At 38.5% G+C, this 1,153,433-nt stretch overlaps 3 protein-coding genes, 3 long non-coding RNA genes, 1 other non-coding gene and 5 pseudogenes across 18 annotated transcripts in view; 6 read left to right on the top strand and 6 right to left on the bottom strand.

The window, feature by feature from the left end:
• Nucleotides 1–20,422, top strand: part of ZFPM2 (zinc finger protein, FOG family member 2) — a 503,409-nt gene extending 482,987 nt beyond the window's left edge. The window contains exons 6-8 of the mRNA XM_070477249.1: nucleotides 9,847–10,053; nucleotides 13,658–13,882; nucleotides 16,907–20,422. Coding sequence (XP_070333350.1) covers nucleotides 9,847–10,053; nucleotides 13,658–13,882; nucleotides 16,907–19,398 — 2,924 coding nt within the window. The 3' untranslated portion in view covers nucleotides 19,399–20,422. The remainder of the gene's footprint in view (nucleotides 1–9,846; nucleotides 10,054–13,657; nucleotides 13,883–16,906) is intronic.
• A 30,053-nt stretch (nucleotides 20,423–50,475) lies between these two features.
• Nucleotides 50,476–51,732, bottom strand: LOC110128697 (UPF0488 protein C8orf33 homolog pseudogene; annotated as a pseudogene).
• A 301,773-nt stretch (nucleotides 51,733–353,505) lies between these two features.
• On the bottom strand, nucleotides 353,506–358,121 carry LOC110128706 (uncharacterized). The gene is made up of 4 exons (XR_002311258.2): nucleotides 358,044–358,121; nucleotides 356,815–356,996; nucleotides 354,639–354,708; nucleotides 353,506–353,720 (listed from the first exon to the last, which is right to left on the bottom strand). It is a non-coding gene; the product is annotated as an uncharacterized lncRNA (long non-coding RNA).
• Nucleotides 358,122–398,108: 39,987 nt separating this feature from the next.
• OXR1 (oxidation resistance 1) lies at nucleotides 398,109–883,350 on the top strand. Of its 12 annotated transcripts, XM_070477248.1 has the most exons (18): nucleotides 398,109–398,260; nucleotides 464,796–464,888; nucleotides 485,901–486,074; nucleotides 647,245–647,441; nucleotides 813,836–813,918; nucleotides 819,019–819,126; nucleotides 820,608–820,721; nucleotides 828,826–828,978; nucleotides 840,236–840,420; nucleotides 843,276–844,030; nucleotides 847,784–847,952; nucleotides 851,274–851,436; nucleotides 873,202–873,282; nucleotides 875,082–875,207; nucleotides 875,988–876,140; nucleotides 877,507–877,602; nucleotides 880,092–880,165; nucleotides 882,119–883,350. In XM_070477248.1, exons 3-18 carry the CDS (start codon nucleotides 486,052–486,054, stop codon nucleotides 882,252–882,254), a joined length of 2,616 nt encoding a protein of 871 aa, XP_070333349.1. In that variant the 5' UTR covers nucleotides 398,109–398,260; nucleotides 464,796–464,888; nucleotides 485,901–486,051; the 3' UTR covers nucleotides 882,255–883,350. The 12 variants fall into 12 exon arrangements, with proteins under 12 accessions (XP_070333349.1, XP_020735079.2, XP_020735085.2 ...); XM_020879420.2 differs by lacking the exon at nucleotides 464,796–464,888; XM_020879426.2 differs by lacking the exons at nucleotides 464,796–464,888; nucleotides 873,202–873,282.
• On the bottom strand, nucleotides 507,247–507,318 carry TRNAE-UUC (transfer RNA glutamic acid (anticodon UUC)). The gene has a single exon. It is a non-coding gene; the product is annotated as a tRNA-Glu (tRNA).
• On the top strand, nucleotides 704,915–705,970 carry LOC110128630 (nucleophosmin pseudogene; annotated as a pseudogene).
• On the bottom strand, nucleotides 788,760–796,190 carry LOC110128643 (uncharacterized). The gene is made up of 2 exons (XR_002311249.2): nucleotides 796,106–796,190; nucleotides 788,760–789,103 (listed from the first exon to the last, which is right to left on the bottom strand). It is a non-coding gene; the product is annotated as an uncharacterized lncRNA (long non-coding RNA).
• Nucleotides 835,717–838,149, bottom strand: LOC110128712 (small integral membrane protein 10-like; annotated as a pseudogene).
• A 13,964-nt stretch (nucleotides 883,351–897,314) lies between the features above and the next one.
• Nucleotides 897,315–908,744, bottom strand: ABRA (actin binding Rho activating protein). The gene is made up of 2 exons (XM_020879528.2): nucleotides 908,051–908,744; nucleotides 897,315–899,264 (listed from the first exon to the last, which is right to left on the bottom strand). The coding sequence occupies exons 1-2, from the start codon at nucleotides 908,716–908,718 to the stop codon at nucleotides 898,787–898,789; spliced, it is 1,146 nt and encodes a 381-aa protein (XP_020735187.2). The 5' UTR covers nucleotides 908,719–908,744; the 3' UTR covers nucleotides 897,315–898,786.
• Nucleotides 908,745–913,449: 4,705 nt separating this feature from the next.
• LOC110128661 (transmembrane protein 126A pseudogene) lies at nucleotides 913,450–914,032 on the top strand (annotated as a pseudogene).
• Nucleotides 914,033–948,693: 34,661 nt separating this feature from the next.
• On the top strand, nucleotides 948,694–1,129,955 carry LOC139038476 (uncharacterized). Its single transcript, XR_011491493.1, has 4 exons — nucleotides 948,694–948,938; nucleotides 1,087,017–1,087,072; nucleotides 1,091,958–1,092,127; nucleotides 1,129,335–1,129,955. It is a non-coding gene; the product is annotated as an uncharacterized lncRNA (long non-coding RNA).
• A 3,264-nt stretch (nucleotides 1,129,956–1,133,219) lies between these two features.
• On the top strand, nucleotides 1,133,220–1,153,189 carry LOC110128686 (TBC1 domain family member 1 pseudogene; annotated as a pseudogene).
• The last annotated feature ends 244 nt before the right edge of the window (nucleotides 1,153,190–1,153,433 follow it).

Genomic DNA, 1,153,433 nt, shown 5'->3' with positions numbered 1-1,153,433 from the left:
GAGTTTGAACTGTGACTTTATTCTTTATTATCAAAACTTGTAGTACACTTCACTTCAGTTTTGACAGCAATTATGAGAAGAATTTATAAGCTTCCTGTTAGGAACCATATCTGTTTGTACAAGAACTTTGATCACAAACATTACTTGGAACAGCAAGTACATAGTTTTTCAAGAACGTCAAGGTCTGGGTAGTTATTGCTTTCTATGGAACCTTGAATGTATTTGCCCTTTATTTGTGAAAGGAGTGGTGTGTGGGTGTGGAGACAGGGGAGGGTCACTGTATTTACTGCACTAGAGGCAAGGAGAGAATCCTAAAATAATCTTTCCATTTGGCAGAATCAAGGAAGGTATCAGCTGCTTTAGTGCCTGATATCATTTGATAAGGACTTCATGCCCAGGCAGTAAGAATCTGATTTTTTTTTTTTTGCTTTGGTTTGTATGATATGATCTTTCAGTGGTTTTTTTTTTTTGCAATGTTATTGATAATTTCTAATAATAAGTTGCACATCTTCCATATAATAAAGAGTTAAACATTGTAAAGCTGAATATGATTCACAAATTAACTAAATTCCTAACTGGTTTATGCAGTTGAAGGGTGATGCAAAGTCATTACCTTCTTTATCCACTTTTCTACACCTTTTCACTCATCATGCCCATATTCTTCAAATATTATTCAAAGCTATTTTCAGTTGTCATTTTCTGAGTTTCAAAGTAGACATCTCTCTATTGAACTGTTTGAACAAGTCTATGAAATATTTGATTATCAAAAGAGACTTTTTTGTTCCTAGAGGTCCACTCTTTCTACTCTGTACAAACTGCGAATAGTTTACCCTTATGCCAGTGATCCTTAACTCTAGAGGCATAGGAAGCCTTTCAGGGAGCTTCTGAAAAATAATGAAGCCCAGACCTCACTCCTAGTGATTCTGATTTGATTGATCTGGGGCAGGACCCAGGAACCAGTGTTGATGAAGAGTTCCCAGGTGAATGTACTGTGCAGTCATGGTTATAAAGAATTTTGATGCCTTTTAGTATCCAACTCAACTTGGGCAAATCCTACATCCATATTTAATAGATGTGAAATATTTAGACTACCACTCAGCACATAGTTAAGTACTAAGTGTAAGCTCTTTGTCATGTTAGAAGATAACCTGGCATTACTTCCACATCACAAAGATGAACATTATTCTCTGTATTGTGGTTATCCGTTTTAGAGCTATATCTTATCACTGTGTAAATCTTCTTGACATGCATGCTAAGTCGCTTCAGTCGTGTCCAACTCTTTGCGACCCCATGGACTATAACCCACCAGGCTCCTCTGTCCATGGGGTTCTCCAGGCAAGAATACTGGTGTGGATTTCTGTGCCCTCCTCCAGGGGATCTTCCCAATCCAGGGATTGAACCTGTGTCTCATGTCTGCAGCATCACCAGGCGAGTTCTTTACCACTAGTGCCACCTGGTAAGGGCGTGAACTATCTTATTTATGATTCAGAGACATATCAGTGATTCTGAACAGTCAAGGTAAGGTACAAGGTAGTTACTTAGTGAACATCAGATAGCGCTATGACTTGTGACACCTCGCATTTCATTCAGAATCTAGAGCCCAACTGCCATGTTCAAAATCCTATCTCCCATATCTCCTTTTCTTCCTCATCCCCTCTAGCTGTGTGCTCTTTTGAACAGCTTATGTAAAATTCCAGCTTCATGATCTCACAGTAAAATGGGAATAAACAAAAGTCACCTCATTGCTTTCTTGGGAGAAATTAAGATAATGGATGCAAAGCACAGTGTCAGTGCAGAACACATAGTAACCACTTAATATATGTGTGAGTATTCCTGTTATTAGCACTATGGTCACAGAAGCATAAAAAGTTGCTCACAACTTGATGATAATAATCTAGAGGTACCTAGCTAAAGACTGTCATGTATAGGATATAGTTAAAGGGTTTCTACAAGACCACACAATAACTAATAAAGTCAGGATTAGAACTAAATTTTCTCACCCACAAGTCAAGCACTCTTGCTTTGTGCTGAGGACAAATAAATTTTCAGTGATTTTAGGTGCAAGCAATACCTCATTATTAGCATATAACCCCTTAGACCAGGATCATTTATTCTTGAATTAGTGTGAAAAGAAAGTTGTAAAAATTTTATCAAGTAAACATATATGACATTTTCATACATGCACCCAACTTACATGCATGCTCAGTCGCTCAATCGTATCCAACTCTTTGCAACCCTGTGGATAGTAGCCTGCCAGGCTCCTCTGTCCATGGGATTATCCCAGCAAGAATACTGGAATGGGTTGCCATTTCCTCCTCCAGGAGATCTTCCTGACCCAGGGATCCAACCTGCATCTCCTGTGGCTCCTGAATTGGCAGGCAGAATCTTTACCACTGAGCCACCTGGGAAGCCCAACACCTTTACATAATTTTATTGGTGTTTATATCAATATACCATTCATGTAGATTAGCATGTAGAAAATCCTCTTGATTTAAATCTGGAGACATTATGCATACCGCCGCATTTGCTACAGAAAACATCTGTTAAGATTCCTTAAATTTCACATCCATAGAAAGTTAACAGGAACACTAAACACAGACAGAATCCCAAATCAACAAAGTCACCAGGAGCTGAAACACTCAAAATTTTCAGATCTAATGAGAATCTAAAGTTCATTCAAATGAAAACAGTTAATGTGGTCACAGAAGGTAAACTGCATCTCAGCAGAAACTTCCTTATGCTGGTCTTAGCTTTCAGTTGCTGCTGCTCACTCATGTCCAGCTCTTCGTGACCCTATGGATCATAACCCTCCAGGCTCCTCCGTCCATTCAGTTCTCCAGACAAGAATACTGGAGTGGGTAGCCATGCCCTCTTCCAGGGGCTCTTCCTGACCCAGAGATCGAACCCAGGTCTCTCGTGTCTCCTGCATTGTCAAGCGGATCCTTTATCACTGTGCCACCAGTAGTTAAAGTAGCTTCATTAGGAAAAGTGAAGGAAGACCTCACTCTTGTTTGGTTTTTGCTGGTGTTGTTCAGTTGTTAAATCATGCCTGACTCTCTGCAACCCCATGGACTGGCCATGCCAGGCTCTTCTGTCCTTCGCTATCTCCCAGAGTTTGCTCAAATTCATGTCCATTGAATTGGTGATGCTATTTAACCTTCTCATCCTCTGCTGCCCCTTTCTCTTTTTGCATTCAATCTTTGCCAGCATCAGGATCTTTTCCAGTGAGTCGGCTCTTCACATCAGGTGGCCAAAGTATTGGAGCTTCAGCTGCAAATGTTGGTTTGATCTCCTTGCTGTCCAAGGGACTCTATACCCATTAAACAATAATTTCTCACTCCTGCCGCCTTAGCCCCTGGCAACCACCAGCCTGCTTTCTATCTCTGTCTTTGAATACCCTCAGTACTTCATATCACTGGAATCATACAGTATTTGTCCTTTTGGGACTGTCTTATTTTGCTTATAACAAGGTCCTCAAGGTTCATCTATGTTGTAGCATTGTCAGCTTTTTAAAGTCTGAATAATATTCCATTGTATGTATATACTACATTTTGCTTATCCATTCTTCTGTCAGTGGACAGTGGGTTGTTCCTTGTTTTAGGTATTTTTAATAATGCTGCCTTGAACATGGGTGTGCAAATATCTCTTTGAGACCCCGTGTTCAATTCTTTTGAGTATATATCCAGAAGTAGAAATGTTGGATCATAGGTAATTTTATTTTTAATTTTTTGACGAAGTGTCATACTCTTTTCCAGGTTCTACCATTTTACACTCTCATCACTAGCACACAAGGGTTCAAATTTCTCTACATCCTTGCCAATGCTTATTTTCTGGTGGTTTTGTTTGTTTGTTTGCGGGTTTTGGTTTGTTGTCTTTGTGTGTTCTTGTTTTTGTTTTGAAAGCAGTGGTCTCATTTTAAAAGCAAATGTAATACCCTGTGATTTGTTTCCACTGAACATGAGGGCAATCAGTGAAGACATCAAAAAACCTAAATATCAACACGATTTATCATTTTCATGCACTTAGATTGTTTCCCAATCAAGATGAATACTACTGACTTCCATTGAATTGTAAATGAGAGTTGGCTGTATTTACCCTAGCTCTAAAAACAGTAGGGTAGGAAACTGGTTCTCCTGTCTCCTCAGCCCCATATAGATTGCTAGAAACTATGTTAGTTTCTAACTGGTCAAGATACGGTATATGATCCATAAATGATGCAGCCTTAATCTGTCTTTCTGAAATGAGCTCGTCTTCCCCTGTGAAGCACAGACACATGTACTCACTGAATTCATAGGTGTATGTTTGCTTTCCTATGAGATTTCTTCTCTTGGACTTAGCAGGGCAGTGAGAAATGAGAAAAACAGACCAAACCAAAAACAGAGTAATGGTTCACAATTATACAGCACTTACTGAAAAGCCATGACCAATCTAGACAGCATATTAAAAAGCAGAGACATTACTTTGCCAACAAAAGTCCATTTAGTCAGAGCTATGGTTTTTCCAGTAGTCATGTACGGATGTGAGAGTTGGATTACAAGGAAAACTGAGCGCCGAAGAATAGATGCTTTCAAACTGTGGTGCTGGAGAAGGCTCTTGAGACTCCCTTGGACTGCAAGGATATCCAACCAGTCCATCCTAAAGGAAATCAGTCCTGAATATTCATCGGAAGGACCGATGCTGAAACTGAATCTCCAATACTTTGGCCACCTGATGTGAAGAACTGAATCTTTGGAAAAGACCCTGATACTGGGAAAGATTGAAGGTGGGAGGAAAAGTAGATGACAGAGGATGAGATGGTTGGATGGCATAACCGACTCGATGGACATGAGTTTGAGTAAGCTCCGGGAGTTGGTGATGGACAGGGAAGCCTGGTATGCTGCAGTCCATGGGGTCACAAAGAGTCGGACACAACTGAGCAACTGAAATGAACTGAACTGAACTGAACTGAACTGATGGCCGATGCTTTTCTTAAGCTTCCACCTGTACTACCTTATTTAATCCTCACGATAATACCTTGAGTTCAGTATTATTATCATCATTTCCATTTTTAACTTTGAGGTGAAACTGATAGAATGCTTAGGTGATAAGTTCAAAGTCACAGGGTTAGCAAGTGGCAGAGCCAAGATTTGCACCCCAGGAGTCTGGTTCCAGTGTTCATACTTCCTCCAGATGGGATTATATCTTCACTAGCAGTCATACTTAGAATATTTTATTTGAATCAATAAAACTGTGTTACAATACTTGGGATATCTCTCCATATAAGTGGCCTCCTCAAGTTGTATGCTGTAAACTCATCATCCAAAAAATTTGTCCAAGCTCTTTCCAAGAACCAATCCTTGACTTTTGTGACACCATTTTTTTGGTTCCCCCTCATCTTTCCAAATATATGTTTGCCATGTCTTTAAATGATTGCATCTCCTCTACCCACATCTTAAATGTTTAGATTCCCCAAGTTTCAATCTTTGTTCTTTTTCTTCTCATGCTATACTCCTGTATTACCACACCAATGCAAAGAACACCCACAGTTATTTAGAATTTGTTGATGACTTCCAAATTATTTTTTTTTTCTCTAGCCTTATTCTTCCCCTAAGTCCAGTTACCTCCTGGATACATCCACCAAAAAACCACTCAGGTACCTCAAGCTCTACCATTTCAAAGCCGAATTTCATTTCCATCCATATGCATACACACATGCACACAACATGCATTCAATACATACACACTTGGGCTATGGAGGTGGACAGACAGAAATCTGAATCATGATTCTGCAAAGAGAAACAGCTTTGAGAAAGTTAGTTAACCTCTCCAAGCTTCAATTTTTTCAACTCTTAAACGAGGATACTATCATTCACCTCAGAATAATCGTTAGGATTAAAATAGATGAGAAATACATAAACTACCTTGTCTATCAGGCCCAAAGAAACTAAACCTAATTAATACCAATTACATGTTATTGTCTATATAATACTACTTGTTAATATACCAGCTTTACTATGTTGCTAATGGAATTACCATCATCTGATTTCCCAAACCAGAAACGTCTGTGTCATTTTCAACAGCTTCCCTTTTCTTGTCCGTCTCATGAAATCTCCAGTCCTCTCCCAGCCATGTCTCTTGAAATTGGCCCTCTTCTACCTCACAATTTACACTTCTTACAACTGAACTAAGTACAACAGCCTCCTAATGGGCTTTGAGGTAACATTTCCTACCCCTTCAGTTTATTCTCCTCATGACCCTTAGATCTATATTCTGAGGGGGCAAAGCTCAGGTCAAAAATTTGTTCATTCATTCACTGAAAACAAATGCACACCATCTCCCCGCCATGAGCCAGACACAACTGTTTTTATGTTACATCAAAACTGTCTCACCTGCTTCTAAACTTTTTGTGGGAGGAAGCCCTGATTTGTAATGTTTCCACTTCTGCCAGCAAATACTATAGCTCTCACGGTGGCTAGTTACCAGCGTGACATCGACAGCACACAAAATTCCTGACAGGTGAACATCCCACCCTGTGATCCAAAACAGGTTGGTTCTGGCACGCCGCTTCCCATAATCCACCTGTTTCCTCCCTCAGGCTCCAAGCTCCAGGTTTGCCAGCCGCTGAGGCTCTTTGATAATCCTGCTCTCACACCCATGTGCCTCTCTCTGCCAGTCACAGTGTACCTGCCAGGTCCCCACACACACACTTCAGCTGGTTTTCCTCTGTTCTTCTTGAATTAATTAAGAAAAAACCAAAAGTCATCTTGGATGCCTTGCCTGACTCCCCCAAGAAGTCTCAGCTATTCACCTGTCTCACATTTTCTTTAGCACTAGGGCATGACACCAGCACGTAGTATTATAATTCGTTTGTATGTGTACATTCAGTTTGTGTGTAAGTTGTGTGTGAAGCCATAGCACCCGGCCTGGCACACAGTGGGGAGTTCAGTGAATACCGAACTGAGTGATTGATTTGAAAAACTAAATCCTAAAACAGCTGGCTTTCTCATCAAACCTGCAAAGTACATTTTCAGTCCAATTTAGCCTTTTAAAATGACATGCTCTGATGAAATATAAAATGGTAAAGACAATAAAATATGAAACATTACTGAATATGTCCAAAAAACAGGTATGTATTACTGCTGCCGAGCTGCCTAGTAATGTAGAAAAATTATTTTTTGTTTATTTTTTGGAGAAATTTTTCTGCATATTTCTTTATTCTTTTTTTTAATTGGAAGATAATTGCTTTACAATATTGTGTTGGCTTCTGCTGTCCAACAATGTGAATCAGCTATAAGTATACATATATCTCCTCCCTTTTGCACTTAACAGTTTGTGAATTTTATTTTATTTTATTTTATTGACTGGATCTTTTGGGTTCAAAGTTTGAGTACAAGTGTTCAGAGTCATCTTGCTATGGAGCTCACTGCTGTGATAAAGATAAGCTGAGTGCTGCCTTCTCTAAACTATTGATTTCTCCTGGGTACCTGAATTCACAACTTTTCCTTTGTAAAACATAGCCATAGCTAGATTTACCAACAATATAAATTTGTCAAAAATGGGAAACTGTTACCAGTCATATAAGTTATGCTGTTCAACGCTGAAATCCTGTGACTCCAAAAGACCAGGCTAGGAGGCTGAACTGCAGTGCCTGCCTCTGCCCTCCCCACCCCTCTATTACACAGACTCACTTAATAAGCGGTTTCCCAGAGGAAAGATAAGGTGCAGATGATTACTTTGTCTAGAGCCGTGAGTAGTTTGGATCTGTATGCACATCAGAGAGGGCAGAGCAGCCAAATGCAGGAGCCTCCCAGGGGAAAGAGGTGTCACCAACAGAAACAGCACCAACTTAGCACTTTTCAGTACTCATCGAATTCCACGATGATGCCATTTAGCTTCTACATTTGTAAATCAATCAATCAATGCCAAAGTGAATCTGTTTTTCAACTTTGGCAAATTTGTATTTTTTCAGATATGTTAGAGCCAAAGTGGGGAAAAAAAAAAAAAAAATGGTTGTTTTCTAGTCCTTTAGTAAATGTGTGTTTTCCTTGGAAATTTTCACATAAATTTGAGGTCAGTAATTTTAGGTTTGTTTTTTCACAAACATACTGTCACAAATGGTGTCTTATTTGCTTGCCTTTAACATTTAATCAGCTGCTTTAATTAACTGTCCCAGGTCTCTCTAAAACGAGGTCCTGAATCTTCTAGTCAACTGTGCCGTATCATATGCTGTTGTTATCTTTTCCACCCGATTTTTACCACAAGTTGTTTAAAAACTATGATCTCTTTGAGGGTGGAAAAAATGAAGTGCAGTTGAAAAGGCAGCTACTCTGAAAGATAAACAGAGCAATATTACTTATCAGAATGGATACAATTTTTACTTGCTTAATGGGTACAATATATAGCCTTGCAATATATACACAATGAGAAAAAAAGCTTTATAACATATCAACTATGCCATATTATTTCAGGCATAACTGTATAGGATACGTATCTAGGCCTGAGAGTGTAGATAACAAAATATAAGTGCTTTGCCTGTCTAAACATGTTAAATAAATGAGCATTTGCTATCGCATTCCAATACATTAAAAGATGTACTTGCATAGTTAATTTTCTTTTTAATGCACCACACGTGATCATTTGAAGCGCTGAGCCAGAGTCTATCTTAGTGTTTGAAGAAAGGGTTCTTTTCATTTAAACAAATCTTTATTTAAATAAGCCTTTTTGAAAAGGATCTTTGGTGTATCTTCTTTTCAGGAAGTTCAGTCAGGGTAAAGGGAGATAAAGAAGCTGTATTATAAGAAATATTATAAAAGTAAAGATCACTCAGCATCCGCCCCTCCAAAAAAAAAAAAATGGAAGCAGACTTATGCAGAGAACAAAATGAACTGGAATTGCCCTTAAACTTTCTAAATTTTAGGAACTTTGTTTACTTGCTTTGTAGTTTTAGGTATCATTTATATATATATCAATATCAGTATCTGATATATCAGTGTCTGGGAAAGAGAAAAAGAGGAGTAAGGTGCAGGAAGAGTAACTTCAAAGGCTCACTTGGAATACATTTTGAGGTTGGATCCCTACAGTGCATGTTCTTAGGCAGTTTATACCATGCAATAGCATGGTTAATGATTAAGTCAGGCACCAGAAGGCAAAAAGTTGTCAATTTTTGACAAAACTCTGTACAGATTATGTCTATATTTGGTCCTTAGTCTTCTCCTACTGTTGGTCACTGAACAGTACATTTAATGCAAGAAATATAATTTTCCACATAGGAGGTATGAAAATTCATAAAAGGAAACCTCACTAAAATGGAGTAGGGAAGTCAGATGCGGGAGCTGGCAAGTACCACTTGACTTCAATACAGAGCCCAACAGGAAGAGATGGTCTTTGTATCTCCATCAGGACGTGACATTGTTGAATGCCACTCAGCTGGAGGAAGAAAGCATTTCTCATCACCTGACAACAGCTCAGCCAATGAAAGTCTGTAACAACTCAGTCAATGAAAAGCCACTATATTTCAAACTTCCAGTTTCCAATGGACTTCCAGTGGACTTTTGGTTTATCATAGCTCTCCCAACTTCCCCTTCTCTTTTGTTTTACCAGACTTTCATGTGGTTCGCCATAGTTGCCTGTCCCTAATTGCAGTCCTTTGTTATTATGAACCCGTGTCGCTGGTACAATAACTGGCTGTTTTATTGTTTTAAGTGAACAAAGGGAAGAGGAGGGCAGCTGTTGTCTTGATCCAACACCCCACCCAGTAGAAAGTGATGTGAAAAACATGAGAGGGTGCTATTGACATCAATCCAGTGTACAGCAGGCTGGAGTATTCTATGTCAATTCTATCTTTCTCTTCCTTTTTTCTCTTAATAGGGGGTCAGCTTTGGTGCACGACTACGAAGGCCATCTCTGAGGGTGAAGAGCTAATTGCCTTTGTGGTGGATTTTGACTCAAGGCTACAAGCTGCCAGTCAGATGACTCTCACAGAAGGGATGTACCCGGCGCGCCTGCTGGACTCAATTCAGCTGCTTCCTCAGCAAGCTGCCATGGCTTCTATTTTGCCCACAGCTATTGTCAATAGTAAGTGTTGAGTGCAGGAGCCCAGGCAATAGCTTTGTAGTGGTGATGGGTATTTAGGGGAGAGAAAAAAATAATGCCTACTGACAGGCAACCAGAGACAGAGTTTTTTCCTCCATTGCTGTGATTTTATTTGCTCTTCTCTCCAACTTTAACTCTCTGTGCACGTGTGTGTGTGTGCATGAGATCACTTCTTATGGGAATATAAAAAGAACTTAAATTCATTCATTTCACGGTGGATTCCTGAATGTCACAAACAAAAATCTGATATTCTAAACTAAGCAATGTTCAAGGCTATTTAGCTATAAGAAGCCCAATATCTTTCACTGATGCTCCTATGGTAAAATAATTTTGGTATTAAGAGTTAAAACATAAGAAAAAGAAAACAAAATCAAATTTGATTAGATATACTAAAGAAGGGAAAATGTAGGCTAAATAAGACACCATCTAATATAAAAAATTAAAAAAAGAAAAATACTTCTTAGAGTACTTTATATGCAAAATTTTAAAATATGCCCTAGTAAATCTGTCTTTGTGATTATATTGTTAAAAGGACTATTGAACTTAGTTTGTATTTCTTGAACACACAGTGACCTGATATGACAGAAAATCAGTGCTTCAGGAGTCCCAAGATCTGAGCTCTAGAGTCCACTCTGCTTTTATCTGTCTCTGAGAGAGAATATGAGTACCAGTTACATCTTAATAGGAGAAAAGAATCTGAAGCCAGTAGGCAAGTGAAATATTGCCTTGAGTCAAAAATGTCCTTGAAAACGCCCGAGACTTTGAATGATGCAGAAAATTCTAGAGGCTACAGCTATGTCTCAATACTGTATATATTTTTGTGTGTATATATATTATACAATAATTATGTTCTTGCTGTAACTGCATCCTCCAGAATAAAGAATTTCTCATGTGTATCTGGAATTATTCTGCATACAACCACTGGATTCAGTGCACCCAACCCAAGTGTATTTTTAGATTCCCTTAGTGTAAATGTAGTTATCTTCTTTGCTGGACCTTTACTTTGGATAGTGAGGAACTCGACGTAACTTGAATTTGAGACCAAATCATTTTGTTACCAGCTATCCTGTACATACATGCTAAGTCACTTCAGTCGTGTCTGACCCTTTGCGACCCTATGAACTATAGCCCTCCAGGCTCCTCTGTCCATGGGGATTCTCCAGGCAAGAATACTGGAGTGGGTTGCCATGCCTTCCTCCAGGGGATCTTCGTGACTCGGGGATCGAACCGTGTCTCCTGTGGCTTGGGCAGTGCAAGTGGATTCTTTACCACTGAGTCACCCAGGAAGCCCACCAAGTATCCTAGGGGTACCTTATATTACTGTGATGCTTCAGTGTATGAATGTTCATTCTAATTATATATATTTGAGGTTATACTTTGTTTGCTTTCTGTAGCAAGATAACGGTTAATCTCAAATAAATCAACATGGATTCTACAGGCTTTTGTTCTCATTCTTTAATTAGCTAATCAGTTAAAGTCATCCTGCATAAATAGCCACTTTATTCAACAGTGTGGCTCTCTAAAGTGTAAATGTAACTAACTTGGGTGGGAAGGGTTAAATAATAAACAGTAGCCAGGTGTGATTTTGTAGTTAGATTGTATTTGGAAATTCTGTATTGTACCTACCTGTTCCTTACTTCTCATTCACTAGAATTTGGTCCTTAATTTTCTCCTTCTCTCCTTCAACAGGATCTCTTGAGCCGTCTCCTTCACTATCATGGGCTTCCACCCCCACTATACACTGACAGTTTATAAACCACAGCTCCAGCTGTGTCTGGCGAGTTTCAGACCTCTGTTGCCATCTTTGCAATGTTCATCTCTCTTTCTCAACAGAAATATCCACTTGCATGCATCTAATGTGACCATGTACCCCAGTGTGCCTGGATTTGTCCCAGTTTACAGGGTCATCTGCCATCCCCTCTGATCCATGCCCCCTTTCACTACAAAAGTGCCAAGTTTGCACAATACAGTGTCAGATTTGGTCACTATACACGCACTAGCCTGAATTCATCACCCATCTGTCTTCTATTCCCTGTAGAGATGAATGAACCACCACTTAACACAGAAATGCTAACAAGAAGCCTAGGCACCAAGGATAAACCTTACCCTCCACTCTAGCGGTCATCACTTCCAGTCAGTTCTACTTCCTCAATATAATTTTTCTTCTCTCTGTCCCTCTTGCCATTGAAGTATTATGGAAGAGTGTTTACACCAGGCTTTTCCAATCTCAGTTCACCCACTTACATGATCACAGCAAGTTACTCAACCTCACATTCTTTACCTATTAATGAATGAGGGTGAAGACACACACACACACACAGAAATTTTCCATGAGTGGATCTATGAGAAATACATATCATACATATTATAGCATGACCTAACAAATACTATATGGCTATTAGCTACAGTTCAAACTGTAACATAGTTCACTTGGATTACTTCAATTATAAGTCATAAGTCTTCCTTCCAAAGTTGCTACCTTCAAATTCTGCTCCACAGTTAACATTCTATCATAGCAGTTTCTGTCAGTCTATTATTTAAAATGATTCAGTAACATTCCATACTCATTGAGATAGAAACTTGAACTTTAAAAATCCTACAGTGGGATATCCTTGGAAGTCCAGTGGTCAGGACTCCTGCTGAGGGCACAGGTTCAACCCCTGGCCAGGGAACTAAGATCCTTCATGACATGCAGTGAGGCCCCCCAAAAATAAAAGCCTCCATGGTCTTTGGTAGTCTGTCCCTGACTTCTGCAGCCTCATCTCTTCCTGAGATTACAGAATAGCCTCTCAGCTTCCACCCAGTCCCTCGTAGGCTCCCATGGATGATCCCTTGACTACAAGAATACAATCCCCTTCTCCACCTGACTAGATTAATTTCATCCTTCACAGTGCAGCTAAGGCATGTCATCATCTTCCCTCTAAGTTCTTCTCTCACCTCATCCTCCCTCCAGTTCTCTCCCCAGACTCGTATTTTTTTTCCATGCCCCAAAACACCCCTCAGATACCTCCATCAGAGCAGTCATCACATTCTTATATAATGATCTAACCACCTGTTAACCAGCCCCAAGCGATCTAAGCTCCTTAAGAACAGCTGTTTTGTCTCTCATTTTGTTTTACAGTCAACTCAGCATAAATCAGGCACTTAGGACACACTCTGCAATTAATTTATTAAATGAATAAATGATGTCAGGAGTTGACATCAAGGCTAACTTCAGTGCAGCAGCCATTAGATCCTTTACCTTTTAATCAAGCAGACAAAACATTTCATACTGCTATTTTCTAAATGCCTACTTTTCTAAACCATAAATACAATATAAACAATTTAGGATCAACCTCTTGTGCTTTATGTTGGGAGTCTCCTACAGTACCACTTTCTAAAGAGTAAGGTAAATTGCATTGAATGTAACATTCCTTTATAAGCTCGGTCCTGTACTGTGGAATACCACCACCACTTCACTAGCCACTGTCTGATTACCTAATTCAGAACCAGAGAGCAGACTCAAAAAAACGGAACCAAATGCCGTTTACCCATGAATGGCTCTAAGTGGGCAGCAGCTAACGTGTCCCTGTATTTCTGCTTGCAGAGGATATATTCCCGTGCAAGTCCTGTGGCATCTGGTATCGCAGTGAGCGGAATCTGCAAGCCCATCTGATGTACTATTGCAGTGGAAGGCAAAGAGAAGCTGCACCAGTGTCAGAGGAAAATGAGGACACTGCTCCTCAGATTTCCAGCCTGTGTCCCTTCCCACAGTGCACCAAGAGCTTCTCGAATGCCCGAGCTCTAGAAATGCACCTGACCTCACACAGCGGTAAGTGCCTCTCGTTTCTTCTGCTCTCGGAGACCCTGTTCTTTCTCTACATACATAATATGTACACTAACACATATTGTGTATACATACATTCATATGTCTCTTTCTGCCTATAAAATCAAATTAAACTTGCAGAACCAGATAGTTATTACCTTTTGTCACATACAATCAGTATATTCTGTTTAAAGGACACGGGTCTGAATTCTTCTCTAACGACTTACAGTGCTGTTTACAGGCCAAAGCACTCTATGTTTTTTTTTTTTTTTCCCCCAACTAAAGTCAAATAGCATCAGTTTTAGAAATCACAATACCCTTTGTATACTGTCATCAGTATTCATTCATTTATGTGTCAGGTGATCTTTGCAAACTTTCCCACACAGCAGGGACTCAATAGCAGGTACATAAAAATATTTGTATTTTTACATATTTTACATAAAAAGTATTTGCTGAATGGAAATAAAGCTTTTATTTTGAAAGATCCAATTAAAATCCCACTTGAGAGAAATTAACTTTTAAATATGAATCTGTAAAAGGTTCTTGACTTCTAGAGTGTGCATGATAACAACATAGTTGAATTTTTGACAGAAAAACACTTTTAGTGCTATGTTTTAAAACTTCTTAGGAAAAATTAGCCTGCAAAACAAGTTTTCTTTTTTTAAAGCCTTTCCTTAAGAGCAAGGTGGCAACTATTCCTATTTTTTTAATTAATTTTTATTGGAATATATATGCTTTACAATGTTGTATGTCTGCTCAGCTGTATCTATACATATATCCCCTCTTTTTTACTATTCCCATTTATTTTGGAATTGTATGCCCAATTATTGTCAGTATCATCTCATAGTATTCTAATTCTTATATTTTAAAAATAACTGAAGTGAACCAAATGTACAAAATTACATTAATTTTAGGTATTTTTTCAAACATTCTTGGATAGGGCAAACCAAGTTTTGGGAATCATAGTTCTTCAGCACATAGAATACAAAACTTGTTAGACACCCTGGGGTGACTTCCTTCACTGTTTTTGCTTCGGTTGAATAATTAAAAACTAAAATAGGTGCTCAGTTAAAAAAAAAAAAAAACTAACTCCAACCTACAATACTGTAGTACTGTGCAAGCTTTGTCTTTGTACCCATAAAAATAGGCAATTTTCTTTTTACTCATTCTCTACCTTATCCCTGCAAATGAGCTGTCTTTATGTAGGTGATAAACCAGGGGACACAGAAACAGGTTGGTTGTCTCACACAGTGAGTGCAAAGTCATGCACAAAACAAAAATAGGAGATAGAGAGATTTTTCCAGCTCCATAGAAAAATGAGTCCTGGATTAGCTAAGGAGAAAAGGAGAAAAATAAAAGAAGTCCTCTTTTATCACTATAGGACTGGGTGTTGTCTGCCATATTTTCATTTTCTGAATATAGAAGGTATTTCTCATTTTAGTGTAGAGTGCAGAGAACAGAAGCAAGCCTGCCTTAACTATATGACAACAAATGGAACACGAGTTGACCTTATTGCGTAAAAGTATCTAGCTCCCAATTCCAATTCATAGGGGAGTGTTTTCCCCTGCCTCCCCGCACCGCCCCTCAAGTAATTCTTTAGACACCAACTGGGTGTCCTGAAATTCAACTCCACTCAATTCTGATACTACTGAGATAGCATTAAATTCCACAGATTAAGGGATCAGTTCTACAACAGTGACCCCCTTCACTCTCATCCCAATTCAGACCAGTCTACTGTGCTCCTGACCAGCTAGCTGTAAATCAGAGATTGCCATGGCACCCCCTTGGTTTGACTGATTTGCTAGAGTGATTCACAGAACTCAGATAACACATTCTCACTAGATTACCAGTTTATTTTAAAAGGATATAACTCAGGAACAGCCAGATGGATGAGATGAATAGGGCTAGGTTTGAGAATGGGCAGGGAGGCTTCATTATGTAGGCATGATTGATTAAGTTATTGGCCATTGGCAATTGAACTTCATCTCCAGCCCTTCTTCCCAGAAGTGGAAAGCAGTGGAAGTTCTGACCCTTCACTCACAGGGTTGGTTCTTCTGGCAACCAGTCTCCATCCTTAGGTTACCTGAAGGCTTTACAAAAGTCACCTCATTAACATAACAAAGACATATTTATCACAAGAAATTCCAACAGTTTTAGAAGCCTTGAGCCAGGAACCAAGGGTAAAGACCAGATGCATAGGCAAAATAGATTTTCCTCATCTGAGTGACCAAATATAAATTTCCTGTAAGTCACAATATTGCATTGAGATTTACCCACCAGTCAGTGGTGATATTCAAAATATTTAATAACTGACCAGAAACAAGCCATGATCAATCACCACAAATGTCAGTCTGAAATGACTATATTAGTATACTAATATAGTTGAACATACTAGTAAATATCAGCTGAATATCAGCCCTGGATAAAGATAACCCATATTAAGCAAAACCATGAAATTCTAAATTTGTACCAAAGATAAATGAGGATGTTATTAATTACTTAACAAAATGATTTCTGTTTGGATTCTGTTGTATAAAGACCTAATTCTAGCACATTAAGTGCACTAAGTTATTTAGTTTGCATACAGGTTGTCAAATAAATACCTGCCTGTTCCTACTGTAGAGCACAGTGGTTTGGTAAGAAGCCTATTGGATTAGAAATCATAAAATGAGGTCTGGGCATGGCTTCATCACTGAATTTATTAGATAATTATTTAGATTTATTACCGTAATCAATTCCTTTAGCCTCCTTGAATTTGTCTTCTGACCTGTAAAATTAAAACAGCACCGCCCATCCCACTACAATGTGATAATACTCATGAAAGTGCTTTAGAAAGTATTGACTACAGTTTATTATTATCACATATGGTGAAAGGTATCATAGGAAAAAAGTTAATATGACAAATGAGATTCTGCAAGATTTCAGTTCATTTCTGCTGTGTTGAAGACATGAGGTCATTAGTAACGGTTCGTATCACCATCAAACCAAAATGTGTGGTTCTCAGTATTCTGCTTTTGTATGTTTCTCCAGGAGTGAAAATGGAAGAATTCCTCCCCCCTGGTGCTAGTCTCAAATGCACCGTCTGTAGCTACACTGCTGATTCTGTGATCAACTTTCACCAACACCTGTTCTCCCATCTCACTCAAGCTGCCTTCCGATGCAATCACTGCCACTTTGGCTTCCAGACTCAGAGGGAGTTATTGCAGCACCAGGAGCTCCATGTCCCTGGCAGCAAACTGCCCCGAGAAAGTGACATGGAACACTCTCCAAGTGGAACCGAAGACAGCTTACAGCCAGCCACAGACTTGCTGACCAGAAGCGAACTCCCCCAGAGCCAAAAGGCCATGCAGACTAAAGATGCGAGCTCTGACACGGAGCTGGACAAGTGTGAGAAAAAGACTCAGCTCTTCCTCACTAACCAGAGACCCGAAATTCAGCCTACAACCAATAAACAAAGCTTTTCTTACACGAAAATAAAGTCTGAGCCCTCTAGTCCAAGACTCGCCTCATCTCCAGTTCAGCCTAATATTGGGCCTTCTTTCCCCGTGGGACCCTTTCTATCGCAGTTTGCTTTTCCCCAAGATATCACAATGGTCCCTCAAGCGTCAGAGATCTTGGCCAAGATGTCTGAACTGGTACACCGGCGCCTGAGGCACGGAAGTAGTAGCTACCCTCCTGTCATTTACAGCCCCTTGATGCCCAAGGGGGCTACCTGTTTTGAGTGCAACATAACCTTCAATAACTTGGATAATTATCTAGTGCACAAAAAACATTACTGCAGCAGCCGATGGCAGCAGATGGCCAAGTCCCCCGAGTTCCCTGGTGTTTCAGAAAAGATGCAGGAGGCTGTGAGTCCCAACTCGGGTCAGCCCTCCATCAACCTTCTCAATCCAGCCACTCACTCCGCGGATCCCGAAACTCCACTTCTTCAAACACCCTGCATCAGTTCTTCCGCCGTTTTAGATTTAATTGGGCCAAACGGGAAGGGCCACGACAAGGACTTTTCCACGCAAGCTAAGAAGCTCTCCACCCCCAATAGCAATGATGATAAAATTAATGGGAAACCTGTTGATGTCAAAAACCCCAGCGTCCCCTTAGTGGATGGGGAAAGTGACCCAAATAAGACTACCTGTGAAGCTTGCAACATTACTTTCAGCCGGCACGAAACCTACATGGTCCACAAACAGTATTATTGTGCGACGCGCCACGACCCCCCGCTGAAGAGGTCGGCTTCCAACAAAGTGCCTGCCATGCAGAGAACCATGCGCACGCGCAAGCGCAGGAAGATGTACGAGATGTGCCTGCCTGAGCAGGATCAGAGGCCCCAGCTGGTCCAGCAGCGCTTTCTCGACGTAGCCAACCTCAGCAACCCTTGCACCTCCGCCCAAGAAGCCACGGAAGGGCTGGGCGAGTGCTACCACCCAAGATGCGATCTCTTTCCAGGAATTGTCTCAAAGCACTTGGAAACCTCCCTGGCCATGAACAAGTGTGTCCCGGTTTCTAAATGTGACACTGCTCATTCCAGCGTCTCCTGCCTGGAGATGGACGTCCCCATCGATCTCAGCAAAAAGTGTTTATCCCAGTCTGAGCGGACGACCGCGTCTCCCAAAAGGCTGCTGGACTACCATGAGTGCACCGTGTGCAAGATCAGTTTCAACAAGGTGGAAAACTACCTGGCCCACAAGCAGAATTTCTGCCCGGTCACCGCCCATCAGCGGAATGACCTGGCTCCGCTCGACAGCAAAGTGTTTCCCAATCCAGAAAGCGAACGAAACAGCCCCGACGTCAGCTATGAAAGAAGCATCATAAAATGCGAGAAAAATGGCAACCTGAAGCAGCCTTCCCCCAATGGAAACTTATTCTCATCCCACTTAGCGACGCTGCAGGGCCTGAAAGTCTTCAGCGAAGCCGCTCAGCTCATCGCGACAAAAGAAGAAAACAAACATTTGTTTCTTCCCCAATGCCTGTACCCTGGAGCAATAAAGAAGGCCAAAGGAGCCGATCAGCTTTCTCCGTACTATGGAATCAAGCCAAGTGATTACATTTCCGGTTCTCTGGTCATCCATAACGCTGATGTGGAGCAAAGCACAAACGCGGAAGATGAATCTCCCAAAGGCCAGGCTTCTTCCAACGGGTGCGCTGTGCCGAAGAAAGATTCCCTGCCCTTGTTGCCCAAAAACCGAGGCATGGTCATCGTGAATGGTGGACTGAAGCAAGAAGAGCGCCCTGCCGCCAACCCCCAGCAAGAGAACATTGCCCAGAACCCTCAGCGTGAAGACGGCCACAAGTCTCCCTCCTGGGTCTCCGAGAACCCCTTAGCCACGAACGAGAACGTCTCCCCGGGCATTCCCTCCGCAGAGGACCAGTTGTCTAGTATAGCAAAAAGTGTGAATGGCTCCACCCAGGCGCCCACCAGTGGGAAATACTGCCGGCTCTGTGACATCCAATTCAACAACCTCTCAAACTTTATAACTCACAAAAAGTTTTATTGCTCATCACATGCTGCGGAACACGTCAAATGAAATCACTAAATAAATGGACATCAGTCACCTTTGGTACCAGTGTTTAGTATGTTGTTCTACCCAGTACAGAAAAAAAAAAAAAAAAAAAAGCCTGTTTGAATTACATCCGGGCGATCAGGAGATAATTCATTATGGCTGAGTTGAAGACTTAAGGTGTAATTTCATTACAGTCCATTAGTAAAGTGTATTATTGGTGCCATTTTCCAAAAAAAAAAAAAATTTAATTTATTTTACCAGCAGTATTCATAGCTGTGGTTATGTTATTTTTTATTTAAAAACTTTATATTAAAGTCATTTGTAATGTTATTGTATAGTTATTGTGTAGCACATATGGTTTGCACTGTAAGTAGCTTTTGAATAGTCACAAACAATACAGAAAAGCATTTTAGAAATAGCTTCCAAAGCACTTGTGTATCTTGATTTCTTCTTATATGCTGTTGCAGATATATGTATATGCTAAAATATAACTTGCAAAGATGTTCTAAATACACGTGCTATAAGTTCGCCTTAAGATTTCAATTCTTGGATAATCAGGCTCCGTTTGCACTTTATATTTTAGCAGATACAGTCTCTTAGTCACTAGGCTTTGCATTTGTATGTAGCCGTACGTTTCTGTCCATTTTCTTAATCTTAAACATGTATGTTAAATGAAGATGGCGATTTTTTTCTTGTATAGTACTTGTATTTTCTTTCGCTGATGCAGCTCTGTCTCAATTTTTAAACCTTTGCTGTTAAATGCAATACTTTGTAAGGATGAACAAAATTACTGGAAGCAGTATTGTAAGTAATGAAGTAGTATTCATCGGTTTTATCTTTTGAAAGGCACAGTCTAAATCGAAACCCTAAACTCAATGCTGCAAGTATGAATTTAATTCATATATAAGATCTATTTAAATATAAGAGTAGCAATACTGCACCTGGTGATCACAAAGATAATGTTCTACTTCTGATAGAAATAATTTCTCAACAAATGTTGTTACTATGCATGTATATGAATGGAATAAAATTCCAGATTGTTGGAGAAGTCTGGCATACTTTTTTTCTTTAAAATACAAGGGGGAAAAAAAAATAAAATACAAGGGAAACCCTATATACCTGTTCTTTGTAACATGAGTAGGTTCAAAACAGTACTGGATAAATGTAGTGACATGATGACAAACCAGTAAAGGGAGACGTTGTCCTTTTTATGCACCTAATTAATATAACTTATTATATTAAAATGAACTGGAGACTCCAGGCTCTGGAACTAGAAAAGTTCTTCATTATAAATATATATAAGAAGCACTTTGTGTTCTCTACACCTCCATTCCCAACCCCCTACCAGCTGTAGCACAGAAAAAGACTGATTTCATAAATGTCTGAAAGGCTTAATAAAATCTACCAGAAGAATTGGCACCAAAGTTGGTCACATGCACCCAGCTTTTAGATGGAGTTTGCCAGATAGAGAGGTTTGTATTTTGAGCAGCAGCAAAGTGGTATGGTAACGTGACTCTGATGAGTAAAGATGCACAGGTTTCATGCTGGCAATTTGTAAAAGACCCTAGTTTTCACACCTCTCATTTATTCATTCCAAAGGTTTGCATGTTGAGGGGGAATGAAGAGCAGATAGTGTTGGTTAGATCATAGCAGATCTAATGGGCTATCCAGAGATGCTGAGATGTGATTCAGGAGGCAAGATGGTACCGGTTGCACATCAAGACAGATACAGTCTACCACAGTTTGGGAAACATCCCCAGCTGGAAAGGCAGTTGCCTCACCTGTGGCTAGGATGCACTCTTGGCAGGTAGGTTGTGATGCACTATTGTTCCTCCTTACTGAATTTGGTAGCATACTGAATATAGGTACTAGTTCCAAACGTAGCTTATAAATACTGTGACAAAACATTAAAAAAAAATTGTGTGATCAAGAACTTCTCTTCAGTTGCTTGTTGAGAATAATTATTTTCAAATGTAAAATCTTGATCTTAGCTGGTGTTTTCCATTTTAGTCAGTGACTAGACAGTGAGGTGAACCAAACTGAATTCTTAGTAGAGTTTTGCAGGAATCTACTCTTAGTAAAGTGTCATGTTCCTCGGGAACCACAGGACTGGCCGTGAAGACCTGCTGAGCTCTCAGGTGGAAACCAGCAGGGCTGGGTATTCTTAACAGGACTTCCTTCCCCAATCTCTTCCTTTTCCTTTCTTTCTTCAAAAAGAAAATCTGCCAGGCAACATAATTTTATTGATCATGACTAGGACTGTATGCACTATTTTGAGGATGAAGCCAAAGGGGTCTTCCTTCCCCAATCTCTTCCTTTTCCTTCTTTAAAAAGAAAAGAAATTCAGCCAATCAACATCTCTTTATTGATCACCTAGAACTGCATCCCCTATTTTGAGCATGAAGCCAAAGAGGCAAGAAACACAGTAGCTTCTCTAAAGGAGTTTGTCATCTGGCTCAGGTTAGTGTTTTCCAACACTATTCCTTCATTTGAATCACTTAGGGAACATCTTTAAAATGCCGACATATATATATATATATATATTTTTTTTTTTTTGGTACATTGGGCTACATACTAGATCAATTTTAAAAGTATCCTGTCTGTAGGTCCTGGGAATCTTTTAAAATTCTTTTCAAATGCTTTTAATATGTGAGAATGTTGGGAGATACTGAATGGTAAATTAGGGCAGCGTGTAAAGATGGAGGGAGATTAAGGGGCATAGGAAGACAGAAAAAGGGAAACTGATACGGGAAAGTTGGGGAAGACTATGGACAGGGTAGGAGCTAAAAAGGTGGGTGAAATGATAAGGAAAGCTACGTCATTTTGGGAGCCCTGAAATACCTGTGCATTATATCCAAAAGAATATTTCAAATACTATTTGTGTAGTTGAAAATAACTTCTAATAGCCATTCACAGAAGGAAATAGCATTGGTTGAAATAGTGTCATTTGGACCAGAACCAGACCCTGCAGAGTAGAGAGGAAAATAAAGGTATTTGTATATATGAAAGTAAAAGTCACTCAGTGATGTCCAACTCTTTGCAACCCTGCCAGAATCCTCAGTTCATGGAATTCTCCAGGCAAGGATACTGGAGTGGGTAGCCATTCCCTTCTGCAGGGAATCTTCCCAACCCAGGGATCGAACCTAGGTCTCCCACATTACAGGTGGATTCTTTACTATCTGAGCCACCATGGAAGCCAGTGCCTCAGAGGTGAAGAATCTGCCTGCAATGCAGGAGACACAAGAGATGCTGGTTTGATCCCTGGGTCTGGAAGATCCCCTGGAGATGGAAATAGCAACTCTCTCCAGGAAATCCTGCGGGCAGAGGAGGAGCCTGGCAGGCTATAGTCTATAGGGTTGCAAAGAGTTGGACACGACTGAGCAACCAAACCCAGGACCCTGTGAGGCCCTCCTGCACACAAAAGCCTTTTCATGTCCCTCATTTGTACACATAGAGGTCTTTATAAATGATAGCATGAACGTAGCATGTGAGGGCGAAGAGTGAATGAATTTGTTTTGAAGAAGACCACTCAAATTGGAAAATTAAAGAAAATAAAGGTATAAATAGGAATCTGGTGTCACAAGACCTTAAATGCCAGGCTGAGGTTTATGGGCTAACCATGTACCTTGCTTCTTAGAGTCATGAAATGAAAATCAAGTTTAGAAATGTGGCTGAGTAAGTGTGAGGCCTAGATGCTAGAGAGGAAGATTAGTTAGAAGGCCATAGTGATGGTCTAAATGGGCGTAGTGAGAATCTACACCAGGAGAGTTGAGAAGGACGGGTCTGGGTCTGGATTACTTGAAGACCAAATCACATAAAAAACCAAAGATCTTCAATCCTCACTGATAGAATGCCCCAGGTTCAACAAGACAAAATGTAGGTCAAAATATTAGCACCAGTTGAATGGTGTGGGGAAAGGGTGATAAAAGGGTGATGGTTTATATTTGTTCTCCATATTGTTCTGTAGTTAAATCTTTTATGGAATACTAAAACCTACTACCTCAGCATATCTTAGAGTGAGACTGGATTTCTAAGACTTTTGGCAGAACAACCATAGGATATTCTATGTTATTCTCCCTTGAGCACAAGATGAGAATCATTGAATTAAATGTAGTTGTATTCTGTAGTGGTATCAGAAGTGATATTCTGTGGTCAATATCAAAATAAACTAAACTGGCAGCAGAATTTATTACACAGTTGGTCTTCAAAGTGTTGCTGTCTGATATGTAACCCATTTGAGTGTGTAAAACTATTATAATTTTCAAATAATTCAACATATGGCTTTTAATATTGAAATTAAAACTAAAAATCTAGTCATAATGGAATCTGTAAGCAATATCTGAAAATCTTTTAATCAGGTGGAACCTTTCCATTTTCAGGCAAAAATAAGGGTCGGAGATTTTAAACACCCAAAGTCACAAAGCTAATGGGTAAGAGTCAGATACCTGAGTCCTGTCCTCAGGTTCCCCCCCCCATCACTTTCCTTTCACCACTAAAGCAAAAGGAAACACAAGGCAAGCGGGCAAGCAACTAAAATTCCAGCTACTTTTCCTTTCTCTTACACACTTAAGTCTAACTCACATGTTCTCTGGAGATAAGGAAAAGTGAGAACGTTTGTTTCTCATGACTGTTGTAACAATTACCACAGACTAGGTGACTTAAAACAAGAGAAATGTATTCTTTTTGGCACTACAATATACTCCATGCCTCAGAATGCCTAATTTCACAACCCATTCCTACTGACCTCATATCATATTACTATTTTCCTCAACCTCACCCCAGAGTCAGTTATTTCCCCAAAGGATCCAGATTCCTTTTATTGGAGGATGGTATTTAGAAGCCTAGATCTTAACCCTAGGTTTGTTTATTGCTACTGAACATCCCTGCTTTTAGACTATCTCAGCAAATAGAGTTAGGATGTATGGGTGTATAGCAACCAATATATGTACATTTTTCTATATCTATCACTGTCATTGTGGTACAGTTGCCAAGTCATGCTGACTCTTCACGAAATATGTATTTCTATAATACATAATTACAGAAATACCTATTTCTATAATATATGTATTTTAAAATAAATTTAGGTTCACTTTAATAATATATCAAACTCAACCTAGCACTTATATTAACATTCAGGTCAACATAAAGAGTTTTTTCTTTAGTATCCATTGATATGTTTTATTTCTATTTTTTTACAAAATATTTTTAAAGATGGCCTATAGCTACAACTATTTTATAGATCTACTTCTATATAAAAATAACATTTCTTAATAGCTAAGAATTTTTAAAATATACAGTTACACTTATTTTAACACCCCTTATTCACTCTCACAAATGTCCCCATCTGGATAATAAATTCTAAAGTGACCCTAAAGTGAATCAATCTGAGCTCAGTAGACCCTTTGAATGCTGTGATTTAGAGCAGAGCCCCTCAAGCTGTTAGGTCCGTAGAGTCACCTGAGGATCCTGTTACAAGGCAGACTCTGATTCAGTAGGGACTGGCGGGGGAGTGGCCTGACAGTCTGCATTTCTGACAAGCTCCCAGGTGACAGGAGTGCTGCAGGGGTGCAGACTGCTTTGACTGACAAGGCTAGAGATGACGATGATGGTCATTACATGAGCTTTTGTGCAGCTGCCAGGGTCGCCAGTGCTATTCAGTGCTGCTTTCTTCCTCACTCCAGGCTCCACTCCTACTGAGCTCAGTAACCGCAGTGATTGCACTCGGGTCTATAGCTCTTTCCTGCATTTCGACACCTATTTGTGTTTCGAGGTATATGATCAGTCCTCTCAAAATGGCTGTTCTCTCGCTCTCTGTCTATCCTCTGCTTGACCCGTGCCTGCTTCACCTACACCCTCCTGACAAGACTCACCTGCTCTCTTAATCAGAGCCTAATCTGTAGATGCCTACGTACCTGCCCCAGGCCCCACTTGGTGACTGTTCTAATCTTTAAATCAGAAGGTCTCCACGCTGATAGCTTCTCGAAGGGATGGTGAAGGGTGGGCTCCTCCTCTGGTTTCCCTGGTAACCAGTGAGCCCACCTGCAGTCAATTCCCTCTGTAGCTGGTAACCTGCCTCTCTGCAGCAGTGAAGACTGTTGCTGTGTCTTGCTTGCCCTTCCTCGCACGTGGTGGGGGTGTCGCTCCAGGACTTTGCTTCTGATGGGTAAGCTCCCCCACCGATTAAACTGCTGATGTCTCCATCGCTGACTCTGGGCTGTTTCTTCAGTCTTGAGGTTGGACAAATACAGAGCTTGTAGGCCTGCAGGGAGCAGCCCAACAGGAGGCTTGTCCATCATACAAACACGGCAAGTTTCTATCTCTTGGTAAATTAAATTGTCCTCATCTGATAGATGGGAATAGGCAGGTGTCCCTTTCACCCACTTTTCATTCTTTATACATAGTTTAGAGAAAAGAACTTATTATTTGCCAGACTGCATGTTTCACTTACACAGGACAGCTAGCTCACTGTGAACTTCCCCTTTTCAATTTAGTATTAATTTTGATGAGTTTTTTAACCCAAGGAAAACACTTGTGGAGTCTATTACAAGATTGCTGGGCTCACACTGTGATCAGAGGCAGATGCTTCAGGGAACCGTGGAGTTATTTGTGATTCATGACCATTCCTGGTTGGGGGTAGGGTGGGAGTGGGGAGAAAGTGAGAACAAGTGGGAGCGGAGTAAATATGTAAAGAGAATTGCAATCTCGAGGCCATCTGTGCTAGCTGCATGCTGCAAATCTCAAGCAGAAACAGTATGAAAGCAAATGCTATTAGCTGGTTTCAATATTGTGCCCTTCAAAATTACTCGTTTCACTCATTCATTCACTTATTCACTCACTCATTCATAGTTTCATTCCAGTTTTGAGTTCCTACTCTGACACAAGCTCTATGATGGCCCTGGGGACCAGTTGTTAAGAGACCCTGGGTTGAGTTGGCTTTGGGTAGAGAAGTGCAGAAGAGCACTGTTCCCTGTGGTAACTACAACTTCCCGAAAACTGCTTTACCTTTCCCCAAACTCATCTTAGTGATGTCACCACCACCCGTGGCGGTGGTTGTTCAGTCTCTAAGTCACGTCTGACTCTTTGTGACCTCGTGGACTACAGCATGCCAGGCTCCTCGGTCCTCCACTATCTCCCAGAGTTTGCTCAAATTCATGTCCATTGAGTTGGTGGTGCTGTCTAACCATCTCATCCTCTGTCGTTCCCCTTCTCCTTTTTCCTTCTATCTACCTTCTCCCTGATGCCTCCCAGCATCAGGGTCTTTTCCAGTGATTCAGCTCTTTGCATCAGGGGGCCAAATTATTGGAGCTTCAGCTGTAGCAACACTCTTTCCAATGAATATTCAGGATTGATTTCCTTTAGAATCAACTAATTTGGTTTCCCTATAGGCCAAGGGACTCTCAACAATCTTCTCCATAACAATTCAAAGCATCAGTTCTTTGGCGCTCAGCCTTCTTTATGGTCCAAATGACTGGACTCCCTGATTACCCTGGCCACAGACTAGCAGTGATCCTGCTCTTCTTCCACTGTCTCATTCTGCTGCTCCCACCCCTGATCTGGAGACTCAGCCTGTGTGCACTGGTGCGGAATCAAATCTCAGACAGGGTTTTAGGTGAAGTAGAAAAGAATAGCTCTATTGCTTTGCCAAGTGAAGGGGACACAGCAGGGTGCCACCCTCAAAACTGTGTGTCTCAACCTGAAAGGTTTGCTGAGGAGTTTTATAGCAGTGGTTCAAGGGCAATCTTGCTGATAAGGATCAGGGTGTGTGAAGGACCAGCATTCCTTTACTCTGGCCTTGGGTGGTTTTCCTGATGAGCTTTTGTGGTTCACAAGGTTATCAAACTGTGAGCTTTTCTTTGGAAGGAAGAATGCTTCATCAAGCAGTTAACACCTTCCTTTTGTAGGGGGTTTTAGTTTGGGGTGCAGGCGTGCTAAGTCACTAAAGTCACGTTTGATTCTTTGGACTGTTGCCCACCAGACTCCTCTGATCATGGCTTTCTCCAGGCAAGAATCCTGGATTGGATTGTTGTGCCTCCTCCCCAGTATCTTCCTGATACCCTGACACCCTCAGGAATGGAACCCGAGTTTCTTCTGCCTCTTGCATTAGCAGGCGGGTTCTTTACCACTAGTGCCACCTGGGAAGCAGAGCTCAAAGACATTGTTATGTGTATTCCTTGAGGCAGAACTAGGACCCTGTCCCAAGCCTGCCCTGTCCTCCCTTGTCTCTGCATCCCCTCTCTTCCCTGATTAGCAACTGTTTGAACCTGCCCTTTGGAACTCCAGGAAGGTCATGGAGGCTGACGCCTATACTCCACGCACAAGAAACTGAGGACACATGAGTCCATGCCCAGGAGCCCCACATGGTCCTGTTCAGTTTCAGCCTCTCAATTTTAGAGGATCATCTAGTTCTGTCAGGTCTTCCTTCTAGATATGTCTCAAATGGATTTTCTTGTCTCCATTCACAGGGCCACTAATTTATAGGACAATCATCTCTTACCAAAATTATAAGAGCCTCCAAACTGATCTTCCTTATTTCAATTTTCACCTTTTTCAGGTGGAATAACTTTTTGAGTATGATGTCAAAAAGGTAAAATGTCCAAAGGTAAAATCTGATTACTCACTTTCCTTTCTTAAATCTTTCAATGGCTCCCCATTGCTCTCAGGATCAAGTCCAAATTCTCTTATATCATTAATAACACCTTTATTGGTTGGGCTTCTGCTTACATCTCCACCTTGTTGATCCAATACTTGATTCATTTTATATATACTTGGTAATTGTTAGAAAACGCAGCGGGAAGAAAGAGCCACCTCTAAGGACCGTTGATGAAGGCCTTTATTGGGCGATCGCTCTCGGGCAGAACTCCCGGGGGCGGGTGAGTGAAGAGACAAAGGGAGTCTGCTACCTGCGGGAAGGGGGGCGGCACCTATATACCCTGGAGGATACGGAAGCAGCGGGACCTTTTCGAATATGCTTGGAGTCAGGCTCTAGGGTGCTGATTGGCCTTTTGTCCCGTGTCGGTTTTTCTTGATTGGCCGGAGTCTTGGCACCTTCACGTCCATCAGTCTGCCTGGCAACGGGCTGCTGATTGGTGGATGTCTGTCCCTGGTACTTATCTGGGACCTTTTGGCGGGGGCAGTCAGCGTGACCTTTCAGTAATCACTTATATGTGATAACCATTATGCCAGATACTTTAAATAAGATACACAGCCCTGCCTGCACACATAAAATTTATGTTCTGCCAAAAGAGACACTAAAACATGATTCAGTTATTAGCAACACATCTGAGAACACTTCTCCACAATCATTTTTATAATGTGAATACCCTAGACATTCTAACTATTGTATTTAGCATTATCTTGGGACTGATCTATTCTAAAGTAGACATTTTTCTAGACCTTAATTTTAAAGAGGATCATTACTTAAAAAATAAATAAATAAATAAAAAGCATAGTCATTCTATTAGTTATAGTAATGCTAGGTACTATGATAGACAAATTATGGAATTTTTAAGACAATGACAATTTATTTCTAGCACCAGTAGGCAGAAGGGGCTTCCCTACTAGCTCTGCCTACAATGTCAGGAAGATCCCTGTGGAAGGAAATGGCAACCCACTCCAGTATTCTTGCCAGGAGAATTCCATGGACAGAGGAGACTGGTGGGCTATGTAGTCCATGGGGTCCTGATAGCTTATGGTAAACGATGTTGGATTTGTGATCTCTGAAGAAGAAGATTTAACTTCAGGACCAGGGACCAGGCTTAATCACTCAAGAGCTTTGATATAGCAGAGTTTTATTAAAGTGAGAAGAGACAGAGAAAACTTCCAACATAGACATCAGAAGCAGGCCAGAGAATGCCCCCCTCTCTAGTCTTAGCAAGGGAATTATATACTTTTTAATTGGCTATTACAATAAATCAAAAGAATGTCTCAAGGTTGTAAAGATCTTACTAGACCCACTCCCATAATATACATTTTAAGATAACAGGATTAGTCAGAAGGTTTTCAGGGAGTAGAAACATGTCCTCTATAATCCTTAGTACAGAATTTAAACTGAGTTGTTTGTTGTGTAATCATCAGTTCCAGGCTTAAAGAAAAAAAAAAAAAAACTTTATGTGATTAAGACTAAGGAATGTAGAGAAAATAAAAGCTGTTTGTCCTTTCCTCCTCCTTGAGAATTCCAGACCCCTACCTCCACTTTGAGAGCTGCAGACCTCTTTCTCCTCCGCGGGAGCCCCGGGGTTTTATCAACCTGCCTAGGAATTGACTCTCTCAGTCCCAGAGTCCGACAAGACTGAGTGACTAACACTTTCACTTTTTTCACTTTTCATAGGCAGGAGGGACCAAGCAATCATCTAGGTATTCAGGCTGTTGCAGACTTTTTCATTATTAACCCAGGGTTTCTAAGTTTGGGGAAGTAATATGTATCCCTTCTAACCACATCCTATTGGCTAGGATTCTTCACATAGTGAACTGAAAGGAGGCTAGGAAATTCAGAATAGTTCTGTGCCCAGAATTATGCTCACCAAAATATGCAAATCCCTGGAAACAATGACCTGTCTGTAGTGAGTTTACTGTCATTATCTATTGTCATCTGTACTATCTGTCCGTGTTGGACTGACACGACCATTTCTTAATTTATTAAAGAATTAATGAACAGAAACCTCAATTAAACAGAGTTGGAAAACCAGAGTGCAGGACACTCAGTCCCTGCTATGGCTGGAGTCCAACAAGAGGAAAGACTCTTCTTCCCTGGCAAGGATTCAGCCAATGAAAAGCCATGGATTCTGTTTGCTGTGGCCCTCCCAACTTTTCTTCCCTCTATTAAAGCCTGCACCTTCACTCTCTCTGCAGGGACTTGCACCTGTCTCTCTGTGATTGCAGACCCTGAATTTCCATTATCTGAAGATCTCAAATAAATCCATCTTTGATGGAGAAATATCTGGTGGTCTATTTGTTTTAGGTCAACCACCCACACCCTGCAGATCACACCATCACCATGTGCCGCACTATCTAGGAAGGCTTTCTTCAGTTATCACAAATTTTAAAACAGATGATCATGTTAAAAATCTTTTTAAAATAATTCTGCTTCTAGATGCTTCTGGGGTTAAGATTCAACGCATCTAGTCCATTTGCTTTGTCTCAGCTGTGAGCGTTCTGTGGAAAACAATCCCTGCCACCCACCCCCATGCCTACCTTCTCCCCTCTCTGCCTGTGTCCTTATCAATCTGCCATTTGCTAAATCTCAGTCATCTTTTAGATCTTAATTTAAAATTTCTTTTTATGTTGTACTCTTGTGATCTCCTCAAATCTGGGTTAAAGTGTTCCTTCCATGAATTCTAGGAGCACGTTGTCATCTCTAGCTATGCATACTATGAAAATGTGTGAATGAGAAGGCAATGGCACCCCACTCCAGTACTCTTGCCTGGAAAATCCCATGGACAAAGGAGCCTGGTAGGCTGTAGCCCATGGGGTCGCTGAGAGTCAGACATGACTGAGGAACTTCACTTTCACTTTTCACTTTCATGCATTGGAGAAGGAAATGGCAACCCACTCCAGTGTTCTTGCCTGGAGAATCCCAGGAATGGGGGAGCCTGGTGGGCTGCAGTCTTTGGGATCGCACAGAGTTGGACATGACTGAAGTGACTTAGCAGCAGCAGCAGTACCTAGGTAATTCTTTTATCTCTGGAATTTAGCATAATTCCTGACACATAGTACACCTTAGTGACTGAATTGTTTTTCAACAAAGCTGGCATGCAGAGCACAAAGTGAGGAAAAACATAGAAAGAGTTACTATCTTGGATATGACCTAAGGCAATGATTCTTAGTGTGGCCCCTGGACAAACAGTATCATCATCACCTGGAAATTTATCAGAAATGCTCACTCTAGGTCCTTTCCCCAAACATCCTGAATGAGAGACAAGAAGGTGGAGCCCAGCAATATATATTTTAACAATCCCTCCAGGTGGCTGTGATCTTCTGATCCCATGCTAAAGTTGGAGAACCACTAACCTAAGTTAAATAAATAAGCAGGGTGACAATATACAGCCTTAACATACCCCTTTTCCTATTTGGAACCAGTCTGTTGTTCCATGTCCAGTTCTAACTGTTGCTTCCTGACTTGCATACAGGTTTCTCAAGAGGCAGGTCAGGTGGTCTGGTATTCCCATCTCTTTCAGAATTTTCCACAGTTTATTGGGATCCACATAGTCAAAGGCTTTGGCATAGTCAATAAAGCAGAAAAAGATGTTTTTCTGGAACTCCCTTGCTTTTTCAATGATCCAGCAGATGTTGGCAATTTGATATCTGGTTACTCTGCCTTTTCTAAAACCAGCTTGAACATCTGGAAGTTCACGGTTCACGTATTGCTGAAGCCTGGCTTGGAGAATTTTGAGCGTTACTTTACTAACATGAGATGAGTGCCACTGTGCGGTAGTTTGAGTATTCTTTGGCATTGCCTTTCTTTTGGATTGGATTGAAAACTAACCTTTTCCAGTCCTGTAGCCACTGCTGAGTTTTCCAAATTTGCTGGCATATTTAGTGCAGCACTTTAATAGCATCATCTTTCAGGATTTGAAATAGCTCAACTGGAATTCCATCACCTCTGCTAGCTTTGTTCATAGTGATGCTTTCTAAGGCCCACTTGACTTCACATTCCAGGATGTCTGGCTCTAGGTGAGTGATCACACCATCATGATTATCTGGGTCATGAAGATCTTTTTTGTACAGTTCTTCTGTGTATTCTTGCCACTTCTTCTTAATATCTTCTGCTTCTGTTAGGTCCATACCATTTCTGTCCTTTATCGAGCCCATCTTTGAATGAAATGTTCCTTGGTATCTCTAATTTTCTTGAAGAGATCTCTAGTCTTTCCCATCCTGTTGCTTACCTCTATTTCTTTGCATTGATCACTGAGGAAGGCTTTTTTATCTCTTCTTGCTATTCTTTGGAACTCTGCATTCAAGTGGGAATATCTTTCCATTTCTCCTTTGCTTTTCGCTTCTCTTCTTTTCACAGCTATTTGTAAGGCCTCCTCAGACAGCCATTTTGCTTTTTTGCATTTCTTTTCCATGGGGATAGTCTTGTTCCCTGTCTCCTGTACAGTGTCACGAACCTCTATCCATAGTTCGTCAGGCACTCTATCAGATCTAGTCCCTTAAATCTATTCATTACTTCCACTTTATAGTCATAAGGGATTTGATTTAGGTCATACCTGAATGGTCCAGTGGTTTTCCCTACTTTCTTCAATTTAAGTCTGAATTTGGCAATGAGTTCATGATCTGAGCCACAGTCTGCTCCCAGTCTTGTTTTTGCTGACTGTATAGAGCTTCTCCATGTTTGGCTGCAAAGAATATAATCAGTCTGATTTCAGTGTTGACCATCTGGTGATGTCCATGTGTAGAGTCTTCTCAGCTTATATGCAGAGTTCATCATGAGAAACGCTGGGATGGAAGAAGCACAAGCTGGAATCAAAATTGCTGGGAGAAATATCAATAACCTCAGATATGTAGATGACACCACCCTTATGGCAGAAAGTGAAGAGGAACTAATATGCCTCTTGATGAAAGTGAAAGAGGAGAGTGAAAAAGTTGGCTTAAAGCTCAACATTCAGAAAACTAAGATCATGGCATCTGGTCCCATCACTTCATGGGAAATAGATGGGGAAACAGTGGAAAGTGTCAGACTTTATTTTTTGGGGCTCCAAAATCACTGCAGATGGTGATTGCAGCCATGAAATTAAAAGACGCTTACTCCTTGGAAGGAAAGTTATGACCAACCTAGATAGCATATTAAAAAGCAGAGACATTACTTTGTCAACAAAGGCCATCTAGTCAAGGCTATGGTTTTTCCAGTGGTCATGTATGGATGTGAGAGCTGGACTGTGAAGAAAGCTGAGTGCCAAAAAATTGATGCTTTTGAACTGTGGTGTTGGAGAAGACTCTTGAGAGTCCCTTGGACTGCAAGGAGATCCAACCAGTCCATCCTAAAAGAGATCAGACCTGGATGTTCTTTGGAAGGACTGATACTGAAGCTGAAACTCCAATACTTTGGCCACCTCATGCAAAGAGTTGACTCATTGGAAAAGACCCTGATGCTGTGAGGGATTGGGGGCAGGAGGAGAAGGGGATGACAGAGGATGAGATGGCTGGATGGCATCACGGACTCGATGGACATGAGTTTGAGTAACCTCTGGGAGTTGGTGATGGACAGGGAGGCCTGGCATGCTGCGATTATGGGGTGACAAAGAGTCGGGCATGACTGAGCAACTGAACTGAACCTAAGTTACCAGGCTTCCCTCGTAGCTTAGCTGGTAAAGAAGCCTACTGCAATGCAGGAGACCCTGGTTCAATCCCTGGGTCGTGAAGATCCCCTGGAGAAGGGTTAGGCTACCCACTCCAGTATTCTTACCTGGAGAATCCCCATGAACAGAGGAGCTACAGTTCATGGGGTCACAGAGTCAGACACAACAGAGAGACTAAGAATAGCATAGCACAGACCACAGTTACCAAAAGAAGCATAGATAAGTCTAGTTTCAAGAAAAAATAAAATCGCAATATTGATAATCTAATAATACCAGCTCTCATTCCTTGAGTATTTCTTATGCCTTTTATAAAATTGTGACCCCAGAATAGTCCTGTGACTCACATAATCCAATTAGATGTGGCTTAAATGAAAAGTCTAGCACAGATAGATGAAAAGAATGTGATAAGAATTCAGAAGAGAATCAGCAGTAAATAGATTGATGTAGTCCACTCAAGTATATAACCACCTGAGTAGGGATTACTGACTCAAGTAATTTGAAAATTAGGTAATACATAACTTGAATCCAATGGGCAAAGGTTGTGTAGTACCTCTTTTCAAGGCTTTGACACAGTGTCTATGCAACCAGTCTGAGCTTGTCAGAGTTGCATTCTGATCCATAGTTCAAATTATTAAGAGATTTTTAATAAGCTGAAGAGTTGGTTCTCAGCAATACTTGAAAAGTGATCTCTAGTAGTGTTTAGGATGACATAAATGGTTTAGAATTAATGTCAAATATGTGCTTGTAGTTTAAAATATATGTTTAACTCATTGCTTTGAATTTCTGATTTTAGGTTGAATTGTTACTATACTTGTAAACATTGTCAAAACAATTTTGACACAAACAGTGTCAAAATTAGTGTTTACTAAATTTTTAGGTTTATTTTGTTAGACCTAACAGAATTGCATAAATATTTAGAAGTTAACATGGAATGAAAAACTTTATAAACATTATTAAGTATGCTGTGTTTGTTAATGAAATTTAAAAGTTTCTGAATATTTAAATTGTGAGACCAAGATTTAAAAGAGCTGATTAAATTTGTTTGGTTTATGATTACGAGCCTCCTAAGTTAAATTGATCGTTTAAGGAAAACTAAAATTTTAAATTTATAACTTTAAACCCAATACAACTTCATAACAATCTTTTCTGTGTATAAAAACTAACCTTGAGGATCTTCGAAAAGTAAAAAACTCACATTGAACACCAAGGGCTTTAACTGAACTGACTCATTTAACCCTCCCAGAAACCTGTGAGGTAGACAATGTTTTTATCCTTCTTTTATTATGAACAACAGATTAAATAACATGCCCAAACACACAGCTAGTGGGTGGCAGAACCAGGATTCACACCCTGGAGGTCAGGTTCCACAGCCCACCTTCCGACAACTCCATTCCATTCCCTGCCACTTGCAGCCCTGTTTGGAGGCAGAGGGACAGACAATAAGGCTGAGAGGAGAAATCTCGGGGTTTATTTGGAGGAGGTCCTGCTGGGAGTGCTCAGAATGACACGACGTAGATATTGGCTGAAAGTGTTAGTCGCTCAGTCTTGTCTGATTCTCTCGGCCACCCCATGAGCTGTAGCTGCCAGGCTCCTCTGTCCACGGGATTCTCCAGGCAAGAATATTGGAGTCGGTAGCCATTCCCTTCTCCAAGGGATCTTTCCTGGGTATAGGGCTGAATTTTGCTTCTTTTCTCACTTCCTACTGGCACCTGCTCACACTCATGTCGCCTCTCCGTACAATTTTCCGAGGAGGGAACTTACAGACCTCTGGTGGTGAAAGATGCCCAACTGGGAATTTATGCCAGGGAGATGGAGGGTCGGAATCCTTGCCGCACTACTTTCTGGCCCTAACCCTCTTGCTCCAACTGAGCCCCTGCCTTCTGGCCATAACCCGTCAATCTGTCCTCTTGCCACTGGCCTGTTATTTGGGGCCTCTTTTTTTTTTTTTTTTGGTGATACATTTTCTCAACAAATATTTAAGCACACAATTTTTATATAATTATATTTATTTATTTTTAATTGATTAATTGCTTTACAATATTGGTTTGATTTCTGTCATACATCAACATGAATTAACCATAGATTAACAGTTAATTAACCTCCGACCGTTTCCTACCCCTAGAGGTTATTACAGAGCCTCTCCTTCCAACCCTCTCCTTCCTCTCCTTGTCCATTAATCTGTTCTCTCTGTCTGCATCTCCATTTCTACCTTGTGATTAGGTTTATCAGTCCCATCTTTCTAGATTCCATATATATGTGTAAATATATGATATTTGTTTTTCTGATTTACTTCACTCTAAATAATGGGCTCTAGTTACATCCACCTCATTAGAAGTGACTCAAATGTGTTCCTATTTATGGCTAAGTAGTATTCCATTATATACATGCACCACAACTTATTTTTCCATTCATCTGTCCATGGACATCTAGGTTGCTTCCATGTCCTAGCTATTGTAAATAGTTAAGTACATAATTTTATTTCAGGACATGAACTAGGGACATAGATTCCAAAAATTAAGATATAAAATAAATTGTTAATAATTTGCAACTATGATGTAAGAGGTCTTTCTCCTAAAAGAAAGTGTGAATAGCTCTTGATAACAAAGAAGCTGGGTAAGAGTATTTCCAGAGAGAAAATATATATTAATAGGCCTGGAACTGGGGGGAGTTTGGCTCATTAAAGGGAATTAAAGTAAGAAACACTGTTCAAGAAAGGGAACCACTCCCAAATGAGGCTGTGAAATTTAACGTCATTGTGCAAAGATTCCAGGTTATCACACAATTGGTTTGATACCCAAGCACTGTTCATGGGATCAGGCGAGTTAAGCAAGTTGACAAAAGAACATCAGAATTACCCATCAGGAGCTCTAATCCATCACACAGGAGAAAGTGCTATAAGACACTTGGACATGTAAGTAAAACCCTGCTAGTGGAGATGAGAGTTGACTATAGGCAGAAAGCAAAGAAGAACTAAAGAGCCTCTTGATGAAGTGAAAAAGGAGAGTGAAAAAGTTGGCTTAAAGCTCAACATTCAGAAAACTAAGATCATGGCATCTGGTCCCATCACTTCATGGCAAATAGATGGGGAAACAGTGAAAACAGAGGCAGACTTTATTTTTTTGGACTCCAAAATCACTGCAGATGGTGACTGCAGCCATGAAATTAAAAGACGCTTGCTCCTTGGAAGAAAAGCCTAGACAGCATATTAAAAAGCAGAGACATTACTTTACCAGCAAAGGTCCGTCTAGTCAAGGCTATGGTTTTTCCAGTAGTCATGTATGGATGTGAGAGTTGGACTATAAAGAAAGCTGAGTGCCGAAGAATTGATGCTTTTGAACTGTAGTGTTGGAGAAGACTCTTAAGGACTGCTGGCTTAGTCTTGTGTGTACATGTATTTAGTAATACGTGACTTAGAATATGTATAGGTATTGTTGTTGCTGAGTTGCTAAGTCGTGTCCAACTCTTTGCGACCCCGTGGATTGTAGCCCACCAGGCTCCTCTGTTCATGGGGATTTCCAGCAAGAGTACTGCAGTGGGTTATCATTTCCTTCTCCAGGGGATCTTCCTGGACCAGGGATTGAACCTGTGTCTCCTGCATTGCAGGTGGATTCTTTGCCACTGTGCCACCTGGGAAGCCCGATTTTTATGTATAGTTTATATGTTATGCACTGTAATAGCTTACGTGATGGGCCACTAATTAATGGGAGAACAAGAATGAAAAGCCAGCAATTTACTTCCTAGGAAAAAGAAACTGTCCCCCTGTGGTCCAAAAAAGAAAGAAATATTCTCTGTACAATCAGTGAGACATCTTCCGGGTCCTCAGGAGGGCTGACCCAGGAACATATTTTGGTTATAGGATAAAGCTTTTGTCCTTAAGTAAATGAGAAAGGTCTGGAGGGTGAACCTGAGAACACCATTTCTAAAAAGCGAAGCATCAAACCTGCTTACCCAGCATCTTTAACAGGACGCCCATTAGGTATAGCCAGGTGAGACTAGTGCTAGAATTAAGAAAGCTGATGACACCTTCATCACAAGAAAGGTCTTTCTCTCACCCACAGTTTACATGATGATCTTAAAAGAAATGAAAGGCATGTTTGGAAACATTACTTTTCAGAAACATTTCAGTTCTTCACTGAAAACTATTGCCTGGGAGTAATGGAAGCGTTGCCACCACTTGAAAAGCTGATTTGGAAATGGAAGGGCTCACTTTATCTCAGACCCCATGACTCATGAGGGAATCACTGACATCTCCTTCTCTTCATGTTTTCCAAAGAGACTTACTGATCAAAGTTGTTTCCTTCCCAGAGGTGTGTTCCTTCCAGCAGGGGGATGAGGCATATCTCTGGGACACCCAAAGGACATTTATAGTCACTTCCCAAGTGGCTCTTGTTCTCTGGATTAAAAACGGAAATTATCTCTCAGCTGTCAATGTAACATCATCCGGCAGCATGAAATTCTGTCAAACAGCAATTGAAGATGAATAAAATAAAGATACACACTCAGGATTATTCCTATTGTGAAGCAGCAGTGCTCTGCCCTGACGATTCTGCACCCTAATACTAGATTTAGGGAAATAGAGACATACAGGTTTTCTAAATGTCCCTGTACACTTTGCCACAGGAAGTAGCTGTGATTGAATAGACTGACAAATGCTGTGAGCAGATGCAATGAGCCAGCTCCACGGCACTCCAGGGCAGGATTACAGATGATTTGTGTGCATGGAGGGGGGTAATCAGTTATCATAATTCCATTTGTCATTTATGTTTGCATGAAAATGCAATTTTTAAACCATTGCTAGGATTTCAGGAACTGGTGAAACCTGCTTTCATTTTGTCAAACACCTAGGAATTTCAGCGTGTCTGTTCAGTAATCATGTATATCTACATTATTGGATGGCTGGTTTCGAAAAATAAATAACTACCCTTTATAGGAACAGTATTTATAGAATGTGTCTGGTGCGTGCAAAGTTTCCTTCCCTGTTGGTCTTCATTGTACATAGACACAAGCCCAGATTTAAGATGAAGAAAAGAAAGGCAAATGAAGAAGAAGGTCAGAAAATGCCCTTCTCTCTAGATAAGTCAGCAACACCTGAAAGACAGGTTTTTAAAGATAATCAGGGAGGGATATTGTACCGGGGTTCAGTCAGATGACTTGAGTTTGAAAATTTCTTATGCTTGGAGAAGCAAGCAGGTGGTTCAGAATATGAGAGGGAGAGAAGATGTGGAGACAGCCATAGAAAATGACATGTGAAGGAACGTATGGACCCAAATGAGAGGTTTGGGGTAAAACCAAAGGTTCAAGAATTGGGAACGTTCCATGTAATTATAAGGGCAGCAACCCTTGAGCTTCTATGAGTAACATTAATTTGTTATTTTTTTTAATTGAAGTATAGCTGACTCACAATGTTGTTAGTTTCAGGTATACAACAAAGTGATTTTTGTATGTACATATATATCTATTCTATTTCAGATTCTTTTCCTTGATAGGTTATCACGTGGTATTAAACATAGTCCCCGGTGCTTTATGCTAGGTCCTTGTTTGTGCTATGCTTAGTCACTCAATTGTGTCTGACTCTTCGTGACCCCAGGCTCCTCTGTCCCTGGGATTCTCCAGGCAAGAATACCAGGGTGGGTTGCCATGTCCTCCTCCAGGGGCTCTTCCCAACGCAGGGACCGAACCCAGGTCTTCTGCATTACAGGTGGATTCTTTTCCATCTGAGCCACGAGGGAAGCCTTGTTGTTTACCCATGTTATATATAATAGTGTGTGTCTGTTAATTCCAAACTCCTATTTTATTTCTCCCCACCCACTTAGCAACAATAAATTTTTTTTGAGCTTGTGCTCCTGTTTTTCTGGAAAGGGGGCATTGTTTCACCAGATTTGAAAAGAGATCAGCTTCCCTGGTGGCTCAGTTGGTTAAGAATCTGCCTGTAATGCCAGAGACCCAGGTTCGATCACTGGGTTGGCAAGATCCCCTGAAGAAGGGAATGGCAACCCACTCCAGTATTCTTGCCTGGAGAATTCCACGGGTAGAGAAGCCTGGTGGGCTTCAGTCCATGGGGTCACAAGAGTCAGACAGAACTTAGCAACTAAGCCACCTATGCAAAAAAGCTCACAAATCACTGATAGATTTAAGAAGTTTAAATCCCTCTCTATGGAATGTAGGGGACATGGTATCCTAGTCCCAGAATTTAAACTCAGTGTTTTTCAAATGCTTTTGACCATGACCAATGGTAAGAAAGCTATTTTGCCTGGGGACCCTGTGCATAGTCTTTTTCTTTCTGCCAACTGAAAACTTTTCACAGCATAGTTGTTATGCTTACTGTTGTACTGTGCCGTACTATTACATGCCCTCTATTTTCTACTCTACTCTAGGCAATTCCCTTTCATTTATAAAATGCTAGTCATGACCTTCTAAATTGATTTCATGACCCGTTTATGGATTGCATCCTATAGTTTGAAAAACAGTGTTTTAACTGGCTGAAAGGTGACAAGCGCGAAAGAGAAAAAGAGGCAATGCACAGTTTCAATGGACGATGTGAACTCCACTTCCCTGCGTTGACAAAGGTACCCGTGAAAGAGGGGAAGCGTTGACATTCAGAAAACTGATGTAAGGGGACTTGGACAGAGGGGGCTCAGAAGGTTCTGGTGAGCTGGAGGCAGGGTTTACAGTTCTGTTCAGACTAAATGAAATGATCTGTTAATTCAGGAAGAAAAAAGCTTTTAGTTCATTAAGCAGAAGGCAACTAATAGCTGTGTGGTACTTTGGTTTGTTCTGCCATTAGCCAAAGTTACTGAGAGAAACACTACCCTCTGTAGAAAAAGAAGATGGAAGAAGAGAAGGATTTGAAGAAAATGTTGATAACCTTACTTCAGGCCTCTAACAATAAACAATATTTCTATTACTAACCAAATGTGACTATTAAGATACCATTTTAGAGAAAAGATTTAGGTTAGGGAGGTGACTGTCAAATTCGGTGGACAAATTACTCACGTGTTTCTTTCCTCCAAAACTAATAGAAGCTACTATAGGTCAAGACTAGCTTGAAGGGGGGCACAGTCATTCAAGCTGAAAATCCCGCTGAAGGTGGCAACAAGCGCCTTGGAACAATTCAATTAGCTAATCACAGATGGCTGCCAGAAATGCAGTCTAAACTCCCATTTCACTAACAAATGTCACAGCTAAGAAAATCTGAACTTTGGCAAATTGGGGGTGATTCCATGTGAAGGATAACTTCTGTTCTTATCACGATTTCGTAGGAAACAAATAAGGCGGTGGTTGTCACATGAGGGATGCTTCATTAGAGTTACCCAAAGTTGAGTGGTCAGCACATCGGGAAAATGAGATTCCTGTTGCTGATCTCTTTGGGGACTCCTTTGTAGGAGAGGCTCTGAACTTGAGGATCTCCATACTTGGCAAGACCTGGGGCACCAAGATCCAGAGAAGTGAATATTTAGCAATTTATAATTCAACAAATCCACTAAACCAAAGTTTATCATCAAGTGAATACATTCCATGAATATACACTATAGGTCCCGTTCCCTAGCTCTTTTCTCTAAGAGTCATTTACTAGAAAGACAGTCTCTTCTTCCTGTGGGGAATTGGCATTGTGATTTGATTCATCTGCTATTGTGTCTGTGATTATAACTGTTTTTAAATAACAGAATCATTTGGTGAAATGATAAAAAAATTTTTCATAAAAGTGGATATATAGGCAATCACACAATCTTTCTCAGACAATCTTAAGTTTCAGAAATCTTGCAATCCACCCACAGACAGCTAGGCTATGAACTTAGGTTGTAAGATACCTGGATGTATTTAGTATGAAAACCTAGTTTTCTATGGTTTTGACTATGTTAAGAACTGAAAATATATTTAACACTCTCATTTGAATCAGGGTGAGAGAAAAGAGGAATCATATTTATAAATGTTTCCTGTAGTTGTCACTGGGGCTTCAAAGGTAGTGGTAGTGGTAAATAACCTACCTACCAATGCAGAAGACATAAGAGATGTGGGTTTGATCCCTGGGAAGATCCCCTGGAGGAGGAAATGGCAACCCACTCCATTATTCTTTCCTGGAGGATCCTCATGGACAGAGGAGCTTGGCAGGTTACAGTCCATAGCGTCGAGAACAGTCGGACATAACTGAAACAACTTAGCATGCACTCAGGAATGTAGTTGTCATTACATCCCCATGGCCCATATCCTTTACTTTACACACTTAACAACCGTACTTGTCAGATTTAGTCTAACTTCTAAAAGTAAAAAAACATTTCTATGTATATATCTGAGTTTTTTAAAAGATACAAGTTAATTTTTTTTACAACAGAAAATGTTTCTTTAACACAAATCTTTTGTTCATCCCAAAGTAATATTTTGTAGGAGAATTAATGAATAGATGGGCTAATAAATGATTTAGAAGTCTCTGTAATGAGAGGTAAATGAAATGACTTAATTATCTAGTGAAGCATTCCCCCCAAAAAAACCCCATTAGGATTGGTTGATGTTTCCAAATCATTTTCCCCTACAGGAAGCAGAAGACATTCAAACTACCTAGAAAACTTTAGACTTGGTGTTTCCAAGTAAAAAATAGTCATCACCTATGAACACACATAACTATGCTCCTTTTTAAACTTCTAACAAGAGCAGAAAACCCATTCAGTTCCATCAGCAGATCCCATATTATAAAGAAGGTGTTTGGTTTGACTAATATAAGATAAAAGGTGACAGCTCCATTTATCTTCAAAGCCAGGGTCACTGAATTTTATTCCCCACCCCAGCACTGGAATGGTTCTGATACTGCGGATACACAATAGTATTATGAAGTGTAATACCCATTACTCCATTACAAACATCCACAATCCAAACTGTGCATGGACCTTAGAAGCTAAACTAGCAGATTCAGTTAGACCCAATAAATACTAAAACTCCATTTAGGCTTTTAGATACAGCCTTGCAGGTACTCCTACAGAGAAGTGGTAGAAGAGAGAAACAAATGTGTTAATTCCCTTGTTCACTGGCTGGACCTGTTAACATTAAGAAAGAATGAGGTCCTCATATGCATATCTATCTAGTATATATTTCAACATATGAAGGCACATATACTTACAATATCAGTTCAGTTCAGTTGATCAGTTGTGTCAGACTCTGCAACCCCATGGGCTGTAGCACGCCAGGCTTCCCTGGCCACCACCAACTCCTGGAGCTTGCTCAAACCCATGTCCATTGAGTCAGTGAGGCTATCCAACCATCTCATCCTCTGTAGTCCCCTTCTCCTCTTGCCTTCAATGTTTCCCAGCAGCAGGATCTTCTCTGAGTCAGCTCTTTGCATCAGGTGGCCAAAGTATTGGAACTTCAGCTTCATCATCAGTCCTTCCAATGAATATTCAGGATTTATTTCCTGTAGGATTGACTGGTTTGATCTCTCTGCAGTCCAAGGGTTCAAAAGTGTCAATTCTTTGGTGCTCAGCTTTCTTTATAGTCCAACTCTCACATCCACATATGACTACTGGAAAAACCATAGCTTTGACTAGATGGACCTTTGTTGGCAAAGTAATGTCTCTGCTTTTTAAGATGCTGTCTAGGTTTGTCATAGGTTTTCTTCCCAGGAGCACATGTCTTTTAATTTCATGGCTGCAGTCACCATCTTCAGTGATCTTGGAGCCCCAAAATATAAAGACTCTCACTGTTTACCAATCTATTTGCCATGAAGTGATGGGACTGGATGCCATGATCTTTGTTTCTTGAATGTTGGGATTTAAGCCAGCTTTTTCACTCTCCTCTTTCACTTTCATCAAGAGGCTCTTTAGTTTCTCTTCATTTTCTGCCATAAGGGTGGTGTCATTTGCATATCTGAGGTTATTGATATTTCTCCCAGCAATCCTGATTCCAGCTTGTGCTTCATCCAGGCCAGCATTTTGCATGGTGTGCTCTGCATATAAGTTAAATAAACAGGGTGACATATACAGCCCTGAGGTACTCCCTTCCCAGTTTTGAGCCAGTCCGTTGTTTCATGTCCAGTTCTCACGCTTGCTTCTTGACCTGCAGAGAAATTTCTCAGGAGGCAGGTAAGGTAGTCTAGTATTCCCATCTCTCTAAGAATTTTCCAGTTTGTTGTGATCCACTCAGTCAAAGGCTTTAGCATAGTCAATGAAGCAGAAGTAGACGTTTTTCGGGAATTCTTTTGCAATATGTGTATTTATAATATGTGTATACTTAATTTTTGGGCTTCCCTGCTAGCTCAACTGGTAAAGAATTTGCCAGCAACACAGGAGACCCCAATTCAATTCCTTGGTTGGGTAGATGCCCTGGAGAAGGGATAGGCTACCCACTCCAGTATTCTTGAGTTTCCCTGGTGGCTCAGATGGTCAAGAATCCACCTGCAATATGGGAGACCTGGGTTTGATCCCTGGGTTGGGAAGATCCCCTGGAGGAGGGCATGGCAACCTACTCCAATATTCTTGCCTAGAGAATCCCCATGGACAGAGGAGCCTTGCAAGCTACAGTCCGTGTGGTTGCAAAGAGTCAGACATGACTGAGTGACTAAGCACAGCATATATAATTATAAATGTTAAATAACTTGTTATTTTTTTCACAGTACACACCCTATAACATCCGGAGAGGTTGACCACCCCTCAAACTCATTTACATTGTATAAACATTTGACCTTTAAAATGTGTGTTGTATCTATCACACTAGAAATTGAGAAAGGATAAAATGTTTTTTTTTTTTTTAATTGTCCCCTACAATTGAAAGTGACTTCAGAGGAAGAGTGAGAGACAAGTAACTTCATAAATAACTGCTTGTTATTCAATTATGACTATTTCTGCTGACACACAAGTCAGTATCATGAAACAAGAATGCCTTGCAACAATAAAACTTGGTTCTTCTCAAAGTGAGACACAGCACTGATTTAGAAGCACATTCATTACACCAACTCAAATTCAGTTGACAGAAAGCAAGCATCTCAGTGTTTTTTAACCTGGCAAAAAGACACAAAAATGTTTTCTTCTTTTCATCATTTTAAGAAGGTAGGAAAGCAAAAATATTGTCTGAGTCACCTCTTTAAGCACAATTTAGTCTCCTTGAGAAGACAAAAGGCTGAGCTTGGAGGTGATCAGGCAACACAGAATTGAAGTCCATTTTGAAGATGCTCCCAGTTGTCAGCCTCAGGAGAGATGCAACATAGCCTTTGATAGGAATAACGGATTTGGCTCATTACTGGCTGAAAACATCTCTTGTGAGTGGAGTATCCTCAAATCAACAGGGAAATTTCAGCTTCCTTCAAACTGGTAAGGGTTGAGGCATTGATGAAGCTAACACTTGGTACACACAGGTACTAAGAAACAATCTAATGCAAAATTCTTCTATGGGATTACCTAATTTTAAAATTAATTATAAAAAGTCATGTCAGGCTTCTAAGAGATATAACTGATATCAGCAGACACCTTTTTTTTTTATTAAAATTTTTTTCAAATTGAAGTGTAGTTAGTTTACAATGTTATATTTATGGTGTACAACCAAGTGATTCAGTCGTACATATATACACATTCTTTCTCATATTCTTTTCCATTATAGTTTGTTACAAAATATTGAATATAGTTCCCTGTGCTATATAGTAGGAACTTGTTGTTTGTCTGTTTTATATATAGTAGTTTGAACTTCCCAGGTGGTGCTAGTAAAGAACCTGCCTGCCAATGCAGGAGACATAAGAGATCTGAATTCAATCACTGGGTCAGGAAGATGCCCTGGAGGAGGCCATAGTAACCCATTCCAATATTCTTGCTTGGAGAATCCCCATGAACAGAGGAGCCTGGTGGGCTACAGTCCATAGGGTTGCAAAGAACTGACCATGACTGAAATGACTTAGCATGCATGCACAGTTTTTATCTGCTAATTCCAAACTCCTAATTCATCCCTCCCCCTCTTCTCCCTTTGGTAACCATAAATTTGTTTTCTATGTCTGTTTCTGTTTTATAAATAAGTTCTCTTGGACCATTTATTTAATTCCACATATACGTGATATCATACAATATTTGTCTTTCTCTCTCTGACTTACTTCACTTAGTATGATAATCCCTAGGTCCCTCCATGTTGTTGCACATGGCCTTACTTCATTATTTTATGACTGAGTAGTATTCCATTGTATATTTGTACTACATCTTCTTTAACCCTCCATCTGTGGATGGACATTTAGGTTACTTTCATGTCTTATTTGTTGTAAATAGCACTTCTGTGAATATTAGGGTGCATGTGCATTGTCAAATTACAGTTTTCTCCAGATATATACCCAGTAGTGGGATTTCTGGGTCATATGGTAAATTTATTTTATTCTTATAAGGAACTTCCATACTGTTCTCCATAGTGGCCGCACCAATTTACAGTCCCACCAACATTATAGGAGGGTTCCATTTTCTCCACATCCCCTCCAGTATTTATTATTTGTAGATTCTTTGATGATGCCCATTTTGACCAGTGTGAGGTGATACCTTGTAGTTTTGATTTGCATTTCTCTAATAATTAGTGATGTTGAGCATCTTTTCACATAAAAATATGTCCATCTTTTGTCTTGAAAGATGAAGAGATGGCCACATGAAAAGATGTTCAGCCTGTTGTCCATCTGTATGTCTTCTTTGGAGATATATCTACTTAGGTCTTCTGCCCATGTTTTGATTGGTTTGTTTTTTTCATTTTGAGTTGTATAAGTTGTTTGTATATTTTGGAGATTAAGTTCTTGTCAGTCATATTGTTTCCAAATATTTTATCCCTTTCCTTAGGCTGTCTTTTTGTTTTATTTACGGTTTCCTTTGGGCATAGCTATCCTTAGAAATGTTGTAGCGAATCAGCTTGTAGCCTTAAAAAATATTTTTATTTTAATATCACATCACTTATTTTTTGTTTCTAAGTATTAAGTGTTGATTTTATAGTTTAGTTGTTTGAATATAAACTTATTTATGGTCGAGTGTATAATGTGAATATAAGTACATGTAGAGTGAGGACTCCAATATTCTGTTTACACAGGGTTGATTCACTTATTATTTAAGTATATCTTAGATAATTACATGTGCGTGGTGACTTTTCCAAATAAGGGCATTTAGCAATAGGCGAATATTTTACCCCTTTCTAAAATTCTATCCTAAACTATTTGATTGTTGCAAATCAACGCTAATAATAAAAACTTCAATAAAACAAAAGCTACATTTTATGGTGCATTCCATGGTACTCTTCTTTTGGACAGGAACAGAAAAACCGAGACTTTTCAATAGATATGTAATAAATGATTTGTTCCTATATAAGACACATAGCTCTGATAAGTAAAAAATAGAAAGGAAAAGGATCAAATTATATCTTGCTGAGTAAAAATTGATCTTAAAAGATTTTCCATATGCTCATTAAGATGATTAACAATAATAACTTCTGTAGCCCAGGGAATCAAAGTGGATTTAGACTTTGAGTCTGGCAGGTAATGTACAGAAAAAGGCTTGAATATGTTTGATGGGAATTACAGTGATGTAGAGAAATAGAACTTCCAAGTCCCCATTCTTTGTGATATTATAAGTCATCAGGTCTAAAGCAAGCAAAATGAAGATTCCCTATTGACAAAGATAGGGAAAATTTGGCTTTGAAAATTTCTTTCTGATAATAAAATATATGGGACTTAGACCTTTTCTAGATTTTGGTATAAGTCTTGATTCTTTCCTAGATATTGGTAAGGTTATCAGTAATACTTATTCCCCATCTTCATACATTGTTTCTGAACCTGTTAACATTTTCTACTCCCAACTCTAAAATTTCTTCTCTGTTTCAATTCCAGACACACATCTCTATGCCCCACTTATCTATAATTCTGTAATATTGAGGACACTTGCAATATCTTTGTAAATCAGTTTTATACTCTGTATAAAGCACATTGTCAAGTATATGATTAAAAATTTATTAATCTTTGAAAAAATTTTATTGAAATATAGCTGATGTACAATGTTGTGTTAATTCCTGCTATGCAGCAAAGTGATTCTATTATACATATATATACAAATATTATATATATTCTTTTAAAAATATTCTTTTCTATCATGATTTGTCATAGAATATTGAATATAGTTTTCTGTGCTATACAATAGGACCTTGTTGCTTATCCATCCCATATATAAAAACTTATATCTGCTAACCCCAACCTCCCACTCCATTCCTTCCCCAAACTCCTCCCCCTATTAAATTTTAATTATTACTACTATGGCTTCTCTGATGGCTCAGATGGTAAAGAATCTGCGTGCAATGTGGGAGACCTGGGTTTGATCCCTAGGTTGGGAAGACCCCCTGGAGAAGGAAATGGCAACCCACTCCAGTATTCTTCTCTGGAGAACCCCATGGACGGAGAAGCCTGGTGGCCTATGTCCACGGGGTTGCAGAGTCAGACACGACTGAGTGACTTCACTTTCACTTTCTCTCTTTTAGCAGAGTGCTTTAAGTTTGACTCCTAGAACACATGTAATTAGGCACTGTGGCCAGAGATATTTAGTATTCAGCAATTCTCCATGCGTTCTTTAACATTTCATTGTAATGTTCTCCACTGAAATAAACTTTTTAACTATGGTGCTATATAAGTGAAGTTGCTCAGTCATGTCAGACTCTTTGCGACTCCATGGATTGTAGCCCACCAGGCTCCTCCATCCATGGGATTTTATAGGCAAGAGAACTGGAGTGGGTTGCCATTTCCTTCTCCAATGGTGCTATATAGCCAATGGCTATTTCCAATCTAGACAGTGGGAAACGGTGTTGAGAGCAACATCCAAGTTCCAGCTAAGAACAATATTGTTCTTTATTTTCTAAGTCATGTCTGACTCTTTTGTGACCCCATGGACTATAGTCTGCCAGGCTTCTCTGTCCGTGGGATTTCCATGGATAGTATTCAGGCAAGAATACTGAATGAAGTGTGTTGCCATTTCCTTCTCCAGAGGATCTTCCCAACCCAGGGATCAAACCTGCCTCTCCTACATTTGCAGGTGGGTTCTTTCCCACTGAGCCACCAAGAGCAGCATAGGGAATTCTAAAGAGGTTGGAGGAGCCAGGATGTATTACACAGCTTAAATGCAGGCCATGATGTGCTAGATGCAGTAGAAAGTAGAAAGTAAAGTCACTCAGTTGTGCCTGACTCTTTGCAACTCCATGGACTGTAGCCTACCAGGCTTCTCCATCCATGGGATTTTCCAGGCAAGGGTACTGGAGTGGGTTGCTATTTCCTTCTCCAGGGGATCTTTTTAACCCAGGAATTGAATCTGGGTTTCCTGCATTGCAGGCAGATGCTCTACCCTCTGAGCCAAAATCTCTAACTCTTACCTTCAGAACAGCTAATATTCACCTTTTCATAAATGTTAGCAGTTCACATTTTCTCATTAAGTCATCATGATGGCCATAAGGAATAGGTATTTCATTTTCCTCATTTTTAGAGATGTAGGCTGAGTTCTTAAAAGATTAAATGACTTATGTCAAGTTTGGTTGAGCTCTGGAATCCAACTGAGAAGTGAGACAATGGGATTTGGGACAAAATTTATTTTTTTTTTCCTGTTGTGGGCTCAGTTTCTACATCTTAAGGGATTGTTTCATGGTTTGTATAAGATGGTTTATCTTTAAAAATGAAAGTGAAAGTAAAGTCACTCAGTTGTGTCTGAGTCTTTGCAGTCCTATGAACTACAGGCTCCCCCGTCCATAGGATTTTCCAGGCTAAAGTACTGGAGTGGGTTGCCATTTCCTTCTCCAATCTTGAACAATAAATATTAGCTATTGTCACAAAACAGGTAAATGATAGACTAGAGCAGGATTCAAACCTAGGTTTCTCAGACTCCAAAGTCTCTTTTGAACCACTGAATACAGCACCCTTCCCATTTTAGTCTATAATACGGTGGTCCATCACCCAATTTATCATTTAATCAGAAGTCTGCAACTGTATTTCCAATAAATCTTGGAAAGCATAACACCGTCAGTCCTTCTTGTCAAGTTCTTCATATCAATCTTCCCTATTCAGTGAGTATGATAATTATTTACTTATTTGATAAACATGTGTTGAGGATCTGTTACGTAGTAGGCAATGGACTAAGTGCTGGAGCTACCAAGAGGGGCTCACAATCTAAAAGACAAGATAGACACCACACCCAGCAAATGTCTGTGAGGCTGTGCCGTGACAGGCAGCCTAGATTAGGAGTAGGCCTGGTTTTCCGGGGTAACATGATTATCAGGCCACCTGGAGCCAGCCAATCAACATGCACCTAGCAAACAAAAGGGAACCTATCAGGGGAAAGCTGAAAAAGCCCGCAAAGGTTTGGGCCAATAAGATTACTTTGCAAACAGGTAACCAATCCGCTTAAGCCAGCTACCAACTGCTTATGCACACCCTATAAATTTGGATAACAGCGTGGGCTCAGGGCTCTCTGACCCTGCACCACTGCGTTGGTTGCGGCAGGAGCCCTGACTCAAGTCAGCAATAATCTTCCCTTATTTTGAGTGTTGCATTGTCTTGGAAGCCTTCTCTCTTCCTGCTCGGGGATTTGGACACCGGGCATAACAATGTCAGTCAGCATTGTTAGAATTACTTCTAAAAATTACTGTAGACAGTTTAAGGAAACTCTGTGGGGCCTATGCAACAGCTCAACCAAACCTCAAAAGATTAGAGATTTAAAAAATTTGTCAAAATAAAGAAATGTAAATAATATTGGATGATGGGATAGACTGTGCTTTTATTTACTAATATCTCATTCTTTTGTGGGAAGTATTATGTTTTCTTAGTCTCTTATGTCAGTTTGGGGCACATGGCTTTGCTTTTTTTTTTTTTTTTTTTCACGTTTATAAGAAATAGTTTTATTACAGCAATGGGACTAAATGGTATGGAGCGCCATACCCCTTGAGGACATTCTTCCATAAGTGAGCACCAGTGTACAACTGTACAGCTTCCCCACTAACCCTTATTAACAACACCTACTTAGCCTGCTCCTGAGACTGTTGAGAGTCTTCTATAACAGGGGTCCCCAACCCCTGGGCCAGTACTGGTCTACGGCCTGTTAGGAACCAGGCCACACAGCAGGAGATGAAAAAGACAGTGAACAAGGGAAGATTCATCTGTATTTATATCCACTCCCCATTGCTTGCATTATGACCTGAGTTTCACCTCCCACCCTCTCTGTGGAAAAACTGTTTTTCATGAAATCTGTCCCTGGTGTCAAAAAGGTTGAGGACAGCTGTTTTACAACACACTGTGAACACTCACTTCAATCTACTGTAGAACCATCTAAAGGAACCTCCCTCTTCTGGCAGGAGGGACATCTCAGCTGAAAACCTGCAAATGGGGTCCTGGGCTTGTCAGCACCAAACATGCAGGTCTCCCATCTGCCCCCAGCATTCCTGGAAAAGTGCTGCACTCCAGAGAAACCCTGCTCCACTGCAGAGGCGGCCACTCTAGAATAGGGAAGAGGCTAAAAGAAATTAAACTTAAACTCTTCATCACGAGTATCCAAGGTGCCCGTAGACCTTCCTTCTGGACGAAGTCTGCAGACCCTTCGGCTCTTCTTTCTGGCCGCCTCACCTACAGGCTGCACCTGGGCTGAGTGGGCAGCAGTCCTGAGAGCCTGCAGGGCCTCGCGCCACTCGGCTTCTATCTGAGCCCTGTAGTCCCCAAACAAAGAGCGCATCAGCTGCCTCTTCCGGGGTAGGGGTGTTCTCTGGCTGCGCAGGGTTCGGATTGCCCCAAGAGCTTGTTCTTTCTGCTTAGGGGTGGGTCTCTGCATCTTCAGTCCCAGCTCCAGCTTTTCCACGCACCAGGCCAGTTCCCGAGCCAGCTGCTCAGCCTGGGCCTCTGCGCTTAGGGGGGCTTCCTCGGGGGCCTGCTTTTCTGGGGTCTTCCCGCCTCCATTGGCAACAGACGCTCCATCCCGGGTTTTCTTCTTTGGCTTCTTGGTCCTCGAGGCAGCGTCACGGCACGTAGGGCGCCCTGGGCCTGGGGCTGCTGCTGTCTCCCAAGCAGGATGTCCTGGAGCCGCCATGCGCTGCCGCCGGGACCGAGGAGGGCTGCGGTCCCACGGCGAATGCGCTCCCAGGGAAACGAGTCTGCCTTGCTTTATTTTTTATTTTTTTAAATATTTCTTTATTTGGCACTTGCGCTTAGTTGCCTCACGGCATGTGGGATCTTAGTTCTCCCACCAGGGATTGAACATGCATCCCCAGGAAGGCAGATTCTTAACTGAACCACCAGGAAAGCCTCCACGTGGCTTACTTTAGTCAATGAAATGTTCGTGTGTGTGTATGTGTGTGCTCATTCTTGTCCAACTCTTTGCAACCCCTTGGGTTATAGCCTGCCAGGCTTCTCTGTCCATGGAATATTCCAACCAAGAATATTGAAGTGGGTTGACATTTCCTACCATAAGGGATCTTTCCAACCCAGCGATGGAGCCCAAGTCTCTTGGATCTCCCGCATTGGCAGGCAGATTTTTTTTTTTTTTTTTTTTTTTTTACCACTGGGACACCTGGGAATCCAATGAAATGTTTACTTTTAGGTAAAAGCCTTAAAAGTCTCTCCAAGATTTGCCGTATTCTCTCTTTCCCTTTGTCTATAAATGAACAATTAGTAAATATTTCAGAGTTTGTAGGCAACACAGTTTCTGTGCATATTCTTTTTTTTTTTAACCTTAGCCATTTAAAAAAATTTTTAAGCATTTTTAGATCATTGGTCATAAAAAAAAAAAAAAAAAGCCCACAGATGGTAGGTCAGATTTGCCCACTATTTTGCCAACCTCTGTTCCAGATAATGGATGTAGAGTGAGAAGAGTGATGACAGGGAGCAGAGAACCCAGGTGACCCGTGGTGGACATGTGTTGTGATGATAAATAAAACTTTCTTACCAGCAGCCACTGAGACTTCAGCATTATTTGTTACTGTAGTATAACATACTCTACCCCGAGAGATAGCAAATGTTGAAACATTCCACCAGGGGAAATTTAGAGAGTAGGGTTTTTTTTTGTAAAATGTTATATTTGTAAAATGTTATCTTTGAGATAAATCTTCAAGGATGCATAAAATCTTGCCAAGGAAAGAAAAGAGCTAGGATTTTAAACAGAGAATACAGACTGGGCAAAGTTTTGCAATCTTGAATGTATGTGGATGAGAGTTGGGGGGACTGGAGAATGGCAGAAAAGCTCGAGAGGGCAGTTTGTGCTCAGTCACATCCAACTCTTGGTGACCCCATGAACGATAGCCCAGCAGGCTCCCCTAGTCCATGGGATTTCCCAGGCAAGAATACAGGAGTGGGTTGCCATTTTCTCCTCCAGGGGATCTTCCTGACCCAGGGATCAATCCTGTGTCTCTGGGGTTTCCTGCGGTGGCAGGTAGATTCTGTTACCACTGAACCACCTGGGAAGCCTGAGAGGGCAGCAGTGTTGCATTATTGTCCCGGATGGTAAGGAGATGTAGTTTACAGAACCCTACCTGCTTAGAAGAGTACTTACATTTATTACAAATGAATGTGATAGTTTTGTCCAATGATTGAGGAAAGCTGCAACAGAGAATAAGAAATGTTGCAGACTAGAAGGAAAAAGACACCCAAGTCCACTGTGTAGAAGCTAAATCTTCTGCAGAGTTCTTCAAGGCTTTTTATAATTTGAGCAGCACTTCCAAAAAAGTAAAAAAAAATAAAATAAAATAAAGATTTTAAAGAAGTTTTGAGGAGAGCTGAATCTCTTCAATATCTCAGTCCTCAAACAACCAAGGCTGGGGTGAGGATCACTTTAGTAGTGATTCACCTGAGCTTTAAGTGCAATAGTTCTGAAGATACACCTGTGTAGTTGCTAAGTCGTGTTTGACTCTTTTGCGACCCCGTGAACTGTAGCCCTCTAGTCTCCTTTTCCATGGGTTTATCCAGGCAAGAATACTGGAGTGGGTTGCCATGCCCTCCTCGAAGGGATCTTTCCAACCCAGGGATCAAACCTGTGTTTCCTGCATTGGCAGGCAAATTCTTTGCCACTGAGCCACCAGGGAAACCATTGTAAATCTACCATACTTAATTTTTAAAAATCTGTAGGGTGGCTGAATAGGTTTTATAAGTTCAATTGTGTACTTTTTACATGAGATTCATGTTAACTTTAAGGCCCCATATAGGATAAAATTGAGTGATTGGAAAAAAGAAATTCTATGCAAATGATACTTGCTTGACTAGTCTATTGTCAGGCAAAGAACACTTTAAGTGAAACCTCTCAAAGAAACAAAGGTTATTATATGATGATGAAGGGGAGATAGGTATTATCACTCCCAATTTACACATGAGGACACTAAGGCTTGGAGGATTAAGTAATGTTCCCAGTCCAAGGAATGACACAGCTAGGGAACTAAGCGTCTTGGGTTTTGCAAAAACTCTGGTGAAGTAGAAATCCATGTATATGACCTTAAAAAAATGACTTGGCACAGGAATTTTAGTCCTTTGGCCTAATTAGTAGAAAAAATCATTTTCCTAATATATATTTGTTACAAGTGTGATTTTCCAGGCTACATTTTAGAGTATGGAGGTGATGGTGATGGGAACAGAGCTAACAATGAACTTGATAGCCTTACTATCAATCAAAGAGCTCATAGTTTATAGAGCTTTATAGTTACACTAATGTAATTTTCATTTTAATTCCCCCACTCCATCCAACTTGTATTTTTAAAAATTAGGTAGATATTTATATATATGGATTTTCGATGACTCAAATTATTAACCTTTTTAACCTTGTAACTGGTTTATAAACCTATTAACATAAATGTCAGGATTCATTTGTCATCTTGCAGTAAGCTGTCACTAGTTGTTTTTCAACTAAAGTATAATATCTCTGCAGTGATTGATGTTAAGATTGGCGATATAAGTCTATATACACACCAGTTATTTTTACTACTAATAATGCATTTTCATTTACACATTTGTATGAGTTTGGGGGTAAATCTTAAGGAATTTTTACGAATTGAGAAGTTGACCCAGTAAACAGAAACGTGTGACCACGCCATTCGATAACATGTCATTTCAAATTGTTCAATCTGGAACTTCCCTGGTGGTCCAGTGGTTAAGACTCCATACTTCCAATGCAAAGGACTCAGGCGTGATTCTGGTCAGGGGACTAAAATCCCACAGGCTGCACAGCCAATAAAAGTAAATGAATTTTAAAATGAAAGAAATAAGCATGGAGTCATTATGGAATCTATGTTAATAAACAAACAAAAATTGTTCAACCTATGAAAAAGACAGGAGACGGAATAACAGGGAGACACTGAAAGAAGAGAGAGCTAGGAATTACGATGTGAAGACCCTTCCAAAGACCAGTTTTTTTTTTTTTTTTCCTCCCCTAATTTCAACTGGGAACTAATATGATAATTTCCAATAAATTTTTTAGCTGACAGGCTGTAAAATTTACTAGATATCTAAAATAGCTCAGCACAGAGCTGAATAAGGCAAATCCCAAAGCTCAAAATGTCTGGGAGGATGGAGTGTGGAGACAGTCATGTAAAAGGAAACATGAATTTCAACAGGGCGAGCACGAGGATATAGTACATCAAAAGACATGTGCATGCAGGGCAACATGGACAGGCTCCTGTAAAGACAGGGATTCAAGAAAGGGTCTTGACATAGGAGTAAGACACCTAAGTTGAGTCTTAAGGGATGTAGAAGAGACAGGCAGGTGAAGAGAAGTAGGCAGCTTGAGCATTGCAAACAAAGGAGTATCCTGCTTCCAAGTCCTTTTCTGGGGCCACCATTTTCTTATAAGCAAAACTGTTCAGAAGCCCCACATTTATACTGCAGTAGATGCATATGGTAAATATGTACTGCAGGGTGGTATATGGCATATACCACCGTGTAGTATAGTGTCCAGGCACTCTTTGGGCAAGAAGTAGAAGAACAAGAGGACCAACTTGTTGATGGAGAGGAGCTTTGACTTCTGCCCGCATTTACCTGAAAAATGGCTTCCAGGGAAAGTTTCAGTTGAAGATTTAGTCCTTGTGTTATGTTTATCAAACTGTCATAATTATCTTATATAACACATTGCTAGGTTGTTTGTGCTGTTTTGTTTTTGTTTTTCCCTCATGCATCCTTCTATAACCAAGAGAAAATCATGTTAAAAGATTTAGAAGTCACTCAAGTCTTCCCAAAGCTCCAATCTTATAGTATAACCTTTCCTCTGGGAGCAGGCAGTAAAGAATACCTTTCTCAGAATTACTTTGGGTTCATAAAGATGTGAATAAAGTCACTGGATATGGAGGACTTGGAAACGTACCCCTAGATCTTCTTCAAGGAAGAGTTTTTGCTCCAGCTATTGAGAGGGCCATGCAGTTGTGATGTCTTTTAGAGTTTGTTTCGGCCCCAAGGATATGCCATTCCCCTGACAACCCACGTCCAATTACCAACTGGAGAAGCATCCAAAAGTGAGCCATCATGGGCCACCATGGGGCAATTCTGACAGGCTGCATACAGGCCAATGCCCCTGTGGGCTCAGTGCCAGAGCTGAAGTGGTTTGCCATTCCCTTCTCCAGTGGACCACGTTTTGTCAGAACTCTCCACCATGACCCATTAGTCTTGGGTGGCCCTACACGACTCATTGTTTTATTGAGTTAGACAAGGTTGGGATCCCTGTGATCAGTTTGGTTAGTTTTCCTTCCTGATAGGAGGGACTGGCTGTGGGGAAAACTAGGTCTTGTTCTGGTGGGCAGACCATATTCAGAAAGTCTTTAATCCAATTTTCTGCTGATGGGTGGGGCTGTATTCCCTCCCTGTAGTTTCACCTGAGGCTAAACAATGGTAGGGGTAATGGCAGTAATGTTGACCTCCTTAAGAAGGACTTATACCAGCACCCTACACCTCCCAAGACTGCTGTAGTCAGTGACCCTGACCCCGAGGCAGGCCACTGTCAACCCATACCTCTGCCAGAGACTCCCGAACACTCATACAGGCAAGTCTGCCTCAGCCTCTTGTGGGGTCACTGCTCCTTTCTTCAGGTACTGGTGCATACAAGGTTTTGTTTGTGCCTCCAAGAGTCTCTGCTTCCTCAATTCTGTGTAAGTTCTGTAATCAAATCCTGAAACACAGTACTTGGGTGCAATCTCAAAAGCAACAGAATGATCTCGGTTTGTTTCCAAGGCATATCATTCAGTCTCACAGTAATCCAAGTCTATAACTCAACCACTAATGCCAAAGAAGCTGAAGTTGAACAGTTCTATGAAGGTCTACAAGATCTTCTAGAACAGAGAAAGATGTCCTTTTCATTGGAGACTGGAATGCAAAAGTTGGAAGTCAAGAGATACCTGGAGTAACAGGCAAATTTTACCTTGGAGTACAAAATGAAGCAGGGCAAAGGCTAACAGAGTTTTGCCAAGAGAACGCACTGGTCATAGCAAACATCCTCTTCCAAAAAGTCAAAAGACGACTCTACACATAGACATCACCAGATGTTCAATGCCAAAATCATATTGATTATGTTTGCAGCCAAAGATGGAGAAGCTCTATACAGTCAGCAAAAACAAGACCAGGAGCTGACTGTGGCTCAGATCATGAACTCCTTATTGCAAAGTTCAGACTTAAATTGAAAAAAGTAGGGAAAACCACTAGGCCATTCAGGTATGACCTAAATCAAATCCTTCATAACTATACAGTGAAAGTGACAAATAGATTCAAGGGACTAGATCTGATAAAGTGCCTGAAAGACTATGGCTGGAGGTTCATAACATTGTACAGGAGGCAGTGATCAAAACCATCTCCAAGAAAAAGAAATGCAAAAAGGCAAAATGATTGAGGTGCCTTACAAATAACTGAGAAATAAAGAGAAGCTAAAGGCAAAGGAGAAAAGGAAAGATATACCCACCTGAATACAGAGTTCCAAAGATGAGCAAAGGGAGATAAGAAAGCCTTCCTCACTGATCAATGCAAAGAAATAGAGGTAAGCAACAGAATGGGAAAGACTCTCTTCAAGAAAATTAGAGATACCAAGGGAACGTTTCATGCAAAGATGGGCACAATAAAGGACAGGAATGGTATGAACCTAACAGAAGCAGAAGATATTAAGAAGAGTGCCAAGAATACACAGAAGAACTATACAAAAAAGATCCTAATGACCCAGATAGTTACAGTGGTGTGATCACTCACCTAGAGCCAGACATTCTGGAGTCAGAAGTCAAGTGGGCTTTAGGAAGCATCACCACTAACAAAATTAGTGGAGGTGATGAAATTCCAGCTAAGCTATTTCAAATCCTAAAAGATGATTCTGTTAAAGTGCTCTACTAAATATGCCAGCACTGGAAGAATCTGGAAAACTCAGCAGTGACCACAGGACTGGAAAAGTTCAGTTTTTATTCCAATCCCAAAGAAGGACAATGTCAAAGAATGGTCAAACTAGCACACAATTGCACTCATTTCACATACTAATGTTCCAAATCCTTCAAGCTAGGCTTCAACAGTATGTGCACTGAGATATTCCAGATGTACAGATGGATTTATAAAAGGCAGAGGAATCAGAGATCAAATTGCCAACATCTGTGGATCATTGAAAAAGCAAGAGAATTCCAGAAATACATCTACTTCTGCTTCATTGACTATGCTAAACCATTGACTGCATGGATCACAGCAAACTGGACAATTCTGAAAGAGATAAGAATACCAGACAATCTTACTTGCCTCTTGCAAAACCTGTATGCTTGTCAAGAAGCACCAGTTAGAACAGAGCATGAAACAACAAATTGGTTCCAAATTTGAGAGGAGTATGTCAAGGCTGTATATTGTCTCCCTGCTTATTTAACTTATATGCAGAGGGCATCAAGCCAAATGCCAGGCTGGATGAAGCAGAACCTGGAATCAAGGTTGCTAGGAGGAATATCAGTAGTCTCAAATATGAAGATGACAACACCCTTACGGCAGAAAATGAAGAGGAACTAAAGAGCCTCTTGAGGAAGGTGAAAGAGGAGAGTGAAAACCTGGCTTAAAACTCAACATTCAAAAAATGAAGATCATGTCATCCAAATCATTTCATGACAAATAGATGAGAAAACAATGGAAACAGTGACAGACTTTTATTTTCCTGGGCTCCAAAATCACTGCAGATGGTGACTGCAGCTGTAAAATTGGAAGACACTTGCTCCTTGAAGGAAAAGCTATGATAAACCTAGACAGCATATTAGAAAGCAGAGACAAATGTCCGTATAGTCAAAGCTATGTTGTTTCCAGTAGTCATGTACAGATGTGAGGGCTGGACAATACAAAAGGCTGAGTGCCGAAAAATTGATGCTTTCAAACTATGGTGCTGAAGAAGACTCTTGAGAATCCCTTAGATGGCAAGGAGATCAGTCAATCTTAAAGGAAATCAACCCTGAATATTCATTGGAAGGACTGATGCTAAAGTTGAAGCTCCAATACTTTGGCCACCTGATGCGAAGAGTTGACTCATTGGAAAAGACCCTGATGCTTGGAGAGGTTGAAGGCAGCAGGAAAAGGGGACAAGATGGTTGGATGGCATCACCAGCTCAATGGACATGAGTTTGAACAAACTCCAAGAAATGGTTAAGGACAGGTAAGCCTGACATGTTGTGGTCCATGGGTTTGCAAATAGTCATATATGACTGAGTGACTGAAAAACAAGAAAATACTCTGGGCTTCCCAGGTGGCGCTAGGGGTAAAGAACCCACCTGCCAATGCAGGAGATATAAGTGACATGTTTCAATCCCTGGGTTGAGGAGATCCCCTGGAGAAGGGCATGGTGGCAACCCACTCCAGTATTCTTCCCTGGAGAACCCCATGGACAGAGGAGCCTGGCAGGCTGCAGTTCATAAGATTGCAAAGAGTCAGATATGACTGACGTGACTTAGCACACATGCAGAAAATACACTTGACAATTTTTTTTTGTTTTAAATGTGATTAGATGCTTTCCCCAGAGATCAGAAGCCAAACTGAGAGACTCATTCACAGGATATCTCCTCTGCCTTCTTGGAAATAAAACATGTTCACAAGATGAAATGGTTTCTCTTGCTCCTAAACTGCTTAATCTGCAAGTTGGAAGGCTCAAAATTTCCTAAAGGACTCTAAAGACAGAAAAATTCCAGTTTTGTCCTCAGGGTCATTGGTCTTATGCAGTAGCCATTCTATTATTGTGACACTAATGCCCTTGTCCAGGAGAAATATTTTTCAAGTCAGATATGCCATATATTGAGTAATAAAGTTCTCTTATTTTAAATTTTTATTTAGTGTAACATGACATTGGATTTCTATGTATGTATAATACAGAGATCTGAGATTAAAGGAGACTAAAGGAAGTAAATCTCAAGACTGGTACATCCTTTTGAAAATAATTAAGCATCTCTGCATCATGTGGACCCTAATAGATGGCAATCTGTCTTATTTGAGAAATATATATACATTCCCTATCCACTTCACTGAGAATTCAAGGTCACTTTTTATAAAGACTTCCAATAAATAGAAATCATTTGAATCATGAAATATCATAAACATTTGAAATACAAAAATAAAGGGCAGTAAAGTTCATGAACTTCAGTACATCTATTACAGCTGAATAAAAAATTAGACATTCAGCCTCTTCATTCAGCAAAAACAGAGGAGGTTAGAAAGAGTCAATTATGGATTTAACCTTCTTCACATAGAAAAAAAGTCTTTAAAAAATTTTTTAGGGAAGGCAGTGTTTTCAGATATGAGGTCCTGAAAACAATTTCTCATGAGGGGTTTCATATTCTCTGTCATTCCTGGCTGTGTGACTTGAACAATGTGTGTAACATGCCATGCTTTTGTTTCTTCATCTGAAAATGGAGGTAATTGTAATAAACTCATAGGTTTATGAAGGTTAATGAGTTAATATGGGTGAAATGGATAGAACATTGCCTGACTCTCCATAATTGCTATATCAATATAGGAAATACCTAAATAACTAATGGACATATTCAATAATATTCCCACAAAAAATGCAACAGTAGGTATCCTAGGAATATCATGTGTAGAGTCCCTCCATAGATGCTTAGACCACAAGTAGTATCCCAGAAAGTCTTAACTGCACAGGACTAAAAATAGCACTCCACGTACATAGCTTTTTGAAATAAAACATAGCCTTTCTATCACATTAGCCTTTAAAACATGCTCCATGGCATCCCATCATGATATAAAGTCTGCCCTTGAATCAAATCAGTTTCCTGAATGTGGATTTGTCTTAGAAACAAATCTTTCAGGACAAATAAATTATGTTGTATAAATCCACTACCATCTTGAAGGAAGGAAGGGATAAAGGAGTGAGGAAATGAAGGGGGGGAATAAGTTAAAAATCAGAATATTAGAATATGTTGTTGATTGCTTATATACATATTAAATGTTTAATCAGATATTTTGTTTTACAATCTTGTGTTGATTTCTGCCATACAATAATGTGAATCAGCTATAAGTATACATTTATCCCTCTGTTTTAAACCTCCCTCCCCAACAAATCTCACCCCTCTAGTTTGTTACAGAGCATGGGGTTGAGCTCCCTATGTTATACAGCAACTTCCTACTAGCCATATATTTTACATATGGTAATTCATGTATTTCATTGCTACTCTCTCAATTCGTCCCTGTCTGCATCTCTGTTCCTGCCCTGCAAATAAATTCTTCAGTATGATTTTTCCAGATGCCGTATATATGTGTTATTATATGATATTTATTTTTCTCTGACTTTACTCTGTATAACAGGCTCTAGGTTCATCCACCTCACTAAGACTGACTCAAATTCATTACTTTCATGGCTGAGTAATATTCCATTTATGTAAGTACCCCAACTTCATCCATTCATCTGTCGCCGGGATCTAGGTTGCTTCCATGTCCTAGCTATTTTAAATAGTGCTACAATGAACATTGGGATACATGTAACTTTTTCAGTTATGGTTTTCTCAGCATATATGCTCAGTAGTGGGATGGCTGGGTCAAATGTTAGTTTTATTCCTAGTTTTTGTTTTTGTTTTAAGAAATCTCCATATTGTTCTCCATAGTGGTTGTATCAATTTACATTCCCACCAACTGTGCAAGAGGATTCCTTTTTCTTCACATCCTCTCCAGAATTTATTGTTTGTAGGTTTTTTGATGGTGGTCATTATATATTTAAAAAATTTTTATCAGAGTACAGATGATTTACAATGTTGTGTTAGTTTCAAGAGTACCCAGCAAAGTGAATCAGTTTTACATATATACACTTTTTTTTTTAAAAGATTCTTTTCCTATATAGGCCATTACAGAGTACTGACCAGAGTTCCAGATTTTTTATATAATATTAATTTCTCCCTTCTTACTAGCCAAACTTGGGAAGATTAATAGATCCAAATTCACTTAAAACCTTTATTAGTCGACTTTAGTAATACCATTCACCTCACCATTCATTGATTAAAGATTGAGTATAAACATGGCTCTGGCTTAAGAAATGTGAGGCAAAGTCTATGGTGGGATTTTTAGAAAAAGGGTCCTCACTCTTAAGGAGATACCAGAAAAATTCTCTCTCTTCACCCTCTTGCATCTTCTTGTCTGCATTTGACATATAGGACTGCTACACTCACCCTTCAGTAATGAGGGAAGCCAGTTTGTGGACAGAACCTGGAGACCAGGTATATTCCATTAATAATAAAAAGATGGAAAGAACCTGGGCTTCTGGGGACATTGTTAAGTCATTAAATGAACCATCCTGAAGTCACCCTAACTCTGAATTTGTTATATGAAATAACCATTTCACTGTATAATCCTAATGAGATGAATTTTCCATTACTTTCAGATCAGATCTTCCCACATTTAACCAATGGTCCAGACCTTTTAAAAAAATGAGAACTTGGTGATCCCTTGACAATGTATTCATCTGTTAATCCTCTTCCAGGATCAATTTTTTGAGAAAAGTGTTGAAAGATATCCAAAATAGCACAATTAGCATGAACTTGAGATATTAGAATTATTTGAAAAAATACTAAAATAAGATTGTTTCCACTGATTATAGAGATAAAAAGAAAGAGGATTCATTTTTTAAAAAAAATGTTTTAAAAAATTTCAAGGCATTCTAAGAAAGAACCAAAGCCCCTCATGTCAGAGAGAAATTAAAATATAGACATTTTTAGGTGCTGAGAGTTCAGACCTCTCACAGATTCTCATGGAAAGAATAAAGATGTAGATGGAAAAAGAAAACAATAAATGATGTAAGTGATCTCAGTAAGATGAGATTTATACCAGAAAGGAAGAACTGGCATATGAAAAAGCAAAAGTAATTGAAGAAATGGGTAAATGTGTGATGAATCTAATAACATTTACACAGAGTCCGTGGAAGAAACTGACATTTAGGCTTTGTTTGCCTCAGACCTGTCAGGGATGACTTGTTAGAGATTAGCCAAAATCTCAAATAAAGTGACTTAATTTTGTACAGTGGTAAGAGAGATGGTCATATGCTCTCTATCTTAAGTGGATATTCATAGTATATATACAAAGAGATACCTGTACCTGTCTTTACACAGAGTTGAAGAAATTATTTGTAGGTTGAATATGGTATATTCCTCCAATACATATGTTTCATGACTTATAGGACAATAATTAACATCTGCAAGGCCTGTCATAAACATTTTTTTAAATTTTGTGAGCTTCACAAACATCATGGTTAAAATTACATTCCTGAAATGACGAAAGGATATTTCATATTTAAACTTTAAAATACCATGGAAAGTCTTTCATTCCTTCTTCTCAGACATACCCAATAACTATGATAAAGCTAATCAGATCACGTAGTTTTAAACTTAACACAACCCATGCTCCAACTGGCTAATCTCTAATGGTATTCTTTGTGTATAGAACTCATATGGTCACTGGAGTGAAAATTTTAACCTTCTCTTTCTTATCTCCCTAATTCCGACATGCACTTGAGTACTGTCAACAAGATAATTCATGTGTCAAGGTTTCTCATAAAATTCTAAATTACATTTCTAAATTTACATAACTTGCATTTAAAGTTATAACTTCTGATTTTCATAAGGCTCAGGCACTTTCTGGGAGAAAACTCAAACTGTGTCCATTTTTTAAGTTTCATCTGCCTTTAAGCTCATAAAGTGAAGGGAGACTTCAGCAGAAGCTTATGACTGTGTTTTTAACTTTTCTCCTATAAATTTTATGCATTTGTTGCTGAAATAAAGCCCCCTTTCTTCTTGCCATATATTTCCTGTTAATTTCTATAATAAACCTTTTGATTTTTGTATATTTAGTTCATAGCTAGTCTTACTAAATGTTTTTATTCCTAATACCATTTCAAGGAATTCTTTTGGATTTTCAAAATAGTCAGTTTTCAGAAAACAACAATTTTTTATTCTTGCTTATTCTTTTATAGTATGCACAGCACTGATTCCAAAATCTTAACTTTGGAGAAGTAGTGTACAGGTCACTGTTTATCACCAATAGCCATGGGTTCAAAAGGTCTTTAGTTCCCCAGCTGTATCATTAGCTAGATTGGGAACAAGACTTAATCCTCCAAGCTTAGTTTCCTCATGTGTAAATTAAGGGTGATAATATCTACCTCCCCTTTTCATTATACAATAACCTTTGTTTTTTGAGAGATTTGACTTAAAGTCTTCTTTGCCTGACAATAGACTAGTCAGGCAAGTATCATTTGCATAGAATACCTTTTCTCCAAACACTTAATTTTACGCTATTTGTGTGTGCTAAGTCGCTTTCAGCCGTGTCTGATTCTGTGGGACTATGGACTGGAGCCTGTCAGGCTCCTCTGTCCATAGGATTCTCCGGACAAGAACACTGGAGTGGGTTGCCATGCCCTCCTCTAGGGATCTTCCGGACCCAGGGATCAAACATGCATCTCTTATGTCCCCTGAATTGTCAGAAGGGTTCTTTACCTCTAGTGCCATCCAGGAAGCTTAATTTTATCCTATATATGGCCTTAAATTTAACACAAATCTTATGTAAGGAGTATATAATTGAACTTAAAATCCATTCAATCCCCTATAGAATTTTTAAATTAAAGTATAGTAGATTTATAATCATTTTCCTGGTGACTCAACGGTAAAGAATCCACCTGCCAATGCAGGAGACACAGGTTTGATCCCTAGATAGGGAAGATCCCCTGGAGAAGGAAGTGGCAACCCACCCCAGGATTCTTGCCTGGATAATCCCATGGACAGAGGAGCTGGTGGGTGACAGTCTATGGTGTTGCAAAAAGTCAAGCACGATTTAGTGACTAAGCAACAACAACAATAATTACCTCAGAGTTATCAGGAACAAATTACGTTACATTTAAATAAAAATTTAAGACGGTGTCTGACACACAGTAGGTACTCAAAACTACTAGCTAGCATTATTTTTACATAGGTATAGCATTCTTAATAATGTTATATATTAATTTTGATAGAATTCTTGTCTTATTTACTACTGATTCTAATGATGTGCATTTTCCTATTATTTATGATATTGACTAATTTGTGGGGGTGGGGGAGCGGATAATCTCAAGAAGCTGTTGGAAGAACTGAAGAATAAGGGCATTTGTGGAGGGCCAATGATTGGAGTTACCAATGTGGTTCTGTAATTTTTCTCCATTATTATGTATCAGGTGAGGAGGTAGAGGTTATTTATACCTTTAAATTTATTGTTTGCAAGATGGAAAAGAATCTTATCTGGATGGAATTTAATATAAATGTATCCAAGTTTCAGTGAAGAAAATAGAAACATGATAGATATTTTAAAGCAAACTATATTGAGATAGAATTTACATATAATAACATTGCTGCCTTTAAGATTATGGTGTGATGAAGCCTGGGAAATATGTATACTATATAGTCATAATTACAACAAAAATATGGAATGGTGCTATCCATTATGGTAGCCACTAACCACAATGGCTATTGAGCATTTGAAATATGACTAGTCTTAATTGAGATGCATTTTAAATTTAAAATACATACCAGATTTCAACATGGTATGCAGAATGTGAAATACTTTATTAACAATTCTATATTAATTACATGTTGACGTTCTATTTTAGATTGTTGTTGTCACTAAGTCACATCTGACTCTTTGTGACTTCATGGACTGCAGCATGCCAGGTTTTCCTGGCCTTCAACATCTCCCGGAGTTTGCTCAAACTCATGTCCATTGAGTCTATGATGTCGGCCAACCATCTCATCCTCTGTTGCCCCCTTCTCCTTTTGCCCTCAACCTTTTCTAGCATCAGGTCTTTTCCAATAAGTCCATTCTTTGTATCAGGTAGCCCAAGTATTAGAGCTTCAGAATCACTACTTCCAATGAATATTCAGGGTTGATTTCCTTTAGGATTGACTAGTTTGATCTCCTTGCTGTCCAAGGGACTTTCAAGAGTCTTCTTCAGTACCACAGTTTGAAAGCATCATTTCTTTGGTGCATAGCCTTCTTTATGGCCCAACTCAGACATCTGTACATGACTGTTGGAAAAATGATAACTTTAACTATATAGGCCTTTGTGGGCAAAGTGATGTCTCTGCTTTTTAATATGCTATTTAGGTTTGTCATAGCTTTTCTTCCAAGGAGCAAGCGTCTTTTAATTTCATGGCTGCTTTACCATCTGCAGTGATTTTGGAGCCCCTATATAGTCTAGATACAAATCCTTAGTTAGGTATCTATCTATCTATCTATCTACATATATATGGTCAAATTTTTCTCTTAGTTTGGTTTTTAATTTTTTAAGCAATGTTTTAGAAAAGTGGAAATTTTAAATTTTGATAAAGTATAATTTATCATATTCTTTTATGAAATATGCTTTTTTTTCTTACTGAAAGTTCTATGCCTACTCTAAGTCATGAAGATTGTCTCCTATACCATTTTCAAGAATTTTTATAGTTTGAACTTTTATGTTTAAAATTCATTTTGAGTTAATTCATTTGTGTATGATATGAGTGCTTGCTATGTCCCCAAAATTCCTGAGTGTTTTTCTGAGATAATCTCAAAGAGGCATACACTATCTTAGTCACTTGTACTGGGAGCCTTGCCTTGAGCTTTTATTCAGTAACAAAGATGGCTTAAATAGATGAGAAGTGACCTTCAAAAGGGTAAGGGTTGAATGTACAGATTCAGCATAGGGTAGACATCAGAGAGATGACTGGATTTGGGAGAACTATAGCAAGACAGCTTCTTACCAGCCCACAGAGGGGATTTGTGACTTTTGCATGTTCACTGAACTGAAAAGTTGCATGTGGTGCCTAAAACAAAATTCACCCAATGAAGAACTTACCAGCTCCATTCCAGGCCCCAACTCCTCTAGATCTTACTGAAAAATATGTATTACAAGGCTATGTAAGGGTAACTGATGAGAAATTGATAGGCACTGCCAACCCCTGAGGTTACCCTAAGACACTCTTCATGCTTCTTCTACAGGCGATTGAACTCATTAGCAACAAAAGTTATTTAACTTCTTTTTTACAGACATATTAGTATCTGAGCAGAGAATGCCATGGTTTGTTGTTGTTGTTTTTAAATCAATGAAAAAACTCCATTTGGGAGATTATGGCCAAGAGGATGACTTTGGAGGTTGTGACTAAATAACTAAGAGTTTGATTGGATACTATTTAAAGATGTTTAGGTTTGCAGAAGCCTAAAGAGATGAAAGAAAAAAAGATTCCATCAAACTAAAAGGTCTTCAGAACTAGATGGAAAAGTCATTTCCATATCTTAACAACCAGAGAAATGCTCCATCCTACAAAGTGATGTGGGAATAGCAACCTGATGGCTCCTGTTAGATCACTCGGTCTTTTTTTCTTTCTTTCTGTTTTATTACATATTATATTTAAGTCTAGTTAAATTTACTTTTTCCCAGTTTTATTGAGATAATAATTATACAGTGATATATAACACAGTATGTAGTGACGTATAACGCCATACAAGTTTAGAGGATCAAGCATAATGGTTTGACCTATATATAGGCAGAAACCAACATAGTCCTTTGGAGACCACTCTATCTTGAACTTATGTTTTCACTGATGTAGTGTTTAGTGAATCCCCTAGGAGTCTGTCAGTTTTTTAGCCAAAATATCTTATCCTTAAAAGTACAGCTTCAAATGTTTTGCTAAGGCAACACAAAATTACATGGGATAATATACTCCTAACTTGTGTTAGGAGTATAAAATAGTTTCTTTGGTAGGTGAGTACCTTTTAAACCTAGGAAAATTTAGAATTAAATGTACAAATGTTTGAAAGAAGAGAATCTGATGATCTTTATTAAGTGGCTTAGGTATATTTATGATTTTATATGGAAGTAATATTTCAGTTATTTTGGCATATTAGAAAAATAAGTTAGCTATATATTCAAATTAATTCATACTTGTGATTTATGTAGGGTTCAGAATCACTTAAGACAAGCCTGGATTCATCATATATGTTCAAATTATTAGATACATAAGTTATTTTAGTACTTGGGAATAGTGTGTTTATTATTTCAGACAACCCAAGTACTTAGAAGGAAAGTAAAAATTTAATGAAATTTTAAATGAAACCAAATATTTTCCAAAGGCAATTAGGTGGTTGGTAAAATTTACTAGAATTTTAAATAGAATTATATGAAATGTAACTCAAACAAAAGCCTCTTAAAACTGAAGATAGGTTCTTGCATTTGTAACTTTAATGGAATAAGAACTTTTAAAACAAAGAAAAACCACAAATTGACTTTTATGCACACAGAAATATCCTAGAAGTCACCCCAAAACTCTTTATGTAATGTATAAGCTGCACAAGTAACCAGTTTTTTTTTTAAATAAAAATAAAAAAGATTTTTGTTTTACCTTGTACTATACCTATTTAATACCTATTTAATATCTATCTATATTAAACTTTAAGGCATGTGGTCAGTTTTCTAAATCCCTCTGTGTATGGGCAGTGCTTGGTCTTTACTTGGAAGGTTTCAGATGGTGGTTATAAGCCTCCAGTACAAAAAGCAGAGGAAAAACCACCAGTGGATTGGCATGACTGATGGGAGAATGCCTCCAGCTACCTACAACATATAATACAGGTTGAACATAAAGCCTCGTGTACATTTCTCCCCTAAAACAGATGCACATTCAGCCTCAAATGTAGATTACAGTATGTGGTTCTGAAGTGCTGCCAAACTGTTGGACCAAAAGTGAGAGAACTCAATAAATAACTATTCAGAGAGATTTTTTCCTCCAAAGGGTATTTAAGGAACCAATACTGTATAAGAACATGTTACAGGCTTCACAGTTGCATTTAACAAACACTCGCTGGGTGCACTTACATGACAAGTACTAGAAATGCAGAGACGAGGAGGACACGAACGGTTCCCCTCCCACCAACCTTTTAGTCTAGACATAAGGTAAACTACTAGAGAAGCATTTATAGGACAGTGTTCTGGGAGCATCCATAGAAGTGAAGGAGCTCATTGTATGGATCCCTAATCTAGTCTGAAAGGATGCAGAAAAAATATCAACGACCTTAAACTTGAACAGCAACTAAGAGTTGTATTTGTTTCTTTGATAAAGGAAAGATTATAAGTATGACTTGGTGAATTTCAGGGTTGCTTTGGATACTGAAGAGCAAAAGGAAAATAAGCCTGAAATAAAGTTCTCCATTTGGTAGAAATGGAAATAAATATGTCTGTATTATTTGACTCCAAATTTAGATTTCCAGGGGAAGGAAAGTGAGTTGTAACATCCCTTGCATTATAAGTGAAGAGTACAAATGTTTGGGAGGATAGGACATGGATGGAGAGAGCCAGAGCATCTAACCCATGTCCCAGTACTCCAGAAACTTGGAGGCTTGTTGTTAGGGGATGATCCAAATTAGAAAATTGGCACAATGTGGAACTTCTTTCTGATGATACAATATGCTCTGGTGGAAATGCTACAAAGCATCACAGCCATGTCAGAGCCTGATAAAACTGATCAGTTTTTTTTGGCACAGAACTATGACATATCAAGACATACAAATCAAAGGGCTAAATTTACCATTTCCTAGGCTCCTTGAATCTAAAAACCTGAAGAACTAATACACAACATCCCAAAGACAGGAACATTGCTAAGAGCTAAATCATGCATGCTTCAAAGTTTCCATATGGGCTTCATTCAATTTGTTGTTTAACTTTATTTTTTTAATTTAAAATTAAAATTTAAAAATTTTCTTATATATGGTGAATAATCAATATTCTAAGGCCTTTTTTAAAAAGAGATATTTCTATGTCAATGTTGTGACCAGCATTTCTGCTTAGAGAAATGAGAGATGATTTATAATAGTCATAAAATTTGACATAGTTTATGATGCCTTAGTCAATGCTTCATTAAAGAAGCATATTTTCCAAATTGTTTTGTAAAATTCTTATCAGTTATTGAATGTCTACATGCTTATCCCAGCACTTGGTATATATGAGATGCTCAATTAAAGTTTGTTTGATTGCATTAATTATATTGTGTGACTGCATTGCATTGCTTTGCATTTAATTGTGTTGGATTACATTGAGTTGAATTTGGAAAGAGTTTGGTTGACCTGAATTGCAGGGAATTGAGTTAAACTGATTTGAGTTGTATTGAAATGAACTGAATGAAATTGGCTAGTCTGAGAATGACAATCCTTGTTCCATATGCTAAAGGACCTTATAATTTTGTTTCATCCCTTTATCCCCAGAAGTTAGTTCATTTCTCAGTACAAAGCACATACTTAGTAAAATTTTCAGTAATTATTAAAAGATAGCCTTTATTCTAATAGCACCTATACATTCAATATTATTTTTAATCATAATACTCTGTAGGCACTGTGCTACATAATAGGGATAGAGTGATGAATAAGAAAGAGGCTGTCCACAAAGAGATTACAGTTTACTTCTGGGCAACAAACAAGTAAATAAGCACTAAAATATAGTATGAAACAGTATCAAGTGTTTAGTAACTATTGGTGAGCCATGAGCCATTCATATGAGGTTTCCCTCATAGCTCAGTGGGTAAAGAATCCACCTGCAATGCAGGAGACCCTGGTTCGATTCCTGGGTCAGGAAGATCCTCTGCAGAAGGAATAGGCTACCCAATCCAGTATTCTGGCCTGGAGAATTCCATGGACTGTATAGTCCATGGGGTCGCAAAGAGTCAGACATGACTGAGCAACTTTCACTTCAGTTCACTTCACTTCTTCATTAGATCAGTACATCTTGAAATCCATACTGCAGTGGCCATCCCAAGTAATAGGAATAAATACCAGTCTTATGCCAGGACCACCAAATATGGTTGTGTCCTATGCAAAAGTCACCGACCTGAAAGGAAGTAATTAGTAATCCTGTATTCTGGTAACCCAGATGTCTGCCTCTGTGATCTATCTTCTGAAAATTCCCAGAAAAAATTTCCAATTCAGTTACATTATCACAACTGTCAGGGGATCAAACCATGAAGAGTATTGATTGAAATATTATTGTTAAGTGATGGAACAACCTGATCATATTTTCTTTTTGAAATTCATGTGAAAAATACTTGGGAGGCTGGGAGACCATCCATGAGGACACTTCAGCAATCTTATCTAAAGGCATGATACTGGGTGTTTGATTCAGGGCATTTTTCCCTCCCATCTCTTTGGTTGCTAATTTCCATGGTTTTGCTGGATCTTCTTCCCACAGCTCACCTTCCAAATGCTGGAATTCCTTAAGGATCCATCTGAGATCTTCTTGTATCTCTACACTTACTCCTAAACAGTCTCCTTCATTCCCCTGGTTTTAAACACCATCTGATGATATTCACATCTCTGATTCTAACCTCATCCCTATGCTCCATTCCCATTTTCCCAGCTGCCAGCATGTCTTCATGTCTCCCAAGGAACTCAAAATAAAATGTCTCAAATTGAAGTCTCGATTTATTTTCTCCTTGCAGTCCCTCCCTTCCTGTGTGCATGGTTGTGAGCAGAACTTACACCATCATGGACACATTCAGTTCCTCCTGTCCTTCCACTGACCATATCTAGGGCTGTACTGTGTAGTAAATCTCTTCTCTGTCATCAAGGGCTCTGTAGCTAACAGATATTATATGGTGACCATAGGACCATGTGGCCTCTATGCTCTAGTAGTCTTCAAACAGTGATGAAGACCTTTGCTGACATATTCCCAACAGTTTTTGTTGTTCAGTCACTACGTTATGTCTGACTCTTTGTGAGCCCATGGACTGCAGCACACCAGGCTCTTCTGTCCTCCTCTATCTCCTGGAGTTCACTCAAATTCATGTCCAATGCATCGGTGATGCCATCTAACTATCTCATGCTCTGATGCCCCCTTCTTCTTTTGCCTTCAATCTTTCCCAGCATCAAGGTCTTTTTCAATGAGTTGGCTCTTCGCATCAGGTGTTCAAAGTATTGGAGATTCAGCTTCAGCAATAGTACTTCAAATGAATATTCAGGGTTGATTTCCTTTAGGATTGACTGGTTTGATCTCCTTGAAGTCCAAGGGACTGTCAAGAGTCTCCTCCAGCACCACAATTTGAAAGCATCAATTCTTTGGCACTCAGCCTTCTTTATGGTTCAACTGTCACATCCATACATGACCCCCTTTGTGGATCACAGCCTTGTTGTGGTGAAGAAGATTTTGTAACTCAATGAAGCTATGAGGGCCGTGCAGGGCCACCCAAGATGGACAGGTCGGAGTGAAGAGTTCTGACAAAATGTGATCCACTGGAGGAGGAAATGGCAACTCCTGTGTTCTTGTCTAAAGAACCCCATGAACAGTATGGGACTAGTTATTCATTCACAAATCTTGACTAAGGAAAGCACTTTCTGTCTCCAAGCACGTACCCCCAGGCCCTAGGTTAACTATAAAATCATCCCCTCGGTGGTGCAGAGTATAGTGGTGAAGGCTTCCAGATCTCATGCGCCCGATCCTACCCTATGAGTAAGTTACCCTTAAACTGATTCACTGATTGTCTGGATCTGCCTGTCTCATTTTCAATCTCAAGATACTTTCTCATTTGGGGCCGGGTGGGGGGGGGGTCACTTTTTGCTGTGACCTCCTCCAAAACCGTATCTTCCCAGTTTCATTAAATGCCAAGGTCATGTATCTCAAGTCCTCAAGCCTCAAACTGTGATGTCACTCTTGATTCTGCCCTTCTCTCAACACTTGCTCCCACTTCCAATCCCCATCTACACAACTGACTTTTAAAAGGAGGTTAGAGAACTCATGTGCTGGGGAGCTGGTTAGAAATGCTAATAGCAGGATCCTACACTGTGCTCATGGAATTCTCCAGGCAAGAATACTGGAGTGGGTTGCCATGCCCTTTTCCAAAGGATCTTCCTGACCCAGGGATCAAACCTGGGTCTCCTGAATTACATGAACATTCTTTACTGTTTGAGCGACCAGGGAAACCCCTCCCTGACACTGCCTTTCCCCAAATTTGATTAAATCTCTATTTGTGGTGGCCAAACATCTACATTTCTAGCACATTCCCTGTGAGTTCTTAGACTAAACTGTAAGAACTGCTGATAAGGACTATACCTTCAAAACAAACTTTATTCCTCTCTTCATTTCCACAGTCCTCCCAAATCAGCTCATTACTAGAAGAAAAAAAAAAGCCATTTAATTGGTCTCTTCAACTTCATTCTCTAATCCAAGAGTTAGCAAACTTTAAAGAGCCAGACAGCCAGTATTTTAGGCTTTCAGGGTCATAAGCCTTTGTAGCAGGTACTCACCTTGGTCATTACAGCATGAAAACAGCCATAGAAAACATGTAAATAAATGGATGTGGCTATATTTCTGTAAAAGTTTATTCACACACACAAACACCCATACACACACAAGTGCCAGCCCATTTCCCATAAAACTGCAAGAGTGATATTTTAGAATTGATTATTTGCTGCCTGCTGTTGTTCTGAGAACACCCAAATTCCTTAACCAGGATCTTTAATGCCTTGAGTTCCCTCCGGCCTCCTTTCCAGTCTCACCTGAGTACCCACGTCCTGCTTGATTGCGTCACTCTAAACACAGGGTCCTCCCCCATCGGTCCTAGAACATGCCAGCTTTTCTCCCAGATTAGGATTTTTGTACTTGTTATTCCCTTTTTGGAATACCTTCTCCCTCCTTTTTGCATGTAGTTAAGAGCATGAACAAAGGACTCAGTCTTATTCCAATAGTAGCTCTACTACTTACACATTCTGTGCCTCTGTTTCTTCATCATAAGAATGAGAATAATAATAGTTCCTATTTCATCAGGTTCCTATAAGGTGCACTTGTAAAACTTGTAAAGCATAGTAAAGTTTAACAATATTAGATTTTATTATGAACATGTCTGTGGTTATATCTGTAGGAAGAAGGTATTTGAAAACTAGGTCATTATTGCAAAATCAAAAATTCTTTCATGGTCTATGCAGAAATCCATGTTATCCTTCCATATTCTAACAATTGAAACTCCTTAAAAAAAAGCATATGTTAAGAATGTGAACATCTACCTATTTTACAAAAATGACTTGATCTGTATAATTAGTCATTGTACAGTTTATTAGAAAGCCTCTTCCTCCTCATATGCATTTTTTTCACCATTTGACCCTGTGATATTGTGATATATAATATAAAATATATGTAGATTTGGTCTTTGCCTTATTTCTGGCACAGAGCTCCTAAACACTTGGAATTTCCTATGTGTTGAGAGTGATAAGGGCTTCCCAGGTGGTGCTACTGGTAAAGAAACTGCCTGCCAAAGCGGGAGCCACAAGAGATGGGGGTTTGATCTTTTGGTCTGGAAGATCTCTTGGAGAAGGAAATGGCAACCAGCTCTAACATTCTAACCTGGAGAATTCCATGGACAGAGGGGCCTGGAGGGCTACAGTCCACGGGGTTGCAAAGAGTGGGACTTTACTGAAGCAACTTAGGACTCAGCAGGAGAGTGATAAGGGTGTCTCTTGTTACGTTAACAACAAGGCTTTGGATCTTACCTGAGGATCTGGGTTGGTTGCCAGGGGAATCAACAGATAGTTAATATTGTTAAGTCATTCAATTGTGTTCCATTCTTTGTGACCCCATGAACTGCAGCACACCAGGCTTCCCTGTCCTTTACCATCTCCTGGAATTTGCTCAAACTCCTGTCCATTGAGTCCATGATTCCATCCAACCATCTCATCCTCTGTCATCCCCTTCTCCTCCTGCCTTGAATCTTTCCCAGTATCAGGGTCTTTTACAATGAGTCAGCTCTTCGAATCAGCTGTCCAAAGTATTGGAGTTTCAGCTTCAGAATCAGTTCTTCCAGTGAATATTCAGGATTGACTTCCTTTAGGACTGATTGGTTTGACCCCTTTGCAGTCCAAGGGACACTCAAGAGTCTTCTCCAACACCACAGTTCAAAAGCATCAATTCTCAGCCTTCTTTATGGTCCAACTCTCGTATCCAAACATGACTTACTGGAAAAACCATAGCTTTGACTAGGCAGACATTAGTCAGCAGAGTAATGTCTCCACTTTTTAATATGCTGACTAGGTATGTCATAGCTTTTCTTCCAAGGAGCAAGTGTCTTTTCTTTTCATGGCTGCAGTCACCATCTGTGGTGATTTTGGACTCCAGGAAAGTAAAGTCTGTCAATGTTTCCATTGTTTTCCCAGCTACTTGTCATGAAGTGATGGGGCCAATTGCCAAAATCTTCATTTTTTGAGTGTTGAGTTTTAAGCCAGATTTTTCATTCTCCTCTTTCACTTTCACCAAGAGTCTTAGTTCCTCTTTACTTTCTGCCATAAGGTGTCATCTGCATATCTGAGATTATTGATATTTCTCCTGGCAATATTGATTCAACTTGTGCTTCATCTAGCCCAGCATTTCCCATGATATATTCTGCATATAAGTTAAATAAGCAGGGTGATAATATACAGCCTTGACGTACTCCTTTCCCTATTAGGAACCAGTCCATTGTTCCATGTCCGATTCTAACTATTGCTTCTGGACCTGCATATAGGTTTCTCAAGAGGCAGGTCAGGTGGTCTGTTATTCCCATCTCTTTAAGCATTTTCCATAGTTTGTCGTGATTCACACAATCAAAGGCTTTAGCATAGTCAATGATGGAGAAGTAGATGTTTTTCTAGAATTCTCTTGTTTTTTCAATGATCCAGCTGATGTTGGCAATTTGATCTCTGGTTTCTCTGCCTTTTTGAAATCCAACCTGTACATCTGGAAGTCCCTAGTTCACAAAATGTTGAAGCCTAGCTTGAAGGATTTTGAGCATTACCTTGCTAGCATGTGAAATGAGTGCAATTGTGCAGTAGTTTAATCATTCTTTGACATTGCCCTTCTTTGGGTTGGAATGAAAACTGACCTTTTCCAGTCCTGTGGACACTGCTGAGTTTTGCAAATTTGCTGACCAAATTTGCTGCACTGAGTGCATCACTTTAACAGCATCATCTTTTAGCAGTTGAAACAGCTCAGCTAGAATTCCATCACTTCCACTAGCTTTGTTTATAGTGAAGCTTCCTAAGGCCCACTTGACTTTACAATCCAGAATGTCTGGCTCCAGGTAAGTGATCACACCATCGTGGTTATCTGTATCATGAAGATCTTTTTTGTATAGTTCTTCTGTGTATTCTTGCCACCTCTTCTTAATAACTTCCTCTTCTGTTAGGTCCATACTGTTTCTGTCCTTTATTGTGCCTATCTTTGAATGAAATGTTCTCTTGGTATCTTTAATTTTCTTGAAGATATCTCTAGTCTTTCCCATTCTATTGTTTTCCTCTATTTCCTTGAATTGTGCACAAGATTTGTTTGCACCTTCCAAGGATCCCTGGTGGGTATGAGGTCTAATTTTAAGCGTAATTGCACCCCTCCTACCATCTTGTGAATTCTCCTTTGCTCTTGGATATATGGTATCTTTTTTTTGGTGGGTCTCAATATTCTCCTGTCAATGGTTGTTCAGAAGCTAGTTGAGATTCTGGTGTTTTCGCAGGAGAAGATGAGCGCATGTCCTTCTTGCTCTATGGCTGGACTAGTGCTTAGTGGAACTTTCAGTCCCACCCCTCAACATCCAGGGAGGGGAAAGGGGCTGGAGTTTCTGCTACCTAATGAAAACTGTGGGTTTCCCTGGTGGCTCAGACGGTAAAGAATTTGCCTACAATACAGGAGAGGTGGGTTCAGTCCCTGGGTGGGGAAAATCCCCTGGAGAAGGACATGACAACTCACTCCAGTTTTCTTGCCTGGAGAATCCCACGGACAGAGGGGCCTGGTGGGCAACAGTCCATGGGTCTCAAAGAGTCAGACATGACTTATCACCTAAACCAAACCACCAATGAAGCCTCTACAAAAATGTGAAAGAATGAGGTTTGGAGAGCTTCTGAACTTGAGATTTGGTAGAGTGGCACCCTCTCAAAGGCCTTGGAGTCTCTGTGCTTTTTTCCCCATACACATTTCTTCCATCTAGCTATTTCTGAATTATATCCTTTGTAACAAACCAGTAATCCAGGAAGTAAAGTGTTTCTCTAAATTCTGTGAGCTGCTCTGGACTAAATCAATCAAACCAGAGAAGGGGGTCCTGGGAACTTATTATTTATGCCTAGTTCATCAGAAGCATAGGTAATGAGCATCTGAAGTTGAAGTGGGGGAAGTCTTATAGGACTGAACCCTTAACCTATGGGATCTGAGGCTATCTCTGGGTAAACGGTCACAGTTGAGTTGAACTCTTGATTCCCTGCTGGTGTCAGAGTTGCTAGAACCTAAAAGAGACCCAAAGAGGATAATGACAAATTTCTGACAGAGCATTGTTACAACCCAGTAACTACCACTTAGAGGCAGGAGTCTGAGTCCATGGAGACTGTGACTGAATAGCAGCGCCCTAGTGCTTGCACCTGCCAGGAGGTCTTGGCCTCCAAATTTTCTCCTGAGTTTCAGTAAAGGCTTATGCGAAAGAGTCATGGGAGAAGCCTCTCTTTGTGTCAAGGTATCCTAGGGTCTCTAAACCACCATGCCAGCTCACAGGCAGGCTGTAAGATGTCAAAATTTCCATAGATTGCCTTTTACCTGTGTATAGAGCAAATTTTTTTGTCCTCCTGCTGCACACCAAGAGTGACAGCAGCTGTGGGTCTTTCCCCTCCTAGGAAGGGCTGATCATTTTCAGGACTTTTGTTTGTTATTTCTTTGAATCCTCAACTATCATTTGCAGCATGATTTCTCAGATTATTCTCATATTTAGGATGCAAGTACAACATCCTTGCAATTTTCTCCATTGCAAGCTGAAGGGGAAGTTCTTTAATAGGAATTCATAACTGAGATGGGCCCATAGTCATCTTATCTGGATCTAGAATCACAACTATGGTAGGCATAATTTACTCTTTTAAAATTATCTGTAACAACTTGTGATACAGTAGGAATTCCATGTTCCTTGAAAGTTTGTTAGAGCTCAAATTTACAACTATCTAGATTCTGATATCTAAGGGATGAGATATCTATCACTCCAATCTCTTTCTTGTTTATTGAGCTACTAAACCTCTCAATTTTGTGTGTTAGTTTTGCACTTTTTTTTTTTAACACAACTTTACATTTCACCTTGTGTTTTCACTTACTGGCACACTTTTGTTGGGCTTCCCATGTAGCTCCATGGTAAAGAATTCATCTGCCAATGCAGGCGACCCAGGAGATTTGGGTTTGATCTCTGGGTTGGGAAGATCCCCTGGAGAAGGCAATGGCAACCCACTCCAGTATTCTTGTCTGGAGAATCCCATGGACAGAGGAGCCTGGCTACTGTCCACAGGGTCGCAAAAGAATCTGACATGACTTAGCAACTAAACAACAACAATACTTCTGTTAAGCCTTTGTTCTGGAAGATGGGAACACATTGATAAGATGCAGTCCCTTCCCTCCAAGAGAGGTAGAGAAAGACATATAACTACACAGAAACTACATATAACTACAAAGAAAGGCTAGTAAGTACACTTCTCATAAGTAAGTAGTACCAATAATCACATTCTTGGTGAATTTATCCCAATCTAAGTTCTCTACTTAATAAATAATAATTTTAATCTTATTGAGCTCAAGGAGGCTGATCCTCCATTAAACAAAATCATGAGAGACTGATATGTAAGCATGGATAATATTTTTTTTAATTGAAGTATAGTTCATTTACAAGGCTTTGTTTCTGGTGTACAACAAAGTGATTCAGTTATATACATATATTCTTGTTCATATTATTTTCCATCTTGGTTTGGTAATAATTTCTTTTTTTTTTTTTAATTTCTTTGTTGTTGTTGTTTTGTCACTAAGTCAGCTCTGACGCTTTTGGACCCCATGGACTGTAGCCCACCAGGTTCCTTCTGCTCATGGGATTTCCCAGGCAAGAAGTCTGGAGTGGGCTGCCATTTCCTTCTCCAGAGGACCTTCCTGACCTACGGATCGAACCTGGGGCTCCTACCGCATCTCCTGCATTGTAGGCAGATTCTTTACTGCTGAGCCACTGGGGAAGCTGCAATTGCTTAATTAAGGGGAAGAGATCTCGTGTCCAGTGACTGGACAGCTGCTGCCTGCTGTGTGGTTCACAATATTTCCTAGTGATGAAACATTGCTGCTGCTGCTAAGTCGCTTCAGTCATGTCTGACTCTGTTCGACCCCAGAGACGGCAGCCCACCAGGCTCTCCTGTCTATGGAATTCTCCAGGCAAGAATACTGGAGTGGGTTGCCATTTCCTTCTCCCAATATGTTCAGTCATCACCTCTATTTCTTGATTTTTGTATTTGAATCTAAAATTCTAATCAGATTTCAAGCTGATTTTCTGGTAGGACTATTTCACTGTATACGTCCATTGGGAGGTACTTGGTGTCTAGTTTAGCTCTTTTTGTGATGTTACTGATTACTAATGATCATTGCCTAGATTCTCCTATTCTTTAGGATTTTTAAAGAGAAGATATTCCAACTTTATCATTTCTTTTGTCTTCAGCTTGAATACTCTTTCACAGGGAAACTTCCGCTATCAGCTCGTTGGTTAGGTTGAGTGCAATTTGATTTGCGAGGAGAGGATGAATGCTTGATTTTTTTTTTCTTTTTACTTATAATACAGTTTTCAGAAATCATTAATTGATCCCCCACCATCTCTCAAAGATGACTAATTAATTTTTCTGTCACTACGAAGTCATCAATTTAAACAAATGATACATTTAAATCTATATTGTAATTATGATCCTTCTTGATGTTCAGATTGTCCCATCTGTGGCTAGTGAGAATATATATGAATTAGCTTCTGAGTACCTTGTTATGACCCTGGTACTCTTGGGTTGAATTTCAAACAATGGCTTCTTGGGCTTCATCTGTTTTATGTATTCTTCAGCTCAATAGGACTTAATGTTGCCCAGATGTCACCCATGAACACAGACATCAGTGACTAGGGCCACCACTGCCACCGGTCTCTGAAGTGAAAGGGCAGGGGGGATTCTCTTAAGGCAATGTTGGGAGGAGATTTCCTCTAACTAAGCATCTCCCTGCTGCATAAACACCACACACACACACACACACACACACACATGCCACATGCCACAGCAGTTAAAAGTAGGTTTCAATCTGTCTTGAAGTTATTCATGGTTTCTTGGTTTTCTCTATCTTCTGTAGATTCTCCAGGTTTGATTTTGATCCAGTAGCTTATCCTAGTTCACCATCATGGCAGGAAGCAGGAGCCCCTTCATCCCACTTTTAAGCTAAGTTTTTCAATTAACAACATTTGAAAATCAAATCATAGGCAGTCTCTTAAACATTATATGAAAAGATCTCAGAAACTACATCAGTCTTAAGTTTCTTGGTTTGGGGAGTAATGTACTCAGACTTCTGTAAAGTCATCAAAATCTTGAAAACAATAATAATTCTAGAAGTTTTTAAAAAGGCAAAAAGGAAGATACCAAATTAAGAGCTAAAGGAGCCTTTGAAAAACCATTTTATTTAAGAGAATCAGTTGTTGTTGTTCAGTCACTAAGTCATGTCTGACTGTTTGCAACTGCATGGATTGCAGCATACCAGGCTTTCCCATCCTCCACTGTCTTCTGGAGTTTGTTCAAACCCATGTTCATTGAGTCGGTGATGCCATTCAACCATCTCATCCTCTGTCGCCCCTTTCTCTTCCTGCCCTCAATCTTTCCTAGCATCAGGGTCTTTTCCACTGAGTCAACTATTCGCATCAGGTGGCCAAAGTATTGGAGCTTCAGCTTCAACATCAATCCTTCCAATGAATATTCAAGACTGAGTTCCTTTAGGATTGACTGGTTTGATTTCCTGCAGTCCAAGGGACTGTCAAGCATCTTCTCCAGCACCACAGTTTGAATGCATCAATTCTTCAGCACTCAGAATTCTTTATGGTCCAACTCTCACATCCATACATTAAGTGGAGGGGGGGTGGGGATGGAGACAAATTTGAAAATTGTTCTACCATAAGCTTAGGGATACAAGAGTGATCCTTCCCTCTAAGCAGCTAATTATACTGTGCCAAACATTATCATGAGTTAATAGATAACTTTTCTCTGACCTTTAAGGATCAGCAATTTTGAGAAAATATAGAGATATATGTATAGAGAAGGAAATATCTTTAATTTCCCTTTTAAAAGGAGCAGATTCATTTCTAAGAGTATTTATTTTTCTGATTATAAAAATGGCAAATATTTTTTGAAGGAGATATAGAATATTATATAAAGAAAAAAATGTAATTTCAACCACCATAGAAAATCATTATTATTCATCATGATAGCATTTTTCTCTTGTACCTTCCAATCTTTAAAAATGTGTATGTATGAATATACAATTGACACTTGAACAAAATGGGCTTAAAATGCAGGATCCACTAATAGGTAGATTTTTTTTTCAATAAATACATAGTTGGCCCTCCATAGTTCAGGGTTTTGCATCCTTGGGTTAAACCATCTGAGACTGGAAATTTCTGTCTGCCATGGGTTGAATCCTAGAATGAGAAACCTGCAGATGCAGAGGGCTGATTGCATTCATTGTATTATGCCCTTTTATGTAAGCAATATTCCTGCATTTTGGTGTACATACAGCTCCTGGAACCAATCTCCCTCAGATACTGAAGGGCAACTCTCCTTCTGTATGTATGTGCATATGGTGTTCATGTCTTCCCAGGTGGTTCAGTGGTAAAGAATCCGCCTGCCAAGGCAGGAGACAAAGTTTCAATCCCTGGGCTGGGAAGATCCCCTGGAGAAGGAAATGGCAACTTGTTTCAGTATTCTTGCCCGGGAAATCCAATGAACAGAGGAGTCTGGTGGGTTAGTCCATAGGGGCTCACAAAAGAGTCAGATGTTATTTAGCAACTAAACAATGGTGTGCATGTGTATGTATATTTAGGTTCCTTAAAAGAACTGGTGACAGTTCTTTTGGTTTGACTAAAAATATTGGTTTGACTAAAAAATATCATGGTAAACAAACACAATGAGGACTGAAGAATAAATAAAAATAATAGGAGTGATCATTTCATCAGCCATGCCATGTGTAACTCTTCATCTGATTACTTTATCTCGTCCTTATTTCTCTCAGTTTAACTGAGGGAACTGAGCCTCAGGGAGGTTAATTCATTTGCCCAAAAGAATTTGCAGCTACTATGTTGTAGAAATGGAACCCACACCAATGTCTGACTTTGCCCTAGCATCTTAGCATGGTAAGGTTGGAAAAAAACAGTGAGGTTATCAACTGTAAGCAAAGTTGGCAAGACATAGCTGACTCATCAACTTATTTTGAAACACCTAGCAACCCACTCCAGTACTCTTGTCTGGAGAATCCCATGGATGGAGGAGCCTGGTAGGCTACAGTCCACAGGGTCGCAAAGAGTCGGACACAACTGAGCGACTTCACTTTCACTTCACTAAGGTCACAGGTAGTGACAAAGAAGAAGCTAAATAATGAATCTTCTTTTACTGCTTACAGGCAAACCAAAGGCCCAACCCAGAGGAGTTCTTGCTCAATAAATGGGAAGTAACAAATGAAGGAATTTGGAAGCAGAGTGAACAGCTAGCTGATGGTGCCTTTATCCACAAGTAGGACGTGATCTTTTCTTGTATTCTCAAGAGGAACTTACCTTTCATTGCCTTAGGACACTTTTTTTCCCATGATATAAACTCTAGAGACACTAGAGCTGACCAGCATAAACTGTATTTTAGTTTCCTAAACGAATACCAGTTAGACAAGAGTCAAGGTGGCAGGAAAGATACTACTCAAGCTGATTGCAAGTGTACATATTTTCTGTGAACCTATAAATAATTGCTCCACAGCTCTTCCCCATTAGATTACAGTGTCCTGGAGAGCAGCAGTAATAATTAATTAACAGTCATCAAGTTGTATTTTCACAAGATAGGCTATCATTTTGAATCCTCAAAACAACTCTGGTTCATCAAATGTATCATCGTGGAAGTTTTGGAACTGTTATAGATGCAGTACAAAGAATTCTAAGCAAGTCACGCAGGTGGTGAAGGACAGAGGTTGGCTTTGTAGTAAATGAGCTGTGGGATATGCTGGGGTCTCAGCGACTCAGTAGAAAAGTAAGAAAGAGAAAGAAACAAGGACAGGGCCATTACTAGCCTGGCTACTCTTTGGGAGAAGGTTGGCTCTTAGCAAAGTGAGACAATCCTTAGGAGTCTTACTAATGTCAAAATAATTTAGATTTTTTTTCTTCAATAAAACATTAATTAAACCTTCTGATGCTCTTCTGTCCAGTGACTAGCTAGTATCTTCAACGTAATGGACACAAGATAAATGCTTGATGAACTTATCAATTCGAATCCTTGCAATGTGAATGTTACATCCTGGTAAAGTCTATGTAGCAATGTTGCTACATCTGGTCTTCAGGTGAACCATGTCTGGCTTCAGCACTGCTGAGCCAGTAGTAGAACATATGAAGGATTTTCCTTTTAGGAAGATGTGGCATATGCAAGATTAAGTGTTAGGAAAGGAATTGGTGCAAATGCCGAGCTGAGAATATACTACTATACATTGGCAATTAGGAAACTGGAGAAAGAAAGAGTTAAAAAAAAAATCAACTTAATGGCTTTCCAAAGTTGAAGAGCAAAAGAGAAGTAGCTGAAGAACTTAAACATGATGAACATAAAAGGGAAAGAAAAAGCAAGATTTAACAGTATATTAGCTTGTTGTGGCTGCTGTAACAAGTACCAAACTGGGTGGTTTAACAATAGAAACTCATTCTCACAGTTTTAGAGACTAGGATTCAAAATAAAGGTGTCCACAGGGCTGGGTTCCCCATGAAGCCCTTACAGAAGAACTTTTCCAAGCTGCTTCTAGCTTCTGGTGGTTGTTCTCGTTCTTGACCCTTGGCTTATAGATGTATCACTCCAATCTCTGCCTCTTTTGTCACCTAGGTTTTGATATTTTGCTGTAACAGCTCTAAGACATTCTCACAGACTTTGGTACTGAGAATTGGGCACTTCTGTTGGAAATCATTTAAAATGTGAAGTGGCTTTGGGATTGGGTAACGGGTAGGGTCTGGAAATTCTTGAAGCACATGCTAGAAAAGTTTAGATTACTCTGAAGAAACATAAAAGTTTTCCAGTAGAATGGGAATATTCTGTCCTATTCTGTCCCACCACTGTATTTTGGAAGCAAGTCTCTATTTTCTAGTTTTACCGGTCAACAGGTGAGGAAGAAATTCTCCCTCAAAACTTCAGCAACACCAACTCCTTTCTGAGTTTCCAGCTACCCTGCCCTACAGATTTCAGACCTGCAGCCTCTTCAGTCGTGTGATAAAATTCCTTTAAAAAATGTATGTGTTGGAAGAGGAAATGGCAACCCACTCCAGTATACTTGCCAGGAAAATCCCCGGGACAGAGCAGCCTGGCAGGCTCCTACAGGGCTGCAGTCCATGGGGCCACAAAGATTTGGCACACGACTTAGCCACTAGACAACCACAAATGTAAAACTCAACCCACCCTATTCCCCCAACATCCTAGTTTCCCCTCCCCATCCCTTCTTATCTTTAGTTAATGCCCCAGGGTTCAGCTTGGCTAGAGTTGGAGGCCAGGCATAACTTTTGGAAGCAGGGTGGTCTCTGGAGCCTCTGCAGAAAAGGGCTGGAGGTGACTGCGTGGCTCCACCCGGACCCTGCCCCTTCCCCCAGTCAGAAAAGAAGTCCCTGGAGTCTACTGGGAGAGCAGCGCAGTGCTTTGGAGTAGGGCAAGCCGGGGCATGCTTGGCCTGGCCATTCCAGCGACCTTGCCCCTGCATCGCCTGGGGCTGGGAGGTCCCAGGAGGGCTGCCGCCCGCCCCCATTCCTATATTCAGAGGCAGGGGTTTGCATAGTTTGTGAGTGCCTCCCTTCCCCTGCGGGAGGGCAGGGGCCGCAGTACACTCAGAAGGTGGCCTCTCACTCCATGCCCGTCCCCCAAAGCAGGCTGGGAGAAGGGGTAGCTGGCTGGACCGGACTAGTTTCCCAGATGACTGGGAGGTAGCGCCAATTAAAAAAAAAAAAAAGTATGTGTGTTTGTGTAATTGTGTGTGTATATGTAGATATATGCAACCTCTCAATATGCTTCATACCTACATTAGCTTCATACTTAAATTGTTAGCTCACTAAACAGTGTTATAATTGATCATTTAGTAGGTTTGATTTCTTTAAAGCTTTAGGAATACACATACACATGTTAATTGCTAGCATGAAAAATGTTCCTGTAAGAGTCATGAAAAAAATAAATATAAAGGTTAATTGTACCTAATTAAAGCTTTAGCAATATAGCCTGTTTACTTGGTCTGATTATAAGGCAGTTGGTTAGCTATATTGGCTATATATATCTAGAAAATAAGATGTAGGTTCCCAGTTCAGGGTTTCAATAAATATTTAAATATAAATAAGAATCAATGAGGTTGATAATTGTTTTCTATTGATGATGAATAATGCAGTGAGTTGTTTCCATACTTCCCTTTGTGTTTCTTCTGTCCTTAAAATCTTACAAATCTTTTCTACATGAAGTGAAGTCGCTCAGTCATGTCCGACTCTGCGACCCCATGCACTGTAGCCTACCAGGCTCCTCTGTCCATGGAATTTTCCAGGCAAGAATACTGGAGTGGTTGCCATTTCCCTCTCCAGGGGATCTTCCCAACCCAGGGATTGAACCTGGGTCTCCTGTATTGTTGGCAGACGCTTTAACCTCTGAGCCACCAGGGAAGCCCAGTAAATACAAGCTGTGATCGAAGAGTCAATGTTATATCTAGGAACATACACATGTAAATACATTACGCTTGTTAATATTATGCATGAAAAAGTGAAAGTGAAGTCACTTAGTGGTTTCCGACTCTCTGTGACCGAATGGACTGCAGCCTACCAGGCTCCTCTGTCCATGGGATTCTCCAGGCAAGAGTACTGGAGTGGGTTGCCATTTCCTTCTCCAGGGGATCTTCCTGACCCAGGGATCGAACCTGGGTCTCCCACATTGCAGGCAGATGCTTTACCCTCTGAGCCACCAGGGAAGCCTCAATACACCTATTATACTGACACATTATTCTCTTCAAGCTGATTTCAGGGTTCCACTGAAAAGTTTAAAAATTAAAGCTTAACCCAGCACTGATATATTACTAAAGGAAAAAGAAAGTTGATTTTTGAAACTATAGACTGAATATATTATGTACATTGAAAATACATGTGGCATATATATATATATATTTATATATATAAAATTTCCCAGGTATATCTTTATATGTTCTACTCACCTGCATTCTTTTATTCCTATTTTCACCTCACATTTGACAAGGGAATGGGGTGTGCTGCATCAAAAGTCACATTGAGAGAAAGGAACAGTAGCTATTGTCATCCATGCAGTGCAAAGTTCATGACTTGGGAGTTCACTGCGCTTGAAGTTGTGTGAAATGAGATCCCCAGTATTCTCATACCCAGTGGTCATAGCTTACTGAGTACTATCAGAAAATCTGATGTTAAAGTTACTAAGGAGAGGGGACTTCTACCAGTATCTTTGGTTGTCAGACAAGTTTAATGAAAATAATTGTGATTTTATACCTGTGAAGTTAAAAGGAAGTCAAATATGCATGCATTTTTCATCTACGGTGCCTGATTTGAGAAGGCATACCCATGTCCTCTTGGTTGTCTTCTCTGGTTCGTTCTCATTTCAGTTCTAGGTTTGAACAGCTCTGTGGGTTGAATGGGAATTTATCTGTTTTGCTCAGTTCCTAGGGAGTGCCCTGAGGTCACTCTACAAGGGCTGCTGTCTCAGCATCCACAATGAGCTTCAAGAGTTGGTAGCTTGCAGCTTCCTAGTAGCTGTTTTATTCCCCACCCCCCACCTCAAGTATTCTTTATCTGACTTCACAGAAACTTACCCTAAGAATACAAAGCTTACATTTTAGATGAAAACTTAAGGGGACACTTTCACAGCTTTTGGGCTTCCCTTGTGCTCCGTTGGTAAATAATCCACCTGCAATGTGAAAGACCTGAGTTCGATCCCTGGGTTAGAAAAATCCCCTGGAGAAGGGAAAGGTTACCCACTCCAGTATTCTGGCCTGGAGAACTACATAGACTGTATAGTCCATGGGGTCGCAAAGAGTTGGACACGACTGAGTGACTTTCACTTCACAGTTTTCAGCAGCAGCTACATCTCTGGAAGCGCTCTCTCTCTCTCTTCTTTTGGTGGGGGGGCTATGCTATGGCATCATGTGGGATCTTAGTCCCCCCACCAGGGATCAAATTTGCACCTTCTGCCTTGGAAGCATGCGGTCTTAACTATTGAACCACCAGGGAAGTCCTATGTGAGCTCTCTTTACTTCTGATTATCCTGCTTCACTAATGCCGGCTCTCCTCATGATCTTTTACTTTAACATTTATCTTCTTTTCTCTAATTTTTAAATTTGAAGTATAGCTGATTTACAATCCTGTGTTAGTTTCAGGTGTAAAGCAAAGTAATTCAATTATATGTATATGTGTATATGTTATATGTATTCAGGTATATGTATCTGTGTCAGTTTTTTGTGAAAACAAAAAGTGAAAGTGAAAGTCGCTCAGTTGTGTCCTACTCTTTGCGACCCCAAGGACTACACAGTCCATGGAATTCTCCAGGCCAGAATACTGGAGTGGGTAGCCTTTCTCTTCTCCATACATATAACATTCAGTTATATGTGTGTGGTACACACACATACATACATGTGCTTAGTCACTCTGTCATGTCTTTGCAACCCCATGGACTGTAGCCCACCAGGTGCCTCTGTCCATGGAATTCTGCAGGCAGGAATATTGGAGTGGGTTGCCATGCCCTTCTCCAGGGATCTTGCCAACATAGGGATCGAACCTGAGTCTCCTGCACTGCAGACAGATTCTTTTATATGTACATATATATGTATATATTCTCTTTTAAATTTTTTCCTTTATAGGTTAGAATAAGATACGGAGTAGAGTTTCCTGGGTTATACACTACATCCTTGTTGGTTATCTACATATAGCAGCATATATTTTAATCTCAAAACTCCTAATTTATCCTCCGCCCTTCCACAATCACCCTTGATAACCATGTTTGTTTTCTTTGTCTCTGAGTCTTTCTGTTTTATAAATAAGTTTACTGACATCATTTGTTTAGATTCCTCATATGAGTGATATCATATAGTATTTGTCTGTCTCTGCGCATTTGTCTTCTGACATCAGCACGCTTTGTGAATGGTCCTCCATCTATGCAGCCACCTGAAAGTGTCCCTCCGAGAGAAAGACTTCATGATCCAAGGGTCCCCTTTCCTTGAGTTCATTCTCTTAAGAATCATAAACCTGCACTGCCAGTCTTCCAACATCTAAATAGCGCCTAGCTATTTTGAATATTTTCTTCACTTATATAATTGTTTTGGCAAAAGATTGAGCCATATTTATTATGTTCTGTCATAGCCGGAAGTAGGATTCTCTAAGAACATATTTTATGTTTGTTTCTTGCCTTAGGAATAACTGGAACATCTGGATTATATAAATTCAAACTCCAAATAATTTAATTTACCTCCTACAGGATGTCTGTCTTGTCTTCTCCCTATGTTAACTGGCATATTACTTCTAGACCACCCTCTCACTGAATGTATAAACCTTTTATCAAGGGAGGTCTGTTTTTTCATTAGTTGATGAGGGATAAAACCTAAATCCCTCGATTACAGAGTCTGGATTTCCCTTCCGTAATAGTCACAGTTTCATCACATTGCTCTGATTACAGTGCCTACACTACAGTAAACAAGCAGTTAGTTCTATTTTACCGTATACTGATTAGCCCACTCGTGGAGTAATGTTTGTTTTGATTGTTCCTTATTAAGAGGAAGATACACTGTTTTAAGTTACCAAGAAGCAGATTCTAAAATGAGGACTAATGTGAAAGTGGTTTATTAAGGAAGGGATCTGAGAAGATGGATGAGGAAGATTTCCTGGAAGCAGGACGGGGAGGGAGAGGAAGCTGAGCAGGGGTAATTTAAACCTCAATTTAACCTGGCTCTACAGGGAAGCTCTCAAGTGAGACACCTCAGTGTTGTCCAGAATTGAGACAACTTTGTCGCTGAACTGGGTTTTCAAACTTCCCATCTGTGATTTCTTGGCCAAAAGCCTTGAGGATAAGCAGTAAATTCCCAGATGCACCGGTTTTCACCTGTCCACAAGAGACTCCAGCAGCCCGAGGACATTTCTCTAAGAAATAGACCACACAAAGCATACCCAAACACAGGGAGGGAACCCACCACCCCGGTGAAAAGGGGTCCACAAACCATGGTATTATATGTGACTGACTGAGTGGTGGGGTGTTTATCCAAGATGCTACAATATTCCAAGGGAGGGAAAAATAGAGTCTTTAAATAGTGTCTTGTGAAAAGGGATTCGATCTGGTCTGTATGGTCTCAAGAAGGTAAACTAAAATTTCTGGATGAAAGGAACCTCAGAAAGGTTAGAACTTCTCAAAACATTTTAACAGAATTCCATGTAGATGTCACAGTGGGTGGAAATATCTTTATATGTTTACTCTTATAGGTGTCAAGATCCTTCCCCCAGCACATCATACCGATAGCAGAGAGGTAAGGTGTGATTCCCAAAACTTCCAAATTGTAAGCAAGTTAGACAATCAAACTGTCAGACTTGATCTCTGAAGATATTTTAAGAAAAAGGGCATATATCCTACTAACTGTAAACCATCAAACTTCTACAAAATTACACTTTTATTAAAATAATGCATTCTGTTATCAGTTTTGTATTTTCCCTGCATCACCATTAAACATCTATTCAAACTTCTGAAATGGTTTAGGTCCAAGATAATTTGGAGCTAGAAAAATGAAAAGGAAAGGAAAAGAACTCACTTCTATATTTTCCTGCTTTCTTGTTTGCAGCAATATGAAATAAGTAAAGGGAATGGCATAAAATCTCAGGAGAAGGCCTTACCCAATCTGGGGATCCTCTGAGAACTTCCATTTTTTTCACTTCTCTTTTCCCACTGTTTTCTTTCTTTTCTTTTTTTTAAATAGCTTTGTATACTTGTGAGCCTGTAAGCATAAACATTTTAAGTGTGGAAGACGGGCCTCTAAAGGAAGACTCGAGGGACTTCTGGCAAAATGTAAGTAAAGAAAAATCCCCTCACTCTGATCAAAACCACCAAGTACCACCACTCCGAGGAGAATTTGCCTTTAAGAATTAGGCAAATAGGGCGGTCAAAAATTGAGAGAGAGGGACAACCATTTTCTGTTTCTAATGGTCCATGTCCAATCCTTCAAACTGAGGCTTTATCAAAATAAAATTTTTTTCTTTTTTTTTTTTAGAGAGCAGAAAATCCTCACACGCAGGAGCTATTTAAAGTCTCTGGCCTTGCATTGAAACTGCGGATTTGGCAGGAGCAGGTTTCAGCTGGATTTTCTGGGCAGTAAGTAATGCAGCAGCAAATTTACTCTTTTTAATATAATGGCAACTGTCATTGGAAGGAAAGCGAATGACTGCAGGCGGTGCCAAATTTTAAATGAAAAATCTAACTATAGCCGTTCCATGTACTCGCTGGGAGACCACTGAATGATTGTGCAGGAAGCCAGGGTGAAGGGTGACCTCAGCCTGCCCGCTTTGGAGACTAACTCATGGGGTAGCTGAGGTCAGCTCGCCCCACTCTTGGCCCCTGGGGAGGATTTGCAGTCGTGTGACAATGGGAGCAGCCTGGAATTGAAAAGCAACTTAGCTGGGTTGAACCCGTGTAGAGCTGGTATCCAGCGAGGAAGGTTTCCTCTTTGATCTCTGAGCCCTTTAGCTGAGACATGAGAAAGAATCAGAGTTATAAAATAAGAACCCAACTTACTGTGTAAGCCAGCCAGCGAGTCTCTGGGGCCTTTCTGGATTCTGTACAGGGCCTGATGGGGCCAAGGAGACATCATGGTGTACATTCGTCCTTATGTAAGTGAGGGGAAGCACCTACTTAAGCTGTTTACTTATAATGATTTTGCTTTTCAGTCTATTTTTCTATCCCCTGACCTTCCATTCCACCTTAGAAAATGAATCACTTTATAAAAGCAGACTTTGTGAATAATGATGTTAAGTCTCAGGGAATGAATCTCTACCAATCTAAAAGTAGATATTTGGAGTAGAGGGTACAATCTTGAGCTAAACCAGAATTAAGTTATATCAGAGTGTGTTTGATAGAGTGATTTTCACTATAGGGCAACTTTACCCTCGTTCATCACCCCAGACCGAGTTGGAAGACAGCTAACTTATGCAGGATGAGTTCCCAGATGTCATTAACAGAATCACTGGAGAGAAAGGATGTCTTCCTAGACAGGTTTTTAATGCAGACAAAAATGTCCTGTTCTGGAAAAATGAAGTGCCACAAAGGATATCTGTTAGTACAGAAGATAAACGAGCACCAGGATTTAAGGCAGGAAGGGAGAGTCTAATGCTACTGTTTTGTACAAATACAGTCCAGTTTATGATCAGTTCTGCAACTGCTCTGATCTACAAAGCTGCTTATGTGTGACCCTTGAAGGAAAAGACAAACATGGTCAGCTACCAGTCTTTTGGTTGAACAACAAGAGGTGCTGGACAGCAAGAACCCTTTTTTCTGGATTGTTTCTATCCATGGTCCTTTCCATCCGTTGTCCTTGGACAATGCCCCTGGTCATGCAGAACATTATGAACTCAACACTGAAGATGTCAAAGTGGTCTTCTCATCCTCAAACACAATGTCTCTAAAGCAGCCTCTAGATTAGGGAGTCACAGGATCTTTGAGGCTCATTCCATGTGGTATTGTAGGGAAAGGATCATCAACAACACTACTGAAGAGAACCCCAATAGAACATCATGAAGGTCTGGAAGGATCACACTATTGAAGGTGTCATCATTGTTACGGAAAAAGCTGTGAATGGCAACAAGCCCCAAACAGTAAATTCTTGCTGTGTCCAGATGTTGTGTATGCCTTCAAAGAATTTATAACAGAGGCAAACAAGAAAATCAAGAAAGAGACCGAATATGACCGAAAAATGTGGGGGTGTTGGTGAGGGTTTTAGATATGAATCTTAGAGAAATTCAGGAGTGAATAGACACCACACCAGAAATTAATAGAAGATGACCTGATAGAGATGAGTGCTTCCAAACCAGTGCAGGCGATGAGGAAAAGGCCACAGACGAAGCAGTGCCAGAGAACAAATAGATATCATACAGTCTGGCAGAAGAGTTCCAACCGTTCAAGACTGCTTTAGGCTTCTTTTGCAACATGGAGCCTTCTATGATATGGACACTGAAGCTAAAGCAAACGGTGGAAGAAAGATCAATAATGTGTAGAAGCATCTGAAAAGAAATACAAAAGCAGTAGAATCAGACAGAGATTATGATGGATTTCCGTGAAGTTACAGGAAGTGTGCCTGCCTCTCCTGTCTCCCCTTCCACCTCCTCCAACTCCCCCACCTCTGTGACCCCTGACTCAGCAAGACCAACCTCTCCTCTTTCTCCTCCTCAAACTACTCAACGTGAGGATGATAAGGATGAAGATCTTCAAGATGATCCTCTTGTGCTTAATCATAAACAATCATCATACCATACAGATAATATTAATAAACATATCTGCTGTGTCTGTGTGTGTGAGGCATTGTTTGAAAATCAAGTGACTGTATAGCAAGCACTGTATGAAAGTTTTCTGTGTCATTATCATCATGACCTAAATATTCATTGTGTGGGACATCATGTGCAAGACGTGTATAGGATAGTCTGTCCTCATATATGCTTAAGATGGGAGATAGTTAACACAAAATTAATAATGTGTTAGTTTTGCTACTATTTCATAACTTTTGCTTTCAGTGACTCACCTTACCAAACAGCAGTGGTCACTAACTTTTTTGTCACCAGGGACTGGTTTTGTAGAAGACAATTTTTCCATGGACTGGAGTGGGGGGGATGGTTTCAGAATGATTCAAGAACATTACATTTATTGTGCACTTTATTTCTATTATTATTACATCAGTTGCACCTCAGATCATCAAGAATTAGATCCTGGAGGTTGGGGACCCCTGTCATACAGTATGCCAGTCTCTCTCATAATTTAAGAAATTTCATAGCAACCTAGCATCACAAGTAAGTGGCTTTAAAAAAAAATAGTACCAATGTTTCCAATACTGTATTATGACTATGATACTGTATGTCCAAAAAATTTTATAATGATTCATTCAGGGTATAGGCTAGTTTACCATGAAGCAATGCACTAGACTAACATAAAGCAATCATATTACTGTTGCTTCATTATCAGTGCATGAATCCTTATACCTTTGAATAAATATAAATTTCTTTTTCACATATCTTTGTTTTTGATGTCTAATGTTAGTAATATGTATAATATCTAGTGTATCATGTGAGAGAATATTGATGTAAGTACTGACAGTCAATTCATCTTGTAAACAAATGATATAAATTTATCATATTGATAAATACAGTGCAGAACTGTAAGTGTATTTTCCCTTATGATTTTCTTGATACATTTTCTGTTCTCTAGGTCTCTTTATTGTAAAAATATTATGGTATATAATACATATGCCATAAAAAATATGTGTTAATTGACTTTTTGTCATCAGTAAGGCTTCGAGTTAATAGCTGGCTATTAGTAGTTAAGTTATTGGGGTGTCAGAAGTTTTTGACTGTACCTCTAACCACCACATTGTTCAATGGTCAACTGTATTATTTATACATTGCAGTAGTAGTTTTCTAAAAATCTGAGTGCCAGCTAAGCAAAACTGAAAGCAACACTAACTCTTAAAAAAACCCTGTAAGGATACTATAGTTTGATCTCATCTATGCATATTTCTACCAAAAAAAAAAAAGTTGTTCTTTAGGAAGAACCTCACATGGTTATGTCATTTAAACTTCACAGCAACTATATGGAGCAGATATGATTAGCTGCACTTAACAGTTAGGAAGCTTAGACTTTGCAAAGTTAAGATGTATGTCCAAGACCACAGAATCAATATGTAGAAAGACCAAAATTCAGCTCTTATTTGACTCTGTAGCTCACAGACTTGATCCAGGTGCCATTCAATGCACCATTAGGATTGCCGTGTTGATCATAAGACCATGAGGATGAAAACAAAAAGCCAGCTTTGGAAGGCAACAGAATAGAAGGAAAGAAAGGACCTGGATCTTTCATAATATCACTGATGCATAGAACCCTGGAACTATCTACTTCCAGACATCTTCCTAAGGGAACAGTAAGTATTGATCCTTTTTCCTTTCCAAGTAATATTCCAAGTGCACCATGCTTTGAGTATTGTCAAGAACACACACCTGTGCAGCTCAAACCCTGATCCAGATGCAGAAATTTCCTTTATGCCTCCTCCCAGTCAACCTCTATACATCCTACCTAACCAGGCAATCACTGCTGTGATTTTTTTTTTAATCCACCATAAGTTGATATTGCTTGTTCCAGAACCCATATAAACGGAATCCTACAATACATAATCTTGGATAAGGCTTGTTTCACTCAATGTGTAACAGGAGTAGTTTGTTGCTTTTATTGTTGAGTGTTCCTTGGAAGAAAAGCTATGACAAACACAGATAGTATATTAAAAAGCAGAGACATTACTGACAAAGATCCATATAGTAAAAGCTATGAATTTTCCAGTAGTCATATACAGATGTGAGAGTTGGACCATAAAGAAGGATGAGCACTGAAGAATTGATGCTTTTGAACTGTGGTGTTGGAGAAGACTCTTGAGAGTCCCTTGGACTGCAAGGAGATCAAACCAGGCAATCCTAAAGGAGATCAGTCCTGGGTGTTCATTGGAAGGACTGATGCTGAAGCTGAAGCTCTAATACTTTAGCCACCTGATGGGAAGAGCTGGCTCATTAGAAAAAACTTGATTCTGGGAAGGATTGAAGGCAGGAGAAGGGGATGACAGAGGACAAGATGGTTGGATGTCATCACCGACTCAATGGACCTGAGTTTGAACAAACTCCAGGAGGTGGTGAAGGACAGGAAAACTTGGCATGTGGAAGTCCATGGGGGTCAGAAAGAGTCAGGCACAACTGAGCGACTGAACAACAAATGTCATTATACAAGGGCTTCCCAGGTGGCACAGTTGTAAAGAATCTGCCTGCCGATGCAGAAGATACAGGAAATATGGGTTTGGTCCCTTGGTAGCGAAGATTTCCTGGAGGAGGAAATGGCAACCCACTCTGGAATTCTTCCTTGGAAAACTCCATGGACAGAGGAACCTGGCAGGCTATAGTCCACAGGGTTGCAAAGAGTCAGATATGATTGAGCATAAGCACAATCACAATCCATTTTACATGGCTTGTTTAACTTGCCTATTGAAAAACCTTGGACTGTTTCTGAGTGATAATCACTGAGTCATGTCCGACTCTTTGCGACCCCATGGATTATAGCCTGCCAGGCTCCTCTGTCCGTGGAATTCTCCAGGCAAGCATACTGGAGTGGGAGCTGTTTTCTTCTCCAGGAAATCTTCCCAACCCATGGATTGAACGTGGGTCTTCCTCATTACAGGTAGATTCTTTACTTTCTGAGTCACCAGGGAAGCCTACCATCAAGAGACATTTCTAAGTATAAAGACAGGTCAACTTAAAAAGTATCAGCAGATACATGTTTGACTTTATCATATAATCTATAGACAATACATTAGAATATGGAATGAATCCACATACCTTTTCCAAAGGAATACCTGAGACAGAAATAGCAATAAATTTATAAACAACAATCATCAATGAGATGAAATAATTTAGACGAAGCTTGTCTCTCTTGAAGTAAGTAGTCAGGAAAGTAATCAGGAAGGAAATACAATGTGCTTTTAACTTTATATGAAAAATGATGTTCAGTTCTGTGTTGCTGAACATAGTTCTGTTTTTGCCCCATAAATCCTTTACATCAAATTACCGTCCGAATGCTTTATTAAAACTCCACTTCTGGCCTTTGTTTTGGAATCTGTTATTTTCATTGCCACCTCCTGATCACTGTCCTCTGAAACTCCTTTTTTCCCACTGTAGTCTGACACCTTGGCTACCCTCACCCTGTTCCCTGAAGCTTCAATTGCCTTTCTGAAAGCTTGGGTTATTATGTGGGGAGGGGGCACAATAATATTCTTGTATAAGTCTTTTTGCAGACATACATTTTTATTTCTATAGAATAAATATGATGCAAGATATTGGGGTGGAAAAGCTAGAATGAACCCAGAGGTATTTGATTAGATTCACAAGTATCAAAATGAATGCATGTTTTTGCTTTGTTCTTGTTTTGTGCATTTGTGTGTATGTATGTGGAGTGAAGTGAAAAGTCACTCAGTCATGTCCTACTCTTTGCGACGCCATGGACTGTACAGTCCATGAAATTCTCCAGGCCAAAATACTGGAGTGGGTAGCCCTTCCCTCCTCCAGGGGATCTTCCCAACCCAGGGATCGAACCCAGGTCTCTCACATTTCAGGCAGATTATTTACCAGCTGAGCCATGTGTGTGTGTTCATATGGATAGATAAATAAGGAGATAAATGTAGACATGTATGTAGGCATGAGAGATAGACAGACAGACGGACAGATCCAAGCTGCTTTGTCCACTGAGAATACCCAGAAACAATGAAACCTTACTAATAATTAATCCATCTAGCATCTGTCTGATGAATTCTAAATACCACACTCAAATAAATAAATGAAAGGAATCAAACTAGCTTTAGACATGAAAGTTCAGTGAAACGTATGATCCTGGCACAGAAAAAGCTTCTGTGAAGAAGTGGTTGATTCCTGGTTGATTCCAGGTAACTACCAATGTCTCAGCAGCAGCATCTGACGGTTGATCTCTGGTCTCTTCAGCTGATGTGGACTCGCTCCGGGCAGAAAACAAGATGGCTCACTATCTGCTCTCTCGGGGTCCTGAGGAGATATTCACATTGCTGCCTCACTCCCAGTGTAAGACCAGAAAGGCAGCAGGGATTTGCTTAATGGACCAGGTGTAAGTAATAAAAAAGGTCTCTTTTCTCTTCTTATGCCTCTTATCTCTGACAAAAGACAACATGTTGAAAAGCTAGTAAGATGTGGTAAATGGAAATTAATTGTAACATTGTTGTTCAGTTGCTCAATTGTGTCTGACTCTTTGCGACCCCATGGACTGCAGCATACCAGGCTTCCCTATACAATATTTATGAAAATTGATATTGATAAGCTTCCATTGCATTGTGCTATTCTCAGGGTTGTTTGTTTTTTTTTTCTCCTCAGGGTCTTATTTCACTACACATGAAGGATGTTTAAGTTTGTTCTTGGCCCTGGCCCCTCCACACCAAGCTTCAGTTTTTACACGTGGGAATTCTCAGGAGCATCGCCTACAGACAAGTGGACAAGGAGCCTGCTGCCCCCGAAGGTCCTGGTCACCTACGTCTTTGCTCCTTTCCTCACGGACACATGCCTGACAACTGATGTTTCTCAAACATCCGTGCTTAAGGCTCATTGCTGGATGAATTACTTGAGGGAAACCTTCATGAACTTTTGATCACCTTTTAAAAAAACAAAACTAGTACAAAGCAATGTTAAAACATTATTTTTTAAAAAATGAAGCAAGCACACATTTCCAATTTACAATGAAAAGATTTTCATTTTTATATATTCAATGTTGATTTGTGCCCAGAGGCAATCATAATGTTATATGGTTCTAATCATTGGTGTAGAAGGAATTTTATAGTCTTTTTTTTTTTTTTTTCATTTAAGCACATCATGAACATTTTCCCTATACTGCCTAGTCTTCATAATTACAATTTTTAAGAGCGGCATAATATTCCATCTAGTGGGTAGATCATAGTGTATTAAACCATATTCCCAGTATAGGTCTTTTAAGTTGCTCTAATTATTTTTTTATTATGAAGAGTGTTGCAGTAAAATTAGCCATTTGTGGACCACTTTTGTTCTTTCAGCGGGTTTCCTCAAGGTACATTTCCTTCTTCCCACAAATTTCCTCCATATCCCAGATGTCTGGGCCACAGACTCTTGGATAGAATGCTGCTTCCTTATTAATTCATTCATTCAATGATTCTATTTGTCTTGATTCTTGGAAATACAGAGGTATATATGACCTGCAAGGAATTTATAAGGCAGTGGGAGAGACAAACTTATAAAAGATCATTGTAGGGAATACAGGTAAATCCATGGCTAATTCATGGATTAGCAATGTTGTAAAGTAATTAGCCTCCAACTAATAAAAATGAATGGAAAAAAAAAAGATCATTGTATTTCAGTTAAGTTTTATGATGGATAGAGGCACAAAGTGTTTTGGAAAAGAAACATAAAGTGACTAACCAAGAATGAGGAGTTCAGGGGAGGTTCCTAGTGAACCAGAATATCAAAACATAAAGAGGGATGGAAAAGGGAAATGATAGAAGATGTGGAAGAATAAAAGACCACCCTCTAGGCAGAAGGGAGAGGATGAAGGAAATGATGGATTAACAGCATGTAAATTGTTGCTGTTTTTCCGTCTCTAAGCCACTCTCTGCGACCCCATGAACTGCAGTGTGCCAGGCTTCTCTGGCCATCACTATCTACCTGAGTTTGCTGAAACTCATGTCTATTGAGTCAGTGATGTCATCCAACCATCTCATCCTCTGTCGTCCCCTTCTCCCCTTGCCCTCAATTTTTCCAACATCAGGGTCTTTTCCAATGAGTCAGCTCTTCGCATCAGGTGACCAAAGTATTAGGGCTTCAGATTCAGCATCAGTCCTTCCATGTAGAGTACCTTAAGTAAATCATGGTGACAGAAGCACAAAGGGTGAAACATAGAGTTGTAGTAGTGGAGGTTATCCAAGAGGATGTCGTCAAGATCTTAGGGGGCAAAGGTACCTGCACTCCTGAAGAATGCTGCATGATACAGTATCTAGCCACATGTGGTTAATCAAATTTAAATTAATTAAAATTAAATTAAAATTTCAGTTCTTCCATCACATTTCAAGAGCCTTTAACCACACTGACTAGTATTTAGAGTATAGAGCATTTCCACCATCACAGAAAGCTTTCTTGGATATCACTGCCAGTGGCAACGGAAGTGTACATAGAGTTGTTAAAAATTGTTTTAACTATTTTGCCTGAGGAGAGGCAGAAAAGAGAAATTTACAAAAATGAAAATATTTATTTATAGTTACCTATATCACTAGCTGGGGGGAAAAAAAAAGTGCTGTATTTTAGTTTTACTAAACTCTGTATTTCCAGAAAGCTGGATACCTGATCCAATGAGGAATAAAGCCCTGTTTCCTTGGGAAAAAACTTGGTGGTGTCAATGCAAGGAAGAGAATAAGTTTCTTCCACTTTAGGGGCAATTAATTCTTTCCATGGACTTGGAGATACAGAAGGCAACTTAGTCAATTGCCATAAAGTAACTGTTCCCATTTAATTGGCATCCAGATCAAGAAACAGAATATTACTAGCATCTCCTAAGTGCATCCACTCTGTGTTTCCTTCCAGGTACTACTCCCTCAACTGTAACTACTGCCCTGGTTTTGCCAGTTGTAAAATTTTATATAAAGATTTAGGTATGTACCTTTTCACATCTGATTTCTTTCATGAAACATGTTAACATGGTACTAATGTTTTTTAATTTTTTTAAGATTTTTCCTTTTTTTTTTGACTTGGACCATTTTTAAAGTCTTTCTTGAATTTGCTACAATAGTTCTTCTTTTTTGTATGGTTTTCTGGCTGCAAGACATGGGATCTTAATTTCCCAACCAGGAATTGAACCCACACCTCTTGCATTGAAAGGTGAAGTCTTAACCACTGGACCATCTGAGAAGTCCCAACCAACGTTTCTTACTACGTGAATTTTAAAATTCTGTAGTTCTGTCACAGGCATACCAGAAAAAGTGCAAAATGCACATGTGTGTTTGAAGTGAAATGAGAAAACAAAAACTGATGTGCCCTCATCCAAGTTTACAAAACAGATTTTTACCAGGATCTGAGAAATCCCCTGAGTGCTTTTGTTTCACTACTGCTGTCTTTCTCCAAACAGAAGTAACAACACACTTGCCTGTGTAAGGAAAAGACAACAGTGGCAACAGGAAGACAGGCAGAACAGAGTGTCTGGGTCCTGCTTCACCTAGCTGGAGGTCTGTGAGAACCCCTTCTGGGGACATCTGTGCAAGGTACTCCTGCCAGTTCTGGGAAACCTAGGGCTCACCAGTCAGGGCAGGGGGCAGGGACCTGCATGGACCAAGAATGTATTGTTGACCTGAAGCAAATAGACTGCCAGATATTTCTCTGGCAAAGATGAGATTTTTCAAGGTTAGCAGAGAATTGTAATTCCAGGTCTATAACCATGGTGAGCCATGTACAAGTCCCCACACAGCAAGTGAAGGAGAACACTTTTCTTTATATAATTTGCTTTTTTATTGAAGGAAAATTGCTTTACAGAATTTTGTTGGTTTCTGTCAAACCTCAACATGAATCAGCCATAAGTATACATATATCCCCTCCCTTTTGAACCTCCCTCCCATCTCCCTCCCCATCCCACCCCTCTAGGTTGTTACAGAGCCCCTGTTTGAGTTTCCTGAGCCATAGAGCAAATTCCCGTTGGCTATCTATTTTACATATGGTTTCCATCTTACTCTTTCCATATATTTCACCCTCTCCTCTCCCCATGTCCATAAGTCTATTTTCTATGTCTGTTTCTCCACTGTTGCCCTGTAAATAAATTCTTCAGTACCATTTTTCTAGATTCCATATATGTGCGTTAGAATATGATATTTATCTTTCCCTTTCTGATTCACGTCACTCTGTATAATAGGTTCTAGGTTCATCTACCTCATCAGAACTGACTCAAATGCACCCCTTTTTATGGCCAAGTAATATTCCATTATGTATATGTACCACAACTTCTTTATCCAATCATCTGTTGATGGACATCTAGCTTGCTTCCATGTTCTAGCTATTGTAAACAATGCTGCAATGAAAAATGGGATACATGTGTCTTTTTCAATTTTGGTTTCCTCAGAGTATATGCCTAGGAGTGGGATTGATCGGTCATATGGTGGTTTTATTCCTAGTTTTTTTTAAGTAATCTCCATAACATCTTCCATAGTGACTGTATCAATTTACATTCCCATCAACTGTGCAAGAGTCTTCCCTTTTCTCCACATCCTCTCCAGCATTTATTGCTTGTAGACTTTTTGAGGACGGCCATTCTGACTGGAATGAGGCAATATCTCATTGTGGTTTTGATTAGTATTTCTCTAATAATGAGTGATGCTAAGCATCTTTTCATGTGTTTGTTAGCCATCTGTATGTCTTCTTTGGAGAAACGTCTATTTAGGTCTTTTTCCCACTTTTCGATTGGGTTGTTTGTTTTTCTGGCATTGAGTTGTATAAGTTGCTTGTATATTTTGGAAATTAACCCTTTGTCAGTTGTTTCATTTGCTATTATTTTCTCCCATTCTGAGGGTTGTCTTTTTACCTTGCTTATAGTTTCCTTTGCTGTGCAAAAGCTTTTAAGTTTAATCAGGCCCCACTTGTTTACTTTTGTTTTTATTTCTGTTCCTCTAGGAGGTGGGTCATCTGAGTTAAATTCACCCATTCCAGTCCATTTTAGTTTGCTGATTCCTAGAATGTAGACATTCACTCTTGCCATCTCCTGTTTGACCACTTCCAATTTGCCTTGATTCATGGGCCTAACATTCCAGGTTCCTATGCAATATTACTCTTTACAGCATCAGGCCTTGCTTCTGTCACCAGTCACAACCACAAGTGGGTATTGTTTTTGTTTTGGCTCCATCCCGTCATTCTTTCTGGAGTTATTTCTCCACTGATCTCCAGTAGCATATTGGGCACCTACTGACCTGGGGAGTTCCTCTTTCAGTATATCATTTTGCCTTTTCATACTGTTCATTGGGTTCTCAAGGCAAGAATACTGAAGTGGTTTGTCATTCCCTTCTCCAGTGGACCACATTCTGTCAGTCATCTCCACCATGACCGGACTGTCTTGGGTGGCCCCACGCGGCATGGCTTAGTTTCACTGAGTTAGGCAAGGCTATGGTCCTGTGACCAGATTGGCTAGTTTTCTGTGATTATTGTTTTAGTGTGTCTGCCCTCTGATGCCCTCTCACAACACCTTCTGTCTTACTTTGGTTTCTCTTACCTTGGACGAGGGGTATCTCCTCATGGCCGCCCCTCCTGACCTTGAATGTGGAGTAGCTCCTCTCGGCCCTCCCGAGACCACGTGGCCGCCGCCCCGGCCTCCGCGTGGGGTAGCTCCTCTCTGCTGCTCTTGCGCTGTCGCAGCCTGGTGCTCTTGGTCTCCGCCCCTGACTTTTGGGCTCCGAAATCACTGCAGATGGCGATTGCAGCCATGAAATTAACAGACGCTTACTTCTTGGAAGGAAAGTTATGACCAACCTAGACAGCACAATAAAAAGCAGAGACATTACTTTGCCAACAAAGGTCCGTCTGGTCAAGGCTATGGTTTTTCCAGCGGTCATGTATGGATGTGAGAGTTGGACTATAAAGAAAGCTGAGAGCCAAAAAATTGATGCTTTTGAACTGTGGTGTTGGAGAAGACTCTTGAGAGTCCCTTGGACTGCAAGGAGAGCCAACCAGTCCATCCTAAAGGAGATCAGTCCTGGGTGTTCTTTGGAAGGACTGATGCTGAAGCTGAAACTCCAGTACTTTGGCCATCTCATGCGAAGAGTTGACTCATTGGAAGAGACCCTGATGCTGGGAGGGATTGAGGGCAGGAGGAGAAGGGGACAACAGAGGATGAGATGGCTGGATGGCATCACTGACTCGATGGATATGAGTTTGAGTAAACTCTGGGAGTTGGTGATGGACAGGGAGGCCTGGTGTGCTGCGATTCATGGGGTCGCAAAGAGTTGGACACGACTGAGCAACTGAACCCAACTGAACTGAGGAGGTGGGTCATAGAGGATCTTGCTTTGATTTAAGTCATCGAGTGTTTTGCCTATGTTTTCCTCTAAGAGTTTTATAGTTTCTGGTCTTACATTTAGGTCTTTAATCTACTTTGAGTTTATCTTTGTGTATGGCATTTAGGAAGTATTCGATTCTCATTCTTTTACACGTAGCTGTCCAGTTTTCTCAGCACCATTTATTGAAGAGGCTGTCTTTGCCCCATTGTATATTCTTGCCTCCTTTGTCAAAAATAAGGTATCTTTAGGTGCATGGGTTTATTTCTGGGCTTTCCATCTTGTTCCATTGGTCTATATTTCTGTTTTTGTGCCAGTACCCTACTGTCTTGATGACTGTAGCTTTGTAGTATAATCTGAAGTCAGGAAGGTTGATTACTCCAACTCCATTCTTCTTCCTCAAGACTGCTTTGGCTATTCAGGGTGTTTTGTGTTTCCATATGAATTGTGAAATTTTTTGTTCTAGTTCTGTGAAAAATGCCATTGGTAATTAGATACGGATTGCACTGAATCTGTAGGTTGCATTTGGGTAGTATAGTCATTTTCACAGTATTAATTCTTTATACCCAGGAACATGGAATATTTCTCCATCTGTTTATGTCATCTTTGATTTATTTAATCTGTGTCTTATAATTTTCTGTGTACAGTTCTTTTGTCTCCTTAGGTAAGTTTATTCCTAGATATTTAATTCTTTTTGTTGCAATGGTGAATGGGATTGATTCCTTAATTTTTCTTTCTGATTTTTCATGGTTAGTATATAGAAATACAAGTGATTTCTGTGTATTGATTTTGTATCCTGCAACTTTGCTAAAATCACTGATTAGCTATAGCAATTTTCTGATATTATCTTTAAGGGAATAACACTTTTATAAAGGGAAAAAGGAAGGAGGTAGGGATGTAATAAAAGAGCCCAAGGCTTTTCTCTGGCTGAGTCCTTGTCAGGGAAGAACAGGAGTCTTTTTTCTTCTTGGGCTCTACCATAGTTGTAGGAGGTGAGAGCGCCCCCTTCTGGTCTACCAACTCTAACTGAGATTTCTATCTTTTTTTTTTTTTTAAACAGTATTGACATTGTGAGCTGCTTCTTCACCACGTTCTACCTCCAATGCTGAAGAGTAGGACAGAGGAGAATACATCTGTGAACCAAAGTGAGTGTCTTCACCTGAGCAGGTGCCAAGACTCACGTGGGAACTTCTCCAGTGCCTGATTCAGTCAGTTAGTTCAGTCACTAAGCCATGTCCAACTCTTTGCGACCCCATGGACTGCAGCATGCCAAGCTTCCCTGTCCATCACTTTGCGACCCCATGGACTGCAGCATGCCAAGCTTCCCTGCCCATCACTAGCTCCCAGAGCTTACTCAAACTCATGTCCATTGAGTCAATGATGCCATCCAACCATCTCATCCGCTGTCCTCCCCTTCTCCTCCTGCCTTCAATCATTCTCAGCATCAGGGTCTTTCCAGTGAACCACCCTTTTGCGTCAGGTGGCCAGAGGATTGGAGTTTCAGCATCAGCATCAGTCCTTCCAATAAATATTCAGGACTCATTTCCTTTCGGATTGACTGGTTAGATCTCCTTGCAATCCAAGAGACTCTCAAGAATCTTCTCCAACACCACAGTTCAAAATCATCAATTCTTTGGCACTCAAGTTTCTTTACAGTCGAACTCTCACATCCATACATGACTACTGGAAAAACCATAGCTTTGAATAGATGGATCTTTGTTGGCAAATTATTGTCTCTACTTTTTAATATGCTGTCTAGATTGGTCATAGCTTTTCTTCCAAGGAGCAAGTGTCTTTTAATTTCATGGGCTGCAATTACCATCTGCAGTGATTTTGGAGCCCAAGAAAAGAAAAGTCTCTCATTGTTTCCTTTGTTTCCCCATCTATATGCCATGAAGTGATGGGACCAGATGCCATGATCTTAGTTTTCTGAATGTTGAGTTTTAACCCAAATATTTTTACTTTCCTTTTTCACTTTCATCAAGAGGCTCTTTATTTCTTCACTTTCTGCCATAAGGCTGGTGTCATCTGCATCTCTGAAGTTATTGATGTTTCTCCCAGCAATCTTGATTCCAGCTTGTGCTTCATCCAGCCCAGCATTTTGCATGATGTATTCTGCATATAAGTTAAATAAGCAGGGTAACATTATACAGCCTTGATGTACTTCCTTCCTGATTTGGAACCAGTCTGTTGTTCTATGTCCAGTTCTAACTCTTGCTTCTTGACCCGCATACAGATTTCTCAGGAGGCAGGTAAGGTGATCTGGTATTCCCATCTCTTGAAAAATTTTCCACAATTTGTTGTGATACACACAGTCAAAGGCTTGGATTAGTCAATGAAGCAGATGCTTTTCTGAGAATCTCTTGCTTTTCTGATGATGCAACAGATGTTAGCAGTTTGATCTCTGGTACCTCTGCCTTTCTAAATCCAGCTTGAACATCTGGAAGTTCACTGTTCATGTACTGTTGAACCCTGGTTTGGAGAATTTTGAGCATTACTTTGCTAGCGTGTGAGTTGAGTACAATTGTGCAGGTGTTTGAACATTCTTTGGTGCTGCCTTTCTTTGGGATTTGAATGAAAATGGACCTTTTCCAGTCCTGTGGCCACTGCTGAGTTTTCCACATTTGCTGGCATATTGAGTACAGCACTTTCATAGCATCATCTTTCAGGATTTGAAATAGCTCAACTGGAATTCCATCACCTCCACTAGCTTTGCTCATAGTGATGTGTCCTAAGGCCCACTTGACTTCACATTCCAGGATGTGTGGCTCTAGGTGAGTGATCACACCATTGTGGTTATCAGGGTCATGAAGATATTTTTTGTATAGTACTTATGTTTATTCTTGCCACCTCTTCTTAATATCTTCTGCTTCTGTTAGGTCCATACCATTTTTGTCCTTTATTGTGTCCATCTTTGCATGAAATGTTCCCTTGGTAGCTCTAACTTTCTTGACGAGATCTCTAGTCTTTCCCGTTCTGTTATTTTCCTCTATTTCTTTGCATTGTTCACTGAGGAAGGCTTTCTTATGTCTCCTTGCTATTCTTTGGAACTCTGCATTTAAACAGGTATACCTTTCCTTTTCTCCTTTGCCTTTAGCTTCTCTTCTTTTATCAGCTATTTGTAAGGCCTCCTCAGACAATCATTTTGCCTTTTTTCATTTCTTTTCTTGGGGATGGTCTTGATCACTGCCTCTTGTACAACATCACAAACCTCCATCCATAGTTCTTTAGGCACTCTGTCTATCAGATCTAATCCCTTGAATCTATTTGTCACTTCTTCTGTATAATTGTAAGGGATTTGATTTAGGTCATACCTGAATAGTCTAGTGGCTTTCCCTACCTTCTTCAATTTAAGTCTGAATTTGGCAATAAGGAGTTCATGATCTGAGCCACAGTCAGTTCCCAGTCTTATTTTTGCTGACTCTATAGAGTTTCTCCATCTTTGGCTGCAAAGAATATAATCAATCTGATTTCAGTATCGACCATCTGGTGATGTCCATGTGCAGAGTCATCACTTGTGTTGTTGGAAGAGGGTGTTTGCTACCAGTGTGTTCTCTTGGCAAAACTCTGTTAGCCTTTTCCCTGCTTCATTTTGTAACTCCAAGCCCAAATTTGCCTGTTACTCCAGGTATCTCTTGAGTTCCTTCTTTTGCATTCTGGTCCCCTATAATGAAAATGACATCTTTTTTTTGTGGTGTGAGTTCTAGAAGGTCTTGTAGGTCTTCATAGAACCATTCAACTTCAGCCTTTTCAGCATAACTGGTTGGGGCATAGACTTGGATTACTGTGGTATTGAATGGTTTGCCTTGGAAATAAACAGAGATCATTCTGTCATTTTTGAGATTGCATCCAAGTACTGCATTTTGGACTCCTTTGTTGACTATAATGGCTACTCCATTTCTTCTAAGGAATTCTTGCCCACAGTAATAGATATAATGGTCATCTAAGTTAAATTCACCCATTCCAGTCCTCGCTGATTCCTAAAATGTTGATGTTCACTCTTGCCATCTCCTGTTTAACCACTTCCAAATTGCCTTGATTCATGGACCTACCTAACATTCCAGGTTCCTAAGCAATGTTGCTATTCACAGTATCAGACTTTACTTCCATCACCAGTCACATCGACAACTGGGCACTGTTTTTGCTTTCACTCCATCTCTTCATTCTTTCTGGAGTTATTTCTCCACTGATCTCCAGTAGCATACTGGGCACCTACTGACCTGGGGAATTCATCTTTCAGTGTCCTATCTTTTTGCCTTCTCATACTGTTCATGGGGTTCTCAAGCAAGAATACTGAAGTGGTTTGCCCTTCCCTTCTCCAGTGGACCACGTTTTGTCAGAACTCTGCACCATGACCTGTCCGTCTTGGGTGGCCCTACAAGGCATGGCTCATAGACAAGGCTGTGGTCCATGTGATCAGTTTGATTAGTTTTCTGTGATTTTGGTTTTCATTTGTCTGCCCTCTGATGGAGAAGGATAAGAGGCCTATGTAAGCTTCCTGATGGGAGAGACTGACTGAGGGGGAAATTGGGTCTTTTTCTGATGGGTGGGGCCATGCCCAGTAAATCTTTAATCCAATGTTATGTTGATAGGCGGGGCTGTGTTCCCTCCCAGTTGTTTGACCTGAGGCTAAACTATGGTGGAGGTGGAAGATAATGTCCACCTCCTTCAAAAGGTCCCACGCACGCACTTCTGTATTCAGTGCCCCGACCCTGCAGCAGGCCACTGCCAGCCCACGCCTCTGCCGGAGACCCCTGGACACTCACGGGCAAGTCTGACTCTGTGTCTTTCGGGGTCACTGCTCCTTGCTCCTGGGTCCTGGTTTGCACAAGGTTCTGTTTGTCCCCCGACAAGAGTCTGTTTCCCCAGTCCTGTGTAAGTTCTGGCGGCTCTGTGGTGGGCTTAACAGTGACCTTCTCCGAGAGGGTTTATGCCATACCCAGGTCTGCTGCACCTGCCTTAATCAGTGCCTGCTTAAGATGGGCCAAGTTCAGATAAGAGTCCAACTCCGCCCCTGCCCCACGCCTGCCAGGTCTGTCTTCCAGGTAAACTTAGAGCAATTGACAGTGCAGATATTTTAAGAACAGCCCTGATTCGCTTTCACCACACTGCCTCTCTTTCCTAGTACTCACTCTTGCTTCTGTTAATGGCACTGGAGACAAACCATAGCCCTTTTATCAGAATAAGAGAGAGGAAATGTCCACTCCATAAAGAAAACCTCTTTTTGAAAAGCCTTCTGTTAAAAGAACCTGGTCGGCAAGGGGGCAGCTTCCCAGGTGGCACAGTGGTTAAGAATCTGCCGGCGATGAGGGAGACGCTGGTTTGATCCCTGGGTCAGAAGATCCCCTGGAGAAGGGAATGGCTACCCACTCCAGTATTCTTGCCTGGAGAATTCCATGGACAGAGGAGCCTGGCGGGCTCCAGTCCATGGGGTCGTGCGTCCAGCAGGACTGAGTGACAGCTCCGCAGACAGGCAGCAGCGTATCCAGGCGACAGGAGGCGCAGGGTTATCAGGGGGGTGGGGAGGGGTGCCCAGAACCAACGGCCTGGTTTTGCTGTTGACTATGCTTTCTTCTTACGGAGGTGAATACATCAAGGCGGAGTATGAACTACCGGCTTTATTTCCCCTCCTTCTCAGTAATAAGGACATCCTATTGTCTAAATGGGAGTACATTGAGGTGATGGTAGAGAGGGCGCAGTCAGAGACCATTTCAGCCAGAGCTGGAAAATAAGCTCTGGTCCTCCACTGCCCGGGGTTAAGGCCAAGGCAGAAGCGTCCCTTTGCGTCCTTCTTGTTTGCCTTTATCCACCACAACACTCCCAGTTCCAGGTGAGAGCTGTAAACACAGAGTGGCTCTGAGAGACTTAGTTCTGATCACAGGGAGAATTCTGAAAAGCGCCATTCATTGCTAGCAGCAGAGCCAGTGTGGGGAGGAAAGGCTTGGCTTCTCCGTTTGGAACGTGTGTCTAACGCTTGTTTTCCATTCAGCCCGTCATTGCCAGGGGCCAAAGGGTTTCTGGGAGGTGAATGCACATCCTGGGCCCGGGAAAGGGCTCCTGAATCATCCCAAGTTAAAACCACAGCGAAAAGAAGGAGGGTTGCTTTTTAAAATGTAATAGGAAAGCAGTTCATTGCCCACTAGGATCATTAGGGACATACACTAGTTTTACTAATTCCTAGTTTCAATTGGCACGTGTAGGTTTGCTATAGCATTTGCAAAAAATATTTCATAGAACTGGTGAAGGATGCTAATGGTTACATGGAAAGGGATTTTTGGTGGTTCAATTTACTTACCAAAAGAGATTTAAATAAGTTAATCATTAACTTGCTAGTTATAAGTGAATTAACTAGAACATTCTAATTGTAGTTAATGGACTATTTATTGTATTTCTTTGGTCGAATTCAGTTTTCTTATTAAACATAAAAAGCATTACTTAGGAGGTGCTATAATTTTATTTCCAGAGGGAAATAGTCCCTTTAAGCCACAAGAGGGCAGCAGCACCACATTTTTAATCCAATGCTTCTTTTGAAGCCTAAAACCATTACTCTGTGACAATTAAGTTTTTCTGCAAATGGTTCTTATTAATTCTGATGGTATTTTTATAAGGAAAGTTATTTTTAAAACTTTTGTGACTGTAGTTTGATACATATGAGACTACTTTCAAAGAAAAGTGCAATAAGATCATTTTAATGAGTGAATTAAACTGCTTCACTAGGGTGAATTTTAAAAAAACCTTTAAAATTCATTTTTAAAGATCACATCATTAAAATTCTACGAGTAGAGCTTTTCAGCAATATTAAAGGGTGTTAAACAAAACTATATTTAACAATGGATAAAACTTGTCATGGTCTAGATGTATGTATTTTTATAGCTATTATCTGGTAGTAAGTTTTAATAGGTTATATGTATCTTTAAAACTAGGCATAGTTAAAATGAGAAAATCAGTAAGCATGAAAATTTACAATGAATAACCCAAATTTAATGTAAAAAATAATGGAATATTTTTCTGTGCTGAATCTACATTTTCTTCATTGCTCAATATTCTGTAACAACCTAATTGGGAAAGAATTTGAAAAAGAATAGATACATGTATATGTGTAACTGAATCACCTTTTTGTACACCTGAAATTGTTAATCAACTATGTGTGTGTCACACATCACTTGTGTCTGACTCTGCAACCCCATGGATTATAGCCTACCAGGCTCTTCTGTCCATGGAATTCTCCAGACAAGAATACTGGAGTGGGTAGCCATTCCCTTCTCCAGGGGATCTTTCTGACCCAGGGATTGAACTCGAATCTGCATTGCATGCAGATTCTTTACCTTCTGAATCAAATGTTCAAATATAAAATAAAAAAAATTTTTTTAGTACAATATAATGTCAATAATTTCATTTCACCACCAGATGGTGCTATTTAAACAATGAAGTAAATGAGAAAGATCAAATAGAAGAGCCAAGATTTATACATATCCAACACATATTTATATTTTCACTAGATTTTTTTTGACAAGTACAGACTAAGTTTAATTTCTGTGATGGAATCCTTTGAGAAAATATGTTTAAAAAATTCAGGGGAAGAAAATGCACTGTCTGGAGCAGATACTTCACAGAATTAATATGAAATTCATAAAATTCATGTAGGGGTGAAACTTAAATGTGGATGCTGAACTTTTCACACACAAAAGACAAAAGAGTCTATTCTAACAAAAGTCTTGCCCCATGGAAGCTACTTATTTTTGTCCATGAAAGTATTCCTTTTGTTTCTCAGGCACCAAAAAACAATCACATTTCATTACCTTTCACTTTAGTAAAAGGAGAAAGAAAATTGTTCCCTGATTCAGCAAAAGGTGGACTCAAACAAATCTCATGTAATCTGTATCATCTTTAGCTGCTGAAGTAATTATATGTGTAGAGAAGCCGAACTTCATCCTTATTCATTCATTCGAAAATAGTTGTGTTTAAATTTTGGAGGTGTGTGTGTGATAAATGTCATGATTGTAGAGATTCTGCTATAGCATAAATGAATTTGGAATGCATTATCCATTTCTTTAAAAATGTGCTTTATACTGATTACTTGTAGTATAACCAATCAAATGATAGCAGAATTAGGAAATTTGACAGGTATGAACATGGTGTTAGGTCTACCATGCACTGTTGTCAAACCATATATAGGAAAAGGAGCTACTAACATTTACTGAGTTCTACAGAGATTATAAGGTTGTTTTTTTTTTTTTTCATTGATTATCTCTGTTCTTAGTTTTGCAAAGAACTAGAACTTGAGTTCTAGTTTTGACCCTGCAAGCCATGCTCTTTTCTTCAAGGTTGGTAAAGTCAACGAAGGGACAGGAATGTCACCTTATGCCTTCAGCAACAATCACTAAGTGATTCTGAACTTTTTTCCCTCTGAACCCAGATGGGGCTTTGGATTCTCAATTTAGCATTCCAGGTAATTCCACCATCAACCTGTGGCAGAGAGTCAGGTTTAAAACTGTTTGCTATCTTGCCTTTTTAAGTCATATTGCTCATAAGCAGAAGTTCCCTTTTCTCAAAGTTTCTTTAAAGTTCTAGAAGCAATTATCAGCCATGGAACACTAAATAGAAGGTTGAGACATTTGATTTTAGTTCATGAAATTAAGTCCATATTTTCTTGTATATGTTTTATTGGTAGTGAACGAATGCCTGACTTTTCTTAAATTTCATCAATTCCCTGTAGAGGAAGGTATATGCCCTAAAATTGTTGGTATTTGAATTTTTAGTTATTTAAACAAGATAGTAATCAAATAAGAGCTAGTATTTAATGAGTCCTGAGCTCTTAATCTGTCATCTTCTGTTCTAAGTGCATTTTATGTGTCCTCTCGACACATGACACTATGAGCTACTTTTTATTATCATATCCATTTAATAGATAAGGAATTTAAGGCAAGAACTTGTACATCAGTAACCACAAATCCAGGAATTTTGTGATACCTTTGGGTTAATGTTAGCAGAATCATGACTTCAAACACTTTGCTCCGTTGGTCACTAGCTCCTTTGCTGATCTTGGCCCGATCATATTAAACATTAGGCTAGGTATTGGTTTATTTTTTTTCTCAGCTACAAACTTTGTCTTTACTCTGCTTTGTGGTGCTGGGGCTAGAGCTTTACAGATTACAATTCCGCTTTGCCAGCATCCCCTAAGAAACTCTGCCAATAGGGGGCGCTAGGGGCTGAAAGTGTGCAGTTTCCCTGAGCGTCGCCCCGGTGATGCTTCACCCAGGGAAGAGCAGTGCCTTTTTTGCAGCAGCGGCTGAATCCAGCATGCCAAAGTCTGTGGTTTTCCCAGCACTTTCCGTTTTCCCAGCGTTTGCAGAAGCAGCCTTATTGCACCCTTCTCAGGGATTCCACCAGTTGAGCACAAGTATAAGTCCTCTTCCTCTTGGAGAAGGAAATGGCAACCCGCTCCTGCATTCTTGCCTGGAGAATCCCCACGGTCGGAGGAAGCTGGCAGGCTACAGTCCACGGGGTCTTAGAGCGTCGGACACGACCGAGTGACAAATAGACACCCCCCCATCCCCTGGCTCCTGGGGGCGGCTTCTCCAGGCTTCTAGATTTTAAGTCAGCCCCTCCCCTGTGCCCCTGCAGTCCCAGTGGTGGCAGCTCTTCCTTCAGTTTCTATCTCTGTAAAACGTTTTGGTTTTTAGATGACCTAGTATCATGGATTCTATTGTGTTCTCTTAAAAGATACTGAATTCCAAACGCCAGTACCTGGGAGTGGAAGCTTGCTTGGAAATAGGATTTGTCAAAGACCAAACACTGCACAGTGAGAAAAACAAAGGAGAAAGAGGTGTTTATTGCAAGGGTTTCCACCTGGAAACTCAAGGCTCTGAAAGCAATGAATTCCTAGTTGCTCACAGGTTAGGGGTTTTAATGAGGCAAACGTGAAAGTGATTTGGCTTTTTCATATGACTGGTTCCCGAGGGGTTTTCTTCCCTATTGGATCAAGGGGAACAAGCAAGTCCGGACCTGATGTGGGCAGACTTGGTGGCTGGGAGATTCGCGGAAGTCCTCTTCTGATTTCTGAGAGGAGCTGAAAATTCTGCAACTTAGGTAACATTAAGTGTCATTTTCTTCGATGCACTTGCAGTGGCCAATTCTATTTTGTCCCTAACATATGTGGCTGCTTTAAGTTCTGGCTCTTCAGGCCTTCGCAGATAGTTAAGTTGGGCTCACTGGGGTGGGCCCTAGTGCAGTAGTTTGTTGTTTTATTATTTAGTTGCTCTTCTGCGAGCCGTGGACTGCAGCCTGCCAAGCTCCTTGGTCCATGGGATTTCCCAGGCAAGAATACTGGAGCGGGTTGCCATTTCCTACCCCAGGGGATCTTCCTGACCCAGGGACCTATCCTGTCTCTCCTGCAAGTCTCCTGCGTTTTTTGCAGGTAGATTCTTTACCACTAACTAAGCCACGGAGGAAGCCCTGTGCAAATGACTCTGTCCTAAAAAGGAGAAATTTGGACACAGAGACAGTTGCTCACCAAGGGAGAACATGTGAACAGGAAGGCAGGGATCAAGGTGAGATATCCATAAGCCAAGGATTGCCAGAAAACAACCAGAAATGACGAGAAAGGCAAGGAAGAGCTTCTCCCTCAGCGCCTTCAGAAGGCAGCACCCCTCCTGACACCTTGATCTCGGACTTCCAGTCTCCAGAGCTGTGAGATGATAAACTTCTGCTGTTTAAGCCCTCCAGTTTGTGGTACTCTGTAATGGCTGTCCCAGGAAATTCAGATGGCTAGTTAGCAATTTTTTAGGTTAAATTCCGCCAGAAAGATAAAGACCATTACAGTATACTAACACATATATATGGAATTTAGAAAGATGGTAACGATAACCCTATATGTAAAACAGAAAAAGAGACTCAGATGTACAGAACAGACTTTTGGACTCTGTGGGAGAAGGCAAGGGTGGGATGTTTCAAGAGAACAGCATCGAAACATGTACATTATCTAGGGTGAAACAGATCACCAGCCCAGGTCGGATGCATGAGACAAATGCTCGGGCCTGGTGCACTGGGAAGACCCAGAGGGATCGGGTGGAGAGGGAGGTGGAAGGGGGGACCAGGGATGGGGAATACATGTAAATCCATGGCTAATTCATTTCAATGTATGACAAAAACCACTGCAATGTTGTAAAGTAATTAGCCTCCAACTAATAAAAATAAAAAAAAAAAAAAGAAAAGAACTAGCATGACTTATCTCTCCCAACTGAGTACCAGACAATATAAGTACAGAGACTCATAGATCCTGTTTTTATGGTGGTACCTTTAAGGGTCCTCCATTTTACATCGCTGCCACATGATTCTTATTGAACTTTAGCTGCTGCGTTTCATTTGCTTGTGCCGCCATAACAAAGCACTGCAGACTGGGTGGCTTAAATAACAGAACTTGATCTTCTCAAGGCTCTAAAGGCTCAAAGTCTGAGATCAAGGTGTTGGCAGAGCTGGTTTTCCTCTGAGGTCTCTCTCCTGGACTGGTTTTCTCCCCGTGTTTTCACACTGTCTTCCCTTTGTGCATTTCTGTGTCCTAATCTCATCTTAAAAGGTGACCAGGCATATTGGAGCAGGACCCACTCGTACGACCTCATTTGAACTTAATCACTTCTTTAAAGACCCTATCTCCAAATACAGCCACTTTCTGAGATACTGGCGGCTAGGATTTCAACCTATAAATTTTGAGGTTGACACAGTTCAGCCCATAACAGCAGGGATCTTTTGATAAAGAAAACGTTAATTCCTTGGGGTCACACATCCTCCTTTCAGCAGCTCTTAGAAAGGCCGTGTGGCAGACCTTCCAATACTTCTCTTGCAGAAGCTCACAAATCGTTCCTTTAATAATAATCTAGTCCAGGGTGTTGCCCAAGGTCAGACTCAAGAGCTCACTGATCTGTCTTGTCTCCTCTTGAAAAATCAAAACTGGTCTTCAAACTTTTCGTATTCTTCCTGGTCTCCAGCAGTGTTCAGAGTTTAAGAGACCAGCAGGTGGGTCCATGGGCTTTCTCAGAATCCTAGAAGGTGGTCCGTCCATAAGAACATTTTCACTCTTTTAAAAGAGAAATGTGTTTTCTTAAAAATGTTTCGCTCCTCTGGGCAAGTTGAGTAGTTCCACATGACTTTGCCATGCCTTACCAAGACTCTATTTACCCCACACTATTTTAATTATTTTGTTTCAAATGTAACTTCAAGTCCTTTTAATTGGCTTTAATATTTTAATGACATTTATCTTACATTGAGTTCTAGAATTATCAATGAAATATCAAGTCCATTTTCTTTGTTGTCGGTTACCTAATTATCCCTCCATTATTGAATTAAAAACTGAGATCTTTAGAAAGCACTCTGAGAAGGTTTTATATTTACCAATCCCTTCTCACTCTCTTCCTAAAGTAGAGCATTTCTAATCAAGATCTGGTTTTAAGATCAGATACATCTTTTCAACAAATTCTGTGCAGTGTGGGGTGTAACTTTAACCATTCCTAACCTTTCTCCACAGAATACCAAGATGATAATTCTGATATTGAAATGACACTTGGACACCTAGTAAAACACTAGGTATAATTCATGCTAATCCTCATAATTAGCCAATTTGAATGAATCTAAAAATAGTGTGAGTTGATTGGGAACCCTGGGAAAGCTCCCTGATTGCAGGGAAGTGATATTCATCTCATTAGGGAGGGATATTAAAATACTCCAGGTGACACAAGCTGCCTCTACCCTCCACTAATTAGAACTCCCAACATTTCAAGGCCAGCAAGGTGATTTCTCCTGCCAGACCTCTTCCTATATTGACAAGCTGTAGGTAGTGATAATAACTCATGGAATATGAAAATCTTTACTTAGAGCAGAACTTGACATGAAAACCTAGAGGAAAGCCATAATGTAGCTCTTCAGAAAACTGCAGTTATTAATTTCAGGAATAGTTCTTCTGCAAGTTACCATGATACATCTTCATTTAAAGTGACAAGTTCAGTTGGTTTTGAGCCTTCACTCTGTAAAGAGAAGTGTACCTGTGCCATGAAATATAGATGAAAAGCTAAAGTGTTAGCCACTCAGTCATGTCCAAGTCTTTGCAACCCCATGGACTGTAGTCCACCAGGCTCCTCTGGCCGTGGGATTCTCCAGGAAAGAATACTGGAGTGAGTAGCCATTTCCTTCTCCAGAGGATCTTCCCAACTCAGGGATTGACCCCAGGTCTCCTGCTCTGCAGGAAGATTCTTTACTGTCTGAGCCACAAGAGAAATGTGAATATACTATAGTTTTATTTAAAGTCACAAGCTGAAGCTAGAATATGTATGGTCACATCAAAGTTATAAATGTTTTGGAATGTTGTGTTTCCTTCCCTGTCCACCATTATTCTCTTTGCAATACAATGAGATTTTTCCCTAATGAATAAATCCTGCAGATAAACTCAAAATTATCAGTTCATCTTGGTCATGACTTACCTGCTTCCAAATATTAGATTGAAATAATGATAATTCAAGAGAACAAAAAAGTTTTCAGAGTTCATTTCTAACATATAAGTGGTGGGGACTCAAGCCGATATAGTCACAATTTTGTTTAAAAAAACTAAAATGGTAGTTGATGTTGATAAATAAGAAAGTATCTATATGCCCCAAATATTTTTGGTCTACAAATTTTCAAATATTTATTTCATTTCAAAGTTCTTGTTCCTTATAATAATACATGTTAAACACAGGTGAATATGCAAACACAGCTATTTGGATTTTTTACTTTTATTTTATACTGGTGTACAGCCAATTAACAATGTTTTGGTAGTTCCAGGTAGACAGCAAAGGGACTCAGTCATTCACATATATGTATCCATTCTTCCCCAAACTCCCCTCCCACATAACATCAAGCAGAGCTCCTGTGGTCCTTGTTGTTTATCCATGTTTATTCCAAGGTCCCATATTTTCAAGAAACTTTGTGTCAGTTTACTAACACATTTGCACAGGACTCAGGAACATGACCACTCTTTAAAATACCTACATAGCTACTCAATCATTCTCTGGTTTAAGGAGAAATATCTGTTCTAGAAAATTCTGTTTCTAGAATTCCTCCAAGCCAATTCTTCTTGTATTACTCTTGCCTGTTTCACTTGCTTTTTTCTCTCTTCTTGCCTTTTGGTTTCAAGCATAGCAACCAATGAATAAAAGGTGCCTCCTTCCTGCATTTCCAGCCAGTCCCCAGTGGGGAGGGAAGGTGGATGACAAAAACTGAAAGAAAAATGAGAAGCATAGAGGCTCTCTACGTGAGACACCAGGGGGCTAACTACTTGTTTCGCTCTTATACTTACTGTTGCACTGTCGATTTGGAATCACACAAGTCGACAAGAGAAAAATGGACCATTCTTTAAAACTTAAAAGCATGAGCAAGTCTGTAAAAGAGAAACAGTGAATGATCACTATGAAAGATGCATCTCTTCTCTAATCATCCACATCATCTTGGGGGGATATTTAAGACGGATCACAACTTCCCTGCTTCTGGTTTCCATGAGGAGGCCCTTTCTCTCAGCACTCCTGGTCCTTTTCTTCTCTTTCTGTCTCCCCAGAGGAGGGAGAGTAACTTTTTTGCGTAGTAAATTTGAAAGGGATACTCAGCTTGGGGCTTCCCAGGTGGATCAGTGGGAAAAAATCCACCTGCCAATGCAGGAGATACAGGAGACTAGGGTTCAATCCCTGAGTCAGGAAAATCCCCTGAAGAAGGAAATGGCAACCCCCTCCAGTATTCTTGCCTGGAGAATCGCATGGACAGAGAAGCCTAGCGAGCTACAGTCCATGGGGTCACAAAGAGGCATACTCCACTGAGTGACTATGCACACACACGCGTGCACCCTTATCTTAGCTGGGCCTAGCTGAGGCTCTAACTGTCCTTTCTTTCTCCACCACCTCCCCACCCCCCTCAGCTGGGCTCCAGCCTTCTCCTGAGCACCTGCTGCTTGCAGGAAGCACTGTTTCCCTCTTCTTCCAGCTCTGCCCCCGAGGAGAGAGGTGAAGGTTGGTTGGTGCAAAGGCCAGAGCTTCTGTGACTGGTGAGTCAATGTTCTTATTCCAAGGTTTGCGTAAAGGGTGTGTTTGGCTCACCCGGGCATCCATCTTATTCTTGACTAAACTCTCAGCACAGGTACTAGTTTGGTCTCCTCTTTATTCTGTTTTATTTATCTATTTGTTTAGTGGAGAAGAGGGATGCTGTTTGTTGGAAACCATCTTGTAGACCAGCAGTCCCCGGCCATTTTGACACTAGCGACAGGTTTCGTGGAAGTCAGTTTTTCCAGGGAAGTGGGGAGGGCATGGTTTCAGGATGATTCAAGTGCATTACATTTATCGTGTACTAATTTCTAATTTAATGCCCCGCTGATCTGACAGGAAGTACCTGTCTGTGGCATGGAGTTTGGGGACCCCTGTTACAGAACCATATTGGTCATAATTTACTTAAATGCTCCGTGAGCAATCAATACATATAGAATTAAAGTTATTGCTGAGAACTTGGGTTTACAAAGCTGAGCCTACCAACACAGGCTATTAAAAACAGTTCAGTAGAACTAAGAACATCTTTAAGTGGAAATATGGGTTTTTGTTAGCCTTCAAGTCTTGAAGTCTTTATATTCACTTCTGTTTCATCATCAAAGCTTTTGCACACAGTTTAAGTCTGGATCAAATCTCTTCTTCTCCTTCCTCTGTTGTATATAAACCTCTTGTGTAGCACTTGCCAAAATCTGCCTTGTCTTACAAGTGTTTGCATATTGTTTTCATTGGAGATCAGGGCCCATGGGTTATTGTAATTAAATGCTTCCAACTCCCAGATACGTGCTCTGCATAGAGTTAGACTCAATAAATGTTGATTGAAATCAATTAAATCACAGCTTCCTTGAAAACTAACAAAGAACAAATATGAATTGCTTTATTAATAACTAAGAACTAAAGAGTTAGATAATAAAGGCGTGTTTATTCCACTTTACAAAATTGCTGTAGCTAGACTAGATAATTTTCCACTGTTTGTTTTTTCAACTCTGTGACAAGCTTTATTTCTACTAAGTTTTGTGGAAATTAAATTTTAATAAATTGAAGTTTATTTAATAAGTAATGGAGCCTGCAGTGATAATAGTAATTCATTCTGTACACGAAGAAGTGCTTGGTAATGGGAATAATTACCTTCTGTATCACTTTTTCTGATATTTCTCTTCACATATGCTTGAAATTATCTATGCTTTCTATTTATTCTTTTAAGAACTTAATTGCAGTACAGATATTTTTTTGGAGTGGCAGGGCTTGACACATGTTTCTCAATTTGATGAAATTCTCTCCTTTAAAAACTGACAGTCATAGCTGTCATAACATGTAGGACTGTATATTTAGTCAAGTAGTTTAAAAATATCAGGAATTCTATACAATCATTTATTATTTGTAAAAGAACAAAAGGCCTGTAACTAGAGAACCTGACATATGGTCCTTGGTTGACCACTACTTGTTATGAATTTGGGCAAATAAGTTATTGTGGATGGTTTTCACTTATTAAAAGTGAAATAACTACTTCCAGGGTTAAATGCAAAGATCAAGTAAGATTATGTATATAAATATGCATTATCAACTTAAAGTTTATATAAACAATTGTTATCATTACTTAACAAGGAACACATGTGCCTTCTGATCTCAGGATTATTAGAAAGGTATGAATAAATTATCTTCAGTTTTTTGTTACTATTACTCTGGTTCTTTGATGCATAGATGAAATGCCACCTAACAGTGCTGTAAGCCTTAATGGAGTAGTGGTTGAACAATCTCAAGAGACCAAACTCAAAGTCATAGCTTAAAGACTTCAGAAACAACCCACAGTCATAATCAAAGGTCTATATGAATCAATATGATTTATTGACATGGTAAGTGATTATACATGGTTATATACATAACTCTTGAGTTCTACAACTTCTAACACAAAGGTGTCAGCAGCATTTTTGCTAAACTCTCCAATACTTCCTATCAAAAATCTTTTCCAATGTCCAATAAGACTTTCTCTCTGTCTGCCTAAGCTTTATAACCCTCTCCTTGAGACATTTTCAGTTTTCAATAATGGTCTCCTCAAGGCCTTTCAGTTTCCTCCTAACCCCAGACTCAAAAGCAATGCCAATTCTTTGTGTCATGGATACTCCCATGTTGGTAGTATCACTATTACATAATATTCAGGCCAAAACTTACTGGTCTAGTTTTATTGACTTAAAACAACTGCTTTATTATAAATTCACATATTCAACGGGAAAGAAATTCAAACAGGACATAAGAAGAATAGAAATTTGAGTCTTCTCTGTTCTGTGACGTCTGGGGCCTCATTTGGGAAGACTAAAATATTAGATCTTAAGATTGGGTACTAGAATCATTTGGAGAAATTCATTCACTGTCCATAATGATTGCTGACTGCTGCCTAGATCGTCAGTTGGAGACAAAGGAAGGGGAAGAACAGCTGGTCCCACGGCGCACATGGGACACGTGATTCTCTCATGATCTGGTGACTTGGACAAGCTGAAGCCCCCTCAGTGCAGGGGAACCCCTGTAATTAGCTCCACCCAGGAAAGTAGCAGCATGAGGAGCTCCGCCAGTCGAGAACAGGTTGATACTCACAGTTTATTATTAGATTTTCTTCTAGGCTAGTCCTTTCTAAAATTAGTCTAAAGCCAGTGATATTTCGATATTACAATGGAAAAAGCCTTTGACTTACACTTTTAAAAGTGATTAATCTACAAAAATATAAGATTTTATTTCACATAAACTTAAATGTGATTGGGTGTAGGTTTGACACATTTCATATTTGCTCATATTGTTTTATAGATATTCCTTAACATTTTCAATTCCATAAAATGAATTTGCCCCTCCTAAAATGTCCTATCTTGAAATGAAGAAATAGAATCCCAGAGAGATGACAAAACTTGCTCCAGTCTCTTAATAATTGGCCACAATCCCTGACTAGGTCTCTCTACATCAGATTTCATGTTCTTTCTGTTGCATGGTATGGGAGAGTTAGTTATATAATATTTTTTTCCATTTAAATATAATAGTTATGCTTTGGTTTGTCACTTACATTAACAACTAAATAGCAAACTAATTACATGGGTGGCCAGTACATGCTATTTTTTTTTATTCATCAATGTGGAGATATCATAAAAGCCAGTGAGGGACAGATGCAGACTGACTCTCCCTGTCTCTTTGGATTGAGTTGTACTTGAATTGCATTTGAAAAAGTGCACTGTTAGAGATTTTAGACCCGCAGTCTTTGAAAGGAAACATTAGTTAAAAAAGTTTGGGTATTTTGCTTATTGATGTTATATTAAAAATCATTACCCATTGATACTTGACATTTTCAGAGTATTTTTGAAAAAAATTAAACATGCTCTAGAAAACTTGGAAATAAGTGAAAAATAAATTTATTGGTATAAGATTTTTGTAAATTTCATGAACTATGTGGTTTTATGGGTGGCACACGGGCATTTAATACACCATTTTAATAGTTAATTGCCTAAAACATAGAGGAGAATTCCCTTGTGTATATATGTATAATTCTGAAGGGACACTATGAAGGATTTTGTATTTTTTCCTAAAGGACAATGTGAAGCTAGTAAAAATTTTAAGCAGTACAGAGACATCATAATTTTTTAAAAAAGAATTCTGGGTGAGGACAGAAAAATGAAGTGGATGAGGTATGGACAGAGTGGGCAAAAACCAGAAATAAATCATAGGTCAATTACTGTGGTTTAACTGAGCAATAATAGTAGCTTGGGTATAGATATGGTAAAGGAGCAGATCAAAGTAGACAGACATACTTTACAGAGTCAGTATTACCGGCCATTTATTAGGGATGCAAAGTATCAGAGAAGGTGGTGTCAAGAATGACTCTGAGGTTTCAGACACGTGCAAATGGGAAAGAAGTGGAATCATTTACTACAAAAGAGATCACAGCAAGACGATCAGGTTTGGGTGCCAGGAGTCAATATCACGAGTTTAATTCTAGGTCTGTGGAACATAAGAGGCCTGTGAGGGATGTGTTTTTGCAGGGATTTGATGGAAAAGTCTAGAACAATCTGAACTATTTTCTTTCCATTCTCTGCTGGGCATTTGTCTTCTATGATCATGCTCGTTCCCAACCTACAACTGGTCCATGCTAAATTATTCTTTGCTTTAGAAGGTCAAATGTATGTTGCAGTAAAAAGCAAAGTGGTTAGCCTGGTAATGTGAAGATAGTTATATATGCTGAAATGCTGAGTCAGGTCATGATCCAAGTTAACTTTCCTAAGATCTAGAGATGATTCATAACAGATCAGAAGGCCGTTAGCTTTCTAGTCCATCCTAACAAAGAGGAAGATACCCTGGAAAGATGGCTAGGATGGGCTCCCAGCTTCAGGATCACAATAGCTGGGAGGATGGTGGTATCAGTCATTCCTTGAATTACTGATATTAATTCTTGAATATATCCCCACGTGTCAAAGAATATCACAGTGTCTAATATCTTCCCTTCTCTTTGCCCTATACTTTCTTCACATCTCTTCTCAGTGTCCCTCTTGAGAGAGGGCTTTCTCGATCATCTCTGTAAGTTTGTAGCCATCTTGTGACTCTCTGCCCTCATCCACTTATTGATTATCCTACTAATCACCATCTGAAGTGCATTTATTTGGTTTGTCTCCCCTGTTCTCCCATTCACCCCACTGTAGAATGTAAACTGTTTTAGGGAAAGGACTTGTGCCATTCACCATGTATTTCCACTTCATAGTAAAAATCCTAGCACATAGTAGGTGCTCAATAAATATTTGCTGACTGAGTATTGGTTGAATAATTACTGGATGAGAGGATTACTGGAAACTGGGGTAGAGAGCGAGGAAGAGGTGCAGGCAACCGGAAAACCACGCCATACTCATTATTAGAATGTCCTTTGTGTATTGTGTTAATCATTGTCATATGGAAGTTTCTTTTTTTTACATGGTCACCATGTTTTAAATTTTCCTTTAGATCACTGGGCCCTAGGAGTCATTGATTCATTATTTCAGGTCAAGTGCAAAACTTTGTGAGTCTCTAAACCAACAGTCAAATATGTTTATTTCTTCAGTTAGCCCACTGATTGCCCCCACTCTGTGTCCTAATATTCATGCCTCATTTCTGTGCATGCCACCAGTTCAGTTCAGTTGCTCAGTTGTGTCTGACTCTTTGCGACCCCATGAACTGCAGCATGCCAGGTTTCCCTTTCCATCACCAACTCCGGGAACTTGCTCAATCTCGTGTCCATTGAATCAGTGATGCCATCCAATCATCTCATCCTCTGTCATCTCCTTCACATCCCACCTTCAATCATTCCCAGCATCAGGGTTTTTTTCAAATGAATCATTTCTTCACATCATATGGCCAACATATTGGAGTTTCAGCTTCATTCAGCATCAGTCCTTCCAGTGAATATTCAGGACTGATTTCCTTTAGGATGGACTGGTTGGATCTCCTTGCTATCCAAGAGACTCTCAAGAGTCTTCTCCAACACCACAGTTCAAAAGCATCAATTCTTTGGTGCTCAGCTTTCGTTATAGTCCAACTCTCACATCCATACATGACTACTGGAAAAACCATAGCTTTGACTAGACAGACCTTTGTTGGCAAAGTAATGTCTCTGCTTTTTATTATGCTGTCTAGGTTGGTCTAACTTTCCTTCCAAGGAGCAAGTGTCTTTTAATTTTATGGCTGCAGTCACTATCTGCAGTGATTCTGGAGCCCAAGAAAATAAAGTCTCTCACTGTTTCCATTGTTTCCCCATCTATTTGCCATGAAGTGGTGGGTCCAGATGCCATGATGTTAGTTTTCTGAATGTTGAGTTTTAAGCCAACTTTTTTACTCTCCTCTTTAACTTTCATCAAGAGACTCTTTAGTTCTTCCACCCTTTCTGCCATAAGGGTGGTGTCATCTGCATATCTGAGTTTATTGATATTTCTCCTGGCAATCTTGATTCCAGCTGGTGCTTCATCCAGCCCAATGTTTCTCATGATATACTCTGTATATAAGTTAAATAAGCACAGTGACAATACACAGCCTTGACGTACTCCTTTCCCTATTTGGAACCAGTCTATTGTTCCATGTCTGGTTCTAACTCTTGCTTCTTGACCTGCATACAGATTTCTCAGGAGGCAGGTCATGTGGTCTGGTATTCCCATCTCTCTCAGAATTTTCCCCAGTTTGTGGTGATCCATATAGTCAAAGGCTTTTGCATAGTCAATAAAGCAGAAATAGATATTTTTCTGGGACTCGCTTTTTTGATGATCAAGCAGATGTTGGCAATTTGATCTCTGGTTCCTCTGCCTTTTCTAAATCTAACTTGAACGTCTGAAAGTTCACAGTTCACGTACTGTTAAAGCCTGGCTTGGAGAATTTTGAATATTACTTGGGAGCTTGTGAGATGAATTCAGTTGTACGGTAGTTTGAGCATTCTTTGGCATTGCCTTTCTTTGGGATTTGAATGAAAACAGACCTTTTCCAGTCCTGTGGCCATTGCTGTTTTCCAAACTTGCTGGCATATTGAGTGCAACTCTTTCACAGCATCATCTTTTAGGATTTGAAATAGTTCAACTGGAATTCCATTACCTCCACTAGCTGTGTTTGTAGTGATGTTTCCTTAGGCCCACTTGGCTTTGCATTCCAGGATGTCTGGCTCTAGGTGAGTGATCACACCATTGTGATTATCTGGTCATGAAGATTTTTTTGTATAGTTCTTCTGTGTATTCTTGCCACTACCATAGCCTGTAAATAAAAGTATACCATTTAAAGAAAATGGTCACTCTGAGGTCCAACTAATCTGTGTAATTCTACCCAAATACCAGCAGATAGCGCTATTCAAAAACATCCTGATTACTCTGCCCTGAGAAATGCGCTGTCAGAGAAATTGCAGTTTTTCCAAACTGAAAATTTGAGGTTTTAGCTGCTTCAGTCCCCACAGTAAGGGACATCTTTTGTGTTGTTTCTTGTTCATAGTGATAACTGCTTTCGGTGTAGGTCTTACAGAAAGCCTGTGCCCCAGAGCAAGTACAGGTATCTGGCTCTTTTTTATTTTTCCCTTTCTTTCTTTTTAAGCTATTTGGCTTTTGGGAAAGACCTCTACTGTACATTAGTTCTTGTTTTCACTAACCAAAAGAAATTAAAAGAAGATTTCTCTTTTATGAATAAAGCTCTTCTCTACTAATATAAGTCTTCTGTAAAAGCAAAGAGGTGTAAGGTGAGCTTTTGGAAAGCAGGGGGAATATGCTTTGTTTTATGCTGTTTCAGCTCAAAGGTTTCATAGGAATGTTCTGTGGCTGGATAGTGGGGGAAACCTGGGTCTCATTTTCCTGAATGCTGTGGAATTGACTACTCAAGGCACATCTTTCATGAGCTTAAGAAAATGTCTATTCTAGTTCCAACTTTGTCTTGATTCACTGTCTAGATAGGGTGTTCATTTTAAAATAATGTCTAATTAGGTGATCACTCTTGTTGCTTCCACTTTAAAACTTTTAATTTATGTCACTCTTTTCAGACTCCTCTAGGCAAAGCCAAGTGCTAAAAATAGCTAAGAGTAGAAAGCTTGTGTCAGTTTTGCACTCAGAGACTATGTGAAGGATGGGTAAATGCATGTTCTCTGAAAATAAAGTGAAAGTTTTATTCTAAATACATTGTTTTTGAACTGTCTGGGCAAAATTTTTAGCTTCTCTGACCCTCAGTTTCCTCAATTGTAAAATGGTAATAAGGAAACCCATTTTTCAGAACGGCTGCACATATGACTACTGGGGAAGCGAATACCACAATGGTTGTTATCTTGTTTTACAAATATGTGGTCTGTAGAACACTGTATATTAACCCAGGAGCCCCAGACTCACAGAAGAACAACATATTTGAGAAGTCAGTGTGTTGGGAACTTTCTGTGAGGAGTCAGACCTGATTTAGATGAGCTAAGAAGAGAAGATTTCTTGTTTTTAAATAGAGTGATCTGGTCCAGGAAAAAAAAGAGATACCAGGGAGTAAGACCTGTTTGCTGGGTAGCAGTGGCAGCCACATGCTGAGGCCATGGTGGAACTACTGAAATTTTCACAGCCAGCAGGCAAACCAATTGTCTAGGTTGGTCAAGAACTCAGAACATGAGCCAAAGAACCTGAAGATCACCAAAAGAAATGTAGATTCATGCACTTAATTTATAGGAATGCCTTTGGCACCTGGGAAGCCCACATGAATCTCTACAGACACATTTTTATTAAAAAAAAAAAAAGAAAGAAAGAAAACAGTGCTTCTGACCTGAGTCGAGGAGAAAACAAAAATAAAATTTAAAAATTAGTGGTAAGAAACCTCAGATCCTGACATTCCATGGCTGTTTAAGTACTACCCGTTTATGAGTCCTGGGACCACCTCATTGTAAAACAGCACCATACAGTCACTGACATTCAGAGTGGTGAGTGATGAGCCCAGTTAATGTATGTGGAATGTATTTTGAAAATACTACCATATGAAAGAATCACGGGTGGTAAGCTTCATTTATTTGGTATTTCAGTTTAATTTTCTGATTCTGAATTTTCCATGGTTTCTTGAAGAAATCGTGCTTTCAGAAAGTTTTAAATCATAAAAGATTTAAAACCTGATTCCTTCATTCATGTTCACAGTGATCTGATGTTTCCTGAGTTTATTCTGTATGTGAGACAGTGATCAGAACACGTTGAGAGGTCTGACCTCTTGCTGTTTCTAATTGTCCTTTACCTTGAGAAAGTGAAGTGAAGTGACCGTTGCTTAGTCGTATCCAACTCTTTGTGACCCCACGGACTATACAGTCCATGGAATTCTCCAGGTTTGAATACTGGAGTGGGTAGGTCGCTCAGCCGGTAAAGAATCTTTCAGCAGTGCAGGAGACCCTGTTTTGATACCTGCATGGGGAACATCTGCTGGAGAGGGGATAAGCTACCTACACCAGTATTCTTGGGCTTCCCTGGTGGTTCAGCTGGTAAAGAATCCACCTGCAATGCAGGAGACCTGGGTTCGAGCCCTGGTTTGTGAAGATTTCCTGGAGAAGGGAACAGCTTTGGACTGTATAGTCCCTGGGATTGCAAAGAGTCAGACGTGACTGAGTAACTTTGACTTTTGCTTTTACTGTGAGAAAAAGATATCAATACAGCTACAGTTTATGTAAGACTCAAGTATTTTTCTACTCTTTGGGACAACTACTTAGAGCAAGCTGAAAGAACACAAATTAGCTAACAAATCCTATTACCCCTTACCTTCTCTTTCATGATTGACACAACAAATGAGAAAATGTAAATGTAACACATTGTAAATCTATGACTTTAAAGAATACAAAAAGAGATAAGGGGAATATTTACCCAATGAAAAAATGTAAATATGCATATTTTAAGTGGGTATTATTGATATATGACAAATAATTTTTAGTAGAACTACATGAGAATGCTAATCCTTTTTTATTAATCTAAACTTATCATTTCAAATATTTGTATGCCTTTCTGGGGCAGGTTTAATTACAGTATGTAAGACCAAATTTATTCCACTGAAAACAAGAGAAGCTCTATTCAGCTGACATGTGAAAATATAAATCCAAATTCAGTCCAAGAGGTCTTTTCCTTACTTGTTTCGGTACTTAATGATGGACTCCTACATTTGTGGAGAGTTTGAAACAGACTCAAGTATGCTAGCCATCTGCCTGATGTATTCCTCAGCACCGGGCCTTTTCCTCTGAAGACTTCCATTTTCCTCAAAATGCTGTTGTGGTTAGAGTTCATGTCTGACTCTTTGCGACCTCATGAACCGCAGCACGCCAGGCCTCCCTGTCCGTCACCAACTCCAGGAGTTTGCTCAAACTCATGTCCGTTGAGTCGGTGATGCCATTTCAACCATCTCATCCTCTGTCGTCCTCTTCTCCTCCTGCCCTCAATCTTTCCCAGCATCAGGGTCTTTTCAAATGAGTCAGCTCTTTGCATCAGGTGGCCAAGGTATTGGAGTTTCAGCTTCAACGTCAGTCCTTCCAATGAATATTCAGGACTGATTTCCTTTAGGATGGACTGGTTGGATCACCTTGCAGTCCAAGGGACTCTCAAGTGTCTTTTCCAACACCACAGTTCAAAGCATCAATTCTTCAGTGCTCAACTTTCTTTATAGTCCAACTCTCACATCCATACATGACTACTGGAAAAACCATAGCCTTTACTAGATCAACATTTGTTGGCAGAGTAATGCCTCTGCTTTTTAATGTGCTGTTTAGGTTGGTCATAGCTTTTCTTCCAAGGAGCAAGTGTCTTTTAATTTCATGGCTGCAGTCACCATCTGCAGTCATTTTGGAGCCCCAAAAAATAGTCTGCCACTGTTTCCAGTTTCTCCATCTATTTGCCATGAAGTGATGGAACCAGATGCCATGATGTTAGTTTTCTGAATGTTGAGTTTTAAGCCAACATTTTCACTCTCCTCTTTCACTTCCATCAAGAGGCTCTTTAGTTCTTCACTTTCTGCCATAAGGGTGGTGTCATCTGCATATCTGAGATTATTGATATTTCTCCCAGCAATCTTGATTCCAGCTTGTGCTTCATCCAGCCCAGCGTTTCTCATGATGTACTCTGCATATAAGTTAAATAAGCAGGGTGATAATATACAGCCTTGATGTACTCCTTTCCCTATTTGGAACCAGTCTATTGTTCCATGTCCAGTTCTAACTGTTGCTTCCTGACTTGCATATAGGTTTCTCAAGAGATGGGTCAGGTGGTCTGGTATTCCCATCTCTTGAAGAATTTTCCACAGTTTATCGTGATCCACACAGTCAAAGGCTTTGGCATTGTCAATAAAGCAGGAATAGATGTTTTTCTGGAACTCTCTTGTTTTTCCTATGATCCAGCGGATGTTGGTAATTTGATCTCTGGTTCCTCTGCCTTTTCTAAATCCAGCTTGAACATCTGGCAGTTCACGGTTCATGTATTGTGGAAGTCTGGCTTGGAGAATTTTGAGCATTACTTTACTAGCGTGTGAGATGAGTGCAATTGTGAGGTAGTTTGAGCATTCTTTGACATTGTCTTTCTTTGGGATTGGATTGAAAACTGACCTTTTCCAGTCCTGTGGCCACTGCTGAGTTTTCCAAATTTGCTGGCCTATTGAGTGCAGCACTTTCACAGCATCATCTTTCAGGATTTGAAATAGCTCAACTGGAATTCTATCACCTCCACTAGCTTTTCTCGTAGTGATGCTTCCTAAGGCCCACTTGACTTCACATTCCAGGATGTCTGGCTCTAGGTGAGGGATCACACCTTCATGGTTATTTGGGTTGTGAAGATCTTTTTTGTACAGTTTTTCTGTGTATTCTTGCCACCTCTTCTTAATATCTTCTGCTTCTGTTAGGTCCATACCATTTCTGTCTTTTATTGAGCCCATCTTTGCATGAAATATTCCCTTGGTATCTCTAATTTTCTTGAAGAGATCTCTAGTCTTTCCCATTCTATTGTTTTCCTCTATTTCTTTGCACTGATCACTCAGGAAGGTTTTCTTATCCCTCCTTGCTATTGTTTGGAACTCTGCATTCAAACGGGTATATCTTTCCTTTTCTCCTTTGCTTTTCACTTCTCTTCTTTTCACAGCTATTTGTAAGGCCTCCTCAGACAGTCGTTTTGCTTTTTTTGCATTTCTTTTTCTTGGGAATGATCTTGCTCCCTTACTCCTGTACATTGTCATGAGCCTCCGTCCATAGTTCATCAGGCACTCTGTCTATCAGATCTAGTCCCTTAAATCTATTTCTGACTTCCACTGTATAATGACTATTTTAATCACTTACCCTGTTATTTTTGTTTGTTTGTTTTTTTCTGGTAGGATATAAACTCATTGAGGTAAGGGATTCTTATTTCTTTCGTTCATCACCAGAGGCTCTGATCCTAGAAACAGCAGCTGATACATACCTTCTCAATGATTATTGTGAGGCAACGACTGTTTAGCAAAGATTGCATTGCTGAATGAATGAATTCCCCTTGCTTCCTTCAGTACGACACAGAAACTGATCTTTTCCAGTATCTTGTCAAAATGACTTTAATCCTCTGTCAGTACTTTAGTTTGTCAATTATCTTTTTCAGATGAGGTTACCTTGGTACCACAGTCATCCCCCTTTACGTGGGGTTTCACTTTCCATGGTCTCAGTTATCTGCAGTTAGCTACAGTCCAAAAATATGAACTAGAAAATTCCAGAAATAAATAATCCGTAAGTCTTAAAGTCAGAATTGCCATCCTGAGTAGTATGATGAAATCTCCAGCTCAGCCCCTCCATCCAGTCTGAGAGGACCTCTTGTTCCGCATATCCCCCATTAGTCACTTAGCACCTGCTCAATACCCGCCTCAGTTATCAGATTGTGTATCGCAGTACCACAGTGCTTGTGTTTAGATCACCCTTATTTTACTTAAATAATGGCCCCAGAGCACAAAAGTAGTGATGGAAGCAATTTGGAAATGTCAAAGAGAAGTCATAAACTGCTTAATGGAAGTGAAAAGGTGAAAATTCTCAATAAGGAAAAAAAAAATGATATATTGAAGCTGCTAAGATTTGCTGTAAGAAAGAATATTCTGTGAGGTTGTAAGGAAGGGAGAAGAAATGTGTGCTAGTTTTGCTATCACAACTCAAACTGAGGAAGTTACAGCCTTTGTGCATAAGTGCTTAAAGATGAAAAAGGCATTAAATTTGCAGAGACAACATTCACATAACTTTTATTACACTATATTGTTGCAAGTATTCTATTTTATTAGTAACAGCTAATCTCTTACTGTACCTGGTTTATAAATCTTTATCATAAGTATGTACACATAGGAAAAGTCATGTGTGTATCAGGTCCAGTTCTGTCTGTGGTTTCAGGCATCCACTGTGGGTCTTGGGACATATCCCCCATGGATAAGGAGGCATTACTGCATAGAACTAGCACAAACGTGGTGTTTACTTATGAGGTAATTTACATAATTTCCTTATGAAGCCTCCACGTTAAGTATATATGCTCTATTTATATTGGGTTGGCTGAAAAGTTCATTTGTTTTTTTTCTATACAATCTTACAAAAATATTTAACATCCTAAAATATTTAAAAACCCTTTCAGCTATTAGCTGGAATTTGACCACAAAATGGACTGGGGGCACACAGTGAATAGAATTACCCAAATAGATTTTGCCATCACTGTTGCAATAGCTTCAGTGATTGTTTTTGGCTTAAAAGTTTGGGGCATTATAACTATTTTCATTAACTATTTAACTTGCAGAGTATTTAAGGTCTTCACCTATCAATAGAGAAAGAATAATAACCAAAGCTACAAATCATCTGATCCAAGAATACACCACTTGCTATTTGCCCTTCAGCTTGCTTTATTTACTCCTTGATATTAGAGAATAGCTTGCATAATTTATTATTTCTCATATGTGTTTAATAACTGGGTATGCCCCCTAAGGGCATTTGAATCATGAGTCTGGAGACAGCAGTAGGATATATAATTCTCTACTTGAAAATGTTGCTCCATTTCATTTTGAGTCTTCAAATGCTGTCTGCTGAAAAACATATCTGTAGAATAAAATTTGTTCTTCTAGAGGTTAAAGGAGAAAAAACAATGTGACAAGCTTTCATGCAAAAGATAAAATTCATGAATTGAACTGAACTAAAAGAGCCTGTAACTTCTGTGCACTGGTATTACAGAAATTACTTTGTAACTTGTCAATCAAATAGTCATTGGACTTTTGCTTAAAATATTTGCATTTTGGTAACTAAACTGTAGTCATCCAATTAAGTGAGTATTGTTTTGAATCCATATCTACTTAGCTGTTTTTAGTTACTAGCTATTTGCTGAAAACTTGAAAATCCATATTTTTAGGCCAGCTCTTTCACTTTCAAAAATCTTTGTTTTGAAGTGAGGAAATTTTCTGAATAATAAATATTACTTTAATTCATTATTTATGTCAATCAAAATAAAAAATTAATAAATTTTGTACCACTACTTCAAATATAATTAGGTTTTGGGGCAAAACAAGCTTAAAAATGAAATAATTTGCTTTACCCTGTCCCTTCTACCCTTCCCTCTGAAAGAAGTTTGGAACTTGAGAAAATTGAAAAAACCTGATGGCTTAACTTTTTAAAAAATCCCTACACTTGGATATGTCAAATATTTCTTTTTTCAACCCAGTCTTACAATACCTAAATGCTAAGCTTCTCTTGAAGGCCTATGAAATATTTTTTTAATTAAAGCAATTTTTCTTTAATAGGAAGGAGAGTAAAGTATTCACACTTATCTAGAATCCAAGTTCAGAGATCTATTTAAGCTTATGAACTTCCAGGTGATACAATTATGCTTTCCTTCTCTCCCTCTAAACTCCAGTTGCATTTTAGATAAATCTGCTTATATTTTAAGAGCAGTTTTAGGTTTACACAAAATTGAGAGGAAAATAAGTTTTATTATAAGCCCCATCCCCATACATGTATAGCCTCCTCTGTTTCCAACATCACTCAGTAGAATAGAATGTTTCAAACCAAGGATGAGCCTATATTGACACATAAGTCTTCCTAAGTCATAGTTTATCTTGAGGTACACATTTGGTGTTGTATATTCCATAGGTTTGGACAAATATACAGTGACATATATCCATCGTTACATATCACACAAATAGTTTCACATCCTAAAAATTCTCTGTCTGCTGCCTGTTCATCTCTCTCTCCTCCAGTTCTGGCAACCACTGATGCTTTATTGTCTTCAGTCAGTCAGTTTAGTTGCTCAGTCGTGTCCGACTCTGTGACCTTATGAATTGCAGCACGCCAGGCCTCCCTGTCCATCACCAACTCCCGGAGTTTACTCAAACCCATGTCCATAGAGTCAGGGATGCCACCCAACCATCTCGTCCTCTGTCGTCCCCTTCTCCTCCTGCCCCCAATCCCTCCCAGCATCAGGGTCTTTTCCAAGGAGTCAGCTCTTCGCATCAGGTGGCCAAAGTATTGGAGTTTCAGCTTCAGCATCAGTCCTTCCAAAGAACACCTAGGACTGATCTCCTTTAGGATGGACTGGTTGGATCTCCTTGCAGTCCAAGGGACTCTCAAGAGTCTTCTCCAACACCATAGTTTTCTCTTTTTCGAAATGTCATAAATTTGGAATCTCACAGTATTTAAATTTTTCAAATTGGCCTTTTTCACTTAGCAATGTGCATTTAAGTTTCCTCTGTGTCTTTTCATGTCTTGATAGCTGCTTAATTTTTTAGTCTCAAAACTTTTTCTGTATTTTTAAATGTTGCTAAAATACGCCTCCAGAGGGCAGTATGGTCATGTCAGTGAATATAACATTGTGATACTTTGCAGAAAATAGGACAGATGAAATCAAAAGTAATTAAATAACAAGAGGGTGCTGGCTGCATCTTTTTCTAATTTCTTTTTCCTTTTCTATCATTTTCAAGAAGTTGCACACAGAGGATCTCACAAGAGGGTCATACAGAAATGAGAAGAGGCATTTTGTTAGGACAGAAGTGAAGGAAAGCTAAAAAATGAAAAAGTTTAAAAGGAAATGTATTGTCCAAATGTCTAAATTTTTCACTCTCATGGCTTTACTCTCTGGGAAAGCACCTGCTCTTTCTTAAAGATTCCTATGTTAGATGTCAGTTTCTCCCAGAAGCTTCCTAACTGACTGTCAACCTCTGGGACAATGCTCTTCTTATTCTCTCTCAGAACAGCCTGTGTTGTTCAAGCCCTATTATGTCTCACACCAAGTTATTATTTTCTACTGGTTCTACTATTCTCAACTCACATGCTACACTGTAAACTCCATGAGTGTCTTTATCAGCTTTTTATGTTCATGGCCTAATAAAGCATAGTGACTTTTTAATAAGTCTTTTTGAAGGAAGAGTTAACTAATGCATGGGTTTAATTATACACACACCGTTAAATTAATGAATAAGACTCAGGTGGTCCTCATGACATAACAATCTCATAAGCAAACCAAAATCTAAGGCCATAAATTCATCAGGGTTACAAAATCAAAACTTTAAGGGCAGCAAATCGCAAACAGCCAGCTGGACTTTAAACTGCCAATCAAATAATTTCCTTTCTTTTCTTCTTCATTTTCTCTATAGAAGTTTCTCTTCCTGCCTCCAACAGGAGTGCTTCTAACCACCTCTGGTTTAGTGCTACTGATTGGGATGGTTAAGTGCTCAAATAAACTTTTTTTTTTTTTTCCATTTATTTTTATTAGTTGGAGGCTAATTACTTTACATCATTGCAGTGGTTTTTGTCATACATTGAAATGAATTAGCCATGGATTTACATGTATTCCCCATCCCGGTCCCCCCTCCCTCAAATAAACTCTTAAAATTCTTAATATACCTTACTTATCTCTTAACAATACACACCTGTGTTCTCTTGGCAATTATAAGGTATGTAGGAAGAGTTTCAGATATCAAAAGCTAAAATTTCTGGATAAAGTGCCTTAAGAAGGTGTTTCAATGCATCACTAAGCTACCAGAAAAGAAGGATTCCAGAAGTTTAGAAAGGAAGAGAACACACAAATCCCAAGAGGAAAGGGATGGCTAAAGTCACTGCTCTGCAAGTGGCACCTGGAGATTTCTGCCCAGAGCTTGGACTTAATGAAACCTTGCCCAAATTGGAGAAAAGATAAGATTTTGCACTTGTATTAATAACTTGGGAATTGAGCTCTGACTCTCTTGCATAAAACCAAAACACCCTCAGTGGAAATCAGGTGGAAAACACGACAGCAAAGACAATGGAACTACTTGTTTATTTTATTTTGGCTCTGGGTGGAAAAGAAATAAAATTTATACATATATATAAATTTATAATGTGAAATTTTTCATGGATTAGTTTACAAGGGTTACTGGCAAAACTAAATGTCAATCCTTTCTGTAAAAAGGCATCTTAAACCCAAGTAGCAAAAGTAAAATGTAAAATAAACCAATAAAATGTGTTCCAAGGAGCATGATTTCATGATTTACAAAAAGGAATCATTTCACAAAAAATGATAGTTATGTAAGTTTAAATTAACAATATAGAACATGAAAGAGTAATTTTTATTTAAAGGAACCAAATTGTGTATTGAAAATATGATACATAAATAAAAGGCTGTCAAAAATAAACAGCTTTGATAAAAAGATTATCTGAAGAGGAAAATAATTAGTGATTTCTATCAGAGACTCAATGAATGAGTTGCCAGCAAATTAATCTGAGATAAAGAATTCATGCGCTAAAGATAATGCTAAACTCAAGATTTAAGACAATGACATAAGAAATGAAAATTATGAAAAGGTAAAATTAGAAGAAATAAAAAGTTCTAACATACCCTTAATGAGAGATTCAGGAAGGGGAAAAAATATGTCCAGGAAGCACTATGTGAAGATCAAAGCAAAAATCTCATTCCTCAGCACTAAGAGAAGCTAAGAAACGGAGTATAGAAATAAAAGGAAATCCACCCTAGACATGTCATGTTCCCACTGTAACACAGCAAAGGCAAAGAGAAGATCTTAAAAGTAACCAAGATAGGGTGAAGGGATGGAAATGGTGAGAGCGTATGTTACCTACAAAAGAAGGATAACTTCCATGCGGCTGATTTCTCAACAGCAACAGTAGAAGTTGGGGAATTGTATATCAGTATTTTCAAAATGCTTAGAAAAAACAACTATCAACCTACATTTTCATAAACTGTGTAACAATCATTCAAGAAAAGGAATGAGATAAAGCTATTTCCAAGCCAAAGACAGAAAGTAATATTGTGGGGGTGATATTCAGTTCTGCCTAAAATGGTCAGCTAATTCCTCTGTTTGTCCTCCCCACCCATCAATTCTAAAGGAACTAGAGAGGAAAAGTGAAGAAGAATAGAAGAAACCCTTCCAGTGACAGCTGGACCTCCTGGACAGGAGGTTCTTTGGATCTAATGGGTGTGCAGAGGAGTAGATTTGACCTAGAATTGGAGGCAACCTGTCAATGTTGTAAAAATGTATACTATTTTTTTTTTAATAGGAAAGGAAAGAAATTGTTGGAAAGTTGTTCTTGCCTTGGGAAACAGTGCATGACCCACACCTGCCTAACTCAGATCTCTGATCCAGGTCCCCTCAAAGACAGAATTCAGTTCAGTTCAGTTTAGTTGCTCAGTCGTGGCTAACTCTTTTTGATCCCATGGACTGAAGCATGCCAGGCCTCCCTGTCCATCACCAACTCCCGGAATTTACTCAGACTCATGTCCACCATTGAGTCGGTGATGCTTTCCAACCATCTCATCCTCCATCCTCCCCTTCTCCTCCTGCCTTCAATCTTTCCCAGCATCAGGGTCTTTTTCAATGAGTCAGTTCTATGCATCATGTGGCCAAAGTATTGGACCTTCAGCTTCAGCATCAGTCCTTCCAGTGAATATTCAGGACTGATTTCCTTTAGGGTTGATTGATCTCCTTGCAGTTCAAGGGACTCTCAAGCATCTTCTCCAACACCACAGTTCAAAAGCATCAATTCTTTGGCACTCAGCTTTCTTTATAGTCCAACTCTCACATCCATACATGCCTACTGGAAAAACCATAACTTTGACTAGATGGACCTTGGTTGGCAAAGTAATGTCTCTGCTTTTTAATGTGCTATCTAGATTGGTCATAACTTTCCTTCCAAGGAGTAAGCGTCTTTTAATTTCATGGCTGCAGTCACCATCTGTAGCCCAAAAAATAAAGTTTGTCACTGTTTCCATTGTTTCCCCATCTATTTGCGAAGAAGTGATGGGCCCAGATACCATGATCTTAGTTTTCTGAATGCTGAGTTTTAAGCCAACTTTTTCACTCTCCTCTTTCACTTTCATCAAGAGGCTCTTTAGTTCTTCTTCGCTTTCTGCCATATGGGTGGTGTCATCTGTGTATCTGAGGTTATTGATATTTCTCCCAGCAATCTTGATTCCAGCTTGTGCTTCATCCAGCCCAGCATACTTAGGATTATTTTCATTGGTAGGCACAAGTGGTATTGGGCCATAGTCCCTTAGTGTCTAACATTATCACATTTTGGAATTAATTAATGCTGCATTCATTTTGCAAAAAGATTCTGAAAGTTTCTCTTTTTTTAAAGTATTCTTTGAAGCAAACTAAATAACCCTGAAATTTATTAGCTCTTCAAAGATTTGGTAAAATTTCTTTGTGAAACCATCTGAGCCTTATGATTTTAGTAATATACTCTTTGACGAATTGATCACCTGTGAGAATCAGTCTATTTAAATCCTCTAATGCTTTAAGAGTCACTTTTTGTACATTTAAAATTTCCTGGAAAATTATATGTCTATTTTTATTTTCACATTTGTTTTGAATTGAATTATGTAAAGTAGTTTCTCATGGTTTATTAAAATTTGAAGTATTGTTATTCATTTCCTTTTTGAGGTCAAAAAACTGAAGCTGAAACAACATTTAATTCCCAGCTGTACACTTAGGAGAAAACAAAGCCTGTCTTTAAAAATCAGGCTTTCTGACTCATTTTTGCATCTGCTCTCCTAAATCTCATTGCACGTCCACCCAGTTTCCAAGCAGCTGATCTTGACAGGACACTGAAATGTTAAGTTGTTGTCAGAGGGTGATAGAGTCTCCTTAAAATAATGCTACTTTTGCTATGACAGTATTATGAGTTCTGTCAAATTTCCTCACTGAAGATAAATCCTGGCCATCGTTTCCTGAAATTAAGCAGCCTGAATGTAGCTAAGGGGACACTAATCAAAATGACATCCTGTCATATGTTGGGCTAAAGAAATGGACTTCTTCTTTAAATTGCAAAAAAAAATCAAATTAGGCTCTCTTGTTGTGTTGCAACCTTTGCAAAAGAGTGTCTGGAGGTAGAGAATGCAACTCAATACAAATTTACTTAATGAAAAGTATCTCACAGAAATATTTCCAACTTATGTTATTCCTCATATAGAGTGGAAGTGTTCATTGCATTTAAAGTCTAATTAAAAATAATACAAGTAAGTAATATATATTGTAAAGGAGGTGCACTTGGAAACAAAAAGGTTTATAGAATGGATTTTGGCATATCAATTCTTTTAAGTTTTTAGGTTGACATAAAAATTGATTCTGGGTGAAAATATAATTGGACATCTCTTACAAATGTAATGAAATGACCGATTCTGCCACACTATCAGTGCCAGACAATTTCCATCCTGCATCCAGGAGCTCTGAGCACAGCATGGAGGACAGTGCTCCATCAGTCTTGTGAGTTTGAACTTGCCAAGAGCCTGAGCATCATTTGCCCTGGACTTAATCCATGGGGTCGAGGACAGCAATTCCACATTATTTTCCAAGCTTCGCTGTAGGCTATGCTCCTGCTTGCTCCCTAAGCTTCAGTCACTCTGCCTGGCTTTTCAATTCTGGGAACACAGATGTTTTACTTGTTACAGGTTGGACCTGGCTTTTACTTTCCCCCACCCCACCCCCAGCATAATCTTTTCAAAGATCTCCATAAGGCTAACTCTGTCACTATGATGCATTCAGTTCAAATGTCACTTTCTTATTGTCCTGAATACAGGTTAGTAATGGCTTACACAGGACATTGTATCAATACTTCTAGGGTGTGTTTAAATTCAAGGTACATTGAGTTTTGAATATGAAATAATATGAAAATCCTTCATTTTGTAATGTGCCTGGAACGAGAAAGATTTCCAACTGAGAAGAATCTGTTTTAGCCTTTATAAGAAGGACTAAGTTCTTTTACAAAAAAAGTCATAAAAATTTGCCATATTCAAGCATGAATTTAAAAGGCTTATATAAAACAGATAAAAATATATTTAGAAAAAACTTAATATTTTCATGTTTATTACAAATATTTATACATTGATGCTACATTATATTCATGCATTTTAGACTTGCATTGAAAATGCACTTAACTCATTTAAAGGGATTTCAGTGGGAACTTCAAAGGGATCTTATTCATGCAAATATGATCCAAGATGGTACAAGATTGTATCACATCTACATGTAGTATTAGCTATTTTACTAAAATATAAACTACATTATAGATACCATTTCTTTTTTATCAGTTAATAATTCTACCACCACAAAAATTGTTATGAGTTTACAAAAAATATAATAGGATCCTCATTCATACTATTAGTATAGTCTTCGAATAGAAAGATGAAGTACATACAGGAGAGAATTGGTGACTAAGATAGCCTTATGTACTGAAACAAATCATAAATATACTAAATAATAAATAATAAATGATGTTAGAGAAGAGGCTGTAATGTGAAAAGTTTCTGTGTAAAAGATTAATTCTTGGGGCCCAGAGGACAGTAACGTGGACTAGACTTTTCAGAGAATATTCATTGGATTATTGGAACTTCTCTAGGGCTGTTGAAGGAAGATGAGACATGGATAAGATGAAAAAGGAAGAAAGTTGTTTCCTAGACCTTTTAGGGTTTGTACTTTTTTATGTGAATATATTCACAAAGCTGAATATTAATATATTCCAAAATAGATTTAAATACATTTCATTTATGTTTTATATTGTTTCAATTATATGTTGACTATACATTATGTCTACACAAGGACATCAGAACTCATCTATATATCTGACTCTTTTTATAGTTGTAAGAGCAATTGATTGCTCAATTTGGGAGGCAGTGGGCTTCCCAGGTGGCACTAGTGGTAAAGAACCCACCTGCCAATATAGGAGACATAAGAGACCATCCAGGGGGTTCAATCCCTGGATTGGGAAGATCCCCTGGAGGAGGGCATGACAACCCACTCTAGTCTTCTTGCCTGGAGAATCCCATGGACAGAGGAGCCTGGTGGGTTATAGTTCATAGAGTTGCAGAGTCAGACACGACTGAAGCTACTTAGCACACATGATGGAGGCGGCACAAAATTCAACTCATTCAAATTGTCATCAAATCTCTTGTACAAGTCACTAGGCTGTCATCTGAGTTCTGCTTGCCCATGAAGCTAAGTGCTGGTAGCAGCTAATTTCCTGTTTCCAGATGCTATTTTTTCAACATCTCTGTTTGGACCCATGCTTATATTCTTGTGGTTGGCAGAAGTGTGATAGCTGAGCAAATAGAATTTACGTGTATATATATATAGTGAAAGCAAAGTCTTAATTAACTAGTGTTCTAACTAAAATCCCTAGATGTTGTCATCCTATAAATATTCCAACAGTGAAGTTCAAGGATCACAATTTATTTGTGACTTTGTAAGATCAAGCTTAAAGAAATTACTAAAATACCAAACAATTAAGTGCAGGTAAAGGGTCACCAAATGGGTATGACCAAATCTTTTGATATTGTTAGCATTTTTTTAACCTTTAAAAAAATTTTATTTGGACAATTTTAACCATAAACAAAGCAGAAAGAAGAGCCCCACGAACCCCCAGATAACCAGGTCTACAGCAGGTGACATCAACCTGCTCGCCTCCATTCCGGTTTCAACCACACACTCACTCTTCCAGCTCTCCACCTCCTCATGGGATTATTTGAAAGCAAGTTCCATATTTCATTTATCCACAAATAGCATAAGAAGTGGCTCTTTAAAATATCCTGAAGAAACTCTCCCACAACTGCGAAAGTTAATGAACCCTTAAATGTCTAACAGGTAGTCACATTTAAACTCAGCCCGTGTTCTCAGCCATGTTGCATTGTATGTCAGAACTTCATTCCTTTTTGTGGTTGAATACACCATCATATGTGTTGCTATATGGCACAGCACATTTGGTTCATTCATTCATCTGTTGATAGACACTTGGGTTGTTCCCAGCCTTTGATATTGTGAATAATGTTATTAAAATAGTGGTACAAGTATCTCTTTGAATTCTTGTTTTCACAATTGGGGGTATATACCTGAGAAAAAATTTGCTGGATCATATGGTAAATTCTATGTTTAACTTCTTCAGAAACTGCCAAATTTTCTCTACAGCAGCTGCACTATCTCATTCCCAAGAGCAGTGTTTGAGGGTTCTAATTTCTTCACATCATCACCATTTCTTATTTTCCATTTTTTGATATTAACCATCCTAATGGGTGTGAAGTGGTACCTCACTGTGATTTTGATTTGCATTTCCCTATACTCTTATGGCAGATAGTGAAGAAGAACTAAAGAGCCTCTTGATGAAAGTGAAAGAGAAGAGTGAAAAAGTTGGCTTAAAACTCAACATTCAGAAAACATAATGGCATCTGGTCCCATCACTTCATGGCAAATAGATGGGGAAACAATGGAAACAGTGACAAACTTTTATTTTTCTGGGATCCAAAATCACTGCAGATGGTGACTGCAGCCATGAAATTAAAAGATGCTTACTCCTTGGAAGAAAAGCTATGACCAACCTAAACAGCATATTAAAAAGCAGAGACATTACTTTGCCAATCAAAGATATGGTTTTTCCAGTAGTCATGTATGGATGTGAGAGTTGGACTATAAAGAAAGCTGAGGGCTGAAGAAGTGCTGGTTTTGAACTGTGGTGTTGGACAAGACTCTCAGTTTCTTGGACTGCAAGGAGATGCAACCAGTCCATCCTAAAGGAAATCAGCCCTGAATATTCATTGGAAGGACTGATGCTGAAGCTGAAACTCTGGCCATCTGATGCGAAGAACTGACTCATTTGAAAAGACCCTCATGCTAGAAAAGATTGAAGGCAGGAGGAGCAGGGGACAACAGAGGATGAGATGGTTGGATGGCATCACCGACTCAACGGACATGAGTTTGAGTAAATTCTGGGAGTCGGTGATGGACAGGAAGGCCTGGCGTGCTGTAGTCCATGGGGTCGCAAAGAGTCGGACACGACTGAGGGACTGAACTGAACTGACCTAAGGATATTGAGCGTCATTTCATGTGCTGATTAACCATTTGTATGTCATCTTGGGAAAATGTCTATTCAAATCTTTTGCGCCCCCCTCCTTTTTTTTGGTTCTGAAATTTTCAAAAATTATTCAGATACTTTAAATTATCTGCCTGTATTGAAGTGGATTTTTTTTGTTCCAATATTCTGTAAAATAGAGACTGTGTGCCCATTTCCTTTATCTCACTTGCAAATGATATGTTAATGTACATTATATAATTTTTAGATGAAGACTAAACTGTATTAAAAACACTAAAGTGCTTTTAAGAACTAGTGTGCAGTTAGAAATAAAGATTTTTTTTTGTATAAAAATGAGATTTAGGTCTAAACTTGTAATAATATGTATGTTCATTTACTTTTGCACTGTGATTTCAAATTTATTTAATACCACAAATGAAATTCCCAAACGAACAGTTATCTAGAGGATGCTTCTCTCTGGAAATAGAACTATACTGGTAGTTTCTTTGGTAACTTGCAAATATAACACATTCTTACTTAATCACATTTTTAGAGAAGGTTTTTCCACTGTCCTTGGTGATAACTACATTGGAACTACATTGTCCCATTAAAATGTATCAGCTGCCAAATTCAGTAGTATTTATTAGTATTATTTAAAGGAGTTTGCAATGAATCATTCAACACATGAAGAAATGCTTAGTAATGGGAAGAATTGCCTCTTCTATCACTTTTTTGATATTTCTATTCACATATATTTGAAGTAATCTTTACAGGATGCAAACACTGGGACAGTTGGTTCTGGCTTATGGTATGGGTTGAGGAAGGAGACGGTAGTCAAGAATGAGGGAGCTGCTTGTTCAAACCATGGAGGTGAGACCAACGTTGCCTGTGCTGAGAGAATGGCAATCATCCCATGTTTCTGGAGCATCAGCATCCTTTCTATCATCCTTGAATTTTTATTCTAAGTTTGGAAGGCTTTATGATGATTATACTTCAGGATCCAACAAATCTGGGTTCAGGTCACACTAGGTGTCTGACACAATGTTTCTCTGACTCAATGAAAGTTATACATCTTTGCTAAGCCTTCCTACCCTCATCCGTAAGTAGGGTTAACAATGCCTGATTCCTGAGGTGCTTGTAAAGAATAAAGGGAATAATGTGTATCAGTATTGTCTCTCAGTAAAGTGCTTAGAGCTCAATCAGTTAAAAAAATAATAGGGCTCTTGACCTTACTTGTGTTAGTATTCTGTAAGGTTGATGCCTGTGTCTGGGTATTTGATGGGTTTGTAAAAGGATCCTGGTAACGTGTCGTGATCATTGATTCTTGTACTGTGTAAACCAGGGATTTTTCTCTGATTTACAGCTATAGCAGCTATCCTTAATGCCCACCAGGGAAGCATACACAAGGCTGTGCAAACACACACCTCTTACTGGAAAACAGCAATGCACGGTGCGTGTATGCTTGGCTGTGTCCAACTCTCTGTGACCCCATGGACTGTAGCCCGCCAGGCTCCTCTCTCCATGGGATTTCCCAGGCAAGAATACTGGAGTGGGTTGCCATTTCCCTTCCAGGGGATCTTCCTGGCCCAGGGATTAAATCCTCACCTCCTGTGTCTCCTGCATTGGCAGGTAGATTTTTTTATTTTTTACCACTGAGCCATCTGGGAAGCCCAGAAAACAGCAAGACTGCTACTTTATCTTTGAATTTTACTGTTTCAAAGCACTTTTACATAAAGCTGTGAAGATTATATAGAAAAAAGACACTACCATAATTAGTCCCCTTGTTTAGATCAGTAAATTAATCAAGAAATATAAATAAATCAGTCAAAGTCAATATATTTTGGCTCTTACTCAAAATACATTAGTCATATCTCCTTATGAGAAAACTTAATCATGATTATGAGATACAATATTATTTTGATTTATACTTCTTGTTTGCTGGTAAGTCTGCTGCCAACATACGTTAGTCCACAGTTACACAAAACCATCCTATTAAAGTGTAATAGATCACTGGTCTGTAGTCATCTCAAAGTGATTTCAGATGTAATGATATCAAAGGTATGTCTTCTACAAATGTGCACACCAATGCTGACAAACACACGCAAAATTCCTAAAATAAAGTTGAAGAAACAAGACAAGACAGTTTGTATTTGCTTTAAACCAGCAGGATATCTCATATTTCCATTTCAAACAAAAATTTTATGAAACTTCTGTTTTGTGTTGGCACTAAGCTAAGTAGCAATAGGACATACAAATATAATTGTCAGTCTTAAGCAAGAGAGAGCTCATAGGGACTGAGTCACAAAACAACCATAGTATGCCATATGAAATGTTTATAGTTACATAGCTTCATAGCTTTATAAAAATGCTTTAATGCAGGTGCCATAGCATGAAGGGAGAGATCTGGAAATTCAGATGAAGAGATCTGATTTGGGTCTGGGCAACCAAGAGAAGTTTTGTGATAATAGTGATGTTTAGGATGGTTCTTGAAAGACAGATATTATTTCTACATGCGGAACTGACAGAAGAGAATACCCTCTGGGACATAGAAGCAAAAAAGAGATGCATCAGGCGAGAAGATAACTTGATAGGCTAGACTAGAGCATGAAGTAGGAGAACCATGGAAAAAGAAGCAGGACATGACTATTAACAGAATATTATGGAGGGTCTAAAAGTGAAAAAACTTCACTCATTTTTCTTTTTAATGTAATGGGATGTCAGTACAGATTTCTGAGAAGGGGTAGGATGGTGTGGGGAATAACTGAATCTGATCTACTTGACAATCACTCAACAAATCCTTGAGGCTAGATGCAAAGGAAAAAAGGTAGGGATAGTCATACTGAGTGAAGTAAGTCAGACAGAGAAGGGGAAATATCATATGACATTCCTTACATGGGGAATCTAAAAAGAAATGATACAAATGATCTTAGTTACAAAACAGAAACAGACTCACAGACTTAGAGAATGAACTTACAGTTGCAGGGTAGTGAGGGAGAATGAAGGGGAGGGATAATTATGGAGTTTGGGCTCAATATGTATGCACTGCTATATTAATGGATAGCCAACAAGGACCTACTGTATAGCACAGGGAACTCTGCTCGATGTTATGTGACAGTCTGCATAGGTGGGGAGTTTGGGGGAGAATTGCTATATGTGTATGTATGGCTGAGTCCCTCTGTTTTCCACTAAATCTATCACAACATTGTTAATTGGCTGTACTCGAATATAAAATAAAAAGTTGAAAAGGAAGAGCTGTTGCAAGGCTGTTTTTAATAAGAGCATAATGCAGGCTGTACATGGAGAAGGCAATGGCAACCCACTCAAGGATTCTTGCCTGGAGAATCCCTTTGACAGAGGAGCCTGGTGGGCTGCAGTCCATGGGGTCGCTAGGAGTCAGACACGACTCAGCGACTTCACTTTCACTTTTCACTTTCATGCATTGGAGAAGGAAATGGCAACCCACTCCAGTGTTCTTGCCTGGAGAATCCCAGGGATGGGGGAGCCTGGTGGGCTGCCGTCTATGGGGTCGCAGCGTCGGACTTAGCAGCAGCAGCAGCAGCAGATGCTCCAAAGGGGGATGGAGTGATACCTGACCAGAGGCAAGAGGCCACCAACACTACACCCACACTTCACTCCCTCCAGAGTTTCTAGGTCTTCTTCATGGACAGACTGACAACTGATTATTTTACTATTAATAATTATTGCCAGTTACAAAATAAATATTTGGTTCTCAGACTGATTTTACCCATGATTGGCAGTAGATTGTTATTGCTTAGTTGCTAAGTCATGTCCAACTCTTTTGTAACCCCATAGACTATAGCCTGCCAGGCTCCTCTGTCCATGGGATTTCCCCAGCAAGAATACTGGAATTGGTTGCTATTTCCTTCTGCAGGAGATCTTCCCGACCCAGGGATCAAACGCAAGTCTGCTGCATCGGCAGGCGGATTCTTTACCACTGAGACACCAGGGAAGTCCTGATAGAAAATACTAGGGATTAATTTCACAATCAACATGTTACCAAAAAGAACTGTTGAGAAGGAAAAAATCTGAATTAGATCTTTCTTACCGAATGACATCAACAAATAAACTTAATCCTCTGAGTTAACTGAAATGGAATGTGTAAATGCAGCTCCTACTGTGTGCCAGCTATCTCGTTTGGTCTTGGCAACGACACAAATCAGGTTTTGTTTTTTTAAACAGGAGAGAAAACTTAGCTTCAGTAAGAGTAAGACATCTATTAATTTCCAAAGTTTAGATTCCAATCCAGTCATATCCGAAGTCCATGCCCTTTCCATTCCCATATATTGCCCCCAACCTTGCAACTCGGAGAATCTAGCTAACGCAATGCAAAGAATATAAAAAGTTTAAAGCAGGATGCAAATGTGGTAGGGATATTATAAATATCTTCTAAATGGTTCCAAGATACTTTCTACACACCTGATGATTTCTCTCTAAATTTACTGATTTGTTTAATATTGGGATCTCAAATCCTATGGAAACCTTTAACCTGCTAAAGAGTTAAAAGTTGTTTAGATTAAAAAAGTCACTGAACATTTATTGTGAGCACATAATAGACAGTGGCGTAGATTATGAAAAATCCATAAACCTATAACAAGTACAGTTACTTTGTAGAAGAGAGGACAGAGATGAAACCTGTCCACTACAACCAGAAACATTTCCATCATTGAACATACATCCACTAATATGCATCCATTGACACATATGCAATATTGGAACAATTTCCCCAGGACAACAGTAATTATTTGTGAACTGTACCCAGATTTTACATTCCATTAACAGTCCCCCTGAGACTTAGCAGTCTAGCAGTAACTCAACAGGGAACTTAGAAGTTAAAAATGTTCTAAGGTCAAAGAATCAGAGTCCCCAGGTGCTAAGATTGTCTTAGGAATTAATTCCAGGCCCTATTAACTTTAAGGCATGAGGTACTCATGTGTATTAGTTCTAATTTATAAGTAAAATTGCTTATAATTATGTTTGACTTTTATTCATTGTGTAAACTGTCTCAAGCCAGATGGGAGATTATGGTATAATCCCCACTTGGGCTTGGGCTATTTAATATTACAAAAAATCAGAGAAGAAACAAATCCCATATCCTGGCCAGTCCTCATGGCTGCTTAATGCACTCTGGGCCACGCCCATGGCCCCAGCAATATGTTTTCCCATGCCTGAATAATAACTTTTTCTAAAAAAAATAAATGCCCTGGAATCACCATCAAAATCATTGGTGGTAGCCTGTGCTTTTCAAGATCTGCATGAAATTCTAAGGGAATTATGGACTCTTTACGTATCCTTTCAAGATTTGCAATCCAGGTGAGTGAGAAATACTTCTTTTCTATGGATAATTTTGTGAAAGAGACATAACACAGATACACATCAATGTATATATAAGCATATACACATTTCCCAGGGGCAGATGTTGATTTTGAAAGACAATAATTTTTGAAAAGGCTCTAACCTCAAAAACAAAACAAAACAAAACAAAAAAGGTAAAGAAACAGCTCCCTAACTGTCCTTTAATTTGCAAGGTGGTATTTTTCAAATGGAGTTTATGCTGGGGGGTATGAAGCAACGTTGTGTTCAGCTATTTTTTCAAATTCATTCCAGCTTTTCCCCCTGATGCCTGCTGGGCATGAGAAATATCTTCCTACTGCTGAACTACGTACCTTTATGATGTTTGCTTTCTCAGAGCCACATAAACCCAGGTGAAATACTGAGTTTTATGCTCATAGGTTTTGAGTTTTAAGATTTTTTTTTGATGTGGACCAGTTTTAAAGTCTTTATTGAATTTGTTACAGTTTTGTTTCTGTTGTTTATGTTCTGGTTTTCTGGCCAAGAGGCATGTGGGATCTTGGCTCCCCCACCAGGGATCCAACCTGCACCCCCTGCATTGGAAGGTGAAGTCTAACCCCTGGACCGCCGGGAAGGTCCCACACAGGCATTTTATCAGATTCTTAAGCAGGCCCTCCCTCCTGTCTTTGTCTGAGTAGTAGAGCAGGTTTGTTCACTCAGTTTCTCCTTTGTTTGCTTTCATTCCATAGGAGCATTCATTTCTTTTTTTTAAACTTATGAAATTGTGGCATATTTCCCAAAGCGCTTAGAGTCAGTTCCACTATGCCTTAGCAGGAAACTTGCCCACTCATCTACACCAATGACCTATTGCTTTGTGTATGTTAGTCTGATTCTCCTAACCATACCAAAGAATCCTTAAGGCAGAAAATGAGATTTATACTTTTAGGATCTCCTAGAGCAGTGCTGTCCAAAAGATCTTTCTGTGATGATGGAAATGTCCTAGTGCTAGTGGTTCATCACCAGAGCCTAGAGCCACATGTATCTACAAGCACTTGCAGTGTGGCTAGGGCAGCTGAGGACCTGAGTTTGGATTTTATTTAAGTGTACATAGCTCCATGTAGTTAGTAGCTAAGATACTGGAAAAACAGCCTTGAAGCATCCAGTTCAAGTAGATTATACAGCAAATGCTCAGTAAATATTGGCTAATGAACACATAGACCTTCATTGGGCATAGTACTTCATGTACAGAATTTTTATTCCCTCTGGAATTGTATCATTAAGTAGGGAGGGAAAAAAACTTTTCTGAAAGATAGTAAGGGAGGGAGGGAAAAAGGAAGAGGGAGGGGATACTGGAATGAGATACTTTAAAAGGAGAATTTAACTGATGCCCTTGAAAATCACTTTAAATTAGAAGTTATTCTCTCCACTTAGAGTTGGACTTAGCTGTATTATAATCTAGTTTCAAAGATTTCTTATGGAAGCTCAAAATGTGAAGTGGTTCTTACATTGATTGTAGTGAGCCAAGTTATCAGTAATATGAGGACATCTAATTTCATTCCAAATTGTTCAATCAGATTTAATCAGCCGGAACCAAAGAACATCCATAAACATTTTCACAAAATGTGAACTTGAATTGACTTAAAATTGTATTGTGTTCTTATTAAATATATTGATTGACATTTTCTTGATCAGTATTTTAGACTGTCAACTCTTGCTTTTGCTTCATAAAATATTGATGAACTTCTAAATGAATTGAATAAATGTTATTGTAAGTTTTATCACAACCCTTAAGATGCATGTAATGTTGCGATGTTGTAGGAAGTACATGAGCTGGTTAGAGTAAGATAGCTATTCTAATTCTGTACCTGTGATTCAACTCTAAATGGAGGAGGATGTTTAAATTTTAAACTATATTCTGAAGAATGTTTAATTTTCACAAAGACTGACATGCCTAAAACATTTAGCCATAATCCCCATCATATATGTTTTTAAACAGACTCAGTATCTTCACTGATTATGTACCTTAAGAAACATAAATATTAACAATTTAAACTTATAACTGAGTGTATATGAAAGAAATATCACCTATATGTATTTTAGACAGGGGTTCTTATAAGGTTCTATTTGGACATGCTCCACGCTAAAATCTTTCAGTACTGCCGGCCTGTAAGTTACCTTGGACTTGTCAGAGGAATCTTGATTGCTCCCAGCAATCTTGATTCCAGCTTGTGCTTCATCAGCCCAGCATTTCTCAGGATGTACTCTGCATATAAGTTAAATAAGCAGAGCGACAATATACAGCCTTGACGTGAGTGTATTAATCAGTTGCTTTTCACGCCTATGTCCATTGTCATAATCGATCTTCCTCATGTTAGAAAGATAAGATTGGTGTGGGGGCGTGCATGCTAAGTCACTTCAGTTGTGTCCGACTCTGCAACCCCATGGACTGTAGCCCACCAGGCTCCTTTGTATATGAAGAATCCTGGAGTGGGTGGCCACGCCCTCCTCCAGGGGATCTTCCTGAGCCAGGGATTGAACTCCTATCACTTTCGTCTTTCTATTAGCAGGCAGGTTCTTTACCACTAATGCCACCAGATTGATATGTTTGCTTAACCTTATATATTATAATTATGATTGCAAGCCTCTTAAGCAACCTAGATCTTCTGACTAGTCAAGCTTCCTTCCCACAGAACTTTCCTGCACTTGGTATAATTTAGGTTCAAGATGTTCCTCTCCACAGTCTCCTAGTCTGATGTTCCAGGGAGCTGTGCTCTATCTAGAAGTGTAAGACAGTTTTTCCTACTCTCAGATCTTGACCATCAGATGACTGAAATTGTCCTAGTAGTTATTGATCACTGGAAGGAGAATTTTCATGCGACAGGAAGAAAGTTTCCATTTGATAATGCAGGTTCATATTTTCCATTTCTCCCAAACTTCTACATAAAGAATCATGAAGCACTTAGCTCAGTAACTGATATAGATAGTCTGCCTGGTGTGTGAGTTTAATTGCATTCCTCCAGGTGTACCATTTGGCAAATCCAATTTGATTTGTACAAAGAGTCTTCCCTTAAACAGTGTTCCCTGAAAGTCCAGAGAGAAGGAGACTTGAATATAAAGTAGGAAAAGTTCTGATTCAGTTGATACACTGCCAGTCACATCTTTAGATTTCATGGCTAGTGATAAGATGATGGAAACCAGCCCTATAATCTGAGGTGAGGACCTGAAGAGCAGTGAATTGGAAGGACAAGACCCATCTCAGACCTCAGAAACACCTGGAAAATCAGGATCTCTGACCCTTGCCATGTGTGGGAAACAGATTATCTTTGAAAAAATGTCACTCACCATCAAGCTTTCTGTCTCAAGTAAGTAAACATTTTGACTCATCCTAACTCCTGTTTTCTTTCAAGTTATGGAATTTTGAATGTAAGGTTCAGTCTCCCCAAAGACGTTAACCTCACTATCTTTGGTTATCCAATGCTAATTTTTGCAGAAGGATTTGACAGGTCCAACTTAGGTCAGCAAATCATATTAAACCAATCAGCTATGTCAGTGGTGAGGTGTGGTCATTGGCTTAATTTGGATCAGATGCTCATATTTCATGGTGTTGGTGGGGCAAGGGTTGAGGTTAATAGTGACATGCTGTGTACTTGCCGCTTCCTCAGATTTTGAACTCTTTGAGGGTATAGGCTTCTGTAGTCCAATTCTGTAGCATAATGCTAGGCATATAGTAGATGCCAAATGAAATGTTATGACCTCACTGTTGAGTTGTATACTTTGCATTTGGGTTAATATTGCAGCTAACGTAAGAGCCTATTAAGCAGTTTCATATGTATTTCAGAGACCACAGACCTTATAATGGTTTCAATTTGTATACAAGTTAAGCCTTAGCCCCCACCACTCTATCCAAGGACTGTATAACAAGGCTTTCCTTATGTAGTTATACTTCCTGATCCTATAATTTTAATTGCATTCTCCCAGGAGCTCAGCTTGACATCCAATTTGATTTGTACATAGAAGTTTCCCTAAGGCACTTCTCTAGAGTTGCTTACTCTAATGAATTTTAAATATCTTTCCTGCTCAGTTGATGGAACTATGTTTTTGTTTAAACAAAGAGAACTTCTCCATTTTTTCAGAAAATCTCTTACTCTGCTTATATTTTCTTCTTGTAATATTTCATATATTTTATGTATTAATCCAGGGAACTATTTGTTGCTTATTTTCAATATTGGTTTCTGAATATGTAATTTGTCATTTCAATACTTTTCATTTTGTTTTTTCCACATACTGTTGCCCTTCCCTTTAAAGACAAGGTATTTATGGGCAAGAAACTAGTCACTATGTGAAAAGAGAATTCAACAAAAATCACAACTGGCCAAAGAAATTCAATTCTTCCCTGAAGCTTAGAAACATCTCAAAGTCAAGTGTGAGGAGAAGCCAAAGAGTTCTTTCTTATAATTATATCCTTTACTTACTATTTAGGATGATTCAACAGGTAGAGGTTTTTTTTTTTTTTTTCCATAACCAATGTGCATGTCATTTTGCATGAAAACCCTACCATTTTTGTTTGGTGTTATTTTCCAGGGTCACAGATAAAAATCTAGCACTCCTTTATGTAATTCACCTGCTTTTACTTTTTTCAGCGTGTAGAGGGATTGTTGATGAATTTAAACTTGTGAATAACCTTTAAAAAAAAAAACAAAACAACAGGCCTCCCATCAAGATGGAGGCAATTCTGGAGCAACATAAAATACCGAGATTAGCTTGCTGCAGTCACAATTACCTCTGTATTTAGTACTAGCCATGTGCCAAGCATAATTCATGTACTTTCCTCACTTCCACTTATGCTGGGTATATCAGTTAATATTTTTGTGTCTCCATTTCCTTATCTCTAACAGAATAATAGTTACCTACCTTATAGGATTGTTCTGAAGGTTAATTTGAAAACATGGTATTGTTAAACTAATCCCTAACACTTAGTAAACAGTCAGGAGATACTAGTTATTCTTACTGGATTCTAGAGGGGAAAATTGATATTACACTTCCCTATGGTCTAGAAGAAAAAGTAAATCTAATAATTTCTATTGAGTGTACAAAAATTCACATAAGTTGATGAGTGTCAATGAAGATCTTGTAAACCTATGGTAATTTTTCTTAAGAACATTAACTTCCTTCAATTCTATGCCCACCATGCAATACTTCTAAGTTGCTGCATAAGATTGGGCTGCACAACTCTAAGGACATCATTTGCACAGTAGTCCATATAAATGGGGTCCCTGCCAGTTGTTCTGTGTACACCTACACACCCCTACATGGCAGCCCTGCTTCTCATGTACTCATTTAGAACCTACCCAAGGGCAGAATGCGACTTTCTGAAACTTTCAGATTCGTGAGTTCTCTCATGTGATTCACTACTTCAAACTCTTACTGTCTCTAAATGAATTGATGTGATCAAGTCACTAAATTTGAAAGTCTAAGCAAAGAACTATTGACCTGCAGTGACACCACTTGAAAGCAACAACACTCTAAAGTCCACCTTAACATCAGGCCAACTTCTCTCTCTTCATCACTTTTTTGGATAGAGTTACAGCAAATTTCTACTGAGCACTACTTATGGATGTGCACTGGGATTGATTGTTGTTCAGTTGCTCGGTCACGTCCGACTCTTTGAGACCCCATGGACTGCAGCACATCAGGCTTCTCTGTCTTTCACCATCTCCTGGATGATAGAGTGAAGAAATTAGATGTGAAAGTTACTATCTAAACAGTGTTATCATCCTCGGTTAAAAACATCTGGCAGACTTGTATCCAAGTGAGGCAGCTTACCTCTCCTGTATCTCTTAATGGGGGTGCAATGGAATTTGGGGCAAGTGATTCTCCATCATATAGGAATGTCCCCTATAAAGTAATAGGATCCCTGGCCTTCAGGCCATGAGGTCAGGTAGCAAGTTTCAGTCACTGTGACAATCAATATTACTAGTCATTTTCCAGATATCTCAGTTGGAAAAGAAATGGTACTGTTTTTTACATTTTTGGTTTTTGAGTTTGTTTAGCTCCCACCCTCCACACTAACCACTACTGGGCTAGAAATTCATCCATATTCTGAAAGAGCTTAATTCTAGGATGTGCAGAGAAAAGAGAGAAACCATGTTACTTTCTTTATATCTACCCCTTGAATGCTTTGATCATATGGCTGGATTATACTGGGATAGAATTTTTTTTCTAATGAATAAAGAATTTTGTCACTGTTTCAAACTTCTTTGGTTAATATAGTGTTAAGATGTCCATCTTATCTGCATTCAGAATTTTCCATCTATATTTCTTTATTTTTTATGTAAAATCAATAAATGCAATGTCAAATATGCTGTGATAGAGAATATAAGGGATAGTGTTGGTGGGTTGGTTTTTAAGCTCATTTTATTCTGTTATCAACCCAATGCTTACTGAGGGTATACTATTATTTATTGATTATTTACTTGCTCCCTAAGCAAAGATTTTTTTAAACTTTAACATAGGACTTTATACCAATGTTCTTCATTACCTTTTGATATTTCACTCTTTTCCTACAGCTTTTTCCTTTCTTTACCACAATTTCTTCCTTTCTTTTCTACTTTTTTCAATTTTCAATCAAACTTTAAAATAGTTTAACTTTTAGTTAAATATACTTGTCAAACATATGAACAGAAATAAACAAAGAGGAATAACCAATATGAAATATTGAATATGTCCTCTCTTATTTAGAATATTGAGTAAGTAATCCTGAGATAAAGCGTACTGTCTTACTTTGTTTCAAGAGTCCAATCTGCCAAATAGGGATAATAATATCTGTACCATGATTTTTCCAATGGGACAAATACCTAACCCCAGTATTTTGCTTTGACCTTTGAATACACAAATTCTTTATATGGTAAGCTTACTTTTATAAAAATGAGTTTAGTTGAATTACATTAAGCTTCTTAGATTGTATGACCCAGATGCATGATTGTTCTGTCAGACAGAGTTTAATGTACAAACTATGTTGAAATGCATACATAAACTCTAACCGCCTCATGCCTGGCTTTGACTTGTATCTAATTACTTGGCTAATGCTGAATGAGCCAAATGCTTAAAGACCATTAATTTTCTTCTCCTATTACTTCCTAATACTTTTCAGAAAAGCTTGTAATTTTCTTATCTAAATGTTTCAAGTATTAGAAACTGCTGCTGAAGTTGGAATGGTAACATAAATAGCTATGAAAATTATCTCAGTAACCAGATATTATTTTCACTCCCTAGCATCCATCACAGGCAATTTTGTTCCAACCACTAGGGAATGTCAGTGACCAAAATCTAGAGCACATTGTGTCCCTTTAATTCTTTGCATTCAAGTCCAAGTATGCTAAGCAAACAGCTCTAGTATTTAATTTTAGCTTTCTGTTGGCCTTAAGAGATGCAGTAACTTTGTAGCTAATTGCATATATTTTAAAACAACTCACCTAAGCTCTTCAAACTATAGTTAGCATAGAGACTATCACATATTAGAGGATAGCGGTTTGTTATTTTTCAGCTTGACATGGGCTGTAGCAATTTTCAAGGGTCCTTGCTCCTCTGTGAAGGCTAGTTTAATAAGTCTGTGTCAAATTTCCCACCATTCATCTAAGGCTTTATTCCAAGATTGATTTGTGTTCTTTTTGAATATGTCTGGTGGTTCAGGATTTAGGGAAATAGGTCTTACTGAGTATAAAGTAGGGATGTATTTAAAATTTTACTTTAAAACAAATTCTAGATTTCAGACAAATCATAGAGAAACCAAAAAGATGAGTAAAACTGATGTTTTTCCTAAATATCTACATAATAAGCTTCCAGAAAGAGTGGCTTTGGGCGAAAAGTCAGATTTTGCAAAATATAGTCAAGCATATTGGTGTGCACATTTCCATTCTCTAAAACTTACCTGCCACTTGGAAGTTGTTTAATAAGCATTTGCTGAAGCAAAGCATAAATCAGTGGTTAAGAAACAGGTTCTGGATTTGCACAGTGTTTCTATCAGTGATGGGCTTCCCCGGTGGCTCAGCTGGTAAAGAATGCACCTGCAGTGTGGGAGATCTGGGTTCGATCCCTGGGTTGGGAAGATACCCTGGAGAAGGAAAATTCTACCCACTCCGGCATTCTGGCCTGGAGAATTCCATGGACTGTATAGTGTCGCAAAGTGTCGGACATGGCTGAGTGACTTTTACTTACTCACTCGCTCTATTACTGACTAGCTATGGGATGTAAGACCATTTATTTAACGTCACAAAATCTGTTTCCTCATGTTGAAAGGATTATATGACCTAATGCTCAGTGATCACCTAGCATAGCCCCTGACCCACTAGTGTTCAAGAAATGTTAGAAAATAGATAATAATGATAATGGTCATAGTAGTTTACTCAAAGTGTAGGTAGCAGGGTGGGAGTTCATGCTTTCTCTCCAGGCTCTGACACTGACATGACTCAATTCTAGATGTTTTCAGTATGTGAGTCCCTTCACCCTAAGTTTCCAGTTGTTTGGAAAGGGAATATTACCAACCCAATTAGGGTCAAGTGTCTACCCTAGAGACAATCAGCATGGTCAAAAGGACCAAGCCATGTAATGCTATAACAAGGGTAGGAGTTCTGCTTGCCTGTTGCAGGCCTATTTCCATTAAAAGCAAAGGTAACTGAGAACACAGTAGTCACCCCAAGTATTGTCTAGTTCTACTGTTGTGTTATACTGTTGTTGATATCAGGTAGCAGTCTAGTATTTCAGTTAGTATTGGATTCATTCCTACTTAATGTTCTGCTTCCATTAATGACCAGGAGGAGGTGATCTATTAACTTCAGCAGTTGGTGCCAGGTTGTGGGTTGGTATAGAGAGAGTTGCAGAACAATAAAAACTGAAAAATGAGGTTAGAATAAATTTTACATTAAGGAGTTAAAGAATCAGGCAAAACAATGGGTTACCACGAAGGGGTAGTAATATCATTAGAGAGAAAACTATAAGCTGGGTTAGACTCTATTATAGAAGAGGAAAAAAGGTTTACTTTCTCTTAGGTTTTGGTTATTTTTATGTTTATATGAAATATGGTTGTTTATGGTATTCTAGGAAATTACTTCAGATAAAGTATAATGAAGCTGAATTATGAAAACAGATCAGTGAGAACTGGGAAGCAACCCCATGTTCCAACCTATTTCCTTAAGTAATAATCAAAGAAATCACCTTTTCTGTCTTTCAGACATTTCGTTGATCAAGAAATGTCTCAAGACATGTATTTGAAACTGAAAACACTCTTGTAGAAAAGTAAATAAAGAGTTACCATAAACTATGATTTTATTCCACTAATGTGGAATCATTTTATGTCAGCAAATTCTTTAAAGTGGTAAAAAGTTCAACAAAGATTGAAAATCATATTCTCAAATATAAACTTGAATTTGAGTAATTCCTAGTAGGGCCTTGCATTTGGGCTTTACCTGGTGACTCAGATGGTAAAAGTATCTGTCTGCAGTGCAGGAGACCTGGGTTTGAGCCCTGAATCAGGAAGATCCCCTGGAGAAAAGGGAATGGCAGCCAATTCCAGTACTCTCGCCTGGAGAATCCCATGGACAGAGGAGCCTGGAGACTACTGTCCATGGGGCTGCAAAGAGCTGGACACAACTGAGCGAGTAACACTTGAGTAGTTCAGATCAAAATTTGTGTATCACTTTATTATAGCTAGGCAATTGGCCTTGATAGTTGCAAAGTCTCATCAGTTGTGTCCAACTCTGTGCACCCCATAGACGGCAGCCCACCAGGCTCTGCCGTCCCTGGGATTCTCCAGGCAAGAACACTAGAGTGGGTTGCCATTTCCTTATCCAATGCATGAAAGTAAAAAGTGAAAGTTAAGTCGCTCAGTTGTGTCCTACTCTCAGCGACCCCATGGACTGCAGCCTACTAGGCTCTTCTGTCGATGGGATTTTCCAGGCAAGAGTACTGGAGTGGGTTGCCATTGCCTTCTCTGGCCTTGATAGTAGACAATGATAATAAAAGTGGCTATTTAATGACAAACAGAATATTAAAAATGTGTGGACATATTTTAAAAATATAAAATAAGTATAAAATTATTTTGCTTAATCAAATATTTTAAAAGGAGATTAATCTTTTGGCAATGAATCTGTGGAGTTTGTAAAAGTACAGATTGTAAATAATAATAAATACTGAATTAGCACTTTTCTCTATGTTAATCATGCATATTTCTCATAAATAACCCAGTGTTCCCATTTTATGTTAGAGGAAAATGAGGCATGGGGAAGTTAAATAACTTGCTCTAGGCCACATTAATACAGTCAAAACTGCTATTAGAACTCAGGTAGTCTTTCTCCATAACCTGGGCTCTTAGCCTCATATGACAGGATTATTCAGAGAATACTCAACTAAATTAAAATAACACATGTCCAAATAATCTTTCCAGAAACTCTCAGCAAAAATATCTTTTGGCATTGGGAGATTAACATTTGTTCCAAAACCATATTTGAATGCTTCTATCTTTTCTTTTATACCAAATTTAATTTAAAGACTGTTTTGAAACCTTTGTGTTCAAGTGTGCTGAATTTACCCAGAAAATTATCCAAGAATTGATTGTTATTGCAATGTCTGTCTCCAGTTTTGTCTCAACCAAGGTCTTTTGCTGTAAATATGACAAAGCTCAAATTGATGACTCACACTTCCAACACAAATACAACTCAATCTCATTCAGCTGCTACAGAAACTATGGAAACTATGCCCAGATGCTCAGTTACTATTCAGTCTTGACTTGAATGGCCAAATGTTTCAATGAGGATAATCAGGATAGAAAAGAAGTTGGGAAAAAAAGCAGCAATTCATAATTTCAATGCAGTTTTAAATACACTATAACAGTTGGGGCACATCTGTATGATTCTCAAGGTTCAAAACAGTTTTCTCCATTTCTCTATGCTTCAGATGGGTCAAACTATGCAAAGAGTTTGATCAGTTTTTGTTAATAAACCAAACTTGGGTCCACTTGCCCACATGCAATAAAGCTAGTCGACTGACACAAGGTTGGGATGAACATGAAAAGTGCTGTGTTTATTGTAAAGGCCACATGAGGGGTATGGGGTGACTTCTGCTCTAAAACCCAAACTTCTGGGAGGGTTTCAGCAAAGTGTTTTTAAAAAAACATTTATTTTTATTTTTTGCCATGCTAGGTCTTGGTCGCTATGCACAGGCTTGCTCTAGTTGTGGCAAGTGGTGGCTATTCCAGTTGTGGTGTGTGGGCTTCTCATGGAGGTGGCCTCTCTCGTTTCATGGCACAGGTTCTAGGTTGCATGGACTTCAGTAGCTTTAGCACGCGGGCTTAGTTGCCCCATGTCGTGTGGGATTGTTCTGAACCAGGGACTGAACCAGTGTCCCCTTCAAGAAAGCATTTGTAAAGGGCGGGTGAGGGGGGCGGGGGTCACAGGGTAGGAGCTCAGCTTGCACACAATTCTCACAATTCTCTGACTTGTTGATGGTGAGGTAACAGGGCAGTGTCACAGGGGTTAACATTATCAACCCTTAAGCACAGTAGATAGGGGGGCCATGTGCTCATGGTTGTCAAGGAGCTAATTTCTTCCATGTGGTGGTGGTTTTAGCATCTGTTAAACAACTCAGAAAATTGGCACTGGATACTATTATCTAGGTACTTCAGAGAGGGGCTAAAGCAGAGGATATCGGGGAGGGATCTGCCCTGGGAAGGCCCCAGAGGGCCCTGCTCAATTACATTTCCATTCCTGCAAATCTCAAAACTCCAGTGAATCATGGAGTCCAAACCATAAATCATTTTTTTAAGTAAAACTGAACAGAGTAAAATTCAAGCACAGTAGAAGATAGATGTAGATTGCCTAACATGTTTCAACTAGAAGAGGTATTTCAACCTCAGATTTTCTAATTCTTATTATTTGATTGCAGAAATATTTTATTAAAATCAGAGCCCATATAGCAATAAGTTCTTCAAAGCTTCATTATTCTCCTTTCATTCTCTTACCTGCCTCCACTAAGGAAGAATAGTTCTTTTTAAAAAAATTTCTATTGGAGTATAGTTGATGTACAATGTTGAGTTAGTTTTAGGTATACAGCAAACTGAATCAGTTATACATATACATACATCCACTCTTTTCTAGATTCTTTTCCCATATAGGCCATTAAGAGTATTGAGTAGAATTCCCTGCACTATACAATAGGTCCTTATTAATTACCTATTTTATGTATAGTAATGTGTATATATCAATCCCAATCTTGCAGTTTATCCTTCCTGCCCTTCTCCCTGCTAACCATAAGTGTATTTTCTGCATCTGTAACTCTATTTCTGTTCTATAGATAAGTTCATTTGTATCCTTTTTTTTTTTTAGATTCCACATATAAGCAATATTTGCCTTTGTCTGACTGACTTCACTCAGTGCTATAATCTCTAAGTCCATCCATGTTACTGTGAATGGCTGAGTAATATTCCATTGTGTATATATACCACCTCTTCTTTATCCATTCCTATGTTGATGGACATTTATTTACTAGTAGGTTTCTTCCATATTCTGGCTATTGTAAATAATGCTGTAATGAACATTGGGGCACTTGTATCTTTAACAATTATGGTTCTCTCTGGAAACAATAAATGCTGGAGCGAATGTGAAGAAAAGGGAACCCTCCTACACTGTGGGTGGGAATGTAAACTGGTTCAGCCACTATGGAAAACAGTATAGAGGTTCCTTAAAGAAGAGCTACCATATGATCTGGCAATCCCACTCCTGGGCATATATCTGAAGAATAGTCCTTAATGCAATTGGCTCAGAGCATCTTTGCTCATGAGCAGAACCATGAATGAATTACAGACATGTGGTTGCTCTTAGCTCTTCATCCTCTCTATCCTGTGTATCTGCACTAGGATACTGTCATTTGGCCAGCTCTTGGGCCTTTGTTCTCATCAGTACCTCCCTTTCTTGCTGAAGTGGAGAAAGCTTTAGGCTGGCGCTAGTGGTAAAGAATCTGCCTGAAAATGCAGGAGATACAAGAGACGTGGGTTCAATCCCTGAGCCAGGGAAGACCCCTGGAGGGGAAATGGCAACCTGCTCCAGTATTCTTGTCTAAGAAATCCCATGCAGAGGAGCCTGGTGAGCTGCAGTCTATAGGGTCACGGGAAGTTGGACACTGAGCAGCTAAACATAGAAAGGAAGGTGGGTTACCCATCGTCAGAGCCCACTTTATCAGAGTTCTGCATCATGATTTAGAGGAATATCCCAGTAAAACATTAAGTTGTTTTGCTTTATTTTGTGGATTGTTTCTAATGGGAATGTGTAAGGAGAGGCTTTTCTAATTTGGATTTTTTATTTCCTGAAGGCCTTGGCTAATTTGCCGTTGAATAAGAGAGCTTAAACCTTTGCTATAGCTTTGGTAAACTTTAGACAGGTTTAATTTTCTGACTCGAGGCCCTAACCTGTGTTTCCTAAGAGCATTCACTTTAGAAAACTTAACACTGTAAATTCTTTCTGTCTCGTTAAGATGTAGATCTTTTTAAAATCCTCTTGCCAGATTTATAACCCAGGAATGTCTTTCTTAGGACCTGGGAACCATCTCTTTGAATTGTAAACATTAAAGAAGATAACATCCTAACTCTCAGTCTTTATAGCAAACGCAAATGGCCTAAACACAAAGGAAAAATGTGCAAACTCAGAAATAACTCAATGTACTTACATATCCCAGTGATCAGCTTCCCACAGTGGTTGTCCTCCAGTACTTTTCCACCAGCTCATTCTAGTACTTAAAATCCCTCCTGCCTTTTGGTTTAGTGGATTTGAGTCCAATCTGTCTCTCCAATTGCAATACCCTGAATGAAGTCATCCTTAGCTGTTTAACTTTGTCCAGTGCAATTTTTGTTTTAACACCATCTTCCCAACCCAGGGGTCGAACCCAGATTTCCTGCATTGCAGGTGGATATTTTACCACTTGAGTCACCAGGGAATCTCTACTGGCTGAGACAGTAAAACCATCTCACAGTCTTCAAGTCTTAGATTGCCTTATGTTGATCTGGGTCCTATGTGGATGGAATGCTCTGGATCAATCTCTAGATTGTCCCTGGAAACTACCTAGAGGAAATTCCCTCAGCCTCAGGAGTGCACTGAACATAATTTGAAAACTGCTGAATTCCAGCTTCCTCAAATGAGAGAAGTTTATCAGTTCTCTTAATTAGCCATCCCCACCCCCACAGAGTGGAGAAGGAAATGGCATCCCATTCCAGTATTCTTGCCTGGAAAATTCCATGGACAGAGGAATCTGGCAGGCTACAGTCCAAGGGGTCACAAGAGTCAGACAGGGCTGAACACGCATGCACACACATCCCACATAGACTATCACAGCCATCCAGGATCTACTCTCTGGATCTCGGGACTTTTTTTTTTTTTTATGGGTGTTATTGACCAAAAAAAGAAAGGCACAGCCTAAAAGTTGAGAATTACATTTTGAATAAAGTATATTTATTTTAGTGGGCTTGCTGAGCACTTAAGCCTGAGAGACAGCCTCTCGGATGGCCCTGGGGTATTGCTTCAAAGAGGTAAAGGAGTAGCCAGGATGTATAAGAGGTGTTTTGTTGTTGTTGTTGTTGTTAAAAAAGAAAAAAAAGCTAGGTAGTCAGACTATCAAAAGATTACAGTTAATTATAGAAAACCAGATATCTCAGATTAATAAATTTAGCACTTCTTTATGTTTGGGAAGTTGCAAAATTGCAAGAGTCTGGGCTCATTGAAATCATTCTTCAAATATGTGCCTCAGTTATCCAAGGCCAGTTTCTGGTTTTTCTCCATCCTGAATCCCCTCCGGGTACACAGCCTGGGCAGTTATAGTGGTTAGTAGCCCTGATGGCCACAACGTTCTTTGTTTACTGATATGGGGGGCAACATTCTTCCATTCTTCCATCCTTTCTCTTAACTGGCCTCTTACATATTATGGAGGTCTCTACAGAAGAGATGGTCACACCCAAAATGTCAAACATGTCAAAGGTGGTAGAATATTATAGTAGGGGTGTTAGGTAAGCCTGAGAAGTGGAATCTGTCCTGCCATATCAGTAAATGATGTCACAGTCATCAGTGATTGCATGGTGAGCCCTGAAGGAACTCAGGAAGGAAAGAATACCTGCCATCTGGCAGCCATCAGACTGCAGCCACTCCCTATGGTGAGCCTGAGGAAACTCAGAATGTGAAAACACAGGATACTGGTCCCATATAGGTGAGGTATGTATCAAAGGAATGATTTCAGTGAGTCCAGACTCTTGCCTCTTCCCATACATAGAAAAGTGCTTAATTACTTAAGTTGACATATCTGATTTATTTAATTAGCAGTAATCATTTGATGTTTCTGTCTACCTACCCTTTTTTGCAAAACTCCTGCATATCCTAGCTGTACACTCCCACCTACCCACCCCCCATCTCCTCCAGAGCAGTGTCTTAGAGCTATCAGAAATGCTGCCTCCTAAGCTGCAGTCCTCATTTTGCCCCAAATCAAACTTAACTTGCAACTTTCACGTTGTGCAGTTATTTTTTCAAGGAAACAAAAGTAGTATTTAAACTCTCTGGGTGGGTCTGTCAAGTAAACTGAATGTGGTATCTATTAACTGGATTGACTTATTGGGAAGGAGGGAGAAATTTTTCTGGAAAAGTAGAGAACAGCAGGGTACCTGTTCCCTAGAATGGTCCCAGATGTCTGTCTGAGTTCCAGAGGGAACTCTGGGCAGAATTTCGAGGAAAAGTGAGGCCTCTTGGGATACAAGCCTCAATAATTCACAATGAGATATTCTTCATCAAAAAGTATTACAATGTGGAGACACAAGTTCATGAAACTGGAGTTCCTTATTCTTCATATAATAATAACATAAGAAGCTGGAATAAACTCAGTTATAGTGGTAAGGAGCAATGATTCCACTGAGCAGCTGAGCAAATAATTTTTATAACGATGCTTCTTATGACTTGACTTTTATAATAAAGTTACATAAAAAAGGTTTCTGTGTGTATAGAGAAATAGCAAGTGGGGAAAAGAGTCATGTGAAAATGAACAGGAATTCAAATATATTTGTTGTCCATGGGGCTTACTTCCTTCTCAAGTGGCATTTCCCAGAATATGTTTTTTTGGAACACCAGTATTTTCCAGTCAAAAATTCTGGGTCACAATGCACGCTGTAAGCATTGACTTCCCAGACATGTGGATATGCCACCAAATACACATTCATGTGCCTGATGCACAGGCCAAACAAACCAAAACATCAGAGTTGGAGCAGAGAAAGGTTTATTGCAGGGCCATGCAAGGAGACAGGTGGCTCATGCCCCACCCCTAGACCCCAAACTCTCTGAAATCTTTCAGCAAAACATTTGTAAAGGCTGGGTAAGGCAGCAGGGTCACAGGGTATATGATCAGCTCATACACAGTTGTCTGATTGGTTGGTGGTGATGTAATAAGACTGTGTCACAGGGGTTAACATTATCCATTCTTAGGCTCCCGGTGGCCTGGGCGCTACATGCTCACAGTCATCAAGTAGTTACTGTCTTCCATTTGGTGGAGGTTTTCATGTCTGTAAAATGGCTCAAGAATTGTGCATCAGATACTGTTATCCAGGTACTTCAGAGAGGAGCTAAGGCAGAGGATGGGGGTGGGGCGGAGGAGTCTGTCCCAAGAAGGCCCCATAGGGTTCTGCTGGGTAATAGCTATGCACAATGCCATTTTAAGGAACTGTGGTGGACAGACTCTAAGTTTTCATCAAGCTCTCTGTCTCCAGGGACTTCCCTGGTGATCTAGTGCTTAAGAATCCACCTCCCAATGCAAGGGAGTTGGGTTTGGTCCCTGGTTAGGGAACTTAAGACCCCACATGCCACAGAGTGACCAAACCCCAGATGCCACAACAAGAGGAACCCTCACATGTGCAACAAGGAGTCAGCACAGCCAAAACAAAATCGGTCTTCAGATGTTCGTGCTCATGGCCTTGCTCCTTCTCCCATTGAGTGTGGGACCTTTGGCTTGCTTCTGCAGGGGAGCAAATTTAACCACCCCAAAATGCTCCTTTGGCACTTGGATCATTTCAAACTGAAGACAATCAAGACTCAAAAGAAGCAGGAAGCAACTTTGATCTTCTCCCTAAGTGTCTAAAAGAAGGATCTGTTCCAGGAAGGGAGCTATCACCATAGATAACTACACTGTGAAGCAGGTGTGTGGACAGGGAGGAATCTAGCAAAGTCTGTTTGTTAAAATTCGTCTCTGCATGGCCCTGCATACATTTGTTTACTAAACTTTTGCTTTCCCATCTCCATGCGAATTGCCATTCTCTCCTTTGAAATCCCAAACTACTACTGCCAATATTTTCTTTTGTCTATAGCTGAAGATGGTATTTAAGATAAGAGTTTTGAGTAGTTTGGCAAGTTATGCAGTTATCCTGGGTCTTTCCTGTATATACATGTTATTGCACTTCTGATTTTCTCTCGTTAATCTGTAATACAATTCTTGGACCAGCCAGAAGAACCTAGAAGGGTAGAGGAAAATTTCTTCCTCTTCAACACTTGGAACCAATAGAATATAGCAAAGATGATAGCATGTTACTTCCATGATCATGTTACATCATAGAAGACTGTACCTTGATCTAGAGTGAGTCTCTAGAGACACTCCCTGCTGGTTTAAAGAAGTAAATGACCATGTTGGAAAAGTCAGTTGCCAAGGAACTAAAAGCAACCTCTAGGAGCTTATGGTAGCCTCTACAAGTTGAGAGCCTCTGCAAGCCGCCAGCAAGAAGCCAGACCACAGTTCTACAACTTTAAAGAAATGAATCCTGCCATCAACCTGAGTGGGCTTGAAAGTGATTCTTCCCCCAGTCAACCTCACGATAAGAATGTAGCCTGATGACATGTCAATAATACCCTTGTGAGACTTTGAGTTCAGGATCCAGCTAAGTTGTGAGACAGTAAGGATGCCATATTTCTTTAAAATGTTAAATTTGTATTAATTAGTTACACAGCAATAAAAAATGAATACAGCAACTGAACTATTTTGCAGTAGAGTGTATGTTAGTTGCTCAGTCATGTCTGACTCTTTGCAACTTCTTGGGGTGTAGCTCACCAGTCTCCTCTGTCCATGGAACTCTCCAGGCATGAATACCAGAGTGGGTTGCCATTCCCTTCTCCAGGTGATCCCCCAAGCTGGCGATCAAACCCAGGTCTCCCGCATTGGGGGAAGATTCTTTACCATCTGAGTCACCAGGGGAGCTTACCTATAGTGGTGGTGGTTTAGTCGCTAAGTCATGTCCGTCTCCTGTGACCCCATGAACTGTAGCCCACCAGGCTCCTCTGCCCAGGGGATTCTCCTGGCAAGAATATTAGAGTGGGTTGCCATTTCCTTCTCCAATTTTGCAGTAGAGAAATCTGTGCCAATAAAACATGTCCAAAATTTATTTGGGAAGTGTAAATTATATTCGGCTAAGAGTTTACAATTGTGTATTTAGTTCCTGATGCAGTCTTAGGAACTTCCCCTGGTGGCTGAGCAGTAAAGAATCCACCTGCGATGAAGGAGATGCAGGTTCAATCCCTGGGTCAGAAGGATCCCCTAGAGGAGGGCATGGCAACCCATTCCAGTATTCTTGCCTGGAGAATCCCGTGGATGGAGGAACCTGGTGGCTTCCAGTCCATGGGGTCGCAAAGAGTCGGACACGACTGAAATGACTGAGCATGCATGCAGTACTTAGAACACATGGGCACTAGTGCTGTCTGAATACCACTGTCCACTCGGTCATGTAGACAAACCCTGGGAATCATCTTAGTCTCTCTTCACCTACCTGTCACACACATATGTTCGCCAAGTCATATTGACTGTAATCTCTTGTAACCTAGTTGTCTGCCTATTCCATCCTGATCCCGAGCAACTTAATGGAGAAAAAAACGTTCTTCCTAACTGGTCTCACTTTAAATTTTTACTTTGTCTCATGTCTGTAGACTTTAGGGGTCATCCTAAGGCAAGCGAAGTCTTCATAGCCAGAATTAGGAGATATTTTCCTCCAGCTTTTTTCTCTCTGGGATTCCCATCTCCCAGTCTGGAGGTGGGCAGTGATTTCCCAGGTCCTTTCCTTAGTCTCTCTGGTCAAACAGGTGGTAATCTTTCTGTCAAAGTTTTTAGCCTCCTGGACTGTGGTCCATCTTTAGGGCAAAGTTGCAAAAAATCACCCCTGTGCCTCCTCCCACTTCTCTAAATTTAGATTCCTCTCACCTGTTTGCATTCTTTGGATTCCAATTTGGAATCATTAAGATAGTGGGTTTTTTTTTTTTTTTGTTTTGTTGGTTTTTTTTTGGTGTCTTGTCCAGAGTTTATAGTTGTCATCAGTGTCAGGGTTGATCTTTGATAGCTTATTTTGCCATTCTGGAAGTGGCATTCTGACAGATTTTTTAAAAATTATGTTTGAATTTTTATTCCTTGTTTTTATTTATAGTATTATTGTGTTTAATTTAAAGTATGTGGTCTACCTAAGTTTCTAGTAATCTGAATTGAATGAGGTATGCTTATTGTCTTATAAGACATCTCATAAAATGATGACTGAAAAAATGTATTTTATATAATATATAGAGAGAAATAGTTTCAATACTTTCAGTTATATTTTGTCTACTTTGTTAAAGACTGAGAAAATGAAATATAAATCCATTACTACTGTGTTTATTGGGCTTCGCTGATAGCTCAGCTGGTAAAGATCTGCCTGCCATGCAGGAGACCCCGGTTTGATTCCTGGGTTGGAAAGATCTCCTGGAGAAGAGAAAGGCTACCCACTCCAGTATGCTGACCTGGAGAATTCCACGGACTATATAGTCCATGGGGTTGCAAAGATTCGGACACGACTGAGCGACTTTCACTTTCACTGTGTTTGTTATTTCCCCTTATTTTTCTTAAGTTTTTGCTTTATATATTTTGTACAATATTTTTAGAAGCATAAATATTCGTGACATCTAGAGTTCCATTGTGAAGTTAATCCTTCATCAGTATAAAGCTATTATATGTGACTGCCTTTAATATTGATTTTCTGAAACTTTTTTTTTATTTGTATTTACTTGGTGTGTGTACATATATATATAAAACCTCCTGTTTTGGATTTTTTTGTTTTTACTTCTTTTTAAAGCAGATGACTGGTTCAGATACCTAAAGCTTTGTTTCCCCTTCTCAGGGGAGACATTCTTTTATTTTAATCAGTATTGTTTTTCTTTCTTTTCTCCTGGAGTATTAGTTATTAGAGAATTTGTATTATGGTTTATTTAATTATGTTTTCTACATTGCGACAGAATCTAATAAATCTCTTCCTTAATGAGATATGAAATTAGGACAGTCAATCTTGTCATTTTTTTATCTCCGTTCTGGGGGTTTTGTCATGCTATATCATAGGATTTTGGGTCCCTGTAATCTTGTTATCATACTCAGCTTTCCTTCTTAACAATTAATATATATTACTATGTACATAATTTATAACTATAACCAGTTAACAATAATTCTGTGTTCAGATATATACAGAGGTGAACTTTCATAAAGTTTACATTTTGATTTATTTTTCATTGCACTAAATTACATATTCAAGTAGATTCATCAGGATGTACATGTAGATGATATATTTGTGAATGTTCACATAGTTGACAGCCTCCTTTGACTTTGCATTGACAGGACTGTAAGGAAACCTAGTATATGATGCACATTTTGGATGAAGTACTGCACTTTTGTCTAACAGTTATTTTTGCTGACAGATTAAAGCAAGACTAAATTTTTCACTTGTAGGTGACCTTCTGGTCTAGATATATGAAGGATTCTTTCCTTATTCTTAGAGATCAGTAAGCTCATTAAAATTTTTCTGAGTGTTAGCTGATAAGCCCTATCCTATGAATCTGTAGTTTTAGGTTCTCATTCAATTCAGGAATAGTTTATCTTTGACTTTTAGTCTGTTGAATTTCTTCTTGTTTCATATTCAAACATGACTATTACCTCAATGATGGATTTCCATTATTTTCTACAGTTTTGATTATCTTGTATTTAATCACATGCTTTGAACTATATAATATTCTAAAATCTGTCCTCCATTCAGAGGCTTTTATATTATTACTTCTCTTTTCTGCCTCCAAAGTGGTTTTAAGGTTATCAATGTCATTTTCCCCTTTAATGCATTTTATGCTAACTTTTTTTCATTCCAGCCTGTTTGTTTGTTTGTTTTTTTTAATCATCTCATTGCCATCTCCATTTCATAGAGTCAGGATTTTCTTTAATTTCCTTTAAGAAGGTAAAGTTACCCAATCTTTCTTCTGTTACTAGGGGGGAAAATCTTTGAACATAGGCTTTTTTGTTCAAAAAAAAGGCTATCAAACATAGCATACCATGCTTCCTTTATGTCCCATATTTACTGCATATAGACTTTCTTATTTTTCCTTTATTCATCTTAAATTGTGAGTACAGTTGACCCTTGAACAGCATGGGGATTAGGGGGACAATCTGCACATAATTAAGAGTTGGCCATCCATGTGGCAGTTTCTCTGTACTCAGAGTTCCACATCCACCGATTTAACCAACCACAGATCATGTTGTACGGCAGTATTTGCTACTGAAAAAATCTGTGTATAAGTGGACCTGCACAAGTCAAACCTGTGTTATCCAAGGGCCCAGCTGAGAATGGACCCACGTCAGCTACCTTATCCCCCTGGGGTCCATTTGAAGTCCCCTGTTAGAATCTGCCTGGAGCTTTGATATTGGTATTTGCGTCATTTCCATCATTCAGGCATCTAAAGGTGAGAGGAAATTGACATGACATGAGCGTTCACAATCAGGATGTTTTGCCTCTGCCTTCCAACTTCCTCCGTTCTCAAGGAGAGGGTTGAGGCTCTTTGCTTGATGCGGTTGTCATCCTCCTGTCTGTACCGTGTTTGTTCTCAACTCTTACAGTGACTCAGCGGAAGCAACGGCCAGTCACTCCAGTCTGCCGCTAGACCTTCAAGGGTAACCCTGCAAGTAAAACATTCTCCACATTCCCCTGGCTTGGCAATGGGCCTGACTATGCAGAGAAGTGGTGTGGCTAGTCTTTAATACTTTTAAAGTGTGTGGGAGGAACACATGTGTATCCACTTCCTGGATTGGCTGAATGATCAAAACACAATGGCTTTATAAATTCGGTCAGGAGAAGAATGGAAGAATAGACTAAGATCTTGTTTCAGGAGAAAGAACTAATGAAATTCAAAGTGTATTTGCATGAAATAGAGCTCTGTGTCTTTTTCCTATCATTTACCTGTGGTAAAATAGGATTATGTGTTATGAAACTCTTATGAAAGTGACAAATATTTCAAACCAGAATAGGTTTTTATTGTTAAAAAAAATTACCAACTTAGGATTTTTATTTCTGTATGCTGCCTCATTTCAATTTTGCTTTTAAAAAAGTGGCATGATCAATAAACATATCACAGCTTTCAACTGTTAAAGGATACATTAAAATTCTAATATATCATTATTTTTTAGAGATGATGATCCAATTTTTTATGCAATAAATTCAGTTAAAATTCTAAGAATAGAAGGAAGGATGCTTGGAAGATTTTGAAGTGAATAATGAAATAATTTGACAGTCCTTACATGAAACAAGGCAAAAATCTTTGACAATAAAAATAAATCACTCAAGAACAGTCTTATGAACCTATCTAATGAATATATAATTTCTCAAGAATTTCTGGTTGAAAATGCCTTCTAAGACTTTAGTGACCAACTTATTGCCACTGGAAGCATTATCTCAATATCCCTCTTATTCTTTTATTTATAGATAATATCCACCAGCTTAGTACCTTGCTTGTTATTCAGTAAGAAGATGATGCCCAACTAATCACAGGTTTTTCTTTTCTTTTTTTAAGTTTCTGGGAACAATTTACATTCCAAATATCTTTAGAAGAGAAAAACTGCCAACATTCTTGGAAAAACACAATACTGATGCTTGTATTTCTATCTAAATTTCAAGTTCTCTTTTATTTCCTAGAATTAAACTTAAAGTCATACCCTTAACAATAATCATTAGCATGCCTTCACATCCCTAGACAGGTGTTAATAATTTAAATATATAAATTTGTTTAATATGAAAGAAAACCATTTGTTCAAGGAAATGATGAGTAGGTAGAAACAGCACATTTTTGAACTTTTGATATGAAGAGTATTGTCTTTGAAAATAATACCCAATGATGATGACATTTGGGTTGATTTTCTACATTAGAATCTTCTTAGCTCTCTACCATTGCAATTGTAGATAAAAGACATTACAAAGAATAATATTCAACTGAACAAATATATTTTTAAAATTTATTTATTATTTTAATTTACAACATTGTATTGGTTTTGCCATACATTGACTTGAATCCGCCATGGGTTCCCCATCCTGAACCCCCTCCCCACTCCCTCACCATCCCATCCCTCTGGGTCATCCCAGTGCACCAGCCCTGAACACCCTGTCTCATGCATCAAACCTGGACTGGCGATTTGTTTCACATATGATAATTTACATGTTTCAATGCCATTCTCCTATATCACCCTGCCCTCGCCCTCTCCCAGAGTCCAAAAGACTGTTCTGTACATCTGTGTCTCTCTTGCTGTCTCGCATACAGGGTTATCGCTACCATCTTCTAAATTCCATATATATGTGTTAGTATACTGTATTGGTGTTTTTCTTTCTGGCTTACTTCACTATGTATAATAGGCTCCAGTTTCATCCACCTCATTAGAACTGATTCAAATGTATTCTTTTTAATGGCTGAGTAATATTCCATGGTGTATATGTACCACAAATTTCTTATCCATTCATCTGCTGATGGATATCTAGGTTGCTTCCATGTCCTGGCTATTATAGACAGTGCCGCGATGAACATTGGGGTACACTATGTCTCTTTCAATTCTGGTTTCCTCAGTGTGTATGCCCAGCAGTGGGATTACTGGGTCATATGGCAGTTCTATTTCCAGTTTTTTAAGGAATCTCCACACTGTTCTCCATAGTGGTTGTACTAGTTTGCATTCCCACCAACAGTGAACAAAATATTTTTAAAGGACAAGCTATTACAAAGTAATATCATATAATAAATTACAAAACGAATGTTTGAGTTTCTACTACTTCAGTGTTTCTCTGTATTCCTTTGTCTATAGGGCAGCCAATCAATAATTTATTGAAATTATTTAAGTTTCTTTCCCAGACAGGGGAACTTTGGTAACTCTACTGGACATCTCTACATTTCAAAGTCTGCCTGTTGTCACACAGGCAGCCAATCACCACTTTGATGTGGATTTTAAGCCATAATTCTGAAATGGTTAAATGAAGCAATCCATATAAAGCACTTAGGGTAGTGCTAGCAAAGAATAAGAACTCCGTAAATCTTAGTTGTCATTTTAAATTATTATCATCATTATATTGTTCTCTTGCTAGATAAACATTCCTAAATATATGAAATACTAGGAAAGCTTCTATTTCTTAGATTCCTTCAAGTTTTTTGAATGTTGCCAGCCAACTAACATCTCTCTCTACTTAAAAAAGTTGACTTCTCTCTTACCTGTTCTATTTTAAATTTCTGTTTAACCCTAACCCTGTCTCTGTCCTTGCTCATTTCACTTTTACTCCCATTTCCCCTCTCTTTATAAATTTAAATGCATTTATCCTTAACTTGATTTTAAGGTGGACATTATATCCCTATTATTTTTCTCTATAAATGCTCTGAATTTTATATTTGGAGCAGTTTTCACAGAAAAGTTGCCTATACTAAGTAACTTTTTTCCTCTGAATAGCACCTAAAATTGAGAATTTCCCAAGTTTTTCTGAAAGCATGTTCTTCATCTTATGATTAGTCTGGGGTCACAAATTCAGTGACTACAGGTTTAATAGGGGAAATTAATGGGTGAAGCTGGTCAGGTGTTTTTCTCCAGCAAACTGGAGAGAATGCAGGCAGCTACCTCTCACCTCTAACCAACTATTGCCCAGAGGAAATGTGGGCCAGTGTTGCCAGATCATCTGATATTTTTTTTTTCCCAGAAAAGGCAGGATTATGAAAACTCTTTTTGATGAAATCTTTGAATGTTTAAATGTTATTAATCAGTTTACAAATTTACAAAACACCACATGTGTTAAGGAAGCAACAGTTAGAACTGGACATGGAACAACAGACTGGTTCCAAATAGGAAAAGGAGTACCTCAAAGCTGTATATTGTCACCCTGCTTTTTTAACTTATATATAGAGTACATCATGAGAAATGCTGGGCTGGAGGAAGCACAAGCTGGAATCAAGATTGCTGGGAGAAATATCAATAACCTCAGATATGCAGATGATACCACCCTTATGGCAGAAAGTGAAGAGGAACTAAAAAGTCTCTTGATGAAAGTAAAAGAGGAGAGTGAAAAAGTTGGCTTAAACCCCAACATTCAGAAAACTAAGGTCATGGCATCCCATCCCATCACTTCATGGTGAATAGATGGGGAAACAGTGGCTGACTTTATTTTCTTGGGCTCCAAAATCACTGCAGATGGTGACTGCAGCAGTGAAATTAAAAGACGCTTACTCCTTGGAAGGAAAGTTATGACCAACCTAGACAGCATATGAAAAAGCAGAGACATTACTTTGCCAACAAAGGTCCGTCTAGATAAGGCTGTGGTTTTTCTAGTGGTCATGTATGGATGTGAGAGTTGGACTATAAAGAAAGCTGAGTGCAGAAGAATTGATGCTTTTGAACTGTGGTGTTGGAGAAGACTCTTGAGAGTCCCTTGGACTGCAAGGAGATCCAACCAGTCTATCCTAAAGGAAATCAGTCCTGGGTGTTCATTGGAAGGACTGATGTTGAAGCTGAAACTCCAATACGTTAGCCACCTGATGCGAAGAGCTGACTCATTTGAAAAGACCCTGATGTTGGGGAAGATTGGGGGCAGGAGGAGAAGGGGATGACAGAGGATGAGATGATTGGATGGCATCACCGACTCGATGGGCATGAGTTTGAGTAAACTCCAGGAGTTGGTGAAGGACAGGGAGGCCTGGCGTGCTGCAGTTTATGGGGTCACAGAGTCAGAAAGGACTGAGCAACTGAACTGAACTGAGCACATATTTATATATAAGATATATGAAATCTTGACACATAGATGTGACGGAGATGTTGAGCTGTCCACTGAATATCTGTTTTCCATTCAGTTGGGTTAAATTCTTCCTGGAAAGCGACTGCATATTGGGGGTTAAGTTTCCTGGTATCCTTTGCAGTTAGGGCAAGCCACACGATGATGTTTAGATACTTTTACATTCATAGGTCCTGTTGTCACACAGCTAACCTCTTCTTTAAGTAGATTTGGGGGGTGTTAAAAGGTAAGCTGAAAAACCAGCATTTTCATATTTCTACCAATAAGAAGTACAAATGTCAATATACAATGACAACTTTTTTTATGGCAGTGTTTTTATATGAAATGTATTACAGAAAATTTTAGACATCGTGATTATGTGTGTTAGTTGCTCAGTCGTGTCCAACTCTTTGCGGCCCCATAGACTGTAGTCCGCCAGGCTCTTCTGTCCATGGAATTCTCCAGGCAAGAATACTGGAGTGGATTGCTATTCCCTTCTCCAAGGGATCTTCCTGACTCAGGGATCAAACCTGGGTCTCCCACATTGCACACAGATGCTTTACCATTTGAGCTACCTAGGAAGCCAGGTAAATACTTGGCATTAAATACTTCCTTCATTTGTATTAGAATACTTTGTTCATGTTGTTTTGTAGTTTAAAAATCATCAAAAGGAAAAAGACCATCTAGTATTCACTGGATTTAATCCAGTTGCTGATGGTAGAATGGCTTTTGTTTTCCACTCACTCACCTTATGTCCTCCAACTGGGATAGACTCATCTTCTGGTGTGGAGGTGGGCAGAGAAGAGCAGGATGGGGCAGGAAAACAGCAGCAGCAGATGAGCAGGTGTAAGTTGAGTCTCTCATTCCTACTATTATCTGTTTCCAGTATCCTCAATAGAAGTGGAGCAAACAACAACCATCAGATTTTTGGAACCCCTGCTGCTGTCTTGGAGTTACCAGTCAGCCACTGAACCCAGAATTGCTCTCAGCTGTATTTAAATCAGTACTCTTGCCTGGAAAATCCTGTGGATGGTGGAGCCTGGTGGGCTGCAGTCCATGGGGTGGCTAAGAGTCGGACACAACTAAGCAACTTCACTTTCACTTTTCACTTTCATTCATTGGAGAAGGAAATGGCAACCCACTCCAGTGTTCTTGCCTGGAGAATCCCAGGGACGGGGGAGCCTGGTGGGCTGACGTCTATGGGGTCACACAGAGTCGGACACGACTGAAGTGACTTAGCAGCAGCATATTTAAACCAAAAATCAAATCTACCAGCAGGTGGCACTAAACCATGCACAGGACATGGAACCGTTGGTATAAAATTTCTCCGGGGCTAGCTGAGCTCTCACCCTTGTCAGTTCATTAACCTTCAAAAGAAAAAAACACAGCTCCATATTTTGTGCCATGTGATCATGTTGTATTCCACATGTTGTCTTATGGCAGGAGTGTAAGGTCTTTTCCAATACGTTTTCTCACTTGTTAATAACAAATCTAAGAAGTGGGTGAGGCTGGTATATTGTTGTCCTTTTGGATAAGGAAATTGAGGCACAAAGATTTAATGTGACACTAAATAAAACAGTAAACAATAAAATTGATTGCACATTTTTAAATTAAAAAATTAATATTAAATGGAAGTCTTTTAATTACTCTATTGTAAAGCCCTAAGTAAAGCAGCTCCTCTTAACTAAATGGTTTTCACGCAGCCAAAGCAATACAGTTCACATATGCTGTTCTCTTGCTTTGTAACATCTGACAGATAAGGTCCCAAGGGCTCAGAACAGTTACTAATTGTTTGATCTTTACATTCTGTAACATAGATAGCCACTGTCTCAATCAAGCTACAGGCATCATGGTAAACAGAGGGAATTTGTCTTACTGCTAGCTGACAGACATTGATCTAATTTGTTGGATAGCTATTTCATATTTTAAAATATAATTTTTAAAGAAACAAGATGCCTAAGAACTCATTCCAATTTTACACTGACTATAATTAGACTTTCTCTTTTTTTTAACCTACTCTAATTCTCATAGAATTAAATATAGTTTAAAAGATGAATAAATAAACAGATAGCCATACTATGGTTTAGGACTTCCCTGGTGATCCAATGGTTAAGAATCCACCTGCCTATGCAGGGAACATGGGTTCAATCCCTGGTCCAGGAAAATTCCACATACCATGAGGGAGATAAACCCATGTGCCACACTGGAGCTAAGACTTTATGCCACAACTACTAAGCCCATGCTCCACAACACGGGAAGACACTCCAGTGAAAAGCCTAGGCACTGTGACTAGAGAGTAATCCCAGCTCATCAATGAAGACCCAGCACTGCCAAATATAATAAATAAAAAAATTTTAAAACATACTATAATTTACCAACTAGGCTCCTAACTCAAAGTCATTAATAAATTCAAAGCTGTCATGCTATTAATGAAACCTGCATTATTTAACATTGACTAGAAAAGGAAGAGTTGGGCTTAAAATGTGTCTGTAGTATGGTGAGATACCAGATTGCATTATTTAATTATGTAATAACAAATGAAAAAAACTATGAATTTTGAAGGAAGATTCAGATGCCCAAGAGTTCCATGAATTTGAGCAAAGTATATGCATTTGTTTTAAAGACTGAATAACAACTTTGTTGAAGTGTTCTAAATTGGAGTGGGAAATTATTCTAGTAATAGTGCATTTACACTTCAAACACTAGAGGAAACAAAAAATAGACAAATATGTTCCCAATTCTACATTAATTATTAACTCAGAGGGCTGATCCCATGAAGTTCCATACACGAATAATGAACAATCATTTGTATCAAACCTATAACTTGTTTATCGGCAAGGGAGACCTTTTCTTTATGAACAAGGAACTAACCACATTTTAGATTTCAGAAATAACTCATGAAAAAAGGAAACTTTTGCACCTCATCAACATTCTTATTTAATAATTTCAGTTGCTTGGAGGTAAAACTTACTTTTAATGTTAATCTAAAATATTAATTTTGAAAATGCATATTTTAAAGAGGCATAACTCAAAATAGAAAAAAGACAAAAAATACTACATATGTTGATACATTTCATTGATTCTAAGATGGACTTTTTCACATTTGATATGCTAACTTCAGGATACATCTTCAAATGAATGATGTGTCATACTGTAATTGACAGCAACTTTTTTCTTTTTTGGTAGTAAAAAAAATAAGTTAATCTTAAAATTAATGACTTTCAGATTCAATGAAATGTGTGATTTGTCTTCTGCCTCTCTCTGTTTGAAGCGAATAGATTATCTCTCCCAAATTTGTATCACCTCCCTCTCTTTTTCTTTGCCTTTAAAAATGTATCTTAAGAACACTTCTACTATCCCTAGTATTCCATGAGTATTGAGCCATGAGTATTGAGTATATGTGTACATATTTTATACATACATATTGCATAAATATATAATTTTATAGTTAGCTATATTATTATGGAAGATACTTAAAAACTTAAAATCTTTTGCATAGGAAGGGAAACTATAAGCAAGGTGAAAAGACAACCCTCAGAATAGGAGAAAATAATAGCAATTGAAACAACTGACAAAGGATTAATTTCCAAAATATACAAGGCAGCTCATATAGCTCAATACCGGAAAAACAAATAGCCCAATCAAAAAGTGGTGAAAAGACCTAAACAGACATTTCACCAAAGAAGACATATAGATGGCTAACAGACACATGAAAAGATGCTCAACATCGCTCATTATTAGAGAAACGAAAATCAAAACTACAATGAGATATCACCTCACACCAGTCAGAATGGCCCTCATCAAAAAGTCTACAAACAATAAATTCTGGAGAGGGTGTGGAGAAAAGGGAACACTCTTGCACTGTTGGTGGGGATGTAAACTGATACAGCCACTATGGAAGATGATATGGAGAGTCCTTAAAAAACTAGGAATAAAACCACCATATGACCCAGCAATCCCACTCCTAGGCATATACCCTGAGGAAACCAAAATTGAAAGAGATTCATGTATCCTATTGGTCATTGCAGCACTATTTACAATAGCTAGAATATGGAAGCAACCTAGATGTCCATCAACAGATGAGCGGATAAAGAAGTTGTGGTACATATACACAATGGAATATTACTCAGCCATAAAACAGAACACATTTGAGTCAGTTCTAATGAGGTGGATGAACCTAGAACCTATTATACAGAGTAAAGTGAGTCAGATACTGTATTCTAACACATATATACAGAATCTAGAAAAATGGTACTGCAGAATTTATTTACAGGGCAACAACGGAGAAGCAGAGAATAGACTTATGGACATGGGGAGAGGGGAGAAGAGGGTGAGATGTATGGAAAGAGTGACATGGAAACTTACATTACCATTTGTAAAATAGAGGAGGAAAAATAATGTATCTTAAGAACACTCCTACTATCCCTAGTATTCCATGAGTATTGAGTATATGTGTACATATTTTATATATACATATTGCATAAATATATAATTTTATAGTTAGATATATTATTATGGGTTATACTGAAATTAGGGTATGTGAAGTCATTTCACCAAGGGGAGGAGATAACAGGAAATCCTCAGTATAAATTTGGCAAATTTGCACAGTATTTATGTGATCATATTTTGGTTCTTATCAAGTTTGTGGCATGATGACCTGGAGACAGCCACTTTGACACTGCTTGAAAATAAAACAAAGTTTAAAAACTTTCCTAGATAACATGTTCTAAAAACTTTTCATTCATCTTATATTTTTTCTCAATTATGTCCAAATGATAGCAGTAGTAATAATGCCAATTTCTCTATGCCCTTTTGCCTGTTTTATTTTTATAATGTAAAATGATTACATAAACTTTTCTGTATCATTGTGGTAAATGATTATTTCTCATATATTTATCATTAGAATTGGGTGATTTCATTTTTTGGTGTCACTTGCATTTCAAAATTAAATTGCAAAACTGCTGGAATAGAGTCAGTCATCGAGAATTATGTTATATTTTTCCTCTGTAACTTCTTGCTGCTTCTGATACAGTTGAAATAGTGTTAAAGGCTAATTGACTTGAAAGATTCAGCTCTTCAGGCTATTTATAAACAATGTAAACCTAATCAACCCATTTTAAATAGTAATCAAACTAGTTACATGACATTTTTATTATTTCAATATTCACAGTCTAGCTATTTTATCAATATTCATGCTAATTCAAATTATTTCAATTTTCACATTTCAACTATTTGACTATATCTTCACACATTTTCATATGAAAGTGAAGTGAAAGTTGTTTAGTTGTGTCCAATTCTTTGTGACCCTGTGGACTATACACTCCATGGAATTCTCTAGGCCAGAATACTGGAGTGGGTAGCTTTTCCCTTTTCCACATATTTATATGATTCTCCCCTTATTTCCCTCACAAAATTAAAGTGGCTTAATTTTTTAAAACAAACAATTGATAACAATTTTTAAGATAAAGAAGGTAGACTTTATTATACGTGTACACTTTGGTCACAAGGAAGGGAGATAAATGTACTTGGAAAAGGGATCAGATGGTTACCATAACTAAGCATTTGAATTTAGTTCTGTGGTTTCTGGCATTCAAGCTCCAAAAATTAAAGATACAATTAGCAGTAGCATTCATATTTTCTGGTAAATATGTCAGTCCTTCAAAAGTTAGAATGATTTGACTCTGAAGTTCAAAATAGATTCATCAGTTTCTCATACAAAGGTAAATGAGTAACATCATAAAGTTGGACATGTAAGTAAAACAGAAGTGGTATGGACAATATGAGTTTCACATTTTTATCTGGACTAGGTGATGTGTGTAAAATTCACAGTGTTTACAACTGTAATAGTTTGAAGTTCTTTCTCTTTTATAAATTCTTTTATTTTGTGGAAAAAACATAAAGCTGTTGAATGTCATAACAGAGATATCCCATACACTTCTTCAAAATGATCTTTAAGTACAGTGTTCTTATTCTCACTAATATAACAGTATAGACGTTTAAAATGTAAATGTCATTTACTCAATGACTGTCACAGAAATTAAATATATGTGTGTGTATATATATGTTTGTGCATGCACACATACATCCCATTCATATAGCTTTCATTAACCTATACAAAGCATTGATTACCTTTTGTCAAAATTTTAACCACTGAAATGTGGCTAGTTAAAAGTCAAATATCTTAGCCCTGTGTTTCCCTTTTGATAATGATGAGTAGAGAGCCTACTGAACTTTATAGAGTGATACAGATCTTCTGAGTTTTTCAGGAATTTTTTTGGCATAAGATAAAATGCTTTTATACATGAATGATTCACACAGAAGTAAATCTCTGCCCCTTATCAATTCTTAAAAGTCTCAAGATTTTTAAAGCCCAAAGCAATGGAAAAGCTGTCACTTTCTGCTATTTTCAGGTCAAGCCTTACTTAAATGACTGGTAAATCTGGTGGACTTTCCAGCTTCAAACCACAAGTACAAATTTTTAATTTTAAAAGAAATTCTGAATTCAAATTACATGATAAATTCTTGGGTAATCTCTCTGGATCAGTCATAATGGAAGAGATTTCAGGCATGAAGCTCCGTGGGATCTTAGAGCAAATGAATGACTACACAATTTAACCCAAAATAAGACATTTGCATAGCCTGAAACCCTTGCATTTAACCAGCAACCTTCTTCCGGAAGGATACTGACAAGGATTAGGAAGAATATCAGTTTCTTATACAAGTAAAACTGAGACTTAATCCTCCTGCCAGTCCTAGAGAAAACTACAACATTAGGGAAAGAAAACAAATTCCTAAGACTAAGCCATTATTTCAGGGTATAAGAATGCTCAAGTGCCAAGTCCTGGTCTCTTGGCAGCAAGATTTATTACAAGGCCTTCTAGACCGTGGTGCTAAAATACTTAATATACTTACTGCTCTATTTGCTTTTGGCTCAGAAATCAGACAAGACTGAGTCTCAAGGTAGAGACATCAGTGAAGTGATTGAAAAGGTAGGGACTGATAGATTTTAATGAAGAATTAGAGATCCTACCTAGTTAATAAAAACACAGTATCACAATGGTGTCCAGGGCAAAATAATAAAGGCACCAAAAGAGTAGCTTAACCGTATCTTATTTAGGTTACCTGCTTCATAACACGAAATTAGGAAATACATAATTCAGGTTTGGCACATCAGTTCAAGTATGCCATCAAACATTCATTTGCCTTCTGATTTCCAGATCTGCTGTTCTTAACACAGTATTTTTCTCATGCTCACAAGATATCTGCTCATTATATCCATATTGCTGGTGGTAACACTTATTTATTTATTAAAAAAAAATCTCCAACAACTCATCTGGAAATATAACACATGACCATCCTTAACTGCAGTTGAGACTGAGAGATTAAATTATTTTCTTTTGATATATTGTGGTCCTGAGCACAACTGCAGTTATGTTAGAAAGGAAAAAAAAGTTAAATGGATATTGGGTAGATACCTTCATTTTCTGCTCTGAATATCTCATATTCATATATTAACCATGTGTTTTGATATTGGATTACAAGATGTCCATGATGCAATGAATGGAGAAATTGTTGCAGAAACACTAACTTTGAGGACATGAAGTAAAAATGGAATACTATACTCGAGAACTGTTTACCTTTATTATGTAAACATAACAAACAACAAACTGTTTGCACTTTTTAAAGCTATTAAAGAAAACACAAAGTATATGGATATAAATGAAGTTACAGACTTCATTCTTCATTCTCAAAATAGAAGGATATAATTATGTATCATGCATTGTTTTGATAAAAAGTATAACTTGCAAATTTTTAATGTATTATCTTATTTTGGAGATAGATATGCAGTCTCATTTGAGAGATCTTCTAACACTGAATTTTTAATGCTATTTGGAAGAGAGTGTAGGAATAAAATGTCTTATCAATCCATTATGTTTCTCAGAGAGATGAAATTGGCATTTAGACATAGTTTTGCAATAGTCCTTTTAAAATAATTATATTCAGGTTTATAGCTCTACATATTATTAGTAAAACACTATCTTAGAATATACTGTTTGTAACAGCCGAATGCAAAATTCAAGCTTGCCAATTTTTGTTCAGATTCCTTTAATAAATTTCATTTGTACTGAACACTTCAGTTCTACTTAACCAAGGGAGAGATTTTCCATTTTATTGCCCATGTAAAATTAGAACTTACTTTAACTCCATTCTTGTTTTTCAAATATGGTTATGTTATTATGAACATATTTTGTTAAGCACCCATCAAAATGTAATATAATTTTATCCTTTATTTTCTATAGTAGAGACTGCACTATAAATTTTTTTAAATAACATTTTCTTTGATTGACTTCAGATTTCTTTCTTATCAATAAGAATTATATAATTTCTAACCTTCTCATTATGAAGCCACATGGATGTGAAATATAAGTCAACGCAGTAAAAAATGAGGATGAAAGGGCTTGAGAGTCTGTAAGTGTGCTGAAAGGCAGGTTTTGTTGTGGTTGTTTAAGTAGTCAAGCTATTACTTCATTGCTGGAGAAATATGATGGCTCCAATTTTGTTTACAATGTGACTGAGGAAACACTTAAACTGGAAGAAAAAAAGACAACAGTATTTCCTATGGGATATTCATGATGAAAAGTCACCTTTTAAATACAGCATTCACTGTAGTGGAACCAAGAAAATGCACAATGGCTTTTGATAACTTCTCAGAGCTACTTGTGTGATCTAGAATTCAAATGTTTAAGGTGTCTTAATGTAAAGAACAGACAAAGTCTTTTTAAAACTTTGTAGGACTTGAAGGACATACACTACCTCTCTGCTTTCGGGAAGAATGGATGGGAGACTGGAGACAGAGGGAACAAAGCTGATGCAACACTATTTTTAGTCACTTTGCTATAGAATAAGAGACAACAAAGTGACATTTAATCTTCTGCTGGTAGTTTCTCTCCTCAGAGATGGTATCTGTTGATTTATCTTTATTGTCTGGTTTTGGAACAAAGCTTGGCAGTACAGTTTTGCAGGAGTGCTGACCCACCTAACTGTGGGTGCCAAGGTGTTATGATACCAAGAAAGTAGGAAATACGGTTGGGCTGTTTCTGCTGACAGTAGCTGAGTTCATGAAATAAAGGTTGCAGGATATAAACTAGTTAACGTAAGGATTACCTACCTGGCAGTATATGTGAAGGATAGCCCACAAAGGAAACAAAAAACACTTATTTGTTATGAATGGTGTGTTTGGCAAAGGGAAATTCTCTGTGTGTGCCTTATGATTCTTTTGATAATTTTTGTTGGCATGTAGTTGATTTATATTATGTTGTATTGGTTTCTGGTGTACAGTAACATGAATCAGTTGTACATATACATATATCCATTCCTTCTTTAGATTTTTTCCATATCGGTCCTTACGGAGTATTGAGCAGAGTCCTGGGCTACACCGTAAGTTCTAGTTAGTAATCTATGTGTCCTCCCACATAGTAGTGTGTATATGTCCGTCCCAACCGATTTATCCCTCCCTCACCCATTAATCCCCTGGTAACCATAAACTTTGTTTTCTACATCTGTGACTCTATTTCTGTTTTGTAAATAAATTCATTTATACCAAGTTCTATATTCCACATATAAACAATATCATATGATATTTGTCTTTCTCTGTCTGACTGACTTCGCTCAGTGTGACAATCGCTAGGTCCATCCATGGGGCCGCAAGTGGCATGATTTCCTTCATTTTTATGACTGAATAATATTCCATTGGGGGTTTCAGCTGGCTCAGTGTTTAAAGAATCTGCCTGCCAAGCAAGAGATGAAGAGTTTGACCCCTGCATTAGGAAGATTCCCTGGGGAAGGAAATGGCCACCCACTCCAGGATTCTTGCCTGGAAAATGCCATGGACAGAGGAGCCTGGTGGGTTACAGCCCGTGGTGTTACAAAGAGTAGGATATAACTGAGCAACTAAAACAGCAACAACAGTATTCCATTGAATACATGTATCACATCTCCTTTATCTACTCCTCTGTTGAGGGACAATTAAGTTGCTTCCGTGTCTTGGCTATTGTAAACAGAGTTGCATGTTTACATGTATCAGGGTACATGTAGCTTTTGAATTATGGTTTTCTCAGAATACATGTCCAGGAGTGGGATTGCCAGATCATATGGCAGTTCTATATTTAGCTTTTTAAGGAACTTCCATACTATTCTCCATAATGAAAAGATGTTCAACATCACTAATTATTAGAGAAATGCAAATCAAAATCATAATGAGGTATCATCCCATACCGGTCAGCATGGCAATCATCAAAAAACCTACAGACAATAAATGCTGGAGGTGGTATAGAGAAAAGGGAATCCTCCTACACTGTCAGTGGGAATGTAAATTCGTACAATCATGAGATTTTTCATCTGACTGACTAAAAATTATTACATTCAGGCATTTCAAGCTGATATAAACTTATAGTTTTATTGTGATATTTTGAACTATATTGTATATTTAAAATGCTTATCCCAGTTCTTGACTAATAGTAAACATTCAGTAAATGATAGTTATAATTAATATTTCATTAAGATTATAAATTGTAAATATCTCTGAAAGATTTTTTTATATATACACTGATTTCATAAGTGGTTCCTCTTTTCTTTTACATCAACTTCATTGAATACACATACAGTACAAGGCATATATTTTAAGTGATCAGTTCAATGAGCTTTGACAAACATTTATACCATGTAACCACTACCTCAGTCAAGATACAAACCATTTTCACTACCAGAGAAAATTTTTTCATGCCCCCTTTCAGTCAATCCTAAACCCCTAAAACCACTATCACCAATTTGGAGTTGTAGATTTCTAAAGTAATCAGAAGAGTATTGTACCTACATTTCTATGTCTGACTTATTACCCTCAGTATAATATTTAGATTTATTTATGTTGCTATATGTACCAGTAGTCTATTTATTTTTATTGCTGAGGAACATTGTATTATATGAATATTCCATGTTTTGTTTAGACATTCACGTGTTGATGAACATTAGATAATTTCCTGTTTGGAAAATGAAAATAGCTATACAAACATTGATGTCTTCTTATGTGTGTGTTAGTCATTCAATCATGTCCAACTCTTTGCGACCCCATGGACTATAGCCCGCCAGGTTCCTCTGTCCATGAGATTTTTGAGCCAAGAATACTGGAGTGGGTTGCCACTTCCTTCTCCAGGGAATCTTCCTGACCCAGGAATCGAACCCAGGTCCTCCTGCATTGCAGGCAGATTCTTTACCATCTCAGCCACCAGGAAAGTCTTCTTATAGCCACATTTTTTTCACTTTTCTTTAGTAAATATCTAGTAATAGAAATGATGTGTCATAGAGTAGGTGTGTGTACATATATACACATACATGTGTGTATGTGTGCTTAATTTGATGAAAGTTAAAGTTTCCCAAGTGGCTGAACCATTTAACTTCTATCATCAGTGTGTGAGAATTTCATTTACTCTAAATCCTTGTCAGCTTTTCATTTTGTCAGTTTTTAATGGCTGTAGAGTGGTATCACATTATTGTTTTGATTTTATTTTACTGATGACCTACGTTGAATATCTTATGATGTACTTACTGGCCATTCATATATCTACTTTTGTCTTTTGCTCATTTAGTCTTTTGCCCATTTTATTGGGCTGTTTTTCTTAATATAAGTATCTGAGTACATTTGAACAGGAGTGCTTTGTCAGAAAAATGTTTACAAATGTTTTCTGTCATTTTGTAACTTCTCAGTTCCTTCACAGCATATTTTTGAGAAGCATAAGTTTTAAAAAAATTTTTAATGATTAATGTGTTTTGTGAGTGTAAGAAATATTTTTGAATCTTAAGCTCACTATTTCACATTCTGTTTTTGTTTCATACAAGAATTTTGAATTCTGTTGACTTGTATTTAGTTTCATTGATATTCCTGCCACTGTGTTAATTATGCTTGAATTTAAGTAACAGGTGTCCAAGACTTTGTTTTTCAGTCCAGTCCTCAATTTTTTATGCTGCCAAGGGGATTTATTACTAAAATTTAATTGTATCAGGATTTAGTCACAACAGTAACCATTTGAGAGTGACATTAACATTTTGAGAGTGAATTCAGGGGACTCTGAAACTAAGCATTATGATATTGCTAGACCTCAAAACTTAATAACCTTAAGTCTGCTAGATCATGGACCTGCAAGACTTGGGAGTCTATGAGACCCTGAGATTCTGAGAAAGTGTGGTTGACTTAAAGTATTAGTTTCAGATATGCAACATAATGATAATCTTCAAAATTTTTTAAGATTATTATCTATTTAAGGTTATTATAAAATATTGGCTATCTTCCTTGTGCTGTACAATATAACCTTGTAGCTTGCTTTATGCTTATTAGTTTGTACATCTTAAATTCCTACCCATATCTTGTCACTCTCCATTTTCCTCTCCCAATGGATAACTACTAGTTTGTTTCTGTTTTTTATATTCAATTATTTACTTTTTTAGATTCCACATATCAGTTCAGTTTGGTCACTTAGTCATGTCCGACTCTTTGCAACCCAATGGACTGCAGCACACCAGGCTTCCCTGTCCATCACCAACTCCCGGAACTTACTCAAACTCATGTCCATCGAGTCAGTGATGCCATCTAACCATCTCATCCTCTGACGTCCCCTCCTCCTCCCACCTTCATTCTTTGCTAGCACCAGGGTCTTTTCAAAAGGGTCAGTTCTTTGCCATCAGCTGGCCAAAGTAATGGAGTTTCAGCTTCAACATCAGTCCTTAAAATGAATATTCGGGACTGATTTCCTTTAGGATGGATTGGTTGGATCTCCTTGCAGTCCAAGGGACTCTCAAGAGGTTCTCCAACACCACAGTTCAAAAGCATCAATTCTTCAGCACTCAGCTCTCTTTATAGTCCAACTCTCACATCCATACATGACTACTGGAAAAACCATAGCTTTGACTAGATGAACCTTTGTTGGCAAAGTAATGTCTCTGCTTTTTAATATGCTGTCTAGGTTGGTCATGCTTTTATTCCAAGGTGCATCTTTTAATTTCATGGCTGCAGTCACCATCTGCAGTGATTTTGGAGCCCAAGAAAATAAAGTCTCTCACTGTTTCCCCATCTATTTGCCATGAAGTGATGGGACTGGATGCCTTGTATCTTAGTCTTCAGAATGTTGAGTTTTAAACCAACTTTTTCACTCTCCTCTTTCACTTTCATCAAGAGGCTCTTTAGTTCTTTGCTTTTTTGCCATAAGGGTAGTGTCATCTGCATTTCTGAGGTTATTGATATTTCTTCTAGCAATCTTGATCCCAGCTTGTGCTTCATCCAGCCTGGCATTTCACATGATATACTCTGCATGTAAGTTAAACAAGCAGGGTGACAATATACAGCCTTGATGTACTCCTTTCCCTATTTGTGATCAGTCTGTTGTTCCACATCCAGTTCTAACTGTTGCTTCTTGACCTGCATACAGATTTCTCAGGAGGCAGGTCAGGTGGTCTCGTATTCCCATCTCTTTCAGAATTTTCCACAGTTTGTTGTGATCTGCACAGTCAATGGCTTTGGCATAGTCAATAAAGCAGAAGTAAATGTTTTTCTGGAGCTCTCTTGCTTTTTCAGTGATCCAAGAGATGTTGGCAACTTGATCCCTGGTGCCTCTGCCTTTTCTAAATCCAGCTTGTACATCTGCAAGTTCATGGTTCATGTACTGTTAAAGCCTGGCTTGGTGAATTTTAAAAATTACTTTGCTAGCATGTGAGATGAGTGCAATTGTGCGATAGTTTGAGCATTCTTTGGCATTGCCCTTCTTTGGGACAGGAATGAAAACTGACTTTTTCTAGTCCTGTGGCCACTGCTGAGTTTTCCAAATTTGCTTCCATATTGAGTACAGCACTTTCACAGCATCATGTTTTAGGATTTGAAAGAGCTCAACTGGAATTCCATAACCTCCACTAGCTTTGTTCATAGTGATGCTTCCTAAGGCCCACTTGACTTTGCATTCCAGGATGTCTGGCTCTAGGTGAGTGATCATACCATATAGTTATCTGGGTCATGAAGATCTTTTTTATATAGTTCTTCTGTGTATTCTTGCCTCCTCTTCTTAATATCTTCTGCTTCTGTTAGGTCCATACCATTTCTGTCCTTTATTGTGTTCATCTTTGCATGAAATATTCCCTTGGTATCTCTGATTTTCTCAAAGGCTAACAGAGTTTTGCCAAGGGAGTGCACTGGTCATAGCAAACACCCTCTTCCAACAAGACGAGAGAAGCCTCTACACGTGGGCATCACCAGATGGTCAATACTGAAATCAGATTGGTTATATTCTTTGCAGCTGAAGATGGAGAAGCTCATCAGTCAGCAAAAACAAGACCAGGATCTGACTGTGGCTCACATCAGGGGCTCCTGTTGCAAAATTCAGACTGAAATTGAAGAAAGTAGGGAAAACCACTAGACCATTCAGGTATGACCTTAATCAGGTCCCTTATGATTATACAGTGGAAGTGACAAATAGGATTAGATCTGATAGAGTTCCTGGAGGACTATGGACAGAGGTTTGTGACATTGTACAGGAGGCAGTGATCAAGACCATCCACAAGAAAAAGTAATGCAAACAGGAAAAGTGGTTGTCCGAGGAGGCCTTACAAATAGCTGAGAAAAGAAGAGCAGCAAAAGGCAAAGGAGGAAAGGAAAGATATACCCATTTGAATGCAGATTCCACATTTAAGTGATAGCATAAAGTACTTATCTTTCTCTATCTTACTTATTTCACTAAGCACAATATATTCCAGGCCCATCCATGTGTTGCAAATGGCAAAATTTCATTCCTTCTATGTCTGAGTAGTATTCCATTGCATATATACCACATTGTCTTCACCTATTCATCTAGTGATGGGTACGTAGGTTGCTTCCATATAGTGACTACTCTAAATAATGCTGATATAAATATTGGGGTGCATGTATCTTTTCTAATTACTTTTTTTGTCAGAAAAATACCCAGGAGTGTAAACGCTGGCATGATTATCAACACTGAGCATCTTTTCATATGCTTATTAGCTATCTGTACATCTTCGTTGGAAAAGATATCTATTCAGGTCTTCAGCTCATTTTGTAATCAGATTGTTTTTTGATATTAAGTTGTATGTGTGGTACATATATTTTGGATATTAACCTCTTATCAGTCATATCATTTGCAAATATTTTCTTCCACTAAGTAGATTGTCTTTTTGTTTTATCAGTGATTTTCTTTCCTGTGCAAATACTTTTAAGAAATAGAAAATATAAGTAGTCTTAAGTCTATTAAGATTGCTATGCAGTCTTGAGAGATTTTACAGTTTTAGGAGTGATTTTCATGGTGTAGTGGTATTTTATGGACATATTTCCATGTCACAAACTGTGCGATTTCAAGACCAAGAGGCTGTGAAACTTTGAGGTCTTGGTGTTATAAGACTGCATACAATGGGGTCTGAAATTGAGGGACCGAGGACTGTGAGACTCAGTGACAGTGGGAAGATGTGACAAGAGTCTCTGAGATTACAGGACATCAAAATCGTGATACTTTGAAACCAGATAGATCTTTTGGCTTTCCAGCCATTCCCAGCCTCTGATTACACAGCAAAATTTCTAGCTGCAATACTTTGGCCACCTTATGCAAAGAACCAGCTCATTGAAAAAGACCCTGATGCTGGGAAAGATTGAAGGCAGGAGGAGAAGGCAGCAGCAGAGGATGAGATGGTTGGATGATATCATTGACTCAAGGGACGTGAGTTTGAGCAAACTCCAGGAGATGGTGAAGGACAGGGAAGCCTGGCATGCAGCAATCCATGGGGTCATAAAGAGTCGGACTTTAGCAACTGAACAACAGTGACATCAATGAGCAGAGAAACTTGTCTTTGGGTTTGAGCTTTTTCCAGATTTAAGCCTGACACACTAACCCACAGGTTTGTCAGAAGTTTGCCTGGCTTCTCCTCATCTAAGCCAAGATTTTCATTTTACCAAAAATATGTCTCTCCTGTCCTCTCCTCCTGACACAGCTTCGGCCATGGGTCTTGAGGATGGAGGTTTCCTCCATCTGTTCCCTTGTAAGTGCACAATGTCTCATTCCTCTGAGTTTAGTGATTTTAGGTCCTACATTTATTTGTGTTCTCATCTCTTTAAAGAAAATATGTGTATCTGGAGTAAAATGTTTACCTTCACATTGAAGTATATAATAAAACAAAATGATTTCTACTAATTAATGTAACTTTGCCAAAGCAGAATCACTGACTTCTGCTGGAGAGTCCAGTCAACTAGAAGCAGTGATTCCCCATGCAGAAACACCCAGGAGAAACTTGAGAGACCCCATTCCATAAGCTTCCTTTCAAGAGACCCCACCACATTTTTTGTACCTGCACCCACACAGACTTAGGAGTGTGGATATGTTCCCTGTTTTCATATGCTTTTAGTTTCTTCTTTACTGTGATAATCACAAAATTGCCAGTTGACATATGATAATACAGATAATATTTCAAGCTTTACATTATGTCTGTATCTGTCTATCTTTCTGAATATATATATATCTGTGCAGTAATTTCTTATTTTTTCAGTAGGAGTAAAGGTATTTCATATCCTTCTACATTCTAACTGGTAGTGGGAACTTGGGTTTCCCAACTTTCCAGGTGTCTTGAGAGTGTCCATTGTCCATTTCACAGGGAGTCCTCTGATATTAGTAGTTGAGACAGATTTCATCAGAAAACTTGACAAACCCTTATTGGTTTTTTCAGTTTGGTTTTCCTTGTCTATCTGGTGAACAGTGACTCATTAGTGTAGTCAATGTGTATTTTCAACATAAAAATTTTAACATTATAATTTTGCTCTTGCAACTGATATCTAATTTTAAATTGAGGCTTGCACTTTCCTGCTTTTTCCATTTTAACTGAACACTGGAAAAATAGGAATTTAGAACTTATGTGTAGAGTGTTATCTGGGAAAAGAACTCTTCAGTTTGAGCCTTATTTCCACTTTTAGTCCATTTAGAATTGCCTTTTTATTTTTCTTTTTCAAAAGGATGTTGAAAATGGAGCTATCTAACGTAGCTGCTATTGTACTGTTTTTTAACACTGTATAGTGCATGAGTCATGAATGCTTTACACCTTGAAATTTGTGAGTAGGACAACTTTAGTTAGTAATGTGTCATGGAGAAAAGATGGATTTAATTACTACACAAGGTCAGAGCTGTTAAAGTGATCACTAACAGTAGGAGACTTCAGAAAAGAAATGGAAGAAAGAATAAAGGTCACTCCTGAGCTTTCTTTATAGCATTTTTTCAATTCCCAACATAGGACATTTTTAGTATATCTGTTTCTGAAGAGACAAAATATGAGAGGCAGATGTCCTCAAGACACGGTGATAAACAATTCCACTGTCCTTCTCTTACCACTTTCAGTGTTCATAATAATGACACCAGAGGGGAAAATTACAGGTTTATCTTGGGCTTCTCCCAGGTATTAGTCCTGGAAGTAATATGGCATATGTTATATCCCAGACAGACTTTGTTTTGTGTGTTGATTAATGTATGGTCTGCTCTGTTTTTGACTAAAACTTCTGAAGAAAAATCCAGTGTTAAGATAGCTGCCAAGAATAGACTCTCATTGAATTTGTATCCAATGTAAAGGTGTTAAAGTCTAATATATTATTAATAATTAAAGTTCTTAACTTTTAGAATTTATGTTCCTAAAGTTAGCATATATGATAGATACTTTGAAATTGACTAGACAGTAGGAAACCTCCCCCCACCTCACTCATGTTTAAGGGAGTTCACACACATACACAAATGAATCAGTCTTCTTGGGATAAATGCATTTTTTTCCTAGGGTACAGAATTTTCAACACTCTACAGTTTGAAATTTTCATGAATAATAGTCTTAAAGAAAAGCTGTTTGAATTCCGAAGTAGATAATTATTGTAGTATACATGACTACAAATACTTATTCAAAGACATTGTTATCCTTTTCTTCTTTGTATGTGTTCCATTTACACTGATATTCTTTTTAATTGTGTCTTACCTTTTAAGAATAACAATAATGGCACAAATAACTCATAGTTTCTCAGCAGAAGTAAATGAATTTGCAAAAATAGAAGATACTTCCTCCTTGAATAGGTGATAGAATTTCATTGACAAATATCTGGTGAGCCAGGTTTTACTCTGAAATATTTTGACAGAATGTCAGAAGGTTCACTGATGTTACAAATGCATGTAGTGAAATCTTACTTCATAAGATGAATGGAATAGGAAAGAAATCCAAGATCAAAAATATGTATTAGGACTAAAGGGAATAATAAGATGGAGCAAGAAGTATCAGATATAGTCTCCCACTGAGTCCTCAACAACAGCAACCACAACAAAAAGAAGATACAAGAAGCAATATTGTTTTTAAAGACCCTGGACATCAGACAATGAAAGGCAGTAGTCTTGAGAAACAGGAAACAAATTAGGTGAGCACTTCTATTGCCCTTGGCTTATAGAAGTTTCGAGTTTCTACTCCATGACACAAAAAAGGGAAGCTGGTAAAGCCTGGCAGACTCCTTTATTGAGGAGAATTGTCTAAGGATCCCAGAAGATCAAGTTCTTAGAGCTCATAAGACAGAGTGGCAGAGAGGGTCAAGTTGCACAGAAAGAGAACTCTGGAGATCAACAGGAGATCTTTCTTTAATAACCAGAAAATACAAAAAATTTATCAAACTAGACTTATGTAACTGGTGGAAGTATCTTCCAAAAACAAAAGAAAAATAAAGACTTTTATAGACATACACTAGCTCAAGAATTTATTACCAGCAAACCCACCAGATTACAAGAATTGTTAAGGCTAAAATATACAGACTATCAAGAAACATTTAAAAGTCACCTACTAGAACTGTAGATTTTGAGTATCCATCTCTCAGTAAATGATATAGATGTGAATAACACTATCAATTGCATTGACCTAATTGATATTTATAGAAAACTTCATCAAACAGCAAAAAACAGTACATTATTTTAAAAGTACATAGAATGTTTCCCAATAAAAACTATATACTAGGTTAAAAAAAATGTGTTAATTAAATGTAAAAGGATTCAACTCTCACACAAAACAAATTTTCTTAGCATAATAAAATTAGTAATTAAAAAACAATAATCACTGGCAAACATGCAAACATATATGACTAAGTAATATTGCTAACAAAATATAATGGGTCAAAGAAGGAATCCAAAGGAAAAAATAAAATATTTTTAACTGAATAAAAATAAAAATACAACATGCCAAAATGTGAGATGCTGCTAAAGCACTACTTAGCAGGAAATTTGGGGCACTGGATGCCCATATTTTTTGTGTGTGCAAGTTCCTAAATCACTGTCAGCTTCTATTTTAATAAACTAGAGAAAAAAGATCAAAGAAGATCCAAAGTAGCATGAAAAAGGAAATAATAAAGATCAGAGTGGAAATCAATACAATTGAAACAGAATATCAATAGAGAAAACAAATGAAACTCAGAGATGATTCTTTGAGAAGATCAATGAAACTGATTAACTTTTAACCAGAAAAATGAAAGTGTTAGTTGCTTGGTCATGTCTGACTCTTTGCAATGCCATGAACTATAGCCCCCCAGGCTCCTCTGCCCATGGGATTCTCCAGGCAAGGATACTGGAGTGGGTTGCCATTCCCTTCTCCAGGGGATCTTCCCTCTTCCCAACCCAGGAATTGAACAAAGGTCTCTAGCATTGCAGGCAGATTCTTTACTGTTTGAGCAGTGAGGGAGCCCTTTTAACTAGAGAGAAAAAGTGAATTAGCATGATCAAAGATGTGAGGAAGTCACCAGCCGCATCAGCGAACAAGAGAGTCAGTCTGTCCTTTGACGCTTAGAAGCCAGGTGTTGACTTCTCTGTAGCTGTGACAGTCCTAGATGGCATCTTCTTCCAACATAAGGCTGTTTCATCTACACTGAAAATCTGTTGTTTAGTGTAGCTACATTTGTTAATTATTTTATCTAGATCTTTTGAATAACTTGCTGCAGTTTCTATATCAGCACTTGCTGCTTCAACATAAAACTATGTCGTGAAGACAGCTTTTTTCCTTAAGCCTCATGAACAAACCTCTGCTAGCTTCATACTTTTCTATAGTTCCTCATCTCTCTAAGACTTCATAGAATTGAGGAGAGTTAAGGCCTTACTCTGAATTAGACTTTGGTGGGAGGGAATGTTATGACTGGTTTGATCTTTTATCCAGACCACTTAAACTTTCTCCATATCACCTGTAAGGCTGTTTCAATTTCTTATTATTTGTGTGTTCACTGGAGTAGCACGTTTAATTTCCCTGTTTTGATTCACACCTTGGCTAACTGTTTGGTGCAAGAGGCCTAGCTTTTGACTTATCTTGGTTTTGGGCATGCCTTCCTTAATAAGCTTAATCATTTCTAGCTTTTGACTTAAAGTGAGGGACATGTAATTCTTCCTTTTACTTGAACACTTACAGGTCATCGTAGGGTAACTACTTGGCCTAGTTTCAGTATTGCTGTGTCTTAGAGCAGGGAGGCCCAAGCAGAGGAGAGAGCTAGAGGAATGACTGGTCGCTGCAGCAGTCAGAACACACACATTTATGGGTTAAGTTCACCATTCTTAGTTGGGTGCAGTTTGTGAGGTCCCCAAACAATTACAGTAATATCAAAGATTACTGTTTACAGATCACCATACAATATAGCAATTGCAAGAATTATTGATGTTACAAAGACACAAAGTGAGAAACGTGGTTGGAAAAATGACGCCTATAGACTTGCTTGACACAAACCTTCAACTTGTAAAAAATGCAATGAAGTGTAACAAAACAAGATATGCCTGTATTTGATGATGAAAGACTGAATACTTCCCCTCTAAGATCAGGAATGAAACAAAAAACTAGAAAACATTGTTGAGAGAATTAAAGACCTGGACTAGATAGTTCAAGAGATTCATGGTGTTCACAGAAAAAAAAAAACACCTTAATATTCTTAAAACACCAAATCTCTTAAAATTGACCTGTAGATTAAATGTGATCTGAATCAAAACCCCAGAAAACATTTTGCATTGATAGATTTATAAGCTAATTCTGAAATGTATGTGACAATGCAAGAATCTAGGAAATAATAAACAACTATGACAATGAAAAACAAAGTTGGAAAATCGGCAGTACCTGATTTCTTAATGTGAAGCTTAATGTGAGTCTTAATGTGAAGCTACAGTATTCAGGAAAGTTTAGTATAAAGATAATCAATTTGATAAATGGGATAGAATAAAGACTCCAGAAGACCAAAATTATGGATTTTCAACAACAATGATGAAGGCAATTCATTGAAGAAAGAATCATCTTTTCCACAAATGTTGCTCTGCTGGGATAACTGGCTATCCATATGCAAAAAAAAAAAAAAAATTCTATCTATATTTTATAACATATACAAAAGTTAACCTAATAGACTAAAACTTCTGGAATAAAGGATAGAATAAAGGATAAAATCTTTGTGACTTTGAGTTAGGTGAAGATTTCTTGGATATGCCACTGACAGCAAAATTCACAAAATTAAAGATTGATAAATTAGGCCTCATCAAATTTTCAAACTTTTTCTTGAAAGACACCATTAAGATAATCTAAAGAAAAACCAAAGGCTGAAAAAGATCATTGCAAAGCATATATCTGATAAAGGCCTAGTGTTATGGGCTGAATCATGCCCCCTAAAAATTCATATATTGAAGCCCAAACACCTGCTCCCCCAATGTGACTCTTTTTGGATTTAGGGCCTTTAAAAATGAATTTAAGGTGAAATGAGGTCATGAGTGTGGGGCCCTAATGCAATATGACTGGTGTCCTTAAGAAAAATAGGAGACACAGATGTGCATGCCCAGAGAAAAGGCCATGAGGATGCAGAAAGAAGACAGCCATCTGCAAGCCAAGACAGGAGGCTTCAGGAGAAAATAACCCTGTCGTCTCCTTTATCTTGGACTTTAAGCCTCCAGAACTATAAGAAAATACATTTTTGATGTTCAGTCCATTAGTCTGTGGTATTTTGTTATGGTAGCCTGTCATATCAACTCATCTGCTCTATGGAAAATATGTATTCCATGCATGCATACTAAGTTGCTTCAGTCACGTCCGACTCTTTGCGACCCCATGGACTGTAGCCCACCAAGCTCCTCTGTCCATGGGGATTCTCCAGGCAAGAATACTGGAGTGGGTTGCCATGCCCTTCTCCAGGGGATCTTCCTGACCCAGGGATTGGACCTGTGTCTCCTGTAGCTCATGCATTGCAGGCAGATTCTTTACTGCTTGAGCCACCAGAAACTATATATATGTATATATACAAATACTCCCACCCACACACACACACACACACACACACACACAAAACTCTTAAAACTCAATGATAAGAAAAAGAATCATTTAAAAATGGGTCAAATATTTTAATAGAAAATTCACCAAAGAAGATGTAAGATGGCAAAGAAGCATATGAAAAGACCGACAATGTCAATACTCATTACAAAAATGCAAATTATAACCATAGGAAGATACCATAACAAATCTATTAGAATGACTAAAATTTTAAAATATTCACCACAAGTTTTGGAGTGAATGTGGAGAAAACGTGACGCTTATACAGTGCTGGAAATGTAAAATGGTATAGTCACTTTGGAAAACAGTTTGGCTGTCTCTAGAAAAATTCAGCATACCCCTATCACATGATTCCTCTCTTAGATATTTAATCAGGAGAAATAACAGCCTACATTCATAAGAAGACTTGACACAATTTTTTATATCAACTTTATAATATCCCCAAACTGGAAACAACCTTAATGCTTGTTCTTCAACACATAAATAAATAGATTGTGGTAAAACCATACAATGGAATACTTTTCAGACACAAAATGGAATGAACTGTTGATAACTGTAACATGCGTGAATGTCAAAAATGATTCTGAGTGAAAGCAATGAGAAAAAAGATGAAAGAGCATATTGTGTATGATTATATATATATACAATTCTTGGAAATTCAAACTAGTCTATAGTGACAGAAAGTACATAAATTGTTGGCAGCAGGAAGAATGCACAGAGAATGGCAGGAGGTGAGGATGAAAAAAGGGCATGAGGAAACTTGGGGGGATGGTGGACATTTGGAATGAATGTGTCCCCCCAGAATTCATATGCTGAAATCCTAATCTCCCAGTGTGATAGTTTAGGAGGCGGGCCCTTAGAAAATAATTAGGTCATGAGAGGGGAGCCCTCATGACTAAAACTAGTGCCCTTCTAAAAGAGACCCCAGAGAACTCTCTTGCTCTCTTTCCACCATGTAAAAGATACAAGATGTTGTTAGTCTGCAACCCAGGGGTGGGCTCTCACCAACTCAACCATGCTGGCACCCTCATCTTGAACTTCCAGCCTCCAGAACTGTGAGAAATAAAATTCGGTTATTTACAAACCACTTAGTCTTGATTTCAGCTTGTGCTTCATCTAGCCCAGCAGTTCTCATGATGTTTAAATAAGCAGGGTGACAATATACAGCCTTGATGTACTCCTTTCCCAATTTGAAATCAGTCTGTTGTTCCATGTCCAGTTCTAACTGTTGCTTCTTAACCTGCATACAGATTTCTCAAGAGGCAGGTCAGGTGGTCTGGTATTCCCATCTCTTGAAGAATTTTCCACAGTTTATTGTGATCCACACAGTCAAAGGCTTTGGCATAGTCAATAAAGCAGAAGTAGTTGTTTTTCTGGAACTCTTTTGCTTTTTTGATGATCCAACGGATGTTGGCAATTTGATCTCTGGTTCCTCTGCCTTTTCTAAATCCGGCTTGTACATCTGGAAGTTCACAGTTCACATACTGTTGAAGCCTGGTTTGGAGAATTTTGAGCATTACTTTGCTAGCATGTGAGATGAGTTCAATTGTGAGGTAGTTTGAGCATTCTTTGGCATTGTCTTTCTTTGGGATTGGAATGAAAACTGACCTTTTCCAGTCCTGTGGCCACTGTTGAGTTTTCCAAATTTGCTGGCCTATTGAGTGCAGCACTTTCACAGCATCATCTTTTAGAATTTGAAATAGCTCAACTGGAATTCTATCACCTCCACTAGCTTTTTTCATAGTGATGCTTCCTAAAGCCTACTTGACTTTACATTCCAGGATATCTGGCTCTAGGTGAGTAATCACACCATCATGGTTATCTAGGTCATGAAAATCTTTTTTGTGTAGTTCTTCTGTGTATTCTTGCCACCTCTTCTTAATATCTTCTACTTCTGTTAGGTGCATACCATTTCTGTCCTTTATTGAGCCCATTTTTGCATGAAATGTTCCCTTGGTGTCTCTAATTTTCTTGAAGAGATCTCTAGTCTTTCCCATTCTATTGTTTTTCTCTATTTCTTTGCTTTGGTTGCTGAGGAAGGCTTTCTTATCTCTCCTTAGTATTCTTTGGAACTCTGCATTCATATGGGTATATCTTTCCTTTTCTCCTTTGCCTTTTGCTTCTCTTCTTTTCACAGCTATTTGTAAGGTCTCCTCAGACAACCATTTTGCCTTTTTGCATTTCTTTTTTCTTGTGGTTGGTCTTGATCACTGCCTTCTGTACAGTGTCATGAACCTCTGTCCATAGTTCTTCAGGTACTCTGTCCATATGTCTAATCCCTTGAATCTATTTGTTACTTCCACTGTATAATCATAATGGATTTGATTTAGGTCATACCTGAATGGTCTAGTGATTTTCCCTACTTTCTTCAATTTAAGTCTGAATTTTGCAATAAGGAGGTCCTGATCTGAGCCATAGTCAGCTCCCAGTCTTGTTTTTGCTGACTGTATAGATTTTCTCCATCTTTCACTGCAAAGAATATAATCAATCTGAATTTGGTATTGACATCTGGTGATGTCCATGTGTAGAGTCTTCTCTTGTGTTTGTGGAAGACAGCTTATACACAGAATTTCATCTTATGTCATTAAGATCAGATTATGAGCATGCCTAGTTCCTTCTCTTGACCAAAATGTGAGACATTAAATTACTTTACTCATTCATCCAGCCATCCATCTATTTATTAAACAAGCCAAATGAACTAACAATAACTATTCTCTCTCTCTCTCCATCCCCCTCCCAACCTTCCTCCCTCCTTCCCTCTCTCTGTCATATACACAGTCATGTTATATGTGTGGTATCTCTATAAATGGGAGGATCAGAGATAAGTGACAGATATCTTGATCTCAGAATTAATGTAATCTACTGCATATTTCCAAATAATTTTATCAAATACTTTATCTAAAAGCCTCCCAAAAGAGGATCAGAGCTATTTGGAAAATTTTAAAAGCCCACTCAATATGAAACAAGCAAAACTTTTATTGAATTTATTGACTTTTGAGAGGTTCATCTAAAATCTTATTGAATAAATATTTCTATATTAGACTTTTCTTGACTCTATAAAAGAAATAAAATTGTAATTTCTGATTTTCCTTCAGAGGTGGGGTGTATGGAAAATTTTTTTCAAGATAATTTTTGAAGATTCAGTGGAATTTAGTTTTATCCTACATTTTAATTCTCAATTGAAAGTAAAGATTAAAGATATCTCCAAAAATATCAGAAAAGAGTACTATAAATGTAAGGTCCTTATATATACTATGTCTGCCATTTGTTTCTTTATAACAACAGGTCCAAGTTCTGATCAGTCCAATTTTTTTCCACAGAGACAATTATAGATTTATATGAGAAAGGCATGCCCCTAATAAACCTTTATAAAGGATATTTACCCTGGAGGAGGGCACGGCAGCCCACTCCAGTATTCTTGCTTGGAGAATCCCCATGGACAGAGGAGCCTAGTGGGCGACAGTCCATAAAGTTGCAAAGAGTCAGACACCACAAGGTGACTAAGCACAAGCCCAAGGATATTTAACAAAAAATGAAATGGTTACAAGTTATAGAAACTACTACTTAATCAGAGTTTCATTATGACTAAACTTTTAAGGCCTTGGCACACCACCGTAACGTTAAATAGTTAACTTTACTTCTCTCCCTCTCAAGATAAAAGCAATTCTAATTTGTAAATGGCCACCTCAGTTGTTTTTGAACAGCCACCTTGTAATTATATTCAGCACAAGGTTAATTAAAAACCTGTTTTCCTGGTTCAACTTGAATTTTTGTGTAATTATCCAGTTCTTATACATGAAATCAATATTAAGGAAGCAATTTGTTTGAAAAGAGTTCTGACTTTATGACTGAAAAACACTTTGCAAAGAAATCTTTGTAAATAATGTACTTGGGGGAAAAAATCAGCCTTTGACTCAACTCACAAAGTATGTAATTTGTCCAAGGGTAAAGATTCTCCTCTAGACTTTTCTGATGTACACATATGTTTTTCAATGAAGACATTACTAAGTTGTTAATCCAAACAGGTATCTATTAGAAATACAAATGCTTTACGCCTTATTTCATGGTGTATGCGGTACAGAGACTTCTATGCATGAAATCGTAGTCGTAGTTAACACTTAAAGCAAGGACATACTGCCCCTCTTGTAGTTTGTACCAGCTGAACACAGAGTGGCCTTTGCCCATTTCACTGCCAGAGGTATGACACTCTTTGCACCCTGGGACCCATCTGTAGCTGGAACCGTAAGGAAAGTTATAACTGAGACCGGTGTGAGCAGTCAGTGTCTCATCACATCCCTGTGAGTGATTATTTTTAGCTAAATTTCTCCTATGTTGTTTTGTTGTATTTTATAATGCTTTTCCAAAGCTGGAAGTGGCTCAAATAAACCTATAATCTAAGTATTATGAAAATGATTTAGTTATACTACTAACATAAATCTATAGCTAACCTGTCCACTCAATTCAATAATTTATATGCAAATAGGAAGATCAGTCAGAAATTATTTGTGAGGTACTTATGACTTGTAATGTGCTAGGCCAATTACAATAAACAAATGAATATTACAATGAATAAAATTTACATCTAGTTTTGCATATATGGGTGATTCAGGGTCATTTGAACCTATGGATTTGAAAGACATTGTTCTTATAATTTCAAGACATCATTTATAATCAGATATCACCTTAAAACTCTGCTGGGCTTTTAAAATGGACCACTTTACCATGGTTCAGCATTAATACTGCATTTCAAAGGCTCACAAACCAAATAATGACTTCTAAAATATATTGACATTCAAGTAAAATACCTCCAAGTCATAAAGTAACTCAGATAAAATAATTAGCTAAGAAAAATTACTTATGAAAAGATCATACAATGTTTTGAAGACCTGATCACTGTTGTTGATGGGAAGTGAAAACGCATAGCAAGAGGCTCTTTCTCCAATGAAAATGTTAGCAACATTTTTAGCAAGCCAAAGGAATCAAACAGAAGAATCCAGGAAAGGAATAAGATGTCCAAAATTAAAGATCAGATGCTGCATTGGTTTTCATCACTTGGTTTCATCTGATGAGCTGGGCATTATTTTAATTCTCAGGACTTGCCTACATTGTAGGCATAGTTTTCTCTACCTTATGGGTAAGAGAATAGAGATCACATTGAACTGTATCAAGATCACAGAGAGAAAATAGTAGGGCTTGGAACCAAGTTGTATTTTATACCTAATCACATATCATTTCTAAAGTGCTAAGTTGCTATCTTTGAAGGTTACCTGAAGCAAAGCTTAGTGTATAGAAAAATCTTAGTATCCCTTGAATGTCACATTCTGAGCTTTTAATGAGAGAACATGAACTCTAAAGGAGAAATACATAATAATTTCTCACCTTTATTTGCAAGCTAAGTATCCTTTGATCTAAGTAGGGCCTAGTAAGTTTATTTCTGTTAGAAATACTCTAAATAGTAAATATATTGTGTTATCATAGCAAAATCTAACATGAAATCCACATGGAATGGAATTTATTGAAGTGAATAAATATCTAAGGCAAAATTCTGATGATTGGAAAAAGACTCAGTTAAGTTCAGCTCAGTTCACTCAGTCATGTCTGACTCTCTGGGACCCCATGGACTGCAGCACACCAGGTTTCCCTGTCTATCATCAACTCCCAGAGTTTACTCAAACTCATGTCCATTGAATCAGTGACGCCATCCAACCATCTCATCCTCTGTTGTTCCCTTTTCCTCCTGCCTTCAATCTTTCCCAGCATCAGGGTCTTTTCCAATGAGTCAGTTTATCGCATCAGCTGGCCAAAGTATTGGAGTTTCAGCTTCAGCATCAGTCCTTCCAATGTATATTCAGGACTGATTTCCTTTAGGATGGACTGGTTGGGTCTCCTTGCAGTCCAAGGGAATCTCAAGTCTCCTCCAATACTACAGTTCAAAATCATCAATTCTTCAGCACTTAGCTTTCTTTATGGTCCAAATTTCACATCTATATATGACAACTGGAAAAACCACAGTTTTGACTAGATGGACCTTTGTTGGCAAAGTAATGTCTCTACTTTTTAATATGCTGTCTAGGTTGGTCACAACTTTTCTTCCAAGGAGCAAGTGTCTTTTAATTTCATGGCAGCAGTTACCAACTGCAGTGACTTTGGAGCCCAAGAAAATAAAGTCTCTCACTGTTTCCATTGTTTCCCATCTATTTGCCATGAAGTGATGGGATCAGATGCCTTGAACTTTTTTTTTTTGAATGTTGAGTTTTAAGCCAGCTTTTTCACTCTCTTCTTTCACTTTCGTCAAAAGGTTCATTAGTTCCTCTTCAGTTTCTGCCATAAGGGTAGTGTCATCTGCGTATCTGAGGTTATTGATATTTCTCCTGGCAATCTTGATTCCAGCTTGTACTTCATTCAGCCCAGCATTTTGCATGATATACTCTGCATATAAGTGAAGTAAGCCTTGATGTACTCCTTTCCTGATTAGGAACCAGTCTGTTGTTCCATGTCTGGTTCCAACTGTTTCTTCTTGACTTTCATGCAGATTTCTCAGAAGGCAGGTAAGGTGGTCTGGTATTCCCATCTCATGAAGAATTTTCCACAGTTTGTTGTTATCCACACAGGCAAAGGCTTTGGAATAGTGAATGAAGTGGAAGTAGATGTTTTTCTGGAATTCTCTCGCTTTTTCTATGATCCAATGGATGTTGGCAATTTGATTTCTGGTTCCTCTGCCTTTTCTAAATCCAGCTTGAACATCTGGAAGTTCTCAATTCACGTACTGTTGAAGCCTAGTTTGGAGAATTTTTAGCATTACTTTGCTAGTGTATGAGATGAATGCACTTGTGTGGTAGTTTACGCATTCTTTGGCATTGCCTTTCTTTGGGATTGAAATAAAAGCTGACCTTTTCCAGTCCTGTGGCCACTGCTGAGTTTTCCAAATTTACTGGCATACTGAGTACAGCACGTTCACAGCATCATCTTTTAGGATTTGAAATAGCTCATGGATTTCCATCACCTCCACTAGCTTTGTTCATAGTGATGCTTCCTCAGGCCCACTTGCCTTCACCCTCCAGGATGTCTGGCTTTATATGAGTGATCACACCAATGTGGTTATCTGGGTCATTAAGGTCTTTTTTGTATGGTTCTTCTGTATATTGTTGCCACCTCCTCTTAAAATCTGCTTCTGTTAGGTCCACGCCATTTTAGGAAAAAGATTACTGAACAGTAATATAGAAACTATCATGTTAGATCCAAAGTTAAATCTAATAGCCAATTTCATTTTACTATAATTTTTCATATGTTATCACAGTGGTATATCTTAGCTCCATCAGTAAAATTTTAAGTGAGTAGATTGCACAGAACAGCAATTGTCTAAGGAAACCTTAATATGTGATAGGTATCAGCAAGGATGGGAAATAGAGAAGAACATTATCATCTTATGGGAAGCTTCCTCTTGTGACATTTGAGATTTTCTATAATGGTGACCTATAAATTTATACTTTGGAACAAATTAGTGAAGGAAATGTTCCAGAACATTAATAACTGAACTTACAGAGCAAACATAACAATCTGATGAGGTACTTCCAGAGCAGAATATTCCTTACTTACAGAGAAACTGAAGAGATGATGGAAAGATGTAATATGATAAAATAATACCATAACCCCTGAAGCAAGTTGTAATCAGTGCAGCTCAGAGTAATCAAGAAGATGGCCACTAGGTAGAACATAGTCATCAGCAATAATGTGTGTTCTAACCTAAAAACTGAAAAAGGATATAAGGACAATGCAATGCATTGCTTCAAAAAAAATACCAACAGTATCAAAAAACAAAAATCAGTCATCTTTGCTGTGACTCCTACTGGTCTTCCCAGTCTTCCCTTCCCATCTTACCCTGATACACATAGAATCTGACCTAATTTTTGAGAGAAAAGCATCATTCATAATCTCACTGGAGCACATTCAGGATCCCCTCAGAATAAAAGTTAACTAGATTGTCATCGGTGCAAAAAGATCCATTGCCTATGTAGGATCTAGGGACAAGGAAAAAATAGAAGAACAAATAAAACATTTGTATTAGGCCTCTTATTTTCCACTGGACCCCTTTTCAAGCCCTTGACCATCTGACCATCCTTCAGCATATGGAGGAGCTAATGGATAATAGGAATCTGTAACTCAGCAGAGTATGGGTCTCATGGTTGGAATTAGTTCTGATGAAGTTGAAGAAAAAATCAGAATACATTCAGGTCAGAATTATCTTAGGTTTATTTCCCCAAGATAAAATATCAAATCAGATCTCAAACTTGCCAATGCATAAACATCTACATACATATACATATAGGCACTTACACACACACATACACAAGGTTTACTTGCTTGAAATAGGTTGGATAGAGAGAGTTATCATATACATATTCTTATTCAAGGACAGCATAGCAAGGCACATGTGACACTGTACTTAATAAGCCTAAATTGAAGTCTCCACTCTTACATCCCTTTGTGTCTACAACTCATTACCGAATACAAAATTGCACTTAGTGGTAAAATATGGAATGGTGGTAGTTGCAGCAAATGGCAAATTCTCCTTTCCATATGTTTTAAATTTATTCAGCCCCTTTCATACCTTAGGGTTTTCTTATGTTTTTGTTCAGTCACTAAACCATGTCTGACTCTTTGCGACCCCGTGAACTACAGCACGCCAGACTTTCCTGTCCTTCACTGTCTCCCAGAGTTTGCTCAGATTCATATCTGTTGAGTCAGTGATGCCATCCAACCATCTCATCCTCTGTTGCCCCCTTTATTATGTTAGTATTTCCCAAACATGCAACACTTTAGAGTTCTGTGTAGAGATTTTTGAAAATATTGATACCCTGGCCTCATTCCACACTGTTAGAATGGTACAGATGTAGTCTCTAGCAGAAAACCATCATATTACATGATTCTGTGGCCACGTGTAAATCAAGTCTGTAGAATCTTATTATCACTTAGAATTGACAAGTGTTGTCTTGAGTTTTGGTGTCTTCGTGATAGTTATGAAAGCACATGCCACCCTTCCCCTCTGCTTCCTTGGCTAAGATGTCTCCTCTAGCTGATTTTGTCCCTTGCAGCCTTCGAAAGAGTATCTTCTGATCTGTTGCCCCCAGTACTTTTCTCATTTCTGCTCATCTTGCCTCCCAGTGGGATCATATTCAAGCTTCAAATCACATCATTTTATTTTTACAGAAAAAAACAAAAAACTCCTGAGGCTATGAACTTATTGCAGTGAATCCAGAGAATAATTTCAGCCTTTCCTTACAATCAAATTATGTGTTTTATTGAACATATTTATCAAGAGATCTAAAATGAGTGCTCTAAGGTTTTAGTTCTCTTAAACAGAAATGGATTGGTCCCATATGTTTGTTTTAAAAGTAAGTATATCACATGCTTCTTCTGGTTCTATACCTCTATGCAGCTACCATATTTATTGGTATACTATGAGGTCTTGAACCATGCCAAGCTAAAGTGAAAATTTAGTACTTTTTTTTTTAGTGCAAATCTTAGTTTTCAATTCCTATTGCCCTACCACATTTAAATGAAATTAATTTTGCTACTGTTTTTCCCCCACTGTCAAAGAATTAGAGAAAAACACAGGATGGACAAAATAACCACCCAAAATCTGACATACAAGAATCACTTCTGTATAATTAGGCTTGAAGTGCATTTTAGGAAAGCAGTATCAATCTCAGTCCTTCAACAATGGAACTTTCCCAAAGCTATCAATTCAGTGAGTTACAGAAAAACTTCCTCATGACATTTGCTGATGTGCTAAAAAATATGTATTACAAGGTAGGATGTGAGAAAGGGTGAAGAAAAGTAAGATTGATAAGACTAGGTTGTTATATCAGAAATAGCTACAAAGAATCTGATGCAAGATCTAGGGTCATAAGTGACAAGTAAGGTACTGATGGATGCTAAGAAGAGAGGGTAAGGTATCAGAGGAAAGGAGATCAGAAAGGCAAGTCCTAAAATGGCATGAGAATAGAAAGAAATCAGGACAGGAAAGATATTGACATTCCTTGAGAGACAATTAAATGCTGGTATTTTTACTTGACACTCAATTTAATTTTGTTGTTGGCATGCTGCAGTCCATGGGGTAGCAATGAGTCGGACATGACTGAGTGAACGAACTGAACTGAAAATACTATCAAGAGGGTCATTGATAGATACCCAGCAAAATTTTTGCAGAAAGGCACATGGGAAACATGACAGCAAGTATCCACTTATTCAATTTAGGACCTGAAATTCAGTCCCAGGGAAAACTTCTGTAACAAATCATTACTTTATTTCTTAAGAACTGCACTCAAAACAGGGACCCAGGCTGTAAGATAAGATAGAAGCTTGGTCATAAAACTTTCTATTCTTAAGAAATAGCATGCATGCATAGAAAATGACCAATACCTAGAGAGATTTGGAGCTAAAATCTTAGCCCAAAACTCCAAGTTCATTTTGATGAAAAACAAGTCAGCAGGTAAATCAATCTAGCTAAAAGGCCAGGAAAACTGTTGACACAAGGGAGGTGGGTGTGGAAGTGAATTTAAGATTAACTTTTTAGGGGTGTAAGCTTTAATCTCTGCCATATTTGGGTTCTCTTTTTTTATCCCAATCATATGTGGCACTCCAACTGGAAGGGAGCCTAAAATGTGATTTCAAGGTGTCTAACCACTTTGGTGTTGAAAGACATGCTAGTAAAGGATTGACCTTGATGGGAAATGAGCAACTGGGCCATAGATACCATGTCTTTGCTCCATTCTATTGGCACAATCTTCAGTTCAGTTCAGTTGCTGAGTCATGTCTAAATCTTTATGAACCCATGGACTGCAGCACATCAGGCTTCCATGTCCCTCACCATCTCCCAAAGCTTGTTCAAACTCATGTCCATCAAGTCAGTGATGCCATCCAACCATCTCATCCTCTGCCATCCCCTTCTCCTCCTGCCTTCAATCTTTCCCAGCATCAGAGTCTTTTCCAGTGAGTCAGTTCTTCACATCAGCTGGCCAACATATTGGAGTTTCAGCTTAAGCATCAGTCCTTCCAATGAATATTCAGGACTGATTTCCTTTAGGATGGACTGGTTGGATCTCCTTGCAGTCCAAGGGACTCTCAAGCATCTTCTCCAACACCACAGTTCAAAAGCATCAATTCTTCAGTGCTGAGCTTTCTTTATAGTCCAACTCTCACATCCATACATGACTACTGGAAAAAACCATAGCTTTGACTAGATGAACCTTTGTTGGCAAAGTAATGTCTCTGCTTTTTAATATGCTGTCTAGGTTGGTCATAAATTTTCTTCCAAGGAGCAAGCGTCTTTTAATTTCACAGTGGTAGTCACCATCTGCTGTGATTTTGGAGCCCAAGAAAATAAAGTCTCTCACTGTTTCCATTGTTTTCCCATCTATACCATGAAGTGGTGGGACCGGATGCTATGATCTTAGTTTTCTGAATGTTGAGTATTAAGCCAACTTGTTCACCCACTGCTTTCACTTTCATCAAGAGTCTCTTTAGTTCCTTTAGTTCCTCTTCACTTTCAACCATAAGGGTGGTATCATCTACATATCTGAGGTTATTAATATTTCTCCCAGCGATTTTGATTCCAGCTTGTGCTTCATCCAGCCCAGCTTTTTGCATGATGTACTCTGCATGTAAGTTAAATAAGCAGGATGACAATATACAGTCTTGATGTACTTCTTTCCCAATTTGGAACCAGTCTGTTGCTCCATGTCCAGTTCTAACTGTTGATTCTTGACCTGCATACAGATTTCTCAGGAGTCAGGTCAGGTGGTCTGGTGTTCCCATCTCTTGAAGAATTTACCACAGTTTGTTGTGATCTACACAAAGTCTTTGGCATAATCAATAAAGAAGAAATAGATATTTTTCTGTAATTTTCTTGCTTTTTCTGTAATCCAACACATGTTGGCAATTTGATCTCTAGTTCCTCTTCCTTTTCTAAATCCAGCTTGAACATCCAGAAGTTCACAGTTCACATACTGTTGAAGCTTGGCATGGAGAATTTTGAGCATTACTTTACCCAGCATGTGAGATGAGAGCAATTGTGCAGTATTTTGAGCATTCTTTGGCATTGCCCTTCTTTGGGATTGGAATTAAAACTGACCTTTTCCAGTCCAGTGGCCGCTGCTGAGTTTTCCAGATTTGCTGGCATATTGAGTGCAGCACTTTAATAGCACCATCTTTTAGAATTTGAAATAGTTCAACTGGAATTCCATCACCTCCAATAGCTTTATTTGCAGTGATGCTTCTTAAAGCTCATTGGCTTCACATTCCAGAATGGGCTCTAGGTGAGTGATCACACCATTGTGATGTGATCTTAGCCCAAGATCATGGCACAGTCTTAGCCCAAGGCTTTCAGCCCATCAACACCAGGTGACGTGTGATATGTCTCTTGTCTCCCATGTTTTCTCTTCAGTCCTTCAACCAACTCATCTTTAAAACCTCACTTCATCTTATCTCTCTGCTCAGAACATTCTTTCCTTTTTTTATAATTGAGTTTTTAGTTTTATTGGATAACTTAAAATTTATTTTTTTTTTTTAAATTAGTTTTTATTGGAGTATAGTTGCTTTACAATGTTGTGTTACTTTCTACTGCACAGTGAAGTGAATCAGCTATATGTATGCATATATCCCTTCTTTTTTGAATTTCCTTTCCAATTAGGTCTCCACAGAGAAGTGAGTAGGGTTCCCTGAGCTATACAGTAAATTCTTATTAGTTATCTCTTTAAATATAGTATCAATAGTGTGTATTTGTCAATCATTTTCATCCATATCTTTGTTTCATTTTTTTTTTTTGTATCTGAATACTTCACTTAGATTTGCTTTTTTAGGAGGCACTCAAAATTTATGTAGCTGTTTAAATTACATTCCATCTTTTATCTTGGCCTATATATACTTCCTCATCCTGATATAAGACCCCTAAGTTCACAGATTGTATTTTATTGTTTATTTTTCTCCTGGTGTCTAGCTCAATACCTGATACATGGTCTGTACATGACATAGAGATCCAACTCATAGAATGCATTAGTCTTTTGGTTTCTTTGGTGTTCCCTCAATGATTAGCATAAGACAGGTTTCATTGATTTAATGTAGTCGATGCTACAGATGCCCCACCCATGTCCTGTGGTCTACTTCTGCAGATGGTTCCCTCAGGTCAGTGACTCCCTGTGTCTTTATGCCTGAGGGTATTCTCTGGCCTCAAGTATGCTCTTCTATAGTTTCTGAAGGATTAAGGCCATAGTAGAAATCTTTAACCAGTGAGGGACAGAAGTTGTTGTTGTTGTTGTTTAATCACTAAGTTGTGTCCAACTCTTTGTGACCTCGTGGACTGGAGCGTGCCAGGCTTCTCTGTCTTTTACTACCTCCCGGAGTTTGCTCAAACTCATGTCCGTTGAGTCGGTGATGCCATCAACCATCTCATCCTCTATTGTCCCCTTCTCCTCCTGCCCTCAATTTTTCCCAGCACCAGAGTCTTTTCCAATGAGTTGGCTCTTCACATCAAGTGGCCAAAGTACTGGAGCTTCGGCATCAGTCCTTCCAATGAATATTTATTGGATTTCCTTTAGGAATGGAAGTTGATGAATGAATATTCCAGCTTTCTCTTAGCTCTTACAGGAAAAACTCCAAGGCATGTTTCCTACAGTCTCATTACAACAGGGTTATAAATTGGCTTTTTCCTATGCTGCCCACAGAGGAAAACTGCTCAATAAAGTACTCTTTAATGCCTGTCCTCGCTACCTTATCTCACTTCCATACTTGTTTAGAATACTTCCTGGAGTCATTTCCAAAATAAACTGCTAGCACTCAAATTCTTGTTTAAAAGTATACTTTGTGAGTCCTCCACATAAACCCAGTTAATAATGTGTTCATTCATAATAATTTTTATTAACTCAGTAAAGCATCTCCACAGAGTTTAACCCAACACAGGATAACCTAAAACTGTGCCTGACACTTGGTAGATATTTAATAAGATGTTAATTACCTTTAACTTTGTGTGACACTTTATTCACTTAGATTAAATAAGATTTGTAGTAGATGAAGGTAAGACATTGCATTTTACATGGTCATTTGTTGTGATTTGTTTTGATACAATGTATACTTATATTTCTAAATTATGACCTAAGTTAATATAATTTTTAAAATCCCTCTTGTTATATTCCATATAAAAATTTCCAGCTATTGCTAAGTTTTTTATCTGTTTGAATATTCTTTAAATGAAATTCGAATGTCAAAATCTAGTGTAATTTAGTAAAATTGTGAGTAAGAAATTGATGAAAACAGTTACATCAAACTGCATATCAACTGACACACTCTTCATGGGAACCTAGGCACTGAAGTAACTTTTGTTCTTGGGGGAAAGGCAACAGTGTATTTGTTCTTGGAAGAAAAGGGCAGAAAGTGTTCATCTTGAGGCAGTTTATGTTCTAATTTATTATTAGTCTCTATCACTGGTAATTGCAAAATTTGTACAGTGAAGAATAAATTATGTGGAAGAGGCAAAAGCTAGCACTATAGCTTCTCTGGTGGCTCAGATGATAAAGAATCCACCTGCAATGTGGGAGACCTGGGTTGGGACAATCGCCTGGAGGAGGGCATGGGAACCCACTCCAGTACTCTTGCCTGGAGAATCCCCATAGACAGAGGAGCCTGACAGGTTACAGTCCATGGGGTCACAAAGAGTCAGACATGACTAAGTACAGCACATAGCTTTTGGTACTATTAGTATCTGAACAATATTTTATCAGTTAGTAATTATTTCAGTATTTTCAACCTCCCGTCCTTCTTACAATAACCTGGAGAGTAAGTAGCGTTGTTATCATTTGTATTTCCATTTTACAAAACAAGAAATGTAGCTGAGAGTAGCTGAACACTTTGACCAGAGTGACACAACTGAGAAGTAATGAGCCAAAACTTCAACTGAGGTCTTCTAAATCACTCTGAAGCTGTAGCATCCTGTCACAGCGAAGACAAAGACAATGAATTTTCAACTTTCAGTGAACATGGAAATCTCTTTTAAAAGTCATTTCTATCCCTTATAGAAGAAATTTTAAAAGTTGGATCTAGTAGCCTCTAAAACTCTTTTGGAAAAAGTTTCCATTTTACATATTTGTTGACCTATCTGAATTTTACTCACCATAAACCAGGTTTGATTTTTCTCTTTGTTTAAATATCTACTGGCTTGTTTTTTTAAAAGGGGTTTAAGGTGGCTCATTCATGTTGTAGTTGCTTTTCCATTAACCAATTGCCCTTGAATGTAAGTCTTAAAAGATTTTTGATTGAAGAGTACCATGAAAATGTTATTTCCAATCTAACAGTATTGTGTCCATTAGTAAACATATGTCCAAAGAAGTGAGACTAAATGGTATCATAACCCAACTGCTGAGTGATTTACTGACTGATGGTTGGGCTAATAACGGTGGGCTAAGGTGAAGATGAAAAACAATGGTGAGATGTAAGAGAGCATACAAAAGGAAAATCAATAGTGCAGATCCTGATGACTGAGTGTATAAGAAATAATAATAAAGAAGTCAATGAATAGTAGAAGACTTCTGCTTCATCACTAGTTACAAAGCAAGTTATCTGGCTATCTTTGGGTTTATCTTCCATATGCACACAATAGAATGAGTTGTGTATGATCAAATCAAACACGTACATACTTTTCTGTTTAGTGGTTTTGTTGAACTGAAATCTAAATTTACTCTTGTTCCTATCAGGAAATAAAAAGAAACAAAAAGCAAGATTTCGTATTTTATGGAATGCTAACCACTGTGTAGCACAGCTTTCTACCATATCTAAATCTAGAGTATTTTGTGCACTTCATTTTTTTTAAGCTATTTTATGGCTCTGTAAGTTTAGAAAATTGATATTGATGCAAAGTATTCCTGACCATAGATATGCAAATGCATTTTTTTCCAGTGAAGGTAGACAGATCCCCCAACTCCTGAGAAAGGAGACAGTTTTACATCTATTAACATACCAATTCATCATTGCTTTACTGCCTATGTATGTTTCTTCTCTTTGGCTTCTCCTTTGAACCAATTTTTAATGCCTTTGCTCAATCTCTCATTGATTAATGTTAATTAATTTGCTCCATGTTCATTTTTTACTTGTACGAGAGTTATGGTTTTGCTGTATTTTAAAATTATCTTGTAGCATACCTCTTTTAAAAATCCAATGAGTTATTATTTCCTCTTGATAATACCTAAGTCGAGAATGATGGTGATGGTGGGGAAAGGAGGGGTTATGCATGTTGGATAGTAATTCAGTGTCAAGTTGCAATGGACAAAAGGATAAATAATGTTTAAGAAAGAACAAATTAAGCAGATGACTTGCACTGTTAAGTGGGGAAAAATAATGCACAGTGTGAGAAATGTGAGTTTCAGTTTTCTTTGGAAACTCACTGAGGTCTGTAGCCCAGAGGATAGAATCTCTCTCAGTGAGCTGAGGAACCACTCTGAAGAAGTAAGGGGCCAGGGCGGGGGTGGTGGTTGGTGGTCAAGCAAAATAGTGAAAGTCACTCAGTCATGTCCTACTCTTTGCGACCCCATGGACTATACAGTCCATGGAATTCTCCAGGCCACAATACTGGAGTGGGTAGCTTTTTCCTTCTCCAGGGGATCTTCCCAACCCAGGGATCAAACCCAGGTCTCCTGCATTGCAGTTGGATTCTTTACCAGCTGAGCCACCAGGAAAGCCCAGGGGTGGTCAGCATATATGCAATTTTGGTTTGGGGGGTGAATGCAATGAGGCATGAACCTCAGTAGAACATTGCTGTTGGTCACAAACAGTAGATGTCTTCATTAAAGATTTTAGTGCTTCTCTAAGTATGCAAAGACACAGAAAATTAGGTTCAAAAATTTTCTTCTGAAAATACCTCTCTGAAGGCCTGTTCTGCCAGTTTTTCCCAGAGCACGGTGCCTCATTTTTGATCCCCACCCTGAACTGCTTTCAGGGGGTGCTGGAGGTCAGCAGCTGCAGCGGCTGCTGACCTGATCCTTGTAGATCCAGAGGGAGAGTGACATTCTTTAGTTGGCAGCACAAAGGAATGGCGTACTGGGCTCTTACTCCTCATTAGTAATTATAGACTAGATAAAGAGAGTTCAATTATTTCACCCTTTGCTTGCTTTTATACCTAAAATAGTCACTTGGTGAATTTATTTATCATGTGTATAATAAGGTGGCTGTATGACGCAGAACCAATTCAATGGAAAAAAGTACAATTAACTGGTTGATTGGCTCTTGATAAAGTCTTGTAATTTCAGCTTCAATCTTAGCAACAGCCACAAATCTAAACCTCTTTGAAATATTGCTTTTATCATAGGATGTTGGGTGCTTCACTTTCAATTTTTTCTCAAGTAGAAGCGGGAGCTTATTCCAGTTTTTTTTTTTTTTCCCCAAAAAAATAAGGAGAGGGAGCCAAGATGATTCATTTTACTTTTTACCTTCTGTGAGTCATGCTGTGACACGTAAGCATCCATCAGCATGTGACACAGCCTCGGCTGCAGGCTGCTGGAGTCTAAACCTAATTACTGTCTGTTGAGATGCTATTGAAGAAGATACCTTAAAGGTTCTGCATATGTGATTCTAGCTGCTGCCACTCACCAGTTCTAAAATGATCAGCTTGGAAAAGTCATACCCTTAAGATACGCACATTTTTAACTAGTTTGTGGCTGATTTCACTCTTTTAGGTAAGCCCAGGTATTTAGCTATTTACTTATAATTCCCAAGTTTCCTTTCTTTTGGGAAATCTTCCACATGTTTTTAAGTTAAAAGAAAGAGAGAGAGAGAAGATTTTGACTGTATCTGCATTATAGAATTATAGATTAAATGATGCTTAGTAGAATGCTAGTTGCATTTATATTATAGTTCATTTTTCTTTTATGAGTTTTGAGGGAATGGAGGAGCCCTTTTATTCTTAGCTCTGCCTTCATTTACCATAAGCAAAGAGATCTTCATTTCTTTTCACAATAAGGAGAACAGAGAAGAGAATCTTTGTTTCTCTTTCCATCCTGTATGTACTACATGATTGAAAGAATAACTCATGTAACTGGTAATGGATTAATATCCATTTGGTCCTTTTAGCAGTAGGTAGCATTACTGTGTCTCAAAAGTAAGAACTGTTTCACCCTTTCCTGCATTGTTAACATAAGCCAAGGCTTCCCCCCCATTTCTCATTCTGGAGGCAAACCTATAGTTTGATAGTGACTGGATTTCTGAAGAAGCTTGCAACAATCCATGTATCTGGCTGGGTGAATATACTTGGAATCTGCTTCGAAAACTCAGTTCTTCCCACAGATGGAAGTTAAAGAGTAGATTTGCAATAAATAGTAGAATGTCCCTACCTTGGCCTGAATTCCCAGACATGCTCCCCAATCTAGAATTTTCAGAAAGTTCTGTACATTAGAAAATGAATGAATCATTATTTACAAAACCTGTACTGTACATGTATATTTGATATTTTTGTATCTGTACCTTTATAAAAGAACCTAAAGAAAAAGAGGTGATGATTGAGATCCAAATAGAAATGTTTGATTTTAAAGTTTTTTCTATGTACATAATAATCCTAAAGGAAGTCAACTCTGAATATTCATTCATTCACTGCTGCTGAAGCTGAAACTCCAATACTTCGGTCACCTGATGGAAAGAGCTGACTCATTGGAGAAGACCCTGATGCTGGGAAAGATTGAGGACAGAACAAGGGAGCAGCAGAGAATGAGATGGTTGGATAGCATCACCCACTCAATAAATTTGAGCAAATTCTAGGAAATAGTGGAGGACAGATGAGCTTGGCTTGCTGCAGTCCAAGAGGTCACAAAGAGTCAGAAACCACTAAGCGATTGAACAACAACAAAAAAACTAATATTTCAGAATCAGATCTCTTTTGTAGTATTGCTTCACTTAAACATTTACCAGTACCGAGCAAATGTATGTTGTTGTTAATATATCTATTCTCTTAAACCTATTTTTTAAACCTATTTTCAGTTTTTCTGGGACATGAAGCTCTTTTAGATGAAAAACTATCCCAGCATTATTCAATATGAAAATTTGGAACCTTAAGAAACGCTGATAGTGATAAGATAATCATTCTAGGCATACCTTAATGAGCAATGCAAGTATTTTATATTGACTCACTTTTATTAAAAAGTTTTATATTGTCTCCAGTTCAAGATAACAAGTTGAGCCCAAGAAAATTATCTCATATCTCATAAAAGACCTCACTAAAAAGATGATAAAAGAAATTTAAAAGTTGTAACAGTAAGGTGAAAGTAAGATGGACTATTAGTATATTTTTCAGTGAACTTCTGAAACATCAAAATCAAATGAGAATGTTGAAGGATGAATCAGCAAAGGAAGTCAAGCTAAGAAAAGATATTGTGGGGACAAAGGTTTAAAAAAAAAAAAAGGAGCTGATCACTTTGGGAGAAACAGAGAGAAACTTTAGCTCAGGATGAGCAACTATGGCCGTGGACCAAATGTGCAATTACGGCCCAGTCCACTGTCTGATTTTATAAACAAATTTTTATTAGAACACAGCTATTCATATATGAACTTTCTTTGGATGCTGTCTTGTTATAATGGTAGAAGTAAGTAGTTGTGACTAAAACCATCTGGCCTTCAAAATCTGTGATACTTTTTTTCTGGTCTTTTACAGAAAAAGTTTGCTGACCCCTCTCTAGACTCAGAAGTAGAATGTTCCAGAGATGACCAGAGAGAAAAAAATAGGACTTAAAAGAGAGAAGAAATGAAAGTGGTAAGGTGTTAAATATCTACCTCACCTTCCATCTCCCACCTTCTCATGCCAGGAAAGAGTAAAAACCTACCCAAGACTGAAAGAGGGCAGGTCACCTCAAACTGAAAAGGAAAGAGCACTTTGCCCTTCTTCAGACTGTGAAAACAAACAGAGAAAGCCAGCTTTAAAGTTAACAGAAAACACCACTTCTCTCAAGATCTCAGGGCTGTTACAAAATGCTACTACCTGTCCCTCTTCAACTGACTGCTGCTTTCTCATCAGTGATGCTCCAGACCCATTTGGCAGTTTTCATTTATCACTGGGAATATTGAAATGCCAAGTCTTCCTCACCTTAAGGCAGACCCAGTGCCTAGTCAATCCCATTTCTCCTAAACCTGCTTCAGAAAAAGCAAGCGGTTCTGAACTGAAGGTGTGTGCGTGCTCAGTCGTGCCCGACTCTCTGCAATCACATGGACTATAGCCCACCAGACTCCTCTGCCCATGAGATTTTCCAGGCAAGATTAATAAAGTGGGCTGTCATTTCCTCCCCCAGGGGATCTTCTTGACCCAGGGATTGAACCCACATCTGCTGAGTCTCCTGCATTGGCAGGCAGATTCTTTCCCACTGAGCCGCCTCCTTAAAGACCTTCAGTGAAAAGCCAGACCTTATAAAAGACACTCCCCTCCTCCCTCTGGCCCAGCAGAATTCCTCTGGAGTGTACTCCCTGCTGCAAATCAATAAATCTTATTTTATCAGGCCACGGACTTGTTCCTGGTCATCTGATGATTAGGTTTTAACAGCTAGCTATCCAATATAATATTCGGAAAGATAAGAGCATGACTCTCATATAATTACAAAATGAACACATGTCAAAGATATTAAATTCAACTAATGAGGGAGTTAATAAAGTTATAGGGAGGCAATTTAATAGAAATTATGGTAGGGTAGGCATGCTAGGTTAGATACACAGCTGGTTAATGTCCATCTGGAACACAAACTGTCATCTCTAGGATCACCTTTTCTACTGCAAAGAAATTATTTGTATCTCTGCTAAACAAAAATCTAAAGATTAACCTCCACCCCCAAAAATTGTAAGACAGCACAGACAACATTAGTAAAATATAGATCCCAGGAGTGCACTAAAAGAAAACTGAACAGTCTCTTCTACTTTTTACTCATCTCAGATAATTCTCTTATCATGCAGATCACAGTGCATGTAGATTATCTCCCCTCTCCAAGGCAAAATATCAGTCGTTTTTTTTTGTTGTTGTTAGTAAATTAGAAAAACTGGGGAGAATGAAGGAATCTGTTTGGCTCCCAACATCTCAGAGTCAGCTCCACTCAAACTTTCTGGTGTTTGTGAGGCTTCACCCCATAATGGTTGGATTTTGCCTACTAACCCTAAAGCAAAGTTGAATGAGAGGTGATAAACTGCTCATATATGCAAAGATCTCAGTCAGTATCCTCATCTACTTTCAAGAATTAAATAAATTACCAGGCCTCATCAAATAGTCCAAGAAAGCTTTCAGAATAAAAAAGAAATAGAAGTGAATATATATATATGTATACATAAATAAATATATTTAAATTTAATATAAATTTAATTTATTGTATTTTAATGTACTATCTTAATAAATATATTATTTTATATTTATATGTTTATATATAAATTTATAATATATAAAATATTTTAATATTTATAAATATATTTATATAAATATATATATATATTTCTCAACCAGGAAGAAATATCTAGCCTTAAGAAACTAAATTTTTATTCTCAGGGACATTCAAAAAGATTCTCCACCCTAAAGAACTAGATACAAAGAAAAAAGGGCAATGAAAATAGAAAAAGCTCTTGGACATTTAAAATACATTGCCAAGACAAGATTTCAAAAAGAAAATTTGAAAGAAAAAGGTAAATATCCAAGAATGTAAACAAAAATTTAAAGAATGAATTTAGTTTTCCTGCCTTCATTGGAAGATGCTTGTTTATGAAAAACATTAACAAATGATTCGACATTAATTGGTGATTTGGGGGTCATATCCTTGAAGTGTTTGCAAATGGGTATTTTGTCAATTTAGATACCTAAATTTCTTATCATTGTATCATACATTTGGAAATTGTTAAGAGTAGGTCTTTAAAGTTCTCACCACAAGGAAATAAACTTTAACTATAAAATACCTACACAAATGTACATACATGCATCAGTTCAGTCACTCTGTGGTGTTCAATTCTTTGCAACTCCATGGACTGCAGCACGCCAGCCCTCCCTGTCCATCATCAACTCCCAAAGTTTACTCAAACTCATGTCCATTAAGTTGGCAATGCCATCCAACCATCTCATCCTCTGTCATCCCCTTCTCCTCCCGCCTTCAATCTTTCCCAGCATCAGGGACTTTTCAAATGAGTCAGTTCTTTACATCAGGTGGCCAAAGTATTGGAGTTTCAGCTTCAGTATCAGTCCTTTCAATGAATATTCAGGACTGATTTCCTTTAGAATGGACTGGTGGGATCTCCTTGCAGTCCGAGGGACTCTGAAGTCTTCTCCAACACCACAGTTCAAAATCATCAATTCTTCAGTGCTCAGTTTTCTTTATAGTCCAACTCTCACATCCATACATGACTACTGGAAAAACCATAGCTTTGACTAGACAGACCTTTGTCGCAAAGTAGTGTCTCCGTTTTCTAACATGCTGTCTAGGCTAGTCATAACTTTTCTTCCAAGGAGCAAGCATCTTTTAATTTCATGGCTGCAGTCACTATCTGCAGTGATTCTGGAGCCCAAGAAAATAAAGTCTCTCACTGTTTCCATTGTTTCCCCATCTATTTGCCATGAAGTGATGGGACCAGATGCCATGATCTTAGTTTTCTGAATGTTGAGTTTTAAGTCAACTTTTTCACTCTCCTCTTTCACTTTTATCAAGAGACTCTTTAGTTCTTCTTTGCTTTCTGCCATACATACCAAGTCAATAATAAATGTTGATTACTTACTCCTTGTTTAAGTTCTGCACAAGTTGCTCTGTGTGGGAGAAGGGCATAAAAAATAAAATTATAAAGCATCAGAAGCCTCTAAACATGTGCATAATTTGTGATCTTTGTAGCTCAGCTCTATACGGAAATCTCTTCTTTAAATGAAAAAAATCCATTTCAGAAGTTAAAATTATTTCCTACTCATGCCTTGAGTTTCATTGTGACTAGTCTTCTAAACGCTTTAAAGAGCTCACAATGATCATGAGACATAGACAATGATGTTCTTCAGTCCTCAGGGTCTCTGACAATGATGAATGATAAATCTTTAAATAAATGAGCTGTGACATGGTATTGCAGGCAATCTTACTTGTCATGCAGATAGCCTCTTTCCCTCAAAAAAGCAAGAAGGCAGTGGTTAAGATATTTTAGTCCAACTCCATTGATGTTTCTGAAAAGCCTTACATGGACAAGGACAGGGTGTAAAATTGATACTAGGCAATAAAACCCAGTGAAATATCATCGTTGCTGGATGAAGCCATGGGCTCACAAACATGGCTAATGGATAGACACCCAAATCTCCCACTCTTAGAACTCATACAAAGGGTGCTTAATTAGCATGCTTGGATTATAGATCTCTTAATCACCATTATTCACAGGTTAAATTAAAATTAACACTATGTAATTGCTCATCTATTGAGAACACAGCTGTAACCAACAAAAAAGAATAAAAACAGCAAGTCAAAAGAGGGGAAATGGATGGCTTGGAATTCATTGCACTTTTTTTTTTTTTGAATTTCCATCTTCCAGTCTCTAACAAACTTCTTTTTAAAAAGAATATTTTAAAAAAATTTATATAATTTTTGAAGGTCACTTTCCAATTACAGTTATTTTAAAATATTAGCTATCTTTCCTGTGTTATACAATAAATTCTTGGGTCTCTCTTACACGCAACAGTTTGCACCTCCCACTCCCCAACCACTATTTTGCCCCTTCCCCCCTCTCCTACTGGTAACCACTAGTTTGTTCTCTCTCTCTATGGGTCTGCTAACTTTTTAGCTACATCCACTATTTTGTAGTGTTTTTAGATTCCACACATAAGTGATATCATATGTTGTTTATCTTTCTCTGTTGAAATTATTTCATTTCACATAATGCCATCTAATACCTTTCTTATTGCTTTTCTTTAGCAGATTCATAGCTATTTTCCTTCCTTTTCTTAGTATGTGGTACCTGCAGCTGTATCTTCCTTTTGGAAAACATCACAAAAGGAGTTACAGGGAACTTGCTGGTCACTCTGCCACCAAAGTGAGTCTTTACTTTCCCTCAGCATTTCTGTATAAAGGCAGCCCAAGGAAATGACCAAAGTCAACTTTTATTCTTCCTATTTTGTTCCCTGATAGTGCAATATATGCACTATATTAATTTTAATATTGCTCAATTTGGAGATGAGATAAAAGACAAATGTAAATTTAGCCCTTGAGGGCTTAGATTTAAATAATTTATATAATAAATTTTGGACCATTAAAATTTGATGCCTAATACTTTGGGGTTAGGTAATTCTATGAGAAACTAATGAAAAACAATGAATTCTTACCCTAAAGTCAGTACAGAAATGAACATAAAATTCTATTGTATTCATAAATTCAGGAGGTCCTTGTACCTCCTAAAACCAATTGGTAAAACAGTTAGGAATACTTGGTTAAAACAAAATGTCTTCTGTAAATGAAATAACTGACACAGATTATTCAGCATGATCATGTTAGTTACGTGATACACACTGTTAGAGAAAGGAGCAGTATATCTCATTCCAGTTCAGCTGCTCAGTCGTGTACAACTCTTTGCAACCACATGAACTGCAGCACACCAGGCCTCCCTGTCCATCACCAACTCCCAGAGTTTACTCAAACTCATGTCCATATAGCTGGTGATGTCATCCAGCCATCTCATCCTCTGTTGTCCCCTTCTCATCCTGCAGAGTAAAGAAAAGTTAGCATTTCAAGATTCAGTTTTTTAAATTTGTTTTCCACAATTTAGTCTTCCCAGGTAATTACTTAGCTTTTGTTTTTTGTCTTTGTGTTTTTAATGATTTTATCCTGTTTGGCTGTTCACAGTCAAAGAAAAAAAAAAGATTAATTCTTTTAATCAGACCTGTCATCCTCTCTGCTCCTTACCATACACACATTCTCTCAAAGCAGAACTCAGAAGTGCTCACAGAGGGAGCTCATGTTAATTTCCTTCACCCAAACCAATGCCTATTTTCCCTTCCTTACAGTAAAACTCAGGCTGTATAGATAAAATAATTAATTAACAAAGAAACATAATTTTTAAATGTTTTCACTTGTCACATACCAAAAACAAAATCTCATCAAACTGAAGTGATCACGATGTCTTTTGTATCTACCACTCTGGTGGATTGGCTGCCACTTTGGCAGATACATCAGAGCTGTTTTTGCTCCTTTCTTGTGAATTTCTTGATGAGAAAAATAGTATTAAGCTGTAAAAGCTGAATCATATTCAGATGCACATATTTTGCCCATTTAGATACACAGTTAATAACTTGCTTTCCTATAAAATAATAGTAGATATTGGGACTGTTTCACCGAATCTCATATTTGTTCTCTATGATTAGGAATCCCATAAAGCACTATCTCTCAGCCAGGCTGCAGTCTCAGAAATTCTGTTGTAGTTAGTTTGAGGTATAGTCTGTGCATCAGGATTTTTTTTAGAGCTCTCCAGCTAAATCTAATATGAAGCAAAACTTAAGAACTATTGATATGAATAATGATATTTTAAATAAGAATATACTAAGTTTATCTTATAGCAGGTCTGTCTAAAGCTAACATTTTCCCTCATTACTCTGTAATTTAAACCAATGCTTCCCATTCTACTGACATCTTGGCCAACTTAGAAAATTGTGATAAATGCGATCAGTGTGATATGTGTGATATGTATGATTAGTGAACTGAGGGTAAAGAGAGGTTATTTGTATTAATAGAGAAGCCTGGAAATTTCAGCTGCCCCAGTGGGAACTAGACTTCTCCAGGATCACAGAGGGTCAGAGGTCAACATTGAGATATTTCAGTAACCATTCTGTGCAATTCAATGACTGAGACACTCGGTCATGGTTACACTAAAATATAGAGTCAATGAATATCAAGAAAAACATAATGATAAAGCTATTTGCTTTGATTTTTTCCGATTTTCTTAGAGGTAGCTTAGTTTGGGACTCATTTAGAAAGCTTCTAGACTGGAATGAACCTACGAGTACTTAGGCAATCTTGGGGGATTTCTGATGGAATGCCTGACCCAAACTCATCCCCCCTCCTGAATTCATGGGAGAAATAACACTTTTTTGCTCAAATCCAGTCATTCCAGGGAAAGACTCACCAATAAGACTCACTGAGTCTTATTTTTTCAAAGCTAGACCGGGTTAGAAATTGTCATTTCCTTTATCTTACCTTAATCTTTACTGGGAGAAAAGTATGGAGAATCAATAATCCCCAGCACCTGAACCTAATAATAATGGATTTAAAAGCTATAAAATAATAGCATATGAGAAAAGAACAAAAGTTGATTTTTATTAAAGTTACATCTTAACAAGAAGACATATAGCATATGGGATGGGAATATAAAATAAGACACAAGAGGCTGAGTTTAATTATGCTTAATTAAAAATTGTCCATGTGGGACTATGACAAAGCAAAGCATATTTGGCTTTAGTTACTTTTGCTTAAACAGGTATGATGAGATGTAACTTTTAGAGTCTGAAATTAGATCACTATCGAGATGTTTTATTGAGGTAAATTTCATATTTTAAAACTTGCAGGTGGAAAAATTTTAAAATATGCAATAACAATGTTCCAAGGTTTTACTTGGGAAGTGATTTTAAAATCAAATTTCAGAGTTTAGGAGGAGTAACTTGTAAGGACTTTTTTTTCCTCAAAACATTTATGAACTGAACATTTATGGTGGTGCACATTTTCTAACCTAGACTGAAAGCTTAGTTCAAGACAAAGATGTATTAACAGAAGAGGGGAGGGGGAGAAAGTGCACAACCTAAAAGTTGAGAATTATGTTTTATTGGTGGACTTTCTGAGGACCTCAGGCCTGGGACACAGATTCTCAGGTAGTCTTTGAAGAACTGCTCCAGTGAGTCCAGGTGAGGAGCCAGGATACACAGGAGTTTTTGTAACAAAGCCCAGGTAGTTGGGACATCAAATGATTACTATTAATTAAAGAAAATCAGTTATGTCAAGTTAAGGAATTTAGTGCTTTTCTATGTATGGAAAGATGCAAGCATCTGGGATCACTAAAATCATTTCTTTGCTATGGACCTCAGCTTTCTGGGGTCAGTATCCTGTGCTTTCTCATCCCTGGTCTTCTCAGGGGTGGTCACAGCTGCTGACTGCTAGATGGTGGGTATAGGATACCCACCTGAGTTGGGAAAGCTGTAATGTGGTGGCTTCATGGTTACAACTTCCTGTTAACTACCATGGCAGGCAACATTTTCCTTTCACAGTAAGAAGGATGAGAAAGAGGAACAGCTAAAGAAAGTATGTTGCAATTTATTTACCTGGCGGCTCACACAGTAAAGAATCTGCCTGTAATGCAGGAGACCTGGGTTCTATCCCTGGGTCAGGAAGATCCCTTGGAGAAGGAAATGGCTACCCACTCCAGTATTCCTGCCTGGAGAATCCCATGGACAGAGGAACTTGGAGGGCAGTCCAGGGGGGACACAAGAGTCAGCCATGACATTAGAGACTAACACTTTCACTTCAAAGAACATCAGAGACATCAATGCCTTCACACTCTGGACGAGGTTCTAACTCTAATGAAGCTTCATTTACACAGTGTAGAGAAGAGTTTCAACTAAGTGAACCATTATGAAAACTGGTGAGATGTGTGTTAGACGAACATCTGGGACATGGTAGGTCTGTGGTTAAATACCTTCAACACTTCTATCTCAGTGTGTTTAAAGCTGAATTCAGTTTTTCTCCCTATTCTAAAGCAACCTCCTCTCTCAAATCTCCTATTTTTATGCCACCTGCCCAATATTTCTCAGAGATGTAAATTTCTTTCAGTTCTCACCACCACCAGCTTATTAGTGAGGACTTTGGTTCTCCATGCTGTAGTTGTGATGTCTCCTTAGCTGATATAGTTTCTTTCTTGTAACCTTATTTGGAAATAGAATGGTTGAAGATGTAATTAATTAAGAAGAGGTTGTGCTGGGGCAGTGTGGTTCCCTGATCCAATAGAAACAGTGCCCTTTCTAGAGGAGGGAAATATGGACACAGAGGGCAGGAAATACTGTATGAAGACATGGAAACGCACAAGTTGGGATGTAAAGATGAGACAGAGATTGGAGTTATGCTGTCTCAGAGCAAGGAGCCCGCAGGGTAACCAGAGCTAGAAGAGTTGGAAGGATCGCCACCACAGGCTTGAGAGGGAGCGTGGCCCTGTCAGCCCCTTAATTCTGGACTTCTGGGTTCCAGAATTATGAGAATGCATTTCTGTTCTTTTTAAGCCACTCAGCTTGTGGTGTTTTATTACAGCCACCCTAGGAAACTGTTACACCCTCTGAGTTTTTGTAGAGTGCAGCCAACTGCATATGTTAAGGGTCTGTGATGAGGGTAACTAAACAGCACAAGCGTGGACGGTAAAGTCTCTCACACAGCCCTTTGGCCTAACTCCCTCCACCCCCAAAGCTATTCCTGTTTAAACCAGCTGCAGGCAGACGCCCCCTTAAAACACCTTGTGCTGCACATCCTTCACTTTCAGTCCAATTGTTTTATTTGTTTCTTCTGCTGATGTCCTCTGGGTTTCTAAATAAGATGCTTAGACTCCTATTGTTGTATTGTTGAGTTTCTCAGTTGTATCCCACTCTTTTTCAACCCCATGGACTGTAGCCCGCCAGGCTCCTCTGTCCGTGGAATTCTTCAGACAAGAATACTGGAGCTAGTTGCCATTTCCTTCTCTAGGCGATCTTTCCAACCCAGGGATCCAAACTTGAGGCTCCTGCTGCATCTCCTGCATTGCAGGTGGATTCTTTATCACTGAGCCATATAGGAAGCCCAAGTCAGATATTTATTGATTCTTTCCCCCTGTATGTAGGAATGGTGTAGTTTCAGGAAAAAAAAAAAAAAACCGATAGAGGTTATAGTATCCTGTGAAGGATTTATGCCATACAGTCTGCTCATCATAATTTAGTTTTCTAACAGACATTCCATTTTATATTTAGAAATTGATCATTTAGCAGCTAATTTTATTGGGTACCACAGACCACGCAAAAAGTCCTGGGCTATCTGGTTGCTCAACATGGGGAACTGAAGGTGCCCAATTAACCACACTCTATACCTCTTTGGAGGTGCGAGGCAGTCAGCACTCCTCTGGGCAACCTGTGATCAGTGGGAGATAGGAGCCGATGGCTCACATTCCCCACTTTCAAATCCAGTGCAGACAATTCTAATGGGCTTCAGCTCACTCATCGAAGGGCCCACAGTGGTAATTAGCTCAGTACTACATCCTCAAATTGCCTTTCTTTCCTTCCTGTTTCTCTCCTCTTGTTATCCCATTCCAGTTCCCTAGGATCTTTTTGCAAAGTAAATTAACGACAAGGGAGCAGTCTCTGTTGTCAGAAGAAACCCAAGGAAAGAGAGTTGTGAAGTTTTTCCCAGAAAGTTGTACCTGACTCTCTTCTTTGTAATTGCAATACAAGGACCCAGCATAATACCTTGTACACAGTCGGCATTCAGTAAGTATTTATTTAATGAATGAACAAATGCACAATGGCTGATCCATTCATCATTACACATTAAGTATATATATGATCCTGGGCTTTCCAGATGGCACTAGTGGTAAAGAACCCTCCTGCCAATGCAGGAGATGTTGAGTCGCGGGTTCAATCCCTGGGTTGGGAAGATGCCCTGGAGGAGGGCATGGAAATCCACTCCAGTATTGTTGCCTGGAGAAGCCCATGGACAGAGGAGCTTGGTGGCCTACAGTCCATGGGATGGCAAAAAGTCAGACACGACTGAAGCAACTTAGCACAGCACAGCACATACACATTAGAGTTGACTCTATATGCAGCTAAGATGATGTCTTTATAGCAATTGAGACTGCACTTCTTTGCCTTGCCTATGTGGATATTTTGAGAAACATTGTTTTAAACAGTAAGATAAGCTATACATCTGGCAAATTGATAATTTTTAATTCTAATAATATTATTAAAAATTAAATCAGGTTTGTCTTTCAATCAATCAGTCATATCTGACTCTCTGCGACCCCGTGGACTGTAGCATGCCAGTCTTCCCTGTCCTTCTCTATCTCTTGGAGTTTGCTCAAACTCATGTCCATTGAGTTGATTATGCCATCCAACAATCTCATCCTCTGCCACACTCTTCTCTTTCTGCCTTCAATCTTTCCCAGCATCAGGGTCTTTTCCAGTAAGTTGGCTCTTCTCATCAGATGGCCAAAGTTTTGGAGCTTCAGCTTCAGGATCACTCCTTCAATGAATATTCAGGGTTGATTTCCTTTAGGATTTACTTGTTTGATCCCCTTGCAGTCCAAGGGACTCTCAAGAGTTTTCAGCACCACAGTTTGAAAGCTTCAATTCTTCAGGGCTCAGCCTTCTTTATGATCTGACTCACACCTGTACATGACTACAGGAAAATTGACTAAAATCAGGTTAGTGTTTGTTCAATGTCTGACGTCAAATCTAGTGACCCACATGCAGCTGGACCAATCCTTCTGCCATGCAGAAGTGTCTTCCCTCCCTATATGAGGAAAATCATTCTTGCCATCATAAGAATGTACTTATCTCCTACCATGCTAAACTCTTCTTCTTCCACTCTCCCATCATTTCACTCCGCTTTCTGGAATGCTGTGGCTTTATTCTCCTTTATGTCTGCAAATGTGTCAATCTCTTTCTGAAACTGTGCAGTTCAGCTTGGGACTTGAACCCACATGGGGGCTTCCCAGGTGGCACAGTGGTAAAGAATCCACTTGCTGGTGCAGGAGACATTGATTTGATCCTTGGTCGGGAAGATCCCCTGGAGAAGGAAATGGAAACCCACTCCAGTATTCTTGCCTGGAAAATTCCATGGACAGAGGAGCCTGGCCAACTACAGTCCATGGGGTCACAATGTGTCAGACACAACTGAGTGGCCGAGCATGCATGCACACATGCTGGGACTCAAACTCAGTCAAAACCCACAGTCTTCCAACTGAGATCATGCATCTGATTTCAGGACTTAATGAAGTTCAGGTTCCTGATGTCTCATTGCAGAAAGAATTTAGTGAGACACAAAGTGATAGGTAAGAAGTGGATATATTTAGAAAGAAACACTCTACAGAGGGAGTATAGGCCATTTCAGAAGAAGAGAGTGGCCTTGACATATGGCCTGTTAGTTTTCATGGGCTGGTTAATTTTGTAGGCTAATGAGTGGGCCGATTGTTCCACTATTTCGGAGAAGGGGTGGGGATTTCCAGGAACTGGACCACCACTCACTTTTTGGTCTTTGATGGTTCAGCTCAGAACTGTCATGGCACTGATGAGTGTGTCATTTAGCTTGCTGATATGTTATGATGAACATTTATTGAGGCTCAGGGTCTAGTGGAAGTCATCTTGCCAATTTGGACTTATTTGGTCCTAATCAATTTATGTTCTGTACTAGAGCTATGTCATTTTTTTAAAGTTTGTGCCCTGCCCCCTTCCCTCCTGCTCATGTCCGCCTTTCAGCCTTTATAACTATTCTTCCTTTGCCAAAAATATTCTTCCCCATGCTCCTTTTTCATTCAGAGCTCAGCTTACATGTCAACAATGGAAAGAAGCCTTCTCTGGCCACCATTTCAAAGTAACCACCTTCATCCAATTACTTCATTCAAAATAATCCAATTTATCTCTGATTTTGATTCCTAAATCAACTTTTTCTATTTCCCTTTTTCTTGACTACCCTTACCCTAACCAAAGTGGGACAAGTTGCTGTTACTTCTTTCCTTAAAAACTATGAAAACTCTCTTAAGAATTATCCCATTGGGAAGGAGTTGTCTAAAAAAAATATCTACAATTTCTACTAGACAGGCATCAACTTATAAGAATAGATGCTGGCTGTTGTGCTGGAACAGCATTCTGGAAGCCCACTGTGATACTTGTAAGTAACATATATGCCCAGTCCTACACATGTAAATATAAGGGACCTTAAATAAACATACACATGTATGTGCACGCATGTACACCCACACACTCAACATTCTCCAGTGACTGCCCAATTCTTATAACCCATCATCCCTTGATAATCTTGTCCTTGACTACCTTCACAATATCATATTGTATCATGATCCCACTGATTCTCCTCAATAGAAGCAAGCAGGAAGCTGAACCTAGCTGCTTTCATATCCCAGAATATGTATATGACCCCAACAGAAGATAATTTGTACTGATGACCAGCTCAAAGGACAAAATGGCAAAGCAAATGAAAGCTTAAATGCCATGTGTTATTGTTGCTGTTGTTCAGTTGCTAAGTTGTGCCCGAGTCTTTGCAGCCCCATGGACTGCAGCACACCAGGCCTCCCTGCTCCTCACTATCTCCTAGTGTTTGCCCATGTTCACATCCATTGAACTGGTGATGCTATCCAACCATCTCATCCTCTGTCACCCTCTTCTTCTGCCTTCAATCTTTCCCAGCATCATAGCCTTTTCCAATGAGTTGGCTATTCACATCAGGTGGCCAAAGTATTGGAACTTCAGCATCAGTTCTTCCAATGAGTATTCAGGGTTTATTTCCTTGAGGATTTACTGGTTTGATCTCTTTGCTGTCCAAGGGACTCTCAAGAGTCTTCTCCAGCACCACAATTCAAGGCTTCAGTAGTCACAAATGAGTGGCTATAGATGATACCTGAAATTATGTTTTTATGAATAATAGGCAACTGGGCAAAATGTACTAAAAGTGCATAAAATATAAATACCTTTGACCCTGCAATTTCAATCCTAAAAATTCACCTTAAAGAAAGAGAAATATACAATGTTTTTACACAAAAATATTAATTATAATATTATTTATAATTAAAAAGTCAAAAAGCTGCTATAATAGCTGGTTAGTAAAATAAAATATGCTTCCACTAGTGGTAGACAGCCATTAAAAATGTTTGAGAGGTGTATTTAAAAGCATGACAAGGGTTTATTATGTATTATCAAGTGAAAAAATCAAGTTATACAGTAGAATGTGCAGTGCGATTCTAATTTAGATAGAGTCAGACAAAGTGGTAAAGTTAGGTGATGAGATCACAAATAATTTTCTTCTTGTTTATGTTTTTCTGTATTTTTCAAATGTGCTTCAGAAGACTGGAATTACCTTTACAATAGGCAGGAAAGCCAATACATTTTATTAAAATTGGTAGTACATTATTTTTGAAAGGAATAAGCAATAATGTGCTTCACTGACATTGTGATGTATTGTGAAAAGCAGACCTCTAAATGTCTATAATGCACAGATGATAAAAGAGATTTTGCTGAATGGAGTCAATATCAATTTTGGGGCTTCTGTTTTTTTTCTGTGACTTTTTTTTTTCTTTAGAATTCCATTTTTATTAGTCAGTCAATCTTCTAATCATATTTAAATCCAAATGTATAAGGTATATTAATGGTAGTATAGATTTGTTAGATACCTTTTACCCATTTTCTGTGACTTTTAAGATGCTTTAAGATGATGTAGCAGACTTTTTTCTAAGACCCAAGAGCAATTTTCCTTGAAGATGACTTTATGCAAATAACTTTTACACACTAAAAGATTGAAATAGAATCAAAACTTATAAAACCAGGCAAGATGAAGGGGAAAAAAGGTTCAAAGAGTCCTGCTCTAATTTCTCAAAAGAGCACTGTGTTCCCTCCTAGCTTGCCTTCATTAAAAAGACCTATATGCTTAGCTTCTCAAAGACTTTTCGAATTTGGTATAAATTAAAGAGCTATGAAGTGACATCTGAGAATAATGCCAAGTGAAGAAAGCTTCTATTATTCACAGGGCCAAAGTTTTTAAGCCAATTTTGTCCAAAAGAAAAGCTGAAGCATTCTGGGTTAAGGAAAATTGAATCCAAACTCCTGGTTCATTTATTTTTTTTTGAATGTCTGTTGATTAGAAGTTCATTCTAGCTGATAAAAACTTCAGTAGTGAATGTGTGAGGAATGCTTGTCAGAGGTTAAGTTAGTGAGCCATTTGGTTATTCAAATTAAATCAACTTTCCCTTAAAATAATGTCTTATTATTTAAGTGTTCTTATGATAAGAAGAATTACAACTTCAATTTGTAAGTGTCTTAAAACTTCAGTCTTTTATTCCAACAGGATAAAATCTCCTGTTTTCAGATGAAAGGAATTACTGATCACCTTCAATGTTTCGTTTCCTACTTTTGTCCATCTTCATTATCATCTCTTATGCATTGCTTCAGTTATCTCTTTTGTCTTGTTACAGAGAACATTTTATCCCCCATTAGGTCCTGCTAGATGATTCCCCTAAAACTTCGGTTGCATCTTATCATCTCTCTTACATCAACAGTGATAACTTGTTGGCTAAGAACTCACACTGACCCACTCCATCTAGCATTAATATCCCTCCATGAGGTTACATTCTCAACCTAAACCCACATAAATTACTTCCCACAGATAATCTCCAATCCTGGCTGATTGTCCTTCTTTCTTTTTTTCTTTACTACATGGCATGTTAGTCTTTCCTTTTACGTCATTCTTTTTGCTTGCATTCCCATCTAAAATATTCTTCCTTGGGGCTTTTCTTTCTTCTATGCTTAAACAAATTAGTATCCTATCTCAAGTCTTTTAAATCCTTTGACAATCAATTTTAGTTCCTTACTAGTTCAACACTTTAATTAATTAAATATCTGTTTATCTAGTACCTATAAAGTATAGGGGTTGCTCTGATAAAATTTCAAGCTTTTTATTGATAGAGATTGTATTTTAAAACTTGTACATCTCACTTAACTATTAGAATAAAAGTAGAGCATCTATGAATTGCACTTAATAAACTTTGGAGAAATAAACTATATTATCTTTCATCATATTGTTGTATTTATATTACCTAATACATTATATTGCCTTTCATTACATTATTCAGAATGTGATTACTAGTTTTAAAACTGCATCTAAAAGCATGAATTTAGCCAACTGCCCATTAATGTACGTGAATGGAGTGGTTTGGAGATGGAAAGAGGTATTTGAGTTTGTCAGTTTCTTCAACAAATTGTTATTTCACACCTCAGGCAATATCAAAAGTTTGTGGGACTTACAATCAAATTTGAGATAAGAGATACTAGGTAAGTTATTAGACACATAGACATATTTATAAACTGTTATAAGTGCTTTGACATTAATAAGGTGTAGTGATGGAGAAAAGTGGATGGAGGGTAGGAAAAGTACAACTTTTAGATGCGCTAAAGGAGTGACCTTGCTAGAAACTGACATTCACATTGTAACCCAGAAGAGGGAAGCCAGTCATGTGATGAGGGCTGGGACTTTTCAGGTTGTGGCAACAGTATATGAAAAGGCTTAAAAGTTGGGACAAAAGGAAAAATAATAGGCTTTGAAGCATTAAAGAGAAGCTGATAAGTTGAGGACACAGTAGCATGAGACAAGGATGAGATGTCAAATATTCCAGGTCATCCAGAGCATCACTAGCCATGTGAAAAAAAAAACCACTGAATTGTTTAAACTAAAATGGGAGTTGGTTTGTTCCTTGAGGTCAACTTTACTGCTATGTGGAAATAGAGAATACCCAATAGGACAAAATGTTTATGCTTTTTTTTTTTTTTTTGCAATGTCATTCATTGAACCATATCACCTCAGATAATGGCAAATCATAGTATCACCTTAAATTAGATATTTTTAACTTTTGCAATTGGTTATTAGGCAACTGCCAGGTTTTCTTTTTAACGGTAGTTATTTCATTACTCCTTGAGAGCATTTTGGGCTTCCCTGGTGGCTCAGATGGTAAAGAATCTGCCTGTAATGCCAGAGACCCAGGTTCAATCCCTGGGTTGGAAAGATTCCCTGGAGAAGGGCATGGTAACCCACCCCAGTGTTCTTGCCTGGAGAATCCCATGGACAGAGGAGTCTTGCCAGCTACAGTCCATGGGGTCGCAAAGAGTCAGGCACGAGTGAGCAACTGATACCTCCACATTCAGAGAGCATTTTATTAACGTTGTAGTGGCAATTTTAAAAAATGCTTCCCTGGAGAAGGAAATGGCAGCCCATTCCAATACTCTTGCCTGGGAAATCCCATGAACAGATGAGCCTGGTGGGCTGCAGTCAAGGGGGTCGCAAAGAAGGGGACAGAGCTTAGTGACAAGCTTCGGCAAACTTCATTTTCATTAACATGATGAGGAAATGGTTTTGTGTCTTGGCCATCTGTGTCCAGGCAGGCTATTCTGAGACATCTATGTGGGATGCCTCACTCTCTCTCTGGTTATAACCAAACCCAGGACCGGAGTTTTCTGATGAAAGTATTCCTCAGTAATCTTTGATACTGTCAAGTTCAAAAGCACTTTTTGCCTCTGTTTAAGGTTAAAACTAATTTGAGTCACTTCATCCTTATTTAATTCAGTTAGTGTCTTTCCTCATCTCTTACCTTAGCCTCTATTTATCAGCTAATATTTTTCTAAGCATCTCAAGGAATGGCTTAGAACAAGTTAATTATATTTCTGTAGGGCTGGACCTTTGGGAGGAAAGAAAAATCTAATATCTACATCCCCTAATCTGTAATATCCTTTCCAGTTCACCATAGAAAATGACCTAAATCAACCAAATTAGCAGAAAACATGTACGGATTTAGGTTACATGACCCTTATATGATTGCCATCATGAAATCATGAAACTCACACAATTTTAAACTGATCTTGAAGTGAGATGAGTAGATTTTAAATAATCCTCTATTTTCTTGCATCGTGTTTCAGTGACAAATTCCATCTTAAACAGTTTCATGATTAGAAGCTCTGAAATTAAATTTCATGATGAATAATTAAGCACCACTCTTCAGAGTCCCTGGGAGAAATCACATTCTCAGCAGTACAAACACTTGGAATAATCGATTGGGAGTCAATTGGCAAAGTACTTCGGATTTAATTTGCAGTTCTGAAGGACCCTCCTTCACTTCAGCCATTGCAACCCCTTCTGTCCCATTTTTGTGGGGAAAGAAGGAGGATTCGATGTTGCTCTGGTCCTGTTTCACACTGCCGTATAGGATTGCTCACTTGGTAGTAAAAGATACGCATACAAGAGGGTATTTAAAGTTTTTACATACCCCTATTTATTTTAACATTTTTTAGAGTTACAGGTGGAAACAATGAAAAACATAATTTGAGAATTCTTGTTCACTGTATTTTATTATGGAATACGGGGTATAGGCAATGTGAGAGTGTTATCTAGAGAACAGACCCACAGCCTTTCTTTTGAGAAAAAAATTCTAGATTTCAGCCACTTGGGATCTGTAGCAAATGGGTTAAATTCTCTGTGTCTCAGTTGCTTTATCTGTAAAATGGGTATAGTAATATTTCTCAGAGTTAAGAGTAAATGATATTATAAATAAAATACCCTTCATCCAGTGCTTGGACAGAGTAGATAGTTCTAAGGATAAAGTCTAGATTACTCCTTGTTCACAGACCAGAGAAAGATTACAAGAAAGGTGTTCAATACTGTTTCCATTTTCAAAAATTTTGCCTGCAGGGGTATGAGTGAAACATCAGTCTCTCCACACAATAATGCTACTTCCTCAGGTCAGTGAACTCTGTCTGGGCTCTGCCAGCAATGAAGAGCTGAATATTAGCAGTGTTGGTGAAAAGTAGGGGTCAGCAAACTTTTTTTTTTTGTAAAAGACCAGATTATGGGCATTACAATATATGTCCCGTAGACTTAACCCTGCTACTCTAGTAAGAAAGCAGGCATAGATAACACATAAATAAACAAGCAAACCATTTTCCAATAAGACCTTATTCATGGGCACTGAAAGTTGAATTTCTGATCATTTTCACTGTTCACAAAATGTTACACTTTGAATTTTTTCCCAACCAATTAAAAATGTAAAAGAATTTTAAAAGGAGAGAATTGTGTTGTTTCATTTTTGTCAAAAAAAAGTATGAGGCAAGGAATGAAGATCTGATGGGAAAGATGTTTTGGGTTAAAACAAGAGTTTTAGAGTCAGGAGTGGGTTTGAATCCTGTTCTCTTCCTTCGTTGGCTCCATGACTTTAAATACAAGGCTGTTGAACATCTCTCCCTTGGTATTTTGATTTATAAAATGGTGATAAAAGTACCTACTTGATTGGGCTATTGTAAGGATTAAATAAATTATTCTATACAATGGTTCTTATAGACAGTAAGTACTTAATTAATATCATTGTGACTAATCTTTCTGTAACTATGTGGTAGGCTGAACAATGGGCTTCCCTGGTGGTTCACATGGTAAAGAATCCACCTGCAGTGCTGGAGACTTGGGTTCAATCCCTGGGTTAGGCAGATCCCCTGGAGGAGGGCATGGCAACCCCCTCCAGTATTCTTGCCTGGAGAATCCCCATGGACAGAGCAGCCTGGCAGGCTACAGTCCCCAGGGTCTCAAAGAGTCAGACACAGCTGAGAGGTTAAGCACAACGCAGGCTGAATAATGGCCCCTAAAAATGTCCATGTCTGGACCTTAGGAACCTGTGAACAAGTAGGTTGTTATGCAGAGGGGAATTAAGGCTGCAGACATGTAAAAGCTGGTAATTCCCTGACCTTCAGATGGAGGAGCTTATCCTGGGTTATCCAAGTGGGCCAAGGTAATCACAAGGGTCCTTATAAGTAGAAGAGGAGGCAGAAGGGAGAAAACCAAAGAGATGGACATGAAGAGGAGGACTTGCCCAATGTTACTGGCTTTGAAAATGGGAGGGAGCCACACTTGGAATATACACAAGGAATGTCAGAAGCCTCTAGATGCTGGAAACCATGAGAAAATAGATTATCTCCTAAAGCCACCAAAAAGAAACACAGCCCCTACCAACACCTTGATTTTAGCCTTGTGAGACTCTTTTTGGACTTCTGTCTTCCGGAAGTGTAGGGTAGTAAAGTTGTGTTGTTTTAACGCGCTAAGCTTATAGGAACTGGTTACAGCAGCAATAAGAAACTAATACATACTATTGGGCCTCCCCTGTGGCTCAGATGGTAAAAAATCTGCCTGCAAGGCAGAAGTCCTGGGTTCGATCCCTGGGTTGGGAAGATCCCATGGAGAAGGGATTGCTACTCCACTCCAGTATTCTTGCCTGGATAGTATTAATAGCATTATCCATGCAAAGAAAGCTAGTTGTCCACAAAAGTACGTGCTTCCCCCTTCCTTAGTGCAAAGAACTTTATGGAACTGGGGGTGTCAAAAATCAAGAAATAGCACAATTAAAACCACCAAATTAATAAATAATAAATTCAACACAAGGTATTATAGATTTAAGGACAGTTTGAAAACTGGGAGTTTTCAGATTCAAAGATTCCCATGAAACTCGGGGGTAAGGTGTTTCTCATGAACCTCGGGGGCAAGGTGTTGTTATAAGATGGCTTATAAAGTGAAAGTGAGGTAACTGTTAACCTTTGAAATGATTGGTTAATACAATGGGAGGTTTCCAAATGGCAGGATATTGATTAAAAGTGATTGTCTTGTACAATTTTTAGGAAGATGGCTTACATTTATTTTACAATTTTCAGAGGTGTTTACAAAAAGTAACCTAAATATTGTTTTTGTTCATGAAATAAGACTTAATTTTATTAACATGGCTTTTTGTTTGCTCAGGGAATTCTCATTTCTAGCTCCATTTTGTATTTAATTTGAACAATTTTCCCCCTTTGTTCATTCTCTCAGCAAGTTTAGAGTGTAACCAACTAGTAGAGTGTTAATTTGCATTTCCACTGTTAATGAAGTCATGCTAAAAAATCACATATTTGCTATTTCTGTCAATTCAGTAGTCAGGATGGAGAGTCATGTATTCTCCATTACCAACGATTTCGTGTCATCATGAATGTGGGTAGCCAGATCATTGAGTTCTTCCTATTGCCTAGTCCTCATGGATATTGTTTGATACGTGAGTGGCTGCTGAAAGGCATTTTAAAATGCCCTTGAGACCTAATGAAACTTAAAAGCTTTTGCACAACAAAGGAAACTATAAGCAAGGTGAAAAGACAGCCCTCAGATTGGGAGAAAATAATAGCAAACGAAGCAACAAAGGATTAATCTCAAAAATATACAAGCAACTCCTCCAGCTCAACTCCAGAAAAACAAATGACCCAATCAAAAAATGGGCCAAAGAACTCAACAGACATTTCTCCAAGGAAGACATACAGATGGCAAAAAAACACATGAAAAGATGCTCAACATCACTCATTATCAGAGAAATGCAAATCCCCAAAACCACAATGAGGTACCATTACACGCCAGTCAGGATGGTGGCTATCCAAAAGTCTACAAGCAATAAATGCTGGAGAGGGTGTGGAGAAAAGGGAACCCTCTTACACTGTTGGTGGGAATGCAAATGAGTACAGCCACTATGGAAAACAGTGTGGAGATTTCTTAAAAAGCTGGAAATAGAACTGCCATATGACCCAGCAATCCCACTTCTGGGCATACACACTGAGGAAACCAGATCCGAAAGAGACACGTGCACCCCAATGTTCATTGCAGCACTGTTTATAATAGCCAGGACATGGAAGCAACCTAGATGCCCATCAGCAGACGAATGGATAAGGAAGCTGTGGTACATATACACCATGGAATATTACTCGCCATTAAAAAGAATTCATTTGAATCAGTTCTAATGAGATGGATGAAACTGGAGCCCATTATACAGAGTGAAGTAAGCCAGAAAGATAAAGACCATTACAGTATAACAACACATATATATGGAATTTAGAAATATGGTAATGATAACCCTATATGCAAAACAGAAAAAGAGACACAGATGTACAGAACAGACTTTTGGACTCTGTGGGAGAAGGCGAGGGTGGGATGTTTCAAGAGAACAGCATCGAAACATGTATATTACCTAGGGTGAAACAGATCACCAGCCCAGGTTGGGTGCATGAGACAAGTGCTCGGGCCTGGTGCACTGGGAAGACCCAGAGGGATCGGGTGGAGAGGGAGGTGGGAGGGGGGACCGGGATGGGGAATACATGTAAATCCATGGCTAATTCATTTCAATGTATGACAAAAACCACTGCAATGTTGTAAATTAATTAGCCTCCAACTAATAAAAATAAATGAAAAAAAAATAAATGGAAAAATAAATAAATAAAATGCCCTTGAAAGGATACAATACACTGGAAAGGTTAACATGGATAACTATATGGAGAATAATAGCCAAGAATCAAAACAATTTCCCAAAACAGAGATTTGCAGAAACCAAGATTTAACCAATTAAATAAATCAAATGGGTTTTATTAAGATACAGGTTTCACTACTTTTTCTTTTTGGATAATGTGTGTGTATTTGGGTTTCGATTTATCTGCATTATTTACATAGGCAAAACATGCTGTATTAGCAATCACATATCCTAGTGACCACTTAGGAGATGAACATATGGATGTTTTTGTTTCAGGAAGTGGCATTGTAAGTGAACTTCTACCTAAGTTAGACCTCTATATGTGTGGGAAATCAGCTAAATTAATGAGAAGCATTTCTTTGGCAGCAAGAGAAAAACAAAGGCTAATTTTAAAGAAAGGTTAAGAGGTTAGCAAAGGTTAAAGTTCAAGTAAATTATTAATTCAGTTTCTGAATCTGGGGAGCAGCCAGTTGAGAATATTTTCTAGATTTGAGTTTGAATCATCCTTACATGGTGGAATGAGGATGGCAGTTTCATCTGATGGATTTTCCTGGTTTGCAGTTTAACTGTATCAGATGTTATAGAGCATTCTGGTGAACTCTCTTAAGTGACCCATATAGCAACAGGCATGAGGTTGTCTACATATGGTCTGTTGTGGTCCTTTCTCTTAAATTTACAAGTAGATTACAAAGCCTCAAAGACAATTAATAGGATTAGAATCTGATAATGGGTACACTAGAGTTATCTACAGAAATGCATTTTTTTACAGTCGGCACATTTTTATCAAAGATATTTATTGTGAAAGCAATCTGTTTGTAAAGTGAGGCTAATCCTATTAAACTTGGCTTAATTGTTTACATAAATATTTAAAAAATAGTCTATGCAATTTCTTGAAAATGACTTTTCCATCAAAGCTTAGGTCATATCTAAAGTACTTTACTGCTGTTATAAGGTCAACCTCAGTTCTTTAAATTGTTTAGTAATAAGGAATCTCAGATAAGACCTTGAAAGTCTGTTTAGGCAAAGAATGTAGGCTAAGAAATTGTCTAGTTGTGTTCTATTATACAAGGAGTACAGATTTTTACTGAACTTATGTAAGTACATATATTGTCAAGAAAAATAAGAATATTTAATAAGAGTTCCTGAATTCTGGAGAGATCAGGGAGAGAGAATAACAAATGTTTCAACTGTTGTTGACAAAAGTATATTTTACCATATTGCTGTAAGTTATAGATAGCTTAAATGAGAGGAGAAACAAAAAAGAGTCCTTTTAAATCTGGAAAACAAAACAATAAAGAGCCAGGAATGTTTTGAATAAAGTCATGAAAACTATAATTATCTTCATCAGTACTTTCAGTCTCTTATAATTCTTGTTTTGTTTCATCTTGGGTTAGCAGATTTATGAATCAGTTTTCCATTAGTTTTAGAAATCCTTACCTAGTTCGTTGTTGCAATCTTAAAGTGATCAGAAACATGAGTTCTACAGTACTGTCAGGGTTTTTCCATGAATATCTTTGAAGATGAAGCATATTTGCCTATGGTTGATTATAAGCACTTTCAGAGAATTGAGGATCTTCCCAACCCAGGGATTGAACCCAGGTCTCCCGCATTGTAGGCAGATTCTTTACTGTCTGAGCCGCTAGGGAAACCCAAAACTATAACTATGAATGACAGAAGACTTTAAAATATCCATGGTTAAAGATCTGCTGGTAATTCATACCCACACGAAAAATGATGCAGTTGATGAGTAAACTTGGTTGTATTTGAGATATACAGATATTTTAAAAGTTGGAATTATTACTGATAACATGATACCAGACCATATCAGAATTCTAGGAATTTCCTAAATTACTTATATTAATAACATGACCTATGTGAATATAAGAAGCCTCCATAGTGGCTCAGACAGTAAAGAATCTGTTTGCCAACGTGGGAGACTGGTTGATTCCTGAGTTGGGAAGATCCCCAGGAATGACAACCAGCTCTAGTATTCTCGCCTAGAGAATCCCACAGACAGAACCTGGCAGGCTACAGTCCATGGAGTCTCAAAGAGTTGGAAAAAACTAAGTGACTAACATTTTCACGCATGTCATATAAATATAATCTAAGGAGGTTAAACATCATTATTTGACAATCTTTCCTATGCAATTTAGCATCAAATACGTCTTCTTGTTGTTCAGTTGCCAAGTTGTGTCCACGTTTTCATGACCCCATGGACTGCAGCACTCAAGACTTCACTGTCCCTCACCATCTCCTGGAGTATGCCCAAGTTTATGTCCATTACATGGGTGATGCCATCCAGTCATCTCATCCTCTGTCACCCTCTTTCCTTCTGCCTTCAATCTTTCCCAGCATCAGGGTCTTTTCCAATGAGTCTGCTGCTCACATCAGATGCCTAAATATTAATAAACATTTCTCTTTTATAAGGAGAAAGTACAACTTTTGAGATTTTCTAGGAGCCCTCTGGAAAATCCCCAAATTAGTGCAAGTTTGAAAAAATTTCATTCAAAATTTGATTTGGGGACATTTGCCTGAAATGCCAATAGGTTTAAAACATTTGATCAAATAGGAGCATAAGTCACTGTGAAACAATAGTTATACCTTTAGCCAGAATGAAAATGAGAAGATATGCATTGTAAATACAGAAAGTTACATGCTTGTAAAAACAAAAACAAAAATAAAAAAAATCTTGGTTTATTTAATAGTGAAATGACTTAGCTTTTCTAAGTAATCAAAGACCTAATAAAGACTATGTAGAACACAGGAAATATTTTCTAAAGTGCAGAGTCTTTGTTTTCCTAGGCAGATTACATCTACAGAAAAACCCTTTATAAACTTTTACTAAGAGTGGATCAATAATCTGCAAAATTTTATGGCTTTAACAAAGAGAAAATTAAAGTCTAGTTTTGTATCAGTACATTATTGAGCTCCTTAAATGTGATATGAAAATGAAAAACTTAGCAAGCTTTGGCCTCACAACATAATTTCTTCTCCACAAATCTTCTGAAAAAATTCTATATCCATTTAGAATTTTCCTTATTCTTTTTCCTTTTAATCTGGAATAGCCAATCATTTTATTTTGGAAGGCATTACTCATTTTTCATTATAAAAACACATGCTATATTCCTTGCATACTCTTTATATAAACTTATGTCCCATTTTCTTCCCATACTTTGCATACAAAGTTGCTTTACTTCATTCTTACTATTTCTAGTAGTTCTACTTTTATAAATTAATTATAAATTTTTACTATTAGCAACCTTTACTTTCCAGCCAAAACTAAGAAATAGGCAATTTTGAGCTATTATATATTTACATCTTATAGTAGACTCACAAATTTTTAAATATGGAATTAAAGATTATAATTTTTTTAGAAACATGTTTTAACAAATAATTTTTAAATGTTGCAGAAGATATATTTATTAATATACTCAAATATCTTTTGTCTCTATAAAAATTACATCAAAAGTAGATAGATTTAAACTTATATTTAGCAATCTGTGTCTCAGGATATTGTCTTCTTGGAAATGACCTTAATATTCAATAACTACCCACTGGTTAGTTTAACTCTAGTGTAAACTTTCATCTCATTCATATTTATTTAAGCTATTTGTTTTTAACAACTATGCTTAAACTTTGTTCTTGCCACCTTAATGTTCAGATGTCAGAATTCCCAAAATTTATATATTTCGTCTAACCTGGCCTCTTGGTCTCCTGATACCCAGGGTCATGTCCTCTTATCTCGCTGCTTGGGCTTAGTTATTCTGGATGTTTTAGAGTGTGTGTGAATGCGAGCACTAATTAAGTGGCTATGTTATGGTTAGAAGACAACTGTACAGGAGATTGTGATTAAAATATTTGTTTTAAAACAAAATGACAGGCTCTGCAAGCAAGCAGAGACAGCTCATAGGTCTTAATGGTTAGAATAAGTTGAAAAACTATAGGGCACCATCCTCAACTTGCTCTCCTTTAGGGCCAAAGCGTTCTGCAGGATAATGTTGAGTGTTAAAGGAAGAAAGACAAGTTCTGTGCTCAAATAAGTTTGGGACATCCTGAATTAAACAGTGAAATACATTTTTTTCTTTGATATTATGGAAATGTTTATTATATAATTCAAAGTGAAATTGCAAGCTTCCCAGATACATTTGATCATGGGCTTGCATGTATGTTATATATATATATATATATATATATATATATATACACACACACACACATCCATATAAGAAATTACCATGCCCTAAAAATGTTTGTAAATTCCCTTGCTCATGATGCTGATTTTCTAAATTTCAGGACTAAATTTCTGCGGGTTTATTATTCATCTTGCTTTTTTCCCCTTCTTTATTGAATGGTTTCTACCTAATTGTTTATGTATTCTCCAGAGATTAACAGTAAAAGAGAAGATAGGAAAATTCTGAGCTCTTCCTGGCTTACCATTTCAGCTTGTCCAACAGGCAAAGAGTGGTTTGAATTCAGAGTCAATCATACCCATGTTTACATGAGACTAATGTCGCCATGCAACATTCAGGAACTGAAAATGAGAAAAAGAAAGATATCTAAAGGGGAATTAAAATTCTGTTGTGTGGTGTTAAAGAGAATAACACTTTATTCTTTCCTTACTCAATCATATATAAGAAGTCTATTGATCTGGATATATTTTAGTTCAGACTGCTATTAAAAAATAGACTGAATGGCTTAATGGAAATTTATCCCTCACAGTTCTAAAGGCTGAGAAGTTCAATATCAAGGTGCTGGTTAATTGGGTTCCTAGTTTGCAGATGGATACCTTTCTGCTGTGTCCTCACATATCAGAAGGAAGTGAGAAAGTTCTCTCGTATCCCATCATCAGAGTTCTATTTCATGACTCAATTACCTTCCAAAGTCTCCGTCTCCAAATATCATCACATTGGGGATTAAGGATTCAACTTATGAATGTTGGAGAAACATATTCAGTTCACAACTAGGTGGGCTGTGAAGGTGCATCTCTTTCAGCTTCATGATGGTGTGATTGTTGATGACTCAGGATAAGTAGACGCTGTCTGAAAAGACTCACATAGGGTCCCACAATGTAGGTGAACAGTGCTCTAAAATAGGAGTTAGGAACTGGCAATTCTACTTTTATGTTTTATCAACTGAACATACTCGGTGACTCTGGGTCAGGGTTTTTCCTTCCATATCATGAGATCTACTCCCTGTAATCATGCAGGTACCTTTTGATCCAAAGGTAAATGTTTTGGGAAAGGTTTTGAAAAAAAAAAAAAAACTGATATTAATGTAAGTATCAAATCCAGAACATACAATATGTCTGGTTCATTGGCAATCACAGCCTCTTCACAAAGATGCCCTTAGTTCTACTGAAACATCTGAAAAAACCCTGAGCCACACGGGTACCTTTGCCAAAAGAACTCTTCAGAAAGAGTAGCCGTGGAAACAGCACCCCAGACCTCTCTAGGGGCGTATAGAAGCTAACAGCCTGAGGGAGAGCTTGGCAAGCATTGGGAAAGGTAAGAGTCTGTGCTTACCTTGTGGTGAAACAAGGGTCTTTTGATTGATATTGCTGCTCCAAAAGGTCTAAGCATAAAGTCGAAAAGCAAGAATCCTGACCTCTGAGCAGAAACTGGCAACTACATTACAGCTGGCATCTGTGACTTGCTCTATGGGGATCCTGTAATGACCAAGAATCTTTAGTCTGAATTTATCTACGGTGATGTCTCAGACTGCCACGGCAGCATGAAAAGCTCTGCCACCATCAATTCTGTTATTTGACAGTTCATCTCTTTATCTAGCAAAACTTCAGAGACTGTACACAGAATGAAGGAAACAATTGTCTCCAAATGCTCTGCTACACACGTGAAAGCACACCGCTCTCCTTACCACCCAGTTATTTTAATGAAAACAACAGGAGTTTACTTACAGGCACATTCATTTTATTTTATTCCATCTGTGATGCATGGATTTGTTCTTGCAAAAAATCTAACTAGACAGAGTACTAAATGAGACTTTTCTTTCCACTTCTTAATTCCCTGCTTTTTGAGAGGCAAACTTATTTATCAGTTCTGTATAAAACCATTAAATCCCTTTCAGTTTCAGTCCTCCTATTGATTGGTTTTGATTTGGAGGTTATTATCTATTGATATATTTTAACCTGCAGTATGTTTTTTTTTGTTCCACTTAACTCTATCTTTTGAACATCCTCCTATTTCTGTACATCTAAATCTGCCATCAAACTTATTGTTCTAAAATTTGCATCAAAACATGTGCCATCTTCCTGAGATAAAATATTTTTCTCACTAAATAAAGATTTAGGGATCATCAAGATTAGGAGAAAACAGGCTTTAAAAGCAATGAAACATTCACATTTTATCTCTGCTGCTTAATAGCTGGTTGTGTGCATGAGTCCTAAGTCACTCCGTGTTCCGACTCTGCGATCCTATAGTCTGTAGCCCACCAGGCTCCTCTGTCCATGGGATTCTCCGGGCAAGTATACTGGAGTGGGTTGCCATTCCCTTCTTCAGAGGATCTTCCTGACCCAGGGCCACTACTGCAACCTGGAAACCCCTAATAGGTAGTTGAGTTTGGGCAAATTGCATGTACTCTATGAGCTTTTGTTTCCTCACAAAAAGGAAGAGTGGTGGTTATTATAAAGTTGCTATGAATGGAAATAAAAAGAAACCCCACCCAACATATTATCTGACACAAAGTAGGTATATAGCATATATTAGTTTCCTTCACATTTAAAAAAATTCCTGTAAAACGGCAACATTCTAGAGCAGACATGTTGGTGATACTTGGCACAAATTACGTGATCAGTGCATTTTGTTGTGGATCAATGAGTGAAGCTGCATATCCTGTGTAACAGATAGAAAGGATCTTCAGAATCCTGCAGATCCTTGTTTGACTCTATTATAATTGTCTTACTTCCATCAGATGTGAGTGCTTTGAGGAAAGGATGTAGATTTGACTCAACTTTACACACCTCAGAATGTACAGAGCCTTGTCCGTGGTTTCATGTGATCATCATACAAAATAGTCTTCATATGAATGAATGAGATTGGTTTCCAACTGAAACAGTTGCCTGACTCTGCACCAAAGAGATTCCCTGTTTTCCATATCCTTCATCTGTTATTTCCATTATTGTATTATCAATCCAATTACATTAAGTCTTTATCAATTGGGAAATTCTGGACATGTATTAAATGATCAATAAAAGTTTGTTGAACAAAACTGCTCATCGATTACAAACTGAGATTTCCAATCTTAGGAAAAGACTACGCAAATTAAATATCAATTTCAAGAGCTGTATTTATCTCTTCTTTAATCCCCTAGTCTCTCACTTCTATTTCATCCTCCCTCTTCTCTTCCCTAACTTCCTTCCATTTCATTGCCTCCTGAATTGGTCTATGATTTAGGAAGAACAATATCTGCTATGAAGTAAGTCAGTATATAATGTCTCTATTAACTTCTCCCTTCCAGACTTTAAGGGTCCCTACTGCGTACTGATTAAAATATAACCACTATTTATATGCATCAGCTGATTTGTAGCTACCTGTCCAAAGTCATTTCAATCCATCTTTCCCTTTAATTATTAACCACTCTGACCTTCCTGTTTTTCAGATGTGTGAGTACTTTGGGAACTTGGCATGTACATAGTTGCCTTTGCGGGAAAGTTCCTCCTTATTTCTCTCCTTGTGACAGGTTCCTGGAATCATTTAGGCCTCACCATAAATGTCATGTCCTCTGAAAGTAGTACTACCCTATCTAAGTTCTACTCCCCCATTATTCTGTAACACTTTCTTTCTCTTTGTTTATTTCAAGGTTTTAAAGTTTCAAATTGAAAGTAAACCACAAAAAAAAAAAGAAAGTAAACCACATAATTTTTTGTTTTGTCTACTTCATTAATTTTTCAGCTTCTTGAACAGATCCCATGTATATTTCTTTTAACATTTGGGTGTGCAACAACTAGTGTGAGTTTTGGCATATAGTTGATATTCATAGTTTTGAATAAATAAGTCAATAAAGGATGGCTAGTTATTAATTTTATAGATTTGAGTTAATAGTTTCTTGGACACAACATTTAGTAGAGATTTTAGTTTATAATGACAATAATTTCTATTTTGGTGCTTTGAATCCCTGTATATTATGATTTACTTTAACATACCACTTATTCTCATTTTTTTCATTAAGCAAAGTGTTACTTTTTATTGGTTGGAGTTGTATTTACCTTTAACCAAAGGTGCCCACGCAATTCAGTTAGTCATCAGAAACCTAATTGATAACACAAATGTGTAAGAAACTTTAAAGGAATTTCTGAGCCAATAAACTATCTCATTATTAGGTACACTCTCTTTTTATTCCAAATACTTAGGAATTCCAGAACTTGTTGTCATTCTTAATGACATATGAAATAGTTCATTTTTATTGCACTAAAGTAGAACATTGTAAAATAGGACACTGGCTCAATCAATAATTTAAATGAATGTACCCAGAATATAAAGCCTTCAATTATATGTCTTTATCCAAAATTTTGGTATATCATAAATAAGTATTAGTAGGAGTTTATTAAAGGTATAGCAATAAACTATTATGGGTAAAGACTTGGATTCTATTTTTTCAAAGTTTCTTCTTGCCAAGAATTCTTAATTACTTTGAGCTCTAGAATCATTCCATCTGCACTAACATTTCCCTGATGGCATTCCTATTTTGAACATATCTTTTGAAATTACTTATTATAAGACCATTTACAGAAGAAGTAAAATGCAGTCTCTCTCACAGCATAAGTCAATCTCTCTTTCAGATGTTTAATTATTTAAAATTTTTTAGAACCAGAGGTTCCTAAGAATGTAATATGTTTGCTATAATACCAACATAAGAATGGATTCTGCAATCATAGAAAGAAGTGTCCTTACTAGGAGATAACCATAACCAGCATGCTTAATATTTTGCTCCTTATTTTCAGAACTTGGAACTGGAATGTTACTGAACCCATTCTGTAAAGTATTCTGCAGGGGAAAGGAAATAGGGTGTTACCAAACTCCCCTGGAGATAATAGTGATTATGATGGCAATATTCAGTACTTCTTGAGTACTTGCAGTGTGCTAGACAGTGTGCTAATTTACATGCTCTGGTTAATCCAATTCTCACCACAGTCAAGTAGGAACACTGATTATCCCAATTCCTGAATGAGAAAACAAAGGCTTTGAGAGGCCTCAAGATATCCTATAGTCGAGTCAGTCAGTTCCTGCATCTGTCTGTGGCTAATGAGGGGGGCTGAAATATGTGGGAGGTGGAGAGGTACCTCAGACCTTCCTCACTCAGAGTTACTAATGACACACAACAGAAAGGGGGGAGAAGCTCCAAAGACATTGTAGTCTTCTAGGTGAAAATATTAGTGAGAGTATTAATATATTGCTTTAGTAAAGACAGGTGACAAAAGGGCAGAAAGGTGGTGGACACTTAGATATGAGAAACATATCCCACCTGAATTTTTTAGTATATAGAAAATAGAAGAGGAATAATGAAAAGCATAGGGGTGTTTATACCTAGTTCTATCCTGATATTGAAGGGTATTCTGGGAAGCATCCTGAATGGAAGTAGTAAGAAAGCAAAGATAAAATGAGGGAAGATGTCCAGAGATATGGACAGGAGATGTTCTTGATTTGGTGACTGATTAGAAAATAATGAGTTCATATCTGAGCCATAGTCAACTCCCGGTCTTGTTTTTGCTGCCTGTATAGAACTTCTCCATCTTTGACTACAAAGAATGTAATCAATCTGATTTCAGTATTGACCATCTGGTGATGTCCATGTGTAGAGTCTTCTCTTCTATTGTTGGAAGAGTGTGTTTGCTATGACCAGTGCATTCTTTTGGCAAAATTCTGTTAGTCTTTGCCCTGCTTCATTCTGTACTCCAAGGCCAAACTTACCTGTTACTCCAGGTATCTCTTGACTTCCTTCTTTTGCATTCCAGTCCCCTATATTGAAAAGGAAATCTTTTTGGGGTATAAGTTCTAGAAGGGCTTGTAGGTCATCATAGAACTGTTTGACGTGAGCATTACTGGTTGGGTCATAGACTTGGATTACTGTGATATTGAATGGTTTGCCTTGGAAATGAACAGAGATCATTCTGTCATTTTTGAGACTGCATTTCGGACTCTTTTGTTGACTATGATGACTACTCCATTTCTTCTAAGGGATTCTTGCCCACAGTAGTTGATACAATGTTTGTCTGAGTTAAATTCCCCCATTCCAGTCCATTTTAGTTCGCTGATTCCTAAAATGGTGATGTTCACTCTTGCCATCTCCTGTTTGACCACTTCCAATTTGCCTTGATTCATGGACCTAACATTCCAGGTTCCTATGCAATATTGCTCTTTACAGCATCTGACTTTATTTCCATCACCAGTCACATCCACAATTGAGTACTGTTTTTGCTTTGGCTCCATCTCTTCATTCTTTCTGGGGTTATTTCTCCACTGGTCTTCAGTAGCATATTGGGCACCTACTGACCTGGGGAGTTCCTCTTTCAGTATATCATTTTGCCTTTTCATACTGTTCATGGGGTTCTCAAGGCAAATATACTGAAGTGGTTTGCCATTCCCTTCTCCAGTGGACCACATTTGGTTAGAGCTCTCCACCATGACCCATCCATCTTGGGTGCCCCACACGGCATGGCTTAGTTTCCTTGAGTTAGACAGGGCTGTGGTCCATGTAATCAGTTTGGTTAGTTTTCTGTGATTGTGGTTTTCATTCTGTCTGCCCTCTGATGAATAATGATAAGAGGCTTATGGAAGTTTTCTGATGGGAGAGATTGACTGAGGGGGAAACTGGGTCTTGTTCTGATGGGCAGGGCCATGCTCAGTAGATCTTTAATCCAATTATCTGTTGATGGGGGGGGGGGGCTGTGTTCCCTCCCTGTTGTTTGACCTGAGGCCAAGCTATGGTGGAGGTAATGAAGATAATGGTGACCTCCTTCAAAAGGTCCAATGCATGCACTGCCACACTCAGTGCCCCCAAGTCTACAGCAGGCCACTGCTGACCCATGCCTTCCCTGGAGACCCCTGGACACTCACAGGCAAGTCTGTGTCAGTCTCTTGTGAGGTCACTGCTCCTTTCTCCTGGGTCCTGGTGCACAAGGTTCTGTTTGTGCCCATCAAGAGTCTGTTTCCCCAGTCCTCTGCAAGTTCTGGCAGCTCTATGGTGGGGTTAATGGTGACAGCCTTCAAGAGGGTTTTGCCCTACCCAGATCTGCTTCATGCAGAGCCCCTGCCCCTGCGGCAGGACACTGCTGACCCGTACCTTCACAGGAGACACTCAAAGGCATTTCTGGCTCAGTCTCTGTGGGGTCTCTGGGACCTGGTGTGCCCAAGTTTATTTTGGCCCTCTGAGTGTCTCTGGAGGGTAAGGGGTATGATCCTAAACATGGTTTTGCCTCTCCAGCAGTTTTGTTGGGCCCTTTTCCTTGCCCTTGGACATGGGGTAATCTTTTTTTGGTAGGATCCAACATTCTCCAGTTGATGGTTGTTCATCAATGAGTTGTAGTTTTGGAGTTCTCACAGGAGAAGATGAGCAAACGTCCTTCTACTCTGCCATATTATGCCACTAGACCATTCAGGTATGACCTAAATCAAATCCCTTATGATTATACAATGGAAGTGACAAATGGATTCAAGGGATTAGATCTGATAGAGTGCCTGAAGAACTATGGACAGAGGTTCATGACATCGGAGAAGAGGCAGTGATCAAGGCTATCCGCAAGAAAAAGAAAAATGGTTGTCTGAGGAAGACTTACAAATATCTGAGAAAAGAAGAGAAGCTAAAGGCAAAGGAGAAAATGAAAGACATACTCCATTTGAATGCAGAGTTCCAAAGAATAGCAAGGAGAGATAAGAAAGCCTTCTTTAGTGATCAATGCAAAGAAATAGAGGAAAACAATAGAATAGGAAAGACTAGAGATCTCTTCAAGAAAATTAGAGATACCAAGGGAACATTTCATGCAAAGATGGGCACAATAATGGACAGAAATGGTATGGACCTAACAGAAGCAGGAGATTTTAAGAAGAGGTAGGAACAATACACAGAAAAACTATATGAAAAAGATCTTCATGACCCAGATAACCATGATGGTGTGATCACTCATTTAGAGCCAGATATCCTGGAATGTGAAGTCAAGTGGGCCTTAGGAAGCATCACTATTAACAAAGCTAGTGGAGGTGGTGGAATTCTAGTTGAGTTCTTTCAAATCCTAAAAGATGATGCTGTGAAAGTGCTGTACTCAATATGGAAGCAAATTTGGAAAACTCAGAAGTGGCCACAGGACTGGAAAAGGGCAGTTTTCATTTCAACCCCAAAGAAAGGCACAATGCCAAAGCTGCTCAAACTATCGCACAGTTGCACTCATCTCACACGCTAGTGAAGTAATGCTCAAAATTCTCCAAGCCAGGTTTCAGCAATATGTGAACCGTGAACTTCCAGATGTTCAAGCTGGTTTTAGAAAAGGCAGAGGAACAAGAGATCAAACTGCCAACGTCCACTGGATCATTGAAAAAGCAAGAGAGTTCCAGAAAATATTTCTGCTTTATTGACTATGCCAAAGCCTTTGACTGTGTGCATCACAATAAACTGTGGAAAATTCTGAAAGAGATAGGAATATGAGACCACCTGACCTGCCTCTTGAGACACCTGTATGTAGGTCAGGAAGCAACAGTTAGAACTGGACATGGAACAGCAGATTAATTCCAAATCAGGAAAGGAGTAGGTCAAGGTTGTATATTGTCTGCCTGCTTATTTAACTTATATGCAGAGTGTATCATGCAAAATGCCAGCTGGATGAAACACAAGCTGGAATCAAGATTTCTGAGAGAAATATCAATAACCTCAGATATGTAGATGACACCACCCTATGGAAGAAAGCAAAGAAGAACTGAAGAGACTCTTGATGAAAGTGAAAGAAGAGAGTGAAAATGTTGGCTTAAAGCTCAACATTCAGAAAACTAAGACCATGGCATCTGGTCCCATCCCTTCATGGCAAATAGATGGGGAAACAGTGGGAACAGTGGCAGACTTTATTTTGGGGGGCTCCAAAATCACTGCAGATGGTGACTGCAGCCATGAAATTAAAAGGCACTTCCTCCTTGGGAGAAAAGCTATGACCAAATTACTTTGCCAACAAAGGTTCATCTAGTCAAGGCTATGGTTTTTCCAGTAGTCATGTATGGATGTGAGAGTTGGACTATAAAGAAAGTGAAGTGCTAAAGAATTGATGCTTTTGAACTGTGGTGTTGGAGAAGACTCTTGAGAGTCCCTTGGACTGCAAGAAGATCCAACCAGTCCATCCTCAAGGAAATCAGGTCCAAATATTCTTTGGAAGTACTGATGTTGAAGCTGAAACTCCAATACTTTGGCCACCTGATGCTAATGGCTGATTCTTTGGGAAAGACCCTGATGCTGGGAAAGATTGAAGGGAGGGTTTAGGGGACAACAGAGGGTGAGATGTTTGGATGGCATCACCGACTCAATGGACATGAGTTTGAGTGGACTCCGGGATTTGATGATGGACAGGGAGGCCTGGCGAGCTGCAGTCCATGGGGTCACAAAGAGTCAGACATGGCTGAGCGACTGAACTGAACTGAACCACACAATTGCACTCATCTCACATGCTAACAAAGTAATGCTCAAAATTCTCTAAGCCAGACTTCAACAGTACATGTACCATGAACTTCCAGATGTTCAAGCTGGATTTAGAAAAGGCAGAGGAACCAGAGCAAATTGCCAACATCCACTGGATCATAGAAAAAGCAAGAGAGTTCCAGAAAAAACAACTACTTTTGGTTTATTGACTATGCCAAAGTCTTTGACTGTGTGGATCACAACCAACTGTGGAAAATTCTTAAATAGATGGATATACCAGACCACCTGACCTGCCTCCCGAGAAATCTGTATGCAGATTTCAGCAACCGAGCTGAACTAGAAAAATTAATGGTTAATTCGTCAAGTCATTTGATGATCACCATAACAATGCTGTCAGTAATATCACCATTTTATAAGTGAGAAAATGGAAGCATAGAGAAACCAAGTAATTGGCCCCAGCACCCATGGCTATTATAGAGTAAGACTAGGAATCAAATCCTGGGAGGCTGGCAGAAAAAGTAAATTGCAGTCTCTATTACAGTGTAAGTAAATCTCTTTTGAATATGCTTAGTTATTTAAGTAAAAAAAAAGTTTTGTAAGAATAGAGTTTTTTGACAGCAGTACTGCTGGACCCCATGTAACATTCTGTTGGATTGTAGGGGTGAGAGTCTGAGAAGCCAGAGGATAAGTTTTTCATCTTTCAGTTTGGGTAAATGGGCAGTGCTTTTATTAAACAGGGGAGAAATGTGCATTTGTTTTATTTTGCCTCTCATTTTTCAAGAGAGGACTAAAGAGGCAAAGAGGTGAAGTAACTTACCTGAGGTTACATAAGGAGATAATAGCAGAGATTCCAGCTTCATGAGACTAGATTCAAGGCTTAGCTCTATCAAAGTACTAACTGGAAGCCTTCTTATCTTTGGATCTCAGCTATGTCATATGAGAATTGAAATTCTGATCTCTACCATGAGTCATATTGCACATGAAACTATTAGATGGTAAGTTTCAGGGGCCCTTAATTCCATATACTGATACAGTTAATTCATATGTGGGGACCTGAAAAATGGAGACGGCCCCAGTGGACTGGCCCACTTCACAAATCTAAACCTAAGTCAGCCTTCATTTACCAGAAATGCCTCACTGTCAAGGAAACCTAACACCAATCGTAATACTCCAACTCAGTTCTAGCTAGTTGAACTTACTGTAGAAAATAGGACCTGCTAGACTTACAAGGAAAGGCCCCACTTCTGAGCCAATCATGCCCTGTTTCTGCATTGCCTCTTTCTTTTTTTTTTTAATTTATTTTTTAATTGGAGGATGATTGCTTTACAACGGTTGTGTTGATTTCTGCCATATGTCCACATGAATCAGTCACAGGTATACAAATGTCCCCTCCGTCTTGAATCTCCCTCCTGTGTTCCACCCCATCCCACCCCTCTAGGTTGTCACGGAGCACTGGATTTGATCTCCCTGCATCATACAGCAAATTTCTACTGGTTATTAAATTTTACATATGGTAGTGGGCTTTCTTTAAAACATGCTCTTGTCCAAAATCCCCAGCAAAGAGTGTATCACTGCTTGTTAGGCACTGTACCCCACCAATCCACTGATGGTCTTCTTTTGAATAAAGGACATCAGACTCATCACTAACATTTTAGTTTTGTCCTCTGGCATGTGGATCTCCCAAGGCTCTGCCAACTAAAGGTGGTTGCTAGCTGTCTAGCTCTACAAGGACTGAGCCATTTTCCACTGCAGTCACTACCTTTAATACACCCCAGAAGGAGTTCATGGTGGAGACCAGAAATGAGGTACACTGTGCTCCAAAAAAACTGACAGAATAGGCCTCTACATCCTTATTTCCAGGAGAAAAGTTTTTATGAACCTAGATTCTTTCATCTTCTCATACTTAAAAAAGACCTGAAACTGTAAGATATCTAATCCCCGCGTCTTGCAGCAAACTGAGATGTGTACTTGTTTGAATGTACTCCCTTCCCCCAAATCATATATACACTGGCCTTTCCCCTTACCTCTTCAGAGCAGTTTCTCAGAGCTCTGTATTCCAGGCTGTACTCCTCAATAAGATCCTGAATAAACTCCATGCATAGCTTTTATGTTGTGCTTCTCAAAAAAAAATTCAACAGCTCTACACTTAATTTTGTATTCTTTCATTTTTTCCTCCTAGAATTTTCCCAGAGACAGATAAGCATCACACAAAGGTTGAATCTGCCCTGGATCTATTTTTACCTGAGGAGTTATGATGACTTTGTTTATAAACCTAGGATAAAAAAAATCAAGATGTTCTATTATCCAAGCCCAGATTTCCATCCCCTAGACAACAGTGGATGCCTCTCCTTTCCTTTCTATTGTCTGGGCTTTCTCTCAGGATGATCCTTTCTTCTCAGCCTTCTCACTGCATCACTAATATTCAGGCACCCCATAATACACATCTAGGTAGTGTTGTAGGCTGTAAAAACAACTTTTCTTCTCTGCAAATATCTGCAGGTAGAATCAAAATATCCTTCTTTTAGTTGCATTTTCTTTAAAGATTTTTTTTTGTTTGTTTTGATATGGACTGTTTTTAAAGTCTTTATTGAATTTGGTACAATATTGCTTCTGTTCTATGTTTTGGTTTTTTGGCCAAGAGGCTCTTGGCATCTTAGTTCCCCAACCAAGGATTGAACCTGCTCCACCTGCATAGGAAGACCATGTCTTAACCACTGGACTACCAGGGAAGTCCCTAGTTACATTTCCTTAATGTTTTGATGTTTGTCAAATCCAACAGGTGAACCACAAACAAATTCTGCAAAGTTTTAACTCCCATCTTTCCCGAGAGCATTTGCTTTTTAAGAGAGACTGTTTATTAAGACAAAAGAATGGGTGATTTTATAAAGGTAAAATTTGCAGCTGCTGGGCTGGCTCCTGACTCTTACAAAGCCAGGTTCCTACTCTGGTCCTGTTTGGCATCTGAGGATGGTTGTTGTGCCCCCATGAAACCTGGCAGATATAATTTGAGAAAGTGAGATCATAAGTCACTAAGACTGGTTTACTTCAAAAATTTCAATCCTGAGAAAATGTTTAGCCAAGGTTGTTAAAATGAAAAATGGAATTATGGGCTGTGTTAAGTTTCACTTTTTTCAGGCTGCTTCAGATGAATTCAACTGCAGTTAAAATTTTATACCTTGAAAATATTTGCATATTTCACAAGTATAAATTCAGCTCTGAATGGCATAAAGCAGACTTTCCAGTTAATGAAGCATTTCAAATACATTTATCTTCTTCTCATAAAAGAAAGCAAAAAAAAAAAAAAAAGGTTGTTACTGAGTTTTAATCATCATCAAGGATACTTGTCCAATAGTTTTTCACAGATAGTTAAAATCTCTTTTCCCATAATACACAATAGTCTTAAAGTGTGTTAATTATTTATGTTAATTATTCCAATATGCTCATCTCCTAAATAATAATTTGCTAAGTATTAGCACACTCACTTTGGATTTTCTGCTACATGTAAATTAGACCGTGAATGATTTAATTCCAACTCATTTAACTTCAAGGTGATACTTATAAAGAATGCTGAGAAGTTCTAAGAACAAAATTATCTTTTTAGATCCTGATTTGGAGAAGATGGATGTATAACTAATAAAAGCACAATGCAGACTTAAAATGGAGTGCAATGGTGCTCGTGCTGGGATGCTTGCTGAGTTTTTGATGCCCCAGAAAAATAGCCTGGTCATCATCTGAGCTTCTCTCATTCTTAACTCTCACATCTTGGGGGGCAGAGGCAAACTTCCCCATGGCCCCTGATCTTTCCCAGTGCTATCTCCAGACCCTCCTAAACAAAACAACAACAAAAAATTGCCTGTGCATAACTGGGTAGATTTCTGCTTCAGTTTCAGCCCCAAGCCATCTGGCTGGAAGTCTGACCAGAATACAAACAAGAAACCTTTTCAAGCCAATCAAGCTGTGATATGCAAATGAACTCTGGTGTCCAGAGATTTCACTACCAGTTCCCTAATTGGGGAAGTCATCACTTCCAAGTCCCCACCCTCAAGCAGCATGTAACCTCAGTGGTGAAAGATAAGACTCTCTCTCTCTCTCCTGCAATCCAAGCACCACTAATGACCAGACTGGTCTTTGTATTTATCTTCTGAAAACCTTGCTTTCTTCCTAGAACAAAATTTAAACACCTAGGCTGCCTCCTGAGTCTCTCCTTTAATGAGGCCTCTCCGGTTCCCACCTCATCTCTCTCTCCTTTCTTCCTTGCTCACCATATCCCAGCTTCCACAGCCTCCTCCTTCATGGGGCCCAGCTCTTTCTTCCCAGAAGTCTTTGCATTTGTACTTCCTGCATCAGGAATCCTCTTCCCCAGCACTGTGCAGGCGTATATGCCCTGGTCAGTCTGTCTAGCCTAGCTCTCTCTCTCCAGTTAATTTCCCTGTCATCATTTTCTTTCCTCACCTCCCTTCCCACCTCAGTTTGTGCTGTTGCAAACCAGCATTCTCTTATGTGATTGTTCATCTTTTATTGTCCATTCCCATTGAGAATAACATAAGCAATTTGTTGGTACCTACAACAGTTGCAGGCACAATGTAAGTGTTCAAAATTTCTGTTGAATCAATTAATGAAACAATATTTACAAATGGAGAAAGAGAAAGGAAAGAAGAAAGGTGTCGATGAGTGACATGGTGAAAATTAGCATCATCCCAAGAAAACTGTAATAGGGACGTGGCGAGAAGTTCATTAGGAAATACACATGACTATCATCAACTTAAAAAATACATAATGTAAGAGTTGTGAGTTTCGGTTTTATTCAGGGACCTTACTGAAAACTATAGCCAGGGAAACAGTGTTTCAGGTAGCTCTGAGGAACTGCTCCCAAGAGGTAGGAGAGGACCCAGAATAGACAGGAAATTTTTGGCATGCGGGGTGGGGGGGGGGGGTAGGAAATGCATAGTCAAAGGTGTATCTTGATAAAAGATTACTGATAATCATAAAGAACAGAGATCTCAACTTGATTATTTCAGTGCTTTTCTAATATGAGAAGATGCAAGAATCTGGAGTCGAAATTCTTCTTGAGGAGTGCATCTTAACTAACTAGGGGCCTGGTCATCCAAAACACAGAATACATTATCCTTTTATTTTCCCATCCTGAATCCCTTCAGGGTACCCTGTCTATGGGTGACTGAAGTGGGTTGGGATTTAACCCTTTGTATAATTGGATGATGGTCTGCCTTCTTTGTTCCTTTTTTAAAAAAATACCATAATAACAGAAGTATTCCTTTTTTATGTTTATCATGTTATTATATTCATTTTTTTCTGAGAAACCTAAATATTTGAGAAAATAAAGTGGACTTTAGGATAGGTTCTCTGCAATGTTTTTTCTGATAAATAAATCATTGTATAACTTGGCCAATTTGAATCTTAAAATATTATAAATGTATTCTTCTCTTTGTCCTTTCCTGTTTCTGAACAATACAATTTTGATCCAAGACTTAAATACCACATTCATTTATTTCAATTGTGTGTGATGGGATATTGCATGCACTGTTGTATTTTCCTTAATTTTGACTTTTAACAAAGTTCAGTGCCATAATTCATGTTCATAGGAAGAAAACAAAACAAAATTACGTTTCAGTTTTTTTTTTTTTTTCAAACTTGTCTCCTTTTTAAAGGAACTCAGTGAAACAGGCCTTATATTACTTATGACACATGCCAAACTGAGACACAGAGAGACATCTAAATCCAGCTGCTCAAATAAGATAGATTTTTGTTCTTCTTTTATGTCATGGTCCAGAAGTAGGTGGTTCAGGCTTGAAAAGGAAGTTCTAAAATTCCCAACACAGCCAAAGCAGGTTCTCCAGCTCTTCTCATCATGAAGTCTGCATCAAAGACAGGTTGTTCCAGACTGAGTTAAACAGGCAAGGACCCAAGTGAACAATAGTATATTATATATCTAAAAGTTGCTGAGAGTACATCTGGAAAGTTTTCAACACAGATAAAGCAAATTTGTAAATGTGTAGTGATAGATATTAACTAATTGTGACAGCCATTTTCCAATATAAACATATATCCAATCATTTGTTGTGTATCTTAAACTTATTCAATGTGAAATATAAATTATATCACAATAAAATTGAGGGGAAGGAAGACTGGCAATAGGGGAGAGAGAATGAAGATGAGATATTTTAAACACTGGGGTGAGTTAGTGGAATAGTACCGGAGGGCTTGGTGGAGTGGGAAGGTTGATCAATGTGAACAGATCATCTGTATTTGTGAATTAATGCTTAATGGAGTTAGGCTCCTGCCCTTCCACAGAGGCTGGGAGAGAGGGACACGGTCTTTCTTCAAGGTTACAGTTCTAAGGGATGCGTCTTGGGACATTTCTTGGGCTTTGAAATTGCCAAGAGACTGGAAGACTTGAATAGCTTCCTTCCTTCCTTCCTCTGTTTCTAGTTGGTTGTGCTGGATCTTCATTGCTGCGAGCAGGTTTTCTCTAGCTGCAGAAAGGGGGGATTTCTCTTCCCTGTGGTGTGCCAGCTTCTCATTGTGGAGGCTTCTCTTGTTGCAGAGCATGGGCTCTAGAATATGTGGGCTTCAGTACTTGTGGCACAGGGACTTAGTTGCTCCATAGCATGTGGAATCTTCCTGGACAATGGATCGAACCTGTGTCCCTCACGTTGGCAGGTGGATACTTAACCACTGGGCACTGGGGACATTACAAAGATTCACATTTCAAAGGGACAAAGAAGGAATCTACAAGTTTTCAAAAGGAAATGCTTCATATAATTTATCTTCCACCATGGGAAGAGTGTGTCACTTCCCAAGCTACCTCTCGTTCCTCATGTCTAACCTGTGTGATGTCACTGATATGGTGGATTGATGTAATGTTTTGAGGAAGTCTGTCTGAATCTCTCCAAATTGTATGATGACAGAGGGCAAGAGAATTAATACAACCCTGAAGTAAAAACATAAATGAATGCCTTTGTGCCAGTCATATAAATGCAAACTATTTCTGATCTCCTTATCTGGCCAGAATAGAAAAGAGTGCACTCACTAAATCAACAACTGTATACCATGAGGACATGAGGCTTTATAAATCTGCTGTAGCCGTGACAGTCCATCTTGCATGGCAGAGGTGAACAGGGCTACTACTTGTTGGAGCTTGCGGTGCTCTATAGTCATTCTCCAGGGTCCATTGATGATGTTTAGTCATTAAGTCATCTGAATCTTTGTGACACCATGGACTACAGCATGCCAGGCTTCTCTGTCTTTCACCATCTCCTGGAGTTGACTCAAACTCATGTCAGTGAGTTAGTTCTGCCGTCCAACCATCTCACCCTCTGTCGCCCCCTTCTCTTGCACTCAATCCTCCTCAACATCAGGGTCTTTTCCAATGAGTCGGTCCTTTGCGTCAGGTGGCCAAAGTATTCCAATACTGATGCTTCAGCATCAGTCCCTCCAATGAATATTCAGGAGTGATTTCCTTCAGGATTGACTGGTTGGATCAATGCATTTCTGCAAGAGCCAGGTTGGCAAACTTGGCACAGATGGGAGAGGGACCACCCCAGCATCTTTTAAGTTTTTATTTTATTTCTTTTAAGTTTTTAATAGTGACGTTAACCTCTGACAGACTGAGTATAATATGAAGAAGAAAATGACTTACAGAAATTATAGGAAAAAGAAAGAATAAACTGCTGACTGACTTATCAGGGAGATAGCATAATCTAGGCAAAAATACAGGCCAAACCTGAGGAATAGTTATTGTTTATCTTGAAAACATTTATGTAATAGTTTTTATCTGCTTGGTTTTATAGAAGGGGGAGAGTTCTTTCTGTCCTTGAAACCTCTTAGTAGGTTGCCTGTAACATGTATCACATTCCAGTTTAATGCCCATTCAGTAATAAAACTGAATTCTTTTTCTAAAAAAAAAAAAAAAGGTACAGGTCAAAAAGACCAAAGTTGGAGTGTCTTAGCCACATGGCCTGATTACTCTCTGCATGACCTATCACAAATTGTTCAACTCTCTAAGTCTCAAATTCTTTACCTGTATATAGGCTTAGTATTATTTTCCTTCAATCTGTTTAGTAGGAAAGACTATTAAGTAAATAGATGAATATAGACTGTTTCCTTAATAGTGATAGTTATTTGGTGCTGTGGAAGAATGCTGGGCAGGCTAGCACATACCTGAAAAAGAAATGTAAGGCAGACAGAGCAGGAACTGAGACACCTGAGTTATTCATTCTCTAAAATCTGGATTTCAGTTCTTAACCTTCGAGGCCTGACAGATGACATTAGATATTTCATCTACCAACAGAAGGATAAAGTGGTATATTTCTAATATAGAAAATAAAGGAGAATTTTAATTCTGAAAGAGATTAAAATAAGACCATGGAACACAGAATATGAAATCTGTTTTGAACTCGGTTCCTGTAAATATTGGTTCCAAGATGAAACAAAGAGTTCAACATGTTCTTAGTGGAGCTTGACAGAGAAGAATTGCTTTACTACTTTGAGATGAGAATATAAATGGACTATTACTAAACAAAATCACATTTCAATAGTGATACAAGAGAAGGACAGAATAAGAAGAGGATGGAGGGCTGGGGGGCTCAGGATCTCATTTAGACCAGAAACTTAAGACGCTACAAAAGTAAGAATCTCTAGCCGATGCTACAAAAGTAAGAATCTGTAGCCAAGACACACTGTTGTTGTTGTTCAGTCGCTAAGTCATGTCCAACTCTGCAACCCCATGGACTGCAGCTCTCCAGGCCTCCCTTCCCCTCACCATCTTCCACAGTTTGCCCAAGTTCACATCCATTGCTTCGGTGATGCCATCCAGCCATCTCATCCTCTGATACCCTCTTCTCCTTCTGCCCTCAATCTTTCCCAGTATCAGGGATTTTTCCAATGAGTTGGTTATTCATATCAGGTGACCAAAATACTGGAGCTTGAGTCAGCATCAGTCCTTCCAATGAGTTTTCAGGGTTGATTTCCCTTAATATTGAGTGGCTTGATCCCTTTACAGTCCAAAGAACTCTCAGGAGTTTTCTCCAGCACCACAGTTTGAAAGCATCAATTCTTTGGTGCTCAGCCTTCTTTATGGTCCAGCTCCCACATCTGTATGTGACTACTGGAAAAACCAGAAATTTGACTATATGGACCTTTGTTGGAGAAGTGTTGTCTCTGCTTTCTGATAAGATGTCTAGGTTGGTTGTAGATTTTCTTCCAAGAAGCAAGTGTCTTAATTTCATGGTTGCAGTCACCATCCCAAGTGATTTTGGAGCCCAAGAAAATAAAATCTGTCACTGTTTCCACTTTTTCTCCATCTGTTTGTCATGAAGTGACGGGACCGATGCCACAATCTTCATTTTTTGAATACTGAGTTTTAAGTCAGCTTTTTCACTCTCCTTTTTCACCTTCATTCAGAGGCTCTTTAGTTCCTCTTCACTTTCTGCCATAAGGGTGGTGTCATCTGCCTATCTGAGGTTATTGATATTTCTCCCAGCAATCTTAATTCAGGTTGTGTGTCATCCAGTCCAGCATTTTGAATTATGTTCTCTGTATATAAATGAAATAAGCTGGGTGACAATATACAGCTTTATACACACTTCTTTACCAGTTTTGAACTAGTCCATTTTTCCATGTTTGGTTTATTATCCTCCCCTTTATCCAACAACTAAGGGGTTAATGCAGGGGAGTTCTGATCCTAATTATCATTACTATAATTTTCTCCTTTACTACCCATCCTCCCATCCTGTGTACGTGTGTGCTCAGTCATGTCCAACTCTTTGGACCCCATGGTCTGTAGGCTGCCAGGCTGCTCTGGCCATGGAATTTTCCAGGCAAGAAATACTGGAGCAGATTGCCGTTTCCTTCTCAGAGGATCTTCCTGACCCTGGGGTTGAACCCATGCCTCCTGCATCTCCTGCATTGGCAGGCAGATTCTGAGCCACCGGGGAAGCTCTGTGATTAAGTAGACTAACACTAAAGCAAAACAAAGGAACTCTCCCCTTGAATGTCCTCTAACTCTCCCCCCAACTTAACTACAATATTTCTGCAAGGGTCTACTGAATGTGTTGGTTTAAAGGCAGAGGAGCATACATCGCCCATAGAGAAACCAGAGTACTGCAAGCTCAGGGGCAATAGTAGTGCATAAGCGGGGGATCTACCTAAAACCGAAAGAAATGGAATGTGTCTGGACCATAGATTATAGGTAAGGTACTAGAGGGTGATGGCTAGGGCAACAAAGAAGAACTGAGGCTGTTGCGTAGGGAATTTGGTGCCATTTTCCTTGCTTTACAACCCCAACTTCTCTGTGTGAGCTTGAACATGTCATTCAACCTTCTGTGCCTCAGTTTACTCAGCTGAAAAATGGGAGTAATATTGTCTCACTAAGGTTATTAAGAGGATTAATGGGTGGAATGTGCTCAGAAAAGTGCCCGATTACAGGGAATGTTCAGTAAAATGTAGCTGGTATTATTGGTGAATAGTGGTGATGTACTGTGTTTAAAAGGAGTCCTGTGGCTGGTTCCATGGGCAAATGTTTGCATTTTAGTGACTAAATTTAACTACCTTTGATGTCATCAAAGTATAAAGGGTGTGTACTGCAAACTATTCCAAAATGATCCATGACTCTTTTGAACAGAGGGTGGGAGGCTTCGCTGAGTCACAGGAAATACAGCAGATGAAGGCCCTAGAAAAGAAGTTCATTAGCAACCAGCTGGCCTAGCCTCAGTACAGGCCAGCTTATTTATCCCTTATGCTTCATGCCATAGTATGACACTGTTTGCAAAGCTCAGCAGTAGGATTTCTTCATTTTCTAATGCAGATCCCCCAGAACAACGTCTGTTTGGGTTAGAATACAATCAATACATACATTTTGCTGCTTAGAAGATAAATGTAAAGTTCTTAGCATTGGTGGTTTAATAAGAATTAAATTTAGCTAGTTGGTACAGACTGATGAATATTAGTCTAGAAAGGTAGATAAGTGCTCTTTTCTCAATAACACTTGATTCTTTTAAACCCCAAAATAAGCCAGTGGCAAGAATTTCATACTAAAATGTTTTTAGTGTTAGAACTTGAATCTGTGAATGGTAGTCGGCACTTTTGGGGAAATGAATATATAAGATAGTAGGGGGAGGTAAGATCAAAATGCAAGATCATGAGCTTGCCTTCTCCCACTGACACCAAAACTGCAACTACATGTAGAATAACTCTGAGAATGGTCTGAAGATTAGCAGAAGAGCTCTTTTATAATTAAGAATATAAAGAAAACACACACATTGAGACAGGTTGAAGGGGAAGACCAGTGTTCTAGTCTGGACTCAGGCCCCTCTGACAGGTGACCCCAAAGTGGAGGGTGATATTACAAACTCAAAGGTTCCCCATGAGGAGCAAGCATGTGAGCCCCACATTGGGCATCTTGCCCCTGGGGATGGACAATGGGAAGGCGACCCCCTTATTTAGTCTTGAAAACCAGAGGAGCTTACTATCAGAAGAGCTGGAGGGTGGAGAGAAACAATGGGCATGTGTACAAACTAATTAGTCCTGAGTCCCAGCACAGAGGTCACCCACGCACAACACCCAGTCCTCACCTGGCTCCAGACCCCCGTGATCTCCAGGGCTATGGACTCTGATGAGCCCCAGGAGAAGACCTGGTTCACACTCTAGATACTCTCAATCCAGCAACCGCCAAAGCGGTGGCCCCCGTGCATCCAGGAGAAGCCCCAGCATACATCAGACCTCAGCTCCAGTCCCTTCCACCCCACCAAGGCAGCAGCTTTCAACATGCCATAGGAGGAACCTCAGCCTCAAATGACTCCAGCCCTAGCCCTCCTGCCAAGACCAGGCTCCCAGTGCACCCTTGGAGAAGCCCCAATTGGCACAGGGATCTGGCTCCAGCTCCCCACTTAGGCAGTGGCTACATATCCCAGGAGAAACCCTGGCCCACACCAGGCTTCAATTCCAGCACCCCACCTCCACCCTAAGATAGAAGCCCCACTGTGCATTGGGTGAAGCTTCAGCCCACCCCACGAAAAAAGCCCTGGGCCATTCTCACCTTGGCTCCAGCGCTGCTTCTAAAACCACCAGGCACAAGCAGTCTGCATGGAAATGCTCTGCAGAAGTACATGACTTCAAGAATGGAAGAGGTAACCGTTTCACCTGCCTATGTTTCACTTTCACACAGGAAGCAAAGCAAAATGAAAATACAAAGCAGTATGTTCCAAAGGAAAGGACAAGATAAAAACTTAAAAAAAAAAAAAGCCCTAATGAAATAGAGATAGGTAATGATAAAAAGTTCAAAGGAAGAGTCATAAAAATGCTCACCAACCTTGGTAGAAGAATAGAGGAATATAGTGAAAATGTCAACAATAAATTAGAAAATATAAAAAAGAACCAAAAGAAAGATAGAATAACTGAAATGAAAGATATACTAGAGGGAATCAAAAACTAAGAGATATGGAACAATGCATAAGCAAATTAGAAGACAGAATAGTAGAAATCACAGGACTAGAATAACAAAGAGAAAAAACAAAGAATTTTTACAAAATTAACATAGTTTAAGGGACCTCTGGGACAATATCATGTACCTATCCTTTTCAAGCTATACCCAAAAATTTCTGAGGAAGGAACGGTTCTATATCTATACTCATTCTACAAGGCAAGCATTACCTGGATAGTAAATCCATACATTGAAACCACAGAAAAAGAACAACAGCCCAAATATCACTGATGAACATAGATATAAAAATCCTCAGCAAAAAATTAGCAAACCAAACTGAGTAATGGATTAAAAGGATCATTCATCATGATCAAGTAGATTTATTCCAGATATGCAATTATGATTTGATATCCACAAATCAATCAATGTGCTAAACTATGTTAACAAAACAGAGGATAAAAATTACATATTTTCAATGGATGCAAAAACACCTGATAAAATTCAGCATCCTTTCATGATAAAAACTCTAAACAAAGTTGGTATAGAGGGAATATATTTTAATATAATAAAGGCCATTCATGACAAACACACAGCTAGCATCATAATCAATGCTGAAAGGCTGAAAGTATTTCCTCTAAGATGAAAACCAAGTCAAGGTGGTCAACTGCCACCACTTTTAATCAACAGTATTGGAAGTCATTCATTCAGACAGGAAAAAAAGAAATAAAGTAATTAATGTTGAAAGGCTGAAAGCATTTCCTCTAAGATTAATACCAAGTCAAGGTTGCCCACTATTGCTTGTTTTTTTCCCCCCAGTTTTCTTCCTGTAATAGATTTCTAATTTAATGCTATTGTGTTTGGAAAAGATAAACAGGCATTCAATTTGGAAGGGGAGACATAAAACCGTCACTATTTGCACAAGACATGATACTATATATAGAAAATCCTAAAGACTCCAATAAAAGTTACTGGAACTAATAAGTGAAACAAAATATGAAATTAATACACAAAAATCTGTGCATTTCTATAAACTAATAATGATATACCAGAAAGAGAAATCAACAGAACAATCTTATTTCCAATTGCATCAAAAATAAGAAAATACCTAAGAAGAAATTTAACTAAGCAGGTGAAAGATCTGTACTCTGAAAATTCTAAGATACTGGTCCCCGACCTTTCTGGCACCAGGGACTGGTTTTGTGGAAGAAAATTTTTCCATGGGCCAGGGATCGGCTGGTAAGGTTTCAGGAAGATTCAAGTGCATTGCATTTATTGTGCACTTTATTATTATTATACCAGTTCCACCTGAGATCATCAGGCATTAGATTCCAGAGGTTGGGACCCCTGCTCTAAGATATTGATGAAATAAATAGAAGATAATACAGATAAGTAGAGAGCTATTTCTTCTTAGTGGATTAGAAGAATTAACATTGTTAAAATGTTCATACTATACCCAATGCAATCTCTATCAAAATAGGAAGTGCATTTTTTACAGAAGAAGAAAAATAATCCTAAAATTTTTATGGAATTACAAAAGATCCCAATTGTTCAAAGCAATCTTGAGAAAGAAGAGTGAAGTCAGAAGTATCATGCTACTTAACTTCAAATTATACCCCAAAGCTGTGGTAACCAAAACAGTATGATACTGGCACAAAAGCAGACACGCAGATCAGAGTAGAGAACCCAGAAATAAACTCACATACATATGGTCAATTAATCTGTGACAGTGGAGACAATAATATTCGATGAAGAAAAGACAGTCTTTTTAAAAAAATGCTGTTGGAAAGAAATGAAACTAGACCATTTCTCATACCATATACAAAAATAAACTAAAAATAGATGAAGCGCCTATATGTCAGACCTGAAACCATAAAAATCACAGAAGAAAACATAGGCAGTACACTCATTGACATAGCTATTAGCAATATTTATCTGGATCTTTATATTCAGGCAAAGAAAACAAAGGCAAAAATAAAGCAATTACTACATTGCTTTATTTTGTTGATGTGAGTGAAAAAGAGTAAAAGAAGGAAAATTCTCATCTAAAAACATCAATTTGGAGGAACTTAGCTAAAGAACACAGCTAAAAGAGGAGACTTGCTAAAGTACAACTTCCACAAATTGCCAGATATTTTTTAATTGCCAAACAAATATTTTAGCAGTAAATAAAGTTTCTAAAATAAAAATAATATTTATCACTCATTCCTTTCCATATTTTACTTAATTGTTGTCAAGACCTGTGCAGGCCTTGCACCATCCCAGCTGTTCAATGGCCCTGACTCATGCCTTCCAGTTGGCCATTTCTTGAATTCCACAGTCATGAAGACTAAAAAGCTATCAAGGGTTTCCAAAGTCCTAGAGAGAAGGATTTGGAGGATCTTCTGCGCTCTATACTTGAGCATTCTGTGTTTGTGTTCTACAATTCCAATAGCCCACAATTTCTAGAAATTAACTCCATTCAAAAAGAGACCCAGATTTCCTTCTGGTCTGACCCCTACTCCCATCAACAACTACCTACTTCTGCTGTAGTCTTTTGGATATCTATGATTTCACAACACTTGCCAGGTATTGACCCCAGAAGGAGCTCGGTTCACCATCTGAGTCAGCAGGCTAGAGTTTGTTCTTCTAAACTCCATCCAACTAAGGGCCAGGCTCAGCTTTCAAACTCCTTTTACTTTTCTCTGTTTAATAAAATAGGAAAATTTTTCCTTCTGTCTCTGACCCTCCATCTTCACACTTTTCAATTTGTTTTTTAGTTGGAGGAAAATTGCTTTACAGTGTTGTAATGGTTTCTGCCATACAACACAAATCAACCATAATTTTGCATCTATCACCTCCCTCTTGAGCCTACCTCTCCTCCCTGCATCCCACCCTCTAAATCATCAAGAAGTGCCAGGCTGAGCTCCCCGTGTTATATAGCAACTTCTCACCAGCTGTCCATTTTGCACATGAAGTAAAGTGAAGTGAAAGTTGCTCAGTCGTGTCTGACTCTTTGCAACCCCATGGGCTAGCCAGTCCAAGGACCTGGCAGGGTATATGTCTGTGCTGCTTTCTCCATTTGTGCCACTCTCTCCTTCCCCTACTGTGTCCACAAGTCCATTCTCTATATCTGCATTTCCATTCCTTCCCTGCAAATAGGTTCATCAATACTGTGTTTCTAGAGTCCATATATATGCGTTGATATACAATGTTTATGTTTCTCTTTCTGACTTACTTCACTCTATAAGAGGCTCTAGGTTCATCCACCTCACTATTTACTTGAAATTTTTAAAGACAAAGTGCTCTTCTCCATCATTCAGATAAAATGTCCTTCTGTGGGGAAGCCTGTGCATCATCAGATGGGTATACCGCCATAGCCGGTGGGTATACTGCCGTAGCCCCTGGGTCTGATCTTGTGGACAGCTCTTCTCTTGCAGAGGATTCGGTGGGTGGCTAGATCTTCTTATGCCCTCTTTTTTTTTTTTTAATCTCAATCCTCTGGCAATCTCTGTGTGCATGTACCTAGTTCTGCATACTTGTTTACATTGTCCCTCATATGAGAGTCATATTTTACAATTACCAATGGGTCGGTCATACTATATCATTTTATGATTTAGCATACTTTTTAGAAGTTTACATTGCGCATATTCTTCATAATGGTTCACTTTGGTGGTTGCATAATATTCTGTCCAGTGAAAATAATAATTTACATGACAATTTCCCTATTGCTAAGTCATAAGTTGTTCCATCTTTTTGTGAGGCTAAAAATATAATGGTTTAGAGAATAAAATCCACAGTCTGATATCTTCTGCACTATAATGAATTATTTAAGCACTTTGCACCTCAGTTTCCTTATCTGGGAGATGAAAAGAGAGCATATAAAGATTAAACAAGCTTGTAAAGAATCTAAAACATGCCTGGCAAAGCCTAAGTAAAACATAAGTGCGAGCTGCTCTGAGTATTATTTAGCTTTTATTACACAGAAAATATTTAATGAACTTTTATATAAATTTTTGCTCTTTAGTTTTTTGAGAATACATACCACAAATTTCATTTACTCGATTAAGGTAAGACAAATTTTGTGACTTTTGTTGCTTCCCAAAAAGTCTATTCTAATTTCCAATGTCATAAAAATATATTAATATACTAGTTTAATATATGTGTCAGATTTTTCTGTTACTATTTTTGCTATAATACTGATTCATTAAAAATGAAATTAATTTTTATTTCTTATATGATTAGCAAGAAATCTAACATGTTTGCTACATGATTAATTTTGCTTTTCTCTACTTAATCCCATGTAATCTCTTTTGTAGTATTCTAAATAATTGCATAATCAATGCATCCCACATTTGAAAAGACAGTAGTAAATTTACAATTTAGGAAACATGATGAGATCAGCAAACTCATTAAAAACAGTAGATTTTTCTTGGTCTCTAGAATAAAATCATAGGATACAAATTTTAAGAAGCCTATTGTGAGTTAGCACATATGTAAGTCTATGCTTTCCTTTGACTCAGTTAAACTTAAGCCAGTCACTTGATAGATCAGTTAATTGCCTCTACTAAAGAGGAACAGGATGGTCTGGAAAGAAATGTTATGTTCCATTTATTATTAACATATGAATTATTTGTAATATTTTATGCCCTGATTCTAAAATCTGTTTAAAACTTCAAGTTAATTTTCATAATAATGACTCATGAGGATCATTTTGATGGTGATGACAATGAAAAGTGAAAGTGAAAGTCACTCAGTCCTATTTGATTCTTTGTGACCCCACGGACTATACAGTCCATGGAATTCTCCAGGCCAGAATACTGGAGTGGATAGCCTATCCCTTCTCCAGTGGATCTTCCTGACCCAGGAATTGAACCAGGGTCTCCTGCATTGCAGGTGGATTCTTTACCAACTGAGCTATGAGGGAAACCTGATGATGATGAAAAAACCTATTAATTGTGGAGCATCAAATATGTACCAGACATTTGTCATTTATTATCCCTAATCTTCATAAATTCTTCACAAACTATTTTGTAGATGAGACAATTGAGAATCTGAGGGAGTTAGTGGTTTGTCCAACACTGGATGAATAGCAAATGAGGATAGAATTATTAATTCTGCAGGAGGAACTGCCATTTTTAAAAATAATCTCCAAAGGTTCATTTCATACAAAATAATAAAAAAAAAAAAAAAGTGAAACACTATCTTGCTACTGTGGAAGACTGAAGTCCATTTTCTTTTTTATGGGCTTCCCAGATGGTACTAGTGGTAAAGAATCTGCCTGCCAATGCAGAAGACAAGAGATGTGAGTTTGATTGCTGAGTCAGGAGGATTCCCTGGAGTAGGAAATGGAAACCCACTCCAGAATTCTTGCCTGGAAAAGCCCATGGACAGAGGAACCTGGCAGGCTAGAGTCCATGGGATTGCAGAGAGTCAGACATGACTGAGCGCAAACACACACACACACAAACACACACACGCACACACAAAGGTATTTATAGACAAATTAGAAACATATCTATTTTTTACCCTGTAGACACAAATTTTCCTTCTTTGGAATTTTGTGTTTTATTTATATTGGATGAGAGAACTAAAAGTAAATTTCCATTTCAAACTTCTCCTCTATGTGCCTTCAAAATTTGCCAGCTTTGTAAAGTTTTGAGAATTTATTTTCTTTCAGAGCTTCACCATGGATTTGGTGCATGAACAAAGATGTAGTGTCCATGGCTATTTGCTCTAAACAGATTAATCCCTAGGAATTACTGGTTACTTCCCCTAGATAAACATTAAGATTCTGAAAATAAACATATCTTGTGTGTAGGAACACATGAAATTAGAACCTTGCAGGACCTTAGAGCTCATCAAAAATTATTTTCTTCATTCACTGATTCATTTATTCACAAGCATGCATTAAATGGACTTCCCAGATAGCGCTCATGGTAAAGAATCTGCCTTCCAGTGCAGAAGACATAAGAGACACGGATGTGATTCCTGGGTTGGGAAGATCCCCTGGAGGAAGGCATGGCAACCCACTCCAGGATTATTGCCTGGAGAATCCCCATGGACAGAGAAGCCTGATGGGCTACTGTCCATATAGTGTTGCTAAGAGTCAGACATGACTGAAGGGACTGAGCATGCATGCATGTACTAAATTCTCCCTGATGCAAGCACTAAAATAGGCTTTTAAATTGAAACAATGATTAAATAGCCTTAGTTCTAATAATACAGAAATAAACCTACAATTTAAGACATTCGATAAGATTGTGTTGTTACGGCAGCCTTGAGGAAAGAACGTGAGTCCAGCCCTGGTTACAGCCCTGGTGCTCTTTCACGGCTTAAGGCAGAATCACACATGGAGAGAAGGTCTCTGAGGTGTACCGGAGACTCGCTAGTTTATCCTCAAACCTTTAGCAGTGTGTTATGGTACAGGAACACAAAGCTAACAGGCATAGACACCCACTGCCGGGCAGCACATATTCTTGTGGGGAATGCAAACGTGCATCGAATCTCTGCTGGGTAAAGTAGTGAATAAAGGTATATCTCAGGCCTCTGTGATGCTACTTTTCCTTCTTGTTGAATAACTCACTTGCAAGAAATTTCTCTTTTGCCAGATAACAGTTCTTCATGAAGATGAAAAGAACATCTTTATATTTTCTCTTATCCAAACTTATGACAGAAAAGTGCATCTTTCACTAATTTGAACACAACTCTGTAGATGTATATAGGGAAACAAAGACCTAGAATATAATATTCTGGGAATGGCAACTAACATCTACACATTGTGATTCTAATGGCAGCAATCATTTCAGATTTAGAATGTGACTATAGCTTGGATCTCAGTGAAGTACCATAATGCTTTTATACTCAAATTCTCTGTGCATTCCTAGAAAAAAATAAGCAACCTAGTAGAGGACTTTCTGACTGAAATAACATCCTTGACATCTCTATGTTGAACCATTCCCATTGAATCAGTGTGTTAACATTAACCAATTAATAATTTTGTCAACACCTATAATGCTTACCATATTATTCTAAGTATTCTGAGAAAAAATCAAATTCCAGGTTGCAATCTAACTTGGGAGGCTATCAATATGTAATTTATATGTTTGGAGTTAGATATGAAGGTCCAGGTTATCCATCCTCTAAAACTGTATATGCTTGTGAGTATGCACATGTATGCACATATATGTATGCAATCTATAAAAAGAGAGATATATCTATTTTAATATTTTAAATCTATAGAATTTTATTTAAATGCATTTTTAAGAAATATAATCTTATCTATAAAACAGTAAACATATACTAAGAATAATTCTGTATATTTCTGTTTATGCCTTTCCTCTTAAATATCAATACCTAATGCAGCTCCTGGTGTTTAATAGCTATTTATTCAATATTTTAGAATGAATCAATGAATATTTTTCTCACCAAATATCAGCTAAAAGTGACAGCAATAAGTCAAGCCATGCTTTACATTTCTTTTCATGTTATTGGAAGTTGAAAACATTTAGAGCAAAATCCAGATGAACATTTTCATAGACTCCTAATAAGCAATTTTTGAAACCAAGCATCACCCTGACATCATAATGTTGGCAAATATTTCATCACTGAAGGAAATGTTAGCTTGTCCTTAATGGAGACGTGAGGGTGTCATTGCTTTACAAATGGTGCAAAATTTACAAAACTGAAAGACTATTTCTTATATCACTGCTAAAGCTCCCTCCATCCCAAATCTCATTTCCTAACTGACTAATCATTTTCTACTTTTCTGAGGCTATCCAAGGATTTTCATCTTACATTCTTTCCACTGGAATCAGTTTTTCAAATTTGCTCTTGAAATACTGGAAGAGTTCAAAGTAGCCAGGATAAAAACAGGTTCCCTGTAGCATTCCAGTAGTTTATTCCTGATTAGATACAGAAAACAAGCAAGCAAAAAGAAAATCCATTGGCATCTATACTGTGTATCCTCAAGACAGGTTGAGTCATTTTATTTTTAATGAGCATCACCTTGATATCCTGAAATATGCTTAGACCTGGTGAGAGTGCTCACCTGGTTTTAGGACTTTCCATTTGTTTTCTTGTTTCCAGACTTTAAAGGAGGAAATAAACCTCTGATGAGTTAGCATGTTTTCTTAGGCAACTGTGATGCTTCCCTGAACACTGCCTCTGAGCAAACATACTTAATTTCTGGGTCGAGTCTCATGCTGTTGTTGAGCAACAACCTGTAGGTCTCATTAAAAAGTGGTCTGGCAGGTCCTGTAGAGATTTCTATCTGATTTCCTTCAGCCTCCATGTTGGTGAATTTATGTGAAAAGGCATTGATGGCAAAGAAGGAGGCTGTTTGGGGGAACATGGGCAAACATCATGGAATGATGAGAGATCTTAGAGGAATATCGTGAGGCATTCTTTTTTCAGCACAGAAAATAAATGTGAACCTTGATTTACTGTAACGGGGCGGTAAGAGTTTTCCAAGGAGAGGTGACTATATTTAGAAAGGGAATCTCAGACTCCTTAGGATTATGAGTACCAAGAATTAAAATGAACTTTGTCACTATTGCCAGTTTTGTGAGAGAAAGATGTTCCCGGTGGAGCACAGATGGCACGTTCGAACGAGAAGCTGATTATGCCAAGAGGTTAGTATGCCTGAAAGGATTGCTTATTGATCTGTGCGTAGGACCTCAAGAGAACTAGCAATGAATATTGATTGATCTATGAGTAGGATGCCTGGAGAGCTAGCTATGAAAAAGAATGCATAACTCTCTAAAGCACCTGAGAGAATCAAAGCGACTTGAGATACACATCCAATATAGAAATTATTTTAATCCCCCTGGTTTCTTCTGTTCTCTATCTTAAAATAACTGTAAGAAATTGCATCTGTTTAAAATGTAACACACAAAATTAAAAACATAGAACGTTTGAAAACAGTGTTCAGTTAAGAAATATTTGCAGTAGGTTCTCATTAGTTGGATATTCTATACAGAGTAGTATATATGTATACATATATTTATGTCAATGGCAATGTCCCAGTTCATCCCACCATCCCTGTTTCCCACCTTGGTATTCATACGTTTGTCTCTATGTCTGTGTCTCTATTGCAACTTTGCAAACAGGTTCATCTGTACAGCAGAAACTAACACAACATTGTAAAACAACGATACTGCAATAATTTTTTAAAAAAAGAAATATCTCCAGGCAAAATTAGGAAAAAATATACAGGAAGGGCAGGAATAGCAAGAAAAGGAAATCCATAAAAAGTGATAGCCAGATTTGCTTCAGAAGCAAAACCAAACTGTGATACTCTAAAGTATGTGCTTTCCCAGGGCTCACTTCCCCTAGATGACAGCCTCTATATTTAGGGTATGTGGCCAGTTTTGACTGTCTTCTTCAGCACCCAATGGAGAATCAGAATACAAAGGGTAAAAAGAAGCTTCACAGTAAACTCTGTCACCTCTACCTAAATCTCTCATGGTCTCCAAGAAGCAATATATGTCTGTTCCTGTCAGCAAACCTTACTTGTGCAGCATAAACTTTAAGAATATAAAATATTTGGGTCTCTTGAAACTGAGCTTCCCTAAAGACTATAAGCATTTTTAGATTTCTCGTCACTAGTAATTAAAATTCATTTAGCGATTCTGAATATATTAAGTAACAGAAAATAAACTTAAAATGCAAGTTTTTGATCACACATACAGTAAAATCTCAGAGGAGAAATCAAACTCTCACCCAGAAAACTCAACTTGAGAAATTTCTTTCAAATCCTCTTAAAAAGTCTTGTATGACAAAAACCACTGCAATGTTGTAAAGTAATTAGCCTCCAACTAATAAAAATAAATGGAAAAAAAAAACAACAAAACCCAAATCCTCTTAAAAAGTCTTGCTTACTTTAAAATGTAGTTTGGAATATATAGGGTTATCGTTACCATCTTTCTAAAGTCCATATATATGTGTTAGTATACTGTAATGGTCTTTATCTTTCTGGCTTACTTCGCTCTGTATAATGGGCTCCAGTTTGACTCAGATGTATAGAACAGACTTGTGGACTCTGGGAGAAGGTGAGGGTGGGATGTTTCAAGAGAACAGCATTGAAACATGTATATTATCTAGGGTGAAACAGATAACCAGCCCAGGTTGGGTACATGAGACAAGTGCTCGAGCCTGGTGCACTGAGAAGGCCCAGAGGGATCGGGTGGAGAGGGAGGTGGGAGGAGGGACTGGGATGGGGAATACATGTAAATCCATGGCTAATTCATTTCAATGTATAACAAAAACTACTGTAATGATGTAAAGTAATTAGCCTCCAACTAATAAAAATAAATGGAAAAAAAAAATGAACATAGGAAAAAAAAAAAATAAATAAAATGTAGTTTGGAATATAAAGATAGATATAGCTTATATATCTCCTAAAATATTTTCAAATACTATTTTTCATTCAAATTTCCCCATTTTTATAAGCGGTTACTGTTTTGTTTACTCAAATGAAACAGGAACGTCAAAACCTTGATGTAGTGATTACATAAACACCGTGGCCATAGGGAGAAAAGTGGTTAATCCTTCACTATGATCATGGTTTATTAATTTCTTCATTTAGTTCTGCCTGAATTTGTTTTATAAACTAAGGTTATGTTATTAATTATAAAAAACTTTGGAATTGCATGTCTACTTAGGAAATTGACCATTTTATTACAAAGTATCTCTATCGTTAGTAATGCTTCTTGCCTTAAAAACCCATTTTAAAGTGTATAATATAGCAGAGCTACCTAAGCTGCCTTTTGGTTAGTAATCACATAGTTTATCTTTTCCCATGCTGCTTTTAACCTTTGTGTCATTATATTTAAGGTGTGTCTCTTACAGGCAACATATCCATGAATTATATAGTTGTTATATAGTTGCTGTTGTTAATTCACACTTGGGATTTGTATTTTATTTTTATTTTATTGGTTGTTTTAATTCTATATTTCATTTTTAATTGGTCACTATAAATCAATGACTGGAATATTTGGATTTAAATTTACCATCTTACTATTGGCTTTCCATTTGTTCAACTGATTTTTCTTCCTTTTTCTTTTTTTTTTTTTTTTGCCTTCTTTTTGATTAATCAGGTGTATTTACTATTTCATTTTGCTTGGTGAACTTGTTGGTTATACATTTTTTTATTACCTTTCAGTGGTTGTCCTAGAAATTATCACCTATCTATGACATTTTAGAATCTATTATAAATGAATACTTTTACCATTTACCAGCAAGGAGCTTAGAATATATTTACTCTATTTACCCTTCCCAGCTTCTGGTGACATTATTAATTCCACATTTATTTAAACTCACAAGTCACTATTTACTGTTGTTTTATGGAGTTAATATTCATTTGTATTTGCATGTTAATCCTTTCTGTGCTCTCCACATACTTAAATGTTGTGTCTGTAACTAGATTGTCAGCCCCTTATGCAAGACTTATTTGTCTTCTTTATAATAATACTGTTTTCTGTCTCCTCTGTCTCATCTCTTACCACTTCCCTGAACAACATAAATTCTAGCTTTAAAACACTGTTTCCCAACTCTTGGCTCATCTTATCATTTAGCAGGTTAGCTTTTATTTTGGTGTCTTTGCTGATGTTATTCCTTTTCCCCCCAACATCTCCTCTGTCCTTCAGTTTTTTAAGTCTTACTGTGTCTTCCAGATTAGCTCATATGTCTTTACCTCACAGACAAGATGCCCCATACTTTGACCAGATCTGGAGGGCGTATCTCTCCTCTGTGACATTGGTTGAAAGTTAATAAGAGCATCGCTCTAGTAGATTTTGAATTTCATGGTACTAAGATGGTGCTTTTTGCCTTTGGACTCAGGTTCTGTGTTTGGCACGTTTTAGCTTTCTATGGCTGGTGCTATAACCAGGGCTTCCCTTGTGGCTCAGATGGTAAAGAATCCGCCTGCAATGTGGGAGACCTGGGCTCAGTCCCTGAGATGGGAAGATCCCCTGGAGAACGGAATGGCTACCCACTCCAGGATTCTGGCCTGGAGAATTCCATGGACTGTATAGCCCATGGGGTTGCAAAGAGTCGGACACAACTGAGCGATTTTCACTTTTCACTGTAACAAAGTACCACTAACTAGGTGGCTTAAATAACAGAAATGTATTGTCTCATAGTTATGGAGTCCAGAAGTCCAAAATCAAAGTGTTAGCAAGGTTGGTTCATTCTGAGGCTGTGAGAGAAGGGTCTGTTTCAGACCTTTCTCCTTGGCTTGTGGATGGCCATCTTCATGTTCACATATTTTTCTTATATGAATTATTTTTTAAATTTCCCTGTTTATAAGGAAACCTGTAATACTGGATAAGGCCCACTCTAATTACCTCATTTTCACTTAATAAAGAGTTTACCCCCCAAGTAAAGTCACATTCTTAAAAACAGAGGGTTAAGACTTCAATGCATGGTTTCAAAAAGGATGTGGTTCAACCCATAATGGCTTGTAACAGATATTCAGTTATTGCAAGTGGCATCATTGATTAGGGGAATAAGGAATTTGTGTCACTTATGGGGACAGAGTAGAGTTCATAAATAACCAGCAATCTGTATTTGTGCCAAATGGACTCATATTTCAGTTTATACATAAAAGTTGTAGACAATGTATGATTGACAAAAAGGTTAGAAAAATGATATAGCTATTTGAACCCTCCATAATGATTAATATAATTTTTAAACTTAATTTTAATGAAAAAAGTTTTATTTGTAACACTTCAATTAAATTCACCATGTGGAGATACATATAAAAAATAATCTGTAATTACCAAAATATTTATTTTTTGCTAAATGCATTTCTCTAAACAATCAGAAGCAAACGATTTTTAAAATATGAAAGTCTGAGTTTAGTCACTGGAGGGAGCTGTATGTCACCCTAGCAGTAGTGTGACATTGGTTGCTCAGTCCACCTGGATTCTGCAACCCCATAGTCTATTGCCCTCCACACTTCTCTGTCCGTGGAATTCTCTAGGCCAGAATTCTGGAGCGGGTAGCCATTCCCTTCTCCAGAGGATCTTCCCAACCCAGGGATCTGTACATAGTATTAATAACTTAAAGAGCAGATGACAATATTTTCTAAATATAAACATTGAGAGGAACTAAATTCATAAAGTGAGAAAATCAGGAATAGAGGCACAGTAAGAATAACTCAGATTTTAACAAATTCACCCAGTTTACATTTTTAGAACCTCTCCCAACCACAGCAGAGAACACACTCTAGGTATATTGTAGGCCATTAAATAAGTCTCCAAAAAATTTGAAACAGTTCAAGACATACCAAGCATGTTCTCTGAGTGCAATGAAATTATATCTATAACAGAAAACTTCTTAAATACTTGGTAATTAAATATCCTTCAAAATAACTCATGTATCAAAAAAGAAATAAAAAAATTGAAAAATATTTTGAAGTGGATGAAAATGAAAACACTTCCTATTAAATCTTACAGGGAGCTAATGAAGAAGTACTTAGAAATATATAGAACTAAAAACCTTTATTAAAGAAAAGAATAAGGTTCTCAAATGGATGACTTCAGCTTCCATTTTAAGAAGCCAGAAAAATAGAAAATCGAATTAAACCCGAAGTAAGTAGAAAAAAGTTAAATTATACTATAAAGGTCAGATTGAGATAAAAGAAAAAGAAAATCAATGAAATCTAATACTGGTTTTTTGAGAGATCAATAAACTTAATATGAACAAACCTCTAACTAGATAGATCAGATGAACAGAAAAGAGAAGAGGAAAGACAGAAAAAGTCGACAAGGATGGGAGAGATGACATCACTACAGACTCTACAGAGCTATTGTCAAGCTGCAGTTGGGAATCCTTTTTTTCTAACCTACAGATTAAAAGAAGAATATCTGACAACTGGTCTTTCCCATACTGACCTCTGTAGACAAGGTTTGAGGCTCTCTCTTTGGGGCCTTTATAGCATTTTTCCACCTACTCCACTGTATTCTAAATTATCTCTTTATGTATCTGACTGTCATCCTAGACAAAGAGCTTCTGCAGGCAGATGTAAATACTTGAAAATATGAAGGTGTAAAATACTCTAGATTGTATGAGGCATACCACAGAATAAGAATGAATACTAGCAGAGGGGGCTTCGCTGGCGGCTCAGACAGTAAAGAATGAATACTAACCGAGGCAGCAAGCCCACTTCGGGTGAGTTCTTGGGGGCACAGCCTGATAGCTCCTCTGAAAGAAAAGACCCTTCAGAAATAGCAGAAGGGAGCAGCTGGATCTCTTTTATGCCTTTCACCTCTAATTTGCTTTTTCTGCTGATTCCTGAGATTGCGCATCTTATTTTGACCACCTGTGTTTCCTCTTGGAGCTGACTGTGGCTCAGATCAGGAGCTCCTTATTGCAAAATTCAGACTTAAATTGAAGAAAAAGTAGGGAAAACTATAGGCCATTCAGATATGAACTAAATCAAATCCCTTATTATTATATGGTAGAAGTGATAGATTCAAGGGATTAGGTCTGATAGACAGAGTGCCTGAAGAATTATGGGTAGAGGTTCATAACATTGTACGGGGGTGGTAAGCAAAACCATCCCCAAGGAAAAGAAATGCAGAAAGGCCAAGTGGTTGTCTGAGGAGGCCTTACAAATAGACGAGAAGAGAAGAGAAGCAAAAGGCAAAGGAGGAAGGGAAAGATATACCCAACTATTCTTTGCCACACATTCTTTTAACCTTATAAAAAGCTGCATAGAATACTTTCTCACAAGTCTAAAATTACTTCTATATCTGTGATTACATGTTCTCTCAATCTTAGTCTTGAACATTTTTGCTTTCTCTATTTCCTTATCTGATTGCATTTTAAAATATATCTTATTTCGCCTTTCAAAGTACCAGCTTTTGTATTTATTTACCTTTTCTATATTATTTTTGCTTGGTTTGACTTTTTCCACCCAGGCTTTAAAATAAATGTTAAAATTATTACATTTGTGTTGACACAACACTTTTAATTGAAGATTAGCTTTTAGATCTAAAATACTGATGTGTCCCTATAGAGCAAAAGGCTAAACTTCCTCAGAGGAATCAGCTATTCATTAAATATCTTCTGTGTATGCAATACCTGCCACTATTAAACATCCTCAGCTTCCCTAGGAAAGCTGAAATATCTCAAGAGGGAGGTAAACAAATGAAAGGCCTGCTGGCTATGTGAACTCACAATACCATTTTTGTAACTTCTCACGGTGTCCTAGATTTTTTCACTCAACTCAAGTTAAAATTGAGCAGCATAGAAAAAGCAATTCCTAGCTATTAATTAAAGAAACACATACATGAAGACTTTAGGCATGACCAAAGTGAAGTAAGAATCTCCTGTCTCTAAGAATCTTATCTCTTTGTTGTGTTTTTTTCCCACATATTTTATATTTTACTCAGTAGTATTTTGAAAACAAATTCATTCTAAACAACATTTCTGCTTGCATTAAATGAATGGCAAACCCCTGTGATAGTCAGGAAAAAAATACCTCTCCTCCCCAGAACATATATTGACTTTCTAATCCCTGGAACCTGAGACTATTACCTGGTTTGTCAAGAGAGTAAATGCTACCTTCTTTGGAGAAAGGGTCTTTGTGGATGTGATTAAAGTAAGGATTTTAAGATAAAGAGATCAGTCTAGATTTCATCACAAGAGTTTTTATGAGAGAGAGGCAAAGGGAGATTACTTACATACATACACACACACACACACACACACACACACACACAAAAGCAGAGAAAGAGGCCAAGACTAACTTGATATGGCCACAAGCCCACAAGTATCACAAAAAGCCTGAAGCCACAAAAGCTGTAAGAGGCAAGGAACAGAATTTTCCCATAGAATGTGGACACTTTGATTTCAGACTCTGCCCATCAGAAACTGAAAGAATAAATTTCTGTTGTTTTACATGACCAAGTTTGTGTTAATTTATTACAGCAGCCCTAGAAAACTACTTAAATCAAACTCTTTTTAATAGGTCCAGGAGAAACCTTTGGAGTCTATTATAGTCATATTTTATTACTTAGGGTAAGAACTGAAATTCTTGTTCAATTCACAGAGATTTGTTTTCAACAGTCATTTTCAGCATGACAAAGGAAAACTGAAGGCAAATCATTAAAAATTATATGACTAAAATCCTAAACCCTAAGGCTTCTCATACTGATTATCAACCAACAAAGTGCATATTGATTATTAACCAACAAAGTCAGTTTTCTCTGAAACCCATTAATAGATGAGGAGGCATTTATGAGTCTCACTGTTTGAGTTACATGGAATTCTTTTTAACTTCTTTTATATGTTCACAAGTCAAGTAATGGTTGATTAGAGAGAAGTCACAATAGAACAAAATCTCACTAAAGTAAAATTTTATTTATCTACACTTTCAAGATTTTTTATTCACACTGAAATTTTAAAATGCATGCATGCATACTCAGTTGCTAAGTTGTGTCTGACTCTTTGAGACCCCAAGAACTGTAGCCAGTGAGGCTCCTCTGTCCATGGGATTTTTCCCAGAAAGAATACTGGAGTGGGTTGCCATTTCCTTCTCCAGGGGATCTTCCTGACCTAGGGATCAAACCCACATCTCCTGCATTGGCACATAGATTCTTTACCACTGAGCAACCAGGGAAGCTGGAAGTCAAAAGTATGCACATATTATGTATATTAGGTAAATAAGATTCTATCAGAATAAATACCAAAGAATTATTTTGCTTTAATAATAATAGTTAGTTTGAACAATTATCATTATATTCTTTAGAGACAGTATCTCCAACCTATACAATGGTTTTGAAAAGTAGATTTTAGTATAGTTGACCATTGAACAACACAGGAGTTAGGAGTGCTGATTCTTCATGGAGAAAAAGTCTGCTTATAACATACAGTTGGCTCTTTGTATCTGTGGTTGCTTTGTATCTGCACTTCCCTGTCTGAGGATTCAATCAGTTGTGGATTGTGCAGTGCTATAGTTTTTACTATTGAAAAAAATCCACATGTAGGTGGACCAGTGTAGTTCCAACCTATGTTGTTCAAGAAATGAGGAGAATGAGAATTAGAGAGGTTAGAATGTTGTTCATCATCCAGTTATACAAAAGGTTTGATATGAGCTCACTGCAGTCTCCCACCTTCAGCATGCCTTGCAGGGAATTCAGGATGGCAAAGCAGGATAAGGCCTTGGATACTTTGGCTAAAATGGGGCCTCTAGAGAGTTAAGATGCATCTCAAGATAATTTCAGTGACCCCAAATTCTTGCATTTTTCCATGGTAAAGCCCTAAAATTATTAAGTTGAGATATCTGTAATCTTTTACCAAGATGGACGCTTGGCCACATGTACTTCTGGCCCCCCAAATTCATATGCATAGTGGCTCCTCTCCTATCTCTTGGAAGCAGTTCCTCAGAGCTATCTGAGAGACTGTATCCTGGGATATAGTCCTCAGTAAGGTCCATAAATAAAACTGAACATCACAACTCTTAGGCAGTGGGTTTTTCTTTCAGTAGACAAGGCTCTACAATTGATAACTAAAGGTCCTCTGATTTCTTAGCCTGTGTTCTACAGAGGCTATTTCTCTGCGCTTCCTCTTAATTCTGATAGCTGCTGCCTCATATTGCTTGAAATAGAACAGGGCTTCAGCTTCTTCTTTGCTCTTTTATTCCTTTGTCTTCTCCTTCTCCTCCTATATTCCCTCTTCTTCCCTCTCTTTGTCATCAACAAATCAAAATGATCATTTTGTCTCTATAACAAAACATATTCTGAGTTCCTATATCTGAATTCACATACTTAGTGATAAAATTAGTATTTAGCACTTAATTTTCTCATGCTCCATTTGTTGTACTCTGCTGCATTGCAAGTAATTTTGTTCTAAAACTCTCTTAAACATCATGTTTACGCCCAGAAATAGATGCACATAAATATAGTCAACTGATCTTTGACAAAAAAGCAAAGACAATACAATGGAACAAAGAAAGTCCTTCCAACAAGTGGTGCTGGGACAGCTGGACATCCACATCCAAATAAATAAATAAAAACTGAATTTAAAAACATATCTTAAATGAAATGGATCACATACATAATAAGTGTAAAATACAAAACTAAACTATAAAACCCCTGAAAGATACCATAGGAAAAAAAACCTAGATTAACTTGGGTATGGTGATGGCTTTATACACCAAAAACACAATCCATAAAAGGAAGAATTGATAAGCTGGACAAAATTAAAATTTAAAACTTCCACTCTGTAATAAATAATGCCCAAAGAATGAGAAGACAAGTCACAGATTGGGAGAAAATACTGTAAAAGACACATCTGATAAAAGATGATTATCCAAAATATACAAAGAACTCTTAAAACTGAAAAATAAGAAACAACCTCATTTTAAAATGGGCCAAAGACTTTATTTTTTTTTCCATTTATTTTTATTAGTTAGAGGCTAATTACTTTACATCATTACAGTAGTTTTTATCATACATTGAAATGAATTAGCCATGGCTTTACATGTATTCCCCATCCCAGTCCCCCCTCCCACCTCCCTCTCCACCCGATCCCTCTGGGTCTTCCCAGTGCACCAGGCCCGAGCACTTGTCTCATGCACCCAACCTGGGCTGGTTATCTGTTTCACCCTAGATAATATACATGTTTCAATGCTGTTCTCTTGAAACATCCCACCCTCACCTTCTCCCAGAGTCCACAAGTCTGTTCTATACATCTGAGTCTCTTTTTCTGTTTTGCATATAGGGTTATGGTTACCATCTTTCTAAAGTCCATATATATGTGTTATTATACTGTAATGGTCTTTATCTTTCTGGCTTACTTCACTCTGTATAATGGGCTCCAGTTTCATCCATCTCATTAGAACTGATTCAAATGAATTCTTTTTAATGGCTGAGTAATATTCCATGGTGTATATGTACCACAGCTTCCTCATCCATTCGTCTGCTGATGGGCATCTGGGTTGCTTCCATGTCCTGGCTATTATAAACAGTGCTGCGATGAACATTGGGGTGCACGTGTCTCTTTCAGATCTGGTTTCCTTGGTGTGTATGCCCAGAAGTGGGATTGCTGGGTCATATGGCAGTTCTATTTCCAGCTTTTTAAGAAATCTCCACACTGTTTTCCATAGTGGCTGTACTAATTTGCATTCCCACCAACAGTGTAAGAGGGTTCCCTTTTCTCCACACCCTCACCAGCATTTATTGCTTGTAGACTTTTGGATAGCAGCCATCCTGACTGGTGTATAATGGTACCTCATTGTGGTTTTGATTTGCATTTCTCTGATAATGAATGATGTTGAGCATCTTTTCATGTGTTTGTTAGCCATCTGTATGTCTTCCTTGGAGAAATGTCTGTTGAGTTCTTTGGCCCTAAAATGGGCCAAAGACTTTAATAGACAATTCATCAAATATATACAAATGGTAAATAAGCAAGTGGAAAGATATTCCATATCATATGTGATGACAACAAGTGAAAATAACAATGAGATGCCACTACACCGCTATTAGAATGACTAAAATCTTAAAAACTGATAATACCAAATACTGGCAAGATCGTAGAACAAGAACACTCATCCATTGCTGGTGGGAGTGCAGAATGGTATAGCCACTTTGGAAGACAGTGCAGTGGTGATTTCTTCCAAAATTAAGCATAATGTTACCATAAGATACAGCAACTTGGTATTTACCCAAAGAAATTGAAAACTTATGTCCACATACAAAGCTGCTCACAGATGTTTACAGCAGTTTTATCTATATTTGCCAAAACTTGGAAGCAATCAAGATGTTCTTCAGTCAGTGAATGAGTAAATAAACTGTGGTACATTGAGACATCAGAATACTTTCAGTGCTAAAAAAAAAAAATGCTATCAAGACATGAGACATAGAGGAACCAAAATGCATATTACTAAGTTAAGGAAGTTGATCTGAAAAGGCTAAATACTGTATGATTCCAACTATATGACATTATGACATTCATGGAAAGGTCAAGCTATGCAGACAGTAAAAATATCAGTGGTTGTCAGAGGGAGGAATAAGTAGACTGAGCACAGAGGATTTTTAGTATTTTCACTGAGCACAGAGGATTTTTAGTATTTTCGTGAAAATACTCTTTATGCTACTATAATGATGGATACTTGTTATTGTATATTTTTTAAATCCATAGAATGTACAACATCTAGAGTGAACCCCTCTGTAAACCGTGGACTTCAAGTGATTGTGATATATCAGTGTAATCTCACCAGTCATAACAAAGGTCCCGCTCTAGCGGGGCATGTTGGTAGTGAGGGAAGCTGTGCATGTGTTAGGGCAGGGCTATGTGGGAAATACCCCTGTATTCTGTACCTTCCTCTTATTTTGCTGTAAAACTAAAATTGATCTAAAAATCGTTTTCAAAAAATCACTTTTATTAGTTAATCTTCTGAGTTATCCTTACTAATCTGAATTTGCTCCTGTTTTTCTTTCCCTGTCCCAGAAAATGGTAAAAAAAAGAAAAAAGTTCTAACTGCCCAAGTTATAGTTCTCCAAAATATATACAACTTTAGTCTTTTTCTTTCATCAGCTGATCTTATTTTACTCATACCTGATCTTATTTTTACACACACTTGCTAAATTCTGTCTATCCTATCTAAACATGACAGTTCTTAAATTTTAAAGGTCATTGACCTTTCAATTTTGAGGGTCATTGACCAGTTGATGATCTAATAAAACTCATGTCCAAATGGCACTAAAGAGTGCATAAAATTTCAGGGCATTCACAGAATTCACACTTAGACCTCATTCTCAGAGACTCTGCCCTGCTATATTCTCCTTAATCTGTCTCAGCTCTCCATCCCCACTTCACATTTCAGTTTCCTTCATCTTTCACCTGACTTATAGTTTAGTCTTGCAACCCATTCTCTGACCCCCATTCCCACTCCGTTCACTAATGAGATGCCAAGATAGCCTGTCTAAAATAGCTATTTGAGCATGGTGCCAGGAACCAGCTCACACTGTCTGGAAAGTGCTGATGTGTGTCTCTTCCCAGCTTTGAGTTTAGTGATATCAGGTTGCTAGGTTGAAACCAGTCATAGCCGGAGAATTTACACTACAAAACTTGGCAAATGCTACAAATAAGGGTTTTCTTTTGAGAACTGATTTACAAACACAATACTGCCTGTATTTTCAATGCTGTTATTTTCCATTGCCTAAAATTAAAGTTCTTTTAGTATTTTTGACCTAAATAAAGAGGTAACCAAGATAACTCCAAAAGATAAGTGAATAGCAGAGGTATTGCAATATTAGACAAGCAAACAGTAGCAAGTCATGGGCCTGTCCTTTGAGGGTTTAGGATAGTTTCTATTTATGGGTAGAAACTGTAAAAGGGCAATTATTCAGTTAGTCAATTAAAAAAACAATTGGAGACCAACCGTGAAAACTTTCCAATCAGACGAAGACAGTGCAGAAATATAAGCAAAGCCCTATTCAGCCCCCTTTGTGAGACTTTAACCTGACCCAGGTCATCTTCCATTCATGCCTCTGGCAAAACTTGCCAAGATTGATATGAGACAACTTCTGATCAGCCTTCCATCATCCAAGAAAATTCCAACACTAGGAGTTTTCTGTAAATCAGGCATTTATGGAAAATCAGTCTCTTAGGGCTTAAGTTTTGTCTTCCTGAGTGCACATGTAAGATTCTCATTTTACATCCTCCAGTTCTATTTTTGACTGAAATTCTTTCACAGCAAGTTAGGCCTCTAAAATCTGGCCTTGTACTTCCTTTCTGGCTCCATATCCCACGCTGCCCATGGCCTACATTCTACAGTCTCCAACCACATCAGGCTGTTCACAGTTCCCTGATTATACTAAACTGTTTCCTGTATCTGTAACCCAGCGTCTGCCAATCCCAATCCCAAGAAGCCCTCTTCTCAATACATAAATCTACCTTGTTAGAAAATCAGTCATAAATATCCTTTCTAAGTCCAGCCTTCCCTAATACTCCCACTCAACATCAATCCCTGTGCTCCGTAGCAGTCTTTCACCCCTCTCAGGACATTTACCATTTGTTTAATAAACATTTATTAAGTATCCTCTAGGCAAGGGCAATATATTTCTGTCTGCCCTAAATTTACTGTAAGTTCCTCCTACACAAAGCTGTATTATTTATCTTTTTGATTCTCCAGACTGATCTTCCATGTTAAGTATCAAAATTTATTCATTAAATAAATGATGTGCAATAAAAGTTGGTCAGATTTAATCAAAACCCATTATAATTCCAGTAACACTTCAACATCTCATTTAATTTTTAACCGAATTCCAGCTCGTGAGGCTGGAATGAATTTTCTTTATATATTTCTCTTAACATTCTACAAAGTTGAAAATGGATGTCAACTATTAACAAAATGGAAGATTATATCTACAGGATGACACATTTGTCTTTAGGGCATACAGGAGTATTTCTAAGTAATTAACTTCTTATTCTAAAGGTTAATTTATAACCTACCTTTTTAACATCATTTGACTATGTGCTGTGAACCCCTTTTGAGGACAGTTATTGGTAGAACTGCTTTTAGCAGCAAGTTTGAGAGTCTGTGCTTCTGCCTAGCTTTGGTGGGTATTAACTGAGCTAGTTGTCACATCTTTCCTCTGACTCATTCCTCACAGCAGTCAGGAAGAATGAATATTTCTATTCCTAAATTCCCAAAGAGGAAAGTAAGGCAGAAGAAGAAGGCTGTGTGGTTTGTTCACATTTAGCATAAAATGTGAATAGCATATGCACTGACACTCAGCACCCAGACAGCATTTTAATTGCTCATCTAACCTCCAGAAAGAGTCACCATCTGTTGAAATTCCAAAGATTAAATGATATAAAACCTGACAGAAAACGGAAAGCACATAATAAACCATAGAACCTAGCCACAAATCTTGGAAAACATCTACAATAAAATGTAATTTATCTGCAAATAAGAAAAGAATAACACCACCAATTAAAAGAGAATGCCAAGAAGGAGTCATAGGAGGATAGAACACAAAATGAAATATGTGTTAACCTTTCAAAGACATTCCCCAATGGGAGTCTTGTTATCTGTGGCCAAGGCCAGGCCCCTCCCATTCTCCCAAATCAAACGTTGTCCCTGAAAAAGAGCCTGTATTTTTATCACCAAGGTTAGTTTCAATTAAATTATCAAAGAGTAGATGATATTTGACCATGGCCCCAGGGCCAAGCTATTCACCTCTGAAAATGTTAAGGTTTTGCCACAAATCGGTTATTAATTTAATATATATTTTTAGAATCTTGTTTTGCAAGTAAAAATGTAAGTGCTAAAACTGAACATCAATATCCCATGTACTTGTAGGTGCATGACAGAGCTCTCAGAGGGTTTCAAGTCTGCTAAGAAAACAAAATATTATGGACTTCAAAGTTTTTTTCCTCTCTGTGACATCTTGATTAATTTTACAGAAGTCAGATTTAGGTGAAATCTCAATTGAATTCCTGCCCTAATTATAATCACCACTCATTAAATATTTGTTAATGATAATATTAACAGCTTATACTCATTGCTGCAGCCTATAAATTTTATATTATTAATCTCCTCAATCCTCACCACAGCCCTATGAGATCAGTGCCATTACCAGCCCCATTTTACATCTGAGGAAACTAAGGCATCAAAAAATATATTGTTGTTCTTTTTTTCCCCTTGAAGTATATGAACACAGTTAGTGAGTATGAAAGTTGGGATTCCAAACTAAGCAGTCTAATGCCTATACCCACACCCTTAACCACTGTTTTAAACCTAAGGGAAAATAGTGCTGATGAATTTTTTTCTAGTATATGGTATTTATTAAAAACCCACACACGATGAAACTTTCTAGCCAAAGTTTATTTTTTGATGGCAACTGGGCAACAGCATTCACAATGTTCTCAAATAAACTGGACATTATTTTTAACAAATAACTATGAAATGTCTACTATATGCAAATGCTATGTGCAGCTGGGAATCTGAACATTCACCAGGCATGACCCCCCAGAATATTAGAGTCACAGAGGCAGAGTCATGAACAGAAATTGCTATGTCATGTAGGGCTATGACAGGACTTCACAAAGCTCTAAGGGAGAACACAGGCTACCCAGTCAGCCAGATGGGGGAGGAGAGGGAAAGACACTGAGAGCAGGTGATAAGTGTTGGAGGCCATGACAGGCACAACCCAGAGGTACCCATGTCCAGTCCCTGGAACCTGTGACTGTGTTATCTTTCATGGCAGAATGGACTTCATAGGAGTTCACTGCATTAAAGATCTTGCTGTGGGGAGATTATCCTGAATCATCCAGGTGGGCCCAAGGTAATCCCAGTGGTATTTATGGGAAAGAAGAAGCAGGAGGAAGAGAAGAAAATGTGCAGATGGAAGAAGAGGTCAGAGTGGCATGCTTGTCAGCCCTGAAGATGAGAGAGGGCTGCAAGGCAAAGGAGGAAGGCAGTCTGCTCATTCCGGAAAAGACAACAGATTCTTTCCTTTCCTTTCCTTCAGAAGGAACACAGTCCTGCCAAATTCTGCCTTTAGCCCCACAAATCCTCAGACTTCTGACTTCCAGAACTGGAGCATAAATTTGTGTTGTTTTAAGCCTCTAAGTTTGTGATAATTTGCTATAGCAACCATAGGAAACTAATACAGATAGCCTTCAGGTTTCAAGTTTCACATTCAGTGTCAGCTTCAGGTGGTCTCTGCTCACTTGTGCAAATGCTTTCCCCCTTACTCTTTTATATCAGCTGAGGTGTTTTTCTTCACAGGCTTTAATGTCATTTTAACTATGTAGTTACTCCTTTACTTATTTAATGTCTCTTCTCCATTAAACTGTAAAGGCAGGAAATATGCATTGCCTTGCACATTACACATGGAGCACTCATGAGTGTTTCATCATGAAAGAAATAATTCAAGAATGAGCTGAGTCTTGATACACATCAGCCTTCAGGTCGACATATAGAGATGGACCCTTTCAGGAAACAGAAAGTTCTTTGATGTGTCTAGAGCCTGAGGAGAAGAAAGACTAGAAGGAGAATAAGAAGGCAAAGAGTGAGAAATTGGGAGAGTGGCTTTGCTGGGTGGCTTGGATAGATGACTTTATTCTGCCAGTGAAGGAATTGTTTTTTTAAATTGGAGATTAAAGTTATCAAATTTTTTTTTTGGTCATTCTCACAAGTAATATGGAGAATAATTGGACCAAGCCTGGAAGAAGGAAAACAGATTGGAAAGGAAAACTAATGTTTGCGTTAGTCTAATAAGGAAATGATGAGTGTCTAAGCCAAAAGTGATAAAGAGATGGAAAGAATACAACTAATTTGCATAATCAAAATGAAATCACTTTTTAATTTGAAAGGCATACTCTTGGAAAAATAAAGAAAACATAGCAATTCAACTAATTAATACTGTTAGTTTTTCACTTAACTATTATGTGTTTGGCTCAATAGTTTAGACTTCTAGAGAACTTGAGTCTTCAGAGCTTTAAGAACATTTTAAACATAAAATAGTATTTCACAAACTTTATTCCAAACCAGACTCATAAGTTTTTTGCCATGGATTTATCATCTGCCCTATATTTATAGTATTTTTATTTAAAGCAACATTATATCAATAATTTTATAAAATGAGCCTCATCCTAGGCAATATCAATGAAACCATAGTTAAGAGTGCCAGTTGTATTTTTTTAAAACATATTAAAATATTTAACTACTAAAATAAATTTAATCTGTCTAAAACCCCAAATCATTTTACATTGTCACCACTATTGTGCAACACTATAGTTAACAAGAATAGCTAATCTGTGTATGTCTCTAAAAATGAAGCAATGTGAGTTTGAAAAAGAGAGTGAAACCAACCATAAAAAAAAAAATTTTAGGTAATTTTTATTGGAGTATAGTTACTTTATAGTGTTAGTTTCTAATGTACGGTAAAGTGAATCAGCTATATATGTACATTCGTTGTTCAGTCAGTCGTGTCCAACATTTCACAATCCCATGGACTGCAGCACGCAGGCTTCCCTGTCCTTCAGCAGCTCTCAGAGCTTGCTCAGACTCGTGTCCATTGAGTGGGTGATGCCACGCAGCCATCTCATCCTCTGTCGTCCCCTTCTCCTCCTGCCTTCAATCTTTCCCAGCATCAGGTTTTTTTCTAATGAGACAGTTCTTTGCATCAGGCGGCCAAAGTATTAGGGCTTCAGTATCAGTCCTTCCAATGAATATTCAGGACTGATTTCCTTTAGGATGGACTGGTTGGATCTCCTTGCAGTACAAAGGACTCTCAAGAGTCTTCTCTAGCATCACAGTTCAAAAGCATCAGTTCTTCAGTGCTCAGTCTTTTTTATGGTCCAACTCTCACATCCATACATGACCACTGGAAAACCCATAGCTTTGAATATATAGCCCTTTGTTGGCAAAGTAATGTCTCTGCTGTTTGCTGTATGTGCTTAGTCGCTCAGTCGTGTCCAACTCTTGCAACCCCATAGACTGTAGCCTGCCAAGTTCCTCTGTCCATGGGATTCTCCAAGCAAGAATACTGGTATGGGTTGCCATTTCCTTCTCCAGGGGATCTTCCCAATCCAGGAATTGAACCTGAGTCTCCTGCATTGCAGGCAGACTCTTTACCAACTGAGCTACAAGGGAATATGGTATCTAGGTTTCTCATGGCCTCTGTTCTAAAAAGAAAGCATCTTTTAATGTCATGGTTTCAGTCACCATCTGCAGTGATTTTGGAGCCCAAGGAAATAAAGTCTGTCACTGTTTCCATTCTTTCCCCATTTGCCATGAAGTGATGGGACCAGATGCCATGATCTTCATTTTTTGAATGTTGAGTTTTAAGCCAGCTTTTTCACTCTCCTCTTTCACTTTCATCACGAGACTCTGTAGTTCCTCTTCGTTTTCTGCCACAAGGGTGGTGTCATCTGCACATCTGAGATTATTGATATTTCTCCCGGCAATCTTGATTCCAGCTGGTGCTTCATTCAGCCCTGCATTTCGCATGGTACACTCTGCATAGAAGTTAAATAAGCAGGGTGACAATATACAACCTTGATGTTCTCCTTTCTCAATTTGGAACCAGTCCATTGTTCCATGTCTGGCTCCAACTCTTGCTTCTTGACCTGAATACAGGCTTCTCAGGAGGCAGATAAGGTGGTCTGGTATTCCCATCTCGAAGAATTTTCCAGTTTGTCGTGGTCTGCACAGTCACAGGCTTTGGCTTAGTCAATAAAGCAGAAGTAGATGTTTTTCTGGCATTCTCATGCTTTTTCTATTATCCAACAGATGTTGGCAATTTGACCTCTGGTTTCTCTGCCTTTTCAAAATCCAGCTTGAGCATCTGGAAGTTCTCAGTTCACGTACATATATCTCGCGACCCCCCCCCCACCCCCCACTTATTTTTAAATTTCCTTCCCATTTAGGTCACACAAAGCACTGAGTAAAGTTCCCTGAGCTGTATGGCAGGTTCTTATCAGTTATCTCTTTTATGGATTGTATCAATAATGCATAGATGTCAATCCCAATCTCTCAATGCATCCCACCCCCAGAAGTAACAAAATTGTGTTGAATCTCTCACCTCAGTCATTGATTTGGTGCTCAAACTGAAGTCAGACAGCTCTCTGATTCTAATATGTTCATTTGGGAAATGATGGCGGTAGCCAATGTACCTATTGGGTCTCTTCCTTAACCTGAAATTTTCCCTAGTGGCTCAGCAATGAAGAATCCGCCTTCAATGCAGGAGACGTGGGTTCAATCCCTGTGTTGGGAAGATCCCCTAGAGAAGTTAAATGGCAACCCACGCCAGTGCTCTTGCCTAGGAAATCCCATGCACAGAGGAGCCTGACGGGCTACAGTCCATGGGGTTGCAAAAGAGTTGGACATGAACTTAGCAATTAAACAACAATCCTACGCTAGGCCAGCTTCCAAACTTGGCTAAATTGCTTCGATGGAAATAAGTTGTTTTCTATCAACAGCAAAAATGATAAAAATCAGAAATTGTGGAAATTTGGATTTTTTTTTTTCAGTTATTAGACTGACTGTTGACCATACCCAAGGGGATGCTCTGTATTTTTTTTCAAAAGATAAAATCCAAGTGTTCTGTTATCTTCTGGGTTAGTTATATTTTCCAACAGCTTTCTAAGGTTTTTGCTACTGTTTTATTTTGCTTTGTTTCAATGTTCTATATGTTTGGCTTCAGCAGGAAGAGCTACAATATGTCATTCAGTTGACTGACATATCTTAGACTGTAAAGGGTACCATATAATATTGCAAAATGAATGTGAACCATCTTAAATCTGGATAAACTGAAATTTGAAACATTTCATAGACTGTTTTTCAAAATATTCCATCAAGTCAACACAATACAAATTTGATTTCAAATATTTTAACCACTAGTTTTTGATGTGAAACTGTAAATGTGAAGTAAAATAAGAAAATTTTGCTTTTGCAATTTCTCTTCTCAGTCTAGCTTTATCCCATTGGCATTTACTGAATATCCACACAATGAATTAATTGAATCATATCCCTTTACCAAACTGTTATAGTGTAACCAAGTAATACATAATTAAGCAAAATCTCCTTATTTTCTCACTGTATTATTTTGCAATATGCCACAGTTTGAACCGTTTTTGCTTTAATATACCTTCATAGATAATAGGTAACATTTTTTAAACTGCTAGGATTCAATAGTGTAGATAAGGGAACCATTTAATCTACTTAAAAGTTAAGAACAGTCACCTGCTTCAGGAATTTGGGGAAAAATATCCCTTTTCATTTAAAAAATTACATATAAACAGGGAGTTAGCTATGGAGTAGGAAACGGCAATTCACTCTAGTATTCTTGCCTGTATTCTAGTATTCCAGACTTCCCCAGTGGCTCAGAAGGTAAAGCATCTACCTACAATGCAGGAGGCCCTGGTTCAATCCCTGGTTCAGGAAGATCTCCTGGAGAAGGAAATGGCAACCCACTCCAGTATTCTTGTCTGGAAAATCCCATGGACAGAGGAACTTGGTAGGCTACAGTCCATGGGGTCCCAAAGAGTCAGACACGCCTGAGCGACCTCAGGACAGGACTTGAGCGTGCGTGCGCGCACACACACACACTTTCAACTAAGTTGGGAATGAGAGGTCTAGCATCCATCTGATTTTCTATTCTTCTGTAGACTACTTATTTTTTTTCTGCACAGATGCTTGTAAGCTTGAGATTTTCGCCAGAATTTGCATAGGTCAGTACATTTTCTCATTCATCCTGTCCGGAACTTATTAAGTCCTTTCAACTGACAATACAGATCTTTTCTCAGCTTGGAAAAAAATATATTTTTATTAATTATTGCTTCTCTTACATCTATTCCCTTCTCCTTCTGCAATTCCTATTTTTCATTTTTTAATTTTCTTGGACCCATCCACTAACTCTCTTATATTTTCCATTTTATACCTTTAATTTATTTAGTACTCCCCTCTGTACTTTGGGATAGTGCTTAAACTTGATCTTCAGGTTAGTAATTCAGGTTTCAACAAAAGTCATCCTCTCCCTCATACACATACTGAATTATATAGTTGTGAAAATCATGTTTCAGTTCCCAAAAAAAGTGCTCTTATTTTTTCTTCATTTTTGCCTCCACCTGGAGCTCTATTTCACTTGGGATGGATTCCATTTATTGTGATTGATCTTCCTATTTCTGGCTTTTAGTCCCCTTATATGGGTGGGGTTTTTTTTTCCCTTGGTCTGTTTATGAGGATACTACCAACATGCAGTTTTCCTAAGTGATAGCATTCTCATATGTAGTGGAAGGTGAAGTGTCCTACCCCCATGTGCTGATGATATATATGCAGGCATTTGTTGATGGCAGCACCTGCAGGAAGATTCTAGGGAAAATGAGAACCTTCCGCACAAGCATCTATTCTTCTCTAAGGACCAAGCTCTTAGCAGGATCCACTCCTCTCAGATTTTGCATTGAGGTGCATGCTGTTCTCCAACTTCTCTCCAAACCAGTAGGGAAGAAATATCACTACCACTCTTCTCCACCAGGATGCCAGCCAAGACAAGAGCATCATTCATGTACATCTATCTACAGAATCCTGTAGCTATTTGTATCAGTAGCAGCAAATAGCTTGGGTTTAGGTTAGAGGGACAAGAGATAGAGAGAGAATTGTATTTGAGTCACCATGTTCCCAGAATACTTCTCACAGATATTTTTCAAAATTTGTCTCTTCCTTCTAAATGTTCTCGGTGCTCCAAGAAGGCCCAAATCATGTCTACTTTACTCACCATTTTATATCCAGGCCTAGCATAATGCCTACATCAAACAAAAGAAGTCACTACTTAAATGTTTACAAATGATGGGTATTTGTGATATCAATCCTCAAAGAATATTTTCAATTAAATATTTAGGACTATAGCCATTTCCTGTATTGCTTTTTACACTGTGTTTATACTTTCAAAATCTTTCCAAATCATGTGTCTGAGAACCATGTATGCTAAATTTTATACATAGATTCATCAGAATTTTCCCCTGTTATCAGGTGGTCCAGAGCTTTGCTCATCATGACTCACTGACTTCCCTTGGGCCTATCAAAGATGAGCCAAAGCTTCCTTGCTCACCCAGCAGGTGTGCCCCTTTCCAAAAGAACGTGTTTGCGTGTATCTCAGGAGCATCTCGGTTCAGTTTTCCCATGAAATTAAATAGCCCTCAGGAAGCTGGGTAGTTAGTCTTAGATAAGCAACATGTGACAGTGTTTTTTTAAAAGATAATGAAAAAGTACACTAGAGAATTTGTTTTCTGTTTTTTTTTTTTTTTTTAAAAACTCAGGGAGCTGCAGAACATTAACTGCTTTGCCAGCCGAGAACAGGTGCAAATCCAGTGATCAGGTGACACTGTCGCTGTCACAGAGGAAAACTATTCTTACTCATAACAGATACATCCAAAGGTGAAATGACAATATGTTCTAGGCTATTTTTACCAGTCAATTTCCACATACATTAAAGAAGAGAATTTGTTCCATAAAAATTCTCTTTCGACTCTACTGTGCTCCTCTCAAACATGTCTTTATCTTTTGAATCAGTGGTCTTCATATTGTGAGGATCTTTAACAACCCCCAATGACCAGACCACACCCTGTACTAATTAAGCTGAATCTCTGGAAGTGGGACACAAGCATATGTATTTCTTTTTTTTCTTATTTATTCTTATTGAAGTATAGTTGATTTACAATGTCATTAATTCCTGTTCTACAGCAAAGTGATTCAGTTATACATATATCTATACATACACACACACATATATACACATTCTTTTTAATATTCTTTTCCATTATGGTTTATCATAGGGTATTTTTTTTATCATAGTATAATTGTTCTACAATGTTGCATTAGTTTCTGCTATACAACAAAGTGAATCAGCTATATGCATACTTTCCCCCCTCCCTCTTGAGCCTCCCTCCCACCCCGCCCACCATCCCACCCCTAGGTCATCACAGAGCACCAAGCTGAGTTCCCTGTGTTACGCAGCAGCTTCCCACTAGCTAGCTATTTTACCCTTGGTAGTGTGTATATGTCAATGCTACTGCCTCAGTTCATCCTGCCTTTTCCTTCCCCTGCTGTGTCCACAAGTCCGTTCCCTATCTCTGGGTCTCTGTTCCTGCCCTGCAAATAGGTTCATCAGTTACCATTTTTTCTGGATTCCATATACACATATGTATTCCTTAGATATCTGTAAGTTAAAGTGACTCCAAAATGTGGCCATGTTTAAAGACCTGAGCAATAGGTAGGCCCTTGCTACTTAAAATGTTCTCCAAGGGCCAGTATTATGGTCAGTGTCAGGGAACTTGTGAGAAATATTCAATCTCACCATTTCAAAAATACTGACTCAGAATCTGCAATTTAAAAAGTATTTAATATGACCATTCAAATTTAAGAAGTATTGAACTGTACCACCTGGTTGCTCTCACTGATCCTAACTTCTACAGACAGGTTGGTTCCAACAAATTCACTCGAAAGTTGCTAATTGAGTGTTTATTCTGTGCCAAGCATATAGTTAATAATCCAAGATATACTGTTTAGAAAGCTATAGATTTTTTTGGAGTATTGGAGCAATACAAAGTAAAATATATTCTAAGACATACCAAGTTATCTTTAGTCCTTATTTGTCCAATAAAATTAGTGAGTAGGGTTGGCTGTTCTACTCAGAAAAGCCAACCTCGAGTTAGCCACAAAACCATTATAGAATTTTAAGCCTTCTCCTGGGTTAGAATTTCAAGTTTAGCATATCCTATTCCAGCAGCAGTCATGCCTAATGTGCCACCAAATATTTGCATAACCAAACTAATAACCTGTCCTCAATGTCCTGAGTGGTACAGGGTAGTGTGGCCTAGGAAAGCACCAGTCTGGACATGCAAAGTAAACTTGTTGGAAAGACTTTTGCATATAATCTGGAAGTTTGTTTTATATCTGGTGTATCGATCTTTTGACTGATTTGGGGGGCAACTTTTTACTTGCTCTTTCTTTGGCATGTTTATATTTTAATGTTTAATATATTTGTTCTAAAAATTGGTAGCTTTTTCTAAATTTCATAATGTCCTCTCTTTTATGTGTAAATGATCAACTGCATAAGGAAATTATCCCTAAGTGCATAGCTAAATAAACATAAGACTTCTGACCTCCAGAACTCTGTATATTATACATTTTCTTCTCCCTTGTACTGGCAAGTATTAGGGGTTGCCATCATGGACTGAGATTAATGTCATAGGAAAAACAAAAACAGCAGTGCTACCATGTACCTGGCTTCCCTGGTGGCTCAGATGGTAAAGAATCTGCCTGCAATGCAGGAGACCTGGGTTCAGTTCCTGGGTCAGGAAGATCCCCTGGAGAAGGGAATGGCAACCCACTCCAGTATTCTTGCCTGGAGAATCCCGTGGACAGAGCAGCCTGGCAGGCTACAGTTCTGGGGTCACAAAGAGTCAGATGCGACTGAGCAACGAACACTCTCATCATATACCTAACAGTCAGTTAGTTATTTCTTTGGTAGAGATAATGGTAGAGTAATCACAAAAAAAGCGCAAAATCTTAGTAAAGTCTGCTTCTTCAGTTAATAAACAAGTCTGCGCTCAGTCAGTCATGTCCAACTCTTTGCCACCCCATGGACTATAGCCCGCCAGGCTCCTCTGTCAGTGGGATTCTCCACGCAAGAATACTGGAGTGGGTTGCCATACCCTCCTCCAGAGGATCTTCCCAACCCAGGGATCAATCCCAGGTCTCCCGCATTGCAGGTGGATTTTTTAACCTTCTGAGCCACCAGAGAAGCCCAAGAATACTGGAGTGGGTAGCCTATCCCTTCACCAGGGGAACTTCCCAACCCGGGAATCAAACTGGGTTCCCCTGCATTGCAGGCTGATTCTTTACTAGCTGAGCTGCCATGGAAATCCAATAAACAGATTTATCAATTATTAATTGCAAGATACCAAAAAGGTGTAAGAACATTACACCTAAATGCCCTAAAATCAAGGAATTTACAGTGTAAATGAGATAACTTCTACATCTTATATTAATTTGCAATTGCTATATATGGTATCTGTGAATCTACTGTACTCTCTGGTATATATATTCCAAATAATATGTGTTGTTTATCAAGTATTTATAGCACACAGTACATAAGTGAATCTATGCTATTTTATTTATTACAAGACTGTGTATCCCTAAATCACACAATGTAAGGGAAACAATTCCTATATTTTATATTGAAAAGTTTGAGTTTGAAAAATAATATAATTCCTTCCTGAATCTTCTCATAAATATTTACTGAGTACTTACAATGTACAAAAGCACTACCCTAGAGCTAGGATACAGTAATGAACCAACTTTTCAAGGTCTTTGACACCATGAGTATCATATTCTAATTTCAAGAGACTGATGGATGGAGGGAGAGATGGATGGATGGTGGGAGAGGGAGTGATCAGCAATAAAAATCAAAGAAAAATTTTAAAGGTAGCAAGAAAGATGGTGATGGATACATACAGAAACTTGTCTTAGGAAAGAATTCTAGAGCAGAGACCTGAATAAAGAGAAGGAGTTTGACCATGGAAAGAGAACAATTAACAGGGCTATGAAGTAGAGGTTTATTTTCATATCCCTGAAGCAGGTCAGTCTGATGGAGGAGGAAGAATTCTGCCATCTTAAGTGATTTCACAGGTTACCTGAGCAGGGAAAAGTACCCAGAAACTCACACATGGAAAGTTTCTATGTTCCAGGCTTGGACGAAACATCTCATATTTCGTCAACTAGAATTCCATATCATAGTCATCCCTACTTGCAAGGGAAACAAACAAACAAACATACTCTGTGAATTCAGTAAGATGAGAAAACACATTTAGTGATTAGCCAGGTATTATTAGGGCTTCCCCTGTGGCTCAGCTATAAAGAATCCACCTGCAGTGCAGGAGACCTAGGTTCGATCCCTGGAGAAGGGACCAGCTACCCACTTCAGCCTAGAGAATTCCATGGAGTGTATAGTCTGTGGGGTCACAAAGAGTCAGACATGACTGAGCAACTTTCACTTTCACTTCTAGGTGTTATTAACTGCAAACATAAAACCCCAATTCCTGACTTCTGCTAATAGAAGTCCTATGTGCAAGACTGGGCTCCTTCAGTACTGGCTGGTCAAAACTCCAATCCCCTTGGGAATTTTCATTTAATTCCTGCAGGTGGAAGGTCTCAGTGCTTCAACATGTGTACAATAACTACCGAAGTAGTTCTACTGATGTTACCAGTTAGAAAGAGTGCCAGAAACTACTTGTCTCCTCATATCTGTTCTCCACTTTTTCTACAGTAATGTAGAACACGATATGCATCTCGGGGCATGCTTATACGGACTAAAGACATTCCCTTATGAACAATTTAGCCAGATGACTAATTTGGGACAAATAGAACATAAAAGAAGGTATAGACAACTTCTGGAAGTGGCTTTACCCTCCTTGCTGGTTGGAATGAAGACATGACTGGTGCTAGAGCACAGATCTTAGAGAGCACAAAGTGGAAGATATGCTAGGCTTAGCAGAGCAGTGAGTGTAAGGAGCTTGGATCCTTGATGATTTTGGAGCTGCCACACCAAACCAGAGTATGCCTACATTTATATAAGAAAAAAATTAATTTCTACGGTAATTGCTCACAACTGGTAAGTGGTATAAATGGCATTCCAAAACAGGTCTGCCACATTGAAGCAAGTATTCTTGACTACCATGCCGCATAGTGACTCAGAGCATATAAGCTATTCCAAGCTTCAGGATAACCCAAAGCCTCTACTTAATGGTGTAACGGCAACCCTCGTCTACCACAGCTCACCACTGGGGTTTCTCTGATCTTATATCCTCTTCCACAGCTTGAACTTTTGACTGATTCCTAGTAGTTAATTCTTGCACTAAGCTCCAGTTTCAGTAAACGGGATTCTGGTTCCTTTGGCAAAACCTATCTCCTCACCTTGAATTCTTACCCACCTCTCCAATTTTTTTCCGTGGATGAGGAATCTAAAGTCCTAATTCTTGTGGTTGAAACTGTAAGTCATTCAGTCATGTCTGACTCTTTGCAACTGCATGGACCATAGCCCACCAGGCTCTTCTGTCCATGGGATTCTCCAGGCGAGTGTACTAGAGTAGATAGCCATTCCCTTCTCCAGGAGATCTTCCCAACTCAGGGATCCAACCTAGGTCTCCTGCATTGCAGACAGATTCTTTATGATCTGAGCCACCAGGGAAGTCCTTTGTTCTCATGGTTGGGTCTTCACTAACTGAAAATTACTCAGATGTGGAGCATTTGTCTGCCATGCTATCTTCCTGCTCTCAGCAAATTACAGCCCTGACTAGCCTCCATAATCAAAGATATGGAACATAATGATATGGGTCACAAAGTGTAATGATTAAGCTCTCAGAGTCCTTCATTGCATTGTCTGCACTTAAATACCAACTTTGGCCCTATCTGCCTATGACCTGGACATATCACCTAACATGTCCATGCTTCAGTTTTCTTTTCCAAAGTGGAATAATAATAATAATAAACCCATAGATTTTTTTCATGGGAATTAAATGAGGTAATTTGAGTAATGCACATAGAATTGGCACATATAATTATTCAAGAAATATTAGTTGTTGTAATCATCATCACTTATTCTAAAATAAATCTGACCTAATTGCCTATGGCTTTTTCCTGTTGCTAGGCAGGACTTTAACTTTTCCTTGTTGGCTCTCCAGGCAACAGATTTTTCATGAGGACTGCTTTAAGTCTGCTTATTGGTCTACTTGTCTTTTTCCTCTAATAGATTGAAAGCCCCTCAAGGGAAAGTACTATGTTTTATTCATTGTTATTTCCTCTAAAATGCAGTGGGTACACAGATACATTTTTTGAATTGATTTAAGATCAGAAAGTCAAATAACTTACTTTAAAAATTAAAAACTGGAGGTCTAGACAGGTAAATATTCTGACCAAGTCAATACAGCTACTTACTGGTGAAACTGGAACCAACACCATGTCATATCACATCTCTGTGTTTTCGCGCATATTGTTTTTACAGCCTGGAATTTTTTAAAAGTATGATCAGATGTACCTTCCTTATGTTATCTTTCCATGAAGTTAATTATTTTTATCTGTTTATTTTGAATACTCGGGATAATATCATATTCTCCTGTGTTTTATTTTTATGTCCAGTTCCATTATTGCTTTTGAAGTCATAAATGTCACCATGACTTATATTTTACTCCTGTATTATCCAATGCAATTTCTAAAATATAGAAAGTAACAATAAATATGTGGTAGAGGAAGTAAGTCCCATCAATATTTTGCTAAATACTATATGTACTGGCTAGTCCTATCGTGCAGAATGTGTGGAGATTGTAATAAAATTTCACTTGGCAGTTTCTCTTAATTGTGCTCTGGAGTTCAACTCTTCCAGAGATTTATAGAACCTTAACCCGCCAACCTCCATCCCAGGAGACAAATGCCAATGCTTTATACAAATGCCTGTTGCTTTATAATAATTGAAGAACTGCATTCCAGTTAACCACTGCCATCCTAAATTACTCAGTTGAGCTCTGGAAATCTGTGGCCAAATTATCAGGCACTCTTAACTGTATAGACCCAGAAGATTAAAAACTCCCAGGCAGTTGAATGAGAATCATTGCTTAAGAGTTGGCATTTGGGAAGTTCAAGTTTCTTCCTGTGTTCATGTCAAATGCACCACCTTCACATGTCTCGAGTGGAGTGGGCAAAAAGAGAAAGGAGGAATCCAACTGATGAGTGGGAAAACAGTAGAAAAGCATACAACCATATTTATTTTGTATCTAACCCTTTGAGGAATCTATTTTTTAATATTTGAATGCCAAAATGCATCACTGATAAACTGAAAAAATAAATATACTAGAGAGCTAAAATTTTTTTACTGATAAAACACACAGTCAAAATGTGTGTGAGACATCGCAGTATAGAGCTTTCTCTTCGGAATAAAAGCAAAACTACTTTTATTGTCACCTCTGTATGTTTTGGTGTCTCTCTTTTCTCTCTGTCTCTTTTTAAATATCTGACTCTGTTTTCACTGATTTCTTAATCCAGCTGATCTCTGAACAGATCCAGAATTTAAAGACTCAGAGCTAAAGTTTAATTCACATTTGTCTTCATGCTGCAAGGTCTGACTGGCTACCATGTGAATGCATTTCCTTTCTTTAAGTTTGAGTGTTACCAGAAAGGAAGGAAAGAAATGGGAGGAGAAGAGGAGGGGAGGCAGGGGGAGAGAGAGAGAAAGAAAATAAGCAGGAAGGCAGAGAGGGACAGGAAGGGAGGAAGGAAGGGAAGAATGGAGGAAGGGAAGGAGAGAGGAGGAAGGGATGCTTTTGTTTTTCTTGCTGTTCGGCAGTAGAGAAGATGAGAAGTGCCTGTCAGCATGGTGTCACAAGCAGCTAAATAGGATTAGAAAAGTAATCAATGGCAAGGCAAGTACTATAGATTTCCTCTCTCTCCTACCCTTGCAAAGATGAAATCCAGCAATTCATCTGTCTCTTACTTGTCAGTAGCAAAGTCAGTTGTAAGGACTTAGAACTATAATGATGAAAGGACAAAGTGCTAAATGATAGGGTTGTAAAACCTGTTTATTTCTTTTAAAATTTGTGCTCAATTTTTAAGTTACTTTCTATTTACAGTTATTACAGAATATTGGCTATGTTCTTTATGTTGTACAATACATCCTTGAGTCTATCTTATACCCCATAACCTGTGCCTTCCACTCCGCTAGCTGTATGTTGCCCCTCCTCCCCAACGGTAAGCCCCAGTTTGCTCTCTCTACCTGTGTGTCTGCTTCTCTTTTTTGTTATAGAGTGTGTGTGTTGCACCTTCTTTATCCATTCATCTGTTGATGGATACTTAGGTTGCTTCCATATCTTGGCAATTGTAAATAATCATGCTACGAACATTGGGGTGCGTGTATCTTTTTGATAGATTTTTTCCAGGTATATACCCAGGAGTGGAATTTCTGGGTCATATGGTAATCCTGTTTTCTGATTTTTGAGAAATTGCCAAACTGTTTTCCACAGTGGCTGCACCAATGCACAACAGTTTACAAGTTACAGTTACAACAATTTGCAACAGTGTACAAGGATTCCCTTTTCTCTGCGTTCTCACCAATAGTTATTATTTGTGTTTTTGATGCTACCCTTTCTGACAAATGTAAGGTGATATCTCATTGTGGTTTTGATTTTCATTTCTGTGATGATTAGCAATGTTTAGCTTCTTTTGATTTGCTTGTTGGCCATCTGCATTTCCTCTTTGAAAAAATGCCTATTCAGTTTTTCTGGCCACTTTTTAACTGGCTTGTTTGTTTTCTTGATGTCAAGTTGTATGAGCTATTTATATATTTTGAATATTAACTCCTTACAGGTAATATTATTTGCAAATGTTTTTTCCCATTCAGTAGGCTGTTTTTTTGTTTTGTTTTTATGGTTTCCTTTACATTGCAAGCACTTTTAAGTTTAATTAGGTTCCATTTGTTTATTTTTGCTTTTGTTTCCTTTAGGAAATGGATCCAAAAAAAATATTGCTTCACTTTGTGTCAAAAAGTGTTCTGCCTGTGTTTTTCTCTAGGAATTTTATAGTATCTGGTCTTACATTTAAGTCTTTCATCCATTTTGAGTTTATTTTTGTGTGTAACATTGGAGAATGTTCTAATTTCATTCTTTTACATGTAGCCATTCAACTTCCCCAACATACTTACTGAAGAGACTGCTCTCTCCAGCGTATGTTTCTGCCTCCTTTGTTGTGGATGAATTGACCATCACTGTGTAGGTTTGTTTCTGGGCTCTCTATCTTGTTTGATTGATCTGTGTCAATTCTTGTGCCACTAACATTGTTTTGATGACTGTAGCTTTGTAGTATAGTCTGACGTCAGGGAGTATGATTTCTCCAGCTCCAGTCTTCTTTCTCAAGATTGTTTTGCCTATTTGGAGTATTTTTGTGTCTCCTTTCATTGTAGTTTATAAAACTTGGTGAATATTTATGGACTCATTTTTACCTTTAGGATCATTGGGAACTAAATACTAAGGGGTACTTAAATAACATGTTCATGAAATACAGTAAACACCATACATTCTTTACCAAAAGTTCTTTTCATGTGTAACAGGTATGACCCAACTGCTAAATATTGGTTTAATACTTGTCATTTAACTGTCAGTCAAAACTTTAAAAAATATTTTTAGAAGTAGAAGATACTAGAACACCTCACCAAAATATTAATCTCTGGGAGCTAATAATTTTTGTTCCTAATCCCAAATTAACTCCAAAGCTAGCTGTGTTAACTTCTCCAGGCTCTTATTATACTAAATGAATATGCATAGAACATTTGTTTTCCACTAAACAATTGCATTCACAAAGTTGTCCCTCCACAGCCAATATTCAATACCTTCCTCAGCCGCTGACTCACTGCCCAACAGGGTGTAGGCAGCTCTGGTGGTCCTTTCAAAGCATTGATGGTCACACTTAGAATTGAGACCACACACATAAGAGTAAAATTGATGAGGGCACCAAAGAAGACCTTAACCAGTTTGTATTCAGAGAGAGCCGGTAAAGAACTCCTACCTGTGCTTTGAACATAAAGCTAGTTTTCATTTACTTCCTGGTCAAAGAAACTTCTTCACTCTTTTTCTATCACCTCGTAGGTTGCCTCCTTGCTACTCACGTTTATGAATACTCACGTTTAGGAATATTCCCCTCCAGGACACAGAATAGTAGATACCACTGTGGCCAAGACTCCTAGTTGAGCTCAGTAACATATCCTCCAAATTTAGGTTAGCACTTAAGCATCTAGAAAATGTCTGTATAGGTGAGTGTGCCATGTGACTAAATGCTGGCCACTTGACTGAACTTTCACAAAAGTTCTTTGCGGCAAACTTGGGGAGTCCTCCATAATACCTCTTTCTCACGTCCTTTTTATGCCTTCTTCCATTGTACTATTTGGAATGTAATCTCCTCTGTGTTGGGTTATGAGCACAGGGCCCAGATGAGCAGCACAGGGTCTAGGGACCCTGAGTCTTTCACAGAGCAGAGCTGCCATACTAATCAAGGTTTGCAGAACTCTCGACTTTTGATTAGGAGATAAATATTCTTCTATCTACTTTAAACCACTGTTTTCATTGTTGTTGTTTATTTGTGGGTCAATTATACCTGAAGCAAAATCTATCTAATTTACCATATATGATATAACATGTATATTAGATCAGAACTCGTTCATATTTTGTCCAGTTTATTGATAATGCATTCAGCTCTAATTCAAATGTCAGGATCACCCAAGAATACATTTCCTACATGGAGTAAAAAGCATGGACATGTTTAGGGTGATGGCACAGTTCAATTCAGTTCAGTTGCTCAGTTGTGTCTGACTCTTTGCGACCCCATGAATCGCAGCACACCAGGCTTCCCTGTCCATCACCAACTCCCAGAGTTTACTCAAACTCATGTCCATCAAGTCGGTGATGCCATCCAGCCATCTCATCCTCTATCGTCCCCTTCTCCTCCTGCCCCCAATCCCTCCCAGCATCAGGGTCTTTTCCAATGAGTCAACCCTTAGCATGAGGTGGCCAAAGTATTGGAGTTTCAGCTTCAGCATCAGTCCTTCCAATGAACACCCAGGACTGATCTCCATTAGGATGGACTGGTTGGCTCTCCGTGCAGTTCAAGGGGCTCTCAAGATTTCCTTAGCTAAAGTTATTAATTGTAATAAATAAATAAATACAGTACACTTAGGTATACAACAGCAATTGTTATCTAGGCTATTTGTCTGGAATAACATCATCTGACTTTGACCTACAGAGAATTTCCCTTTTAGTATGGTGTATGATGAGACCTAATTACTAGATGCATTGACATTTTAGGAAGAAATAGTTTGATAGCAGCCCAGCCTGAGAACTGGCCCTGTTCCTGCCTGCACACTCACTCACCCAGAGCTGCTACAGAAAACTCACTGCAAAAATGTCATAGGCAGGAAACAAACTGATGAAGGGCTAATTATCACTAGGAAAGAACAATCTGATTGCAATGGCTATTGCATGATACACAGAATCAAAGTGAACAGCTTCCCAGTTTCCGGGGTGAACAAAGGGCTATAAATCCATTTGAGGGGTAGAGTAAGTGTAGTATTTTACCTTTATAAAATATATACTCTCCAAAGAGCTTGAAAGCATTTCCTCCAGACTACTCTATAAAGGTACCAAAGGAGATAATCTGAAATTATGTTTATTCACCATGAAACCCTAAACCACTACCAGAATCCTTCAGCTGGCAGATAACCAGAATTCGCTCACTTTCCAGGAATGATTGAGGCCATCTTATATAAAGTCCCTTCATTTTCTTCTTTACCTTCAAATGTTATTTCTTGAGAAGGATTTATACACTCAGTAGCTCTATTCCTATGGGACTTGTCAGTCCTCCTTGGCTTCCCCAGGACTTCTCTGCATCAGTACACACATGACATATTCCAGCTCCCACTGTCCACTTCCTCCCTTCCCCCAAACTATAGAGCTCCAAATCTGTTGCTTCAATTCCCCTTCCTTCCCAAACTGGCTAGCTTCTTCCTGTTATTGCATAGCTTAAAAGAGCATCACTGTCTATTGCCTCCACTTTCTCTCCCTTTCTCTATGTTGGTTCATGTAATCTGGGCATAGTTCCCACCTCTACTCATACTTCTTTATTAGGCTTCACTAATATTGTGCTATATTAAATGAACTTTTCCTAGGCCTCATTCTGCTTGACACGAAAGTCTCTGCTGCGATTAATGTTTTGCCTTTTCTCAACTCTTCTTCTGCTTGCCCTGACCTCTACAGATCCGTCTTTACTGACTGTATCCTCCCTAGCATTCGCTCCCCCTCTGGCATCCCATCCGCCTATGGTGGCCTAGTTCTCAACCTTCTCTTCTAATTTCCTCTGACTCTGCCTTTCTAGCATGTTTTGTCAGCCCAACATCTAAATGCATGTTCTGCCGAGTTTATACTTTAGCATATCATGTTTCTCACTATGATTCATGTGCTGTCTCATTCGATACTATTTCCATAGTTTTCATGATTAATCCCACGCAAATAATTCTCAAATAAAATTGCTCAAGTCTGAAATATCCTAAGGTCCAAACCAGACACACTCTCTGTACATCCCACATAGGTGTAGCAGAAAGAATAAAAATCAAAGTATTTCTGTATAAGACATTACCTTACATCTTAATCTCAATTCTCCTTCACCTTTCTCTGTTCTTGGTCCCAATAAATGACTACTTCATCATTTGAATTTCTAAGATTCATGATACAAATCTTATCATCTGTCCCTCTAACTCATGACCGATCCCCAGACTTATAACTTGTGACTTGACTCTAAATAAGTCCAAGGAATTCCCACATGCTACAGCAGATGCAAAGATCAAATATAAGCCTCTGAAGATGCCTGCAAGTTGTTGCTAGTCCTAACAACTCTGCCCACACAGTGACTTGTTCATCCACTTTTATTCTAACAGACTCCAGTACAAGCCCACATAAACTCTATTATTGTCCATTGTTATAGCCTCAAAAGAGGTCTCACTCCTTCCACGCTCTTCTCATAGCCAAGGGATTCTCTACATTGTTTCCATAGTTACCAATACTAAAAGAAATCTAGTCCAGTTATTTGTCTCTGTTAAAACAAACAAACAAAAAAAGACCCCTCAGTGCCTCTCTACAGCACCTGAAATAAAATCCATTCCTGTCTAGAACTTAAACCTAAGCACCATTTATTTGCATTGCCTGACAAGATTATTGAGTATATATGAGCCTAGGTGCAGTCTCGATTCTGGGGGCACACAGCCCATGGCTGTATGAAATCTGAATTAAACATCACGAAGCCACAGATGATTGTAAACACAACATAACCCCCCAAAGCAGAACTCTTATGGAATAATTTTTTAAGTCAAGTGGTTGACAGTAATTAAAAAATAATTTCAGTCCTTATGTGCTCTTAGAAAATATTATCAGAAATTCAGTTTATATCCTATAGCAGCATTCCATTAAAAAGTATTTTTCTCTTCTGTTCACTAAAATTCTTTCTTATTAGAGATTAAAATGTAGTAAATACTTTGAAACTTCCTCCCCAGTCTACCCAGGCAGCAAGGTCAAAGAACATGACTTTTGAAACAGATGACAGGTTGGACAGGGGAATCAAACAAAACTGAGAATATAGCACAAAGTTCTAGCTTCAGAGCTGCAGACTAGCCTGAAAAAGTGAAGCAACAGAACTCCTGGCCTGGGCATGGGTCTAGTCTTGAAAGGGAGTTGAGAAATTAAGAATAGTGGACAGCAATAGTGAAGGAGACAAATGAAGTACCCCTCCTCCATATCTGCGTGTGTGTGTGTGTGTGTGTGTGTGTGTCACATGTGGGGGTTTGTAGGCAGGAGGAGTGATATAGGGAGTGATGATGGTTGGCAGCAGATGAAACAGAAATGTAGAAAGGTACATGGGGCTACATCTATGTCGAAGGACATCTCAAAGAGCTGGAGAGTTCCAATGTGTCAGCTAGTTAAGAAGGCCAGTCGTTCTAACTGATCTCCTGTATCTCAGATGTTGGTAGCTCATAAGTGGAAGCCTTTATAAATAGGGCATTGGGATGACAAGCTCATTGAGTTACTTCCTCTTTAGAAAGGATGGGCCCCAAAATTCAAACAAAGATTGAGTCTGCTTCTTATTGCTTACAAATGAAACTAACAAGGATAGAAAAGACAGAGAAAACTATGAGTTGATATCTCCTACCTTTCCAGCATTATTTCCCATTTTCTACTTCTTAATTTTCTTTTAAATTTTTTATATGTCCCTCAAGGGCACAGAATTGCCCTACATATAATCATAATTCTTTGTTCACAATATACTATTATCATTGGTATAATGAACTTCCTTTATTTGGCTTTATTTATTTGTTATTTTGTGGATTTAATCTTTTAACTTTATTATTTTTAAATATCCATAAACCAGTATTAAACTCATAATGTAGCATTATCTATTTTCTCCTCCTACAATTTTCCCTAAGTGGCAAATATTATCCTAAATATTTCTCATTCTGTTGCTTTTTACTGCCTATATGTACACTTAAACAATATATTCGTTGATGTTACCTGTTTTTCAATTTTTAAAAAAGGCTATGATATTATGTAAAGTTCTCAATGGCTTACTTTTTTCTTTCCATATTATGCGACAAAAATTTATCCATGTTGTATTTAGCTATAGATTGTTTATTTTCATGGTTATATACAAACCCATTGTGTGCATGGACTACCCAAATCTCCCATCAAACCACTGTCTGAACACAAAGGCACACAGCCTCTTTGCTTTCACTGAAGCTCTTTCTCTACGTTTTATTCTAGACCATGAGATGACAAAAATGTTGGAGCTAGCAGACAAGGACATTTAAAAAGGAATTCTAAATGTGCTTAAAGATTTAAAGTAAAAGATCAACATAATGAGTGAACATATGGGATATCAGAGCAGATAAATGGAAATATAAAAACCAGATGGAAATTTTAGAACTGAAAAAAATAACATCTGAGATGAAAAATGTACTGGATGTACTTAAGAGTAGATTGAACACTAGAAAACAGGGGAATCAATGGACTTGAAAACAGTTAAATAGAAACTATTCCAACTCAAGTACATAGAGGAAAAAAATGTTTTTAAAAAAAGGAGACCAAACCCTAGTGGCCCATGGACTAATAACCAACTTAATAATATGTGGATAATTGGAATCCCAGAGCAAGAAGAAAGAGAAATGCAGGCAAGATAAAAATGAGGGAATAGTGGCCCAAATTTGACAAAAAATATAAATTCAGATCTTATAGCTTAACAAACCCCAAGTAGGGTAATCTCCAAATTGGTAGGGGTAAACAGTACATATCTGTAATAGGAATAAACAGTTCACAAATGGGCAGTATAATTTATTGACTCAGAATATAATCCATAGAGATAGGTTTCTCAATTTCAGTTATTTCATTTACTAGTTGCATAAACTTCAGCAAGGTACTTACATCATCTGTGCCTGGCTTTCCTCATATGTCAGGGCAATAATAGTAACTATATGTTCAAATTGTGAGGATTACGAGTTAATATGTAGAAAGCATTTGCAGCATATTTTTGGACATACTAAGTACTCAAAATTCTAATTTTAAATGTATGGGAAAACTATGATTAAAAAAAGAGAACCATTACAAAAAGAAATGGGGCGTTAGGAAGATGGTATGAAACAATTTCGAATTATAAATAAATGAAGTAATTTTGTTCCTAAATGTCTCTATTCATTATTCATGCCTATGTTTCTGTATCTTAAGTGAGTACATGTTATATTCATATATAAAGATAACTCTAAATTTTCAGCTTTCAAATGTTATTAGTATTAAATATGTAAGTCATAACAATACATTTTTGGATAGCATATTTTTTCAAAATGTGTAAAGCATTCATGTCATGAAAATTGGATCTTAGCACTTTGAGCACTCTTCTTAAATCCAGATGTCATAACAATCTCTAGAGGAAGATTTCTTTATTTTACATGTAAAAGCATTCAAGTAACAGATTATTCATAGTTTAACAGACACAATATATACATATGCATTTATATTTATAACACACTATATATATTTAGAACAGATACAATATATATATATTTATATTTATAGCATGTGACTTCTTTAAAACAATTATTTACCAGTGAATTATTTCTTGCTATGATAGTTTAATTTTAGAATAGTCCCTAACTCAAATTATTGATACAACTGCAGATAATCTACATTAACTTTTGAAGTTAGTGTGCAAGTTGTTATTTTTAAAAAGTTATTGATCTGACTAGAAACTAGTTTAATTCTTTAATGAAGAATCCAGTTCAGTCAGTTCAGTTCAGTCGCTCAGTTGTGTCTGACTCTTTGCAACCCCATGGACTGCAGCACGCCAGGCCTCCCTGTCCAACACCAACTCCTGGAGCTTGCTCAAACTCATGTCCATTGAGTCGGTGATGCCATCCAACCTTCTCATCCTCTGTCGTCCCCTTCTCTTCCTGCCTTCAGTCTTTCCCAGCATCAAGTCTTTTCCAATGAGTTGGTTCTTTGCATCAGATGGCCAAAGTATTGGAGTTTCAGTTTTAACATCAGTCCTCCCAATAAATATTCAGGACTGATCTCCTTAGGATTGACTGGTTTGATCACTGTGCAGTCCAAGGGACTCTCAAGAGTCTTCTCCAACGCCACAGTTCAAAAGCATCAGTTCTTTGGTGCTCAGCTTTCTTTGTGATCTAACTCTCACATCCATACATGCTGTGCTTGGTCGCTCAGTCATGTCTGACACTTTAAGACCCCATGGGCTGTAGCCTGCTGGGTTCCTCTGTCCATGGGATTCTCCAGGCAAGAGTACTGGAGCGGGTTGCCATTTCTTTCTCCAATCACATCCATACATGACTACTGGAAAAACCATAGCTTTGACTAGACAGACCTTTGTTGGCAAAGTAATGTCTCTGCTTTTTAATATGTGGTCTAGATTGGTCATACCTTTTCTTCCAAGGAGCAAACATCTTTTAATTTCATGGTTGCAGTCACCATTGGCAGTGATTTTGGAGCCCAACTCAATACATAACTTAATTATAAATGTCCCCCCAAACCCTGGGATTGGCATTCATTTCCATGTCTCTTGATTTATTTTCCTTTTTCTACTCCAATTCACTTATTTCATAGATTGAGTAATCACTATTATACTGATAATAATTAGATGGGTCAGTTCAGTTCAGTCACTCAGTCGTGTCTGACTCTTTGCGACTCCATGAATCGCAGCATGCCAGGCCTCCCTGTCCATCACCAACCCCCAGAGTTTACTCAAACTCATGTCCATTGAGTCAGTGATGCCATCCAGCCCTCTCATCCTCTGTCTTCCCCTTCTCCTCCTGCCCCCACTCCCTCCCAGCACCTGGGGAGTTCCTCTTGCAGTATCCTATCATTTTGCCTTCTCATACTGTTCATGGGGTTCTCAAGGCAAGAATACTGAAGTGGTTTGCCATTCCCTTCTGCAGTGGACCACATTCTGTCAGACCTCTCCACCATGACCCGACCGTCTTGGGTGGCCCCACACGGCATGGCTTAGTTTCACTGAGTTAGACAAGGCTGTGGTCCTGTGATCAGATTGGCTAGTTTTCTGTGATTATGGTTTCAGTGTGTCTGCCCTCTGATGCCCTCTCACAACACCTACCGTCTTACTTGGGTTTCTCTTACCTTGGAAGTGGGGTATCTCTTCACGGCTGCTCCAGCAAAGCGCAGCCGCTGCTCCTTACCTTGAATGAGGGGTGTCTACTCGTGGCCGCCCCTCCTGACCTTGAACGTGGAGTAGCTCCTCTCGGCCCTCCTGCGCCTGTGCAGCCACCGCCCCTTGGACTGGGGGTAGCTTGTCTCGGCCGCCACCCCTGACCTCGGACGTGGGGTAGCTTGTCTCAGCCACCGCCCCAGAATATTAGACTAATTGGTCAGAAAATTTGGGATCCAGTTTCAGTTCTTATCCTAAATTGCTTTGTGACTTTTGGCATGTTATTTAAGCTATGGGGGTTCCATTTCATAATCTATAAAATGAGAACTTTGTGCCAGATGCTAAGATCCCTTCAAGCAATGAAATGCCATTAATTTCTGATGCTCAAATATAAATCTTCATTACTGATCTGTCTTTCATGGTCTATTTCTACAAACCTGATAGTCGTTAGGGAATTTTCATTTGGATGTCCCATTCCTTAAAATTTATTATGTAAAAAAAAAAAAAATCAAGTGAGTCTATAATAATTTGTGCCTTATTCCTTTCTTTACTTTCAAATTAATAATGTCTTCTAATTGTACAACTGGAATCCATATAAGCAAATAATGGGCAATAATTGGTTATTAGAAGAACCTCAGTTTAATGTCATAAAAGAAGCTCTGCCCTAAAAGAAAGTATGAGTCTCCCCTTCAGAAGAAAGGAAGAAAATAAAATTTGAGGAAATTTAAAGGGCAGGGAATTTTACAGGAAGTTCTCAGCTCAAGTTTTTTATTTTCCTTCTTAAAGTCTATATAGGTTGATATAACATTTCCCACTGCATGCCATTTTTCAAATGTTATTTTTCAAATAACATTTTCAGGTATGTGAGAGTACTTAAAGAGAGTTTAATAAGAAAATTGCACCTTGGGCTCCACAAAACCCCAACAAGCAATTAATTTTTTAATCAGGCAAGTTTGAGCATTCCTATATGTATGGTGTATTATTTTCTCCTTGTCACTGGTTATGTTATTACCCCATTCTGGAGTGGCATCCCCATTTTTTTCTGCTTCACAAGAGGCAGTATAAATCTGCAGTTGGTTGACCAAATGTTTGGGCACTGTAGTCAGAAAGACCTGGGTTTAATCCATCTTTTAGTCTTTGGATGATCATGTTACTTTGTTGCTGTTACTAAGTTACTTCAACTTTCTCAGTCTTCAGTCAGTTCAGTTCAGTCGCTCAGTCGTGTCCGACTCTCTGCACCCCATGAATCACAGCACACCAGGCCTCCCTGTCCATCACAAACTCCCGGAGTTTTAGTTTCCTCTAAACACAGCACAGAGGGTAGGCATGAAAGGAAAGTGAAAGTGAAGTCACTCAGTCGTGTTCCAGTCTTTGTGACCCCATGGACTGTAGCCTCCTAGGCTCCTCCATCCATGGGATTTTCCAGGCAAGAGTACTGGAGTGGGGTGCCACTGCCTTCTCCAGAGGATCTTCCCGACCCAGGGATCCAGCCCTGGTCTCCTGCATAGTAGGCAGATGCTTTAACTGTCTGAGCTAGCAGGGAAGTCGGGTAACTGATCAATGAATTTTAAATGCTGTCATCATCATCATCACCATCATCATCATCCAATTCTTATTGATTCATCCTGTTCTTTCAAACCCATGAGAAATTGCCTCTGCTTCCTTCCCACTCTGACTTCAGTTAATCAACTGGCTAAAAAAGACTACTCACCCATCTTTCATTGTTGCTGTTCAATCACTAAATTGTGTCCAACTCTTTGCAACGCCATGAACTGAAACTCACCAGGCTTTCCTGTCCTTGACTATCTCCTAGAGTTTACTCAAATCCACGTCCATTGATTTGATGATGCCATCCAACCATCTCATCTTCGGTTCCCCCCTTCTCCTCCTGTCTTTTCCAGTGAGTCAGCTATTCACATCAGGTGGCCAAAGTATTGAGGCTTCTTTAAATCACCCATCTTTAAATCAGCCCCAAGTTTTGGTGGTATTTATAAAAATTTATGAAGTCATTTCAATCAATGTCAGACTTAAGAAGGAAGTATAACTGTAAGGTCTATCCCAGGACTGAAATATTGATGGAGTTTCTGGATTTGCTTTCAGGGGTGGACAATGAGGAAACTCCATTTATGGAAAGACCCTGTATCCCTTCTCCACTCTACAACTTTCTCTCTTTTTCATTCTTGATGTCACTGAAACTGATACCAGTATGATAGGAATTTACACAAATCATTTTTGTTACCAGAAGCCTTTTCCTCATAACCTAGTGTCTAGAAAGCAGAGGCTAAAGCAGGAAAGAGCTGAGGGAAAGTAAACAGCAAAGCAGAGAAGAGAGAGCTACTTCCCCAGACTGGTCTCCATTCTTAGTTTGGTGCATTTATTTCTGGAGAAAATGGAATTTAACAGAGATCTTAGAAACCTGAGGGCCTTCACTTGAAATGTCTCTCATGAAACAAAACAAAAGAGAAACTCAGGTTTGCAGCAGTCAAGTGTCAAATAACATAAACCTATTTGTAGGTGGTGCCCCAAATCTTGGCTTCCAGCTTTGGCTAGATTAATAACAAAATGTTTGTGAGGGTATAAATAGACGCCTTAAGCCACCTTAATACCAGAAATAAGTCTTTTCTGTTATCTGAGATGCAGGAGGAAGAAAGGAAATAGAGGAACAAAACAATAATGTATTGTTATTATTATACATTTCATAACACAATTTTCATCTGGAAATATTCTTTGATTGTTCGCAGGTGCCTCCTACACAAACTTATGAAAAGAAATACTTTTTCCCAAAATTTGATATTTTTTTGTAGCTCAAATTCTAGACCTGGTAAATACAGGAAGCTCCGAAACAACTGAATAGTTGGATCTGACATCTGTCCCGTCTTGTAACATGTGGCAGCCTCTCACCATTGTTCTGTGAGGCACTATCACTTCTAAAGTCAGATTTCAGGCAGGGATTATAATTGTCAGTTTGCACCAGACTTGAGGTAGCCAGGTAAATACAATTTTTGCTGAGATGCTGTAACAAAACGAATGCTGTGACATTTCCTTCTGAAATAAACATTCTTATCCAACCCAGCAGGGATGCAGGCAAAATTAATGTAATACTTCACAAGTATTTGCCTCTTGGTAAATAAAAACCAGCAGAACACTAATTATCATCATAGAGCTGCTTTTCCTGCAAGGGGCAGTGGGCTTCCATCACAGTGTAAGTTTATATTTTTGCCTTCCATGTCCAAGGTGGTTAAGATGTTGGCTAGGATGAGAGGTATGCTTTTTGTGGCATGGTCTGTCCTTTTGAAGCTCGCATTTAATCAGGAAGAACATGTCCAACAGAACAGGTGAATTGGTACCCTTATACTAATTCATACAGCGTGATCCAGTAAGTAGTATAAAAAAGAATAAGAATAGCTAACATGTACTATATGATTACTGTATGGCCAACATTGCATATAAGTTAATCACTTACCCCAAAATAGTACATCTTTGAATAGATGTGATGAGAGTGAGCATTCTTACTTGTTCTAAATATTAGGGAAATATTAGAAATACTTTATTATTAAGTATTATGTTGGTTATATGCTTTTGGTAGATGATATAGGTTGAAGAAATTCCCTTCTATTCTTAGTTACTAAGAGTTTTTATCATAAATGGATATTGGAGTTTGTCAAACGCTTTATCTACATTTATTGCACATAGTTTTTCTTCTTTATTCTGTTAATAATGTGAATTAAATTGGTTGATTTTCTAAAGTTAAAAGAAGTCTTCATTCACTTATTCTTGATCAATCTAGCTAGGAATTAATCAGTTCCACTGACCTTTTCAAAATCTATTCTTGGCTTTCTATTTCATTGATTATGTGTTCCATGTTTATTTCTAGCTGTTTACATTTATTCTGCTCTTCTTTGCTAGCCTCTTAATATAGAACCTTCAGTCATTGCCTTTAGATCTTTCTTCTTTTCTCATATAAGCATTTAAATCTATAACTTTCTCTCTTAGAACTGTTTCATTTGCATCTATCAAATGTTGATATGCTGTATTTTCATTATCCTTCAGTTCAAACTATATTCTAGTGACTTATTTCCTTTTCCACAATGAATTATTTAGTAGTATGTTATTTAATTTCCAAGTATGTTGCTAATTCTTAGAAATTATTATTGATGTACACTTTCTCCCCCCCCACCCAAAATACCCAGAATTATTCAATCTTCTAACCTGTATTATGATTTGTTTTATGGGCCAGTGTCTGATCCATCTTGAGAGAACAAGAAATGATCTATGTGTGCTAAAAATTTTTGTTGTTGTTTAGGAATTGTTGAATGTGGTATTGTCTAAATATCAAGGTGTTTGATAGGGTTTGGATCACTGTTGCCGCTGCTGAGCTTTTGTTCAGTTGTTCTATCAGTTACAGAAAAAGTAGTTTTAAAATCTCAAAATTCAATTCTGGAGTTATTTTCTTCCTTCAATTACATCAATTTAAGACTTTAAATATAATTTACCTGCTCCTGTCTTCTGTATTTTTACACATATTTTCTTTATTGTACATAAACTGTATAAAACATTTTGGTTAATGTTTTATATAGTCAATATTCATTTATGTGTATGCATAAACATGCCCTTTCTGAAACTTCATTTTTCTGTTTGTGATTATTTTCCTTCCAGTTGAAATTTTTTCATTAGAATATTGGTTTTTCTTTTACATTTTGTTTCTGGTGACAAATTATGTCATTGGTTTATCTGAAAACATACTTATTTTACTGTCATTGTTTTCTTTAAATTCATTTGCTTTGCCATTTTCCTCATTCGGAGTTTTGCTGGTTGCACTCCCCAATACATGCATTATTTTTCTCCAGGGCATGTCACCTTTTATCTATGCTTTATTTTATTTATTTACTTCTTTGGTTGTACTGGGTCTTAGTTGTGATATGTGCAACCTTTAGTTGTGACAATGGAATCTACTTTCCCGACCAGGTATCAAACCTGGCCCCCTGCATTGGGAACACAGAGTCTCAGGCACTGAACTTCCAGGGACGTCCCTTACCTTCATTGTAGGCAAATATTTTCAGTGGATATAGAATATAGGTAAGCAGCTACTTTCATTTATATTACAGAGGCTTCTGGTATAGACACCATTCAGATTGGAAACATTCCCCAAGGAAATGAAATTTAAGTCACTCCCTGAATACAATCAATCCTGGAATATTTGGGGAAAGGACATTCCAGATAGAGGGAAAAGTAAATTCAGAAACTCTAAGGTAGAAACACATTTTTCATGTTAAAGAAACTGTCAGGGGAAAAAATAAAATCCCAGTATGGTGGCAGGGTAAGACATGTGAGCAAATATTGTAGAAGAAAAATTGGAAAACTGCACTTGATCTAAATCACACAAGACTTTACAAGCCAAGATAAAGTATCTGAATTTTAATCTAATTATATTGGAAACCTTTGGAATGCTTTGCGAAGTGATATAACTTGATCGAAATTCTTTTTTAATTAGTTATCTCATTTGTCTTCATAACCCATGTCATTTACTCCTCACAAGCCCTAGAAAAATTAATGAAGCAAGTGCTACAATTATCTCTATCAAATGGATGAGGGAACTGAGGCTGAGAGTAATTAAATGACTTATCCATAGTTACACAGTCAATAAATGACAGAACTTGAGTATTTACCTATATCTCTCTTCCTCTGAAATTGTCTGTAATCATATTTGGATTTGAGTTTTACTTGAAACTTTCTCACAAACCTGTAGTACCAAGCATTGAGTATAGTGTGTGAGATTCTTTTGTTTTCAAATAGTGATTTGGGGGGAACATTTCTAAAAATGATGAGCTTGACTGAGTAAGGCGTCTTTTCTACTGGAGTTTTTGCACCTTGCTGTTATGAATATCAAAATATTTTTTCAATTGAAATGGAATCCAGGCCTACTGCCTGTAAAAGAAAACCATGATTCCTTTGCTTCTTTATTATATCCCAATAACTCTGCCACATGTTCTCTCATTTAAGCAGCCCTTCTACAGACTGATCCAAACAGTCAAAGAGCAACTTGGAAGTACTGAGTTAAATTTAAAATTTTCCCCAAGAGTCTGATTTTCAAACCACCTGATTCTTATGTAGCAATTAAATTTGAAAAAAGAAAAAAATACAAAATTTGAAAGTTTTTCACATAACATCAAAATTATAGTACTGATAGCTTACAGTGAACAGTGTTGAATTTGTGATCTCCAACGATTTAACTTCGGGACCAGAGACCAGGCTTGATCACTCAAGAGGTTTTATATAGCACAGTTTTATTAGAGTAAAAGGGATTGGGAAAGTTTCTGACATAGACATCAGAAGGGGGGATAGTGAATTCCCTCCTTGCTAGTGTTAGCAAGGAAGTTATATACATTTTAATTAATGATTAACACAAATCAAAGGAATGTCTCAAGTTTGTGAAAATTTTACAGACCCACTCCCATAATTTATATCTTAAAATAACAGGATTAGCCAGAAGGCTTTCAGGAGGAGAAACTATCCTCAAAGCAAGATACATTGTTGTTATATAATCCTTAGTACAGAGTTTAAACTGAGTTGTATGTTGTATAATCATCAGCTCCGGGCTTAAAGAAAAAAACATTTTATGTGACTAAGACTAAGGAATGTAGAGAAAAAAATGTATGTCCTTTCCTCCTCCTTGAGAATTCCAGACCCCTATCTCTTCCTTGAAAGCCCCAGACCCCTTTATCCTCCTTGGGGAACCCAAACTTTTTATCAACTTGCCTAGGAATTGACTCTTTCAGTACTATTCCATATACCTGGAGTATAATATAAATAAAGAACAGAAAAAGGAAATACTGTCATATCCATAATTATCAAATTGGATATCCAGCAGCTGCTTTTCAGTGGAAAAAGAAGAAAAGCCAGAACCACATATATTTCCTTCCTACTCCATCCCAAGTGAGGGAAGTCCTCCTTCTTTGACCCAGGAATGGAGGCTAAACTTTGTATATTTTAAATAATCCAATTTCAGTTTGTAGAAAAATAAGAAATGGTGACAACCCAGATAAAAATATCTCTTATTTTAAAAATATGGAGTAAGAACACAAAAATGTGCAAAGATTTAAATGCCAAAGAAAAAGTAAAAACAAAAACCTCTTTATTCTCTAGGTCCAGCATGAGAATTCCTTTTTGTAAAAGATTCCTTTTGATCTTTCATAGCATATCCAGTCTAGTTAACTTTTATCCACTCCCCCACAAACAAATCTAATTAACTGTAATCAATATCTTTCAGAAATACATGGCTTTCCATCAATGCCTCTGATTATTCTCTTGATCTCAGAAAATGTGTATACTGATACCATAGCGTCTCAAGCCACTATCAGTAGGAATCACAGGAGGTGAGGAAGTAGAGACAGTGCCATTGACTGTATAATAAGAATGCACCCTCCAGTCTGAGTTATTTGTAGTGTCCCAGAGAATGTAAGCAAGATTTCCATTTAGCAACTAATCTGAGTTAATATGCGCAAATATGCACAGCAGCATTACGAAAAGCACCTCTAGAAGAAATCCCTAGAGCAGGAGGGAACCATCTGCATGTTAGATTTCACACTGAAAGTTCATGAGTTATCTAATGAGTAGAAAGTCTAGGGTGAGAGCTTTTGGCTCTTTCATACAGCGAAAGAATATTGAAAGGTGGGACAGGATGCTTCCTGAGATCATGAGTCCTCCATCATTGGAAGTGACCAAGTACATACTGATCAAACATTTCTTGGTGGTGTTAATCAAACACCACATGAGTGGAAGGAATAGGTTTCTACCAAACCCTCTTCCTGGGCTTCCCAGGTGCCACTAGTGATAAAGAATCTGCAAGCCAATGCAGGAGGTTTAAGAAATGCGGGTTCAATCCCTGGGTCGGGAAGATCCCCTGGAGAAGGGCACGGCAATCCACTCCAGTATTCTTGCCTGGAGAATCCCATAGACGGAGGGAGCGTGGTTGGCCACAGTCCATAGAGTCGCACAGAGTCGGAAATGACTGGAGCGACTTAGCACACATGCAAGGCCTTGTCCCATTAGGAACTGCAGACAAAACTATGAGAGAAAACAGGAAATTAAGGACGGATTTCTCACTGCTTACTGTGGATACTTCAGAATTGTTTTGGGCCTTCCCTGCTGGTTCAGTGGTTAAGATATCACTTTCCAGTGCAGGGGCACGTGGGTTCAATCCCTGATCTGGGAGCTGAGGTCTCACATGTCTCTTGGCCAAAAAACAAAAACATAAAAAAAAAAAAAACCAAAATTGTAACAAATTCATAAAGACTTTAACAGTCGTCCACATAAAAAAAAATCTCAAAAAATAAGAATTGTTTAAATTATTTTAAATTAAACAATAATTTAAATAATTGTTTATTTTAATAACTTTTAAAAATTATTTTTTTTAAATGTAAATTTTTACATTTACAACTTTTGTAACTTTTTGGGAACTCCATGACAATTTTAAAACCTTATTGTTTTATAGCCTGTGTTTCCAGACTAATAATCCCCAAGGATCCTGCAAATTGTCAGAATAAGGAACTTGATGCATTCATGAAAAATATTGACTATCCTGGGCCAAAGCACAGTAATGTGAAGACAAAAAAAAGAAAAAACTTATTACAAGAAGAAACCTTAAATAGGATGATTCATTATCTTCTATTTCTTTCTTTGTATCTTTGTCACATCATTGCATTACACTCAATAAAATGCACTTCTGAACATCACCAGGAGGAAACAGAAAAATGGGATTCAAGTCTCATCTTCATTCATAGTAATTTATGTGATCAACATGGTGTTGAGAAAGTCTGGCAAAGGAGACCCAGGAGAGAACCATCCCCACCCCCCACCAAATAGTAAACATTATTGTGGGCTTCCTGACACATGTTTATTACTTTCCTCTCCTCTTTAGTTACACATCAGAAGCAGAGGTCAATCATGCCAGCTTCCTTTAGCGACTCACAACTATATAAATTTTCAGTCATAATAAAGAACTGCGTAAATGCCTACTTAAAACATATTTCAAGGAATAGGGTTTTTTTTCTTTTTTGTTTTTCCAACTTCTTCATAATTTGAATTCAGCATTGAAATATATCATGAAAGGAAAAGGAAGCCATGCATGATTTTATTAAAGATTTAATAGCAGATCAGTCTTTCCTAATTATCTGTAGTTACATCTTAGTAACATCAGTTACTGACATCTTTGAACATCAAGTATACTGCAGTTTAAATGAGGTTTATTTTGCACAGCAGCATAATGGCACATTGCAATGATGTCAATTGATGTTCAGTCCCGTTATTCTCTATTCTATCGGAAGGACTCTTCCACAGTCGACATTTCCCTGCTTAACAGTTTTTGGCCGAGTAGAAGTTTCTCATTACCAGTGTCAACAATTCAAGCCTGAGATGAGTCGTGTTAGTTCAACAAGATAAATAAAATTAGATGCTTTCATTACCAAATCTCAGAAAAAGGAAGTTTTGTTGAATGGTGAGAATATGAATTATTTGATTTTATTATTTCTGACTCTCCACTCCAGCTCTGGAATCTGACCATGCTTCTGGACCAGTGTTCTGCAGACACTTTACACTCTTTCATCACAATATAGTTAGTAAAAACTCAACATCAAAACTCCCGACTCCAGGCCATTTCCTTGTAATGAGGACTCTAACAGCAGGGCGTGAACAGACCCGACGCTCCCCACGGGTTCCTAGTGGAGACAGGTCTGTTCTTCTGACACCACAGCCTGTTCCAATATTATTGTCTAAGGACATTGCCTTTTGAATCCTCTCTTTGGGATTACTCTGCCCTATTCTCAATTCCATTTCCAATTCTACCCATTTCTTTCCCTTGGACAAAAGAAGCAGCACTCCTTTTCCTAGGACCCTCAGTGAGTTTTCTTCCATTTTCTTTTCCTTCTTTCTCCGCCCCCCCCCCTTTTTTTCCCCTTCTTTCTTGTTTGAGATTATGATTAAATTGCTCAGTGCTTTGGCCTCATTTCCTGGGACTCATTGTTCAGATGATCTTTTCCACATTAAGACAAGTTCTTAGCATGGATATTTTCCTCATGTTCACACTGTGAGACTCTGGGCTTGGATGCACGTCAGTCTTGTCTTAAAATCGAATTGCCTCTTCTATTAATAACAACTTATCCCAAAGCCAGCGACAGAAATGAGGCCCATAGGGTTATTTCCCTTTATTGAAGCTGCTTATAAATGTCCACATTTATAAATATCATTTCACACTTAGTGGGCATCTACCAATGTCAGGTCCATTCACATAGATGATCTCACTTAATCCTCCTATGAGCTGTCTAAGTTAATTACATTCTCTGCAGCATCCAGATAATGAAATCTGAGCCCAGAGAGGTCATATAATTTAGCTAGTTCACACAGCTAGCAACAAGCAGATTTGGGATTCGAGCTCATGACTCCTAAATCAAAATTCAGTACTCATGTTTCTTACCATGCGTGATGCCTGCTAAGTCACTTCAGTTGTGTAAGACTCTTTGCGACTCTATGGATCATAGCCCACCAGGCCGCTAGGCAAGAGTACTGGAGTGGGTTGCCATACCTTCCTCCAGGGGATCTCCCCAATTCTGCTGAATATTAAAGCATCAAAACCAGACAAGGATATAGAAGTTCAGTTCCTACCTGTCTCTTCAAGCTATGTGGTTTTATGCTAATCTTAACTCCTCATGGCCCAACTTTCCATCCATAAAATTATTTGCCACTTAATGGAGGTGCTTTGTAATTAATAAAATTATGTTTAGAGACTAGCATGGAAATAAATTGTTAACATGGCATGTACCTTTGTCCTAAAAAAAAAAAGTGAGAATTAATCAATAAATCTTGGGAAGAATCTAATATTTGACATTTCCCCTGAAAGCCTGTGTAGAGTATTGAGAATAAATTTATAGCAGACAGGAAATAATATACAAGCTGTAAAAAAAAAGATAGTGTGATTAGTAGATGTGAGTAGGTCTGGTTGATATGGGTCCATTTGAAACATTTCAAAACAAATTTTACATTTATGATCTAAGGACTACTATAGGTATGCTGTCATTGGCAGAAGGAGAAACAAATGTAACAAATGGTTTACTTGTTCAGAAGAATGACATCTTTACATACCCAGGAATTTTCTGGCATTTGCTCTAGAGGCATGTGTCAGGTTACCTCTGTGTTTTCTGGAACGTTGGATGACCCAGCATGTGACACTGACATGCTGCAAAGCTATTCAGCAGACTCTGTGAACAGCCTAGATGAATGGCTTCTCTACCATCTTCTATGGAAGGTACCCTTTATCTTTTTCCAGTGCATTGAAGTGGGGAAAAGAGTAGGAGAAGCAAAGGGAATAGAGAGGAAGGAATTCTAAATAATCATAATCTAAAAGATTTGCCATCGGCTTAATTGAAATATGATTGCCAGTCATAATTGGATGCTTTACCCACAAACTTTTAGATGAAAACTCAAAGTACTAAGTATATAATCATTGTATACTTTAAATATATATACATAGGATGCTAACACTATTCACACAATGCAGATGGTGGCATGTGGACTTTTGGATTTGGTGTTGTGAGAGGCAGATTTGTATATTGGCTCTAAGACATCAGGAATATATCTTAGATGTCTCTAAGATAACATCAATAAGACAGTTGGAAAAAAAAAAAAAAAGATAGTTGGCTTCAACTGGATTGTTTGCATCTTCTCTTTAATCCCTGAAAGGGGATTAATTATTCATGCCTCACAGAGTTTTGGGTTTTGACTATTTTACCTTTTACTATGTAAAGTTTTATGAGAGCTTAATTATATTTGTCATGGACAAAAAATAAAATAAGGAGATTTTCAAAACAATCAACTCAAGATTAGAGGGTAGAATAATAATAATGTGAAGAGTTTGATTATGAATTTTGTAAAAACTTCCCATAATTTTCACACACTTCCACATTAAGCTAGTTTATAAAGGCATGCCCTTCCTGGCCATAAGGACTAGTTAACATTAATTTACAGCTCATATTGTACTTGAATCTCCCTGCTGTTATTTATCACACTTATTACTTTACACACTTTTAGTATCTAGAGTAAATATGTCAAACATTCAATAATATTACCTTGCCTAGGGTTGTTTTTTTATGAAAGCATCTCTAGCAGATTTTAGCTTATAGCTGTCAGGTCTACAATACAAACTGTCTAAAAATGATCCTTTCAGAGCCATGATTTTGCTTCACTGGTTACAGCAACCTATTCTATTTTAGGAAAGGAAAATTCATGCCTTCAAGGAAAGGAATCAGGGCCAGACACAGGGACAGGGATGCAAAGTTAGAACTCCAAGAAGGTCTGCTTTTTGTTCATCCCAAGGAATCTGAATTACAAGAACAATGCCTCCTGATTTTTCAAAGTATCCAAGGAGGAACCAACTTGACAGAACTCAACAAGATAAAAAGTCCTATATAAGCTTTTCCCCTTGGGCTCCATAGGAGCTTTTCCAAAATATGTTCTCATACAAAATAGTTTCCAGAGTTCCTCATGAATGGAAAAAAAAAATAAGAAGGGTTCTGTTTCCAAACAAAGATCCAGCACTTTAATTCTTCTCAGAGATTAGGAACCATTGGCAGTTTTAAGGTTTGGCAAAACCCCACAATGAAAAACCATTTAACTTTATTCTGTCCAGTGTTTCCTAAGTGCATTTGACCCAAGGATGGTCTTACTGCTTAATATTTACTATCAACACATTTTGGGAATCTCTAAATTACCAAAAAGCCATACATGAAATATGAAAAAGAAAAAAGATGACCTCAGAAGTCAGCCTGGCCAGAAATGCAGTGTGCAGAATGTGATAGGCAGAGACACAGCGATGGAGGACCAAGACTGAGATTTAAGATCTCCCCATTTTCAGGGGTTTTCTAAATATCAATAAAATCTCTCTTCAGATATAAAAAATTCCATCAAGGGGAAACACACACGCTGATGTACACATATACAGAGGCAATCCAGACCAGCATCTGGGCCAAAAGCACCTCATAAACTGTATCCTCGGTTACTGGCAGTGAAGGTTATGCCAGTTTTGTAATGCGGCCTTTTAAACAAATGGCATGTGGAGTCCACTTCCTGTTCAATCATTTACTGATGCTTTGCTGACTTGTATAGCCAGGATGCAGAATAGCAATATTTCCTTCGATCTTTTTGCCACTTTCCAGCTCAACAAGTCATCGAAAATACACAGTGTATGAAATATACTAGTGCACGCTTGACTACCTACCCAGATACTTTCCTCATTACTGAGACAGCTTGATCCTCTCTTATCACCCAGGTCTGTATTTCCCACACAGAAGGAACTAAAGTGGACCCTTTCGAACACTCCATTTACTCAGTATTAAGATATGCTGGGGATTCTACCCAGACAGAACTGATGTCCAGCTCTACTGCCTGGAGTATCATTTTATTCCCTAAAATCTTAGATCTTGTTACTGGATCCTTACTCCACTCCTTCAGCCTGATTCACATTCCTCGGAGCAGGTATATGCCAGTGTCTGAAGAACTCCAGCAGAAGTAGAGGCTTTTTCACAAAGGCTGTGTGAAGGCTGAGTAGGTTCTAGATCTGGGGGTAGTGTCAGAGCAGGTCCCCTACAAAGCTGATTTGATTCTTCTGCACTAAAATGCTGGGTGAGAGTTCCTTAAGTCACAAAACCTAGAGAAATGATCTCAGAATCTTGTTGGGGGCTAAGCCAACCATGGGGACAATGGGGTGTCTGAAGACAGAGGGACAAATGCAAAGGGTGGGTAAATCTCTACCTTTCTACCTCTCTATATGTTTCTCCTCTGAAAACTTCTTCCCCTGCCTACAATTCTGAATCCAGGCTTCTAGCAGCAAAGTGGAGTGGGAAAAAAAGTGGGTAAATCGGATCATTCAAGTCACTTAACTATCAAATAATAATGGCCAGGAAACCAGGGAACAAGGATGTTGGGATTTTGTCTTGGATTATCTTGGATTCCTGTTACTGTTTTCTCCCTTTCCTGGGCATCTTATCAGATTAGTAAGCCACCCCTGCCCCTCATCTGTCACCTACTTCATCAATAATCAGTATTAATTAGTAAACTGCTGTGTTTGTAGCTTGCAGGAATTAGCTCTGCAGGAATCCATTTCAAAGATACAGTCCATGTCTAAGAGATTTACAGGAAGATCCCCAATTTCCAACAAAATAAAATGGGAAGTCTGTTTGGCTATTTGATCTGCTATCCATCAATTGAGGTCTTGGTTTGTGTGCTTGGGCTTATTCTTAGCGAGCATCTTTACAACTCAATTCCTATTACTGTCTATGCTGCACTCCAACCCTTCACTAGTTTTAAGTGAGTTCATCATTTTATGATTATTAAATCTTCCATTTTGTCTCCTTTGAGACATTCTGTGTCTTTCAAAGAATTTTACGGCAAAAATTGCATCTTAAAAACTTGTAAATTTGTGTGTATCAGAAAAAAGAAATGTTTGAATTGTTAAGGTCTCTGGCTAGGACCGTGGACTATAAATTAAAGGACCAAGAAGCTGGAAGCAGTAGTACTGGTCATCAATCTGCCACAGTTTTATCTGCTCCCACTTACTGAATATTATATTCTGCTGAGGGTAACACCTCAGCACTTTTCTGTGAACATGTTCTGCTCTAAGTGCTACCAAAAAAGGATAATGTTCCAACAGAACCCAAAGTTTATGTGAAAACTTTAACCTACTTATAATTTTCATCGTTCACATTTAGTTTGTTTAGAAGCCATAACATTTTTTTCAGTGTTTCAGTCTTCATTTGGGTCATAGCATGCATAGCCCTGGCTTGGTAAGCTAGAATTTCAACTTCCTTTCTTCTCTAATAATCACAGACACTTCCATGGTTCTCTGGGGATATGAACCTTGACTGTGAACCCCAGACCAATGACCAGGGTGCCAAATAGCCAGCAAAGAACTGTGTTTGTGGCCTTTAGCTACTGTCTGCCTCCAAAGATCCTTAGTACCGTGTTCTACATGCCACCAAACAAAATACTTTCAAACTTGCTTTCTATAGAACTGCCTTTTTATGCATCAATCACGTGTTCTTGACTGCTGGATTCTTAGATGCCGACAGAATGATTTCCTCCTCCTGCACATGTATGGCTCAATCGCTCAATCGTGTCTGACTCTTTGCGACACCATGGACTGTGGCCTCCCAGGCTCCTCTGTCCATGGGATTCTCCTGGCAAGAATACTGGAGTGGGTTGCCATGCCCTCCTCCAGAGAATCTTCCTGATCCAAGGATTGCATCTCCAGCACTGGCAGGAGGATTCTTTACCACTGCATGACCTGGGAAGTGCCCCTTCTCCTGAGGGCAGCATTTGTTTCTTCACCTGTTTTAGCTCTTATGGTCTCAATAGTCTCTAGATCTGTCCATGCTTCCCTCAACCCACTGTTTTGCTAAGAAAAAACAAACAACAACCTTACTTATAATAAGAAATAAGTAGCAAGGAGAAATGCATATTTGAGGTTGAAGAAACTTCATGGACTTAGTAACTTCAAAAAAATATATAAAAGATTGAAATCACACACTCTTTATTATTTCACTCATATAACAAATATGTATTAAATACCCATACTGTGCCAGTCAATATCACAGGCACTAAAGATACAGTGGCAATTAGGACAGGGAGATGAATACTACCTGCTTTATGGCACTTACAGACTAGTTTTAATCTACCACATGTCTCCTATCCAATAAGGCTGAGTCATCTTGGGTAAGTCACTTAATTGTTTAAGCTCTCATTTTCCTTTTAAAAATTTTGGTAAAATAATAAGGTTAAATTATATTTTATTTAAGACTTTTTTCAGCATAATGTTTTAAGAAAATTAGCTCTTTCACAATCAGAGTAAATGATCTAAACCATACTATACATCCTTCCACATATATCTTGTGAGTTAGCCAAAGCAATTCTGGTTCTTTTTAAATAATCTGCCCTTCCTCAAACATGGGTGTAAAAGATTGTTCAATAGTATCAAGTAAATCTTAGCACTGATAAACCAAAGGGAAGAATATTCTTTTAATTTCACTTGAAAATGCATCTCAGTAAAACCCTTAACAAGTTAAATAAGAATGTTCACAAGTTACCTTTATGCAAGTCATGAAGTTAAGAGCTGAACTGTGATTGATTCCAACTGTATTCAATTTTTCTACATTTTACCACCTAAGATTTACATTTTGAAAACAGGGCCATTCTTTCATTTATTTCTCACATTGTATGATTGCATTTTCATCTCTACAGCCAGGCCTGCACAACACAGAACCATCCTAATGTGTGTTTTTAAAAACTATTTTCACATAGATACCTGTGGATACCTGTCTCTACTTGATACATAATAGGTAAAGATTTTTTTCTGTGATCTGGCCTACAAGAAGCTACTGCCAAATAACCACACAGTGTTAGAAACAAAAACTTCACAATTTGTAATTACTAACCCTACAGAAACAGATGAACTAGAGAATGTCTCTGGATTATGGAAAGATAAATTGAGGACAACTGCAAATGGCAGAGTTTGGAGAAACTGAAAGAGGGTGAAAAGATAATAACTACAAGCAGCCTTGAGAGGAATAACCCTCTGGAAAAAAATCCAATCTCTCTTTTCCAAAAAGAATCATAGATATTACTGCTCTCCTAATTTTCAGTAGGACCTGGAAAATCAGTAGTATTTATGCCAGCATGCAAAGAGGGAGGTTGATAAGTAATGAGCTGGTTACAATAGGATCTAAATAAAACCTAGCATTCCCCATAGACTATGGTAGATACTCAAAGAATATTTGATAAATATGGATATGAATCTCAGCAGCAAGTTGCGTAGAGAAGTTAGCTTCATTTTTAAAATGGTGAGTTTGAGGTCCCCAAATGGAAATGTGAAAGAAGTGGCTAGATTTTAGTAGAGTACAGGAGAGATCTGAGTTGGAGATAATATTCAGAGCAATTGAAGACTCTCCTAACATGTATCTCTTACTAACTGCACTGAAAGACTTGGGGTTCGACCATGAGATAGATGAATGATTAAAAAGAAACAAATAGTGCTTTGTATGTTCTCAAGAGACTGAACGGATTCTTTAGCATAGAGAGCGATGTAAATGCACTTAGGTAAATTGAGGGGGGTGATGAGCACTCTAGATAATGGAAAGGACAGGCAGAAGAGATGTTAGAATTCCAAACACAGCAAAGATGACACACAGTTTTAAAAAGTTATGTCTAGGCACCCTATAGAGAACACAACCTTCACAAATACAACATTCTAAGATTGCAAATTGGGAGACAGGATGAAAAAGGAAGCAATCATAATTTTATTATTATTATTAATTTTGTTCTTGCATAATTTCTTTTAAATTTAGATGTGACCTATTTAATTAAAATTTCAATTATAATTATTTGTGTTGTTATCCATATAATGGCCTAAACTCTCCATGAAGTTAGTGTACATCTAGGGCTGGTCTAGTCCATGGACTATGCTGCTGCTGCTGCTAAGTCGCTTCAGTCGTGTCTGACTCCCTGCGACCCCATAGATGGCAGCCCACCAAGGCTCCCCCGTCCCTGGGATTCTCCAGGCAAGAACACTGGAGTGGGTTGCCATTAGCAGCACCCAAAAAAGACATGCTTTGATGGATGATGGATGGTATCTTTGCTTGCTGATAAATGTATGCAGTAACATGATATACCTATGTGTTATGTGGCCTCATACTCAAGCCTGGAGATTTGAAGCCTTTAAGACTCCATTGTTTTAAGTTTGAATTTGGATCTATCCTACTGAAAATGTTTTCAAAGATTAAAAATGTTAGAGTCAGTTTTTTAGAGCTTTCCACTTAAAAAAAAAATTCCTATTTTATCTGACTTCTGATTTCAGGAATACTTTTTTTTTTAAATTTCAGGAATACTTTTAATGATGAAATGCAAAAGGTAAAAGGAAACATAACTAATGTTTGATTATTTTTACTCCTACACTCGAAACATTCTTTTCATGGTTTAATTTCTTTTGAATAGTGTTCTTCAGTGCTTTTGTCATAGCAGTGCCTTACTTTCATGCAGAAAATATTAACTCACAGTTAGAAATAAAATATATACATAAGAGTCACATCAAGTGCTCTGTTTAACTTCTCAATGAAAGTCACTTTGACAGCAAATTTTGAAATAGTTCAAAGCAAGTCCGTCTGTTGTGCTGTGTTGTGTTCTACAGGCAAACGATTATGAAGTCTCTTCTGTGAATCTTTGTTTTGGGGATTTCCTCCCTCTAGTGGTGGGAAAAAAAAAAAAGATTTTTTTTTTTCCCCCCGCCACTGATATGTTTTGCTTTTGATACAAAGGTCCTTTTAGCTAGGAGCCATTTCCTTTCTTGACCAAATCTGGTTTAGGTACAACTTGCTATTTAGCTAAGGGGGTTTTCCATGTATTTTTGGTTATCTCACACTATTCCTTTGCCCATTGTGTATAACCAGTAAAAAATTTCACAGCATGTTGCCTGTCTACCTGCCTAACTGATTTCTTGTACTTGCTATATTCAGATTAGCCGCAAATTCTTTCTCCTTGTCCTCGTTGAGCAGTGAACTTGCTTTCTCCTGTTTGAATCTGGCTCAACTATAGAGAGTGGTGGAAGTGACACGCTGAGCTAGGTCTAAGCTCTTCTTTAGGAGGGTAACTGATTCTGCTTCCCCCCTCTCGGAATGCTGTTTCCTAGGAGAGTTCACCTCAGTATCCAGTCACCATACTCTGAGATGCTCAAGGCTCGTGGAAGGGCACATGTAAAGGTGTCAGATGAGAGCCCCAAGTGAGCACTCATCTAGAAGCCAGCATTAACTTCCAGTCCCATGAGTAAGAAATCTTGAACACTGCATTCAATGGACTCCTCAGATGACTGTATCTCCAGTCAATCTCACACAGAGCAGAAGAACCAGCCAGAGAAGCCAGGCAAGCTGCAGAATCATGAGAAACAATAAAATGGCAATTATTATAAACCCTAAGTTTTGAAGGGTGTTATGTAGCATTAGACAGCTAGGACACTATCCCTAATGAAAGACTTCATCTTGAAATTTACCCCCCATGGTTCTTTTCCAGCCCCATGTATTGATTCTGAACAACTCTAACCAAGCTAGGAGCTCCAGGGAAATAAGCACTTGTCATAAGATATCAAGTTCCTAAGTAAACATTTTCAAAACAAATGAGTTTAATCACAAAAACAACTCCCTCTGTATCTTTGAAATTGTCAAGAATAAAGCATGTGCTAATATCACAATGACTCCAGTCATAATTGTAGTTAGAGTTGTGTTATTAATTATTATGCTATGTGCATCCCAATGGTAGCAATTCCACTTTGATATTTACCTTTTTTGTTTGGTGAAGCTGGTATTTCAAGTCATTTTTCCCAACTTGTCTGTCTCTTGGTGCTCCTGTAACATTTGGCCACTGCTTCTGGCTCCTCTTTCTCCTTGCAACATCTAAATGCAGCAATTCCTTCAAGTTCCTGTCTGAATATCTCTGTCTAAACCTGCCCTGAACGTCAGTCAAAATGGACCCGCTTTAGTCAGGTCAATTAGTTTTTTTTTCCACATTAGTCAAGTCTTTCTCCAAATTTACATTCTGTTTTATGCCCTTTTTTCTGAAACAGACCTCTGACCTATCCTCTGTGAACTTCTTTAAATAAACACAGCTCAGTTATATAAACTCATACAGGGATCCAACGAAAATTCTATTTAGATCTTTAATCACCTCTCATACTTCATGCTCACTTCTCCAATTTTGTTTTTCCCTTGCACCATGACCCTCTTTTATCACCTAGCCCTTAGGTTCAAAACCAGTTGGTATTTGCTACCTCACAACTTGCATTGCATACTGTCCAGACCGCATAGTTCAATTTGCTCCTGCATCCCACCTTGCACCGCAAGGACCAGCATCAAGATCTAACAGAAATGCCCATGTCTGGCCTGCACTAGTTACTCAGCTCACTTTGATGACCCTGATCACCTGGTTCTTTTCCATGAAGACTTCCTTGTTAACTGTTAAATATGAACTACCTTTACTTGAATTCTCATAGCTCTGTTTATATTTTGAGAACTTATCGATATTTACTTTGTACAGAAGTAGTTTGTATAGTAAAAATAAATGGAAAAAAAAATAAAAATACTAAAAAAATTCTAAAAAATGGTATAAATAAAAAAAAAAAGAAGTAGTTTGTAATTATGACTCATTTCCCTACTCATTGCTAACCTACTTAGAGGGCAGACTCTGCTCTTTAAACTGTCAGCATAAGCACTCACTTTTTTCTTAGTCTTTATTATTTAGTCACATTACACATTTTACTTTCATCTGCATTGTGATTATCACTAACCCATGTCTGTAAAGCTATTTCCCCGAAATTATAATTTAAGCATTATTTGCAAGTCACCTTCATTAAGAAATTATAGTATAGGAACTTTTTATACTCAGGAATAACAGAGAATACTGTCTGTCATATCATATCATCATGAAAAATTTTGTTAGATGAGAAAGTAGGCTGATTCCCTAAAAGCAAATTATGTGATCAAAGTCTTCTTTCTGAATTCATGTTTTGCCTACTTGAATTCTCCTCTTGTTAAGACATTTTTCTGCTTAACATGGATGAGCCATCATTTTCTCCATCTTGTCTCTCTAATTTATTCCAATTTAAAACCTTTATGAATGTTTTCAAGGTCACCACTAATCATACCAATCATCTTGATAAAAATAACATTGCTTCATCGTGTCATTTTATCTTTTAAGTAATTTACTTCATTTATTTGGCATAACCTCAATTCCTTACTTAAACCATTTCTGTTGAAATAAAAGCAGAGGTGTTTTTTTTTTTAAACCTACACTAATTAAAACATATGCCCTTTTAAATATGTTGGCAAGAACACAGAATATTAGAAAACAAGGAAGAGAGTTATTATCACTAATTTCTCTTTTCTTTTTTCATTAGAAGGTGAAAATTCAAGAGTAAGATCTTAAGGGAAGTATGTCATATGCATCATTTGATTACTCAGAGCACCTAGTATGAAGTTTGGTAGGCTAAATGAGTTAATGAATGTTTTATATTGTCCACGTGAGAAGAACCAAGTAGGGGGCAAAGACAGATCCATTTTGCCTGGAGATGGAGACTATGAGAAACCTATGAGATTTTCAGGTATACATGTTCACTTAGCAAATGGTTTTAGGGCTTAATAAATGGAAAATAAATTTGGATTAAACATACCAATGTGAAAGTTATCAGTGAAGAAGTGGAGTTTAAAGACTGGGATTGGGTGAATATATCCTGGGGAAGCCTGTAGCATGAAAAAAAAGAGAGAGAGTGGAGGAAATGATCTGAATACTTCAGTGAAGAAAGAAAATAGAACTGTGTCTCAGAATATGATTCACCCAGGACCAAAGAGATAATGAGTGCTATACATAGAGAATAATTAGATATAAGTATCTTCCCTGCTCCAGCAGAAATAGTCCTGGGTTCATTTATGCAAACAAGACTGAACATAGGTAGAGGGGAAGGAGTAATGTGATGAGTCTGGGACATTTGTTGAATGAATGAGTGAATGAGTAATGTTAAATTTTGTTTTGGACTCCAGAGGCCTACATGATCAAGCCTATTTGTCAAAACTTGCTTCCTTTTCCCTTGCCACCTCCCCTGAGAAATCCTCTGGACAGCTGCTTTGAAGAGTCAGTTTCTCCTTTTCTCTACTTGCTCTCTATCCTATTCAACTGCTAATCATTATGCCAAGGTTCCAAGACAGAGGTCCCCAACCTCCAGGATCTCAATGCCTGATGATCTGAAGTGGAGCTGGTGAAACAATAATAGAAATAAAGTGCACAATAAATATGTGCTTGAATCATCCCCAAACCACCTCTCCTCCCTGGTCCATTGAAAATCGTCTTCCACAAAATCGATCCCTGGTGCTAAAAAGGTTGAGGACCGCTTTCTAAATAGATATCTATGTCTTTAGATATTTCACTCAAATGTGCCTCCTCTGTTTCTCATCACACTATTTTGAATCCCTGCCATGCTGAGCATGATAATGTCATGAGAAGGATCTCTTTAATCTTAATTTTGCCTTCTCTCCTCTGAGGCCCGTTCTGGCCCTTCTACTTCTAAAAAAGCAAAAACTTCCTACCTCTCAGGCTAAAATATGCCTCCCCTAGGCATATCACCCAATGTACGGCTCTGATAAAAGTGAAAGGCATGTCATTATCTCTTCAATCACTTCATTCCCATAAATAAAATGTTTCAGACTTTATAGTTTTAAGATAGGTAAAGCTGGGCTTCCCTGGTAGATCAATCAGCAAAGAGTCTTCCTGCAATGCAGGAAACCTGGGTTCGATCCCTGGGTCAAGAAGATCCCCAAGAGAAGGAAACGGCAACCCGCTCCAGTATTCTTGCCTGGGAAATCCCACGGACAGAGGAGCCTGGTGGTCTACAGTCCTTGGGGTCACAAGAGTCAGAAATGACGGAGCAACTAAACCTACCAAAGCTGGGGGGATGTTGGGGACAGGAATTTGGGGAAAGAGGATACTAATAAGTCTCTAATAAGAAGGTTTATTCTCTCTATGAACGCTTTTATTTCTCTAATGGATTTTTATTCCGATATCTTTGGTGCCTGTAGGCCCATGGCCGACACTCTTGGATGCCTTAACAAATGAATACCCCCACCTCAGTCTTCCATAAAGACAGACCTCTTTTCTGCTCTCCACGTGACTTTGTGCTCACAGAAGATGTCAGAATCCCCAGCCTCAAAAGTGTGGGTCTTGATTAGTCCAAGCCAGTGAAACCATGGCAATCCTATGTCCTTTTGACACTGATTGTCTTAGAATGAGTCATGACACCCAGTTCTGGAGCATGAGTCAAAAGGGGAAGATGCATAAAGGAGCTATGCTTTTTTAAAAAGAATTTTTGTTCATGAAGACGAAAGAAAAGAAAGAAAATTATTATTTCTTGCCTCTGGATAGTTTGGTGAAGATTTGATTATTTGAACTGTTGCAATCATCTTATGACCACAAAAGGAGGGCATGCCTGAGCTGTTTGGGATAAAATTGATTGAAGATATTTAAATAACTTGCCCTACCTTAGACCTCCTTGCTATATGGCACTATAACTTTGCTTTATTTTTATAACTTTGAGTTAAGGATCTTTTTGCCTGCAGCCAAAAGCATATCAACTGACGTGGGCCCTACTGAATACGGTGATCACACCATCGTGGTTATCTGGGTCATTAAGATCTTTTTGGTATACTTCTGTGTATTCTTGCCACCTCTTCTTAATATCTTCTGCTTCTGTTAGATCCATCACTCATCTAGAGCCAGACATCCTGGGATGTGAAGTCAAGTGGGCCTTAAAAAGCATCACTGCAAACAAAGCTGGTGGTGGTGATGGAATTCCAGTTGAGCTACTTCAAATCCTAAAAGTTGACGCTGTGAAAGTGCTGCACTCAATATACCAGCAAATCTGGAAAACTCAGCAGTGGCCACAGGACTGGAAAAGGTCAGTTTTCATTCCAATCCCAAAGAAAGGTAATGCCAAAGAAAGCTAAAACTACCATACAATTGCATTCATCTCACACGCTAGCAAAGTAATGCTCAAAATCCTCCAAGCCAGGCTTCAACAGTACATGAATCATGAAATTCCAGATGTTCAAGCTGGATTTAGTAAAGACAGAAGAACCAGAGATCAAATTGCCAACATCTGCTGGATCATCAAAAAAGCAAGAGAGTTCCAGAAAAACATCTACTTCTATTTTATTGACTACGCCAAAGTCTTTGTCTGTGTGGATCACAACAAACTGTGGAAAATTCCTCAAGAGATGGGAATACCAGACCACCTGACCTGCCTCCTGAGAAATCTGTATACAGGTCAGGAAGCAACAGTTAGAACTGGACATGGAACAGACTGTTTCCAAATAGGAAAAGGAGTATGCCAAGGCTGTATATTGTCATCCTGCTTATTTAACTTATATGCAGAGTACAGTATGAGAAATGCTGGACTGGATGAAGCACAAGCTGGAATTAAGATTGCTGGGAGAAATATCAATAACCTCAGATATGCAGATGACACCACCCTTATGGCAGAAAGTGAAGAGGAACTAAAAAGCCTCTTGATGAAAGTGAAAGAGGAGAGTGAAAAAGTTGACTTAAAGCTCAACATCCAGAAAACTAAGATCATGGCATCTGGTCTCATCACTTCATGGCAAGTAGATGGGGAAACAATGGAAACAGTGAGAGACTTTATTTTCTTGGGCTCCAAAATCACTGCAGATGGTGACTGCAGCCATGAAATTAAAAGACACTTGCTCCTTGGAAGAAAGTTATGACCAACCTAGACAGCATATTAAAAAGCAGGGACATTACTTTGCCAACAAAGGTCCATCTAGTCAAAGCTATGGTTTTTCCAGTAGTCATGTATGGATGTGAGAGTTGGACTATAAAGAAAGCTGAGCACTGAAGAATTGATGTTTTTAAACTGTGATGTTGGAGAAGACTCTTGAGAGCCTCGGACTGCAAGGAGGTCCAACAAGTCAATCCTAAAGGAAATCAGTCCTGAATATTCATTGGTAAGACTGATGCTAAAGCTGAAACTTCAATACTTTGGCCACCTGACATGAAGAATCAACTCACTGGAAAAGACTCTGACGCTGGGAAAGATTGAAGGCAGGAGGAGAAGGGGATGACAGAGGATGAGATGGTTGGATGACATCACTGACTTAGTGGAAATGAGTTGGAGATGGTACTGGACAGGGAAGGCTGATGTGCTGCAGTCCATGGGGTCGCAGAGTAGGTCACAACTGAGCGACTGAACTGAATAGGGTGGGCTGAACTGAATAGGAGGGAAAAAGTTTAAGGATCGCTGATTTCCAGCTACTGTGGGTGGGTTGAATGGGTGAAAAGGACACATCATTCTGGCCTTCCTTCTGGGTTTAGGAACCTAAAGAAATGAATCAAAGGAAAGTGATTGAGACCCCACATAATCCAGTTTCTTCCATTTTAAATAATGATGAAAAACATCACAAATAGAAGTCTAATGTTTCCTTGGCTTCTTTAAAAAAAAAAAAAACCCAAAGGGTTCAGGATGAGATCTTAGCATGTATCTAATTCACATTAAAAAAACCTTACAGTCTCTGTTTCTGTGACCTTAACTTTTCCCATAGAAATATCAGCTATCCCTCCAAATTGCTTTGTCTCCCAATTTTAACCGTCAATCTACAGCCTCAGATTAAGCTCCTCCTAGTGCTTCTTTTCTTTCCTCTTCTGTCTTTCATCTTCATTCTTTCTTCCCTTCACTAGGGCAAGGATATTTGCCAGTTTTGGAGGCCAGTTCTCCTTCCTGGGTTCTCCCAAGTCCATTGCTCTCTGTTAGAATTCTGTTCTGTTGCACAAAACCCCAAAACTTATACAGGAAAGTCAGACTTCTCTTAGGGACCAGAAGCACAAGACTGTGAACATTCACATCTCACTTACTACTATTTTTTGTTCTCAAAAATTCACGGCTCCAGACTAGGAAACTCTACAGGACAAATGACCTCATTTCTTCAACAAATAAATTGCAAAGTAGTGGAAGGAGGGAGAGATAAAAGGGGAATTTACAGATGAGGAAAGACTAAGGAAACATATCAACCAATCATAGTGTAATAAACCTTATCTAGATTTTTTATTCCATCCCTCCTCAAAAAACTTACTCAATATTAATGCCATTTATGAAATAATTGGATTAGCACTCTGGATATTTGATAATACTAAGGAAACATTGTTAATTTTACTTGTAGTAGTGGTATTGTGGTTGTTTTTTAAAAGTTATGAGCTTTTAGAGATCTTTACTAGAATGTTTGTAAGATCCATTTACATGGTCTGGGGTGTGTGGGTGTGTATTAGTCACTCACTCATGTCCAACTCTTTATGACCCCATGAACTGTCCCTCAGGGCTATCCATGGAATTTTCCAGGCAAGAATACTGGAGCGGGTTGCCATTTCCTTCTCCAGGGGATCTTCCTGACCCAGCGATCAAAACCACGTCTCCCATGCCTCCTGCATTGGCAGATGCAATTCTTTACCACTGAGCCACGTGGGACTTTATATGGTCAGGTATTTGCTTCAAAATAATGTGCCCTGGTGGCTCAGACAGTAAAGAGTCTCCCCGCAGTGCAGGAGACCTGGGTTCGATCCCTGGGTCAGGAAGATTCCCTGGAGAAGGAAATGGCGACTCACTCCAGTATTCTTGCCTAGAGAATCTCATGGTCAGAGCAACCTTGTGAGCTACAGTCCATAGGTCATGGGAAGGGTGGAAGTGGCCACAAATTCATCCTTATTGAAGCTTGAAAATGGGTATTTGAAGGTTTATTGTATTCTTTTCCTGTTTGTGGCTGAATTTCTCTGTAATAAATGATGGATAAGTGATGACGATGATGATAGGTAGATATAGATAGATGGATGGATGGATAGGCAATCAGATAAAGAGAAAGACAGAGACAGGGACTTTTCTAGGAATAGATGAACTTTAAAACACCTGGTAGGTGACTCAATGGGGGCAGCTAGCCTAGCCTTAAGAAGAACAATCCTAGAAGCTCTCTGGTTTCTGTTAGTACCTGTCATGCCCATCAGTTATCCCCCTACATAGTTCCTGTGTTAGAACCTGTGCTTCAGGCATATCACACAGTGTTTGTGATGATCCTGAAGGTCACCATGACCTTTCCAGGTTTGCTCAACACCTGACTACCCACTTACTTCATATATAAATACTGAAAAAATTTCTTAACCACAGCCTTTGTCGACACATATGCTTGAAGCAGGGGGAAGCAAGTCAGCTCTTAAAATAGACCTGTGTCCATTTTTTTTTTACCATTAATGTCATCAGTCTTGTGTAACAGGAATTTTAAAGACCCATCATTTCTGTCTTCTACAGTGTCTGTGTTCAATATTCATTTCTTCTCCATATTTAGCATGGTTCGTACGTGAGAAGGAGGTCAGAGGCCAAATTATATTTAAACATCTCATTTGAAGTTGTCTCAGAAGATGTAAAATTATTTTTCATTCATTATGACTCACTCTTTTATGAAAGACTTTAAGTTCAGAGTCTAATATCTTCAAAATATTCACTCAGTTTTGTTCATCTGAATTTTTAAACTTCATTCCTAGTGGTTCTTATGCAGTTCTTTTTCATAACTCATTTTTATTCATATGAGTACCAATTTCTAACTCTGTGAAACTGATTGTATTCTTTAGTTATTGAAACAAACAACTCCTGAACTCCAACATTTGTGTGTTCCTGTGACATGGAGTTCCTTTGTACAAATTTCTCCACCTGAAAAAAATAATGTAATTCCTTACCTGGTTATTCAGCTTTGTAATTCTTCAGAGCACATTCAAAGTTCAGCCTACAGAGTGGCAAGTTCAAGATTACAAAGTTTATTATCCTGCATCCTAAAACATCGATGGATTCCTGAAGACTGACATAGAGTATAGTGGGGGAAGTGGACCGGGGACAAATAGAGCAGCGGGATCTTAGCTAGAGGACATTTGTGTTTTTCTTCTTTGTCTAATATCTTTCCTCCCTCCTGTGTTTCAGAAATTCTCTGAACATGGGTGTTAATAATAATCTATCTTCCACTGTAAAAGCCAAAAAGCCCAGTGCATCTCTTTCTAGCCTCTGAGGCAGTCAGTGTTCTGATTTTTGATCCAAGCTTAGCCAGTCAAATGTACCTGACTTGGATCTGGAGTCTGGAACTAGAAGCAGGGGGATTATTTTTGTGGCAGAAGCACCAGCACCAACATCCGGTGTCCGGAGGTAAGATTGGCAGTGTCGCCATGGTGACAGCCACTGTTCAGTGCTAGCAGCAGTGTGGGTACACACTCTAATATCCATGCCTGGTGGCCTGAGAGCTAGACCTCTCACTAGATTACTTCTCAAAACTGGTCTTCTTTTGTGGTTCTGGCTGCACCATCACCTTTTACAGTTGTCCGTTTTCTGATTCCTTATTTTTGCCAAAAACTCTTCAGGTAACACAATATCTATTTAATGGATTATATTTTAGTTTAATTCAGCCAAAGTCAGCCTCTACCAGTGGTAGGTAAGAATCTTGACTTTAAAGGAAATGGTACCAGGAGTGGCTGCAGCATAGAACCTCCAAGAAATCTAGGAGTTAGAAAACATCCAGTCAACTCGTAAGGGATAGAAAACTGTCAGCCTAGGACCTGCCAGACAAAGCATCTAATAAAATTATATTCTGAGTTTCTTCAGGATGAAGTTCCCACCAAAAGCAATATTCTGAAGGTCAGTGTCACTGTTGGCATTTGAAGGGCATGAGGTTTTGGCGGGGGTGTTGGGGGTGAAGAATAAGCACTTATCAGCTCAAAAATCAAATGAGACTCTCAAACCCTAAGTTATTTCCTCAAGGCATGGACCTGTGTGTCTAGTTCTGATACACCACCTCCCCATCCTCCACCACACAGCTACTGTGGTTTAGAACTGATTCTGCTCAGTGTCCTGGCATCAGCTGGCAGACAGCTAGACTTACATCCCCACTAAGCATCACTTAAAAGGCAGTGGGTAAGCCTGGTCTAATCAATAGGCAAGGCCTTGAGCAGTAGACATCTTTGTCCTTTTTGCCTAGGAGAGTTGTCCTAAAACAAAATCTATACCAGTTTGTGAAGAACACGTGGTTTGACTTGATGGTCTTGGACTTGGGGGTAAGAAAAGAGGAATCAGTGACAAATGAGATTGGGGAAAGTTATGAACAGATCCAGTGTATGAAGACAGGCATTTGTCATGTGAATTCTCACCAAAGGTTCCCACCCTGGGAAAGGCATTTAATAATTAGGAAGAAAGATGATTCCCATTAGAGTTCATTCAGCGGGTGCATGCATAAAGTGACCAGTGTAGCCATATTAGTTATCTACTGCTGTGTAACAAATCATCACCAAACTTAACAGCTTGAAACTGAGAACTGGAGAAAACCTGAGAGAATCATAATATGGACACTTACTGTGGTATTTCCGGGTCCTTTCCTCTGGTAAGCAGGCCTCTCCTTCAGTAAGTAGTTTTCAGGCCCAACATTTGCCTCAGATCTAGCAAGATACTATAACTCTTCGGAGGGCAATCACCCTCACGGTCCCAGTGATTCATTCTTAATTTCTTTTAATTACACCCTTTGAGTAGTACTTTACCGCCTGCTTCTAGTATTAGCTGCCCATGTATGTCACATGCCCAGGGACACCATGCTGTATAAAAAGCTTCTATAACTCTCTGAAAGGCAGGCCCTACCTGGAAGTCCTTACAAATCTGCCACTTATCAAAATGTGTCTACCTGCCTTCCAACAGTTAAATAGTACCACTGAACTCTGTTGCTTCCCTACTGCAAACCTTGCTCTTAACTCTAGCTTACAGGAGATGGCCACCTCTGACCTTTTAACTGATACTGGTACTGCTTTTATCAGGACATTCTGTATTGTTTTGGTGAATGGTATGTCCTCCAGGCTCTTCTATGGAACACGGTCCCCTGGTGAGAATTCTGGCCGTACATAATGTATTTATAGTATATCTAATCCCTGGGTCAGGAAGATTCCCTGGAGAAGAAAATGGCAACCCACTCCATTATTCTTGCCTGGAAGATGGAGGAGCCTGGCAGGCTACAGTCCATGGGATTGCAAAGAGTCGGACATGACTGAGCAACTTTACCTTCTTTTTTCCTTTCTTTCCCTCTGCCACAACCACATCTCTGAGCCTTTTAATCCTTTCTTACACTATATGTTCCTGAAATTCTGACATATGCATCCATATGTGGTCCATGACTAGTCATTTGTCTTCATTATTTTTCCCAAGGCCTTGTCAGGATGTTCAATTGTCTATCCCAGGAGAGCCATCCCAAATAATTAAACGCTCCCTTGTCTAGCCCTTATGTTTTCCCGATCTGATCAAACACTCCCAAAATCCAGGGTCCTGTGTACTCCTGCAGGTCCTCAGGGTACACGTTAGCTGGTCCTGTGGCAAAAGGGGTCACGGTCCCTTTCCTTCTTTAGCAGGCCCAGCACGTCCCTAGCTGCAGTGATGTCAAAACTCAATCGCCCTTCTTTCCTAGTAGACAGAAGGGAGTTGAGGGCAGATCATGGGGGAATGGAGAGACACATATTATCTTTGGGGGGAGAGGCTTTTGCATTATTTTCGCATGGAGGACAGTTCCTAGTCTTTAACAGGGAGAAATAAGCCTTTTAGCTGGGGCTTCTCTGGTGGCTTAGACAGTAAAGAATCTGCCTGCAATGCAGGAGACCCAGGTTTAGTCCCTGGGTGGGGACAACCCCCTGTAGAAGGGAATGGCTACTCACTCCAATATTCTTGCCTTGAGAATTCCATGGACAGAAGAGCCTGGCAGGTCACGGTCCACAGAGTCACAAAGAGTCAGACAACGACTGAAACGACTAACACCTTCACTTTTTTCCTAGCCTTTTTGTAGGCCCAAAGGACTGAGTGAGGTCTGGGAATTCAAGATTTTCAGGACTTCAATGCCATCCTCAGAATCATGGTTCCATTTTTATTTTCTTCAACCAGAGTCCTGATCGTGGTGCAGCAGACCTGCCCTGGAAGGATCTGGACCTTTTTGATGCCCAACTACTCTTTAGGCCTCAATTTCTCTGCCCTTCTGCTGCAGAAGATGATAGTCTCTTTGATGCTACCAAAGGGGCCCTCTGGCTTTCAAGCTTAGCTTTTAAGTGAAGATTCATTATTCTCAGCTTTCTGCTGTATTTCTCCAAAGCATCCATCACGCTTAGCCAAAGCCTCCCAATTCCATCCTCCTCGTAGTTATTATGTTCCCCTTATGTCTCAAACACTTCACATCTCACACCAGCTGCTGCAATCTTTTCTAACTGTTTATCTCTGTTTTCCAAGGTAAAAGCCTTTGCAGTGACACTATCATGTGCAGGGAATCTCTGTGCTCTGCCTGCCACCACTAATGGGGTCTACCTGCCATGGAGCTGTGTGAACCTGTCCCGAATCCCATCCCCGTGTGGGCTCCCTCCTGCCACCTCTCACTACTGGAGCTCCTTGATTCTGAGACAGAGGTGTGCATCCAGGAGGTTTATTAGGAAGGCCTAGTGGTCTTAACACCTGTTGAAGGGAAAGGGGGGGGGGGGAAGAAGCAGAATGGGGCAGAGGAAGAATGCAGCCATGGAGCCCCAGCCAAAGCTTCAGTCAACCCTCTGGGAACTCCTGAAGGTGGAGTGAGACAGCTAATCCTTGAAGTGAAGTGAAGTGAAGTGAAAGTCACTCAGACATGTCCAACTCTTTGTGACCCCATGAGCTATGGGAATTCTCCAGGCCAGAATACTGGAGAGGGTATCCTTTGCCTTCTCCAGGGGATCACTGAACCCAGGTCTCCCACATTGCAGGCGGATTCTTTACCAGCTAAGCTACAAGGGAGTCTGGGGCCCTTGAGGAGGATAAAGGAGTCTGAGGCTCTCAAGGAAGAGAAAAGGACTTTTATTTCTACATTGCTTTGTCTTCAGTTTAGCTCAGTCACTCAGTTGGTCCTGACTCTTTGTGACCCCATGAACCACAGCACGCCAGGCCTCCCTGTCCATCACCAACTCCCAGAGTTTACTCAAGCTCATGTCCATCGAGTCGGTGATGCCATCCAGCTGTCTCATCCTCTGCTGTCCCCTTCTCCTCCTGCACGCAATCCCTCCCTGCATCAGTATCTTTTAGAATGAGTCAACTCTTCACATGAGGTGGCCAAAGTATTCGAGTTTCAGCTTCAGTATCAGTCCTTCCAATGAACACCCAGGACTGATCTCCTTTAGGATGGACTGGCTGGATCTCCTTGCAGTCCAAGAGACTCTCAAGAGTCTTCTCCAACACCACAGTTCAAAAGCATCAATTTTTCAGTGCTCAGCTTTCTTCACAGTCCAACTCTCACATCCATACATGACCACTGGAAAAATCATAGCCTTGACCAGATGGACCTTTGTTGGCAAAGTAATGTTTCTGCTTTTTAATATGCTATCTAGGTTGGTCATAACTTTCCTTCCAAGGAGTAAGCGTCTTTTAATTTCATGGCTGCAGTCACCATCTGCAGTGATTTTGGAGCCCCCAAAAATAAAGTCTGACACTGTTTCCACTGTTTTCCCATTTCCCATGAAGTGATGGGACCAGATGCCATCATCTTAGTTTTCTGGATGTTAAGCTTTAAACCAACTTTTTCACTCTCCTCTTTCACTTTCATCAAGAGACTTTTTAGTTCCTCTTCACTTTCTGCCATAAGGCTGGTATCATCTGCATATCTGAGATTATTGGTATTTCTCCCGGCAATCTTGATTCCAGCTTGTGCTTCCTCCAGCCCAGCATTTCTCATGATGTACTCTGCATATAAGTTAAATAAGCAGAGTGACAATATACAGCCTTGATGTACTCCTTTTCCTATCTGGAACCAGTCTGTTGTTCCATGCCCAGTTCTAACTGTTGCTTCCTGACCTGCATACAGGTTTCTCAAGAGACAGGTCAGGTGGTCTGGTATTCCCATCTCTTGAAGAATTTTCCACAGTTTATTGTGATCCACATAGTCAAAGGCTTTGGCATAGTCAATAAAGCAGAATTAGATGTTTTTCTGGAACTCTCTTGCTTTTTCGATGATCCAGCAGATGTTGGCAATTTGATCTCTGGTTCCTCTGCCTTTTCTAAAACCAGCTTGAACATCTGGAAGTTCACAGTTCACATATTGCTGAAGCCTGGCTTGGAGAATTTTGAGCATTACTTTACTAGTGTGTGAGATGAGTGCAATTGTGTGGTAGTTTGAGCATTCTTTGGGATTGCCTTTCTTAGGGATTGGAATGAAAACTGACCTTTTCCAGACCTGTGGCCACTGCTGAGTTTTCCAAACTTGCTGGCATATTGAGTGCAGCACCTTCACAGCATTATCTTTCAGGATTTGAAATAGCTCAACTGGAATCCCATCACCTCCTCTAGCTTTGTTCATAGTGATGCTTCCTAAGGCCCACTTGACTTCACATTCCAGGATGTCTGGCTCTAGGGTGAGTTATCACACCATCGTGATTATCTGGGTTGTGAAGATCTTCTTTGTACAGTTCTTCTGTGTATTCTTGCCACCTCTTCTTAATATCTCTGCTTCTTTTAGGTCCATACCATTTCTGTCCATTATTGTGCCCATCTTTGCATGTAATATTCCCTTGGTATCTCTAATTTTCTTGAAGAGATCTCTAGTCTTTCCCATTCTGTTGTTTTCCTCTATTCTTTGCATTGATCACTGACGAAGGCTTTCTTACCTCTCCTTGCTATTCTTTGGAACTCTGCATTCAAGTGGGAATATCTTTCCTTTTCTCCTTTGCTTTTTGCTTCTCTTCTTTTCACAGCTATTTGTAAGGCCTCCTCAGACAACCATTTTGACTTTTTGCCTTTCTTTTCCATGGGGATGGTCCTGATCCCTGTTTCCTGTACAATGTCACAAACCTTCGTCCATAGTTTATCAGGCTCCTGTCTATCAGATCTAGTCCCTTAAATCTCTTTCTCACTTCTACTGTATAGTCATAAGGGATTTTATTTAGGTCATACCTGAATGGTCTAGTGGTTTTCCCTACTTTCTTCAATTTAAGTCTGAATTTGGCAATAAGGAGTTCATGATCTGAGCCACAGTCAGCTCCTGGTCTTATTTTTGCTGACTGTATATAGCTTCTCCATCTTTGGCTGCAAAGAATATAATCAGTCTGATTTCGGTGTTGACCATCTGGTGATGTCCACGTGTAGAGTCTTCTCTTGTGTTGTTGGAAGAGGGTGTTTGCTGTGACCAGTGCATTCTCTTGGCAAAACTCTATTAGCCTTTGCCCTGCTTCATTCCATACTCCAAGGCCAAATTTGCCTGTTACTACAGGTGTTTCTTGAGTTCCTACTTTTGCATTCCAGTCCCCTATAATGAAAAGGCCATCTTTTTTGGGTGTTAGTTCTAAAAGGTCTTGTAGGTCTTCATAGAACCATTTAACTTCAGCTTTTTCAGCATAACTGGTTGGGGCATAAGCTTGGATTAGCGTGATATTGAGTGGTTTGCCTTGGAAATGAACAGAGATCATTCTGTCATTTTTGAGATTTCATCCAAGTACTGCATTTCAGACTCTTCTTGACCATGATGGCTACTCCATTTCTTCTAAGGGATTCCTGCCCACTTAGTTACATTATTTTCTTTAAGTCCAAAACTAATAATTACACAGCAAAACAACTCATCTTAAGCTCTGTACTAAAGATTATATAACAACAATGTATCTTGCTCTCCTTTTTAACAATCTGAGAGAACATGTCTCTGCTTTTTAACAATCTGACTAATCTTGTTATCTTAAGACATATGTTGTGGGAGTGGGTCTGGTATGACCTTTCCATTGTTAGTTTTAATCTTGTTAATTGAAAATGTATATTGATGGAGTGGGTCTGGTAAAAGTACATAAGGCCTTGGTAAGACTAGCACATGGGGTGATGTCTGTGTCGAAGCTTTCTCAGTCCCTTTTTCACTTTAATAAAACTCTACTACACAAAAGTTCTTGAGTGATCAAACCTGGTCCCTGGTCCTGAAGCTAAATCGTCTTCAGAGATCATAAATCAGACATTGTTCACCGTAAGCTATTAGGAACAACCCTTCAGAACTGTCCCAAGTTGGAGAAACGACACTGGGTCAGCACAGAAAGCCAGCTTCATCAGGGTGCACTCTTCAGCGGAGGCATCTCCAAAGAGGGTTGACAGGTGAGGGTTGCCCCCCAGCAGTACTTCCAGAAGTTGAATGAATAAATTATCTATATTTTGCATCCTGTAAACCACATCAAAGCATCTACAAGAAGATATCTGTTTCATAGTGGAAACAAGGAAAAATATAAACCCAGATACCCTTTGGAGGGTACTACTGTGACTATTGGGAAAAAAGGAAATGAAAGACTAGAGGAACCCCATATGACTAAACTATTTCAAAATAATTTTAACTACCTATATTCGATTTTGCCTGATGATACTGTTTAGTATGGTTACTGCCAAAATCCACTGTGCAAAGATACTTTCATCACAGAAGCACATGGGATTGTTAATTACCTGGTGTTAGTGTAACTTTGGAAGCCTTCACATGCAGGGCTGAGATAGATAAAAAGGAGAGGAGAGCATTTTAGGCAGGGGTACAGTCATGGCAGAAGCCTGAGGTAATGGGGTCTGCCATGTTCAGGGCACTGCAGGACCTTTAATACTAAAGATTTCTAGTGTCAGAGATAAGGTCTGGAGAGTAAAAACTACCAGTAATGTTCCCTTTGCACTGTGACCTGTCAATCAGGAAATATTAAGTACCTACACTGTGTAAAGTATTGCATATCTTTTGAATGATGACAGCAGTCAATATAAAACAATGTGATCTGAATGAAGGAATTCTCAGTAGACCTCAGATTTATTTTCTGATGTTTTCAACCATGACTTCAAATTGTTCAGAAGCAGTTTTTGGTTTATTCATTACTTTAACGTGCTTAGCATCTAACTCCAAAAGGTCTCAGTTAGAAAGAGAAAAATCTTACATCATTTTTTGTGCACTTGACCGTGATCATGGTTCAACTTGAGACGTAGCTCTTATTGACCTATGCTGGTGTCCTCAGGCCATTATTTCTCCTACTTTTCTGTGCTGTCTTTTTTAGGTTGGCAGGATGCTGAACTCTCCCCTACTAATATCCCGTCACTAATGTGTCTGCTCAGATTCACAGGAGCACGGAGTCTGGTCACAGTGGTGACGCAATGGCTTTCTGTGAATAACTTCAGGCTCCCTGGGAAGGCATTGCATGACCTTACATGCCATCTGCCAAGCCATCTGTGTCTTACTCCAGAACCTAAATAAAAACAATAGACCCTGCTAACTCCTACGTACCACTCACTCAACAAGTATTTATTGAGTGCCTACTATGGTAAGGGTAACTCTGTAAGGTACTATGGGTAAAAAGGTCTCACAGAGAAGAGCAATAAACAAGCAACTGACTACAAGACAGTTTCACAAGTGATACATAGATGTATGTGCAGATTCTAAGGGAAGAATATGCACCTTGGAAAGAGAGTAACAGATTTTCTTTCTTTAAGGTGTGTACATGTTAATAAGCATTTAATTTGACCATACAGAAAAACAGAATCAATGGTAGTGATACAGTGTGGTGAATTGCCTTTAGTCAGGTAATTATACTGGTCATAAAATGAATGAAGGCTCTTGGCTTTCAGCTTGTGAAGTGTTACCTATTACTCATCCTTGAATGAACAGACCTCCCAGGGAGAGAAAGATCGATGAGTTTGGTAGGGGAGAGTGAGGATCTAGAGAAAATCTCTGCTCCTTGTGACATTCACAGCCATTGATGTAATTGCATATTCTTTCCACTCCTATGTGTTAGGCTATATTTATGTCAGGAAAAGGATCCTGCCAGTATGTAGAAACGGGACTGCTCTTGGTTTCCTCCCCCCCATGCAAACTATGCTAATCATATCTTTACCTGTAATATTTATAGTCTTACATTTATGGCACATTTACTATGTGCCAGACACTGAACTCTAGTACCGAGGTGATGACATTTAATCCCTCCCAGGAGCTCTTGGAGGTATGTATCCCCATGCCAGTGAGTAAATGGAGACTCAGACAGATTTAATAATGTAGCAGCTGACACAAGAAACAGATGACCAATTCAGAAGGGACCATTTTCAAAGATGGAGATGGATAAGGAAACTTATGAAGGACGAGACAAGGACACACAATAATGGCAACAGGAAAGTGCTGCAGAAGGTTGCCTCTAACACACCTGGACCCAAAGGAAAAAGGGAAGAGATGGATGTCCCTAGAGCCACATGAAGGCTTGAAGGAAGAAAGGCCATCGTCTAGGGGTTGAACCATAGTGGAGTGCGGCCACTGGCAGAACCATAGGGAAAGGAGGGAGTTCGCTGAGGGATCAGAGACCCTGACCCCTGCTGTCTCACCTCCCACCCTCTAGTCTCCTGCACGTGCCTCCCACTGACCAAACCCACCCAGTAACAGAAGAAAGGGAGGCTAGGTGATATGCTCTGAGAAGTTCATCATGGAGAGAGTACGTGGGAAGAGGGGAGATAGGAGTAAACAGAATCACTAGCACAAATAACTTGCCCAGAGCCCCACAGCTAGTAAGAGGCAGTGCCCACAGATTCTACCAACCATTATCTAATTCAAAGATCATGTGCTTTCCACTGTGACAAGTCATTTTCCAATAAATTTTATTAATAGCTATTTCAGAGATCATAAACTCTATGCATCTAAGACTTTTTTAAAAAAGGATATCCTTTATAAAATCAAAATATTTTGGTTCATAAAGAAAAGAATTTCTATGAGCCCGAGCCATTCAAAGGTTACTTTGATAATTACTGAGATTCCTTCATGATGGCATTTAAATCTAGTAGGCACTCAATTAATATTGCATCAATGCTTGACTGTTTACCAGGGATCTTAGAAAGGAAAATTCCTGTACATGTGCACTTTTCTGTTTCCTTCTAAGATTCTATGGTTCCCTAAACATCCGCTATGGTCCTCAGGCCTCTCAGTTACAGATGAGGGTTGCTGTAAAGAATAAGTTGTATAAGATGCTTAAGCAATCATATGACTGGAAATACTGCATTCCCAAGGGGGGAAATCAGGGAGGATCATGTCTCAGTCAGGAATGCTTTCAGCTGTTGGCATCAAAAATTCTGAGCAAAAATGTGAAGAAAGGGTTTGTAAGGCACTTGTCGGAGCTGCTGTCTTTACGATCGTCCAGGGTGTTTTCCTCATGACTGTACACCGGCTCCTGTGAGTCCATCCTCGGGGTTCACAATCAAACCCTGAAGGAGGAGGAAGTGGCAATGCCTGGATCAGGAAAACAAGTTTTCCCAAGAATCGCACTATAGGATCCTGCTTCTATTTCATGACAGTCCAGAAGGAGGTCAGGAAAAGAGGGTTGAAAATAAAAGGTGGGCTGGCCAAGCAAAAGTGTTGTGGCAGCGCCCTAGCGGTGGCAGTTGTGAAAATGGCCATCTGCCAGTAGATGTTCGCATCTGCTGTTAAAGAAGGGACAGCCCACAGCCCCGCACAAGTTCAAGTTCAGGCCCAGTGGGTACGCTGTGTTCCTTAACATTTCCTCTAAAGATTAGAGCCCAGGGAATGTTTGCCCACAGCTATCTGGGTAAATAGAATTGCTGTGACTGTTAAGTGTGGGATATTCCTCCAAATGGGTTTTAAAGGTAAATGCAGCATTTAAAATCAGCCTTTCTTCTCTAGTTGTAGAAAGTGAAATTAACCGAACTGGAAGCATCTTTGGTTTGGAGCTGAAAATGATTAGCTTATTTTAACCTCCAATCTGATGGGATTTCTGACAGAGTTTTATTCAGCATCTGTTTGAACAGCTCTGGCAACAAGGAACTGATTCCCTCACAGGGCAACATCACTACTTTGTTGGAACAACCTTTAAAACTGTTTATATTGAACTGAAGCTGGAAACTTCTTAAGTCCCAATCATGGATCCTAGGTATTTTTTTTTTTCTAGTTAAATTGGGCTAAATCCCTATTGCCCATGTCATCCCCCAGTGTTTGAAGTCATCTTTCATGTTCGAATTTGGCCACCTCGTCTTCTTTTCATCATTGTTTTGAGTTCGATGTCATTTAGTAATGTTTGTTCTATTATACTACAGTTTGACAGTATCCTTTTTAATTAATAAAAAATAAAACCCCTGATACTCAGGGAGAAGAGCACACTATAGATGTGATAAGAAAAAAGGCTGATTCCTTTATAAATACTATTTATGTAGCAAGATTATATCAGTTCTTCATGTGAACCATTGTTCAATCAGCATAAGGTCAATTCAGAACCCTGTGGCCTGACTCCAGAGACCTTTCTTAAGGTTGCCTCAATCTCTTAATTATTTCATGCCTGTTATGTTTAAAGGCATTTAAGGACATTTTTTCCCCCATCCTCAGACTCTTCAACTTATAAGACTTAAATAATCATCAATCCCAGTACTTTTTTGCCCATTTATACCATCAAACATTTGTCTTATGTCTTGTTGAAATTCATTACACTTAAATATTTATTTCCCCTCTAAGTAGGTATTTTTGATGCATTAGGGAACAAAATATAGAAATTTTCAATGAAACTACATAAATATTCATTAATCTATAAGAATTCCAGAAGTTCGTCAAGATTGCTGGTTAAAATCTTGAGATTAAATATGCTATCAAAATTGCTTTATACTTAAACACAAACACACACACACACACAAACTTGCCATCTGTAGCTGGAAAATTTGAAGGAATTATCCTAGAATATTCCCTTAAAAAAAATAAATCAGGCAAGGGCTTCCTTGGTGGCTCAGTGGTCATGAATCTGCTCGCCAGTACAGGAGACGTGGGTTCAATCCTTGCTCCAATAAGATCCTACTTGCTTCATGGCACCTAGAGCCATGCGTCACAGCTGCTGAGCCCGTGCTCGAGAACCTGGGAGCTAAAACTCCTGAGCCCGTGTGCTACAACTGCTGAAGGCCCATGCTCTAGAGCCTGTGTTCTGAAACAAGAGACGTCATCACAGTGAGAAGCTTGTGCTCACTGCAACCGAAAAGCCCGTGCAGCAACAAAAACCCAGGGCAACCAAAAATACAATAAATAAGTTAACAAAATGAATCTAGGAAGTAAAAGAACTTTAGCATCTTAGAATGCACCAGGCATGTTATAAATGAGAAATGAAGGAAAAAAAGTACCATGGAGAGGCTCTGAGATGAAAGCTGTCTTTAGAAACAGCAGATGATCACATGATGAGCACAGTATGCAGGCCATATTAAATGGACAGAACAGATAGCAGAAGGATAAACAAATTATTGGTCAGCATCTTTAGGGAAGAAGTTTTAAGAGTATTTTCACTCCCAAATTGCTTTTTGAAGTGTGCGGGTAGGAGGTGCTTGAATAAACATTGGCAAATGCCCAGGCTATTCTGGAAATTAGGAACAAACCAAATGCAGTTAAATCCATGAGACCAGATGGTAGCTACCTGAAATTTTTGAATTAACCCGAGGAGGAAATCGTAGGCAAGATGAAAAAAAAAAATCCTTTGTAGATAAATACAGTGATGTTAGAGGAGGAGAGTTTGCCACGAGACCCTCAACATGAGAAGAGCCCCTTCAGGAGGCTGTGGAAACTAGAGCCAGGGAACTGTTGCCTAATGCTGGGCCCCTGCACGCATTAAGCCTTCTTACCCGAGACAATTCAGTTTCTAAAGAGGAAGTCATGGTGAGCCGATGACTACATGGGGAGAGAATAGAAACAAATCCAGTCATTTGGCAAACATTTACTGAGTCCCCACTAGGTACCAGAAGTTCAGAGACGTCAACTTAATACCTGGGGGGAGAAAAGCAAGCTGACATAATCCTACTTAAACATCCATGTGTTTCAGGATTTATGTTTGTATTTCTCTGTCCTTCAGCCAGGCCTGAGAGAATGGTGGACTCAGGAGGCATCACCCTGTGTACCTGTCTTTCACTTAATTATGGCCATGATCAAGCCTGCTGAAATTGAACAGGAAGGCAAGCATACTCAAGGACCAAAAGTATAAACATTAAGCAGAGATTTGTTTTTAAAAAAGACTCATAGGAGAGTGGAGGGTTATCACAAAGTGGCAGCAATTAGATTCCAGGTGTCATGTGACAGGATGGGCAAGGGGGTGAGTTGCCTTGATACAGGAGAGGGCCAGCCAAGCTCTTCTCCTCTGGGTTTCTATCCTCACTCTGGTATAATTTCATGAGGATTTTTAAGTGGCAAGATGTTTTAATCTTCTGTCTTTGTTGAAATAAGAGAAAATTTTGGAGATCTGAGAGTTGCTTAAAATTGTGATTTTAGGATCTGCTATGGAATATGTGGACATGGACAGTAACTTGGGCAAACTTTGGAAGATGTTGAGGGAAAGGGAACCTGGCATGCAGCAGTCCATGGGGTCACAAAGAGTCGGACACGACTGGGCGACTGAATGATAACAACAATGGAATATATGCATTCATATGTGTGTATGTGAGACAGAGAAAGAGAGACAGACAGATAAGCAGACAGAGACAGAGAAAGGGAAAGAGAGAGAGGAAGATACAGAAGGGCATTTGCGCAGTGATCTGGATAGCATGGAAATTGGTGCTGTTGTTTTGATGTTGCAATTCTGAAAGATAAAAATCCAAATATTTTAATATAATCAACAAAAATAGTATAAGGATTTACAACAATATAATTTTCTTTACAACATGAAACTGTCTCTACTTATTGTACAAAGTTTCATATTTACCTTAGTTGTCACTGATCATTAGTATGACCATTCCCATCTTTAGTTTAATAACAAAGAGAAGAATAAATAAACTATCTCTAGAATAAAATTAGGCCTCTGTATTATTCACTCTCATGGCATGCTCTACTTTTACCTTTTAGTATTTTCTATAATTGAACTTAATAGTTATTCATGAAAAGTCTATATCTCTTGTACTAACCTTGAAGTTCCAGGATGGTCTAGACTTGTTCACTGCTGTTTCCCAGCACTAAGCAGCGTCTGGCACATGATGGGTCTTCAAATATTTGAGAACAAATGAATGACAGGGTAGTGCTGGGAGTGGACATGTTGGTGACAAAATGAGGGGAGGTCAGGAGTAACATGCCGCTGAGGAATGAGTTGAGGATCAAGGATCAGGAGTAGAATTCAGGGACAGGAAGGGGGTAGCTGTTATAAACAACAGCAAAATAGAATAGAACACTTACACAAATGTGTAAGTCATTTATTCTTAGAATCAAAGTAAATATTAAGCCATGTTTCTTTTCATATTTTCAGCCCCCACTTCTGAAGTATTTCTTGCATATTCTTTGTTTTGAAATGTTGATAGCATTTTCTGGTTGCGATTACTCGAGATTGTTCTCTTTGTGATAATCCATTGAGCTGTTCACTTTTGATATGCTGCATATGTGTTCTACCTCCACGCAAAGTCTGCTTTAAAAGATGCTGCTATTTAATTAGCAGGTACCCATCTACAGCTAGGTCTTTGCAAAGCTTTCTTTATTCAGATGTTACGATCTCTAAAGAAAAACCATCCATCCTTGAATTGCACAAATTAGAAATGTTCCCATAGTTTGCTTTTCATTCCAAGGTCATGTTATTTGGCCCAGTACAAGAAAACACTGGACTTCTACTTTAAAGATCCCACCATGACATCCCCAGTGGCCCAATGCTTAAGAATCCACCCGCCAGTGTAGGGACATGGATTTGATTCTTCCTGTGGGAAGCTTGCACATGCCACAAGCCCCTAAGCCTGTTCACTGCCACAGCTGAGCCTGCGTACTCTGGACCCTGTGCAGCAAGCGAAGCCACCATGAGGAGAAGCCCACACACCACAGCAAAGAGTAGCCTGTGCCCACCGCAACTAGAGAAAGTCAGTGCAGCGAGGAAGACCCAGGAGAGCCAAAAATAAAACAAAAATTAAGGCTACAAAAAAAGATCCTTGCAGCTCCAGCACTGAGTCATTCTGTGCCAGCCATCCACAGAGCAGGGAAAGCATTGTGCCGAGGGCCACACTGCCTTTTAGGCTCACAAATCAAAGTGTTTTATCTTTGCTTGAATCCGAAGAAAAAAAAAAAGAATGCATAGGTTAGAGAAAACTCTTTGATGTTATTAACATATTCGCCATTATATCAGTTGAAAATATAATTTTTAAGATTTTTCTAGAGAAAGGGACCCACAGAGAAGGCATAATGTTGGCATAATGTTGACCCTGGGGTTGAAATAAAGTAGATAGACAAAGCCTATTATCTTCAAGCAGATCATGATCTTGGAGTGATGAAATCCACTGGGTCTTCTCCAAATTAGGTCATACACCAACTTAGCCGGTACTAGCTATTTTTCCTTTTATATAACTGTACACCAGGCTGTCTTTTTAAATGGAAAATTTCAGTAGAGACCGTCACTTCCACTTTGTTCAAATTTTTAGAGGCTTTTCAGAGCTAAAGACAGAACTTGCCCTGATGCTGAAAAAATGAAGAATACTTAGAAAATGTAATTCTTTCTTGATTTATTTCTTTCTTTATCTATTTATTCTATAACTTTTTTTTTCTTTTTCCCTGTCTCAACTGCATTTTTTGCTATTAGCAAAATATAGTACATTTGAGTTTACACAGATGCGGGCTCCACAAATGTGGCAATCTCTGTAACTCCATTTGAAGTTGCAGCTGTGATAACTGCCTCTCTCTGTCTCTCTCTCTTCCTGTCTCCACTGGATGAAAAGTATAATAACTCTATGTTGTACAGCCTACAGAAGAAAAACAAATAAAAACAAAGGCTCTGTTCAAGGTCCAGAAGAATGTCAAATGGAAGCCATAAATCACAAGCATACTTGAAAAATACTCCTCATCATATATTCATTCACTCAACTTCCATTAAAAAATATGAATATTTTAACGCTTTCTGTATGCCAGGAGTGGTAATTAAGTCCACAGGAGTGGGAAGTTTTCAACATCTGGTTCATCTTCTTCCCTAACAACCTGCTAAAAGTAAGGCCCAATCAAAAGTCCTAGGAGACTCCAGTCAATTGAAGGTAGATTCAGCTATTTTGAGAAGATGCAGTGTTCATCAGCAACTGGCAAATTAACAAGACATATCTTAGCTGAGAATGATTTACTCACTATGGACAATTTTGAATAGCCTAAAATAATCATAAACTGCTTTAGGCAAATATGCAGTGCCTGAGAGCATTACAGAATTGAGTATCTGACTGGTGAACATTACCATGAAGATTTAGAAAGAAATAGATGGAAAATTTAGGACACAGTCCCATTTCAAAAGGGACTCCAATAGTAGACTGATGCTGTTTAATATATAATTATTACAGAGATTTTTTAAATTAAATTACAGTTATAGAATAAGGGATTCCTTTCCCATATAATGCAGGCATCCCATTTCTACTCTTGAATGCAGGAAACCAATTTTTACCTTAATGTTATTTTGGACGACCAAATTTACAATTGTGCACATGCATATAAAATATTTATACATAAAGGATTTTCCCAAACTTACTCAACTTAGAAGCCCAGAGGAATCTACAATCCCATAAGACCAAATATTGAAATATACATTAATATCTATATCTATTTCCTAATTGCTATTTACTTTCCCTAAGTTCATTTTAATGATCTTAAATTGGTATTAGTCCTTGGAAATGCTGACTGACCTTCTCCAGGCTCCCAAAGCATCTTCTGAATTTCGGTGCATATTTTTGTCTAGTGGGACCAGTTTGAATGCTGTGAATCAAATTTTAATTAAAATAAATTAGCTTGACTGTGGGCTTTCTGATGTTCTTAGTTGCACAGTTTTAATTATTCATATTAAGTAAAGAGCTGAGTCGGAGGAAAAGCTGGTAAAGAAGATAGATACTTTTCTTGAACAAAGCAGAACTATAAGGAGCAAGGAGAATTGAGAGGCAGCCAAAGCCTAAGCTGTCTGATTAATTTGACTCTAGATTAAACAGGCATGCTTTCAGGCTAGGGCTAAATGTGGGATGCCTCTTTCTCTTAAAAAAAAAAAATGTATAGAGCAGAATGAGATTTTTTTTTCCCCTTCCCCCAGTCTTTAGCACCTACCACAAACAGAGGAGGGGAGGGAAGGGCATCATTTAGGAATGGAATCCAAGAGAGAGGAAGAAAATGTATGTTTCATTATCATCTGAGATCATCTTGGGGCCCAGTGTTGGAGGTCTAGTTATTCCCATAGTCCGTTGGCAGGATTCCAGGATCCCTGCCGCCATTCTATCTACTTCACCCAGAGTATAACTGGAATGGGATAAGATGATGGAAAACTATACCAGAGGATGAGAAAACAGGGGAAATCAGGGGAAGAGAAGCAAAACATTAATTAAACATTAAGAAAAAGGAAAGAGGAGAAAGAGTCCGAAGAAGTGGATTTGAGAAAAAAAAAAAAAAAGAAGTGGATTTGTTCCCCAGGAATTGTGAGAGACACAGCTTTGTGAGGTGTCCAGTGCCTTTTCCAAAAGACCCTGATCTCCTGGTGAACTGGGAATAATTTGAAAAGAACAAAGGAACCACTTCCACACTTTGCCTCATCAATACTCCAAGTTCTTGTGCATGCAATAGGGGTTAGAAATTGGATTTTTGAGCCTGAATTATAGGCTTGCTTATTCTTCTAGACTTCATGTGTGTGTGTAACCAGCAAACAGGAAAATGGTAGGATAATAGACCCTACCAGCACTCCCTTCCAATTGCAAGGGGTATCAGCACTCCCTTCCAATTGTAAGGGGTAATGTTAAGTAAGGGAAACTAATTTCAATTTATACTGTTTAATCTAATCAGTCTAAGGGGAAACATAAATAGTCTGATTTTCTTTTCTACACATATAATATCAAGTATTTCCAGAAACATAAATAGTCATATACTACACATACTGTTTGTCATCTTGCTTTAATAATATAGGTATCTTGAAAATCATTTCAACACATAAAAACTTCTCCATTATTTTTAAATGGCTGCATTTGTTCTATTGTATGAATGTACCATTCTATAGTTCATTGCTTTCAGACTGACTGACATTTAAGCTGCTTCCAGTCTTTTGCCATTGATGTTATAATGCTTTAATGCATATTCTTCAATATACATCATTTTGCACAGTGCAAGTACATCTGTAAAATAAATTCCTAGAAAAGGGAATGCTAGGTTATTGTATAAGTGCATTTGTAATTTTGATAGCTATTGTCAAATTACAATTCATAGAAATTTTTGACAATTTATACTCACTTCCTCATTAACATAATGTTATTAAATGTTCTGATATTGCTGGTCTTGTATATGAATCATCGCTTATCAGTTTGCTTGTAATTTGCATTTCTCCTGTTTTGAATGACGGTTGGTATCTTTTCATATGTATGGCAATACTTATTTGTCTATTACTGGGACATATTATGCCTCCCAGATAAAAAATAAATTTGTATATTCTTCTCATTCCAGTTATAGGATCACTTTTCTGGTTAATGCAGCCATCATGAGTAGTCTTATGCAGAATATTGTTCAAATATACAGGGTCCCTGGGCATCCCTGGTGGCTCAGTGGTAAAGAATCCACCTACTGATGCAGGAGACGTGGATTTGATCCCTAGGTTGGGAAGATACCTTGGAAAAGGAAATGACAACCCATTCCAGTATTCTTGCCTGGAAAGTCCCATGATAGAGGAGCCTGGCAAGCTATAGTCCATGGCATCCCAAAAGAGCTGGACACGACTTAGTAACTAAACAACAAATACAGGGTCCCTAGTCCCAAAATATATGCTTCAGGAATACATTTTACAACAAGAGTTGTCTATAGGTGGGTATAGACAACAATATAAAATGAAACTTTTACCTTCTTTTCACCTTCAAGCAATGGATAGAATGTAACTATGAAATACATTAGTTGACTCCCAGATCAAAGTCCTCAGGCCTCTGAAAGGTTAGCAGTTTTGGGTCTCTCATTGGTAAATTACCTCCTGAAACTGGTTTCAACAGACCAGGCTTTATAGGGTAATCGCCATGGTTATCTGCATCCTAGAAGATAAGACCAAGAGACAGGGGGAAAGAAAATGAAGAAATAAATTTGATGAATAAATTAGACCATCTTCCCATTTTAGATATATTTTGTCATAATCACTATGGGTGCATGAAGTCGCTTCAGTCATGTCCAACTCTTTGCAACTCTATGGACTGTATCCTGCCAGGCTCCTCTGTCTATGGGATTTACCAGGCAAGAATACTGGAGTGGGTTGCCATGACTTCCTCCAGGGGATCTTCCTGACCCAGGGATCAAACCCACGTCTTTTATGTCTCCTGCATTGGCAGGTGGGTTCTTTACCACTAGCACCACCTGGGAAGCCCATCATCACCATGAAGGTCCTGCAAATAAAAGATTGAACATTTCTTTGTTGAAGCCCAAGTGAAGAAATAAAGTAAATCTTGCTTGTTAACAGAATTTTAACAAAAAAATGTGATTCATGAAAACAGAAGCAAAAAATTAGAAAATATACTGTTAACAGATGAGATTTCATACTCATTAAACTAGATCAAGGACTTATGACTTTATGATCCACCAAAAATATTAATTAAAAATGGCAACTTCCTTTGGCCAAATAGGAGGCAAGTTATGGGTTAATTATGAAAGAAGTTATCCTTGAGAGCCCAAGAAAAACTGTATGTGGAACTGAGCAGGTATAAGAAAATATATAATTTTAAACCCTCCCCTGTTTATTTAATATTAAAAAGTTTTACTTGATAAAATTTTACTTTTCCAGTCTGGGTCCCCAATCCTATTCATTCTGATGAGAAACTACTCTTGATCATAACTGTTATTATGATTTAATTTATCCAAATTTACCCAAATTTCCCTGATAATTCCACGTGCAGTGATGTAAAAGCACAAACACACACAGGCTTCCCTGGTAGCTCAGCTGGTGAAGAATCCACCTGCAATGCAGAAGACCCTGGTTTGATTTCGGGGTCTGGAGGTTCCCCTGGAGGAGGGGTAGGCTCCCCACTTCTGTATTCTTGGGCTTCCTTGGTGGCTTAGACAGTAAAGAATCTGCCTGCAATGGGAGAGACCTGTGTTTAATCCCTGGGTTGGGAAGATCCCCTGGAAGAGGGCAAGGCAATCCACTCCAGTGTTCTAGCCAGGAGAATCCCCACGGACAGAGGAGCCTGGCGGGCTACAGTCTATGAGGTCACAGAGAGTCAGATACAACTGAGCAACTAAGCAAGCAAATGTTCCCTGATCACAAGTACACACAGGGTCTGGAAGGCAAAGCTATCCTTATTTAGAGCATATGTGGAAAGCACTCATGAGGCTCTCCAAAAAAAAAGAAACAAAACCAAAAACCCTGTTTCCACACCAGAGTCCAGCTATAGAAGGTCTTAAATATTAATTACATTTAATCACACACCTGAATGGCATCTATAAGCAGCTTTATAGGAGGGGAAAGCCTGTTCCACCATGGTTACTGGGAAAATAAATCTTTGAAGAAAAACAAATGTTAATGATAACTGGTGTGCATAAAGCATAAGTCAGTTGTGAAGTGGCTGGTATCAGGATTGAGTTAAAAAGTACACTAGACTTTATCTTACAAAGCCTAACAATAAATGTTTCTATTAACAGACAGAATGTTCAAGAAGCATGTGCTGGTAGCCTGAGTGGTAGAGATCTCAAAATAAATTTCATTTTTAAAAACCTCAATCAAAGAATCATCTTTTATAATTAAAATATCAAATGGAGAAGTACATGGAATATTAAGGATCAGACCCTGCATGGTATGTACAGAAAATTAGGTTGTTTTAAGACTCCAAGTACACGCGTGCTAAGTTGCTTCAGTTGTGTCCAACTCTTTGTGATCTTATGACTGTAGCCCGCCAGGCTTCTCTGTCCATGGGGGTTCTTCAAGCAAGAACACTGGAATGGGTTGCCATGCCCTCTTCTTTAAGACTCTGCTGCTGCTTCTGCTGCTGCTAAGTCGCTTCAGTCGTGTCCGACTCTGTGCAACCCCATAGATGGCAGCCCACCAGGCTCCGCCATCCCTGGGATTCTCCAGGCAAGAACACTGGAGTGGGTTGACATTTCCTTCTCCAATGCGTGAAAGTGAAAAGTGAAAGTTTAGTCGCTCAGTCATGTCCGACTCTTTGAGACCCCATGGGCTGCAGCCCACCAGGCTCCTCCATCCATGGGATTTTCCAGGCAAGAGTACTGGAGTGGGTTGCCATTGCCTTCTCCCTTTAAGACTCTGCATGGAGCTAAATCATATTTGAATATGAAACTTGCTGAGATTCACTGGCATCACCCAAACTTTAAAAATTCCATGGAATAAAGATCTAGGTCAAATTGAAATAGATGATGCCATTGTCTTCCCAAATAAAAATCAGTCAGTTTGGTTTCAGGGAGACTGTGTAAATAGATGAGCAATGCTATAACATAGTTTGAAATGCAGGACTCAGTCAACATTTAATTGTGGGTCAAAGTTTGCCCACATTCAAGAGGCAGAGTTTGAGTGGTTAGAAATAAAATAGGAATAAAACTTGCTTTAAAGGACAAGCAGAAATAGAAAGTTTCACAAAATAAATTAAGACCCCACCACCCAAGACTGTGCCTTCAGTTCTGGAGTATGATTTTTTCCTTTTTTAAATTAAAGTATAACTTATTTACAGAATACTTAGGAGAAGGAAATGGCAGCTCACTCCAGTATTCTTGCCTGGAGAAGCCTGTGGACAAAGGAGCCTGGTAGGCTGCTGTCTGTGGGGTCGCACAGAATCTGACATGACTGAAGAAACTTAGCATGCATGCACGCATTGGAGAAGGAAATGGCAATAACTCCAGTTTTCTTGCCTGGAGAATCCCAGGGACAGGGGAGTCTGGTGGGCTGCCATCTATGGGGTCGCACAGAGTCAGACACGACTGAGTGACTTAGCAGCAGCAGCACAAATAAGAAGTATACGCTTATATGAGTTGTCACGAATAGAACACATCTGTGTAAAAACCACTTGGGTCAAGAAATAAAACATGACTACCATCCTTGGAGACCATCTCATGTCCCCTCCAACTTTAGTCTCTGCCTCCTGTGCAAAGACAAACTTCTAACACTATAGATTAATGTCACCTAGCTTTGTTATACACATGTATTCTTTTGTATCTGGCTCATTTTGTTCAATATTTGTTTGTTGACTTTCCTCCATCTTGTTTCATGTTCTTGGAGTTTAGTTCATTTTAGGGTGTAATTTTAAGGATAGCATTTCAAATGTGTAAAGAAGTGAGGTTTGTTGAGAATGGTAGAGTAGCCACTTGTGAGCCTCAGGGGTGCCAGTTCATTTTTGATCTTCAGTCAATAAACTGTCCCATTTGCTAGCATTATGCTTATATACACACTAGTGCACAGTGTATTGTTTTGGGCTTCCCTGGTGGCTTAGTAGTAAGGAATCTGCCTGCCAGGCAGGAGACATGGGTTTAATCCTTGGGTTGGAAGATCCCCTGGAGAAGGATATGGCAACCCTCGCCAGTATTCTTGCCTGGACAGAGGAGCCTGGCAGGTTACAGTCCATAGGAGCAGAAAGAGGTAGACACAATTTAGTGACTAAGCAACAATAACAACAGTGGATTGTTTTATTCCTCTGGTTGGGAGTCTAAAATCAGAGTCACTGCAGTAGAAATAGGAATATCTGGCTCTGTTCTAAGAGATTGTTATCACATATTCAAGACTTCTCTATCTATGAGAAAAAGCTTAGCAATTCTAACAATTGCTCTAGAAATGAGGGCCAGCTTAATCAGAGCATCCAGTGTTAACATCAGCAACCCTCACAAGACCACACCTTCAAGGTTGCAAAGCCCATAATTAATAGTGTAACTTTTATAACAACAGGAAATGTTAATTTTCAGAATAAAGTTAGCGCATTTGAATAGAAACCTCCGAGAGCCAGGAGTATCATTCTTGAACGTAAATGGACCGAGTGAGCAAAAAGGAACCTGCTTCAGTGTGTAAATCATCTTAATCTGTATCGTAGGTTAATATAAAATAAAGAGGCCATAAAGATGGATGTTAAATGAGCACGACAATGAGATAAATAAAGTTGATAAATTACTAGGCAATTTAAAACTTGTGAATGGAGTACACCAAGATGCTGAGAAAAAATGCTTTCTTGCCTAGCAACTCACAGCCTAGCTGTGATCGGGCTGGGCGCCTATTTTTAGTTGTCTTCTGTTACAGAGCCCTGTGAATGCCACCCCCTTCTTTCATTTACCTTTGGATAATGGCCAAATACCAGGATTTACTCTTCCTCAAATAGTACAGCTCCCATCTGCTCACAATCAATAAGAAAAAAAATTGAGATATGGAATACACCATGGTCTCTTGGACATTCTTGCCACATCAGACTGAGAAAGATTTGAGCTATTTTTATGTGACTTTCTTTCTTCTTTTTTGAACTTACGGCATTGGTAAATCACCATGAAGGGGGTATGGTATGGCAGTGCTTAATCCAGGTTTTCTCCAGGAACTCATTTATATAAGTCTTAACAGGGGAAATAAAAGCAGAGGATATTTTTAAGGATTTACCTTGCACAATCTCCTGAGAATGTTTGCATGTAGCTCTTTCGGGCTCACTGCCTCTCAGTGCCCCAAATGAGAAAGGAAAAACAGTCATTGGTCACAGTGCGGCTAGCTGTCACTAGATTATGCTCGAGGAATAAATAATCCCCAAATATGGGTGGCTAACAGTAACAAAGTTTATTTCTTTTCCATAATACATGTGGCCTGGAGATCAGACGTGGTTTTGCTATGTGTCTTTCCTGTTCAAAGTTCGAGAATAAAGGAGCAGCCCCTACCTGGAATGTGCCATTCTCATAGCAAAAGGAAACAAACAATGACAAAACTTCAAAATGGTTCTTAAAGTTTCTGCTCACGCTGGCTTATATCCCCTTATATCCCCTGTGCTCGCATTCTGCCGGCTAGAAGAAGTCATGGCAAGCCACGACAGTCACTGGGTCGGAAGAAGACTGCCCTCTTCCAGAGAGGGATGTCAGCGAGAAGACCGCTGAACAATAGACTAATAGACTCACCAATATTTGGGGGGAAAATACAATTTTCCAACATCACTGTCAATGAATTATCTTGGGTGTAAAAGACAAAGACTGTTTATCTCAAGAAGGAGAGGCCTAACATTGAGCAGAGTTCCAATAGGTCTTTGTTGGTTATCCATTTTAAATACAGCCGTGTGTACACGACCTTCCCAAAGTCCCTAACTATCCCTTCTCCTCGGCAACCATAAGTTCCATTTCTTAAAGGTTTGAGTCTCTGTTTTGTAAGTTAATTTGTATCATTTCTTTTTAGATTCCACATATAAGGGATGTATATATTTCTTCTTCTCTGTCTGTCTTACTCCACTCAATGTGGCACTCTCTAGGTCCATCCAGGTTGCTGCAAACGGCTTTATATCACTTTTCTGTAATGTTCTGTGCCAGCCTGAACGGGAGGGGGGTTTGGGGAGAGAATGGATACATGTATGGTTGAGGCCCTTTGCTGTTCGCCCAAAACTACCACAACTTTGTTAATTGGCTATTTGCTAAGACAAAATGTTTTTGGTGTTAAAAAATTAAAATTAAAGAAGGAGATGTCATCATGGAAACTATTCATAGAATTTAACTACAAAAGATCCTTTTTGGTCCAACTTCTCCTTCTGAAACAGATAGTTGGTAATGTGACATTTTAACTGAATTTTAATTAAATCTTTAAAACAAAGTAGAATCCTGAGAAACCAGTAAAAGAGCAATCAAATCATTACATATTTCTACATATTTTACATATTTTTCCATACAAATATTACATATTCTTACTTGAAAAGAAAATAAAGGGGCTTGGTTGGAAAACCCATGAGACTAGTAGCTATCTTTTATCATGCTCAACCTTCCCCTAGTTTCCTTATTGGAATAACTTAGAAATTAGTATGAAGCCTCAGGAGAAATGAATACCAGCTCCTGCATTTTAAACAACCCCTTTATATGATACTCCCCCTGACAAATATTTGCACAATCACAACTTCTGAACTTTAGTACTACAACTTCCAGGGAAGAAATTGATCTAATATTTTCCTTCAAGTCCCTTGGAAAGGATTCATTCATCCAGCTTGACTCCTGTGACCACACATAAACCCATCACCAGTGCCCAGGGATGGGGAAGGGATGAGAGTCATGATCGATTGAGAGATAGTTGCACAGATAGATAGATAGGTAGATAGATAGATACTTCCATGAAACTGTGTGACTAGCAAGGGGTGATAGCCCCAGCTAAAGCTGAGGAGGTATCTCACAGATAATAAACACAACCGCTCCTGCCTTTGGGCTCATGCTTATACCTGGCCTTCCAACTTCCCTCCTGGCCCTTTTTAAAGGACTTTATCCAAGATACTCTTTTCTGTTTCTTCCTGTTTCTGCCTCAGTGGTATAAACAGCCTCAGACGTGATTGCCGGAGATTCAGATTTACTCGTCTGATCAGTGTCTTGGTATGATGATACATTCATTCCTCATGATGAACAATTTTTAAAACTACCTCAGGGGAAAAAAAAAAAACTACCTTAGTACACTTTACTATACTGAACAAATGATCAGAACAAATGATCCCATATACTCATTTATTTATTTGTTTATTCACATATTTATTATTCATTCGTATATTCATTTGCACTGCAAGTATTCATTCATTAAACACTTTAATACACCAGACACTGAGCTAGGTGATTTTGATTCCTATGAATATCCAGAAAATGTGACTTCATTTTCATGATTTTTTACCATGAGATCAACGTATCTCATTGATTTTGAAATTTTAAGTTCTAATTTGGGGGAAGAGACTTGGAGTGCAGTCTAACAGCCCACTTACTTTTGTGAAATAGTCATTTGAAGCAATTTTTTAAAATAATTTGGAAAAAATATCAATAATCATAAAATGTTTGTATAATTTGACCTAGTGGTTTGTATTTAAGGATTTATTCTAAGGGAAAAAATGCTCAGGAGATGTTTATTGTACCGTTATATTTATTATCAAAACTAGAAACCACCTGACAATATAAAAATAGGGAATGATTAAGAAAATTGTGGTATTTCAATTAAATGAAGTATTATACACTTATTAAAATAATATATATGAATATGAGTAATGTTTCTGTTAGGTGGCAAAGCCAGAATACAGAAAGGTCAACTCACTGTGATGCATATTATTTAAAATTTAGTATGTAGCCCAAACCAAAAGACCAAAAAAAAAAAAAGTGCAAATATAGTCATTTATCATTAACATGTTCAATGATTATATGTTTAATCATACTGTCTCCTTACATAAAATTTTGTAAACCTCAAGTTAAATAATATGTAAGTTTCAGGTATATTTATTTATTTATTTTTAGTTTTGCACCATTTTTACAAAACTGCAACCATTTTTTTTCCAGTGGTGATAATGCAATCATATTATTAGAGTGATACAATATTAGAGTGATACAAACTGCTGTAACAAATTTGTTCCCCAAATTTAGACTAGCTCAAGTATAACAGAATTCTATTTGTTGTTCACAGAACAGCCCAATTTAACTGTTCTGCTTGGTGTGATGATATCTGCACAGAGAGTCTAGGGCTCAGGCTATTGGCTACTCTGCTGTCTTCAAGAGTTTTGAGATTGTTTTGGTGGTTGCCATCTCTGGAGTGGGGACATATGGAAGTGATTTTTATGGGGCAAACCTTACTCACTCACCAATTCTGCTCACATTCTGCTGGCTAAAATGCAGGCACTTGTCCATACTTAATTACAAAGAAGGCTGGGAAACAGATTCGTTGTGTGCCTAGGAAAAGAGAAAATTAATTTTGCTGAAGATCTAGGCAATCTCTGCCTGAACCCAAAGTTCATTTGGCTCCAGATACTGGTTTCCTTATATATTTTCTTGATACATGAGTATTCAATTATGAGCTGAATTACCATGAGTTAGCACTTACAGAGAACCTACTATATGCTAGACCTTGTTATATATATATATATATATATATATATATATATATATGGCTCAGATGGTAAAGAATCTGCCTACAATGCAGGAGACCCAGGTTTAATCCCTGGGTCAAGAAGAACCCCTGGAAAAGGGAATGGCTACCCACTCCAGTATTCTTGCCTGGAGAATATACATATCTATGTGTGTGTATATATATATATAATTAATGTCTACACATAAACCTGAACACACATTTTTATAGCAGTTTTATTGCTAATTGCTAAAACTTGGAAGCAATTAACATGTTCTTTCAGTAGGTAAATGGATGAATCAACTGTGGTACATTCATAAAATGAAATATTAGTGATACAAAGAACTGAGCTATCTAATCATGAAAAGACATGAAGGAAATTTAAATGCCTCTTGCTTAGTGAAAGAAACCAATCTGAAAAGGCTACATATTGTACAATACCAACTGCATGACATTCTGAAAAAGTCAAGTAGACAAAAGGTTAGTGGCTGCCAGAGTTTGAAGGAAGGAAGGATGAATACGTGGAACACAGGGGATGATGTATACAGCCGAGAAACTATTCTGTATAATACCGTAATAGTGTATACATGTCATTATACATTTGCCAAATTCCATAGACTACACAGTACAAACTATGGACATTACTTAATAGTAATGTAACAATATTGGCTCATTAATTGTAACAAATGTACCACTAATGTAAACACTTAATAGGGGAAACTGTGTGTGGGGAGAAAGAAAGGATATAAAGATAAATGGGAATTTTCTGTATTTTCTGCTTGATTTTATGTAAACCTAAAAAGCTTTTAAAAATTAAGTTTCTCAGTTTTAAAATATGGAATGAAAATTGTTGTTTAGTCTCTAAATCGCATCTGAGACTTTTTGCGACCCAGTAGGCTGTAGCCCACCTTGCTCCTCTGTCCATGGGATTTTCCAGGCAAGACTACTAGAATGGGTTGCCATTTCCCTCTCCAGGGGATCTTCCCCACCCAGGGAAAAACCTGCATCTCCTGCATTGGCAGGTGGATTCCTTACCACTGAGTCACCTGGGTTGACTCTTATAATCTCTAAGTCTGTTTCTTAAAAGTTCAGTTCAATATTTCCCATAGTCAGTTTTATAATTTCTTTAAGTTCAGTTCAGTCACTCAGTCTTGTTTGACTCTTTGTGACCCAATGGACTGCAGCACACCAGGCCTCCCTGTCCATCATCAACTCCCAGAGTTTACTCAAACTCACGTCCATTGAGTCGGTGATGCCATCCAATCATCTCATTCTCTGTCATCCCCTTCTGCTCCCGTCTTCAATCTTTCCCAGCATCAGGGTCTTTTCCAATGAGTTGATTCTTCACATCAGGTGGCCAAAGTATTAGAGTTTCAGCTTCAGCATCAGTCTTTCCAAAGAATATTCAGGGCTGATGTCCTTTAGGATTAACTGGTTTCATCTCCTTGCAGTCCAAGGGACTCTCAAGAGTCTTCGCCAACACTAAAGTACAACTGAATCAATTCAATGCTCAGATTTTTTTATAGTCCAACTCTCACATCCATACATGACAATTGGAAAAACCATAGCTTTGACTAGACAGACCATTGTCGGCAAAGCAGTGTCTCTGCTTTTTAATATACTGTCTAGGTTGGTCTTAGCTTTTCTCCCAAGGAAGAAATGCCTTTTAATTTCATGGCTGCAGTCACCATCTGCAGTGATTTTGGAGCCCAAAAAAATAAAGTCTGTCACTGTTTTCATTGTTTCCCCATCAATTTGCCATGACGTAATGGGACCGGATGCCATGATCTTCATTTTTTGAATGCTGAGTTTTAAGCCAACTTTTTTACTCTCCTCTTTCACTTTCATCAAGAGGTTCTTTAGTTCCTCTTCACTTTCTGCTGTAAGTGTGGTGTCATCTGCATATCTGAAGTTATTTATATTTCTCCCAGCAGTCTTGATTCTAGTTTGTGCTTCATCTAGCTCCGCATTTCACAGTTGTAGTCTGCATGCAAGTCAAATAAACAGCGTGACAATATACAGCCTTGACATACTCCTTTCCCAATTTTGAACCAGTCTCTTGTTCCATGTCCAGTTTTAACTGTCGCTTCTTGACCTGCATACAGATTTCTCAGAAGGCAGGTCAGGTGGTCTGGTACTCCCATCTCTTGAAGAATTTTCCAGTTTGTTGTGATCTACACAATCAAAGGCTTGATTGTAGTCAATGAAGCAAAAGTAGATGTTTTTCTGGGATTCTATTGTGTTTTCTATGATCCAATGGATGTTAGTAATTTAATCTCTGGTTCCTCTGCCTTTCTAAATCCAGCTTGAACATCTGTAAGTTCTCAGTTCGTCTACTGTTGAGGCTTAGTTTGGAGAATTAACAAAGCTTGTGGAGGTGATGGAATTCCAGCTGAGCTATCAATACCTAAAATATGACGCTGTTAAAGTGCTGAACTCAATATGCCAGCAGATTTGGAAAACCCAGCAGTGGCCACAGGACTGGAAAAGGTCAGTTTTCATTCCAATCCCAAGGAAAGGCAATGCCAGAGAATGTTCAAACTAATGCACAATGGCACTCATCTCACATGCTAGCAAACTAATGCTCAAATTTCTCCAAGCTAGGCTTCAACAGTACATGAACCAAATATATTTGTGTGTGTGTGTGTGTATATATAGTTTTTTATATGATGAAGTTTAATTTATAAATTAGGTGCAATAATAGGTTAACAATAATAATTGATAATAAAATGGAACAATTATAACAATATACTGTAATAAAAGTAATGTGAGTGTGGTCTCTCTTTTGCTCTCAGATTATCTTACTATGCAAACTTAATGCCTTTTCTATCTTAACTGAGCACTTACCATGCACCGTGGCTTTAACTTTCGCAGCTTGAGGTGCAACAGCAAAACTAGCATAAATTTCTTTTCCCTTCTTTGCAGTTTCACAGACTGAAGATTCACTCTTGGCCACCTCAGCATTCCTCTCTTTCCTCATGAAGTGGAGAACTTTCACCTTTTCACTTAAGGAAGCACTTCACGGCTACTCTTTGACATACACAAATAACCGCCATCACTGCTGTTGCTCTGTAGAGCCATACTTAGTAAAGTAAGCTTGACTTGAACACGAGCACAGTGATATCACGACTGTAGGTGGATAACCGAGGAGGCTTTTGTTTGCTGTTTAGTCTCAGTCACGTCCGACTCTCTGCCACCCAGTGGATTGTAGCCTGCCAGGCTCCTCTGTCCATGGAATTTTGCAGTCAAGAATACTGGAACGGGTTGCCATTTCTTGCTCCAGGGTATCTTTCAGACCCAGGGATCAAACCTACCTCTTTTGTGTTTCCTGCACTGGCAGGCAGACTCTTTACCACTAGCGCCCCCTGGGAAGCCCAAATGAGAAGACGACTAAGTGACTAAGGGTGGGATACCCTGAATAAAGGGGTGATTGACCTCCCAGGCAGGATGGAGCAGGATGGCAGATTACATCAGGCTACTCAGAAAGGTGTAAGTTTAAAACTTTTGAGTTGCTTATTTCTAGCATTTTCCACTTAATATTTTCAGGCCACAGTTTACCATGGGTAACTAAAACCATGGTACATGAACCTGCAGATTGGGGAGGATTACCATACTTTTCCCCTAGACTTGTTTGGAGCAAATTCTGTGGGGAATGAATAAAGGAGATGCCACTTTGGACACCAGAGCCTAGATAAGGAGACTTCCCTTGGAAAAAATCTTGAAAAAAATTTAAAAGGAAAGTATTCTTTTTAATACGAAGTAATGTCAAAGTAGAAGTTAAAATTATTAAAATTACTATCTAGGAAATTAAAATAAAATCTCTTTTGAATTTAACATTAGTTGTACAGAGCTAAGCAAAATTAAACCTGTTAAATGATTCTGTGGCTATAAACGAAACACTAGGATTTAATGAAGCAATCTCATCTCTGTTCCCTTTTAAAAAGAAAAAAGTCTTATTTTGAAAGAGTCTGTCTTTATTAATGGTAAAATTGGGTCCAAAATAGATATTCTCATGTTTGCTGCTGCTTCTAATTAAAGTGTGGAATTTCTGTTAATTAATCAGATTTGAGTGAATTTCCCTAGTTGTAGATTTTCTCACTAACAAGAAATGTAGGAAGAAGAGTTTTATTTCTCTGAGTAATGCATTTGGCACCAATATTTTAGTATCTTACAGTGAAATAATATCATGTGTATCTAAAGGGACATTCTAAATGTATTGTTTGAAAAGGTTGCCTTCAGTTCTAATCTGAATTTCAACTGCTGCGGTAGAAAGGAAAGTTCAAACTGCTTCCATTCTTGGAGATAACTCCCTGAGTTCCTGTAACATGTCTGACTGCAGGAAAAAATATCCTGATATTTTTATGGCATTGAGTCTTCAGGACACTAGAATCTCATAAGAAATATGCTGTTGTGCTGTGCTAATTCAGTTCACTTGTGTCCAACTCTTTGCAACCCTATGGACTGCAGCCAACCAGGCTACTCTGTCCAGCATTCTCCAGGCAAGGATACTGGTTGCTGAGCCTTCTTCCAGGGGATCGTCTCAACCTAGAGTTAAGCCTCCTGCATTGGCAAGGCAGGTTCTTTACCACCTAGCGCCACCTGGGAAGCCCTAAGAACTAGTTCCTAAAACTTAAATACTAACTAGGTCATGATCTATTATATTAACATGTAGAATCAAGAGGCTCAGGAACAGCAATAAAATTTTTAAGAAATTCATCTTAGAATTGAATTTATTTTCATGTTGCTAATGGTAATATCACCATTTATTTGCACTTGCTAAGAATCAGACAATGTGCTATAATCTTGTTAATGCTGTTGTACAACAACCACTGTAAAAAGCTACCTTTAGACTTTAATGGATTCTTCTTTTACTTAGAATAAAACCCATGATCTCCTAGACCCTCCTCAATCTCAGCTCATGCCGCCCTTCTCTTGATCTGTATTTGTTAACTGCGTGCATGTGTGCCCGATCACTTCAGTCGTGTCTGATTCTTTGCAACCTATGGACAGTAGCCCACCAAGCTCTTCAGTCTGTGGGATTCTCCAGGCAAGATACTGGACTGGGTTGCCGTGCCCTTCTCCAGAGGATCTTCCCTACAGAGGGATTGAACCTACATCCCCAGTATCTCCTGCATTGCAGGTGGATTCTTTACCTCTGAGCCACTGGGGAAGCCCCATTTGTTAACTTAGTGGTCTTTTAAAGGCGCTTTCTAACTCCAGGGCCTTTGTCTACACTGTTCCCTGTGCCTGGAATTCTCCTGCCATGTTCTTCACTAGCAAACTCCTGCTCATTCTTTATCTTTCAGTTTACCACTCGGTTCTCTTGAGAGACATTCCCTGATACCTTCCCAAATCTAAATTTGTTCCCTCTTTATATTCTTTTTCATACTGCATCTGTTCTTGTCCTCTATTATCATTCATTAAAAGTTGTAATTATTTAGTTACATATTCATATTTTTTTTCAAATAATTTCATTCATTTATTTTTGGCTGTGCCGGGTCTCCATTGCTTCACAAGTTTTTCTCTATTTGTGGAGAGCAGGGGCGACTCTTTAGTTGTGGTGTGCAGACTTCTCACTGTGGTGGCTTCTCCTGCTGTGAAGCACAGGCTCAATAGTTGTGGCTCATGGGCGTAGTTGTTCCATGGCATGTAGGATGCTCCCAGACCAGGGATCGAACCTGCTGCTTCTGCACTGGCAGCTGGATTTCCCACAACTGAGCCACCAGGGAAACCCCGCATATTGGTATTTAGTACCTATCTCCTTCTTTAACTCAGACTCCCGGAGGGCAGGAACCACCTCTAATTTGTGAAAGATACTTACTATATTTCTTGAGTGAATGAATTAATACACCAAAAAAGGAGTTACGTTTATAGTGTTGAAGCATCACTGATGTTGTTCAGTTGCTAAATTGTGTGTTGAAGAATAGTAACTTCTAAACTATCAATATAATATTAAATAACTCTTTCATCTGATTTGGTGGCTTTCTTCCAGATTGGTACTGTTGGATTGTTTTTTAATTATTGAGCTATGACTGACTTAAAAGATTAAGTTACAAAACATATAGATTTGATACATTTATATTGCAATATGATTGCCATTGTAGCAACAATTAGCACCTCTATCATACCACATAATTATTATTTCTTCTAATGCTGGGAGCAATTTAAGATCTAGTTGTGTAGAAAGTTTAATGTTTACAACACAGTTTTACTGTCTATAATCACTCTATTTTGCATTAGATCTCTAGGACCTATTTATATACTAGCTACGAGTATGTGTACCCTTAAACATCTCTTCCATTCCTCTATCAACCAGCTTCCAGTAATTATCATCTACTCTGTCTTTTCAAGTTTTGTTTTTTGTTTTTTTAAACTCCACATATAAGGGACATACAGTATTAGTTTTTCTCTGTCTCACTTATCTCACTTAACATAATGTCCTTTAGGTCCATCTATTTTCCCACAAATGGCAGGATATCTTCGTCATACATTCATCAACTGATGGACACTTAGGATGTTTTCATTACTTGGCCATTGTGAATAACGTTACAATAAAGACAGGAGCTATATATCTCTTTGACAAATTTTCTTTCCTCTGGATATATACCTAGAAGTGGGATGGTCAGAGTTTATGATAGAAATAACCTCATTTTAAAAGTTATCCCAAAAATGTTACTGAAAAACTTATTTTGTGTCTAAATACAATAGCTGCTTGCTTTTTTTTTTGTAATTTGGATATATATTTGTAAAAATTATCTCTTTATCGTTAAAGTGGTGATCATTTTCCCACAGAACTAAAAGCCATCTTAACTCTGACACAATCCTTTGACTTTTTTCACAAGGGAAATTGAATAAAATATTCAGAATATCAAACATGCAATACTTCAAAACATCAAGCTTAAAAGAGAAATAGCCTCATGGGATCATTTTACCAAAAGCATTCTTTTGTAGAAGGTTAGATTTTAGTTAGTTTCAAAAAGGCTTCTCCAAATATCCCTACACTAAGATCTCCAGTTTTTAAAAATATTCTCCAACACTTATTGTAGCATTCATTTTTTTAATTAATAATGTACATAGGTAATTTGAATTGATATTTTGCTGTTTCATTTCTCACCTACCCAAATAGATATATGCTTCCTCTAGAAAGTAGAGGCTGTTTCTTCAATCTCTTTATACTATCCTTAACTCTGTGCAATGTGCACAGATTGCATGATAAATTTGCTAAATAAATGAATTCCAATTATTTTCTTGCACTGAAGAGTCAAATGCAATGACCAGCAAATAGTTTTGACTCTTCTGCTTTTGCTGGGAATAGGAGACATTGCAGAAAAGTCTGTGGAGATGGCACAGGAAAAGAGTATTTTCCATCTGGGCTTGATATTTATGGAATGTCTCTTATGTCCCAAGGTTCTCATAGATACTTATCTCACTTGATTCTTTCATCAACTTATAAGATTGTCATTATTCTGCCACTGCAGACACCAAGTCTAAGTTAATTTTTAAGACCAGTTAGCTAAAAAGAATTCAAATCCAGGTCCATTTGATTCCAAGACAGCTCTTTCCACTAACCCATCATACCTTTGAAGAATAGACGTGACTGCACGCTGGTCATTGCAGATTGTCAGAGAGGACAGCAATACAATGGGAAGGAATGAAGACACTGAAATTTAGAAGCTGACATGGTGATTTGGAGAGAAAGAAGCTATGACTTTTCTTCTCATTTCTGCTGAAACTAAAATTACAAGTTCAGCAGATTTTAGAGTAATCCAGGGGACCCAGTGATTGCTAAGACCATGTCTCAACTGATAGGACTACTTGTGGGTATCTGCTAGAGACCAGGAGGAAATTCCCACAGTGAGATGCCAGAGATGGCAAGGCAGAGTAATGTATCAGAGATGCATAAAGATGCTGGCTGGCAGATTGGACAGGACACAGGATGGGCAATGCTCTCTCCCTCTTGGGCTGTTGTGAACCAAGGGAGGGACTCCCTGAACTGGGATGTTACGGATAGGAACAATTTGGAGTTTTCTTTTGTCTTTTGTTGTTTAACCACTCAGTCGTGTCCGACTCTTTGCAACACCATAGGCTGTAGCCTGTCAGACTCCTCTGTCCATGGAATTTTCCAGGCAAGAATATGGGAGTAGGTTGCCATTTCCTTCTCCAGGTCTTTTTTCTTTAGGATATCATCAATTGACCTAAAACTTTGTCTTTAAAAAATTTTAAACATAGGAATCAGGCCACAAGAAGATTGTAAGTGCCTATACTAGAGTTCAGATATTTTCAGCTCAAGGGAGGAAGAGGAAATTATGCTAGAACTGATATATAGAAGTGATTATTTTTGAATCCTCAGAAAGGTATGCTAATAAAAATTTATCTCATACATATGTCATTCCATATGAATAATGAACATATAAATAAATGAAGTGTGAAGTAAAATTCCCAGAAAGTACAACTATCTGGCACCAGGTCTGAATTTGCAAGGATGCTAAAATAATCCTAACTTAGAAAAAAAACCTAACTCTTAAAAATTATCTGGTAAATATTCTTTCAGAATATTTATCTATTTCAAAAATCATTAGAAGTTTAAAGTGTCAGTTCACTCTCTTCACACATTGTTAGTAGAAATAGAATTATAAGTGCCATCACTTCTGCTCTTTGCAGAAATTTTTGTCCGATTATTCAGAACATATTTTAGAGACCATGATGTTACCATAGACATCATCTTCATGATTTCAAATGTTTGCAAGTAATTAAAGTACTTTGTTTCTAGAATTCATAGTCTTTTTTGAAATTTTTATTTCTTTCTCTTTAAAACATTCCTGGTGACTTCAAACTTCTAAAAATATGTATTGTTTTACACAACTTCCTCTAACTTGCTCTGCATTATTAGAATATGACATTTTGATAATGACTTTTTAATATGGAACTTCGAGCAGGAGAGAAACAAAAAAAAAAGGAGTAGATGATTTTGGAGCAGAAGAATTTACCTACGTACTACAGACTCTAAAGGTCTGAGTCGAAAGGAAACCAACACGTGGCCATCCGTAATTCTTCTCGCTCCCTGAAGGCCTTACAGTAGTCTGTTGCCACAACGAGGTCTAAGGAACAATACTCCCGGAAGAGTTTCATCTAAAACTTTAATGAAGAATAACTTGGGGAAATGCTTCTTATTAAAGCCACCCTCATATAGACCCTTGGGAGTTTTCATTCATGCTTGCTTAGTGAAGGCTCCAAAGAGCGCTGAAGTAAAAGAAGCTTCTTTGTCTCGTAATGCCTGGTGTTTCCTAAACATATTAGACATTGGAAACCTTTCCTCTTCCAGAAAGAGTTTAGTAGTTTCCTTCAGACTTCAGAGTCCAAGGAACAGACTTTGAAAAATTGTTGTTAGTGGGGGTCTCCAGAGAATGTGAAAGTCACTCAGTCGTGTCCAACTCTTTGTGATCCCATGGACTGTAGTTCATGGAATTCTCCAGGCCAGAATACTGGAGTGGGTAGCCGTTCCCTTCTCCAGGGGATCTTCCCAACTCAGGGATCGAACCCATGTCTCCCACATTGCAGGCAGATTCTTTAATAGCTTAGCCACCAGGGAAGTCCAAAAATACTGGAGTGGGTAGCCTATCCCTTCTCCAGCAGATCTTCCCAACCCAGGAATCGAACCAGGCAGGCAGGCAGGCAGGCAGATTCTCTACCTGCTGAGCTACCAGGGAAGCCCTCTCCATATAATGTGTACATATTATGTACTTATACATATATATGGGGCTTCCCATGTGATGCTAGTGGTGAAGAACCTGCCTGACAATGCAGGAGACATGAAATGTGGATTCGACCCCTGGGTCAGGAAAATGCCCTGGAGGAGGTCATGGCAAACCACTTGCATGGAGAATGCCATGTACAGAGGAACCTGGTGGGCTATAGTCAGGTTGGCACAGAGTTGGACACTATTGACGTGATTTAGCACGCATGCATACATATTTATACATACACAGAGAGAAACATAAATTGAGGTTTATGATGAAGAAGTGGCCTATGTAGTTATGAAGGCTGAGAAGTCCTGTGATCTGCCATATGCAAGCATGAGATCCAAGAAAGTCAGTGGTGTAATTCTGTCAAAGTCCAAAGGCCTAAGAAACAAAGGAGCCCATGATGTAAATGGGCTCCAGTCTAAGGTTAGGAGAATCTGAGATGTTCTGGTTCAGTCAGTGAGACAGGAAATGCAAAGGAAAGAGACAGGTAAGACAGGAAAAAGGGCTGAACTCCTCCCTCCACCTTTTGTTCTGTTCAGGCCTTACTGAACTGGATGATGCTCAACCACTTTGGGAAGGGCAGCCTACTTTACTGAATCCTAGGATTCAAATTCTAACCTCATCCAGAAACACCTCACAGATACACCTAGAACAATGTTTATCTGAACATTCTTGTGGCTCACTCCAGTTGACACAAGGTTATCCATTATTGGGTTTAATTTGAAGACCTCAACATGGGTAACCACAACAAACAAAAATCTTATTAAGGGTAATAAAGGGTCAAAACCACAATAAAGCAAACTTCATTGAAGAGCCACAAGTGGTTCAAATATTTGCATGACATCATGTACAAAAGTATTTATATTTTTTGGCAAGAAAAGTCCAAAATAAAATAAAAAAAATACAACAGCTATTCTAAATGAGCTTATTTTGGTTCATTATTAAAAATGACACTGTCAGCATAAAGCTATGCTATGGGCTTAATGTGTGCCTCACATACATTTTCATATAAGCATAAATGGGCTTCATACTATGTGATTTTCATAGGTACAAAGAATGGCTCTAGTGTAGAGGAATATTTTCTTTCTAGGTATCAAATTTGCTCGATCCTGTTTATTCTCATCAAGCGTTTGACAAATTTTCATACTAGTGGAAAAATACACATTACAGCCCGTACTATCTGAAAGGAGTGAGCAATCAGTCTCTCCAGCAGTCTTGACCCTTCATCATTACAAAGCAAGATGAACTTTCACCTGACCTTTCATACTCTGTTCCGTTCTTCACTACCTTGATGTCAGTCAGACTCTGAACATACAAACAGATACAGAAATTGACCTGTGGCTGTCTGAGGTGACTTAACAAAAGAGAAAGCCAAAAGAAGTAAGGTATTCTTCAGACTAAGGTCCTAAAGAATATCAATTATTAAAGTATATATGTAAAAGGTAGATAATTGTTTTAATTTGGGTAATTGGGTAATTAATCTAAATGAAGGGAGAAATACATGCAGAAATGGATGTGTCCATGATAAATTTTTTTTAATTAATTTTTATTGGAGTAAAGTTGCTTTACCATATTGTGTTAACTTCTCCTATACAGCAAAGTGAATTAGTTATGCATATGCAGGTATCCCCTCTTTTCTGGATAAAGATGTGGTCCATATGTACAATGGAATATTTCTCAGCCAGAGAAGTAAAGAAATTGTATCAATTGTAGAGACATGGATGGACCTAAAGACTGTCATCCTACGTGAAGTTAAGTCATGATAAATATTTTAACCAAAGGAATTTCTAGATCCTTGTGAATGAATAGCCCAAATCTAATCAGTCATGAAACAGTCAGCTCTCATTGATTGAGACCTAGATATAAAATCAGGTGACCTGGTAGCATGGGGAATAAGCACCTAGGTTTTTGTTTTGCTGCATGCTTTGATGCTGCTCCTTTTTCAGGTAGCGCTCAAAACTAGATGGACCTATCTCTGCACCAAAAGTTGGTTTTTAGACAGTAAGTCTCCATTGACTTTGTTGTTGTTGTTGTTCATTGATGAGGAAAAGAAGGAATAGGAAATGAGAAGAAGCAAAAAGAAAAGGAAGCAAGGAGGGAAGGAGGAGGAGGAGAACAGAGGAGAAGGAAGAGAGGTAGAAAGAGCAGGAGAGAGAGGTGTGGGGAAAGGGAGGAGAAGGACAAGGAAGAAGAGGAAGAGGAGGAGGAGGGATGGAGAGAGAGGAGGTTTCCCTTCTGGTAGAAAACTAACAGTAACAAAACCAAGTTTCACTGTCTGCACGTGTGTGTGTGCGTGCGCATGCATGCACTCAATCATATCTGATTCTTTGTAACCCCATGGATCGTAGGCCATCAGGCTCCTCTGTCCATGAGGTTTTCCAGGCAAGAATATTGGAGCGGTCTGCCATTTCCTCCTCCAGGAGATCTTCCCAACTCAGGGATCGAATCCATGTCTCCTGTGTCTTCTGCATTGGCAGGTGGATTCTTTACTACTCAGCCACCTGGGAAGCCCCTAATGTCTACCTACCATGTTCTAAAAAGAAAGTGTTTCTTCTGGAGGATTATTCTTAAAATGGGGAAAACCCAGGAAACCAGTCCTCGAAAGGTCTCATGCCTTCGGGAGAATACTTTTATGTCAGTTCCTTTGTTGCCAAGGAAGTAGTCAGCTTCCTTGGAGGTTCCAGGACACTCCTGAGATGAGCCTATGAGAACAAAATTCTGGGCATTATCAGGAAAGAAGGAAGCCGGAAAGTGATTTTCCCTTTCCCCTACTCTATGATTTTCTCAAAAGCTGCTGCTGCTGCTGCTGCTGTCGCTTCAGTCGTGTCCGACTCTGGGCGACCCCATAGACGGCAGCCCACCAGGCTCCCCCATCCCTGGGATTCTCCAGGCAAGAACACTGGAGTGGGAGAAATTGTTATTTGGTAATACAGTGCTTATAGTCCTTTGTGTTGTTAGGTCAGTTTAAAAAGGAGACCTGTTAGACTGAGGTGGCTCTCATGCTGTGAAGGTTCACAAAAACAAACCAAAATCTGAGCTTGTAAATGCTTCAAGGTTAGAGACTGAAATCCAAGGACAACCAATTTGAGCTTTGCTCAAATAAACAAACATTTTAATATGCCTCAGTTTATCTTTTCACAGCAGTTCTTATTTTTTTAAACAGCCAGTTGGCTTTAGCTGTGCTAACGAGACCTGATCGAGATTTGCTTGCTTTTTAAAAACTATACTTCCAGCAGAGTGTTAAAGAAGGAAGCATGCCCAGCCGGAAGGATGGCAGCAGTGATCAGGAGATGGCTTAGTCAGAGCCCCTCCTCCCCCCAGAGCTGGAGTTGTCCTTCCTTATCGCACACCGTGTGCCTGACAGCCACTCCATCCGGTCATCCTCGGCTAATCACTTCCTCCTGGCTTTTCCTGGTGAACTACCTCTCTTGACTCTCAGACTGTGGGGTTATCTCGACGCTGATTCCATTCTCAGACTCCAGGGGCTCACATACAATGCAGACGTGGTCAACCAAAGAACCCCCTCTCCTGGCCATAGCAGCTGCCTGAGGGACAGGCGTGAAAGTGAAGTCGCTCAGTCGTGTCCGACTCCTAGCGACCCAATGGACTGCAGCCTACCAGGCTCCTCTGTCCATGGGATTTTCCAGGCGAGAGTACTGGAGTGGGGTGCCATAAGCCCCCATTTTCCAAATAGAACCTAAACTATCAGCCCCAAGACCTTTTCCACTGAAGTTGACCTGGCAGCATAAAGCCTAGACAAAGGAGCAGCCGTTACATGCAAAGAACTTCTAAGAATTTACAAAAGAAAGCACAGCCAATGGGCTGAGTGAGATGACCTCAGGTGAGCCTGATGACATTGTTTGAGCACCTGGATCTAGTTATGCATGAAATTAACATTCCTCTGGGTTTTACAGTCATCTGGCCTAATGCATTACCTTTATTAAGCTACACCTGAGCTTCTGATGCTCACCACAAACTTAGCCAATCCACCTATCCATTGCTAGACTTTGGAAGTAAAAATTTTATTTCATTACATATGTTTCCTTGCCCTTATCCTTTGGCATGCCTTCATTTTTTAGCCTTCCTTCCCTGCATTTTTTTCCAAGACAAAATACCAATTTACAATGAAAAAAGAAATAAACAACTACCTCCTACATGAAGGTTTCCTGGATTTTTGTAGCTAGGAATAATCTCCCCTTCCTTTAAATTCCCATGAGACTTTATTCCTCTAACATTTCACTTCTATTCTAAACTTTTTGCTCTTTGTTCAACACATAAACTTCTTAAGACATAAGCTACATCTGGTTTGATTTTGTACCCACCCAGCATCCGATGCCTTCCCTTTATTAAGTTCTTACCTAAAATTGGAAGAATAAACAATCAAATGTAGTCAGTTACAAACACTATCTTAGATATCACTCTAAGACTATTTTGTCTATTAAAATTCAAATAAGGTTTCTTTTTCATTTTAGGAGTGAACAAGTTTCAGAAACTTTCTTTCTTTTATGGAAAAGAGCTAAATGAACCCGATAAGCAAACAAATATAAAAAGCTAGTTATAAAGTACTAGCCCTTAATATTATTGTCTTACTAATGCTTTTTCCCTGAGCTCTGACTCCAAAATAGCTTTTAAATTACTTCCCAAGCTCCTTTGGAGAGCACAATCCTGAACTCTGCCAGATGTCACTGTCAGGGGAATTTCTAAAGGCAAGAAGAGCAAATCCTTTTGTCCTGGACAAGCACGGACAAAGTCAGGAGGAGAAAATAGAGGGTAGCAAAGGACAGCTGACCCTTTGGAACTGCATGGAAAACACCAACAGATATTACAGTTAGGTTATGAGCAGAAGTCAAAGTCAAGAAACAGTAGATGCAGCTCATATGTTTGGCAGAGAGCACTTCCTAGAACTTTGCTGGTTTTAAAAGGCTCTCCCCAAAATCCTGTGGGTCCCGCCTAGTGGCATCTGGTATATACCCAAAGAGAGGGAAATATATTGACCAATCCCGAACCTCTAACTCATAAACTAGTTTCTCATTTACTTTATATTCAATAAAGCATTTTAAAATTCCAAATATAGGGCTTCACTGGTGGTCCAGTGGTTAAGAATCATCTGCCAGTGCAAAGGACACAGGTTCAGTCTCTAGTCTGGGAAGATCCCACGTGCCACAGGGCAACTAAGGCCATGTGCCAAAACTACTCTAGCCCATGCCCTGTACCGCCCGTGCCCTACAACAAGAGAAGCCTCTGCAACGAGACACCCACACACAACTAGAGAGTAGCCCCAGCTCACCACAACCAGAGAAAGCCTGCATGTAGCAATTAAGACCCAGCACATCCAAAAATGAATATAAATAAATATTTTTTAAAATTCCAAATATGTGCTTTCTATGTTAAAGGCTCTGCAACCATTGGAGTACCTGTTGTATCCCTCCCAACAATCCTAGGAACTTGATTCTTTTTCTCATCTTACTAATGAGGCAATTGAAAGACAGAGTAGCTGTCTCTTCTATAACATCATTTGTCTAGGAAGAGAAGCAAGGATTAGAACACAAGTCTTTTGATACTAAAACTATGATGCCCAAGGAGAAAACATCTTTTGACTCAGAACAGCAAAGCATATTTAAATATGCATTTAGTATACACTATTCATGTGTTCTTGAGATCTTGAAAATAGAAATGTTAAGAATCAATCTCTTTTTCAAAAATTATAGCAAAGAGTCATAAGAGAGATGCGCTTAAGGGAATATTTGAGGGAAAGTAAAGGATTAAATGTTTTTGCTATGTTTTATTTCAATCTTCTAATATTATACATATATATAATATTATACATATTTCCTTATTATTTTTCTTCCTCCATATTTCTTTTCTCTGATACATTAAATAGACAGACAATGAGGTGATCAGGAAAGCTAGGTGAGATTATACTGTACTGGACAAACTAGCTCATTTAGGAAAACCTTTGGTTCCTTTTATTGAAGAAGGCACATAGAGACGAAAGAAGTGCTCATGAAATTGACAACTCAGAGGATGAAATGAGAGAGGCAGCCAATGGCGTTGTGGTATCACTTTACTTTTTTTAACAAGGAGGTGTTCTTGAGAAATCTTGGGAAGGGCAGGGTTTTGTTGAAATAATTCAGAACCTGCAATTTACGAGATTTATATGCACTAGAACATAATAGAACTAAATTCTGTTGTGTTTCCTGTATGCAAAGATGTTGAATCATCTCTCTTCCTCTACCTGAAAGAACTTTTAACACATCTGTCTACCTGACATTTCAAAATTCTGATTTACTTTGGGAGAAAAACAAAATCACTCTGACATAGCTACTGAGTAAACTGTGTGGGAAGGAAGAAATCTGTCTGCTTCCATTTGGGGGGGAAGATTGAGGATCTTGATTAAGGACAAGATGGGGGGGTGGGGGAAGCCCAGATAAAAATAAAAGAAGTAAAAAGATGAAGGAAAGATTTAAAGACATTGGAAAGAGATGACAATAAAACCATGACCACTAATTTGTACTTACTCTTTATGCACTGGTCATCTCTGGCTGATTATTTATCCATATGGGTGGCCCATCTTCCCAACTGGGTTGTGAGTTCCTTTCAACTCCAGCACCTAGCTAAAAGCTTTTCTTTGCACTAACTGCCAAAAATCTTTGACTGTCTACTCATCACAAAGAACAAAATGGAGGTTTTTTTTTTTTTAATACCCAAAGAAAAGATCTCTTCCCATCTTTTGTGAAAGCCTTAACTGAAAAGAGAATTATTACACAAAGGAAACGGAAGAGAGGTGAGTGCTGTGAGGGAGTTGAGAAAAATAGCAGAGAAGGATGAGTTGCTCTAACCCAGGAAGTACAAGAGGACGATAAATGTTATAAAGACCAAGATCTCAAGAAAATGGAAAAGTTTCTTTCATTTCAGGTGGCAAGATAGAGAAAGATCCTGGCCTTCAAGGACCCAGGTCTTCCTGGACACTGATTCGGTGAACAGTAATCAGTATAGATCAGTGAAAAGTAACAACCTTCAAATGCTACACTGTATTGTGTTAGCCAAAAAGTTCATTTGGGCTTTTCATTTGAAGTTTTTGGTCAACCCAAAACATACAACATTCAGAACTGTTGCAGAATTCTCCTGTAGGCAGAGTTCAAGGAGTATCTATGGCTCCATTTCTTGTTAGCCTACAGAGTGGGCGCTTTGGTTGGATTAAGTTGACTCAAAGGAAAAATTTCCTGTGGAGATACATTTTTGGAATAAATATCAGCTTTTACATATTTCAAGTGTTTTGAGTCTTTTACGACATCAAAAAGGAAATGTTTTATAATAAAGTTTTTCTTATTATTTCAAAAAATACATAAAAGTACAATGAAATATATAAGACATAATTTCACAATCCAGAGATCATCATGTCAGAATTCTGGTTTATTTTTCTTTCATCCTTTCCATTATCTATCTAAAAGACTAAAATTTTCTAAATGCTCTTTCATGGAAAATGGAACATTTATATAATTGTAATCACTGTCATCTATTTCTACTACATGTTGTATCTTCCTGGTTAAAAAACACATTTAAAATTAACTTCGTAACCATATGCAGAACAACTACCTAGAGTTAGCTTTATATATCTAAATAGTTTTAATGCCAGCACATTTTTACTCAAATTTCATCATTCTTGAGGGATTTTTTTTCACCTAGTGATCATTCTTTTGTTCTATAGCACATCTTCAAGCAGATTATGTAAGCAATGTTGGCAACCAGTTAATTTTATAGGAAGCAGCACAGCATGGTGGTTTTTAAAAATATGCATAGTTTTTGAGATCATATAGCTTAGGCTTTGAATTTCTACAATAAATGATCTTGTGACTGACTTTAGGAAATTTATTTCACATGTCTGAGACATAAAAATAACTATCTCCTAAGGTAATTATAGTTGCTCCATCATGCCCATGAGGCTTCTCTGACTATGAAATTCTCTAAGCAAGAATACTGGAGTAGGTAGCCATTCCCTTCTCCATGGGATCTTCCCCACTCAGGGATCGAATCTAGGTCTGTTGCATTGCAGGCAGATTCTTTACTGCCTGAACCATCAGGGAAACCAAGGTAACTATGCTGTGCTGTGCTTAGTCGCTCAGCTGTGTCTGACTCTTTGGGACCCCATGGACTGTAGCCCGCCAGGCTCATCTGTCAATAGGGTTTCTCCAGGCAAGAATACTGGAGTGGGTTGCCATTCCCTCCTCCAGGGGATCTTCCTAACCCAGGGATCGAACCCAGGTCTCCCGCATTGCCGGTGGATTCTTTACTGTCTAAGCCACCAGGGAAGTCAAAGTAATGATAAGGATTAGATCAAACAATCTCTTATCTGTTAACCAATAAACTACTGGAAACTCATAACCTTTCAGTGAATAGTTACTGTTCACTCGCTAAGTCCTGTTCGTCTCTTTGCGACCCCATAAACTGTAGCACGCCAGGCTTTTCTGTCCTTCACTACCTCCCAAAGTTTGCTCAGACTCATTTCCATTCAGTGATGCCACCCAACCATCTCATTTTCTGCCACCCCCTTCTCCTTTGGCCCTCAATCTTCCCCAGCATCAGAGTCTTTTCCAGTGTCGGCTCTTCTCATCAGGTGGCCCAGGTACTGGAACAGCAGCTTCAGCATCAGTCCTTCCAATGAATATTCAGGGTTGATTTCCCTTAGAATTTACTGGTTTTATCTCCTTGCTGTCGAAGGAAATCTTAAGAGTATTCTCTAGCACTACAGTTCAAAAGCATAAATTCTTCAGCACTCAGCCTTCTTTATGGTCCAGCTCTCACATCCATACACGACTACTGGAAAAAACATACCTTTGACTACACAGACATTTGTCAACAAAGTGATGTCTCTCCTTTTTAATATGCTGTGTAGGTTGGTCATTACTTTTCTTCCAAGGAGCAAGTGTCTTTTAATTTCATGGCTGCAGTCACTGTTTGCAGTGATTTTGGAGCCCAGAAAAATAAAATTTGCCACTGTTTCAAAATTTCTCCCCATCTATTTGCCATGAAGTGAGGGGACCAGACGCCATGATCTTAGTTTTTTGAATGTTGAATTTTAGGCCAGCTTTCTCATTCTCCTCTTTCAACTTCATCAAGAGGCTCTTTAGTTCCGATTCGCTTTCTGCCATTAAAGTGATCTCATCTGCATATCTGAGGTTGTTGATATTTCTCCCAGCAATCTTGATTCCAACTTGTGGGTCATCCAGCCCAGCCTTTCACATGATGTACCCTGCATATAAGTTAAATAAGCAGGGTGACAATATGCAGCCTTGATATACTCCTTCCCAAATTTTGAACCAATCCATTGTTCCATGCCTGGTTCTAACTGTTGCTTCTTAACCTGCATACAGGTTTCTCAGGAGACAGGTAAGATGCTCTGGTATTCCCATCTCTTTAAGAATTTCCCATAGTTTACTGAATAGTAGTTGGTACTATTCCAGGAGAAAGTATTCCATTATAGGCTGTGTTGAAGAGTTAGTTCTAGTCAACAAAATTTGGTCATATGTTACCCTCAAACTTCATCTACAGCTCATTAAGTCAAGTGTGGATTCTGTACATAATGGCAGCTAATCCATATGCTGATATGAAATAATAAAAACAAAGGCTCCAACAACAGCTAGTTGGACCAAGCATATTGTCTTTCTTGGGTATTTGACATAGATGATCTTGTAGACAGAAATGTGCTTTTAGGCTATGGATGGAATGGATGCCTTTTAGGTTAAACACAGATGATGTCAGATGGAAAACTGGGCTCACATGAAATGAATGGGAAATTGGTAACCATTTTGCTACCTTTTTTCCTTTAAAATAAAACAATAATAGCATATATATTATTAATATTTTCAGTCTCACAAGCAATGTATGAGATTTCCCATTGCTATATCCCTGCCAGCTTTTGCTGTTGATAGTGTTCCAAATTTTGGCCATTCCTGCAGATGTGTAGTGATATCTTGCCACTGTTTTAATTTTCATTTGTCTGATGAAATATGATATGGGGCTTATTTTCATATGCTTATTTGCCATCTGTATGTCTTTGAGGAGGTGTTTGTTAAGATCTTTGGCCCATTTTTTAATTTGTTTGTTTTTTGTGTTGTTACATTTTAAAAGATCTTTGTGTAATTTGGATAATAATTCTTTATTCGATGTGTATTTTGCAAATATATTCTTCCACCCTGTGATATGTCTTTTCATTCTCTTGGCATTGTGTTTCATGGAGCAGAAGCACTTAATTTTAATGAAATCCAGCTTATCAATTATTTCTTTTATAGATCACACATTTGATGTTGTATCTAAAAAGACAACGTCAAAAAAATAAATAAATAAATAGATGAAAAGACAACCTCATACCCAAGGTCATCTAGGTTTTTTCCTATGTTATCTTTCAGTAGTTTTACAGTTTTACATTTTACAATTAGTTATATGATCCATTTAAGTTACTTATTTTGTGAAGGGCAGATGTTGTTTAAAAAGATTAATAAAATAGGCCAAAAAAACACCTAGCAATGTTGATCAAGTAAAAGAATATATAGAGTAAGAACATTGGAATGAAAGAGCGAATTATAAAAAATTTTTACAGGTATTAAACCTATAATAAGGGATTATGGACACCTTTAAGCTAGCATTCAATATTTGGAACAAGGAACAAATTCCTCGATAAATGTTACTTACCAAAACTCAGGAATAGATAGAATATCTGTATAGCTTTATATCTATTAACTGACTTTGATAATAAGAAAGGTTTCCATAAGAAAAATACTAGACCCAGGTAATTTCAAATGATATGAATCTCACACACATTCTTTTGGAAAATAGATGAGAGAAAAATTCCCAACTCATTTTTTTGAGGTTATCCTACTTATGATACCCTGACAAAGACATTGCAATATAAGTAAATTACAGACAAATATCCCTGGATCCACAAAAACTCCAACAAAATACAAGAAAATTGATTCTAGTAACAAAAAAAGGAATAACATTTTTAGCAAGTGAAGGTCATCCAAGGAATAAAGACTTGATCCAGCTTTCAAAAGATTAATCAATGTACTTCACAATTCAGAATAAAATTTTTAAAATCAATAAAATTCAGTAACTGTTTATTATAAAGATTATCAAAATTGAAGAAGAGAAGGAACTATTTCAATGTGATAAAGGGCATCATGAAGAACCTACAGCTCATATCATACCTCATGGTATGTTTAGTGATATACCATTGGAAAAGACACTGATGCTGGGAAAGATTGAGGACAGGAGGAGAAGCGGGTGACAGAGGATGAGATGGTTGGAAGGCATCACTTATTCAATAGATGTGAGTCTGAGCAAACTCTAGGAGATAGTGAAGAACAGGGAAGCCTGGTGTGTTACAGTCCATGGAGTTGCAAAATGTTGGACACGACTGAGCAACTGAACAACAACAAATGATATACCTAAGGGTCTACTTTATCTAAGATTGAGAAAAAACAAAAATGTCTTCTATTTATCACTGTAATTCAATTTCTAGCCACAACAATACAGAAAGAAAAAATAAGGCCAGTTTATTGGAAAGAAAGAATTAAATCTGCCTTTATTTTCAGATGGTAGGATGTTCTACATATAAAATCCCAAATAATCTATTAAAAAGCTACTAAGAACTAATATGTGTTTGGGTTTCCCCAGTAGCTCAGATGGTAAAGCATCTGCCTGTAATGCAGGAGAACTGAATTCGATCCCTGGCTCGGGAAGATTCCTGGGAGAATAAAATGGCAACTCACTCCAGTATTCTCATCTGGAGAATTCCATGGACAGTGGAGCCTGGTGGGCTACAGTCCATGGGGTCGCAAAGAGTCGTACATGACTGGGTGACTAACACATACATACATAAGAACTTATAAGTTAATTTATAAGATAGAAGATCAATATACAAAAGAAACTATATTTCTATATACTGATACTATCAACAAGCAATTGAAAATGAATTTAAAATAACAAAATTCCCTGGTGGCTCTGACAGTAAAGAATCATCTTGCAATGCAGGAGACTTGGGTTTGATCCCTGGGTTGGGAAGATCCCCTGGAGAAGGGAATGGCTACCCACTCCAGTATTCTTGCCTGGAAAATTCTATGAATGGACGAGCCTGGCAGGCTACAGTCCATGGGGTCACAAAGAGTTGGACATGACTCAGAGACGAACACTTGCACTATTTACATTACAAAATCATACAGCCTTAGAGTTTGGGGGCAGTCAGGATATAAAATGTACTAACCCTAAAAGAAAAGCAATTTATTTTTAATAGTCTCTGGAAGTGGAAGAAAGAACTTGATTACTTCTATTGCTGCAACAGGGAATGCTTAGAAAAATCCTCTCATCACACTGGTTTCTCTACTGCAGAAGAATTTGCACTACAGTCAGAATACAAGGCTTTCTCTCAGTGCTGAATGGGTCAAAATGATGCTGATCTTCAGAAGAAAGTGCAAGTCCAGGATATGGGCCTTTTAACTTCATGGTCAGTCCTCATCTCCACATTTGTTTCTCTGAATTAAAAAATGTCAAGATCAGTTCCTTTTCCCTCAAGTCTGGGATGATTCTCTGTAGAGAGGGTCATGTCATCTTTCATGTCCTTGTTCATTAACCCATATTTACTGGAAGGTACTTTGTGCTTAGGCATTGTGCAAGTGTTGGAGATATTATCCAAAACAAGACATACCCCTTTCCTCAACTGAGGTATCAGATGAGAAAGTAGTCAATGGCAACCAGTAAGTATTAGAGAAGAATGAGGACAACATGATAACACTCGCTTTAGGAAGAGCATCCAGCCCAACTCTGGGAGGTGGGGATGGGGTATCAATGATTCTAGAAAGATGATGTGAGGTGGGTAAATGAGGCAAATTCATCTGCCCTGCAGTAGCAAAATATGACGTGTCAATGACCCATTCCTGGTTTCTTATGTAGAGCTTTCCTTGTTGGCATAGTGGCCTGGTTATTTAGGAAGCAGTCTCTTCTCACTGGAGAGGCACAGAGTAGCCTCTAATAAATATGGGTTAATGAACAAGTTTCTTATCCTAGAAGCTTTAAAACAGCACAATTTTAATAGTAAAAAACCAAAAATTTCACCAGATGTTTCCCTTCTTACTGATTTCTTTGTTAAAAATTTGATACAAAATAATGTCCTACTGATGTTCCATTTTCGCTTACTTGCTTACTCCTCTTTGTTCCCTTGACCTCCTGTCCTATTAAATATGCATCATTTTGGTGCTTCATGAACTGTTTGCTCAACAGTAAGTGGTAAAAGAAAACAAGTACACAAAACAATATCATAATTGCCCTTTGTGACCGATATCTTCCTAGCCTCTCTTAAAGTAAGTACTTATGCTGTCCTTTTTCATAAATGGAAGTTCTTTCAAGCACAAGTCATTGAGATCTGAGAAATTTTATAATGTTTATTACTTATTCCAAACCATGCTTCTTCCTCCAAATGATTACACATCAAATCTTGTTTTAGCAGAATTCAAAACCTTTTCTGAATTATAATGCTGAGCAGTAAAAACTTCATCTCCGCCTGAAGAAGAAAGCTGTTATAAAAATTTCCCCATTCTTTAGGAGAGGATGAACATTAAATAAGACACCTATCCATTGAATGTTCATTTATTCTAGGTGCTGAGATTGTGCTAGTAACATGGTGGGCAACAGAGTAGACACAACCCTTGCTGTCTTGGAACATACATTCTAGCCAAGAGGGGCAACATTAAATAACTGGGTAATAATTATATATATCCATAAATATATTCTTACATATATGAAATTTTTATCTGAATCTATCTCCCCATCTCCTGGATGTCTTACCAAAGCAACTTAGTGCATCCATGATTTTCCGATCACCATATCCTCCTAGGACAGTGTCATCAGTTGCTCATCATAAAACCTGGAGGAGGATGACATAATCAAGGGACTTCTGGATTGTATGTTATGGAGCAGAACTGGAAAGTTGATCTCACCAGAAAAAAAAGACAGTAAATGGTTCTGCTTTCTATTAAATGAAGGTGAAACTGAATGCCTTCTGCAGTTTTGTGCTTATAGAGACAAAACATATCTGGCCAATAAATAGATGCATACCAGATGTCAGGGGCTGTCTTGAGTTGCTCCAGTAATGAGTTCACCTTTGAAAAATCAACTGCAGTTGGTGCAATCACCTAATTAAGCTTCTGAGAATCCTCTGTCTTTTTCTAGTATCCATATAGTTTGTGCATAAATGAAAGAGGTAAGTTAAATGGTGGGGGGGAGGTGTGTGTGTGTGATTGCATCACTATCCCTGCAACTTACACTTGTAAGTTGCAAGTTAGGTGGTAACGCTTTTGTCTATGATTCCCCAAGCACTGTGATATTGCTTCAGCTCACTACTTATTACTGTGCTAGGGAGGTTGAGGTTTAGGTCTTTGGGGAGTATTTTGCTTTGCTTGTGTGTTATGGGGAGGGGGGTGTGATTTTCTGCCTTGAAAACCCTCATGATAATGTCAGAGTTCATAACAGCTGCTGAGTATATGTACTCCAACTTTTCACTCAGGAAGGAAAATTAAGTACAGGATGTGTTTGTAGAATCACAGAGCCCCTGGTGACACCGACTAAGATCAGAGTTTCTACTTATCCTCTGCCAGTGGACCACAGCGGTGCTCTCGGTTAGAATTAGAATGCAGTAAGCCCCAGAAAGATCTGGGTATCTCCCTTTTCTCAAGATAGTCACGCTGGGAAATAATTGCAGGTCCTTTGGGGGGAAATGAGGGAAAATAGTTAAATATCTACTATGGAAGGGAACAAGATGGCGGAGGACTAGGTGGACATGGAGTACATCTCTCTCCACGGATACATCAGGAACACACCTTCAGACCCAGGAGTGCATGCAGAACGCCAGCTGAGAGCGGACAGGAGGACCAGACCAGCAGAAAAGAATTTATAGAGCCACACAAAACTTGGTAGGAGGAAGGAACTAGGTGGGGAAACAGAATTGTTAGTAGGACTGAACCTGCCTTCAGAGGGTGGGAGAACTAAAGCAGGGGTCCGATCCCCACAACAGAGCAATTGTCTGAGTTAGAGGAGAAACATTTAAGGCCGAGAGTAAAACAGCTGATCTGTGGCAGCCTAAAGGGAATGAGAAAAAGACAGCTCTTGCTACAGCCATACACACCCCGGACAGGGACGCAGGTGCCCTGGAAGGTGCAGCAGCTGGGAGCTGGAGTTTAGGGACTGTGGATCAAGCCCAGGGTGAGGGCTGCTGTTGACTGCAGAGAGACAGATAAAGGGGCTGTGAGGGAGGAGACCATGGTGGGTTAGGGTAAATGCCTGTGGAGGAAAGCTGAACAGCCACGGAAGCAAGGCGATACTGCTGAGTCACGCACAGAGGGTAGAGCCATCACCATAGCCTCTTTCCCCCCACATGCCAGCATAGACCCCTGAACCGTAGAGAGGCTGCCCATCAAACGCCTGACACAGTGAACTACAGGGTAGAACCCCAGCCAGGGGGGCCCCCTCTATGTGCCTGACATGCTGAACAACAGAGAAAGACCCCAGGCAAGGGAGCCCTCTAAGTGCCTGAACGGGTGGAGCTATAGAGAAAGGCTGACAAGAGAGGCCTTCCGATCGCCAGCTACAAGAGGCTGGGAAAAAGACTCTGATAGGGCCGTAACTCCTGGGGCGGAGGCAGTCCGTGCCCCTGCCCGCTTGGCACCACCAGGGACCCCGCAAGCCAAGCAGCTGTGCCACCTTCACGCTCAACTGTCACTGGGGGCAGAGTTGCCACAGGCAAAAAAAGTCTTGCATCTATGCACGTGGGGTTGATTTGGTCAAGTCCAGCTCTTTGCAACCATGTAGACTGGTCTGCCAGGCATCTCTGTCAGGGAGGGGGTTCTCCAGGCAAGAATACTGGAGCATATTGGCCAATACTGGTTGCCATCCCCTTCTAGAGCACCATATTCCCTGCTGCCCTAGCCACCAACCCCCCTGAGTACCTGGTGCTGCCAGAACCCCTGAGATCCAAGCAGCTGCACCACATCTACACTTGGCCCTCACAGGGGCAAACCCAAGCCCTCCAGGGCAGCCTCAAGAACAAACCCCAGTGGATCACTCACCTACAGAGGTGGGAATAAAACCACAATTGAAACCCAGGGGCAGTGTAGCTAAGGAAGAAGACCCAAAACCTTCCCACCAGCTGTATAAGCTGCAGATTAAATCCACACAGTCAACTAGGCAGACTCTGTGTCTATGGAATATATGGAAGCAACGTAGATGTCCATGGACAGATTAATGGATAAATAAATTGTGGTACATATACAGAATGGAATATTACTCAGCCATAAAAGGAATGCATTTGAATCAGTCCTAATGAGGTGGATGAACCTAGAACCTATTATACAGAGTGAAGTAAGTCAGAAACAGAATGATAAATATCATCTTCTAATGGGTATATGTAGAATCTAGAAAAACGGTACTGAAGAATTTATTTTCAGGGCAGCAGTGGAGAAACAGACATAGAGAATAGACTTATGGACGTGGGGAGAGGGGAGGAGAGGGTGAGATGTATGGAAAGAGTAACATGGAAACTTACATTAAACCATATGTAAAATATATAGCCAATGGGAATTTGCTATATGGCTCAGGGAACTCAAACAGGGGCTCTGTATCAACCTGTAGGGGTGCGATGGGGAGGGAGATGGAAGCGGGGTTCATATGGGGATATGTATAAGGGAGGGGATATATGTATACCCATGGCTGATTCATGTTGAGGTTTGAAAGAAAACAATGAAATCCTGTAAAGCAATTATCCTTCAAATAAAAAATAAATTAATTTTAAAAATATGTGTATATACATATATACAAAATACTTACTTGTGGTAGAGGATTCCTCTCTGAGTGTAACCAGACTCCAGTATTCTAACTCAGGTCTGTAAATTAGGTGGAAAGCTATGATTTTGTATTGTGATTTAAGTCCATTTTCACCAAAACACAAGCTATCTATAGATTAAGTAGGACTTTCGTATGATACTCAGGTATGCAGTCCAAAAGAGACCATGACTTTTTAGCTACTTATAAAGATTTCTGGGGGACTTCCCTGGTGGCTCAATGGTAAAGAATCCACCTGCCAGTGCAAGAGATCTGGCTTTGATCCCTGGGTGGGAAGAGCCCCTGGAGAAGGAAATGGCACCCCCCTCCACTCTTCTTGCCTGGAGAATCTCATGGACAGAGGAGCCTAGCAAGCTGCTCTTTCATGGGGTCTCAAAGAGTTGGACATGAGTAAACAACTAAACAACAACAAAATATCTCTTTTGGGTCACACTTTCTATGACCATTTCAGTCCTGTTACCCACTGTGATAACCACATTGCCTCTGGTGGTTAAGTTGGTTCTTGACCTCTTCCACATTGATTTTCCTTTATTTCCATTAAATCCTAGAAACCATTTCAATGTCAACATCTCTCAACTCACCTTCATTTGTGGCCAAAGAGGAGAGTCAATGAAGCAATTAGTGTCTTGATGAGAAGTCTTCTAGTCCTTCTTGGGGACCAGTAGGGAATAGTTGAGCCAATCCTCCTTGATAATGCCACTCAAACACTCCTATCTCCACAACCTCACATCCCCTTTATATTACACACAGGAATTTCTAGAATCTCAACTCCATTTAGGATAGTCTCCACAAGACCTGGATTTAGATAACCAAGTGAACAAATCATTAGAACCTTTTCCAGCCATTCAAACTTGTACATTCAAACTTGTACCTCAGAACCCCCACATTGATAAATTATGTCCCTCTTTTTTTCCCTGGGCTAGCGGCCTCAGAATAGACAGATACAGACACAGACACAGACACACATACACACACATTCCTTCCCCTGGATCTTGCTGGTATAATTTTATAACAGCAAAATTTGGTATTACTTAAGCACATGGCTCATTGCTTTTAACTAAACTCTAGATTCTATTAATTTTTTCATTAACTTCCTCTGTCTTTTCCAGGACCCAATCCATGGCACAATACTGGATTTAGTTTTCATTTCTCTTTGGTCTCCTTTGGTTTGTGACAGTTTCTTAGTCTTTTCTTGTTTTTTTTATGATTGTCAGTTTTGAGGAATATTGTTTGGGTATTTTATAGACTGCTGCTCCATTTAAGGTTGCCTGATATTTTGCAGAATTCTAATTTGGGGGAATAATTCTATAGAGATGACTGCCCTTCTTATCATATTGTATCAGGAGGTAAACAAGTTCCACATGATAACATTGGTGATGTTAACCTTCATTGTTTGGTTAAGGTGGTGTCTGCCACTGGAAAGATGCTACTTCCCTTTTCCATATTCTATTTTATGGAAGCAAATAACTAATTCTCTGAGAGTTTTAAAGCTAAAACAAGTGTAACACATTCGATCTATATTTAAAGGAGAGATTCTTAGACTATGCCAGTCGTAGACAAAGCCCCTGTCTGCAAGGTGGGGTGATAAAGCTGACACAAGGGAGAGATGAGGATGAGAAATGAACAGAATCATGACAGCATTTCCACAACCTGAGGTTCAGAGAAGCCCCCTGCCTTCTGAAGGTTATATTTTGCACTATCGTGCTAGAAAATCTTCCTTTTCACCTAAATTAGCTTAGATTGGATTTCTATATGTACAATTTAAAATATCTAAGTAATATACTATTTCACTGGACTGATATTAGAATTAAATGATAAAAATATGCAAAGTAAGTGCCTACTGCAGAATGAGACAGAGAGGTAATGATAAGTGTTGGATATTATTAACTGATGCAGATTAGGATTTTTGAACTACTGCATTCAAATATATTATGGAAATAACTTAATGATCATAAATTTCTTGATAAAACTTGAGAATTTGAGATCACATGTTAAGAATATTTGTTACTGTAGCACTGGATTCAATGAGAAGTGGAAAGAGTTGCAGTTTGTAACCCGACCTTGCTGCCTGCTCAATAACTAAGCCATGTTTGTGTTAGATTTAGAGGCAAGAAAAGAGCAGCTTGATATTTGAAGTGCATAATTACCCACATTCTTCTTCCCTGAGGAAAGGACCATCAGAGCTAAGTCTTTTAGTCAAGAAGCATCTTTGATTCACAAATACTATGAGCATCCTTAATGTCCCATGACTATTACCTAGAGCAGTTTTAGCCTTGAAGTGCAGGGGGCGGAATGAACATTTATACCTTTAGTGCATATCATTAGTTGATCTGTTATGACATTTATCTATGGTCATGAAATGAAAGAATAATTTGGGCATTAATGTCTTTGAATTGCTCCCATTTAGTTCTCCCTTTTATACATTTTTTTTTTCCCACAATGGGAAAATAACAGGTATCAAAAAGACAAGCTCTTAATAGCTCTTCAATGAAGCCATCATGATACTGCCTTTTCTCTTGAGGAACTCGATTATGAATAATTTCACATTCCTAATTTAGTCCTGCTTTTCTAAAAGGAAATTTAGTATGAAAAGATTGGAATGGAGAGGCAACCTAGTGTTCAGGCATCTAAAATAAACTGTCTCTATGTAATAGAAGCAGATTATGCTCAGTGGTCAGTGCCAGTATCAGGGAAAATGACAGGTGCTTGGCAGTGTGGCACAGATCACATTGAAGCATTCCAACTTCGAGAAGGTTGGTAAGAAAATGTCAGGGAGGGAAGAAGGGGCTATACTGAGCTATCCCCGGACAAAATGGAGAGACAGGAAGAAACCTACATGCCATGTCATCCTACCCGCAGCATCAGCCCTCTCCAGCCCTTCTCCAGTTAATGAAACTGGAAACTTCAGGCTTAGACCCATTGTTTCAGATCTAAACATTCACCTTCCCTTTATAACCCACGAACGCTTCAGCAAACATCTGTCAAACACTGAAGAAGATAAAACATACCCACATACATAAATTCACTATAGTCCCACTCCTTTACAAACTTGTGTTTCGGTGGGAGAGGAAAAACAAGTATACAAATAACAAAAACAAATGGGACAGTGGTGTAAGAGAAGGACAAAGAACTAGGAAAATGAAAGAGGAACAATCAGAAGTGTGGATTAATAAGGTGTGGTGCAAGGGACACTGACTGAGGACTTCCTAGAAGTCAATGAGAATAAAAAAGGAAGTCAATGAGGAGGAAGATTAAGGAAAAGTTCTGAATTTGATGATTTTAGCATAATTATAAAATACAGTTTAAATGAAGTGACTCATAGATTGCATTTATTTATTTATAAACAAATATTTAAAAAGGGAACATGTGAATTGCATGGATTTGGGGTAAGAGAAAGGGAATGATGATCACTTATTTCAATAATTCTAGCAGTGATCCATAAGAAAGACATAATACATTTACTATAGGAAAAGCAGCATCTCCCCATCAGGACTGGAGAGAAATAGAGAAAGAGAAATAGCAAAAGAGAAATAGCCCAGTTTTTAATTTTCATGTGGCTTACAGAATTATCAGGTATGTTAAATCAAAAAAGAAATAATGGGCTTTAAGAATGTGGAAAATGTCATTTTCTCATACAGACAGATTGTAGACTTGAGGGCTCAGCTGAATGAAGGCTCATTAGAAAGCTTTAATGAGTGGCACCACCTTGTAAGTATCTATGGCCCTGAAATATAGATGGAAAGGCAACAAAGAGGAGCTAACTGCTACCCTTAGGCAAGCAAATCAAAGTATCTCTTCCTAAAAAGAGGACAGACACTTGCAAGCATCATTATTCTTTTGCTCATTTCTGAATAACTCAAATCAACTGATATCTTGCCATGGGCTTGCTGTCCCTTTTGTTCTATGGGGAAACATGCCTGTGGAGGATGCCTATTATTTCTATCTTTCAAGCATCCCTTATCCCTTCTTCTACTGACTGGATACTTTATCTCCTTTGGAGACGTTTCTTCCCCTAGAGGATGCACAAGGACAGCTAACCAGACTGCTTTTACAAAGATTGATGTGCTCGTCAGAGCACAATGTTTGCTTTCTTTGTAAGATCGCAAACTTTGTCATCTGTGTAAGGCTGGAGCTGCACTCTGGGCACAGTCTGATGGAGAATGAAGCCCAAACAGAAAGCAGTGCTGAGAGCAAGTGAGAGAGAGAGAAACACATTCCAGCTGATGCTATTAAGCCTTGAATCAGCCCAGCTGAGTTACCAATACATAGCCCAGTGCATTTCCTTTGTTTGCTTGAGTAAGGTAGAGTTGAATTTCTGTCACTTGCTAATAAGAATCCTGAAGGCAGCAGGTTTTTGAACTACATGTATGAGTAGGAAATCATACCGGCTTAACTTTGACATCAAAATCTGCCTATTTCATGATTAAGCTTAGTATGCATGCTGTAGCATGAAGATGTTCAGATAATCATACCCACTGTAGGATTAATTACTGAGAAAGGAAGAAGAAACACAACTGGGATGAAGATAAAGTATATTTTTCACCTTCTTTCAGTACCTAAAGAAAGTAATGGGGTAGTTGTACGGATACTCTAAGAGAAATTCCATTTGATTTTCCTAGTGAATTGCTCATAGAAAATTAGGAAAATGGTGTCATTAACAAGTGGCTCTAGTTCTGGAGATGACATCTATGGGATGCACACACTAAAGGAAGAAGGAATGGAGAACCTGGAGACTAGCAAGCAAAAGATCAAGCATTAAGCAACCATCTATTTTGGGCTAGACATGGTACTAAATTTTAAGTTAGTAAGGGAAGGTAAGAGGGAGGACAACTTAGGCCAGAGAGACACATACCACTCAGTTCTGCGAAAATGTACACCTACATTACTTAGTAGGGTTACGGAAACCTCACTAACTTGTAACAATGGTAAAAGAAAGTAGGCGTAGCAAAGACTCTGAACAGTGGGATATAAAATACATTGCCAGTAGGTGCATTGTTCTTAGAAGATTCGCAGTACATTTTCTCTGAATGAATAAAAACGGAACTCCTCACTTTCAATAGAATACACACAATCTAAGCTGTGAATGTTGAGAAAGAAATTAGGGGGAAAATAATGAAGAGCAAAACTCATATTTGGCATTTTCTCATTCTGAGCACCCCACAGAGAATAATAGATGCCCCCCGCCCCCCCCCCAGCCTTTATCAGGTAAAGCTATTGATTCAAAGAAATAGGTTATACGGAAGCCATCAGAGTTTCTAGTCAGGTAGACTCTGGGTTCAACACTATTATTCCTGACAAGAGAGGAACGTCCCTGAACTTCAACGTCCTCATCTTTCGAATAGGAATAATAATGATTCTCATATTGGATGGTTGTGAAGGATGGATGAAGACGGGAATTTGACCCAGGAAACTTTTGTACCTCTCACTTCAAGGAAGGAAAAATTTCAAAAGTATATTTCTAGGAATTAAGGTAGACCAGACTGAAAATGAAGAGCGGGGAAGCTGTATTTGCAGGTGCCACGGCTCTGAGACCTTGAGGTTTGAAAGAGCTGGATGCTCAGGAGACCTCAGGATGCTTTTTGGCCGACTTGGCCAACAGTACGGAGCCCGCCCTGCGTAGGGTCACCAATTGGCCGGTCTCCGGTTCAGGGGTCAGAATCTACCCTTCTTCGGTGTGCATCCTTTCCTTTTTTGCAGTAAAGTCGGATTGGAGGAGGAAGGGTGGAGGTAAAACGTGCGGGAAAGAAATTCCAGTTCAGATTACAAGAACAAAATCACTAAAGTCAGGGAGGGTGTCAGCGAACGATGCAAAATCCTGTGGAATGAGGAGTCAGAGACGCCCTGAAAAGAATTCTGTATTTTACAAGCTCTTTCCAGAGCCCCCTCTCCCGGCCGTGGATCATCACCCTCCTTTCCTCCTTTTTCCTTCCAGCAAAACTAAGCATCCCCCAAAACTTGCAGTTCTCTTTCAGAAGTCTTAATTTCGCTGTCACGGAGCTTTTCCACCGCTTTAACCCAACTTTCTTTCATTTCTTTGGCGAGAGCCTGAAATTCGGGCTGCCCGACAGGCTGGAGTCCGAAATCGGGGAAGCTTGGGGCTTAGTTCCGGAGAAAACTCTCGGGTGCTGGGGCGCAGAGCTCGGTTTTTCCCCGGGGTGGGGTTCCCAGTGCTGGCAGGGACCGAGTAGGACGCGCGCGCTCAGATCCCCAGTACCCGGTTGCGGGGACGCGCGAACGCCAAGGCAGCCGTGGCGGGGCTGGCGGGGTGGGGGGGGGGGGGGCGCTTTAAACCGGAGCAGCGGCTTCCGCAAGAGCTATTTTTAGCGGCGCGGCGCCCCCCCTTTCCCTAGGCCTCCGGCGTGGTAGCCTCCGGCGGGCGGCCGCCTCCTTTCTGTCTCCCCCGCCGCCGCTCGCTCATGGTAGCTTCCACGCGGGCAGGTCTGGAAACTGAGCATGTCTGGAAGCGCTCGGCGGCCTCGGCGGCGGCGGGGGCAGAACCGGGCTGCGTCAGGCTGAGCCGGTCCACCGCGCGGCCGCAGGAGCGCAGCGCAGGCGTCGCGCAGCCCAGCCCCGCCGAGAGGGGCGCACTCGCCGCCGCCGCCGCCGCCGCCGCCGGGCCCGCCGCCGCTCAACGCAGCCCCCTCCCGGCGACCCGCAAGTAAGTTTGTGAGGTGGCTGGGCGGTGGGGCGAGGGACCGGCGCCCCCCGGGAAGCCCTGGCGGGAGGCGCGGCTGGTGCTCCGGAGAGCCGGCTGGCCCCTCTGCCCCCCGGTGCCCGGCGCCTCGGCCAGCCTTTTGGCCAGTTTGAAAGTGATGACCACTGGGATGTGGGAGCCGGGGGACCGGCAAAGCCCGAGGGCCGGACTGACTCCGGTGGAGGCTAAGGGGGCCAACTTGGGGAGAGGGGAGGACCGCACTGCCAGGAAGCGGGCTGGTGCCGGCTGGGGAGGCTGGGTTTGGGATGCGGGCGCCTAGCTGAGGACAGCCGCAGAGGGAAAGAGGGGTGTCCCCGGGGGATGAGGTGGGAGCGACGTGAGAACCCAGTGTGGAAGGCACAGGAGAGGGTGAGCGCGTCCTGGCTGGAGCGGCGGGAGGGAAGGTGGATGGAAAGTGGGGCGCGTGGAAAGCGGATTTGAACCAGAGCAAAGGACGCCGGTGGAAGAGGCCGTCTGCTTCGGGAAGCGAGTGGACTCGAATAATTTGGGGAATCTGTACCAAATCAGGGTGGTATAATGATGGAGAGAGGCAGCCTTGGATCAAGGTCTTTGCAGCGAATATGCGGGGCCAAATGTTGGGAACTGGCTGGGCAGAGAGGATGGATGCAGAAAGTGGCCTGGAAGGGCCAGCTGGAAAATCGCCGGGGGATTTGAGTGAAGGGAGGAGGGGAACAGTGCAGCGATCGAGCAGAGGAATGGGGCTAGGGTTGGGGCCAACAGGCTCAGGAGAGGCTTGGAGGCTGCTACGTGCGGTCTTCTGAATAGTGACTTAGTAGCCGTTTCCTGAGGTTCGTTTGCAAGGCAGCTCCTCCTTCATCTCCTACCTGGCTGGATCACTGGGCAGCTTGCTTAAGGCGAGTTTGTAGGTTGGCCGGATCAGGCAACTGGGAAGGTAGTCGTTTGCAGGGGAGCTGTCCGTGCTTCCCTTAAGTGATCCCCAGCACCCTTGGGGTCCAAAGCAGGACCTGAATGTGTGTGTTTCGGGGGATGTGTGTGGAAGGGGGTTTCTGCTCTAGGCCACAGGAGTCTGCGGTCTCGCCCCGAAGGTGCGGTGTTTGGGGCCGGGAAGTCAGGCAGAAGTCTGCAGTGTGCAACTCGCGGCGGGGCGTGTGAGTACGCGTGTGCGCGCGCGCCACTGTGCGTGTTGCCCGCCCGGGTCGCCTGTGTTGCTGCAGTCTGTCTCCATGACGAGGAGATCCAGGGCTCCACAGGCGGCACGGGGAGGGGATGAAAGGAAACGTGCTTTCCTGCGTGTCTTCTGCCTCCTTCCCCTAGGGTCACATTCTTTGCTCCTCCAGACATGCTCTTCTTTAACCTCCTCCGGCTCCTGCACACCCCCACACCTGATGCCGGTCTTGTCTTCCGATTCGGTACCCGGAGGACGCGGCTGTCCCTCTTCTGCCAGAGGGAATCCCAGGAATCCTGGTGGTTAGAGGGGCTCCCGAATGCCCCCAGGCTCTTTCCCTGGGGCGGCACTCACGGGGGGTGGGGGCGGGGCGGGGGTTCCGCAGTTCGCTTTGCTGCCCCTGCAGGTGACTTGGTGATGTTGACCCGCGGACCCCAAGTGATGGCTCCAAATAGCTAGAGAGACCAGAAAACTGGACAGAGTGAGTGGCCTTACTGGTTCTCCGGAGGTGGGTCTCCCCTGAGTTCCCCACAGGTAATTAAATTGTAACTTAAAAAAGAAAATGACTAGATTAGTAGACTAAACCAACTCGGAGGGCAAAAAAGCTGTGTGTAAAAGCGCCTCCTTGACGAGCAGATATTTTACCCACCAACCTCAAAGGGGGAAGAAGCTTCTGCAATGTACAGATTGGCAGTTGGAGGGGAAGGGGGCGACAGAGCGGGAGCGGTCACCATGTCCACTGCTTTTCAGACTCCATCCAACTTGCTGTATTCTGTCATCGGAGCCATATTTTAAGTGAGACTTCACCAAATATGAAAAATGAGGATGAAGTCAGCTCTGGAAACTGGTGCCATCTGTGGAGGGACTCACAGAAGGGGGAGTGAGAGCTGTACCTACTGCCTGCCGATATCTGGGGACTGGGTTCTGGGATGGTATGTGCAGTCATCAGAAATAATTCTGAACATCCAGATTGCAGGGGGGCAGACTCAGAGGAAGGGAAGGGAGGAACTCTAAAAAAGTGATGGGAACCATAGGATGGGTGGTCTTGCAGGATGATCACTGACCCTTGGAGGGACACAGCAGAAAGAGCAACAAGCTTCTAATGGCAGGGATGTATCATCTTATTCCATGTTGCAGTGACTAGCCCAGTTTCTAGTAACTACTGGAATATACCTTTTGAAATATGACCATGATTCTGGATATCTATAAGGTGAAAAGTTTGAATAAATAGATATATACTGTCATTTTCTGCTTCTACCACTGTTTTTTCTTCATTGATTATTGTTAATACATGTGGTGAAGGTAAAATAAACTATTATTTTGCCTGTTAGTTCTCGCCAGAGTGCTATTCAAATAGATGTAACCAAATATGGTTGTCTGTTTTTTGCTGGAGAGTCATGGAGGAAGGAGAGTTAGGCAAATTGATTAGGATATCAAGTAGAGTTTAGGCATCTGAAGATATTACATGAGTGTGGAGGTAAAACTTCATTTATATAATGCTAAATTCAGTATGAAATTAGAAAACCCTTCTTTCCTTAACTCCAAACTTCCTGCATTTGAAATACAAAGGGTTGTACCGTTGGACTGATTCCTAGTCTTCAGAAGTCTAGCTTGACAATAATTTTCCTGGAGAACTGTTCCCTAAATTCAGGTTTGCTTTAGGAAATAACCAATAGATTCTTTGCAGCCCTAAGGTAAAGGCATTAAAAAAAAAAAAAGTGGTAAAATGGCTTGATGAAGCAGAATAATGAGTGAGAGAAATATTAACCAAAGTGGAAAAAGAGAAACCACTTTCTCTTACTCCAGGGAATAGATCTTATTGATAGGTTTAGAACTTTGGTTCTCAACAGGGGCAATTTTGCCCCCTAGAGAACACTGGCAGTACCTGGAGATGTTTTGATTGTCACTCTTTGGTGGTGAGGGGTGCTACTGGCATCATTTGTGCAGAGGCCAGGGAAGTTGCTAATATTCTACAGTACATTGAGTTGCACCACCACCACCCCCAGCAAAGAATTATCCAGCTGGAGCTTCCCAGGTGGCATGGTGGTGAAGAATTTGCCTGCCAATGCAGGAGATGCTGGTTTAATTCCTGGGTCAGGAAAATCTTCTGGAGAAGGAGATGGCAACCCACTCCAGTATTCTTGCCTGGGAAATTCCATAGACAGAGGAGCCTGGTGGGCAACCCACTCCAGTATTCCTGCTTGGGAAATTCCATGGACACAGGACTCTGGCAGGCTACCGTCCTTGTGGTCACAAAAGTCAGACACGACTGAGCACACACAGACACACACAGATGTCAGCAGTACTGAAGATGAGGAACCCTGGCTTAGAACAGGTGTGATTAGAATGAAAAGCTTCTCCTATCAGGATGCTTTCACATATTTTCACTGGAAGTTTACCTTGAAAAATCAAGAGTAGTTAATATATTAAGAGACTCCCTTTGCCAACTGTCCCCCCATGTACAAAAACACTTGCTTTAATAAAGTTTAAAGAGATTTCCTTTTAGCAGAACTTCTTTTCAGCCTTCAAAAAAGAGGTCCTAAAATAGATTGAAACTGTCAGAAAAGACACATATAGTATGCATAGGAGCTGAGTAAGCTTTTTTTTTTAAATGAAAACAAGTTAAAACTGTTCTACTGCAGTATTTTTCACTGAATTCGTTCAGTGAAACTTGTTCAATTGCTTTTAAAAATACATAGCTTTTTTAAAAATTAATTTATTTTAAGTTTAATAAATTCTTCATGTAGTGAGGAATTGAACTGAATCCGAGGCAAATGTTAGCTGAACATTTATTAGAAGCCTCATGAAATGTTCCCAGGTGAAACCTTAGTGTTTGTAGGTGTCCACACAGAAAGGTAAGAATCCCATATAATTTTCATGGATTTAGTTTCAGTTTTAAATCGACAGCAAGGCATGTATTGAGAAGCAAACCTTTCTGGCCGGTAGTACAATACACTGCCTGGAGAAGAGGAACAATAGCTTACATTCATAGATGTAATAAGATCAGGGCGCTGTTCTAAGATGGCCCACGTGCAGGAATTCAGAACGCCGAAACACCTGTTAGATAAAACCTTGGTCATGATGACACTGAAGAGATTTGGTCAGCATTTCCAGCCTCTCCCCTCTACCTACTTCCACCCACATAGTGCTTCTGTTGGTTGGCTGATTGGTTTCAGAATTCATTCTAAAGGGATTCTCATTAGGGCTGCTTACTTCCTTTCTTGTTATAATAACCATTCCCTCCGTCGTTGGCCGTCACCAGCCCGCCGTCCCTCAGGAATTCACAGAGCAGAAGAGGCTCCTGCTTAGTCTCTGGGGCCGTCAGGATCCCCTTCTTCACTCCTGTGTGTACAAACACAAACAACTGTCTCCTGCCTCTCAGAGGAACAGAGCTTTGGCTCTTGGAAAAATATTGGGGGAGAGAGCCCTTGTTTTCCACAAAGGCAACCTCAGTTTCTCTGCTTGTAGCCCTGAATTGCCTTCTTCAGTTGTTTGTATAGTCGCATATTCTTGATCTTAGGAAGGATTCCTCTTCCTGAAGACAAGAGGGAAAGAACTGAGGAAAACAGAACTTCACTGTGAGCCACACTGGTGTTGATCGAGGGCACTTCTCATGAGCTGTGTGAAGCCTCAAGAAGATAATTTGAACCAATGATAATACTCTTTGTAAATTCAGCTAGCCTGTGTAATTTCAGCGCTAGCAGGTTCTCTTCTGGGCACTTGAACTTGTTGTTGAGCTGCATTGTGCATTGCAATAGTTTGCTAAACCACGTTTATTTAGAGTAACATGCATGTGCTTCATGTATGTCTCTAAAAGTCTGTCTCTACAAAGAAACACAAGAAGGTATTCATTTTCATTAAATTTGAAGAGGCTATAGAGATATAGCCTTGTTCTTGAAAATATTGATACTTCAGATCACCTTGGTGAAATGCAGGAGAAAAATAAATAGGGGGGAAACAGGTTACATGGGTTTATAGATCAGACAAGGAGGGAGTGAGCAATTTGAGGTGAAAGGGGTCAGTTCTTCTCTACCTCTTCCTTTCTTTTGGAAATAGTTATTGATTTTGTTTGACATCTGAGCAAGGAGAGATGGTTTCTTTTCCCGCAGATACTTGTTGAGCTGAAGTGTGCCCTTTTATACATTTAATAGCCATAGTAGGAGGCAGTAGGCTGGCTGGTATAGATGGTTAGAGTGAAGCAGAATTTCAAATCATTGTCATCAATAAAACTGCACCAAGGGTTCACTTTCAAAAACTGAGTGTATCTGTCACTATTTTGATGAAACTACTAACAAAGATTTCAGAGCTGAGCATCTCTGCTGTACTAGGTACTACCTATGCCTTAAACTCTGAGTATTAAGTATTGGGAATGGGGAATGAACTGACATGGCAGCTTCCCTTACCTGTAAACGAACTTGGTGGTCACTGCGGCAGGTCAGTTACTGTCCAGTTAGAAGAAGGGCAGTGTAAAGATAGGAAATTTCATTGAACAGTGTATGTTGCCCTTGCTGAATTTAAGAGTGAGAACAACAAAAAAAGCAAGAATTTGAAATTTATGCTATAGCAAAGGCAAAGAGAGTTTCTGTTTTTAATTTCATTTTACATTATTAGCAAGGTAGCCTTGCCTGTGGAAGGTTTTACTTGCGTTCATAAATGCTTATTCATCTGAAGAAGCAAATAGCCTAGAAGATTTCCCAAGACTTTCAGCCTTCATTATAAAGAGTGTGTCTATTCTCCGGAATATTCATTATGTGATATCATTTGGAATCTGAATACTGGGCTAAGTTGGTTGATACAATCCCTTCTAATTTTGTGGTTTAGAGCTGTCTCTGTCCTTTTAAAGAGGTGAAAGAGATATATTGTTTGTCACTAGGAGCACAGTTACGGGTGCTGGAAGCAGCTTCTTTTATACACAAACATGCCTGGTACTTGACATTGGTCTGGGGCTCCACTGAGCAAGCATAGATCTTAGTCCTCTGGATTATGAAACATGATTTCAGCAGTTTTGATTTGATCTAGCGTTGCACCCTGGCTTGTGAATCAATTTGATGTATTTGGAAAAGACCAACAGATGAGCCAGAACACTCACTACCCATTAGCAGAAAAGAGGTATAGCAGTCCAAGGAGTTGATCTGGCACTCTTCTTTAGTAGTTTTGTGACTTTAGATGAGGGTTTTTTTTTTTTTTAACTACCTCATGGTGCTCCAATTTCCTCATCTCCGAAAGAGAATTTTTTTCCTTTTATAGAGTTCACTGTAGGGTTAGAGGAAATATTTTCAAAGCAAAGTGCCTGTCAATAGTGATGGTGATGGGCTTACGTGTCCTTCTAGTGCCAAAATTTAAATGGTTACTGTCCAGGATGGGGAAGCAGTGGGGCTATTGGTGAGCAAACTGAGGTGGCAAAGGACATTGGAAGTGGATCATAGTTAGGATGGGGTTTTGAAGGTGACGTGGTCTGTTGTCCTCTTTTGACTGATGGGGCCTTGGGGACTCAGGATTATGGTGTAACTTGCCCAAGGTTTTGCTACATAATTTTAGCTGAGTCTATTTTCAGAGTCTCCATCCCAACATTCTCCACTTAAGAGCACACTTATTTTCTTGGTAAAGTCATGTTTATTCTGTTTATTTAAAAATGGTTATTCAACTCAAGAACTTCTCTTTTCAGTTGTTATAAAGGTCTTTTATAGACAAATTAAAAAAGGCATCAGTGGATCTCTAATTGAATTTGTACAGGAGCTCAACTCAACTTTTCACTTAAATGATCAAAATAATCTAGGATATCTTTATTTTTTCTTAATTAGAGTGAACAAAATTGAATATTGGCCCTTGTTGATGGTTCTGTTGCTAAGTTAATAGTTTTGTTTTTGTTTTAAATCAGTGCTGTTGCCATTGTGGTTCCTTGAAGAGTTTCAGATTCAGTGAAAATATAAAAATCTGCGTGTGTTGGAAATACTTTGTGAGATGTAAAGTATTTTATGTATGTTGTCTTACTTGTAACTTAAGGTAAATATATATTATCAGTTGCGATAATGAAAGACTTAAAATTGAAAACCAGGACAGATGGCAAATTTGAACAAACATTCCCTTTCGAATTATTCAAACTTGAATTCAAATCTCCGTGTTTCAATAACTAGCTGTGAAAACTTGGACATATCACTTGACTTTCCAGCTTCTCCTATCTTTTGCAAATCACATTGACCAGATTATGGGTATGATTCTTGTGATGATTCAGTAAGATAAGCAAGTAAGATCTTAGCATGATGCCCACACCCTTCTTTGTCCTTGTACGCTGCTAATTCACCATACTTCAGCAATGCCCTTGAAAGTAACTATTTAAACTTGAATTTGTTCATATATTTTCACCATAAAGAATCAGAAAACTTGATTTTAAGTGACTTGAGAAAGGAATAAAAAGAGAGGCTTCATAAATGTGTAACTGAGTAAAACATGGGAGTATATGTATCTGGCTTCAGGTTAGACCTGATTTAGGGCCCGAACCATGTGACTAGTTCACTGTTAATCAGAGAGAGAGTGAAAAGGTTGTTAGTAGTCCAGGTGGAAACTGTGCATTCATTTCTTGTAAGTTTTTCATCAGCTTCCTCTTCTTGGGCAGAGGTGCAGAGGCTTGCAGAACACAGTAGTAAATCCATTACAGACAATTATACATGGAAAAGTTTTGAGCGAATTAGTGGAAGGGAATGAAATGAAGCTGAAATTTCAGTGGAACCTACTAGTAGTGGTAAGTCAAAATCAGATAAGCAATAAAACACAACAGAACAAAACTCAAAGCTTCAGTTTTGTAATTTATCAGCATTCCTTAACTGAATTAAATAGAAACTGATTCTGGATAATTTAAACAGAAAGGGATTCGGTGTACGGTCCTGGAGGAGTTTATGGAATCGAAGGAAATGCTGAAGAAGGAGACCTTGGAAATGATAACCTGGTGCTGGAATAAGTCAACTCTATCTGTTTTTCATGATTGGGTCTCTGTGCCCAAGACTCAGAAATCTGAGAGAGCCAGAAAGAGAGAAAGAGGGTCAGTTTGTAACAGAGGACTGCCCTCCCAGGGCGCCATTACGCCTCACCCTGTTACCTGGCAATGAGGCTGGCTCAGCCATTGGTCAGCACGAAGTGGGCCCCGCCCACATCAACCAGCTGTCACCGAGCAACCTTTAGTGGGGGGGAGTTGGTCAACTGTTGGTAGAGTGTTGGTCGTGAGAGAGTGAGATAAGAGGTGGATCCCAGCCTCTCCCCAGGACCCTCCAGCTCACCAGGCCTTGGGCCAGTGTGTGGGCTGGAGGGTCTGGGGAATAGGCTGAGGGCGGTGTTCTGTAGGGCTCCAGAGCCCTCACCAAGGCCGCCCGCTGGCCTTGGCTCAGGCCTTCATGGCAGCCGTGAATGTCTCCCCCATCCTCTCCTCTGTGACCTAATAGCAGCGAGTCTGCAGGTCACAGCCTGTGGGACCTGCCCCCGCCCCATTCGTGCGGCCTGAGGAGCCCGAGAGCCAGCTGGGTTGGGCACCTGGCTCCCTCAGTGGTGACCGCTGGGTGGGGTCTGGGATCCTGGCCCTGAGAGAGCTCCTGCCAACTGAGATGTGTCTCCTCTTAGCCGGGACCGGACTTTGGAGGGTGAAAGTTGTACCCTGGGACCTGGACCCTTCCTTACCACACCCCTCCCTCACCTGTGCTAGAAAAGGGCTTTGCTGAAAGCTTTTGGGGAATTCAGGGTTTGGTTTTGTTTTGTTTTGTTTTTGAGTTCAGGGTTTTTAAAGCAGGAGCCACTCATCTCCTTGCAGGGCCCTGTAATAAATCTTTCTCTACTCCGAACTCTGGTGTTTTGTATTGTTTGGCCTCGCTGTGCATCAGGCACATGGACTTGCATTTTGGGAACAAATACAGAGGAATAACAGGGCATCGTGACTGGCAGTCCACCACCCCTGTGCTTGTGGACCCAAGGGGCTACCAAGGCATAATCTGTAATCCACCCCTCCTGGAAAGAAGGGACTAGATAATACTGGGCAGACATACTCATGTTCACTACATGGATTCCTGATGGAAAAACTTGCTTCAGTGATGATCAATTACTGGAAGGAAAACAAAACAAAAACAAAAAAGAAGTGTGTTATTTATGTGCGAGACAGAACTACTGTGTAAGTTTTCTGAGGCTGCTCTAACAAATTAACACCCACTGGGTGACTTCAAACAACAGAAGTTTATTTTCTCACAGTTCGAGAAGATAGAAGCCTGCAGTCAAGGTGTTGGCAGGGCCATTCTCTCTTTAAAGACTTTTGGGGGAGAATCTGTTTCCTGTCTTTCCTTTAGCTCCTGGTGCTGCCTGTAATCGTTGGTGTTCCTCCGTTTACAGAGGTATCACCTTAATCTCTGCCCCCACTGTCACATGGCGTTCTTGTGACACAAATGCCACTTCCTCCGCCATGTTGAATCTGTGTCTCTTCTCTTCTCATTAAGGATACTAGTGGTATTGGATTAAGGACCTGAACTGTTCCCCTATGACCTCATCTTAATATAAACAGTTAGATCTGTAATGGCCCAAATTCAAATGATGTCACATTCTGAGATTCCAGGAAGAACTTGAGATTTGAGGGAGTACTATCCAATTTAGTTGCCAGTGTAATGTGGATAGGATAAACAGCCATGCCCATAGCGAGGTCTAAATAGTGGGAAGGGGTACTGTCCTATTATTCTCTGTTATAAACTCTGTCTGAAGTATCATGCCTGGTTTCAGGCACCCATTTTCAGATGATCATGTGTCTGCTGGAGAACTAATGGAAAAACAATTTGCTTTGTAAGAGCAGCTTTTTGAACTACGGACCATGAACTTGGCAAAGAGGAGTCCAAGATAAATATAAAATGAGCTTCCAAATGTGAAAAGGAAGAAAGATTTCATCTTTATTGCTTGCTTGAGAACTGGAATCTATCGCTGGGAATTCCAGATAAGCCAATTTTCTCTATGAGAGAATAGTCTTGGGTGAGTGTGGTTCAGGAGTCCCTATCTCTGGCAACATTCAGCAGAAGCTCATCATATTTGTTATGGATGAGATAGAAGAGATTTCTGAGTATACAGGGAGCTTAGATTGATAACTGCTCTCACATTTCATGTTTAAGATTGTCTTCTTCTAGGAGTACATAGGACATTCATGATCCCCAAAGTATTATTATATGTTGTGGAAATAGGAGTGAATGTGGCACACACAGACTGTAGTTATTACATAGATAAATATTTCATTAATCTACTTCAGTGGTGATAACAAACCAGGAAACTGTATAGTATCGGGCATCAAGCACAAGGTCAACAATTACTTGTTGAGTGAATCTGTGGTTTCATCAGAGTCTACTTTACAAATACATGTTGAAGTTGTTTACCTGGAGTACTTCCCTGATCATTATCAGCCCTGTCATATTCTGTCATACTATTTCTCTATAGCCTTCTGACTATCCAGGATTACCTACCTTGTTCATATGTGATTCCTCTCTTTGTTTCATTTTTACCATCTTAAAAATAGGGTTGGAGGTGGGGAGTGATTTTTCTCCTTAATCTCTTTCCTCCTCTGGGCTGTCTGCCAACTGAGGTAGCCCTGATTCTCTGAAATTCACATGTTAATGTGAAGCCTGGAGGGGACTTTGGCTAAAGAAGTGTCTCTCAGAGTGTGGAACAGTGTGACTGATTCTATACAAGATGACTTTGGGAGGTGTATGGATATGTATTGAATTGAATGAATTGAAAAGATTCTGAGTTTGTTGTCTTTCAGTGTTCCTTATTAAGGCAAGGAGGAAGTTTCAATTCAGTGCCAGTGTTAAAACTAGTATCTCAAATACATGTTTATCTCCCTTTTTCAAATAGAGTAGGCTTCAGTTGCCAAGCTTTCAAAAATTGAATAAAAGTATCTTGTTTTCATTGTTTTCAATTTTGTTTTATCTTCTTTCATGCTAACTGCTAGTTTCCAAATAAAATAATGCGCAAAGCCTCCTTTAAAAATTCGTACAGTGAAATTTCTAATGGTTTGATATTTTAAAAAAGCAAGAAGGTAATATAGATGGATGATTGAGACTTGGAGATTTCTATGTCAAAGTTCTCCTATGATTCAACTGTCTGGATTTTCTTCCTTGCTTTTCTGGTACTTTTTGCACTCTGGACATCTGGGATGAGCTGTACTGTGTAAGAGTCCTCCCTTCCTGAATTGTTTCAAAAGATACCTGTTGGCTCAAAGAAAGGGGAAATTGTGCATATAGACATGGCTTTGCATTGCTTACAGTGCCTAGTTACTGTGTATTCCTAAGCTGTTTTTTCAAAGCAGTTCCGGATGGGGGACACAAGTGCACCCATGGCTGATTCATGTCAATGTATGGCAAAAACCACTACAATATTGTAAAGTAATTAGCCTCCAATTAAAATAAATGAATTAATTTTTAAAAAAGCAATTCAAAATTACTTTTCTGGCTTTCAAGGTAGGTTCTTACATTGATAGAATGAATGTCATATTAATTTATATAATTCTTTTTCCATTGTTTTCTCCATGTCATGGGGCCCAGACTTCAAAAAGAAAAAGGAGTTTTTTTTTTTTTTTGCATTTGCCACCTCGGGGTATCAGTTATAATACTGAAAAAATTTTTTAAGCTTTTCAACAAATTTTATACATGTGCATGTTTAGAAAGTCAAAATTTTCTACAAGGCAGATGATATAACTAACAGTCTCCTCCTCCGATGCTCATCATCTTCAGTTCCTTTTCATAGGAAACAACCAGTTTTTTTCCCCCGGTGTTTACTTCCATATTCCTAAATACCTACTTAGATTTCTAGGTCTTGATATTTGCTTTTGCCTGGTGACTGCCTAAATTAGAAAATATAAAGATGTGCATTAATATCTCTTTTAGTAATGTCCCTCCATCTGATTCTTCTTCTGTCTTCCCACTGTTCCCTCATTATTTTTTAAAATGAAACAAAGTGCAGAAGTTTGGTTTCCACTTAAGATGGAGAAAGCCCCAAGAAATCACTCCCACCATCACAATAAGTAAAAGCTGAATAATATACAAAATCTTAACTTGTCTGGGGCCCGTCAAGAACTGAGCTCACAAGATAAGCAAGTGAACTGGAATCAGAGAAGGACAAGTCCCTCTAAGGAGATATGGGGCATGAACCCTTTTACCTGTGCCAAAACACAGGAAGAGCAAATACATAAAAGTAGATAAGAAGAGTATGCCTGGGTTCATAGCATTAGTCACAGTAGACATGGGGTGGAAGCAACTCAAGTGTCTACTGATAGATGAATGAATAAACAAAATGTGGCATATATGTATAATAGAACATTATTCAGCCTTAAAAAGAAAGGGAAACCTACATGCTGGTAACATGGATGAACCTTGAAGACATTATGTGAGTAAAAGAAACCAGTCACAAAAAGACAAATTCTTATATGATTCCACTTTTCTTCCTTGACTGTTTAAGGTACCTCAAACAATTTTCTTCCTTGACTGTTTAAGGTACCTCAGACTGTCATGAAGATAAAAAGTAGAATGGTAGTTGTCAGGGACTGGAGAGGAAATGGGAAGCTCTTGGTTAACGGATACATTTCAGCTTTGAAGGATGATGGAAAGCCTTCTGGAGATGGACAGCGGTGATGGTTGCTCAACATGGTGAGTGGATTTAATGCCACTCAACTGTACACTTAGAATGGTGAAGATCATAAATTTTATATTATGTGTGTTTTACTGCAACTAACGATAATAATAAAAAAGTGGTTTTAGAAAGCAAATAAGAAAAATGTAAAATATTTTGAAAAGTTTTTGAAAGTTAAGTGAGGACTGACAAGATAGCTGAGAATACGAGAGAGCATAGAGGCAAGGGGAGTTTGCATTCTCTCACAAAGTCTTTTTTTGTTGTTGTTGAAGTATCGTTGATTTACCATGTGTATTAGTTTCTGGTGTACAGCAAAGAGATCCAGTTATATATACATATATTCTTTTTCATTATACATGCATATATTTCTTCTTTTATACACATACATGTGTTTCTTTCCATTATGATGTTTTTACAGGAAGATTGAATATAATTCTGTGTGCTATATAGTAGGACCTTGTTTGTCTATTTTATTCATAGTAGTTTGTATCTGCTAATCCCAAACTCCTAATTTATCTTCCTCTGCTTTCCCCTGTGGTAATCATACATTTGTTTTCCATGTCTGTGAGTATGCTATTTGTAAATAAGTTCACTTGCATCATATTTTTTTTTTAATTAAAACTTAAAAAAAAAAAAAACAACTTTTGGGAGGCTCTCCTGCGTGGCATGTGGTATCTTAGTTCCCCGACCAGGAGTTGAACCCTGCTTTGGAAACATAAAGTCTTAACCACTGAACCCAAGGCAGTCTCACGTGTATCATGTTTTAGAGTCCACGTGGAAGTGCACAAGTGCTTTCCCATGGGCTTCGGCTCAGTGCATTCCAGAGTTTGAGGGCAGGGGAGTTAACAAAAGAGATTGTGTTGGTTTCACAGGTGTGTGTATAGTGCGAGGCTGCCCCTGAAAACAGATGTAGAATCCCACTTGCGGCTCCACATTCTTCTCTTACCAACAAAAACTTTAAACCGCTGGGGAAGGCGCGGAAACCCCACTGAGCCCAGGACCGTGCGCTGGTACAAAGCCGAGATCTGTCCCCAGATCCGGAGCGTGGTCTGGCTGCCATCGGAGGAGCGTGGGGCAGAAAGGGTGAGGAAAAGCCAGCCCAAGGTCCAGGTTTATAAGGCGTAAGAGTGGGCGTAGGCCCGGAGAACTCAGATACAGCAGCCATGCTCATAACTGCTAAATATTGGTAGCTATGCAGAGGTCCGTCATTTGGGGAATGGATAAGCCAACTGTGGTGGTATTCCACAGACTAGGATTCTACAATGAACAGGAGCAGAAGGAATGTGCTGACCTCACTGCTGTGCCAGTGATCAGGGAAAGTAACCATCAGGGAGGGGGCTGTGAATATTTCATGGAAAACACGGCACTTTAGAAAATGCAGAGGCTCGAAAGTAGATCAAGACAGTTATGTAGAAAGCAGGGTAATTAAAGGGGCTGATTGTGAGGCTAGGAGGGACTTAGAGGTCATAATTTGCTCAGCAAGAAGACAGTCCTGTGCATGATCTAAGTTTTTTTCATTTTACCACATAAAATACTATTGATGTATAAACTACTCTCTTTTTGAAACTCAAAGCCCTCTATAAATGTATCTAGTTTTGTTTTTTTTTTCCCTACCCTAAACTTGTGTCAAGTTGGTCATAGACTCATCAAGGTTAAAGGATCTTTAGAATTCATCTAATAATCTTCTGAACTGACGGCTCCTAAGCTGTAGTTCATAGGCATGGATAGTATTCAGTTGCACAAACTTGGGTGCAGAAAATGACATCTTTACTGTTGTTAACCTCTAACTGAAATTTAGCATTGTCCTTCGTTATGGGTGTAGGTCACAAACCATAGTAGCATCGCAGTACCTGTGGCCTTGTCAGCAGATAATTACAGATAATATCGTATTTCATTACAATTGTTGGTAGAGATACTTTTAAAAATCATCTGTGCTCATTCCTGCTTTGAAAGTATGTTTATTATTAGATCTGCTGTTGGATCTTTTTATTTAGAGTATTAGAAAAAGAAACATGTCACAAATTCATTCTTTTATAATTTGATAACTGTTTCATTCTATTTCATTTCCTTTGTAATCCTATGTGTCTCATTCTTTGGAGAGGTCATAGACTCAGACAGACTCCTAGAGGGATTTGTAACATCACACAGGAACCTGGAACTTTTCTTGGACTCAGCAGAGGGCTGGTTCTGGAAAGCTGGAGCTGTTGAGTGTCTTTTTGCACTCTGCACATGGGCCTGATCTGCCAGATGCAGCTGTGCCATTCCATAGGAAGCAGTGGTTCTGGCAGTTTTCATGTTTGTTGGGGAGGGCAGTGGACATGTTTTTTAGGATCCATAAATCTTCTGTGCTTTCTTTGAGAGGCCTCTCCTCGAGTGGGGGCCAGTGCAGCCTTAGAAGGAGATGCTGTGATGCCTTTTGATCTGGCCTGTTAGAGGGCCTTGGTCTTAGAACTCCATCCTACGTCTGTGGCTCTGGGCCTCTGGGACCCTTGCTGGGTAACAGGGGTCAGCCTGGTGACTTCCACTCTCGTGTTTGTGAATTCTAGGAGAACTGGTATCTAACTTCAGAGCTGCAGGTCAGAGCTCTTTTTCTACCTGTGATTCAGTTCCCTGGCAGGTCAGGTAAGATTTCAGTGAACATGTCTCCCTTGCCAAGATTTTTATATTTTTACTTTTATTATCTTTCATACTTTCTTATAAATACTGTCACTCCAGATTGAACCACTTGGGTGACTTAAATGTCAGCAGTGCTAGTGGGCAAGTGGGGATTCCCTTGGACACCTGAGGGATGGGAGGATTGCTTCCGTGTGGGTTATAGTTTACATAAATATTTACATATCCATTATGAAAGTAGATTGTCTAAATTATCTCAGGATAGCTTATTTCATTTTTGACAACCCTGACAGGAGGTTTTGCCTCTTTTCGAATAAAATCTGCCTTCGTTTAACGTCTTTCACTGATCTAGGTCTGGTCTGCAAAACCTCACAGTTATCTGGGAATTTTTCCTGAAGTTACTATAGTGTTATTTCTATGACCTTCCTGAATGTGGAAAGACTACAGATCACTGTGAAATCTGCCCAAAGTATGTTTTGACTGAAATATACTTTCTGGGAGACATTATTGTAGGCTGCGATGGAACATTTTTCTAACAAATGTTTAGGATCTGAATATGTGCTGACCATATACATAAAATGAGGGGCAGAGCTGACTTGTCCCTGCCCCTGTGGGTATTGGGGGAGGTTGCTAGCTGTAGTGTAGGAAGGAGCTTAAAACAGCAGCTAAGTGGGGTAGGAGGCTGTACAGAAGTGGGATCTGACCTGGAGAAAAGAGAAGCTCTCTAATTGAAGGCTGGAGGGGTGGAGCTGGGGGTAGAAATAGAGAGGTGTCCCAAGCAGAAGAAAGAGCTTGGCACTTATGAGGAAGTGAAAGATGATCAGTGTGGCTGGGTCAAGGGTCAGGGTGGTACCAAATGGAGGTGGAAAGAGAAGCCAGTGTCAGACAATACTGGATTTTCTTGGCCAGGCTGTGGATTTTGATCTTTGAAACAGAGTTTGACATAATCAACTATTCTTATTGACACAGAAGTAACACTATTTCTTTTCCAAGAGAACAGATGACATTAAGCAAAAGTAGAATGCCTTTCACCTTGAAAAGTTTGCTGTTTAAATACAGGGAACATGACACGTATATCATAATGCATACATATACATTATTACAAGTATTCCTTCACTTCTGGGTAGCAGGCTTTTGGTCTCAGTGCCAAGATTAAATTACTTATTTCTTTGAGGTTCTGAACTGAGGGAATTCTAAACCACTTGCCTTTGTCATTTGCCTTTGAAGACTTCTTCATAAAGTTTCCATTTTTATAAAAACTCTTATAACATCTTCAATCTTTAAAAGAAAGGGTTATTAAAATCACTTAAGTGTCTGCCTGTTATTTTATCTGCCATTGTTTACCTATTTATTTGAACCTCATTATAAAAGACTGGAGGTATCATTGCCATAATTGAATGGAACTGACTTGTAATTTTGAACACTGTTGTCTCTGGGGCCTTCTTTTAATTCTCTGAATTAAAAACTCTTGCAATATTTTGATCATGTCAGTAAGAATGTAAAATACAGTTTTTATTTCATGTAAACGTGTTTTGAAATGGCAACATTTTGTCCAGAGGTTAAGTGGAACAGCTCTTGCCTCATTTTAATATTAGCTATCGGTGGGGATGGGTCAATTACCAGATGATTGTATTATTCTCATGGAGGCATTGGACATGAACAGCAAGAACGTTCTTCCCTCTCAAGCTGCCAAACCAGGATCTGTGTGTCCCCTTCTGTGCAGTTTCTGCAAGGTTTCATGTGAAGGTGAGGCAGCCTGTGCTGAAATGGCCAGCATCCACCTGTACTTAAGTGGCTCATTATTAATGCCCCAGTTCTTTTTACCTAGTACACAGAAGATCTAGAAGGATTCTTACGGATTCTACATTGTGAAGGAGGACTTTAAAAGGACCTGGAGACAAAGATATTCAGAGGAGGTGACTAAAGCAGTTACAGAGAGTCATTTTTCTGTGTGTTTGGCATCTGTATGCATGATGTCAACAAGAGCCTCAGCCTAACCATAACATCAGAGGGCTTTGTTCTCTATTTTAGGTCCTTTATTTGAGAATGTACTCCTGTGAAAAGGTCCTTTTTTTCCTTTTTTTTTGTCTGTGCAGAATTCCTTTGTGGACTGCCCCACCCCTTAGAATCAGCCTTTCAGTCCTGCAGTTGATGCGGAGTGAACCTGCCTCCTTTGCTCCTGTTGCCCAAGGGTGAACGTGTGACCCAGTCAGCCACAGGCCCCCACCTGCAGTGACCGTGGTTTGTTCAAGGGATGGGTGTGTGATCCCAGCTGGCAGGATGATGAGAGCACTCCCTGGGATTTTGACAGAGTACAGAAACAATGCCGTCTTTCTCGTGGGGGAACAGAGTTGTTAGGATCGTATCTAGAGCTGTTGGCGGCCTTTGTTATTGAATGGAGAAAGCCTGCCTAAAAATGAAGCTTGTCCAGAGGAAATAGAAATGAGATGAAAAGTCACATGTCAACCTATTAATCTGACCACACCTGAAGTCAGTAAGACTCCTGAATATTTCAGTGGCATGAGCCCATTTTCTCACTTCTATTTAAGCTAATGTAAGCTAGGTTTTGTTACTTTTATTTATTTTTAAAATATTTATTTATTATTTGGGTGTGCTGGGTCTGAGTTGTGGCATGCAGTATCTTTAGTTGCAGCACATGAGATCTAGTTCCCTGACCAAGGATCAAACCCAGGTCTGCTGCATTGAGAGCACAGAGTCTAATCCACTGGACCACCAGGGAAGTCCCCATTACTTTTAAATAAAATAATTAAAGCATAAATGCTTCCCATAAACTCTCCTTCTACTAAAATGGCAGCAGGATGGGAGAGGTCTGAGTATGTCATTTGGTGTAGGTGAGGGCTTTGAAAATTTCTATTGCCTGAGCCAGAAAGTTTATGAGGAAGACCAAAGGATGTGCTCACCTTTCCTCCTGTTGTCATTTCCTTTAAATAGCCTTGGGTCTTTGAAATCAGGTTCTGAGATAGTAGCATCCTAGTCTTTCCCATACACAGAAATGGGAGACAGCACTGCTCTGTATTAAGAAACACACCTAAATGGTAGCAGGCTGGTTCCTAGTTACAGCCTTGCCATCTGAAATCCATGGGTACATTTATCTGTGATGCATTTGCTTTTACCATGAGGCATTCTAAGGTCCAATGTTCAACAAATAAGATATTGCAGCCCCATTAATGGTCTCTATCATGGATAACAAGATTAGAGGAACAAGCAGTAACAATAATAAAAGACAGATTAGCCTCTATTTCTAGTAACTCAGCAATGAAAGACATTTAATTTCTTGTTTGGATGTTAAATAGCTAGAAAATATGAGTCAGTCATTCTGGATGCACAGTTCTGCAACTGCTTCATTCCATTTGGTATCCTACGTATTGGTTTCTTAAAGGCATTTCCTTTTAAAGACAGGGAAGAGCAAATGAACAGTATGGTAATGAGAAAGAGCACTTCAAGTGTCCTGAGAACCAAAGGTGGAAAGCAGAGGGTCTGTAATAACATTTCTGACACAAGTTTCTGCTAGTGGCTTATTTTTTTTTTTCATGGTTTCTTTCTGAAAAGATTCATGAAACATCTATAAATTAGGATTGTTCATGGCTTAAAAGGAGGCTAGGGGAATTAGAGACATTATTAAGACTCGTTACATTGATGCTTGTCTCATGGATAATAATTTCTGCTAAGAAGGGTTAGAGGATAAGCCCTTTAGCTAATAATAGAACCTGGTTCCTAAGCTGGAAGGAGAGGTACTCTGTAGATCATTATTCAGTGACCAGAAAGCATTATCTTCCAGGATATGGCCAGAATGATCTCCTAATATGTAAAGAAACATCTTGGTTAGCTTACTGTCTTCCATTTAGAAGAGAAAATACAACAAACACCAGGTTTCTATTAGATATCATAGAATGTGCAGAGGTTTTTATTATCCCTTGTGCTCCTATAATAGAAAAAAATATATTTCTCCTTCCCAGGTAATTTAATGGGGAAAAACATCACATTTTCAAAAGAAAAATGCTGCACAAGAGAAAGTAGCAAGAAGGTAATGAAACTCTGTTGTGCTGTGTTTAGTGAACTGATGGCTTAATAAACTATTGCCTTGGTGACCAAAAAAAAAAAAAAGAACTGAAACAGTTCTCACCTTTGTATCCAGAGGAGATTGATTAATAAACACAAATTAGCAGATAAATCTAAATTTGAGGTTTGCCTCCAAGTATTTGGGTTTTTATCAGTTATCATGTCTGTAAGAAAACAGAGCTGCGAGATCAGAGCCCCCCGGGGCTGGTTCCAGCTAGATGGAGACTTCGGGGTCTTATGCTGGGAAGTGACTGGAATGCACACTTCAGTGCCGTGAGTTTCCTGTGCATTTACAGCTGTCTGCCTGTTCTCCTACGGAAAGGAGTGAGCGCCACCTGTTGCGGTGACTGTGCCCGTGCCGGTTGCGGAGGTTGCCGCCCGGGACCTACGGCTGCCGCCCAGGGGTAGTTGGGCCATGCAGACCCAGGGTTCCTGGGCAGTGAGGACTCATCTGTGCACGGAATAGTCTATTGGGAGACAAGGCGCCTCCTTCAGTTTTGTGAAATTAAGACGAGAAAGAACTAGGTCTGCAGAAGTTCAAGTGGCGACTCTGAATGTTTGAACCTTGTACTTGGTACACTTGCCGACAGAAAACCTGAGTGTTCTCTGCTGTGTGCAGTACAAACACTGACCCGTGGAAGGGATCGCTCCAGTACAGAAAAGCATGCGTCACGGAGGAGCCACGTCTGGGGCACGAAAGTCCAGGCAAAGTTCAGATGTTCCCCACAGCCTGGCATGAATGAGCACCTGATGGGAATTGATATATAGGAACCCCATCTCTTGAAATACATATTTTTGTGTAATACACTTCTGCTAACTGTATAATAAACTGATTGTAGTGTGCATTTCATATTAATTTTGAGGATTCTCAACTCATTTATTCATTCTTTCATTTAGTATGTAAATTGATTGCTTACTCTTTGCCAAAGGTAGGAAAAAAAAATGTGAATAAATCCAGAGAAATCTCTGCTTTCGCAGACATCACATTCTAGTTTGAGGAAATGATCAGCCATTAGGCACATACCAAGGTAAAGGCTTTGAAGAAAAGATACTCCAATAAAAAATGTGGGTAATGTGAAAGAGCGTGACAAGCCTGGAGGCTGAGGAACAACAATAGTACAGAGATGAAAAGGAGGAATCTGAGGACTGGCTCAGCGGAGAGGAACATTTAGAGAATGGGAAGCAAAGGAGGAAAAAGCAAGGCTCCCAAGGAGCGGCAGCCAGTGAGGCCACAGGAGAACCAGGAAAGCGGTCCTTCGAGCATGTTAAAGTCATTTGTGAAGCCCAAGAGTGACCTGACCCAACTGAAGATTTTGGAAGTTCCACCCTGGCTGCCGAGAAGGCAGGATAATCACAGGACAGAGGCAGAAGAAGAGGAACCGCTGAGTGGGCTGTGGCTGTGATGGGTGTGAGGAATAAGTCCTGTTTGGACTATGACCGTAGTGGCAGAAGTGATCACAGAAGCTGCTTTGGGGATAGGCACAGAACATGGAAGGTAGGACACAAAACGCGGTACACAGAGGACTCACTGAGGGATTCGCTATTGGTGTGAGGGAACGAGAACTGTCCTGTTTGGTTTTCATTTATATCAGTGTCACTCAAAGTACTGGGGTGCAGGCTTTGTTGTCACTGGTCTGTGACAATATAAGAAGCTTGTGCCAAATGTGAATTAGCCAACTTTCTTTTGCATAGCGAGGTTTTCTCAAGGAAGGAAGCAGTGTATTGATTCAAATTCTAGCACAAGCTCCTTCTTTTGCCTTAGACCAGAAAAAGTTTCTAGACCAGACTCATCTCTGGCCTTTACTGGAGACCAGTTGGACCAAGTTCTCAGAGTTATCCATTCTTGAAGAATTGCTGATTTTTTAGTTTCATGTGTGTGCTGTGGTTGCCAAAGTTAACGGGACTACACACAAATAAGTAAATAAAGTACTTTGTGGAGCAGTACCTTCTTAGTGTTATGGTTTCTAGATTTTCATTAGATTTTTTTGATTTTGTTTTTTGACTAGTAGGCAAGTGTAAGAGAATAGGCTTAGGAGAGAACATTCTTCTTTTAAATGTTTTTTGTTTACATTTTTTATTATTTTTATTTATTTTGGCTTTGCCACAAGGCATGTGAGATCTTAGTTCACCAACCAGGGATTGAACCCATACCCCCTGCATTGGAAGCACAAAGTCTTAACCACTGAACCATCAGGAAAGTCCTGCATTCCTTTAAAATAACAAATTAACCCATGTTTATGAAGTAGGGTCACAGGGCAAGTCAAACTATACCATATTTGTTCTTCAAAACTTAGCACCACCTTTTAGGAGACTTCCAGAGTATCTAACCATTCTGATGGGTCTCTCATGTTGTTTCACAACACTGTGTGTTTACCTTTTTCATAGCATTATTATAAATCAAGAATGGTTGACTGAAATTTCCTTGCCTCCCCCAAAACTGTAAGCAAGTGGAAGGAAGCCTGGGTCCTATAACACCAGTAGCAAGTAGAATGTTTGGAATGTTGTAGATATCCAATTAAACTTTGCACACTTTATTGCTGATCCTGTTCGTGATGCCAGTGGTCTTGCTGTTCACACTGTTTGCTGAAGCCAGGGTAGGCAAGGCGCAGCGGGAAGCTGGGAGAAACTCAAGGAGCCATAGGAACTACAGACATGTTTATTCTCTCTTGGCTGTTGCAGCAGCTGTAACAGTAGACATGCTGTATAGTCTCATCTCTTGTGGCTGACCCAACAGACATAGCCATGATGCAGTAGCAAATGCCGCTGCTTTCCAGGTGGAGCTTATATATGCATACAGCACAAAGTAGCCTGTGACCAAGGGAGCACCTCCTGATGCACATGAGCAGTGCTACAAATGATCTCAGCTGTTACATGGTCATTATTTATAAAATGTGGGGCGAGAGAGCCTAAACACACCATCTTGGCCAATTTGCTCTTTCCACCCACATACTATGTAGCATGATCATAATTTCAAAGAACCAAAGGATACTGTGTACATTGCTGGGCATAATGTTTCGCATTCAAGTTTGGAGTAACCAACAAGCAAAGACTTCTCTCAGTTCAGTTCAGTTCAGTTCAGTCGCTCAGTCGCGTCTGACTCTGCGACCCTATAAATCGCAGCATGCCAGGCCTCCCTGTCCATCACCAACTCCCGGAGTTTACTCAAACTCATGCCCATCAAGTCGGTGATGCCATCCAGCCATCTCATCCTCTGTCGTCCCCTTGTCCTCCTGCCCCCAATCCCTCCCAGCATCAGGGTCTTTTCCAGTGAGTGAACTCTTTGCATGAGGTGGCCAAAGTATTGGAGTTTCAGCATCAGCATCAGTCCTTCCAATGAATACCCATTGAAAAGACTTCTCTAGGCTAAGCAAAATCTGAAGTGAATGATACTATTTACAGCCTCAAATATGTAAAAGTGGTTTTTAATAGATGAGTTTTGCACACTGGACTTGTCAACCATGTCTATTAAAAGAGAGCAATTGGCATGAGTGATATCATTTGAGATATAAAGGAGACTTCTGTACATATATAATAATAATCTCATTGTACCACAAACGAGGGCTTCAGGCTTCCCTGATAGCTCAGTTAGTAAAGAATCTGCCTGCAATGCAGGAGACCTGGATTAGATTCCTGGGTCGGGAAGATCCCCTGGAGAAGGAAATGACAATCCATTCCAGTATTCTTGCCTGGAAAATCCCATGGACAGAGGAGCCTGGCGGGCTACAGTCCCTGGGGTCACAAGAGTCAGACAACGACTTAGCGACTAAACCACCACCACCACCACAACCATGTCACATTCAGATTTGAGCCCGTGGCATCTAGCAATTTCTCTTTCTTTCTTTGTTAGCAGGTACTGGAGTTCACATATGATGTTTGGCAAAATTCCTTGAAAATCTTAAGGTCTGATTACAGTTACAGGTGAACCAGTTACCATCTGGAGACTCTAGGTTTTATAAACAATCAGAAAACTTGGAGATCAGGTTAAAAATTTTCTTTTTTTTCATTCAACAGATTTTTGGAGTATCTACTGTGTATAGAAAGTACCAAGTACCATTAAAGTGCTGGGTGATGTGGGGAAATAGAAAGATGAATGAGACATGGATTTTGTCTTTAAGAAGGAGTAAAATGGAATCTTTTTTGCTGCACATACTTCCAGGTGTTTTAAAATAACACAGGCTGAACCTCTATCCCTGGAGAGAGTGAGTCATGCTTTCTTGGTGGAGATCGCCAAGCCTGAAGGTCTTCTAACCTAACCCTGCCTGCTCTTCGCAGTGACTGTTCCCTGAGGCAGTTCTTCCACTGGCTCTCGCAGGCATTGTTCCCTTGGGTGTACCACTCATCAGGAAGACCTCAGCCATGGCGGCAATTTTCAAAGTCAGCTTTGTTCTCAGTCTCCTGCTGGGTGCTCCTGTCTGCAGTTCTTCTAGGGTCTAATGGGTTTAGCATCAATTTGCATTGTGCCCCATCCCTTTCTTTCTGTTTTTGTAGCAAAGTCAAGGTTTATTGAAGGGCCTAGCAAGGGATGGAGAGACAAGCTTCAGATCCACTCCAACTTGGTTTTTTATTTAGGGATTTTTAAAGAAGAACAAAGAAATTGGAATTAATCATCATCTTGTGATACTTCTTAACAGTAGTTTCAGGAGTCAGAATGCCTATGGATTACAAGTCTCTGGTCTGGTGGTCCACAGCCTAGGGAGTCTGTTAGCTCATCTTCTTTGCCTGGGAGGAACAACCTGAGTCTGTCCTTTAAGGATGTCATGATGTTATCAATGACAGCAATTTTAGTTATCTCACTCTCCACTTCTTTCTTTTCTTTGTTTTGCTTTGAGGCAGTCAAAGATTCTATCAACTCTCCCTTGGCTATTGGTGAACTTCCTAAGGGCATCAAGTCAGTCCCTAACTTAGGTGGTTTGCAAATATTTTCTCCTGTTTTTTAAAATAAAAACTCTGGAAGGACAGTGTCATTATCATGTCCACTTTGCAGATGAATAACCAAGGCAAAGAGAAGTTAATAACTTGGCCATCACCCTCCTCAGTTCCTACCAGCAAATAGGAGGTACCTGTAAAAAGATTCCCAGATAAAGCTCTGGTTCTCCATTAGCTTTGGTGATTGGCTATACTCTAGTGATGGCCTGGGTTGGGTTGGTGAGGAGTGATGAGATCTGTGTACATATTGGAGACTAAATATAACTTCTGACTCTCATTCTGTCATTGGAAAAACAGTGAATATTTGTCTTTATGGTACTTAAGATTGGGTTGAAGGCCAAGACAGATTCAAGAGAGAAATGATAAAGCTGGGACTAGAGTACTCTTAGATCTTGACACCTAATTCCTAGCCCATGGTGGTACAATTTTCCTAAATTTTGGCTTATGATGTCCATAATTTATTTTGAGCTGAACTAGTAACAGATACTGTGTTGCCACTGGTTTGCCCTAAAAAATTATTCTTCACCTGCCAGGGGAGTTCAAGCACACCCTAAAAGTGTGATGATGGCTTTATTCAGTGTCATGATCACTAATGTTTAGGGGATTTACTCTTGAAGCTCCCACCTACCTCATGTACTTCATTCATTCAATCCTCCTACAAACTTTAAGAGGTGATCCCACTGTGTTATCAACACAGCATTCCCAAAGCTGATAACTGCATCTCTCATTCACTTACTGTCAAGGTAAAGTGATTTGAGCCCCATGATTGGTCATATATTAGACAGATGGACTCAGATTTTATTTTTTTGTCATGCATTGTATAATTTATTGTCTTAGATAGATTCCCTTGCCTGTTCTTTTGTCTTGAATTAGATAATTTTCTTAAGGGAGAGGATACTACACTTACTAAGTATCTGCTAAGCATTAAACTCCCTGGAGGAGGGCATGGCAACCCACTCCAGTATTCTTGCCTGGAGAATCCCCATGGACAGAGGAGCCTGGAGGGCTGCAGTCCATGGGGTCACAAAGAGTCAGACGTGACTGAAGTGACTTAGCACAGCACTAAGCTAACTGTTGGCATGTAAGGTTCTTCTTTTTACTAGTCTTACAATTCTGTGTAAATGTTCACTGAGAGTGTTTTCTCACAGATGCACACATCTTGGCTCAAGAACACCTTGGGAAAGGAGTAGGGAGAAATCTACAAGATAAAGGAAATAAACACAAACTGGTGAGAGTCCTTCATGAATACAGTGCAAATGCTTGACATGGGGAACAGATTTTTGATGGCAAACTATTGCCTTGTTGGATATATAAAATTTATCACCATGGGAGGCAGTGATCCAGCAGAGGACCAGATGTAAACCTTGCAAAGAAACATTGCAAAAAAAAATTTGGTAGATAAGCAACAATTTCTTTTCTGGTGTGCTCCTCTGCCTTCTCTGTCAGATTTGCTGCTGCTTTTTGATACATATCTAGTAAGGATTAGGGGAGAATAAATCCTAACAGTTGGGATCAATCATGATGAGTGCTGTTTCTATCTGTAGAATATCAGTTTTCTTATGCAGCATTTTATAAAGTTGAGTGGAATAGAATAGAAATAGAGTGGAATTAAGTAGAAAACGATGCAAAGGTGGATAATCAGAATCAGAATCTACACATAGATTCTACACATGATGGAATATACACATTGTTGATTTGATAGGGAATATCAAATGATAGTTATGTTTATTGTTTTATTGAGATGAGGCACTTCTGGGGGAGAAAAAGATAACAAAAGCAATTTTACTTATTGACAGAAGAATAAGAACCTTACTAATCTGTCAACACTGGCATACCTTTCTTTCCACTCTACTGATGCTGAAACTCCTGAAAGACAAAACATAAGAAAAGCACATTTACACATGTATGTGTACATTTTGTATATGTATGTGTTTAGATGTAATACAGGGCTTATGTAATCCAGCATATATACACACTCACATAATAGGTTGGGGTAACCTAGGCTATGGAGTGTTAACAATCACCCAACAAATATTAAGAGTTCCAATGGTTGCCACCATTTTGGGGGCCAGGGACCAATTTCATGGGAGACAGTTTTTCTGCGGACCAAGGTGGAGGGATAGTTTTGGGATGATTCAAGAGCATTACATTTATTGTTCACTTTATTTCTGTTGTTATCACATCAGCTCCACCTCAGTTCATCAGGCATTAGATCCCAGAGGTTGGGGACCCCTGTTTTAGACCACAGAAATGTGTCACTCATACTACACAGTGTCACTCATGATACACTGCAAGTCAGCTGCAGCTCTCCTGTACTCGATTTTACTCTGAAGTCAGGCTGACAAGTCAGCCTACATCTAGATCATTGCTTATCTCATAAAAGAGAGAGAAAATGACACGGCAGTTGTTGCTGTTGTTCAGTAGCTCAGTTGTGTCTGACTCTGCGACCGCATCAACTTCAGCACGTCAGGTTTCCTATCCTTCGCTATCTCCTGGAGTTTGCTCAAACTCATGTCCATTGAGATGGTGATGCTATCCACCAACTCATCCTCTGTCACCCTTTTCTCCTGCCCTCAATCTTTCCCAGCATCAGGGTCTTTTCCAATGAGCCGGCTCTTCGCATCAGGTGGCCAAAGTATTGGAGTTTCAGCATCAGTCCTTCCAATGAATATTCAGGACTGATTTCCTTTAGGATGGACTGGTTGGATCTCCTTGAAGTCCAAGGGACTCTCAAGAGGGAATGCACTGTAGTTCTCAGAATGTAATTGTACTCACAGGAACTGGTACATCTACTCTTAGGTATTTTTTTCCTAGGTGGTTGGGGAGATAGTGACAGATAAGAACAGAACATTGCTTTATGGCTCTAACCTCACTAATCCACATTCTCTCTCACTCTCCCTGCGAAAAAACTCTTTCGTATTTCCATTCATTCTGTAGCTAAGGACATTGAGTCACTACTTTTGTATTATAAAGTTCATGGCCAATATTTTTCAGTCAAGTATCTATTGAGAACCTCCTCTCTGCCAGGCATATTATCATATGCTTGATGACACCTTGATGTTATTCAGAAATCATGTTTCTTTGTTATTTCAAGCCTGGAGGAAATAGTTTGTTTCATTAAAGGACGAATATGCTAAGTGTATGCAATTCTTAAGTATATATTATAAAAATGTGTATATTAAGTAAGCATTCTAGTCACTGCATGAAATTAGATCACGGTTTTATGGAAGAGACAGACATGTTGACGGAGATTTTACAAAGTGCTTTGGAACATGGGGAAGAGAAAGGTAGATTCTTGGGGAATGGAAACATTCAGTTCAGTTCAGTTGCTCAGTTGTGTCCGATTCTTTGCGACCCCATAATCACAGCATGCCAGGCCTCCCTGTCCATCACCAACTCCCAGAGTTTACTCAAGCTCATGTCCATCGAGTTGGTAATGCCATCCAACCATCTCATCCTCTGTCGTCCCCTTCTCCTCCTGCCCTCAGTCCCTCCCAGCATCAGGGTCTTTTCCAATGAGTCAACTCTTAGCATGAGGTGGCCAAAGTATTGGAGTTTCAGCTTCAGCATCAGTCCTTCCAATGAACACCCAGGACTGATCTCCTTTAGGATGGACTGGTTGGATCTCCTTGCAGTCCAAGGGACTCTCAGGAGTCTTCTCCAACACCACAGTTCAAAAGCATCCATTCTTCAGCATTCAGCTTTCTTCACAGTCCAACTCTCACATCCATACATGACCACTGGAAAAACCATAGCCTTGACTAGACGGACCTTTGTTGCGAAGTAATGTCTCTGCTTTTTAATATGCTATCTAGGTCGGTCATAACTTTCCTTCCAAGGAGTAAGCGTCTTTTAATTTCGTGGCTGCAATTACCATCTGAAGTGATTTTGGAGCCTCCCAAAATAAAGTCAGCCACTGTTTCCACTGTTTCACCATCTACTTCCCATGGAAGCATTACATGGTGCTATTGATGAGATCTGTCCTGCCCTGAGAAAGATGGGTAGGATTTTGTTAAAAGTCAAAGAAGAAATGGCATGCAAAGCAGTTGGCACAAGCAAAATCTAAGGCACAGGGAAAAAAATGCAAAACAGTTTTGAAAAATACACATAGGTCTTTATACTTGGGATATAGCATTTAGGAAGAGCATAGTTAGAGATAAGAGTGGGTCTACAGATTAAGAAAAATGGTGGCATTATTGAATAGAATTTATCATATCTCTCTAGAAAGATCAACCTTCCCGAACCTATGAGTATTCTCTTTGGCCCCTGATCATGGAGCCTTTTCTGTTACTTTTATTCCCCTTCTCAGTTGAGCAAAATCCCAGTCTGAGCCCCAGGGTTTCCTTGCATCCATTACCTTTGATTACCTTGGGCCCTACCCTTCCCCTTTTCCCTGTCTAAGATTTATTTTGAAGCCTCTGTTTTGTGGCTTTTTCTATTTGAATAAAACAAACTCACCACAGTGAGTGACCTAAAGCATTTCTCTTGTCTAAATTAATCCCTTATGCAGATTTCTGTATTTCTGTTCAACATATACAATTTTCACTTTTGTACATGGATCCCTCAGTTAATGTGTTCAGAAAAATGAATTACTGCATCATTTGCATCATGATATGTACCATGAGTCACTGTTTTTATGATGTTCTACAAATATTCAACCCAAGGCATATAGTGACTCATCCGTGTCATAAAGACTGTGCTGTACAGACATTTCAGAGACAGAGCGAAATGTAACCTGCCAGGAAAACCATCACTGCTTCAGTCCCTCTTTCATAAAAGTCAGAGGGACAGATATTGAAAAAGAACTTCTTCTGCATTACCTTTTTGAAGAGGTTTAATTGAAACTAGGTGGGAACCCTGTGCATTAGTGCTGTGCTTTCCACCAAGGAGAAAGAGTGCCTTCACACCCTTCCTTCCAGGCTATCTCTGCTAAAAACCCTATTGGATAATTTCTGTTGGATGATTCCATTCTGTCTTCTCACCTTTTTCTTTCTTTATGTCTGGATTAGAGAATGGATAATTTGGGTTTAGAACTGGAGTATTTCAAAATGACTCAAACCCTTACATTGTAAAATGTGACAATTTTAGGTCCAGAAATATGAAGTGATAAAACTTAAGTCACATAAAAGCTGAGATCTGAAGTCAAGAAGTTAGGGTTATCTTTCAATGTAGTGTTTGTTTGGGCATATCTGTAACATTGCTCCAAATTAGGGATGATGGATGTTACTTACTTATATCCAAATTATTTAAGAAAGGGGTGCTTGTTACTGATAAAAGGTTGTTTATAAATTTTATAACCACTGTTATTTTAGCTATACTTATGTATTGATCTAATGCTTTTAGAAGTTGAGTCATATAATTTGAGAGTTGAGATGTCTTCGTGTTATACATATAGGGTATTTTAAATTTTCTTGTATTTATTTTTTATACTTGGGGAATTAATCTCAGTATTCAATCAATAAGAATAAACAAATGTAGTCACACTTTGAAATTTACAGGGTCTGGGAGTGCAATAAAATGGATACCTCTAGGTGTAGATCCATCTAGCCACTGTAATGCCATTGTAGAGAGAAGCAAGAGGGTTTGGATTGAATGAATCAGTTGGGGTCCAGATCTCTGCCACAGTGATCTTGTTACTGACTTTCATCAAATGAAGACATCATTGTAAGTAGTTTCCTGATTTCAGGGATGCATTTGAATGAAACAAACCCATCTTAGAACCTAATGATTACAGTTGCTGTGTGATTGGGGGCTGTGTTAAGTAACAACCGCTTTGAACATTAATTTTGTTATCTGTTAAAATGGTGAATGAATACTAATAACTTCCTTAGAAAGGTTTAAAGATTTGTAGAGATATTCTAAGAATTATATGAGAGAATGTGTACAAATTTTGAGGTTTATTTTAGGGATTCAGTTAATGCCTCAGTTATTAAAGATAACTTATTTTCACTTCAAATAAAAATACTTCCTTTTAGAAGTCAGAAATTAAAATATAGTTTTGGCCATATTTTTATTTAAGAGGGAACAAAAATCTCTACCACATGAGAGAATTAAAAGTAGAGTAGATAAACATAAAAATCACCTTTGTTAACTTACTGATAATAGGGATAAGAAAGAAAGAACAGAGGAAGGACCTACCTACGTATGACTAGATTGAAGTTATATCAGAGTGTAGGCATCATAACTTTATAAAGAGTCCATGGCCACCTGCTCGTTTCCCCTAGTTTATTGTCTTTTGTCTTTGGCCCAAGTTCTAGAATCATTCTTTGGGCAGAAGAACTTCTGACTATGTTTAAATTCAGCAATTTGTTTTTCTATAATACTGTTTATTATGTATCATAATCAAGGGTGAGCCTGTGCCTTAAAAAAAAACAAAACTTTGAGAATCATTTAGAAACTATGACAGTAAAGTATAATGAGGAGGAAAACCTATAAATTGAATATTTTGAGAGAAGAAGAAAAAGGAATACATACCTGTCTTTCCCAAATTAAACACATCAAAAGAAAAGTCCTAAATTAGCCTAATGTTTTAATTTTCTATATTGATTTATCTGAATTAGTCTTTGTAATTTTTAAGTGTTATACACATTTCACATGTATAAGCAAAGGAGTAAATTATTGGATGCTTACTTTGCCATAAACTTGGAAATTTGTGTGTAATGCTCCCTTAAATCATTCAAGTAAACCTACTAAATAGATTGAAAACCAGAATTCAAAGTCATTGTGGCATTTTTAGTGTTTATGGTTCATATGCTCAAAAACACAAATATCTGTTTAATGTAATATCTGAACATATATTGAAATAAAATATGTGTAATGCATAAACTTGTTTTATTGAAATTTTAACTAAATATTTTAAAACTGGTATATTTTCCCTTTCAGTATCTGTGAGGTAAATATATTTGAGTATGTATCTCATTTTTCACAATTGTAATACCTACTAGTAGTTTAGCAAGTAGGTATTTCACTTATTTTGGTAAAAACAACTCAAATAGTATGATTTACCTCTTTTTTTCACTGTGCAAATTACTGAAAGATTTTTCTAGGATAGTAAAAATCACTGCTATAAAATGCCTTATCTGTTTCATTAAATAAAATTGTCTTACTCCATTTGTATATATTATTTTTAATTACTTTTACAGGAAAATTGATTGAATCAAGACTTTCTGCTAGTGCCTGAAATCCTGATTAAATTTGAGTTGTTTTAAATCAAATACTGTCTAATTTAGTTTGTTGCTGTGCTATGATTTAATCTCTCTCTAATCTCTAAATGGTAACTGAACTTCTTTGCTAACCCAAAATCTTTAGTCATCACCTACATTCCTAAATATTTCATGTACTTCTTTTAAAAGGCAGACAACTGGATTTTTTTTCATCCTATTTCATATTCTGTCTTTTGCTTGAAGACACATTTTCTTGGATAAGTATTTTGAGTTTGATCATTCCTGCTGTCTAAATTCTAAGCCTAGAACTATGCCTATTCATTGAACTTTAAGAACCAATCTGTTAGTCCCCCAAAATGTTGGACTTAATCATTGTGCATTTTAATTTGAAGAAAGTAAAATGAATCCATAGCTTTTAAAACCTGTCAGAACCAGATGCTCTACTTTGGTTTGTTTTCTTTTAAAGAATCTAGAGCAGAGCTATTAATAGAAATATAATGTGAGGGCTTCCCTCATAGCTCAGTTGGTAAAGAATCCGCCTGCAATGCTAGAGGCCCACTGGAGAAGGGATAGGCTACCCACTCCAGTATTCTTGGGCTTCCCTTGTGGCTTAGCTGGTAAAAAATCTGCCTGCAATGCAGGAGACCTGGGTTTGATCCCTCGGTTGGGAAGATCCCCTGGAGAAGGGAAAGGCTACCCACTCCAGTTTCTGGCCTGGAGAATTCCATGGACTGTATAGTCCATAGGGTTGCAAAGAGTTGGACATGACTGAGAGACTTGCACTTTCATGTTAATGTGAGTTATGTTTGTAATTTGAAATTTCCTACTAGTAACATTAAGAAAGTAAAAGAAACCAGTGAGATTATTTCGAATTATATACTTTATTTATCCCAATGTATCAAAAATATTAATATTTCAGTTTATTAGGAATATAAGAAATATCAGTGAGATATTTAACATTTTATATTAAATCTTCAAAATCCAGTGTGCAGTTTATACTTACAGCACATCTCAATTAATGAAAAACATTCAGCCCCTGCATTGCACTAGCCTCTTTCCAAGTGTTTCATAGCCACTTGTGGCTAGTAGCTACCATATTGGACTACTCAGATCTAAATGGTTATTTGGGGGATTGTCTCTTAACAGGTCTTACTTTAACTCAAGGCAACTTTGCTTCACTGTTAATTGGGATCAGTTGTCTGGAGTGATCACAATGTAATTCACAGTAACTAGTAGTTCAGCTAATATATAGATAGAAACCCACGTGCCTACTCTAAGTTGGTTTTCCATATTTGGGGCTGAGATAAAAATGTAACAATGTCTACCAAAATTACCTCTCTTTAGCTACATAGCACTTTAAGTAATATAGCATTTTATACAGAAAAGAATAAAAAACTAGGTTTAGAGATTTTGTACTTTTGCCTTCTAAATGAGAAGAAGAAATTATAGGTTAAGCTAAGGTAAAAGTATTATATAGAAAAAATAATATTCATTGCAGTAGAAAATACAGTGCTTTCCTATCCCATGCAGTCTACCAATTTATGTATTTTAATCATTTCTCATAGTTCTGTGTTTTATTTGTTCCTCTTTTTGTTACTATAATTTGTGTTATCTGAAAATTTTTTCATAGTCTCCAAAATATAATTTATAAAAAGATAGCCAGAAGAGTTTATATATTTATTCCCAGCTTGAGATTCAACATGTGTGAAAGAACATGCTTTCAAATATCACTTCAGAGAGTCCAATTTAGCAAATATACTTTTAAGTGTTAATAGCTCTGAGTAAAGAAATGACTCCAATTAAATTAATTTAAATTTGTTTAGGAGATTTAAGTAATTTTTTTCATGGTTCTGCTAATAGTTCTTTTTCTACTATAATAAAGATGATCTTAAAGATTTATATTTACTTGAGAAATCATTCATATTTAATGATCTTTTTAGCTATATGGATAATAATTTCCAAAGTTTGTTTTTATCTTCAGACATTCTCCAAACACCCATCCATTATTTTCTGCTGTTGGTTGCTACTCATGTTTTTCTTTTTATCTGCCAGTGTGCCCCTCCTTTCTGTAAATCCAGCAGCTATTCTTAGCAGATAATTTGGGTCAGTTGTCTGGAGTGATCACAATGTAATTCGTAGTAGGTAACAGTGTCTCAGGTTTGTTCTCTGTTCTGTATTTTTACCCCGTTGCCATTTGTCTTACTATGTTAGTTGGATTTTTCTTCCGTTCGGTTTCTGCCTATCACTGGGCTTCCCCGGTGGCTCACGTGGTAAAGAATCCGCCTGCCAATGCAGGGTTGAATTGGCAGCCCACCTGGAGATGTGAGTTCCATCCCTCACATCACATCAAGATCCCCTGGAGAAGGGAATAGCCACCTCGGGCGTCCCTGGTGGCTCAGAGGGTAAAGCGTCTGCCCCCAGTGCGGGAGGCCCAGGTTCAATCCCTGGGTCGGGAAGATCCCCTGGAGAAGGAAATGGCAGCCCATTCCAGTACTCTTGCCTGGAGAATCCCATAGAGGGAGGAGCCTGGTAAACTACAATCCATGGGGTCGCAAGAGTTGGACACGCCTGAGCTACTTCACTTCCGGTAATTGACTGGAAAATTCCATGGACAGAGAAGCCTGGCGGGCTACAGTCTGTGGGGTCACAAAAAGTTGGACGCTACTGGGCAACTAACACATAACTGGGATAGGGAGATTTTTAATTACCTTTTCCTCACTCACAGCTGTGGTTTGTAATATAAAGCAAAAACTAAAGGACTTCTTGGTAATCTTCTTAAGTACCTCAGGAGAGGGTTAAAGTATTGTTCAAAGGGCTTAGATTTTAGGAAGTGAAATGGCTTTTTACCCCCCACACACACTTTTTCGGCTACCTTCATTGTGCATTTTATGCCATAACTTTAAAGCTCTTTTTTTCTCATTAAAATGCGATATGAATCTGATCCTCTAGATTTTGAAGAATTGCTGATACTGTTATTCAATTGAGTTTTTAAAATTTCCTTGTACTAAATGTTTCTTCTTTGGGGACATCAAAGGAGTGGTTTTCATAATGACTGCTAAATTGTAATGTTAGACATAAGTGTTCAGATTTTATCTTCAAGTAAGACAATAATTTTAGATTCACAAAGAGCTGATGTACAAATCCTTACTTATAATACATTGTGATTTAAAGCTGTGGGAATCCATTATCACTATCTCATTAAACATATATGTATGGCTAGGTCAAGATATTTTTTCACAGCAGATGAAAAGCTTTGTTTACAGAAATAGTTGTACGTGTTCATATAGTAACTTTAATTGCACTGGCTATAAAGTGGAAAAATTCCAAATGTTCACCAACAAGAAAATGGATAAACAAATTCATACAATAGAATAATAGTTAGCAAACAGTATAGAGAAAAATGAAGTACTGATGCACACTCAAACATGGATGTCTCTACAACTTTTCTGTTATGCGAAAGAATGATGCATATTGTATGATTCCTTTTGTATGACTTTCTGGGATAGGCAAAGCTAATCAGGATGAAAGCAAATCAGAAGGGTAGTTGCCTATGGAGGTTGAAAGCTGCTTACAAGGGAAAGCAAGAGAACTTTTGGGGATAATAGAGATGTTTTATATCTTGATTGGGATGTTGAGTACAAGGGAGTGGACAAGTGCTAACATTTATCCAGTTGTACGGGCTATACTTAGTATCTGTGCAATTTCACTCTATGTACATTTTATGGATATTTTCCAAATAGAATGTAGGTATTAAGAAGTTTGCACTAATAAAAGGAAAATGTTAGTAGCTAAAGGGAAGAGATGTAAAAAGAATCCAAAGATGGAAGGCAACTATGTTAACCACTGGACTGTCAACACCTCGCAAAGGTTGACAGAGAAAAAACACTTGTAGTTTACACAGCGGGACTAGGGGATACTGACCCTATATTTAAATTTACGTAAAATGAGTATTTTGCCTTCGAGGTAACATTCAAAAATCTTTTTATCTTTCATGGGCTGGCAACCACCTCCCTCTCCAGCCTCATTTTTTGTCAGCCTTCTTACTTCCTTACATTCCTGATTCACTCATAATCTTCTGGTTTCCAAATGTATCTTATTCTGTTTAATTTTGGGCTTTTATCCATACTGTTTCTTCAGTTTCAAGTACTTTTCCCACAACAAACTTCTTGGGTCTCATACTCAACTTGCTCTGGGATGTTTTGATCCCATTTGTTCCCCTAGCTTTTTAATCTATCTATCTATCTATCTATCTATCTATCTATCTATCTATCTATCTATCTATATATCTCCTGCTAGAATGTAAGCTTCCTAAGAGTCTCCTAAGAGACCACATGTGTGTCCTTTGGAAGGGTGTGTCCTCAACAAGTGGCACAGTGGCCTGGGGGGTGATTGATTCCAGGGGTTTAAATTAATGAAGCTGGAATTGTTAGTTCCATGAATTTAACAAATGATGTAGGTATTGACTTCTAAATCTCTTCCCACAGTCTGTAGAAAGCTCTGAAGATGCTAGGTCAGTGGGTACACATTGTTGAAATGAGATTTCTGAGGATATAAAGGCCATGGTTGTCAGTCTGATTTCCGACAATGTGCGGGATCTGCTACAGGGCCATAATCCAATGCTGACCTGCTCAGACCTACAAGAGTTCAAGAAGTCCTTCCCTGCCCTTTGTATCAGTAGCTTCCTTTCTATTAACTGGTTTCCATTTATATCAAAATACAAAGAAAGAAGCTGCAAGTGAATATCCACACAACCAGAAGCTTTCATGTAATCCTCTATTGATTAATGCCTAAAAAGCTCTCTTTTAATGCTAGAATGTATTTAGAAACCCTCTCCTATGTGAAAAACTGTGTGGTACTAAAATATCTACACAAAATAAAGTTGAAAGCCAGCTAAATGTGTATATTGCCAGGAAAATACTCAATATTTATCTACTTATTCAGTTCAGTTTAGTTGCTCAGTCATGTCCGACTCTTTGCGACCCCATGGACCAGAGTACACCAGGCCTCCCTGTCCATCACCTACTCCTAGAGTTTACCCAAACTCATGTCCATTGAGTCAGTGATGCCATCCAACCATCTCATCCTCTGTCATCCCCTTCTCCTCCTGCCTTCAATCTTTCCCAGCATCAGGGTCTTTTCAAATGAGTCAGCTCTTCGCATCAGGTGGCCAAAGTATTAGAGTTTCAGCTTCAACATCAGTCCTTCCAATGAACACTAAGGACTGATCTCCTTTAGGTTGGACTGGTTGGATCTCCTTGTGGTCCAAGGGACTCTCAAGAGTCTTCTTCAACACCACAGTTCAGAAGTATCAATTCTTTGGCACTTAGCTTTATTTATAGTGTAATTCTCACCTCCATACATAACTGCTGGAAAAACCATAGCCTTGACTAGACAGACCTTTGTTATTACCTTTATTATATGTAAATTGTTGACAGAGAAGAACATATTTGCTTCTCAGTTTGATACAGTCTATATGTGATTTCAATTTATGACCTGAAAAGCTTTACAATTCTGGCTACAGAAAGTATTTACCAGGTCGTCTTGTCCAAGGAAGGATTACTTGAATCTATTATTAACAGATGCAATTTCTGCTTCTGTTATAAAATCTATTCTCAATCTGTTTGAAAATGAAACTATTTTGTTGGCTAGATAAATGTGAATGTACTTAAGGAATCCTTAATTGTTCTGTAATATATTCTTTCTTAAAGCATCTTGGGTCTGTCATCAAGAAGGTTAATATATTTAGTTGGAAAACAAATGATGAACGACCTTTGGAACTAACTTCAAAATTCAGAATGAGTGTACTTTTCCAATATTCATTTAAATATTTAGACATGTTCTTTATTGAAAATACTCATAAAAGTCTATCTGTAACTTACAGGTATATGTTAAGGTGAAAATCTCATAATAAAACATTTTCAGAAAAAAAATAGCAAAATTAACTTTCTAGAACCTACATTTGAGTTTTAAAGAATTTTCTCTCTACATATATACGTGTGTGTGTGTGTGTGTATATATATATATATATATATATATATATATACACATATATATATAAAATAACTTATGTAGTCTGCACTTAATAAGCGTTATATGGGAGATACCCCTCAACTCTGTATATATTCATTCATTTAGTATTTATTAAGCACCTTATGTGATCCAGACACTATTCTGGGCACTGGGGATATAGTAGAAAATAAAAGAGACAAAATATCTGTGTTCATGTCACTTAGACTTGTGTGCTCCTTTTTACTCACCACCCAATGAAGCCTTGACATTTGAGAGAGATGCGTAACTTCTTTCAAAGTCTATACTCACTTAATGCCTACCATTAGAGCATATACCTTACTCATAAAACAGATATGTTGTAACAAGTCAATTGCTACAAAGCACTATGGATTGGCGATGTTGGGTATACTTATCCAGTGAAAGTGAAAGTGTGAGTCACTTAGTTGTGTCTGACTTTGCGACCCCATGGATTCCATGCTCCTCTGTCCATGGAATTCTCCAGGCTAGAATACTGGAGTGGGTAGCCATTCCCTTCTCCAGGGGATCTTCCCAACCCAGGGATCAAACCGGGGTCTACCACATTGCAGGCAGATTTGTTACCATCTGAGCCACCGGGGATGTGCCTTAAACTATCCCCCAAGTTAGTAGTTGTCTATTATCATTCAGTTTATCACTGCACAACTGAACAGGTTAGAGATGCAGTAACTACTTAGCATCTCAGTTTCTATGGGTCAAGGCTTTAGAAGCAGCTGAGCTCGTTGCTCTGATTAGGTTTGTCACCAGCTTGAGGCAGTTTGCCAGATAGGGTTACAGTCATCTGAAAACTTGACTTGGAGTGGCTTCCAAGATGTTTCATTCACACAGTGCTGGTGGTTGGCAGGAGGCCTTAGTTCTTTCCCATCTGGACCGCTCCCTGCTCGGGTGTCCTCACAATGTGATGCCTGGCTTCTGTTAAAGCGAGCAAGCTAAGAAAACAAGGCAGAAGTCACAGTATCATCTCTGATGTCACCTTAGATGCTGCACTGCTTCATTGCCTCAGCAAACTATGAGTTAGAGAAGTCACTTTGCTCTGTTCTTTGTTGGGGAGAATGCTCAGTGGAAATCACGGCCGGGCATATTGGAAGTTGGCTGCCGTGCTGGATATTTATCCAATCTCTTTCCCTGGTTGAAGTGCTCTCTATCATCATCCATGCGTGTGTGTGCTGTCTCTTCAGTCGTGTCTGACTCTGCAATTCTATGGACTGTAGCCCACCAGGCTCTTCTGTCCATGGGATTCTCCAGGCAAGAATACTGGAGAGGGTTGCCATGCCCTTCTACAGGGCATCTTCCTGACCCAGGGATCAAATCTGCATCTCTTATGTCTCCTGCATTGGCAGGCAGATTCTTTACCACTAGTGTCACCTGGGAAGCCTGGTGTCTTAAAAACAATGGAAGACATTTCTCACAGTTCTGGAAGCTGGGAAGTCCAGGATGAAGGCAGCAGCAGACTCAGTGTCTGGTGAGGTACCACTTCCTGGTTCGTAGACAGCTCTCTTCTTGCCATGTCCTCAGTGACAGAAGGGACAAAGGAGCTCTCTGTAGTCTCTTTTAAAGAATACTGGTTCTGTTTCTGAAGGTTCTGTTCTCGTGACCTAATCTCATGACCTCATGACCTTCCAAAGGCCCCTGCACCATATATCATCACTTTAGCAACTAGGTTTCAACATCGAGATTTTGAGGGGGACACATTCAGTGTGTAACACTCTTAAGCTTGAGTGACTCAGATTTGTACACTAAGATGCACTAAATTTTATGGTATTACCTGTGAAGAATCAAAATTGTTTCTTGAAAATCATTTAATAAAGCTTAGGTTAACCCAGCAACCTATACTGCTTCTTATATAATATGAATATGGTTGTCAACTAACACCGGACTCAATCAATGGGCTGGACTTAAAATTACTCCTTCAGATGTTAATAAAGGATGCCTACATTGTGTGTAGATCTGTATGTCTCATGGTGATTATCTAGGCCAGATAATCAGATGTAAGATCACACCAAAGCAGAGCCTTCTGTTTGAAAGAGCAAATCCTTTGAACTGCATAGACTACTTTGGAGGTATTATTTTTAAAAGTGGTCATTAGACATATACACTACCATAACTAGCTAGAAGGAAGCAGCTGTGTATAGCACAAGGAGCTCAGCTCTGTGCTCTGTGATGACCTAGAGTGGTGGGATGAGGGAGTGGGGTGGGGTGGGAGGGAGACTCAAAAGGGAGGAGATATATGTATACATATAACTGAAACATCCATAACCTCAGATATGCAGATGACACCACCCTTGTGGCAGAAAGCAAAGAGGAAAGAAAGAGCTTCTTGATGAAATTGAAAGTGGAGAATGAAAAAGCTGGCTTAAAACTGATCATTCAAAAAACTAGGATCATGGCATCGATTCCATCACTTCATGGCAAATAGACGGGGAAACAATGGAAACAGTGACAGACTTTATTTTCTTGGGCTCCAAAAATCACTGCAGATAGTGACTGCAGCCATGAAATTAAAAGATGCTTGCTCCTTGGAAGAAAAGATATGACAAACCTAGACAGCATATTAAAAAGCAGAGATATTACCTTGCCAACAAAGGTCTGTCTAGTCAAAGCTATGATTTTTCTAGTAGTCATGTATGGATGTGTGAGTTGGACTATAAAGAAAGCTGAGTGCTGATGAACTGATGTTTTTGAATTGTGGTGCTGGAGAAGACTCGAGAGTTCCTTGGACTGCAAGGTGATCAGGCCAGTCAATCCTAGAGGAAATCAGTCCTGAATATCCATTGAAGGGACTGTTGCTTAAGCTCCAATACTTTGGCCACCTGATGTGAAGAACTGACTCATTTGAAAAGACCCTGATGCTGGGAAAGATTGAAGGGAGGAGGAGAAGGGGAAATGACAGAGGATGAGATGGTTGGATGGCATGACCAACTCGATGGGCATGAGTTTGAGCAAGCTCCAGGAGCTGGTGATGGACAGGGAAGCCTGGTGTGCTGCAGTCCATGGAGTCACAGAGAGTCAGATACAACTGACCCACTGAACTGGTAATTGATTCACTTTGTTTTTCAGCAGAAACGGACACAACACTGTAAAGCAATTATACTCCAAAAATAAAATAAAAACATGGTCATTAGAAACATGTGATAATAAAGAACATCAGAGACCAGTTAAAGTGAAATTTAAGAAGGGTATATAGGATCTTTATTTTTTTTTCCTTCAGTATATATTTGTATTTCTGTACTAATACTCTGAGTAGTCATAATGTTGTATGAAATATTTGAACATCATGGAATAGTGGCCTCTCCCTTGTTAAAAATAATTGTTATTTATCATGACTGCCTTCAAGATTGGTGAAAATTTACTCTCACCTAGCTTTGTGTTGTCAGAGCTGTAATTTCATTCTTGAAACTTTAAAAATTCCCTAAGTACATATATTTCTTTTTATCTTTTATATTTTGTCCTACCTCCTTTCGAAGACAATGGGCTGCTTTTCTGGGCGCCTGATGTCCTCAGCTAGCGATCAGAAGTTGTTTTGTGAAGTTTGCTCTGTGTTCAATTCTTCTTTCGATGAATTTGTAGGGGAGAAAGTGGTCTCCCCGTCCTATTCCCCCGCCATCTTGGCTCCTCCCTCCTGCTCTCCATATATTTCTTTTGAAGGAAATTGTCATTTTAAGTCCACTGGCAACCAGTATAATTAGGGTACAGCATATTCTTTCTTGCAGTAGATTTCAGAAACATGCAAATAAAGCATATTGTTTTCCACGGTTGTTTGATTTTCATTTGGGTGTTTTTAAATTTAATGAGATTTTCCTAAATGGGTGACTGTAAAGTTCAGACCATGTTTTAATATGGACTTTTTTTTCCTTAGCAAGCACCATTACAAATTGCTAGATTGCTATTTTATGATGAGGAAGAATCTCTTGTGCAATGTAGTTTGATTTTTCCTCTTGTTGGGACAAAATGAATTATTTCAGTCATATCAAGCTTAAAAATATATTTTTTCCAGTGGTAGGAATCTATTGCCAAATTAAATCATAAAGCTTTTTATGGAACTAAAACAGTTAATATGACATATAAGACTTAATGTCCTATGCTGTTCTCATCCTGGAGTGGTCAATACTAAATTTGTTGAACATTTAACATTAACTCCAAGCCTCTGTAGTAGAATTTTCCTGAAAATTGAAGAGGAAATGAACAATGCCATTGCTTTAACAAAAAAAAATTAAAGAGGAGTGGTTTTTTTTTATGTACTTTCCATTGGGATCTTTTGAATCCCAGACTGTCTTTCCATAGAACTTGGTTTAATAGATGTTATGTGGAGAGAAAAAAAAAAAATTTTGTGATCATACTAATTCAGAAAGGTACAAAATTGTAGCATTAAACATTCCTTATTAGAGGTGGTTACAGAGCACTTGATCATCACACATGACCAAAAGAGAATATTTTCTACAGTAGGAATTCAAAAGTGCAGAGAGACTTTTTCCTCTAGGAGTATGTCATGAGGTCAGAATCTATGGAATAAGTTTTTTCATTCATTGCAAACAAGTTCACCTTGGTTCTTGATGTTTTGATTAAGGTGTGACCTCTGAAAAGGTGGGTATTATGGACCGCCATGGGATTAGCACCAGGACTTTTCTAATTCTAAAGGGAAGGAAGTGTTTGATTGTTAATTAGTGATGGAACTGAATATGACATGCCTGAGTCTAAAATTAGGATTAATTACTTCTATATATAAGATGCTGTGCACACTATGTCCACTGCCTAAGCTAAAGTTAAATGCACTGAGATTTTGAATTCCCTGACATAGGCTGTAAACTTCAGTAACATTTTAAATATTAATGGAATGAATCGGCTGAGCTTACTCTGTGCTAAGTGGGCTCAGAGCTTTATGAACATGGACTCATTTTTAAATGATGATGGCATTTGTGGCTTAAAGAAGCTCAGTAAGTGGTCCAAAGTCCCACAGCTCAAAACTCGCCCAGCCAGTCTTCACACAAACTCCTAACTACCTCTGGCAAATACAGGCATGGATAGAACATGAGTAATCAGTTGTTTAGTCTCATTAAATAAAGAGTATCCTGATATATGTGAAAATAATGGGATCTTAACTGAATTTTAGAAAAGATGATTTCATTAGGATGTTACAATATAGTCACTCAAGAATTGTCTTCAGGGGATAGCATTGGTTTTAAGGTTAGAAGAGTAAATATCCCTGAAGAATTAGGTTCAGATGATACAAAGGATATATTTCTAAGCAAATTGTCTTAAGCCTATGAAAGTATACTTTAGTAGAGATTTTGGTTGTTGTAAAATTGTCAAGCTGGCATTTTTTGGTGAGGCATTGTAATAGACTTTTGACTTTGCATTCTGCATGGACTAGGTCTTCTGTCTTAGTCAAGCTTTTGTATTTGTTGTTGTTTAACCTCTTTGGTGTCTGAGTTCCCTTCAATGTAAAATGGGGAAAATAGCATATATTTCATAGGATTATTTCTGTTAAATGAAAGGACTTACATCAAGTACATAAACAATACAAATAGCCACTAAAAAATAAATGGTGTTTTCTTCCTCTTTTCCCTATCCCGGTAATATTTGTTAATGACATTAACTTATTTGATGTATTTATTTAAAGACAAGATAAAATATATGAAACCTTCTACAACTGGATGGCATCCTCTTGATGTATTAATTTATAGTTGAAAATCTCTGTAGCATGGTTGAAAATTACTTTTGAAAAATCCCTTTGTCTTGATTCTAAGACTCATGCTTTTACTCATTTAACATTTCATAAAAGATGTTCAGAAAAGCTATTATTAATTCACTAGTGAGCCTTCGAATCAATGGCACCTTAGAATCAACTCAGTGTCGCAGAGTCAGACACGACTGACACGATTTAGCAGCAGCAGCACCAGTACCGTTATTTTCTCCAGTTCATTCAAAAGAAACCAAAACTCAGAAAGCCCACGTAGCAATGGGTAGAGAGAGAACTTCTGAGTCCATTGGTCAGAGAAAGTCATCTCCACTTATATTTAACATTAGCTCTCAATTCCACAAAGAATAACTTCAAATGAGCCAAACTGGAAACAAGAGGCATGTAGCATAGATTAGAAAAAACCTTTTATTTTTGGTATGTGTGTTATTTTTAAACTTGGGTGTGAACTAGGGAAGAAGCATGAAATGTATTTCTTAAAGGCCTTTGGAAATGGATAATCAGTAGGATGGACCATTTGGAGAGGCAGATGGTCTTGAAAGGTTTGTACGACTTGATAGTAATTTTTGTCAAATCAAAAAGTGTAATAAATCTAAAATACCTTTGTATCATTGAAGTGACTCAGCATTGGTAACAGGGTGTGTAAAGGAAACTCTGACCATTGGAGAAACATAGGCGTCTTTTTTGGATAATTATGTTCTAATGTAAACTTATCGGTTGTTTGGTAAGGGTAAATTTATAAAATACGTGACTGAAAGCTTCTTTTTCTCTGTGTCACATATACACAAACAAAGGCAAATCTCTAGGGAGGAGTTTAGCCTCCTGAAATGGAATATCTAAAGAGTAATAATGTACATTCTGCCTTGAAGGCTACAATCAATCTTTATTGAAAAGAATCTAGACTGAAGACAGGCAGGGCTTTTTGGACAATCCTGCCTCATTACATTTTGCATTTATCTGCCATCTCCCTACCTCTCTTGGTCATTGAGGGTTATAACCATTTACTTACAATGATTTTTTTTTTTTACAAAGAAAGATAAATGAACCTACAATATTAAATCACATCCTTGTTTCTTTATTTTATTTGGATCTCTGTCAAGATTCAACATTGAACTTCTCCCTTCAAAACTTAAGTAAAACATTAGGCTAGGAAAAGCTGGTGGTTTAATGTATTTGTTTTATCCTTGAAAAGATAGTTACAAATGTTCCCTGCAATTATACAACCAAGTTTGCAACATATCTTAGTATTTTTTATATGAAAGATTTTGTAAATATATATATACACACACACACGTGTGTGTGTGTGTGTGTGTGTGTATGTGTATGTATGTTCAGTCACTCAGTTGTGTGCAAGTCTTTATGAACCCATGAACTGTAGCCTGCCAGGCTCCTCGATCTATGGATTTTCCAGGTAAGAATACTTAGATGGGTTGTCATTTCCTACCAGGGGGTCTTCTCAATCCAGACATGGAACCTGCAACCTGGGTCTCTTGCATCTCCTGCATTGGCAGACAGATTCTTTACCACTGAGCCACCAGGGAAGCTCATGTATGTATGTATGTATGTATCTACCTATCTATCTATCTACCTACCTACCTATCTCTCTCTCTCTCTACACACACACATATAATATTGTTGTTCAGTTGCTAAGTCATGTCCGACTCTGTGCAACCTAATGGACTGCAGCATACTATGCTTCCTTTGAGTCGGTGTTCCTAACCATCTCATCCTCTCTCAAGCCCCTTCTCCTTTTGCCTTCAACCTTTCTCAGCATCAGGGTCATTTCCATTAAGCTGCAGCTTCAGTCCTTCCAATGAATATTCAGGGTTGATGTCCTTTAGGATTGACTGGTTTGACCGCCTTGCAGTCCAAGGGACTCTCAAGAGTCTTCTCCAGCACCACCATTCGAAAGCATCAATTCTTCGGCACTCAGCCTTCTTTATGGTCCAACTCTCACATCTGTACGTGACTACCAGAAAAACCATAGCTTTTACTAAATGGACCTTTGTTGGCGAAGTGATATCTTTGCTTTTTAATAAACTGTCTAGATTTGTCATATCTTTTCTTCCAAGGAGCAAGCAGTGAAATCACCACCTGCAGTGATTTTGGAGCCCAAGAAAATAAAATCTGTCACTGTTTCCACTTTTTACCCATCTATTTGCCATGAAGTGATGGGATTGGATGCCATGATCTTAGTTTTTTGAATGTTGAGTTTTAAGCCAGCTTTTTCCACTCTCCTCTTTCACCTTCATCAAGAGGCTCTTTAGTTCCTCTCTGCTTTTTTGCCATAAGGATGGTGTTATCTGCATATCTGAGCTTGTTGATACTTCTCCTGGCAATCTTGATTCCAGCTTGTGCTTCATCCAGCCCAGCATTTTGCATGATGCACTCTGCATATAAATTAAATAATCATGGTGACAGTACGCAGCCTTGTTGTACTCTTTTTCCACTTTTGAACCAGTCAGTTGTTCCATGTGAGATTCTAACTGTTGCTTCTTGACCTGCATATAGGTTTCTCAGGAGACAGGTAAGGTGCTTTGATATTCCCATCTATTTAATAATTTTCCACAGTTTGTTATGATCCACACAGTCAAAGGCTTTGTGGATATCAACATTCTAAGCTTAAGGTCTGATTTTAAATATTCATCATATTAAAGCATTTTGCATAAAGTATAACCATAATGTATATTTCCTGTGGCTTATGCCCCCAGATGACTTTCTATCTAGGACACCATCAGAGCAAGGCAGCTAGCAAACTGAGAGCTCCTCTTCTACCACGCAGCACAGTGCTTCCGGATATTCTATTTGGAGCAGCTGTCGGATCTGACTAACACAGCAGGATGCCTCAGAATATCTTTTCTGTAGAACTCTCATTCTTTCTCTCTCTCTCTCCCTTCACCCCCTCTTTTGTTCATTTTTTCCAAATAACAAAAAAAAAAGAGTTGGGGAGTTTGTATAGTTTTTCTAAAAATTAACACTTAGAAAAAACTTTTCTTTTTCTGTCCATTGAGATTCTAAACTTTAATCCTCCATGAAAGAGGACACCAAGGGAAGACTAACAAAGAAAAGAAACCTGCTGTGTAAAGAATATTAAATGTGAAAAGATAAAATTAATCTAATCCAAACAACCTTGGCAGGTAAAGAGTGATACATTATTAAATTCCAATCTCTCTTACATAAATTTTATCAATACTAAATATATGTTATACTTAATACAGATAGATATTGTAACTAAAAATCTAACCTTGAGAATTATGATAACAAAATTGATAAATTTTTAAAATATCTATTGCTTTGTTATCAGTGTAAACACACTCACAAAAGGGAAAGTCTGAAGTAATTGGTTAGGATTTCTCTGTTCCCACACTAGAACTGAGAACTGATTAAAATCCAAGTTAAGAAAATGTATTTTTCAAACATTCTGTTCTATAATGTTTCTTGTACTTCTTGGTCTCAGTGGTAATCTTTCTGGCCAGTTGTTTTGTTTGTGAGTTTTGTTTTCCTTGGAAATCATGGACAGCTCCTCAGAGACTCAAAGAAAGATTGATTTTTTTGTATGGTTTTCAAGACCTTAAACAATCTAGCTTGTGAACCACTTCTCCTACCCTTTCACCCTGTTTCCTGTGCTCACTGAGCTCTCTGCCTTTCCTCAAATATGCTACAGATTCAGTGTCTAAAATGGTACCTCATTACTTTCCTGCCTAGCAAATTCTGATGATTCTCAAAGCTCAGCTCCAATTTCCCCTCAAGTGAAAGCTTCCTGCATCCTTTCTTTTCTTCTGTCTCCTGGCCAGATTACTTCCTCCCCCTCTGCATTCCTTTACTTTCTTTACTCATATCACAAGGATGGCATATATCGCACTATAATTATAGGATGCTTGCTTTTCTGCTAGTTTCTTGATCTTATGGAGAGCAGGTACTTGTTTATCTTTTCATCACTAGAGCCTGACATGGTGAAAGAGATGAATACATGAATTGAACCATAGTTTTATTTACAGTGTCAACAGCCATTTAATAAATGAGGAAATATCCATAAATGTCTTTCCTTTCTATATGTCTTTAATGTTTAAGGGGATAGATTCTTTGAATAGTTGATATTTCCAGTAGCCTGTATATTTCCAAGGTGATTTACATTGCTCCCACGTTTCTCCATAGCTTAAAGCCCCAAGCTGTGGGCTCCCTAAAGATTCTTTCCGAAATTAATGTAACTAGCTAAAATAGAAATAGAAAAAAAGGAGATGAGGGCAGCAAAGGATGAGATGGTTAGATAGCATCACTGACTCAATGGACATGAATCTGGGTAAACTCTGGGGGGTAGTGAAGGACAGAGAAGCCTGGTGTGCTGCATGCAGTCCATGGGCTTGCAAAGAGTCAGATATGACTTCGCGACTAAACAACTGCAGCGGCTAAAATGTCATAAAATATTCTTGAAACTTACCACTTCACAGGCTCTTTTTCCATAAGATCTTCCAGCAGAAGTAATTTAGGGTTATTATTTTCAAGAAGCCTTCTGTATAGCTGATGGCATTGAAGTGGAGCCAGGGAAAAAGATAAAGAGAAGGAGGCTAAGTTCTCCTTTGCCAGGGAGTCAGAAGGACAAGCTGAAAAGTGACTTTCTTTCCACTAAAGAAAACCACATTCCACTAAAGGCAGCACATTTTCAGACTGGTGATTGGTCAACTTTATATCCAGGAGGAAAGTGATTTAATAGGAAAGAAGTAGCTTTTCAGAGAATTAAACTTTTTGTCTAGCTCTGGACTGTAGGAACAAGGCCTATCTCACCCATCCTACAGTTGGGCAATTAAAGTTCTTTTGGCCTGAAAATCAAACTCCCAGGGAATTTTAAAAGGCCTTTTGCTTGTGAAATATGACAGTTTCTAGAAGCCTTTTCTTCTTCCATTTACCCTTTCAATGAGCAAACTTATCTTCCTGACCAAAAGAAAAAAAAAAGGAAAATGCATTAAGAAGCAGCTGCAGCCGTTCCCCCTTAGGCAATATGCTCGGGGAATATTTGAGAGGATAACTCCCTAAAGATAAATGGGCTCCTTGGTAGCCTCGGGCAGGAAGAATCAAGGCAAACCCTTTGTCTTATACTCTGTGCACTTCTGTGGATGGGCTTGTTAGCCCAATTTAAAAATCAGTGGAGCTCTTGATGAGGAATACTTGCTTATCTGCAGCATTTCACATCCCAGTTGTTGAAGTTTTGCAGGGAGTTCCTCTGTAAGGTCGTTATGGTTCTTTTTTTTTAATTTCCAAGTTTGAGGCAATTTGAGAGGTACCCTCTTGGGATCTGGAGTAAGACTGAGAAGCTGAGTGAAGCTTCACTCTAAATCTGTTCCTGTTTGTCAGGAGATCGTCTCTCAGGCTGCAGGGCTCGGAGCAGTAGTAACTACTATTGACACGTGATGACCCAGTCATATCATACTTCACTTAAAATCCTCCCTGAGACTGTGCTCAAGTCCCTCTTGATCATGTTCTAGGACTCTCCTCTCCACTGAACCTCACTACTTTGCCCCTCTCTCCACACAGACGTGTCTTCTTTTTCATCATGCATGTCTGCCTTCAGCATCTCCTTGTCCTGGATTGAGGTTTCTGCAAATATTTATTTCTCCCCTTTACCTCTGATGAGCCCACAAAGAAAAGATAGCAGAAATCCTCAGAAGGGGAGAAGCGGGAATGGTTATGAAAACTAATGTTTTAACCTGTCCTGTGATTCTGCTGCCTTGCCTATAGTGATGCTAATTGGATATGCCCTTTCATTTGGAATTCAGGGCAAAATAGGTAATATTTTATCAGTTAAAAATCTACAGAACATCTACTTCTTTCCACAAGTACTTTCTTGGTGATGAGTATGAAATCACTCTGTAACTCTCATTCTTTCTTTCTCTCTCTTTTCTTTTTTTCTTCTCCCCTGTCATTCTTGACAACAGTTATTATTTTGCTTACAGCTTTGACAGATGGAAATGTTGATTAATAATGTATAAGACTTAGAAACACAAGTCTATAGTATAATACTTCATGTGACAAGAATGAAATTCCTTCAAATCTAGGATTCGTTTTACTTCTTCAAATTATATGTTGAAAACAAGTAATTTTTAGGTAGACTGGCCTTTGAAATCCAGTTTACAAAAACAACTTGTGAAAATGTTGTTTGTTGGGAGAAAGACCAGTGGGTTTACATACATTTTCCCCATATTAATGTTTTCAGTTGATTATTCATGGTTCAAAGAAAAAAATACAATAGATCTGATAGTTTTTTTTTTTTTAGCATATTTTTTTCTCCCTCGGTTAATGAAAGAAGTATTTACAGTGAGGAGGGTTCTCTGATAGTTGTCTGTGACTGGCAGTAGTGTAGGTAGCAGGGGGAGCAGGTGAGAAATGAAGTTGGGGGTGGATGTTGAGGTTGGGGATATGGGTGTTGGGAAGGACACTGATGGACTGAGCAAACCTTTCGTTGTTAAGTTGTGTCTGACTCTGTGACCCCATGAACTACAGCACACCAGGCTTCCCTGTCCTAGAGTTTGCTCAGATTCATGTCCGTTGAGTCAGTGATTCCGTCCAACCATTTCATCCTCTGTTGCCCCCTTCTCCTCTTGCCCTCAATCTTTCCCAGCATCAGGGTCTTTTTCAACGAGTCGGCTCTTTGCATCAGGTAGTCAAAGTATTGGAGCTTCAGCTTCAGCCCTTCCAGTGAATGTTCAGGGTTAATTTCCTTTACGATTGACTGGTTTGATCTTGCTGTCCAAGGGACTCTCCAGAGTCTTTTCCGGTACCACAATTCAAAAACATGAGTTCTTCAGTGCTCAGCCTTCTTTAAGGTCCAAAGTTGTGAATGTGTCTGGTGGTGAAAGTAAAGTCCGATGCTGTACAAGATGGCATAGGAACCTGGAATGTTAGGTCCATGAATCGAGGTAAACTGGATGTCGTCACGCAGGAGATGGCAAGAGGGAGCAAGGACATTTTAGGAAGCAGTGAGCTCAAGTGGGTGGGAATGGGCGAATTTAATTCAGATGACCCAGCAAACCCTGGATATTATTCCATACAATGCAGAAATTTTTCCAATTTATAAATGACTTTAAGATTATTTTGATGAGATGTTTGGTGAGCAGTGGGAAGTAAGAGTGATGAGGTAGAAGAGGAAATCAGAGTGCAGCCTCACGCAGGCTTTCCCCACAAACCAAAGGTACAGACCTCAGATTCTACCCCAGAGTTCATTTGCAATGACATTCAAAGTTGCCTTCAGCATCCCTGACAAGGGGTTATTTTCTAACATGATTTATGCTACAATTGTGAAATAATCAACTCTAATTTGAAGCTACCAAATATCTCTTGGGTTTGATGTTGAAAAAAAATTGAGATTAACCTTTTGTTGAGGAAGCCCTAGATTATTACTTGGAAAGCAAATTTGTTAAAGCACCTCTTTATGTAACATTATTTATCTTCATTATGCAAATGAAAATCAAACAATAACAAAGCCTTATTATATGAAAGAACAGCATGTGATAGGAGGAAAGGACCAAAGGCTGGAAGCCAGGATGCCTGAATTCTAGCTCGGCCGTCCCCATTCCCAGCGAGAATGGCACTGCTTTTATTCATTTTGTGTATTGAATTTCAGTGTCATGTTTTATTTGAAAAGAAGGTTTTATACCAACAAAGAGGAACAAAGCTTTAGAAACCCTTCCATGCCGTGTCCTGGGCTTGTCCTTGGTCCAGAGACATTTCCTTTCTGTTTTCAGAGCACCTGGTGCTCTCTGCTGATATCAGCCACCCTCTGTCCCCATGCTGAGCTCACCTGTCCTGAGTGATGATCAGCATGGGAGGAACTCTCTTTAAGTGTTTTACCTGTGGATTATCTCATTAATGGGTAAAATTTTTTTTGTAGAAGGCCAGATGGTTAATATTTTGGACTTTGGGAGCCATAAGGACTCTTTCGGCTTATCGGTGCTGAAACAGTACAAAAGAAGCCATGAGATGGTGTGTGTTGTGTTTGAATAAAACTCACATGGTGTAAGATAAAAGAAATATAATCCACATCCTTTAACTTTCAAATCTTGTAGTTTTTCTATAATTTCTTCTACAGCCACCTGAACTATAAAGGAAATTTTGTAGGGAAAACAAAAATGCATTTGTCACTCAGAAGTGGGTAACAGACCTTTTGGGAAAAGAATAGAAGTAATAAAAGATAAAAGAGGAAGGAGACTTTGGAGAGAATGGTTAAATTTTTTTAGTTCATAGAAATTTTTCCCTCAGGAGAACAATGCATTTTCTTAATGTTTAGCTGTTAATGAATTTCCATGTAATGTATTCTGCTAACAATGTAAACAAACATTAATATCTTTGCTTCATTAATATTCTCTCAGAATCTGCACATTTTCCCTTTAGAATTAATCTATTTGTGTTCTTCTTTATTTGCACATTTTTCCGACAGAGGACCTGCTACCTATAGGAGACAATATAGCATAATGTTGCAATGGTTAAGAGTCGTAAGGCTGAAAACAGATTCCCTGGTTTTGACTTCTAACTTTGGCATTTATCTTTATCAAATTTCTAAACTTCTCTGTTCTTCAGTTTTCTCAGCTATACAGTGGATATGATAATAGCATCTATGACAGGGTTGCTGTGAAGATTGTATGAGCTAATATAGGACAGCCCCGGCCGTGTATATGCTGGTTACTCTCATTCATGTTCAGGGAATGTTATCCAATATCACTGTTGCTGTTAATGCACATCAAACTCTTGAATCACTCTGAACTTTACCAATCACATTTCTTTTACCTGATTTATATGTTTCATTTGGATCTGAATGTTTTAGGAAGATGCCCATACAGAGAAAACCTCAAAATAAGTTTTATATTTACATTTATGTGCAAGTATACACAGATTATTTTGATTTTTATTGTACCATAGAAGTAATGATGCCATGTTTAGTGTTCATCATAGCATAAAATTTTCTTTAAAGGTGAAAGCATTTCTATTGAAGAATGAATTTAGATGATGTCATCTATCACAATTCCTATTTGCTGCTTATGAAATAAAAGAAGGGAAGAGATGTGTGCACAGCCAGCAGTCATCATCAATATGATAGATTTTGTATAAGTACAGTATGCTTCTACAGTTAGATCATAGATGGAAATTAAGAGATCTGAGTTAGCTTGTATGTCTTTGATCAAATCACATAACTTCTGTGAGCTCCCTTCCTCAGTAGGCAAAATTTAAGATCTTTTTCAGCAGTAAAAATGGGTCCCTAGTATTTTTATGAACATAAAATCACCCTCAGTATATTTAAGTGGATACTAAATGCTAAGATGAAATCATAGAAACTTGAATGCTGTTTGCAAAGAACTAGCAGAATAATGCTTGCCTTATCTAGTGATATATTTTGGACTCTGAGTCAATCTCTTTTTTTTTTTAATATCAACTTGCCATTAAACTTGATTGGTATATACAAATAATTCATATGGCCAATTAAATGTTGAGGAGGGAAAATAACCATCTCCTGCTAGTGTGTGTTCACTTGGCTAGTGGGGGAAACACTTGCCTTCCTTTTGATACTTGTTTTTCAGTTCAGCATAGAAATGAATTAAAGGTCTCTAATGTAGCCATCTTGTTTGAATTGCACAGTATGAAAGTGTTTGATTAGTATTACACTGAAATTGCCAGTAAGTATCTGAATTAAGTTCAGTATAACAGGTTTTATTGAAATGTCCAGTTAGGTGTAGCTTCAGATATACATTATTTGTTAAAATTTTGTAATTATCTGTTTGGGGTAGTAAAATTTTCATAGGTCAAAAGCTCAATGAACCATAGAAAAAGATAAGACAATATACAAATTAGTGGCAAAGAAGAGGAAAACCAAAGAGTGCTGGATGAGGAAAGTTTTCCTGGGTTTAATAGGACTTGACCATGGCTTTAAAAGGTGTGTTAGCAATCTCCAAGACTACCTTCAGGCTTGATGATTCACTAGATGGAATCACAAGTTTCAGAAGTTGTTATATTCATGGTTATGAACAATAAGAAATCAATAAAAAATAATAACATAATAAAAAATTGAAATACATGATGCATACTTCCCTGGTGGATCAGGCGGTAGAGAATCTCCCTGCAGTGCATGAGACCTGGGTTCGATCCCTGGGTCGGGAAGATATCCTGGAGAAGGGAATGGCTACCCACTCCAGTATTCTTGCCTGGGAAAGCCCATGGACAGAGGATCCTGGCAGGCTCCGGTCCATGGGATCGCAAAGAGTCAGACACGACTGAGCAAATAACTAACAAATACATAAGCAAAACAGATGGAATTAAGTGTAGTGATTCTGTTCCTTTTTAAATGTTTTAATGTATTCATGAAGCAAATTCTACTTTCAGATTACTCCTTTTTACTCTGCTTTAATTACTTGTGATATGATTAAGGTTCCATCTTGGTCTCTCAAGATTTGTGTGGTTGATCATGGGCATACAACTTTCTAGTCTGTCTTTTTTACCTGATCAAAGGGAGTCTTTGAAGTTTTAAGTCAGTGATTATAAAGTAAGAATTTTATCAATAGAATAATTCTATTAATTATTATTAATTCTAATAATTCTGTTAAGCAATCAAATTATGTTTCCAAGCCCATAAGCAGTTTTGAAAATGTACTACTTATTTGTTAAAATGATTTGTAGTACCTGAAAAATCAGAATGATATTGTATCAGGTTGGCCTAAAGTGTTGCATAAGATGAGTGTTAGGATCCTCTGGTTAGGTAAATTTTATCGTGTTTACTTGGATATTAAAATGTTAGCATTGCCTGCAGTATAATCCCAATAAGATAAGAAAAAGAGTAAGAAAAATATATTTAAATTTAACGTTGCTCATATTTTCTGACCTAAATTCTACCCCTGGAAAGACAAGCAGGTTCTTCCTGTTGTCAGTGAAGATAGAACAATAGTCAAGTTACCAGGTGATTTTTGCTTCTGATTAGAAAATTTTAATTTAATCCCAGGGCTCGTTTTTAATATTTTCCTCCCTGTTCTCCACTTTAATCTTTTCCAAGAGGATCATTATTATTTTGAGGGTTTCTTCTTAAAACACATTTATATACATCTGTGTTCTTCTCTTTTGAGATCAGATCTTTATTTCTGAGCAAACTTGGCTGTTTGTTTTATTTGGAAAAAATCAGAAACCTGGATATTTAAAAAGCCATTTTCTATCATCTTCTAACGTCACTTCTCTTTTCCTCAACTTCAGGCCTCCTGAACCCTGCAGTCAGTATAATTTGGTTTCTACACCCTCAAGTGGACAAATGGGTTTCTGTTTATCATCAGAGAGATCATTTCTGTTGATATCAACCCTCCTTCTCTCCTCTAATTCAGTGTACAGTCTTGGACGAAACAATGCTCTTGTTGCTTCCATGAGCTGATGGAGAGAGCTCTTTTAGTGTTCCTTCTACTGAGGTGTAAGCCTGTCAAGAATGCTAACTTTAAAGGGCCTCTATTGAGAGTAGCACTGACGTATAGTATATACACTGCCATGTGTAAAATAGGTAGCTAGTGAGAGCCTGCGGTGTAACATAGCGAGCTCGGCTGCTGCAGAAACTAACACGTCATTGTGAAGCAATTACACTCCAGTTAAAAAAATTGAATTGCAAAAAAATGTAAATAAAAGGGCTGGCCTCCATTCCAACTTCTTGCCACATCCTTGATCCCATTATGGATATACATTCACTAAGTTTCCACCGTCTGTGCTGTAAGCTAGCTCCCCAGTTAGGGCTCATGGGTTACTGGTTTCACTGTTTTATCTTCATTTTTAGCATCTGGGGATTTTCCTTTTTTCTTACAAGCTCAGAATATTTACTGTTAAATTTTATCTCTGACTTCTGTCTGTCTGTAGCTGGAATAGGGGGAAGTCACATTAGCGACTCCATCACATTACTGAATATATGAGTCTTGGAGTCACTTGTCTATACCATTATGTCACGGAAATTACCTCTTTTCCTCCCGGTCTTCTCCCTCCCCGCCTCTCTTTTCTATCTCCCTTCTTTCTCCTCATTTGACTTGTTGGGTCTCATTTGTAAGGAAAAAAGAGACTGCATGCCAATGAATAGGGAACATATTTGTTTTCAAACCAGTATCCTCTGGGCCTAGGTGTTTTCTTTGGGTTTAAATTATGTATAGTTTTCCTCTTGTGTTCAGTTATCAGTTTTACTCATTAAAGTACATTTTGGTAAATATAAATTATGTTACAAACTAGAGGGCTGTATATGGTGTTTATTTTCATTCAACATTGTCATAGTTAACTTTCCAGTTATTCATTAAACAAGTGTCTGTTAAATACCTTTAATACTTCCCTAAGTGCTTGGACAAAAATATATCCCTGTGCATTTTTGTGAGAGTTGGGATAGAAAATAAACAAACATAATAAAATTTTCTGTTTATGATGAAAATATTTATTTGCCTATGGTAATAATTTCAAAAATAAAGTGTCCTCTATAAAAGTTTTCTCTTATATCTAATCACCAGATTTTTTTTTAATGTGCCATATATTTAGTTTTAGTGCAGGGCCTATGTTGATTGATTCACTATTCTTTATGTTTTTATTATATATTTAGTTCATTCACATTTGAACTACATTGTGGAGAATAAAAATATAGAAAGCAATTTTATGTCCTCTTAAAAATTATAGCTTGAATTAGGAAGAGGTTACTTCTTGGTCCTACTCTTTGATTTCATTTTAATTTCAAAACTAATTTCATGCTTTTAAATGTTAAATTACTATAAGGGTTTTCAACTTCCTGTCTTTAATTCTACCATTATCTATTATCTACCAAGCTAATTTCTTTCCTGATAAATTGGGACTACAACAGACACCAGAACAGAAATAGCAGAGGTCAGAATGCTTACCAAATGAGGATAATGCATAATTCATGAAATGTTATATTCACTCATATTTTCCATTGTGCTCAACTGAAACTGTGCCTTGCTAAATGCAACTCTCTACATTGTTTTAAATGTTGAGATCTACTAGCTTTTTCCTATTAGCTTTCATCATAAATGATTCTCCAAAAAAAAAGGATCCTTTTGGTTTTGTCTCTTTAGGTTCTCCAAAGTTGGTTACTCAGTGCCGAAGGAATTATAAGTATCAGTTCATAATTCAAGTTAATCTACTGATAATGAGTTTATTTCATTATATAATGTAGTTATTTTTAACCAATATTCTATTATTTTGTGTTTTCAAAGAGGAAGTTAATTTACTGCTGTTCTTGCACTGGTAATCAGGACTTTCAGCTGCAAGTGGCAGAAATTCAAATCAAATTAGCTTCACTGAGAAAGGAATGGGAAGGGTAAAGGGTGTGGTATTGATTCAAGCTTGGTACAGCCAGGGCTTCACCCAATAGCACGAATATCCTGGATGCATGCATGTCTCTTGCATCTTTACTCACTTCTTACTTTGACATCCATTTCTGAGTAACAGGTGGCAACAGAGATGGTCAGCTCTTAGTTCCAGGCCTCATAGTTCACATTTACAGAGAAAAGACTATGATTCTCTTCCCCTTGATGTTTGTCATTTCTTCAGAAGGGTTATATTTGGCCATTCTCTCCATGTGTATACCCTTGGATAAATTTTCATCCTAAAAGAGAAGCTCTGATTAGTGTGAGCTGAGTGCCTTATTAAGCGGGGGAAGAGGCAATGGCCTGGCCAGGGGACAGGTGGTTCATACACAGGAGGACAGGTGACCAGCAATAACAGGCTCCTGTGTCCAGTTCAGGTCTTTGTGATGCCAGGCATCAATCTGGGGGTGCACATAACGCATCTCTCAACTAACAGTTCTTCAGGTCAGTTACTTAAATTTTAGAATATCTTCAAAGTGATCTTCTAAATCTCTAGGAATCATGGACAACTCAGATATGAGTCCCCAAATGTCAGAGCATGTTTTTCCCTCCATTCAAATCACTGCTGGGACTTAGCTGGTGGTCCAGTGGTTAAGAATCTGCCTTGCAGTGCAGGGGATGGGAGTTGGATCCTTGGTTGGGAAACTTAAGACCCCACATGCCGCAGAGCAACTGAGCCCACAGACCACTGCTGTTGAGCCCACATGCTTTGGAACCCGAGCGCCGCAACTAGAGGGTCCACGCACTGCAACAAATGCTCCTGTGTGCTGCAGCTAAGACCCACAGCAACTAAGTAAAGAAAGAAATAAAATATTTTAAAAAATCACTCCACAGTTAATCATGCTGCCTATTCAGAACTCCTAAAGAAATATAAACAGACTACACAGACTACACACTAATGTGTGTATCGTGTTTGCGTTATATCAGGTAGCATTCTTCAAAGTTTTACAGTGCTAAGACGTCAAGGTGGAAGAGGTGAGTGGTAGGACAGTGCCCTGATATGAGTAGGTCGGGGCCCTTTTGATTTAGAGAGGTGCAAGGCACACTGATGTTTGTAGATTAGCCTCATTTATTTCATAACAATCAAGGGGAAGATTGTAATCATGACAAGTTTGTTATTTGCATTTTACTCCTATCTAGTAAAATCCTCTTTTGGATTAAAAAATCCCCTTTAAAAATTAAACATAAACTTAATTAGCAAAGGAGGCACAATTGTATTCTTGAAGGTGTCTGAAAAGTCACAGTGAAACATAAGCACAGCCATGCCAGCAGCTGATTGTAGTGGACATGTTACACTTCAGCATTGGTCAGCCTTGCTTGCTGAGACTCACATGTGTATTGAAAGGGTGACAATTTTGTTTCAGAATTCAGAATTGCCAAGAATAAAAGACAGAAGAGGAAGAAAGTAATAGGAGAAAAGAGAAATTCTCAGCAGGAATAGTGCCATAATAGGAGTCCTTATCACCTATCATTCTTTTAGACCAGGACGTTATATGACTCTTAGGGGTTATCAAGAGCATATTTCTTATTTCAGAGTCATTATTTCGAAATTAAATATCTCTAAATGAATCAGTGTTCGAGTAGAGCCATGGCTTCTTTTCATTTCTGCTGCCGAAACTCACAGCTCTGTCATTTCCAGCCTCCATTACCACTTTGGCCCTCCAGATGCCTACCTACGTCATGGTCTGTCCCCTGAAGTTCATGCAGAACTTTGGGTCAGTGTCACCTTTGTCTGGAGTCAAACTCATTGTGCGGCTTGTCTTTGTGAGACTCATCCCTGACACCTTTTCATCTGCAAGGGTTTCCGTGGTGGCTCAGTTGGTAAAGAATCCGCCTGCAGTGCAGGAGACCTGGGTTCAGTCCCTGGGTCGGGAACATCCCCTGGAGAAGGAAATGGCAACCCACTCCAGCACTCTTGCCTGGAGAATTCCATGGACAGAGGAGCGGGACAGGCTGCAGTCCATGGAATTGCAGAGTCAGACACAACAAGAAAGAAACAAAACTTGTTTTTCTACACAAGGCCCTTTATTTTAGGCATAGACTCTGGAATCTTGGAGCCACAGTCAAATCATGGTTCTCCTGCTTATTAACTGGGTAGCATAGGTATCAATGTACACACCTTCTTTATTTCTCAGACTCCTCATCTATAATCGGGTGATCAAAATAAGGTCTGCTTTTATAGACTTGTTTTGCAAGGATTAAATGAGAAAAAAATATATGTGGCATTTACCACAGCAGCTGGCATATAGTTAGATTTTTATTGAGGTATAGTTGACATACAATATTACATTAGTTTTAGGTGTATAACATAGTGATTTGACATTTGTATATGTTGTGAAATAATCACTACAATAAGTCTAGATACCGTCTGTCACTGTACAAAGTTAATAAAATATTATTGACTCTGTTCTCTATGCTGTACTTTAAATCCCCATGACATTTATTTTATAGCTAAGACTGTGTACTTCTTAATCCTCTTCATCCATTTCAGTCCCCCTATTATCCCCCCTTCTGGCAACCACCAGTCTGTTCTCTGTATCTATGAGTTTTGTTTTATTTTGTCTGGGTTTTCTTTTTGTTTTTACTTATTTAGTGTTCGTTTCTTTTGTTTTTAGATTCCACTTATAAGTGAAATCATGTAGTATTTGTCTTTCTCTGACTTAACATTATACCCACAAAGGCCACCCACGTAGTCCAATGTGGCAAGATTGCATTCTTTTTTTGTGACCGAGCAGTGTCCCATTGCATGTATTCCACATCTTTATCTGTTCATCCATTGATAGATACCTAGATTGTTTCCATATCTCGGCTATTGTAAATAATGCTACAATGAATATAGGGTGCATATATCTATTTGAGTTAGTTTTTTCATTTTCTTCAGATAGATACCTAATAGTGGAATTGCTTGACCATTTGGTAGATCTATTTTTAATTCTTTGAGAAACCTCCATACTGCATTTCATAGTAGCTACACCAAGCTGTTATCAAAAAGGACAAGAAATAACAAATGTTAACAAGGATATGGAGAAAAGGGTACCCTTTTGCACTGTTAGCATCTAGTTCATCCTTAATAAGTATTGGCCACACTCTGAATTCTGTCTCTCTTCCTAGCCTCATCTTTTGGCTGTTCCCCCATATCTGCCCTGTGCTTTAGCCACAAAGTTTTTATTTCCTGAGTTGCCATTCTGTTTTATAAATCTTGGCCTTTATACATTCTTCTTCCTTTGTTTCCCCAACTAGGTTGAGTGGTTTAAGATTAGTATTATATCTTACTTGGATTTACAGTTCTTAACACAATGCCAGGCACCTTTTTGAAGACTTCTAAGAAATAATGCTGAATGAGGACAGCTTTTCTTTCCTCAAAATAAAATTAGCTCCTTCAAGTATTAGTATTTCCTTTTAGTTTGGCATCGTAGTCGGGTAAGGTAGAAGCCTCACTGGAAAAAAAACTACTTCACCCTAGATAGCCAAGTGTTGTGGAATAGGTTCTTTGGGCTAAGTTAGTGATTTTTTTTTTCCCACAACCCTTTTCAACTATCTCTGACCAGACTATCTGTTATAACAGACACTTAACATTTGATACCTTAAAGAGGGAAAATATGCTCATTTATGAAATTAAAAGGGAAAAGAAGATAATCGTCTCATGGGTAAAAGTTTCTCTGAATGTGCTTTGTTTACCTGATAAGTAGCATTAAGACTGCTTGCTTAGTGGTCCTGGGAAAACTGGTCAACCACTTGTAAAAAGAATGAAACTAGAACACTTTCTAACACCATACACAAAAATAAACTCAAAATGGATTAAAGATCTAAATGTAAGGCCAGAAACTATAAAACTCCTAGAAGAGAACATAGGCAAAATATTCTCCAACATAAATTACAGCAAGAGCCTCTATGACTCACCTCCAAGAATATTGGAAATAAAAGCAAAAATAAACAAATGGGACCTAATTAAACTTAAAAGCTTTTGCACAACAAAGGAAACTATAAGCAAGGTGAAAAGACAGCCTTCAGAATGGGAGAAAATAATAGCAAATGAAGAAACAGACAAAGGATTAATCTCAAAAATATACAAGCAACTCCTGCAGCTCAATTCCAGAAAAATAAATGACCCAATCAAAAAATGGGCCAAAGATCTAAACAGACATTTCTCCAAAGAAGACATACAGCTGGCTAACAAACACATGAAAAGATGCTCAACATCACTCATTATCAGAGAAATGCAAATCAAAACCTCAGTGAGGTACCATTACATGCCAGTCAGACTGGCTGCTATCCAAAAGTCTATAAGCAATAAATGCTGGAGAGAGTGTGGAGAAAAGGGAACCCTCTTACACTGTTGGTGGGAATGTAAACTAGTACAGCCACTATAGAGAACAGTGTGGAGATTCCTTGAAAAACTAGAAATAGAACTGCCAACTCCTGGGCATACACACCAAGGAAACCATATCTGAAAGAGACATGTGTACCCCAGTGTTCATCACAGCACTGTTTATAATAGCCAGGACATGGAAGCAACCTAGATGCCCATCAGCAGACGAATGGATAAGAAAGTTGTGGTACATATACACAATGGAATATTACTCAGCCATTAAAAGGAATACATTTGAATCAGTTCTAATGAGGCAGATGAAACTGGAGCCCATTATATAGAGTGAAGTAAGCCAGAAAGATAAAGACCAATACAATATACCAATGTATATATATGGAATTTAGAAAGATGGTAATGATAACCCTATATGCAAGACAGAAAAAGAGACACAGATGTATAGAACAGAATTTTGGACTCAATGGGAGAAGGCGAGGGTGGAATAATCTGAGAGAACAGTATCGAAACATGTATATTATCAAGTGTGAAACAGATCGCCAGTCCAGGTTGGATGCATGAGACAAGTGCTCGGGGCTGGTGCACTGGGATGACCCTGAGGAATGGGATGGGGAGGGAGGTGGGAGGGGGGTTCAGGATGCGGAACACATGTAAATCCATGGCCGATTCATGTCAATGTATGGCAAAAACCACTACAATATTGTAAAGTAATTAGCCTCCAACTAATAAAAATAAATGGAAAAAAAAAAGACACTTAAAACCCACTAGAGGGAGTTCCCTGGCTGTCCAGGGGTTAAGAATCCACCTTGCAATTCAGGGGATCCAGATTCGATCCCTGGTGAGAAGGATCCCATGTCTAAGATCCCCCAAGCCGCGGAGCAGCTAAGTCCGTGCAAGCCACAGCTACTGAGCCCATACACCACACAACTAGAGTCTGTGCACTGCAGTGAAAGATCCTAAATGACGCAATGCAGATCCCATGTGCTGGAATTAAGACCTGATACAGCCAAATAAATAAATATCTTTAAAAAAAAAAAAGACTGTTTGCTTATGGCTCAGTCTCTCAAGACCTCACCTTTGCTGCACGGGAGCAGATCACACTGAACCAGCATGATTCAGTATAAGTGCAGGTGAGTGCTCTTGAGTTCATTGGGCTGTGTCATCAAGGTATGAAGAGCTAGTGGCACTTTTGTTTGACCAGTTTTGAAGCATTCAACCAAAGTGATTGGACCACACAGTAAAATACATTAGAAACATTTCTACTACAAAAACATGTGGTTGTTTCTGGCAACTTTTTCTGAGGACTCAGAGAAAATAATTATTCTCTGATCTCCAGAAGCTAGTTTTGTTAAGTGGTAACTGGCTGGTTTTTAAAATGTTAGTTGAGAAGGGGAAAGTATGAAGTGCAAGAGGAACTAAGTTTCTTTGTAAATATCTCTTAGACTTTGGAGTTGCTTTATTTGCATATTGCTGTGATTTAGTGTTGGTGAGTTGCCCAGAATCACAGAAGTACAATAAATAACTGTCTTGTTCAAGACCTATTTGTTATTTGTCTGTTTATGAACTGCTACTCCAATATTATTTACTCCACTTTATAAATATTTAAGTTCACTTTAACTTTAATCTTCAAGTAAACAAACATTTCATCCAGTGGGAAAAAAAAAACAGTAGTATATTCTAATTGTCTAATATCAACAAAACATTTTCAAGTTAACTTTTTGTAGATATGGTTGAGTATTTTCCAATAGTTGATTGAAATGAAATATTTGAAAAATTGCTTCAAATGTTTTCCAGAATTAAAATTTTTGCTACCATAGATTAACTTGTCATGGAAACAAATATACAAATACATTTTTCTTTACTAATTCATTGCAATTATAGTATCTTAGATGCATTTTAGAATTAAATTATAAAATTAAACATATCTTGTATTAGCTTTTTAGTAAAGCTATAATGTAATAAGTGATGGCTTTGAAGTTATTTGTGAGAATTACAGAAGGAATGTCTCTGAATTCCATTTTGACAGAATTTTATTCTTTGTAATTTGTGATAGGAAACACGATATAAATATCTTTAATGGAATGCTTTGGGCACCATTTGTTATATTTATTTCTTAGAAAGGATGGGGTGCGTGTACCTCTACTCCCCTTCTGTCCAACTCCACATACACTAATTTCTTCTCCTTTTTGTTTTCTCATAAAATAAATGATAACATTTTTTGGATTAGGGAATTTATAAAACCAAGTCATGTGTTCAGGAATTGGGAAGCCAATATGGGAGGGTATCAAGGGAAAGTTTAGGCTAGCATGATAATTTAACAGCTTCAAAATTCGAGCTGTGCATATACTGTTTTAAGAATCTGTTTTTGTATTTCTTCTTCTAGTTGGATCTTTTTCCAGTTGGATCTCCACTTTTAAAAATATTATAGAAGAAAAACTGATACTTAAGATCTTGCCATGTTTATTTAAGAAACTTGCCATGCTTATCATAACAAATTAATACTTTTCATTCCGGTACAAGCTTCTATGTCAGTGCAGACTGGTAACTAACATTTCTTTGATTAGCAGAGATCTGTGAATTGTAATAGGGATAGCACTACTCTTGTTGCTCAGTGGTAAAGAATCTGCCTGTCAATGCAGGAGACTTGGGTTCAATCCCTGGGTTGGGAAGATCCCCTGAAGAAGAAAATGGCAACCTACTCCAGTATTCTTGCCTCAGAAATCCCATGAACAGGGGAGCCTGATGGGTTACAGTCCATGGGATCACAAGGAGTCAACATGATTTAGCAACTAAACAACAGCAACAATCACTACCCTAAGTCACCTCCCGGGTCTTTATTTCACGTCTACTTGATATTTCTTTAATACATTCTACATGCAATATCAGAGTTTCTGTGCTCTTTGCAATTCTACATGCAGTGTATTGGAATTAATTTGCATCTTGTTTTCTAGATGTCACTAAGTCTCCATATAAAAAAGAAGAAAGTTGCTATACTTATCATAACAAATTAGATTTTTACTGATTCCTAGATAATTTGTTGGTCAGAAATTGAATGCATTTATAGTACAAGGGATGATCATGGGAAAAGCCAAGAAAGATAAAATTGAGTTTTGGAGACTTGTGATTGAGACTCAAACGTACTATGTCGTGTCTGTGGAGTTTACATTTCCTTTGGCAACATATTAAATGTTGTTTTAATCAAAATAAAGTATGTTTGCTATAAAATTCACCCATTTAAAGTATAGAATCAGTAGATTTTTAATATATTAAAAAAAATAACAATTGTACAACCATCCACTGCTAATTCCAGAACGTTTGCATCATTCACAAAAGAAATTCCATACCTATTGGCAGTCACTTTCTATTCTTTCCTAGTTCCTGGTAACTATAATCTGCTTCCTGTCACTGTGGATTTGCCTATTCTGGACATTTTGTATAAATTGAATTGTACAACGTGAGGCTTTCTCTGTATTCTTTTACTTAGCATAAAGTTTTCAAGGTTCGTCTGTGTATGTCTCAGTATTTCCTTTCTTTTTGTGGCTGAATAGTGTTCCATTGTATGGTTATACGGGTGTGCTACATTTTGTTTACCCTCTTATCAGCTGTTGGACGTTTAACTTCCTTCCACTTTTGGCTATCATGAAAACAGTGCTATGAACATTTATTGTAAGTTTTTGTGTCAATGGACATGGGTTTGGGTGAACTCCAGGAGTTGGTGATAGACAGGGAGGCCTGGCGTGCTGCGGTTCGTGGGGTCACAAAGAGTTGGACACGACTGAGCGGCTGAACTGAACTGACCTGATGCTTCCAACACTTTTGTATAAATACCTAAGAGTGGAATTGCTGGGTCATGTAGTAAAGCTATGTTTAAATTTTGGAGTAACTGTCAAACTGTTTTCCACATTTTTGCTTTCTTATCAACAAGATATGAGAGCTCCAATTTCTAAACATTCTCGCCAACATTTACATATGTTAATTGCTCAATTTTAATTGTATGAGTTTTCTTTTTATTGGTTGTAAGAGTTCTTATATATTGTGAATGCTAAAGCCTTAACAGCTCTACTTTGTAAATATTTTCTCCTATTCTGTAGAGTATCTTTACACTCTTTGTAGTGCCCTTTGACATGCAAATATTTTTTGTAATATTGAAAAATTCTAGCTTATTTTTGTTTTGCTTGCTTGCGTTTTAAGTGTTTACCTAACATCTAAAAAAATTTAGCTAACATCTTTTTTTGGAACATCATACCTACCTTTCCCGTTTCATCTGACGTCTTACCCTAAACACATAGACACATAGGCACACACATACCTTTTATGCCATACCCATTCCTAACCATGTCAACATGCCATGCTGTCTTAGTGCCCTTGGCATATGTTTCTTCTCCCACTCAAAGCGCCTCAGCTGCCAATTTTCATAAACTCTGACTTGACCTTTAGGAAGGTCACCCAGACCTGCCTTTCCTTGCCCTGATGCATGGCTGTATATCCTCCACTTTCCTCTTCTAATCCCCAGGAATACATCATCATACTTTAGCTGCACATTTTCATCTCTGCCCCCCACACTGCACCTTGAACTCCTTGAAATCAGGTGTTTCTTTGACTTCTGGTTATCCCAGACTGAACAATGGTCTGCAGTCTATACTGAGAAATATTTGAATGAATGCCTACTATTAGATTCAGACTGCCTTATTCACCATCCAGAGTTAAAGGCTGCATCTTTCATAAATTCTTTTCCATGGGAAGACATGGCAGTTTGGACCTTTAGTGTTTCTCCTTCTTTCACCCCATCATATCCACTTGGTTACAGTCACTATGGTAGCCTGTTCACTGAAGTAATATTAACGCATGTAATTTGAGCTAAATGGTTTCCTGGATTATTTAGTTCCTCATCTGATTAAGCACTAATTCTTGGGGTCAAGAATTAGAACTAGGTTCGGAATCTTTGATTTTTCTCTAAAAGAGTGAGTGTTTACATAGATAATTCAGATTCACAAGATATGAATAGAAAAATTGACTTTAACACCAATCCCATTTTCCTTAGGCCCATTGGGAAGAAGGGAGGGGGTGAGGAAGGCTAGTCCAAAAGCAGGTGACAGGATCACAGTTTATGCAGGTCAGGCAGGTGCAGACTGACAGTGAGGACTCGGTATTGTCTGGCATCTCATGCATCTCCAAGGACCGTGAGGCGTCCATTGTGTGCTGTTGGGAAGAATAGCAGTTGATATGTGATGCTGGCATTCAGCAGTTCCAGTGGCAAAGTCAGAGACTGGAGGTGTTTCATCAGGCTGCCCTGAATGATGGCTGTGAGTTACTCCCTTGGGGGCAAGTGACCTACCTCTGGTCGTTAAGGGATTGGGTTTCCCACTCTAACTAACCCAGTGATCTCTGTAATATGTTGCTACCTCACTCACATTTTATTTGTAGACTTGTGCCTACATTCAAACCAACACATTGAATCACATTGTTTCTATCAGCTTTAACTAATTTAGAGCACGTTTTTATTTTTGCCAGGTTCCTCCTCCCTGCAGAGTATTATTACTAACTGAATATGGGAAGGGACACTGGCAAGGCCCACTACGTTGACTTCAACTTCCTCTTCTGAAGGTATTTTATTCTTGGTGAACTCCTCTACAGCTCTTTGTAGGAAATGAAAACCAAATTGGAGAATTTATGGCAGTGTCGCAGGCTGACAAAACTTCCTATTACTTCTCGTTATAAACATTAGACCGGAATGACTCTTTAATGACCTGGGAATGTTGACATAAACCAATGGCTTATGCTGGCAAATGTCATTTAGGCAAAGAGCTTAATTCAAATGTTGTTAAGCAAATGTCTATAGCTTAATGATAGGATATTATAAACCCTTCATAAAGAAAGCTGTATTTGTATTTTATAAATATGTTAAAATTTAACATCCAGCAGCTATGCTTAGTTGATTTTCTAATTGAGAACCATCTCTACATTATAAAGCATGACTTAGTTTTGTAATTAACCTAGAAGTGCAGAGATAATTCATGAATATTCTTGCTGTTTCTTGATGAGATTTTAGTTATGATTTTTAAGTCCAAAATATCTCTATCAGATGTCATACTTAATGAACAAAACAGTTTGGAACAAACTATTATTCTAAGAAAATAGTTTTCTGGTCTAGAAGTGTTCTGTACATGATGTTGGCTTATTGACTAAAATAAGAAAACTGAAAGTAAGAGTTTATGTCACATGTGACAGTAGCATAAGCTGAGAAATAGAGAGGGAAGAAAAGTCAGTAAATGAAGAAAACTTAAAATTTCTTTCTCTAAATTATTTATATTTCAGCTACATATGCCAACATTTGTCAAAATTAGTTTGTCAAGAATCCAAAAATTTCCTAAATACAGATTGTCACTGAAGCATAGGACTTACTTAGTAGAATAGTAAATACTTGATTTATTTACTAATTTTTCTAAAAATAGGGAAGCAATATACTTGTGTGTGTGTCTCTGTGCAAAGAGAGACAGAAACAGAGAAAGGCAAAAAGAGAGATACAAAGGAAACTGTACTACTTACTATTAAAACGTGATTTGTGACTACAGCCTTCTAAGTAGTTAAATATCTGATGAACATATCGTTATATACCTAATAACTAGAATACAACAAAATACATTTAATATCAATATTATATGAAATACAATTTCATATTTAGGGATTCAAATTTTATTAGTTTTTCCAAAGAGCTTTATTAGCACAATCCTAGAATCTTAAAATTTGTTACCTGAGGTAACAATGGTAATAAATGATAAGATTATTGGAATAGTGCTTGACATATTATGAAATATTTCAGGCAGGTGACATAATTCATCTTCCGTTGTTTACAGATAGAGACAGAGATTGCTGCTCCTTAAAGGAGTAGGGTCGCACAGGTTTCTGATACCACCTTGGGGTAGAACCTAAGTTTGAGCTTTGTAACGTTGTGCACATAGAAAACTTTCATTATGGAACAACTCTTAGGTGCCTATTGATCTGACTTTAAACATTATTTAAACACTGTCAGAATTTGTTATACAAGGTCCTAAATGTCTCAGAGTTCCAAACATAAGTGTTCTTGACATCATACTTTTCCTGTCAAGTTATAAGGGACAGAAGAAAATATTTCTCCAAAGAAAGGAAGTAGAAGTATAAAGTCTCCATTTTAAATCTAATTAATCACCTTTACCTTATATTGAAGTATAAACAGAACTTCATATCGTGTTTGGCTTCAAGTACTATCAGAAGCATTTGTGTTTCAGTATTTAAAGTTGTACATAAGGAAAACATAACGTTGTAATAACTGTCTCAGAAACTAAAAACTAATTTGGCTTCTTATAGCTTTAGGGGAAAAAAAAAACCCTTACTCTCCAGTGGAAAATCTCAGAGTTTTCATTGTAAGTTGTTATGTCTGAAATGACTTATAGGTGTATTGACATTAGCTGTCAGTATTTCCTGAACCATCCATGCTTTATAACTTGAAAGTCTCTAAAACATATTTTGAGCTTCTCTGGTGGGTCAGCTGGTAAAGAGTCCACCTGCATTGCAGGAGACCTGGATTCGATCCCTGGGTTGGGAAGATCCCCTGGAGAAGGGAAAGGCTACCCACCAGTATTCTGGCCTGGAGAACTACATGGACTGTAAAGTCCATGGGGTCGCAAAGAGTCAGACAGGACTGAGCGGCTTTCACTTTCCCGACATATTTTATTCTTGAAATCTATTCAAAGAGTGACTGTTTGGAAAGGAAATGTGTGCTTCCCTGATGTCATACTGCTCTCTCTCCCTGTCTCTTTAATCTACCTTTTAGCAAATAGAGTTGTGAACACTCCCTGTCCTCTCAAGTTATCCTCATCCTCAAAAGAAGGAATTTACACATAGCACCTAAATAAAGTGATTTCTTTTTCAATTTTCTGTTAAAGCTGTTTCTCTTCTTAAAGGGAGATTCATATTTTGCATTTCATGGTTTCTTTAAGAACAGACTTAGGTTTTCTGTTTCCACGTTGGGAAACTGATTTGAAATCTTGCTCTTTGGTAGTTACTCCCTCATTGCATGTGTTCAGCAAATATAGGCATTGACAAATTTAACAAAAGATAAAACAGAAAAAATAAAGATAACCAGTAACATTCTGACATATAGCACATACTGCTCTTTGGGTATATGGAATGCATATCGAATGAGGAGTGCTTCCCAGGTGATGCTAATGGTAAAGAATCCACCTAACCAAAGCAGGAGACACAAGAGATGCAGGTTTGATCCCCGGGTTGGGAAGATTCCCTGGAGGAGAAAACCACAACTCACTCCAATATTCTTAACTGAAAAATTCCATGGGCAGAGGAGCCTGGCAGGCTACAGTCCACGGGGCCTTAAAGAGTCAGACGTGACTGAGCACACACACACGCGTTGAATGAGTCATACTGGACTTTTGCAGTACCTAAAACACAAGCTCATTTCTGTCTGAGAGTCTTTATATATTATTCTGTCTTCCTTCTGATAAAAACATAATTTTTTTTTGCTGTATAATAGATGGTAAATAATAAATTTGTCAGTAAAACTCTGAAGAGGGTACTACTTTTCTTTTCTCCCCAGTTTCCAGAAAATAAAACTGAGAGAGCATGCTTAGTTTTTGAAAGAGGAATCAAGATAAGGTGCTTAGAACAAAGTCTGAAATAGGGTAAGCACTTAATAAATATTAGCTTTTGTGATCTCATATGTAAATCATATTTTTTATCTAAATATTTCTTTTCTAAGTCAGTTGACAAACACAAATTTTCAGAGTTAAGGAAAGAATTTTTGTTAAGCCTACCACCAAGACTTCTCTATGGTGGTTTTGTCGCTAAGTTGTGTCCAACTCTTGAGACCCTATGGACTGTAGCCCGCCAGGCTCCTTTGTCCATGGGATTTTCCAGGCAATAATACTGGAGTGGGTTGCCATTTCCTTCTTCAAAGGATCTTCCCAACCCAGGAGTCAAACCCAGGTCTCCTGCATTGCAGGCAAATTCTTTACCAACTGAGCTATGAGGGAAGCCCATAGGCAAGCATTCTCTATACATTCTCTATAGGCAAGGATTAAAGCCATCAGTTAGAATGTTTTAACTGTTTTCACTGAATCCTTTTAACTATATCTCTAGTTTTCCATACCATAGCAATTAGCAGCAGTCACCTGACAGGTGGTAATTGGAGCAGTTGTCAGTTAGGGAAAGGAAAGAACAGCTTCTGATTTAAATGGATCATAATAATGATCTGCCACTCAAGTCACCAATAAATTTTCTTTGACTTATTCCATTTAAGAAAGCAAAACTAAGTGTAATAATCTGCTTTATAAGTTTTACTTGAGCTGCTGTATTCCCTACTTTTATTTTTGATGTAACTTTGAAAAATTCTTCAAAATCCATAAGTACTTTAGAAAGATTCAATTATTCCCTTTTATTTATTTATTTTGTCCAGATGTCACCTCCTTAGATTGACGTTCCTTGACCACCGTATCTAAAATAACAGCCTTATCACCTGCAGACCCCTTGTCTTACTCTGCTTTTCCTCACAGCACTTATCATTTCTTCTTTATTATTTTGTTGCTGTAGTCTTTTTACTATACTGTGATATTAAACCACATAAGGACAACAGTTTTTTCTTTGTTTTTTTTTGTATTTTTTTGCTGCAATCCTGGCTCATAGATCAATGCCTCTCAGGTAACAGTCATTTAAATATGGTCCGAAGAATCAATGAATGGATGAATTAATAAAGAACATAAAAGCACCAGGGAACACAGCAGAAAGCAATGACGTAAACTGCAATAAATTTATACTGCTTATTACAATCTTGGATATCTCTCAAACGTTTTCTCTTCAAGCCACTGTTTTATTCAACCTTTATTGATATTTGCAAAACGTTTATACCAAATCTTACTGTAACCTCAAAGGTATATTACATAAAATTGCATTATTCATACTGCAGAAATAAGCAAATATGAACTGAGAATAAAGACATTAAGTGATAGAGCTAAGCTTGACTAGTTTATTTAACACAAGAGCATTGAAAATATTTCAGCTTTTATAATAAAAGTACTGTTCTACATATCCTATAAAAGGGAGAGTGAGATTCCTGTGTTTTATGTCATCTATGTGTATGTAATCTCTTTTATAAGCAATACATTACTTAAATTTTTTATCTTTGGAATAAGGTCATTCTTCCCCAAGTAAATGCTCCCTTGTCTACAACAACAGCAAATACCATAAACATGATATTTAAATTCAAGTTAATTGGATTTGAATGAGATTGAGAAATAAAGGATATTTAAAATAGTACATCCTTTTAGAGATACTTATTTTGTCTGTGTTTATTTGATCATTCAGTCTATGTCTACTTATGAAGACATGTGCACACTGCTATATTTAAAATGGATAACCCAACAAGGACTTCCTGTATCACACATAGAACTCTACTTAATGTTATGTGGCAACCTAGATGGGAGGGGAGTTTGGAGGTGAGTGGATACATCTTTATGTATGGCTGAGTCTCTTTGCTGTTCATCTGAAGCTATCACAGCACTGTTAATTCTTTACCATCTGAGTCACTAGGGAAACCCTAATTGGCTATACCCCAATATAAAATAAAAAGTTAAAAAAGAGATAATGTTAAAAGAAAACAAAAAAAAGCTAGGCAATATATGTCAAGGAAACAAAGGTAAAGAAGTTACTTTTATTTCTCTGGAGAAGTTCAGTCTAGTTGGGTAGATAGGTAAGAACAATAACTATATGTGTGCACACACACATATATTTAGTACTTGCTCCTGATCACCATCTGCTCCTATACCGCACATGAGCTCATCTACCTTGACACCTCAGGGCTGTCCAATTGCTTAGCTTCCTACTGTTAAAAGGTATTGGAAACTCTGAATTCTCTTAGTCTTAAGTACCACAATTTCCCATCCTGTACCTAAAAATATTCCTCTGTCTATAACCAGCCTCACCTCTTTTTGTCAAGCCTCAGATAAAGTTTTATGTCTCTCTTCTGTATTGGCTTCATCCTTCCATCTATTATTGGCCTGACTTCTTCTCTCCAAGAATTTTCTTCAGTGTTTCTCTTTGCATTTTTTAAATAATTTGTTTCAGCTTCCCCCCTTTCCTCACTTTCTCCACACCTTGTACTCCATATCAAGGTTGTTTACCAGTCCACCCCAGCATGGTCCCTGAGGACCAATAATAAGCATTCCTTCCCAACTTTCCTTTCAATGATGCCACATTGGTAGATTGAAATTGCCCCCCTTATTGTTGAATTCTCTACATGACAGAAATTGGCAGATGCTACAGACCAGATTCCCCCTCTGACTTTTAAACATTTATAGGCAGTAGTAGGGTTTCTTAACTGGCAGTAATCTATTCTGCCTACAGCATGGAGGAATGAATTGGGCAATGTTTCTTAACTCTAAGATTTTAAATATAGACCACTAAATGTGTATATTCCTGCAAAACAGATAGCCCTCACTATCTGGACTCTTGCTATCCAAATATTTGATAAAATAATGCATAAAATTTTTCACTAAAAGTTTGCCATCCAAATGGAAATTCAAGTAACAAACTTATATAAGTGCAAAAATGGAAATATTTAAGTTGCAGGTGAGTCCATGTACAAGAATGTGTTCTTCCATCATAGTATAGCTGTTCTCCTTGTAAGATCATTTCAGTGTCTTCTAATGAAATGGAAAAGCCTTTGAAGAAAGTTGGTGAGTGAAAAAGATGTAGGGAATTCCATTCATTGGAAGGATCATTGAAAGTATATTGAAAGGGATGAACACACAAAAGATGTAAGCCTGGTCATGTGTATGTCTTCATCTATAATGCATAGGCATTTTTTCCCCTACTCATAAAAATGTCTATCACAATTCTGTGTTATGATTATTGGTTTTTCAAAGCTTCACAGTGTCACTCAAGCATAGTTTGGTATGTTTGAAAAGCTAGAAATATACCTCATGCAATAGATAGATAATCATGATCTTTGAAAGCAGATAGATGTTACTAAAGGTACTACATAGCTTTGAAGATCTGAAGAAGAGGATGAAAGAGATTGATCATTTGGTAAAGAAGTCAGGTTTCAACATCAAGCTAAGAATGGTACAAACGATTTAAAAACTATGCAAGGCAGCATCATTTAAAGCAGTTTTTTGATAATGAGATTGTAGCAGTTTTTCCCAGTGAATTACAGAATGCAGTCGACAAAGGGAGCTAAAATTTTTTCATAAATACTTATTTTCTTGGTAAAATGTGGCATTTTAAAAATGAATGTTATCAGAGGATAAGAAAAAAGATCCAGGGTATTAAATATCCAAAAATAAGCTGATACAGCTTTTAAGTGAGAATTTGAAGTAATGTTAAAAAACAATTCAACCAACAAATAGAAACCTTATGTATTTGCATAACTCTGAACACCTCAGGGTCCTTAAGGAAATGTTGAAGAATAAATTGCCTATTATGTGGTCCTCAAATCATAAAACATTTTTGGCTGAGGAAGGAGGCATTCAGTCATCATTCAAGGAGTTATAATTTCTGACAATTCTTAAGGGTGTGGGTTCTTAGAAGAACACTAAGACTTGGGGTTAAGACAAGTAAATTTTTATTTAATAAATTAAGAGTTGATGAAGAAATTGTTGAGTAAGTGCTGCTGTGAAGAAAGAAAATTTGGATGATAAGCTAAGAAAATCCTTTTTTTTTTTTTTACATCTCAGCATGAATATCTGAACTATTTTTCCATCCCTAATTCGCTTTGCTGGTGGCAACACCATCCTTCTGCCAATGATTGTGTGTTTCATTGAAACTTCAGTGATACTCTGTCATGTTTAGAGAAACTTTCTGTTTAGCTCTGAAAGGTGGAAGTTCCTCACTTTTCAGTTTTAATTAAGCATGTCTGTCTCTGCAAAATGAAAGTCAAAGACTAGCAGAGAAAAGTCGGTTTTCTAGGCTCACCAGCAGGACTTGTTTGAAGAAGTAAACTGACTTTTGATGCTGTTGGGTATTTTCAGATAATGTCCAAAAGAATAAAACATGTGTCTTAGTGAAGAATGACATGCACATATTTTGCTTGTACTGTAATTTATATCTAATAAAAATGCCTCACTCCAAGATGCTACATTCCCTATGAAATAGGTATTTCCATGAAGGGGTCACCTACTTGGTTATTAACAGAGAAGCTCTTAACATTTAAGAATTAGTCTCTTGGAAGTAGACTGTTTTCCCTTATATTTAATGAGTCTCTGATATGCAAATGAGTTCACTGTTAAACAAAAGGAAAAACAGGAGAAATATTAGAAAAAAATCAACTACTTATGTGACCATAATAATAAAGCAATTCAACTAAAATCAATTTAGCAGATATTTATTGAATGTTCCTTCTGGATAATAAACCATGCTAAGTAGTATGGGAATAAAGAAAAAAACATAAGATGTAATTATTATTTCTCTTAAGGAACTTTGTTGTTCAGTCGCTAAATCTTAGCTGACTCTTTTGCAACCCTGTGGACTGTAGCCTGTCAGGCTCCTCTATCCATTGGATTTCCAGGCAAGAATACTGGAGTGGGTTGCCCTTTCCTTCTCCAAGGGATCTTCCCTACTCAGGGATCAAACCCACGTCTTCTGAGTTGCAGGTAGATTCTTTCCCACTGAGCCACTGGGGAAAACTGTTAAGGAAATGCTAGGACTCAGATAAGTGAATAACTATTGAATTTATTGGCTTTGTTAGTTTTTATAAAATATCTATAAATAATTATATTTTAAAGAAATATTACTATATTTCCTCTCTGGTTGTCTGTCCATCTGTTGCAACACAAGATGCTCCTCATATCCATGGCTAGAAACTTCAGTCCATGTTTCTTTTTTAACTATTTCTTATATAAAGAATATCATATTATTAAAACACAGTGCTCACCTTTAACAGACAAATCATAGCACTAGTGAAACATGAAAAATATTGCAATGCTACTGCTGCTGCTAAGTCGCTTCAGTTGTGTCCGACTCTGTGCGACCCCATAGACGGCAGCCCACCAGGCTCCTCTGTCCCTGAGATTCTCCAGGCAAGAATACTGGAAATATTGCAATAGAAATATGTATATAATGAGAAGCATATAAATATGAAGGGGACATCATTCTACTAAGTTTTAAATAACAAGGGGGCATTGATACTTGAGCTGCACTTTGCAGGACAAATAGATCTTCAGGACCACAGGGGAGAGATATTCCCAGAAGTAGGAACATAATGACCAGTCTGTTAGTTCTGAAACATATAGTCATGAACATGTTCAGTTTATTGAGGAGATAACCAAGCACCGTGTTTTCAGTCCTTAGGAGGCCTAGCGGGTGGGGGTAGCTTGAGATGAGTATCAACAAGGTGACCTGAGCTGAACCATGTGGAGCCTGGAAGCCATGCTTGCAAGTCTTCAGGGAAAAATCAACAACTATATATTACATTCCTAAACTGTACTGTGTTCATGGCTGGTTTTCCCCACTTTTCCCAAGTTAATCCTGAATACTAAAGTGCTTATGTTCTGAGACTACAGGAAGATTTATTAAGTGTGCCTAAGATATTTTTTGACTTGAAAGATTTATTTAGAAAAAATTCTTTCTGTTCTTAAATAAACTGTGTTTTGTCAATCTTTTTTACTGGGCAATCCACATGAGATTGAACCTTTAGTGACTCATCAAAAAATATTGTAAATTCTAAGAACCTTAGGCAGTTTAGACATAGCATACATTTTAAAAGGCTTATATAGTTAGTGCTACCCTTGGGTACAGTAAGGTACACCTGAAAAATTTGAGTTTTGAACTGAGATTTCAATTTAACATTTTTGCTTATTTGCAGCATATTAAAAAGCAGAGACATTACTTTGCCAACAAAGGTCCATCTAGTCAAGGCTATGGTTTTTCTAGTGGTCAGGTATGGATGTGAGAGTTGGACTATAAAGAAGGCTGAACACAGAATTGATGCTTTTGAACTGTGGTATTGGAGAAGACTCTTGAGAGTCCCTTGGACTGCAAGGAGATCCAACCAGTCCATGCTAAAGGAGATCAGTCCTCGGTGTTCATTGGAGGGACTGATGTTGAAGCTGGAACTCCAATACTTTGGCCACATGATGCGGAGAGCTGACTCATTTGAAAAGACCCTGATGCTGGGAAAGATTGAGGGCAGGAGGAGAAGGGGACAACAGAGGATGAAATGGTTGGATGGCATCACCGACACAATGGACATGGGTTTGGGTGGACTCCGGGAGTTGGTGATGGACAGGGAGGCCTGGCGTGCTGTGGTTCATGGGGTCGCAAGGAGTCGGACTGAGCGACTGAACTGAACTGAACTGACAATGTACAGAGTGCTGTGTGAGGCCTGCAGCAGAGGGTGAAAACAAATTCACTAAATGGTGGTGATCCAACTGAGTGAGGACAAGCCAGAAAATAGGGTCCAAACAATACGGATGAAGACCCCAAATGTAGTATTTAGGTGGTGGGAGTTATTTGAGGTTTTCCAAATAAGGAGTTTGTATGTATATGTGCTTTGCCTTGGTAAAATTAATTTCTAATATGGATTGGGGATCAGAGACAAGTTCAAAGCCAATAGAACCATTTCTAGATAGTGATTTGAAAACAGTGTGCCAGAGAAGACTAGCACTCAAGGGATAGGCTTCAGGTATTTTCCAGACAATGATATATTCCTTACCAAACTTACACTGCCGAGGAACCTTTAAAAAATCCATTTTCCATTAGAATTCTTGTCCATCTTAAGATTTTAAAGTATTCTTTATTATCTATTTATTTATATGTTTTCAGTTACCTAAAAATATCTGAAAAAAGATAGTTAAGACAAAGCATAATAAGAGCTTGAACTTGGTGGTGGTAGTAGATATAAAAAGTAAACAGTGACTTGAGATATTATTAAGTGGTAAAGTAACAAAAAATAAGGTTTGTCAACTGTTTAATAAATAAATAGAAAAAATGATTCTGAAAGTCAGAAAAAAAAAATCAGATCCATAGATAGAACTTTGTGAATCATGTACTGGGAAAATCACATTAGACACAACTTTGAAGAATTTCAACTTAAAGGAAATGGAGGAATGATGATAGATTAATGAAGGACAGATAGGTTTAGGAGAGTCTGGATGTTTCAGCATCCTAGAAGTCAAAGAAGGAGAGTTCAGGACAAGTGAACAGTGAGAGTGGCGTCTGACAGAAGACTACTGGAATCAGTTGACTGGTGATGAGATTATTGGAGTAGAAACTAGAAAGCAGAGGTGGGTAATGAAAAAGAGAAGGCAGTGGATGCAGGTAGTATTTCATGGAGTTTGCCATTAAAGGTAGAAAGTAAGAGAAAGGTATAGTTTAAAGTCATAGGAAAGATTGTACAGAATCAGGAACACAGAGGAGAAGAACTAGGAAGAGATGGAGTTGGAAGATATAGGCAGCAGAGAAGCTTATGACTATATTATGGTTTGAAAGGAAATAAGATCAAATCACAAAAACAGAGGTGAAAAATGTATCATTGTAGTTCATATAAGAACAAAATGAATTTTCCTCAGAAAGTCCTAACTGTATCTAGTGCAGTCAATTATTCTGAAGAAAATAATCTCAACCTCTTTTAAGGTGATCTTTGCTTAGTGTGTTAATTTATTTAAAAATTACTCTAAGGCCCATAACCTTTTATTTCTCTTATGATAAGTACTTCCTATAATGTGAACATAGAGGATATTTTGGAAGTGGGTACTTAGGATAATCATAAATATAGCCAAGTCTCTTGTGATAAATGCTTTTAGATCAATTACTGACATGCTCCATTGAATACTAATATCTCCCATGAAATGGCTTTAATACAAGTAAAATGACAGCTGCACTGCAGTGAGAGGACACATAAAGCTTTGCATTAGCTTGTCTCCAAGGTTACCATCTGTGCTGATATGAAGTGGTAATGTGTGGGATTTCCCAACCTTCTGCAAAGACTGTATTTTGGGGGCCAAGTATCAGTTGGGTATAAAAACAACTTGGAAGGTAATTGTGCTATTTGGTCTATAGCCATGCTGACCTTAATCAGGGAATTGTTCTAGAGAGAGACATCTGTCTCCTGTTAGGGATTTTGTGTGATGATTCCAGAAGTAGATAAAGTATTAGAACTGTTTGACCTCATTTTGCATATCCAAACAGAAAGATCTCAGTTTACATAGTTTCCTTCTAAGCCATGGTTTAGATAAAATTGAGTAGCAAAAGAGACTTGAAAAATGAAATGATTTCCCCTCAATGTTTCCATAATTAATATTCCCTGATGTATACAAGTTTCAAAGAAACATAAAAAATCAGTTTAAAAAGTCATTACATTTTAGAAGTCTGGAACCTGTAAATAAAAAATCAAAATAAAAAATGATATTTTTATAGTTTAAAAGGGAAAGAGTCACTGCTTTAGTTCAGCATTCTGTAGAATTTTACATTTCTTTATTTCAGACATTTATTTCTTTATTTTTTAGCATGCATTTATTATGTTTCTTCTCCGTCTCCAGCACTGTGATAGGCTTTAGGTTTACTAGGTTGTGTTGAGACTTGCTGTTTGTTCTCAAGGAACTTACAATCTAGAGGGAAATATAGACCTATGTCAAGGAAGTAAACCATTGTTTCTAAAAATTATTGTGGGTTAAGAACACAATATTATGAGGGAGCTACACCTAACAAGGGCTAGGAAAGTTTGGAAGAAACACTGTCTATGTTAATCAGATCATTTCAAGTCTTATAAACCATATCGAGGACTTTGGGCTTTACTGTGAGGGCAAAGTAGAGTAATAAAAGGTACTGGGGCAGACATCTGTTATCATCAGTGCCTCCTTATTGTTATCATTATTATCATCATCATCATTTCCATTGTCATGTTTTTAAACTCTTACTATGTGCCAGGCAATATTAAGTCCTTTTATGCATTATTATTTTAATTCTCACCATAATCTTTTGCTAAGAGGACAATTAACTTTCCTATTTTAAAAATAAGCAACCAGAGTGTACATGTTCCAAAGATCTCAAAAGTAGAATCGACCAGGCTTAGGGATTAATTGGGTGTGTAAAACAGTAGTACTTCTGATTTGAACAATGTATACACTTCAAGAAGTGTATCTATAAAATCTACCACATCTGTTGGTACTCTCAGAAGCAGTAAAGTCAGAGAGATTAAGCTTATATTCTGCCTGTAGGAGGTTGAATTGGTACAGCTTCTAAAAAAGGCAATTTACCCGTATCTTTCAAAAGTAAAAATATGCATAGATTTGACCCAGAAACCTTACTTCCAAACCTTACTGGCCACAAACATAACATCTGCATTGTAATCTACATCTATAGATACATAGGTATACACTGCAGAGTTTGTAATTGCAGAATATCAGATGCAAACTGAATCTTCTTCACTGTGAGACAGGCTAATAGAGTAAATCCATTCAGTGAAATGCTTTATAACCATTAAAGGCAATGAGGCATCTCTGTATGTGAATTGATAAGGAAATATTGTATGTACACATATAATTACATGTGAGAAAAACCAAGGTGCAGAAAAAGTATGTACATATAATTATGTACATATGTGAAAAAGCAAGGTACAGGAAAAAAGTGTGTATAGGCTACTTGTATATAGTAGATAGGAAGAGAGTTTGGTATAGATAGAAATCCATAGAATATCCCTTTAAGGGTAAAGATTGACTTATATTCTCCTGAAATCTTGGGGGGCCTGAAATTTTAATAATACAAGTATGAGAATAAAAACAAGAAGTTAATATTTGGACCATTATTTTTCACTTGTTCAAATCATATTGCTGCCAAAGTATTACATTTTTTCCATTAGTTTATTGGCATTTTGGAGAATACTTGATACTTTTGGATGTAAAAGACAATTCCTGGCCTATGCAAACTTATAGTTTTATTTAGGCAAATAAAAATAATATGTACACGAAAAGATTATGTATACCTTTTAATGCTCATTGTATTTTGATTGCTAAATTAGATGTAGGTGAGTTCAGAAAGAGGGGAGATCAGAGATACCCAAAACTATGAGACAGGAGTTCACAGCATCTGGACCTTGTCTTGATCCTTGAAGAATTTGGATACATGCAATTAGAGAGGGAAGAAAATGTCAGGCCATGGAGAAGAATCAGAACTTTGTAGTATAGTCAGGGCTCTGGAATGAGCATTGTAAGCAAACAAGATCAACCACAGTAGGGAATCTGTCTAGGTTTAGATATCAGTATTAGTTTGTAGGGGAACCAGAAAGCAAGAAAAGGCCTTTGATTTGATGTAATAATTTAAAAAAATGGGCTTCCCTTATAACTCAATCGGTAAAGAATTTGCCTGCAGTGCAGCAGACCCGGGTTCCGTCCCTGTGTTGGGAAGACCCCCTGGAGAAGGATATGGCAACCCATTCCATTATCCTTGTCTGGAAAATCTCATGGACAGAGGAGCCTGGTGGGCTACAGTCCATGGGGTCACAAAGAGTCGGGCATGACTGAGCAACTAACACTTATTTACTTACTTAGTAATAAAAAGGAAGCCCCTCTGTAACACTCAAAATATTTGAATATCTTCTTGACAATTTGCTTCGCTAACATTAATTTTGAATCTTTGATATAAAAATGTTCTTTCCGTACTTAATGCCTTTTATTCTTCACTTTATGCCTATTATTTCTCAAAATGTTTTTAGTGAAATTAGAATATATGTGTACCTCATCACCTGTACATCATTTAAACAAAATCCAATGGCCTCACCCAGTTTGAAATTATCCTATAATGTTTAGTATCACTCAATAGGGTTTGCAGTCAAAAACCCTTAATCATTTTCCTTTCCTATTCCAAGTATTTTTATATGTTTATTGTCTTAAGTAAGGGTATATAAAAACATACTTTTATTATATGATAGGTTCCTTAAACCAATATTCATGGAATTTTAGCATCTTAAAGATATAAAAGCATCTGTTTAGGTATGGACTAGGTTATAAAAATGCCTCTTTTGCTTAAGTCAGATCACTTTACAGAAGTTCTTTTACTAAATGGCAAAGTAATTTCAACTAAATGAGCATATGAAAATACCATATTCCTTTCAGCTGGATTTTGAAGTCTAGAATGTTACTCATGAATAACACTATTAAAATAATTAGTTTGATAAAGTATAATCCCAATAATCCTTTTTTTTTAGGTGTTATTCACATTTTTAATGACTATACCAAGTGAGGGGTCTAGTATTAAATTCACATACCATTTTCCTTAACATTGTGCTAAAACATTAACCTAAAGAGAACAATTGTGCCTATACTTATAAGTCCTTGCTTGGCATTCAGGGAAAGTCAAATTATTCCATATATTTTAAAACATTTATATAACCATGAAGATATATTCTTTTTTCCTTTTGACAAAGGGGCAGAATGTGGCTCTTAGTAATGGTAGAATTTTGGCCAAAAGCTATAAATTCATACTTCAGTGTGGAGACTGATATTGGGATTAGAATAAAGATTGTGAATCATCACAATAAATGGAAAATTTAAACTTGCCTGAAGATCATAAAGATATTTTTTCTGGAAAGGTAGTATATGATAAACAATGAATCATTTAAATGCCATTTAAAAGAATAACAAGCCCACTCTCAAGGCCTCTGAAAACCTCTGCTTCATAGAAATGTAAACATAATGGGCTTTTTGTGCATCTGTTTTTTAACTCAGTAAACTTTATTGAGTGCATCAAGGTGTATATCCTTGAAGAAATAAATCATTTAGTTATAAGATGCAAATAAAAATAAAAGATGACATAATACCAAAACTAGTGTCATAGTAATTATGAATGCACACTAAGTCAATTCAGTCATATCCAGCTCTTTGCGACCCTATGGACTGTAGCCCTCCAGACTCCTCTGTTCATGGGATTCTCCAGGCAAGAATACTGGAGTGGGTAGCCATTCCCCTCTCTAGGGGATCTTTCTGATCCAGGGATTGAACTTGGGCCTCCTGCTTTGCAGGCAGATTCTTTACCAGTATTGCCACCTGGGAAGCCTCAATTATCAATGGTCACTATGATTTTTTTTTCTGTTCAAATATTTTATTTGTATGCAGTCTACATTAAAACGCAATTCTCTAGTTTTTTTTTTTACAAATCCACATTTATTATAAACTTATTGAACTCCAAGTTGGTAGTGCTTGCAGGTAAAGTAGATTAAGAAAACATTGCAGTTTTTAACAATATTGCCAGCACCTTAGGAAAATTTTCTGAACTTTAAGGACTAAAAACAAGACTCTCTTAAAGAAAAATTGAACCAGACAGAGTTCGACTGGCAAGGACAACTTAATTCAAGACTGTTTCAGTAGAGGAGGGGCTTCCCTGGTGGCTCAGAGGGTAAAGCTTCTGCCTGCAACGCGGGAGACCTGGATTAGATCCTTGGGCTGGGAAGATCCCCTGGAGAAGGAAATGGCAACCCACTCCAGTACTCGTGCCTGGAGAATCCCATGGATGGAGGAGCCTGGTGGGCTACAGTCCACAAACAGTCAGACATGACTGAGTGACTTCACCTTCTTTCTTTTCTTTCTTTAAGTAGAGGAGAGAGATGGAACTCACCTCTGCTGAAACAAAAGGCAGGAAGGTTTTTATGTGCTGTGGGTGAGCTAGTAGAAAAGCAGTGGAGGTGTTGTGGAGGTAGGTCATTGTGATCAGGCATCTTTGTTGATTGTTTATGGAAGTTAGACTTCTGTCCTCCCACTGAGAATGGGGAGTGGAGGAATATCTCCTTTTAGAGTTACATTTCATTGGTTCTTAGGTACTTATGAAGGGCCTTCCTTGGTTGTAAAACTGGCCAGAGACTGGAAGACGATTTACATTTCAAAGAGGCAGAGAATGAATTTACATTGGTAGTTTTTCTAAGAAAGGGGAGGTCAGGGACCCATAGTCAAAAAGAAGCATGTCTAAGGTTTAGTCAGGCTGAAGGCTGTAGTGGTTGACTCTTTACTTATGTCAAGTTGGATCACACACACTGATGATATCTGACTTGCAAAAGAACAGTTTAGTTTGAGTTGATCTAAGATACTGGATCTAATTTCTTTACATGTTATTTTTCATTTTGTAGAAGCAAACAACTCTGGAACTGTGGTCTTTTCTCCCTCTAAAACAGACTTAAGAATGGTTTTATATGTATTTACATAAGTATAGTGTGTATATGTATGTGTATATCAAGACAGGTTAAAAATTAAAGTTGGCAAAAATGGAAAAATGGATTGGTGTAAAAAAAGCAGACCTCAAGGCCCAAGGCCTTATATAGTTCTTAAAGACATGTCATAAAGTTGCTTCAGAGCTTCCCATAAGTTAAAGCAAAGAAATAAGCATAAATTGCAATAATGCCATGTGTTGTTGAATTGTTGATTTTGTTTAGTCACTAAGCCATGTCCAACTCTTTGAGACCCCATGAACCATACCATGCTAGGCTTCTCTATCTTCCACTATCTCCCAGAGTTTGCTCAAATTCAGGTCCATTGAGTCGGTGATACTATCTAACCATCTCATCCTCTGCCGTTGCCTTCTCCTTTTGCTTTCAAACTTTCCCAGCACCAGGGTCTTTTCCAATGAGTCAGCTCTTTGCATCAGGTAGCCAAAATGTTGGAACTTCAGCATCAGTTCTTCCAGTAAATATTCAGGGTTGATTTCCTTTAGGATTTACTGGTTTAATTTCCTTGCAGTCCAAGGGACTCTCATGAGTCTTCTCCAGCACTACAGTTTGAAAGCGTCAATTCTTTGGCACTCAACTTTCTGGTCTAACTCTCACATCCATACCTGACTATTGAAAAACACATGGTGATTTAGTCGCTAAGTCATGTCTGACTCTTGTGATCTCATGGACTCTAGCCTGCCAGGTTCCTCTGTCCATGGGATTCTCCAGACAAGAATACTGGAGTGGGTTGCCGTTTCCTTCTCCAGGGGGTCTTCCCGACCCAGGCATCAAACCTGGGTCTCCTGCATTGCAAGCAGATAATTTACCAACTGAGCTATGAGAAAGCTATGAGAAAGAAAAAAAAAAAAAAAAAAGCTTTGACGATACAGACCTTTGTGGGCAAAGTGATGTCTCTGCTTTTTAATATGCTGTCTAGGTTTATCACAGCTTTCCTTCCAAGAAGCAAGTGTCTTTTAATTGCCTGCAGTCACTGTCTGCAGTGATTTTGGAGACCAAGAAAATAAAATCTGTCACTGCTTCCACTTTTTCCCCTTCTATTTGCCATGATGGGACTGCATGCCATGATCTTAAATTTTGAAAGTTCAGTTTTAAGCCAGCTTTCTCACTGTCCTTTTCATTCTCCGAAGAGGATCTTTAATTTTGCTTCACTTTCTATGATTAGAGTGCTATCATCTGCATACCTGAGGTTGTTGATATTTTTCCCTGCAATCTTGATCCCATCTTGTGATTCATCCAGTCTGGCATTTTGTATGATGTACTCTGCAAATAAGCTAAGTAAGCAGGAAAACAATATATAGCCTTGATGTACTCCTTTCCTGATTTGGAACCAGTCTATTGTTCCATGTCCGGTTCCAACTGTTGCTTCTTGACTTGCACATAGATTTCTCAGGAGACAGGTAAAGTGGTCTGGTACTCTCATCTCTTGAAGAATTTTTCACAGTTTGTTTTGATCCACACAAAGATTTTAGCATAGTCAGTGAAGCAGAAGTAGATGTTTTTCTGGAACTCTCTTGCTTTTTCTGTGATCCAAAGGATATTGGCAATTCAATCTCCAGTTCCTCTGCCTCTTTGAAACCCACCTGTACATCTGGGAGTTCTTGATTCAGGTACTGCTAAAGCCTAGCTTGAAGGATTTTGAGCATCATTTTGCTAGCATGTGAAACAAGAGCAATCGTACAGTAGTTTGAACATTCTTTGGCATTGACCTTCTTTGGGATTGGAATGGAAACTAACTTTGCCAGTCCTGTGGCCACTGAGTTTCCCATTTTCCGACATTTTTACTGCAGCACTTTAGCAGCATTATCCTTTAGGATTTGAAATAGCTCAGCTGGAATTCTATCACCTCTACTAGCTTTGTTTGTAGTGATGCTTCCTAAGGCCCACTTCACTTCACACTGCAGAATATCTGGTTCTAAGTGAGTGGCCATGCTATCGTGGTTATCTGCGTCATTAAGACCTTCTTGTATAGTTCCAATATGTATTCCTTATCTCTTCTGCTTCTGTTAGATCCTTACCATTTCTGTCCTTTTTCTTGCCCATCCTTGCATAAAATGTTCCCTTTATATCTCCAAGTTTCTTGATGAGATTTCTAGTCTTACCATTCTATTGGTTTCCTCTGTTTCTCTGCACTATTGAATAGAGATCAAGCAAACCATATCGACAGAAACCAGAAATTTAGAACAGTAGTTTTTCTGATGTTGAGAACTGACACATTTTTCCACTGAATGCTTGCAAGGGCAGTATTTTTGTGCTGACTAATATTTCGCTGAACCTAATAGCTGATTTCACAGGCCTGGTTTTTACTTGTTTACTCATTATTTTCTTTAATGATGTCCCTCAGTGCAAACTCTTGGCAAAACCCCAAAGTGTAATTCAGTAAGCATAATTTAGTTAGGTATTAAAATAATAACATCCAGATATATTACATTTCTCTAAAGATAGAATTAAGAATTTCTAGAAGGATGAATTGTGTCAGACAGTATTACATACATTTTTGGGGGAGTGGAGAGGGGCCATAACCAAACCCTTGGTAAGACTCGGTGAACATAAATTATGAGCGTTTGCAGTTACCAGTTTGAGGAGGAGAATGTAAAGTTCTTATATCCTTAGTAAACATAAGCCCCCATATATTTTAAAAGTTAACCATGGGCAGGATGGACTTGAAAGCTTCTTGGCTTGCAAGATGATTTAGGATATAGACTTTCTAGCTGCTTACTTCACTGGCAGTCAGAATCTCTTACAATTAGAATATTAGAATTATGGTACTTTCTCTATCCCCCTATAGCTCCTTGTATGCCTTTGAACATACAGAGCAATTTTTAGAGAGTATTTTATTTTTTATATGATGCTTTCTGTGTTAGACAGTGAACTCTTTCTGAGCAAAGACTGTATTTTATTAATCTTTGTGTCCTTAGTTCAGGCTTGGTAAATAGTAGGGCACAGAAAACATTTTTTTGATTCTATGAATGATTTAAGAAAACTGAGGAAGCTTGATATTTAAAATTATGTGTAAAATTACCCATGAACATGGATCAGTTCCAGTTCCCCTCTGTCTCATGTTTGCCACTTTGCAGTAGGTGCAACATCATAAAATATGGGGGGTAAAGATCACAGAATCTCAAACATGATGGCAGACAGCGCTAGTTTTCTCTCAAGGCCCACTCCGCCCACCCCACTTGCTTTCTGATAGACACCTTGGTTTGTGGCTAAGCAGAAGATTGTCTAGAATAATGGCTGCATTTTCTAGTCTTCCTTAGACTGGGAATGGTCATTTGACTACATTCCAGCCAATGAAATGCAAGTGGAAATTTCATGGGTAAATCTTAGGATGCATCCTGCTTTCCCTCTTCCTGTTTTCTGCCACCTGGACTCAGACACACTCCCTGGAGTCAGCAGCCACTTCGAGCATGATGGGGAACCATCTGTTGAGAATAGTGAAGCAAAAAAGGAGCCTGCATGCCTGGTGTCCATGAAGTTGCCATATCCACCTTGGCCTTCTTGAGACTCAAGATTAGTTTCTATGAGAAAGGGATACATTCTGCCTATTCTGTCACTTTAATTTTTTTTTTTTGAAACTTGCAACAAGATTTGGTGGTATTAGTATGAGACATGTTTTCCTTAGAAATCTTTCCAAAAATCTCTTAATAGTGGCTTAGAAGCCCCGCTTCTGTATTCCCATACACTCTGTATAAATTTTTCTTGCCCTATTTTATTATAATTATCTTTTTTATATTAAACATTTTTGGTGGCAGAAACAATGTTTTATTCATGTGCCATTTGTCTGTATTCCTGAGCTCTACCTAGGATAGCCTAAACATAGTATTTATGTTCAATGAATGTTTGTCAACAGATTTATGGCCTGAACTAATGAAACAGTCTAACGTAGCACCATGGACTTAATTGTACCTAAGAAAATTTTGGTTCAAAATCATAGAACACTGTACACTGTAAATGCTCCAAAAAATGTGTGGAAATGTTTGTTATGTAAAAACACACTGGTTATCTCCCATGTGTTATTCAGTATAAATTCTTATCTGTTCAGATGTAGTAATGAATGATTTTTTTTTTAATTAAAAGTTCGGATATAACAACAATTTGTGCCCAGGAACTCTCTTTTTCAGTATCTGCTATGAGCTAATCAATATCTTGATCTTTTTTATCTCAAGTGTATAAAACTGATTTAGAGCACATAACTGATTGAAGGACTTTTTCCCTAAAGGGAAAAAAATTCAGTGTCTCTAAAATACAGTCTGTTCCCTCTGTATTTTCTGCTTCAGAGAATTAACATTTTATTAATCTTTCAATTTATTTTCCAGAAAAAGCATAGTTTATCATAAACTTGGTTTAATTTTCTTTGGTTTATGAGTGTCTTACATTTGAACTAGGTACTAAAGATACTGTCTTCTTCCTTTTCTTTCCAGATTTTCTCAAACTGTGAGTAACTGAGTGGTTTGTGCATCATTGTGGTAGCAAAGCTAAAATTCTTGACGGTCTTGTCTACTTGACCTACTCATTCCCTACTTTGAAACCAAGAGAAGACTGTGCCAGAAGACTCCTCCAGAAATTGCTGCAATGTCTGTAACTAATTTGTCATGGTAAGTGAATGACTACCTAACTTTAAATTCAAATATACATATATCATGAAAAATATTTTATAAGTTCTGCAGTCAGAACTCAGAGAGAGAACTTAAAAATCTGTTTTCAAGAGATTGTTGTCCTATGTTAGGACGAAGGAAGCACCCTGGAATTAAAGGTTTGACACTTTCACCACCAGGGGATCTGGGGCCTCTGGGAAGGGTTCAAGCTTGCCACTGAGTTCCAGTAACATCCAGTGCCTTTCTTTCTCTCACACTTAGGGAAAGAGGAGGATGGGAATAAAATAGGCTTTCAAGGTTCCTCTCTGCTGTCCTATTCCCAGATTCAGGTCTCATAAGCTGTTAAGGGTGGCTCTAAGGGTGGGATAGACATTTTCTCATCAGTACTTTCCTTCAGGCCTCCTATTTCAATAGATCTACCCAAATTAAATAGAACTTAAATATGGAAAAGAAACTTCTTTTATAGATTCATATCTCTAAATAGCTGACATTCGGAATAATCTTTGACTTATACTTCATTTAAAAGCTGTTTGTGGTTTTTAAAAAGCATGAAGATATTTTTCTGATAAATAATCAACAACTTTTCTATGGCAATGAAGAGCTGTACTAGCATGGATGAATTTGATGGCATTTTATTGAACTTTGGGTTTTTCTTCTGTAGATAAAGATCTGGATAAGTGATACTATACAAATTCACAGTATTCAGTATATGAATGTCAGAAAAATCTGGTAATCTTTTCTGTTTCCTTAAGAGCCCATCTCATCCTTGTCTTCAATTTGTGCTGGCAATATAGATAGCCTCAGATTAAAGATGAGTTTCTGCAGTTTAACTGTGTGCATTTGTTTTCAGTTAAGTAAGCAATTTCTTCAGCCAGAGCATAGTATCATTTGTTTAGAGTTGTTTCTGAAGGAATTATTTTTATGGATGCCTTAGAATATATTCTTTGATCCCTACTAGGTGCTAAGTATTTCAATTTAAAAAAAAAAATTGAAGCTGAAATATATTCTGTAAAAATAAATGAAAAAGTATTTCAGGGGTGAATTATTACTATAAAATATTTACTTTTATATTCTGATGAAAATAAAATGATCATTAAAATTTAAAAATTAAACAGTTTCTAGACAGCTTGCGAGCCCCTTCAACCGCCTGGGAGATATTAAGGACAATGTATTTAAAAGAATTATACCCCAGGGGCTTCTCTGGTGGCCCAAGGGTTAAGAATCCATGTTGTAATCAGGTGATATCAGTTTGATCCCTGGTCTGGGAGGATCCCATATGCTGTGGGGCATCCCATAAGCCATGTGCCACAACTACTGATCCTGCACGCTAGAACCAGTGAGCTGCAACTGCTGGCCCCGTGTGCCTAGAGCCTGTGCTCAGCAACAAAAGAAGCCACCGCAGTGACCAGCTCATGCAGAGCTTGAGCTTTCTCACAGCTACACAAAGCCCACGCACAGCAGCAGAGACCCAGCAGAGCCGATAAATAAATCCATATTTTTTTAAAAAAAGAATTAAACCACCTGGCAGACATGTGTGTTGGAGTTGAATCCTCAAAACAAAAATTGCATGCCAAAGAAAAAGAGGAGGAAAGGAAGGGGACAGAGAAGGGGGAGAAAGAAGAGGTGGCGGGGGAGAGAAAAAGGAGGTGAGGCTGGGGAAATAGAAGATGAGTAAGAGGCAGGAAAGGGAGAGGGAGATGGAAACACAGATATAATTATTGTATCTCAAGACAGGCTGTGGTGTGGCCTGCTTCACAGAGTCAGGACGAGACTGACGCCAGGGCCTGTCCTTGGTTTGTCCCTCAGTTAACAGATGCTTTGATGTGAGGTAATGTTTTGATCGGGCGCAACCCAAAACACAATGAACTCCTCACAAACAGAGAGATGTTGTCTTGTGGCTTCTCCAGAGTGGCTCTTAGAATTTAGTGGATGTTCTAGAAATGTGTGCTGTGTGAATGAATGGAAAAAATGCAAAGCAGGTAATTCAATGGCAAATGAATGTTTTTATTTGAAAAGAGAATTTAAAATTAGGAGAGTATCTGATAGAATTCATATGTCTGAAATTTGTTAGAATTCTTTCCATGTTAAAAGTTCAAACTTTACAGAAATAATTCTTGGATATTTTCATGTGACGACACCCTTAATTCTGGCTACAACAGATGTTCCACGTTAGATTTTTTAGTAAACTCTTAATTTGTTTCACCAGTGTCATCCCTTCATACAATTATGTGCAATTTGGCACTCCCATTCTCCTCTTAAAATTTGGGCTCCTCACATACTGGCGAGTAAGGAAAGGAAATCTGAAGTATGCAAAGCAAGTCACTGATTTATTTCACTTAAACCTGGTTTATTTATTTATTTTTCTGTTCTTTTTGGCCATACCCCATGGCATGTGGGATCTTAGTTCCTCAACCAGGAATCAAATCTGCACCCCTGGCAGTGGAGGCACAGACCACCAGGGAAGTCCCTACACCCAGTTTAGAAATCATTAATCTTCTTTTTCACATTAACCTTTGTGAATCATCCATATGTCCTAACACTTCTAATCTACAATTTGAGAAATATTATCTTATAAATATTTGAATATAGACAGATGCAGAGTAACTCATCAATTCTCTATGGGAATTTCTCTCAGAGCTATATTAATTTAGTTCAATAGGGTCTGGCTCTCTGTTTTGAAATCCAGAAACTAAGACGTGAAAATATTGACTGCCATCGGAAAATACACTGGGTTGCCAGACTACTAATTGAAAATAAGATATGTGTATAACTTTTAAGTGTGCAGACTGCTTGCTTTGGCCTGAGGAGTGCATCCTCTAACTGTTGTAGAAAACTATCTGGGAACCTAAATCAGAAGTTTGGCTGAGGTTGCATCATCACGGAAAGGAGAGTTACATGCTTCCACTGTTTGAAGGAAACAGAGTTGGCATGCCTGGTAGGATATGCCCGACACTAAAGGATGTGACTGCCAGACACCACCATCTGTTTCCCAGGGCAGCTTCTTCATGGCTAGGAGTTACAGTAACACTGTCAGTGTTCGTCACTCTGATTCTTCTCTTCCAGGTCTGCTGAACTCTGCTTGGCTTGACTTTCTCATTAATATTAGCACTGGGCTTATAGCCAAAACTTCCTTCAATCTGTGAAGAGTTTGATCTGCCTACTATGATGTGATGCATACCTGACCATAACCATGTCTTGATTTTAAAATTTAACTCTGAGGATTAATGGGAGAAGGGATGCCTAATTGTGTTCCCTACATGTAATCTAGGGATTTAGAAAATATAGGTTAAGATACTTACATTCATATTTACAACTATCCAAGCAATACTCCTAGCTTTGAAATACAAGTATAAGAAAAATATCTTTTTACATGTTAAAATCAAAATGATTTCTTTCTCTAGAAGTTATATGTGTGAACCTTGAAAAAAAATATAAAATAATTTGACCCTTTCATGCAGAATCTCAAAGAGAAATACAACGTAGGAAGGTTCCAAGTTTATGAGAGACTGCAGTGTTAGGGTTTCCCTGGTGACTCAGGCAGTAAAGAACCTGCCTGCAATACAGGACACCCAGATTCGATCCCTGGATTGGGAAGATCCCTCGGAGAAGGAAATGGCAACCCACTCCAGTTTTCTTGCTTGGAGAATTCCATGGACAGAGGAGCCTGGTGGGCTATAGGCAGGGGTCTCAAAGAGTCGGACACAACTGAGCAACTAATACTTTCACTGTTACACAGTGTCAGAAAGAGTGGTGGGAATTGATTATAAGTCAACAGGGACATACAACAGATGTTTTATGAATCCTTGTCTTGTCCTTAGTAAATAATTACTAGAGGGAGACAATGATCAAGATGACACTGGTTGAGACGGAGACAGAGAGATGTACAGAATCAATTGCAGTCATCCATGGACAGGTGAGAGGGGTCAAGCTATGATCTGAGGGAAGAATGGTTGCTGGTAGCCATCTATGGGATTGCACAGAGTTGGACACGACTGAAGCAACTTAGCAGCAAAGCAGCAGCTGAGATAATTAGCAAGAGACGTGAGGAGGCAGGAAGAATTGAAAAAGGGTCCTAAGTCTGTAGCACAAAGGGGGAGATGGTACAATGCTGAGGGGTGCTTGGAAGGACTTTCAGTGCTTCCTTTTCTGACAATCATCCTGAATTCTTCCTTTCAAAACTATTTTTAAAAGATGTGTATCTATATATGTGTGCATATATATATATACATATATGCTGCTGCTGCTAAATCGCTTCAGTCGTGTCTGACTCTGTGCGACCCCATAGACGGCAGCCCACCAGGCTCCCCCATCTGGAGTGGGTTGCCATTGCCTTCTCTGATATACATATATAACATATATAAATATTTTATATGTACATATATGTAATGTTTTTAAACATATAATTTTTATAATATGCGATCGAAGTAAATGTCAAGAATGAACATTTACATGGCAGTTACCATGTACTAAACACTTTTTAAAAGATACTTTGTCCACATACTCCTCCCAGCAAGCATCTTAGGAATGTAATATTGTTATTTACATTTTTACAGATGGAAAAGTGAGGTGCAGAAAGTTAAGTAACTTGCCCAGTATGATACAGTAGCTAAGTAGCAAAGTTAGGAAGTGAAGGTGGACAGCCATTTGATTCTCCTAACCACTAAACTACCCATGCAAAACCCAAAACCATCAGTGTCAAAACAATATCCTAGCTCTGTGCTTGTGGCTTCAAGCCAAGTGCCCTCGTTGCCATCTCCAACCAGAATGTTCCCCTTAATTTCCGCTGTAGAGATATCCTGAAGCCTCTCCAGGAAGGAAGGGAGTGTGTGGGCTGGGAGCTCTAGCAGCATTAGCAGTAGTTTGAAAGGTAGGATGTGGGGTCAGGGAATGAGCCCCCTAACTTCCAAGGAGTGGTAAGGAGGTTGTTGCTGGCCGAAACTTAGTTGAACTTTCAAAATTCTGTAGAATGAGCTACCTAAACTACTAAATATAAACCTTAGTTCTATTTGTTATGTTATAGGCTAGAAATTGTTCAGTTTTCAGCATGATACAAAAGAAGCGTTGTAATTTAACTGATGTGGCTGTCCAATTGTCCATCTCGTAATGACCCTCCACTACTGAGTCTGATACTTTCTACTCCCCCAGCCCTCTGGTACTCTCAGCCTCCATTATTTTCATGTTGCTGCGCATACATGGGCCAGTATTTAGAGAGCAATTTCAGTAGTGGCTTAGCTAACTTCGCCAAATGACACCTTTTTTATCCCAAAGTATGTTTCAATGTGTAAATGCCTACACACTGGAGTTTTTGTCCTGTGTTATCTTAAAGACTTTATGACGCCCAGCAGAGGTAAAGGTAATTCAGCTAGAGCCAGGTAGTGGAGGATAGAGGACAGTGGATGAAAGTGACAAGCCATGTAGGCAAGTCAGAATCTGTTGAGCATCTGTTATGTGCCATGTGCCATGCTCGGTATTAAACACAGGGAAGTGTTGGTGAAAAGCAATGACTGGTCTTAGAGGAGCTTGTGTTTGGCCAGGAAAGCTAACTGAGGGTGACCCTAGAACAGCACAGGTTCAGGTTTGAGCTGCTCAGTTCAGTCGCCCAGTTGTGTCTGACTCTTTGCGACCCCATGGACTGTAGCACCCCAGGCTTCCCTGTCCATCACCAATTCCCAGAGCTTGCTCCAACTCATGTCCATCAAGTCGGTGATATCACCCAACCATCTCATCCTCTGTCGTCCCCTTCTCTTCCTGCCTTCAATCTTTCCCAGCTTGAGAGTCTTTTCCAATGAGTCAGTTCTTTGCATCAGGGGGCCAAAGTATTGGAGTTTCAGCTTCAGCATCAGTCCTTCCAATGAATATTCAGGACTGATCTCCTTTAGGATGGACTGGTTGGATCTCCTTGCAGTCCAAGAGACTCTCAAAAGTCTTCTCCAGTACCACAGTTCAAAAGCATCAATTCTTTCACGCTTAGCTTTCTTTACAGTCCAGTTCTCAAATCCATACATGACTACTAGAAAAACCATAGCTTTGACTAAACAGACCTTAGTTGGCAAAGTAATGTCTCTGCTTTTTAACATCCTGTCTGGGTTGGTCATAGCTTTTCTTCCAAGGAGCAAGTATCTTTTAATCTCATGGCTGCAGTCACCATCTGCAGTGATTTTGGAGCCCAAGAAAATAAAGTCTCTCACTGTTTCCACTGTTTTCCCATCTATTTGCCATGAAGGAATGGGACCAGATACCATGATCTTAGTTTTCTGAATGTTGAGCTTTAAGCCAACTTTCTCACTCTCCTCTTTTACTTTCAACAAGAGGCTCTTTAGTTCTTCTTCACTTTCTGCCATAAGGGTGGTGTCATCTGCATATCTGAGGTTATTGATATTTCTCCTGACAATCTTGATTCCAGCTTGTGCTTCCTCCAGTCCAGCGTTTCTCATGATGTACTCTGCATATAAGTTAAATAAGCAGGGTGACAATATACAGCCTTGACGTACTCCTGTCCTGATTTGGAACCAGTCTGTTGTTTCATGTCCAGTTCTAACTGTTGCTTCCTGACCTGTATACAGATTTCTCAGGAGGCAGGTCAGGTGGTCTGGTATTCCCATCTCTTGAAGAATTTTACACAGTTTGTTGTGATCCATACAAAGGCTTTGGTGTAGTCAATAAAGCAGAGGCAGATGTTTTTCTGGGACTCTTGCTTTTTATGTGATCCAATGGATGGTGGCAATTTGATCTCTGGTTCCTCTGCCTTTTCTAAATCCAGCTTGAACATCTGGAAATTCATGGTTCATGTACTGTAGAACTGCTCAGGTTCATTTTATGCAGATTCTTTTCACTAAATATTTTGGCCTTCCATATATGCAGATGCACAAACTGCAGGTGTAAGGGTCACTGTGAGACTTGCGTGCACTGGATTTTGGTATCCTTGGCAGGTCCTGGAACCAGTCCCCCACAGATACCAAGGGATGACTGTAATCAAATAACTGACTTAATGTGATACATGCTCTAAGAGGCTGCCCAAGGTGTTTTGAAAGTCAAAATGGAGATTTATTTTTTCTGCTTGGAAATAAGTGACTTAGTTTTCAGAAATATAAATGCACCTCTTGCATTTATTTGTAAATATAAAGAACTAGACTAATTACAGAGTCAAACACTATAGAAAATTACAAAGCAGAAATGAAAAGTGAACTGAATCCTACCATTCATAGAAAGCCACTGTTATAAATGATGAGATATAGTCTTTCCTACATACATTCACATCTTTTTCTAAAAATGGATTCAAACCATGCGTGATCTTTTGCCATCTTCTGTTTTCACTGAACAGTTTCTGAAGTCGTCTCTCTCTTTGATGGATATAAGGTGACACCATCACACGTAAAGGCTGGTGAGGTTGTATGGCATTGTTGTATGCTCAGTTGTGTCTGACCCTTTGAGACCCCATGGATGCAGCCTGGTCAGCTACAGTCCATGAGGATTCTCCAGGCAAGAATACTGGAGTGGGTTGCTATGCCCTCCTCCAGGGGATCTTCCCAACCCAGGGATCAAACCCAGGTCTCCCGCATTGGAGGCCAATTCTTGGCAGTAGTGTTATTTATTTCACCCATGCAGGTTGAAATTTCATACGTTTAATAATTTTTTTAAAAATTTTACTCTTGTAAGTACTTCTCTTGAGATGAAATTTAATCAGATATTGCTAGGTCACAAGGTACTGGATTACAAGGTACTACACCAATCAAGCAAGTCTCTATCTTATTGCTGCTCCTGGAGTTGCAGACCAGAGAAGGCAATGTCAACCCACTCCAGTACTCTTGTCTGGAAAATCCCATGGACGGAGGAGCCTGGTAGGCTGCAGTCCATGGGGTCGCAAACAGTTGGACATGACTGAGCGACTTCACTTTCACTTTTCACTTTCATGCATTGGAGAAGGAACTGGCAACCCACTCCAGTGTTCTTGCCTTGAGAATCCCAGGGACGGGGGAGCCTGGTGGCCTGCTGTCCATGGGGTCACACAGAGTCGGACACGACTGAAGCGACTTAGCAGCAGCAGCAGGAGTTGCAGACAGACATCAAGGTTATGGAGAAAATGTGAGATTTCTGAGAAAGTTCTTGTCAGCTCAACTCCTTTTTTATTTTAGAAAAGCACTCATATGGTAATTCTTTCACCAGATGTAGTCCCTCATAGACATTGAAAATGTGCTGATAATTGTCAGAGAAGTATTTTCTTACAATTGATCAGTAGAATTTTATCAAAAGTCAACAAACTGTTCTATCACACATACTCATAGATTGGAAATATGACAAAAGTCTGAATTGTGTGAGTTACTGATACATTGACTAAATTTAGAAGTGGTAAATGGTCTTTATTGGATATGCCAGTAATATAAAATGCTACTATGAATGTTGTTAAGTTCAATAATGCTATAATAGGAGATTAAAACTAGTTTGGCTTATCTTCTTTACCCAGATACAGTGTGTTAGAATCCTAGATTTGAGAAAGATATAAGATCTGGTTTGTCAGGTTATTGAAATTGTTTATAATATTTTTACCTCGGTTCTTATTTAATAAGTAATGAAGAACTGTGTCATTTTATATCATGCTTTGGCACTTGCATTTAGGAGAAAAAATATTCTGGAGAGATGGAGCAGCCTGTTTATTCTAAGGCGGGGGAGAAGGGGAATAATTAGGATCTTTCCTCAAAAATTGCCTTAGCCACTCTTCTGCAAACTTCTTATCCTGTTTACATTGCTAAATGGTAGGCTCTCAGGGACAGGATCTGCAGTGGCAGAGAAAGTAGAGACTTGAATTGTCTCTATATTTGAAGGGTTCAGAGCCCACAAAGGAAAAATGTGGATAGGTAGAGAGTGCAAGGAAAGTTGTTACCCTGAGTTTTACAGTAAAGGTTGAAAGTCAGTTGTCATCAGCCTACTATTGGAGAAGAGGAAAAAATAAAAAGCTAATACATAAATATTTATGTGTAATGCTTCAAACTGGAAAAAGAGATGAAAACTTCTGAGTGATAGGAAAAGTTTAGTTGGTTATCTATTATGTGTATTTCTCAGCACGGTAAGTGCACGTTGAAAGAATGGCTAGTATGCTCAGGCACTGGGGAGAAAGAGTGGGTTTGAAAACCTAAACTTAATCTTCTTGTAAGTGGGGATGTTCAGCTTGTGCAGTAGATCCAGAACATAGAAGAAGAGTAAGTTGAGTTTGAAAGTGTGAAACTGTTAGTCACTCAGTTGTGTCTGACTCTTTGTGACCCTGAGGACTGTGGCCCTCCAAGCTCCTCTGTCCATGGCATTCTCCAGGCAAGAATTCTGGAGTGGGTTGCCATTCCTTTCTCTAGAGGATCTTCCCGACCCAGAGATTGAACCTCATCTCTTGCATTGCAGGCAGATTCAAGAAAATAACCTGGGAGAGAAAGATAAGAGAGGATAAAAATAGTCTAAGTGGAAACTCATTGTGTCCCCCAAATTACACAGTACTTTACGTTGTAGTGCAGTGATTTGGATTAAAGTCAATTTACTGAATTCTGAAAATTTTCAGTATGTCTTTCTGTTCATAATATGCCCTTTGAAGTAGAAATCCCTTCATCATTAACATGATTAATGCTATCTTGATTCAGGCTGACACTTTAAATAAACACACTGTATTTTTAGAATCCTTGACCATTTTTGGCTTTGCGCTATGTGTCTTTCGAAATAGCTTTTTAAAAATTTAGAGGAAACCTTCTGGATATTTTTCTCCATATATCTACCTCAGATTCTTTCTCTTTGGAATAAGAAAATAATTAGTAAAACAGAATGTTTTATTTTTATTCTTAAAAACCAGTGCCAACTAGACATGAATCACATTTTGAAGATAATTGTGTGGTGAGTTTTGGTCTGCTTGCAGGCATTGCTTTTCTGTGGAGTTAATGAGTCTGGGGTTGCAGGTCCCATTCCCACAGGAGCCAATTAGTTTCACTCTTTGATGACCAAAGCCCACACCTATAACTTTGACCAGCTCTCAAACTCACCACTGGTCACAAGACATAGAAATAGTTGATTGATCACCGAGTCACTATCGTTATCAGGGAAAAAATGTAAACAGTAAAATCAAGTATGCTTCAAGGAGTGATAATGGGTCACATGTATCATCTTCCTTTTGAATATCATCCAGGTTTATAAATACACTTCAAATTATGTCTTTTATCATTATCAGAGGAATCGTAATTTCCTCTGTTGTGAAATAACTACAGTGAATAATGACAGAAATGTTTCCTTAGACTGTAGAGGCTTTAATGTAAAACTCAGTAGTCCATTCCAACCATTAAGGCTGGAGTTACTAAACACTAACTATTTTTAGACTTGAACAATTAAAGTAAAGATAAGTGGATAATCTATGAAAAAACTTTTGTTAGTAAAATAATTGTATAGGCTAAGTTAATGTTATTTTCAGCATGATCACAATTAAATTGTGAAATCTTACACATCATTTGCTATTCGTGTACAAAATTTTCAATAACTTTTTTATCCTGGTATATATCCATCATGACCTTTTAAATGCTTGTTTGCTTGTTGAGTTTTGTTTGTTTGTTTGTTTTTCTTGATTTAAAAATTGTGAAGAGTTCAGTTTGACTTTTTTAAAATATTATTTTACTGAAGTATAGTTGATTTATAATGTATTCATTTCTGCTGTGCAGTCAAGTGATTCAGTTTTGTATATATATTTTCTGTATTTTTTCATTATGCTTTTATCACAGGATATTGAATATAGTCCCCTGTGCTATACAATAGGACTTTGTTGTTTATCCATTCTATATATAGTGGCTTGAATCTTCTAATCCCAAACTCCCGATCCACTCCTTTTCTACCTCTCCTCAATCCCTGGCAACCACTAGAATGTTCTATATGTCTGTGAGTCTATTTCTGTTTCTTAGAGAAGTTCATTTGTCACGTTTTAGATTCCACATACGAGTGATATCATAAGGTATTTGGCTTTCTCCTTCTGACTTACTTTGCTTACTGTGATAATCTGTAGGTCCATTTATGTTGCTGCAAATGGCATTATTTCATTCCTTTTTATGACTTAGTAGTATTCCATTATATATGTTAATAGATACCCCATCTTCTTTAACCATTCTATGTCAGTGGAAATTTAGATAGTTTTAGATTGTTTCCATGTCTTGGCTATTGTGAATAGTGGAGTTCAGCTTGATTTTGAAACTATTCCATTTCAGTTGAGAAAAATCACTTTTCAAATCAGTTGAGTAAGAGTTAGATTTATTCATTTATACTTGGTTTTGTGTTATTTTCTAAAGAATAGATTTGTTGTTATGAGTTTTATAGGAATATAAAAACAGTTCCTGTACAGTTAGAGACAAAATTAGTATAGTTTAATTGTGTTATTTTTATGTAAATTAGATTTTTTTTTTTACAGTTATATTCATCCATACTTCATTCAACAAGTATTTTGAGTGCCTACAATGTGCAGTTTTCAATGCTGTGGATAGAATAATGAATGAAACAAGTCCCTACTCTGATTAATATAATATTCTAGTGCTGAAGACTAGTAAATAGATTAACAAATATGATTTATAATATCAGATAGTGGTAAAGATGTTGAAGAATAATCAAGCGGTGTGAAAACAGAGTGATAGCAGAAGTGGGAAATTGGTCAGGAAAACCTCTTGGACAGGTGGCATTCAAGTCAAGAGGGAATAAGATATACAACTCATAGAGGAAAGTCATTTCAGGCAGTGAAACAGGAGGACAAAGGCTCTGAGACCAAAACAGACCTTGTGTGTTTGAGAAATCATCAAGGAAGCTAGTTTGGCGGAGACAGTGGGCTTCCCTGGCGGCTCAGATGGTAAAGAATCTGCCTGCAATGCTGGAGACTTGTATTTGATCCCTGGGTTGGGAAGATCCCCTGGAGCAGGAAATGACAACCCACTCCAGTATTCTTGCTGGGAAAAATCCCATGGATAGAGGAGCCTGGTGGACTGTACTCCTTGGGATCCAAAGGAGTCGGAAACGACTGAGCGTCTAACACTTTCACTTTTTTTTTCATCCAATAGAAAGGAGAGTCCCAGAAACTACACTTGGTGAGGGTAGCAGGTGAGGGTAGCAGGGGTTGTGTAGGTCATGAGAAAGACTGGATTATGTTCTAAATGTGATGGGAAACCTTGCCCTCACTTATCAGATTACAGGAAAAAGTTCATATAAAGTCTAAACTTCATTGTTAGAAAGAACTGACTGTTGAGACCAGAGTCTAAATTGGATTTCTATTTAAAAGGACATCTCTGTGATCTTCAAATTTTTTGAAACACTTTATATTTTTAATATAAATGTACAGCAGATATGATTAGCAAGATGTAATAATGAAAGAAAAATAGATTAATGGAAAACCTTTTTCAGTAATATAGCCTGTCTCTCCTTATCATCCATTTAAAAAAATCCAACAAATCTGATACATCTGAATAATTATGGGCATAATATAGAAGAAATTTCATCTACAGAAATATTCTACCTTGAATTAAGGAGTCTTACAGAAGGTGAATGAATGTTTTTTTGTAAATCTGAAAATTGAGGCTAGATTATCAATTATCTAACTTACATTTTACATTTATTCTTAAATCTCCTCCTACAAAATAAACTTCAAGATTGATTTCCACATATAAACACAAAAGTGCATTAAATAGTGGTCTATTCTGTTCTAGTTGTTTATATGTGTGGTTTTAGTGAGGAATTAGATGTAACACATCTATTCAAATGTTAATGTGTGTTTTGAACAGAATGTTGACATAGAAATATTAGATGTTCTTTCTTTGGGAAAAATTCATCTTTATTTTAAGATTATGGCCTTTCTACACTTTTGGTGGTACAGTATGATTTCTTTCATGGTATTGCTTATAGATAGAAATCAGGTTATTACTTTTTATGTCTTTACTTAGCAAAATTAAAGTTGAAAACACAATGTTGAACCCTCTTCCCCTATCTTGTATGTGTATGTGTATGTTTTAATTTAATTGGACCATAAATTTAAAAAGTCTATTACTTCTGGTATACTGGGAGTTATTTTAAACTGGCTCCAACCCAAAGTATTAATTGTCAATGGTATATTGATCCAGGTCATAAAAGAAATCATCCATGGATACTTGCCACCTTCATTAGGCACTATGGAGTTATAGATCCAGTATATTGAGAAAACTTGAAAATGACTTTATTGCCAAAAATGGAATAAAATGGCCTTACAAGCATATAATAGCAACCTATTGGATTCTTCTTTTGCTAGATTTATGCAAGGCTCTGCCTATATAAGGAAGTGTGGCTAATCGTTCCTTCTGGATGCACCATTTGATGTCTAGGAGGTATCTCTGCAGGGTTATAACTACTACTTACCTGCTATTTATTTTGGTCATATTTGACATTTATGGATTTCCTTTTCCCTTTAACAATTAATTAATTTAATAATTTTCTTCATCCGATAGCATTAAAGTTTTTCTATTGGCGGTTAACAACATTAAAGTTTTTCTATTATGTACAGAGTCCATTAGTTCATCTCTCAATACTACTTAATAATGCTACTCTCAAGGAACAGGAAATATGTATATTTCATAATGACTAGACTTGAACTTTTGAATGTGTTTTGAGTCCCCAGAATTTGTAAAGTTACCTTCTTTCACATTCACACCAACAGAGGTCACATAAATAATATTTGGTGAATTGAAACTATTAACTATAGATACCGTGTTGAACTCCAACGAACATTTTCCTTTGACATAGGTCTCCTTAGGTAAAATGGTGCATGATTTTACAACTCCTGTGCTAAGGATGTGGAGCAGGACAGTCACAGTAACAGAGGGAGAATCACCTCCCCTGACAGATGATTCCTAAAGAGCCAGACGCACCAGGCCCCCTCACTTGCTTGAGATCTCACCATACAAAGTGGAAGTCCTGAGACTTCACCATGTTTTCTGACTGATATATTTCACACAGGAGGGCTGCTGTTGCTCCAGATGGCTTTTTAGCTTTATGCACAAAACCTTCCTGGACTCCTGCTGTAACCGAAAATTGGGTTTTACTCCAACACTTGACAAAGAAATTAGATTAGGTTAACTACTCTTTGGTTTTAGATTATTGATACAAAGTGCTTTCATGAATATGACAGAAAAAATTGAAATTCGAGCTAAGTGATGTCCCTGGGTACATTCTTATTTAGATGTTTTCCCTGAGGTTTTTATAGTGTCATAAAATTATATGCAGATACAAAATTTGCATAGAATCGGGCTCATTGAAATTTTGATGATCTTTTTCGATTTGTAATATTCTCTTTAGTATTTTTATGGAAAGCTAGCTAGATATTTGAAGTGACTGTAAAGATGGTGATGTGAAAAGATTTGAAAGGCATCTATTAATTCTGCTGCATGATGAAAGCATTCATTATGTTTATTACTTCTGGGTTCTCATGAACTGAGTAAGAGAAAGTAATTTTCTTGAAGTGAGGATTTGCTTAATATCCCTCCATAGCTTTCCAAGTTCAGATTTTAAGTATTTGGAGAATAAAACAGATATATCAAATACTTATTCCATTTGGCAAGGTATAAATGTGATTGATTGAGATGAAGCATGGAGCTCTAGCTGTGACCAGAACACATATGATGGGATGTCTGACTCTTCAGCTTTTCCGTTCGAGTGTGTCTGGACAGCCGACTGCTGGGACAGAGATGAGGTCAGCTTACACTTAGTTGGCACCTGGTGGTCACCAGATGCTTTGCACTCATAACTGGCTGAATATTCACCAGAGTAGTCAGTCTTATTCCCCTGTGAGGCACTGTGATAGACAGGACAGGTATAGTTTTGGTAGGAAGATCTTGTTTATAAAAAGGTCCAGCGTTGGAACAGAAGGTGGAATGATTTCACTGTCGTAAGGCCCTTCTGTGTCTAATGTTTGCAGGCACTTGTCGTTGGGCACTGAGAAGTTCTGTGGATATATTTCCAGCTCTAAATTAGAGCTCTGGTTCCTTGGAGCTAATTCAGGAACTATCCTAATATTTGAGGAAATAAGGCAGCTCTGTTCCAATCCTGTGATCCTGATTTTTAACCTCTACCCTTTGGAGAAGTTTTCTCAGACCTGTGTTCTGTCATCTTCTGCCCTTTCTGTCTTTGAGCCCCTTCACGTCATCAAAAATTATTGCCTGACCCTGGTGGGACATTTGTTTAAAATCACAGAACGTTTTTGAGAAGGAAGTTTTGAGGTCACATAGGGCATTGGTTACAGAGTTGGGATTCATGGACAGGGGGCAGTCAGTAACAAACCAGTTTGTTACAATATGAGAAAAATAAAGATAATTGCCTAATTTTGCTAAATTTCTTTCTTTCATTCAAAATGATTATTTCTTATTAAAATGGTCTTGCTTTTGTGAAAAGGTGACAGTAAACAATAATCATTGTCCCTAATTGATAAAAGTAGAAGTATTTAGTCCAAAAGTGGATGTCCAATTTCAGTTTTCAGATTCATGTTTATATAAATCTAAGAGTCTGGGAACTACTGACCTAGTCTGGATAATTATCCAAATGGATCCCATCAACAGAAATCCTAAATTGATTTCTGAACTAATCCTAATTCACTCTTTCCTCAACACTGTTCCTGTGAGTCCCCAGCCTCATGGCTGCCCTTATGAATTTGGGCTTTTCTTATTGTTACAAGTTTCCCTCTATTTTGGCTCCAAGGCTACTACTCTAATTACTAGTTTATCGTTGTGCTATGTTTAGCACAACATTTTCCCAAATATCTTCTAAAGGCCACTAATTCCAAGGTATATATTAAGAGGTATCAGGAGGAGGAAGAAGAACCGCAGCCAGATTATTTGGGGAAGCAAGAGTTCCAAACAGTAGACTGATTACTTTCAGTACTTCACACATTCTTTGTTGGTCTAATTCATTTAACAGTTATTTATTGAGCAGCCACTACATGGCAGGCAGTGTTCTATACTCTGATCTATACTGGAGATCTTTAAGAGGAAGAATAATCTGAGTTTCCCCAATTTAGACTGTGGGACTTTTTTCTTTCTTTCTTGTAGTTTGCAGTTATTAGGGGAAGCACTAAGATCACTAGATAAAAGTTATCTTTTTCTGCTTCGCTGCCTTTCTTTGAAGTTTCACAAACGAACTATTAACTCTTACTCAGTTACATAATTTCCAGTTCCTTCTGCTCCACCCTGGTGATGCCTTAGCTTGTCTGTTGCTTCTGTTGAAATTATTGCTAATAAATGGACACCGAAACCAGGTTTGGCTTGGCTTCATGCAATGTGGGACTGCTATCTTCTTTTTGGGGGAGTATGTTCCTATAAGCGCAATTATAAGAGCTCATTTTTATTTTGCCCTGTTTCATCTTTGTTGGTTTTTATCAGGTGGTTGTCAAATATGAGCTCTGAGTCCATAATGAGCACGTCTCTATATTAGGCACCATCTTGTTAGAGCTGGCCCTTAGATCAACCTGTATCTTTGGGTCTTTTTGGAAATATGTTCTCTGGACTTCAGAGGAAAGCTGCCCACTGAAGTCTGCCCTTCATAGGGGCAGGGTATTGTAGGAATGACTCTAGATTAATGAGGACAGGTATCTCAGCCACACAGCTTGCTATACTGCAGAAATAGTGACACGAGAAAGTGTCAGGGGAACACTGATACAGCAGGGCCATTAGGCCTCACAAAACTGAGAATGTGGTTCAGGAACCAGAAGGCCAGTTAAGATGCACTGATGTCCTAGTGACTGTCATCTCATTGCCCCAAGGAGCAGAATCTTTCTTCTAGTTCTTTTGCATTCATCTAGTTTACTGAGGCCTGACTTTCTCTGTGACTTTCTGATTCTGTACCTGCTCCCACTGTTTAAATCTCATCATGTATTTCAAGCTCACGTGGTGGCCCATTGAGAATACTACTATCTTATGTCAATAGCTTTTCTCCTGTTATGGGAGTTCTCATCTACCATATGGCTTGCGTAACAGGTTTGATTTTCGATAACTGTCTTTGAGATAAATTAGCCCTAAGTAAGACCACAAGTAAACGAAATAGATTAGTATAGAATAGGGAGTGGTTCTTAAAGTGTGGTCCCTGGGCTAGCAAAATTAGCAACTCCTGGGGACTTGTTAGGGGCTCCCCCCTGCAACCCTAGTGATAATCACAAATTCTGGGGCTGGGATCCAGCAGTCTGTAGTTTATTGAGCCCTCCAGGTGATTCTGGTACATGCTCAAGTTTAAGAACAGATGGTATAAATTGTCTCTCAGGAGTCTAGATTTATAATGTGACTGCCAAAAATAATGACTTTGGGCATAATTGATATGCAGAAGATCTTTCTGTTAATATTTAACTAACAGTTTCAGCTGTTTTTTGCAAAGCTGTTTTTTGACAGGAGAAGAATTCTGTCAGCAACTAAGATGTGCTTCTTTTCCTATCAGCTGTGGCATCCAGTTGATATAAATTTAAGACCAAGTTTTTGGTATACAAATTAAAACAGTAATTCTGATTCCTTTATGTTTAAACTATTCAAAGGGGAATATGTGTTGCTGGAGGCCATTCCTGACCATTATGGTTTTCATGGTATTTAAAAAATATATAACAGATTTATTGAAATAGAATTCATATGTCATATAATTTACTCATTTAAAATATACAGTTCAATAACTTTTAGTATATTCAGAGTTGTGCAGCCATCACCATAATTACTGCAATGTTTTCATCATATAAATGGCATCATGTATGTTCTTTTATCACTTGCTGCTCTTACTTGGCATACTGATTTTAAAGTTTATCTGTGTTATAGTATCTATCAGTAATGCAGTCCTTTTCATCATTCTAAGTCATTGCAAATAGTGGTTCATTAATATACATACATACTGTATCTAAGAATAGATAATATTTTACATATATTAAGTTGCATTTTATTTATCCATCCACCTGTTGATGAACACTTGAGTTATTTCCACATTTTAGAATAAATAATGCTGCTATGAACACTCAGGTTTTTGTATAGATATACAAATTTTTGTATGAATATTATTTTTATTTATCATGAATACATCATTAGGACTAGAATTGCTAGGTCATATGGTAACTCTGTATTTGATTTCTTGAGGACCTGATAGACTATTTTTCAAATAGTTGCATCATTTTACATCCCCATCAGGGATGTATCGGAGAAGTCTATGGCACCCCACTCCAGTACTCTTGCCTGGTAAATCCCATGGACGGAGGGAGCCTGGTGGGCTGCAGTCCATGGGGTTACTAAGAGTTGGACATGACTGAGAGACTTCACTTTCACTTTTCACTTTCATGCATTGGAGAAGGAAATGGCAACCTACTCCAGTGTTCTTGCCTGGAGAATCCCAGGGACGGGGGAGCCTGGTGGGCTGCCTGCCGTCTATGGGGTTGCACAGAGTTGGACACGACTGAAGCGACTTAGCAGCAGCAGCAGCGTGGATGTATGGATGTTCCAATTTCTGTATATCCTTGTCAACACTTGTTACTATCTATCTTTTGAATCTAGGCCTCTTAGTGGATTTGGAGATCATCTCATGGTTTTGATTTATACTTCCTCAGTGATTAATGATGTTGATGTTAAGACTCTTATATAACTCTTGTTATATAATTTTTGGCCACTTCTTTGGAGAAATGCTATTCAGATCATTTGTCCATATTTTAATTGGGTTATTTGACTTTTTGTTATTGAATTACAAAAATTCTTTATATGTCCTAGATGCAGGTCCTTGTCAGATATTATAATTCGTGGTAGTTTTTTTTTAATAAAGACTTGAAAGACTAAATATGATTTCTACGTGTGGGGAAGGAGATTAATGAGAGATTTGAAAGAGTGACTTTTCCATGAAACAAAGTAGCAGTCGTCACTGCTACAATAATTCAACTTCAGATTCACCTGTAATTTTTCTAGGATATTTAATTGAGGGGTTCAATTAAAATTTGTTGAGGAAAAAAGCAATACAGAGTTTTACAGGTAAGAGAGTTTTCATAAGGGGTGGATAGCCAAATAATGAAGAGTTACAGAATGAGAATTAAATATAAGCTGTGGAAATTCGGATCCTGGTTACTTGTGACTTAGGAGAACACTTTGTTTGGAATGATGGGCCAGAAGCATAGTGTACTCAGCTTGGAAGTAAGGGAGAAGGATGACGTGGTGGCAGGATACATATGCCTCGATTAAATTGCCATGTGATTGAGTAGGAGAGAGGAGGCTCGTCATGAGGTGGAAGCAGGAATAAGGAAGAGGAAGTTCTTTAGACTGGAAAGATTTGAGCATGCTTGAAGTAATGGGTAGATAGTGTGTGGAGAGGGAACAATTGTTTAAACATAAAGGGGAGAGAGTGGGCGGAAGAGAAAATATAAGGAGAGCAGTTCCATATTGGCCAGCAGGCCATCTCTCAAAGGTCTTCAGCCATTCTCAGACGTGGGACCCAAACAAACAGGCTGTGTCTTTTCTGTTCATATCATTCATTTACTGTTTCCTGAATGAGACATCTAACTCTCATCACATTCCTTTCTCATAATATATTCATCTGAAACATCTATCAAGTCATCAGGGTTTATTTGTTCATAAAGAAATATTCCTTATTATAGAATATTCCGTTACTGAGTTGTTGTTTTTTTTACAGTGACATTCTGTTTAAGGCAAGCTTTTAATTGAAAGATTCACCTAATATCCCTTATAACTCAATATTTTAATGGCATGAATATACCTCTAGTTACAAACCCAGGTCCATATGGGTGTGTGGGTAAAAGTGAAAGTGTTAGTTGCTCAATTGTGTCTGACTCTTTGCAACCCCGTGGACTGTAGCCCGATAAGCTCTCCTGTCCTTGGGATTCTCCAGGCCAGAATACTAGAGTGGGTTACCATTCCCTTCTCCAGGGGTTCTTCCGGACCCAGGGATTGAACCAGGTCTCCTGCATTGCAGGCAGATTCTTAACCACCTGAGCCACCAGGGAAATCCCATGGATGTGTGAAATGGTTACTAATTTTAATCTCTTAGCCAAAGCAAAATTAATAATCTACACATTTCTAAATGTTAGATGCTTAACAAAAAAATAATCAAAACATTTCTTTCCAAATGACAGAGTAACTTCAGGTGATTTTTTTCTTTGTGTTTATGGTTTATATATGAAGTTTTCCTGTCAATGTAGTATTAATATCTGGCAAATAAGTGTATACAAATCAGACTTTTAACTGACCAGAGACCAGAATATCCAACCTTAAGTCCCTGTGTAGTAATTGTCACCTTGACTAAATCACAGTCTCTCTGGATACTTTGTTTTCTTCATGATAAAATTACAAGGTCACAATGAAATTGCATGTGCCTTCCAGATCTATTTTGTGAGTCTTTATAGAAATTTGGAGTTCCATTTTCTCTCTTTGTTTGCTAATCAAGATCCCCAAGTTAAAACACACACACACACACACACACACACACACACACACACTGTTCTGTTTCAAAGGCATGATGCAACAAGCATGTGTGCATGCTCAGTCACTCGGTCGTATCTGACTCTTTGGGAGTCTGTGGACTGTAGCCTTCCAGTCTCCTCTGTCCATGGAATTCTCCAGACAAGAATACTGGAGTGGGTTGCCATTTCCACCTCCAAGGGATCCTCACACCCAGGGATTGACCAGAAGTCTCCTGCATCTCCTATATTGGCAGGTGCATTCTTTATCACTGAGCCACCAGGAAGCCCCATAATGCAACATACTATCTTATTTGTCATTGCTGATTTTTTTCCAGTTGATTGCAAATCCTCCAAACAGAAATCTTGATGTTTTCCTTCCTGTCCTGGATCCTTTCATGTGATTTTGATTCAGAGCCTCTTGCCAGGCTGACCCAGTCTCAGGTCTCCTGAGCAGCATTTATACACTTGCGGACCTTCTCCACATGTGCCACACTTGTGATTACTGCCCTCTCGCTCTTCAGCCCAGCCCTACCAGAGTGTCTCAGCAATCTGGTATTTTTTCTTTTCCTATCCAGTCTGTGGATAGCAGTGAGGTTTTTATTGTTTATTTGTTTTACTTGGGGGGTTGTGGATGGGGGACTGAGGATGTATTTTCCATACTAAGTACTATACTAGGTACGCTGTCATATAATCTCAGTAAATTTTTTTTTTTTTGGTCCTGTCATGTGGCTTTTTGGATCTTAGTTCCCCAACCAGGATTCGAACCCGGGTCCCAGCAATGAAAGTGCTGAGTCCTAGCCACTGGACCACCAGGGAGTTCCCTTTAATCTCAGTAAATTTTTATATGTCTCCTGCAAATTGGGTCATCACCAATTTATGCATGAAGAAACTAAGGGTAATTCAGGTTAAAGCACTTACCCAAGTAAGTAGAGGCAGGTTGTCTGAACCTCTGACGGTTTACAGACAGAGTTTTTCTCTTTGCTACTCTGTTTTTGTACATCTAGAGTAATCATGGGGTAGAAGACTATTGGGCCTAGCTAGAAGGAAGAACTTTAATGCTCTTTTCACTTTTTTGGTCCTGGATGCCTTGAAGGATGGGGAGGAGAGAGACCTGAAGTATATGGGGAAGGAAAGAATGATAAACATACCTCAGGAGAGCACACTCGTTTCATTTCAAAGTGTCTATTTTAATGGAAATCATGCTTTTCCATTGTTAATAATCAGTTCAGTTCAGTCACTCAGTCGTGTCCAACTCTCTGCGACCCCATGAATCGCAGCATGCCAGGCCTCCCTGTCCATCACTAACTCCTGGAGTTTATTCAAACTCATGCCCATCGAGTCAGTGATGCCATCCAGCCATCTCATCCTCTGTGGTCCCCTTCCCCTCCTGCCCCCAGTCCCTCCCAGCATCTGGGTCTTTTCCAATGAGTCAACTCTTTGCATCAGGTGGCCAAAGTATTGGAATAAATTATCATAAAACCAGTTGTCATTCCTTGAGTTACTTGCGTAATGTGGCAAGAATACTACTGATGAGTGTTTTAATTAGATGATAGCATAAAATGTATTTTTAAATTTCTCTATGTAAAACTCCAATGCATTTTACGTAGTTAACATCATTGGTGTCTGTACATCTAAATTTATCTTCAGCACCTGTAATAAGCCATGCTGTATTAGTTTGGAAATGTATTATCGGTGACATGTATTACATCCTCTAGGCAGCTACAAGATTGCATTAAAATGAAGTATTGGTTGTACACCAGATGTGTGCCTTGTCATTGCATCATTTGAAATACTGTGTTAGGAAGAAACTGATACAGTGTTCACAAATCTATCAGGATTATCTTGCAGATGGTTGATAAGGACAAAGGGAGCAATCATTACTGTACAGAGGTTGGCAGTTCATCATATATTGAGTGCACTCTTTTGACTAAAAAACAAACAGATGATCAGGACTGAATCTTAGGCTTCATCTAGCTAATAGTCTGGTGGAGGAGCTAGGAGATAATTGGATTTTCAGTACCATGGGAATCATCTTCATTTTGTTTATTCCTATTTACCAAAATAGTCTGTACCCATAAATCACACAAACCAAGTCAAAGCTGTCCCTAAGCAGAATTCTTTTATCATACAGCACTTTGGTTAAAAAAATCACTCACAAAACATAGTATGAAAAATAGTTGGCACAATAGCAGCTGCTCAGGAAAAGACCTGGGGATTTCATTGGACTATAAAGTCGATGTAAACCAGAGTGTGATGCACTCCCATACCTATTTTAATACGTGACATCAATAAAAGCATAGAGCAAAAACAGATGGGCAAGGAAGAAGATTTCATCTGTCAGCTCTATTAGTTAAATTACATGCAGAGAGTAGTGCACACTTCCAACCATCACATTATGGAGGAGACTGATGAATCCATGTATTAAAGGTAGACAGAACTGCATCTCATAAGGATGCTTTCATTAACAAACTGTTAGCCAACTGCAAGACCAATATGGAGTTTGTGAGGATGGTGATGGAGGTATCAGTAATAACACATGCTTGTTACATTATCTTACTTAATGTTCTCACAGTCCAGTGGGGTAGACATATGTATTACCACCCATTTTGCAGAGAATCAAAGGGGTACAGGGAGGTTCATGCGTCTCCCTCTGATCACACAGTCAGGAAGACAGACGCTTGAGCCCGTGTCCTGCCCGTGTCCTCAATGATATTGCCAGGCTGCACAACCTGTGAACAGCTGCCCATCCCGGACAGTGCTGTCCTGGGACTGCGATACTTTGCAAGAGGAGAGAGGTTTTATACAGTGCTATGGTATGGACCTGGCCAGTGGATTAAATTTGGCAGACAGGTTCTCAAATCTCTGAGTAAAAGAGTTTTCTAGTAAACAGAGGAGCTCAAGAACTGGCAGGGAAGCTGTTATAGATAGATGCAAGACCGGCTCTTTCCTATGGTCTGGCCCTGATGAAGATGGAGATTTTCAGTTATCTAAGATACTAAGAGTGGTCAAAAGCTTTTGTTGTTGCTGTTTTACTGTCTTTAAATTATTGACTCAAAACAAGATTAAAGAACGTTGTGTTATTTCCCACATTAGTTCTAGTCTGGAGTCATGGATGAAAATAGAGAGTTCTGTTCAGAATTCAAACATTCTGGGACGGGGTTTTTTTCCTTCAAAGAAGAAAGGTATCTGGAAGCTTTCATTACCTTCCCTGGAACAGCAATCATAGGCTCTGACAATTTCCTAATTTGAGGCAAGTTAATAACAGATTTCTTTTCATCCTTTAACAGCAGTATTACAAAAAGGTGACAAAATTTTCATTGATACTCCACAGGGATCATGTTCCATTAATTGCAATTTATATAAACTGTCTTCTGGTAAAGATGCACAGAGATCTTAGGTCAGCTTAAATAAATTTTAAAAAGTCACAATTTCATAGAAATAGATTTAGCAAACATTTATTGAGCACTTAGTATGTAAGAGGCAATGTTTCAAGCATTTTACATTTCAATGCTCTTAATCCTTACACTAATCAGGAGAGTGAAGAATTACAGGTATCCCCTTTGTAGACAAAATAAATGACTGCTGAAGATCACATAGGTGCTGTCTGACATGTGATTTGAGCCTCTGCAGTCTCGGTCCAGGGCCTACTCTCTTAATCAAGTCTTTACAGGGCCTCATTATCTAGTTTGCTATCCATGAGAGAAGCAAGCTATTCATTGTGTGGTGAGTGCGTGGAGCAGATGCTGCAGGCTGGCTCATTTGATACCCACTCTACTTCCGCTTTGGGCTTCCCACATGGCACTGATGGTAAAGAACCACCTGCCAATGCCGGAGGCCTGAGAGATGCGGGTTAGATCACTGCTGGGTGGGGAAGATGCCCTGAAGGAAGGCATGGCAACCCACTACAGGATTCTTGCCTGGAGAACCCCATGGACAAAGGAGCCTGGCACTACAGTCCGTGGGGTCACAGAGTCAGATTTTATTCAAGGGACTTATCATGCACACATGCATTACTCCCCTCCTAGCATATCTTCCTGGCCTGTAGAGCCTGGACACTCACTTCAACAGTACCGTTGCAAGACTCCCTGGCAACTAGAACTTTCCTTGTGCTCTGGGCTCTGCCAGGCAGATTCTGTTAACTGAGACTTGGGGTGTGTGGAAGCGAGGTGCAGAAAAGGCGACAAAGGCATTTGTTCTATGGTTACTTTTCTGGTCTTTGACATCACAGCTGTTGAGCAAGGAGTTGGCAACACCAGCAAGAATTCCTCTATGAAATTCTTGTCATGTGCTTGGAGCTTCATAACTACTTATTACCCTGCAGTAAAATACTTTCTACTTAAGCATGCTAGATTACCTTCCCCATGAACCAGAACCCTGATTAATGCAGAGGTCTTCAAGTTTATACATGGGTATGATCCAGGCATCCCTCTGACTCTTGGTGGCCCTCCAGTACTGGAAAGTTGACTAGAGGCAGTACATTCCACCAGTGTTAGAAAGTTTAAACCTCAAGTTTAAAATTTGGTGATTTTTGAGTTTAAGGACCAGAATGGGGCTAAGGGGGAATACTTCCTACATTTGCTTAAGCCAGTTTTTCAGTCGAGTTTATCTGTTTCTTCACTGAGTTAGCCATCTCACAAAAAGCACTGCATTTCTGGGATATAATGTGTCCAGCAAAAAAGCAACGGACACTATCTTGAGGACTAATTGTTATTGTGTGCTCAGTCCTATCCAACTCTTTGCAACCCCATGAAATATACCACACCAGGCTCCTCTGTCCATGGGATTTCCCAGGCAATAATACTGGAGCAGGTTGCCATTTCCTTCTCCAGGGTATCTTCTCGACCCAGGGATCAAACCTGCATCTCCTGCATTGGCAGGCAGATTCTTTGCCACTGAGCCACCTGGGAAACCTACTTAATTAAAAAGACCTTCCCCCTCCCCCAGAGCATTGCTTGTTATATGAATACTCTCAGTTGTCGAGGAGCCAATCATGGAGATTTTTCTCATCTCTCTTTTGCCTTTTTCTTCTCCAAACCTCCCCGCCAAGTCAACACGAAGTGGGGAATTGTACTTTGTCTTAAAGGAGGTTGAATAGGACAGTACTGAAGGCATCCCTGGAGCTGAATATCCACTAGGAGGAGTGGGGTGACAGTGAGACATGAGTCTGCAAGTTTGAGTGCGGTGAAGGGAAGGGCAGAGAAATGGGAGAAGATACGATTGGAGATAAGAACTTAGAACTAAGGAGACAGACTATTATGTGGATTTCCTGGTATTTTTAGCAGATTAAAATCTATATTATAGTTGATTAACAATATTGTGTTAGTTTCAGGTACACAGAAAAGTGATTAAGTTTATATATGTGTATATATATACATACACACACACATACGTACATACATACACATGTATCTTTTCTTTTTCAAATCCTTTTCCCATTTAGATTGTTATAGAATTTTGATCAAGAATTCCCTGTGCTCTAGTAGGTCCTTGTTTGTTTCTATTTTATTTCTTTTTAACTGAAGGATAATTGTTTTACAACTTTGTGTTGGTTTCTGCTGTAAATCCACATGAATCTGCCATAGGAATACATATGTCCCCTCTCTCTTGAACCTCCCTCCCTCCCCATCCCACCCCTCTTGGTTGTCACAGAGCCCCCATTTAAATGTAGTATTGTGTATATGTCAATCCCAAACTCTCAATTTATCCTTCCTCCCAACTCTTCCCCTTTGGTAACCATAAGTAAGTTTGTTTCTGTTTTGTGAATATGTTTAAGTTCATTTGTATCTTTATTTGGTATTACATACCATATAAGTGGTATGCAGAAAAATATATGATGTTCGTCTTTCTCTGTCTGACTTATTTCACTTTGTATGATTTTCTCCAGGTCTATCAATGTTGGTGCAAATGGCATTATTTCATTTTTTTAGTGGCTGAGTAATAGTCATTGTATACATGTACCACATCTCCTTTACCCGTTCATGTGTTGATGGACATTTAGGTTGTTTCCATGTCTTGGCTGTGGTGACTAGTGGTGCTGTGAACATTGGGGTGATGTATTGAACCATGGCTTTCTCCAGATATAGGCCTGGGAGTGGGACTGCTGGATCATATGACAGCTCTATTTGTAAAAGGCTTTTTTAAGAAAATTAATATGAGCTTGGCAAAATGGATGATTGAAGGTAGGAAGGAGACAGACGGAAGAGTATCTGTGAATCTACTTCAGGAGCAAACATCTGAAATACAAAGCTATAAATAGAAAGTTCAGGATTAGTAGAAGGGTACTGGTCCATGTTATGAAATTGTTGTGAAGCTGAGTAAAAAAAAAAGAGAGAGCTTTAAAAAAATGAGAATGGCCATCAATGCCATGCCTCAATTATCTAAATAAGAATAAAAATACACAAAACTACTGAACTTAGCCATTAACCACCCTTGAGGCATAATTTCAAATACAGTTTTAAAAAACAGATGACAAATGGCAGGACCTGTAGCTGCACCAGACCACTGATTCTTCCCAGTTGTTTGTTAGTGGAGGTTGGCAACAGAGGTGTGACTGGCACTGAACACCCGAGGTTACTGGAAATCCCGTAGCAACTCTCTTTCTCCATCTAGACATGATTATGTTTTCCAATGTGAGCTAAGAGGGGCACCATGCTATGGTTCTCATGAGCCTAGGAAAGGAAGTTATCCTTTTGAGATTTTTCCGTTTGGTAGTTTCTCTGATGTTATTGATCTAGCTTTCCTTCTGTTTTAATTTAACTTGCAACTGTCTTTAAAAACAACAGTATAAAGGCATTGGAATATTTAGCAGATAATGGAAAACCCAGGGGTCATAAGTGGAAATCAAAATAGCTTTTTCTTTCCCACATGGAAAATTTTAAGGCTATAAAAAGCATTTTAAGCCTAGAGTTGCATCTCTTCTAGAACTTTATTTCAGTTAGATTATTGTAGGGCACATGCTGTCATACAGGTGCACTTATTTCCCAGGTAATGAGATTGCTCGGAAAGTGTTCATTGTGACCAGACACTTAAGTGGTATGCATCAGGTTAGTACCAAGTTGGTGACTTCAGGAGCTCTCAATTCATTTATAATAATGCCTTATTTATCTCAAGGTAATTTATTTGGGAATCTTAGCCATCCTAGAACACATTAAGAACCAGGAATGAGGTTTAAAATTCACTTATGTCCTAAAATAGACGCAACAATGTCTATTGTCCAAGTGCTTGCCATGGATAAAGCCCTCAGGCAAATATTACTTTTATTATAGATTTAATTTTAGGAAGTTTAGATTATGGCTTCCCAGACCATAACAAATTAGAAACAACAAATTACAAGGGGGAGGAAGAGGTGATAGTGGCAAATCCAGTGAATTCTTCAAGAAGTAACAACTAGGAGTTTCATTTTATGAGGGGTTGAAGATAAATATCATCCTTATTTCCCCATTCTCAGGCAAAGCTCCTCAAAGGCCCAGGTATAAATAAAATATGCAGCTAACCCTGAGCAAGTGATGGAATAATGATGCCCCCATCTCAAGCCTGTGTCATTGGATCAGTCCTTAAAAACATGCAGCCCTTGCTCTTGGCCTAATATTGCCATTATGCCATCTATTACCATAAATGTTTAAACTCTCTTACATTGAACATAAAAGGAATACAGCATCTGAGAAATTCCACTATTTTACTTTCCTGCACCTTAAGGTTCATCAGTGCCTATTGTTAGAAGGTAAACTGAGGCACATTAAACTTTTTTTCAAGAGCTTGAGCATACAGCGCATCACAATGCAACAGTGCCATGCAGAAAAGTGGTTAGGAGCGCTCCACCTACAAGAGCTCTGGGCAAGGATTTGAGTGAAGATGCAAAAGCAAAGCAGTGATTGGCTGTAGCTGTTTAAACCCTTGCTTACTGGGGGAAGGGCTTCCCTGGCAGCTCAGTTGGTAAAGGACCCGCCTGTAACAGAGGAGACCCCGGTGTGATTCCTGGGTCGGGAAGATCCCCTGGAGAAGGGATAGGCTACCCACTCCAGTATTCTTGGCCTTCCCTGCTGGGTCAGCTGATTGAATTCCTTAGGATGCAGTAGAAGGTATTTTGCCCAACAAAGCCCTTCTGTTCTCTCTCACTTCAGAATGTCTTCCTGGGGCCCCCTTGACGCTCCTGAGGGATGAGAGTGATTATTTAATGGCCTTGATCGAATATCAGAATTCAGTGGCAAAGTGAATGTTCACTGTAGACCCCTGTCTTTACTGTCACCCTTTTAAGAAGAAATGAAAAATCATAGCAGTCCAGAGCCTTTCACAAGACAAACAACTTTCCAAACCTCAAAAACTCTATGTATAACACAGAGCAATAATTAATTTTGGTAATGATAACCCTGAGTCATTACAAAAATGTTAAATTATCCATCATAAAAATTAATCAAGCAATGCCTGTCTGGGCAAAAAAGCAAGAAAGAATTAGAATCATTTTGGGAAAATCCTCATTAAAACATTTGAACACTATATTAGAGGAGCTGTTGTTGTTTAGTCATTAAGTAGTGTCTGACTGTTTTGCAACCCGGTTGACTGCAGCCAGACAGCCTCCTCTGTCCATGGGCTTTCCCAGGCAAGAATAGTGGAGGGCATTGCTGTTTCCTTCTCCAGGGGATCTTCCCCACCAAGGGATCGAACCATGTCTCCTGCATTGCAGGTGGATTCTTTACCCCAGGGAAACCCTGTATAAGAGTGATAAGTTTAGGTTTTTGAAAAGTTCGATTCCATGAAGCATTCCATATAATGCCAGTGTAAAGCATCTCCATATTTGGCTGTATTTTCTAATAATAAAGCAAATTAGTTAACTAAATATTATCTCCTTAACAGTTCTGGAACACCTATGTCTATAAAGCCTAGATACATTTTTAAACTGATATTTTTAAACATTGTTGAGTAATTCATTGAATGATCTATATGCTTATTAGTAAGCTTGTGAGAGGCTAGTTAATTCCCATTTCCCAGTTATCTTTCTAATGTAGACCAGATATCAAAGTTGATTGTATCTAATGAAAAGAAATAAAATTCCAGCCTCAAAAAGACTAATAATATTGGTGATATATGCCTTCAGATATTAAGTAGAAGAACAAATCTCTGAGACATCACTGCCTTTTGGATATGGATTAGCCTCATTTACTCTTGGTGTTCAAATTTATCTATCATGAATATAAGTAGTAGTCACAGAATCTGTAATTTTTTCCTTCATGATTATTAGTTAATTAGAATTTTTACTTTAGTAGGATTGTTTATTCTCTAATGTCATAGTAAGTAATACACATTCATGTTTAAAATTTCCCCTATAATAAGATAACTAAAGTTTTATGTACTTATATATTCAACACATGTTAATTAGTACCTGTTTTGTGTTAGTACTAGGCACTAGGCACTATGGGTATACTGATGAACAAAAAATACTAGCCTTCCTGGAATGTACATCCTAGAGGTGAGGAGTGGGGTGGGGAGCAGTCTTACTTACACAGTGTTTACTCAGTGCCCTGGTGGTTCAGATGGTAAAGAATCCGCCTGCAATGCTGGAGACCTGGGTTCAGTCCCTGGGTTCAGTCCCTGGAGACGGGAACAGCTAGCAACTCCAGTATTCTTGCCTGGAGAATTCCATGGACAGAAGAGCCTGGCAGATGACAGTCCATGGAGTTGCAAAGAGTCAGACACAACTGAGCAACATTCACTTAAGCACTATAAAAACATTTCCCATTTATTAATTCAGTTAATCCCTCATAACAGCCCCAAGAGACAGCAAATGTTATTATTCCCCTTCTTATACGTGTAGGTACTGAGATATAGAAAAGTTAAGCAGTTTTTCCAAGATTATACTGCAAGTTAGTGTCAGAGCAGGTCTTTATACTCAGGCAGTTTGGACTGATGCTGAAGCTGAAGCTCCAATATTTTGGCCACCTGATGCGAAGAGCTGATTCATTGGGAAAGACCCTGATGCTGGGAAAGATTGAAGGCAAGAGGAAAAGGGGGAGACAGGGGGTGAGATGGTTGGATGGCATCATGGACTCAATGGACATGAGTTTGAGCAAACTCTGGAGATAGTGAAGGAGAGGGAAGCCTGGCATGCTGCAGTCCATGGAGTCACAAAAAGTTGGATACAACTGAGCGAATGAACAAGTTTGGCTCCAGTTGTGTAGCTCATAATCATTGCATGTGTTGTATATTGATATTTCTCTCCTACAGAAATTTTATCATTAGAATTATATGCAGAATAAATAATTCAGCAGAAGAGTTTACCTTTGACAAATAAATGGTTAATTTGCTACTGATAATAGGAATAAAATTGCTTTTACTTTCCTTTGCAGAATTCCCAAATCTTCTGTAAGTCAATATGTATTGATTGTCCCAATAGAATCATACACTAAACTCTCCAATACAGTTTGGTCTTAAGTGAATCATTCAAGAAATTTCTATGACTGTCCTCTTCAGAGTCCAAATTTAGTAGCTCCACATAAGAGTGACTCATTCAGATTCTTCAGGATTGTTCTCTTCTTTGTTGACTGAAAATCAAGAGGAACATGGACAAATTTGTAAAGTTGGCATATATTTGACTTTCCTACTGGTAACCTCTGCCTCTTTTGTTTCCTCCTTCTTAGAGAACCTACAGTATTCCCTTTTATCTTTGTCTCATGATGGTTATTTCCCATTTTTGCTTTATCTCATTGAGGGTACTTATCATCTGTCTAGCTCAAAAACTGATCAGTTAATGGACTGCTTCATATACTTCCCCTTCAGGGAAACTGATGTGTATTTTTATCAAGAGCTAGAGAGAATGCATTAATGCTATGGGATGCCTCTTAAGTCACTACCAAGCAGTAATTAGGATTAAATGATCCATTTTGTGGTCACTTGACCTCTTGGAGCCCCTAAAAGTGTGCTTTGTAGGAGACTGCCAAGTTTGTACCTATGATTTTTTTTTTTTTTTTGGTAAATAAGTGTCATTAAACTGAAGGAAACATTTTGCTATGTTTGCCATTAATCTCTTATTGGGTTTGTCTTTCAAAACAATCTAGAAATTTAAATGTTATAAACTCTGAGATTTGTTTCAAAATAATTGGAGTTGAGCAAAATGAATGGAGGTATGGAAAAAGCAAGATTGGCCATGAGTTGATAACTAGAAGATATGTAAGGAACTGAAAATTGTTGAATTTTAAGTAAGTTACATTATACCCTACTCTTGTATATATTTGAAATTTCCCTAAGAAAAGTTTTTACATATACAAATATTATATTTGATGAAAAAATGTCATATCATTTTACTCTATATCTTATTCTGCTGAGGTTAATATCCAAAGTGAAATTTAGAGTATGCATTAGTGAGAGTTTACGTAGATGGTGCTACCATATGGTAGTACAAATAAATTATAAACTATTTTCACTAAAATGATACCAGTGCTCCATGACCAAGACTTGAGTCATAAGGGAAAATGTGTTCCTTCTTTAAAATATTTTTTGAGTAATGAATACTGAGATGTAACAAATAAAAACATGTGCTCTATTTGAAATGAAATTTCAAGTCTGTATAATTTGAGATTTTCATATATCACAACAAATATTCTTTATCATAGTCTAATTTCTTATGAAGCAGAAATATATTTGTGTATTCTTTTGAGATCTAGAAACTCAAAATTTTTAAATCCCTGGTTATTTTGTTTCTTTTTTAGTGTTTTTCCAAATGCTGATTTATTTCTGATGGCTGAATCAATACATTTACAAAAGAGAAAAATTTTAAAGATAGAAAATGTTAGAGAAGGAAAATATCACTGAAAATCTATAATCCAGAAACAGTGCTCAAAGACTGAAAGTAAGGGCCCCTTTGTCCCATCCCCCCTAGCGACTCCCCAGAGGCAGGGTGGCATCAGCAGGAATGGCTGCATGTTGCCAGCCTCACCAGGATTTCCTTACCCACGCTTGACACGCTGGCAGCAGAGATGAAGGACCTTGAAAAGAACTAAGGGCAATGGCTGCTCACCTGTGTGCATCACTCATAGGTGGCAGTGGACCCTCATCATCCTCTTTTGCCTAGTGAGATCGCAGGACTTGAATAACAGTAGATGCCCCGTCCCAGTCATGAATGAGAGTGAATTTTTAATGGAATCTCTATGTAGAAAAACGGACTGTATTATTCTAAAGATTTACAATCCATTAGATGATTAAATAACCACTGACTGGGCATTTGAGACACAATATTTTATTCTGAGAGTTGAGAGTGGAAGAGACGTATTTCTAAGCAATTGACACACAGCCACCCATATATCATGACATGTTGCTCACTTTGAAAATGAAATGTTTAAAATTAGAGGACATTCTTAAGGAATATGTTTGCTGCTACATACTTTTCGGAATGCAAAAAATAAGATATAAAATAAAAGTTTCTTATAGAAATTAATCATATATTTGATATATGACCCAACAACCCAACTCCTAGATAATTACTCAAATGTAATTAAAGCTAATATTCACAGAGACACCTGTATGAAGATTTTTATAACTTGATTCATAATCACCTAAAATTGGAAACAACTTGAGTATCCATCACAGATAAGCCAATGTCATCTAGTCATACAATGGAATACTCCTATTCAGCAGTAAAAAAGAAGGAACTATTGATATTAGCAACACCATGGATACATTGTAATTATAGTTTGTTAAGTTAAAGAAGCTCAGACTGAAGAAGCTACATATAGTTGATTCCATTTGTTTGGCCTTATAGGAAAGGTATAGGTTGGGAACAGATCAGTGGTTGTCAGGATTTTGGGGACAGGACAATGGTGAATAAACGAGGGTACACAGGAAATTCTGATGAAACTGTTCTGTGTACTAGTCCGGTGATAGATATAGGACACTATGTGTTAATCATAATCTGTATAAATGTATCACAAATGTGAAATTCAGTGTATGTAAATACATTTTTTAAAAGATCAATCATGATGTTGAGTGATTCTAGAGCATAGAATGCAGACTGGAAAAACAAATATAACTTACAAATGTTGCAGATGTATAACATAACCTTAATTAGTGATCATATTGGGGAAAAAGTAGTTTATCTAAAATAATTAGAAAATATATTTTGACTGGAAACTGAAGCTGAAGACAAAAAAAAGAACTGTGCATGAACATTATATTCTAATCTGCAAGTTTGTTTCTCTCAGGAGTACTCAGTAGCAATTCTGAAATTACTTTTTATGTGTACATATATATGTAAATTGCAGATAACTAGAGTCAGCTTTATCACTATCAGAAAAATAAATTATAAATAAGCAAGAGGGTGCATATGTCTCCTCAGAAACCTGTTTTCACTTCCTTTGGATAATGGATTGCTGGATTATAAGGTAATCCTGTTTTTAATTTTTTGAGGAACCATCCTACTGTTTGATCCCCATAGTGGCTGAACCATTTTACAGTACCATCAGCTGGGCAGAAGTGTTCCATATGTGTTTTCTTCACATCCTCGCCAACACTTCCTTATCTCTTGTCTTCTTGATGATTGCCATTCTTACAGGTCAGAAATGATATCTCATTTTGGTTTGGATCTGCATTTCCCTGATAATTAGTGATGCTGAGTACCTTTTCATGTACCCGTTGGCTGTTTGGATGTCTTTTTTTTTTGGGGGGGGGAGTGTCTATTCCATTCCTCTGCCTATTTTTAAATTGGTTTTTGTTGTTGTTATTGAGTTGTGATATAGATATGGTGTTAGCGTAGCTTCATTTTTTTGCTGATACATCCCTACCTTACCTGTTCTTACTGTTCTCTAAAAATATTCCTCGTACATGCATATCCAGAGTTTTTTTTCTCATTTTCTCTAAAATTTCAATTTAACCTTCCCCCACCACCACTAACTAGTTTGATCCAAATTGGAATACTGAATATTTAATTTTTGTCTCTATTGTCATTGTATATTTTCACCCACCATAATGATTTTGGTGCCCCAAAGACCACTTGAAAGTTAAATGTTTTGAAAATGTTTGAAAAACACTTAAAATGTTTTGCAATTTAAGTAGAAGTGACTGCCAATTAGATTTTAAGCCTCCTAAATAATCCTGAGTCAGTTTCCCCATCTCTGACATGGATAAACTAATTTCATAATTATGTAAGTGCATCATTCTGTTTGTGTGTAAATTAAATGAATAAAGATAGTAAAAAGGGCTTGGTATATAAAATACCCTAGCTCTATAGTTTTATTGTATTCAGGGATACAGCTGCAAAATTAGAAATTCTAGCATTTTATCATCATTATTTCATCTAAGCTCTCAGCTGCTTACCTTCCTGGGAACAATTGGAATGAAAATGAGCTGTTATAACCCTTCGTGGGCTTTATAATCTGATGCTATCTACCCCATCTAGTATATTATTCTTTAAACTCATAATTCAAAAAAGAGTGCTATAGCCAGAGATACGATTAATTAGAAAGCAATATTTAAATTAACATTTCACTGTCCCAAAAGAAGCCTTTCTGAGGGCTTGTACTCAGACACCCAGATTAGAAGCCCTGTTTTTCTTCTCATGCTAGTATTTCACTGGATTCAGGAAGAAGGAAAATAACCTAATTAAAATGGAACAAATAGGAAATAGCACAATTTCTTCCTAGGAGTAAAAATATATGCAGTGTTTTGCATAGTTTAGGTATGAAACACTAAATAGTGAAACAGTATATATAGTGATATGACTGGATAATTGCTCAGTTTAGTCATTCAGTCATGTCTGACTCTTTGTTACCCCATGGACCACAAGACGCCAGGCTTCCTTGTCCATCACCAACTCCTGGAGTTTACTCAAACTCATGTCCATTGAGTTGGTGATGCCATCCAACCATCTCATCCTCTTTCGTCCCCTTCTCCTCCTGCTTTCAATCTTTCCCAGCACCAGGCTCTTTTCAAATGAGTCAATTATTCGCCAAAGTATTGGAGTTTCAGCTTCAGCATCAATCCATCCAATGAATATTCAGGATTGATTTCCTCTAGGATGGAATGGTTGGTTCTCCTTGCTGTCCAAGGGACTCTCAAGAGTCTTCTCCAACACCACAGTTCAAAAGCATCAATTCTTCAACACTCAGCTTTCTTTATAGTCCAACTCTCACATCCATACATGACTACTGGAAAAACCATAGCTTTGACTAGACAGACCTTTGCTGCAAAGTAGTGTCTTTGCTTTTTAATATGCTCTCTAGGTTGGTCATAACTTTTCTTCCAAGGGGCAAGCGTCTCTATTTCATGATTGCAGTCACCATCTGCAGTGATTTTGGAGCCAACGAAAATAAAGTCTGTCACTGTTTCCATTGTTTCCCCATCTATTTGCCATGAAGTGATGGGACCAGATGCCATGATCTTAGTTTTCTGAATGTTGAGCTTTTTCACTCTCCTCTTTCACTTTCATCAAGAGGCTTTTAGTTCCTCTTCACTTTCTGCCATAAGGGTGGTATCATCTGCATATCTGAGGTTATTGATATTTCTCCCGGCAGTCTTGATTCCAGCTTGTGCTTCATCCCATCCAGCATTTCTCATGATGTACTTTGCATATAAGTTAAATAAGCAGAGTGACAAAATACAGCTTTGACGTACTGCTTTCCCAATTTGGAACCAGTCTGTTGTTCCACGTCCAGTTCTAACTGTTGCTTTGTGACCTGCATACAGATTTCTCAGGAGTCAGGTCGGGTGGTCTGGTATTCCCATCTCTTGAGGAATTTTCCAGAGTTTGTTGTGATCACACAGTCAAAGACTTTGGCATAGTCAACAAAGCAGAAATAGATGTTTTTCTGGAACTCTTTTGATTTTTTGATGATCCAACAGATATTGGCAATTTGATCTCTGGTTTGTCTGCCTTTTCTAAATCCAGCTTGAACATCTGGAAGTTCACGGTTCACATACTGTTGAAATCTGGCTTGGGGAATTTTGAGCATTGCTTTGCTAGTGTGTGGGGTAATTGCCAACCCCCTGTGTAATATAGCAGAGAGGAATAATAAAATTAATGAATCATGATCTTCTTTGTAATTCTTGCAGTTACTTATAATTTTCTCTATCGCAGGTAGGACATACCTGTTTTGATTTTATGTTAGTTCAGGAAAGGTTGAGTGTTACCCTGCTGTGAAATAAGAGATAGATTTTAATACATTTATATTATATGTACCCAGGGGGCGCTAGTGGTAAAGAGTCCACCTGCCAGTGCAGGATGGATCTCTGGGTCAGGAAGATCCCCTGCAGGAGGAAATGGCAACCTGCTCTGGTATTCTTGCCTGGAAAATTCCATGGACAGAGAAGTCTGGTGAGCTACAGTCCATGGGCTCGCAAAGAGTTGGACATGAACGAGTGACTAACACTCACTTTCCTAGGCATTTATGACTAAAAGAGAGTAGTTTTTATATTAAGTGTATACCTAAGTTTGAAGTGGAAATACAACCAGAACCTTCATTACTTAACTTTTTAAAATTTTTTTCTAATATGTTCATTGTCAGAATTTTCAGGTATGCTAAAATTTCTGTGGTCAAACATGTCTGCTAATCTAATGACCCGCATACCATCTGTGTGTTTCCTCTCAGCATGCTGGAAAGTGTACATTATCCCTAATTTGATCCTCTGTTAGTGAAGTGCCTACTTTTCATATTATCTTGAAAAATAGGCACTTCATTTCAAATAAGATATACACCAATCCTACAATACATTAACTTATTTCATGAGTAATTAGGAAATCAGCAAGTCTTATGTATGGGAATCATAGAACACTGGTATTATTTTTCACAAGGACAAATCCAGAGAGTTTAAATTTTTCTTTTTGTGTATTTTTTATTTCTTAGGCCTTGAGATCTAGAAAATAAATATCTAGAAAATAAATCCAGAGAGTTTAAATTTTTCTTTTTGTGTATTTTTTATTTCTTAGGCCTTGAGATCTAGAAAATTAATAATAATATTGGTCAAACATATACTAAATGTTTAATAATATGCCAGCCATTGTTCAAATATTATTGTGTTATATCATAAGCCTCTATGAAAGTTCTTTGAAGGTGGAATTATTTCCATTTTATTTTTGAGGCAAATTAGGATCAGGCATTTTAAGACCTTTGCTCAAGTCACACAGGAGGGCAGAAAGTCAAGGGTCACAGATTTTTCTAGTTACCAAAACCCCAGAATTTTTTCACTGTGTCAAAATGTTACTTTTTTCATGTCAGTTGTAGCTTCTGTTGCCCACAAAATGTGAACAGGGAGCATTAACAATGGTGTTCTGCAGAATAGACCCTCTCAGAATCTCTAGTAAGATATGAGATCATCAGGCCACAGTACAATTTGTAATAGAGTTTATTAAGACAGAAACTAGTGGGGAGAGAACAATATTAGACCCACTTTCCAATTATGACAACTGCAAGCATGAGAGTTAATTTCCTCTACAGATGGTTTACTATTTGCCTGCCGATCAATCTAAGAATCCAGGTACATCCAGACACTGAAATGACAACATGAAGGGGAGCTCAGAGAGAGAAGCTTGGTGTTTTTGGTAACTTCTGCTTCTGTGGGTCCTCAGTTAAGTGTCTGCTGGCAGCCCTAAACTCTATGCTTGGTCAGCAGCATGACAAGTAAGGAAGAACTGCTAACGGGGCAGTGGGAGAAAGTTAGGACAGACTGAAAACCATTGGGTATCTCTGCATCTGTCCATCATCATATCTGACCACAAGCCATTCAGAGATTAAATGATCACTACTTCATTTCCACTCTACATATCTCCTGCAACTTTTCTTTTGATAAGAATAACCCAGAAATGTACAAAGGGGGGGGGGTGGTTCTGGGAAATGTGATTCCTACCCTAACCCAGGGGCTGTGGTACAATCCAACATACAAGCAGGAGCTGTTATTCTCCTTGCTTTACAGATGAGGAGACTGGGGCACATAGCCAAGGAACTTGCCCAAGGCCACCTGGCCCATGAGTGACAGAATCAGGTTTGGATCCAGACAGTCTGAGTCCAGATTGCAAGCTCTTAATTCCTGTGCTTTGCTACCTCAGCAATAAAATAGGGTTCTATAGATAATCTTAGCGCATTTTTCCTTATTTCAAGTCTTCTTGTGTCTGGTAAGAAAATTCATCACCAGACAGCTATATAAAGCAATGATAGGAGTTGTCTTCATTCAGTTCTATTTTTGTCAACTTCCCTAACTTACTTTCGTTTTTCTCCTATTCTGTGTTTTGCCCTTTTAAGACTCACTATTTTTTCCCAAATAAATTCTTGATTACTAGCTGTCTGACTACTTTGACTTAAAAAACTTTTAGCAGTTGCATATCTTTCACTATTTTAATGATCATTCAAATGTGTGCTCTCTGTGTATATTCTTACATCATTAATATCCATATGCCTTGTATTCTAAAGCATACTCCAACATTCTTAAGTCAGAAATATTACCTACTTTTCCTTTGTGTCACCACCAAAGTGTGCCTAGAAGATGCTCTTAACTACTTAAATGCCAAATCTTCTTGTTGTAAAGGAAGCTTCATTTGAATAACTGGAAATCATGTTCCTATTGAATAGCAGTGCTTTCTGTATATGTATACCAGAGCTATCTGTTTCAATTCTGGGTTTTATGCTTGTGGTTTTATGGCTGCCTTCTTAAAGATACCCTCAGAAGAGGGTATGCTTCAGTTTTCCTTAGTCTTGAATTCTTGATTATATTATATTCTAACTCAGCATCATTTTGATATTCTATATACTGTTATATTTTAAAAACACTTGTGTAGATAAGTTATGCTTTGAATAACACCATAAATTTTTAAACAAAAGAAAGAATGACATAGCATGAACATTTTGGACTGAAAGAATCCCAGAATTTCTCCAACATTAACAAAAATATTCCTTTCAAATCGATTTCTTCTTTTTCCAAGAATAGTAAAATATTAAGCAGAATTTTTAAAACCTTTTAAAAATTAACATAAATTGATCTTATATTATAATTTTATAGCCAGAGTTGGCAGATTACTTGAGTGACTGAAATACTGAGTTATAACATCCAATTTGGATTAGGAAAATAAACAGGTTTGTTTGTTTTGTTTTTTTTTTTTTTTTTTTTTAATTTTTATTAGTTGGAGGCTAATTACTTTACATCATTACAGTAGTTTTTGTTATACATTGATATGAATTAGCCCTGGATTTACATGGATTCCCCATCCCAGTCCCCCCTCCCACCTCCCTCTCCACCCGATCCCTCTGGGTCTTCCCAGTGCACCAGGCCCGAGCACTTGTCTCATGTACCCAACCTGAGCTGGTTATCCGTTTCACCCTAGATAATATACATGTTTCAATGCTGTTCTCCTGAAACATCCCACCCTCTCCTTCTCCCAGAGTCCACAAGTCTGTTCCATACATCTGAGTCTCTTTTTCTGTTTTGCATATAGGGTTATCGTTACCATCAAAGATAACCTCTTTAACAAGTGGTGCTGGGAAAACTGGTCAACCACCTGTAAAAGAATGAAACTAGAACACTTTCTAACACCATACACAAAAATAAACTCAAAATGGATTAAAGATCTAAATGTAAGACCAGAAACTATAAGACTCCTAGAGGAGAACATAGGCAAAACACTCTCCGACATAAATCACAGCAGGATCCTCTATGACCCACATCCCAGAATTTCAGAAATAAAAGCAAAAATAAACAAGTGGCACCTAATGAAACTTAAAAGCTTTTGCACAACAAAGGAAACTATAAGCAAGGTGAAAAGACAGCCCTCAGATTGGGAGAAAATAATAGCAAATGAAGCAACAGACAAAGGATTAATCTCAAAAATATACAAGCAACTCCTCCAGCTCAACTCCAGAAAAATAAATGACCCAATCAAAAAATGGGCCAAAGAACTAAACAGACATTTCTCCAAGGAAGACATACAGATGGCTAACAAACACATGAAAAGATGCTCAACATCACTCATTATCAGAGAAATGCAAATCAAAACCACAATGAGGTACCATTCCACGCCAGTCAGGATGGCTGCTATCCAAAAGTCTACAAGCAATAAATGCTGGAGAGGGTGTGGAGAAAAGGGAACCCTCTTACACTGTTGGTGGGAATGCAAATTAGTACAGCCACTATGGAAAACAGTGTGGAGATTTCTTAAAAAGCTGGAAATAGAACTGCCATATGACCCAGCAATCCCACTTCTGGGCATACACACCAAGGAAACCAGATCTGAAAGAGACACGTGCACCCCAATGTTCATCGCAGCACTGTTTATAATAGCCAGGACATGGAAGCAACCCAGATGCCCATCAGCAGACGAATGGATGAGGAAGCTGTGGTACATATACACCATGGAATACTACTCAGCCATTAAAAAGAATTCATTTGAATCAGTTCTAATGAGATGGATGAAACTGGAGCCCATTATACAGAGCGAAGTAAGCCAGAAAGATAAAGACCATTACAATATACTAACACATATATATGGACTTTAGAAAGATGGTAACGATAACCCTATATGCAAATAAACAGGTTTTAAATTTGTTGCATCACAAAAGCAAATGTCTGTAATGAAAATATCTTCATAACAAGGTTCCACTATGAAGCACAGTTAGAGATAGAATATCTAATTTTGATATGTAAATAAAACATGCTCAAAGGTATGATCCTGCTGAACAGACAAATGACAGATATATACAAGTAGGTATGTATTTTGGAGGATTAAATGATCCCTTTTTACTTTATAATTCAATCTACACGGCTTAGTAGCTACCACTCAAAAATTTCAACGTGTTACCATGTACTCAGGTGAATAGTACATTTAAGAAAGTGAAAAATTAAAGACAGATGGAAAGTTAAGTTTTAAAAGTTGTTTTAGTTGAAGCTATCCAGCAAATGAAAATTTTGATGATTACTTCTGTTCTTGTTGAGAAAGATAGGAAAAAAGCCATTAATTAGCACAAAAGTAAAAACTAACCAAAAATAGCTCTATGATCTTTCTGTATCCTCAGAAACATGATTTAAAGAAGTGACTTAACAATGAATGATTTGAGGAAGAAGGGGAGTTTATCTCATTTTCTCAAACTGGGCAATATATGTATTTTTTAATAGTAAGGTAAAGTCAGGAGAAGGAAATGGCAACCCACTCCAATATTCTTGCCTGGAGAATCCCACAGACAGAGGAGTTAGCAGGGAACAGTCCATGGGGTCTCGAAGAGTCGGACACGACTGCCTGACTCAGCACCAGCACAGAGTCCCCTTAACCGTAAGAGAAGAGTAGCAACGGAAGGCCATCACTGAATGCCTGTGTGCCGGGAAGTGTGCTTACATTCATCGCAACACTAGAAGGTAGTTACCATTGTTATCCCGATTTTACAAGTAAGATGATTTCAGGCTAAATTGGTCATTACTGCTCAGCTAGTGAATGACAAAGAAAGTTCTGAGTTTCAGTGGCTGACTTCCAGACTTCAGAATTTAAACCGTGATGTTGTCCTGCTAGTCTAATAACCCAGATGTAGCAGATTGCAAAACAATGGCATAATTCTTCACATTTTCCTATATTCATGCCCTGTAGAAAGTGACTTTTCAGCTTTTTCCATTGAGAAGTGAGGTTCATTTCCCCTTCCCTTGAATCTGAGTAAACCTTGTGACTTGCTTCAGCCAACAGAATCCTGAAGAACTGACATGCTGCACATCCAGAGCCTAGCCTGCCAGAGCCCCTTGCATGCTTCCTCTCTCTAGGAAGCCTACCCAGGCATCATGTGTACAATTAGATGCTAACCTGCTGGCGGCTGAGAGAACGTAGTTTGGAGCGAACTCAGCCCCCTTGACCCAGCCATAGTCACAGAGTTGTGAGAGAGTTCAAAACAGATCAGCAATGCCAAGTTGCCCTGACGGCAGACAGTGAAGGAGGGCAGTTGAGAAAAAAGAACCAGTCAGATGACTCCAGTCAAGATTGCTTATCCAGAGAATCATGAGTTAAATGGGTGGTTGTTTTTAGCTTCTACCTTTCAGGGTGATTTGTTATGCAGTAGTATTAGTAGCGGTTTATGTATGTAGTCACATACATAAATCCACATTTTAAAAATTGTTTGACTGTGTTCATACAAAACCGGCATGTGGATGTTTGTAGCAGCTTTATTCATAATTGCCAAAGCTTGTCAAAGACGTAACTTGCCAAAATGTATTCAATAGGTGAACAGGTAAACAGGTATGCATCTAGCCAGTGGAATATTATGCAGCACTAAAAAGAAATAAGTGATCACATCATGGAAAATCATGGAGGAAAGTTAAATGCAAATCACTCAATGAAAGAAGCCAATCTGAAATGGCTACATACTGTATGGTTCCAACTGTGACATTCTGGAGAAAGCAAAACTATTGGTGTCAATAAAAAAAAAATGTTAGTGGTTGGAAGGGGTTAGGGAGAAGGGAAGGATGAATATATAGAACACATAGGATTTTTAGGACAGGCTATGGACTTTGGATAATAACGATTATCATTGTAGGCTGTAACCATTGTACCACTTTGGTGGGGCATGTTGATAGTGAAAGAGGCTGTGCATCTGTGGGGTCAAGGAGTATATGGGAATTCTCTGTACTTCCCAGTTAGTTTTGCTATGAACCTGAAACTGCTCTAGAAACAAGTCTGTTTAAAAAAAAAGAATATGGTTTATGTATTGAACTCAATTCTTCCCTCTCTCTCTTTGTGGAAACATTCAGTATTCAAAAAAAAATGTGTGTACATATAAATATGAATATGCATACATCTGTGACATGACAAGATTATGTCTTTAAAAACGATGCAGTCCCGAGCCGTTAAACTCACTGTCAGTGAAATAATGCTGCTATTTGTCTTTTTTTTTTTTTGCTATTTGTCTTAAGGGTGAATGATTTCTCCTTTAAATCGGAATATGTCCCCCAGAGGGGCGTGAAAAGTGGGGATACACTTCTAATCAGTTTTCAGTACCCAACTTATTAGAACTGCTATTTGATTAGTGCCCACTGCAAATCAATATAACATGAAGGGTATCCATTTTAATGAGCAGAGAGACTGCTGTAAAAAACAAGAAATATTTATCAAAGAATTTAATTTGAAGAGGCTCTGGAGGTCAAACACTAATTGAACACCTTCACTTTATAGACATGGGCACTGAAACTCCCAAAAGTTTAAAGATTTCCCAAGATCACATAGCTAGTGATTGAACCTGTACCATTATTTAGTAAATTATATGTCTTTCAGCAGTGCAGAGTGTCCAAAACATGTTATGGTAGAGAAGGGAAAGCATGAGGGAGCAGTGTTCATGTGCAGTTTGGAGAATTGATTGGCCCAGGGATGGTTAGTACTGACCTTGAATGTTCCCAGTTTTGAGATCTCCAGTTAAATTTACTCATGGGAAAAGGGTTTATCTTGGCTTTCTGAACATATTCTTGCCCACCCTTGAAACCTCAACTCGAGCATCACAACATATTATTTGGGAAGCTTTCACTAACGTCCCCAGGTACCATTGACCATGATCCCACCATCTGTGATTATGCAATGTATCAGAGTCGTGGTTCTCAAGCAAGGGATGGTTTTACCTCTCTGGCGACATAGAGCAGTTGTCTAGAGACATTTTTGACTGACATTACTTGAGTTTGCTACTAGTATTTAGTGGGTGGAGACCAGTGATGCTGGTTTGGAATAATGGTAGATGTTGGCTGTTTGTGACATCCTTAAAAGAAAGATATGACTTTCTTTATTCAGTAAATCAATTCATTAGTACAAAATCAACCCAGAACCTTCTTTGAAAATGAGCCCTGAGCCTTCAGAAGGAGCCTTGGCCTCTTAGAACATTTAATTAATTCCAAGGTAATTCCTACAAATTGGTGCTGAGCCAAGACGAGAGGCAAATGTTTACAGACATAGCAAAGAGGTTATCAGAATTCTGACTTGAAGCCTAAGATGTGGATAATGTGATATGGGACATGACTCAAAAAATATAAAAGCATTGCATGGATGGCTGATTGGTAATACAAGCGAAAGAAGGTAATGGAACGTGTACAACAACCAGCTTTACGTGAGTGTCTCAGAGAAAAGAGCAATCATTTCTAATAACTTCATTGTCGTTGTTGTCCAGTCGCTCAGTCGTGTCCGACTCCTTGCAACCCCATGGACTGCAGCACGCCAGGCTTCCCTGTCCTTCATCATCTCCCAGAGCTTGCTCACCTAATGTCCAATGAGGCTATGATGCCATCCAACCATCTCATCTTTGTTGTCCCCTTCTCCTCCTGCCCTCAATTTTCCCCAGCATCAGGTTCTTTTTCAATGAGTCGGCTATTTGCATCAGGTGACCAAAGTATTGTAGTTTCATCTTTAGCATCAGTTCTTCCAATGAATAAAACTTTATTTTGTACTAAATTCTAAGCTTCTCAGTATTTCTCAATTTTAATGCATCTGTGGTCTGCCCAAAATGGTTAAATGATTATGTGTATGATCCAGGAAGGAGTCATTTGTTCAGAAATGCTTATTCATCCACTTACTAATTCATTTATTCATTGAATAAATCAATACTGAGGGCCTACCAGTTATCATGTTAGGTGCTGAGATTATAGCAGCAAATAAGACTTAGAGTGTTTTTTTCCTTATAATGAATTACATAAATAAGTGTTTATTTATATTCCAGGTAAGCATTGAGAAGGAAAATTGTCTTATGGGAAGAGAGAATTTTGACCTGACCTAGTGTGCAGATTTCTCTATGAAAGTTAAACTTAAGCTGAAAGCTGCTGTGGACCGGCTTCCTGGGTTGGGAAACTATTGATGTCTTCAAGAACGATAAGAAGTGAGGGAAGAGAGTGAGATGACATGAGACAAGGCCAGAGCATGCACGGCACTTTGGACCAGGTTAAACACACTGGCTTTCATCCATTGGGTACCATTATGTCCTACACCATGAAGACACAGTGTATATACAATTGTCACATAATAGGCACGTTATGGTACATGATTGGCACAAGGAAGGATATGAAAGCATGGAAGTCATAGCTGGTTCATTCAAGAACCCTTCAGTGTCATGAGGGAGACATATGGATGATGATGCTTCTCTCAGTGAAGTTTCTGGGAGACAGTTTCTTATTTTTTATTTTATCCTGTGTCCCTAATGCAATAGATTTGTTCTCAGGAGTACATATATATTGATGGCATAATTTTTTAATAAATATCTGTAGTGCAATGATAAGAGTGCTTATCCAAGGTCCCTGATTTCTGAACAACCCTTTGAGTCTTAGAACAGTGGCTTCTGGCATCTCGAGGGTTTAAGGCTTCAGGCTATGCCTGCCTTTGATCCTTTAGATTAAACTATATCATCTTAGATACTGTGAAGTATCATCCAAAGGCCTGTATTATGTTCAGAACAGGAGAAGTGCTGGGCTGCAAAAGGCCCTGTGTTCTACCTATTACTCTAAGAGTATATAGGATTGAACACTTTTGATCTGGTGGTGACTGCTGCTCATTAACACTGTGATATTTTAATTTTCTTATCTTCAGTTTCTCAGTAGTAAAATGGAGAAAGAGGCAGACCCTACTTCATAGGATTATTGTGAAGATTGACTCTAAAAATTGTATAAATTTCTTAGTATACTCTCAATACATATTAATATTAAGCCCTCAAAAATGTTCCTTTTTTAAAATTATTGTTTTTAGGTCATTCTCACAGTTCCTCTGAGATACTAGTAACTCTAGCATTTGAACCTAGTTTTTTTTTTTCTTACAACTTTCACTCATGACTGTATCAGGCTGTCCCAGGCATTGGGTGTCTCTTGGGAAATTTCCTCTGCCATCTCCAATGGCATACAAATCACTCCCCGGCATCCTAAAAGGCAACCTATCCTTCAAATGCTTGGATGGAGGAAAGGTGTTTCTGAGACCAAAAGGGAGCTACAAGCTCACCTCTCAAACCAGGCTGTAAATATGAAAGCTATTTAAGGCCCACTGTTAGAAACAGTTTCCAGACTTCTTTAAAATTGTCACCATACATAACAGTGTGCATCTTATAGCATTAAAACCAAACAGACCTTTGGGCTGTGAAGCATTCCTACGTAAGTATTGTTATCAATTTCCATAACCTAATTTATTCTGGCACACAAAAAGTTCCTGAATCTGTATTATCATTTTCAAGGTGAAGTACAGAAGGAGTCAGGAGGTTTTTAGACCTACAACTCTGTCCTGAAATAGACTTATGTTAATGATCAAGTCAGGCAATGTGAGCCTCTATTTTTATTGGTTAACTAGCATATTGAACTTTAACCATTATATGCAATGGGGTGATTTTCTTTTATCTTAGTATTTTCCTAAATTTTCTAAAAGTGTTATAATGTGTATTATTTATATTATCAGGTAGGTCATTTTCGTTAAAAAAAGGTGTGTATATATATATATATATATATATATATATATATATTTCATTACAGAATGATGATGTATATATCTTTCATAATCTCATTTGTTTTTATTGTCCTATAAAGGGAGCACTCATGCTCAATGTATTCTAGAAATTCAGTGATAGATGGTAATTTGCATTATTCTGAAAGCAGATCTTGATAAATAACATGAGTTTTCACTGCTTGCCAGGGGATCCATTTGGTTGTCTACAACTGACTTAGGACATTTTTTGACAAATAGCTAAAGAAAAAATTTGTTTTAGACAAGGCTTAGCTTTGCCTTCATTTTTTAAAAATATATACCTTATTTTTCAAGGGCTGTTACTGATCCATCATATTCATCATGCTTGAAACCTGTTTTTAATATTTTCATCCTATGATAATTTTTGACTTTGGCTTTGACTTTGATCTAAATTGCTTTTGAATACATAGCCATTTAATATTATGCCAAAACATATATTCACTGTGCATGCAGGTACCTGATCCGAGAAATACTATTGTACTCATCTCAGAATTAAACATCCTTCCAGTACTCATTGGGATTTATTAATGTATGGACTAATAATTGCAGAAAGACATCACTGTCTACTGACCTTCTGGTTAAGGCTCTTATCTCTTAAAATTTTTAAGGTCTCCTAGACACAGTTAGGGATTATCAGACATTGTTAAACTGAATAAGAGATAAGACAAATTTTTAGTAACCCTGAAAAGATTTTTAACAGGTTGGGTAAGGGTCAACAATTAGATTTTATTTTTATTTTATTAGATAGCTTCATGCTATCTAAAAAAATATCCTTAATTAGATGTTTTCTAGTTTTCAAAGTCAATCCAGTTCTCACTGCACACACAGTGGTTTGATTGTAAATAACAAAGTAGGAATAAAATATAGCTAATGCTGGATCTACTTTTGGTTGAATATCTTGTAATTATTTTGTCATTAGAATTGCAGAGTGCTTTTTTATTAGCCAATAATATTTTATTTTCTAAATGAGGAGTTAAGGAGCTATGTTAAATTTCTGAATTTGATGAACTGATTTATGATATTTGGAATTTTGTTTTCTGGGATTAATGAGTTTTCATTTGTAAATATGCCATCAGTGATTAGTCACTGATGACAAGGCTCATATTTCCTATGTGACAAGTGCTAAGAGATCATAAACAGCTAACAGGTGACACAGTTGGAGTGTCTTCTGTCATGTAATTCAAGGTAGGGAGAGATGTTGAATTAGAGAAACCAGGGAAAGAAACGCCAGTGTATATAGATTTTCTACAATGTGCCAGACACTGTAACAGAATCATTACATTTGAGATCTCATTTAACCTGCTTAAGCTCATCAGCAAGTAGAAAAAAATTAGAATCGGAATCAAATCTATCTCATTTAAACTTGATACTTTTCCCACTTTTATCACTTACATTTCTTTAATAGATGAACTTCTTGAGATACATCAGGAAAGCTTGAAAAACTGTGGTCATATAGAAGGATGGGTCAGCATGGAATCTTAATGATGGGAAGCAGGAAGAGCAATCAGTCAGAACCTCATGAATGAAGAAGAGACATCAGAAAGGGTGTTTGAAAAAGAAGAAGTTTAGTTGGACCAGACCAGAACAACCTTTGGAGTGGTGAAAATGCAGACTGGAAAGCAAGGTTAGCAACATATGGTAAAGGACTTTGAAATGTCAAGACAAGGAATATAGACTTAATTAAGAAGGCAGCAGGGAGCCACTGAAGGTTTTGTGCGGAGGAGCAATATGATTACAGCTGACAGCAGTCTTAATAAGGCTTAATAAATAGTCCAGTTTATAACCTTAGGCCAACTGCTGAGCAGAAGCCAAAAGCTGTGCTGCAGAATTAGCAGACTAATTACTATAGGCATGATGGCCTGAATTTAATCTGAGTCATCCTTCATAATGGAGTATAAACTCCTAGAATTGCAAACAAATATCTGAAGTGACAGGTGACGGGTCTTCTCAGGGTCTGCTGCCTTCATTGGACACCACAGTGGTACACTGTTAAAGTGTCCTAACGGAGTCATGATTTACATTTCACCATTTTTGAAACCTCTCTTCCTTGTCAATATTCACTGTATTTTTATGGCTTTTCTGCAGGCCTAAAATCTATTGCCATCTGTCTTATTACTTATAATAATGCTTTGCCATCTTTTATCAGTATTAATCTGCTTTGCCAAAAGGGAAAGCATCATTATGTTATCCGTAGTTTGAATTAACAGCTGATGTTGACTAGAAGACAATATTTGAATTTCAGTTCTAGAAACCAAGATAATTTCTTTTTTAATTTAGAGAGTAGGCTACATAAGAATCCTTATGTAAGATAAAGTTCCCTTTATCTTTTGGTTATTTTAAAAGGTTTTAATGCTTTTTACTGTGTGTCTTTGTGTATACGTGTGCTGTGTGTATATGTGTTTGTGTGCATACATGTGTGTTTGTGTGGCATGCACACATGCATGTGAGAGCAAGAGGGTGAGAGTCAGAGAGAATATGCATATGTACAGAAAGGACTAGATGTTTATCATACTGCTTCCTTCTGGGGAATAATTCCTGGCAAATAAAAAAGTTGCATAATTAAGTTTTTTATAAAACACTTTCTTTGATACATTATGGTGATTACTCTCACCCTTAATAGTAAGAAATTTTTGCTCTTTTGTCAGCAAGCCAATATTACTTTGAACTTATGTAATTTTATATATTATATTATGGGGTATTTTTTGCCTTTTTTCACCTAACTAGATTGTGTGTCTCTGGAAGATACATATTTATACAGAGCTTGGCACCTGGCTCACAGTATATCTTCAGATAATTTTCCATACTGTTGATGCTGTCCTCTTGGGACAGTCTTGCCTGGGATTTCACTCACTCAACAGATTCTAAGAAACTCTCAAGTACTTTGCCAGGTAAACAGAATACAGGCCCCTCTCTTAAAAAGCTTGTAGACAAACAATCAGTTAATTAGAATATAATCTATAAGTGTTGTGATTGATTTAAGTACAGTGTAGAAACACCCCTGGGGTAAGAGAGTGACTTACTGGAGGCCATGACCTTTTATCTTAGTTTTAATATAATTGGGAAATGAAAGGCATGAAGATGAGAAAGCAGAAGAGAATTAGAACATACATGGGCCTGAGTATAAGACTGAGTGGTGGGATGACATTCCTGCAAACGTATTTTGACTTCGGGAGGAGAGATCATCAGAAGAGCAGAAGCCAGATCCTGAAGGTATTGACAGCACACAGAATCAGGTCACTCAGGCACTATGATTTCCATGTTGTAATTTGCAGCTACAATTTAAACGTAATTGGGTGCTAATTCTAAGTCAATTACTATAGCTACCCATTGTCATTTCTTTGAAAGAAGAAAAAAGTTGTTTAACTAAAAATGGCACAGTATAGTCATTTTAAAAATGGTCTTAATGACCCAGATAACCACAATGGTGTGATCACTCACCTAGAGCCAGACATCCTGGAGTGTGATGTCAAGTGGGCCTTAGTAAGCATCACTATGAACAAAACTAGTGGAGTGGTAAAACTCCAGTTGAGCTATTTCAAATCCTAAAAGATAATGCTGTTAAAGTGCTGTACTCAATGTGCCAGCAAATTTGGAAAACTCAGCAGTGGCCACAGGATTGGAAAATGAACACTGGTTCATTCCAATCTCAAAGAAGGGCAATGCAAAAGAATGTTCAAACTACCACACAATTGTGCTCATTTCACATGCTAGCAAGGTAATGCTCAAAATCCTTCCAGCTAGGCTTCAACAATACGTGAACAGAGAACTCCAGATATAGAACTGGATTTAGAAAAGGCAGAGAAACCAGAGATCAAATTGCCAATATCCACTGGCATAGAGAAAGCAAGGGAATTCCAGGAAAAACATCTACTTCTGCTTCGTTGAATATGTTAAAGCCTTTGACTGTGTGGATCGCAACAAACTGGAAAATTCTGAAAGAGATGGGAATATTAGAACACCTTACCTGCCTCCTGAGAAATCTGTATGCAGGTCAGGAAGCAACAGTTAGAACTGGACATGGAACAACAGACTGATTTCAAATCGGGAAAGGAGTACGTCAAGGTTGTATATTGCCACTCTGCTTATTTAACTTATATGCAGAGTACATCATACAAAATGCTGGGCTGGATGAAGGAGAAGCTGGAATCAAGATTGCCAGGAGAAATATCAAGAACCTCAGATACGCAGATGATACCACTCTAATGGCAGAAAGTGAAGAGCTAAAGAGCCTCTTGATGAAGGTGAAAAAGGAGAGTGAAAAAACTGGCTTAAAACTCAACATTCAGAAAACTAAGATCATGGCATCTGGTCCCATCACTTCATGGCAAATAGATGGGGAAAAAGTGGAAGCAGTGACAGATTTTATTTTCTTGGGCTCCAAAATCACTGTGGACAGTGACTGCAGGCATGAAATTAAAAGACATTTGCTTCTTGGAAGGAAAACTATGACAAACCTAGACAGCATATTAAAACGCAGAGACATTACTTTGCCAACAAAGGTCCATATAGTCAAAGCTACAGTTTTTCCAGTAGTCATGTATAAATTTGAGAGTTTGACCATAGAGAAGGCTGAGTGCTGAAGAACTGATGCTTTTGAACTGTGGTGTTGGAGAAGACTCTTGAGGGTCCCTTGGACTGCAAGGAGATCCAACCAGTCCATCCTAAAGGAAATCAACCCTGAATATTCACTGGAAGGACTGATGCTGAAGCTGAAGCTCCAACACTTTGGCCACCTGATGCGAAGAGCTGACTCATTGGAAAAGACCTTGATGCTGGGAATGATTGAGGGCAGGAGGAGAAGGGGGCAAGAGAAGATGAGATGGTTGGATGGCATCATTGACTCAATGGACATGAGTTAGAGCAAACTCCAGGAAATAGTTAAGGACAGGGAGGCCTGGCTTGCTGTAGTCCATGGACTCACAAAGAGTAGACCAGACTGAGTGACTGGACAATAAGGCACATTTAGGATACATAAGGAATTAGGATTCTAATTACTACTTGAGTGGGATAATATTTGTACCTACTTTTAAGGTCACTGTGAACTTTCAATGAGATAATGCAAAAAAAGTGAGTACAGGGCAAATATAAGAATTCAGTATGTATTACTGGTATGTATTATGAACTGTTTCTGTCTTGTATTCCTGATAAAGACTTGAAGTGTTATGAATGGCTACTTAATTAGCCATTTCTTGTCTCCAGATTTAAACTGAAAGTTAGAGCTTTTGAAGATTTTATTTTATTGGGTGGCTTAGTTGTCTGTAGGTGTGAGACTTGGAAGGGGCCTTAGGGTTTATCGAATTTTCTCTAAACTTAGAATGTTGATTAGCATTACAAAGAAACAAGATTGATGCATAGGAAGGGTGTTATAAAGAGACTTAAAGGCATATTGTGCATCAAATATATTTATGTGTGCCCAATGAATCATATTTGATGTCTAACGCTTAACACAGGACGTCTCATGTGGTGCTAGTGGTAAAGAACCCACCTGCCAATGCAGGAGGTGTAAAAGACATGGGCTGGATCCTCGGGTCAAGAAGATCCCCTGGAGGAGGGCATGGCAACTCACTCCAGTATTCTTGCCTGGAGAATCCCATGGACAGAGGAGCCTGGTGGTTTCATAGGGCGGCAAAGGATCGGACACGACGGAAGCTACTGAGCAGGCATGCACACTTAATGTAGTGTTTAAAGCTGTCAAGTCTCACTTCTGCCTTATGCGAGCTGTGTGTCTTTATCTGAACAAAAAAAGAAGAAGAAGAATACAGATGTCATAAGATTATTGGAGAATTGTGCAATAATTTATATGATGTACCTAACACAATGGCTGTCAGATAATAAATATTGTAACAGTGTTCACTATTGAAATTCTGCTATTATACAAACATGAGATAATTGTGCAATTAAGACAGTTTGTGAAAATAAGAGAGAATGTGGATTTTATCACTCAGATCTCAGTAAGGTTACTACAGCATGTATTAAATAGTCTTCACTCTCAGGAACTAATTCTTTCTCACTTCACTCTGTGAGATGGAGGAAATTCATTGTTTAAAACATAATCAGAAAATACCTAATAGTCTTATTAAATTTCAAATGTGCCTTTGAGGCCAGGGAACTCATTTATCAACTTTTTTGTTCCTAATATAATCCATAGAACCACTATCTACAAAATCTATCACCGTTTATAGGAAAAAAAAGTTTCTGTGTCAACCAAATTTTGTGATGTAAACAAGAAGCACTAGGATTTCCAACTATTACCATATAGCATCAGTATTACTTTTTGAAATTTGGATAATTGCTTTACAATGTTGGGTTGGTTTTTGCCATACAAAAACATGAATCAGCCACAGGTGTACCTATGTCCCCTCCCTCTGAACCTGTCTCCCACCCCACCGTATCTCACTCTTCTAGATCATCACAGCCCCAGCCATATCTCACTCTTCTAGACCATCACAGAGCACTGAGCTGAGCCCCCTGCGTTGCACAGCAACTTCCCGCTAGCTCTCAGTTTTACACATGCTAATGTGCATGTTTCAGCACTGCTCTCAATTTCTCCCACCCTCTCCTTCCCCTGTTGTATACTGACTAAGCCCTACATATGTCATAGTACTATTAGAGTGTCTTTATACCTATGGAATATGTAGTTTAGTCGGACTCAATCAGAAATAGTGGCACACTCAGAGTGTGTAATTTGAGGAGACTTCAGTTTAAAAAGGGATGACTTACAAAGGGTAACCAGAACGTAGGGGGCCCCAGGGAAAGCACAGTAACCTCCAGGGATGAGGGACAGTGGTGCTGAGAGGGGGCTTTACCACTCCTAGACATGATGTGACCAGGGATGGATGGAGACAGAGGGCTTTGTGGATCGGGCTGAGTCACTCTAGCTGAGGCCATCTCTGGGGCATCCAGCTATCCACTCAGTATCAAGTGGTCAGCTTGGTAAAGGACAGCTTAAATTTTAACTTTTGATAATAGCAGCTTACAGAATGTGATTACAACAAAATTAAAAAGAAAAGACAGTAAACCAGTGAGTGGGGGGAGGTTCATTTGGGGCTGTGATTACAAAATTGGGATTTTGTAATCTTTAATGTTTTATTTCATTTTGTAAATGGAGTACTCAGTATATATATAGATGTATATATATATATATATATATATATGTATATATATATATATCTCACAAGATTCATTTGAATATATACTAATGTGTTCATCTCTTCGTGCCATTTTTCTGTATATTTCATGTCCTCTCTTTTGTAATGTCTCTGTCATCTCCTGATCCTTTGTTCATAAAAGAATGTCTGATCTTTTGAAATGGTGCTAAACGTCCCTTCTGTTGTTTGTTGACGGTTTGTTTTTCAGAAAAAAACAGTGTATTCTTGCCGTGGAGCACAATGCAGCAGCCATTGAAAATTGTGCTATTAATCTGTTCATTTATGGGAGAAGAATAGAAGTCCACAACAAGAGGGGAAAAAAGCATTTTGTAAAATAGCACACACTTAGATAGGTTGCAGGCTGTTTCTTATCCTCCATTTACAGAAAGGGAACATGGAAGAGCTGAGTGGCATATTGATTGGCTTGACGGAGGTCACATGGTGAGTATCAGCAGCTCTTCCAAGAACATCCCAGTCCCTAGAGCCTGGATTCAGTCAATAGCCTGTTGGCTTGAAAGCTAAGAGATGATGGATGAGCTTGCTGTCTGGCTGGAGGCACGGGGAGCGGAAATCCATGGAGTCTGCGAGACTTTCGGCTGCAGTGCCTCCCTCCTTGGTGGGGCTGCAGAGGCTCCCCCTTCAGGACAGGCGGGCGCACTGCACCCCTCAGCTCTGCATGTCTGGATTGGGGCATCCTTGCGGACAACCTCTTAGCTGCCCCTCAGGCTCTTTGTTCCTTAATATGGGCAAAAATTCGATGGATTTTTAAAATAACTTGGACCTTTTCTTTGCCAGTTAGACTGCAGTAGTACAAAGTGACAAGTTTATTTCATTTTATGGGATTAGATATAACTCAAAACACTATGGAAATCAATATGCAAATCAGATTTTAAACTCTTCTTTTTTTTGGAAAGAATACAGTTCAACCTGGATAAACATATACATATTATTCCAACCTTCTTTCAAAGGGTTAAAACTGAGCTCTCTGGAAAATCAGTAGCCCAGAATATGTAGCTCTTTGGGACTGAAAAGAAGGAAAGCATTTTTATGTGAAGAGGAGGAAAATTAGATGTGTTTTAAAAATACCTTTAAATATAATGTGTATGAATTTGGTAGAATGATCTAAGAGGAAGAGAAAAAAAAAGCATGTGGCAGCATTATGAGAATTTGATATAGAAGAAGACCACGCTGAAGCAAAGTTGACATTTTGAAATTACTCTCCTTTTAAAGACGTAGCACATTGTAAAATTGGTCATGAATTGAAGGTTGTACATCTCTATGTGTTAATTTGTAGAATTTATGTTCTAACATTTATTTTTACTCACTGAAGTCATGAAGAATATGTCTTTCTTATACATGTCCTTAATCTGAAAAATACATCATTCCTTATTAATTTACTAATATATATATTTGTAATTTTAGTTCCAGTAAAGGAGTTATTTGGGGGTTTATATGATTAACTAAATTAGCTGTATTTTAAAATCACTGTAAACCATTAATCTGTGCAATCTCTTACAAAATCAGAACTGCTAAATCAAAAAAGATATAATGAGTATAAACTCATTAAAATAAAAGTGCCTTTTGGTAAATATTTTGTAGTAAAACTAATATATGTCTATATTTCCCATCTAAAATATTTTATATCCCAAATTTTAATAAGATATCACTCTAAATTGATGTGGCAAACTAACTAAGATGTTACTGTTTGAGGAATGGTCTCATGTTAAATAGACTGCAGTATTTTCCCCTGCAAATGTTCTATACATAGACAATATATTCAAAAAAGAAAACACTGTACATCACTACCTTCATTTTTCATTTTACTTTAATAGAATACTAATCATTTTTAAAAATACTTAAAATTGCATCATATTCAGAAGAGAGTAGTGACACCTAGTCATTGAATTTGTCTTCATTTAGTTCCTGAAGAGATGACCCACCATGAAAGCCCATACTAGATAAGAAAATTACCAAATGTAAACAGTCAAGATCAGCGCCCTCTGAACTTTTTTGACAGTGTGTAGCTATCAATAAAGTATGTGCTTCCAATACATGTGCATATATTTAGTAATAAATTATATGTCAGCTATGATAATATACTCTGTATATGATAAAACATATTCCCAAAATGGAGTTCTTTACATAAATAGAAATTTTCACACATTTTGCACCCTTCCCAAATAGATGGTTTTTTATAACACCTGGATACAGGCCACTCTCTGCTACTCATACATACACACTTTGAAAATTCGTATTCAAGAATACTAAGAATATTAGTATAGAATTCTGCTCTTTCTTAAACCCCTTGAAATAATTCCAAGTTGTGTAATAGGAAGCTAAAATTGGAAGACTCTGATATACAAGTATATCAGTTCTCTATCACCAAAATAATACCATGTAGCAACCTGCCCCCAATCATAGTAGTTTAAAACAAGCATTTATCATTATTCCCATGTCTGTAGGTCAGCTGGATGGTTCTTCTGGGCTTAGTGGGGCTCACTATGTCTGTGGTTAGTTGTAGGGTGGGGAGGTGGTTTGCTGATCTTGGCTGGGTTCTCTCACGTGGCTATGGGCTGGGACAACTGGGGCTTCCTTCTACATGCTTGTCTATTATATTCCTTCAGAGGGCGAGACTGTGTTCTCACCATGACCTCAGAGAAGCAAGATTGGAAGCAAATAACCAAATGCCCTTTCAAGCCTCTGCTTCCATCAGTTTCGTTTCTATCTCACTGGCTAAAGTGAAGCAAGTCACTTGATGTGGCTCAGTATCAGACTGGGAAAACAGTACAGAATTATAAAATAAAATGCTTGAGTATGAGAGGTGGGGCCATTAATGCAAGCAATTCACAGCATCAATGAAGTATCTTTTCTGTTAAATCTATGCAAATGGACTGATGATTTCTAGATAGCTTTAAGAGTAACCAGTGCCAGATATACCTCAGTGTTCTGATTATTTCTGTATTTAGGGTAGTTTCCTAACCATAGATAGGTGTTTCATCTTTGTAGTTCAGCTCATTGAATATTTAAGTTAAATTTTAAGATTGTATTTCCAAAGGGTTTTGTCATTACTGGTTTAGTCTCAGTTCTAAGGAAGCAGGAAAAGTGAAATGGTGACTGTCTTAATTATGTATAATTATGTATTCACATGTCTCACATGTGAAAAGTAAGCCTGTTTTCATGAAGCATTGTGTGCTTGTGTGCTCAGCTGCTTCAGTCATGTTGGATTCTTTGTGACCCTCTGGACTGTAACATACCAGGTTCCACTGCCCATGAGATTTCACAGGCAAGAATCCTGGAGTGGGTTGCCATGCTGTCCTCCAGGGGATCTTCCTGACCCAGGGATCAAACCCGTGTCTCCTGCATTGCAGGCAGATTCTTTACCACTGACCCACCGGGGAAGCATTGGTCTAAAACTAAAGAGGAAATATGGTAAAATTCTATTGCTTAAGTTAGAAATGGATAATTCTGCAAAAAATTGATTTTCTGTATCCTGTAGCATATATTACACACAAACATTAATTAAAGAACAAGTGCCCCAAAGTGTGAATAAATGATACCTCTCTTTATTTTTTTTCATTTATTTTTATTAGTTGGAAGCTAATTACTTTACATCATTGCAGTGGTTTTTGTCATACATTGACATGAATTAGCCATGGATTTACATGTATTCCCCATCCCAGTCCCCCCTCCCACCTCCCTCTCCACCAGATTCCTCTGTGTCTTTCCAGTGCACCAGGCCCGATCACTTGTCTCATGCACCCAACCTGGGCTGGTGATCTGTTTCACCCTAGATAATATACACGTTTTGATGCTGTTCTCTTGAAACATTCCCACCCTAGCCTTCTCCCAGAGTCCACAAGTCTGTTCTATACATCTGAGTCTCTTTTTCTGTTTTGCATATAGGGTTATCGTTGCCATCTTTCTAAATTCCATATATATGTGTTAGTATACTGTAATGGTCTTTATCTTTCTGGCTTACTTCACTCTGTATAATGGGCTCCAGTTTCATCCATCTCATTAGAACTGATTCAAATGAATTCTTTTTAATGGCTGAGTAATATTCCATGGTGTATATGTACCACAGCTTCCTCATCCATTCGTCTGCTGATGGGCATCTAGGTTGCTTCCATGTCCTGGCTATTATAAACAGTGCTGCAATGAACATTGGGGTGCACGTGTCTCTTTCAGATCTGGTTTCCTTGGTGTGTATGCCCAGAAGTGGGATTGCTGGGTCATATGGCAGTTCTATTTCCAGCTTTTTAAGAAATCTCCACACTGTTTTCCATAGTGGCTGTACTAATTTGCATTCCCACCAACAGTGATACCTCTCTTTAAAAATGAAAAAGGAAGTTAATTCTGAATGATAAGATTGTATCTCTTTTTGAGGTAACTGATAAATGTCCTGGATTTTGTAACTGTCATTTAAAGTATTATAAAATAGTAAAAAAATTAATAGCAATAATATCATGATTTTAAGTCACATTTTGTTATTTTCTGTGTGTTTTCCACATGTGTGATTTCAAATAAAGAGCTAAATGTCTTCTCAGAGTGTGTATTCACCCTTATGGTGGTAACTACCATTGTTGGAACACTATCTTGTGCCATATTAGGGCATTCATTTAGTGCTCACAACTCAATGAGGTAAGTGTTTATTACCCCAGTTTTATAGATTGAAAAAGATGTAGAAAGGTTAAGTAACTTGCTCAAGGTCACAATCAATCAGTCATAAGAATCAGAACTTGAAATCACTTTTTTCCAACACCAAATGCTATGGTCTATATTTTTAATTTTATTCTCAATCATTACTCTGTAAAGCACTTAATATTACATGGGTTTTTAACATTATAGAGACCATTTAAGATGTGAATGATTTGAATGGTGCCTACAGAGCAGTCAGAATGGCCGTTAGTGTTGCCCCGGAGAGAGATTCTGTCTGGCTGGTTAGCATAAACATCCAGCATTTCCCTAGGGCTCTAAAACCTCTGACTTTCAGAGCTCAAAGCCAATAGTCATATTGTTGACCTTGTCCTCATTGTGTCTTCATGGTTTCATTGTTATTTCCCCATTTGAGGAATTAATAAGTAGTCTGGTCCTGTGGGAGTGTGACTTCTTTTATAATTGATTACATTAGCATCTAGTTAAATAAAAATTTACAAGGCAAAACATTTCAAGACAGACCATGTCTTTTTATTGCTGTAGACTCAGTCTTTCAAAATGATACATGTTACTCTCAGAATGCACCTGAAGAGAACCCTCAGATTTAAGGTCCACCCTAGAACGTTGTCATTCATCACTCAGTCATGTTCGACTCACTGCAATCCCATAGACGGCAGCACGCCAGACTTCCCTGTCCTTCACCATCTCTCAGAGTCTGCTCAAACTCGTGTCCATTGAGTTGGCGATTTCATCCAATCATCTCACCTTCTGTCGCCCCCTTCTCCTCCTACCTTCAATCTTTCCCAACATCAGGGTCTTTTCCAGTGAGTCGGCTCTTCACATCAGGTGGCCAAAGTATTGGAGCTTCAGCATCAGTCCTTCCAATGAATATTCAGGGTTTATTTCCTTTAGGATTGATGGGTTTGATCTCCTTGGAATCCAAGGAACTCTCAAGAGTCTTCTGCAGCACCACAGTTAGAAGGTATCAATTCTTTGGCATTCAGCCTTTTTTATTGTCCAACTCTCACACCTGTACATGACTACTAGAAAAACCATATCTTTAACTGTATGGACCTTTATCAGCAAAGTAATGCTTCTGGTTTTTAGTATGCTGTCTAGGTTTGTCATAGCTTTTCTTTCAAGGAGTAAGCATCTTTTAAATTCATGGCTGCAGTCAATATCCACAGTGATTTTGGAGCCCAAGAAAATGAAGTCTGTCACTGTTTCCAGTGTTTTCCCATCTATTTGTCATGAAATGATGGGACCAGATGCCATGATCTTCATTTTTTGAAAGTTGAGTTTTAAGCCAGTTTTTTCACTCTCCTAGTTCACCTTCATCAAGAGGCTCTTTAATTTCTCTTCACTTTCTGCCATTAGGGTTGTGTCATCTGCATATCTGGAGTTATTGGTTTTTCTCCTGGCAGTCTCGATTCCAGCTGGTGCTTCATCCAGCCTGGCATTTCATATGATGTACTGTGCATATAAGTTAAATAAGCAGGGTGACAATATACAGCCTTGACAAACTCTTTTCACAATTTTGAACCAGTTGTTCCATATCTGGTTCTAACTGTTACTTCCTGACCTGCATACAGGTTCACAGGAGGCAGGTAAGGTGGTCTAGTATTCCCATCTCTTGAAGAATTTTCCACAGTTTGTTGTGATCCACACAGTCAAAGGCTTTAACATAGTCAATGAAGCAGAAGTAGATGTTTTTCTGGAATTCCCTTGCTTTTTCTGTGATCCAATGGATGTTGGCAATTTGATCTCTGGTTCCTCTGCCTTTTCTAAAGCCATCTTGTACATCTGAAAGTTACTGGTTCACATACAGTTGAAGCCTAGCTAGAAGGATTTTGAGCATTACCTTGCTAGCATGTGAAATGAGTGCAATTGTGAGTAGTTTGAACATTCTTTGGCATTGCTCTTCTTTGGGATTGGAATGAAACTTGACCTTTTCCAATCCTGTGGCCACTGCTGAGTTTTACAAATTTGGTGGCATATTGAGTGCAGCACTTTAACAGCATCATCTTTAGGATTTGAAATAGCTCAGCTGAAATTCCATCACCTCTAGTAGCTTTGTTTTTAGTAATGCTTCTTAAGGCCCACTTGACTTCACATTCCAGGATGTCTGGCTCTAGGTGAATGATCACACTATTGTGGTTATCTGGGTTTTTAAGATCTTTTTTGTATAGTTGTTCTGTGTGTTCTTGCTACCTCTTCTTAATATCTTCTATTTCTGTTAGGTCCATACCGTTTCTGTGCTTTACTGTGCCTACCTTTGCATGAAATGTTCCCTTGGTATCTCTAATTTTCTTGAAGAGATCTCTAGTGTTCCCCATTCTATTGTTTTCCTCTATTTCTTTGCATTGTTCAGTTAGGAAGGCTTTCTTATCTCTCCTTGCTATCCTTTGGGACTCTGCGTTCAGATCCTTTTTCCCTTTGCCATTCACTTCTCTTCTTTCCTCAGCTATTTGTAAGGCCTCCTCAGACAACCATTTTGCCTTTTTGCATTTCTTGTTCTTGGGGATGGTTTTAATCACCACCTCCTCTCCAATGTTATGAACCTCTATCCAGAGTTCTTCAGGCACTCAGTCTATCAGATCTAATCCCTTGAATCTATTTGTCACTCTGACCATGCTTGCTTTATTAGTAAAGCAATTTCAGGTGTGCAGTTTTGGAACTGTCATTCAAATTAAGTGATTGGCCTTTATTTAAGGAGTTATTTCTATATTTCTGAATCTATGGCTAGAATATACTCTGAAAGCCAGTTTGAAAGAATAAATTGCCTAAATTCTGGTAGATAAATTAGTTATTCTCAAGATGCGTCTAAATTAACTTTACTTGCTAAGCCTCTGTTATGCAACTTATTGAACCTGAACAATTGTTTAGCTAGTGGATTTCTACCATTATTTAAACTTTTGGTAGGGCAAAACTAGATTTTAAAAGGAGAGGAAAATTGGGTAGTGTTGGTCTGTGTACATAGGCAGCATTTTTAACCACAGAAGAGGAGGATATAATGAAAAGCTGTGCATGTCCTAAGAGGTTGTTCTTCATTCTCTGAGAGATAAATCATAGCCTCTTTACTATCAGGAGCCTCTACCCAGACAAAAATAATTTCATCATTATCACCTTACATAAAAATAGTGGGGAAAGGTAAAATCCCTTCTCCTCCTTTATCAAGCAGTTTTTAAAAAATTATAATAATCATTTCTTTCTAAGTGGAAAAAAACATGTCTTTTGTCCTTTTTAGAAAAATTAGAAAATACATGAAATGAAAGGGAGGATATCACTATTATCTAAAATTCAGTCATCCAAGTCCTTTAATGTTTTGTGTGTACTTTTCTGGAATTGTTCTGTCTATTTAAATGGGTTCACTCTGTCATAATTGGTTATCTCCTTTTCCTACTAAAATACACATAAATATTTCCATGTCATTAAATATTCTTGAATAACATTAATGACTAGTAAATGGGGTACAAATTTCTATTAAATATTCAATTATGTATTTAACCAGTTTACTTGGTCACACTGTGATTGTTTCTTAGTCTTTCACTCTTCTGATACCACTATGACAGGCATTCATCTGACAAATCTTCCAACATTCAAAATGACTTTCTTGGGAAAAATTCATAATGATGTAAATGATGGACCAATATGTGTTTAAAATTAGAAGTCTCTAATGAAGTTTTTGAATTGCCCTCTTTCAAAGTCTTACCCTGGCCAACAGTTTTATGAGATTTTAATTTCCTTGGACTCATTGGACTCATTGGTTTCTATAATTTAATTTTTCTCCATTTCATAAATTTTTAATGATGCCCTATTTCATTCAGTTTTCTTTTACCAGTGAGGATTAATTTTTCTTACGCATTTTAGTATTTACATTTTTTCCTTTTGAAATATATGTGTTTCTTTTAACTATCACCAAGAATTTAGTTATTTAATGTAAATAGGCTAAAAAAATAATTTGGATAATTTGGAATTAACCTATGAAAACTGGAAACTGCAATTCACTCAAATTTTATTGCTCTTTGGCATATTTTTGACTTTAGATGATTTCATTTATAATATTATGTTTTACTCTGATACAATCTTATACATTGCATAATATATTTTGTGAAAGTGTAAGCTTTACCGCTAAATAACAACAGTGATAACAATTAAGGGATCAGTAAGTCCCCATCCTATTGATCTTATTTCTTTTATCCTCTAGGATGGTAAAAGGGATATACCATCTATAATCATAGGGTTGTATGAACCAGTTTCTCTCTGAAATATGTTTTATTTCCTGAAGTTAATCTTTTATTTTAGAATCTTTGACTCCTACCCCACCCCCCAAAAAATGGCTGGACAAAGACTAGTGAGGAAAGGAGAGCAAATCCAGAACACCTATGCAGAAGTGTCTTCTTGGTAGCAAACATCACCGTACCTCCTGAGGGAGTAGACATGATACAGGTCTGTTTCTGTATTCATTCAATAAATATCTGCCAGGTACTGGATTTGGGGCCATGGATTGTCATTTTAGGAAGTCAGGGAAGGGCTCTCTGACAAAAGAGGAAATTACTGTAAGCTTCTTGAAGAGGGAGCATGAAAGGAACACAAGGAGGCTGAAACGGAGTGAACAAAGGGGAAAGGAGTGGGAGCTGAGGTAGCAAAGAGCTCAGGGGGCAGACCACAAAGAGTCTGAAAGGTCAGTTGTGGGGCCAGATACGTGGGAGCACCATCTCCTATGTGCCTGATCATCTCTGTGACTCAGCTGCTTTCTTCTCTTACATGGGATAACAATACTTCCCTCATTAGGATGTTGTGAGGGTAAAATGTGATGCTCAGAATAAGGCCTGGCACTTTAAGTGTTCAGTAACTGTTTGACATTATTATTTTTATAAATTGCTACCCAGATTCTACAGACCTCTTAATTTCTGGCATATCCGCTATACTTTTTTCTTTTCTATGTCTTTTATTCACTCTTTTAAAATAATTGAGGATCATGCCTTAATCTAAAATAACTTTATATCTCAGAAAATACTCATTTTCATAATTGTTTTCTGTTCTTTAAGAAGTAGGAGTATAAGTGATGGAGAAAAGTGTTGGTGTGGTCTAAGACTTCTAGGGGTATCTTGGTGAAACTGTTAGTCTCTCAGGCGTGTCTGAATCTTTGCAATCCCATGGACTGTAGACTACCAGGTTCCTCTGTCCATGGAATTCTACAGGCAAGAATACTGGAGTGGGTTGCCATTCCCTTTGGCAGGGAATCTTCCCGACCCAAGGATCAAACCCAGGTCTCCTGCATCGCAGGCAGGTTACTCTCTGAGCCACCAAGGAAGCCCTGGTGGTATAAGTGATGGAGAACGAAGTGTCAGTGTGGCCTGAGACTTCTGGGGGTATCTTGGTACCTGGATGAAAGTGACATTATCTGCATGAAGTCAATGAATAATTCTCGACATTTCTGTAGAAACATGATCCATTTGAAAGAATATAGTGACTAAGAGACAGATCTTTGAGCATCTGAATTTGAGTTTCACCATTTATTCATTTACTCAGTATGACCTTGGGCAAATTTCTGAAACTCTTTGTGCCTTAATCTCTTTATGTATAATATTAGGATAGCAACGGTAATTATCTCAGAGTACATTTGCAGGGATTAAAAAAAGTTTATTAACATTGCTTGCAATGCTTCTTGGATCATAATAAATGCTCAATAAATACTAGATACTATTATAATCACTATTTTGTGACTTAAAAATAAATAAGTAAGCTGAAATTAGAATTGCTACCTTAGGAAATTTGTCACAAATGTTCTTGAATTTTCATCATCTGTTCTTCTTTTGCTATAACTAAGTTTAAATTGTAAGAAATTGCTTCATCAGATATTCTTTCAATTGATTTGAATTCTGTGATATGCCTCTATGTTTGGTAGGCTGATTCGTGACTATATTTATTGAAGCCTAATCAAAGTCTGCAGGACAGAGCTTCAAACAGCCAGGCTTGCAGCTGTGGATAATGTGGGTCTCAGATTCAGCTCTCGTCCTGGAATAATTTTTAAGAGAATAAAAGAGACTGGTATATTCTGAAAGGACTGAGAGCTACCATTGGAGAGATTGTCATATACTGAGGTCAGTTGCTTCAACTTGGCAATGTTGTGATTGTGACATGATTGTGGCTGCCTTTCCTTTCTTCTTGAAATATTAGCACAGGAATATTAATTTTCTTAATTCTGCCATTATCTCTAGGGAGAGTACTTGATTATTTGGAACTATGTGAAGAATACCTTCTGACAGACTAATCTAATCCTCTAAGAAAGTGTGAGAAATCTCTTGGATGAAAGGCTAGCGATAAATCAGAGTATGCTATTTCAACATGAAACAAACAATCAAATACCTGGAGGCATATGGCTTAGCTGAGAGATGGGGACTGAAATGTTTCTGCCCTTGGCTTAGTGATAAAAATATTAACATCAGTAGCATTCACAGTATATTTGGCTGCAAACAACATTTTATTCTGTGCAGTTTAAATAGAAATTTCTGTGATTATGGAAATGTTCTACAATGGCACTGTTCAACATTGTGGAACCAAGTTTGTGATTTAATTAAAATTTTAAAGCATATGTGACCAGTGGCTACCATATTGAAGAGAACATCTATAGATAACTTAAATAAATACTAGGTTTATTGTTCATATAAGAAATCTGTAACTAAGACGTGTAGGAATAACGTGGGTACTTAAAGGTGTTACTAAGAAAAGGAGCTCCTTCAGTATTGTTTCTCAGCAGGCCTAAGATTTGCAGCCCATTCATCCTCATGGTCTTGAGACGTCTGTCTATACCCCAAGGCATGTCATCTGTATTCAACACAGAAAGAAAGAGGTTGGGTGGGAAGTTAAGACTTCTCTCTAGAAGGCCCTTCTGTGTTACTCTTGGGACTTTCACTCACCACTCATTGGCTAGAACTTGTCACATGACCATGCCTGCCTGCAAGACAGAATGGGAATTCGTGTATTTTCTTAGCACTTTGTATTGTAGAGAAAGAAAAAAGAAAAGAAGATTGGAAAACGTATGGAGTATCCTGGTTTACAGCATTGCCATAGCAGACATTTAGCTAATAGCCCTAAGGGATTCCATATCCTATGGAATACCACAATTATGGGCATGGAGTAGTCAATATCTTTCTCAAAAATCTAGGTGAAAGACTGTAGATGACACTAGACTTTGGCTTCAAAACTGTTTACAGTATAGAATTATAGTGTATAGGACTTTGATGTATTAGAGTGATGATAGGTACAGTGTATTGCATTTAAGGAAAACTGACTAATATTAAGTGGTTTTGAAGTATTAAAAACAACTTAGCATATTACTAAAGGAATAAAAATATTTGAGTTACAAATTCAAATGTCAACATATGTAGGCATCCCCTGGTTACAGGATGTGTGGGAGGCATGGTCTGGTGCCATATGTACCAAGGTCACCCTGGAAGGACCCCCACACACACACCACAAGATGAATACTTATCCTTTCAGCCATGAACAGATATTTAAACCCTTCTTTTACAAAATCAGAACCCAAGGCTTGGAGCAATTAAGGTATTGTCTACAGCTTCATACCCATTGTGTTGTAGTCAGTATTCAGATCAATCTCTGTTGGTAACAATCCAAAGTTGTCCACAAAAGGATAAAGTGAGAGCTGTCAGTACTCACCGCCCTGGGCTCACAATCTGGTTTCTTCACTTACTGTGTGATCTATTTAAGATCCGTTTCTGTTCACATTTGTTTCCTGCTGAAAATTCATTAGCAGTGGCTGCCCTTTTAGATAAAATTGGCTCCTGGTACTTCACTCTCTTTCCCAAGTGGCACTAGTGGTAAAGAGCCCTACTGCCAATGCAGGTTAGATATAAGAGACGTGAGTTCGATCCCTGGGATGGGAAGATCCCCTGGAGGTGGGCATGGCAACCCACTTCAGTATTCTTGCCTAGAGAATCCCATTGACAGAGGAGCCTGGCAGGCTGCAGTCTATAGGATCACAGAGTTGGACACGACTGAAGTGACCAAGCACACATGTACTTCACTCTCCACCCTCAATTCCTCAAGGGTGGAGAGAAGGCTACCAACTCAAGACTATGAGCTCCTCAAGAGTTAAGAATTTCTTCTAAATATCTTTTGATCTTAGTACAGCATTTGACACATAGTGAAAGTTGTGACCAACCTAGACAGCATATTAAAAAGCAGAGACATTACTTTGCCAACAAAGGTCCGTCTAGTCAAGGCTATGGTTTTTCCAGTGGTCATGTATGGATGTGAGAGTTGGACTGTGAAGAAAGCTGAGCGCCGAAAATTTGATGCTTTTGAACTGTGTTGGAGAAGACTCTTGAGAGTCCCTTGGACTGCAAGGAGATCCAACCAGTCCATCCTAAAGGAGATCAGTCCTGGGTGTTCATTGGAAGGACTGATGCTGAAGCTAAAACTCCAGTACTTTGTCCACCTCATGCGAAGAGTTGACTCATTGGAAAAGACCCTGATGCTTGGAGGGATTGGGGGCAGGAGGAGGAGGGGACGACAGAGGATGAGATGGCTGGATGGCATCACCGACTCGATGGGCATGAGTTTAAGTCAGCTCCGGGAGTTGGTGATGGACAGGGAGGCCTGGCATGCTGCAGTTCATGGGGTCGCAAAGAGTTGGACACGTCTAAGCGACTGAACTGAACTGACTGAAATGAAAGGCTTAAGAAACAATTGATTTATCAAACGAGCTATTATAGAGATCAATACCTCTCCTATTGTTAGAGGACTATAAGATTCTATATAAATGTTTTCCTGTGTAGTTGAGTTTTTTCTAGACTGCTTTGGATTTCTCAGTTTTGCTAAGAAAATAAGATTGTGAAATATAGGTAAATTTGTGAATGTCTTCCAGTATTTTATTCAGTATATTTAAAGCTTATGTATGTTCAGTGTAAATGTTTTTCCAGTGATTTCTGTACTAATATCTCTCTTTGAATTGATGGTTACAGAGATTTATATTTCCTTAAGATGGAAACTAAGGCTAGAAGGATTTCTGTAGCCTATTACTTGTGTGCAGATAGGATTTTAGTGATTTCATTTACATAATAGGTTGGTATCTTTTGTTTTCTTTAAGCATTTTTCCTTAAGTCATAATCCCTTATAAAATGAATGCATTTTCCAAACATGCAAAGGCTCATTCAATGAATTGAAAGGAACTTTATGTGTTATAAAAACCAATGGACCGATTTAGTTTGCTTAATCTTAAAAGAGAACTGATGGAATGAAGTTAGTTAGCATTTAAAAGATACAATTGTATACAGCACAATGGGAATGAAAATTATGTTTATCCCATACTTTCTTCAAATGTAGATTGTGCTCTTTACCTATCTGACTTCCTTTCAGAGCTAAGTAAAGGAACATTTATTACTGTATTCAAAATACCTTGGTCTTAAGCTGCCTCAGGAAGAAAACTTTATTGATTTTATAATCCTAAGAATCAAGAATTCACTTGCCTATCTCCTTCCACGTCTAAAACCTGCTGAGTATAAAATTATACCCTCTAGCTTTACCAAAGTGGCTACCTACTTTACAGAAGTCATAAAACTTTGGGAACTAAGACAGATGCAGAGTTTGGAGTATCTTAGATGTGGTATTTTAGCTTATCTTCCTATCATGGTCTTCCAAGTATTGGAGAAAATAATAGAGCTTTATTATTACTATCCCACTCTTCTAGTCCTAGTGGATTTCAAGGATTTCCTTGACCCTCCTCAACTCAGAGGAAAATGGTTTTGGAGTCTTGTTCTTTTTCTAAGTCTATAGGAACAGATCCATTTTAGAGGTACTCCTCTCAGGTACTCCAGTTAACCCCTTGAACGACACAGGTTAAAACTGCATGAGTTCAGTTATATAAAGATTCTTTTCAACAGTCAGTACTGTAGTGCTACGCTATAAAGGTAGTTGGTTGAATTCATGCATATAGAGCTGTAGATATGGAGAACCTATGGATACAGAGGTGGACTATAAGTTATAAACAAATTTTTGACTGCACAGAGAGTTGGTGTCTGGCCCCTAAACCCTGCTTTGTCGTAGATAGTTTCTATACATTATTTGCTATCCTTACAGTGCTCTGAGGCAGACATTATTGCTCCATTTTATAGACTTAGTTAATGAATTTTAGTTAATGCATCTCTAAATAAAGTAATTCTCTCTGGTAGATTAAATTTCTGCTACTCCTCAGAAAAAGCAAAAGAATTCCAGAAAAACATCTACTTCCGCTTCATTGACTACAGTAAAGCTTTTGACTGTGTGGATCACAACAAACTACAAAATTCTTAAAGGTAAGGAAAGAAAGACCTTACCTGTCTCCTGAATAATCTATATGTAGGACAAGAAGCAACAGTTAGAACCGAACATGGAACAACAGACTGGTTCCAAATTGGGAAAGAAGTATGTCAAGGCTGTATATTGTCACCCTGCTTATTTAAGTTATTTGCAGAGTACATCATGTGAAATGCCAGACTAGATGAACCACAAGCTGGGATCAAGATTTCTGGGAGAAATATTAATAACCTCATATATGCATATGATACCACCCTAATGGCAGAAAGTGAAGAGGAACTAAAGAGCCTCTTGATGAAGGTGAAAAGAGAAGAGTGAAAAGCTGGCTTAAAGCTCAGTATTCAAAATCCAAGATCCTGGCATCTGGTTCCATTACTTCTTGGCAAATAGATGGTGAAAAAATGCAAACAGTGGCAGATTTTATTTTCTTGGGCTCCAAATCCACTGTGGATGGTGACTGCAGCCATGAAATTAAAGAAGATTGCTCCTTGGAAGAAAACCTATGACCAACCTAGACAGCATATTAAAAAGCAGAGACATCATTTTGCTGACAAAGGTCTGTATAGTCAAAACTGGCTTTTCCAGTAGACATGTACAGATATGAGAGTTGGACCATAAAGAAGACCAAGCCCTGAAGAATTAGTGCTTTTCAAACTATGATGTTTGGAAAGATTCTCGAGAGTCCCTTGGATAGCAAGGAGATCAAATCAGTCAATCCTAAAGGAAATCTACCCTGAATATTCACTGGGAGGACTGGTGCTGAAGCTGAAGCTCTAATAGTTTGTCCACCTGATTCAAAAATGCTGACTAATTGGAAAAGACGCTAATGGTGGGAAAGATTGAGGGCAGGAGGAGAAGACAGCAACAGAGGATGAGATGGTTGGGTGGCGTCATCGACGCAATGGACATGAGTTTGAGCGAACTCTGGGAAATAGTGAAGGACAGGGAAGCCTGGTGTGCTGTAGTCCATAGAGTTGCAAAGACTGGGATACAAGTTAGCAACTAAACAACAACAGCTCCTCCCACGGAGAGGCAGATCCTACTTCCTGTTTAGTGTAAGCAGGCTTCGGTGGCTTGGCTCACCAACAGTATGTGACACAAGTGATGTTCTAGGACTTCTGAGGCTAGGTCACAGAAACTTGGCAGCTTTTGCCTGCAACTCCAATGACAGTTGTTCTTGGAGTCCTGAGCAGACATAGAAGTCCAACTGGGGCCACCAAGTTATAAGGAAGCCCAAGATATGCTAATATAGCCTATAGTTGTTCCAGTTTCCATAATTCTGAAACATCCCTTCTGAAATCCCAATATCATGAAACACAGATAAACCTTCCACACTCCACCCAGACCAAATCCCTGACCCACAAAATTCATGAGATATATTAATAATAAGGTGATGTTGATGATAAATTATTTTTTACCAACTTCCCACAGGAATAAAACTGAATAAATTAGATTTTTCTTATAAGAAAACAAAGCTAGAACCAATTTGAAATAACTCTGCTATCTTGTTTTATTTTTCTTCATCTTCAGTTATCAAAAATGGCCATATATATATATATATATATGTATATATACTACTACATATATATATGTATATATAACATATATATATATATAACATATATATATGATATATATATCATATCATATATATATGATATATATATAACATATATATATATCTGTTACTTAAATTGTCTGCCTTTGCCTGCAGAATATAAACTCCATGAGGACTTTGTGTTGCTGTCTATAGCATCCAAAGTACCTGCAACCAGAGTCTGGCAGCGTGAGTGGATGCTCGAGGAATAAATGGATGAATCATGATCCACAGTGGAGAAAAAAGCATAGATATTACTTACTCTTCTTTTCTGTATAGGATGTAATTCCTATGGGAAAATATGAAAACCAGAATATTAGGAAGATAATATAGCAAATATCTGGAATATCCAAAGCCAGGAATTAATAGATGTTCAGATTATACCATATTTGCATCAGTTTTTTTTTCCCCTAAAGGAAATAAAATATTGGAGAGAGGTGAATCTGCCTTGATTCTCCTATTCCCCTTTCTCCTCTCCTAGAGGCAATACTATCAGTATTCAACATGTAAATTCTATGCTTTTACTATGTATCATTTTATGCACTAACAGTATATCTGCTTGGCTCTGCCTTCAGGTGAAAGTGTATTATAGTCCCGAGCCCTGTTTGCCTGCTCTTGCTTCTTCCCTGGTCTCCCTCATGGCATCTTTGATCAGGTTTACTGCCACATCTTCCTAGCTGCTCTTTGATTTCTCTCTCATAGAATCATTCCAACATATTCCATCTCTTCTCCACCCAGCAGCTAGATTGATCCTTAAAAGCATACAATGTATGGCAAAAACTACTACGATATTGTAAAGTAATTAGCCTCCAACTAATAAAAATAATTGGGGGAAAAAAAAAAGCATACATCAGACCATGTATTAATAACTTCATCGTTCTAGCCCATGGGGGCGCCATTGCAACTGGAATAAAATCCAAAATCCTTGCCAAGTTCACCAAGGCCCTGTAAAATCCGCCCTCCAACCTCCAAGCCTTCGACTCTCCGCCTTGCTCCCTGAGCTAGAGGAGCCCTGGCCTCCTTGCTGTCTAGGAAGCACACCAAGCACATTTCCATCTCTGAGCTTTATCTCTTGCTTGTCCTTCCCCTGATGACTGTTCCACAGACCTATCTTCTGTGTTTCCATCAGATCACTGCCTGCATTTGGGTTTTGTTCAAAAGTCACTTCCCAGTGGGGTGGGGAGCCCATTCAGTCTATAGTTGAAAAGTCCTCCTGATCCCTTTTCAGGCTTTATTTTTCTCCATAAAATGTACCACTGCCTGACTGAATGTGCTCATATATGCATGTATATATATATATATATATATGTATATATATATATATATATATACATGCATTTATCTGTTTTTGTTGTCTGTTCCTTCACTAGATTATTTGTTAGGTCAAGGACCTTCTTTGCTTACATCTTTTTTTGTGTCTCAAATAATAACTGGCATAAAGTAGGTGCCCCCCAAATATGTGTTGAATAAAGAATATAGGAATATAGTATTCTGTGTATATAAATTACATCATATGTGTTTGTATCTTGTGGCAACTTGCTTTACTCAATCAACATTGTTTTGGAAATATGTTCTTTTTTTTATAGTTTTATTTTTAATTGGAGGATAATCACTTTACAGTGTTGTGTGTGTTTTTACTGTACCACAACATGAATCAGATATAAATATACATATACCCCCCCTCCCTCCCTTCCCATCCCATCCCTCTAGGTCATCACACGGCACCAAACTAAGCTCCCTGTGTGATGCGGCAGCTTCCCACCAGCTCTCTGTTTTATACACAGCAGTATATATATGTCAATGCTCATCTCAGTTCATCCCACCTTCTCCTTCTCCCAGTGCCGTGTTTTATATATATGTTTATATATCTAGTGCTATATTATTCTACACATTTTATTTATCCCTCCCCCTAGTTTTAGATTGTAGTTACTTTTTAAAAGATGTATTCGTTTCTTTGTTTTTGGCTGTCCTGGGTCTTTGGTGCTGTGCACAGACTTTCTCTAGTTGTGGAGAGTGGGTGCTATTCTTCGTTGCTACGCGTGGGCTTCTCATGGTGGTGGCTCAGCACAGGCTCCAGGCCTGTGGGCTCTAGGGCCTGGCCTCGGTAGTTGTGATGCAGGGGCCCAGTTGCCCCGAGGCATGTGGAATCTTCCCGGACCAGGGATTGAACCCGTTACCCTTGCATTTGCAAGGCAGATGCTTAACCACTGGACCACCCGGGAGCCCTGTAGTTACTTTTCATTTCACTTCTCTAAACGTGGCTGACAGAAATTTTTAGAAAAAAATTTATTGAAGTATAGTTGATTTATAATGTTGTGTTAGTTTCTGCTTTATAGCAAAGTGAATCAGGTATACATATATCCATTCTTTTTTAGATTCTTTTCCCATACAGGTCATTACAGAGTATTGACTAGAGTTCCCTGTGCTATATAGTAGGTCCTTATTAGTCATCTATTTTATATATAGTAGCATGTATATGTCAACCCAATCTCCCAATTTATCCCTCCCCCCCAAAAAAATCACATTTTTAAAAATATACTTTTCTTGTTTCTTTTTCCTGGTAGGTATATAACAGAATTAAGTTTCTGAGTTTTATCACTTAGCAGTTAAATTTATCTAGAAAAGTAATTGTACTGAAATGAGTTTTTGGCTTACAGGATTAATCTATCATCCATGAAATGTCCCTCTGCAAACCTAAAAGTTGTTTTAGGAGTGGAGAGAAAAACAACATTATAAAACATTTTTAAGGGACAAGTTTAATATTCTATTTATCTCTTAAATCTCATACTTTTCTGAATCATGCCTTAGTGGTATATACATTCTGCCATTAAAACTAGAATATAATGTTACTTCTGATTAAATTATTTCATTTTGATGTTGTGTGCATGCATGTTTGTATGGGTGTGCATAGCAATATGATCATTTGAATTACTGTGTTCCCGGTGGTTTAAGCAACACTAATATTCCATTAAATCATGGAGGATCTATTCAGAGAATTTTGCATTTTGCTTGCTACAGTTTAAAAAGGGCCAACTTTATTACAAAGTTGTGAACTTTGTTAACTGAAGAGGTGATGAGAAAAAAAACATTGAAAAACTCATTCAAGCTGTAATTCTAAGATATAGACAGTTTTCCAAAAACTTGGAGCTTTCAATGTGCTTTGAAATCACATATTTTATTGGTGATATCATATCTCTTGACTAGGAAGCTATGAAAGCCACTAAAACAGATAAGAAAAAAATTGCTTTTTGGGGTGATCATTTTGACTTGCTCACTGTTGAATGATTCAGAAAGAAAAAAAAAGCTGAGTTCAATTTACTTCATTTGTAATTTGTAACAATTTGGATAGAAGTTAATCTAAATGTCAACATTTTAAAAAGTTTATCTGTGCTAAGAAAAATTAGAAAGTAACTGCTATTAAAGTCAAATGGCAATTATACCTCAGTAAGCCTGGAAGAAGCTGGATTCAGGAAATATAATTTGTTCATTTAGCAGTTATTTATTGAGGGCCTACCAAGAGTCAGGTGCTATTCCAGAGACTCAGGACACAATTATATATAAAAATACTTGAGGTCTTTACACCATTTGAGCTTACTATAACAGTAGTATGTGAGATAATAAACAAGGAAATTCATACTTAAATGAGGTGATGCTACAACATGAACTGACCTGTGTCATGAAGTCCATAATACAGGGCAGTGTGATTGAAAGTGAGTGTGTCTGGGGGACAGAGCTGGTCAGATTTGCCTTCGCTGTGGGATCCTGGGGGCACCTCAGTGAAGGTAACAGTTGAGCTACGAGCTGCATGAGGCATCAGCCGTGCTGACATCTAGTGAAAGATTCTGCAGTCAGAGGAGCAGCAGGTGAGAACAAGGGTGAGAAGAAGTTTGCTGTGTGTGAAGAGCGCCAAGGTCTGTGTGGCTGAGAACGTGAGGGAGAGAGGGGCAGAAGATACAGGTGGCAGAACAGCTAGGAGCCTCGAGGGGCAGAAGATACAGGTGGCAGAACAGCTAGGAGCCTCGGGGTAAGGAGCTGGATTTTAACGTAGGAATTCCAAAGTATTCTCGGACACCACTGAAAAGGTTTAGCAGGGGAGCGGCATGGCAGATTTATGTGTATGTGTTTTATGCTAGATGTATATAATACATATATCTTGATTCATAATTATTAACATACTTAAATTGTATTATTATCTTATTGTAAGAAAGGTGCCATTTTACCTGTCTTCTCTTAGGGTTTTTTAGCTAGGTCTAATGGAGAAGGAAATGGCAACCCACTCCAGTATTCTTGCCTGGAAAATCCCATGGACTGAGGATGCTGGTAGGCTACAGTCCATGGGTTCGCAGAGTCGGACATGACTGAGCGACTTCACTTCACTTCCACTTCAGTAAATAAACTAGCAACAGATAGATTAGAGAAAAGCCTGTAAGTTTTACCTGACATGAGAGCCCTCATGAGGAAATGGAGACCCAAAAAGTGGCAAACCTAAATGCTTTATGCCAGGTTGAACAAACAGAGGCAATTGTGAGAAAGCGCTTAAAATATACAGGGAGGCCAAGAGAAGATAAGGATGACTTTTACAAGGTGTGTTTGTACAGAATTTGCTCTGCTCTGACTCCTGGTTGAAGAATGTTTCTTTTCTTCCTTGGTACAGGGAGGGAATCTTTCCCACTGGAGTTTTATGTTTTTGTTATATATATATTTATATATATTGTTTTGGGGAAGAAAAAGGGAAATTGGAATATGCTTCCTCCTTCAGTTCAGTTCAGTTGCTCAGTCGTGTCCGACTCTTTGCGACCCCATGAATCACAGCAATCCAGGCCTCGCTGTCCATCACCAACTCCCAGGGTCTACCAAAACTCATGTCCATTTAGTCGGTGATGCCATCCAACCATCTCACCCTCTGTTGTCCCCTTCTCCTCCTGCCCTCAATCTTTCCCAGCATCAGGGTCTTTTCAAATGAGTCAGGTCTTTGCATCAGGTGGCCAAAGTATTGGAGTTTCAGCTTCAACATTAGTCCTTCCAATGAACACCCAGGACTGATCTCCTTTAGAATGGACTGGTTGGATCTCCTTGCAGTCCAAGGGACTCTCAAGAGTCTTCTCCAACTCCAAAGTTCAAAAACATCAATTCTTCAGCACTCAGCTTGCTTTATAGTCCAACTCTCACATCCATACATGACTACTGGAAAAACCATAGCCTTGACTATATGGACATTTGTTGACAAAGTAATGTCTCTGCTTTTTAATATGCTGTCTAGGTTGGTCATAACTTTTCTTCCAACGAGCAAGTGTCTTTTAATTTCATGGCTGCAATCACCATCTGCAGTGATTTTGGAGCCCACAAAAAGAAAGTCAGCCACTGTGTCCACTGTTTCCCCATCTATTTGCCATGAAGTGAGGGAACCGAATGCCATGATCTTAGTTTTCTGAATGTTGAGCTTTAAGCCAACATTTTCACTCTCTTCTTTCACTTTCATCAAGAGGCTCTTTAGTTCTTTTTCACTTTCTGTCATAAGGGCAGTGTCATCTGCATATCTGAGGTTATTGATATTTCTCCCGGCAATCTTGATTCCAGCTTGTGCTTCTTCCAGCCGAGCATTTCTCATGATGTACTCTGCATATAAGTTAAATAAGGAGGGCAACAATATACAGCCTTGATGTACTCCTTTTCCTATTTGGAACCAGTCTGTTGTTCCATGCCCAGTTCTAACTGTTGCTTCCTGACCTGCATACAGGTTTCTCAAGAGACAGGTCAGGTGGTCTGGTATTCCCATCTCTTAAAGAATTTTCCACAGTTTATTGTGATCCACACAAAGACTTTGGCATAGTCAATAAAGCAGAAATATATGTTTTTGTGGAACTCCCTTGCTTTTTCGATATCTAGTGGATGTTGGCAATTTGATCTCTGGTTCCTCTGCCTTTTCTAAAACCAGCTTGAATATCTGGAAGTTCATGGTTCACGTATTGCTGAATCCTGGCTTGGAGAATTTTAAGCATTACTTTACGAGCGTGTGAGATGAGTGTAATTGTGCGGTAGTTTGAGCATTCTTTGGCATTGGGATTGGAAAGAAAACTGACTTTTTCCAATCCTGTGGCCACTGCTGAGTTTTCCAGATTTGCTGGCATATTGAGTGCAGGACTTACACAGCATCATCTTTTAGGATTTGAAATAGCTCAACTGGAATCCCATCACCGCCACTAGCTTTGTTCATAGTAATGCTTCCTAAGGCCCACTTGACTTCCCATTCCAGGATGTCTGTCTCTAGGTGAGTGATCATGCCATCATGATTATCTGGGTCGTGAAGATCTTTTATGTATAGTTCTTCTGTGTATTCTTGCCACCTCTTCTTAATATCTTCTGCTTCTGTTAGGTCCATACCATTTCTCTCCTTTATTGAGCCCATCTTTGCATGAAATGTTCCCTTGGCATCTCTAATTTTCTTGAAGAGATCTCTAGTCTTTCCCATTCTATTGTTTTCCTCTATTTCTTTGCAATGATCACTGAGGAAGGCTTTCTTATCTCTCCTTGCCATTCTTTGGAACTCTGCTTTCAAATGGGTATATCTTTCATTTTCTCCTGTGCTTTTCGCTTCTCTTCTTTTCACAGATATTTGTAAGCCCTCCTCAGACAGCCATTTTGCTTTTTTGCATTTCTTTTTTTCTTGGGGATGATCTTGCTCCCTGTCTCCTGTACAATGTCATGAACCTTCATCCATAGTTCATCATGCATTCTGTCTATCAGATCTAGTCCCTTAAATCTATTTCTCACTTCCACTGTATAATCATAAGGGATTAGATTTAGGTCATACCTGAATGGTCTAGTGGTTTTCCCTACTTTCTTCAATTTAAGTCTGAATTTGGCAATAAGGAGCTCATGATCTGAGCCACAGTCAGCTCCCGGTCTTGCTTTTGGTGACTGTACGGAGCTTCTCCATGTTCTGCATCTCCTTCCTGCCTAGGCTGTCTCCAAAGTGCCTTCCGTCCAAAACCATTCCCACATTCGTGTGGCATACCTATGGGTGGTTCAGTCTGCCACCCCCAATATGATTAATAATAATGCAATATTATATATAGCACTTATGGTATACATATATATTTGTATGCTGGGTTTCCCTTGTGGCTCAGATGTTAAAGAATCTGCTTGCAATGGAGAAGACCTGGGTTCAACCTCTAGGTCAGGAAGATCTGGAAAAGGGAATGTCTACCCAATCCAGTATTGTTGCCTGGAGAAGTTCCATGGACAAAGGAGCCTAGTGCGCTGCAGTGCATGAGTCGTAAAGAGTCGGACACAACTGAGTGACTAAACTCGATGTGTTCATGCTGTATCTTTATATATGTTTATGCTATAAATTTCTATATTTTAGTAGGCTTTCTGGCTACTGCATGGAGAATGACCCCAGTTGAGAACTACTGAGAAGGGGATAGTATTGGAGATGGGGAACACCGTCTATATTTAATATATATTTGGCAGTAGCGCATAAATGACTGATTAGACCTAGAAAGTTCAAGAAAAAAGACAATGGTTCTAGTGTATGACTTCCCATTTGCCTGTAAATAATATTCTCATTGCAAATAATATTTATCTACAGTTTACTGTGCAGAACCTGAAGGGCTTCTTTTGACAAGGACATCTTACTTGCTGACTTTATTGCTATTTACAGAGTCTACTTAAATATAGAAAACTACAAAACGACTTACTAATCTGGGTTTGTCAGTTACTCAGTCAGGTCCTCTCCCTCATTACCCTCAATCATGAGGATTTGTGATACTGTGAAAGGAAAGTACCTGCTGCTGATAAATATTCGTACATCTGCTTAATCATTTATAAAGTCCTGAATTATTCATGTATGTTTGTGTGACTGCAAGCACTTTGGGGACTTGTGGATATGACTTGATGTCCCAGATGGAAAGACAGTACTATGTCTATAGGTAGGATGTGGAGGACTCAGGGGTGATCATAAAACTATGGAAAGTGGAAACATTTTGACTCCAAATAATGGAAGCTATCTCCCGGTGCTTTCACTTTGCTGTCCGGCCCTCGGGAACCATCTTCTCTTAGCCATTGAGATATGTGCCCCCATCCAACCCCCTCAGACTTCCCTACACTCAGCAGCCCCAGATACGACAGCCACTTTCCATGTGGTACATTTTCTCATCTGCAGTGCTCTGATTCCTGATTGCCCTGGAGGATGCCGTTACATATATCTACGTGACCAACCACATCCTGTGGACGCCTAAATCTGAGCTCCAGAATCAGTCAGATGGATGCTTTGCTTTGTTTATTCTGGATGTTACATTCATTTTCACCGTTTAAGATCACATTCACTGTTCTGAAATGCACACGACATAGTTTCTTTTTCTCTCCAAGGAGAGATTAAAAATAATCATGACTTTTCTGGCTAAAAACTAAAACAGATACTATTTAGACTGCTTTTGACATAAAATATATTAGAGTTAGTAATCACTGAAATTGGTAATAACAAAACAAGTACCCACTATTTCATGTCTGCTGGTCATGTGCCAGGCAGTTAGCTGGGCCTTCACATGTCTTATTTCTAAATGGTATGGTGTTTCTCTCAAATGCATATTATTATTCCCACTTGATAAATTTGGAAACTGAAATTGAGAAGTTCTGTGGTCTTGCTCAAATTTGCCCTGCAGGTGAGCAGCACATCCCGCTTTCAAGCATAATCCCTTTGGCTCAAGAGCTCGCGTTCTCAACCACCTGACTCTCCACCCCTTTTAAAATAAAAATTGCACCATTGACTCTTTGCATCTCACTCTGTTTCAGGAACTGCATGAATATAATCTCAACTAACTCCTCCCCAAAGACTAATAAAATGGCTATTTTGTACCTATTTTATCACTGAAAAATAAGAGGTTGGGAGAAGTTCCATAACTTACTGTTTCATCATGCACTTAACAATTTCGAGAGAGAGAAAACGTAGTTGTTGATAATTCGTGTAAAGTCAAGGGGCAGGACTGGCTCCCCTTATGCTAGAGCTCAGTCTGTAACCTCCCTCTCTGCACGTCTTGGCTGTGCCTACTCTCTGAAAACGACTTGCGCACACAGCCTTTCCGGTTGAGGGGGCTGAATGGCTGCCAGCCGCTGAAGCCTCACATCCTCTCTGCTCACCAGTGCTTAGCAGGCCGTCCGTGCCTCTTTCCCTGAACTGCCTGCACATTTCTGGAACTGAGTATCATTTTCCTTGTTTGGCTGAATCTGAATCCCCAGCTCCCGCCGGGGAAGGAAAGCGGGCTCAATACAACACAAAGCCCATGAAGAGAAGAGAAGTAGTCCATTGTACCTTCACCCCTAAAACGGGGAGATGACCATGGAGTAAAACAAACAACAAAATAACATCTGTCCATCCAGAAGCAGTAAGGGGCATAGACAGGTCTCAAATTCAGATCTTAAGGCTTCAAAGCACTTTCTCTCTCTCTCTCTTTTTTTTTAAAAGCACTTTCTCTTAACCCTTTACACTGCTCTTCATCTCTGGGTAATTGTCTTTAAAACTCTATTGTGAGATAATTTCAAAATCTCCTGTACTTTTGTGAAGAAAAAAATGCCATTTTGTTAAGGAAATGACCTTTAGAAGCATCAGCCTGCTTGTGATATATCTCTTAAAATAAGTCTATCAACATACAGAGAAATACTATTTCTAAAAGCTAGAGATTCTCTTAAGTCAAGGTTTAAAAATGCAGTGATTTAGTATCTAATTTCATGGCAGAATTTTGCATTGAATAAAATGTCCCTGTTTACATCTTGAAAATAAAGGATATTTGGCATAGAATGGACTTTCTCTTCACCTTTCATTTTAAGAATGCACTACTATTTTCTATCTTTCCCCCAAACACAGTCTTTATCAGCATTTCAACAATCTTTATTTCAGTGTTTTTGACCTCCCACCTTGAGGACAATACTCTCCCCTTGGGAGAAATTAAGTAGAAAAATGTGCACAAAAGTAAATAATGTAACCCAGTGGAAAGAGTACAGGATGAGGAATCAGGAAGCCAGGGTGATGATCCCAATTTGATAATACCTCTCTGTGAGTGAAGGATAACAAAATTAGTTCCTAACTTCCTAAGATGATCCTCCTACAAGCCTCTTAGATAATCTCATTATTGGCTGTATTTTCACACTGGGGACAGTAGAGCTTTTCAAATTAGCCAGTTAATCAAAATTCATTCACTCAGACAGAAATGAATTGAGAGTCTGTGGCAAAGTGCTGTGGTAGATGTGGTGAAACCCAGAAGATAGTTCTTCAAAGGAATCTGTCGTCATTCCCTAAAATGCATTGTCTAATAGGTACATGACACAGTGTGAGAAGAGGGGACTCTATCTAGAAAAGCTCTGAGGGGCTTATAGTCTACCTGGAGAGATACCGTCAGAGAGAAAGATATACAAAGCAGCATATACAATGTGTCATGTGAACGGGACAAGTACTTCAGGGATTCAACTTCTGATGAGCAGTTCAGATGTTAGGGACTGTCCACACATACCTTGTCTTATGGGTAAATCTAATTAATTCCGTGAATATCAGCATAAAGGTAAATGTAGGATGTCAAGGGAGGTATACAAGGACCATATTGTTACGCAATCATATCTAAATCCAGAGTGGACTAAATAAGGAAAGAAGAGATTGGAAAAGATCTCTCACAAACAGAGAAATGACCATAACATTCACATTAAAATGTTGTCCATTATAGGAGCCAATAGTGCATATCAACATGTGTCGTAAATGAAAAATACACATGGATTCAATGTGCAAAAACAGAATGCAAAATACATAAATAATTTTTATACTGACCGCCTGTCGAAATTATATGATGATATTTTGGGTACACTGGGTAAAATAAAACATTATTAAAATTAGTTATTTGATGTGGCTTCTATGGCTTATGTTATATGGCTATTGAACAGCACTATTTAACTTGACCAGATAGGAACTGGGATTATGAATCCCGTTTTTCACCAGTTCTCAATTCCAAATGGTAAGAAAGCTCTAGATATCTTTATTCTAAAGCCTGGTCACTAATTTCAAAATATTGGAGAATTGGGTGAGAAAACACTTACTTATTGAGCACCTACTCTTTTGGGGGGCTGCCATATGAAGTTGGATTTTTTTTTTAATCCTCAGTTCAAAGGAAGCTCATTCAGATTAAGAAACTTGTGATGAGTCCATAGCGCACAAACAGCAGAATCAAACTCAGGACTTTCTCATTCCAAAATAGATGCCTGTCTATATACTACATTGTCCGAACCAGTGCTGCCTGAGTAGTACAGTGTCAGGAAGTCAACACAGTATTTACATATTTACACCAAGGTCCTAACAGGGACAAAGTGTAAGGGCTTTGGAGTCACCAACCTTGGGTTCTAAGCCTGGGCCTGCTGTTTTGTAGCTGGGCAAATTATTTAACTACTCTAAGATTCTGTTTTGTCATCCATAAAAAGTGGGCATGAGAGTAATGCTATTCTAAATGTTAAATCAAATAATATTAATTAAGTACTTAGTTCCCAGCCCACAGTTAGGATTTAGTGAATGATAGTAGCATATTTAAGATAAAGGGCCAGGGATAAGCATGTTGGTTCAGGCCCTATTGCTTATCTGATGGGTATAAAATTAGAGCACTGCTCTGGTGCCCTTAACTTACCAGCCATGTGACCTTGGGCCAGGTACATCTCTGTGCCTCAGTCCCCACCGACATATGAATTGGGTTTAATAGGAATCCCATCCCCACTGTCACTGGGATGATTAAATGAGATAATGTATGAAAGTTGCTTAGAATTCTACCTGGAGCAAAATAGTGGGAAAATGATAGTTGCATTGTTGCTGTTACTGTTGTTAATACTCAGAAGACATTTGTTTTTCCAAAATGTATTTATATGTATATATTTATTTATCCTTTTAGCTTTTTATTTTTGTTCTATTTCCTGATATTTGCTTTTAAATTTAGGGGTCCTAAACCACTGACTTTCTGAATTTATCCCTTTTAGACTCTTCCCAAGGAGCTAGGACTATGTGGCTTTTAGTAGCCACTGCCCACCCTACTTCAACCAGCTTCTTACTTGCCAGCCAAACATTGTGGGTTTTATCATGCAAATTCCACTGGCAGTGGGAAGAAATCACTTTTTTCCCAATACTGAATCCTTAGAACCTAGCAAAATTCTACCCACAAACTAGGTATTCAATAAATTTGTCTAATGAATGAGAAATCAGGTAGCTATGCCTATTATATTAATAATAAAAATAAAGATTTAGATAGAGTTCTAATTAGGTTCTGCATGTAGAATTCTTCTATGAAGAAAGTCTTTGAAAATTTGTAAATCATAGACTATATTCTGGATAGCTGAAGTCACTGGTTAAGTGAGATTTACTGGGGCTGAGACTGTTTGGAGGCATGAATCAAACTGCACTTACTTGACCTTTTTATTTCATCTTCAGTAAGATGGAGGAAAGATCTGCTGTCTCAGTTACAGAGGGGATTCATAGTGGTGCCCCTTGTCAGTGAAACTGCACTGGTAGTTTTCAGATTGGACAACAGTTTTAGAAACTTCAGTGTGTTGTCTGGATTATTCTAGATTTGTAACTCTTTGATTTATTCTTACACCCTCACTCTCCAAAAGCTGGTTGAATAGACTCTGCTGTAAAGACAGGAGTGCATCATTACCTGGACAGCTGTTGCTCGGGGATGCTCTATGAACCCCTGCACATTTTTCCCTTAATACTAATAAACGTCACAATCTACACAACCCCAAATGTGATGTTTTTTTCTTTACATGCTGAAAGCACTGCTGATTTCAATAATGAAGAATTATACGGTATGTAGTTAAGAGTAGAAGAGACTTTCATTCTTTTCTAGTTTGGGGTGATAGAATAACTTCCAACCCATTAAAATTCGATTGTTAAGTTTTGAGGCATGTATCTAAAAAATATCAGGCCACTGATGAGTAGATTGCAGACTATCCACAGTTTCTACTCTCATTTGTTTCTTTCCAAAGAGGCACAGGATTTGGTTTATTGGTTATTACCTCTTTGGATAGAGGTAGATTAAAAAATTACATAGAAAAGAATATCTGGCAGTTGGAATTTTTAAATAATAATGATATAAATAAATGAATAATGTAATAAAATCAGAGTGTATGTTTCTTCTTGGAAAAATACAGTAAAATAGAAAGCAGTGCCAAATTGAAATGAAAATATCAAGTACAGCATGTTAACCTAGATGATCAGGGTTTTTTCACCAACTGATATTCTCAGGTTAAATGTATAGAAATTTTTAGTACTCTCCCATTCATAACATTTCCTAGTATGACTGTCAATTATTGTTTATTTTTATAGCTGAACTTAGACTTATAAACATTTACCAAATATAAACACAATTTGCCAAATACAAACAAAATTTTCAAACAAAAGTTCCTTGTTTGAATTCTTTAAAAAGAAGAAAGTGTCATCTGAAATTGTAGTTCCAAAATTATCCTAGAAAATTTATATATGTATGGTCGTGAAGAGTCGGACACGACTGAGCGACTTCACTTTCACTTTTCACTTTCCACTTTCATGCATTGGAGAAGGAAATGGCAACCCACTCCAGTGTTCTTGCCTGGAGAATCCCAGGGACGGCGGAGCCTGGTGGGCTGCCGTCTATGGGGTCGCACAGAGTCGGACGCGACTGAAGTGACTTAGCAGCAGCAGCAGCATATACACACACCACCTACACATATCAAACAGATGTTAGAATTAAGATAATGCAATATATTGAATTGGCCCAAAATTTCATCCAGGTTTTTCCTTAAGAGCTTACAGAAAAACTCAAATGAACTTTTGGACCAACCCAATAAATCATAGTATTTTAAAACAAATATAAAATACTTTAGACTTGACCTTGGGCAATAGGCATTAAGAATTCAAGGAGAGTTCTTTCTCTGGTGTTTCTAAATCCTTTGTCTTAATGAGTCTACCAACAGAGCCCTTTATTTATAGGGAATTAAATGGAAACCACTAAAGCAGTCCTGATAATATCCACCCGCTTTCCTGTTATTAAAGAGACTTGCAGTGCAATGGAGTAGACAAACACCTTAATCTCACCTATTTTATTTCTAGTATAATGTCATGGGCTGGTGACAAGTGCGTAGTTACTTAAGAGGCCTATTTAGATACTAAATACCCAAGTAGGGGAACCCTGAATAAGACATGCATGCTAAGTTGCTTCAGTCGTGTCTGACTCTTTGCGACCCTATGGACTGTAGCCCGCCAGGCTCCTCTGTCCATGGGATTCTTCAGTCAAGAATACTGGAGTGGGTTGCCATGCCCTCCTCCAGGAGATCTCCCCAACCCAGGGATGGAACTCAGTTCTCTTACATCTCCTGCATTGACAGGTGGGTTCTTTACCACTAGTGCCACCTGGGAAGCCCATTATAAGACATAACAACAATAAAGAAGTAAAAAATACAGCAAGACCTAACTGCTGAATTATGAGTTGGCCTAAACATGAGCATTTTCATAGGGCCAGGCAAATCCATTGGCACAATACTGCACCTAGCGGCCTGCTACCCATAGCTTGGGAACTGCTCATTATTAATGGGTCATGTTTCAGGGCAGACCCCCAGATGGCACCATGTCCAGCTTGTGCTAAAAGACCAGCCTTATTGCCATGCCTGGGCCCTTCATGCCCTTCCCGCTTTGTGCCAAAGTGTGGGACATCCACTTTCATTTGTGTCCATGTCCATCATGTGTTGCCTTTCTTAGACTTTGCCTTTTAAGTTTACTCTGCATGTCCACTTAATCAGATCTTACCTGAGTAAAATATTAGGGACAGAAAGAAAGGATACACACACTCACTAGTTCAGAGCTTAGCACTATTCAGACTGCAAAGGCTGGGGAAGAACTTCTACCTGTGGCAAGTCATATCTTACTATTTCTCTAAAAGTGCAACAAAAATCTAGCTCCTCTTGAAGAAGAGTAGCAGAAACAGGTTTTGTTGTCGTTCAGCCTGGTTTAGTTCTACCTTAAAAAGCAAGTTGGCCTTAATTTCTCCTGGGGCATGAGTGCTACTGAGCAGAAGGATTGACAAGACCACAGTCTTAGCACATTTTTAAACCCTACTGTGTGCAGAGGAAAGCAGGGAGAGCCTTTTCTTTCTCGGCTATGATATGGAGGTTGACTTTGTGACAGTCTTCTCCAGCCCAAGCAGGTGGATACAAGTGAAAAAAAGTATGAGTGTGATGAGAGTTGGCTCACCTCCCCTTCACTGTTTCCCTCTAGAAATTGGCAAGGTGAACCCCTTCGTGTATCCAAAGGCGGCTCCTTAACAGATTGCTTTGTCATCTGGGGAAGCTGGTATAACTCATTTCTGCTTCTCTTCACAAGTCAAGGTGTGGCAATGCCCTGGGGCTTTCTTATTTCCTGGCTTCTCTGAATCCACAGGGAGCTTCTCCATTTAGAAATTGAATTTTTACAGTGATCTCTGGTAGAAGTAGTCTAAGCTTTTATCCCATCCCCAACATACCCTTTAAATGACATGTGTTTGACTCTTTCTGCTTCTTCTGTTTACTAGTATGCTAGGTAATTTACACCTAAGGCCTGTGTTCACAGGTTTTTAATATCTTATCATCATCATCCCAGATTTTGAAAATAAATTAAAAGTTAAATGTTTCTTTGAAGGCATTTAAAACTTTTTGAGGGTATTAATTTGTCAGTAACTGAGGCTTATCTCCGGTAATACTGCACATTAAGTTACAAAATCTACCTTACCTAAGTATTTCTTTTTTAATATTTAGGAAGACTATTCTGGTTTGGAGGACTTTACCTAAAGCTATGTAATAAAGTGAGGGAAAGCGGATAAAGTAGTCAACAGGTCAGGGTTTGGAGTCTTAAAGGACAGAGTTCAAATCCCATGTCTGCCATTAACTAGCGATTTGACCTTGAGCAAATTCCACGACTTTTCCATTTTCCCATTCTTTCCTCTCTTCAGTGGAAATATGAATAGTAGCTACTTCCTGGGCACCACTGTGAGGGTGAATAATATTTCAGGGGTACCTGTGTGGTAAGACAGTACTTATCACAATGCCTAGCACGTGTAAGAACACAAGGAATGCTAGTGAGAGCTGTGTCGTCTCAGTATTTCTGCGTTGTGTGAAGATTCAAAGTCTGACATGGACACTGTCTCTAAAATGCTTGTCTGTTTTATGTGCTACAAGGAAATTTCACCTGAGTACTACCTACCATTTACTAACACATCTTACTGTGTAGTTTAAATGATATGCGTAAAGAAAAATACACTTACGGAAACATATTTCTCACATACATAATCGCAGAGCAATTGCGTTTATAACACCCGCCTTCTTTGTACTCACTGAATGGCGTGTTCTTTAGGGGATAACAGCTTGCCGTTCGGAGTTCAGGGTCTCCTTTTTTCTCAGATGCTTTTCTGCACGCCGGCCGCTCCCCCCTCCAGCCGGGCCCCTGGCAGAGGTGTGGGCGGAGCTTGCGAGAGCCGAGTAGCAGGCTCACAGGTAAGGCAAGCTCATCAGATCCGCCCGGGCGCCCACTCAGCTCTAAGGTCGCCTGCTCGCCCGCACGGAAGTGAGGAAGGACAAAAACAGCCCGGGGTAGGTGGGATCTACCGCTCCATCTGTTGTTACTTCCTCTGTTTTTATGAAGAAAACGTTTCCTTCTTCCATTAGCAAATAGATCTCTGATTTCTGTGCAAGTGGAAAATCAAATCTTTGTGTTTATGAGACCCAACAGATGGATTTCTGTTGCCATTTGTTTCCTGGCAAAATGGGACCATGAACAAGGCAGGCAGCCAAAGGCATAGGTATTAAAGAAAGGGAAAACCCTCCGACATGCTTGGTTTGCTGTATCCATTACTTCTGATCCCTTTCAAAGCCATGGTGCTTTGTAATTTTAACTGTATTTTTCTGATTTTACCCCAGGACTACGTATCATTGACTAGCACCTCTTATGGATGGGTTAAACGATTTTAAACGATATGGGAATATCAGACATTTTGTTCTCCATAAAAATATCTTAAGTATTTATTATATACTTCGGTATGTTGTATTTAGCTTGATACATTATTTAAATCGTCCTAAAATAATTACTTGAGAAAATAAGTCATGAAAAAATGGTGTTTTTCTTAGAATGATAGTTTTTCAAGCACTTTGTATTTTAAACTAGCAGTGGAATTGGCCTAGCAACATAATGTATCTGTTGGATAGTTTCAGTGTTCACTTGTTTATGGGCAATGGTAGATGTCTGTGTGATTTTTTTTTTTAGAACATCTGACATAGCAAAGGTATAGAAACTCATCTTTCCCCCCAAGAAATAAACTCCCTTTACTTACTAATCCCTTTTATATTTATAAGGTTATGTTTTTGTTTTCTTTGTTTATGTACAATGTGGACTACAGAATTAGTATTTTTTAACATCATTTGAATATGAAAATTATATTACTTTACGTAATTAAAGTTGTTTTGTCATTCTGATATGAAGTTTACAGTTGGGGTAGGTGGGAAAAACATAATTTTTAAAATTTGAGTTATTTAACCAGATCACTTAATTAGCACTTTGCCACCTGGTTTGATAAAGTTGACCACAAATTTACATCTGGGACTCAAAAAAACCAAGTTATCTGGAAGCATAATTAAAAATATATAGGTGTTTGCCTGCATTATAGAAATACTTTAGGGATTGAAATTTCCTAAATAAGAATTAACCTGTTTCAACAGATGTTTCCCTTTTGACCAATTTGACACTTCATTTGGTAAAGAGAAAGCATTACTTTTTTGCAAATTCTTCTTGCCTTCCTTCCATCAATATTTAAATGAGGAAAACCAGAGTTCTGAGGCAAAAACAGACAGCTACATAGAATATGCTTTGGTCGCAAAACCGGTACAGTTATTCAGAAACTTTAGCGAATTATTTCTTTAAAAATGGCCCCAGATGTACCACCACTTTTATTAGAAGATGTTAATCATTTAATACGGACCACTGTTCTGTGTGCCTTACATATATTAACACAATTATCACACCCACTCCTGTGAAATTGGTATTGTTATTATCCCTTTTGTACTTATTAGGATACTAAATGTAAAAAAGTAAATAAATTTCTCAGCATTGCGCATTTACTAATGATGGCAATAGAGTCCATAGTAGCTTGGTAATAGATTTTTTAAAAATTGAAACAAATCCAATTCAAGATTAAGTTTTTAAAGTTCCACTGATACTTTCTTCATAATATTCCAATTATAAAATATGTGCTTATAGTTACAAATCAAACAGCACAAAGAAAAAATTCTGCCTCATCCCCTTTCTGAACCTACTCTCCTGATAGTAGAGAGTATCTGTCTGCAATTTTCTTCATGCTTAAGCAACAAACACATGTGTACTTTCCCACATACACACATGTTTTTAAGTGAGTGAAGTGAAGGTTGCTCAGTCGTGTCCAACTCTTTGCAACCCCATGGACGATACAGTCCATGGAATTCTCCAGGCCAGAATACTGGAGTGGGTAGCCTTTCCCTTCTCCAGGGCATCTTCCCAACCCAGGGATTGAACCCAGGTCTCCCGCATTGCAGGCAGATTCTTTACCAGCTGAGTCACAAGGGAAGCCCAAGAATACTGGAGTGGGTAGCCTATCCCTTTTCCAGGGGATCTTCCCAACACAGGAATCGAACCAGGGTCTCCTGCATTGCAGGCAGATTCTTCACCAACTGAGCTATGAGGGAAGCCCTGCATGTTTCTAAACAGACATAAAAGCATCCTGTTTGGTATTTCACCAAATTACGTGCCATGGTAGAATAATGCTTCACACCAGGAGTTATGGCTCAGGTTTACAGTGGTGTATAATATTTCATGTGATGAGTGAACCATGATTTACTCATATTATAATGGATGTTCAGATAAGTGAATGATCAATTGCCTAAGTACTTAAAATAGACACTTGACAGAAAGAGATGAATCAGTTACTTTAACCAAAGCTAACATTTGATTATGAGGATTTTTTCATAATACTGCAATTTCTTAGTGATTACATAATCAAACTTCTGCCTGACTGTATCCCAAGTACACACTTTAAAAAATGCTCGCCATCACTTTAAAGACTATAATTGATCTCATCATCTTTGTCTCTAAGTAGTATCTTAGTTTAGATTCTTTGAAACAAACCAGAAAGACTTAGGACATGGGAAAATTGAAATGTCTATATCTATTAAATTTGTGCTCATGGGGGAAGTAAACATGCTAAGTTATTACAGTCCTAAATGTGGGATTGAAAAGCAGAACAAAAGCAATAAAAACAATAAAGAGGTACAGGCAGCTCTGAGATAGATTCGTTGTCTGGGATATCCTCCATAAGAAGATGCTTTCCACGCTGACTGAACACCAGCTCACCATGTACAGGCCGTTGAGTCCCATATCTCCAGTGGCACCACTCTTATTTCCTTAGAATGAAACAGGCATCTTTTAGCCACCTAGGTACACAGGAGAATTATCCCTTAAGTGCTTTTAAGTATCTATTTTATAGAGCCCTGAAAGAGATTTTTTTTTTCTCTTTGAGTTTGAAAACAAAGTAAATCTTCTACAAGGCTTGGTGCTTCCTTTTTGTGCCTCAGAAAAATAATTCCTCATTTTTCTGATTTCTTAACAACAAGCAGCTCATCAAGTCATTTGCTTGACCTTTCTTGCGTCTGAAACTGAAGCAGGTTTGCTTATCTGGCAGGATTTTGTAAAGCAGCAAACAGTGATTTTCAGTTCTGTTCCCATCACAGATTGGGAAATGAGAGCCCATAGCAGAGTCTTTGTGCTCCTGTGGAACCCATGAGCATTAGAGATGTGGAGCCTGACTCTATTCTCATCTTAAATGTCTGAGGGAGATTTTACATTATGTTTATTTCTCAAGGTTTAGTGCAGAAAATACATATATGCTTTGGAGGTGATGACAAGAACACAGTCATCTGAGAATGGGAGTTTTAACGTTGATAACTCTGAACGTTCTGTTCTAGACCATCTGGAATCTAGGTTTCCATCTGAGTGCATGCTATTGGAAATCTTACAAGTATATATCCTGGCTCTAATATATATATTATTCATACATATGAATTCTACCCACTTGGAGACAAAAACTTATCCAGAAAATGCATCATGGTACTTGTTCTTTAAATATATACTATTCAGAATAAAGGATTCTTAGAATTTTGACATTTTGTGTATAGTCAGTTCCTTCAAAGCCAGTTCCATTTCAAAGCAATTTATATGGTTGTTTTTAATTCAGAATGATAGATTTTTTTTTCTTTTTGTTTGTTACTTACTGATTTTGATGATGCTGAAGTATGCTGGTTGGAATATTAATGATTTAAAAATAGCACAAAGGGACAAACTTTAGTATAAATTTTTAATTGTTTTCCAGAAATGCTCATCTCTATTGAGACTAGCAATAAAAATTTTAAATAGTGTACATGAATCTGCAATATAATTCAACATAGATTTTTTAGCTTTTGTTTTTTGCAAGGCACTCGACTTTTTGTTAGAAGATTCAAAAATGAATAAAACACAGTTGTTGCTCTCCTGATTTTACTGGTTAGCAAGTGAAACTCAGAGTTAAATGTGTAAATATTAATATGGTATCACATCAGGAAGGCTGCTATGTGCTCACACAGTGCAGTGTGAAAAACATGAGGCCATGAGATAATTCAGGGAAGAGGGCATACTTGACTAAAGGCCCGCTGTGTACTCAGTTTGGGGTCCCAGAGTCTGGCAAGTATTTCAAACATTTAATGTGTAACACAGACCAGTGGTCTAGCTCCTGACTCTATCTGCATTTGGTTTCTTTCTAGTAGGGTCATGTGTATAATGAAAGACAGGAAAAAGACGTGGCTTCTTCTTCAATGGTAATTTTAAAATGGTAGAAGATGGATGCTGCACCCCACTAATATCCAAAGGAGAAGCATGACATTAGCTGAATTTTTTATTCTTTTGTGGCTTCTTAAGTCTGTGAAATACATGTAAGTCTGAACTCAAAGACAGCAGCATTTTAAAGTTACTCTGTAAACATGACAGCAAAGCAAAATGTTGATGTTAATCATTCATTTATATATACATATTTATATACTACTTATATTTACATATATATATGTAAATATGCTCTGCTTCCCATGTGTCGCTAGTGGTAAAGAACCCACCTGCCAATGCAGGAGACATAAGAGATGCGGGTTTGATCCCTGGGTCAGGAGTATCCCCTGGAGGAGGGCAGGGCAACCCACTCCAGTATTCTTGCCTGGAGAGTCCCATGCATAGAGGAGCCTGGCAGTCCTTGGGGTCGCCAAGGGTTGAACACAACTGAAGCAACTTAACACACACGTGCACACAGAAACATAAAAAAGAAACTTTTAATTAACAGGGAAAGGTTTCCATATTTTGTTATCTTTACAAACAGTAATCTTTAGGCCACTCAGTATCTGTAGACACCTTTTCTTTCTATTTCATGATCCAAGTACATCATGGAATAATAATCTCTCTGCTTGATATTGGGCTTGTCCTTTTAAATTGGTAAAAAATTTACTGCTCCTAGCTTTTCCATTTTTAGAAGCATTTCAAATTAATTGCATACTTTAATGGGGACATATTAGCAGTCTCTTCCCTTGCTTTTTATTGTTTATTTTGAAGCATAATGAAAACCCTTTTTGGAATTGTTTTTATGTGTAATCCGATTTATAATCATAAAATTTTTGAAAGCCTATAGAAATAACCTAAACTGAAATATAGGTAATCCTTTTGTGGGTTTACAGTGCTCCAAGGTTAAATTGAATCCCTTTAATATGATATAAAGCTCCTTGGGTTTTTTACGCTCTAATCTCTCCCTCCTGTCCATACATATCCATATTTTGAAAATTGCTCAAACATGTTTTTCTCAGCTTGGTGTTTTTGCACAGGCTTATCTCTGCTCAGAGGGCCCTTTCTTATTCCACTCCGTGACTTTGTTGTACTTCTTCAAGCATCTAGTCCTACGTGGCACCCCCTTGGAGGTCCTTGTCATTTCCAGGCAGTGCTGCAGTTCTGTTCAGTTTGAACTCTCCCAGACTGAACTTGCCCCTCTCTTACTGCACATAATCACATCACCTTTCCATCTCTCTCTCTCCTTCACCTCGGAAGACTCAATTCTTCTTTGTATTCCCAGGGCTTAGCTGGTGCCTTGCCCTCCATGTTGGGCAATTTAAGGCTACAGGATATGTAGCGTTTTGAAAGTGACAATATGCTTGATGATCAAATAGCTCTCAAATGCTAGATTGTTTTCCATCCATAGGAAGGCAGTTTGAATTGTGTGCTGGTTTTCTTTAATCATGAATTATGAGAGTGCGAATCATGTTGATTAAATCCTCTTCTTAGTCCAGACTTTCATTCAGGCCCTCATTATATCTTGCACAAACTATCTCAAGATCTTCCTAACTAGTCTTCCCTCTCATCAGTCCCCTTCTCTGCCTGTACTTCAGCCTGTACTTCACTGTGAGAGCTAACTTCCTGAAAATATAATAATATCTGATCATCCCTATTCTTAACCTTCCCTGGGCATCCTGTATCATAATACATAATCCAGGCCCAGCATCTAAGACTGTAGCCTGGTAGCAGTGTGAGATCTGGGACGCATCATGTTTTGTTCCCCATTATAACCCCAACACCTGGCACAGTGATTGGCATGCCCTGAAATTCATGTGCTGTTGTAGGATGTCAGTGATCCCAAAACACAGCTTTATTTTATGTACCGCTAAGGGAAAATAAATCTGCAAATTCTAGTATGGCACAATTGTTTCTTTCTTACATGCCTTTGAATTTTTATTTTACTCTTCCTGAAAGATTTTTGAGACTTCAGATAAAATGAGATTTTTATTACCTATCACTCTGGTGCATAAAGTGAAAGTGAAAGTTGCCCAGTCGTGTCTAACTCTTTGCGACCCCATGGACCATATAGTCCATGGAATTCTCCAGGCTAGAATACTGGAGTGGGTAGCCTTACCCTTCTCCAGGGCATCTTCCCAAGCCAGGGATCAAACCCAGGTCTCCCACATTGCAGGTGGTTTCTTTACCAGCTGAGCCACCAGGGAAGCCCAGGAATACTGGGATGGGTAGCCTGTTCCTTCTCCAGAGGATCTTCCCAACCAAGAAATCAAACTGGGGTCTCCTGCAGTGCAGACAGATTCTTTTCCAACTGAGCTGTGAGGGAAGCTAGTAGCAAAAAATAAATCACCTAAATACATGGGCTAAGGTGATTCTTAGGTACTTAGGAGCTTCCCAGGTGGCTCAGTGGTAAAGAACCCACCTGCCAATGCAGGAGATGCAGGTTCGACTCCTGGGTTGGAAAGATCCCCTGGAGGAGGAAACGGCAACCCATTCCAGTATTCTTGCCTGGACAATCTCATGGACAGAGAAGCCTGGCGGGGTGTAGTCCAAAGAGTCCCAAAGAGTTGAGCACAATTGAGTGAGCAAATGTGCAAGGTGATTCTTACAATTGTACAGTGAAAGCCTGGCGTTCTGGCATCTCTCTCCCCGTTCAGAGTCATTGACATTTGTGTTCTGTTCCAGATAATGTTGTTTTCTGTTTCCTTAGGAGTATTAGTGACAAAGACTTAGAAGAGGTATTTTATTCCACCCTCTTTGCAAGTTTTTATGTGCATTCATAGGTAGTGACAAGATAATAAGTGCCACCTGTCCAGCTGCATCCTGATGTCAGAGGTTAAAAGGTTAAAACTGGAAAAAAAAAAAAAGGTTAAAACTGTAAAGTACATCTCCCCGATTGATGAACTCAGTGACGCAAGCATGAGCTGAATGCATACTATTATTAAAATGCTCCCAACCTACCCTTTCCGTCTCCTCTCTCCATGGCTCATTCCCACACACTGTTCCTCTGAACTGTGAGCTTTGTCAATGGAAGGAGATCCTGTTGCAACTCTTTGCAGTTTTAACCTTTTAACCTCTGAAATCAGGATGCATAAAAGCTTGCAATTTCAGCATGAAATTGACTTCTGTGTTCTCAAACTGACACTGGTTCTTCATGATCGATTTAAATGCCGTCTCCAAATCTGCCATCCTTACTACCCCAGATGGACTCTGTTTCTGCCTCTCCAGTGCTCTCTGAACTTTTGTATACACTCATTTGAAAACTTTGCACACTTTTTGTGACTACGTGGTGAAGGATAAAGACCAACCATATGGTATTTTTCCTTGTCCTCTTGCTGCTGGCACACAGTTATTTTTCAGTGAAACTTGAATAAATATAGTTCGGCATATTTCGTTCCTCTAGTTGACTGTAGAGTGGTATGAAGTGAGAGAGCATTGTTCCCTGGGAGGACTTGTGATACTGTTGCTCTTACATGAATGGTACCCTCGGTCCAGTATCATCCAACAATGGACTTGTTATTTTTGCTTTAGACAGAATATCTAAGTTCTGCATTGGTCAAGACCTGCATTTTACAAAACAAACAAAAACTCACTAATCCAGTGTTTGTGTACATTTCATTAAAATTGTACAAGCTAATTGCTAGACATCATTTACACATTTACAACTTTTACACTACAATTAACCAGAGATAAGAGTCTCACAACCAGAAGCAATTTTAGAACTTTTAAGAGCAAATTTAAATTCTCAGTTGGAACATTGTAGATTGATTAAAGAAAAACATTAGCCAGGATTCAATGACTGGTTCTTTAAAGGTGTCTCCTCATTTCATTAACAAGGGTCAAAACCAAGAATCTATGTCCAAATCCGTAATGTCAGCCATGAATCATTCTTTAAATATATGGTAACATGACTCAAAGAGATACTGAATAAGGAACAAGTGATAGCCTTCTAGAACAGTGTTACTGAAAATATTGTCTGGTCCAGCCTGTATCTGTCACTTGGGATACTGGATAGAAATGCAGTATGGGGCCTCAGCTTCTCATTCCCTGGATTCTAGGTGACTTATAGGCACAGAAACTTGATAAGATGTGGTTCAGATTCTGATCCACTGAATCTGATACCACAAAAGATACATTTAGTGTTTTCTTGATAATCCTCGACTAATTCCCAAATTCCAGTAGGGATTTTTTTTCTTCTGGGCTGCAAAAGTCAGAGCTCTTAGGTCCCATAATTTGAAAACTTTGAAAAGTATTTTCTAGAATATTTTTATCATTAACCTTTCACTGTGAAATTCTATAAACATAATGCCATTTCATGTCAGTCTATATAGAGGAGGAGTTAATAGCTCTCTCTGTGAATACAGATGGAAGAAAGAACTAAAAAAGATCATTTTGTATTATATGCTTTCCAGAGGAAATGATCTATGATATAGAATTAAACAGAAAACTTAAAAAAAAACAATTCTGAGTCACGGTCCACACGTAGAAAGAGATCTGAGTCATCCTAGGTCACCCAGAGGATGGAGCCATAACTGGGAATAGAATATGGATATTGTCTCCCATACCTTTCCCACTTCTTCCTTCCTCTGATGATTCTGAGTCTAGTCATTGTGTCATATGATCCTGCTCTTATGAAACAGCATGGCTGTTTTCTGCGCAGCTTTTCAGTACGGATTTTCTAGGCTTCTAATATATTCAGCAGAAGCAGAATAAACATTACTTACTTAAAAAAAAAAAGGCATTGGGTTATTTACACAATAAAAGGGGCACTTGAAAATATACTCAAACAATTCAATTTGAACACATCTAGCACCATTTTCTGGCTTTATTCCTATTGATGGTATAATTATGTTGGAAATTATTTAATAGCCACATTGTAGCTTGAAAGAAAGAGACAATTTGAATCCATATCTATGAGCTATTGTGAGTTTTTTCCTCCCCATCACAATTTCACCTGCATTTTTTTTTGTATTTACATCTATCCATCATAAACTCCATAACAATAAATTAGTCAGATGTTTGATTACCTCTGAAACCCACCTAATCCCTCTGCCCAGCCCCTCTTTCACTTGGATTCCTAGCAGAGTCCCATGTCAGCCAGGGATGGCAGATAAATGGAGACTCAGGAATTCGAGACCACATACATAAACGGATGCTTGTGTATGTATTCTTCCTGTAAATTGCAGCTATATTTATTATAAGCATTTTATATAAAAATGCATCATTAGACTGACCTCTAATTAAGTGGTACGAGGTCTGACTGGCATCATTATCATATCTTAGACAGTTTCCATCAACATTTTCAGTCTCCACCTCCAAAACTAGGATTTACTTAATTAGCATCTACTTATTGATTGCATAGTCCTAAATTCCTCAAGTGCGCCAGGCAGTTGTTGCTTGGCACTGGGACTCCGGGAACAATGCTTTCACTATGGAGAAGGTGGGACAATCTCTTGGAAAATCCCTAGCGTATCTGCTCTTCATTTAGTTTGTGTGTATGTGTTTAGTCACTCAATCGTGCCCAACCCTTTGTGACCCTATGGACTGTAGCTCACCAGGCTCCACTGTCCATGGGATTCTCCAGGTACGAATAGTGGAGTAGGTAACCATGCCCTTCTTCAGGGGATCTTCCTAACCCAGGGATCGAGCCTGGATTTCCTGCGTTGCAGGCAGATTCTTTACTGTCTGGGCCACCAAGGAACTCTCCTTCCTCTTATGATGAAGGAGTGCTTATTTGTGGCAGATATGGTACTGTACAGTGGTTGACAAGGCAGAGATCGTCCTGGTCTTGTTGATTGCAGTCTGGCACGTGTTCAGTTCAGTCGCTCAGTTGTGGTATGACTCTTTGCGACCCCGTGAATTGCAGCCCGCCAAGCCTCTCTGTCCAACACCAACTCCTGGAGCCCAGCCAAACTCATGTCCATTGAGTTGGTGATGCCATCCAACCATCTCATCCTCTGTCGACCCTTCTCCTCGTGCCCTCAATATTACCCAGCATCAGGGCCTTTTCAAATGACTCAACTCTTCGCATCAAGTGGCCAAAGTATTGGAGTTTCAGCTTCAACATCAGACCTTCCAATGAACACCCAGGACTGATCTCCTTTAGGATGGACTAGTTGAATCTCCTTGCAGTCCAAGGGACTCTCAAGAGTCTTCTCCAACACCACAGTTCAAAAGCATCAATTCTTCTGTGCTCAGCTTTCTTTATAGTCCAACTCTCACATCCATACATGATCCATGATGGATCCGTCCATCCATCCACTGGAAAAACCGTAGGCTTGACTAGATGGACCTTTGTTGGCAAAGTAATGTCTCTGCTTCTTAATATCCTGTCTAGGTTGATCATAACTTTCCTTCCAAGGAGTAAGTGTCTTTTAATTTCATGGCTGCAATCACTATCTGCAGTGAGTTTGGAGCCCCAAATCACTTGTAGATTGCCGTCTGTCACTTGTAGTTTACTTTAAATTTACTTTTGAAACCAGTGCTCTGAATCAGTGTCTTCCCAAGTTGAGAGTGACCCAAAGAATCACTGAGAATCTCTTTATACCTGTAGATATTTGCAGAGACTTCCAATACACTCTCTGAGGCTACCCTCTCCTTTAAGAACTGTCACCATCAGTTTCCAAGTTCAGGATTAAATGCCATTACCATCTTTTTATGTATTCTGCTTCCAATTATCTGGGAATTGCATGGAATACATCATGGTGGATTCTGTACACCTAGATTGTTAGCTACATGCCAGTTCCTGGCATTTTGTAAACAGTTGTACCAAGTCAAGTGGTAGGGCCACCAACAGCCTTGGTTTTAGAAGGATTTCTAATGGGAGCTAAGGGGCTTTAAAGCAGTCTTTTACAAGTGGCTAATGTCTATGCCTCATGCTGGGGTAAAATCAGGTCCATTGCTGGTGAAACAGTTTATGTAAATTATCATCTTTTTAGGTAGTAAGCATGCACTCTGCTGGGAGTTTCAGAGTTTGGGATATGTTCTGGATAATGTGAATTGTTAGGATGAAGACTTTCCATAAGGCAAAATATCTCTGTGCTCAGAATGAGCTAGCCACACACACTGGCCTATGACAGGTGACTAGCAGATGAGCCAAAATTATTCCCAAAGAAATTCAGATGTTTCCCAGGTGCAGGTACTACGATATTTGTGTTGTGGACTTATGCTCAGACGGGCTGACCCCTTGTCTTTCAGGCGGAGATTTCAGATTGCCTCTGAGCTGCCACTTTTTCCCTCTTGGAGTTTAACCCCTCGTCCCATACATACTCTGACCAGGATTGTTGTAGAGACATAAACTAAGTTGGAACCATGGAATCACCAGTGGTTTTGCAAAAAATATGCCACTAACTCTGATTAAACATCTTTTATTGTTCTACATTCTCTGAAGCTCAGTTGGTCTATACTCTGTGCCTCCCAAGGAAATACCAAAAAGTAGCTGAGATATCTTATATTAACTGTGCAGATAAAATATCTGAGAGTGGCATCAAATTATTGAGTATATTAAGTGTGTGTGTGTGTGTGTGTTGTATACTTGTGGCCTTGGGAAAAATAATTAACTGTTCTCTTTCAGTTCAGTTCAGTTGCTCAGTCATGTCCGACTCTTTGTGACCCCATGGACTGCAGCATGCCAGGCTTCGCTGTCCATCACCAACTCCCAGAACTTGGTCAAACTCATGTCCATTGAGTCGGTGATGCCATCCAACCATCTCATCCCATCATCCCCTTCCCCTCCTGCCTTCAATCTTTCCCAGCATCAGGGTCTTTTCCAGTGAGTCAGTTCTTCACATCAGGTGGCCAAAGTATTGGAGTTTCAGCTTCAGCATCAGTCCTTCCAATGAATATTCAGGACTGATTCCCTTTAGAATGGACTGGTTGTATCTCCTTGCAGTCCAAGTGACCCTCAAGAGTCTTCTCCAACACCACAGTTCAAAAGCATCAATTCTTCAGTGCTCAGCTTTCTTTATAGTCCAACTCTCACATCCATACATGACTACTGCAAAACCATAGCTTTGACTAGATGGAGCTTTGTCGGCAAAGTAATATCTCTGCTTTTTAATATGCTGTCTAGGTTGGTCATAACTTTCCTTCCAAGGAGTGTGTTTTAATTTCATGGCTGCAGTTATCATCTGCAGTGATTTTGGAGCGCCCCTCCCCCTCCCCCAATAAAGTCTCTTACTGTTTCCATTGTTTCCCCATCTATTTGCCATGAAGTGATGGAACCAGATGCCATGATCTTAGTTTTCTGAATGTTGAATTTTAAGCCAACATTTTCACTCTCCTCTTTCACTTTCATCAAGATGCTCTTTAGTTCTTCTTTGCTTTCTGCCATAAGTGTGGTGTCATCTGTGTATCTGAAGTTATTGATATTTCTCTCAGCAATCTTGATTCCAACTTGTGCTTCATCCAGTCCAGCATTTCTCATGCTGTACTCTGCATAGGTGTTAAATAAGCAGGGTGACAGTATACAGCCTTGACATACTCCTTTCCTGATTTGGAACCAGTCTGTTATTCCATGTCCAGTTCTAACTGTTGCTTCTTAACCTGCATACAGATTTCTCAGGAGGCAGGTCAGGTGGTCTGGTATTCCCATCTCTTGAAGAATTTTCTGCAGTTTGTTGTGATTTACACAGTCAAAGGCTTTGGTATAGACAATAAAGCAGTAGATGTTTTTCTGGAACTCTCTCACTTTTTCAATGATCCGACAGATGTTGGCAATTTGACCTCTGGTTCCTCTGCCTTTTCTAAAAGCATCTTGAACATCTGGAAGTTCATGTTTCACGTACTATTGAAGCCTGGCTTGGAGAATTTTGAGCATTACTTTGGTCGTGTGTGAGATGAGTGCAGTTGTGCTGTAGTTTGAGCCACCATCCCCAAACTTACCTTTAATTACTCTTCTAAGGTACTTCTCCCAGAGAAGGATTCTGAAGTCATGGACCCAAACTCAGCACTCAATACAGTGATCTCTTAGCAATGCCTGCTATGGACAAGGCAGCAGAAATTGTAGCGTGTGTGTGACCTGTAACATATATATAGCATGTGTGATAATCCTATCAATCCTTACTATGCTTATAATTAGTACTAGATGATGAAGTGTTTAATTTTACTTGGATTAGTTCATATGGTTTTAAAATTAGATAAATCCAACAGACTTATAAATTGGTTGAGATAAGTTACCACATCTTATACCAGCTTAGTTTTTTCCATAGGTGCTGGTCAAATTTGGGATATATAGTAATTATTCAAACATGTATTAACTTGATAAAACTGTGATTGAATGACATTCAGTTTCATCTCCTTAGGCTTGTATAACATCTCACAGAAAAATGTAATATTTGGAACCTGTAGAGGTTTATATTAAAAAGTTTATGTATATTTACATAAATATATGTATCATTTTATAAATTAGTGTATATTTATATATTATATATTTGTGTGTAAAGTCATATGGTAATTTAATATAATATATATTTTATATATGCTTATATAATATGCTTTCATTTTATATTTATGTAATAAATGTAAATGTATATTAATTATATATATATATATATTTATGCTTAAGACACTAAGAAGAGTTAAACAAGCAGAATGTTTAGTTTGCAGGAAAGAAAATAGAGGGACATAATAGCCAAGCACATATATTTAAAAATTTATTTGTCCAAAAATAGATCTGTCCTAAGTGACCTTAATGGTAAAATAAGGCCAGTAATTTGAGATTATGTGAACAGACTTTGATAAGGAAAATTTTCCCAAATTCAGATCTGGTCAGGGTAGGAGTAATCCTCCTTGGGAAATGATGAGTCCCTTCATTAGATGTTTTTACATATATAATAGGAATTTTAGGGGGTCAAGCACTGATGTACAATTTAGATATGGCTTTTATAGTTATCTTAAACATTAAAACATAGACTTCTTACTGATTCTAAGTTTCTTCATTTGTGAATGATAGTACCTGCCTTTTCTAACAGATTATTGTGCAGATAAGAGTAGATGATACAGCTGACTCTTGAATAATGTGGTTTTGAACTGCGTGGTCCCCATGTGTGTGAATTTTTTTCAATGCACATAGCACCTATATTTTCATTTTACAGATCTTTAGGCATGCGGGAAAAAGTTTGTGTTTGATTAGAGATCACAATACACAGAATCAAAACTAGGGTTTTGAGACTTGATTCTATCCAGACTGTCTCAGCTTCCTGCCCTTGAATGAATCATTTATCAGTTTCTTTGTTTTTGAGGCAGATAGCACAACACAGACTTTCAACCGTGGGAGGTGGTGGAGGGGAGGTCAGCACTCTGCACCCCTCAAACCCTCACATTGTTCAAAGGTCAACTGTATATGCAAACTGTTGCAAAAATATAAAGAATAAGTAATATAAGTAATTCTATTGAACCCCAGCAAGTTACTCATTGGTGAATGTGAATCAGGTCTGATACCACAGTTATTCATTAGCATCTGTAAGAAACATCCAAATTAAAGCACCTAAAGATAATATATGAACTTGTATTTTTGAGACTTATATTTAGAGAAAAGAGTACTGACTCACTTTAAAGGGATTTGGGTGCAGGTGAATTTATTTCCCTTGCATATTTATTTTTTGTTATATTTATGTATTATTTTTCTCTTACATGGAAGATCTTGGGTGATATTACAGGTTTTTGTTTGTTGGTTACTCTGTTGGACTGTTTTGTATGTCTCAAAGGAGTTTTGGAAAAAGATAATATTCTCTTCCAGAAAATTATGCCTCTGCAAATAATTTAGAATTAAAATCATTTCATAGAAATGAATTCAGATTTCTTAGCTCTATATATTCACATTCCTACAGTAGTCTTTATTAACCTTTAAAGGGCACAAGGTTTTTCTGATTGTTATGCTTTAGGCAACATGTAAAGGTGTAAATAGGATATCGTGTTGAACTTCTTAATCGCTATTTCTGCATTGAATGTGTTATTTTTCCACCTCTGTTTCACTCATTATCCGTTCACAGACTCTTCAGTTCCTGTGGGGAACTTTGGGAGAACACATTGCTTCTCTGAGTGGATAACAAATGCAATCCAAAACCTTAGATAAGCTATTTAACAGTATAATAAGAGCCTATGAACTAGTTTTATATGAAGACTGAGAAATGCATAATGGAAGGCAAGGCAGTCTAGCTCTGCTTAGAGAAGTGGTATAGAGGTTGAGAACATAGCAAGGCTATCAACCTGCCTTGGTTCAAATCCTAGTTCAGCCGTTTCTGACCTGTGTGACCTTGCTAAATTACCTAGTTTATGTTTGTCTCAACCAGTCTATCAGGGAAGCAAAGATTATGGGAGCACCAGCATCATTGTATTATTCATGTAAAATACTTAAGGCAATACTAGCACATAGTGAGAACTCAATAAATGCTATATTTTAGAGTCCTAGATTAGATGAGGAAAACCTGAGCTCTAAGCCTGACTTGTTTGAGTCACACGTAGTCAGTTATTGCTCATAGAAATAGCATTTTCTTCATCAGCACATCATCTTCAAAACCACAGGTGCTTCTGTATTGCAGAATGCAATTTCAGGGCCTCATCTATTTATCTTCACACTTAAGTGAATTTCTCTCTTTTTCTGTTATTTTTGTATTTATTTCGTTTTAACATAACAATTTCTGAAGCTCTCTGATTATACTCTCATTATTTGTTTGATTGTAGCCTTTTGAGTTGAACTTAGAATCTTCATGGAAAAGTACTGTCTTCCACAAATACTTCCTCTGGAATTATAATATCACTTGATACTTTATAAAACATTTTCAAGCCCAGTGTCAAAACATCTTGTGACATAGGAATTTTTATTCTTATTTTGTGATGAGAAAACTGATAATATAGTTAATGGAGTAAAATTAAGCTAGGTTATTTATTCAAGTTGTTTATTTCTGCTGCTGCTGCTAAGTCACTTCAGTTGTCTCTGACTCTGTGTGACCCCATGGATAGCAGCCCACCATGCTCCTCTGTCCATGGGATTCTCTAGGCAAGCATACTGGAGTGTTTATTTCTAGACCACACAAATTAATGAATTATATGTGTGCATTTGTGAGAAGAGAGGAGGCTTGTCCCTTGGGCAGTGTTTTGTACAAAAAAAATGCAGAAATTTTTAAAAATTGGAAAAAAACAGAAGTAAAGGAGGAACCATACATTACTTGACTTTTTATGTATTTTTTCTCTTCTTCATAGAGTGGAGGAACTTTTCTCTTTTTTTACCATACTGTGCAGCTTGTAGGATCTTGGTTCCCAGACCAGGGACCTTGGCAGTGAGAGCATGGAGTCCTAACCACTGCACTGCCAGAGAGTTCACAAATGGAGAATATTTTAATATGACAAATGTCGGCCTGCTGCAGCCACCCTTAGATGTCCCTGGGTTCCTAGAATTAGCACAGTCTGTGAGAGAGACTCTTAGCAGTGCATCTATTGGCTTTTTTTGTTGTTAGAGTCATAGTTGTTAAATAGCAGGTCTTATTTATCCTGAGACTAGAAGAAATCTCATTTTATTTTTTAATTACTTTGTTCAGCAATAATTTATTGGGTACCTAGGATACGTCAGGTAGGGAGGTACCCCTTTATTCAGTAACCATGGATTGTCAGCTCTTGTCTGGTTCTCTGTTCTGCATCACTGAACATGGACTTGTTCTTTGCTGTCATGACATCTAAACACATTTATGCATTCAGTGAGTATTTATTGAGTATCTACTATGAGTCACTAGGGATAAGATAGTAGAGAAAAAGGATAAAAAATCATTGCTGTCATGAGAACCACTTGAGAGGAGGGAGCAGACAGAAAAGCAAGATAGTTGAGTGAAATATATAGTATGTTAAATTTTTTTCAGTGTTAATATGAAAGGGGAGATAGGAAATGTTGGGAAATCTTGGATAATTTGACCATGAAAAGCCTCACTGTGAGCTTGATTATTGGATCATTACTAAAAAGAAGTGAGAGAGCCAGCTGTGGATGTCAGTGGAAGGAAAAATAAGTACAAGGCCTAAGGTGGGAACATGCCTGATGTGTTTGAAGAATACTGAAGAGGAAAGTGTGGTTGAAATAAGTCATCAAGACAGAGTAGTGGGACGTGAGGTCAGAAAGACAATAGGATGCCAAACCATGCAGAACTTGTACGTCATTGTGAGGACTTTGACTTTAACTCTGAGTGAGGTGGGAGGCTGCTGGAGGGTATAGAGCATGTGAGTGACATGATCTAATTGACATTTTAACAGAATCACATAGGCTGTTTTGTTAAGGATAGACTGCAATATAGTGGAGAGACCAGGTAAGAGAATCTTGGCTTGGACCAGAGTAGTGGTGATGGGAGGATAAGAAGTGGTCAGATGATGGTTGTATTTTGAAAGTGCACCCTATGTGACTTGCTGATGGACCAATTATGGAATGTAAGAGAAAAAGAGAAAGATCAGGATGATATCAAAGTTTTTGACTTAAACACCTAGAAGACTGGAGCTGCCATTAACAACCTGAGGAACATCATTACCTGTTATCATCTTCTCAGTCATAGATTAAGAAGAAATAACTTCAACAATTTGAACATAGTGATAGGATACCACATAGTTTTGGTAATTGATAGTACTTTATCCAAGGGACAGTTTGAAGACTTGAGTATTATTTTTGAATATTCCATAAACTAGCCATTTGGTGTAGGTTAAGCTGGTGGCTCAGCTGGTAAAGCGTCTGCCCGCAATGCGGGAGACCCAGGTTTGATCCCTGGGTCGGGAAGATCCCCTGAAGAAGGAAATGGCAACACACTCCAGTACTCTTGCCTAGAAAATTCCATGGATGGAGGAGCCTGGTGGGCTACAGTCCATGGGGTCGCAAAGAGTCGGACACGACTGAGCAACTTTTCACTTTCACTTTCAAGCCACTTTAAATCTCAGACTTACTTATTCTTAAATAAGACTGACTCACGCATCTCTTAAGAAACCTTATCCAATGTCATTGTCCAAAAAATATTAATTTTTCCACTGCCCTACTCTATGGTAGTGGTGGTGGTTTAGTCATTAAATCATGTCCAACTCTTTCGACCCCATGGACTGTAGCCTTAACTCTTTTGTCCATGAGATTTCCTAGGCAAGAATACTGGAATGGGTTGCCATTTCCTTCTCCAGCCCTACTGTATACCTTTAATTAATGTAAACTTCTGTTATTCCACATGTTTATATTTTGAATGTTGCCATATCTGTTGTCCTTACTAGACCATGTGCTCCTTCAAAGAAAAACTTGTATCTTATGAATTTTGTATCCTGCACTATAATACAGATTAGACACATAACTGCTTGTTTTATATGATTTCCTAGTTTAACAAAAAGATGAACGTTCATCATTTTCTCATGAAATTGAATCTTCATAATATAGAATAGGAATAGGTAGGAAGTATTAATATTATTGGGCTTCCCTGGTGGCGCAGTGGTAGAGTCCACCTGCCAATTCAGAAGACATGGGTTCAATCCCTGGGTAGAGAAGATCCCTTGGAGAAGAAAGTGGCAATCCACTCCAGTATTCTTGTCTGGGAAATCTCATGGACAGAGGAGCCTGGGAGGGCTGCAGTCCATGAGGTCACAAAAGAGTCAGACATGACTTAGCAACTGAACAACAACAACATTAATATTGATTTGCAAAACTGAGCCACATTTTTGGAAGATGGATAGTTGCAGGGAAAAGGAACTTTTATTTCAAGGACTATTCTTTTAACAACATCATTTATTCAGCCATTGTATGATTTGATCATGCTCTTGATTATTCTTTGGAAACTAACATTTTGACTTAGAAATTACATAATTACTTTTTTATTTTGTTGCTTTCTATTCAATTACTTACATCCTTATAAATTTCATTTACTAGGTATAATTTACTTCCAATTCAATTTATATTTATTGATTTTTCTCCCCAAAAGCAGTACAGTTCTGTACTAAATATAAAGGGATAAATGTAGATATAGTAGAATAATGGAGAGGGGATGAAGCCCTGCAACTGAGGAAGTCTACAATTTGCTTCAAATAATTTAGTTAGACTTGGTAATTAAACAACAACCTAGATTTACTGGATCACATTCTAGATTGTTCCCAATGCTGAAGATTCTTCAAGGGTCTCACATAAGTAAAGTGGACTGCCAAGCTAGTGATTCTAATTTTAAAGTAATTCGAGCTTTTTTGTTTTAAAAGTTTGCTCTAAAGGTCATTCTGGGATATAAATCCAATAATAGCATGTAGTATATATTTAAGATACTTTGGAAAAGAAAATGCTTTTTTAAAAATTTTATTTATTTTTGGCTGCTCTGGGTCTCTGTTGCTGTGTGCGGGCTTTCTCTAGCTGCAGCAAGCAGGGGCTCCTCTCCAGTTGCGGTGCATGGGTGTCTCACTGTCGTGGCTGCTCTTGTGGCTCCTGGACCCTAGAGCTCAGGCTCTGTAGGTGTGGCACACCAGCTCACTTGTCCCATGGTATGTGGAATCTTCCTGGACCAGGACTCAAACCTGTGCCCCCTGCATTGTCAGGCAGGTTCTTAACCACTGACCACTCAGTTCAGTTCAGTCGCTCAGTCGTGTCTGACTGCAACCCCATGAACTGCAGCACGCCAGGCCTCCCTGTCCATCACCAACATCATGAGTCCACCCAAACCCATGTCCATTGAGTGAGTGATGCCATCCAACCATCTCATCCTCTGTTGTCCCCTTCTCCTCCTGCCTTCAATCTTTGCCAGCATCAGAGTCTTTTCAAATGAGTCAACTGTTCACATCAGGTGGCCAAAGTATTGGAGTTTCAGCTTCAACATCAGTCCCTTCAATGAACACCTAGGACTGATCCCCTTTAGGATGGGCTGGTTGGATCTCCTTGCAGTCCAAGGGACTCTCAAGAGTCTTTAACACCACAGTTCAAAAGCATTAATTCTTTGGCACTCAGCTTTTTTTGTAGTCCAACTCTCACATCCATACATAACTACTGGAAAAACCATAGCCTTGACTAGACAGACCTTTGTTGACAAAGTAATGTCTCTACTTTTTAATATGCTGTCTAGGTTGGTCATAACTTTCCTTCCAAGGAGTAAGTGTCTTTTTATTTCATGGCTGCAGTCACCATCTGCAGTGATTTTGGGGCCCCAAAAAATAAAGTCAGCCACTGTTTCCCCATCTATTTGCCATGACCACTGACCACTAGGGAAGTCCAAAAATTCTTTTTTTAAAAAGATTATTTTATTTTGCAATAATTTTTGACTTAGAGGAAAGCTGCAAAAATAGAGTGGGTTTCCATATGCCCCTTACCCAGCTTCCCTTAATGTTAATTTCCATCACTTCCATATTTTGATTATTGAGACCTGGAAATGGGTATATAGAAATTCTGTTAACTAGTCTACAGACCCTTTTACAGTTTCATCAGTTTTCTACTTCTCTTTTTTCCAGCTCAGGATCCAGTGCAGGATCCCTCATTGTATTCCATTGATACATCTCATCATATCCCTGGTCTGTCATTCTTTCCTTATCTTTCATGATCTTGCCACTTTTGAATAGTAACACTCAGTTATTTTGCAGAATGTTTGAATGAAGTTTCCTCATGTTTGGATTTAGGACATGCAGAAAAATATGCCACTAAATAAATAAGCTTAGGATACGTTTGTTCAGAAAAGTAGTGATATGTCATATATAAACATAAATCTTTTCATTTATTTTTCATTGGAGGATAATTGCTTTACAGTGATGTGTTGGTTTCTGCCATACAAAATGTGAATCAGTCGTAAGTATACGTGTGCCCTTCCCTCTTGAACTTCCCTCCCACTCCTCCACCGTCACACCCGTCTAGGGCATCACGGAGCACTGGTCTGAGCTCCCTGTGTTATACAGCAACTTCACACTAGCTATCTATTTTACTCATGATAATGTATATATTTCAAAGCTACTTTCTCAGTTTGTCTCGTTTTCTCCTTCCCCTGCTGTCTCCGCAAGTTTGTTCTCAACCTCTGCCTCTCCATTCCTACCCTGCAATTAGGTTCATCAGTACCATTTTTCTAGATTTCATATATATGTGTTAGTGTACAATATTTGTTTTTCTATTTCTGGCCGACTTCCCTCTGTATAACAGGCTCTAGGTTCATCCACCTCAGTTCAGTTGACACTAATGTGTTCCTTTTTATGGCTGAGTAATGCTCCATTGTATCTATGTTCCACAGTAAGGAGATTCCTTAAAATCTAGGAGTAAAACTACCATATGACCCAGAAACCTTACTACTGGGCATATACCTTGAGAAAACTGTAATTCAAAATGACATATATACCCCAATGTTCATTTCAGCACTATTTACAATAGCTAGGACAAGGAAGCAACCTAGGTGTCTATTGATAGATGAATAAAAAAAGAAGTTGTGGTACATAAATAATCTTGTGTTTTGAATAGTCTTCGCCTGATACTTTTTCCTCAGCTCAAATGTACTGAGGATTTCTCATTCACAAATAAAAAGATGTCATTAAATCAAACAGAAAAAATTTGAAAATATGCAGTAAAAATATACTGTTAGGTGCCTGGGAAAACACAAATAAATACAAACCATAATCCTTTACCTCAAAGACTATACAATCAGGCTAAGGTGGCAAGATAGAGTTTATTCACTGTTTGACTTTGTTCACTGTTAAAATGAATAAGCACAAAAGATTAAATGAAGAGCATAGTAAAACAACATATTATAGAAGGATTACTCTATCATTTAAGTCATTGAATCAATTAAGAATCTTTTTAATGACTTAAACAAAAAATAACTTTATTGACTTGTATAGGCTGAAAAGCCCAGATCTCAGGATCTCCTGGAAACAAGTCTTTTAAAATATCATCAACACTTCATTCTTTTCCATCTCCTTTCCCTACCTCCTATTTTGTCAACTTTAGTTCTAGTCCTCTTGTGTTAGCAGAGTGGCAGTGTAACTCTGATCTCAGTCTTCTTGGTTTTTAGGGACAGTGGAAAAGAAGAATCGCTTTCCCAGAAGCAATAGCATATATCTTCCTGTGTCTTGTTTAGTCTGAGTCCATGCATGTTCCTGAACCGATAGCTGTGGCCAAAGGAAAACAGTGTTAGGATTGCCTTAGGCTGGGATCACTCTTCCCCTACACATGGATGTCACCAGATGGTCAGTACCGAAATCAGATTGATTATATTCTTTTCAACGGAAGATGGAGAAGCTCTAAATAGTCAGGAAAAACAAGACTAGGAGCTGACTCTGGCTTAGATCATGAATTATTGCAAAATTCAGACTTTAATTGGAGAGAGTAGGGAAAACCACTAGAACATTCAGGTATGATCCAAACCAAATCCTTTATGATTATACAGGGGAACTGACAAATAGATTCAAGGGATTAGATCTGATAGGCAGAGGAACCATGGACAGAGGTTCATGACACTGTACAGGAGATAGTAATCAAGATCATCCCCAAGAAAAAGAAATGCAAAAAGGCAAAATGGTTGTCTGAGGAGGCCATACAAATAGCCAAGAAAAGAAGAGAAGGGAAATCAAAGGAGAAAAGGAAAGATATACCCATTTGAATGCAGAGTTCCAAAGAATAGCAAGGAGAGATAAGAAAGCCTTCTTCAGTTATCAGTGCAAAGGAATAGAGGAAAACAACAGAATGGGAAAGACTAGAGATCTCATCAAGAAAATCAGAGATACCAAGGGAATATCTCATGCAAAGATGGGCACAATAAAGGACAGAAATGGTATGGACCTAACAGAAGGAGAAGACACTAAGAAGAGGTGGCAACAATGCACAGAAAAACTGTACAAAAAAGATCTTCATGACCCAGATAATCACAATGGTGTGATCCCTCACCTAGAGACAGACATCCTGGAATGTGAAGTCAAGTGGGCCTTAGGAAGCTTCACTATAAACAAAGCTAGTGGAGGTGATGGGATTCCAGTTGAGCTATTTCAAATCCTAAAAGATGATGTTGTGAAAGTGCTGCCCTCAATATGCCAGCAAATCTGGAAAAATCAGCAGTGGCCACAGGACTGGAAAAAGTCCATTTTCATTCCAATCCTAAAGAAAGGCAATGCCAAAGAATGTTCAAACTACCGTACAATCTCACACTCATTGCACTCATCTCACACATTAGTAAATTAATGCTCAGAATTCTCCAAGCCAGGCTTTAACGGTATGTTAAATGTGAACTTTCAGATATTCAAGATTGATTTAGAAAAGGCAGAAGAACCAGAGATCAAATTGCCAACATCCGTTGGATCATCAAAAAAGCAAGAAAGTTCCAGAAAAACATCCACTTCTGCTTCATTGACTACACCAAAACTTTGACTATGTAGATCACAACAAACTGTGGAAAATTCTTGAAGAGATGGTATTAGACCATCTGACCTGCCTCCTGAGAAATCTGTATGCAGGTTAAGAAGCAACAGTTAGAACTGGACATGGAATGACAGACTGGCTCCAAATCGGGAAAGGAGTACATCAAGGCTGTATATTGTCACCCTGCTTGTTTAACTTATATGCAGAGTACATCATGAGAAATGCTGGACTGGATGAAGCACAAGCTGGAATCAAGATTTCCAGGAGAAACATCAGTAACCTCAGATATGCAGATGACACCACCCTTATGAGAGAGCAAAGAAGAACTAAAGAGCCTCTTGATGAAAAGTGAAAGAGAAGAGTGAAAAAGTTGGCTTAAAATGCAACATCCAGAAAACTAAGATCATGGCATTCTGATTTCATCACTTCATGGCAAATAAATGGGGAAACAATGGAAACAATGAGAGACTATTTTGGGGGGCTCCAAAATCACTGCAGATGGTGACTGCAGCCATGAAATTATAAGATGCTTTCTTCTTAGAAGAAAAGCTATGACCAACCTAGACAGCATATTAAAAAGCAGAGACCAAACAAAAAAAACAAAGGTCGATCTAGTCAATGCTATGGTTTTTCCAGTAGTCATGAATGGATGTGAGAGTTGGATTGTAAAGAAAGCTGAGTGCTGACAAATTGATGCTTTTGAACTGTGGTGTTGGAGAAGGCTCTTGAGAGCCCCTTGGACAGCAAGGAGATCCAACCAGTCCATCCTAAAGATCAGTCCTGGGTATTCATTGGAAGGCTGATGCTGAAGCTGAAACTACAATCCTTTGGCCACCTGATGTGAAGAACTGACTCATTGGGAAAGACCCTGATGCTGGGAAAGATTGTAGGTGGGAGGAGAAGAGGACAACAGAGGATGAGATGGTTGAATGGCATCACTGACTTGATGGACATGAGTTTGAGTAAGCTCCAGGAGTTGGTGATGGACAGAGAGGCCTGGTATGCTACATTCCATGGGGTCACAAAGAGTCAGACATGACTGAGTGACTGAACTGAACTGAAGGCTTGCATCACAGAGCCTCTTTCACAGGAGACAAGTGACAAAGGAGAAGAGGAGTTGTTTTTTCAGAGGGAAATAGAGGAATGCGATTATGGGAAGCAGGGTAAATGAAGGCTAAATAATAAAACAACAGGTATTCACTATAACCCTCAAATGCGAATTGGCTTAAATTTAGAGGGTAAGTGCTTCTCAACATTTGAGGCAAACTGCTTACTTTAATAAAGAGTATGTTTATAGTCAAACAATGTGGTCATCCATGCTTAGATCATGGAAGAGACTTATGCAATTAAATTATATTGAACTGTTACTCCATGGTGATGTATCTTCTTTTCTTCTAAAACTAATATCCGCATTTCCCTGTCATCTAATTATCAGTCTCCAGTGATTGTATTTCTTAGCAGTTTCTCCCTATTAAGCCAGAATATCAGTACTGTGACTACATGTGTTCTTCCAGTCTAAGTTGTAGTGTCCACATTTTTGAAGCTGTTCTTAACTTTTACTCTAAAGTTTTTGTTTCATTTTTCCTAGCAGTAAGCCATTTTGCAAATTGCCTAACCAGGTTAGGCAATGTGTTTTTTCTGCCTTTTTAAAATAGTGCTCCTCAAGTTATATCACTGGTATGTCCTATAAAATCTGCTTTTGCACTCATTTTCAGTTGACTTTGTTATGAAATGATTGGCAGGAAAGGTAATAAAGATTTTGTCGATACTATTTGGAAAAAGAATATTGTCACAGTTTAGTGTATTCTGGTTGGAAGATCATGTTGGATAAAATGACGACTCAGTCCTTCTTCCAGCCATAAAGCAGGATGGAACTTAATGCCGCAGCACAAATAAGCTGCTGCCACAACTGGACACCTGGTACATGCCTTTTGATGATGGTGATTAAATAAAGGTCAAAGAATATCACTGCCTCCTAATGGTAGTCATCACACATCAGCTTTTCTCCCAGTGCCTTTGAAAATACCATTTGAAAAGACTATAAAAAATATGGGTTTTATTTAGGCAGCAAATGCTCTCATTAGGCATCTCAAGGTTTCTTCAGAAACATAAAACAAATGTTAGGGTTCTGAGTACTAGATTGTAGGTTTAAAAGAAAACTAAATGTAACCTTTTGTTATGTAAAATAATAAACTCTTGAGATAACCATAAAAGCTTTTCTTTTAACACAAAGTGTATGTCTTTCTATTTTCTAGAAGGCTCTAAAAACAGTTATGTACTATGACCAGACATCTATTGGGTGGGGGGAGTAGGGAAGGATACTTTAATAAAGTAGAAGTTAACAGTGCTTAAATTCTAGTGGAAAGTGAAGAGATTTCTAAAGAGGATTGTTTCTATTCTTTAGGGGCAAGTTTGAGTACTATAAAAATTATTACAATACTTTTAAAATAACTGCCTACCATGTTGTTTCTATACTTTTAATGTCTAGGGCCTCATCATTGGGAGAAGTTTCAGTCTTGCCTTTTCAATATTCTAATAAAAGTCAGATGAGAAGCACCTGTTTTCTTTCGTATTGCTTGTGCCTTTCCTTGCCCGTGACATGAGTCTTACAACTACCAGTGGAAGGCAGAAAGGCTGTCCGATTTGTAAGCAAAACTTTGATTACATATTTGTAGTCTGCTGTCGTGAATTCAGATATGCAGATGATACCACTCTAATGGCAGAAAGCGAAGAGGAACTGAAGAGCCTCTTGATGAGGGTGAAGGAGGAGATTGAAAAAGCCGACTTAAAACTTGATATTAAAAAAACTAAGATCATGGCATCTGGTCCCATCACTTCATGGCACATAGAAGGGGAAAAGGTGGAAGCAATGACAGTTTTCCTCTTCTTCTTTCTAAAATCACTGTGGACTGTGACTGCAGCCATTAAATCAGAAGACAGTTGCTTCTTTGCAGCAAAGTTATGACAAACCTAAACAGTGTGTTAAAAAGCAAAGATATCACTTTACCGACAAAGGTCTGTAATAGTAAAGGCTATGGTCTTTCCAGTATTCATGTATTAATGTGAGAACTGGACCATAAAGAAGACTGAGTGATGAAGAACTGATGCTTTCAAACTGTGATGTTGGGGAAGACTCTTGAGAGTCCCTTGGACAGCAAGGTGATAAAACCAGTCAATCCTAAAGAAATTGACCCTGAATACTCATTGGAAGTACTGATGCTAAAGCTGAAGCTCCAATACTTTGGTCACCTGTTTCAAACAGCCCACTCACTGGAAAAGACCCTGATTCTGGGAAAGATTGAAGGCAGAAAGAGAAGGGGTGACAGAGGATGAGATGGTTGGATGGCATCACCGATTCAATGGATATGAACTTGGGCAAACTCCAGGAGATGGTGAGGGATGGAGAAGCCTGGAGTTTTGCAGTCCATGGGGTCACCAAGAGTCGAACAAAACTTGGTGACTGAACAACAACAAAATCATGAATTCAGTAACAAATACATACATATTTTATTTCATGTGAATTGCAGACCAACATCTCCTTAGTAATGACAATGTTATGGACTATGTAATCTAGAGAATTCTTCTGTTTACCAGATAAATTGGCACCCCCATGTGCCAGGGGATCATTGTTACTCAAAGCATTCTTGGAAGGCTAAGCTTTTCATCACCTGATTATGGACAGCAGCATGCAATTGAATGTATAGATTTCAGAGGCAAAGAAACATTTATGTTAATCTAAAGAAATGCACTTTTATGAGATCCTTATGAGCCTTTAAGTTTCAGAAACACTTCTTTAGATTATAGTTGTTTGGAATGTGAACTCTGAAGATGGATTGTAAAGTGAAGTGAAAGTGAAAGTTGCTCAGTCGTATCCAACTCTTTGTGACCCCATGAAACATATAGTCCATGGGATTCTCCAGGCCAGAATACTGGAGTGGGTAGCCTTTCCCTTCTCCAGGGGATCTTCCCAACCCTACCTGGGATTAACGTATCAGCTCCAACAATCCCAAACTATATTAGGAGTAGACAGATTATAGCTGGTCTTCCCAATCTGGCCTACTGCCTGTTTTTTAATGACTTACAATTTAAGAATATTTGTAGATTTGTAGAAACTTTTTTTAAAATGGTGACACATGAAAATTATGTATGAAGTTCGTTTCTGTGTCCATAAGTAAAGTTTTATTGGAACACAACTATGCTCATTTATTTATGTACCATCTGTGGTTGCTTGCGTGCTACATTACCAGAGTTGAGTAGTTGCCACAAAGACCCTATGTTCTGCAAAACCAAAACTTTTACTCTCTGGCCCGTTACAGAAAAAGTTTCCCTTCCTCTGAGCTAAGCAATCTTAGTTAAATCACTTAAATTCTTTGTGTTTCAGTTTTCCCATCTGTAAAACGAGCATAGTAAATAATATCTGTGGCATAGAATTGTCATGAGAGAATAAAGAGGCAGCACAGTGTAATGGTTTACAAGCACAGATTCTGGAGCCAAAATGAATTTAATCTTGGTCTGCCATTTAATAGCTTTTGGCCTAGACAAGTTAGATGACTTCTCTGTGCCTCAGTGTCCTTACCTCTGAAATAAGGAAAGTATGCACTAGTCCCTACTTTGTTGGGCTTCCCTTGTGGCTCAGATGGTAAAGAATCTGCCTGCGGTGCAGGAGACCTGGGTTCAATCCCTAGGTTGGGAAGATCGCTGGGAGAAGGAAATGGCAACCCAGTCTAGTATTCTTGCCTGGAGAATCCCCATGGACAGAGGAGCCTTGTGAGCTACAGTCCATGGGGTTGCAAAGAGTCGGACACAACTGAGCAACTACACACACACACATGCATGCACACATACCCCTACTTTATTGGTTGCTGTAAAAATTAGCACAGTTCAGTTCGGTTCCGTCACTCAGTGGTGTTCGACTATTTGTGAGCCTGTGGACTGCAGCATGCCAGGCCTCCCTGTCCATTGCCGACTCCTAGGGGTTACTCAAACTCATGTCCATTGAGTCGGTGATGCCATCCAACCGTCTCATCCCATCATCCCCTTCCCCTCCTGCCTTCAATCTTTCCCAGCATCAGGGTCTTTTCTAGTGAGTCAGTTCTTCGAATCAGGTGGCCAAAGTATTGGAGTTTCGACTTCGGCATCAGTCCTTCCAATGAATATTCAGGACTGATTTCCTTTAAGATGGACTGGTTGGATCTCCTTGCAGTCCAAGGGACTCTCAAGAGTCTTCTCCAACACCACAGTTCAAAAGCATCAATTCTTTGGCACTCAGCTTTCTCTACAGTCCAACTCTCACATCCATACATGACCACTGGAAAAACCACAGCCTTGACTAGACGGACCTCTGTTGGCAAAGTAATGTCTCTTGCTTTTTAATATGCTGTCTAGGTTGCTCATAAATTTTCTTCCAAGGAGCAAGTGTCTTTTAATTTCATGGCTGCAGTTACCATCTGCAGTGATTTGGGAGCCCCCAAAAATTTAGTCTCTCACTGTTCCCATTGTTTCCCCATCTATTTGCCATGAAGTGGTGGAACCAGATGCCATGATCTTAGTTTTGTCTATGTTGAGTTTTAAGCCAACTTTATCACTCTCCTCTTTCACTTTTCATCAAGAGGCTCTTTAGGTCTTCTTTGCTCTCTCATAAGGGTTGTGTCATCTGCCTATCTGAGGTTACTGATGTTTCCCCTGGAAATCTTGATTCCAGCTTGTGCTTCATCCAGTCCAGCATTTCTCATGATTGTACTCTGCATAAATGCTAAATAAGCAGCATGGCAATATACAGCCTTGACATACTCCTTTCCCAATTTGGAACCAGTCTGTTGTTCCATGTCCAGTTCTAACTGTTGCTTCTTAACCTGCATACAGATTTCTCAGGAGGAAGATCAGGTGGTCTGGTATTCCCATCTCTTGAAGAATTTTCCAGAATTTTGTTGTGATCTGCACAGTCAAAGTCTTTGGCATAGTCAGTAAAGCAGAAGTAGGTGTTTTTTGGAACTTTCTTGGTTTTTCGATGATCCAACAGATGTTAGCAATTTGATCTCTGGTTCCTCTGCCTTTTCTAAATCCAGCTTGAACATCTGGAAGTTCATAGTTCATGTACTGTTGAAGCCTGCCTTGGAGAATTTTAAGCATTACTTTACTAGCATGTGAGATGAGTGCAATTGTGTGGTAGTTTGAGCATTCTTTGGCATTGGGATTGGAAAGAAAACTGACTTTTTCCAATCCTGTGGCCACTGCTGAGTTTTCCAGATTTGCTGGCATATTGAGTGCAGCACTTTCACAGCATCATCTTTCAGGATTTGAAATAGCTCAACTGGAATCCCATCACCGCCACTAGCTTTGTTCATAGTAATGCTTCCTAAGGCCCACTTGACTTCTCATTCCAGGATGTCTGTCTCTAAGTGAGTGATCACGCCATCATGAGTATCTGGGTTGTGAAGGTCTTTTTTGTACAATTCTTCTGTGTATTCTTGCCACCTCTTCTTAATATCTTCTGCTTCTGTTAGGTCCATACCATTTCTATCCTTTATTGTGCCCACCTTTGCATGAGATGTGCCCTTGGTATCTCTAATTTTCTTGAAGAGATCTCTAGTCTTTCCCATTCTATTGCTTTCCTCTATTTCTTTGCATTATCTCTGAGGAAGGCTTTCTTACCTCTCCTTGCTAGTCTTTGGAACTCTGCATTCGAATGGGTATATCTCTCCTTTTCTCCCTTGCCTTTCGCTTCTCTTCTTTTCTCAGCTGTTCATATGGCCTCCTCAGACAGCTGTTTTGCCTTTTTTGCATTTCTTTTTCTTGGGGATGAAAAACTTGCACAGGTGAATAATATCAATGAGTATCTGGTGATGCTGCTGTAATCGTTTTTACTCTTGGTGGTAGTGTTGTGATTGTTTTACCTCCCTCCCTTTACAGTAATAAAATTATAGGATTTACCTAAGAATTAAATCAGGTAGTCCAGGTGAAGTTTATGGCATCTCATTCAATAAGTGTTAGCTGCTATTGTTATTGATTATGCACATTTTCAGCCATGATGTGCTATAATTCTCATGTTGGCTGGGATTGGAATATTGTCAGGATAAAAGGGAGTAGAAGCAAAGTCACATAGAAAGGCCTTCCATAGGATTAACACATAGTATTTATTTCTACATTTAAGTTCATTGATGACACTGTTAGTAGCAGTATACATAAATGACCTTGTTATATGAATAGGGAAGAACAGTTTATTGTCAGTGTATGAATTTTATGTGGCAAGCAATTCTGCAAGGATATAACCAAATATATATATATATATATATATAATATAACCAAATATATATAATACATAATTATATTATATATATAATGAAATATATATAATATAACCAAATATTATATATAACCAAATGTATAATATAACCAAAGGAGCTCCTCATTTGGGGGCTTATAATGTTATTTTACATAGCACAATGGCAAACCCCTAACCAAATTATCATTAATTTAAGTTTGAGCCCAAGTAGATTACTTTTCACTGTATTCTGTACTTTAGGTCACCTCAGATCACCAAAAGTTGATATTTGGGGAAAAAAGAAACATTAATTCACACTTGCAATGCAGAGTAAAAGGATAATAAAAATATCTCATAGTTGAATTCTTCCATGCCTGAACAGTAAGAAAATATTTGACAGAAAACACCTATTTAAAAAAACAAACAAACAAATGGTGAAACACCGTAATTGGTTGAAAGAGTTTTGTTTGGAGATAAGCACTTTACTAAATTCAGAGAAAGAATAGTTTAGGGTAGGGATGGGTGTGAAAGCATGAGAAGTTGGTCAGTGGTCCCTGATGCCTTTGAGCTAGTCAATAGTTAAATTTAATATAATCTATATGATTAATTTTAAAAAATAATTTGATTATAGGAGAGAACAGTTATGTAATTTTCCTACTGCTTATTTTTTGTTATAAACCCATTATAACTTGAAGCAGTAAGAAAACATTTTCTTTCAAGTGAGAGTTAAAAATTAGAATTAGTTTCTAAGAAAAGTTAAAGAATACATGTGTATGGGAGTGTGTGTATAATTCAGAAGTATGAAATTAAATATTCCACTGCATTTAAATAATATATGACAGTTTAAGTTCCTTATCTAATTTCAGTCCTATACTTTAGACAAATTCTAGATGTTCTTTATTGAGTATAATAGCAATTAAATCTCCACTTCCTCAGAAGAGGAGAAAAAAGTGACTTTTCTCTAGATTAATTACTTTTATAATTCCATCCTAACTTAATATTGGGCTTCCCTTGTGACTCAGCTGGTAAAGAATCTGCCTGCAATGCGGGAAACCCAGGTTAAAACATGTGTTATCAATAATTAGCTTTTTTGATCTAAACATTTAATATGTACTCTGAATAGTACTGTTAGGATATTTTATACTGTTCATTTCTCTAGGACTGTGCTTGTTTAAATTATTGTTGGATGTTGATACCAATCATACACTGCTGAGGGCTTAATGAGTAGCATGCCACCACGCTACTCTGCCTTTCGGAATCAAAAATCAAAGTCTTTCATTCACTTCCCATTGACATACTATATGCAGTGTCTCATCTACCTAATAAGTCTTTATTATTCTCTCCAGTATAACTTTTGATTTTCTCATTACATATTCTCAGCTGCTAATTGGAAGCAATTGCTTACATTGAATTCACAATCTGGGCTGCCATGTTACATAATTCCTGGGTACACCATTGTCCCCCTGGGATTGTGCGGTGCACACCTGCCTGGCCATCCATGGCAGCCATGTATTACCTTCTTTGCACAAACACAGGCAAATTCAGTTTTGGATATTTATGTTTACTATTTAGAGCTTGCTAATTACTTTATATAAGTTAGATTTTGCCTAAAGATCCAGGATTTACTTACATGACCTCAGATGCTGTAAATTTAGTCAGTATTCGCGTTTGTTTTTTCCTGAGAACTTTATAGTTATTTCTGAACCACAGGACGCACTTGAGTCTATAAAGATCTGTATTCTAGAATTTAATCACAAAAGGTTAAAGTTTCTAACTGGATTTAGAGAACAAACTTAAGAGACTTTACTGGAAATGTAAATAGTTTTGGCTTATTTACAGTACAGTGTTTTCAGTTGTGAAGTTGGCTAGCATGTAGGCGGAAGCCGTGGGAGTTGTGACAGTCAGTATATTACAACATTTTGCCACTTCTTGACTTTTCTACATTTTTAACAATCATTGTAGCAATGCCTTAAGTTTCTGGAATGTTCTTCTCCCACAGTAGTTTCCAAAGTGCTAATTTTTGTTCATTAATTACCAAACTCTGTATGATAAGCATATGAGGAACAATGGGAAGAAGATGAAGAAAAAAAGAAACCCTAAAAGGTCACTTTGACTTTGTTAGCATTACCCTCAATATACAGAGGCAGTCCAGGTATTTTGCTTCTCTGCATTATGATATTTCTGAAATCATCTTGCTTGTAAAATTCAAATCTATTATAGCTATTTCACTCTTTCCATTTTTTTCTCAATTCATTTTAGTAAAGGCCTGATAGAAATAGGCCTTTATATTTATTAGGTTTAAATAATATAATAATAAATAATAAGTAAATATAAGTAAATAATAAATAAATAATAAGTAAAAATAATAACTGCTCTGAGTATACTAATGCCTTTTTTCTTAAACTTCTATTTCTTTTGCCCTACTGATGTCTTACTTTGATGGGTAGATTGAATATTAGCTGATAATAAGCCATAGAAATGTTTCTGTCCCAGACCTTTTGAATGATAGTATTGCTTAATTCCTCCCTGTGTTTCTTTTCCTGACCGAGATAGTGAATGTTGGGAATGCATGCAGGGTACGCATGATAATCCCTCAGTAAATACTTGTGATGGAGCACAGTGACATGTGTTCCAACCCTGGAGGATGAACCTGGCCTTATGTGTCTCCTCTGTCAATCACTAGCTGTGTAAACTTTCATAGTCCCTTAAACTTTCTGAACTTTAGACTGCTCATAGGAATATAAAGTTCTTGCCTTGCCCATCTTTCAAAGGGTTATGTGGATTAAATTATTTAATGTTCTTGAACAAATTTAGACTAGTAAAGTGCCATACGAATTGAAGGAAGAGAGTGATTGAATACTTATAACTAAATTAAGGGGACAGTTATTATTTAAAAGCTTCCTTGTTTCAGGTCACTGAGTGAAATAAATTGGTGTCTCTGAATCTTACATAATCATCTCCATCAGTGTTAAGACAGTTTACCAAGTAAATAAAGATAAAAAGGAGACCATGGCTAGAACTAGGTAAGAATGATGATGTAGATGACAAAGGCCTCTCATTTCTGTGAAAGTTTTTTGTTGTGCTAATCCTAAGATAGGCAAATGGTTTAGCAAAATATGGTTGGATCTTGGTGTCTTAAACAACTTGCCTTGTGCAATGCATAGAATGTATAATTTGTTAAAGACTGAATACTGAGTTGTCTTGGAAGACCCTGTACTGAAGTTATGTTTAATGGTTTTCTGCTGCCTCCTCAATTCCACATGAAAGATTAAATTTGGAGACTTTTAGAAACTTGCATTAAAGACATCTAACAATAGGGAGAGGCTGGGTACAGGAAACATAACCAGATAAAGAAGGTTTAGAATGTTGTGCTTTGTTGCTCAGTCATGTCCAACTCTTTGTGGCTGCATGGACTGCAGCCTACCAGGCTCCTCTGTCCATAAAATTTTCCAGGCAAGAATATTGGATCAGGTTGCCATTTCCTGCTCCAGGGGATCTTCCCCACCCACGGATCAAAACCACATCTCTTGAGTCAACAGGTTCTTTACCGCTAGCACCACCTGGGAAGCCCAAGACTTAGAATATTGATCCTTTTTTAAACATAAAAGGCAATATTGCAGTGTTCTCCAGTGAACTGTTTTGGTAGCTCTAGTAAAAATATGACTGGCTTCTTTTGAAGTGATAGCAGAACTAGGAATTGAGGGAACATATGAAGTGTCTTTAGACTAGACAATAAATTTTTAAGAAGACCCATGGGGTGGGGAAAAGAACATCCAAACAGCTTTTGTGAAAGGAAAGTATAAATCATTCTTTACATGGAGCTAATCAATTTGCTACATTTTAACCTGTTTTGTCTTATTTTGAAAAATATATCTAAAACGTTCTCTTTATGGATTCAGTTTAGTAATCTGATTTCTATTAAGTTAAAATATCTCTCTTAGAATTATAATTAATTTATCCATTAATGCTTATATTATTCTTTGTCATCTTCCTCCTAATTGCCATGCATATGAATTATGGGTAGATTAAGTAATTCTAATTTTCCTATATGCTCATGATGCTTTTAGACTTCCATGAGTGGGATATATAGAAAAAGAAATTTGAGATGTTGTTGCCAGAAATTAGGGAAAGGATAATGGGCAAGTTAAAAAGAAGATGTACTTAACATTCATGGATGCCTTCATTTATTCATTAAATAAGTTTTTATTGTATGTCACATATGAAATGGACACCATACTGACAGGATTAAGTGAATCATGGCTATTTAATGAGGAAAAGACACACAACTGCAAAACAAGCAAATTTAGAGTAAGATCAGGGTGCCTCCATGACTTCTGTTCTTACTGCATTTTGGAGGATAGATTGTTAGTACAGGGGCTCTGAAGCACTGTTCCATGGGCATGCCAACATGCCAACATTTGTTGGCTCTGAGCCAACAAATTATCTGGAAGACAAGAGCACAGAGTGGGATTTAAAATACCTTCTGGAGGGTTCCAACCAGAGAAAATTGTTTAACAGTGAGTGGATAAGATAGTGAGGCAGTGTGAAATACTGGCGTTGACTACTTTTTGGGGCTTCCTGGTGGCTCAGATGGTAAAGAAAACACCTGCAATGCAGTAAACCTCGGTTCGATCCCTGGGTCAGGAAGATCCCCTGGAGAAGGGAATGGCTACCCACTCCAGTTTTCTTGCCTGGAGAATCCCATGGACAGAGGAGCCTGGTGGGTTACAGTCTATGGGATTGCAAAGAGTCAGACATGACTGAGCAGTTGACACTTTCACTTTCTCAAGGGTTCCAACCAAGTCTTATAACAATGAGTGGATAGGATGTTGTGAAATAATGGGAAGAATAAGAATCAGGAATCAGAGGAAACTGGGCTCAGATTCCATGTGTAGCCCCTGCAAGCTCAGTGACATTGAGAAGGCTACAAAGATTCTTGAACAGCTTTGTATTTTAAAGTAGAGATAAAAATACCTACTTCTCAAGCTCATTATGTAAAATCCTGCATAATTCCTGGCACAAGGCAGGCAATTAATAAATATTAATTTCCTTATTACTAGATACTTTGAAGGGTATTCAATTCTCAATATATCCATAGACTCAAATAGCCAAGAAAGTACTAAAGTCTTCATCCTCATCTCTGCTATTAACTGTGGAATTTGTTTTGTTCACTTATTTGGATTTCACTTCACTATGGGTCTTCTTTTCCAAGCTTCAAAGATTCTTTCAAATGAGCTGTGGCTTTATACATATTACAATGTGAAGGCATTTAGACCATTCTTTTAATAATGTACAGAATGTATCTTGCTGGTTTCCTTAATGCTTAGCTGTTGGGACCTTAAATTACTGTGAAGATAAACTCTTCACAGCTAATGAAACACAGTAGGTGAGAGTATATAGAAAACTATCCAGAAATAAAACCATCACTTGGTCATCCGACACCTGTAGGATGATGTGGTAGTAACAGGTTTTTCTAGTCACTGGGTACTAGGAAATAAAGAAATAAGATTACTTTCTGATGGGTGAATGTAAAGCAAGTATTATATATGAGCTCTGACAACTAAAAAAGGTTCATAGAACAAGATTTTACTTGAAAGTATTGGCATTTTTACTTAAAAAGGAAGGAGAGAAGGATGGAGGAAGGGAGGGATGGAGGAAGGAAAAAAGAAAAGAAATAGACATTATAGCAATTGAAAATAAAAATTGGTGGCTTAGTAAGAGAATGCCTCCCAAGCACCTCTCACTCCATCTTTAGGGGGTGGTGATATGACACCTGAATCATGATTTTAAAAAAAAATTATGTCCCAATAATGCCATGAAAGTAGTCATTAAAATCATCTACTTATTTCCATCCTCATCAGAAAGCTTCCAATTATAATTTGGTTATGAATTACTAGCTTGCATATTGTTGTTAATCAGTCACTCAGTTGAGTACAACCCTTTGTGACTCCATGGACTGCAGCATGCCAGGTTTCCCTGTCCTTCACCATCTCCTGGAGTTTGCTCAAACTCATGTCCACTGAATTGATGATGCCATCCAACCATCTCATCCTATTTTGTCTCCTTCTCCTCCTGCCTTCAATCTTTCCCAGCATCAAGATCTTTTCCAATCAGTCAGCTCTTTGCATCAGGTGGCCAAAGTACTGGAGCTTCAGTTTCAGCATCAGTCCTTCAATGAAAATTTAGGGTTGATTTCCCTTAGGATTGACTGTTTTGATCTCCTTGCAGTCCAAGGGACTCTCAAGAGTCTTCTCCAGCACCACAGTTCAAAAGTGTCAATTCTTCAGTGCTCAGCCTTCTTTATGGTCCAACTCTCACATCGTACAAGTCTACAGAGAAAACCATAGCTTCGACTATATGAACCTTTGTAGGTAAAGCTTGCATATAGGCCAATGGAATATCTGGTCCACTTGAAAACATTTCTCATTATAAATTCATGGTTTGGCATTGTGATTTTAAAGTGTCAGTCTCTTGGAATTCTGATTACCTGTCGACCTTCTCCCATGGATGAATAATTAAATTTCCAAGCCCACAAGCTGCAGACCAGATACTGGGAAAGGGCAATGTAATCACAAGCTAAGGGGGCCAGTTTATCTGAAGAGCCAACCATGTTCCCCAGACATCTTTGCCAACACCTTTCCATTCAAAATGAAGCCATTCTATCTTGGACTCAACTAGAATAACTGAATTTACACTTGATTTTCAAGGAATCAGATAGAGAAATTTGGCCTCTTACTCTGTTTATTAAAAATGCATAGTTAGAAAACCTATGGGATCTTGAGTTTGGGAATGACTTTTTATTTAGAACACCAAAGGCACAATATTTGAAAGAAAGACTTGATTGGCTGGACTTCATTACAATTAAAACTTTCTCTTCTATGAAAGTTGCTGTCAAGAGAATGGATAGGCTTCCAGAGACTGGAAGAAAATATTTGCAAATGAAATAACCAATAAGTTATATAAAATATATGAAGAAGTTTTAAAACTCAACAATAGGAAAGCAAACAGCTCAGTTAAAAAGATTAGCCAAATCTTTTAACAGATACCTCACCATAGAGGATACACAGGCATCTGAAGATGCTCCACTTTAGACATCATCAGGGAAATGCAAATTAAAATTACAATACAATGCCACTATACATCTATTAGAATAGTTAGAATTCAGAAAACTGACAATATGAAATGCTGATAAGGTCATAGAGCAACAGGAACTCTCGTTCACTGCTGGCAGAAATGCAAAAGGGTACAGCCACTTTGGAAGACAGTTTAAAGGTTGCTTATAGAACTAAATATATTCTTACCATGTGATCTAATGATCATGTTCCTTGGTATTTATCCAGAGCAGTTGAAGACTTATATCTACACAAAAATGTGCATATGGATGTTTATAACTGCTTTATTAGTAATTGTCACAATGTGAAGGTAACCAAGATGTCCTTTAGTAGGTGAATGGATAAATAAACTGTGGTACTTCCAAAAAATGGAATGTTACTGTGCACTTAGAAGAAATATATATCACTCAAAAAATACAGGGATGCATCTTAAATTCATATTATGAAGTCAAAGAAGCCAGTCTGAAAAAACTCTACTGTGTGATTCCAACTATGTGACATTCTGGAGAAAGCAAAACTATGAAAGCAGTAAAAAGATTAGTGGTTCCCAGTGACTGGGGAGAAGCAAAGATAGAGAGGCAAAGAGGGTTTTTAGAGCAGTGAAACTACTCTATGTGATACTTTAAGTTTGTCTAAACTCATAGAATGTACAACACCGAGAATGAACCCTAGTACAGACTGTGGACTTTGGGTGATAATGACACGTTAATTTAAGTTCACCAGTTATAACAGATGCACCCCTCTGGCGGGGCTGGGCAGGGCGGGGTGTTGATAATGCAGGAGGCTCCAGGGAGGCAGTACAGGCAGTATAAGGGAAATTCCTATTTCCTCTTCTCAGTTTTTCTGTGAACATAAAATTAAAGTCAATTAAAAAAAAAAACAGAGAGTGGGATGAATCGAGAGTAGCATTGAATCATATGCATTACCATATGTAAAATAGATAGCTAGTGGGAAGTTGTTATAGCACCAGGAGCCCCACACAGTGCATTGTGATTACTTAAAAGGGTGGGACGGGGTGGGGAGGTGGGAGGGAGGTTCAAGAGGGCAGGGACATAGGCATACCTATGGCTGATTCACACTGTTCTACAGCAGAAACCAACACAGCACTGTAAAGTGGTTATCCTCCAACCAAAAATGAATTTAAAAAAGAATAAAATAAAAACTATGACTAATTTTAAAAGCATGAAATTTCCGTTTTTCCATTATCAATTAATTTATCATTAAGTTATACTAATTTATCGATTTAAATATCATTTTAGTTTGCTTGTTCATTTTTGGCAAAAATTTGCCCAAATAAGTGGATTTCCATTGTACCAAAAGTTATCAGCATTGTTTTATCAAGGAAGGTGCTTGATCTTGATGGAAGAATGCAAAATACCTTCTGGCTCATAAACTGAATGATTTGGTTCAAAAACATTGCCAGACTGAATTTAAAGTCAGGAATTTTTTCTTCAGTGACTCTAAATTTTAATTCCATTTTTTAATGCTCTTGATAGACTCTAAATTCCTTCTTCTAACTAATCTAAATATATCAGATAAAATCATTAATTTAATGGTAGACTCTGTCCAAAAGTCAACATGGGTAAATAATCCTTATAAAATTATAAATGTATTTTATATATAGATAATAGGCAATGCTATTTTTTAAGATTATTTCAAGTCATTCTTCTTTGTATACCTGTCCTTCCTAACATAGCATATTTTTGGATATATTCTCAGGTTTCTCGTGATACTTATGAAATTTAAATCTAAATATACTTATTAACCATGTAGTATTTGTGTGTGTGTGTGTGTGTGTGTGTGTAATGTTATTCGCACTTTAAAAACAAGGAAATCCTACCGTTTGTGACAGTGTGGATGGAGGTGAAGGACATTATGCTAAGTGAAATAAGCCATACATATAAAACAAATACTGTGTGATCTCACTTGCTTCTACTCCTTGAAGAATCTAAACTAGTACAACCTCAGGGAAGCAGAGAGTAGGATGATGGTTGCTAGGGTTGGAGGGAGGGAGAAATGGGGAGAGGTTGGTCAAACGTGCACAAAGTTCTTCATGATAAATAAGTTCTAGAGATTTAATATACAGCATGGAGACTAGAGTTAACGGTACTGAACTGTATACTTGAAATTTGCTGATAGGGTAAATCTTAGGAAAGGAAAGAAGAAATGGAGGGAGGAAGAGAGGGAGAGGAAGGGGAAGGAAAGGAAAAAAGAAAAGAAGAGTAAGGAAAGTGATGGGTTAATTAGCTTGCTTTTGGTGATCTTTTCACAATGTATATGAATATGAAAACTCAAATGGTACATCTTCAATATATACCATTTTTTGGTCAGTTATACCTCAGTAAAATCTAGCAGTCAAAAGGTCATCTTGACTTGCCCAGTGGCTTTGTTCATGAGTAGTTTCCTGTAGCATTTTCTTCCTCCTGGAGTTATTACAGTAGTGTGTGTCCTTCCCTAAGCACTGACTTCAGCTGCCACCGTAACTGAAATCTAGTTTCCAAAGTGGTGAGTAATGCCCTGTAGTCCAATGAAGCAATAGATCTTTAACAGTTGAAGGACTGTGAACAATTCTGTTTACACAGCATCTCTTGCTGAACATGCAGATAAGAGCAAGATGGGCACTGCGTTCCTGCGCTGGGAAGGGGCGTGAGTGGGCTTACTGAGCGGATGCCCTGTGAGCCTCCTTCCACAGGGGCTGAGGGAGAAGCCGCAAGAGCGTGGCACCCTTGGCTCCTCTGACTGGCATGGAGTCCTCAGCCAGAGGACCAGAGCCCCTGCAAGGCGTAAGGGAAGGAGTGTCAGTCATTTTCCAGAGAAAATGGAGGGACGAGGAGGGGAACAGCCACTGTTGGTTTGGAGGATAATGAGAGGGACCTTGAGGGAGAGAAAAGATCTTTGTTATACTTAGTCATCATTAAGAATGCGTGGCTGTATTCTCAAGAGAGTGAATCCAGAAGTACAGTCTTAGGGACACCACATACACAGTGCCAACCGCCTGCTTCAGCTTTCCATTTTGACACAATATACATACAGCTAGCCCGGCCATCTCCCCTTCTCTCTCTCCTCTCCGTAAGCCCCGCTCAGGGTGCTCCTGCTATAGCAGCAGCCCCACCACAATCTTAGCTACTGAAACCACTTATTTTCCCAAGACAGAGACCTGAGTCATTATTCTTTCCTCTTCTTATTTCTTCCCATCAGATCCAGTTGGTCTCTATTTTATGTCCCTTTCCTCCATTCCTGCTGTCATGCTGTAATTTGAGCTCTTAACATTTTGATTCTGATTTACAGTATTATCCCCCTTGTCCATCTGGTTCTAATCTTGCCCCTTGTATTAGATTTCTGTTGCTGCTGTGACAGATGATCACATTCAGCATGAATTTGTCATCTTATGGTTCCCGACACTCATCTGGCTAAAATCAAGATGTGAGCAGGGCTGCTTTCCTTTTTGGGGTCTCTAGTGTTACTCAACCAAACTTGGTCCACTTGCCCTTGTGCAGTAAAGCCAGGCTGCTGATAATTGGGTTGTGTTGAAGGAAAATGTAACACTTATTGCAGGGCACCAAGCAAGGCGTTTAGGACCTTTAGTGCTCAAAATACCTAAACTCTCTGATGGGTTTCAGCAAAACATTTTATTCCATTTATTTTTATTAGTTGGAGGCTAATTACTTTACATCATTGCAGTGGTTTTTGTCATACATTGAAATGAATTAGCCATGGATTTACATGTATTCCCCATCCCGGTCCCCCCTCCCACCTCCCTCTCCACCTGATCCCTCTGGGTCTTCCCAGTGCACCAGGCCCGAACACTTGTCTCATGCACCCAACCTGGGCTGGTGATCTGTTTTACCCTAGATAATATACATGTTTCAATGCTGTTCTCTTGAAACATCCCACCCTTGCCTTCTCTCAGAGTCCACAAGTCTGTTCTATACATCTGAGTCTCTTTTTCTGTTTTCAGCAAAACATTTTAAAGCTATGGTTTTTTTAATAGTCATGTATGGATAGGACAGTTGGACTATAAAGAAAGCTGAGTGCTGAAGAATTGATGCTTTTGAACTGTGGTGTTGGAGAAGACTCTTGAGAGTCCCTTGGACTAGCAGGGAGATCCAACCAGTCAATCCTAAAGGAAATCAGTCCTGAATATTCACTGGAAGGACTGTTGCTGAAGCTGAAACTCCAATACTTTGGCCACCTGATGCAAAGAACTGACTCATTTGAAAAGACCCTGATGCTGGGAAAGATTGAAGGCAGGAGAAGGGGATGACAGAGAATGAGATGGTTGGATGGCATCATCAGCTCAATGGACATGAGTTTGAGTAAGCTTCAGGAGCTGGTGATGGACAGGAAAGCCTGGCATGCTGCAGTCCATGGGGCCATAAAGAGTTGGACACGACTAAGCAACTGAACTGAACTGAACTGAAGGGAGGGGTCATCCAGGATATGTGATCAGCTCATGCACAATTCTCTGATTGGTTGATGCTGTGGTAGCAAGGTGGTGTCACAGGGGTTAACGTTATCAATCCTCAGGCTCCAGTAGTCTGCGTGACGTGCTCATGGTCATCAAGTCATTCACTTCTTCCTTTTGGTGGAGGCCTTAGCATACGTAAAACAACTCAGGAAATGTGTCTCAGATACTGCTTATCTAGGTACTTCAGGAAGGAACTGAAGATTTTGTGACTGCCATATGGCTGATTTACTGTTTAAATGGTTACCAACTCTCCTGCCCAACTGCTACGTTTGCTCCTGCATGTTTGTATCCTTTCAATTGTTAATTCTTGAGCCAGGCTTTTGTGACTCCGGGGATGCCTGTTTGTTTAGTTGTGTCCAACTCTTTGCAGCTCCGTGGACTGGAGCCCGCCAGACTCCTCTGTCCATGGGATTTTTCAGGCAAGAATACTGGGGTGGGTTGCCATTTCCTACTCCAGGGGATCTTCCTGACCCAGGGATTGAACAGGCACATCTTGTGTCTCCTGCATTGGCCGGCAGATACTTTATCAACTGTGAAGCCCCAGAGGACACCTAGGAGAATGCAACTTTTCTACAAGCAGGAGGCAGGGAGAGGACGTGGGGGAAAGGTCTGTCCTGAGAAGGCCCCGTGGAGTTCTGTTTGGTTACACTAGGGGAGAATCTGTTTCCTTGCCTTTTCGTTTCCAGAAGCCAGTCATTTTGGCTCATGTTCTCTTTCCTCCATGTTCAAACCCACCAATTTCTCTTCCCCGTTGGTCATTTACTCCTATTCTACTGTGATCATGTATCCACCAGACTATCCTTATCTGTCTACTGCTTCCATTTTTAAGGACACTTTTGATTACATTGGGTGGGCCCACTTGGATCCAACATAATTTCCCCCATCTGAAGATACTTAACCACATCTGCAAAATCCCTTTTGCTGTGCAATGTAGTCTATCTACAGGTTCAAGAGGTGAGGATTTGAACATCTTCTGGGGCCATATTCTTTTATGGCCCTTTTATCCTTTATCCTTTATACTCCTTTTATCCTTCATAATCATAATCCTTCATAATTCCTCACCTTCATAATCACCTCCATGGTGGTTGAGAGCATAGACTTTTAATTCTTGCTTTATCAGATTCCACCTGAATGATGGTGTTTCTGCACTGAACCTCTGTTATGAGTTTCTTGTCTGTAAATGAGTTTCCCTCTTGCTTAACATATTGCATAGATTATGGTACGCATTCAACACATTGTAGCGATTTCTGTAACAGTATTGTCATCATGACATCATTATCATGTTAATTAGCTGTTTCCTTACCTCCCTTTACATCTGTTAGCCTGTTTAGCAGATCCACCATGTCTCATTCAGATTATGTGTTTTGTATGTTCAGATTATATGTTCTGAGATGGGGCCCCACAATATGTGCTCAACTCATTATTGTTTTTTAGTTCATTCAATAAATGGCCTTTGAATATATTAATCAAGTAAAAGAAAACTATCCACCTATTGCATAGTCTAACACACATATTTTACACGCGTCAAATGTCTTCTGATAATTCTTTAATTGCCTCCACTTTCATGTTCTTTGTTTCGCTAATGTCACTGGAGCTTTACTCCATGCTTCACATTGGTTTTCTTCCAGCAAATCTTGCATGTGTACATTATCTCAGATATGACCTTCTGTATTTCTGTATATCAAGAATTATGATATATTAAAGAACCCAATCTTGATAAAAAAATTCTCAAATCTTCCCTGTCTTTTCTAAATTTGTTTAATTATACAGAATGAATTAGAGAAAAATAATAGTGAAAAATAGAAAAATGATGGTTTTGTGCTTTTTCTTCAAAAAATAGTGAAACAGTGAAATAGGTCTCCCTTTTCAGTTACATATACAATAAAATGAAGGTTTATATATTAATTTCCTGGACTTACAGGAAATAAGCCTGTTTTATTTATACTGAGAGTTTTTTAAAATTTCTCATGGTTTCCCACGGAGAAGGCAATGGCACCCCACTCCAGTACTCTTGCCTGGAAAATCACATGGACAGAGGAGCCTGGTAGGCTGCAGTCCATGAGGTCGCCAAGAGTCGGACACGACTGAGCGACTTCACTTTCACTTTTCACTTTTCATGCACCAGAGAAGGAAATGGCAACCTGCTCCAGTGTTCTTGCCTGGAGAATCCCAGGGATGGGGGGGCCTGGTGGGCTGCCGTCTATGGGGTCGCACAGAGTCGGACACGACTGAAGTGACTTAGCAGCAGCAGCATGGTTTCCCATTTTATTTATGTTCCTAATTAATTTAATGCATGAAATGAGACTTTTCATCTTGTCTTTTATCATCTGGGAAGAAGTGGAATTTGTAGATTCCCAATATAATACTCCAGTTAAATTCATATGCATAATTTCTTATTGAAATGACCAGATAGATGTTGTTGTATTACAATAAATTGTAATTACTATATGATCATATTTTCAATGTCAACATAATTTTTAACCTAAAAGTTCTTGAAGTTCAAGTAAGCAGCAGTTTTGGATCATATTGAGTAAATATCTCAATTCTTCTGAGACCTTCCTGAATATTAATTCAGGTTCCGCTAGTGCTGTGAATGACTTGGAGTCAGGATTCAGGGCGCAGAGGAGCCCTGGAGGACCCCACCCCAGTGCAGCACCATCACTGGGGTGATTCTGAGAAACTGCCAGAAAAATTCATCATTGTAAATTTTCACAGGAGATAGATTTCCTTTCATAATTAAGGCTATGTGCAATAAGTGTGCACATTTTATGTCAGTGTATCTGACATATTATTTACTATTATTTACTATCTTATGCCTAATTGACACTAAGTAAATATTTATTGATTACTTAGTTTTTACATTTGAGGATGGGTATTGATAGTTGGGAATATTAAATAAACCAGTGATGATGTAGACAACACAAAATATTATTTAAATACATCAGGAGAGTTATCACAGAATAATCATTTCAAAAATGTTCTAATTATTAATGATAAAATGTGTTTCATCAAGCCGTCTTCTGTGCTTAAGATGTTTGGTTTTATGAAAGATGCTTCCCTCTGTTGATTTAGGATTATGTATTAAGATCCTTCTGTGCTCTCTGATTTGGAGGAACTAATTTAACCTTTCCTAAAACATATCATTCTCACCTATCAGGTTTTTTTTTCTTATATAACTAAAGTGACCATATAATTTGTGTGCAAATTGAAACACTTGAGAGAGAATAAGGACACCATTAATAATTATGTTAGGACAGCTGACTCAAATTAGACTGTTCCAGGTGAACAGGAGGTGTGATCACTCTACCAGTAGCCCTGTTTTCACTAAACACAACAAATACTTCCTGGGTACTATTGTGTGCAAGATGCTTTTCTTTGAACCAAAGATACATAAAAAGGAATACATTTCCCTTTCATCAGCCTTCCCTTCACCACCAATCAGCAGCGTTCCACTTTGACACATTTTATTTATTTTCACTTAAACAATGTATTACCTGACTTAAAATACTTGCAAACCACCAGAACAGTAGAGTAGAAGAATAGGCTCAATGCCCTGAGGAAGATTTAAAATGCTGTGAGGTGAAGAGGTTAAACAAAGCCTATATTAAAGTCTGGTAGGAGGATGCAGCCTTTAAAAAGCATTCTCCTCCGGAGGGTGAGCCTGGAGGGACTGTTAGAAAGAGTGAAGATGGAAATGTAAGCAGGAGGCTCCCTGGAGCAGCTTTTCTGCCTGAGCGGAAGTCTTCTGTCACCTTGGCTTGAAGAGGCTTGAGGAACATGAGTCGGATTTGGTGAGTTTAGCCCCTGTGTTGGAGGAGTTGGAGAAGCCAGCGCCATATGGCATCATGGAGGGCTTTGTATGCCAACCTGAGGAATGTGTGCTTAATATGATGCTGTTTATTATTAAACAAATGATAGTCCCCGGTCCCTTCTCGTATCCTGGGTGTCCTCTTTGTCTTTATACTGGCTGCTTATGTCTCAATCTGGGGTTATCATTCATTTTTCTCTCCCTTCCTTTCAGATCCACTATCCTGGTGCCTGTGCTCAAAATATAAGCATCCTTATTTCTACAGATTCTAAATACAATGCCAGCAGACTTGCTCTGGCTTCATACCCTTAGGAGGATTTATCCTTTTGCCCAATTTTGCCTACATAGCTGGCCTTAATTTTCCTGTCTTTCTTTTCCTTCCTGCCCCCAGTTTATCTTTGCTATCTTTTATGGGTTTCCCCCTCGTTTCTTAGTTGATATTTTATTTTGGTTAATAGAACAGAAATCAATGCATGTGTGTAGATAGTCATTGCAGACAGACAGACAGACACACACACACACACAGTAGTGTGAGTACACTGTTTTTCCTTGACCCACAGACACTTCTTTTTCACATTTTAATTAATCTAAATAGAACGTATATTGTAACCAATGCATATAATTAATGCGATGCTGTATCTCTTCTTCCCAACCCCTCCCCAAAGCTTCTATGAAATCTGTGACATTTTAGAAGTGTGAAAATATCAGTAGTGTGAAATTTCCAGTTTTCAAGTCGGTGGAAGACGGCAGAGAGGCTTGTTGAATTCCATGTCACACTGTTGTTGTGTTCCCAGCCTGCCAGGAGCAGCAGTGTGCTGGTGACAAGTGCCAGCTCCACAGACACACCTACTGCCTGCTCTGAGTGTAGGTGACCTTGAGCAAGTGAGCCAGTATCTTCTGCTCATTGCTTGTCTGTAAAATGAGCTGAGAGGGACACAGCTCGATTGACATGGTTTGAGTGAATATTTAGAAAACTTATTAGCACATCCTGAGGTGTCTCTGTGGTCATCCTTTTTTGGTTGCCTCTGGATTTAACAATGAAAATGCAAATTAAAAAAAATGAAAAGTGGTATAAAACCATCTGGTTATATTTCATGAGACAGAGGTTTTCAAACTTCCTGGGTTCACTAATCTCAGGATTTTTTCATGATGCCCCAGACTGAAATAAATACCTAAAATTTTGTTTAGCAATTAAGTTGGAGCAATGGAAAAGTAGCCATTTGTGTCAACTGAAAAAGAGATGCACAACCTTAAAGTTGAAAATGATGTTTTACTTAGGGGACATACTGAGGACTTAAGCCCAGGAGACAAGCTGTCAGGTAGCTTTGAGAGACTTTTCCAAAGAAGTAAGGGAGAAAAACCAGGATATTTAGGGGTTTTGCAACAAAAAACAAGGTAGTCAGAACATCGAAAGATTATTGTTAATTAAAAAAAAAACACATGCATTTGAAGTTAGTTTAGAGCTGGTCTATGTATGGGAAGATGCAAGAGTCTGGGCTCATTTAAATCATTCCTTTGATATGCACCTTAAATATCTAGAGCCAATATCCTGTTTTTTCCTTCATCCTGAGTCCCATCAGGGTACAGTTGTCCCTGTGTTTTTCTTGAAAATATTAAATCCCTCCCACCCTTTCCCCTTCCTTCTGTGAGTTTTCTGTGGCCCCTGAGTATTTTAGGGCACAGTTTGAAAGTGAAAAGGCACTTACTTGTTTAGCTCTTTCCTCTGCCTGTTCAGCTGTTTCCTCTGGGCTTCCATTGTGGCTCAGCTAGTAAAGAATCTGCCTGCAGTTCAGAAGACCCCTGTTCAATTCCTGGGTCAAGAAGATCCACTGGAGAAGGGATAGGCTACCCACTCCAGTATTCTTTGGCTTCCTTTGTGGCTCAGCTGGTAAAGAATCTGCTCGCAATGTGGGAGACCTGGGTTTGATCCCTGGGTTGGGAAGATCCCTGGAGAAGGGAAAGGCTACCCACTCCAGAATTCTGGCCTGGAGAATTCCGTGGACTATATAGTCCATGGGATCGCAAAGAGTCGGACACGACTGAGCAATTCTCACTACCTGTTATTCCGTATGCATTCAGCAAGTGTTCTGTGCTGCTGACCCATGACTTCCTCCTCTCCAAAATCTTTGATCTGTCCCCTGATGGAGTTAGCTCAGAAAGCCCTCAGAATAAAACCTAAGAAAGAAAGCTGGGGCTTCTTGTAAAGTGCTGTGTTGTGTCTGAAGGCCTCGGAGAATCTAAAGCAAAATGGGAAGAAAGAATGAGACTCGTGTGTCCACTGTATCAATCACCGCTGCCCTCCAAACCTAGTAGTGCCTGCCTTTATGGTTCCCTGGAGCTCCTTTGCAGGTGCACCAAGAAGAAAGTACTTGAAGGTCACCTGTGCAATGATGTAAGTAAAAGGAAATCCTAGTGTTTACTGTGCCTCCCCAGGCTCTGGGAACCGGCAGCCATACATCAGTGTCCACTCACCATCTTCCAGATGGTTCCGTACGTTTTAAGTTGCCACCCACAGGTATTTGGGCTGGTTGTAAAAAGCTAAGTCTTTGGGTTAAGGAAGCATGGGCTCAGCAGACCTGTGAGCTGCCAGGCTAGGTAACCCCTCATGTGTTGTATATTATAATATTATAATTAATGGTTACCAAACTATGTTGTCAGTGATTTAATAAAATTCTATTGCCAGTGCTTTAGCAAAACCAGTCAGGACACCTAAACAGTAGAGTCTAGGTTTCTGAACATCAGGAGGATAGAGACAAGAGCTTTTAAAAATAATTTTTTTAATGCCTCATACATTTTTCCTACCTTCTGTAAAGATATAGTTACATATACTGAAGGAGCTAGAGTGGACCTTTGGGCCAAATTACTTTTTACATTAAACTAATTAAAAGGAAATCTTTCTAAAATGCATTATAAATAGTTCTGCATCATTGCATGCTGTAGCTATAGATACATGTGTGGTCAGTGAGGAGCTTTAGGGCCGTACCATGTTGCTGCTACATTATAGATTAAGGAAAAGTCTGAAGATATGTCAAGCTGGGCACACATTTCTTTGCAGCATGCTGCCTCCTTCAGGTTCAAATGTGCGCTGATTGCATCCACACCACCTGGGTGCCCCTTCTGAATTCCTCCCCCAAGGGCGCTCTTCTGTCATCTCCTCTCACTCTTTCTCCTCTGCCCATTTTACACGCTCTTTGTTATCACTGCCTTCACGTATCTGGAGACTGCGCTCAGATGTGCCGTTCTCCCTTCAGAGATGTCACTGTCTTCCTGACTTGTACTTATTTCTCCTGGGGACTCAGTGTCCGCTGATGGAATACCAAGACTGTTTGTTTGTTTTTACTCCTATGTTACTGTTTATAATCATTTTAGGAGAGGAAATTGCAAGAATAATGAGAATGGGACTAAAGATCAGTATAGCATTACATTACCAAAACCAGCTCTAATGAGGCAGTTTGAGCTAAAGATAAGAACACGCTCTTTGAAGTCTGCCCTCTGTACCCACTGTCAGACTCCAACTCTTCTGCGTGGTGTTCATAGGATCTAGACTGAGACACTCAGCCACTCTAAGCCTCAGTTTCTCATCTCTAAACAGGGCATGGCCATACCTTACATATTTATTATGAGAAGTAAGTCAGAAGATGTTAAAAGAGATAAGATGTCTGAAAATTGTAAACACTTCCTGGTTATTATCATTAATCCCATTTTACAGATGAAGCATGGAGAAGGAAATGGCAACCCACTCCAGTACTCTTGCCTAGAAAATCCCGTGGACAGAGGAGCGTGGCAGGCTACGGTCCATGTGGTCGCAAAGAGTTGGACATGATTGAGTGATTAAACCACCACAGATGGGGCAACTAAGGGCAGAAGTAAGGGACTTGCTGCAGATCATGGTTCATAAATATCATGAGCAGAGGACCCTTCCCCATCTGCCTCATTCTACAACCTTTCTCCTACTAGGTATTCAGAGGCCATCTAGAAGCTGAGGGTTCTGAAGCATCAGATTTTTACAGCATTGGGATTTTATTACTGCCTCCTCCTGCTTCCCACTCCCACCCCCACCCCCCAGCAGTTAGGGAAACTTCAAGCTGAATAAATTATTCTTGGTTTCACTGAAAACAATGACTTTCCCCCATTAGAAAAAAACATTGTGTTTGATGACCTTTCTGTGCACATAGTAGGTGTGCACTGTGAGGCACAAAATGAGCCCTGAAAATAATTTTCTTCAAATACTGAAGTATTTTCAAGTATTTTCTTGAAATACTTGAAATATGTAAACCATAATTCTCTTCACTTTTAATTAATACCCTGACTTATCAGCCAGAAACTACAGTGTGCCAGTTAATTTAATGAATATTCATTGTCACTAAATGTATGAATAATGAGTACCTACTATGTGCTGATATGCAGTCACATAACAGTGCTTCTCAGATCTTAACAGACACACACATCGTGTGTAGTCTTATTAAGATGTCAAGTCTGGTTCACTCTGTGTAGGATGGGCCTTGAGACTGCATTTCTTACAAGCTCCCGGGTGACGCCAGTGCTGCTGGTCCATGGAAATGTGCAAGTCTTATGCACGTTAAAGTTCTAGAAGCACTGTGTGGCGTCCCGTTCCTCTTTTAATTCTCTAACACTTTTGGGTGTTTCCTCTTCTTTAACGATTTTACTTATTACTTGTGTTCCCCAATAGAATTAAAGTTCTCTGAGAGCACACAACTTGTCTACCTTGATCATCACTTTATTCCTGGCGCCTAGAATAGCGCCTGGTATGTGTGGCTATTCACAGTGATAAGTTGCAGCAGAAAACCAATTCCCTTGCACACTATTACTCAATAATATTTGTGATTCCATAAGTGCCTAAATGAATACAGGTAATGGTAATATATATAGATATTGTCTATATTATCCTCAGAGCAACATTTGGATAAATATATTATCAAGCTCAAGTTGTAAATATATAATAATACATGTTAAATTCATGTTATGGAGAGCTACACTAAAACTTCTTGAAATCAGGCAACTATTGAAAGTGTCAGAAAAGAGATAGAACTTACACTAGTTTTAAATGAAGAAAAACACTTTTATAAATATAGAAAGAGAAGGAGAGGAAGGTAATTCATTTCGATAGACTATGGTAGGATAATTATTAGAGATTTTATCTTAAGGTTTATTCCCCTGGAAGCCTTCCCCCAATTTCCGTACTGTTATCCAGCTCCCTAGTTTCCCTATCGTAGAGAATTTTGCAGTGCAAAAGCAGAAGTTGCTGAAAGTCTTTTCCATCTTTTTTAGAATCCTAAACTTGAATAGATTATGCTGTGTAAGGTAGAAGAGAGAAGAGTTCTTTTGAGGACAGTTAAAGGAAAAAGAATTTTTCCCAAGACAAAAGAATTCAGTCTAAGCTGAGATGTTGCTGTAGGTATTATTCATTTTTCCTATGGTCCCCTTCAGTAAGTTCGGTGAGAATTATAAACCAAGCCTATTACATTGAAATTCACTTATCAAAACACTTTTTAAGATTGAGCTATAGTAATATATGGGCTTCCTTGGTAGCTCAGATGGTAAAGAATCTGCCTGCAGTGTGGGAGACCTGACTTTGATCCTTGGGTAGGGAAGATCCCCTGGAGAAGGGAATAACAACCCACTCCAGTATTTGTGCTTGGAGAATCCTATGGACAGAGGAGCCTGGGGGGTTATAGTTCACGGGGTCTCAAAGAGTTGGACATGACTAAGCAACTAACACATCCATAATAATATACATTTATTTATTAACACAATGGGCTTCCCAGGTGGCTCAGCTGGTAAAGGATCTGCCTGCAATGTGGGAGACCGGGGTTCGATCCCTGGGTTGGGAAGATCCCCTGGAGAAGGGAAAGGCTACCCACTCCAGTATTTTGGCCTGGAGAATCCCATGGACTGTATAGTCCAAGGGATTGCAAAGAGTTCGACACGACTAAGTGACTTTCACTTCAAAACAATAAGTTCTGGAAGCATAACCGGTAATTACCTTGATTTTGATTTAGTGATGAGCATGTATATTTAGTTATGAAGTGATATAAAATATCTCTAATTTTTATTCATGATGAACTTACAGATACTGCTAATGCTATTGTGCTTTATTGCATACATTTGTAATAGAGGGAAATTGCAAATGTTCACTTAGAGGTTAATGAAAATAAAGATATTTAATATATTCATTCTCCCTACCAAGTCTATGGTGTGGACCTCGGGCTTCCAGGAATGACTGAGCATCACCTCCCAGCAGCCCATATCAGTCAGGAGAGTCCAGGTCAGCAATTCTCAGTTTCTTGTCCCTGAACCAGCAGCATTGGCATCACTTGGGAAATGTTAGGACCAGAAATTCTCAGGTCTTACCTGGTCCTACTGAATAGAAACTTTGGGAACAGGGTCAAGCAATCTGTGTTTTTACAGACCTGGAAGGTTTTTACAAACCTGATGCATGCTCAAGTTTGAGAAGCAGTAGACTAAATTATACTGCAGTGGCAAACTAGCCCCAAATCTCAGTAGTAAGAAACAGCATGCTTTTGGCTTTCCCTCAAGATTGATTTCCATGGTGGTTAGGATGGGCTCAACCTACTCCATGTCTGCTCACTTGGGATCCGGATTGACAGGACAGCCGCCATCTGCAGTGTTACTAGTACTGTGCCAGAGGAGAGAGAAAAAAGGAGGGTCTCACACTGGCGTTCATGGGGCCAAATTGACACATACCACTTCCACTAACCACTAGTTGGCCAGAACTAATCACGAGACTCTACCCCATGGCTGGGGGCCATGAAGTGCCCAGAAGCCAGGGAGCTAGTGATGACAAATATATTATCAAGAGACAGCGGGATCTCAGAGAGGATGACCCACTAACACCCCTGGGGAGACTACCACCGCCACTCCAATGACTCCCATGTTTGAGGCAAGCACAGAAAAAGCAAAATCACAGCCATGTGATCTGAGACAGTGGGTGGACCAATGTGAGCCAGTATGACCACAAATTCTGTAACAAAGTAAACCAGTGATTGGGGCGGGCAAGGGAGGGGACACTTACTTACTTTATTTTGGTAATGCTTAAGATCCCGGGGCTTTTGGCACAACTCTGGGCAAGGGAGGAATATACAAGAGTGACTTAGATTGAACTTCCTGCTGTAGGGTGTTCGGTGTTAGATTTAAGTGGATTTAAGGGAAAATGATATTTCTGACACACCTGAGATTGTAGAGTAAGCTTCATATCCACCAGAGCAGTTTTCTGTGTAAACTGCACTAGTTCAGGACTTAATGCAGAGTGTTTAAAAGGGCGATTACTTAAATGCTTTCAATGATGGTAAAATAAACTCCTTGGATACTTCAGCACTGATTAAATTGACATATTGGCTTAGAAAAACCTTAGACCTGTAATCTTTCTAAATTCATATTGGGACTCAGTCAATGGAGCAATGAGTACAGTGGTACTTAATCATTTCTTTGTGACAGGTAATTATTTTTCATCTGTTATAAAATCTTACATGCAGTGGGCATTTTTCTACAATATTCTAGGCTTGCACTGTGTTTATCTCAAAGAGGAGGTATTCGCTATGTAATGATGAGGAAGTAGTCACAGTAAAAGTTGATCTAATACGGTCTTATAAAAAAAAGCCCGGCTCACCTGGTGAAGATTTTATTACTTGACACTCTTGACACTTGAAATATCACTGGAATCTTAGCCACTATGCCACCATAAATATGTATTCAATGAAGACCAAATTTGCTATTAAAATGCAGTATTTGTATTTAGTAACCCCTAATTTTTTCAGTTGCATTATAATATACCAGTTGGTGATTAAGCCCCTCCCCCAAGGAGAAAAGGCTTCTGTAGACGAATTTATATGGTCACAGTGTAGTTTTGGCTCAGAGGATAAAGCATCTGCCTGCAATGCAGGAGACCTGGGTTCGATCCCTGGGTTGGGAAGATCCCCTGGAGAAAGAAATGGCACCCACTCCAGTACTCTTGCCTGGAGAATCCTATGGATGGAGGAGCCTGGCGGGCTATAGTCCAGGGGGTCGCAAAGAGTCGGGCATGACTGAGCGACTTCACTGTACTGTACTGTATCCTTTTTGAATGTCAGAAAATGAGATATAACTTGTGTTGATAGAGAATGTTTCACCTTCTCACTTTGAAATGTACACATTTTAGTGTCTGCCCACATTGTGGCCCTATTTTTTCCCTAGGAAAAATGTATTGTATTGCCCAGGAAAACTTACTTATAGGATTAGTTAGTATACTTTTAACTGAGTTCAAATACCCTAACTCATCTCTGACTTTTGTACATACGATTTGTGTCTTCTCATTGTAGTTCCCTGCTAGAAATTAGCTGATAATTGTCCTTGAGCAATAGCCACCAAAAGTTATTACAGAGATTCCTGAAAATTGGCATTTATTGCTGCTCTGAATTCCATTTTATAAAATTATAATAAAGTACAGCTTTTATTAAATTTTGCAAACATATGAACATCATGTTTTAAATTTATTAGCAAACATTTTTCTCAAATGTGGTTTTGAGATTTGCTGCCTAGATAATAAATCCACACATGGACCATTCCTTTAAACATAGCCCAACATATTCTCTGTCTTTTATAAATCAATCAATCAAGAGAATATTTCAGACATAATTTTAAAAGTATGGGGGGAAATACACTATCTGCAGAAATAATAAAATTTTTGCTTACTAACAAGCTTTATGAGACAGTTTGCAGCTGACATATTTTAGCTTTAATCAAATAAATCTTTGTATGAAATCCAGGAACTTTTAAATCACAACATAAACCATTGGAATGCAGATTAAGTCAGACTTTAGATTGTTGTCTTAAATCATGATTGCATCTCTATTTTCCATTCCATTTCCATGCATCTTAAGGTGTATGTTTGTGTGTGTGTAAATTAGACAATACAACTTGGAATTCATTATTATATGTCACTTGGAAAAGTTTTTCAAAAATGCTTGGAGTTGATTTGTTTCCAAGACAGTTTCATTTGTCATTAGTTCAAATGGCAACACACTACAGTATTCTTGCCTGGAAAATTCCATGGACAGAGAAGTCTGGCAGGCTGTAGTCCATGGATCACCAATAGTCAGACACAGTTGAGTACTCACACACAGACACGTGCACCTCGTCATCTTATATGGAAAGAAACCAACCGATGCAGGTTTTAACCTCTTTGGCTAAAGAACTAATAGATATTTTAAAAGTATGTAGCATTTATGTAATACTTAAATAAAAAGTATGTAATAATAAAGCAAAAGTAATAATAATATTATTATTAAAAGTATGTAATAATAATATAAAAGTAATAATAAAGTAAAAGCATGCAATAATTTTGCCCAGGATATAATTACCAGAATAACTGCTTGTTAATTTCTACTTTCTCTTTGGGCTAATACTTGTTCTCAAGAAAAATCTTAGTTTTAGTGGTCTCTGTTGAAGTCCAGTCCGTAAGGGTCATCCTAAGTCAGGGAAAAAAGCTTACATATTTAATATGAAATATATTCATTTTAATTTCTTTACCTTTGATGGCCCAAACCTTTGTGTAGCATGATTTTGCTTTTTCTGTTCTATGTTGTCAGCAGTAAAGTAACAAAATAGATTCTGCTCTGTATGCCTGGAGGGTTGTTTCTCCAAAACCTGTATAATATTTTGCTTCCACTATGTAGGAAAGATTAAAATACACTCTGGACCGATTACTGTCTCCAGAATTGGTCTGCCCTAATCTACTGAGTGCATGACAAGAATTATGAACATGTTTCACAATTTTCCTTCTTCTTTCTTGATTCTTAAGTAGCAAGTATAATCTTATTCAACATTTCCTGATGTATAGAAAGGAAATGTAGAAGTATAATTAGTTTGATGTATGTAGTGAGATAAAGCAATATTTGGGTTCTGACTCCAATGATACCCTCAAGGTTAAACAGGAGAATATGTGGTAGAAAAAGAATTGTTCTTCCCCTAATACTGACCTTCTCATCACTGTCTCAGCAGTGACTTGCAATTTTAAATCTTAGTCTGAATAATAAGGCCACATTTTTGCTGCCTGTGAAGTGAGAAATGAATGTTAACAGTATAGTCACTGAACTTCCTTTTCCTTACTCTGACAAAACCAATGACCCAAGAATCATCAATGAACATTAATGTCTAGCTGCCGGCTGTAGTGCTCTATGGATTTTGGGGGTGCAAATAGTCATCGTGTGCAGACTACTTAATCGAGCTCCTGAGAAATTACCAAAGAATTTCTTTAAAAATAAAAAGTACAATCATCAAGGAAAAACACAGCAGGTACCATACATGAAGTGCTACATTTAACATGTCGATCTTTTTCCCGTATATGTAAAAATCTCTGCAGAGAAGCTGTCATTTTTAAATGATGGAAAGCACGTAACATTTCCTGCTAGTTAAAAATCGCTGCAGGTACACTGTCATTTTCAAATCAAAGCATGTAGCGTTTCCTTCTTAGTTAATGCAGAATGAATATTTGAGTATGTGACACCGTGGCTCTACCATCAAAAATCCTGTGCTAAGCATCAGAGAGCTGTCAGTGAACAAAGCAGGTGAGCTTCCAGTTCTCACATCATCAATAAAAGGGGTAGGAACCACAGATGACTCATGATAAAATATATCTATGATAAATGGTCTGAAGAAAATACAGATAAAATTGGGTGATGGAAAGAACTGACAACTTCAGGATGGGTGATCAAGCAAGGTCTTTCTCTAAAGAGGTGTTTGAGTTGAAACTTGAATGACAAGAAGCCAGACATATGAATTTCCAGGGAAGGTGCTTTTCAAGCAGGGAGAGCTTCTAATACAAATGCCTGAGTAGAATTTCCAGGAACAGAAAAACACGTGGACACAACAGAGAATGAAGAGGAGCGTAGGGATAAGGACAGGGAAGTAGGCAGGGCCAGGTCATGAAGGCTCCTGCAAGATGTGGTAAGTGGTTTGAAATCTGTTCAGAAGCTTTATTGGAAGGACTGACTGATTGAATTATGTTTTTTTAAAACAGCACTTTGCTCTTTGTGTGGAAAATGGACTGAAATGTGAGGAAAAAGCAGAGGCAGCAGGAGGCCATAGTGAAACCTCAAGGGGGAATCATGGTGGGTCAGCCAGAACATTCTCAGGACTCTTCCCATCATCCTTGCTCTGAAATGCTGCCTGTCTCTGCAGAATAAATATGTGATCCCTCTAAACACCTTCTGCTTTGAGTGCAAAAAAGGCAGGATGGCGTCCTTCCCACAGCTGTCTCCCTTCTCACAGCTGGAGCCACTCGGGGTCCTCTTTTCCACATGGAGATTATTTTGAACCATCCAGGAGGTTTTCATCAAATTGTGTACATGTGGAATATTATTCTTAGGCTCCAATGTAACCCGTAGACACAAAGATCAGCTTAAGCTGAGGACATTTTAACTGCCAGAATGTTAAGACAATATTTAAATTCATAATCCACAATACTTTGGAGTTGAGCTCTGACCTTTGAGACAGGATTTACTGACCAGTAAGAAAGATTTCATCAAGCTGGACTGTCACCCTAGAAATGTTTCCTTAGACATGATTTCTCAGTGCTGAAGCATCATTTTTAAAGCTCTTCTTCGGCAAGTCGGTGCAGGGGACTGTTAGACAACGCGGGCAGAGCCGGCCTGACGCGGGTGCGTCCTGTGCCACTGTCCAGGGCCTCGGCCTGTCCGCACTTGGTTGCCTGCTCTGCTATTGTTATCCTGAACTCTTAATACATTTTATAATGAGGAACATTGCGTTTTCATTCTGCACAGGGAACCACAAATTATGTACCTGGCCCTGAACACAGGGCTTGGAAAATTGTAGGAAAGTCTGTCCCTCTGCTGTAAGGCATAAAAATACAGAGGAAGTAGAACCAGTTTGAATAAAGGGGTTCTTGGCAAAAGAAATTCATTGGCTGTAGAATTTGAGACAATCTAGTCCAGTGGTTTTCAAGTGCCTGCGGGCAGTCCGTGCCTGCTTCATTTTTACCTCTCCATGGAAAAATCAGAACATGGATGATGATACCCTCCATTTCTTGTAAAAATAAGTTTGTTCAGCTGAGAGTTTTGCTCTTTATTCTAAAATGAGATTAATTTTGCCATTTTTGGTCTAACATGTTTTCTTTTTGTAACATGTTGGTGTTCAGTTCAGTTGCTCAGTTATCTCTGACTCTTTGTGATCCCCATGAATTGTAGGAAGCCAGACTTCCCTGTCCATCACCAGCTCCTAGAGCCTACTCAAACTCATGTCCATCACGTTAATGATGCCATCCAACCATCTCATCCTCTGTCATCCCCTTCTCCTCTTGCCCTCAATCTTTCCCAGCATCAAGAGTTTTTCCAGTGAGTCAGTTCTTCATATCAGGTGGCCAAAGTATTGCAGATTCAGCTTCAGCATCAGTCCTTTCAGTGACTGATTTCCTTTAGGATTAACTGGTTGGATCTCCTTGCAGTCCAAGAGACTCCTGGGAGTCTGACAGTTCAAAAGCATCAATTCATCGGCACTCAGCCTTCTTTATAATTCAACTCTCACATCCATACATGACTACTGGAAAAACCATAGCTTTGCCTAGACGTACCTTTGTTGGCAAAGTAATACCTCTACTTTTTAGTGTGCTGTCTAGGTTGGTCATAGCTTTTCTTCCCAGGAGCAAGCGTCTTTTAATTTCATGGCTGCAGTCACCATCTGCAGTGATTTTGGAGCCCAAGAAAATAAGTCTGTCACTGTTTCCATTGTTTCATGTGAAATTAATTCATATGAATATTAGAATTTAAAGGTAACTCCAAAGTAGAGGAGGGATTATCCTCTTGTAACCAGAGTACTTGTCATTTTCTATAATTTTGTTTTATAAATCCATCCCTTTTGTGTCCTGAAGGAAAGCCACAGGTTTTTTTTCATCTTTGTATCCCGAGCACTTAACGTAGTGCATTGGGCTCATTAAGCTTTCACTGAATATGCTGAAAATCAATTTAAATATATATGTGTGTGTGTATGATATTTAACTAGAAATGTTCCTGAAATTAAAGGACGGCTCCATTCTATCACTACCTTCTTTGGTGGTTCCAACCGTTTCTTAGTTAGAGAGCAATGACCTTAAGAATGGTTAATAAAGGTAGCAGGAAGTTAAAATTAGACATTATCTGTGGTTCAGCTGGATCTGAGAAGACACCTGTTACTCATTTTAAATGAACTATGAGACCACATAATTGAGACTTGATAAGCTGATGATCAAGGACTGCTTCTGTGACTCTCAGCTGACCACCCACCACCAGCCATTATGACTGTGTGCAGATTAGAATAGGGTTTTTAGAGAGAGCTGCTGGTGTTCTGGGAATCTTGTCCTATCCAACCCCCCAACCTCACCTTAAATCTATATGGAGGGCTTCACTGAGAATGTGGGGAAACAGTGGGTTCAACTTTGACTCAACCAAGAGAAATTGAAGAGTAGGGAGAATCTGACACTGGGATGCAAAGAGCTGCCATCTCATGAATGTGCTAAAATCTGCAGGGCGAGGAATATTTGTTATCAGCAAGATGTGGCCGTAGCAGAGAGAGAGCTGGCCTGAAAGAGTCTTAGATCTTGTTTGAGAGGGCTGTCTTGGGAAGGGCCATAACCCCAGCAGAAATAATGTGATAGTGTACATGGAGGCCTGGGATAGGAACTGTTAGGACCCAGGGGGACGATTTGTACTCATTCATAAAGAAGAAATCGCAGAGGAGGGATCTCTAGTAAGGAGTGAACTACAAAGAACTCATGAAATATCTCACCTGATAAGAGAAAACATTGACTTTAAATGCCTAACAAAATGCAGAGTATTGATGCTGGCAAGTAAGATTGCTGAAATCTACTACTGTGCCTTGAACATAGATGGGGATCAGCAGATGTTGGGGAACACAAAGACATATAAACATGGTAGGCAAATATCACAGGGGTAATATCCAGCATGGTACAGATGAGAATGATGAGGTTCAGGTTAAGTGTGTTAAGTTAGGTTTATTCCCAGTTATGGCAGAGTCTAGTTGAGAACATTGGTCTGAAAAGAAGCCCAGAAGAGTACTGTACTGCCATTACCAGATTGGTGATAGAAAGCAACTAGGGGTTCATAAGAAGGCACAAAGGCAGTCTTTCCTGGGGCATTTGTATGTACCTAGTCCTTCAGTTTATCCCTAGGTGAAGTCAAGCCTTTAATGGTGGTTGCTGTGTGCCTGTCAGGGCAGTGGTGGCTCAAATATGAATAAGGCAATTCCTGTCCTCAAGTAGCTTATGGTGAACAAATTTAAGGCAATAATTGGCTATTTACCTAACGTACAGCCTGAGCTCAATAAATATTAGTTCCATTAATGCCACTGTGAAATTATGTGGTTGAACTCAGTCTCCCTACAGATTTTAAAGGTTCTCCAATCTATAATTAAATATAGATTGCTACTTTTTGCCATCATCAGATTTTATTTCTTATTCTTTAATGGTGATTGACTGAATATACTATTTCAAATAGAGTTATGTAGGGATTTCTATCAGTCCTTAATGTAATTAGAAATTAACATATATATGAATATATTTTTTTCTACTGCCCTTTTTCTCTGGCTTATTAATATGTAATACTTTGCTTCTCTGCATTCAATCTCCATTTGACTTTTCTGCTAATGTAATTTACCGGCTGCAAAAATATGAGACCCAGAAAATACAGGAGTGAAATGCCCATTAGCACAATGCCAGTTTATCAACACAAGTTTAAATGGATCTTTTGGCTCAAGCCTGTTTCTTAGATGATGCATTCAGCCATAATTTTCAGCTTTCAAAATTAGTCCAGCTCATAGATCAGGAGACAGCTCTCCTTTCACGTAACTGCTATGAATATTGTGGTTTTCTAACCAAAGAGATAATTTCTTAAGAAAGATTTGGGACACTGTGACTGAGACAAACTGAAAAGGAAAGAATTTGGAGAGAGTAAACATAACCTTACGTCCTATAAGTCTTCTGAGTAAATTCATGTCTGGAGTCAGTGCAGAGGGATAACTTATTCATTTATTCACCGATTCACTTATTCGTATAGTAAATATTTTTGGTGTGTACTTACTGTGCAAGGCGCATGGTAGGTGGATAAAGGATTCGTGCTTCCAGGCCCCCCAGAGTGAACCGTGACATGAGAGAGACAGAACAGAGAAAAGGACACGTGAATAAATGTATCATTAGACTTGGTTAAATAAATACAATGAGAAGCAGATGGGCAGAACACCAGAGAACAGCTTCAGTGGGGCTGGAAGGTAGGAGACAGAAGACAACCTACTTAGAATCATGTGGGATGGTTTTCCTGAGGAAACTTAAAAAATGAGAAGCGACCAACAACTCAAAGTGCATTTCAGTCAGTCATGGGCAGAGGGAGCATGTGCAAAGGTCCTGAGGCAGGAAAGAACTTGGCGTGCTCACGAACCTTGAAGGACACCAATGTGACCAGCACATGAGCGGGAAGAATGGCCCCAGATGAATTATGGGATGGAGACATACAGGGCCTTTTGGACCACGGAAAGAAGTTTAGAAATTCATCATATCATAGTGGGGAGCCATTCAGTGCTTTAAAGCAAGGAAACAGCCTGTCTCCTTTAGGCCTAACATGCTTATTTTGGCTGCTGTAAGAAAAGGTGGGAAGAGAGGAAAGTCTAACAGAGGGACCGACGTGCAGGCTGTGGCAGTAACCCAGAGGGCTGCTGACCAGGGAGGTGGTAGTGGAGATGGAGAGAAGTAGGGAGACTTACGGTGTAATTTGAAGGCAGAATAGAGAAAATTTACTGATGAATTAGAAGTGTAGACTGTTGAAAAGGATGGAAACAAATATAGCTTCCAGTTTGGGGGCTTGAATAATTGGAGGTGTTGGTGCCATTTGCAGATGAAGAAGAGAGGAAGGGAGATCGGGGTGAATTTAGGGATCAAGAATTTGTTTAGGGACATGGACATGGTGAGTTTAAGAAGTGCCACAGGTATTGGATAATGCCAAGTAGCTAGTTATATATTTAAGTTTGCTGTTCTGGGGAGAGTGTGGGCTGGAGGTATAAATATGGGAGTTTTCAGCATAGAAATCTTTCTTCCAAGGGAATGGATGATAATATTTAGGGAAATAGTGAATGCAAAGCAGAGGGAGGCCCAGTTCTTTTAGTCCCCTGGATATTCCAGAACTTAAGGTTGAAAGAGGAAAAAAAAAGGAACTTATTAAGGAATGGTGGAAAAAAGGAATCTTAGAAGTGTTATGTGTCAGGGGCTCTAAGCTAAAATGTTTCAATGTAAAGGGGACATTAAAAAAAAAAGTTGAATACTTAGGTGTACTAGTACAAATCACATTGAATTATGGATGAAGTTACCCTTTTAATAATCCTTCAAGGTAAATACAGTTATTAAGTTCATTTTACAAATGAGTATAAACTGTGGAGAGATTAAGTAATTTCCCCATAGATCCCATAATAAGGAATCAGGTTTTGGACCCAGGCTCCTAACTCCATCCAGAGTCCATGATCTTACCCTTTGTGCTCCTGTTATTTTAGGGCTAAGAGTGATGAAAACTAAAAAAGTAACCTTTGACTGTGTGAAATGATTGAAAACCACAATGAACTGTTCTGTGAGAGCACTGGGGTGAGGTAGTATTGGGGAGGATTGCACAGTGATGAATAAGTGAAGCTGAGTGCCGTGAAACAGAGAAGGGAAATCCAGAAATGGAATGGTCACCTAAGGAAGAAAAGGACTTCCTGAAGCAATGGGAGATGTTAGCGCCTGGTTGGATGCAGGTGGGAGATTCATGACTAGGATGGAAGGCGATAACCTAGGCGTACAGTTGAGAAAGCAATGTAGGAGGAATCTTCTCTGCCTTGCTTGCGTCCCTTCTTGTGTGTATAAAATATTCCTTCTTTTCTGAAGGATTTAGAAGAGGTCTTGGGCTCTCGGTATCTCTGCCTCTCCAGAGAAAGAAGAGTGGCTTCTCAGACCGTGGGAAGGACTGCAGGGGTCTGGCCCCACCTCCTCTGCCTTCTCTCTTTGGGACACGATGCCCACGGAGTCCTCATGATGTTCTCTGAACATGGGGTAGCCTCACCAGGACCCCTGTTGCTCCAGGTTGCCAGCTTGTAATGAGCTCTCTGACCCCCGTCCTTATTGGTCAGTTGATTCAGGATTTACACAGGGAAGAGAATGGTTAATACATTGAAACCGCGGGTATGAAGAAAGGATGCAGTTGAATTCAGAAAACACATGGAGAGGTTAGTTTTAATGAGAGGAGGATCATACCCTTTTCTATAATAGGAAAATATTTATAAATGATGGGGAAAGGTAAATGTAGGTTTATAGAGTTGTCACTGGGAAGAAGACCAGTGACTTATTTAATGTAATTTTAAACATTTATCATATGTTTATCTGAAGAAGGTCTAAAATCCAACTTTGTTGTGTTGGGAAAATACTTCATAACCATCGTGTGTTAAACCACTATTGTGAATTGAAGAAAGTTATAACAGATTTCCCAGTGATCCTCAAATTGAGGGGGCACAGTGTGCTGTATTTTACTAGGTAATTAGAATCTACATGGGGCAGTTTAAAAAACTCCTTTTCAAACAAGAATAAAGTCAATATGCAATATTACATGTAAAACCCACCAAGCATCATTTTTATTTGAAAATATGTAGAATGACTTGAGGATTTTTTAATATTCATCAACAGGACAGGTTGGTTTAAAGAGGTAAAGAAACAATGAATTAAATGGAGTGATTTTTTTAAGCTTCTGAATTAACATGTAAGTGAGAGACCTATATTTTTGTAACTTCTTCCTGTTTATCATATATTCATTTGGGGAAATTAACACAGGAGACTGTTGTTATACATTGGCATTTTAACTGTAAACCATTAGCTTTTGACCCAGATTATTGTTACCTACAGAAGCTATCTTGATTAAGTTTGGAGTTGCCTTACATTGTGCATAGGCAAAACTACATTTTAATCAGCTAGTCTATATGCATTATACAGATAGTTTGTAATAGGAGGTCCTGTTAAAAATAGATTCCTTTAATCAGCAATGTTGGATAGGTGCCTAAAGTCTTAAAATAGTGCTTATTTATTCTGATTCCTTCCTCCTAAGATGAATAAACAGAATGCACTCGATGTGGCAATAGCATGTTGCAAATCATTTAATCAAAGGTAATAAAATTAAATTCTATCTCTGTGGATTATTACAGGAGACTGTTCAACATTTATAAGAATTTGACTTCCAAATCACTGAAGCCCTAATCTTTGGATTTGCATAATGTGTTTCTACTTCCAAGATTTTCCAGTTGAAAGGCTTTGAAGTTCCAAGGCAAAAACTGAAATAAATTGGAAATTTGTGTAATTTCAAAGTGAATGCTTTCAATATAGTGATATGATTGGAAAGTACATGGAAGGGGAAGCTCATAAAAATTTTACTATTAATACTGTTGACTTAATTTTGTGAAACTTTGTAGTAGAAAGATATATGCAAATTTTTAATGAATGATCAAAAATATAAAGTAGAACTTCAAATCAAGAAAATTATTTAATATTAGATTACTTAAAATCAGTAGATCCTGAACTTGAACCCAAATTTTTTATTACAGAGTCCTTATCTTTTCACTTCTTCTTGCCACCACTGAAACTTTTGCATAGGGATGTCAATTTATCAAGACTGCAGAGTGTATTTTTAGAAATTACAAGGCTAAATTTAGTGAAAAAAGAAATGTTCCAATTTATTATACTGGTGATAATAGAGGTGGAATAATTTCCTTTGTCTAAGCTTCGAAGCTACCATGATTGAGTGGGGATGTACTAAATTGCGGAGAAGGCAATGGCACCCCACTCCAGTACTCTGGCCTGGAAAATCCTGTGGACGGAGGAGCCTGGTAGGCTGCAGTCCATGGGGTCGCTAAGAGTCGGACACGACTGAGCGACTTCACTTTCACTTTTCACTTTCACTCATTGGAGAAGGAAATGGCAACCTACTCCAGTGTTCTTGCCTGGAGAGTCCCAGAGATGGGGGAGCCTGGTGGGTTGACTGTCTATGGGGTCACACAGAGTTGGACACGACTGAAGTGACTTAGCAGCAGCAGCAGCAATACTAAATTGATTATTACATCTGCCCCCAAACTGTCCAAAATTAGTTACTCTTGTAGCTTATTTTCATAGACTTCATACATGAAGTTGCTTGCATTTTTGTATTATCTCTTGCAGCTTTTTCCCATCATGAAACCACTCATTCATGTAACAGTTTATTTATGAAGTTCTTTCTGTATGCTAAGTCCTGGGCTTCCCAGGTGCTAGCAGTAAAGAATCTGTCTGCCAATGCAGGAGACATTAAGAGACTTGGGTTTGATCCCTGAGTTGAAAAGATCCCCTGGAGGAAGGCTTGGCAATCCACTCCAGTGTTCTTACCTGGAGAATCCCATGGGTAGAGGAGCCTAGCAGGCTGCAGTCCACGGGGTCGCAGAGTCAGACACGACTGAAATGACTAAGCACATATGCACGCATGCTAAGTCCTAGGAGTGAAATGGTGAACAGACTGAATTTCTCTGAATGTAGGAATTCAGTTGATCTGATGGTGAGTATCCTGATGAAAAATGCTTCTCTCCAGCCTCTTTTGTCTGGGTTGGTATAAGCATGAAGCTATGAATAAAGCACCTGGCAAACTTCGAGGATTTGGGTGTCTTTTTCATGAAGGGTCAATAAGAAAGGCTAACTGTTTACTTTAGGGTTTATTGAACTTTGTAGAGTCAGATTGGTTTTGGATTTAATTTCTAGTACTTTTGTTATAAATTTAAGTTATGATAGCCATGGATTCAGGTATGCTTCTATTTGGTTGATATTATATACAACTGGCCTTGCTCTTCACAGAGTTGAATTCAGTTGCTTTTAATAAGAGAATTTTTAGCAAATTATTTCTACATATCTTTGCACCTTTGACTCAATTCTTGAATTTTCTGTTCTCTGAATCTCCAACTTAGGACAGCATCAATCTCTTAGAATGAATACAGGGCTAGAAACATCTTATTATAGCAAGGTATGTGGTTTTGCTCTCCCATTAATGGTTCCAATGCCAATTTGCACTCCCGAAGGATACTTCTGTTGAAACTTTTGCATTGGTTTGGAATTGTAAAAGAAGATTGTGTAATTCGTGATCCCATGTTGATGATATTTTCTGTCTTAATCCTTGTTTGTAGGGGCACAAAAAATAAATAGTTTGGCTACAGCTGTAACTGAGCAGGCTGTAATTGGCATACTCTATACCCCAAAGGATTGTTTTCTTGTTTTAATGCATAGGTTTCCAATCTGTCATTTCTTCTGGTTGGATTTCTGAATCTGCTTGTTTTCTGCTGGTTTTGTGTTTTGTTCTTAGCTGCTGATTTTTAGTCAAACTGTACAAGGGATAACAAAAGCCCTTAATTTTGCAGTGTGAAAATTCTTCAGGCACTTGCTCTCAAAAGCTCTTTTTCAGTGACTGGACATTTTTGCAGCACACAGTATCCAACTTGGGAAATCTACATTCTCAGCAACTTTACTACTTTAAAAAATATCCTTGCATTAGCTCTTTTAGGAAGCAAGGAAACAGCTTGGCTACCAGTAATTAGTTGTGCAAATCACAGATGGTCTTCTTGTTGGAAATGACTGGAAAGGACTACAAGCGTTGAGTCCTTGGGGCACAACCATTCACATGCATCCATGTATGTGTGTGTACATGTACATTCGCTTAAGTATAGAGCAAGTGAATTGGGCAAAGAGTGATTTTGTATAGCTACTACTGTGTACTGCAGAGTTCTGTGGGGTTTTACAATGTACTTTCATTAACATTAACACATTTTCTGTTCACAATAACTTTCATGGGTCAAGTAGACATATAGTATGAATACCACCATTATGAGTAAGAAAATAGAGACCCAGACAGTCAAAGCTCTTGTCCAAAGTTACATGGCTGGTGAATGTTAGAGCTGAAATTTTTCTCTATCTCTTAATTCTAAAGCGTGGCTTTTTAGTCCAAATTATCCTGGTTGGATTCCAGCTTCCCTAAGTTTTAGCCTCCCAACCAAACTTTTCCTATGACCTAGGGAATATTCCCATTATACTATAGTAGATTTCCCCAATGGTTTCCATTATTGCTACGGGCATCCTAATACTACATAGCACATGATAATAGGAGGTTCATTTTTTTCTCAGATAGCTGCAGAGCTCAGGAACATATCTGATTAATTATCATGAAGGTACAATTTAAATTCCACTTGATGGGGGAGAAGTAATTTCAGTTAAGAACTCCAGTTAAATGAAAATATGTTTTTCTTACATACATAAGTCATACCAGAGTTTAGTTCAGGCTTAAGGTAGAGTTCTATCATGCAGTAGTCAAACAAGTTAACAAAACTGTTAAAAAATGAAAAGCATAACAGACAAAGAAAGATGAAAAGTACTGGTTGGTAATGACTTAAAGGGAAGATGATGGAAGAGTAGAGATGATGGGAAGGTGAAAAGCCCACAGTGTGAGATGGAAAGGAAATGTAAGACCAGAAGAATATGATGGGTAATAAGCCAGGGTAATAAAGGGCTAAATATGAAGAAGTTTAGAGCAAGCTTCTCCTTGGTGAAAGCTGTTGAAATAGAGGATTGACCCACATCTTCGGCGGAAGTTCTGTGTGATGAGCAGCTTAAAGCCATTCACTCACTGTTGGCACAAGCTCTGGGCTCCGGGATGTCCATTAAGCCCTTAGCCAAGGTATTCATGAATTCTACTCCGTTATCTTGAAATGAGTGAAAGATTTCTTATGTTTCTATTAAAGTCAACATAAGTTCCTTCCTTCTGCATGTGTGCTCAGTCATGTCCGACTCTTCGTGATTCCATGGACTGTAGCCTGCCAGGCTCTTCTGTCTGTGGGATTTTCCAGGCAAGAATACTGGAGTGGTTGCCATTTCTTCCTTGAGGGGATCTTCCTGACCCAGGGATTGAACCTGGGTCTCCTGCACTGCAGGAAGATTCTTTACCAACTGAACTACCAGAGAAGCCCCGGGGAAGAATGGATACCTGTATATGTATGGCTATACTCCAATATAAAATAAAAAGTTTTTAAAAATTGTGCAGAAGTTGATTTCATTTCCTCAGCATCCATAGAAGTGTGAACAAAATTATATCCCCTTAAAGAGATTGGAGCTTGCATTCCATGCAGGTGCTATGCTAGGTACTTTTCCATAGGATATTTACTTAGTCCTCAGAACCTTCCTGGTTCTGTTTTACCCCCATTTTATAGATGAAGAAACTGAGTCTGAGAAAAATGTCCAACCTTGTTACCATGAGGATTTCCCTGGTGGCTCAGACCGTAAAGCGTCTGCCTTCAGTGCGGGAGACCTAGGTTCGATCCTTGGGTCGGGAAGATCCTCTGGAAGAGGAAATGACAACCCACTCCAGTACTCTTGCCTGGAAAATCCCATGGACAGAGGAGCCTGGTAGGCTACAGTCCAGGGAGTCACAATGAGTCGGGCATGACTGAGCAACTCAGTCAGTTTGTTACAATAATGAAAGAAGGTATTGGAATACATGTTTGGAGGAGTAGGAATAATTCTTTTCTGTTCACAAGAACATAGGAATAAGAAAAGGCAAAGGTGATGAAACACAAGGCGGTCTGCCTGTCGAAGCCGTGCCAAGGGGGGAATGCCTCTTTTTATTCAGTTCCTTTTCCCCTTCTATGATGTCTACAGTTATTTTACCTTTAGTGATGCAAAGCACTTTAAACAAAGATCCTCTTGGTATCTATTGAGAGATCTTTTTGTCTCTAGTTGTAGTGTTTCATTTATTACTCCCATACACCTACATAGGCCATTATGCTATATTAACATTTGTTTAACACATTTAATTAAGAACATTATTAAAAATTTACAAAGACTTCCCCTTTCATGAAATATGGAAATCGAAGGTAGCATTTAGCAGGTTTCCTTGTCAACCACTGTAGTCATTTTTAGAATCCTTAAAGGAGTAATTCAGTTACCCACAGTTCTCCTTTCTAAGATCATGCAAATAGAAGTCTTTCCTTAAGCAAGCCCACAAACCTACTAGCAGCATTCCAGACTCCAGCGACAACAGTGAAAACATGACACCTTCAAGTTTTGATTGGGGTGAGTGTCTGGTGGGAAAGAGCAGAAAGAAGAGGGAAAATACAGAAAATATAGACTGCTTGTTTTTGTCCTTTGCTTACTCCAGAGGCTATAAAAGGATTTGTAGAGTACTTAGGTATTTGAAGTGATAGAGAATGTCATTAATTAAGTATCAAGCCTTTATCAAATATCTAAGATTCATTGCTGATGTCCTCTAGTGTGAGACATAAATTTAGCAACTCTGATCAATTCTAAAACATGCCAGCATAAAATGTAAGCAGTTTCTGGTGATGAAATAGTTTGCTGTGTGGATTGAAGGTAAAACTTGTCACATTTACATTTTGAAAATAATATTTGCTGAGAACTAAAGAGCAGTTGGATTCCCCAGGTGACTCTGGTTAAGAATCTGCCTGCTAATGCAGGAGATGTGAGTTTGATACCTGTGTTGGGAAGATCCCCTGGAGAAGGAAATGACAACCCATTCCAGTATTTTTGCCTTGAAAATTCCATGGACAGAGGAGTCTGGCAGGCTACAGTCCCTGGGGTTGCAAAGAGTTGGACACCACTGAGCCACAAAGCATTCACACATGCAAAGAGCAGTTGGATTTCTTTCAGTAAAATGTAGCACTTTTCGATCCCTACTCCTTCACACCCCATCTTCCACCCCTCCCCCCCAAAAAAACTTCCTTTATGCTGAAACTCAAGTTTGATCTTGAAATAAAGTTTGTAAAATGCCCTATAGAGAATTAACATTTCTGTAGGTGAAAATGGTCAAATATTGGTGATTTCTTAGAGTTTCTCGGGTTTAATATATTTTCAGTGTAATCTACATCTTTGTATGCCTAAGTGTGCTTCTCTGGAAAACCATATTGGAACAAATCAAAGTTGTTGCCTCAATGACCTTCACTTTATTTCTTAATAAATAATAATAAATAAATAATCTTAATGCTGCTCACGGTACTACTGTAACTTATAGCTACAGTACATAAACTCCAGACTCGGACAAGAATGGGGATGTTGAAGGATCACAGCATTAATAAGTACATAATCCTGGGCAAGGTAAAACCTGGTCTACTCAAGTATGTGGTATTCTAAGTGATTTTTAGTGTTGACTCCTTGAAGGTCATTGCATGCAATGTGCTTAACTTGGAGATACAGCCTTCAACCTGATTTCAGCAAAGCAAACAAAGTGTTTTAAAATACACTCATCGTACATGCCTCCTTAGATCAGACCCTCTCCTGGCCTCATTCTTAAATGACCCTGAAGCTCTATATAATCTGTCCTCTTTCCCCTGCCCCCCTTCTTGTTGATGGGGGGCATCTTGTTGACCTCATCTCCTGCTTCTCTCTTCCAGTCACTTTGTTCCTCTAACACAGAGAAACAAGTTCCCCATTTGCTGAAATACTGCTCCCCAAATTGCTTACGGCTTCTTCCTTCAGGTCTCTTCTCAAAAGTCTGATGGTCTGAGAGCCCTCCGTTGGCTGTTCTTTATGTAACAATACGCTTGGACACCTTTGCTTGCTGTCCCTTTTACTCTCTTAATCCACAGCATTTTTCACCACCTGATTGGTTATATATTGGTTTGTTTTGTTACTTATTATCTGTCTCCCTCCATGAGAATGAGGATTCCATGATGGCAGATATTTTGCCCCTTTGGGTTTGCTGTGTGTTCCTGGTCCAAAAATATTAGCTGATGCAAAGTAGCCTTCCAAGGAATGAATGAATAGCCCCTTTCAGTTCCTGGAAAGCAGGGGGATGAGGTACAGCCAACCCAGTGAGGAAAGTCTTCTTCTTTAGATTCACTCTACTCTGGCCGTCTTTGGGAGGCTGGAGGCAAGACTTTCATTCTGTTTCTTTTTAATGTCCCCATTCATTCTGTTTCCTTTTTCTTACTGCTTAGGGGCAAGCAGCTATTCAGTAACTATATATAATCTTGATTTTAAATGAATAAATTAACAATTCAGCCAATTTCCAATGGAGACTCTATTGGAATATAGTGTATACTCAGAAAAGATGCAGAAACTGTAGATGATTAGATTTTCACAAAGTAAACACATCCTGGTACCCAGAACCCAGTTCGGGAAACAGAACAGTACCAGAGTCCCAGAAAGCCATTCATGTCTCTGTCAATATATGTGTGTGTGCTCAATAGCTCAGTCATGTCCAACTCTTTGCAACTCCATGGCCAGGCTCTCCTGTCCATGGGATTTTCCAGGCAAGAATACTGGAGTGGGTTGCTGTTTCTTTCTCCAGGGGATCTTCCCAATCCAGAGATCAAACCTGTGTTTCTTGTACCTCCTGCATTAGCAGGTGGATTCTTTAACACTGTACCACTTGGAAAGCCCATCAATGTAATAACTCCCCACTATCCACACTTTTAATAGCATAGAGAGTTTGATAGTTCTATCTGAACTTTATATAAATTGAATTCTATAGCATGAGCCTTTGTCTCCTTTTGCTCAACATTATTTTTATGAGACCCATCCATGTCATTACAAGCAATTGTAGTTCTTTCATTTCCAGAGCTGTATGAAATTCCATTTTATAAGTATTATCACAACCTATTTACCCATTTCTACTGTTGGTAAGACATTTGGGCTGTTTCTGATATTTATGTATTCATAAATAGTGCTTCTATGAATATTCCTGATTGGGCCTTTTGGTGAATATGTCTGTATTTGTGTAGGATAAATACTAAGAATATAATGAGTGACTCAAAAGATGCATGCCTTCAGCTAAGATCGTGGCAGGAATTTGCCCAGAGTGGTCTCCACCATCAATGTCCCAGAATTCCAATTGCGCTTCATCACTACACTTCATGTCATGTCTTTGACATTTTAGCCATTCTGGTGGTTCTGTTTTGAACGTGAAGTGGTCTTAATTTATATTTCTCATGGCTAGTGCTCTCGAGCACTTGTTAATATATTTGTTGGCAATTTTCATAAAGCAAGTCAATTTTCATGAATATTAAGTAGATCACATAGGTAGTATGTAAACCAGTTCATCCTAAAGGAAATCATTCCTGAATTTTCTTTGGAAGGACTAATACTGAAGCTGAAAGTCCAATACTTTGCCATCTGATGCGAAGAATTTACTCATTTGAAAAGACCCTGATGCTGGGAAAGATCAAAGGCAGGAGGAGAAGGGAACAGCAGAGGATGAGATGGGTGGATGGCATCACCAACTCAATGGACATGAGTCTGAGTAAACTCTGGGAGTTGGTGATGGACAGGGAAGCCTGGTGTGCTGCGATTGATGGGGTTGCAGAGTCGGATATGACTGAGCGACTGAACTGAACTGAAATATAGCAGATATCCTACAGGTGATAATAAAATGACTAAATTTGAATAAACACTGCTTTCATTAAAGAATCTTTTACTAATTGGTATATTCTATTCCTTTAACAAAGATTTTGTTCTGATAAATTCAGTTTAATAAAGGCTTGTTGAGAGCTCATTATGAATAACCTCCCATGCAGAGTGGCGTCAGGCCACCAAGGCCTGAGTCATAGGAAGTGTCCAAGAGAAGGCCACATCTAAGGCAAGTGTAGAAGCAGAAGCACAGTCTGACCAGTGGGGCAGAAAGTGGAGCTAATACATTGGAAAAGCTTGAATAAAACCTGGAGGTGTGAAGTTTTATGAAACTTTTAGGAAATTGCAAATGTGCAGGTGTGATTACCATAACTGATAAAACTGTCAACTAGTTTTCTGTAGGGAATTAAGGCTTGAAAAATGACACTTAACATTAGCCTCCAAAAGTACCAAGCACTGAGGGTATGCTGGGCTTAGGGTTCAGTTACATTACAAATATCAGGTTGTGTAGCTTGAAGTATTTGAATTAAAGGCATATCACTTACCAATTATTTTTACACCAAGAAAAATGTTCTCGTACTTGCATGGCCTTTTGCTTTTCCTGTTAGAGCTGATGTCTGCTCTCTAAAGTTTAGGATGAGCGGTGGTATACTGACTGTCATTGAGAGTATCTGGAGAAACAGTATAAACTCTATAATTTTTCCAGCTAAGATTCTGTTACCAATGAAACAGAAAAGCACTGGCAGCCTCTAGTTATACAGATAAACATTTCATTATTCTTCTGGCAGTTGCAGTTATTTGTTTCTAACTAATGTTTTACTGTGACATTAAAAAATACTCCGTTCAAAACTTCGAGCAGTTGCTCAGTGCATTGTGTTTGTCTGAAGCCAGATTTTAGTTTGCTATTCAAACAGTTAAAGTCCTTTATCACCTTACATTTGAATGTATTTTAATGAAATGTTCTGATTAGAAGATCCCCTCCCCTTGGATAGTTTCAAAAATATTTGAAGGGTTTAAAATACTGTAGGGAAGATCTGTTGGAGAAGGAAATAGCAACCCACTCCAGTGTTCTTGCCTGGAGAATCCCAGGGACGGGGGAGCCTGATGGGCTGCCATCTATGGGGTTGCACAGAGTCGGACACGACTGAAGTGACTTAGCAGCAGCAGGGAAGATCTGTAATTTCTGAATAAAGCTTGTTCTCTTTCAAGGCCAAATGCAGCTCTGTTGTTGAAAAAAAATTATGATGGAGATAAATGTGAAAAAAAAAATTGTGTGTCTCTCTGGAGTCAGGAGTTATCACATGTGGTTTGCTCTACCTGTAGGTTGAAGAAAAAGTCCCAGTCGGTGGATATTACTGCTCCAGGGTTCAACCCTTTGGCTGGTGCAGGAAAGCAAATGCCACAAGCCAGTAAACCCCCGGCACCCAAGACACCCATCATTGAAGAAGAACAGAACAACACAGCAAATTCCCAGAAACACCCTTCCCGAAGAAGTGAGCTGAAGAGGTTCTACACCATTGGTGAGTACCATGATTTATGCAAATGAGTAAATGAGGTCTATCCAATCAGAACAGTGAATGTGAGGTGCTGTGGTTAATGTCCCCTTGTTTGTATAATATATATAACTGTTGCTCAGTATCCATGGGGATTGGTTCCAGGACCCCTAAAGGATACCACAGCTGAGGATGCTCAAGTCCCTTATATAAACCAGCATAATATTTGCATAGAACCTAAACATATTCTCTCATATACTTTAAATCATCTCGAGATTACTTATAATACCAAATGGAATATGAATGCTATGTAAATAGTTCTGGGTGTACAATAATTGCAAGGTTTTTTTTTGGGACTTTCTGAATTTTTCTCCCCAAATATTTTTAATCCTTGTTTGGCTGAATATGTGGATGTTGAACATGCAGATACAAAGGGTCAACTGTATTTCTGATGGTTTCTGTGGATGTTTTCTCATACAGCCTGAAATAGAGTTGGAAAAATACCACCAGCCTCCAGCAAAGTTAAGTAAGAGAGTAGGCCTGAAGACTGTCTATATCCTGCCTAACAGAAGTAACTGACATATATGTATATATGATTTTCTAAGTTTTAAGCTTATGTGCTGATATTTTCATTTTTGCCAGTCTTTAGTCAGTGCTGGTTTTTTTCCTGCTTTTTTCGTGGGTTTTGGTTTTTGTTCTTTTCATTCTCCCTCCAGGCTCTCAAGTGGCTGACCCTGTTCTGTCAGGTTGTTGAGATGGTGGTTGATGTCAGCCTATAACTAACAAAGCCACTAAGAAAATAGAAAATTATTGCATTCTGAAGAAGGACAAATTATGTTGTTGGTCTGTTTTCACCTTGCACATTACTTTACATTGGTGAGAGTGAATCACATCCAGACCCCATTGTATGGTAAGGTAATAGGCTATGGATAGGGTCTGTCCACATTCAGTTCAGTTCAGTTGCTCAGTCATGTCCGAATCTTTGCAACCCCATGGATTGCAGCATGCCAAGCTTCCCTGTCCATCACCAGCTCCCGGAGCTTGCTCAAACTCATGTCCATCCAAACTTTGCTGTACACTCGGAACTATTTACATAGCATTCATATTATATTCAGTATTATAAGTAACCTATCCACATTGTGTCCCTTTTTTCTGAAGTAGAATAATATCCTATAATTCTGAACTTTAACACCTAAATAAAGTGTTTGAGATAATACATATAAGTTGCATTGCCCACTTTTATGTAGCAGTGTTTGCTTATCATGTCTTTGACCTTGATTTCTACCTCTCAACAACAATTTTCAGTTTTTTCGGTCTAATTGAGACAAAAGTTGCTAGACATATATATGGTAGAGGTCATGCATAGGGGAGATGAATTTACCCAAGAAGATGATGGATGCAGTGTTGTTGCTTATTATTTCTTGGAGAGATTTAGTCATCACCAAAAGCCCTAGGTAGATGCTGTTGGCTTAATGGTTTTACCCAAGTTACATCAAAGGGCTCATGTTTTACATTGTATCCAATACCCCTGAGCTCCCAATATGGGATGTTTGTATTATTTTTCTCAGATATATTAGTGTCTCTATCTAGAAATGTAATCATATCAGATTTCTGATTCTGATTCCCACACCAGTTTTCTATGTGGCTTTGTACAGTCATTCTACTCTGTCTTTGGGTTAAATTACTTCCTTCACTCTTAAAAAGATGCTTCCATGTATGTCTAGTTGTATTCAGGATTTAGTGCCTAAAATGATGCTTTCTCTTCCCATTGTGTCTTCTTCCTATATCTATCCTCAGGTTTCCTCTTTCCAGATGAAGACATTTGTGTCTTACTTTTTTAACAGGTATCTTTCAGGATGTCAGTGGTCACCCATAATGAGACTTGATATGGTATTTGTAAAACTTATAATGGCAGAGTTCTAAAAAGCAATCAGCTGGAAAAGCCCGTGACATTTACACAACTGCCTCTCTCCACTTCCCAGTGTCCTCTCCTTCCATCTTTCAACATGTCCACCACCATCTGCTGCTTTTCTGATTTATTAACTAGCTGAGATGACAGTATTTTTCCTTCAGAAAATAAAACTTATCTTTCAACGTCAATATTTCTTAAAGATGAGAACATGAGGGCAAAAGATTGACTAGCTTGATCAAAGGAAATAAAGAGCTAAGCATGGAAAATGAAAGTCTAAATCATAAGTTTGAATTGCAGAAAGGTGAACTGTTATTTTAAATAGCCCTGCCACTAGTGAATGGTTAAGTATTGAATTTGCAAGACTTTTATTCATAACCGTTGTCAGTGACATGACTGTAAGTTAAAGTAGACATAAGAATTGTCAACTTTCCTTTTTTGATATCACCCCTCTACTAATTTGGACCTGGAGACATTTTCAAGATTGAAATATTAGCAACCACGTAATCACCTGTGTTGAAAAATTATTTTGAGAACAAGTCTATTTAATATCCCTTAGTAAATGTGTTGGTGATAAACAACAACAACAATTTTAATTGCCATTTATGAGTAATTCTCAATACCAGGCATAAGTTAAGTTCCTTCTATCTCAGTTGATCTTCATAACTCTTGTTAAGTACTATAGTCTCTGTTTATGGATAAAAGATAAATCTTAAAGGAATTAAAGAAAAAATTGTGAACCAGAGATAGCCGACTCTGTGAATGAAATTAACCTTCTCATGACATTTTAGAATTAGCCTCTGTGTCACTTAGAATGATACCAACCCCCTCTACAAAGAGGTGAGCCAAAAGAGTTTCTATTGAAAATATAGTAGAGTGATATTTTTACTGCAATTCCCAGATAATTTCACTTAAGTTAACCATGCCAACTAACCCATCCACTGGCCAATATGCCCTTTTGTTTAAAGATATTTTTTGGTGTGGTACATCAATACAATGAAATATTGCTCAGTCATAAAGGAATAAAGTAGTGCCATTTCCAGAAAAATGGAGAGACCTGGAGACTGTCATGTAGAGAGAAGTAGATCAGAAAGAGAAAAACAGTATTGTATAATGTCACTTATAAGTGGTACAGGTGAACTTATTTGCAAAAGAGAAATAGAGACATAGATGTAGAGAACAAACATGGTTACAAAGCGGGGAAGGGAGGGATGATTGAATGGGGAGATTGAGATTGACATGTGTACTCCACTATGTATAAACCTAGACAGCATATGAAAAAACAGAGACGTTACTTTGCCAACAAAGGTCCGTCTAGTCAAGGCTATGGTTTTTTCAGTGGTCATGTATAGATTTGAGAATTGGACTGTAAAGAATAGCTGAGCACCAAAGAATTGATGCTTTTGAACTGTGGTGTTGGAGAAGACTTTTAAGAGTCCCTTGGACTGCAAAGAGATTCAACCAGTCCATCCTAAAGGAAATCAGTCCTGGGTATTCATTGGAAGGACTGATGTTGAAGCTGAAACTCCAATACTTTGGCCACCTGATGGGAAGAGCTGACTCATTTGAAAAGACCCTGATGCTGGGAAAGATAAAAGGCAGGAGGAGAAGGGGATGACAGAAGATGAGATGGTTGAATGGCATCACTGACTCGATGGACCTAAGTTTGAACAAGCTCCGGGAGTTGGTGATGGACAGGGAAGCCTGGCATGCTGCAGTCAATGCGGTCTCAAAGAGTCACACACAGACTAACTGAACTGAACTGATGTATAAAATGCGCTTCTCTAATGGCTCAGCTTCTAAAGAACTTGCCTCAGTGCAGGAGACTTAAGAGATGGGAGATCAATCCCTGGGTCAGAAGATCCCCTGGAGAAAGAAATGGCAACCCGTCCCAGTATTCTTGCCTGGGAAATTCCATGGACAGAAGAGCCTGGTTGGCTACAGTTCATAGGATCGCAAAGAGCTGGACACGACTGGGTGCGCACGCGCACACACACACACACACACACACACACACATGTATAAAATAAATATCTAATGAGAACCTAATATATAGCACAGGGAACTCTGAAAAACTAAAAACTAGGCAACTCTCGGAACTCTAGGAAAACTAAAGAAGGGGATATATGTATAACATATAGCTAATTTACTTTTCTGTACAGCAGAAACTCACGCAATATTGTAAAGCAACTATGCTCCAATAGAAATTTTTAAAAAACAAATAAACATAGCTTTCAGCGCCTCAACTTGTGACTCACACAACTGGAAAAACCCTCTTGTGGCTAAGTTGACTGCTACATTTAAATTTAGCAACGAAGTATAGTACTATACTTCAGTGATTTAGGAAAAGGCAAGCAATAATTCAGGGAATTTTTAAATTAAAAAAAGAACTTCTCTTAAAATAAGTGGTGTTTTAAAAGAGAGCTAAAACTTTTTTGGAATTATTTAAATGTCCCTTAGTGGCTGAGTGGCTCCAGTAGCTTTTCTAGAAATTTCTTTTGATCTCTCAGCTTTTATCCCTCATGAACTTGTTTATTGATCTAGTTCCTATTGAGAGAACTCTAGGAAAGAGGAATCATTACCTCCTTGTGTAGGCAGTAGATTCAGGTCCTTAATTATTCCTAATAGCAGAAATATGTTAAGCCTATTATAGCAGCCAAAACATGGCACAGCATAAATTCATTACATTTTGTAGGGGAATAATTCATCTTACAAGAAGTAAAATAAAATTTTGTTGTTTTGAAAGAAGTAGGGGAAAAGCTTTTCTCTTTCGATGTGAGATGTATGAGTCTTTAGCTAAACTGAAATGATTGTAATCACTGTTATCAGGACTATGGCTTAAGAAAGAGCTTTTTCTGTGCAGCTCCTGTCACTAAGTATACAGTCTTGCACAGTTATTTACCATCACTTGACCTTAACTTTGAGAAACCTATATGAAGGTCAGGAAGCAACAGTTAGAACTGGGCATGGACCAACAGACTGGTTCCAAATAGGAAAAGGAGTACGTCAAGGCTATATGTTGTCACCCTGCTTATTTACCTTATATGCAGAGTACATCATGAGAAATGCTGGGCTGGAAGAAGCACAAGCTAGAATCAAGATTGCCGGGAGGAATATCAATAACCTCAGATATGCAGATGACACCACCCTTATGGCAGAAAGTGAAGAGGAACTAAAAAGCCTTTTGATGAAAGTGAAAGAGGAGAGTGAAAAAGCTGAGTGCCGAAAAATTGATGCTTTTGAACTGTGGTGTTGGAGAAGACTCTTGAGAGCCCCTTGGACTGCAAGGAGATCCAACCAGTCCATCCTAAAGGAGATCAGTCCTGGGTGTTCATTGGAAGGACTGATGCTGAAGCTGAAACTCCAATACTTTGGCCACCTCATGTGAAAAGTTGACTCATTGGAAAAGACCCTGATGCTGGAAGGGATTGGGGGCAGGAGGAGAAGGGGACGACAGAGGATGAGATGGCTGGATGGCATCACTGACTCGATGGGCATGAGTTTGAGTAAACTCCGCTTGTTGGTGATGGACAGGGAGGTCTGGCGTGCTGGGATTCATGGGGTCACAAAGAGTCGGACACAACTGAGCGACTGAACTGAACTGAATTGACCTTAACTTTCTCATTTGTACAGTGATAGATTTAGAACAATTTGGTCTTTCTATTTTTTTTTTCCTCTGGCACTCTTTATTTTACAGTTGACCATGTAAAATATTGTATACATTTTCTATTGCAATGAAACAAATCACCACAAACTTAGCTGTTTAAAACAACAGCCATTTATCAGTTCATAGTTGTACAGGTCAGAAGTCCACATAGCATGCCTAAGTTCTCTGCTCAGGGTATCTACAAGGTTTAACTCAAGGTATTAGCTGGACTGAGTTCTTGTTTGCAGATTGGTCCAGCTAGGGAAAGATAGACTTCCAACAAAAGGAATAAATGCTTCCAAGTTCATTCCTTTTGTTGGCAGAATTCAATTCCTTTCCTTTGTAGGACTGAGGTCCCCTTTTCCTTGTTGGATATTGGCTGAAGCTTCACTCTTAGCTTTTAGAGGCCACGCTTTTTGCATGTCGTGTGACCTTTTTCATCTTCAAGCCAGTAACTGCATGTCAGATACTTCCCATAATGCATCTCTGACTTTCTCTCCTTGGGCTTGCAAGAGAGCTATCTGTTCTTAAGGGCTTATGTAGTTAGGTCAGAGCCACAGAGACAATCTCTCTGTTTGAAAGTCAACAATAACTAATCATGGGAATGATGTCTATCACCATCACAGAACTGGGGATCACCGGAAGGGTGAGAGGGGTAAGAAATATTGGGGATTATTTTAGCATTCTGCCTAACACATTTTACACTACTTACCCCATGCACACTCAACCACAACACAGCTGAAAAAAATTTTCAGAAAACATTTCCTTTCTCTTCATTTTGATTGTTATTTTCTCAAGTTTTAAATGCAGTCATTTAAATGTAATGTAGTCATTTAATTTAGCTCACTAAATTGATTGCATGTTCTGTTAAGGAGCTGTGACCTACAACTGGGCTAGATATTTGAAGTTCTTCACATACTTAAAATTCTATGATTATTTTTAAACAAAAGTGCTAATTAGAACTAGAATGATACAACATTAAATTAGTGGACTAGCTCTAATGGCTGAACAGATGAAAACAGAATCGAATTCTTCCCTGCTCTAATTTTTGTTCGTGCTCAATAAAACCATTTGAGTTTGGCAGTTTATATAAGGAACCTGCATAGCCTTCAGAAACATAATCCCTACTTAAAAATGGAAGATGATGGAATTTATTGATGGTCTGGTGGTTAGGGGTCCAAACTTTCACTATCAAGGTCCTAGATTTGCTTTCTGGTCAGGGATCTATGATCCCTTAAGCCTCATGCTGTGTCCAAAAAGAAGAAGAAGAAAAAAAAAAAAAAAACAGATGAAAATTAAATCAAATAATAGATTCATATTTTTCGTACTCCATGTATTTGCTACCTTTATTCAGAGAACTACATGCAAGGACTTCTGAAAAGTTGCAAAGTAGGCATAGAGGTAGTGAAGAAGACTAAGCGCATAGGATCCCAAAGTGTCCCATGGCTCCCTAAGCTGAGCTTGTACGGTCCAGGTAATATTTGTTTCTTGGTTCAGAGTCTTAAAGCCAAAATTCCAGCGTCTGTGACTGTTAGTAAAAGTGCTGACTTCTTTCCATTCTGAGATTTTTCCCTTGACAGTTAGGAAGTGGGACAGCTCTTGAATAGATGTTCTGTAATCAGAGTCATTCAGTGACACGCCAAATGCTGATTAATTTCCGATCAGACCTTGCTGTGGGAGGCCTTATAGCAGGTGCTGTTCAGAATAAAAAGAGTAAAACACAGATCTCTGCTTTCAAGGTGTTTACTGTGTGGGGGGTGGGGGGAGGGAGTGTCTGGTTAAAGCAGGCACGTCAGTGAGTGGAACATGAGACGGATGCCCCCCAGTGCCATGGTGAGGGGTGGGGTGCAGAGGGGAGATGAGAGAGGATCAGGAGGAGCAGGGGCGGTTCACTCCAAGTGCAGTGGAATCCAGAAGATGGACAGATCGCATCAGATCGTAAAGACACAGGGGCTCTTTATTGACTGCATAGATCCGGTCACTATTCAGCACCCCAAAACACAGGGGCTCTTTATTGACGGCATAGATCCAGTCACTATTCAGCACCCTCCACTGTCCTTGTTTATCAGCCGCCTTGCATCAGGCACTCACCTGTCTTCCTTATTTTCTTGTGTTGTCTGTCTCCATGCCAAGTGCCACTTCTTATGAGGAGGGAAGGATGCCGTAAATTTCACTAATCCCAGCACTTAGTTCCATGTGAGGCACACAGTAAGTGCTCAATAAACTCTAGGGATGGGAAAGAGGAGTGAGACAGGAGTGCTGGGGGAGGTGGTGGTGAGGATCCGTGCCCTTCTCAGTGGAGGAAGAGGGAGGAGATCTGTTAAAAGTTCAGTTGAAGGAAGAGCTTTGAAAACAGCACATTAGAGAAGGATTGGAACCCCTGCTCTGAGGAGCAGTGACTAAGATCATAAAACCTTGATATCTGTTAGAAAACAAGAAGTTTACAGAGTTAGCAAAGCCCTCATTTTTATTTTTTAAAATTGCAGCATAATTGATTTCTAATGTTGTGATAGTTTCTGTTGTACAGCAAAGCAGCTCAGTTATACATGCATTTTTTTCTTCCGGTTTCTTTTCTTTTATACTTTATTACAAGATGTAGAATATAGTTCCCTGTGCTATACAGTAGGGCCTTGTTGTTTATTTTAGATATAGTAGTGTGTATCTGTTAATCCCAAATTCCTAATTTATCCCTTCCCCAACCTTTCCCCTTTGGTGAAAGTGAAAGTGAAGTCGCTCAGTGGTATCTGACTCTTTGCAACCCCATGGACTGTAGCCTACCAGGCTCCTCCATCCATGGGATTCTCCAGGCAAGAGTACTGGAGTGGGTTGCCATTTCCTTCTCCAGGGGATCTTCCCGACCCAGGGATCGAACCCAGCTCCTGCACTGTAGGCAGACGCTTTACCTTCTGAGCCACCAGGGAAGTCCCTTCCCCTTTGGTAGCCACAAGTTAGTCGTCTATATCTGTGAGTCTGTTTCTGTTTTGTAAATAAGTTCATTTCTATCATTTTTTCTTTAGATTCCATATATAAGGGATATTATATGATATTTATCTTTCTCCTACTTCGCTTGGTAGGATAATCTCTAGGTCATCCATGTTGTTGCAAATGGCATTATTTCATTCATTTTATGGCTTTATTCTATATATATATATATATATATATATACACACATACATACACACACACACACACACGCATACATATACTACATTTTCTTTATCCATTCACTGATGGTCATTTAGGTAGCTTCCATGTCTTGGATATCGTAAATAACGCTACATTGAACATTGGGGTGCATGCGTCTTTTCAAATTAGAGTTTTTGTCTTTTCCATATATGTGCCCAAGAACGGGATTGTTGGATCATATGATAACTCTGTGTTTAGTTTTCAAAGACCCACCATCCTGTTGTCTATAATGGCTGCCCCAGTTTACATTCCCACCAACAGTGTAGGATGGTTCCTTTTTCCACACCCCTCCAATATTTATTATCTGTGAAGTTTTTAATGACGGCTGCTTTGACTGTCATGAGGTGAAAACTCATTATAGTTTTAACTTGCATTTCTCTAATAATTAGCAGTGTTGAGCATCTTTTCATATGGCTGTTGGCCATTTGAATGTCTTCTTTGTTGAAATGTTTGTGTAGGCCTTCTCTCCATTTTTTCATCAGTTTGTTTGGTTTTTGTTTTTATATTGAGCTGTATGAGGTGTTTGTATATTTTGCAAATTAAACCCTTGTTGGTTGCATTGTTTGCAGAATATTTTCTGCTGTTCCTTAGGTAGTCTTTTTGTTTTATGGTTTTCTTTGCCATGCAAAAGCTTATAACTTTGATTAGGTCCCATTTGTTTATTTTTGCTTTTATTTCTTTTGCCTTGGGAGACCAACCTGAGAAAATGCTGCTATTTATGTTAGAGAATGTTGTGCCTGTGTTCTCTTCTAGGAGTTTAATGGTGTCGTATCTTATATTTAAAGCCCTTTTTCTAATTACTTGCAGTACTTAAATGCTCTCTGAAAGTTCAAGGAGAAGACAGAAAAGGGTTGAGCTTAGCCTTCCCAGGTTCCTGGCTCTGCGGTGTTTCCAAACAGGGCCAGTAGGGGACTCCTTGGCCAACAGGTGTCTGAATACCTCTGGAACTTTCCTTCAGTTGAAACTTCCTTTCAGGTCCTCACCTTGTCAAGGGAACTGACAATCTGCTCACTCCTTTTAATCTCCTGTTTGCCCTTATGCCTGGTCTTTACTTTTTATCCTTTCTATATTAATCTCACTGTACCACCTTCTCTTTGTTGGATACCACCTGTGATGAACTAATCACTATTCTTTACACAGTGATTTCTAGTTATATCCAGAGGAACAAATTCTGGGTTTTTTTAGTGCATGTGTTTAACTCAGAATTTTCCGTATATGAAAATATGTTTCTTCATTTGTTAACCTATTCACTTATTAATTGAATAAGTACTTACTAAATGCCTAGTACACACCAGGTCTTATTTGAAGTGCCAGTAATAAAAGAGAAAATAAGATGAAGTCCAAGTGCTCAGGTGCTTATATTCTACTGGGAAAAACATGCTATAAATAAATGGTATATTTAACACATTGTCAAAGAATAATAAGTTTTTAAAGAACAGTAAAACAGGTTAAGGGAAGAAGGCAATAGAAAAGTTAACTGGTAAAATGTGTTTAAATCTTATACAATTTTTATAAACATTCTAGCAAATAAATGATACAGTTCTGAAAAATCAATTAGGCTGGTTTCAGTTACAGGGCATTTGATGTATTAATAATAGATTTTTTTCGAAGAGTTTGTTTTTCACTTGGCATAGAATTAGTTTATGAAAAGACTAATGGAATTGATATTTGCAACATGAAGAATTGATATTTGCAGCATGAAGAAAATGATTGATGGGAAATTTAGTGATTCTCAAGCTTCCCAGCATTGTTTTAAAGAGGAGGTGCCCAGATGTTCTTTATTTCTACCAAGGAAAGAATAAGTTGTAGTAAAGAACATTAAAATGAAGTATCAAGGGAATGTAACAAATTTGAGCCCATGTACTGGAAAGTTTGTGTTTTTTTTCTGAAGTACAGCTGTTACCTCTTAAGAGCAGTTTAGGCATAAACTTGCCTGGAAAAGTGCTAAGATCAGCTCTCTGATGATTCAGGTCAAAACCTGAATGGTTTTGACCCATGGCAGGAAGGCAGAAGGGTAGTCACGCATCCCATAGTGCTTACAGAGTTCCTACTTCTGCTCCCAAAGGCAGGGTGGATCAGTGAAGAACTTGGCCTATGGAATGTGATGCCTAAGTTGGAATCCCATTCCCCCTGCCAGTTATGTGACCATGAACAAGATACTTAAAATTGTGAAGCTCAGTGTCTTCACTTACAAAAGAAAATAAAAACTGGTGCTTCCTGAAAGGGCTGTTGTGAAGAGTAAATGAAGTTGTCTGTGTAAAGTGCTTATTAATAATGCCTAGACCTTGGAAGTTCTCCATGAATATTAGTGAACTGTTGTTGAGCATTAAAGATATAGCTTGAATGAGGCGCCATGATCCCTTCCCTCCTGCATATATGAAGCCAGCCTCCAGTCCTGATCCTTGTGGATATGCTTGCTTATCTCTTGGTTTTTAGCAGACAGTTTCTCATTCCCCACCAGAGAAGGTTGTTGCTCTATAGACCTTTCATTCTGTGCCCCAGTTTGCTGTCCAGCTTAGATTCAGACCCCAGCCCTACCCTCTAGCCATGCTTCTGTATGATGTGTCATGGACTTTATGGAAGTGTTTCCTTCTCCCTAGAACAGTGTTAGAATTCCACCCCAATTCGCCCCATACTTGGCTACCCCTTCCCCACATTTGATCACATGGACAAATCCACAGCATTTTAGCATATGCATTGTCTATGTCTTGGGTGACTAACAAATACATGTTGAATTGGGTGAATGCTTATATTAATAACATTCCGCTCAACATTACCAAGTGGATACTTATTATGGCCACTATGTAGCATTCTGTGGAACTAAGTGTCTGAAAGTTGAATGATTTATTCACAATCACACTGGAAATAGTGGCAAAACCAAGGAAAGAATCTAAGTAGATTGACAACTAATGGTAAACAGCTTATCTTCTAAATGTTTTCAGATCAGGTTCTTTTCTCTAAAACCAAAACGAGACTAGAGCATTGACAGAGATCTCAGCGAGTGGTTTTGCAGGTGCTAATCCATACCACTGATGGTGAAACAAATGCATTGAAAATAAAAAAAAAAATACTAGTTTTTAATGAAATTACATTTGACCAAAGTGACCATCTTTTCCTTCTTTTTACTCATCCTTTCTTCTTTCTGTCCTTCTTCCCCTCCTTCTCTCTTTCCCTGTCTTTCTTTTCTTACCTCCTTTCTTATGTTAGTGAAGTCGCTCAGTCGTGTCCAACTCTTTGCGACCCCATGTACTGCAGCCCACCAGGCTCCTCTGTCCATGGAATTTTCCAGGCAAGAATAGTGGTGTGGGTTGCCATCTCCTTCTCCACATGGATGATATTTTAACATAATGTCTGTGAAATGATGACATAATACGTGTATTACTTCTGTAGAATTTTTAAATAAGATGTGTTATTTTTAAACCTACTCACTTGTCTAAATTGTTAGGAAATATCCCTAAACTGTTCTTTTGAACTATTACTCTTCTATGGAATTGAAAAAGTCTGACATACACTGACATACACCTTTGAACTGCCTTCAGAATAGAGTACCTTCAACCCTCCAAACTTAATGAAGCACAATTAAATACAAATTTGTATCTTTCTAACCCCAGGCTGCTTATATATTGAAAAGAGTGCCTATAAAATTAGGGGTTCCCTGGGAATTCTTCTGAGTAGTTGGTAAAATTAAAGCAGTAATAACTGGTTTGGAAATTCTAAAAAGGGGAAAGCAAGACATATTTAACTGCTTTTTAATTGCAATACACCAGGCATTTTGAAGTATCATCACATAACTTATATGCCTCTCATTTTGAATCCAGACTTTTTAATTATATGAATAAAAAAAATCAACTCTAAAGTGAAAAATACTGTAGTGGGAGAGAGAGGGGAAAAAAAAAAGGAAAAAACTACTCTTGCTGGAGGCAACACATTCTGCAGCATAAAACTAGGTCATCACTGAACCAGCACCTACCTTCTCTCCAAGCTAGAAGATGCTTCATGTAAAAGCAGGAAGTCTCTCTGATTTAATCAGAAGAACCAACTTGTCATGCAGGTCACTGTCTATAAGCACAAAAACAAAATGGATAACTGCTCTGAGGGTTCAAATTAAATTATTTTCTTGAGAAAAATGACTTTGTTTTGAAGTTTGTTCTGACATTTTGATGAGTTCTTATATTTTCTGGGTCAGAAGATTATTTCAGGAGAATTATTCTGTTGTTGAGCTTCCTTCTTATACATGGAATCTGGACTTCCCTAAATGGACCTGGGATTTTCACAGATTTTAAAGACTGGTGCATATGTAGAGGTGGGCTTCCCCAATGGTCAGTAGGTAAAGAACCTGCCTGCAAAAAAGCAGGAGACACAGGAGATCCAGGTTTGATCCCTGGGTCAGGAAGATCCTTTGGAGAAGAAAATGGCAACCCACTCCAGTATTCTTGCCTGAAAAATTCCATTGACAGAGGAGCCTGATGGGCTATAGTCCAAAGGATCGCAAAGAGTCGGACATGTCTGAGTGACTAAGCATGCACATACCCATATATAGAAATATCACATTGCAATAGAATGGGCCCTTTCTACTAATATAGTTGAATTTGAAGGTAGCTGAAAATCTAAGTTCAGTTTTTTGTTCACTTGTGGGATAAGCAGACCTTGGGATTATCCAGTGTATGAGAATCTGTGTTTGTGGGTATGTATGTGCTAGAGGGGAATTTGAATGGGTTTTTATTTAGTGTCATTTTAAAATTTCCATTTAAAGTCCACTTTAAAATGTGAAGCCTCAGACAACTCACAGATGAAAACTCACTTTCCACTCTAGAATAAATATGAACACTTTATTTCTGTCAAGAGAAATCAGATTTCTTAACTAAACATTTATACAATTTTAATTAAATTTTACTAAGCAGTAGTAGGTATACTCAGAAAGAAGAAAAAGACATTTGTTTGATACCCCCTATAGATTGATAATGTTCATAACATGCTATGGAAGCTCGCCAACTCTAGTTTACAAAGTTTCCACCAAATTTTGTACATTGTCTTATGCTCTTTCCCCTAATTTTATTATTGTTCTCTGTCAGAAGTAATCAACCCAGGATCAAGGAACACAGTTTAATTATGGTGGTGATCAATGGATTAAGAAATGTCAATGCCCCAAGGTTTTCCTGAGCTACTAGTGTTGGTTTAGTGTTTGAGTTGCAGCATAAGTTATAACTTATTAAAAACAAATTATACCTGTCAATTCATTTAATGATTTCTAAGCTGCCTAATTAAAGCTATATTGGTTAGAATTGTGAAATAATTTAAATGGACATTATTTTGTGGTGGAGAAATAATCATGATCCTATTTGAAATTTGCTGAATTCCTATGAAAATAAGTCCTTCGCAGTCGCAGCCATCAAAACGTGCCCTTTACACCCACCAATGCTTGTAGGGGCTTTCCCATTTCACCATGGCTAGGGGAAGAAAATGACAGATTATTAAGAAATATCTACTTTATTTTAAATATTCAGGGACAGCAATAATGGCAATTTAAACAGTGAACTGATATGTTCAGTTTTCCCCAGTATTTCCATTTTTTTAAAAAATCGTCAATTTAAAGCATTTCTAGGGTCTTAAAAACATTCAGAACTAGGACTATTGATATCCCCTTGTCATGTCACACACTTGAAACTGATAAATGCCTATGTCAACTATATCTCAATGAAAAAAAATTTAAAGAAAAAATTCATATCATGTGACCTTTTTTAAATGTGGCTTTTCTTAATACTTCATATCTAAAGACATTTTTACACATTAAAAAAGTGAAAAATTCATACTCCTCAATAAAATTTTGACCATGTTCATTCACAACTCTGCCCGAAAGAAGATAACTTCGAAAGATGTGAAAATAGTTAGAAGTGAGACACAATTGAGGGGCATGCTTCTATTTTCTATTTCTGCCAGAGGTTTTGAAAGGATGCTGACTACAGTTAATTACTTTGAATAACCCAATTATAAATGTTTCAGTGACCATTCCTAATAGAGTCACTGTAAATCATTTGCACATCTACATGCGAGTAAGCTTTTAGTGAGCTATTTTAAAACTTCACTAATTCAGATGTTGAATCATCTAGACAAGCTATGAGATAAAAAGCCTTTATGTCAGTATAATCTGTGAGTAAAAAGCTATGTGAATTTTTAATGGAAACATGATTTCACAATGCAGAAAATATTATGTTCAACAAATTAGTTTAATAGCTTTTTAGTAGGTAAAAATACCTACTAAGAGAAATTCATATGATGGTTTGAAAACAATGTTAAACATTACTTAGTCTCATGTTACCAAGTATGTTTAAAGAAAACAAAGTTAATAAATGCCTTCAAAATATTATTTGAATAAGTCTTTATCAATTTATATGGATGTTCCCTAGAGCAGAAAGCCTATACTGTCTGCTTAAACATGCCAACACATGTTAGCATTCCATTTCAACTCCATTCTGTTGGTCATTTATTTGGTCAGCCTGTTTCATGAGTTGGAATCATAAGTCTTCCAATACATCCTGTCTAGTGGACGTTAAATAGTAAGACATTACACATTAAGTATGTGGAGAATAGTCCATCAAAGAGGAATTAGTAAGACTTTAAACAGTGTCTGCCTACTGGCAGCATCACAATGTTTTTTATTTGCTAGGATTTGTACTCAAGGACCCTTGGACTTTGTTGCTTAAATTTTAATACATTGATAGAGAGGTCATTGATTTCCTCTCCTAGTCCTCTGAGCCAAAAGAGGCAAAAATTAGCCTCAATAGTATATTGGAGATAAAATATCACAGGTGCCCACAGAGAGTTGAACCGTGCAACTCTATTTATTGAGTATCTCATAGACCAGTTCAAAACAATTTCTTTTTCAATTCCGTAATTTTAGTGTCTTTGAGGTCTTTTTCAAGTATTATTTCAAGTGAGTCAGTGTGTAACAAAACAGCAGACTAATGTTTAAAGGAACAGTGTATCTGGTATGCTGTTTAAGGCTACAAAGTTTGACTTGCTGCTTTAAATAAATAATTCTCTCAAATTACAGATTTTTTTGTGATGTGAGAAACCTTCTGGGAAACAAACATAGGGTGAGTGGGATGGGATGAGGATAGCCAAAAAGAGGCATTAAAATTAGAAAAAGTGGAATATAAATAGTAATTCTGTCTCCATGTTCTGGTTTACTTTTCACCTCTCCCCTAATGTAAGCCTATCTAAATCTCAGTTTAGTGGGCAGTTTTAAGAATGCTTACTCATGCATTTAATAAGTGAATGACTAGTATTGGCAACTGGCAGTTAGAGATGAGGCTTGACAAAGATGAGAGACCAGATAATGAGGGGTGTTGTGCACTGTAGAATTTGGACTAATTGTGACAGTTTGGGGATTGTTAACACCTTTCCCTACTGGAGTACCTTGATAAGGCTGCTTTATAAAGAAACGTTTTGAGCATCATATGGAGAATGGGTTGGCTACCCACTCTAGTATTCTTGCCTGGAGAATCCCCATGGACAGAAGAGCCTGGTGGGCTACAGTCCATGGGGTCACACAGGGTTGGACATGACTGGGCAATTAAGCACAGCATATATGCCTAGAGACAAAATGACTTTTTAGATATTATGCTGTACTGTTTATTATTTATTTATTTATTTATTTTTATGTTGTACTGTTTAAGAGCTTTGACTCTGGGATTATATCAACCTAGTTTTGGATACCCATACAGCCATCATAAGTAGCTCTGTGACCTTGGAAAAGTCACTTAACCTCTCTGAACTTCTAATTTTCCTTTGGGAAGTAAAAATATTACCCAGTACCACTCAGCTTTGTAAGAAGGTTTACATGAGGTAATGCATACAAATTGCTTAATAGATCCTGGTTGCAGAGTAAGTGCACAGTAAAAGTTAGATAAAAAGTAAAGTATCAAAATAATGGAGAATGACAAGGTCCTAATCTAAGGCAGAAGCAATATGAAAGGAGAATTACAGAGAGGTGATGAACATAAGTGAAGAGGAATTGGCAACCAGCTGGAAATGAAAAAGAGGAAGATTTTCCTATTGGTTATGATTTCAAATTTTGAATGCTTGAAGCAAAGGTAGCTGACAGTTTCCAATTAAGATATGTCTTACTAAACTAAGCAGATATCTCTATGGGCCAGAAAAGGAGTTAAAACACATAGAAATAAAGGAGCATGGAACACAAGGGCCTTTGGATTCTGGTTCAGAAATAATCAGGGGCAGCCAAGACCTCAACTCTAGCAGGGTGGCAGAGATCAGAAGAACTCCAGGAACTGTCACAGTCAAGCACAGCTTAAGAGGACATGACACCTAAATGTAAAGTGGTGTCCTGGATGGGATCCTGGAACAGAAAAGGGACTTTAGGTGAAAATGTCAGGAAATCTGGATAAAGCATGGACTTTAGTTCATAGTAATATATTCATTAATTACAACAAATGTAACTAATTAATATAAGAGGTTAATAATAGGGGAAACTGGATATGGGTATATGAGAACTCTGCTATTTTAGCAATTTTTTGGTAAATGTAGAAACTGTTCCCAAACAGAAAATTTGGGAGAACAGAGTTCCATTTACTTCTTCATATACAGCGCCTGAGCAAGGACCCCAGGTGGCTCCGTGGTGAAGAATCCTCCTGCCAATGCAGGAGACACAGGACACATGAGTATAATCCCTGGGTTGGGAAGATCCCCTGGAGGAGGAAATGGCAACCCACTCCAGTGGACCGAGCGAGCATACACAAGGGATTCCCAACCATGAAAGAAGGAAGGAAGAAGCTCTGATTACTGCCCACCCCAGGTTGTGGCTTAGCATCAGCTTCAGAGGCCAGAGGAAGCAGAGAAAGGCTTGGAGGCTGGACCCAGGAGTCAGAATCTGTTTTCCCCCCACTGGCAGCATGCAGCCTGAGCCACCAGTCTCTTATCTTGTCCTGGAATGGAGATCCCAGGGGCAAGTAGAGCTAGAGTTGAGATGGCTAGGGGAGACTGAACGTACTGGAAAGAGAGAAACGTGAAACTCAGAAGCTCCCTCACAAGAGGGAAATGTTGAAAGAGTTAATCGCTCAGTCATGTCCAACTCTTTGCAATCCCACGAACTGTATGCTCTCTGTCCTTGGGATTCTCCAGGCAAGAATACTGGAGTGGGTTGCCATTTCCTTCTCCACGGGATCTTCCCTACTCAGGGATTAAACCTGAGTTTAATAAAGGGTTTTCCTGTATTGCAGGCAGGTTCTTTACCAGGGAAGCAGTCTGAAACTAAAATGCAAGTACATGAGAAAAGCTAAATCTGAGGAAGTCAACAAAAGCAATAATGGGATGAGGAATTCAGTAGATAAAATGAAAAAAAAATGACTTAATGATGTATTTGAGGCTTCTGGGATAACTATTGAGTCTCTAATTTGAATGTCTAGTTGCACCGGTTTGGCATTTACCAAGATGGGAAGTGCTCAAGGGGTCACTTTTAAAATGGGACATTGGTTCATGGGAGGGGGGGGGGGCATTGAGCTTTGAGGTACGTGGGCAGATAGGCAGTTGGATCTGCAGTTCTGGAGCTAAGGAGGTAAGTTTAGGATGAAGATGTCACTCCAAATCAGCATGTAAGTATAGAGGAATTTCTTAAGAAGAGTGAATAAAGTGATAAAGAAAAATTGCTGTTCTTCAGTTGCTAAGTCATCTTCGACTTTTTGTGACCCCATGGACTGTAGCTTGTGAGGCTCCTCTGCCCTCCACAGTCTCCCAGGCCTTGCTCAAATTCATGTCCATTGAGTCAGTGATGTTATCTAACCATCTCACCCTCTGCACCCTCTTCTCCTTTTGCCTTCAAACTTTCCCAGCATCAGGGTCTTTTCCAATAAGCTGGCTCTTCACATCAGGTGGCCAGAGTATTGGAACTTCAGCTTCAGCCTCAGTCCTTCTGGTGAATATTCAGGGTTGATTTCCTTTAGGGTTGACTGATTTGATCTCCTTGCAGTCCAAGGGACTCTCAAAACTCTTCTCCTGTACCATCAATTCTTTGGCACTCAGTCTTCTTTATGGTCCAGAACTCAAGCTGGCTTAAAACTCAGCATTCAGAAAACTGAGATCATGACATCTGGTCCCATCCCTTCATGGTGATAGATGGAGAACAATGGAAACAGTGAGAGACTTTATTATTTTGGGCTCCAAAATCACTGCAGATGGTGATTGCAGCCATGAAATTAAAAGCTCTTGCTCCTTGGAAGAAAAGTTACGACCAACCTAGACAGCATATTAAAAAGCAGAGACATTATTTTGCTAACAAATGTCCGTCTAGTCAAAGCTATTGTTTTTCCAGTAGTCATGTACAGATGTGACAGTTGAACTATAAAGAAAGCTGAATGCCAAAGAATTGATGTTTTTGAACTGTGATGTTGGAGAAGACTCTTGAGAGTCCCTTGGACTGCAAGGAGATCAAACCAGTTCATCCTGGAGAAAATCAGTCCTGAATATTTTTTGGAAGGACTGATGCTGAAGCTGAAACTCCAATACTTTGGCCACCTGATGTGAAGAACTGACTCATTTGAAAAGACCCTGATGCTGGGAAAGATTGAAGGCGAGAGGAGAAGAGGACAACAGAGGATGAGATGGTTGGATGGCATCACCAACTCAATGGACATGAGTTTGAGTAGGATCCGGGAGTTGGTGATGGACAGGGAGGCCTGGCGTCCTGTGGTCCATGGGGTCACAAAGAGTCAGACACAACTGAACAACTAAACTGAATTGAGCTCACATCTGTATGTGACTATTGGAAAAACCATAGCTTTGACTATATGAACCTTTGTTGGCAAAGTGATGTCTCTGCTTTTTAATACGCTGTCTAGGTTTGTCATATCTTTTCTTCCAAGGAGCAAGTGTCTTTTGATTTCATGGCTACAGTCACTATCCCCAGTAATTTTGGAGCCCAAGAGAAGAAAATCTGTTACTACTTCCACTTTTTCCCCTTGTATTTGCCATGAAGTGATGAGACCAGATGCCATGATCTTTGTTTTTTGAATATTGAGTTTTAAGTCAGCTTTTTCACTCCCCTCTTTCACTTTCATCAAGAGGCTCTTTAGTTCTTCTTCACTTTCTGCCATAACGGTGGTGTCATCTGTGTATCTGAGGTTATTGGTATTTCTCCTGGCAGTCTTGATTCTAGCTTGTGCTTCATCCAGCCTGGTATTTCACATCATGTATTCTGCATATCAGTTAAGTAAGCAGGTGACAATGTACAGCCTAGATGTACTCATTTCCCGATTTTAAACTAGTTGGAAAGAATCCTCCCCAAAATTTAATGTATAGGACCAGACCAATAGGCTTCAAAGGAAACTGAGAAAACATGAACAGGGACATAGGAGGGATCTTTGTGGTTTCCTCAAGCTCTATAATCCTACGAATTTTCCGTTTTTTTGCCTCTTATTAGCTATGTAGGAAACAAATGAAACTATACCATTCATATAACCAAAGGTGCAAAAGCTTATGACAATTTGGCTTTGACATCCTAGGATTCAGGAATAAATGTTTTCATGAAAGGTATGTTGGAAGAGGGGTAGAGTGGGATACTCTTTTTCAAAGAGGAAGCAGCAGCAACTTCTCTTCAGTTCCCTTCTTTGGTCATCACCTGTGATTTAAGTCCACTGGAGTAATAAAACCTGTCAAGGAAAATGAGATGAACTAGGATTGTTGTCTTAAGTATCACATCAGAAACCTTTTGATGTTAAAAGCAAATGGTTTTTATCTGATTTAGAGGAAAGTCAGTGCATCTGAAAACATCTCTTCTTCCAGTATTGAATTAGTATTCATGAGCCTGTCCTCTTAGTATAAATCACACTTGTGATTCATTCTGTTTAAACACCCTATTTATTGCAGAGTCATGCCACATCACACAGTCTGAGAACTTTCTCCTGCTTTATTTTGGGACTTGTAGAAAACTTCAGGATAAGATCAGCAGACAGCAAATGACTCAGGGTCTCAAGGCACTTCAGTGATACCCCACCGGAATGGGGGAAACACTTGGTCTTTTCATCAGCAGAACTCAGAAGGAAAGCTTGATTTTTTAAAAAATCTATATTACTTTATTTTTTTCAGACTTTAAACATTTTATTTTGCATTGGAGTATAGATGATTAACACTGTTATGCTAGTTTCAAGTGAACAGCAAAGAGACTGTATGTGTGTGTGTATATATATATACACACACACACACACACACACACACACACACACATACAGGTGTCCATTCTTCCCCCAACCCCCTCCCATCAAGACTGGCACATAGCATTGAGTAGAGTTCCCTGTTCTGCAGGGTAGGTCCTCGTTGGTTATCCACTTTGAATATAGCAGTGTGTACATGACCTTCCCAAACTCTCTAATTATTCCTTCCCCCTGCAACCAGAGTTCATTTTTGAAGTCTGTGAGTTTCTTTCTGTTTTGTAACGAAGTTCGTTTGTATTGTTTCTTTTTAGAGTCCACATATAAGGGATGTCATCTGCTATTTCTTCTTCTCTATATGACTCACTTCACTCAGTGTAACACTCTCTAGGCCCATCCATGTTATTGCCAATGGCATCATTTCATTCTTTTAATGGCTGAGTGATATTCATTTGTGTACATGTACCACATCTTTATCCATTCCTCTGTTGATGGACATTTAGGTTGCTTCCATGTTCTGGCTGTTGTAAACAGTGCTGCAATGAACATTGGCATGCATGGATTGTGTTTTTCTCTGGATATATGCTCAGGGGTGGGATTGTAAGATCATATGACAACTCTAGGGCTTCCCACGTAACACTGGTGATAAAGACCCTGCCTACCAATGCAGAAGACATAAGAGACAAGGGTTCAATTCCTGGGTCAGGTCAGGAAGATTCCCTGGAGGAGGGCATGGTAAGCCACTCCAGTATTCTAACCTGGGGAATCCCATGGATGGAGGAGCCTGGCAGCCTACAGTCCATAGGGTCAAGAAGCACACATGTATCGTAGCTCTATTTTTAGTTTTTTAAGGAACCTCAATACTGTTCGCCAAGATCAGTTCAGTTCAGTTGCTCAGTCATGTCCAACTCTTTGCAGCCCCATGGACTGCAGCACACCAAGCTTCCCTGTCCATCGCCAGCTTCTAGAGCTTACCCAAACTCATGTCCATCGAGTCAGTGATGCCATTCAACCATCTCATCCTCTGTCATCCCCTTCTCCTCCCACCTTCAATCTTTCCCAGCATCAGGGTCTTTTCCAATGAGTCAATTCTTCGCATCAGGTGACCAAAGTATTGGAGTTTCAGCTTCAGCATCAGTCCTTCCAATTAATATTCAGGATTGATTTCCTTTAGGATAGACTGGTTTGATCTCCTTGCAGTCCACGGGACAGGACTCTCAAGAGTCTTCTCCAACACCACAGTTCAAAAGCATCAATTCTTTGGCACTCAGCTTTCTTTTTTTTTTTTCCATTTATTTTTATTAGTTGGAGGCTAATTACTTTACATCATTGCAGTGGTTTTTGTCATACATTGAAATGAATTAGCCATGAGCACTCAGCTTTCTTTATAGTCCAACTCTCGCATCCATACATGACTACTGGAAAAACCACAGCTTTGACTAGATGGACCTTTGCTGGCAAAGTAATGTCTCTGCTTTTTAATATATTGTCTAGGTTGGTCACAGGTTTTCTTTCAAGGAGCAGGCGTCTTTTAATTTTATGGTTGCAGTCACTATCTGTAGTGATTTTGGAGCCACTAACAATAAAGTCTCTGACTGTTTTCATTGTTTCCCCATCTACTTGCCATGAAGGGATGGGACCAGATGCCATGATTTTAGTTTTCTGAATGTTGAGTTTTAAGCCAACTTTTCACTCTCCTCTTTCACTTTCATCAAGAGGCTCTTTAGTTCCTCTTTACTTTCTGTCGTAAGGGTGGTGTCATCTGCATATCTGAGGTTATTGATATTTCTCCCAGCAATCTTGATTCCAGCTTGTGCTTCTTCCAGCCAGGCATTTCACATGATGTACTCTGCATATAAGTTAAATAAGCAGGGTGACAATATACAGTCTTAACGTATTCCTTTCCCAATTTGGAACCAGGCTGTTGTTACATGTCCAGTTCTAACTGTTGCTTCTTGACCTGCATACAGATTTCTCAAGAGGCAGGTCAGGTGGTCTGGTATTCCCATCTCTTGAAGAATTTTCCAGTTTATTGTGATCCACACAGTCAAAGGCTTTGGCATAGTCAATAAAGCAGAAATAGATGTTTTTCTGGAACTCTCTTGCTTTTTTGATGATCCAACAGATGTTGGCAATTTGATCTCTGGTTTCTCTGCCTTTTCTAAAACAGCGTGAACATCTGGAAGTTCACAGTTCACATACTGTTGAAGCCTGGCTTGGAGAATTTTGAGTATTACTTTGCTAGCATGTGAGATCAGTGCAATTGTGTGGTAGTTTGAACATTCTATGGCATTGCCTTTCTTTGGGATTAAAATGTAAACTGACCTTTTCCAGTCCTGTGGCCAATGCTGAGTTTTCCAAATTTGCTGGCATATTGAGTGCAGCACTTTCACAGCATCATCTTTTAGAATTTGAAAAAGCTCAACTGGAATTCCATCACCTCCACTAGCTTTGTTCGTGGTTATGTTTCCTAAGGCCTACTTGACTTCGCATTTCAGGTTGTCTGACTCTAGTGGGTGATCGCACCATTGTGGTTATCTGGTTCATGAAGATCTTTTTTGTATACTTCTTCTGTGTATTCTTTCCCCCTCTTCTTAATATCTTCTGCTTCTGTTAGGTCCATACCATTTCTGTCCTTTATTGTGCCCACATTTGCATTAAATGTTCCCTTGGTATCTCTAATTTTCTTGAAGAGATCTGTAGTCTTTCTATTGTTTTCCTTTATTTCTTTGCATTGATCTCTAAGGAAGGCTTTCTTATCTCTCCTTGCTATTCTTTGGAACTCTGCATTCAGGTGGGGATATCTTTCCTTTTCTCCTTTGCCTTTAGCTTCTCTTCTTTTCTCAGCTATTTGTAAGGCCTCCTCAGGCAACCATTTTGCCTTTTTGCATTTCTTTTTTTTGGGGGGATAGTTCTCCAAGTGGCTGTACCAATTTACATGCCCACCAACAGTGTAGGAGGGTTCCAGAAGGAAAGCTTTAAAGCCTTAAGACTGTTCTAAAGAATCCCTTCTTAAGTTTTAATATACATTGCAGAACCTTATGAAAATGCAGGTGCTGACTCAGGAGGCCTGGGTTTGGGCCACCGTTTTGCATTCATAACAACACTGCAGGCGCTGCTGTTCTGTGACTAGCAAGGCTCGACTAAAGAGCCTGAAGGCTTCTTCACTTGGCAACACATCCTAGACTAAACATTTAGCATTAAGACATTTGTTCCTTTCTTGAAACAAACTACTTGACTCCAAGCCCTTGACACCTATCATACTAGAAAATTTCTGAGTAAGAATAAGAATGTAGATCCATTCACATATACATACACATAGTTTTCATACTTCAGATACACAAATTTCCCTAAGGTAGTAATAGATAAAAATTGTTTTGTTAAGATTAGAGCGTTCGAAACATGTTAGCAGTTTCTGAATTTGACTAGTCAGGGTTTTTATCTGGAACACTATCATGTAATTGAGTGCAGAGCAGGAGAAATAATGTTGGTTCTGACACTAGAAGCTGTTGTGCTGCAGCCCATGGGATCACACAGAGTTGGACACAACTAAGCAACTGAACAATAGCAATGCATATAAAGCTCTTAGCAGTGACTCTAACTAGTAAATTCTTAACAAATAGTGGCTCTCTCATTAAAAAAGGAGAATGAAAATGGGAAGAGGTCAGTGGGGAAGTCACAACTGATCAGTAGTAATCAGTAATAGTAGTCTTAGCTTAGGGAAGATACATGATTGATATATTTAATGTCTGTAGTACCAATTTTGCCCTGAAAGCAAGCATGAGGCTTCTACATCAGACTTAAGATTATCTACAGCATTAACAGCACTGATTCCCCTTCCCTCCAGCCCTGGCAGCAGCTCGAGGAAGGCCAATGTCAACTCTGCTTACAGGGGTTTGGACGGCAGGAAACCTGATGTGATCAATCTGGACATTAATACAGGAGCTGGACAGGTGCCCTCCCCCTCTCTGGAAAGGGGAGAGAAATCTTTGTCCCTGATGTAAATGAATCTTCTATGGTCCCTAAATTTTTATAACCCTTGGCCAAACAAACAAAATGACTCAGAGTTTTAGCCTCCTTTGAAATATAAATACGTAGCTCCTAGGAGATAAATCTCTGTCTGCAGAGCTCTTTATTTATTCAGCCATCCTTTAACCCAGATGCCAATTTTCTTTGCTAATACTGGGCCTTCCAATGCTTCCTCCTCCCCTCCCCTTCCCATGACTCCTGAGCTTTCGGCAAAGTTTATACAAATCAAGACATTTTGTCTGTGATAGGATTTCCTGTGGAAAATGATGGAAAGACGAAGTTCCTTGTCCTGGTTGAATTGGCAGACGTAGTACAGTTGACTGACCCACGGGATAAACCCATGCCTGACATTAGGGTCAGACAGATAATCACTAACAGTGGGAAGAAGGGACTAAAATATCAGATGGCTTTGAAACTGTTCCCACATTTACTCCTAAATCAAATGTGTGGTCTTGGAGCTGGGTCACTTATCCTCCTGGAATTCTAACTCCTACTTGAAAAACTGGGGAATTTAATATCCTCCTCATCAAGAAAACCCCTTTGAGCCTCTAAGCCTTGCATTTTAATATGTTTAACTGCATTTCATTAGTGTTCTATTCAGATGAAATTATTTTAAGCATTGATTTTTGGTATAATACGTATCTAAATATAGGTCAAAAAAATTTTGTCTATAAAAACGTCTTCCATTACTTATACCATGTCCTTTCTACCATTTTTAGTATTCTTTCATTAAATTTGGTTGTTCAGTAACTAAGCTGGCTCTTTTACTAAAGTGTACAAGTTTCAGGCTGGATCTGATTGTTTGCTGTTCATGAGTAGAACTGTTCATCACAATTTGTCTTTTTGAAGTCTCCTAAACTCCCTTTATTTAGTGTAATTGTTTTGCTATGTTAAAAGCAGCACCCTTTATATAATTAAATCCTTTATAGAAAGGATCCTTTCCTCAGTGGCTATGTTCTTTGTTTTGGTTTCATAACCCCAGGTAGTTCTGACAAATTCAACAATTTTGAATAGCATAGACAATGGTTATTTTGAGTGTAATAAACATAGTTAAAGTTAAGCATGCAAAAATGCATGTGGAGCTAGATTCTTCAAAGTGGGGAAGAAAAAGGAGAAAAATCCCAATAGTTGTGAGCACATATCTTTGCTGGATGCTGTGCATTATCATTTCATTTAATCATCATAAAAATCTTGTAATAGATTTTTTTTGGTCTTACATGTATACATTTATGTGCGGTTCATGGTTTTCCCAAGGTTATCCACCTCGTAAAGGGCAGAACAAAGAACAAAGATTTAAATCTACCTCGGACTCCAAAAAACCTATCTTCTTTCCATTAAATTTCACTTTCTCCAAAGAGTCGTAATTAAGTTGTCAACTTATTTATCATATGAGATCTTGCTTCTATAATGAGTTCTGTATAAACTGTAAAGTGCTGTGCAACTATAACTCATTGCTACAATAATTGATAAAACTTGAGGAATCATTTTAGATTCCTAAGGAATAATAATAAATGGATGATCAACACAATTATGCACTAAGTCTTGTGCATGTAATATTATTGCTCATATGTGTATTAGAAATAGCACTCTATAATTAATGCATTATTCCCACTGAAGCACTAAACCTGCCTTTTTCATATTTTCTCAATGAAAGCAAAATACTTGCAGTGTTTGAACACTCATTGTATGATTCAACTTGAGATTTGTTACGGAGGGTATGTGTGTGTAGATTCAAACTCAGCTTCCATCATTTGTGTGTTTTCATGTGCTAGTAAATTCTGAACTGATAAAATTACAATAATTTTTTGATAGGAATCAAAACTAGTTTATTCAACATACTGCTAAAAAACCAGTAAGTTAATTTCAAATGTCATGAAATGGAATTGGGTGTGAGTTCTTCAGGAATGATTCATGTCAAACCTTTTCTTTTTAAATAGATTTAAGGATTAGGGAAATGTCTTAGAGAAAATATCTTGATTTCAGCAGAACCGTCTGACAAGTTCCTGGTGATGGCCAGTTAAACAAAGAGGGAAATAAGCATGAGGTAATTCTGAGGATAGCTTTGAGGATAACTAGTAGTGAAATGGAGAAGGCAATGGCAGCCCACTCCAGTACTCTTGTCTGGAAAATCCCATGGACAGAGGAGCCTGGTAGGCTGTGGTCAGTGGGGCTGCAAAGAGTCAGACACGACTGAGCGACTTCACTTTCACTTTTCACTTTCATGCATTGGAGAAGGAAATGGCAACCCACTCCAGTGTTCTTGCCTGGAGAATCCCAGGGACGGGGGAGCCTGCTGGGCTGCCATCTATGGGTTCGCACAGAGTCGGACACAACTGAAATGACTAAGCAGCAGCAGCAGCAGTAATGAAAAGTCAGCTTGGAAAATGGTTTTCTAGTACTGAGTCACAAGGCCTGAATTTAGGACTTTGTCTCATTCTCATTTCACCATTGTCTTGACCTATACAGAAAAGCTGTAAATTGCCACAATGCTGACTGAGATCAAAATATGACAAGATAAGTTCACTATAAATGATTGACCCAAATTGAAAAGTTAACATTTAATAAACTTATAAACTAAAATTAACTTATTAAGTGTCAACTTCTCTCTGCTTGAAAAAGTCATTGTACATTTCAGAAAACCTGATTTAACAACAATTTGGATAAAAAAGGAGATGCATGGATTTTAGTCTTAGAAGAAGATTGGCAGCAGTATGACATTGCACACTAAAAATAGAATATGATAATATGATCTTGAATGATCAGCATCTCAGGGAAACCTTGTAGCTGTTTTCTACCCTAAGGATCAGTCATCATTTACATAGCCCCCAAGGTAGCTCTAAAACCGGTGGGCAGAAGTTCTGCTACGGCTTTTTAGCCTAATATAAGGACTATATGGTCTTCCCAGTGGTCATGTACAGTTGTGAGAGCTGGACCGTAAAGAAAGCAGAATGCCAGAGAATTGATGCATTTGAACTGCGGTGCTGGAGAAGACTCTTGAAAGTCCCTTGGACAGCAGAGATATCAAAGCTGTCAATCTTAAGCGAGATCAACCTTGAATATTCACTGGAAGGACTGATGTTGAAGCTGAAGCTTCAGTATTTTGGTCATCTGATGCAAACAAATGACTCATTGGAAAAGTCTCTGAAGCTGGGAAAGATTGAGGGCAGAAGGCGAAGAGGGCGTCAGAAGATGAGATGGCTGGATGGCATCACTGGTGAAATGAACGTAAATGTGGGCAAAATCTGGGAGATGGTAAGGGACAGGGAAGCCTAGCATGCTGCAGTCCATGGGATTGCAGAGTTGGACACAATTGAGTGACTGAACAACAACAATAACAAGGACCATATAAAAATATGACTGCAAAAGGAAGGGATTCTAAGAGAACTTTGCCCAACAGTTAATCTATTTTTTTCAATAATACTGTCATATTTTATTTTTGCATAAAATGATGATAATCTCTATACTGTTCTATTTTTTAGAGTATGCAATGCCACAGTCAAATTTTGTTTGCATTTTAATAGATTTCTGAATGAGTTCCTTTTCTTTTACTTCTTCAGCATTACTGCCCTCAGTTAGGAAGTTCCCTCAATAAGAGGCAGTGAGAAGAGGGGAAAAGCCTTGGCTAAAAGCCAAACATAATCTGATTTCCAAGTTGGTTCTACTACTTATTAATACTATGTGCTTAATTTCTCTGACTCTCTGTTTCTACATCTCTAAAAAGATGTTGTCTGCATCAATAGGTTGTTCTAAGGATTAAATGTAGATAACGTGTTTTCTTTAAATTAGTAATTTCCAATGAAATACAATGTTTTACAAGTACTCTTTAATAGTAACTCAGAAGCATATGATAATTCATGTTTTTAGAACAAAAATATATCAGACATACAGTAAGTAGTGGATCAATGAATGATGATTATGTTGGTGTGAAACAAATTGGTACAGCAGTGCTCCCGGGATGCAGCACAAATCATTTATTCCCAATCCTTGTACCTCTAAAACAAGCAGAAACTTAACGCATTGCTATATGCTCTCCTTGATTTCCTACAGGAAATACAAGTTCATTTCACCATTTTTCTTCACATTAATCCCTACCAAGGGAGATACAGCAGGAAAGAAATGAAGAAACCAAGCTTTGCTCATTGTTGCCAAGGCAAGCTGCGTGATAGCTGCGTGCTTAGAGGGCTATCATAAAGCCATGTCTGTGCCCCAATATTTTCTGTTTTGGTTTGATTCCAAAGCCCCCTCCCAATGAAAATCACTCACAGGTTATAAAACGGAGAAGACTTTTTCCAGGGAATCACTTATCCACGTGTGAAGAAGAAAGGGAATATTTTTGATTTTTTACTGTGAGCACTTTGACAAAACTGAATTCAGCAGATTGGTGGCTAATACCTTAGAAAGCGGTTTCCTGAGGTGTGATGAACTATGGAGACAGTTAATTTCAGGGAGTTAGAGAAGCGGAGCAAGAACTAACACTGAGTGGTTGAAATACAGAGCCTTCCAAGAGGGATCCCTGGGAGTGAATAGAGATCTCAAAGGTGACAGAGAAGAAACACATAATGCAAAGTGGGGCTAAGGCTCCAACATTTTATCTAGGCCCAGTGCTTATTATTGTATTGCCTCTTGCCTCTTACATGTACCATTCTGTATTATCTTGAGCATATACCATGAGTTGTGTATTTTTTATCTCCATTTAGCCAATGAACCAGTTAAGGCTCAGATAGGTTAAGTAGCTTGCCTGAGATCCCACAGTTGGTAACCAATAAACCAGGGGTTTGAGTCTGTCCTGTACAAAAGCAGTAACTTATATTCTGTCGTTTCCTTCAATAAATAAAATGATCCTCTCTTTTACAAATACAGCAAAATTATTTCACCTTTTTAATAAGTACACAGGTGATCTTCTTAAGCCATTTGGAGACAATTCTTTAGCTTGAGATCAGGGACTGTTTAGCAGCTGAGATTATACTTGGAGATTACTATGAAAATTACCCAACCTGAAATCCTAGTGAAATAAGTTCACAAGAAAACCAGCAAACTGTAAGTTGCCTAAAACAAGTGTTTATTAAACAGGTGGAGCACCTGATTGGGGAAATATATACTCCCCTTTTTCTCCCTGAGATAGGTTTATGTTAAACTTCATAAAGCAATTCTAGGAAGTTTTGGAGGCAAAGCTTCCCAAACATGTAATTCATGTTCAGAACTTTAAAAGATCACAAAAACAGCTTATTTCTTCTTCCCAATCTATAGTTCTGCCAAAGTTTATTGAGAAAATGATACATATTCATATATTCACACATATACAATCATAAAATTATTTTGTCTTAGTAAATTTCCACTGTGAGTTAGACTTTAAAAGTTTTTTTTTTTTTTTTCCATTCCCTTCAGTATAACTGTGGTAACATTACTGCATATAAACAGATTCAGTTTAAACAAATGTTTCCAATATAATCATGCTGTTAGCAATAGCCAGAAAGTAATAGCACTATAAAAAACTAAATTTCACACTGGCTTCAAGTCTAAGGTCATGAGAAAAAAATTAATGGAACTATGTGTAATTTACTTCTGGTATCTCAGAGAATTTGCCCTTTTTATAGTAAACCATCAAGCTCTGGTTTGTGCTCTTTTTCATAAGTGAAAACAGGTTATGTCAACAGTCTTCCCATAAGTGTTGAAGATATGGGATGGTAAATTCTTTTCTCCCTGTAATTGATTTCAGATATGGCTGGTAAGTCTGCTAGCTTTTGACTTAAGACTCACAAATCTGAAGTCCCATTTTTATGACTATGGTGGTGAATGTGCTACACCTACAGAAATTTGCAGCTTCTTTTTGCACCATAAGCATAAAGAAGAGGTTTCCTACATGTCTGTGCTATTTGGCAATGTCCTCAGTGATTGGCTCTAGATATAGACATTGGAGGATTCTTCAGAGCAGGATTAGGGGAGGGATCAGGATGCAGTCTAATGAGCGTGCACTCATCATTCACAGAACTTCTCAAATGGCTTATGGATCAAGTGCCCTACCTGGAAATTAATTTGATTTAATTAGTTTAAGCTGCGTCATCCTATCCCATTCATATGGTCATTCCTTTGTTTTTATACCCTCCCTTTTTTTAATATCCCCACCTGAGATACAATCAGTTGTTTTTTTTCAGGGTTATGTTGATAGATTATTTCTTTTTTGAGGACCCACATGTGGGTCAGAGATTGATTGATTCCCATAAGAGAAGATATTGAACATATACATTTGAAACAAAAGACCAAAAAAAAAAAAAAAACTGTAGAAATTATGTAATTCTTAGCCATAAACAATTTCTTTAAAAATGTATGAAAAGCTACTGCCTTTCTTAGACAGATGATTTGATTTCTTCAGACATAAGTAGGTACATTTCTCCCTGTGGATACTCATTGGTCAGCTGATACTACAGAGTACTGGCTGAGGTTTGCTTAGGAAAACAGAGACCACTCGAGGTATTTGAACAAGATAGGACTACCTGCAAAGCTATGGAAAAGGCTGGGAGTGGAGATCAGAGAGAACTATTTCTGATTTTGAATGAAACCTGGAAGGGCCAATTTGACAGGAAGCAAACTCTCAGCTATCTGCAGCACCAGAATGGTTTAGAAACATGTGAGGAACCTCTGAAAACCTCACATTGCCATCCACCCATAAATCTACCTTTGCCACTAAGGAAGAAAATTCAAGTCTTCTTATCTGCTCCTTCTCAAGTCTTTATGAATACCTCTCATTGATGGAATCTAAATGGAAAGCTTACTAACAGGAGAATATACAAAAATCTAGTTTTTAGTCTTCAAGCCCTTGGGTCATTTTATCTAAAAGGTCAGGGATGGGACTGTATTGATATCTCTATAATAAAGAGAACACTGGTCAGTTCATATAAGTCTTAGATGGAATTGTGTATTCTCTTGTAAGGGCTAGCTTGAGTAATATTGAGTGAGTTACCATTCTGAATGCTTACATATCCTTTCTTATCCTGACTCTTGATTGCAGAGAGGACAAGTTTTTTACTTCCATTTACAAGATTGTCAAAGTGTATAATCCAACGGGAGACAGATATGTGTAATAAGGAAGTTACCTAGCAACCAACAATATTGGCAAAATCAGCTTTCCTTTACTGCCTTTTCTGAGCATTTTTGCTAGCAAATCTGATCACACTAAAAGGTGAAGCAAGCAGGAACCTATTTTGGTATTTTCACTTATATCTTGTTCTAGAAGGTAACTCCATGATGGAGTTACCATCAGATATACCTGACTTTTTTCAGTTGATGAGAGTAGTTAAGCAGATGTTGATACATTTATTGCTAGAAGGAGCCTCTGACAAAAGAAAGCTGCTCTTCCTGGGGTGTCAGAGTCTTTTTGACTAGCATGAAAGTATGTAAAAGTGTTCTGTATTCCCCTGCAAATAAAAATAATGGAGGGAAAGTCTGATTTACCAGCACCCCTAACCTCTACTCACTAGGAACTAGTAACGCAACCCCCAGTGAGACAACCAAAAATGTCACCAGACACTGTCAGATGTTCCATGGGAAGTAAGTCCTCTCTGGTTGAGAAGCACTCGTCTAGATGATTCAGTATACTACAAAATAGAAGTTAGAAACATCTACCGAAAGGGAGAAAAAATTATTATTTTAGATAATTTGTTTACCTGATAAAATCAAGACATTCAACTGAGAAGTTATTTGAACAAAAGATTTCATTTAACTAGCAAAACAATGCATTTATACAAAAATTTATAACCATCAGAAACAAGCTAGGAAATGCAGTTTAGAGATTTCTTTTGTGGTGGGCAGCAAAAACCTATGGACAATGCAAGCAAGAACAGAGTGAAGCAAGACAGAAAGAAAAACACATACAGTCTACTAACACATATATATGGAATTTAGAAAGATGGTAACGATAACCCTGTATGCGAGACAGCAAGAGAGACACAGGTGTATAGAACAGTCTTTTGGACTCTGTGGGAGAGGGCGAGGATGGGATGATATGGGAGAATGGCATTGAAACATGTAAATTATCATACGTGAAATGAATCACCAGTCCAGGTTCGATGCATGATACAGGATGCTCGGGGCTGGTGCACTGGGATGACCCAGAGGGATGGGATGGGGAGGGAGTGGGGAGGAGGGTTCAGGATGGGGAACACATGTACACCCATGGCGGATTCAAGTCAATGTATGGCAAAACCAATACAATGTTGTAAAGTAAAATAAATTAGTTAATAAAAAAAAGAAATGTATGGACATTATCAAAAGAAAGGAATGAAAATAATGGTGTCCTGCCGGATCCTAAGGCATCCCTTAAACCTATAATAATTGAGACAGTGGTACACCAATATATTTATCTAACAATTAGGCCAGTAGGAACAGAGTAAATGACCTTACACTGACCTAATTTACATTAAAAGTTTTAGTTTTGAAAGGTAGCATCACAAAGCAGGAGGTAAAGGAAGGAAATTTTATTGAATGATGCTGGTACAGTTTATGTGGAAGAAACATGTTAAATCCATCACACTTTACATTTCAGCAGAATAGGTATTGAGTCTTTTGTGTCATTTTTGTGAGTTAACCTTCTACCCAAAGGCCTGTGCACTTCTTCACCAGTGCACTTAACACTCACCCCGACTTACCAAAGCCATTTCTCTTCTGCTTTCTGCTGTCTCTGGTAATTCCCCTCTTACATAATTCCACAGCAGGACAGGCTTTGCTTTTATTTTGAACATCTATTTACTTAGCACTCTTCTCTGTTAAACACTTCCCTCTTTGAGACTTTTATCATTGCATTCCCAGGCTCTAGCACAGTGGTTGTAAAGTATACTTATTTAAAAAAAAAAAAAATTGTGGTAAAATACCCATAAGCAAAAAATTATCAAAAAAAAAAAAAATTACCATTTTAATTATTTTTAAGTGTATAACTCAGTGACATTAAATACATCCTAGAGTGTGCTACCATCACCCCATTCATCTCCAGAACACTTTGCATACTGAAAAACTATAACTTTGCACTAATTAAACAATAACTCCTTGTTCCCAGCTTGCCCCCACCCCTAACAGCCATCGTTCATTCTATTTTCTGTCTCTGAATTTGACAATTCTAGGTGCCTCATGTAAGTACCTTCGTGACTGGCTTACTTCATTTAGCATAATATCTTCAAGGTTTAGCCATGCTGTAAAATTTGTCACAATCTCCTTCCTTTTTAGGACTGAATGATATTTTAATGTATGCATTTACTGCTTTTTGTTCATCCATTTATCCGTCGATGGACAGTGGGTTGCTTCCACCTTTTGGCTATTGTGAATAATGCTGCTATAATCACATATGTACAACTGTCTTTGTTCCTGTCTTCAGTTCTTTTAAGTATATATGCAGCAGTGAACTTGCTGGGTCATATGATAATTCTATTTTTAATTTTTTGAGGAAACACCATACTGTTTTTCATAGCGAGTGTACAGTTTTGTATTTCTACCAGCAATGCACATAAGTTCTAATTTCTCTACATTGTCTGCCAACACTTGTTTTTGTCTTTTTTTAAATTTTTTTTTATTTTTATTTATTTTTTTACTTTTATTTTTTTTTCCATTTATTTTTATTAGTTGGAGGCTAATTACTTTACATCATTGCAGTGGTTTTTGTCATACATTGAAATGAATTAGCCATGGATTTACATGTATTCCCCATCGGCATCCTAGTGGATCTGAAGTGGTATGAATCATTCATTTTTATATCTTAGCAGTTCTGTAATTTGACTCACTCATTTTGCCATAAGAAAACCTGAGTCAGAGAACTCATGGGACTTACCCCAAATTAAGTGCTACTTATCTTGTCTCCAGGCTCCTGGCCCACTGCTTCTCCCACCAAGCCATCATGTTCCTCTGGTTACACAGGTGGACACAAACAGGGACTGACCAGCAACTTTCCGTTTTAATTTCACCTTTGTCTCTCTCCTGCTTTATGGCTAAACATCTTCTAATCTCTCATATAAAAAAGAGAGAACAGGAAAATTACAAGACTGTGGAGGAAATAACTATAAAAAATGTGCCTGTAGGTAAGAGTACTGTATAGTGCACTTGAAGTTTTGCTAAGAGGGTAGATGCCCTGTTAAGTGTTTACCACAATAAAAATTTTTATATAAAAAACTGAATGAGAAACATGAACAAATAATACTTTCCCCACAAATCAGTAAAGAGTGGTGAATTAAAAAGTAATATACACTGTGGTCTCAACAATGAATTGATAACCAGCTAAGGGGTTTTAATTTATTAGTGTACTGTGTATGTGGGGCCTCGAAGTAGTGTTTGGGAAATCGCTACGCGTAGAAGAGCTGAATATATTTGGGGGATGTGTGCTGCCTATTGCTTTGTCATCTTCTATTAATGTGGAGAGAGTTGGACGTGATTTTTAGAGTTCTCAAAATATTTGGGGATTCAGAGGTGATGTAGTCTGTGAATGTTTTTTAAGATGCACCATTTTCTGGCAGCCTAAAACCAGCTGCATAAAAAGAACTGCTTGTCTAAACATCAATCACGGAATCCTTCCCCCTCACTAGAATCACAACATAAAAATAACCCCAGCACACTCATGAATATATTAAAGCAGCAGTGAGGAATACACCTGCCTTGGTCACAGGTTCTGCTGAAGAACACACCTGTCTCAAAGGTGCCATCCCTGGAAAACCAACACAGCCGCGATGTAAACTCAGCCACGGGCATCCTTCTCCTCCAGGAAACTGGAGCTGCGGCACGGAACACATGCTCCATGAAGTGGGGTGATGTCATGGACCAGACTGCAGAACCCCCGGGGCATGCTGGATTTTTCCACTATAAAACCCGGCAGACATTTTGAAGTGACTTTTCATCCTCCTCTAGACTGTGGTCCCCAGGAAGTCAGGAGTCAAGGCTGCTTGGTTCATCATCATCTCCCCTGCACTTTGCTCAGGGCTGGACACATAGGAAACAATCAATGAATATTTGACGACTTTGTGAATAAATGAATGTTAAGAAACGTGTGTGAGCATGATGGGGAAAGTTCTATTTTTTTAAACTCTGGAGTTTCATTTCTGCACATGACCCCAAGGGTTCTTTCTTATGAATGCCATGTTTGTAAAAGGTTTCAGTTCAGTTCAGTCGCTCAGTTGTTTCTGACTCTTTGCAACCCCATGGCCTGCAGCACCTCAGGCTTCCCTGTCCATCACCAACTCCCAGAGCTCGCTCAAACTCATCTCCATGGAGTCGGTGATGCCATCCAACCATCTCACCCTCTGTTGCCCCCTTCTCGGGTCTCCAACCTTTCCCAGCATCAGGGCTTTTCTAATGAGTCAGCCCTTTGCATCTAGTGGTCAAAGATTAACTGGTAAAGTGTTTACTGTCTGTCAAATGGTATGATTACTCAGATCAAAAACTGAAGATATAAATAAATGAGAAAGGGTCAACTATTCACTGTCTACATGGGAGATCCTGTGTTCTGTTACTCCTGCTGTTTGTTGGGAAGAACACAGTTTAGTGTGGTCATCCTGAATAAAAAATAACTGGTGGTTCTGAATTCTTCCTATTTGCCTGGCACCATGCTACTAAACTTTCTGTAGATATCTAATTTAATTCTTACAACGACACTGTACAATGAGGGTGAGGTTGCCATTCCTGTACTATCTATGAGAAAACCATGGCTTAAATTGCTTAAATATCTACTGAAAGTCACAATGCTGCTAAGGAAATGGGACTTGGAAACCTGTGCTGTTAGTCCTAGGTTCCACTGCTCATATGGGATATTCAAACTGCTCTCTTTCTGTCTCTGTCTCTGTCTCTAAGGAAAGAATTCCAGTGCAGAAAAATACTGTAGTCACAGCTCTCAAAACTCTCAAGTTCCACTGTAGATAGAGAACAAAAGCCAGAATGTATATAACATGACAGCAGTCCGTATTCTTGTTAGAAGGACTCAGGAAGCCTCATCCATTCACCCATGAATGAATGAATGGAATCCAACTGCCTACCATGCTTGATAAGCCAAAGAAAGCGACACTGCCCAAGCAGAGCAGCAAACAGTTATCCCTCCATTTAAACATTCAGCTGTTTCTTTATCCTAGACTGATCCTCTCTTTTAACCCTCAGGTAAGTTAGTCACCTATTAATGCTCTCAAACTTCATTCAAATGCTACCTCTCCTGTGAAACCTTCTCCCAGTCCCCAAATGAAGCTTTTCTTTCTCTGTGGCCACATTCGGTTATACCTTTGTTTACTTGGGCTTTTAATTGGAGTAATAGAATTCAAATAGTTTACCATCAGGAGCAATTACATTTTAAAATACATTTGTAAATTATCCAGAAAATTCACTCATCCCGAAGTACTATACTTATTTTAGGAAATAGCTAAATATAGTATCCAACCAACAACCAGCTATGTTGTATTCAGTAACTGCTGCCATTAGGGAATATTTCTTGTTGAACTAGGCAAAATTTCATGGAAGCATAATGATTAAGAAAAGAAATGAGCCTAGGAAAACCACTCTAAAGTCCTCTTCTCTTCAAACACATTTGGGTACAAAGGATTTTTGTATTTTTTTAGTGCATTTTAAATGTATTTTTAAGTACAAAAATATAAAAGTTTCACTTAGTTATTTGCTTAGCGTCAGTTTCACTCTGGGGCCCTTAGAGGTGGAAATGAAATGCTCAGACCACTTGAATTCTGGTCTGTGTTTGTGATAACAGCTCAGTTTATTAATAGAATGCTGAAGCCACATCTGAGTTCAGTGTCTTAGAGGTGGAGAGGGATTTCTTTGTTCTAGGGGAAACATTCGTACTAGGGAAACCCTTCTGTTCAGAACCTGGGAGGATTTATACATCATTTGAGATGTGGAAGCTTTACTTTCGGTGAAAAAACTGCTGTCCCCTTTTGGGGCTTGTCTGTAAGGAGAGTGCATGGCTGAACCATGCCAGAGGAGCTGCCGCTGAGATAAGGAACCTCATGGTGCTTTCATGAATCTCTTCTGGATATCAGTCCGGTTTCTGTTTATCAAGCAAATACATTTTGATTATGTCCTCCAAGTTCCATAGGAATATACTGTGTGGTCAGCTCTGTTCTCTATTCTTAGTCAGGGTATATATGTGGACTTCGGGCCTAAACTGTAGCTACATTTAAAATACAAAGTTGAGTCAGTGTATTCAGGCCTCCTAAAAATCCATTAGGGACTTCAGAGAGATTCAGTATTAAGCCTTCTTGATAAATGTTGTTGTTTAGCTGCCAAGTTGTGTCAAACTCTTCTTGTGATTCTATACACTGTGACCCACCAGGTTTCTCTGTCCTCGGGATTTCCCTGGCAGGAATACTGGAGTGGGTTGCCATTTCCTTTTCCAGGGGATCTTCCTGACTCAGGGATCAAACCGGAGTCTCCAGAATTGACAGGTGGATTCTTTACCACTCAGCCGATAGCATTCTGTCAACTTAGGGGCTAATTGGCCAGATATATTTGTGAAAGACCAGAAAGTAAAAGTGCATTGTAACTCCGCTTATTCTCTGTATCTTCCTGAGAGAGGATTCAATGACTCTTGCATTTGTGAAAAATAGAATATATAATTTTTCCAGGACATGAAGATAACAGAGACTATATTTAACCTTAGGTTTTCAGATGTGAAATTCATTTGAAATGTGCTAAGTTCATTAGTGTGAATATTTCATGTCTCTTAACAGTAGTGACATTGATGGGTTCTCAATTTTTTTGGTTCCACATGGTTTCTGTAAGCCTGACTGTGGACGTGGGTGGTGGATCATCTGAACTTGTCTCTCCAAGTAAATGGTAGCAACCTGGGTGTCAAAGACCCCATTTTATTCTCTTCTTGACTGTCCCTTGGTACCAGTCAGCATACTGGGTGTGTAGTTAGTGTTTTATAAAGATTTACTGGCATCTTGGGAAAGAAAATGTTTCTAAACCCAAGGGGAGAAAAACTGTTTATAAGCATAATTAGAAATGTATTCTTTTTTTTCCCATTTATTTTTATTAGTTGGAGGCTAATTACTTTACAGTATTGTAGTGGTTTTTGTCATACATTGACATGAATCAGCCATGGAGTTACATGTATTCCTCATCCCGATCCTCCCTCCCACCTCCCTCTCCACCCGATTCCTCTGGGTCTTCCCAGTGCACCAGGCCTGAGCACTTGTCTCATTTATTCTTATTTAGAGAAAAATAACCCTAAAGTCTTACATATTAAAAGACACAATTCAAGATAAACTTGTAATGCTATTTTGTTCTGCTGCAATTTTTCTTATTTTATTTTTCTTATATCTTATATGTATATATCTTCATTTTCTTATATATATAAATATATATTTTTCTTATATATGTCTTATTTTCCTTATATATTTTATTTTCTTATACATATATGTTTAAATTATACTATATAATATATAGTCCACTCTACCCCTGACCTATTTAATTTGCTGTTCTTGCCTGCAATTCTTTAGTCATAAAATTCCTCATTTGCCTAAAGGCTATTATCCTCACTTTTCTTCACTTAACTTTTGCCTTTTCTTTTAAGATTCAGTTAAGGTAACATCACTTCCAGAAAGCCATCATAATACCTCTGTATTAGCATTTGATGTTTCATTATAAAAATATTTTCTTCTCTATTACCTTAAGTTCCCCGAGGGCCAAGTTTATGTCCTATATATTTTTGTGTCCCAATGCCTGATGTGTAGGGGGCACTCAATAAAAAATTTTAGGCCTAGGTGTCAGTTATTCATATTTATAATATTTATATTTCCATTTATATTCTATCATCAGTTTTCATTATCCCGGGATGTTTTTTCTTATTTTCCTCTCTGTAAATATTCAAATCCCAGAATCTATCAACTTACCATAGATTCTGGAGACACGATGATCTCTTCTGTGTTAATGGGTCTCAAACTCGAGTGCATATTGGAATCACCTGGGGAGTTTTTAAATGTACTCATACTCATAGGAAGTCGTATTAATAGCCCGTACACCCAGTATGATGTGTTAAGATGAGCTACAGTATCGCCTGCGTGGCGTGCTTCCGGAAAGGGTATAACCCAGTGGAATCACGAGAGGACACCAGACAGATCCAGTTGGGTGGCATCTGTGAAATGCTTGGCCGGCATGCTTCATATAGTGCATTTTATGTTACACGAGTGTCGTCTTTTAAAAGCTTGTTTGTTTAGTTTGGCTATGCTGGGTCTCCGTTGCTGCACAGACTTTCCTCTAGTTGTGGCGAGCCGGGGCTGCTCTCTAGCTGCGGTGCGCGGGCTCTTCATTGTGTTCGCTTCCCTTGTTACAGGGCACACGCTCTGGGGAGCATGGGCTTCAGTGGTTGTGGCATGTAGCTCGGTAGCTCAGACGCAGTGCTTGTGGGTCACAGGCTTAGTTGCTCCCTGGGCTCGTGGAATCTTCCTGGATTAGGGATTGAACCCATCCCTGTCCCCTGCCCTGGCAGCTGGATTCTTCTCCACTGAGCCGCCAGGGAAGCCTGAATTTCACCTTTATTTTCATGACCTAATGCAGAGTCCTCTGAACCAGAAAATGCACCTTAGTAAGCTGGTAATATTTGAAAAAGATGTAGATTAGCTAAAATATTCTATCAGTGTTAATTTTCTGATCTTGATAATTGTACTATGATTATATAAGATGTTAGTATTAGAGAAAGTTGGGTGAAGGCTATATGGTAATCTTTTGTACCATTATCACAACTTTATTGTAACTCTACAATTACTTAAAAGTAGAAAGCTTTCTAAGAAGCTTTTTTAAAAAGTCACTTATGTCACTCCCAGGTTTTCTGATTTAACTTGTCTGGGTCAAGACCTTGGAAACTCAGGACTTTAAAAATTTCCCTGGGTAATGCCAGTGAACAGACAAGCTGAGAACCAGTGCTCTAAACCAGCGATACTTGAATTTGCCTGTCCATTAGAACCGTTTGGGAAGATTTTGCTTTTGTTTTTTTGTTTTTTTTTTGGGGGGGGGGGAGATTTTTTAAATCCTAGTGCTCAGCCTTTATCCCCAGATTGAATTAGAATATCTAGGGTTTGGACCAAGGCACTGATACTTTTTAAAAGCTCTTCACGTAATTCTGTGCAGAATGTGGTTGAAAATTGCTGCTGTAAGCTAGTGTTCCCAAATGTGCATGATCATAAGCGTATCCTGGAATGTTCCATGATTGTGGCAATGGCTGTAAGCATTTTAATATAGACTCAGGTGCTCCAAACCTACTGAATCAATATTCAGAGGAGAAGAGTACTTTTAATATTCAACCAGGTGAATTTTATGATCAGAAAAGTTTGGGAAACATTACAAATTATCTAGAAATACTGAAGTTGGTATAGATTTTGGCAGTGAAGGCTGAAGCTCTACAGAGAGAGACCTCTCCTTATTGTACCAGCAGGAAAAGAAAGGGTATAAATGATGGGCTACAGAGGAAATCCATGGATGATAAATCCTCCAACTTGGATAGAATGTAAGTTTGGCCATTATTTATTCAATAGTGATTTACTGGGGAAAGAGTAATGAACAGGCAAGTCCCTGACCTCACAGAACTTGCATGCCAGTGGTAGAGGGATTCAAATGATAAACAAGTAAATTCATAAGTGAGAGTGATAATTTCAAATAAATTACACTTAAAAATAATTTTAAAACAACCCAGATGTCCATCAACAGATGCATGGATTAACAAACTGTGGTATACACATACAATGTAACATTATTTAGCCTTGAAAGAATGAAATATTGATACATGCTACAGGGTAGATGAACTTTGAAAATCTTAAGTAATATAAACCAAACACAGTAAGTCACATATTGTATGACTCCTATAGTAAATGCATAGGAAAAGTCAGTCCATAGAGGTAGAACATACATTGTTGATCGCCAGGGGCTGGGGCAGGTGAAATGGTGAGCTACTTCTTCATACATGTGGCATTTCCTTTTGGAGCTATGAAAATATTTTGGAAGTAGTTAGAAGTTAGATGCACAACCTTGCGAATGCACTAAATGCTACTGAATTGTTCACTTTAAAATAATTTTATATTATGTGAACTATAGCTCAATAAAAATAGTAATAATTTTTTAAAAATTAAATATGACAACATCATAGAGAAAGGTAGATGGTGGTTGGATCCTCCAGATTGGGCCACCAAGGAAAGCATTGCCCAAGGAGTTACTTTTGAATTAAGACCTAAATGATGGAAGAAGCCAATCATGTAAGCTTCAAGGGGTAGAGAATCCCAAATGCAGGGAATAGCAAATGCCGAGGTCCTGAGGTGGGAATGAGCTACACATATAGGAGGAAAGGAAAAAGGCTACCATGGTGAGGGAAGGGAGAGTGGATGAAGTTACCAGGGACAGTTGAGGTAGGTCATAAGGGAACTTATAGAACATAGTAAAGAGTTTTAGCAGCCACCATTTGAACCTAATTATATATAGTGTGTGTATGTGAATACATGTATATATAGTTAGTGTATGTAAAACATGGATTGTTAGAGACAAGGTTGGAAGCAGAAACACCAGCTAAGATGCTGTTTCAGTGTAGCAGGGAAGTAGTAACTTGGAGTAGAGTGACAGTCACAGAGAGAGAAGTGAATGGATTCAGAATCTTTTTGAAGAGTGTGTTGATGGAACAGATGTAGAGACGTGAGAGTTGGAAAGAGGAACAGGTGGTAGGTTAGAGGTATCTGGTCATGTTTGTTTCCTTATTTCAGATAGGGTGGAATTTTCAGATAGGAAGAGAATTTTGAGGAAAAATGAACATGTTTAATGCCTTTCAAGTCCCAAGGTATCCTTGTGACCCTAGAGAGTTCTGTCGTATCTTGATCCATGTCAGGAGTATCTAGATATTGAATTATTAAATGCTAAAGATGAGTACCTGTTTCAGTTATTAGTCATAACTGGCTTTGTTCAAAGAAGTGAGATAGGTGTCTTTATTTAATCACAGCAGGGATTTTTTTGGCTGGTGTTTTCTGTGTTACTTGTGTCCCTGGAGCCATTTGGGAATTAGAATCAAGCTGAATTTCACAACAAAGATTCTTTATGTGTGTTCAGTTCTTAATGCACAAATGCATGGAGTTACCGTAGAAATGAATAACTGAGATAAACGTCAGTGCTTTTCTGTAGACATCACTCAGACCTGCTCCGCTGGTGGCCATCTTCCTGCTTCTTGCAGACCCTGCGAGTATCTGGTTGTGAACTTCGTGTTTCTTCATCAAGAGCTCATTGGCTAACACCCCTGCCTTCCTTGGCATCACCCACTCCTTCCTTGAACCACAGGTTCTTTTTTGCTCCCTCTCACCCTGAACTTCAGTGATTAAGGGCGGAGGAAAGCCTGGCAGTTCCTGAAAGAGGAAGGGCCATGTGGTGCCTGCTACATTTCCTCCCTCTGCTTTTACCCCAATACTTGCATTGAGGAGGTGGTATCCTAATGTTGCCCTTCTAAGAATGCCTCCTGCAAGCTTCCTAGCAGCGTTTAGGAAGAAGCGCAGCTGTCCCTGCACTTCTCTACGTTGTCATTTTGTAACAACTGGCAGATCTGATCAGGAATCTTTACAAAGGAGGAGCATGGCATCTCCATCCTTATTTGAATTTATTTGTTCTTACATTGGTGTTTAAAATGAAAAAATGTGTGAAAACAAATTTGGCATGTTATTTGAGGGACTTCACGATTTCCATATTCAGTGGAAATAATTTTCCAGTCTCTTTCCTGTGAAAAACAACCAGCGCCATGTTGATAAATATGGAATAGTAAGTATCGTTGTCAGAAAGCGGGCTTATTGATGCTTTTCTACTTACCTGATTATCTACTTATCTGATTATCTACTTATCTGATACTTTCTATACCTTTTGTGTAGAAAAATAAACTCTGCTTATACAAACTATTTATTAAATTAATACATTATTAATTTAGATTAGGTTAGATTCATTCCTGTATCTGTTAAAAACAATTTGCCAATATGTATTGTTTAATATCTCCATAACTTGAGAAAATAATTTATATCTATATTTTTTCTGTATTTATCTATTTATCATCTATATTCATTCTTGGCTTATGAAGTAATATACAATATGAGTAAAATAAACTGAGAACTAAATACACTGAGTAAATTTCCTTTTCTAGAACAGTGGCTTCTGCCATATCATGCTCTAGAACTGGAAATTTGCTACAGAGTAGCTAATGCCCTGAAAAAAACCTCAGTTGCCCACATAAAAGTATTTTACTTCAAATGCACATTTTACTAAAGCAGCTTTTTGATAGCATCAGGTCTGATGCTGACAGCTTACAGTGAACTATGTTGGATTCATGATCTCCAAAGAAGAAGATTTAGCTTTGGGACCAGGGACCAGGCTTGATCACTCAAAAGCTTTTAGTAGCAGAGTTTTATTAAAGTAAGAAAAGGGTCAGAGAAAGCTTCTGACATAGACATCAGAAGGAGAGTGGAGAATGCCCCCCTAGCTACTCTTATCCAGGCCTTATATACTTTTTTCAGACCCACTCCCACAACATACATCTTAAATTAACAAGATTCAGTTCAGTTCAGTTCAGTCACTCAGTCATGTCCGACTCTTTGCGACCCCATGAATCGCAGCACACCAGGCCTCCCTGTCCGTCACCAACTCCCAGAGTTTACCCAAACCCATGTCCATTGAGTCGGTGATGCCATCCAACCATCTCATCCTCTGTCGTCCCCTTCTCCTCCTGCCCTCCATCTTTCCCAGCATCAGGGTCTTTTCAAATGAATCAGCTCTTCATCAGGTGGCCAAAGTATTGGAGTTTCAGCTACAGCATCCGTCCTTCCAACAAACACCCAGGACTGATCTCCTTTAGGATGGACTGGTTCCATCTCCTTGAAGTCCAAGGGACATTCAAAAGTCTTCTCCAACACCACAGTTCACAAGCATCAATTTTTCGGCACTCAGCTTTCTTCACAGTCCAACTCTCACATCTATACATGACCACTGGAAAAACCATAGCCTTGACTAGACAGACCTTTGTTGGCAAAGTAATGTCTCTGCTTTAATGCTGTCTAGGTTAGTCATAACTTTCCTTCCAAGGAGTAAGTGTCTTTTAATTTCATGGCTGCAATCACCATCTGCAGTGATTTTGGAGCCCAGAAAAATAAAGTCAGCCACTGTTTCCACCATTTTGCCATCTATTTGCCATGAAGTGATGGGATGGGATGCCATGATCTTAGTTTTCTGAATGTTGAGCTTTAAGCCAACTTTTTCACTCTCCTCTTTCATTTTCATCAAGAGGCTCTTTAGTTCTTCTTCACTTAGAAGTAACAATAAAAAGATCCTACCAGACCCACTCCCATAATATACCTTTTAAGATGACAGGATTAATCAGAAGGTTCTTGTTAAGGAGGAACATGTCTTCCAGCAAGATACATTGTTACATTGACTAAGACAAAGCAATGTAGCAAAGAACCTTTGTCCTTTTCTCCTTGAGAGCCCTTGACCCCTTTAATCCTTGAGTGCTCCAGACCCCTTTTCCTCTTCCAGGACCCTGGACTTTTTATCAACCTTCCTAGGAATTGACTCTCTTGATGCCAATGTACTTATTCATGTGATGCATCAAATGAGAATGCTAGTCATAATAAGTGAGTCTTAGACTCCATTTTCTCAAATGATGTTAAGGTTTTTTCCCAAGGTTTCAGTTAAGTGTGAACTGAAGACTTTCTAGCCTCTGCTTGTGATCATCTTAATAAAATAACTTAGGACAAATTCTGAGTTTAACTACATATTCTGGTTTGAAATGAAGCATTATCATAGAGCAAGAGGTAACTATGTCAACACTGAGGAAATTGGAACTTAGTAGGATGCTATAGACATAATATTGGAGAAGGAAATGGCAAACCACTCCAGTATCTTGCCTTGGAGAATCCCATGGAGAAAGGAGCCTATAGTCCATGGGGTCACAAGAGTCAGACTCGACTGAGTGACTAAACCTAAACCTATAAGCATAATATATTTAAATGTTACATTTGCTCATCTAACAGGATATTGAATAGAGCCCACCATAGGCAATTCTAAATTACTATTTATTTTGGCATAAGTTCTACAAGTCCTTCAGTTTACTGGTATACTGGTATGGTTCATGTATGTATGAATCTTTTCTTTTGGGAATATATATACACATAGATTTGGAGAAGGAAACAGCAACCCACTCCAGTGTTCTTGCCTGGAGAATCCTGTGGACAGAGGAGCCTGGTGGGCTGCTGCCCATAGGGTCGCGCAAAGTCAGACATGACTAAAGAGACTTAGCATGCATGCATTGCAGAAGGAAATGGCAACCCACTTAGTATTCTTGACTGGAGAATCCCAGGGACAGAGGAGCCTGGTGGGCTGCCGTCAATGGGGTCACACAGAGTCGGATATGACTGAAGCAACTTAGCAGCAGCAGCAGCATACACATAGATATATAAATGAGATATAAATCAGTGTATCATTCCTTAGACTGGATGACTATCCGTGGAAAGGAAACCAGTTTTCTATGATCTGGAGAGTTCCCTCAAACTAGGATTCAAGCCATATTGCTGTGTTGGAAAAGTGCATGAGCAGAATCTTCTAGGAAGTAGATGAAATTAGCTGCAGTATGAAGTTATCCACACATCTATTTAAGCCAAGACTTTGCCTCTGAGAAAAATTTGCAGTGTCCATTTGGAAAGTAAGTTCTATTCAGCTGTAGGTTTAATAAAGAACAGAGGCAGAGCAGTGGAAGTTCTTTCAGCTTGGCTGGAGATTAAAATGAGAAAAAAATGTTTGTGAACCTGTTAGCAGATGCAGGGTGGAAGACATAAATAGACATTTCTCCAAAGAAGATGTGCACATGGTCAAGAAACACATGAAAAGATGCTCAATATCACTAATTATTAAAGAAGTGCAAATCAAAACTGTCACACCAGTCCAAATAGCCATTATCAAAAAATCTACAAACAATAAATGCTGGAGAGGGTGTGGAAAAAAGGGAACCTTCTTACACTGTTGGTGAGAATATAAATTGATACAGCCACTATGGATAACAGTATGGAGTTTCCTTAAAAAACTAAAAGTAGAACTACCATGTGACCTGGAAATCCCACTCCTGAGTGTATACCTGGAGAAAACTGTTAATTCAGAAACATGCATGCACCCCAGTGTTCGTTGCAGTACTATCTACAATAGCCAGAACATGGAAGCAACCAAAATGTCCATCCGCAGAGGAGTGGATAAAGATGTGGTACGTGTATACAATGGGGTATTACTTAGCCGTAAAAATGGCTGAAAGTGTGCCATTTGTAGAGAAAAATTGCTGTTGTTATTCAGTTGCTCATGTCTGACTCTTTGCAACCCCATGGACTGCAGCACACCAGGCTTCCCTGTCCTTCACTGTCTCCCTGAGTTTGCTCAGACTCATGTCTATTGAGTCAGTGATGCCATCCAACCATCTCATCCTCTGTCGTCCCCTTCTCCTCCTGCCCTCAATCTTTCCCCACATCAGGGTCTTTCCCAGTGAGTCAGCTCTTCACATCAGGTGGCCAAAGAATTGGATTACAGCTTTATGTAATTTAATGAAACTGAGCCATGCCATGTAGGGCCACCCAAGACAGGCGGGTCCTGATGAAGAGTTCTGACAAAATGTGATCCACTGGAGAAGGGAAGGGCAAGCCACGTCAGCATTCTCGCCTTGAGAACCCCATGAACAGTATGAAGAGACAGAGATATGAATGAACCTAGAGACTGTCACACAGTGAAGTAAGCTGGAAAGAGAAAAACAAATATTGTATAATATATGTGGAATCTAGAAAAATGGTTCAGATAAACTTATTTGCAAAGCAGAAATAGAGACACAGACATAGAGAATAGACATAAGGATACCAAGGGGAGGAGGAGGGTGGGATAAACTGGAAGGTTGGGATTGACATATATGCACTACTGTGTATAAAATAGATGACCAATGAGAACCTATTGTATAACACAGGCAACTTCTCAATGCTCTGTGGTGACCTAAATGGAAAGGAAATGCAAAATAGAGGAGATATATGTATACATATAGCTGACTGACTTTGCTATGCAGCAGACACTTGTAAAGGAACTATACGCCAATAAAATTGAATTTTAAAATCCCCCGAAGATGCCGAGTCTCTGAGCCTTACTGCAGAATGCATATTCTTGTTAGCCCCAGCACGATCTGAGAACTCTATGAAAGCATTAGGCATGATCCCTGCCTAGCAGAGCTCTCTTGATAGTAACAGCATTTGTAAGGTCCAGGAAAGAGTAAAAGCAGACTGGGGACATGGGAAGAAGCAGATTGAAACCCCAACATTCTGTGCCCTTGGTACTTGCCTGTGGGTACAACTTGCTGGGTTGGCAAAAAAGTTAATTCGGGAATCCGAACTTTCTGGCCAACCCAATAGAAAGGTAGAAAGTAATGAGGCTGTGCAAAGCTGTTTTGTATTGTGCTTGCATTTAAGACTCTGGCTTTATTCATCTCTGGGAAGAATGAACCAGTGTTCTGTAGTGTTGAAGGATACACATTTTTATGTTTAAAATTCTATTATCATCTTCAAGATCAGAAGCTGTAGAACTCAATGATAAGCATAAGCTTTGATATCAAATGACAGAATCTGTGTTCACATCCTGGTTCTGCCTTTATTTTCTGCATGACCTCGGCTGAATACTTCATCTCTCTCTCCATTTATTTCTTCTGTAAAGCAGAGTCATTCCTAATTCGTAGGTTCTCATTATTAACTGAGATCATGCATCAACAACTGAGCATAGTAGGACAGCTAATCATCCTAATCAAGCAAGAGACACAAAAAAGTGACTTCGGCAAAAGCTGCCGAGAAGCCCCTTGTTATGCAAGATGACCATGTAATGCAGGCCCGTGTTTTATATAATCTTGCCTCACTGATTATGCAGTGTCTTTGCTGGTGTTGCCTCACAGTCACTTGGCTGTGTGTATGCTTCACTGCTAAATGTTCTTTCTAACTCACTATGTTTCCTAACAGCTATCTGAGCTTTCCTTCCATAGCTTCAGGCCACAGCTTCCAGTTCTCTCATCTGAAACTGAGCAATTCCCTTCCCTCATTAATTTTGTAACCTTGAAGCTATTGAAGCAGTCTGAGCAAATACCCACCTGCGGTTTTCTTTTTTATTTAAATTCCTATGAATTGGAATTCTTTCCTTTTCTTCATACACACACACACACACACACACACACACACACACGGAAACTCAAATTCCTTTTTATTTTAGTGTTGACTCTGATTGTTGTTAATGAAGCATTTTCTATATTGAGCCCTTCCAATTAATTAATTTTTTCCTTCTTCTAAAGAAAGAGACATAACCCATTACCTGAAAAGCTGATCAGTAGGATTTAAAGAAACTTTCCCCTTTATAGTACTTGAAACCATTTAAATTTCTTGCCATAATAAGGTAGCTGAAGCATGGGAAGTAAATGCATATGTAGTGGTAGGTTACTGCTCAGTTTAAAATCAAATTTTAAGTATATAAAGCATATAGTTGAGGGTTATGTTACCCTCAAAGGCTATTGTTCTGGCATAGGTTTCTTCTAAATGATGACCACTTGGCATTGGCAGCAAAGTCAAATGATGAATATTTCCTGGACATGTTTATCTGAGGCACAGAAGTAGCAGATACTGGCTCTCAATAAAACTATGGTTTGTGAAATTCTGCTTATTTATTGGTAACTGCCTTATTACAAATAGCTCCTAGGAAGAGAAAGAAGCAAATATTTCCCCCTAGATTCCATTTATTGGATTTATCACATAGGATACTTTGGGACTCAGCATATATTCTCCATCTCTGCAAGCAACCAAACTGAGCTAAGCAAAAATGCGGCAAGGGTCAACACAGCCCTGACGTAGAGCCTCTGTCCTCTGCACCAGTCAAGTCCAGTGTCACTCCTGTTGGTAACAGACCCTCCTATCTGAAATGGGATGTTTGTTGTGACAGTTCTTATTTGTTTTAGGAGAAAATGCTCCATATCAATAAAGATGGAAAAATCAAGGAATAATTTAAACATAACTAAAAAACTGAATTGAAAACTGAAGACACATCAGCAAACTAAAGTATATTGCATGTTACTACAGAGGTTCACATCAGTGATTTGAAGTCAGATGTAACTGACTTTGGATTCTGGCTTTATCACTGATTAGATTTTGTAACTGGTGAAGAAGTCATCTCAGGTCTCTAAATCCTGTTTTCTCACTTTCAGAGTGAGAATAACAGTCACTTCATAGAGTTACTGTGAAAATTATGAGGGATGAGCTCCCATTTCTAGGACATGTGCTTGGAAAAGCTAGCTTCCTTCTTGAAGCTTCCCACTTCCTCCTCTGGGAAGTAAAAGTTCATAACCCTCTTGTAAGAGTCAGTTATTGATGCACAACAAACCAACCCCAAAGCCAGTAGCTTAAAACAACTGTTTATTGAGCTCACAGTTCTTACAGTTGCAAATTTAGGTAACATTGAGCTGGGTGGTTTATTCAGGCTTCATCTGGGCTCTCCTGCTTCTCATGCTCAATCAAAATAATTGATTTTTATGAAAATTTATGTATTTTAGCCCCATTCAAAATAGTGATATTCAAAATATTTAGCAGCCACTTTGGCAGAATCTCAGACCAAACAAATTCAATTGCAGGGCTGGATGCCCCCTGCACGGAGATTGTTAATTCTTTAGTTCCTGGGTTGTCAGTTGGCTGGAGGGGCCAAATTGGGGAACCTGGACTGTGAGGGAGAGGGCTGGCTAGGGGAGGGGTGCAGTAGCTATAGATTGGCTAATACAAAAATTTCTGATACAAACTGGCTGAATGTTAGCCCTGTCCCGTCCATATTATAATCTTCTTCCCGTCCAAGTTGTCCCAACTCTCTTGATACCTCATCACTAATATACTGTACAATTATGCAATTAACACTGGTGGCCCCTACATCTTGACACCAAGGATACTCCTTCCATCCTTGTGTATCTCCATCTCACCTCTCCCAAATTCCAATAAACCCACATCAATAGCAAGCACAGGTTATGTACATGCTTCTTTGAAATAGGGCAATGATTCTTCATTGGGGAAAAGATGGCAATGGTTGGCTTGGGAAAAAACATATTAAACTTTCCGATATTTTACCAGCCCTGTTTGTCAAGCGGGACAGAAAAAGTCCAGTTATTTTTCATCATAATAGATAATAAAAGTAAAGTTGGTAGAGATTTGCCCAATTCTCAAAATGGGAAGAGTTCCACCTCATTTCAAAAGGCATCATGTATTAAAATTATTGAGAAACACAAAACTGAAGGTAATGTGGAGAAAGCCAGAATCTCTGGGGTGGACCCAGGAGTCTGTATTTCAAACAGTTAATTCTTACTGACCCTGAAGTTGAAAAATCAGTGGCCCTAGATGGTCCGCAGTATTGAGGAAGGGCGATTGTGAAAGGGCATTAACCTAAGCAAAAAAACATGTCAGCAGGTTTGAGCTATACACTGGAAACAGAAGTCTGCCCCATAAACTGGGTAGGGTCTTTCCTAGAACTCTTTTTGCAAAGCCCCTCCTGATAAGCCTTTTCTGATAGCACTTTGGATTTGTTTTACCTCTTCGGGAATTGTATACAGCTGACCAAGATTCCTTATAGCAAGCATCCAGAGGTAGTTTCTGCCCCAAACCTTGACAGGTAACCTATTAGGACTCTGTTGAAGCCCCCACATGCCCTGGAATTCCCATCTGCTGAGGAGGGAATCTTCCTGAATGTCTTGGGCTTCAGATTCTGTACAGCTCACTTGCCAAGCGCCATGACAAGTACATGCCACCCTCGACTCAGCCTATCTCATTTTTATTCAACTGGCCACAACAAACTTGACTTAAGAACTTGAATCTCTCCTGCAATTATTTTGTTTTCACACTCTCTGTATCTCATAAGGTGTAGGAAGAAGAGGCAAGGGGGAACTTTGTCTTTTAAAATGCATGCTGTGCATAGAGAGAGAGCTGGGATGTTGAATTTATTTAGATTCAAGACAGGTGGAACAAGCACTTCAGGTGAGTTCCTGGGTTTTAAAAAGATTACTCATGGCTTCACCAGATGCTCTGCAATTTCATCAGCACTGTGTGCTTTATAAAGATGCTGCCTCAAAAAGAGGAGACACTTGTTTGATGCCATGGCTTTTGTTTTGTGCTTACCTTAGTGAGGAAAGGGTTCAAATACATTTTTTAGCCTCATCTGTCTGCGGTGTTTTCTATAAACTGATTTCCAGATAATTACCCAAATAAGGAGTTACTTCTCTGAAGTTGGCCTGCAGAAATTCATTGTAATACTAAATATAAATGCTGTTAAATGGGAAACGAATATAATATAAAACTAATATAAATGCTGCTAAATGGGAAACTCTTGTTGGTCTGTCAGAATAGTAAATAAATTACATAATTTGAAAGTTGTGTCTATTATGCATTTCTTCAAAACACAGAGTATTCAGAAAGAGTTGATAAAGGTAATGAAAACTAAGTAAGGGTACTGAAACAAAGTATTTTTTTAAAATAATTTTTGTGACTTTCCATTCCTGTTGCTAATAAACACAGCATATCTTCAATTAAAATGTAAATGAAATTCACTGCATGAAATATATCTGGGTGATATGTTATCACCGAATAATTTGCAAACAGCCGCTGAGTAATGACCAAAAGAAAGTAGAATTATTGCCTAATGACTCACACTGTGATATTTTATGGTCATTTCTCCCTAGTGCTAGGAGAATGTGATGCTGGACAAGTTGCTTAGCCTCCCAGAGTCTCTGCCTTCCCATCTCTAAATATGAGGAAATTGAAACCCATGATGTACAAAATCTTTTCCTGATCTAAATTTCTGTGGCTTTTTAGGTCACTGACTTTATTATACCTTGTTTTCTTCTGCCCTGCCGACCAAGGTAATGAAAAAAGGCCTGATTTTGGACCAGATGTGATTTCAGACCTTGTCTCCTCCCTTTCTAGCTGTGTGAACACGAACAAAATACCTTTTCCATGATTGCTGATGTGTAACAAATGGAGATCACCTCCCTGGCGGAATTATGAATAAGGAAGTTGAAAATTCCAAGTACAGAATCTCTCACTTATGACTCATCAGGTCCACCATGAATTGTACTCCTTTTCTTATCCTGCATAATTTTGGAAATCTCAAATCTGCTTTTTCCATGACCTCTGACCTCTGGCCCCTACAGAAAAGTTAGAATTCTGGAGACTGAACTAGAAGGATGATAAAATGTACAGCAGTGACAGATGAGACCTAAAAGATCATTTTATATTTCTCCTGAGTTGTCTTGGTGAACAGAATAATGGCATCTGTTGAAAACAATTATCCAGTCTGGCATTTCTTTTTCTTTTTGTCTATGAGGTCGTAATGGCTTTATTTTTTGTAAATGAAACATACCTGAATCATGAGAAAATGACATGCTTCCTAAATACTAGACAACCTTTTCTTTTTTCAAATTTATACTGTTGAAGTATAGTTGATTTACAATGTTGTGTTAATTTCTGCTGTATAGCAAAGTGATTCAGATATATATATATACACACACATATATATACACACAGATACATCTTTTCCAAATTCTTTTCCATTATGGTTTATCACAGAATATTGAATATAGTGCCCTGTGCTATATAATAGGTCCTTGTTGTTTATCCATCCTATATCTACTAGCTCGCATCTGCTAATCCCAGACTCCAATCCCTCCCTTTCCCATCCCTGCTTGGTAACGGCAAGTCTGTTCTCTATGTCTGTGAGACTGTTTCTGTTTCATAGATAGGTTCATTGGTGTCATATTTGAGATTCCAATTATAAGTGGTGAAAGTGTTAGTCACTCAGTCATGTCTGACTGTTTGTGACCCCATGGACCATAGTCCCCCAGGTTCCTCTGACCATGGGATTATGCAGGTAAGAATACTGGAGTGGGTAGCCATGCCCTTCTCCAGGGAATCTTCCTGACTCGGATTGAACCTGAGTCTCCAACATTGCAAGTAGATTCTGAGCTACCAGTGATGCCCCAGTTATAAGCGATATTATGTGGTGTTTGTCTTTCATCTAGAATGTAATCTCTAGCTCCACCTGTGTTGCTGTAGACAGCCTTTTCTCATTGCTCTTTTTCACCAAATTTTTGTTATTGCTGGCTGTTGTATATCCCAGTTTTTTCATTAAAAATAACATGATTATGTGTTCATTATACAAGGTACCAGAAAATATAAACAAATAGAAGAAATGAAGCATAAACACAGTCCCCAGAGAGAACTACTTTAAATAATTTGCCAGATTTTCTAACTACGTGTAATCTGTGTATGAAAGTGAAAGTAAAAGTCACTCAGTCCTGTCCGACTCTTTGTGACCCCATCGACTATACAGTCCATGGAATGCTTCAGGCCAGAATACTGGAGTGGGTGGCCTTTCCCTTCTCCAAGGGATCTTCCCAACCCAGGGATTGTACCCAGGTCTCCCATACTGCAGATGGATTCTTTACCAGCTGAGCCATCAGGGAAACCCAAGAATACTGGAGTGGGTAGCCTATCCCTTCTCCAGTGGATCTCCCTGACCCAGGAATGGAACCAGGGTCTCCTGCACTGCAAGCAGATTCTTTACCAGCTGAGCCACAACACTTTAAGAAAATTGGTTGATGTTATATGGTTCTAAGATGAGCAGCAGTATGTGTGCTCTGCACGGACTGGGATGTGCTTCGATTTATTCACTGCTGTTGCTATAGCATCTGGAACATGCCAGTCACAGAATATATACACAATAATCTTTATAACAACTATATTCCTATATATGTTTTTGTACCAATAAATATGATTCTGCAGCATCATTTTCAATGATTATATAGTATCATATAGTATAGCTATATTGCAATTTAATTGATCCTCTGTTATTGGACTTCATAGATTTTATTTGTTCATGTTTACCTACAACAGTATTTTAAGCAAAATCCATGCAATTAAACCTATGCATTTCTTCTTCTTTATGATTTTGTTAGGATAAATATATCCTTTGTTAGGATAAATTCATTGGGGTGGGAATCACCAAGTTCAAGTAACCCACTCACAATTTTAGAAACTTATTACATGTTTCCAGGTTACTTTTCAAAAGACTATGTTGATTCACAATCCAGTCAAGAGAGATTGATTGTTTCCCTGTCACTCTCATAGATTATTAGGCACTGTATGCTTAGTCATAGCTGATTCTTTGTGGCCCCATGGACTGTAGTTCACCAGACTCCTCTGCCATGAAATTTTCCAGACAGGAATACTGGAGTGGGTTACCATTTCCTACTTCAAGGGATCTTCCCAACCCAGGGATTGTCTCTTGCATCTCCTGCATTGACAGGTATATTATTTACTACTAGCACCACTATTAGGTGTTATGTTGAAAAAAATTAAAAACTAATTTAAAAAGTTGATCACTAAATACTAAATGTTTAAACTACTTATTTCTATATTCTACGTAACCAGCCTAGGACATCTTTCCAAACACTTTTTATGAGATACAAGATCGTGTAACACAGAAAGGATAAAATCTTGCTAAAACAGTGTCAATAGAGTTCTGTTTTCTTTGTTTCACTGATTTGGTTAATTTTGGAGAAATGACAAGAAAGTCCCCATACATATTCCACTGATATTCACATCAATACTCTCACTTTGACATCCTACCCTTCTACTTTTAAATCATCTTCAGTAAATCATATTTCACATTTGTGTAATTTGACAGTGCCCATTTAAATCAATCCCAAACTGTTATGAAATCCAGAAACACTATAAAGCTTTGTGAAATGTTTGTAAGCCTGTTTGATGTTTTCCTCTTAAAGAATCAAATGTGAAATGTCTGTGTGGGAGCTGTTTTACCAAGGTAAATATTATTTATATCTCTAGGTGCGAATGCTTTAAAATAACCAGAACACAGTGTAGCTGAATGTGGCCTTACATAATTTTCACAGCTGCTGCATTCTTGTCAATATGCTGTCATGGTGCGGCTCTGGTGGTGTGACCCCTTACGATGATTACGACTCACATTTATGTTATCCACCTCCTTTATGTGAACAATATAAACGAGAATATCCAGTTCTGCTTCCTCGTGTGCACTGACTTTGGCATTCAGGAAAACCATTAATGCTACTTCTACTGTGTCTGTCTTGAGATTTCAGATAGTGTTGGAAGTACAAAGTCAGTGGCATTGTATTGGGTTCGCCAAAATGAATTTTTCCATAGGATCTTACCGAAAAACACATACAAACTTTTTGGCCAACCAAATACTTTCTGTGGGCTTCCCAAGTGGCTCAGTGGTAAAGAATCCACCTGCCAAGCAGAAGACACGGGTTTGATTCTTGGGTTGGAAGATCCCCTGGATAAGGAAGTGGCAACCCACTCCAGTATTCTTGTCTAGCAAATCCCATGGACAGAGGACCTGGCAGGCTACAGTCCATGGGGTCACAAAGAGTCAGACACGACTTAGTGACTGAGCAACGCCACCAACATGCTTTCTGTATTGCATAGAGCTCAACCTAAAGTGATCAGTTTATGATTATCAAGAGCTTTAGACATGACTTTGCTATTTAAGAAGCAGCTCAAAGAGAGCTAGTTGACAACATGAATAATCAAGAAAGAGGTTGGGTAATATTGTGAAGATTTAGAGAAGGGAGGAGCACAAGCATTTAAAAAGAAGAGTGAAACAGGAAGCTGAGAGAAAAAAATGGGAAAGTTGAACTTCATTGCCTCCTAGAAAGAGATGATATAAAAGTCGACAAAGAAGCTGGCCTCTATCTACAGGGGAGGAAGATTATTATGGAAAAGAAAGTTGCCAAGAAATCAAGGGAAAAATTACAGTAAGAAAGCAGAAGAATGGCCAAGAATTATGCCTTAACAACAGATAGATTTGAACTCTGAGACCCTGGCTAGCTTAGAGGGATGGGGAAAAACTCTGAAAACAGCTCTTTAATAAAGAATCATCTGAGACATGATAAAGATTGAGGAAAAATAGTTACTAGTTGTCAGACTGTTCAGATTTAGCACATTAATATTTTCCTCTTTTTAAAAGTCAGTGCTGTCTGCCTTGTTTTGACATTGAAGTTATTTCTGAATGGTCTGAAAAAATAGTTTTTCCAAAACAAAATTTTAAGTCTCAAAGTTTTATACAAATGTAAAGAGGTAGGTGTTGGCTAATGTTTCAGAAACTTACATATGAAATGATATCTCAATGTTTTTATTTGTTTGGAATTTATCAGTATTACTTATCTAAAGCAACCTAGTATAATAGAAAGAAACTGATTTTCAGAGATTCAGTTCCCAGCACTGGGATTCACAGCTGTGTGACTGTGGGGATCTTTCTCTGAACTTCATTTTCTATGTCTGTTAATGGAGAACCTGACCTTCTCAGTTTTGAGAATTAGTATACATTGAATGCCTGACTCAAAGTAGACAGAGAATTAATACAGATTTCTTTGCCACCACTTTCCCATGCAATGTGGAGAGGTTTATTGCAGAGGCTTATGAAAGTAAACTACTGTGAAATGGTGTAACTAGTTAAAAAACCAAGGACCACCTTTAAGAGAGGGGATTGGGCCCTAGTGTGATTCCGTCCTGCGCAGCTGCTCGTTCGGATAGTAGTCGTTTAATTCCGTCCGGCTTCTCTCCCACATAAGTGCGTGCCGCCAACCCATGGAGGATTCAATGGACATGGACATGAGCCCCTTGAGGCCCCAGAACTATCTTTTCAGTTGTGAACTAAAGGCTGACAGAGATTATCACTTCAAGGTGGATAATGATGAAAATGAGCACCAGTTATCTTTAAGAACGGTCAGTTTAGGGGCTGGAGCAAAGGATGTTACATGTTGTTGAAGCAGAGGCGATGATTATGAAGGCAGTCCAATTAAAGTAACACTGGCAACTTTGAAAATGTCTGTACAGCCAACGGTTTCTCTTGGGGGCTTTGAAATTACACCACCTGTGGTCTTACGGTTGAAGTGTGGTTCAGGGCCTGTGCATATCAGTGGACAGCACTTAGTAGCTGTGGAGGAAGATGCAGAGTCAGAAGAGGAAGAGGAAGAGGATGTGAAACTCCTAAGTATATCTGGAAAGCGTTCTGCCCCTGGAAGTGGTAGCAAGTTTCCCCAGAAAAAAGTAAGCTTGCTGCTGATGAAGATGACGATGATGATGATGAAGACGATGATGATGATGACGATTTTGATGAGGAAGTTGAAGGAAAAGCTCCAGTAAAGAAATCTGTATAAGATACTCCAGCCAAAAATGCACAAAAATCGAACCAAAATGGAAAAGACTCAAAACCATCAACACCAAGATCAAAAGGTCAAGAATCCTTCAAAAAACAGGAAAAAACACCTAAAACACCAAAAGGACCTAGCTCTGTAGAAGACATTAAAGCAAAAATGCAAGCAAGTATAGAAAAAGTTGGTTCCCTTTCCAAAGTGGAAGCCAAGTTTATCAATTATGTGAAGAATTGTTCCCGGATGACTGACCAGGAGTCTCAAGATCTCTGGCAGTGGAGGAAGTCTCTTTAAGAAAATTGTTTAAACAGTTTGTTAAAAATTGTCCGTCTTATTTCATTTCTGTAACAGTTGATATCTGGCTGTCCTTTTTATTATGCAGAGTGAGAACTTTCCCTACAGTGTCTGATAAATGTTCATGTTCCATTGCCAAGAATGTGTTGTCCGAAATGCCTGTTTGGTTTTTAAAGATGGAACTCCACCCTTCGCTTGGTTTTAAGTATGTATGGAATGTTATGATAGGAATAGTAGTAGTGGTGGTCAGACAGCTGGAAATGGTGGGGAGACAAAAATATACATGTGAAATAAACTCAGTATTTTAATAAAGTAGCCCTGTTTCTCTTTCAAAAAAAAAAAAGAGAGAGAGGGGATTGGTGATCTCCATGACTGTGAGGTGAAATTAGTGTTGGAGGTAAGCCCTGAATTTGTCTCAGTTCCTTGCTGTCTGTATCAGGCCTGATCTGTCTGTTTAAATGTCAGCAGAAGGACTCATTGTTATGCCCTCTGCGTTGCTTGTTTCTGCCTCTTCGTGCTAACCCATTCTTTGTGAGCTTCCCACCTCAGTCCCAGGATGGCTACTTTAGTCCACTTTCAGGTTTCTTTAAAATTTTTATTTACATTTATTTTTATTAGTTGGAGGCTAATTACTTTACAATATTGTAGTGTTTTTTGCCATACATTGACATGAATCAGCCATGGATTTACATCTGTTTAAGATATCAGATCTGCATTAGCTAACAGTCTGTTGTGAATGGTTGTGATCTTGAGCTTGAATCTCATATATGCTATCTCATTTAGCAAAAATGTGTACAGCTTTCCTACTCTCAAAAATCCTAAGCTTTGGCCTAAGTTAATCGACTTAGAGCACTTGCCCACCCTTCTCTCCATAAGTGTATTGTGGTTGGATCTGGGATAGGCCAATTAGTTTAGGTGTGAACCATTGATTCTTTAATTTGGAGGTCAAGCCAGTTACCCTCAAAGCACATGGTTTGTGTTGGAGAGGAATGGAAATACAAGAATGCGAGTGCTTTTACCAAGGGTTGAAGGGATATATGCTAGCAGGCTAAAGGACAGATGGGAAACTTTGGGTTTTCTGTATGTGTGTATGAAAAAAATGATAAATACATTTATGTATATTTGAAAAAAGAAAACTTGAAGTTCATCTTATACTTCTAGAGATGGAATTGGAGGAAGAGATTATTGAATTGAATTTTGTCTAAAGATAACTAACAGATACAATGTATTCAATAATAATTTTGCTGTAGTAGGTAAGAAACACCAGTCAAATGCTAACTTTACATATATATTTGTTTGTTTGTTTTCTCATGTTTTAATAATGATTTAGAGAATCTAGAATAGATTTCTAGTATATCCATTAGTCTTTCAAAGAAAGCCATTGTAAATGCTTGAGCAGTATTCATTTGCAGTCAGTCTGTGGTTCAGTTTTCTCTGGGGCAGCATCTAAGATACAAAGTAAAGCAACATTTCTGTATACTTAAGATATCAGATCTGAAGTGCCTGACATTCTGTTGTAAACAGTTGAGAACCTGATTCTCATTTCAGCACTGGTGTCAAAAGTCATGTCACATATATTGTTCATGATTCCCAGTCATAATAATTGATTTTCTACCTTTGTGATGATATGTTGATCACAAATGAATCCTCTTATTCATTTAATCTTGATACTACCATCCTAGAACCGCACTGAGGGTTTTAAAAAGAAAAAAAAAAAAAAAAAAAGTCATGTCACCTGAAAGTGCTCCCAATATTATCCCAATAAATACTTTGAATTTTCTTCAGCAACTGAGTCTTAACCATATGTCATATGAGTGATATTTAATTTGGGAGGAAAAAAGGCTTTCATTCATTGAAGGACCTTAGATGGCTCCTGGGACATCTGGTTTTAAGTAGCATCTGTACCCTCAAATAGCTGTATTAATTGGCCTACAGAATGAGTTATTTAAGATTAGCTCTTTAAATGTTGGGAAATTGCTACTAAATATAGTGATTTTAGTTTTGGCATAATTAATGGTGAACTAATCTTCTAAAAGTAGTCAACTAAATCCAGCTGCTTCTGCCAGATAGAAGCAGAACAAGTTAAGAAACTAATTTGACTGTTGCTACAATAAGGGCCAAAAGGTTTCGTTTTTGTCCTATATAACAGTCTGAGGGAGGAGTCCTGGGGAGGAGTCAAGAGTAGAGACTCCTAGTTCCTCTGGCATCTTAACATTCATCTTCCATCTCTTGATCTAAAAAGACTTCTCCAGTGTCCACTCCAGCAGCTGTGTTTCAGCCAGTCAAGAGGTGAGCTGGAGAGATGGGACAGACCTTTCCTTGTAGAAGCATGACCCAAAAGTTGCCACATGGCTGCTTTTGTTCATTTCTCCCTGGCCAGAAACCAGTTGCCTGGCCACCCCTGGACCCAAGGAAGCCTGGGAGACAAAGTCTTTTGTTGAATAGCCTTGTGCCCGGTTAAACCAAGTTTCTCTATAGGAGATGACTGCAGATATTAGGGAGAAAACTAGCAGACTCTAACACAGTGTCTCTGAAAAAAGGAGGCTGGATGACTGCCTGTCCACCCAAGCTAAGTTACATCTGGCCAGTTCTAACAGTTAGTACATCAACTTGTCCAAATATAAACTATCACGGACAGAATATAAGATTTTATTTTTGCACGCAAAAATAACATTCTACCTCAGTTACCATGGGTTACAGAATCCAGCCTTTAAAATATTTATAACATGTACTGTTTGTTTCTGGTTCTTCATAATGTATGTTTTTGGAGGCTTGGAAAGTACAGACAAATATAAAAGAGGTAACAACCATAATTCCATTAGCCAGTGATAACCATTGTGAAGATTTTGGTGCATTTACTTTATGGCTTTTCTCCACGAGACTTTCTCATCATGTAGATAATTGGAGTTTTGCATTTTTTTAAGCTGGTAATATACATTATTATCATATCATTGAAATACTTAGTGTGCTAAATATTTTTTATGTATGCATTAACTTAACCTGTAAAAATACCAGAATTTATTCAACATGTTACCAGCATCAAATGCTTAGAGTTTCAGGTCTTTGCTGCTATTAAGAATGTTGCTATGAACATCTTCATGCATTAATGTTTGCCCATATTTTGAATTATTAGAATAGGGTCTTAAAATTGAATCACAAGGTAAGAACATTTTAGAGACTCTAAATTTGTAATGCGAAATCACTTTCCACAAAGGGTTATGAATATTTCTCCCGTTAGTTCTATTGATCTCTTTCATATCACTCTCACTAGCATTATTATAATTAAATAAATTTGTCTCACTTGATTCCATGGAAAAGGGCGTTCTCAAATCCTCAACACCTGATGAGCCTGAGTGTAGCTTCATGTACCAGCAAGGTTTTCATGTCCATGTTAAATTATGTTATAGTGATCTTCATTCGTTGTTTTAATGCAAATATAAACTCTCATGTTCCCAGCTGTCAGTAAAGCAAGTGCAAAGTGAACATGTGATATCTCACTTAATGACACCTACTTAATCATACCAACCAACCTGATTCAGCCAAGAATCCTGAAGACTGGATTTTAAAAAAGAGAGAGAGAGAGAGAAGGTATTGAATTGCTAACATACATGGCATCTCATTTATGTACCAAATCTCATGCAATTTTCTTAGAGCAGAGACTTATTCTCATTTCAAAGCACATTAACTCTGAAAGTTAGATAAAATCCTGACACATTTGATTATATGATTTCCCAGTCAATGGCAGATTAAAAACATCAAATTAGAAGAGAGCAAATTAGAACAGACATATTAACAGCAAATAATAGGTTTGTAGGTAAGTAGGAAGGTAAGAGGTTGACAGAGAAAGAGAAAGATTTTGTCTTGTTTATAACACACACACAACAACAACCTGAAATTCTATTTTCTTAAAAATGCAGCTTTTTGTAAAAATAGTGTTTAATTCAACTATAGCTCATCTATTGAAAATATATATAAGAAGACCTTATATATTACTCTTATAAGGAAATTAATATCACAGAAAATTACCATTTATAATAATTAAAAGCCAGATATAACTTTGAACATAGAATTTGACCACAATCATGATTTTAAAAATTGAAAAGAGACATCTTAGAAGTAAAGCACTAAAATATTAGCTATGATTTTCTTGGGGTGGTAAGATAAGTTTTCCTACTTTTTCTGTATCTTCTAAATTTTCTAAAATATATATGTCTTACTCTAATAAAGAGAGTAAAGGTTGTGTTATTTTGGAGCAATATTCTGGAAAATTTAGGAATAGAAATTATTACTTTGTATTTATTGGTAACATATGGAAGGCTAAATCATTTGTACTTACAATGGTAGTCAAGTTAATAAGAAGAGATCCAAAGAATCTATTGCAGAAGACCTGAAAAGATTTTTATTCAGAGTAAAACTAAACATGCAGTATTTCTAACATTTAAAATGGAAACTAGATGCGATGCAAAACACATAATTAGCAGTGATGTAAAAAGCATCAGTATTTAGGCAATAGTCTATTGGGGATATCTCTTGTATTCTATTTAAATTATTCTTTGAAGTAATGATCATAATGATTGATCATACATTCTAACATTAGAAAGGAAAGTCTTAAATTAGATAAGTCAAGCATCATTATATATTTAGACAGAGTACTTGTGCTTTGTAAGTAATATTATGGACATTTGACAAATAAAAATTATTTCAGACATAATTAGAACATCAACAATTTAAACCAAAATGTATTTAAATTTCTTTCATACATAGTCATCTTGCATGTAGGAGCTAGATGTTTATTTAAATTGCTTTTGTAACATTCTTCAGTGTAAATTATTTTTCTTTTTATTTTGGGAGAGTAACTTTTAATTACTTTTACTTAGAAGAATTCATAGTATTTTCTAAAAAATTACTAAATGTGCAAAATATTTCCTTTAATATAATAGGTTGTAATTCATCATCTGCAGATTCTCTAAACTCATCACATGAACAGCTAAATTACATGATTTGCTTTATTAAATTAGAAGTTACACTGAACTTATTTCTTCAAGTGACAGTTTTTAAGTTATTGTCTCACAGATCCAAACCCACTCTCCCCGGCTTAGCCCTGTTACAGCTATGGCTGGATCATTGGGAACCAACTTTATGCTCTGCCCATGGAAGTGAAAGTGAAAGTTGCTCAGTCCTATTCGACTCTTTGCGACCTCATGGACTATAAAGTCCATGAATAAAGTCCATTGAATTATCCAGGCCAGAATACTGGAGTGGGTAGCCCTTCCCTTCTCCAGGGGATCTTCCCAACCCAGGGATCGAACCCAGGTCTCCTGCACTGCAGGCAGATTCTTTACCAGCTCAGCCACCAAGGAAACTCAAGAATCCTCTAGTGGGTAGCCTATCCATTCTCCAGCAGATCTTCCCAACCCAGGAATCTAATAGGTGTCTCTCGCATTTCAGGCAGATTCACCAGCTGAGTTACCAGGGAGCTCTGCCTATAGGGGGCACAAAAGGGAGACACATTCTTTCCTGAGTGAAGGCTGGAGTCATAAGAGATGCCAGTTCAATCCGTGGATAGAAAGATCCCTTGGAGGAGGGCATGGCAATCCACTCCAGTTTCTTGCCTGGAGAATCCCATGGACAGTAGAGCCTTTTGGACTGCGGTCCATAGAGGCACAGAGTCAGACATGACTTACGTGACTTAACACACACACGAGTAGCTGCCCAGTTCAGTTCAGTCACTCTGTCCTGTCTGACTCTTTGTGACACCATGGACTGCAGCACACCAGGCTTCCCTGTCCATCAGCAACTCCCGGAGCTTACCCAAACTCATGTCCATCGAGTCAGTGATGCCATCTAACCATCTTGTCCTCTGTCGTCACCTTCTCCTCCCACCTTGAATCTTTCCCAGCATCAGGGTCTTTTCAAATGAGTCAGTTCTTCGCATCAGGTGGCCAAACTATTGGAGTTTCAGCTTCAGCATCAGTCCTTGAAATGAATATTCAGGACTGATTTCCATTAGGATGGACTGGTACTATCCAAGGGACTCTCAGGAGTCTTCTCCAACACCACATTTCACAAGCATCAGCTCTTCAGTGCTCAGCTTTCTTCACCGTCCAACTCTCACATCCATACATGACTACTGGAAAAACCATAGCTTTGACTAGACGGACCTTTATTGGCAAAGTAATGTCTCTGCTTTTTAACATGTTGTCTAGGTTGGTCATAGCTTTTCTTCCAAGGAGCAAGCATCTTTTAATTTCATGACTGAAGTCACCATCTGCAGTGAGTTTGGAGCCCAAACAATAAAGTATGTCCCTGTTTCCATTGTTTCTCATCTATTTGCCATGAAGTGATGGAATCAGATGCCATGAGCTTAGTTTTCTGAATGTTGAGTTTTAAGCCAACTTTTTCACTCTCCTCTTTCACTTTCATCAAGAGGCTCTTTATTCTTCATTTTCTGCCATAGGTGTGGTATCATTTGCATATCTGAGGTTATTGATATTTCTCTCAGCAATCTTGATTCCAGCTTTTGCTTCATCCAGCCCAGTGTTTCTCATGATGTACTCTGCATAGAAGTTAAATAAGCAGGGTTACAATATACAGCCTTGACATACTCCTTTCCCGCTTTGTAACCAGTCTGTTGTTCCATGTCCAGTTCTAACTGTTGCTTCTTGACCTGCATACAGGTTTCTCAGGAGGCAGATCAGGTGGTCTGGTATTCCCATCTCATGAAGGATTTTCCACAGTTTGTTGTGATCCTCACAGTCAAAGGCTTTGGTGTAGTCAATAAAGCCAGACTTCATTCTAATATTATTCTAATATCTTCATTCTAATGTCTCTAAGTTCCTTTGCTTTGATAATAGCAACCACTTCCTTTTGTTCCAGTAGCTACTTTCTGCAATTGCTGTCTTTGTGGTGATTTCCTGTTGCCTACTTTATAACTGCCCTGCTGCTGCTGCTAAGTCGCTTCAGTCGTGTCTGACTCTGTGCGACCCCATAGATGGCAGCCCACCGGGCTCCCCCATCCCTGGGATTCTCCAGGCAAGAATACTGGAGTGGGTTGCCATTGCCTTCTCCAATGCATGAAAGTGAAAAGTGAAAGTGAAGTCGCTCAGTCGTTTCTGACTCCTAGCGACCCCATGGACTGCAGCCTACCAGGCTCCTCCGTCTGTGGGATTTTCCAGGCAAGAGGACTGGAGTGGGGTGCCACTATTACTTAGATAATCTTTTCAGTCTTTCTTGAATAGAATAGAATAGTCTTTCTTGAATAGAAATATCCTCCTGAGATAAATGCCCCCTCTTTTTTTATTGACTTGGATTGACCCCTCCTAGCTCTTGAAATTCTTGACTCCCTACTCCTCCGCCTGCCTCTAGCCATGGCTTTTTTGATTCCAGAATTTTTGAGCTGACTGGATCCTAGCTTGCTGCTTGGCTTTTGCTATAATTCCCTATTTGTGGCTACGGTTGGTTACACAGTGACCACTTGAAACTTATCCCGTTCTGCCTGACATCTTGTAATGGCTGTTTCTGACCCTGGAAACTCCTAACCTCTGATTTGCCTCACACTTCTAGCTCTTCTGTTGTCCTTTCATCTTACCTGAGGCCAGGGTTAGCCCTCATTTTACAAATTCCTGGGCCTGCCAGCCTCTAGCTAAAGAAAACTGAGTAGGAAAACTAAGCCCAAGTGGGAGGGTAAGTGACTATTTTTACATCTCTGAAAGCTACGTGGCTGAGTTTGCTGGCTCTGGCGTCAGAGGATTGAGCTCAAATTTTAGTTCAACCATTACTAGTTGTGTGACTTTAGGTAAGTTTCTTTACTTCTGTATACCTCGGTTTTCTTATATATAGTATGACTAGAACATGTCTGCCTCAAAGTCATTGTGAAGATTAACTTAAATAAAGCAAGTAAATTGCTCAGAATGTCCAACACAGAAAAGCACTCAAATATTAGCCTTTGTTATGTTATGCCTCAGTGATGATATTTGATCATTTTCTGTTGATATCTAAAATTGAATATCTTGTCTAAATGACTACTTTCCAGACTTGTGAATTTTTATGAGAGGATGGTTAAGTACATATAGCTTCCCTTACACAGTTATTGAACCCTCCCATTTTTATGTGGCATCTATTTCTATAAATGAGAAGGAAGAAAATTCACTATTAATAAAATCTTTCTTCAGCCTGTGTTTGTAGGGCCCAAAGATTGTAGGAACCTGGAAGAAGCAGTGACTAGAATGGAAATCTTAGAACAGGCTGTTCCAGCCAAGTTTCTGGGTTAAGCAGTTAACAGTCTAGCTGAGTTTGCACTTTGAGTCCATGTACAAGACAAAGATACCATTTTCATCTGTCAAGGCAAACCTGCATGTAATCGGCTGACATTTTTTTTGCCCTGTGCAATGACTCCACAATGAACACTAATAATATACATATAATACCAGTGAATACTGCGTGAATACTAATAATATACATCCTATGTATATTTGATTCTTAATCCATACATCTTAATTATCAAATAACTCTAATAAACTTCTTACATTTGCACAATATTAGTGGTTACAGCTGTTTTTGGTAAGCATGATTATAGTTGATCACATTTAATTTTCAAACTTTTAATAGAAATTGATCTGATTTTCCATATGAAGATATTGACACAAGATGTAAAGTTTATACATGTACCCAGAGTAACTTAGCTAGTAGTTATTAGCATATCTATCCTGTCATATGGTTACTTACTACAAGTTTAGTATTCTTCCTATTACTACTTCAAAAGGAACTCTCTTGCTACTTCGAAAGATCTCATAGAGTTCAAAAGTAACAATGCAAAAATTAATACCATTAATATTTGAATATCTAATATTTTAGTATTTGAAGGAACCAGGTAATCTACAAAATCAAAGTAATTACAAAGCCTGATTTCAGAGACTCATTAAAACAGTTTGATTCATTTTCCCACTCACAATACTGAGAACAAAACTATAGCTTCAAATATATCTTTCAAAAAAGAAAAAGTTGTAATGATAGCCAACATTTATTTTTATTAGTTGGAGGCTAATTACTTTACAGTATTGTAGTGGTTTTTGCCATACATTGACATGAATCAGCCATGGATTCACATGTATTCCCCATCCTGATCCCCCCTCCCACCTCCCTCCCCATCCCATCCCTCTGGGTCTTCCCAGTGCACCAGGTCCAAGCACTTGTCTCATGCATCCAACCTGGGCTGGATAGCCAACATTTAAGTGTTATGTGCCAGTCCATATATACTGTTATGTACAGTAAGCCTTTGCACGCTTCATTGGATGTACTGCTCATGAGAGCCACACAAAGTAATTACAACTTTTTTTTTTTACCACTCAGATGAGAGAAAGTTTAAAGCTCAGAAAAGTTAAGAATTTCCAAAGTCATGCATATAGCTTCTAAGTAGGGAAGCCAGGATTCAGACTCAGAAAGTCTGAATTCTGAGCCCATATTCTTAATCACTATGCTATCTCTGTGCTTGATTTTGTGCAATTTAGCCTTCATGAGCTGTGCAGTTCTTTAAATCAGTGAAGTTTGGGGGTAGTGATGATTGGTCAAAAACCCAAGAAGTTTCACTGGTCTCTTATCATCATCCCAAACTCACAGCAGAAGTGTGTGTGTTCTGAATGACCACAGACTTCCAGCTGCCTACATTATTGATGATTTAGCCTGGAAAACATATCCTAATGACCAGCATTTTCTTCCTGTGTGTGACTAGTCCCTGTGATTTTAAATGCACAGAATGATAGAGAACAATTTAAATAGGAAGGTTTTAAACAATATATCCTTTTTCTTACCATCTTAACCACTTTTGTGTGTACAGTTCAGTAGCGTTAAGTATAGTCACTTTGTTGTGAAACATCCTTTTTCATCTTGCATATCTGAAACTCTGTACCATAAAATTTTTTCCATTTTCCCCTCCCTTGTAGCCCTTGTTAACCACCATTCTACTTTCTGTTTTTATGAATATGACTACTTTAGATACCTCATGTAGGTAGAATCATAAAATATTTGTCTTTCTGTGCCTGGCTTATTTCACTTAGCATAAAGTGTTCTTAATATCCCTCAATATTGTGGCATGTGAGAGGATTTCCTTGCTTATTAAGATTGAGTGAGATTGTGTTGTATGTATACACTGCATTCCATGTATCCATTCATCCTTTGATGAACATTTAGGTTGCTCCCGACTCTTAGCCACTGTGAATAGTGCTGCTGTGAACATGGGTATGCAAATATTGCTCCGAGACCCTACTTTCCATTCTTTTGTATATACATCTAGAAATAGTATTGCTGGATCCTATGGTAGTTCTACTTTTATTTTTTTGAGAAACTTACATACTGTTTTGCATGGTGGTTGCACCATTTTATAGTCCTGCCAACAGTGCCCCAGGGTTCTAATTCCTGTGCATTCTCAACAGCACTTGTTATTTCCTGTTATCTTTTTCATTTTTTGATGAAAAAACATACTTTGTATTTCAGAAAATGTAATATTACTGAAGCTAATATTTCATGAGAAACTACTTGGGGCTAACATATTTAAATATTCTTTCCTCTGACTGTGTTTAATCTAAGTAACTAAATACTTCTCATAACATATCTTGAGTAAATGAATAACTTGCTCTTTCGAACCTAAAACTCATACTTGGTGCTTCATTCTTTTGGCTACCACTGTCTTACCCAGCTTTAAAGTCTTCTTAAAATTAGTCAGAGGAAGACAAGTGGGAAGGTGTAGACTTCTCACTTCAGTAGTCTGCTAAAGATGGAGAAAAAATGGTGCTATTTAAAGCACTCTGTACTTGGATTTAGAATTTGGAATGGAAATAAACCCAATGAAATAGCTAGAGTGTTTGAAAGACAACTTGCCAGCCCACTACTGCAGAAGGCTGAATTCTAAAAAAAAAAAAAAATGCCCAGTATCCATGAAGCTGAGAAGTAAGTTTTTGAAATCATGCCTATTTTTTATTTCTCATTTATTAATGCTTGAAATGTCAGTCATATTTAGAGAAAGCAAGATCCTACTAGTGAAGCATTTGGTAACCAAATGGTAGAATCTCATGCAAATAAGAATGAATTTGGATGTTTGTATAGTGTCCCTTCTATGGAATAAGCACCAGAAATTGCTAACCTTGAACTTTAATATAATAGCAGTCATTATAATAGCTGTCTGTAATATTTTGATGCTGTGATATGGGTTTTAAAATATTTAAAACATTTATTTCTATGAATATTTTTTATTTTGCTTGTTTCCATTTCTCATTTTATTAGTAGAAATGTCTAGAAGCAAGTATCTTTTTTCACTGTAAACGTGAGAACAGATGAATAAAATATAATTATAATAATTTAATCTCATGTTTACTTACTGTAAGATGACAATATTTAGATTCTCAAAAGCAGTGCTAGTATGGGAAAAAAAACCAGAATATTGAACATTTTCCAGCCAGTGACTGATAAATTTTCTAATACTATCAGATAAATGATACAAAAAAAACACAATCAGACAACGAATTTTTTTTAATGTATTGAAAAACAAGTATTGTTCAAAACTCAAGATAGCTTACTTGAAGAGAAATAAAAATAACAAAGACCTAGTAGATAAGACAAGATTATGTGGAAGTATAAACTTTAATAATAAGCCAAAAATAAGACACTTGTTCTGTGTGGCAGCTAAAAATAGCAAAACTTCACAATGAAACTTTCTTTCACATTTATTCTGTGAATAAATGGTTATCTAGCATGTGGAACAAAACAGAAATGCCCTGTCATTACAGAGCTTACTGTATATTTCTTCTTAAGGACAAGTGTTCAACAGTGGAAATCATTAAACAAAATTAAGTAAGAAGTCTTCTACAACTCTTTAATTTTGGCTTTGCCAACCTTAAAAGCAAAATTTCTTACTAAGTTGATGAGTAGAACTTAATAATAGTGAAGTTAGAGGGAAAGCATCACATTTTATGTAAAGTAGATACAATAACTTACAAAGCAACAGCAGTGTTGTGCTTCCTGTTTTTAGAAATTAACTGCTATAGCTTATCACTTGACAAGCAGGCCTAATTTATGAAGGAATCACTAATATATTGAACAGTGAGAATTTGGAGAAGTGTATAGGCTTAATCACAAAGTGGTCACAAAGCAAGTAGATTTCTTAGAGAAAACTGGAGTAGATTAGAAATAAAGACCTTTTGACTTCTCTAGGTACCATTTTAATAATAGTTGCAGATAGTAAGTAATATCCAGACATAGTTATAATTTTTCTTTCTTTTCTATCAAAGTTTTTTGCTGATGAAATATGCTATCAGTAGTGTAGTATAAACAATATAGCACTATTATCGAGTGGGTCCTAATAACAGACTCAAGAAGCTAGTCTACTTTGTTACAATATTCCTTTCAGGTAATAGATATACTTATTCTCTGGAGTCCTATACAAAAATTACACCAGAGAATGTCTAACTACATGTAATTACCTCAAACCACCAGCTCCTCAGACATTCCCTGAGGTTCCCTTTCACTCCCTAGGTGTCCTATTTGAGGGACATTTGTTGTTTAGTTGTTCAGTCATGTCCAACTCTTTATGACCCCATGGACTACAGGATGCCAGGCTTCCCTGTCCTTCACCATCTCCCAGAGCTTACTCAAACTCATGTCTATTGAGTTGGTGATGCCATCCAACCATCTCATCCTCTGTCATCCCCTTCTCCTGCCTTCTATCTTTCCCAGCATCAGGATTTTTTCCAATCATTCAGCTCTTCACATCAGGTGACCTGTATATTGGAGTTTCAGCATCAGTCGTTCCAATGAGTATTCAGAACTGATTTCCTTTAGGATTGACTGGTTTGATCTCCTTGTGGTCCAAGGGACTGTCAAGAGTCTTCTCCAACACCACAATTCTAAAGCATCAGTTCTTCGGCAGTCATCTTTCTTTGTGGTCCAACTCTCACCTCCATACATGAATATGGGAAAAATCATATCTTTGACTATAGGGACCTTTGTTGGCAAAGTGTTGTCTCTGCTTTTTAATATGATGTCTAGGTTCGTCATAACTTTTTTTCCAAGGAGCAAGCGTCTTTTAATTTCATGGCTGTAGTCACCATCTGCAGTGATTTTGGAGCCCAACAAAAAGTCTTTCACTCTTTCCATTATATAATATTGTAATTCAACTATACTTCAATTTTTTAAAATAGTACTATGTAGGTGCAAAAGTAATTGAAGTTTTACATTGTTGAACTTTGCCATTTGATATTGGAATACATTATTAAATGTGGTTATGTTATATACCATTTTTAATGTGCATTTCTCACCTTAAGTTTTTTTGCTAATGACTTATTACTTGCTGTGTATTTTACATTTATTTTAGACCTGGAATAAGCTTATTTCTTTAGCATAAAAATCTGTGCTTCAGTATTCGATGAACTTTTAGAAAGTATTTTCTACCTCCTGCTGGTTGTGGAAGCATTTCCCCTGCAAAAAGTTGTTGAGATGCTTGAAGAAGTGGTAATTGGTTGGCAAGAGGTCAGGTGAATATGACAGATGAGGCAAAACTTCTCTAGCCCTATTCATTCAGCTTCAGCAGGAAACCTGGGTTTGATCCCTGGGTCAGGAAGATCTCCTGGCAGAGGAAATGGCAACCCACTCCAGTATTCTTGCCTGGAGAATTCCATGGACAGAGGAGTCTGTGGCAGGCTACAGTCCATGAGGTTGCAAAGAGTCAGACATGACTGAGCAACTAACACACACACACACATGTTGGCAAAAATGTGTTGATTGTAATGGTTCCTATTTTGATTAATAAAGATATGTTTATAGTGACTTAAAATTCATGGTTTGAAATCACAATTAGGTTTGCACCAACCTATTAATTTGCATTAAAAACAAACCATAAGTTAGATGCTCCTGATATTTCAGACATCTTAAAAACATGACTTCCAGTTAAAATAGCAGATTAAACACAGCCATTAAGGTTGATTCCTTTTTGATGCTCAACTAAAATGACAGTAAAGTGACTTTTTTAGAAGGACAATATAGGTTAAAGGAATACAGAGAGGAGATAACAGTTAAAATATCTTGAAAGTTGTAAAGCAGACAGCTTGGCAGACCCAAGAAAGCTAAGGCTAACACGGAATAGCTGAGAAGCCCAAAACTTCTAGTGCAGAACCCCTGAAATGTAGTTGGTGATACTGAATATTTCATGAAGTAGGAATAAAGGTAGAACCAAAATAATGTCTTTTAAAAAAGTACATTGACCCAAGAGAAAACACCTAATTACTCATGTTAAGAATTCTCCTAGGAATCGGCTCAACTAGAGGCTCTTAGAGTAAAGATGACAGCTGACAAGCTGCACTTCCAATCAGCATTTTTTAGTGTCCCACCCATATAGGAAAGCTATTGAGTTAAGAACCTGGGAAAGCAGGAGTTAGAAATGGTAAATAAGGAAAAATTCAAGGAGTTTTTCTTTTTTTTTTCTTTTTCATCCAGAATAGGGAGCAACAGAAGGGAGTGCTCATCTATGGAGTAAATTGGGTCAAGAGAGGGCTTTTTTAAGATGGGTGAAATAGCAGCATAATTTGAGAGTAATTCAGCAGAGAGGGAAATGATTGATAATGTGGAGCATTGTGGAGAGTTTCAGAAGGTTTGTCTTCGAATAAGCTAATTTATTTCCCTCAAAGATAGGCTAAATTTCTCATAGAAGTCCAAAGAGGTCAGTGTTTAATCATCAGTGAGTTTCTGTTTGACATGCACATGTGGCCGTGACTATGCCTATACAAACATCGCAACCTGGCTTTTTTCTTTTCTCTCTTTTTGAAACCTTTCTGTATCCCCTTCCCACATGTTTTCCCTTTCTTATTGACGTATATTTCCTTTTCTTATGACATTTCTAGATAGCAGATGTTAATATTTGAATTGATGAGTGTTAGCATTCTTTTTAAGATGGGGAAAGGAAAAAAAAAAAGCATGAAAGGTACTAGAATACCTGAGAATAGAGAAGGGAAAGTTATAGATTTAGATAAGAAATTGCTCAGAAGAATAGATCCATGCAGGTAAGGTAAGGACAGCTGAACTATGATCTAAATATTAAAAAAATAAAAATCAGGATTGAAGGTGCAGAAATTCAGTGTCTCAAAAGGGCTCTCAAATTATCTTTAATTACTTGCTATTGGTAGGTCTTCCAGATACTGAGTTAACTGAAAACTGAACCTCTTATTTGATGATCTAATTTCTCAAGCAAATGAAAAAAATTTTTTTCACTTCTTAGTTTTCATTTATTTGCCAGAGGTTCATATAGTCCCTTGTTTACTTTTAAACTAAGCAAATTCTTATAAATAGTTAATGGCTTCCTTTTAGGGCTTGTATATCTCCGCTGTGTGATTTTAGGCAGATGACATGTCTCTGTTTGGTGGTCTAATATCTAACTAATAGGGTTGGCCTAAGAATTGAATAGTATTATTACAGATAAGTTATCATCAGCTACTTATTCCCAACATTCCTAAGGCCATAAGCTAGTAGAAGGGAGGAGTGGAAATACCAGCACCACGATCCTTAAATACAAATGTTATGGGTCCCAATATTAACTGCTTTCCCACATGGAAGTAAAATCAGAAGGCAAGACTGACTTTTCCTTCATCCTTAAACTGAAAACTATTTCTACAGAAAGAAAAGACAGTTTACATATCATTTCTCTGAAGATATCCATTCTTTCCTTATCTCACAGGACTTAATGACTTAATGGAATATTTAAATACAAGTTACCCGGCTCAAGGGGAAACAGTACACCTAGCTGGAGCTGCAGATACATTTTTGGCATGCTGCTGCCCCCTGCTGCCTAATACATTATTGTGCTTTTTCACACCTGCGTGCTGCCTGCTAAGTTGCTTCTCTCATGTCCACTCTTTGCAACACTATGGACTGTAGCCTGCTAGGCTCTTCTGTCCATGGGATTCTCCAGGCAAGGACACTGAAGTGGATTGCCATACCCTTCTCCAGGGGATCTTCCTGACCCAGGGATTGAACCAGTGTCTCTAATGTCTCCTGCTTTGGTAGGTGGGCTCTTTTGGTGGAAAATTCAGATTTAGGCTACAGAAAAGTCAATTGTTTCTACTTTGCCACATAGCCTCTCCCCCATTAAATTAAAAGCAAATTACTTCTTAGGTGCCCACTATGAGTCTGATACTGTCAGAAGCACTGAAGATGGAGAAGAGAAAAACCAAGATTTCTTCACTGAAAGAATTCATATTCTTTCATGAGTAAATAGCCAAAAAAATAAGGAAAATACCAATAAATAAAATAATATAATGTTATGATATATATTAAGCAACAATGATGACAATTAATATTTGGGGTCTCTGCGAACACAGATAGTTAAGGGCACTGTTCACAGTGTTTTCTGTGATTTGATTCTGAAGTCACTCTCAAATAGCTACTTCACAGGCAAGGCCGGAATGATCCTTAGAAGTGGAATCAGGATTTGAAACAAAAGCACTTCTGACTCTAGGAATGTTTAGGGCCAGCTTCTCTGGGGAGATGACTCTGAAATGAAGAGGAGAGCTTTTGAAGATCTAGGGGAAAGCAGGCCAGGCAGAAGGAATAGTAGGTGCAGAAGCCTAGAAGTGGAAGTGAGTTTGGAGTGTCAGTTCAGTTCAGTCGCTCAGTCATGTCCAATTATCTGCAACCCCATGGACTGCAGCACACCAGGCTTCCCTGTCCATCACCAGCTCCCAGAGCTTGCTTAAACTTATGCCCACCGATTTCGGTGATGCCATCCAACCATCTAATCCTCTGTCGTCCCCTTTTCCACCTGCCTTCAATCTTTCCAAGCATCAGGGTCTTTTCCAATGAGTCAGCTCTTCACATCAGGTGGCCAAAGTATTGGAGTTTCAGCTTCAGCATCTGTCCTTCCAATGAATATTCAAGACTGATTTCCTTTAGGATTGAGTCGTTTTATCTCCTTGCAGTCCAAGGGTTTGGAGTATCAAGGTACTAGGAAAAAAAGACTCTGTATTAGAGGAGACTTCAGAGAAAGTAACAGAGGCCAGTTCATGCTCAGGATCTTGAATTTTTATTCTAAATGATAAGAAGAAGCCATTGGAGAATTGTCATCAGAGGAGGGACCTTATTCCTATTTTTAGGAGCTCACTCTGGATATTGAAAGGACAGCAGACTATAGGAGAACAAGAGCTGATAAAAGACAACTCTTTAGAAGGTTGATGACTTCTGTTGCCTCTGGGCCTCTTCTTCAGGAGACCTAGCATTCCTAGTTTCCCAGCCCTTTATCTCACCAGGGCCTTCAGCCACATTGTTTTCTGATGTTCTCTGGTTTGCCAGTGTTCCTTTACACCCAACCCTGGGCAGGTTACTCCAAATCCATCAGACGATGGAGCAGTCACCTCCCTTAATCACATGTCAGGTCATCAGATTCAAGTGGAAGCTCCCTCTGATTTCCCTCCTCATGTGACCCATTTGGGATTGGACTTATGGCCAACTGAATCCCTTGCTCTTTATAAAAACTAGAATCCCATGTTGTGTAATTAACAGCAGATTTCTTTTCATACTTCTTTTTAGAAAAATAGGAAGACCAACTCTCATGTTTCTAAATATAAAATCTTTTTCTCCCCTAAGCTTTCTCCCCAGTAATACCATAGGATACTTTTATTTTTACATCTGATTTCCTATTAATTGTTTTTTTTAAATTGTTTTCCTTGCCCAAACTTTGAGAAATGTAAAACCCTTTGCCTACTTTTTATCAACTTTATCTGGATTAGTACTTTATGGGAAAACAAAATTAGTCATTCTAATTTCATTAGAATGAAATTTAATATTTAATGAAATTTAAATTTCATTAGAATGGCTCTAATGAAATAATAGAGAATTCTCAATCTTTTTTCCATAAGTTGTAGATATCAATGAAAACAGGGCAGTTAGAACTAAAATTTTCATTATTTCAGTGAAAATATAATATTGCATCGAAAAGAAAGTACATTTAACTGGAGGTAACAGAGACACAACTGTTGTATTTAGTCAAACTAAACCTTTATGCTCATGCAAATGATCAGAGATAGGCATTTAAGGTTTTACAGAGTCATTGGACTCAGTCATCTTTCTGTTCTGCCTTCCTTAGCACATGGCTTCTGTCTTTAACCTGTCTGCTAGCATTCCAGCCATCATGCCTCGTTTATATAATCACCAGAACATCCCTCGGGTCCATCAAACTGAACTCTCCCTGGAAACCTGTTCCTACCTTTTTTCACATCTTTACCTGTAGCACTACCATGCTTCTGAGCCCCCAACTCTAAAACTTATGTTATCAACACTCTCCTAAATAGCCAGTTTCTAAGTCTGAAAGATTCTTCTTCTGAAATGTCAATCAAGCTTTCTCATTTCCATTTACACTATCACTTCAGGTCCTCATTGCCACTCACATGAGCAATGCGATAGCCTTTCCATTCTTGCCTCCGTCTGCACTCACTTTACCCACTATTGCCAAAGCGTAGCTCTGACTTGTCAAAGGGGAAGAGCACTTATTTATGTTTAGGGACTTTGCAATCATGAAAGGGCTTGACTCCAGCTCTCCCATTTATTAGCCACTCAGACATGGAAACATTAACCTTTCTAAGCTCAGTTTTCTAATTTGTGAAATGAGAAATAATAACTGTACATATTCCATAGCATCTGGCCTAAGAGTTAAATGAGATAATGCATGCCAGGAGTTCAGCAAAGTGCCTTATTTTCTTTATCACTATCTTTTTTTTGCTGAAGAGCACCTGAGCCAGTGTCTGCTGAATTAAAAGCAGAAGCCTCAGGTTGTCCTTCAGTGCCTTCACCATCATGGACTCAGTGTATTTAAAGCATTACCAACCATTTCCACCATTTACATAAACATTACTCAAATTCTAGAAACGCTGAGTCACATCATGTTTCCTAAATTTTTGCCCATATTCCCTCTTTCTATTCATTTTTTTTTTAATTTCAGAGTTTTTCCTACCTAGAATCCCTTCCTTGAACCCTCTCCTCCTTTCCATTGCAGCCTGCAGGAGAGGGGAATGACTGATTGGAGTTTCTGGAACTGGAAAACACTGTCTGGGCAAACAGCAGCTCCTCTTTAGCTCCCAGACGCCATTGCTTTGCAGAAATTCCTGTCCCATTGCCGCCAGATTTTTTAAGTGGAGGTTGGCATTCTGGAATTTTATGAAAAATCTCCTGCTCTTGAAGTCTTGGCAATTAATTAAAAAATAGTTTTGAAACTTATGTATATAGGCTTCCCTGGTGGCTAACCATAGTCTTCTGGAGGCGGGTGGGGGGAGGGGGGGCCACAGATGTGGCCTGTAGATCACCAGTTTGCAACCCTTCCTTAAAAATGATAGTAGGCTCCTGGCCCCTAGACTCTGAGAAAAGAGCATTCACAGAATTAGCTTTTTGAATTATTAGCCGCCAGTTGCATCATTCCATTATCTGTTCAAACAGAAGAATACCAGCACTATACCTCATGGGGGAAAGAAATTAAGAAAGACAGCATTTCTCTTGTTTTTATGGTCAGTTTATATATGTATTAATAATGATGGTGGAAGTGGCCTTTCCCTCCTTGCTTGGAGGAAACAGACATAATAGGAACAAGACATTCGGTAAAGGTTGCAACTAAAACTCCTAGAGTGGTATTTGAATTCTTAATAACCTGCCGAAATCAGATTTCAGTACATGCTTTGGAAATGCAATCCGGGCATATCTAGCTGTTATTGATCCAAGTCAGAGGAGACTAGTTAACAGAAACCTTCATAAGTTAGAGTGTTCAATCAGGTTTTAGATTTTTGAAAATGCATTCCAAAAGTTTCTTCTTAATATTGTAAACTCTGCTTGCCGTAATTACTTTGAAAATGTAAATTTTAGCAACGGTTTCTACTAAACTTCCCTTTCATCTAGTTTTTTATTTGATAAGTTCAATAAGTATTTGTTAAGCACCCACTAGTGCCAGGCATCCTTCAAGGTACAAGGGAGCCATCATTTAACAAAACAGATGAAGATACCTGCTCTCAAGGTGTTTATATTTTAGAACTAATAAATAATAAATGTCCTGATACGTTAGAAGGAAATAAGTGCAGTGGAAAAAGTAAAAGTAGATCAGGCTGATTCCACTGAAGCTGAATTTGGCACCCCAGCAGTTCTGTTTCCCCAGCACCCTGGTGCTTATCCTTATAGTACTAACTGCTTCTTCTGTAATACCTTGTCTGTGAGCTCCTAGAGGGCAGATATTATGTTTTCTCCATTACTGTATCCTCAGTTTCGTTTTTGGCCCACATGGGTCTTTCAGCTGATGAATGAACAACATCATTAATCAGTTGTTCAGATCACATAGGAAGCTGCAGTTCTGGAAACTCCCATGCAAAATCTTGTAGGTTCAGGGCTTTTAATAGCTTTCTCCTGTTGTCATTTGTCTCCACACTTCACCTTCAAAGCCCTACACAGTGATCCTCAGCCTTCATCCAAACTTATTCCAGAGGTATCCTGCAGTTTGTGCAGATGTGGTGAAACCCGTGGTCTGACTAGATCAAACTTCTCTTTTCCCAATTTTTGTCGACCTTCCAAGATGATAGCCTCATTGCTTTATGCATGCCTCCTCTGAGAGCGTGATGCGTCATTAGCATTCTCCTGCTGGCTCCCTGCTTCTGCTAATAACTTCAGTTTCCTTCTGCCAGGTGATTCCCATCCAGCTCTGTCACTACAGAAGAAAAGATAACTTTTTCCTCTAGGACTTCTCTAGTTTTTATAATTACTTACCAAAGTCCGCCACTTCCCCAGTCCTGCCCTAACTGTCCTTTTTTCACTCTGTGGAAGTAAACTGATTGTGTTCACTGGAGTTTGATTCCTATCTTTGGAGTCACCTGCTTCTTCATCTTCTCATTGCTAAGCACTTATCTTGCACATGGGTGGAAAATGTCCACAGTTGTCTTGTTTATCTGAATGGCTGAGACTTTCTTGATCACAACAATTAGAATTAGGCATCATTAACTCAAAGGGAGATCGTAAAGATCATTGGCATCATGGTCTGGTTCACCTGCCATATGCTTTTGGCTCAGGATGTACCAACATTTCCCAGTTATTTCCATTTCTCACTCACAGCAGAAATAGAACTTTGTGAACTTTGAAAGTTTGATGATCCCCTCTAGGTATAATAGTGGCAGTTTGCTGGCTACAGTTGGGGGAAAAATACACCAGAGTATTTTAATTTGAAAATTTGACTGTTAATACATCAGATTTCCTTAAGAGCCTTCAAGTAGACAAAACCTTCTGACCCACATTGTCTCATTTCATTTCCACAATACACAAGATATATTTTATAGATGTGACATAAGAGGCTTAGAAAAGTCAAGTGATCTTTTAAGCCCAAAGTCACACAGAAGCAGCAGAACCAGGACATTAGCCCAGGTGCTTCCTCTGTTGAATCAGACCACTTCTTATTAGCTCTTGTTTATATACAGTCCATGCGTGTCCTTAGAGAACATATCCTCTTCTTAATGCCAGGGACATTGCATGGGACCAGAGCCTTTCCAGTAGCAAGTTCATTCATTACTCTTGCTTAGTCTTTTTCTTCATTATGAGTTTTTAAAGCGATAACCATTCTCTTTTGGGCCCAAAGTACTGAAGTCCTCATAAATAATCTTAGGAAAACTCAACTAACCAGAATGTACAGATAATTTTGCCTTAGTGAATTTTCAGAACAACAGATGCAATTTGGAGAAGTATAATGTGAAGAGGGCTGTCCTGGTAGGTCAGATGATAAAAAATCCACCTGCAATGCCAGAGTCCTCAGTTCTATTCTTGGTTTGGGAAGATCCCCTGGAGAAGGGATAGGCTACCCATTCCAGTATTCTTGGGCTTCCCTGATGGATTGGACAGTAAAGAATCCAACTGCAATGTGGGAGATCTGGGTTCAATCCCTGGGTTGTAAAGATCCCCTGGAGGAGTGCATGGCAACCCACTCCAGTATTCTCACCTGGAGAATTCCACGGACAGAGAAGCCTGGTAGCTACAGTCCATGCGATCTTGGAGAGTCAGAACTGGCTGTGCTGGCCCTTCTCTCTGCACGTGGGCTTTCTCTGGTTGTGGTGAGTGGGGCTACTCTTCGTTGTGGTGCTCAGACTTTGGTTGTGGTGGCTTCTCTTGTTGTGCGGCACAGGCTCTAGAAATCCTCAGTAGTTATGGCACATAGGGTTAACTGCCCTGCAGCATGTGGAATCTTCCTGGACCAGAGGTCAAACCTGTGTCCCCTGCATTGGTAGGTGGATTCTTAACCACTGGACTGCTAGGGAAGTCCTTGGTTTTCTTTTAGTAATTCTATTTATTTGTTTTTATCTGCACTAAGTCTTTGTTGCTGCAGGAGGGCTTTTCTAGTTGTGGCAAGCAGGGGCTACTGTCTCGTTGCGTTACACGGGCTTCTTATTGCAGTGGCTTCTCTTGTTGCAGAGCGCAGGTTGTCGGGCACACAGGCTTCAGCAGTTGTGACTCCCGGGCCCTAGAGCTCAGGCTTAGTAGTTGTGGTGTACAGGTTCAGTTGCTCCACAGTGATCAATTATAGATCACTAATTGACAGGCTTTTCATACTGTTCGTGGGGTTCCAGAGGCAAGAATACCGAAGTGGTTTGCCATTCCCCTCTCCAGGGGATCTTCCCAACCCAGGGATTGAACCCATAAACTAAAAGATGCTTGCTCCTTGGAAGAAAAGCTATGACCAACTTAGACAGCATATTAAAAAGCAGAAACATTACTTTGCCAACAAAGGTCCATCTAGTCAAAGCTATGGTTTTTCTAGTAGTCATGTATGGATGTCAGAGTTGGACTGTAAAAGAAGCTGAGGGCCGAAGAATTGATGCTTTTGAAATGTGGTGTTGGAGAAGACTCTTGAGAGTCTCTTGGACTGCAAATTTGTCCATCCTAAAGGAAATCAGTCTAGAATATTCATTGGAAGGACTGATGCTGAAGCTGAAACTCCAATACTTTGGCCACCTGATGTGAAGAATTGACTCATTGGAAAAGACCCTGATGCTGGGAAAGATTGAAGGCAGGAGGAGAAGGGGACGACAGAGGATGAGATGTTTGGATGGCATCACTGACTCAATGGACATGAATTTGAGCAAGCTCTGGGAGTTGATGATGGACAGGGAAGCCTGGCATGCTGCAGTCCATGGGGTCCCAAAGAGTTGGATACTACTGAGTGACTGAACTTAATTGATAGGCTAATTGACCATAGTCATATTAGATCAAGTTTATTATATGATTTTTGAAGTTCATTCATCCTCCAAGACTGCCACTAGTTTCAGCTATTCTTCGACAGTTTTTGCCCGCAGCCTCTGTTCTTGTCCTCAACCTAATCAAGTCCCCACGCAACCCAGGAAGGCACAAATGTGAACACTTCTCTGCATGAGTACACACAGTTCTGAAGGTAATACTTGCTGTCTTGTGAGGAGTCATGAGGGTAAGACAACTCTGCAGGCTGCAGAATCACAGGGCCCCAGTAGTGTGTCCTGAGGTGTCCCACTTGACCCCGTAACAAGGGAGAATCTAAGAATTATTAAAGGCAACTTCATGATGTCCCCTCCACACCTGGGGCTTTGGAGTATTGTAAAGAAAGTGTCTATACTTGTCACTTGTAACTAATACTTAGTTGTAAGTTAACTGAGAAAAGTTGATTTCCGTCATCACAGATAGATGTTAGTGGGAGACCAAAGGTATCTCTGAACTTACTTAATTGGATGTGAAAAGTAACATAATGGTACAACTAAAATAAAGACTTACCAACTATCCAAAATGAAAACCTGTACCCTACTAGACCTCACAGAAACTGGCATGAAAGACCACCATGTGCTTTGGTGCATGTTCAGATGTGGTAAATTAAAGCCACAATTTGGCAACGCTTACAAAGTCTCACAACAACCTCCTGAAATATTACAGAAACCCAATTTATGGAAAAAATTTGATTATCACTTTGATTACTTACTCTGTAATCAGAATGTAGATGATGATGTATTCTGCTGGCTCAAAATAGTTGACCAATACCACAAACATTTAAATAACGTGCTGTTATTTTATTTTACATAACATTAAATAAGATGCTATTATTCAGTATTTTAAAAACTGTTGCTCAAAAAAAAAAATGAGTCTAGATTTAATACCACTTAAAAGGTATTTAGGCAATTAAAGATTATGGAATTCTCCAGGCAAGAGTACTGGAGTGGGTTTCCTTCTCCAAGGGATCTTCCCAACCCAGGGATTGAACCTGGGACTCCTGCATTGCAGGTCAAATGACACCATAGTTTTAAAAGAATTGTTGTAAAGTAGATTAAATAAATAAATAAATTTAAAATACACACACACACACACACACACATATATATATACATGAATTAAAAAAAATAAAGCTTTAAGGGAAAAAATTCTGAAAAAAAATAATGCCTTAGGAATTAAACTAAGTTTTTCAGGTGTTCATTGATTGCTCTTAGACTCACATCAATGAAATAAATGCCAAGTACATATTTATTCATCTGAGAGGGTAAGTGCAAAATTTATTGTACTAAAAATATTTTTTCTTATCTCCTCAGTTTAAAAAAAAAATGTTTTTCTAGTTTTCGTATTTTCCAAAAGTTTTATCGTTTGGGAAATTGCCACAAAAAAATAGGATTTTTTGTGAAGAGAATTATAAACACATGAGAAAGAGGGGACTTTGTAGCAAGTTCAGCAGCTTCTCTTGGTAGACCTTATTCAGTTTAAGGAGGCAAGTTGACAGGTAGATTAGAGGATAGTGTTACCTCCTCACATACAATGAACACTTTGATTTCTTCCTAGTTGCTGTTTATTCATTTCAGTTCAGTTCAGTTCAGTCACTCAGTCGTGTCCGACTCTTTGTGACCCCATGAATCGCAACATGCCAGGCCTCCCTGTCTATCACCAACTCCTGGAGTTTACCCAAACTCATGCCCATTGAGTCGGTAAGGCCGTCCAGCCATCTCATCCTCTGTTATCCCCTTCTCCTCCTGCCCCCAATCCCTCCCAACATCAGGGTCTTTTCCAATGAGTCAACTCTTCCCATGAGGTTGCCAAAGTATTAGAATTTCAGCTTCAGCATCAGTCCGTCCAATGAATACCTGGGACTGATCTCCTTTAGGATGGACTGGTTGGATCTCCTTGCAGTCCAAGGGACTCTCAAGAGCTGTTTATTACTGAGTGGATAAAATGTCACCATTTTCTTTATCAGATCCTAGTTCAGCATCTCAAAGAGTAAACATTGGTGGTGGGTCGCAGAGCTGGGCTAGCACAGTGGTTACAGTTACAGTGTACACTGATAAAACCACATGCAATTGTAACTCAATGACTTAAATCAAAAAGAACATTGAGCCTGAATTCACAATTTACATGGTTAGAGAGACTTGTTGCTTTCAGTATCTTCCTTCAGATATCTGAACTGGGTCATATTTATTCTTCAACTGGGAATAAAAAAGATTAATTTTCTTTTGGTGTCCACAGATATGTTGAATTCTTATCAGGTTTCTTACTGGGAAAGGTTAAGTTAATATTTTGATAACAGACAAAATCTTCGAAGTGAGCCACAAGCTTATGTAATGAGAGTTGGATTTCATGTCCAGGCTAGAATGTCAAGGATAAAGAGTAGAGAAAGGATTTGCAAGTCCCAGAGTGATGGTTATTCTTAGTGTAAAGTTTATATCCCTTCCTCCCAATAACTCTCTTAGCATGTCACCTAGTCCTTGATAATTAAGTGTTGAAAGAGATGTTAGAGAATTCAAGAGCAAAAAAACTCCTAGGCTTGTTTGGGTCAAGCAACTACTATAAATAAGCATATCCATCATTTGCAAATAAAAGAGTGATGGAAACCATGGGAATTTGAGAACGTATGCCCAATCTAAAGATATTCAAACCTGTTTATTGTAATCTTTATTAAGATAATGTCATTTTTAAAATGTTGAATTTTATAAAATTTGTATGGTTATGATTGCATGAATTACTGTATTAGTTTTCCTAATATTTAACTATTTTTCTATTAGGGTGATGACTTATTAGGTTAATCTAATGCTAAATTTTATTTATAAAGTAATGGATCTCTAGTAGGCCCCCCTGCTAAAGACTGGTACATGTGAGCGTGTTGCATCTCTCAGTTTTAAGAACAGAGTCAAACCAATTTGAAAATAAATGTTGTTTGCCTTGCATATAAACCCATCCACAAAATAAATGTGGCCTGTGGATCTCCCTTTTGCTACTCTTAAGATTTGGCCCGACCTAAACAGCACTTTCTTCCAACCTCTTACCCAAGGCTCAAATCCCTTCTCAAACATTTTTGTCAAGTGGCCATTCACTTCTGTTGAAACAATTCCAGTGATGACAACTCATCAACTTTTGAAGCTGCCAAAGTTTTTTGTTGATTATTTCAGTGATACTAGTCTGTCTTATGCTTTTGGATAATGACAGCGATTTGTGACCTTTAACAGTAGATTGCTATGAGCATCAAGAGCCCAGTAGCTTCTCTGTTTTATGATTGTCACTTGAGAGTCTGTCACTACTGAGGATTTTAACACTTAGCTTCGTGGATGATATATACAATCTGTTAACTGCAAAAAGAAACCTCAGATTTTCTATATTATTCCAAGTTTTTTTTTCTATGACCCGTATCATATAGGCTGATCTTAGAAAGGCCCATCTGCCATTAGCATTTGTTCATCCCATCATATACTTACTGAGCAATTTCTTGGTGCCAGGCGCTGAGCTAGGTACTGATGTACAATGGAAAAAAAGCACAAAGGGCTTTGCTTTCCCTGGGCTAACAGTCTAATCAGGGAAATGGACAAAAAGCAAGATGATTAATTTTCTCTGATATATTTCCTGAAATTATGTCTAGAAACAGGCACTATCCTCATCCTCAGTGAGCTTTCCTCCATAAAGTATAAAATACTTTTTATAGAATTTGTCTATATAAAAGAAAAAAAAAATCCCTTAACATTTTTCATCCTGTTTTTCTTTATTTTTAAATGGTATGTGGTAGATGATATTACCATATTATCTTTCTGAGCTAAAGCTATCAATTGAAACCTATACAGTATATCTCAAGTCATTTAAAACGTACTTTGTGTGTGAGGGTGTATGTAATACACCATTATTTAATAGTGGTTCCCTATGAGTAATGGGATTATGATGGGTGGTTGTTTTATTTTTATTACTTTTCTATATTACCCAGATGTTTAATATTGAGCGTGTTATTTTTCTCTAAAAATAAAGATTTGGATAGAATTTAAAATTAAAAAAAAAAAACACTTTAAGATGTCTTAGAAAGCAGTGCCTTGAAACTGCTTTAAAAGTCAAGAATAAACAGAAGCAACCTAAAATTTGAAGGGATTAAGTGAAGAAACTCTTGAAAAGGCAGGCTTATACGGTGTAATTGTATGCTGTAAGACTTGACCTCAAATCTACAATTATACTTTTGTAAAAACCTAAACCACCCTTTAAATATATATTTCAACCACCTTTTTAAAATGGATGTTTGGGGGGTGGGGGTGCGGGGAGGAATGCCAAAAGGGTAGAGTCCTGCTGGTGAAGGGATAAGCCAGGTTGCTGTGAAATCAGGAAGCTTGACTTTCAGAAGAAAAGACAGTCTTTCACAGCCCAGCGTCAAACACACATGTTATTAAATGGCATTTGCAAACCTCATGAAAAGGCCTACAGACTTCTCTTTGTTAATGATGAGTTTGAGTTTTTTCTATGCACTGGGTAGAATGCTCTGTGCTTTACATGCATTCAATTTTTGACACCTTTTCAGAATAGTTTTTTATACGTTGACTGATTGAGCGGGCTCCAGGAGCTGGTGATGGACGGGGAAGCCTGGCATGCTGCAGTCCCTGGGGTCGCAGAGTCGGACACGACTGAGCAACTGAACTAAACTGATTTTATAAATGAGGAAGTCATATTTAGAGAGATCACCCATTGGAGCAGGGAGGGTAGGATTTCACCTCAAGATTGTCTTCCTCCTAGATCTTGCTCTCAGCTATTACTTGCAATCCTTAATCTGCTGTCTATCTAAACTGTTTTTCTTTCAAGTACGTAAGTAATTTAACCTCCACCGCTTTCAAGACTGGCTGTCCTTGAATCAGACTACGTGCAACGGATTTCTCTGCCATTATCACCTCTACTCATTGCTCTTCACTAAGGCGCTTGGTGGGTGCAGAAGCTCACTCCCTGCGTCCAGTTTGCTTCAAGCTGGAAAGCCACACCTTCTTCCTTTGACTCCCAAGACACAACTGAAACAACATTAAAAGTGTGACACAGTTGATTGGGAGTGGGGAGAGAAGTGGTGAAGCAAAGAGCAGGAAACACCTCAAATTCAGTATCAGATACCACTGTCCCTAGGGATTTCTTTCTCAGACTTGGGCCTCTGGACACATTACTAGACCCTCTGCCTTTCTTCTGAAGTTTGTTCATGTAACTCCCACCAGCTTCCTTCCACTACTCCCTCATACTGGGGAGATCACACAGCTGTCCATGCCTCACCCCAGTCTAGGCTCTGATCCTGCATTCGTATTTTAGTAACTCACTAAGACATTCTACTAAGTCAAGTGTCATCCGCTTGGGGTCTCTACCCCCACCTTTATGAAGGACTGCCTGCGGATTTTAAACTAAGGTCTTTTTCTCTATCATCTCCTGAGTCAAATTTTCCCACCGTCAACAACCTCAGCAAATCCTCGGGATTAGGGTTCTCCGGAGAAACAGAATCAAGGAGAAATACACACACGCAAACATTTAAAAATACATAGTCTATCCACCTATCTGTTGGGATATCTAGAGTGATTTATCTAGAGGGATTTATTTTTGAGAAATGGCTCATGGTTTTGTGGGAACTGGCACTTCCAAAATCTGAGAGCAAGCTGACAGTGTTGAAACTTATGTAAGAGTTGATGTTGCAGTCTTTAATCCTGATTCTGTAGGACAGGACAGGCTGGAAACTCAGGCAGGGTTTCTGTGTTGCAGCCCTAAGACCTAATTCTTTCTTTGGGAAATCTGTTCTTTTTAAAAAAATTTTTAAGAATAGTTGATATTTTATAAGTTGCAGGTGTGTAATACAGTGATTCACAATTTGTGAAGGTTATACTCCATTTACACTTATTGTAAAATATTGGCTACATTCCCTGTGTTGTACAGTGTATCCTTGGAGCTTATTTTGTACGTAGTAACTTGTACCTCTTAATCCCCTCCACCTATGCTGCTCTTCTCCCTTAATCTCTTCCCACTGGTAACCACTAGTTCTCTGTATCTGTGAGTCTGCTGCTTTTTTGTCCTATTCCCTAGTTTGTTGGTTTTTTTTTAGATACCACATATAAGTGATATCTCATAGGATTTCTTTCTCATACTTATTTCACTTAGCATAATAGCCTCCAAGTCTGTCCATGTTGTTGCAAATGGAAATATTTCATTCACTTGTGACTGAGTAGTATGCCATTGTATATATGTACCACATCCTTACCCATGCATCTCGATAGACACTTAGATTGCTTCCACGTCTTGGCAGTTATGAGTAATGCTGCTATGAATATTGCAGTGCATGTATCTTTTCAAATTAGTGTTTATGTGGGTTTTTTTTTTAAAGATATATACCCAGGAGTGGAATTGCTGAGTCATATGGTGGTTCTATTTTTAGTTTTTTGAGAAACCTCCATATTGTTATACACAATGTGTGTGTGCTTAGTCATTTTAGTGTGTCTGACTCTTTGTGACCCTATGGACTGTAGCCCGCCAGACTCCTCTGTCCATGGCATTCTGTAGGCAAGAATACTAGAGTGAATTGCCATGCCCTCCTCCAGGGGATCTTCGTGACCCAGGGATCCAACTTAAGTCTCCCGCAGCTCCTGCATTGCAGGTGGAGTCTCTCCCACTGAGCCACTGAGGAAGCCCCATTTTACACAGTGACTGTACCAATTTACATTATTGTCAGCAGTGTAGAAGGGTACCCTTTTTTCCACATCCTCACCAACATTTATTATTTTTGTTCTTTTGGATGATAACCATTGTGATAGGGGTGAAATGATATCTCATTGTGCTTTTGATGTGCATTTCTCTGATTATTAATAACATTGAGCATCTTTTCAAGTGCCTGTTGGCCATCTGCAAAACCTGTCTTTTCTTATAAGGCCTTCAACTGATAAGGCCTATCCACTTTACAAAGGTGCTTTACTTAAAGTTCATTAATTTAAATGGTAATAACCCTCAGTGTACTTAAATTAGTTGAAAAGCCTATGATTCTTTAAAATAGCATACACCTTCAGAATCCACTTACTTGTTATACCCACCAACACCTATTTGCAGTACTATCAGATTTACTAAATTGGGGTAAGGGCTAAAACCTCCAATGACAAATTTGGCCCCATTGTGTTATGGGGGAGAGAGTTCTACCTTTCTACATGAATCCTGGGCATGTTGTCAGTGAGTAAGAAAATAAGGACATCTGTGATTATGGACAGATTTTCTTAGCTAATGGGAAGAAACTGTCTAGGCATAATGGTGATGGTTAGATGGAATAATGGAGATGGATGGTCCTGAGTTGGAAATCCCAGTTTTGGACAAAGCTCTACAGTGTTGAACACAATCTTCCTATTTCCTTTTTATTGCCCATAAACTAGAAGTAATATTTTTTCAGAGCTTTAGTAAAAGGGTCAAATGAGAAAAAAATATAATTTTTTCTGTCAGAGTGTTTCATATGCTTTAAATGGTAATGTTCTTTCTAGTCAAGGCTCTCTGAGTCATAAGAAGTTAAAACTGACCCAGTTATACTCGAAAACAGTAGGGGTGGTAATGATTGGGCAAGCAGTGACGTCTGCAATCCAGGCTTGGTGAAGACAGGACTTGGTCCTAGAAAATCAGAAGTCACGGCTGTCTCTCTCTTCCCCTACTGCCCAAAGTCTTCTTTCTTTTCTTTCTTTAAAATTTTTAATTGGAGGATAATTGCTTCACAATATTGTGTCAGTTTCTGTTATACAACACCTTGAATCAGATATAAGTATACATATATCCCCAAGGTCTTGGATTTCCATTTTGCTGTGCAAGTCTTTTCCATTCTCCTGCGTATAGACTAGTTTCTCTCCTTATCCATTAGCTTGTACATGGCTTCAGTCATTATGACCTCAACTAGACTCTAACAAGAAAGTCTTTGAGCTCCAGAATTCACCTCTCGGTTCCAAATAGAGTGTCTGATTATCCAGACATTTGCTCATAGAAGAGCAGACCTTGAGTCAAGTGTCAGGTAGGATGTCATCACCCAGTCAGCGCAGGGAAAAGGACATGGGCAACGATATGCCAGCACATATCCATCTCTTCTAGAGGAAAGGATAAATTTTGATGATATTCCTAGACATGGCTACCACTTACAGCTGCAGTGAAATCATACACCTTGAAGTTATTCAAGGACTTCAGACCCAGAATACATATCAAGTATAGAATGTGGCTCCATAATTGTCATCTAAACCTCATGATAAATAAATCTATTACAAATGTAGAGTTTAATATGTATAATAGAACTACAAAGCAGTATACCAAAAAGCAAATAGAAATAATTTATGGTCCCCCATCCATACTCCATTCACCACCAGGGTTTCATAGTTTTCTTAAAGGTATGTAGTTTGAATGCCCAAACATCTGTATATAGAATTTCCTTTTGTTCTTCCTTCAAACATGCTTTAGTATGCTTAAGAATTTTTCTACATGTGGTATATACACAAAACATTGCATACCATATGTATGGGTGATTTGATGGTTTTTTTTCAAATATAAATTTGACAATACATCTTTTTCAACTCTCCCCATTGACTTAAAAATTATCCCCATGTAAGCTGATCCTCCATGTGATAATGCTGTTATTGGTAATGTCAAATGGAATATAGATATTTTGAGTTATCAATGGTGCTGATGAATATTTTATATCATTAGTTTAGTTAATTATAATACTAAATACTTGTCAGAACAGGAAGAGTTCTTACTAAGTTTAATTTTAAAGACTTCTGTAAGATTTGTGCAACTGATTAGTTTTAGAGTCAAAATAAGTGAACTCCTATTCTTGCCCTTTCTCTCTCCAGTTTATTTACCTAAAGGTTTGTTGTACTTCACAGTCATGAACCACTGAGTTATTTGAAAAACATTGGCTATTAATAGCCAAGAACTGGGGAAGAGGAAAACATGGCTATATCAAGACAAGGCTATGGCTATTAATGGCAAAGCTTATTTCCTATGTTCATGGTTTGGTATCATCTTTTAACAGGGAACAAACACAAAATGTATAATTTGCTGGACAATATGCATATTTATGTGAATTTTTAAAAGACTTAGATGCTGCCATCTTTCCCCGTTCTACCATGTTGTTGATATCCTCTAAATTAGATACAATATTGTATTTTAGCTTTTTGTAAATTGCTACGGGTGTTGCTCTTATTAAGAACTTACAGCATTAATAATCATTGCTTTTTGACCTCATCCATTTGCTTTCTGTGGACAGATGTCGAAATAATTTATGCAGTAACAAAGCTCAGTTGCTTTACTGAAGTGTTGGATTACATATTTTTAAACCAGGTGCAAAGAGAAGCATGGAAGAGGTTTACTGAATAAAACTGTTTACTGCCATTCCAGTACACAGCTGATGAACAAATGGTTGTACAGCTGTTTGCAAATAACATAGAGGTGGTAGCTACCTTTTGATAATTGTTACATAAGCTTTTCTTGTTTATTCTCTGAGAGTGGTTTTCAAAAAGTTTATGTACTGTACTATGCCTGATGTAAGCATTTCAGAAATGATTTAGGCTACTCGTGTTTATCTATAAGATGTGGGTGTCTTTATGTGCCCTGTGTACACATGTGTGCATGTAACTTGCACACCTCTTTGCACAAAGTTTTTGAGGTTGTAAAGCCAACCTGGGTAAAGCCAGAAATGATTTAAAATCAGAAATTATTTAGGCTACTCGTGTTTATCTATAAGATGTGGGTGTCTTTATGTGCCCTGTGTACACATGTGTGCATGTAACTTGCACACCTCTTTGCACAAAGTTTTTGAGGTTGTAAAGCCAACCTGGTAAAGCCAATCTGGGTAAAAAACCAGGTCAGAATATAGCCAGTTAATAGACCAGATGCTGCCTAATGCACTCTTCAGCTTAAATCTCTTGAAATCTTACAAGAAGAGTGAGGTGAGATCCTGGGACTTTTAATTTGCACTAGGGCAAAGTCATTTCTTTGTGCTACAGTGGGGTGAGGAAAAAGATTTCATGAAAAAGCAAGCTTTTAGAAGCATCTACTGTGTAATTCATAAAGATAAAATTACATATATGTATAGATAGATAGATAGATAGATATAATGTACTATTTTTCACTTGAAAGCTAAAAGTAAATATTTATAAAAACTACAACTACAGGAATTAAAACACAAGGATAGGCTATGGCTGGCTGTTGGCATTGCCTATCTGGTTTCTGTCTAAAGTCTTTTTGTACAAGCCAGGTGTTCTTCCTTTTTCTCTAGCAAAACTCAGCCTAGGCTTACCTAATAGCCTGCTTTAATTGAACCAACCACCTTCTGGAGGGAAGGAGCCATGACAGAAAGAGTAAAATTTAATGTGAGTAAGGGCATTGCTAAAATACCCTCAAGTCAAATAGTTCCTACTTCTTATTTACATTGAAATGTAGACACTGAGTTTCAAGGAATGGAAATTATTTATGACAAGGTCCTTTTTACATTCCTGGTTGAAAGCAAAGGATACAAAGTCATCCTAACAAGAAGACAATTATACTGTTTTTATTAGGTGTGATTATAGTCTGTTCTTGCCCCATTATACTACGATGCAGTTATCTTTAGCTGAGTAGAACTATGTTGAGGCATTTTCTAGGAAAGCAAGTTGATGACATCAGACTCCTCTCTAGAGATTTTGGAGGAATTTAGAGGGGGAGAAAGTGAAGAGGAACTAAAAAACCTCTTGATGAAAGTGAAAGATGAGAGTGAAAAAGTTGGCTTAAAGCTCAACATTCAGAAAACTAAGATCCTGGCATCTGGTCCCATCACTTCATGGGAAATAGATGGGGAAACAGTGGAAACAGTGTCAGACTTTATTTGCGGGGAGGGGCTTCAAAATCACTGTAGATGTTGACTACAGCCATGAAATTAAAAGACGCTTACTCCTTGGAAGGAAAGTTATGACCAACCTAGATAGCATATTAAAAAGCAGAGACATTGCTTTGCCAACAAAGGTCTGTCTAGTCAAGACTATGGTTTTTCCAGTGGTCATGTATGGATGTGAGAGTTGGACTGTGAAGAAAGCTGAGCGCCGAAGAATTGATGCTTTTGAACTGTGGTGTTGGAGAAGACTCTTGAGAGTCCCTTGGACTGCAAGGAGATCTAACCAGTCCATCCTGAAGGAGATCAGTCCTGGGTGTTCATTGGAAGGACTGATGCTGAAGCTGAAACTCCAGTACTTTGGCCACCTGATGTGAAGAGTTAACTCACTGGAAAAGACCCTGATGCTGGGAGGGATTGGGGGCAGGAGGAGAAGGGGATGACAGAGGATGAGATGGCTGGATGGCATCACTGACTTGAAGGACATGAGCTTGAGTAAACTCCGGGAGTTGGTGATGGACAGGGAGGCCTGGCATGCTGTGATCCACGGGGTTGCAAAGAGTCAGACACGACTGAGTGACTGAACTGAGTTGAACTGAGAGGGGGAAAAGGTAGTGGCTAAGAGCATGGTCTTTGGTATCAGACCAAGGTATGATTTCTCATTTTAATTCTTTGTAAAATGGGGATAATAATAGGTCCTACCTCAAGTATGGCATGGACACTGCTAATATTTAGCAGATATATTAATTTGCTGTTTCACTTGTAACAAATTATCAAAAAGTGAGTGGCTTAAAATAATACAGATTTATTATCTTATAGTTCCAGTGGTCAGAAGTCCAAAATTCATCTCACTAGGCTACAATCAGTATGTGAGCAGAGCTACATTCCTTTCTGAAGGCTCTAAGGGAAGATCTATTGTCTTGCCTTTTCTAGAAGCTTCTAGAGATCTTTACAGGTTCCTGGCTACAACCCCTGGCTGTTTGCCCACTGCCATCTTCTGTACCAGCAATGACCAATCATGTCTTTCTCATGTGTAATCACACAGGCACTGAGCCTTCTGTCCCCCACTTCCACTTAGGAGGACCCTTGTGATTACATTGGACCCATCAGGTTAATTTTCCATCTCAAGGCCAACTGAGTAGCAGCCTTAATTCATTTCACCCACATATCTATTCTGTCTACAACCTTAAGCCCCCTTTGCTACTTATGGTAACATATCCACAGGCGCCAGGGATCAGCACAAGGGCACTTTTAGGAGTCGTTATTCTGTCTACTACACAAGAGTACCTGCTAGGAAGCAACACAGGGAATGTTTATGTTTGCTCTTCTTTGTTGTTCATTCGCTCAGTCATGTTTGACTCTTTGCAACCCCGTGGACTACACCACGCCAGGCTTCCCTGTCCTTCACCATCTCCCGGAGCTTGCTCACACTCATGTCCTTTCAGTCAGCGATGCCATCCCACCATCTCATTTTTTATTGTCCCTTTCTCCACGCATGTCCGTTGAGTCGGCGATGCCATCCAACCATCTTGTCCTCTGTCGTCCCCTTCTCCTCCTGCCTTCAATCTTTCCCAGCATCAGGGTCTTTTCTAATAAGTTGGCTCATTGCATTAAGTAGCCAAAGTATTGGAGCTTCAGCTTCAGCAACACTCCTTCCAATTAATATTCAGGATTGATTTCATTTAAGGTTGACTGGTTTGATATCCTTGCAGTCCAAGGAACTCTCAAGAGTCTTCTCCAACACCACAGTTCAAAAGCATCAGTTCTTCAGCACTCAACTTCTTTATGGTCCAACTCTCACATCCATACATGACTACTGGAAAAACCATAGCTTTGACTGAATGGACCTCTGTTGGCCAAGTGATGTCTCTGCTTTTAAATATGCTGTCTAGTTTTATCATAGCTTTTCTTCCTTTGCTATTCTTAATCCCCCATAAAGAAAGAAACTCTCTCTGAATATTTTTTGCTGTTTAAATAAGACATCAAATGACCAATGTCCCAGAAACCAGATGCATGCAGAACCTCCCACCCACACTGTGTTTCAACACCTTTTACAAACATACTTTTGGCATTCAACCTTTAAAGCTGAAAAGCGTAGAACAGGATTGTTACCTCTGACCTAAACAGGTCTAGAGCTTTCCTGTTCTCTTCTTTCTCCTTTCTTAAGGGTATTTACAGCTGTTGTATCAACTCACCTATAGGTAGCTAACTCCCCCAAAGGAAACGTGGGTGCTGACCTTTCTGTTAAGCTTAAAGCAGCACATGTCCATCTGAAGCTGGGCAACTGTTCCTATCTAAGGGTCTCTGAAAACATATCCAGAATTCAGATGACCAGTTTTGACTCCAGCCATCTCTTCCTCCCTGCTGGTTGCAAGGGCAGCATCGTGCTCCCTGCCACGCAGATATGAACATGAGGAGTTACATGTTTTTGTGCTTGGTAGCACATGCCCAAGCCCTCTGTCACTGGTGCTGTCCAAGTTCAGGCTTGGCGTGCCCTTGTCTGGACTGTAGGCACAACCTGCTGTCTCCTGCTTGCCTTCATTCCCTGATTTATATCACCACCTCCAAGAAGTCTCTATTCCATCCCCTCTATCTCTTCTGCCTTAAATCAGTCCTTCTGCCTCAAATCAGACCTTCTGCTTTGTGGTAAATCAGTCCTTGTCAGCTGCGGGGCTCAGGGAATTTTTTTAAGCACCTACCATATGGCAGATATTGTACTTAGACATGTTACGTATGTTATCTTATTTAATCCCAATTTAGTGCCCTGGCAGGTATATTCTGTCTCTCTTTTGTTACTAGCAAGGCAGCTGAGGGATAGAGAGCCAAAGGAACACAGTAAGCAGCAGAGAGAGAACTGAAACTCAGATATGTCTGATTTCAAAGTCCCTAATTTTACAGATTTACACTAGAGTCCCACGGTTTGATTTTGTATTTAAGGTTCTAAAACAGGTACCATATGAAGGTGCACCCAAGTTCATGTACTTTAGAGGCAGATCTTCCAGTAGCCTAATGACAAACATATCATTAGGGTTGGTCATCTTGCCAGTGGTTTCTGTAGGCAGCTAAGGACTGCTATGTGTACTAATTTTTATCAAAGACTTGAGATGTATCAAACATTTGCCTTTGTCATGGCTTGCAGATTAACTCAGGTCCATTTCTCACATCTAAAGAAAAGAAGACTGGGAAAGAAGGAAGGAAGAAGGTCATTTGCACAGGTGTGGATGGCTTTGAGCCATGTGAACTTAGAATTCTTGTGGAGGTAAATAATTCTAATAAATCTGTTTCTTTTCTGTTAGAGATCAGCTCTCAATGACAAGCCAAAACTTGCTTCTCTTCTTTGACCAAAACACCCACAAAGAAAACAGAAACCAGTTTAGCAACTTTGCAAGTGGGTGCAAAAGGATTCCTATAAACAATGGTTCCTATTGTGCAGCTCGGGTCCTGTTAGGTTTGGAATGCTGATGGTTTAAATCATCCTACTCTGAACCCTTACTGACAACCTACTGACTTTAGCTCAAGCTGATTTTTTGATGTGTCACATTTTTTAGAATTATAATTTTGATATTTCTTAAAGGTGACTATAATCGTAAAGCTTTCTTTACAGAATGAACTTTGTCTCCTTCTGCCACTATCCTTCACCATTTCCTTATGAATTACTTTCTTGAAAGGAGAAAAAAGTAATATAACTCAAATTGGGTGATCTTAAGACCAGGAAGAATGCTCTCTGGAGTCTTAAGAAGCCTTATTGGCCATTAAAAAAGCATCATAACAAATACTATACAAAACAGTTCAGTTGGGCAACTCTTATTCAAATGACAGCTTTGCCCTTATATAGATGATGAAACTTGTAGAATTTTTAAAGAGCTGCAAGAGATGGACTTCAGTAATATAAAGAAATATCCTTTCAAACCTTATTACTTCTTTTGTAAGAAGGAAAATGCAAACAAGATCGAATGCTAAACATGGCTCTTAGATTTTTGTATAATTGTAAAAGCTAAACATAGTAAAAGTAGACCTTAATTTGAGAATTAAAAATGCTGTTTGGTCTTAGTATTGTGTCAGTAGTCAAAACTTGACTGCAGAAGACAGTCATATAAAAGTATTGTGTCAGTGTGAAATTGACTAAATTGAAAACTGCACTCCGATTCTATAAAAGAATATTCCTATTCATGGGAAATATACATGTGCGTATTTAGGGCCGCAACCGTGATGCATGCAACTTACTCTCAAATGGTTCAACAAATATATACACTGTATGTGTGTGTGCGTGTGCATGTGTGTGTATGTGTATCAGAGAGAGAGAAGGAAAACACAAATGTAAAACAAATGTGATGGACTATTAGCAGTAGCTGAATCTAGGTAAAGAGCATATGAGAATGTTAGCCCTAAGCAATATTAATTCACACTGATGAGTAGATGCTGTTCAAATCTAAATTTCCAGCTGAGATTATCATAAACTCTAGATCTATAAATTTAACTGTTTACTAGACATCCACTATAATATCCCACAGGTATTTCAAGACCAATCTTTCCACAGTCGGTTTCATAATTGTTGTCGTTGTTGTTTAGCTGGCAATTTATGTCCGACTCTTTTGTGACCCCAATGTAATGTGACCCGCCAGGCTCCTCAGTCCATGGGATTTCCCAGGCAAGAATACTGGAGTTACCATTTTCTTCTCCAGGGATCAAACCCACATCTCCTGCGTTGGCTGGCAGATTCTTTACCACTGAGCCACCTGGAAGCCCTGGTTTTCTAATGTCCCTCTTTAAACCTGAGTTTCTGTCTTTGTTCTCTAGTCCCCAAATCAGTTGTTTCGTCTGTCTCCCCAACCACATCTTCCCCATTAACACAGCTATAATCCCTCAGAAAATCCTAGCTATTCTAACTTGTGAAGTTTTTTCAACTGATTCACTTCTTTCAGCCCCTACTGTCATTGTGCTTAGATAGCATCATTGACTCAATGTATATGAATTTGAGCGAACTCCAGGAACCAGTGAAGGACAGGGAAGCCTGGTGTGCTGCAGTCCGTTGGGTCTCAAAGAGTCAGACACGACTTGGCAATTGAACAGCAACACTGTCATTATTCAGCTTCGTATAACACATGGATTATAATCATCACCTCCTAAAGTCACTCTTACATTCAGGCTGTGTCTCTCTTCAATCTGTCTCCTGTATTTGGGCTAATTTTTAAAGTTCCAGTTGGATCTTACTGATGCTCTCCTTATTGCCCTCTGATTAAAATCTAAATTATCAGTGTAATTTACAAGACACATGAAGGCCCTGGTTCGTATTCCTCTAATCTCATATCTCTTCTCCCTCTGCACGCTGTGATTTATCATATCATCTCCTGTACCCTGCTTCTGTCACACTGGAATTTTTGTGGTTAAAGCTTCCTGCTGAACCCGGTCTTTCCCCCTATAGTCTGTTTGCCTTGAATGCTTTCCATTTCTCCTATTCCCAACTACTTTTTCAACACATGATCCTATTTACCTGATTTATTTCTCTCTTTCAATATCAATGTAGACAACATATCTCTAGCAAAGACAAATGATACCCCAAGTCTGAGCAAATAAGTAATTAGAAGCAAATTAAAAATAACAGCAGGATTATTATGAATACATTTTTCAGTCTAGCATAAGTCTATTGCCCTACCTAAAGAATGTACACATATGTTCAGTTGTTAAGGTTTTCCACAAATATTCACTGGACATCTGTTACCTGCCCAGCAACTTCTAGTTAGGCCATTGAGCTGATGTTTTTGGTCTCCTACAGTGTTCCAGACATCTTGTCAGTTGTGGGGACTCTAGCACTGAACATTCTTTTTTTTTTTTTTAACACTGAACATTCTTAGGGGACTATGCAAAAACTTATAAAGGTATGATATCAGTTAGTGATGTGTTATGAAGGAAAAAGCATGTAATGGGTGTTTCCCTGGATACTGGATACTGTAGTGAGAAGACCTCTCTAAGGAAGAGCTGTATGAATAGAGACCTAAATAAAATGATGGAGCAAGTTCAGACCAGTGTCTGGGATGAGCATTCTAGGAAAAGAGGAACTGTGAGTATGAAAGCCTGAAGACAGGAGCATGCTTAGTGTATTCAAACACCAGCAAGGAAGCCTGAGTCTGTGAAACTCAGTAAACAGGAGGGGATGATGAGAGAATGGTCTTAGGCCAGATCCTGCGATGGTGAGCAGTGAGCCCAACTTCACAGTCTAATTTGCTCTGAGTATTGGTTTCCGTTGCGCTTGTGGACTTGGACTGAGGACACAAAGAGGATACTGGGAACCAAGGACAAGGCGAGGAGAGCCCCATCTAGTTCAGAGATGCTGCCTTGGGAATTAAGGAGCCAGAACTGGGCGGACTCTGGAGAACTAGAACGGTGATGTCAAAAGCTGTTTTGCTTAAAAGCCTGAGTATCTCCCTGTTGCCCTCAGATTAAAATCCAAATCCTCAGTATAATTTACAAGGCACACAAAGGTTCTTTTTAGTTGGTAGGGCAAAGCCTTTGTCCCACATAAAGTAGCACTGCTGGGCAGACAGCTTGGACATTCCAAATCTCTTCTTTTTGCCCTTTCCCATCCCGGTTCTTGTCTGCCTGTTCCAAAATTAACCTGGTCAAATCTAGGTTGTTTGTTTGTTTGTTTGTTTCCAGCCATTAAATGCTGATAGAGAGCACTTCTACTTTTGAACTATAGCAGTGACTTTTGTCAGGCAGTGTAATAGATTGTTTTTATTTTTTTAAATTTTATTTATTTATTTTTTTATTAGTTGGAGGCTAATTACTTCACAATATTGTAGTGGTTTTTGTCATACATTGACATGAATCAGCCATGGATATACATGTATTCCCCATCCCGATCCCCCCTCCCACCTCCCTCTCCACCCGATCCCTCTGGGTCTTCCCAGTGCACCAGGCCCGAGCACTTGTCTCATGCATCCAACCTGGGCTGGTGATCTGTTTCACCCTAGTTAATATACATGTTTTGATGCTGTTCTCTTGAAACATCCCACCCTCGCCTTCTCCCACAGAGTCCAAAAGTCTGTTCTGTACATCTGTGTCTCTTTTTCTGTTTTGCATATAGGGTTATCGTTACCATCTTTCTAAATTCCATATATATGTGTTAGTATACTGTAATGGTCTTTATCTTTCTGGCTTACTTCACTCTGTATAATGGGCTCCAGTTTCATCCATCTCATTAGAACTGATTCAAATGAATTCTTTTTAATGGCTGAGTAATATTCCATGGTGTATAGGTACCACAGCTTCCTCATCCATTCGTCTGCTGATGGGCATCTAGGTTGCTTCCATGTCCTGGCTATTATAAACAGTGCTGCGATGAACATTGGGGTGCACGTGTCTCTTTCAGATCTGGTTTCCTCAGTGTGTATGCCCAGAAGTGGGATTGCTGGGTCATATGGCAGTTCTATTTCCAGCTTTTTAAGAAATCTCCACACTGTTTTCTGTAGTGGCTGTACTAGTTTGCATTCCCACCAACAGTGTAAGAGGGTTCCCTTTTCTCCACACCTTCTCCAGCATTTATTGCTTGTAGACTTTTGGATAGCAGCCATCCTGACTGGCGTGTAATGGTACCTCATTGTGGTTTTGATTTGCATTTCTCTGATAATGAGTGATGTTGAGCATCTTTTCATGTGTTTGTTAGCCATCTGTATGTCTTCCTTGGAGAAATGTCTGTTTAGTTCTTTGGCCCATTTTTTGATTGGGTCATTTATTTTTCTGGAGTTGAGCTGGAGGAGTTGCTTGTATATTTTTGAAATTAATCCTTTGTCTGTTGCTTCATTTGCCATTATTTTCTCCCAATCTGAGAGCTGCCTTTTCACCTTGCTTATAGTTTCCTTTGTTGTGCAAAAGCTTTTAAGTTTCATTAGGTCCCATTTGTTTATTTTTGCTTTTGTTTCTAATATTCTGGGAGGTGGGTCATAGAGGATCCTGCTGTGATTTATGTTGGAGAGTGTTTTGCCTATGTTCTCCTCTAGGAGTTTTATAGTTTCTGGTCTTACATTTAGATCTTTAATCCATTTTGAGTTTAAAAAAACAATAATAAATTCCAGTTTTTACATCTGTCTCCAGCCACATGGTCTGATTAGATCAAATACAATAGGATTTCAATTTCTACGCTACATATGGTAGACATATATAAAAACAAAAACTAAAAGGCCATTCTATTTTTCAAGAAAACTAACTTGTTTCTAAGACTAATCACTAGGAGTAAGATCTTGAGTTATCTTCTCATATGATATCTATTCCATTTCTTATTAATCATCTTCTAATCATTTCATCATTTTCCTCTTATTATCTTCTACTTGATCTTTGCTGTTTCCACTTCTCAAATGCCTGTAATCTTAAAAAAGTGTCTCCTTTTTGTTGAAAAAAAGTTTTTTTCATCCTATACAGACTCTAAAATTTGTAGAAAAAATATAAATAAGGATGGAAGAGAAACTATAGAGGAAAAATCATAGATAAATGGTATCAGTATGTGTGTATATATGTATACATATAAGGTATATGATTATAATTATAAATATATAATTATAAATATATATAATTATATATAATTAAATATAATTATATATTATATATAATTTATATATGTAATATATTATATATATAATTAAATATAATTATAATTATATACCTTATATACATACAAGGTATATAATTCATATACAGGGAAATTTTTCATCAATAGTTATAATAACTAGTAATGTAAAAAATTTTAATATATACTATTAGGCAGCGTCCATAGCACCACTGAATCAACATTAACTTTAACATAATTCTTTTAGGCTATAATAATTTTCATGTACTGCATAACTTTTTGTGTGTGTAATCATTCATTTTCTTGGATAGATTTTTACTATGGAAACTTGAAATCAAGCTTAAAACTCATTTGTCATTGTCAGGTGAGTGTTTTTCCCTTTATTTCCTTTTGGCATCTCTTTTCTTACAATAATTTTGAATTTTCAAAATAGAGAGTTAAGGAAAGCTTTGTTTTGACGAATTCAACCTAATTAATTTCTATATTAACATGGCTTATCTTGTTATGGCTGGCAAAATGTAAAATATCTGCACCTACGTTTTTAGGTTTCTCCTTATAATGATAATTTAATAAGCTAGCATTTATTGAGTACTTATTCTGTGCCAAGTACTTTTCCTAATTCCTTGTATGTATGAAAACACTTAAGCTCATACTAATCGTAGGTGGACGGAAGTATTCGGTCGACCAAAATGTTACTTCGGGTTTTTGAAACCCGAAGGAACTTTTTTGCCAAACCAGTATTAAAATGCTAGTTTCACAGATGAGAAACCTAAGAGGCAGAGACATTAATAATTTACCCCAGGCCTCATGACTGGAAAGTGGAGGCTGGAACCCAGGCAGACTGGCTCCAGAATCTTAACTGTTGATCACTCTAATGCTTAAATTAGCTAATATTGCCCAGAGAATGGAGACAAGCTGACCATTTAATGAAGACTGCTGAGAAATATAACAGGAGGGAAGAACAGAATGGAAATTATGCTCCCTGCTCAACTGGAGACATTTTTCCCAAGGGAAAAATATGCAAATTTAAGAAACTTTTTTCCTTTAGTCAGAAAATATGTTCACCAGGAGACAGAAGACAATTAAAGACTGTGTATATCACATCATTGAATCGCCACTGTGATCCCAGTGCTTAGCACAGGCTTGCCTCAAGCTCTAGTTGCTCAGTAAACTGAGTTAATTTTGTTAGCGCTACCTGATCTGATTTGGTGAAAGCTCTTTTAAGTAAACTCTACGTATAGGAATTTTGTAAGAAATTTATTTCCAGGAAGACTAGCAGACTTGAAATACCCTACATATCACCCAACAATAATCGTTATTGTAAGCAGTTCAAATATTTTTTTTAAAAATCGCTCTTAAACATCCTTTCTCTTCTAAAAGGAAATTAAATAATCAGTAAGTAGCCCTTCTCACAGAGAAGCTGGGTGTTTTCCCTCAACCAGGGAACATTGCTTTTCCTTGTATGCATCCCCTGAGGAACCTTTGTTTCAGAACTGACCCCGTCCATCACTTAGCATCTTAACCACATTTATTTACAACTTTGTTCTTCACCTGAGGAGGGAAGTGTTCTTTCGTATTCTGAAGCATGCATTATGATAAGGGTGTATACCATAATTAAATTTCACATCTCAAGTTAAGACTGCATCCCTGACGTTGTAATGAGATATTAGCAAAAGTGCTTTATTAATACTGTGTTGTGCTGTGCTTACTCACTCAGGACTAGAGCCCACCAGGCTCCTCTGTCCATGGGATTCTCCAGGCAGGAGTACTGGGGTGGGTTGCCATTCCCTTCTCCACGTGATCTTCCCAACCCAAGGATCAAACCCAGGTCTCCCACATTGCAAGTGGATTCTTTACCATCTAAGCCATCAGGGAAACCCAAGAACACTCGAGTGGGTAGCCTATCCTTTCTCCAGGGGATCTTCCTGACTCAGGAATCAAACCGGCGTCTCCCGCATTGCAGGTGAATTCTTCACTGATTGAACTACCAGGAAAGTCCCTTTTATAATAGTACCTGCCAACAATTAACATAAATTAACAATTAAAATAAACAGGGACATCACAAGATTCCAAAATTACTCAAGTCTTGAAAAGACTATCTTTTCAAAAATTTCCCTTAACAAAAGATCCTACCCCTACCATCTTCAAAAAAAAAGTTCAGTTTGAACAAGTCCTAGTTGTGTAATCTAGGAGATTTATCCATCCCATAAAAATAAAACAAATTTAAACTTTTAAAGTCACGTTATTTACTGGAGAGGATGTGGAGAAAAAGGAACCCTCCTACACTGTTGATGAGAATGTCCATAGCGGTACAGCCACTATGGACAACAGTATGGAGCTTCCTTAAAAAACTAAAAATAGAACTACCATATGATCCAGCAATCCCACTTCTGGGCATATGCCCAGAGAAAACCATTATTCAGAAAGATGCATCCCAATGTTCATAGCAGCACTATTTATAATAGCCAAGACAGATAACAACCTAAATGCCCATTGACAGATGAATGTATAAAGAAGATGTGGTATATAATGGAATATTACTCAGTCATAAAAAAGAAATAATACCATTTGCAGCAACATAGATGGACCTAGAACTATCATATTGAGTGAAATAAGTCAGAGAAAAATGAATATCATACAATATCACTTATATACAAATGAACTTATTTACAAAGCAGAAATAGACTCACAGACATAAAAATAAACACGGTTACCACAAGCAAAAAGGGGTTGGGAGGAGACATAAATTGAGAGTTTGGGATTAACATATATACATCACTGTGTATAAAATGGATAAACAACATAGGGAACAATATTCAGTATCTTATAATAACCTATCATGGAAAAGTATCTGAAAAAGAATATACATACATATATGTATGTGTGTGTGTGTGTGTGTGTGTATATATATAGCTGAATCACTTTGCTATATACCTGAAACTAACACAGCTTTATAAATCAGCTATACTTCAGCAAAAAGTAATAAGAAAAACAGTCACATTATTATAATGAACAGTAGTGTATACAAAATTGTATATGTTAACACATTGTTAGAATTCAAATAAGAGAGCTGTAAAGACATATGCGTATCAAACACACTTGTGAATTAGTCATATGAAAGGTACCTGTGTAAATAAGTATCTATATCTATATATATATATGTCATATCTACACAAGATACATATTTCTCAGTATGTCATCATTTGCTCTTTCTTATTTGCCTACATTAGGAATCTGGTTAAAGCTAGACTGTGTGGTTACCTACTTTCTTACCACAATAAAATTGGAAAAATGCTTTCAATAAAAAATTAAGTCTCATTATCATGAATTAATCAAACCATATGATGTAACAGATATAAGGCAAATCTATCAAAAAGTAAACTAAGAAATACATTTTTAAAAATTAGAAAAATAATCTAGAATGAAAACTGAAGGTGATATAGAAGCAGTAGCATTCCTGACCACAGCACTAAAAATATTTTAAAATCAGAGCTTCTTAGCAACCTGGATCCTAAAGGTGATAGAGAGATAAAGGGAAGCAGTGCTCAAAAGCCAGTGTTTATTCATTGGAAACTATCTTTCTCAGATGAATACTGGACAGTTCTAAGCACAATTGAAAGATTAATTTGGTCTTACAAAACCTTGAAAGAACTACACTTAGCTGACAAGTGAGTCAAATCTGGTTCCTATCAGATTCCTAGTGAAAGTGAATAAGAAAGAGCAAATGACAAAATACTGGGAAATATGTATCTTGTATAGATATGAAATGTGTATAGATATGGATATTTGTTTATACAAGTACTTTTCATATGTCCAATTTACAAGTATGTTTGATATGTGTGTGTATGTCTTTATATCTCTATAATTTGAATTCAAACACAATGAAGATATGGATAGCATTACTGTCTATGTGAGACGTAAATATATAAAAGCCCCCATTTTACATTTTCTGCAGATATTGAAAAACATGTTTATGTTTTGTCTAGGGTTTTGTGTGTGTCTCTCTTTTTTTGTGTATGAGTCTATTTTTCTAATATAAAGTCTTGCTTCAAAAAAAAAAAAAAAAAAGCCAGTTCATTCCTGTATTCTGCCTGCTTGCTGTTGTTTGCCAGGAGTCTGCAGCTATGTTAAATTATATGAAGATGAACATTAGAGCAACTTCAAAACCCATCTTTCCTCTCTTTTTGCTTACCATATAAAGCTGCAAGGAAACATTCTGTCATTAATTTTCTATACATACCTAACTCTGCAAAAGTTTGAGAATAAGCAGCATCTCCCAGAGTGGTTGTGTGTGTAACTAGAGAATATTAGTTGAAGCACTTCGTCAGTGATAAAGCCTTACCTGCATGTGAGGCATTGTTAGCATTAGCATTGCTCTAACGCAGTAGAATGGTATCTAGGACTAAAAAAGGGCCAGTCATGTCACTAAGGAATGGAATGGAAATTAATAGCTATTAAAACACTTACAGCTGAGTGTCGGGAACTTTACCAGAAGTTTCACATAGTTTGTCTTACTACTTAATAGCATTTGTAGGGACTACTGCTGGAACTCTTAAAGAGGCGAAATAATTTGTGGTGGTTAACAAAGGTAGCTCCATAGAAGGTTAGCTATCACACCTTTTCATTTGGAACGAATCATATTGCCAGTGCAGACCATTTCCCTCTAAAATTGTGTTGATTTGGTCAGGTACTTTACTTACTGATGGGTAGCCTATTATGGAGCTGTCAGAACTCAACAAATGCCATAAGTTCTATATTGCATGCAAAATCTTGGTCTTACTATATTACATAGAAATGACAATGTCGTGAATTGGTGGTATTCATGAACTCCGTTGTCTTTATAATCATTGTCTGTTCATTACAATGTACTAACTCTGCAGACAGTTTTCAGTGACATGTATATCTTTTTAACTTGCCCCTGAAACCCACCTATTGTGGCACACAGTAGACCTTGGATCTTTATCTACTAAGTTGACATTTTCTCTATTTGATGATCGTCATCCCTACCCATTCAAATAAAGTACAGTATTATCATATGTTTATATCCCAGTGAGCTGCCATTGAAGGATTTCATGAAAAATATAAGGGCAATATAAGGGAAACATCCACCAAAACCTTCTCTAGATTAAGTGTATGGGCGGGGAGTCTATAGAGCAGGCAGTGGATGGTGCCATCTGCTTTTAAAGGATAACACAGAATGTGAATTAAAGAGAGGTTGGGGGCATGTAGGAAAGGGGATTATTATGACTCATCCATTCATTCAGTTGCGAAGTTGTAGAACTGTTACTGGTATTATGTATTCTCTCCTTGTCCCATTAGGGAGAAAATACAGAAGGGGATAACTGTAATGCAAACAATGTGTACTCTATCGTGACAATTCAGATGGAGGTTCTGGAGGAAAAAAAAAATCAAACTTATGTTTGGCTTGTTAGCTCATCAACTAATGACATATTTAAATATTTGTAAAGGTGTAAGTATTGGGGCTTCCCTGGTGGTTCAGTGGTGAAGAATCTGCCTGCCAATGCAGGAAACGCGGGTTTGATCCCTGGGTCAGGAAGATCCCTGGAGAAGGAAATAACAACCCACTCCAATATTCTTGGCTGGGAAATCTCATGGACCAAGGAGCCTGGTGGGCTCCGGTTCATGGAGGTTGCAAAAGAGTCGAACATGAGTTAGTCACTAAACAGCGAGGGTATAAAACACCAGCCAGGTTAGGACCCAGCCTTATCAGATCTGCTGAATGTCAGTGCTGTTAGGACTAAATAACAGAGATTTGCTGAGGGCAGCTGTGCATTGATTTACTTTAAGATAAGAAGAGTACAGAAGTTAGATATTGAGTTCTGTTCTCTCACTCTATAAGAGACTTTAGAGGGTCCACTTAGTAACTTACTAGGCAGAGCAGACTGGCTCTGTTTCCAGAGTGTTCAGTGAACCAGGAACGAGGCTGCAGTCAGCGGATGCAGTGGGTTTCCTGTGTGCAGAAACCTCTGAATCTGAGTCCCGCGCACTGCCACCAGAGGTCAGGGCCGGGAGGAGAGGGCAGCCTCTCCCAGGAAGGAAGTGTTGTATTACCCGAGGAAGCACAGGAGTCCAAATCCCGTCCTCTCTTCCTGAGAGCAGCTCACTGCTGGCTGAGTGGGTTTTGAAGGGAGGACCTCAGAAAATGTTCTGCCCACGCAAAGGTATGTGTGAGTGCTCTCAGCTTTAAACCAGTCATTTTAGAAGGTCAGAGAAGGATGACTTTGTTCTGTTTTCCAAACCCAGATGAGCCCTGCGGTTCTGTTGGCTGCTACCTCCAGAAAGGGAATGTTTGCTGGGAGTGCCCAGGAGGGAGTGACTCTGTTGAAATACTAATCTGAATAGAGGATGTAAAAAAAAGACTTTCTGTGCATGTTCATTATTTGTCTGTGATTGTCTGTAGGTGTGGCTGCCGTGATTCTATATGGAGACACTCCCAGAAATAGATTCAAACATAGTGATTTTAAGTCTGTTTTCATGTCCAGTGGCCATTTGTATATGTCATTGGTGATGTTTTTCTTAGTGCATTCACAGGAAATCATTTGTCAGTAAGATTTCCATATTACCTCCTCTTGCCCCAAACTGACAGGTTGTGCCAAGCTAGGGTAATGATAGTGATTAAGTCACATATTATGCTTTTATCACCACTGTGCTCTGGGTTTCAAAGACTGCTGTGCGTTTCCTTAGGTTCTTCTAACCATTCTCTTAAAAGTTTGCTTAAATGCCTTTGTTTTCCTTTAGCATGTTATTTCAAGTCCTCTATGCTCCACTGAAATGCGGAGGGAAATTGATAGGTTTTTGGTTTTTTTGTTTTAAGTTTTGGTCAGACAAGTCAAAATAACTTTATTATTGAGGGGTTGGCCTGTGCTTTTCAATGGAAGGAACAAAGACCTAAAAAGATCTGAGGCACGTGAGTAACCACTTTGATTTTTAATGGTATGCAGCAGATGGAATTCATTATTGACTTTTAAAAATGAAATTGTTCTCCATTATTATTTTATTTTTTCTTTTCAAAAGAAGTAAATACTATTACCAGGTTAGTTTTTCCTCAATCACAAACAACTGTGTAACAATATCAGAGTGTAGAATATAGTTTACCACTTAGTCATGAGGTTAAATAATGCTGTGGGATATGCCCTTTCAAATTAGTGATAAATTTATGAGCATAATGCCCAGTTAAAAGGTTGAATGTTTTTCTTTTTATTTGGTTAATTTCAAAAGCAATTATTTCACAATACAGGGTAAATTATGTAATCTCTTTGCAGAAAAAGAAATGTTTTTAACTAGAAATAAACAATCTAATTTCATTTTTCCAATTCAGCACACAGATTCTGTGCTGGTAATCATAATATCAATAATATACAGAATGTCCAAATTAGATATTTAGATGATTAGTTTTAGCCCAAACAACTCTTCATTTTAATTACAGAATCTAAAACTTTTAAGTCATCAAGCACATTGGTAACCAGTCATAGCAAAATGTAATTTCCAAGCAATACCCAGTGTTTAAACAATTACATTTAGCTTAAATTTGAGAGGTATCCAAAGTGTCTAAGTTTTCAGTCTTTGAGATTTAAAAAATATACAAGAATGGAAAAATCTTTAGACTATAGATGTTACAAAAGTGTGTGAAGCCCTTTTTCAAAGCTGTTGTTTTTAAGAATCATTTCACGTACAGCCCAGTGATTATATTTTATAGGCTTAGGAGATCCGTGCGCACAGGATTCTGACCACTCATGAATTTTAGTGAAGCTCTGGGTTGGGTTAGACCCCGCCTTCCATTCTTCCTACCTGTCCTCCAAGCCATCCTCCCCTCCCCCAGTTGCTTCCAATTCTTTATTCCTCTCTTCCTCATATCCCCCTGGCACGTGCACACCCCGGCATCTTTTTTGCACAAGCAGATTTGTTTTTTCCAGCCAGTGGCCATCATTGTGAGACTGAAAGACAGCAATTAATATTTTATATGTAGCACTTAAGCCTCTTTGCCTAGATTACGCATTTTGCTTTTTTATACCCATCCAAAGGCACTTAATAAATGTTTATTGATTGTCTATAGTTAGGTTGCATTATGACTGATTTTGAGAATTTCCAAACCCTCTGCTGTTACTGGCACTATATTTCTTGGCTTCTAAGACATACCTTTTTTCACATTTTGACTTTTTAAAATCTCAAAGTGTCTTATGACCAGTGGTGTGTCATGGTTTAATTGACAGGATTTTGCTTTTTTCTGTCTCAGTGGTGCATCTTATAATCAATGCAATCTTGATGAAATATGTGAGTAAAAACTTTAGATAAATGCATTACTTGTATGCTAAATGCTATGCATTTCACATTTAAACTCTGTAATAGTATTCTCTTTGTTATGTCGCTTATCCATGACTAACTTGGGTCACTTCTCACTACTTTCCTCCACTCTCATCCTTTGCACTATGGTTCTGCTTGTTCTTGGACCAACTGCCTTGACTGAAAACCTCTGGAAGATACTCCCAGAATTTTATCAGTAAGATAATTACCAATATTTAACAGTACCCAAATGGAAAGAATGCATTGTTTTTTAAACTAAAGATGTGGTTCAAGTTATGGTTCTACTCATTTAAACTATATGTACTTAGTGATTAATAATTGTTCTCAGAGTTTCAAATTACATATTCAAAGACTAGAAATCATATGAATAAGTTATTCATCATGAGATTGTTGTGACAATTTGTAAAAAATATTGGACCAGTAAAATATTGAATATGAAATGTATATGACAGCACTTGATAAACTATGAAGTACTGTTCAACTATCAATTGTAGCATCAACATTAAAACATCAGACTATTGGGGGGAGGAAAGAAGAAGAAATTATAAAATTCATCCCAAATTAAAGAGAGTAAATTCTGCATTTTAATTATCACTGAAAATGATGATGTGACCCATTAACTCATTAACTAAATTGTAAGGAGAACTGTGAAATCTCTCTTCAGAGAGCTTCCAACTTTCGAGTCCAAATCTGTCTTGAATCCCAGGGCTGAATGCATGCCAGTCTCTGAAAGCGTGTATCCTTTATTGAATTAGCAGAGCCACAGCCCACAGCACCTCTGTGGCATTAAAAATAAAAGATGTTACTTAGATTCCCCAATTCCCTTCCCATCTTTGTTCCTTCCATTTAAGAGTCATATTGATCTGTAAATTACAGTAAGACTTTGAAAAAATAACACAAGGGTGTTTAACAGTGGATTTTGAAATCATTATATGACAAAGTTTTGTCTAATGGAGGAAAACATGGTGGGATGGAGTGGTGGTGAGATTGCCAGAAATTATTGTTCTTTCTGTGTTTGAATTGATTGCTTGGTCTGATTGAAGCAACCAATACTTATTGTCTATTTATTGGGTCCCCATATTATTTATTTACCAAGCCCTGTTATACCTAAAGACTTAAACAGAATTGGCACATGAACATACATTTTAGTAGAGTCTTATTTCCCACAGAAAGTTATGGTGTAAGTTAATGCCCACTGGGGAAAAATTCTGTGAGTAATAATACTCCCTGGTCCCAGATATTCACAAAAGAGAAATGACGGAAAGTTGATTGAATCAAATCAGATCAGTCACATAGTTATTTCCATCATTAGGACCCTTTTTCTGCCATCAAGAAGATTTCAGATATTTTCAGCTTGAAATTTCATCTTGCAATTTGCCAATGAAAAATGAATTCTACAGAAGAACATAGAAACCAAGAGTGCTTCTTAAAAAAAGCTGGTTAGGATATTTGTATGTATTTGAGCATTCTTTAATACTTACATTTCATTGTATTGGCTGTCACAGTTTCAAGAAAACAAAATAACAGTAAAAAATAAATGTCATTGCTGTATCTTCAAAATACAAGATACTTCCACGTTAGTTAAAATAGTATCGTTGAATGTAAATCCCATTGCTATAGTAAGTATAAAACACAATTTTTTTTTGGAAGAGACATATGCTTTGTGCATGCATTGCTTTTGAAGATAGGAATACTTTCAAGAGCTAGAGTAAAAAAGACAAAAATACTATATTAAAGGCATGTGCAGGTGAAAAGAGGAATTGAAGGAGAGGGAATTGTGGTCATTTGAAAATCCTGTTTATCTGCTACACTTAAACTTCCAATGGAGAGTCTGTCATTATCTCATTTCAGTTACTTTATTTTCAAAAGCCAAAAGTTTTCTACTGTGAACATTTTCTCACCTAATAATATGTTGGGGGTTAATATGCTTCCTATCTCAATTTATTAATAGTTAGCAGCTAACACTTCTATTGGACGGACTTGGTATTAAGTATTATACTAAGTGCTTTACCCATATTAGTTCATTAACATGTTAACACATTTTAGCAAAGTTATATAAATCATGCATCAAGCATGTATTAGCTCATGGAAGTTCATGGAAGCACCATTTTTCTAGTTGTTCATACCAGAGACACTGGTTCATTTTTAAGACTCTTCTTTTTCCTACTCTGTATCTGATCATCCCTGAGATTCAGCTGGCTCTATTCAGAATAAATCCAGAATCTGCCCAGCTCTTAGCCACCTGTGCTGCTCCCTTCTAGGTCCAAATACCTTCATCTTGCAGCCGCGTTATGGCAACAGCCTCCTGACTGGTCCCCTTGCCTTTGCTGCTTCCCACACCACCCCTCTGCCCATCAGCTTTCAGGAAGGCAGGGGGAGGCATGTGCTACCAGGAATCTCATTGTGTGAATCACATTGTCTCTCTCCTATGCCCAGACCTCTTCAGGGCTCCTCTCTCTGAATGAAAGCCAGGCTGGAGTTCTCCTGGTGCACAGTCTTAACTGGTCATCCCCACGTGAGCGCACGGACACACACATACACAGTTGCTTCCTACAGTGCCCGCTGCATTCCAGCTACATTTGCTGTTCCTTGAACCCACCAGACATGCTTGTTTCTTTCACACGGTTTTTTCAATTGCTGTTCCCACTGTCTTGGAGATTCCTGGTGACTCAGTGGTAAACAATCCACCTGCCAATGCAGGAAAGGTAGAAGATTTGGGTCGATCCCTGAGTCAGAAAGATTTCCTGGAAGACAAAATGGCAATCCAGTCCAGTGGGAAATCCCACAGATTACGGAGCCTGGCAGGGTACAGTCAACAGAGTGTCAAAGAGATGGACACGTCTGAGCCTTGGAGGCTCTTCCTATAGAGGCTCATATAGCCAGCTCCCTCATGTTCTCTAGCCTTTTTTCAGGAGTTATAACTTTTCAATGTGACTTTCCCTGGCCACCTTATCTAAAACTTAAAACCCTCCAGCCCCACCACATTTCATACCTTTCTTCTCTGGTTTTTTTCCTCCTTAGCACTTATCAGTAACAAGTATATGTGTGTTGATATTTATCTTGCTAACTGGAATGCAAACCCTGTGAAGAAGAATTTTTTTGTCTTTTTTTTTTTCATATTCTTTCTCTTATACCAAGAACAGAGTCTAGTGTGTAATAATATATCCTCAGTAAATATTTGTTGACTGTGTCCTCAGATATCAACCCTGTTCCTTAGATATAATTATTATCCCCATATTATAAACAAGGAAGTGAAATCACAGAATGATTAAGAAATTTGCCTGAAGTCAAGCAAGCTAAGGATCAGAATCGGGATTCAAACCCAAGGCTTGATTTTGGAGTCTATGTTCAGACCACTCCTTATTTAAGTCACTGAGTAGATCAACTGGAAAAATAGGACTGTATATAGATTCAACTATTCTCTGGGATTTTCTGCAATATGTTTTTCTTCCAGTTAAGTGGAAGATTGAGAATTGCCTGACCCGGCACAGCCAAACATAACAAAGCTTCTTTCCTCCATCTCTCTTTGAATTTTTTTTCTTTTCTAAAAAGAAGGTGTGAGTTTTTAACATAGAGAAGTGTACAAATAAATGACCCCAATCCCACTCATGTTTACGTTCAGGTAGAAATAATAAAGTAACATGCAGGCAATGTTAGAAAGAAAAAAAGCAACACTCTGGAAAAATACAAAATGAAAGCATTTATTGAATGTCTACTGTGTTCTGTAATAAATGAGTGCTAGAGCTCTGTGTTTGGTAAGACAAGTAGAATTTAATGAGAAGGACAGACATATATGCCGACAGTTATAATTATGCAGTTCGTAGAGTGTCACAGTTGGGTTATGTATACTTCTGAATTGGAATTTAGAAGAAACAGCAAATAGAGATCTTCTGACAGCTGAAAGCGGGGCCTTGGAGAGTTGTGGGGCAGGTGTGTAAATAGTGAGTGCATGAATGTGTGCTAAGTCACTTCAGTCGTGTCGAACTCTTTGCGACCTCATGGACTGCAGCCCATCAGCCTCCTCTGTCCACGGGATTCTCCAGGCAAGGATACTAGAGTGGGTTGCTGTGCTCTCCTCCAGGGGATCTTCCAGACCCGGGGATCGAACCCTCATTGCTTCCATCCCCTGCCTTGGCAGGCGAGTTCTTTACCACTAGTGCCACCTGGGAGTGAAAGGGGATTAAATATCTCAAGAGTCAAGAAACACTTTATGAAAGAGGAGGCTGGGGAATGCCAGCAGGAAATGTGACACATCACAGTTTTGCTTTAGGTGACTGGACTAAAGAGGCTACTTTAAAACAGCGTTACACATGCTGCTAAACAGAAATTACAGACAAATCAGTTATCTGAAGGTTGTGTAAATACATATTGAATTTAATTAGTAAAAGGATATCATTACTTATCTAAATGCATCATTTGGAAAATTATCGATTGCACGTCCTTCCCTACCCACCTTGCTCCTCTGGGAAGTCAGGCTTCCAGCTGATCATTTCTTTGATTTGACAAGGTCACTGTGAACTTCCTGACTGTCATCCAAAGTGTTGGCAGTCTGATCTAGCTTAGTGACAGACTGCTAAGTTGTTACTCAGGTTGTCTGTAAAAAGGACACTGTGCGCTTCCATGGGGGTGATTTCTCCATAAACAAGTGAAAAACAGGTAAGATATTTAAATAGTGTTAGGGAGAAAATATTAATATTAGGAAAAATATAGAGTTATGTGATCACATGAGACTGTCATGGGGTGGGGCAGCGGTGTGATTAGCTTGGATAATGATGGGGGGTATCTCTGAGAAGGTGTCATTAGAGTTGAAACCTGTATGATGAGAAACCATACACTAACCAGGTAGAGAGATTGTAAACATAAAGGTTGGAAGATGGAAACAAATTTGGTTTGTTCACAGAACAGAAAAAGTACAACTGGACAGAGTAGTAATAGTCCCGGATGAGGTCTCAGAGTCAGCCAGTGACATAATGTACACTCATAATTGACGTTCATTTATGCCCAAGAGCATTGGAATTGTTTTTCTTCTCTAAGTGTGTCTCGAGTATAAATCTACTACTATTTCTATCAGTAGTAGAGAATAACTGGGATTTTCATCATTTGTAAAAACCTTTACACGCATTTGCATTTTACTTAAAATTCCTTAATATCCTCATGAAGTGCGTGTGTCTGTTTGTCGCTCAGTTGTGTCTGACTCTTAGAAACCCCATGGGGTGTAGCCCACCAGGTTCTTCTGTCCATGGGATTTCCCAGGCAAGAATACTAGAGTGGGTTGCTATTTCCTTCTTCAGAGGATCTTCCCGACCCAGGGATCAAACCCAGATCTCCTACATTGCAGGCAGATTCTACCATCTGAGCCCTGAGGGAAACTTCATGAAGTAGGCAGAACTAACTTTATTTCCATTTTACAGAGAAGGAAATTGTGGTATAAAAATGTTGCGTAACATGAATACAAAGAGGCCTACAAAGCAACCCTTCCCCCGGTTACACAGATGTAGGTCATAATGATTCCCCATGCATCCTCAAAATTGTCCAAGAGTCAAAACTGTCTTTTAACCTAGAGTTAGAATGAACTTGGGGCTTTGGTATTTAACTAAAGGCTGCTCATTGCTGAAAAAAGAGAAACAAAGGCATTCCTACAATGAGTCAAAGAAAAGGTAATCTCAGTTTGCTCTAATAGCCTCTGTGTGTGTATGTTTTACAGCATAAATTCTTCCAAGGCAAAAAAGAAACAATTTTAAAAATGGAATAAAAAAAAACAAAACAGGACTTTCCACGTGGCTCAGATGGTAAAGAATCTGCCTTAAATGCAATCTGGACATATTAGAAATATCTCAGGGCTGGAGCTATTAAGCTTGCTTATTAGAGACAAGTCAGGGTTGTGCACTTAACCTCATATTCTTTTTTTTTTAATTTTTAAAGTTAAGTTATCATTTAAGTTATCATGTAGATGTATGATATTTATTGTCTTGGTCTATTAGCTAAGAAAACCCTTTTTCATTTTTGTGGACTTTATTATTATATTTTTAAATAGTATTTCCTGTTTCTTGCTTATTATATTTATATTTTCATTTGTATTTCTACAAATGTCATTCTCTGTAAGACATGGCCTTGATTGAAGTTTGGTGACTTTTCTCTTAATTCAGTCCTTTTTCATATTTTTTAATTAGTTTATTTATTTCTCCTTTGGTGTTTGGTTTCTTAACACCTTATCTGTGTGGATGATTAAATCTTAACAATGTGTTTTTTTACTTTAAAAGCATCTCATTTTTCTTAGTTTTTAAAAACTCCTACATGTTTTTTAAGCTTAAGATAAATATTTCATTTAAGGACAGCTTTTTTTCCCTATACTTTCTCTTTCAAGTCTTAAAGCTGATTTCCTGATTTAACATCATAAATTTTTGTAATAATCATAACAACCACCACCAAATCTTGAACTTGAAGAAACTATCTCCAGGTTATTATTCACTACTGTTATGATACTTTTTCTCAGTTTCAAAACTATTAGATCAATAGTCCATAGTTTAATTTACTCCATAATTTAATCCTTCAAGACATTTACAGTTTCTAGTTTTAAATATATCATATGAATATTTCAAGTCAATTTTTAATATATATAATAATACATTTTAGATGCAGCTTAATTTTTAATGTACTCTGTAGCTTAAGGGATAGCACACATATTTTATCATTTCAAAATTGCAAATCCTGAAAAATAGAACATGCCCAGACCCTTATTTTCCTCAAGGTCTTGACTCTTTTTTCTATATAGTTAACTTTTCAAGTCAGCAACTACATTTATCTTAAGGTACCTGTACATGTTATGCAAATAATTGAAATCGTGGCAACTCTGAGAAAATATGTCTTGTTAATACAAACTGGATCAGAGCACAAGCAGAAAGGGAAGACTTCAGGATAGAAAAGGTGGTATTTGAAAATTCTGGTTTCTCATACATTTCTCAAAGTATATATTCAGACACTGGTCCATAATGAAGATAGCAGTCCTTATGAACTAGCTTCAGTTTTGTTGAAGGAAGACTGGCCATCAACATTTTAATCTTCCCTTACTTTCCTTTGTCTTTCAAAGTATATATTTTACCGTTGATAATTTTAAGCAAAAATAGTGAAAAGGAACTGCTGTTCCCAGCAGGAACATTAAGTGTTCCTGCTTTTTGAAATAGAAAATAGGCTTTTTGAAATAGAAAAAAATAAAACATTAGGTATGTGGTGGTAAATCAATATAAAGTGAGATACTCTGTTTATATTTTGTATCACCTTTCCTACTGTGGATGATTTACTACTGTTGAATCAATACAGAAGACTAATAATGATAACATAACCAATGTATGAAGATGACAAAAATGATAAAGCTAGCTCCCCAAATGTTTTTAGCGCTTCTGCTGTCTGCTTTTCCCCTGCAGTCAAGGAACAATCGCGCTGATACTTGGTCCTTCCAGTGCCAGCAAGGGACTTACTTGCTGTCTTTTCAGAGGTGATTAAGCTTCATGCCACTTGCTAACAAAGACAACCAATCTGAAAAGAATGCTGGTGCAATTCATAGCTGAAACATTAGCTGTAAGGCAAGTCCTAAAGCTTTTGTCATGACAGGATGTAGGAAGAGGTAAAAACTGGAGGGGCAGGGGATCTGCCAGCCATTTTTTTTTCTGAAGCTCTGTAGTGTTGCATTTGGAATTTCCCATACTACTATATCTCAGAGTACTTTATTACAAGGAATTCCTAACTGGACTTCTGACCTTCTTTTCTTTCTTCATGCCCTTCCAATCCATTATCCACACTGCCATCTTGGTGATATTTCTGAAATGTATTAATGGAACTGATTGGTTCTCTCTTTTAAAAGTCCTCTTAAGATTTACCATTGCCTGCTACATATATTCCAAGCCCTCATGTCACACACACCTTTTTTTATGGTTTGGAACCTACTTCCCTAGCATCTCCTGTGCTCTGTATCCTCAGCCCTCTTGTATTTCCCTGATTTTAAGAATGCCTGTCCACTGGATTGTTGCAAGACTTCAGTGAGAAACTACATACAGATTACTCAATAATAGCCAGTATTACTGAACACTTACCATCTTACAAGGTGCCAAAGACTGGGCTGAGTCTTTATGTGTATTCTCTCATTTAATCTTCATACAACCTTGTGAGGTATAGATACTTTTTATCTATAATCTCCATTCTGTAAATGAAGAAACAGATTTTGAGAGGTCAGCCAACTTGCCCAAGGTCACACCTATAGCCAGAAATGGAGTTGTAATTTTATCTAGCCAACTTCCAAACTGATGCTTTTATAGACTTTACTGCTGCCTGGCACAATGCCTGGTATACAATTCAGCTTGATTAAATATTCATTAAAACAAACATTACTATAAAACTTACAGTGTCTAGAAAATGACCTTTCTTTCTTGGCCTCCATGGTGCAGGAAGGTTAACTGATAAACCCCTTTTTGGCCTCTTTTAAGATGCTCCTATCTCCTCTATGCTGCCTTCTTTCACTTCACACTCACGGCCCTGTAGTGTGCTAATTGTTGAAGTATCTAATGCCTTTCATCTCTGGGCTTTTCATCTCACGCCACATCGTCACCGTCTTTGTGTCCTTGGAGCAGAGCCGCTCAGCAACTGTGAACAAATGGGAGCAGTGAAGCCAGCTCTGAAGAGAATTTTGAAATATGTGGGGCTTTCTCCTTTCTCAAAAATGAGGAATTCCTCCTTCCATTTAGTGTGTAACTGCATTAACATTCTGAGTAACACTCAACTGGATCATTATGAAAGAGCAGAATCAGACTTACGAGGTTGGAGTGGGAAAGGGAAAGATGAACCCTCCTTTTTCTTCAGTCCCCTTTTCCCTACAAATGAAAAAGAAGCAAGGTTGAAGGAAAGATGATAACATCTAGAAATGGTGAAATGAACTGTCAATTCTCTTAAAAAAAAAATAGTTATGCCTTACACCAAGTTGACTAAGATTCAAGTCTTAGCTTTTCTGCCCTGACCCTTTTACATTTTCTTAACACAGTTACTTACCTGTTGGCTCAGATGGTAAAGAATCTACCTGCAATGCAGGAGACCCCGGTTCAATCCCTGGGTCAGGAAGATCCCCTGGAGAAGGGAATGGCAACCCACTCCAATATTCTTGCCTAGAGAATTCCATGGACAGAGGAGCCGGGTGGGCTGCAGTCCATGTAGTCACAAGGAGTTGGACACACGAACACAGTTATACCTTCTTTCACAGTGTTTCTCAAAGGTTAGTAAATTAGAAGTGTTAGTCACTCAGTTGTGTCTGTTTGCGACCCCATGGACTATAGCCCACTAGGCTCCTCTGTCCATGGAATTCTCCAGGCAAGAATACTGGAGTGGGTTGCTACTCCCTTCTCCAGGGGATCTTCCCTTCCCAGAGATCGAACCCAGGTCTCCTGCATTGCAGGCAGATGCTTTACTGTCTGAGCACTAGGGAAGTCTGAAACACCACTAAATTTTAAGATCTGAGAACTTGAGGGAGATCAACTGATGGGCACATGGTCACAGAGTGAGTCAGTGAAAGTTCCAGGAATAAATCTGCTCATCTGACTACTAGTTCAGGGTTCTATACATCCAGCTACTGCCGTGACCCCTAAAGGAGTGATAAACATTGCAGATGGTACAGCTGAGGAAAGAAATCATTAATATTGCCAGTGCCCATATTCTGTTTCCCCTGCTTAATAGAATAATAATTTTACACTCATAAATGGGAATATTATATTGATTAGCATGTACTATTATGCCAAGGATACCAACAAAGAACTACGTCTAAAATTTACATTATCCCCTAAAATTTAGAGAGCCAACATATATCAGTACAAAAGCATTTCTTAAGTTATAAAACAGATATTCACTGACCATCATTATTTGGTATGAAGAAGAGGTTAAACATTAGTTTTTTAAAAATTGCTTTCCTTTTTCTTTTTAACTTGTGTGGCAAGATCCTCCATCCCTAGGTGATATTCAACAACTAGAAGGTCTAAAACAGATTTGTTACTCTGAGGGAATATAGTAATAGTTTCCCTTACTCAGTGTAATCTAATACAGTCTGATATATCTACATTACAATCTGATATCTTAAGAGAGTGAAACCCCTGCTTCTGTCTATTAATTGGTAGGTAACCCTTAATATCCCCCCCACTTGACCTTCTCTGTTTTCTCTTTGTATTGGGAAGCAGTGCCTTACCTTTCTCTGTAGAGATAAAAGTCAGCTAACACCTGGCTTTGGTTCCTTACACTGCTACCTGGCAGGTATGCAACCCCTCATTTCTTCATCTGCAACATGGGGATAATATTGCTCACCTTCCCACAAGGTTCTCGCCAAGATGAATGACATATGTCTAAGTAGGCTTGCATTGTAGAATCCTGGAACCGAAAAGGACCTTCCCACAGTGAGTCTACCTCACCATTGTTAAGCTAAGGAATACATGGTGAGTGCTGTGCCCAAGAACTTCCCTAGTGGTCCAATGATTTTGAATCTGCAATAAAAACAGGAGAATCTGCCTCCCAGTGCAGGGGACAGGGGTTCAACTCCTGGTCTGGGAAGATCCCACATGTCACAAGTCCTGAGCCCTGTTCAGCAGCAGGAGAAGCCACCGCAATTAGAAGCCCATGTACCTCGATGAAGAGCAGTCCCGTCTTAACACAGCTAGAGAGAGTCTGCGCAGCAACGAAGAGCCAGCATGGGAAAAGACAATTAATTAATTAAAAATATTAAAGTTTAAAAAAAATGCTTTGCTCAAGACCAGTTAGCCCATGAGTCATACATCTGAGGCCTTTGCTTGAGTGTGCTTTGTTTTTATTTCCTTTTTTTTCCCCCACTTGATGGACACAAGGGAACTGATATGCACAAGGAAGGAATGTAAAGACTACGGTAGAATGAGCTCAAAGAGGAAGTAGGTGTTCTATGCCAAGTAACATGACAGCAAGCAAGAAAAGAGAAGGTACAAGGAAGAACGTTTCTTGGAGAGTTTATAGCATGCCAAACATACATTAAAACATGAAAAGCTTTTAATTATCCAATTTGTGTTACACAGATAAAATATCAACTAAGAATACTTTTTTAACCGATGTGTGTGTCAAGTCGCTTCACTTGTGTCCAACTCTGCGACCCCATGGACCTTGGCCTGCCAGCTTCCTCTGTCCATGGGATTCTCCAGGCAGGAATACTGGAGTGGATTGCCATTTCCTCCTCCAGGGGATCCTCCCGACCCAGGGATCGAACCCTGGTCTCTTCTGTCTCCTGTATTGGCAGGTGGATTCTTTACCACTATCTCCACGTGGGAAATATAGACTTATTCAAAACGCATTCCTTGTTGTCCCTGTTTCTAGTACTTTTCTGGGACTGCACACCCAATCCCTTGCTTTAAGCTGAGTTCCCTCGGTGCTGGCTGGGGGTGGAGGGTGCGTGCGGAAGTTCAAGGGTCTGAGGCACAGAGAGAAGTAGCTGCTTGGATTAGATAAAGGTGCCCAGGAGGCCTCTCACTCACTGATGGCTCTCAGTGATTTCCAATCTTAGGCATCCAACTGGGCTTTTAAGTCCCTTTTACAAAATGGAAATATTCTCTTAAAATGATACTTAGATCCCCATAAATTACTTCCTTCACAGTAAATCTACATTTCTCCTCTAATCATATCAGCTTTGATTGGTAAGGCGAGGTGGAACAGAACGTAACTGAAAGCTTAAAGCCCTTAGGAAATGGCAGACCTAGATAGAGGTTGAATGGTAGATATCAAAGGTTACTGAGGGCCAGGAGGCAAAAGAAGCTCATTAAAAAAAAGAAAATGATTGGTGAGAAATGCCAAAAAACAGCCTTTGGCTGGTTTGGTTTTTTTATTTAGGGCATGGAGGTAACCAATTAAATCCAAAATATGATACTACCTTTTTTCTTATGCTTAAAATTGACACTGGGTGCTGTATTTCATGGGTGCTAGGAATAAGAACAAGTCAAATTCTAGCATCCTAGAACAAGTCTAGGATCAGTAGACACCATAATCTAAAAGACAGTGGAGAAATTACAGAGCTGGAAACTGAGAATCTAAATTCAAACTCCTACTCTAGAAGTGAGGAGTTGCTTTTGTCTGTGAGTGAAGACTTCTGATGATACTTATCTAAACATACAAAGATTTATTTTTCTCCTGTGTAAAGAAGTCCAGAAATAGGCAATCACTGGTAAAGATTCAGGATGTCAAACTGGTGTCATTTTGAAATTTTCTTAGCCTTTTCCTCATGGTTCTCTGTGAGCTACTGTAGCTCTTGCCATCACATCCATCTTTCAGATAGGAGGCAGGTAACAGGCAGAAAAGGGCAACACCCATATCAGTGAAGAAAAACTTATAGCAGACTTCCACTTCTATTTTAGTTTCTAGAACTGTGTCACAGAACTACCTAGAAAAAGAAAGTGAAAAATTAGCTTTTTTGCTAGACATACTGTCATCCCAAATAGAATCAAGAAGGAAAAAGGGCAGAATGGATAGTTAGTAGTCTTGGACAGAGCAGCATTGATGAGGGGAAAATGAATGATCATATCAACAGATTGAAAAGCAAAATGTAATATATAAATATGAGTGACATATAAATAGAAGGGAAAGACCTGTATGTTTTAGAAGGAGACTGTAATGCATGCCTTTCTGCTTCTCTGGTCATTGGTGACAATAAAATAAGCATAAATTATTTAAAAATCCATGGTGGGCATTTTAAAAATATACCAATAGGTGATAGAAATTTAACCTTAAAGCACACCAGCTGCAGGCTATTCTAACATCTTACTTTCTTACATGACCTCTGTGAACTCTTGCCATTCAGCCAGTTGCACAATCCAAATGTGGGTCTCAGAGCACCTTAAAGGATGGGTCAGATATGCCTGGTGTAGGACAGTTAAAATATTTCTGCCTGGAAATCCCTGATGTGAATAGTTGGTTTAAAAAAGAGATTTTTTTTTCCCTCCAACAAAAGAGTGGGAGTAGGAGACTGAATTTTAAAAAGTAAGCCAAATGGTATCATTTTTCTTGTGTTCAACATTACAAGAACTTCACATTTTCTAGTGAAGAAAACATTTATCCCTTGTCAGTGGTCTGACAGTGGTCTACATTGAAAAGTATTTTTTAATGGAATCATGTGTAACAAATTTTAGTTTCAAGAGTATTAGCATGTAATCAAAATTAGAATTAAGGTTAAAAGCCAGCGCTAATATCCTGAAGCCATCCACACAATAACCTTCTCTTATAGATCCAGATTCAGAAATAGCCAAATAGCTTATCAATGAAAGATATCAGGAACAGCAGAGCTGTATACCAATACTACTAACTAATAAAAACATCCAGACTCTTAAGAACTCAGATAGACCTGAGATTAGTAAAGACATTTATTTCACTGAAAGATTTGAGATCACTACCCAGAAGTTTCCATTTTGTTTTTAGCTTCCTGGACTGTTTTATTTTACTCAGGAGCTATCTTAAGAACCTGGGGCAGAGTGGATAAGGGTAGAAAGCCATTGGCCTCTTGTTTATACATGGATCAGAATTGAGCCAATATTCAGTAAATGGACAGGACAGTTAAATGGAAATTTCTGGAAGTAACCTGTAGCATTATGCTCAAGAAAAAATTAGACCAGTCCTCTGGAGGATTTTATTTTGGCCTTTTGTTGTGTGAAATGGGACCTAACCTCAAATGTGAAGCCTGGAAGAATATACCATGAAGTCAAGAGAGCAAGGGAGAATCTTCTGGATCAAAGGTAATGGTTATCAGACAAGAAAGTCATGGAAGGAGGAGAAACTTCTGATTAAATATCTCAAAGACAAATACAGGAGTACTAGACTGCCTTATCTGCCTCCTGAGACACCTGTATGCAGGTCAAGAAGCAACAGCTAAAACTGGACATGGAACAACAGACTGGTTCCAAATTGGGAAAGGAGTATGTCAAGGCTGTATATTGTCACCCTGCTTATTTAAATTCTATGCAGAGTACATCATGCAGGATACTGGGCTGAGTGAAGCTCAAGCTGAAATCAAGAGCGCTAAGAGAAATATCAATAATCTCAGATATGCAGATGACACCACTCTAATGGCAGAAAGCGAAGGGGAACTAAAGAGCCTCTTGATGAAGATGAAAGAGGAGAATGAAAAGACTGACTTAAAACTCAACATTCAAAAAACTAAGATCATGGCATCTGGTCCCATCATTTCATGGCAAATAGATGGGGGGAAAGTGGAAACAGTGACAGACTTTATTTTCTTGGGCTCCAGAATCACTGCAGATGGTGACGGCAGCCATGAAATTAAAAGACACTTGCTCCTTAGAAGAAAAGTTGTAACAAACCTAGACAGTGTATTAAAAAGAAGAGACATCACTTTGCCGAAAAAGGTTCATCTAGTCAAACTATGGTTTTTCCAGTGGTCTCGTACAAATGTGGTAGTTAGACCATAAAGAAGGCTGAGCACCTAAAGAATTGATGCTTTCAAACTGTGGTGCTGTAGAAGATTCTTGAGAGTTCCTTGGACTGCAAGAAGATCAAACCAGTCAATCATAAAGGATCAGTCCTGAATATTCATTGGAAGGACTGATGTTGAAACTGAAGCTCCAATGCTTTGACCACCTGATGTAAAGAACCAGCTCATTGGAAAAGACCCTGATGCCAAGAAAGATTAAGGGCGGGAGGAGAAGGGGGTGACAGAGGATGAGGTGATTGGATGGTATCATCGATTCAAGGGACTTGAGTTTAAGCAAACTCCAAGAGATAGTAAAGGACAGGAAAGCCTGGCATGCTGCAAGTCCATGGGTTCGCAAAGAGTTAAACACATGTGAGTGACTAAACAACAGGTTCAAGAATGAAGGGGAGAGAAGATTAACATGTGAGTGCTAAGAGATGTGGGGCAGGAAGGAGAGTTGGAAGACTGTGGAAACATTTGAAGTTTTTTAGACCACAGTCTACACATCCAGGGGCTTTTCTGGTGGCTCAGTGGTAGAGAATCTGCCTGCTATTGCAGGAGATGTGGGTTCCATCCCTGGATCAGGAAGATCCCCTCTAGAAGGAAGTGGCAACCTACTCCAGTATTCTTGCCATCTGAGACAGTATTATGACAGTATTTACAACTAAACAACAGTAGTAATTACACCTACACAATTACAACCTGTGGTTTTCTCACATCTCAGGACTACTTTATAGTGATTCTTGATACCATAATGTGAGGATGTTAACAACCATTGATTTTGTAAGTATGGATAGAATATGAAATTAAGAAGACAAATTAAATATTTTTAGAAATAGTCACCCTTGACTCTTATACATCTTGTTTTGCATTTATCTATTACTCTTTTTGGGGTACACACACTCATAAATATCAAAATGTCTTATGGCTTTAATTTTAAGTAGTTATAAATTGAATTGTAAATGGTAGAATATTTCATGGCTATGAGTCTAGACTGGAGCACTTAATGAACATTAATATGTTTTCATTGTGTCTGTTGATATTTTTTCATTTAATTCATTCAGAAATATTTATTGAATGGCTCCTGTGTGCCAGGAATGAGCTAGATCATGTCATAGAAGATCATAATCAGCCTAGTAAGAAAGATAAGAGCCTAAATAAAAACATAAATGTTCAATCACTTTCAACATACTTTTATTTGGGAGCATATTACTGATGCCGTGATTTAATCACCATCTGAAACAACTCCTTCAGTAAAGTTTTCTGAAGAAATTGCTATGTCTGCTATTTATTATGACATGTTATATAATGCTTTGCTTCTCATCAGAAAAAATATGCTAAAGACATGCAGTTTGGGAACTGAAATAAAACAGAAGCCCTGAGAATATTCTAGTTCATATGCTGGACAAGAAAACAGAAAATGTCTACACTCATTTAGAAAATGTAAACCCAAAGGGGTTTCCCTGGTGGCTCAGATAGTTAGGAATCCTACAGCATTGTGGGAGACCCAGGTTTGATCTCTGGGTTGGGAAGATCCCCTGGAGAAGGGAATGGCAACCCACTCCAGTATTCTTGTCTGGAGAAATCCCATGGACAGAGGAGCCCAGCAGGCTGCAATCTATGGGGTCGCAAAGAGTCAGACACGACTGAGAGGTGAACACTTTGACTTTCACTAAAACTGATTACAGTTTGGGAAAGTAGAAGGTTTCCTAGGAGATGTAAATCTTGCAGATATTTTTTATTTATTTTTGGCTGTGCTGTGTCTTCATTGCTGCACACGGGCTTTCTCCAGTTGCAGTGAGTGGGGGCTACTGTCTAGCTGCAATGCACGGACTTCTCATTTTAGTAGCTTCTTTTCTTCAGAGCATGAGCTCTAGGCATGAGTTTCAGTAGTTGTGGAACTTTCCTGGAACAGGGATTAAACCCATGTCCCCTGCATTGGCAGGCAGATTCTTAAGCACTAGACCACTAGCGAAGTCCTTGCAAATATTAAGAATGAAGAAAGATACAACATTAGGCCCACCATTCAGATTTTAATAAAAGGTTGGGGGGAAATAAAATAGTGATCTTCATGCTTAATGTGGAAACAGATACTGCTTTCAGGTGTGATCACATATGTACATACCTAGCTTTGCAGTGGCATCCATTGTGGGTGATGGGTCACATAACACATCTTCTGTGCCTTTATCTTTATATGGATGATTTGGAAATTTTCTGTGGCCTAAATTCTAATTTTAATTTTAATAAAGTGCAACCTTGTTTCTAAGTAGACTTATTCCATCTAATTCCTTTTTATGTTTGGCTTTGAATCAGTAATTTCAGGCTAAATGCAATCAAATGTCTGAAAATGAAACAAATTGTCTAATACGATGCTCTATTATCTGATAGTAGATGGATTGTCATTGTTAGCTAATGCTTATTCTGTATTGATTTGGTTTAGGTGCTGTGTGTATGTGTGTGCATATATATGTGTGCATGTATATATTACATGTGGTTTTAGGTACTATATGTGGATGTATATATATTATAGCTACAGAGAAAGGGGGAGCACTTTTTATATATCACCTTTCTTTCATTTAAATCTTTACTGTGTTTTGTTAAGTTAGACATAGTTAAATAGTCTAACATATGATTTCTAGTTTTTCTTTACTTGTATCACATGTAAATACTGATTCCCAAACACTACATAATTGTAAAATTATGGTAATGTCACTACTCCTCTGTTACCATATGGCTGTCTTGCAAATAAGTCTTCAAAAGTAATTGACTTTCAAACTATTCTCTTCAATTATTTTGGTTTGCTGCTAGTACTCTTTGCCAATTCTACCTTCTTATCTTACTGTCCATATCATTAAACTAAGAGAATACATTTCTGAAACAAATACAGTCATTGTCTCATAGGAAAGACATTTGAGAAGATCAAGCTCAAAAGGAAAAGGAAAAAGAGCAAAGTGTAGAACAATATTGGGCTCCTTGCCTCATTTATTTTTGGCCCTGATCATCTGCGCCAGTGCTTGCTTGCAATGAAAGATGACTCTAAGTGACTCTATGCTTATGGAATTTATTATAAGAGAAGGAATAATTTACAAGTCATGGCTTCAACTTACCTCTGCAGACTTCTTGTCCATATAAATCATGTATTGTGTTCATATATATAGTCACTCATAAAAAAAAATTCAGAATGCACTATGCTGTTGTGGATTGACCTAGGCTGTCTTTCTTAGCTTCTTAGATTTCCCAAAGTATCAAGTTTAATTTGGGGATTCTCTTCAAACTTCACAAGCTAAAAGAGAGATAAGGAAATATCAGAGTGTTCCATTAAACTTCAGTAATCATGAAGATTTGCTCTCTGACTAAACACTAGTCCTAGTATCAAAACAGTTATTACTGATAATATACAAAAAGTTCTATTCTTTATATAAGATTTATATGCATGAACAACAAGTTTCCTTAGTTTTACGGTATCCATTTAAGATGGGTGATTTGGGATGTTTCATATTGTACAATTTTATTACCTAAATTTTTATTAATGAACTGCCAAGAACTGATACTTTTAAAAAGACTTACTCGATGGGTTGATCTAATTTTTTTTTAAGTCTTATTTCTAGTCATGATACCCTGAAAGAGCATGAAAAGGAAAAGCTCCAAAAACAAATAATATTCTCCCCCTTAGCATCCTGCCCAGTTCTATAGTCTGCACTGTACAAAGGGAGAGAAAAGCTATAGCTGATTTCTAGGGGAGCCTAAAATGAACAAATAACTGGGGAGTTGGTTTTAGAACTTAGAAGAAAGTCCCAGAAACTAAAATATTTTCACTTGGAATAAAAAGATTACATAATCAATAGCAATAATAATAGCTTACATTTCTTGAACAAATGCCACATGTCATTCTTTGGTTACTCTATAAGAGGAGAGCATTATTATACTCATTATACAGAGAAAAAACCTGAGTCTTGGGAAAAATTAACTTTTCCAAAGTTCTATAAATAGTGATAGAGGTGAAGTTGAATCATAGAAATCTGACTCTAGAACCAGCTATTTAACACAGCAGTTGCCATAAAGCATGTGATATTCATACAGATTGAATAGTAGTTTGAATCAAATAGTACTCCTTAAGATATTCAGATGGAAAGAGGTGAGACTGAATCTATTCAAAGTTTAGAGCAAACATTATTCACAGAAACTGATGGTATTAGAAGAGGAAAAAGTTAAATAATATCAAATGGAGACAAACATGGAAATTCAGACCATGGGCTATAGCCCAGCATCAGTGACCTGTTTCTGCAACAAGCCACTGGCATGCACAAAATAAACAAACACCAGCAGAGCCTTTGCTTGTATCTTACTGCTTCAAATATGGTCCATTTTTGAGGCCAGCAACACTGACACCACCTAGACAGATGGTATCTCAGATCCTGCCTCAAGTCTTACTGAATCTTAAGATCCCTAAGTGATTCATTTGCACATAGAATTTGCAAAGCACTGGTCTAGATGACTAGAGACTGAAATAATTATAATAGGTATATCTTGTTTGGATTGTGATTCCACAAGCCAAGTGCAAAAAGACTTTTTTACCTATTGGAGAAACTGGGCATGGGCTAGTTCTTGGCTTCTGAATGCTAATTTTATTAGGTGTGATAAGGAAACCTGTCAAAGGTTACAATAAAGGTCCATATAGTCAAAGCTATGGTTTTTCCAGTAATCATGTATGGATGTGAGAATTGGCCCATAAAGGAAGCTGAACACTGAAGAATTGGTGTTTTTGAAATATGATGCTGGAGAAGACTCTTGAGAGTCCCTGGAATGCAAAGAGATCAAACCAGTCAATCCTAAAGACAATCAACCCTGAATATCATTGGAAGGACTGATGCTGAAGCTGAAGCTCCAATACTTTGGCCACCTGATGTGAAGAGCTGACACATTCCAGAGAAGACCCTGATGCTGGGAAAGATTGAAGGCAGGAGGAGAAGGGGACGACAGAGGACGAGATGGTTGGATGGCATCACCGACTTGATGGACATGAGTTTGAGCACACTCCGGAAAATGGTGATGGACAGAGAAGCCTAGAGTGCTGCAGTCCATGGGGTTGCAAAGAGTCCTACATGACTGAGGGACTGAACAACAGAAAGGCACCTAATGGTTAATTGTGAATGTCCAAATCGCTTATTTTATTGCTTTTTTATACTTTATTTATTTATTTATGTGGTGGCACCAGGTCTTAGGTGCAGCACCTGGGATCTTTGATCTTTGTTGTAGCGTATGGAATCTAGTTCCCCAGCCAGGGATCCAACCCAGGCCACCCTGTTGGGTGCTCGGAGTCTTAGCCACTGGACCACAGGGGAAGTTCCCAAATGAAGTTCCCAAAATGTAGACATGTATACCAAGATATGTAGGGGTGAAATAATATGGCTGGAATTTGCTTTAAAATATTTTGGCAAAGACAGTAGCAATGTGATACTAATGTGGTAAAATCTTGGAAATGTTTGAAACTGTCCTATTAGTTATTATGTTCTTATATCAACTTTTAAATATGTTAGGATATTTCATACATTTTTTAAAAATATCAAAATAAATGAACTTATGCCCTAGAAATTGTATAAATGGCTAAAAGAAGTTTCTTATAGTAAAAAGGGTTAATCATTTAACAGGATGCCATTTTCTCCAGAGGATTTAAAGGATTTAAATATGTGCTATTATTAGCACATATTTTTTGGTCTGTGGGCAATTTTAGATATAGTCCTGGTAAAAAACAGAAGACTTAAAAAAATCTGCCAAGCTCCCTTTCTCAAAATTGATTCTGTGGTAGATGTTATGCTTTGTGAATACTTTGGGCTGTTGGTCTTAGATTTAATGCCTTTGTTGTGTTTAAAAACAAGAAATGGTAGTTGGTGATGCCTCTGATCTTGCCCCATATTTCCTCTCTCATGGCATTCTTCAGTTTAATAGTTGACTGATGGAATGTTGAGCTACATAGTCATCCAAATCAGGCATTTTAATAGAGTCCTGTACTGATCTCATTCTGTTGAGAGTCTATGCTTGTAAGTGCAGACTAAGGTCCTTTGATGTTATGTGATCAATAGGAAACCCTTTAAGCTGGTATGTATTTGTCATATAGAAAGGCATTCCTTTCAACATCATATAAACCCTTCATGTATTTAACCACTGAAAAGCATATCATTTTTTTGTTTCTGGAAAAGGGGGTAAAAGAGAATTCCATAAGCTATTAAAAAGAGAAGCCAAGTACTTTTGCAGCTTATTAAACGGCAGTATTTGTGGCAATATGTTTTATATTTCTGGCTCCTTCCTGTGGACACCGAAGAGTGGTTCTCAAAGACTAACTAATGAACTCTGCCAACATCCCCAGATGCAGACTTTATACTGTTTATAGATGAACAACCGATGCCTGACTGGTTCAGTGGATGCCTTGTGTTTATAGGGTGAGTCAGAGGATGAGTGAGCAAGGTGCTTCCAGAAACCTTCCCATTTGAACCACAAGTAGTTTTCCCAGAGTGTCACTGTATTTGGTCTATTGGCTTGGATTTGATGGAATAACTTAAAAGATCTAAGGTTTTCCTCTGATGAATATGTATTTGGAGGAATAAATGAATAATGGGACAGTGAAGGGAATCTGGGTGCTGACTCTGAATCAGAGAATGACTGACACTCAGGTGCTCCTCCTTATACTTCTGTAATTTAGGTTGTGCCCCGAGAGACTCCTTATTTATAAAAAGCTGCTTTGTTAGATGTCTGTGGTTTTTTATCTTGACTTAAGATCTTTTTTTCTCCCTCTTCCTATTCTTTCTGGTAGATGGCCAGCCACCTAGCCTTTCTTTCTCTGTTCTTTCCATGAAAACAGCTTCTCATGAAATTTTCTGTATTGCTCATTAGCCCTCAAAAACTTGTTAGTTAAATTATGAGCTTTTCTCTTTTTTTATTGAAGTATTACTGACTTCGTGTTGTGTTAGTTCTGGTGTGGATCAAAGTGATTCAGATATATTTCTATCTATATAGTAATATATAGAGAGATATATATTCTTTTTCATATTTTTTCCATTACTGTTTATTACAAGATATTGTATAGTTTCCTGTGATAGGGAACAGTAGGACCTTATTGTCTATCTATTTTAAATAGAAGAGTTTTTATCTCCCAATCCCAAGCTCGTAATTTAGCCCCTCCCTTTCCCTTTGGTAAGCATAAGCTTGTTTTCTATGTCTGTGAGTCTGTTTTTGTTTTGTAAATAAACCCATTTGTGTCATATTCTAGATTCTACACCTAAGTAATAATATGGTGTTTGTCCTTCTCTTTCAGGCTTACTTCACTTAGTATCATAATCTCTAGGTCCATCCATGTTCCTGCAAATATACACAATATATTGTGTATATACCACATCTTTACCCATTCATCAGTGGATGTATATTTATGTTTCTTCTATATCTTGGCTACTGTAAATAGTGCCGCTATGGACATTGGGGTGCGTGTATTTTTGCAATTAAGAGTTTTCACCTTTTATGGATATATGCCCAGGAGTAGGATTGCTGGATCATATGACAGCTCTATTTTTAGTTTTTTGAGGAACCTCCACACTATTTTCCATAGTGGCTGCACCAATTTACATTTCCAGCAACAGTGTAGGAGGGTTCCATATTCTCACACCCTCACCAGCATTTATTATTTGTGGACTTTTTGATGATGGGCATTCTGATGAGAGTGAGGTGATACCTCATTATAGTTTTGATTTGCATTTCTCTAATAATTGAGATTTGCCTGCAAACTTCTTCCACTCCTTAGCTTGTTTGTTTTGCCACAACATAGCACAATATTATCATCTTTTCCTGGAGAATTATAATTAGAAGGACTTGTTGTTTTTCCTAAGAGTTTTTCCTACTGTTAAAATTATTATCATAAAATACAACAATATTTCAAAAGCTCTAAAATACCTTTATTACTGGAGATGAGTTTTATAGGAAGCATGATGCAAAGTTTCATAGTCCCCAAATTAATATACAATTAATGACTATTGTATATCCTTTTGCTATTTTAAAAGAATATCATCATATTAAAAAAAAAAAAAAGAAAGAAGGTGGTCAGAGAGTACTGTGCTGCTGTGCTTAGTCAGTCAGTTGTGTGTCTGACTCTTTGCGACCCCATAGACTGTAGCTCACCAGGCTTTTCTGTCCATGGGGATTCCTCTAGGCAAGGATACTGGAGTAGGTTGCCATGCCCTCCTCCAGGCAGAGAGTACTATTTAAGGATAATTTCCCCCTCAAAAAGGTAACATCGAAACCGATATAAAAATGAACATGTTAAATACTTCATTTAACTCTTTAATTAAGGAAGCAATAAGATGTTACAAAAAGATGTTACAACCAACTTAAAGGAGGATCCAAATAGACATAAAAATGACTTATTGGAGTGCGTGTGCAGATGGGGACACACTCTTCCACTGTTGCTGAAGAAGTCAATTCAAAGTCTCTTGGACAGAACTTGCAAAACAAGAATGTCTTTGTTTATAGACAAGAATAATTTTGCACAGCTATCAGCTTTCCACTTTACAGAGTTGTAAATTTGCTTCCATAGAATCAAAATCAGATAATCCAGAAGAGTATACTCTAGACACTGCATAGCTTTCCACTGAAGCACAGAATTATTTTCCCCGTAACATACTGTATCGCTAAGTGCATTGTGACTATCAGTGACCCTCAACTATAATCACAAAGAGGTCCACATTCCTTAAATGTTCACAATTTAGCTTCAGCCTCTTTCCATTTTCTGTTCTCTGGCCCAGTACCCTTAAACTCTACTTTATTCAGCCACAGTTTACATTCTACTATTTTTACCAATCCTTCAAGTCCCCGTTGTCACTTCCTCCAAAAAGTGATATTGTAACTTTATCTAATTTAACTGGGAATTACCGTACTTGACACTCATCACATTCTTGTGTATTGACCACCTGCTATGATCTACAATAGTTCTGCAACTTAAGAGTACATCAGGATCCCCTGGAGAGCTAGTTAAAAGAGATTGCTGGGTTCCACCCATCCTCGGATGGAGCTGAGGTTAAGCCTGAGAATTTTTATTTCTTACAAGATCCTAGATGCTGCTGCTGCTGCTGATCTAAAGATAAAATTTTGATACCACCTGCCCAGAGGAACCCTGTAAAAAAACTGCAGATAAGATTAGTGAGACATTAGACGCAACCTTTTAGAAATTCATGTGTGTGCTAAGTCACTTCAGTCATGTCCAACTCTTTGCGAGCCTATGGACTGTAGCCCTCCAGGCTGCTCTATCCATGAGATTCTGCAGGCAAGAATGCTGGAATGGGTTGCCATTGGCTCCTCCAGGGGATTTTCCTGACCCAGGGATTGAATCCACATCTCTTATGTCTAAACATTGGCAGGCGGTTTCTTTACCACTAGCGTTACCTGGGAAGCCCTTTAGGGATTCATAATCTAGTGTCAAAAGTTGGCTCCCTGAAATATCCCTAAAACTACCTTTTTGTAAGCCAAAGCTGAGTTTATTGTGGTAGAGAGACTCAACAGAGCCTTTGAAGTGCCTTGTGTTGGGGTGGGGGAGAAGACTAGGGGAATAATAGTTGAGATTTTTGAGATTTTCAAATTTAAAGCAGGTCTTTCCATGTAGCAACTTGGTTAGGACTGGGTAAGGATCTTAGCATGATAGTTTATTATTTTTTAATTTTTTTTATTTTTTAGCATGATAGTTTAGAATTGATAGAATAAGATGAGGATTTGGGGGCAAGGAGTTCAAAGAGTTCTGGTGTATAAACTGTCAGTTGATGCCTTCTATTGGAGAATTTATGTAACTCTTTAGGATATTTATGAAATGAACCAGAGGAGAGTGGAGTAGTAAAGTCAAATTAACATAGACAGTCAACTAATAGTTTCAGAGACAGACACATAAAGTGTGTCCAGAAACACCAAGCACATATCTTATAAACATTCAATATTAAATTTTGAGCAGTAGAAAGAATTCATGTTTATTAAGAACCAATTCTACTTCATTGTATATATGTGTGTATGTGTATTTCAACTAACTGCATATGTATATTAGACTATTATGATAATTATTATTATTTTTAGCTAATGCAGATAATCCTTATCAAGACCTTAGGATAAGAGAACCTTTGGATAGAATTCTTTATATTATCCAAAACTCATGGTCTCTTCTTTTTTGGAGAAATAAAGTGAATGTGATGATTTTAAAACATAGTAGTCCTCTATTTAGAAATAATAAAAATAAGTGTGTGTGTATTCAGACTTTTAAAAGTCTGAATAGCAAGTGATTTTTACTTTGGAAAGCAATTCAAAGTCTAACCTTTGGTGGCATTAATTTGACATCTGTTACCTTGCAAATCAATTTTTAGAAACACCATAAAGTGAGTGTGTTAAACCTACACCTGAAAAAGACAAATCTTTTGAAATTCAAATTCTGGCACATGGTTAAATGTTTAAGAAATAGTTAAAACTTTGTACCAAATACAACCTATGTTTGGCCACGGTGCTTGAAAGAATACCAAGCATGCTTTTTAAGATTCCAAAATCAAATTAGAATGTATGCATACTATAAATTGACTTAGATTTTTTTCATGACAATTTCATAAATGCATGTTCAATAAAATCACTGAGGGAAATTCATTTCAGTGTTCTTTTGCTGAAGTTTTGAAAAAAACACCTGTAGATAGCATACCTTTGTCATTGTTCAGTCGCTCAGTTGTGTCTGACTCTTCAACCCCATGGACTGCAGCATGCCAGACTTCCCTGTCCTTAATCATCTCCAGAGCTTGCTCAAACTCATGTCCATTGAGTCGGTGATGCCATCCAACCATTTTGTCCTCTGTTGTCCCCTTTCTCCTCCTGCTTTAATCTTTCCCAGCATCAGAGTCTTTTCTTTAGAAGTTATCAAATACTTGCCATTCATGCTAATGGTGTTCACAACATACAAATTTGTTTTCTACCGAAGTATCTTTCTGTTAGCAATAAACTGTTTTGCATGCCTCTGTCTTGTCCCTTTGCCATCTGGGTTTTTTTTTTATCACACCTTTCTTTCAGTCTCAGATTTCTCTATGCTAACTGCAGCTAAGTCAAATTGGTGCAAAGAGGACTTCAGCAAGTAGGCATCTTAGTTGGGACCACATAGATTTTGAAACAGTAAGTAAAAATGTGGGGCTGAAAGAGAAAGCACAGAAAGATATTGCAGCAAGTGGCCATAGCCTGATCCTGAAGAGGTATCAGGATCCATAGAAGCATGCTATCCCTAGGCACAACATACTAAAATGCAAATATAAAAGAACCTTAAACTTAGCTAGGCAGAGGATGAAATAAGGCTGTCTGAGGACAAACTATAAAAGTTGCCAGAGGCATAATGCAATTATCTTTCCTACCATCTATTAGATTGGTTTCTCCACCTGGGCACTGTTGGCATTTAAAGCTGGATGACTCTTTTTTGTGGGAGCTGTCCTGAACACTGTAAGCAGCATCCTTGGCCTCAACCTACTTATATGCCAGGAACACACCCTCCATTTGACAACCAAAAATATCTCCAAACATAGCTAAATGTTCCCTGGGGGTGGGGTCACCAGATTTAAGGACACCCAGGTAAATTTGAATTTCTGATGAACGGCAAATGACTTTTGGGTATGAGTATGTCCCATGAAAAATTTGGTATAGAGTTTTATTAAAAAATTATGTGTACTTTATCTGAAATTCAAATTTAACTGGGAGTCCTGTATTTGAGGGCTTTCCTGGTGGCTCAGCAGTTAAGAATCCACCTGCCAGTGCAGGACACATGGGCTTGATCCCTGGGCCGGTAAGATCCTCTGGAGAAGGGAATGGCAACCCACTCTGGTATTCTTGCCTGGGAAATCCCGTGGACAGAGGAACCTGGTGGGCTGCAGTCAGTCCGTGGGGTCTCGAAAGAGTCAGTCACAACTTAGTGACTAAACAATAACCTGTATTTTATCTAGTAACACTACCGGGAGTGCATTCACCCATGAAAGAGAGAACTTTGTTTTATCTCCCTGAGGTTACCAGTAACCTTGTTTACAAAGTGGGGCTAATTATCTTTCCTCTCAGGGAGGACTTGAGATCAAAGGCAATAATATCAGAAAAATCCTTAGTACGATGCCTAGCACAGTAAGCAATTAATAAATATTCATTATTACCTCAGGATCCCTCACAAGATGATGTCATAATCATTACTGGTTTCTCGACTTAGTTTTCACTAATAGGAAAGAAGACTGTATTACAGAAACAACAGGAGCCCAGCAGTGATTCTTAATCTTGGCTACACACTGCAGTTACCTAGCAAGTGCCCCTCCTAAGGTCTGTATCCCATCTCTAAGAGATTTGGGTGTCACTGATCTGGAGTGTGTGGCCTGAGCACTGGAATTTCCGAAGAACCGCCGGAGCCCTCAAATGTATAGCCAAGTCTGAGAACCGCAATTTGAGAGAATGGAGTTGGATAGTTGGTTCCTTAATAATGAAGAGAAGGAATAAGCTGGACTTAATTACATCTGTTTCTTGAGTTATAGAAGAGTGAGTTGAGATCACATTTAGAGAAAAGATGAACATGATTTCACTCATCCATTCATTCAACAGATAGAACACCTGAGTGCCTACTATGTGCTGGGCCTTGTTCTAAGCAGTGAAGGGAGTCCCTGTCCTTGTTGAATTCCACTAGGAAGACTGAAAGTTTCTCAGTCACGTCTCTTTGCAACCCCCTGGACTCATCAGGAACCCATCAGGCTCCTCCATCCATGGAATTCTTCAAGCAAGAATATTGGAGTGGGTTGCCATTTCCTTCTCCAGGGCATCTCCCCAACCCAGGATCAAACCCCAGCCTCCTGCATTGGCAGGTGGATTCTTTATCACCTGAGCCTCTGGGGAAACCCAACAATAGCAACAGCAAATAGATAAATTTTTTTTGGCCACAACATACAGCATGTGGAACTTCCCTGACCAGACAGATAATAAATAAGACATTTTAATTAAATATCAAAGATTAGAACTAAAGAGAGGAAAGATGGTAGCATTCCAAAAAATCAAAGTCATGACTAATCTTATTGAGAAAGCAAAATGGGGAGAACTCAGTGACTTACCATGTTCTCTCAACTTAGATCCTGAAAGAGATGAGTAGGAAGGGTATCTTAACCAAGAAAAAAAGGGTGGCCCAAAACTGTGAAGAGTGTCAGAAAGGTTAAAACCCAGAGTGAGGTTTCCAAAACACTAAAGGAACCAGCCAACTAGCATCATTCTATGAAAAGAGAAGTCCTAAAATAAAGGAAAATAAGAAGGAAGTGTGAGGCTGTCTTCTTGAGGAAGATGTACATTGCTGAACTATTAACAGACAGAACAACTGTGCCTATTTTGCTTTGCTTTTCTCAATTAAGAATGAATGTGCAAGACTTCCCTGGCAGTCCAGTGGTTAAGACTCTGTGCTCCCAATGCAGGGGGCACAGGTTTGAAAACTGGTTGGGGAACTGGGATCCCACATGCAGCCCTCCTCCCCCCAACCCTGCAAAAAAAAAAAAAGAGAGAGAGAGAGAGAAGAATGAATGAGCTATACGTCAATAATTTAATTCTTAGTCTAGACAGGGGAACCTAGAAGGGTAGAGGAAAGTTTTCTTCCTTCCCAACAGAGCACCGATCATATGTCAGGCCTGTGTCAAATGTCATGAACTTACATTGTTTTCATTAGACACTAGGTCACCTTTGCTATCCCAGTGTGATAGCTGAGGAAACTGTGTTTTGGCAGTGTTTACTGAGTTCTTTAAGAATACCAATCAGGAATTACTAGAAGCAGAAGTTCATCTGTCTGGTTTAGCACTTCCTTGGTGCCTAGTGAGGGCACCACATCTGTTCGATGATTGAATCAGTTCACAAACCTCTGGGCATTATTTTTTTTTTTTTAATGAACGAACTACTAGAAAATACACAACAAAAACTGTGATGTGGAAATTTAGGCAAAGGTAGGTGAGGATATAGTGAAAGACCTCTTACATCAACTTTGCATGACTTGTAACCTCTTTGTCCAGAAAACTGGATTATGAGGATATTTGGATATGCGGTCATAGAGCCTTTGGTAGTAATATGATGAGAATGATAGAGAACTTATGAAAATTACCCTCCCTTTTATAACAAACAAACCTCAAAACATAGATAGTGGCTTAAATACAAATTTATTTCTTGTTCAAGTCTGAAACTGATGTTCCTCAGTGGTGGGTGGCTCCCCTCTAAGATTCAGGGATCCAGCTTCCTTCCATCTCATGGTTTCTCTCTCATGATCTTCTTTAACAAATGGCTTCTCGGGTCTTTGTGTTCATCTGCTTCCAGGCTGTGAAAGGAAAGGACCACGAGGGTCATCAGTGGGATGCCCTTGTGGGCCAGGCCTGGAAGAAGCACTCATCACTTTTGCAGTCCTTGCATTGGCTAGAACTCAGTCACTTGGCACCAAGATCAAAAAGGAAGCTCTGAAGAATAATCATATTTGTTGACAGATAACCAGTCTCTATCTGAGTAGTAGGAGATCTGCCAGAAAAGTATAATCAGATGAAGAATTCAGATTTCAAAAGATGGGGCTAAAGTGGAGTTGAAGGATACAGAAACCACAAAGGTTGTTTGAAGCCCATTGGGAAGGGAAAAACAGTGATCACTTGGAGTCTGTACCTCATCTTCTAATTAGAAAAGCATTTAACAGTTACATGACATAGCTGACAAATGAAAACTGGGTGATGGCCTCAGGTAGTGTATTCATACTCTTCAGATGAGTGTGTCCAGTGAGTGGTAATGACTGTCAACCATGAAGTCATTCTCTTGTGTTTGTGCCTTGGGACTTCGCCTGCCCAAGTCCCAAATATTTTTGTGAACAACTTCAATAGAGATAAATTTGTAGTTGGCTCAGGGAAAGAGATAATGGAATGATATTTCAGTGAAATAATCAAGAGTAGTTTCAAAATGATCTCAGCAACCTAGAACATAGGTGAGCAGAAGTTTTCCAAAAACAGCATGGGAATACATCCGGGGGCTTTTGGGTCATAAGGTCTCGGTCACAACTAGTCATCTCTGCTGTTGTAACATAAAAGCAGCTATGGACAATACATTACATGAACTGGTGTGGTTGTGTTCCAATAAAACTGCACTGATAAAAATAGGTATCAGGCTTTATTTGATCCACAAGCCATACTTTGCTGAACCCTGATCTAGAAGTATATAGACTGAACTCTGAAGACAATAAATTTTAGTTTGTTTACTTAAGGTCAGGGGACAGTGGGTCCAAGAGTATGGGTCTGAACAGTATGATAGTCTTTCTAGTCAAAATAGAACTACAAGGTATTATTTGTTCTTATTTTATAGATAAGAAATCTGCATCTCAAAAGTAAATAGTTTAATCTAGTTTTCACATTGGAAAACAGTTTATGGGAAAGTTTGAGTGAATTGAGAGTCACAATTAATTGCTCAGGTCAGAGAAGGAGAACTTCATGTGGCAGCTCTCACTGTAGGAAAGCCCTGAGTTTTTCTGGCTCTGTTCTTACCCAAGTATGTGACCTTGAGAGACTCACTTAACTTCTCTGGGCCTTAACTAACAAATCAATGAAGATAAGAGGTGAAACTAGATTAACACCAAGGTCTCTCTCAAGTCTGACAAGGTTGCTATTACTAAATTCAGGGCAGCATGTGAAAGAGAATTGAGACTTACTCTTTATAGCTCTAAAAGCAAAACTTTCAAACTTTTTAAAATATAGTTTTACCTAAAACCGATATATAAAAAATGGCATGTTATGATCATACATGGGCTTCTCTGGTGGTTCAGACAGGAAAGAATCTGCCTGCAATGTGGGAGAACTGGGTTCGATCCCTGGGTTGGGAAGATCCCCTGGAGAAGGAAATGGCAACCCACTCCAATATTCTAGCCTGAAAAATCCCCATGGACAGAGGAGCCTGAGGGCTGCAGTCCATGGGGTCACCAAGAGTTGGACACAACTGAGCAACTAAGCACATACACACATGATCATACATGTGGTTTACAAGTTCAAATTTATAGTATTTTCTGATCATAAAAACATTTATTGAGAGAATTAGGCTGATACGGATGAAACTGAAGTTTGTTTTTTTTTTTTTTTTTGAAACTAAAGTTTTAAATTGGGAGTGATGGATGATTGATAGGTTCTTTTTAGCATCACTACCTCACCATTCGGGCTTCCCAGGTGGCGCTAGTGGTAAAGAACTGGCTTGTCAGTGCAGGAGGCATAAGATACGTGGGTTCGATCCCTAGGTTCAGAAGAGGCCCTGGAGGAGGGCATGGCAATCCACTCCAGTGGATTATTTTGCCTAGATAATCCCATGGACAGAGGAGCCTGGAGGGCTGCAGTCCATGGGATTGCACAGAGGCAGACATGACTTGGCACACACATACCTCACCATTCTACTCATTGTGCTTGGTTTGTTTGCTTGCTTTTGGTTGCAAAGTGTCAAGAAAGTCCTTATTCATATACATTATTTAAATGGTAAATTAATACATAATCTTGGAACCCGAGAATACTTGTCAGAATATAAAAATGCCAAGAAAGGCCTGAAAAACAGATACGTGAACTTCATAAAGTAAATCAGGTAGTCTTTTGTATATTACCTTGGAAGGCATGATAAAAATCAGTGTAAATTAAGCATTTACAAACCCTTGTATCAGTCAATTTGGCTAAGCTTATACTATGGTGCCAAATGAATCCCTAAACTTCAGTGGCTTACTGTAACAGTGTTTATTTCTTGATTTATTTTTCACTCATATTGCATGTCCAATTCAGACTGAAGATTGGGCGAGGGACTGATCCACAGAGTTTACTCGATCCAGGTTGTTGGAGATGGTGCCACCATCTCACCACATGCCATCTGAAGCAGGTAGTATCCTTGGTTGCTGAGGCAGAGGCAGAGGCATGTGGAGTGTAGAAAATTGAGTCCTTTAAATAGAGGCTGTTTCTTTACACATGTGAGTATAAAGCATGTCACTTCTGCTCAGTGGCTCAGTGTTTGTCAAAACTAATCTTGTGGTCCTAGTTCAGAAGTAAATGTGTGATTTGCATGAACTAAATATGCAAAACACTTGAAAGAACTATAATATAAGGAGCAGATCTCAAACATGGCTCATAATAAAAAAATGAGGTTCCTGAGACCCACCCTACAATCCTGGAATCAGGTTCTCTGGGGTATTGTTGGGAAATTTGAATTTTTAAAAAATGTTCCACAGCTGATTCTCATTATCAGCAGGATGCTCCTGCTGTGAACAGGAGTTTTTTGTGGGGGTTTTTTGTAGTTTTTTAAATTAGAGGAAAGGCAACAGTTAGATCTATAGATTGAGATTACCCAGCTGCAGTGTTGGAGATGATTAAAGAAGGGAGAAACTAAAAACTGAGAGATCTCATGTCACACAACGTGTAGGGTTTAATGAGCAAATATAAATGCATGCATTTATGTATCATGCAGTATGTGGTAGGACCAGCTCAATTTGAGAGTCTTAACAAAGCTGTTGTACATTTCTTTGTGTGTCTTAAGAATCTTCTCTCCACTCTTTCCTTCCTTAACTCCCAGAAAACCAGGAGAGTAGGCACAGGGTGGCTTCTAACCAGTCTTTGTTGACTTCATTCATTAAACGCTTTTTGTGCCTGTGTTGGTTGTAGAGCCTACTCAGCACCCACCGGAGGCCCAGGGTAGGGAGTAGGGTCGATGGCCATAGTCGGCTTCTTTTTCACATTTTTCTAATACCTACAAAAAAATACAAAGCAGAGATAGGGAAATTATTTCTAATATAGTCTAAAGTAAAACAACTAATAACATACAAATATAAAAGTTTGTAAGAGACTACTATGAAAAATTTTACATACCAACGAATCAGATAACTTAGGAAAAACAGGTAAATGTCTAGAAAACTTTAACCTAAAATAATCATAATGTAATAGAAAATCTTAAGAGAGAAATAATAGAAGAGGTTTGGACCCGTAATAAAAAACATCCCCCAAAAGAAAGGTCCAGGACCAGATGATTTCACTGGTGAATTCTACCAAACATTTAAAGAAACATTAACATCAGTCCTTCTCAAGCTCTTCCAAGAAAATTGAAGAGGATGGAATTCTCTTAAATTCACTTTATGAGGCCAGCATTACCCTAATACCAAAGCCAGATAAGGACTCTACAAGAAAAGAAAACTACAGGACAATATTGCTGATGAATATAGATGTAAAATTTTTTAACAAAAAATACTAGTAAACAGAATTCAGCAGCACTTTAAAAGAATCATACACCACAATCAAGTGGGACTTATTCCTAAAATGGAAAAATGTTTCAAAATATGCAACTCAATAAATCTTATACACTACATCAGTACACTGAAGGATAAAACTCATATGATCATCTCAATAGATGCAGAAAAAGCATTTGACAAAACTCAATATCCTTCTGTGACAAAAACTCCCAATAAATTGGGTATAGAAGGAACATACCTTAAAATAAGGGGTATATATATGATAAGACACAGCTAAAATCACACTCAGTGATGAAAGGTTGAAAGCTTTTCCTCTAAGATCAGGAAGAAAACAAGGATGCCCACTGTCACCACTCTTATTCAACCACATAGTACTGGCAGTTTCAGCCAGAGCACTGAGGCAAGACAAAGAAATAAAAAGCAGCCAAATTGGAAAGGAAGAAGTAAAGTTACAGATGATATGATATTGTATACAGAAAATCTTAAAACGACTCCAATAAAAGTACTGCTAGAAGTAACAAACAGATTTCATAAAGTTGTAGGATACGAATCAACAGAGAAAATCAGTTGTATTCATATATACTAAAAATGAACTATTTGAAAAAGGACATCATCCCATTCACAATAGCATCAGAAACAATAAAATACTTAGGAATAAATTTAGCCAAGGTGGTGAAAGATCTCTTACTTTGAAAACTACAAGACACTGATGAAAGAAGTTGAATAAGACACAAATAAATGGAAAGGTAGCCTATGTTCATGGATTGTAATATTGTTAAAAATGTCCATACTACCCAAAGTGTTCTATATATTCAGTGCAATCCCTATCAAAATTCCAATGGAATTTTTCATAGAAATAGGACAGGCAATGCTAACATTCATGTGGAGCTGCAGAAGACCCCAAAGCACCTGAGAAAGAGGAACAAAACTGATGCACATTACACTTCCTGATTTCAAATTTATTGCAATGGTACCACACAGGGTGCTCAGCTCACTGCTCTATTTTGACCTAGAGGGCTAGGATGGGGGGGCGGTGCAGGGTGGCAGGAAGATTTAAGAGGGAGGGGATATATGTATACTTATAGCTTCCAAGGTGGCTCAGTGGTAAAGAATACACCTGCTGATAAGGGAGACGCAGGAAACACGGGTTCGATCCCTGAGTCAGGAAGATCCCCTGGAGTAGGAAATGGCAACCCACTCCAGTATTCCTGGACAATTCCATGGAAAGAGGAACCTGGTGGGCTGTAGTCCAGGGGGTCACAAAGAGCTGGATAGGACTGAGTGACTGAGCAAGCACACACAGCTGATTCATGTTGTGCGGCAGAAACCAACACAACATTGTAAGTCAGTTATCCTCTAATTAAAAAAAAAAACACAACAGTGGAATACTGGCATAGAAACAGACACAGATGGTACATCCATATACCAGTGAAACAGAATCAAGAACCCAGAAATAAAAATAAACCATGCATATACCATCAACTAATATTTGACAGTGGAGCCAAGAATAAATGTTGCTGGGGAAACTGGGTAGTCACATGCAAAAGAATGAAATTCTACATTTATTGTACAAAATATACAAAAATTAACTAGAAGCAAATTAAAAATTCAAATGTGAGACCTAAAAGACCATAAAACTCCTAAAAGAAAACAGGGGGAAAATGTTTCTTGACACTGATCTTGACAGTGAATTTTTGGATATGACACCAAAAGTATAGGCAACAAAAATGATAAAAACCCAGAGGGACTGCATCACAGAAAAGAAATAATCAACAAATAAAAAGCCAACCTAAGAAATGGGAGAAGATTATTTGCAAACCACTTATCTGAAAGGGGTTAATATCCAAAATATATATGGAACTCATAAAACTCAATAGCAGAAAACCAACAGTTGAATTAAAAACTGGGCAGAGATTTGAATAGACATAGAAGACAAGACAAGAAGGAAAGAAGACATACAAATGGTCAACAGTTATGCGAAAACATCCTCAACATCACTAGTCATCATGGAAATGCAAATCAAAACCACAATAAGATCACTTCACACCTATCAGAATGGCTGTTATTAAAAAGGTAGGAGATTAAGTGTTAGCAAGGATGTGATGAAAAGGGAACCCTCATGCACTGTTGGTGTGTATACACTGGTATAGCCACTATGGAAAACAGTATGGAGGTTCCACAAAAAATTAGAAATAGACCTACCGTAGGACCCATCAATCCCACTACTGGGTATATATCCGTAGGAAATGAAATCCTTGTCTCAAAGAGAAATCTGCACCCTCATGCTCACTGCAGCTTTATTCACAATAGCTAAGACCTGGGTACAACCTAAGTATACATCATTGGATGAATGGATAAAGATGATGAGGTTTAGATACACCAAGAAATATTAATCAGCCATGAAAATGAAATGCCATTTGTAATAACATGGATGGACCTTAAGGGCAGTATGCTGGCTAAAATGTCAGACAAAGACAGGTTGTGAACTATATGATCTCACATGTAGAACCCAAAAAACTGTACTCACAGAAACAGAGTAGAATAGTGGTTGCCAGAGTCTGGAGGATGGGGGAAATGGTGAGATGTTGCTCAAATGGCATACATTTCCAATTTTTTTTCTTTAAGTCTTATTTATTGACTGATTTTTTGGCTGTTCTGGGTCTTTATTAGTGCGTGGGATTTCTCTGGTTGCAGCAAGCAGGGGCTACTTTCTAGTTGCAGTGCGTGGGCTTCTCATTGTGGTGGCTTCTCTTGTTGCGGAGCACAGGCTCTCGGGCACTCGGGCTTCAGTAGTGGCAGCACGTGGGTCAGTAGGTGCACTCCCGGGCTCCAGAGCACAGGCTCAATAATTGTGGTGCAGGGGCTTAGTTGCTCCGAGGCCTGTGGGATCTTCCCAGACCAGGAATTGAACCCGTTGTCTCCTGCATTGGCAGGCAGATTTCTTTACCACTGAGCCACCAGGGAAGCCCCTACATTTCCAATTTTAAGTTGAATAGCTTGTGAGCGATCTAACATATAACATGGTGACTGTAGTTAACAATATTGTATTATATAGTTGAAGAGAGTTGCTAAGAGAGTAACTCTTAAATGTTCTCCTAGCAACTATACCAAGAAGGTAATTATATGAGTTTATGGAAATGTTAATTAACCCTACTGTGGTAATCATTTTGCAATATTTACTACATATACTCCTATCAAATTATCACATTGTATACCTTAAACTTAGACTATATTAAAAAAAAAATCCAGCAATTCAACCTCAGGTATAGAAATGAGAATATATGTCCACAAAAAAATTTATACATAGATGTTCACAGCAACATTACTCATAATAGCTAAAATGTGGGAATAATCCAAATGTCCATCAACTTATAAATGGATAAATATCTATTCCTATATTATTTGGCAATAAAAAGAAATGACTTACTAATACATGTTACAACATGAATAAGCCTCAGAAACAGGCTAATTGAAAGAAGTCAAACACCAAAGACCACATATTGTATGATTCAGTTCATGTGAAATGTTTATAAAAGGCAAATCCATTGAGACAGAAAGTAGATTAGTTGTTGTCTATGCCTGTGGTGAGACTGGAGAGTACTACAAAGGATAAGAAGCTTCTTTGGGAGGTGATTTTTGTTGTTGTTCAATCACTAAGTTGTGTCCATGATAGAAATATTCAAAAATTAGATCTGGGATGGCTTAACAACTGTCTAAATATACTAACAACCAGTGAAGTGTACACTTTTAACAGATGAATTATATGGTTTGTAAAATCATATGCCAGTAAAGTTATTTTAAAAATAAGGCAAAGGGTTGCTGGAAGAGTCAAGCATGATATATAAGGAAGGCCATTTTTTGGTGTGTTTTTTTTTTTAAAGCATGAGAGGAATATTTGTGGATGATACAGGTAGGATAAGGAGGAAGGAACCAGAGTGGAGAGAGAAAAAATAGTAAAGCACAAAGGAATAATAAGGTTGGCAAGTCATAGACAATAACAGACTAAGGTCAGGAATTAATTTAGAGAAGGAAAGGCATGGACAAAAGCAAGGACTTCCTTCTGAGGCAATATATGAAGATGAGCTTGCTGTAGATTACAAAGAAAAGGGGAAGAAAAGTGAGAGTGTTTATATTTCATGGCCTATTATTTTGAGTCATATAGACCAAGTAACATGTTTGAGTAATGAATTTAGTAACTTCAGGAGAATAGTGACAGCTCAGACAACAAATGTGAAGAATTAAAAAGGAAAGCTGATGAAATGAATAGATGGATTTTAGAGACATTAGGGCTTGGCTGAGTTTAAATAAAAACTTGTAAAGCACTTAATCATCAAAGTTTTTATCTGGAGCTCTAGGTTTCTATGAAACCAAAGCAGGAAAAAAAAAAAAACCAAAACAAGTTAACTGCTTGTAAACCAGTGTTTGAACTGGTAGAGTACAGGTTCTTGCTAAGGTTAGAGATAAAAGTGCAGATTTAATCAGGTATAAAAAACTCAATCACTGATTTGCATATGATTATCACAAAATAAATGGCAAATGTGAAGATGTAACATATATTTTAGAAAAGTAAAATAATTTCAGTTTAGTTAATCAGGATTAGACTTGTCACTGAAATTCAATTTTTTAAAGCTTACGAAGTAGTGCTAACCTTCGTGCTTCCTTATCAAATGGAAATCTCAGAAAAACTGGGAGCCAGTTACTGCTCTACCAGATGCGTTCCTAGGAGGTACAGAGAAGGAAGTCCAGAGCAGTGCTTTCCCAAGCACCACATCTGAACACATGGATGGTTGCTGGATATTCACATGCCTGGGTCCTTACTCAGAAACACTGAATTACACTCTGCGGTATATCCCAGACATTCTGTCCATTTAACCAAGCATAGAAGTGATGCTGATGTTGGAATGGTCTGTTCAACCTATTAGGCTGAAAATGGTGACAGTAAGAAAAAGACCAGTTAAATAATTGAAAAGGGGGCAGGGGTGTGCGGCTCGGAGGATAATCTTCAATGGTTTTGGCAAAACGCTTAAGTTCCTGAAAGATGTTTTCTGGACTCCATTGTTTGGTATGATTAGCTCTCCCACTTTATAATTCAAACACTTTCTTCAAATACATTAATAAATTGGTAATTCCAAGAAAGCTTTATTTAATGCATGGGAAAAAATAAGAGCCACGTCTCCCAAGTGGCTTCAGTCGTGTCCGACTCTGCAACCCTATGGACTATGTGTAGCCCAGCAGACTCCTCTGTCCATGCGATTTTCCAGGCAAGAATACTGGAGTGAGTTGCCCTGCCCTCTTTCAGGGGATCAGACCTACTTCTCTTTTGTCTCCTGCATTGGCAGGCGGGTTCTTTACCACTAGCGCCACCTGGGAAGCCCACTTCGTTAAAGATCCTTCAAACAGACGTAAAAGGAAGAGAATAACCAGCTCTCACAGGAGACAAATTGGGTACTAAATGCCCGTCAAATGTCACTGCTTTCTTTCCTTAAAGGATAAAGATGCACATTAAAGCCCTAATTACCTTGCCTTACAGGACCAGTCATGGAATGTCAAACTCTTAACATCAGTTCCTAATGCCACAGTGAACTTCGAACGTGACGACTGATGCTTTATTTTACGAAGATGGTCTCATAATGCTTCCTTAGGAAGATCTTAATCTGGGCTGTTTTGTGTTAACTACGACCTTAAAACTAACCTCTCCTTCCTCTCACCCAATCGGCCTCCCTCCCCCAAATTTCAAACTGCAGAAAGTTTCCTGTGGATTCGTGCCCCTCCCCCTAACACACATGAACTCACTGAAACTTCTTGACGGACAGAAACTTTTGGACGCTGCCCTCCCAGGCCCCAGGCTTTGCGCAAAAACCAGCAAAGCCTCCGCAGGGCCACCCTGACGTCCCTTCGGCCCTCGGGTCGGGAAACGCCCTCCCGAGCTTTCCCCCAGCGGCCTGAAAGTCCGGTCCGGTCGGGCCGGGGAGGGGCGGGCAGGGCAGGGCGGGGCGGGCCGGCTCCATTGGGGCCAGGCCCGGGGGGGGGGAGCGGACAGGCCCCAATGGGCTTGCCAAAAGGTCGCCGCTTTTCGCCGCGGCCTCTTTTCCAGAAAGTATGTGTCTACTTTCCAAGCTAAGTTTGGCCCCGAATCGGCGTTGGGAAGCAACGGCAAAAACTTTTCAAAAACTTTCGTTCCGATCCTACTCCCCCGCCGCAGGGTTCCCTGATGGTCGCCCCGGGCCGAGCGGCGGCCGTCCCCTCCCCCATCCCCGCCTCCCCGGAGGCGTGAGGAGCCGCCGCCGCCCCCGCTGTCGGGTCGGACGCGCGGGCGGGCGCGCACCGAGTGGCGGCCGTCGCGGCAGAAACCGTCGGCCTCCTCCAGGGCTCCTGCACCCCGTGGCAGGATGGACTACCTGACCACGTTCACGGGGAAGAGCGGGCGCCTTCTGCGGGGCACAGCCAACCGCCTGTGGGGCTTCGGGGGTGGCGGCGAAGCCCGTCAGGTGCGCTTCGAGGATTACCTGAGGGAGCCCGCCCAGGGGGACCCCGGGTGCGGGTCCCCGCCCCACCGGCCCCCGGCGCCGTCCAGCCCGGAGGGACCCGGTGAGCCCAGCCTTCTTTCGCGTCCCGCGCGGCCGACCCTGGCTGAGGACAGGGGGGTAACGGGGGACGGCGGCGGGGTGGGCTCCGCGGGCCGGGCCAGCGTTGGCAGGTGTGCCGGCGCCGGGGCGGGGGGCGAGGACGCCGAGTGCTCGCTCTGCGCTGGGGGCGGAAGACCTCTTCGGGGCTGCGTCGCGTCTCTTCCTGCCCTGCTCTTCCTGCTTTTCTGCACCGGGACTCGACTTTTTTTACCGCGCCAACTGTTTCAAGGGTAGGAGCTCTGAAGTTTTTCCCTCCCACTGGGAGGTGAATATTGAATCAGTTATGACGCTCGTGTTTTTCCTCCCAGGAGATCGTTAAGAACGCCTCGTCTGGCTTGGGTTTGGGCTTGGTCACTCTTTTTATGTGACATTGGTGAGAATTCACATCAACGCTTACTTGATACGACTTTGAAAAAGAAAATGCGTAACGTACACAGAAGCCCAGTGGATTTTTGTATCGTGTATTTTGAAAGGCTGTGTTTGTCTTGAGGGAGCAGAACGTAACAAATTTCTCAGTTGTCATCTCTACCGCCTGTCGTGTTTTCTTTCGTCATAGTGGAGTTGTACTATTCTTAAAAGAAAAAAAAAAGCAGTCGTAATGACATGGTACTGATATCTTACGAAATTTTTTTAAAGCCCTTGCTGAAGCGGTATTGACTTCATGCATATGGTAACTTCTCCAATGTCGTTGGCTTCCTTAGACCTCTTGTGGTCATATTTTATTCCTGTTATCTGCTCGATACGCATTTGGTATTATGAGAGTAAGTTATATGAGCATTAGAGTGTTTAGGAAATAGAGAAAAGTAAAGAGAATATAAAATTTATCCACAACCTCACATCCTACGATTTATTTTAAAGCAGTGAACCAATGAGGACATCTGTTGATCTCTGTAAGTGTAGTTTAAGCTTTGAAGAAACTTAAATATTAAAATGTAATTTTTAGCGTGGTCCCTTTTGTTAACTTTTCTTCACTTTACATAAAATCTTTTCTTCACAACTCCTGTTTATGAAATGAGAAAAACGAAAGGGTATGTACTTGGTTTCTGCTTTGAAGAACATTAACCCGGTGCAGAATCCTCTTAAAGGTGGACAAGGGATGAGGCCTGGAACTTTAAAGTGTTTGAATAAAAGGTTAGTTTGTGTGTGTAAGACCTCAGTTGACTTATTGAAAACAATTGAAATGTGACCAGCCTCTAGGCAGATGAAGAATATGTGGGGTAACTTAACCAGGAAAGGATATGGTGAATATTTTTATAAATAAGCCCAAACATATACATCTGATTCATTGATTCAGAGACATTTATTGAGCACACTGCTGTTAATGTGTCAGACTCTCTTTCAGAGTTGCAGCTTCAGAGTATTATACAAAGTCCTCTTCTAGTGAAGCTGGCTTGTGTACTCATGGCCCAGTCTTTAATATTCAGGGTGCCCCCTAGTCTCTGATACAAGTTAGAGAGACCGTGTGATGTCACAGTTCTGACCACAGTCAGGTGGGTAGGTACTTCCTACCATTAACTTGCTGAAAGAATTTGTGAAAATTACTTGCTCTTTGGGCCTATATTTTCTTATTTGTAAATGAGGTTGATTAGATGGGCTGAAAGGTTATCAACTCCGGTGCTCTTTCTTTCATTTGGAGCAAGATTAGTGAACATGTTGGGAAGTAAAGCTACAAAGTAGCATTTGGGGTTAAAAACATTGTAAGTCTATACAGTTACGCCTACCCAGTACTGAAGATAGTTCAAGAAATGAGTGTTCAGCAATAATTAAATCGCCACCTCTGGTTCTTGAATAAATACAGCTTTCTAAATTAATTCCTTTGAGAGGCAACATGTATATATGCAGGTAAAAAGTAAATGGTTCTTTTAGTTCAAACTTTGCTTAAAATGAGAGCTCTATTTTTTTGGCTTTGGCTGTAGGATTTTCCTTGCATTTGTGTCCTTTGGAATGAGTATCTGTTAGTCGGTTTTAAGGACTTCCTCTACTCTTTTTGCTTGTGACTACCCTTATTTTAGATTTTTATAACAGCTGCTTAAGTTCTCTGATGTTCGTTACTCTTCCTTCAGTTCTTTGAAGTATCCTGTGTGTTGTAGCAGTATATCTTGTGCAGACACTTCCACACTTGTAGATTGGCTGTATTCCAGGACTCCATTTGTTGTTAGTGACCTTATCCGTCACCATTTTATGTTCAGTAATGATGATGGTAAAATAGTTTTACCATTGAAGGATGGGCCTAATAGAACTTTGGTCATCTGTTTCCGATTTTACTCGTTGTGTGAACAGACCACTTACCTGACTGTTATTGTCACTAATGTCTTTCTCCTCTCCAAGGTGTCTGCTTTTGGTCTTACAGTTTATAGTGTTTGCTGACTCCAACATTATAGTCCCCTCTATGGAAAACCATAATTGGGACTTAGACACATTAAGGAGCTTATCACACCTTTGCTCTAGTTAATAACAATGACAAAGAAAACACCATATGACACCATTTTTGTTCCTGCTAAAAGAGTAAGTTGGACTTTCCTGGTGGCTTGTGGTAAAGAATCTGCCTGCAGTGCAGGAGCTGCAGGAAGCATGGGCTCGATCCCTGCATTGGGAAGACCCCCTGGAGGAGGGCATGGCAGCCCACTCCAGTATTCTTGCCTGGAGAATCCCCATGGACACAGGAGCCTGGCAAGCTGCAGTCTATAGGATTGCAGAGTCGAACACTACTGAAGTGACTTAGCATGCACACAAGCACAGAGTAAATTATTTTATGATTCAAAAAAATTTTTTAGGCCTTGAGCATAGCTCATGTTTGGAGGCATCACTATAGTCAGTTTACTAGATCACATAGTTATAAGTAAGTAAAAAAAAATTTTTTTTAGTGTTTAGTTGTTGTTGTTCAGTTGCTTAGTCGTCTCCAACTCTGTGACCCTGCAGACTGCAGCACGCCAGGCTTCCCTGTCCTTTACTGTCTATCTCCTGGAGTTGCCTCACACTCATGTCCATTGAGTCATTGATGCTATCTAACCATCTCATCCTCTGTCACCCCCTTCTTCTGCCCTCAGTCTTTCCCAGCATCAGGGTCTTTTCCAGTGAGTCACCTCTTTGTATTAGGTGGCCAGAGTATTGGAGCTTCAGCTTCAGCATCAGTCCTTCCAATGAATATTCAGGGAATCTGGTTTGGAAGGTCTGTGGCATTTGATTACAGAACTTTCACAGGACTGGGGAAACAGAGACTTTTGGAGGGCACAAACAAAACCTAATGTGCACCAGAACCCAGGAGAAAAAAGCAGTGACCCCACAAGAGACTGAGCCAGACTTGCCTGTGAGTATTTGGGAGCCTGGCTGAGGCGTGGGCTGACAGTGGCCTGCCTTGGGGCCAGGGGCACTGACAGCAGCAGTCCTGGGAGGCATGGTGTGCTGGCCCAAGTCCTCTTGGAGGAGGTCACCATTACCCCTGCCCTAGAGCCCGTAGCCTACCATAGGGTTTGCAGACTCCAAGATTGGGTTGCCTCAGGCCAAACTGCTGGGAGGGAGCACAGCCCCACACGTCAGCAGAAAATTAAATATTTAATGAGCGTGGCCCTGCCCACCAGAGCAAGACCCCGTTTTCCCCACTGCCAGTGCCTCCCATCAGGAAGCTCACACAAGCTTCTTACCCTCATTCATCAGAGGGCAGACAGAAAGAAAACCACAGTCACAGAAAACTAACCCAAATGATCACATGGATCACAGCCTTGTATAACTAAATGAAACCATGAGCCATGCTATGTAAGGCCACCCAAGACGGACAGGTCATGGTGAAGAATTCTGACAAAACGTGGTGCGCTGGAGAAGGGAATGACAAACCACTTTAACATTCTTGTCTTGAGAACCCTGTGAACAGTGGAGCTCTAAATATAAATATTTAGAGTTCCAACTTAATTGTAATATTGTTTTTGTCATAAACTTCTCTGTTATGGCAACTCTTTTGTCCCACTTGGTGACAGTATACTTTAAATATGTACATCTGAACTCATATTTAAAGTTTCTTTTCATTTACTTTTATCATTTATTAATAAAACAATATCTTTTGGGAAAATGACAATTAGAGCAGCTAAGAACACTTTATATGGGGCAGCTACTAGCAAATATTTTTGCTTAATCCTAATAAGTTAAGTACTATCATTAACCCATTTTCCTGATTAAGAAACTTGGCCAGGCAGAGAAATGAGAGAGACAAAATCCATTTGAGTGTTATCTTTCTATTTCTGAGTTAGGTCAGACAAGAAAAAAGCTTGAGCAGAATGCAAGATTCTCTCATTTGTTGTTAACGTTAAAACAATTTAGGTAGAGTTTCAGATGGATTGTCATTGAAATTTCTTTAGAGTCAGAAAAATACTAAATGACTGAGCTGAAAATACAAACTCCAAGGAAGACGTCAGAAAATTTTGATACATTTCAGGTTGGAAATTGAGATGCAGATTGTCTGAAAGAGTTAGATAATAGTTTAGCTTGAACCCAGGGAAGACCAAATGCCTGTAAAGGATTTGTAGTACCAATTGTTAGAAAGTGGAGTCACTCAGTTGTATCTGACACATTGGTACCCATGGACTGTAGCCTACCAGCCTCCTCTGTCCATGGGATTTTCCAGGCAAGACTGCTGGAGTGGGCTGCTATTTCCTTCTCTAGGGGTTCCTCCCAACCCAGGGATCGAACCCAGGTCTCCTGCATTGCAGACAGGCACTTTACCATCTGAGTCACCAGGGAAGCCCAATTCTTAGAGTAACTGTTAATTAAGAGTACTGGTCATTCATGGAAGAGGATAATCCTAGATGTCTGCAGTCTTAGTCTCATTTCCTAAGGTGTGAGGTGGGGAAAGAATCTCTTCTAGATAAACAGCCTCAGTCTGCTCTGATAGTAACTCTGATGAAGTTTGAAGTCATAACTGTTCGCTTATTCCATTGGTTCTCACGAGTAAAGTAAATTTGCCCATTTTAGAATTGCTGCTCATCTCACAGGATGGCTGAACTTAAGACTTACCTGTGTTTTTGGACAGAACTGCCTCTGAGTATTTCAGGCTACAATAAAGCAGTAAGTCTCAAACTTAAGTGTGCCTCAGCATCACCCAGAGGCTTGTTGAAAATGTTGGGCCCCTCCTCTAGAGTTTCTGATTCAATACTTCTGAGCCAGACCCCATAGTTTGCATTTCCAACAACTCAAGTAATGCTGATGCTGCTAATTTGGGGACCACACTTTGAGAATCACTGCTTTTTTTAGTGGGTACGTTAAGATTTGTTCATGTTAAGGTCAGAAGTAAGTATAGAAATGATGAAATTTGTTAAATACTTAGTATTTTGTATTACGCTTAGGAATAATTAATATATTTGGTCTTTAAAATATTTGTTATATTTCAGAGAATTAGGTCTATTAGAATGCATGTAAATTAGTCTAAGAATATGGTTGAAAATGAATACCAAAGAGAACTTTTCATTATATTTAAAACTTCATTGTAATGTATTTACTAGAGTTAAAAGAGTTTAGAAAGGTTTTCTTGTTATAGAGGCAATTGAAGTGTTTACAATAAAATATAGTAGATTTATAAGTGCCTTTTAGTATAGATGAGAGAATTTAATTACTCTAGTTTATAAATGGGATTATTTAAGGATATCTAGTTTGTTTCTTGAGTTGATTATTGATAGCGTCTTAGAAAGTATGTTAAAATTTACTAGTCTTGTAAATATAATACACTGACATAGTTAAAGACTTAAGGGAAAACTCAATTTTTATATTTGCACTTCAATAAATAAAACAATTAAAAAGTAAAGTAATTGCAAATAGTCTTCTGTGCATAAAAACTCCCTAGATGGCCACCAGCAAACTTACATTGAGACTCAATACATTTTGTTGAATGAATGAATATTCATACAAAAAGGGGCGTATTTTAAGGTCAGATTAATGTATTAGAGAAAGGCCCAAATTTTGCCTTTGATTTCTAGCAATCAGAGAAAAAGGGAAATGTGATCACAGTGTCACTAAGGTAAAGATAAACCTGTTGCTTAGGTAAAAGAAGCATGACTTTTCCTGATAGAATAAACAGAAAAAAATCCTTATGCAACTCTTAACATAGCAAAAAATATCATCATCATCTTTATAGTAAATTAAGGTTCTAATTTCAAAAAGCTGTTTTTTTTAACACCATTACTTAATGTAGTTCAGTGTTATAACAACAAAATGCAAGACTGTAAAAAACAATTCCATATAGGGCCAAAAGAATTAATTCAGATATGCAGTTATCTGATGGTTTGTCTTAACTGAGGGGTGGGTGCTAGATTCTAAACTTTGGTAAAACTGATGTGTGCTAACTATGAAGTCATACATAGCAAAAATTAAAGTTTAAAAGCTACCTCTAATCCAGTATCTAGTGATATTATTAATTTTAGGGTAGATGTTATTATTCAGATCTATTTTATGTATGTGTGTGTGTTAGTTGCTCAGTGATATCCGACTCTTTGGGACCCCATATGGACTCTAGCCCACCAGGCTCCTCTGTCCATGCAATTCTCTAGGCAAGAATACTGGAGTGGGTTGCTTGTCCAGTTCTATGTACATTTATGTATAAAATGATGAATGGATGATTAGAAGGAAAGAGTGACTAAAAGATAATATTTATTTGCCTTAAGAAAGTATTTCCTAAATAGTGTGTCTAAAGTTAAGCAGAATTTGCAAAAATATTAAGAGGTTGGTATTATTACATTCTTGTTTCAGTTTTAGGTGAGGTTTGTTTAACTCTTAGGTGATATGAACGTTTCATCTCCCATATTTCTTCTCTCCAGTTCCTGGTATTTATTACATTATGTTTGCAATTTTTCCCACTACATAATTGTTCAGTACTCCCTGTTAGATCCTTTGATCATTCCTAGAGTTTTTATTTTGATACCCTTGGTATAATCTCATTCTTGTGTCTTAAGCAAGCTAGACTGTTTTCTTTTTCCCCTAGTCAGTGATTTGCTCCTTGTGTATGAGTTCCTGAAGAAATTTTCTTTTCCAAATGCTGTAATTTAACGAGGAGCAGCAACAGGAATGACTAGATGTGTGTGCACAGGTATGTGTATGTGTAATAGCCTTTTAGGGAATAGCCACTATATGGACCAGCCCTGGTCTTAAGATAGAAGGAAAAAAGAGCTAAGAAGTATAATGTTAGATCTTAACACTTCTGCCCAAAAGACTTATGGTTTCTATTCATATCTGACATCAGTGGGATGGTACAGTGTATTTTCTTTTCCTCCCCAGGGAGATACAGGATGGATATTTAGTAATGGTAGTAATCTATCACAGTAACTATTAAACAATTAGTTTGACAGATGTTTGAAGATGCTAGTGTCATGAGTGGGAAGTTGTAAAGAAGCCTCTTTCTTCTGTCAGTAACTCAGTCTGCAAGCTTGATCCTTTCAAAAGCTCTGTTTCAGTGCTTCTCAAATTTATTGTGCATGCCAATGTGAATCAGTAGTTCTGGAATGAAATCTGAGATTCTGTGTTCACAGTAAGCTCCCAGGTGATGCCAGTGCTGCTGATCCTTAGAACATAATTTTAAATAGCAAGGCTCTATTAGCACTCTATATGGAAGTTCCCCAGTGGCTCAGCAGTGAAGATTCCACCTGCAGTGCAGGAGATGGGGGTTCAATTCCTGGGTCAGGAATATCCCTGGAGAAGGAAATGGCAGCCTGCTCCAGCATTCTTGCCTGAGAAATCCCATGAACAGAGGAGCCTGGTGGGCTCCAGTCCATAGGGTCGCAAAAGAATCAGACACAACTAAATAACAACAATAGCATTCTGTATCATGAAACTTTTCACATAAGAAGTGGGCCACACACAAAAACTCCTTGACTAGGTAGAGGAAAGGAGCATTAAAGAGGAACAGCAAATGTGTTCGAGACCAAGGGACTTGAGATGTTACCAAATAAAAGGAAAGGTGAGCATTAAGGACTTAGTTTGGTGCTTCATAAAGAGCAAATAAAATAAAATAGACAAAGCTCATCTGATTTTCCCCTTAGTTTGGTCTCCTTTGCAGGTTTAGGGAACTGGGAAGACAGAAACCATTGCAATACATTGTGGAATCTCTTGATGGAGTAAAGACAGTGAGAGTAGACTCTTATTTCTAAAAGTTCGACTATGAAAGGAAGCAGAAAGTCTGGTATCTAGAGCAGGATGGGTACAAAGTTGAAGAAAAACTGAGTGATTAAAAAAATTTTTTTTGTTTTGACTGTGGATAAGGAGTCAGTAGCAAGTAAAAGGTTGAAAACATAGGCAGTTTCCTATACTGCTGCACTGTAGGGCTTCCTGGTGGCTCAGAGGTTAAAGCGTCTGCCTGCAATGTGGGAGACCTGGGTTCGATCCCTGGGTTGGGAAGATCCCCTGGAGAAGGAAATGGCAACCCACTCCAGTATTCTTGCCTGGAGAATCCCATGGATGGAGGAGCCTGGTGGGCTATCATCCACGGGGTTGCAAAGAGTCGGATACGACTGAGCAACTTAACTAACTTATAGATGGAATCAGTTAATTAGAAAAGCAATTCTCAGTGTATTTTTCTTAGTTTAGAAGATACTTTCAAAGTTTAAAATCTGTATTATTGTATGAAAATATTGACTCCCAGCTCAATATTTTTAAATCATCAAATTTGTATTAGTAACTACAGCCAAAATTACAATTTTCAGTTATATTAGGAGTCTTTTAGTATATTAAAATGAGACTTCATACAGGATTCATCAGGCTTGCTTTATTCTAGTTTGCCTTTCCCGTTCTATTTCCAAAATTTTTTTTTCTTTTTTTTTTAAATTATTTTTAATTTAAAGGTCTGATACTGCTTTGTCAATTCTGCTTAAAAATCTCTTTGGACTTCTCAGTCTGGTAATAATAGCAAGCTAGATAATTCAGACTGTCCTGCTAAGAAGAATTGAAAAAACTGGACCAATCATTAAAAAGTCTACAATTAATAAGTCCTGGGGAGTTTGTGGAGAAAAGGGAACTCCTACACTGTTGGTGGAAATGTAAATTGTTACAGCCATTATGGAAAACAGTATGGAGATTCCTTAGAAAACTGAAAATAGAGTTACTTTATTATTCAGCAGTCCCACTCCTGAGAATATATCCAGAGAAAAACAGTTCAAAAGGATACATGTACCTCGTTGTTCATTGCAGCACTATTTACAATAGCCAAGACATGGAAGCTACCGAAATGTCCATTGACAGATGAATGAATAAAGTTGTGGTATATATACACAGTGGAATACTACTCAGTCATAAAAGAGAATTAAATAATGCCATTTGCAGCCACATGGATGGACCTGGAGATCATCATACTAAGTGTAGTAAGTCAGAGAAAGCCAAATATCATATGATATCACTTAAATGTGGAATCCAAAATATGATACAACTGAACTAATTTACGAGACAGAAACAGATTCACAGACATAGAAAATTTATGGTTACCAAAGGGAAAGGGGTGTGGGGAGGGACAAATTATGAGAAATTATGGTTCTATAATAAACCATAATGGAAAAGAATATGTATATATATGTATAACTGAGTCACTTTGCTATATATGAGAAACTAACACAACATTATAAATCACCTATACTTCTATTGTAAATAAATAAATAGCTGGGCCAAAGCAAAACAAATTTTATTGGGGATATCAGAAAACTGATTGATAGAACTAGATTAGGATCTGAGTGAGGACAGAGCCTGAAGGAAGAGCAGGTCCAATTTGGGATTGCTTTTTTCCCCAGGGGAAGTATTAATTCCAGAAGCAGCAGCTCAGAGATTAAGAGTTGCTGTTGGTATAAGGGAACAGGGACACAGTACAAGACCTACCACAGCAGAGGAGTGAACTACTCTTACTTAGGACCCCCAAAATGCTGTAGGAATAGAGGAAAACTCGATGGTAACTTGGCTTTAAATCATCATTCCTGTAACTGCATTAATAAGATTTGGTGTTGCTAGTGTCCGCAAGTGTTTGGCAGAAGCAAGAATTAATCATTCTTTCTAGAAAATTTCAGCTTTCTGTCAAATTCTGTCTATAGACAATTTTTCATATTTAATATACAGTACACAAAATAAAATTAGGCACCTGGTAAGATACAAGAAACAACGAGAGAATAGAAATAGACCCACAGGAACCCTGTATCTTGCAGTTATTGGATTTAAAGTAGCTGTGTTGAGAATTTTGAGCTGATTGAGAGTTTTGTAGAGTTTCAAACTATAAAAAAGAAAAATGGATATTCCAGAATTAAAAATAATTTCCTAATTAGGACCTTTGTGGATGAATTTAATAGCAAATCGGCCACCACAGGAGAAAGACTTAGTGAATTGAAAAATACATCAGAAGAAAATATCCAGAATAGGGGAGAAGGATGGAAAATAAAGGTGGGAATAAGTTTAATACAAGATATAATTAGAAGTTCTAGTATGTGTATATTTGAGTCCCCAAAGGAAAGGAGAGAGAGAATGAAGGCAGAAGTATTATTTAAGAGAATAATGACTGAAAATGCCAATAATGATGAAATTCACAGATTGAAGCATCACTACAAACCCCAACTGCGTGTGTGCTAAGTTGCTTCAGTCATATGTAGCTGTATAGCCTACCAGTCTTCTCTGTCCATGGGATTCTTCAGGCAGGAATACTGGAGTGAGTTGCCATTTCCTTCTCCAGAGCCCCAAGTGGAATCAACAAATCTCACCAAAGATGAAAAATCTTAAAAGCATTTAGAACAAGTAGTCAGTACTGTAAGAATAAGATTGACAGTTGATTTCTCAAAAGAAACAGTGGAAACTAAATAGCAGAGGAAAATACCTACCAACTAAGAATCTATCCCCTGCAGAATTACCCAGAGTTGCAGTAAAAAGTAAATATGAGGGAAGAAGTGAATGAATGTTGACTGTCTAGAAAAATAATGTCTTAGAGTGTTTTTGAATATATATATATATATGTAATCAAAATATGCATTAACAATTGCATATAAGTCTTGGTAGGATCACACAGTTTTTTACAGCCTTACATTGACCAGAAGGAAGATAAAAGTTCTAGTAAATATTAGACTGAAAATTAACAATTTAGGCTATAATCTATGGTATGGCCACTAACATAATTGTTTAAAAGTATATCAAACTTTAAGTCTAAAAATATTCTAAGAAAAGGTTCAACATAATGGAAAGATACAATAGTTTTTATTTTGTATGAACCTAATATCATGGTCTCAAAAGTCTCAAAATATAGAAAGCAAAGTAAAGAAACATCAGAAGAACTGAATAACCCACAATCATAGTGGGAGATTTTAACAACCTCTATCAGTAATTTAAAGAAAAAGTGTGCAGAAACAAACCAATATGTATATAGAAGATTTGAACACAGTCAGCAAATTTGATTTCAGGGATATGGGGATAGGTGTTTGTGTGTGGGTGTGTGCATGCATATCCACACATGCGCGCACACACACATACATATAGCACTACCCTTCTGTATAGAATACATATTCTTTCCAAGCAGATGTATATGGAGCATTGGCTAAATTTATGCATGATTGTAAAGCAAGTTTTAATGAATTTTACAGGTTTTAACTATTTAAGAGTATTTTCTTTTACCACAGTATGGTTAGAAATCGCTAACTAAAAGATGAAAATTTTTAATTGTCATAGATTAGCAAATTAAGCAATATTCTTAAAATAGCAAATGGAGAAATTAGGGTAGACGTCGTGAAATATTTTGGATGAAATTATTAAAATACAGTGTATCGTGTATCAAAACTTACAGAATACAGTCTAGATGGGAATTTCGTGTTTTACATTGCATACATTAAGCTTCTGCTTCTCATAATGTAGAGTAAAATCTAACTCCCCTGCTTTTTCTACCGTACCAGATAATTGTATCTCAGGGGAAAGTATTATATATTCATTTATTCGGTATTTATTGAGCACCTTCTATATGTCATGCTTACTATTAGGGTATATTGCATGGTTTCTCAACTTGTGCAGGGTTGACATTTTGTGAGACTGTTCTCTTGTGGGGGGACAGTTATGTGCATTTTAGCACACAGCGTTTGGCAGTGTAGTATCCCATTGTGATAACCAAAATTGTGCCTTGGTTTTCTCATTGTAAAATGGAAGTAAAAGTGATACCCTCTTTATAAGGTTGACGAATAGGTAAGATAGTAAATGAAGTCTACTTAGAGCAGTGCCTGGCACATGCTAGAATACTGAAGTGGGTAGCCTATCCCTTCTCCAGCAGATCTTCCCGACCCAGGAATCAAACCTAGTCCCCTGCATTGCAGGTGGATTCTTTGCTGACTGAGCTATCATGGAAGCCCTGGCATGTGCTAGGCACTTGATAAACGTTCACTATTGTTTTGATTTTCAAATCACAAATATCTATGCATTTCTAAACTGTCATACTAATAATTTTGTGAGGAAGAGAAATGGGACCTCTCTTTTCCATACTTCCAATCCAGATTCATATTTACTGGCAACTGTCTTTAAAAGGTAGTATAAAGTTAACAAATAGGAGCTGGGGCTATGTAACCACTGTGATCACTTTCAACTCTCCAATATTGTGATTATATTTCTGTATTGATAGAAGAGAATGATTAGTGTATTTCATTGTGCTCTGGTACTTATATTTATTAATACATGTTTTAATAATGGTTATTAAAATCATTTTAGAACAAGAATTATTGCAGTATTTTATTATAATTTTAAATTATTTAAGTGAGTGCTTTCAATTTGTTTCAAACTTTAAACTGTGGAAAGCTGATACATTAGTTTTCTTTCTCTGAACTGCACTCCATGGTGAACTTTTGAAAACGATATAATTGGTGGCTCATACAGTAGAGAATCTGCCTGCACTGCCGTAGACCCAGGTTTGATCCCTGGGTCGGGAAGATCCCCTGGAGAAGGGAATGGCTACCCATTCTAGTATTCTTGCCTGGTGAATTCCATGGAGGGGGCAGCCTCATGGACTGCAGTCCCTTGAGTCACAAAGAATCGGACATGACAGAGCAACTAACACTTTCTTTTAGACCTTTAATGAACTCTTTCACAGGTTAGAAAAATACTACTATTCAAAGCAAGTGCAGGCCATCATTTACTCCTGAAATCAATGAAAGGATATATATTATTATTTAGAAGTAATCTGAAATTATATCTTGCATTGCTTTTAAATTGCAAAATGAGGAAAGTGTTTTTGGCTCTCTCTCCTGTTTATGAGATAGAGGAAAGGAATTGATTTTTTAAATATATTTTAAAGTAGCTTTAATGTTTTATCACAAAAAACACTTAAATATATGCTGTTTAATGGAGAAAAATTGGAAATATAGTGAAAAGAAAAAATGCTGTCTTTCCCTAAGAATTATTCCATTTTTCATTCCCACCATAACTTTAGGAAAACACCTCTTTTTCTATAGCCAAACAGTATATATTTTTCTTCTTTGTCCACTTTTCTTTAAAAAACGACTGTAAAAATTGTGGCAGTTCTAGGTACAGTTTAAGCCGTAGCTTCAAAACATTATTTCATTCAAATTTGACGCTTGCTATGTGTTAAGCTCTTTGTTAGGCACTGAGGGGTCATTGTGGAACTAAGTAGGGTGTTTTATAGGTTACAGTTCAGTGGAAGAGATTTAAGAAGAAACTTAAAACTGTGCCAGACACTGTGAAGGAAACAAAGATACTGTGTGACCGGTAGTAGAGATCCGCCTTAACCTGGGCAATCAGGAAGCTTTTGGGGCAGCCTTTTTAAGTGCTGTAGAGCTAGCTGGGTTTTTCTGAGATTCAAATTTTATTATTTTTATCATTGTTAATGCTTTATTAGAACTATATACCCAACTGAGCTAATTAGATACATATAAACAAACTCTAGTATAGTCAAAATATCAGTTAAGATTGGATGGAGGAAGAGCAAAGAGGGAGATATTTTCCAAATTCCTTAGGCTTAGGTAGAACTAATTTTTCTTTGAAAATTACTATTTTAATCTTGTAAAAATTGAGCATAAATATAACATCTTGTTATGTTTATGATCTTATTCAGTTTTTTAGTTTTTTAGAGATTTATTTTATTTAAAATTGTTTAGATAGGAGTGATATTTTATCAGTTCTGTGAAATCTTTGTTACATGAAGTACAGATGAGAAAGCTAACACTAATACAGAATTTAAACAGATACTGTAAACTTGGTGGTAATGATGTGTTCAAATGAAATATCTTGATAAGCTAGTGACAAATAGTTGGCACTCTGTCTGAAATGGAGTGCATAAAAAGTATGTTTATATATGAAAGCATATCTTAATCTACTTCACAGTATGTATAAAGAATACAGTAGTTTAATATAACTCCATAGTGAAGATTTTGTCTTTAACTATGATTGTATTAGAACTAGAGATGTTTTCCTCTGTGAAGACTAATGTTAACATGCTTCAAACTTGGTTTGGTTAATAATAATAATAAATCTTCAAATATGGTTTGTTATAATAGGACTAAATGTGTTGAAAGATATTTAATTACTTTTTAATAACTTAATTTACTTTTAATAAATTAATAAATTTTAAGTTCTTAATTTACTTTTTAATAACTTCCTTTCAGCTGACAGTTACGTTTCTTCAATTTATTTTTTTAATTGGAGGATGATTGCTTTACAATATTGTGATGGTTTCTGCCATACATCAGCATGAATCAGCCATAGGTATACATATGTTCCCTCCCTCTTAAACCTTCCTCCCGCCTCCCACCACGTCCTACCCCTCTGGGTTGTCGGAGAGCACCCAATTGAGCTCCCTGCATCATACAGCAAATTGCCAGTGGCTATCTGTTTACATGTGCTAATATGTATGTTTCCATGCTACTCTCTCTCAATTCATCCACCCTCTCCTTTCTCCACTGTGTCACAAGTCTGTTCTCTATTGTCTTTATTGGTGTTCTGTTGCTAAGTCCTGTCCCAACTCTTTGCAACTCCATAAACTGCAGCACCCCAGGCTTCGCTGTCCTTCCCTATCTCCCAGAGTTTGCTCAAACTCATGTCCATTGAATCAATGATGCCATCCGACCATCTCATCCTATGCCACTCCCTTCTCTTGCCGTTGATCTTTCCCAGCATGAGAGTCTTATCCAGTTTGTCAGCTCTTCACATCAGGTGACCAAAGATTGGAGCTTCAGCTTCAGCACCAGTCCTTCCAATGAATTTTCAGGGTTGATTTCCTTTAGGATTGACTGGTTTGATCTCCTTACTGTCCAAAGGACTCTCATGAGTCGTCTTCAGTACCACAATTTGAAAGCATCAATTTTTTCCACGCTCAGCCTTCTTGTGGTCCAATTCTCACATCCCTACATGACTACTGGAAAAACCATAGCTTTAACTATATGGACTTTTGTCAGCAAAGTTGGTGCCTCTGCTTTTTAATATGCTGTCTAGGTTTGTCATAGCTTTCCTTCCAAGGAACAAGCGTCTTTTAATTTCATGGCTATAGTCACCGTCCTCAGTGATTTTGGAGCCCAAGGAAATAAAATCTGTCACTGCTTCCACTTTATCTATTTGCCATGAAGTGACAGGACCAGATGCCATGATCTTAGTTTTTTGAATTTTGAGTTTTAAGCCAGCTTTTCACTCTCCTCTTTCACCTTCATCAAGAAACTCTTTAGTTCCTTTTTGCTTTCTGCCATTAGAATGGTATCATTTGCATAGCTGAGGTTGTAGATATTTCTCCCAGCAATCTTGATTCCAGCTTGTGAGTCATCCAGCCCAGCATTTAGCATGATGTACTCTGCATATAAGTTAAATAAGCAGGGTGATGATATACAGCCTTGACATACTTCTTTCCCAGTTTGGAACCAGTCTGTTGTTCCATGTCAGGTTCTAACTGTCGCTTCTTGTCCTGAATACAGGTTTCTCAGGAGGCAGGTCAGGTATTCCTATCTCGAAGAATTTTTCACAGTTTGTTGTGATCCACACAGTCAAAGGCTTTTGCATAGTTGGTGAAGCAGAGAAGATCTTTTTTTTGGGAATCCCTTTGCTTTTTCTCCGATTCAGCAGATGTTGGCAATTTGATCTCTGGTTCCTCTACCTTTTCTAAATCTAGCTTGTACATCTGAAAGTTCTTGTTTCATATACTGTTGTAAGCCTAGCTTGAAGGATTTTGAGCATTACCTTGCTCTCATTTGAAATGAGTAAAATTGTACTGTAGTTTGAGCATTCGTTGGCACTGCCTTTCTCTGGGATTGGAATGAAAACTGACCTTTTCCAGTCCTGTGGCCACTGCTGAGTTTCCACAGTTGCTGGCATATTGAGTGCAGCACTTCAACAGCATCATCTTTTAGGACTTTAAATACCTAAGCTGGAATTCTATCACCTCCACTAGCTTTATTTGTAGTAATGCATCCAGTGAGTCTCTATCTCTGCCCTACAAATGTTACATCAGTAATGTTTTTCTATTCTAAATTCCATATATATGTGTTAATATGCAATATTTGTTTTTTTCTTTCTGACTTCATGCTGTACAACAGGTTCTAGGTTCATCTACCTCACTAGAACTAACTCAGATTCATTCTTTTATATGACTGAGTAATAGTCCATTGTTTACATGTACCACAACTTCTTTATCCATTCCTATGTCGTTGGACATCTAGGTTGGTTTCATGTCCTGGCTATTGTAAATAGTGCTACTGGGGTGCATGTGTCTTTTAGAATCATGGTTTTCTCTGGGTATATGCCCAATAGTGGGATTTCTGGGTTATATGGTAGTTTTATTCCAAGGTTTTAATGATGACTCCACGCCCTACATGTGACTCAGCAGTAGTGCCCTGCCTCCGTGGCTTCCAAGCTTTCCTTCAGAAGCATTCCCTGCGGCCATATCTTCTCTCCTGTCTCCTCCAGCAGTCTCTCTGAAGTCAAAAGCAGTCCTCGCCCTGGGATTGCTCTCCAGTCCCTACACTCCAGCTCCCAGTCACCACACGTTCTGTTGGACTTGCATTCCTGTCCGGGGTATGTAGGGCCACGTCCCAGATTGTCTGTGTGGGTCTCACTCTATTCAGACTGTCATCATATCAGCTGCTTCACTCTCCAGCAGTTTTGAATGCTTCCCCTCAGTCCCAACTGATTGCCCCACATATGGGGATCTCACCCCTGCTTCAGCTTCCCCACCTGCTGGGTGCACGTCTGATCCTGCTCACTCTCCTCTTCTTTTCTCCTTCCTTCCTTCATCCTACTGAGTTTTGTGAGGCTCTATATATTCCTTTCCGGTGGTCAGGGACTCCTGCCACCCTCAGCTCGTGCTCCACATGATCTTTTGCATCTGATCTTCTATGTTCCTGATGCAGCCATGGAGAGAGATGTACTCCATGTCCACCTGCTTCTCTGTCGTCTTGTCTCCTTCCTTCCTTAGGTTTTGAATTGACTTCCAGTTACTGTAGTGCTTCATACCGATCAGTTTGTAAACCTAGTAGGGAAGGAAGTACATTGATGCTTGGTTGTATTTTAGAGCAGAGAATCCTAGGTTGCAAGCTATATTCCTGGTGAATCTGTAAGTATCTGCTCCCTCAGCTCTATTTAGCTGTCCTTAATTTACTCTGAAAAGGAAAATAATTTAATAGACTTTTGCATCATCTTTTTTTCCAGATACTGGCCAAAAGAAGACCCTAGACAAAAAAGATGGGAGAAGAATGTCTTTTCAGAAACCCAAAGGGACTATTGAATATACTGTAAGTTATTTGTTTTGGAAAAAGTTGATTTCTGTTTGTCTTATTGGAGGTATTCTTTGTTTGTTTTTCGTTACTGGTCCAATAGAGCTTTATTTATTTATTTTTTCTTTTTTTTTTCCATTTATTTTTATTAGTTGGAGGCTAATTACTTTACAATATTGTAGTGGTTTTTGTCATACATTGACATGAATCAGCCATGGATATACATGTATTCCCCATCCCGATCCCCCCTCCCACCTCCCTCTCCACCTGATCCCTCTGGGTCTTCCCAGTGCACCAGGCCCGAGCACTTGTCTCATGCATCCAACCTGGGCTGGTGATCTGTTTCACCCTAGTTAATATATATGTTTCGATGCTGTTCTCTCGAAACATCCCACCCTCGCCTTCTCCCACAGAGTCCAAAAGTCTGTTCTGTACATCTGTGTCTCTTTTTCTGTTTTGCATATAGGGTTATCATTACCATCTTTCTAAATTCCATATATATGTGTTAGTATACTGTATTGGTCTTTATCTTTCTGGCTTACTTCACTCTGTATAATGGGCTCCAGTTTCATCCACCTCATTAGAACTGATTCAAATGAATTCTTTTTAACAGCTGAGTAATATTCCATGGTGTATATGTACCACAGCTGCCTTATCCATTCGTCTGCTGATGGGCATCTAGGTTGCTTCCATGTCCTGGCAATTATAAACAGTGCTGTGATGAACATTGGGGTGCACGTGTCTCTTTCAGATCTGGTTTCCTCGGTGTGTATGCCCAGAAGTGGGATTGCTGGGTCATATGGCAGTTCTATTTCCAGTTTTTTAAGATATCCACACTGTTTTCAATAGCGGCTGTACTAGTTTGCATTCCCACCAACAGTGTAAGAGGGTTCCCTTTTCTCCACACCCTCTCCAGCATTTATTGCTTGTAGACTTTTGGATAGCAGCCATCCTGATTGGCGTAGTAATGGTACCTCATTGTGGTTTTGATTTGCATTTCTCTGGTAATGAGCGATGTTGAGCATCTTTTCATGTGTTTGTTAGCCATCTGTATGTCTTCTTTGGAGAAATGTCTGTTTAGTTCTTTGGCCCATTTTTTGATTGGGTCATTTATTTTTCTGGAATTAAGGGTTCCTAATTGCCTTATTTTAAAAATCTGTACTTCACTGTCAATAACTTTTACTAACAATGATACTTCAGTTTTTAATTGTATTTAGAATTTTTTTTTCTTAAAGACAAATTTTATTAAGTGTGATATGAAGGTAATTATTCTAGAAAGTTTAATAAAGTAATAGTTTACTGGGAGTTAAAGTTTCTGTGCTACAATAATTTTTATTAGATTGAGCTTTTAGGGAAGCACTTACTTTTTTAAAAATGTAATCTTCATTGTATTCCCAGCAATGATAATGAGAATGACAGAATATGGAAAAAGCAAATTGATATTAATTATCTAGAATAACCTCTCTTATTTGATTATTTGCACTGATATATATCTTGTTGGTCCTTTAATGGACCGGAACCTGGTGGTTCCGAGAGTGAGAGAGAGAAAGAGGCTGATACCCCCTGGTTTACATGGAAAGCCCATAGAGCCCTGTTCTTAGGGCTCGCGCTGCTGCACGTAGGCACCAGGCGCCCTCTCGAGTGGGTCTTAGAAGCCCGGGCAAGAAAGTGAGCTCAGCGGGCCTCGGCGCTCCAAGGAATTAGCCAGAAATAGAGAGAGAAGGAATAGAAAGAAAGAAAGAAAGAGACACGGGGACCAAAGCTCTGGTGGAGCAAAGGTGTTTTAATCAACATGGCGTGGGCATATATACTGTAGTAATTCTCAGAAAGGTAAAGATTAAAATTCCAGACTTAACAAAACATAAGATGATCCCTATCAAAGAGAGAGAGTTGCAAACAATCATCTTTTACCATTTGGCTCATAATAGGGAAGAGGGTACGTATCACTGTAATGAGAAATGCCTGGATTCCTCAGCCCCGGGAAAGGCGTGCCTCTTCTCTTAATTCCTGAATATTCAGGGATCAATAAGGGCCAGAGGGCTCCTGGCAGATCCAAAGCAGCACTCGGGAAGCCTTGTGTTAAATGCTTCCTGACAATACCTGAGTTTCTCTGTTCTAGAAATGACTCTCAAAAATGTCCTTAGTCAGCTTTTCATATTTCTGGTTACTGTGGAGAACTAAAGTGAGAAATCTAATCTGTGGTATGCTGCTTATTTGATTAAATGTAAATGTTGTTAGATAATGTTAACATGTTATAAAGCAGTTATTTTAACTATTTAGTTTGTCTAATATGTTGTTATAGCTCTATTAAAAGAAAATAGTTTATACATTTGTGTCATCACAAAGCCTTCCAATCTTGGCTTGAGTCTTGATTATTTTTTATAAATTCTAAAAATTGAACAAAGAATCAAAACCTTGAGTTACACTTTATTTTCATAAACTGTGTAATTGACAGTTTGAAATTGTAAGTATTTTTAAAAGGTTTAAAATGAGATAATTTAGGGTAGAAATGTATTTACTACTATCAAAAGAATCTTCTCTCAAACGTATATAAACTTGAATGTGCTCATACCTTCTCTGCCTGATTGAGAAACTAAAAATATAAATTCAGACAGTAAACTCTTAAGTAGTGTAATTTGATGTTTCATTAAGGCATAAGACTGTAGGCATAGGGCATTTGATTGTCTACATATGTAATCACGCGGTTGTGAAGAATTATGAAATTTCAGTTGGTTTCGAATTCAAGAGCTTACCAATTTTTTTTCTCGTAATTCAATAAAACTTGTGTTATTGGTTGCAAATTGAAATTTAAATTAAGAACTATTATTTTGGAGAAAAGGTTAATTGAAATTTGCAGTTACAATTCACCCTTTTTATCCTTGGGTTCTGCATCCACAGATTCAACCAACCATGGATCGAAATATTTTGGGGAATAAAATTCCAGAAAGTTCCAAAAAGCAAAACTTGAATTTCCCTTACTGGCCACTGTTTACTTACACTGTATTAGTATTATGAGTAACCTAGAGATGATTTAATGTATATAAAGGACATGTGTAGGCTATATGCAAATACTGTGCCATTTTATGTAAGGGATTTGAGCACCTGTGGATTTTTATATCTGTGGGACTGCTGGAACAAATCTCCCAGGATACTGTATCTTACACATGTTTCGCTGGTTGTTCTGTTCTTGTTGATTCCAAATGTGAGTGGTCCCTTGTATCTTTTCACTTTTTCATTTCCATTCTATTAATCGAAAATCTTAAGAACTTTACTATCTGAAGTGAAACCCAAACTTTTCTCTATTTCTACCTTTCTAGATGCTTGCATTTCTTACTGCTAACTTCATATTTAACAAACTATAGAAAACCTTTTTACCAATTCTTTCTTCATCCTTGCCCAGTGCCTAGTTTTTATTCTATTTACCATTAATCTGTTGTTCATCCAGGTTGGCATTTTTGGATTTAGCATCAGTTGCTCATTAACGTTCACACCTGTGACATTCTACAACTGCTACTGTATTACCACCTCACTCAATCCATTCCTATATTTTCTTGAGTCTTATTTGAAAATCTTACACCTTAATCTCTTTCTTTACATTTTTATTAAAGATGATCTACTGCTGTAGTATTATATTGGTTTTTCTGCATTGAGTCTCTTATTAATCCTAGACCTGTTGGCACAAATCTAAGATGCCTCTCAGCCACATAACTTTATTACTTTATATTGGTGGGTTTTTCTTAATTACTGCATTACCCCAATTAGTAATAATAGTGAAGATGAAATGTGCATTAATTCATATGAAAGAAAGTAACTTTATAAATTTTCAGATGTTACAGCAAAGTAAAATTGGTTTACAGAGAGCTTTTACATAATCTCAATAAAGTAAGTGACATACCATCTCATTGCATAGATGAGAAAGTTTGCCCAGAAGGGAGCAGAACTATATTAATTCATGTCTTTGGCATCAATTCGGTTTTACAAACCTTAAAAGGAAAGTATATATTTATTGGATATTTTTAGCCCCCCCACATTCATATCTACTTTTCCTGATTTTTCAAAGTCTATTACAGTCTAATTACATCCTTTCTTGAGATTTAACTCCAGTTATTTCCCTTCCTAAAATCCTAAATTCATAAGTGTACTCTGGATGGTTTAGGTGGAAGAGACAGTATCTCACAAATGTGTTTTGTAACTTTTCTGTCTCTGATATGTCAGTTCTATTGTTTTCACTTTGAATGTTCTTTTCCCTTTTCTCTACTTCTCAAATTCCTACCCCTTCTTCAAGATTTAGCTTTAAATCTTTTCCATAAAACCTTTCTTGGACGTTTAGGAACAAATATGGTGCTTTATTTCTACTCAGCTTTTGTTGTATTTGTTGTTTCATTTAAACTGCTTTTCATCTTTTATATAATCTTTTTTGTCTTTCTTATTTTCCAACTAGATTGTAAATCTTTTATGCAGTAAAGCTATTTAATTGCACTTCATTTTGTTCTCTGCAGAGCTCTCATAAGGCTTTCTTTATGGAGAATTCTAAAGGAATATGTTGACCAATCAAATGACTTTTTTGTTTCAGGATAATTGGCAATTAAATCTCATAATTTAAGATTTCTATAAGTATGATTCATTAAGATATACTGATTATAAACATTCCTCAGCTTTGGTTTGAATATATTTTCTAATTTATCCATTTAAATAACAGGTTAGGTACATAAAGATTACTAGAAATAACATTTTAAGTTTAATACAACACACTTTGCTAAAGTAAAATTACTTTATAAAAGTTATATATATTTTTATAAACTATAGTATATTGCTTTAAAGCTTTTGTACGATAAAAATCACTTGTGTTTTATAAATTATGTTTTGTGTTTTGAAATTGCTTGAAGTAGAGAACTACATGTAATTGTAATGTATGATGGTAAAGCATATACTCTGATAATAGGTTGAGACTAATTGTTAACAAATGCAAAATTTCTCAAGTTATTCTATCTCTAAAGATGGAAATACACCACTTACTAATCAAATGTAAGATTGTTCTGTTAGATATATTAGTGATCATTAAATCTTATGGTTTAGATTTTCTCTTTTAACACAGTAATTTCTTTTTCTTTTAAACAGGTTGAATCAAGGGATTCTTTGAATAGTATAGCCCTGAAATTTGATACAACACCCAACGAACTTGTTCAATTAAATAAATTATTCTCCCGAGCAGTCGTTACTGGACAGGTATCATTTTCTAAATGCATTGATGGTTAGAAGCATTCAGTTGTTAAGACAGAGTGTCCATTGAAATATAGTTAATTTAAGAAGAATAATTTTGTGCTTACTTTGAACAAATCATATTGGTTCTAGAAGAGAAGATTAAATGTCACTTATATCCATGTGAATTTTTAATACATTGAAAAGAACTAAATTGTCTTTTCAAATATAGTTTTAAAGAGCTTTTAGAAATAGTCAACGCAGTACATGTATATGATAAAAAATTCAAACTTCTTTAAGGGTAGTTTATCTCAGACTTAAAGTTTTCCTTTTTCCGAAGCAGCCACAGTTACCAGTTTGTATACCCTTCCAAAAATACTCTAGCCCTTCTTTCTTCTTTTTAAAAAAATAATTTTGATCTGGGAAAATGTTCTATTTATGCACAACTCAGTCTCAGACTTTCTCATGTATCTAGAATGTTGCACTGTACCAGTATACAGGTATGCATTGGAATATTGTGGATTTGGTTCCAAACCACTGCAGTAAAGCAAATATCACGGTAAAGCAGGTCATAGAATTTTTTGGTTTCCTAGTGTGTATGAAAGTTATGTTTACACTGCAGTTATGTTGTGTTTACACTGTAGTTATGTAAACATAACTGAAAGTTATGTTTAAACTGTAGTCATACTAAGTGTGTAATAGCATTATGTATAAAAAAGTATATACCTTAATTTAAACCTTAATTTGAAAGAACTTTATTGCTAAAAAATGCTAACCATCATCTGAACCTTCAGAGAGTCATAATTTTTTTTGCAATAGTCACTGATCTCATATAAACATGACAAACATAATAGTAGTAAAATGTTTGAAATACTGCAAGGATTACCTAATTGTAACCCACAGACAGAAAATGAACAAATGCTGTTGGAAAATGGCACTGATAGACTTGCTTGACTCCTGATTGCCCCAGACTTTCAATTTGTAAATACGTAGTATGTGTGGAGCACAGTAAAGTGATGCACAATAAAACAAGGTGTGCTCCTATTACGAATTAACTAAGCACAGTAAACTTTAGATTTTCTGCTTTTTTTGCTATTGTAAACATTGCTGTAAGGAACACTCTTGTTTGTATCTTTTTCTTTATATTCAGGTATATTTATAAAGTGAAGTCCTAGATGTAAAATGACTCAGTTAAAGAATGTGTGCGTTTTAAACTTTGCTAGCTGTTCCCAAATTGTCCTTTAAGAGGAACACCCATTATTTATAAGGATCATTGTTTCCCTTCACTGTCGCCCATAGTCTGTGTTATCAAATCTATCTAAATTAAATTTGAATCTTTTTAAATTTTGTTAAAGATTATTTCAGTAATAAGCATACTTTTAATCTGAAGGTTTTAATTTTTAAAATTTATTTCTGAAGGATATTGTTAATGGTGTTTTCTTAGAGAACACCATCTGATTATTAATATTTTAGTTTGACTGAGTCTTTATGTGAATGTTTTCTTTCAGGTTTTATATGTTCCTGATCCTGAGTATGTCTCCAGTGTTGAGAGCTCTCCATCTCTAAGCCCCATAAGTCCTCTGTCACCAACATCATCCGAGGCAGAATTTGAGAAGACCACTGTAAGTTTCCCTTCTTTACAAAGCTATCAAGAAATGGCACTGTGTATATATCATCACTATTTAATCTTAGTTTGACTATGGCTAGAATAAAATTTTACCTCATTTTGTTAATTAAATTTGTAAGTCCCAATTTTTAAAGTGAAACATTCTTATTAAATCAGACCACTTAAATTAACTTACTGTTAGTGGTGGTAGTAATCCAAAGATATTCTTCAGCCCTCTTATAAATATCATATAATAATTTATAAATATAATAATTTAAATGATAGTATAAATATTTAATAAGTTAATCATATAATATCATGTTGGCTATCTTCTAAAAATGACAGCACTGTACCTTTGTGACCCCATGGACTGTAGCCCACCAGGCTGCTCTGTCCATGGAATTCTCCATGTAAGAATACTGGAGTAGGTAGCCATTCCCTTCTCCAGGGCATCTTCCTGACCCAGGGATCAAGCCCAGGTCTCCTGCATTGCAGGCAGATTCTTTACTGTGTGATCCATCAGGGAAGCCCATGAAAGGAATATATTACATTTATTCTCATCATCGATGAAAATGGAAGTGAGGTTCTAATGATAGGTATTACTGGACCAAACGATGCAGGAATACCTTTTTGAACATGGCCATACCATTTTCTCATGGGCCTTAACAAAGAGATGCATTCATAAGGGGCAATGACAAAGGAGAGTAGTGTAACCTTAGGTTAGGTTAATTTAGCTTATGTTCTGTACTCTAAAGCAGAGTTGTGAAAAGCTTCATTGTAGCATTTTGCCTGACTAGAAACCTGTGGGGTCCTTTTCTTGTCCTTTACTTTAACCCAAATCTGCCTACTAAGTGGCTTTATTGAAAGGGGTAAGATCAAAGATAAGAGAGTGCTGAAGCTCAACAAGGGAGCAGTAAAACCTACATGAAAATGCTGTCTTGTTCACTTTGCCATGTTGGTAAAAGAGAGGGAAAGAGCAATAAAGCCGTGAAACGTTTTTAACCTTTAGTGTCTGAGCTTCTGTCAAAGGTGGCCCCAAAGTGTCCTCTAATATGACCAGTCATACGAATAAATTCTTTCTCCCTGAGATGAATCCAGGAAAACGGTAAGAAACATGAGTTCTTGAAGTTCCGTTTACCCAAGTGATAGTCATCACCTACTGATTGTGGGCAATCGTCAGAAATAATTCTTTTGAACAGCAATTTTATAAATTTTAGTTATATCTTTAAAGCTAGAAATATATTCATTACTAGCCTCTAAGATAATATTCCCATGTGACTTTTTATACACAATATCTCAAGTGCTTCTGTCTCTATATTGTAATTATTGAATGTGTATTTCCCACACTCTGTGTGTAAGTTCCTTAGAGCAAGGATTTTATGATCTTATGTTTTATTTGATGTAATTCATCTGTATTATATTAATTCAAATATTGTTTATTAGTTTTTTAATATGTTTTCCCATAAATTGTCAAAAATTTATATTTCTAATATGCACTTATTGGTTTCCTGAATGTTCAGCTTTTTAACGGCTTATTTATAAGGCTAAAATGTTATTACCATAAAGGATCTCTGGTTTGTTAAATATTTTTATATAAAATATAATCTTTGGGAATTATCAAACAGTCCCCCTCGTGTTTTCATATATTGATGAAGAAATGTGGAAGAAGATAGAATGAAAGCGAGAGTAAACATATGATAAAGAGCTGGAATTTACTATGTGTCAGGTAAAATTCTAAGCAATTTAAAAGAATCACCATCTAAGCCTAACCTCAAACTTAGGAGATAAGCGCCTGGCCTAACTGTCTTTGTTTTTCCCTCTAGACCCATTCTACATCCTTCTTCATCCTTTTAGGTGGTAGCCTGCATCATGGATGGGCCACCTTAACCTTTCATTTCTGTTGGTTTTGGTCTTCTGAGAATATTAACAGAAGATAAGAGGAACAGAGAAGGAGCATATTTATTCAGCTGTCTTCCTACAGGGTCACTCCAGAGTGGCTGCATTCTTCAGCAGCTAATTTCTTGTCACATGATCATTTCCACAGAGCCCTCCCTGTCTGTCTCTCTCCCTTACTTCTTTGGGCCTGTGGGTGATATTGAAGCCTCTGTTGTTTGCCCTAAATTTTTGTATACACTACATACCTTTGTAAATAGTTTCATTATTATACTCTCCTAAAATCATTCAAATTGGTGTGCCATCTGTTTCTTCCAGTACATTAACAGTACAGTACTTATTTACAGATGAGGAAACTGAGGGAGAAGGGTTAAGTACTCTGTGTCTGTCACTCAGTTTGCTAGTATCTGAATCAGGATTCCAAGGCAGGTTAGTCCAGAGTCTCTGTTTTTTTGAATTTCCACGTTATAGCTGGAAATTGGTAACTCAGAAACTATTGTTGCTCAGTAAATATTTGGACCCAGCTCCTAAAGATAGGTAATATTTAATCATTGTGAATGTAGTGAGGCCTATCACTTTTGTACTGTGAACATTTCTTAAAAAAATTTTTTTAATCTGTCATTCTTTTATAAATATAGAAATGTTTTCTGTTTACCTCCTTTGATTTCTGTGCATCTTAAAATTTATTTATTATGCTAATGCCATTTTAGGTGAGAGCTACTAGTGTGATATACTCAGTATAGAATTCAGAGGAAAAATGTTTAACATAAGTAATATGGAAAAGTGACATGATTTTAAATAGCTTTTAATTTCTGCTTTACGTTAATATAGTCCACTGAAGGATGGGACAGTAGATAACTGTATTCTCCTTAATATAAAACACTCTTTAGTGTACTCTAAGTGAAAAATAAGAAAAGAAGAGTACTTCTAATATGTTAAGGCATATAATTTTCAAATTATATTTCATGGTAGTAAGAAAATACAATTTTGAAAAAATACTTCTGAGAGATTCTATGGGAGGCCTACAGGGTCTTACAGGAGAAAATATATAAAGTATTAATAAAGTTTAGACACACTAAAAGCTTCTTTTTAAGCATAAACAATTATATTGCTGCAGTTACTGTTAATATTTTAAAATTACTTACTATGCATTTATTACTGAGGAAGCTATGGCATAGAGAGAATGAGTAATTTATATACGTCACATACTTAATGAGTGGTAAAGCTGAGATTTAAACCCTGACAGTGTGCATTCAGATTTTGGGTTATATTCTTAACCACTTTTTGAACTAATTGATTAAAGCTTAAGGATTAGCAGTACGCATTGTCTGAGATTGAAACATACAATCTTAAAATTAAAATATATGTGTCACAAGTTGTAGAAACTAGAAAGTTCGTAGTAAAGGGCTGTGTGGAAGTAATATAGCAAATTGTTGCTTAACAAAGCAAAAATAGAAGTAAAGCAGATGATTCAGAGGTATTGCTTAGAATGATTAAAAGGTGAACAAGAGTATTGCTTTGTTTCTTCTTTACTTCCAATATAAGATTCTCTGGACTGTTTAATATGTTGCTCTTCTGTTTTTATATCTGAAAAAATTATTTGCCTGTGTTAGTTTCCTAAAATTGCTGTAACAAAGGATCACAAAATGGGCGGTTTAAATCAGAGATTTACCTCACAGTTCTAGAGACTAGACATCTGGAATCAAGATGTTGGCAGGGGTATGATATCTCCTTACGAGGGAGGAACCTTCCTTGCCTCCTCTAGCACCCACAGTCCTTGTCCTCCTGTGTCTTGTTAGGTCACTCCAGTTTCTGCCTTTGTAGTCACACGGCTGTCTTCTCCCTGTGTGTGTGCCTGCACGTAGTGGTCTCCTCTCCAGATGCAGAAACCAGTTAAGTTGGGTTAAGGGTCCTCTCTCCTCCTCCGGTATGACTTCAGCTTAACTTCGTCTGTGAAACCCTGATTTCAAAATAAGGTCACATTCTGAGGAAGAGGGTTAGGACTTCAGCATATCTTCTTGGGTGATACAGTGAACCCATAACTTTGCCTTTTATAAAATTTAAAGAGAATCACATAGTTTAGTCAGGAAGCTGTAGAAGATTTTCTAACTCTAGTCAAATAACATTTTTTTAAATAAAAGACATTCAGTGACTGTTTTCTTCACGTATAGATGAGAAAGATATATTAAAGAGTGATGTTAATTTCTTACAGAGTTTTGGGGATCTTGAGAATATGTGTGATGTTTAATAAAATAAACTTCCCTCTATTTTAATCATACTAAACACATAATTCATTGACATATTGAACTTATATACCTGAAAACAGATGTTAAAGTCATAGCACCCATGCAGGCAGGAAGTTAAAAAAATTTTAGTTAGAAATATCAATGTGGGTTGAAGATATTAAATACAACATATGCTTCAAAAATTGTTCTCATATATGCCATCCTTAAACTAGTCACATTCCTCTCCCCTCTTTCCCTTCCTCTTTACTCCCTGCTTCCTCTCTCTGTCTTTGTTTATACAATTATATATTTAAACCAAGAATAAATTTAAAATCCCTAAAATATATATATATGTGAAGTATATTTTACCTATTATATATAATATATATATAAATTATTATTTTAACTTGCATGCTTTTAAATCTAAATTTTCATATGTAAATATGTAACATACACTTTGTTATATAATAAACATAAGCTTCTGTTACATATTATGTTAAAGTTAAATAACTATAAATGCCAAATGTATAAATAACACATGAATTGTATATTATCAACATACTGTATAATATAATTTAGCTTTGGTGTTTTTAAACATAATTTAAAAACCAGGAGTTTATTAGGGAGTTACAATTTTTAATATGTGCTTTTTAAATGATGATCTTCTAATTATAACTTAGTCTTATATTCTTAGAACAAAATTGAAATATGTGCAAACATAGAACTTCATAGTAGGACTTAGTATTTATGTAGATTTTAGGAAAGTAGTTCTTTATATAGAAGAAATCTCTATATTTGTAACATCACAAATAAACAGTTAAAATTACTGAGTAAGAGTTTTCTTCTAGATTCTGAATGGGAGCATTGTTTTCATAATTAAAATTTAAAAACTGATTCTTCTTTGCTTTTTAACCTCGTTGCTAAAAAGTTCAAAGCCAGACCCAAAACCCCAAGTACAGCACATAAAATTGCATTTCAGTTTTTCTTCACTCTAATATTTTTATATTTTATTTTTTATGTTGGTTTTAAGAGCCTCAAATTCTTAAGAAGTAGAGTTTAAATTCTGTGAGTGATAGTTAAACATAATAATTTATATGAAATAAATGGTACTCATCATATTTATTGGTTAAGAAATGTACATTGCTTTAAGAATCACATTTTCTTTTAGATTATGTTATTTATGTGTGTGAAATGTTGAGGTTTCTGTGCCTCGTATGGCTTTCCCTCCTCACACTTTATCACACCTTACCCTGTGCGTTACCAGAGAGCGTTTCTGGGCGTCTTCAGTCACTGAGGAGCAAAGCCTCAGTAAAGCCAGGGCAGCGTGGGAAGAGGAGCGCTGGTCGTTGCTAGTTAGCTGTGAAGGTGATTTATACTGATAGTCTACAAATTACAGAATACTTAATCGTACTGTACGGAAAAAAGATGGCCTTTTTGAGTCACTTGTCATAAAATTGCTTTGCTCTTGCACGTTTGAACAATTGAAGTGATTATTGAGGCTTGATAGTTTTTAATTCTATATTTTTAAGAACCTTTCTATACCTAGTGGTTAAAGCAAAATTGCACAAAGAAGCTTCAGAAAGCACTCAAATAAGCCTCAAAATCACCTTATTAAGAAACAGAATTTGTAAATTCACAGAAATACAGAGATGCTAATGCTTGGCATCAGTATGTATGTAAGTTAAAATGAAGTCTGATTATGATTCCTCCAAACAATTTTGATTTCTTTTAAAGAAATACTCTTTTGTGCTGTACTTGAAGCATCTGTTAAACTAATCTGTTATTTTTAATAGGATTACATTGACAAATCGGGATTGCTAATGATACTGAGTTGTATAATAGAATTTGAGACTGTGATGGAACAACAGCAAACTGTTGTTCTGGTGAGGTCTATTTTTAAGGGAAATATTAGACAATGTAACCAGGTACACACAGTTTTTGTGAATAATACGGTTATATAGTAGATGATGATGTCACCTGATTTGAGAGTAAGTGAACAACATCACAAACTTTATTTGTAGTTTTGTGCCAACTTGCAGGGGACTTTCTGATGTCTTTGTATTAACTTTTTCTCCCTGTGCACATAGTCATTTAGAATATTTAAAATGGAAAGTACATAGTATTTTAATTAAGCTCACTAGTTGATTTGTTGGCAACACGGGTTTTCATCTCAGCTTCATCTTACTCATTGGGCAAGTTCCTGAATTTGGCCAAGCATAAGTTTGCTCAAAAATTAAGGTAATGGAAAAAATAAATTAAAAAAAGTAAATTAAGGCAATAGTATGTGCCTTATGGTTTTTATAACACTTAAATATAAAGGTTCCAATTAATATTATCATTAATGTCCCTTATTTAATTATCTGTGCTAAATGAATTTATATATGATACAAAACTCTTAGATACAGTACTGCCAGAGACAACAGGATGAATGTGAAGTTAATAATTTGCATCATAAAATGAAAAGATTGATAATAATGGTTTACAGTGTCATGCAGCATTAAAATACAATTTCATTTTAGATTTTTTAAAAATAGCTATAGTATATTAAATGTAGCTGTTTTACAGTGTTCTTATATCTGTTGAATATCTACTCAAGTGCTTGGGATTCAACCCTCCGTTTTAGGAAGGGCATATGAAATTTAGAAAGGAAGTCTAAATATTCTTTCCTCATATAGGCTTAAAAAATTAGATCTACTTATTAGAGTAGGAAAAGTTATGTTAAAATTTGGTAGTTCTTTTCAAGTATATAAGAGTCTGTGAGATTGACGAAGAAGCAGTCTTGTTTACTATTTCTAAAGGACAAGTCATAACTATTAGGTATTACAGTGTGGCAGGTTTTAGTTCAAAACTCTGAAGAACTTTGCTATTATAATGAAACTATTTTATAAGGTATTGTGAATTTACTCATAAGACATGAAATGCTTTTGTTAGAGGTATTTTAAACAGAAATTAAAAGGCACATGGTTAATCATCTTACTTTTGTACATAATACTGATCTTTGGGAGAACTATGAATTCTGTAAACTTGGATATAAAAAATTTTAAGTGAAATCTAACATTTTTAAGGATTAAGAATATAAACAGTAAACTACAGAAAAGCACCAGACATACCTGTGACTTTGTCCCCAGCGAAACTCACATATTTTCAAATCAATTTAGTATTGTTGTAGATATCACAGAATGTTGTCTATGGCCATGTACTTCAAAATTATCATTGTAAGAGTCATCTCTAGATCTTGTTATTTAATGTATTAATAAAGAAGCATATATACCTTTATATCCAATTAAAAAGTGTTTTGATAATTGTGTTTCAGTATAATTGTTTTTCTTTGTAATCCTCTATTTTAAGTATTCAAAAAAAAAAAATCCATTCTGTAAAGGAGGTCTATAGGCTTCACTGTGGGAATGCTTCATGGCATCAAAAAAGTTAAGAACCTTTGATCTAACTAATTAATACCTTGTGAAATGTTACTGATAAAATTTCAAGCTATAATGAGTTTAAAAAGTTCCTCAGTGAGTGGATTCTGCTGAATTCCTAAGTTTCACAGACAAGCACTCACCTTTTCTCTGCTCCCAACATGTGAGGGAGTTATTAAATGGTCAGGACCAGTCATTCGATTCAGGAGCAACTGAATGTGTATGTGTCTGTTGTGTGTATCTTTAGGGTGGCGATATAAGAGATACAGTTTTCAACATTCTCAAGATGACTTAGGGGTGTGTGTGTGTGTGTGTGTATGTATATGTAAAAAATATCATTATATGAATATATTCTCATCAAAGAAGTAATTGAAAATATGTTTAAGCTGTGCTGGAGATCTTTTCCAAACGTAAAAAAAACTTGACTTTTTTCCCTTTCTTTAATAATAAAAACATTTTGAGCTGATCTCCAGAATATGATGAGAAGGGAAAAGTACTTATTGGGGAAAGCTATTCATTTGGCTTTAATAATGTGCTTAGTTTTATTTAGTTCACTGAAATGCCTTTATCTTTTTTTTTTTTAAAGACTCCTGATGTAGTCCACCCAAAAGAAGCAACTCCCTCATCTGCTTTTACTGCTATTCGACCTGCACGAGTTGTGTCTTCAACTTCTGAGGAGGAAGAAGCATTCACTGAGAAATTTCTTAAAATTAATTGCAGATATATTACCAGTGGCAAGGTAAGGAATAGCACTTTAGAAAAACTTGTAATCCTTTTTTATTTATTACCAAAATATGACAGTTTGCATTTATATTTTTAGTATCAGCACATGGTGATCATTTTAAAATAATCTTGTGAGATAGGCAGTTCTTTTCCTTCACTATTGGAGAAGGAAATGACAACCCACTCCAGTATTCTTGCCTGGGAAACCCATAGACAGAGAAGCTTGGTGGACTAGAGTCGATGGGGTTGCAAAAGAGTCGGACATGACTTAGTGACTAAATATTCCTTCATCATGGGGAAAAAAGAAATTTTTAAAGAAAAGGTGAGCAAGTGCAGGGTTTCTCTATCCTGGCCAGAATTCAAATCCAGTTTGAATCTGTGTTTTATCTACCACAATTGATTTTCTAAGGCAGAGAACTTCTAGTCTTCAAAGGAAATTAGAGTAAAAGTACCACAGTGTTCAGAAGAAATCCACATATACTGACTTAAGAAGTCACACATGAAAACCATTTCTTTATAGTTGTAATTCATAAATTATGAGTATCTGAGATAGATGTTTAGTGCTATAAATTTCCCCCGTGTACTGTTTTAACTGCATCCACAGTTCTGTTTTGTTGTATTTTTATTCATTACTTTCTCTTTATTTCTTCTTTGGCCCATGGAATACTTAGAAGTTTCTTGGTTTAGTTCCTTTGTTAGTTGGAGTTTTTCAAGATATCTTTCTGTGACTGATTTCTAATGTTTTTCCATGTGGTTAGAGAACATATAATGACTGTTTGAAAACTTAATGTTTTATGGTACACAGTGTGGTAAATCTTGATACGTGTTACATGTGTACTTGACTTCTTCTTCTGGGACTCCTATGATTCGAATGTTGGGGCGTTTCACATTGTCCCAGAGGTCCCTGAGGTTGTCCTCATTTTTTTTTATTCTTTTTTCTTTTTTCCTCTCTGCTTCATTTATTTCCACCATTTTATCTTCTAACTCACTTATCCTATCTTCTGTCTCTGTTATTCTACTCATGGTTCCCTCCAGAGTGTTTTTGATCTCATTTATTTCATTATTAATTTTTAATTGATTTTTTTTTATTTCTTCTAGGTCCTTGTTAAACATTTCTTGCATCTTCTCAATCTTTGTCTCCAGGCTATTTATTTGTAACTCCATTTTGTTTTCAAGATTTTGGATCATTTTTATTATCATTATTCTAAATTCTTTTTCAGGTAGATTCCCTATTTCCTCCTCTTTTGTTTGACTTGGTGGGCTTTTTTCATGTTCCTTTAGCTGTTGGGTATTTCTCTGCCTTTTCATCTTGTTTAGATTGCTGTGTCTGGAGTGGGCTTTCTGTATTCTTGTGGTCTGAGGTTCCTTTTTATTGTGGAGGTTTCACCCAGTGGGTGGGGTTGGACGATTGGTTTGTCAAGGTTTCCTGGTTAGGGAAGCTTGTGTCAGTGTTCTAGTGCGTGGAATTGGATTTCTTCTCTCTGGAGTGCAATGGAGTGTCCAGTAATGAGTTTTGCAATGGGTCTCTGTGTTAGGTGTGACTTTGGACAGCCTGTATGTTGACACTCAGGTCTGTGTTCCTGCATTGCTAAAGAATTTGCGTGGTATGTCTTGTACTGGAGCTTATTGGCTCTTGGGTGGTGGTTGGTTTTGGTGTAGGTATGGAAGCTTTTGGATGGTCTCTTATTCCTTAACGTTCCGTGTAGTCAGGAGTTTTCTGGTTTTCTCAGGATTTGGGCTCAAGTCTCCTGCCTCTGGATTTCAGTTTTATTCTTCCAATAGTCTCAAGGCTTCTCCAACTATACAGCACTGATAATAAAACTTCTAGATTAATGGTGAAAAGATTCTCCACCGTGAGAGACAACCAGAGAGGTTCACAGAGTTACATGAAGAATAGGAGAGGGAGGAAGGAGATAGAGGTGAGCAGGAGGAGAAAAAGGGGACTCAAGAGGAGAGAGACAGATCTATGCAGTTATCTGTTCCCAAAGTGTTCTCCATAGCCCAGACACCCACAAAGATTCACAGAGTTGGATTGGGGAGAGAAGGGGAATGGAGGAAATAGAGGTGTTCTGAGGTAGAAAACAGAGAGTCAAAAGTGGGAGAGTATCACCACACTCCTGAATAGAAATGGGAACTGAATATTGGATTCTTAAATGACCAAAATTTATATCACATACTACTGAAAAACAAAGATTGAAAATCTAGTGTAGAGGTTAGACTCTTTGAAATACAATATTTAAAAACAAAAACAAAAACACACAAAAAAACTTAGAACTGTATATGAAGTTCGGTTTAAAAATAGGGTTTCTCTCTTTTTTTTTTTTTGGCAAGGTTATAGTGAAATGAAAATGAAAGTTAAGTAATAATAGAGGAGTATTAGAGGACTCTAAACGGAAATAGGAGAGAAAAACAAGAAAAAGAAAAAAAAAAGAAAAAAAATTTTTTCCCCTAATTAAAAAAATCGTAAAAATATATGAAAATGAAAGTTGAGGAGTAATGGGGGAGTAATAGGGAATTATAAAAGAAAATAAAAGAGAAAAAATTAAAAAAAGGAAAGAAAAAAAAATTTTTTTTTTTTTAATTAAAAAAATATATGTACATATATATCTAGGAATTTCTCTGGGGTTGTTGCGGTCAGTGTAGGTTCAGTTCAATTTCAGATAGCTCCTCTTTCCAGCTTAACTTCTCGATATCTGTAGGCCCCTTCCCGGGTATTCGGTGTTACCTTCAGGGATTTTAATCTGTTGCACCGGTCCTTTCTGAAGCGGTTCCCTTTGTTTATTTGGCTTCTGTTTGCCGTCTCTTTGGTGTCTAATTTCCGCCCTGACACAGGCGGGCGGAGGTGATCTCTTATTTAGGTTCTCTAGTTCAGTTCAGTCCTGCTACGGGGAGGGCGGGGCGCTGCAGACAGATACTGCTCTGTGTGGATAGCGCTCACCGTGTTCTGGCCACACTGGGTTTGCCCCGCTCACGGGTGTCTGTGCTTTCGCCGTCTACACTGCTCAGGCTCCCGGCTGCTCTATATGAAGTGGGCCCTGCGTTGAGTGCGGTTCCAGTTTTCGGGTACTCCACAAAAGCGCAGATTCGGTTGCTCCTGCGTTTTGTGCCTTCCCCGGCCTGAGCGGTTCAGGCAGCCAGAGGCTTGGGCGTACTGTCCCGGGTGCAGCACGCCTTTTCCCTCCGCGGCGAGCGGCCAAAGGCTTGGGTGCACTCTCCCCGGGTACGGCGCGCTTTTTCCCTCCACGGCCCCAGCGCGCGCCGCTGGTTGGGTCTCAGGAAGTCTTTAGCTAGAACCCGAGGCCTGTTTGCAGTGTTGGAGGGGGTGGCTTCTCAGGGGCTAAGTTTGCCCTTTTCCCCTCCCCCCTGCCTCCTACCTCCAGCGGGGTTGGGCCGGCTCTTCTCTGGAGATTCTCAGTCCCTTTGTTTTGCGAGCCACCGGCAGTGTGTTCGGGCCAGTTAATTTTGTCCCTTGCTATCCCACAGTTTAAAAAAGCTCCCTCCGATTGCTCTCAGGGTCTTTGGGCTGGTCCTCACCCTAAGCAATGCCGCCTGCTCCTCTCCGTTCCGCCCCGCTTGTTGCTGGCGGGTACGGGCGTCTGGGGTACTTTTCTGCTGGGAGTTGCTTTTAGGCACGTAATCTGTGGGCCTTGTTTAATTTTTCCTCCCAGTTAGAATGCCGAAAACCTCCCCCAGTCCCGCCAGTGAGAGGGTTTCCTGGTGATTGGAAACTTCCTCTATTAAGACTCCCTTCCCGGGACGGGTCTCCGTCCGTAGCTCTTTTGACTCCCTTATTATCGTTTATATTTTGTCCTACCTCCCTTCGAAGACAGTGGGCTGCTTTTCTGGGCGCCTGATGTCCTCTGCTAGCGATCAGAAGTTGTTTTGTGAAATTTGCTCAGCATTCAAATGTTCTTTCGATGAATTTGTAGGAGAGAAAGTGGTCTCCCCGTCCTATTCCTCCGCCATCTTGGCTCCTCCCTACATGTGTACTTGAAAAGAATATGTATTCAACTGTTGTTGAAAGAAATAGTCTATAAATATCAATTATGTCAAGTTGAGTGTTATTTTTCTGTATCCCTACTGATTTTCTTTTTGTTCTATTAATTATTGACAGAAGGACGTTGAAATACCTCTATAATTGTGGATTTGTCTATCTCCCTCCCCCCATCTATCAGTTTTTATTTTGTTATTTTGAAATGCTGTGCTTAGGTACAAAAATGTTTGGGATTCTTAAATTGTCTAGATGAATTGATTCATTTAATTATGAAAAACTGTTTATTCTTGGTAATACTCTTTGCTGTGAAATCTGCTTTGATGGTTATGGATGTAGTAACTTCAGCTTCCTTTTGGTTAGTGTTAACTTGGTTTCTGTCTTGTCTTATTCTTAAAGTGGGATTCCATAGTTTACATCAGAATTCACTCTTTGTGTCTTACATTCTGTGGGTTTTCGGAAATGTATAATGACATGTATCCAGCATTGCAGTAGTATACAAAGTAGTTGCATTGCCCCCTAAATCCTCTGTGCTCTGTCTGTTCATCCATCCTTTTCTTTGAACCCCTGGAAACTACTTATCTTCTTATTATCTCCATAGTTTTTCAATTTGTCAGTTCTATACAGTTATTATAGAATCCTGAAGTATGATTGAATAATTTCAGACTTGCTTCTTTCAACATGCATTTAAGAGTCTTCCATGTCTTTCATGGACTTCCCTGCTGCCTCAGCACTAAAGAATCCGCTTGCCAATTCAGGAGATGCGAATTCAGTCCCTGGGTCGGGAAGATCCCCTGGAGAAGGAAATGGCAACCCACTCTAGTGTTCTTGCCTGGAAAATCTCATGGACAGAGGAACCTGGCAGGCTACAGTCCCTGGGGTCACAAAAAGTAGGGTATGACTTAGTAACTAAACAACAACAACATGTCTTTCATGGCTTGGTGACTTGTTTTTGTTGCTGTGACTTGTTTTTGTTGCTGTGACTGTACAACAGTTTATCCATTCACCTACTGAAGCACATCTTGGCTGCTTTCAAGTTTAGACACTTAAGGAATATAGTTGCTATAACCATAAGTATGCAGGTTTTGTATATACATATATTTTTACTTCCTTTGATTGAATACTAAGGAGTGTGATTGGTAGATCATGTGGTAAGACTGGATTTAGCTCTGTAAGAAACTACCAGACTGCCTTTCAAAGTGGCTGCATTATTTTGTTTCACTGCCAGCAGTCGCTGAGAGTTGCTGTTGCTCCATATGCTCACCAGAATTCCCTGTTGTCAGTGTTTTAGATTTTAGTTATGCTTGTTGGTCTTTAATGGTAATGTAATTTATGCCTCCCTAATGATTTGTGATATTGAGCATCTTTTCATTTGCTTATTCTCTGTGCTATACAGTAGGGCTCTGGCTATCTATTTTATTTTTTTAAGTTTTAATTTTTAATCTAACACTTTAAAAGATCAACTAGTACAAAAAGGCATATAATGAATAGCAGTAGATCCATGCCCACCCTTCTCAACTTTTGTTTCCCCAACCCAGAGGCAGAAACTTTTCCATATGTCTGTTTAGAGGTTGAGTCCATTTTTTCCTAATAATAGGCTTTTCTTAATGTTTCTTAACTTGATGACATGAGGCATTTTCTACTGACTTTCTACTGTCTCCTTGGTTTTTCTACCTCCCTCCCGCATATGGTTGTGTCAGCTATTTTTAACTCTTCTGTTTGTTACCTTACTCACTAAAAATAAAATTTGTCTTACTCTTTCAACTAGAGACAGTATCTGAATTTCCTTGTTTAGGAGAAATATTCCATTTCTTCCCCTCTACCTGCCAACTTGTTGTCTGTACTTGTCAAAGTTGGTTAATATTCCCATTCTCTTCTGTGACCATAATTAAGTCTTCCCTGCTTTGCCTAGAGATTTACTCTAAAAATGAAAAGCCATAACTAATACTTCCACTGTAATGATTATCTAAACACTGTTCACTGAATAGCAAAGTTGAACACTATGATTGGATTTTTCCGTGACTGCAGTATTGATCCACGTGTGCCAGTGTTCAGATTCCCTTTCTCACTCTCCAGGCGATGGTTGAAAAACAGTCACATCTGATGTTGCTTCATGTTTGAAACATGCTCTCCTTGTACAGTTTGAAATGTTTGTTTTTCCCTGTAGCTTCTGTTTGCCCTCGTTTTTTCTTTGGGGATGAGGAAATGTGTGCTTTCCAGATAATGTGATTAGCTTCTGACTTTATCCATCTATTGACTAGAATTGATTCTATTCATTTGAAAGTCTATTCACTTCTTTTTTCTAATTTGGAAGATTTGCTTCCTATTTGGACCATTTTTGTACATTTTATCTTCATTGAAGTCATTAGTAACCTTTCCTTTTTTCCCCACAGGTTGCCCTGTGAGGGGGATGCTCAGTGTCACTTCCCTATGTTTGTGCTGTCTTTTGTTTTATGTATGAAAGAGCTTTGCAGCTATTTCTGAGGATTTTCAGGTTTTTAAATTCTTTTCCTTGAATTAGCTATTTCCTTGAGATTCAGCTTCTCATATCTTAGACTTTTTGGTTATATGCAAGCTTTCCACAAATAATGATTTCTAGCCACCAATTTACATGAAAATATGGGTCAGAGGCAGGACAGGCCAGTAAATGTGTCTTAGGTGCCTGAGGTGAACTGGTCACTTTGCTCTAGAGGAGGTGAGCTGGGGGTGGAGGTCAGCCATCCTGCTGCCTCCCCCAACCTCAGTGCCACAAAGTTAGTTGCTCTAAATATGTAGCTACAGGCAGATGTTGAGAATCACTGAAGCCACAACTTAGAAGTAGGGGAAGTTAATACATAGCTGCCAGGCCAGGTCGAAGAAGGTAATCAGCATGCAAGTGAGTCCCTTACCAAAGGGAAGGTGCCTAGCCATGGGTCGAGGCCAGGCACGACAGCTGCACCACAAGGCCTGTAGACAGGGCTGCCACAGCCATTGGTCTAGTTAGCCACCCATTCAGTGCCCAGAGCCCAGCGCTTCCTGCTGGCTCTGTGGCCAAATGGACACACGGTGGGAATTGGTGGGGGAGGTGGATTGTGTGGCCACAGATATGAGTTGCTCTGCAAGACAAATACCCTCCTCCTCTAGCTGCCCTCAGGCCACTGTGGTCCGGTTATCTATTTTAAATATAGTAGTGTGCACAGGTCAGTTTGAAACTCCCAGTCTCTCTCACCAGCTAGCCTTACTCCTGATAACCCTGAGTTTGTTCTCTCAATCTGAGTCTGTTACTGTTTTGTAAATAAATTTATTTGTATAAATTTTTTTAGATTACACACGTAAACAATACTACATATTTGCTTTACTCTCTCTGATTTACATGACTTTGTATGATAGTCTCCGGGTCCATGCATGTTGTGCGTTTGGCATTATTTCACTGTTTTTAATGATGGAGTAATATTCTATTGTATATATGTGCCACGTTCTCTTCATCCATTCCTCTGTAAACAGTACTTCAGTGAACACTGGGATGTGTGTATCTTTTGGAACCATGTTTTTTTTCTGGATATATACCCAGAAGTGTGATTACTGGATAATATAGTAGCTCTATTTTTAGCTTTTTAAGGAACTTCCATGCTGTCCTCCAAAGTGGCTATATGAATTTACCTTCCCACCAGTAGTGTAGGAGAGTTCCCTTTTCTTCACACCCTCTCCAGCATTTATTGTTTGTAGATTTTTTTAATTAAAAATTTTTTAATTTTAATTACTTATTTTTGGCTATGTTGGGTCTTTCTTGATGCTCGTGGACTTTCTCTGGTTGCAGCAAGTAGGGGCTCCTCTAGTTGTGGTACACGGGCTTCTCATTGCAGTGCTTCTCTTGTTACAGAGCACAGGCTGTAGGCCTACAGGCTTAGTTGCCCTGAGGCATGTGGAACCTTCCTGGATCAGGGATCAAACTTGTGTCCCCTGCGTTGGCAGGCAGATTCTTAACCATTGAACCACCAGGGAAGTCCTGTAGATTTTTCTGATGATGGTCATTCTGACTGGTGTGAGGAAATATCTTCATGTAGTTTTTTATTTGCATTTCTCTAATAATTAACAGTTTGAGCATCTTTTTTTTCAGGTATCTCTTGGTCATCTCTATGTCTTCTGTGAAGAAATGTCTGTTTAAATCTTCTGCCTATTTTTTGATAGAGTTTTTTTAATTGCTGATCAATTTGATTATGATGTGCCTTGGTGTGAGTCATCATCAGAAAATTATACAGGACTTCCGTGGTGGTCCAGTGGTTAAGAATCTGCCTGCCAATGCAGGGGACACAAGTTTGATCCCTGGTCCAGGAAGATTCCACTTTTCTTGTCTTGTCTTGTGAAAGTCACTCAGTCGTGTCCAACTCTTTGCAACACCTTGGACTATACAGTCCACGGAATTCTCCAGGCCAGAATACTGGAGTGGGTATCCTCTCCTTCCTCTTGAGGATCTTCCCAGAGATCAAACCCAGGTCTCACCATTGCAGGCAGATACTTTACCAGCTAAGCCACAAAGGAAACCCAAGAATAGGGGAGTGGGTAGCCTATGCCTTCTCCAGCAGATCTTCTCAACCCAGGAATCGAATGGGGTGGATTGCAGGCAGATTCTCAAGGATCAACTAAACCTGCATGCTGTAGAGCCTGTGCTCTGAAATGAGAGTTTGAAAATGGGATTTAGAAAGAATGTATATATTAACCCTGTTGACTTAAAAAAATGCACAACATGCACAGCACCTCAGATAGCTCTGAGAAATTGTTCAAATAGGTTGTAGGGAAGCACAGTATATATGTGATTTTGGTAAAGGGGGAATACATGAAATCAAGCAATAATTTTTGGTAGGAAGTTTCCGCTGGTCTCGTGAAGCTTCTGCTAGTCATGGGAAACAGTTGTCACCATGAAGGATTTTAGTGCTTTCCTAGATATGAAGAGATACAAGAATTGGGCTCATAAAATCAGCTCCTGAGTATATCTTACTATCTAAAGACCTGCCCTACCAGTTTTCCCAGAGCACAAGAGTGCCACATTTCTGCTCTCCACCATCAAGGGATGTTGAAGGTCAGCAGCTGCAGCAGTACATGATTTAATCTTTGTAGAGGTAGATGACAAGCACCCATGGCAAACGCCAGTTAGTTGACTGGGCCCCATCATGGTCTTAAATTCAGTCATACTTTGGGAGGCATTTCATGACCATCCATCCCACATAGCTAGCAAGGCTCATTCCTAGGTGATGATTTTGCTGATAGGCCATTCAGTGTGCTATTCCTGGACTAAATCTTTGTAGTCAGAGATCTCTGGACATCTGTCTTCTAACTATGATCCAGGGAAGTAATCCCTCTTCTTTTATCCTCCCATGTCTAGAATTACACTGTTACAATCATTGATACCATACAGAACTATGTAATTGATCAACTGCTTCACATTGCCTAGTCATCATTGTGTTCATTGGAGGTTCAGTCACACCTTTGGTATTGTAAGAAACAATAATATTGTAAAACCGGCAAAGTACAAATAATATAGCTAGCAATATTATTAAGGTCATAATTAGAATTAAGCCAAGAACTTCTGTTAGGTTTAGCCCAGTGTATTCTCAGGTCATCTGATGTCTGTTCTATACTAATCTTTATCTTTCAGGGAAATTATATATTGGCACTGTCCATAAGGCTCCCAGCCCAATTTCCTAGTGTTACTAGGCTGGTTATCCTTAGTATAATTTAATTGTTCTCAAGATTAAGTGCTAAGTCACTTCAGTCGTGTCTGACTCTGTGTGACCCTGTTAACTGTAACCCACCAGACCCCTCTGTCCATGGGAAGGGGGGGCCTTAAATCTAAAATGACCACAGCCTGATGTTAACCGCATAAATCCATCCCATAACTGTGGGAGGTTTTCTTCCTTGGCTGAATTTTGCTTGTTGTTCTGATTGAGCTTGAGTATTGAGTAGTTCAGAGGAAAATTCATATTATGACCAGGGTCAGAGCAGGCATTATTAATTGGCCAGATGAGAGGATCCCACCTACTAATACTGAATCACTTTATGCAGAAGTCAAAGAAACATTGTAAATCAACAGTACTTCAGAAATAAATAAATGGATAAGTAGTATGGGATTAAAGAATTTTTGGTACTTGGAGTGATTAATGTTTGTAACTCAAATGTGGAGAGATTATAGTATAAAGCATTTGACTTTTTGGATTTTGGATCTTAGTCCTACCACTTATTAGTTAGCTATGTTGTTGATAATTTATAACAAATTGCCTCAGTTCAGTTCAGTCACTCAGTCGTGTCCAGCTCTTTGCGATCTCATGAATCGCAGCACACCAGGCCTCCCTGTCCATCACCAACTCCCGGAGTTTACTCAAACTCATGTCCGTCGAGTCGGTGATGCCACCCAATTGCCTAGCCTCTCTCAATTTTAATTTTCTCGCCTCCATTCTCATTTCAGAACTATAATTGTGAAGAGAAAATGAAAAGTTATATATATAAGGCATGGTACATACAAAGCATTCAGTAAATATTAGCTAATATTAGTGGGATCAACTTCTTATGTACTTCAGTTTGCTCATTTGTAAGATTAGAGTGTTGGATTCTTTATGTTTGTATTGCTATTTATATAAATATATTTAAGATGCCATAGCTTTTCATGATTATATTAAAGTAGATACCATATGCCTTAGAAGTCATAGAAATCTAATCCATCTCATGTTACAGATGAAGAAACGGCCCCAGAGGCTGTGCTTGCCCAAGCCCACATAAGTAGGCTAGCAGAGTCAAGTAAAGTGGAGACTTATTTTTAAAGATGCTTTAAACAGATTGTACTGTTTTCCTTTTATAGTGGATTGGGTTATAGGCACATTATTTATTAAACTTGCATTGTCTGCATGAAACTATTTGATACCTTTGGTGAGGGAACAACACAAGAAGTTGTGTGTAAATTAATGTGAAACAAGGCTCATACCTTTGGAGGACTTTACAGTCCTCCTTACATTACTGCAATTATCTTGCTGATATAACTCAACATTTTACTGAGGCTGCAGATTTTAATTCCTGACTTGACTGATGGTGAATATAATATTCTTTGTACTTTGCCCTGCTAGCAAGGAGAATTTACTGGGAAAATTTGGGTATTATTAAAAGTGTTTTCATGAGAATGCCATAGTGCTTGAGTGTACTACTTTTGTATAAGGTAGGTGGCCTAACATGGGAAGAAAATCAGTAAAAATATCTAAAATAATTTTTGAAAATTTAAACTTTGAAGATTAAACATTATTTTCTTTTTTCATCTTAGGGCACAGTCAGTGGTGTATTGCTAGTTACACCAAATAATATAATGTTTGACCCACATAAAACTGACCCATTGGTTCAAGAGAATGGCTGTGAGGAATATGGCATCATGTGTCCAATGGAAGAGGTGATGTCAGCGGCAATGTATAAAGAAATTTTGGATAGCAAAATAAAGGAATCCTTACCCATGTAAGAGTGATATTTATACTCCTTTGCAATTTTATTTCATCTAGTTAGTTGACCTTGGTCTAATAACTCTTTTAAGTATCTTTTAATAGTTTTCTTGTAGATGCTTTTCATTTTATCAGTAATGAAACATATATAGTATTGAAAAGATTATTCGTACTGTACTGGAATAGTTAGGAATTGTTTTAAATTAATATTTGCATATTTGGTCATAGAACCTGATATTTAAAAGTAACCTATAGTATTCTTTTAATTCAATGTTTACCAGCCCTTTTTCTTCAGATACAGAATTCATAATTCTAAATTATTTTTATTAGTAGTTTAAAGGAATATAAGTAATCAAGGATACCTTTCAAATTTTCTTTAGAAAAGCCTGGAGAGTTGGGTGTGGGTTTTGTGAAAGGTCATGAGCAAAGACCTGACATTGATAAAACCAGAGCAGCTTTGTCTTTTATTTACTGATTTATATGTTTGCATCCTTCTCTCTCAAGAAAGTGTAAAATATAGGGGAGAGACCCACAGATTGCACAAGTTTAAAGTTAACCTTGGAATGTACTGGTTATGGAATTTGTGTGTTTCAGGTAACAGGTGTGAGGTTGCAGGTCAGCACAGCCTGTGAAAGTAATGACAGAGAGAAAAGGGAAGGATTATAAATAAAAGAAGAAAATAAAAGATAGGTATACAAAGAGAGGAATAGAAAAGTACAAAGGAAGAAAATTGAAATAGAAAAGAACTTCCCTATTTCTTCGTAATTTGTCATTCCTTTGTCAACAGTTTAAAAACTGTCTTCACTTTAACTAATACTGAGATTTCTGTCCCTGTAATAACCTACAAAGTTGATAATGATTGTTTTAAAATTAACCTTTGTGAGACAGAACTACTTACAAAAGAGAGAAAGTTATTTTTGTTTCTGAGGCAGGCTACATAAATTGATAGAATACCTAAGGTAGAATAAAATGTATTTAAGAATCTCCATTATACCTGCCACCCCAATAGATGACTGTTTTGGCTTGGTAAACTCATCTTATATCATCATCCAGAATCAGGCTGAGCACATAAAGATTACGGTGGCAGGTGGAGAGGTGAGACAAAGGTGAAGGAGTGAAGGATTAGATTAAAAGAGAATCAAGATTATAGGTATGTCAGTCATGGGTGAGATCATTTTCTCTTGCCCTGATCTTCCACTTGTGTTAAGATACTCTGGGATTTTATTGAGTATTACGTGGTATGGTCCATAGCTATTCTACACAGATGCTGTGGAACTCTTCCTCTTCCTCTTGTAAATCACCTTTTTATCATTTAGAACATCACCTGGAAAGACCATCTGTTTGATCCAAACATTTTTTAAAAATTACTCCAAAAAGACATTTCTTTCAATCCTGTCTTATGAATTGATTAAAAGCAAATATCTGGCAACAGATTAGATAAATGAGTTGTGTGGTTTTGCAGAAAAATTTTATGTTTGGTAAAAATGAGGTGTATAAGAGTTGATTGGTTTCTACTGTCTTATACTGGGAAGTTGATTTCAAAGGTATTCTTCAGAAACAATAGCAGCATGACTGACTTATAAAAGAAAAAGTTACAACACTTATCTAAATCTGTGTCCTGTTGGATTTAATTAACTTTTTATCTTACCTAAGGGTCTTCTACAGATAGTTTCTCAAACCTTTTTGCTGCGTTCCAGGACTCTTGTCTGGAAAATCCCATGGATGGAGCAGCATGACATGCTGCTGTGCCTGGGGTTAGAAAGAGCCCGACTTCCCTTTCTTTCAGGACTCTGTGTGTGCAGTTTTAGTCAATCACCAGTAGGTGACACTGTTACATATTTAATAGCACAGACTAGATGCTTGAATTTCTGAAGGTGAATCAATCAGTGCAAGGAAGGCAGAGATAGGAATTGGACTTCAACTAATTGATAATTTTTAAAAACTAAATTTTACCTATCCTATGCACAGTGAAAATTACATTTATCATTATAAAAATATCAAATACTAGAATAAGAAGAAAAGAGTTACCCAGCTTCACCATCCAGAGGTCACCAATAAATTTTGTGTCAACTTACTTCCCAGTCTTTTCTATTCTCAAACTTGCATAAATATTTTTTTCCCACTAAAAACTCATGTAGTTTCCATTTACTAGTTTTTAGCCATCATTTAAAATTGTTGATTTGTATCTCATGCTATAGTGTTTGCACTGCCTCCTGGCAGAACTTAAACTACCTAACCTTTGAACATTAGTGCTTGTATATTACAAATGGCATTAAACATGGAAATCTAGAAGTAGCGATGAATCATTCAGCTAGCTAATATCTAACCTGTTAGCTGAACAAGTTCTCTTAGAATTGTTAAGAGTTGTCACTGGAACCATGAAGAATTCCTCTAAGTACTCTTGCCTTGATTCTTTTCAGGTTGATTTTTAGCTTTGCATTTGAGTCATTTATTTAGTTTAATTTCTTTTTAAATCTATATAAGCACTATGTGTATGTACATAGTATCAGTCAGTGTGCTTTATTAACACATTTATAATTTTAATCAAAACTTGATTTAAGCCTATTTTTCATATTTCATCAGTGAGTAAATTTTAGTTTAGAATTACAGCTTCACCCAAAAGTTGTGTCCTCAGTTTCTTTCCAGGTAGATCAATTTAGTAAATCTTACATTGATATTTCCCATAGCTTAAGTAGTTGATGCAAAACTTGACTTAATTACTTGTTCTATATGAATCAGTTTTTTTAGTATGCTATTAAGAGATGTATGCTACAGAAAAGCCTTTTAATGATATTAATTCAGTGTTAAGTTTGTGGAAAATAAAATTCTATAATTTAAAACATAATGACTTTAAATTTTGTTTACTAACAGAGAGATAGATCAGTTATCAGGAAGGGACTTCTGCCATTTAAAGAAAGTGACAAGAAGTAATACTGATGAAATAGACTCAAGAATCCGTGATGCAGGTAATGATAGTGCCAGCACTGCTCCTAGGAGCACTGAGGAGTCTCTTTCTGAAGATGTGTTCACAGAATCAGAACTCTCTCCTATTCGGGAGGAGCTTATTTCTTCAGATGAGCTGCGACATGATAAATCATCTGGTGCGTCATCAGAATCTGTGCAGACCATCACTCAGAGTGGAGTAGAGTGTTTGACCGTCATATCAGAAGCTGCTAGTACTCCCGATCACTTAAAATCTGGCTCTGGACATACTGCCAATGAAGTTGGGACTCTTTCTCTTAAAACTGGTTTAAATCTTGAAATGGCCACTAAGGAAGGAGATCAGGCTACAGATAATCTTCAAAAAATATCAGGTCTTAAAGAACAAAGCACAGGTATAAAAAAAGGTAACCAGGATTTTCCTCTTAATGAGAATTCACTACATCAAGAAGAAGTTGAAAAAGAAAGTATGACTTGTGGGGAAGCTATAGAATTTAAACAAAAGCAAGTTGTCAACAAAGGAAAACAAGGAAGGGAACAAAATCAGGACTCAGAGACTGAGGTAGAAGAGCTACGGAAACTCTGGAAATCCCACTCCATGCAACAAACTAAACAGCAAAGGGAGAATATTCAGCAGGTGTCACAAAAAGAAATCAAGCATAAAATAGCAACAGCCGATATAGAAGGTAAGTGTTGAGGAATATATTAAGTTAGTTTGTCTTACTATATATTGTCCCCCTCTTTACTCACTGACTCAAAAGCTGCTGTATCTTAGGCCACTCTGAAGGATAATCTAGTGGCCCTTGACAGATGTTTCTCTGGTACAAGTACATAGTGTCTGGTTTCTACTGTCTTATCTCACAGTGGATTGTACACATAATGAGCATCTTTTCCACCATATTAAAGCATTCCTGATCCACTGCATTCCGTGTTTAAACAATTTATTTTTTGAAAATGCACACGTCTATAATACCTATGATTTCTCCCTTTTTGTTTTTTTTTTTAAGTTCTTGGTATGTTATGTCATTAGAATACCTTTTAAAACTGTGTAGTTTGTTAGTTGCTCAGTCATGTTTGACCCTTTGCAACCCCATGGACTGTCACCCACCACACTCCGCTGTCCATGGAATTTTCCAGGTGAGAATACTGGAGTGGGTAGATATTCCCTTCTCCAGGGGAATCTTCCCAACTAGGGGTCAAACCTAGGTCTCCTGCTTTGCAGGCAGATTCTTTACAGTCTGAGCCACCAGGGAAGCCCCTTAAAATTGTATATAATCATAATTGCAATTTGTAATTGCCAAAGTTATATAATCCCTTCATTTTTTTAAAGTGTAATTAGACATAAAAATCTGTTTTGAAATTCTTTCAAGTATCCACAAGTTCTGTCATTGTCTGGTTGTGTTTCTTTAAAAAGCCGTACTAAGGAGACTCCCTGGCTGTCCACTGGTTAAGACTGTGCTTCCAGTGCAGGGGGCCCAAGTTCAGTCCCTGGTCAGGGAACTAAGATCCCAGATGCCATGTGCTATGGCCATAAATGAATTAAAGATTTTTTAAAATTTAAAATAAATAAAATCAGAACTAAGATAAATATCATTTTCTTTCAATTTTGTATTTTCATACTGTTGTTGACTTTTGAAAATTATAGTAATAGTTTTTATTTCTACTACACAATAATTCTGCTTTGTACATTTTGTTAAAAGTGGTATAACTCAAGTATCTGAGCTAACATTTCTCATATTCTGTTGGAGTATTGGTTTCAGATTAATCTAATTTACATATTTCTATTCTATAATTAAAAATTTAATTGTTAAAATATGCATAAAATAAGATTTGCGAGTTTAACCATTTTTAATATAAAATATAGGAGCTTTAGGCATATTCACATTGTTGTACAACCATCACCACCATCCATTTCCAGAACTTTTTCATCTTCCTGAGCTGAAACTCTTCTGCTCATTAAATGATAACTTCCATTCTCCCCTCCTTACAGTTCTTGGCAAGCACCATTCTTCACTTTGTCACTATGAATTGTGTCTGTACCCTAAGTATCTCATATAAGTGGAATCATGCAATATTTTCCCTTTTGTGTGTGGCTTATATCCGTTAGCATAATGCCTTCAAGTTTCATCTATGTTGTAGTGTTGTCAGAATTTTCTTTCTATATAAAGCTGAATAATATTCCATTGTACACAGCACATTTTCTTTATATGTTCATTTGTTGATAGACATTTGAGTTGTTTCCACTTTTTGGCTGTTGTGAATAATAATGCTACTATGAACATTAGTGTACAAATAATTTGTCTGATTTCCTTCTTTCAGTTTTTTTACTTTGGTTGTATACCAGAACTAGATTTGCTGGATTCTGTGATAATTCTGTGTTTACTTTTTTGATGAACCATTGATCTGTTTTCCACAGTGGCTATACCATTTTATAGTCCCACCAGCAACACACTAGGATTTGATTCAATTTTTCAAAACAGGGAATTTTCTTTGCATTTAGATATACTGAATTTAGATATACTGAGATATACTGTATATAATTTAGATATACTGAAGACCTAAGGATTATATTCAGTAGATGTTTAGGAATTACATTCTATAAAAGATTGAATTTTTTCATTATTCAGAGTTAATGAATGTTCATTAAAGAACTTTTCACAAATATGTTGCTTTTTAGAAAATTTGTAAAAAATTACCTGGAATTCATCACCTGGAGATGATCATTGTTAATATCGTGGTATTTTTATCTTTGCTGTTTAGTGTTTATGTGTATCTACATACACATTTATATACACACACATATACAATATTGATATAATTTGTATATATCTTTATATATGTATATTTTTCATATAAAATTAGGATTACGTGTAGTATAGTTTCTTTTTTCACTTCATATTTTATGTCATGAACATTTTCCTGTGTCATTATACAGCTGAGCCTTGAACAACCCAAGGGCTAAGGGGTGACACATACTCCTCTCCCACATTCAAAAATTTATGTATAACTTTACAATCTGCCCTCCATATCTGTGGTTCTGCATACATGGGTTCAGCCAACCATGTATCGTAGTATTATAGTATGTATTATTTGAAGAAGATCTACATAGAAGTGGACCTGTGCAGTTAAACCCCGTGTTGTTCAAGGGTCAGCTTGAACCCGTGTAGTTCTTTCATGGTTTTCAATGGCCCTGTAATTTAGCTATTTCTGTATTTATTAAGCCATTCAGTTGTTATTAACAATTCATATTATTAAGGTTGTTGTGACAAATGCTGGCATAGATATCTTTATTTGATATGTTTGTGTTTGGTTGTCTTATATTCTAAACTCTTTGAAAATTATAAAATGTTGCATTCTGTTTGACCCAGTAATATAGTAGACTACTTGTATTTTATTGAGTTTGTTTGGGTGCAGGCTTTGATTGGGTTTTCCTATTATGACACATTACTAAAAGGAGGACGTTTGGTAGATATGTTTAGATAGGTGTTCCTGGATTGCTGCTATCTGGTTTCCTCTTTTTGTATGTGCATACGGAGGGAGGACAAGAAAACTACTTTTAAGTAGCTAATTTTAAGAAACTTGAGATTCTATATAGGGAACTATTCAAAGTTTCTGATCTTTTATTATAAAACTATATAATGTAAATATATAATGGAATATAATTGTGAGAAGAATAGTAAAAGTTCTTTTAACCTGATGCAAATGCTGGGGCTCAGATAGATTATGCACCTTGCACAGTGTTACACAGAAAAAAGCCATGACTAGTATCCAGATCTCCTGACTATAGCAAAGTGCCTTTTCTTCCATAGTATGCCTCCTTTGTAAGCTAATTAATGTCTAGTTTCTTGAATTGACCCATATGTCAGACCTTTAGTGTGTTGTATGTCAGCATCTGTGGTTGGAAAGGTTAGAGATAATTCATGCTTAATAAACTAAACGGATGGCTGAATCTAGCATATTGTTTTTGTCACACCTTCATATGTATGTAAAAGCTTCAGAAAATTTTTCACTGAAATTTTTGTGTAACAACCATATTACAGTAAAACTTTGAAAATTCTTCAAACTTATTTAGATATTGTTCTAGAAGGGTGATAGAGAGTGTGCAGAATATTGTATATGTATGTGTATGAATAATTACTTTAGTGTGGTTGTTACAAAAATTTAACCAGAATTTCTGGATCTTCCACATTTTTTTCTAATACTCCTAGACATAATATCAGTTCATAACTTGGGTGTTAGTTTATTAGTCTTGCTATACTTGTCACTTTTGATAGAAAAATATATAAGCTACTTAAGAGAATTCATCTTTCAGTAAAGTAATGTTTTATTCTGTAATTATTTGTCAGAAGTTTGGAGATAAACATTACTTTATCTAAATTGTTTTAAATTTTTCAGACATGGTGTATGAGAATTGAATAAACACTCTATCTCAATTCTAGGTTCTGCACTTTTAAAAGAAAAGAGAAGGCATCGATTGCATAAGTTCTTATGTCTCAGAGTCGGAAAACCTATGAGGAAGACATTTGTATCTCAAGCAAGTGCAACAATGCAACAGTATGCACAGAGAGATAAGAAACATGAATATTGGTTTGCTGTGCCACAGGAAAGGTAAAAGAAACAAAATCTGGAAAACATTGAGATTCCTTAAGTTGAAATTATTTTGTATAACAGTTCACACCAGTAGCAAAGTACTGAAATAGTTTATGATTAAAACCTGACATTAAATCTGTTCAAAATCAATTAGCTCCTCTTTAAAAGTGGGGTAACCACTTTTAATTTTGGTCTCCTTTGTGGTTTAATGCAAAAAATATGAACATATACCTCGTGTTACCAGTAAACAGTCATAGTTAAAATGTTTTAGATCAAGAAGGTTCATTAAAGTATTAGCTGGTACAGCCCCACCTCAAGGCAGGAAATGATACAATTTCTTTCATTTTTAACTTTTTATTTTGTATTTTGTTAACTGGTATAGCCAGTTATCACTGTTGTGATAGTTTCAGGTGAACAGCAAAGGGACTCAGCCGTACAGAAGCATGTCTCCATTCTTCCCCAAACTCCCCTCCCATTCAGGATGCCACAAAACATTGAACAGAGTTCTATGTACTATACAGAAGGTCTTTATTGGTTATCCATTTTAAATATAGCAGTGTGTAAATGTCCATCCCAAACTCCCTAACGATGTATAATTTGATTTTTAAAAATTTCATTAAATCCTTTCTATTAGAAATGCTTGCTGTATATATAGCACTAAATTAGCTACTAAAAGGATCTGGTCTTCAAATTATTTTTCATACTAACTGCACAGTAAAATTTTTCATATTATGATTGAACAATATTTGTAAAGGATATTTATTATCACTGTATTGTAAATACTGACATTTTAAGTTCACTGTATCATAAATAATGACATTCTAAGTTAAAACTTATGTTTACCTATTAAATACATCCAGTGGGATTTAGATAATGCAACAATTTGCCCTCTATGGTTAGATTATGCATTTAAACACTACTTGAATGTGCTCTTCTAAAACAGTTAAAATTTCATCACTACATTTCTCTTTGAATTTATATTTCAGTTATACTTCCTCATAGAATCTTATTATAAGGTAGTATATTTTTATTCCTTCTTACATTTTTTTGCAACAAATTGCATATACTTACACAGTTATCTGGGGCTTCCCAGGTGGTGCTAGTGTTAAAGAACCCGCCTGCCAATGTAGGAGACATGAGACGCCAATTCAGTCCCTTGGTCAGGAAGATCCCCTGGAGAAAGGCATGGCAACCCACTCCAGTATTCTTGCCTGGAGAATCCCATGGACAGAGGAACCTGGTGGGCTACAGTCCACAGGTTCACAGAAGAGTCAGACACAACGTAGCGACTAAACTTCACCGCAAGATACTGAATATTTCTGCCTTCTAAAACTATGCTATGCTTTGTTTTCTGTGCAAATATACATGAAAAGTTAGTGCAGAACAAAGGTACACAGTGCCTCTGCCCATAAGACATGCAGAATCCAAGAGAAAATTCTTTCAACACCTACATGGTTCCAAATATTAATTAAACCCAGAAGAAAATTTTGTCATTAAAATTATTACTAATGAACAGTTGATCAAAGCAACATGAATTATAATTTATCATACATAGTTATTACACATAAAATGTAAAATACAGGAAATGTCTTAATAAAATAGTTAGGGCTTTCCCCCAATTAGTTTATGTATCCATTGATGAATATTGTTCATTGAAATGATAAGACTTAGTGGCTCAGTTCTGCCCACTCCCTTTTTTCTTTTTCTGTATGTACTAAAAAGCTTTGTTCATAAAAAAAGTCTATGAAACTGAGTTTTATTATAATGTCAGTCAGTTCTTTAAATGTGTTTCTGTTTATATTCTAAAATTAATCATCTTTCATCAAAATTATTTTTAGTAACCATCATTGAATAGCTTCATTCAGTTTTGTGGAAATTAGTGAATTAGAAATCACCTGATATGCAAAAGGACTTATTACCCAGTCTTTAAAATTTTCCCCTGTCTCAATACCAGCTTTGGGCAACCTGGAACTTTTTTTACTAGAAGTTTTTTAACTCTAAAGACATGTACCATTGTAAAATTCTGGATGAGTGAGGATGGTACTTCAGTGAAAGCAGAGAAGAAGCAACCTGTAAAATATCTTAACCATGCTGTTCTCAAGAAGATGAGTATGAGTGAAGATTACCATATGGAAATAAGAGAAAGAGATTGATTCCCTTAGATCTATCTTACATGTCTGTGTACCTCTTGGAAAGGCTTTATATGTTCCTCTGAAGACTTACTTTCAAGAATATAATAATAAAATTCTTTTCTCTTCCCCCTCACCTAAATATACAGTACAATCTGTGCATTCAACAAAATGTGATTAGAATAATGGTATGATTTGCATAACTCATGAGTAAAATCAAAGGCAAAGAGCCAGATACTCTGATCTGACAGTGATACCAAGATGATTACAATGAAATATTCAACCCTATTATATCTTTAGTTAAAAACAACATAAGGATTTGTTTTTCTCCTTAGTGTTGGCTTTGTTTTAATTTTTGCATGGAATTTTCCATTTTAATATTGTCCTTGCACCTTCACTAATGTTCATTAAAAATTAATTTTATTAGAATTTTGAACTTTATTGTATTTAAGATTTTATGAAAAACATTGCTTCATACAGACAAATTATCTGAAAGATGATACTTAACACCTTTTTAAAGCATTAGTTACCACATAACAAATGACACTATTAAAAATTTATTTTATTGAAAACAATGTCCAGGACAGTGATTATTGATTGCTATATGTTAGTAGAGAGTTTTATAATCACTTTTCAGTTATCCATACTAATTAAAGCCAACAAAGCATAGATATTGAAATGTGCATCTGACCCCTCAGATAATTTTTATTTCAGGGATTTAGGCTTTAGTAAACAAAATTTAAAGAAGGAGCATAAAAGTTAAATATATTAAATTTCTATTAACCTGGGAAAAACCTGTATAGTGGTCAGGTTTCAGAATAGATAATTAGAATAAGTTGTTTGTTGTATTTTAGATAATTAGATCATTGTGTGATTGAAGTTAAAATGGTGAGTTTGGTTTTCCTTCCCATTATCAAGTTTCTTTCATGAAAAGAAATATTACCATGGACAGCATCTGAGCTAGTCAAAACGAGACTGAAGAAAATCCTAATGTAGTTAGGAACTTGACAGAACACAGCCCCAAAAGTTTAAGTTAATGTCTTCCTGGTAGTGGGCTTTGTTTTATTTTTAAATAAAGAATAATATATGTAATATTTTGTATATTTTAAGTCTTCAAGTTTTGTGAAGCTATTAAACAAAAATAATTTTTAAACTCTTGCTAACAACTCAGAATAGCAGATCTATTATTCATAATCACTCGTTCTTACAGGACAGACCACTTGTATGCCTTCTTCATTCAGTGGAGTCCAGAAACATATGCAGAAGATACTGGTGAATATACCAAAGAACCTGGATTTATAGTAGTAAAAAAGATTGAAGAATCTGAAACAAATGAGGATTCTACTAATGAAGCAGCAGCTAGAGAATGGGAGGTAAGGGGGAAAATGTGAAGCTTTCATTTATCTTTTTTTTTTGGTATGAATTTATAGTTTTAGAGTTGGCAAAGTTCAAGTGATCTTTAAATGAGTAATATTTTAAAGGTTCACTGTCCTTGTATATATGTGTTTATTGAATAAATCTGATTAGTAACTTTGGTTTATTCCTTTTCCTCATTCCCCTCTTGCTTTAAAATGCTAGAGAAGCAACCTATCAGCAGTAAAATGCCTTTTATTGAGTGAACTTTAGGAATAATTACTGTTATACTAATTTTCATAAAACATTCATTGCAGATCTAATTCACTTTAATCGTTATCTCCTGCATGGAGGAGGCATAGTAGTTATTTAACACATTCATGCAAATTAGCACTTCTTCTAAGCTCATATCCAAGCATTATCTTGACATCAGTTTAACAATATGCAAAGGAAATAAGCTGATGCTAATTTAACAAAGTAATGAAAGTTTTATGTGCTGCTCAGATTTACTGAGCTTATATAAATGGTCAAATTAACACTAAACAACTTTTTTTTAACCCCTCTTAGATCTGTCTTTTAATATTGCATATTATGATTTTACATGCTTTGTCATGTGGGATTGATAGAGTGACATATCTGGTCTTTCTTTTATTATGGTTCCCTGGATTCACCATCTTCATGCGTTAGAAAATACAGAGCAGATGCTAAAATGTGATAATAAACTGAATCAAATTTTGTTATCCATCTGGTGGTGTTTGTGGTTGTTTATGTGATGAATGTGGTGTATATGCACTTAACATGTATAATGATTAAAGGTATACATGGCATGTCTTTTGTTTAAAACGCACACCTGATTTTGTATGTGTCTCAGTCCGTTCTGCCTAGTATATTCAGCATCAGTGTGTACTGTGACTGGGATACAGTGGAGGAAAAGAGTTAACATATCCTGAGCATTTATTTTGAGTTATTTTAATATTTAGATCGATACTGTTAATCTCCCCACCAGCTTTCACAATAGCCATGAACTGGAAACAACATGAACGCCTGTCTGCAGGTTATTGGATAAAAAAAATTTGGAATATTTATAAAATTCCAAATAATGAAGCAACAAAAAGGTTGTGTTGATACAACAATGTGGATGAGTCTCACAGAATAAAAGACATCAGGCCAGACATGAAAGACTATATATTGTATAATTCCATTTACATAAAATTCAAAAGGGCAAAACTAGTCAAAAGTCCACCAGACTACCTGTTTCTGGGAATTTAGGGGTTGTCTAGGCTCTGGAGGGAACTTTATAGAGTACTGGAGGTGGTCTGTATTTTATTCTGGGTGATGATATACTTGGGTGTTAGCATATGCAAAACAATCCCTGTGTATTTACAATTTAGATTTAGAAGACTTTTAAAATAACCCAGGTGATCAAGGATGTAAACCTATACTAAACCAGTAACAAAGGTAAAGTGGAAAGGGATAAAATGAAGTGTTTTAAAAAGGTATCACCTAGCTAATAAAACAGGATATAGTGACAGATGATGGTGAAGTACTAACTTGGGTGGTAAGGTGGATGGCAGTCTATTCAGTCAAGCCAGAGAATTGACAATTTTCTCTCTTTTGAGATTGAAACGCTTAATTTTGGAAATAATAGATTTTATACTAATTTTTTTGAGTATTAACTATTTTTATTTAAAAGGAACCATCTTAGTTCTTATGGACAACTCTGCAGATTATAATTTCTAAAGAAAAAGTTTTCTCACCTGTTTGCAACTAGAATTGATTCAAATAAAAAGAAGATGATAAATTGATTAAAAGTTAAATTTTAGAAACTTTCTGCTGTGTTGTCTGGAAACATTTTGCTGCACTAATAGAGTGCCACTAGTGACATGTGGCTGTGAAATACTTGAAATGTGGCTAATGCCACTAAGAAACTGAATTTTTAATTGTTTAATTTTGATTAAACATAAAAACCAATACTTGATTCAGTACTGGATGACTTTTAGATATGTTTTGAACAACTTAGATATATGAATCTATTTTTTTCAGCTGTAAATTTCATAAAATCTCAATATGGTCTCATAAATGAGATTAGGTGTTTCCTGTGAAAATCTGGTATCTGCATTGAGATATAGTTAAATATGCTAATTAATGTAAATACAATTTCCCCTCGCTGCTTGTAGCTGTTGAGCAAGGAAATATGACTGGTCCAAATAGAGATAATCTGTAAATATAAAATATATGCTGGTTTTTAAAGATTCAGAACTGAAAGAAAAAAATGTAAGGTATCATTAATTCTTACATTGATTATGTTGAAATGATAATGTTTTGGATATATTGGATTAAGTAAATATATTAAAACTGATTTAACTTTTTTTTAATGTAGCCACTAGAAAATTTATAATTGCATATGTCTTGCATTGTATTTCTCTTGTATGGTATTGGTCTAGTGCCTGATAGCTACTAAGTACATAAAAAGCTGGGTTTTTTTTTTCCCCATCAAAAGTCTGTTCTTTACCTTAGAGTTCACTCGTGGTGGTGTACATTCTATGGGTTTGAGCAAATGTAAGAGAACGTAAAAAATATTTTAAATGTTTAGAGGATTTTTTTAAAAGGGAATTTAAGGTGGATGAACCTCTAGCCTGTTATACAGAGTGAAGTAAGTCAGAGAAAAACAAATGTTATATGTTAACGCATACATATAGATTCTAGAAAAATGGTACTGATGAACCTCCTTGCCTACATGCAGGGCAGGAGTAGAGACTCAGGTGCAGAGAACGGACTTGTAGATACAGCAAGAGAAGGAAAGGGTGGAACAGATGGAGAGAGTAACGTTACAGACATACATTGTCATGTGCAAGTTAGATAGCTAGTGGGAAGCTGCTTTGTAACACAGGGAGTTCAACCTAGTGGTCTCTGACAAATTGTAGGGGCGGGAGGGAAGTTCAGGAGAGAGGGGATATATGTATACTTAGGGCTGATCCACAGTTTTGTATGACAGAAACCAGTCCAACATTGTAAAGCAATTATCCTCTAAATAAAGATAAATTTTAAAAAGGGAATTTGACTAGAGAACATACATACAATAAGAATAACTCAAAATTTCTACCTAGGTGTAGAGAATAGGTGACTTAGAATTTAAGATGAATTTGTTATAAATTTATATCATGCTGACACGAAATTTGTACATTGGGGAACGTTTGCCTATGATAAACTTACCTTCTCTACTTCTTTCCTGTTCTCCCTTCATAGTCCCCCTTCCCTTCCTCCTGCCTACGTAAGAACCATGAGGGCAAGGTTTATGGATTTCATACACTGCTCTATCTGCTGAACTATGAACAGTGCAGTCATATAATTAACCCTTTGTAAATACAGCATTAGTGAATAAATTTGGACATAGATTAAAATAAATAATAAATATAAGTTGTACTTGTTAACAGTTGGTCTAAAATAAGTTGTTATGTCACTTGTAGTAAATATTTTATCATAAAGCCCTAGACTCTTAGAGTTGAAATTAACTGACAGTTCAGCCTCTCTCATTTTACATTTTACATCATTCTTGATTCTACTTTAGCATATTTAGTGATAGGGAGCTTATTACCTCAGAGGGCAGTGCTTTTCAGTTTAGGACAGTTCTGTTAGAAAGTTCTTTCTTTTAGTGAGTTTAAAGAAATATACCTTTGTAAGTTTAATATGTTTATCTTTGTTCTTCCTTCCCGTGCACATTAATAACAACAAAATTGTTCTGTGTAATATGATAATGTTATAATTTATTATCAGATATTAATATTTAAATATTCTTTATTATTTTATCTTTTTAAAATCCTCTACCAAGATTATTTTCACTGGTACTTCTGTTTGACTTTAATAACTCTTCTTTGATCCAACACTGTCTTCATCACTACCCTAAAAGGACCTTAACTGTAGCACCCCAAATTAATAAAATGTGCATCTTTGTTAACAGGAAAAATTTGATAAATTTGAAACAATTTAAGTTCCCAAATGTTCAAGTTAAAAGTCAGTTCTACTGAAGATAGAAAGGGCTGGAATTTGAGAATTAGATATCAAAAAAGGAAGCAAGAAAAGAGAGCAGTATTAGAGATTTGTACAGTGAATTCCAGAAAGAGGTGAGGGCCACAGAAACCTACCTTTACTAGCAAAGAGAAGATTATTAGCAGTAAGAACCTTTATGATACATCAGAACTAAGATTTCTGGATACTTAGAGAAAAAATCTGAGAAATACTGTGTGTGTAACTCAAGATGTGTGTTGGATTGATGTTATTTAATATGTGCACTTTATTCAAATTTAGTCATTAGTATAAATATAGTTAGCATAAAACATCAGCTTACCTCACCATTGTTTCTTTTTTAACCATACTGTCTTGAATATCAAGAATAAATTCTTCTGCTGTGGGTAGTTCAGTAGCCCTACATTGCAGCTGAAGAAGAACAATTTCTACAATTGGTAGAGTTTTCCCTGTTTTTTTTTCCAGTACTCAGTTCCAGAAATCAGTAAAGCGTGTGTACTGAGGAAAGCGTATTATGTGGGCTTTTGCAATTTTGTGAGAAATATTCCTTTTTCATGGGGATCGTTTTTATGAATTTTCATTGAAAACACAGTAATGGCATTTGAATAGTGTGAGGAAGATCCTGAGGTGAAGGTGGGAAAAGATACCTGTTGACCTCCTACTATTTGCTGATGATTGTGCTTTTATTTGATTGATACATAAATACAGAGATTAGCAGTATGGTGAATTTGCATGTACCACTCAGCTCTATCAACTTATCTCATTTATAATCTTTTTCTATAGTTCTTCACATTTCTTCACATGTGATAAAAATGTTTAAAATACACATGAGTGTATTTTTACAATTTGCTGTTTGAGTCGGCATCCCAGCATGTGGCATATAGTTCTCTGACCAGGGATGGAACCTGGGCCCCCTGCATTGGGAGTGCAGAGTTTTAGCCACTAGACCACCACAGAAATCCGAGAGCCTGTTTAATTTTTAAGATTCATGTGAATTTTGCATTTATCTTAATTCATCTGATATACATAAAAAACCTTTTAAAATTCCTGATCATGAAGTAAAAGTGATGCTACAGTAGTGAAGGAAATTATTCTGGTTTACTCTTCACTTCTCACACTTGCCTAAGTATTGACAAAAATATCTTACATTGAGTTTTTGGTTTCTGATATGACCTCTCCATTTTTATGTGCTTGACATTACTCACATTTTCTCAAATGATCCAAGCTTTCATTTAAATGAAAATATAAAGGTGGCACTAGTGGTAAAGAACCTTCTTGCAGAAGAAGAACTTGTCTTGCAGGAGACACAGGAGATGTGGGTTCAATCCCTGGGTTGGGAAGATCCCCTGGAGGAGGGCATGGCAACTCACTCCAGTATTCTTGCCTGGAGAATCCCATGGACAGAGGAGCCTGGTGGGCCATGGTCCATAGGATCACAGAGTCAAACATGATTGATGTAGCTTAGCATGTAGGCATAAATGTAAATTTATTGGCTACTTATTAACTAAACCTGTACAACGGTTTTGTAATTATGCCAAATATTTTAAAATTTGCTTTCTGATGTAATTTTGTAAATCATTTATAGGGTCTTCCCATTTTGACATTAATTTTTAGTATTTAATTGTATAAACACTTTAAAATATTTAACCTAACCTTAGCAATTTAGGCTGTAAAATTTATCATATCTTCAGTGATTTGATTTTCCACCTGGATGTGGTAATTACCATGTGAAATCAGTTCTGTTTTCTTATTTGTCATTAAGTAGAGTTATTGCTATGGTGTTTTATTAGATTTCTCAGAGAAGACTTAACAGTTTCATATTGCTGCAACTTTAAGAGCCAACAGTTTCAGGAGGCTTCCATTTGTTTGGTTAGTGTTTTACTTCTTAAGCTACCAGACAATGAGTATTCTGATGTTCATTTTCTTAAAGACATGGGGTGTGTGTGTGTGTCTGTGTGTGTGTTTAAAGTAGCAAGTAGTGCCGAAATTGAGTCAATATGTGTGTGTTTAAAGTAGCAAGTAGTGCCGAAATTGAGTCAATATGTAAAATAAAGCAAAATTCCTGATCTCTTCTCAGTCTAGTCAGCAAAATCCATACAGAATTGATTTTGTCCAAAATAAAAGTAGTCTCTATATCTGAGTCACTAAATAGAGGTCACATTTTTCAGATAAAAGCAATTAAAAAAGAATATACTTTTATAAAAAAATTGAATCACGTAGGATTACAAATCATAACACCAAAAGAAACTCAGTAAATCTGAAAAATTTTTAAATCAAAAGCATTAAAAACAATTCGACTTTATGAGTTAACACTAATTGTCTTGTGTAATATTTCCATGTTGATTATTTTTTAGACCTCTTTATTGAGGTATGATTGATACATAAAAAACTGTTCATATTTAATATATACAGCTTGAGTTTGGGGACAAATATACATCAATGCAAAATTCAGGGTTAAATTGAAGAAAGTAGGAAAAACCACTGGACCTTTCAGGTATGACCTAAGTCAGATCACTTAACAATTATACAGTGGGAGTAACAAATAGATTCAAAGGATTAGATCTGCTAGACAGAGTTCGTGAAGAACTATAAATGGAGGTTCATAACATTGTACAGGAGATGGTGACCAAAACCATCCCCAAGGAAAAGAAATGCAAGAAGGACAGAAAGGCCTTATAAATAGCTAGGAAAAGAAGTGAAGCGAAAGGAAAAGAATGAAGGGAAAGATATCTGAATGCAGAGTTGGAGAGAATAGCAGGGTGAGAGAAGAAAGCCTTAAGTGAACAATGCAAAGAAATAGAGGAAAACAATAGAATGGGAAAGATCTCTTCAAGAAAATTGGAGATATCAAGGGAACATTTCATGCAAAGATGGGCATAATAAAGGACAGAAATGGCAAGAATCTAACAGAAGCAGAAAAGATGATAAGAGATGGCAAGAACACACAGAAAAACTATACACAAAGGTCTTTATGACCTTGATAACCATTATGGTGTGGTCACTCACCTAGAGCCAGACTTCTGGAGTATGAAGTCAAGTGGGTGTTATGAAGCATTACTATGAACAAAGCTAGTGGAGGTGATAGAATTCTAGCTGAACTATTTCAAGTCTCAAGAGATGAAGCTGTTAAAGTGCTGCACTCATTATGCCAACAGATTTGAAAGACTCAGCAGTGGCCACAAGACTGGAAAAGGTCCATTCATTCCAATCCCAAAGAAAGGCAACACCAGAGAATGTTCAAATTACTGTACAATCGGACTCATTTAACATGCCAACAAGCTTATGTTCAAAATCTTTCAAAATTAAAACACACCTGCTCCTTGGAAAAAAAGTTAAGACAAACCTAGACAGCGTATTAAAAAGCAGAGACATCACTTTGCCAACAAAGGTCTGTCTAGTCATAGATGTATAGCTCTATAGTTTTCCAGTAGTCGTGTATGAATGTGAGAGTTAGACCGTAAAGAAGGCTGAGCGTAGAATTGATGCTTTTGAACTGTGGTGCTGGAGAAGACTCTTGAGAGTCCCTTGGACTGCAAGGAGATCCAACCAGTCCATCCTGAAGGAAATCAGTCCTGAATATTAATTGGAAGGACTGATGTTGCAGCTGAAACTCCAATACTTTGGCCACCCGATGCGAAGAGCTGACTCATTTGAGAAGATCCTGATGCTGGGAAAGACTGAAGGCAGGAGGAGAAGATGAGATGAGATGGTTGGATGGCATCACTGACTTAATGGACATGGGTTTGGGTGGACTCCGGGAGTTGGTGATGGACAGGGAGAACTGGCATGCTGTGGTCCATGGGGTCGCAAAGAGTCAGACGCGACTGAAGGACTGAACTGAACTGATGCATGGTGTGTGTGTGTGTGTGTGTGTATATATTTTTAAATCTCATTTAAACTATGTTTTGGTATGCATATTTTTAGTTATAGAAATTCTGGCTGGGAGTAATGATAGGTTTTCAAAATAGCACCCCACTACCACTTCCATTTAATGTTTGTTTTATGTGTGAGGCAGTGCAGGGATGGGGTTGGTGACCACAGCTCACTGTATATGTAAGAGGACTCTGCGTTGTACAGCTGGTGCAGAGATGGTTATAGTGTGTCTGTGAGGGGTTGTGGCAGAGATCTTAGGGTACGTGTGATGTGGAGCTGGTTGGGGAGGCATAGGAGTGGCTGGTGAGTGGCAGGGTGGATGTTCATCAGAGGTGTACGGTGTCCTATGCATGCACATCCTGGAATGTGGAGAAAGGAGATGTGGGGGTGTGGGTGTGGTACAGTGCATACCCTAGAAAAGTGGACGTGTATATGTGAAGGTGGCATTGTGCATACAGGCTTCGTGTGAACACACAGCAAGGTCAAGGGGGAAGAGCAGGTTTGATTTAAATGGAAGAAATACTCAGTGTATCATTATAATACATTCAGTGTGTTATTTACCTCTAGCTAAAAGTCAGGTAATCTAGATGTTTTTTGTTTATAGTCATAATAATATTTAATCTTAAAAATTGAGTTACATTCAGGATATCCCCTTGTTAGTGAAGTATATACCTAGGCATAATAGATAATAATTACTTTTTCAAGAAACTGTTAGGAAATGCAGTTTAAAAATGGGCTGTGTAATACTCAAAGGAATTTTCAGGTCACACTGAATATTTGTATAGGATTTATTTGTAGTAGATTGGCTTCATTTTTATAGTCACTCTAAAAGTTTGAAGTGTCCTCAAAGGATGTTTTAATGCTTAAAAATACATATAAGATGAAATGTTATAGGATTCTTAGATATAAATAAGGAACAGAATTTTATGACTGTAGAAACAGACAATAAAATGTTAATTGAAATCATTTGTGTACTTTGGAAGGGACTCTGGAAACTGTACTGATTACTTTTTTATGACTGAGGTATTTTTAGTGTATTTCTTAATGTACTGGTGTTTGGAAATACATGCTCTGTATCTTTAAACCTTTGAGTCCTTTCTTTGCACATTTGGGTACAGTGCAACCAAACTTAAACATGGGAAATCCTCTCTCCCCTCCCCAGCTTAACAGTCTCCACTCAGGACTATCTTTGCAATGGATACTACTTAGTGATTAGTTCTCTGTCTTGTCAATCAAATCTTTGTCTCCAGCAAACAGTTTTGTCACTGTAGTGGGGCTCTTGTGCTGGAAATGGATCTTTGACAGAGGAAGAATGCTTTTTAAAACAGTTCTTAGGAGATGATGTAACTTAATTTGTCCTGGAAAGGAAATGTCTCGTCTCTGGTATGGGAAAAAGGGGAGAAGGCATCAACCAATTAATCAAAAATATACTCTGGTAAATCTTAGTCGATGATTTCAATTTCTGTATTTACTAGTCTTTTTATGGTGACATTCTGCAGAATTATGCAATTTTAAAATTTAAGCATAAAGAATACTTAGAGAATTCAAAATTCTATGATTGTAAAAAAGTACCTTCAAGTTATTTCTGCTAATTCTAAATATCTTCAGAAGGAAATAAATAAGGGACTATGATTTTGGTTTGTCAAAGTGTTTTGGTTTTCCTGTTTTGCATCAGCAGGAAGTTATTGAATTTTTATTACTGCCTTAATTTCAAGTTAAGCTTTGTAGGAAAATACTCAGAATTTTGTTTTCCTTAAAAATGAGAGAATTTTTGTTTTGCTTAAAAATAAATTGAGTAGAACGTTCTTAATCAATTTTTATTTTTATTAATTGGATCCCAAACCAAATACATTTATAATTTAGTGTATGAAGACTATTGTTTTAGCCATATGAGAAAAGACCTTTTTTAAGCTATCCAAAAAGTTTCAAGCATTACTGCCTAATACAAAACTTTAAATAATATTCTAACAAAGAAAAATCTTAGTCAACCTTACTATTATAAGACTCCGAGGTATTTTTTGGTATAAGTATTTATGCATTATTTGTTATAAAATGTATTGCCAGTTTTTCTTTCTTTGGTAGTTTAGGATTATATCTTGCTTTATGAATGTTCATTTTATTTGTCCTGTAATTGTAGGTGATTTAAATGAGACTGGATATATACTTAGACCCCAGAGTGACTTTGAAATTTGTCCTCAGCAACTTGCCACTCTGAATTGTGTAAAAATATCAAAATGATTTCTATTAGTGGTGTTTTAATTTGGCTGACAGTACTTTGTTAAACCTTTTTATTTTTAAATTTATGATTTTAATTTTTTGTTTATGAAACATCATCCCAGAGGGTTTAGTCATCTGAAATGATTGGATTTGTTAAAATTCTGATCAGATTATCAGATTAGCCAATTAACACAGCTTTTTTTTAAAAAACCAAGAACAGTGATGTGATTCATATATTTTTATTTCTTTTTTTTCATATATTTTTAATTTGCAGTTTGAATTAACATTTATCATTAGTTTGCTAATACTACATTATAGTTCATTACAAATATAGGCAAAATGTGGACAGTTTGAACTTTCTAGGTCATTATAATGTGCATCAGACATTTATTACAGTCACAGATTTGTTTTCAAACTTATAGCAAGGTGTTATGTGATTTTGTCAGATATGAGAGCATGCTTCTCATTGGTCCTTAGCTCTGCACATAATTAGAGTTTATGTATAATACTTCATTTAACCTTCACACTAAGTTACAAAGTCAGTAATATCACTTGCCATTTTAAAAGTGAGAAAATTCATATGGACTTATTACTGAACTAAGCTGTCCTGGAGAACAGAGACAGCTCAACCCTAGCATATTCATTACTTCTCCAGGATGTCTTTGAGAGTTTTATAAAATGGTACAATACAGTATAATGTGTTTTGGTGTGTAGACAAGCTCAGGTCCTCATTTTCTAACTGTTTTCCTTGCTTTGGAGTAGAAATTCCAGAAGCTGTAGGGTAGGAGAAAGGCTTAAGAAAATTTGCCATTTGCAGCAACATGGATGAATCTAGAGGGAATTATGCTTAAGTGAGAGTTAGAGAAAAATAATACTGTATGTTATCACTTGCATATGGAATCTAAAATGTAAAACAAAGTAGTTAACATGACAAAAAAGAAACCATCTTACAGATGAACAGGGAATATAGCTGATATTTTATAATAATTATAAATGGATTATAATCTATAAAAATTTTTGAATCGCTGTTGTACCCAGTGATTGATAAAGTCAAGCATGCTTCATCATTATGGTTCTCACTTAAGCTAACTGGACAAAGATTTAACTTCACTCTGTATATTTTAGAGCATATTCTTCCTTTTAGTCCCAAAGATGGCTTTTGCCAGTGTCTCTGTCCCCAAGGTGAACTTTTTTGCTCCCTGCCTCTCCAGAAGACTCCAAAATCTGCAAGCTGATCTAACTCTGGCTCCTTTCAAGTTACTGCTTCTGTCCCAAGTCTTCCAGAGTATGTGTGCTCTTTTAAGACTGAAGTCTTCTTTTTCCTGCAACTCTCTGGGTCTCCTGAAAGGACACCCCACTGGCCTTCAAAGTTAAACATTCTGGGGGCTCGTTTTTTCTAGCAGAGGACGGCCAGGTTTGGGAACCTTGTGTGGGATTCAGACTCCTTTGGAGAGAATTCCCTGGTGGCTCAGACGGTAAAGCGTCTACCTGCGATGCGGGAGACACAGGTTCAATCCCTGGGTCAGGAAGATCCCCTGGAGAAGGAAATGGCAACCCACTCCAGTACGCTTGCCTAGAAAATTCCATGGATGGAGGAGCCTGGTGGACTATAGTCCATGGGGTCGCAAAGAGTCGGACACGAGTGAGCGACTTCACTCACTCACTCACTCTCACTCTGCAGTTATAGTTAGCCTTCTGTTTCTGGTTCGCCATACCAAAGGTATGGTCTGGACTGTACCATGACTGCACCCTTCCTGCCCATCTTCATTATATCTTCAGTTGTTAAAGATCTTTCCTGGTAGGTTCCAGTCGGCCTCACTGATAGTTGTTCAGTGAATAATTCTGATTTTGCTGTGCTTGTGTGCTCAGCATCTTTCTACTCAGCCATCTTGCTGTCTTATTTTTAATGGCTGTTGCATAGTTTATTCTGATGTATAACATAAATTTAATAATTTACTTAAAGCTGTGTATATATTTGATATACCCATATACTCTGCCTTTTTTCTGTTTGTCAATAAGTTGTAATTGACATGAAGATTTATAAGCTCATTTTATAAGGGTGTAAGCTTAATCACATTAAAGTCACAAAATATTAAATATTTTTTATATTTGTTTAATATTTAAAATATTAAACATCACTTTTCTCTATCAGTTCTTCACTGCTAAGTCACTTCAGTCGTGTCTGACTCTGTGTGATCCCATAGACGGCAGCCCACCAGGCTCCCCCGTCCCTGGGATTCTCCAGGCAAGAACACTGGAGTGGGTTGCCATTTCCTTCTCCAGTGCGTGAAAGTGAAAAGTGAAAGTGAAGTCACTCAGTCATGTCCGACTCTTAGCGACCCCATGGACCGCAGCCTACCAGGCTCCTCCGTCCATGGGATTTTCCAGGCCAGAGTACTGGAGTGGGGTGCCATTGCCTTCTCCGAATTCTTCACTAGATTTTGTCATATTTCCCTTTTTTTATTGTTTCCTAGGCCCTCATATATGACAAGATGAATTTATTTTTTTATATTTTAGACTTTTATGTTTGAAAACACATGATGAATTATTTACATCTGTGTAGAAATTAGCTCACAGCTAGAATTTTAAGAAAAATCAGTTTAAATGTAAAGCTGTTTCCAGTGACCTTAGCTGAAGATAATGATTGTAATACTGATAAAAAAAATTATTTATACTAACACTATACACTTACCGTGAGTTTTTTTAAATTTAATCCTCAAACTGCTGAATATTTTTACTTTCACCTTCATTTTATGAAACAGAGACATATGATAGTCATATTGCAACCAGAAGTCAGCGCTATGGTTTGAATCCAGCCATTCTGTTCTGACTCTAGGCTGTGCCCTCAAATTCTTTGCTATCCTTGCTCTCAAAATTGTCAGAATATAACTAGGAGAAGGGGGTTAACATTCATTTTGTACATTTATTGTATCAGTTTCTACTTTATATATACCTTATACATACTGCTATTTATTCCTCATAAAGTGCCTAAAGTATGATTATCATTTTCATTAGAAAAACCAGAAATAGATTAAGTTTGATTGATCAAGTTCACCCAACTAATATAGTCAGCCTTCCTTATCTGCCACTTCTGCCTTCTATGGTTATGCATTTGCAGATTCAGCCAACCACAGATCAGCAGTATTTAGGAAAAAATTCCAGAAAGTTCCAAAAAGCAAAACTTGAATTTGCCACATGCTGGCAACTATTTCCATTGCATTTATATTGCATTTACAACTATTTACATAGCATTTACGTTGTATTAGGTATTGTAAGTAATACACTGGAGAAGGAAATGGCAATCCACTGCAGTTTTCTTGCCTGGAGAACCCTTGGAGAGAAGAGCCTGGCGGGCTACAGTCCATGGGGTCGCAACAAGTCGGAAATGACTGAAGCGACATAGCATAGCACAGCACAGGTAATATATAGTTGATTTAAAGTATATGAGAGAGGTGTGCGTAGATATATGCAAATACTTTGTTATTTTCTGTAAGGGACCTGAGCATCCATCAATTTTGGTTTCAGTGACAGTTTCTGGAACCGATCCCTTAGGCATATGTAGGAATGACTGTTAAACAGAATCAAAATTACAACAGGAGTTTTACAGCTAAGCCCAGGATGCTTTCTGCTATACTGTGTTTCCTACCTATAGTACATATTCATGGGAAGTTTATCAAGTGTTTATATATGCCTTACTGTATAAACCACCTGCTCTCAGGTTACAACATAATTGAAAAAAGGACATATACAGATACATTCAGTGTAGAATATTTTTCTTTATTTGACTTTAGTAGTTGAAAAGCATATTTATTAGTATATAAGTTGTGAGACCTAATGATAAAATGAGTCTCTCTGATCCCACTCACTCACTCACTATCCAACTTAAGAACTAGAAGTTACCAATGAAAGAGTATCCTGTGTCTTCTTTCTCTTTCTCATCTCATGTCACCTCCAGATTGGTAGCTACCTCCCTGAATTTTGTTACCATTTCCCTGCTTTTCTTTAATTATTAGATTTTTTTTTTTTGGAGCTGTCAAAAGTTTATAGAAAACTTGAATGAAAAATACGGAGAGTTCCCATATACCCCCTTTCTCTCCAAACACAGTACCCCTATTATTTACATCTTGTATTAACATGGTACATGTTGTATTGTATAAGCTAATATTATTATACATTATTACTCAAAGTCTGTAGTTCGCTTTGGGGTTCATTCTTTGTGTTACACATTCTATGGAATGATTTGTATCTGCCATTATAGGACAATACAGTGTAGTTTTCATTGCCTTCAAAATGCCCTGTGCTCTTGTCTGTTCATTTCTCCTTTGCTCCGCCTGAAGACGAGGGAACCATTGATGTTTTTACTCTTTCTATAGTTTCGCCTTTTCCAGAGTATCATGTAGTTGGAATCATACCATATGTAGCCTCTTGGTATTAGCTTCTTTCAGTTAGTAAGATGAATTTAAGGCTCCTCCCTGTCTTTTCATGGCTTGATAGCTCATTTCTTTTTAGTGCTGACTTTTAATATTGGGCTTCCCTGGTGGATCAGCTGGTAAAGAATCAGCCTGCAGTGTGGGAGACCTGGGTTCTATCCCTGGGTTGGAAAGAACCCTTAGAGAAGGGAAAGGCTACCCACTCCAGTATTCTGGCCTAGAGAATTCCATGGACTATATGGGCCATGGTATCGCAAAGAGTCGGACATGACTGAGTGACTTTCACTTTAATATTCCATTGTCTTAACATACCATAGTTTGTTAATCTATTCACCTACTGAAGGACATTTTGGTCACTTCCAAGTTTTGACACTTAAAGAAAAGATTGCTATAAACATTTGTGTGCAGATATTATGTGGACATAAATTTTCAGCTTATTTAGGTAAATACCAGGGAGTGTGATTGCTGATTATGTAATAAGTGTATTTTTAGTTTTGTAAGAAACTGCCAAATGCTTTTCCAAAGCAACTGTACTATTTTTTTCCTTTACCAACAGTAAATGAGGGTTCCTACTGCTCCACATCATCACCAGCATTTAATGTTATCAATGCTTTCATCCTGAAGATGTATATAGTAGTATACCATTGTTTCTTTAATGTGCATTTCCCAGATGACATATAACATAGTGCATCTTTTCATAGTCTTGTTTGTCTGCTCAGGTGTTTAGTTCATTTTTTTTTTCTTGTTATTTTTGAGAGTTCTTCAAATATTTTGGATAACATTTATCAGATATAAATCTTGCAGAGATTTTCTCCCAGTCTGTGGATTATTTTTTATTTCTCTGAACAGTGTCTGTCACAAACCAGTTGTTTTTAGTTATAATGAAATCCAGCTTGCTTTTGGTGTTATGTCTAAAAAGTCATCTTCAAACCCAAAGGTACTTAGATATTTTTCTGTGTTATCTTCTAGTTATTTTATAGTTTTGCATTTTACATTTGGGTTTAAGATTCGTTTTCAGTTAAGTTTTGTGAAAAAGTATGAAGACTTTGTCCAGTTTAACTTTTTTGCAAGTGGATGTCCAGTCATTCCAGCACTCTTTGGTAAAGACCATTCTTCATTGTGTTATCTTTGCGTCTTTGTCAAAAATCAGTTGACTGTACTTGTCTATATCTAGGGTCTGTATCTTCCATTCCATTGATCTGTTCTTTTACCAATATCCAGTCTTGATTATAGTAAGTCTTGAAGTTGAGTAGTGTCAGTCCTTCAGTATTCTTCTTTTCCTTCATTATTGTGTTGGCGTTGGGATCTTTCTACATAAACCTTAAATAGTCAGTTGCCTATATCCACAGAGTGACTCAGTAGGATTTTTATTGGAATTGTGTTGTCTATAAACCAAGTTGGGAAGAACTAATATTTTTTCTGTACTAAAATAAATAGTATTATTTTACATTTCAGATTCCCGTTACTCATTGCTGATATATAGAGAAGCAGCTTACTTTTGTGTATTAACCTTATATCCAGCTAACCTGCTACAATTGCTTATTAATTCCATTGGTTTTTGTTGATTTTTTTAGAATTTTCTTTATAGATAATCATGTCGTGTGCTTAGAGTTTAATTCCATTCTTCCCACCTGTATACCTTTTATTTCCTTTTCTTGTTTTACTATGTTAGCTAGGTCTTCCTAGAATATTGAATAAAAATTGAAAAGTATTTTAATTGTAGGATTTTTCTTATTAGATGTTCTTAATCAAGTTTCAGGGGTTACTCTCTATTTCTCGGTTGCTGAGAGTTTTTATAATGAGTGTGAGATTTTGACTAATGCTTTTTCTGCATCTATTTATGTGTAATGGAATATATCAGTTGATTTTCATATATTGAAATATCTTGTTTATCCCTTGCATGTGTGCTGTGCTAGGTCACTTCAGTCATGTCTGACTCTTTGCAACCCTCTGGACCATAGCCCACCAGGCTCCTCTGTCTATGGGATTCTCCAGGCAAGAATACTGGAGTGGGTTGCCATGTCCTCCTCCATGGGATCTTCCCAACCCAGGGATTGAACCCATGACTCTTAAGCCTTCTGCATTGGTAGGCAGGTACTTTACCACTGGTACCACCTGGGAAACCCCTATCCCTTACATACCTGGAATTAAATCCCACTCGGTCACTGCATATAAATCTTTTTTTATATGTTATTAGATTCATTTGTTGAGGGATTTTTGCATGTGTGTTCATCAGAGATAGTGATCTGTAATTTGTCTTTCTTAGTATGTCTTTACTTTTTATTAGGATAATGCTGCCTTCATAAAATGAGTTGGGAAGTATTTTCTCTGCTTTTATTTTTTGGAAGAGATTGTAGAGAATTGCTATAATTTATTCCTGAAAGGTTTGATTGAATTCAGTAGTGAATCTGTCTAGATTCACTGAAGGTGCTGCAAAGCTATAGATCATACCACTTTGGGTTTCTTTGTAAGTACAAAATCAGCTGTGATAGGGTTTGCATTTTTCCTTTGCAGACATCAGTATCATTATATTGGCCAGAACGAAAAATCTGTTAATTTTTCCTTTTTTCTATTATCTTGTCTGTCATGGCTTTCAACAAGTTTGCATAACTTTTGATAGAGTTACCTTAATGTTTACTGGTAGCTAATTCATTTTAGTTGGCTAGAACTAGGTATGGTAATTTATGTTTTGCAAGACTATTAATTATTAATTATTTAATAGATATAGAGCTACTCCAGAGGATCTGTTTCTTCTTGTATGAATTTAGTGGTTTGTGTCTTTCAATGAATTGGTCCGTTTCATCTAGGTTTTAAGTATAGAGTTGTTTATAATATTCCATTATTATCAATAGTGGTGACCTCCCTTCATTTATGATATAATTTATTTGTATGTTCTCTTATTTTATTAATTAGCCTAACTAAAGATTTAAATTACAACTATTGAAAACAGTAATAATTTAAAGCAAAAAGGAGCCAAGTTTTAACATAACCCAGGTCTAATTTTGTAATAAAGAATATCTCATATATTATGAAATGTAGAACAGAGTTTTAGGTAGTTTCAGGATGCTATTGTATGCCCTTTTTTGTTAGCTAAAACAGCTCAACTTTAATTCCCTCCTTTTCAAAAATATTTTTGGATATCAAAGTAAATGTAAATGGCATTGTTAAGTAACATTTTTCTTTCTACGTCATCTCCCTTTACTAAGGAATAAAAGTAAGGAGTAAATGAGAAATGAAAATTCCACATTCACAGATATCTCTATTAGTTTGCAAGGCAGTTGGGGGAAAGGAAGTTTGTTTACAGTATAATCCTAAGGGGAAATCCAAGAAAGAGGACTGTTGAGGCGAAGCGAAAGACACTCACTTGTGTCCAAGTCTCTGTGACCCCATGGAGTGTAGCTTGCCAGGCTCCCCACTCCATGGAATTCTCCAGGCAAGAATACTAGAATGGGTTGCCATTCCCTCCTCCAGGGGGTCTTCCCGACCCAGGGATCGAACCCAGGTCCCCCACACTGCAGGCGGGGTCTTGACTGTCTGAGCCACCGGGGAAGCCCAGGAGGACTGTTGGACCAAAGCGCTGCTCTTCCTGGGAAACGTGTTCTTCCTCATGACATTCACAGCAGCTCTACATTTCCCCTTTCTTCAGCGTCTGTTCTTAGTTGTGTGTCTCACTGTAACAGAGATGGGTGGATTTCACTCTGCCTCTATGTTTGTAATTTGTTGAAAGTAAATGCTTAGGCAAACAGTTTGTGAGATTCCTTTGTCAAAAACTGCAAAGACTGGAGAGTAGCACTGAATTCTGCAGAGGGTAGTTTCTGCATATGGGATTTAGTAGTATATCCAAACCACTTTGCACCTTAAGAAATGACTTTCTAGCCAGACAGCTAATACACTTTTAGTTAGAAGGTCTTGATTTCCTCAACTGTGTACTTTAATACTTGGGAGTATGATGTAGGACATTTTGTAGCAATCTGTCCATTTTCTACTTAGGTTTAATTTTTTGGATAAAATAATACTTTCTGTACATGGTTTATGATTTACTAAGGGATTAAAAGTTAATTTGAGACTAATTTCAGATCCACCATATATACTAGGAATCTGTATCTCTTTATTCATTTTGATAGGGGGAAGTATACTTCTCTAGTTGCCAGTGGAGATAGATGGGCCTAACACTGTGCAGCTGGTGTTTGCTCTTTATGGGAAGATACTCCAAGATGAAGACAATAGCAAGAAGAAGGAGAATCTGAGCCTTGCCCAGAATAAAGCTAATAAACCATATATTTCTCATTCTCAAAGTCAGAGACCTTCCTGACCACACATGCGCAGAAAGGTTCCTCGAAGGTCAAAAGGGAGGGTGATCATCATCACCATAGTAGGTGATGTCAGTCTCCCTATAGGCCTCTTTGCGAGACTCCATCTTGTCTAAGAAATGTGTGAACACGCATGGAAGGTCCCTGGGGTAAGCCAGATACAGTTTTAGAATCAGGCAACACATGGTGATTGGCCAAAGGAAGCCCAGAAGAGAATGTCCCTTATGACTGTTTAAACTACCATGAACGTGAGATGTGCTCTCTGAGTTCACTGATGTGAGTCTATTCGTAACATACCCTTTTTACCTCCTATTAAACACTGTACTTGTTTCACTACATGTTGTCTCTCTGTGGGAATTCATTTGTATAGAGCCGATGAGTCAAAGGCCTTGTCACTGGCCACTGTGCCTGGTGGTCCAGTGGCTAGGATTCTGCGTTATCCCTACCACAACCTGGCTTCAGTCTCTGGCCAGGGAACCCGAAATCCTACTTCAAGCCAAGGCCATCTGAGATCATAGTCATTTGATTTCAAATCTTTCTTCTTTATTAGTTTACCTGCACTTTTGACAATGTTGTATATCTCCATTCATCACAGCATGAATAAATATTTCAGGGTAAGGACGTGGTGAGTTTGTAAGTCCCAGAAAGGAATATAGTTTAAAAAAATATTAGAAAAGTAGATTTGTGACGTTAAAGAAACTATGACATTACCAGATATAATAAGCTTATAATGGCAATTTATGGTTCCCTCACTGTCAGTTCCTGTTCTAGGTGATGTTGGTACATAGATTATAACTGATCCCTTTGTGAGCAAATTCAACTTTACTTTCCTCCAGAAAGTGTGTTTTATATGGTAAAAGAGCTTTAAGTGTAAGATAAGTGCTGAGTGGAAGAATAGAAAGGATGGAAAGGAATAGTTAAGTCATATAATTTGAAAATTCTTGTATAGAAAACTCTTGTAGGCTGAATGCCATAGGAAAACAGAAGAAAAATATAACTGATCTTTAAATATTTTGTAGAAAGTTCTTTTTGTGCCTTAGAAAAGGAAGCTGTGATTTTTAGGTTTTTACTTTTAGTACCTAATTTTTGTTTCATATTTATTGAAAATACTGTTGTTCTTAATTGATCAATCTTTAATATTTTTAAATTTAAATTTCAGAGTAGGGAAACTGGGCTTCACTGATAACTCGGTGAAGAATCTGCTTGCGGTGCAGGATATCTCAGTTCAATTCCTGGGTCGGGAAGATCTGTATATAAAATAGTTGAGCTCTGAAAACTGAAATGTTTTAATATCAAAAATAAAAACCAAACATAAATATGGATACTCTTCAGCATTATCCTCTAGTCTTTAGGTAATTGATGGAAAATCATCAAGTAAAAGTAATGTTAATCCCTGTTTACTCTGTGGTGGGCACTATATTCAGTCCTTTTGCGCATTTTATTTCTTCTTTTTATTTACACAGAAACCCTATTTGGTATGTACTCTTATTGCTTTCATTCTTTTATATACTCTTATTATTTCCTTTGTCTTATTGTTCCCATTGAGAAAATAGATAAAGAAGGAGGGAAACCTAGTTCCATCCAATTCCCCAGAGGTTGAGATCATAACCACTTTGGGTTTCTTTGTAAGTAGAGAGATAGTTATCATATTGCATGTGTTCTTTGCTTTGTGAAAGTCAATCTAATAATGGCCAGAATGAGAAAATTTGTTCAGTTTCTTTTCCATTTTTTTAATTCTCATGTCTCTCATTGCTTTCACCAAGTTTACCTAGCTCTTTATAGAGGTAACTGATTCATTTTAGTTGGCTGGAACAAGAAACTTTTTAACAACCTAGTTTAGAAGTCTAAACTCTTGTGGGTCAATTAATTTAACTGCATTTTGTGGCCAGAACCTCTGCACATAACTGTTTGATCACAAGAGGAATTTGTCATAGCTCAGGAGTATTCAGCAAATACTATAGCACAACCAGAGTTCACTGTATTATGGTTACTGTTTTGGGAATTATGTCATGATCTGAAAAAGCTGTAGCTGTTGTGTCAGTCTGAGGAAACTTGTCTGTTTTCGTGGGCTTTTTATAATAATGTTTATCTGTCATACATGGCTTTCAGATTCAGCAGTGTGCAACAGACTTGTCTAGGCAACTATAGAAGATACAGAATTTCCCTTGGTAATTTAGAATGTAGGAAAGTCATTAAGTTTTAGTCGCAGATAGCTGCTACAGTACCAACTCTAAAGCAGTACTGTAGAGGAGAGGCAAAAACTTTCAGTTCAGGGTTATTTAGAAAGACTGAAGTAGACATGCCTGAGAATACAATTAGATATGCTTTTAAAAATCTAATTTTCTGTTTCTGGAGCTTATTTTTCTTATTGTCTTAGGTTTTAACATGTGCTTCGTATCTTTTTCTTGCTCTTCGACTTCTATATTATGATACAGACTGTATAGCTTGGGTGTATGCTACCTTTGCCTAGCAGAAATTTTTCCAACATTACCATTAGGATGTCATGTTTGAGTTAAACTGATTGGGAGAGTTGAAACTACCATTTTTTTTATAAACTGCAACAGAGATTTTAGATGTTATCTTTGATGTTAGCAAACTTGTTATATTTCATATAGCATTTTTTTTATAAAGGACTGTGATTCTACTTACTCAGTCAAATTTTGTCTACATGAAACAATCCATAAAATAAACCTTTTACATTGTGTACTAGTAGTAGTTAGTTGGATGTGGTAGTTAATAAGTTAAATATATTCATGTGTATTTCACTGTAGATTAATATATAAATCTCTTGGATTTTCAGCATGGAGTGGGAAAAGAAATCCTAATTACAATTCTCTTTCCCACTTAAACTTCTCCAGTTTTTGTTTTATTTTATTTGGGCTGTTTTTCTCAACTGTCAGTGGAATTATTGTCTTCCTGTCTCCATATTCAGGTAGTGTCAGTGGCTGAGTATCACCGCAGGATCGATGCTCTAAATACTGAAGAACTGCGCACACTCTGCAGACGTCTCCAGGTGCCCCCTTCAGTAGTTTAAATCCCTTCAGAGATGGAATACTTCCTATTTTTAGTGTCTTTCATCAGAGCAAATCTCTTTTTTGAAAGATTTGTTTTGACTGCAGCACTAAAATGCCCCATCAGAAAATTCCTTTTTGTATTAATAAGAGTACAGTATTGCCTTGAAGAGCTGTAGGGCTATCTTTTCTGGCATCTTTTCATTTATTAAAAATATTCAGAGGAATTTTCTGTTATTTTATAACTGTTCTCAGTACTGTGTTTCTTAGACTGGTGAGGAGTTTTCATTTAACATTGGAAGAATGTCTTGAGTTTGAGATTGAATGTTTACTAAACGGAATCTGGAAGATGTGGTACTATGGGGAAATGTTTAAAAATTTAATGGATAGCAAGGTTCTCTTTAAGGCTATTTCACTTGTATCAACTTTACATCAAATATTTTAATGAGATGAATTGTTTTTGTCCTTGAAGTTTTCCTGGTTGGTATTAGAAATATTTTGGAGTAGTACCGATTAGGCACTAGAACTAGATAAATTATTTAAAAATATGTGAAATAATCTGTGTGATTTTTCAGAAATAACTATGTATTTGAACTCATTTTTCAATTTTGTGTATTATTGTGTGTTTTCCTTTTCTTAATGAGATATGCTTTCCTGAATTTTTATCTTTTAATGCTTCTCATACTGCCTCGGATTTTTTTTTTTTTAACCTTTCACATTATCAAAATAAGGGTAAAACATGATGATGTGAAAGAATTAATATAGTTCTCATCAAAAAACAATACAGTTCTAGAACATGTATTGGTTGAAAATGTATGTTGTTAAGGTTTGGTAAGAAATCTGTTAAAGGAACAAAATAATTTAGCAAGATTTCATTCCTGTGTGGAATCACAGTCGCCGAAAATTGCTGCATTTTAGTTATCTGCTCCAATAGAATTCTGTTTTCCGATTTAAAAGTTTCATCAGTAATACTTATGTTTTCATATATTTTACTTTCTAATATTATTGCATTTTATAGATTAAATTAACATGAAAAAGTGCCAACATAATACATTCTAAAAGAATTCATTCTTATTTAATGAACATTTTTATCATTTTAAGAATATCAGTGAGATCATTTTCATCAAACAAACATATACATTCTTTTCAGTGCATCAAATTGTTCTAATTTAGAAAATAGGTTTGTGAACAAGTTAACTTTTAGATGTATTGTTTGGTTCAATTAGATTAAAAAAAAAATTGTGTTTAGAAAGTAAAAATTTTAAAGGCATTTAAAAAAAAGTAACCTTTTCAAAGCATATAAATTCACATATACATGCACACCAGTGAAGCATTATACTTTTTATTGTACTATTTTTTAATTAAAATTTTGGCACCCAGGAGGTTTTCTTAATTATTTTTGGCAAATTTTGTTTACCATGAATAAAATAATCTCATAAAAATAATCTCTTTAAGTAGCACAGAGAAAAAAGCAGGCTAGCTTGCTCACTTTTGCCCTTCAACAGAAGAAGTATAGTTTGCATGCAATTTACTGTTTTTACACAGAAATATAGGGTTTATCTTTCAATACCTGTCCTTATTCATGTAGTGGATGAGGAAAATGTCTACTTTAGCAGAAATCTCTTTCTACATTAGACATGCCATTGTTATTAGATGGAGCATCTTTTGCCTTCTACAATCCTAAATTAAAGCTTTAGCCACCTTTTTCAAGGTATAAGATTTGATATCTCTCAAAAGGCTAAACATTTTAAAGGTTTGTTGCGGTTTTACATTAATATATTGCTTCTATTTGCTTCTTTAGATTACTACGAGGGAAGACATAAATTCCAAGCATATTACTCCAGTGAAAGCAGACCTGGAATCTGAATCTTTTCGACCAAACCTAAGTGATCCCAGTGATCTCTTACTGCCAGATCAAATTGAAAAGGTATGATATACCTACTTATGTACATTTCTGAGTATGTGCCCATGAGTGTAAATAGCTTCTTTTTAGTTGATTTAAAAACTGAAGAAGCAGGGCTATTGCTCCTATTCTTACTCTTCAATGAAGAAAAAGTAAACAAATTATAGCAATTAATGTAATGGAAGATATTAGGAGATTTGGGTAACCAGACGTTAAAATAAATGGCAATAGTAATTTAGGTGAGACAGTATAATAGCCAGTATTTAATTTCTTACTGCGTACCAGTTACCTGCTTTATATAGGTTATCTAATTTAGTTGTTTCAGCCCCTGTAGGAGTTAGATGCTTTTATTGTCGCATTTTGTAAATGAAGAAACTTGGGTTTAGAGAGGTTGAATAAATGTTCAGAGCCATATAGCTGTAACATATTGAAGCTTGATTTCTAATTCTGAGAGTCTTACTCTAGATTTGAGAGGTGTTAATAATCTAGGTAACAGTTCATCTGATATTTTTGTTAATTTGATACAGAGGATGCAAACAATAAGGGATTCATGTTTCTTGCCTCTAATGTATGTATTGTTTGGTATAAGTCTTTCTTTGTCTAATGAACAATTAATATTTCATATCAAGAAATGTACAGATATTCTTCAAGCATCTCTGTATCTTTCATAATGATAAATAATTTCTACTGTTACTTTTATAGCTCACATGTTATAAAGTATCATTTAATTCCACTTGGCATTAGTCTTCTGCAGATTGACAATAAGAAGCTATCAAGTATGTGTTAACAATTTATTTTTCAAAGCTTACCAAGCATCTTCCACCAAGAACAATTGGCTATCCATGGACTCTTGTTTATGGTACTGGGAAGCATGGCACAAGCTTGAAGACCCTTTATCGAACAATGACAGGTTTAGACACTCCAGTGCTGATGGTGATTAAAGACAGTGATGGGCAGGTATGAAAAGTAATAACATAGACACCTTACCTTTTAAGAGATGGAAGTAGCAGGAATTTTCTCATATTCTTTTGATAAAAAACATTAGTATATTTTACTAAGTTTATTTGGTAATTATTGAGTGCTCTTGATATGCAAGGCAATGCTGAGTTCTGCAGAGGGATAGATATGAGCATGAATAATTAAAGAGTTCCTACCTTCAAAGAGTTACAGTCTGGTAGAAAAAAAAATATTAAAGTATGGGAGTATCTCTAATGCCAAGCAAAATATGCCTAGTATAGTGAGAACCTATAAAAAGTAAAAGAGATGTTTATATTGTTCATTTCTGTCTGGAGGAGATAAGAGTGAGGTTCAGGGAAATGGTGAAAATTGACAGCCTTGAAGTGTGGAGAAAGTTTTGAAAGTTAAAGATAACTGTGAGGATGAGACCAAGGACAAAGTCACAGATAAGCAAGAAAAACATTGGTTATCCCTGAAACAGTAGTTTCATTAATGGACAGAACAAATCTTTGGTGTCGTCAGACCTGGTAACTTCCTTTGGGGAGGAGGCACAAAGAGAGTTTCCAGAGTGCTGGTAATGTCCTGTTTCTTAATATGAATGAAGGTTAAATGGGACTTTGCTTTGTGCTAATTCTGTAGTGAGCTATATAATTATATTTTATACATATATATATTTATACACATACACATAGCTTACAATAAAATCTATTTAAAAATTAAGAGTATGAAAATAGAATATCGGGGATATAATGACTATAGAGATCATCAGTCAGACTCTACACTCCCATTTCATGATCTGAAACCTTAGACCTAGAGATTGAAATGACTTGTCCAGGCCTCTTATTCATTATGTGTCTTGTACTGTGTAAGGCCAAGGCATTATAGTACTGAACAATTCAGACCCAAATTCTGTCCTCATGGAATTTACTGTATGATAAAGAAAAAACTAGCATTCCTTTTTAGTGGTAGAATGTTTACCTATGCTGGAGGGTTTTTGCTTTCTTAAGTGCTATAGTACCACAACAGCTGTTGTCTTTATTATATGTACATTGTCATCCTGAAATGTGTCTACCACTTTTTTAGATTGTCTTTTTTAATTGTTATAATGAACATCTTTCTAGATTTCAAAACTAGGAAAAATCTAGCATTTTCCCACTGAGAAACTGATATGTTTATACCTGCCAATAATGTGAGTTGTTTAACAACTGATCATGCTTGTCTGTTTAAGTACAGATAGATAAAACTACAGTATATTTCCTTTTTTTTTGTTTTGTTTTGTATTTTACTTAAACATATATAATGGGCTAATGCTTACAGAAACAAATTGATAGTTGTGTCATTGAACATGCCTTTTTTTAATCTTTAGGTTTTCGGTGCATTAGCATCTGAGCCATTTAAAGTGAGTGATGGCTTTTATGGTACTGGAGAGACCTTTGTTTTTACATTCTGTCCAGAATTTGAGGTAAGGACAGTTATTCCAGTTTGTGAAGAGATGGCATCATGAACAGAACATTCAGTCTGGAGTTTTGCATACTTGGATTTGACTCTCAGTTTCTGCCTTTTACTGTTAACGTAGCACTTTTTTTTTCCCCTTCCCATTTTCACCTTCAACTTTGCTGTGGTTAGAATGGGATCATAAAATGTAACAGGGTTGTTTGAAAATTAAAAGAGAATCATATATGTATAACACTTGATGTGGTACCAGGCACACATTGTGGGCCCAGTAAGAAGTAATTACATTATAATTACTGTTTTGTTTATAAATTGTCATTGTAAAATTTCTAGAAACCTTTACTTACTAAATAAGCTTAATAACTTAAGTCAGTCTTGAAAACTTAAAAAATAAATCACTTGGGTTTAAATCAAAAGTGATTACCTGATTTTTCTTTATTGTGATTTGACTAAAGTAGATACATTCTAATGCCAATAAGATTTAAAATTTTTAAATGTACATAAATTTTAGTGAATGTGCTACTCTGAAGCATCGAGTGTAGTCTTAGTGCTCTAGTACGGTCTGATTCAGTCTGGTCAGACAGTTCCTGGGAGATAAAATTTTAATCTTGAAAATAGGAACCAACACAGTTGCTTAAAAAAACAAAGAGTTGTCTTTAGGAACAGCTTCTGGTTAATCTGGTGAGCCACTTAAACCCAAGTTTGTTAGGAGAGTTTTTATTGTGTTACCAAATTCTATTTTGTTCATGCCTGCCTGGTGGCTCAGGCAGTAAAGAATCTGCCTGCAGTGCAGGAGACCTGGGTTCGATCCCTGGGTTGGGAAGATCCCCTGGAGGAGGGCAGGGCAACCCATTCCAGTCTTCTAACCTGGAGAATCCCCATGGACGGAGGAGCCTGACAAGCTGCAGTCCATGTGTACGCAAAGAGTTGGAAGCTACTGAGTGACTAAGCACAGCTTATAGAAAGTGAAAGTGTTAGCTGTGTCCAACTCTTTGTGACCCCATGGACTATACAGTCCATGGTCTCCAGGCCAGAATGCTGGAACGGGTAGCCTTTCCCTCCTCCAGGGGATCTTCCCAACCCAGGGTTCGAACCCAGGGCTCCCGCATTGCAGGCGGATTCTTTACCGTCTGAGCCACTAGGGAGTCACGAACAGAATATCATTTGGTAGCACGAGGAGAACTCTCTCAACGAGCTTGGGTTTACGTGGCTCACCAGAGTAGCCAGTGCTTTTCATTCCTTCCAGGAGACATAGCAACTGACACCTGCAGCTCCTGGAAGCTTCTCGTTGTTAACAGATTTTGGAAGTTTCAGTTGTGCTTGTTTTCAGTCCTATTTGTGATACTGTTTCTACCTGTTAACTAACAGTGCAATTAAACAAATGTTATGTACCTATGAAAAAGTGTTAGTTTATTGAGAACTATAATGAATACTTTGGAAATTGTTTGTAAAGATGAGGTGCTACAAATTGATATTGGATTAATATTAAGTTTAGGTAGAACTTCCATGAAAGATTGAAAATATTTAAGAATATTACTAGAAGTTGTTTTTTTTTTGTTTGTTTTTTTGGCTGCTCTGGGTCTTTGTTGCTGCACATGGACTTTCTCTGGTTATGGAGAGTAGGGGCCACTCTCTAGTTGTGGGCTTCTCATTGTGGTGGCTTCTGTTGTTGCAGAGTACAGGCTCCAGGGCCTGTGGGCTTCAGTAGTTGTGGCACATGGGCTTACTTGCCTGGCAGCATGTGGGATCTTTCTGGATTAAGGATTGAACCCATGTCTCCTGCATTGGCAGGAGGATTCTTAACCACTGGACCACCAGGGAAACCCAACATCTGGAAGTTTTTACCCTGGAATTTCTCAAATGTTTTTATATTCATTGCTCTTTAAAGAAATTGTAACTGGAAGTCATAAGCATGTTACCCATTTTTATGAGAATAATGATAGACCAATTCAAACCCAAAGAAAAGACCTTAACCATATACCAAAATATTAAAATATTATCAAATTAATACACATTTATATTTGATGTCCCTGCAAGAGGGAACAGCTACCCACCCCAGTATTCTGGCCTGGAGAATTCCATGGACTGTATAATCCATGGGGTTGCAAAGAGTTGGACACAACTGAGCGACTTTTACTTCACTTAAATTCGATGTTAAAAATAGCATCTACTCAGTTTTTAGCTGATTTACTTTCTTTAACATTTCTCATTAACCATTGAATTCTTGATACCTGTGTAGTCAGAAAAATTTGCATATATGAAGAAATAGCAAGATTTGTGTATTTAAATTATGTTGCAGTTGAACTCATGCTTTCAAACTTAGTCTTACAAACACTGAAAGCAAAAGCCACCACCCTTTCGGCCCAAACTTTTTCTGTTCTTGTTAGTCTTCTTGCTGTCTGTCTAGGCTTTATTAACTATTTGGAATTCAGGAGAACTAACTGTAGTAATCATTTTCATCTACATATTTAAAGTTGTTTTTTTTTTTCATTTTTGTAGGTCTTTAAGTGGACAGGAGATAATATGTTTTTTATCAAAGGAGACATGGATTCACTAGCTTTTGGTGGTGGAGGGTAAGTCTCTTGAAAATTTGACTATGAGATTTTAAAAGAAACTTTTAAGAATTCATTTGTGTTATTTTTAAATCAGCTATCTTTGAAAAGTTTTGACATTAGAATCCTGATTTATATATTATGACTAATTTTTATATTATGACTAAGAAAGTATATATTTGCAAGAAAGTACTTAAGTGTAATATATGAAACCCTTGATAGAATATTTGTTTATTCATCTCAGAATACTGTTTAGTTGATTCCCTTTCAATTAAAACCCATCTTGTAGAGTACAGTGACTCCTTGATATTTGAAAGAGAAATATACTAATCCCTTCGAGCTTCTCAAATTTTCAAAAAATTATGGTGATAAATTCTTTTTTTCAATTTCTTGTTTTTAAAAAAGGTCTAAAATTTTTCATATTATTCTACCATGGAGACTATTTGGATTGATATTTTAGACAATAGAAGTCTGTTTACCTGTTAAAAATTTTAGTGATCCCACCCCCTTACAGTTTTCAGGGCTTGTTTTCTTATTTATTTTGTTTTTAGCAGTTTGAGTAATCAGCAGTTTGATTTGATTCTTTTAGCATAGCAAGCACTGCAGGGAACTTCGATTTCTTATTCTGGTATTCCAGCTTCATATGGTCTGCGTGGTGGTTGGAGATCCATGGCTCTACTGCCTCCTAGCCCAGACTTCTTAACTGGCCCTTGGCAGATGTGACCTCCTTCATTTGTTACTTCTCTGTGTCCTTCAAAATAAGACATAATACATGCTAAATAATTCCCAAATTTATGTGTTACTTATTTCCTGCATTTGAGGATATATGTAATAATAATAATTCATTCAGCTTACAGAATCTTATTAGCCTGAATATGCATCATCCCGATTCTAACAAATTCTCTTAACAACTTCTCTGTAGATAGGTATTTGGAAGACATGATTTCAGTGATTAAAATTTAAGCATGGTTATTATAGCCTTCTCTGAAGGACATAACTGGGTAACTAAAAACAATGTTATTTTTAGTTATTGAAATCAGCGTATGGTGTTCATATGTTCCAGTTAAATCTTTTTTGGTGGGGAGGGGCAGTCAGTCAGCCCTCCTCCAAATGGTAGTTTTAATGTGATTCAGTTAGCTCTCTAGGAAAGCCTCACAAGCAAGTGGCTTATAATTTCAAACTGTTAAGCATGCCTTCAGTCTTTCAGAGTAACATACACAGTGTCATTAGATGTCTGCTGGAACTTGGTTTTGATGATACACCATGATTCCAGCAAGCTGATAAAAAATTAGGTCATTTGATAACAAATTAGAACAAGTTTACAGTCTTTGAAGAAGGAGAGTACGGTCTCAGGAAATGGGAGGAAGGGACTTGATATTCCAGAATTTCAAACAGGAGCCCCAAAGAAATCAAAATCATGTAATAGACTGAATTTAGGATTTAGAATCAGACCTGATTCAAATTCTCAGCTTCAGTACACATTATGTGTGGGACCTTGAACAACTCAAGTCTACAGTTTCCTCAGCTGTGAATTGGAGATTGAACCCTTGACACTAACCACACTTTTTATTTTAGATGATAGGGAGTTTTCATGTCTCTGAGAAACTCATATTAAATATGTTAAAATCAAACAGCAGAGAGAAATGTATAATACCAGACAAAGAATAACAGAGTAGTGCCTGCTTCAAAAGCTAATTCTTTGTGAAATTAATTTTATAGGGTTCATTATATTCCTTGCTCTGTATGTTCAGTGATTTTATAATGGGATATGAACAACAACAACAACAAAGTTGTTTTGTGCCAGTGTGGAAAGGAGTAGAGAATGGCTTGGAAAAAAGAATGAGTTTAGAGTTGTTGGCTATTGAAATGTCTCATTAAATTAATATTTTACAGCCTCTGCAATTATTCTTTTATAACTTAGGGCATAAGTATTAAAAGACTCTTGTTGGAACTGTTCTCTTCTATATATTACAGGGGAGAATTTGCCCTGTGGCTTGATGGAGATCTCTACCATGGAAGAAGCCATTCTTGTAAAACATTTGGGAATCATACACTTTCTAAGAAGGAAGATTTCTTTATCCAAGACATTGAAATCTGGGCTTTTGAATGAATATAATGGTCTCTGTCTTAGCAGGATAATGGCCCAAACCTGACATGGACAAACAAGCATTGTTTGGAAAGTTCAAGAAGCAATACAATGTAACATGTAGCTTGTGTTTTAAAATTAGTTCATATCACCATTTATTATAGCTATAATTTTGGAATTTATTTTTAAAATCATGTTTCTGTCCCGGACGTTTTTAGGTTTATATCATGGCATGGGTCCATGGAACTTAACAGCCTAGGTTTTGTCAAAATTTTGGTAGCATTTTAATCATAGTGACCACCTCCTCTATAATCCATGTTTTCTCAGTCTCCTAATAGGATGGTGCTCTTTTGTTGAACCTATTTTGGTTTTTTATTTTTTAAACCACATTGATTGTTTTACTACAGTAGTCTAACTTGAGATATCGAGGGAATGAATACATGATACTGCCATTATCTATGAGGTTGGCACAAATGACTATTGGACATGCTTAACCTAGTTACTTTTAGAAAGGAAAAAAACACATGCCAAAACAACATGTACTTCATAGATCACTGAGTTCTAGTTTTAATTCACACTACTGCATTCTCTTTATTAATTTTGCCTGTATTCTCAATTTCATTTTAATAAAAATGAAATTTGAGGAGAATTCTGATTGTAATAGACCACAATGCACATGGTCTTCAGGTTTGGGCTTATGCTTTCATCATTGAATTGTCTGATGAAGAGTTATAAAATGACAAAGGAGAATGAGAACTTGATGATTCTAGTGGACTTAATATATCAAGCAAGAAAATATCTACTTACATATTTGTAGCTTAGCAGGGCATTATCATAACTAAAAAACTATGAAACAGACGCATATTTCGTCAACATATTGTGTCAGGTAAACTGTTTTATAGTTTTGTTGTTTTAGCCTTGTTGCACACCAACTCCCAAAATATAGCTTCCTATTCAAAAGGAAAAAAAAAACTTGTGATTTTTTTTTTTGAGTGGTATGTGTTATTACCATTAGCATTTGCTGTTACAAAAGGGCAGTGATTATAGTAGAATATTGTAACTCAGTAGACTTGTTGAATATGCAGACTTACTGTCAAGTGACCTCAAAAAAAAAAAAGAATATATCAGTAGTTCTTATCCTCTTTTGTAGGAAACCAATAATAAGCCATTATGGCAATAATTCATCAGTTAATTTCAAAGCTTCATGTTATGCAAAAAAAAAAAAGAATCCTGCTGTTATACATGTGACAGTGACCTTGTGCTGAAATTTCAGCTATTCCAGATAAACATTGTATATTATCTTGTAAATTAATGTTTAAAGGTAGTTTTGTTCTTATAGAAAGTGTTGATTGCCAGGTTGCTTATAGCACTTTAAATTATTCTAAAAATGAAATTATAAGCCAAATATGTTGGCTTAAGTAGTTTTAGTTGTATAGTACTTGAATATATTTAGATCTTTTGAAAATTTAGATAATATCTAAAGAAAGCATAATGCTAATGAAAAAGAAAATCTGATATTCTATTTAATATGCTATTGCTGAATATGAATAGAAATGCAGGGCATCGTTTCTTTGTCTATGTAAAGCTCACATTAAAAGTTACTAACAGTGTATAGATTAAATGTTTACAATATAGGGAACTGTAAATAAATATATCAGTTTTCCCCCCTTTGGTCTTCCACAGCAGTATTATTGTCTTTGTGGAGTTGACTAATCATAAAAAAATCCTGTATTGGATTTCAGTTAAAATAAGGTCATAGTGGTATATACCAAATAAAATTAAATACATAAATATAAATTTGAATTTGTATTTATTGAATAATCAAGTTATTTTCTATTTAAGAAGTCTTTGATTAACCATACTACTGTCTTTTACATGTGAAAAATGGTTCTAGAAACTGGGGGCGGGGGGGGGGTAATTAGTAATAATGATGGAGGGATGAATTTAAGTGGAGGGAACACCACAGTTTAGAAAATGGGAATGTAACAAGGTACTTGACATGTGAGAAGCTCATGTAAGAGTTGTTTGTTATTTTTAAATTATGTCACTTTTTTTTTTTTTTTTTTTAGTGGAGAGTGCATAGCAAGGTAAGACTAATTTCGTAAAGAAATTTGTTTTTGTACAATGTCAAGAAATTTATTTATCTCACAGGAGCAGTTAAGAAAATTTGAGTACAAGAATGACATGATCAAATTTCTGCTTTAAAGAGATATCTGTGAAAAATTATTAGTAGGGAGAAAAAATAGAGACAAGGAGACCAGTAAACAAGCCTGTTGAGAAGTCAGGAGAAAAAATTATGAGTGCTGAATAAGAATAGTAGTGGTGGTGATAAGAAAGAAGGCATGGATTTGAAAGAGACTGAGGAACTAGGGTTAACAATATCTGGTTATTAGGTGGATGTCAGAAAAAGTTACAGATAGCTGTCGGGTTTTTAACTTAGGAATGGGGTACATTATTCATTGGGATGGGTAATCTACAAAGAATAGGACCAGTCAGAAGACAGGGAAGTTAGGTTAGTTGTGAACCTTATTATAATATAACATGAGAAACTAGAAAGTAGACTGGGGAAGTGGGGATTATTATTCTGTTCTGATAGATAAAAAGATTTTTAAATCAACGTCATATAGGTAGTTTTTGAAGCCACAATCTATGTATGAGATGTCTTTGGAAATTATAGACTGAGTGAAAAGAAAATTCTTGAGATACATTTTGGGGTATAGAACTAAAAAGCCTCTTGATGAAAGTGAAAGGAGAGTGAAAAAGTTGGCTTAAAGCTCAGCATTCAGAAAACTAAGATCATGGCATCTGGTCCCATCACTCATGGGAAATAGATGGGGAGACAGTGGAAATAGTGTCAGACTTTATTGTTTTGGACTCCAAAACCACTGCAGATGGTGACTGCAGCCATGAAATTAAAAGACACTTACTCCTTGGAAGGAAAGTTATGACCAACCTAGATAGCATATTAAAAAGCAGAGACATTACTTTACCAACAAAGGTCCGTCTAGTCAAGGCTATGGTTTTTCCAGTGGTCATGTATGGATGTGAGAGTTGGACTGTGAAGAAAGCTGAGTGCCGAAAAATTGATGCTTTTGAACTGTGGTGTTGGAGAAGACTGTTGAGAGTCCCTTGGACTGCAAGGAGATTCAACCAGTCCATCCTAAAGGAGATCAGTCCTGGGTGTTCATTGGAAGGACTGATGCTGAAGCTGAAACTCCAATACTTTGGCCACCTCATGCAAAGAGTTGACTCACTGGAAAAGACCCTGATGCTTGGAGGGATTGGGAGCAGGAGGGGAAGGGGATGACAGAGGATGAGATGACTGGATGGCATCACTGACTCAATGGACATGAGTTTCAGTAAACTCCGGGAGTTTGTGATGGACAGGGAGGCCTGGCGTGCTGCGATTCATGGGGTTGCAAAGAGTCGGACACGACTGAGCGACTGAACTGACTGACTGGCTGAATATCAAGGGTCAAGCTGAAGAAAAGGCTCTAAGCTTCCATCTCAAGCAGCTAGAAAGACAGCAACAAATTGAACCTGATGAAAATAGAAGTAAAGATATAAGCAAAAAATTTAGAACAGGCATACAAAACAAAATCTCAGAATAGGAAAATTGTGAACCTCCAGCAAGATTAAGAAAAAGACAAATCACTGTTAAGAAGAATTTAAATGGTGACATCACTGGGGCCATCAGGCCTTAAAAAGAGTATTGTGAAGAACTTTGCATCAATAAACCTGACAATGTAGGTGAAATGGAAAAATGTTTTGGATAATAATTTATTAAAACTGACCCTGTGAAGAAATACAATTTTTGTATTAAAGAAATTGAATCTCTTAATTTAAAAAAAGTCCTTCCCACAGAAATCTCAGGCATGTATGTATGTTTCTACTGGGTAATGCTTTTAGGTTTTTCAAGAAAAATAATCAGTTTTACATGAACTCTTCCAGGCTGCTAAGAAAAGAGAGAACTTCAATCTCTTCCATGATCATCTCTGGAAGCATAAGAAACACTTGACCAACTTCAGTCCCTGTTTATGATTTTTAAGAAAACTTAGCAAATTAGGAAAAAAATGATCTTCCTCAACCTGATTTTTAAAAAAAGTTATCCTTGAAAAATGTACAGGGGTCGTCATCTATAATGGTCAATTATTGAAAGTTTCCTCCCAGAAATAGGAAAACTGACAATAATATTGCTTTCACCTCTTCTATTTAGCATTATCTTGGAAGTACCAACCATTTCAGTAAAGCAAGATGAAGAAAAGGCATAAGGATTAGGAATGAAAGACATGTCATTTGTATATGACATAATTTTGTACATAGACATTTCCAAAAAGATCCAACTGTTGAAACTAGTTGATTTAGCAAGGTCACTACAGACAAGTTCAATATTAAACAAAAAATATATATATGAACCTTTCTTTTTATTCTTTCTAAACCAACAATTAGAAAATGAAGCTTAAAATACTGTCATTTTGTAATGCCATTGAAAATATCAGCTATATAACAAAAAGATAAAGACATAAGTGGGAAGTATATATACCATTAGGGACCATACTGATGATCTGAAAACAAAATCAAAGGAAGTTATTTCTCTAAAATCATGTACTGGCAGTGAAAATCTCAGGAAGAATTTGTGGAAATTAAGCTATTCTATGATTTAACATGGAAATGTAAAGGCAAAGATTAACTAAAGCAACACTGAAGAATGGACTGTGGTCTTAAATACCAGATATTCATGATCTATTAAAAAGATGATCAAAATAATGTAGTATTGGTCAAAGGATATACTAAAGAACCAATCAAAGTTAGAGAGTCTAGAAACAAACTGATTTTTTAAAAAACGGACACTGATGCTCAATGAAGAGAAAGGTCTTTTCAGTTAATGGAGCTGGTTTAATGGGATAGTGGAACACCAAATCTTAACCCATCTCATACTGCATGCAGAATTACAAGTTATAGATATAAATGTGAGTGGTAAAAAAAAAAATAATGCTTTTAATTTGAAAAGTATAAGAGATTGGAGAATAATCATCATGACTTTAGGATACACATACATTGGGCAGAAAAGCATTAACTGTAAAGGGAAAATTGATAAATTATACTACATTAAAATTATAAGAGCTTTTCATCAAAAGAAAACATTAAAAATGAAAAGGCAATCAACAGTTTTTGTAATACACAGATCAAATGAAGGTCTCATATACACAATATATAAATGACTATGAATCAAAAAAAAAAAAAAAAGGCAGACTTTGTCAGTTGCCAGTTCTGAAGCTGCAGGAGACACCGGTTTGATCCTTGGGTCATGAAGTTACCCTGGAGAAGGAAATTGCAACCCATTCCAGTATTCTTGCCTGAGAAATCCTGGGGACAGAGGATCCTGGCAGGCTACAATCCTTGGGGTCATAAAGTGTCGGACACAACCAAGCGACTGAGCATGCACATGCAAGAGTATTAAATTAGCCAATAAAACCTATTAAGTGAAGTGAGGTAACTTTGGAAAACACTTTTTGCCAGTATTCTACTAAGCAAAGTTAACTTTGGCCAGCAAATTTTATTCCTTGTATGTACCCAACAGTAATGTTTATATTTGTTTACCAAAATATATGTACTGCATGTTTACAAAGAACTGTTTGCTTGCTTTCTCTTGTCCCAATCATTTCTCTGCTCCTTCCATGTACTTCCCTGACTTATTTTACTAAGTCTGATTCTGTTGCACTTAATGTAAATGTTTGCTTGCATCTCCTAAGAACAAGGATATTATTTTTAATAACCATAGTAAGTGATTGAATTCAGGAAATTTAACATAATCCAGTAATATGATTTAATAAAAAAATCCATTTTTTAATGTCACCAGTAGTCCTAATAATATCTTTTGAAACACTATTTTTCCTGATTCATGATCTAATTCAAGATTCTGTATTGCATTCAGTTGTTCTTTTTGATCTCTTTTAACCTGGGAAAGCTCATTGGTCATTCTGTTTTATGACAGTGATGTTTTTATTTATTGATATTCAGGATTGTTGATATATTGATATTCAGGATTGTTGAATATCCTTCAGTATGGATGTCTGCATTTTTTCTTTATTTAGATTATACATTTTGGACAGGAAAACAGAATTGATGTGTCTTCTGTTTTATATTAGGATGCACATGATGTATGTTTACCCCTTATTGATGATACTTTTATTAGTTAAAATAGCATCCACCATGTTTCTCCACTGCTACCAATTTTTCCCTTTGTAATGAATAAGAAATTCAAGGGAGATACTTTGATATCATAGATACCCTATTCTTCACCAAATTGTCACAGTGTTTTTGGTATCAATTAGGCGTTTCTTGCCTGAATTACTAAAAGATTACCAAATGATGATTTTTCTAATTCTTTTATTCCCAGCACATTTGTTTGTTAGGGTTTACTGTAAGGAAGAACTTTTGTTTCTCCATCATTTGAAAATTATGTTGTTATTGTCATGGTTTGTGCGCGGGTTGGAAAAGAATTTCCAGACATGAGGCAGAATGCAAGAAGATGGATTGATGGGTTTGTTCTTTGCTTTTTTCAATTCAGTGCATCAAATAATCTATTTCTGTCCTAGATTTAACCAGTGGGAACCCATCTTACTGACTTCTGTGTGTTTCTCCATTTTCTTGAGCACTTGCTTGCTTTTGGTACAGCAAGATGTTTCAGACTTATCTGTACTTTCTGTAACCCAATCCTAAAATCAGCCATTTCTTCCAGTTAGATGTGTTTCCTCTTAAGGAGAATGACATTTTGAACTTTGAATATACTTCACTTGTTGCTGCTGTGGTGACATTACTAGAAGCAGTTGCGCCAGAGCAAGAGGGGCTGATGCAGGTGCCCAGCGTGGGCCAAGTCATGCACTGGAGTGGTCACAGAACCAGCTAGAGCCTTGGGTGTTTCAGTCGACTTCCTCTGCGTTTGTTCCTGGGAGTAAGCAGGCTTCGCTAGCTAGCAGAGTCTCAGTTCTGACACTCCTCTGATTAAGTCATGTAAGAGGACTCGCCTTCCCAGCACTGGACTCCAGCTCTGGGGGGGCGCGTGTTTCAAGCCCTCAGTCCCTAGCCAGGATCCCCGAGCCTGTGACTTTCCCCCTCCCCTGTGTGTTCCCTGCTCTTGACATGACAGCTTCTCTTCCCCTCCTACGTGACTCTCTGTGGATCTTCCTTTAGAGCCTTGGGTGTAAAATCGCCTTTCTACCAGTCTCCAGTTTGTTTTCAGAAAGAGTTGCTCCGTGTGTGCTTTTGATGCATTCCTGGGATGGAGGTGAGCTCAGCTTTCTATTCTGCCATCTTCATCTCCCCGCACCCTACCTTTTACTTATTTTTTTAGAGCTGCATCCTTGAGGTACCATACTTTTTTCAAGCATTTTCCTGTATGTATTGTTTTATTGCATTATTTTACAATTAAAAATATCACGCAATGTGTTATGTATGTGTGCTTTCATATTGTTTGAGTTGTACCTTGAAAGGAAATTTTAGGATTGGAAATTTTACCTTCTCTTTGACAAGGCTTTACCAGGCTGAATGGAAGAAGACCAGACCACCTGTGTAACAAATAGCTTAAATGGAGTTAAAAATCAACTCTGTACTCTTCAGAGGATTTATTCAAGTGAAGACATGTCCATTCAGGACTTCATGGCTTTTTCTTTTCTTTTTACTTACATGGAGAAATAGCAATGTAGTTAACTATTCCAAGGCAGAAGAGTACTATTAAAAAATAATATGATTTTTTAAGACACCATCAAATATTTTAAGAATTGGGTTTAATGTGATTTTTTTCCCTTTTTAAATGGTTGGAAACTTTTTTAAAATTTTAATTTTGGTTGTTCTGGGTCTTCATTGCTGTTCCTGGGCTTCAGCTATGGCACACAAGCTTGTTGCAGTGACTTCTCTTATTTTGGAGCATGGTCTCTAGAGCTCACAGACTTCAGTAGTTGCAACACAGGGACTCAGTAGTTGCAGCTTAGTTACTCTGTGGCATGTGGAATCATCCCAGACCAAGAGTCGAACCCATGTCCTCCACATCGGTAGGCAGATTGTTTACCACTGAGCCACTGGGGAAGTCTATAATATTTCTTATATGGGATTTTTGTGTCCTCAATCTTCTTTACCACATATGTTTCATATTTTTAAGTGAGAGTATCCTACCAAGATCAGTTGAGCAAGACCCTGATCCATATTGCTGTAACCCATGGCCTTTGTAGCCACATTGACATTTTCCCTCACTTACCTCTTTCTCTAAGCAGATGGGGTAGGGAGAAAAAGAACCAGGCGTGGCTTTCTTGACATAAGCCGTTTTTGGCCTAAGCTATTTTGTGATCAAGCCTGGACACAGTGCTTGACCTTGAACAGATCTCAGTAGTAAATGGATTTAAGGGGACAAAAAAATGTGGAAACAAAACCATTACCAGGCCAGAGAAATAACAAGAGCAAAGATAGCAGTAGTAAAGACTGCTAGTTCTCTGTCAGTGGTTAAAGTAAAAGTAAAATGAAGTTGCTTGGTCGTGTCTGACTTTGCAACCCCATGGACCATAGCCGGTACCAGGCTTCTTTGTCCATGGGATTTCCCAGACAAGAAATGGGTTACCATTTCCTCATCCAGGAGATCTTCCTGAACCAGGGATTGAACCCAGGTCCCCTGCATCGTAAGCAGACGCTTTACCATCTGAGCCACCAAGAAAGTCAATGGTTAAGGCTAGCCTAAAGCATTGTCTTAAGCTGGTTTGCAAAACTCAAATCCCAACAACCAGATCAACTGGAATCTAAGGGATAATGATGTTGACCTTTTCTGACCCTCATTTTAGTCATCTAAAGTTTGAACTCTGCCTACCACCCAAGCCCCTTCATGAATATGCCTGTACCAATAGCTTAAAATGCCCCAGTTTTGCTGTTCAGAGAGACACTGTTTTGGAAAAGATCCCTAGTGTTGTCCTTACTTAGAGCAAGTAATAAGTCTTCTGCAGTTTGGCTTGGTTGTATCTTACAGCAAACCCAGTTTTCAGGTAACATTTTCTACACTATCAAGCCTACTTTATACTTATTTTTTTTTATATACACAGCATTTAGTATACATACACAATACCTTGTGTAAGAGGAAAGGCTTGGGTAGCAAGGATTCCTAAGCTGGTTTGGGGAGAGGGTGAAGAAAACTTAGTCATCTGAGCTAGACATTAAAGCTTTTTTTTAAAAAAAAAAAAAGACCATGTGTGTCTGTTCTTCACACTCTACCCAGTACATAGGAGTTATTCTGGTATGGCAAAATGTGAAAATGGAGAAAAAAAAATTTTTTTGGGTGGAAATAATAGACATCCTCAAAGGAGGAGGAAGGACAGAGATTAACATTTTTTCTTGAAGCCCTCAGTCAGTTCAGTTGCTCAGTTGTGTCTGACTCTGCGACCCCATGAATCGCAGCACACCAGGCCTCCCTGTCCATCACCAACTCCTGGAGTTTACTCAAACTCATGTCCATCGAGTTGGTGACGTCATCCAGCCATCTCATCCCCTGTTGTCCCCTTCTCCTCCTGCCCCCAATCCCTCCCAGCATCAGGGTCTTTTCCAGTGAGTCAACTCTTCGCATGAGGTGGCCAAAGTACTGGAGTTTCAGCTTCAGCATTAGTCCTTCCAATGAACACCCAGGACTGATCTTTAGGATGGACTGGTTGGATCTCCTTGCAGTCCAAGGGACTCTCCAGTCTTCAACACCACAGTTCAAAAGTATCAATTTTTTGGCACTCAGCTTTCTTCACAGCCAACTCACATCCATACATGACCAGTGGAAAAACCATAGCCTTGACTAGATGGACCTTTGTTGGCAAAGTAATGTCTCTGCTTTCTAATATGCTATCTAGGTTGATCATAACTTTCCTTCCAAATGTGCTAAAAATGCTCTAATGGGTAGGACTGAAGATAAATGTGAGGAGCAGTGATTAGTTGGTATGTATGGCCACACATGATAGCTTCACAGTTCTCAATTATATTCTGAAAGAGGTCATTTACTTGGAAAGAACCAGGTAGTTGGCAACATAATTGGCAACAGCTGAAGCCCTCCAACCTCTAAACTACACTTTGTATGAGGAAATAAATTCCCTTAGTTATTTAAACCAGTTTCTGTTATCTACAACTGAAAGCAGCTGAGCTTTATGTCAGACGATAAAGGTTAAAACCTGAAAAAGTGACAAATTCTCCCTGTTTCGCTCTAATGTCTAAAGTATAAAAGCCATAGTCGCACCACCTTGTAACTTGTTAGAAAAACCAATTCTTGGGCCCCATCCCAGACCTACTAAAATCCCTGGGATGCACCCAGGGATCCTTAGCAAGCTTTCCAAGTGACTTTTCAGCATGCTGAAACTTGAAACCTCTGCAGTGCTCAGAGACTCCTTGTTTGCATTTCTAACAAGCAGCAGGTGTTGCTGATGCCCGTGGAAGGCAGATCAGCCTTTACGTGTGTTAGTCGCTCTGTCGTGCCCGACTTTTTGCGACCCCATGGACTGCAGCCCACCAGGCTTCTCTGTCCATGAGATTTTCCAGGCAAGGATACTGGAGTGGGTTGCCTTGAGTAGTACCTCTGAAATTCTCTGTTCCCTGAGATGTTGAAGCAATTCAGAGCTTCGAAGAGGGTGCACTAAGTTTTCCTCCTCGTCAGAGGTAAGCAGTAACTACTTATGAGCTAATTCAGGCTGGCTTCTTTCCAAAAGAAGAAGTGAGTAACTTGGAGAATATTTTTTTCTCTGTCTCAGTAGATCAGTGATAAAAGTGTATCCTATTGTTACCCAAAGTGGGGTCTGGCTGCTTGCAGGACTGGAATTTCTTGGTCAAAAAGTCAATGCAATGTTATTCTGTTAGAGACAGGTTGTTTTTGTGTGAAGAGACAGGGATGATCCCTAAATCTGGGTACACAGTGCCATGAGATAATCCTTGTTGGTATTCCCAACGAGTTTTAAGGTTTTTCTTTGTTATGAAAGAATTCGGAGACAAAGGAGAGAGGTTAAGAAAGTAAAATGAAAGTTTACTTAAGCAAGGATATGCTTTCAGAGAGAGCAAGGGAGCAGGCAGTCTGGTAAGGAGCTGGGTGTCTTTGGCAAGCCAGTTAGCAGGTGTCTACAAATGGTTAACTAAAAAGATACACAACATGAAAGGTGAGCTGTTTTATTTAGGGTAAAATGAGGATTGCAGCCCAAGAGAGGGCACCTCAGATAGCTCTGAGGAACTGCTCCAGAGAAGGGTGTGTGTGTGTGGGGGGGGGGGGGGGGGGAAGGCCAATATATGTGATTTTAGTAAAGGGGCGTTCATGCAATAAAACGCTTATCTTTATGAGGTTCTCTGCTAGTTGTAAGGAGCTGAGATCACCATGAAGGGATTTAATGCTTTTCTAGCTATGAGAAGATACAAGGATTGGGCTCATAAAAGGGTCCCTGCTCCTTTCTCCTTGTAACAGATTTTGTTTGCGTCCTCCAAAAGTCTCTGTTTCCCTCAGTCCTGTGGAAGCTCTGTAATGAAATCCCGCTGACCTTCAGAGTCAGATTCCCTGGTGATTCTGTTGTTTTGCCAGATCCCCAGATTAGAAAGTCTGTTGTGGGGCCTAGAACTTTGGCAAGAGTGCGAGAACTTCTTTGGTGTGATTGCTCTCCAGTTTTGGATAGCCCACCTGGCGGGTCTGTGGTGGAGCTAATGGCAACCTCCTCCAAGAGGACTCTTGCCTCTGCCTGCTGCACCTCTCAGAACCGCTGCAGCCAGAGCCCCTGTCCCGGTGGCAGGTCACTGCACCTTTCACTGGGTCCTGGTGACCACAGGGTTTTGTTGGTGCCTGCCAAGCATCTCTGGCGGGTATGAGGTTTGATTTTAAATGTGACTGTACCCCTCCTATTGTAACAGGAGGGAAAGGGGCAGGGCACAGCTTTTGAAAGAATGACATATTTTGTGAAAGGGACACAAACTGATTAGAATCAAATGGGACCAAGATGACAGACAAGACTAGACCTTGATCCTGAGTCAGCATGTGAAATGACACGCCCAGAGGTGCCCTGACAGTTCCCAGGCACGGTTAAAAGACCAAGGAGTGGGCTGTGGCCTAAATCCAGGAAATCTCCGCCCGTTCCCCAAATCAGTTGGAATAGTCCTCCAACTCATTAGCATATGAAATTACCCAGGCTATAAGAACTAATTATGCCACATTTCACGGCCACCAAGTTCACCCTCTGTGATGGCCCCCACTCTGGAGTGTGCTTCTATCTGAATAAATCCACTTCTTACCTATCACTTTGTCTCTCACTGAATTCTTTCAGCGATGAGACATCAAGAACCTGAGTTTCATTAGGTCCGGAAACCAGGTACAGTGGGTTTTGGCTGGGTTCGAGTCCCATCCTTGTGGGTTCCAGTCCCAAGCTGAGGTAAACGGTTTCACTACCATTTTATTGGGGCTTCCCCTTTGCCCTTGGATATGGGGTATCTTTTTTTGGTGGGTTCCAACATCATCCTATTGATGGTGGTTCAGCAGCTAGTTGTGATTTTGGTGTTCTCACAGAAAATGAGCACATGTTCTACTCCTCAGTCTTCTAACTGCACCAGCTTTCCTGGAGCACAAAGCCTCTCATTCCTGTTTTCAACCTGAGCTGCCTTCAGGGTGTGTTGAAGGTCAATAGCTGCAGCAAGTCAAGATTCAATCCCTGCAGAGGCAGATGGCAGATGCCCTTGGCAAAGACCAATTTGTAGTTGACAAATGAAGGGATGGAATATTCACTGGGGAAGGAGGAGTTTGGGGGTCATCTTCCCGGATTTTCATCCCAGCTCCATTTTCCCAAGGGGGAGGAGGGGTTTTTGTGGTTATTTAGCCAAAATCAGAAGTGGCATGGCATTGGTGAGTGATAAGTGCTTTCCTGTAAGGTTAAATCTTATAGAGCAAAAGGTTACATTTGAATGCAGGGGAGTCCACCTTTCCCCACCATTCTCAGACCCTTATCACCCAAAATATGTGATTTCCTGTCGCTCTGAAGTTTCCTGCCTGCATTTGTCTGCCTATGCACCACCACCACTCCCCCCCCCAACCCCCCACCCCTGCCAACACGCATAAGAGTCTTGGTTTCTTGCCACTTGGCCCCTGCCCCCTTTTCTCTTCTCACATTTAGCTACCTGCCTGCTTGCTGTAACATTGGAATGATGGTGAGTGGACCACAGTGCTCCGAAAACCTCTAGGCTAAGAGGCTAGGTCATACAGTACCTTTATAAATTAAATTCTTAAGCAGGCATTGTGTTCTTAACAGTGTGCTGAGAAATATGCTGGGTACTAGGAATGAAAATGCGCACTCTAGGAGTTGTCTGCATTGTTACTCTTCAGTCACTAAGTCATGGCTGACTCTGCGACCCCATGAACTTCAGGCTTCCCTGTCCTTCACTATCTCCAGGAATTTGCTCTAATACATATCCATTGAGTCTGTGATGCTATCTAACCATCTCATCCTCTGCCGCCCTCTTCTTTTGCCTTCAATATTTCCTAGCATCAGGGTCTTTTCAAATGAGCCGGCCCTTCCCATCAGGTGGTCAAAGTATTGGAGCTTTGGCTTCAGTATCAGTCCTTCCAATGAACATTCAGGGTTGATGGGCCAAGTGGTCCCCTGCTTCTCCTATAATCCCTGAAAATGGTGACTTAGTAGAGTGATACTTCAAGCATGAGTTTCCATTGAAACAAAATACAACTTTACAAAGAAATATTCTTATATCATATAAGAAACAGTAACTGATATATCTGTTGATAGTTTTTTTTTAAAGGAACTTGAATTTGGGAAGGGAAAGTAAAAGCAGAAGTAAATTTATCAGTGCAGCCTCATTTTCCAACAGTGTGGGAGAGGAAGAAAATCCAAAATGTGAAACTTCCCTCCTGTTGATATGAGAAATGAAAGTCACTCAGTCTTGTCTCTTTGCGACCCCATGGACTGTAGCCTGCCAGGCTTGTCTGTCCATGGAACTCTCCAGGCAGGACTATGGAATGGGTGGCCATTCCTTTTGCCAGGGGATCTTCCCAACCCAGGGACTGAACCAGGGTCTCTTGCATTGCAGGTGAGTTCTTTACCATCTGAGCCACCGGGGTTGATTTAAGTGGGCAGAGTGATAAGAAGGTGAACTTGGGAATCAGGAAGTTATAAAACTTCAAGTTATAGAAATTAAAAGGCATCAGATGTATGGAGGTACATGACAAAAAGGTTTAAAGAAAAAAAAAAGTACATTGCAGTAGCCCCAAACTCTTTAAACATATGATTGAAATTTTGGAAAAAGAAAATCCTGAAAATTTGGAAACCAAATCGTGTACTACCTGTTATTGGGAATTTAGAATCATCAGAGATAAACTGCTATTGATAGTATATATGCCTTATGTAGGCTCAGTGGTAAAGAATCTGCCTGCAATGCAGGAGACCCAAGAGACATGGGTTCGATCCCTGGGTTGGGAGGAACACCTGGAGGACGGCATGGCCACTCGCTGCAGTATTCTTGCCTGGGCAGAGGTGCCTGGTGGGCCGCAGTCCGTAATGTTGCAAAGACTCAGACACAACTAAGCAATTTTGCACACAAAGCACATTTCATTTGCAATTTTGGTGACTATGAAAATATGAGGATTTTCTTTAGCATGTTTGCCACTTGAGTTCTACTTATCATTTTTTGTCTTAAAGTCTTTAGTTTGTCAACTATTTTTCCTACCATAAATTTTTTTTAACATAAAAATCTGTTATATAGTAGGCATTTGCCTCTAAGAAACTTTCTGATTTTATAGTCATGGCTGATGCAGAAGTGTTAATGTAAGCTTTCTGAGCAGAAGACTTTTAAACTAATAAAAATAAATGAAAAAAAAATAAATTCCATCTGCTAATTCAGACAAACTGAACTTTGAATGATCTGTATTAATGCTTGTCTAAGCTGTTAATCGTCCAGAGCTGAATATGAGGCCTTTGTCTAAATATTCTACTGATTCTAGAAGTAACCCGAGTTGCACTCTAATTTTGTATTTTTTTATATTTCAAACACCAGAGAGTAATATTGTGGAATATACTTTAAAATAGTATTACAAAAACAACATAAAACAAAAGTATGTTTTATTCTTGTGCCATGTTTTAAGCTTTTGACATAAGTTTCACTGTTATGATAAAAGTATACATCTTATGTGAAATTCTACTTGGAAATGTTAGTAATATGTAATTTGACAAATCTATTATGAAAAGAAAAATATACAAACTTTCCTCTTTAAGAAGATATTGAAACTTTCAGTTTGAAAGAGAATAATATATGAAAGCAAAGATAACTCCTATGGTAGTTTAATCCATACTTTGTATTAAGCCTAACAATTTATAGTTAGGAGCACCTATTATTTTGCAGGATTATACTTTGACATTAATTTCTGTATGTAATACCAAAGTGCTATCATTTAGTAACTTTCATTGAATTTCATAAGAATTGTAATCTCACATTTTATTCAGCTTGTTTTTAGAATTATATAAGGCACACTAAATCTAATCGAGAAAAATTGACAAGGAACAGATTAGTGCAAAATAAATTTCGTTGTCATCTTTAAACTATACTTTTTTCACTTTGGCTGGACTAATATTGCTGTTTTTAGACTTCTCAGTATTTGCAAAAGCATTTCTTAGAGCACAAAGTAAAATGAAACAGTAAAATGACTTGATTAAAATGTCTCAAGTTTGTGTCTGATCTACCCATGACTCAGATTCTTCTACACGCAACATTCCAGTTTATTGTAGCATTTTCTGTTTTTCTACTTTGATGTGTACTGAGGTAAATGTAGACAGCATGACTCATTAAGGTTTTAAGAAAAAAACTTCCCCAAGCAGTCCTACAAAGGCAGAGAAATCTAAATCTCTCACCTCTGCTTTACTTTTATAGAGAGGGTGAACAGAACTGCTTTCTCTGCTGGTTCTATGACCACCAGCGATGCCTGTTTTCATATGATTTGCCCAAATCACATCAGAGAAGGATGGCTAACTTCTGTTGGAAACCTATTAAATTCAAAGACCACAGGGCAATTTCATCAATTTCAGTATCTTAGTTGAATACAACTTTTTATTTATGTGCTTATTTTGTAAGTGATGCTATGATAAAAATAACAGAACAAAGTCAGGCTGCTTAGAAAATTTTCAGTTTAGTTTTGCCAAAATTAATGGAATGCTTTTTCTTTCTTGAACAATGATATAATACGGTTTTCTGATATTTACCCAAATTCATCTTAGATATAATTATTTACATTAATATCTATAGCAACTTTGCAAAGAATAGCCAAGTATCTTTGCCCAAAGGGTAAGTGGAATTTTAAATACTTAATATGTACAAATAATCCTTAGTGTGCTTTCTGAAATGCTTTGGGTGTGCTTTCCTCAATCTTCAAATTCCCTCAGAAATAGAGTGTTCAAAAGTTATTTATGTAAAAAAATTTTTTAATATTTAGTAACTTATTTAGCAGTTACTATTTACTTTACTTTCTTACATTTTAGCATTAAGACAAGAGTGGGTCAAGTTTGGCTTGTGTGGTTGAAAGTTCACTCAAGTAGGGTAATCACAACATGGTCATCCCGGCCTTGCCATAACATCTCTCCTTCAAAGTCGACCAGTCCGTGCTTCCTGGCACGCATGAGAATGCCCACGACTTTATCTGAAATACGGACGTATCTGTCGAAGAGATCCCCAAAGGTGACCTGGATCTTGCCGTCGCGTCTGTGGCGAGCCATCGAGCGGATGATGAAACACATGTCCAGGATTTCTCTGTAGATGTGTTCCTCGGCTCTCTTGGCCCGTTCGGCAGTTTTGGTTCCTTCCTTGGGACGGCCGTAGCCTTCGTCTCCTTTATGCAGGCGGGTAGACATGGCCAACTCATAATCAAACTCTTCACTGAAAGGATTGAGCTTCTGGGATTGGATATGCTCATCAGCCCACTGTTGCCATCTCCCTTTCAGGTTGCCCACTTGGCTGTATTTCCGCTGGGCTTTGCAGTTGAGCGTCTCTGTGAATCTGTTTGCCCTAAAAGAAAGAGAGGGTAAAAAAATCAAGATATTCATAATTTAACAAGGTTGTACTTCTTATACATATGCATCTTAATGTAAATCTATACAATTTTTCATTATAAAAGACATGTAAACAATTCAAAAAAATAAGAGATGGAAGAAGAAAAGTCACAGACGATGCCTCTATTGTTCTGAGTTTGAGATCGGTCCTAGATTCTTTTCTCTGTGAGTAACAATAATGTTTTAAGCCCCATAAAATGATGATATTAAACTGTATTTCAAGGAAAAACTTCCTTACACAAAGGTAATGCAAATATGTGTAGTTCAGACTTGCAGGTTAGTAACATTTAGAACTGGAATCATATCTGTGTGTTAAGGGAATGCACTTTATACAGGACTTCAAAAAAGTTATTTGCCCAGAATAAGGTTTTTATCAGCCACATACTTTGTACTATTCACTCGTGTAGATTTTTAAATTATTTATTTTAATTGGAGGATAATTACTTTACAATATTGTGACGGTATTGCCACACATCAACATGAATCAGCCGTAGACATACATGCGGCCCCTCCCACGTCCCTCCCCACCCCCAACCCTCCAGCTTGTCACAGGGCATGGCCTTTGGGTACCCTGCATCATAAACAGCAAATTCCCATTGGCTGTCTACTGTGTGCATGGTGATATATATGTTTCAGTGCTATTCTTTCAGTAATCCCACCCTCTTTCTCCCACTGTTTCCAAAGGTCTATTTTTATGTCTGTGTCTCCTTTGCTGCCACCTTTGCCATGTATAGAGTTTTAAATGTGTATTTTTTATGAAGCATATCTATGCTCATATCTATGATGTACCACAAATTTTGAAATATCTAGTTGTATAAATAGGAGTCACTAGCTAGCAATAGTAACATTGAATACTGTGTGCTGACATTCTTCTAAATACTTTCCACTAATATTTCTACAACCATTTTATGAGATAGGTACCATTAATCTCATTTCACAGATGAGGCAAGTGAGGGCAGAAGGGTTAAGTAACTTTCGATCGCGAAGTTGTTAAATGATGGAGCTAGGATTCAAACCAAAGTAAAGTTAGCTCCAGAGCTGTGTATAACTACTGTGAAATGTTGCCTCAGCCCAGTGGAAGAGGTGGGATCCGACCCCAAATATCTGAGGCCAAAGACCGCGCGCTCTCTGCTATGTGATGGTGGTGATAGTGCCGCCCAGCCTGCCAGGATAGTGTGTAATAAGTGGATGAGTTGTGTCTCAAATGTGTGGGTCTGCCTTTGCAGCCTGGAATGCATTTCTTATTAAAACAAAAACCATCATTGGCGAGTGTAGACCTAATTTAAACAGCAAAGTTTGTCTTTAACAGACTTTCCTGTCATCTCTCTAGCTCCAATCTTATAAGTAAAGCATGAACTCTTGGACTATATAAAAGTCAGAAATCTGTATTCCTCATCCCCACAAGTGACTCACCCATCCTTCTCCCCAACAGCAAGTGGCTTCATGTCTGTAAGCTTTGGAATTGGAGATGTAGGGTAGAGCTGAAATTGCTTATGTGGCTACAGTCCATGGGGTTGCAAAGAGTTGGACATGACCAAGCAAGGAAGCACACACACATACACACACATGTGAATGGCATGCGTGAATTCAATAACCCCTCCCTGAAGTCTCATAATTTGCTGGTCAAAAAACCCAGGAACAAGTCAGATGTGGGTGTTCCTCACCATCCAAATTCATTTCCTAAAATCTGATCATTCAAATACAGGAAACTAACAGATATGGGTGGGGAGGCATACATACTTGTATTATTTTTCGAAGAGGACTGACAGCCACTAGATGGCGAACTTTCATTAATTCTCATCCTTTGTGTCCCTAGCTTGCTGCATTCAGTTTCACTATCATAATAGAATTTAAACTAGGAGTACACTGCTGCATATAACACTACTATTCTTTGTAAACACATGGACAAAAGTATACGACCAAGTTAGTTGGGGAAAATCAGCATTCAAAAACTGTTTATACGGCTATTACAGCTTTAAAAAATCACATATGTATGGAAGGGCTTCCCAGGTGGCCCGGTGATAAAGTATCTGCAAGCCAATGCAGGAGCTGCAGGAGACAGGGCTCCATCCCTGGGTGGGGAAGACCTCCTGGAGGAGGAAATGGCAACACACTGTAGCATTCTTGCCTGAGAAATCCCATTGGCAGAGGAGCCTTGCTACAGTCCATGGAGTTGCAAACACCTGGACACGACTGAGCGACTAAGCGCACACATATGTATGGACAAGTGCTAGGAACTACACTGCCCTGAGGGAAATGCAAGGGCTGCTAGATCTCGTGATCAAACGAGAGTAAATACCTAGTCCCCTTGGAATGATGGCAATCCATGGCAGACACAGCCTTCAAAAACAAGCCCGGTGTCATCCTGGCAGAACCCAAAGCTCATATCGAATTCGAGGCTGGAACAGCTTGCTGGAGAAGAGACTTGAACATCTCAGAAGACAGCAAAAAAAACCAGCATGACTCATTAATTCATTCTTTCTGTCTCCTGAGCACCGACTGCGGTTCTGTCCTATAGTATAGAATATAATACGTCCTCCCTTTAAGGAACTTCTGGGCACTTTGAACATTCCCTCCATCCTTTATTAAAGCATGTATGACACCTACTGTGCACCAGACACATGTTTTTCAAAATTAATTTATATTTCTGTGGCTTTACCGGGTCTTTGTTGTTACGCGAGGGTTTTCTCTAGTTGTAGCAAGTGGGGGCTACTCTCTAGTTGTGGTGTGTGGGCTTATTGTGGTGGCATCTCTTGTGGAGCACAGGCTCTAGGGTGCACGGGCTTCAGTAGTTGTGGCACACAGGCTCAGTTGCCCCACAGCACATGAAATCTTCCTGGACCAGGGATCAAACCTGTCTCCCTGCACTGGCAGGTGGATTCTTAACCACTGGACAACCAGGGAAGTCCCAGACACTCTTCTAAGTACTAACTGAATATTCAGTAATGAAAAAGAATGGTGAATAATCACTAAAAGACATTCATAAAAATAAACAGAATAAAACAGATTTGAGCACATGCTACAATTTTAACTATGTAAAATGTGTATATGCACCAGGTTGAAGAAATCAAGAGTACGTGCACAACTGAAATTATGTTAGTCTAGAGACAGTTGACTTTTTAAATTTTTTTTTTCAAAATTCTTTCTGCTGGTATTACAGTTGGCCCTTGAACAACACAGGTTTGAACTCCATGGGTCAACTTACATGTGGACATTTTTTCATAGTAAATACTATAGTACCAGGCTTCCAGGTGGTGCTGGTGGTTAAGAACCCGCCTGCCAATGCAGGAGACGAGAAACTTCAAGTTCCATTTGAGAAGATTTTCTGGAGGATAGCATGGCAACGCACTCCAGTATTCTTGCCTGGAGGATCCCATGGACAGAGGAGCCTGGCGTGCTACAGTGAATAGGGTTGCAAAGGGTCGGACACGAATGAAGCGACTGAGCATGCGCGCACACACACTACAGAACTACAGGATCTGCATCTGCTTGTTCTGGGGAACTATGCATGCGGGTGGGGGCTCTGATACTTCCGGCACTGGAAAATTTGAGTATAACTCTACAGTTGCTTCCCTAGTAGCTCAGCTGGTAAAGAATCTGCCTGCAGTGTGGGAGACCTGTGTTCGATCCCTGGGTTGGGAAGATTCCCTGGAGAAGGGAAAGGCTACCCACTCCAGTATTCTGGCCTGGAGAATTCCGTGTACTATATATATAGTCCATGGGGTCACAAAGAGTCAGACACGACCGAGTGACTTTCACTTTCTACAGTTACACTGTATCCATGTTTCCACATCCATGGATTCAAGCAGCACAGGTTGAGCAATACTCTAATACGCATTTATTGAAAAAAAAAATCCACTTTTAAGTGGACTCACACAGCTCAAACCCATGTTGTAAGAGTCAACTGTATTGATTTTATAACTTAGAGGAAGAACAGAATTGAAAAATATTCAAATTAGTATCCAGAGATAGTTTGCTTAAACTGTATATTATATGGGTCTCATTCTTTGATGATATATATTTTTTTCTTTTAACTAGGAACTTTAATTCCCTGAGTGTTGAAATTCTATGTCGTTTGGGATAAGGGTCGGGTTTGGTGAGGTAATAATGCTATGAAGAAGAGAAACATCTAAAAGAGCATCTTCTAAATTTTAATGTCCATTTGTTATATAGTCAAACTATAATTTCCAATAATAGGAAAGAAGGAAAGTGAAAGAATTGGTCCTTTAAGCAAGAATTAGAAAATTGGGTTGCTTAAAAAGTACTAGAAGGAAATATACCTTAATGAATATTTAATTTTATCTATCTTGTACATGTTCTGTATTACTTTCATATTTTCAATTTTTAAAAAGTCTGAAAGGATCAGGTTTAAATCAGGATTAGTAAGTCTCAGACCCTGAGCATCTCCTTGATCACTGAATGTAGGAATCAATATACCAGCTTGTCCTATTTTCTCAGTTTTCAAGTAAAATGTGAATGATAGTTCAGATTGAGTTTTACAAAGATGACCTAGTATAAATTCACAGAAAGCAAAGAGCTATTCAAAGACCGTGCTGATATCTTAGGCTAAAACGCTTCTCTGTCAGTAAAGCCAAGAAGTGCTGCCACATTTCCGATGTCTCAGGGAATTTCTGGGGAGAATCTGCTCCTGTGTGCACTGATGTGCTTACTCTTCTTATAGGAAGTATAGGGCGAGTTTGGTTAAAGGGAGTGTGACATCCACAGGGTCACATTTATCAGAAGCAGGATGACTGTGCATTCACAACTGTGCTCTTCATTCCTTGCAGACTGGTGACCGTCCTGAGTCCATGGAAGGATTCCAATCTCTAGAACTGGGGCAAATCCTAGAAGGCCATAATTTCCCCTTCATTTCTAGCAGATATCTTTAATATAGTTGCACCAAAACATTACATTTTGGGAGTTTTCCTGGGATTCCATAACAGAGGTGAGGCTTGGATCTCCATTTGATTTGTTGAGTCTGTTCTCTGCTGAGAGATGAGTCTAACACAGTGGTTAAGAACACAAGCTCTAGGAGTAAAGTCATCCTTCCCTGGTGGCTCAGATGGTAGAGAATCTGCATGCAAGGCAGGAGACCTGGGCTCGATTCCTGGGTTGGGAAGAACGCAAGCTCTGGCATCACTTCCCGAGAGCATCACTTACAGTCTCACTGACGTGGATACATTTCTGTGTTCAGTTCCCTTTTCTATAAAACACTCCCTCATGCTCAACCATTTCATTTTGACCAAATAGACCTTGGAGGAGAGGGTGGATGCATGACTTTCATTTTAATATTGTGCCATTACTGTATGTAGTACACTATGTAATATTGGGCCATTACTGTAATGGGGAACAGATAAAAGTTGCTTTGTCTAAAGGACCTGGACCAAACAAGTCACATAGCTATGTAATCAAAAGACTAACTATTTTAAAAATAAAGCATAATGTGGGAATCATTTTCATAGTAAAGCCCCAGTTAGTAAAATTCTTTTGGTAAGAAATATTTCTATTTTTTATCAAACCTGAATTGTCTCTGTTATCCATTAGATCACCCAGAAAACTCTTTCTCCTTAAATATCCATGACACATCATTTTCTCCCTTTTAGTGGATATGGGGAAAGAATGGTGCTTAGAAGTAAAAATCAGTGAACAAACCCCCTCCATATAGGCTTAGTCAGCGATGCCATGATCATGTCTCCAGCAGTATGTGAGCATCCCATCAGGCTTCTGCTGTGGCTTCCCACTCGCATTACTGCTGACCTTCAGAGCTACTGTTGCTTCAGACAACTTTCTGGTACCCTGCATGCTCTAAGCCTGAGGGAGAGGAACCCAAAAGAAGCAAGGGAGGGATTTCACTCCCATGGGTAAGTATGTAGGTTTAGTCACTCAGTCATGTCCAACTCCTGTGACCCATGGCCTGTAGCCCACCAAGCTCTTCTTGTCCATGGGACCTCCCAGGCAAGAATACTGGAGTGGATTGCCATGCTCTCCTCCAGGGGATCTTCCTGATCCAGGGATGGATCCCAGGTCTCCTGCATTGCAGGCAGAATCTTTACTGACTGGGCGACAAGGGAAGCCCTATTCCCTTCCCCAAACCCTACAGCCAGTCTCCTAGTATCTTGTAGTGTTGAGATGACCAGGGCTGGCCCCTTGCATTATACAGAGCACAACTCTTGGCCCATCTACATGATTGATGCCAAAATAACTCTATGGACTATCACAGCTATTTTTTTAGATGAGAATGAAGAAACTTTAGGATTTGCCCAAGTAACCAGTATTCCAAATCTAGTTGTCTCTGATTCAAAGCCTGTGGCCCTCTCTAGCACAGAGAAGGTATGTTTTGGGGAACCATGAGAAGGGTCCAGTATGCACGTTCCCACTTTCAGGTGAGACAGTTTATAGAGTAGTGGTCAAGAAGGTGGGATCTGGATCCAGAGTGCCTGGGTTTGAATCCCATGGGCAGTACAGTCTTATACAAATTCCTTAATATTTCTTTGTCTCATGTTCTCATCTATCCAATAAAGATAATTATTATGCCTATCCGGTGAGAATGTTGTGAGGATTAAATAAATAAACATATGAAAAATTCTTAGGTGCCAAAGGAGAGAACATGTGTTGGAGACTGGTCCCAGTTGTCATCTCCCTACCCTCGGCCAATTCAAAAGATGCTGACAGGAACATCTTAATTGTGCTACCCTCGGTTTTCATTCTTTTGGGTTCTATTACTTCATTTTCTAGCATGCATACCTCCTAAATCCATGAGGCTAAAATTTGGACTATGGTTCCATATGATCTGGTAGTATAGTGATTTCTGATTATGAATTTCTATGTGACCGTAAGCAGAACACAAATCCAGATCTCTGAGTGTATCCTCAAGGTGCTGAGTGAGAAGTAGCATCATGTCTGGTTTCAAAGCGTGGCATGTGGAGATGGGCACGCATGTCTCAGATCACTAACTTGCTGAGTGAACTTTCCTTCTGAGCTTCAGTGCTCTCATCCCTAAAATGAGATATTACCAACCTTATTGTGAGAGTTCAAAGGACAAAGCAGGTAAAATACTGTGTGTGTGTGTGTTAGTCGCTCAGTCGTGTCTGACTCTGTGACCCTATGGACTGCAGCCCACCAGGCTCCTCTGTCCATGGGATTCTCCAGGCAAGAATACTGCAGTGGGTTTCCATGCCCTCCTCCAGGGGATCTTCCTGGCCCAAGGATCAAACCCAAGTCTCCTGCATTGGCAGGCAGATTCTTTACTACTGTGCCACCTCAGAAGCTCTCTGGGAAGCCCATAATAGTGCTAATTCTTTCAAAACATCTTTAAGGTCACAAACTGTAAGGCAACTTTTTGTCAAATAAGGTTCCCAGTTTTGTTCTTTACTAATTGTTCCATAAAAGTTGAAAAGCATACCTTCACATATAACTGTTCCCAGAGGGAGTCAGCTTGTAAGCATTTCATCACATCTGAGACGTTCCCCATATTCTGATATCCTGTGGTTGTAGAGTGAGAAATCCTGACTTTCTGTTCTGTGGAGGGAGAGTTACTGTCTTGAAATAAAGCATGTGTTTCTTGTCAGAATAAATGTATCAGGTTGAGTCCATGTGTGTGCGTGCATTGGGATTTAACTGCTTTAGGACTGTGCTTCCCAGGTGGCACTGGTGGTAAAAAGAAAAACCCGCCTGCCAATGCAGGAGACATAAGAGACTTAGATTCAATCCCTGGGCCAAGAAGATCCCCTGGAGGAGGGCGTGGCAACCCCCTCCAGTATTCTTGCCTGGAGAATCCCACAGACAGAGGAGCCTGGGGTCACAAAGAGTCGGACACGACTGAAGCAACTTATCACGCATACACAGCACATAAGCATTGTAATATTTTAATTGCCTGGCTTTAATAGCAATTCTGCCTTTGTTTATAAATGGAAAAAGCTTTCTGAAAGTTTGAAGAATTGCTAAATAGTAAGCTCTCTATGAGGAGTAATAACTTCCATATAGTGAGCTTATGTGCAGGCACTGTGCTAAATTCTTGGCAGCTTTAATCTCATCTACTTCTCTCAAAACAGAATTTATTGTTGCCATCATTTTACAAAGGAGGAAATGGGTTTAGAAGAATAACTGGCTATTGTGTGTGTGTGTGTGTGTGTGTGTGTGTGTGTGTGTGTGTGTGATGAGAAAACTTAAGAACTATTAGCAACTTTCAAGAGTACCACAGTATCCTTAATTATAGCCAGAGCAGAGCTGGGATTTGAACTTGGGTCTGTCTCACTTCAGAGGTGGTTCTGCAGTCAGACAGCAGCCTCCCACCTGTGTCCAGGCTCACAGAAATCTGTGTTCCATGGGCACTATTTGGGTAGATGTGTCTCTTGATATTACATACACTGATTTGAGATGAGGGAAAGGTCTCTCCCCTCGGTCTACCAGGAAATACTTATTTTTCTGCAGAAAAAATAAGCCAATCCTTACTCATTATAGCACTGACTTCAAACATTAACCCGTAGCAGACACGCAACTCCAGTGGCTCCATCTTTGTTGTGGCTAAACCTTGAGGGTTCAGAACAGAGGGGAGAAACCAAGGGGGGCGAGCCCTTGCCCGGAGGTCCATGAACCGGGCACTGCCCTCTTAGCCCAGGGGCGAGCCTTCGCCGAGCCCTGTCGGTGAGTCTCACCCGGACTCGGGCAGGGCTGCCCTGCTCTCTGGGCCCCCTCAGCTGCTGGGGCGCGCGCGGCCCCGGGGTGAGAGACGCGCTCACTTACTGGGAGGGCAAGGGGCGTTTGATCCTGGCCACGGCCTCCTGCTCTGCAGCCGGCTCCGGCCTCTCGTCCGCCTCGCCTCCATAGCCACTGTCCTCCGTGTCCACGCTGTCGCTCCGGCACTGGGGCCCCTCCCGCTCCATCGCCTTCCAGCCTCTGGTCAGCTCGGTCACCAGCCGGGCACACTTCCTCCGCCGCGTGGGGGAGCCGCGGCTGCGGAGCAGCCTGTCCACGTCGCTCTCCGGCTGCCCGGCCTCCGGCGGGCCGCCCTCCTGCTCGTACCGGTGGCTGAGGTGGCCCAGGTCCCCTCCTCTCTCGTAAGCCTTGCTGACGACCGTCTTGGTCACCTCTTTCCTTTTGATAGGAGAAACCGTGGAGGCTTCCTCTGAGCCGTGAGCATCTCCACATCCCTCTGGCTTCGGGGAGGAAGGCTTTGGGGCCCTCTGAGCTTTCCAGTGGGAGGGGGCGTCTGTCGCTGGTCCAGAAGTGTCCGGTGGGTCCTGGGTGCCCCCTGGCATCCAGCCTGCCGGCTCCTGGGCCTGCCTGATGCTGTTTTCATTGGCCCACTGCTGCCAGCCTCGGGCTAACGTGATAACCAGGGTGGCTGTGCGCACCTTCCGGAGGGCACTCTTGGCCGGCCCGTCGCCCCTTTCCTTTTCTCCCGGAGCCATGCCACCCTTCTCTGCTGAGAGCCTGGGTACTGGCTAAAATGAGTGTGGACTGGTGGAGGGCCCGGGATTTAAATAGAAGCGGGGTGTGGGGTGGGAAGAGGGTTTGGTGACTGTGGAAACTATGTTAAGCTCTTCTTGCCAAGATGCGGTGCCTTCCCCCTGACGGTGCGCTTTTTTTAAACCCTGACGGCTCCAGTTTCATCGCAGCAGAGGGACGTCTGTCTTCGTAAAGGACAGTGATAGGATCCTGCCCTTTCTTCTCCAAGTGCCAGAGTGGAAACTACTAGATCCGATCATGTGCTCAGCCTTAAGTTTTTCTTGACCTTAAAATATGGTTCTATCATTTATAGGAGCATAAAATACGTGTACAAGTTGTGCTGGGAACATAATAGGCTTATTTCCATTGAAACCTCAGCAGTCGTCGATACAGCTTTAATTAGTCCCATTTTATGGCTGAATACAGTGACGCATAACTTCCTACAGCTAATAATATCTAAGACTGGAACCCAGATGTCTGATGCAAAGCATGTGCCTCTTTTCATCCTTACTCCTCAAAGGCATCCTACTGCCTCTTTCTTTTGCCTTCAACTCTATTGGATGTAGACCTTAGAGGTCATCTCATCCAAGCTCCATTTACCAGATGAGAAAATCGAGGCCCAGATAAGAGGGCAGAAAAGGGCCTAGTATTCTAATTGCAAGTTTGAATTACTTTATAGACAAGTCCTATTAATACACAAGACAACAGTCAAAATTTTGGCCCAATTACTTTTTTAAAAAAATCTTTAAATTGAGACCTACACACACAATGAACTTCAGAGACTGCTATTACAACAAATCTTTTCAAATATTTTGTTAAATAAGACTATTTAAAGACAAAGTAAGTGAATGTTATCAGAAGCAAGCCCCACTTCGCTATTTGTTTTTAATAACACAAACTTCCTTGGCATAACTTTAGGTTCATGCAGAAAAAGCCATGCTTTCATTTCTGAGAGCAAAGACTGGAATATAGTTGTTTTTTGTTTGTTTATTTTTTTAATAGGACTGGATAAGTGGGTCATTTGTACAGAGAAAGAACTATCTAGGACGTGTCCTAAACCAGATAAAAATGTGCAGGGGTCAGCATTGAGTATTTCTTAAAGTAAGACAAGAAGAATTTTTTTTCATACCACAGTTCTATAGATTTTTATACTTTCCTCCAATCTTGACATGCATTTAAACACACTAACTGAAGATTGCTGTCCAAGGGCATTAAAAAAGGTAAGAACTGTAATTACTTCTGAAACGGAGACAAATTTATTTTTTAAAATGTTGTCAGTTTTTCATCCTGTAGGTCATCTACCTCCTAAGATTAAGACAATTGGGAAGATGACTTAATACTCTATCTAGAAATCAGTCAGATGTTTTCAGAGTTCAACAGCATCTGATAATGTTAACTGTGGTCCAACAATGCAGAGACAAAATCCCAGTTGATTAATTAAGAGGAAATTGGATCACATGAAGAGAAAACTATGACAAAGATTTCGATCTGAGTCTGAAACTTCTGGCATTCTTTCTTGGAATGTAGACACACTGCAGGCTGTTTGGTTCCTATTAGATTCTCTTCACCCACTTGGAATGCCTTGGGAAAGGAATGGGCTTCCTCAGAGACATCCATGCACTCAACGCAGGATCAGGCCGATTTATAACTCTCAAAGGAACTTTTCTGCTTCCCTGTCCACACCTGTTCCATATTCACTTCTTACAGGGGGAGAATAAAACAGCAAAATGTTAATAGTCTTTCACATATTATTGGGCATTGCAGCTGGCTGCCTGGGGCTTACAGCTGTCAGCAGATAGTCTTGGCAAAAACCAGGGAACTCCTAAAAGAATCTGGTCATTCCTTCTGAGATTTTACTTCCACGGCAACTGTGGTCCTTCATTCCTGTGGTTCTTCATTTATGCTTCTTCAGAAGAGAGTGTAAAATCTCTTTTCTCCTCATGTCTGCTTTGGGCATTCCTTCCCTACAAAAAGGTCTGTATGCTACCTACTACGTCTCTTATAAGAAATGTTTTATCTTCCTTCTCAACCTAGATCTAGATTCTTGAGTTCAATATTCTTCTGCTTTAAAAGAAGGTATAAAAGAAATGACTATAAAAAAAGGCAAAGATATAGTGTACTAAGTAGTTTACATTGTGAGTTTCCTATGAGACATGAGATTAGAAACTAGGTGAAGATGTCGACCTGATTAATTAAGTATTTAACACCTAAGAAATTTGTGGTGTGAATGTGTTTTATAAAAAATATTAATTATTATTTGATCATATGGGCAATACTAGGGAAAGGAGGGAGTTAATATTTATACACTTCTCTTCATGATATGCTTAGAAATCAGGTAAAGTCAGCTATCATCACCAGCGATATAATCTTACTAAAGAAACTTTAGAAACCCACATTTGCTCAAAGCTCATATGAAATAATAACTTCATTGATCCTTTCTATGTAAACAAATAAGTCCTTTTCTTGTTTAGTTACAGAAAAGTGGGAATGAAAAGACTTTAATGGACATCAAAAAAGGGCTCTTGATTTCAACTGAATTTACTTAACTCAGTGCTCATGGAAAGAATATAAGGGTAAGGCCTGATGGCGGTTGGTGTGAGGAAGGGTGTGAAACTGATCAAAGCAGAACTTACTTTCAAGGTCTTCCCGTCTAGCCAGGAGAGAGTTGTGCATACAACTGCCTTTAACAGTTTGGGGAGAGCTGCATTAGAAATGGGGCTTCTCAGGTGGGCTCAGTGGTAAAGAATCCACCTGCTAGTGCAGGAGATGCAGGTTCAGTCCCTGAGTCAGAAGATCCCCTATATAAGGAATTGGCAACCCACTCCAGCATTCTTGCCTGAAGAACCCCATGGCCAGGGGAGCCTGGTGGGCTATAGTTCATGTGGTCGCAAACAGTCAGACAAGACTGAGCAACTAAACGTTAGAAATAGAAAGCTTTATTGAGCACAGGTGAATGATTTTATTGGGAAGACTTCACAGAAACAGGTGGTCCTTTATCTGAGCCCCTCAAAATAAAACCTTACCAGGGGGAAAAAGGGCTCTCTAACCTGAAGCAGTGCTGTGAACAAAGTTATGAAGTTATGGTGTGCCTTGAGACCTTCTCATGCCCAGCCTTGAGCCATAACCTCAAACACCTGGAGGATCATACAGGTCGTTTAACACATGAGCTAAGTCGGGTTGGAGCACAACTGTGGGTGTGAGGACATGGGAAACTGGTGAAGTAATGTCTCAAGAGAAGACATCTGGGTTTTTACATGCACTCTTCCAGTTCTTCACATGTTGAAGAATTCTTTACATGGTGATGATTAATACACACAACTTACACACAATACAGTATAAAGTGAACCTACACAATTCTTGGACCAGATTCTGTGTGCCTCCAGTTTTTGAACTTTAGAGAAGAACATACCGTGTTTATGAGGTAAGGACAAGAGGTCAGGGCGCATTTGAGAAATAAGTTGGAGCTATATTTTGAAGAATACCTTGCTAAGGAATCAGTATTTTATCAAATGAGACTCATTGCATCATTAAAAAAATTTAAACTTCAATGTAATATCAAATTCATATTACCAAATGGTCAAATCAAAAACCGGTGAAGTGGGGTATAGATTTGAAAAAGACTAGACTAGGATAGGGAGATTGTTTACAGGGGTCATGAAAATAATCTTGGAAGGAACCGTAAAGAATGGTTCTGAGAGAAGGATCTGAAAGAAGGGAAGAAGGTCTGGGAGATACTGAGGGTCACAGCAGACTCACTAGTTGCCATGGGCGATGGGTGTTGGGGAATGATCTAGAAGCTTCATTTTGAGTGACAGGTGTGAGGAGGTGATATTAGCTGGGAAAGGACTGGAGAGGGGAAGGATTTGTGGTGAGAAGGAGTTTCCTTCTGGAGTTGCAGAAGCGCTGGGGCATCTATGTGGAGACGTGAAGCAGTGACGGGAGCCGAGAACATGAACCCTGTGGTTGGGTAAGGATCAGGTGAAAATCCAGACTGCAGGTTAGCATGTTATCTAATTTTTCCAAGATTCAGTTTTTTCATGAGTATCAGAGAATCTACCTCACAGAGTCGGCATGAGAATTAAGAGTAACACACGTGAAGCACTGAACACCATGCCTGGCACATGCAAGCTTGATAAGCAGCTATTGTTATCATTTTGAGGTCAAGGCATGGAGTTAGAGAATTAAAGCTCCTTAGATAATTCTGTGTGACCTAGGACAGGAGTGATACTGAACCCCCGGTCAGGGTGCATCTTCAGGTGGGAGGGTCAAGTGGGGTGACTGGTAGGGACTGGAGGCTGCAAAGGGAGCACTTATTTATAGTGTTTTATTTTAAGGTAATTTATAGTGAGGCCTTTAAGGCAGTGTCTGAAAGGTTTCCCTCTGCCTGGTCGGGGGTCAGATGAGGTCTCAGTTACTTGGTAGTAATTACCAAAGACTTGCGTGCAGGTGTCTTCCTGGAAACTCCTGGAATATGGAGTTCAGTGGTTTCCAATCACTGAGGATCACATTAGGGTCTTAAGCATATTAGGATGACCTGTGAAGCTTTGAAAACTAGAGCGAAGTCAAAATGGCTACACCCAGGAGCACAAAGGGCAGAGGGAACCCTCGTGATGGCTTTGAAGACCAGAGGAGGCAGCGACTGCTAAGAGGAGAGCTAGAAAGGTACTGGCATTCTGGGAAAAGGGTTGCAATAAATGGAAACCCATGAAGCAGATGATACTGTTAAGGAGAACTTAACGGCTATCATAACCAGAAAAATTAACCAGCTTCCAGAAGCAGAAAGGAATCTGCTTCAAGTGGAACAGCATATATTGGGCTTAATACTGCTCTCTGTGGCCCAATAGCAGCTGGTCTTTTTCAGTGTTTCTCACATGTGGCACAGTCTCCTGTAGCTGCTGCCTCACCACGGGCAGTGATCCCACTTTTGATGGCGTGTGTATCTTACAGAGTTCTGTTAGTTTTCCTTTGAATACAGGTGATTTGCATTGTGAAACATAACATGAGGCGGATGGGGTGGTCTTGTTTTTGGTGGCCTGTACCCTGTTTTCTTGGCTAACCCTGTGAATGGTGGCCTAGCAGCCAGGTGTAACTCAGCCTGGGATACCTGAGAAAGGAAACATCTTAAATGATTGGATGAGGATTTCTAAGCCTATCTTTAGAAAGATGTTATTTCCCATTTGGCTTCAGCCTGGGTTTGCAGCATACTTTGGGTTGAGACAATAGAAACTACTGATAAAGACTCTTTGGTTACCTGAACCTATCCTAGAAATTCAGTGATTGTTGAGCAAATCTGTGCACAAGGATAAAATTGGGGGAGGGGGGGCAACTGGCACCGAGCTGTCTCTGGAGACCAGTCTTGCTTGGGTAGGGAACCTAACCCGCCATCAGGTCTGACAACCCTGCTGCTAGCTTCTAGAGGCTGTGGGGGCCAGGAGACACTCCACATGCAGGTCTCAAGGGTGTGGTGACCAGTAGCCCAGGTATGGGTTCAGACAGATTGGTTTTGCATTCTGGATCTCCATTCAGGATCTGTGTACCAGGAAAGTTGACTTCTCTGAGAGTTGCCTTTTCTGAAAATGGCAAAAACATGACTTTCCCCAGCACTGTTTGTGTGTTCATATGAGATTGCTTGTGAAGCAATTAACACAGTGCCCGATACACTGCATAAGAACACCATGTGGAAGTGGTTCACAATGTTCTTTACACTCTAACTGAGGCAAATGATGCCACTTTCTAAATAAATGGGCTTGATTCACAGTCAACACATCAAACCTCAGTATGTACTTATAATACTGCATAAACTTTTACATCATAAACAATACATTACATACATTGCCAGAGACCAAAGAAAACTTTAGAGGACACATGTCAAAAAAACCATGATCAAACTATAGCCACATTGGTTTAATTTAGGAAACAAACACATAAATGCTTATGATATTAAGTCTAAAAGGTGGTGTCTCAGAAACTGGCCTTGTAATGATGGTTAAATTCACTCTTCTTTGAATAATAGTTGTTCAAGTTATTAACACTAACTTGGCTCAATTCATGCTTAATCTAGTAACTCCAAACTGCACAATTTAGAAGTATATCTCATTAAATTGAATAACACCCTGAACTGACAATACCCATTAAAGTATAATGTTTCTAATTGCTCTGATCTTTCAGTAGTATAGAGTCAACCTACCGTTCAGTGAAAGTAAAGTGAAATCAATAGCTGGTTTGGTCTGACCCGCCGCCCCCCCCCACTTAATTAGTGCAATATCTCCTTAATATATTTCATTCCTCATTTTGCTGTATGCAAATCCATCTGTACACATCTCCCTTGTTTACCTTAAGACTCAATTCATGTCTCACTCAGCTGATCAAAACACTCTAACCACTTCCCAGTTACCATCCAGGAAAAGTTAAAATGTCTTAGCTTCATAGTCAAAGCTTGCTATCATTTGCCTTCACTTTTTACTCCTTTCCTTTATAGTTTGGGTGAATCTGGAATTGCAACTGCAAAAGCCTTTTTCTTCCTATTTTGGAAGATGTATGATTGAACAGGAGTGCACGTAGAGGAGAAGGTTTTTCTGTGTTGAGACTGTTCGTTTAATTTTTGCTGTTTCTACCTGTATAAATCTTTGTCCTGGACTTGGTGTGAGAATTAGTAATGTAATCCGAAGTCTTTTATAAGCTGCAAAGGGTGATAGGAGATGAATCACCATGCTCAGTCTTGTCTGTCTTTCTTCACCACTGCATGTGTGCAAGCGTGCTATATTGCTTCAGTCGTGTCCAACTCTGTGTGACCCTATGGACTGTAGCCCACCAGGCTCCTCTGTCCATGGTAAGAGGAGACCGGCAAGAATACTGGAGTGGATTGCCGTGCCTTCCTCCAGGGTATCTTCCTGACCAGGGATTGAACCCGTGTCTCTTAAATCTAACCTGAATTGGCAGGTGGGCTCTTTACCACTGGCACCATCTGGGAGGGCTTTCTTCACCACTGAATAAGAGAGTACTATGCCCATTTCTCTTGCTTTTTTTTTTTTTTTCGATGATCCAGCGGATGTTAGCAATTTGATCTCTGGCTCCTCTGCCTTTTCTCAAACCAAAGAGCTGACTCATTTGAAAAGACCCTGATGCTGGGAAAGATTGAGGGCAGGAGGAGAAGGGGATGACAGAGGATGAGATGGTTGGATGGCATCACCGACTCAATGGACATGGGTTTGGGTGGACTCCGGGAGTTGGTGATGGACAGGGAGGCCTGGCGTGCTGCAGTTCAAGGGGTTGCAAAGAGTTGGACATGACTGAGCAACTGAACTGAGCTGAACTGATGCCCATCTCTGGGTGTATTACAGCTCTGCACGGGCTGTTGTGTTTAAAGCTCCACAGGTGATGCTCGTGTGGCTTAAGATCTTAATGAGGTCCTTAGGGTAGGGATTATAAGCCACTGACTCTGTGACACCCCGTCTCTGAGCTCCGCTGGTGCCACCTCTCTCTACCTTACTAGGTGATGTCTTGTGCACCTGTGTGGCCACTGGGCACCACGTGTGTGCTACGCAGGGGATGGGTGTCAAGAGGGAAATCTGACTAGTGTCTGCCCTGGTGAGCCTCACAGTAGGACGTGGAGGAAGTGAGCAATTGGGTGTTATCATTATGACATACGGGTTATAATAACGGTGTATCTGAGGTCATAGTAATATCTTTGGGATTAGGGAAGGCCTTAAAACGAAGATGCTGCTTGAGCTGAGCATGATGGGTTATTGTCCAGTAGAAGGAGCTGGGCAAGAGAGTAAGCCCCAGAGAGATAGTTCTTAGATTCAAGGTATGGAGGAGGAAATAGCATGTCTTACTGAGGTGAAACCTGAGTTTCCCTACAAACTACAGACTGATGGGGTCGCCTTTCTTTTAAGAAGCAAAGAAAATGATGTACTTCCACCTCCACTCAATGTAAACAGAGGCTAGTGGTCTATCATAGGAATCTTTCCAAGTAAGAGTGTGCATGGATGTATCCAAAATGTGACCACTTCTCACCATCTTTACTGACATTAGCCTCTCCACCTTCACTCACCTAGTGGCTTTCAAGCCACCGTCGGCTCTTCTGAGAATCATTGCATTGTCTCCTTAACTGGTCTCCCTGCTTTCACTCTTGTCCGGTCCATTCCCAACATTAGTCAGACCCTTTAAAAACCTAAGTCAGATTATATCACTTTGCTGAAAATTTTTCTATGCTTTTTTGCTTCGAAGCAAAAGTCAAAATCCTTGCAAGGGTCTGCAGGGTCTTCCCATGCTCTCCCCTTCTTAGGCCCCCAACTGTTTCCCTTCTGACTCTCCTCCACCCATTCTTCACCCTGCCTTGGCCACTCTGATCTCCAAACTGTCACCTGGCCCTGGACATGGGCACTTGCTCCCTATGTCTTTTTAAAAAAATACTTATATTTAATATTTGGCTGTACTGCATCTCAGTTGTCTTAGTTGTGGCACATGGGATCTTTAGTTGTGGCATGTGAGATCCAGTTCCCTGACTAGGGATTGAACCTGGGCCCCCTGCATTAGGAGCACAGCGTCTTAGCTGCTGGACCGCCAGGCAAGTCCCTAGTTCCTTGGCCTTCACCTCCTTATTCCCCACCCTTCGTGTCATGGCCTCTGTATATTCAAGCAGCATAATAAAGTCTCTCTAAACAAAAGGGGTTCTCCTCTTAAGAGCACTGCTAACTCCTGCTGCAGTGGAAACCAGAGAAGGAAGTACAGTGACATTTGTAGCTGGAGAGATAAGTAGGATCAGATTGTGGAGGAACTTGAAAGCCCTGATAAGAAATGTAGATTTTATCCAAACGTTGTAAAGCTTTAACCTGAAGAATGGCATGATCAGAATTGCATTTTAATACATTCACTTTGTCAGTGGTATGAAGAATAGGGGCTTCCCTGGGAGCTCAGCTGGCAAAGAATCCGCCTGCAATGCAGGGGACCTTTTTCGATTCCTGGGCGGGGAAGATGCTCTGGAGAAGGGGTAGGCTACCCACTCCGGTATTTTTGGGCTTTCCTGATGCTCAGTCAGTTAAGAGTCCACCTGCAGTGTGGAAGACCTGGGTCTGATCCCTGGGTTGGGAAGATCCCCTGAAGGAGGGCATGGCAACCCACTCCAGTATTCTTGCCTGGAGAATCCCCATGGACAGAGGAGCGTGGAGGGCTACAGTCCATGGGGTCGCAAAGAGTCAGAACCAGCCAAGCACAGCACACATGGAGAATAGATTCAAGGATGGGGTGTGGGCAAGAGAAGAGGCTGAGATCATTTTTATTCTTTTATCCTGAGGAAACTCCCGCCAAGGGCAGGATATTTGAGGGTCTCTATAGGCTCTCTGGAGAAGCAAATGGCAACCCACTCCAGTATCCTTGCCTGGATAATCCCACATAAGGAGGAACTATGAGGGCTGCAGTTCATAGTATTGCGGAGTTGGGCAGGACTGAGCGACTAACACACATAGGCTCTCTAGTCTCTCCCCCATTCCCTTTAGACTTTTCTGATGTAGAAGTTCCAGTCGATTAGCTTCATTAACTAGTTGAAAGTAAGGCAGACCCAGATTATTTCCACTGCTCCTGCAGGGAGAGTGAAGGGGCGGCCCCACCCACCAAGTCTGGTTACTATGGTGACAGCCTAGCGTAACCTAAGTGCCCCTCTCTCCCTCCTCCAAAACCGAGAAAATTAATTGCAGGTGCTGACTGAGCCAAATTCTAGCCAATGGACGGCTGTTCCTGCTTTCCGCCACCCCCACGCCACCGCCCCCCCCAGGAACTTGATTCCTGAATCTGGACTAGGGATTTCTGGTTCCAGGCTAAGTGCGTGGGTACTGGGCAGAGGAATGCAGAAGTCTAGGTAAGAGTTGATGAAAACCTACTTTGAGATAGCAGTGGTAAGGTAAGAAAGGAGGGCATAAGTACTTCAGGTGAAATTAAGAGGTGAAATTTATAGAGTTGATCACAATGAGATGTTAGATGTGAAGGAAATGAAGGCATTTGGGATGGGCATAGCCTTTTTGGCTTGGGTTTGTAGGTAGATGGTGGTTTTATCCCCAAAGAATAAAAATGGTAAGGGAATGCTAAGCTTGCGGATTGGACAGATATGAAGTTTTGGACATGTTAACTTGGAGATACCTTGGAGGACATTTAGGGTAAATTATCTAATAGACAGGGACTGGAGCTCAGGACAAAGGTCTGGGCTTTTTTATATTTAGATTAGGGGATCATTTCAGATCAAGGAGACTAAAGGGATCATTTTAGATCAAGGAGACTAAGGTCATGCCAAGTCACAGAGCCAACAGGAGTTAACAACGGGATCAGAGTCAAGCACTCTGACTCCAGAATCAGGGCTTTGAATGGCTCTGCTCGGACACAGATTCCGTTCCTCCTCCTTGCTGTCTACCCCCACCGTCAAGGACGGGACTTCTGAAACTTGTGACATCACTCTCTAAACAAGCTTCTTAAGAAGATCTAAATATAGAGTTTCTTAGCCCTGCCTTTCTGTCTGATCCTGTAAAACTTTCCTTCAGTTCATGCCAAGTGTCATTATGTGACCCGATGGAGGTGCTAACTAACTTGATCCTGGTAATGGTTTTGTAATGCATGTGTATCCCATCAACACATTGTGTACCTTTAAACTTATTCATCCCTGTATGTCAACTGTATCTCAGGAAACCTGGGGATAAGGTATCTTGAAATAGTCCTAACTCCTTATTTTAAGAACTTCTGTTCACTTCTCAATCCATTCAACTCACAATTCTGATTTCTGCCCACAAACTCAGTTTAGTCAAGGCATGGATGCTTTCTTCATTGTCAAACCCAGGGGACATTAAAAAAAAATTTTTTTTTTCTTATTTTTGGTTGCATTGGGTCTTCATTGCTGCTTGAGGGCTTTCTCTGGTTGAGGTGGGCAGGGGCCACTCTTGGTTGAGGTGCACAGGCCTCTCATTGCAGTGGCTTCTCCTGCTGTGACGCTCAGGCGCTAGGCACGCTGGCTTTGGTAGTTGCAGGTCATGGCTCTGGAGCGAGGGCAGTAGTTTCAGCGGCGCATGGGCTTACTTTCTCCATGGTATGTGGAATCTCCCTGGACCAGGGATCAAACCTGTGTCCCCTCCACTGGCCGCTGGATTCTTATCCACTGTTCCACCAGGGAAGTCCTCAAAGGACATTTTTTGTGCTTATTTAAACTTTCTATAGCATCCTCTCCTGTGTGTGTATGTGTGTGTGTGAATAGGTGTATGTATTGAGGGTAAGAGAGTCATGACAGAAAGTTTGGAAAACCCAGAAAGAATAACCAGTCCTAATTATATCACACTCAAACACCTCATTCATAGGCCAGCATGAATGTAACACACAGAATTAAAATATACTCCAAATCCTGAAAATTTGGTTGTGCTAAAAGTATTCCTTTCAGTTCAAGGCTGTCATTTTGAGGGAATAGAAAGTGCTGAAATAGCCCATTTTATGTGGCTTTCTACACCAGATGTTTACCCTCCTGTCCTAGAAATCATCTAAAAGCAACAGGTAAAATTTTTTAAAAAGCCTCTCAGACTCTGTCTTTCATGAAGTAGGACACAGATAATCTGCAGACAACTCACTGGAAAAGACCCTGATACTGGGCAAGATTGAAGGCAGAAGGAGAAGAGGGCATCAGAGGATGAGATGGCTGGATGGCATCACTGATGCAATGAACAAAAACTTGGGCAAACTCCAGGAGATGGTGAGGGACAGGGAGGCCTGGCATGCTGCAGTCCATGGGGTTGCAAAGAGTTAGACACAACTGGGAAACTGAAGAACAACAACAATCTGCAGACCCTGACACATGTGAAATGACTGCTAAACCTGAGATTGGTTAGACTATATCTAGTATAAAGTCCAGAGGTACGCTCAGATGGCCTGGCAATGGTGGGTTGCAGAAGGAATTTGCAAAAACACATTTTTGGGGGAGGGAAGAGCTTTGTCATGTAGTAAAAAAGCTGCATGGCTGTTTTGCTGTAGTAAGTATAGAAATCTGGTGTCAGGGCTGGCAAGAAAAATGCTTCTAAACTTTGAAAAGCAGGTGATTGAAACAGGCAGAAGCAGGAATGTATGCAAAGAATGCAATGGAGGCATCATATTTGCAGGAAGCAGTCAGATTTCTGTAGAAGCAACAGAAGGTTCTCTGGATTGAAACACCTGCATGCTACTCTGATCTGTCCTCTTTCCTCACAGGAACTTTCTTAAATGCCTAGTCCAGAAAAGTTCAACCCACTTAAAATATGTAACATGGGACAACAGCAACGCAAAGACACTTTAAGAAAAAAACATGAAAAAGAAGAATAAAGTTACCAGCAAAGAACACTCGCCAGAAAAATGCTGCCACAGAACAGGTGAAAAATGTGAACCTTCAGCCAAAAACTTAAAGAAATATCACCTCTGCAAATAAGAAGGGAGCAACAGATATACTAACTCAAGGGTGAGATGGCAAGACACCTGTCAAAGACAAAAAAAAAGTACAGAAAAAATATTAGAGGTAGAGAAATGGGAACAGAACAGATAAATCTGGTCTTATCCTCAAAGAATATGAATGTACAGTTGGAAAACATGAGAAGAGCATGCATGGTAGTCACTCGACAAATGTTTGGTCAGTGAATGAATGGGTGATGGGGGAAGGAGATGTTACTGCATTCCTTTGCGTATCTTTGATAATGAATTTATTTTTAAAATAAAAATGAAAGGAATGATGATAGAAGGGCCTCTGATTTATTCTTTTTTTTTTTTTTTTCCAATTTAAAACGTTTAGGAATCTATCTCCATCTCCCTGACAGTGCTTGATTAGATGAGGACTGAAGACATGAAGTTGCTCTGAATATCCTGGGGCCTCCTCTCAGCCGTGTGTGCTCACTGTGTCTGACTCTTAGTGACCCCATGGACTGTAGCCCACCAGGCTCCTCTGCCCATGGGATTTTCCAGGCAAGAATCCTGGAGTGGGTTGCCATTTCCTTCCTCCAGGGATCTTCCCAGCCCAGGGATCGAACCTGTATCCCCTGCATCTCCTGTATGGGCAGATGGATTCTTTACCACTCGGAGCCATCGGGGAAGAGCCTCATTTGTATCTCCCAAAATGAGGACAGGGTTCCTGATCCCTTTTCTCAATCTCAAAGAGCCACCTGGCTGATTTCAATCTGATCTGCCCTTTGGAAGGGGCTGACTTGCCACAGTCTCCTCCGCCTGCCCTCAGATGATGCCAGGCTTGGAGACGCTGCTGGCTCCTGCTTGCCACACTTTTCAGCTGCTTCCATGGGCCAACACAACAAATATTCACTGAGCTACAGGTGAGTATCATGACTGTAAGAGATACAAAGAGAAGCAAGGTGGTGTCTCTTATAATCTAGTCATGATAATTATAGGGGCCTCCAAAAGTGTTAACCTAAGGATTTTTTGTCTAATTCTGTATTATTTTGCTAGAGCTGCTGTCACAAATTGCCACAAACCTGGTGATTTAAAACAGAAACTCACTGTCTCACAACTCTGGTGTCCAGAGTCAGAAATCAAGATGTTGGCCTGGCTGTGCTCCCTCTGAAGTTTGCAGAAGGTCCTTCCTCACCTCTTCTGCCTCCTGGCTGCTCCGAGCTCCTCTGGCTTGTGGCGTTATGCCTCTGGTCTCTGCCTCTGTCTTTGCAAGGTCCTCTTCTTTGTGTCCATGTCTTTTCCTCTTCTTTCTGTGTCAGGTCACCTTCTGCCTTTCTCTTTTATAAGTAGACTTGTCATTGGATTTATGTGGCACCCAGATGACCCAAGTGGCACAGTGGTGAAGAATTCGTCTGCCAGGGCAGGAGACACAAGAGACATGGATTCGATCCCTGATCGGGAAGATTCCCCTGTGGTAGGAAATGGCAACCCACTCCAGCATTCTTGCCTGGAGAATCCGATGGACAGGCTACAGTCCATGGGATCACAAAGATTGGACGCAATTGAGAGTGTGTGTGTGCATGCGCACACATGGTCCAGGATAATCTGAAGTTCCTCAAATTCCTTACATCTGCAAAGACCCTTCTTCTGAATAACTGTATTCACAGATTCCAGGGTTTAGGATGTTTGCGTATCTTCTGGCTGGCCACCATTCAGTCCACCAGAGTCTTCTTGCAGAGTGTGTTCCTATCTTCCTTCCGCATCCTATTGTCTTTTAGTCCTCTCTGTTTGTATTATATAGGCTGACTTTGGATCAGATGAAACCCCAGTTACCAGCTACCTGTATGACCTTTGGCCATGTTACTAACTTGCCTCTACTGGAATTCTCTATCCAAACAGGTAGTGTAAACATGCTTTTGACAGGATTGTTATAAAGAATAAATGGGGCATGGATGGTAAAGCTATTAGCCTGGCTCAGTAAATAAAGAGATGATTTCCCTGTGGTTAGCATCTGTGACAGGAAGGGCCGGGAGGATGTCAGCTTTTCAATGTGTAGTTTTAAAAGGAGGCGTTGCTCTCTCCTTTATCGCTTTCTGAATTCTCCCAGTGCCCAGGGAAGCGCTGCAGACTTGCTCCAACTTCAAGACATGGGCTTTGCTTGCAAAGTCTTACAGCGAGCTGGCAACGCACTATTTTAAGTAGGACACTGGCAGGAGGTCTGAGTTATGTTAATTTCAGAACACTCCGACAGGCTTATCTTCAGATTTCTTTCTTTTTGTTTAAATAGAGAACTGAGCTTACTCAAAGAGGCAAGGCAGCTGTGTAGGGAAGTATCTTGTTTAACGTCTTTCTGTCATTTAACACCATTTGTAGCCCATAGGAGGAAGGAGAGGCTGCCAGAGAGCTAAATTTAAGTTGCAGGGGTCTGAGCAGCATTTGAAGAAGAGAGAGAACAGCTTCCTGTCAGGGAGAGACTACCAAAAAAGAAACTTTCATTTAGCCTTTCTTATGCTTCTGGTGAGAACGATTTACCTCCTCCAAAGTCCATGGAACATTATTTGTAGTTAAGTAAGATGTTCACTCTTGCCTGGAGAATCCCATGGACGGAGGAGACTGGTGGGCTACAGTCCATGGGGTCGCTAAGAGTCAGACACGACTGAGCGACTTCACTTTCACTTTTCACTTTCGAGCATTGGAGAAGGAAATGGCAACCCACTCCAGTGTTCTCGCCTGGAGAATCCCAGGGACTGGAGAGCCTGGTGGGCTGCCGTCTGTGGGGTCGCACAGAGTAGGGCACGATTGAAGCGACTTAGCAGCAGCAGCAAGATGTTTTAAATCCTTGTACATCTTTTCTTCAAAGTGAGTATCTTTTCTTTTAAAACACCAAGGATTGTTCAACACCTGTGTGTCTGAAATCTATATTGCTTCTTGTGTTAGGTTTATTCACCTAAGATAATCACTTGGTTATAACTCACAGTGGAAAAACGTGTATGTTATCTTCATTTTACAGACAGGTAGGTAGAGCTCTGGAGGAAATGATTGTCCTTGTTGTGGAGGAAATACATGGTACTAGAACTGAAATCTGGCATCTTGATTCAAGCCCCGATACTCAAAACATCATAAACTGTTTGCTAGGTGGCTCAAGACAGGTTCAGGTAGAAGACTGTTTTTGGTCAGTTCCTAAGTCATCTCCGGCTCTTTGCAACCCCATGGACTGCAGCACACCAGGCTTCCCTGTCCTTCACCATCTCCCAGAGTTTGCTCCAACTCATGTCCATTGAGTTGACGATGCCATCCAACAATATCATGCTCTATCACCCCCTTCACCTCCTGCCTTCAATCTTTCCCAACATCAGGGTCTTTTCCAATGAATCAGCTCTTTGCATCAGGTGGCCAAAGTATTGGAGTTTCAGCTTCAGCATCAGTCCTTCCAATGCACATTCAGGACTGATTTCCTTTAAGATTGACTGGTTGGATCTCCTTGCTGTCCAAGGGGCTCTCAAGAGTCTTCTCCAGCACCACAGTTTGAAGATGGACTGTATTAAACAGACATTTCCCAGCACACATCTCGGCACTTGCTTCTTTCTTCTGCCTTTCCTAACCTACCAATCAGTAAATAGTCTAGTTTTCTCTTTCTGAAACTTCGTTTGGGGACTTGCAAAATGTTACTTAGATTATACACCATCTCTTGCAGGTATAAACCATGCAGAAGCAATAGCAGGTCTCTGAGCCTTTGAGTGGCAGCCTACCTCCTGTCATGACAATACAACTAGAATAGCAGATGAATTATACCCTTTCTTCTGACACAGTTTTTAAAACCACCCCGTGAAACTTCATGTGCAATGTTATTTCCAAGCACTTGTTTTCTGAGTATTCTTGTCATTTTCTGTCAATGCCTGTGTTACCTTCTTATTGGAATGACCTTGTATATTGTATTTAAAATACTATTCAGATATTTTTAATTATAATGGCCTTTCAGAGACTTGTATCTGGCAGCCTCCTATTATTGCTCTTTGTTTTGAAGCTCAATATGCATTCAGGGCTGTTTTTTTTTTTTTTTTTTGTCCTACTTTACCAAACACACTCACAGTTGATTCTTGGCAAACACCACAGATGGGGTCAGGCTGTAATTGAACTTTCATAAATCATCCTCTACCACGTGCAACCAAATTCCTACAACCTTTTCTTCCCTCAGAAACATTTTCAAGCCACTGAGGGCTGAGATAAAAAAACAGGTTTATCTCCCTTGGTACATGTTTTACTTTTCATTCCTTTATCAACTGAGGGTTTGGGTTTTGTGGCTAATGCAAATAAGCTGTTTTCAAGTCAGCTGCTGAGGAAATAGAATGAGTTGTGAAAATAGTATGTGTCCTCAGATTTCATGATAGTAAAGTAGAGGATATACAGGAGATATATATACACACACACGTACACACACACATATATATGTTATACACATATATTTGTTAATCAACTTACTATGCGAGTCTTGATGTTTACAAGTCATGTCTCAATTAAAAGACAGGTATCTGCATACACTGGGCTTCCCTGGCGGCTCAGTGGTAAAGAATCTGCTTGCCAATGCAGGAGATGCAGGATCTTCCTGGGAAGATCCCCTGGAGAAGGAAATGGCAACCCACTCCAGTATTCTTGCCTGGGAAGTCTCATGGACAGAGGAGCCTGGTGGGCTATGGTCCATGGGGGTCGCAAAGAGTCAGACACAACTTAGCAACTAAACAACAACAAGAAGTCTGCATACATAGAAATACTTATTTATGTTCTTGTATTAGACGTCCCTGGATTTGTAATATACTCTAATCAACCCTAAGATGCCAACATCATTATTTTTTCTTGTTGTGGTAAAAAATATGAGAAGAATATATTTTTTACCCAATCAAGAATATTTGATTTATGGATGGTGAAAAAAGGGAACATAAACTTCCCTTTAGAACAGAGGTCCCTGACCTCTGGAATCTAATGCCTGATGATGTGAGGTGGAGCTGAGTTAGTAATAAGAGAAAAAAAGTGTATGGTAAAGGTAAGGCACTTGAAACATATCCAAACTATCCCCAACCCCAACCCCAGTGGAAAATTGTCTTCCATTAAATCTGTTCCTGGTGCCAAAAAGGTTGGGAATCACTGCTTTCAAACGTTATTAGGTGCTGAAAATATCTAACATCAACACAATGCACTAATGGTGGTGACTATACTTATACCTTCTTTTAAATCTCAACCTAGCTAAAATAGTATGTATGCTTTTTTAATGACCATGTTAGGAAGGTACAGGACAAATATTCTTTGAGACTATTTCAAAGACAAACAATGATGGGGAGAGTAATGAGATTTTTGGTGACAGATCTTCCTCTGGAAAGTTTTCACAATCACTGTGTTTTCAACTATCTTACACACGAAAGCTAAGACATTGAGAATCACACAATTGCATGAGAAATACAGCAGAGATACAAAATCTGGACCATATCACGTTTTCTGTTGTATCTTTTGTAATGAATAATTTGAAGCAGCTTGGGCTATAAACAGAAATAATATGATGCAGGTGTACACAGACACAACTAATACAGTTGCTAGAATGTTGAAATACTCATGTCAATAGCAGCTGTGCTCTGACTCATGTCTGAGGAGGCCTTACAAATAGCTGTGAAAAGAAGAGAAGGGAAAGGCAAAGGAGAAAAGGAAAGATATACCCTTCTGAAAGCAGAGTTCCAAAGAATAGCAAGGAGAGATAAGAAAGCCTTCTTCAGTGATCAATGCCAAGGAATAGATGAAAACAATAGAATGGGAAAGACTAGAGATCTCTTCAAGAAAATTAGAGATACCAAGAGAACACTTCATGCAAAAATAGGCTCAATAAAGGACAGAAATGGTATGGACCTAACAGAAGCAGAAGATACTAAGAAGAGGTGGCAAGAATATACAGAAGAACTATACAAAAAATATCTTCATGACCCAGATAACCACGATGGTGTGATCACTCACCCAGAGCCAGACATCCTGGAATGTGAAGTCAGGTGGGCCTTAGGATCACTATGAACAAAGCTAGTGGAGGTGATGGAATTCCAGTTGAGCTATTTCAAATCCTGAAAGATGATGCTGTGAAAGTGCTGCACTCAATATGCCAGAAAATTTGGAAAACTCAGCAGTGTCCACAGGACTGGAAAAGGTCAATTTTCATTCCAATCCCAAAGAAAGGCAATGCCAAAACATCCTCAAACTACTGCACAATTGCACTCAACTCACACGCTAGTAAAGTAATCCTCAAAATTCTCCAAGCCAGGCTTGAACAGTACATGAACCGTGAACTTCTAGATGTTCAAGCTGGATTTAGAAGAGGCAGAGGAACCAGAGATCAGATTGCCAACATCTGTTGGATCATTGAAAAAGAAAGAGAGTTCCAGAAAAACATCTATTTCTGCTTTATTGACTATGCCAAAGCCTTTGACTGTGTGGATCACAACAAACTGTGGAAACTCTTAAAGAGATGGTAATACCAGACCACTTGACCTGCCTCCTGAGAAATCTGTATGCAGATCAGGAAGCAACAGTTAGAACTGAACATGGAACAACAGACTGGTTCCAAATTGGGAAAGGAATACATCAAGGATGTATATTTTCACCCTGCTTATTTAAGTTATATGCGGAGTACATCATGAGAAATGCCGGACTGGATGAAGCACAAGCTGGAATCAAGATTGCCAGGAGAAATATCAATAACCTCAGATATGCAGATGACACCACCCTTATGGCAGAAAGTGAAGAAAAACTAAAGAACCTCTTGATGAAAGTAAAAGAGCAGAGTGAAAAACTTGGCTTAAAACTCAACATTCAGAAAATGAATCATGACCTGTGGTCCCATCACTTCATGACAGTAGATGGGGAAACAATGGAAACAATGAGAGACTTTATTTTTTTTTTGGGAGGGGGGCTCCAAAATCACTGCAGATGGTTACTATAGCCAAGAAATTAAAGGACACTTGCTCCTTGGAAGAAAAGCTATGACCAACCTAGACAGCATATTAAAAAGCAGAGACATTACTTTGCCAACAAAGGTCCGTCTAGTCAAAGCTATGGTTTTTCCAGTAGTCATGTATGGATGTGAGAGTTGGACTATAAAGAATGCTGAGCACCGAAGAATTGATGCTTTTGAACTGTGGTGGACTGAGAGTCCCTTGGACTGCAAGGAGATCCAACCAGTCCATCCTAAAGGAGATCAGTCCTGAATATTCATTGGAAGGACTGATGCTGAAGCTGAAACTCCAATACTTTGGCCACCTGATGTGAAGAACATCATCTGAAAATATCCTGATGATGGGAAAGATTGAAGGCAGGAGGAGAAGGTAAGACAGAGGATGAGATGGTTGGATGGCCTCACCAACTCAATGGACATGAGTAAACTCTGGGATTTGGTGATGGACAGAGGGGCATGGTGTGCTGTAGTCCATGGGGTCACAAAGAGTCAGATACAACTGAGTGACTGAACTGACCAGGCTGTCTGAGTGGTTCAAGAGTTTGAGTGTTACCCGTGGATAAAGTTGTTTAATAAGTCATTTCAATGCTAGTCGAGTTTCAGTGGTTGATACGATCTGTAACCACCTTAAAAAGACTCTTGATATGTCAAGTTCCAACGTGCAAAGCTATTCCAGGGAGTCTGATATTTGAAAATCTGAATGAATAACTTAATGGAGCTGCTTCAATACTCTTATTGAGACAGGAAAGGGAGATAGAAATGAAATGGGGCCTATACATATGTTTTAAAACAGTAATCTGAGGAAAGCAGTAATATTATCAGAAAAGACTTAGAGGATTTGGGTGCATAGCTGCAAATTTTATTGGTTATGATGAGCTGGCTTCAAACACATAGGAATAAAGGAGAGATTTTGATCTTCCCTGGAAGATAAATAATGGCAGTCTGTAAACTAAGTTAAATAAACCTCATGAATTGTTTTTCTTTAAGTGAGAGAGGAATAGTAACAGAAGTTTGAAGCTATGAATAATCTTGCTTGTCTTTTTGCAACAATGATGGTACAAGGTTAAAGCAACATTTCATGTGGAAAGATCCACCTTAAACTTCCAACATTATCTAAATGTCTCTAATGTCAAGATTAGGGAAGGAGACTGGAGACTAAAATTTCAGAGGATATTATCTGTTTCAAAGGCTGTTCAGAAATGCTATCTTAGGACAGGTTGAGCTCAGCCTTGAGCTCAACCTCTGTCTTGCTTTGAGTCAAATTGACTTTGTCCCCTTTATGACCTTAACTCTTCTACATTCCTAATTTTCATCTTCCAAGGAAAACTTCCTTCTGGTGAATAGTGGCCAGTCCACATCAACAAGATGCTGTACTGTTGGTTGACAGCCAGTGTGATTTTGCTTTCTTCCAGGGCCCTGTGTACTGATTCAACATGAAATATACCATCCCCCATCCCATTACCTTTCCCACCCTACTTGAGTGGCTTCCCAGATCCCGTTATTGAATGCTATTAGTGAAATTCTGTGTTTTCTGATACAGTGACAGACCGAAGATCATAGCCTGAGTTTTCAGTCAATGACTGGACAGTATGATCTCATTTTTCCCTCTTGGTATGTTCTCCCTGTGGGCTTGGCTTTCAGAAACAATTCAGTTGCATCTTAGTCCAAGTGTCCAACCGAGTGGCTTGCCCTTTTCTTTGCTACAGAGTCTCTCAGGACAAATCGAGTTCTCAGCCTTCCAATTTCACATCTCATAGCAGCAGGCAAAACATGTTCTTATTTGTTACTTTTCCAGCCCCCAACTGTTTTGCTCAGCAGGCAGCTATGTTATGGCTGGGAAAGGTAACCTTCCAACAGACCTAATATTTATTTAACTAACATCAACCTCTGGGGCTCACTTACAGAGTGAGCCTCAATCACACATTTTCTGTACATGCTTAAGCATGTCAAGGACTTGTGATTAGAAACGTTGATAGAGTGGGATTAATACTCACTAGGCTCCTGAATACCTTTGGGGCTCTCAGCTTATACTCGGGACACTCTTAAAATATGAAAAGGAAACAGCAGTGGATGTTATAGTATAATTCAAAATATAAGCCAAGATCTATGTTAGAGATGAATCCCATTGGTCTAATTAACATTTTTAAGTGCATGTAAGGGAAACTAGCCTTTTATTAAAACATCTAGGGATAGACTTGGGTGAAAAACAGGTGAATAAAATCAAACAAATTTAATTTTTTTTTAAAAAAAGGATAAACCATTAATTTACTATGTTTTAGTCCCTTAGAGAGTCTAACATATAAAAATATTTGGGCAGATTTTATCTTTATTGGATTCCATGATCTTAGTTTTTCTTCCCCAGGAGAAAAACCAGACCAGCTCTCAGGATAATCCATATATCATTCCAATATAATTCATAACTCTTCCACTTTATGTACTACCCTGAACACTGAAGAAGATGGCTATTTCCCTGCCACCACTTGTCTGTTTTTTAAACTTGCCTCCACCTGTCTTTCTGCCCCTTCTTCAATCCTCACTTCACATGCCGCTATTTGACCTCTCTTTTGCATCTTTCTATTCTTATTGGTTGAAGTAGATGTGTTTTAGAGAGCAGAAGCCATGTAACAAGTGTCATGACAATCACCTCTAAAACACGCGTGTTGATGGTATCAACAAATATGCTGAGTTTGCTTAGTTTAAAAGGAGAAGCGGCGGAGTTAGCTCTTGGAATATAATTGCCCCTTGATTCCAGGACCTCCCGACGCTACCAAACTCCGCAGATGCTCACATGCCTTGTATAAAATGGCATAGTATTTGCATATAACCTATGCAATCCTTCCATATATTTACCGGGCTTCCCTGGTGGCTCAGGTAAGAATGAATCTGCCTGCAGTGCAGGAGACCTGGATTTGATCCCTGGGTAGGGAATATCTACTGGAGAAGGGATTGGCTACCCACTCTCGACAGAAGAGTCTGGCAGGCTACAGTCCATGGGGTCACAAAGAGTCAGACATGACTGAGCAACTAACACTTTTCACTTTATGCAATCCTTCCATATGCATATACCATCTCTATGTTACTTATAATACCTAAAAGAATGTAAATGCTGTGTAAATAGGTGGAAATACAATGTAAATGATGTGCTAATAGTTGCTGGTGCTTGGCAAATTCCAGTTTTGCTTTCTGAAACATTCTGGAATTTTTTCCCAAATGTTTTTGATCTGTGCTAGTTGAACCTGTGGTGCGGAACCTGCAGGTAAGGGGGCCACTGGACTCATTCTTGGGATGCTAGCTAGGACCACAGCCGCTGTGTTGGGAGATATCCAAGCCATATGGATCGGCCATGGTAGACACTTTAATCAAGAGTGGTCACCTGAACTTTTGGTCAATAGTTCTATGAGGTGTCTTGGGTCTGCAACCTATTGATGTGATTAGACACCTCCAGTCCCAGTAGCTGTGTAATTACCTACATGAGAGACTGTAAGAGAGAACCTTCCAGATGACCCTGGTCACCCTACGGAACCCTTTTCCAGATGGAAAATGTATCTCAATTTTAACTGAATAAAGATGGTCTGAAGGTTTCAGTTTTGCTAAGACCCCTTGTAGGTCCTTTCAAGTAAATAAATCTTTTCAGACTCTTGTAGGCATCACCTCACCTATAATTACCAGGTAGAATATAGGATATAACATTTGGCAATACTTACACTAAAACTTCATTTATTGTTTACCTGAAAATCTAATTTAACTAGACCTGTATTTTACTTGCTAAACTTGGCAACCCAGCATACCCTGAATCTCAACCCAATATTGAAAGGAGCTGGTTTCAAAGAGACTCTTTATCTTCCCTATCCATGCTTGATTCCTTGAATCCTTGTTAGATCAATACCGAAAGTAAAATACCTTGAGCAATCAAATCCATTTATTAAAATCCTGTAAACCTTCCTCTAAGATCTTTAAGCAAACATTCATCCCCAACACTCCCAAAACATTACAAAATATGTAACTCACTCACACCAAACAGTCCAAAGGCAAACTAGAACTTGGGCTTTGGAAAAATCGATTGCAAATAAAAACAAACTTTGAAAAAAGCAAGACATTACTTGTTTTGATTTGTCTCTGAATGATACAGTGAAGGAAAAAGAAACCAAAGAACTTGAATGCTTTTCAGTGACAAAAAAAGGCCTTAACATTCATGGAAAAATAATCCCAATACCATTGAATTGTTGGAATTGGCCCTTAGTTTATAAAAGATTCTTTTCTAATTTGAATTTCATAAGAACCAATATGATGTAGAAAAGAAATAGATCATTTTTGAATCTAATAGACCTTAGCTCTGATTGGGATTCAGTGCATTTTTATGTGGTTGAATAATTATTTCCATTTGCCCACAGAGAAACTGAGGTTCTGAGAAATTATGTTAACTGCTCACGGCCAGAATTAGATAATATGTGAAAAACCTGGAACTTGAACTCAGTCTTGATGAAGTGGTTTTACCATTATACCAGGCAGCCTCTGAAAATCCTGTAACAAATTAAAATCATTTTTAAAAATAAGCAAACAGCATCATAGATGAGGAAAATGCTGATTCATGTAGTGTTCAGTTCAGTTGCTCAGTTGTGTCTGACTCTTTGCGACCCCGTGAATCTCAGCACGCCAGGCCTACCTGTCCATCACCAACTCCCAGAGTCCACCCAAACCCATGTCCATTGAGTCGATGATGCCATCCAATCATCTCATCCTCTGTCGTCCCCTTTTCCTCCTGCCCTAATTCTTTCCCAGCATCAGGGTCTTTTCCAATGAGTCAGCTCTTTGCATCAGTTGGCCAAAGAATTGGAGTTTCAGCTTCAGCATCAGTCCTTCCAATGAACATCCAGGACTGATCTCCTTTAGGATGGACTGGTTGGATCTCCTTGCAGTCCAAGGGACTCTCAAGAGTCTTCTCCAACACCACAGTTCAAAAGCATCAATTCTTTGGCGCTCAGCTTGCTTTATAGTCCAACTCTCACATCCATACATGACCAGTGGAAAAACCATAGCCTTGACTAGATGGACCTTTGTTGGCAAAGTAATGTCTCTGCTTTTTAATATGTAGTATTATTGAATACCTATTATGTTATGTGTCAAACACTAAGCTATGTGGTTTTGCACACATTTTCTTACTTTCCAAGGACTATCAGCAACAATTTAGGTGGAATCCACATTTAAGTTTCAGAGCAGTTAAATAAGTGCCAAGCCGTATATTTATTTAGTCATTCAGCACATATGTATTGAGTGCCAGTTAGGTATTAGCCACTGTGGTAGGTTCTAAGAATGCATTCATGGCCTTGCTGTCTTTGACTTTAGAGTGTAGGAATCTAACACAGTTTATGCACTGAAACTGTGGTACCTTATTCACTGCAGAGTTCCTTAAATGATCTCTGTGGTTTTAAACAAATTCTAACAAGCTCAGTTACCTATTTTTCTCTTCTGCCACAGGTTGGAAATGGCAATTAGAAAGACCCTCTTCCAGCACTAAGAAGCCACAGCTGACAATCTGGCGGTGGCAGGGACACAGTAGACACATCAATTGAGTGTAAGTTTGAAGTTATCTAACATATTGGCTAAACATCCATAAAACCCTATAAGTTATTGCAATGTAAGCCGTGAGACTGTCACTGGCTTTTGACATGTTAATTTTTTAAATGTAATTCGGTTGTGCTGGGTCTTCGTTGCTGCACTCAGGCTGTTTTTCATTTGTGGTGTCCAGAAGCTACTCTCTAGTTGCGGTGTGTGGGCTTCTCATTGCAGTGGCTTTTCTCCTTACAGAGCACAGGCTCTAGGCACACAGGTTCAGTAGTTGTGTGGCTCACAAGCTTTGTTGCCCTGCAGTGTGAGGAATCTTCCCAGACCAGGGATTGAACCTGTGTCCTCTGCATTGGCAGGCAGATTCTTTACCACTGGACCACCAGGGAAGTCCTTGCTATATTGATTTAGTTGATGTTTTTATCTATGACCCAGATACATATGCTTACTAAGCTACTACATAAAATAATGCACTTTAGAAAAATATATTGAAGTAACACATAATTAAAACAATTATCTGGAAAATCTTCCTATATAGAATGTCTTGGTCTACAACAGTGTTAAAGATAGTATTATGTTAGGATACTAAAAACCAACTACATGTGTAAAGCAATGAAAGTAGTTGATTTCTACTTTCATTTTAAGGCATGGATCATTCTGCAAATTCTACTGTTGATAACATCCTTGGCAATTTCTGCATTACATGCTGGTATAGGTTGAAAAATCTAAGAACAAATAAATCCAAACAACATAGACTGAGCAGCCAGAAAAATCTTTAGTAGGCTAGAGGCTCCCCTGCAGAGTTTGATTATACCCTAAGGCTCATTGTTCACAGGTCTGCAGTTCTCCAACTTTTGTCTGCTTTGCTGTATGTGAGAGATGGGACTTAAAAAAATCTGGATGTAAATATAAGCAAAATTTACCACAATGGCATTAGAATCAGTATGAATATGGAGATACTACTTACTCTTTTTGCATTTTCCCTTGATCTCTTCCTTATTCAAAATGTATCTGTCAATAAAATGAGAAAACAAATTGTTAGAATTTATGAAATTATAATCCACAAATACCACCACAAAGCAATCACTGTTGTTTTGCAAGAGAATAAAGCGTAACTGAGGATCATCTGGTTAGGTGCGTTTGACTAGTGCTTTTACTAAAACTCTACCTTGCTATATGGGGTTGGTTACTCCTAGTTTTTTCTCCTTTGTTTTCATTTTTCTCTTTTCTGGAAATAGCATCTCAATTTTTGTTTGAGAAATCATCTTACTTTGTAGTTGAATGGGACTAAAAACCCACCACCTGCCTAGTTCCTCCCCTCCTGGTAAGTGACTGATCTCACAAACCAGCATGTTTTATCCTTTTTGGATGTAGGAAGGGACAAGTGACCTTATTAATATAGTGAGACTCAATCCCAGCATTTTTCTAGAATTACTGGGAAGGAAAGGTTTTCTTTCTATTGGTATTGCCAAGTTTTAAGGTAAGCTGTTTTGCTACACAGGGAGACACTATATGAAACTAAAATCAGCCTAAAGAAAAGCAAATCAGATGGAGAGAGTGTCCAGATAACACTCTTTTAGCACCTTGGTCAAGTCATACCTGAAGGTGTTATTCCCCTAAGACTCTTCAGTTTTGTTAATTAATAAATTCCCTTTTAAATGTTACACTGGACTGGAATTTTATCATTTAAAATCAAACTAAATCCAGAATTAAACAAAATAAAAACCAGAGCGAGTGACATTATAGGAAAATCCATGATTCTGTTTTAAGAAAAGCATAATCTTTGATTCCTTAGTTGCAATTAGTTTAATTAATTAAATAAGTTATTAACTATTTGTGCCACTGACTTCAGAGCACTGTGAGATGTCTGTGAGAAAGAGTCATTATTTGTCCTTTGCACATGTTTAACTAAATTAAGGAATTTGCTATGGCCTAGATGGGGAAACAGTGGAAACAGTGGCTGACTTTATTTTTTGGGGCTCCAAAATCACTGCAGATGGTGACTGCAGCAATGAAATTAAAAGATGCTTACTCCTTGGAAGGAAAGTTATCACCAACCTAGACAGCATATTTAAAGCAGAGACATTACTTTGCCAATAAAGGTCTGTCTAATCAAGGCTATGGTTTTTCCAGTAGTCATGTATGGTTGTGAGAGTTGTACTATAAAGAAGGCTGAGCGCTGAAGAATTGATGCTTTTGAACTGTGGTGTTGGAGAAGACTCTTGAGAGTCCCTTGGACTGCAAGGAGATCCAGCCAGTCCATCCTGAAGGAGATCAGTCCTGGGTATTCATTGGAAGGACTGATGCTGAAGCTGAATCTCCAATACTTTGGCCACCTGATGCGAAGAGCTGACTCATTGGAAAAGACCCTGATGCTGGGAAAGAATGAGGGCAGGAGGAAAAGGGATGACAGAGGATGAGATGGTTAGATGGCATCACCAACTCAATGAACATGGGTTTGGGTAGACTCCGGCAGTTGGTGATGGACAGGAAGGCCTGGCGTGCTGCGATTCATGGGGTTGCAAAGAGTCGGACATGACTGAATGACTGAATTGACTGACTGAGCATCATAGACAAGCATTTAGTCACCTCCATTCATGAGAAATTCCAGAAGAAAATACAACAGAATACTAAGCCTAATAGATGGTAGCTTCTTGAAGAACATAATATGGAACTTAAAAGCAAGAAGTACTTGAATTGCTTGATTTAAGGTAGCCTACCCATGTGAGTGGGCTTCCTTGGTGGCTCAGAAGGTAGAGAATCTACCTGCAATGCGAGAGACCTGGGTTCGATCCCTGGGTTGGGAAGATCCCCTGGAGGAGGGCATGGCAACCCACTCCAGTACTCCTGCCTGGAGAATCCCCATGGTCAGAGGAGCCTGGTGGGCTACAGCCCATGGATTCAGAGAGTCAGGTATGACTGAGCTACTCAGCAGCAGCAGCACCCATGTGAGTGTCACAGGCGAAGAAACAAGTTGCCTTATTTTAGCTTCAAATGCTCATGGTCAGCTAGTATAAAAGTTACGTCATGGAAAAGATGCTATTTAAATAATGGCTGTAATGGGCTGTGAGTACTATGGTCAGTCTTTGCATTGAGAGTATTATTAGCCACAGGATTGTTGTACTAGTGGTGTTAGGGCGTTAAATATTTATGCCCTTCCAAAGGGTTGTATTCAGTTTTCCTGCCAAAGAACTTGTCCTTTACGGTTAAGAAGGACATTGCGACTGCATTCACAGCCATCTGGCCCAGATGCCTGAGGGTCTTGAGTGCTTTCCTCCCTGGGCCGGGAAACACAGTTTCTCTGTAGTTAACAGGTCACCTTTGCCGTAGGTGGGGCTCTCTTCTGAATTCCAGTCAGAAGTTATTTTTGGTGATCACAGGCATCATTTTCAGGGATCCTTTTTTCTTGGTTTCTGACTTTCAACCCACCAAAATCAATGTGTGTTTGAGTGTACATGTTTACATGAAGGGCAACTAGCTACTTTAATTTTTTAATTAAAACTTTTTTCTTTTATTTTTTAATAAAAATTGTACATAGTTAGGGTATACAACATGATTACTTGATATACATGTACAGTGAAGTTGATATTAGAGTCAAGCTAGTTAACACACTTCCTTGCACAGTTACCAACTTTGTGTGTATGGTAAGTGCATCTGAAATCTATTCTCTTAGTATCTATCTAGTATTAAATAAATACAGTATTGTTGAGAATAGTCATCACGGCAAGTGGCTGCTTTTGAACGCATGAGTGACTCTGTCATATCCCAGATTGGAGCCCTGATGAACTTCTGGAAGGAAAGGAATTTCACAGCACTAGAGACAGGTGAACTGCAGTGAGGGATAAGGACACAGCTAGATGACCTACCCAACGAATCAATGAGAGGGTTATGTCTTTACTTGGTCAAAGCCAGAGAGAAAATACTCTGATATATTTTATTAGTCTCTGTTGTATTTAATAAGATGGGCTCGTGTTGTGGTAAAGGCCATGGGTTCTGTAGTTAGAGATCTGGTTTTAAACCCACGCTGAGCAATTTACTGGTTGTAGGACCTCGGGTCACTTTCTGAACCTCTCTGGGCTTTGGTTTCCTTATTTGTAAAATGGGAAGGTGACTTCTGAGAGGTCAATATTTGATGATATTGGTGACGCGCTAAGTGCCCAGGGGGCACTCAGGAGTGCCATTATGTCATAATCACACCTAAAAAAATAAAACTATCATTCCTTAGCATCACAATCGATCAGTTAGAGTACGGATTCTACCAAACTCAACATATTTTTAGCTGCATAAAACTAGCGTCTTTTCCTAGGTTGATCTCTAGGGCTAATCGTCAGTATCTGTGGCCACCAGTGGATGGCCACGCTGTGCCTACCAAGAATATTTGGCCACCATGTGACCCACTTCTCAGGTAAGACTCTGATCTTACCTGAACGTGGCCAGAGAAAGTGACCACTTGCTCGAGGGGTCACTATCTTTCTCGTCTGCTCATTCAGCTCCTCAGTGGCAGTTGAAGAGAGACATGAAAACCTTGACACAGTTTTTACTGAAGTCTGGACTAAGAATTTGGATTGCGACAGACATCTAAGTTCTAACTTAGAATGAAATGACCAGCTCACTGGATTCTCACTTCTGTGACATTTTGAGAGTGACCCCGGCCTGAGGGTTTGGATTCACTTCCTGAATCCTGCCACATCCCTACACAATAGGCTTAGGCATGGGTGTTTCCAATCCCTTTGATAGTAAAACTTGTGTCCATCTAGAGGACCAGACCTGCCATCACTGAGACAGAAAGAATGACTCTGAGAGGTTTCCTGTCCTCGTTCATTCACTCAGAAACCGAGTTGGGAGGTCTGCAGGGTCCTTGGAATTAAATCTCTGCCCTCTGGGAGAATTGTACTCAAAACTTTTCAGAAAATGAATAAATGTGTTTTTGTTGTTCAGTCTTGATGATCTGGTAAATCTAACAGTATCTTTGCCAAGAGAGAATATATATACAACTTATGATCTCTGCTGATTTTTCCTTCTTTGTATGTGATCTAATCTTAATTTTCTGAGCCCAACTTTTCACTTACCTATAATCCATAGCAGAGGGTCTTTCAAAAGCAATCTTAGGTTTGCTGAATTCAACAGGGACTGTGGAGACTTTGATCTGCCTTTATTCATCTAGTGAGATGCCATTTGTTAAAGCCTTTTTAAAGGATTTCAGTTATCTTAACCCTCTCTAGTAGTTTGCATATTTACCAAGGATGCGCTTTAAAACTCTACAGTAGGGAAGCACAGGCAAAAGTCTGTGTTTGTCAAACACAGACAAAAGTCTAGAATATAATGTATTAATAATAACATCTATGTACGATGAATCTCCATCAGTCAGATTCAGTTCAGTTGCTCAGTCATATCTGACTCTTTGCGACCCCATGGACTGCAGCACACCAGGCTTCCCTGTCTATCACCAACTCCCGGAGCTTGCTCAAACTCATGTGCATTGAGTTGGTGATGCCATCCAACCATCTCCATCACAGGTTCAGTAATCATAAGCTAATGCCAAGCTTGTCTCACCTACATGAGTACCCACTCTCCTTCCATTGTCACATTGTGTTGAAATAAACCCTAGAATAACATAGGATTTTATTAATAAAGTTTATACCCTCATTCCCTGGTGAATGTAAAGAATCTGCCTGCAATGCAGGAGATGCAAGAGACCCAAGTTTAATCCCTGGGTCAGGAAGATCCCCTGGAGCAGGAAATGACAACTGACTCCAGTATTCTTGTCTGGAGAATTCCATGGACAGAGGAGTGTGGTGGAGTTGCAAACAGTCAGACATGACTGAGTGACTAACACTTTCACTTCATTTTTTTCTTTCTGAAAGATAAGATCTCTCTTATTTTTTGATACATCCATTATGCCATAATCACACCTAAAAAAATAAAACTATCATTCCTTAGCATCACAACTGATCAGTTAGAGTACAGATTCTACCAAACTCAACATACTTTTAGCTGCATAAAACTAGCGTCTTTTCCTAGGTTGATCTCTAGGGCTAATCGTCAGTATCTGTGGCCACCAGTGGATGGCCACTCTGTGCCTACCAAGAATATTTGGCCACCATGTGACCCACTTCTTCTCAGGACCTGGGGCATTCCCCGGGGGCTTTGTGTGCCAAGCAAGGTCCAGGAGAGCTGCCAGATCCGAGAAGCAGGGGAGGGGTGGGCCTGAACATGCACATACATTCATGAGACACGGACCAATGATAGTTGTTAAGAGAGGCAATCAGAGAAGGCTTTCTCTTCATCCACTAGTGAGCTGGGTGATGCAGAGGTGTGAGCAGGGACCCTCCGTATCGATGGAGAGATGGCATCACTTAGATTTGTCTCCACACAATCTCTCTACCCCCCACTCCACATTTCGGGCAACCCTGGGGGTGGGGTGTGCAAGAGAAAGGCTGGAATTAGTGTCTGTCATTCTAGAATGTCCTTTCAAATCAACCCCTGGGGCGGGGGGTGTGGAAAGCAAGGGTAAAACCCTGTGGGTATGGAAGGGACATGCGCTCTCACTAACACCTGCTCTCCAGCCTCTCTCTCTCCAGAGGAGGCCGGGCCTGAGAGCAGCGCTGACTGGGGGCGTACCCCCGTGAGGCCCCTGCGCCCCTCTGTCTGCCGGGAGTGAGGCAGGCGCCAGAACCGGGGCCTGGAAGCTGTGCTGTGCCACGCTGCGTTCATCCCCAGGCCCCTTCTGGGAGAGGGTGGCAACTCCCTAGCAACCTTAGGTGGAAACGGCAGAGAGACGGGGTAGGGGGACTCTGCCACCCGTGGCGCCTCTGGGCTGCGTGCAGGATGTGTCCAGAGCAGGTCAGCGTCTGGGAGGTCTGGGCAGGTCCAGAGCTTTGCCTGAAGGAGAGACAAGAGACATGCCCTGGGGTTGGGTGTGTGCTTCCAGCGCTTGGGGACGGGGTTTTCCTTACTTCCTCTATAAGGAAGTTAATGTGGCTCCGCCACAGTCACACCAGGGCGCAGAGGGACCCTGGGCCACCTCTCCATCCTCATTGCTGGGCACCCTCCCCCGATCCTCTACAAACCAGCCATAAGCAGCTTCTACCGCTTCCTCAGAAATACCTCGCTCGCTCGATTGCTGGCCTTCATGCTTTGTCCTCTGTTTGGCACGCTCATTCTCTCCCCGAGTCCCCTTCCCTCTCCTTGCTCCGGTCTCAGCTCGAAGGCCCCTGGCTCTGGCAAGCCCCTTGTCCACCCCAATGGGTGAGAAGCTGCTGCCACAGGCTCCTACATTGCCTCATATTTCCCTTATTCTACCTCATTTGGAGAGGGAGGCTGGAGAGCAGGTATTAGAGAGCGTGTCCCTTCCATCCTGGGACAAGCGAGTGCTTGTTTATGTGTGTATCTTCCATGTTTGACTGTTAACACCTTGAAAGGCTGGGCCCACCCCTGTCTTGCTCACCCCTTTAATCCCAGTGCCTTCTACAGTGCCTGACACAAATAGGTCCTTATTGAATAGATGATTTCAGTTTATAAATACACTCCAGGAATAGACTTGAGCCAATTTTTTTTAGCTTTCTAAAACACTTTAATTCTTTTCTTAAATCTGATTCTTTGCAACCCCATGGACTATGCAGTCCAGGGAATTCTCCAGGCCAGAATATTAGAGTGGATAGCCTTTCCCTTCTCCAGGGGATCATCTCAACCCAGGGATCGAACCCAGGTCTCCTGCATTGCAGGCAGATTCTTTACCAGCTGAGCCACAAGGGAAGCCCAAGAATACTGGAGTGGGGAGCCTGTCCCTTCTCCAGGGGATCTTCCCGTCCCAGGGATTAAACTGGGGTCTCCTGCATTGCTGGTGGATTCTTTATCAACTGAGCTATCAGGGAAGCCCAACTCAAGGAATAGATTTGAGCCAATTTTTTTTTTTTAAGCTTTCCAAAATGCTTTAATTCTTTTCTTAAATTGGAGTATAATTGCCTTACAATGTTGTGTTAATTTCTGCTTGTACAAGTGAACCATCTATATATATATATACACACACACACACATCCCCTCTCTCTTGCTCCTCCCTCCCACCCACCTGCCTTTCTACTCCTCTACATTATCACCGAGCACTGAGCTGAGCTCCCTTGAGCCAAAATTTTGAGCAAGCTCAAAAATATCAAAAGGGGACCTAACTAACTAGGGATGGGATCATCGACTGATTACAAAACATTTTGCTGATGGCGAGGGGAGTAAGGGCAGAGAGAACAGACAGTGGGCCATTTGTGCTCTCTGCTGACCCATGCTGTTGACAGAACTCATGCTCAGTCATGGACCAACACCGGGCAGAGGCCACACCTCCTGTCCCTGATGCCTTGGGGGCCGTCTCAGGCCCCTGTGGGGCTGGGAGAGTCATCTGACCTCTAAGAACCCAGGACCTGGGAGCCTTAGCTGGTGGCCCCCCGCAGTGCTGGAGTGGACCCTGGCAGTGTAAGAGGTAAGAGGCTGTTCTGAGGGCTGCTAGCCTAGCCTCCCCTTTAAACCATTTTTAGTTGATGATGCAGACCCTGCCGGAGGAGTTGATGGCCAGTGGAGCTGTCTATGGCTAAGCCATTCTCATTAAACAACAAGAGTTTTCTTTTCGTATTTTGCTCTGAAACCTGATTTTCTGAAGCTTCCATCCATCAGCCCTCATTCTGGAGAAACACATAGGGACTTAATCCCCCTAAGGTGATGGACCTTGAAATATTTAAAGAGAACTATAAAGTTGTGGTCATGATGCCTTTATCTGTAATGTAATTGAGGCATCACCTTGAATTTAATCTAAAAGGAAAATGGGAATTAATTATTTTGAAGGAGAAATGGGTTTTTTCCTAATTGTGTAGTGATTATTCATTGTGGGGAATATATTTATAAAAATTATCTAAAATAGGACCCTGCTCAAAAGATCCCATTTATCACTTTTAACTTACTTTTCCATTCCTAAATACTGCTTCCATAGACTATCACCACATCTGGCAAATGACATAATAAATGTCCTTCAAAGAAAATCCCAATTTAAAACTCTGTCTTATAAAAGACACCCAGCTGAACTTATCGATGGTCTGAAAAAAGATGTCACCCAAATTCTCGGATATTTTGCTACAGAATAGAACCTTGGACTCTCTGCTTCATTAATTTATTAATTTGAATTCATCTGATTGTGATAATGGATTAAGGTTTGCTCTAGTGATGTCTTCATTTTCAAATTGTTGTCTGCTGAATTCATACACTGGCTTTTTCACAGGTTAGAAACAACCAACTCTGTTGCTTTGTTTAGTTCCTAAATCACTTCCCTATTTTTAGATCATTACCATATTTGACAAGAAGAGATAACCTTTGATTTCTTGTGCATGTGGCTGCCTGAGATGCCAGCACTTAACGTTATGTAGCTAAATTTCATTCATGGAATAGAAGTATGGGGCTGTTTGTATGTGTGGACATCTCCTTCAGTGGAGTTTTTTTCTAAGAACAGAGCCCATCTGATGACTTTAGCCCAAGGTAACTCAGCTCTGCTGGAAGCTGCTGCCCCTCTCAATGAGTGGCTCTGGGGCAACATCCCCTCTGCCCACTAGCCTGTGCCCTGTAACTCGAAGCTGCCTTCAGTTGGTTGAGCTGGTGCCTGATCTCCTAAGAAGTCACACCATGCCCTGACAAGTGCAGCCACTATGCCTTTCTTATTTAATGCCATTCCAAGTCAGTTTGCCAGGAAAAATGATTGACTCATGGAAAAAGAGCTTGTATTAAAAGTGGGGGAGAAAGCACTGAATTTATCCAAATACCTAAATCATTGTGAAATGCATATTTGTATCTCTAACTGTGCTCCATGCGTTGAGAACCTAATGGCTGGTGGGATTGACACATATCCAACCAATGTATACTTCTCAGTGGAACACTTTCTTATTCTGAAATAGCCAAGTTATCCTTGGAAGATGGCGTCTTTTATTTCCCCCCAATATACCTTTGAGATAAAAGACTGGTTCTCAGCCACCCATGATTTTGTCTCGGGGGGATACTTGGCCGTGTCTGGAGACATTTTTGATCATCACAGATGGAGGCTCCTGAAATCTAGTGGGTAGAGTCAGGGTTGCTGCTAAATATCCCACAATGCACAGGGCAGCCCCCCCTCCCCCATAACACAGACTGACCTGGCCCCAAATGTCAGTAGTCTCAGACAACTTGAGACAGCTTGAGTTGGAGAATTTATTTCGAATTGATTTAAAATTTCTCCCAGTTGTCTTTAACTTTATTGCTTTAAATTGTTTTCTGGATCCAAGAATGACTAAAGTTAGTATAGAACCCCTGCTTATCAGAATTTGCTACACTGCATCCAAGATTAACTCATATGACAAGAGTAACATATATAATACATATTACTAGTGTGTTCCTAGGTGAGACTGTGTCTCCATGTCTTTTCTATACTTAATGAGAAGAGACTGAAAAGGAATAAGGAATTAGTTTTCCTAGGGCTGCTATAAGTTACTATAAACTTAGTGTCTTAAAGCAACACAAATCTATTATCTTACAGACTGTAGGTCAGAATTGTGAGCTAACATTAGGGTGTTGGCAGAGCTAAGTTCTTCCTTGAGGCTCTACGAGAAATCCATTTCCTTGCTTTTTCTGGCTTCTCTAGGCTGCCCACATTGCTTTGCTTGCAGTCCCTTTTCTGCACTGCAAAGCCGTTAATGTTGCATCTCTCCGACCAGTCTTCTGTGGTCACATCTACCCTGATCACAGCCAGGAAATGTCCTCTACCTTTAAGGACCATTTTGATGACATTGGGCCCACATGTATAATCCAGGATAGCTTCCTCATCTCAAGGTCTTCAACTTCATCGCATCTAGAGTCCCTTTCACCGTGTAAGGTGACACACACACATGCACAGGTTCCAGGGATGAGGATATAGACATATTTGAGAGCCAATATTCTGCCCATCACGGAAGAGTAACTAATTTTGGCATCACCTAATTTCCACTGAGCTATTGATATCCTACAAACTGGGGACAGGCTGAAGCACACAGACTTTGGGAAGAAGGTTATCAGTCATCATAGAATTGTCCTGCAAACAGCTCAACTGCAAAGTTGTAGCTGGAATGGGTTTGCCTCCAACAGAAATAGATGTTTCAGTTGTCAGCCATTCTGGAAAGAAGTCACTGCTAAATGAGGCTTAGAACAGGGTGAGGGAAACACTTTCTTCTTTCTCTGGGACTGGGTTCCCTTTGACCTACACCTGGAGATGTGGTGGAGGTACCTGGAGCACAGACGGCCGTTGGATAAACCCTTGGGGCTGAGCAAGTGGCCTGATGTAGAGAGGACACGCCACAAACTTGGTTTATCAGGGACCTTAAAGGAGTGGGGGACTGTGCAATATCTTTGAATTACTTTTAGAATAAATTTAGTATCATTATTCTTTTCAGAAGTAGCTTGTATCTGCTATGCTATAAAAAGTGAAGGGTAAGAGTTTCTGTTCTACTTGGGGATGGCTCTCCTTAGGGAAGGAGAAGCAGTTCACAGAATCCAGAATTAAATGCCTGGTGAAGGGAGGATCTAGAAAACACACAAAATACTGAGATACTCAGGAACTGTTAGTAGAGGGAAAACCTATGCTAACCTAAACATGTAGATGGAATATTTATGTCCTCCCCAATCCCCAATCCGTGTTGGAACCCTAAGCCCCACGGTGATAGTATTAGGAGGTGGGGCCTGTGGGAGGTGATTAGGTCAGAGGAGCAGAGCCCTGTGAATGGGATTAGTGCCCTGATAACAAGGCCCAGAGAGTACCTTGCTCCCTCCCACCCTGTAAGGACAGAGTTAAAAGGCACCCATCTGTGTACCAGGGAGAGAACTCTCACCAGACAGCAAATCTAAGGTGCCTTGACCTTAGATTTCCAGACTCCAGACCTGTGAGAAAGAAGCCACCCAGTCCACAGTATTCTGTTAGAGCATCCTGAACTTGAATGGACTAAGAAAACCTGGAAAAGATTGAACATCAAAGGGATGAGGGGTTCCAACTGTTGTGATTTATGTGTGAAAGGGAAATGTGACCTCCTGGGTGCTGAAGTCTGGGATATTTGGGCTATGTACTAAAATATGGGCTTCCCTGGTGGTTCAGACTGTAAAGAGTCTGCTTGCAGTGTGAGGGACCCGGGTTTGATCCTTGGGTTGGGAAGATCCCCTGGAGAAGGAAATGGCAATCCATGCCAGTATTCTTGCCTGGAAAATCCCATGAACTGAGGAGCCTGGCAGGCTACAGTCCATACGCTTTATAAGAAACAGTATATGTGTGAGATTGGAAAGCATTTTGGTAATAAGCATGGCATTTTACATCAGCATAAAACTATTGTGATATGGTGGGGGTGACATTAAGTTTTTCCTTTGAAGGTATTGAGTAGGGTGGGTCTTCTGGAAAGAACTTTGGATGGCTCATGAAGAGATAGGATTTTGTGTCTCCTGTTTTCACTCTGCATGTTGTCCCTGAGTAAGCTCTTCAGGAAGCTCGGCTTAGTGCTGTGATGACCTAGATAAGTGGGAGGGATATATATACACATATATAGCTAATTCCCATTGTTGTATTGCTATAACTGACACAACACTGTAAAGCAATTATGTGTGTGTGTGTTTGTGCACGTGTGCACTGAGTTATCAGACTCTCTGCGACACTATGAACTATATATAGCCTGCCAGGCTCCTCTGTCATGGAATTTTACAGGCAAGAATATTGGAGTGGGCTGCCATTTCCTACTCTAGAGGATCTCCCCAACCCAGAGACTGAACCTGTGTCTCTTGTATCTCTTGAATTGGCAGGAAGTTTCTTTACCACTTCATCACTTGGGAAGCCAACGAAAGCAATTATACTCCAATTTTTAAAAAAAAAAGAAAAGAAAAAAAACAGTAAGATGACCATTTATATAAATACATTTTGTTCTTTCAGTTCCAATTGGTTCCTGCTACGTCTGCACAATACAAAGTACATTAGAAGTAAATTTCCCCCCTAGGCTTTGTCAGGTAGAATCAAAGGAAACAGTTTCTGGGCTTTACATTAGACAAAGGTTTGGGCAAAATGAGGCATGGGGTGGGCTCTGATCTTTAAACTTCCCCTTTGTTGTGTTTTCTCTTTAAGCTTCTTAGATTCATGTGTCTTGTATCTGATTCTATAGAGGGAATGTAGCCATTCCCCTGGCTGGGACCCCCATTAGCTCTCCAGCTCTCCCCCTTATTCTCCAAAGGAAAGGCTGAGGTTGTGTGCTAAAACATTTCTTAATTGCATTTTCCTCCCGGGAGCCACGGCAGCTGCCTTTCCTCTAATACACACGTCCTTTGAGCTTCGGCATTCGGGTGATGACAGAAATGTACTGGTTTACGAGTGCCAGCACCCAAGGCCACCACAGGGATGGGGAAGTCACCTGCCAGAGCATTTGACACTTGCGTCAGGAAAAGGCAACAGCTGAGAAAAGCCCTGTGAGAAATAGTTTCTCATGTGTGTGGGAAAGGCTGTCCAGAATTGTAAATCAGTTGGATGTCTGCTTCTTCCAGTGAGTTCTCCCGAGAGTGGAAGAGACGGGGAGTCCATTCAGCTCCACTGGTGCTGTGTACAGAATGATAGCATGCCAGGGAAGAAGGAATCATTTTGCATCATGAGATGAAAGCCTTTGCCTCCTCATCCTTAGAAGCTTGGCTAAGCCTGGAAAACCAATTGCTTCCAGGTGGAAATGTTTGGGTACAGTGCTCTCTATTTTTAATAGGAGAGGTCGTAAGCTTTGAGCCTGTCAAGGGAGACCAGCTCTTTCATTTGGCCGATCATGACAATGGTATTCAGATGTCCTACTCTTAGCTCTGTGTCCTTGAGGTCTAATCTTAGATGGCTTTCCTTTCATTTGGAATGGTGTCCAGATGCCTCTAGATGCTAATAAGAAATAGGCCACCCAGTTTATGGTATTTTTGTTTTAGCAGCCTGAATGAACTAGGACACTCTCTCTTGACTTCTGGGACATTAAACTTTACAGATATTTATTCCACTTCTTTGACTGTCTTGATGGTTCTCCCTGTCCCTTAGAGGTCAGTTGCTCCAAAGCTGGCCAGACTTCATATATTCTTCCTGGTCAGGCTCGCCCATTTTTATATTTTCTGCAATATCTCTATGGTGATGTTTCCTAATTCTCCATCTAAGTTTGGACCATGCTTTTAACTTTCAGAGTAACCGAACAACAAGGACATTTGCCATCTGCCTCTGCAGAGATTGAACTCTGTGCTACTGTAGCTGCTGACCTTCAACACTCCCTGAGGGGAAGGCAGGGTGGAGAGGGAGGCACTCTGTACTCCAGGGAAACTGGTGGAACAGTAGGTCTTTGGATAGTGAGATATTTTCAGGAACCGATTTCATGATCCAAATCCTTGCATCTCTTCATATCTAGATAAGCCCTAAACCCCTTCATGGTGACATCATCTCCTCATGACTAGCAGAAAACCTTTCGTAAAATGAATGCTTAATTGCACTGAACTCCCCCTTCACCAAAATCTTATATGTTGACCTTCCCCCACTGCCTCTTTGTAGCAGTTTCTCAGAGTTATCTCAGGTGCGGTCTCCCGGGTTACAGTCCTCATTTTGCCCCAAATAAAACTTAACTCAAAACTCTCATGCTGTGCATCTTTTTAGTTGACACCTTCTAAAATACACCAGTACCTGGTCGCCCAGTTTCTGCCGGCACTGGAGGTTGGTGTTTGTCATTGGTATTTATAGACTGTGAAAAATGGCTTTTTACATTTTTTTTTTTTTATAATGAGAAAGAAAGAAATACTGAACCAGGAAAAGTCTGGGGAAAATTCTAAAATATATACATAAAAGTAGAAACGAGCTGACCACTTTGCAAGAAAGAAAGCATGTAAACAGGTTAGAAAAGGGGGCTGAACTATTCTCCTCCTGTAGTACCCATTCAAAAGGGAGGATCAATAGCTACAGCTGTTTCAGTTTTGCCAATTTCACCCTCTAGATTAGACACGTGCCTTCGATATACTTTAATGGGAACCATATGTGAGCAGTCGATGGCGGTACTTACTGCTAAGGAAGTGAAGTGCTGAGTCCCGCCACCCACCCACATCTGCGGCTTCACAAACCACAAGAAAATTAAAAACAAACACGCTGCTGGCATACCCGGAAACCGTGGAAGTTTGGCAAAACCAACCAGAAAGAAGAGAATTGGAGTGTGGAGACTGTGCTGGTGGGAAGCTGGAGCGTTACAAAAGGTCAGGTCTTAATATTTCAGTCTTTGGGGGTACTTTGCTCTTTGTTGCTGGGGTCTTTGGTTAAAATTTTGGAGGCTGTTTCTAAGACTCTAGGATCTGGTAATGAAATATAAAATACATGGGCAATAAAGACAGCTTTCAGGTCATTGTTTTGATCAAATGCTTGTTTGAGTTCCCAGGAGGAGTTAGCTAAGACATGGCAGGTCTTTCCATAGTACCAGGTTTGAAAACCTCTTTTCATAAGTACAGACAAGGATATTCACTGCAACATTCTTTAGGATGTCTCTGAATTGAGTAAAAGTCAGTGGTCAGAATAGTGGACTTGCTCAATAGATTATAAAACTTTTGTACAATGAAATCTGTAGAATTTAAGGGAGTAGGCACTGGTATGAACCTCTTCCCAAGATGTTGCTAAGTGAAAAAAGAAAAGCTGCAGAAAATTAGGTGTGTAGGCTTTTGTTCAACTGACTGAGGATTCTCTTAAAAACACAAATTCTTTAAAAACTTAGTAGGTTTGGGCTCTGTTTGCTGTCAGTAAATTTTAATAAAGACAAACTAGTTATCTTAAGTCAGTGCCACTGACTTTAGATACTGGTGAGTGGGCCCCAGAGTAAGCTCTGTCCAGCTGACCAATATCTAATATCTCTCCTAATATCTCTCCGGTTTGGCCTGTGTCTCAAAATAGGTCAGAAGTCCCATCTCACCTTCCCCTTCTCCCTAATCTGCAGTCCAATGACTGGTTCTTTTCCTTGGGGTTGACTGTCTCCTTTTAAAATAGTCACAGGAAATTCACAGGTTGAGGCACGTTTAAAATAAGCCTGAGGGAGAAAGTCATTGATTCCTCCTGCTATCTTATCTCCTATTCCACTTTTAGCTTCAATTCCACCTTTATCCTGGCTGGGGCAGATAATTTAGGATTTCTAACCTAGCAAGTAAAATGCGAACAGAATTGAAAACATCTCCAATAACTTGTAGGTAGAAAGGGTCTGTCTTCGCAAGATTTTATGTTCTTCCCTCTGTGTCCAGTAAGGTGAGCATGCATATAAGTTCTTTGTAAAGGAAGTTTGTTTCTTGCTGGAGCTTAGTGAGGAGTAACTTGATAAATCCCTATGTTCTAGAGCTTTTCTGCAAAATTTCCTAACATTCCAGCCTTCTTAGGCATGCGCTCTGTATCCCCAGGTGCAGTAGGTCAATCACCTCATAACAAACACTTCCAACTTCTTAGCTTAGTTAGGATAGAGGTCTCGCGCTGCTCAGCCTGTTGTGGACGCTTATTTATAATAACCCTAATTTCTAAGCACTTGTTTCTGAATTGTATGTAACTTTCAATTTCAAGTGACAGAAACCTAGCTCAATATATTTTAAAATAATTGCTCTTTCGCTTGTGAAACAGGGTAGTTTTTCTTGAAGCGCAGCTGGTTTCCATCAAAAACCTAGTAGGTTTGGGATTAACCTACTGGAGTGATGCTCTGACACCCGAGTGCACTTTCTTTCCACCTCTGTGTTCTGTGTCCTTGTCGGTTTTCATTCTCAGACTTGCTATATTCACTTTGGGCTATTAGAGGTGTATTCTATCTCTCAGCCTGGTATCCTCAGAAGAAAGAGAAGACTGTTTGTCTGACAGTTTAAGCAGTATTGAAGTTGGCCTGTCCTAACCATCTTGACTGGCCCGTGCTCACCCTGGGTAGACAAGTCACTGCAGATCCCAGGTGACGGCCAGGCCAGGTCTCACACTCAGCCCTGGAGACAGGCGTGCTCAGCCACATTTGAAACGCTTTCAGGAAAGGGGGTGGGTTCCTGAGGACAGTGCTCGTATTACTAGAATAAGAAATCATGGATGCTGGGCATAAGACATAAAAAGTAACGATGACAGAAATATGATAGAGACAGAAAGCTATTTATAGGAGGAAAGAATGGGTTAGAAAAAGAAGAGAGAGAAGTGAAAATTGCTGAGGAGGCTGAGTTTTTGACAGACGGGGTGTTTTTGAAAGAGCTGGGAGGAGATGCTAATATTAGAGACGCTTGTTTATTTTGCGATGTGGGCTTTTGGGAAGACAGTGTTTTTAAGCTTAACTGTGCTATGTTTTATGGCTATATAATTTCTTCTCTCTCACTTTTCAAGAAATATAAGCAAAGACTCATACCCTTTGTCAAGGCCTTTTGGGGTTATATTTGTGCTGGCTTGTGGACACAGCACTAGATTAATTCTGGTCTAGAGGGCACCCAGCTTTTGGTTACATAAGATACTTGGAAACAGTTGCTAAATCTTTATGGAGGATGACTCGACTCGACTCAGGATAACATTGAGTACAGAAGCTCTGCTTTTAAGCAACAGTTTCTCTAAGAGCTCTCGGTTTGTCTTTTATTTCCTTTTTGATTTTTTAATGGGAGGATAATTGCTCTACCATACTGTGTTAGTTTCTGCCATACATCAACATGAATCAGCCACAGGTGTACACATGTCCCCTCCGTCTTGAACCTCCCTGCTACCTCCCAGGCTATTCCATCCCTTTCCTAATAGTCTTCCTTTTTTTTTTCCTTAACTAGTAAATTTCCTTTTAATGAGGAATTAAGGGCCATTTGCAGTACTACCTATAGCAACAGTTAAAAGGTGAACAGTTAAGGGTGGTCAGCCCTACAGGATGAAAAGGCCTTGAAAAGCTTTTATTCTGAAACCAATAAGAATTTATTGTCTCTGAAAATAATGTAAAGCGGAAATGCACTTAGCTGCACAGGAGAATCATAAGGGAGCTTTAAAAACTACCAGAGCAATGGCCCTCCTGGTTATTTGGACGTAACTGCCCTTCGGCAGGCTGGGCGTTAGCATGTTTAAGAAGCCCTTCGTGTGTGCTACTCTCAGTCACTCCGTCATGTCTGATTCTTTGCAACCCCATGGACTGAAGCCTGCCAGGTCCCTCTGTCCATGGAACTTTCTAGCTGTGAATACTGGCATGGGTTGCCATTCCCTATTCCAGAGGATCTTCCTGACCCAGGGATTGAACCTGCGTCTCTTGTGTCTCCTGCATTGGCAGGCAGATTCTTTACCACTAGCACCACCTGGGAGCCCTTTAGGTGATTCAGAAGTGCTTCTGGACCGGAACTATTGCTGCAGATTTGCAATATGCAAATATGCCATCAGGCTTGCAGATGAGGGTCATAGTCACATGAACTGTATTTGTTGAGCTCGTGCCTTTTATCCAACACCCTCCTGTTAGTGAATCATTTAATTTAGGTTAATAGGATATGGGAACACCTAACAGGAATGCTTCTCTCAGGAAGTAAGGATGGTGTCCACTATGCTCTCTGGGTTGGCCTGAGGAAACAGGAGTTGACCTGCAGAGTGACCCTCCCTGTCACACTCTAACAAAGTGACTAAACAAAGAACTTTATGAACATATTCCATGTTGTGCCGGCAGTAAAGGACAGAGCTGGCCCAGAGTTAAAGGTCAGTGTCAAAAACCTGCAGCCAAGACCTCTGAGGTCTGCGGAGCCAGTCAAACATTCCAGCAGTGATCTGACCACAAAGCTGTTTTGACTTTCTGTACCTTGTAGAAAGGAGGACCCAGGCCACTGAGCTCGTCTTTAGCGTATGTGGCAACAGTAACTCCCATGTAGGGGAGCTGCCAGGGACTGAGGGTAAAGAGTTGAGGAGTTAGAAGCTCGGATGTTTCACTTCTTTTCCCCTCACCCGTCCCCTGCCCCTCAGGCCCCTGGTCTCTGCTGGCTACCACCCACCCCTATTGCCTTCCCATTTTGATTAGTCCTAGCCCAGGATTTTTGCAGAAACTAAGCCTGTGGCCCGTGATTTGTTCACTCAGTAACTATTAAAACACCTGTGTTTGAATAAATACCGACAACTTTTTTGCACCTAATGTATTCATTTGAAACGGTTCATGTCTTCCTAAAACATTCTAATATGTCATTAGAGTCTGATAGGTAGTGTTGCAGACACCTCTGTGCAGGGGAACAGACTGTCTATTACAAATCTGCTGCGTGTCACTGCAACTTCCCCTGGAAGAGCAGACTACACTTTCTGGTGGCATCTTTTTAGTCCTGTGGGTATTATTTCCTCTAAAACGTTGTTGTTTAGTCGCTGAGTCGTGTCCGACTCTCTTGCGACCCCATGCACTACAGCCCGTCAGGCTCCTCTGTCCATGGGATTCTCAGACCAGGATGCTGGAGTGAGCTGCTATTTCCTTCTCTAGGGAATCTTCCCGACCCAGGGATCAAACCTGCGTCTCCTGCGCTGCAGGCAGATTCTTTACTGCTGAGCCACCAGGGAAGCCCTCCTCTAGACTACCTTCTTTAATTTTGCCTGATAGTTGACAAGGTGCATCTTTGCAGGGGAGCAGAGTTGAGGTGGGGGAGGCTCTTTTACAAAAGCCACAAAAAGGACTAGCTGTTGGACTGCCATTACATTCACCAGAATGGTCAGTTATCCATTCTCTATCTATTGCTAGCAACAATTGCTTGTAAATTACTTTATTCTGTGCATTAAGGCTGCAATAAATTCTAAGCTCTAACAACTTCGCATGGTGCTGTTAATAGTGTAACTCTCAAAACCTATTGATACATCTTTGGTCAGTGATGTTCTAGGAAGGGGGAGGCAGATGATTGATCTCACTGGCAGATGCTGTGATTGTCACTCTTGAGATGGCTTCCCTACCTGCACAGTAGCATCCTGTAAGTTTAGGTCTGGGTAGCAAATGCCTTATTGACTGTTGTCTGCATTGGTTGTCTTTCACTCCTGGTGAGGTGATTGCATTGCTTTAAGACACAACAACAAAATTTAAAGGCATGTTGAAAATGACCTTTTTGATGTTTCTGTCTCCCAGTAAAATATTTCCTCAGTCATTGGTAGTTTTCTCATTTCTGCAGGTGAGGATCACTAGAAATTCCAAACTGAGGGATTAGAAAGTGGTGTTTCACTTGTTTTGTGATGAAAAAGGTTTGACAGAGGTGAGCTTCTGCACAAGAAAAAGTGCTGTAAGAGGCCATAAAGGGAAGAGAGGAAGCAGAGGGAATGCATTCCCGGGCTTCAGGTTGCCAAAGCCTCCCAAAGCACAATGGAGTCTTCTTAGACAAGTACGTGTGTGCTCAGTCGTGTCCGGCTCTGTACTGTGCCTTTGAGTCATCTTTCTTGTTGAAGCGAAGGAGATTGCATTCTCTGTAAGATCTGCTTCAGATTATCTATTACTCTGTCACAGACCACCCTCAGGTAATGGTTGGTTACAACCATCGATCTCTCATTATCTCTGATATCACTGAGAGTTGGTTGGGCTCAGCGAGGGGGATCCCACTTGAGGTCTCTCATGGGGTCAGAGCCCCTCTGCGGCTGAGGCTGGCTGGTTGCTAAGGTCTCCACACACACAGCCTGCTGCCTGGGCTGAGGACGCCACAGCTGGGGCTCCTCAGGCGTCTTTCTCTGAGTCTATGGGCCCTTTGCATGTGCTAACCCCATCATGGTGGTTTGAGGGCAGCGCTTCTTACATGATGACTCAAGTCCCCAAATACACTTGTCTTGTGAGAGATTGCCAGGCAGGTTCCTGCCTGTGGCTCTCTTTGTCCTAGAGCTTAGGCTTCTAGGGAGGCCAGCTGCCATTTTGTGTGCAGTCCTTTGGAGAAGAGCCTGTGGTGAGTAACTCTGGGCTGTGAACAATGGTCCCATGAGCGATCTTGGAAGCAGATCCTCCAGCCCAACCAAGACTTAAGGTGACCGCAGCCCCAGGTGATACTTGACTGCAGTGTCCTGAGCCAGATGCGCCCAGCTAAGCCTCCCTCAGATTTCTGACACTGTGAGGTAATTCATACATTTTTGTTGTCCTAAGGGACGCCATTTGGGGTTAATTTGTTATGCAGCAATAGATAACATGTACAACCTCTTTTTTGCTCTTTCCTAATCTTCCATCTGCCAAGTAGGCACTTAGTTGTTGTGGAGTGAATAAATGAATGAGGAATGAGTAATACATTGTCTTTGACTGTGAAAGGTAGTCCAGTTTCTTCTTATAGCACACATTTGCTTTTGTTAGGGAAACTTTATATATCCATATTGATTGCCTACAGAGCTGGAAATTGCCAGACTTTTCAGTGTAAGTATGATATAACCCCATAAAAAGATTTTGCGTTTTCCTGACATGTTATATGCTTGGCTGTTTGGCTGTTTGTAGTATTTATTTTTGCCTATTTACTTCTCACCTCTTTAAGTCACTTTAGTTGGTATCTGGGAATTATAAAAATGTTTTAAAGTAGACTGATTTTTACTACCCAATCACCGGGTTATGATTTTGAATGCTCCGTTAGAGGATATATATATATATATATATATACATATATATATATATATATATAATCTAGAAGTAATTTTTATGCCAGTCAACTCTGTTCAATGTATTTGTTTTGGATCTCTAGTGCCCCAATTTTTTTTTCTATTCTTTATGTTCAGTTCAGTCACTTGGTCGTGTCTGACTCTCTGCAGTCCCATGGACTGCAGCATGCCAGGTCTCCCTGTCCATCACCAACTCCCGGAGTTTACTCATACTCATGTCCATTGAGTCAGTGATGCCATCCATCCATCTCATCCTCTGTCGTCCCCTTCTCCTCCTGCTTTCAATCTTTCCCAGCATCAGGGTCTTTTCAAATGAGTCAGTTCTTTGCATCAGATGGCCAAAGTGTTGGAGTTTCAGCTTCCAGTGAATATTCAGGACTAATTTCCTTTAGAATGGACTGGTTGGATCTCCTTGCAGTCCAAGAGACTCTCAAGAGTCTTGTTCAACAAAAGCATCAATTCTTTGGTGCTCAGCCTTCTTTATGGTCCAACTCTCACATCCATACATGACTACTGGAAAGATTATGTAGAAATGTACTAATTCACTGAAACCAAGTCAAGCCAGAAAGAGTGTGTTTCTTGGAATTTCTTTTTTAGTAACAACAGGTAGAAAAAAAAAAGGATAAGTGAAGACATTCTAGGTAGTGTTTCTAAATACTTCTCACCTGCTGTACATCTCATCCAGGCTGTCATTATGGGGGGACCTTTTTCCCTAGTTCCCTCAGAGGTCACTCCTGGCCTTCTTGCTCCCCTCACTTATTCCTTTCAGTGGAGGAGTGCCTTGACCGATGTGAGTTTGGGTGAGTAGATAAGCATGCATGGCTCAGTCCCTTTTCCTTTCTTGGCTCAGGGGACCCTAAGGGTGGTCTACTCTTGGCCGTGGTGAGGTTGGTGTATACTGCCTGTGACTCTGGAGAAGCCAATGGCAACCCACTCCAGTATTCTTGCCTGGAAAATCCCATGGATGGATGCAGTCACTTTCACTTTTCACTTTCACACATTGGAGAAGGAAATGGCAGCCCACTTCAATGTTCTTGCCTGGAGAATCCCAGGGATGGGGGAGCCTGGTGGGCTGCCGTCTATGGGGTCGCACAGAGTTGGACATGACTGAAGCAACTTAGCATCAGCGCAGCAACAGTCTGTGACTCAGTGAGTTAGCAAATGCTGTGGATGCCCCATCCCTCTTCTCCCAGCCTTCACCTGGACAGCCTGAAAGTTGCTTGTTACCAATGCCTGCACCCCCTTAGTATGTGTGCCTGGCCACAGGAATGTGTTTGGCCCATGCACAGGACAAGCTGGAAGTGCCCTAGAGCTGAGGTCCCTAGAGGCAGCTCTCTAACGAGCTGGGTGGGAGTTGATGCATGTAGACACTGGGGTGAGTAACTCTCAGAGATGAGTTCTCTTCTCACTCCCAGAAATGCCCAGCTGGGTGGAGCTCAGGTTGCCCACGTTGGTAACTGGCTTTAGCACACACACTTTGCTGGCTTTCTTCCCCTCCCTGTCCCATTCCCTCACTCTTGGAGTAACTCCCAAATAAACTGTTGCTTGTGGTCAAACCCTTGCCTTGGGTCCTGCTTCTAGGTAAATCTGTTCAGAGTACATTATTAGGGGCCCTTGCTGCCTCCCGCCAGAGTTGCCTCTAGCAGCTCACGTCAAGCTGACATTTTTGGTCTCGTTTGCCTGACTTCTGTTTATCTTGATTAGTTCAGAACTCAGGAGAGTAAATCGTTTAAATTATTAGAGCTTCTTCTTAAATCCCCATAACTGGTACTTTTCTACTTCTCCTAGTTTCTTCGCATTTAATTTTAAAAATATAAAATTAAGCCCTAACAAGAAAACATTAAGTGAATTTGGCTCACAACCCACTCTGTTCCTGCCACAGACATGAGGAGAAAAAATATATATATTCTGATATATGACAAGTATAGAGCTTCTGTTTTGTTTACAATGGTATAGTCTCATGACAAGTTTAATATTCTTAGCCTAGAATTTGACAAAAATTGCTTTAATTGACTGTATTGAATGTTTTAATTTTTTTTTTCCTGTTGGATAACTGTATTTGTCTCATTGTTCTACCTTTATTTGGTGATTTTCTTGGGAAACTGAAAACATAGTAGCATATGGCTCTTTGTTTATTTGTTCTTAGAGTTGAGTCAGAAAGATTTACAAATGGGAGCTTGTTGCTGAGGTTAATTCAATGTGTAAATGGGTTAATTATTTAGCCTTATCTCCTCATCTGTAAAATGGACGTGGAATTATTATGCCTACACAATAGAAAAACATAATGTGGTAAAAATATTAATTTTTATTTCTTCAAGGATTATTTTGTTTTTGAGGCAAAGAGTGGTAGCTAATTCTTGAGAATATGGCTAATTTGAAAGTACAGGTGAGGCCCCCCACAAGAAACAATGACTTCATAATAGAAAAATGTGAAATTTTCTAGAAGGTACCCAACTGTTCTAAGCATAGTATTGTAATTTTAGGTCTGATTGAAATGAAGGGGAATTGATTATTTTCACTTGGTTCTTTGTGGCAGTATCAATTCCCTAAAGAGGGGGACCTTTTCTAAAATTGCCAGTAAGAATTTGAGCAAGGTTATTTGCATGGAGAGAGTGGATATATCAGTAAAAATTCCCTGGGATTAATCAAAAGTTGTGTTCCTCCAATAGCTGTCCATTTCATGGGATGCTTGAGTTGATCCCAAGTGGAAATGCATGTGATGGCCAAGTTTATGAAAATAATTTACTATTTGCTGTGTATCTGATCAATAGGCACCGTTGTTTCTTTCTCCCTTGATGAGGCATTGGTTAACTAAGATAGATGTTCTCTGATAATATGAGAAAAATTGGTAGTTCATTTATCATGGTCTTCATTAGCAAATTCTTTTGGTAATTTTTGTATTTGAAATTCCCTTTATTATCATTACTTTTCATTATTATTATTAAAACATGTCAAGAATGTTGTCTCCTAGTGTAAATTTAGACAAGTTACCTTTTTTAAACACCCAAACTTGATTTTATTTTCTAGCTTTCACTGACACCTGGTGGCCTCTAGGGAAGGAAAGCCATGCTAAATTGTCCTTGGGACAGTAGCCTGGTGTCTTCTGTGTAATGTGTTCAGATCTCAGAGAATCTTTACTTTCTCATTGAAGCAGTACATCCTTTCTAGAGCCCCTGCCATGACCGTGTACCTTCCGTATCGTGTTTCCAGTGATGGATTTCCTTTGTTTGCTAAGGATTTTCATTATCAAAATTTTTCTTTTTGCTGAGGTTAAGTTTACTTTCTATTTTATATGGCTATTAAACTTCTCCCATATTTCTTCTGTTTTCTTTCTTTAATAGAATCTTGCTGTTGTTATTTTGGAGAGCAGTTGAGACCAGATGACCCATAAGATGCGTTGATATTCTAGACTATATTGGGTCTGCCTTTTCAACTGCAGGATTTTTGTGTGTGTTTAGGGAGAGGAGGAATTAGAACAGAAGAAGTCAGTGTTCACTGCGTGTTTTTTTTTCCTTTGCCCTGGGGTCATAAAGAAACTGTCCTGGAGATTGAAATTGAGTTGGTTGAGAAATGGCCAATTGTAAGCCCATTTGTATTCTAGGATACTGACCCTGCCTCTCCTCTTCTGTAAGTGGTAATCGGTAAAAAACTGAATCAGGGAAAACAAATCATTTTTAAATAAAGAACCAGTAATTTCCCAAACTGAGGACTCCCTGGTTGGAAGTTTAGGCAAAATTCCTACTGCTTCCATCTGAATCTAGACCTTGCACTAGGCTTGGAGAGAGTTGAGTCTGCAATGCAGACAGTGAACTGACTATAAGCTTTGTGGAGGATCTTGGTTTGCCTTAATTCCATGTTGGCCTACTTGGGTAGCAAGACTCTAATAGCCTTGGGATAGGCTTTCGTCTCACACTAATGCAAACCAAAATGAACACTCAGTCATGGTTCACAGGTGCCCAACAATAATTTTTTGTCTACATACAAACTTCACGATTATTACTGCATCTGTTTAAACTTTATTCTAGCAAGTAGAATATTTGACACATAGGGTAGAAATAGTGGAGATAATAGACAAGAAGCTGTATGGCTAATGACTCACTGAGATATATCAGAAATTGGTGTTAGTTTGGTCTTCCTTTAAACACTTTTGTGGTCGAGCAGAATCTTCAGAGTTGGTTTTTGGTCACATACCCCCAGGCTACCGGCCTCCAGAATAAAGTAAACTTTTTGTTCCTACCAGAAGGAAACATTCATGTTAGTTTGCAAGGTGGAGGGAGATTGATGAGAATTTAGTCACTTATTATGTTGAATTCCTGTATGTAAATGAAATTGACTTAATAGGCACTAAAAAAAGTGCTATTTGAAAATTCAAGGAGGATCTGAATAAAGGAAGAGTATGTGACTGTTTCCTGTGGAAGCACACTTCCTACTAAAATTACTGTCTCATCACAAACTCCACATGCTCAGCACCATGCTATGGGAACTCCTCAGTCAATTTCCCCTTTAAAGGGTATATTAGAGTTCTCCAGAGAAGCACCATCAATAGAATCTATACCTACAGATATATCTGAGGGGATATGTTATAGGAACTGACTCATGAATTGTGGAGGCTAAATCCCATAGTCTGCCATCTGCAAGCTGGAGGCTCAGGAAAGCCAGTGGTATAATTCAGTCCAAGTCTAAAGGCCTGAGAACTAGGGAAGCCAATGGTGTAACTACCAGTCTGAGCATAAGGCCTGAGAACCTGAATGGTAAGTGCAATGGTGTAAGCCCAGGAGTTCAAAGACCCAAGAATCAGGAGCTCTGATGTCTGATGACAGGAGAAGATGGGTGTCCCAGCTGCAAAAGCAGGAGGGGAGGGTGAGAGAGAGATGTTTATCAGCTTTCTGGGCATCCTTGAGCCCAGTGATGTTAAAATCGAAAATTAACTGTCTACCTCCTGGTAGCTACAATGGTCAAGAATCTGCCTGGGTTTGATCCCTGGGTCAGGAAGATCCTGGGAGAGGGGAATGGCTACCCACTCCAATATTCTTGCCTGGAGAATTCCATGGACAGAGGAGCCTGGTGGGCTACAATCCATGGGGTCGCAAAGAGTCAGACGTGACTGAGCGACTAACACATTCAGTGACACTTAGCATATAATTCTTTTCTTCTCTTTTCATGAGAAATAGGATTAACAAACTGTGCTAGTTGTTTATTCTTCTTAAATGAGTCACTGTAAAATACATTCTGTATTACACAAGTGGAGAAAACGTGAACTGTGTGAACATTTCTAAGATTAAAATTGTCCAAAATTCTGCATGTTGTTTAATGAGTCTGTAACAGGTTAGAAAGAGACTTGCCCCTTTATGTCTCAAAACAAGTAAAAGAGTTGTGATTCGATAGGACAGTTGAGATCCAGGTGGTATTAAAAGGATGTTTAACACTGCCTCACTTTTTGCAGCCGTCAGTTGGTCAAGGCCATGAGGTTTGGCTGTGGGTTGTACATGTGCCTTAGGGATCCTGGACCACTCAAGTGGGGGAGACACACAGCGGGCTCAGAACAGGGGCAGGGCTGGTGTTTTCTGGGTAAACAGACAAAAAGGGATGGTAGAACCTGCCTGGCTGGCCTAATTGTCCTGTTTCCACCTCACTGTAATTACAACAATGCCAAATCAAGTCCTACCTGGAGTGGGGAGACGCCTCTAGTCTCGTAAAGCTCCTGATGTCTTTGGCAGGAAGGTTTGACAGGTCCTGAAACAGTGCTGGAGAGACACCCTTGGCAAATGCCTTGTTTCTGCGACAGCCCAGTGTCTGTCTGTCTGTTGAGCTGCTATAATACCATGAAGGCAGAAACCACGCTTTACTCATCGAGAGTCCTCACAGCTGACACATCAGAAGACACACAACTAAGAGATAAATGGGCGCAAGTTAGGGTTCTGTGGGGAAAGAGTGGGAGTTGAATCTAGAAGGTTAGAGTGATGATGGGCAACTCATGAAGGATCTTGAATGAACCCTAGCAACTGTGTGGTTGATTTTAAAAGTAAAAAAAAAATTTAGTTGAATATTTGAATCTGAAGCTATAATACTTTGAAATTCAGGTGGTGGTTTAGCTACTAAGTCATGTCTGGCTCTTCCACCCCTCTGTCTGCCAAGCTCCTCTGTCCATGGGAATTCTCCAGGCAAGAATACTGGAGTGGGTTGCCATTTCCTTCTCCATGAAATCCAGGAGAGGCACATGATTGGAGAACTATGGTCGTGTAAACTATGGTTTACAGAGAACTAAATCTCTGTGAGATTTAGGAGCTTATCTAACTGAGACATGATAGTGTCTCAAAGAGTGAAGAGTTAAGAATGGGTTTTTTTTTTACCAAGTCTCTCAATGTCAGGTATTCACAGGAGCTCTTGGCCAGAGTTGGATCATCGAGAATTCCTGTCTGCATTCTTAGAGTGCCCAAAGTGCTAACTGTCTGTGGTTTTGATTAAAGATAGATCTATATGCCTCACATGCCAGACCTGCAGGCTGTGGAGTTGACTTTCTGCCATGAAATGTTAGCAGCCCCGGCTTTTGTGCTGATGCAAACGGATCATCCCACAGCTGGGAGGAGGCTTCGGGGCTGCCTGAGAGCAGGGGAAATATGTTTGTTCAAATAGCCTAGGCCTTCAAGTCACTAATTGTCTAGGGAGGCGTTCATATCCTGTGTAAAAAGCATCCTAAGAGACCTATTAAAACCTTGTTAGGGATGGCCACCAGTCTGGCTACTTTCAGCTTATTACAGTTTGAGAAGGCTGGAAAAATTCTATACCAGGAAAGGCCTTTTGTGCCCTGGCCTCCAAGGAAAGAGGGGTAGACAATTTAATCAAGTTCATTAATGAAACTATCAATAAAAGAGAATGTCTGATAGATATTTAGGTGTCATATCAAGACTCCATGTAAAAGAGTGTCACAGTAACTTTAGAATTTCTTCAGGTCAATTAACCATGTTGCTTAAAAGTCGTCAATGGTTCTTAATTGATTCTAAAGTAACATTCAAACTCTTCAATGTGATGTTCAAGGCTCTTCAAAATTTGTTTTCAAAGTTCCTTTTCGTTGTCTTCATGTGACTCTTCTCATCTGTTTGTTCCCCAACCTGTAGACACTCGGCAGAATTTCACACCTGTCTAGCTACTTCTACTATGTTCTCTAAAATAATCTGCATTTTAAAAAATTGTGGTAAAGTATGTATAACAGAAAGCGTACTGTTTTAACCAACTTACAGTGTAAAATTCAGTGCATTAGGTATGTTGATAAAATTGTACAACTGTCATCACAGTCTAGTTCTAGAACTTTCTTTATCACTGCGAAAAGAAGACCATACCAGTTAAGTAGTCACTCCTCATGTCCTTGCACCCTTCCCCTCCTAGCCCTTGGCATCCAATGACGGCATATCTTTATGGATTTACCTATTATGGATATTCTATACAAATGGAATCATAGAGTAAGTGGTCTTAAGGTGTCTAGCCTCTTTCACCTCACATAAGTTTTTCAAGGTTTTTCCAAGTAGCAAGTATTGGTAATTCATTTCTTTTTAAAGCTAAATAATACTCCATGGTATGGATTTATCTCACTTGGTTTATCCATTCATCTGTTGTGGACATTTGGGTTATTTCCACCTTTTGGTACAGTGAGTAGATCTGCTATGAAAATTTGCATACAAATTTTCTTTTGTGTATATATACACACACACATACACACACACCTAGGAGTGAAATTGCTGAGTCTTGTAATAGTTTTATGTTTAGCTTATTGAGGAGCTGCCAAACTGTTTTCCACAGTGGCTGCCCCATTTTACATTTCCACTAGCAGTGTATGAAGGGTCCAGTTTCTCTACATCCTCACCAACAGTTATTTTCTATTTTTTATTATGGCCATCCTAGTGGGTATGAAGTGGTATCTTGTTTTGATTTGCATTTTCCTAGTGACTAGTGAGGGTGAGCATCTTTTCACGTGGTTGGTGGCTGTTTGTATGTCTTATTTGGAGGAATGTCTATTCAAGTCCTTTGACCGTTTATAATTGTCTTTTTGTTGTTTTTGTAAGAAGTCCTTTGATATTCTAGATATTAGACCTTATCAGATATATGGTTTGTAAATATTTCCCCTCATTCTGTGCATCGACTCACTTCCTTAATGTGTCCTTTGATGTATAAGTTTTCAATTTTGTTGAAGTCCAATTGATGTATTTTTTCTTTTGTTGCTTATGCTTTGGGTATCGTATTTCAGCAATCATTGACAAATCCAACATCACGAAGATTCCCCCCTATGCTTTCCTCTAATAGTTTTCTTATTTGGATCTTTGGTCCATTTTGAGTTGATTTTGTGTGTGTTGTACAGTAAGGGTCCAACTTATTCTTTTGAATGTGGATAATCAATTTTCTTAGCACCATTCACTGAAGAGACAACCCTGCAGTTTTGACATTTGCTTGGAATGCTTTCAGTTTTCTTTTTTTTTTTTTTTAAGTGAAACATGTTTTTCCCTGATCATACTGTCTTTCTGGCCATACTCTCAAATAGAGGACCTTTCCTCCCTACTTTCTCCTTCTCGTTGATCCTGGGAAAGTCATTATATGTTAAGCTTCCATTTTATCTGCTTCTTTCTCAGTGTTTCCCATAAACCCTTCTTAATGTCTTTCTTTGGACTCCCAGTGTTATTCACTTAATACCACTTTCTCACCATCTTCATTGCTATTATCTGCATATTCCATCTTATTCGAGGACTTCAACACTTCGGTATAGACAAAGACTTCTCTGTATCACTGTTTTCATCTTTGTAAGACTTCAAACATTGTATTGATGACTGGCCTCTTCATTCTTCAACTGTCACAATGCCAGGAACTTGATCTTCCATTTTCACAGCCACAATTAGTGAGGCCACAATTTAGACAGCATAGCTCTTTATGGAAACAGCTTCTTTTATGTGGTAAAATTCTGAACTCCTTCTCAACATAGCGTCACTTCTGTCTTGTGTTTTTTTTTGTTGTTGTTATTGTTATTGTTGAACTTGATCTTAGCTTCTGCATCATTTATGACCTTTCTGCTACTCCTAATTCTTCTAAAACAACAGATATAAACATTACTTTTAATTTTAATACAACTTCAATCTTTCAGAGAAATTGTGAAAATAGTGCACTCTGTACTTCAGATTCACCACTTATTCACATGCCAGCTCTTTTGCTTTATCATTCCTTTTCTCTTTGTGAATCATTTAAAAAATAAGTTGCAAATCACCCTTTATCCTAAATATTTCAGAGTGCATTTCCTAGAACAAGGATATTCCCTTGCATAAGTACAGTAAAATGATCCAAATCAGTTTATTTACTACTGAGTATTATTTCTCATCTAATTTATATTCTATATTCAAAGCTAATTTTCCAATAATGTCTTCTTTTTTCTTTCCATCCCAGTATTATGCATTACTTTCAGTTTCTCTGTATCTTCAGTATCTTTTAACCTGAAAGTGAAAGTAGCTAAGTCATGTCCAACCCTTTGGCACCCCATGGACTATAGTCCATGGAATTCTCCAGGCCGGAATACTGGAGTGGGTAGCCTTTTCCTTCTCCAGGGGATCTTCCCAACCCAGGGATCAAACCCAGGTCTCTCTCATTGCAGGCGGATTCTTTACCAGCTGAGCCACAAGGGAAGCCCAAGAATGCTGCAATGGGTAGCCTGTCCCTTCTCCAGTGGATCTTCCCAACCCAGGAATTGAACCAGGGTCTCCTGCATTGCAGGCAGATTCTTTATCAATTGAGCTATCAGGGAAGCCTTTAACCTGGAACAGGTTCTCAATCACTTTGGTCTTTCGAGACCTTGATATTTTTTAAGAGCGTGTGTGTGCTAAGTCTCTTCAGTTGTGTCCCACTCTGCGACCCCATGACTGTAGCTCTTCGGGCTACTCTTTCCATGGGATTCTCCAGGCAAGGATACTGGAGTGGGTTGCCATGCCCTTCTCCAGGGGATCTTCCCCACCAGGGAATCAAAAGTGCACTTTTTTATGTCTCCTCCATTGGCAGGCAGTCTTTACCACTAGCGCCACCTGGGAAGCCCTGTTAATAATTGTTTTGACATCCAGACTTCCCAAGATGTGGTCACGGAGGTTTCTTCATTCCAGTTCTTGGGTCCTCTGGACATAACTCCATTGTTCTTTGAACAGTTCCTTACTTTCTGGCAAAGGAAGATGCTGTAGATTCACCTTCTACTTTTCTTATTCTGTGGTTTCTGAGAAACCCTGATTCCTTCTTTGTGAGAAATGGTATTTTGAAATCAAGATCTATATGTGTTCATTGTTCCTTGGGTGCCAGTGCTTCTGTGTTTATTCAGCAGAAAGAGCTGTGTGTGTCTGCTTGTGTGTGTTTCTGTATTTATTTACTCTGTCATTTATTGACCTATGTCAAATACCCCAAGTTTTTACTAATACTGTTAATTGCAATTTACAGTTCTCCATTTCTATATTTGTAATTTATTATCCAACCAACCAGCCAGTGAGAAACCTGGCTCGTTATACTCAATATACTGTCCTACTTGCTCAATATACTGTCCTACTTGCTCAATCCTGCAATATATACAGAATAATTTGAGATTTGCTAACACATATCACTGAACTGGGTAAAGGAGGAAACCTTAAAACATGTGAAGGAATTTGGAACTCTAACAAAACTGTACTGTAGGCCTGAACTTAAGTGCTTGGGCTGGACTGAGAACATCTAGAATTGAGCATCAGCAGAAATGAGGCTATATAGTTATAGAGAAGTAGCCTATGTATTTTCATACTCAAGCTTATACTTAAAATTCTAATACAGTTATAATAACTTACATATTTAATTTAAAATTAGTGTGTAAGTATCTAAAAAGGTCTGATTGTCATCTCTCTATTGTTGGATTTTGTAAAATACAAAAAACGCTCTAGGGAAACACATTAAATCTGGTATAAATTAATAATTTGTACATGAAATCTAGTAGAATATTTAGCTGTCTGATAAATATTTGAGTAGTAGAGTATTTAAATGATCGAATAATCTTTGCTCACTTGGTTCAGTGTTACTTTTTGGTAAATTTCTGAATGTAGATTAATTTGTGTTTTAGTGAAGTTTATTTTATATTGTCTTAGTGGTAGCAAACTGTAGCCTGTGGAGAAAATTGAGACATGTTATCTATTTTTTTTTTTAGTTGTTGTTGTATGTTGTTACTTTATTTTATTTATTTTTTTATTAGTTGGAGGCTAATTACTTTACAATATTGTAGTGGTTTTTGTCATATATTAACATGAATCAGCCATGGATTTACATGTTATCTATTTTTGAAAATAAAGTTTTATTGCAGTATAACAACTCCCATTTTGTTTATAAATTGTCTACCATTGCTGTTGGAACAGAAAATTTGGCTTGCAAAGCCTAAGATGTTTATTATATTACTCTTTGTAGAAAAAGTTTGCCAAACTCTAGACTAAGATTTAATCAAAGCAAAGTGTATTTGTAATCTTGCTTTCACATTATTAAGTAGAGATTGTTTTATTTCCCTTCGAGCATATTTAGGTCTTATTTCATTAAGGCATGATGCTTTCCAAACACAGTGCTTGGAACGTTGCAAAGAATGAATGTCCGCTAAGAAATGGAGCATCAAGGAGAATATTAATTCTAGAACTCAAGCTGACATTTATAGCTATATAGCAATTTTCTTTAGCTTGTTATGAAAACTAAAATACTTGCTACAGTAGCTAGAAAAGAACATCTGCTGTTTGGTTGAGAAAAGTTCAGTGAAGTATTTCTTCTGTCACTTTGACTTCCGTATACTAACACCATCCCATTGCAGTACAGATTTCTGCTCTTCAGAGTTAGTTTGCAGAGAGTTGAACTTAGACCTAGTGGACATTATGATGTACAGACAGGAAAGTATGATGGTGCCTTCCTATGAAATGACTCGATACCTTACAAAGATCAAGTCCATATGGCAAACCCTACATGTCAGGCCTGACATCCTATTGATTTCCCTTTATCTAATATTAAAATGTATTCTTAACAAGCATTTTCTATTCCAGCTGGATTCATTTCTTCTTGTCTGCTTTATATGCTACTCCCATTTTTTTACTTCAAAATATAGGCTCTTCCTTATAGCCATGAAAATACTCTTGTAAGGAATTATTGGGATGAGGACCAGAAGTCCATCTTTGGATAGAGGCTCTGTAAGTAATAGTGTCTCAGACTGGACAAGATTGAAACCTATATTCATTTTAGAAAAAACAATGTTTGAAATAATAGAAAAGAAAAAAAAAAATGAAACATTCATACCGCCTCCCTACTTTCCCACTGAGTTACTAATTTTACACCTTTTGTATAAATACCTTTTTACAAATTTTCTGTGAACACATTTTTTTCAATTTCAAAATAATTTTACTAGATTTTCATTTTTTTCTTTCACACTCTGTCTTCCTTGATTAGTCTCTTCATCAGGTAAGCCCATATAATTAAATTTGTTTTCTCTGTGCTTACAGAAACATCTGTTGACCCGAATGCATGTGTGTGTGTGTGTGTGTGTGTGTGTGTGTATATATATATATATATACAGTTCAGTCAGTCGTGTCCGACTCTTTGTGACCCCATGGACTGCAGCACACCCGGCTTCCCTGTCCATCACCAACTCCTGGAGTTTACTCAAACTCATGTCCACTGAGTTGGTGATGCCATCCAACCATCTCATCCTTTGTTGTCCCCTTCTCCTCCCTTCAATCTTTGCCAGCATCAGGGTCTTTCCCAATGAATCAGGTTTTCGCATCAGATGGCCATAGTATTGGAGTTTCAGCTTCAGCATCAGTCCTTCCAATGAATATTCATGATTGATTTCCTTTAGGATTGACTGGTTTGATCTCCTTGCAGTCCAAGGGACTCTCAAGAGTCTTCAACACCACAGTTCAGAAGCATCAATTCTTTGGCACTCAGCTTTCTTTACAGTTCAACTCCCACATCCATACATGACTACTGGAAAAACCATAGCTTTGACTAGACAAACTAATGTCTCTACTTTTTAATATGCTGTCTAGGTTGGTCATAACTTTTCTTCCAAGGGGCAAGCATCTTTTAATTTTGTGGCTGCAGTCACCATCTGCAGTGATTTTGGAGCCCAGAAAAATAAAGTCAGTCACTGTTTCCACTGTTTCCACATCTATTTGCCAAGTGATGGGACCAGATGCCATGATCTTAGTTTTCTGAATGTTGAGTTTTAAGCCAAGTTTTTCACTCTCCTCTTTCACTTTCATCAAGAGGTTCTTTAGTTCTTCACTTTCTGCCATGAGGGTGGTATCATCTGTGTTTCTGAGGTTATTGATACTTGTCCTGGCGATACACATATGTACATATATAAGTTCATGTGTATATACATATAGACATGAATGTATACATTCAACAAACTCCAGGAGATAATGAAGGACAGGGAAGCCTGGCATGCTGCCTTCCTGCAGTCACAAGGAGCTGGGCACGACTGAGTGACTGGACAACAACAGCATGTGTTCACAGTAACTGTTTACAGAACTGAGACCACATTACACTCATTTTCTGCATCTTTCTTTTTTCCACTCATGGTTCTTGCAGAAAGTCTACCAGCTCATTTGTTACACCTGTGCCTGTTACGGGTGCTCACTTTATTTCTACTAGAATATGCTGTGATTTCAGCTTCAACCCTGTAGTTCAGTGTTTGCTCTTCCCAGCCCTGGAGGCTCCAGCCAGGCCCCCCAGCCTGGGCATGGGAAAGGGATGGCATGAGAATGTTGCAGCGCCTTGCTCCAGGTTTGGCCCAAAGCTGGCCCACCTGAGGGTCCCCCATCCCTTCCTCTCCAGGTGGCGGAGCCCCATCTATTTCAGGGGGCAAGAGTGGTTTTGGTTGTGGAAGGGAGACAGGGTGACTGTGACCACAGCAGCTGTGGGGACAGAGTCCAGTGGGGCAGGACTGACTCCTCTGGGCCATCAGCGGCCAATGGTGGGCTTGTTTCATGGACACACAGTTTTTATTTTTTAAACATAAAAATTAGGTGGCACCATTTGTATTGCAATGTAATCCAGTCATGAGTATCTTTCCATATTGATAAACAACAGCTAGTAACCTTTGATGTGTTTTATATACCTGCCACAAAATTTGTATAAAGCATCACTCTATCCTTTGATCCTTTTGTTGATTCCAGGTTTTATTACTATTCATGATGCTGTGAAAAATATATGTATCTAAGTACTTGATCAAATACTTCTTTAGGCCAATTATAAGATCAAAAGATCTGAACAATTCTGATGCTTTTGGTACCTATTACCAAATTGCCTTCTGAAATGGTTATACCATTTCACTTTGGCTGGAGCATAGGAGCATGCATGTTTTCAACACCATCACCATGACCAAGTTATCTAATTTAGTGATTTTTAAATTTTTTCTTGACTATGACCCGAATAGGAAAAAAACACTTTATACTGTGACTTAGAATGCATACATTCATATACACATAATAAATACATATACATAAACACATATTTAAGGAAAACAACATTTATGCAAAATAATGCTAACCACAACTGTATAAAATGCATTTGATTCTTTTTATTCTATTTCATTTAAACAAATGCTGACTGAGATCGACCAAGTAGATTTCGTAAGTGATATTAAACTGGGTGGAATTTTAGGGTAAAAGAAATATGACCTAAAAAGTATTCTACCAGCCAGAGCAAAGGTCTGTAACAAGATGAAATTTAACACAGTTATTGTGAAGCTTCTCAATCCGCATAAACCCTACCACCAATACCACCAGCACCTGTGTCTAGGCTTTCCAACCACACGACACTCATCCTGCCCTCATGTGCTAAAAATCTTTTGAGCTTTCAGATGTTCTTAATGGTTTCCACTCTTGATTCATCATAAAGTTTGCCTTATTCTCCTCAACATGCTCCCTGAGTCTTAAAAAAAGCCCGTATTGGTGATGACCCTTCCAGCATCTAGCACCATTCCTCAGCCTTCTGACTTTTAGGTGCCTTCAAATTTAATTCAGGTACCCTTCTCTGTCCTTAGAATTATCTTTTATCTCATTGTTACTTTTGTCAAAGTGTCATTCTGCCCCTGAGTATCCGTCCTTTCACTTTCTCTCTTCCTTCTATGCGCTAATAAACTTCATATAATCTTCTCTGCTTGACTCTTTCCTTAGAATGATGTTAAGATGCTCCTCAAACCCTAAATCCGAGGGGCTGTGTTTGGCCCAACAAATGTGCTTGGGAATTTCTGAATTTTAGGAAAAGACATGGGTGTTCCCTTCTCCCATCCCTATCATCCTCATGAAGACCTTCATGGAAGAGGACTTTACGGGCTAACTTTGGCAGAGTCATCAAAACCTGACTTTGCTCTTGATCCTCAGAGCATATAATGTATTGCCTCCAGAGCTCAGGATTACTGCCCACTTGTTTCCCACTTGGTAATAGCCAGTGGTTTACAAACTGATCAGGAAGCCCAGGAGTTTCATAAAGACCTTTATGTGCCTGAGCAGGAGGGAGAGAGACTAGTGGGGGGGCGGGGAGCCTCCAGAACTCCAAGTCCCTGCAATGAAGCTGCCACACTTTTAAAACTTTTTATATGCCGGGCTTCCTTCTGAAATATACTTTAACTCTATACCAGTAACTTCCACAGCATTTCCAATTCTGAATGATAAGAAAATAAGAAAATTACCCCCAAATCATTAAGTAAGTTAACAATTATAATTCAGCAAGCAGTATTAAAAAGACATCAAGTCCCATTGGGACTTGTGTTGTTCTATTAACTCTCACATAGGGTGAGCAAGTGAATGGCTGGAGCAGTCTTTAAAGGATTGAGAGAGCTGACCCTGGTGGGTCTTAGCCTAATAATAGCATTGAATTTTACACGGGCAGAGAGCAAACCAGATGTTTCCTTTTAGGTACCTGTCATTTCCTACTACAGCATAAAATAAGTTGAGTGGAATTGGCTTTAAACTTGTACTTGGTCCTGTATCCAATGCTATTTCTCTGCCAAGTAAACGGAAATCCACTGCATTTTCTCCGAACAGCCCATTCCAGGTTTCTACAGCATCTCCCACCAGAGTCGGGGCCCTGAAGGTTGTTCTTAGCTTTGTTGTCTGTGAAGGTCTTACAGAGCCAGTACCAAGCCCCTAATTACAAACTGCTCTCCATGGTGGCCCCCCAAATCTGGATTACCGCTTAGTTATGAGTGCAGCTCTGAATGTAGAACAACGTGTGTAATGTGTTAGTCGCTAGGTTGTGTCTGACTCTTTGTGACCCCGTGGACTGTAGCCCACCAGGCTCCTCTGTCCATGGAATTCTCCAGGCAAGAATACAGGAGTGGGTTGTCATTTCCTTCCCCAGGAGATCTTCCCGACACAGGGATAGAACCCGGATCTCCTGCATCTTTACCATCTGAACCACCAGGGAAGCCCTTGAATGCAGAACGTCTGGATTCAAATACCAGTCCTGCAGCTTCCTAGTTGTGGGTCCTTGGGCAAATTAGATCTCCCTGTGTTTCACTTCGCTCATCTAGAAAAGAGTTTTGATAAGCGTAGTACTTGGCACAATAGTACTTGGGAAATAGGGATATCATGGGAAGTATATATACATAGGGCACTTAGAAAAATGCATGGTGCATAGTAACTTATATTTATTTATTTATCCATCCATTCATTTATCTATCCTTCCATCCATTTATTTATTTGGCTGCACTGGGTCTTAGTTGCAGCATGCAGGATTTAGTTCCCTGACCAGGGATTGAATCCAGGCCCCCTGCATTGGAGCACGGAGTCCAGGGAAGTCCCCTGGTGGTAACTTCTTAAGGAAAGTTTATTATTCCCATGTAACTCTAATTTACTCTGATCTAAGTAAGATTGAGATTTTACTGTAAGAGAAGGCTATAGATCTTGTATTGCTATATCAAAGTAGAAAAAGTGTGAAGATAAAAACTATTCACACATTATGTGGAAAAATATTTCTTATTCATTTCTTGATACACATGAATGTATGATGAGAATAAATAGTCAGTCTGACATGTTGTCTAGCTTTGTAAATGACAATAACTACTCTGTAGAGATGTTTTAGAGTCTGACGTGTTCTAAACACATCAAACATTTTAACAGGAAAAATCCTTGTTTTGATGAGATAAATGGCTTTTTATATTCACTGATTCCTTGTCACCACTTTTCTTCTTCCTCCACTGTCATTGCTAATAGCTTTTTAATGGAGTTTGCCACAAAGTGCTTCCACATTTAGGAACATAAAAAGCACAGAAACATGTTGAAATGCAAGGAGAAATTGAGATCATTGAGTCCAAGGGGCCACATTTGCTGGTTCCTCTGCTTGCCCTGGAAATGAGAGATGTCAGTACAAAGTAACACTGTTCATAAGGACCCAGGATACTGGTGATATCACCAGTCTCTGTGACAGAGACCTGAAAATGCTGGTCCTGATTCAAACTTGGCAGGTGTTCAGTGATGCTATTAAGTAGATTTTGTTGTTCAGTCACACAGTTGTGTGTAACTCTTTGAGACCCCATGGACTGCAGCATGCCAGTCCTTCACAATCTCCTGGAGTTTGCTCAAACTCATGTCCCTTTAGTCGATGATGCCATCCAAACATTTCATCCTCTGTAACCCCATTCTCCTCTGCCTTCAGTCTTTCCCAGCATTAGGGTCTTTTCCAATGAGTCCTCTTTTCACATCAGGTAGCTAAAATATTGGAACTTCAGCATCAGTCTTTCCAGTGAATATTCAGGGTTGATTTCCTTTAGGATTGACTGGTTTGATCTCCTTGTTGTCCAAGGGACTCTCAAGAGTCTTCAACACCACAGTTCAAAAGCATCAATTCTTCAGTGCTCAGGCTTCTTTATGGTCCAACTCTCACGTCAATACATGACTGCAGGAAAACCATAGCTTCGACTAGATGGACCTTTGTTGTCAAATTGATGTCTCTGCTTTTTAATATGCTGTTTAGGTTTGTCATAGTTTTTCTTCCAAAGATCAAGCATCTTTTAATTTTGTGGCTGCAGTCACCATCTGCAGTGATTTTTGAGCCCAAAAAAATAAAGTCTGACACTGTTTCCATTGTTTCCCCATCTATTTTCCATGAAGTGATGAGACTGGATGCCATGATCTTAGTTCTTCTGAGTGTTGAGTTTTAAGTCAACGCTTTCACTCTCCTCTTTCACTTTCATCAAGAGGCTCTTTAGTTTCTCTTAGCTTTCTCCCATTAGGGCAGTATCACCTGCATACCTAAGATTATTGATATTTCTCCCAACAGTCTTGATTCCAGGTTGAGCTTCATCCTGCCCAACATTTCTCATGATGTAGTCTGCATATAAGTTAAATAAGCAGGGTGACAATATACAGCCTTGACATATTCCTTTCCCAATTTGGAACCAGTCTGTTGTTTCATGTTTAGTTCTAACTGTTGCTTCTTGACATGCTTACAGATTTCTCAGGAGGCAGATCAGGTGGTCTGGTATTCCCATCTCTTCCAGAATTTTCCACAGCTTGTTGTGATCCATACAGTGAAAGGCTTTAGTGTAGTCAATGAAGAAGAAGTGGATGCTTTTCTGGAATTCCCTTGCTTTTTCTATAATCCAGTGAGTGTTGCCAATTTGATCTCTAGTTCCTCTGCCTTTTCTAAATCCAGCTTGTACAACTAGAAGTTCTCAATTCATGTACTGTTGGAGTTTAGCTTGAAGGATTTTGAGCACTATATTGCTAGCATGTGGAATGAGTGCAATTGTGTGGTAGTTTGAACATTCTTTGGCATTGCCCTTTTTTGAGATTGGCATGAAAACTGATCTTTTCCAGTCTGGTGGTCCCTGCTGATTTTTTCAAATTTGCTGGCATATTGAGTGCAGCATTTTAGCAGCACTATCTTTTAGGAGTAGAAACAGCTCAGCTGGAATTCCATCACCTTCACTAGCTTTATTTGTAGTAATGCTTCCTAAGGCCCATTTGACTTCACATTCTCTAGGTGAGTGATCATACCATCATGGTTATCTGGGTCATTAAGATCTTTTTTGTACAGTTCTTCTGTGTATTCTTGCCACTTCTTCTTAATGTCTTCTGTTTAGGTCCATGCCGTTTCTGTCCTTTATTTGTGCCTATCCTTGCGTGAAATGTTCCCTTGGTATCTCTAATTTTCTTGAAGGGATTGCTAGTCTTTCCCATTCTATTGTTTTCCTCTATTTCTTTGCATTGATCACTGAGGAAAGCTTTCTTATCTTTCCTTACTATTCTCTGGAACTCTGTCTCCAGATGGGTATATCTTTCCTTTTCTCTTTTGCCTTTTGCTTCTCTTCTTTTCTCAGCTATTTGTAAGGCCTCCTCAGACAATCATTTTGCCTTGTTGCAGTTCTTTTTCTTGGGGATGGTTTTGGTCACTGCCTCCCGCACAATGTTATAAACCTCCACCCATAGTTCTTCAGTCAGTGTTTCTATCAGATCTGATTCCTTGAATCCATTCGTTACCCCACTGTATTATCATAAAGGGTTTGATTTAGGTCATACCTGAATGGTCTAGTGGTTTTCCCTGTTTTCTTCAATTTGTCTGAATTTTGCAATAAGGAGCTTATGATTCATGATTTGAGTCACAGTCAGCTCCTGGTCTTGTTGTGCTGATTATCTAGAGCTTCTCCATCTTTGGCTGCAAAAATTATAATCAGTCTGATTTCTATATTGACCTTCTGGTGATGTCCATGTGTAGAGTAGTCTCTTGTGTTGTTGGATGAGGGTGTTTGCTATGACCAGTGTGTTCTTTTGGCAACACTCTGTTATCCTTTACCCTGCTTCATTTTGTACTCCAAGGCCACACTTAGGTACCAAAAAGAACACTGCTGTGTCATCAGCTGATCACGGGCTGTTCCATGTACTCAAGCAATCATGCCACGTTTTTACTTTCTAGAGTTGGAGGTGACCTACTAAGTGCCATATTTAAGTATATTTTTTCAACAACTCTTTTTATATGACTGGATATCTCTGTTCCTATTTATCCTGATAAAGTGTGTGCAGATATTGAATCTTGAGCTTTGACTCTTTTAAATGCATGCACTGCATGTTGCCTCCTCTCTGGATAACTCTGTACCATTGGAAGAGGTCATTGGGTTTACCAAAACATTCATTCATTTAGGTTTTTCCTTTCCCTCTTATGGAAAACCCCAAATGCACATTTTGGCCAACCCAGTATTTGGCAAGAAGAGTAGACCTTTTAGGTGGCGTGCTGGTTCAGGCTTGGACTCTAGAAACCATTATTTTTGTCTTTTTTTGTTTGCATCATCAGATAACACTATCCCCTTCGCTCCTGCTTGAAATCGAACTAGCTGCAGCTGTAATGAAAGCTCTCCCTTACTGATCAGCAGGGTGATGACGGTGTTTAATTGTTTCTTTGCTATACATATTGGTTCCACACAAAAACTGAAGCTATAAGGGAAAAGACCAGAGAGGGAGAATAAAGAGAATAGTTTATAGTGTTTGCATTAAGTGGGGTTATTTTGGCTGAAAAGAACAGAAACCATCTAAAATGAATTTCAGGCAGAGATTTCTTCATAAGAACACTCAGTGAAGCATCCCAAGTACAGGAATGCTTATGTGCTTCAGGAAAGGCAGGATTCAGGAATCTGAACCCTTGTTAAGACCCTGATTTTTCTTTCTGTTCCTCACTCTGTACAGATTTATCGTTTGGTCTTACTTACATGATGGAATACGGTCACATGCTAACAGTTCCCAGGCTTTGTAGACACACAAGTAAGGCTGTCTCTGAGTCTCGTGATTCAGGTCTAAATTTCTAAGGAAAGAAGCTCACTAACTAGCAGGCAGATGACATGTTGTCACGTGCCAGCTCCTGCAACAACCACCCAGGTCATGAAGGGATCAGTTCCCAGGAAAGAATGCTGGACACATGCTCCCAGAGGTGATCATTTTGGATATTTTACCCCAACTTTTTTTTTTTTTTCAAGCCAGTTTTGAATTAATCTCTACAAATTTCCATTGCTGTCACCTCCCAAGTTACCCATCTGAAAGTGGCGAAACTCCCACATGCCCTAACTCCACCTCGCTGGGAGGTGAAGGAGATGTTAGCATCAGGGAATTAGGGGAAAGAGTCTGCTATTCCACGTTGCTGTATGTTGTGTTCATTTTTCTGTTCCCATTCCAGCCTCACCCTTATAGACCTACATGTTCCGGAACTTTTAACTATCTCCTCTGATTGTTGTGGTTGCCTTTCTGTGCACATTTTCCACTTCTTGAACCTTGAGTTTTTGACATGAGAAATGATTTCCAGCAAAATGGTTGTGTTATTTATTAATGAAGTTCGACATGGCTCGTTTGCTTAAATGTTAAGATTGTAAATTTCATCTGTATCATATCCCATGTCCTCTGGCGCTAAATACCACACATGAATTTCTGCCTGAAATTCATTGATAGACTGTGGTATATTAAGAAACTCTTGTTTTATTCAGGTTTTGAAAAATGTTCGGAGGAAGCCAGGTTATTCTTGACTAGTAAAAAAAAGGATGAAAATGTAAGTTTCTTGAAATTTGAGAGCCCACCTTCTCAGAAAACTATTAAATCCTTTCTGTGAAAAGTTCATCCTCTGGGTGATCTATTGGTTATTAATAGTGACAGAGGAAGCATGGAGAGTGTGGCTTCAGCTTGTACAGGATCTTAACTTGATTGCTTGGGAAGTGAATGATGAGGCAGGAGGATTTTGATTTTTCTGTTTTCCTCCTTTATATTTCTCTTCTATTTTCCCCATCCCTTCCACAACTTTTTTTTCCTGCTTCTGTTTGCTTCCCCCCACCTGTCCACTATCTATAAAGCATGCTGTCAGGAGGATGAGGCTCAGACGGTGAAGATCCACCTGTCAATACATGAGATCCAGTTTTGATCCCTGGATAACGAAGATCCCCTGGAAGAAGAAAGTGGCTACCCACTCTGGTATTCTCGTCTGGAGAATCTCATGGGCAAATGAGCCTGGTGGGCTACGGTCCACAGGGTCACAAAGAGTTAGACATGACTGAGCAACTAACACTTCCACTTTCTTAGGAGGATGGGGTAAAACATGCCTCACACAAGCCAAAATCAGTTCAGTTCAGTCGCTCAGTCGTGTCCGACTCTTTGCGACCCCATGGATGGCAGCACGCCAGGCTTCCCTGTCCATCACCAACTCCCGGAGGTACCCCCTCCTGTCCCACCCTTCTGGGGCATCACAGAGCCCTGAGCTGAGGTCCGCGTGCTATTCAGCAGTTTCCCACCACCTGTCTAGCTGTTACTGTCCCCAGGCTATAGTTAACGGTATTGTATACCTGAAATTTCTATGCGGGTGAATCTAAGTGTTCCCACCACAAAAGAAAGGTAACTATGTGAGGTGATGATTGCTAGCTATTTTGAAAATGCAAATTTTAATCAGGAACAAATCTAAAAGGAGACAATGATGGAGAGGGTTTCTGCCACCGCACCTGTGCACTTCATCCACCCCAGTGTTCCCTGCTCCTGCCAGTATCCCTCTGGGTTTTCTGTTTGACGTGAGGGGGCAACCCACTCCAGTATTCTTGCCTGGAGAATCCCCACAGACAGAAGAACCTGGTGGGCTACAATCCATGGGATTGCAAAGAGTCCGACATGACTTCGCAGCTAAGCACAACAGCATTTCTCTTTCCTCTTTCACCCGTATTAATTTCTCTGTGATTTTTCTTCCAAGTAAAAGCAAGAATGTACTTGCTGGTAAACTACATTGGTAAGATATTCTGTGGTTATAATTTAACATGAATACTAATACCACTTCTAGACTGTGGACAGCTCCGACAGGATTCATGTGACCAGCCTCCGATTATTACCTGGTCTATGGTGGGTGACCAGTAGTGCTGGTTACCGAGACTATTTTTTTTTCCTCTCACATTTTTGAGGGGGATGATTTTAGATTTACAGAAAAGTTGCAAATATGGAGCATTTCTATGTTCATCACCCAGCTCCTCAGCTTATCTAACAAGCTTGGTTCATTTGTCAAAACCAAGAAATTAACAGTGATACTATGCTACTAAATAAACTACAGACTTCTTTCAGATATCACCAGTATTATCCATTAGCGCCCTTTTTTTCTGTTCCAGGACTAAATCTATGACACCATCTGGGATTTTGTCTTCATGTAATTTTAGTATCCTCTAATACTGAATACTAATTTTTAAATTTACCCTTTACAATTTTACTTTTAAAATTAATTTATGATAAGTGGTATGGAACACAAGGGACATCAACATGAATATGTAAAATAAACGATTACATCATTTTCCAGTGATTCTATTTTTGTTTAAATTAAGACTGCCTAATATCAGTATAGAACCAGAGATCAAATTGCCCACATCCGCTGGATCATTAAAAAAACAAGAGAGTTCCAGAAAAACATCTACTTCTTCTTTATTGACTATGCCAAAGCCTTTGACTGTGTAGATCACAATAAACTGTGGAAAATTCTGAAAGAGATGGGAATACCAGACCACCTGACCTGCCTCTTGAGAAATCTGTATGCAGGTCAGGAAGCAATAGTTAGAACTGGACATGGAACAACAGACTGGTTCCAACTAGGAAAAGGAGTGCGTCAAGGCTGTGTAGTGTCACCCTGCTTATTTAACTTATATGCAGAGAAATGCTTTGCTGGATGAAGCATAAGCTGGAATCAAGATTGCCAGGAGAAATATCAATAACCTCTGATATGCAGATGACACCACCCTTATGACAGAAAGTGAAGAGAAACTAAAGAGCCTCTTGATGAATGTGAAAGAGGAGAGTGAAAAGGTTGGCTTAAAGCTCAACATTCAGAAAACTAAGATCATGGCATCCGGCCCCATCACTTCATGGCAAATAGGTGAGGAAACAGTGGAAATAGTGTATATTTTTGGCTCTAAAATCACTGCAGATGGTGACTGCATCCATGAAATTAAGAGACACTTATTCCTTAGAAGGAAAGTTAAGACCAACCTAGACAGCATATTAAAAAGCAGAGACATTACTTTGCCAACAAAGGTCCATCTAGGCAAGGCTATGGTTTTTCCAGTAGTCATGTGTGGATGTGAAAGTTGAACTATAAAGAAAGCTGAGTGCTGAAGAATTGATCCTTTTGAACTGTGGTGTTGGAGAAGACTCTTTGAGAGTCCCTTGGATTGCGAGGAGACCAAGCAGTCCATCCTAAAAGAGATCAGTCCTGAGAGTTCATTGGAAGGACTGATGTTGAAGCTGAAACCTCAGTACTTTGGCCACCTGATATGAAGAACTGACTTGTTTGAAAACACCCTGATGCTGGGAAAGATTGAAGGTGGGAGGAGAAGGGGATGACAGAGGATGAGATGGTTGGATGGCGTCACTGACTCAATGGACATAAGTTTGAGTAAACTATGGAAGTTGGTGATGGACAGGGAGACCTAGTGTGCTGCAGCCCATGGGGTCACAAAGAGTTGGAAACGACTGAGTGACTGAACTGAACTGAAGTATCAGTATGGTGTGAAGAAAATTTAAGATTTAAATTTCAAGATTTGGAAAGGGACCATTTACTCTTAACTTCTGAAATTCCCATTATTTTAAAATATAGGTCTATATATTGAACTTACATAATATAATGAAAGTTTATTTTTAGCATTGATAATTCAAATTCTACTCGGTTGGCAAGGTTAATACTGATATTTGGAGAAAAATACAATTTTATTTTTGCAAGGAAATTAAATTCCAAAGGAAATACCTTTAGAAACAAAAAAGGTTGGAATTTTGGAGTCAGTCTTCACATTTTTTTGTTGTAATCCCAGTAGGATTTTTAAAAATTGCCAGATACACCCAGTCTTCTACCTTGATTATTTTTTTTATGTATTACTTTTCTTGCATACTTTTTATTTGCAGCTTCCTGTGTACCATATAATTATATTAATATACTGTCCAAAAGTTCTTGTTTTTTCTCCAGGAAACAAAATACTCAGTGTTTTTTCTAAATTGTATGGTAAATAAAGGTAGTCTTTTAAAACTGAGTGGTATTGCTGCCCCAAATCTAATAGCATTCTGGGCATATAGTATGCATGCAAAAAAGAGGTATTGAGAAGTTGAACCTCATAGAAGATAGTGGAATGGTGGTTGCCAACTGGAGGATGGGGTAAGTTGGGGGGTGGTCAATGGAATAGATGGACTTTCAGTTATAAAATGAATAAATCCTGGGGCTCTAATGTACAGCATGGTTACTGCTGTACATTAGGTCCCCTGGCTATAGTTAACAATAGTGTATATTTGAAATTTCTAAGGCAGTCGATCTAAGTGTTCTCACCATAAGAAAAAAAGGGGGTTAACTGTGAGGTGATGAATGTGTTAAATAGCTTAATGGTGGTAACCATTTCACTTTATGTACATGAATCAAATCATCATGTTGTACACCTTGAATATGTATAACTTTTAATGTTTCAACTATACGTCAATAAATTTGGGGGGAAAAGGAAAAAAGATTTGTTGATGGACTGAATAATAGATGTGAACCAGAAAAAGCTATGCAGTCTTACTAGAACTCTTAAACTCAGGCTAAATCCCCGTCTGCCATCTTGTGGACACAGTGAGAACTGCAACAGATTCTATCTAAGCCATGCCTGCTAGTAAGCAAGCCCATTTATTGAATCAAGGAGAAGACACTGCAGTTTTTCAAAGAGATGTGAATTGAGACAATTATTCAGGTAATTAAGATGGAAAGGAGTTTTCACCAGAAATATTCCAATTATGCAAGCAATTTTAAACGAAATTCCTGGGAAAACTAGTTGTCCTTTACTTGATCTGGTTAGATTGGAGAAACAAAAAAAACCCCTATATTTTCATAAATTCTTCAGTATTTGTGGGTCAAATTCTATTGCATTTAAATTGTTTAGTTTTCTTAAAATCTATAATGCTTAGGTTGGAAACAAAAACAAGAAGACCATTGATAATAAAGGAACAGGGAGGGAAGAAGGTCAGGCAAAAAAACCAAAATGCTGCTTTGCATATCCTCAATGGATGCATTGTAAAATCATGTAACGTGAGCACAATGGAGCGGTGGAGTGGGAGGCCAAGTAAATCTAGGCACAGTCCTTTTTCTCCCTTCTTTCTTTGTCCTTCTGCCTCATCACAAATCTGTACCACTCTTTTATTTTTATTCCCTTTTTTTATATGTACAGGGCACAGTCCCTTTCTCTACATTCACCCTTGATTATATCTGGTGGCCCTTTGAACCTCCCCACTGTCTGGTGCACAAAAGGTGCTTTTTGTCTGAGCAGTAAGGCAGGGCCCACGCCCAGTGCTTCAATGTCCTTTGTGGGGTGACTGCTTCCTTAGCATTTTTAGTTTTCTCTTTCTTGTGGTTTTTTTGAAACATCACGGGTATTGTTCTCTGTAAAACTCATTGCACTGCAAGTCTGTCTTATTGTTCAGCCCATGGCCCTTCACCTCTCCATCTCCTGTCTCACCCACCTCTTGAGTGCACGGCTGGATCCTTCCAGATGTCTCATTCCAAAAGCACAGCTGTCTGTTCCCTTCTTCACTGTGGTGCATTGCCAGCCAGGCGAGGAGAATACTTACATCATTACGGGCACATTTTCCACATGATGATTTTTAATAGGCATGAATATTCATCCTGGGATTGACAAGATCATTAGAACATGGTATTCGGGGAACACACCCAAAGAGATGGGTTCTGGGCAGTCATTTTCCCCAGTACAGAGTGAAAGGTCAGCGGGTACAGAGATTTTCTGCCCACTAAGGTAGTGTCTTTATACTTCTGTTTCTGGTTGTTTCAGTTCCTACTTGATACTGCATAGATCTGTGTAAATGCAGAGTCTGAAAATCGCTGCACAAGCCGTTTGAAAGCTAATGTTTCTGAAAAGCAGCGCCTGTGCTAAATGATAGGAACCCGTGCCTGGCACTGTTTGAAGTGTATTACACAGAAAAACTCCTTTTATCCTTCCAGCAACCCTATGAGGGAAAAACTCACCTCTGTTTCAGAGATGAGAAAACAGAAGCTGATGAAATTCTTCTCCTTCCAGAGCCTCATGGCGTGTTCTCCACAGCAGGTACTTAGGTCATAAAATTCCTGAGTTGTAGAACCAGGATTTGGACATAAGCAGTTGGGCTCTAGAATCTGTAACTCAGATTATCTAGATGCCTGTTGCTGGTGAATACCTGCTGGGGTGAGTGTGAGGGGGGTATTTTACGGGCTTCATTGGATTTCAAATGACCTGTTATGCTCTAGTAACCTAGAGTTAATTGAGCATGTTAACTCTAAAAGAATGAACGTCAGACATTAGGAATTTGATTAGAGTCTGTGTGCATCCACCAGAGCCAAGTCTAGGTTCTCAAAGAGAATGTTCTTGTGCTGTTTTTGTGGGAAACCCTTCACCTCAATAGAGCTCTTCTCACTGAACAATAAGGAATCAGGTGAAAGGAAACATTGGATTTAGGAAAGATTCTATGATCTAAAGAATGACACCATTTTTCTCAAGTTGTAGAGAAATATCAGACTTCTAAAAATTAAAATGCATAAATTTAAATTATATAAACCATCTGCTTTGGGGCTTCCTTGGTGGTGCAGATGGTAAAGACTCTGCCTGCAATGCAAGAGACCAGGGTTTGATCCCTGGGTTGGGAAGATCCCCTGGAGAAGGAAATGGTAAGCCACTCCAGTGTTCTTGCCTGGAGAATCCCAAGGACAGAGAAGCCTGGTGGGCTACAGTCCATAAGGTCTCAAAAAGTCTGCTCTGGATTTTCGATAAAATACAGGAAAAGTATTCTATAAAATTATATAACCAACACATGCATGTGTCTTTATATATGTTTATATATATACACACACTAGCATAGTCATATAATATACTTTTGGCAAGAAATATGAAAAAGGAGTAACTTTTATGCAGATAAAAATTGGAAAAACCCGTAGAAAGCCTAAAAGTGATGAAGCTTGATTTACAGCTTGAATAGAAGCAGTGAAGGGCATAATCAATATTCAAGAAATTCTATTAGAGAAAAAATGATCCTGGTCAGAAAAAAATGAAGAGTAATAAGGATCAAATACCCAGAGTGTAAAGCCTTACTGATGTAAGAAAGACCAGTTGTAAATAAAGTATGTGCACCAATTATCAGGCAGAATTGATGAAAAGACAAATTCTGATGAATTATTTAAAAATTTTAGAGCTAGAGAACAATCTAAGTATCCAGTTGGAAAAATTAAAAAACAAAAAAAACAGACCAGGGTAATTACAAATAAATTGAAATGAAACTTTTTGACAGTTCTTTACATCAGTGTTAGACTCTAAAGGCACAACGTTTATTAACTCCTGGGAAGAAATTGTGATACAATTTTTCTCTTTCTCTTTTAAAATTTAAAATATTTTAATTGAAATTTATTTGACATATAACATTGTTTAAATTAAAGGTATGAAAAGTGAAAGTGAAAGTTGTTCAGTCGTGTCTGACACTTTGCAACCCCATGGACTGTGTACTGTATGCCAACTTAATACTTTTACAAGTTGTATAATATGATTGGCACTATAGCAATAATAAACATCTCTATCATGCTATATAGTTATTTCTTTATAATGATTGGAATAATTCTTATCTCTTGGCAAATTTGATTTGAATACAACATTGCCTGTGTTCCCTACATTGTGCTTCAGATCTCTAGAATTTATTTACTACTTGTTTCAAGTTTGTCCCCTGAAACATCTGTCCTATCTCTCTCATGCCCATCCCCTGCTAACCATCATTCTTCTCTCTGTTTTTCTGAGTTGGGCTTGTGTAGATTCCACATATAAGTAGTATCATATGGTACTTGTCTTTCTCTGACTTATTATGCTTAGTATAATGTGCTCAAGGTCCATCCTTGTTGCAAATGGCATGATGTCCTTCTTTATCATAGCTGGATAATATTCTGTTGTATAAATACATCACAACTTCTTTTAGTAAACAGTGCTTCAGGGAACATGGGAGTGCATATATCTCTTTTGTATACTGTTTTCACTTCTTTTGGGTGTACACCCAGAAGTGGAATTGCTGGACCATATGCTATATCTATTTTTAATTTTTTGAGGAATCTCCACATTGTTTTTCATAGAGGCTGAAGGACCAATTTAGATTCCCATCAACAGTACACAAGATTTCTGTTTTCTCAACGTCCCTACCAACATCTGTCATCTTTTACTGTTCTTGATGATATCCCTTCAGACACGTGTGAGGTGATATTTCATTGTCATTTTGACATATTTTCCTGATGTTGAACTTCTTTTCATGTACCTGTTGGTCCTTGGCCCATTTTTAAAACATTTTTTGGTCACGTTCTATGAGTTATTTGTATGTTTGGATGTTAACCTCTTATCCAATATATGGGTTGCAAAATTTTTCCCCCATTCTGTAAGCTGTCTTTATTTTGCTCATTGTCTCTTTTGCTGAAGGTTTTAAGTTTGATGTAGTCCCTTCTGTTGTTTGTGCTTTTGGTATTATATTAAAAATCATTGCTGAGAACCAGTATTGAGGAAACCCTTCTGTATGTTTTCTTCTAGATCTTTCATGGTATCCTATCTTGTGTTTGAGTCTTTGATCCATTTCTGGTTAATTTTTGTGAGTGATATAAGATAGGGGTCCAATTTCACTGTGTATGTTTCTCCAATTTTCCTAAGACCATTTATCAAAGCATCTATCCTTTCCCCACAGATATTGTGGCTCCCTTGTTGAATATTATGTGACTGTGTGCCTCTGGGCTTCCTGTTCTGTTTCTTTGATTGATGTGCCTATTCTTATGCCAGTATTACACTGTTACTATTACTATAGCTCTGTTGTATAGTTTAAAATCAGGAAGGGTGATGCCTCTGGCTTTTTCTTTCTCAGGATTGCTTTGGCAGTTTGAGGATTTCAGGGTTTTTTTCCTATGTCTTTAAAGAATGTTACTATTATTTTGATGACGGTTGCATTGAATCCATAGATGGCTTTGGGTAGTACAGATGTTTTAATAATACTAGTCCTTCTAATCCATGAACATGAGATGTTTTTCCATTTGTCTGTGCCTTCTTAAGTTTCTTTCAACAAATTCTTATAGTTTTTACTGTACAGTAAAACTGTCCTGTACCTTCCTTGGTTACATTTATTGCTAAATATTTTATTGTTTTTTTGATGCAGTTGTTAATGGGATTGTTTTATTTCTTGTTTGTCTTTTATAATTAGTGTATAGAAATGCAGCTGATTTCTGCATATGGATTTTATATCCTTAAAATTTACTGAATTTTTTAAAATAGTTCTAACACTTTTTGGTTGAGTCTTTGGGATTTTCTATATACAAAATCATATCATCCACAAATAATGACAAGTTTACTTCTTCCTTTCCAATTTGAATGCCTTTTATTTCTTTGTCTTGCTTAATTTCTCTAGGTAGGACTTCTAGTACTTCTCACTAGTGGTGGGAGTGAGCTTTGGAACCCTTGTTTTATTTTTGGAAAAGCTTTCAGTTTTTCACCTTTGAGTATATTGTTAGCCGCATGTTTGCCGTATATGGCCTTTATTATTTTGACGTATGTTCCTTCTTTACATGAAGATCTTTTCATTTCAGCTTGAAGAACTTTTGGCATTCTTGCAGGGCAGGTACACTGGTGGTGAACTCCCTCAGCTTTTGTTTGGGAAAGTCTTTATTTCTTGTTCATATCTTAAGGATAACTTTGCTAGATAAGTATGGCTGGCAACTTTTACCTTTCAACACTTTGATTATGTCATATCACCCTCTCCTGACCTGTAAGTACTTCTGCTGAGAAATCTGCTGATTTTCTAACTGGTAATTGGGGATGTTTTTGTACTTACTTCCTTTCCTCCTCTTGATACTTTTAAGATTCTTTCTTTGTCCCTGATTTTTAACAATTTCATTATAATGTGTCTTGGTGAAGGTCTTTTTGCATTGAGACAACAAAGTGGATTGATACATTCAAGTTCTTCCTCAGGTTTGATATATTCTCAGCTATTATTTCTTTAAATAAACTCTCTGCCCCCTTCCACTCTACTTTTTCTAGTACTTCAATTATTCTGATATTTGCCTTTCTAATCAAATCCAATAGCTTTGGTAGGATTTCTTCAATTAGAAAAAGATCTTAGTTCTCACTCCTCTTCTAATTAAACTATTTCTATTTTCCTACCTTCTGGACCATTTATTCTCTTTCCCAACTGTTCTTCCCTGTTATTGCTGGTTTCTATTGCATTTGGAAGAGGAAATGGCAACCTACTCCAGTACTCTTGCCTGGGAAATTCTATGGACAGAGGAGCCAGCGGGCTACAGTCCATGGGGTCGCAAAGGGTCGGACACAACTGAAACGACTGAGCGTGAGCATTGCCTTATTTCATTTATTGAATACTTCAGCTTCAGAATTTGGTTCTTTTTAAAAAATAATTTCAGTCTTTGGGTAAAGAACTCCTTCTCTTCAAATATCTTGTTCCTGGGTTCTTTGAATTGTCCTTTCACTTTTTCTTGGAGCTCACTGAATTTCTTCGTAAGAGTTCTTTTGAATTTTTCATAATTTAGACTGTAATATTCCATGCCTTTGAGGTTGGTTGCTGGAGAATTATGTTTTTTCTTATGAAACCACATTTCCTTTATTTTTCATGCTTTTTGAAGGTATGCATGTCTGCTTTTGTATTTGAAGTATCAAATACAAAATTATTAATTATTGATACAAAATACTTGATTGAACTTTGATTTTGTAGTTCTTAAAATTCCACAAGCTATTAGAAACCTTTCTCTTATACTCCAGAAGGTGGCGCTACAGCTCCAGCCTGTGGTTTCTACTGGCGCTGGCTGGCTGATGCACTAGGGAATGTGGAGCTGATGGCAGTATAGTGGGTGGTGGGGGCTTAGCATCTGCAGCTTTGGGGGTTCCCATGAGCCCAGGTGGGGACTCCCAGAGGTCCACAGGCCGACCTCCTGCTGAAGTTGTGAAGCAGGCAGCAGGAAACACATTCCTTCAAAGCCCTTTTATGTTATTTGCCTCCTTCCCTTCCCCTTCCCTTCCCCTTCCCCAGTCAGTTCCCTCCTCAGAATCCTGGATATTGCTGGAGAGAAACAGGTTTGTCCAGCTGCAGCCTGCACAATGGCACAGCCTGGAAGCCACTCACCACTTCGGCTTTTTAACCTCCTCCATGGGAGAGTTTAACTTTTTACCCCCTCCGTGGGAGAGGTCACCACTTTCCACCACTTCTGCCAGAGAGGTGGCCACTGACAGTGAAAAGCGAAAGTGTTGGTCACTCAGTTGTATCCGACCCTCTGCGACCCCGTGGACTGTAGCCCGCTAGGCTCCTCTGTCCGTGAGGTTTCCCAGGCAAGAATGCTGGAGTGGGTTGCCGTTTCCTTCTCCAGGGGATCTTCCCAACCCAAGAATCGAACCTGGGTCTCCTGTGTTACAGGCAAATTCTTTACTGTTTGAGCCAGCACGGAAGACCTCTGCTCCAAAGCCCAGCCATTTGCAGTGTCGCCCTGGGGAGAGGGTCCCATCTGGGCCCATCCCTTCCTCTCCTGTCATCCAAACTCATCTGTCTCCATCTTGCTTCTGTGGTGTGCCCGGCTCTCCCCTCGGAAAGGCTGGACTCCCACGAACTCTTCCGCACAAGTGGCCATGGGTATCCACCCAGTTTTGTACCCTCCAGATTTCTTTTCTCTGATCAGGTTGAGTGAAGTTGGAGCAGGCTTGTCCAGTCAGCCTCACAGCCACCACCGAGTTCCTGTCTGCCCATTTTCAGAAGCGTGTGTGAGTAGAAACCTTCTGCGGATCCTGGTATGATGTGCACAGGCCCTTTTGTTCCATCGTGTGGCGGTGTGTGCGTGTTGTGCTAAGTCACTTCAGTCGTGTCTGACTCCTCGTGTGCCCACGGACTCTAGCCCGCCAGGCTCCTGTGCCCATGGAATTCTCCAGGCAAGAATACTGGACTGTCTTGCCATGTCCTCCTCCAGGGGATCTTCTGACCCAGGGATTGAACCTGTGTCTCTTGCATTGCAGATTCTTTACCGAGCCACCTGCAGATGTCGAATTAGGTGTTAATCAAAGAAGAGAGAAAAGGGGAATGACTCACGTTGCCATGGGGCTGATATCACTTTCAATTTTCCTTTCTTTTCCCGAGGTATCTAGGAAATGTGAATAGGTGTATTTGTAAGATGACATTATGAAATAGAGGACAGAGATTCTCATAAAATAAAAAAAATAAAAAATTATATCACTCATGCATTTAAAAAAATTAAAGATATAGTACATTGGCATAAGACATAAATTAATAACAAACTCAGTAAAAGGACAGATTAAGCCATAGAAGACTGACTTTTAAACTCACAAGTTTACATTCTTACTGTAAATATAAATAAAAGTACAAATATAAATATATGCCTAAAGAGAATGTACAAGATAAAAATAATTCATGCCTAAAAAAAGTCATATTTATGAAAAAACTGAGTAGGTGAGAGACTATTAAGAAAAGCCAGGACATGTTAATTTTCTTGTTTGCAGGGAGAAGTCAAGAGATCTTCTTGAATTCTTAATCATTAGAAAAGTAAGTCCAAGCACATTTTGAGTTTTGAAAACACTTAGAGTACCTTTGAGTTGATGAAAGTAGAGAAAATAAAGCAATAGTTCATAAAGAAAAAACACAAAAATCAAGTTATAGGTCATACTGTAAACGAGGGCACATTAAAGTATATACAAGTAAATAACCAATTTTTCTATAATTTAAAATTAATCATAGCTTTTAATTTTTTTAAAAAAGAGGAAACCAAAATAAATATGTTTCCAAGGGACAACACCAAAATAACAAAAATTATTAAGAGTAAAAGGATTGGCCAGGCTAGGTCAGGGACAGAGAAATGAAAACCAGTTGTGGCACAGTGTGAACTGCTATGGTGTGGGCTCTCCTGTGATTCCAGATTAGTCTCCCTGAGTCAAAAATAAAGTGGTTTATTTACTTGATTAAAATAACAAAACAAACAAAAACAGTTGTGGCAGCATCAACATTCTGCAGAGAAAGGCCATTTTCTCTGTTAAACTAAGTAGCATACACACTCCAAAACCAATAAACACAACACAAAATCCCACCCAGTCACACATATACACCCTGGAAATTAATATTTGGAGAGCTGTACCTGTTGACTGACTTCTTCACTTTGTGCACTTTGAAAGCAAATGGTCTCTTAAATGGCTCCACTCCTGCCATGCAGCTTGCGTGCTTCACAGTCTTTTCTTGGCTCCTCTCATTACTTATGTCTATGCTGTGTTTACTACTTGATTAATCCCTACTTCCCTTCTAAACTCTGTTAAATTTTTATGCTATAATCCTAGGTTTTATTTTCCTGCTTTGACCAACTGCCCCCCAGAATCTTTCATAAATATGTGTTCTCCTTAAGACTTAGCAGATTTTCCACCTTTCAGCATCCCATCCCAATTCCAGTGTATTAGTTGTCATGTCTATTTAGAGAAGTCAGTTTAGATCTGTCATCCTGATTTCCTTTCTAAACTGCACGATGAAAATTTCAACTATATATGCCTACTTGGAAAGATTTCCTGAGCATCTCCTATGTGACTGGTACTATTTTAAGTGTGTTCATAGGTTTGCTCGCTCGATCTTTGGAAAATCCTGTAAGGCAGGTAGTATCACTGCATTGACAGGCATGTGGGTTTTAGCTCGCTGACCAGGATCCAACCTGTAAGCCCTGCATTAGAAGGAGAAGTCCTAACTGCTGGATTTCTGGAGAAGTCCTTCAGTTTCTTTATTCTTAAAATGAGGAAGTTAAATGTCTGATGACCAAAGCCCTCTTTGGTTCTGTCATTATAAAATTCAACAACTCTAAAGAAAAGAGTTGATCTCTGAGAAAATTGCATACCATAGTAACCAGAGCTGCAATTCCATATCTTGCCTCAAAATTCACCCTCTGCATTCTCATTTGATCCAGCCTGCTTCTCCTCCTGTGGTCTCCATGTCAGTCAATGGCACCATACTTCACTGAGCTGGCAGACACCTGCGTGTGCGCCGTTCCCCACCCCCATCCCCCTACACCCCCGACCCGCCGCTGCTTTAATTTAGACAGTTACCTACTCCTGTCTACTTCCATGTCCATTATAACTTTCAAAACTGGCCACTTCTCCCCATCCTCACTGGCACAGCTTTAGTCTCAGCTGCCCTTGTCTGGGTTTCCCAGGTGGCTCAGTGGTGGTAAAGAAAAAGAAAAAAAAATTCACCTCCCAATGCAGGAGATGCAAGAGACACTGGTTCGATCCCTGGGTCAGGGAGATCGCCTGGAGAAGGCAGTGGCACCCCACTCCAGTACTCTTGCCTGGGAAATCCCATGGACGGAGGAGCCTGCTGGGCTACAGTCCATGGTCACAGAGAGTCGGACGCCAGTGAGCACGACTGCACCCTTGCCTCTAGCCTGTAACCATGGAAGACCCTCGTTACCGGTCTCTCTGTCCCCACTGTGGTCCTTCTCTGATCTCTTCTCCACAGGGAGCCAGAATGGCCCTTCTGAAAACGAATTCTCATGACAAAGCCTTATTGTGGAATTCCCGTGAAATCTGGGTAAAATCTGGTCTTCTCAGCATGGCGAGTATGACCCCTACTGTAACACGGCTTTTACTAACACGTCTAGCCGTATCACTTGTCACTTCTGTCCTGTCCCTGGTAGCACTGAGTTAGTTGTAGTGCCCTGACTCCATCACTTTCTCTTGACTTTGAGTCTTTCTATATCTAACTCCCCTTGGTGATTGCATGCCCTTTCTTCTTCTCCTCACCTTACTTTGCGGTTCTTCAAGTTTTCCCCCTCAGGCTTGGGCCAGGGGTCATCTCTGTCAGCTTCCACATTATCCAGACCATCTTGGACTCCCCCATGGTGCCTTCAAACTGCCTGTTAGTCATCTGTCTTCCCACTAGGTCCATGAGAAGAGCATGTACCCAACCCAGTATATAGCATATCTAAGGTGCGTAGTAATAGTTGTTGAATGTGAATGAATGAAATAATTTCTAGAAGAGTCATAGTCCCTCTTTACATCCATGAATCTTTTATTCCAAAAATATTTGTTCTTGGGGCTCATTTCAGTTCTAGTCTGCAAGTCCTGCGGGAATACTTGCTAAGAAACAGAAGAGTGAAGAGGATGGGAATGTCAGAGGCTGGAAGGTGATGAAATTTGACAGAAAGAGAAGAAAAAGAGCAAATAAACTTCACAAAGCTGACTGGCCCATTCCAAGGCTGTTTTTCTGGACAAGGAGCCAGACCAGAGGCGTGTACTCAGTTACGCTAGGTGGGAAACTTATGCTGGTGAAAAGGGAGAGAAAAGTGTCAAAATGAAATGCCAAAGACCCCGTAAGAGCTGTTCTTCAGAATTCATTTAAAGTTCAAGATCATTTTGCCTTAGATTACACATCCTACAGTAGACTTTTCCATCTTCATCCAGACTTGGCCTTTCTTTTCCTCATACAGGTGTTGCTTTCTCTGCTCCAAGTGGGTAATCTACTCTCTTTGATAGCAGTGGTATTCATTAGAGGCAGTCCTGCTGCTAAGCGATGTTTTGGGAATCTGTGTGTGTGTGTGTTGTGGGGGGGGAGGTAATTTATGGTTGTCCCATGATTAAAAGGCTCTCCTGGCATTTAGTGAGTGGAGAATCAGGAGGCTGGATGTATAATGTTCAGGTTAGTCCAGAGTCACAAATCACTGTTTCTGGTACTGCTAACTTTTAGAAGTCCTGCCGGACATTCATATAGGTCAAGAACTTATTTATAATTTTCTGAAGGAAGAACCAAATGATTGTTTTAACGTATAAGCAAATGATATTTTATGCAATTTTAATATCCACTGAATTTGCCAAAATATTGTATGCATAGAGAGAGGTCTCCCATTGTTTTATTTGGAACTTTTCCAAGAGTTATTCATCATTATGGAACATCTCATCACTGTTGACAATGCTGCTTGAGGTACTTGAGTCAAAAATGCAGCACACCTGTGTCAGTCTGCATTTTTCGCTTTTGAGATCATTATTTCTTCTAATGTGAGTTTTTGTATATTGAATTATGTATTTTTTTATTGTAATTTGCTTTGTTTTTGTTTCTCTTTTATATAACAACCAGGGAATTTTATGGGGTTTTTTTGTTTGTTTAAATATATCTATAGGCAGATTATACCTTCTGTAAATTTATTTTAGGGTTTTGAAATAGGAGTTAGATAATATTTTTTAAAGTGGGTATTCAGTGTGATAGGGTTAAAAACCATTAATCTATGGAATGGAGGAGAGCTTAATGATTTAAAGGGAAGGACTATGGAGTCGGTCCTGGGTTTGAATCCCATCTCTACCTGCTTGCTGGGATCTTTGAAAAAGCTATTCTTATTCTCTTTGATTTAGTTTCCTCATCTATAAAATAGTTAACTTGTAGGGTGGTTGTGGTAGTTATATATGTTTATACAGCTGAAGGTACTTGGATCTGGACATGGTACAGAGAAAGTATTTGGTACATGTTAGGTGTAATTATTATAAGCCTTGATGATTGATTGGCTTTTGAGAAAAGAACAGCTTTATTGAGACATAATTGAGAAACCATGAATTCACACGTTGAAAGAGTAGTTCAGTAGTTTTTAGTATATTCACAGAGTAGTACCATCTTCAACACTGTCTAATTTTAGACTATTTTCATTACTTCAAAGAGAAACCTGGTGCTCATTAGCAGTCATTCCTCATTTCCCCCTCCCCCAAGCCTCTGGCAACCACTAATCTACTTTTTATTTCTCTAGATATACCTATTCTGGAAATTTCATGTAAATGACATTATATAGTAGTGGCCTTTCACTTGACAGCCTTCCTCACTGGCATAATATTTTCAAAGATCATTCACGATGTGGCATGTATCATAACTTCATTCTTTTTTATTGATGAATAATTTCTGTTCTATGCAAACCTTGATCATTTAAAAATGTATTTGCTATCTGTTTTTTAAATCATATCTGAAGGCATCTGTTTTAATTTTTGGTTCCCTTCTGTTATTTATTATTAGAGTATGAGACTTTCCAAAGCATTTTTATCTTTGAATATGAAATATAACTTGTCAAACTCTGTTAATATTCCACAGTTTGAAGTATACAGCTATTCATTTAAAAATGCTTCAAGACACACATGAGTTGGAGAGAGTTTACAGTCATTACAGGGAACTGTTATAATAGTAATAAATAGTTAGAGATTAGGGTTGGTAAATTTACTTGGATAGTAAATGAACATAAGATCTGTGTTTGAGACTTTTTCTGGAATGGGGACAAATGTGAAGATTAATTGGTGGAGAAGAGATGAGACTGCAAGGTGTGACAGTGAGGTGGCCTTGATTAATCGAGTAATCCATCTTAGTCCTTCTTCTCATGGAAGAACACAGCCTGTAGACGTCCCCTGACACTGTTGTGCAAATAGCTAAGCTTAGCTTTGCTTAAAACAGTTATCACTTTTGTAAATTAGCAGCAGCTCCAGTTAAAGGGTGCAGGAGGGACAAAGACAAGCCTGAGATGGTTTGTGAGGGGAAGGGTGGAGGAGGCTCAGACAGACAGAGGAGTGTCACAGAAGACAAGCACGGCTGCCAAGCGATGCAGAAAGAAGAAAGGAAATCTGTATTTCCAAGAAAGATCATCAGTTATGGAGAATACAGCCAAGAGATAGATTTGTTTGGCTGAGGCAGTGCTAAAATAAAGTTTTTTTTAAATTTACTTGATAAGTTTGAGATGGAGCTTTAAAAAATAATTCCCGACGGATAATTAATTTTGTTGATACATTGCAACATATGTTACTAATTATTATATTCCTTAACTTAGGAAGAAAAATCATAAATTATTTAAATATATTTATAGTCAGAGTATTTCTGAGATTGATGTTATTAAATTCTCATTTCCACAGGAAATGGCATAATATGGATATATTTTTGATGCCTTTTAGCATCTAACTAGTTCATTGACCAGCTGGAAATTGGACATGTAACACAGCCTAAGAAACAAGAATTTAATCATTATAATTCAGTAGTTTATGAAGACTATTGGGTATAAAATACTGTGTTTCACTAACAGGAAAATGAATAAGTAACATTTGTTTACTTCATTGGAAAGTTCAGGTGAATTAGGTTTTCCAGTATTTGATTCTACAAGGCAGATCACATTTTGGACTTCCAGCAAAAGTCTTGCTGAAAGGACTTACGTGGAAGGAACTCTTACTCTAACATGCTTGCCAAGATAGGTGAATATGCATCAGTTATTATTTTTCTGGTGAGAGCATTGCTGTATACAAATGCTCTAGATGCCAAAGAATAAATGAATGGAAGTGTTAGTAGAATTTTAGAGCTCAAAAACACAACCTAAGAGGTAAGAGTGAAAAAAAGTGAGTGTTAGTTGCGCAGTCATGTCTGACTCTTGGCAACCCCATGGACTATAGCCCTGCAGGCTCCTCTGTCCAGGGAGTTCTCCAGGCAAGAATGCTGGAGTGGGCTGCCATGCCCTTCTCTAAGGATTGAACCCTGGTCTCCCATATTATAGGCAAATTCCTTACTGCCTGAGCCGCCAGGGAAGCTCCCGAGAGGGAGAGTGGACTGCACTATTTAAGCAAACCAGGGCATGTTTCAGTGTGAGAGGAGATGCTATAAGAGCCCCAGCAGAACAGGTGCAGACCGGGTCTGTTCTGGAATGTATGGTCATTTACTAAAAGGTCAACCCTTCACATGGTACATGTTAGGAAATGAAGCCACAGAGATTTGCAATTTAGTGACGTCACATTCCATCAGGGACCAGAGTGGGACTACAGCCCAGCTCTCGGTAATGTGGTGTGTACCTGTTTTCCTACTCACATGACTTCTTTTCTAGTTACCTCTTTTACATGTTTCTACAATCTCCTTGCAAAAGAGCCTAAATTTTGCTCTTTGCAAATATAGAAGGAAATAGAGCAAAGGTAAATTCTTATCCTCGGTGTTTTAGAAATTGACCTTTCTGTCTTCTGCCTGCAGAAGTATTCTTCTAATGCAGAAATACATGAGAGAGAATGGAAGAAAGGACTTAAGAAATATGCTGGTTAGTGAGGTCTTCATTAGCTCAATGTTACTATTGCAAAGATTGTGTTACGTCAACTACTTTATTTTTTAATTTTTATTAGAGTATAGTTGCTTACAATATTGTGTTTCTACTGTACAACAAAATGAATCAGCCATACATATACATCTCTCCCTGCCCTTTTTAACTTCCTTCCCATTCAAGCTGCCACAGTGCATTAAGTTACCTGTTCTATGTTCTGTTCAGTTCAGTTCAGTCGCTCAGTTGTGTCTGACTCTTTGCGACCCCATGGTCTGCAGCACGCCAGGCCTCCCTGTCCATTGCCAACTCCCAGAGCTTGCTCAAACTCATGTTCATTGAGTTGGTGATGCCATCCAACCATTTCATCCTCTGTTGTCCCTGTCTCCTCCTGCCCTCAATCTTTCCTGTGCTATGTTGGTGGGGGTGTAAATTGATATCACCACTATAGAAAAATTATGGAGATTACTTAAGAAAACTAAAATTAGAACTACCACATGGCCCAGAAGTCCCACTACTGGGCGTAGACCCAGAGCAAACCATAATTCAAAACTGGATGCCCTCCAATGATCATAGCGGCACTGTTTACAATAGCCAGAGCATGGAAGCAACCTAAATGTCCATCAGCAGAGGAATGGGTAAAGGAGGTGTGGTACATATAGATGATGGAATATTACTCATCCATAAAAAGGGATGTAATTGGGTCATTTGTAGAGACGTGGATGGACCTGGAGGTTGTCATACAGAGTGAAGTAGGTCAGAAAGAGAAAAACAAATATCATATATTAACAAATACATGTGGAATCTATAAAAATGGTATAGATGATCTTATTTGCAAAGTAGAAATAGACAAATGTGGAGAACAAAAATATGGATACTAAGGAGGAAAGAGGTGGGGTAGGAGAAATTGGGAGGTTGAAATTTACACACATACAGTATTGATACTGTGTATAAAATGTATAAAATAGATATCTAATGAGAACATATTGTTTAAGCACAGGGGACTCTGCTTAATGCACTGTTACTTCACCTACAGAAAGCCTTATTGCTTTCTGAAGCTTGATTTCAGAGTGTGAGTTTCTTGCATTGTTCTTTTCTTTCTTTCTTTCCTAAAATCTGCAAACTGGTAACTCTGCATAGATTGTGATGCAGTGTTTTTCAACCTGATGTGTCTTTATATTTACTCAGCTTTGTTCTATGTAACTACTGTTTCAGCAGTCTTGCCCAGGCACTGCTTAATTTTGTACCTCTTTCTTTGTAACCTGTTCTACCACATGAACCCTGGTAGGGATCAAATTTCCTGGAGACTGTGCAGAACACAGAAGTGTCAGTTGCTCAGTTGTGTCTGACTCTTGGCGACCCCACGGACTGTAGCCCACCAGGCTCCTCCGTCTATGGGATTCTCTAGGCAAGAATACTGGAGTGGGTTGCCATTCTCTTCTCAAGGGGATCTTCCCAACCCAGGGATCGAACCCAGGTCTCCTGCATTGCGGGCAGATTCTTTACCGTCCAAGCTCCAGGGAAGAGAACATACTGTGAAGAGGCCTTCACTAAATGCCTCCAGTGCACCCAGCACTGAATTCTGGGGTCTCCCTTAGGGCCTCATCGGTGGACACAGCCAAGCCTCAGGGCTATAAGTCTGAGGACCTTTTTGAGCCTCCAAACACAGTGAGTTCTGAATCCACACATTAGGTTCTGAAAGCCCTTTAGCCTGTGGCTATGGCTGTGGGTATCACTGCACCAGATGCCAGGACATCTGTAGTTCTTGGCAGATGGGAAAACATATGGCAAACATTTGATTTTACTCGTCAGAACTTTATGAAAAAAGATCTGACCGCAATAGCATTCATGTTTTTTTTTTAATAACAAAATTTGTTCATTAAAATGAACTTTGTATAAATTCTTCAGCTTACAAGGATTCTTTTGCGCATTTGAAATAACTGAAGTTATTTTGAATTTGTAATATTAAATTTTAAAAATTTGAAATTTTATCCAAAAACTACAACTGAGTGCAGAGAACTGAAAAATGAGGTCATAGGAGCTCCTGGTAATTGAGCCCTCACCACATGGCAAACATGGTATTAAGTGATTTACAGGTCTTAAAAAATTAATCCTTAGGACAACATGGTAAAATACTCATTATTATGATCATCCTCTAGATGAGTAAGCTGAGGCTCATGATGTTTGAGTTTATGGCCCAAGATCACACAGCTGGTAGTTGTGGGATCTGGGGTTAGCTGGGCTTCTGTTTAAACCAAAGCACACGCCTTGATTCTTCACCTAAACAGTAGCAAAACAGCAGAGTTCAAGTAATGTCTACAGAATTCATGTCGGCTAGAGTTTGGGCTTTTCCTGTCAAAGGTAGTTTTTGCAGTTATTAAGGAGAATCATACCATCATTAAAAATCAGTCCCTTGGGGCTTCCCCGGTGGCTCAGGGGTAGAGAATCCTCCTGCTAGTGCAGAAGACCTGGGTTCAATCCCTGATCCTGGAAGATGCCACATTGCTCTTGGCCACAGAGCAACGAAGCCCCGTGCGCCAGAACTATTGAGCCTGTGCCCTAGAGCCCGGGAACCACAGCTGCTGACCCTCTGTGCTGCAGCCGCTGAAGCCTACACACCCTGGAGCTGTGCTTCGCAACAGGAGAAGTCACCGCAATGGGAAGCCTGCTCGGCGCAGCCAGGGAAAAGGGCCTTGTGGCAATGAAGGCGGCGCACAGCCGCAAATAAATAAATAAAATGATGAAAAACCATGAATCCCCACCCTGTTCCCTTTGAGGAACACACACACACACAGCACAGGGAGAAGCAGCTTGAGGCCGCCACAGCAATCTGAAGCATCTACACGTGGGGCTGGCTTTTGGAGGTTATATGTGAAACCATAGCTTTCTCTGTCAGTGGTGTCTTAACATATTTGGCAATTTTTTTTCAAGTTGGAGCCGTACTGGGCTTTTTATGTTCCTCAGTTTCAACTGTTCAGGCACTTGGGGGCAGTTGTTGTTCAGTCAATCAGTCGTGTCCGACTCTTTGCAACCCCATGGACTGCAGCACGTCAGGCCTCCCTGTCCTCACCATCTCCCGAAGCTTGCTCAAACGCATGTCCATTGAGTCAGTGATGCCATCCAACCATCTCATCCTCTGTCATCTGCTTCTCCTCCTGCCTTCAATCTTTCCCAGAACCAGGGTCTTTTCTGGTGAGTTAGTTCTTATGTAATATACAGATCTGATGACTGTGTATATACATCCTTATTCATATACTATAGCAGTAGATGAATATATGCATAGGCCGGAACTTTAATGATCATTTTTTTTTAAACTTTTGTTTCTCTGTCTTTTCTACTGAAAGGAGAATGAATGTGGATACTTGAGATAGAATATGTACTCTGTATAATAATCATTCTCCCTTTGTGGTAGACGTTGCTATTGCGGACCGACTCCCTCCTGTCCCTTCCTGGGCGTGCAGGAACCCGCCTCCACAGTCCATGCAGCTGAGTGGGGTCATGTGTCCACTTCCTGACAGTGAAATATGGGCAGGAAGGAAATAGGTACCCTTGGCTTTCCCTGTTTATATGGCCTGATACCCTGCCACCCTCTGCGTAAGGACCAAATTCTGAGTAGGGTTTAAAAGGCTTCCAACTCCCTGATTGTCTTCACGTCTCCATCCTTTCTCTATTTCATGCCTTGCTCCCTGTCTCAGCCATCCCGAAGCTTCTGGAAAGCACCTAGCTCTTTCTTACCACTGGTTCCTCCTTCAAATGACATTTATTTCCTTCAGGCAGTCCTCCCTGACCTCCAAAGCATGGTTCAGGTGCCATACCTATATCCTGCTCCAGTTTCTGCATACTCCTAATCATAGCACTTAGCGTGTTTGATCGAAAGTTCCTTCTTGCTTATCTGTTTCCCCAGAGTGATAACAGCTTGAGGATAGAGACTGATGTGTCTTCATTCCTTCATTCATTCAACACATATTTCTAACTCTAAATACCCTCCCCTTGAAAACGTTTATCTTGTTCTTTCTTACAAATCTTCATTTTCCTCCTTTTTTGGAAAAATTACCATAAGACATCTTTGAAACCTTTTCCCCTCCCCCTTCCCTCTCATATCCAACAGCAAGCTGATTGGTTGTACCTGCTAGATGATGACGCATCCATTGATTTCATTCCTTCTTCACTGCCACCACCACCTTAGTCTCATTTCTTGTCTAGATTATAAAATACCATTCGACTTGGATTCCTTCCTTCAACTCTTACTCCTTATTTGTGAAGTCAGGTATATATTCCCTGTTTAAAACTTGCTGGTAGTTTCCTGTTTTATTTAGAATTTAATGCCAGCTCCCTGTCATGGCCTGTGGACCTCTGTGAATTGGCCGCTACCTACTCCCCTGACCACCTCAAACATGCTCAGTGCTTTCCAAGCACGCTGGCCGGGCTGTCCCTTGAGCTGGTGTGGTCCAGGTGTGTTTGTGTGTCTGTTGTGCTATGACAGAGTGTTTTTGGGCAGAGATAAAGGAGCAAATACAGTGACATGCCATCTCTCCCACTTCTTTTAATTCTTTTGCTGTGTCAGTAAACTGCTGCTAGGGTAATTAGTCTTGCAGTCATAAATTATTTTGTTAGCTAAAGAGCAGTAGCTAAACCACTGCATGATGGCTTATGGGATAACATGTGTCACTGCAGTAGGCAGGAGAAATTTCTGTTCTCCTGGAGTGGACACTTGTTCATTTGGCAGAGAGCAGAGAGGGAACTAAGTGGACAGAGACAAGTTGAAACTGAAGCTACTTACCGACTAAAGAAACACCTCATTTTATTGTGCTTCACTTTATTACACTTCACACACCGCAGTTTTTTAAAACAAACTGAAGGCTTATGCACTCTTGCACTGAGCACATCTGTTAGCATCATTTTTCAACAGCATTTGTTCACTTATGTCTCTGGATCATATTTTGGTAATTCTTGTAATATTTCCAAGTTTTGTTACTGTGTTTGTTATGGGGTCTTGCAGTCAGCGATCTTTCATGACTTGCTGAAGTCTCAGATAATGGTTAGCATTTTTGGAAATAAAGTATTATTTAATTAAGGTTTTTTTTTTTTTAGACATGATGCTATTGTGCACTTAATAGACTCCAGCATAGTGCAGGTGTAACTTTTATATGCAGTAGGAAACCAGAAAATTCACATGACTCACTTTATTGTGGTATTTGCCTTATTGTGATGTCTGGAACTCAACCTATAATATCTCTGAGGCATGTCTATATTTCATTCTTCAAGGCTCTTCTCATATTTTCAAAAACCTAACTGACACTAAAAATCTAGTAATAACTAGGAAGAAACTAGATTGTGCCCTCTCAATATAAGAAAATATATTAATAGGAATATGACAAAACTGAAAATTGATTCAAATGAGAAATCTTTTACCATTAAGCAGGTGAAAAATTAGGATAGAGACTTTATAAAATTAAATAGTGGCTACCAAAATAAATGCTCAAAGTAGAAATAATAGAATGTAAGAAAAATATTAAACTGGCAGCACTCATTAAAGAAGCACGAGAAATAAAGTCACCCTAGAAATAAAAATATAGATGGATTGGCAAAAAATAAAATTGAAGATTAGATGCTGCTGAAAATGGAATTGGGGGCATGAAAAAATTGAGCAAACAAATTTTGAGGAATGAGGAAATTGAACAAACAAATTTAAAAAATAGAGTTAAAAAAGAAAGGAACAGCGAGAACTTGCCAGGTCAAAGAAAATACACATAGGTTGATATTTTGCAAGAAAAGAATAGAAAAAAATGGAACAAAAAGATAACGTTAATCTTTTGAACAACACAAGTTTGTACTTCACAGGCCCATTTATATGCAGATTTTTTCCCCATAGGTATGACACAATCTACAGTTGGTTGAATCTGCAGATGCAAAACTGCTGATATGATATGGCTGGCATAAAGTTACATGCAATTCTTCACTGTGCAGAGGGTCAGCACCTTTCCACCTTAGGTTGTTCAAAGGTCAACTATATTAAAATATATGAGGCTAGAATTTCCCGTAGCATTGTGAATTAGATACTGTAAATATTTCTTCTACTGTAGACAACTGAAAATATTAGATAAAGCATATCTTGTCAAATGCATCACTGTGCTGACAAGAAAACAAATCCATGCAAACCAAAACCAAAGTGGAAGTAGGAATGCTGGGAAGTGAAGGTTTGCCCTAAGGATATCTGCTACACCGTGAAAGTGAAAAATTGGAAGTTGCTCAGTTGTGTCTGACTCTTTGTGACCCCATGGACTATAGCCCACCAGGCTTCTCTGTCCATGGAATTCTCCAGGCAAGAATACTGGAATGGGTAGCTGTTCCCTTCTGTAGGGGATCTTCCCAACCCAGGGATCGAATCCAGGTCTCCCACATTGCAGGCAGATTCTTTACTGTCTGAGCCCCTGGGGAAGCCCAAGAATGCAAGAGTGGGGAGCCTAGGGCTCGAACTAGGGTCTCCTGCATTGCAGGCAGATTCTTTATCAGCTGAGCTACCAGGGAAGCCCTGCTTCACTGTAAGTGACCCTAAACTTCTGGTTATTTGATTTTTAATATTTTATTTCAACGTTATTTAAAACTACAAAAAAGATGCAAGAGTAGCATAAAGAATTCCTATTTAGCAATCTCTTTCTCTCAGAAACTCCCATTGAAGTTTTGCTAATTGTCCCAGTAGAGTTTTTGAATAGTAAGGGATCTAATGCTGGATTACATTACACCTATTATCTTGCCTTTCAACCTGGAATGTTACCTCGGTCCTTGACTTTCAAGCCATTGATGGTTTGCGAATGCTAGGCCGGTCATTTTGCCAGATTCTCCTCAATTTGAGTTATTCTAGTGTTTCTTATCATCAGTCCTAGGTTATACATTTTCCCCCCAGACATCATTGAATCCTATTGGATGGCACATGATGACCATTCACCCCACTATTGATTGTGTTAAATCTAACCACTTTATCTATTAAGATTATGCCTGCCAGGTGTCTCCACTCTGAAGTTACCCCAAAATAGTCCTCCCTTTTCAATAATTACTTTGTGGGGAGGTACCTAGAATCTATACAAAATCATGATTCTTAACTAACTTTCTGAAACCAGGATCTAAATAGGATTTGTGGATGATGCTAATAAAGTGTCACTCTTCCCAAGTTCTATCAGTGGAAAGATTAAGAAATATATGTATATATGCACAAATACATATTCATAGAAAACATACATTTGCATTTAACTCTATAGGTTTAAAGCCACGAGTTTACATGGTTATCTCTAGTTCCAATCCAACCACATAAGGTTTATTCTAGCTTTTCCCTATTTGCTATTTGTACTTCCTCTGATGAGAAAGTTAGTTCCCACTGTCTCCATCTCCCTATGTATATATCCAGTGTTCTCCTGCTGATGTTAATCCTCTCTTGTAGAGAAGTGCTTCTCTAAGACACCATGCCATTTAGAACTACCTCATGGCTTTTTGATGAAGAAAAGAAGGAAGTCTATTTTTTAAATGAAGAAGATGAAAGCAAAGGAAGGGAATTGAACCCCAGTTTTCATGTTCATAAACCTTGATGTATGGGACATAAAAATCTGGGACCTTCTCAATGTGAAGACTCTGACAAAAGACCCTGCTAAAGGTGGAACCTTAAAGACTCACACTTTAATGGGATGGAAAATGAATGATAGCCCTGCCCCACAGAAGAGGACATGACTTTGGCATTAGTTGAAAGAAGAGCATTTCTCCCATGATGATTTGTACCACAAGTTAATCTTTACACACGTTTGCTACCTGAATTCATCTAATTTGCTTGTTTCAAATTTAAGTCACGGATAAATCACTTTAAATTTAGTGAGAACTCTGTAAGGAAAGAGTATAATTGAACTTTTTGAGACCACATATTAAAAAAAAGACATAGAAAATACATAAAACCAGATAAGACATACATGATAGTAAAAATACACCTAACAAATACCTAATTAGAATCCCAGAAGAATTAGAATAGAAAAGAAACAATATTTTAGGGGATAAATGCTAAGACTTTTCCAGAATTTTTGAAAGATCCCTCAACTGAAGAGAGACAAAGATAAGACACAAAATTAACAGGCTAAATAAGAAGAAATTCTGATTTAGATGAGACAGAGTGAACTGTAGAATGCTAAAAAGCAAAAGTAAGATGTTGAAAGCAAGCAGAGAAAGAAAAAATGATTAGTACAAAGAAATGGCAATTTGATGGATGACTATTTAAGAGCAATGGCCAGAAGACAAGTAAACACCTTCCAAGTGCTGAAGAAAATAACTGTCAACCTAAAACTATACATCTGGTGGAAATATCTTTCAAGAATATTGATAATATGAAGTCATTTTCAGACAATAGCAACTGAGAACATTTATCACTGATATATCCACACAACAAGACATTCTAAAGAATATTCTTTAAGAAGAGAAGAAACATCTTACCATAGGGAAGTTATCAGAAGTGAAAATAAATGGTGAACAAAGATATGATAATTGTGTCAGAAAGCTCTAAACATTTGTTGTGATATAATATCTGTAAGAGTATAATTTAAGTTTTTTGAACTGAATATACAGAGGAAAATGTAAAACTGAGAGGTTTGAGGAAAAGGGTAATGAGATATAGTCTACATAGTCTAATATATATCATATAATCTGAGTGAAATACAGTCGAACATGTATCATGCGATGTGTAATAGTGGAATTAATAATAAAAGATAGAACTGTGACACTAGAATATAATAGCATATGTGTTAGTAGGGGTTATCAGAATTAATGTGTCCTAAGACTCTTATAGTTGAAGGAAGGAGAGTAAAAATCTCATCTGGATTTAGAATTGGTCTGGATTTAGTCATACATGGAACTTATTAAAAGAATAAGCACAAAAGTATATGATGTAAGTTAATAGAAGGGAGTAATGAATTGAAAGAAAAAAACTTCTTCCAATTGATCAAATAAGGAAAGACAGGAGGAAAGAAAAAGAAACAGGAAAATCAGGACAATGAAAAAGTACAAGTAAAATGGTAGAAATATATAAAGATTTATCAGTAATCAAAATAAATACAAGTAAAAGGTACTTTCTCCAGATAAAATACAGTAATTGTAAGACTAGATTTTAAAAATCCAACTTTGTGATATTTATAGGTGAATTTGGCTAAAACAAGATACTAAAAATTTAAAAGAAAGAGAAAAGGGAAAATATGGTTATATAAAAACCAGAAGAAAGTGAAATTCCAAAGTGTCTGAATTATTAGGCAAAACAGACTTCAAGGTAAAAAAAATAGACTTTAACGGTGATTTAAAGAAATATTTTATGGATTCTCCCCATAATGAAATAATGTTTGATTCACTCGGGAGAAATAACAATTATGAGTGGAAAATATGGCTACAGAATATTATAAAACAAAAATGTAAGTGAAAAGGGAAATGGAGAAATCCATCGTCATCAAGGAAGGATTTATCGTGCCTCTTTCAGTACCTGATAAACAAAACCGTCAAAAAATCAGTTAAGTACATAATAAATTTGATCACTAATCTTGAAACTCGACTTGACGACAAAAATAGAGCACTGTATTGAATAATTGGAGAATATGTCTAGTGTCAACCTAGGAGCAAAACAATTAAGTGCTAGCCTGAAAAGATATTCCTATGAGTTACTGATGAAAAAGGGTTAAAATCTTTAAATTCTTAGGGATAAAAATCCAAAACCCTAGACAGAAGCTTATGCCTCGGTCTTTACCTTTGTGTTTTTCTATTTCCCTCCTAAACTTCAAATGTTTATACATAATGAAGTTGGCTGTATTTGAATTAAAAACCTGCTGAGAATGAGTTTCTGTTTTCCTCCATCTGTGTCTAATTGGATTTCCTTCTTTCATGGACTGGTCAAATCAAGAAAAGCTTGTCTACAAGCAAAGCAGATTGTAAATTCCCATCCAGATTTGTGATCAGTCAGGCTTTAACAAGAGTGTTTATCATTTTATGTGGGACAGGGCAAATGTTCAAGCATAAAGGTGATCTTGAGCATGTTCACAGAATATTTAGTTTCCACTAATATGCTACTAACCTACTATATGTATTTTTCTTTTAACTTTTCTTTCCTGGCGTTTCCTCTTTGCATGTAGAGGCTTGTGAGTGAGTGGCTGTATGGCCATTCTATATACCTATTTTAGTAAAAAATATAGCTTGTTTATGTTGAAATACATATTGCATTGGTATCTGGTTCATGAAAAGAGGTGTGTGTGTATGTATCTCTTCCTATTCAGAAAAATAATGGATGGTCACATAACATATGCAGTAATTTCATCTTTCATGTCAAATCTCAAAAAATAAATCAACTTCCATTAGTCTGAGGAAACTGGTGTTCTAATCTAAAAAGATACTCTGCCTACTAAAATATAGGGTTACAGCTATAGTTCATATAATTGGCTGAAAAATAAATCTTAGGGAAGAAGCATTTGTAAGAAAGAAAGGCAATGTGGATAATGGTTAAAACTTCTGATTTCTTTTTTTCTGTGGAGTTTCAAAATCCCTTATCTGTTCTTTGCCTGATCAAGTTCTTGTTTTTAAAGTTGATGCTTACAATCCAGATCCATTTCCTTTTTTTTTTTAATTTAAAAAAATATGGTCTGTCTTTTAAAATTATTTTTTTCAGTTTTATTAAAGTATAATTGGCCAATAGAAATTATATGTATTTAAGGTATTCAACTTGATGCTTTGATGTACATATATATTGTGAAATGATGCATTACCAAGTTCATTAATGTACTCATCACCTCACATATTTATCTCCCTCTTTCCTTCCTTTCTGTTTTTTTTTCTGTGTGTGTGTGACAATAACTCTCAAACCTACTTTCTTAGTAAATTTTAAGTACACAATTTAGTTTTGTTAAATAAGTTCCTTGTGCAGTAGGTTAGCTCTCCAGCACTAATTTATCTTGCATAACTGAAACTTTGTATTCTTTGACCAACATCTTATTTGCCCTTTCAGCCCCTGGAAACCATATTGTGCTCTTTGCTTCTATGAAGTTTGACTTTTTTAGATTCTAAGTTTAAGCAGATCATGCAGTATTTGTGTCTCTGTGTCTAGCTTACTTGACTCAGTCTTCTAGGTTCATCCACATTGTTGCAAATGACAGAATTTCCTTCTCTCTAAAGGTTGACTAATATTCCATTGTGTTTATTTATATACTATATTTTTTTATACATTTGTCTGGAATGTGGAGATCAACTTTCCCTTGGACAACTGAAAACAAGACAGTTGAATATAAGCTACCCTTTCCATTATGATCATTGCCAGGTATGCAGAAATCTCAAAGCCGGTTTGGAATAAGAAATCCTTCCAATAAATTGACTTGCTGGGAACTAAATCCCCACTATCAAGTTGCAAGGTTGTAGCATGTGTTTGCTTCACAGGTGCTTATGCTTCAAAAAAATCTATGCCATGGAAAAATTCAGGGTACATTTGTTTTGTGTTTATGAATCTGATTAAAAGACTTGATGTTAAAGTCATCCTACAGTAACTACTCTGGTAATAACCACAGTGCTTGTATACAGAGAAGAGTTTCTAAAACTTGGATGTGTCTGCCTACCCACTGAGGATCTTGCTAAATGCAGAATATGGTTCAGTTATGTTTGCCGTGGGCCTGAGATTCTGCCTTCTTAATGAGTTCCCAGGTAATGCCGATGTTGCTAGGATCATACATCGGGTAGCAAGGGTGTAGAGCTTTGCATATTTACACATAGTTCTCCCATAGCTGCTTGTGGTAGGTATTAACCCCTTGTGCAGATGAGGAATTAGAGTTTAACAGAATTCATCTGATATTGTCATGTATCTATAAGTCTTCTGATTAAGCTTTTTTTCCTGCTTCTATTCTTCAACTTCATTCCTCCAAATAATCTTATTTATCTCCTGAATTATTATGTATTTTATTTTCAGGTAACAGCAATTCCTGCTCTTCCCTTAGGGATTTTGTATCTTCTTTGTAAGTTCTTTCAAAATAGTCCTATTCAAGTAAATCATAACACTTGTTAGCACTAGATTTTAAAAATCTTACAGGCTTGTAATTTGTCCTGCCCCTTAGACATGGCAGCCCCATTGTATTCTGTATAGTTGACCACAACACAGTTTCATGTTGACCTGTGTGACATAGCATGTTCTGCAACATAAGGCCAGGGAGCTAATCTATTTATAGGACATTCTGCTAAAGGTGATTTTGAGATCTTGCCTTATTTTTGTAGAAGAAATTCTCTCAGAAGTTAAGAAAATTCTGGCCTACTATTAAGAAGTAAGAAGTACTATTAAGAAGTAAGAAAATTCTGGCCTACTATTAAGAAGTACTTGTGTGCTTTTAAACACTGCTGTTATTGACTGCCAATCAGAGTCTGACCATTTGTTATGGGGATGGAATAACAATCCAAGGACATTGGACTTCCCTGACACTGGAATTCCCTGGTGGTTCAGATATTAAAGAATCTGCCTGTAATGCAGAAGAACCCAGTTCAATCCCTGGGTCGGGAAGAGCTCCTGGAGAAGGGAATGGCTACCTGTTCAGTATTCTTGCTTGGAAAATTCTATGGACAGAGGAGCCTGGTGGGTTACAGTCCATGGGGTCACAAAGACTTGGACATGACTGAGCAACTAACACTTTCACTACTTTCAACTAGGCTTGACATTATGGGTGATCAGAAGTAATCATATTCTAACATTGGGACTGAAAGCTATTGTTTTAAAAGAACTGATATTTAAGTACCTACATACCTAGGCATATTAAATCACAATTTGGGGTAGAACTCAAACATAAGTATTTTTTTTTTAAAGCTTCTAGGTTATTTTAATGTGAAGTATGTTTGAAAATTGCTGCCACAACTCATTTTCCTAGTGAGTTCATTATCTTTGAGATGTATGGCTTTTATTAGTGATCTTTTAAAAAAGTGGGCTTTTAAAAAAGGAGTTACTTTCATTCTCCCAAGATTAATAAGAATTATCACAAGAGGCTAGGGGGTTAGCTTTGGTTAAGATGATAACAGTTCTGAAAATGGAAGCAACAAGGGAAGGGCATCAGTAAGATGACGTCAGACTGTACATGTTTTAAATCAGTAGTTTGTAAATAAGAATGTGGTAATTACTTGTCAAATAACTGTCAGTTAATTGCATTTAAGAATGATTCCAGGACACAAAGGTAAAAACACTTTAAGATCTCATATCAGGCAAATTGTTAGAATTCATCAAATGTTAACTTTTATCTTCATTTTCCCCTGTAGTCATTTTTTCCCTTATGCAAGGTCATGCTGATTTGTCATGTAAGCTAGTTTAGCTTCATAGATCTTGGTTTCTTATCAGGTTCAATGCCATGTCTGTTAGTATAAAAACAGCAGTTACAACAAGTTTACAATGTACTCTTGGATAAAAATGGAGTATGACTAGAATTCATTGCTCTAATTTATCTGTATTGTGTTGAAGAAAAATTACAAAGCTATTTTCTACAGTGCAATGAACTCTGTCCATATTTCCATATGGAAAGCAAATTCAAATTTAAAAGAAGTCTACCACTTCTTTCTAGAGAGACATTGAGATTTAACTTGATCTTTCCACAATTTATTTAGAAATTTTTGCCCAAGTTGAAGGCAAAATCAAAATGTTGAAGTAAGACCTTAGATAGTCAATTGCTTAGCTTCTAATATTATAGGTAGTTAAAAATCATCATTTTTGCATATTTGTATTCATGTAACATACTCTCCTGAGGTTAGCTAGTTAATAGTTGATAAGTGGACAGTAAATATTTCTGCCTTATCAATCTCTTGCCCTTAACAAAGACCCTCTATTTGGAAAAGATTCTTAAATTTTGTGTGCTTTCAAAGATTGAGGCGGGGTATGGGCAATGGACTTCTTCCAAATGATTATGGTGATGTTGATGTGACTGAAATGCAGACCTCACAGTGACATTGCTTCATAACTAATGGGTGCTGAACTGTTAAAAAAAATGTGATGGGTCTTCATGGTGAACCATGAGATGCTAAGGTCCCTGATAAGTTTGTGACAGATTGACAGGTGTTTTTCTTTCTTAATTTCTCTTATAGAACTTCTCTCCTCTTCTGTGTCTGACTCTTTGTGACCCCAGGGACTATAGCCCACCAGGCTCCTCTATCCATGGAATTTTCCAGGCAAGAATACTGCAGTGGGTTGCCATTTCTTTCTCTAGGGGATCTTCCTGACCCAGGGATCGAACCTGCATCTCTTGCATCTCCTGCACTGGCATGCAGATTCTTTGCCATTGCACCACCTTGATGGTTAAACTAAACTGAATTTCTTTCGGTTCTTGTAATGATATTACAGCCCTTCTGGCCTCTAATATTTTGCACACTTCTTCCCCTTTGCTTGGACGAGCCATTCTCAAACTGTTTGCTCTCAGGATCCTTAACACACTTGAAAAACTCCAGAGAACTTTTGCTGACACAGGTTAAATGATCATATCTACCATATTAGAAATGGAAACAAAAAAATTTTAATTATTAATTTTTCTGATATAATGACAGAACCCATTATATTATCACAGAAAACATTTTTATGGAAGGTAAACTATATCTTTCAAAACAAAAAAATAAAGGAGTGGCATTGTTTTAATGTTTTTTCAAATCTCTTTAATAGAATATAGGTGGATTCTTACATTGCTCTGTATTCGGTCTTTTTTAATATGTTGTTTTGATTGAAGCATATGAGCAAAATCCAGCTTCAGACAGATTTGAAGTTGTAAAGGGAGATGTATTTTACAATCCTTTTCAGATGATTGTGAATATTCTTCCTTGCTACTAAACCAAAATTCAACAACAGCTGCTTTCAGCTTATTTGCGCTGTTGTTGCAAGATTAGTTCACTATAGAAATTGTTAAGATGCCCAAACATAGATTTACTCCCACTTTTTGGAAAGAACAAAGAAAGCTCCACTTTTATGAACCTTTCAAATCACCTAACACAAGCCAAATCCTGTTACGGATCATTTCTAAAACCCTCTTGTGGAGCTCTCCCCATGGTTCTCCATGGTATGTATTCTCCTTTGTTGCAATAATTCAATCAATAATGCCAACTTTGCTTGACTACAGGGATATTCCTGGTGGTGGTCTTGGAATGGAAAGAACCAACAATTTCTTTTATGGTTCCTTATGAGTGAGGATTTGTAGAGTGTATTTCTGCAGGAAGATAAAACAGCTTATTATTCTAGAGATTGCTATAAAGATAGAGCAGCAACAGGCCTACTTTAGGATTGGTGCTATTGACTGTACAATTGCTCTAAGTCTTTTGGCTTTCTATTTAGAAGACTCCAAAACCCAGTAATAAATGCTACAAGTGTTGTTGGATTTTAATATTTATATCTGGACTTTGTAAATCTGAATCCTAGAGTCAGACTCCCTATTAACTGATTAAATGATCAGGTGCAGTTCAGTTATGCTGTCTTGTGTTTTAGCTTTCTCATTTGAAAAGTGGGGGTCATAATACCACTCACTACATAAGATTATTATTTGGATTTAAAGAATTAATACTTGTGTTCACTCGTATAGCACCATCAGATACATTCCTTATATGTGTGTGTTTATTTTTAAAAAACAACTCAGTTTCTTAACAGCAGAATCTGAACTCTTCATATCCCCTTAGACCTAGACCTCAGTTTAATTGTCACATCTCTAATATCAATTTAAAAACTTTAAGTAAAGCATCATGTCTAATAAATTAATAGAGGGTCCACATTCATGGGATCGCAAAGAGTTGGACATGTCTGAGCTGCTAAACAACCACCACATCTCATAGTGGATGGTACTCAGTATGAACTCTGTAACGGCTGTCTTAGGTGTGAATCCCAGCTTTGCCACTTACTGCCTGGATAATTTTGAGTAAATTATGCCTTTGTGCCTCATTTTCTTTCCCTATAAAAATGCACTTGTAATAGTACTACTCATAGAGTGGCTGTGAGTTTTAAATAGGTTAATATTTCCAAAATACTCAAAAGAGTGCTTGTTACATAAAATAAAACATTTATCAAAATAAATACAAAAATATCTCTAAAATATTAAATTAAGCATTTAAAAACCTAGAAAAATTGGTGATTGCAGAACTTATTTATAGATTTTATAGCAAATTAATAATAATAATTTGATTTACTTATTATTTCTCTCCTTGCTTTCACAACATCTTGTAGTTTCAAACTCGCCTAACTATATAGGGCAGAAATGTCTTATACAAGTGGACATTACCTGCTCACTATTGGTGATTGTGATGCAGTCAGATTTGAGTTACTGGTCAAAAATTTGAGGGATAGAACCTAGGATTTGTTTTGAGTTTATACCTTCCAGGAGTTTTTTCCTATAATATTTAATGTCAATAATCTCATCTTACTCTTAATGGTGGGACTCTGCTTGCTTTGTCATAGAGCAGTGAACTTTCGCAATTACAGTGTGTGTGTGTATGCGTGCTCAGTCATGTCCAGCTCTTTGTGACCTCATGGATTGTAGCCTGCCAAGCTCCTCTGTCCATGCGGTTTTCCAGGCAAGAACACTGGACTGGGTTGCCATTTCCTACTCCATCCTAATTACAGTAGCTGTGGTTTAATTTATCAATCTGGTAAAAATTTAGCTCTGGGGGATTCCCAGGTGGCTCAGTGGTAAAGAATCTGCCTGCCAGTGCAGGAGATATAGGTTCGATCTCTGGGTGGAGAAGATCCCCTGGAGAAGGAAATGACAACCCACTCTAGTATTCTTGCCTGGAAAATCCCATGGACAGAGGAGCCTGGCAGGCTACAGTCCCTGAGTCACAAAGAGTTGGACGTGACTGAACACACAAATTTAGCTCTAACCTAATTTTCAACTTCAATCTTCCTTCTAATCTTGTCTCTAAAATTTAATTGTCTGAATGGAAAGGATAGGATTTTTCAGCCTCTACACAGACTTTAAGTAATTTATTCACTAGTTGGATTATACTAATCTCTCTATTATCTGTTAGAATTCTTAATTCTTCTCATTTTTCTTATCTTTTTATACGGTGTAAAATTCTATGGTTACTTTATTGACAACTTCCTCAATTCCTCTGCTCTCTCTTTGTGTTTATTCCTTGACAAAGCACAAAGGAAACCAATTACACTATTAACGCTGTCTGACATTGACAATCAGATTACCAGCCCTCTCTTGGCAAAGCTTTACATCCAGGCTGCTGGCCCCCTTCAGATGGAATACCTTGGGCTTTGTGTTGCCTCTCCTGAAAGTTTATCAGAGTCTGAAAGCAGCAGCTAAAACACTGCACCGTCCTGCCATTTGCTTTCCAGCAGTCTTGAATTCTTATCTTTGGTCACATGATCTAGGTTTCAAAATACAGCAGTTGATTGCTTAAACGACTTTTATATTTAAAGTAGCAAGAATCAAAACTTTCCTAGCCCTTCATGTAAGAATACCTCACTGTTTGTTGTTCCATCTCTGTGCTATATTCACAGTTTAGCATTTGGTACTTCTAAGGACTAATTTCTTTATTAGTTAGGACTTTCAGTTGCAAGCCACAGAGGATTACTCTGGTTAACATAAGGAAGAGTGGAACAGCCTTGGGGAAGTAAGAGGAACAGGGGGGGTCCTTTCCCTAGTGTTCTGACATTTTGATGACATAGCTTGAACATTTTTTTATTAATTACCTAAGTCCAACTCTTCCTGCAGAATTCTACTTAGACTGTAACAAGCTTTATCAAAATTCAGTGGTTCTACTTGGTCTTAAAACCCCTTTTACTTTACAGATGTGAAAACTGATCTAGAGAAGTTAAATAATTGGATTCTTGTAAATAAAATAAAGTTCCTTTGACATGTAAATAAATCCCTCTGAATGGTCCTAAGAGTAAATTAACTTCTATAGCATATTTCCTAAGAGTAAATATGATTAAAGTGACATTTTACCAAGATGCATTGTGTAACTGCCTCTGTTGTGTCACTGAATGTGACACCATGATCTTTATATCTATTGTCTTTATACTTTCCTCAGCCCTCTCTTATCTTCAAAAGTACCAAGATTATGTTTCAGTTGTTGCCCAAAGTCAATCAGTAACACTGAGAGCACATTGAGACAGACTGCCTAGGCCTAGGTGTGATAATATAGAATGTTTTCCCCAAAGAGATCTCACTACCTTTTAATCTAGTGGCTTATGGATGGAGAGGGAGGCGGGAGGGGGGATCGGGATGGGGAACACATGTAAATCCATGGCTGATTCATGTCAGTGTATGGGAAAAACCACTACAATATTGTAAAGTAATTAGCTTCCAACTAATCAAAATAAATGAAAAAAAATAAGTAAAAAGAAATACAAATGTCCAAAATCATATAAAAATATTCAGCCTCAATGTTCATTAAACTCTGATTAAAACCAAAAAAAAAAAAAAAAGATTAGATTACTCTGAAAAAATTTTTTCTTTGGAATTTTATTCACTTCTCCAATAAAGATTTATTGACCATGTATTGTATAAGGCATGTAATTTGGGATGTATTAGTGAACAAAACAGAAACTAAAAATATCTGAGGCTTCATGGAACTTATGTTCTCATTGGAGCTTACTTTATTGTAAAAATACAGCATATAACACATATAACATATAAAATAAGTTTTAAATATGTGTTTATCGACTGTTTGTGTTATTGGTAGGGCTTCTGGTCAACAGTAGGCTGTTAGTAATAGTTATACTTAGATTTTCCACTGTGCAGGGGGTTATTGCCCTTAACCCTCGTATTGCTTAAGGGTCAAGTCTATGTTGAATTACTAGGTGTTCGATGTGAATAAGTACCTACCTGTATTAAAAGCAGTTGCTCATTGATGCTGTTACTACATCATTTACTATTTCTAAATGGCTTGAAATATTCGGATGCCAGTTTGGTACCCCTGAAACTGAGGGAAGGTGTATTCCTCATGCTGTCACTGGGTTCTTAACATTTCCTAAGTTTTACAGAGTATAAAAGAGCAGATATTTGGAGAAATAAGGAAATCAGATATTTCAAGTTTTCATGAGGTGTCATACTATGGTCAGACCAACTCACTAATGAAAGCTTTAGCTGTGGATATATAAAAATGCTGTCTTCTTTGTGAACAACTGAGATGAAACATGAATCTGGGTTGTATCAGAAGCACTCCTTGCTTAAAATGACAAGCTAAGGCCAGCTCAGTGGTGGGAAGGATACTCAAGTGTGGCTCCTCCTCTAAACCCACCACACTTGTCAGAGACATTGGCCCGTGTTAACATAACAGGAAGCCCAATGTGATGGAAGCATATGGAAGGAACATGAGCTAGCAAATTCATAAATGGCATTTGTCAATAGCACTGCCTATGGTTTTGTTGATAGAATAACATGTCTTTTGGAATAGCTTCAGATGGCCAAACAAGGAATGGTTGGGCATAAATGGGGATGGGAAGTCCAGGCAGGATATGGTTTCATCCTATTAAATTTCCAGGTTTTTGGCACAAACGCCACTGCTGTGGGGAAGAGTCCACATGGCCCATCACATCACAGCTTTCTTTTTAACTTGACAGAGCTTCTATTGTACCAGGCAGATAAAGCCCAAGAGAGAGTCATTGGGATTTAGGCTTTGGGTGGGAACTAGGTTAAATTGTGTTCCCAGCTCATGTTCTACATATCACATTCTTAAGCCAAATAAAAAAACACCCATCCCTTCAAGGTTGACATACAACTGGGTTTTACTTCACATAGTGAGATTGAATTTTTGAACAGGGAGCATGTCCCTAGGGACCATTTATGGCTGAACTTTCACTCACTTCAAGCTGAGTGAAAGTCTCAGCAGCATATGAATATTCAGTGAGAACATCAGTGTTTTTGTTAGAATGCAGGTCCTGTTTGATTTTTTTTGTAGGATAGGTGCTTGTTCATTAGGATTTTTCTCCTTGGAGATTATTAAATTGAATGGTTTTCTTCCTTTAATAAAATACTTTAAAAAGAGGATTTTTATTCCTTAAGCCAGGTGGATTCCAGTGATATTTACCTAACTCTCACTGACATCAGATGTTCACATTAGTTCAACTGACTTTTACGGCTCTAGCTATTTCCTAAAAGAAAATAATTTTCTGAGATTTTCACACAATATAGAATCTTCCCACTTAGCATATAATATTTTATAAAATTTTAGATTTGGATATAAAATTTTGTCTCTGATTTCTTCTTATGCATATTTTCCACCAGTTTATTACTTTGTGAATTGTTTCTGTAGACAATACATTAGAAACTTGAGGTCTTCTTTTGCTTTTGAAATGTTTGCTATCACAAAACATTCCACACCACTTAGGTAGAAATTAGCTTATTTTTGTGGCCTCATTTAAAAGAGTTTTCCTGACAATATTGTATTCGGCTCTCACCTGATACTGTCTTACAGTGTAACCTTTTTGACCATCATGTCAACACCCATCATGCTTCCATTCTCATATTCATACATTCTTACTGTCGTGAAAGATGTTGTATCATGGAAAAGAAAAGTCTATTCTTTTTTTTTTTTTTTTCATTTAAAGTGCACAACTAAGACTGACTACTGGTATTACTTTAGGAATTTTCACAGCGTGTTTTCTTTCTGGGAATTATGAAGTTAGTTTTGGTATCTGGACAAGTTACAAAGAATTCTGAGAATCTGAGTTCTAAAAGTAGCTATATCAGTTCAGAGGTCAGGTAGTTTGGCCAGTGAAAGGGCAGTGCTGGGGCAAGTGACCCTTCATCATACTGTCATAGAACTGCTGTTTTCTTCTACAATCTGCCACGTAGAGAATGACTTCTTTCCAACCACCTAGCCTCATTCTGCTTCCTCAGTTAACATATGCTGTGGGGGCCTGACTTGCTCTTTGGGGTAATGACGTACTGAAGATTGGTGAGTTTGGTTGCTGCTTGTCTCTCTTGACTGCTGGCAAGACTAGGTATGTTTGTTTGGAAGATTATTTCAATTTTTTTTTTTTTAGAGAGATGAAAGTGCTCCATTGAAGGCCCAGACTTGTCCAGAGGCCCTCCCCCCCCCCCCCCACTTTTTTTCATGGAAAGGCATTTTATCTCAAATATAGCCTTGTGTACTTGTCAGTCTGAAACTCCCAATCTATCCCTCCCTCCCACCCTTCCCCTTTGGTAACCGTAAGTTCATTCTCTAAGTCTGTGAGTCTGTTTCTGTAAATAAGTTTGTTTGCCATTCTTGAGTTATGTTAATGGTGATCATATCCTTCAAACTGGGACATTTTTGAGAGTGAAAGACATGCCATGAATAATTACACTGGGGGACAGATATTGAGTAAGACTACTCCAGACAAACAAGGATGAAATTTCACTGTACCTATAACAGTACAGAGGTGGTTTCACAGTGTATCGTTTTAGTGAGAGGGACTGACAAGATGAGGAGAAATGTACAGCCATAAAGTGGACTAGATGGTGGATCGATGTCATGTCCATGCAATGGCCTTATAAATTATAGTCCACCCGGACCAACACAGAAGGGAAACACCAAATCATTGCTTATTTTTCATCCAAGTTCGTTTCAGTAAACCAGGACGTGCTCAACTTTTTATAACAGACACATTTTGAAAAATGATGAGTTAACAAAATGTTCTTCAAAAGAATACACATAGAGGTCACATTTTGTATGCAAGTCCAGGGAAGTCTCAGTTTTATTGAAGCCATCTTTGAATATATGGAGACTTCCTGGTGGCACTAGTGGTAAAGAACCCATTTGCCAAAGCAGGAGACACAGGTTCAATCCCTGGGGCGGGAAGGTCCCCTGGAGAGGGCATGGCAACCTACTGTGGTATTCTTGCCTGGAGAAGCTCATGGACAGAGGAGCCTAGAGGACTACAGTCCATAAGGTTGCAGAGTCAGACATGACCGAAGCGACTTAGCACAGCACCTGAAAATGTGTACCCTAGATGTATCGCCCCTCTAAGACTACACTGCGCAATAGACCTTTACTACCTTTTTTCAAAGGTGCTACAATAAATTTAGGACTATGTAACATGTGGAATCTATTGAAATATGATCAAAACCCATCATGTGTCAGGCAATATATAAAATGTGTATGAATCTAATTCATAAGTGGTTACCTTAAGTTTGCTCTTGTGACTGTTTATCACTAACTGACTTTTGGACCAACTGGGAGATGATAAAGAAATGCATATCATCAGAATTCAGCATACCTAGATCCCCAGATTACTCTACTAGAGGTATTGTTTATGGCAGTGAGCACAACTTGGCAATATTCTGTGGCTGTAATTGATGTGAAATCTTATAAGGAACATAGGCAACATTTTTTAAAAAACTAGCATCTATTGAGTGCTTGCTGTAGACTGGGCTTGCATTACATCCAAGGACTTTGCATGCTTATCTCAATAGTCTTACATGTAACACTCAAAGTATTTAATTTCACATTGTATTTCTATTTCATAGATGAGGAAACTGAAGCTTCGCGAGGTAAAGGACCTCCCTCACACATTGTCATTTCATCCCAGATTATCTGACTACAAAATAGGCACTCTCCCTTGATAAAATATAGGCTATGATTTATGAGTACCCTCTTTTCTTCTGCTAATGTTACAGGATTACAGTCCCAGGCACTAACAGGAAAAACTATGACCATGTAGGGGAAGGAAGAAAAGACGTTTTCTATGATAGGTTACAGTTTGCCTCACATGTCATTTTAGAACTGCCTCAGGAGAAAAGAGATGAGGATTTTTGAAAAAGGTCTTAGGTTAGTTGTGATTAAGAGAATGTAAAGATGAAGTTTTGATAGAAATATTGGTAAGAAAATGGTTCCCTAGCTGTGCTTCAGAAGACATGGATTCTACTTAGCTTCTATGTCCATCTCTTCTTGGGCTTTTTCTTTTTATAGGGACATATTCAAAGGCTTTCTACCTCACTTGGAAATTCTATCCCATTTTTTATATATTTAAAGAAGCTGTAAATTGTTTAGGCCATGTTCAAATCCTCTAGTGACCTCTTTAAGAAAAAATGGAATTATCTAAATACAAGAAATCAGAAAAAAGGAAAAATTATAGTGTATGGATACAGCAGAAACCTGTGCAGCTTAAAAGATAAATGAATTAGAATTGCAGTTATATGAATACTTCTTACAAAAAAATAAATCAAGAAGAACATATTCAGTATGATATGACTGATATGGTATATCAGTAGGGAAACAGATTTATGTGACAAAAGGATAAGCAAATGTAATACAAAGCACTTACTCCAAGTTAGTGTTTATCTTTGGAGCAAAGGATAGAGAAAAGTGACTGTGAAGTGGTATGCAGGGGGCTTGCATCCTGCTGTCTTCAGCTAGAGGACTTGAGGGAAAGTTCCAGAGAGGAGTCATCTGAGAACTTTCAGTTGCCATTACTGCCAGCAGCTGGGGGAATGGGTATTTGTATCCTATAGTGGGGGTCCACGTGGGTATCACAGCATCCACTAAATCATTAGAAATCAAACCCAGCTGCACATTAGGCTGGCTTGGGAAGATTTACAATTCCCAGTTTGCATGCTGGACCCATTAAATCATAATTTCAGGAAGTGGGGCCCAGGTGTCAGCACTCTTTAAGACTCCCCAACAGTTACCAATATGCAGTCCCAGTCAAGCTGAAGAAACACTGCATATCAGTACAACCCTCCACTTATCTATGTATTAAAAAATGCCTTGCAGTATGATTCTTCTGCATGTAGCTGTCCAGTTTTCCCAACACCATTTATTGAAGAGACAGTCTTTCCTCATTGTATATTCTTGCTGGTTGGCTGTAGATTAATTACCCATATAAAAGTGAGTTTATTTCTAGGTTCTCTATTCTGGTTCATTGATCTGTGTGTCAGTTTTTGTGCCAGTACCATACTCTTTTGATTACTATAGCTTTGTAATATAGTTTCAAATCAAGGCATATGATACATCCAGCTTTGTTCTTCTTTGTCAAGATTGTTTGGCTATTCACGGACTTTTGTATATCCATAAAAAATTAAAATTATTTGTTCTAGGTCTGTGAAAACTGCCATTGTTATTTTGATAGAGATTGTATTAAATCTGTAGATTTCCTTGGGTAGTATGGTCACTTTAATAATATTAATTTTTCTAATCCACAAACACTGTATATCTTTCCATCTGTTTATGTCCTCTTACATTTTTTGCATCAATCAATTTTTTGTTCTATAATTTTCTGAGTACAGTTCTTTTATCTCTTTAGATTTATTCCTAGATATTTTATTATTCTTAATGTGATTGTAAATGTTTTTTTTATTTCTCTGATAGTTTGTCTTTAGTGTATAGAAATACAGCAGATATCTGTGCATTAATTTTATATCCTACAACTTTAATGAATTCATTGATGAGTTTTAGTAGTTTTTGGTGGCATCTTTAGGATTTCTTATGTATAGTATCATGTCATCTGCAAGTAGTGACAGTTTTCCTTCTTTTCAATTTGGATTTCTTTTATTTCTTTTTTCTTGTCTGATTGAATCAAACTGGATTACTCTCTCACACCATGTGCAAAACTAAATTCAAAATGGATTAAAGACTTAAATTTAAGACCCGAAACCATAAAAGTTCTATAAGAAAGCATAGGCAGTATGCTCTGCCATCAGTCTTAGTAAAATGATTTTGGATGTTTCTCCTCAGGAAAGGGAAACAAAGGCAAAAATAAGCACATAGGACTCCATCACTCTGAAAAAAAAAAAAAAAAAGAAAGAAAGAAAACTTTTGTAAAGGAAAGGAAATTATCAACAAAGCAGGGAGGCCATCTACTGAATGGGAGAAAGTATTTCCAAAGAATATATCTGATAAGGTGTTAATATGCAAAGTACATAATGAAATCATGCAACTCAGTATCAAAAAACAAACAACTGGATTAAAATATGGGCAGAGGATCTGGATAAACATTTTTCTGAAGAAGATATGCAGATGGCTAACAGACACTGGAAAAGATGTTCAGTGTCGCTAATCATCAAGGAAGTGCAAGTCCTACACTGTTGGGGGGAATGTAAATTGATATAGTCACTGTGAAGAACAGTATGGAGGTTCTTAAAAAACTAAAAATAGAGCTACCATATGACCCAGCAGTCCCACTCCTGGGCATATACTCGGAGGAAAACATGATTGGTATTTTCATATTTTCCAATTCTTTGTTGAAATTCTCAGTGTGTTCCTTTATTCTTTTCCTGAACTTGCTGAATATTTTTATGACCATTTCTTTGAACTCTTTATCAGGTAACTTATTGGGCTGGCCAAAAAGTTCAAGTTTTTCCACAAGATGGCAGAGAAAAACCCAGATGAATTTTTTGGCCAACCCAATACTTCTCTCCATTTCATTAGTGTCATCTTGTTTTTTCATTTGGAATATATTCCTCTGTGGTCTCATTTTGTTTGAATTTCTCTGCTTGTCTCTATGAAGTTAGACTATCCCAGTCTTGAAGCGTGTCCTTATGTAGAAATGTCCCTATGTGGTCTACATGTAGCCAGTGGCTCTGGTGGGAGTGTTGGAGCTGAAACAAGCATGGGTCGGGGCTTTTTCTGGGGTGCGTAGGTGCTGCCTTTGTGGTAGGTGCAGACTAGAGCTGGGGGGCTAATGCCAGAGCCTGGTGCAGACCAGTGCTTCTTATGGGACATCATTGAAGCTTTTTCCTTATGTTTATTTTTATCTGTTGGGTTTTTAAAAAATTATCTAAAATGCCATTATCAAAATTTCATTTTCTCTTGTTGTTAGTCTATAGAAATATGAGTAATTTTAAAAAGTCTACCTGTGTCCATCAATCTTGATATATTTTCTTAGCAGTTCTCACATATTGCCTGTCTTCCCTTGTAATATATCTATGAATAATTATAAAGTATTGAATAAGAATTGTTAATTTCTCTCTTATCAATGTTATCCTCTTAAAGTTTATTTTCCCCATCTTGGTGTGATGGCTTGGATCTCCAGGGCTAAGTGGATAACAAGTGATGATGACAAATTATCCTTGCTTGATTTTAAGGGGATGCTTTTAATGATTCATTATTAATTATGGTATTTTCATAGTTTTCTATAGATCTTCTTTATTAGGTAATAAAATTCTCATCCTGATTTTATAAAAGTTTTACATTTACTGATATAGATCTACTGAATTCTTTTCTGGCCTGTGCGTTTTTCTGAACGTTGTTTAATCTGTTAATGCAGTGAATAGCTTTTTCTATTGTTCAAATTTTGTTTCATTCATGGAACAAATCCAACATGCATTACCCTTTTTTCAATTTTGTTCATAAGTGAGTTTTGTCTAAAGTTTCCTTTTTATACTAAAATATTGGTGTTAAGGTTATGTTATCCTAAAAATGTTACAATGTGTTACTTCTTTTTTCTTTGGAGAATTTGTGAAGTTTGTAAATATCTTTTCCTTTACTATTCCATAGAATTCATCTATAATACAGTCTGAGATACTTTGGATTAGATTTTCTACTAGTAATATAATTTCTTTAATGATTTAACTACTATATATGTTTTCTTTTTATTCTTGAGGGAGTTACACTAAGTATAAATTTGTAGGAAATTGTCCATTTTATTTAGGTTATTAAACACATTGGCTTAATAATAATATGTAATTGCTATAATGTCTTATTCTGATTTTATTGCTCCATAGTTGGCCCTTATATAATTTATATGTCCATTTTCTACTTTTTATTGGTATTTTCTGGGGAAATGTATTCATTGGTCTCTTCTCATGCTAATGGTGATGAGTAGATTCATATTCACATACTTGGTCCAAAGAAAACACTGGATTTGACTAATGCTCTTCTGCGAACAGACCCAAAGTTTTTCTAATGACAAACATATTAAGCATATCTTGGGAGAGGTGGGTGTTAAACTCAAGAATTTTGAGAATTTTCCCATTCTGGTTATTGAATAGTACTGCTTTGCTCTCTTATATTGCCCAAGCTTTTGTGTTTTAACAAGTAAAAAATTAAAAGTCATATTCAAAAATAAAGAATTCAAAGTGTACAGTCAAGCAGTGAACTGATTTATTAGTTCATTCATTTATTCAATAAGTATTTGTTAGACACATGTGCCAAGCAAAATTTAGGCACACCACATTACTAGACATTACTATTTTTCCCGGCCTAGAATGCACATTGCTCTGTAATTTGAGATGTGATATTTCTAAAGATCCAAGAAAAACACAGAATATTCATAAGGCCAAAATCAGCAATAGGATGAAAACACTGCATCAAGCAGTTGATAGAAACTAAAACATTGGGCTTTCATTCTATGTCTCTTCAACCTAAGTCTTTGTGACAGAAGTATATTTAGGTATGTTTCTCTCCTAGTGCTCCTGTTTATGTCAGATTGATGTCACCCAGTGAGAGGATTATTCACTTCATACCATTTATATTGCTGGTGAAATATGAATAGTATATATATTTCTTTAACTGAGTTTTTTTTTATTTCATCACTGTCATTTCTAATATATTCTGAAAGAAATTTGGTTAAGTAGTTATGTCCATTCACATAAGGAAAACCATTTTGGTTTTGATGATATTAGTACATAGTTTACAATGTTATTACCAAAATCTAAGAGTCAATAGTCATTTATATGAGAACCATTTTATAATTTTCAATTGTGACCTGTTGCAAGTTGCTTTTTTAGGGTATAATGTTTGGCATTCTTCCTGTCTTTTGGAGGAATATAGATATGCATTCCCATTCTCTGCTATTAATATAAATAAAATCACTTGAACATGCTTTGAAGACAATTCTCATTTCAGTGTCCATCTAAATTTGCCTTTAATACTCTTTATTATGGAACTTCAGAAGAGAACTTTAGGCATTTCAGAATTGAGTAGTTGTCCATCCCAATGCAACTGAGTAACTCAGATGCTTTCATTAGTAAGTAAGATACCTTATCAGTGATTTAGTTGGAGGTAGAGAATGGTATGAAGTTTATAAAAATCAACAAAGAAGTTTATTCACAAAGAGTACCATAAATATTTGTTGAGTGTTGGCTATATGTTAAACACAATCTGAGCTTCTGAAGATATAGGACTGAGAACCTTGAGCAGGATAGTTACTGCTCTCTTAGGATTATATTGATGAACTTTTATCAGGTAATGGGATAGGAGTTATTGAGGATTTAATGCAGGTGTTCATAGAGCATGGAAGAGATGAAAAGAACCCAAATTTGGAGACTACAGAAGACTTCCTGGAATAATTCTCTCTCCACCAAGACCTGAGTGACAACGCTTAGCTAGGTGAAGAGATGTCAAGGTTGTGGACTTGGAGGTTGGGTATTTTAAGAAGCAAAAAACAGGCAAACAAAAATTCATGCAAAATGGATTGGGGTTATATGAAGCAGACCAAGTTTATAAATTTAATATTCATCAGCTGCACTAGAATTAGTGTACTGAGTGACTTGAAGCAGTTTTAGGACATGAGCCTGTCCCTCTTTGTCTTGTCGTTTCATTCTTATATACTATACATACATTTCCTTCTTATGTACTTAATGTGTGAATTAATTTACATACCACCCACTACAGTGTTTACTTCTTTAGGCCCCCAAATCAAATGAACAAAAATGACAAAAGGAGGTATTGGGAGAAGACTTGTGGCTATTAGTAATCTGTCTGGTGAAAGGAGCACCAAATTTAGTAAAAAAAAAAAAAAAAAGAAAGAAAGAAAAAGAAAAAAGCCTTGCTTTCTCTGGCTCAGAATAACATTCCCCATTCTACAGAAATATCAACAATCTCAGATACATAGATGATACCATTCTAATGGCAAAAAAACCCCGCAAAAAACAAAGAAGAACTAAAGAACTTCTTGATGAAGGTGGAAGAGGGGAGTGAAAAAACCAGGTTAAAGCACAACATTAAAAAAACTAAGATCATGGCATCCAATCCTATCACTTCATGGCAAATAGATGGGTAAACAATGGAAACAGTGGCAGATTTTATTTCCTTGGGTTCCAAAATCACTGTGGATGGTGACTGCAGCCATGAAAATTAGAAGATGCTCCTTAGAAGAAAAGGTATGACAAACCTAGCCAGCTTATTAAAAAGCAGAGACATCACTTTGTCAACACAGGTCCATATCGTCAAAGCTATGTTTTTTCCAGTAATCATGTAGAGATGTGAAAGTTGGACCATAAAGAAGACTGAGGGCCAAAGAATTGATGTTTTTGAACTGTGACACTGGAGAAGACTTTTGAGCACAGTAAGGAGATCAAACCAGTCAATCCTAATGGAAATCAACCCTGAATATTCACTGGAAGGACTGATACTGAAGCTCCAATACTTTGGCCATCTGATGCCAAGAGCTGACTCAATGGAAAAGACCCTGATGTTGGGAAAGATTGAGGGCAAGAGGAGAAGGGGACCACAGAGGAGACGTTTGGATAACATCACTGACTCAATGGACATGAGTTTGAGAAAATTCAAGGAGATAGTGAAGGACAGGGAAGCCTGGCACGCTAAGGTCCATGGGGTCACTAAGAGTGAGACACAACTTAGCAACTAAACACCAACAACAGAAGTCATGATGCCAATAGCTCCAGAGTTAAACATATCAAAGCCCTGTCATCAGAGAGAAACTTTCTCAGCTGATATTCAAAGAATCTTGGGAAGAGACCCTTGGGCTCAGATTGAGCCAGAGGTCCTCCTTGGACCAATCAGTTGTGGCCACTGTGAATGTGGTCTGCTATTATTGACTGCACTTGAATTTTGTTCCCACTCTTGGATTTGTTGCCAGTATGAATTTACATAAGACTTGGAAGTTCTCATAGGAGTCTTATGAATGAAGTGGAGGGCCTGGCGTTTTCCAGGATAAAGAAAAATCCTTGGCAACCAAAATATATCTACTACACTAAAAGTTACTGTTAAAAAATCACTTAATTTTTCTGAATCACAATTGTCATATCTCAAAAGGGTATGAATTTGTATCGTGAGGTATTTACAAAGTGTTATAAATGATTAAGTTCTATGCAATTATAAAATGCTTCTTTGATTATTAGTATGACTTTGCTGAAGTGGACACTAGAATCTAGCTCTCAAGATCTTTAATTTGTGAAAGTAGAATGATTTTCTTCAATTTCCTGTGGTTATGGACCAAGAAAACAAGCAAACATCTTCCTTTTAAAGATGCTTTATTATGTAGCAAGAATTATGTTAGGAGCTTTGTATTTAATTTTCATCACAGTCACATTAAGTAGATATTCTAACCAAGTGCAATGTAAATTGAAGAGAGTAAGTAGGTTAAGCTTCTTTAATTAATAAGTATCAAAGAGAAGAATTAAATTCAGGTCTGAGAAATCCCAAAGATAAGGAATGGATGGCAGGAATTTTTAAGGAGTCATTTCAACTTGTATGAATGAATGTATTATAATTATTTAAAAAAATTATTTATTTGTCTGCACTGGCTCTTTGTTGCTGCACACTGGATCTTTTAGTTGTGGCATGTAGGAGCTAGTTTCCTGACCAGGGATCAAACCCAGGTCCCCTGCATTGGGAGCAAGGGGTCATAGCCTCTGGGACCCACGGAAATCCCAATTTATTTTTATTGTTCATCTTTACAATTCAATTATTATGATTGTGCTATTTCTTAACTAGTATTCTTTTAGAAATTAAAATAATACTTTACTCTGTTTCTTTTTGATGATCTAGTGATTGTATTCAAAATCCTATATTTTACAAAGACATGACTTCCCTGATAGCTCAGATGGTAAAGAATCCGTCTACAGGAGCAGGAGACCTGACTTCAATTCCTGGGTTGGTAAAACCCCCTGGAGGAGGGCATGGCAATCCGTTCCAGTGTTCTTGCTTGGAGAGTCCCATGGACAGAGGAACCTGGTGGCCTATAGCCCATGGGGTCGCAGAGGCGGACACAACTGAGTGACTAACACGAAAACAACAGAGAGTTTTGTACAGTGGATGTGTCAAGAGCTGCACTACTAGGTGATAGATTAAAAAATTTAATTCTTAATGGAAAGCTTGGTTTTTGTAAATAACTGCAAGGAGAGAGGGATAAGTAATCACAATTTGTTCAGAAACAGTATAATATCCTCCAGAATGGTTTCTGGAAGATTCTTAATAGCAGGTCAACATTTTTGGTCTCCATAGTAGAGAGTACAAGTAATAAGCAACTGTGAGAGTTTCTGGATTCTGAGCAGCTGAACAGAATACATCCTCTATTCTTTTAAAATCTGTATCTAAAAGGAGGAGTATCTGGCCTATCTGAGCATGTATGATTAATTTAGTGAAATAGTGTTCTAAACATGAATAGTAGTTTTCTAATTATCGTTGTAAGACAAAACTTTTCAGCTAGATATCAAATATCTTAAAAGGTCTTTTGCTTTATGTTTCTTAATATAATGAAATGTCACTTCATTATATCCAAATTATATCCAAAGCAATGAGTGAGCCAGCCATGTGATAGTTCTCATCACTGGTATATTTTATGACCCTTCCAAGTATTTCTGCAAACACATGGGGGGCAGAGTTTATTCTTCATGAAGCCTCTTCAGGCTGGTTACTGTTTAACTCTTGACTTCCAGAAAGTTTCTGTGCTATGCCTTTGTTTGTTGACCTGACTTTAGGTCTCTCCTTTGTTGGTCCTGGTGCCCCAGAAGATAAAGCGTCTGCCTACAATGCGGGAGACCCGGGTTCGATCACTGAGTCAGGAAGATCCCCTGGACAAGGAAATGGCAACCCACTCCAGTACTCTTGCCTGGAAAATCCCAGGGACAGAGGAGTCTGGTAGCCTACAGCCTGTGGGGTCACAAAGAGTCAGACACAGCTGAGCGACCTCACTTTCTTTTTCTTTTTTTTTTTTTTTCTGTTGGTCCGATGCATATACTTAATGGTTCTCTTTCAAGGGGTATTATTTCTTTTAATGTTTAAGCTCCTTTGTGAATTAAGCCAAACTTGTGGCTTCACATATTCATCTGGGAACCATTAAATTATTTATATACCTGGGAGAACAATCTCACCTGCAACGTATTGTCACATTACTCAGAAAATATATTTCTTTGGACATGGTTTCTTATGAATAGGTTATCTCTTCCATGTACCAAAAATGTCCCAGGTACATATAGCTTTCTTATTTGAAAATACTTTCAAACATGGTATCCTGTGATGTTGGAAGAAAATGTTATATTATTTCTATTTTGCAGGTGGTAGAACTAAAGTTTTATGGGATGATATTTATACAGTGTCACATGGCACATTGGGAAGTAACATGGTGTTTGTCCTTTTCCATCTGATTTAGTGTAATACCCTCAAGATCATCCATGTACACACACACTACATCTTCTTTATCCATCCATCTATTGATGTATACTTAGGTTGTTTCAATATCTTGTAAATAATGCAATGAATATAGAGGCACATGTATCTTTTCAAATTAGTGTTTTCATTTTGGATACGGAGCAGGCAATGGCACCCCACTTCAGTCCTCTTGCCTGGAAAATCCCATGGACGGAGGAGCCAGGTAGGCTGTGGTCCATGGGGTCACTAAGAGTCGGACACGATGAGCGACTTCACTTTCATGCATTGGAGAAGGAAATGGCAACCCACTCCAGTGTTCTTGCCTAGAGAATCCCAGGCACGGGGGAGCCTGGTGGGCTGCTGTCTATGGGGTCGCACAGAGTCGGACACGACTGAAGGAACTTAGCAGCAGCAGCATTTTGGATAAATAGCCCTGAGTAGCTGGATCTAGTCTCAACTTTTTGAGGAATCTCTATAGTGTCTTCCACAGTGGCTACACCAATTTTCATTCTCATCAACACTGTATGAGAACTCCCTTTTCTCCATGTCCTCTCCAACACTTGTTATTTCTAGCCTATTTAAAACTAACCATTTTAATTGGTGTGATACCTCATTGTAGTTTTGATTTGCATTTTTCTAATGGCTAGTGATGTTAAGCATATTTTCATGTGCCCATTGGCCCTCACATGTCTTCTTTGTATAAAAGTCTATTCGTGTCTTCTCATTTGTTAATTGGGTTGTTTGGGTTTTCTTCTGCTGTTGTTGTTGAGTTTTATAAGTTCTTCATACATTGGGTATTAACCCCTTATTGGATATACAATTTGAAAATCTCTTCTCCCGTTTGATAGGTTGTCTTCATTTTGCTGCTGGTTTTCCTTGCTGTTCAGAAGCTTTTTAGTTTGATGTCATCCCGTTTGTTTATTTTTGTTTTTGTTCCCTTTGCCTGAGGAGGCATATTCAGAAAGATATTGCTAAGGCTGTTGTCAATGATGCCCAACTTCTTTTAGGAGTTTTATGGTTTCAGGCCTTACAATCAAATCTTTATTACATTTTGATTTGATTCTTTTGTATGGTGTGAGATGGTGGTCTAGTTTTATCCTTTTGCATGTGATGACAGTCCAGGTTTCCCAGCACTGTATATTAAAGAGATTATCCTTTCTCCAGTGTATGTTCTTTGTTTGTTATTTTAAATTAGTTATCTGTACATGATGGGTCTAGTTCTGCGCTTTCAATTCTGTTCCGTTGATTTATATGTCTGTTCTGCCAGTACTATGCTATTTTATTATTACAGTTTTGTAATTTTTAGTATTACTTTGGCTATTTGGGATCTTTTATGTTTCTGTATAAGTTTTAGTATTTCTTTGAAACATATCACTAGGGTTTTGATAGAAATTGCTTTGAATATGTAGATTGTTGTAGGTAATATGGACAGTTTAACAGTTTGCACAAAATATTTTTTCTTTGTGCCATCTTCAATTTCTTTCAACAGTGTCTTATAATTTTTAGTGTAGAGGTCTTTCACCTTCTTTGTTAAATTTATTCCTAGGTATTTTATTCTTTTTGTTGCAAAGAAAATAACTTCTTTGATTGAGACCTACATCTGTTCTGTTGCCAATAAAATAAACATTTCTTAAGTGATAAGTGATTTAAAACTTTAAGAAATATGGAAATTCTTTTCAACTAAGTCAAAATAAAAACAAGTTCTTACAACTCTTTTCTTTGAAACTTAATTGACATAAATTTATTTTTTTATTATTATTTTTTTACATAAATTTAAAACCATCATTAGCTGCATCTTTCAGAACATCTGTTAATTTGCTAAATGTCTAGTAGGAAGCAGTTTAATGTTTATTACTAGGAAAATAAAGGTATATATTTCAATTTTAAAAATATTAAATAGATGAGTGGAATCAGACAATGTCCTAGCCCCAGTGTTATCCCTAAAAGTTGTATGACTTTGAGAAAGTCACTTCTCTTTTTTCTGTGGGCCTATATTAGTTCTCTATTGCTGCCTTTATATATTACCATATACTTAGTGACTTGAATGCACAAATTTATTATCTTTTATTTCTGTAAGTCATAAATCTGATCCAGGAATCATTGAGCTAAAATAAAATTGTTGACAAGGCTGCACTCCTTTATGGATGCTCTAGGCAAGAATCTTGTTTCCTTGTTCATTCAGCTTATTGTCGGAATTTATTTCCTGGCAGTGGTAGGACCAAGGCCTCTGTTTCTTTGCTGAATGTTGGCTGCTGGTCATCCTGAGTTTCTAGACGCCACCCACATTCTTTGACAGGTAGGCCCTTTTGTCTTCAAAGCTAGCAGTGGCAAGTGCCTATCTTTTTGTGCTTTCTTTCTCCTTCCTCTTTATCTGTCATCACATCTCTCTGACCCTAGTTGGGAAAGATTTCTGCTTTTAAGAGTTTAAGTGATTAGATTAGGGCCACATTGTTAATCCAATGTAATGTACTCACCTCAAAATCCCTAACTTGCATCATATCTGCAAAGTCCCTTTCAAATGTAAGGTAACATTCTGTGAATTTGAGGATGGACATTTTGAGGTCCATGTTTCTTGCTACCACATGTTCCTTATGAGATTCTTTGTCTCTTTCCTTAAAGTTTCTCTCCACAGAATAACTCTTCTTGACTTCTGAGAAGAAATATTGAGAATATTGTCTGCTTCTCTGGGGCTAAAAATCTTTCAGTTTAATTGTATTAGAAATAACTTTCAGGATGGATAAAATGGGTGCATGTCATCAGTAGGTATAAACAAAGTTACAAGTTCTATGGATATAATATACAGCATGGTGACTATGGTTAACAATATTGCATTGTATATTCAAAAGTTGCTGAAAGACTAGGTCATGAAAGTTTGCATCACACACACATAGTAAAAATTTGTAACTACATGTGGTGATGGATGTTAACTAAACATAGTGGCAATCATTTTGCAATATACACATATCTCAAATCATTATGTTGTACACCCAAAATGAACACAGTGTTATAAGTCAATTATTGCAATTAAAAATTAAAAAAAAGTTGTTAAAACATTAAAACTCCTACTATAGATTATAAATATATAGAAAAATTCTTTAATAGTAAAAGCTATATCTAAATATTTTATCTAAACTATTTGAGAATTAAAGTGCTATATCTGTTTGTAGAAAAACTTCTTAAGAGTACTTTGAACAATGCTTGCCTTTTCATCATGTAAATAAAGAACAAATATCTTAAAAGAATCTTTCTGGGAAAACAAGCCCTCTGTTCTAATTTATGCTAGGTATATTGTTGCAAGTGAGAAACCTGAAATAATTTAATAGTGAGTTTGCTGTCCTTTATTCTAGGGAAAACAATCCATGGGTTGGGAGAGTACAATGCCTCTTAAGCAGCAGAGATTTCCTCCTAAGGGATTTTGGACAAAAGCAAGCTATGTAGACTATTAGAGCAAGCTATGTGGATACAGGGCATGATTGGCAATGAGGTAGGGTGATTTCCTTAAAGGCTAGATAGATGGTCCTATTTTCTAGGGTAAGGTAAGTTAGCTAAAGCTGGGCTGGAGGATTGTGATTTGTGTTCACTTTCCTTGACAGGGAGGCATGTCTGTTAGTGCAAGCTGGCTTAAGTAGAGCTTTGTGATGTGGGCTGGGCCGCTGGGTCTGCCTCCATTGTGTAGGTCCCATTATACAAGTTAACATTGTGAGTGAAATTTGCTCAGTCATGTCCAACTCTTTGTGACCCCATGGACTATACAGTCTATTGAATTCTCCAGGCCAGAATACTGGAGAAGATAACCGTTCCCTTCTGCAGGGGATCTTCCAAACCTAGGGGTCGTACCCAGGACTCCTACATTGCAGGCAGATTCTTGACCAACTGAACCACAAGGGAAGCCCACGTTAACATTATCGATAGCAAATAAAAGGTTTATTTTTGTTAACGCAGTTAGTCAATGCCATGAAAAAATTGTACTCTTGGTTGTTTAGTGTCAAAATAGCTGAAGGTCCTACTTTCAAGACGGGAAGCATAATCATATAAACCCACTGAAAGAGAACAGTAATTTAAAAGAAAATCTAACATAATAAAACATGAGCATTGAACAATGGCAAATAAATTTGTCAGATACAAAGCGAAGCAAAATCCAGTTTTATTAGTCATCAGAGAAGTGCAAATTGACTCCATAATGGTAACCCATTGCCAACAGAATGACTAAAATTTCAAAGATTAATGAATGAATAATGAATGACTTAATCAGTCATTAATTAATGGCTGACAGTACCAATTAGTATTGCTGAATATGTGGAGCAACTAGAACTCTCAATATCTATTAAATCTGAATGTATTCATCACTAAAATAAATAAACAAATATTTGGTCTTTGTCCCTAGCTCTTGGCACAAAACTTCTAAAACCTTTAGAATTTCCAGAGTATTGAGTGTCTTTAGTATGTTAAAGAGATATCCAGGGGCTGGGTCTCCTAGATAGCTTCAGAATGGGTGCTAGTCACCAGAAAGACCAATGTATGATTAGAGGGTGGAAGCTTCACCCCCCATCCCCTGACCTCTATCTTTCCTTTAACCTATTATCTTTTCATCATCTGTCTATGGACATTGATTGAGCTTTTCATTTGTAACATGTACAGTTTCAATTATATTTTTTATTCCTGTTGATTACAACCTCTTCAGTTCTATCTGCTTATTTCTCATTTGTTGTTTCAGTCGCCAAATAGTCCGACTCTTTTGTGACCCCATGGACTGTAGCCCATGAGGCTCTTCTGTCCATGGGATTCTCCAGGCAAGGATATTGGAGTGGGTTGCCATTTCCTTCTCCAGGGTGTCTTCCCGACCCAGGGATCAAATTCACATCTCCTGCACTGGCAGGTGAATTCTTCACCGCTGCTCTATCACGTGTGTTAGTCACTCAGTCGTGTCTGATTCTTCGTGACCCCATGAACTGTAGCCCACCAGACTTCTCTGTCCATGGGATTCTCCAGGCAAGAATACTTGAGTGGGTTGCCATTTCTTCTCCAAGGGATCTTTGCTACCCAAGGAATGAACCCAGGTCTCCCACATTGCAGGCAGACTCTTCCCTGAGCCACCAGGGAAGCCTACCAGGGAAGCCCTTATTTCTCCTGGGTTTGCATATGTTTGTAATTGCATTTTTCTTTTATAAATTTTATATATTTCATACATAGCCATTTTCTATTATGTCAAGGCCATTCCAATACCTGCAGTTTTTTCTGTTTAAGCCTTTGTTCCTTGTCTGCCGGTTCTCACACGCCGTGGCCGGTGTTTCTGTGTTTGCTGATCCTTGTTCATCCTTGCTTTCAGTCTGTGCCATCCTCGTGGGTCTGTTTTAGGGCAGCTTTCTCCAAAGAGTTTACTCTTGCCTCTACTGTTGCCTGGGTAGGTGGGAGGGTGGGACATTCCTGGTATTTGAGACCTCTAATTGGAAGGACTGATGCTGAAGCTGAAACTCCAGTACTTTGGCCACCTCATACAAAGAGTTGACTCATTGGAAAAGACCCTGATGCTGGGAGGGATTGGGGGCAGGAGGAGAAGGGGACGACAGAGGATGAGATGGCTGGATGGCATCACCGAGTCGATGGGCATGAGTTTGAGTAAACTCCAGGGGTTGATGACGGACAGGGAGGCCTGGCCTGCTGCGATTCATGGGGTCACAAAGAGTCAGACACGACTGAGCGACTGAACTGAACTGAATCCCTGTTATTGGCTTCCCTGGTGGCTCAGATGGTAAAGAATTCGCCTGCAGTGTGGGAGACCTGGGTTTGATCCCTGTCTAGGGAAGATCCCCTGGAGGAGGGCATGGCAACCCACTCCAGTATTCTTGGCTGGAGAATCCCCATGGACAGAGGAGCCTGGTGGGCTACAGTCTGTAGGGTCACAAAGAGTTGGACACAACTGAGTGACTAAGCTCGTAACCCCTGTTACGGTTCAGAAGAGGAGTCTCAGGCTCCACTGTCCCTCTTGGTGCCGTGACATTGTTGCCTTGGGGCTGTGCCTCTCAGTGGCGCCTATTGATTAAGCCTCTTTCCCTCTGGCTACTCAAACTCTCTACTTCTTTAGCCTGGACTCTCTTCCTGCGTGGCCTGGCTCCAGGATGTTTCATCAAATCCTTCTGGGTTTCTGCTTTGTCTTCTGCCTCACCTAGTCCCTGCCGGTGGAAGTCCTGTGGTCATATCTCCTTAGCTGACTTGTCTGTTCCCTTTCTGGGGGAGGGGAATGTGACTCCAGAAACCATCTCCTACCTTTCATGATACCATGCGTATCTCTAAGAATGTGCAGTATATGGTTTGGTTGAATGTTCAGTATATGGTCTGGTTGAATGATACTAGGGATCTTAGAAATAAAATCAAGTCAATGGCTTCTTGGCACTTGGTAGTACAAGTGAGAATTCCAGAAGATAGCTATATGTTCATATACAAGAGAGTGAAGAAGCTATATTTGGGGAGTTTTATTTTGAGAAGCAAATGCTGGCAATGACTGTGTTACTTGTATATGTGACCAGCTAACAAGAAGCTGCAGCCAGAACCTGGACAGCATTGCAAAGATTAAAAACACAAACAAAAACCAGTCAAATCTATGTGTATTCTCTGTGGAAAGAAAGAGACGAGAGTTTCAATGCTGCTAAGGATATTCTAGTTATTTAAATATCAAATAGCTTTAAATAGGAACTATTTTCTGTTCTTCCTAGGAAGCATAAAAATCTGGGTAATATATGAATGATCTAGATGAGGAGAATTCATTTTCTATACAAGTCTGTATGTAGATGGATAACTTCGGGGGAGTTAATGTCTCATTGTCCAACATATGTAGATAACATGAAAAGCTTCTAAGAATTACAGAATTTTATAGAGAATCTACCTGCAATGCAGGAGATACAGGAGCTGTGGGTTTGATTCCTGAAGATCCTCTGTAGGAGGAAATGGCAACCTTCTCCAGTATTCTTGCTGGGAGAAACCCATGAACAGAGGAGTCTGGCGGGCTAGAGTCCACGGGGTCACAGTGTCGGACACGACCGAGCACATGGCACTTCATAATAATAAAGGGCCATCTCCATTCAACTCCTGTGGGAGACTAAGTTCAAATTAGGCAAAATGCTTTGTTTAAATATAAAGAACCAGCAAGTGACACAGACAGTTCAGGATACGTTTTTAATTTCCAGATCAGTGCTCTTTTCATTGTAACCTGCTGCCAACCTAAGGATGGGTGAGCAGGGCCTGTAGACAAGCTGAATAGACAGTGAGAGTCTTTGAATCAAAGCACATCTAAAACTTGAGTTGGCTTTATTTAGGCCTTTAACAAAAAACACTAATTTGTGAAGCGATGTTAGCAAAAACAAATCTTTCTTGAATTATCACTGATTGAAATGTCATGGTGTCTGCTGATTAAAACTGTGTGTGCAAGGGAAGGAAAACTTGTAGCTTCATTTCTTCCTAATGAGGTAGAATTTGGCCTTCATCTAAAAAATTAAAAATATGTTTCCATTTTCATGGTGCTCATTTCTATCATTTTATGCCATTGAATATTTAATGAGGAAAAATATAGGGAACAATAACATTTTGAAAACATTAGAAGTTATTTTTTAAAAGAATAATAATTATAGCAGGCACTTTATAGTGCTCTGTGCGCCAAGCATGGCTCTAATTGGTTTAGGAATTTTAACCCATGTCACTCAGAACAGCCCCATAAGATAGGACTTATTATGATCTATATTTTAAAGATGAAGAAATGGAAGCACAAGGAGATGAACTTTCTCTGGGTCAAACAATTAAGCATAGGAACAACATGTCTCAATATTAAATTTTGAGATATTAATATTAAATTAAATGTTAAATTAATATTAAATGTTAATATTAAATATTAATTTTAAAATGAAATATTTTACAAATCCTTATGTATTTAGAAGTGAATATCAGAACCAATTATAAATCTAAATGAAGATTTTTTTTGTATCAGGTCATTCGGTGACTTCCGAAAACCACTTTTCCAAGTTTGAGTCTGAGATCTCAGAGGTACTCAAATCTGTTCATTTTGTTGAATGTCCTTTCCCCATTTTTCTAGGCTGCTTTTGTTGATGTTCTTCCACAAGGCCCAACTCTACTCTGAAAATAATTGATGTTGGAAGACAAGCAAGGTCAGAAAATTCCATAGAGAGCAAGGCACTCTATAGAGAAGTGCCAATGGCCATATTATTATATAGTTTCTATATGAACACAAACAGAGGATATCTGTAATGAGCCATAGTCATTGGATAGTTTTATGTGATTGTCACCTTAAGTGAGGTACCCAGCCAGTGACGTCAGTTACAGAAGGAAGAAGAAAGGTTTCAGAAAGTCAAAATGAAAAATAACTGTGGAATTGGAGGTGACAATGGAAAAAAAAATGTTAATGGCAAGGGATGTAAAGATTGTTGGATTGACTAGGAGAATATGATCTTGAATTGAAAAGATCTGGATTTTGTTTGTTCAAGATTCTTTTGCAGATAAACCAGAATATTTTCCCAACATTTTGGTCTAAGTAAATTGTAGCACACACACCACAGAGTATCTAAAACAATGACCAATGTTTCCATCATTAACTTTGTTTTCAGTTCAGAAATGCCACATGGAATATTATATATAAAGAACTTGACATAGTCTAAATGGCTATATACATTTAGTGTAAATAAATAACTTAACTTGGAAGAACATATTTCCTTAAGTCATAAGGATGAAATTCAAGTCTTAATGGAATACAGAGTAGGAAATTTCTTACATTTTTGCTGTTTGCTTGTAGGGATATTGATAAGGACATTGTTAAGGATGCTGACTCACATTTTCTTTTTGATGTTAACCCACAGAGGAAATGCTTGACAGATTTCCATGTTGTGAAAAGTTGTACTTCTCTTGAGTCTCTGCTTTTTAAGGTTTTTGGATCATTATGTATCTGGTAAGGGATTATGCTTCTCTCTTTGCTTTGGACACCAGGAATCTCAAAAACTGAATTTGCAGAGCTTTTAAATAAGCATGTAAGCTCCTGTTGGATTCCATTTTATGTACCAAATCCATCTAATAGGCCTGCCTTTATTTTCCTTTGCACTCATTTCTCATTTTTTGGGCTCTGTTGCAGTATCTATATTTTTATAAGCAACTCCAAATCATTTTGAAAGCATGTAAGGTATAATTACCTGAACAAATCCTCTATTTTTTCCTTATCAAAGCTTGTAAGTATGGTAAACAGTGATAAGAAATGAATGATCAACTATGCCAAAATGACATATCAGACAACCTTATACCATTATTTTGAGCATGGGACTCTATAGAGATTAGAAATAGAGAAATCTCAATGTTTTATATTTTCAATAATGGAAAGGGAGCAAGATAAGTATACAATTTAAATATTGAACATATATATTGGAAAAACTTAAAAAATTTTTTAAGAGGTATGAACTTTGTAATGTGTTTTGCTTAATGTAAGCCAATTGTAATTTATCCTACTTGTTTTTCCATATGAGTCAGTGAGAGTATTCAAGGGACCAAATTTAATTTGTTGTACATTCGCTTTGGCTTATTCAAAGGTTAGATTGTTGAAACTGAATTTCAATAGCGTAAATAATAGTGATGGGATTGTGATTGGAGGCCAGGCGGTTTGCTGATCTCATCCCCTTAATCACTGTGTTATATTGTTTGTATCTGTAGGGGTAACAATGCTAATGTGTAGTAACAAAAGACCTCCCAAATGTAGGGGATTTAAACCATGAAAGTAGATTTCCCGTTCACATGTACGTGTTCACCATGGCTGGCTGGGGCTTTGCCATCTGTTGTCTTCAATCTTGAGCTGAGGCTGATGGAGAAGTTCCTATCAGGGATGTTGCTGGGCTCATAATAGACGGGAAAGTAGAAATAGAAACATGATTCATGGGCTGGATCTGAAAACTTCTGCTGAGAAGTGGTGTGCGTCACCTTCTATTCACATTTCATTGTGTGAGGAAAGTCACATTGTCTAAACCTATTGTCAACAGGATGGGGATGTGTAATCCTCCCACAGAGGAGCAGTTGTGAATGGTAACACAATAAATAACATTGCTGCGAACAAAAGTCTTATCTCTTGTGTGTTTTGTTTAGCTAGACTGAGCTTGGTGTATTGTATGGAACCTAAATTGTATGGCTATCTGTCAAGTACACACACTACCAGACTATCTGATCTTGACCCTGGCTCAACCAAATAGATAGCATTTCCTTCTTCCTGTATTGTCTAGGATGACTATTCTTTGAGGTGGTGAAATGTGAAGCAATAGCCACTTAGTAAAGTCTACTCTCTTACATTCTTTTCTGAAAGGCTTTACAATGGAGAAATAGAAAGTATATATGTGACCTTGGCCAAGGTATGAGGTATGGCTTATATTTACCTCATAGTGTTGTTTTGAGGATCAAATGAGATGATTTTGGGGTGATCTTTAGCAGGGTGTTTGGCATATGAAAAACATTCAATACGTGTTATTAGTAGTAGAATTAATTCTAGTAGAATATCATTTGCTCTCCTCATGGATCATCTAGGCTTCCCTCATAGCTCATTTGTAAAGAATCTGCCTGCAATGCAGGAGACCTGGGTTTGATTCCTGGGTCAGGAAGATCCCCTGGAGAAGGGATAGGCTACCTGCTCCAGTATTCTTGGGCTTCCCTTGTGGCTCAGCTGGTAAAGAATCCACCTGCAATGCAGGAGACCTGGGTTCAATCCCTGGGTTGGGAAGATCCCCTGGAGAAGGGAAAGGCTACCCACCCAAGTATTCTGGCCTGGATAATTCCATGGATTGTCTAGACCATGGGGTCGCAAAGGTTGGACCGAGCAACTTTCACTTCACTGGATCACCTAATGCTTAGTTGTGTTTAAATGTGATTTACTTAAAAGAACTTGAAAAAACTATCCTATTCAATAAATTTGTATGTTATTAATATAATGGTGTGTGTACACACACACACACAACTAGAAAAGATATATGTGAAAGACATTATGTATTTAGTCACTAAGAAAGCAAGATGGCTGTCTGAATTATTTGAAGATTCTGCAATAAACCTGTACCCTCTCATCTACTCTGATCCTTCAAAGTTTCATGATTAGCTTCTTGATACATGTAGACAACTGCTCCCACTCCTGCAACAAAACACTAATTCTATCACTGGCCTCTCATTAATTGCCAGTCATCAAACTCAATATTATAGTGCAGGTTTAACTGACTTTGCTGGTCAACATCAAGAAATTCACTTAAATTTTAATGATTTCAAAAAGAATCAAACTCTTCTGAATTAAAATTTTCCATAAAATACACGTAGTTTTAAAATTGGATGGCCAAAATACACCATAAAATATGTTCTGAATTTAATGAACCCAAAGCTGTTAGCAATAATTTCAGCCCCAATGAAATCAACATGTATGGCAAAGATTTGTCTACTCTGGTAACCAACATGGCATTTGCGCACCAATTTCAACTTTAAATCTTACAGGACTGTAGCAAAAGAGAATGTGGTTGCTTACTTCAGCTCAGTTGTTTAAATCATTTTCTGAATAAAATGGAGAAAAATTTGCAAGAAAATAAATGAATGACATCATTCAATACCATACATACAATTGCATTGACTTTTCCCCAGAGAAATTATATATTATCATGTTAGTATCATGGCTTGCATTTTCTTTGTTTCTTTCTCTAGAGAAATATTTTCCTTATGGTGGAAATTCAATGATTTCTTTCCTTATAATTGAAATTCGCTGTTTGCATGAAGCCAAAGCAGAGTAAATAAAGATTATAAGTGAAGGAAGCTGACAAAGAAAGGTTATATGGGTGCTCTTTCCTTGTGTGCAGAGGTCACAGACATAAATGCACATGGTGTAGTTTTACATCACTAGGAACAAGCCTTATCACTGAAGCCCTATATGAATAAATATTTTGGAAAGTGAGATAATTTATTCCCATTTTATTTTTTTATTCCCATTTTGTAACTCTAGAGATACTTGGTTTTTATTTCTAATTGAGTTTTAACCATGTAACTAACCCCTTCTCCCACTTTGAAAGTATCTTATATGTATATATATGAATTGGAAGGTAGAAAAATACTTACTATACAATTTACAGAACCTTGGAATGAGTGAGTGCTTTTGTAAAATGAAACAATTTTAATGGTAGTGATACCTTCAGATGATCTCTTTTGCAAGTCTTTTAATCTTTTGTTGTATGCCATGGCTTTTGAATGTGAGTGTAGAATGAAGAGTCTGTCATCTGAATGATGATCCAGTAATCTGTCTCCTTTGGAGGTGTGGACTAACTGCATGTTAAATTTCAGGGGAGGAAGGATGGATCCTCACATCTCTGGGACTGGGGATGGGCTGGGCCTGAGGAATTTTGCCAAAATGACATGGCCCCTGGTGTTGGCGGGGCACAGGTCTCCACAGAAGTCCCACCCATCTTGTGTCAGGGAAGGCTTTTACCTTTTCATGCCCTGGTTCCCATGGTAACTTGGTATATTATTTGCCTTTGGCATTAATCGTGGCATATCATGTTAAATTAGAGGCAGGGACTCAGCTACAAGTGCTTTGGCTTCCTGATTTATGAGCGATAGCATGATTGGGAGAAAAGAATTTGTAAGTAGCAATTAGAAGAGCAGGAGTAAAGAATTGCACTGAGATTTATTTTTCCGGTGAAGTGCAGTTAATGCAGCATGTAAATGGAAAGGACTTGCCATTCTTTGGCGAGCTGGTACATTCCCTGATTTAATCAAATGAGACTGAAGTGTGCCTTTTACTTTCTATACAGTCTGACAAAGGTAATTTAGGATGGAGCTTTCACATGAGTGTTGGCTGCTGCTGCCAGGGCTTATGTCTTATGAAGGAACCCCAATTGCAGATGTCTTCTTCAGTTGATTGATAGGCAATAAGAAAGTGAAACAAGAGCTCCATCTTCAAGAAATGAGAAAAAAAAGTTGTGTTTGTTAAATGGGGCAGAAAGATATCTGCTCTCCTCTTGTGATTTTTGTGTCTCAGTTAGTCTTTATGAAGATCTGAACTCTAGCATGTGAAACCAGATACACATTTCCAATGTAACATGCTTCATTTGGGTCATAACATTTTCACTGAACTGCATATCCCATAATGCTCCAAAGTCTGCCTAAAAGTTTTTGGCTGATTAGAATTATCCACATTTGCAAATTATTGATGTTGGACCTAGAGAGAAAAGTTCTTATTACAAAAGACTCTAGCTCTTATTGTAATTAGTAGAAGAATGTAGATTCAGATCCTTGTTTTCATCCTCAAATCATTTCCTTCTGTTCATATAAAATCTATCTACTAAAAAGTGAAAACAATTCTCTAAGTCCACTATATAGATGATTGTTTATTACCCCAGCACATTCCCACTTCGCTCTCTCTTTCCAATCTTATACACATTTTCACATCTTTACATACCTAGCGAAAGCATGGCTATCTGCTATGGAGATATAAAACTGAATGATTATGATATAGTGTGTCTTGACAATAGTAAATGATGTCTATGCTAGACAATTAAGTCTGTGTAAGGGATTTGGAAAGATAGAGCCAGTAACTCTGTCAGAGGTTTCAGGGGGAGCTCAAGAATATGTCATGCAGGAACCCAAGAAGAAAAGAAAATTCCAGCCAAGGGGAACAGGCAGTGCTACAGAGACGTGACAAAACAAGGTATTTTCAGAACTAAGGTCTACTTAGTTCTGATCGAGATTCCAAGGAAGGTCTAAGAACAAAAGGTAATGGCATGAACCTTCCCATGTTACTAAGCTGGATGACTGCACTTCCCTGGTAGCTCATTGTTAAAGAATCTGCCTGCCAATGCGGGAGAGGTGGGTTCCAACCTTGGGTCAGGAAGATCCCCTGAGAAGGAAATGGCAACCCACTCCAGTATTCTTGCCTGGGAAATCCCATGGACAAGGAGCCTGGCAGGCTACAGTCCATGGGGTTGCAAGAGAGTTGGGCACAACTAAGTCACTAAACAACAAGCTGATTACCACATTGACTTGATGTTGTAAAAGTGAACAGAACTTTATGAAAAAGCTTGTAGTCAGCAGCAAAGTTTAAACGTTAAACTTCTCGACAAAACTCTCAGGTGTGTTAAGTGACTGTAATATGCACCTAAACAAGGTGCACATTGGTAAAGAAGGTCCAGATATTTGGTGCAAGAAGCTCCCCGATATTGGAGAAAGTATTAACAAGCCAAAGTGATGATTGTCAAAGATTATTGTCAGATTTCTCTTTTGGGTTACTAGTGATGTCTATGCAAGTATTGGACAGGTTAAGTTTGAAATACTAATGAGCCAAGACAGTTATCTTGTAGCTGGAAATACAAATTTAGATTCCAGGAAAGAAGCTGAGATTTCAGACATAAATTTGAGGGTGCCTATCATAGAGTTGGTAGTTAAAGTCATGAAGAAGTAGATGAAAATATCCCAAATTGCTGTAGATGAAATTCTAGAAAGCCACAAAGTTTAATTGATGGTCTAGGGGGAAACTGATTGGCATTTCGCTATGGTCAACTGAGCAATAGTTCTCCCGCTTTTCCCTTCCTCACAGTACCCAGATTTTTGTTTGGGTATCCACACATCTTTCCATGCTGCTGATGTGTGTCCTCAAAAGCTGACTCAAACTCAGCCCTATGGGTGAGTCTTGGTTTATACAGCTATTCAGAGTAATCCTATACCACTGCCACAATGATGGGTTCAAATAACCCAATCCTAAGACAATCAGAACATTTCTAGGGTGAGAAGAATTAGTTTAGGAAAGGGGCAGAGACCCAATTAAATTTAATTAGACATGATGAGATGTTTGCTGGAGGTTTTTTTTTTGGGAAATAAAAAAGCTCCTGAAAGACAAGCTCCTCCTTCTGATTAATAGGTATGGCCTATTAATGTGAAAATTGGAACTGTTATGGCCTAGAATGAAACTGACATCAGAGAACCAGAATCCAAGGAAAGAAACCAAGTTTTTGGTGAGCTGCCTAATCAAATCAGCCCTGACACCTGCCATAACTGAAAATTCCAGTAATAATACCTTGTAAATTACTGTTTAGGCCAACTTTAGTTGAGTTCTTTATTTGCAATGACAATTATTCTGACAGATACAATCGCATTATCACAGTCAAGAAGACATTGAGAAAAGTGTCAAATGTTGTAGATCACTGAGGTTTGGGAGTTCATTCTTGATCTTTGCTAGAGCAGCCTGAGACAGGGCAGGGGCAGAGGTGATGCAAGGGGTTGATTTCAGTGGGTAGAAGAAAGAATGAAAAATGAAAACAAGTTCAGTAAGAGCAAGTGTTTTTGTCTTTATAAAATGTATTATTGCAACCCCAATATCTAAAAATGCCCATGACACAGAATATGCCAAACATGTATTGGAGAATGAATGAATGTGTAAAAATTCATTGCCTGCCTGCCTGTGTGTGCACTCAGTTGTGTCTGACTCTTCATGACCCATCGACTCTAGTCTGCCAGGCTCCTCTGTTCATGAGATTTTCCAGGCAAGAATACTGGAGTGGGTGGCCATTGCCTTCTCCAGGGGATCTTCCCAACCCAGAGATCAACCCCTAGTCAATTGCTTCTCCTTCATTAGCAGGCAGATTCTTTATCACTGAGCCTCCTGGTCTCATTTAAAAAGTGTAGGGAGAAGAAAATAGAGTGTGCTAGCATGCTGAAAGAGAGTGGCGTTAAGTAAAACATAATTTTAAATGGAAATTTTTTTAGTTTAGCAAGGTCTTGAAAAAAATTCAGGAACATGTAAACAACAATAGAAAATGGCTGAAAATATGAAGAATAGACTTAGAAGATTTTTGACAACCTACTCTATGCCCTCCTCCAGGGGATCTTCCCAACCCATGGATTGAACTCAGATCTCCCACATTGCAGGCAGATTCTTTACCATCTGAGCCACTAGTGAAGCCCAAGAATGCTGGAGCAGGTAGCCTATCCTTTCTCCAGGGAATAGTCCTGACTCGGGAATTGAACTGGGGTCTCCTGCATTGCAGGTGGATTCTTTACTAGCTGAGCTACCAGGGAAAGACTTTGATAAGGTGGAAGATGTAAAGAGAAAATCTTGCAGGTTTCCAGATTGAAAAAAATAGAATTTTTACATAGGAAGAAATATAATATTGGCATTCTGGAGGCAAGAAGATGGTGGACTAATTAGGATAGACTACTGGGAGGATGTATGGGGTCGCAAAGAGCCGGACACAACTGAGTGACTGAACTGAACTGGGAGGAAAGGTCTGCAAGCTGAGGCTGTTATATAATTCATTTGCTCTAGGTATAGGAAATATTTGTAGATTTGTGAGGATTCTGAGAAACTATCAGGTGCACACTCTAAATGGAGCAGATACTGTTTAAAAAAAAAAAAGAAACCTCAATATAGGTGAAGAGAAAGAATGGAAGGCATGCATATATAAACAGATGTAAATATATGCAAATCACATTAAGTACATGCAAATGACTAATGATACTGTAACAAGAAATGTATAATTTAAGTGCTAAATAAAAATTGGCAAAGCAAAAGGGACATATGGAAAGGGAGGTGGCAGGTTACTAAATGTTTACCTAAAAAATGATTTAGGTGTTGAAGTTGGGGGTAAAAAGAATGGTGAAGCATTCTATAGAACTCAGTACCAAGCAGTGGAGAAAGAAAAGCCTTTTAGCGGTCTCATCAGGAAAGGGAAAGAAAACAATGGGAAATAGCTCATCTCAGTTGGGAGAAATAGTTGTTATTTTGGTTTCATATAAAAAGAGATAAATAAGAGCTTGATTATGAGTGCTGGAAAAAAGAAGGTAAACACTGACAGAGTGGAAAAGTACTGAATTTCAAATTAAATACAGGGGGGGAAAGGGAATAACTAGCAAAACAGCAAAAGCAAGAAGAAAGAATGAGTAAGCAAAAACAGAGTAAAAATGAACAAACCAAGTGAGATGTAAGGAGTAAAATAAAGTATGTAAATTGTTGCATTCAGTATGACTTGGCAAATTCTCTTATTGAAAGATAAATGTTGAGAGATTGGATTCTTAAAAAAGGAAAGCAGATGCATGCAGTTTGATGAAACACACTTGAAATGATGAAAAGTGAAAGTGAAGTCGCTCAGTTGTGTCCGACTCTTTGCAACCCCATGGACTGTAGCCTCCCACACTCCTCCGTACATGGGATTTTTCCAGGCAAGAGTACTGGAGTGGGTTGCCATTTCCTTCTCCAGAGCATCTTCCCAACCCAGGGATCAAACCTGGGTCTCCCGCATTGTAGGCAGATACTTTACCTTCTGAGCCACCCGGGAAGTCCCTTGAAATGATAGTTTGGAAATAGAAGGATGGATAAGAGAGACCAAAGGCCAACAAAAATGAGGGAGTGGTGATGGTAGATGAGCTTGAACTTAGCATTAATGTATCAAATATGTATGTGTGACTAAAGAATGAGTAAATCTATGTCAATTTTCTTGGTGAGATTTACATGTCTGAGTGTGAAATGGTAGATGTAGAGACTATAAGGTGAAAATCAGTTGTGTAAGATAGTCCCTCAAACCTAGGTGTTTGTGTTTGTGAGTGTGTGTGTAATTCTAAAATTACAGGGAAAGGTGTGGAAGGATGCATGCTAGTGTTTAACATTGACTACTACAGGGCAGGTTGTACAGGATCAGGTCATGGTGAGGTTAGAGGATGAAAAATAAGGATTCAATAACATCTGACTTTGAGCAAATGTATTGCTAGTGGCGCTAGTGGTAAAGAACCTGCCTGCCAATGTAGAAGACATAAGAGATGCGGGTTAGATCCCTGGGTCAGGAAGATCCCTTGGAGGGCATGACAACCCACTCCAGTATTTTTGCCTGGAGAATCCCATGGACAGAGGAGCCTGGTGACTTAGCAGATACACATCGATAAACATCACCACCAGATCTCTTCTAAGGTCTGTGGAGTACGGGGCTTGGATTGAAGGAAGACCTTGGAAAACGGGATCAAGAAGCACAGAGTGGGATCTTACAGAAAAGGTTCTAGAACTGACCCATGACTATTCACTGAGCCATACTATGTAGGTGGAGAATAAGTTCTTTTAAAAAAAATATTTGGTGGATATATAAACTTACAAAGAAAGCTGCACAGAATTTGCATTTTAAAACAAGAATCATAAAAATAATGTTTGATTCCAATAAAATGTGTTTGCTTTGTTGTGCCTGTGTTAGAGGCAAATGTACTTTAATGTATTCCTGTATTATTGTCTTAGGTGAGTACATATGAAGGAGTGCTACTAAGTCAATTTTTCATAGTCCTATTATTACAGAACTTACATGTAGGCAGAGTTAAGCATAAGGAAAACAGGGGACACTGAACACTTCAGATCTGTACCCCATCCTTTCATTGACATTGCCTAAAGGCAGATCAGTTTTGAAGAGACAGATACATACATAAAGATTTCATATTCCCTAATTCCAGGTAATTGCTTTGAGTATTCTGTAGAGGTCCAGAGTCAATTTTGGAGGGTGATTTTAAGTAAAAGATAACTTACTATATAAAATCCTGATAATTCGGAATTTGTCTATATGTTTCAAGGTCTAAGAAGCTTAACCATGACTTAAGTAAATATCAAAGAGCAGAGAAGCTCTCCAAGCAGGAGGTAACAGAATTATGTTATTAAAAAAAGCAAAGTAACTTTGTGATATATTTAGATGAATATGTAAGAAATGAGGTTACTTTTTCTTTATACAGCTATAAAAGGAAGGTAGCCAAAATGCTCTCTGCTTAAAAGAAAGTCATATGATGCATTTCATGAACACAAGAAGGATGAGTTCATTTGCAGGCGGCTGGATGGATTATAAGGTTGATGTTGGTGAACACATCCGTAACTTAAGTGTGTAAATTTATCTTCTGATGACAAACATTTTTTATTTAAGTGAATGAATATGATTTCCTGTAACAAATGTTGCATAAAGTTTGTGGTCACCGAAAGCTTTACGGTTAAGAGTTACATTCCTTTGTGATTAAACCAAAAGGTTAGTTAAGCAGCTGGATATTAAAGAGAAGAGCTTTAATCATGCTAATAAGAAACAGAGCTTGCGTAGATTTAAACTTAGCTAAGACAGTTGCTCCTTCTGGCTAATTTCTGCATCATGGGCTACCCTTGTTCCATCTGCCTTTTAGGTTTCTACCAGGAAGAGACAGAGGCGGGCTGCCGGGGGGAGGGGAGAGGAGGAGTTTGGGATAGTTATTCCCCTCTCTGCCTCCCTGTCCTGTTGCTACAGGTTGATGGTGTTTATCTCTGAAAAGTCAAGACTGTGCAGCAGGCTCTTTATACACAACTCTTTGGATTCCAGTGTCCCTGTTTCCCATTGTCCCTTCTGATCTGCATGTGATTGTGACTTCCTCTATTGCTCTAGGCTGCTGTCCTCTGCTCAGAGCTTTGCCTAGGATCCATCTCTGACTCCTTCTGTACAGTTAGTACGACTGGGCTGAATGTTTGCTGCTAGGACACCGACCAATGCTGTGCAGTCTAACCTTCTCTTCTGCATCTTATTAACCAAGAACTAACCCCTTTTCACATCTGTTACTCAGAAATGCAGTTCACAGCACAGGGTTTTTTGTTTTTTTTTTAACACTTATATCAACAAGTTCTCAAGATCGTAGTCCTCAAATACAAGCATGCCTTACATTTTCTTCAAAGTCAGCCAAAGAATCTCAAATTTACTAATCCCAACATTCATAGTTAGATCCTGTTTTATAAGTTGCTAATCAAAGGTCATCTGTTTATGTTGTGGATATTAGGATCCACGTGTTTCATTATTATGTATGTCCCAGGTTTACGTCTGTATTTCTTTGGACTGTGAGGATTGACATGTTGATATTTTCTGGCAAGGATATGTCCTTAAGAGAATCCTGAGCAGGTATGAGTGGCAGTGATTTATCATTTTCTCACAGATTGTGAGGACCCACAGTCTCAGCGGGGCCTGTCCGGGTCCACAAGAGGATGTGTGTGTATCTGAATCTTTCTAGGAGAGGGGTGTATGCTATGGATGGCAGTGGCAAGTGGCCCTGTCTGTCCCCTCAGTCATTTAGAATTCTTTTTTTTTTTTTTTTCGTGCATTGCCACACATGTGTGGGCACGAGCCAGGGTCCCACCATTGGATGAGCTGGCCCCGCCCAAGGTTATGAACAATGACCCGCCTGACCACAGCTTCCCTTGTGGTAGCTGAGAACTAGACCCCTTTCATTTCTGTTTTTCGTGTATTTATTCAGTCATTCATTTATGCTGCGCTGGGTCTCCATTGCTGCACATGGGCTTTCTCTGGATGAGGTAGCGGGGGCTCCTCTCTAGCTGCAGTGGGCAGGCTTCCCATTGCAGCCGCTTCTCTAGTTGCAGAGCACGGGCTCTGAGGTGTGCATGCTCAGTTGCTGCAGCACTTGAGCTTAGTTACCCTGGGGGATGTGAGATCTTCCCGGACCATGGATTGAACCCATGTCCCCTGCATTGGCTGGCGGAATTTTAATCGCTGGACCACCAGGGAAGTCCAGTTAAGAATTCCTGAACATGTGGAAGTTTGAATCTCTAGAGATTTTTTTTCCTGCTCCAGACCCTTCAACCTAACTGATGACAAAGAAGTATTTCTCAAGCTGAGAAAATCCTAGAGCTGGATGGAAAATGACCAACTACTAAGGGTGAGCGACCTGACAGCCCAGCACACAAATTGTTGAAAAACTTTTGTGATTTGTAATCCTTGAGTTTGGCTTTCGTTTGAGGAAAAACTGCTGCCAATAAAATTATACTGACTAAACTGTGATTGGGGTGCAGTCTCCTCCTGACTTGAAACAGATGTGAGGAGGATTCTGGATAGGGTCTTTTAAAAGAATATTTATTTTTGGCTGTGTTGGGTCTTCGTTGCAGTGCTCGGGCTCAGTAGTTGCAATATGCGGGCTTAGGTGCCCCGAGGCAGGTGGGAACTAAGTTCCCTGCCCAGGGATCGCATCTGGACCCCCAGCACTGGAAGGTGGGATTCTCAGCTGCTGGACCACCAGGGACGTCCATGGAGAGGACTTCTGACACCTGATGAGTATGCACTGCTCAGTGCCAGAATCTTTTTCCAGGAGCCCTGCCCAGAGATCCGAGAGATAAGAAAGGAGACCCAGGTTTCCCGCCCCGGGGCTGCCTCTCTTCAGAGGCATCTTGCGAAGATGATGGTGCCATGAACACGAGAAATTTGGAGCCCCAAAACACTTTCTTCTGGGTTAAAAAAAAAAAATAAGGGCCACTTTGGAAGACAGTTTGGCGGTTTCTTACCACCATACTCTTACCATGTGATCTAGCAATTGTATTCTTTTGTATTTATCCAAATGAGTTGAAAACTTATGTTCACATGAAAACCTGCACACAAATGTTTATAGCAGAATTCTACATAATTTCCGAAACTTGGAAACAACCTAGATTCCCTGAGTAAGTGAATGGATAAATAAACTGTGGTATATCCAGATAATGAAATGTTACTCCACACTGAAGATATTTGCTATCAAGTCATGGAAAGATTTAGAACCTCAAATGCATACTACCAAGCAAGAGAAGCCAATCTGAAAAAAGCTTCCATATAGAATGATTCCAACTATATGATGGGTTTCAAAAGGCAACACTGTGCAGACAGGAAAAAGATCAGTGATCATCAGGGTTGAGGGTAGGGATGGGGTTGAGGAAGGGTGGCTAGATGAACATCGAAGATTTTTAGGGCAGTGAAACCATTCTGTGTGATGCTATAAATGGTAGATGTATGTGATTATGCCTCTGTCAAAACCCATAGACGAAACAAGAACAGGATTGAACTGTAATAAATCTATAGATCTCGGATAGTAATGATGTGTCACTGCAGCTTTATTGCTTGTAACACATGTACCACTTTGCTGCCGAATGTAGACAGTTAGAGGGGCTAAGCATTTGTAAGGGCAAGAGGTATATGAGAAATTCCCATACCTTCTGCTCAATTTTCCTGTAAGCCTAAAACTACTTTAAAAATAGCCTGTCTTAAAGAAAGAAACAAGGTCCAGGTTTAAACATGAATTGAGTGAGAACGTGTGTCTCACGGAGTCTCCAGCTCCGGGGTCACATGTAGAGAGTGTTCAGCCAGCCTCTGTTTCAATGCCAGGATCCTTCCACATTGTATGTCTTGCTTACAGAGAAGAGCGTCGAAACCGTGAACCGGAGAGGTCATCCAGTGGTCATGGGACATACCCCTGTCTTCAACTTATTCTTCAGAGGCATTTTATGCCCGTGGGAATCTAATGAGAGGTTTAATAAACACCCTCAATCTATTAAAAAGTTTCTTTGCCATTGGTGGCTTTGGCCTTTTTGTGTGTTTCTAAAAACACTTCCTAAATTACTGCTTGTGGCTTAGGAGCATTTGGGGGTGTCCTATTTTTAAAGACAAAGGATTCACCCTGCATAGGATTTTTCTAAAAGGATAAGGGAGAAAATTTTATGTTCACACCAAAGACCAAATGAAATATTCTGTGCCATGATTGCACATTTTTGGAATACTGAGGCTTTAGAGCAGTGTTTTCTGAAGCCCTTAATCTTTCAGTAGTTGCCAATTGGCTGAAAAAAGAAAACAGCAGGAGGGCACATTTCTGTCCACTACTATTCATAAAGGTTCTGGATATTTTCCCTAGAGAAACTGATGATCCTTTGGCAGGTAGTAGATTATGAATCCATCATCCCCTCTTTACAGAGGAGAGTTTTCTGATTTACCAGATGAAGAAAATGTGGTCACTCATGGAAGAGAGACTGACAGAGGTCAGGTGCTTCGTGGTCAAGCTGAACAACTTGGACTACTGTGCACTTATGGAGCTCTGGCGGCTGATGCCGTTTCCAAGAAAGATTGGCTTGTTTGTCTTGACATACTCATTTCAGAAGCAGATGGATAGACGGGGCAGCATAAATTTGGAGCAGGAGTGTTCAGACGTTTCTCATGCTGTGAATTCTTTCGTCTCTCCTGGAAATTCAGCACATGCATTTATCCCATTAGTGGTAGGAGTAAAAAAGCACTGATCACCTTCCAATTCATATGATGTCCGTCAGCGGGTTGGAGTGGTGCTGGGCATGCCTTCTTCTCTGCTTAGGCTGTTCCATGTATTTAAGGGTCCTTGAAATCTGAAAACGGCCACCCTAGAAGCAGCTGAGCCCCTTAGCTTAGATACAGACTTCTAATTTAAGCAAACAAATATCTTAATCCAAGCTGCAGAACTCTGAAGGAGATCCTGGGAACTTCTGCCTTCAATTTCATTTCTTTGTGGTGCTTTGTCATGATTTTACAAATGTAAGTCTAGGCTGAAAAAGAAAAGACACTTATCTTTATCACGCCTAACAGACATACAGGCGTAGTAACAACAACATCCACAAACCTTAGATAGAGCTTTAGAACCTTTTGTCCCAGTGTTTTGTGTGAACTCTGTTAGAATGGAATGAGTGTGGAGAAATGTTAGCAACCTCCCAGGAGGGGAGCTCTGGGCTAATTTTTCCTGTAGGACCCCTGTCCCGACTGCAGAATGACATGGGGGATGAGATGCAGAGGTAATGTCCTTTGTCTCCTGTCTTGGTAGGTCTCTGCCAACTATGTTTGGAGTTGAGCTGAGCCCTATGCTGAATTGTTTGACTTTAATACCCTGCCTAGGGATTGAATTTTGTGTCTTCTCCCACTGCCCAAAATATTTTGAAATCTAATTCCCCATAAGATGGCATTTGGAGGTGGAACCTTTGGAAGGTGGTTAGGTCAGGGGTCCTCAACCTCCTGGGCCATGGACCAGTACCAGAACCTGTTATGACCCGGACTGCACAACAGGAGGTTGAGCTCAGGGCCCAGCCTGATTGAGCTCAACTGATTCTGCATTATGGCGAGTTATTTCATTATATATGTAATTATTTCATTATATACCACAGTGTAATAATAATAGAGAGAAAGTGCACAATAAATGTAATGTTCTTGAATCCTCCTGAAGCCGTCCCCCCTACCCCAGTCCATGGAAAAATTGTCTTCCATGAAAATGGTCCCTGGTGCCAAAAGGTTGGTCATGAAGGTGTAGCCCTCATGATGGGATTAGTGCTCCTATAAAAGAGACATCAGAGCGCTCCCACATCCTTCCCCTACATGAGGACACAGCGAGACGATGGCTGTCTGTGAACCAGAGGGTGTGTTCTCACCAGACAGTGAATCTGCCATCACCTTGAAGTCTAGGCTTCCCAGACTCCAGAACCGTGGGAAATAAATTTGTGGTTTTTTAATAAGTCCCCCAGTTTATGGTACTCTGTTATAATAGCCTGAACCAAGAAAAGTCAGAAAAAGTAGATTGTATTTATGGCAACAGCAGCAAGAGGCAGGCACACTAAAAAGTAATATGGAATTTGGGGACCGAAGACTTGAATCCCACCTTTAACCTTTAATTGTTGCACAGTCTTGGGCAGGCTTTCATTTTTCGTGTATATAAAATGGTTTCAGTAAGCATAAACGCAGGTAAAACATGTATTTATTTAAGATAGTTCCTGGTCTTTAGTGAGCAAACAATGTACAGTGCAATGATCATTATAATACTGAGAATAGATTAACTCTGTTTTTAAATCAGAATCCAGTAACCTTTTCTAGCGTCTTTTACAGAGTTACAGAATCTGAAGAGTTGACGTGAGGGCCTAGACATCTGCATTTTAGACTGTCGAGACTGGACAGAAAATCACCCTTTTGGGGCTGGGACTTTTTCTGACCTCTCTCAGTTTGCTCGCTGATTATATGGCTCAGATAGCTTAGTCAATACTGTGTGCAACTAAATTCCTGGTCCTGGACCCAGCCTTTCCCTGTTACTATACAATTCCCACTTAACATCAGAACCATTTCTCTGCTCCCCACCCTGCCCCAGAACACACTTCAGGGAGCGGTCAGAGGGCTCATAGGAAGATAGGATAATAAAGAGAACGATAGTTACACTGAAGTAGGACACGTTTTTTGTGTCGCAGATGCAGCCTATGAAAAGGTGTTAAATTTAGGAGTAGTATAATCATCTACAACCATACCTGGTTTTATCATGCTTTGCAGACACTGTATTTTTGTTTTTTAACCAACTGAAGGTTTGTAGTAACCCTGCATTGTCAGATGAAGGTTAGCACTTTCTAACAATAAGTATTTTAAACTAATGTATGTACATTTAATCACTGTATGTTTTTTCTGAGGCATAATGCTACTGCATTAATATGCCATAGTATAGTGTAAACATAACTTGTATTGCCTCAGAAAACTCAAGTAGAACATCTTACTGTGGTATTTGTTTTATTGTGGTGGTCTGGAACTGAACTTGCCATATCTCTGAGATATGCCGATAATGCATGATAAAGTTGCATTGACAAAACTGAAAAATGACTTCTGATTCATCTGTATATTACTGGAATAATTTTATCTAAACTCCCAACTTATGTCAGATGGTGCGCAAGACAGTAAAAACGAAAATTCAGCTTGGCATTTGCTGTGTTAACTGTTAGCTGTTTAGGCAATGGTGGGTACTTAAATATCCTGTTCACCTGTGAGATCAGGGAACATGGACATTCCTGTTCACTTGTGGGCAGTTCCAGCATCAGGGAGAGAGCAGGATTAGGACTGAGCACAGATGAGTGAAATACAACTTTTCATAGAGCATTCAAGAAGAGGAGCAAACCTTCAGAGTCAGTGAATGTTGTGAAGACAATCTCAGAGATTGGGAAGGTGGCCAAGAAATTGGAATCTTAGGTGAGATTTTTTTCGGATGTGGAACTTGAGAACAGAAGGCCGATTATACGAATCTGGGAAGATTTTTGGGATGTTGACTCAGGAACTGGGAATTAAATAGACACCAAAGAATAGTGAGGAAGCCCTGGTGGTTCAGTGGTAAAGAATCTGCCTGCCAGTGCAGGAGATGCAGGAGATGTGGGCGCAATCCTTGGGGCAGGAAGATCCCCTGGGGAAGGAAATGCAAGCACTCCAGTATTCCTGCCTGGGAAAACCCATGGACAGAAGAGCCCGGCAGACTATAGACCATGGGTTCAGAGTCAGACACAACTTAGTGAATAAATAACAACAAAGAATTGTGAACAGGAATCAGTCTGGGCTTGCCACTTCTTCAAGTTAGAGAATAACTTAATGCTATCAGCCCCATATGAAAAGATTCCATGTTTCAGGGAATCTTCAGTCAAAGGATATTTATAGGTGTAACTGTGAGGAAGGCAGAAAAAAAAAAATGAAGCCAAAAGCAATGAAGAGAGACCTCACTAGAGTGTTTCTAACTTTGAATTTCCCTAAATGCGATTTGCAAAGTATTATAGGTGAGAATCACCACCACCTAGGATTTTGTTAAGCACTACTATGTGCCAGGAACTGTGCTAAATATTTTACAGTTATCATCTCTTTTTCTCTTCCTAGCAACCTTATAGGTAGATTTCTTTTGTTGTTGATAAAATTTTCAGAGAAATAATATGCTAAGTAGAAGGACTAGAATTCAGATCTAGAGGTGTTAACTACTCTATACTTTCTGAACTTGGCTAAAATATGTTCATCTGTGCTAAATCAAAATAGTCCTTCTTGAAGGAATTAAAAAAAAATATTTATTTGGCTGCACAGACTCTCACCAGTGGCATGTGGGAACCTCAGCTGCAGCATGCAGGATTTAGTTCCCTAACCGGAGACTGAACCCAGGCCCCTTGCACTGGGAGTATGGAGTCTTAGCCAATGGACCTCCAGAGAAGTCCCTCTGAAGTAGTTTTCTTTATTCTCTTCCACCTGTAACTCTAACTTACTCAGAAGGAAGAGGAAGAGGCATATAAAGACACAAGAATATATTCATACTCTCTTTCTTTGCCTTCCATCTCCCTATTATTTATAGATTTATGTCTTGTGTTGCTGTTGTTGTTCATTCACTAAGTCTATATAGTGCTAATGCAGCATCAATTGTTAAATATTATAAATACTGAGCTCTTATTCTGTCTGAAACATTTAGTAAGACAGGTGTGAAAAATTCGAGCATTTAGGAAACATTTTCCCTGGGCTCCAAGGAATCTATAATTCAGTTGGGGCCCATAAGACAAATGCCATATTAATGTGACAAAGGTCATGTGCTGTGCAGTCACTTGCTATGCAGTCATGCAAACAAAATGATTTAGGAGTCCAAAAGAGGGAAATTACCTCCTTTGATGATGGAGGAAGACTTCGTAGGCAAGGGAGCTATTCAGATGGGCCTTCCCTGTAAAAATAAACTGACTTGAGTTTCAGGCTTTATCTCTACACCAGGAGTATCTAGCCCGTTGGCTAAGACACAGTAGGAGTCAATAAATGTTTTGTGTTAAGAGGATGAGTAATGAATGAATAATGAATAATGTTTGTTGACCACTTGGCTGTTTTACCTTTGTGACAGATTTATGGCTACACATAAATCATTCCCTTTATATGACTGTTATATATTATTTAGAAGATAATTACATTTACTACCAAGCTTTTAAATCCAATCATCTTCTTATATTTGTGGTTAATGTAAGAGGCTCTCAAAAAAAGCTGGAAACAGAAAATAAAAAGCCACTTTGACCTGGAAAAAAAATTCAAAGTGTTTTGAATTAGACTCATTCAATTGTGCATATCCATATTTTTCCACAAGCAGAAGCTTGTAAAATCTTGTATACAAGCAGTTCTTATCCAACTGAAAGATAGTCAAAAACATTTCTTTCATCTTTGGGAGACCAGTGTGTATTTCTCTATTAATTACAAATAGCTTCAGTCTTCTAGCTTTTCCCTCCCAATGCAGTTGCAATACTAATCTATTTCTGTATACAGAACACTCCCAAAACTTAGAAGCTTTAAACAACAGACATTTATTATCTGAGTTTCTGCAGGTCAAGAAATTTGAGAACAGCTCAGCCGGGTGGTTCTGTGCTAGCATCTCTCATAACATTGCTGTCAAGATGGAGTCCTGGGCTGCAGTCATCTGAGAACTAGTCTGAAGCTGGAGGACTTACTTGCACGCTCTGTCATGTGTTGATAGGAAGCTTCAGTTTATCACCAGTTGTTAGTTGGAGACCTTGGTTTCTTGCCACATGAACCTCTCTGTAGGGCAGCTCAAGACAAGGCAGCTGGCTTCCTTCAGAATGAGTAATACAAGAAAAAGAAAGAACAAGATAAAAGCCTGCCTTTTTATGACCTAGTCCCTGACATCACACACCATTTACAGATGATGCAGCAATTAAAAATAGTTATTAATTGGCAGACGAATGCTTGTGTGTACAGCCCACCAGGCTCCTCTGTCCAGGCAAGGAACACTGGAGTGGGTTGCCATTTCTTCCTCCAGGGGATCTTCCCAGACCAGGGATTGAATATGCGTCTCCTGTGTCTCCTTCATTGACAGATGGATTCTTTACCATTGTGCCACCTGAGAAGCTCATAATTGGTAGGTCTAAGGTTCAAACCCATGTCTGTCTGACTCCACAGTCTCCTTATAACCTAGAGCATGTGTAAATAAATGGCCAAGATGCCTGACCCTTCCGTTGGACTCTCCCAGTGAAGCTTTCTTCACAGTCACCACTGATCAATCCTGCCTCCAGGAAACAGTTGCATCTTTGGGTCATGAACTTGAACTAAAATCTTCCTTCTTGTGGTATGAGGAGTTGGCTTCCCAACTATTTTCTGCTTTGTGCATTCCTCTCTTCGACCAACCCCAATAATATAAAGTAAAAGAATGAGATAGCACTAGTGGAATATGGACTAAAATTTATGTTTTGGGAAGGCACAGACAGCTTTGTGGACTTAGAATGTTTGATGAAAATCTTTGAGGGCTCAGTTTGAGTCTATAAAATTCCCTCCACATTTATGTGTTTGGACTTTGGGATTGAGATTAGTGTTTCACTTGATATTCAGTCCCACTGCCAAAATGAAACGATGACCTTCTTGTTTTAAAAACAAATCTGTAGAAATTACTGAGCCATGTAGAATTTCTACCTGTGTTAATAAATCAATGACCTAAAATCAGAGAAAGGACCATGGTGTATACTCCATTTGATCTGCTGGCTGGTGAAGGCAGAGAATTAAGTTTATGAGATTCAAATTCACAGTTTGCTTTCAATCAACTTTTTTTTTTTTTTGAGTCTAGAGAAAATTTTTTTCTCCCTCTCAAATTTTCTACATGATAGGCCATAAAATCTACATGAGTAGATTTTAGAGTCGTCTATTCAATCCATTCTGCGACAAGCTGACAGGGAGGGAAGGCTTGACAGATAATCAGTTCTTCTTACCTTCTTCAATCCCTACAGACATAAAAAACAGAATACTACAAAATAAAAACTATTTGTGTAATAGCTTCAAATAGGTACTTATATTCCTAGTTCTAAAGTATTAGTAGAGTACCACCTAAATGAGCAAATGAACCAGGAGCTACAATCAACTAATGCTCATCCAGTGATCTTGAATAAATTGAGTTTTTCCTGGGCTAAATCAATAGATGAACATTACAGATGACATGAAGTTCAGAGAGCTGATAATAAATCAGCCTCAGGGATTGAAATAGTATAATTATTAGACTTTCTCTAAAATAAAATAATCACTCTATTTAAGAAAATTGGAGACCACAAGGGAACATTTTGTGAAAAGATACGCACAATAAAGGACCATCAATCCTGAATATTCGTTGGAAGGACTGCTGCTGAAGCTGAAGCTCCAATGCTTTGGCCACCTGATGCAAAGGACTCACTGGAAAAGATCCTGATGCTGGGAAAGATTGAGGGCAAGAGGAAAAAAGGGCAACAAAGGATGAGATGGTTGGATGGCATCACTGACTCAATGGACATGAGTTTGAGGAAACTCAAGGAGACAGTGAAGGACAGGGAAGCCTGGTATGCTGCAGTTCATGAGGTGACAAAGAGTCGGACACGAATTAGTGACTGAACAACAACTCTATTCTCAGATCTATGAAGGTATAAAAGAAATTGTCTTCTCAGGAAATGACTAGAAAACTAAAATTTTCTTTGGGAAGATTTAGAAAAGGCATTGATTAAGTATTGTTTTTCCTACAAATTTTCTGGCTCTAGTCCTCTGTTTAAATTTGTAATTTCTGAAGAAATGGACCAAAAGAGATTTTATCTGATGTAACTGAATAATTGAAGCCAAATGAGGATCCTTAATTAAATTATTTAAATAGTTCCTTAAATTTCTCATCACTGAAACTAACATTGAAAAAAAAAAAAACAAAACACTTGACTATACGTTGGGAATAGCATAGAGTCTCTGGGATACAAAAAAATACAGTGCCAAAGATTTTGGACATTCATTCATCCATTCATTCATTTATTCATTCAATAATTTTCTGACTATCTACTATATATCAGGCAGCACTCTAGGTATTGGGGATTTAGCACTAAAGAAAAACCAAAAACAAAGTGAACACAACAAAGACAAACGTCTCTGTTTTCTTGAAGCTGAATGTCTGGAATGCTGAAGGGAATAGGAGACATCATGGTGAACATTTAAATTATAACTTCAGTTTGTGTAGAGACATATGTGACCTTGATTTGTATTTTGGGTGTCTGTGAGGCAAGAAATTCCCTGAGTTTTTAATCCCAATGGGAGCAACTGTGAATGAGGAATTGCTGTCGCCATTGATTAGAACAGATAGATTATTGTCAATGGTCAGGAGTGTGTAACATTGTGCAGAGAGGACTGATTATTGTCTTCGTCATCCTCCAGTGTTAAGACAGTTGCTCAGGTTGGTTAGTTATGCTGACCTTTGGAGCCATCTTTTTTTTTTTTTTCCTTTAAAAATGTATTTATTTATTTTGGTTGCACTGAGTCTTCATTGCTGAGTGTGGGCTTTGTCTATGTGAGGCAAGCAGAGGCTACTGTCTAGTTGCAGTGCCAGCTTCTCATTGCAGTGGCTTCTCATGTTGTGGAGCACAATCTCCAAGGTGTGTGGACTTCTATAGTGGCAGCATGTGGGCTAAGTATTCACAGCTCCCCAGCTCTAGAGCACAGACTCAATAGTTGTGGTGCATGGACTTAGTTGTCCCGAGGCATGTGGGATCTTCTCAGACCAGGGGTCATACTGGCAGACCAATTCTTAACCACTGAACCACCAGCGAAGTCCCATATTTACTTCTTGAATTACTAGTTTTGTGTATTTCATTTTTATGTAACAGCAACTCCTCCCTCTTCCCTTAGGGATTTGGTATCTTCTTTCCAAAATGGAAATATCCAAATAAAGCCTAACACTTACTAGCACTAGATTTTTAAAATCCTATGGGCTTGTAATTTGTCCTGCCCCTTAGACATGGCAGCCCCACTGTGTTCTGTATAGTTGACCACAACACAGCTTCATGTTGACTTGCAGAACACAGCATGTTCTGCAGCATAAGGCCAGGAAGCTGATCTATCTATAGGACCTTTGATCAAGGATGTCCACGTTAGAGGATAGATAGTAGTGGCTCTCTGCAGAGCCCCATCACCCATGCCATCTGTAAGGTGGATGAACCCACCTTCTGGATCTCTCTCAGCTGATCCCTGTGGACTTCCCAAGTGATCAGTGGGTCTGAAGAGGAGTGACCACCTCTGGGGCCATTACACCTGAAAACAGAATGAGGATGGGAGAGCCGCTTCGTCTTATAGGTGGAAGGTAGCAGAGGGTCCAGGTTTGGCTCTATGTGTAAATACGGTTTCCATTTTAATAAGGAAACCTCTGGGACCATTCAGAGGGCTTGGCCTTCTGCCCCCATGACCCAAGGCATAACAATCAGCTGGGCGTGGGGAGTCACAGGCTCGGGACTTGGGAGAGCCTCCATCTCCAGAAGGGTTCTGAATGTGGACAGGATCTGCTACTTTAATGGAGCATAGCATGGGACTGAGGAGGGCCATGTCTTGCACCAGAAGCTCACAGGCAACTGTGGCCATCCTGGATAATACAGCAACTGTAGGCAGCGAGAGAGGAGCAATGCTGACAGAGTCTCTGGGAGCACCAATGAGAGCACCTGTAGAATAGCGATTTGAATAGATTCTAGAGTCAATTTTTGTTGGAAGACACAATTCAGAGTGAGCCAATTCGTAAGTAACAACATGAACAAGCCTACCATCAGTTACAGATTATGCTAGAATTGAGATTCAGTTCTGATTCAGTCTGTGTCTTGGCCAAGACACGTAACCCAGGTCCACGTGAAGGGGGGCCCTGCTCCCACACCACTGCCCCTAAAGTCAGTTTTTGTAACTTAGTAGGTAATGTGTATAACAGAGGCTTGGTGAAGTGAAGAAGTGAAGTTTGGTGGGACTCTGCAAATGCGGCAGAGTGTAGGACAGTTTAAAATGCAAGCTTGCCGGAGGGCAGCAACTCAACTCAGAGTTGACACTTGTCAACACACAGCAGCTCAGAGCACATGCTTGCCAGGGCCAGATGATCCGGTAAGCAAACCAAATGCAAGAGAACGAAGAATCCCCACATGTGGTGGTAATTGCTAGATGATCTCATTTACAGCACCGATTGTATTGTGGTGGCCCTGTGGCAGGTGGGTGAACCCCTCACTCAGATTTGGTTTAGATGTTGAGAAGGATGATGTCACATGTGCACCAAGAGGATAAGATAAGCTTTATTACTCAGAGTGTGGGATCATCCAGAATGGCTTAAACCAAAGGGGGCGAGTGGCTTTGGTTTTTATTGTGGTTGGGGCTGGGATGAAGGGTTTGTGTGTTTCCCCTCTTGTGCCGAGGATTTTGTATGGGCTTGTCCAGGCGTGGGGCCAGAGGGAGAGGAGGAGGGGTGGGACTTGAAAGCAGTCAGGGGGTCTATCAGTGAAAATGAAGTCAGACTCTTTATTGTGGTAGATTCCACACAATTCTGTTTCTGTTGAAAGAATTAGAACTAACTTGAATACTCAAGGAGAGCATTGAGTAATAATTCTGTAGACCCATGCATTGGACTATTGTGAGGCCAGAAATATTGTTAGGTGAGGAAATTAAGATATCCTGTATGATTCTATTTTCGTGTATATCCAAACATATACCTAAACATACATACACACATGTAAATGCTGGGCTGTGCTTAGCAGCTCAGTCGTGTCTGACTCTTTGTGACCCCGTGCACTGTAGCCCGCCAGGCTCCTCTGTCCATGGGATTCTCCAGGCAAGAATACTGGAGTGGGTTGCCGTGCCCTCCTCCAGGGGATCTTCCCAACCCATGAGTTGAACCCAGGTCTCCCACATTGCAGGCGGATTCTTTACTGTCCGAGGATTCTTTACCACCAGGGAAGCCCAAGAATACTGGAATGGGTAGCCTATCCCTTCTCCTGTGTATCTTCCTGACCCAGGAATTGAACTGGGATCTCTTGCATTGCAGGCAGATTCTTTACCAGCTACCAGGGAAGCCCATGCACATAAATATACACATACATTTAGAAGGAAATACATACACCAAAATGTTCTTAGTATTAACTTATATAAGATTACAACGGTTTTTATCCTGATTTTGTTTCTTTGGATTTTCCTTTAATGTATATTGCATTTTTTTAAAATAAGATTTTGTGTGTGGAAGCAGTTCTTTGTTGGAAACTTTGGTTTAATGTCATTTCTAGCCATGGAGTCACAGATGGAGTTGAGGTGAGAGTTGTTGCATGAGAGTTTGGTCCTTCTGCCTGTGTGTTTCCTCATTTTGTTTGTCTAGTTTAAAAATGATCCAGATGGCCCAAAATGCTGTGTTGTGTAAATAGCTTTGCTACATGGTCTGCTTAATTCTGATTTACCATGGTTCAGAACATCTTGAATTAGTTTTGTATTTATTTTATAGCTTTGTAACCCCCCCAAATTCAGAGGTAGATAAGAGTATTCAGAATTACTATGGTAATTACCTTCTCCTCCACTTTTTCAGTGCCTTGGCTAGAAATAAAAAAATTCATAATAAAATTCACAATAAAATTCATAATAAAATTACTGAATTCTGATGATAGAGTGAGAATTTGGTCCATGGTAATGATTACTTCATTGATAAAGAGCATAATCTGTAGAGGACATGAATATTTCATAACACAAGGATAATAAATAAGGATAATTAAGAACTATCCTAAAGACTATGTAGACTTTGCATGTTTGAAAATAGCATTGCTGGGACTTCCCTGGTGGTCCAGTGGTTAAGACTTCATGCTCCCAATGCAGAGGGCATGGGTATGATCCTTGATCAGGAAACTAAGATCCCATTTGCCATAGGGTGTGACCTAAATATTTTTAATTAAAAAAAAATAAAAAGGAAAATAGCATTATTTTCTATTGAATATGAGTTACTATGTTAAAATATAAAAAGGTCAATAAACATGCTTGTTCATAATTACTGAAAAAAGTAAATGTTTAAAGTTGTTTTAGTAGGTCATGTAAAATTATGAAGTCTTTATTGTGTGGCATTTAGTTTCATTATCAGAATATTAATTAAAGATATAACAAACAGTGTCCAGTGGGTAATACTGTAGAACCTTCTAAATCTAAAAAGAAGATGGTTCATTGAATTCAAAAAAAGAATTTTGGCAATAACTGCATGTATTACATTCTAATTATTTTCAAATTGATAACTTATATAATGCATATGTACCATTTAAGCACTCTAATCCAGAAATCAGAAAACCTATTCTCCAATTGCCAAATATAAAATAGTTTGTATAATATAGTTTCCAGAGAGGTGAATGTTGTGAGACTGGAAGAAAGTACATTCAATATTTGGCTATTGCTTCGCTGTGCCACACAGCCAGAGTCTGTTACCCATAATGTTCATTTATTCCTTGCTTTTAAAAATTCATCACAATAACAACTCATATTGAGGATCTCTTTTGTGCCAGCCTTGAATTAGAGTCAAGTTCTCTTCCCTGAGGAAATGTATACCCATTTATATAATTTCAGCCTTATTACAAGTCTTCAGAAGAAGTTTCTGTAGTTGACTCAAGGGCAGAGGCCACCCTCCACTTCATTTTCTCAGTCTCTCATAACTGAGATGTGGGTAACTTGGCCCTTTGAATGGGAAGAGTAAGTTCTGATGAAGCAAAGACCATAAGAAAAAAAATCTATGCCTATAACTGATGGAAGCAGTGGGGATAGAAGCAGAAGTCTATTTTCCAGAGGGAGCATGGCATCCCCAAGGCAAGCCAAAACTTCTGCTGGTGGTGGCAGCTGTGGAGGTCAGCCTCGGATCTTCCCTGAGATCCTGTGAAAGTGAGAGGTGAATGTGTTAGTTGCTAAGTCATGTCTGACTCTTGGCAGCCCTGTGGACTGTAGCTTGCTAGGCACCTCTGTCCGTGGAATTCTTCAGGCAAGAATGCTGGAGTGAGTTGCCTTCCCTTCTCCAGGGGATCTTCCCGACCCAGGGATCGAACCCAGGTCTTCTACATTGCAGGCAGATTCTTTACCGTCTGAGCCACCGGGGAAGCCATGAGATCCTGTGCACCACCCTTGACAACAGCCTATAAATAAGTCTTGTGGTTTTTGTTTTTGGCTAAAATCAGCTAGATGCAAGTGTCTGTTGCTTGCATCTAAGAATTTAACTCATTTGATATTATTAATCTTTACCAAGGAGAAAGCAAAATCAGAAAAATTTAACTAAGATCTGCTTGTTGAAAGCCCATGCTTTTTTTTAATATGTCCTGCTGCAGAGATGTCTTTTGCCAGCAAAGCTGCTTCTGGGTCCAATTTTCCAATCTGCTGGAAAATCACTCAAGGCTTATTATAGCCTACGTGCCCTCTGTAGTGGCGCCTCTAATGAGGGTGGGAATAGACTTTATCATCTTAACTTGGGTTTTGTCTATGGTGCTGAAACATAGACTTCAGTTCATTCAGTGTAGTGGGAAAAACAGTCCAAAAAAAATGGCTGGACAAATAAAACACAGCATCATGGAAGAGGCTAAGTTGACTTATTGCATACTTTAGTTTCCAAGTCATTGTTTAGCTATTAAGTATAAAATAGCAGTTTCGTTTTTTTTTTTAAAGCAAAACCTGGTCATCTTCTGTTAGGGCAAGGCAGCTTGAAGTGGGCTGGGGTAACACGGCTCATTCCACACACTCCTGCTGTTATGTAGAACATGCTCTTAAGATTTATGTTTGTCTTGAAGTTAATTAGCCCAATGTAAACCTTATGTGCTTTTGATTAATGGGTTTCGCACTGGCAGGCCCTGATAAACACGCATGATCTAGTGCTGACAAAGAAACGGGACGACCTGGGCTGGTGGAGTCGGGGAGGGCTGGCGGGTCCAAAGAAGGAGTGGACGGGCGGTCTTGCCATGAGACGGCACTCCGTTCTCTCTGTTTTCAGTTGTATCCAAACAAAAACCTGAGTACATATTACAGTCTCAGAGGAACAATTTGTGTTTCACAATCCAAGTTGTGATTTGATGATGTATCATGTTTCACGTCTGAACTCATTGCTGATAGTTACAACATACCTTTTTTTTTTTTTTAAAGCTTCTCAGGGTGTATTTTGTGAAACTCCAATGGTTGTTAGGTCTTGTTTTGTGTACCAGTGCCCTTCCTGAGTAAAAGCTCAGTTTTTTCAGATTCCATTCTTAACCCTACTCCTTCCCAAATTAACCACTTGGCCCTTGGGCTGGTCCGAGATGGTGAGGGTGGAAGGGAGGGCTTCAGATCGCTCTCTATGCCCCAGAGTTCTTTCCTGGGTCCTCGTTGAGCTCAGCTTCACGGTGACTGTCGTCTGTGATGGCGATGCTCAGCCTGCTGGCTCTACTGCTAAAGGCTGCGCTGTTTTTCTCTCACCCCTGAGCTTCCTCTCCTTCCTCTGCTCTGCCCTCTCTTTCCCTCCTAAGGAACCGGTCAAGGTCTGTCTTCCCTCCACAGCGCACAGAAAACCCTTTGCATACCCTCGGCAACATATGAGGGCAACTGGCAGGAGTTTAAGAAAGCTGAACCCAGGCTCTGCTGTTCCTCCACTGAGACATTACATGCTGTCTACTGTCTACCCACCCCTGTGGGTCTCCTGCCCCAGAAGAAGACGGGAAACCACGCAAACTGTGCCCCCTCGCGCCCCCACACACGCACACGTTCAGTTTTCTCCTCAACCTATCAGCTGCGCCTCCAGCCTCAAGCTAAGATTTCAACTTCAAGTGGGGAGGAAGTTACGACCTAAGATTTCGGCTCCTCACCTCTGAATCTTTTCCTCTGTCCGTAATCTTCTAGGCTTGGAAGAGACTTCTTTTTCTTCCCCACTGACACCTGTCCTGTCACCTTCTCTGGGCCATAATAGTTGGTCAAACTGCAACAGAAGAAGTTGGCTTATTTTAAAAGCAGTTTCAGAAATTTTATAGAGCTTAAAATTCCATATGTATGTGTACATTTAGTTCTATTGTAATCACACACACACACACGCACACAGTAGTTTCCTCCAACTTAATAACACATCATGCATACTCTTCTTTGGGGGAAGTATGTGTATTTACACACTTTAAAGAATGTGTTTTAAAAGGAGACTACTAAAGCCACAGTTCCTTGCCTTTCTCTTTCCTACCCCAGCCCCTTTTTCTGACCCTTATCTCTGTACCACTAGACAGTATAATATCACTGTGAGGAGGGAGGCTGCCAGTCTACAGGGCACTCCTCCACTCCACCTGAAGCTGAGTCCAGAAGTTACTGGCTGAGGCACCACTTGCATTTCTACACACTGTCTCTATGTGGAGTTAGAACCATATACTTCTTTTTGAGAATCCATTACATGCTAAATGCATGGGTATGATTAAATTTACTAGAGCATTTGAATTAAGCATGCCCAATTATTTGCAGATGTCTTAAAATGTCCAGACCACAGTATTTATAATAAAGATGACATATCTGTAATCGGCATGTGTTACTGATAAATTGAATGCATCTCTCTTGGGGTGGGATCAAAGCTTTGTCTCCTGATGCCCCTTTTGACTTTATTCAGTAGAGGGAAGACTTTCCTCAGTTATGCAATAGGGCTATTGAAGACCATCCTGGAGTCAATTTATGTCACAAAACAGTCACAATTAAAAAAAATGAAAAGCATCTTATCCAAGCTATTAACACTTCAGTCTTCAAAGACATGTCTTCTCACCTTCTCCCAGCTAAGACCCAGCGGGTATACTGATCGCCTACAATCTTCCTTCCTTTTTCTATCCTCCATGGGATGTATTCTACCCTATTAGTGATAAGGCATGGGAAGAGAGGAAACAGGATACAGATGTTGGCTGGATGGCTTTGTGCCCTCTGAACTTGGCATGGTTAAAGCCTACTTTTTCTCTTGTGGTTCCTTTTTGAGAATCCCAAATGGGGAATCTCTTACTTGCTGTTCCTTTTAACCCAGAAGACTGATCATCTGTCTACTCTGACTAGTGACATTAGCCTCCTTCTCCAGCCTCTTGGAATTTGCTTCCATCTCGGAGGCTTCTTGCATCTTCTAGTTTTCTCTCTGAATAGAACATTCTCCAGCTCACTACCAAACGCTCCTCCCTCTTCTGTACCTACCAGCACCTTGGTTAACTATGCTTCCAACCTCCGGGTCACAGATTAAGTTCTCTGTGGAGCCTAATTAGAGTTCCTCCCCCTCAGAGCTTGAGGTAAGAGGTCAGGTTCCACAGTCTCCCGGGCTTTGGGGCACTCTCCAAAACCCCTCTTCACACAATGATCTCTTTGTATCATATTTTCTTTCCACTCTGGCCTCCTTGATGTTCCTCATTTGTCAAGGTGTTCAAAGGGTCACGGGCAAGGTTTTGACTCTTGTAAGTTCTGTGTTTTTGTCTGGCATTTCCTTTTGTAAGTTTTTAAAATCTTTGTCATCCTATTTAAAGATGTAAAGATAACACCTTGTCATACTCTTTCTATTCATGCTATCAATCCTTTCTTAAACAGTGGGTTAATTATAGTTCACTAGCTTGTAGTTTTAGATTCATATCTCTGTTCATCTCTTGTTCTCTTTTCCTTTATCTGTATTATTTAGGACTCTTTGCTTTCTAACTAAGAGAAACCACCTGAAGTTGGTTTATGCAGCTGTTCATGATGACAACTCTTTCGAGGAAGTGAAAGGCATGAATACTGTCTAGCGTTAGGGTGGATTTGAGCCAGGAAGAAGGTGATAGGGAGCCTAGGGAATATTCTCTTTCTATTCTATTTACATACACACACTTCAGTTTTTTCTCTCTGTAGACAGGCTGGCTAGCTCTGTTATCAGCAACTATGGTCGGAAGAAATGACGATGCTCAAGCTCCTATGCTATCGTGCTGCAAAGAGAGACTACATCTCTCATTTCTAGGAAACTGATCCTGATCGGCACATCATGGGTCAAGTGTTCATTTCTTGTTACCATAAAGAGGGACGGTAGTTAAATAATAGAAACATTGTTACCACTGGAAGCCCAACACTCTGGATTGGGTCTGGTGAACAGCAAATACAAAAAAAGTTGGCCCCTAAAGCATCTATAGCTTACAAGACCTAGAACTGTCAACAAAAAAAGATTTCCTTTTCATCATAGAGGACTGGAATGCAAAAGTAGGAAGTCAAGAGATACCTGGAGTAACAGACAAGTGTTGGCCTTGGAGTACAGAATGAAGTAGGGCAAAGGCTAATAGAGTTTTGCCAAGAAAACACACTGGTCATAGCAAAACTCTCTTCCAGCAACACAAGAGATGACTCTACACAAGGGCATCACCAGATGGTCAATACTGACATCAGATTGATTATATTCTTTGCAGTAGAAAATGGAGAAGCTCTATACAGTCAGCAAAAACAAGACCGGTAGTGGCTCAGATCATGAACTCCTTATTGCAGAATTCAGACTTAAACTGAAGAAAGTAAGGCAAACTATTAGGCCATTCAGGTATGACCTAAATCAAATCCCTTATGACTGTACAGTGGAAGTGACAAATAAATTCAAGGCATTAGATCTGATAGAGTGCCTGCAGAAGTATGGATGGAGGTTCGTAAAATTGTACAAGAGGCAGTGATCAAAACGATCTCTGAGGAAAAGAAATGTGAAAAAGCGAAATGGCTGTCTGAGGAGGCCTTATAAATAGCTGAGAAAAGAAGAGAAGCGAAAGGCAAACGAGAAAAACAAGATATACCCATCTGAATGCAGAGTGTCTAAGAATAGTAAGGAGAGATAAGAAAGCCTTCCTATGTAACAATGCAAAGAAATAGAGGAAAACAATAGAATGGGAAAGACTAGAGATCTCGTCAAGAAAATTAGAGATACCAAGGGAAAATTTCATGCAAAGATGGGCTCAATAAAGGACAGAAATGGTATGGACCTAACAGAAGCAGAAGAATTAAGAAGCGGAAAGAATACACAGAAGAACTATATCAAAAAGATTTTAATGACCTGGTTAACCATGATGGTGTGATCACTCACCTAGAGCCAGACATCTGGGGGGTGTGAAATCAAGAGGACCTTAGGAAGCATCACTACAAACAAAGGTAGTGGAGGTGATGGAATTCCAGCTGAGCTATTTCCAATCCTAAAAGACAATGCTCTTAAGTGCTGCACTCAACAGGCCATCAAATTTGGAAAACTCAGCAGTGGCTGAGTTTGAGCAAGCTCCAGGAGATGTTGATGGACAGGGAAGCCTGGTGTGCTGCAGTCCATGGAGTCGAAAAGTGTCAGACATGACTGAGCAACTGAACAACACCAACAATATCCATGATGATGTTTATTGTTGGATTAGCTGCCATAACTGTCACTGTAATTATTGAATACCTTTTCAATACTAGTTCTATGGATGATATAACAAATTATTTGGTTGCTTAAAACAATGCAAATTTATTACCTTGGGTTCTGTAGGTCAGAAGTCTGAAATGGGACTCGCAGGGCTAAAATCAAAGTATTTTCATGGCTGCATTCCTTCTGGGAGACTCTAGGGGAGAATCCGTTTCCCTGCCATTTCCTATGTTTAGAGGCTGCGCACATTCCTTAGTTATGGCTCTCTTTCATCTTCAAAGACAAAAGTGGCTTGTTGAGTCCCTTTCAGGCTGCATCACGCTGAAACTCACTCTCTCACTTAGAAGAACCTTTAAGATTACATTGGGTCCACCTGCATCACACAGGAGAATTGCCCCATTCCAAGAACCTGAACTTAATCACATGTGCACAGCCTCTTTCAGTTGTTATATGATGTAACAGGATTATGGGTTCAGAGGACTGGAATGCAGATATCTTTGTGGGATCATTATTCTGCCTACCATAACCTTCATTTTTTACCTTTTCTCCCTGACTTCTCTGTATATGTTGTACTTGATCTTACACTTAATGTTTCTTCTTTTCCATTCCTCTCCTTGTGGCTAAATTTTCTTTAGCTGGTCACCTGAAGCTTAAACAGACAAAAATGACGTTCTAGTACTTTACTTAGTCTACTCTGCCACTCACTTTATTGATGCTACTGGAGCTTACTATTTATTAGATGGACTCATAGGTGAAAATTATGTATCAAATATATCTTGAGAATATGTACTCTTGTAAGTTGATGAGATTTCTAAAGGAGCAGAAAGCTAATGACATAAATGGGTAATTCGTTGTTGTTCAGTTGCTGTCATGTCTGACTTTTTGCGACCCCATGGACTACAACATGCCAGACTCCCTGTCCTTCACTGTCTCCCAGTTTGCTCAGATTCTTGTCCATTGAGTTGGTGATGCTAACTAATCATCTCATTCTCTGACACTCCCATTACCTTTTGCCTTCAATCTTTCTCAGCATCAGGGTCTCTTCCAGTGAGTTGGCTCAGTGCATCAACTGGCCAAAGTATTGGAGCTTCAGCATCAGTCCTTCCAATGAATATTTAGGGTTGATTTCCTTTAGAATTGACTGGTTTCATCTCCTTGCAGTCAAAGGGTTCTCAAGAGTCTTCTCTAGCACCACATTTTGAAAGCATCAATTCTTCAGCCCTGAGCCTTCTTTATGGTCCAACTCTCATATCCATACATGATTACTGGAAAAACCATAGCTTTGACTAGGCAGGCTTTTGTCAGCAAAGTGATGTCTCTGCTTTATAATATGCTGTGTAGGTTTGTCATAGCTTTTCTTCCAAGGAGCAAGGGTCTGTTAATTTCATGGCTACATCACTGTCCATGGTGATTTTGGAGCCCTGAAAAAGAAGATCTATCACTGCTTCCACTTTTTCCCCTTCTATTTGCTATGAAGTGAAGGGACTAGATGACATGATCTTACTTTTTTGAATTAAACTAAAATCTTAGCTTTTTGAATTTCAAGCCAGATTTTTCACTATCCTATTTTGCCCTCATTGAGAGGCTCTTTAGTTCTTCACTTTCTGCCATTAGTGTGGTATCATCTGCACATTTGATGTTGATATTTCTCCCAGCAATCTTGATTCCAGCTTGTGATTCATCCAACCCAGTATTTCACATACTATACTCCACATAGAAGTTAAATAAGCAGGGTGACAATATATAGGCTAGTCATACTCCTTTCTGAATTTTGAACCAGTCCATTGTTCCATGTCTGGTTCTAACTGTGGCTTCTTGACCCACATACAGGTTTCTAAGGAGACAAGTAAGGTGATCTGGTATTCCCATCTCCTTAAGAATTTTCCACAGTTTGCTGTGATCCACACAGTCAAAAGCTTTTAGCATAGTGAATGAACCAGAAGTAGATGTTTTGTCTGGAATTCTATTGCTTTTTCCATGAACCAGTGAATGTTGGCAATTTAATCTCTGGTTCCTCTGCCTTTTCTAAACCTAGCTTGTATATCTGGAAGTTCTCAGTTCACACATTATTGGAGTCTAGCTTGAAGGATTTTGAGCATAACCTTGCTAGCTTGTGCAATGAGTGTAATTATGCAGTAGTTTGAACATTCCTTGGCATTGGTCTTCTTTGGGATTGGAATGAAACCTGTCCTTTTCCAGTCGTGTTGTCACTGGTGAGTTTTCCAAATTTGCTGGCATATTGAGTGTAACACTTTTAACGACATCATCTTTTAGAATTTGAAATAGCTCAGCTGGAATTCCATCACCTCCACTAGCTTTGTTCATTGTTAATGCTTCCTAAGGCCTATTTAACCTCACTCTCCAGGATGTCCAGCTCTAGGTGAGTGACCACACCATCATGGTTATCCGGGTCATTAAGACTTTTTTTGTACAGTTCTTCTGTGTATTCTTGAACCTCTTAATCTCTTTTTCTTCTGTTAGGTCCCTGCCTTTTCTGTCCTCTATTGTGTCCATCTTTGCATGAAATGTTCCTTTGATATCTCCAATTTTCTTGAAGAGATTTCTAGTCTTTCCCATTGTATTATTTTCCTCTATTTCTTTGCTCTGTTCATTTAAGAAGGTCTTCTTATCTCTCCTTGCTATTCTCTGGAACTCTGCATTCAGTTGGGTATATTTTCCCTTTCTCCCTTGTCTTTCACTTAGACAGAGTGCCTGAAGAATGATGGACAGAGGTTCATAACATTGTACAAGAGGCAGTGACAAAACCATCCCAAAGAAAAAGAAATGCAAGAAGGCAAAGTCGTTTCTGAAGAGCCTTTCCAAATAACTGAAGAATGAAAAAGGATAGTAAGAGAAAGCTAATTTTATTTTAAAATTTTTTATAATTTTATTTATTTTTGGCTGTGCTGGGTCTACATTGCTGCACAGGATTTTCTTTAGTTGCAGAGAGCAGGGGTTACTCTCTACTTGTGGCACATGGGTATCTCATGTGGCGGCTTCTTTTGTTGCAGAACATGGGCTTTATGGTGCCTCAGTTCAGTTCAGTCACTCAGTCATGTCCAACTCTTTGTGACCCCATGGACTGCAGCACTTCAGGCTTCCCTGTCCATCACCAACTCCTGGAGCTTACTCAAACTGATGTCCATCACGTTGGTGATGCCATCCAACCATCTCATCCTCTGTCATCTCCTTTTCCTCCCACCTTCAATCTTTCCCAGCATCAGGCTCTTTTCAGATGAGTCAGCTCTTCGCATAAAGTGGCCAAAGTGTTGGAGTTTCAGCTTCAGCATCAGTCCTTCCAGTGAATATTCAGGAGTGATTTCCTTTAGGATGGACTGGTTGGATCTCCTTGCAGTGCAAGGGACTCTCAAGAATCTTCTCCAACACCACAGTTCAAAAGCATCAGTTTGGTTCTCAGCCTTCTTTATAATCCAACTCTCACATCCCTACATGACTACTGGAAAAACTAGAGCTTTGACTAGATGGATCTTTGTTGGTAAAGCAGTATCTCTGCTTTTTAATATGCTATCTAGGTTGGTCATAGGTTTCCTTCCAAGGAGCAAGCGTCTTTTAATTTCATGGCTGCAGTCACCATCTGCAGTGATTTTGGAGCCCCCCAAGTAAAGCCTCTCACTAGTTCCTTTGTTTTCCCATCTATTTGCCTTGAAGTGATGGGACTGGATGCCATGATCTTCATTTTCTGAATGTTGAGTCTTAAACAAACTTTTTCACTCTCCTCTTTCATTTTCATAGAGAGGCTCTTTAGTTTCTCTTTGCTTTCTTCCATAAGGTTGGTGTCATCTGCGTATATGTATTGATATTTCTCTTGGCAGTCTTGAGTATTTGCAGCATGTGGCCTTTGAGCACAGGCTCAATCATTGTGGTAAGCAGGCTCAGTTGCTCTGTGGCATGTGGGATCGTCCTGGATCAGGGCTTGAACCAGTGTCTCCTACACTGGCAGTAGGATTCCTTATAATTGAGCCACCAGGGATGCCCCAGAGAAATCTAGTTTTAAAAGGCACATTCCTATTGGGAAAGGAAGGAAACATGGGTTGTATGGTGGCAAGGAAAAGTGGTCTCTTAGAAGTGAATGAAAATGATTCACTTTGGTTTGTTGTGATTTTTCCCAGAGCTAGTCAATTAAGGAAACAACAACAATATAATAATTTTAACTATGAATGCAATCAGGATGGTCAGACAATAATAAAGTAGATAGTAAGTACTTTCCAGGTGGCTCCATGGTAAAGAATTCACCTGCCAATGTAGGAAACACAGGTTCAGTTCCTGGGTCAGGAAGATCCCCTGGAGAAGGAAATGGCCACCCACTCCAGTATCCTTGCCTGGAAAATACCATGGACAGAGCCTGGTAGGCTATAGTCCATGGCATCACAAAAGAGTCAGACAGGACTTAGCGACTAAACAACAGTAGTAAGTAAAACTAATGCCTATCATTTTTTGGAAACTTACTGTATGACAGGTATCTCATTAAGTGCCATATGTATACAATAACAATAAGCCTGCCAGCTCAGGTGTTATCATTATTTCCCCTTGTAACTGTGACACTTAGAGCCAGATTATGTAATTTCGAAAGTCATACCAGTTGTAGTAGAGGATGTTGTATTGAAACCCATGTGGTCAATTTTACTCTATAGCCTCCCTCTTATACACTTCAAACCCCACTAATTGCCTTCCTCCTCACTTTATCCTCCTTCTAACCATACAGATAAAAACATCAAGGTGTGGCAAGATAAAGAGACTTCCCCAAGGTCACTCAATTTCTGGCAGAATTAGAGCTCAGGATCCATGTACTATGATACTCAGTCCAAGGATGCTAAGTGTTGGTCATACACGGGGAGAAAGAGAAAGAGAGATGAAGAGGTGAAATGGGATATGAAGTATGAAAGTGGGAAAATGATAAGAGGGAAAAGATAAGTAATATTAAGGTTGAATAAAACTTTAAAAGTTCATGCAGTGGTAGATGCTGCTGGTGGCTTGCTATCTACCTAGAATACTTGCATCCTATTCAGCTGAACGAAATATTGCTGAGCTCCCACTATTTCTTGTTCTTTCCCAAAGCTAAGCTGTGTTTTTTTACCTCCTCATGAGCCACTGATGATGACCAAGTTGTACGGTCAGACAGGGAATCATTTAAGAACAGATTATTAAGGAGTGTTCCCTACGGAAACAAACCTTTTCCATATGTGGGCCCTGACTGATGGCAATTAGAGAAACATAAATTTGGATGCTCTTTTCCAGTATATGGCACCTGATAGTCATTGACTGCAAGAGCAGCTCTAACCTCATCTTTGCTTTGAAGCTACGCTTCTTGGCTTCGGGGGTCAACTTTGGTGTGAAAAGATGACTCCTCAATTCCTGGAGAGTTAAAGGGTGTGTAACCTTTTCCCCTGTTGCAGTTTATACATGGATAGATAGCCCCAAACTGCTTCTTAGAAGTACGTTAGGAAGTAGCCCAGAGTGAAAACTTGTCCAAATAGTTGACAAAAATATTGTACATCCTTCTGATGAGAGAATCTGAATTTAATAAGTTCTGTACGCAAGGTGTCACTCAAGAGACAAACCTGCATGCCTTCCAGATAATTTTTCTCACAAGCTAGCAGTGATTCCTCGATAGGTCTCTCGAGGCAACTTCTGCAGGCAATAGGTGTTAGAGAATAGACTGTTCCTCTTGTCGGCAAGATCAGATAAAGCAGTGAGGTGGTGAGAATGGGATAATACAGGCTTAGTCCTATGACTTTTAGATTTTGTAGAGTCTGCCCTCATCCCTTGTGTGGTGATGATGGTCTTGTGATCTTTCAAACTCTCTATCTGGAATGTGAGAAACAGGTCATTTTTAGTTTCTGATCCCACAAGTTTATCTGGGGTTCATTTGAAATTCTCCACATTTTTCTCATCTTTATCTAGATCTATCTCTATAAAATCCGGAGAGTCTTTATGGCCTACTAGGTGGAGGGCAAGGCAGTGTGAGTCAAGGAAGAGATGTTTTCACTCAAGATACATCTTCTTAAAGTCCAGACTAGAGGTTCTCAAGTGGAAAATGAGAGCTAAATTACCAATGTATGATGAGTACTTTTTAAGTTAAATTTGCCTTTATTCAAAAAAGGGAATATGTCATATGTAAATTGGGGTGCATGTTTGTGTGTTTCTTTTCCTTTCAAAAAGCCCAAGTGGTTTCCAGCACTTGACGGGACGTGCCCATTCCAGCTCTTTACAGTCCCCACTATTTTCTCTTGTCTCATCAGCGTGAGCCTGTGTGTCAGTTGCCATATATCATCACTCACACACACCCTGAAAATCTTTTCATAGTCTAAAAGTATGAGTATCTAAAATTTTGGTTGTAATTTCAATAAAGCTGAATTGTTTATGATTGTGGCCCATGTTCTGTTGAATTTCCATAAGGAATGAAACGATTGGTAAACAATTGATCAAGTATGAGCAGAGAATGAACAAGTGATGTTAAGCCTTATTGTTTGTATTTTAACAGGGCTATGAGATACTCAATGACAAAACACAGTGAAGCAGGGGTTTTAACTCTAAACAGCAACAATGAAAATCAATAATTGCTAAAATGTTTTTTGATTTTTTTCTTTGATGGGACAGGGGCTAAGAACATGTGAGAAATCTCTGAAACTCTATTTCCTAGACATGGGTGCGGCTCTTTTCTTCATCTCCTGCAGCTATGTTCCAGTCATCAGTGAGGCCTTTTCTAACCAGCCTATTTAAAATTACAACACTGTTTACTCCTCAGCAATCTCTTTCCCCCTTCTCTGCTTTATTTTTTCTTCAAAACCTATCACCTTTTAAAATAGTAACATAATAAAAAGGGTTTTTGTATGTGTGTGTGTGTGTATGTTTATTATTCCCCAGTCTTAACTAGGATGTAATTTCTATAAAGGCACAAATTTATGTTTGTTTTGTTCACTCTCATGACCTAGAAGAGTGCCTTAATCTGTATATTTTGAATGGATAGTTGTTGAATGAAGAATCATCATTTGTTGAATGGATAAAGAATGTGTGTGCCTCCATTTCAACTGATAATCTAATTTTTTTCAAAGCAGATGTTTCTAAGATTTGAGAGTTGTGAACTATTTAAAAACAAATTAAATCCATTTTTTGCTGAGTTGCTGTTTTTTTTTTTTTTTAACCATAGTACCTTTCATTGTTTAAGATGACATAAAGGTTACTCAAAGGAGATTGCTCAAGATTTTCCTCCTCTTGTCACATTTTTTAATGTGACATTTTCCCAGAGGACATTTATATAGCCTTTTTGATCAGAGAAAAAAATCCATGAATTATGTATTTCAGTACTTATTACTAATGTTTGAAATTTGTAATATCCAGACTAAGGAGAGACCCTGAAAGCTGTTAACAAAGAAGACATCCACTGTTACTAATTCAGAGTCCTCTGGAATCTCAGTGTTTCTCATAATGGCATACTTTCCTGCTATGTATATACCGGGGCCAAAGAATGAAATGTCTAAATTCAGAAAGCATCTAGGAAAATATATCCTGAAATATTATTATAAGCAGAAGTAAGCTAGTTGGAATGAAAAGGAAATGGCACTTTTAAACTTTTATTCCTTCTTAATGCAAAACTTTTGTTATTTTTCTATCTCAGTTAATTTTGGCATGCATTTATTTTATTTTTATGTGTGTAATGTTACTGAGAACATTGGTTAAGATTTGTTCTGATTTGCAGGACTTTCTTTTACTATATTTTATTAAACCATGAGAATATTTAAGATAACATGTGATAATTAATATGAAACCCCTTTAGAGGGGACAGTAAGGTGATTTAAAAATTGTCTTAACAGTTTTATGAGATATATGTGGAGCAAATAGCTCACTTCAACTTACTGCATTTAAGTTGAATTTTTATCTCCATTCACTATATGCTGTATTTTAGCTTTTTCGTATGTATTTTCTGTGACCCACATCCCATTGAAGTAGCTGGGCAAATTTGAGAATGTGATAATTTAGGCATAGAATCTTCACAAAGAGATGGCAGGAGGCAGAAAAGAAATGATCTTGGATCTCTCAGCTGTTAGATAGATGCGTTTAGGTCTTAGTACAGTAGCTGAAGCTTGAGGAAGATTCTGTTGTGTTTATGGCTTTTTTCCCCCCATTATGCTTACAGAACAATGAAGAACTCTGGCTTTGAAACCATAAAAGTCAATCACATATTTCATATCATTATAATATTCGGCTCAGTTTCTCTAAGTGCAGTTTCATCACCTGTACAATGAGTGCTATTAAACATAGCTGTTATACATTTATAATACTTACTTATTTGTCTGTATAAGATCTATATATTTAGTCTTCCCAAACCATTTGAATTAGGCACTGACTCTGTGGTATTGACCAGGGAAGTTTAGTGACTTAAGACCTCATAAATAGTATTAATAATTGGTAGAGTCTGGCTAAGCCTGAGATGTATTCCAGTACTGCATTCTTCTCATCATGGCCACAGGAATTATTAACATGTGCCTTATAGGAGCTGTGGCATCCAGGTGATAGAGAGAGAGAGTTGGAAGTAATGAGAGACCAAGAGACAATGAAAATAAATGGCAAAGCAAATGAGAGAGAAGGGATAGGTCAGTCGGAGTTTAAAATTTTCTTTTATTATAATGTTTTCCATTGAGAAATAATTGATATATAACACGGTATTAGTTTCAAGTGTACAGCATTATTCAATATTTGTGAATATTGTGAAAGGATCACTACAGTAAGTATAGTTAACATCCACTGCCAATTTTTTTTATGATGAGACCTATTAAGATCTATGATCTTAGTAACTTTCAAATATACCATATAGCACCACTAACTATAATTCCCATGCTGAAAATTACATCCCCATGACTTACTTATTTTATAATTGGAAGCCTGTAGCTTTTGAACACCTTTTCTCATTTCTCCTACCTCCTAGTTCTGACAACCAATTTCTGTTGTCTATATCTGTAAGCTCTAATTTTTTTTTATTTTGATGTTTGGATTCCATATATAAATGAGATCACACAGTGTTTGTCTTTTTCTGTCCTACTTCAATTAGCATAAAGCCCTGAAGGTCCATCTGTGGTGTCGCAGATTGTGGTTTCACCACAATCTGTGGTGTCGATTTCCTTCTATTTTTATTCCTGAGTAATATTCTGTGTGTGTGTGTGTGTGTGTGTGTGTATGTGTACACACACACACACAACTTCTTTATTCATCTGTCCATTGATGGATACTTGGGTTGCTTCCATGTCTTGGCTATTATAAATAATGCTGTGATGCGAGCATAGATATCTTTTTGAGTTAGTGTTTTCATTTCTTTGAGATAAATACAAAGACATATAATTGCTGGATCAAGCGTAGTTCTATTCTTTATTTTTAAAGGAACTTCCATACTGTTTTCCATGATGACTGCACCAATTTGCCTTCCAACCAACAGTGAAGAAGGGTTTTATTTTCTCTATATCCTTGTCAACACTTGTTATTTCATATCATTTTGATAACAGCTATTCTAACAATCATGAGGTGATAGTTTATTGTGGTTTTGATTGCCATTTCCTTGGTAATTAGTGATACTAAACACCTTTTCATGTACCTGTTAGTCATCTTTATGTCTTCCTATATGTGTACTCAGTTCTGCCTATTTTTAAATTGTGTTTTTTGTTCTTACTATTGAATTGTATGAGTTCTTTATGTATTTTGAATATTAAACCCTTGTCAGATATATGGCTTGCAAATACTTGCTCCATTTTGATAGGCTATCTTTCCATTTTGTTGATGGTTCCCATTTGCTGTGCAGAAACTTTTTAGTTGATGTAGTCCCACTTGTTTATTTTGCTTTTGCTTTGGAGTCTAAAGATACTTTATTGATTTGAGTAAAGTCAGTAAATTCTAATCATGAAAGTGGAGCTGTCATATTCACATTTTATTTATCCAAATTCAACTACATGTATTAGTATAAAAAATCTATAATCACCTATAACAATATGAACTTTATGTATTAGCTAATTACTTTATCTTTAATTGGTGCTGACCAGAAAATCAGAACCAATTAAATTCTGTCTTGGAGAGAGAGAGTGCATAGTGTACTCACATAGTGTAGTTTATGGTGACTTAATGGGCTATTAAACATAATTTTTACAACATGCAGTATTCTCCTTTGTACTTATTTTAAAACATAGCCTATGTTAGAGACAATTTTACTGTGGTATTAATATAAGCATTTTTCTATGAATTATATTAATTTTGCATAATAAATTAATTAGCTTTGTACCAACCCTTAACATTCTGCAAAAAGCTTTAACTAGCACAGAACTGGATTTTTCTTTATGGTGATATGTTTATAAGTTTGTTATTTCCTAGATTGTTCACATTTACATGGTTTATAATATACTCATATTTTATTCATGTGCATACACATTGTTATAAATGATAGTTACTACTCCCCCAACTCCAGAAACTGCAAGGAACCTGAAATATGCATTCTACATTTATAATGAAAACAACAACACAATATCAACTTAAAAGTGACTTGCCCTGGATTACTCATAAAGCAGAAAAACTTGCCATAGAAATGCTTTGAAAGCCTTGGAAGAAATGTGCCATCAAAATGCAAATATGTTTTCACTTAAAAAGAAAAAAAAATTCTCTCTGGAAACTGGTTTACATAGGATTTGGAGTTAACATTCCAGTTTTTCAACTGATTGAAACCATTGGCTATTTTATTTACCAATGTTCTTTGGACTTAGTACCATCTGCTGTTCATTGTTACAGCATGCAAAATTCCTGGGATTATATATCCTCCAGCAGATTTCTTTGTTATGGTCCATTTTTGTAGGCTGTTGGTTCAACTTTTCTTGGTAGCTCCAGTATTTTTTGCTAAAATCTATGTTTTGGTATAGTTCTTCTATGACCTGAATTACAAATTCCTAATTTCCAGAAGAAATAACAAAGCATAGGTAAGTTGTAATAGCTTAAATCATTCTGACCTTGTTAACCACATTTAATATTTTGCTTTTGATAACTGCATTCATTTATCGTCTTCTCCTTTTTACTTCTTCCTTGAACTAAAATCATTTCACTTATGTTGTTACCTAGGGTATTGTTAGGCAGTACCTTACTCCATCAGTTACTTAGCGTTAGTTGCTCAGTCGTGTCTGACTCTTTTCAACCCAAGTCCTGTAGTCCGCCAGGCTTCTCTGTCCATGGAATTCTCCAGGCAAGAATACTGGAGTGGGTTGCCATTCCCTTCTCCAGGGGATCTTCCTGACCAAGGGATCTAACCTGGGTCTCCTTCATTACACTAAATAAAGTCCTTCCTGATCTGTTGCTTATTGTCATGGGTTGATGGTGTTTCTCCTGTTACCGCTCAAAAAAGACTCACTGGAGTCTTAACTCCCAGTATCTTAGAATGTGACCTTATTTGGAGACAGGTTCATTACAGAGGTAATCAAATCTCCAGAGGCAAGGAGAAAGTCCTGGAACAGATTTTCCTTTGGTGCCTGGAGAGGGAGCATAGCCCTGCTGACATGTTGATCCCCTATTTCTAGCCTCCAAAACATTGAGAATAAATTTCCAAGTCACTCAGTAAGTAGTACTTTGTTATGGCAGCCCTAACAAGCTAATATTTACTCACTAATCTTATTGCTCATTGTATTTCTTCATGTCATCTCCGGTGTGCCCAAACTTTCCTGATTATTTGCTTTTTTACTATTTATCATGGGCTGTCCTTCTCACACATCAGTATATTCAAAATTTATTGTTGTTTAGTCACTAAGTTGTGTCTGACTCTTTTCAAACCCATGGACTGTAGCCCACCACGCTCCTTTGTCCATGGGATTCTCCAGGTGAAAATACTCGTTGCCATTTCATTCCCCAGGGGATCTTCCTGACATAGGGATTGAACCTGCATCTCCTGACAGGCAGATTCTTTACCACTAAGCCACCTGGGAAGCCATATTCAAAATTTACCTTCTATTTAAGGTCCTATATTTCAAATACCAGATTGTTTATGAAAACTTCATAAACAATAAACTTCTCATAAAATCAGGTATGTTTTCTCCTTGATCTCCTTGAGGTCCCATTCTGAGATCCTTTGCTTAATCCCAAATGGCTAGCTAGAGATTGTTTTCATCACCAAAGTAGATATCTTGGGCCCATGTATTCTGGAAAGGTTTGTTAAATGAGAAATTGGGAGAAGACATGAGACATGCACATGGAAACTGATATATACAGGTAGTAAGAAGTCCACATTTATGGTGTAATGAGTGGGAAAGTTCTCCCTATTTAAATCAAGCTCAGTTTTTCGAAATTTCTCCAGAGGCCTGAAGACAGTTTCTTCTTTATTTCACTTATCCTGGCTCTTCCCAGGTAGCAAAACCACTGCAAACCCGTTTTTTACTGTTTTATACTAGTTCATTTTCTTTTAATACTTCACCTTTAATATGAGATTTATTTGGGGGTGCAGTAATGACTTAGTGATTAAACCACCACCATGATCTGATTTATTTTCTCCAAGTCAGTTTTTCCATCTCCATTCAAATAGAATGATCTATATCTGTTTGATTGTGCAGTGAGTCTTCTGTTGATTGATTTTGGGGTTTTGTATTATTGTAACTCCTGATGACTCAGTAATAAAGAATATGCCTGCAATGCAGGAGACACAGAAGACATGGGTTCCATCCCTGGGTCAGGAAGATCCCATGGAGAAGGAAATGGCAACCTGCTCCAGTATTCGTGCTGGGATATTCCCATGGACAGAGAAGCCTGGTGGGCTACAGTTGGTCACAAAAGAGTCAGACACGACTGAACATGCACACAAAAATGCAAAATCTCCATAATAATTTTGAATATTGTGCAAGACACATCCCTTTAATACCTTTGTATGTAAAACATATATTAACTAGATGTTTATTGCTCCAGGTACATTTTAATATATTTGACTATAACCTAAAAATTTATTACAGAAAAATACCTTTACAGTGTTTAGTGTCACCATTTACTGTGAATTCTTATTCTGTAGCAAAATTTTATAGTTTTATATATACCTAATATGCTTCTTATTGAGATTATTTATAGTTACTTTTATCATGTTGCTCCCATTTAATTAGGATAATGCTTATTTACTTGGGAATATTTCATTTTTATTCAGATTCTTTACTCAAGTAATCTTTCAGTTCTAGTGAGCTCTCAGTCAATTTCCTTGAGTTTTATAAATAGAGAATTGTTGAAGTAAAAATGGTTTTTATGGAACTTCCCTGGTGGTCCAGTGGTTATTACTTCACCTTCCAGTGCTGAGGGTACCAGTTTGATTCCTGACGAGTGGGTAAGGGGCTTCCTGGTTGGCTCAAGTAGTAAAGAATCTGCCTGCTGACTCAGGAGACACAAGTTCAATCCCTGGGTCAGGAAGATCCCCTGGCGGAGGAAATGGCAACCCCCTCCAGTATTCTTGCCTGGAAAATTTCCGTGGACAGAGAAGCGTGGTGGACTGCACGTAGGGAGCGAAGATCCCATGTCTCATGGCTGAAACACCGAAACATAATAGAAGCAGTATCAATATTGTAACAAATTCAATAAAGACTTTAAGCACACCTGCAAAAAAAAAAAAAAAAGGAGAGAGAGACTTTAAAAATGGTTTTTCTTATTTTTATATTTTCTTAAGTCTTTTTTTTTTTTTTTTTTAGTATATGTGCTGCCGAAGTGGGCACTACATATCGATTTTTAAATAGCCAATTGATTTCTTTTTTGTGGTAACTTTGGCTTATAACATGTATGTTTCATGTGTAAAACTTTATATTTCTACTTCTGCATAGACTATAGTGTGCTACCTGATGAAAGTTTAGTTTTCATTCATCAACATGAAATTGACTCCTTTTACCCATTTCATTCTCTTCCCACATTTCTTGCACTGTGATAACCATTACTTTATTCTCTGTACTTATTTGTTTCAGTCTTGTTTTATTTTTATGTTCCACATATGAATGAAATTATATGGTATTTGTCTGCCTTCATCTAACTTATTTCACTTAGTATAATGTGATCAAGGTTCACACATGTCACAAATGGCACAATTTTATTTTTCATAGCTGAGTTGTATTGCTGTGTGTCTGTGTGTACAACATCTTATCCATTCATTGCATTGCTTTCATATCTTGGCTGTTGTAAGTAATGCTGCAATTCACATGAGTGTATGTATCTTTGAATTAATTTTTTGATATTCTTCAGATAAATACCCAGAAGTGGAACAGCTGAATCATATAATAGTTCCATTATTAATTTTTTGAGGAATCTCCATACTGTTCTAATCAATTACAAAAAGAAGCAAATCAGTACACCTGTGTTTTCTGACTTGTTTCTTATTGTCATCGATTAGAACTTACAGAAAAAAGAAATAAAGATCAGAATAGGAATCCTTACTAATTCCTGTTTGAATGGAAATTTCTATTAACTGTTGCATTAAGCACCAGTAAGTGTGAAAATTTTATCAGTTGTCTTTTTCACCATCTCATGAAATTATTATGAAGTAATTTTCTCTTTATCAATAAGTTCTTTTGGCTTTTCACATTTGGGTCAGTTTTAGTAATTTATATTAGGATAGAAAAAAATCAATTTTTCTATCCTCACTGTAATTTCTAATTTTAATCATAGAACTTATTGTAATCAAATAATTCTATTTCATAGAATTATTATAATCATTTAATTAATCTTAATTAAATAGAAATTTGTTTCTAAATATGTTTCTACATATCTAAAACTGTATAAATATATATTACTACTTTGTTACCTAATAGATTTATGTGTTTTTTAAATTTTATTTTATGTTTTTGAAGTGTGAAAGTTCAGTCATGTTTGACTCTTTGCCACTCAGTGGCCTATACAGTCCATGGAATTCTCCAGGTCAGAATACTGGAGTGGGTAGTTTATCACTTCTCCAGGGGATGTTCCTAACCCAGGTCTCCCACATTGCAGGTAGATTCTTTACCAGCTGTGCTGCTAGGGAAGCCCTTTATGATTTTATCCTTATATACATCCTTACATATTGCTATTTATGTTACTTAATAGATATACATTTTTATTTTTTAATGCTTTTATCCTTATACTTTTTTCTTCCTAAAAAAACCTTTTTTCAAAAAAACCCCATCTTTTTTCCATTGAGATATAATTGACATATAACAATGTATTAATTTCAGATGTACAAAAAATGATTTGATATTTGTATATATTGCAAAATGATAACACAGTAAGTCTAGATAACATGCATCATCATCTATTCTCTTAGCAACTTTCATATGTACATTAACTATAGTCATACTGTACATTACATACTCATGACATGTATTCTATAACTGTAAGTTGTACCCTTTGACCACCTTTACCCATTTTGTCTATCCTCCCAACCTCTGGCACCACCAATGTTTCCTCTGTATTTATGAGCTCCAGTTTTATTTGCTTATTTTAGATTCCACATATAAGTGAGATCATATGGTATTTGTATTTTTTTCTTATTTCACTTAACGTAAGTCCCTCAAAGTCCATCCATGTTGTCATAAATGGCAAAATTTCCTTCTTTTTATGGCTGAATAATATTCCATTGCTTATACATACATATAAAATGTCTTTATCCATTCATCTCTCTGTGGCCACTTAGGGTAATTTCATGTCTTGGCTATTGTAAATAATGCTGCAGTGAACATGGAGGAATAGATATTTTTTCTAGTAAGTAATTCTGTTCCCTTCAGATAAATACCCAGAAGTGGAATAGCTGCATCATATGGTAGTTCTATTTTTAATTTTTTAAAAAAATTCTGTTTTCCATAGTAACTACACCAATTTACATTCCCAGAAACAGGACGCAGGCATTCCCCTTTCTCTGCATCTTTGGCAACACTTGTTATTTCTTATCTTTTCAATAATATCCATTCTAACAGGTATAAGATGCAGCCTCATTGTGGTTTTGATTTGCAGTTCTCTGATGATTAGCAATGTTGAATACCTTTACATGTATCTGTTGGCCATAAGTACACTTTCTTTGGAAAAATGTCTTAATCATATCCTCTACCCGTTTTTACATCAATATTTTCTGTGGTTTTGTTTGTTTGTTCTACTGTTGAATGAGTTTTTTAAAACACATTTTGGATATTAACCCACTATCAAATATATGATTTGCAAATATTTTTATCCTTTTCAATATGTTGCCTTTTCACTTTGTGGGTGGTTTCTTTTGTTGTATAGAGCTTTTTAATTTGATATAGTCCCAAATGTTGTTCATTTTTCTTGCCTTTGTTTTTGGTGTCAAATAGAAAAAGTTGTTGTTAAAGCCAGTTATATAGCTTATCACCTTAGTTTTCTTCTAGTTTTATGATTTCAGGTCATTGTTCAAGTCTTTAATTCATTTTTAGCTAGTTTTTGTTTGTGGTATAAGATAATGGTTTAGTTTCATTCTTTTGCATATGACTGGTTCTCAACACCGTTTATTGAGACTGTACATTTAACATTTTATATTCAAAGTTATGTTGTCATAAATTAATGACTGATTTGTGGATTTATTTCCTGGGCGCTCTATCCTGTTCTATTGATCACTGTCTCTATTTTAATGCCAATGCCATACTGTTTTGATTACTGTAGCTTTGTAATATGGTTTGAAATCAGGAAGTGTGATGACCCCAGCTTTCTTCTTCTTTCTCAAGATTGTTTTTGCTAATCAGTGTGTTTTGTGGTTCCATACAAGTTTTAGGTTGTTTTCTTCTACTTTTTTGAACAATGTCATTGAAGTTTTGATGGGAATTACATAAAGTTGTAGGTTAGTTTGGGTAGTATGAATGTTTTAACAATAATTCTTCTAATCCATGAACATGAAATATCTTTTCATTTTTTTTCTTCAATTTCTTTCATCAAGGCCTTAAAGTTTTCTGTGTACATGTCTTTCACCATCTTGGTTACATTTCTTCCTTGTTTTTTTGATGCAATTGTGAATAGGATTGTTTTCTTAATTTCTCTTTTTAATAGTTTGTTATTAGTGTGAAGAAGTGCAACAGAGTTTTGTATAATAATGTTATATGCAGCAACTTTACTGAATTCTTTTATTATAATATAAATTTTTGGTAGAGTTTCAGATTTTTTTAATATATATATCATTGGCAAACAGTGACAATTTTACTTCTTCCTTTTCAATTTGGATATCTTTTATTTTGCATATTTAGCCTAATTGCTCTGTCTAGGACTTCCAATAGTATGTTGAATAAGTGGCAAGAGTAGGCATCCTTATCTTGTTCCTATTCTTAGAGATAAAACTTTCAGCTTTTCACCATTGTGTATGATGTTAGCTGTGGGCTTATTATACATGGCTTTAATATGTTGAGGTGCATTATCTCTATACCCACTTTGTTGAGAGCTGTTATTATAAATGGATGTTGAATTTTGTTAGATGCTTTTTATGCATCTGATGGACAATCATGATTCTTTCTTCAAGCTGTTAATTTGCATCATATGAACTGATTTGCTGATGTTGAACCATATTTGAATCCCTTGAATAAATTCCATTTGATCATGGTGTAGGATGCTTTTAAAATATTATTGAATTCAGTTTGTTAATATTTTTTGAGGAGTTTTGCATCTATGTTCATCAGGGATATTTGTCTATAATTTTCTTGTGGCATCCTTAACTGGTTTTGGTATCAGAGTAATGTTGATTTTGTAGAGTGAATTCCATAGTGTTCCCTCCTCTTCTGTTGAGAAAGGTTGGTGATAATTCTTCTTTAAATGTTTGGTAGAATTCACCAGTAAAGTCATCCGCTTCTGGACTTTTGTTTGTTGGGTGCTTTTATGATTTGATTTCCTTAGCAGTAGTAAATCTGTTCAGATATTAAATTTGTACATGCTTCAGTCATAGTGGATTGTGTGTTTCTAGGAATTTTCCAATTTCTTCTAGCTTATCCAATTTGTTGGTATATAGTTGTTCACAGTAGTCTCTTATGATCCTTGGTTTCTTTGTATCACTTGCAATGTCTTCTCTTTCAATTCTTATTTTGTTTGAATCCTTTCTCTAGCTCTCTCTCTTTTTTCTCCTTGAGATTAGCTGAAGTTTTGTTAATGTTATTTATCTTGTCAAAAAATCAGCTCTTTATAGCATTGATTCTTTTTTTATTTTAGTCTCTATTTCATATATTTCGTTTCTGGTCTTTGTTATTTCTTTTCTTCTACAAGCATATCTCAGGAGATTTTATGAGTTTGGTTTCAGACCACTGTGATAAAAAGAATATCACAGTAAAGTGAGTCACATGAATTTTGGGGTTTCCCAGGGCATACGGAAGTTTTGTTTACACTAGAACTTAGTCTATTAGGTGTTCAATAGCATTATGTCTAACAAAAACAAAGTATATTATCTTAAATAAAAATACTTTATTGGTAAAAATTTTTAATGTCATCTGAGCCTTCATCAGGCAATAATTTTTTGCTGGTAGGGGTTTAAAATACTGTGAGAATTACCAAAATGTGACAGAGAGACACAAAGTAAAGAAATACTTTTAGGAAAATGGCATCAGATATACCTGCTTAGGGCAAGATTGCAACAAATCTTTAAATAATAAAAAACACAATACCCATGAAGTTCAATAAAGTGAAGCTAAATAAAATAAGCTGTGCCTATACTACCTTTGGGCTTTAATTGTTGTTTTTCTAGTTCCTCAAAGTATAAATTTAAGTTGCTTATTTCAGATTTTTCTTGTTCCTTGATCTAGGCATTATCCCAGGAATTTTCATCTTAGAATGGCTTTGACGCATCTCATAAGTTCTGGTATGTTGCATTTATATTTTCATTTGTTCCAAGGTTTTTAAAATTTCTCTTTTGATTTCTTTTTTGACCTTTTATTTAGTAGCATGTTTAATCTCCATGTATTTATAAATATTCTGCTTTTTTTCTTGTGATCGAATTTTTGTTTCATACTAATGTGGCCAAAAGGACGCTTGACTAGGATTTCAGTTTTCTTAAATTTATTAAGACTTCTGTTGTGGCCTAACTTATGATCTCTCCTGGAGAAAGTTCCATGTACCCTTGAGAAGAATGTGTATTCTCTTGCTTTTGTATGAAAGGTTCTAAATATGTCTATTAGTTCTTCTGATCTAGCATGTTGTTTAAAGCCAGTGTTTCCTCATTGATTTTCTGACTGGATCATCTACCCATTAAAGTGTGGTGCTAAACACTCTTACTATTATTGTACTATCTATTTTCCCTTTAAATCTGTTTATATGTGCTTTATATATTGAGATGCTCCTATGTTGGGTCAGAGAAGGCAATGGCACCCCACTCCAGTCCTCTTGCCTGGAAAATCCCAGGGACGGGGGAGCCTGGTGGGCTGCAGTCCATGGGGTTGTGAAGAGTTGGACACGACTGAGCGACTTCACTTTCAATTTTCATTTTGATGCACTGGAGAAGGAAATGGCAACCCACTCCAGTATTCTTGCCTGGAGAATCTCAGGGACGGGGGAGCCTGGTGGGCTGCCGACTCTGGGGTCGCACAGAGTCGGACACGACTGAGCGACTTAGCAGCAGCAGCATATTGGGTAGGCTTCCCAGGTGGCACTTGTGGTAAAGAACCTATCTGCCAATGCAGAAGACATGAGATGCAGGTTCAATCCCTGCATTTATAATCCCAGAAATATACCTTGGAGGAGTGCATGGCAACCACTCCAATATTCTTGCCTGGAGAATCCCATGGACAGAGGAGCCTGGCAAGCTATAGGCCATAAGGCTGTGAAGAGTCAGCATTATTTATAAATGTTATATCCCCTTCTTGAACTGAGCCCTTTATCATCATGTAATGACCTTCTTTGTATCTTATTAAAGACTTTATCTTAAAGTCTATTTTGTCTAATACAAGTATGCTGCCCAGATTTCTATTGACTTCCGTTTGCATGGAATACCTCGTCCTATACCTTTATTTTTAGTCTGTGTGTGTCCCTATATCTAAGATCTTCTGTAGGCATCATGTAGATGGTTCCTGATTTTTATCCATTCAGCTACTCTATGTCCTTTGATTTGAAATTTTAGTTCATTTACAGTTTGCAATTATTGACATGTATGTAGTTATTGCCATTTGTTAATTGATTTCTGACTTTTGTAGTTTCTCTTGCTTCTCTAGCTCTATTCCTTTTGATACTGCTCCTTTATAATGGTGTTCTTAGCATACTTTTTTTGTGTATATACTATAGATTTTTGCCTTATGGTTATCATGAGGCTCACATAAAACAACTTATAACAGCCTATTTTAAGTTAATAGCAACTTAAGTTGGAAAGCATCCCAAAGCTCTATATATTTACCCCCACACACATTTTGTTTTTAATGTCTTAATTTATGTATTTTTATACTGTGTATCATTAACTAATCATTATAGTTATAGTTGTATATACTACTTTTGTCTGTTAACCTTCATACTAGCAATATAAGTGATTAATGTACTACTTTACAACATGAGATTATTCTAAATTATTCTGAATTTTACTATATATTTACCTTTATCAGTGAGATTTATACTTTCATGTACTTTGCTTTAGTAAGCATGTTTCATTTCTGCTTAAAAAATTCCCCTTAACATTTCTTGTAAGGCTGGTCTAGTGCTTTAGCTTTTGCTTGTCTGGAAAACTCTCTCCTTCAATACTTCATGACAAATTTATTCTTTTTATAGACAGTTATGTGTAAGTCTTTTGTTTCATTTCTTTTTAGTAGTTAATGAAATTTGGGATACAAACTTACTTTTACTGTACCTTGGTCAATCTATGCCATTTGATATGTAGTATTTTTATTATTTTATAAATTGTTTTCAGCTGTTTCAGATTTTCCTCTTTGTTTTTCTGGTCAGAAAATTAATTTTTAGTTCCCATGGTTGGGATATGCTTTATTTTATTGTGTTTTACTGTTTACCTCTTTTACATTATGGAGAATTATAGATTTTAAGGTTTTATTTAAGGTTGAAGAGATGATCAATTTTAGCAAATGTCCCTTGACAAAATATGAAAGTTTTCTTTCCTTTGTAGGGTGGAAATTTAGTTTTCTTTTTTTATTTATTTATCTGAGCAAAAAACTTATACTTTTTTCTCTTCTTGTTTGTGTACTTGCTCTGTTAAAGGTTGAAAATTGTCTGTTAAGATCTCTCTCTATAATATTTTGAGTAATTTGTGCTTTTTATTTGTTTGTGTATGTCTATCTGAACCTCAGAGGCAAAGTATTGAGTAAATCACACACCTGAATACACAATGCAGGATCACTGATGCTTCTGTAAGGCCTTATGCTCTTTTTTTGATTTATACATTTACTTCTTTTAATCCTCATTTTCTATTCCACCTGTCCCCTCTTTCATCCCAAACTCAATTCTACCTAGTTTTGCAGATGTCCTTTGGTTTGTATATATGCTTGTGAAACATGAATTGTTTTATATGCATTGTTATTTTTAAATTTTTATAAATGGTAATGTAAATTACATCACTTGTTTCTCACTTTTTCATAAAATATTGTGCTTATATGACAGTTTTGCTGTATATGCTGTTTTTAAAGTAGCCTTGGTTCTCAATAGTAGTATGTATGTATCTACCATGTTTATTTCACTTATTTTCTCAGCAGTGGGCACCCAGGTCACATTCAACTTCCTGAAATAAGTTGGCATAAATTCCCTTATATATTTCCCCTTATGAACTTCTTTAGGTTATAGAGGCAAGAGAAGGGTGCCCAGATGGAAGGATATCAATATACTTAATTTAACAGATTTCTCAGAAGAGTTACACAGTCTGCATTTGCATCAGCAAAATATGAAGATCCTCAGGTCTCTAATCCCAGCCATTTGGCCTTAGCCAGCTTTATAATGTTTGACAGTCTGAAGAGTATAAAAATGACATCTCATTTTAATTTATTTCTGATTATTATGTGCTCCTAGCATATATTTAAAAGTTGAGATCTTTTAAATTTCACTTTCTGTATTTTGTTTGCTTTTACCTTTTGTCTATTTGGTATTGCTATTCTTTTGTCTTGTTCATTTGTAAAGCTTCTTTTATAGTCTAGACTGCTGCTGCTGCTAAGTCACTTCAGTCGTGTCCGACTCTGTGCGACCCCATAGACGGCAGCCCACCAGACTCCGCTGTCCCTGGGATTCTCCAGGCCAGAACACTTAGGGGTCAGCAAATTTTGGTCTCTGGCCTAAATATGACTTGCTGCCTATTTTCATACAGCCAACATGCTAAGAATGAAGTTTACATTTTTAAATGACAGGGTAAAAATGAAGGGAATAATAATATTTTGTGACACATGAAAATTATATAAAATCAAGAATTTTAGTGTGGTAAATAAAGTTGTATTGAGCATAGCCATGCTCATTCATTTATGTATTGTATATTGCTGACTTTATGCTACAATGACTGTGTTTAGAGTTTAGTTCCAACAGAGATTATATGACTCACAAAGCCTAAAATATTTACTAGCTTATCCCTTTATGGAAAAAGTTTGCTGACCTCTCATCTGAGGGAGTCTCTGATTGATTTCAGACATTTTCAATTTTTCCATTATGTTTTCTAGTCAAGAGCCATTATTTTGCTATAATCAACTTAATCAGTTAAAAGTTTTTTCTGATATTCCATGCTTTTAAGATTACGTTTAAAAAGTTCATTTCCACTCCATTATCACAAAGATATTTTCTCACATTAGCTATAATTAGTTTTGTGATTTAACTTTTACATGTAGATATTTTGTAAACCATGAGTCCATCTTTGCAAATGAATTTTTCTCTGTATAGGGAACCAACTTTCCCCAAACCATCTAAAAAATTATCTGTTCCTTCTTTTTTATACGTTAGTGTATGGTGCCATCTTTATCAGGTATCATGTTTCTGTGGGCTCATGGGTCTGTTTACATGCTTTCTCTCTTGATCCAGCCATCCTTTTGTCTATTTACTGGTTATTATAATAATTGGAAAGGTAAGTGTTCACCTTTGTTTTTTTTTTTTTTATGTAGGTCAACTTAATTATTTCTTCACTTCAATTTGTTAATGTAAATTTTAGAATATGTTTGATTTTTAAGTATTCTAAATGGAATTTTTTGATGCAGTTTATAGACTAAATTGAGGATATCTTTATAACGTTAAGTGGACTTGTCCACAGCACAGAATATACTCCATTTATCTGGGTAATTATTACATAGTTTAGTGAAGCTTAACATTTAAAAACATGAAATTTTGTGTGATCTTGATAAAGGTAATTTCCAGTTACCTTAAATTGTTGTTGCTATTGGAAAGATACATTTTATTATATTTTTTTAGTTGATTTTTGCTGTTACAGAAAATGCCATTGGTTTTTGTATATTGATTTTGTCTCTGGCAACACGATTGTACTCTCTTACTTTTATTGTTTTTTAATTTAGTTGGTTTGTCTAGGTAGATGATGTTATCTGCAAACAACAACATTTTTATATCCTGCTTCCACCTTGGGTCCTCCTCATTATCATTGTTATTGCTGCTGCTATTATTATAACACTTTATAGTATTGGCCAGGATAGTATAATAGTGTTGCCAGAGACAAAATCAATGTACAAAAACCAATGGCATTTTCTGATCCTATATTAAATGGCACTGCTGTTGGTGGACATCCATGTTGTTTAAATGGAGTAACTTTTGACTTTCTTGTGGCTCAATTGGTAAAGACTCCACCTGCAATGTGGGAGACCTGGGTTCAATACCTGAGTTGGGAAGATCCCCTGGAGAAGGGAAAGGCTACCCATTCCAGTTTTCTGGCCTGGAGAATTCCATCGACTGTATGGTCCATGGGGTCACAAAGAGTTGGACACAACTGAGCAACTTCCACTCACTTCCAGTAAGTGTACTGTTTATCATAGTTGGGTTTTGTGTATGTGGGGTGGTGGGGAGGAGTGTGAATATAAACTTTAGCAAGTTAAGGTGATTTCCTTCCATCCTAGTTTGTGATTTTGCTCTAATTTGGAAGCTTTTCAGAAATTTGTTGTCTTTATTGAGGCAATCAGATTATTTCACTCCTTTTTATGTGGCAAAATATATTGTCATTTTTTATGAGATATATTCACATATCATAAAATTTACTTTTAAGTATATAGTTAGGTGATTTTTAGTATATCTATATATCTGTGAGGGATTCCCAGGTGGTAGTAGTGGTAAAGAATCTGCCTGCCAAAGCAAGAGACCTGTGTTTGATCCCTGGGTTGGGAAGATCCCTTGGAGGAGGGCATGGGAACCCACTCCAGCATTCTTGCCTGGAGGATCCCACGGACAGAGGAGCCTGGCTGTCTACAGTCGATAGTGTTGCACCGAGTTGGACACATCTGAAGTGACTTAGCACACACTCATATATCTGTGAAATTACTACTTCAATCTAATTCTGAAAGATTTTAATCACTCCCAAAGGAAACTCTGTGATCTCATTTCCTTGTGCCCCCAAGCCCCTGGAAACCATAAAGCTGCTCTCTCCACCTCTATGGATTTGCCCATTCTAAACATTTAATGTAAATGAAATCATGCAATGTATTGTTTTACATGTCTGGCTTCTTTCATGTAGCATAGTGTCTTCCAACTTCTTTCATGTAGCGTGTATCAGTACTTTATTACTTTTAGAGCTGAATAATATTCCATTGTATGGATATATCATATTCTATTTATCAGCTGAACATTTGGGTTGTTGCTACTTTTTGGCTTTAATGAAGCATTTGGCTACTATATACATTTGGATACAAGTTTTTATAAAATTGTATGCTTTCATCTTTTTTAGATATATACCTATGCGTGGAGTTGCAGAGTTATAAAGTAACTATATTGAACTTCTTAAAGAATTACCAAACTGTTTTTGAAAGCAACTGCATTTTTTTTCATTCCCATCAGCAGTACATGAGAGTTTCCACATCTTCACCTGCGCTTACTGTATAGCCTTTTTTTTTCTTTATTATAATCACACTAGTAGGTGGACAGTAGTATCTCATTGTGGTTTGACTTGCTTTTCCCTAATAGTTTTTTTCTACATCTTCTTTGGAGAAATGTTTAATTTCTTTGCCCATATTTTCATTGGGTTATTTGTCTTGTTAGTGAAATTCATGTATTCCTGCCAGTCTGGATGCCTTTTATTTTTTCTTGTTGTCTAATTTCTCTTACTATAGCCTCCCGTACAATGCTGAATAAGTGTAGCAAGAGCAGACATCTTTGTCTTGCTCCTAATTTTAGGAGAAAGACTTTCAGTATCTCTAACAGTGAAGTTAGCTGTGAACCTTTCACAGATATCTTTTACCTGGTTGAGGAAGCTCTCTTCTATTCCTAGTTTATTGAGTGTTTTTTTATAATAAAGCATATTGGATTTTGTCAAGTATCTTTTTGCATCTGTAGAAATGATAATATTTTTATCTTTTATTCTATTAGTATGGTGTATTAATGTTCACATATTGAGCCAACTTTGTATTCTTGGAATGAATCACAATTGGTCACAGTATATATTTTATATGTTGCTGGATTTAGTTTGTTAGTATTTATGGAAGATTTTTATGCCTGCAGTCAGAAAATATATTGGTCTATAGTTTTCTTTTCTTGTAATATCTGATTTTGGGTTCAGGCTAATATGACCTCATAGAATGAGTTGGAACATGTTCCTTTTCTATTTTTTGAAAGAGTTTGAGAAAGTTTGGTGTTAAATTTTCCTTTAACATTTGGTAGAATTAGTGACTGAAGTTATCTCTTCTGGGATTTTCTTTGTGGGAATTTTTTTATTATTCAATTTCTTGTTGTAAGTGTATTCAAACTTTCTATTTTTCTTTTAATCAGTTTGGGTAGTTTGTGTCTTTCTAGGAACTTTTCCATTTCATCCAAGATATGTAATTTGTTGGCATACATTGGTAATGGTATTACCTTATGACCTTTTTTAATTCTGTAAGGTCAGTAGTTACTTACCTTCTTTCGTTTCTTATTTTAGTGATTTGAGTATTCTCTCATTTTTTTTGGTCCATGCAGATAAATAGGGGGATGGGTGGGATGAACTGGGAGCCTGAGACTGACATATATACGCTCCGATATATAAAATCAATAACTAATGAGAACCTGCTCTAGAGCACGGGGAACTCCTCTTGGTGCTCTGTGGAGACATCAAGGGAAGGATATCCAAAAAAAGAGGAGATCTATGTGTACATATGGCTGATTCAGTTTGCTGTGTAGCGGAAACTGACACAGTAGTATAAAGCAACTATACTTCAACTCCGATAAAAAAAGACATTTTCAATAAATAAGTTAGAGGATGATTTATATTGTATGATAACATATGTTTAAAGTTTATGTACATACATATGGTCTATAGCTATCTGTAAATGTAGACTTAGGTATGCAAATCTGGGATGAGAAGGATATATAGCACGTTCATGATAGTGGTTTCACAGAGGAGGGAAGGAGCTGTGATTTCATGGCCATCAGTTGGTCTGTAACTACATTTAATGTTTGGTTTTATGAAAAAAGAAATAATAACCAAGGAAAATATGCTATAATGTTAATATTTATTATTTCTGAATTTGAGCACATGGTTTTTTATTACATTAGTCTCTCTGATTTTTTCATATGTTTGAAATATTTTATAAGGAAAATATTTTTAAGAATCTCATCAGAGTGGAACAACATGCTGACAATAACAAGATAAAAATTAGGAAAGATAAGTTACAAAAAAATTCTAACTTTAAATCAAAGAGAAACCCCACCAACTGGATATATACACAGTAGGGGGGCATGTGGGTTAAAACAAGAATTTATTTCAATATCTATGATTTGATTTGATTACAGTTTCATGTATCGATACTACTAAAGCCTGCCAACAAATCTAATTTGTCCTAAAGCTGAACAATATGAGTGAAATATCGGAAACAGAAAAATGATAGCACTATTCAACTTTTTTCAGCCAAAGCTTATGTTGCTCAGTTGTATAGAAACTGGAAGTTGTTTTACAGAGAGAATGACCAGAATGGTGAGAGGAACTCTGAGCTGTGTCACATGCCAGGCTTAGAGAGGACAAAGTTCGGGATGGATATGATGACCATCATTGCTGTCTTGTAGAAGTAGAATTTTCCTAGTTTGCTGTGGCCTGAAGGGTAGAACTAGAGCCAAGAAATTGCAAGTAGATGATTACACACGTTACGTTTCACCTCAAATAAACAGCTTTCTAGTTGGACTGGCCAAATACGACATTCCTCACCATTAAAATTGCTTAAGCAAAGACCCTGATTATTTGGTTGTGAATTGTTGGTTGTTGGCTGGACTAGAACAGTCATTCCCGACACTGGAGTTTCATGGACCAGTAAAACTTCAAATGAATAATTGGCAAACCAACAAAAAGTTTCCAACCTACTATTTTGCTAAGGAAGATGGTTACAGAGAGACAAAAAATATACACCAACCCTATTTTCACCATTACTTACCAAAGTTAATGTGATATATTATACCAGAACATTTTTTTTCTTTTCAAGAAAAAAAAATTACCATTTGTACTGATATTTTTTTAAGAGAGAGTGTGTATGTGTATAATGTTTTAAAATAGAAGAAAATATAAACCTATTTTTGGTTTTTGTTATATGCTATGTAAATCATTTCCTTGATTAAATATATCAATTTGGGAATTCATACATGTAATTGTATGCTATGAAGTGGAATTTATGTATCCAAACTGTTTTTGAAATGTATTTTTTGTTTATAGTCATTGTCAAACATACTACTTGGCCTTGAGGTAGAAGTAAATTCCAAATGTCATTTCTTTTCATTTAGAGTATTCTTTGTGGGCTGGAAAAGCCAAATAACATCAGCAAATATAGTTCTATCTTCCCTTTGTGCCTTTCTGAAAGCCAGGTCTGCTAGAAGGAAGGAGCAGGGCATTGGTTTCCAAATAACTGCTTACAAAGAGGACCACACAGCTTAGAAATAAGGACAGAAGTCCCACCAATTGAATGCATCCACACCAAGGGAACATGGCTCCACATGGCTGCTTACAATAAGGATCTCCAAGATCAGAAATCAGTAAGATTGTGCTTCCTCACAGACTGGGCTGATCCAGCGGATTCTGATCTACCACAGCGTTTCTTATTCTATGCCCTTAAGAGTTTGGGCCCTAATTCTTTCTTGTCAAGGGCTGTCCTGTGCCATGTAGGGTTTTGCAGCATTCCTAGCCTCTATTTATTAGATGCCACAATTACTTCCCCCACTCTAGTTGTGACCATCAAGAATGTCGCTAGACGTGCCAAGTGTTCCTTTGGGACCAAATTGCTCCCTGTTGAGAACCATGTATCTAAAAGAGGGTTTCTGATAGTAATACTAGAATCACTCACTCTTTTTTATGATCTTTAAGCATAAATTAAAATAAAAAAGGGCACGAGAGTGGGCAGTTCTCTAGGCTCCTATTTAGTCAGAGATATTTCTTCTTTTGGACGTGGATAAAAATATCTGGGAACAAGTTTCATCTGCGTTTGAGTGTAGAGAAACTGGCAAACCTTTAAATACCATTGCTGCCCTTTTTGTATTCATCAGTCTTGATGAAGACTGTGACCTTTTTATCATGCTGTTTCTTTTTAAAAAATTACCTTGGAGTATTTGAGAAAACATTTTTAAAGATGTGCAGTCTGACCATTACATTTCCATCGTCCTCCAAGAGCCATAAAAAAAGTTAACTTCATTATTTGGGGAAAATCCCTACTTATGTAGGCAACTTTCCCTCAAACACATACATATGGCTTCTCTTATTCTGGGTTTGGCTCGCTGCCTGAATCAAAAGTAGGAACTGATCTGTATTTGCCTTTGAGAAAGGGATCTGTGACCTGACTTTTGTTTTCCAGTGCTATTGAGCCATACACTGTGCAGCTGTAAATAGTCTTTCTTCCTCATCCTAATGGAAAATTATACTTGGCAGAAATAGTGTGAATCACTCTACACAAGGCACCATTGGAACTTGTGAAAATAGCAAAAGGAATGAAGTACTATACCAATTAAAGGAGCATTTTCAGGGGTTTATTTAATTATGGAGAATAAAGAATGCAGAGGTTGGAGCAAAGCATCATTTGCAAGAAGATATTTAGTGCTAGAGTAAGGAGTTCATAAAGTAAATTTCATACAGGTTGAAATACATCTCAGTTTCTTGATAGTGCTGTGTATGTTGTCTGGATCCTATGCTTTCCAGAACTTTGACTTTTGTTTGTGCTCAGAGCCTCATTTATCTCAATAGGAGAAAGAAATTAAAGTTAAGATAGATGAACTTTCGGTGATCTGCTCTGTGAAGGTATGTCACAAAGGTAGAGCTAGTAGCCCAATAGTTCTAAGATTTCCTAATCCCATTCATTGGAAATCATTCAGTTCAGTTTAGTTAAGTTGCTTAGTCGTGTCTGACTTTTTGCGACCCCATGGACTGAGGCATGCCAGGCCTACCTGTCCATCACCAACTTCCAGAGTTTACTCAAACTCATATTCATTGAGTTGGTGATGCCATCTAACCATCTCATCCTCTGTCGTCCCCTTCTCCTCATTCCTTCAATCTTTCCCAGCATGAGGGTCTTTTCAAATGAGTCAGCTCTTTGCATCAGGTGGCCAAAGTATTGGAGTTTCATCTTCAACATCAGTCCTTCCAATGAACACTCAGGACTGATTTCCTTTAAGATGGACAGGCTGGATCTCCTTGCAGTCCAAGGGACTCTCAAGAGTCTTCTCCAACACCGTAGTTAAAAAACATCAATTCTTTGGTGCTCAGCTTTCTTTATAGTCCAAGTCTCATATCCATACATGACAACTGGAAAAAACCATAGCCTTGATTAGATGGACCTTTGTTGTCAAAGTAATGTCTCTGCTTTTTAATATGCTGTCTAGGTTGGTCATAACTTTCCTTCCAAGGAGTAAGCGTCTGTCAATTTCATGTCTGCAGTCACCATCTGCAGTGATTTTGGAGCTCAAAAAAATAAAGTCTGTCACTTTTTGCACTGTGTCCCCATCTATTTGCCATGAAATGATGGGACCAGATGCCATGATCTTAGTTTTCTGAATGTTGAGCTTTAAGCCAACTTTTTCACACTCCTTTTTCACTTTCATCAAGAGGCTCTTTATCTTTTCTTCACTTTCTTCCATAAGGGTTGTATCATCTGCATATCTGAGGTTATTGATATTTCTCCCAGTAATCTTGATTCCAGCTTGTGCTTCATCCAGCCCAGCATTTCTCATGACATACTCTGTATAGAAGTTAAATAAGCAGGGTGACAACATATAGCCTTGATGTACTCCTTTTCCTATTTGGAAGCAGTCTGTTGTTCCATGTCCAGTTCTAACTGTTGCTTCTTGACCTGCATACAGATTTCTCAAGAGGCAGGTCAGGTGGTCTGGTATTCCCCTCTCTTTCAGAATTTTCCACAGTTTAGTGTGATCCACACAATCAAAGGCTTTGGCATAGTCAATAAAGCAGAAATAGATGTTTTTCTGGAACTCTCTTGCTTTTTCGATGATCCAGCGGATGTTGGCAATTTGATCTCTGATCCCTCTGCCTTTTCTAAATCCAGCTTGAACTTGTGGAAGTTCATGGTTCATGTATTGTTGAAGCCTGGCTTGGAGAATTTTGAGCATTACTTTGCTAGTGTGTGAGATGAGTGCAATTGTGTGGTAGTTTGAGCATTCTTTGGCATTGCCTTTCTTTGGGATTGGTGAAAACTGACCTTTCCCAGTCCTGTGGCCCCTGCTGAGTTTTCCAAATTGCTGGCATGTTAAGTGCAGCACTTTCAGAGCATCATCTTTCAGGATTTGAAATAGCTCAAGTGGAATCCCATCACCGCCACTAGCTTTGTTCATAGTAATGCTTCCTAAGGCCCACTTGACTTCACATTCCAGGATGTCTGTCTCTAGGTGAGTGATCACGCCATCATGATTATCTGGGTTGTGAAGGTCTTTTTTGTATAGTTCTTCTGTGTATTCTTGCCACCTCTTCTTAATATCTTCTGCTTCTGTATGGTCCATACTGTTTCTGTACTATATTGTGCCCATCTTTGCATGAGATGTTCCCTTGGTATCTCTAATTTTCTTGAAGAGATCTCTAGTCTTTCCCATTCTATTGCTTTTTTCTATTGCTTTACATTGATCGCTGAGGAAGGCTTTCTTACCTCTCCTTGCTAGTCTTTGGAACTCTGCATTCAAATGGGTATATCTTTCCCTTAACTACTTAGAAAAAATGGAATGAGATAGACTGACTGTGGTGGGAAGTGTTTTTGCTTATGTTCTTTGTCTTGATGGTGAATGGGGCAAGATTTCTTGTTTTAGATAAAGATGTTTCCAGAGGCAAAACAGACACTTGAAAATAACTTTTAATATTTAAAATCTCTCCTGTGGCCTGATTACCTGGTTCATTTTCCTTTGAGGTATTTGAGAATGAGGAATGCCCTTTCAGGAAGATCACTGTCACCCCCTGAGTTGTGGGTTGACCAAGCTCTATAATATATTTTCTTATGCCCTTTTCTTAGGAAATTAAATAATTATCTGTTACTTTCCAACAATAACTGTCTGAATACATATTCAAGCCTCATTTTGTTGCTTCGGTCACAGTTGTAGGAAATTTCCCAGTTATGACTTAGGCAAATATCTTTGACTTACTTTTTATTACTCTTTTTCTCCCTACTTTTCAGATGTTGAGAATCTTATGATTATTTTCTTGATGTTTCTTTATCAGTAATAGATGAATCCCCTTTTATAAGAATTTACTGTTGGTTTCAGGAGGGTTCTTTGTGTGACACATAAACTGCCTTTCTGGTAAATATGAGGGTTTTCCTCATTACATTCCAGTGAATATCATATATGCAAATTTTATATTGAGAGTAACCATGCTGTTATTAGATTTTTCCCTTTATTTTTCTCTTAGGTTCTTCTTACGTAAGGTTAGAAAGCTTTTCTGCTCTCAAACTGGCCATGTGCCCTTTTGGAGCAAGTATTACTTCAACATGGGTTTCCTGGGTGGCTCAGTGGTAAAGAATCCACCTGCCAATGCAGGAGATGGGTTATCCCTGGGTCAGGAAGATCCTCTGGAGGAGGAAATGACAACCCACTCCAGTGTTCTTGCCCGGGAAATTCCATGGACAGAGGAGCCTGATGGGCTAGGTCCACAGGGTCACAAAAGAGTTGGATATAACTGAGCGACTAAACAACAGTAGCAACAAATTCCCCCAGGATAGATGATAACTGATAAACCAACATGCTCATAGCCCCAGGACTGCTTGAGTATCCAAGAACTCAGTGGGAACGTGGCAATAAGAGAAAGTGAAGGTAGGCAGGTAGGAAGGGGGAGAACTCTGACCCTGATATCTATAAAAGTAAGATGGGAGAAAGGAATTCTCTTTCGGGTGACACTGGGGATTGAGAGTATAAATGGGGAAAGCATACAAGTAAGGCAGTCAGGGATTATTAGCATATGAGCAAGTCACAATAAAGGCTTCTCTACAGAGTTAGTCCCTTGTGCCGTAGCTGTCCTGACCTCATACCATGAGGAATTTGATAGACTGACAAAAGAGCAGATTGCCAGCTTCTTATATCAACTACTTATGTTAATGTTAGGATGTAAAATGTCCTGGTCTGTGTTAGATATATTTCCAGAAGTGTTGGAAGAGCAGCCAATTTAGAAAAAGCCTATGAAATAATTTCCACAGAAATTCACCTAAGAGAGCTCTGACATAGGTCTCACACCAAGTATGTCAGCTTATTGGTGAGCCATTCCAGGCTCCTGTGTAATCGTTTCTCCATATCTTCTGCAGTACCTGGATGTGGTCCCTGTTTTGTTGATGACTATACCTCTGGTGTCCAAGCACATAGCAGGCATACAATAAATATTGTTGAAAGAGACTGATATTCAGAGATCCTAAATGTCTCACTCAAGATTATACAGCTTAATCTAGCAATCATCAAAATCGAGGAAAATTCCAATCTAGATCTATCTGGCTCCAAATTCATGCTTTTTATGTTCACTCATGCATAATGTAATTTAGCTTATAATTTTTAGCAAAGCCAAACTATGTTGTACATCAAAAGATTCACAAAAGCTCTGAATAAAATGTTATGCAATACTTGATACATATAAGTAATTGACATGACTTTATGAAGCATAATAACATCAACACGGTGAACTCACTGTTTAGATTAAAAACTAGAAAGAGTTGGACACGACTGAGTGACTGAACTGAACTGATGCATTTTTTAGAGACTTTCCAGGTGGCCCTTGTGGTTAAAAACCCACCTGCCAATTCAGAATACTTAAGAGATGTGGGTTCAATCCCTGGGTCAGGAAGATACCCAGGAGGATGGCAAGGCAAACCACTCCAGTATTCTTCCCTGGAGAATCCCATGGACAGATGAGCCTGGTGGGCTATGGACCATTAGATTGCAAAGAGTCAGACACAACTGAAGTGATTCAGCTCACATGCATGTATTTTTTTCTTTTGTAAATATCATTTTTTTAGAATTGTGACCTAAAACCAATATAGTGATAGTTATGATTTCAAGTTCTGGTTTTTATTTTTATTCAGTTTTTTTAATTAAAAAATTTTTATTTTAGATTGGAATATAATTGATTTTACAATATTGTGTTAGTTTCAGGTCTATAGCAAAGTGATTCAGTTATTCAGATATATTTATCTATTATTTTTCAGATTCTTTTCCCATTTAGGTTATTACAAAATATTGAGTAGGGTTCCCTGTGCTATACAGTAAATCTTGTTGATTATCTGTTTTACATGTAGTAGTGTGTATATGTTAATCCCACTTCCCTAATTTATCCCTACCCCAATTTATCAATTTGGTAACAATAAGTTTGTTTTTGAAGACTGTGTCAATTTCTATTTTTGTAAATAAGTTTATTTGCGTATTTTTTTTTCGATTCCACGTATAAGTGATATCATATGATATTTGCCTTTTCCAGTTTACTTCATTTAGTATGACAATCTCTAGGTTCATCCATGTTGCTGTAAATGGGATTATTGCATTCTTTTTTATGGCTGAGTTATATTCCATTGTATATATGTACCACATCTTCTTTATCCATGCCTCTGAAGATGGACATTTAGTTTGCTTCCCTGTCCAGCGTGTTGTAAGTAATGCTGCAATGAACACTGGGGTGCGTGTGTCTTTTCTAATTATGGTTTTCTTTGGATACATGCCCAGGAGTGGGATTGTGGGATTATATAGTAGCTCTTTTTAGTTTTTTAAGGAATCTGCATACTGTTCTCCATAGTGGCTAACCAATTTGCATTCCCACCAATAGCGTAGGAGGATTTTCTTTTCTCCACACCCTCTCCAGCATTTAAAGAATTTTGATGATGACCGTTCTGACCATGAGGTGGCACCTTATTATAGTTTTGATTTGCATTTCTCTAATACCTAGCAGTGTTGAATATCTTTTCATGTGCCTCTTGGTCATCTGCATGTCTTCTTTGGAGAAATGTCTATTTAGGTCTTCTGCACAGTGTTTGATTATGTTGTTTGTTTTTTGATATCGAGCTGCCTATACTCTTTGTAAATTTTGAAGATTAATCCCTTCTTGGTCTCACTGTTTGCAAATACTTTCTCCCATTCTTTGGGTTGTCTTTTCATTTTGTTTATGGTTTCCTTTGCTGTGTAGAAGCTTTTGAGTTTAATTAGATTCCATTTGTTTTTGTCTTTATTTCCATTACTCTAGGGGACAGGTTGGAAAAGATATTGCTACATTTTACGTCAAGAGTGTTATGCCTGTGTTTCCCTATAAGAGTTTTATAGTATCTGGTCTTATATTTAGATTCTAGTTTGAGTTTATTTTTGTGTATGGTATTAGAGAATATTCTAATTTCATTTTTTATTTTAGCTTCCAGTTTTCCCAGAACCATTAATTGGAGAGACAATCTTTCTTCTATTGTATCATCTTGCCTCCTTTTTCAAGGATTAAGTGACTATAATGGCATAGCTTTACTTCTGAGCTCTTTATCCTATTCCATTGATCTGCATTTCTGTTTTGTATGTGTGTATGTGCAGTATCAAGCTGTTTTGATGACTGTAATTATTATCAAAGCTTATAATTCAACAGTATTGAGAAGTATAGGACAAAATACAGTTATTGGAGGACAATTGCTCTACAATATTGTGCTGGCCTCTGCCACACATACCACAAATCAACCTCTCCCTCCTGAAACTCCTCTAATACTACAAATGAATATATCTTTGTAGTATATTCTGAGGTCAGGGAACTTCATTCCTCCAGCTCCATTTCTATATCTCAAGATTGCTTTGGCTATTCAGGGTCTTTTGTGTCTCCATACAAATTTTCAGATTTTTTTTTAGTTCTGTGAAAAATGCCACTGGTAATTTGATAGGGATTACATTGAATCCGTAGATTGCTTTGAGTAGTATAGTTATTTTGACAGTCCTATTCTTCCAATGTAAGAACATGGTATATTTTTCCAACTGTTTGTGTCATCTTCAGTTACTTTCATCAGTTTATAGTTTTTCAAGTACAGGTATTTTGACCACTTAATTAGGTTTATTTCTAGGTATTTTATTCTTTTTGATGTGTAAGCAAATGGGATTTTTAATTTCTCTTTCTGATTTTCCATTGTTAGTATATAGAAATCCAATAGATTTCTGTGTATTAATTTTGTGTCCTGCAACTTTGCTGAATTCATCGAAGAGCTCTAGTATTTTTCTGGTAGCCTCTTTAGTATTTTCTATGTATAGTAAGTCATCTGCAAAAAGGGAGAGTTTTACTTCTTTTTGGATTCCTTTTATTAATTTTTCTACTCTGCTGTGGTGGGGACTTCTAAAATTATGCTGAATAAAAGTGGTGAGAGTGGGCACCCTTGTTTTGCTCCTGAACTTAGAGACAATCTTTCCTGTTTTTCACCATTGAGTATAAAGTTAGCTGTAGGTTTGTCATATTTGGCCTTTATTATGTTGAGGTATATTCTCTCTGCCCAATCTCTGGAGAGTTTTTATCATAAATGGACGCTGAATTTTGTCAAAAGTTTTTTCTTCGTCTGTTGAGATGATCATATGGTTTTTATTCAATGTGTTGATGTGATACATCACACTAATTGATTTATGGATATAAAAAAATCCTTGCATCCCTGGGATAATGGTGATCATGGTGTATAATCCATTTAGTGTATTGTTGATTTGGCTTGCTAGGATTTTGTTGAGAATTTTTTCATCTATATTCATCAGTGATATTGCCCTGTAAGTTTCTTTTTCTTTTGTGGGTATCTTTTTTAAATTTTGTTATTGGGTAATATTGACCTAATAGAATGAGTTTCGGAGTATTCCCCTCTCAGCAATTTTTTGGAATAGTTTCAGAAGGATGAATGTTAACTCGATTTTCTCATGTTTGATAGAATTTGCCTGTTAAGCTATCTGGTCTTGAGCTTTTGTTTGTTGGGAGTTTTTAAATCACAATTTCAACTCACTGCTTGTGATTGAACTGTTTATATTTTTCGGTTTATTTCTGATCCAGTCCTAGGATACTGTACCCTTATAAGAATTTGTTCATGTCTTCTAGGTTATTCATCTTGTAGGCATATATAGTTGCTTGCATTAACAGTTGTCTTATGTTCCTGTGTATTTCTGTGTTATAAGTTGTAATTTAGCCTGTTTTCATTCCTGACTTATTGATTTGGACCCCCTCTTTTTTCTTGATGAATCTGGCTGACACCTTATCAATTTTATTTATCTTTTCAGAGAGCCAGCTTTTACTTTTATCAATCTTTCCTATTGTTTTCTTCACCTCTATTTCATTTATTTCTGTTTTGATATTTACGACTTCTTTCCTTCTATAAACTTTGTGTTTGTTCTTCTTTCTCTAGTTGCTTTACTTGTAAAGTTAGAGTTTGTTTATATGAGATTTGTTTCCAGAGGAAAGTTTGTATTGCTATAAACTTCCCTCTTGTGACTGTTTTTGCTGTGTTCCATAGGTTTTGAATGGTTGTGCTTTTGTTTTCATTCGTGTCTAGGCATTTTTTACTTTCTTCTTTGATATCTTCAGTAATCCACTGGTTGTCTAGTAGCATATTGTTTAGCCTTTATGTATTTGTGTTTTTTACAGTTTTCTTCTTTTGGTGATTTTTAATTTCATAGTGCTGTGGTTGGAAAAGATGCTTAATATGATTTCAGATTTCTTAAATTTACTGGGGCTTATTTTGTGGCCCAGCATGTGAACCATCCTGGAGAATATTCCATGTACATTAGATGAATATGTATTCTGCTGCTTGAAATGCTATATAAATACCAACTAAGTACATATGGTCTCTTGTGTCTTTTAAGGCCTGTGTTTCCTTCTTGATTTTCTGTCTGTATGATCTGTCCATTGATGAAAGCAGGGTGTTAAATTCCCCCCACTATTATTGTGTTCCTGTCAGTTGCTCCTTTTATGGCTGTTAGCATTTGCCATATTGAGGTGCTCCTATGTTAGGTGCATGTGTATTTTCAATTGCTACATCTTCTTCTTGAATTGATCCCTTGATCGTTATGTAGTGTCCTTCTTTGTGTCTTGTAACAGTCTTTATTTTAAAGTTTATTTTGTGTAATATGAGTTACGAGTTACAAGTTCAGTCGCTCAGTCATGTCCAACTCTTTGTGACCCCATGAACCGCAGCACGCCAGGCCTTCCTGTCCATCAGCAACTCCCGGAGTTTATCCAAACTCGTGTCCACTGAGTTGGTGATGCCATCTAACCATCTCATCCTCTGTGTCCCCTTCTCCCCCTTCCTTCAATCTTTCCCAGCACAGGGTCTTTTCAAATGAGTCAACTTTTTGCATCAGGTGGCCAAAGTATTGGAGTTTCAGCTTCAACATCCGTCCTTCCAATGAACACTCAGGACTGATTTCCTTTAGGATGGACTGGCTGGATCTCCTTGCAGTCCAAGGGACTGTCAAGAGTCTTCTCCAACAGCACAGTTCAAAAGCATCAATTCTTTGGCGCTCAGCTTTGTTTACAGTCCAACTCTAACATCCACACATGACTACTAGAAAAACCATAGCCTTGACTAGACAGACCTTTGTTGTCAAAGTAATGTCTCTGCTTTTTAATATGCTGTCTAGGTTGGTGATAACTTTCCTTCCAAGGAGTAAGCATCTTTCATGGCTGCAATTACCATCTGCAGTGATTTTGGAGCCCCCCAAAATAAAGTCAGCCACTGTTTCCACTGTGTCCCCATCTATTTGCCATGAAGTGATGGGACCGGATGTCATGATCTTAGTTTTCAGAATGTTGACCTTTAAGCCAATTGGTACTCTAACTTCTTATTTTAAAGTTTATTTTGTGAGATATGAGTATTGCTACTCTAGCCTCTTTTGAATTCCATTTGCACGTAATACCCTTTGCCGTCCTCTTACTTTCATTGTATATGTCCCTAGGTTTGAAGTGGGTCTTTTGTGTGCAGCATATATATAGGGCTTGTTTTCTTATCCATTCAACCTGTCTGTGTCTTTTGGTTGAAGCATTTAATCCATTTACCCTTAAGATAATTATCAATATGTATGTTCTTACTGACATTTAAAACATTTTGGATTTGCTTTTTAAGTCTTTTTTCTTCCCTTGCTCTTCTTCTCTCCTGTGATCTTGTGATCGTCTCTCTTGTGATCTGATGTCTAAATTTAGTCTTGTGTTTGGACTCTTTTTTCTTTTGTGCATGTATCTATTCTTCAGTTTGTGGTTACCATATGGTTTTGATATAGCAATATGTATATAAACAAGATTGTTTAAGTTGCTGGTCTTTTCATTTCAAATGTATATCTAGTACCCAGCATTTGTGCTCTCCTCTTCTCACAACTGATGGTTTTGATATCATGTTTTTATGTGTATGATTTTGTACCTTTACTATATGTTTGCCTTTACCAATGAGTTTTTCCAATTGTAATTTTTTTTTTTTCCTAGTTGGGACCTTGTCTTTTCTGCCTAGAGAAGTTCCTGAACCATTTGTTGCAAAGCTGGTCTGGTGGTGCTAAATTCTCTTAGTTTTTGCTTGCCTGTAAATATTTTGATTTCTCTTTCAAATTTGAGTGAGAGCCTTCCTGGATAGTATATTCTTAGTCTTAGGTTTTTCCCTTTCATTACATTTTACATATTATGCAACTCCCTTCTTGCCTGCAGTTTCTGCTAAGAAATCAGCTGAATAACCTATTGGCGTTCCCTTGTATGTTATTTGTTGCTTTTAGTATTTTTTATTTGTCTTTATTTTATTGATTTGATTACCATGTGTCTCAGCATGTCCCTCTGGGTTTATCCTGCCCGGGACTCTCTGCTTCCTGGACTTGGATGACTGTTTCCTTTCCCATGTTAGGGAAGTTTTCAGCTATTGTTTTTTCAACTATGTTCTCAGGCACTTTCTCTTTCTCTTCTCCTTCTTGGACCCCTCTAGTGTGATTTTGTTGCATTTAATATTGTCCCAGAGGCCTCTTAAATGGTCCTCACTTCTTTTCATTCTTTTTTTATTTTTTATTTTGTTCTGTGGCAGTGATTTCTACCCTGTCTTCCAGCTCACTTATCTGTTCTTTTGCCTCATTTATTTTGCTCTTGATTTCTTCCAGTGTATTTTCATTTCAGTTATTGTTCATATCTGTTTGTTCTTTATTTTTTCTAGGTCATTTTTCACCATTTCTTGTATCTTATTGGTCTGTGCCTCTATTCTCTTTCCTAGATCTTGGAGCATCTTCCCTATCATTACTCTGAATTCTGTTTTGGGTAGATTGCTTGTCTCAACTTCATTTAGTTGTTCTTCTGGGGTTTTGTCTTGCTCCTCCATTTAGAACAGATTTACTGTCTCATTTTGTCTTTCTGTGATTACGATTTCCCGTCCATAGACTGCAATGGTGTAGTTCCTCTTGTCTCTGATATCTGCCCACTGGTGGGTGAGGCTGGTTTGGAGATTTGTGGAGGCCTCATGGTGGGAGGGACTGGTGCCTGCCAGCTGGTGCTGGAGCAGGGCCTTTTGCCTCTGGTAGGCATGGCCATGTCAAGCAGTGTGTTTAGGGGGAGGCTGTAGGCTCAGGGAGATTTTAGGTAGGCTGTCTGATGACAGGTGGGTGTGTTCCTGCTGGTTGTTTGGCCTAAGGCATCCCAGCACTAGAACCTACAAGCTGTTGGGTGATTCCAGTCTTGGTGCTAAATGTCCCAAACTATTTCCAGACCTGTTTACCACCAGCTTTTATGTCCAAAGAGAGAGCTATAGCTGCTTCCTGCTTAAGTGACATACCAACACCAGCAGGTAGGTGAGGTCCAGGCTTCTATGAAGTCATTGCATTTCCCCTGGCATCTGGTTTACATGAGGCCTTGCTTGTACCCTCCAAGAGTGGCGTTTCTATTTTTCAAAGTCCTTGGAGTTGCTGCGATCAAGCTGTGCTGGTTTTCAAAGCTGAATAGTCTGGGGGCTTCTCCTCCTGATGTCAGACCTCCAGGCTGGGGAGTCTGATGGGCCTCAGAAACCACACTCCTGGGGGAACCTCTGTGATATAATTATTTTTCAGTTTGCTGGTCATCCACCTGGTGTGTGTATGATTTTATAGCGTCATGAATGCCCCCCTCCTATCATGTTATTGTGATTTCTCGTTTTGTCTTTGGATGTAGAATATCTTCTCTGGTAGTCTCAGTCTTTCTTCTTGATGGTTGTTCAGCAGTTATTTGTGATTTTGGTATTTTCAGGAGAGAAGCTGAGCTCAAGGCTTCCTACTTCACTATCTTGTCTCTAACCTGCCTCCCTTTCCTTCTTAAATAAAATCTTCACATATGTAGCAATATCTAAATAAAATAAGAAGCTCTTTATAAACTTTATAGGATATGTTAGGTAATTACATAATTATATGTGTATAATTATGCTTTATATAAGTTCATAATACATAATTTTCTTCAACTTGCATTTTTGCACTCAACATTGTTTCTGTGATTCATCTATCATGTTCTAGTAGCTATAGGTCCCTCTTTTTCACAGCTACTTAATATTGTATTCTTTGGGACTATGTCATAATTTATAAAGTTTCTTTTTGGTCAGTGCTTCCATTATCTGATTTTTTGTTCTTATTATTGTCATCTATACAATTCTTGTATTTAGCTTCTGGGGCTCATGGGCAGGTTTCTCTAAGTTTTGTTTCTAGGAGTAAAATTCCTCAGTTATAGGTAAGTTCAGGCTTAGATTTACAAAATTATTTTTCAAGTTATATATTCCAATTATACAGCCCCTAGAGTTGTATACATGTTTGCTGTATATATGCTTCTTGGCCAGCAATTAATATCAGAATTTTAAAATATATATAATATAAATAAAATATGTCATCATAACATTAAATTGTGCTTATTTGATTACTAATGAGGTTAAATCATTAGTATTTTTTCTCATTTGAAATACAGGTTTGGTCATTTATTAGGTTGTTTTGATTTGATAGGAGAAGGGTAGTTCTTTTTCTTGTTGCTTCATAAGCATAATTATACTTAGTGGATACTAATTCTTTGGGTCTATCTTCTTCAAATAATTTGTGGTGTATTCTATTTTCTTTATTATGTTTTTGATAAGCAGAAGCTTTTTCTATTAATATAGTTGAGTTTAATAATATTTTTTCATTTAAGGTTGATATTTACCCTATTCTGAGATCATAAAATATATCTTCTAAAAGCTTCTCTTTGGAATTTAATATTTAGTCAACTTGAAATTTATAGGTATTATATACAAAAAATATTTTTTTATATGATTAATATAGCTCCTTTTTCCAATGATCAGTAATGTCATCTTTGTCATTACTGAGTTCTATTAAGCATAGGTCTGTTTCTGGGCTCTCTAATCTATTAAGTATTTTGTAACATGGCCAGTTGGTCTGGCCAGTTGTGAATTAATATCACACTTTATTCACTGGCATACCTTTATAATAAAGCTTATTATCTGACAGCATAATTTTTCCCACACTATTCTTCTTCAGTTAGGTTTTACCCATTATTGGGCTTTTACTTTTTCAAGTGAGTCTTAGAGTTAACTTATTTCCTAAAAATCCTGTTAATTTCGAGTAAATATAGTGTTTCAGAAATCAGTAATTGAGAAGCCAAGCACCACACTTAGAGAGTTGGAGAATTCAGGTTTATTGCGCTGGCGGGCCCAGAGGAGATAACACTCCAAGCTCTGATCCCTGAACAAAGGGGTTACGGAGTTTTTATACACAGACTATAGTGGGCAACACTAGATGCTAACAGGCTGGTTTAAACTAAGGGGTTCTACACGTGGGAACAACAGTCAGGATGGGGAGGGGGATGCCTGACCTTGATGCCTGACCTTTACATGGACAGGCATGATTAAGCAGGTTTGCAGGGGCTGGGCAATTGCAAAGAGCAAGACAAGGGTGAGTGAGATAAGCTCCAGTTCCTAGTTTTGTAAGTAAGTCCCCACTTTCCAAGACTATGTGACCTACATAATCCAGACTTTGCAAGGAGCAAGCTGAGTTACAGAGGCAGAACGAGCAGGGGGTTATGTAAACTTTTAACTTTTCCTCGTCAATATAGTGACATTTAAGGAGAACTGACATTTTATGGTATTGAACTATCCCATCCATGAATTTGGTATATTTATTTTTATATTTCTGTGTTCTATAAATAGCTTTCAATAAAATTTAGTCTTTGTTCCTTGGCTTCTAGCACATCATTTTTTAAAATATATATTTCACTGTATATTTCATGTTATTAATAAAACATTTTAAGTTATGCTTTCTAACTTTGTAGCTTGTGTATATTAACACATTAATGTTTAAATAATGTTCAAATCAGGCACTTTGGTATGCAAGATTTCTAATATTTTGCTGGTAAATTCTTTAGGTTTCTATGTAGACATTCATATCATTTATTCTGTGCAGTTCAGTTGCTCAGTCATGTCCAACTCTTTGTGACCCCATGGACTGCAGTACACCAGGCCTCCCTGTCTATCACCAACTCCCGGAATTTACTCAAACTCATGTCCATCGAGTCAGTGATGCCATCCAACCATCTCATCCTCTGTCATCCCCTTCTCCTCCCGCTTTCAATCTTTCCCAGCATCAGGGTCTTTTCAAATGAGTCAGTTCTTCCAATCAGGTGGCCAAAGTATTGGAGTTTCAGCTTCAGCATCAGTCCTTCCAATTAATAATCAGGACTGATTTCCTTTAGGTTGGACTGGCGGGATCTCCTTGCAGTCCAAGGGACTCGCAAGAGTCTTCTCCAACACCACAGTTCAAAAGCATCAATTTTTCCGCACTCAGCTTTCTTCACAGTCCAACTCTCACATCCATACATGACCACTGGAAAAACCATAGCCTTGACTAGACGCACCTTTGCTGGCAAAGTAATGTCTCTGCTTTTTAATATGCTATCTACGTTGGCCATAACTTTCCTTCCAAAGAGTAAGCGTCTTTTAATTTCCTGGCTGCAATCACCATCTGCAGTGATTTTGGAGCTCAAAAAAAAATAAAGCCTGACACTGTTTCCGCTGTTTCCCCATCTATTCCCCATGAAGTGATGGGACCAAATGCTGTGATTTTAATTTTCTGAATGTTGAGTTTTAAGCCCACTTTTTCACTCTCCTCTTTCACTTTCATCAAGTGGGTCTTTAGTTCTTCGATTTCTGCCATAAGGGTGGTGTCATCTGCATATCGGAGGTTATTGATATTTCTTCCGGAAAACTTGGTTCCAGATTGTGCTTCATCCAGCCCAGCATTTCTCATGATGTACTCTGCATGTAAGTTAAATAAGCAAGGTGACAATAGACAGCCTTGATGTACTCCTTTCCCTATTTGGAACCAATCTGTTGTTCCATGTCAAGTTCTAACTGTTGCTTCTTGACCTGCATACAGATTTCTCAAGAGGCAGGTCAGGTGGTCTGGTATTCCCATCTCTTAAAAAATTTTCCAGAGTTTGTTGTCGTCCACACAGTCAAAGGCTTTGGCATAGTCAATAAAGCAGAAGTAGATGTTTTTCAGGAACTCTCTTGCTTTTTGGATGATCCAGCAGATGTTGGCAATTTGATCTCTGTTTCCTCTGCCTTTTCTAAATCCAGATTGAACATCTGGAAGTTCATGATTCACATACTGTTGAAGCCTGGTTTGGAGAATTTTGAGCATTACTTTCCTAGCGTGTGAGACGAGTGCAATTGTGTGGTAGTTTGAACATTTTGGCATTTCCTTTCTTTAGGACTGGAGTGAAAACTGACCTTTTCCAGTCCTGTGGCCACTGCTGAGTTTTCCAGGTTGCTGAATGTTCTATGTAGACATTAATATTAGTTGTTAATAGTGACATTTTATTCTTCTGTATTTAACTCTTGTCTTACATACTACTTAGTACTTCCAGCATATATGGCTATTGAACACTCAATGTAGCTGGTATGAATAAGCATCTGAATTTTTAACTTAATTTTTTAAGTTTAAATAGTAATTTCTGTCTAACAGTATTAGACTGTGCAGATCTAGTACTTTTTTATCTCTTTTTAACAAAGAAGTTATTCATTATTAAACAAAATACTTATCATTTTCTTATCTTTAGTTTATGGATTAATCTGTGTGTTTAACATTTTCTTTGATCAACATTGTTTTCTTGCATTTCATAACTTATATCTAGAATCTTTCCACCTTTAAGTACACCTTTTAGAATGTACGCTAGTAAATGTCTATTGGTGGTAAACTTGGTTTTTCTTTTTGTAAATGTCTTTATTTTAATAATGGCCTTGAAAAAGATCTTTTGTAATTCTAGGTTCATATTCTCTCAGTCTTTGGAAGATTTTGCTCTAAGGCCGTTGACTTACATTGAAACTGTTCAGAAATATATTGTTAGACTAAATTTTCTTTATTATAGGTGTTCTGTTTTTTTCTTTTTTTCCTGGCTGGCAGAATTTCAGATATTTCCTTTATTGTTGGTGTTCTGGAGTTTTACTACCTTTACATATAGATTTTTCTCTGATTATTAAGTTTCTGTCTATCATAATTCTTATAAAGCTCTCATGTTCATGAGAGTCAGCAATTCTCAGCCTGATTCTCAATTATTCCATTATTGTTTCTCTGTATTATTTTCTCAAGGATTATAATTAAATGAGTGTTTGACCTTCTGTGTTTCTTTCTTCAATGATTCTTAACCTTTTATATTTCCATGTCCTTATCTCTCAACTGCAAATTCTTCATTTGTTTCCAGTTCATTATCTCTTTAGCTGTGTCTATTATTTAACATAGCAATTGAGATTTTAATTTCAATAAATATTTTTTATTCATAAAACTTCTACTTGATCCTTTTACAATTTGCTTAGCCATTTTTAATAATCTCAAGTTTCTAACATATTTTAACTGTTTGTCTTCTTCTTCAGTTCAGTTCAGTCTCTCAGTCGTGTCTGACTCTTTGTGACCCCAGGGACTGTAGCACGCCAGGCCTCCCTGTCCATCACCAACTTCCGGAGTTTAGTCAAACTTACCTCCATTGAGTCAGTGATGCCATCCAGCCTTCTCATCCTCTGTCATCCCCTTCTCCTACTGCCTTCAATCTTTCCCAGCATCAGGACATTTTCAAATGAGTCAGCTCTTTGCATCAAGTCTTTTTTCTAGGCTTTTATAAAAATCATTTTATATTTTTCATCAGTTAATTCTAATGTCACCAGATTTTGACAGGTTTACTTTTTATTTCTGATGATGCTCACTCATGCAGCCTATTTTATTTATTATTAAGTGATTTTTTTAAAAAATGTGTGTTTTACTTTAATTATGCAACTTTTGAGAATTCTGAAAGGCTAATGTAGGGTGACTTTCTGACACTGAAGATTTGTTTGCTTCAGTAAGCCAAAGTTACATGCATATATTTGACCACTTTGGCTCCTGTGGGGCATTTGCCTTACTGTTCAGCATCCCTACCTTGAAGACAATGGCCTAGGTGTCCCCTGAGCCCAAGGCTGGTATTAGAATTGGGGAACCTTAAATTGTATATTTGTTTCCTGGGATTGTTCAGGGTTTAGCTCACTGTTCTTTTTATTCTTCCTCTACATATCTTAATCTTTGGAGATTTTCTATGTTTGCTTTTGTGTTCAACTCTAATTTGAAAAACAAGTATGTTGTAGTTATGCAGGATCAACTTGCATTACAAAGGGAGGACCATTTGGAACATCTATCCTACCCTTGTCTTAACATCAAAAGTCAGTTCAGGGCTTATTTGATCACAAATAGGCTTCTTCTAGAGCCCTACAGCATTTTTGGATTAGAGAGTGCTTATTGTAGAATTTCTAGCAGTGGGGTTAAATTGATTCACTTTATTTTTCCTGTATTCTAGGCTTTTCTGAGCCTCATAAAATCCAATTATGCTGTCAGATTGTTAAATTATTATAATAAATTGTGGACAAAACAAAATAACTAATTTGTATCTGAAGAGCAGATATAGGTTTCACACTTGTGATCTTCCTTGGGAAAATAACGTTCGAGAAAGTTGTAGATATGCTTTACAAAATATTTCCCAGTTTTATCCTCCTGGCCCATATTGTCTAAGGTTATAGAGGAAGACAATGCATGGGAAGAGGACTAAATTTGGGGTGAGAGAAATGACTGTAATCCTTAGTTTACACACTATGTAGATGCTTCTGAATGATGTAATTAACTTCTATGAGTCTGTATTTCATTTGTATAATGGAGATAATTTGTTTTACACAGTTTTTAAAAGAATTAAATTCAACAAAATAGTACATGTTGAGTTACCTATGAAAATGTCTTGTCAGGAGAGCAGTATACGCTATCCCCCAATACTCCTCTTTGGCATAAAAATTATCTTGAGCTGGTTATTCTTAAGCCACAAGAGACTTTTTAAGCAACAGCAGACAGAGGAGAAGCTCCGAAAATCTAGTAGAAGTTGTCCGTTTTATCAACAGCATGCATAGTTATAAGGGAAAATGTCCATTTATAATGTGTCTCCCTCTCTGTACCAGGAAGAGAAAGATCACTGTCTTTAGACACGCTTACCAGTGGAGAAAACTACTCTATCCCTGTTTATTTTGCTGTGCCTAATAACCTTCCGTAACTGGCTTATCCCTCCCTTTTGCAACATCTCCTTTTGTCTTCAGCTGGTATATAAGATGTTGTTGTTTGGCTGCTCAGTCGTGTCCAACTCTTTGCAACCCCTTGGACTGTAGCCCACCCAGCTTCTCTGTCCATGGGATTTTCCAGGCAAGAGTACGAGGGTGGATTGCCATTTCCTCCTCCAGGAGATCTTCCAGATCCAGGGGTTGAATCTGCGTCTCTTGCATTGGCAGGTGGATTCTTTACCAGGGAAGCCCCATGTCGTGTGTGGCTTGGGCCATTTTGGGAGTTAGTTTTCCATGGGTATCACCAAGGTATACATGTTATTAAACTTCTGGGTTTTCTCCCCTGTTAATCCGCCCTTTAGCACAGTTGCCTCTACTAAGAACCTAGAAGTATAGAGGGAAAATTATTTTTCCTCCCCAGTAGTTTTGAAAGACCCATGATGGGACTTTCAGAGACAACTTACTCACTCTGGAGCCTGCAGCTGGGATCCTGGAAATCTGGTAGAAGCTGGCACAAAGTAAAAAGTTTTACTAAAGTCAATTCTCCCAAGCCCCTATCTGTATACCCAGTTTAGACAAGAGGGTAAAAATTTCTAGTCCCCCCTGTCAACTAAAACCTGTTTAGTTACAACCTGAAAGTAGGGCTTCCCTCCTAGCTCAGTTGGTAAAAAATCCACTTGCAATGCAGGAGACCCTGGTTCGATTCCTGGGTTGGCAAGATTCCCGGAGAAGGGATAGGCTACCCACTCCAGTATTCTGAAAAGTACAGAGCTACTATATTTGGTGAAAATGTTTAGGACTCTGAACCCGGGAGGCAGCATTGCAGTAGCTCTGAGAAAACTGCTCCAAGGAGGCAAGAGGGACCCTCAGGCTATATACAAGTTTGCGACAAAGGGAGCAGGTAGTCTGAACATCAAAGTATATCAAAGAAAGAAATTTACTATTCTGTGTATAGGGAGATGCAAGTCTCTGGGTTCACTGAATTCATTCCTTTCAAATGCACCTCAGCTATCTGGGGCTAATCCTGTTTCCTTGTTCACCTTGCTTCTTGCATTCTCCCAGCTCCTCAGCAATCACCTGGGGGTGGTAGCATCCTCTGGATTGCAGTTTTGGGAGCCTGCGTTCACCTTTGTAGGCCAGAAATCTCTGATGGCTGTGACATATTTCTTGTTTATTAATATGACAGGAGATATTTTCATTTTACACTTGCATTCCAAATTTAGATTAGAGGAAGAAATATTTGTGTGAACTAGTTTCTTGGGTGTAGCAACTAGTGAAGAGCCCCTGGAGGAGGACATGGCAACTCACTCCAGTGTTCTTGCCAGAAAAATCTGATGGACAGAGGAGCGTTGGCGGAATATATAGTCCATAGGGTCACAAAGAGTTGGACACAACTGAAGCAAGTTAGCACACACAAGCCAATGAAAGGCTTGTTGGTCTGAGTCACTATTGAGATAAATATACCATTGAGTATTCTACTTGTCAATGGGCAGATGATGGATCTTTTGAATATGAAAAAAAATTTTTAACAACTGTCTTATTGGTACCTATGGAAAGAATGTTGAAAAGAAGACACAAAATTAGTAGTATGGTATTTAGCTTTAGGGATTTCCTTAACAGGATGAAATTATATAAAATATCCTTTTTCTTACTTCAGCTTCAAAAGATCCTACCACATTTATAGGAGTTGAAAACATCAGTGGACAGTCACATTTCCATTTACAGGGACCTTGCCTGGCTGCCAAGGTGTGTTCTTTCATTATAATACTGTAGTTAACAGAAAAGTCAGATGATCCCCTGGGGAGAGGTAACAGATGAACAGAATTTCTCCCAGGTCCATTTACAAATGATTGGGACATGACTCAGGGGGAGGTTGATGTTAAGATGCTGGGAGGGGCAACAGCAGAGCCTTTCATCCTAAGGTGAACTGGTTGAGGTTGAACTGTACACTCAGAAAAAAAGGTGAGCATTTTTACAGATTTTACAAAGGCATACCACATTCAACTCTGAAGGTCCAAAACATAGGATTCTTTTGATTTCCATCTTGGTTGAAAATCTTGATAGAAAAGAAGGAAATGGGAGATAATGTATTTGGATGGGCAGGTCAGCACCTTGATATAATTCAGGCTACAGTCCAATTCTCTGAGGAATTAAAAACAATTGTCTTTGTCTTTAAAATCTTTACAAAACCAGAAATGTAGCTATAGAAGCAATTCAAAAATCCAGCTATCCTTACCAACCCCCCAATCTCCCTATTGATCTCAAATGCTTGCAGATATTGTATTAGCTTAGGACGTTCGAAACAGAATTGTCCTGCACTTGAGAAAAAGACAAAATTTTTAATTTCTCTAGACTTTAAGATGAAATTTTGGGGATACTATTGGAGGAAACTTGTACACTTTCTCTGTGCCTACCTTATCTACACTAGGAACTGATAGTCATTTCTTTGAAATGCAGACTTTAAGGAAATCATTTTCATCTAGAGGGAACAAAGGAGCTATTTAGAAACTGAGAAAATTAAAAAAAAAAATTTTTAAGTGTCTTCTCCACAAGTATTAGTAAAAAAGCTTCCATCTGAGCAGGTAAACTTATTCCATCTGCCAGAAACACAATTTGGATCCAACTATTTTAAAAAATAAACTAGTGAGTTTTATATTGAACCTGACATATGGCTAAAATTTTAGAATCAAAGCTTATACTGTTTCTCTTTGTATCTCTCTATATGATTGTATCTCTATGATTATGTGTATCTCCGTATGTATGTTATAGATGTGGTATATTTCTATCTCTATATGATATTGTCAAACATAATTTGTCAAAACTCTATTTAGTCAGCTTGAAGGAAAACACTGTATGGATTGGATAGTCCAAAACCCACAGAAGTACAGAAACTAACCCTAAAATGTTTTTCCAAGTACATGTGATCTGGAATGCGTGGGTATGAGCTAAGTCGCTTCAGTCATGTCTGACTCTGTATGACCCTATGGATTGCAGTTTCCCAGGCTCCTCTGTCCATGGAATTCTTCAGACAAGAATACTGGAGTGGGCTGCCATGCCCTCCTCCAGGGGATCTAGATTAATCTTTGGTAAATGAAAGCTAGTTGAAGTTTGTTGATTTAATTAAAATGACATGTTTTCAGTGTTATTAGCACTAAATATAATGCATACATACAACTTTTATTCTACCTGAGTTTACTACTCAGCTAAGCTCATGTCTTACCAGTTACAAAAACTGTCAGTGAGAGAAAAATAATATGATGGTTAATTTTGTCTAATATTTATGAAAGTTTCATAAAGAATTGAAATATGATCATTAATAATGAATTATATAGTTGTAACTTTTTGATAATGATGAAGATTTTATATGTCTCCTTTAAAATCTTTTAAAGCTTCCAAAATTTTTTCAGTAACTCAAAACCTTAAAATTTTGCTAAAGGACATAAATTCATTGAAATCTATATCATTTCTAAATAAGATAGCATTTTGAACATTAGTTTTTCTGCAATAAAAAATAGATGTACCCAAAATGTTTGGGTCTCATGCCACATCAAAAAAAACTGTACTATTAAAAAGGAACACTGTAATAACAGACCATTCATAATTGTTTACTTCTGAGGTTTGAGTAGCAATTAAGGTTTCTATAGGTTAAGGATTCTAATATATGTAATTAAAACTAGTAGCAATAGTAAGAGAAACTATTCCATCTCTGAATATAAGGTAAGTAGGTTATGTTATTGGGTGGCTAAGTATGAGACATGGAGATGTGTTTTTGTTAAGAGAAATGAAAATTTTGTCTTTAAGAACAACGGCTATTTCAAAATGGAAAAGATGAGGATAAAGAACAGTTTAAACGGATATGAGAAGGTTTTTTTTTCATTTATTTTTATTAGTTGGAGGCTAATTACTTTACAATATTGTAGTGGGTTTTGTCATACATTGACATGAATCAGCCATGGTTTTACATGTATTCCCCATCCTGATCCCCCCTCCCACCTCCCTCTCTACAGTTGTGAAGAGAATCTTGTGTGGTTAAGCTAGCTAAATTGAATTATTATAAGGATTTTTAAAATAAGCTTTAATATCAATATTTGTACTTCTATAAAACTATAACTTTTCTTTCATCTACTTAAAGGACAATGTTTTCTTATTGGGTGGGAAAAACTATGGGTATAGGAACCTTAGATACCTAGTTGCTTGCATCATATAGGTCTAACTTTGGGAGCCCACCCACAAGGCTGCCTTTTGAAATGAGGCAATTGTTTAACTGACCTATTTCAAGACTAAGGGGCTGGTTCAATGAAATATGGAGCTCTCTCTTAACTCACCTTCTGTACTATGATACTCCTTGGAGAAATTTCAGTAGCAGGGTGGGAGGTGAACAAATACGCCACCCCAGATTAAGCCTCATTTGTATATGGATTATCTTGAGGTGGTTATTTTTAAGAAACAGCAGAATCAGGAGAAGCTCTGAAAACAAGTACAAGTTACACTTTTGTAAGAGACGTTCACATTTATAAGGAAAACCTCCTTTTATAAGGGAAGTCTCTTCTGTAGTAGGCAGAGAAGAATGACTAAATCTTTAGAAATTCTTATCAAAAGAGAAGGTAACCACTTCAATTCTTGTAATAATCATACCCTTGTTTACTGTGCTTTGCTTGGTAACCACATACCTGGCTCCCTTGGCTTACCTCCAACATCTTTTCTCTTTAGTTGGCGATGGTATTTAAGGTGATGGCTTGGGCCATTTGTGGGAGTTATTCAGTGTTTCTGGATATTTCCTAGGTAAATCACCCATGCATACTCAGTTTTCTATTGATCTCCCTCAGGTATACATGTTTCAGGGGTACATGTTATTAAACATTTATTTTTTTATCTGCCACACATGCACACAATGGATCCTTGGACAGTATATAGTTACATGTGTGATTTCAAAAAACTATATCTTGAATTTTCATTGATACTCATTTACTTCTAAGGCAATCTATCAGCCTTATCTCTGTACTTAAGTTGAGAGTTAATTTTTAAAAAACAGAGCAGAGTCGAACTCCTACCTATACAAATTAAGTTACTTTCAAGAAATGGGAACTTAGGTCTGATTGTAGTTAAAAATGTGAACAATGCTTATGTAACTTTAGTTAGGCAACATCTGGAGCTGATTTCCTAACTTTGATTAAGAGAACCAGCCTGATGAATCCCAGATGTTTAAACATGACTGTGTTTCTCAGACTCACTAAATTATTAGAGGGAATACATGGGAGGAAGGGAAACATTTATAGGGACTAGGTGTCAAAGTGGCCAAGGGGGTTTTGGGGCGTTGGCTTAGTTGTGTGTGTCTGTGTGTGTGTGTGTGTGGGGGGGGGTGTCTAATGAACATCCCCTTTAAAGTTTTATGCATGTTATTAAGACAAAGGCCCAATCTTTGATAACCCCAAAAGTATGTCTTAATAGCTTCACTCATATTTATTCCTGCGGGAATATATTTTTGAGCATCCATTGTAACTAAAGTCCTGAGGTTAGAAAGATAAATAATAAACATTCCCTCCCTTTAAGTCACTCAGTTTAGTGAACAAGTCAGGCATGTGAACAGTAATTAGAATCAATTATAACCGCTATATTGAAGGACTGAGTTTCAAAGAGGAGGCAGTCCTGGGCTCAAGATTTCTGTACATTACTTCTATCAGCTGCATTTAGCTGTACTAATACAATTCAGCTCCCATAGAGTTGTATGGTCCATTAGATCATGAGGCCATTTACATGTCATAAAAATACATTTAAAACAGCAATCTCTGAAATTGTACAATAGGAAGATCCCCTGGAGAAGGAAATGGCAACCCACTCCAGTATTCTTGCCTGGAGAATCCCAGGGACAGAGGAGTCTGGCCATGGAGTTGCAAAGAGTGGGATACAACGGAGCGCACACACACATTCTGATAATTCAGTATCATAGGGGTAAAAACATGATTATCAATCATGTTGATTGCCCATCATTTGGTAAGCTTTTAGAAAAAAGAATGAAAAATACTAGTCACTCACTGGTGTTTGACTCTTTGCAACCCCAGGGACTGGACTTTGTCAGGTTCCTCTGGCCGTGGGATTCTCCAGGCAAGAATACCAGAGTGGGTTGCCATTCCCTTCTCCAGGGTATTTTCCTGATCCAGGGATCATACCCAGATCTCCCGCTTTGCAGGCAGATTCTTTACCATCTGGGTATTAATAGTTGAGTCTGTCTTTCCCACACATTGTGCAATCTCTCTGCAATAGATCCTGACTATTCCTTCTTCCTGAACAGTCTCCTGCGCTTTCTTCAGCTCTTACCCAGCAATGCTTGCTGAGCACAACCTGGTTTTAAATGTCAGTTCCCTAGAAAGGACTTCCCCAGTCCTTCTAGGCTTGCTAAAATCCATTTACCATGTATGCATACGTAACACTAGTCCACGATCTTCATCACCCTTGTAATTGCATGGTGAGCATCTGTCTTTCTAACCTGATTATAAAGTTCCAGGAGGGCAGGAACTTTTTGTATCTATACTCATCATTGTGTTTTCAGCTCATTGCATTCATGCAGTAGATGCTTGCTGAAAAGAAAACATTCAAAATCTTTATCACTGTAATATTTTATGCTCTACTTATATCTTGCCTGACCTATCTAGAAGGCATGTCTTACCTTACAGGTTTCAACATATGTCTATCTGGACAGACTTTCTCATAAATGATTACATCTTGACCTTCAGGTCTCAGCTGAAACCTCACTTTTCATGAAGATCTCTCACCAGTCTAGATGAATGGGCTAATTTCTACCTTATTTGTTTTCTTCATGATGCTCATAAGGATTTATAGTTAGATATTGAATTTTTTCTTGTTCAATATCTAAGTTGAGGGCAGGGCTGTGTTACCCAGTACTTAGCCAGGTGTTGACTAGACAGGAAGATACTATTTTTGGGGGGTGGGGGGAGGGAATGAATAAAAGTTATATATATGAATTTGGTGAATCTCTAATTATATTTTATGAGTTTCTTAGGCACAGGGGCTATGGCTTTTTATCACTCTTATTTTATATCTATCTTGCTTCTTTGTATATATTAGGAGTTCATATATTTTTTATTAAATGGATAAATAATGTTTTAGTAATCCAAAGAACTTTTGTGGTGTTGTCTTATATAAAGGTTGTCATTTTTACTCTATACCTATTAGAAAAAAGTTCAAGATGACTTGCATATAACTTTCATTCAGTTAACTATTAACACCTAGAGTGCAAGGTGCTATTGGCCTCTCTGAACAAGACCGAAAACATCTCCTCAAGCAGTTATATTAACTGGGGCGGCTCTTGCCTCACTATTTCACGGGGGTTACTTTTGGGTTCCAGTCCATGATGGGATAACAGGATTGATGCTGCTCTCCTTACCTATTAGAAGTAGCAGCAAATCCAGAATAACTGCCTTCCCAGAGGTCCCCAGGAGCTAAACACTCAGAATGAGACTCCCAGAGCTGCCCTTCTGAATAAGTGCCCCAGGGATGCTAAGATCCATTCTCTCATTGGTGTTCCTGGGCAGGGGCACCAGTGACGTATGAGCCCAGGGGCTAAGCGGGGTGCTCTGTTAAGGGCACTGACGCGTGCACTGGGATGATGGCCTCTTTCAAGCCATTCTTGTACTTCGTAGGACAGTGAAGGGGGAAAAGAAAGAATTTTTCTTCTACCCTCCCAGGTTCCTGGCTGGGACCCTAACCCCATAATAAAAGCAAGTTAACAGGAGAAAAACAGAAGCTTAATAACATTGTTGATGGAAAAATTAATAGTTAATCAAGAAAGAAATGGAAAATTTTATTTGAGCTAACCTGGAGGATTATAACCCAGAAAACAGTCTTTCAGAAGGCTCTGAAGATTATTCCACCCATTAGAGGTCAAGGTACAGTTGTATAAGTTTCTGAGACAAAGGGATATACTTCAAATGGTGTACTGACACTTTACACTGTCCAGATCTCCATGTACAAAGAAGCACATGGTGGGTCATGGGTCATCCTGGCTCCTTACAAGATTAAGAAGGAAGGTTATCTCCTGAGGAGTTGTAACCCTTGATCAGATTAAGAACGAAAGAATGTTATCTGCTAAGCAGGTCCAGTTAAGGCATATGTACAAGGAGACCCAATCAGGTGAAGAAAAAAAAAATCATGTTTAAAATTTTTCTCATCTTGCTATAAAACAGGAATTTTATTTCATCAACATGTATACTTCGCGTGTATGTGGAAGATACCTAGAAAAACTGAGTAAAACTACCAGAAGTGGCCAAAGCTGCCACCTTACAACACCATCTCCAGCAAAAGACAAACAAAAGACATTTTGAAGGGGAGGCCAGGTATGCCTGCCTGAAAAATACTATGGCCAGAGGAGCCTGGCGGGCTACAGTCCAAGGAGTTGCAAAGAATTGGACATGGCTGAGTACACTCGCACACACAAGCTATGGAAGGTTACCAGGAAAAGCCTGGTGACAAGGGTAAGGTTTGCTCTGCAGATTTAAGTGGTTGTGGTGAAGCACCTATCAATGCAGGAGATGTAAGAGAGAGGGATTCGATCCCTGGGTCGGGAAGATCCCCTGAAGGAGGGCATGGCAACCCACTCGATATTCTTGCCTGGAGAATTCCATGGACCGAGGAGCGTGTGAACTATTTAGTCCATAGGGTCTCATAGAGCCGAACAAGAGTGAGCCGACTTAGCACGCATGCACGCTTCTCCACTGATAAGAAATTCTGGAGATGGAGAATCCTCCTCCTCTTCCTGGGACAGAGAGGAAGATGCCCTTACAAACGATTTCCTGTATAAATGTCCCTTACCAAAGGGCAACTACTATTCTGTTTTCATAGATTCTCCTGTGTTTGTTGTTTCTCAAAAATAAGGAGCTAAAAGCAATCCTTATGCCAAAGAGGTATGTCTGGGATGGCATATTCTTCTGCCCTTCAACAGCTTCTGAGGGTGGGTCAGGATTGGGATGAGCATCTGCTTGTACTTTAAGAACCACTGGAGGCTTTGTTCTGCTTTCTTTCCAAGGCAATGGGGCCACCCAGTCACACCAGTCTTAAGTAAAGCAAGTTTTTAGTGATTCCAAGTGCTTTTCTCTCCTGTGGGTAGGAGTGATGAGTCAGTGATTGCAGAAAGCACCCCACCTCAGCCACCCACCCAGACTCTTCAAAAAAAAAAAAAGAGCTGGATTTCATTTTTTATTCTATTTTTCCCCCCTTTTAAAGTATCTTTCTTGCTGAGGCAGAAAGGGACACATTCTCAAGTTTACCCTGTTCATTTCAGTTCAGTCACTCAGTCATGTCCAATTCTTTTAGGAAAATCCAAATATAGTAATATTAGATAAGCTGAAATGCTTTCTGATATAAGGTAATGAATGATGCATTTTGAAGGGTACCAGGATATATACCACTCCAAAATATACCCCTCTGGCATGTGGATTATTTTGAACTAAAGTCAATTGAGAACAAGCAAAAGCAGGAAACCCTCTACAAAAAGGTACGAGTTTTCCTTTGAAGGAAATTTACACTTATAAAGGAAACTTCTCTCTGTAGAGATGTCTCCCTCTCCAATATCAGGAAAAGATGCAACCACTCTGATTCTGTACAAGATGGTAGACAAAGTAAGCCTGGCCAATGGGGCACCCAGACAGGCCGACATGCCATCCCAATCTCTACCACTGTAAAAATGGGAGCCTCGTATTCAGGGAAAAAACAATACCCTCTTAAGAAAAAGGCCAAATCTAGCTGGTTTTAAGCTGATTTCTAAAGTATGGGCTAATTAGACCCCACAGGTCTCCTTGTGTGGAGGTGCTCAGTCTTGTCCAACTCCTGAGACCCCATGGACGGTAGGCCGCAGGTCTCCTTATAATACTCCTATTCTGCTGGTCGAGAAAACTCATACCAATGAATAACTGATCCATTCAGGATCTGTGAGCCATATAAAATCATTCAGGACGTTCACTCTACAGTTCTGAACCCACATACCTTATTCCTTACCCAAGGGCCATACCTGGAGATAATTAGATTTGAAAGATGGCTTTTTCTGTATTCCAGTAGAAAAGTAATCACAAGTGCTATTTGCCTTTGAATGGCAAGACTCGAATTCCAAAACAGGAAGTCAGTACTGCTAGATGGTATTGCCCCAAGTATTAAAAAATTCCCCTATCCTCTTTAATAAGATTTTGGCAGAAGATTTATGAGTATTACACCTGGAGCAGGGTTGAGTAGAGGCCTCCCCAGAGAGAATTGAAAAAGCACTGGAAGTGACAGAAGCCCTTAAGGATGCTATTGCTAGGTACAGCCTTCCCTCTGCTCTCTGGAGTAAAAATGGGCCTTTTTCATCCCAGAAATAACAAACAGTAAGTAAAGCTTTAGGTATAAAATGGAAACTTCATCATGCAGACCCCAATCTATGGGAAAGGCTGAGAAATGAACCACACCCTGAAGACAACTCTCAGTAAATTATGCCAGAAAACTCATCTAAAGTGGGCTTGCTTATTGCTCTCCTCTATATATGGTTGGCCCCTAGAAGAGGGCTAGGATTGAGCCCTGATGAAATACGAGATGGGAGACAATTCTTAGCTCCTAAGAATAAAGAAATAGAAACAGTTCTTTTGCAGGAGGTGAAAATTAAACAGTAGGTACAAATTCAGACTTAAATTGAAGAAAGTAGGGAAAACCACTAGACCATTCAGGTATGACCTAAATCAAATCCCTTATGATTATACAGTGGAAGTGAGAGAGAGATTTAGGGGACTAGATCTGATAGAGTGCCTGATGAACTATGGATGGATGTATGTGACACTGTACAGGAAACAGGAATCAAGACCATCCCCATGGAAAAGAAGGGCAAAAAAGCAAAATGGCTGTCTGAGCAGGCCTTACAAATAGCTGTGAAAAGAAGAGAAGTGAAAAGCAAAGGAGAAAAGGAAAGATATTCCCATTTGAATGCAGAGTTCCAAACAATAGCAAGGAGAGATAAGAAAGCCTTTCTCAGGGATCAATGCAAAGAAATAGAGGAAAACAACAGAATGGGAAAGACTAGAGATGTCTTCAAGAAAATTAGAGATACCGAGGGAACATTTCATGAAAAGATGGGCTTGCTATAGGATAGAAATGGTATGGACATAACAGAAGCAGGAGATATTAAGAAGAGGTGGCAAAAATACACAGAAGAACTGTACAAAAAAGATCTTCATGAGCCAGATAATCACGATGGTGTGATCACTCACCTAGAGCCAGACATTCTGGAATGTGAAGTCAAGTGGGCCTTAGAAAGTATCGCTATGAAAAAACATAGTGGAGCTGATGGAATTTCAGTTGAGCTATTCCAAATCCTGAAAGATGATGCTGTGAAAGTGCTGCACTCAGTATGCCAGCAAATTTGGAAAACTCAGCAGTGGCCACAGGACTGGAAAAGGTCAGTTTTCATTCCAATCCCAAAGAAAGGCAATGCCAAAGCATCCTCAAACTACTGCACAATTGCACTCATCTCACATGCTAGGAAAGTAATGCTCAAAATTCTCCAAGCCAGGCTTCAGCAATACGTGAACTGTGAACTTCCAGATGTTCAAGCTGGTTTTAGAAAAGGCAGAGGAACCAGAGATCAAATTGCCAACATCCGCTGGAAGAGTTCCAGAAAAACATCTATTTCTGCTTTATTGACTATGCCAAAGCTTTTGACTGTGTGGATCACAATAAACTGTGGAAAATTCTTCAAGAGATGGGAATACCAGACCACCTGACCTGCCTCTTGAGAAATCTGTATGCAGGTCAGGAAGCAACAGTTAGAACTGGACATGGACAAACAGACTGGTTCCAAATAGGAAAAGGAGTACATCAAGGCTGTCTATTGTCACCTTGCTTATTTAACTTATATACAGAGTACGTCATGAGAAACGCTGGGCTGGAAGAAGCACAAGCTAGAATCAAGATTGCTGGGAGAAATATCCTCAGATATGCAAATGACACCACTCTTATGGCAGAAATCGAAGAAGAACTAAAGACCCTCTTGATGAGAGTAAAAGAGGAGAGTGAAAAAGTTGGCTTAAAACTCAACATTCAGAAAACTAAGATCATGGCATCTGATCCCATCACTTCATGGGAAATAGATGGGGAAACAGTGTCAGACTTTATTTTTTTGAGCTCCAAAATCACCGCAGATGGTGATTGTAGACAGGAAATTAAAAGACGCTTACTCCTTGGAAGGAAAGTTATGACCAACCTAGATAGCATATTAAAAAGCAGAGACATTACTTTGCCAGCAAAGGTGCATCTAGTTAAGGCTATGGTTTTTCCAGTGGTCATGTATGGATGTGAGAGTTGGACTGTGAAGAAAGCTGAGTGCCAAAGAATTGATGCTTTTGAACTGTGGTGTTGGAGAAGACTCTTGCGAGTCCCTTGGACTGCAAGGAGATCCCGCCAGTCCAACCTAAAGGAAATCAGTCCTGATTATTAATTGTAAGGACTGATGCTGAAGCTGAAACTCCAATACTTTTTGCATGAGGTGGCCAGAGTTGACTCACTGGAAAAGACCCTGATGCTTGGAGGGATTGGGGGCAGGAGGGGAAGGGGATGACAGAGGATGAGATGGCTGGATGGCATCACCAACTCGATGGACAGGAGTTTGGGTAAACTCCGGGAGTTGGTGATGGACAGGGAGGCCTGGTGTGCTGCGATTCATGGGGTTGCAAAGAGTTGGACACGACTGAGCGACTGAAGTGAACAACAGATGGATGAACCATTAAACACTGTGCATGAGTTTGTGTCCCCTAGGTCTCCCCCTCACCTGGAAGCTCCTTTGCATCCCTTTAAAGTGGAATAGCAGGTGCTGCCAAAAGTGTGGAAAGAGCAAGAACCTTAGCACCAACTTGAAGAGAAAAGGAAGGGGCACTCGCCTCTCTAAAATTGAGTGATGTAAAACTGTTGGTACATCACATTACAGTAAAAAGATGATCAGAGACTGACCAGCCAAGCCTGTGAACAGCCAGTGAGCGAATCCTGAGAAGTAGACATCTTACACTTTGGGAAACCTTAAGTATTTGTTCTGGCAAGTAAAATGAAAGTTCTGTTTTGTTTGTCTTACACCTTTTCCCACAAACCTATAGATTCACATACTGATTCTTTCACAGTAATTCTAACTGCTGGATATGAAGTCAGCTTCCTCTTTGCAGGTCTTCAGGATTGCCTTGGTGGGTTTCTCTCCCTTATAGGGAATGATGTGCAAACAACTGGCCACAAGTCCCTCCAAAGTGCCATGTCTAGACTGGCTTCAGGCTTATTCTCCTGAATTCCCAAGGGAAGGAGATCTCTTCTGTCTGCTGGAGTTCCTGTTGTTAGTCCTCCTATTTCTCACTGGGTCTGTTGTCCCAAAATGGCAGACGAAGGGACTGAAATCTTAATTATTGAAAACTCAAATTCAAGATTTGGAACTCAAATATTTCTAATTTGATACCTATTCTCCCCAATTAAGGAAGGACTACCCCCTCCCCTCCCCCCACACACACATAGGGAAGCCTAGCGTGCTATAGTGCATGGGGTCACAAAGAGTCAAACATGACTTGGTGACTAAACAATATGCCCCATTTCAACAGGAAGTAGCTAGACTGGTTATTGCTCCATTTCCTGAAAGATTTAGGGAAAGATAAAACCTAAGTGGGGATTAAAACCAAGTCCCCCTAAAACTGAGTTCATGATTAATGTCTCTGCCCAAAATGATCATTTCTTTCCTTATGTACCTTCTGTTCTCCTCAAGATTGAGGAGTATCAAAGAAAAGCGGAGAGTGAAACCAAGCAGGACCCTGTTGTCTCCTGGGCACACAAGCCTTTCTGGGTCTCCCATTTCTTGTGTGTAGGCAAAAGCTTCTAGCCTCCCTGACCTTCCTTGAGTTCCAAAGGACAGGTCCAGAGCAGGGACAGGATTCAGAGACGAGAGAGGAGCAGTCTAAAAACAATACAGCCTCGGGGCAGGGTCTTGGTTCCACCTCAAGGAATAAACATACCAATATCTTGGCCTCTTTACAGAACTAAAAGCCTCCTGACAAATGGAAAATGTCAGCATTCTTCATTCCAGAGAAGACCACCTGAGGCAAGATTAAATGAACCAAAGATGCTCATCACCTGATTAGCCTCTCACACACCACAATCTTATCAGTGATCCCGCCCTTGAGCCTCTGCTATAAAGCACCACACCAGATCCTCCCAGGCTGGGAAACAGTTTCCAGGAGCATGAGTTTCCAGTCCCTTTGTCTGGAATAAATATAGCAAGAAAACTAGCAATAAAGAATAAAAATAGCAATAAAACTTATTCTTTTCAACTTCACCCCAAACTCTGTCTCTGATATACTTGATTCAGCACTGATGCACAGAGGCCAAGTTTTTTGGCATCCTTATCAGTGGAGAAAGCACTTCTTACACATGCACAACAAACCTTACTTAAACAGTTCTTATTTACTGTACCTTCCTTGGTCACATTCTCTTAACCACATCCCTTGCTCAGTAGCCCCAAACTCCTTTACCTCCATGTAGCTTGAGATAAACCCAAATTCTAATTACTCCTCTAAGTTACTTGTTAGGTGCACCCTTGTGTACATTCATGATGCAAATATTAATAAACTTCTGTTTTTCTCTTATCCTGTCTCTGGCCAGTCTAATTTACCAGGTCCTATACTAGAGAATCGAAGATTTTTCCTTCCCCACAATGCCACAATTTGTAGTAATGTATAAGTAACATGTGACAAGAGATCCTGGGTTGGCAAAATAGCATTTACTTGTAGGAACCAGGACAGTTAGACTTCCCAGACAGTTTCCTCTCTATGTTGAATGCAGGACAGAGCTTGAACATGTGTAAAAGTGGCAGAGAAGATCAACTGAATGTAATAATACAGTCAAAGACACAGTTGGGAGGAGATGGGACATGACTGGGAGGATAGAAAACCTAGAAAATTAGTGCTAGAGACAGATTATGGTTATCCTTGACTAGCAAACTAAGGAGACTCGACTTAAGCTAGAAAAAAAAAAATAAAGCTGAGCTGTGGTCTACATATAGAAATGATGGGATCAGGAACATATTTAGATATTCTGGAAAAGAAGTTAATGAGATTGTGAGTAGCAGCAATGGAAAAGAACAGAAGAAAGATGGGCTGCATTACAAGAGGTACAGTAATGATTGATGGTTCTGGATATAAGGAGAAAGTAGAGGCAAAGAGGCTGCCAGTTCCTGATGGAAAGATCAGTTGGTATCACAGCATGACTTCCTCCAGTGACACAGATTCTTGTTCTGCCTCAAGGAACCAAGCTTTTGTGTGTGTTTCCTAACATTTTGCCTAAAAAATTTCTGAATTTTCTTTCAGAGTTAGAACATAACTCACACAAAGCAAGAATTTCCTTTGAAGCATCTATCCTTAAGAATCATTTATCCTTTCTTTTATCAACTAGGGGAATAATAGCTCTTGACATGCAACTGTTATAACTTTATAAGTGGATTTCATATATTTCTCATTTTATCCTGATTTTAGCACCATGAAAAAGGCTTTGGGGTGCTTTTATAGGTGGGAAACAATGTACTTTTAGTTGTCATCAAAGTTTTCTGTGAAATTGGAAATAATGAAAAGCCACCTACAAGCAGCTGCAGCAGACCCATGAGTGTGAATCCCCATGAGCATAGCTGGGACATCTTAGTTTTAAAGAACAAGAGGCAGGAACCAGCAGTGTGCTGTGTCAGAGCCCAGGTTCTGTAGTCAGCTCTGGAGATAACTACCTTTTCAGACAATTACCTGCTGCATGATCTTGAGCAAATTACCTAGCTTCTATGGACTTTAGTTTCCCTCATTTCCATGATGGGGTGATAATGATCAGTCTCATTAAATGAAAAAAAAATGCTAGTATCAGAAATAGCTAATATGCTACACTTCTTTGCTAAGTATCAAACATTCACTAAGAGTTTTACATTCAATATCTTAGTTATTCTCAAAATAGTCCTGGGATAAGTACTAGCAGTATTTCCATTTTATAGATGAGAAAATCAAGGCCTTTGAAACATTTATTTGCCTATATTACAATGTTACTATAGTGATAATGAGGATTTAAATCTGTGTGGACTGATATTGGTGCTTTTAAATTATTCTATACTATCATTGCACATGTAAATTACTTAACAGAGCATCCAGAATGCAATAAGTCCCAGATATGTAATATTAGAGATCTCTTTATAGTCTGAGATCAAATTACAACTTAAATTGTATACTATAAGTACTCTTGCAAACTAGTCAAAGTAACATTTAATTAAAAATGTCAATTTTTTTTACAATAGCTAGGACATGGAAGCAACTTAGATGTCCACTGACAAGATAAATGATACAGAAGTTGTGGTACATATATACAATGGAATATTACCCAGCTATATATTAAAAAAAAAAAAACACATTTGAGTCAGTCTTAATGAAGTAGATCAGCCTATTATATAGAGTAAAGTAAGTCAGAAAGAGAAAGATTAAATACCATATATTGAAGCAGGCATATGGAATCTAGAAAGATGGTACTGAAGAACCTATTTTCAGGGCAGCAATGAAGATGCAGACATAGAGAACAGACTTGTGGATACAGTGCGGGAAGGAGAGGGTGGGACAAACTGAGAGAATGGCATGGAAACATATTCATGACCACATGTAAAATAGGTATCAAGTGGGAATTTGCGGTGTGGCACGGAGAGCTCAACCCAGTGCTCTGTGATAACCTAGAGGGGTGGGATGGGGTGGAAGATGAGAGGGGGGTTCAGGAGAGAGAGGACATATGTATACCCATGGCTGATTCATATTGAGATATGGAAGAGGCCAACATGATATTGTAAAGCAATTATTCTCCAATAAAAAAAAAACACAATTTAAAAAAATATGAAAGCAACTGATTTTAGATCATGACCTTGTCACAGCAAAGGGAGCTTGCATAACTCAATGAAGCTATGAGCATGCCATGCAGGGCCACCAAAGACAGATAGGACACAGTGAAGAGTTCTGACAAAACATGGTCCAGTGGAGGAAGGAATAGCACACCACTCCAGTATTCTTGTCTGGAGAACCACATGGACAGTATGAAAAGGCAAAAAGATATGACACCAGAAGGTGAGTTCCCCAGGTTGGAAGGTGTCCAATATGCTACTGGAAAAGAGCAGAGGGAAGTTACTAATACCTCCAGTAAGAATGAATCAGCTGGGCAAAAGCAGAAATGACACTCAGTTGTGGATTTTGTGAAAGTAAAGTCTGATGCTGTGAAGAACAATATTGCATAGGAACCTGGAATGTTAGGTCCATGAAACAAGGTAAATTGGATGTGGTCAAGCAGGCGATGCCAAGATTGAACATTGACGTTTTAGGAATAAGTGAACTAAAATGGACAAGAATGGGTAAATTTAATTTAGATAACCATTATATCTATTATTGTGAGTAAGAATCCCTCAGAGGAAAGGGGAGTAGCCCTCATAATCAACAAAAGAGTCCAAAATGCAGTGCTTGGGTGCAGTCTCAAAAACAAGCGAATAATCTCGGTTCATTTCCAAGGCAAACTATTTAACATCACAGTAATCCAAGTCTATGCCCCAACCACTGAAACTGAAGAAATTGAAGCTGACCAGTTCTATGAAGACCAACAACACCTTCTAGAACTAACAACAACAACAACAAAAAAGAAGATGTCCTTTTCATCATGGGGATTGGAATACAAAAGTAGGAAGTCAAGAGATACATGGAATAACAGAAAAGTTTGGCCTTGGAGTACAAAATGAAGCAGGGCAAAGGCTAACAGAGTTTTTTCAAGAGAACACACTGGTCATAGCAAACACCCTGTTTCAACAACCCAAGAGATGACTCTACACATGCCCATCACCAAATGGTCAATACTGAAATCAGATCGATTATGTTATTTGCAACCAGATGGAGAAGCTCTATGCAGTCAGTAAAAACAAGACTGGGAGCTGACTGTAACTCAGATTATGAGCTCCTTATTGTGAAATTCAAGCTTAAATGGAAGAAAGCAGGGAAAACCATGAGGCCATTCTGGTATGACCTAACTCAGATCATGTATGATTATATAATTGAGGTGGTAAATAGATTCAAGGGATTAGATCTGATAAAATGCTTGAACTATGGACAGAGGGTATGACTCTGTACAGGAGGCGGTGATCAAAACCATCCCCAAGAAAAGGAAATGTGAGAAGGCAAAGTGGCGGTCTGAGGAGGATTTACATATACCCAAGGAAAGAAGGGAAGTGAAAAGCAAAGGAGAAAGGGAAAGATATACTCAACTGAAGGCAGAGCTCCAGAGAATAGCAAGGAGAGATAAGAAGACCTTCTTAAATAAACAATGCAAAGAAGTAGAGGAAAACAATAGAATGGGAAAGACTAGAGATCTCTTTAAGAAAATTGGAGATATCAAGGGAATATTTCATGCAAGGATGGGCATGAAAAGGACAGATGAGAAAGACCTAAGAGAAGCAAAAGAGATTAAGAAGAGGTGGCAAAAATATACAGAAGAACTATACAAAAAAATGTCTTAGTGACCCAGATAACCATGATGGTATGGTCACTTCCCAGGAGCCAGACATCATGGACTGTAAGGCCAAGCAGGCTTCAGGAAACATCACTATGAACAAAGCTAGTGGAGGTGAGGAAATTCTAGCTGAGCTATTTCAAATCCTAAAAGATGAGGCTGTTAAAGAGCTGTACTCAATACATCAGCAAATTTGGAAAACTCATTGGTGGCCACAGGACTAGAAAATGTCAGTTTTCATTTGAATCTCAAAGAAGCGCAATTCCAAAGAATGCTCAAACTACCATACGATTGCCATCTCACATGTTAGTAAGGTAATGCTCAAAATCCTTCAAGCTAGGCTTCAGCAGTATGTGAACCCAGAACTTCCAGATGTACAAGCTGGGTTTCAAAGAGGCAGAGGAATCAGATCAAATCACCAACATCCATTGGATCATGGAGAAAGCAAGGGAACTCCAGAAAAATATCTACTTCTGCTTCATTGACTATGCTAAAACCTTTGTGTAGTTCAGAACAAACTATATCTTAAAGATATGGGAGTATGAGACCACACTACCTGTCTCCTAAGAAACCTACATGCAGGTCAAGAAACAACAGTTAGAACCAGACATGGAAGAACAGACTGGTTCAAAATTGGGAAAGGAGTATGTCAAGGCTGTATATTGTCATCTTGTTTATTTAACTTATATGCAGAATACATCATGAGAAATGCTGGGCTGGATGAAGCACAATCTGGAATCAAGATTGCCGGGAGAAATATCAACAACTTCAGATGTGCAGATGATACCACTCTAATGGGAGCAAGTGAAGAAAAATTAAAGAGCCTCTTTGATGAGGATGAAAGAGAAGAGTGAAACAACTGCCTTGAAACTCAACATTCAACAAACTAAGATCATGGTATCTGGTCCCAACACTTCATAGCAAAGAAAAGGAGAATAAGTGGAAATTGTAACAGATTTTATTTTTCTTGGCTTCAGAATCACTGCAGATGCTGACTGCAGCCATGAAATTAAAAGATGCTTGCTCCTTGGAAGAAAAGCTATGAGAATCTTAGCTTATTAAAAAGTAGAGGCATCATTTTGCTGACAAAGGTCTGTATAGTCAAAGCTATGGTTTTTCCTGTAGTCATGTATGGATATGAGAGTTGGACCATAAAGAAGGCTGAATGCTGAAGAACTGATGCTTTCAAAATATGTTGTGGGAGCAGACTCTTGAGAATCCTTTGGACAGCAAGGAGATCAAACCAGTCAATCCTAAAGGAAATCACCTCTGAATATTCACTGGAAGGACTGTTGCTGAAGCTGAAACTCCAATACTTTGGTCACATGATGAGAACTGACTCATTGGAAAGGACCCTGATGCTGGGAAAAATTGACGGGGAGGAGGAGTGGGCAGCAGAAGATGAGATGGTTAGATAGCATCACTGACTCAATGGACATGATTTTGCAAACTCGGGGCGATAGTGGAGGACAACGGAACCTGGCGTGCTGCAGTCCATGGAATGAGACATGACTTAGCAACTGAACAGCAGCAGCAACTCATAATATTAGATTAAAAATGGATTTTAGAGTGGATTGTAGAGTTAAAAGAGAAAAGTGATAAGGAGACCTGGAAAGAGAATAGATGGAGGAAGGGAAGAACCAGGAAAAGATCATCATCATGCTAGCTTTTTTGCCGTCTTCCTGCAATGAATTGGGAAAGAAAATCTGTAGGCATCGAGTCTATACTGCAGACAGCATGTGGCTGTAATACCATTAGGATTGTCTGTAGACCCACCATCTTATTGTGCACTGATCAAGGGAATGGTGTGAATTACATGCAAGATTTGGTGGCCACAAGTACCCTAGGAAGAGGCCAGGGAAGAAGCCCTGGGAAGAAATTGTAGAGATTCTTGCTTCAAGTGGCTAAACCAGGACAAGGTTCTATGAATCAGGGAGTGGCTAGCAGAAAACAGTGGACTGGAGCTGCCAGCAAGCTGAAGGAAGAGAAGCCTTAACTTGTGGAAAGGAGAGGCTTCATGTTTCCTTCTGGGAAAAGTTGAACTCACTGGTGGGAAGTTCTTCTGAGGACTTGAACTTGCTATCAGTAAGTTACCCAAGGTTCTGCACGTGGTTGAACTCCATAAGTGAAGATGTTATAGACCCTGTTTATTGTCTCAGTGGGATTACTGATCACAAGAGTGCTAGTAACCAGGTACTTAATGCCATTGTGGTTCTATTAGTGCCTCATTCCCAGATTCTGAATCTATTTGAACACCTGCCTGGGGCCACATTCTGAATTAAAGTGGCCTCTGAGTTGTATCCATATCACCTGGATAGCTTGGTGACATCTTCTGAAGTGTCTGGAGCTCATGGCCGTCCCAGGGAACATCATACTTCTAAGTCAAAAACAAGACAGTTGTACTTTTCCTGCTTGCCTCTGACAGGTCAAGGTAAACTTTCCTACAGAAAAATACCAATAGCTGAAACCTGAACTTGAGAGAAATGGCACTAGGCAGAGATGGAACTATACAAAACATGCTTAGTCATTCCTAAGAGTATAGACGGATCCACACTTAACGAGTTTAAAATAATTAGGCATACACTATGTTATGGTTTTTAACATAATGAAAATTGAATCAACTAGAAATTTGTAGATCTGTCTATACACAAACAAATTTGATTTGCATCGTACAACAGTTGTGCTTTTGTTTCACTGAACTGGCAAATAGCTTGATTGATTTAACTGAATGAGCCAGTTATATTTGTGCTGAGTTGGCTGTAGAAAGCATGCATGTAGACACAGTAAGCCATGCTGATACAAATAAACAGAGAATATCGAGTTCACCTTAGATGTGTTTTAGTCAGTATTGTCTACATCTTGTGCTTTAAGAGGAGCACAGAATCTCTCACGCTGAATTTCAATTAAAAATGCAACCTATTTTTAGTGGTTTGTATGAACAATCTAACACATTAACTTTATACAATTATAAAGTTACATTTTATAATTTTGAGTCTCTTTTCCCACCTCTTTGTATTCTAATCACAAGTATCTTTACTTTCTTTCAATGCTACTTCAAATAATCAATTTGAGCGTAGAAAATACTGGAGAGTTTCACCTCAAAAGAAAAATTTTGGCAAGTTTTGAGTGAAAACAGAGCATTATAATGGAATCTACTATGCATACCTCTACCGCTGAGAGCAGACCTCATGTTTTTATAGTCACCCAGCGCTACTGCAGCAGGAGGCTCTGTCCTAGATTCTTTGTGGCTCCAGACTACTTTATTTCCTTTCTTCTCACTGTAGGAGAATGTTTCCTTTTCCCCCTTGTCTCAGAGCCTATGAGACATCATTAGCCCTTCTGGCTGTATATCTTGCTATTTATCTTTTTTGCTTTCTTCTGTTTCCATTTTCATATCTTACTATTTTTTGCTTCTCTGTGAGCAAGACTAGTTGTTGCTCAGTCACCCAGTCGTGTCTGACTCTTTGTGACCCCAGGGGGTGCAGCAAGCCAGGCCTCCCTGTCCCTCATCATCTCCCGAAGTTTGCCCAAGTTCATGTCCATGGCATCTGGACATGAACAAGATTAGACTCATTGTTCAATTCAAAACTGAGGGATAATAGTTCATTACTACTTCTGAAAACCTGTTGCATGCCAGGTGCTACAGGTGCCTTGCAAACCTTATTTCTAATTAAACAGTTTAATATTCCTATTTTACAGTTGTGGAAACTAAAGCTTAGAAACTAAGGGAAGTCTTGGTCATACAGCTGGTAAATAACAAAATTAATGGGAGATCTCAGGACTGTTGCCTTCCAAAGGCTGTTCTCCCTCTTTCCTTTCCGATCATCTGAGTCTATTCACCTGGTCTAGCTTAGCATGGATTACCTTCCCAGGCATGAAACACTAAACTTTCATTGATGATCATGGGACTTTTATCTTTATCTAAGGATTAAGTTTATTCTTAATTTTGCAACATTTCTTTTGCCAGTCTGTCTAGAAACTATGGCTCTAACTGGAAACCCGCTAGACTGTGCACTCCTGTCTGACTTCAAAGGCTCTGCCCTTTACATCTTGTTATACTTCCTATCAAGCATGATTGATCAGTTATTACCCATCCACCAAGTTCTGGAAGCTACAATAAAATTTAAACTTCAATGGCTGATTTTCTTGGAAATACTTTCAAACATATAATTGGAATTTTCTTACTTAACTACACCTTAGCTACACTTTTCTAAACTGTTCTTTCTGGGACAGTGCCAGTCACAATATAGCTATAAGAAACAAAAATAGAGCTATTTGAATCAGAAAAGGATTCAAAACAAGGAAGGAGTAGCCTCTTGGCAGGTCATCCAGGAATGGCCCTCAGAGTAATAATGAGGAACTTGCCAATCAGGGGAGCTGCTGCTTCTGCCCTAATAAGGGGGAAGAATCACAAGGCTACCAACGCATCTTTACAACTGCTGCTGGGCACCCCTATGGCAGCAACTGGGCACTAGAGTACCAACTTGGACCCAATGTCACTGGCTGTGGCTTCCCACAGAAAACAGCACTGAAGCAAATCATTCGCCCCTGCCCCACTTGCATCTTCTGAACCTGGCATGGGTGAATCTCATTTGTGAACCCTGCCTGGTATCTAGAACCCTTGCTGCAAGGCAGTTTGAAAAGCAACTTTTAGTTTGTCAATCTCTGCCACATAGAAAACTTTCAGAAAGCAGATGGAATAGAGAGCCAACAAACTAATTATTCTTTGACAGAGGGGGTATTTGGTAAACATTGATTTTCTTTGTCTTGTATTGAATGAGATGGAGCATTTTTAGAAAATAGCTATAATAATGCAAACAGCAACAATAAAGCACACTGTGTGAGTATCTCACTTATTTGGATGATTGGTGTCTTGCCTTACTGGGTGTGTTTTTATACTTAATTAATGATAATATTTGACAAAAGGTTTAACTTTCTCAAATGCATGAGTGATTTTGTAAGTGGAGGGAATCTTTCTTAAAGACTCTGACTCCAAGTAGAGGGACTCAAAATGTAGAATGTAAGTACCACAGTCTTGACGGTACATAAAGACTGGAAAAGAATTGAAGGATATCTTCTAGGCAAAAGCTTGATCTCTAATATTTCATATTAAGCTAAAAAAAAATCAGTATTACAGGGAACATTTAACCAATACAGAGCAAGCTAACCAATTATAGAGAAGTCAACTAATACTAGATCACCACGAAACAACAAAAAAGTCTAAGGTTCTTTATATAAAAGAGAAAATCTTTCTAGAGATTTCAGATATAGTAGTGAAGCTAGTGATCAAATTCATGTTGATGTCAGAATGAAAATTAACATATAAATTTTTCATGTCTTTAATGAAGCTTTAAACTAAGTTTTCCTTGACCAGCTTATTGCTGAAAATAGCTATTTTAGGAATAACAAGAGACATTTATCCTATAAGAGATATTTTTTCCTTTGAATTATTTTTAATTGGTCTGTAAACTAATAATCTGAAATGACTTTATCAAAAAAGATGCTTATGTATAAAACACAGTAAAATAAATGTATCATTAATCTTCTTTGATGAAAAGTTAGCTTTTAAGAAGTAAAGTCTAAATATAATACCAACTTTTAATCTGGATAATGTAAAATTCTATTTTGGTTACTTTAAATCAACTTTCCTTCCTTCTTTACTGTTTCTGACAGGAAGGTGTGATAGGTTCCTAAGGTTAACTATTCTGCTCTATTTTTCAAAGCGCTTTCAAATATATTTTCATTTCTTTATTTATCCTTAAATAACTAAAAATGTCTCAATTTTATTTTTTATTAGGCTAGTCAGTTCAATAATTTGAGTCTTGAGAGTTCTGGTTCAAGATGGTAACACAGGACCCTGAACTCACCTCCTCCCATGAAGACACCAATCTATAGTTATACTTGCAAACTTTTTCTCTGGAAAAAAAAATAAAAACCACTCATTTATTATTGTGTCAAAAAGAATAAAATACCTAGGGATAAACCTACCTAAGGAGGCAAAAGATCTGTACTCCAAAAACCATAGATACTAATGAGAGAAATCTAATATGACACAAACAGATGGAGAGATGTACCATGTTCTTGGATTGGAAGAATCAATATTGTCAAAATGAATATACAACCCAAGCTAATCTACAGATTCAATACAATCCCTATCAAATCACCAATGGCATTTTTCACAGAACTAGAACTAAATTTTTTAAAGCTTTTATGGAGACACAAAAGAACTCAAATAGCCAAAGGAATCTTGAGAAAGAAAGACTGAGGTGGAGGAGTCAGCTTACCTCAGATCATACTACAAAGCTACCATCATTAAAACAGTATGGTACTAATAGAAGCAGCAATCTAGATCAATGAAAGAGGATAGAAAACCCAGAAATAAACCCATGCACCTGTGGTCAATTAATCTATGACAAAGGAGGCAAGACTATACAATGGAGAAAAGACAATCTCTTCAATAAGTGGTGCTGGGAAAACTAGGCAGATACATAAAAAAGAATGAAATTAGAACATTCTTTAACACCATACACAAACTCAAACTGGACTAAAGACACAAATATGAGATACTGTAAAACTCCTAGAATAAAACATAGTCAGTAAAACCTTTGACATAAATAACAACAATATCTTTTTCAACTGTGTCCTAGAGTAATGGAAATAAAAACAGACAAATGGGACCTAGTTAAACTCGAGAGTTTTTGCATAGCAAAGGAAACTGTAAACAAAAAGACAACTTACAGAATGGAAGAAAATATTTGCAGACAATGTGACTATCAAAGAATTAATCTCCAAAGTTTAGATACAGCTCATGAAATTCAATAAAACATTTTTTAAAAATAAAAAAATGGGCAGAAGACCTAAATAGACATTTCTCCAAAGAAGACATACAGATGGCCAAGAGGCATATGAAAATATGCTCAACATCACTAATTAAAGAAGTTCAAATCAAAACTATAATAATGTATCACCTCATACCAGTCAGAATAGCCATTATCAAAAAATCTACAAACAAATCCTGGAGAAGAGTGTGGAGAAAAGAGACCTGTCCTACACTGTTGGTGGGAATGTAAATTGGAGAACAGTATGGGTTCCTTAAAGAACTAAAAATAGACCTAACTTTTGATCCAACAATCCCACTACTAGGCATATATCCAGATAAAAACATAGTTTGAAAGGATACATGCACTATGATGTTAATTGCAGCACAGTACAATAGCCAAGACATGGAAGCAACCTAAATGTCCTTTGACAGATGAATATTTAAGACATAGTACATATATACAATAGAATGTTACTCAACCATAAAAAAGAATGCAGTGATGCCTTTTGCAGCAACATGGCTGGACCTGGAGATCATCATAAGTGATGTCAGTCACACAGAGAAAGACAAATGTTATGACATCATTTACATGCAGAATCTTAAAAAAAAAAAAATGGTACAAGTGAACTTATTTACAAGACAGAAACAGACTTACAGACTTTCAAAACAAACTTATGGCTACCAGGCGGGAAGGGTGGGAGTTAGAGATAGTTTAGGAGTTTGAGATTGACATGTACATACTGCTGTAATTAAAGTAGATAACCAATGAGGAGCTATTATAAAGCATAGGAAACTCTGCTTAATACTCTGTAATAACCTAAATGAGAAAAGAATTTGAGAAAGGATACATGTATATGGATACCTGAATTCATTTCTCTACATCTGAAACTAGCACAACATTGTTAATCAACTATATTCCAACAAAAAATAAAAATTAAAAAAATTTTAAAATGATGAAAAAGGGGAGGAAATATACAAATAATAATGATATAAAAGAGTAATAAGAATTGCTTTGAGAAATATTCAAAATGATATTGGTTTAATAATACATGGTCTTGGAAAAAAATAGATAACTAATAAGGACCTATTGTATAGCAAAGGGAATATTTGCTCAATATTCTGTAATAACCTAAATGGGGAAAGAATCTGAAAAAAAAAATGGATGTATGTATATTTAGAACTGAATCACTTTGCTGTACACCAGAAACTAATACAACATTGTAAATTAACTACAGTCTAGTAAAAAATAAAAATTAGAAAAACCCAGAGCCAGCTGAATGACTCCTATAAATTGAACAAATGAGGAAAAAACCCATATTGAAGTGAGTAGCAGAGACTGAGATGCAATCTAGCCATAAGTCACATCCCTGGTACAGCAATCTGCAATTAGGAGAAGACTCAAAACCCTGTGCTTCTCTTGATGAACAAAAGTTTTGAGCCCCACATCTGGCATTCTAACTTTTAAGCCCTCAGCCAAGAGGTGAGCCCCCCAAAATTCTAGCTTTGAGAGTCAGTGGGACTTGGGTCCAAGAGAACCACAAGGCTACAGAGAACTGAAAGTAGTTCTTAAAAGTCTGTTGTGCATTCACCCATCCCAGATCCCAACACAGATAGTCAAAGCACCCAGACTTTCTACTTTCTATGAAAGTCTATTTGCTAATCTCTAAGCATCAGCCTGAGGATCAAGCATCTAATTTAACATACATCTAGTGACCTATGGAAATATTCTCCAAAAATAGAGGCCAGGGGTGCCATCTTTGTGTGTTCGTTTTGCCCCACCTCAGGTTGCTGATGCCTCCTGGAAAGCAGCTTGCACACTTACCTGGCATCTCAGTTTTAACCTCTGCCACCCAGAGGACACTTCTAGATCACCTGGCTCTGGTGACCAGTGGGGTTAGGCTTTCAGGTCTGACAGGACTCTGATAAATGGGGAAATTTATGAACCCACTACCACCCACAAGGTAAAGCAGAGAGGTAACAGATTAAGGTGTCCAGTCATTCTGTGAAAGAGGTCTATTAGCTTATTTTTATAACTGTGGCCAGAAGGGCGGGATTCTAAGTAGACACACATTGAAGGGCTGATTATAACCTCCCTCCCTCAGAGAGTGGAGAAGATGGCAGGCATCATATTGGAGCTCCTTTTCTGCTCCACCCAGGTCATTTGTGTCTTTGAGAAAGGAGTTTGTATTAGGTCCTGGTTTCCCAACTTTTGCGCCTGCCACTCAGAAGACAGTCCCTTGAAAGCCTGGCTTTAGTTGTCCACTGTGCTTATGTTTATGGGTTTAGTGGGACAATGACAAAGTAAGAAAGATTTCTTAACTGGCTATCACCCCCAGTCTCAGCACAGAGAGAGGAGACAAAAGCCCATACCCCAGTCTTCTCTTGGAGCTTCCCCCACAGCTTAGTGGTAAAGAATCCACCTGCATTGCAGGAGACACAGCAGGAGGCACTGCTTTGATCCCTGGGTTGGGAAGATACCCTGGAGAAGGAAATAGCAACCTACTCCAGGATTCTTGCCTGGAAAATTCCATGGACAGAGGAGCTTGATGGGCTTCAGTTCATAGGGTCACAAAAGAGTCAGACATTACTTAGCGATCAAACAACAACAAAAGTCTTCCCTTAAAGGAATCTATTTTTATATTTTAAAAGCTGCTGTACAAGGACCTGGCTTCTAATAAGCCTGAATCTAGCTGTTCACTAAGATCCTTCCTTTTGGACACTGACAGGAGTAGGCATAACTCAGTTACTTGGAGCCACTAAAAGTAAAAGAGGCTGCTTGGAAAATCATAAATATTTGAGAGACCAAAGAGCTAGGGCAGAGTTGAACAATAATATTCATTTCCTATAGGAGACCACTCCTTCAAGACTAGAGGTGGTGACTGTTTCATCTAATGCATAAAACTGTATAACCCATACAGAGAATCAAGGAAAATGAAACAACAGAGGAATATGGTTCAAATAAAAAATGATGGAACCTCAGGAAAAGAACTCAATAAAATAGAGATAAAAGATTTACCTGATAGGCTTCAAAATAATGGTCATAAAGATGCTCACTGAGCTCAGAGAAGATTGAATAAATAAATTTTACAAAGAGAAAGAAAAAGAAAGTACGAAATACAGCTGAAAAATACAGTGATTGAACTGAGAATACAACAAAGGGGTTCAATAACAGACTAGAGGATGCAGAAAAAAGGATTAGGAAACTCAAAGATAGGGCAATGTTTTATTTAAAATGGATAACCAACAAAGACCTCATGTATAGTACATGGAACTCTGCTCAATGTTATGTGGCAGCCTTAATGGGAAGGGAGCTTGGGGGAGAATGGATACATGTATAGATATGGCTAAGTCCTTTTGCTGTCCACCAGAAACTCGCAACATTGTTAATTGTTGTACTCCAATAAAAAAATATAAAGTTTAAAATCGATTATTATAAACTGTTCTCTGTAAACCTCATGGTAACCACAATGCATAAACCTATAGCAGATACAGAAGAAATTAAAAAGAAATCTAAGCATAGGACTAGGGAACATTATCAAATCACAAAGAGAACAAAAGGAGAAAGGAACAAAGAAATTACAAAATAACCACAGATCAATTAATAAAATGGCAATAAGTATATATGTACATACTTTGAATGTAAATGCACTAAATTCTCCAATTATAAGATAGAGAGTGGCTGAATGGATGAAATAACAAGGTGCATCTATATGCTGCCTAAAAGAGACTTGTTTCAGATCAAAGGATGCACACACAGAGTATAAGTGAAGGAATAATAAAAAGATATAACATGCAAATGGAATTTTAAAAAGCTGAAGTAGCTATAAAAGCATACCTTGGAGATATTGTGGGTTTGATTCCAAACTACTATAGCAAAATAATTATCTCAATAAAGTGAGTCACAAAATTTTTGGTTTCCCAGTGCATATTAAAGGTTATGTTCCCACTATACATAGTCTATTAAGTTTGCAATGTACATGAAATGTAACCTTACATTTAAGCAATGTACATACCTTAATTTTAAAATACTTTATTGCTACAATCCTAATCATCATCTGAACCTTCAGGAATTCATAATCTTTTTGTAACACTAACACCAAAGACCACTGATCACAGATAACCATAACAAATACAATAATAAAAGGCTTGAAATGTTTTGAGAATTACCAAAATGTGATACAGAGACATGCAGTGAGAAATGCTGTTGGAATAATGTGGAATAATGGCACTTCTTTGATGCCCTGTTGCCACAAAACTTCAATTTGTTTAAAAAAAAAATCTGTGAAGTACAATAAAATGAGGTATGCTTGTACTTAGATCAGGAAATAGAGTTTAAGATGAAGACTATAGTAAGAAACAAAGAAGGTCATTATATAATGATAAATTGGTCAATCCAACAAGAGGATATAACATTTTAAAATATCTATGCATCCAATATAAAAGCACCTAAATTATAAAGCAACTATACTAATAGACCTAAAGGGAAAAAATATGGTAATATCATAATAGTAGGGGATTTTAATACCATCATCAATAGATAGATAATGCAGAAAGAGGATTAATAAGATTGATCCTAGTATGTTTAAGGCTGAATGGACTTAACAAACATGCAGAACATTTCATCCAAAAGAAACAATACACATTCTTCTCAAGTGTATATGAAGAATTCTACAGAAGAGATCATATGTTATACCACAAGATGTCTTAATAAATTTAAGTTTGAAATTATATCAAGTACCCTTTAGACCAAATGGTATACAACTAGAAATGAATTACAAAGAAAGAAGTGGAAAATTTACAAACATATGGAGATTAAATGATGATACTGATCAATGGGTCAATGAAAAAATCTAAAGAGAAATTTAAAAATACCTTAAGAAAATGAAAATAAAATATACCAAAGCTTATACAACGCAGCAAAAGCAGTTTTAAGCAGAAAATTTATAATGATTAATGTCTATATCAAGATTAAGAAAAAGGACACAACCTAACTTTGCACTTCAAGGAATTAGAACAAGAACAACTAATTCCAAAATTATTAGAAGGAAGGAAATAACAAAGATCAGAGCAGAAATAAATGAGATAAAGACTAAAATACAAAACAAAAGATGAAATTCAGCTGATATTTTTAAAAAGCAAGCAAAATTGACAAATCTTTAGCAACTCACCAAGAAAAAAAGAAAGAACTAAAATACATAAAGTTAGAAATGAAAGAAGAGATGTCACTGTATCAGAGAAATACAAAGGATTGTTAAGAGACTACTATGAACTATTACACATTAACAAGTTGGACAACCAAGAAGAAATGGATAAATTTTTAGAAACATACAATCTACCAAGACTGAATCATGAATAAATAGAAAATATGGATAGACTGATTACTAGTAAAGAGATTCAATCAGTAACCAAAAACTTCCAGCAAATGAAAGTTCAAGACCAAATGGCTTCACGGTGAATTCTATAAAACATTTAAAGAAAATTAACAACAATCCTCTCAAATTGTTCCAAAAGTTTTAAGGAGTACTTCAAATCTCATTTTATGAGGTTAGCATTACCCTTGATACCAAAATTAGATAAGACACTCCAAGAAAATAAAATTACAGGTCAATATCACTGATGAACATGGATGCAAAAGTCCTCAAGAAAATATTAGCAAACTATGTATTTGTTTGGTTAAATTTACATTTAATTAAATAAATTAAATTTATTAATTTATCAACAATAAATTAAAAGGCTCATGATCAAGTGGGTTTTCTCCAGGGATACAAGGATGACTCAACATCTGCAAATCAATCAATGTGATGCATCACATTAACAAAAAAGAAGGATTAAAATCATATGATCATCTCCATAGATACAGAAAAAACATCTGACAAAATTCAACATCTTTTTATAATAATGACTCTTAACAAAGTGAATATAGAGGGAACATACCTCAACATAATAAAAAGCCTTACAGGACATGCCCACATCTAATATCAAACCCAATTGTATAAAGCTAAAAACTTTAGGGTCAGAATTTGGAAAATTCAGTAGTGGCCACAGGACTAGAAAAGGTCAATTTTCATTCCAATCACAAAGAAGGACAACGCCAAAGAATGTTCAAACTTTCAAAGAAATCACTTTGCCATCAATTACACTCATTTCATCTGCTAGTGAGGTAATGCTCAAAATCCTTCAAGCTAGGCTTCAATAGTATGTGAACTAAGAACTTCCAGAAGTACAAGCTGGCTTTAGCAAAGGTAGAGAAACCAGAGATCAAATTGCCAACATCCGCTGGATCATAGAAAAAACAGGGAATTTCAGAAAAACACTGCTTCTGCTTCACTGACTATGCTAAAGCCTTTGACTGTGTGGATAACAACAAATGGTGGAAAATTCTTCAAGAGATGGGAATACTCGACCACCTTACCTGCCTCCTGGGAAATCTGTATGCAGGTCATGAAGCAACAGTTAGAACCAGACATGAAACAACAGACTGGTTCAAAATTGGGAAAGGAGTACGACAAGGCTGTACAATTGTCACCCTGCTTATTTAAGTTACATGCAGAGTACATCATGCAAAATGATGGGCAGGATGACTCACAAGCTAGAATCAAGATTGCTGGGAGAAATATCAGTAGCCTCAGATATGCAGGTGACACCAACTTAATGGCAGAAAGTGAAGAGGAACTAAAGAGCCCGTTGATGAAGGTGAAAGAGGAGAGTGAAAAGCTGGCTTAAACTCAACATTCACAAAACTAAGATCAAGGCATCCAGTCCCAGCACTTAATGACAAATAGATGGGGAAAAAGTGTAAATAGTGACAGACTTTATTTTCTTGGGCTTCCAAATCACCGCAGATGGTGACTGCAGCCATGAAATTAAAAGACGTTTACTCCTTGGAAGAAACGTTATGACCAACCTAGACAGCACATTAAAAAGCAGAGACGTCACTTTGCCAACAAAGGTCTGTATAGTCAAAACTATGGTTTTTCCAGTAGTTATGTATGGATGTGAGAGTTGGGCCATAAAGAAGGCTGAGCACCAAAGAATTGATGCTTTAGAACTATGGTGCTGGAGGAGACTCTTGAGAGTCCCTTGAAAAGCAAGGAGATCAAAACCATCAGTCCTAAAGGAAATCAGTCTTGAATATTCATTGGAAGGACTATTTCTGAAGCTGAAGTTCCAATACTTTGACCACCCGATGCAAAGAGCCGACTCATTGGAAAAGACCCTGATGCTGGGAAAGTTTGAGGGCAGGACAAGAAGAGGGTGACAGAGACACTCAGACTCCCAGCTCATGTCAATGGACAAGAGTTTGAGCAAATTCTAGGAGATGGTGAAGGACAGGGAAGCCTGGTGTGCTGCAGTCCATCGGGTTGCAAAGAGTTTGACATGACTGAGTGACTGAACAACAGGACAAGAATGGCCACTCTCACCACTTTTATTCAACATAGTATTGGAAGTCTCAGCCAGAGCAATTAGGTGAGAAAAAGAATAAAATAAAATAAATTCAAGTTTGAAACGCCTCCTCCCAGAGTCCACAAGTCTGTTCTATACATCTGAGTCTCTTTTTCTGTTTTGCATATAGGAAGAAATAAAACTGTCACTAGCTGCAGAAGACATGACATTTTATATATATTAAAAATGCAAAAGTTTCAATAAAGTTAGGAAAGTTGCAAGATACAAAATTAAAAAACTGTTATGTTTCTATGCCAGTAATACATTATCAGAAAAGAAATTAAGAAAACAACCTCATTTACAACTGCATCAAAAATAGATTTAACTAAAGAGGTAAAAGACCTGTATACTGGAAAATATTACAATGTTACTGAAAGGTATTGAAGAAGATACAAATAAAATGGAAATATATTACTTGTTCATAAATTGGAAGAATTAATAAATACTCATACTACTGAAAATAGTCTATAGATTCAATGCAATCTCTATCAAAATTCCAATGGAATTTTTCAAGAAATAGAGCAAACAATCCTAAAATGTATACAGAACCACAAAAGACTCTGAAAGCCATAGCAATCTTGAGAAAGAAGAGCAAGCTGGAGGCAACACAGTACCTAGTTTCAAACTATATCACAAAAGCTATAATCATGAAAGCAGTATGGTATTAGCATAAAAGCAGAGACATAGATTAATCGAAAAGAAGAGAGCCCAGAAATAAGTCCATTTGTATATGGTCAATTAATTTTCTTAAATGAGCCAAGACTATATCATAGATAGTTTTCAGTCAGTGGTGTTGGGAATCTGGAACATATGCAAAAGAATGACAGTGGACCATCTGATACCACACCCAAAATTTAACTCAAAATGGCTTAAAGATTTCAACATAACACCTGAAACCATAAAACTTCTAGAAGAAAGCAGAGTGGTAAGTTCCTTGACATAGGTCTTAGCAATGATTCATGGATTTGATACCAAATGTAAAACAATAAAAACAAAAACAAGTGAGACTGCATCAAACTAAAAGCCTCTCCACAGCAATGATGTGAAAAGACAACCATCTGAATGGGAGAAAATATTTGCAAACCAAGTATCTGATACTGGAATAATAATCAAAATATATAAAAAACACATAGAGTTCAATAGCAAAATAACAATCTAGTTAAAAAATAGGCAGAGAATTTGACTAGATTTTTTTTTTTCCAAAGAAGACACACAGATGGCCAACAGGTACATGAAATGGTGCTCAACATTACTTATAAATAGGGAAATGCAAATCAAAACTCCCAATGGTTATCACTTAATGCATATCTGAAGATTGTTATGAAAAAGACAAGAAATAGTATGTGTTGCTGAGATGGATGTGTAATGTTGGTTGAAATATTAATTTGGTATAGCCACTATGTAAAAACTATATAATGTTTCCTCAAAAAACAGAACCAAGCATCTGCCTACAGTGTGGGAGACCCGGGTTTGATCCTCTGGAGAAGGAAATGGCAACCACTCCAGCACTCTTGCCTGGAAAATCTCATGGATGGAGGAGCGTGGTAGGCTACAGTCCATGGGGTCGCAAAGAGTTGGACACGACTGAGCGGCTTCATTTTCACTTCCACCACGTGACGGGTGGGGAGGAGTCTGCTGCGGCAGCCAGGGGAGCCATGCCCCGCCCTGCTGCACCCCAAGCCGGCCCCTGGCTGCCCGCCACCCCTAGGGCAGGCGGTGGGAGTAAGCGGGAGCCCAGGACAATGAGCTGCCGCCTGGCCCGCGACGTCACCATTGTTCAGCTGGGTGGCCAAGGTGCCTGAGATCGTCAATTCCATCCAGCAGGCCCGCTTGGAGGAGCTGCATTGCCTGACGGAGTTCGATGACACTTTGGCCAGGAAGTTCGAGGTGCTGTTCTGGGGCCACAGGGTGATGGCGCTCAGGAAGGCTCCACCAGCCCTGATCAACTAGTGCATGGAGGGCTTCAGTCACGTGAGAGGTGGCTTCTCCTCTTGGATCAGCTTCAGTCTGTGCTGCAGCCGCTGGGGGATGCTGAGCGGGCCCTCAGTCGGCGCGCTAGTCCTTCTCAAAGCCTTGGCTGCGGCTCCTTGGCCTTCAGAGAAAGGAGTTTCAGGATGCAGGCTTGCGGAGTAGTAGTTTCTTCAGCTCTTTTGAGGAAAGCGACATCCAGAACCACCTGATTAGTGGACTCAATATTGTGGAACCTTGAACTATGCTCTTCACAATTGGTCAATCTGAAGTTTGCCTCATCAGTCCTGACACCAAAAAATAGCGTTGGAGAAAAATTTTCACGAGCTATCCTTTTGCTCTCAGGGTATTTGATATGTGGACCACTTTGGTTTCATCTGCTGGGAGTCTTACGGAGGTAGAGGCTTTCATTTCCTCTGTGTTTCAGCGCACAAATGAAGCTCTGGTGGATGAGATTGTCAGGGGAGTGTGTAATTTCCTTGCTTCTGTCTCACTGCAGCAAAAATTTGAAATGGTAGACCAGTGTTACAGTTTGGTTACAGCTCAGTTTTATTTGGCAAGCAAAGGAAAATATATCCTTGAGGTGTGAGGGTGGTCCGACCCAAAAGAAGAGGCAGGGCTCAATTTTGGCTCCTCTTTTTATGTTTTTTCTCTTCCCCCTGAGCCTGCCCTATGTAAATTGGGCTAGCCAGGAGGGCTGTTTGTTTTACCTGATGTTCTCACTCTGGTCCTCAGATTTTCTTTTCTTCCATTTCTGCGGGCTTTTCTTTTTTTGTGTGTGTCTTTTAGTCACTGCCATTTTGGACTCCTTTTTCCTATTCTAACTGCCTATCAAGGTCATGATGACCCTGAAGCAAGCCTTCACGGTGGCCTTGGTAGAGCAGACAGTGAAGGCACTTGCCCCCTCTATGTGAGGGCTGCCCCCTGCAGGGCCTGCACAAGCTCTGTGAGCAGATCAAGGGAATTAACTCTTCCAAAACCAAACTAGAGCTCCAGAAGCACCTGACAACATTAACTAATCAGGAGCAAGCAACTATTTTTGAGGAGGTTCAGAAATTGAGATCAAGGAATGAGAAGTGAGAGAATGAATTGGTTATTTCTTTCCTGAGATGTTTACATGAAAAGAAGCATGTCCATATTGGGGAGATAAAACAGACATCACAGATTGTAGCAGAGAATATTGGAAGTGAATTACCATCAAGTACCACTCGATTTAGGCTAGATATACTGAAAAACAAAGTGAAGAGGTCTTTAACAGAACCTCTAGAAAGTATTTTGTCCCAGGATAATAAAGCCAGAGGCCTCCAGGAGCACTCAGCCAGTCTGGGTCTGGACACTTTTGTGTCTGACATTCAGTAACACCGGCAAAGAGCTGTCTGGCTGTGAGAAGGAGGCCTTGCCTATCTCCAAGAGCTGCTTCAGGCTCCTCAGCTCCTTGGATGACCTGTCCAGTGACATGGAGAGCCAACCCACCAAACAGCCAGCCCTGCTCTCACCCAAGCAGGGCTTCCAAAGGCACGCCAACACCCTAAGTCATGTCCCTGAGGAATGCCAGGCCTCCGCAGCCAGCATGGGGGTCCCCCGGGGTCTCGCAAAAGAAGCTTGTAAAGTATCACTCAGTGAGCACAGAGACTCCTCATGAATGAAAGGATTTTGAGTCCAAAGCCAACCACGTGGGTGATGTCAGCAGGACCCCCACAAAGACGCGGAGACACTCATGGAGGCAGCAGATCTTCCTTCGAGTGGCCACCCCCCAGAAGGCCTGCGATTCTCCCAGCAGATACGAAGATTATTCAGAGCTGGGAGAGCTTTCCCCACGATCTCCTCTAGAACCAGTTTGTAAAGATGAACCCTTCAGACCTGTCCCAGAGGAAAAGAAAAGGACATCTCTTGAACTCTGAGAGCTGTGGCAAAAGGCCATCCCTACAACAGATACTGCTTCTCAGGATGGAAAAGGAAAATCAAAAGCTGCAAGCCTCTGAGAATGATTTGCTGAACAAGTGCCTAAAGCTTGATTATGAAGAAATCACTCCTTGTCTTGAAGAAGTGACTACAGTGTGGGGAAAGATGCTAAGCACTCCAGGAAGATCACAAACTAAGTTTGACGTGGAAAAAAATGCACTTGGCTGTTGGCCAAGATGTGCCATGACATCACCGGGGTGAAATCTGGAAATTCTTGGTGGAGCAGTGCCACCTGAAGCACCTGTTTCTCAGCAAACTGCAGCCCAAGGACATGCCCTACAAAGAGCTCTTAAAGCAGCTCACCTCCCAGCAGCACACCATTCTCATTGACCTCGGGCGAACCTTTCCAACACATCGGTACTATGCTGCTCAGCTAGGAGCAGGGCAGCTGTCACTTTACAACATCCTGAAGGCCTGCTCGCTTCTAGATGAAGAAGTGGGCTATTGCCAAGGTCTCAGCTTTGTAGCAGGCATCCTGCTGCTTCACATGGGTGAAGAAGAGATGTTTAACATGCTCAAATTTCTGATGTTTGACATGGGGCTGCGGAAACAGTATCGACTGGACATTATTATTTTACAGATCAAGATGTACCAGCTCTCAAGGCTGTTCCATGATTACCACACCTGGAGGAGCATGAGATCAGCCCCAGCCTCTACGCCATGCCCTGGTTCCTCACCTTGTTTGCCTCGCAGTTCCTCCTGGGCTTCGTTGCCCGAGTCTTTGATATGATCTTTCTTCAGCACTCAGAGGTCATATTTAAAGTGGCTTTAAGTCTGCTGGGATGCCATAAGCCCTTGATTCTGCAGCAAGAAAACCTAGAAACCATAGCTGACTCTATAAAAAGCACACTACTCAACCTAGGCTTGGTGCAGATGTTGAAGACTATCAGCCAGGTGTTTGAGATGGACCCCTCTAAAGTTACAGGCTTATGAAGTTGAGTACCACGTGCTTCAGGAAGAGTGTATCGATTCTTCTCTCAGTGACCACCAAAGAATGGACAAATTATAGAAGACCAACAGCAGCTTACGCAAACAGAACCTTGACCTCCTTGAACAACCGCAGGTGGCCAATGGGAGGATCCAGAGCCTGGGAGCAACCCCTGAGAAGCTCCTAACTAGCAGAAGCAATAAAAGGGGCTCATAAAGGGGATCTGGGCTGGGGACCACCTATCTATTACAATAGGAAAGATGGAACTACAGGTGATATAACTCACCACAGTCATAATAGTTGTTTCACACTGGGCCAATTTAAGAACTAAGCTACTACACCAGTGGTCATGTATGGATGTGAGAGTTGGACTGTGAAGAAAGCTGAGTGCCAAAGAATTGATGCTTTTGAACTGTGGTGTTGGAGAAGACTCTTGAGAGTCCCTTGAACTGCAAGGAGA

This window comes from Odocoileus virginianus, chromosome 15 (genome assembly GCF_023699985.2).
Source record: "Odocoileus virginianus isolate 20LAN1187 ecotype Illinois chromosome 15, Ovbor_1.2, whole genome shotgun sequence".
NCBI classification, from domain to species: domain Eukaryota; kingdom Metazoa; phylum Chordata; class Mammalia; order Artiodactyla; family Cervidae; genus Odocoileus; species Odocoileus virginianus.
This window is presented reverse-complemented; position numbering and strand designations above follow the sequence as displayed.

Excerpts from the sequence above, each read along its gene's own strand:
- OXR1 (XM_020879420.2), top strand. The coding sequence starts at position 486,052 with ATGTCTGTAACTAATTTGTCATG. Across the intron at positions 486,075-647,244 it reads TCTGTAACTAATTTGTCATG|GTTGAAGAAAAAGTCCCAGT; the intron begins GTAAGTGAATGA and ends CTCTACCTGTAG. Across the intron at positions 847,953-851,273 it reads TTTGCTGTGCCACAGGAAAG|GACAGACCACTTGTATGCCT; the intron begins GTAAAAGAAACA and ends TCGTTCTTACAG.
- ABRA (XM_020879528.2), bottom strand. The coding sequence starts at position 908,718 with ATGGCTCCGGGAGAAAAGGAAAGGGGCGACGGGCCGGCCAAGAGTGCC. Across the intron at positions 899,265-908,050 it reads AAACGCCCCTTGCCCTCCCA|GGCAAACAGATTCACAGAGA; the intron begins GTAAGTGAGCGC and ends TCTTTCTTTTAG.